Source organism: Mobula birostris, chromosome 16, assembly GCF_030028105.1.
Source record: "Mobula birostris isolate sMobBir1 chromosome 16, sMobBir1.hap1, whole genome shotgun sequence".
Classification (NCBI taxonomy): domain Eukaryota; kingdom Metazoa; phylum Chordata; class Chondrichthyes; order Myliobatiformes; family Myliobatidae; genus Mobula; species Mobula birostris.
Window position 1 is genome coordinate 51,580,434 of NC_092385.1, and position 1,153,433 is coordinate 52,733,866.

Genomic DNA, 1,153,433 nt, shown 5'->3' on the forward strand with positions numbered 1-1,153,433 from the left:
CACAACCCTCTCACAGGCTCCTAAAGGCAGTGCCTCAAGAAGGCAGCATCCATCATTAAGGACCTTCACCATCCAACTCGTTACCACCATCAGGGAGAGGTACAGGAACCTGAAGACACACACTCACATTTTAGGAACAGTATCTTCCTCTCAGCCATCAGTTTTCTGTAAAGTCCATGAAGTCATGAACACTACCTCACTCTTCATCTTGGGCACTGTTTATTTATTAATTGTTATTGTAACTTACAGCAATTTGTTATGCCTGTACTGCACCTCCTGCCACAAAACAACAAATTTCATGACTTATCTCAGTGACAATAAAACCTGATTCCAAATCATGAGGTGGTGCTGGTATTGTTAAGTTCAGGTCTAGTCTCCTTATCCATGTGGGGATACCTTATAATCGAGGGAGTACCTCAAAGGTTCGCCAGATCGATGCCTGCGTTGAGGGTTTTGATCTTTGTAGAGAAATTAACAGAACAAGCCAATACTCTCTAGAGTTTGGAAAATAAAAATTGATCTTTTAAAAACATATAAATATCTTATGATGCTTGAGATACCTCCATTGACTAGGGTGAGCTGAATCAATAGGCACTATCTTGAAATAAATGATTGTCCATTCAAGAAAGAGACAACAAGAAAGTTTTTCACTCAGTCCACCTTTCACCTTCTCAGCCCAAGCGGACCCTGATCTCAGACCACTCCATATATTTGAGCAGATTTTGTTTGGATATTAAGAGATTGGGGATGGTGCTGGAAACAGCCACTGCAATAAAAGAGCGGCACGGATCTTATTGAATAAAGAGTCCATGCACGAGGGGCTAAATGGCCTATTCTTGCTTCTGTTTCTACTGTTACATGCCATTCACAACAGGATGTGGCAGGATTGCAGAACATTGATCTGATCTGCCAGGTTGTGGATCTTAACCAATATTTGTGGGGTTGAATCATGAGACCATTTTCTACTCTTTTAGCACAGAAGCTCAGGCACCATTGTTTCTGACGAGTTAACCATTCTTGAGACTTTACCTGGGGAAAGTGCAAGACGAGTGTAAGTTTTTTAACGTTCTTTGTTATGCGGTCGCTATCATCCATGGCTACTCTGCCTTACGTGCAACTGTTCTTCGTAGCTCATCCACTTTCTCTCCTTTATAAAGTATTTGCATTTTCCTAGTCCTCTGACATTGTGGCTTTTTTTTCTGTTTGATGTTCCTGTGTAATAAAAATTGCATTACTGTGAGAAAAATCTCGACAGCCAATCAAATGTTTGCATTCTACCAACTGCTTGCCTCTTACACATTGTAGTGCATAGTGTGACAATACCCTCATCCTGTCTGAGTTCCCACCTTAAGTGAATCTCAAGCAGGGTTTGACTTTGTAAGTCAAGACTGTTAACCATTAGTATTTCATGTGGTTGATAACTGTCGAGTTTGGACCTATTGATAGAATGGTCTCTTACACGTACTTTTGACTCACTTCTGCATTTTTGCATGGCTTTTATATTTCAAACATAAGCAGTTCATCTCTAAAACGTTATGACTTCATCTCTAATATTATCATGTTATTTTGTTGCTTAAAGGTTGATATAGATGTTGTGTATCATGGATGAATCTACAACAGCAACTTACTTTACTCAGGATCTTTAATGGAGTAAATACACTCAGTGTACACTTTATTAGGTAACTCCTGTATCTAATAAAGTGACCATGGAGTGTATGTTCATGGTCTTCTGCTGCTGATGGGCATCCACTTCCAGGTTGGATATGTTATGCATTCAGAGATGCTCATCTGTACACCACTGTTGTAACAAGTGCTTACTTGAGTTACTGTTACCTTCCTGTCAGCTTGAACCAGTCTGGCCATTCTCCTCTGACCTCTCTTTGGAACAAGGCATTTTTGCCCACTGAACTGCCAATCACTGGATACTTTTTAGTTTCTCTCACCAGTCTCTGAAACTTTAGAAAATGTTGTCTGTGAAAATTTCAAGAGATCAGTAGTTTCTGATACTCAAACCACCTGATCTGGCACCAACAATCATTCCATAGTCAAAGTCACTTAGTCACTTAAACGTTTGGCTTGAACAACAACCGACGCTCTTGACCACATGCTGCCGCATGATTGGCTGATTAGGTTTTTGCATTAACGAGCAGGTGTACCTAATAAAGTGGCTACTGAGTGTACATCCAAAGGAATCAAGTACAATTCAACATCAAACCACACAATAAGACAGCTGGTCGAGTGTTGTCCAAACATTGACTCTAGAGAGTATTTTAATGAAAGAAAGAGAGGAGAAGAGCGGTTTGGGAAAGGAATCCAATGCCTTCTGCTGGTGAAGGCATGCTCACCACTGCAGGAACAGGTCCAGCCTTCCAGAGATTTTGGAGGAAGGTTGGGAGGAATGCTAGAAAACCTTACAGACCAAGAAATGGCATCCCAACATTGGGAATTATTACTTAACTAAAAATGAAGACAACCACGATTCTCAGCCAAAATTAAGGAGCCAGCTTTGAGCATTATGGGACTGTTTTATTACTACAAAATGAATAGTACTTTATGCTCAGAATGAATGTGTTGCATGCTACTTTGGGGGCTTTCCTACACCTAAGTAAATCATACTGAGAATGTAATGGTTGCGTGTGGCTTGATATTATCCATTAACCATTTTCTCCAGTGCTTTCACAACCATTCAAATGTGAAAGCACTTTAGGTGACCTGTCAACTGGTTGAAGAGTGACAACCAAGTTCAGTACGTGCACAGATAATTAATAATCCAAATCATCGCAAAGAAGGGAGGAGTCCTATCCTGCTGCTTGTCTTCTTGGTAAGATCACTAATAATCTGACGCACAGCTATCAGGTTGTGAATTATGAGTGCTTTTCCATAGATATTTATTTTTCTACTGATGTTTCATTGAAATTTGAGCTTTTATTTTGCAGAATGGAAATAAAGCAATTGTTAACTCCAGATCAAGTGCTCCAACATGTTTGTCACACGTAAAACCTCTGATTAAAGTGTTACCTTTAATTGGTTACAGCATGAAGCACCAATAGATGGCGACAGTGCCTTCTAATGATAGGTCTCAGCTGACATATAAACTAATAAACATTTTTGGAATTTATATACAGGCTTTACTAAAATAAGAACCCTCATTGACAGAGTAAGGAATCCTGAGATAATTCCTCGAAGCTAAGTCAGTGACTGAGCTAAGGATTTGCGAGGAGAGAAATAAGTGCGAGTATTGTGAATGAATTAAAACAATAAGCAGACGGCCTGGGACAGGAAGAAAGCTCACATGTTGGAACTGGAGGAGCAGATGTCAGAGTTAGTCCGAGAATCAAAGACTGCAATTTGAGAACAGACTTCTGCGCAAGAAGACCCAAAGCCTACCAATGGAGAATCAAGAAATCTGATAGAGACTAGAGATGGAAGTTCTGGATTCAGAAAAGGAAATAACATTCTTGCCGAGCAGGGTGGATGAAATCAGTCTGGCAACGGTGTCAGCTGAGTCCACAGCTCTCGCACTACGTGTCCCTCTGCAGCAGGTGTAGGCCAGATGTCAGCAGGGTTAGCTCCTCCCCCATGGCTACTGACACCATTGACTCATCAGACACTGGTTCTGATCTCTTCCTGGGAACTCTTCTTTGATCTATAAGCCTTGCTTCAATTCGCTGAAGAGGGGTCCAGACCCTTTGAGCTGGGATAGTGTGCCTACAGTGAAAATATTGGTACCTTGCCCTCTTTTGTAAGCCAGCCAGCATCAGGGGAGAGGGAAACAGAATTAATGTTTCAGGTTAGCAGTATTTTGTTGAGTAGGTCAGGAAAGACCCTAGTTGGAAAGTTAGACTTTATGGAGAGTACTAAGGGAATAAAGAGAGGGAGGGAGCTTTGGGAGATGGCAGAGCTGGAGCCTGAGCTGCCATTGCATGTTTGAAAATGTTAACATTAACATTTAGTTTTATTGTCCATTGTCAGATATCTGTGGAAGAATTGCCCTTTCCTTCACTTTCCTGTTTCTCAGCCATTCTGACCTTCCTTTAACTCACTCATTCCACATTGACTGACGACCATTCTGAATTAGCCAAAGGCAGTACGATCTCCCATCTTCTGGCCTGACCAGATGAGACGAGCTGATTACCATCGCCGTCCAATCAACATGATCATCATGCCACCTGCACTTTGGTAGAATAAATTTCTGATACTTCGCATGCCATAGGAATCCAGCCAACAAGTCAAGTATGAGAATTATAGGCAAGGCAGAGATCCAGTCATACTAGGACTCACCCATTTCCTCTTTGAGTTATAAGTGACACTCTAGGTTACCAATGATAAGATCATAATAGTCAATCAGAAATCTCACTCCTAGTCGGTTATTGGACTTAAAAGGGTGGAGCTGAACTTTTTCACCTCCAGTCTCTCTTAACCCCTTCTTATGATTTCTGGGTGTATTTACATGTACACGACCAAAGGTGTGTCCAGGAATTCTAAGCATGCCATCCCAAGTGCCATCTCATTGCCCCTGTAAATTCCAGCAAGAAGAATGGTGGATGGCAGGATTAGGTGCATCTTTTACACTCAGGGGAAGGTCACTGAGAAACAGCCCCAAGAACCTTTCAAACAGCAAATGTAATTTTAAACACAAGAGATTCTGCAGGTGCTAGAAATCCAAAGCAACACACACAAAATGTTGGAGAAACCCAGTAGGTGAGGCAGCATCCATGTAAATGAACAAACAGTTGATGTTTTTGGCCAAGATCCATCTTCAGGGCTCATAAATGGAACTTATTTCATCATAAGGAGAGCTGGAGATACGACAGGAACCAAAGGACTGGCCAGTTCAACTTCAGTGGTAAGAGTGAAACCAAAACCTTTTCCAAATGATAAACGACTAAAAAGAATGAAACCTTACATTTATATAGCTCCTTCGATAAAGCCCCTACCTACTTCACACTAATGAACTACTTTTAAACAGTGGATATACATTCAGCGGCTACTTTATCAGGTACAAGAATGGAACCTGATGTTGTCTTCTGCTGCTGTAGCCCATCCACTTCAAGTTTCAATGTGTTGCACATTCAGAGATCTTCTTCTGTACACTACTATTGTAATCCATGGTTATTTGAGTTACTGTCTCTTTCCTGAACCAGTCTGGCTGTTCTAGTCTGACCTCTCTCATTAACAAGGCATTTTTGCCCACAGAACTGTTGCTCACTGAATGTTTTTTTTCAGCACCATACTCTGTAAGATTGAGTATGAAAATCTCAGGAGATCAGCAGTTTCTTATATACTCAAACCACCCTGTCAGACACCAACAATCATTCCACGGTCAAAGCCAGATAGATCACATTTCTTCCCCATTCCTGAAATTTGGGATGAACAACAACTGAACTTCTTGATCAAGTGACTTGGATTCACTTCAGGTAGCCTACTGCCACAACAGATCAACAGCAGATGTCATTTCACTTTCTCACTCAATCCTGGAAAATATGGACAGTAAAGATACATAGTACGTCAGAATGCTCTTCCTTGACTACAGCTCAGCATTCAATACTATCGTCCCCTCAAAACTAATCAATAAGCTTCAAGATCTAGGCCTCAATAACTTCTTGTGCAACTGGATCCTTGATTTCTTCACTTGCAGACCTCAGTCAGTTCCGATTGGCAACATCTCCTCTACAATCTCCATCAGCACAGGTGCATCACAAGGCGATGTGCTTAGCTCCCTGCTCTACTCACTTTAAAATTATGAGTGGGGCTAAGCATAGCTCCAATGTCATGTTTAAGTTCGCCAACATTAGCGGAGACAAAGGAGGCAATGAATCAGCTTATAGCAGGGAGACTGAGAAACTGTCTGAGTGGTGCTCTCACTCAATGTCAGCAAAACCAAGGAGATGATTTTTGACTCCAGGAGGAGGAAACTGGAGGTCCTTGAGCCAGTCCTCATCAGGGGATCAGAAGACTCTTCATCTAATGTTCTTGATATTTAGTGCTCATTTATTTATTATTATTGTTGTTTGTATTTCTTCTCAACTTGGGTTGGTAAAACATAAGGTACGGGTCTTGCCAAGCATACCCAATTCTCAATTGCTAGGAACTTTCAGACTATTTTAGTGGTGTTTAGTATTGTGGTTTTCTGGAGATTCACATAAATATTGCTGTGTATGTCAAATTGTTTGATGCTATTGTGTAGTATCTTTGGAATGATACCAGTTGTTGATATTACTATAGGGACAATATATACACTGTTCATGTTCCAAAGTCTTTCAATTTCCTCTTTTAATTCAGCATATTTCTGATGTTTTTCACTTATTGATTTCTATATGTTATGTGTGTTTGGAATAGCTACATCTATTAAATAAGTTGTTCTTGCTCGTTTATCTTATATTATTAAATCCAGACAACTATTCTGGATTGTCCTATCTGTAACAACGAATCAGATGCAATAATTTGTGGGACTTTGACTCTAATACTGGATCAGGCTTGTATTTATGGTAAGGTAGAATGTCCTTATGAGTTTGTATTTTAAAGAAAGATTTTGGTGAAAGATGTTTGCCACTTTATTGTACCTTTGTAAGTAATCAGATTGAGTTAAACAGCTACAGGATCCTGTAGTATGCTGGATTTCTTTCTGGTTTCTGTTAGCATTTGCATTATTTATCATCTTGAATTTGTTGGTATTTTATTGTGTATTTTTGATATTTTTTGTGTTAACCACCTGGTCCTGTATTGCCACAAAGAACCCCTCTGTTTCTGTGAAGAGATCTCCAACTCTGAGTCAGAGTTCCTCGTCAACATCTTGTCTGCTCAGAGCATGGTGATGTCTTCCATAGAGTATCTATTTTTTCTCTTTCTTTTTGTATTTGCATAGTTTCTTGTTTTCTTTTTGCATGTTGTTTGCAGTCCATATTGTTGGGTGCAGTCTTTCATTGATTCTGTTGTGCTTCTTGCATTTACTGTGATTGCAGACCAGAAAATTAATAAGCTAAACTTCCAACCAATATTCTTTATTTAGCTTTTGGTTATACAAGGGAGCCAGTCCTCAGTTCTTAATGTAATAACAAGCAATAAGCAGTTTGAAGTTAAAAGGACAGGTTCGCAAATAAGCATTGTCTGGAGCAGGGTTCCTCAACCAGGGTTCCATGGGCCCCCTGGGTTCCACAAGAGATTGTGATTATAAAAGAAACATTGCCTTTTGAACTTTGTACAACACACAATGCTAGTGCTCGCAGTGGTGAGTAGCAGCCGAACAGACCTGTTAGCAATCTCGTTGGAGGTCTCTCAGCCCAATATGGCAGTGCGCAGTAGGACTATGTTCACTCTCAGTTCTTGATGCGAGGTACGGAAGGCCATTGATAAGCAGGGGAGGCCAATAGGCTGATAATTGGTGAACACTGTATTGCACAGAGGGGAAGGTGGTAGGCTGACTAGGAGCATGAAGAGCATTCTCTGAGCATTAAATGGGCTTGCCTAATTTGGGCTGTGACATCAGCCTCACCCTCCCAAATTCGCCAATTGAATTATGGAAGTGAACTAACTCTGCTGGTGTAGTAGAAAATTGGTGGGAAATTTTCATTCTAAAGATGGTCCAGTGTGGTGATCATTGAAGAGAAGGTGTGAGATGGAAGAGGAGGATTCTAGGCCTAGGCCTATGGAGAATTCTGATAAAGTTAATGATGAAAAGTCATTGATGAAGAGGGGTGGGCAGTCGGCCCTGGCAGAGCCCCCGACTTTCCATTGACTAGATCCATGAATGGTCATCTTGGCTAGGCCCAGAAGCAAGCCCACCAGTAGATCCTCCTCGCTCCCCCCCTCGTACTGGGTGTCCATATACAAGGAGCGCGGGGCTGAAGCGCAACCAGAACATGAGCAGCAGCCCCTTCAGATACTCAAACAAGGGCTGCGACCTCACACACTCCATATAAGCGGGGTACACTGACTCCTTCCGGCCACAGAATGGACAGGTGGACATGATGTCAGTGAACCTGCTTAAAAATCTGTTGTATGATACTACCCTATGCAGCACCTTCCACCCAGGTCCCCAATGTACAGGGGAAAGACCCCTGCATAAAGCGATTTCCACTCGGGACCACCTCTGCTGCCAGATGGTAAAGCAAACTGCCAAGGGGAGTCTGGATGGCAGACAAAGGCAAAGAAGTGAAAGATGTGCAAGAGCAGTCCATACAAGAAATGCTTTGGAGCATCACAGAATGGCATGGTGGGCATCCCCGTGAGATGGCTCATGTTGTGTGGGACACTATCCCGCATGGTATCCCAAGGCCTAGGTCAATGATCTGGTCAATGGCTTCTATGGCATCTGGTCACACCCACTTCTTGAAAGTGACAGAGATTACACAGACTTCCCAGAATCGGATGGCTCATAATATCAATGGACCAGACTCCCACAAGGATTCAGAATTGTCTGCATTTATTTTCTGCAGCAGTCATTGAGACTCTGCAGGGAATACCAGACATCTGTGTGTACGCTGATGACATATACGACACAGCCGACATTTAACACAGATTGAGACTGTCATTAAAAGTTCAACAGACAGAGGCTTTGTAATTAACATTAAAAAATCTCATCTATGTTGTATAGAAGTAAAGATCCTAGGCATAGCAACTACCAATCAGGGATATGGTTTAAACCCTGAATTTAGACTGAAAGTCACTCAAGTTGGATATCCAAGGACCCGAATTGCCTTACAGTCAATCCTTGGCCTATTGCATTATGTTAGATCTTTTATACCTGACGATGCTCAAAACCATTATACAACAAATGTACACTGAAAGATGAAAAACATTTTGTTTTTACCTCAGAAGATTATGAGACACTAGAGAAACACAGCCTACACCCTGAGTTAATCAGTGACAACCAGGAAAGACTGGGTGACAACCGCGAAAAGAGTGGTGACAACTGGAGAGTCAGTGACAGCCCGGAGAGCCGGCAACCAGGGCAGAACGGGCTGGCAACCCAATCTGTGTCCTCTGAGAGGAGGACCCCCACAAAAGCTACAAAGAATCTAAGATACCCCCAGGGGTGCCCGAGAGGAGGGGAGGATGAGCACCCCAGTCGGATGGACACAACGACAGCAGACCCAGGCAATGAACAAACGACGATGAGGAAGCAGTGTGCATGTGGCAAAATCTGCAAGAACGATCGCGGCTTGAAGATCCACCAAGCGAGGATGAAGTGTTTGACAGGAGCAGGAGCAGCACAATGCACAGGTGTCCAACCTGGTGAGGCGAAGGAGGGGCCAGGCCCGGAGGCACCCCATAGTGCCCGGAACCTCCAAGTGTTGCAAACTAATCCCTCGAACATGAAGTCGAACAGGAGGCGGATCAAATGGCCTGCAGCTAACATGACTTCACTGTGGAAGCAGTTTGATGAAGATGTTAACCAAATTCTGGAGGCAACGGCGAAGGGAGGGGTTGATAGGAAGCTGCAAGCCATAACAACGATTATTGTTAGTATCGCAGCTGGATGGAGAACGAGGTGCCCCCAGTGGAGGTTGGGTGTAGGGGATTCATAGCCCGTTCTTTAGTTAGAGCCTTCAGCATTTTGAGCATCGAGGGAGAGAGGAAGAGCAGAGCCATCCGCAGTACCACCAATGCGGCAGAGAGGGCCTCAAGATGGCTGTGGCTCAAAAGAGGGGAGCCGTGGAGTCATAAGTAGCTAGCCATCTGGACACAAGCTGGGGTCTGATCAGCCCCGGCTGGGTCACCTGGAGGAGGTTGTACGATGTTGAAAGACCTGAAACACCCGATGATTCCAGGAACATCACTGGAGATGTGTCCAGAAGCATCAATAGATGTATGTACACAGCAAGCAATAGCGATCTGGACAAGAGACTGAACAAATCTCCTGTTCTGCAAATTCATGTTTCTCCAAAAACCATTGTAGCCATCTTCCATAATGTGAGAGAAGAAGCACAAGCCCCTGTACACTGTGCCTCATAGGATTTCACCTCAACAGAACAGAAACTTACTGCCTTAGATCAATGTATCACTATGGTATTGCACACACTTATTGCAGTAAGACCACAGCAAGAGGATAATCAAATATTAATCAGAGTTTGCGGCTTTGAAAAATGATAGCAAATTACTAAGAAATGAATGGAGATTTACCATAGCTAGATATAGGAAATGGTGAGCACTTTTACAAGATGAATGCCTCAAAATGGGAATACATTCCTGAAAGCTATCATATACAATCCCTACTTGCCATAGAAGATGCAGAACCACCTCATTTACAGGATCCACTCAATTACAGGCAGCAGCAGGAATTATAAAAGGAAAATTTTCATAATTTAGGCTTAGAATTATTTTTAAGGAATTTCTTTTCTTGGACCCAGTCCCTTTTTTGTGGTATCCAAACTTTCTCATCAGGTTCTTTTGTTTTTTCTTGAATTCTCATAAATTACTTCAATTTCTTAGTTAGCAATCAGGGTTGTACTTACGTGGATATTTTACATGAAGAAATAAGTTAGATGGAAGCTTCCCTGTTTCATTACTCAGGTTATCAATGGAAGGGCTGTGGTAATCGAGACTGGGAGGGGAAACGAGACTGTGTGTCTCCATAGAAAATATTAAACATGGTCAGGCCACACTTAGATCCCCTCTAGTTCGCTACCAGCCCCGACTAGGAGTTGAGGATGCCATCGTCTTCCTGCTGAACGGTGTCTACGCCCACCTGGACAAGCCAGCAAGCACTGTGAGGGTCATGTTTTTTGACTTCTCCAGTGCATTCAACACCATACGCCCTGCTCTGCTGGGGGAGAAGCTGACAGCGATGCAGGTGGATGCTTTCCTGGTATCATGGATTCTTGATTAACTGACTGGCAGACCACAGTACGTATGCTTGCAACACTGTGTGTCCGACAGAGTGATCAGCAGCACTGGGGCTCCACAGAGGACTGTCTTGCCTCCCTTTCTCTTCACCATTTACACCTCGGACTTCAACTACTGCACAGAGTCTTGTCATCTTCAGAAGTTTTCGGATGACTCTGCCATAGTTGGATGCATCAGCAAGGGAGATGAGGCTGAGTACAGGGCTACGGTAGGAAACTTTGTCTCATGGTGTGAGTAGAATTATCTACAGCTGAATGTGAAAAAGACTAAGGAGCTGGTGGTAGACCTGAGGAGAGTTAAGGTACCGGTGACCCCTGTTTCCATCCAGGGGGTCAGTGTGGACATGGTGGAGGATTACAAATACCTGGGGATACGAATTGACAATAAACTGGACTGGTCAAAGAACACTGAGGCTGTCTACAAGAAGGGTCAGAGCCGTCTCTATTTCCTGAGGAGACTGAGGTCCTTTAACATCTGCCAGACGATGCTGAGGATGTTCTACGAGTCTGTGGTGGCCAGTGCTATCATGTTTGCTGTTGTGTGCTGGCTGAGGGTAGCAGACACCAACAGAATCAACAAACTCATTCGTAAGGCCAATGATGTTGTGGGGATGGAACTGGACTCTCTCATGGTGGTGTCTGAAAAGAGGATCTGTCTAAGTTGCATGCTATCTTGGTCAATGTCTCCCATCCACTACATAATGTACTGGTGGGCACAGGAGTACATTCAGCCAGAGACTCTTTCCACCAAGATGCAGCACAGAGCGTCATAGGAAGTCATTCCTGCCTGTGGCCATCAAACTTTACAACGCATCCTTTGGAGGGTCAGACACCCTGAGCCAATAGGCTGGTCCTGGACTTATTTCCTGGCATAATTTACATATTACTATTTAACTATTTATGGTTCTATTACTATTTATTATTTATGATACAACTGTAACGAAAACCAATTTCCCCCGGGATCAATAAAGTATGACTCTGACTATGACTATGACTAAACCTGCCCCATCAAGATTTATCCCCCCGAATAAGTGGAACCCTCATATTAGACCAATACATAGGTCCACCTCAGAACCCTTACATCCCAATGGGTGGGTGTGGGGGATTGTGAGATGTATTGTAAAGATAAAATGCATGCTTAGATCTAAAAAGAAAGGTAAAAATTCCCGTTCACTTGAGAAACAGTATATCGCCCAGGAATAATATACCCAAAATGTGTTGTTTTCAGAGTAAGGAAGACAAACTCCAGGGAGAAATATTGCTCTTACCATGCTTTACTTTGACTATTTGTGCTTACAACAATGTCATCCAGTGCTGCCTTTCTTACCATTTGCTTTTCCTCACACTAAGTCGCTTTTACTACAGAAATTGTCCTACCTGGCTCAGATACCCCTAAAACTTATTGTTTTAGAGAATATTCGATTAAGGGGATCTGTGACCGATGGTGATTCTAATTTAAATATCAATAATTGGTCCTTACCTCATCATCATATGTGAACTAATACACTGAAACCCTTAATCCTTGCCTTTGGCAAAGTGAACGTTCCCATCCGCTTAAACATTCACTCCAACTGCTTTGCAGATGAAATAAACACAGATACAAGGGAAGGCAAAGAATTACTTGCGGAAATGATTAATAACACCCTTATAAAACTGAATGGTTCCAGCCCAGGAACTGAAGCTCAACTAATAGAGGAATTCTTTGACATGGACCGTTCTGAACATAACTGTCTGAGGTGACATGTATGTACTCTGATAATAAATTTTACATAAAACTTTGAACTTGAACTTTTTCTCTACACTTGAAGAAAAGTAGACACTATTGTTTCATTAAATGATCCCACTCCTGGGGACATGACATCAACAAATTTCATGTGATAATAAACCTGATTCTGATTCTGAAACTGTTAGATTGGAATATTGTAAAAGTCATTTTTAATGAAGACTTCGCTACATTAAACAGATACCTTATTGCACTTTTCCTTTAGGGCCATCAAGTATATGAACATATGTGCTTACCACAAAAATTTTAGGCGTTTCTATTTCTCCAGCTATGGCCACTATTCCATTCTATTGTAAAATGTCATGGTAACATGACAAATTTCTGCATTTCTGGGTTATGTTTTAAATGACTCAGCAAAGTCCTTGATCTGCATTTTTTCATTGGAAGATAAGATGGAAAGATGCACTGAACTGGAAGGTAAGATAAAATGAGAAATGTTTTCCTCTCTGGGCAACCGAAACTGATAAGACCAATAAGCATTCTAGAGACTTTAGTCACATAGGCTATTGTATCTACCCAGATTTCTGATTTGCCCTTAATTAAACAGTTTGTGCCATGGTGTGAATAGTCCCTTACAACAAAAATTAGTTATGAACTATTGGTGTCCTTACAAATCTAATTACATTTCTGATAGACTTCAACTACAAGGTGAAAAATGCGATAAAGAAGCCAATTTCAAATTTTACTGTGGAAACCGATTGATAATAGTAAATTTTGGGTTGCACTGATAACATAACTCTCCAAATAGACAGTGTTACATATACAGACAAATCTTCACTTATTGCTGTGTATTCAGTCGGATAGTTTTAACGTTGTCATGTAAAAGAGAAACAGTTCTACCCTTAACAATTTTCATGATATTTTATTAAAAAATTAGAGTGAAACTTCCCATACAGCCATGCCTAGACAGTGCCTCTCTCTCTTAATAACATTGACGTGATCCTTCCGTTCACTTGGAAGGTAGGAATGTCTGAAGACAAGTTATTCAGACATTACGCAATCAGAAAATCTCCCTCTTTTAAAGGTTTATAAAGGATATGACTCGGAGTAATCTGATCAGTTAATCTATGTTGCGTATCTCAAGTCAGAAACACAAGTCCAGTTTTAAGGAATGATTTATGATAGATGCAGCAAAGAATATTCTAGAACAGGGGTTCCCAACCTGGGGTCCACAAACCTCTCAATTAATGGTAAGGATCCATGACATAAAAAAGGCTGGGAACCCCTGTTCCAGAGGACTTGATATTCAGCAACAGTGGCTAAAAGAAACTCAGTCAAATTAGAAGAGTATTTCTCTTTATGTGACAAGAGTAACTGAACTGACACATTCAAACGAGTGAGGCGCCTTCTTTCACAAGTTCCCTTTGCAAACTCACACTGAGTCTCTGACTGGTTTAATGCTCCAGTTGAAATAGTAGCTAAGGCTGTTGCACATTTAACTTCCACGGCAGTGAATACAGTCTCCGGGCACTACCTTAAATTGGGGTAAAGATATTCTTTGTGGTTTTCCAATAGACAATTCCCCCTAGCCATTGGAGTTATTATTTTTAGTGCACCTTCTGTTGACCCTTTGAAGACTGCAAGGACTGAAATTTGGAGACTTCTGCTTTTTCTATAATGGCTCCACTTCTAAGACACCATTAACTCCAATACGTGACCTGCACTACTATTGAATATCTCTCATATGTCTGTTTTGCTATACACTGCCTCGTGCTTGCCTTTTACCTCTTCCTCTGGTTCATCCTCAACCCCAGAAGAGTGAAGGGTAGAGACTGCCCTGTTCGTGTTATCCTTGTTCTCCTTTTCCTAGTCCTGATTATTAACATTGCCTAGGAGTATGCATGTTTTCTGCCTCATCCTGGGGGAGAGGGGGGAGTCGGGATGTGTCCATTGTAAATAACACAATCCCACAGAACGATGAGTCGACAAATATTTTTCACTCTCCTATTTGGATCTTACATACTTATTATTTGCAATTAGGTGGTTGGGCCAGGTCAAGCGGCTGGACCAGGGATGCATTCCCAAGGGCATGCTGCATAGTGAGCTGAGTGAGTGTTATCAACCATGGGGATGACCATGCCTCTGCTACAGGGACGTCTGCAAGTGTGACATGAAGCTGGCAGACATCGATACCTCAACACGTGGAAGGACAGCATGGAGGGCCGCAGTCAAAAGCAGTGTGCAACGTGCTGATGCAGCAAGGACCAACCTGCTCATCAACAGGAAAGCCAGAGCTGCCTCACCCAGAGCACCTACCCCCTTCACCTGCAGCCACTGTGAAAGAGATTGTCACTCTAGACTGGGGCCGGACAACCACTCGAGAAAGTGCAAGCAGCCCCAAGTCTGCAACCCCAGAACCATCAGAAAAGGCGTCACACTATCGCCTCTCAAGAAATGCAGATGCCAAAGATTTACTTTCTAACATGAGTAACTTTTTATATAATATGGTTCTTAAGACTTTATATAATGTGCTTTGTAAATATGTTGTTCACTCTCAATTATGGCATTTTACTATTATAGTTCACACACTTGACTTTTATATTCAAAGTAATCTTTCTTATTATATCCGATGTGTTATGTTATGCAATGATAAAAGACTTAACAGCAGAAAGATAGCTGCACCTGGGGATTACTATACTTCTGGTAACCTTTTTACCAATTCTATTGCAACTTCTCTGGAAGTGACAATGTAATCCTCGGGTCTCTGAGGTTTACAAAACATTATATTGTCTCAAGCTAGGAAGGCTTGAATGTGTTTGCATTATTTTGGGTATAGGAATATATACTCTTACAATGCAGCAAGTAGGACTACTTGGTCTACAAATACTGCACTGCTATTTGTGTTATACTTAACGTTACAAGAAGAGTTTGTATATTTGGTCGATAAAATCCCATGGTCTAACAGGACAGATTAGGTAGCGCTTCTTCTCTTAAAGTTTCTGGGAAAACACAAAAGGTGGGAAGATCTGTCAATTCTCCTCAGTCAGGTCCAATCTTTCCATCTTTAACAAAGTAAAGGGAGAAGACTTGGACAATTGTACCCAGAGACCAGAATCAAATGGGAAGAAATTTATGCAGAAGGCATGGTTAGTATCACAATGCAGCATAACAATGGGTGGTCATTCTCAGGTGACATAATCAACCCCTATGTTCTGATATCTTTCTCTGGATGTTCAAAATTAAAAATTCAGACAGAGTTCTCAACAGAACTGTACTCTTCCTTACCTCATTACACGGATAGAGGCAAGTTACCTCTTATAACTGTTTCATTTTCTGTGTATATTACTATCTTGTGAAATCATGTAACTGATGAGTATAAATTAGTATAACAAAATGTAAGATTACTGATCCTTAGACAAAAGAAGACAGCAAAACACAATCAATAACTTGTTTACAAAACTCATTTTCAGAAAACTTGAAAATATCATGCACCATATTAAAAGCAATGCTAATACCCCAAGAAAGAAATGAACTACTTTCAGCTCAGTGAAAAACTGGTGAAAAAGCTTTAGGTTGTTAAAGGAAACATCATTTTCTGATCTGCTCTTGTCCATAGTATTTATACCAAGCTATGTTTAATGTCTAACTAACAATCTAGTCCAAAAATAATTTTATATACAGTGCCTGTAAAAAGTATTCACTCCTCTTGGAGGTTTTCTTGTTTTATTGTTTTAAGACATTGAATCACAGTGGACATAATTTGGCTTATTTGACACTGCTCAACAGAAAAAGACTCTTTCATGTCAAGGTGAAAACAGATCTCTACCAAGTGATCTAAGTTAGTTACAAATATAAAACGCAAAATAATAGATTGCATAAGTATTCACCCCCTTTAATATAACACACCAAATCATCACTGGTGCAGCCAACTGGTTTTAGAAGTCACATAATTAGTTAAATGGAAATCTGTTTTTGGAGACCTGAGTGTAATCAAGGTGTTTCCATTGATTGTAGTAAAAACAGACCTGAATCTGGAAGGGCCAACTGTTGATGAGTCAGTATCCTGGCAAAAAACTACACCACGAAGACAAAAGAACACTCCATGCAACTCCACAAAAAAAGGTTATTAAAAAGCAACAAGTCAGGAGATGGATACAAGAAAATTTCCAAGCCACTGAATATCCCTTGGAGTACAGTTTAAGTCAATCATCAAGGAATGGAAAGAATGTGGCACAGCTGTAAATCTGACTAGAGCAGGCCGTCCTCAAGGAATGAGTGACGGTGCAAAAAGGGAACTGGTAAGGGATGCAACCAAGACACCTATAACTATTCTGGAGGAGTTACAAGCTTCAGTGGCTGAGATGGAAGTGACTACGCATACAACAACTGTCGCCAGGGTGCTTCACCAGTTGCAGCTTTATGGGAGATGGCAAAGGGAAAGCTACTGTTGAAAAAAACTCACATGAAATCTCAGCTAGAGTTTACTAGAAGGCAGGTGGGAGACTCTGAAGTCATCTGGAAGAAGGTTCTATGGTCTGATGAAACCAAAACTGAGCATCTACTAAACACTGACTCAAAGGACACGAATGCTTATGCAATCAATTATTTTGTGTTTTATACTTGCAATTAATTTGTAGAGATTTGTTTTCATTTTGACATGAAAGAGTATTTTTCCATTGATCGCTGTCAAAAAACCCAAATTAAATCCATTGTGATTCAATGTTGTAAAACAATAAAACGTGAACAATTCCGGGGGTGGGGATGAATACTTTTTATAGGTATTGTAGGTGTGTGAAATTCCCAAACAAACAAAATATCCATGTTTTAAAGGGAAACTGAAATGAAGATGTTTATATTTGATATTTTGTCTTTCACCTTCAGTCAAAATTTACAATGATGTTATCAGAATTGAGAAGAAATCATCAAGAAACACTGAGTAGGCTCACCTTCTTTGTAATAGAGAATATTTCAAACTATGAAGAGCTTTGATGTGAAAAATTGATCCTTCGGAAAAATATCAGGTGAAGTCAGAGAGTCATACAGCACAGAAATAATCTCTTTGGTCCATTATTCCCACATTAACTATCAGAAGCCCATCTTTAATAGCTTTAGCATTTATTAGCATTTGTTCTGTAGCATTTTATGTCTTGAAAATCCAAGTGTTCATCTAGATCAAGGGTTCCCAACCTTGTTTATGCCATGGATCCCGACCATTAACTGAGGGGTCCATGGACACCAGGTTAGGTGATCCTGATCTAGATCATTAAATACTGTGAGAGTACAGGCCATCACCACCTCTCAGTCTGTCCATTCCAGGTTGCAAGCACCCTATGGGGGAATAGAGTAGTCCTTTCTATTCCGCTTACTCCTCAACTTAAAGCTCTGACATCTGGTTTCAGATATCTGAGTTACAAAGAAAATTTGCTCACTTCTCAGCTTGTCTATGTCCCTCAAAACCTCATAATCCTCTGTCAGGTGCTCTCTACATTCTCTGCTCCAAGGAAAACAAACCCAGTCTAAATAGTTTCTTCTCATTACTGAAACACTCCATCCTGGTGAATCTCTCTACACCTGCTCCATGTCCTAAAGTGACGTAATATTGCCAATCACAACCAAGTTGGCGATCAAGCAGAGTAGGTTTGAGTACTGAAGAGCCTGCCCTATACCCATGTAGATTAAATATGTACTAAGCTTATTTTGGTGAGAACACCCAAGTGTATTTGAGACAAAACCACATCAAACCACATTAAAATAATTTTTCAAATGGGAGCCATGGTTATGTAGCACTTAGCATGATGCTATTACAGCTCAGAGTTCAGAGTTCAATTCCGGCACCATCTGTAACGAGTTTCTACGTTTTCTCCATAACCGTATGGGTTTCCTTCAGATGGTCTGGTTTCCTGCCACAGTCCAAAGACGTACCAGTTAGTAGGTTAATTAGTCGTTGTAAATTGTCCTGTGATTAGGCTAGGGTTAAATAGGTGGGTTGCTGAGTGGCGCAGATCGTTGGACGAGAAGGGCCTGTTCTGTACCGTATCTCCGAATCAATAGAGAAATAAAATAATGAATTAAAGCAACGCACAAGTGAGATAAAGAATTTAGGAGGAATTTCTCTTCATTTTATGTACTTTCTGCTGAAGTACACCGCACTGGCTCAGTTACGAAAGAGCTCAGTAGAAACATGGGAGAGAAACAAATGAGGTGATGGGGTAAAGGGTAGAAGGGAGTGTGGGAGGAAGCTCAAAGATACGAGAGCTCTGGGTTAAGTAGCCTATTTTGGACAGTAAATTTTCAATATAGTACTACATTATGCTGGAAATCCATGCCACTTCCTTCACTTGTTTGTCTAATCAAGTTCGTCACAAGCTTTATAGAACACATGTTTTTCTGCAATACCGTTTTTGATCTCAGGATGTTGCAAGTAGCTTAAAAACCAATGAAGTACATACACTCAGTGGCTACTCAGTTACGAGGGGTGATTGATGAGTTCGTGGCCTAAGGTAGAAGAAGTCACTTTTAGAAAACCTAGCACATTTGTTTTTCAACATAGTCCTCCCTACATTTAGCACACACAAAATGCTGGTGGAACGCAGCAGGGCAGGCAGCATCTATATGAAAGAGGTAAAGGCGGGAGGAGAAGGTGGCGACGGCCTGTGTGTGCGCAGCCCTCCGGTGAAAAATGATATCATATCTGTTAAATAGGGGCCGTGGACAATTCTGATTTGATGGAGAATGGACGTGAAAGCAGAGAGGAACATCTGGAGAAATTTCTGAAACACCCGTTCGCTGCTGTCGTTACTGTGTGGTCGGGAACCTTTTGGAGGTAGGCCTCGAAAACCCCAGCCTTGCCTGCTTTTGGCGACCAAGAAGGAGGTTGAATCGTTCAGACAGAGATGGCACTCAGTACTCGGTATTGGAGAGTTGATCAGAGCTCAAAGTTTTCGGATGACTCAGAATCGGATTGTGATCGGCATGGCAGGGAGAGTTTTTCTTCCTTCTCCCATCTGCGTGAGATGTGGGACATTTAAGAAACTTTGAATTTTACTGTGCTCATGGACTTCTTCATCAAGTTATGGTATTGTGTACTGTTGTAAATATATGTTATAATTATGTGGTTTTGCCAGTTTTTTCAGTCTTGGTCTGTCCTGTGTTTTGTGATATCACACCGGAGGAAATAATGTATCATTTCTTAATGCATGCATTACTGAATGACAATAAAAGGGGACTACGTGTCTTCATATTGTACAGTCAACGTTTTGGGCCGGGACCCTTCGGAGATGAAAGGTCTCGGCCCGAAACATCGACTGTACCTCTTCCTATAGATGCTGCCTGGCCTGCTGCGTTCCATCAGCATTTTGTGTGTGTTGCTTGAATTTCCAGCATCTGCAGATTTCATCGTGTTTGCCCCTCCTACATTTACACAGTTAGTCCAGCATTGTGGAGCATATGGATCTTGGACCTCCAGAAGGTATCCACAGCAGGGGTGATTGATAAGTTCTTGGCCTAAGGTAGAAGGAGATGAGTTATACAGCTCTCGTTACATGCACGTGCAGTTCAACTCTTTAAGTGATTATGCAGAAAGTTTGAAGTTAATAACTCATCTCCTTCTACTTTAGGCTATGAACATATCAATCACCCCTGATGAGTTACAAACGTATTAACTGATGAGTTATTAACTTCAAATTTTCTGCATAATCACTCAAAGAGTTGAACTGCACGTGCATGTAACAAGAGCTGTATAACTCATCTCCTTCTACCTTAGGCCACGAACTTATCAATAACCCCTGCTGTGGACACTTTCTAGAGGTCCAAGATCCGTATGTTCCACGACCACTGGACTAAGTGTGTAAATGTAGAAGGGGTCTATGTTGAAAAATAAACATGCTAGGTTTTCTAAAATTGACTCCGTCTACCTTAGGCCATGAACTTATCAATCACCCCTCATAGGTACAGCTCTACGCCTGCTTGTTAATACAAATATCTAATCAGCTAATCACATGACAGCAACTCAATACATAAAAGCATGCAAAAATGGTTAAGAGGTTCAGTTGCTAAGGCCAAAACATCACAATGGAAAAGAAATGTGATATTAGTGTCTTTGACCATGGAATGACTTTAGGTGCCAGACAGGGTGGAAAGAGTATCTCAGAAACTTCTGATCTCCTGAGATTTTCATGTACAACAATCTCCAGAGTTTACAAAGAATGGTGTGAAAAAACAGAAAACATCCAGTAAGTGGCAGTTCTCTGGGTATAAATGCTTTGTGTCATGGTCTGGTCCGAAGTCCACATTCTGGTCCACGGACTCCGGACTCCGAGTCTTCCAGCTGTCCCTTATTTCGGTTGGACTTAACCATAAGCACCTGATGTTCATCTTGGGGCTGGGAATATAAGTGGCCCTGGGATCGAGTGTGGTTGCTGGTTTGTCTTGTCAGTCTCCGCTTGGAGGAACCCACTGGTGGAGGGCTAGTGCAGTCATTGAGATATGGATTTGGCTGTTCCATAGCCTGCTGAGGTTACTGGCCGCCTCGAGTCTTGGAGCCACCCTGGATCTAGCTCCCTTCCTGTCCCTTGCCTCTGTTAGATAAGCTAGGCCGCTTGCTGTTACCCTGTGGTTGGTTCTAACCCTTCCTGTCCCTTGCCTCTGTTGGGTAAGCCAGGCCATTTGCCATTACCCTGCGGTTGGTTCTGTCCCTTCCTGTCCCGTGCCTCTGTCGGGTAAGCCAGGCCATTTGCCGTTATCCTGCGGTTGGGTCTATCCTTCCCTGTCCTTGCCTCTGTGGGGTGGGGTCCCGTGTCCTGCCTAGGAGTCCCACGTCCTGTGCAGGAGTTGCCTTGAAGTACCTTTGCCCCATCATGTTCTCATCTAGTCTCCAAGAACCCGAGCCTCATCTCGTCTTCGCCTGGCCTCCAAGAACCCGAGCCTCGTCTCGTCTTCGCCTGGCCTCCAAGAACCCGAGCCTCATCACGTCTTCGCCTGGCCTCCAAGAACCCGAGCCTCGTCACGTCTTCGCCTGGTTTTGGAGTTCCGAGCCCGAGTCAAGACCCAGGTTCTGGGTCCTTGTCCAGTCTCTGGCTCGGAGTCCACGCCCAAGCTCCTTGTTCCCAGTCCCTCGTCCTGGTCCTGCTCCCCTAGCCTAGTCTCTGTTCCTGTCCCACTCCTAGTCTGCGTCCTGTCTCGTCATTTAGTTTTGTCCGTTCCTGTTCCTGGTACTTCAGTGTCTGTGTCTTGCATTTGGGTTCGTTCCAAACACCCCACTGTGTGATGCTTTGTTAAGGAGAGAGGTCAGAGGAGAATGGTCAGACTGGTTCAAGCTGACTGGAAGGCAATAGTAACTCAAACAACCACACATTACAACAGTGGTGTGCAGAAGAGCATCTCCAAATACACAGCACATCGAACCTTGAAGTGGATGGGGTACAGAAGCAGAAGACCACGAACGTACACTCAGTGGCCTCTTTTCCACTCAGTGGAAAAAGAGGAACCTAATAAAATAGCCATGGAGCATATTTACTAATGCAGTCATTTTATTTCATTAATCTCCTGGCCATTCTGCAATGCACTGAGCTGAATGTTAAGTTTACAAACTTTATCAAATTTCCTCTTTCTTTTTCGTTCCCACATTATACTTGTCCCGTCCCTTCTATTTTGGTCCCTCTTTGTTTTTCACACACCTTCTGCGGCCTGATCAAAATAAATGTGGTAAAGCAACAGTTCTCACCTGTTTCCAGCTTCTAAGGGTGTTTGCTATGATCTAATACATTGGCATTTATGATGAACTTTGCATCTATCATAAGATAATAGACTTGTGGCTCTGCTGTTTGCATTTCTGATGAGTTGTTATTTGCAGATGACTGAGAACTCTTTGTAGCATTGGACGTTACTTCTAGTCTTGGGTTATGTTTAGAGACTCAAACCACTTGCTGCTCAGTTCAAAGCCTGGTGTTGGTGATATTTCCTATAAGAGAGTGAATTGCCAATCTCTGTCCCATGTTGCTGTAGAAGAGACCAGTTCCAAAGGGAAGAATCATACCAGTACTGCTCAAAGTTTTCAGATTTCTTTCAGAAGCAACTTCAGAGCTTTTGAAGCTTGTGGAATGCCAACCTGCGCGTCACCGATGTTCGGCAATCTCGCTTCATCTACATATGTATGACGTGGGGTCCACACAGCCAGTCAAAGGACAAGGACGCTCACTTTGGAGATATGATTTGCTGGTCTTACATTGCAGCTTATGTGGGTTCCCAGAATTATTCTGATGGCTTTCAAAGAGGCCATTACTTCCACAAAGGATATGGTTGTCCCCAATCTAAAGGAAACCAGCAAAGGCAAACATGTGAAAGATCAAATCTCACTGAAGCTGCAGGCATGTTGATACGACCAAAGGTAATGGGGGTTGAAATATTTTCATCTGGAAGTAACCAAGAGGATCGAGATCAGGAATCAAGCTCAGGTTCAGGTTCAAGCTTAGGCATAGAGAACAAGGATAGAAATGCATGAAAATCAGCTTTTTGTAGCAGCAGCACAGTACATTACAAACATGACAACACAAATTTCATAATATTACTTTTTATATTACATAAACTTAAATTATACATAACTTACACAACACAATATACAAAAATAATCTTAGTACAACTTGGGCAAGATATTGTCTGAGGTAAGGTTAGGATTTTCAGGTTGGTTTAAGAACCTGATGGCAGTGGGGAAAAAACTGTTATTGAGCCTTGAGGTGCAGGTCTTCAGGTTCCTGCACCTTGTGCCTGAAGGCAACGTGACCCAGAAGGTGCAGATTTGGCAAATGCTGAGAATTCGTCTGCTCTGCTGGCTGCTATTTGTCATCAGAAGTGCACACACTAGCTGTGTTATTAATTTGGCAATGTTTTTTCCACTGAAATACTAAGAAATCATCTCTTATGCAATGTATTATAATGTTAAAACTAAATAAAATATGGTGATGCAATTAACTAGCTATGGCTTCTTAGAAAGTCCCACCCTCTTGTGATTGTACCATCTACCCAAAACAAAGTTGCCTGTGAGTAGTGGTTTTCCTTTGAAACAATCTTTTGTATGGTCTATTTGCCTTTCGACAGTTTAATGCAACAGACTGAGCAGCCAAGGTCAAAATTTGCCCACACTAACAAAATAGCCTTCATTGTCGCAACTTTGAGGAGTGACCCAGCCGGTGACCAGACTGAGTTTAGTATTGAAATGATCTATTCATTGTGGGCTATGCTGCCTACAATGTGAACACAGCTCCCTTTCCCGGATTGGTGCATCCACCAATTCCCTCTTCGTCTTCTGAGAAACGTTGCATCGCTTCTCAGAAGCCAGTACTTCATCCCTGCGGAAATCAGACATCAGTTGACTTAGTCCATTCAGTAAGAAGGGGTTTTTCTGCCCTTTACACATTCTTCTTCGGCAGGTGGCACGTCACATTTCTCAATGAGGCCTCAAGTTGTTCTACGGAATCTAGCTAGAAAAATGACTTAATTACAGAATTCTCCATCACTAATTTCACCATTCTCAACAAAATCATAGCAGGAACATCTCTGTGTCTAAGAGGAGCAAATTTTCTCAGAGCCTCACTGTTAACTTCCCACAAAGGGGATGGATTTGCAGTGTAATTGCAGTCACTGATGATTCATCTTTCTCAATGCCTTCTACCGTCTGCTGAGGCACGCTTTTTATCACCAGAAAGGGCAAGGTACATTTCGGTGCAAAACTTGTTAAAGATATTTTTGTAGCGGTGTTGAACATGTCTCTTGTGGTCAATATAAAATGCAAGTTCTCTCAAAAAAAATCAAAATTCTGTCTTGTGCTGGTCCAAGGAATAGGAACTGCGTATTGTTGTGTGCTGGCAAAATAGAAAACTTGAGTCAGCCCATGTCTTTGTGGCCTTCTGCAGCGGAAATGTGAAAGCACCTGAAGATTTTCACAGCAAAGCACTCCAAGTCAAGTGGAAAACAGCCAACAACTTGTGGACAGACAAAACAAGCACCACAACTGATACCTTCATCAACCTGCAAATTTTGCCATGCATTGCATTTTTTGGAACCACCAAAATCTATACTTGCATCTCATATTTAGTTGCTTTTTAGTTGATTTTTAGGTCTATAGGATGGGTTTATGGAGAGAGAAGGGTAGTAGAGGTCATGTTACGGTTTAGGGTCAGGGATTTGGGGGAAATTAAAGGTCAAGCTGGAGTCTAAGTCTCTGCTTTGCATTCGAAAGCCAGCAACAAGGACATGGGCCATTTGTAGTTGGATACTAGGATGGCAGACCAATGCAGAAGAGGGCTATTGCACTCCCTGCCCTGAGTCAATGATTCAATGAATCAGCGAGCTTTCAGCAGATTCCAGAGTTGGAGTTTCGTGCTGGCAGGAGGAACATGATCTGATGACCCCCCGGATTTGCAAATCTGTGAAGCTGGAGTTCGAGTACTCCCAAAGTTGGTGAGCCTGGATTTTGAGGCCTAGTGTTCGGTGATTGATGGCTCCTGAGGTGAATAGCAGGGCTTGAGGCCCAAGGGCCGGAGCCCAAGACTGCAAATCTCTGCAAGTCCACTCAAGAAGTTGAAGGCCCAATGTCCACTGAAGGCTGAAGAAGATGGTGTGTGTTGGGGCTGGAGGACTATGTGTACGGTGGGTGGGAGGGAGGAAGGAGCTTGTTTTGCTGCTGTTCCTTTGTCACTTGTGTTCTGTGTTGTCCTGCTGAGCATTGTGGGCAAGCTTTCTTGGCGCCGGAAAGTGGGGCAACCATTGCGGGCTGCCCCCAGCACATCCTTGGGTGTGTTTGTTGTTAACGCAAACAACTCATTTCACTGTAGGTTTTGATGTACACCTGATAGATGCATTTGAATCTTGAATGTTGAATCGTGATTCTGGAATCTCGAACCGTAGATGATGAGGCAGCCTACAGAGAGGAGGTGGAGGAACTTGAAGCCTTGTGCCAGGCAAATAACCTCTTCCTTAATGTCAATAAGATAAAGGAGGTGGTTATTGACTTCAGGAGAACACGCACCACTCACACCCCTCTTCACATCGTCAGCACCACATTAGAAACTGCGAGCCGTTTCAAACTCCTGGGAGTGCACATCACACGCAATCTCCCCTAATCTCAGAACACATCCTACATAATCAAGAAGGTTCACTAATGCCTTCACTTTCTCAGGAGGCTGAAGAGAGCTGGACTCTGCACATCCATACTCAGATCATTCTATAGATGTGCAGTAGAGAGCACGCTAACAAGCTACATCGCTGCATGATACAGAAACTACACTGTAGCAGACATGAAGGCTCAATCACGGGTAGTTAAAACTGCCCGATGCATTACTGGCATCGGTCTACCCGCCATCGAGAACATATATACAACAAGGAAGCAGAAAAGGGTCAGTAACATCATGAAGGATCAAAACCCACCCTGATCATGGACAGTTTGTCCCACTCCCATCAAGTAGCATCCACACCAGGGCCACCAGACTCAAAAACAGTTACCTTCCCCAACCGGTAAAGCTGATCAACACCTCTGTCCACGAATTCCACAAATACGTTATTGTTGTGTGTGTGGCCTGGTGCACAACAATGTTATTAATAAAAACGCTGGAGACAGGTGCTAAGGATCATGATTCTTTACTGGCAGAAACCAAACTCGGCACACAGGTACAGATCAATATGCGCCTAATAGCGCATGCTCATTATGCGCCTAACACGTTACTGAAACATAAAGTAGTCCCTTTTTATACTGTCGGCTATATGGTACACTTCTCCCCTTTTATGTTAATAGTGTATCAGCTGTTTTTTTTACTGGGGCACTATGCTAAACAAATATGTTTACAGGTTTCCCCCGCCATCCGAAGGTAGAGCATTCCTATGAAACGATTCGTAAGCCAGAATGTCGTAAAGCGAAGAAGCAATTACCATTTATTTATATGGGAAAATTTTGAGAGCGTTTGCAGACCCAAAAATAACCTACTAAATCATACCAAATAACCCATAAAACCTAAAATAACAGTAACATATAGTAAAAGCAGGAATGATATGATAAATACACAGCTTATATAAAGTAGAAATACTTTTCCACAATCATTGCCTGAACTGTTCTCCATAGCAAAAATCTGATGCAAGCACTCTAGGCAGAAACACGGTGCAAGCGCTCTCCAGTAACCTTTAAACTATGAAGCTGCCAAATCATGCCAAATCATACCAAATAACACGTAAAAATACCCAGCCGATATAAAGTAGAAACAATGTATGTACAGTGTAGTATCACTTACCAGAATTGGGACAGCGCTGAGCACACTGATGGTGGTGTTTTAGACTGAGTCATCGGAGTTTGGGTGGGGCAGTGACCCCCACCCTCCGGGCCATCGACTGATACTGATCCGCGAAGCATGCAGGGGTACAGCGGTAGCCGGGAGGCACACAGCACATCTTTAAGAAAAAAGCCGAAATAAACATGCTAATTAATTAGGTGCCGCCTGGCACGTAATTGTCGGCCCAGATCAGTAGTGATTACCAATTGCATCGCCTCTGATCTGGGCCGACAATTACGTGTCGGGTGGCACCTAATTAATTAGCATGTTTATTTCCGCTTTTTTCTTAAAGTTGTGCTGTGTGTCTCCTGGCTATTGCTGCATTCTCCGCGAAGCGGTACTTGTCCGCGGCCTGGGGGTTGGGGTGGTGGGACACTGGGGTGTCATCTCGTCGTCTGTTTCCATTAGAGCAAGCAGCTCATCTTCTCCTATGACTGCACACCTGGATATCGAAGGTCGAGGTTCGTCGTCTGCTATGGCTGAGGTGGAAGGCTTGCTTGACTGCTGAGTCTCGTGCATTTTTAGATCATACAGTTCTTTGTAAGCACTCAAACCATCCTGCAAATATCCCCTAAACCGACGTACCCTTTCAAAATTAAAGTTGTACTTTATCATTACTCATTCGGTTTCGATTGTTATCCTTTCCCCTTCCAATTGCATCAGCTCTTCATCTATCAGTTCTGGGTCATGGGATGCCAACAACTCTTCAACATCATCTTTGTCAGCTTCCACAAGCCAAACTCACTTAGTCCTTACTTCATTCACCATGATCGAAACGCCTAATTATGTATAGTTTTATGCTAAGTGTAACACCCTTACGAGCTCTTTCAGGCTTTTCCGATACCATAGAACTCATCTTGCAAACGGCTGCTCACAGGCACGTGTTTAAGCAATGCCGGCGAGATTGCCATTCCGAATCCGGGGGAGAGCGGCTGCTCGGGGCGCGCAGCGCGCTGATTTTTTTCGCACACTGCTTTTTTCGTAACAGTGAAAACACCTTCTGTTAGCGAAAACAGGGTACTAATGCAGGTCTTTTGTAACAGTGAGGTTTCGTAAAGCGAACGTTCGAAAAGCAGGGGACACCTGTACCCTTAACACACAAACGCCTACCATTTGTTTACTTGGTAACTTAATAATATCAAATCCTAACAAAGTAACGTAATAATATCAAATTGTAACAAGCCTTTTTTTTATTTTTGGTCTAAGACCCATTTATAACTCAAGTAACTGGTGGGGGGGGGGGTCTTCTCTGCCTCTCCAGGTAACATCTGTCAATAAACTTGTTTGTTTTAATACAGATTTCCATATGAAAGTCATGAAAAGTTTACCCCTGGGCATAGGGAGTTAAGAAGATGTGCGCCACTAGGCAGCAGATCGCCTCCGTATAATGAAGACTCCTCTGTGCAGCTGTCCTAGATATATACGCATCTTTGTGTTATCACTTGTCTTCCTTACCCATATCTCATTTGTTCCAACTGAGCTAATTACACAGCCAATCTTCGTATTCTCCTTAGATTCCAAATAGATAGCCTGACCTTTATGATACCATCTCTTTTCACAATATAACTTTCCATCTTCTATTCATGCTTCATATCTTTGTGCTGGTGTTTCAGCAAGAGTGCTGGGAAGATGTTCAGGAGAAGATGGAGATACTGGTCTTTTCAGAGATTTAAGCTTATTGAGAGTTTGCAGATCTTCCATTATCTGTTCTCTGTTAACAAGTAATTTAACTGCACAGGTGCAGGTTTTGTCTGTAATTGGAACAGGGTCATTAGGCCTCCTGCTTAGTTTCCTAGTCATTATTGGCTTTACCTCCATAGAATCTCCTGTGAGTTCCATTGTTAGCCTCTCATTCTCAATCATCTTTTTTCTTTTCTTCTAACTCAATCTTTTTATCTTCAAATTCCTTCACTGCTGCCTTCTTCTCTTTAATATAATTCCTTTCCACTTGTTCTGTCTCGAGTAGCAGAAAAAGCTCTGCATTTTGTATTCTTCCCTTATATTGTTGATCTAGTTTCTTCATTCTTTTCTGATACTCCTGCAAAGTGCCTTCCTGTAACTGCTGTAGCTGTCTTTTGAGAGATGTCAATTTCTCCTGGTACATCTGCTCTTTTACTTCCAGGTAGTCTTCATCATCCTGCTTATTGGCAATACCTGTCTCCCTTGCGTCCTCTGTATCTTCATCTGAGTTGCTGCCATGGATACTGCATTCGTCCTCATCATCAACGCTGTCTAGCTCCTCCTCATCATTGTAATAGTCAAAAATGGGCGAGAGGAGAGCTGCGGACATCTTCCCTGCCCAGCTGCCCGCCTTTGTTGACACATCTAGTGCCTTGATGGTGTGCCAACCCAAATGGATTTTCCTGAGTCATTCACATCCCAGCAACTGTGGTCCTCCATTTTTCAGTACATAGAAGTTCAGCTGCTGTGTTTTGTCTCCGTGGGTCACTATCACTTTAATTTTACCTTTGGGACACAATTTCTGTCCTGCGTATGTCTTTAGCAGTAGTTTAGTTCATTTCAGAGGTATGTGAGAAAACAGTTGTTTGTAGTCATATACAGAGATCACTGTTAAAGCTGAGCCTGTGTCCAACTCCATTTTCAGTCTCACGCCTGCCACTTGTGGTGTGATCCTTATTACTCTTCGATCATCTGTCTCTTTCACGCTGTGAAGTTGCAGACAAGACAATTCACTTTCGTCTGAGTCGTTTTCATCAGAACTGCTTTCTTCCATTGTGTGTACATTGTTGTGTTTTCCTTTCTGGGGTTTCTTGTTTCTCTGTGTTTTGTCCTTTTTCTGCTGTTTGCTAGCTTTGCATACTCTGCCAGTGTGGCCTTGTTTTCCACAGTTTCGGCATTCTTTGTCTTTAAACCAACAGTCCTCAGGGTCATGTGACATGTTCCCACAACCGTAACATTTCTTTCCTTCATTTCTGTTCAGTGACATTTTATTCATAGCATATTCCAGAGATTTTTGTTGTATCTCTGAAGCACCCTGTGCTGCTGTTTCCGTTGGTATTTCAATGTTCAGCGCCTTCTCTAATGTAAGGTCTTTTTCACACAGGAGCTTCTTCTGTGTGGTTTCACAGTGCATGCCACACACTAACCTATCCGTCAATGCGTCCGATAGACCAGCTCCAAATTGACAATGTTCTGATAATGTGCGCAATTCAGCAAAATATTCGGAAATGCTTTCATTTTTGCTCTGATTCCATTTGTGAAATTTAAATCTTTCATCAATGACTAGTGGTTTGGGGTTTAAATGCTGTTGGAGAGTGTCTACTATTTGCTTGAACATTTTGTCAACTGGCTTTTCAGGGGTTAACAAACTTCGTAGCAGTCCGTATGTTTTTGCTCCCATAATACTGAGTAAGACACTGGCTTTCCATTCATCATTAACACCATTAGCCTCACAATATAACTCCACTCTCTCAGTGTAAGTTGCCCAGTCTTCAATGCCACTATCAAATGCTGTAATGGTTCCAATCATCGCCATCTTTGTTGTGTTAATTTAGCCCCGTTTTCCCCTTGTTTTCTTTTTGATTCATGTGTCTTTTTTTTGCTAGTGCTACGAGTGCACTCCGTCTAGATGCATATGTCGCTCTTTTTTATCTCTCTTCTGGGGCAGGCAGACCCTCAGCCCCTGGGGGTCAGCGCCAGCTGTGGTCTCGGCTGGACGTGCTGCATCTTCATCTCTGTCTCTTGGTCTCCTGATGTTCCTGACCCTGGCTGTGCTCCCGCTTCCTTTCAGACTCGCGGCCTCCCTCTGCCTCCTTCTCCCGCTCCTTGGCTCGTTCCTTGTGCTCTTCTTCCGAGTGTCGTCATCAATTAAAACGTGGTGTTCCGATATGATGTAGGTTCATTAATCTCGTCGCCAATTTGTTGTGTATATGGCCTGGTTACACAACAATGCTATTAATACAAACGCTGTAGACGGGAGCTAAGGTTCATGATTCTTTACTGCAGAAACCAAACTCGGCACACATGTAAAGATCAATACGCGCCTAATAGCGCATGCTCAATATGTGCGTAATAGCGCATTCAACGACGTGTTACTAAAACATAAAGCGGTCCCTTACTATACTGTAGGCTCCTACGGTATAGTTATTATTTCCTCTCAGTCACCTAGTGTCATTTTCCGGACATACAATCCCTCTATTTATATAAGCTATCATATGTATTTATATTTATTGTGTGTTTTATTTTGTTTTTATCTTTTGTGGGATGCTTTTGTGTTTCAGAGTAACAATTATTTCATTCTCTTTACACTTTTGTACAGGAATTAACATTAAACAATTTTGGATCTTGAATCACTAGTCCCAGCCACGGCAAAGGTTAATTTTAATCAATGCAGACTGGCTGGAACTGGTAAAAGCCAACCTTTATACAATGCCCTGTCAAATTCACTGTGACATTGACAGCATGGTGGTTCCAGATAGCCACCAGGAGTAGTATAATAAGCAGGTAATGTGGATTTTTGCTTTGTAGTCGAGGGTTAATTACACATTTCAATCCAAGCACATAATTTCCAGCACCACCCAAACTAGTCCTCTGAGACCTGGCCTTTTGGGCTGATTGAGTTTCAGTGCTATTTTAAGAATGAAATAGAACACAAATGAAATCTCCCCTTCCTAATAAGATCACCTCTAAATGATGAATGGCTCAGGTTTGTGTCCATTTTGTAAATGGTTATCCAAAGTCTGAATGTGCAACAACCCACCAGCTTCTTTCTCAGAAGTCCACACAGGGTCTTTCTTTGCCTGCTCTGATATATACACTCTGGGCTGAGTTTATTAATGATTGGCTTCAATTGAACGGATATGCAGCTCAGGAGAATGCTGGGTTCGGGAATTGACAAGTGAAAACTTAAGTTTTCTTTGTAATGTTGAAATTTGAACTTCAGGATTGATTCCTTCATTAGCTGAGCTTCTGCAATATATCTGCAACAATGGCCACCCATGTGGAATACAATTCCAGGATTGCCCTGTCTAACTAAGCATGGATCAAATCCTGCCTGGTGACTTAAAGTTTCATTAGCAAGAGGATGGGTTTTCAGTATGAAGCAAACTTGGGCAGCACGGTGATATAGTTAGTTGAGTGGCTGTCTCACAATGTTAGATTCCCAGGTTCAGACAGACCGCAAAAGAACACTAATCTCAGGGTGGTATATGGTAACATGCACTCAGTGGCCAGTTTGTTAGATAAAAGGGGTACCTAATAAAGTATATTTCTGTATGTTTGTGTTCTTCTGCTGCTGTAGCCCATTATTTCAAGGTTCAACATGTTGTGCATGCAGAGGAAATCTTCTGCACACCACTGTTGCAAGAACCCGTGGCTATTTGAATTACTGCCAAGTTCCTTTGGCTTGAACCAGTCTGGCCATTTTCCTCTGACCTCACCCATTGACAAGGCATTTTTTGCCTTAGAATTCCCATTCACTGGATGTATTTTCTTTTTTTGCACCCGTCACAGCTACAGACACTGCCGCGGAGTCTGGGTGGCAGCTGAAAGGGGTCGGCAATCATGTTCGTGCATTTCCACGTTCAAGCCATTTAGGGTTTCTTAATGGTGGAATTTAACTCCCTTCCTCTCCTTTCAGTCTTGTCGGGTCTTGTCCAAGGTACAGCGATGGCAATGCTCCCTACTTACATTAGTCCACATTCTGGAAAGGTTTGATGCTGTATTAGTTTAGTATTAAGTTATTGCTTTCAAGTTACAGCAATGGCATTAGGTTTGAGTTTGAGAGTTTTAGACAGTGGCCCTGTTGGCCTCACATTTGTTATTTTCCTTTTGTTCAGAACAGCTCTTATTAAAACTCAGTGACCTGTTCATTCTACCTTCTATGTCTCCACCTTTACGTTCGGGCCATCACTGAAGATCGTGTCAGCAAGACCCAACCATCAAAGTGGACTCAGCAGAGACAGAACAGCTGATATTGGCCCAGAGTTTCATTAAGCAGATGGAAGAGAAGTTAAAGTCGGTGGAGGCTGTGATGGCAGAAGTGGCTCATACAATGTGACAGCTTATCTCAGAGCAGCAAACCCAGCCCAAGCAGGAAGAACAGGTATTAGCATTCATTTAACAAGAACAAGTTCCCCTGCAGCCCAGTCTTTTCAGCAATTTGTAGTCAAATTCAAGAGCATGCTTGATCTTTCAGTACAAATGGGAAGAAGGTTCAAACATCAGAGCTGTAGAGGGACTTAAGGAGTCCTTGTGTGCAAGACGACCTGAAGGATAATTTACAGGTTGAGTCTGTGGTAAAGAAGGCAAATGCATTGTTGGCATTTATTTCAAAATTACAAAAGCAAAGAGACAATGCTGAGGATTTATAAGACACTAGTCAGGCTGCATTTGTAGTATTGTCAACAGTTTTGGACCCATATCTCGGAAAGGATGTGTTATCATTGGAGAGAATCCAGAGGAGATTCACAAGGATGTTTCCAGGAATGAAGGGGTTAACATATGAGGAGCATTTGGCAGCTTTGGGCCTGTACTCACTGGAACTTAGAAGAATGCAGGGGGATCTCATTGAAACCTACCGAATGTTGAAAGGACTAGATAGGGTGGATGTGTAGAGGATGACTCCTATGGTGGAGGAATCCAGAACTAGAGGGCACAGCCTCAATACTGAAGGGCAACCTTTCAGAACAGAGGTAAAGAGGATTTTTTTTTTTAGCCAGAGAGTAGTGAATCTGTGGAATGCTCTGCCACAGGCTGTGGTGGAAGCCAAGTCTGTGGGTATATTTAAGGCGGAATTTGATAGCTTCCTGTTTGGTCAGGGCATCAAAGGATGTGGCGGGAAGTTAGATGTATGGGGTTGAGTGGGATCCGAGATCAGCCACGATGGAATGGTGGAGCAGACTCGATGGGCTGAATGGCCTAATTCTGCTCCTATATGTTATGATCTTATGGTCAGGCGGTCGCCCACCAGTTACTGGACCTATCCCAAGGGAAAGGGATGGTGAGGAAGTATGCAGTAAAGCTCTGCACTCCTGTGGTTAAGACCGGTTGGAACAAGAGACCCCTTATCACTGCTTTCCAGCGTGGGCTAAGCATAGAGAATGCCTCCAAGCCTCCTACTCATTAGATCTCCCTCTGTCTTCACCCTGTCTCTCATCAGCAAGCAGTCTGCAGGGGAGCTCATGCAAGTGGGAAACCCGCACCTATCCCAGGAGAGCAAGATCAGTGCAGAAGAACAGTTTGCTGCCGCCACTGGGGCTCTCCAGGACCCTTCCGGGCACCATGTCCGAGGTGCCCACTAAAAGAGTATATCCATCAGCAAGAAGTGGAATTCTGATGGGTTGATTCTCTCTGCAACTATCTTCCCCTATTTGTGTGGTTCTCCCAGCTTCCATGTCATCGGTGGGGTGGGGCAGTGTCAGACCCATGAGCTTCAGGAAGCTGAGAACCTCATGGATATCTCTCTGGCTCAAGGTTGGGGACTACCCATTCAACAATTGGGAGAGAATATTAATGTCAAGGCTCTACAAAGTCAGCCTCTGGGCAGCAGCAGGATCTACCTTTCCACAGCACCCCTCCAACTTGTACTGGAAGGCAAACAGAGAGAACAGCTCCCCTTTCACCTTGTTGATTCACCTGAACTGCTGCTGGTCCTCGGCCTTCCCCGGCTATCTCAACACAACCCACGGATCGACTGGTCCCTAAGTACACTCCAAGAGTAGGGACCGGCATTCCTCTCTGGGTCCATCTCAAGCTGCTGTCATGTATCTCCTCCCAAGTCAACTGCTAGTGTGGACCTGTCTGGTGTTCCAGCTGAATATGCTGACCTTCATGATGTCTTCGGTAAAAAGAAGGCCACTTTCCTTCCTTCACACCAGTCATACGACTGTGCCATTGACCTCTTACCTGATTCTAGTCCTCCCAGCGGCCAGTTCTTGTCGCTCTCTCGTCTTGAAACGATGACCATGACTTTAGGATTCATCTGTCCATCAACCTTGCCGGTGGGGTTGGGCTTCTTTATTGTGAGCAAGAAGGATGGCAAGCTCCATCCCTGCATTGACTATTGACCCTTCAACAACATCATGGTGAAGAACCGCTACCCTCTTCCCCTGCTTGTTTCTGCATGTGAATATCTCCAGGGAGCAACCATATTCTCCAGGATAGATCTGCGCAATGCTTACAAGGTTCACATCAGAGAAGGGAATGAGTGGGAGACAGCATTCAACATCTGCAGTGACCACTATGAGTACCTCGTGATGTCATTTGGTCTGGCCAAGGCCTCTGCTGGTTTTCAGGCCCTGGTCAACGATGTGTTCTGGGACATGTTGAATCAGTTCCATTTCATGTACCTATTATCTACTCTTACCTATTCCCATTCTCACCAGGAACACGTCCAGCATGTCTGGAGGATTCTCAGATGTCTCCTCAAGAACAACCTCCATGCCAAGCCAGAGAAGTGTGAGTGGCACAAAGAGCAGGTGTCATTCTTGGGCTCCATCCACACCCCTGACAGTGCTCCAATGTAAAGTGCAAACAGTCACAGAGTGGCCCAAACCATCAGTCAGTCAAACCGGTGAGGCACTTCATGGGGTTTGGAAACTTTTATCACTGCTTCATCAGAAACTTACATTCCATCGTGGCTCCCATAAATGCACTCGCCAAGAAGACCTCTGCACAATTCCACTGGACAAGAGAATCAGACCAAGCATTCTCAGAACTAAAGTGACGCTTCACCACCGCTCTAGTGTTGCAACATCTAGACTCATCCCGTCCATTCATCATCGAGGTTGATGCGTCAGATGTCAGCAGTGGAACTGTGCTCTCCCAGCACTCTTCAGTGAATAATCAGATACACCCTTATGCTTTTCTTTCCTGTCACTTGACTCCTGCAGGGTACAACTATAATGTTGGAAATTGAGAACTTCTAGCTGTCAAGGAGGCCCTGGAGACATGGCAACACTGGCTGAATAGAGCATAGCACTCCTTTCGCATATGGACATAGCACCAAAACCTCTCCTATATTGGTGACTCAAAGGGATCCAACTCCCATCAAGCCTGTTGGGCTCTCTTCTTCACCCCATTTAATTTCACAGTCACCTACCATCCTAGCAGTAGGAATACCAAGGCCAATGCTCTCTCCCACCAGTTTGACATCTCCGAGGACAATGCCAATCGAGAGCCCAGCTTTCCATGTTCAAGCAAAACTGCTCCAGTGATTTGGAGAATAGAGGCAGAGGTGAGGGCAGCACAACGGACAAGTCCAAACCCAGGTGGGGGACCCTCTAACTGGCTGTTTCTCCCTACCACTGTGCACCTTAGTGTTGGAATGGGGTCACTCTTCTGGTCTGGTTGACCATCCAGGGTTTCAATGGACCCTAGAATTTATAAAGAGATGAATTTGGTGGCTATGTATGGCCCTGGATGTCCACATCTTTGTCTCTACCTGTCCCATTTGTCCCCTGAAAAAGACATCATGCCATGCATCACTGGTCTTTCCTGCCTGCTATCTGTGGCTTAACACCCTGAGAGGGAGAAGCATAAATCACGTATATCAGAATCGCAATGGAAAAAAGGGAATTACAGAGCTTGCCCAGGTGGATTGAAGGGGAATACTGGCAGGGATGATGGCAGAGTAGAGATGGCTGAAGTTTCTGGGAATAGTTCACAAGGCACAGGATAAGATATGTCCCACAGAAGAAGTTATCAAATGGCAGGGGTAGGCAGCTGAGGCTGACAAGGGAAGTTAAGGACTGCATAAAAGCCAAGGAAAGGGCATATAAGGTAACAAAAAGGAGTCGGAAGTTGGATGATTGGGAAGCTTTTAAAATCCAGCAAAAGGCCACAAAAAAGCTGTAAGGGAAATGATGAAATATGAGGGCAGACTAGACAATAATATAAAGCAGAATACCAAAAATTTTTTCAGTTTTAAAAAGAGTGAAAGAGACGTGAGAGTTGATACTGGACCACTGGAAAATGATGCTGATGAGGTAGTAATGGGGGTCAAAGAAATGGTAGATGAGCTTAACGGGTACTTTGCATCAGCCTTCACTGTGGAAGACACTAGCAGTGTGCCAGAAGTCCGTGAGCATCAGCGAACAGGAGCGAGTGCTATTGCTATTACAAGGGAAAAAGTGGTAGGCAAGCTCAAAGGTCTTAAGGTGGATAAGTCACCTGGATCAGATGGACTACATCCCAGAGTCCTGAGAGAGGTTGCTGAAGAGATAATGGATGCATTGGTCATGGTCTTTTAAGAATCACTTGATCCTGGCATGGTCCTGGCGGACTGGAAGATTGCAAACGTTACTCCACTCTTTAAGGAGGGAGGAAAGCAAAAGAAAGGAAATTATAGGCCAGTTAGCCTAACCTCAGTTGTTGGGCAAGTGTTGATCTATTACAAAGGATAAGGTTTCGAGCTACTTGGAGACTAATGATGAAATAAGTCAAAGTCAGCATGGTTTCAGTTAAGGAAAATCTTACCTGACAAATCTGTTAGACTCCTTCGAGGAAGTAACAAGCAGGGTGGACAAAAGAGAGACAGTGGATGTCACTTACTTGGATTTTCAGAAGGTGTTTGATAAGGTGCCACACATGAGGCTGCTTAACAAGATAACATTCTATGGCGTTACAGGAAAGATACTGGCATGGATGAAGGAATGGCTGACAGGCAGGAGGCAGCCAGTGGGAATGAAAGGGGCCTTTTCTGGTTGGTTGCCAGTGACTAATGGTGTCCCTCAGGGGTCAGTATTGGGACCGCTACTTTTCAGATTGTTTGTCAATGATTTGGATAATGGAATTGATAACTTTGTGGCAAAGTTTGCAGATGCTATGAAGATTGGTGAAGGGGTAGGTAGTGATGAGGAAGCAATGCGATTGCAGAAGGACTTAGACAAGTTAAAAGAATGGACAAAAATGTGGCAGATGGAATAGAGTGTTGGGAAATGTATGATAATGTATTTTAGTAAAAGAAACAATAGTGCAGACTGTTAACTAAATGGGGACATCAAAGCTACAGAGGGACTTAGGAGTCCTTGCACAAGACTCCCAGCAGGTTAATTTACAGGTTGAGTCTATGTCAACCAAGGAAAATGCAATGTTGGCATTTATTTAAAAGGGAATAAAATATAAAGCAAGGAATTAATGCTGAGGCTTTATAAAACACCAGTCAGGCCACACAGGATATTGTCAACAGTTTTGGGCCCATATCTCAAAAAGGATGTGTTGTCATTGGTGAGTCTAGAGGAGGTTCAAGAGGATGATTCCAGGAATGAAGGGGTTAACATATGAGGAGCATTTGGCAGTTTGGACCTTTACACACTAGAATTTAGAAGAATGCAGGGGGACCTCACTGAAACCTACTGAATTTTGAATAGACTAGATAGGATAGGTGTGAAGAGTATGTTTCCTATGGTGGAGGTATCCAGAACTAGAGGGCACAGCCTCAAAATTGAGGGGCGACCTTTTAGAACAGAGGTAAGGAGGAATTTCTTCAGCCAAGAGTACTGAATCTGTGGAATGCTCTGCCACAGACTGTGGGTGGAGGCCAAGGCGGAAGTTGATGGTTTCCTGATTGGTCAGGGCATCAAAGGTTTGGCAAGAAGGAGGTGTATGGGGTTGAGTGGGATCTGGGATCAGCCATGATGGAATGGCGGATCAACTCGATGGGCTGAATGGCCAAATTCTGCTCCTATGTCTTATGGTCTTATGGTCCCACCTCTCAGTGGATTTCATCACACATCTACCTCCATTAGATGGGAACACTAGAATTCTGGTAATTGTTAACCAGTTCTCCAAAGCATTCCACTTCATTGCTCCTCACAATCTCGGGACCCACAGCCAGCCCCTCAGCTGGTTTCCCCCTTCAATCAAATGGTCAGACTCAGAGAGCGAATCAGGAAACGGAGGCAATCCTGCGTTGTCTTGTCTCTTCCAACCCCACGTGCTGGAGATCCCAAATGGTTTGGGCAGAGATTGCTCACAATAACCTGCAGCCATCCTCCACTGGCATGTCCCCCTTTGAATGCCAGAAGGGATTCCAGCCACCACTCTTCCCTGACCTAAGGATTGAGAGGGATGTTTCTGCTGCTGAACAGTTGGTCCAACATTACAAACATGTGGAGGTAGGCCAGGGCTTCTCTGCTGCACACTCAGAAACATTATGCCCAGCAGGCTGATCAACTCTGCCAACAGGTGAGGCCTCCCAAACCAGCAGAAAAAAATAGTCTGGCTGGAGTCTGGAGATCTTCTGTTAAGAGTTGAGAGCTACAAGTTGGCACATGTTAGCTCGGACCATTAGTAGTGGAGAAGTGTATCAACAGAGCTTCCTATCGACTTTGCCTACCATCATTTATGAAGATTCACCCAGTATTTCTTGTTTCCCAACTCAACTGGTGGCTTCCTTCCTCCTTGCTCCAGTTGCCCACCCCTCACCCTCTTCCCCACTTGGTGGATGGGTCCCCAGTCTATTCCGGCATCTCGCCAGGTGCGGGACAGTGTCCAGTACCTTGTGGATTGGGAGGGGCACGGCTGGGGAACACTCGGTTTCCAGCTCATGACACCCTGACCAAGTCTCTCATCCAGGACTTCCAGCAGGCACAGGTCTCTGGCACCTCAGAAACTGCACCTAGGGAGGGAGGACCCTGCCTCAACTGCCTTCACTGATGGGCAGCTGGAAGTGGCCAGCATGCACGCTCACGAGTATGCACGTTCTATCCAACTCACGTTTCTTTGTAATCGTATTTAACTCCCTTCCTTTCACTCCAGTCTTATCGAGTCTTGCCCAAAACACACTGATGGCAATGCTCCCTGCTTACCTTACTCCACATTTCAGGAAAGAAGACTGCAATTTAGCTTGACGCTGTAAAGGAGCAGTATTAATTTAGTATTAAGTTATTGCTTCTGAGCCACAGTGACAGCGTTAGATTTTTAGATTGAGAGTTTTAGTTAGTGGCCCTGGTGGTCATCTAGAGTTTATTATTTTCCTTTTATTTTGTACAGTTCCTATTAAAATTTGGTGAACTGTTCAGTCTACTTCTGTGTTTCTCCCTCCACAGAAGGGCCACCATCGAATACCATATCAGTACTGTTCCCTGTAAACTCTGAGACTGTTGTGCGTGAAAATCCCTGGAGATTGGCAGTTTCCGAGATAGTTAAGCCTCACAGTCTGGCACCAACAATCATTCCATGGTCAAAATCACTTAGGTCACATCTCTTCCCCATCCTGATGTTTCATCTGAACAACAACTGAACCTCTTTACCAGGTCTGTATGCTTTTATGTGTTGAGCTGCTGTCACATGTTTGGCTGGTTAGATACTTGCATTAACAAGCAGGTGTACAGGTGTACCTGATAAGGTGCCACTGAGTGTATATGCACATTGATAATAAATTTACTTTGGACCATGAAATGGTCTCTGTGCTCTATCCTCCTCTGAGCACTTGGGTTTCCACCAATTGCTTCAGTTTCCTCCTACATGCAGATCGATAAGCTAATTGGTCATGGCAAATTGCCTTTTGTGTGTAGGTGAGTGGTAGAATCTGGCAAGAGTTGATGGGAATTTGGGGAGAAGAAAATAAGATTAAATTAGGACTGGTGTAAATGAGAGTTTGATGCTCAGTTCTGATCCATTTTTGTGCTCTGTCTTTCTATGGATCCTTGACTCACCAATGAATTGGCATCAAGGTTCAGTCTGGATAACACCAGGATCAGTCAGCTCCCAGGTTCAGTCCATTGGCAGAGTGGACATGGCCACAAGATTCAAGATCAAGAATCGAGATTGTTTATTGATATCCTTCAGTACATGATGTAAAGGAGAGTAAAATGATTGTTATTCCCGATCCAAGCAGCATAAAAACAACAAGCATAAAGAACATAATAAAAGACAAAATCACACAATAAATATATATCTAATAGAAACTCTATAACATATAATGTACAAGTAACTGTTTCATACAGTACGCAGACTGACTGTACAAGCATAGTATTGTGCAAAAGTCTTAGGCACCCTAGATTTTTCAGCTGCTTTCAGATGGTACGGCCACCACAGAGCCCTGATCTCAACATCATCGAGGCTGTCTAGCATTACTTGGAGAGACAGAAGTAAAGCATCCAAAGTTTGCGGAAGAATTGTGTCAAGTTCTCCAGGATGCTTGGAACAACCTACCAGCTGATTTTCTTAGAAAACTGCATGACAATGTACCTAAGAGAATCTGTAGATATTTCTCATGCTCAGAGAATTGATACAGTTTTAAGGGCAAATGGTGGTCACACCAAGTATAGATTTGATTTAGTTTTTGACTGTTTACTGCTCTTTATAGTAATTTTTTGATAATTAGGAACTTTTCATATAATTATTTTGAAAGCACCTTCGCTTTACACAATTTTTTACGTGAGCCTAAGAGACTTGGACAGTACTGTACATAAAGTTATGCACAGTGATGTATATGTAGTGGTGGGATTGGGTTTATGTGTGGAGGTGTTTATCAACCTGACAGATTAACACAGACACAAGAGCCAAATGCTGTGAGTGAAGTAAGAGTCTCAGCAAGGTTCAATCAAATGTTGAAGTTGGGTCAATGAGGAGCATGGGGTCTCAGCAGAGGTATCGGGGGGTAACTCTCCAAAGTCACACTGCTCTGAAAAGTCACTTGTTGCAGGCCAGTTATCTGAATGTGGACCCCAATCCTAATTCCATTATTTACTTGCCACCTATCAGTACCTATGAGGAAAGAAGTGGTGAGCCCTGGGAGGGTTTAGACCCTGTGACAATGGAGGGACTGCAACAATTTTCCAAATCAGTGTGGCTGGCAAAGAGGCGGACGTGGGAGTTACTCACATAGTGGACAAGGCGATTAGCAGCTGTAAATTTTGTAGATGGCACACATTACAGTCACTGTGTGCCAGCGGTGGAGGAAGAGAATGTAAAGGTGGGTGATGGGGTACTGATCAAATAAGCGGCCAAGTCTTGGATGGTATCAAGTTTCTTGACAGTTGTTGGAGCTGACATTGCTCAAATGGAAAGTATTTTGTCACGTTCCTGACATGTGACATGTAAATTGCAAGAAGGCTTCAAGTTGTCGGGAGATGAATCACTTGTCACAAGATACCTAGTCTCTGTCCTGCTGTCTTCTGGACAAGACTTGTGTTGATAATGACTCCCCGCCCCCCCAGGATGTTGATGTTGGGGGATGCGGTAATGGTAATATCCTAAGGCGCCAAGCAAAATGGTTGGACCCTCCCTTTCACCACTACCTGCAGAGGGTGAGATGACCTATGACATACAACCTACTTAAAACCTTTTCTTTCCTCACTAAGCATTAAATCAGGGGTGTGATTCAATACTCTGTACGTGGGTGGGGGTGTATGGGGTAGGCCCAACAGCAGTCAAGGGGCTCCTGAATATGTGGACAATCATCCCTCATCCCCATGAAACATCAACACCTCAACCTCCAATGCATTATATTACATACTCCACCTACTAAATTGTCCGTAGTAGCAACTTGCAATTGCACAGCCTTCACTGCTTGGGAGGAGAAGTGCAGAAGGTGTCCTACAACACCACTGGCAATTTGTCCTCCTCTAAGCCATATGGCATATTCACTTAGAAATAATTTGTGCCAACTTTGCTTGCCACTGGATGAGAATCCAAATAACCACTGCCAGCACTCTGGCAACTTCTTTAATGCAGAGGATTGCAGTAGGCTGTAGAAAGCTGTAGATTCAGCTAGCTCCCTCTCCACCATCAAGGACATCTTCAAGAGGCAGTGAGGTAGACAATATCTATAACTAAGGCCCCTCACCATCTGTGACATGCCCTCTTCTCTTTACTACCATCGGGGAGGAGGTACAGGAACCTGAAGATATACACTCAATGAACGTTTTTTATCACCTTGGGAGATTATACAACTCCGACTGTGTTCTCTCGAGATGCTAAAGCTTTGTTGGATAGCATCAGATGTTATCTTCAATGCTGACCAATTTTGGCATATTTATTCAGGCACCAGACAACAAAAAAACATATTTAGGATAATGTATGTGCAATTACCAATCACACTTCATTTCCTTACTGTTACTTCAGCCTCAGGGTATAAAGCATCCCAATCTGTTTTTACTGAAGCTCCCAAATGTTCCAGAAGCTTTGAGTTCCACATTAAAAGCCTCAATAACAGCTTAAACTGCTGTTGCATGAATTGGATTCTGGTCCACAGGAAAAGGGGGAGTGGGTGGGGGGAGGTGGGTTGGTGAAAAGTTGTGGGCTTGCTGGGCCCTTGTTTCAGTTAATAACTTCAGTTGCAAACACAAGAACGTTATTGGAGACATCAATCTTATTCCTGACATTGTGGTCAGCAGCGTTCTCCACACGGCTGCACATCTTGCCTTGAACATCCTTACCCCAATAAGCTGCCCTGACTTCCTTGTCACAAAGCCAATATCTTGCTCAAGAAAGATAAAGCCACCCTCTTGACAAAGACAGTAAACAGTCCAGGGTCTGCTGTTTCCTTTTGATACTGAAGCTTGTGATGGAATTACAGAATTAGTAACTGTTTGTAGCTGCAGATCTGCACTCTTACATTTAAATCCCAGGTTGGGGTCAAGTCCCACTGCAGCTCCTCAGCCGCAGAAATCTATAATTCTGTAGATGCTGGAAATCCAGAGTAACACACATAGAATACTGAAGGAACCTCGGATGGTCAGTCAGCATCTGTAGAGAAAAATAAAGAGACAACATTTCAGGCTAAGACACTTCATCAGGTTATAGAAATCTATGCTGGTTTTTGGTACATTACCAACAAGAGTGCTGTTCTGTCAGAAATGGTGTGTTTTGTAGGGAGAAATATTAATCCAGATACATATTAACAGTCACACAAGAATGGTATTAGGTACACAAGCAGGACGTTCTGTTCTGGTGAATACTCGCAGTTCATGCTGATCTCCCCTTCCTCAACCACTTTCATTCCCCCTCACCTAGTTTCAGCGATCACTTCCCAAATTGGACTCCTTCCTCTTCCCCCCACCTTCTTATTCTGGCTTCTTCCCCCTTCCTTTCCAGTTCTGATGAGAAGCCACAGCCCAAAACATCAAATTTTTATTCATTTCCTTAGCTGCTGCCTGATGTACAGAGTTCCTCTAATATGTTGTGTTTGTTGCTCTGGATTTCCAGCATTTGCAGAATCTCTTGTGTTGAAAACATTACACTAATATTTTCTAATATTATGGCCGTGTGCGTAGTAAGCTTGTTATTCCCATAAAGCAGACCAAAGGGAAACCAAGGATCCCACATGAATGTGATCTTGAAGCTCTTCGGTAGCCAAAACTTAAAAAAAACATTTCATGATGTGTAGTCCTCTGGTGGACTACATTCAACTTTGATCACAGATTTGTCATAAAAAAGTAAACCAAGATTAACAGCAAAATAGGTCCCTTCCCAATCTAAATGATGTCCTAAGGAGTTTACAATCAACCAAACGCAAATTTACAACACACTTACTTTCCCACATCTCACATCTCTTTTCTGAGCAAAAGGTTTGGGTCAGATTTTGTATATATGGATTCCAAATGAAATTCCATCATTATATTTCAGATACACCACAATTATTATGTGCAGTTCCGGTCACGTACCTACAGGAAAGATATCAATAAGATTGAAAAAGTACAGAGAAAATATACAAGGATGGTGCCGAGACTTGAAGATGTGAGTTATAGGGAAAGGTTGGATAGGTTAGCTTCTTATTCCGTGGAGCATAGGAGAATGTAGGGAAATTTTATAGAGGTATAAAAAAATTATTAGGGATATAGGTAGGGTAAATGCAAGTAGGCTTTTCGCATTGAGGTTGGGTGAGACCAGAGCTAGAGGTCATAGGCTAAGGACGAAAGGTTGAGTGTTTAAGGGGAACGTGAGGGGGAGCTCCTTCACCCAGAGAGTGATGAGAGTGTGGAATGAGTTGCCAGAGGAACTGATGGATGCAAGTTTGATTTCAACGTTTCAGAGAAATTTGTATCGATATCTGGATGGAAGGGGTAAAGAGGGCTATGGCCGGGTCCCTGTGACGCTGCAATTCCCTTTGGGATCAATAAAATATATTTCTATCTATCTAGGTCAATGCAACTAGATAGAATAATAGTTTGGCATGGACTAGATGTGCCAAAGGACCTGTTTCTTTGCTTAGTGCTGTATAACTCTAATTACCAGAATCTCCATGGAATTCAAGGCTCTCCAAACTCTTTCTCATACTGTTTAGTGCTCTTCACCAACAAATTGCTGTAATCACATTCCCCAGCTTCCTTTTCAGCACTGTTGCTCAACACAGGACCACACTTTGTTTCCATCCCACCATTCAAGCTACTTGAACAAAAGAATAAGTTCCTTCCTTTCTGGTTTCAAGTATCCATTCCTGTTTCTTATATTCTGAAACCTGTGTGTTTTTTGATGCCTCCTCTCACTTCACTGTTTCCCAGTGTCCCTACCCATGCATGGACTCATACCATCTCTGGCCTATTTTTCCAATCTGCCCTGGAAACACTACACCATCCTCTAATAATAATGAGACCCTGAAAAACGCTGAACATCTCTCTTGACCAATACCATCCCAAATGCTCCTTCTCCACATTGAGTGGTCATGGGCCAGACATTCTCTCAAGTCAGTGAGGATGTTGCATCTCTTTTCGAGAAAGCTCAGATTTCATCCGTGAATTTTTTTCCTCCTTCCACCTGGTAACCACTTCCTATGGTAGGAGTCAGAACAAGGTGATAGTTTCGGGAGTCTGGTGTCAGACATGCACTGACGTAACTTGTCCAACAGAACTAACTAGAGAGAATGACAGTTTGGAGTTAGCCCTGAAGAGAACATTAACATTGGTCTGCCCATCCCTGCAGCCGAACTGGACGATTTTGCAGAGACACCATTACCGGTACCTTTTCAATGGTCTGAGATTCCTTTTGTAGGCCAGGTCTCAGAAACATAAAGGGAGACAGAGTTCATTGCTGCCCGATATACCCTCAGGTTTGTGCCAAGGTCTGAGATCTTGAAATATCTTTTCCTTCAATCAGCCAAAGGTTGTGCTGAGACATTGAAGGTAATAGTGAATTTCGTCATTGATGTGTTCAAAGTTTTGCAGGGTCTTGGTATTGGAGGGTGGTGTAATATTTCAAAGGCAGGTAGGAAAATTAGACTGATGAGAAGGATCACAGGAGTATAACATGCAAGCTGCTCATTAGCTTCATTACTCTAATCTTGACATTGAACCATAATATCTGAAAATATCTGAAATACCAGGATGACCAATAAGATTGCATCTTGATCTTGTTATTTTTACCCCCTGCCTGCATGCAATGTTATGACTTTGATATCTTCTTGTTACCCCCTCAGATGTCTCACAGGAATAGTAGTCAGTTTGCGCACCATTGTGAACTGCCCTTGTCTGTTTACTAATGATCTCCTGCCTGCTCACAGTCCTACAGGGGTGGTAGCATAGCGGTTAGTGCATTGCTTTACAGATCCAGCTGTAAGATCGGGGGTTCGATTCCTGCTGCTGACTGTAAGGAGTTTGTATGCAACACTCACAACAGGGTGGAAGAACTCAGCAGGTCGGGCAGCATCCGTGGAAAAGATTGACTGACGTTTCGGGTCGGAACCCTTCATCAGGACTGTAGAGGGAAGGGGCAGAGGCCCTATAAAGAAGGTAGGGGGAGGGTGGGAAGGTGAAGGCTGGTCAGTTCCAGGTGAAAAACCAGTAAGGGGAAAGATAAAGGGGTGGGGAAGGTGAAGCAGGGAGGTGATAGGCTGGAAAGGTGAAGAAAGAATAGGGGAAAACACAATGGGTAGTAGAAGGAGGCGGAACCAAGAGGGAGGTGGTAGGCAGCTGGAGGAGGGGGCAGAGTGACATAGGGATAGGGGAAGGGAGGGGGAGGGAATTAGCGGAAGTTGGAGAATTCTATGTTCATACGAAGGGGCTGGAGACTACCTAGACGGTATATGAGGTGTTGCTCCTCCAACCTGAGTTTAGCCTCATCATGGCAGTAGAGGAGGCCATGTATGGACATATCTGAGTGGGAGTGGGAAGCAGAGTTGAAGTGGGTGGCTACCGGGAGATCCTGTCTGTTTTGGTGGACGGAGTGGTCCCCTAATCTGCGTCGGGTTTCACCGACGTAGAGGAGGCCGCACCGGGAGCACCAGATGCACCAGAGTTTGTATGTCCTCCCTGTGACCGTGTGTGAATGTCACCAGTTTCCTCCCACATTCCAAAGACCTAGAGTTGGGGTCAAAGTCAGTGAGTTCTGGGCACCAGAGGCTTGGCGACACCTGCGGTCTGCCCAACACACCTTTGCTGATTTGATACATCTCACATGATGCTTTTCACTCTGTTTCAATGTACATGTGACAGATCAAGCTAATCGAATCAATTCAAGTAAAGCTATCCCTGCACCGTGATGGAAATTGTCTCATTCTTTTTCACTAGTGTTGCCACTTGCACTAAGAGAGGCAATTCTCCTATTGTTCCTCCTGTGTGCCACATCATTTGCATACTTCAAACTGCTGCTGTTGTTCCAACTGTATTTATGCTTAAGTGCACAGACAGAATTTTGTTGTCTCCTATCCAACCCTTACACTGGCTTTAAGGCCCAACAGGATGTGACACGCGTTTCCAGCTCTAAATCTGTTCCTCTGAACAGATGATTCCTCAATCCTGCAGCTAGAGTTCTGGATACTACCTTGAAATAGGCCTCTGATGTCTGGAGTTGCCATTTACAGTCAACAACTTGAGTTCAGTGCGTATTGAATATCAGCTCATCCACCTGTCAGCTCCTAAAAGTCTTGGATCTATCCAATATCTCACTTTGAAGAGGGTTACAGCACTTCTCGAATGTTTTGAGAATGTCCTCTACATCTCATTTGTAGGCCTGATTATATGGCCAAGGCTATATCTCAGTGATTATCAAGGTACAACATTTTCTTCTTCGTTGCTTTTATTTCTCTTTAGCTGCTGGGAACATACAGTAACCTATTCAGCTAGTTACTCATTTTAATGTCAATATTGCAACATCTCTGAAGACCTATCCTGGGTCCAACATATTAATGCAACTACAAAGAGGGTATATCAGTGGCTATATTTCATTAGAAGTTTGAGGATGTTTAGAATGCAATCAAAGACTCTAGCAAATTCTAGCTGTGTAAGATGATGAGAGGCATTGATTGTGTGGATAGCCAGAGGCTTTTTCCCAGGGCTGAAATGGCTAACACAAGGGGACATATTTTTAAAGTGCTTGGAAATAGGTACCAAGGGGATTTCAAGGGTAAGTTTTTCACACAGACAGTGGTGGGTGCGTGAAATGTGCTGCCACCAGCAGCGGTGGAGGTGGATACAATGGGGTCTTTTAAGGACCACTTAGATAGGTACATGGAGCTTAGAAAAATAGAGGACTATGCACTAGGGAAATCCTAGGCAGCCTCTAAAGTAGGTTACATGGTCGGCACAGCATTAGGGCAAAAGGAGATGGCAATGAACGAAATGAGTCATTTGCACCAGTCTTCACTGTGGAAGACATTAGCAGTATGCCTGATGTTGTAGTGTGTGAATGAAGAGAAGTGGGTGCAGTTACTATTACAAGGGAGAAGGTGCTCAAAAAGCTGAAAGGCCTAAGGGTACATAAGTCACCCGGACCAGATGAACTGCATCCTAGGGTTCTGAAAGAGGTAGCATTAGAGATTGTGGTGGCATTAGAAATGATCTTTCAAAAATCATTGAACTCTGACATGGTGCCAGAGGACTGGAAAATTGCAAATGTTACTCCACTCTTTAAGAAAGGAGAAAGGCAACAGAAAGGAAATTATAGACCAGTTAGCCTGACCTCAGTGGTTGGGTAGATGTTAGAATCAATTGTTAAGGATGAGGTGATGGAGTACTTGGTGACACAGGACGAGATAGTACAAAGTCAGCATGGTTTCCTTCAGGGAAAATCCTGCCTGACGAACCACTTAAAACTCTTTTTTTTTTTTGGCGTGTGCCTACGTGCGTGCGAGTCAGTACATGTGCGTCTGTGTGTGCATGCGTGCACGTTTGCGTGTCCGTGTGTGCGTCCGTAATGATGTCTTTTTCATGGCTTTTTACAAGGCGCGGAGCAAGAGTGAGAGACTGTGTGGCGCGCCACTCCTCACACAGACATTTTCGCAGTACTTTCCCTTTATTTTACGAGGTCAGGTTGCAATCTCGACACTCAACCCGACACGGATGGAAACCCGGGAACCTCCAGTCCTGGGTCCGGCACCGATGTCTTTGCACCACCAGCCGGCCCCTGTTGGAATTCTTTGAGGAGATTACAAGTAGGACAGATAAACGGAATGCGGAGGATGTTGTATATTTGGACTTCCAGAAGACCTTTGACAAGGTGCCACACATGAGGCTGCTTATCAAGTTAAAAGCCCATGGTATTACAGGAAAGTTACTAACGTGGTTAGAGCATTGGATGGTTGGTAGGAGGCAGTGAGTGGGAATAAAAGGATCCTTTCCTGGTCGGCTGCCAGTGACTAGTGGTGTTCCGCAGGGGTCAGTGTTGGGACCGCTTCTTTTTATGCTGTATATAAATGATTTAGATGATGAATAGATGGTTTTGTTGCCACGTTTGCAGATGATACAAGGATTGGTGGAGGGGCAGGTAGTGTTGAGGAAACAGGTTAGATGCAGAAGGACTTAGACAGATTAGGAGAATGGGCAAGAACATAGCAAATGAAATACAACGTTGGAAAATGCATGGTCATGCACTTTGATAGTAGAAATAAATGTGTGGACTATTTTCCAAACAGGGAGAAAATTCAGGAATCAGGGATGCAGAGGGACTTGGGAGTCCTTGTGCAGAACACCCTGGAGGTTCACTTGCAGGTTGAGTTGGTGGCGAGAAAGGCAAATGCAATGTTAGCATTCATTTCAAGAGTTCTAGCATACAAGAGCAAGGATGTGATTCTGAGGCTTTATAAGGCACTGGTGAGGCTGTGAACAGTTTTGGACCCCTCATCTTAGAAAAGATGTGCTGGCATTGGATAGGGTCCAGAAGAGGTTCACAAGGGTGATTCCAGCAATGAAAGGGTTATCATACAAGGAATGTTTGATGGCTTTGGGTCTGTACTCGCTGGAGTTCAGAAGGAAGGTGGGGGGATCTCATTGAAACCTTTCGAATGTTGAAAGGCCTAGACAGAGCAGATGTGAAAAGGATATTTCCCATGGTGGGATAGTCTAGGACAAGAGGGCACAGCCTCAGGATAGAGGGGCACCCTTTCAAAACAGAGATTCAGAGAAATTTCTTTAGCCAAAGGGTGGTGAATTTGTTGCCACAGGCAGCTGTGGAGGCCAGGTCATTGGGTGTATTTAAGGCAGAGGCAGGTTCTTGACTGGACATGGCATCAAAGGTTACGGGGAGAAGGCTGGGAACTGGGGTTGAGGAGGAGATTGGAAATGACGGAGCAGACTCGATGGGCCAGATGACCTAATCCTACTCCTATGTCTTATGGTCTTATGGTCTAACACTGTGAGCCAAAGGGGCTATAATGTGCTGTGAATTTCTATGTTCTAGGTTCTGCCAATGTACTGTGGAGGGCAATGCTAACTGGTTGCATCACCATCTGATGTGGAGGAGCCACTGCACAGAATCGGAAAAAGCTGCAGAGACTTGTAAACTCAGTCAGTTCCATCATGGGACTAGCCTTCCCAGCATCAAGGAAATCTTCGAAAGGCGATGCCTCAAAAAGTCAGCATCCATCATTAAGGACCTTTCAAAACATGCCCTCTTTTCATTCTGACCTTGAGAGAGGAGCCGCAGGAGCCTAAAGATACACTCTCAAGCTTTTAGGAACAGATTCTTCCCCTCTGCCATCAGATCACTGAACAGTCAATAAGCCCACGAACGCTATCCACTATATTGCTCTCTTTTTGCACTTCTTAAAATATTTCTTATTGTAACTTTTTATGTATTGCACTGTACTGCTGCCACAAAACAACAAACATCATGATGTACACTCTGTGGCCACTTTATTAGGTTCACCTGTACACCTGATCAATGATGCAAGTATCTAATCAGCCAATCATGTGGCAGCAACTCAATGCATAAAGCATGCAGACATGGCCAAGAAGTTCAGTTGTTGTCCAGACCAAACCTCAAAATGGGGAAGAAATGTGATCTAAGTGACTTTGACCATGGAATGACTGTTGGTGCCAGACCAAGAGGTTTGAATATGTCAGAGACTGCTGATCTTCTGGGATTTTCATGCACTAAGATCTCTAGAGTTTACAAAGAATGGTGCTAAAATCAAAAAAGCAAAACATTCAGTGAGCAGCAGCTCTGAGGGTGAAAGCACCTTGTTAAGGAGAGAGGTTAGAGCAAAATGGACAGACTGGTTCAAGCTGACAGGAAGGCAACAGTAACTTGAATAACCACACTTTACAACAGTGGTGTGCAGAAGAGATTCTCTGAATACACAGCACGTCCAATCTTGAAATGGGTGGACTACAGCAGCAAAAGACCACACTTGTACCTAATAAAAAAAGGAATGTGTCAGTGATAATAAAGCTCATTCTGGGTCTGACTCTGATTCAGTTATTGAGGTAGCTTAATCTGCTCCATCCCCCAATACGTGGTGAATTATCGATTGGACGGAAGCCATGTCTGGTGTCTTCACTCACTTGGCCAAATTCCAGTGTTTTTTCTTTCTGTGGGGTCCAGTTATTGCACTGACAGTACTGTGTTCTAGCAGATGAATCCATGCTCTGTACTGTCCTTCCCCCCACAGTTACATTCGTATTATTTCCCAACAACAAATCTGTTTCAAACAAAACCACACTTAAAGTCAGGTTATCATGCTCAAGCACTTTCCAACATCATGATGCATTATGCAGTGACAAGTAACTGCTCTTTCTCTAAATAACATTTCACAGTAACGTTCTGTCAGTTCTTGATCAGATTGTTTCTGAACCATTCGCGAGCATGCAATGTGTTCACCTTTCATTTTGGAAACAGACCCTAACCCAAAATTGTATTACCATGACATGGTGCGTCCCTTACTCGGAAACTTGAATTTTCCAGTGAGTACTCTCCACACATGGGATACAGTGAGCATGAATTCACAGATCCACCAGGGTTTCCACAATATTGTTCAATTTTTCTATGCCAGCATTTTTTTTTCAGAACACTGCCTTCTCGCACAGTGTTCTCAAAAAGCAATTGTCATTTGCTTTGATTTTCTTAATAATTTAAAAGGGATATAACCATATAACAATTACAGCACAGAAACAGGCCATCTCGGCCCTTCTAGTCCATGCCAAACTCTTACTCTCACCTAGTCCCACCGACCTGCACTCAGCCCATAACCCTCCATTCCTTTCCTGTCCATATAGCTATCGAGTTTAACTTTAAACAACAACATCGAACCTGCCTCAACCACTTCTGCTGGAAGCTCGTTCCACACAGCCACCACTCTCTGAGCAAAGAAGTTCCCTCTCATGTTACCCCTAAACTTTTACCCTTTAACTCTCAACTCATGTCCTCTAGTTTGAATCTCCCCCATTGTCAATGGAAAAAGCCTATCCACATCAACTCTATCTATCCCTCTCATAATCTTAAATACCTCTATCAAGTCCCCCTCAACCTTTTACGTTCCAAAGAATAAAGACCCAACTTGTTCTACCTTTCTCTGTAACTTAGGTGATGAAACCCAGGTAACATTCTAGTAAACCTTCTCTGTATTCTCTCTATTTTGTTGACATCTTTCCTATAATTTGGTGACCAAAACTGTACACAATACTCCAAATTCGGCCTCACCAATGCCTTGTACAATTTCAACATGGAGAAGATATTGTTACAGATAACGCAAGAGTTAACATTGAAGGATGGTAGTTCACAGGCAAACACTGAGGCAATAGTTCATCCAGAGAAAGAAGGAACTAAGTCATCAAAGCTAGAAGAGGATGAACTTCACCATGGATGGTGCCAAAGCTGGCTGTGAGAGGAGAAGGTTAGTAACCACATCCTGTAAAAATCCACAGCTACAGAAACACCAGCAGAAGGTCCAAAGAACTCATCCAAGGAAAGGAAGGATCTTCAAAAAGTGGCTACACCAGGGGACAACTTGAAAGCATTGTTAAGTAGAAGAGTGAGCAGCCAGAGGTCATGGTCCATGTAGGTCCGTGTATGACGTAGATAGGAAAAGGGATGAGGCTCTACAAAGTGAGTTCAGAGAGTTAGGCACTAAGTTAAGGGACCGGACATCCAGGGTTGTGATCTCAGAATTGCTACCCATGCCATGTGCTAGTGAAGGCCAGAAACAGGAAGATTATACAGTTTGCCACATGGTTAAAGAGTTGGTGTAGGAGGGAGGGTGTCAGATTTTTGGATCATTGGGCTGTCTTCCAGGGAAGGTGGGACCTGTACAGAAGAGACGGTTTGCACCTGAACTGGAGGGGTCTAATATCCTAGCAGGAAGGTTTGCAAGTGGTGTGTGTGTGTGTGTGTGTGTGTGTGTGTGTGTGTGTGTGTGTGTGTGTGTGTGTGTGTGTGTGTGTGTGTGTGTGTGTGTGTGTGTGTATGTGTGTGTGTGGAGGGGGTGGTTTATACTGCAGTGTCAGGGGGGTGGGAATGAAAGTCGCAAATCAGATAGTGGAGAGGTTGTGAGACATGTTGTTAAGACCTTGGACAAAGTCAGGAATCAAACAATTGTTCATGGTACAACTGATGTTCTGAGCTGTGTATACTTCAATGCAAGAAGTATCGTAGGAAAGGCAGATGAGCTCAGCACATGGAATTATGGTATTGTAGCCGTTAGTGGGACTTGTTGCAGAAGGGGCAGGACTGGCAGCTTAATGTTCCAGGGTTCCATTGTTTTAGATGTGACAGAGCAGAAGAGATTAAAGGGGGAAGGCTGGCATTATTGGTCAAAGAAAATGTCATGGCAGTGCTCAGTCAGGACAGACTGGAGGAAACATCTAGTGAGGCTGTAGGAAGGAACTGAGGAATAAGAAAGGTATGACCATGTTAATTGGAATATATTACAGACCACCCAACAGTTCATGGGATTTAGAGGAACAAATTTGTAGACAGATTGCAGACTGTTGCAAGAAACACAAGGTTGTTTGAGTAGGTGATTTTAACTTTCCACATATTGACTGGGACTCCATACTGTAAAAGGACTATATGGGATAGAGTTTGTCAAATATGTTCAGGAAAGTTTCCTTAATCAGTGTATACTGTAGAAGTCCAACTGAGAGAGTGTCCTTTTAGAGAATGAGCAAGGACAGGTGACAAATATTTGCGCAGTGAAACATTTTGCATCTCATAGTCATAGTCATAGTATACTTTATTGATCCCGGGGGAAATTGGTTTTCGTTACAGTTGCACCATAAATAATAAATAGTAATAAAACCATAAATAGTTAAATAGTTTTATGTAAATTATCTCAGTAAATTATGAAATAAGTCCAGGACCAGCCTATTGGCTCAGGGTGTCTGACCCTCCAAGGGAGGAGTTGTAAAGTTTGATGGCCACAGGCAGGAATGACTTCCTATGACGCTCTGTGTTGCATCTCGGTGGAATGAGTCTCTGGCTGAATGTACTCCTGTGCCCACCCAGTACATTATGTAGTGGATGGGAGACATTGTCCAAGATGGCATGCAACTTGGACAGCATCCTCTTTTCAGTCACCACTGTGAGAGAGTCCAGTTCCATCCCCACAACATCACTGGCCTTACAAATGAGTTTGTTGATTCTGTTGGTGTCTGCTACCCTCAGCCTGCTGCCACAGCACACAACAGCAAACATAATAGCACTGGCCACCACAGACTCGTAGAACATCCTCAGCATCGTCTGGCAGTGTTCATAATGCCATTAGTTTCAAAATAAATATGGAAAAAGATAGGTCTGGTCCACAGGCTGAGATTCTAAAGGCCAATCTTGATGGTATCAGAATGGATCTGGCAAGCGTGGACTGGGACAGGTTGTTTTCTAGCAAAGGTTTACTTAGTTAGTGGGAAGCCTTCAAAAGAGAAATTTTGGGGAGTACAAAGCTTGTATGTGCCTGTCAGAATAAAAAGTAAAGATAACAGGTCTAGGGAACCTTGATTTTGAGGCCCTAGGGTCAAAAAGAACTAAGGAGGTGCATAGCAGGTATAGGCAGGTAGGAACAAATGAGGTACTTGAGGGGTATAAGAAATGCAAGAGAACACTTAAGAAAGAAACCAGGAGCATTAAAAGAAAGCATGAGGTTGACCTAGCAATCAAGGTGACGGAGAATCCTAAGGGATTCTACAGATATGTTAAGAGCATAATGATTGCAAGGCACAAAATTGGCCCACTGGAAGATCGAAATGGTAATCTATGGGTGGAACTGAAAGAGATGGGGGAGATCTTAAATGGATTTTTTGCGTCTGTGTTTACTTGGGAGAAGGACAAAGACCCTATAGAAGTGAGGCAAAGCAGCAGCGAGGTCATGGACTATATACAGATGTCAGAGGAAGAGGTGTTTGCTGTCTTGAGGTAATTCAGGCTGAATAAATCCCCAGGGCCTGACAAGGTGTTCCCTCAGATCCTGTGGGACTTAAGTGCAGAAAGTGCAGGTGAGGTACTAGAGGACTGGAGGATAGCTAATATTGTTCTGCTGTTTAAGGAAGGCTCTAAAAATAAACCAGGAGCTTATAGGCCTGTAATACACACAAAATGCTGGAAGAACTCAGCAGGCCAGGCAGCATCCATGGAAAAGAATAAGCAGAGGTAAGTGTGAAAGGTGAAATGTAAGAGTGTGGAATGAGGTGCCAGTGCATGTGGTGCATGTGAGCTCAATTTCAACGTTTAAGAGAAGTTTGGATAGGTATGTGGATGGGAGAGATATGGAGACCAGTGGTCCAGGTGCAGATGGATGGGACTAGGCAGTTTAAATGGTTCAGCACAGACTGGATGAGCCTGTTACTGTGCTGTACTTTTCTATGACTCCATGCCTCTATGAATGGACCAGGATAGACGACTCTGGCAGGTTGTTGTCAGCAGCCTATGCCCCAGCGGGGGTGATGGGCGTTAACAAGAAAGAGAAGGATGAGTGAAGTGAGAACTCACAACACTGCAGAAAATTCATGCATATATCTTCCAAGTGCCTTAGAATTTGAAAAAGTATCTGTTACTTATTGTGTGTGGGGGCGGGGGCAAAGAAATGGTGAACAAACTGAATACGCATCAGTCTATAATGTGGAAGATACCAGCAACATGCCAGAAATTCAAGAGTATCAGGAAGCAGAAGTGAATGTAACCTCTATTAATAAGGAGAAGGTGTTATATTTTGTAACTCTAAAATGTAAAATTAGTCGAAAGAAAAACATGGAGCCAGGGATAACTTGTGCATGTTTAGTTTTTACTTTAGTGACACACAAACTTATGGCGTGGTGCTGTAATGACGTATGCCATTCATGTACTTTTACATTTAACCCATAATGAATTGTTTAAACAAAGATAGAATGCTTAATCAATCAATATTAAGAACATTACTCAAATATTACTGAAACAGAAGGTGCCTATGAAGATGAAAGGTGCAGGTAGATAAGTCAACTGGACCAAATAGAATATACCCCAAGGTTCTGAAAGAGATATCTGAAGAGATTACAGAGAGCTTGTTAGTGATCTTTCAAGAATTTCTAGATTCTGTAAAGGTTCCTGAGAGCTGGAAAATTGCAAAACTCACTCCACTCTATAAAAAGAGAGGGAGTCAAAAGACAGGAAATTATAGGCCAGTAATACTCACAAAATGCTGGAAGAACTAAGCAGGCCAGACAGCATCTATGGAAAAGAGTAAGCAGTTGACAACTCGGCCCAAAATGTCGACTGTTTACTCTTTTCCATAGATGATGCCTGGCCTGCTGAGTTCCTCCAGCATTTTGTTTTGTATAACTGTGATTTCCTGCATCAGCAGATTTTCTCTTGTTTGAAATTATAGGCCAGTTAGCCTGAATTCAGTGGTTGGTAAGATGTTAGAGTTCATTATTAAGGATGGCGTTTTGGGATACTTGGAGACACACGATAAGTAGGCTGAAGTCAACATGGTTTCTTTAAGGGAAAATCTTGCCTGACAAATCTGTTGGAATATTTTGAGGAAGTAACATGCAGGATGAACGAAGAAATCAGTCGATGTTGTTTACCTAAATTTTCCAAAGCCTTTTGACAAGATACCAATGTGTGTTTCATAATTTCATTTTTTCAGTGCTGACACCAGTGACTATGTGTGTTGTGTGACCTGCAGTGTTTTACATGGCTGAGGCTTTTTATGGTGCAGTGTCAAGAGAAGGATTATATAACTCCTGAGCAGCTGTTATTTGATGTTACAGCAATCCTTTACATCAGCCTAAATTTCAGGCCAAGTGGCTGCTGCTTCTCTCTCTCTCGACAGAGCGGTAGGGGCAGAGAGGACCGCAGCACAGAAGTAGGCCCAATGGCCCATCTGGTCCATGTTGACCTATTACTCTGCCTCATCCCATTGACATGCACTTGGACCATAGCCCTCCATTAGCCGCACTCCCCCGTCCAAACTTCCCTTGTATGTTGAAATTGACCCCACATCCACCACTTCCATTGGCAACTCATTCCACACTCTCACCATCCTCTGAGTGAAGAAGATCCACCTGATGTTCCCCTGAACCATTTCACCTTTAACCCATAAACACTATTTCTAGTCTCTCCCAAAGGCCTGCTTGCTTTTATTTTGTTTAGCACCCTACCTATGCCCCTCATAATTTTATCAAACCTCCCCTCATTCTCCCATGCTCTAGGGAATGCATTTCTAACCTACTCAACCTTTCCCTATATCTCAGGTACTCAAAGTCTCAGAAACATCCTTGTAAATTTTCTCTGTACCTTTGGTATCTTTTCTGATCTCCTTTCGCTCTCTCTCTCTCTCACTCTTCAAGTCAGTTCCTTAATAATAAAGACAAGCATGCTTTATGTCTTCTTTACTTCCCTATCAACCTGTGTAACTACTTTCAGACAGCTAAGAACTTGAACTCCAACATCTCTCTGCTCATCAATATTCAGTACATATCCCTGAAGAACACCACTAGTCACTGACTTCCAGCCAGAATAAATTCCATCTGCATTCAAGAGGCAAGCCAATTCTGAATCTAAATGGCAATTCCCTGTGGATCGAATATATCTTAATCTTCTGGGTGAGAAGGAATTTAAGTTGCATAGACATCAATGCATATAGAGATATTTGAGTTTCTTGGAACACTGGGATTATGGATACTGTTATAATGTATGTCGAAATCAAAACACTTGAATATAAAATGGCGTTAAGAATTGTTTTGTAATTTTGTACCATTTCATGGTGAAACGTTAGCTTTAGGCATCGAGCATTTCCAGACTCGAGGAGAGTGCCAAAATAAAGAGCAAGTACATTGCAGGCTTGTAAGTAAATGTGAAATAATTTTATGACATGACTCACCAAGGACACGCAAAATGCAGAAGGAATATATTAATTAAAGCCAGTAGTAGTAGTAGCATTGGTGGAATCACGCGAGTTGGGTATGATGTTCTCCCATGGAGGTGTCTATTGTTGGCTGTAGAGGTTGATCTGGAATCGACATATTCTGAGATGTTAGGGTAGATTCCCAGAATGGGGAACATCCGTGCATGATGTTGTTTAATGTGGGAAGGCTAAAGCACAGGCAGCGATCACACAGTCCCTGACAGGTCGGCGTCAGGGTCCAGTGGCATCGAGTGCAAGATGACTGGGGACCCTTCGCTGCTGCATCCTTCCACTCCCTTCACTGCCTTTGTGATGTGTCACGACCACCGTTGATGTCTTGGTTTGGATCGTTCTTTGTCTGGAACCTCTGCCACCCTGGGCCTTACTGCCATGGGTGACTCTATTATGAGCAAAGCAACAGATGGCTAACCGCCAGACAACATCACTCTTGGGATCTCAGGACCTCACAAGCCTCCCCACCATGACAAAGTAACTGCATTCATAGCAAAGTGTCCTTGTTAGCCTGATTTTGATACCCTGGGAATGAATGGTTTTTACTCTGGAGACTGTGAAATGTGACGTGTTTGACATGAAAAATAGAAGGGACATAGGCAGCTTTCACCCAGTTCTTTAATGTTATTGGGACTCCTTAGAAAACACCACTGAGATTTTCACAATTCTCAAGTATTTGCATGAAAGTATTGGTGTAAGATGATATAAGAGCTATTTCATGCAGGTTTATTCCAACCTCTATAAAAAATATTGAAAAGATCATTAAAATCTTGGCACTGGTTCATTCTCCCTGCATTCTCATTAACTCCTCTCCCCTAGATTCCACAGCTCACACACAAGGGGCAATTGATAGTGTGACAATTAACCCACCAACCAACACGTCTTTGGGATCTGGGCTGTAACCGGAGCAACAAGAGGAATCCCACGTGGTCACAGGAAGATTGCAAAGTAGTAGAGCCTCACATCTCAGAGTTGTATGTCCTGGGTCTGGTGATGACTATAACTCCACAAGACCTGCACGGTGGCCACTTCTACCAATACCATTATGGTCCAGTGCACATAGGACAGGTTAATTAGAAAGAATGGGGGTCATGAAGAGTTTTTGCTCAAATCAGTTCTCCAATAACATGCTAATTATGTTCTTCAGGGACTAACCAATCTATCTGTGTCTCGTGGTATTGCCAGAGATTCTGGTGATGAGCAACGAAACCTCCACACCCTGTAGCCTCCTTTTCCTTAGCACTTCTTCCAAGAATGTGAAATAAGGAGGAGTATTGGTTCATCAACTGAGAGATAGCAACAGGGAGCTTCCTTGCACATTGCTGACCCAATCCCATCAAGTGTTACAATAAGTACTTGGATGACAGTGCCTCCAAGTTAACCTTGTCTGGCAGTGGGACAGTGCAAAGAAAAAAATAGAAGATCATGGGATGTTGATTGAAAAGTATAATTCTGAGAGTATAACTTTATATGGTGCCTAATCATATTTCAGGCTCACCGGAGAAATACATCTCCACTAACATGGTTGCCACTGAAATGTTCTATGAAGCTTGTCCCTGATTTGGAAATATAGTCAGGCCAGAACACGTAAGATTTCCATTTGAAAGCCATCAGTGAGCCAAACAGGTCTATAATGTCAAGCCAATCACTTGTTTGTGATATTTGGAATTAAATGTGTGCAATTCCCTACATTCCATTCCATTTTTTTTACCATTTTATCAAATTTATATTGCTTCCTATCCTTATTAGTGAACCATTACTTTCAAGAATTCTGTTCATAAATATAAGTATTAAGATATATTACAAATATAAATATTCCAAATATTGCCCCCCTCCTTTTCTTCACCATTCCCCATTCAAGTTTTTCTCTCTTACCTTATCTCCTTACCTGCCCATCGCCTCTCTCTGTTGCTCCTCCCCTCCTCTATCTTCCATAGTTTTCTATCCTTTCCTATCAGATTCCCCCTTCTCCAGCCCTTTATCTCTTTCCCCGATCAACTTTCCAGCTCTTAACCTTGCCCCCTCCTACTCTCCTGGTTTCACCTATCACCTACCACCTTGTACTTTTTCCTCGCCTCCCCCCCCCCACCTTCTTACTCTGTCTCCTCTTTCTTTCCAGTCCTGAAGAAGCATCTCCGCCCAAACCATTGACTGTACTCTTTTCCATAGATGTTGCCAGCCCTGATGAGCTCCTCCAGCATGTTGTGTATGTTGCTTTGGATTTCCAGCATTTGCAGATTTTCTCTTGTTTTAAATATTCAGATCATTGTTAAAACTATAGTCTAAGTTGTAAGACACGGGTAAGTATAATCAGATTGCTTGACTGAATAGGCATGAATGAATGTCATCTCTGAATGATTAACAGAATAATCCTTCATAAATTACCTCGGACCACAACAAATTTAATCGCACTTCAATCTCAAAGTATATAGAACAACATTTCAGATTAAAAAAAACATGATTGGAAATCAAAGCCATTGGTCAGAGCCATAAGTCTGTCAGTCTCTGCAAGTCCATTGGGGTCATCAAAGGCCCAAGTATGCATCTGAATGCACTGGCTGCTGGGGACCAAAGACAGCCTGTGGAGTTAGGAGACTGTATATATGTGTGTGAGTGGAAAGGAGGAACATGATTTGTTTTGTTGTTGTGGTTTTGTTGCTTGTTGTGTTTAGCGTTGCATTATGGGCATGCTATGTTGGCACGATGACATTTGTGGCTGTGTTAGCTGTTTATGCAAACAATACATTGCAGTGTATATTTCGATGTACACAACTTCAATCTTGATCTTGATAGCAAAATGCAATGGATATAACAACCCTGAAATATAAACAGAAAATGTTGGTGAAACTGAGCAAGTCAGAGAGCAGCTATAGAACATGAAAAGCAGAGTTAAAGGCTGATTCTTGCAAGTTGTGTGATGAAGGGTCTTCAGCTTGAAGAGTTGATTCAGTTTCTTTCTCCACAGATACTGCCTGGCTAGCCAAATATTTCCAGCATGTTCTGTTTGCTTTCAGATTTCCAGCATCTTCCTTTTTATTGTCATTAGTTGTTGCCTGCGGTGCCAAAGGAAATGGCCAGGATTCAGCCATCTCAAAGGAAATAGGTGCAGGAAAGAAATGCACCTATTGAGTGATAGGTGGAAGGTGAAGGAACACAGTCTTGCTGGGTCTCCCTGGAATTCAAATGGGAAAGCGACAAGTGCAACACACAGTAATTTTCAAGGAGGCTTTAGCTTTGCATTCCAGGAAATTAAAGGAAGCGAGAAACAGAAGTGCAGTTTGTTGATGAGAACAATTCCATCGATGCTGAGTCAAATAGGGTTGAAAAGATGCAAATGGGGGAGAGATAAGCATAGATATGGGTTACAACCTGCGTACAGGGTAACCACAAGCAAATTATTTTTAATTTTACCCTCTTTGATGTATAAATTGCTTGAGTTGCAATGTCACCATATACCACAATGAGGTTCATTTCATTGTGGCATTAGTGCGAAGAAAAGGTGTACAATAACTCCGCCATGGACATTCCCAAGCCTGGCTGCAAAAAGAAGAGTGCTGGGCATGGGGCTAGTAACCCCACATAAAACCATCCCATAAAACCCAGAGCTACAGAAACAGCACAGAAGCTCCCAAGACCTCATCCATGGGAGGGAGAATCTTCGAAAGATTGCCCAAAGGACTCTGGTGAGCTGCTGTCAGTGGTCTATGCCCCTGCAGGGGTGATAAGCTTAACTCATTAACTAAAGAAATATGATAGAATGTATGAGAAGCTACACATAAATGAAGGTGGATAAACAACCAATGTGCAACTTATACAAATTACCATTCCGGGTCATTGGTGTTTCCATGCCAGGCTGTGATGCAGCCAGTTAGGATACTCTCCATCGAGCATCATATGGAAGTTCATCCAGGTTCAATTCCTGCCACTGTCTGTAAGAAGTCTGTACATTTTCCTGGTGACCACGCAGATTTCCTCCAGGTGCTCCAGTTTCCTCCCACATTCCAAGGACATACGGTGTAGCGTTAGTAAATTGTTAGTACCGGAAGCGTGGCAGCATTTGTGGGCTGCCCAGCACATCCTTGGACTGTGTTGGTCGTTGACACAAAATGGAAGTTTCCTTTGTATGCTTCCATGTTTTTATGTACATGGGACAAACAAAGCTAATCTTTAAATCTATAGGGTAAGTTTGTCAGTTAAATGGCACTCGTGTAGTACATGAAACATTGAGCAGGGTATGCCCTTTCTCCTAGGATGCTACACCAGACTCTTCCTCACACATCGATCAGACCTCACCCTTCCCTGCACAGTTGTCTGCCAATCTAAGACGTATGGGTTAGAAAGTTAATTGGTAGCGAGCTTGTTATGCTGAAAGGGCCTGTTACTGTGCTGTATTTCTAAATAAAATAAAATCAATCAATAAATAAGACCGCAAAGGGCCGAATGATGGAAGCAGACGAGACATTGCGAACGTTGTGGGAGTGCAGAACAGCAGGGAGATGCTATCCCAGCGGCTCTGTGGACTTGGTGGAGTATGTGGAAAGCTCCGATACGAACGAGTAATTGAATGCAAACCATTACATAGACTGAGTGGAAAAGAAGGCTTGGACACTGTGAGGCCAAGTAGGGTGAGAGGACGCAGTGAAGAGGATGTTGCACATTTCCTTTTTGACTCTTGTTTGTGTAGTTTTGATTGCCCTTGAGAAAATAGCATTGAGCTGCTTTCTGGAACTACTGCTGCCTTTCCAGAGAGTGAACTGTCAGGCAGAGCGTTCCATCATACAGACCCAGAAAAGATGAGCCGCGATATATTTCCGTGCACAGGAGTACAGAAGCCTTAGGTCCCAAAACACCAGGTTCATGAACAGTTGTCACCCTACAGCCGTCAGGCTCCTGAAACACTACTTTGAACTGACTCTATAACCTACAGATTCACAATTAAGGACTCTTTTTCACTGCAGTTTCTCAATATCATTTTTATTCGCAGAGCTTGCCTTCTTTTACACATTCGTTGGTTGTAGTCTTTGTTTATATATAGTTTATTGTAAAACTCTATTGTATTTCTTTTTTTCCTGGAAATGCCCGCAATAAAATGGATCTCAAGTTAGTACATAGTAACATATACTTATTTTAGTAATAAATTTGTTTTGAACTTTGAACTTTGATGTCAGGATGGTGTGCATTTCAGAAGGGAACCTGCAAGTGGTGGCATTCCCAAGCTCTTGCCGTCCTCGTCCTTTCTGATGGGTGAAGATGCAGTTTGGGGAGGAGCTGATAAATAGCCTGGTGAGTAACTGCAGTGCATTTTGTTGGTGAGAACAATTCCAGTGATGCAGAATCAAATAGGATAGAAAAAATGCAAATGGAGGAGAAATAAGCATGGATTTGTGTTGGTAGAAATGCATTTACTCAAGCTGAGTATGATGCTCTCCAAAGGGTTATTCCCTTAATGGCCAGTGCCCTTGCAGGACTTCATTAAACGTGGGGAGGCTGATGCACAGACAGCCACTGCATGGTCCTTGATAGATCAGAGCCAGGGCCCACTGGCATGGAATGCAAAATGACTGGGGACCCCTCACTGCTACAGCCTTCCTCCACCTTCACTGTCATTGTGAAGTCTCATCATCTTCCACCAGCTCCATTGCTGAGGTGTTGGTTGGATTGCTCCCTTTCTGGAATCCCCCCCCCCCCCTTGACCTTACTGCCATGGGTGACTCTACCATGTGCTACGCTCCTGATGGCATCACTCTTGGGATCTCAGGAACTCACAAGATTCTCCACCATGACAAGGTGACAATCCTCAGAGGACCGGAAGACCACAATCTGTGCAGATTGGTAATAGCATCTCCTCCTTGCTGACAATAAACACTGGTGCGCTTAGCCATGACTGTGTAGCTAGGCATAGCTCAAATGCCATCTATAAACTTGCAGAGGATACAACCATTGCTGGCAGAATCTCAGGTGGAGATGAGGGAGTGTACAGGAGCAAGATATACCAGCTAGTTGAGTGGTGTCACAGCAACACTCTTGCACTCAACATCAGTAAGAACAAAGAGCTGATTGTGAACTTCAGAAAGGAGAGGACAAGGGACCACGAACCAATCATCATAGAGGGATCAAAATGGAGAGAGCGAGCAACTTCAAGTTCCTGGATGTCCAGATCTCTGAAGATCTAACCTGGTCCCTACATATCAATGCAGATATGAAGAAAGCAAGACAAAGGCTATATTTCATTAGGAGTTTGAGGAGGTATGATTTGTCACCTAAAACACACAACCTCTATCAGAAAGGCGGGGTATTAAGGACTCCCATCATCCTCTTCTTGTTACATGCACCTGTTAGGGTGCATTCTCCAGTTACCTTATAAGGTAACTATAGCCTTCAGCCAGGAGCAGATGTCATCAGGTGGTTCCCAACCTTCACCGAGTGTTTTGACCCTTAACCACAACACTCTCCAGTTGGTGGGCCGGCAGTGGTGGCCAAATCACTGCTCATCTGCTCCTGGCTTCCAGTTTCCCTCCTCTCGCCTACTCCAATCCAACAAGAGGCTCGTTCTGCCTCTTCCCCCATCCTACGAGCTGCTTGTTTTTTACTCCCTTCGTCCAGGCCCAGGTCTGACAAAAACTGCCATGCTGATTTGGCTGGGAAACCTCTGCAGCCGATCTCCACAGGGAACAACCATGCCTGCCATCCCTTGTCTTTACACTCCTGCACTAAGGGCTGGTACTTCAAGGCCTTTCTCTCGTGGGCCTCTTCTCACCCCTCCTCCCACGGCATAGTCAGCTCAACCGGAATTATTTTCTTGTCTTCGGTTGACCACAGTACAATGTTCAGGCGTAGGGTTGTGTGCACCACATCTGGGAACTGCAACCTCCTTCCCACATCGACCCTCATCTCCCAGGACCTGGCTATTAGCAGCAGATTGGGCTTTGGTTGTTTGGTTACGAAAGGCCTGGCTCCCTCTTTGATGAAGGTAATGGCCCTCCTCAAATCTGTGCCAGCCGTCCTCTTCTTGCATCTCTCCTGCTCTAGTGTGTCAGCAAGAGCCAGAAGCACCTTGTCATGGCGCTACCTATACCATCCTTGAGTCAGAGCTGTTTTACACCCGGACAGTATATGAGCCAGTGTCCCCTTTTGACCACAGAGCTTACAGTTTGGGTCCTCCCTCATCCCCCATGTGTACAGATGTAACGGTTACCATCTCATTGTTACCGTCAGGAAAGAGGTACAGGAGCAATTCAACAACAGCTTCTTCCAGTCCGCCATCCAATTCCTAAATGAATATTGAACCCATGGACACTACCTCACTTCTTCATTATTTCTGTTTTTGCACTATTTTTAATTTAACTACTTTATACTTCATTGTCGCCAAACAATTGATACTAGAATGTACAATCATCACAGTGATATTTGATTCTGCGCTTCACGCTCCCTGGAGTACAAATCGATAGTAGGTATTAAAAATTTTAATTATAAATCATAAATAGAAAATAGAAAAGGGAAAGTAAGGTAGTGCAAAAAAACCGAGAGGCAGGTTTGGATATTTGGAGGGTACGGCCCAGATCTGGGTCGTATACTTAATATACATATATATACTTAATGTAATTGATTTACTTTTTTTAACTTCTTTTCCTATGTTATCATGTAATGCATTGTACTGCTGCTGCTAAGTTAAAAAATTTCATGACACATGCCAGTGATATTAAACCTGATTCTGTTTCAGATTTGGGTTACAACCTGTTTAAGGGTAACCACAAGCAAGTAATTTTTATTTCACCCTCTTTGATCTCCTTGTGCAATTAGATCCTGGATTTCCTCACTTGCGGACCCCAGTCAGGTCAGATTGGCAAAAACATCTCCTCCACAATCTCCATCAGCACAGGTGCACCCTGCTTAGCCCCTGCTCTATATGCTTTACACCTACGGCCCAGTATATCACTGGTAAAGCCCTCCCAAATTTCAAAGGTTCAAAGGTCGAATTTCATGTCAGGGAAATGTATACAATATACATCCTGAAATGCTTTTTCTTCTTGGAATCTCAGGAACTCACAAGATTCTGAGCCTAAAATTTTGAGCACAGCTACATGAAACATCTGGCTGGTGGCGCCGCGACATCAGCGCCGGACTCCAGAGCGAAGCTTCCCGAGTTTGAATCTAGTCAGGCCGCTCCCAGGCATGTTTTCCATCCGTGCCGGGTTGCTTGTCGAGCTTGCAGCTCGGCCTCGTAAAAAAAACTGCGCTGTGAGAAGGACTTGGGGGACCACTAACAGAATCTTTCCTCCAAGAAACCACTTGAAAAGTGGTCGCCGAGGCTCTGGCAGAGTATGGCACACAAAAAAAAACATGAAACTCTGTCATAGAAAAGCAGCATCCATCATCAAAGATCCTCACCACCCAGACCATGCTCTTTCCTCACTGCTGCCATCGGGTAGAAGGTACAAGTGTATCAGGACTCGTACCACCAGGTTTAAGAACAGCTACTACCCCTCAATTATCAGGCTCTGGAACAAGGCTCAACACTCATTCTATTCCTGGTGTTCCCACAGCTGATGGTCTCATTTTAGGGACTCTCTATCTCGTTATTTCATGTTCTCATTATTTATTGCTGTTTATTTATATCTGCATTTTCAGAGTTTGTTGTCCATTGATCCTGTTTACAGTTACTGTTCTATAGATTTGCTAACTATGCCAGCAGAACCTCAGGGTTGTGTGTGGTGACATGTATGTACTCTGATAATAAATGTTACTTTGCACTTTGAACTTTGATCTACATGTGCCTACCAACTTACCGTTCCACAGTTATGCATTACCATCTGCTACTCTTTCTAAAACGATTTATCTATAGGTACCTAAACTATTTATCAATCCTGATTGCAATTGTGCTATTTACCCATAGGTAGGAACACAGGAAGGTCCAATTAAACCTTGCCTCATACAGGCTAATTGGAGAAGCCTTAATACATATCCTGATCAAGACATGACGAACTTAGCTGGCCCTCAGGATTTTATAAAAAGATTAGCTCCAATATTCACTGGATAAGTTCAGGGACCTATCAGTCAATTCAATCTGAGACCCTTGGCCATATGCACATGATTGCTTACAAGTAGGTTTACTAATTTCATTCTGTATCTGGAAGAAAGCATCGAGTAAGAAGAGAGGAAAGATTGATGTATGAATCATTTCAGATCATAGATATAAAATTATCACATTCATCTGCACACATAAAGAAGACCCAAGGGACATCCTGTCTATAGTAATTCAGTTGTACGTTCGAACATAGAACATAATGTAGAGCACAGAATGTTACAGCACATTACAGGCCCTTTGGCCCACGATGTTGTGCTGACCCATTAACCTACTCTAAGTCAGCTCTATGAACTTGCACAGCAACTTTGATGGATCTATGGATGTGGGCCAAAGATTCCACCCTTCCTGAACGTTACTTTATTGAAGCCATAGAATTATCTCCTGCTTCTTTGTGTACTGATTTAGACACCATTCACAACATATTTTGAAGAAAAGAACAATTGACTTTGGAATTGCAGGCTTATGAAAAACAAACAGCTCAAGAATTTACATCACTGCCAGAGAAAAAGAATGAGGCCCATTTTTTGTCCTTACCTTGGATGAGAGAACTAGTTCTGTCTGGGTAGCCTCCAACCTGATGGCATGAACATTCCGGTAAAAGAATCCTACCTCCCTCCCCTCTTCTTCTATTCCCCACTCTGGCCTCTTAACTCTTCTCACCTACTTATCTCCTTCCTCTGGATCCCCTCTTCCTTCCCTTTCTCCCACGGTCCAGTCAGATGGTCCCCTATCAGATTCCTTCCTCTCCAGCCCTTTTACCTTTCCTACCTAACTGGCTTCACCTATCACCTTATAACTATCCTCCTTCCCTTCCCCCTACCTGTTGTAATTCCCCTACTATTCCAGTCCTGAAGAAGGGTCGCAGGCCAAAACGTCGACTGTTTATGCATTTTCATATGTTGAGTTCCTCCAGCATTCTGGCTGTGTTGCAAAGGATGACTTTACCTCTGCTAAATGGGACGCACATGCTTGCTTATTATAGCCTTTAAAAATCTCAAAATACCTTAAAGTTGCTGGAGTACATTCAAAATGTAATCATTGTTGATTTGTGGGAATATAAATAGGATAGTTACCTCCAGGCACTCTGTAGCCATTTTAGTGTTTAGATTACAGAATGACCATACCGTAAAAGTTCTGTATACCAAATGTAGTGAATGTTACATGAGGGAACTTTAAAATTGAGGGCAAATAGCATCTAAAGTGCAAGGCCACCAAACCTTTTAATATTTTTGACAAATAACATGCAAGTTAATTGGCTCTGCTTGGAAATGAATCTCGGTCAACAATACAAAGCCCAGAATTATGACCTCACCCCGTCTACAGTGGCTCTTTTGTATTCCCTGAGTAATTCAAGGCCTTTGTGTAGAGAAAGGGAAAAAAAGAAAAAAAAAGCTCCCCTTTATCAGCAATTAATTTGTCCGATTTGTTTTAGAAGAAATGTTGCAAGGTTCACTCTGCAGTTCTGTGTTTCGCAGTCCCAGCCTGCTCACATTCACTGCAATTCACTATACATTAAAGGAGATTTAGAACATTATTATTATTTGTAGAAACAAAACACCAAGGAATTAAATCAGAGGAGTAGTGAAATCACTGAAGTCAAGTATGATGTTCTCCTAAGGGGGTTGTCTATTGGTGGGTCCACAGTTGGCTGCAAAGGCCAGCCCGGGATCCCCATAGTTTGGTGCAGTTTAGGGTGGGTTAGCTTAATGGGGAACGCCTGCGCATGACTTTGTCTAATCCATGGGGAGTCAACACATGGCCCTTGACAGATCAGTGTCGGGGTCCAGTGATGTGGAATACAAGACAGCTGAGACTTCACTGCTGTTGTGATGTGCCACCATTTTCCGTCAGCTCCGTTGTTGAGGTTTTGATTGGATTGCTCTTTGTCTGGAATCTCCTCATTGACCTTACTGCCGTAGGTGACCCTGCCACAAGCTAAGTTGCAGATGGCTAAACTCGAGGTGACTTTGCTTTTGAGATCTCAGGACCTCGCAGGTCTCTCCACCACAGCAAAGTGACAGTCCTCAGAGAGAGAAATCAGAGTATGAGCCAGGGAAGGGTTGCTACTTCCTAAGTAAGTAAATAAATCACTCAGCATTTTGACCACTGTGTTATAACTCCATAAGATATAGGATCAGAATTAGGCCATTTGGCCCATCGAGTCTGCTCCACCATTTCATCATGGCTGATCCAATTTCCCTCTCAGCCCCAATCTCCTGCCTTCTCCCCATATTCCTTCATGCTCTGACCAATCAAGAATCTATCAACCTGTGCCTTAAATATACATAAAGAGTTGGCCTCCACAGCTGCCTGTGGCAACAATTTCCACAGATTCACCACTCTCTAGCTGAAGGAGTTCCTCCTCATCTCTGTTCTAAAAAGACACCCCTCTATTGTGACGCTGTGTCCTCTGGTTTTAGACACTCCCACTATAGGAAACATCCTCTCCACATCCTCTCTGTCAAGGCTTTTCATTATTTGATAGGATTCAATGAGGCCACCCCTCATTCTTCTGAATTCTAGTGCCATCAAACACTCTTCATATGACAAGCCATTCAACCCTGGAATCATTTTCATGAACCTCCTTTGAACCCTCTCCAGTTTCAGCACATCCTTTCGAAGATAAAGGACCCAAATCTGCTCACAATACTGCAAGTGAGGTCTCACCAGTGCTTGTTGGGCATTCTTAATTGATCATGAAATACTACACATATACATATAATTAATAAGTTTTTATATATATATATTTAAGTGAGAAATCTATATATATATTAATAAAAAATATCCTTCATACCAAATCTCAGCGTAGTTCCTAGTTAGTGGAATACACCATAATTTTTAGTGAACTTTAATTAACTACTGTTTCCAAAACTAAAGCAATTCTTTTGCTTCTGGAGAAAGAGGTGGGGTTAACATTGCAAATTGATGAGCTGCTGCGAGGCTCCAAGATAAACTGGAAAGGCTGGTTATTTTAAGTTTGCGGATTCAGTGTTCGATCCAGTAAGAAAATCAGATCCTGTTCGACAAGACTTTATTTGAAGAATGTTTACCAATGACTTGGACACTGGTATGTGTCTGCAACATGTAAATGATTGGCATCAGAAGGCATGATGGGACTGGCAAGGGGGCAGAGCTCTGTAATAAGTGTTGCGACACTGCTGATGTTCTGCAGCTTCTTGAATGCTGATGAACTGTTTGACATAGACTGCAAGTGAGAGAGGGAAGGAGAGTGAGGGATAGGCCGCAGCAACACTCAGCAATCATCCATTGGAGTATGGGCCACAGAACAAATACGTATAAAAGAGCTTGTATCCGAACAGACACAGACAAGCACAAATTAATTCTTCTCGGGCTTCTAACCAGGTACAGATATCAATTTTAAGCAACATTTCAATGACAAACACTGCCATCTTCATCAGGAATGATGCTTGGGCACATCTAGTGCTCTAGTATTCATACCCCTGTCACCTAACCCTCCTGATTGGTTAGTCCATGTCCAATCAGGTTTCCACTGTCGCACCTTGTTTACAATCGAATTCCAGTTCTTACTTAGAGTGAGGCATTCATCTTTGTTAAAATCTTTTTTCCCTAGTTTTATTTCAATGGCTTCCTTTATCAGGCAGTCCTAAAAGCTATTGGTGCAGCACAGTAGCTTTCTGTCGTTGAAGTCAATCCTATGGCCATTGTGAGTGCAGTGTTCTGGTATCACTGATTTCTCCGGGTAACCCAAACGGATACACCTCCTGTGCTTCTTGATGCGGGTTTCCACTGTGCGCACTGTCTGGCTGATGTATGCTGCTCTGCATTCACAGGGAATCCTGTAAACCTTTGACCCACATAAGCTGTGATTTGAGCTTCCTTACGTGTTTGTGAATGGTATTAAGCCAGTATTTCTTCAGGACTTACTCACATGGACTTATACTTCAGCAATAACCATCACCATCACACTGCCCAACCGTTCTTTCTACTTTGATTAACTGTGCGAAAACTATTCAAACCCAGAGAGTCTCCACAAGGAAGTAAGATGATTACCATGACGTTCCTACAGAATGGCTACAAGCCGAAAGAATTCAATCGGGCCCTTAAAAGGTCTGACGGAAAAACCAGGAAACCAAACAAAGAGGAGGAACCCAATCACAAACAAGAGAAAATCTACACATGCTGGAAATATCAGCAACACACACAAAATGCTGGAGGAACTCAGCAGGCCAGGCAGCATCTATGGTCCTGTTAAAGGGTCTCGGCCTGAAACGTCGACTGTACATTTTCCATAGATGCTGCCTAGCCTGCTGAGTTCCTCTATCATTTTGTGCATGTTTAATGAGGAAGAACACTTCGCTACTGTCTGCCTTCCCTATATTTCCACTGTTTCTGGAAGGATCACCAGTATCCTGAAGAAATACCAGATTAATACTATCCACAGCACGTAAGGGATGGAAGGGGGGGTATATGTACCACTGGGGTAGGCATGCCTAGCCATCATCCCTGATGAAAATGGCAGAGTTTGTCACTGAAATGTTGGTTAAAATCGATATCTGTACCCGGCTGGAAGCCCAAGAGGAATTTATTTGTACATATGTTGGGAAAGCGCTAGATCCTTTTTCACACAATTGCACAATCATACCCATAATATTATGTCAGTACATTCAATTATGCTCCCATTTACATAACTGAATGCACTAACATAATATTGTCATAGCTTCAAAGACCCAGATACAACCTTGGCCTTCCAGCAATGCCTGTGCAGACTTTGCACATTCTCCCAGTAGCCGTTTGAGTTTCCTCCAGGTGCTCTGGTTTCCCACAGGGTCAGGCCATAAAGGGATGAAAGTTGGTAGGATGAGGCCACTGTAAATTACCTGTGGTGTATCCTTGAGTGATTCTACATCCGTGGGGAAATTGGTGGAAATTGGGGCCTGATGATTAGTATGGATTTGGTGGCTTAAAGGAGCTGCTTCAATGCTGTAGGACTTTATGACAGCACATACAAAAAAGGTACACTCAGCAGACTTGATAGGCCATATGGCCTAGTCCTGTTCCCATACCTTATGGTATTAAAAATAATTGCTCTTATAAATATCATAAATGTAAAAAATATACAGTATGTTGTTAGAAATGGTTGGTAGTGCACATGACTAGTAGTTCAGAGGTTTAGAGACATGAGTTAATTTAAATACAAATGAATTAGTAACAATAATTATGAACTTCTTAAAACAAAGTCGTGTTGCTTATTTACATATATTCATTGTTTTACTATTAATACAATTATAACTGAAACAGATTGAAATAAATGAAGCATTTTAGGAAATATATTCAAAAATTATCAACATTATTCTTTTAAAAATACTAATTGAAATACAGTGGATTCCAGTTAATTGGAACACATCAGGACCAGAACATTTTGGCCCCATTAAGCAGTTGCCTCACCTACCACTCACTCTCTGTGTAAATAAAACCTACCTCTCACAGTTCCCCTGGGAAAAAGGTGCTGCCAGGCAACTCAGTCTGTGCCACTTAATCAAGTCCAAAGAGAAACAGGGAAAAGAGGGCTTTTGGATACAGCAGAGTAACTGACATGAAAGCTGAACCCAGCTACTGCATTTTGTTGAATGGTAAGATGTGAGGGGCCAAGTGGCCTATTCTGCTTCTCTTGTCACTGATAAACACCATCGCTTCTGAGCTTACAACAGAGGAGATCATTAAGTAGCTGCTGATGGCAGAGTCCCAAGGTATTGTTTGAAGAGACCGTGCAATGATGCCCTGAGGCTGAGACGACTGGTTTCTAAAACCTTTGCAATCTTCCTCATGCCATGAGGAAGGAGAGCCTAATTCAGTGGAGGCAGTGTACGATGTGCTTCCAAGCCCATCAAACCTGCACACATGGGGCAAGGCAAAGTCATCTGCGTGCCCACTGTGCTCCAAGCGAGGAACCCTGGAGCACATGCTCAGCGGCTGTGCAAGGGCACTTGGTAAGGGACGGTACAGGTGGAGGCATGGTCAGGTCCTGAAGACCATCGCTGAAGCCGTCAGCGCAGGAGTTGAGTGGGCGAAGTGGTCCTGACCCTCCAAGCAGACCATTGCCTTTGTCAGAGCTGGGGAGCAGCCAATACCTACCAAAAGAACATCTGCAGGCATTCTGACCTCTGCAAGGGACTGGCAGCTGTTGGTGGACCTCGAAGGGCAGCTGAAGTTCCCCAACCATATCGCAGCCACCACCCTGCCACCAGACATTGTCCTAGTGTCTGAGTCTACTAAGCAAGTGGTGCTGCTGGAGCTGACAGTCCCATGGGAAGATAGCTTGGAGGAGGTCTTTGAAAGGAAGCTCTCCAAGTACGCAGGACTGGTCAGCAACTGTCAGCAGGCTGGATGGAGAGTGAGGTGTCTCCCAGTGGAGGTTGGTTGTAGGGGATTCGTAGCCCGTTCTTTAGTTAGAGCCTTCAGCAATTTGGGCATCGAGGGAGAGAGGAAGAGGAGAGCCATCCGCAGTATCACCGATGCGGCAGAGAGGGCCTCAAGATGGCTGTGGCTCAAAAGAGGGGAGCCATGGAGCCATAAGTAGCTAGCCATCTGGACACAAGCTGGGGTCTGATCAGCCCCGGATGGGTCACCTGGAGGAGGTTGTACGATGTTGAAAGACCCGAAACACCCGATGATTCCAGGAACATCACTGAAGATGTGTCCAGAAGCATCAATAGATGTATGTACACAGCAGTGTGCATTTTAATTAGCAACTTGATACAACTATGCATTATTTAAATTGGAGTCACAATATTGTGATGCTGGAGACCAGCTGGGTGAATAGGGTCAGATTTCTTCCATCAATGATTTTGTATAAACAATAACTATTTATTTTATGGGCATGTTGTTCCTAATAGATTTTTATTTCATGTTTACTTAAGTAACTAGTGCAGGGTTGGCATGCTCAAGATGACACATGCAAAAGTTCTGTTGGCATGCGACGTGTAGTGCTGCTCCTAGGTTCTTTAAACCCTACCCGGAATCAAAAGAAACATAATAATTACCTTCACTGCCAAATGAAGCAGTAAGTGATTGTTTACAACCAAAGAGCAAAGAGGTGTTTCCATAGGAAACATCTCTGACCATCTTGGCACCAGCTAGACAGTTAAGAGAACGTGACAGTGGATGTCCTCACATTTTACTGGACTGTATTCCACCTGCTGCCTCCTCTCAGATTCACCTAGCCTGTTAATATCCTCCTTTGAATCTCCATCACTGCCACCTGGTTTTGTGGCCTCAGGTAACCTGGGTGGATTTCTTGGTCACATCATCCAGATCACTGAAGTAGATTGGGACCAACTGGGGCCTTTGTCCATGATAGTCTTCCAGTCCAACATCCAGGCGGACATCCCGGCTCATCCCACAGATGTCCCATGTCCACATGCGGAGTGGAGACTTGAGACTTTGGCTAGTCCTCTATTTCTCCTGCATCCCTATTTCTAAACCCCTAACCTGACCAGTAACTCCCCTCTGTCCCCAAAGACCATCAGATGAATCCAAACAAACGCTTGCAAACAACTAAGGCTGAGCTTGCAACTTTGCTCCCTTTTTGTTAATCAAATCTCTGTCCACATGTATATCAGCTGCCAAGGGTCCAGTTCCATTTGGAATTCAGAAAATGAAGTTTTTGTTTGTGATTAGCCTGAAAATCCTAGAAGAGCAAGTTAGAAGATGTCAAATAATACTCAGTTCCTCACAAGTTCCAGGTTTTACCTGTCTTTAGCCGAGAGACAGTCAAACCACTTGCCGTGACATTTCTGTGACCATATCTCTGATGATCAATGTCCCCCAATGGGTCACCATTGATAACAAACTGAACTAGAATGTCTGCATAGATGCTGTGATTTTGGACAAGTTAGAGGTTAGTTACTCTGCAGTGAGTGACTCACCTCCTGATTTCCCTGAAGATTTCCAAAAATGCACAACAATTGTAATCTGAGGACATGATCTTCACTCAGCTGAACTAGTGAACTGTATGATACTCTTTGACGATGTCAAGAATGAAGAATCTCAGTTAATTTGCAGTTACCCACCAACTTAAATGTTGATTCTCTTCACCATTGATGCACCATACCGACCTCTGCAATATTCCCATAAACAATATACTAACATTTCTTTGAGAGAACCTCCTGAAGTCATGGATTCCATAGCCAGGCAGGCACTAGGGAACAACTCCTTTGCAACTCCCTTTCTGTATGCTATAGTACTATTATCATCATCACTATGTGTCATGTCATATGACGTAGGCGATCATGATCTCATGACCATGATTGTTTCTGGCAAAGTTTTCTACAGAAGTGGTTTGCCATTGCCTTCTTCTGGATAGTGTCTTTACAAGATGGGTGACCCCACAGCTATTATCAATACTCCTCAGAGATTGTCTCCCTGAGGTCAGAGGTCATATAGCCAGGACTTGTGATATGCACCAGCTGCTCATATGACCATCCACCACCTGCTCCCATGACCTGATTGGTGGTGTAAGAAGGTGCTGCATCTTGCCCAAGGGTGACCTGCAGGCCAGCAGAGGGAGGGAGCACTTTATACCTCCTTTGGTAGAGACTTGTCTCCAGCTTGTCATCCCTACTATACTATATATAAACTAATATAGAGTACTACAAAGTATATTAACTTGCAAATTTATTGCTGAATTTTTAATGTCCCTGGTTCAAAATCCTGGCACAGTGACGCAGCCGCCTCACAGAGCCTTAGACCCAGGCTCAATTCTAACCTCTGGTGCTGACGCATTTTCCCTGCGACTGCATGAGTTTTACTGTTCCATGTTCAAGTTCTTGAGTGTCAATATCTCTGAAGATTAATCCTGAGATCAACATATTGATGCAATTACGTAAAAGGCATGCCAGCAGTTATATTTCACGAGGAGTTTGAGGAGATTTGGTATGTCATCAAAGACTTTCACAGATTTCTAATTCTAACAAATGTTCAATGGAGAGCATTCTGACTGGTTCCATCACCTTCTGGTATTGAGGCCCAAATGCCAGGTCCATCAATGGCATGAGCTTCCCCACCATCGAGCACATCTTCAAAGGGCAGTGCCTCAGGAAGGCAGCACCCATCATTATGATGCAACACACACAAAATGTTGGAGGAAATCAGCAGGTCAGGCAGCATGCACGACAATGTATAAACAGTCTACGTTTCGGGTCGAGACCCTACATCAGGACAGGAATGGAAGGGGGAAGATGCCAGAGTGGAAAGGTGGGGAGGGGGAGGAGGACAAGCTAAAAGGTGGTAGGTGAGGCCAGGTGGGTGGGAAAGGTAAAAGGTTAAAGAAGAATGAATCTGATAGGAGAGGAGAATGGACCAGGTGAGAAAGGGAAGGAGGAGGGGCACTAGGTAAGGCAGGTGAAGAGGTACGAGGCCTCAGTGGGGAATAGAAGAAGGGAGGGCAGAAAAAAATCTAGAAGGAGAAGTCAGTGTTCATGCCATCAGGTTGGAGGCTACCTAGGCAGATGATGAGGAGATGCTCCTCCATCATGAGGTGGCCTCATCATAGCAGAAGAGGCGACCATGAATTGACATGTCGGAACGAGAATGGGGATAGGAATGAAAATGATGGACTACTGGGAAATTCCACTTTTGACGGATGGAGCAGAGGTGCTCCACAAAGTGGTTCCCCAATTTACAGCATCGTAGAGGAGGCTGCATTGGGAACACTGGATACAGCAGATGACCCCAACAGATTCATAGGTGAAATATTACCTCACCTGGAAGGACAGTCTGGGGTCCTGAATGGAGATGAAGCAAGAGTGAATGGGCAGGTGTAGCATTTCTGTCGCTTGCAGGGATATGTGCCAGGAGGGAGTTAGTGGGGAGGGACAAGGGAATCATGGAGGGAGTGATCCCTGTGGAAATCAGGGAGTCGGGGATCCTATTGAAAATGGTGGAAGTCATGGAGAATGATGTGTTGGATGCGTAGGCTCACGGGGTGGTAGGTGAGGGCAAGAGGAGCTCTATCCCTGTTAAGGCAGCAGCAAGATGTGGTGAATGCGGATATCTGGGAAATGGAAGAGATGCAGGTGAGGGTAGCATCAATGGTAGAGGAAGGAAAACCCCATTCTTTGAAGAAGGAGGACATCTTTGATGTCCTGGAAAAGAAGGCCTCAGCCTAGGAACAGATGCGGTGGAGATGAAGGAACTGAAAAAAAAGAATAGCATTTTCATAAAAGACAGGGTGGGAAGAGGTATAGTCAAGCTAGCCGGGGGTAATTGGTAGGTTTATAAAACATACCAGTAGATAGTTTGTCTCCAGAGAGATTGAAGAAGGGGAGAGAGGCGTCAGAAATATAACCATATAACCATATAACAATTACAGCACGGAAACAAGACATCTCAGCCCTTCTAGTCCGTGCCAAACTCCTACTCTCACCTAGTCCCACCGACCTGCACTCAGCCCATAACCCTCCATTCCTTTCCTGTCCATATAGCTGTCCAATTTAACTTTAAATGACAACATCGAACCTGCCTCAACCACTTCTGCTGGAAGCTCGTTCCACACAGCTACCACTCTGAGTAAAGAAGTTCCCCCTCATGTTACCCCTAAACTTTTGCCCTTTAACTCTCAACTCATGTCCTCTTGTTTGAATCTCCCCCACTCTCAATGGAAAAAGCCTATCCACGTCAACTCTATCTATCCCCCTCATAATTTTAAACACCTCTATCAAGTCCCCCCTCAGCCTTCTACGCTCCAAAGAATAAAGACCCAACTTGTTCAACCTTTCTCTGTAGAAACTTTCTCCACAGAAATGCCCCACCTCCCCCTCGTACCCCATCCGTTATTTATTTTTATACACACATTCTTTATCTCACTCTTCTTTTTCTCCCTCTCTCCCTCTGAATATACCCCTTGCCCATCCTCTGGGTTCCCCCCCACACTTTTCTTTCTCCCTGGGCCTCCTGTCCCATGATCCTCTCATATCCCTTTTGCCAATCACCTGTCCAGCTCTTGGCTCCATCCCTCCCCCTCCTGTCTTCTCCTATCATTTTCAATCTCCCCCTTCCACTTTTAAATCTCTTACTAGCTCTTTCTTCAGTTAGTCCTGACGAAGGGTCTCGGCCTGAAACGTCGACTGTACCTCTTCCTAGAGATGCTGCCTGGCCTGCTGCGTTCACCAGCAACTTTGATGTGTGCTTCTCCACAGATACTTTTTTTTGCTGAGCCAAAGCCTACAACCTTGCATATGAAAATTGATAATCTAATTAGTTAAATCATGACATCTGGTCTCATAATAATGAGGTAATTCAAATCTAAACCATAATACTTCATTGACAAAGATTGTGCAGAAACATTCTGCATCATTAGCTTAAAGCTGTTGGTAATGGTTTTGTACTAGGATGAAAACAATCTGTCCCAGCAATAGTCAATTGTACTAGAACACAAGAGAATCTGAAGAAATGTACCATGTGAATTTAAGGATAGGGTGGAATTCGATTAAATTGAAAAGTTCTCTTGGGTGCACGAAGCAGCACCAATGCAGTCATCAATGTAGCACAGAAAGTGTTAGACAATATTGCCAGAGAAGGCTTAGAACATGCTATTCCACGTAGCTAACAAAAAATGCAGGCACAACTGGCGCCCATGCAGATGGCCAGAGCTGTGTGACAAGTTTGGAGAAAGTGCGAGCGGCTGAAGGAGGAATTATTGAGGATCATTTCTGCCAGGCAGAGGAGGGTGGTGGTGGAGGGAAACTAGCTGGGTCTTTTGTTGAGAAAGAAGTGAAGAGTTTTAAGGCCGCTTAACGCCATCCAGAGCATGCCCTTTTCTTATTACTACCATCAGAAGGGAGGCATGGGAGCCTGAAGCCACTTCTTAGGAACAGTTTTTCCCCTCTGCATTCAGATGTCTGAATGGTCCAAGAACACATGAACACCACCTCATATTTTGCTTTTTTTGCGCTACTTACTTAGTTTTCATGTATTTCACATTGTAACTTACAGTATTTTGTGCCTTGCACTGTACTGCTGCCACTAAACAAATTTCAATAGACAATAGACAATAGGTGCAGGAGTAGGCCATTCAGCCCTTCGAGCCAACACCACCATTCACTGTGATCATGGCTGATCATCCACAATCAGTATCCAGTTCCTGCCTTATCCCCATAATCCTTGATTCCGCTATTTTTAAGAGCTCTATCCATCTCTTTTTTGAAAGCATCCAGGGATTTGGCATCCACAGCCTTCTGGGGCAGAGCATTCCATATATCCACCACTCTCTGGGTGAAAAAGTTTTTCCTCAACTCCGTTCTAAATGGCCTACCCCTTATTCTTAAACTGTGGCCTCTGGTTCTGGACTCACCCATCAGCGGGAACATGCTTCCTGCCTCCAGCGTGTCCAATTCCTTAATAATCTTATATGTTTCAATAAGATCCCCTCTCAGCCTTCTAAATTCCAAAGTATACAAGCCCAGTCGCTCCAATCTTTCAACATATTACAGTCCCGCCATCCCGGGAATTAACCTTGTGAACCTACGCTGCACTCCCTCAACAGCAAGAATGTCCTTCCTCAAATTTGGAGACCAAAACTGCACACAGTATTCCAGGTGTGGTCTCACCAGGGCCCTGTACAGTTGCAGAAGGACCTCTTTGCTCTTATACTCAATTCCCCTTGTTATGAAGGCCAGCATGCCATTAGCTTTCTTCACTGCCTGCTGTACTTGCATGCTTGTATTTCATGACATATATGCCAAGAATAATAAACCTGATTCGGGTTATCTGTCAATATCTCTGCACAACCTTGTGTGTCATCATACATATGTACCTTTGTATGTGTTGTATCTCTAGCATGCACCTGTGTGTGCGTGAGTAATCGAGGTAATGAGTTCAAAAGTCAGCAACTTATGTTGCAGCTGTATAAAACTAGTTAGGCTGCATCTGGAGTATTGCACACTGTTCTGGTCACCCCATTACAGGAAGGACATTGAGGCATTGGAGAGGGTGCAGAAGTGATCTACCAGGATTAAAGGGCATGCGCTATCACGAGAGGCTGGACAAACTTGGGCTGTTTTCTCTGGAGTGGCAGAGGCTGGGGGAGATCTGACTGAGGTTTATCAAATTATGAGAGGCATAGACAGAGGAGACAGGCAATATCTCTTTCCAAGGGTTGAAATGTCTAATACCAGAGGGCATACATTCAAGGCAAAAGGGAGTGAATTCAAAGGAGATGTGAAGACAGGTTTGTTTTTATATACAGAGAGTGGTGGGTGTCTGGCCTGTGCTGCCCAGGTTGGTGGTAGAGGCAGACACATTAAGGATGGTTTGATAGGCACATGAATGGGAGGGTAGTGGAAGAATATTAGACATTGCGTAGGCAGGTTTAGCTGGCCATTTGATTAGTAATTTAATTGGTTCAGCACCACATCGTGGGCCTGTTCCTGAGCTGTACTGTTCTATTATATGTGCTTTTCCACATGCATGACATGCATGTCTCTATGCATGTATATCTGGCTGTATCCCTTTATCAGTGGGTGGGGGTGTGTGTGTGTGTGTGTGTGTGTGTGCAGCTGAGAGAGGGGGAGAGTGTGTGTTTGTAGGTTTATCTCTCCCAGTCTGTCTCTCGCTCTCTCTCTCTTCTTGCCTGTATTTGTATGTGATTGTGTATCCGATGTCTGCCTGCATGGATCTGTGCAAAAACCCGCTTCTCTATGTCTATCTGTGCTTGAATTTCTCTCTCTCTCTCTCTGTGAATTTGCCTTTATAGGTGTGTGGTCTGTATTTCTGTGTTTGCAATTGTTGTGTGTGTGTGTGTTTGTTTTGTCTGTGGTATGTGTCTGCCGCGTGTGCGCGCGCGCGCGTGTGTGTATGTGTGTGTGTGTGTTTGTGGATAAAATATGTGAAGCTAATCTATGTGTCTTTATCGGTGCCAATTTGTATCTACGTGGATGTATCGCGATCTGTGTATCATGTCTGTATCTCAGTGTCTGTGCGTGTTCGAGAGTCTGTCTCGGGGTGCGGGTGTCAGGGCGCGCATATTCGGTTGCTGATGAGGCAGTTTGCTATGTAGCATTAAGGGGATCTTGAAGCTATGCCAGAGCACGCCTTTTTCCAAGAAGCCGAGCCGCGACTTTATTTAGTCGGCCTGCACGTGAAGAAACCGAGCCGGAAACGTGACATTGTCGGGGCAGCGAGAGCGGGTCAGGACAGGGTGAGGCGATGCAACAGCGAAATTAACGAAGGGGGAGAGAGAGAGGCGGGGCGGATGGGCGCTACTAGTCTACTCGGCTGCGAGACCTGGTGCTGCGCTGGCTCTCCTTGTTAATAAATGAAAGGCTGTCTTGCTTAATTATAAGTAGCCACTGTTGATACGTGTAAGGTTGAAGGTGCACGGGTTTATTTGTTGCTGAACGAGGGAAATGTGATACTGTAGTTATTAGAGGAAGGAGGCGGGTCAGATACTAGGGGAAGTGGGCACAGAAGCAAAGCTTGAGGGGCGAAAGGGGGCGTGTACGTCACATCGTGTGTGTGAGTGAGAGAGAGAGAGATGAGGGGCGGGGGTGAGGAGGAAGAGTGATAACGAGAGCAGCAGAGCAGCATCGGCCGGCCCGTGTGGTAATGTCTGGTCTCCAACGGGTGCGGACGTTCCTCTTGTTAGACCCAGATCTCGTTCTGCTCACTCTGTGTGGCAACTATGAGTGATACAATAGTGACCCCCCCCACACACACACATCTCCGCCCCTCAGCACCACCACTTCTTGAAATGATCCACGTCTTTCAGCGCCCTGCGCCGGAGTAAAAGCAAGTCGGGAGGCATCCTTGGGAGGAAAAGTGGAGGCGTTGAGAATGGAAGGAATTTTTTAAAACGTGTAAGATTAATGTAAAAGGGGTAGGATTAATGTAAAAGGGTAGTTGTAAATGGACTTGGCCTGTTTCTGTACTGCACTCTCTGTATGAGTAGAGGTTCCCTAAAGGTTATATACAATATGTTTCACAGTAATACTTGTCTTTGTGGTAACCATTCTATGCAACGTAGACACGAAAGTCTGGTCCTCACTTGCAGCAACTCCGTTTATATAGTGTATTTAGGAAGTTTGCAAGATGCTTCACGGGTAGCAAGCAAACTTCCACACGAGGAGATGTTGAAGACCAAGGAGTTGAGTTTACAGGAGAAGAGAGTCATGAGATTCAAGGGAGAACTCTAAAGCAAGGGGCATTGATAGTGGATGGAAATGCTGTCAGTGATGAAGCAACTCCGTTCAAAGAGAGACCCAGAGGCCGAAATTGGAAAAGCTCATCTATCTCAAGGGGGTTGCAGGGCTAGAAGTGATTACAGAGGTAGGAGTAGCAAGGCTATGGTGGAATTTGAAAACAAGGAAGACAATTCTAAAATTAAACTGTTGTCTAATTGTGAGCCAGGTCAACAACATTTCCCTTATTCTGAACTGCTACAGAATTTTCATAACAAACGTAAATATATTTTCCCCTTGCAAATCAATCTAGATGACACCTGCAAATCACAGTGTCCACACTCTAAGGTTTGCACTGTGGTATTGGCTGTACCTACACTGCTGCCTAGGCTGACTGAAAGAGCAGGAAGTAGTCAGCATCTGAATTTAAATTGTAATAATTAACACGTCGAGGATTCTTTTATAACCTTTTTATATATGTGGCCAAGGATATGGATGATATTAAAATATTCACTCGCACTTTTTAGCGTCGTTGTATTGTTCTGCTGAAAGGGCAGAACAAACTTGTGCTGTTAAATGGTGCCTGACTACTTAACAGTGCACATCATGGGGCAGACTTTAGTTTATTTCTCCTGTAGTTGCTAGAGAACTTCTCCTGTTGCAAGGCACCTGATTTTTCAGCCTTGCCAGGCAAGACACAGGCAACAGAAACTGCTGAAGCAGAACCTTAGGGTTTTAGCTGTGGAGTTAATGACAAACCATCAACAATTCTAAATGGCTGAAGCTTTACTTGGCTAATGAATTTCAATAAATTCCATATTTCATTCATGTAATATGGGTAAAATACATTGTTAACACACATTCCTGTGTTAAATAACTCAAAACACTAATGTTTACAATATGGTCCCACTTCAGAAAGTTTTATTCCTTTAAAGGAACTTTAAAAATTCAAATAACAGGAATTCTGCAGATGCTGGAAATTCAAGCAACACATATCAAAGTTGCTGGTGAATGCAGCAGGCCAGGCAGCATCTGTAGGAAGAAGTACGGTCGACATTTCAGGCTGAGACCCTTCGTCAGGACTAACTGAAGGAAGAGTTAGTAAGAGATCTCACTAACTCTTCCTTCAGTTAGTCCTGACGAAGGGTCTCGGCCTGAAATGTCGACCGTACCTCTTCCTAGAGATGCTGCCTGGCCTGCTGCGTTCACCAGCAACTTTGATGTGTGTTGCTTAAAAATTCAAATTGTCCTTGTTTTTGTAGATCACATTGCGCCAAGACTGGTAGCTTTTTGAACAAGTGGATTATTCCAACAATTAAAATTTTAAGTCTTGAAATTCTACCTCAAGTCTCAGGTTGTGTGAGTTGTTGTTTGAAAACAACAATTATCTGTTACCAAAGAAATCTCTGATAACTCTTGTCATTGTAATTTCCCCTCTCCAACTGCTTTGTCAGTTCTAAAGTTAATGTGAAATTAGCACCTTACGTTATTTATTGTGACAGTGAAGTGGAAACCATGCTGCCATAGTATTGAATTCTTCGGTGTACGACCTGAACCTGGAACTTCAAGGGAGGAGACAAAAATCCTTTCAAAATGGAGTAGAGGAAATGGGCTCCCCAGCCCTGTGCACTGCATGCCCCAATCCATTCCAGATATATGTTTATCTATCCTGTCCAGCTCTCCTTTTTTTGCCAGCATACTAATAAGAACATTGAAAATCCCCATTGTGGCATTGTCCCCAATCAGCTGATAACTGAATTTTTTCACAAGAGGCCAGAGATGACAGTGCAGTGATATATTTAGCTGCCCTTCTTTCCGTTGTTTCAAATCCACTTTTTGTTCTCCTTCATTTTGGCTTTTAAAATCCGTATTATATTTTAAAATTGGAAATAGTCTACACATATAAACTTGAATTATGTTAGCTGCCCTTTTTTATAGCATGATTATGCAATGAGCTAGAAAGTATCCATGTGGAGGATTGAAATAATAGCCCTGGGCATTACAAGATTTTACATTGCCCATGTATGCTTAGTTTTAAATTGATTCATTGACTCAAGATATATAAATTGATATTTAACTGGTAATTTTTACAAGTAATTTGCTTAATTGACCAGTGTGGTGCATAGGTATTGGCTGCCACATTTAACGGTACGTACAAAATTCCACAGGAAAAATATTTTATTAATTGTATTTTTAAATGAATAGTAACATTTATGTATAAACAAAATATGTACAATATTCCATCTGCTGTAAGTTTCCAAAAATAGTCTGTTTACCTCTCCCTATACAAAACTAATCTTCATCTTTTTTTTCAAAACATTACATTCAACCTTCCCATATTATCTGAATTCCATTATTTACACAAATACACGCATTTACCAGCAGATCCATACCAGATATTGAAACCTGAAAGGCAACATCTTTTACGAATGGCAAAGAAAATAAAAAGATTCATTATTTTTAAATACATCTCATTGAAGTACTGTGCGTTAAACAGGCTATCCAGTAATGACTTTGGCATCCTCAAAACCTCAACCAGCTCACCATTCACACGTAACACATCAACATTTACAGCAATTTCTTGCAGTTCTCTCAAACAGTATGCTGATACTTTTAAAAAAAACCACTTCATACATCACTTGTCCTTATTATGGTCACCACTTCCACTCAACAACCCTTTTAAGAGCCTGCAAGGATAGTTACTACTGACTTTTATCAATCCTGCAAAAATACAGGTATATACAGAAGCAGTTACATTTAATATTTGGTGCTTTTAAACTGGGTGGGATCATTTAGCAGCATATCAGTGCTATAGGAAGGGCACAAGTCAGTTCCTTGGCTATTATTACAGCAGAAAGCTTAAGCAGCATCTATAATTTCACCATTTACATTCATTTCACAGACAGTGCGTTTACACCTCTGAAACTATATGAAAGCTTTGGAGGTTTTGTTTAGCTGGGAAATAAGAACGGTGACGGAAAGTTTATTTATTTTTTAATCCATTGCACTTTAAAGCCATTTTTATGCAAAGACTTCACCTCTGAAGCAATCTGCTGTCCATTCCTATAACTGTGAATGAATTATGGTCTCGACAGCCATTTCAAACTGTTTACATTAGCTGAGGCTACAACTGTTGGGAAATGGCGTCAAATCTAAATGTAAACACTAACCAACCTGGGATTACATCATTTTCAAACTAGTTTTAAATTGAGAGATTTTTTTTCATGTAAACACACAAGATCAGTCAAAGTTTCTGTTACGAAAATAAATCAGTCTTTGGGTTCCAAGCTCAGGGACGGGACTTGTTTAGGGACTGGAAGCAGAGCGGATGTGTCCATTGATGGGGAGATGGAGACTGGCGAGGCTCCCCTTTGGGAAATTAAGAGCGGAGAGAGTTTATCGGGGTTCATTAGCCCGGTCAGTGCAGCCGATGCAGGGATCCCAGGGTACAAGACTGGCATGGAGGTTGGGTACCAGCACTTATCCAGCATGGGCATATATGCAGCAGCTGATGGTGGCAACAGGTAAAAAGGCACGCACAAAGGTGGCGGGTGATGACTGAGGAAGCTACCTCCAGCATGGTCACCGTTTGTCATGCGGATATCCTCCTCAGACAGCTCCATTCGAACCTTTTTCATCGGTGGCTCCCCAAATTCTTGTTTAATAGAGACAATCCTCTCCGCTAATGGGTGCTTCAGCTCAGCTTCCCTCTCGGCGCCCTCCAGGTCATGCTTGGAGTCATTTTTATCAGGCTCGCCACCGTACCCGCTGTCAGTGTCGGTATCGCTGCCGCTCTGCTCGCTGCTGGCTGGGCAAGTCCTCTGGATTACAGGCACACAGTTTTTGCCAGGTCCTTCAACCCTGGGCCTGAAATCTCCTTCCAGAAACCGAACTGAGCTCTGCCCTATCCCATGAACATATCCCCCTGTGTGCATGTCTGCTCCCATCTTCTGAAGATGATTTATTAAGTGTGCAGGCTTCACTTCTCTTTGATTTTCATACTTGGCCAAATATTGGAAAACTTCTTTGGCACACATTTGGAATCCAGATTGGAACATCTCATGATTAGACTCCGATGCCTTAGCTGTCTGTTCACCTGAGAAATGGAAAAGAAAATTGCATTAAAACCTGACCTACATAAACTCCATCACAAATGAGACTAATGTTCAGCTACAGTCAAAGGCCACATTTTCTTTCGTTTTAGATTCAATCTTTTTACAGATACTTGATTTGTGGCTCTTGATATTTACAATAATGCATCTGGCAACTAGTTCAGATTCCAGTGAACAGTAAAGTTTTATACATTCTTTATTAATAAAAACAGGATCCTGGAACAACTTGAAAGAATCAAAACAGATTATGTTGAACATGCCAAATAAAATTACCACCATTATGGACTATACCAATCATGTCACTATGACAACAAGTCACTGCACTGGGAATTAAGGTTTCAATGCCAGAATCAAAAGAAATCACAAATCTGCTAACATGCACAGAAAGTTACTAGGTTTGTAACTGAATCTAGAAATGTATTAATATAGGCACATTGTATTGTATTTATGAAGACAAATGTATGCAAAATCCAAACATAGTTCCAGTCTCTGCTTACCAATTTGTAAACCATTCTGCAAGGCTAGTATTTTCTGTTGCTGTTGTTCAATAAGGCCAGTTAATGCCTTCACGTGCTTCAAGGTAAGTTCAAGAACTACAGCCTTTTCCAAATGCCCCAACGTCTGAAATGGAGACAAGTGTGATTAAAACGTGCATAAAATGATGTGGCATCCTGCGAAAAAATATTAAGTGCCTATCCGCCCGTTTAATCAATGGTATCCCACACCCAGCAACGACTTAACAAGTGTACCTGTTTAAGGGATTCCTACAAATTCTAACTAAACAAACAGATTCTAACTAGGCCTATAATTAAGTGTATTGTACCTCATCTTTATAAACGTAATGAATGGAACTAACCATTAAAAAGCAATGAAACTCAATCGCTATTAACATTTAAAGCTCGTATAACTAAATACATCACAATCCCTTGTAACGAACTGTCTGATCATTAAAATCCCGATAGCATCACACTAGTGTTAGGTGTTGGAGTGTGTCCCACCAGTGCGAGTTTTCTGAATACAATGGCGAATTGCTGCTCTTCACATTTAGAAATCTTCCCTGGCGGAATAATTTAACCGATGCTGGTAAGAAACGATACTCCAGAAAGTAACTAGGAAACCCCAGCCGTCTAACACAGAATTTTGCCTCCTCTTCATCACCTACTATCCAAAATACTAGTGAACCCTGCCCGCCCCTCCAAAGGGTTTGCGCTATTTACTCAAACCACCTAATTTTGAATATCTCCATCCCGTCCAAATTAGTGCATTGCCTCTCCAAATAAATACAACCTTAGATTTACTCAAACGCAAGATGATGCCAGATATTTTTATCTTTAAATAAACATTTCCCTCCTCATCTAGGATATCGACACGCAGACAGATGGCGCCTTTAACGCTCAACCTTTAACAGTTATGCCAAAGCACGTTTAATTTCAGCGTCTCTTACCGTCAGTTTGAGATGTTCAGGGAGCATGTCCTTTAGCTGTGCAATGCATTCATTAATCCTGTCACGCCTTTTCTTTTCTATCAGTCGGTGAGGCAGTTTATATGTTTCCTATAATTAAGAAAAGAAAGCTTATTAACTGTTACCTTTTAGCACAGATTTAAATAACAAGTGCTGTTATTTAAATCAGACACCGCTCACAGTTACAACGCACAATCAGTACTGTGCCCAAGAGTATAGCATCAGAGATAAAGCAATACAATATCGGGGTGGGTGGGGGGGGGGAGTTAAAGAGGATTGGTAACAGATAACGAGAAACAATGGCAAAGAATAAAGAAATACAATATACCTTATTATCATCGCCTTTCTTTAGCCCTCTCTTAGTCTTATAAAGAAACATATGAGAAAATTCCATTCTGTGGAGGGAAAGATAAAATAATGGAAGTTGAACTGTGATTTTTTTGTTCTTTTCAAAACCCAACAGTATACGATAAAATATATTTAACAATTAAAATTCAGAAACCTACCCTTGCGTTTCGCTGCTTTCAAAAGTTGGGATTTTCGCCATCCGAGGGGGAGGCTGTGCACTCGAGATCCTTTCCATTTCAGTAAAAATTTACTCTTGCTACTGCTGGTGCTGCTGTTCGGGGTTTCCTTCCCGATCTCTGTCTCGCTATCTGCCTTGCCGACTGATCAGTCGGAGTTTGCTGCACCACACTTGCCTTTAATGAACGTGTGGGTGTTAGAGAGCTACGTGTTAAACCCTGTGACTCCAGGCACGTCTTTGCTCTTACAGTAAAAAAAGAGCTCCAGTCACATGAGACTCACGTGTACAGGAGGCTGCACACATCTCTTGCTCTCCGTAATCTGTCTCTCCAAAACAAGAAGTGATTGGGGGTTGAGAAACGGATCAAATGTTAAAAAAAAATTAAATAGTCAGGTTAGGGAGGATTCATCAGTAACTTGACTGGAATGCCGCATACATAACATATAAAACAAATAAACTAATAACATTCGCGGTGTCAGTGGATAAGCGACCAGGAAATGAGTGATCCGCTGCCGATAAGCTGTTAATGAGTTGATCATAATTCCAGATGTCGATGTATTGGTTCGAGTTTCTGGATACTGTTGTGTGCCATCTGATTTTACTGAGGGGTGGGAGGGTGGAGGATTTGGGGTCGTGTCGCCCTCTGAAGTAACTGCCTTAGAGTCGAGAACAAGACAGGAACGGCGAGGAAAAACCTGGCATGATGTCCTACAAGAATGGGCGCATAAAGTTGCCAGAAGTGCCACCACATTTAGTGTATATGCAGCTATTAATTGCTATTGGGTATGGTCTTGATTAACACAGGGATCGCCCGTTTTGCTATCAAGTGGTGTTTTCTTTTTCTGCACCCCAGTAATTACTGGCCACGTCTTTATTTGATAGAGGTGCTGGTTAAGGGAAGTGTAAGAACGGGTGTCCGATTTGGGCTTTATAAAACCTGGCGAGGGAGTCATTGTACAATGATAGAGGCTCAGACGGCAGTCTAATTCAGTCTGACCGCAGGGTCGTGGATCTGGCAACCTGAGCGCTGCGGGAAACGTGAGAAATTATCATGAAATGTAGTCAGACAGTAAACAGGGGTCACAACAATCAGCCAGGGAGGGCCGTCTCAGGAAACACCGAGGAACAGATTCCCTCCTTCACATCGCACCTTCCGTCTGCTCGGGAGAGCCTTATTCAATTCTATTTTAGGGGATTAGCGGATTGAAACTTTGGAAACTGTTAGGTCAGAGCTGCAAACTGAAACTAGCTTTAATGAAGGGAAGCGCCAATGGTAAAGTGAGCCGGGTGTTACATAACGGCGAGCTCGGGAAGGTGAGCGTATGGAGCGAATGTTTTGAGCTGTTAGGTTTAAACATGCTCGCTGCGCAGTCTGCTCCAGTCTGACCCCGCCCCGCGGCGTGCGGGGTAACGTGAGGTCTCGCCGGCTGCTGGCGAGAGGCGCAGAGGCAGCTGTCGGCGAATCTGACCATGAGGACGCAAACGTGACAGTGGAGGCAGAACGCAGCCCCAACAGAGGACAGCCCCCGCACCACATCAATAACAGGCGGGGATTTCAGAACCTCTTCTCTCCCGAGTAAACACGCACAAAAGAAAAATCCCACGGGGGAACGAAAAGGAAGATGACTTTTAACTATTTAAATACCACACGTCGGCCGTAGCCCCCTATATGAATGTGCAACGCCTTTCCCTTGCTCGCCCTTTCTGCTCTCATGCATGTCGTGTTTACAAGGCTCATTTTCACAAGCTCTCTGCCCCTGCCACCGCTATGCGCAGTATATTTTCAGGGGAATTAATGAAAGGGGGGAAAAGTCCATCTTTAGAAACTCTCGAAAGACTCGTTGTTTCTGCTGTACTGGGGTTCCCCCGTGGGGAATTAATGGAGGGCATGGATATTTTGCATGGAAGATTGTAGTTAATGCTGTGGTTTGAGAGGTAGGCGAAACGGGGGCAAAACGCTAAAAAGCAGAGCCAGTTTTTCTCAACGTTTTACTGTATTTCGGTGTATGAGGGAATAATAGAGCAGAACCAATATATTTCACCTGTTTCCGTAATGAATAAATAATAAACCGACACATTTAACATTTCGTCTATATATTTCGTAAGTAATACTCTGGCACATTTCGTCCCCTTCCCTATTTCAGATTTCCGGGGAAAAGTGGGGAAAGGGCAATCAATCGAGAGAAGGAAAATCGGGGTAAATTCAAAATTCGGGTGGAGGTGCGAATTTCCTCAACGCCCACAGAGGCTATATAAGGACCAGTTGCTGCAAGCTTCCGGCCGCTGCAATTTCGCGCAGCAGTTACCATTAATTTTAATCACGATCCCTGCTCTGGACTGGATCCGGCTACAGCAGAGTGCGTCCGAGGTTGCCAACTCTGATTGGTCATATTCTTGGAAATTACGTCACGTGACTTGCTGTTTCCAATTGCTTCGATGCAGGCAACCGACTCTTCTCCACTCCGTTTATCGTGAATAAACTGGAGTGAATTATTTTAAATGTCTCCCCGATTTATACTTATGGAACAGTGTTTACGAAATTATTCTAAATTCCATGAGAACACTGGAGTTGTACACCCGACTCATGTGTTTTTAGCAGGAGCGCTCGGTCTGCTGGTCTGGGGAAAGTTCAGGGATCAGAATTAGTCTGCACACTGACTGTGAAAGGCGGCGTAATTTATCTCTTTCTCCCTGACCTTTTCTAAAGACCAGCAAATCTCTCCGATGAACCATCTGTCCAATGCCCTGTTAACCGTTCCTATCACGTATCAGCAGCGCCTCAAAAGCAGTGTATTTCAGATCCTATTACTAGGTAAAAATAATCCTAATTTCTCCGCCCAAATGCATGAATTGGGATGTTCCAGTTGCCGCGTCCTGGGTGCATGTCGGTGGGAACGGGTGCAATATAAACAGCAGAGCCGCTGCCTCAGACCTGTGTTAATTCCTGACCCCAGGCAATGTCTGTGCTTTGGCTTCTCCCGCATCGATGTGCCGCCGGTAGGTGAATTGCACCAGTGTATGAGAGCGGTAGAATCTGCGTAGTCTCCTCCGCGGGGAGAATATATTACAATGAGTGCAAGGGTATTACAACGGGGGTTGGGATGTTACGAATGGGGATTGTGAGTGCGTATGGACTCGATGGACCGAAACGCCGCATGGAAATATAGAGCAAAGTATTTCTGGTTCCTTATCTGTCCGCCGCTATACGTATTACACGGCTCCAAATCACGTTATTATGCCCGATTCCGTTTTCACAAGTTTAAACTCGCTGTTAGTTCTAGGTAGTGTTTTCCTCTGAAACTCAGTGGGCAGAACTTTCTGGGGGATTTCCGACACCTACAGTCGTGGCGGGGTCATTATGAAGATTGAGTTATCTCCTCAATTGGCTAGCGCAGTTGTAATCGTGCTATGAATCTTGTATCTCAGTCTCGCTGTCGACCACCCTCCCCATTCGCACAGAAGAACTTAATGCCAAACTCATTTTGTTTTTATTTGTCGCTCGGCAGAATGGGTGGAGCTAGAATTGCTCACCGAAGGCTTTCGAGCTAACGTTTGTCCAGGGATCACATTTCCCTCTCTCGTATACACAACTCAACCTTTTCAGGAACAGCTTCTTTCCCTTCACCATCAGATTTCTGAATGGACAATGAACCCACGAGCGTCACTTCATTATTTATTTCCTTTCTACACTACTTAATTAACACGTTTTTTTATATATAGTTATTGCAAAACAAGAAATTTCGCGACATATGCCAGTGATATTAAACTGGATTCACTATTTCAAGTCCTGTAGACACAACAAACGTTTGTCCGCAATGTTGAGACTACGATGCAAAAATCACTGCTGTGCTTTATTGGCGTGTAACTAACAGGAGTGTAAACAAGTGTCACGAAGTGGCGGGTCCACACGACAAACAGGTCCACAGCCTGGACTCACAGCTCGCATATAGTCACCACGTGAGTCACATTAAAATGACACACGTCAACCTATCAATAATTGGAGTTACTTGTTAACTGACTGGCATATTCCTTACCATTTAAAGAATTGCGCATTGCAAATCTCCCATTTACAGCTTTGGCGGGGAGGGGGGAAACCGATAACAGAGTTCAAAAAGACCAGCTAACAGCCATTTACACGAATCCCACTTTATATTATCCCCACTTTCTCAATAACTCCCCCCAGATTCTTCCACTTACCTGCACACTCGGGGTAAATTACTGTTGCAAATTAACCTAAGCAGATTTTTGGGGGGATGAGATTGGAGACCCCACACAACCAAAGACAAACATGCAAATTCTGCACGGACAGCTCCTGAGGTCAGAACTGAAACCCGGTCTACTAAACTGTGAGGTTGTGGCTCTACCGTGGTCTGTTTCAAAGGGCCCACTAATCATAACCTTAGGGTTAGATGTTATTGTCATCTGGGCAAAATTTCTCTCAGGTGGTTCGTTGAGCTACCGCCTGATAACTATTTTACAGCTCACGAGATCCTATCGAAGCACACGTGAATACCGTGACTGCTGGAGTGTGGCTGAGCACGAGAAACCTGCCCCCAGCAATTCACCTGATCAACGGTAGATCTATGCACATTGTTTTCCACGGATGCAGTATGCAGCGTACATAAAGCACCAGAGCAACCCAGCAATGCCGACAGAATATCTCCCAAACCAGAAGGTCAAGAGCAGATGTATCAATTTTTAAATCACATCAGAGACATTGAAGTATATTCTGACCACACACACAAAATGCTGGTGGAACGCAGCATTTCCTCCACCATCAACTCTGCTCTCAAACGCAGCTGCTCTCATCCCATCCTCACGCCACCCCACAAGGGATATGGTTCCCCTGGTCCTCACCTACCACCCCACCAGCCTCCGGGTCCAATATATTATTCTCCGTAACTTCCGCCACCTCCAACGGGAACCCACCACTAAGCACATCTTTCCCTCCCCCCTCTCTCTGCTTTCCGCAGGGATCGCTCCCTACGCGATTCCCTTGTCCATTCATCTCGTACCACCCCCGCCCCCCATCCCTCCCCACTGATCTCCCTCCTGGCACTTATCCTTGTAAGCGGAACAACTGCCACGCATGCCCTTACACTTCCTCCCTTACCACCATTCAGGGCCCCAGACAGTCCCTTCAGGTGAGGCGAAACTTCACCTGTGAGTCGGCTGGGGTGGTATCCTGCGTCCGGTGCTCCCGATGCGGCCTTCTATATATTGGCGAGACCCGACGCAGACTTGGAGACCGTTTCGCTGAACATCTACGCTCTGTCCGCCAGAGAAAGCAGAATCTCCGAGTGGCCACACATTTTAATTCCACATCCCATTCCGATTCTGACATGTCTATCCACGGCCTCCTCTACTGTAAAGATGAAGCCACACTCAGGTTGGAGGAACAATATCTTATATTCTGTCTGGGTAGCCTCCAACCTGATGGCACGAACATTGACTTACCTAACTTCCGTTAATGCCCCCCTCCCCTTCTTACCCCAGCCCTTATTTATTTATTTGTTTGTTTGTTTGTTTGTTTGTTTGTTTGTTTATTTATTCATTCATTCTCTGTCCCTCTCACAATAACTCCTTGCCTGCCCTCCATCTTCCTCTCATGCTCCCCTCCCCCTTTCTTTCTCCCTGGGCCTCCCGTCCCATGATCCTCTCCCTTCTCCAGCCTTGTATCCCTTTTGCCAATCACCTGTCCAGCTCTTAGCTCCATCCCTCCCCCTCCTGTCTTCTCCTATCATTTCGGATCTCCCCCTCCCCCTCCCACTTTCAAATCTCTTACTATCTCTTCTTTCAGTTAGTCCTGACGAAGGGTCTCGGCCTGAAACGTCGACTGTACTTCTTCCTATAGATGCTGCCTGGCCTGCTGCGTTCCACCAGCATTTTATGTGTGTTGCTTGAATTTCCAGCATCTGCAGATTTCCTCGTGTTTGAGTATATTCTGACTCCTTCATTTCTGCTGGATCTGAATCCTGGAACTTCCTACTTAATAGCAATGTGGAAGTACTAGAAAGTTGTACAGTTAGCAGACCGCAAAGTGATGCTTCCCCTCCTCTGCCTAGGGAATTAGAAGTGGACAATACACACCTATCTTACCAATGACACCAACTTCCAATGTACAGTGCATTGAAAAAGTATTCTGCCCCCACAACAATTTTCACATTTCACTGCCTAATTTTCCAAATTTAAAATATTTGAGCTGATCTACAAAATATTGTACCTCATGTCAAATCAAAAGAAGAATTCCAAAACCTGTCAACAACTTACTAAAAATTAAAAATCAAAATTGTGAGTTTGAGAGAGTATTCATCCCCTTTGTAATTACTGTGCCAGTACTATATTATATTACTATATTAATATAATACTTACCAACTCACCCAAGTTGTTGATGTGGAAAATTGTAGGATCAGCTCTTTTCAGTGAACTTGTAAGAATAAATAATCCCTCTCTCTGTAAGGTCCAGCAGTATGGTGGAGCTTTTAACAGATCAAACCAAAATAAAGACAAAGGAGCATTCAAGGCAAGTCAGCGAATTGATAATAGAGAAGCACAATTCTTGCTCCATCACAGTGTGCAAAACAAATAGAGACTTGTCCAGAAAGACTACTGGCTGTAATGGCTGCGAGAGATGGTTCAACCAAGTACTGAGCAAAGGGAAATGAATACTTTTGGAGCGCTGACATTTCAGGTTTTGAACTTTTAGTTTGTCATGCTTTACAAATTTCCCAATTTTTGGGCTCTACTGTGAACAAAGGAGCATGAAAATTCTCAGTTAAATTGATCAAAATCTCTGGTTGTAATTAATACTCATTTACGTGAACAAAGGGTTGGGGGTTGAATACTTTTACAAGGTACTGTATAGATAAATATAAATAAAAACTGATTTAGTATTGCAGCAAATGTGTTCATCTCTTTCACACTGTAAAGTCTCACAAAGATGAATGAGATGTTGACCAGATAATCTGTTTGCTCATGCGTGATGATTCACTTGAGAATTGGAGTTTCCTACACTGAAAACCTCCAGGAAGTATTGGCCTAGATTCTACGTTTCAGGGTCCTTGAAGTCAGAGTTTACCACCAAACTGCAGTTGTTACTGGTGATGTGTAATCATTTGGTAATGTAACTCTAATCTTAACAGTAGAATATTTTACTTTGTTTTACCCGATTCCTTCTACCAAAAGTCAGAAAGAAGGGGTTATTCTTTGAATATGAAATGGATTGGGATAAGACAATTTCCAACGCAGATCTGATTTATAATTCTATAAGCAATCGCATTGTAACTTAACTTTTCGGTTCTCAACTGAGGATGAGCTACAGGCATCAGCACTACCATGACTTTTGTTTTTCTTTCAGACTATCAGCACCTGAGGCATGGCTCAATCACCCTCAACACTGAGTCAGTCAGGGATTTAAGAATGTTCTAGACACCGTTAAAGTAGTGGACGTTGTCATCGGATTTCGATGGACAGAGAGAGAGAGACAGAGAGACTTGAATATAATGTATATATTGACATTCCAGCACAGTACTGAGAAAATGCTCTAGCAGGACATGTCATCCTTCTGATGAAAAAAATGACTCTTAGGTAAAGTTGAATGGCAGAATTTGATGGTTATCTTAGAAGTTAACATTTTAAGTGGTCTCTGTATGAAAACAGGGTTGAGAGCAGTTTAGGACATCCTAACATTGTGGCAGGCACTATATTCAGGCTTTTCCCTCCATCTACAGTATTTTCCTTTTAGCACAGAGCCGGGTTAGTTCCCCTTTCTCAGCATTGAGCACCTCTGTCAAATCCCTCAAAGAGATAACCACAAAATAAGTTCCAGAAAGGAGGTGGCTGACTATTGACAGAAAGGTCAGGAAGGCAGGGAAGAATGCGAAACATGAAATAAGTTAACCATTTATTTGTTTTGGTTGCTCCGTATTGACTTTATATTCTTGTCTGTCAACAGTGAACTAATAAATGGCCACTTTTTTATTTACCCGTCTAGATGTCAGATATTTAAATTATGTTTCCACAACATGACATCTTTGTAGTTTGACTGCAGATTAACCCTCTAAAGAATTACTGATTTTTCAGTAGGGGCTTCTTATTAAAGTATCCAACAGCTTTAATAAACTGAAAACTTCTACAATATTCTGTTGGTCCCTGTTTTGTTTGTCTACCATCATTCTTTCAAAAGCAGCAATTTGTGCTGGGGTCAGTTTCCACATCCAGGCAGATAAAGTAGTTTTAATAAAGTAAGCAACAGATTTGCAACTCTTCTCTTGACTGGAGTTCCCAAGGTAATAACAGATGAGAAAAGTCTATTTTGGTAACGGCATTCTTCCAGAAAGAGTCCAGGATTCGGAGACACTTCCGGACTACCCCCCCCCCCCCAGTACACCCTTGGTTCTGCTGGTGGTTAATACAAACAGAACATATTTGGACGTACATGTGACAAATAAACTTCAGTCTTGAATAATATTATGGCCTTAAATAATTTCTTCACGCTGTTTCTGGATTTGTGTGTTCTATAGTTTGAGGCTCACTCTGCCATGTCTTCAACAGCCAATATTGTAAACTCTGGAAATCTCTCCAAAAATCTCTCTGACTGCACTTTAATTAAAGTTCTTAATTCTTAACACCTTGATTAAACTTCTGTATACATTTCTTGTCATTTCTTCATGTGTCTCAGTTTTAACTTTTTTTTCTCTTGATAATACTTCTGGAAAGTGTTTGCGCTACTTTGGATAAGCTTGGGTTACATCATGTACTGAATTACTATTGCCCTATGACGTGATCACATTCATTTATCTTTGCAAGATCTCTGCTCGTACATCAACAGAATAGGATGAAAAGCCCAAGTATTTCCCTATATTTTCTCGCATAAGGAACTATTTACTGGTTTTACTTAAATTGTTTTTATTTTCAGAAGTTTATATTGTACTTTGATTTATCAGAGAAAATGATACTGCCCTTATTGTTGTAGCAAGGATAGTTTGCTGGATTTTAATATACCAATGTTCCAGAGGGAAGAGGGATTTGGAATTGCAAACTTAAGTCCTCCATGAATTAGTGTGCAGAGACCAATTACCTTAGGAATTCAGTAATTTTGTTTAAGTCATGCTGGTAATTTTATTTCCAGTACTAGATTCTCAGCTTAGAGATGGTGCCAGAGAAGAAAATGGCAGATAGAGTGATTGTGTGCTCTCAATTTTGAAATTGGTTTTTAGCTTTTTCTTTCTTATTTTGTCACAACTTTGATGCCAGTTTTATATTTTGCTGTATTTTATATTTGCTTACATGATATTAATGTTTTATGATAGCAGGACATTAAATGTATCACAAATGAATGAAGAAGTTCAAGGTATATGGGCATAGTGCAGTTAGTGGCATTGTGATAAATGATCAGATATGATCGTACTGAGTAACCGGGCAGGTACTGGGTTAAATGGTCTACTCCTGTTTCTATTTCTTAGGTCTGTTTTTGACAATATATATATATATACACAATTATTGAAACAGATTAAAATTTTATTTCAGTCTTTGGATGGTTGAAATTAAGATGCTAAAAATATGATTAGGCCAGAATAATTGACATTTTTTTCTCTCTGGCTTCTAGCTATGCTTATTTATTTATATTGTAGAAAAAAAATACTAGATTCCTATGCAAATTGAAGGCTTTTTCTGAATCAATTTTGCCTAGCTCTCAATTAGCCCACATCTTCAGCAGTTTGAACCGGGCATGACTGCACAAGCGCGTGAAGGTTGGCCTGTGAGACAGCAGAAGAGTTTAAAAAGCGAGTAGATTAACAGAGCAGGCATCGTAGGAGCAGGCAATGGAGTAGTGGGGGACAGAGTAGGAAGGCTTTGGCTCGAGAGGCTTTGGTGAGCAAAGGCTGAGGACGAGCTTGCTCCCAGTGAGGTTAGGCCGGGTAAGTTCCTTTAATTCTTTTCTTTCCTTTTTAAATCTTTTTATTAATTTTCCAAAGTTATAAACAGAATAACAATGTTGATACAGAGAGATTGGAATAATCTTATTGTTAATAAGCACATACAAAACAGATTTCAAATAATACAAGTATAATAGACTTCCAAACTCGTGATGTAATTAATCATAGAGAAAAAAGAAATAAAAAGAAAAAAATACAAAGAAAAACCCCAAAAAGAAACAAGAAAAAAGAACAAAATACTAAACCCAAAAAAGCAAACAGAACAAAACAAGGTTATACCATTATCTTAAATTGAACACATTCAATAATGTCGTCAACTCCACTCCTCTATTCATATATTTTATTAATAAGAAGGATTTGGAAAGGTCAAATTACATCATATGAAAATGTTGAATAAATGGTTTCCAAGTCTCTTCAAATTTAACCGAAGGATCACTGAGTGCGACACAGAGCGTCATAGGAAGTCATTCCTGCCTGTGGCCATCAAACTTTACAAGTCCTCCCTTGGAGGGTCAGACACCCTGAGCCAATAGGCTGGTCCTGGACTTCTTTCCTGGCATAATTTACATATTATTATTTAATTATTTAAGGTTTTATATTGCTATATTTATACTCTATTCTTGGTTGGTGCAACTGTAACGAAACCCAATTTCCCTCGGGATCAATAAAGTATGACTATGACTATGACTATGACTAAAAATGTTACTTCTAATTTTTTCTAAATTTAAGAATAATATAGTTTGGGAAAACCATTGAAATGTAGTAGGAGGATTGGTCTCCTTCCAGTTCAATAAAATGGATCTTCTGGCCATTAAAGTAACAAATGCGATCATCCGACAGGCTGAAGAGGATAAAAACCTATGTTCCATCATTGGCAAACCAAAAATTGCCGTGGTAGGATGGGGTGGTAAATCAAAACACAAAACTGTTGAGATAATATCAAAAATATCTTTCCAAAAGAGGACAGGACCAAAACATATGAGTTAAAGAAGCCACCTCAGAGTGACTTCTGTTCCACATAGGGTTTATATGGGAATAAAAACGGGCTAATTTATCTTTAGACATATGGGGCCTATGCACTACTTTAAATTGTATTAGTGTATTTTTAGCACATATAGAGGAAGATCTAACTAATTGAAAAATTTTATCCCATTTCTCTATAGTTAGGCAAAGTTGAAGTTCTCTCTCCCATTCATTTTTAATTTTATCAGATATACCTGGCTGTAATTTCATAATTATATCATAGATAGATGCTATTAATCCCTTCTGAAGAGGATTTAAACCTAAAATTTTATCGATGGTATCAGTAGGGTATGAGGTCGGGAAGGTAGGCAGCATGGTATTTAAAACATTTCTTATATGTAAATATCTAAAAAAAATGGGATCTAGGTAAATCAAATTTCTTAGATAACTGTTCAAAAGACATGAAACAGTTATCCAGAAATAAGTCACAAAAACATGTTATGCCTTTCGTTTTCTGTATCAAAAAGGCTTGGTCCATAACCGAGGATTGAAAAAAATTTGATATAATAGGGCTTGATAATATAAATTTGTTCAAACCAAAAAATTTACGAAATTGAAACCATATTCGTAATGTATGTTTAATATTAGATTAACCATTTGTTTATTCAATTTAGATAATACAAAAGGAAGTGAAGTGCCTAAAATGGAAGCCAAAGAGAACCCTTGTACAAAGTAGCCTTCAAGGTTTACCCAATATGGGCTTGGAATTATATTCCAATCTTGTGTCCAAAATATTAAATATCGAAGATTATTGCCCAGTAATAGAATCTTAGATTAGGCAGTGCTAAACCACCATCTTTCTTGGACTTATGTAAATATTTTTTATTTAATCTGGGATTTTTGTTCTGCCATATATAAGAGGAAATTTTAGAACTGATAGTATCAAAAAAGGATTTGGGAATAAAGATTGGTATCGCTTGAAATAAATATAAGAATTTATGTAAAATAATCATTTTAATAGCATTACTTCGGCCAATCAGTGATAGAGACAATGGGGACCACTTAGTAATCAGTTGTTTAACCTGACTAATTAACAGTAAGAGGTTGAACTTGAATAAATCCTTATGTCTCTTAGTAATTTTAACTCCCACATAAGTAGAATAGTCAGTAATCACTCTGAATGGAGAACATCTATAAATGGGAACCTGCATATTTAATGGAAAAAGTTCACTCTTACCTAGATTCAATTTATAACCAGAAAAACTACTAAATTCCTTTAATTACTCTAATTAACTTAGGAGTAGGTAATGGAGGCAGCAGTTAGGGCAGTCCAGTGCTCCGTTTGCAGAATGTGGGAAGTCAGGGTGAGCACTATTGTCCCTGATGACTACACCTGTAAAAGGTGCATCCAGCTGCAGCTCCTGACAAACCAAGTTAGGGAACTGGAGCTGGAGCTGGAGCTGGATGATCTTCAGATCATTCTTGAGGCAGAGGCAGAAATAAACAGGAGTTTCAGGGAGATAGTCACCCCTAAAAGTCAGGAGGCAGATAACTGGGTGACTGTCAGGAGAGGAAAGAGGAATAGACAGAAAGAACAGAACACCCCTGTGGCCATTTCCATCAACAATAAGTATACCATTTTGGACACTGTTGATGGGGACGACCTACCAGGGACAAGTTGCAGTGGTTGCGTCTCTGGCACCGAGACTGGACCCTCAGCTCAGAAAGGAAGGAGGGAAAAGAGGAGAGCAGTAGTGGTAGGGGATTTCAATAGTTAGGGGGACAGATAGGAGGTTCTGTGGGAGAGATCGAGAATCCCGGATGGTCTGTTGCCTCCCTGGTGCCAGGGTCCACGATATCTCGGATCAAGTTCTCAGTATTCTCAGGAAGGAGGGCGAGCAGCCGGATGACGTAGTCCATGTAGGGACCAATGACGTGTATAGGAAGAAGGAGGAGGTCCTGCAAAGAGAGTTTAGGGAGTTAGGTGCAAAGTTGAAGGATAGGGCCTCCAGGGTTGCTACCCATGCCACGTGCTAGTGAGGCTAGAAATAGGAAGATAATGCAGTCAAATACATGGCTAAGGAGTTGGTGCAGGAGGGAGGACTTCATGTTTCTGGACAATTGGGCCTTGTTCTAGGGAAGGTGGGACCTATTCTAACGGGACGGGTTAGACCTGAACCGGAGGGGGACTAACATCCTTGCGGGAAGGTTTGCTAGTGCTGCTCTGGGTGGTTTAAACTAGATTTGCAGGGGGAGGGGAACCAGAGTGTTAGAGCAAATAGTGAGGTGGAGGAGGATAAAGATCATGCGAGAACTGCAAGTATAGTGCCTGGAGTAAAGACAGATCTAACATATAAAGAGGCTTTGAGGAAAGAGAAGCAGAATAAAGGGTGTAAAGGTAGTAAGGTAGAAGGGCTAAAGTGCGTGTGCTTCAATGCAAGAAGCATCAGGAACAAAGCTGATGAACTGAGAGCTTGGATACATACATGGAATTATGATGTAGTGGCCATTACAGAGACTTGGCTGGCACCAGGGCAGGAATGGATTCTCAATATTCCTGGATTTCAGTGCTTTAAAAGGGATGGGGTGGGGGGAAGGGGAGGAGGGGTGGCATTACTGGTCAGGGATACTATTACAGCTACAGAAAGGGTGGGTAATGTAGCAGGATCCTCTTTTGAGTCAATATGGGTGGAAGTCAGGAACAGGAAGGGAGCAGATACTCTACTGGGGGTATTCTATAGGCCCCCTGGTAGCAGTAGACATACTGAAGAGCAGATTGGGAGGCAGATTTTGGAAAGGTGCAAAAATAACAGGGTTGTTGTCATGGGTGACTTTAAATTCCCTAATATTGATTGGCACCTGATTATTTCCAATGGTTTAGACGGGGCAGAGTTTGTTAAGTGTGTCCAGGATGGATTCCTGTCACAATATGTTGACAGGCCGACTAGGGGGAATGCCATACTAGATCTAGTATTAGGTAACGAACTTTGTCAGGTCACAGATCTCTCAGTGGGTGAGCATCTGGGGGACAGTGACCACTGCTCCCTGGCCTTTAACATTATCATGGAAAAGGATAGAATCAGATAGGACAGGAAAATTTTTGATTGGGGAAGGACAAATTATGAGGCTATAAGGCTAGAACTTGCGGGTGTGAATTGGGATGATATTTTTGCAGGGAAATGTACCATGGACATGTGGTCGATGTTTAGGGATCTCTTGCAGGATGTTAGAGATAAATTTGTCCCGGTGAGGAAGATAAAGAATGGTAGGGTGAAGGAACCATGGGTGACTAGTGAGGTGGAAAATCTAGTCAGGTGGAAGAAGGCAGCATACATGAGGTTTAGGAAGCAAGGATCAGATGGATCTATTGAGGAATATAGGGAAGCAAGAAAGGAGCTTAAGAAGGGGCTGAGGAGACCAAGAAGGGGGCATGAGAAGGCCTTGGCAAGTAGGGTAAAGGAAAACCCCAAGGCATTCTTCAATTATGTGAAGAACAAAATGATGTCAGGAGTGAAGGTAGGACCGATTAGAGATAAAGGTGGGAAGATGTGCCTGGAGGCTGTGGAAGTGAGCGAGATCCTCAATGAATACTTCTCTTTGGTATTCACCAATGAGAGGGAACTTGATGATGGTGAGGACAATACGAGTGAGGTTGATGTTCTGGAGCATGTTGATATTAAAGGAGAGGAGGTGTTGGAGTTGTTAAAATACATGAGGACGGATAAGTCCCCGGGGCCTGACAGAATATTCCCCAGGCTGCTCCACAAGGTGAGGGAGGAGATTGCTGAGCCTCTGGCTAGGATCTTCATGTCCTCATTGTCCATGGGAATGGTACCGGGGGATTGGAGGGAGGTGAATGTTGTCCCCCTGTTCAAAAAAGGTAGTAGGGATAGTCCGGGTAATTATAGACCAGCGAACCTTACATCTGTGGTGGGAAAGCTGTTGGAAAAGATTCTTAGAGATAGGATCTATGGGCATTTAGAGAATGATGGTCTGATCAGGGACAGTCAGCATGGCTTTGTGAAGGGCAGGTCGTGTCTAACAAGCCTGATAGAGTTCTTTGAGGAGGTGACCAGGCTTATAGATGAGGGTAGTGCAGTGGATGTGATCTACATGGATTTTAGTAAGGCATTTGACAAGGTTCCACGCGGTAGGCTTATTCAGAAAGTCAGAAGGCATGGGATCCAGGGAAGTTTGGCCAGGTGGATTCAGAGTTGGCTTGACTGCAGAAGGCAGAGGGTGGTGGTGGAGGGAGTACATTCAGATTGGAGGATTGTGACTAGTAGTGTCCCACAAGGATCGGTTCTGGGACCTCTGCTTTTCGTGATTTTTATTAACGATCTGGATGTGGGTGTAGAAGAGTGGGTTGGCAAGTTTGCAGATGACACAAAGGTTGGTGGTGTTGTGGATAGTGTAGAGGATTGTCGAAGATTGCAGAGAAACATTGATAGAATGCAGAAGTGGGCTGAGAAGTGGCAGATGGAGTTCAACCAGGGGAAGTGTGAGGTGGTACACTTTGTACTCTGCCTTGGAGTTTGTCCTTTCAAAGTAAATGGCAGGATACTTGGTAGTGTGGAGGAGCAGAGGGATCTGGGGGTACATGTCCATAGATCCCTGAAAGTTGCCTCACGGGTAGATAGGGTAGTTAAGAAAGCTTATGGGGTGTTAGCATTCATAAGTCGAAGGGTAGAGTTTAAGAGTCGCAGGGTAATGATGCAGCTCTGTAAAACTCTGGTTAGGCCACACTTGGAGTATTGTGTCCAGTTCTGGTCGCCTCACTATAGGAAAGATGTGGAAGCATTGGAAAGGGTACAGAGGAGGTTTACCAGGATGCTGCCTGGTTTAGAGAGTATGCATTATGATCAGAGATTAAGGGAGCTAGGGCTTTACTCTTTGGAGAGAAGGAGGATGAGAGGAGACATGATAGAGGTATACAAGATATTAAGAGGAATAGATAGAGTGGACAGCCAGCGCCTCTTCCCTAGGGCACCATTGCTCGGTACAAGAGGACATGGCTTTAAGGTAAGGGGTGGGAAGTTCAAGGGGGATATTAGAGGAAGGTTTTTTACTCAGAGAGTGGTTGGTGCGTGGAATGCACTGCCTGAGTCAGTGGTGGAGGCAGATGCAGTAGTGAAATTTAAGAGACTACTAGACAGGTATATGGAGAAATTTAAGGTGGGGGGTTATATGGGAGGCAGGGTTTAAGGGTTGGCACAACATTGTGGACCGAAGGGCTTGTACTGTGCTGTACTATTCTATGTTCTATCTTTCCTTAACAGATCCAGACAAAAAAATTGAACCTTCTGCCAACAACATAATTCAAAAGTTCAAAGTTCAGAGTAAATTTACTATCCAAGTACATATATGTCACCATATACAACACTGAGATTTGTTTACTTGTGGCCATACACAGTAAATGCAAGAAACACAATAGAATCAATGAGAGCCAAATTCAATGTGGCAGACAATCAATGTGCTAAAGGCAACAAAATGTGCAAATATAAAAGAAAATAATATTGAGCAAATAAATAATAAACGTCAAGAACATGAGATGAAGAGTGTTTGAAAGTGAGCCCATAGATTGTGGGAACAGTGCAATGATGGGATGAATGAACTTATCTCCTCTAGTTCAAGAGTCTGATGGTTGAGGAGTAATAATTGTTCCTGAACCTGGTGGTTGAGTCCTGAAGCTCCTGTACCTTCTTCCTGATGGCAACATCAAGAAGAGAGTATGGCAGGATGCTGGAGATCCTTGATGATGGATGCTGCTTTCCTGCCACAGCCCTCCATGTAGATGTGCTCAGTGGTGGTGATGGCTTTACCCTTGGTGGACTTAGCTGTATCTAATACTTCTTGTAGGCTTTTCCGTACAAGGGCATTGGTGTTTCCATACCAGGTTGTAATGAAACCAGTCAATATACTCTCCACGTTTGTCAAAGTTTTAGATGACATACCAAATTTTGCAAACTCTATGAAACTATAGGCTATGTTGTGCTGTCTTCATTATGGCATTTATGTGCTGGACCGGGATAGATCCTGTGAAATGATGATACCGAGGAATTTAACGTTGCTGACCCTCTCCACCCCTGATCTGCTGATAATGACTGGCTCATGGAGTTCCAATTTCCTCCTCCTGAAGCCAATAAGCATCTCCTTGGTCTCGCTGACACTGAGTGAGAGGTTGTTGTTGTGGCACCAAACTGCCAGATTTAATTCTCCCTTCTATGGGCTAATTCATCACTACCTTATATTCGGCCAATGACAGTGGTGTCGTTAGTAAACATAAATATTGGCATTGCAGCTACGTTTAGCCTTACAGTCATAAGTAGAAAGTGAAACAAGCAGGGCACGGAGCACACAGCCTTGTGGTGCACCTGTGCTGATGGAGACTGTGGTGGGGATATTTTTGCTAATCTGAACAGTTTGGGGTCTGCAAGTGAGGAAATTGAGGATGCAATTGCACAAGGAGGCATTGAGGCCGTAGTCTTGGAACCTATTGATTACTCTTGAGGGGATAATAGTGTTGAATGCCGAGCTGTAGTTGATAAAGTGCATCCTGATGTATGCATCTTTACTGTCCAGATGTTCCAGGATTGAGTGTAAAGCCAATGAAATGGCATCTGCTGTGGACCTGCTGTTGTAAGTAAACCAGAGTGGATCCAAGTTACTTCTCAGGCTGGAGTTTATATGTTTCATGACCAACCTCTCAAAGCACTTCATCACAGTGGGTGTAAGTGCTACTGGACAATGGTTATTGAAGCAGGCTCTTCTTAGGCACCAGTATCATTGAAGCCTGCTTGAAGCAGGTGGGTACCTCAGACTGCCGAGTCGAGAGGTTAGGGATCTCAGTGAACACTCCAGCCAGCTGATCAGCACAGGTCTTCAGTACTTGGCTAAGTACCCCACCTGGGCCGATAACTTTCTATGGGTTCACCCTCCCGAAGGATGCTTTCACGTCAGCCTCAGAGGCTGAAATTACAGGGTCATCAGGGGCTGTGGGAGTTTGCGAAGGTTCCTCCATGCTTTGATGGTCAAAGCGAGCATAGAAGGCTTTGAGCTCACCTGGGAGCAAAGCTTTGTTGTCACCTATGTTACTTGGGTTTCACTTTGTAAGAGGCAACAGCATTGAAGCCTGCCACAGCTGTCGAGCATCCTCCAGTGATACTAAGTTTGGTCTGGAATTGCCACTTCGCATGTTGAGATGGCTTTCTGTTGCTTGTACTTGGACTTCATGTATCTTTCTTGATTGCCAAATTTGAATGCACCTGATCTGGTCCTCTGCGGGTTGCAGATCTCATGGTTCATTCAGGGCTTCTGGTTGGAGAAGACCCTGAATGATTTTGTGGGGACACACTCGTCTACAACTGTTCTCATGAAATCCGTGACAACAGTTGTGCATTCATTCAGATCCTCTGACGAGTCCTTAAGAACACAGCTCAGTCCACTGATTAGAAGTAATCCTGTAGCCATTCGTCTGCCTCCCATGACCACCTCTTTGTTGTCCTTATCTGTGGAGCCTTGTTCTTTAACCTCTGCCTGTATGCAGGTAGGAGCTGGGCAGCCAGGTGATCAGAGTTCCCAAAATGCAGGCTAGGCATGGAATGATAGGCATTCCTAATCGTAGTATAGCAGTGGCTGAATATGTTGTTACCCCTGGTGCTGCTGATGATAATGGGCACATATTTCTTCAAACAAGCTTGACTGAAGTCCCCAACTATGATTTGAAATACAAACCCTATTTCCAGAAAAGTTGGGATATTTTCCAAAATGCAATAAAAACAAAAATCAGTGATATGTTAATTCACGTGAACCTTTATTTAACTGACAAAAGTACAAAGAAAAGATTTTCAATCATTTTACTGACCAACTTAATTGTATTTTGTAAACATACACAAATTTAGAATTTAATGGCTGCAACACACTCTACAAAAGTTGGGACAGAGGCTTGTTTACCACTGTGTTACATCACCTTTCCTTTTAATAACACTTTTTAATCATTTTGGAACTGAGGATACTAATTGCAGTCGATTTGCAATTGGAAATTTTGTCTATTCTTGCTTGATATAAGACTTCAGCTGCTCAACAGTCCGTGGTCTCTGTTGTCTGATTCTCCTCTTCATGATGCGCCATATATTTTCAATAGGAGATAGATCTGGACTGGCAGCAGGCCAGTCAAGCACACACACTCTGTGTCTACAAAGCCACACTGTTGTAGCCCGTGCAGAATGTGGTCTGGCATTGTCCTGCTGAAATAAGCATGGACGTCCCGGGAAGAGACGTCACCTTGATGGCAACATATGTCTCTCTAAAATCCTAATATACGCTTCAGAGTTGATGGTACCTTCACATACATGCAACTCACCTATGCTGTGGGCACTGATGTACCCCCATACCATCACAGATGCTGGCTTTTACACCTTTCGCTGATAACAATCTGGATGGTCGTTTTCATCTTTGGCACGGAGAACTTGACGCCCGTTTTTTCTGAAAACTAGCTGAAATATGGACTCATCTGACCACAGCACATGGTTCCACAGTCTTTCGATCCATCTGAGATGAACTCAGGCCCAGAGAACTTGCCGGCGTTTCTGCATAGAGTTGATGTATGGCTTCCTCCTTGCGTGATACAGTTTCAAGTTGCATTTCTGGATGCAGTGACGGACTGCGTTGAGTGACAATGGTTTTCCGAAGTACTCCCGAGCCCAGGTAGCTATAATTGTCACAGTAGCATGACGGTTTCTTAGGCAGTGCCACCTGAGGGCTCGAAGATCACGCGCATTCAGCAGTGGTTTCCGACCTTGCCCTTTACGCACTGAGATGTCTCTGAATTCTCTGAATCTTTTCACAGTATTATGTACTGTAGATGTTGAAAGACCTAAATTCTCTGCAATCTTGCGTTGAGAAATGTTCCTTTTGAACTAACAATTCTCTCACGAATTTTGGCACAAAGGGGTGAGCAATGACCCATCCTTGCTTGCAAAGACTGAGCCTTTGATGGACACTACTTTTATACCCAGTCATGATACCTCACCTGCTACCAATTAGCCTGCTTAATGTGGAGTCTTCCAAACTGGTGTTACTTGAATATTCTGTGCACTTTTCAATCTTATTTTAACTCTGTCCCAACTTTTGTTGAGTGTGTTGCAGCCATCAAATTCTAAATTTGTGTATATTTACAAAATACAATTAGGTTGGTCAGTAAAACTATTGAAAATCTTTTCTTTGTACTTTTGTCAGTTAAATAAAGGTTCACGTGAATTAACATATCACAGATTTTTGTTTTTATTGCATTTTGGAAAATATCCCAACTTTTCTGGAAATGGGGTTTGTATGTTGGGGTGGGCCATTTCTTGTTTGGTGATGACAGCATTCAATATCTTGAGTGCCTGATTAATGCTGGCTTTTGGTGGTATGCAAACTGTGGTCAGTACCATGGAGGAGGCATTGTCTGCTTCGCTGTCTTCCACATTAACACAGTAACTATACTTCAAAAGAACTTATTTGGCTTTGCAGTAGCTTGAGAGATCAAAATTGCAAAAGGTGCCATATCCTTACAAGTCTTTTTTATCCTACATATCAATGCCAAACAAGAACTTTAAGTCAACTGTTTGCATTAAAAATGTTTAAAGAAAAAGGAAGGAGACATCATGAGTTATTAAATTCTTTTTGTTTTACCACCAGGCAGAGTGGACAAATCACAAATGTGCTTAATACATGCTGAGAATTCAGTTCCACTTCAGTACAAAGAGAAGTCTTCCAGAAATCCATTGTGGAACTCCAATCCAAATTCTATAGACTCCTATAAACTTGTAAAGGAGAAAGAGTTGTGCCAGCTGGATGTAACTATTCAATTTAGTCATCTCATTTCCCAACTCCACCCCAACTCTGAATTCATTTTCTAAACCCGAATGCATTTCTAAATTTCTTACAGATTTTAATTCATCCACATCTCAGTAGTGCATTTGGATCTCAATAATCTGAAGAAATTTTTCCTCATTAACCCCCTCATTCTTTTCCTGCTTATTTTAAAACTATGACCTCAGGTGTCAAAGTGTTGGAGGAAATTGTTTTTCCTAATGTTAACATAGTCTCTAATAAATGTGAATAAGGTACCTTGATCAACCCTAACTTCCAAGTGGCCACTAAAAATTATGGAGGAGGAGTCTATTCAATGGGCTGAATTCTGCTCTTATGGCCTTACAAACATTACTACTTCTTCTTCACACGGCATCAATGCAATAACCCATCTCTGTACCTTCTTCATGTCTTTGATATTTGTCTTAAAACTCATCCCAAAGTCATGTACGTTGGGAAATTAACTGGTCATTTTAAGTTGCCTCGTGTGTACGCGAGTGGTAAAATGGTGGGAATATAGGGAAAATAAAATGGAATTAGTATAATGGGTGTTTGATGGTTGTTGTGGACTCATTGAATCAAAGTGTTTATTTCTGTGCTGTTTAATTAAAATATGCTGCCCAGAATGAATAGTTTGCATTTGAGCGTTTACATGTATTCATTTTTTTGTGTTCAGTGTCCCATACACAGTAGTTCATGTTCTTCCTTATCCATTTTACCAAAACAGAATATCTCAACCAACTGTATTAAAAATAGTAACTTAGAAAGCGTTCCATGTTCAACATATTCCCCTTGGGAGATGAAGTTACATGTCAAAAGGCACTCTTCGAAATTCTGCTGTGGAGTGGAGGTAGATTTCTCCATGCAGAAAGGTGGTCAAAGTTTGGAAACACATTTCCACAAATGGGAACTGATGTGAAGTCAATTGTTATTTTAAAAATCAGAGATTGAAAAATGTTTATTTCCATAAACAGGAGTAAGCCATCTGGATCTGCACCATCATTCACATCAGATCCATTTTACCTCTAGATCTCCATAACCTATCATCTTGTTTGGGACAGTAAGACTTTTATTGATATCATATTGGAGCAGCCAAATACATTCAGACATCAAAGGTTTACAATACCCGTAGGTAAAGAAATCACTTCATAACCCAATTTTATGTACAAATAGTTAAAGTATTTGGATTGTTGTTAATGAAAGGAAATGAACAAGGGCAGGCATGTGAAATAATGTTAGAGAATAGATATGAACTGTGGAACAAGTTGAGGGCAAAATTACTTTGATACCAAAATAAACTAGCAAGTGAAGTCACACACCAAAGCAGCATTATATATTTATTAAATAGCTTTTCTTATGCATTGAACAACTGTCATATCACACTCAGTTTGTATAATATTAGTGCTTTGTGTATAGTTTCAGTCATTAACACTACTGTCTTGGTCACTGATTTGTCTGCCATCTGTAAACTGAGGTACTTATACAAAACTAAACTAAGGCAGCAAATATACAAAAAGTTTTCCATTCATCCTTTTTTCAGCTTCAATGAAAATAAACAAGTGGATATTCATTTAGCAAAAGACAAGGAGGCTCCTCACAGGTGGTACACTTCAGTGTTCATCTACAAATGCAAAGTTATAATGAGTATTTTGCATATTCATTAATTATATTGCACATCAACTTACAAAAATAAGACAATTAAATACTGGGTCCACAGTTATTTTTTCTGTACATACAAAAACCTCTGCCCTACTCATTTATCCCAACAGTCAGTTCCTCAAATGTGCTTTATTTTACTTTACAGCTACAAGTGGAGCAAGCAGGGGATAATCAGCACCCTCCCCTTTCAAACTCCCCAGCCCTACAGTTAAGGTGGGGTTGTCCCTTGAAACTGCCCAAGGTTGCAACAATGGGCCTTTGGAGTAAACTTGGCCCCCTCCCCAGAACGAGAAGACGGCTCTGTCACTGCCCACAATCCTGCTACTTACAAGGGAGACTTTAAAGAACACCTATGATTCCATCTTTGGCTGCAATAGATGCAGAATATCCCAATGAGTGTGACAGGAAATAGTTCCTTAGGAATCTAGGTAACAGTAGCACGAGACTAAAAAGTGTCTTTTTTTATTCCTATGGTGCACACAAGTAAACATTTTGAAATCTTATACTGGTTCAGTAGTTGGGTGACAGGTCCTGAGCCAAGCTATTTCAATCCAAAATGGCGACATCTCCTTCAGGCTGGCTGCTGTGGGTTAATGTTCATGTGCGGAGGATGCCCGAGGAGACCAATCCGTTGCTTTTGCTTCCTTTGTTCAGTCATCTGGAAAAAAAACAGACACAAGTCATAAGTTCCATTAGAGCTCTTGAGTAATTTATTTTCTCAGAAACACAGCGTATTAAAGCCACTCAGAGGGATTGAGTCAGAAGATTTCATAATATTTCAGAAGCTCAGGGTAGTATATGTGACATACACATACTTAGATAATAAATTTACTTTGAACTTCAATTTTATGTTGGCAGATCAACCTCCTGACATTACTTGTATTCGGGCAGCTTCAACAGATCACTGAGTCTGGAGAGAGACTTTGAAGTCTTGCAGGATTCATATTATAGCAGTGCGAATAAAGAGGCAAATGTACAAATTAGCCTGGCAAACTATTATACATTTTTAAAAGATAGCATTGCAAACTGCTGTTCAATTAGAATGCATCGCCCATAAACAATTTACATTTCTGGAGCAGTTCTGCAGGTTTATGCATTTCCTGAACCATTACAGGAGAGGAGCTACAGCTGTTCCTGAGTGACTGTCTGTTCACGGGTACAACTCTTAAATAACTTGTGCACCACATCCAAATTAATGGGCAGGCAAGGAAAGGAAGTTGATGCTATAAAGTGCGATATAGTCTTCCTTAGTATCACCTATTCATACTTTATCTACAAAGTGGGTTGCTTGATCCCTTGTGAAAGGAATAAGGTGCCTTGTTGGAGCTGGGAGGGATGTGGCTGGGGTTCTGCCAATCAGTATGAAGAAAGAGAAGAAAATGAGATGAACACAAATTGAGCACGAGGAGACAGAAGTAACCGAAAGCATGTGGAGATTGGAATCAGTGAATTAAGTTTTTAGTTGTGATAACTAACCCCTAATTCTCTCTTATTTGTTCAATATTCATTTTCACATCACTGGAAAGGTTTGAGGAACATTTTGACCCTTTGTTTTGGAATCTTACTCTAATTTGCTAATTCATGTTAGTTGTTCGTCCATCGTCATCTTCGATGAAGACCTCGACACCATTATTATGATGGTGTCGAGATTAGCGGGTGCTTTGGACTTAAGTGAGGGAGAGTTGCGCAGTGTCAGCCTCACTCTCTCTTCCCAATTCCCATCTGGATCCAGTGGAAAGACAAGAGTCGAGAGGGCTGGAGATGGGACTAGGCTCAGTGGATGACCAGGACATCTTCTGTGTCTTGTCCTACTCTACACATTCCACAATGCTTGCAGAGACCACCTTCTTGACCATTGGACCTTCCACTGGTCTCGTCCGTTCAATCTGCCAGAGTCTGTCTTCACATGCTGGGATAGACAACTCCCTATCTCACCGAGGGTTTGAGACCCATTAGCTACCCTCACCTAGTTTAGCCGGCTTGTAGAAGCCGTTGCCCGGGATGTGGCTGCTGTCACATGCAAATAGCTACGGGGAGCCACAGGTGACGGCTGAGCACCAGGTGGGGACCAAAAGTGGACTAACTGCCTTGAAAAGGACGCGACATGTTCCCCCACCAGAGGTGCTACCCCTCCCTGGCACCCCTAACACCTGAATGCTACCTGAAATCCCAGTTTCTAATAACGAGGATTTGCTGCATGCATCATCCTGAATAACTGTATAAATAAAAAAAATATTTTCCCATATTTCCTGCATAGAAAGGATTTTGTGCAATAAATAAACTCTGAATTAGTCTCTGGAATAGTGACCAGATGTCCACCCTACATATTAAACAATGTACATTTCCTAGTGTGGAGATATTGAAGATATAAATGAAATTGAGGGAATTGATACAGATAAATATTGCTCCTGGTGAAGCAATCAGAACAAGGGACATAAAATGAGACCAGTCAGCCAGGACAAAACTTAAACGGAAAGACCCGAATTTAACAAACACATTTCACATCCCTTTCAGATGCTCCAAAGTAACTTCCAGCCAATGGGCAACATTTGAAGTTGTACCTCAAAATTAATATGATACATGTTGCAGATAATTATTTGGCCAGGCTCCAAAAGTAGCAGTGTAATAAAAACGCAAATAATCTGCTTTATAATTGTTTACTGAGAATTTAATATTGGCAAGTCACAGGGTCAAATCACAGAAAACTCTGAAATAGTGGTATATGATTTTGGATCCAAGGCAGATCTCAAGTGAATGATAGCATCTATGGCAGTGGAGCGTTCCTTCTGTCCTCACGGTTCAAGTCACTGGAATGTGACTGGGAGCCGTCCAATATGCAGCAAGGAGTACTGACATACAAGCACGAATGTACAGAAGGACTTTTCCCATGCACAGAAATGGGAAATGTCCTGGAGACACAGAAGACTAGAGGTCCTGGAATCTGGAGCAACATACAAAATGCTGGAAGAAATCTTGTGGTCAGGCAGCATCTTGGGAGAGAAATGCCAGTCAAGATGAAGGCTCTCGACCTGAAATGACAACTGTCCATTGCCCTCGACAGGTATTGTCTGACATTCTGAGTTTCACCAATATTTGTTTATTGCTTGGTAAATGCCCCAGGTGGACAGAGTTTTGTTGGACAAGGATCTGGAGGTACAGAGGTAGGCAAATAGAATGGAAGAGATCATCCAGGATGAAAAAGAATGGTGCAATAGGTCAGAAGACAAAAGGTTAACTCCTCTTCCAAGATGGGACCACTGACAATGCATGTAAGCAATATGGCAATGATGAGCCCTCCCACACCATACAACAAAGCAGAAGCAACTTGCAAGAATGGCTCCTTCCCACGGAAGACCTGCAAATGAGCAAACAGCAACTGTGTATGTATCTCAGGCAATTAAATTTGTTTAATCTTTTGGTGAAAATAGACTCGACTGCAGGGGTGGAGTGCACAAACATGCTTGTTTCAAACTAAGTTTTTTGCTGCTACAGGCATCTCAAGGCCCATGTTATCATACAACTTTCATCCTCTTGTTTGCAGTGCATTTTCCAAGCAATAGGTCCTCTGCTCATCAGGCTTCTTCTAAAACAAGACCTACACCTATAGACTTTGTTTTGGCCAAGTTCAATAGGGGCATGCAAAAATTTTGAGTTGTGTTCAGATTAGGAGTGCTGCAGCAAGGGAAAACAGAATTATGAATTCCTACTACACAGAAAAAGGCCCTTTGGACCACAAAGTCCATGCCATCATTTTGGCCATCTACCATTTGCTCGCATTAGGTCTGCATCAGACATAAGATACAGCAGTCTGAAAGCACATACCACCAGGCTGAAGGGCAGCCTTAATCCCACTGTTAGAAGACTACTGGATGTTCTCCTAGTACAATAAGATGAACTCTTGACCACATAATCTACCTTATAATGACCTTGCACCTTCTTGTCTACCTGCACTTTCCCTGTAATGGTAACACTTTATTCTGCTCTTTTAGAATGAAATTATCTGTATGGGCAGTATGCAAGATTCTTACTGCTCCTTAGTATATGTGACCATATTGCCAATCCCTCTATACCTCACCTATTCAAATGCCTATCTGCTGTAAATGTTTCTTAATCATTGTGATTCTATGCAATTCCACTGCTTCTGGTAGCAAGTTCCAGATATCAACCACCATGTCAAATAAAAACTTAACCCATAAATCAATAAAACTCCTTCCTCTCACTTTAAATCTATATTCTACCAAAACCATTGTTTACCCTGTCTCTGCCATTCAAAATGTTACACATGCCTTTTAAGTCACCTCACCACCTCCATCGCTCCAGTAGAAACGAGCCCAGCTAATCCAATCTCTTCCCGTAAATAAAAACCTCTGGTCCAGACAATGTCCCCGTGAATCTCCTCTTAATTGCAATCACATCCTTTCTATTCCTAATTTCTCCACACTCCACTTTCCTCCTTACCTATGTTTCTGAAACAAAATATTTCTTTTGGGGTGGGGTAAAGATTGGGGGGCAGGGCAGGAGAACATGTTGGGCTTATCAAAGATCATTCATGGAAGACAAAAAAACCCAGAGTGCTATTCCAAAACTACTTGAAAGAACACTTGCTAGGCTTCCTTTCTAGATTGAGACTGAAGTATTGGAAGTGTTTTATTTCACAATTCAAGGTGAAAGCTGCTTACAGCATTATTTCTAAACCATGGTGAAGTTGATTCAACAACTCAAGAGGAACTCTGTTTCCTTCAGTAAGATCTACTACAGGAAGCTGGATAACATGGCATGCCTTTGAAACAGTTCTTAACTTTTCGTGGACTTTTGCTAGCGGCCCCGAAATTTCTGACCATTTCCAGAGTTCGAGACAAGGTGCAGGAGGTTCGGTCCGAAAGTGGAATTTGGAAATTTTGCAATGCCAACAACTGCCTAATGGGGCTGTCATCCATACAAACACCTTTGGGATACTCGTATCAGAATAGTTAATATCAGGTGGAAGCCAGTTTGTAGAAATGGCTTGTAATATTATCCAATGTATTGAAACCAAAAGACTTAATTTTAAGATGATATTCAGAAACCAAAAATACCTATTCATGCAATGATTCTCATGATTTCAGTATATTCCAATGCTCTTTATGGATATTTTATTTTTAAATAGCTTCTGGATGATCACTCCTTAAGTATTTGACCAAATCCTGCAAACTTCGAGGAAGCGATTCACTGTCAATTCTTTGCTTTTATAGGGAGTTGCGGAATATATGATGCTGGGCAAGCAGTATTTGTATGGGTTCTAAAACATCAGAGAGCATACTGAGTCTGGGAATGCTCAGAGAATGGTTAGTTCATCACAATAATTACTGATATCTGGCTGTTTGTAATGACATTTGCCATATCTATGGTCAGACAATGAAGGTGACCTTGTTTGAAACCAAATTTTGCCCTGGATGATAATAACAATGAGAACAATGATTTGTCAAGAGGTCCATGGTTCTGGTGGAGGAGTCCTTTTTCTCATTACTTGAAGTTGATTAGCATTGAGCTACTGCTGTCAGGACCCAATTGGCCACCCACAAATCATAGTTCTTCTTCATCAGGACCTTGAAGTCAAGGAAGTCTTGCTTCCATTCTGGTTTTGTGGGTTCTGGGGCGATGGGTGAGGGCTGTGCTGCAAGTTCTTCTGCAGGTGGCCAAGGTGGTGCCTGATGAGCGAGTATGAATACTGTGTTTCTGAGGACACCTTGATACTGAAGATACTTCTACCACAGGGAAAGAATTCCCACCATCCACAGTCCTTCCTTCTCATAATTTGGAAAACATCCATCAGAACTCCACTGCAAGGAAAATCAAACAGCCCATCTTACCTCTCTTCATAATTGATATGATCCATCCTGAACACCATCATGGTGAATCTGGTCTGCACCTATTCCTGTGCATTTGTAAACTTGATCACACCTCGACTACTACTGGATGACCCTCGACTCATAAGGGAGAATAAGGCAGTCATAGATGAGAGCTACAGGGAGGTAGTCACACCTAGGCTGTCGGAAGCAGGTCGTTGGGTGACAGTCAGAGGGGGGAAAGCAAAGGTGAGCAGACAGGTAGTGCAGAGCACCCCTGTAGCCATTCCCCTGAATAAGAAGTTTACCATCCTGGATACTGTTGGCGGGGATTACCGACCAGCTGTGAGCCACGGTGGCAGGGCCTCCGACACTGAGTCTGACCCGGTGGTGCAGAAGGGTGGGACGGAGAAGAGGAGAGCTGTCGTCATTGGAGACTCTATAGTCAGGGGAGCAGACAGGAGATTTTGTGGATGTGAGAAGGACACCCCGATGGTTTGTTGCCTCCCGGGTGCCAGGGTCCGAGAAGTCTCTGACCGGGTGCACGACATCCTGGTATGAGAGGGAAAGCAACCAGAAGTCATGATACATGTTGGGACCAATGACATAGGTAGGAAGGGGGATGAGGTCCTGAAGTGTGAGTTTCGGGAACTAGGCAGAAGGCTGAAGAACAGAACCTCAAGGGTGGCGTTCTCAGGATTGCTGCCAGTGCTACGTGACAGTGATGGTAAGAATTGGAGGAGATGGCAGTTGAATGCGTGGCTGAGGAGTTGGTGCAGGGAGCAGGGATTTTGATTTTTAGATCATTGGGATCTCTTCTGGGGAAGGTGGGACCTGTACAGATTGGATGGGTTGCACCTGAACTCGAGGGGGAGCAATATCCTTGCAGGTAGGTTCGCTAGCATGGTTCGGAAGGGTTTAGACTAATTTGCAAGGGGGATGGGACCCAGAACGATAGAGCAGTGAAAGAAGTACATGGAGTAAAGCCAGATCTAACATACAGAGAGGCTTTGAGGAAAGAGAAGCAGAATAAATGGTGTAAAGCCAATAAGGTAGAAGGGCTGAAATGTGTGTACCTCAATGCAAGAAGCATCAGGAACAAAGGTGATGAACTGAGAGCTTAGATACATACATGGAATTATGATGTAGTGGCCATTACAGAGACTTGGCTGGCACCAGGGCAGGAATGGATTCTCAATATTCATGGATTTCAGTGCTTTAAAAGGGATAGAGAGGGCGGAAAAAGGGGAGGAGGGGTGGCATTACTGGTCAGGGATACTATTACAGCTACAGAAAGGGTGGGTAATGTAGCAGGATCCTCTTTTTGAGTCAATATGGGTGGAAGTCAGGAACAGGAAGGGAGCAGTTACTCTATTGGGGGTATTCTATAGGCCCCCTGATAGCAGCAGAGATACAGAGGAGCAGATTGGGAGGCAGATTTTGGAAAGGTGCAAAAATAACAGGGTTGTTATCATGGGTGACTTTAACCTCCCTAATATCGATTGGCACCTGATTAGTTCCAAGGGTTTAGATGGGGCAGAGTTTGTTAAGTGTGTCCAGGACAGATTCCTGTCACAGTATGTGGACAGGCCGACCAGGGGGAATGCCATACTAGATCTAGTACTAGGTAATGAACCGGGTCAGGTCACAGATCGCTCAGTGGGTGAGCATCTGGGGGACAGTGACTACCATTCCCTGGCCTTTATAATTATCATGGAAAAGGATAGAATCAGAGAGGACAGGAAAATTTTTAATTGGTGAAAGGCAAATTATGAGGCTATAAGGCTAGAACTTGCGGGTGTGAATTGGGATGATATTTTTGCAGGGAAATGTACCATGGACATGTGATCGATGCTTAGCGATCCCTTGCGGGATGTTAGGGATAAACTTGTCCCGGTGAGGAAGATAAAGAATGGTAGGGTGAAGGAACCACGGGTGATAAGTGAGGTGGAAAATCTAGTCAGGTGGAAGAAGGCAGCATACGTGAGGTTTAGTAAGCAAGGATCAGATGGGTCTATTGAGGAATATAGGGAAGCAAGAAAGGAGCTTAAGAAGGGGCTGAGAAGAACAAGAAGGGGGCATGAGAAGGCCTTGGCGAGTAGGGAAAAGGAAAACCCCAAGGCATTCTGCAATTATGTGAAGAAAAAAAGGATGACAGGAGTGAAAGTAGGACCAATTAGAGATAAAGGTGGGAAGATGTGCCTGGAGGCTGTGGAAGTGAGTGAGGTCCTCAATGAATACTTCCCTTTGGTATTCACCAATGAGAGGGAACTTGATGATGGTGAGGACAATATGAGTGAGGTTGATGTTCTGGAGCATGTTGATATTAGGGGAGAGGAGGTGTTGAAGTTGTTAAAATACATTAGGACAGATAAGTCCCCGGGGCCTGACAGAATATTCCCCAGGTTGCTCCACGAGGCAAGAGAAGAGATTGCTGACCCTCTGGCTAGGAGCTTTATGTCCTCGTTGTCCACGGGAATGGTACCGGAGGACTGGAGGGAGGCGAATGTTGTCCCCTTGTTCAAAAAAGGTAGTAGGGATAGTCCGGGTAATTATAGACCAGTGATCCTTACGTCTGTGGTGGGAAAACTGTTGGAAAAGATTCTTAGAGATAGGATCTATAGGCATTTAGAGAATGATGGTCTGATCAGGGACAGTCAGCATGGCTTTGTGAAGGGCAGATCGTGTCTAACAAGCCTGATAGAGTTCTTTGAGGAGGTGACCAGGCATATAGATGAGGGTAGTGCAGTGGATGTGATCTATATGGATTTTGGTAAGGCATTTAACAAGGTTCCACACGGTAGGCTTATTCAGAAAGTAAGAAGGCATGGGATCCAGGGAAGTTTGGCCAGGTGGATTCAGAATTGGCTTGCCTGCAGAAGGCAGAGAGTGGTGGTGGAGGGATACATTCAGATTGGAGGATTGTGACTAGTGGTGTCCCACAAGGATCTGTTCTGGGACCTCTACTTCTCGTGATTTTTATTGACGACCTGGATGTGGGGGTAGAAGGGTGGGTTGGCAAGTTTGCAGACGACACAAAGGTTGGTGATGTTGTAGCTAGTGTAGAGGATTGTCAAAGATTGCAGAGAGACATTGATAGGATGCAGAAGTGGGCTGAGAAGTGGCAGATGGAGTTCAACCTAGAGAAGTGTGAGGTGGTACACTTTGGAAGGACAAACCTCAAGGCAGAGTACAAAGTAAATGGCAGGATACTTGGTAGTGTGGAGGAGCAGAGTGATCTCGTGGTACATGTCCACAGATCCCTGAAAGTTGCCTCACAGGTGGATAGGGTAGCTAAGAAAGCTTATGGTGTGTTAGCTTTTATAAGTCGAGGGACAGAGTTTAAGAGTCGCGATGTAATGATGCAGCCCTATAAAACTCTGGTTAGGCCACACTTGGAGTACTGTGTCCAGTTCTGGTCACCTCACTATAGGAAGGATGTGGAAGCATTGGAAAGGGTACAGAGGAGATTTACCAGGATGCTGCCTGGTTTAGAAAGTATGCATTATGATCAGAGATTAAGGGAGCTAGGGCTTTACTCTTTGGAGAGAAGGCGGATGAGAGGAGACATGATAGAGGTGTACAAGATAATAAGAGGAATAGATAGAGTGGATAGCCAGCGCCTCTTCCCCAGGGCACCACTGCTCAATACAAGAGGACATGGCTTTAAGGTAAGGGGTGGGAAGTTCAAGGGGGATATTAGAGAAAGGTTTTTTACTCAGAGAGTGGTTGGTGCGTGGAATGCACTGCCTGAGTCAGTGGTGGAGGCAGATACACTAGTGAAGTTTCAGAGACTACTAGACAGGTATATGGAGGAATTTAAGGTGGAGGCTTATATGGGAGGCAGGGTTTGAGGGTCGGCACAACATTGTGGGTCGAAGGGCCTGTACTGTGCTGTACTATTCTATGTTACAAGCAATTTAAGCTTTTCCAATTTCTTTGACTATGTGGCGGAGTGATTATCATTTTAAACAGGGAGAAATAATTTCAAAGTGCTGAAATAACAATATATTGATGTCCCCATCCACTGCATTTCAACTGGTGACTAAGAGAGACAAATCAAGTCTCTGGTAAAGAAATTCAGACACAATGACTAGTCTGGGGCCTTTTGGGAACTGGCTGAGACATTAGAGGGTCCACAGAAACTGAACTTCAGGCCTAACCTACATTTCTAAGGTTCACTACTGATGCTGAATATGCCTCCTGAGATAGATTGTCCAACCAGTAAATGTAATTCTAAGCCAACTGCCTTATCATCAGAATACCTCAAATGGGCTTCAGGAGAGGAAGGGGAGTGGGGGGGGCGGGGGGAGATAGTTAGTTTTAACCTTAGTGTCCGGCATTAGAAGAACACTTGTTGGTTTTTGCTTTTAATCTGCAAATTGTGTTTTTCTTGGATTAAAACTGGATTGGTCTTGTATAATGCAAATTTATTCCATAATTATTTATGCACTCTAAACTGATTGACTCCTTTTCAGTTTTACTACTCATTTAGGTTTAGTAGAACTATTTTAATTTTCATCTCTCTTTTAGCAAAGGAGATAAAAAGAAAAGTATAACAGGCTGGGTGACATCAAAATCAATGAAAAATCGGTTATTCTTTGAGCTTTATTGTCTTAAATTGGTTTCCATCATTTGGCAAAAAATACTAATTGGGTAGCGACCGACAGTTTTCTAAGTGTGGATGGTATTTGACATTTTCATTCCATGTGAAATACAAGTTATTCAACTTGTACCATTACATGTTGAAGACAACAATGGCCATTAACTTTTTAAAACTCTAATTAAATTCAGCAAGTGTTCCATCTGGAACTGGAAGAAATTTTGAAGAGACCGATTTGAACTAAAAGGATATTTTGATATCAATTGTAACGACCCGGATTTTAAGACAGACTTCACACCTTGTGGAAGCACGGCACAGCTCTCCTTCAAAAAGGGAAAGCACAATGGAGGTGTACTAAAAGTGCCACCCTGTCATGGAGAAGGTGCACAGGTCTGTTTCACTCCTACATTGAACAAGAGTTCCTCCTACATTTCCGCTTAACAGTATTAAGCTGGTTTACTGGAACTGCAAACCAACCAGCATTCACTTTCCAGTTTCTTTCCAGTGACAGTGAAGAGAGAAACTTTCTTTGTGCCACTGTAACATTTGAGAAAACTACGAAGTTCTATTCATTTCAATTGTTTTGTAATTAGTCACTGTTTCCGATACTTATGGAAACCCTGTCGTTTTTAACTGCTTCCTCAAAAGACAATCATTTACACCTGTATGACGCAGCATAACCTGGAATAATACGTCTTATTTTACCCACAGACTCACATACACTGTAACTCTAAACCATATGTTTAGCAAGTGACTTCAATCCTTCCTGCAGCTGAAGCGATCTCCATGTTTGATGGATAAAGAGACTGCAATCAGCCAGGAAGGGCATGCATTTTACTTTCGGTAATACAAGGTATACAAAACTTATCAATCGTATATTTCAAGTCCTCTCTTACCAAAACATAGTGTTCAATTTTTGGGGAAAAGGCGAAAAAACTGTATTCACCTTAATAACTAAAATCAAAAGTGACTGTGAACAAAAGAAACTTACCATGGCCAATGAGGAGGAAAAAAAGTGTTTGACAATCGAAAGAATGAAGTGCAAAATGCGAGGCCCATATTGCTTGGTTAAGTTTTCAGCAGGCTTTAATCAGGGCTGTTAGAGTAATTTGTAGCTGCTGCATTCACTGAGGCAACAGATAAACTGTGATTTTATGCAGGAGCCAGATTGGGCAGGAGATCCTCAGTTTCATGTTACACATTCAAGGCTTCAGTTTACTGTAAATGCCATTTATTTTCAGTTCTTGCAGGTTACGAAATGAGTCACATCCACCTTTAAGCTTCTCTTCTTAATCACCATTACATACAAGATGCATTTTATTTATGAACGTGCATTTTGCTATGACGTTTTTTTTTACAGATCCTGTTATCATCGATTTAAAAAAGACTAAGATTGGAAGAAGGAAATCACAAAACAGCAACTTAAAATTCAAAAGAACTATAAGGGGAGTTAGCCCATTTGGCTCTTTGAACTGTTCTGCCATTCAGTAAAATCATCGCCAGCTCAACTTTCCTTAATTTCCAAAAGTTCTCCTACTCTGTCTTGAACATAACTCAATGATTGAGCCCTTGTCCCTCTTTAGTAGAAACTCACTAATATTCACTCCTCTCTAGGTGGAAAAAAATTGTCCACATCCCTACCCTAAATGGATGTGACATCTGTTTCTAGACTGCCCAGCCAAGCTCCAAGAATTTTATATGTCCTATGTCACTTTCTCAACTCATTCTTCTTAATCTCTCCTTATATTACCATGTCCATGATCACAGCTGAACCTCTGTTGCCCTCCCTGTTGCATATGCAACCTTCCTTACCTAGGGAGTAAAGACCTGTGCACAATATTCCAGATGCTAACTCATCAGTGGTAAATATCATTACAGAAAGGTACCTTTACTTTTGTACGAAGATCTTCCATGGAATAACAACTAGAGACTATTATTTATCCCATAATAATACTTCATGATCCCGAAGACCAGCAGATTATCAATTCTTAACCATTTCAGTTCCGTGGAGAACAACCTGCTGCAAGCTTTCACCTGAAGTACAGTGCTTAATCAACAATATAGCTTTTTTCAGGACCTCCATGTCTTCTGCCAAAGCTTCATACAATACTTTAGCCTAAGAAAAGAACTGTGCAAGCTTAACAGTAATCTTGTACACTTCTGTACTCTGCAACTGCAGTTGCAAGACCAACAATTCTGTTACCATCTTATGTTACCTCACAACCTAGTTATGAGGTTTTGATGACCTCTAATCATGTATATCAAGGTTCCACTACTCCTTTAAAACTCTACCACTTCTGGATGTTGATGTATCTTACAGTACTTCACATTTTTCTTTACTGAACTGTATTTGCCAACTATCTTCCCATTTTATTACCTTGAGACTTCCTGTAACCCTTCAGAAAACTCACTCTATGTTGCAATTCTTGAATTAGCTATTCTTGACCAACAATAATAATATCCAAATTCCCAAATATTTCAAATAACTGTGAGCCATGACTTACCATCTTATTTCAGTTCAAGACATATACTTTTATTGCTGTAACTTATTCTCTCCATCCACCTCACATGGCTACATTATGCTTCATTTAACATCTCCAGCAGAAAAATTGCTTTTTTTTGGAATATAGTTCATTGAGCTACACATAAAGGGCTGGAAGAACTTAGCATATCAAGCAACATCAATAGAGGGAAATGGACAGATGACATTTCAGATTGGGACCCTTAATCTGGACGTGAAAATCCAGCTACTACCACCTTTCATTATCCTTTTCAGTTCAGATGGGTCTCAATCCAAAACATCGACTGCCCATTTCCTCCCATAGATGCTGCCTGACGTGTTGGGTTCCTCCAGCAGCTTGTGTGTTGCTCAAGATTCCAGAATCCACAGTCTTGCATTTCTATACAATTAATTGAATTACTTTTGCCTACTACCTTCAAGAAAAATGCAATAGAAAATTTGCAAAGAATTGTCTTCAGCAAGTCTTCACAGGGTGGTTCCTGATCAGTTTCTTTCCATACATATGCACACTATTTTCATTCTTTCATCCTGAGTTATGAATGTTGGGTCCTGATACTTTACTATTAATTATATTTTGGAATCTCTTTGACCATTGTTCCATTCCCTCACTCAGGACACATACATTCTCCTTTATCATCACTTGAGGAAAAGAAAAACTACTGCAAAATATTTATTATTTCCATTACTTTCAATGTTATTAGTTTTGTTGCTTCTCTCAAGGTGCCTTGCCATCTTTAATTGTTCTTTAACTTTTCACTGGTGTATAAAACTTTCCAATTTCCTTTCTCTTCATCAAGCCTTTCAGGTTTCGCTTTGAACCTTTCTCTTCTCCGTTTCCAGCTCGAGTTACTTTTTTATATTTCTTAATGACGTCAGAACAAAATATTAGCAGTAGCAATTTATTATCATTTGTTTCTTTGGTTTTAAGCTCTCTGTTTCTGCATGGAACTCTACTCTTTGATGTACTTTCTTAACCTATATGAAAATACTCTCATATACGGTGCAGTTTCCCATTAATGGAAATATTTTTGCTCAGAAATTTGTTTGCATATTAAAATCTGCAATGCTGTTGAAAATCATATAATCTGGATGAAAGTAACATGGTACAGTTTTTATGATGTCTTAGCACTTGTGGGGAAATTTGACTTCTAACCATACAGTAGGATTTTCTTCTGTCCTGATACCTTTCTTCTGACGCAAAACTCCCTAGATGATGTCAGCAGTGGTGCAACAATGAAAATATGTCTGGTGCTTTCAACTTCACTTCTCTGAAAAGCAACAGTTCTTCCAACTCACTCAACCAGCAGATTTTACAAACCCTATTTCTTCCAAAACCTTTGTTAAAGGACCTGCAGTCAAACTGCGCTCTTTATCCTCATAGACATGTGACCACAGCTGATGACAAACACAGCTTATCATGTGCCTGAACTGCCTTTCCCCAGTATATTGGGTCAGTGCCATTCTTGGCTTGATAGCCTCAGGACCAATCCTCATGAATGCCTCCGTGATCACCAGACTTCACAGTCAAGTACAGTCAATCTTTACAAAGTTCTCTGTGGCAAGAGTGATTTGGCTTAGAAAAATCATCAACTTTGGGCATTGTTTTCACCACTCTACCCTTCCTACCCCTTCCCTCAATGATGCATCCATTTATTCAGCAGCAAGTGAGTGTGGTACTTCTTATCATTTCATATCCTTTTAAGAACTAACTGCAGAGGTCACAAATTCTATGCTAACTGCTGGTAGCTGCAAGGAATTGAATCAGATCAATAGAGATAGCTGCACTGAAGACTACAATACCAGCTTTATCAAGGCATAAACACAAGAAGACCCACTAACATTATTCTATGAACCTCACAACTGAAGATTTCTTTGCAATTTTTATTAGCAGTGATGGAGCTCCTATAAGAGTCTTGATATAATTTAAAGGTAGTAAAGTAACTTCTAACTCTGTGTGTGTCTAGTCTCTCAAAATCTATCATACTTGTTAACACTTCCACAGTATGACACTCAAGTCTCCTCTCAGCTCACTGTCCTTTCCAATCAACCCTCCAGTCAGTTCTATTGCCATATGAAGGGCAGCTCGCTGAAGAAATGCTGATCCAAACCCCTAAGTCATTCCTTTCACTTTTTCTTCTGGTGATTTAAAAAATTCTATAATTCAGTTGAACTTAATGTCTCCACTTAAATAGTTTATTCATTCTGCTCCTTCTTTTGCTTTCAACACCTTCTTCACTCTGATATATCAGCCTAAAGCCTCCCCAGTAACCTTGCCACAAGGATATTGCTGTTATTCCTATTCCGGTCCGGGCAGTGCCTTTGGTTTGGACTTCACCAGATCTATAAAGCGTGCTCCATGATTGTGAAACCTTTCACTTGTACACGAATCCTGCACGCACAGGTAGATCTCCCTTTCCTTGTCTTGTCCCACTTGTGGTCATCAAGGTTCAACTTCCAGTGTGGTCCTTAAATTATTAGATTCCCTTGCAAGGCCTCAAACGCTCTTCCACCTACATCACTTTCTTCAATATTAGCTTCAACCCATTGGGTAGTCATTAATTAAGTAAAGACTTTAAGTGCTTAATGTTCCAATTTCCTAATGGAATAACTGACGCTTCGAAGTGGTAATAACTTAACCTATGTACTCAACAAAGAAGTGCCCATCCTGTGAATTCCAAATTATTATCAGCATAGAGTTGATCGGCAATCGCCTCTGATCTGCGCCGACATTTACGTGCTGGGCAACACCTAATTAATTAGCATGTTTATTTCGGCTTTTTTCTTAACAATGTGCTGTGTGCCTCCCGGCTACCCCTGCGTGCTTTGTGGCAATGTATCCGGTCGGCGGCCCGGAGGGTGGGGGCCACTGCATCACGCAGCCTGCGACGACTCAGTCTAACACACCATCATCAGTGTGCTCGATGTCTTCCCAATTCCCGTAAGTGATACTACACTGTATATACATTATTTCTACTTTATATAGGCTGTGTATTTTAACGTGTTATTTGGTAGATTTGGCAGCTTCATAGTTTAAAGGTGACTGGAGAGCGCGTTTATGCCAACAGCGCTTGCGTGAGATTTTCGCTACGGAGATCTGTGCAGGCAATCGTTGTAGAGAAGTATTTCTACTTTATATAGGCTGTGTATTTATCATATCATTCCTGCTTTTACTATATGTTACAGTTATTTTAGGTTTTATGTATTATTTGGCATGATTTAGCAGGTTATTTTTGGGTCTGCGAACGCTCACAAAATTTTCCCATATAAATGGTAATTGCTTCTTCGCTTTACAACATTTTGGCTTACGAACTGTTTCATAGGAACGCTCTACCTTCAGATGGCGGGAGAAACCTGTACATGATTTAGTGAGCTTATTTGTCAACACAGACTCTCAGCAATAACTTACTTTTAAAAACTAGGATATTGGATTCAGATTTACATTGAATCCCCAGTTAATTACATACACATGTACACCTGCTCATTAATGCAAATATATAATCAGCCAATCATGTGGCAGCAACTCAATACATAAAAGCATGCAGACATGGTCAAGAGGCTCAGTTTTTGTTCAGATCAAACATCAGAACGGTGAAGAAATAGGACCTAAGTGACTTTGACTGGAATGATTGTTAATACCAGATGGGGGTGGGGGGTTTCAGTATATCAGAAACTGCTGATTTCCAGGGATTTTACACACACAACTGTCTTGTGTTTAATGGAAAGGAGGGGGAAAAAAACATCCAGAAAGCAGTAGTTCTGAGGGCGTAAACATCTTTTTTTATGAGATATGTCTGGGGAAAATGGCCAAGTTGATTCAAGCTGATAGGAGACATCAGAAACTCAAATCATCATGCATTACAACTGTGGTATGCAGATTATCATCCCTGAATGCACAACATGCCAAATCTTGAACTGGACGGGCAACAGGAGCAGCTCATCATGAATATACACATGGTGGCTACTTTATCAGATACAGGAGGTACCTAATGAAGTGGCTGCTGAATGTGCTCATCACATGTACAACGAAACCAACACACCCAAGGATATGCTGGGGGCAGCCTGCAAGGAGAGCTTATTTTCTAAAATTTCTTCTTCCCTATCCTAAGACAGTAATGGTGTATTTTCAATGCTTGGTGTGGAGGCAGAAGCAAGAATGCAAAGGGTTAATGCTCAACAGTACAAAAAGAATAAAATTACTTTTAGGGAAGTATGTCTGGGTGGAAAATAAACGGAACCGATCTGCAGGTTCTGTCGCAGTTAACATGTCACATGAGGTACAACGTCTTGGTTCTGTCTAGATTTTTTGGCAGGTGAAAGAAAACACGAAACCATTTTTAGCATCGTGAAGACTGTCAATATGAAAATACTTCCTTTTTCCTCTCAAGTGGATTTGGTTTTGTATTATTTCAAAAAAAATGTGGAAACTGAACAGAAAGAAATTGCAATAGAAATTACTTGAATGAAAGTGATCGCACCAAGTTAGAAACAGGTGCAGTGCAGCACTGTTAAATTGAATAATTAGCTATGATAAAAAAGCCGATCCCAGCATTTGCAAATGCTAGTGATCTGAAATGAAAACAGAACAGAAATACTCAGGAGGTCAGGCAGCACCTGTGGACAGAGGGAACAATCACCTCAGCTGATGAGCATTTTCTGGTTTTATTTCAGGTTTCCAGCCTCTGTGTTAGAATAGATTTTTAATTGTTTGAAAATTTCTGCTTTCCTTGCCCTTCCATTCAATGGAGAAACAGAACCACATCACTTTAACTGGGTGTCAGTTTGAATCACACCCACCTGCCTTCCAGAGTCCAGAAGTCCAAAAGCTCAATGTAGCACAAGGCTGTAACATTAGGACACTGCTGCATTGTTAGAGAATTGCTTTCAGACTGGAAATTCCCAAACCTCAACCACCTGCTGAGGTGGATGTGAAAGATCCAGGGCCAAAAAAAACAACTGCAGGAGCTCTCCTAAGTGTCTTGGGCAGACTTTTATATTTATAACAGAGTTGTTAATCTCAGTTACACTAACTGACAAGCAACATTAACACTAAACTCAGAAGGTACCTTTGAATATCCCATAGATGTCAAATGAGCATGAATTAAGTGCGCATTTTTCATCTTAATTATATTTTCAATGTGGTGAATGCTGGATAGCTGTGAAATCTCTATAATCAAGTCAAAAATTCATCCACGCAATTTTAGATTTGTCAGTCATGGCTTCGGAAGAAAACTGTAAAGTGACAGGCTATGCTCCGTAAAGCCATAAGATATACAAGCAAATTTAGGCCATTCAGCCCATTGTTCTGCCATTCCATCATGGCTGACTTATTATCCCCTTCAACCCATTTTCCTGCCTTCTCCCATAAGTGTTGACAACCTTACTAATCAAGTATGTATCAACCTCTGCTTTAAATATGCCCAATAACTTGGTCTCCACAGCTGCCTGTGGTAATGAATTCCACAGGCTCACCACCCTCTGCCCAGTGAAATTCACCCTCACCTCTCTTCTGCTCCATTAACTCCCATGGCCATTCAAGTGAAATTTATCAGATTAACCTTTCAATATTTTCCCTGCCTCAACAGCTGCCAACTAAAAAAATTTAAACAATTCCTACTGGACTTTGTTGGCCAAAGGATGCAAATAACAGACTTCACCCAAACACCAGGCTGAACTTGATCTTGTGGCTAGAGGGTGGGTGTCTGGGGGAAAAAGGGACAGTTAAATGGAGCAGTTTCACATCCAGTAAATAACTTCTGCAACAGCTCAGTCTCGATCAGGAGGTTACAAATAGAACCCTTTATGTGGAAGACCATCAGTAGCTGTGACCACAGCACAATGGTCTATTCAACACTTGGTTGTTGAAGCACTAAGAATTTAGTTTAGGAGCCAACAGTCAGTCTTAATAGGACATATGGAATCACTGAGAGAACCTACATCATGGGGGCAACAATACGATCCAGACCTTCTGCACAGTTGGCCGGTCTGGGGGTCAATACCAAAGACTGGAGCCCAAAGGTTGATTGGAAGTGTGGAAGCTAAGTCTGATGGCCGAAGCTTGGAGACTGGAGGGCTGTTGGGGAGTGGAAGGAATCGTCTGAGTGTTTGGGAGGGTAGCAGGGACGAAAGGGGCTTGTTTTGCTGCTGTTGTTCTGTTTTGTTTTGTTGTGTTCTGTGTAGTTCTGCTGAGCATTGTGGGCAAGCCATGTTGACACTGGATCACTTGTACACCCCTAGGTTGGTTGTCAACACAAACCACACATTTCACTCTACATTTTGATGTACATGTGATAAATAAATCTAATTCTGAACTTTACGGCACCAACTTCATAGGCTTGCCGTTCAAATTTCAACATGAACATGTAGAAATATACTTCTCAATACAGAATTGGAAACACAGCTATTAAAAAGGGAAGATTTAAAGGAAGATCTTCTGGGCAACATGGTAAGGTTCAGGTGAAATAGCAGCAGAATGACCCCACAGTTATGTAGACACCTAGAAATTTATATATTCCTTAGAAGGGAAAAGGTTAAGGGGAGATTTAATATTCAAAATTATGAAGGGTTTTGATGAAGTAAATTATCAGAAGTTGATTTTCACTGTTGGAAGATCTGTAACCAGAACTTGTAGATTTTTAGTGGAAGCAGATTCAAGTGTGATAAATACTCAGACAGAAAGATTTGTAGGGTACTTGGGAGACAAATTAGACAGCTTGCAAATCAAATGTTCTTTTGAACTACAGAAGGATGTCGACGTGCTGAGTCCAAGCAAACAGGCAGGGAAACCTCTTCTAATTGGCGAGCCAAAAACAAAACCAGAGTTGTAGGAAAACTGAAATAAAAACAGAAAATGCTGGATGTACTCGGCAGCACAGCCCATCTGCTGGTACTTTCCAGACTTTACACTCTCTACCAAGTCTCAGAGGTTTCATCCAGCATTTCTATGCCAGCAAAATTGTTGCCGGTAGCTCACACTGAGAAACACGAGAAGCCACTGTTTACCTGCTCCTTGAGCTCTGACAGCTGGCCGGATAAGTTTGAGACTAGCTTCATCGTAGACTCCAGTTTCTCCTGTAGGTTCCTCAGCTCATTTTGCTCTCCCTCTGCATCACTACTAACAAGCGACATGGCACGCATGCGGGGAAACCAGTCCAGGTTCCGTTCCTGAAAGAGAAGAAAGGATCAAAGGGTGTAATAAATATTGACTGTGAAGGATTGTAAATTAACTGTAATACTGGAGAGAACTAGAATGCTGTCGGGTTGTCATATTCACAGCACAAAAGAAAATAAGGAGTCTCGGCCGGAAATGTTAACTGTACCTCTTTCCACAGATTTGCCGAGCGCTTCCTACCTTTTCTGTTTATTTCAGATTCCCAGACCCACTGACTTTACCACATAGAATGCTAGGAGCAGCAGACAATCGGGATATGCACCTTGTAATGCACACAAAATGCTGGAGGAACTCAGCAGGTCAGCCAACATCTATGGTAGTTGACGCTTTGGGCTGAGATGCTTCTTCAGGACACGATAGGAAGAGGGAAGAAGTCAAAGGCAGGGGGAGGAGAAGGGGCACGAGCTAGAAGTTGATGATGTGAAGCCAGGTGAGTAGGGGGAGGGCAATGAAGTAAGAAACTGGGAAGTGGTCAGTGGAAAATGTAAAGGGCTGGAGATGAAAGAATCTGATATGAGAGGAGAGTGGACCGTGGGAGAAAGGAAGGAAGTGATAGGCAGATGAGGAGCAGAGAAGAGTCAAGGGGACAGCCGGAGTGGGGAATGGAAGAAGAGGGTAGGGGGGAAGGGGGTAATAATTACTGGAAGTTGGAGAAATCGATGTTCATGCCATCAGGTTGGAGACTACCCTGACAGAATATGAGGTGTTGGCCCTCCAATCTGAGAGTGGCCTCATCATGACAGTAGAGGCAGCCATGGACAGAGATGCCAGTCTACGCCCCCAGCCTTGTGCAAGCTGCTGTCCAAACCCTGAACCAAATCGTCCGAAAAGTTCATTTCCTACCCTTCACTATCAATAGTTGAAAAATGCTGGGTGACACACACACACACACACACGAATGTTGGAGGAGCTCAGCAGATCAGGCAACGTCTATGGAGGGGATAAGCAGTTAATGTTTCAGGCCAAGGCCTTTCACAAGGGGGGGGGGGGGAACCAGAATAAGGAAGTGGGGGGGATGGTGGTTTGAGTACAAGCTTGCAGGTGATAGGTGAGACCAGATGACAGGGAAGGTGGATGGAAGGGAAGGGATAAACTGAGAATCTGGAAGGTGATAGGAGTTAGAGCTAAATGGCTGAAGGAGGAAGCTGACAGAGTTCCAGGAACTCCCTACTTAACAGTAGGATCACAGGCTACTGCTGCTGAATGAGACAGGCTGCCTCAGCTTCCAGGGTATCTACTAATGGGGAACAATGCCCATCTTCTAGTAACATCCGAAGTCTGAGATGGGATTTAAAAATGTATTGAATTTTTAAAATAAAAGTCAACTATTCCTGTTTGTCGTTATGCTTTTCATGGAATGAAGAGTAAAATTAAGGATTTGAATGCAGAAGAGGAAGTGCAACAACACCCTCTTGATGACTGGTGATCTGCAAATGCCTCACTTTTTCCAAAATACTACCTGGAAAAGCCAGCAACTTAGATCATAATCAGTGACATCAGCCAAACCTCCTCCAGTGTCATGCTGCTTGCCAAAAAACACAAGTTATCTCTTGATAGATGTGTCTTTTTTTATTCCGGTCATGATTTAACATTTTAAACTCTGGAGGTAAAGCTTCTGGGAACCAAGAGGTACAGTGTTAGACTTGATAAATGGTCAGAGATCTGCTGTGTCTTTATTGTGGTATCATTCCTTGAAACTTTGCAGGAAGATGGCAATGCAGGGATAGCAAAGTAATGTATTCATACGATTCCAAAAAAAATTACCGCAAGCTTCCTGGAAGACTAACACATGTCAAAATCCTCAAAGCACACTGCAAATTCAAATGTATAACAGAAGAGAGATTGGTTGGCAAGGGAGAGGAAAGACGTTGGTGGGGGTACGGGAGAGGTGTGGGGGCATGGGAGAGGGGAAAGGTGACAGGAAGAAGTGCTAGAGAAGAGGTGCAGGGGAGGGGATGGGCTGGAGTTGGTGGGGTGCCAGCATTAGGGATGAAGAGGAAATACTAGAGGGGGTTGTGCAGATATAGGATGCCAAAGAGCTAGGGGTGATGAGAGAACAACGTGAGATAAGTCATGCCTTCAGCTGACTAGACATTTGTGATTTCAACTCTCAGCTTCTGCCCTCCTCAAAGTCACTCCTCACAGTTTCTTTTTCTCTCACCAGACTTTTCACACTTGCTCCAATTGCTTCTCATTTGGTAACTCTCCTACAAGGCTCCCAGAGTTATCTCCTTGGGATGAGGGCAATTTCACTTTGGGTGTCTCTCTCCGGAATTGAATGAATTTAAAAGAGCCATAACTGAGCTCATCCTGGACTCCTGCAAGTCTAAAAGGGATGAATGCTCAAAAAGTACAAAAGAACAGCTTGTATGTCTATTTCTGCTCTTGCCTTTTCTGAACATATTTTCCCCTTTATGCTGCTGTCATCATTACTATTTTCCTGCATCCCATTCACTAATCAAAGCTGATGACTTGTTGCAAAAATTTTCACCACCTCGCATACTTCCAGTCCTGTACTAACAATGTGGGCAATGGAAACAGGAATAGGCTGCTTGGCCCCTCAATGCTGCTCCTAGCATTCAACAGAGCCATGGTAGATCTGTTGTCTCAGTACCATATTTCTCAATTCCTTTATTATCCAAAAATCTTCCATGATATGCCTGGAATATACTCAGTAACTGAGTCTCCACAAACTTCTTGGCCAGGACATTCCAAAGATGTGCTTCCCTTCAGGTGAAACTCTCCTTAATTGTGCCCCAACACACTTTCCCTTGTTTTGAGATGTGACCCTCTGGTCTGGACACTTCAACCAGGAGAAACCTTATCCCTACATCTAAAGAAACAAGCCCCTGAAGACTATACATTTCTGACATTTACTTCACATTCGTCGAAAGATTGATAAACAGGCTCATCATTGTCACATGAACCAAGGTAAAGTGAAACACATTGTCTTGCCTGCCATCCATACAGATCACTTCATCACGTCAATACACCAAAGTAGGAAAGTGGGAAAAACAATAACAGAATGAAGTTAACAGTCACAAAGGAAGTGTAGTGCAGGTAGAAAATATGATGCAAGGCCATGATGAGGTAGATTGCAAAGTCAAGAGATCAAGTTTATCATACAAGTGGTCCATTCAGTCACCTTATAACTGACAGTGGGATAGGAGCTGTCCTTGAACCTGGTGGTATTTGCTTTCAGGCTTTTATATCTTCCGCCCAGTAGGAAGGGAGAGAAGAAAGAATGTCCAGAGTGGGAGGGATCTTGATTATGTTGAATGCTTCATCGAGGTAATGAGAAGATAAGAAGGGGGTCCATGACAGACGAGAGGAGAGCACAGATCCGTTCTGCTTCAATAAATACACCTTTGCAGGTCAATCTGATGAACTGTTGCTGTAGTCTCATCCAAGTACCTCCTTCCTCGATACCAAATCACACAAGATTCTAGATGTGATTTCGCCAGGGCTCCTAATCCGGGATCTGACAGCTCATCTTTGGCAATAACCAGCTTTAACTGTTGATACTTTGATTTTAATACAGTACCAACAATATACAATTTGAGGGAGACCAAAATTAAATTTGGTTTATTTAAAATCACGAAAAAAATGGGGTGATACGCAAGATTGACTCATTCTGCTCAGAACCTACTGATATGACAAATACCTTGGGTGCCTGTGACATTATTACACCTTTGATAGATGTACAGAATACAACAAGGTGGAAATTACTCAGCTCTTGCACGAGATAAACCATAGTGGCACTTGTGCGTTATTCCCCGTTTCCAAAAGTTGGTTTTGTTGACTTCTGCTTGTATTTCATGCCTGCAGAAGCAACGTTCTACCTAACCCACTATCTATTGTGTTTCACTCACAAACCTACCGAGGAAATAATCAGCAAGGCTAGATTCGATATGAATTTTAAGATGTTTATATTAAAAACAATAAGCAAATACAATGAACAATGAGTGGATTTGCTTAATCTACCTGATCAAACACCTATTAATAAGTAACGTAAAATACTGTCAAACTTTCTCATGCTGGTGGGTTGCCTTGCCTTTCTTTTCTTAAAGCAAGATTTACCATCGTAGATTCTCACTTCCTCATAGCTTGTGCTGGGCCCAAATCCCTTGCAGTTTCCTGTTTTTAAAACAGGGTGAGTCTGGGTGGCTCTGTTCATAGTCTCAGGGAAGGTCCTGTGCCGATAAACCCTGCCAGGTATACTCACCAGGAATCTTCCCACAAAGTAGCTGCAGATCATTCACTGGTTATTGAGAGAGGCTGATGAACACGTTAACCTTTCACAAACTTCTCTCATTTTTTTTTGAATGATCTGACAGTCATCAGCAAGGCCAATAATTATTGACATTCCTCAACTGCCTTAAAGAAAAGGTGTGAGAAAGCCTCTTAAATTTCAGCAGTCCTGCTGGTGCAGGTACTCCCACCATGCTGTTGAGAAGGGAGACCCAATGATGATGAAGGAACTGCTCTGCATTTCCACAAGTAAATAAGACATAGGAGCAGAATTAGGCTATTCAGCCCATTGAATTTGCTCTGCCATACTATCATGGTCAATTTATCATCCCTTTCAACACCATTCTTCTGTCTGCTTCCTGTAACATTTGATGCCCTTACTAATCAAGAAACGATCAACCGCCACTAAGTACACCCAGTGACTAAAAGATTAAAGTTTAGATTTATTTGTCACGTTCAAAAAAAACAGTGATATGCGTCACCCACGCCAATGATCGACACAGCCTAGGGATGCGCTAGGGGCCGACAACCGTCGCCATGCCGCGCCCCCCGGTGCCAACACAGCAAGTCAGGATGGTGTGTGGACTTGACGGGGAGTAACCAGATTCAGCATCTAGATTGATGCTAGGAGATCTTTACAGATCTGTCTCTTTTTTTTCCTGATTCATTCGAGTGTTATGGTAAAGCTGAGTGGCTTGTAAGGCAGTTCTGAGGGCAGTTGAGAGTCAAGAGACACTATTTCAGGTCTGAAGTCATGCAAACCTGAAATACATTAGTGAACTCAATGGGTTTTGGCGACAAGTAGGCAATTCTACTAATGATTAGTCATTTCTTGTTCCCGATTATGAGGTGAATTTACATTCCACAGCTGCCATGGTGGGATTTGAACTTGCCTGTCTGGATTGTTAGTGCAGGCCTTTGAGTGACTAATCTGGTGGCTCAATGAGTGCCCTAAACTCTAGCCAAAGTGTGAGACCGAGTGAGAGCAATGTTTTTGACCACGTAACACAGCTTGATCTATTCTGGAAATGGGAAGAAAATTACTTCCCATCACATTATGCAGCTTGGAATAACAGGTGTTTACCAGATCACTGGCAGTCTTTGCAGACTGGCTAAGAACTGGTTCCAGCAAAGTCAACACCCTCTATTGCATCAACAGAGCAAATACAAAAGTATTTTGTGCTGTTTACACAACTTTAGATGACCCTAAAACTCCCTGTATATCAAATTCTGTCCAACAGCGACTGGAAATTAATTCCACCTTTATCTCCAAGAGAGTTGCAATGCAGCTCAGATACTGACAGCTGAATTTCAGTGTACAAGATGTCCAAAAAACTTCTAAAAAGATGTCCTATGAATATCAATAGATGACAGCAATAGCACAGATGACAGCTGCACATCTGTGTCAATGGATGTGAAAATCTAGCACCACTGCGATATTTCCCATTTTATCCATATTTCATACTTCTATATTTTTGAGTCAAGAATTTCGTGAAAAGGTTGGAAACTTTCACCAATGTTGTCTTGTTAAGTCATGGGGAAAACAACCACAACACATCTAATGTAACATATATTACAAGATGACAGCAGCAACAACATTCAATATTATAAATGCACAATAGAGCACACTTGGCTCCTTTTTAAAAATCACATATACCAATATACACACCCTTAACTACTCTCAGGATTACCATACAAAAGGATTAACAAACCAGAGTACAGCCATCAGTGACCTCTCCAAAATGCCTAGTATGCAGAAAATTTTATTGGCACATAAAGCTACTGAAATTTTTTTGGCATCATTGTTCAGTAACTTTGTTAACATTTCTGAGGACGAAGGGGCTATGAAATAAATTCATACCACATAATTTGACTCAAAGCCACGAGGTTTTTCATCTACTAATTCTAAGGAACAATAATTAAGACAGGACTCTCTTAATTCAATCAGCAATACTTGTCTCCATGTAAAGACAAAAATATACACTACAGATCCCACATTGTTATCACGGGATGTGGTATCCAACCTCAGCCTATCATGTGCAGCCAGAACAGCAACCTCCCACAAAATGCTGGTGAATGCAGCAGGCCAGGCAGCATCTATAGGAAGAGGTACAGTCGACATTTCGGACCCAGACCCTTCGTCAGGACTAACAGAAAGAAGAGTTAGTAGGAGATTTGAAAGTGGGAGGGGGAGAGGGAGATCTGAAATGATGGAAGACTGGAGGGGGAGGGATGGAGCTAAGAGCTGGAAAGTAGATTGGCAAAAGGGATACGAGGCTGGAGAAGGGAGACCTAGGGAGAAAGAAAGGGGGAGGGGAGCCCAGAGGAAAATGGAGAGCAGGCAAGGGGTTATAGTGAGAGGGACAGAGGGAGAAAAAAGAGAGTGAGAAAAAGGGACAAAAATTAAAAATAATAAATAAATAAAAAGATGGGGCAAGAAGGGGAGGAGGGGCAATAACGGAAATTAAAGAAGTCAATGTAGCCTCCTGAACATTGACTTCTCTAGCTTCCGTTAATGCCCCTCCTCCCCTTCTTACCCCATCCCTTATTTATTTATTTATTTATTTATTTATTTATTATTTTCCCCCTTTTTTTTTCTCTCTCTCTTTTTTCTCCCTCTGTCCCTCTCACTATAACCCCTTGCCTGCTCTCCATCTTCCTCTGGGCTCCCCTCCCCCTTTCTTTCTCCCTAGGTCTCCCTTCTCCAGCCTCGTATCCCTTTTGCCAATCTACTTTCCAGCTCTTAGCTCCATCCCTCCCCCTCCAGTCTTCCATCATTTCAGATCTACCCCTCCCACTTTCAAATCTCCTACTATCTCTTCTTTCAGTTAGTCCTGACGAAGGGTCTCGGTCCGAAACGTTGACTGTACCTCTTCCTAGAGATGCTGCCTGGCCTGCTGCGTTCCCCAGCACTTTGTGTGTGTTGCTTGGATTTCCAGCCCCTGCAGATTTCGTGTTTGCGAGAACAGCAACCTATTTGCATTGATGAACCATGCATCCTAAACTCCAGAAGCATAGAGAGACGATGTTAGACTCCCTCATAAAATTAATTCTTTGCTGCCTTGTTCAATTCACTGGTTAACACTAAGTCCCCACCTCGCAGGTAGATCAGATTAAACCATTTGAAATGTTTGCCCTTACAGGCCAAGGCATTGAGTACAAGAGTTGAGATGTCACATTGCAGTTGTATAAAACATTGATTTGATCACATTTGGAGCACTGTTGTACAATTCTGGTTACCACACTACAGGAGAGATGTGGTAGCAACAAATAGAGTGCAGAAAAGGTTTACCAAAATGTTGCCTGGAATAGAGGACTTCACTTATTTTGGGGGGGGGGGATGAGAGAGCTCTAATATCATAATAAACTACTTTCATTTTATACACTGCAATAATGTAGAAAGTTTATAAACTGAAGAGGTATCTTCCCCGGGGCAGGAGAGTCCAAGACTAGATGACACAGGTTTGAGGTTTGAGGTGAGAGGGTTGGATCTGACAGGCAAGTTTGAGTATGGCTGTTATCTGGAACAATCTGCCAGAGGGGCTGGTAGAGGCAGATTCTAATTGAACTTTTGGGATAGAAAGATGGGAAAGGCATGGAAGGCTGCGGGCTTAATTGCAGGCAAATGGGATTAGAATAGGTGGGCCAAAGGACCTGTCGCTGAGCTACATGATTCTATGATAGGTGTATACAATCCTGTGGAGCAAACTTGTGGACTCAGCCAATAACAAGAAGCCTACAGTGATATTGGCAACAAGCCATATTCCCAATTTTTGGAATTGGAATGGTTTGATTGCTATCATACACACTGAGGTACAGCAAAAAGGTTACCTTCCATACTGCTCATACAGATCATATCATCACACAGTGCATTGAAGCAGAACAAGGTCGAACAATAACAGTGCCAAATTAAATGTAACAGCTAGTGAACGAGCGCAGCACAAGTTAAAGGAAGATGCAAGACCATAATGAGGTAGATTGTGAGGTCAAGGATCCAACTTATTGTACTAGGGAACTATTTAATAGTCTTATAACAGTAGAGTAGAAGTTGTCTTTGAGCCGGACTTTTGTATCTTCTACCGAATGGGAGAGGGATGAAGAAGGAATGCCCGGGCTGGGTGGGTTCTTTAGTTATGTCGACTGCTTTACTGAGGCAGTGAGAAGTATAGACAGAATCCATAGAGGAGGAGCTGGTTTTCATGATGCGCTGAGCTGTGTCCACAACTCTCTACAGGTTCTTGTGGTCACGGGCAGAGCAGCCGTCATACTAAGCTAAGGTTTGTAGTCAAAGCTGTGATGCATCCAGACAGGATGCTTTCTATAATGCATCGATCAGACTTGATAAGGGGTATTTGGTCATCGTTGTTTATGACCCACTTTTGTCCCTGATTAAGGTTTGTAATCAAAGCCCTCAAATGGAAATGGTCCAACTTTTGCTCTTCAATTTCAATGGAATGAATTTCAGAAGAATGGTACAATGTGCTGCCACTACAAACTAGGAATGAATTCATAGACACACAATTTCTGCTGCTTAAATCAATTCACCGGATCAGAGAGATTTCCCATTTGCTCTTTTGTCACCTCCCATCACAGCATTTCTGAAACCTTTGAATTATGATAAAAGATCATTAACTTGAAATCTTAACTTTTTCTGCAAAAGCTGACTGATTAACTGAGTATTTTCAGCATTTTCTGCTTTAATTTCACATTTATACAATTGACAATATTTTAGTCTGTAAAAAGTATTTGCAATTTGGAGGTATTAATGTTATTCAAGTCCAGAGGCTTGATTTTATAGTTTTACCTAGTGCAAATGGGAGTTTTATTAAAGGACTCTTGTTCCAGATAGAATTCACTATTTGTTCCACATTCACATGGTTGAGTGTTATTTGCTCGTGATTTAGTTGTTGAACGGTTTGTGTCATAAGAAATGAAATTAAAAATGCAGACCAAAAGTTCTAAATCAATTGAAAACCATTAGGAGCAGAGATGAAAGCACAATGGAACTGCAATATGATACTAATCCAATACACAGTCCCTAACTTTAAGCAAAAAAATTCTACAGATGCTGGAAATCCAGAGCAACAAGTACTGGAGGAACACAGCAGGTCAGGCAGCATCTATGGAGGAGAATAAACAAACGATGTTTCAGGCAGAAACCCTTCAGAGGAAGAAGTGAGAATAAGGTGGTGGAGGTAAAGGAAGAATACAAGCTTGGAAGGTGATAGGTGAAGCCAAGTAAAGGGGAAGGTAAATGGGCAGGGCGGGCAGATTAAGTGACATTTCAAACTTTAGTAATGTCAAGTTTAGCTCCAAGACTGGGAAGGGGAGAAAAAATATGGACAGAGGGCAAGTGGCTCTCTCATAAGGAAAACTAGATTTGCAGTTTCATGTTTTCAGCTCGAGTTTAAATGCCTTTAGAGAGCAATAATTGTGAAACATATATTGATCGTTGAAAAGTAGAGACACAAGTCATGTGATCAGAATGTCTCAGAAGCAGCATTTTTGCCAAGCTAATTTCTGAGCACTAAACATATAGGGACAAGCACACCAGGATGCAGACACCCTTTTGAACTCCCACATACCAATGTTATTGTGTGCTGTCTGATTAAGCCCTCCTACTCTCTCTGCCTGCAAGCCTGAGCAGAGTGATTAAAAACCAGTAGACAACCCTCCCCTTTCCCGGCAGCAGATGACTTTGCTAAAAGACCAAAGAAAAACCACAGGAGGAAGTTGGCTCACCACATTTCCAGGCTTGGGTGAGCTGCTACGTGGTAGAGAAAAAAAGCTGGAAAAATCCCCAGAACACAACATATGTTTACAGATGTGGGGGCGGGTTAACCAGGCTGTTTTTCACTCCACAGCGTGGGATTAGTTGGCAGCTACCACAGTTGCTCAGCTTGTCTGATGCTTGATCATAGAGGAACCTTCTTTAAAACATGGGTCTAATTTATTTCCAGTAACTCAACAATTACTTAGAAAAAGACAAAGAGTTTAGCTGTTTTGCAATGTAATACTCACTTCCCAACATTTATTCGATCCCATAATGGCCGACTGTCACTCCCACCCCTCTCCCCCAGCCACCCACATTCTAAAATTTGGGATGGAAGGAATCATTCTGACCTTAAATTATGTCAACACTGAAATTTCAGAGTTTGCATCAAGAAATAGGGTAAATGAAAAGAACTTTGACAGGTTGAAGAAGAAAATCTGTTATTTTAAAATTACTACCATTTTGTTAGTCACAGTGAACAAAGCAAAAATCAGCTCATTCAAATTTCTTGCAGAAATTTGGGGATATCATATGCATGTGCTCCATTGACCAATTTATTACAAATATATAGTTTGATTAAATTTACTGAAAGTTATAATGCAGCTCTCCAGAGGAGAAGAGCAGATACCAGTGGGTGTGGCAGTAAGTTACTGAAAGGCGGCCAGCTCTGGACCTCAGCTCCTGGATGTGCTCAGCTGGCAGAAATATTGAGAGTGGCACAGCAGAAATTAGCCATGGTTTCTTTTTCTGATCTAACAAACCCTTTTGGGAAGTGTGTATGTGGTAGCAGGTATTAAACACAACAATACCATCTACTGACATACACCATCCGGGTACATGCTGCCCTGTTGGGCATGGTAGGCAGTGGGTGCCCAAATGTTCAGAGGTTATTAGTGGGACAAAGTATCCAAAAGAAACGATGGCTGAAGAGGAGAGATAGGTGGCATTGGATTGGGGGGGGGGCTGGTGGTGGAAGAAATAATAGATAAGTGCAGAAAAGATTTACGAGAATGTTGCGTGAACTTAAGGGACTGGATTACAGAGACAGGTTGAACTTCATTCCTTGGACTCCAGGAGAGTTAGGGATGATCAAAGAGGTGTATAAGATCATGAGAGGTAGAGACAGGGCAAATGCACACAGTCTTCTGTTGGGAATGAAGAAATAGAGGGTATAGGTTTAAGCTGAGAGAGGTGAGATTTAATAGGAAGCCAAGGGACTGTTTTCACCCAGAGGCTGGTCAATATATGGAATGATCTGCAAAAGGAAGTGGTTGAGGTGGGTATAGATAACTTAAAAGTTACTTGGACAGATGATTAGATTGGAAAGGTTTGGAGGGGTAAGTCCAAATACAGGCAGGTTTGGAGGTATGTAGTCCAAATACAAGCAAACTAGCTTCAAAAGGCATACTGGTCAGTATGGATTGGTTGAGTTGAAGGGCCTATTTCCATGTGCTGTGACTCCATAAAATAATTCCTATAAAGAGGTTGCTCATGGTGCACAATACCAAGTCAATAACCAGAATCCCTATCAACCACCACTGTAGGAAACCTGCAGAGAATCAAGAGGCTCACCATCTCCACTGCGTTGGGCATAAATAATGCCATGCCAGTGATGTCTACATGTCACAAACAATATGTAACTTTAAAAAAACATTCCAATGGTGAGACATCCGTCAGCAGCACAGCAAAGATACATAACTGCAAAAGGTAGGCAGGGTGTGACTTCCTCGACTGTCACCAATTTAACCAGGGCCGTCAATTGTAGGCATGAGAAACTGAAAACACACGGGTTTCACTTAGTTTTTCTTCTCCTCCTTATCCCACACACCCTCCCCCAGTCTCAAACTGAAAGGTGGTCACAAATGACAAGAATAAAAACTTCAAGCTGAAAGGTTAGATCAACTGTAGAAAGAAGTCGAGTGAGAGGTGAGATTAATGCATTCAGTTCAGGGAAAAAATATTACCAATTCAGTAAGCTAAAGATCACGCTGGCCAATTAACAATCATGCGCTTTTCAATGTCTTTTTATAGACCTTCAAAAATATTTTCATGCAAATTCAACATTAAACAATTGGCAATAAGTTTCAGAAAAGCTTTTTGTTTCAGTGAGGTGGGAGTGAAATTTGCCATTTAGTACAGGGGGTCGGGGAACTTTTCTCTAGCATTCAAATACCTAAGAACACTATAGGAACCAGTTTATAGGTTTTTTTTCTGCATTAAGCAGTGTCTGCATCAGGCATACTGCCCTTCCTGGTAGCTGGGTGCGCATAGCTGTTGCAGGTGGGAACCTCAGTCACTAGCAACCTTGCACTTTATGATCCAATCAACTATGATCAGGGATCACAAATTGTCTTTCACCTGGACAGCTACAGGGCATAGCTTCAAATCATGTGACAAAGTCCTAAGTAAACTTGTTATCAAAGTACATATATATCACCATATACAACCCTGAGATTCATTTTCTTGCAAGCATACTCAATAAATCCACAATGGAATAATAGAATCAATGAAAGACCACACCAACTGGCCAACCAGTGTGCAAAAAACAACAAACTGTGCAAATACAAAAACAAAAAAAGAAATAATAATAAGAAATAAATAAGCAATAAATATCACGAACATGAGATGATGAGTCCTTCAAAGCGAGTCCACAGGTTGTGGGAACATTTTGGTGATGGGCAAGTGAAGTTATCTCCTTCGATTCAGGAGCCTGATGACTGAGGGGTGATAACTGTTTCTGAACCTGGTGGTGTGAGTCCCGAAACTCTGGTACCTTCTTCCTGATGGCAGCGGTGAGAAGGGAGCATGACCTGGGTGGTAGGAGTCCCTGATGATGGATGCTACTTAAACGTGACCACTCTTTATGTAGATGTGCTCGATGGTGTGGAGGGCTTTAGCTGTGATGGACTGGGCTGTATTCCACCACTTTTTGTAGGATTTTCGGTTCAAGGGCATTGGTATTTCCATACCAGGCTGTGATGCAGTCAATCAGTATACTCTCCACTACACATCTAGAAGTTTTAGATGTCACGCTGAATCTTTGTAAACTCATAAGAAATTAGAGGCACTGCCGTGCTTTTTTCATAATTGCAATTTAATGCTGGACCCAGAACAGGTCCTCTGAAATGATAAAATTGAGAAGTTTAAAGTTCCTGATCTTCTCCACCTCTGGTTCTCCGACAAGGACTGGCTCATGGACCTCTGCTTTCCTTCTCCTAAAGTCAATAATCAGCTCCTTGGTCCTGCTGACTTTAAGTAAGAGGTTGTTGTTGTGACACCAATCAGCCAGATTTCCAATCTCCCTCCTATATTCTGATTCATCACCACCTTTATTTGATTTGGCCTATGATAGTGGAGTCATCAGCAAACTTGAATATGGCATTGTAGCTGTGTTCAACCTGACGGGAAGGTGACAGTAACTCAAATTACCACATGTTACAACATCTTTGAATAGAAAATGTGCTGAACCTTGAAGTGAATGAGCTACAGCATCAGAGACCACACCAGCTTCCACTCCTGTACCTTATAAACTTGCCACTGAGTGTTTATATCTGTATATTTTCCTTGAAATTGACTTTCCCATCGCCATTTACAGGAAAGTAAAGAAACATAATAGAATTTATGAAAGAACTATATATGCTAAAGACTGACAAACAACCAATGTGCAATAGAAGAAAAATTGAGCAAACTATAAATAAAAAGGTAAATAAATAACACTGAGAATGTGAGTTGTAGAGTCCTTGAAAGTGAATGTGTAGGTTGTGGAGTCAGTTCAGAGTTGAGGTGAGTGGAGTTATCCACATTGGTTCAGGAGCCTGATGGTTGTAGGGTAATAACTGTTCCTGAACCTGGTGTTGTAGGACCCAAGGCTCCTGCCCAGTGATAGAAGCAGAAAAAGAGCATGGCCTGAATGATGAGGGTCCTTGATGGTGGATGACGTTCTCTTGTGGTTGCGCTCCTTGTAAATGTGCTCATCGATTGTGTGTGATTGACTGGGCTGTATTCATCATTTTTTGCAGACTTTTCTATTCCTGACTTTGTCTCAGTGACAGCCCCTATTTCCCAGCCCTTTGCTTGTCCTGAAACAATCATTCCACCAGCATCACAATTTAAAGATGCTAAGGTTAAATACGTTCTCTTTTCGGAGAGGTTGAGTTGAGAATGTGCACGGGTCATTATTATTGTATCATTAGTATGTCGTTTTAGAAATTCAAACAGATTTCTACACAATAATGCTCATTTGCTCTGCATTCAAAAGGGACAATTATTTCCCTCACCCAAGATGGTAATTTGTCAAAAAAAGATTGAAAAGTTTTGCAAAGCTAATGGAACCAATTCACATGTGGAAAATTGCCGTGGGAGGATCATAGGAAGAGGATTGTCTACATGATTACATCCATTTAGTGATCAGCTGATAATTTTCCTCCAAGGACAAAATCCATTAATTCTCTCACCTCCCTGTGAGAACAGCCCCCCATTGACTCAGAGAAATGCATTAAATCCACTTTTAAAATCTGGAATGGTTTCCTTTTATTTACCATTCCTGCTGTGATTTCTGTCACTTTGCCCTGAACTTCCTTTTTCAAAAAAAAAGCTTGCTATTTTCTGTTACCTCACTGAATTCTTGATGGCCGTTCTTTGACTGGGAGATCTTTGCTCCCAGGTGGCATTGGAAATCATTCCAAGTGCTCTTAATGGAGTCACATTTGGCGAGGGGTTGGATGTTGGGGGGGGGGCATTGCAGTGCTGGTGTGGGGCAACAGAAGCAATGTAATAGTTTCCAGTAGTGAAGCAAATAGTCTCCCTTTCTCCTTCCATTTCTGGAGCGTGAGGAACCCAATAGCAGGGCCCTTCAGAAGAATGGGTTTTGGATTATCCTCTATATCTAATATCTTTAAGGGTCCTCACCATCTGAGACATGTGCCCTTCTCACTTCTAACATCGAGGAGCACGTACAGGAACTGGAAGACACCCATTCAGTGCTTTAGGAATAGCTTATTGCCCTCTGCTATCTGATTTCTGAACAGTTCTCAAATCCATGAACACAACCTCACTATTCCTCTTTCACATTTTTTTTTAACCACAGTAATTTTGATGTTCTGCCCTGCACTGTTATCATAAAACAATACACTTCACGCCACATGTCAGTGATGATAAACATGGCTCTGATTAAAATGAAGGTATATCACAGCACTGAGGGGACCCCGAAAAACTACGTGCGCTCACTAATAGTTTCAAGTTCCCAATAGAATGGCTTTTGGTGGTCTATTCATCACACCAATCTGCTCAAATGCTCTACCTTTCACTCTCAGTTCCATTAAACCATTGTCTTCACACTGGGCGCTCCTCAATGGACAGCCTTTAATGATCCTCCTTTAAGTTGAAAAGGCACAGACATAAATATTCATGATGGATGACTGATTTAGCCATTCACCAGCATATCTGGTTGGACTACATTAAACATTTTAAACTCACCTTTAATCCACTAAAACCATTCTAGGTAACTCCAAACTTCTATGTACAATTGGAAATCTTCTTACATTATTGTTATTGAGATAGTGTGTAGGGGAATTTCTGGACTTCCTTCATCAGTTAATGCTGCGGCTTCTCTTCCCCAACTCCTCCCCTCAGGCCAAATGGGTCTGATTCACTTTATTTCCCAGTGTCCTAGCAACTTTCTCTACCTTCCCTGTCTCTGAGTTCATCTTGTCCACAAAACCAACTCATCTGTATTCACACAAAAGTGGCACTGATCTCTACTGTAGTTGCTAACATTTTCCTGTCCTCAGTCATTGTCAAGCCAGCCATCATTATCATCCCCCTGCTCTGAAATGTGGGTCTGTTCAAACTGAGCTCTGACTTCCCAACTCCTTCTGTCCTATTCTAAGTCCACACCCACCTGTTAGAACAAAGAACAGTACAGCACGGTACTGTAGTGTATTGTATTGTTCTGTATTCTAAACGACAGTTGGGACCCAAGGCCTTTCATTCTATGATGTTGTGCTGACCTTTTAATCTTCTCCAAGATCATTTTAAACCCTTTTTCCAATATAGCCCTCCATCTTTCTTTCATCCATGTGTCTATCTGAGAGTTTGTTAAATGTCTCCAATGTATCTGCCTTTACCACCACCCTTGGCAGGGCATTCCATGCAGTACTTCTCTGCAGTTTCCGTTAGCAACACTCTGTTAAGAGGTGGTGGAGAAGTCACATGGTGTTCCAGGTACCCTTCTCTTTGTAGCATGTACGAGAGGTGATCAGGGCATAGTCCTCTGGTGTTTCACCACTGCTTTCCTCTGCATGCAACCATATCAAGCTGATTCTACCCAGAGGGCCACCTACAATGGCCTCTACTTCAATAATGTTACCTCTGCTTTCTCTCATATCTCAACTGTATCCTGTTTGTATGTTGCCTCAAAGCAACATAATCTGAAAACACTTCATTAGTTTCTATCTGTAATATTGTGTTATCCAAATCTATCATAACATCTCTTATCTCAACCCATCACTGAATATTTAACATCCAGTAATGGAGAGGTGGAGACTTCCCCTAACTAAAAACTACTAAAATCCAACCCATTCTCATCACTCTTTGCTGTAATTCCACAACCATTACCTCTATGCATTTTCTTGGTCACTATCTGAGGCTTAACTGAGCTCCTAGCAACCTTAGTCTCACATTGCATCCCATAATGAGATCAGAACATATTTAACACCATCATTAAAATTTCCTATTCTCATGGCGATCTGACACCATTCCTAAATTTGCTGACGAACCCTCATCCTTGCGTTTGCCAACACTAGACTGACCATTACATTGTTCTGCTGTTTGCATTCTCTAATGTTGAGGGTATCCAAAACTCTGCTACAGATTTCCTAATTTATATACTTTTCATTCACTCAATGCTCCTGTGCTCACAGATCCTTTGATTTTTATTTATTTTATTTTAGATATACGGTGTGGAACAGGCTCTTCTGACCCGGTGAGCTGCACTGCTCATCAATCCCCGATGTAACCTAATCACAGGATAATTTACAATGACTTATTACTTGGTACTCCTTTGCACTATGGGAGGAAACCAGAGAGCACACGTGCACACGGCGAGAACATACAAACTTTCTTACAGAGGATGCCAAAATTGAACTCTGACCTCCAACACCTCTAGCTGTAATAGCATTGCGCTAACTGCTATACCACTGGACTCCTCAATCCTTATAATGCTTAGATACTTACTTCCTTTGAAATCTGGCCTTCCGGCTCTTCTCAATTTTAATCACTCCTCCATTGGTGACTGTCCTTTTGTTGACAGGCTATAAACTTGGAAATTTCCCTGAAACCCTTCTCCATTTCCCCTTAGGTGATAGGAAGGCCCAAGCCCATGGCTGCTAGAGGCTGCAGCTGCAGGCCTGTCCTGGGATTTAAGGATTGCACATGTACGTGAATGGGGAGTGGCAGAGGGAGGAATGGGGCTTGTTCTTGTTGTTTGTTGCCTGTTGTGTTCTATCAAGCATACAAGCATGCTATGCTAGCACAGGATGTGTGGTGATGTTTGCTGGCTGCCCCCAGCATATTCTTGGGTGCATTGGTTGTCAACACTTTTGTGTAAAAGTATTCAGCCCCCATAACTGTTTTACATTTACTGTTTCATTTTCTAAATTTTAAATACATTGAAGTGGGATTTTTTAAGTTGATCTACAAAACATTGAGCATTGTGTCATATCAAAAGAAGAATTCCAAAACCTGTCAACAGTTTATTAAAAATTAAAAACCAACATTGTGAGGTTGAAAAAGTATTCAACCCCTTTGTAACTACTATGCTAACTTTCCTCAGGTGCAATACTGTATATTACCTTACCAGTTCACACAATTTGTTGATGTAAAAACTTGGAGGGTTACCTAAATAAATACCACCCCCCACCCCCCATCCGTAAGGTCCAACATTATGGTAAATTTTCAACAGACCAAACCAAATTCAAGTCAGGTCAGGGAAGTGATAATAGAGAAGTACTAATCTGGGGAAGGGTACAAGACCATCTCAACATACCACGGAGCTCAGTTCAGAAAAAGTGGAAAAGATATGAAACTACAGCCTCATGGCCCAGGTCATGCTGCCCCTCTAGACTTAGTTGCCAGAGAAGAATGGCACTTGTAAGAGAGGCCACTGTGACACCAACAGTTACTCTTGAGTAAGCTGCAGAAGTCAGTGTCTGCAACTGGAGATGAAGGCCATAGCTCCACAATCTCCAAGGTCTTGCACAAGAAGAAAGGCAAAAAAGTGGTTCTGGCTAAAAACAAAAGCATATCCTTGCCTTACAAAGCATCATTTATAAGATATTGTAAAGATATGGAAGGAGGATTTCTGGTCAGATGAGACTAAAGTGGAACTTTTTGGCATCAATACTAAGCAGTACGTGTGGCGTAAATCTAATATTGCACATCAGCCAGGAGGTAGCACCATGCTATGGGGTTGCATTTCAGCAGCAGGGACAGGAAATCCAGCACAGCTTAAGCAATTTTGCAAGGAGAAATGGGCAAATTTTGCTCCATCACACTGTGCAAAGCCAATAGAGACTTAGCCAAAAAGACTCTGGCTGTAATAGCTGCAAGGGATAGTTCAATTAAGTACTGAGCAAAGGGGGGTGAATACTTTTGAACTACTGAAATTTCAGTTTGTAATTTTTTCGTTTTTCATGTTTTACAATTTTCCCTTTTTTTTGGACTCTACTGTGGAAAAAGGAGCTTGCCGTTCACAAATAAAAATTCTCAGCTAAATTGATCAAAATCCTTGATTGTAATACTCTTTTATGTGAACAAAAGGTTGGGAGCCGAATACATTCACAAGGCATTGCATGGTTTGATGTACACGTGGCAAATAAACTTGAATCTAGAATCTAGATTTGCTGGAAATAATGAAATCTTCAAAGGTTCCGACATCCTTAGAATTGTGTCCTTAACTAACTTAGCATAAAAGTGGCAAGTGGTTAATGGTTAGAAGCAATGGACTCAGTGGCACAAAATATGCCCAAAGTTTGAAGTGAAATTATTATCAAAGTACATGCATGTCACCATAAACAACCTTGGGAATCATTTTCTTGCAGGCATACTCTATAAATCCAATAACCATATTAGAATCAATGAAAGACCACACCAACTGGATGTACAACCACTGTGAAAACACACACAAAGAAATAATAATAATAAAACCATAAATAATAAATATCAAGAACATGAGATGAAGAGTCCTTGAAAGTGAGTCCATAGGTCGTGTGGACATTTTAGGGATGGGACAATTGAAGTTAAGAGATGTGTGGGTCAAGGGGCTGATAGGCCAAATCTTCTTCCTCTGTTCCAATAACCAAAAATATAAAGGGCCTTCATCAGATTTTCCTTACAATGTTCCTATCTGCAAAGCCATGTTTAATGTTGGTGATGCCATTGATAGAAATGCAACAAGAAACACATGCACATACCAAGAACACGTGCCTCATAGGAAGAAGTTGATTGAAATGAGCAACATGATGGCGAGTTAGAAGAGCCCAAAGATTTTTTTTCTTTGTTCAGCATCCAAACATCTATCTGGTAGCACGGTAGAGGAGAACAAGCCACGAAAATGCATGTTTGAACAGCTGGTCCTAATGTTGTTCTGTGACTAGGTCACCAAGCACTTGTACTTAGAGTGGTACAAGGTGGGAGATGTATACAATTCAGCACAATAAATGGACATTCTGGCTACTGCCTTTTAACACCAGCTTCCAGGAATCAGATACTGATGATTAAACAGCAGATATGGAGATGAATCAAAAACAAAAAAAGCTGCTGTATTTAGTTATTGGCAAACATCAGCACAAGATTGGAATTCAAAGTACAACTTGCATATGACATTCAGTCCATGTGGCGCTCTGCTGCTACATAGCGAGACAGAGAGAGAGAGAGAGAGAGAAAGAAAGAAAGAAAGAAAGAAAGAGAGAACAAGTCTGGCAAATGTTACCCAGTGAGGTTGAATTAGGTCAAATGCCTGAGGAGATTTGAACTCGTGAGATGCTGGGTTTGGAATCAATCAACATCACAAGTGCGACCAGGCTGCGTATGTAAAAGAACCTATCATATTGACAATTTATTGCAGCACTGTAGTTTGAAAGATCCTTTCCACACATTGGTTCTAAATGTAGAATGACACAGCACAGAAGGAAGCCATTCTGTTACTATAACTGTGCCAGTTCTCTGACAGAGCTAACCACATCTGTCACATCTCCACAGTTCCCTCAGCGTCCATTTTCTTTCCACTTCAAGGTTCACATCTAGTTCCCTTTTAAAAGTTATCATCAAACCTCTTCCTGACGATGCACTCAAGATCATAACAACCACACAAGAACACAAGACACACACAAGTCATTCTCTGCAGCCACACACAAACTGATGGAGGAACTCAGCAGGTCAGGCTGCATCTATGGTGAGGAATAAACAGTCGGCGTGCTGGCCTGACACCCTTCATCAAGAAAGTCACTCTCTTCCTTGCACCACCATTCAACAATAACGTGGTTGGTCATTTCTCTCAGTGCCATTAAGTGTTCATTTCCTAGAATTTACTGGTCTTTGTCTTGAATATCTAGGGATTCAGTCCCATAACCCCCTTGGGGAGACAGACTACCCCTCCACTGTCCTCTGTGTAAAGAAATTTCTTCTCATCCCCATCCTGAATGACAGGACTATTTATCTGAGACTGAGATCTCTGGTCCCAGACAACAGAGCTGAGAAAGCATCTCGATATTGACTGTGTTAAATTCTTAAAGACCATGTTTCACTGAGACCTCTCACTCTTCCAAGCTCTGGCAGGTATAGATCTACAAACCTGCTAACCCAGGAATCAAATTTGCACGATAAAAGAAAAAAAAAGCCTTTTTTTTGCAAATGGTCTAAAACCAGTCCTCTGGTTATTGATCTTCCTGTAGGGGGCAACAGTTTCTCCTTATCTACTTCATATTTTCAGCACATGCGACATCTCGTTGAATCTTAGACATGAAAAAACCCAGACACCAGAAAGAGACAGGAACCAAGGGCAAAAAGAAGCAATTCTTGTTAGGGCACATGAAAGCATCCCAAGTGCTCTACATGCACTGAGGAATTATTAGACGCCATGGAACAGTATCAGAAATCTGGACTGCAACAAAAGAAAAACACAGGAAGTAAAAGAGATTGTTAATCAGATACCCACAAAATATCTCACGTGATGAGTTTAATTATTTTTAATGAACAAAAGGCTAAACTAATAGTAGATACATTAAAAAAAAGCACAAGGTTGGAAGACAGCTCTCTTTAGGTGGCAAGATAGGCACAACGAGCTTGTTTAAGTAAATGAAAGTGAAGAGCGTTGAAGCTTTTAATGTGCAATACATGACTGCATCACGATCCCAAACCAAAAACAGTGCATAAATGAATGATAATGGGAAGAGAATCCAGATTAACTCCAGGAAACAGAAGATGGGGTCTCCTTAGGAGAACAGCAATGAACAATTTAGTTCAATTTTGACCTGGTGATTTTAGAAACAACAAGTTTCAGGTGCCATTGAAGCAAACAAAGATGTTGACTAATTGGGTGTGTTCAACAATATTTCTTAAGAAGTTCCCTTGCACTTTACCAAAAGACTTACTGTTGAAGAAGCAAGACAATTTCCTGAGATTAGAAAACGCAGACTGAATTAAGGAGACCTCACTTGAGTCATTCAGTGCAGAAAAAAAAGAGCACTTCAGCTTACTGAGTTCATGGTGACAGTCAAACATTTACACTAATGCCCTTTTATTCACTCCGTATTCCCGTCAACTACCCTTAGATTCAGCCACTCATCTATTTACTTGAGGTAATTTACAGGAGCCAATTAACTTACCAACTCGCTTGTCCTTGGGAAGTGGGAGGACGCCAGAGCACCCAGAAGAAACTCACGTGGTCACATGGAGAAGGTGGAAACTCTACACAGATAATACCACGACAGCACCCAGGAACTGTGAGGCAGCAGCTCTACTAGCTGTGCTACTGTGCTGCTCACAACAAGCTAATTAGAGGGGATTAGCGAGTAAGAGGGAAGAATGACCTGCACGGATTCTAACAAACACAAAAAGTTCCATGGGAATTATTAATTGAACACACAGATACACACTGAGACAGGTCAAAGGGATAACGAGGGAGGTGAGAACAAAGCACAGCGGCAGACACAATGTATGTCAGTAAGAATGTTAATCAGCTTCGTAATATTTCATTTGTATTTGATAGTGCTCAGCAAACATTCCCAGGAATGAGAGCAGTAACAGAAATGGAGCTAAGGGTTGGTGGGAAGGGTCACGATAGCATTCTATGAAGAGACATGTTATTGGTAGAGGTGCTGTGCTGGGAACCGAGCACCAGCCACTGCCCACTGAGCAGGAGACCTGCCTCAAACCCTTGCCCTCCATTGGCATGTTCACAGCTCGGTGTTGAGAGACTGCCTGTGAAGGCTGGTTTTCAGTAAGCTCAGGGAAATGGCACCAAGGTGGTAAGAGTGGGCAACCTCACCTCTGACCCTCAAAACAGGAGCCCCCCCCCAGGGCTGTGTCCTAAGCCCCCTCCTTTACTCTCTGTATACCACCCACAGCTCCAATCTGCTAATTAAATTTGCTGATGATACATAAAAAATAATAATGAGGGAGCCTACAGAAAAGAAGTCATCACCCTGACACAGCGGTGTCAAGAAAACAACCTCTCCCTCAACGTCACAAAAACAAAGGAGCTGCTTGTGGACTACAGGAGGAATGTAGACAAGCTAACCCCTATTGATATCAATGGATCTTGGGTTAAGAGGGGGAACAGCTTTAAGCTCCTCAGCACACACCTCTCACATGGTCTGTACATACCGACTTTGTAGTGAAAAAAGCACAGCAGTGCCTCTTTTACCTCAGACGGTTGAAGAAATTTGGCAGAGGTCCTCAAATCCGAAGGAACTTCTACAGGGACACAATTGAGAGCATCCTGACTGGCTACATCACTGCCTGGTATGGGAACTGTACTTCCCTCAATTGCAGGACTCTGCAGAGAGTGGTGCGGACAGCCCAGTACATCTGTGGATGTGACTTTCCCACTATTCAGGATATTTACAGAGAGAGGTGTATAAAAAGGACTGAAGAATCCTTGGGGACCCGAGTCACCCCAACCACAAACTTCCAGCTGCTACCATCCAGAAAACAGTACCGCAGCATAAAAGCCAGGACCAGCAGGCTCTGGAACAGCTTCTTCCACCAGGCCATCAGACTGATTAATTTACGCTGATACAATTGTATTTCTATGCTATACTGACTGTCCTGTTGTACATGCTATTTATTACAAATTACTATAAATTGCATATTGCCCATTTAAACGGAGACATAACATAAAGATTTACACTCCTCGCACATGTGAAGGATGTAAGAAATAGGGTCAATTCAATTCAAAGGTGTGGTGATCGAGGCAGTACCCCGGCTTGAGCATAGTTCATTTTGGATCGGTAGATTTCAAGTTTTGAGTTTATCTATCATATGTCCATTGCAACATACAGTGAAATGTGTTACTTGCATTAACAACCAAGAATCCAGGGTGTGTGCTGGAAGCAGCTCACAAGTGTCACACACATTCTGCCACCAACATTCCCACGAAGCTTGGCAGAACACCACAGAACAGAATAAGCCACAAAACAACAGCAAAACCAGCCCCATTCCTCCATCCTACCAATGGACATACTCCATCCTTTAACTCCAAGGCAGGCCTCAAGTCTCCAACCTCCAGTGGACACGAACTCAGGCCTGCGGACAACCAGTCTTCCATATCCCCGGTCTACTCTCACAAATTTGCAGACTTGGTCCTGGCTAATGGGTCTCTATTTCCAGACTTCAGATTCTATCCTCAGGCCTTGAACCTCAGCATCGATCCCAGGACACGCTGATCACCGCACACTAGGCCTCGAACTCACTCCAGACTTGCTGTTGATGAGACCCAAACGCTAGGCCTTGAACTCCAGTCTCACCGACTCGCTAACCCAGACTGTCATTGGAACTAGTTCCTCCTTACCGCACCGAACTCTGACTCCAGAACTTGCTGACACGTCACTGACCTCATCCACTCTCTGCTGGCCCAGCATCTGACATCCGACCACGGATAGCCCACATCACGTCGCTGGTCTTTGAATGTGGACCAGGGATTTAGGGCTCCAGCCTGACCTCAAATTCCTCACAACCCTTGTCCTAAACCCTAACCTGACTTGTACTGCATGTTGATTTCCAGCCCCAGTCCTGCTGCCGGAGGTAATGAAAGCTACTATGACAACCCCTTCAATACCCCCTTCCCTTAAATTGGACTTCACAGCTCTTCCTAGCCTAGAGATTTCCCTGTGGTAGTAAACTCAATGGAAAGTGCCAATGTTTTAACCAGCACCTATCAACCAGGGCATTGCAGTAAGGACCACAGGGTTTCAGCACTTGGCTCCAGGAAAACCAAGGTACAGTTCAAATAAATATCTTTCTTAAAGTACAGTTTCAGACAACCAGACTAAGAGCTCAGTATTAGCTCTGCATAAAATGGCAGTGCTAGGTATATAGAAGGCCATCAGATATTACGAGGGGTGATTGATAAGTTCGTGACCTAAGGTAGAAGGAGTCAGTTTTAGAAAACCTAGCACATTTATTTTTCAACATAGTCCCCTCCTACATTTACACACTTAGTCCAGTGGTCATGGAGCATATGGATTCCTTCTTTGTAGAAGTCAGTGTCTTAGACCTCCAGAAAGTGGTCCACAGTAGGGGTGATTGATAAGTTTGTGGCCTAAGGTGAGTTATACAGCTCTCGTTATATGCACATGCAGTTCAACTCCTTGAGTGATTATGCAGAAAGCTTGAAGTTAATAACTCATCTCCTTCTACCTTAGGCCACAAACGTATCAATCACCTCTGCTGTGGACCACTTTCTGGAGGTCCAAGATCCATTTGCTCCACGACCGCTGGACTGTGTGTGTAAATGTAGGAGGGGACTATGTTGAAAAGAAATGTGCTAGATTTTCTAAAATTGACTCCTTCTACCTTAGGCCACAAATTTATCAATCACCCTTTGTACTGTTTAAATGATTGTAATGGTGTTAAGATTAAAGATAACAGAGAAAAAAAACATTTAGCCTTTGCTCCATGCATTCATATAATGTGATAAATAGCACTAATTCAAGTAAAATTAAAAACTTTGACAGGATAAAAAGGGTCAAAAATCAATCAGTTACAAGTGATGGACAGATTTCTCTCCAAATGCTAAATTAAAGCTGATGAGATTTGTACAGCACTATAAAAGGAACACACGGTCATTGGGAGGACTCCTGTATTAAAAACCTGTTTCATTTTCTATATATAAACAACCAGATATGGTTTAATCACTGAAATATTAATACAATTGGTAATACGTGAAAATATCCCAATGCATGTCGAAGAGGATTAAGAAATGAAGACTTTGTGAAGACTAAGAGATTGCTCAAAGAAGTGGGTGGTTTTAAAGAAATACGTTGGCTGAGTCCACTTAAAGCAATGCCATTCCCAGGGAAAAATAAAGTGCCAGTGGAATTCAGCAGGTCAGGCAGCATCTGTGCCAAAAATGTAGAGCTAGTTTTTAGCTCCAGATTCTGGCATCTGCAGTGTTGTGTCTCCACTGCTATTCACCGTTGGGCCGAGACAGCTGAGTTTGCATGGAGAAGCACACGAGGCTGGAGAGTGTCACAAAGGGTTAACAAGGCCAAAAAAAAAAAAAATGGTTTACAGTTAAGAATTTTAAGGTGAACATAGTGAAAGGGCAGGAAAGGGAGGCAGGATGCTTCAACCTAGGTTGGCAAGACCTACATGGATGGACTGAGATAAATAAAATTGGGCATGTTGCAGATCATGGTGCACACCATTTGGAAGAGTACCGAGTATGGTGTTTAGGAAATATGTCACATGTCACTCCTTGTGAAAAACATGAATGTGTGTGCTCACCAGAGAGGGAAGACAAATGGAAGGAAGTGGTTTTGCTGTTGCATTAGATACTTGAACCCAACCCCAAGCATAGTCGGGGGGGGGGGCAATCAACACCTTAATCAACTCACTGAGAAGAAAGGAAAGGGATTAGAACAGAGCAAATTCTTTCTGCGGAGAGAAGACTTTTCATCTAAAACATGTCTTTATAGTTAAGAAAGATTAATGTCTGTTTGGCAGCACATTAGACTCAGGTAGGTATCACAGCGATCTCAGTCACGAAATTTATTTTCTGCCTGCTACATAAGGTGCATGCATACATCAGCTTAGGTGCAAAAGCACATCTGAAGTTAGAAGTATGTTCAACAAGACTTATTCTAGGAAATTAATCTGTTTTAAGCAAGATGCTGGAGGAACTCAGTGGGTCAGGCACTATGTTCAAAGGGAAATGGACAGTGGACATTTTCTTCAGGACTGGAAAGAGAAGGGAGAAAGCCAATAGAGAAAGATGGGGGAAAAGAGGTGGAACAAGAGCTGGCAGGTGATAGGTGGATTGGTGAGGAGGGTGATAAGTGGTGGGGGATGGTAGGTCAGTGGAAATGATGTCAGAAGCTAGGAGATGGTAAGCAGAAAATAACAAAGGGCTGAAGGCAGAATCCGTTAGGAGATAATAGTGACCATGAAAATAAAGGGAAAGTGAGGATCTCTTTCCAGCTCCCCTCCTGACCTCCTTGTCTTTCTTCCATGGTCCACTGTCCTCTCCCATTTGTGCTCTATTTTAATTCCAATTTATTCTCCCCACATTCCCATCAACATTCCCCTCCCCAAGATTATACCACTCACAAACACACAGACAGTGGCTAAATAACCTACAAAACTGCACATCTTTGGCAACACACACACAAAATGCTGGAGGAACTCAGCAGGTCAGGCAACATCAATGGAAATTAATGAACAGTCGCTGATTCGGGCTGGTGGAAGGAAAATAGAACACCTGGAGGGAAACCACAAGGTCACAGGAAGAACTTGCAAGCCCCACGCAGACAATATTGGAGGTCTGGATCAAACACAAGAACATGGATTGCTGGAGCAGAGGGGCAGAGGCTCTGTCGCTGCCGATAAAGATACCAATGTATCATAATTAGCAACAGTTAGCATTGTACAGTGATTTGTATTTTGCAAGTTAATTTGATGGAACGATGTATTTTGATTTCTTGTCCAAATTACAGCCAACTGAATTCTAAATTTTAGCAGGTGATGTCAAACTGGGGCAGAGGATTAAGACAAGCTGGCATTACAGTACTCATAAAATGAGTGTTCTATTTGGTGGAAATTATCCAGAGATTTTTAATTGTTAAAACAGTTTTCGTAACCTCCTTCAGACCTTATTTGTTAGCAAGGCCTTAGAGATGCAAAGCAACACAACAGCTGTTTTCATCATTTATGCTTCGGACACAATTCAAACCCCTGAAGGTGTTAATGCAGCCTTCAGTTTAGCCCATCATCTCTAACTATATTAAGCCAGGTGACAGCTGCTTTGCACAGGATGGCAGATCTTTGCATCTGTTTTCCCAACACAGTGGGGAAATCAACAGGAAGCAGATGGATTTTCAAGCCATTACTGGCATTCCCCAAATCATCAGGAGCAATAGATCCCAACAAGGTGCTGAAATCTGTATAAATCCCCTTGAGTGCAGCCAAATTCCCAGTTCAGAAGTTTGGATTGTGAACATGGAGGAAAGAACTCCACTGTCATTTCTCACATGTTCTGGGTTCTGAGGACCTAATTACCATGTATTACAGTCACTACTTTGCCAGTTGTTTCTGTTGGGACACCATCAAGGTGGTTGTCTATTTTTCTTAAGCATGATTCTGCAGAAAACAGAGCAGCACCGATTTCTGAAAAGGGTAACTACAGTCCTAGCCAGGGACTCCAGAAAGGAGATCCCACATCTCTTATGGTCCTTCTGCCCCTCACACCACCTTCGTTGCAAACTTATTTTCACAACAAACTTTGCACCTGCCTCCCATCAATCATATCAGAACAGGGCACTTCCAGTAATTTTCAATTGAATCGTTTCTTGCCAACTTAACTATTTTAAGGTCCGATTCAGTCCCTATCCGTGGGTTCCTGTAGGGAACCAATCATTTTATTACCAGTAGCATTACAATCCCTCTACATCAGGGGTTCCCAACCTGGGGTCCTTGGACCCCTTGCTTAATGGTATTAGACCAGGGCATCAAAAAGGTTGGGAATTCCTGTTCCACATTCTTCTCTGTCAAAACATGACGGCCTTATAGTTCTCTGCTTTCCTCCTGAACAATTGGCTAAAAAGTCCCCTTTCTGCCTTAGAAAGGTTTATTCTGATCTCAGCTTCAGAAAATTGTTGCCCTTGATTTACTTTTGGATCGTAGTTATACATCTAAAAAAAAACAGGATAAATAATGATGCCTTTAGATCTAGTTTTAAGCTCTTTTTACAATATCCCAGGGTACTTTACAGTCAATGAAGAGATCTTCCATTGTTGTTTGCAGGAAATGGGGCGTATGGGGTGTCTAGGTAGGGGTAGCACCTCCATTAAAGGGGCTCGTTGTGTCCACTCTGGGGCAGTTCACTCACCTTTGCTCTCTGCAGGACACTCAGCTCTTGTATGTAGTTCCAATCAGCAGTGTGCATGCAGCATCCTACTAATACCGCTTTGACAAGCGGGCTAAACCAGGTAAAGGTAGTCAGAGGGCCTCATACTCAGGTGAGATAGGGACACGTCTTGTCCTAGCATGCAAAGTCAGCTCTGGCGGACTGGGCAGATGAGATCAACAGTGAGATCTGATGGCCAGGACAGTGGTTCTGCAACGCTTCACAGAGAATGAAGGGCATGACAAGGCACAGAAGTAGTCATGGACATCCACTACAACCAAGGAAGACCCCAGCTATGGTGACTATTCTACCATTGGACACAGACTTCTGAGATTGAGAGTGTGCAACTGTCTTTTCTCCTTAAAAACCCTCTTGCACAGATTTGTAACTGCCATTGTCAAATCTGACAGACGACCAGCCAATTGATGCAGGAAATAGAACAATCAGTTCATGGAGATGAAAAATCCTCCATGCAATAAAGCGATGCACACACAAAAAAAGTGTTTTTTTATAAAAATCACATTGAGTGAGAACAACATATTGGCTTAGGTAACACTGCTTTCCTCAGCATCTTTCACACCCACTTTAACAACTACATTGTAAGACTGGATCTGAAACACTGCAGTGCTCCCTCAGCGCTCCCCGAGAGGACTCAGCCTTGATATGTGTTCAAGACACTGGAATGGGATACAAATCTAGAATTCTTTGAACCAGAGGCAGCAATACAATCAAAGGAGCCACAGTTGACATAGTTGCAGAATGCCTGGACCTGGTCTCCAGTGGCTCCTTCCTTTACATGGCTACTGAATGTCCTGATGGCATGAATGTTGATTTCTCTAGCTTCTAGTGGTTTCTCTCCTTTTCCATGCCCATCTCTTGCTCCCCTCTTACCCCTTTCTTTTTTCCTTGCCTGCCCATCACCTCGCTCTGGTGATTCTCCTCCTTGCCTTTCTCCCACGGTCCACTCACTTCTCCTATCAGATTCTTTCTTCTTCAGCCCTTTTCTTTTCCACCTATCACCTCCCAGCTTCTCACTTCGCCCTCTTCCCCCACCCGCCTTCTTACCCTCTCACCTGGCTTCACCTATCACCTTCTAGCTTTTACTCCTCTCTCTCTCCCCCCCCCCCCAAATCTCTTATTCTGGTTTCTTCACCCTTCCTTTCCAGTCCTGATGAAGGACTCAGGCCGAAAAGTCAGTTTTCATTTCTCTCCATAGATGCTGCCTGACGTGCTGAGTTCTTCCAACATTTCATGTGACTTCCAGCATCTGTAGAACCTCTTGTTTACGATTTGCTAAATATCCTTAGTGTTACTTCTTGCTCGCAGATGAACTATTCAGCTCTAGTTGTCCCATTTATTTTTACTCTTAAGTTTTCGATTCTTATGATTCGTACAATGCTTTGCTTGTTTCTGCTTCTCCAGCTCCAACAATGGGCTGCCTAAGGACACATTAGGAGATGAGAGAACCATGCTTGGGTCTCCCTACCTTACCCGCTGTGAAGAATGAACCTTTGTCTTCCAGTTATGCTGTCCTCTTAACTCGCCGTGATGGAATCACTTCATATAAAATTATAAACCTTCTTTGTGTATCCCAGGTTAATCTCATCTCTAGCCCAGGCAATGCTGATTTGGTCTATTAAATCTACAGCAGCTTGGTAACCTGGACACACTCAAATGCCCGAAGATCGCTTTGATAAGAAGAAAGACTCATGTGGTCACGTGAAGAACATGCTAACTCCATTCAGACAGCACTGGAGGTCGAAATCAAATCCAGGTCACTGGAGTTCTGAGATGGCAGCTACTTTTGTTATGCCATTCTGCTGATCTAAGACTGTGCATATCGCATTTAATGTAGCAAAGATAATCTTGTTTTCATCTTCCACCCAGCCAGTGTTTAACATATGACTTATTCAGGATATGACCTTTCCCATTTCAGACACCTTTATTACATTTTGAATGAGTCTTATTCCTTTCCCTTTCCCCCAGCACCCTGAAGTCTCCGCAGTCCTAGTGTGACATTCTCAAACCTGTTTCACCACTGTGTGTGCACCTGAACTTCTCTTTGCTAAAAATCTGAAAGGTTTTATTTCTTCTCTGTTATATACTCTGTGACATAGATTATTAGCTTATTCTCCTACTTGTAATAGTTGCTCAAGTTGCCTTATTATGACCTCTTCCACATCTCCTGCTTCACACATCACCATCTCTCACTGCACCACACATCCCCTATCCATCCTGTCCCAACAACATTAATCTCTCTATATTCTTCATTTACATTTCAGTGCTATCTTTTACATTTTGCTCACATTTCAAAGACTATCAATTTGTTCTGTTTTTGTCAAATCAAGGCTGCCACTTATCAGCTGAGTAGTTCAATATAGCCTGGATGAATATTAACTGCAGTATTGCCAGGAAGCACGACACACTTTCATGGGGCGGGTACCCTGGCTCATTCTCATCACCTCCATCATCTTTGGTGAAGGGGAGAGTGGCTGAAAAATTACTTGGGGTGATCATCAATCTTCACACATAAAAGTTGCTGGTGAACGCAGCAGGCCAGGCAGCATCTCTAGGAAGAGGTACAGGCGACGATTCGGGCCGAGACCCTTCGCCAGGACTAACTGAAAGAAGAGCTAGTAAGAGATTCTTCTTTCAGTTAGTCCTGATGAAGGGTCTTGGCCCAAAACGTCGACCGTACCTCTTCCTAGAGATGCTGCCTGGCCTGCTGCGTTCACCAGCAACTTTTATGTGTGTTGCTTGAAATTTCCGCATCTGCAGATTTCCTCATGTTTGTGATCATCAATCTTGCTGTCTGTGGCTGAGAACAGATATAAATTCCAGATTTGGTGCCCACAATTGGAAAAATTGATGGTACAATTATTTACATTCAATATTCACAGAAGATTCAAGGGTTATATGGTCAACTTGTGTCCGCACATCCACCTCAGGTCAGGTGAAGTGCTGACTGGTACCTGTTAATTTAGTGAGAAGTCACCCAGACACTTAAGTACATGCAGATTGTTAATTGACTGTGTTGGGAAGTTAGGCTTTTGTTGCAGTTAACATGCAATCTGACATCTGATGTTAACAACAGTGTAATCCAATGATACTTGCTCACCAATTACCTATTCGCTGATGCCAGGTTGGGTTTGGCCATGACTACTCAGCTTCAGACCTTAGTTCAACATGAACCCCAGTGCTGAATTCCACTGAAGTGAAAAAGCACCAAGGAGAAATATTGCAAGGGTTGAAATACTTGAAGTTTAAGGGCATCACTTTCCCAGAGCAGGGCCCTGTGCTCAATCATGTTCAGGCATTTCAGTAATGACCATCATACATATCATGTAGTCAGATATGTAAATATTGTCTAATGATTGCATAATATTCAATTCCATTCTCAACCCCCCAGAAAATGAACCTGCTTGTGTCTGCATACAGCAAGATTTAGACAGCATTTAGCATGGGTTAGCAAGAGATACAGTATATGACATTTATCCTGTAGAAGATCTGGGTAATGGCCATCTCCAACAAGAGAGAGTCTAAGCATCTACCCTTTCATTCAATAACGTTACCTCCACCAAATTCCCCACCTTCCACCTGACAAGACAGCATTAACCACAAACTTAAATGGACTAAACATACTAGAGAAAAAGTTTGAAGTAAATTGATCAAAGTATGTATATGTCACCATATACTAGCCTGAGATTCAATATTTTGTGGGCATTCACAGTAAAACAAAGAAATACAATAGAATCAATGAAAAAAAAATACAAAGACTGACAAACAACCAATATGCAAAAGAGGAGAAATGGTGCAAATAAAAAGAAATAGAATAAAAAAACAAATAAATAATAATGAGAACATGAATTGTAAAGTCCTTGAAAGTGAGTCCATGGGTTGTGTGATCAGTTCAGAGTTGTGATGAGTGAAGCTGTTCATGCTGGTTCAGGAGCCTGATGATTGAAGGGTAATAACTGTTCCTGAACCTGGGGGTGTAGAACCATCTGAAACATTCATTCTCTCCACCACAGTCCCACAGTGCCTGCAAAGTGTACCATCTACAAAATGCACTTCTCTTACTTGCCTAGCTACTCTTAACAGGATTTCCAAATGGACAAGCTCCACATCTATGAACGATGATGGCAGCAGATGCCCCTCCAAATCACACACAATCACAACTTGGAAATACATTGCGAATACTTTGTTGCTGAGTCTAACTCCAAGCAAGGTGCCGGAGAAAAGTCCAGTAGCGTAATGAATTATCCCGCACACCCTGCTCATTGACCATTTGTTCCACTGCCAGCGGGGAGGAGACCAAGTAGTATCTATGCCAGGACCACAAGACTCACTTTCCCCGAGCAGTAAGGCTAATCAACACCTCCATCTATTAATTCCACCATTACTTCATTACTCTCATCAGTCGCCTTATGTAAAGCCTCGTGTCACTTTATCGACATACAATCAATCTATGTATATGAACTATCTTATGTATTTATATTTATTGTTTTTTTATTATTGTTATACTTATACTCCTTATCTTTTATGGTTTTAATTTTGTGCCGCATTGTACCTGGAGGAACAATTATTTACTTCTCCTTACACGTGTGTTACGTATTCATGCATATTTTGATCCTTACGGGCTGCCATCGAGCTTCCCTGTGTGTTACAGGCTGAACGTAATGAGAGAGGGCATTCTGGGTTGATGACTTACAAGCAAAGTAAACAGCTGCACATTTAGTTCCTCACCTCTCTGTCTCTATTGTCCATTGTCATCCAGCTTCCCAGTACACTAACATAACAACTTGTGTGCATTAAACAATCTTGAAGCGTGACTCTTGAAAGTTGCAACACACTCGCTAGATGCTGTTACTGCATTACCGAGTGATGAGTCTGAAACCAGGGAACACAGTTTCCGAATAAAGAGCTGGCTGATTAGGACCATAATGGGGAGATACTTAACTTTGTAGGTGGTGAATTTTGGGAATTCTCTTCTTCTCAATGGCTGTGGAGGTTCAGTTGTTGAGTTCATTTAAAAAAGGTTGACATATTTCTGGATATTAATATTGTAAGGAAATACTGCTGAGATAGATGATCAACCATGATCCTAAGGGTTAGATGGCCTACTCACACTGCCTTATGCTCCTACCCAAATGGCCTGAAGGAACTTTCATCTGAATAATTATAGTGGGTCAAGTTGGAAGCTCAACAGCACCCTTTCCAAATACACAAATGCTAGCCTTGCCACAAGATCCAGATTCTAAAAAGCGAAGAACTGAAAAGTGAATAAATCAAAAAGCCTAGCACATCCGGAAAACTACGTTATTGACAACAGCCCAAAAGGCTTGAAGCCAGAAGTTGAAAACTTGCTGTCAAAAAGAGACAGAAGACATCAGAACCACCTAGGTACTTTCAGACAGGAATCCAAGAGGGTGATCCAAGACCTGTTTAGTGAGAACTACTGCACTGAAAACAGTGCTGACTAAAGAGGCATGCAAAGCAAATTGTTGAATTGCCATCACTCACTTCTCACAATTGTGCAATTACACACTACCTTATGAACGTTTTTCATATTGGGAGTACTCTCCTAATGATGATGGGTTTATATTCCTGAGCACAATTCATAACCCTAAATGGCTGCAAGTTGGAAATGAGCTGAAACTGCTGTGATGGGAGAATGCCCAGATGCGGGACGAATGGCTGCCAACCAGAATCACTGACTCTTTGAGGGAGTGAGAGAGCCTGCTCGGTGCCTCCTGTTCTGTTCTGCTTGACCCAGCCCCTGATTGTTGCAGCTTGTTTTGGGGGAAAGGGGTGCTGGTGGGGTGGGGCGAAGGGACCATAACAAATATGGTCAGAATGAGGCTCCTCAGCCCACTGAGTCTGCTCTGCCATTCGAACACAGCTGATTTATTTTCCTTTTCAACCTCATTCTCCGTAACGGTTGACATTGTTACTGATCGAGATCCTCCCACTCTTGGAAACAACCTCACCATGCCATTCTATCTAGCTCTTCCAATATTTGGTAGGTTTCAATCAGATCCCTCCCACCGTTATTCTTCTAAACACCAGTGAGTACAAGCCCAGAGCCATCAGATACTCTTCATACACTGTTAGCTGTTTCATTCCCAAGATTAATCAAGTAAACCACTTCTGGGCCCACTGCAAATCCCAGCACATTCTTTCTTAGATATGTGGCCCAAAACTGCTCACAATGGTTCAGATGTGGTCTGACCAATGCCTTACAAATCCTGAACATTACATCCCTGCTTTTATATTCTGGTCCTCTCAAAGGAATGCTAACAGTGCATTTATCTTCTGTACTTCCAACTCCACCTGCAAGTTAATTTTTAGGGAATCCTGCACTAGGACTCTCAATTCCCTTTGCACTCCTGATATCTGAATTCACCCATTTGGAAAATCGTCTATGCCTTTATACCTTCAACCAAATTGCATGACCAAACACATCCTCGCACTGTAATCCATCTGTACTCCTTTAACCATTCTCCCAAACTTCAGACTCCCAGCTTCCTCACCACTACCTGCCCCTCCACCTGTCTTTGTGTCATTCCTAAACTTGGCCACAAATCCATTAATTCCATCATCTGGATTATTTACATATAACTTGAAAAGCAGTGGATCAACACCGGCCCCTGCGGAATACCACTAGTCACCAGCAGCCAACCAGGAAAGGACCCCTTTATTACCATTCTGCATTCTGCCCATGCTAGCATCTTTCCTGTAATACCACAGACTCTGACCTTGTTTAGCAGCCTCACATGCAGCACCTTGTCAAATGACTTGCGAAAATCCGAGTGAACAACATCCACTGACTCTCCTTGTCTATCCTGTCTGTTACTTCCTCAAAGAATTCTAACAGATTTGTAAGGCAAGATTTCCTCTTAAGGAAACCATGTTGACTTTGGGGCATTTTAAAAAGTGCCTCCAAGTACCCAAAACATCATCGTTAATAACAGACTTGTCAACCACTGAAGTCAGGCTGACTTGGCCAATAATTCTCTGCTTTCTGCCTCACTTCTTTCTTAAAGAGTACAGTCCTCCAGAACCATTCCTGAATCTAGTGATTCTTGAAAGATTGCAACTAATGCCTCCTCAATCTTTTCAGCTACGTTTCAGAACCTTGGGGTGTAGTCCATCCGGTCCAGGTGAGTTAACTATCTTCAGACCCTTCAGCTTCCCAAATGCGTTCTCATTAGTAATTGTGACTACATTCACTTATGCCCCGACACACTCTAATTTCTGGCATGCTGCTTGCAACATACTCATTCAGTGCATCTGCCACTTCTTTGTCCCCCATTACTACCTCTCCAGCATCACTTTCCAGCTGTCCAATATCCACTCGTGCCTCTCTCTTACTTTTTATATATTTGAAATGTCATTTGATATCCTCTTTTATATTATTAACCAGCTTAAAATTTCATCTTTTCTCTTTTTATTGTTTTTTTAAGTTGCCTTCCATTAGTTTCTAAAAGCTTTGCAATCCTCTAGCTTCCCACTAATTCTTACTATATCGTATGCCCTCTCTTTTACTCGTCAGCCACAGCTACCTCATCCTCTACTTAAAATGCTTCTTCATCTATGGGATGAATGAATGATGTGTCTTCCAAATTACTCATGGAAACTCCAGCCATTGCTGTTCTACCATCATTTCCTGCTAGTATCCCCTTCCAATCAACACTGGCCAGCTCCTCTCTCATGTCTCTACAGTTATCCTTTCTCAGCTAACATTACCTTCTCCCTCTCAAACTGAAGGGTGAACTCTATCATATTATGATCACCGTCTCCTAAGGGTTCCTTTACCTTAGGCTCCCTAATTGGCTCATTACACAAAATGCAATCCAGAATGGCCTTTTCCCTAGCTGCTTGGAAAAGCTATCTTGTAGGCATTCACAAATTCCTTCTCTTGGGATCCAGCACCAACATGATTTTCCCAATCTTCCCCCATTGAAACCCCCCCCGATGACTATCATTACATTGCCCTTTTTACATGCCTTTTCTACCTCCTGTTGTAATTTGTACCCCATATCCTGGTTACTGTTCAACGTCTTTTTTACCCTTACAGTTCCTTAATGCTACCCGCAAGGATTCTACAGCTTCTAATCCCTATGCTATTTCTTTCTAAGGTGGGGAGAGAAGCCACCTGGAAATACCCAGTTTCGACCCATAAGTTACTTGCAACCCTGCAGCAGCTAGCAACTCCATCCACCCTGCTCACCCATAGACGTAGAGTGACCTTAAGCCAGGTGTTCATAACCTGGGAGAACCTGTATGTTCTTACATAGGGAGTATACAAATTAACTGCTCAGAAAATACACTCAGTGGCCACTTAATAAGGTACCTCTTAGGTAATGAACTGGCTACAATGCATGTGACAAGGACTGTATTTTTACCTTGCTAACCACTCCTTATTTGCACATTAATTCATTATGTCCCTTGAACAAAAACTCACAAGGATGAAGGGAGCCGATTTCAAGACTGATTTCAGATGAGACCGATCTAAGTTTGGCTTTGCAGAAGATCATATGGCCAAATGCTCAAGTTTCAAATTGTTCACTGCTTCTGTAAGTTGCATGTATAGCTGCCAGCTATCCCCACCTCCTCTTGTTTGTTCATAAATAAATGCTCTGCTGAAGAAAGCAAAGAGAGTGTGGTTAAATACCACAAGGGGAGTAGTACTGGCTTGTACTGTACGTGATGTCCGCACTGTTGTTCTGTCATGAAGTTTTGCCAAAGTTGATGTGAACGTCACCTGCAAAGAAATAAGGACATTACCGAATTCAAGATCCTGTGAGGGATTGGCTCTAATCGCTGTTTGAAGTTGGTCCTCCAGTCAGCCTCTGATCCCTTTGAAGCCAGTCACAAGTGTATTACCAGGAAATCTCTGCTTGAATTCAGTGCCTCAAGTACTCTTACCTTCACTTCTGCCAAGGAGGCTTGGTAATAGAGTCATTGTATCGGTACAACTGCACCTAGATTGGTTCCAAAGCTCCCCTGTCTTGGGATGACATTTCTCAATCACCTTCACTCAATCAACAAACACATCTTGGGCAAACAGGCTTTGAAATGGGCTTCAGATTTCAGCCAGGCTCCAGTGTGCCCAAGCTATCTGACCTCCACATTATAAAAAAAAATGAGTTTTTCTTCCCTGTCTGTCCTTGGTCACCCTGGCTTGCCTTACTCATTTGAACAGGTGTTCAGATAGCACAATTGAGAGGTTTTATCATTAACCAAGCCTACAGTTCAATTCCAAATCTCTGAATTCTGGGCCCAGAGTATGCACCTGACTTGGGTGGAACACAGCAACTTTTGGCAAAACATAAGCAGTCACTTGAGACCTAGGATACTGTGGCAGAGTATGACACATGATAATTTGTGAAAGTAGGCCAAGGTACGATACCTTTTTTTTCCAATTTGCTTCTTCTAGATAAAGGAAATGTTGCTCTTCTCTATTAAGGTCAGAATCTTTCACAATGACACAGCATCTGCCTAAATGTCAAATTTGTTATCTGTTTGCTCAAGATGAAGAGAAGCCTTCACGTCATGAATTAAGACGGCAATAAACACCTTGCATTCATTAACAACTGCACACAAAGGCAAATCCAACTGCGGCTTCAACACACTGCTCCTATCATCTTCAGCATGAAGGGGAAATAGTGATAGTGGGAAAGGCAGAGCGAGGGAGAAAGCAAAGAAAGAAATACACACGGAAGAGAAAATGCTGCAAAGAAACATGAGAGATTCACAAATAAGCAATTACGGGAAGAGAGATGTCAAAGCGTTGTTCAATGTGATAAAATTTAAATGCAGTTGTACCACTCTGAGTAATTTCCACACACTTGGCGTATTTTGGCATGAAACATAGTAACGTGAGCCAGTACAATTCTAGTATGCAAAAACAGGCTTGAGACCTTCCTACAGGCACACTTGGACCAAATAAATTGAACTGAAAAGGTTCAAGAGAATGATTGTAATGGTTTGTAATACTCCAAGACCAAGTGAACTTGACAGTGCAATTGTAAACTTGCCATTGATCTGCAAGTGGCTCAAGTCTTTCAGGGTATGCACTTTAATCAAACTAATCTCCAAGCTTTAAAACCACCTCTCCTTGTTAAATACAATCAAAAACCACACCGAAATCCAAGCAGGAAGTTGCTTATAATCAATAATCTGAACTTTCTTCACTGTAAGAAGTAAATTCATTATGCTGCTCTGAATTTTGTCAGAACTCAACCATTGCATTCACCCCATAATCATCAACTAATCCCAGCCAAATCAGCCAGGTATCCTTGCTACTTGACTAATGGTAAGACTCAAACAACTGTCAGTTATGAGCCATGTTTGATGCAACATCAGGTGAGGGTGCACGTAGGGTTAAATTAAAAAAGAATTTGTAAAATGACTCTGTCACCTGTGCTCCTTCACCATTAGTCTGCGAAGCATCATTATGTTCCACACCCCTCCAATAAAATAAACCAAAACAGCTGGGAGTATGCATGAATTAAACTTGCCCAGAGAATATTGCGACAATATATTGTTCAAACTGAGGGAGCATTCTAAACAATGTGACAATTATTTACAATTAAACAACCCCCCCTCCAGCACCGTAAAGAAAATGTTCTGTCTGTTATAAGTTCAATAGACAGATGTTTGTCTTTCTCTCTTTCATCTCACCCTACCCCCCCAACCCCCCATCCAATCATTCTTTCTTTCTCACACTTAATTTGGCTTCTATTTCTTCCACCCAAATTTAAATGCCTTTCTTTTTGAATTATAGTCCTGCAGCTTGATTGGTTGAGATACGTGTTGAACGGTTTCCTCATGATACCAGGCTCTCAGTAATTGTGCTGCCAACTCTTTCGCCACATTTTTAAAGAACTTAGAAGGGCAAGGATAAGTCGAACCAACAGCAGACTCCATTAAGTGCTACTGAAAATTATGGCCCATTAGATCAACACAACAGGCACCAAGGCCTAACCGGACAGGTGGTGAGAGGGGCCCTTCCCAGCCAGATCCCTCCTGTATGCCTGAAACATCGTCTCTACAAACCGCTGCCCACGGGAGGACTGCAGTGGGGCGAGATCAGCAACCCACCTCTTTTCACACTGTGGGTTCGCGGGGAAGGTGTGGAGGAGGATGAAAGGGCTGGTGTCACGCTTCATCCCCAGCAGCTGCGTAACAGAGGACTCTCTGATCTACGGGCTGTTCCTGGGGATGCACACGGAGACAATCATCATGCGCCGCTGACAGATCATCAATCTGGTGAAAGATGTTCTTTGGTCGGCCCGAGACTTGATGGTTTACCAGCACATCGAGATGCCTGTGGCAGAATGCTGCCGACTGGCGCATTCTTGGTTGCAGGGTTATGTGCTAAGGGACGCACTGAAACTTGGTGCGGCCACCACAAGGGCCTGGTGGTGGGGAAGGACCACAATTTCGGGTGCTTCTCCCGCTGGAGTGAGAGGGGTTGGGTACTACTACGTCAACTCAGGCCTAGGGGGCCGGCGTTGGGCACGATGACGGACTCTCCACTTCTCCCTCTCCCTCATCAGTGTGTTCAGTTCATCTACATTAGGGGCTGGGTGGCAGGGAGTGTACCCCTCAACTACGGTTGCATTGTATAACAGGAATCACCAGAGTGCCGTGACCGGCTGAAATTTTTAAGCTGTATGAATGTAATGGTAATGTCTGTAAAGAATTTAGAGTAATTGAATGGTTTATTGTAACTAATTTTATGGTGAATAAAGTATATTTTGATAAAAAAAATCTGTTATTTTCCACGTTATGCTCACACATTTGAAATCAGGAAATACTTTTCTCCCCACTGGTCAGGGTTTTAATGCACAAGATGACGCAATTTTAAGATAGAAAAGGTGCTGGAGAGGGAGAAGAGGATATGTTTCTTTTATAAATATTTCAGTTAGGGCAGTCTGGAACACACAATGCAATAAAGATATGGATCATGAAAGAAGCAGCTTTGGAAGTGAAAAGGGGAAAGTAAGTGGCATGGTTATTGGGAGAGATATTGAAGGTAGGACTGATTGGAATTCCCTTTTAAAGATTCAGAAACAGAATCAGGAAGTCAAGGATCTAGGTCAAGACTATATGGACTATATGGACTATACGAGGGCTGTGGTCTCTTTCCATGCATAATATTTCACAAAGAATGAACCTCTGAAGGGCAGCTTCTTGTGCACAGCTTGCTCATTACTCATCGGGGGGAGGGTGGGAGGGAGGTGGTATTATGGCGTCTGTTGATATGGCAGGAGAGAAAGCACCACCATCTCGAAATACAGAAAAAGGCATCCAAAGTCTTCAAATTTTCTCCAAATCATTGCTATCTAACAGATATACTTCAATCCCCAAATCAGAAAGAATGCAACTCAAAGGAAAGCATTCTTATATCGGTTTAATGCTAAACAATACATGTGGGTGGAAAAATGCGTATGTAAACCAGAAAAATGAGTCATGCCAACAAAAACTCACTATCTACATTGTACCGACAGGTAACATTGGAACATTCAGAAAAACACAGAGCAAAAATTCAAGACAGATTCAGGCTTGGCAAGATATATTAATGTTAACAGAATTGCGTAAACTTCTAGCCATATAAGTTCTCATTTTCACATGTTTAGCTACAGTATAAAATGCTTTATACTTACAAGACAGGAGTTATTCTGCCAATAAAGCAAATCATTTGACTGCAATGAAATAATATGCTGCAAGAATGGAAATGCTATCCATTTTGAAACTTCTGGGCTGTCCGCATCCACCTCTGTTTCTTGCACACCTGCCCTCACCTCATTCTCCCATGCCTATAGGATTCCCTTACCCTCATCTCCCACCCCATGAGCCTCCATACCAAGCATATCAATCTCCATAACTTCCACCATCTAAACTGGGCTCCTATCACCAAGCTCATTTTTCTCTCCTCCACAACTATCTGCTTTCAGTAGATATTGCTCTCTACGTGACCCGCTTGTCCAGACGTCTCTCCCCACTGATTTCCTTTCAAGCACCTCTGGACCAAACAGATAACTATAGTTATCCATTTTCTGACTTGTCACCCAAACGTACACTAGTCTTTTAATGCTGTTTTCAATATTAAGTTCAAAAAAAGGCTTTGTAATTTTACCTACAGTATGAACCCAGATTTGTATGAACAATGGCAGGTCAACAAATTGTGGAAGCTAAAACAAGATATGATGGTTTTATTTTACTTTACAATGAAATGCTCCAAAACCTTGGATACCTTGTCAATGACTCACCATAATATCTTTTCACAAAATAGTATTCCCAGATACCAGTTGCAATGCTACCATAACACACTTGTGTATGGTATGATTTGATGGGAGGGCATGGAAACAAAAGCTTTTAATATATGTCACAACAATAAACACACACATGCGCAGATCAAAGTGACATTTAATTTATCTGAAAAGCTGAGAGGGAAATGGAGTAACTTTTTAGCTCAATCATTGCTCGGGGAAAAATGACCTGAAGCCTTAGGCCAGAACTTCCAGAATCTTCCAGGCTAGTTTCCCAGGTGATAATCCCATACTTATGTTTTGCAGACCTGCCGGTGCCCACTTGCATAGTCACAAATCACTTGAGATGTTTAAAGAGCTAAGTTAATACAAGCAAATGTAAAATATTTCTCATCTCTCACAACATTTTCTCTCGATGGAAATCATTTTCCTTAGTGACCCTGCACTGTCTAGACTGCTGCAGCTCCAGTGAATGGACTCCATACCGGAGAATGGGTAATGAGGGAAGTTCCATCCTCCACTCGACTCCACAGAGTGTAATTGGCAGAAGGGCTATCTGACTCCAGCATGCCCTATACTTCCATTTGACTGTGCCCAATCACGGAAGACAACCAACTGTCCTGTCACAAACTGGTGGCCAAAGGCAAGTGCAGCTTTACCCTAACCAACTGCTGAGAACTTCTGAATGCTCAAGCACTTGGTCCTTGACAGCTCAGGCTAACCATTGGATCTACCCTTCAACTCTTAGCTGATCTACACAAGTTAAGGGACCAGGCTCTCACAATGACAAAGGAAGAGGTGATGTGATTGCCAATGTATTGGTCTAACACCCACTCCACACCCATCTTTTTCCAGTGTCCCTGCAACTTATTCTCTCTCCTACATGCCTATCATCACACACTTAAATCTCCTCTTTCATTTAACCTATACAACATAATAAATGAGAGTAGCTAATTAACATATTTGGGATGTTGGATAAAAACCCATGCTGTCACAGAAAGACTCAGCATGGACAGTGCCTGATGTCAGGATCTAGTCAGTCCTCGCGCTGGAATAGTGCGGCAGTAGAACTAAACGCTGCATCACCAGGATGCCCTTTTCTGGCCTTTTTTGTTGATGCTCTCCACAGCTAGTATAGCTGATACATTTCATTAATGTTAGAAAACTATCAAACATCTTAATGAAGATCAAGTTTTATTTTAAAATTCCACTCTACTTTTTAAAAATTAATTACAAATTTCTAACCCCTTCTGATCATCACATATTAGAAACCAGATAAAAAGGCTATTGATGAGTAGTCAAGGGTGGAGTGACCGAGGACAAACTTGTTTACAGGATGAGCATAGCAGCAAGACCTTGTAACGACATGAGGTACATGAAACTCTGGAATCAGCAAAAGATGGAGCATGATGATTCAAATTGAAGGATGGCTGATGCTGAAAAGAGCAAGTTGTAAGAAATGGCTTCTTGGGGGGAAAAAACTTGGTCCACGATTGTGCAGTGCAAGCCATTGGGTAATGTTAAGTCTTATTCTGTATGTTATACAGCACATAACCTCAAGTCTTTAGTAATAGCTATGGTTTCAAAGAACTGACTCCCACAACCTTTGGTTTTGTTACTCAGGCATGTTGCAAGTTTCTGTCTATATATACACTGTACCTCCCATCTATGTGTTCTTGAAGACAGCTACGCGGTTAATGAAAATAACCAAACCCAATCATGCAATAAGATATTTCCTATGTCATAAATGGTTAATTTTCAAATTTTCAACCAATTTCCACCAACCATACAACTTTAAATTAAAACAAAATTTTCCTAGGCTCATATAATCTTGTTTAAAAAATATACTGTATACATTTCAGTACTTGCTTCTTATGCCTCTCTTTAACGTACTCCAGAATACCAATGAAAAAATACGGCCTTTAAAAGGGGGAACTATGAAAGTAAAGCTAAGGAAGCTATCATACAACATTATTTACATTTTCTTGAAAGGATTGTGGTGCAAAATTAAACATTTAACTCCCGCTTCTCTACAACATTCAACATTTTTCTCTGTGCAATATGACCTGAATTGGAAAATCTGAGATTCCCAGCAGTATAAACAATATTATGGTAAATAAGACTCTCGAGCAAATACAACGCAGGATGAAGGAAAACACTATACAGATCAGGAAGACAGTAACAGACGCACTGGAGGAACTCAGTAGGTCAGGCAAAATTTGCAGAGGGAAAAAGGTAGTCAACGTTTCGGGTTGAGACCCTTCATCAAGGGCTGGGCCTGATTCCCATTCCTGATTAAATGCACTGACCCAGATCGTCAACTGTCCATTTCCCTCCATAGATGCTGCCTGACCCACTGAGGTTAACCATCTGTTATGTGTGTTCTTCCAGATTTTCAGTATCTACAGTCTCTTGCTTCTACAGAATAGGATGATGATATCTTTTTCGCTCCATATTTAGGAAGGACAGCAATTCACCAGTTATGGAACATTTAAAATGGTGATTATAAATCTAAAAAAATTAAGCTAATCTCATTGAATGGTATTATTTCTGGTGACACCACCATTCCCTGAACGGCTTTGTTAACCTTCAGGTTGTCTACACGATCAACAATAAGACACAAGTGAAATTACCTCATAATACTGTTGCAATCTTCCATCTGTTTCAGTCACTTCTATTGTACCCAAAAAGCTTTTGAAGTAGACGGGATGCTGTCCACTATTAAAATACCATGCTTAACATCCAAAGTAACACACACAAAATGCTAGAGGTCGTTGCAGACTAATTGAACCTCACTCTCTCCTTGATTCATTGTTTTTCATTTACCTTTCTTTTGCATCACTTATCAGCTCTTCTTTTCATTTCTCAGTTTCATCTGATACTTTCCACTCTTGTCCTTTCAGATTTCTCTTTTATTTGCCTTTGCTACGACACACTTCACAAGTAGACCTTCTGTTGGTGACACTTTGTATTTCAGAGTGTAATCCTGGCTGTTTTTCCAGTACTGCATACTGCTGAAACAATGACACACCATTCCAGGTGCTACTTTCCCATCTGTCTGCTCAGAAGATCCCATGGCAGTGTTTGAAGGTGATAATGAAAGTTTACTTGGGATCTCAGGCAATATTTAGTCTTCATAAGAAATCACTAAAACAAATGATTTGCTCACACCTTTCACATCTGGCTTGTGAGGCATTGCTGTTCATAAACATTGCCATATTCCCCATATTCCTGCATCGGTAACATAAAGTGTGCTGTATTTTCTTTGGAAGGGCATCTTCCTGAGGTTATTCACAGGTTCAAAGTACATTTATTATCAAAGTATGCATACTTTATATAACCTTGAGATTCGTCTCCTTACAGGCAGTCACGAAACAAAGAAACTCAACAGCACCCATTAAAAACAAAAAGAAGACCATCAAACGCCCAGTGTGCAGAGAGAGAAAAAAATTGTGTGTCCCTCACCTTGGACCCCGACACCCTGACCACTTCAACCTGGCCTGGTGCTTAATTCCCTTGTTTCTTTTTCCAAGCTCCATGAGCTCGGCAGAAATAACAGTCAACTAAATGTGAAAGAAAGAGCTATCAAATGTTTTTAGAATGGAAAAAAAAACTTTACAGATACAAGTCATAGCCTACTGTAGAATCATATGGAAAAAGTGCAAGAAGTCAAAAGAACACATGATCTTGCCTGGATTGATGGGTCAAAACTATTTACTACCTTGATAACACACTACTAACAGTTCCAACTTATCTACTGCTCCACCCACAATAAGCTTTATGCACAAGACTATAAAGTCATTATTTCTAAACTTTCTACAAACTGAATGTAACCCTATTGTTTGGCTCTGTTTATATAAACTGATATTTTCAGGTTTACTGCACATTTTTATCAGTTTCATACCTGGCCTACCCACCACCAGTCTAATGCCGACAGAGAACAGCAGTAAGTCCTTTATTTGGAAGACAAAGCTGTCAAATGACGTCTCTTTCTCTGCTTCCTTCTGTATCTGATACCACAAGAAACAGGCCCACCTGGAGTCAGAATGACATGCTGTCACTCCAAACTGACTGAGCCAGAATTGAGAAAATCAAAGTATTCTCTTTGATATGAGAAAATTAGCTTTGCAGATGAATATTTACAAAGTGAGTATTTATACCACTTGATCACACAATGAAGTAGAGATAAAACTCTCGGCTGTCAGATTTTATTTCAATCACAGTTGATTTATTCACTATATATACTCTATTTAAATATACCTTTTAGGAACTCATGACTTAACCAGCAACCGGCGTGCCTCAAGGCTGTGTGCTGAGCCCTCTTCTGTACTCCCTTTTCACCTATGATTGCGTTCCTGTACATGGTTCTAACTCCATAATCAAGTTCGCAGACGACACCACGGTGGTTGGTCTGATCAGAGGGGATGACTGGACGGCTCACAGGGACGAGGTCCAGCACCTGGCTGCATGGTGTGCCGACAACAATCTGGCCCTTAACACCCAGAAGACCAAGGAGATCATTGTGGACTTCAGGCATGCCAGGAAGGCATGCCAGGAGTCACACTCACGTCCCCATCTACATCAACGGAACTGTAGTGGAGCGTGTATCAAGCTTCAAATTCCTGGTGTCCACATTTCTGAGGATCTCACCTGGTCCCTGAACTCCTCCATCCCGATCAAAAAGGCGCAACAGTGCCTTTATTTCTTGCGGAGCATCAAGAAAGCTCACCTCTGTCCCAGGATACTGACGGACTTTTACCGCTGTACCATTGAGAGCATACTTACCAACTGTATCTCAGTGTCGTATGGCAATTGTCCCGTATCGGACCGCAAAGCACTCCAGCGTGTGGTGAAAACTGCCCAGTGGATTATCGGCACCCAATTGCCCACCATTGAGAACATCTACCATAAACGCTGCCTGGGCAGGGCGAAAAGCATTATCAGGGATGCATCTCACCCTAACCATGAACCTTTTACTCTCCTCCCATCCGGTAGGCGCTACAGGAGCCTCCGCTCCCGTACCAGCAGGCACAGGAAGAGCTTCTTCCCTGAGGCTGTGACACTGCTGAACCTCTCATCACAGCACTAAGCAGTATTGCATCCGTATTGTACTGTCTCAGTACATTTATATTTGGGTGCTGTAGCATTTTTTTTATTTGCAGTTATTTTGTAAATAACACTATTCTTTGCATTTCTGGTCAGATGCTAAATGCATTTCATTGGCTTTGTATCTGTACTCGGCACAATGACAATAAAGTTGAATCTAATCTAATCTAATCTAAACAAAGAATCCCAAAAATAGCAGGTGTTTTCCTGCTGCAAGGTATAATAAGTTTGACTCCAGTTGATTACAACAGTGTCGCCTTCCAATGAGACCAACAGAGAAGTGACGTAATCGACTCTACTCTGCCTGATTTTGGTGTGACTACATGCAGACAGACACCTAATTGCAGACAAGGTTAAATAAAAAATAGAAAAGACTGCACAGCGGGCCACCGCTCCACTCTCTCAAATAATTGCAATACAATTGGTCAGGATTGCACTTGCGTAACTGGGGCAATCTATTTAAATCCTTATTGCGGCACTGAAACAACATATGGTTACTTGTGTCCTACTTTTGTTCGAGGTTTTCAGTTGACATGAGCCGCCTAATCCTTAAGGAAAATATTGACTGAAAAGCAGATGTGATCGCGGAGTAAATTTACAGATTTCTTACTTGTGGAGAACAGTCTCTGTAAGCAGACTTGGCCTGCATTATGGTGTATTTTGATTTGTAGAAAGGTTGCAGTACTTCTTTGATTACCAAAAAAAAACAAACGAAAGATTCTCGACTGTCACTTCCATCTTGGCGGTGATGCACATGTAATCAAATTGCATTTGAACCAGTAAGTTTCTCATAAATAAATTCGACAGCCCTCTTTGACTGAAGTTATTTAAAAATGACTTGGGAGGTCAGATAATCTAGTTACGAGAAAGGAATGTAGCTACTAAAAAGTAAAGCCAATAAGTACCTGCATTTAATGTTGGTTGCTCTAAACTACTGTGAGCAAAGGGAAGGTCAAGCCATTGACAGAAATAGTATAAAAAGAGAAAAGGTACCTGAAACAATTAATGCTGAGTAGAAGCATCATGATTCAAGAGGTAGAAGTGCACGTTGTCTGAATTTTAAAAGTCTCCGGGGGAGTAAAACCAAACCTGACATTATGTGTTCCCCTCAATCCACACAGAAACATCAACATCACTGCAAAACATCATCTACAAATATGCTGACGATACAGCCACTGTTGGTAGAATCTCAGGAGGTGAGGAAAGGGCGTACAGGAGTGAGATATGCCAACTAGTGGAGTGGTGCCGCAGCAACAACCTGGCACTCAATGTCAGTAATACGAAAGAGCTGATTGTGGACTTCAAGAAGGGCAAGACAAAGGAACACGTACCAATCCTCATAGAGGGATCAGAAGTGGAGAAAGTGAGCAGCTTCAAGTTCCTGGGTGTCAAGATCTCTGAGAATCTAACCTGGTCCCAGCATATTGATGTAGTCATAAAGAAGGCAAGGCAGTGGCTATGCTTCATTAGGAGTTTGAAGCAATTTGGCATGTCAACAAATACGCTCAAAAACTTCTATAGTTGCACTGTGGAGGGCATTCTGACAGGCTGCATCACTGTCTGGTATGGAGGGGCTACTGAACAGGACTGAAAGAAGCTTCAGATGGTTATAAATCTAGTCAGCTCTATCTTAGGCACTAGCCTACAAAGCATCTTTAGGAAGCGGTTTCTCAGAAAGGAAGCAGTTTCTCAGAAAGGCAGCGTCCATCATTAAGGACCTCCAGCGCCCAGGGCATGCCCTTTTCTCACTGTAACCACCAGGTAGGAGATACAGAAGCCTGAAGGCACACACTCAGCGATTCAGGAACAGCTTCTTCCTCTCTGCCATCCGATTCCTAAATGGACTTTGAAGCTCTGGACACTACCTCACTCTTTTTAATATATAGTATTTCTGTTTCTGCACATTTCTTTTTAATAATCTATTCAATATGTAATTGATTTACTTGTTTATTTATAATGTTTTATTTTATTTATTATTATTTTTTTTTCTCTCTCTCTGCTAGATTATGTATTGCATTGAATCGCTGCTGCTAAGTTAACAAATTTTATATCACATACCGGTGATAATAAACCTGATTCTGATTCCGAAAGCAACCCATGACCTGTTCTGCTCAAGCATACTGATGTGAAACATCCTAAAGATGTCAGTGTAAAATGAGGAATATTTGATTACAACCCCATTCTTTAATTGCTGCCATTCATACAATACCATATGGGCAACAACGCCGAATAATCCTGGTAACTTCAGTCACACAGCCCATTCTCTATCCAAGGACTTCATCTGCAATCACATCTCAAGGAGATGGCAGAATCCAAATTAACGCAACAATGCCAAAAACAAAGTGGTGGGAACTTGAAACTATAATTTGAGCCATATTAAAGATTTCCTAATCCTTAATAAAGGCTCTTCATTTGGTGAATTAGGCAAGCAAACATATGGCATCTGAAGTGTGTCAAGGTTGGAACAAGAATCTAGCCTGCATGATGAACAATTAATAATAGACACAAGATGTTGGAAACACACTGTGGAAAGAGAAACCATTAAACATTTCAGGTTGAAGCTTTTGATAGAAACTGGTGCTTCCAGCATTTTCAGTTTTTGTTTCAGATTTTGAGCTCTCTGTCTTGATTTTGAAGCACTATAAAGCTAAAATAATTAGCAAAAGAAACAGAAGGAAGACTTATGTAAAATAGATATAATACATCCATTGGTGAATGGGAACCTTCAAATTGGCATTGGATCAAAAAATTAATGGAAGTAATATGTCCTGATGAAGTGTCTCAGCCTGAAACATCAACTGCTTATTCTTTTCAATGGCTAATGCCTGACTTGCTGAGTTCCTCCAGCATTATGTGCGTGTTACTCTGAATTTCCTGTAACTGCAGAGTCTTTTGTGTTAGGGAAATAATTTGTAATGTTTTGAGAAAAGAACAGAAAATGGAGCTAATTATTATCTCTTTTAAAAGGGCCATAACATGCTGAAGGGCTCCTTCCATATTGTACAACACTTAGCGATCAAAAGTAGCAGTCACAACATTCATCCAATTACTTCATTAGATTATGAGGACACTCAGTCCTCGTTTATTGTCATTTAGAAATACATGCATTAAGAAATGATACAATGTTCCTCCAGAGTGATATCACAAAAAAACAGGACAAACCAAAGACTAACACTGACAAGACCACATAATTATAGCATATAGTTACAGCAGTGCAAAGCAATATCATAATTTGATAAAGAGCAGACTATGGGCACGGTAAAAAAAAAGTTTCAAAGTTCTGATCGACTCCCCACAGCCCTGATAGCAGGCGGCAAAAGGGAGAAACTCTCCCTGCCGTAAACCTCCAGGCGCCGACAACTGCCAATGCATTGGAAGCACCTGACTACAGCCGACAGAGTTCGTCCGAAAACTTCGTGCCTCCAACCAGCCCTCCGACACGGAGCACCATCTCTGCCTAGCGCTTCGACCCCGCCCCGGCCGCCGAGCAACAAGCAAAGCCGAGGACGTGGGGCCTTCTCCTTCGGAGATTCTGGATCACACAGTAGCAGTGGCAGCGAAGAAGGCATGTCAGAAGTTTCTCCAGATGTTCCTCCGTGCTCTCACGTCTGTCTCCATCAAATCAGGATTGTGCACGGCACCCTACTTGACAGATAACAGATATCATTCACCAGAGTGGCCGCTGCGTGCTGCATCGCACCGTCATCTTCTCCTCCTCGTCCATTGGTATCATGAGGATACCAATGAGTTCAGAGAGACACTGTACATAATGGGCATCACATAAAATGTCTTCCCTGCTAATTGATTAAATGAAGGGTGAAAACTTGAGACAACTTGTAGACACCAACACAAACTTTCAGCCAGGACAGAAGCTAACAAAAAAATCTGTACTCAAAGGCCGGATTGAATGGCAGCCAAAATCATTTGATGCATTGAATGCTTCCCCTCATTTCTTTTATGAGGATTTGTCATTCCCCAATAAAACAAACCAAAAATAAATCAACGTCATTTATGATCAAGATGATGATTGGAATATTTGTTGCAGGTTTTAAAACTTTGAAGCCTTTAGGAGAGTTAGCTACAAGAGTTCAAAGATTTCAGTCCAAGTCATTGTGGGGTGATGTTGAAGCACAATTAGAATCAGACATTGATAAGTAAAAATGAAGCTGGAGAGACCTTTAACCTTTCTCAGTGATTCTACCATAGTTTATAACTTCAGTTTATTTTATCCTGTGCCATCTAACATCTACTGGCTCAGTTTTAGTATGTACAATTGTCAGGTATCCACTCCACTGAAGAAATAGGGGGTTCAAGGGACTAATTTTGTGCCAGGTCTTTTTGCAGTCTTGTTCTCTTAGCTCTCACTCAAAAGGAGAATGTATTTGTGTTGATATGGTGTTGCACAACCTAATGGTCACATCACCTGCTTCAGTGTTGGCCTGGATGAACACAGGTAGTTTGATCTTGCTCTCATTTACAATGAGGTAGCACTGGTGTGAACAATAGGCCTTGCCTTAACTTGTATTTCAATTTAACATGCAGTACTGTCCCAGCCACATACGCATTTCTCACCTTAGATTTTATATCAAGCGCCTGAACCAATACCTTCTAATTCCAAAGCTACAGGACTGCCCTCTGGGCCACAGTACCTGGTTTTCTGTTTGTTTATTCTATTCACAATTCTAGTACAGGTTTCATAGAACCATAAGACATATAAAGGAAAATATGTAGATGCTGGAAATCCAAGCAATATACACAAAATGCTGGAGGAATTCAACAGACCAGGCAGTATCTATGGAAAAGAGTAAAGTTGATGTTTTGGGCAAAGACCCTTTGGCAGGACTGGACCATAAGACATAAGAGCAGAATTAATCCATTTGGTTCATTGAGTCTGGTTTGCCATTCCATCATGGTTGATTTATTAACCCTCTGAACCCCATTCCCCTGTCTCCTCCCCATAACCTTTGACTCCTTTACTAATAAAGAACCTATCAACCTCTGCGTCAAATACCCAATAAGTTAGCCTCCACAGCCATCTGTGGCAATGAATTCACCATTCTCTAGCTAAAGAAATTTCTGCTCATCTCTGTTCTAAAGACCCTTGTATTCTGATGAGCCTTCAGGTCTCATACTCCCCCACAATGGGAAGCATCCTCTCTACGTCCACTCTATCGAGGCCTTTCAGTATTCGATAGATATTAATGTTATCACCCCCACCATTCTTCTAAACTCCAGTGAGTACAGGCTCACAGCTATCAAATGCTTCTCATACCTTAATCCTTTCACTCTTGTGAACCTCCTCTGAACCCTCTCCAATGCCAGCAAATCTGTTCTTAGATAAGGGACCCAAAACTGCTCACAATACTCCAATGTCTTATATTTTATTAATATGCCTCGTCTTTTTTATAATAACATATTAAACTATCACAATTGTTTCAAGAATCACAATTAAACCAGAGTTAACCAAGCAAGTTTTAAAGCAATCCTTCTACTGTACTGCATTATATAACATAAGGCTACACAAAATCTCTCAGTTCCCAGTAATCTAAACAGAATTGAACATGTTTCCCACTCTAATGCCAAGAGCTGTTCTGCTTTTGAATTCACTGAGAGGGCAGCAGCAACAGTCTGAATTGTACTGCCCAAAACGGAACTTGAAATATCTGAAGGGGAAGAATTGCAATACTATTGAGCAAGAACAGGTCAAATACTTGGGGAAGGAAGAGAGAGAAGGAAAGAACAGACACAATGGGTCAAATGGCCTCCTGCCATGCTGTAAGATTGTGCAAACATCTTCCACGAAAATACCAGCAAATAATTTAAAAATTCATCAACCTCATGGAATGTATCCACATTCTGAATATGAAATCAGGTTACACACTTCCTGCAGGAAATGCATCATTGACAATAATTAAAGAAAAATCCCCTTCCTAATTCTGAGGTCATTCACATCACAGAGGAAGGCCGGTCCATTGACCCTGCACTTTACTGCTACCCACAGTTACCCTGTGCAATGCAGCTCTCTGCAAAAGCAAATGCTTGACATAATTCTTGAACAAGATACATCTGTTAAATCCTCTGAGGAAACATCTCCAGATGTTCTCTACTCTACTAAACATTTTAGATCACAGTACCAACATCCACCTCTCTGAGAATCAGACTGATGGGGCAAAATGTTGAAGATCATAAATTATCACTCTTAATGTGTAATATACAAGATGTTCTGCAGATACTGGAAATCTAGAATAACACAGACACACAAAATGCTGGAGGAACTCAGGCCAGGCAGCAACTATGGAAAAGAATAAAGTCAACATTTTGGGCTGAGACCCTTCATCAGGACTGGAAAGGACGGGGGAAGATGCACCTCCCACCTTCTTACTTTGGATTGCACCCCCTGCTTCCTTTCCAGCCTTCTTAATGTGCGTTGGCCAAAAGACTTCAAGACCAACTATTTCATGATTATATTTTCATTGGATTTAAGCTAGAAACACCTGAATTAATGCACTTTAATATGCAGGAAACATGCTTTCTAAAACATTCTACCATGATTACAAAGAAAATTTCCCCTTCTCCCCCCTAACACTCTACAATGAGAAACCAAAGATCAAAAATTCAATCTTCATTACCAAAATGTTTCATAGTGACACAATTTTGGAATTGTATTTCATGAGTAGCTTAACTTCAGTTTCAAATGCTGCGTTTACACTTTGAGGTCTTACTTTTCATTAGTGGGACTTGGGTGTTGCTGATGAGGCAATGGCTTTGCTCGGACAACAATAGACTTAAGGTGGTCTGGGGTAAGACCCAGTCTGGGTGAAAAATTCCCTTACTCAGAGATTCTGCGCTCTCAATTGTAGAAACATCCAAGCATATTTATTAAACTAGATTTCATAACTTGGCTTTATGCAATTTGAACACTTTTAGGATGCTTTTCCAATAACATTATTGGCTATTAATTCTGAAGTATAATTTACTTTAAACAAATCAAGCATCAATAGTTTCTAAATTTACAATGTTGGCCTGGTGATTTACACTACATAGAAATTTATTCAATAGGGAAATGGAATTGGTTAGGGTTAGGGTCATATGTGCCAAGGGACAGTGAAAAGCTCGACTTGCATACTGTTTATACAGATCAATTCATTACACAGTGCATTAAGATAGTACTAGGTACAACAGCGACAAAATGAAGAAAAAAGTTACCAATTAGAGAGAAAGTGCAGTGCAGGTAGACAATATGTGCACAATTTAACAAGGTGGACTGTGAAGTCAAGGGACCATTTTATCACACTAGGGAGCCATTCAGCAGTGGGGTCGAAGGTGTCCTTGAGGCTGGTGGTATGTTCTTTCAGGCTTTTCTATTTGCTGCTTAATGGCATAGGGGCGAAGAACAAATATCCAGGGTGGGTGGGGTCCTTGATTATGCTGGCTACTTTACAGTTTCTTGCAGTCATGGGCAGAAAAGTTGCCATACTAAGTGGTGTCCAAATCGAATGCTTGCTATGGTGCATCAGTAAAAACTAGGAAGAGTTGACAGGAACATGCCAAATTTCTTGAGCCTGCTGCTGAGGAAGTAGAGATGCTGTTGAATTTTCTTGGCCATGCATGTGTTTCGACTAAGGTAGAGCACTGGTGATGTTCACTCTTAGTAACCTGAAGTGCTCAACCGTCTAACTTCAGCACCATTGATATAAATAGGAGCATGTGCACTGCATCCTTCCTGGAGTCAATGACCAGTTCTTTGGTTTTGTTGTCAATACACCATATCATTAAGCTATTTAACTCCTTCCTCGGGTTGATTCCTCAGATGAGTGAGATGTTCTTATCATAAGTGGCTAAAAAAAAATTACATCTACATTTCTTTGGAGTTTTGAAGAATGAGTGGGGATTTTATTGAAACATGTGAGGTGTTGAGGTGACACAACAGGGTTTCCAATGATGGGAGATCTTTTTTTTTTTTAAAATCAAAGGGACCTAGTAACAAAAGGTCATCACACACAAAAAATGTTGGTGAACGCAGCAGGCCAGGCAGCATCTATAGGAAGAGGTACAGTCGACGTTTCGGGCTGAGACCCTTCGTCAGGACTAACTGAAAAAAGAGACAGTAAGAGATTTAAAAGTGGGAGGGGGGAGATCCAAAATGACAGGAGAAGACAGGAGGGGGAGGGATGGAGCTAAGAGCTGGAAAGTTGATTGGCAAAAGGGATACGAGGCTGGAGAAGGGAGAGGATCATGAGATGGGAGGCCTAGGGAGAAAGAAAGGGGGAGGGAAGCCCATAGGATGGGCAAGGAGTATAGTGAGAGGGACAGAGGGAGAAAAAAAATAGATTAAGATAAATAAACAAACAAATAAATAAATAAATAAGGGATGGGGTACGAAGGGGAGGTGGGGCATTAACGGAAGTTAGAGAAGTTAATGTTCAGGCCATCAGGTTGGAGGCTACCCAGACGGAATATAAGGTGTTGTTCCTCCAACCTGAGTGTGGCTTCATCTTGACAGTAGAGGAGGCTGTGGATAGACATGTTAGAATGGGAATGGGATGTGGAATTAAAATGTGTGGCCACTGGGAGATTCTGCTTTCTCTGGTGGACAGAGCGTAGGTGTTCAGCAAAATGGTCTCCCAACCTGCGTCGGGTGTCGCCAATATATAGAAGGTCGCACCGGGAGCACCAGACACAATACATCACCCCAGCCAACTCACAGGTGAAGTGTCGCCTCACCTGAAGGGACTGTCTGGGGCCCTGAATGGTGGTGAGGGAGGAAGTGTAAGGGCATGTGTAGCACTTGTTCCACTTACAAGGATAAGTGCCAGGAGGGAGATCGGTGGGAAGGGATGGGGGGGGGGGAGATGAATGGACAAGGGAGTCACGTAGGGAGCGATCCCTGCGGAAAGCGGAGGGGGGAGGGAAAGATGTGCTTAGTGGTGGGATCCCGTTGGAGGTGGTGGAAGTTACGGAGAATTATATGTTGGACCTGGAGGCTGGTGGGGTGGTAGGTGAGGACCAGGGGAACCCTATTCCTAGTGGGGTAGCGGGATGATGGGGTGAGAGCAGATGTGCGTGAAATGGGAGAGAGGCGTTTGAGAGCAGAGTTGATGGTGGAGGAAGGGAAGCTGTTTTCTTTAAAAAAGGAGGACATCTCCTTCGTCCTGGAATGAAAAGCCTCATCCTGAGAGCAGGCGTGGAAGGTCAAGCTGAGGTGTGTCAGAACAACTTGTTGTAGAGAGTGGTAACTCTATGAAGTTCCCTACCCTGGAAGATTGTGAAGATTAGATCATTGAGGGTATTTAAAAAAGGAGATAAACTTTTCATGGATGAGGGAATTGAGCAATAGGGAACTGGCATACAAGAGATTTGGTCTACCACAGATTAACCTTGAGAATATTGAATAGCAGATAATTTTGACCACCACTCCTATTATGTTCTTGAATCTATGCAACAGAGATTGCTGTTCAACTGTAATCTACGCTGGCAAGTCATACTTGATGCCCATAATAAATCTGACTCTCAGCATTATCAGACCTAGCATTTGTACTATTACCTTCTGTGAGTATTATGCCCCCATCTCCTTTAACACTGATGAAACACAGACCAGCTTTCTTTTGTATGGAACAAAAAACACATCTCTGGAAGAACTCAAGCAATATCTGTGGAGGTTATTTTGTGTGGATGCTGCATTAGCATTGATTGCTGTATAAAGCAATATGAAGGTGGGGTTGGAGAGTGGGGGTAGAGGTCCATGGCATTAACTTGCAGGTGAAAGGTGGAACCAGATGGGGTGGAGATAATGAGCAAATGGAATCAGCTGGGGGAAAGGTGGGGTAGTTGCTGGTGGAGCCAGATAGAAACGGAAAGACAAGTAGATTGAATCAACTAGTTCTCCTCCACTAACACTCTCACCTGTCTGCAAAACTTGTCCTAACTTGAACAAACTTCTCTTTCAATTCCTCCCACATTCTGCAGATCATAAGGATAGCTATGGACCCTAATTTTACCTGTTTTTCACTGGCCAAATGGAACACTCCTTGTTCTATGCTGATCACCGAAGGGTGGTGTGGCAGCATAGCGGTTAGCGTAATGATATTAAGGCACCTGCGACCCGGGTTTAATTCCCACTGCAGTCTGTATGGAGTTTGTACCTTCTCTCCATGACCACTTTGCTCCGAGTGCTCCAGTTTCCTCCCACATCTCAAAAACTTACAGGTAGTAGGTTATTGGTCACATGGGTATAATTAGGTACGCAGGCTCATTAGACTGGAAAGGTCTGTTATCGCACTCGATCTCTAAATACTAAAATAAAACAAATATTCCAGCACCCACTCCTACCTCCTTCTCCTCTACATCAATGACTGCCTCAGTGCTGCTTCCCACACTCAGGCTGAACTCATCAGTTTCTGCACATTTGTTACCAACTTTCAGTCTGCCTTCAAATTCCCCAGGCCCATCTCTGACACTTCTCCTCTTTTTCTCATTCCAGAAGACAGACCTGCCACTGACAACTTCCATAAACTCTCCTACCCCACCACCAGTGAGAATGTCATCCTTTTTTTCCCTCAAATCTTCTGCCTCCATCGTATTTACTCTCAAGATGAGTTCTTTTCTCCAGGGATTTTGAAATGTCCTCCTTCTGGATATGTGGTTTCCCCTCTTTCACAGATAATGGGGATCCCTCACACTCATTTTCCTCATTCCTGCACATCTCCTCTCACACCCCTCCATCTCTCCATGGAGAACAGCAATAGTTTTCATCATTCACCCCACCAGCCCCTGCATCTGCCAAATCAGACTTTGTCATTTGTCAGCTCCAACGTGATCCCACTACAGTGGCAGTGCCCCTTTGCCCCCGGCCCTTTCGGCTTTCCATGAGGACCACTCTCCTCATGACTCTATGTTCACCGCCCTCACCTCTTCCCTCCCTGTTACCTGGCATTTCTCCACGTAACTGGAGGAAGTGGAACACCTGTCCCTTTCCCTCCTCCATCACCACTATCCAGCAATCTAAACAGTCCTTTCAAGTGACCTGGTCTACTATATTTGGTGCTCATGATGTGGCCTCCTCCACATTACTGAACCAAATATAGAGCAGGCAACCGCTTCTGGTTAGATGTCATTTTAATTGTCCTGTCTGTCCTTGGCCTTCTCCTTTGCTACAGAGAGGCAAAATGCAAATTGGAAGAACAGCTTTTCATGCTCTGCTTGGGTAGCTTACTAACCACTGGTAGGAGCACCGAATTTTCCAATTTCAGGTAACCCACACCTTTAGTGTTCTCCTCCCACAAAGATTTACCTACCTACCTAGTTCTCTTCTCCCTTATTTCACCATCAAGCCTCCATCCTCCTCACCCACCTGATTCAATACACCCATCAAGCCCTCCCCATCTGATTCCATTCAGCAGCCCCTATCCCAGAACTTTCCTGCCTAGCTCCATTGCTCATTATCTCCTCCCCAGATGCTCCCATCACCTACCAGACATTCAGTTCTATTGCTGGGTCTAAACCCAAAACTCTGACTTGTACCTTTTGCCTCCACAGATGCTTCTTGACTTGCGAAGAATTTTTTTGCTCTAGTTTCCAGCATCTGCAGTCTCACATTTACCTGGCATTTTAAACCTCAGCATATCTCAAGAGGTGGGACTGAGACAGGTTCAATCCTGTCCTCTGGTGCTGACTGGAGTTTGTGTATTGTCCTCGTGACTGTGCATGTTTCTGCTGGCTGCTCTGGTCTGCTTTCACTTACTGAATGTGCGCTGGTCAGCAGAATCTCTGGTTACTGTAAACCGCCCTTAACCTAACTGGAGTTGGAAGTAGTTAAATTGGACTAAGTTAGCGGGCATCTAAGAGAAAAAATGGTTGCTTGGAAATATGTAGGGAATGTGACTGTATTGCTCTGGGAGCCAGCATAGATTTGATGGGCTGAAATTACCTTCGGTGTTGCGAGAAAATATTTCAAGAAAAAATATATAATACTATTGTAATCTAGGAGCAATTAAATGGCTCTGTAATGAAAAAGAGCAAGAAAAAGTAACGGTGTGTATAATTATAGAACATAGGATATTACAGCACAGTACAAGCCCTTTGGTCCACAACGTTGTGCTGACATTTTAACCTATTCCAAGAACAATCTAGCCCTTCCCTCATAGATAGCCCTTCATTTTTCTATCATGCATGTGCCTTTCTGAGAGTTTTTTTTACATGTCCCTAAAGTATCTGCTTCAACCACTCTACCCCTGACAGGGCATTCCATGCATCCACCACTCTCTGTGTAACAAACTTACCTCTGACCTTCCATTCCCCCCCCCCCCCGCCCAACACTTCCCTCCCATCACCTTAAAATTGTGATCCCTCTTATTAGCCATTTCCACTCTGGGGGAAAAAGTCTCTTACTGTCCACTTGTCCTATGTCTCTTATCATCTTGTACACCTTTATCAAGTCACTACCCATCCCACTTTGCTCCAAAGAGAAAAGCCCTGGCTCGCTCAACCTCACTCCTCATATGACTTGGCCTCTAGTCCAGGCAGCATCCTATAAATCTGCTCCGCATCCTCTCTAAAGCTTCCACGTCCTTCCTATAAAGTTTATGAGACATACTGTACATCAAGTACTAACAGTATATATCTACAGCAGGTAGGTAAACAAGTGGGTACTTGGTCTACAGATTAAAACATTGTTGAGAAATTTGGGTTCAATCTAATCTAGGGAATAATGGGAGTCTGGGCCTCTATGGAGGAGCCAGATATTCCCAAAGCATTTGGACGTACACTTTGAAAAGCCTTTTCCTACATCTCCAGAATTTGGGCAGAGGGATTGCCATAATTGGGCCTTTATATGGGCAAGATTGACCAAGTGACCACCTCCTGTGCTACTGACTTTCTAACTTTTCCAGAACTCTGGATATCAGGCTTTAATTTTATTTTATTTAGAGATACATCACAGAAGAACTGGCCCTTCCTGCCCAATTCCCGAAGGCTCCCAGACAAAGCTGGAGGGTTGAGAACTTCAAGGTGAAACAGTTGTGGTGCAGCATCCCTGATCTTCAGGTGCTGTCTGTGTGGAGTTTGCAGGTTCTCCCTGTAACCACAGATGAATCCATTTCCTCCTGTGGGTTGACTGGCTACTATAAACGATATTCCCAGGGTAAGGACGAGCAGATGGGTTTGTGGCAGAGGACAGGTTATGGGGGAATACATACTCTGCAGCATGCACTCAAAGAGCTGAATTACCGTCCAATCATAAGAAAAATGTGAAATGAAAAGCAAATTAACAGGATACCATCAGCACACTAATGCGTTCAATGTCAAATTTTGAACCTAGTTTTACTGCCCTGTAAAGTGGCACTAATGTCAACAATTAAAGGAAAACTTGCTCAATTGAATTCAAAATAGATAAGGTAACCAACTTTCTTCCAACCAGTCAACTATCCAAACTCTCCATGTCTTGCATCCTCATTGCACCTTCAGCAGTCCCCACCCCTTCACCCAGCTCTCCAGCAGTCTCAGCTGCAGCATTATAATTCCATCCATCATCTGTGCAAAACCATGAAAGCAAAACCACAATCTTGCAGAATCTTGAGCACTTGCTCAGTATCGCGCTGATCTACTCAAGTCACTGCGACCAGCACATCAACAGCAATGAATCTGTATTTGCTGAAAAAGTTATTACTCACTGCAAATTATACAATGTGACAATCTACACTTGAATCCAGTTTAAATAAAAATGAAAGCCCCATGTCCGAACATTTGTGATGCCCATTTAAACCTGGATTAGTCTGGTGGGTAAACATTTCTCATCCTGTGAGATGTGAAACTGGACTATGAAACTAGCAGCCAATTTCAAGGTGTGATCGTAAGATACAAACCAATTTCAAATTCAGAAAGTGCAAATACAGCAAACCTCACATATAAAAAAAAGAAATCACCTATTCTCTGAATTAATCAAATGTCTGGGAAGTCATTCTGAGGGCACAGCCCACACACTGGCACCCGCGTGCCATTTGCAAATTTACTGAGGATTCATTGTTAAGTTATAAAGTAGAAACAATAGCTCTTTAAATACACTCATACAAATTTAATGGCAATCCAAAAAACATTGCAGCCCGGAATTAGCACAGAATATTGTCAAATGCATTCTGAAACAAATAAGAGCTCCCAATATCATTGAATAAGAACATTAACCTAACATTACTTTTTGTGTTGCTAAATGCTAATATCTGCTAAGAATAGGATTATTTCAGGAATAATTTTAAATGAAATACTCAGCAACTCAGGTAGCACGCAATGGAAAGAGAAAATAAATGAATATTTCTGGGGAATTACCTTTCCTCAGAACAAGTGTATTTGACCCAAACTCTTATAGCTGTTTTTCCCCTCACATATTCTACTGGATATCCTAAGTACTTCCGTAATTTTCTGATATTATTTTTTATTTCCAATTCCTGCACCTGCAGTAATTTTTGGTTCACAGTCTGCAGTTTATGCAGTCTATAATTTTTGCACATCTTTTCTACTGGTAAGTTCCAACACTGCACTGACAATAGCGAACGCATTCAGAGATGAACATAGTGCATTTGCAACTTCTAGGCAAATGAAGCAGCCCATGCTTGCTCATGCAACAAGAACTGGAAATCTTTAGCCATGCCCTGATAGGTGAGAAGTGGCATTTGTTACACAAATTACCAGGTAATGACAATCTCCAATGGGACAGTAGAATCACTTGTCATTGAATTCAATGACATCTCCCTTGCCACCATCCTACAAGCTCACTGCTAACCAGAATCACAAGTGGACTATCTACACAAATATTGTTGCTCCAAGAGCAGGCCAGAGCTTGAGTGATCTGCAAGTGAGTTACTCCCGACACTGCTTACCTGTTCCACCATCTACAAGGTAAAAGTGCAATGGACTACCTTACACTTGCAGGGATGAGTGGAGCTCCAGCCACCCTAAAGCAGTTCAACAGGACTCAGGACACAGCAGTGTACTTGATTGGCATTTCTCATTCATCCCCTCCCACACCACGATCCAGATGCTGTGATGTGTGCCATCTGCAAAGTGTATTGCAGTTCCTGCCTTGGCAATTCCAACAACATCTCCCAAACCTGCTGACTTTACCACCAAGATGGGCAAAGGCAACAGGAGCATGGAAGACCACCAGCATCAGAATCCTCATCAAAGTGCATTTGAGGATCAAGGAACAACTTTATTCGCAATATGTACTTACATGTATTAGGAATTCGCTGTGCTGTATTGGTCAGGGTGCAACATGCAACAAAAATCATATTCAACAATTATAAAGAATAAAAAAATAAAAATCAAAGAATTATATATAAAAAAGTTATTAAAATTAAAGGTTAAAGATTAGATATGAATAAAATGTGCATAAATAAATACTAGCATGTATTTACAATGTAAATAGCATTATAAAATGTGTTTACAATGCAGTACAGTGTAATAGATGGTGTGCAGGGGGGCTAAACGAATTGGTTGATTAGATTCACTAGATGGGGGAGAAAACTTTTGAGACGGCATGAAGTTTTAGTTTTAAACGCCTTATAGCACTTTCCAGAAGCGAGCTTTTGGAAAAGAAAGTTTGCAGGATTGGCAGTGTCTGCAAGTATTTTTACATTGGAAGTACATTGTTGATCCTGGGTCTGAATTTTGCAACTCCCCATTTAGTGATATTGCGGAACTACATTCATCTGACACACTAATAAAGCAGTACCTTCTCAAGGAGTGGAGCAGACTTGATGGGCTGATTGGCCTAAATCTGTTTCTATGTCTTATAAACATCAATGGACCCTGCCACCACCATTCACATCCTGAAAAAGGTCGATTACAAACTCTTTCCCAGCTGTCTGTACAGATTATGTATTTGTCACTGTCTCAGATAGGATCACCAGTGTTGGAAAGAGTGAATTCACTCACAGCAGATGGTTACAGCTTCAGGTTTTAGGATCTTGATATTTGGTGTGTAAAAAAATCAATTTTATTTGATGCCTTTAGATTTTCCAAATGATTTGGACTATGTCATAAAGGGCATAATCACATAATCACAGCAGACAGAATTCCTGTTTGCATCACATCCTCTGGGCATCAGTAACACGCACCCCGGCACTCGGGGCTAGTCAGAGATCAGAATAACAAACAGAATGGATGGGCTACAACGAATAGCCAGTCGAGGTCAGCCCAGAGTTTAATCACACTCACTCACCCTTCAGCCAGCTGTTCTTCATCCACCATATCAACCTTCCATATCAGAATGGAATGGTTTCTCCCTCTTATCATGGAAGCGAGTTCCACTATCCTGCACATGTAAACACTTTTATGCTCAATGCCTTGCTCCGAATCTGGTAGTCAAGGCCACTTGAACTTTAACTGCTGGAAACAAGTCTGGTTGTTTTTATCCACTCACGATGTTTAAAACCTAGCAGCTCTCATTAATGTCATGCTTGTTTTTGCAAGTGCTCCTGCCTGGCTGCAACCTGATGAATTTATGTTGTGAGTTACTAAACTGATCTCCTTTTACAGGAAGGAATTGGAAATATAGTGCACACTGTCACAGCTTCATACTGCATAGAAACAGGCTCTTCAGTCTAACTGGCTCATGCTGATCAGAACCAGAGCCATTCATCTGCATTTGGCTAAACCTTTCCTATTTAAATACCTGCCTCAACCACTTCCTCTGGCAGCTTGTATTGTATTTTATATAAAGCAAAAGAGAGGGCATACAAGGAAGCCAAAGCTAGTGGGAAGAGAGAGGATTGGGAAGCTTTTAAACATTTGCAGAAGGAAACTAAGGAAGGAAGGAAGGAAAAGATGAATTATGAAAGGAAGCTGGCAACTAATATCAAAAAAGATACTAAAAGCTTTCTTAGGTATATAAAGGGTAAAAGAGATTTGAGGGTAGATATAGGACTAATAGAAAATGACGCTGGAGATATTGTAATAAGAAATGCAGAGACAGAGGAACTGAATGTGTATTTTGCATCAGTCTTCACAGAAGAAGACATCTGCAGTATACCGGACATTCAAGAGTGTAAGGGAAGTGAAGGATGTGCAGTGAAAATTACAACTGAGAAGATGCTCAGGAAGCTTGGTCTGAGGGTGGATAAATCTCCTGGACCTGGATAGAATGCACCCTCGGGTTCTGAAGGAAGTAGCTGGAGAAATTGCCGAGGCATTAACAATGATCTTTCAAGAATCAACAGATTCTGGCATTGTACCGGATAACTGGAAAATTGCAACTGTTATTACTCCGTTATTTAAGAAGGGTGGGAGGCAGCAGAAAGGAAACTATAGACCTGTTAGCCTGACACCAGTGGTTGGGAAGTTGTTGGAATCCATTGTTAGGGATGAGATTATGGAGTACCTGGAAGCACATGATAAGACAGGCCAAAGCCAGGAAGATTTCCTGAAAGGAAAATCCTGCCTAACTAACCTACTGCAGTTTTTTTTTTAAGGAAATTACAAGCAGGGTAGACAAAGGAGATGCAGTGGACGTGATGTACTTGGATTTTCAGAAGGCCTTTGACAAGGTGCCGAACAAGAGGCTGCTTAATAAGGTAAGAGTCCATGGAATTACAGGGAAGCTACTAGCATGGGTGGAGCATTGGCTGATCGGCAGAAAACAGAGAGTGGGAATAAAGGGATCCTATTCTGGCTGGCTCCGATTGCCAGTGGAGTTCCACATGGGTTGGCGTTGGGATCGCTGCTTTTTACAATGTATGTCAATGATGTGGACAATGGAATTAATGGATTTGTGGCTAAATTTGCCGATGATACAAAGATAGGTGGAGGAGCGGGTAGTATTGAGGAAACAGAGAGCCTGCAGAGAGACTTAGATAGTTTAGGGGAATGGGCAAAGAAGTGACAAATGAAATACAATGTTGGAAAGTGTATGGTCATGCACTTTGGTAGAAGAAATAAACGGGTAGACTTATTTAGATGGGGACAGAATTCAAAATGCAGAGATGCAAAGAGACTTGGAGGTCTTTGTGCAAGATACCCTAAAGGTTAACCTCCAGGTTAAGTCAGTGGTGAAGGCGGCAAATGCAATGTTGGCATTCATTCCTAGAGATATAGAATACAAGTGCAGGGTTGTGATGTTGAGGCTCTATAAGGGACTCGTGAGACCCCACTTGGAGTATTGTGTGCAGTTTTGGGCTCTGTATTTCAGAAAAGATATACTGTCATTGGAAAGGGTTCAGAGAAGATTCACGAGAATGATTCCAGGAATGAAAGGGTTACCATATGAGGAATGTCTGGCAGCTTTTGGGCTGTATTCCCTGGAGTTCAGGAGAATGAGGGGGGATCTTATAGAAACATTCTGAATGTTAAAAGGCCTGAATAGATTAGATATGGCAAAGTTATTTCCCATGGTAAGGGAGTCTAGGACAAGAGGGCACAACTTCAGGATTGAAGGACGTCCATTTAGAACTGACATGCGGAGAAATTACTTCAGTCAGAGGGTGGCAAATCTGTGGAATTTGTTGCTACCGGCAGCTTTAGAGGCCAAATCATTGGGTGCATTTAAGGCAGAGAAAGATAGGTTCTTGATTAGCCAGGGCATCAAAGGGTATGGGGAGAAGGCAGGGGAGTGGGGATGACTGGGAGAATTGGATCAGCCCATAATTTATTGGCAGAGCAGACTCAATGGGCCAAATGGCCTACTTATGCTCCTGTATTTTATGGACTTCTATATATATAATCTCAACCCCTCAGGCTTGAGATTAATTTTTTACATTCCATAAATGCGATGAAAATATTACCACTTTCTTTTGGGGCAATCTTTTCCATTGATGTCTAACGAACCTACACACCCCTAGATTCAGCTCTAAAGCTCCTTTCATTCTAGGTCTAATCAGTGACTTTTAAGCAAAATATTTGAATATTCACTTCACGGGACAGAATTCCCTTTGTCCTCATTGAATTGTTATGCAAATTTCATTCCCTTTATACTTCGAGAATTAGCATTTTTGAATAATCTGCAATTCTAAACCTGATTTTATCCATATCACTTAGATAAACAGTGCAATGAACAATGGCAATTCCAGAACAGGTCCCTGAACAATAGCATCCACTTCCAGTTACTCTGAAAATAATTCCCTTACCTCCCAAGCTTAGAGGTATCAAAATTATAAGAACAAGCATGCAAGGAGACTATTCAGTCCTTCATGTCTCTATCAGACCACAGACCCAAAGCTTATAGCACATTAAGTGTTCACTATGTGCACTGACGATCTCTGTTCCCACAGTTTTAAGCAGCCCACTGAATGCTTAAAAATCAATTTTTTCCCCTAAATTTCTTCTAATTCTTTTTTCCCCATTTACCTTCAATCTATGAGACCCTAGTTACTGATCTTTCTGCTAAGGCAGCATTGTTCAGGATTGACTATCCAGCTATCAACTTCTTTCTATTTTCTATTTTTCACTCCACATGTAACTTTTTGTTCTCCTTTTTGCAAAAAATGCATTTAATGAGGATATTGGAGAGAGAAAGAAAGAGGATTCAACCCTCTTAATATTTGGAATTGATTTTCAGCATCTAATAAGATTTATAGGTAATATCAAGTGAAAAATTGCTGTTTGGTCTAACATCCTAACGAAGTTCTAATGAAAATTGCCCAAGATTCAGAATAAAGCACATTGTGGTTAGGACAAAAAAGGTTACCTTAGAATATTCAGAATCAAACCATGATATTGATCTGCAGCAAACAAGTTTAACTTTGAGAACTTAAAGTGCATGAGCACTGGGAAACAATTCTCTTAAAATAAAAAGAAAATGAACTGAGGAATGGTTCTCTTGAAAGAAAAAATATTTGAAGAGCTGATTACACTGCATCATTTATCTGCATGGCACAACCTTTAGCAAAGTTGAGTCATTTTAATATAAAATCTAGAATTTAAATTCCTGAAGAGATTCACATTTTATGTACATCATGCCTTGTGTAAGATGTTGGTGACATCAGTTTAGGAATACTGCACTCAGTTTTGGTCACTCTGATGTAAGAAAGGTGTCATTAAGCTGGAAAGAGTGCAGCAAAGATTTAAATGCATGTTTCCAGGACAATCTATGGAGAGGCTTGGACAATCAGGAGAGATCTGTATCAAATCTTTAGGAACACATGAAGGATCAATGCACACAGTCTTTTCTCTAGGATTGGGAATCAAGAACTACTAGACGGCATTGGTTTCAGGTGAGAAGGGAGTGACTTAATAGATACCCAGAGTCCTGTCAGTATTTGGAATGAGTTGCCAGATAAAGTAGTTGAGGCAGGTATAACAATATGTAAAAAGTACTTGGACAGATACATGGATGAACTGGGCTGAAGAGCCATATGACTATGCCCTTGTCTGTGCAGTGAAATTCATCAACATCAGCACAGAACCTCTGCATATACAAGGCTTATACTACTAGAGCAAGCATTTGTCAGATTCCCAGCACCTGGTTGTTTACTACAAATTCTGAGTTGCTTCGTTAAAAGGGATTAATAAAAATGTCTTATCTTATTTAAAAAAAACAAGCCTGAGCACTCAAATGGAACAAGACCAGATTTCATACACATATTCAATACAACAGACCCAAATGAACATTCAAATCATGCCAAACTGTTTACATTTATCTAGGTTTTGAAGATTAAGGTCATAGTCCTGATGCAACCCACACAATGGAGGCAATAGTCTACAGCAATTACTAACCAGTTACTTTCATTGTGTCACTACTGTATGAGGTGATTTCTGAAATCTCTTCATGGAAATCCCCTGGGTGATGTCCCAATGCATGAATTTTCAAGTTAGGTTGCTCCTTATTAAACAAATACTTCAAATGAAATACACAGGTTGCTCTAATGTAAAGTCTTGACCGGCTGAGAATTTCCAACATTTATTGTTATTTCAAATTATCCTTTCTTTAAAGAACGTTACACTGTGGGAAGTTATTCAGCTCAAGTCTCTGCCTGCTCTTTGAAGGAACATTACTCCAACTCCCCTCAGGTGTCTCTATTGTCTTACAGAATTTTCTTTCAAGAATGTAGTCAATTCCTCTTGCAAAGTTAAGCTATGCTGTCATCAGCCTTTCGGAGTCTAAGCCTGACACGACAACATGAATTTATGAAAAAAAAGCCATTGTCCATTGGTTCTTTTGCTAATTATTTAAATATGTACATACTTATTATTGAAATCTGTTTTGTCATGCTCTGTCACTTGCTAATCACATAACAGAACTTATTTGAACTAATAATTGTGGTGAATAGAACTGACAGGAAACTCCCCATCATCAGTTAAAAATGGTTATTAAAACGTTCAGAATATACTAAAAAACTTGTAGGAATCGACTTCTCTCATCTTTTCAGTATCCATGTGAAGTAATTTCCCCCTCTGCCAACCCAGTGCCACATGTTCCACAACTCACGATTTTCTTACTGAGTTGCCACCTTCCTACGTGAGCGCTGCATCATGATGGCAGGAGAAGGTCAGTATACCTGAAAACTGTAACTGAACTCAACAGCGGAGGTGAACCATGAAACAAAATAAGTGGATCAGTCCTCATGCCAAGGCATTCCTCAACTATTTACTCTGTCATTCTCTTCAAACATTAACTAATTCCTGGGGCTGAGAGTGACTTGCCTCCTCTCTGTTGGTTCTCAAGATCTGCAAACACTGCTACAGTTGGGTCAGAACTGTGTTGGCCAGCTTGAGAAGCTCCTTCCACAATCTGTGCTGGGCTTCTGTGTGCTCCTGAAGATTCCCAAAGACATCTTGAATGCTCCCTCCTCATTTTTGGGCAGTCACAATATCAGGGTTCCCATGGGGATGGTACACTTATTCCGAGGAAGCTTTGACAACTGTTTTTGAATCATTTCCTCTGTCTACCTGATAATCTTATGCCGCGACAGAGCATGGATAAGTGTTTTTGTTTTGTAAGTCTAGTTGCAGCATGCACCCGATGCAGCCTTTCTACTCGAGCTGCTGACTGTAATAGGGAACTCGAAGATCAGCTTTATTCGCCATATACATTTACATGCATTAGGAATGTGCTGTGGTGTGTTGGTCAGGACATTCAACAAAAAACAAACATATTCAACAATCATAAAGAATAACGAATTGTATAAAATCTAAAGTTAAAGCATGGATATAGAATAAAATCTGCATCATTACAAAAATACCAGCATATTTTTACAAGTATTTACAATGCAGTGCAGTGATGGGGGTAACAAATAGACAGGGGTTGGGGAACTAACGAGAATGACTGATCAGATTAATTTCCTGTGGGAAGAACTTTTAAAATGGTGTGAAGTTTTTGTTTTAATAGCCCTATAGTTCTTTTCAGAAGGGAGCTTTGGGAAAAGACAGGCTGCAAGGTGGGTAACACACACAAAAAATGCTAGTGAATGCAGCAGGCCAGGCAGCATCTATAGGAAGAGGTATAGTCGACATTTTGGGCCGATACCCTTCGTCAGGACTGCAAGGTGGGTAGTGTCCTCAATGATTTTTCCTGCCTGCTTCATTGTTCCGGACACATGCAGGTCCTATAATGATGGTAGACAGATATACTGTATACATTCTCTGATATTAAATTGAACCATTTGATTTGATTTGCAACCAACGACCTTTTCTGCTGACCTAGTAGTTCACTGAGCTTCCATATATTGTGAGAGCATACATCACCAAACCAGACAATAATCTCAACATTGAAAGCATTTGCATGGGTGAGGACACTGACGCAGGTTTGATAATCCTCCTGGTGTACCTGGAGGATTCTGCAGTTGGCGTTTGGGGTTTCATTCCAGTACATGATGTTAGGTGGTCCTCATCTTAGAGGTATACAGGATGGCAGGGATCTCTGTTGCCTAGTTAACTACAAGCTTTGCGACAGGTTTGAGACCTTGACCTTCAAACCCTTGTTTCATTGGGAGGTCGAAGGCCACACTGGTGACTGAAGCTGATGATAAACTCCTTTTCCAGGAGTTCACCATGACCCACGCCACACATCTCAGGAGCCTCATCTCAGCGATGGCAGAGAGCAACATGGTGCAGTGAGGCCAGCTGAAGGAGCAGGTTTGCAGTGAGTACAACCATACCTTCATTTGCTTCAGAGGAAGGTGAATGTACCCGCTGCCTTGCTTTATGAGTTGGCAGTCAGCCAAGTCAAACACATTATTCTCAAGGCTCCAGGGATATGGTCCACACTGCTGAGGTTCCCGAGAATCCTGAGATTCCAGGTGCCAAACATCACAGTCTTTAAACTTCCTTGTTAAGTGACCTTTTTTGTTTAAACACAAGATGGTTACTTCACATCAACTACACTTAGGTTAACTGGGCAAAGTTGAACCAATTACATGCATTTACAAACAAAATGCTGTGACTATTATTGATCATTATTCATTGTGGCTTTTACGTTTAAGGCTGAAACTTGATTCAACATTCAAAGGAAGGGCAGCACACAAAATGCTGAAGGGACTCAACAGATCAGGCAGCATCTATGGAAGGGAATAAACACATGACCCTTTGGGCTGTGACCCGTCATCAGGAGCGGAATGGAAGGGGGTAGAAGACAGAAAGAGGAGGTGGGGGAAGGGGAGAAGGAAGGGGGAAGAAGCACAACCTGGTGGGTGATGGGTTAGACTAGCTGGGTGGGACGGTGGGTGTGTGGGGGGGTGATGTGTGAAGATGAGAGGCGATAGCTGGAAGCAGTAAAGGGCTGAAGGAGAAGTAATCTAATAGGAAGGGAGAATGGACCATGGAATAAAGCAAAGGAGGAGGGGCACCAGAGGGAGGTAATGGGAAGCTCATGAGGATGAGAGAGAAGGGGTAAGAGGATAACCAGAGCGGGAATGATAAAAGAGAAACGGTGTGGGGTGGGGGAGGAGTGATTACCAGAAGTTAGAGAAATCCATGTTCATACCATCAGGTTGGAGTCTATCAGACAGAATGAGGTGTTACTCCTCCACTCTGAGGTTGGCCTCAACCTGTCAGTAGAGGCGGTCAGGAGCAGACATGCTGGTATGGGAACGGGAAGGTGAATTGAGATGCACGTCCACCAAGATATCCAAATAGCAGCTCAACAAAGCAACCCCGCCCCCCCCCCCGCCATCTGTGTCGGGTCTCACTGACATAGAGGCCGCCACACCAAGAGCATTGGATGCAACAGATGACCCCAACAGACTCATAGGTGAAGAGTGGCCTCACCTGGAAGGACTGTCTGCAGCACTGAATAGCAGTGAGGGTCCAAGTTATCATCTCAGTGTATTATTCAGATTCAGATTTATTTATCACATGTACATAAAACCAGAGCGAAATGCTCCATTTGCCTCAACAATACAACTAAGGTGTGGTATGCTGGGGTGGCCCGCAAGTGTCACCTCACATTCATGCACTTATAGATGACACCCACAATGCTAAGCAGAACTATACAATACAGAATTGTAAAAATGTACCAAGCCTCAAAATAACAACAGTGACACAGGCCCCATTCTTCCGTCCGTTTCACACATACACAGTCCTCTCACCCCAGGATAAGTTGTCTTTGACCTCCAGTCTCCAGCATACTTTATTTTATTCTCGTTTTCCAAAACATTCAATGTCAAAAACTTGATATTAAATAGCGTCACTCTTTAAATAACATTTCCACATTGGAAAAATTATTTCTCTGCTATTTGAAATGTGTTTAAATATTGGTTCCATGCAACTACAGAAGTACTGCCCCAAAGTGGCACTAAAATAGCCCAAATGCATTCAAATACCAAGAGCATCAAGTTAATAGGCCGTGAACCTATGAAATACATTTCCACATCAATTTCAAGAACACAGCCTTTGGTCCCCAAGTAAGGAATATACAGAGAAAATGTTTCTTTGAAGTACATTTGCATGTATATTAGAATATCAGTGACAAGTCTTGATATATAAAACAAACTCTGATGCATTTTTGCTTCCCCATCCTCCATCCTCACAGGATTAACATATTACAATATACTTGTTGCGCATAAAATAGATGATTAACATAGCTTTCACCGGCAGGAAGCAACACAGTGACAGGAGTACTTGTAACCACAGCTAGACAATAAGTTGAGGCAATAATGAGCAGACATGTTTTTAAAAAAAAGCAACAACAACCATTTTGGATGAAACAACTATTACAAGCTTCATGTAGGTTGGTAATAGAAGAGCAACTCGTAATTATATATTGAGAACGCCAAACAGACTCCAAAGAAATGTCTGATATTTGGTGAAACTATACAAGTAAACTTCCGGGCTCCTTCACAAATTGCCACTATCTCTCCTTCCTTCTTAAGGTGTTAACATGGAGGCTACAGACTGAAGAGCTTCAGTGTTGGAAAATACTACAACGCTAATACAGCATGTAAAGTAGGTAATACAGTTCTGCGCAAGAGTCTGAAGCACATTATATACAGCTAGGGTGCCCAAGAGTTTACACAATACTGTAGTTATTTTACATATTGCATTGTACTGCTGCTGTACAATATGGGAGTGATGACAAACCAGATTCTGATTTGGGCCTCCATTGTGGACTGAATGGGAAGGGGACAGGGAGAGAGAATCATGGTTGGGAAAAAGAGAAGGTGGACATTCTATAATGATCAATAAACCATCAATTGTTTGGAACCAAATGACCTTTCCTGGTATTTCAGGGCTGCGTGTGTCTGTGACAAGCTCCTCCCCCCACCCCACCCCTGCACCGGCACTCCTCCTTTGCCACCTATCCCACACCCCTCCCACGGCACTCCACCTTTGCCATTCCCAACATCCTTTGCTGCCACCAGTTTATAGACTCACTCTCCGCTCCACATTGACAAATATGGTACTGTGCAAAAGCTATAAATATATATATATATCTGCCTCAGACTTCTGCATAGTACTGTACCTGAGCCTCTTCTGTCATTCAACAAGATCACCTCCCTCGTTTCCACATTTCTACCCAAACCCCATATTCTTCAATTCCCTTAATATCCAAGAGTCTACCAATCTTAGCCAATCTACTCCACATGTGAGTCTTGACAGACCTCAAGGCTGAGAAATCTATCCACTAATAGACCCCTGAATGAACTCAATTTAGTTTTAAGCATTAACTTAAGATTATACTCCTACTTACAAATTCTGTAGAAAGTGAAAATAGCCTCTTGGTCAGATTCTCTTAGAATCCTAAGCCACAGGATTCTATCCAGACTCTTCATTAGTAATAGAGGCCAAAACAGCACACAGAATACAAGAGAGGACTCTTCAAACTCTATTGCAAAGAACATGGATTGTATATGAATTCCAACATATCATTTGCCTTTCTAATTGCTTTCCAGGCCTGCATGTTAACTATTTCTTTTATTCATAAACCCAAGGAGGGCTGTTCATGCCATTCTCATAGAATCAGAATAGAATCTATTTTTTTTATATCTGTGTGGACCGAACATTTCTCTGAGCAGGAAACCTTTAGAAAGCCTAAAAACTCTGCAACACTTTAAAATGTTTTTTTAGAATATGCACAAACAAACACAAACCACAACTCACAATACAAGTAAACAAGGTCAGGCAAGTCAAACAACTAACAGGCACAATGGCAAAGGTAAAATGTTTTGAATAGCTGGCACTGGTGATCTGTGGACTGGCTGTTTATTAACAATGAGCTACCAACTTCCATTCTGTGTTTATTGCTGCAATTTGTAGGTGTACTAACTTGAAACACTAACAATGTAAATAGATTGAAGCTCCAAAGTGTTTCAAAGTAAAGGTCACAGTACATTTATTATTTAGAACATTTATGGACCAATATATAATTAATTGCGGGGCATTTCGTAATTATATTAACAGATTTCAAAATTATATTCACATAATTTCAAAATTATATTACTTACTAACATATCAAAGAAAATTCCAGCTGTGTGACAACAAAGGCTATGTGCATGGGAGCATTTCAGTTACTGTGTGGCTTCACATTCATGTAGCTTAGAGTAAATAGTGGCCTGGGTTGGACAGCACATAAAGATTTGACTAGACTGGTCCATACTGACAAAAGTGTCCCATCCAAGTTAATCCCATCCACTTTCATGACTAATCCTTTGCTAGAGCCATTGCATAAAGTCTATCTTTCTTCTTAAACACATCATGTTATAATCAGCAATTTTTTCAATTGCTTTACATGAACATACTACAGGTTGGTCACCTGCTAAGCAAGAGCAATATCAATTTTTGGAAATTCCTAACCAAGAGACCTGCTGTTAGGCAGAATTTTTTCAAGACAAAATATATGATGAGATATGAAGGGAATCAGATTAGTGCAGGTCAGTGGTCAGGGTAAAAGGTCAGTGTTGTTCCCGCTGAATGGCAGAGATGACAGAAGATAAACAGTCTTAAGTTCTTGTCCTACAATAACATGACCTAACTACGTCTAACTCTTCACAATAGTGATAGTCTCTTGGGGGAAAAAAAAACAAATTGTTGGAGGAACTCTGCAGGTTAGGCAGCACCAATGGAAAGGCAGTTGATATTTCAGGTCAGGGATGTGAATCCAGTTGAAACTCTAGACCTGAAATATTTACTGTCCAGTTCCTTCCACAAATGCTACCTGACCCACTGAGTTTTTCCAGCAGATTGCTTTCAGTTCCATATTCGAGCATTTGCAACCTCTTGAGAAAGTCTCATCCTTTTCTGACTGCAAGCACTCTCTTCTGTCCTCTTTTAAAAGGTCTATAAGAAGATTTTAACCTCAATCAACAAAATTGAGGTTTATAGACTAATTCGTAATACCATTTCTTTGCATCTCCAGGATGCCGATCTCCCTTCAATCCTTGCTGTCAACTTGCCTCATTCTCAAATTACAATAAAAAAAAGGAAGGCCAAAGCGGAAAAAGAAAACATTCCAAAGAATAAGGGGAAATAACTGTTTACAACTGATCTCCATCTGCAATGGGAGACATCTTAGTTTGTAGAAACCAAACCCTGGTTGCACATGCTATTTCATGTCCCTTGGCATCCTAGATTTGCAGTAGCTTCATCATTTAAAAGCCTTTGGCATTCATGCATCTTGGTGCAGACATCTTTGAATCAAACTTTACTTCATACATCTTACTTTTCACACATAGATACTATATGTCAAATGGATATCCCAACAACTTTCTTACTGAAAATCAACTGTTCTTTAAATGATCTTTTCCACAAAAGCAGATCATTTTTAGCCTCAATAAATTAGTTCACTCTTGTGTTTCAGAATTTGACAACATGTTTTCTTTCAATGTAGACCGGTCAAGAACTTCTTCACAAGGTGCAGTATCCACCTTGCTTATTTTTATGGAATTTACTGATCTTGTACAAGGCACTTAACATGGTGACATCTGCACATCACCTTGTGTATGAAATTTATACCAGTCACAACGAAAATCAGCTCTGCATTAGAGAGCTGTCACCTACCTTGATCATCTCTGCTACATAGCTCTCTGGCCCAGTGTACTCTGTGGAGTCCTTGACTTTCACCAAGACAATAAAGCACAGATAATGCCACATGTTATGCTCCTCTTTGATGTGTTCTTCAAATGTAACCGTCTTGTTGTCAAATTTATCCCTTTCCAAACCTAGAAAAGGGAATTAACTAATCAACAAGTGTGAGACTAAATGCATCTGCAACCAGTGCATGCAGTAGTGGGTCATACCACTTTCATAGCAAGCTCCCAAGAGGCAGATGAATCCATTACATTAAGTCTACTCATTTACAAGTAAGTAAATGCACAACTACACCAGATATTTTGTGTCATTTGAAAAGATCATGTAACCTGACAAAGTTGATGTCACATTTAACACAGCTCCCGAGAGCTTTGAGTCTTTTTTTGCTTGTAATGTTCAATATTGTGACATCCGCTTTTACTGTACAACATCATCTATACCCGCAATGCCTAAAAGTTAAACGCATTGCAGACAACAAGCTTTCTTGGTATGAGTAGATTTTTCTGAGTTTTCAGCAAATGAGAATTTGTGTGCTTCACATTTTATTTCCAATTTACAACATCTGGGTCTTTTCACCTTGACTCAGAGAACATAGAAGATAGGAAACCATTTAGTCCTCTGATCCTGCTCTGCCATCCAAAACAATCAATGGCAAATCACCTTTCTTGATTATATTGCAAATTTCTCTTTTAATTCTGAAAAGAATTTGCCTGTAACCTGAGATTGTGTGCCTTCATTCTCGACTACAAGACAGGAAAAATGTAACCACATCCAAGATGCCTACCCCTGCCCAAATTTCTGAATTTTCAATTCAATCCCCTTCATTATTAGAAATTGTAGAGAGGATCAGACTTATCAACCCAATTTCTTTATTGACTGAAGGACAGGATGATGAAGGAGTGTCATGAGACATTTAACTTGCATGTCTCAATGAATAGGTTAGGCTTGACTACTCAGAAAAGGGGTCTCCAAACTTTTTAATGCCTTGGATCCGTACCATTATCAAAGGTTCTGTTGGCCCCAGGTTGGGAACCCCTGATTTAGTGCTTCCTCGATAGCTGAAGTTATTCATTTTCTGACATTCTCATTCTGAAATTCACAACTCATTTTCTGAAAATTTTGTATAAAACAATTTTAAATAATTTACTGGGATCTTAACATTTCTTCAAATACCTTATTAGATAGCAAACTTTATAGGCCTACCACAAATGAAGCAGGTAGTTTTCAGGACTTCTTCCTTCTTCTGTTTCTCGCTCCTCAAGTCAGCAAACGTGTCAATGATGACACCAAAGATCAGGTTCAAGACAATGATGATGACCATGAAGAAGAAGAGAAGGTCATAGACCACACGTGCAGCAAACAGTGGCTCCTGCAAAGAATGAGTAACCTAATTAAGTTACATTTTAAAGCAGACAAGTGCTTCAAAAAAGAAGAACCAAAGAAACAGAAAAAGGAGTAAGTCATACAGCCCCATATGTCAGCTCCACCATCCAATAAGATCAGGGCTGATCAATTACCTCACCAATCCTTTCCTGTTTGGGATAACCTCTCACCCTTTGAGTCCCTTAGCAATTTCAATCTCAGGTGGACTCAGGCTCTGCACCTCCACAAACCTCAAGACAGAGACTCCAAAGTGTCATGAGGTGCTTACAAAACAGTTGATACCTTCTTCCAAAACCCTGCCTTGTAGCTTCAGATATCCAGGGGGAACATTTGCTACTGTTGTTCAGGAGGATTTAAACTAATGTGGCAGGGGAATGGAAACAAGTGCAGAGAGACAGAGGGATGTAAAATGAGGGTAGAAGCAAAAAGTAGTAAGGTGAAAAGTAAAAGTGGCAGGCTGGCAAATCCAGGGCAAAAATCAAAAAGGGCCACTTTTCAACATAATTGTATAAGGGCTAAGAGTGTTGTAAAAGCAAGCCTGGAGGCTTTGTGTGTCAATGCAAGGAGCATTCGTAACAAGGTGGATGAATTGAATGTGCAGATAGTTATTAATGAATATGATATAGTTGGGATCACAGAGACATGGCTCCAGGGTGACCAAGGATGGGAGCTCAACATTCAGGGATATTCAATATTCAGGAGGGATAGACATGAAAGAAAAGGAGGTGGGGTGGCGTTGCTGGTTAGAGAGGAGATTAACGCAATAGAAAGGAAGGATATTAGCCGGGAGGATGCAGAATCGATATGGGTAGAGCTGCCCATATCGACCACTAAGGGTCAGAAAACGCTGGTGGGAGTTGTGTACAGGCCACCTAACAGTAGTAGTGAGGTTGGGGATGGCATTAAATAGGAAATTAGAAATAAGTGCAATAAAGGAACAGCAGTTATAATGGGCGACTTCAATCTACATATAGACTGGGTGAACCAAATTGGTAAGGGTGCTGAGGAAGAGGATTTCTTGGAATGTATGCGGGATGGTTTTCTGAACCAACATGTTGAGGAACCAACTAGAGAGCAGGCTATTCTAGACTGGGTTTTGAGCAATGAGGAAGGGTTAGTTAGCAATCTTGTCATGCGAGACCCTTTGGGTAAGAGTGACCATAATATGGTGGAATTCTTCATTAAGATGGAGAATGATATAGTTAATTCAGTAATAAAGGTTCTGAACTTAAAGAAGGGTAAATTTGAAGGTATGAGATGTGGATTAACTAAGATAGACTGGCAAATGACACTTAAAGGATTGACGGTGGATATGCAATGGCAAGCATTTAAAGATCACATGGATGAACTGCAACAATTGTTCATCCCAGTTTGGCAAAAGAATAAACCAGGGAAGGTAGTGCACCCGCGGCTGACAAGGGAAATTAGGGATAGTATCAATTCCAAAGAAGAAGCATACAAATTAGCCAGAAAAAGCGGCACACCTGAGGACTGGGAGAAAGGACTTAATTAGGAAAGGGAAAAAAGATTATGAGAGTTAGTCCTGACGAAGGGTCTCGGCCTGAAACGTCAACTGCACCTCGTCCTAGAAATGCTGCCTGGCCTGCTGCGTTCACCAGCAACTTTTGTGTGTGTTGCTTGAATTTCCAGCATCTGCAGAATTCCTGTTATGAGAGAAAGCTGGCAGGGAACATAAAAACTGACTGTAAAAGCTTTTATAGATATGTGAAAAGAAAAAGATTGGTTAAGACAAATGTAGGTCCCTTACAGTCAGAAACAGGTGAATTGATCATGGGGAACAAGGACATGGCAGACCAATTGAATAACTACTTTCGTTCTGTCTTCACTAAGGAGGACATAAATAATCTTCTGGAAATAGTAGGGGACCGAGGGTCTAGTGAGATGGAGGAACTGAGGGAAATACATGTTAGTAGGGAAGTGGTGTTAGGTAAATTGAAGGGATTGAAGGCAGATAAATCCCCCGGGCCAGATGGTCTGCATCCCAGAGTGCTTAAGGAAGTAGCACAAGAAATAGTGGATGTACTAGTGATAATTTTTCAAAACTCTTTAGATTCTGGACTAGTTCCTGAGGATTGGAGGGTGGCTAATGTAACCCCGTTTTTTAAAAAAGGAGGGAGAGAGAAACCAGGGAATTATAGACCGGTAAGCCTGACATCGGTGGTGGAGAAAATGCTAGAGTCAGTTATCAAAGATGTGATAACAGCACATTTGGAAAGCAGTGAAATTACCGGACAAAGTCAGCATGGATTTGTGAAAGGAAAATCATGTCTGACGAACCTCATAGAATTTTTTGAGGATGTAACTAGTAGAGTGGATAGGGGATAACCAGTGGATCTGGTATATTTGGATTTTCAAAAGGCTTTTGACAAGGTCCCACACAGGAGATTGGTGTGCAAACTTAAAGCACATGGTATTGGGGGTATGGTTTTGATGTGGATAGAGAATTGGTTGGCAGACAGGAAGCAAAGAGTGGGAATAAATGGGACCTTTTCAGAATGGCAGGCAGTGACTAGAGGGGTACCGCAAGGCTCAGTGCTGGGACCCCAGTTGTTTACAATATATATTAATGACTTGAATGATGGAATTAAATGCAGCATCTCCAAGTTTGCGGATGACACGAAGCTGGGCAGCAGTGTTAGCTGTGAGGAGGATGCAGGGTGACTTGGATAGGTTAGGTGAGTGGGCAAATTCATGGCAGATGCAATTTAATGTGGATAAATGTGCAGTTATCCACTTCGGTGGCAAGAACAGGAAAACAGATTATTAACTGAATGGTGGCCGATTAGGAAAAGGGGAGGTGCAACAAGACCTGGGTGTCATTGTACACCAGTCATTGAAAGTGGGCATGCAGGTATAGCAGGCGGTGAAAAAGGCGAATGGTATGCTAGCATTCATAGCAAGAGGATTTGAGTAGAGGAGCAGGGAGGTACTACTGCAGTTGTACAAGGCCTTGGTGAGACCACACCTAGAGTATTGCATGCAGTTTTGGTCCCCTAATCTGAGGAAAGATATTCTTGCCAAAGAGGGAGTACAAAGAAGGTTCACCAGATTGATTCCTGGGATGGCAGGACTTTCACATGATGAAAGACTGGATTGACTAGGCTTATACTCTCTGGAATTCAGAAGATTGAGGGGGGATCTTATTGAAACGTATAAAATTCTAAAGAGATTGGACAGGCTAGATGTAGGAAGATTGTTCCCAATGTTGGGGAAGTCCAGAACGAGGGGTCACAGTTTGAGGATAAAGGGGAAGCCTTTTAGGACCGAGATGAGGAAAAACTTCTTCACACAGAGAGTGGTGAATCTGTGGAATTCTCTGCCACAGGAAACAGTTGAGGCCAGTTCATTGGCTATATTTAAGAGGGAGTTAGATAAGGCCCTTGTGGCTAAAGGGATCGGGGGTATGGAGAGAAGGCAGGTACAGGGTTCTGAGTTGGGTGATCAGCCATGATCGTACTGAATGGCGGTGCAGGCTTGAAGGGCCGAATGGCCTACTCCTGCACCTATTTTCTATGTTTCTATGTTTCTAGATACTATGACGTGGAGAAACATTATCCACCATGTTAATCCCATTCAGAATCTTGTAAATTTCAGTAAGATTGATAGAAGATTAATTGATTGGCAGGAGGCAAAGAGTGGGAATAAGGGGGGCTTTTTCCAGCTGGCTTCAGGTGACTAGCAGTGCTCTGCAAGGGGTGGTGTTGGGATCACTTCTTTTTACTATATATGTCAAGGATGTGGATGATGGAATTGATGGTTTTGTGGCCAGATTTGTGGACAATACAAAGATAGGTAGAGGTTGTGTTGAGAAAGCAGGGAGACTACAGAAGGACTTAGATAGATTGTGAGAATGGGCTAAGAAGTGGCAGGTGGACTAAGTTGTAGGAAAGTGTATGTTCTTGCACTTTGGTAGAAGGAATAAAGACACACACTATCTTTTGAATGGGGAGAAAATTCAGAAATCAGAGATGCAAAGGGACTTGAGAGTCCTTGCGCAGGATTCCTGAAAGGTTAACTTGCAGGTTGTGTCAGTGATAAGGAAGGCAAATGCAATGTTAGCATTCATTTTGAGATGACAAGAATATAATGAGGAGCCTTTGATAGCTCTGGGCCTGTACCGCTGGAATTTAGAAGAATAAGGGTGGATTTCATTGAAAGCTATCAAATATTGAAAGGCCTGCATTGAGTGGAGGTGGAGAGGAAGTTTCCTATAGTGGGTGAGTCTAGGACCAGAGGGCACAGCCTCAGAATAGAGGGGTGTCTATTTATAACAGAGATGAGGAAGAATTCCAGGTCAGTGTGTAGAATTTATTGCCACAGATGCCTGTGGAAGCCAAGTCAGTGGGTATATTTAAAGTGGCGGTTGACATGTTCTTGATTAGTGAGGGCATCAAAGGTTATGGAGCAAAGACAAGAGGATGGGATGACAGGGATAATAAATCAGGCATGATGGAATGGCAGAGCAGACTTGATGGGCTGAATGGCCTAATTCTGCTCCTTTACCTTATTATTTCTCATTCTTCAAAACTCTAGTACAGTGGAAAATAAACCACAACTGCATTCCATTGTGATCCAGCCAGTTTCACTCAGCTCATTTTTTTCCAAACCATTCCCACCACTACCAACTCTCCTCTCCCCATCAACCCATCATCATTCAGTTTTGTCTCCCTGCCCCACCTGGTACCATCTGCCCAATATCCACATTCAACTCACCCGGCTCTCCTATACACTCTGCCAATTAGTTCCAAATGTCCGTCGTCGAATCCTTATCAGTTTCCACATCACCATTTCACAAAAGTAACTGATATATTTACTTAATGTTGATGCAAACTGATGATTTAACTGGCAGTTCACATTATTAATTATTAAAAGTAAAAAAAAAAATCCACAACATTTAATACTGACATCTATCTGAAATGGATGCCCAACATCAATGATGTATGCCATCAATTCATTGACAGGTTGCTTCACTGGAGAGGGAGAGATGCTGTAGAAACTGCACAGCACATCAATTGGAGCACTATCAGACCACTGAAAAGCATTGGTAACTATATAGTTATTTTTGGTATCAATAATGTGTATATTATTGCTATCTGAATAATTGCATGGTATTTGTGTCCAATAATTGTTCTACGAACAGTTCTATATAAAAATGTTCCATACCTCTTTGGAAGGTTTCCTGAGCACATCTCCTACACCTCCTCCACTTCGCAGCCCGTGGCTGAGTACAGTAATGATGCACATAAACAAGGTTTCACAGGTGTGCTCCGAGTCCTCTTCATTCTCAGAAAGCAACTCTGATTGAGAAGAATTCTTACATTAGGCCTGAGACAGAGTGATAGTTAAACAGCACAGAAACAGGCTCTTCGGCCTAACTGGCCCATGTCAGCCAAGATGCCTTATCCAAGCTAGTCTCATTGGCAGTGCTTGGCCCATAACCTTCTGAACCTTTCTAATCCATGCACCTCGCCAGCTGGTTTTTAAAAGCTGTAGTATACTACCCTTTGTATATGTACGGGGTCTTTCTTTTTTTATGTTAAATTTAAAATGAGCCAATATAACTGAGCGTTACAAGTAAAAAAAAATGTTGCTCTTAAAGTTCCCATTAAACTTTTCACCTTTCATCTTAAGCCTTCGACTTCCAATTCTTGATTCTCCAATCATGGGAAAAAAAAATGAGTGCAATTACCCGTTTCTGCCCTTCATGATATTATACACCTTTATAAGATCACCCCTAAGTCACATATGTTCCAAGGAATAAAAACCTAGCCTGTCCAGACTCAATCCCCCAAGACCTGCAACATGCATTTCAATTTTTTCAGCAGTCTTTCCAGTTTATAAAACTTTCCTATTACAGTGCAACCAATGTAATACCTCTGATGTGGCCTCACCATTGTCCTACACAACCGCACCAAGACCTCCCATCATTTATATTCAATTCCCTGACTTATGAAGGCCAAATGCCTTCTCACTGCCCTGTCTACCCGTGACTCCAATTTCAGTGATCAATATACTTGTGCTTTAAGGGCCTTCTTCGAGAAGATGACACAGGGCCCTACATTTAATTTTCCAAAATGCAACACCTTGCACTTACGTGACTTTTAAAACTACTCTGAATTCACAGCACACCAGCAAATGTCCTTCTAACTCTTTAGCACAGCAAGTTGCTTCATGCTGTCACTAGCCATGCAGATGGAAACCATAGTCATCTTACCATTACTCTCCATGGAGTAAAGTGTTGAACAGTTCTCTCCATTGCCCAGGCGACAGATATCAGTGGTGAGCATTTCTTCTGCCATTGATGCTGCATCTTCTAAAAAAAAAATTGGAAAAAGACATCAGACTCAACAGTATTTAGGAGGTTTTGAAGAGATTCATATGATTTTCTATTCTTGAAGAGTTAGCACACATCATAAAAAGATGACACTTGCACTATCATTACAAAGAATAATCGGCACTTCACAGGACCAGAAACATATCATTCCTTTCAGATCCATGAATACAATACGCTATGCAAACTCTGTTGAATACAAAGTTAAAAGAAAATGGCAGAAGATATGCAAGATTTATTTTTCATTTTAGTGATTCAGCATGGAGTAGGGCCTTCTTGCTCTTTGAGTAATGCTGCCCTGGCAATCCCCAACAAACCCAATTAACCCTAACCTCATCACGAGACAATTTACAAGACCAATTAACCCTCACGGTATAGCTTTGGACTGTGGAGGAAACTGGAGCACCCAGGAAAAACCATGAGCACTCCATGTGGAGGACATGCTCCTTAAAGAATGGTGCCAGAATCAAACTCCGAACTCCGGAACTCCCTCAGCTGTAATAGTCTCACTAACTGCTGTGCTACCGGGGCCCCATAAGACACCTCAACTCCATTTTTGACCTTAATTGAAAAATGAAAGTCAAGTTTTTATAAGAAAAAGTGAAGGGATTCAAAGTTCATTTTCTTAACCAATATCCTAATTTAGTTAATAGCTTAGAACCTGAGCTTCCATCAGTAATGCCTGAAAAATGCCTTGTTCCTTTCTTTACAATATACACACCTTTCTATCTTCAGGAAGGTAATCTCCAGCTAATATTGGAATTGATCTACAGAGCCTTTGAAGAAAGTAAGCTGATTTATCCACTTCATGAAACATTTCCACACGTTGATCAGCAGAGTCCCAAATTATTATTGCTGATCAGCAAAAGTGGAGACCTCTTGCACCCAACTGGATTTCCCCTACAGATGTCAGAATGAACTGCTAATTCACAGTGAGATAACTGGAAAAGTGATTACGCTGATCATTTCACCTTGCATATACTTTCCTAGTACTTTATAAATGTTTTTGAATTCATTCACAACTCTTACAAAAAAAAAGAACACAATAAATCAGAAACCTCTGCTGAGGGTTGAAGTGCTATTAAGGATCCTTTCGTGGCAAGATGCCAAGGGTATTTTTTAAATCTTTTTCCTGGTTTTATTTTGTTCCTATTTCTAACTATGTGGTCAGAACTTGTGGCTCTATTGACGTCGTCTCGTTACATTATGATTACAATAGGGAACCTCAAGCATAGTTTGCGAAAGAAGGTAAAGCAGTATAAAGGCGGCTACTATCCTCAACTCCGTTTCATGCATTGCAACATCCGCGTTTTCACTTACTGTAGTTTCTAGTTGTTCAATCACTCACCCACAGAATTAGCTGAGTGCACCTGCCTTCCAGTGTAAGCTCACAGAACGCAAATTAGAGTAAAATGCCAATCATTCCACACCCTTTGAAGTTTGATGATTCTGGACTAGCAGGTTTTCCAGACTACTGAATCTACTCCTATATATACCTGTAGCTACTTATGATTCACTTCATTGATCAATTTTTCCAAAGAATCCATCGAGAGCATAGAAAACTGAAACTAATGCCAAACCATCAATCAGACACTTGATTATCAGAGTTTTACTATAGCCTCTTTCAACCCTGTAGTGCAAGTGTTACTGATTGCAAACAATAATGACCACTGCTGTCTGCACTGCATCTTTTACAGAAATTTGACATTTGAGTGGTCTTCAAATAAAGACAGTACATCTTATTCTGAGCTCCTTGCGTCTCCTGCATATTATCTGCACACTCTGCAAAGGAATTTTGTAGGACGCCAGCAATCAACCGAGAACACAAATTACGGCATGGTTTATGTCTTCCCATCTCTATCCTCATTTACTCAGTCTTGACCCATGTCATTGGACTTGTCCAGCAAAGGACACTCAACATCTACAACTGCAAAATGTGAGTGGGGCAGGGGGTTGATGATTGCCTGACTTGCAGAACTCTGTTGGAAAATGGTTCCTTCACAAAAAATTATAACTCCAGGTTAATGACTGTATCTGCTTCCAAGGCCAGAATCACCTTCTTGAGGACTAGTTTTGTTGGTCTCAGTTCAAAAATATCATATTGAAAGTATTAAAAGTATCCTTTATACCCCACAGTTTGATTTGTCATCACTCTGGTTTTCTCCATGCAAGAAAATTCTTTGTGCACGAAAAGACTCAAGACATCTGTACCGTGAAATGTGCGTTCACCTGAATTGCCTTCACAAAGATTAGAAATTATGGAGGAAGTTAGTAAAAGAAAGGACGGTGGTGGGCATGGTCAGGAATGTGCTGGAGCATGGAGTAACCAACCACAACGTCAGTAAAGAGAGTGGCAAACTCTCTACATGGAGGAAGGTGGATGCCTCAGGGCCTGAGAGATCAGACTTGGGTGGGGTTAAATTTTGGACATGAGATGCCAAAGGCAAAAGAGTGCTTGATATCACCAAACACACCAGTGCATCACGCACACACAAGTGACAGCTCGAACTCTGCCCAGTGGTCCCCTTCTCTTACTCTACAGTCACCTTCCAAACCCAAAGGTTTGTACAGCCCGAAAATAAAGATGGAAATAATTCCAATGAAGGCCATCATTAGAAGAAGAATTTCTTCCAAACTCTGTGAGAGTTAATAGAATCAACAGTTTGACATTTACATGTCAGTGTGAACAACTGCAGATTCAGTTTTACATGTGTCTCAGCAGATAACCTTTCTGATACCAACACTAGGATGCCGACAAAGAGCACGTTTCACAGCAAGCAGTAAGCAGACTTTGCCACTCACTAGGGATCCTTCACATATACAAGCTACTCAGCAGGCTTCGAACTTCTGCCTTGCCAAGTGTAATTCTAAATAGCATAGTTCTAGATAAAAGTTTGAAATAAAATGAGTATTTTATAAATACTTCATTTTATAATTGGACACCTGTACACAGTTGTCCTCGAGTAATGCAGATGATGAGCTGGACAGACTGGTCAAGCCAATGGGTACCAAAACACTGCAAACCTCAGCTGAGTATTGACAATGAATATCAAAATTCTAATTGAGTTGTCAGAGCTGAATGAGTTGCAGGGAAGTATCTCTATGTTGATATTTACAGGTTAAACTCAGAAACGTGGCTGAAAGCACTATGGATTCTTGGTTTGCGAACTGAGCCTAGACATTCTCTACTGCGTGCACTTGTGCAACAGAGGACAGAGTTCACATGGGGTACTTGGATACTAAATCCCTTGGGAGGATACTTCTCTGACAATAGAATTCAAAATAAAACTTTCAAAGTATTATCACAACATGCTAATTATAGATAGCTTGATCTAAAATTCATCTCTGCTGATCTTCTGCCTTACACGAACTGTTCTGACGAAGTCCAGGATTTCACATTCTAAGCAAGATCATCCATGCTCTCATGAGTCCACAGTGACTTCAACAGCTTGCACTCAATTCCCCAAAACTCTAACCTTGCCTGCGCTGACAAACAAGAATGAAAGAAAATATTTGATGGTACTTTGTGAAACCTAATCCTCTGAGATTTTAGCACATATAATGTTACTTCAGCTCCATTATACTATGTCATAGCCTTCATTTCTTTTAACCTTGAGAGTGGACCTAATCTTGAGTGAGCCAAATAGGCTCTTTGTTAAAAGACACAAATATCATACACTGTTCTTTGCCTCTTCACATTTACATGTAGCACATTATGCATTTGTTAGATTTTGTTGTTTAATATACTGCAAGCACAAATAAGCATTTGTACACAGACATTTTATACTTTTAGCAAATACTAAAGCTCACAATTATCTCCCCCAATGATGTCCTTCAAAACGAACTTAATGGTGCAATATTGTCCAGACTCTGAAATCTTCAATACCAACAGTATAACTGTCAGCTAGAAACCAAGGTTTTCAATTGATAATGATATTTATGAAGCTAAAAGAGTAATTAAATTTACTGCATGCATTGTAAGGGAGCATCAAGATTGGGAACTGAGTTTTATTATTATTACCTAATGCAATAGCTTTTTATGAGGTGTAACCTGTGAATAATCTATGCAGTTAACTATAGTCTGTGTCAAGGATTGGATCTGTATTTGAGAATAAATACTGCAATATCTTGACGACTCATAACAGAGTGCTTGTAAATGCAGACTCCAAATTCCAAACTATTGCAAGGATAAGCCTTATTGTAAAGTTTCCAGATTATCTCAGAACAGCAGCAGGCCAATTGACCCCTTGTAGCATTGCCTACCTCAATTAGATTTGTCCAATTTTAATTAAAATGAAGATCTCCTCTGCTTGTGCATGAAAAGGTGGTTCAGATGCAACTTCTGAATGGACAACTCTAATTTAAATAATTTCCCTCATCCTTCCAGACAAAGGAAACAGCATCAATACACACATTGTAAAATATCATTTTAAAAGCCTTGATTTGGGTCAGTGCCCCACATTCTAAGCTTAAAAGGGCCACAACTCACATTTCTGCAATACTTCTTTTAAATAACAATGGCAAACCAGGAATAGATCCTTCTGGTCCATTGATACTGCACCTTTTTGGGGTGCGTAGCTCACAACAGAACACATGATTGCCTTTCTTTCCACCTTAAACTCGTATATCTAAAGTTTAACTTCCTATTCAATGTTGTAGGCCTGTGCAAAGCTTTTTAGATATTTTTGCAGCTGAAGATTCTAATCCTTTTCTATCTCCACAATTTTTAGTCTTGTCATTAACAGAGAGTTGCCTTAAAAATACAGTGCACGCAAGGTTGTGACAGCAAGTCACCAACAGAATAGATGATGGGACTAATGTATTTATTGGCATCAATGGAGCTGTCTTCTTCCCTGTAGGTTGGGAGTAGCTGAGGGAGAAGATCATGGCAACATCTGCAGGGAGGGGCAGATGACTCTGTTCTTCCCATTAGGGAAGTGATGGAGTCAGCTGGCATTTCAGGGAGGAATTTCAGGGAGGATGAGATGACAGGGTTGGCCACTTTGGTGGTGTGAGGAGGGGTTTAGCAGGAGGATGAAATCAGGGACACTGGGGGAGGACAGTGACAAGGAAGTCTAAGAGGAAAGAGGTGGAGGCAAATTCAGAAATGGAATTCACCATCAAGATGTGTGTGGGAGGCCATTTGGAGATTCAGGCAGGCTTTTCATTGACCCTTTATCTCCCAACATGTTGCTGTTAGATAAATCCTTCTCCTCTCATTTTTTGATTCCCAAAAGACCCTTTTAGGATTGAGAGCATATCAGAGTGACTTTATACATATATAGCAAAATTTGAACTTCTGATGTTCTGCATCAAAGCCTTTCATCTAGACATAACCTTAAATTTTGACTGTCCATTTCACTTCAGGATGCCAAGTTCTTCAGCATTTTGTCTGTTGCTCCAGATTCCAGAATCTGCAGTCTCTTGTGTCTCCAAGGGCTGTGCTTTGCCTAGTCTGATATACATTTACAAGGCCAGTGATTTCCAAAGATGTTACAAAAAAATGGAACTCATTTTGTAGGGAATCACAATATAGAACTGCCTAACTAAGTACGTACCCACTTAACACCCACATCCAAAAACGTTAACTCTGTAAGAGCCCATCCCATCCCAAACCATAGTTTTCCCCCCTCAATATGATGATCTTACCTGCCCAGTAGGTTTTATTTGGCACCTTATCCACTGCCAGGATGAAGTCATCTTTGAAAAACAAAAAGCCAACTATAGAAAACAGATAGACTAAGATAAGGGCCAGTACAGCAGTCAGAATGATGGAGCGGCCATTCCGAGTAACACTCTTAATGACATTCAGCAATGTCTCCTCTCTGTAAACTAGGTCAAAAAGCTGAAAAATAAACAAAATCATTATTACTTCCAACCTTCAACTGCCCTAAAAAGTAATCCAAGCAACAATGAAGTTAAACAAAAGATCTGACAAGAAAGACCAATCTATTCCAGTAAATACAGTTCAGAATTTCTTCAGTAACAATTCTCTTGTAGTAAGAATATATTTTCCTTAACACACACAAAATGCTGGAGAAACTCAGAATGTCAGGCAGTATCTGTGGAGAAGAATGAACAGTCAAAGTTTTGGGTCAAGATCCTTCATCAGGACATCAGATGGGCCTCTGAAAAACCGTTGACTGTTTATTCCTCTCCATACCTACTGAGTTCCTCAACATTTTGTGTTTGTATATTCTGGATAACCAGCATCTACAGAATCTCTTGTGCTTATGATATACCTTCATTAGGTTGTCACATGAAACAATAAGCACACAAAGTGTAAAATTTCATTAAACTTTTGTCAAAGTGGCTTTGGACAATTGCTTGCATTTTGTTTGTTCCCTTTCTCCTAACCAATTTAAATTGTACACATTTGCTGCATGAGGCAAGAAATATGAAAATCACTTGGGATAGCTATTTGGGAAAGATAGAGATAAAGCTTAAAATTAGGAATGGAATAAGCTATTTGACCTCACCATTCAATATGATCATAGTTGATCTTCTGACTCGATACCATCTTCCTGCCCATATCCCTTCATGCATTTTTGTTTATGGAAACCAATCTTCTTGTTAAGTACATTTGGAGACTTAGCCTCCAATGCCTTCTGTGGTAGAGAATTCTACAGATTCAGCGCTCCGAATGAAGTTGATCCACATCTCAGTCCTACACATTTTATCATGTATTCTGAGACTGTGATCCTCTGGCAATAGACACTACCTCCCTCCCATGCCCAGCCAGAGGGAACATTATTTTCCTTACATCTTGCCAGCCAAGCCCCATTGGAATTTTGTATTTGTTCAGAGATCTCCTCTCATTCTTCTAAACTTAAGGTCCCGACAGGCAGGAGGCCGAGCAGCAGTGGAAAGCTTAAAGAGCAGCAATAACTGAGTTCACTTTGAGGTTTTGAGGCGGGCAGCGGAACAGGAATCTCAGAGGAGATATGACTAATTTGCACTCATTGATGTCCTGAGAGGCAGGAGGTGGAACAGTAGCGGCAAGCTTAAAAAAAAACTTTTCTGATTGGCTAATATAGCTCTTTGGGAAAACATTTCTTACTGGTTATTTGTGAGACACGTCAGCCAATAGAAAGGAAAGCAGACTCTGGTAGCGTGGTCATTGAGAGACTGGGCCAGGATTTGCCTTTGGCAACAGAAACACGGATAGAGTTCTTGTTATAGTCTTAGAACATTCTGCCGGAGGTTAGGGGGACAGACAGGAGATTCTGTGGGTGTGATACCGAAATCACGGTGGTGGTGCTGGCTAGGATCCAGGTTAGGATGTGGCAGATCGGGGAGACTTCCTGAGTACCTGGAGGCTGCACCTGTGGGAAGCACGTCCAGCTGCATCTGCTGACTGACCACATGAAAATATCTGGACACACTCCTAGATGCTGCTGAGAGCTTTAAAGATGGGTTTTAGCAAGTTGGTCACAACTAAATTGCAGGCAAAAAGCAGCCCGGTGACTGCCAGGAAAGGAAAAGGGAGTAGACAAGTAGTGCAGGACTCCCCTGTGCCCAATTCCCTTCAAAAGAAGAATATGTTTCAGATACTATTTGGGGGAAGAGATGAGGAGGGCGGGAACAACAGTTCAGTAGAAGGCTGCAGCCGCCAGGGGTGCACCAAGACTAGCACTGAGGCTCAGTGGGGAAAAAGGTGAAAGCAGAAAGGACTAATCAATAGGGTGCCCAATTATTAGGGAGGTGGACAGGTAACCAAAAGGGCTGAAAACCTTAAAGAAGAGACTTCTACTGAGGTGATCACACTTAGCATGCAAGCTTCAGATGGTAGATGGGTGACCACCAGGAGGAGGAAGGATAGTAAGCAGTCACTGCAGGGTTCCCCTGTATCCATTCCCCTCAGCAACAAGTATACTTGTGTCCTGATAGGCTACTTTGGATACTGCTGCATGGAGTGGCCTATCAGGACACAGCAGCACCATCCAGGCCAGCAGCACTGCAGTTGGCTCTGAGGCTCGGCAGGGAGTGGTAAAGTTAGACAGAGCAGTAGTGATAGGAGATGTGATAGTTAGGGGGATGGACAGGAGATTCTGTGGCTGCGAAAGAGAAGCGAGGATGGTATACTGGCAAGGATCCAGGATGTCTCACAGTGACAGCAGAAGATTCTCAAGAGGGAGGGTGAGCAGCCAGAGATCATGATGCACATCGGCACCAATGACATAGGTAGAAAAGGGGAAGAGGTCCTGTGCAGTGACTACAGGGAGTTAGGGAAGAGGCTGAAGAGCAGGACCTCCAAGGTAGTAATCTATGGATTACTCCCAGTAGCACATGCTAGTCAGGGCAGGAATACGATGAAAGTACAGATGAATGAGAGGCTGAGGAAGTGGTGCAAGGGGCAATGTTTCAGATTTCTGGATCATTGGGACCTCTTCTGGGGAAGACATGACATGTACAAAAAAGACAGTTTGCACCTCAACCCGGGGGGGGGGGGGGGCGGGGCTAATATCCTTATGGGCTGGTTTGCTGGAGCTGTTGGGGCCGACTTAAACTAATGTGGCAGGGGATGGGAATCAGAGTGATAGGGCAGAGGATGGGGCTGTTTGTATACAAGTCGATGCAGTGTGAAGTGAGATTGTGAGGAAGGACAGGCAGATTATAGGACAAAATTGCATTTAGTGGGATTAGTTGAAGTGTAATGGGGCAAAAATCATAAAGGGTGACAAATACAGGACTGATGGTGTTATATTTAAATGTACACAGTATATGGAATAAGGTAGAAAATCTTGTAGCACAATTAGAGATTGGCAGGTATGATGTTGTGGGTATCACTGGATAGTGGCCAAAAGAAGATCATAGTTAGGAGCTTAACATTGCAACCAAAGGACAGGGAGGGGTTGGGTGGATCTGTTGGTAAAAAATTAAATCAAATCCTTAGAAAGAGGTGTCATAGGCTTGGAAGATGTAAAATCCTTGTGGGTAGAGTTAAGAAACTCAAGAGGAAAAAGACACAGATGGGAGTTATATACAGGCCTCCAAATATTAGCCAAGATTTGGATACAAATTACAACGGGAGATAGAAAAGGCATGTAAAAAGGGCAATGTTACAATAGTCATTGGGAACTTCAATATGTAGGTAGATTGGGAAACTCGGGTTTGAGATAGATCCCAAAAGAGGAAATGTGTAGAATGCCTTTGAGATGGGTTTTTAGAGCATCTTGTGGTTGAAACCACTAAGGGAGAGGCAATTCTGGATTGGGTTTCGTTTAATGAAACAGATTTGGTTAGGGAGCTTAAGGCAAAGGAGCCCTGAGGCAACAGTGATTATAATACGATAGAATTCACCCTGCAATTTGAGAAGAAACTGAAGTCAGATGTATCAGTATTACAGTGGAGTAAAAGGAATTATAGAGGCATGAGAGAGGAGCTGGCCAAAGTTGATTGGAAGGGGAGATGAGCAAGGATGATGGAGGAACAGCAATAACTGCAGTTTCTGGGAGCAATCCAGAAGGCACACATAGATACATCCCAAAGAAGAAGTAGTATTCCAGTGGGAGGATGAGGCAACTGCTGTTGACAAAAGAAGGAAAAACAGCATAAAAGCAAAAGAGAGGGCATATAATATAGCAAAATTAGTGGAAAGGAGGATTGGGAAGCTTATAAAAACCAAAAGTCATAAGGAGAGAAAAGATAAAATATCAAGGTAAGTTAGTTAATAATATAAAAGAGGATCCCTAAAGTTTTCTTAGATATACAAGAAATAAAAGAAAGGCGAGAGTGAATATTGAACCACTATAAAATGACGCTGGAGCGGCAGTAAAGAGGGACAAAGAAATGGCAGACAAAATGAATTAATATTTTGCATTAGTCTTCACTGTGAAAGACACCAGCAATATGCCACAAATTCAAGAGTGTCAGGGGCAGAAATGAGAGTAGTTGCTATTACTAAGGAGAAGGTACTTAGGAATCTGTAAGGTCTGAAGAACATAAGACATAGAAGCAGGGTTAGGCCATTCATCCCATCGAGTTTGCTCCCCCATTCCATCACAGCTGATTTATTATCCCTCTCAACCCTATTCTAGTGCCTTCTTCCCATAACCTTTGATACTAACTAATGAAGCTATCAACTTCCATTTTAAATATACTCATTGAGGTGGCTTCCACAGCTGCCATTGGCAATGAATTCTACAAAGTAACCACTCTCTTGCTAAAGAAATTTTTCTTCATCTCTAGTCTAAAGGGACTGTCTTCTATTCTGAGCCTGTGCCTTCTAGTTGTAGACAATCACTATAGGGAACATCCTCTCCATATCCACTCTATCTAGGCTTTTCAATACGATAGCTTTTAGTGACATTCCCCCTCATTCTTCTAAGCTCCAGCAAGTACTGGCCCAGAGCCAAACTCTCTTCATATGTCAACCCTTTTGTTCACAGTATCATTCTTGTGAATCTCCTCTGAATCCTCTCCAATGCCAGTGTATTTTTTTCTTAAATAACTGACCCTGAACTACTCATACCACTCCATGTGATCTGACCATTGCCTTAAAAAGCCGTAGCATTACATCGTCACTCTTATATTCTAGTCCTCTCGAAATGATTGCTAACACTGCATTTGCCTTCCTTACCACTGACTCAACCTGCAAGCTAATGTTTAGGGAATCCTGCACAAGGACTCCCAACTCTCTTAGAACTTTTATTTTTGGAATTTTTTTGAAAACCTGAAAAGAAAGTGTGCAGAAGAGCATCCTTTCATTCTGATCAATTCCAGATGACAATACAAACTGAAACCAGTTACACTGGAGAAGGACCCACGATTTTCCAAATATCCGAGTAAAAAAGTTCTCAGTTCTTCCATTCCACCCAAGTTTGTAGCTCACTATGGCCATAGGATAAATTCCTGCCACAAAAAACATCTGAGAGTTTTATTTAAAGCAGAAATCGCATGAATGAATCTCTCCAAATACATACCAGCAGACTGTAGAAGAATTCATGGGCAAAGAGTCCCATGACAGATATTAGTGTGTATACTAGATGATAAAGAAACTCCACATCCAGGACCATAGCCATGTACCCTTTTGTGAAAGTACCTCTGTTTCCCACAAAGCTCGTCAGGAATATTACTTTATTACCAACCTGTGAAGAAGCATAAAAATCATTGATCAGCCATGGTCTATCAGGAGATATCAAATTACTAAATACTGCCCTAAGTGTTGAAATGCATTAGCTGTACAGTAACTGCTGCAAACAGACGCACCTTGTATGATTAACAAACAATTACAATAATTAATAATCCTTTTTAATCTGTAGTCTCGTGAGACCATGGATTTGTACCTTAGAAGGTTTCCAGGGCGTAGGCCTGGGCAAGGTTGTATGGAAGACCGGTAGCTGCCCATGCTGCAAGTCTCCCCTCTCCACGCCACCGATGTTATCCAAGGGAAGGGCACTAGGGCCGATACAGCTTGGCACCAGTGTTGTCGCAGAGCAATGTGTGGTTAAGTGCCTTGCTCAAGGACACAACATGCTGCCTCAGCTGAGGCTCAAACTAGCGACCTTCAGATCACTAGACCAACGCCTTAACCACTTGGCCACGGTCCAACACCATATGACACATAAATCTAAGCTAATCATTTTAGTTTATAAACCAAGTTCACAAAACATTTATTCGTCTTTTTTTTAAAGAAGATCATAGGACTGTTTGTAGAATTATCTATTCTCAATAAAAGTTAATCATTAGGAGCAAACTATCCTGAAGACCATCTGGCTCCAGAAACAAGATAATATTTTATTTAGTTTTGTTCCATTTGGACTCAACAGTCAATGTATCGCTCATGCACAAGACCAAAGAAACATTTAGCTCACCTGTCCTATTCTGATGCTAAAGTTCTATGATCGAGTTACTCCTCAACCCAGTGCTTCCACAAACTTGTAATTCCTTCATATGTGCATCGTCTTTCCTTAAATGTATCAGCTACCCCATGCAAGTGAAAATTTAACCACAACAAAGAAATGCCTCCGAGATTATTGAATCGATCTATTCGCGGTTAGCACCAATTTATTACCAATTAATCTGCAGCTCATGCGCAAGTGGAAATAATTTGTCTCCAGTTACTTATAGAAATCCTTCATAATTTAAAAGACAACAGTCACGACTCTTCCCCATATTCAGTTTTAAGGTGCTTGGAAGTAGGTACAGAGGGGATGTTAGGGTTAAGTCTTTATATGCAGAGTGGTGAGTGCGTGGAATGGGCTGCCAGTGATGGTGGTGGTGGATACAATAGGGTCTTTTAAGGGGCTTCTGGATAAGCACATGGAGCTTAGAAAATAGAGGGCTATGGGTAACCCTAGGTAATTTCTAAAGCAAGTACCTGTTCAGCACAGCTTTGTGGGCCAAAGGGCCTGTATTGTGCTGTAGGTTTTCTATGTTTCTATTATTTTATTTTATTTGGAGATGCAGCACTGTAACAGATCCTTCAACCCACACTGCCCAATTACACCCATATGACCAATTAACCTGCTAACTTGTACTTCTTTGGAATGTAGGAGGAATCCAGAATGCCCGGAGGAAATCTACATGGTCATGGGAAGGACAAGCAGACACCTTACAGACAAGCAGCAGGAATTGAACCTGGGTCACTAGCACTCTAATAGCATTGTGCTAACCACTACACCATCACACAGCCTTCTTTATGTACACCCCAACACACTTGTAATTCACCATTTTCTTAAAAAAAGAAAAAATGTTAAGCGATAGCATAACAAATTTTCTAATAGATCCTGATGAATTTAAGGTGAGTCATTGGTCCATCTAGTGCATGCTGAAGTGGGAACCAAGATTCCACTATGTTAAAGGGAACATGTGGTCAGCACCCAATGAGCCAAATAATGAATCATTGGTACTTTCTCATTACGATAGGAGATAACCAGAGCTTTACTATAGTTGCATCACATTAATTTTTGGTGCACCATTATAAGCTGTTTTGCACTTCTCCAGTACTGAAAAAATCTTATTTCTATCATCAGACATTAGAATTCTTAAATTATTTCACTTGGCTGTTGCTGCAGTCAGTTTGTGGCAGGATATCGGGTAGAGTGGAGGATCAAAGGGTCCTTGAAGTGTATATTGTCAAGTATTTAAATATGGCAGGGAAGGTGAACAATGCACGAAGGATGCTCGCCTTTTTAATCGAGGTACAGGGCAGACACTGGTTGGGCCACATTTCGAAACTCCATACAGTTTTGGTCACAGTACAGGAAGAATGTCATTGCATCCAAGAGAGTGAAGAGGAGATTTACAAAGGAGTTGCAAGGTCAAGAAAATGTGTAGCTCTATGGAAAGTTTGGATACACAAGTGTCATATTCATTTGACTAGAGGCAGCTGAATGGAGACTTAATTGAGCATTTGATGAGACTAGACAGTGAATAAGAAACTTCAGGTCTAGTTCCCTTGGCATGGGTGTAGAACTGTTATGCTTCTTGTAGTTTAGCTTTCCTATCATTGCTTGTATTTTTTATATAATCACTGATATACATGTAACTGTTCAGTGAATTTTCCAGTAATTATGGTACAGTTGCTTCTGTGTTTTTTCAGAAGCTTCTCAGTTTTCTGTAGTAGGTGTCACGTCACTTGAATCTGGCTATTTTATACGTTAATAGCTACCACTGGAATTTTTGTTATCTCTTCTCCGAGTATGAGACTACTTTTCCCTTCAACCTTTTCTTTGTTCTTGCGGCTTCACTTCCTTGCTTATTTTCCGCTCTCGTAATGTATAATAAAACAATCGTAAGCAGTAAGTTCTATTCTTAATAACTTCTGAAGAACCTAGGAATCACAAAAGCCTCAGGGCCCAACTGTAGCGAGGAGAGTAGAGATTTAATGAAAATTAATGAAAGGATAAGAGGGAAGATGAAGAAAACTTTTTCCACCAGAGGGTGGTGGAAATTTAGAAGTTGTGTAAAAAAGAGAGGTAAAGACAAGAGCAGGCATCATATTTAAAGAGTACTTGTACGTATATCTGAAAAACAAAAATCTAAAGGGTTATAATCCCAATGACAGGTGGGATTAGATTGGAAAGACTTTGTTTTGATTGGATTGGACATGATGGATAGAATAGCCTTCAGTTCATGAATTGTATTGGCATCATGCACCAATAACCAGTAGCACTCAGTAAGCTACCAACAGCCACCTTTATGGTGTATGCACTTAGGCTGCTTCTCAATTGTTCATCCCACACATGTACCAGTTCCTGCATTTAGAAATTCTTCGCACATTATAAATTAGGATCTATTTAAATTTCTCCAGATCTGTGCACCTGCAGCAGACTGCACTACTTAAGTCTTGCACCACATCAAAATAACCAATTGTGAAAGTGACAGAAAATACTGGAGATGCTCAGGTTAGGCACTGGATGGTAAAATTGACCTGATTTATGTTGATTCCAACAACAGTTGTGGTATCTCCCCATGGTAGAGGGAGAAAGAAAGGGGATTGGGCTGATGGTAGTCCCACACCTTCAAGACGCAAATGTTCTCAAAAGCCAACAGCCCCAAGTGAATGATGCAAACCACCAAGATGGACCTGAAGGGTTGTGAAGAAGAGTACCAAATGTGAACTGAGAGAGGTAGAAAAGTGTACCTGGCTGCTTCATAGGTAATGACTTTCTGATTGGAGGTGACTTTTCAGGAAGTGATACCCTGATTGGTCTGATGAAAACCAAGCCCCAAGAATATTTCCTCAAAGTGGTAAACAAAATTTACCGACCAGAACACTAACCTTCAACCGAACATTCTCCCTGAGAGCACTGGAGGCAAAAGAGAACATGGGGAGTGCATTTCTCATGTTAGTGGATGAAGTCCATTGTTACAATGGACCCATGGTCAATGGGGGTAACATTTTATCAGGGCAGAAGACCATACCTTGAAATATTGATTTCATTTCTCTCGCTGCAGATACTACTTAGCCTTCTAAGTGACTGCTGGCATTTTGTTTTTTTTAAACTATTAACATTTTATTTAATATTTGATAACCCTTAATAATTAGACAAACTTTTGAAAGCAGGAGATTATTTAAAACTCTAGTCTGCTCTGCAGTTGATTTTTTTAAAATCCAAGCACTGGCACAAGCTGTGGTAAGTGAAATTCAAATGGCAGAGGGAATGCTTCTTTTTTTGTAACTAGTGCAAATGTCACTTCCTTTCATGTGCACTAACAGTTAAGACTAAATGCTGGAAATGTGACAAATGGAGCTCAGTGTTGTGAGTGCGCACAACTCTTTCCCCCCCCACCACCACATCATCCCATCCTGCCCCTCATCCAGTCATCAGGAACCTTTGGAAAACAAATACTGCACTGGGAAAGCTGCACTCTGAGGCTTTCAGAAGATGCAATTTATTTTTTAAATCAATAAAACTGAAGGGCTGCTGCGTGTAAAATAATTGGCTAGCAACCTTCTAATCCAACTTTATGGCTGCCTGGTGTATATCAAGGACCCTTAGCACGCAGCCAGATATTTTTGCGGGGGAGGAGGCGGCTTTGAATTGGTGTCAGTTCTTGTAAAGCTGTTGGTTTCTTTTTGCTACTGTGGTTCTAAGGTTCTGATGTTGACCAGATTTAATTTAGTCAAATGAAAACACAATGTTGGAAAGGCTCAGCTGGCCTGGCTCTGCCAATTGTGAAGGGACTTATTCCAGAAGACTTAATCGTCAGCCTGTCTCCAGTTGCTGTGCACTGCAGCATCATCTTCCCAACCTCCCTACAACTTCTCATTAGTCAATAGTCTGCCATCTTCTGATGCCAAATGGAAACTGGATTAGGGTTTCTTTATTGTTATTCAAACTCCCTTCACAACCCTCCCCCCACCCCACACCCTTCAATAATTCTGAAACTAATCAGCAACAAAAAAATCTATAGCTTAAAAATCTTTGGTTTAATGACTGTATGCTTTGAGCAGTGGCTTGATTGGTCTTTATAAAGCCATGGAGCACAGAAACATGCCCTTTGATCCAAGAAGTCCAGGCAGCCAAAGATGCCCATGTAAGCTACTCAAATCTGCTGCATTTCGTCCACATCATCCTAAAATCTTTCCTATCCATGTACCTGTCTAAATAACTTTCAAATGTTGATTATGTATTTGCCTTAAGCACTTCTTCTGGAAGTTCATTCCACATACCACCTGCTGGATGGAAAAAGTTGCCCCTTGGGTTCCTATTAAATCATACCCCTTCCACTTTGAATCAATGGCTTCTAATTCTAGATTCCCCAACACTAGGAAAAACAACTAGGTGCATTTACCCTGCCTATGCCCTCGTGACTCTTGGAAACCCCAAATAGGATGGCATTTGACAAGGTTTGTGAGACGGTCTTAATATTTCATAAAGTACTCTGGAAGCATGTTCAATAGTTCAGCTTTATGGTCTCTATTTCAAACTTCAAAATGTTAGGATAGTTTTTAAATGAATTACAGGACCAGGAAGTAGTAAAAGGATGGGACCAGTGATACAGCAGGAAGGAATAAATGATCAAAGGGCTAATGGTACAAGTGATCAGTTCTTTATCAGTCCCAATGAAGGGTCTGTGTCCGAAATGTCAACTGTTTATCCCCCTCCATAGACACTGTCTGACCTGCTGAGTTCCTGCAGCACTTTGTATGTTGCTTCAGATTTCCAGCAACTGTTTCAATGGTATCAGTAGCTAATTTTGAAAGTTATGAAGCACCATCAATTTATTCAGTAGTTGGGAAAAACTGCAAAAAAAAAAGGTCTAGTTCTGTTACTTGGTTTTTGTGCAGTTTAAAAAAGGAAAAGATCTCTGTTACACAACACTGCTCTAACTTATTCATGAGCACATGGAGATTTTGAAGTTTAATATGGCTGAGCTCTGACCAGACACAAACTCATCCTTAAAAAAATAAATAGGTGCAAGTCTCCAGTGTTTAATCTGGCATTATCTTATACCCTTATGCGGTGGAAACCTTGGTGAACTAACGAGGAGCTATTTTATCCCTCAACTCCAGGGAATGCATTCACAATCTGTTCCTAATCATGTCATTTCATTTTTCCCCCAGCTGGTGCCAAAGCCTTTTTGGCTGCAGGTTTTTGAAACAGTTATGCTGTGGGGTTCTTAAGGTGCTTGGAAACCTAGTGGCCCTAAAGGATGTACCTTGAGATTAGCAGTTTGCATTCATTACTTCCAGAACATACCACAGCTTATAAATTATTTCACATAATTACTACTAATAAAGTCCCCATAATACAGAACACAAGTGTTCAGTGGAAAAAAAATCTTGGAACGTCTGCCAGGTACAGAGGTGTTGGGCTGAACCGTTTCCTCTCTTCTGCAATCTTCAAGATTCTAGGACACACTTAGTTCCCGAGCAAAAATGCCTTTAACATCTGGGGTGGAGCAAAGGAAATCAGTTAAAATTTAGAGGGATTCATTCGAAACTAGCATTTTTAACTTTTTTTCTTCTATCCATCCCAATCAGGCCACATTCACAACCCCTCCAAACAAAATGTTGAAATTCCTTTGCTGTAAAAGAAGAAAATAAAGTTAAAATGGATGGTTCTGAGCATCAGTTCAGCTTTCAAAATATTGTTTTTCTATCTTGTGCTCAGAGATGGCATCTAACGCCTGCACTGGAAATGCAGAAAAATTCCACTTCCCAAATGGGTTTTAGCTAGGTTTATGGGGGATGAGAACCATGGGGATAGTTGGGGTTAAGGTAGATACGTCCTGTACATAGACTGTGCGGAAGGCTAGGCAGTGGATAGGGCATAATTGCAGTCAATTAGATGAGTTGATAGGAGTCTATTTTAATGCAAGAAGTATCAAGAACACAAGTGATAAACTTAACAGCATGGAGCAGTAGATGGAACTACGACATTGTGACCAATAGAGAGAGACCTGGCTGTCACAAGGGCAGGAATGGTGGCTGGATGGTCTGGGATTTAGATGTTTCAAAACGGGCAGGAAGGGAGGTAAAAAAGTGAGCGAGTGGTATTGCTAATCAGGAATAGTATCACAGCTGCTGAAAGGAAGGGCATTGTGGAACGATTGCCTACTGTCATGTGGGTAAAAGTCAGAAACCGGAAGGGAGCAAGCACTCTACTGGGAGTATTCTATAGACCACATCCACTAGGCACCGAGATACCGAGGAATAGATCTGGAGATGGATTTTGGAAAAGTGCAGAAATAACAGCGTTGTTTGTCATGTGTGACTTCAACTTCCTAACATTGATGGCAACTCATTAGTGCAAAAGATTTAGATGGGGGTAGAATTAAGATAACCAGGAAGGATTCCTGGAGGAGAGGCCATACTGGATCTAATGCATTTCCCAGACAATGACTAGAACTCCTTGACCTTTAGTATAGCCTTGGATAAGGATAGGAGCAGATGCTCTGGAAAAGCATTTAATCGGGGGAGAGGAAATTATGATGCTATTAGGCAAGATCTTGGGAGTGTAAATTGGGAACACATGTACTCAAGGAAATGCACTACAGAAATGTAGAAGCTGTTTAGGGAGCACTTCCATTGCGTTCTAGATAGGTTTGTCTTCACGAGTCAGGTGAAGGTTGGTAGGGTGAAGGAACCATGGTTGACACAAAATGTGGAACATTTTATCAAGAGGAAAGAGGAGCTGTATTTACAGTAAGTTTTAGAGAGCAACATTTTAAGAAAGGACTCAGGAAAGTCAGAAGTGAGAAGGCCTTGGTGAGTAAGAAGAAGGAAAATCCCAAGGCATTTTACACATACATGAGGGACAGGATGACTAGAGTGAGGGTAGGACTGATCAGGAATAAAAGAGGAAACACACACCTGGAGGCAGCAAAAGTAGGAGAGATCCTTAATGAATACTTTGCTTCAGTATTCACCAGTAAGGAGAACCTAGATGAATAAGAGGATAAGCTAATATGCTAGAACATGTCATGGAAGAGCATGTACTGGAACTTTAAAGAAACATGAGGATAGATAAATTCCTGGGGCTGGATAGGATATACCCCGGGTTACTATGGGAAGAGAGGGAAGACATTGCTGCACATTTTGGCAATGACCTTTGTGTCTTCACAAGCTACAGTATCACTACTAGAAAACTGGAGGGTAGCAAACATTATTCCTTTGCTCAAGAAAGGTAGGGATAATCCTAGAAATTATAGAGCAGCAAGTCTTGCTTTATTATGGGCAAACTATTGGAGAGGATTCTTACAAACCGGATTTAAAAGAATTTGGAGAAGCATAGCCCGATTAGGGAGAATCATCATGAGGGGAGCAGGTCTTGCTTCACGAGCCTGTTTGAATTCTTTGAGGAAGTGACACAACAAATTGATGAAGGTAGAGCAGTTCATATGGTGTACTGTATATGGATTTTAGTGAGGCATTTGACAAGGTTCCCCACAGTAGGCTCATTCAGAATATCCAAGGAAATTGGTCTGTGGATACATAGCTGGCTTATCTACACAGGCAGAAGGTATTAGTAGATGGAGTGTATTCTGCCTGGAAGTCAGTGACCAGTGGTGTTCCTCAAGGATCTGGTCTATGACATGTGCTCTTTGTATTTTTTTTATATAAATGACTTGAATGAGGATATGGAAGAGTAAGTTAGTAATTTTGCAGATGACACAAAGGTTGGTGGTGTTCCCAATAGTGTAGAAGGTTGCTGTAGGTTAAACGGCACATTGATAGGATGCAGAGCTGGGCTGAGAAGTGGCAGATGGAGTTCAATCAGGAAAAATGAGAAGTGATACATTTGAATTTGAAGACAGAGTACAGGGTTAATGGCAAGATTCTTAGCAGTGTGGAAGAACAGAGGGATCTTGAGGTCCATGTCCAAAGGTCCCTCAAGGTTCTTGTGCAAGTTCATAGGGTGGTTAAGAAGACACATAGTTGTGGGATTGAGTTGAAGAGTCACAAGTTAATGATGCAGTTCTACAAAACTCTGGTTAGATCACACTTGGAGTATTGTGCTCAGTTCTGGTCGCCTCATTATAGAAAGAATGTGGAAGCTTTAGAGAGGGTGCAGAGGAGATTTCCCAGTTAGCTGCTTTCTCTATTTTTCCACCTTTGAGTATCATCATCTTAGATTTTTCTCCTCAATGTAATACTTGCACATAAGCCACAAAACACTCTGGCTGATAACCTTGATAGTGCTTCAAAAAAACACAAAACATTCAATTAAAAAAAAATCTAATCAGAATTCTTTCCATGATGCAGCCATGACATAATATAAATTTTCTTTATTATGTCTTAAAGAAAAAAAACAATTTGCTCCTGCTCATGAGATTATGATGAATCCCACTTTCATTTATGATATCTCAAGCAGCTGAGTTTATAAAATTAAGATCCCTAGAACGAACACAATTTAAATTGCAAATTCTTCCAACAGTTCACTGCCCAAGGAGGAGTTTACATCTCTCAGCTAGCTACTGTTCTGCAGGTCAGGTGTGAGCCCAGATCTGCGTAGCTGGAATCATGTAGCCGAGACATAGATGCTAATCATTTCCTGGCTCAAAGAACAGTGCTTAGCGCATGGATAGTTTTACATACGTGATTTACTTAGCACGCTCTGCCAATTTACATTGTATTCACCTGGCAACTTGTCTTTGGCCTTACAAGTCTGGACTGCTCTGACCCTACAGTCCAACTTATGTTTTCAAATGCCTGGGAGAGGGAGACAGAGAGGAAACTAAATGATCCTTTTCCCAAAAAGTGTGAAGAATGCAGCCAAGGATGAATTACAGTGAATTTTTCTTCTGATGTGTGGCTGTGTTTGATAGTCTTTATGTGAGGCAAAGACTGTGAAGCATCGCTACCTGAATAAGTTTCTTACCTTGGTGGAAAGAATGCAAGAGGTAATAACGCCAGGAAATTCTACCTTATTCTGTCAGAATGCTTCTCAATGCATCTAATCAGTGCTGTAGTCACCTATTTGCTATGGAGCATGACCTTGACGTTCACCTCCATAGTTCTCTCAAAGTTGTTGTGCAAGTTGATAGGATTGTTAAGAAGGTACGTGGTGTGTTGAACTTCAATAGTTGGAGGACTGAATTCAAGAGCCGCGAGGTAATGTCGCAGCTCTATAAAAGCTTGGTTAGACCACACTTGGAATATTGTGTGCAGTTTTGGCCACCTCATTATAGGAAGGATGCGAAAACTTTAGAAAGGGTGCAGAGGAGATTCACCAGGATGCTGCCAGGATCAGGGAGCACATTTTATGAGGATAGGTTGAGCGAGCAAAGGCTTTTCTCTCTGGGGCAAAGGAGGATGAGAGGTGAATTGATGAAGGTGTACAAGATGATAAGAGGCAAAGATTGAGTGCATAGCCAAAGACATTACGAGGGGTGATTACCATATTACGAAGGGGCATAATTTAATTATTATGTAACATGTACCTTGATACATGTGACAGTAATGAACAAATTATCTAGACATTTTCTCAGTAAAGTTGACTGGAGGAAAGTATAGTGGGGGAATGTCAGAGGCAAGATGATTTTTTAAAAATGTAGAATGGTGGGTGCATGGAATACCCTGTCAGAGGCAAATACATAAGGGACATTTAAGGGACTCTTAGATAGGCACATTGATGATAGAAAAATGGAAGGCTACGTAGGAGGGAAGTGTTATCTGATGTTAGAGTAAGTTTAAAGTCAGCACAACATCGTGGACCAAAGGGCTTATGCCGTGTTGTAATGTCCTATGTCCAGCGCTGTGTTGTAATGTCCTATGTCCAGCTGGGAAGCACAGTGGTGTGGGTAATACAGCTACTCCATGGTGTCAGTGATCTAGATTCAATCCTGATCTCAGGCGCTGTCAAGTGGAGTTTTCAAGAATTCACAGAGGAAACTCCCATCCTCATTTGTTCAAGCTCAGTTGGACATCCTTGTACTTCCAACTTCAACGTACCTGGATATTAATTTTAATGTATAACAACTAAAACAACACTTCAACATGCTGAGAAGTCACTGCATCATTAAATTATTAACAGTTCTTTGAATCCAAGTCCACTCAGACTCAAGAATATATCTTACCAGCAAGCCTTTGTGAACAGACACTTTAGTAATTATGACATGCACTGGACAGAACAGAGCATGGTCATTGACGAATTTGACAATGTGATTACTCAGGCGTTTGAACTGAATGTATAGCAATGGGTTCAGCGCACAGCCCTGGGGGCCACCTATGTTGAGTATACTGGGGAAGAAGGAGCAGTTCAAAGTACATTTATTATCAATGTGTGTATACTATAGATAACCTTGAGATTCACCTCCTTACAGCAAACCACAAAGCAAAGAAACCAATTAGAGTCCATGAAGAAAGACCATCAAACAACTAGTGTGCAGAAAGATAAATAAGTCTCGCAAACAATAAGGGTAAGCAAATAGCATTCAGAACTGAAGTTCATGAAAGTAAGTCCACAGCCACGAACCTAGTCACAGCTGAACCAGGAGCCCATTAGTTTCGGGCCACAGTCTTAGTTCAGCACAGAGACAAGTAAATCTCACAAGCAGCAAGCTGAAGATCCGTCCATCCCTCTCGACTGTCTGAGGTCTGTTCATTAGGAAGTCCAACACCCAGTTGCACAGTGCTGTATTTAGACCGAGGAACAGGAGCACCCTGTTGACCTCACAATCCACTCTTCATGGCCTTACATCATATTATCTGCCACCTTACACTGAACCAAGATGGCGCCGGAACGATGACTCTGCACGTAATTCCAAAGAGAATGGTCAAATATTCCCATTTAGGAATACTACAGCTGAAATGCAATCACAACCATGGGTACTTTAGTAAGCAACATCATTGTAAGATGGTTTATAAAAATCTATCGATATTCAAAATTGGTAGATTCCAAAATACAGACTTGTGTCATGAGTGCAGATTCCCTTTAAGAATAAGGAAACGAAGAATGCATGCTGGGCTGCAAGTAAGCCAAATGTACAGGTTCTGAAAAATAAAACTGAACCTTCAGAGCAAGGTTGCAGTACTTGACCACTGTTACACTGCTATCAAGAATGCTTAATGTGCCATCCCACACCCACACTTTGGAAAGTCCAGTCGCCTGGATGTACTTCTATTTCTGGCATATAGGCAGTGACTGAAGACTGTAGCACCAGTGAAGACCACAAAAGGTATGGACAAGGGAGGTGAAGGAGCACTTGTAGGACTGCTTTGAATCAGTGGAATGGACAATATTTAGGAATTCATCTTCAAATCTGAATGGGAACTCCACTGTTGTCACCAACTTCACCAAGACCTGTGTGGATGAGTGTGTGCTTTTGAGAACACAGCAGACTTACCCAAACCAAAAGCCACAGATGAACCATGAGATTTGGTTCTGTAGTCTGTTGATCTGTGGCATTCAAGGTTGGTGATCCAGAACTACACAAGCTGTTCAGGTATAACCTATGGAAGGCTATTTTAAGAGCAAGATAGCAATTCCGACTGACGTTAGAGGCAGAGTCAGATGCACATCAGCTCTGGCAGAGTTTGCACACCACGACCTCCTCAAAGTGAAACCTAACATCAGGAACATCTGTGATGTTTCTCTCCCAGATGAGCTCAACACCTCCCATGCACGCTTTGAAAGGGAGATACTACACCTGTAGAAATACCTGCAGCATCTGGTGACCCTGTGATCTCTATCTCAGAGGCCGATGTCAGAACATCTTTCAAGAGGACATCTTGAAAGATGTCAGGCCCTGATGGTGTACCTGGTAAAGCACTGAAAACTTGTGCCAATGAACTGTCGTGAGTATTCAAGGACATCTTCAACCTCTCAATCCTGCAGTCAGAAATTCCCACCTGCCTCAAAAGGATGATAATCACACCAGTGCCCAAGAAGAGCGGGGTGGGCTGCCTCAATGACTATTGCCCGGTTACACTCATATCTACTGCAATAAAGTGCTACGAGAAGTTGGTCATGGCCCATTTTAACTCCTGCCCAAGCACCTGGACCCACAGCAATTTGTCTATCAGCACAATAGGTCTACAGTGGATGAAATCTCACCAGCTCTCCACTTAGCCTTGAACCTCCTGGGCAATGGCAATAAGTACATCAGGCTGCTGTTTATTGATTTCAACAGAATCAGAGTCCAAGACAATCATCCCCTCAGTACTAATCAAAAAGCTTCAAAACCTGGGCCTCAGTATGTCCGTCCGCAATTGGATCCTTGACTTACTCATCAGGAGACCAAATCAGTGCGGATATGAAATAACATCTCCTCCTTACTGGCAGTTGATACTAGTGCATCTCAAGGATGCATGCTACTCTCTCTACATCCATGACTCTGGGGCAATGTACAGCTCAAATGGGATCTATAAATTTGCCAATGACACAACTACTGTTGGCAGAGCTTCAGATTGCGATGAAGAAGCGTGTAGGAGTGAGATAAATCAGCTGAAGTGTTGCAACAACAACAACCTTGCACTCAATGTCAGTAAGACCAAAGAATTGATTGTGGACTTCAGAAAGGAAAGTCCAGGGAACACACACAATCCTCATCAAGCAACCAGCAGTGGAAAGGCTGAACAGATTCATGTTCTTGGTGTTAATACCTCTGAAGACCGATCCTGAGCCTGACATATTGATACAATTATAAAGAAAGCAGAACAGTCGCTATATTTCATTGGAAGTTTGAGGAGATTTGATATATTACCAAAGACTCCAGCAAAGACCACAGATGTACTGTGGAGAGCATTCTAACTGGCTGCATCACCATCTGATATGGAGGGGCATTGTGGTACAGGAACCTGAAGACACACACTCAACATTTTAGGAACAGCTTCTTCCCCTCCAACATCAGTTTTTTGAAAGAACAATGAACACACGTACACCACCTACACACACACACATATATATATATATATATATATATATATATATTTATATACACACACACATACACACAGACATATATACATACACATACATATACACACACATACATTTGCATACATGTACACATTTCTTATTGTAATTTATAAATGTTTTTACAATGTACTACTGCAAAACAATTTCATGACTTATGCCAGTGATATTAAACCTGATTCTGATTCACTATACACTATATTTTTGAGATAGTACAAGGGAAAGCAATAACAATGTACTGACGTGATGAAATGATCATGCAAAACAATGTTTTTCATTGTTCCTCAATAGATGTGACAATAATGAACAAATTATGTTGCCATTTCCTAAATTGCACAGGTTAGACTTTGCAACAGGAGTCCAGGAGGAAGGTGCACAGTTTGGAGCCAGAAAGGGAAGCCCCAGAGTTCCAGGAACTCTCCCCTCTGGCCAGTGCTGGTCCTTTTGGGCAGTGTGGCAGTAACTCCAGGGGCTCGGGTCCAGCCCTGACCTTGAGTGCTGTCAGTGTGGAGTCTGCATACACTTCTCAGAGACAGATGTATTTCTACGAGATGTTCCAGTTTTCTCCCATTTTCTGGAGTTTAAGGTTAATTTGCCAGCTGTAAATTACATCATAATACAGGTAAGTGGGAAAAAACAATGAATAGGAATTGGTGGACGCAGATAATAAGGTGGAGCAATAAGACTGATGGGATTGCTATTCTGGGTGCCAATGCAGACCTACTGGGCCAATTGACTTATTCTGTGCTGTAACAAGTAGGAAGGAAACAGCTTCTTATGTATGGAAGTGTTATAGCAATTTAAAATACAGGCAAGAAACATGGCATTTAAAGATCATGAAGAAAACCAGCTGCTCATTGAGGGAGGAGAAACCCATCTTGCTGACGAGAAAGCCAAGTTAATAACTGGAATGTTTATAGTACCATGTACACAATGAATGGCTGCCCACACTGCTGGGAAGGGGAAGCTCCATTGGCCAAATTGCCAGCAGTTTCTCATTGAAATAGAAGGAGGTATACGGTGCCTATAAAAAGTATTCACCCTCCTTGGAAGTTTTCATGTTTTATTGTTTTACAACATTGAATTACAGTGGATTTAATTTGGCTTTTTTGACACTGATCACCAGAAAAGACTCTTGTGTCAAAGTGAAAACAAATTTCTACAAATTTATCTAAATTTATTACAATTATTAAACACAAAATTATTGATTGCATACTTATTCACCCCCCTTCAAGTCAGTGTTTAGTATACTCATCTTTGGCAGCAATTGCAGTCTCAAGTCTGTATGGATATGTCTCTACCAGCTTTCCACATCTGGGCACTGCAAGTTTTTCCCATTCTTCTTTACAAAACTGCTCAAATTCTGTCAGATTGCATGGAGATCAAGTTCAGCCACAAATTCTCAATTGGATTGAGGTCTGGACTCTGATTTGGCCACTCCAGGACATTGTTCTTTTTAAGCCATTCCTGTGTAGCTTTGGCTTTATGCTTGGGGTCATTGTCTTGCTGGGAAACAAATCTTCTCCCAAGTCGCAGGTCTCTTGCAGACCGCAACAGATTTTCCTCCCGGATTCCCCTGTATTTTGCAGCATTCATTTTACCCTCTACCTTCATAAGCCTTCCAGGGCCTCCTGCAGTGAAGCATCCCCACAGCATGATTGACCCACCACTATGCTTCATGGTAGGAATGGTGTGGTGTGTTTTTGATGATGTGCGGTGTTTGGATAATGACAAAAACAGCATTTAATCTGATGGCCAGAAAAAAAGCTCAATTTTGGTTTCATCAAACCATAGAACCTTCTTCCAGCTGACTTCAGAGTCTCCCACATGCCTTCCGGTAAACTCTAGCCAAGATTTCATGTGAGTTTTTCTCCCCCCAACAGTGGCTTTCTCTTTGCCACTCTCCTATCAAGCTGCGATTGGTGAAGCACCTGGCCAAGAGTTGTTGTATGAGCAGTTTCTCCCATCTCAGCCACTGAAGCTTGTAAGTCCTCCAGAGCTGTCCGAGGTCTCTTGGTGGCCTCCCTCACTGGTTCCCTTCTTGCACGGTCTCTCAGTTTTTGGGGTTGTCCTGCTCTAGGCAGATTTACAGATGTGCCATATTCTTTCCCTTTCTTGATGATTGACTTAACTGTACTCCAAGGGATATTGAATGACTTGGAAATTTTCTTGTATCATTTCCTGACTTGTGCTTTTCAATAACCTTTTTGCAGAGTTGCTTGGAGTGTTCTTTTGTCTTCACAGTGTAGCTTTGCCAGGATACTGACTCACCAACAGTGGACCTTCCAGATGCAGGTATATTTTTACTACAATCAATTGAAACACCTTGACTGTACACAGTTCTCCAAAAACAGCTCTCCATTTAACTAATTATGTGAGTTCTAAAACCAAATGGCTGCACCAGTGATGGTGTGTCATATTAAAAGGGGTGAATACTTACTAAAGGCACAAAATACAATTATCTTGTATTTTTATTTATAATTATTTTAGAACAGTTTGTTGAGATCTGTTTTCATTATGGCACGAGTCTTTTTCTGTTGATTAATGTTAAAAAAAACACAAGTTGAATCCACTGTGAATCAGTTTTGTAAAAGAACAAAACATGAAAACTTCCAACGGTGGGGGGGGGGTGAATTCTTTTCATAGGCACTGTAGGCAACCCTCTATGAATTCTGTCCCTGGGTGATCTCTGACGCTGGAGTATGTAGCGAAAGGTGGAAGGTGGCAGTGGTCTGAAGCAACTGCTGGGAGAGATCTATGGCCATTGAGCACAAGTAGGAGGTTACACATGGCAGTTCCAACATAGGCCAATCAGGGTGGAACTGAGCACTGTGCAAATATTTCAAAGTGCACAGGTGACAGTGGATAAAAACTAGGCACGCTGCAAGAAACCAATTTTATAATGGGTAGGAATTCAAATGTAAATGGTCAATGCTACGGCCAAAGAGACAAATCCAAGTGAAAGTACCCCAACAGGTATTCACACACAAATGAACAGTGATAAGTTTTAAAAAAATATGCTAAATTATTTTGTGTGCAACTTATGTCTATGAAAAAAAGCATTTCATGCTCCAATTTCAAGATTTGCAGTTTGTAGAGAAATACAAAGGTTCACAATTTTCCTTTGCTTAGCCTTTTAAGGAACACCATGTCAGCAAATTCCCAGAGTATTGGAAATCTTTCGTATAAACGGTGCAAAGTTGTGAACTGCTGTCAATCGGGTGAAAAGTGAAAGCTCTTTCTTTGCTGTTGACAGTAAAGTGCTGCTTTAGTCCATTAGCTCACATCTTTGGAACTTCTCCTCTACAGATCATTCTTTGGTGCAGCAAGTGGATCAGTGACTGAATCCAGTTTTCACCCAGTGCTTGAGTTTAACACAAACTAGAAGATATTTGAGGAAAAAAGCTAAGACCGTCTCCAGATCTCTTCCTAATTTGCCATACTGGAGGTCGGACATAAATTATCTTCATTTAAACAATTGTACCTCAATATTCCAGAAAATGCATCATCAAGACAGCAGAAATACTTTCCTACTTCACAACAGATTAATGCAGACACCAAATATTATTTGAAGCATAATAAAATCTATAGTTGCAAAATAATTTAAATCATCACAGAAAAAAATTAATTAAAATTGTACAACTCCAACAATATTATTACTTCTTTTCCTGAAAAGCTTAACTGTTTCAGGAATGTGGTTTCAAGGTCTGAGAGACAATCTATTCCTTTACCCAATCATCAGAGGGAAGTGTTCTCTTGAATACCTGATAGGTATTCACACACAAATGATAAGTGATAAGGTTTTAAAAACTGTCAGCTTCTGAGTTTTCACATCAAGAACAAATTTATATTAAAAACAGAAAATGTGGGAAATGCAGACACAAGGAAATCTGCAGATGCTGGAAATTCAAGCAACACACACAAAAAGTGCTGGTGAACGCAGCAGGCCAGGCAGCATCTATAGGAAGAGGTACAGTCGATGTTTCGGGCTGGGACCCTTCGTCAGGACCAACTGAAATAAGAGATAGTAAGAGTAAGAGATTTGAAAGTGGGAGGGGGAGATCCGACATGATAGGAGAAGACAGGAGGGGAGGGGTGGATTGAAGAGCTGGAAAGTTGATTGGCAAAAGGGATACCAGGCTGGAGAAGGGAGAGGATCATGGGGTGGGACGCCTGGGGAGAAAGGGGGGAGCCCAGAGGGTTGAGAGCAGGCAAGGAGTTATAGTGAGAAGGACAGAGGGAGGAAGAGAGAGAGAAAAAGAAGGGGGGAAATTAAATAAAAATGTATTAAAAATATATATAACTAAATAAGGGATGGGGTGTGAAGGGGAGGTGGGGCATTAACGGAAGTTAGGGAAGTCAATGTTCAGGCCATCAGGTTGGAGGCTACCCAGACGGAATATAAGGTGTTGTTCCTCCAACCTGAGTGTGGCTTCATCTTGACAGTAGAGGAGGCCGTGGATAGACATGTCAGAATGGGAATGGGACATGGAATTAAAATATGTGGCCACTGGGAGATCCTGCTTTCTCTGGCAGGCAGAGCGTAGGTGTTCAGCGAAACTGTCTCCCAGCCTGTGTCGGGTCTCGCCAATATATAAAAGGCCGCACTAGAAGCACCGGATGCAGGATATCACCCCAGCCGACTCACAGGTGAAGTGTCGCCTCACCTGGAAGGACTGACTGGGGCCCTGAATGGTGGTGAGGGAGGAAATGTAAGGGCATGTGTAGCACTTGTTCCGCTTACAAGAATAAGTGTCGGGAGGGAGAACGGTAGGAAGGGATGGGGGGGGGGGGATGAATGCGCAAGGGAGTCGCGTAGGGAGCGATCCCTGCGGAAAGCGGGGTGGGGGAGGGAAAGATGTGCTTAGTGATGGGATCACGTTGGAGGTGGCGGAAGTTATGGAGAATTATATGTTGGACCTGGAGGCTGGTGGGGTGGTAGGTGAGGACAAGGGGAACCCTATTCCTAGTGGGGTGGCAGGAGGATGGGGTGAGAGCAGATGTGCGTGAAATGGGAGAGATGCATTTGAGAGCAGAGTTGATGATGGAGGAAGGGAAGTCTCTTTTTTTAAAAAAGGAAGACATCTCCTTCATCCTGGAATGAAAAACCTCACCCTGAGAGCAGATGCGGCGGAGACGGAGGAATTGCGAGAAGGGGATAGCATTTTTGCAAGAGACAGGGTGGGAAGAGGAATAGTCCAGGTAGCTGTGAGAGTCTGTAGGCTTATAGTAGACATCAGTAGACATCCTTGGAGTTTAGAAGCATGAGGGGAGACCTCATAGAAACATTTCGAATGTTAAAAGGCATGGACAGAATGGATGTGGCAAAGTTGTTTCCCATTATTGGGGATTCTAGTATGAGAGGGCATGACTTAAGGATTGAAGGGCGCCCTTTCAGAACAGAAATGCCAAGAAATTTTTTTAGTCAGAGGGTGGTGAATCTATGGAATTGGAGTGGAGGCCAAGTCATTGGGTGTATTTAAGGCAGAGATTGATAGGTATCTGAGTAGCCAGGGCATCAAAGGTTATGGTGAGAAGGCAGGGGAGTGGGACTAAATAGGAGAAAATGGATCAGCTCATGATAAAAATGGCAGAGCAGACTCAATGGGCCGAATGGCCTACTTCTGCTCCTTTGTCTTATGGTCTTATAAGTTGTCTCCAGAGATAGAGACAGAAAGATCAAGAAAGGGGAGGGAGGTGTCACAAATGGACCAGGTAAACTTGAGGGCAGGGTGAAAGTTGGAGGCAAATTTAATGAAGTTAACGAGCTCTGCATGCATGCAGGAAGCAACGCCAATGCAGTCCTCAATGTAGCGAAGGAAAAGAGGGGGACAGGTACCAGAATAGGCACGGAACATAGATTGTTCCACAAAGCCAACAAAAAGGCAGGTATAGCTAGGACTCATATGGGTGCCCATGGCTACACCTTTAGTTTGGAGGATGTGGGAGGAGCCAAAGGAGAAATTGTTAAGAGTAAGGACTAATTCCGCTAGATGGAGGAGAGTGGTGGTAGAGGGGAACTGGTTAGGTCTGGAATCCAAAAAGAAGTGGAGAGCTTTGAGACCTTCCTGGTGGGGGATGGAGGTATACAGGGCTGGACATCCATGGTGAAAATAAAGCAGTGGGGGCCAGGGAACTTATGAGGTATGCAGAAATGAGTTTGGTGGGGCAGGGGCAAGCTGAGACAATGGGTCTACCTGGACAGGCAGGTTGTGGGAAATAACAGATTAGGGAACACCTAAGCGAAGAGAAATGGAATTAATGTTTCAAGTGGAAGATACTTAGTCAGAAGCAATAACTTTGAACTGGTTTAACTATTTCTCTTTCCGCAGATGCAGAGTGATCAATTGAGCTTTTCCACCATTTTATATTAGATTTCCAGCATGTGCAGTTTTTTTCCCCATTTTCATTTTAATTATAAAACACTCCTAATGTACTAAAATTCTTCAGGTTCCTTCATGGAAGTGTGACTGAATTTAAAAAAAAACTTATTCAAGGCACAAGATCAGGGCAGGCATACAAATACTTCACCAGACATACTGTGTGCTTTCAGGAAAGTGTTAAAAAAAGAAGGGTGCATTTATCTATAAAATGCTGGTATAAGTGCAGTTTTATTCTATGCACATAAAATACTCACATTAAATGCTCCCAACAAATACAGGGTTGGTTCCAAGCCAATTGAGAATATAAGGCGCAAAATCGTGGAGGCTATCAAAGCTCTGATACCATGGGGTTTTGGAAGGGCGATCACAATGGCAAGAGATATACACACCGCTGTCCATAGCAAGCCTGATAAATGTGCCTCCAAAGTACCTGCATACAAAAGAAGTCAGTCAGTTTTAGATACAAATCTACCATTTGCACACGTACGTATCACAAGAGGTTAACTGAAAGTCACTAAACTCAACTGTGCAACTGTGGACAGGAATTTCCTATTACATGGTGTTTTGCTGAGAAAAGTGCATTTCAAGTATTCACATAGAAAAATCCCAGCCACATTTGTTGAAGTTCAGCTGGACATTTTTATACCTCCAACATCACTATTACTGGATATTAATTTCCATGTAGATCAACTAAAACAATATTTCAACACGTTTACAAGTTACCGGATCATGAAATTGTTAATAGACATTTAAATCGTTCCACTTAAACTCAGGAAGTAAGAAATCAGAACCATAGGAAAGATTTTACCACTGTTTACTCAAGTCGTAAAATGGAAGGTCTAACAGTGGACTTAATAACCACTCAGATTATTCAGTCATGCAGAAATAGGGGAGTAGGATATTCAAACAATCCTCTTTCCCTCCAGCTTTCTCACTTGCTACAAGGCAGAGGAAAACAAAATACATTTACTGGGCAGGGCAGTGCAAAACTTTATTAAGTGTGGGGAATGGAACATGGGGCCCGGCATATAATGTTTACTAAACCTTCAAGAAAGAAAAAGCCTTTTGGCAGACTGGATATGCATTTTTTCTGCAACCACAAGAATGTTACACTTAGTAATGTATTATCTTGCAGTATGCTTTTGAACACTACAAGCTCTGATATTTATTAAGTAAACACTGGTTGCATTTACTTAGTATTCAAACATTGGATCAAGGATTAAGGAGAGGCTATTGATTATACAGTAGCTTAGACTTTTCTCTCTAACATAATAGCCAATGGAAATATAGAAGGGTGGGATTTCTCTAAGCTTAATCAGGGTATCTTGATTTCTTACTTCGCTCTCCACTGGGACACTTATAGCACTATATGAATGTTGTTCCCCATTTTCTGCCCTACAGCAGATATTCTTGGTGGACTGTATAACAAATTGCAAATGTTGGAAACAAAATTACATAATAACACACTGCATTAACGTCAAACTTAATACGCACATCCATACACTTGGAGCTTCTGGCAGACAGGAAAGAAGTAACAGCCTTTAAATTAAAGAAAAATAATGGACCCCTTTGCTATATTCCATCTCTATGTAGACAACACACCAAAAATAATGGAATTAATACAAGCAGGTGGCTCTATATGCTGTAGTATAGAAAAGTATAGCACATAGATGAAAACTTCATATCTGAGTTAATGCCAGACTGGAGACAATTATAGACAGAAGAGAGACAACAGATGCTGGAAATTTGTAGCAACACACAAGAAGTGCTGGAGGAACTCAGCAGGTCAGGCAGTACCTATGGAGAGAAATTAACAATTGATGTTTTAGACCAAGACCCTTTAGACCAGGACATCAGGCCAAGCTAATAAATGCCAATGAACAGAGGGTCAACAGATGAACAGGAACTAGTGTCAGAAATGTCGAGCCATGGCTGAAGCAGTAACAAAGCTGCATTGATCCTCTGTGGTTGCTCAAATTTACAAATGCACAAATGCACAAATTTAAAAGATGAACAAGTTCTCCTAAATGCCCCAGTTGGTTAATATAATTTCCTATATATATTGTCTTTCTAACATTGCACAGTGTGGAAGCTTGGTGTGCACAAATTGCTCGTGCCAGTCCCTATGAAGTATTTGCTTAGAACTGAAGGAGATTTGGAACAGCCACAAGTTATGAACAGCACTGTATGAATGCAAGATATGTTTTGACTCCTCCATATCATCACCTCCTCCCACTCCACTGTCTTCAACAGGCTATCTTCAGAACGCACTGTAGCTGATGAGAAATTTCTCTCTCCCAATAGAATATTATGAATATCAATTGCACTAAGTTTCAGTCTTCACCACAAACTCCTGACTGAGTTTCTGACCCCATTTCCTCTCCAGTGCTAAAACTATTTACTTTTATCCCATAATAATATCTATCTCTGCCGTATGATTGCTGCTCTCACAATCTACACCCCACTCATTCAAAGTGCTGCTGCTCATATTTAATTTCACAACAACTCCAGTTAACCTACTAGCTTTTTTGATCAACTCACATTGGTGCCTGGTGTGGCTATATCTCACATTTTAAACATTTTCATCCATGAGTTGCATCATGCTGCAGCCTTGCCTTTCCTCATCACTGTAACCTTCTTCAAAACCACAAAGCTCCACCAACATTCCTTACTTTCAAGTCTAGGCTCCTTATTAGCTTACATTTCCCTTATCATGTCATTTGTGGCCATGCCTTGGCCCCAAACACGACGTCCTTCCCCAAATCTCATCTCCATCCCTTTCCTTTAGATAGTCCTTAAAATAGTCTTCATTGACTAAGTGGTAGTTCTCTACAGGGTCAGCGTCCACTTTTATTTGAAAAGGTTCCTATGAGGCGAATGGTGTTCTAAAACGTCAGTGCTGCCACATATGCTCAGTGGCCATTTTGTGAGGTACACCTGTCCTTTAATACAAATATCTAGTCAGTCAATCATGTGCCAGCAAGTCAATACATAAAAGCAAGCGGACATGTCAAGAGGTTCCATTGCTGTTCAAACCAACTATCAGAATGGGGAATAAATATGTTCTAAGTAACTTTGAACATGATTGAATGATTAACGGTGTCAGACGGGGCAGTTTGAGTATCTCAGAGATCTCCTGGGATTTTCACGCACAACAGTCTCCACAGTTTACAGAGAATGGTGCAAACACTTTATAAAAAAAAAATCCAGTGAGCAGAAGTTCTGTGGGCAAAAAATGCCTTGTAAATAAGAGCTCAGGGGAGAATGGCCCAACTGATTCAAGCTGACAGGAAGGCATAAGTCACCAAATAACCACCCATTACAACATGAGAAAATCTGCAGATGCTGGAAATTTGTGCGTGTTACCATCACAACCATGGTGTGTAGAAGAGCATCTCTGAATGCACAATGCATTAAATCTTAGGTGCAGAAGGTATCTAATAAAGTGGCCACTGAGTGTAGTTACATGTCCTCGTTGCCCATTATGTCAACATTTGACAAACAGGGAGTATACAAACAAAATGAATCTTGTCTTCCCATTTCAGAGCAACACACACACACAAAATGCTGGACGAACTCGGAAGACTAGGCAGCATCTATGGCAAAGAGTAAACAGTCAAAATTTAGGGCCGAGACCCTTCTTCAGGACTGGTGAAGGGTCTTGGCTCGAAATGTCCACTGTTTACACTTTTCCATAGATGCTGCCTGGCCTGCTGAGTTCCTCCAGCATTTCATGTGCGTTGCTTTGGATTTCCAGCATCTGCAGGTTTTCTTATGTCTGCGTTCCCATTTCAGAACATGGTGCTCCTAATAAAAAAGAAAAATACTATCCCCAATACATGGTTTAAAAAAAACATTTAGTTGCCAAGACTGAAAACCAACTAGAATCCTGACATAAAGGAAATGCACGTTAGACATGACATAGATTTTATTATAGCGCTATGTGAACCTGCCTAAAAGATCAACCACAAAGTTAACAGCAGAATGAAAATATATTTTGAAACTTGTGAAATGAATAATGAACTCAACGCAGGTTGCTTTTCAAGTGTAGATTATACAGTATATTGTGTATACAACTTGAGCCAGGTCAAGTGTAAAACGTGTAATTCAAGATAGTGAGCCACTGGAGCATTGTTGCCTTGTGCCATCATTTCAGTCCTCAAAAAAATAGAACATTTACAGCTATCCTCTACATTCTGAGCTGAAGTGGCAAGGAGGACATGCACAGAAGCTTCTTGGAAAGAGTTTAAAGAGCATTCATGTAAATTCTTCTGCAAAGCACAACAACAATATGCAAAAAAGCACCTATGTGAGTCAGTTACAAGATTCACCCATTGCGTCATCAACTTTATAAAGTCACACGGTATACAAGTGTCCTGCACCGTTAACTTCTTTGAGGACTATTGACATTTTGCGAGAAGTCAAACTTCTCTTCCTTGCAGACTCAAATTGGCTTATGGATGTTATATTCACGTCAAAAATGTCAGTCTCAGACCAACTTTCTTTTTCTGGAGGGAGCACTGATTAAAATAAAAGAGAACACCCCAACTTTGATGACGACAGTCAACAAGAGGAACAGAATCATGAAAATGCAACAGTTTCATTTCCTCGCCACTAGAGAAACGTGCTGCCAACTGTTAAGTTTGTGGTACTGGGAAGCCGGGTGGCCATGAATAACAAACATGAGAGACGGAAAGGTGAGGAACAAATGTGCTGCTGTTCATTTTTAATTGTAAGTCACCTACCCAGAAAACGCTCTCACATTATGTTCAGTATGTGACATACAGGGAGGCTCAACAGCAACCCGCAAGGGTCAAAATATACATGAATATATAACATATCCTTCCCCCCATGTTTTTAATGATTTCTACCCTTTTCCACACACAGGCCAACTTTAATATTGAATGGAGAAATCAAATACAACCAAACTTTTTTTCTTAATAGGGAAAGAGAGTAAACTGCCTCTATTCCCAGACATAACCCTAGGGATTATTCTGCCCCATGAGCTGAGGCTCAGTGAATAAACTAGAGATTTAATCCATCTGGAGGCAGCCTGTTTCAGTGAGAGTATGACCAACCTGGCAAAGACGCCAAAGTTATTTTAACTCTCGGTGGTGTATGTATAGATCCTAGCCTGGGTACTGCATTGTCAGTATAGGGCAACTCAGAAAGCAAAGCTGATGGAAGACGAATGCCCTTGCTGATTAAGGACTGGTGTGTGATGATTCTGACTGCCAAGCAGGTCACCTAGAATATCTGGGAACGGCAGTCACATTGCAGGTGGTGGTAGAATTTCAGGGGATTTTTGATTGTAAAGACAAAGTTCCACTTGCCTTCAAGCTGTTAACTAGTTTAGTGAAAAGAGTTATATCTATGCCTTTTTTTACTATTTGTTTAGGACCGGATGACACAATTAGCGTCTGTTCCAGATGTTCCACCGCGAATAGAGTGGCAAGCTTCCTCTCAAATTTCATTTCGAGACCTTTCAGTTCTGCTTCCACCTCTTCCACAGAGAAAAACCACCCCAGTCTGTGAACTCTTCTTTCGGCTCTCCTTGTTGACAGTAAAACTAAACAGCAGTGGTTTCACATCCACATTTGCTTTTCGCTGCATTTCTAAAATATCAACCTTTTTTGTTAATCTCCCTATCACCTTCTCATGATGGAATAGGAGCAAAGTAGTTTCCATGCTATGAAACAGATATTGGGATCCTCTGCTCCCGACCATCATGTCTGTCAAGTTTTTCATGTGGGATAGACTGTAGGCTGCTGGAGCGACTACCTGGTTGAATTAAATTATTTGAAAACCATTGACTGGGTGACATTGGTCCTTCACCAAGCACCTCTTCAATCATTGTTGCTAGTCCACGTACACTTTTCTCCAAGATGAAAAACTCTTTGAATTCAAAGTCCCCCAATAAGGATTTAGAGATTCAATCAGGATTGTTTCCTGAGGAACTTCTTGATCAGCTTCTAATGCAGAAGGAGTACACATCTCTGCTTGGGCAGCACCATTGCATTCTATACCTTCTTTAAGGGTTTCTGATTGCTTCCTGCATCCTATTGCCCATCTTGGATCCTCCAATAGCACTTTATCATCAAAGGGTGTCAGTTCTATTGGATCTATTGCCTAGTGGGGTCAGCAGTAAACTATTCTGCTTCCTCTTCAGTATAGGAATTACATTGCTTACACTCACCAAAAACACATTTGCCATCATCAAGCTTTCTCCTAAAGCACATTCCCCTGTAGTCGCATTCCCGTCCTTCTCTAATATCTCTATCACAGAAGTCTTTGTCTGTGTCACCACAATTAAAGGTTCTTGATGTTGTGATGCACCCACTTCCAATTCTCTGTTTGCAATTTAATCATGAATATTTTCATTCTCTTTATTTTCCAATGGGCTTCCAATGGAATATTGGAAGTATTGGTCACATGACAGCCACCAGCAAAGCTTCAGCACAAGGACTGAGTACATCAAGGTCTTCCTTTATTCTTCATCATGGCACCTAGTCAGAGGGAATCATCTATTACCACTCCAATAGTCACCCTCTGTCTTCTCCCACAAAGCCAATGCCTAATCCAATCTACTACCTTCAATGCAGAGTGACTAAATCTTCTTGACCAACATCCCATGTGGGATTTTGTCAAATACATCACTCCACTACCTAAAGTCCATGTAGATAACATTCACTGCCTTGCCTCCACCAACTTTCTTGGGAACTTCTTCGAAAAACTCTGTAATACTGGTTAGGAATGACCTATCCACATGCTGAGCCGTGCTGACTATCCCTGTGCATCCAAGTTCTTATATATCTGGTTCCTTAGAATACCTTCCAGAACTTTCCCACTAATGTCAGGCTCACTGACCTGTCCTCTTTCAGGTCTCGTTTATCCTCTTCCATTTTCATGCCACTTATGTCATCCCCCTCTTTCTTTTCCACGTCATCTGATGAATCCTCTGTTTTCATATCTCCATTGACTCCTTTCTCTTTGCTCTTCCATTTGTCAAGCTGGGCTTTGCTCTTTGCATCTACTTTTACAAACAGCTTTTTGTCTCCCACTTGAAGTTCTTGCAATAAACTTAATGCACACAGAGTAAAGAATGGTTCCTTACATTCACAAAAGCCGAATGCTTGCAACTTTCCTGAAACTCCTTAAGCTCTCTCCAAGCTTAAAAACAAGCCATATTTTGAAAGCAACTGCTTGATTAATACATCAGAAGCTTTCTCAGATACAGTACGTATAAAACATATTCATCTCCCTTGGAAGTGTTCACGTTTTATTGTTTACAACATTAAATCACAGTGGATTTAATTTCATTGTTTTTGGACACAGATCAACAAAAAAACTCTTTCACATCAAAGTGAAAACAAAGTGATCTAAATTAATTACAAATATAAAACACAAAATAATTGATTGCCTAAGTATTCACCCGCTTTAATATGACACACTGAAGCATCATTGGTGCAGCCAATCGGTTTTAGAAGTTACATAATTACAGCAGTTAAATGGAGATCACCTGTGTGCAGTCAAGTTGTTTCAATTGATTGTAGTAAAGATACATCTGTAAATGGAAGGTCCAATTGCTGGCGAGTCAGTAACCTGGCAAAAACTACACCCTGAAGACAAAATAATATTCCAAGCAACTCCGCAAAAAGGTTATTGAAAAGCACAAGTCAGGAGATGAACACAAGAACATTTCCAAGTACAGCTAAGTCAATCATCAAGAAATGGAAAGAATATGGCATAGCTGTAAATCTGCCTAGAGCAGGCTGTCCTCAAAAACTGAGTGACCGTGCAAGAAGGGGACTAGTGAGGGAGGCCACCAACAGACCTATGACAACTCCGGAGGAGTTACAAACTTTAGTGGCTGAGATGGGAGAGACTGCACGTACGACAACTGCTGCCCGGGTGCTTCACCGGTTGCAGCTTTATGGGAAAGCCACTGTTGAAAAAACTCACATGAAATCTTGGCAAGAGTTTGCCAGAAGGCATGTGGGAGCCTCTGAAGTGGTTCAGGTGTTCTATGTCTGATGAAACCAAAATTGAGCTTTCTGGCCATTAGACTAAAATGCTACATTCATCATAAGCCAAACACCGCACATCATCAAAAACACACACACCATTCCTACCATAAAGCTTGGTTGTGGCTGCATCATACTGTGGGGATGCTTCACTGCAGAAGGTCCTGGAAGGCTTGTGAAGGTAGAGGGTAAAATGAATGCAGCAAAATACAGGAAAATCCTGGAGGAAAACCTAATGCAGTCTGTGCAACTGTGACTTGGGAGAAGACTTGGTTTCCAAGAAGACAATGACCCTAAGCATAAAGCCAAACCTGCACAGGAATGGTTTAAAAACAACAATGTCCTGGATTAGCCAGTCAGAATCCGGACCTCAATCCAATTGAGAATTTCTGGCTTGACTTGAAAAGGGCTGTTCACTCATGATCCCCATGCAATCCGCAGTTTTGTAAAGAAAAATGGGGGAAACTTGCAGTGTCCAGAGTTGCAAAGCTGATAGGGACCTATCCACAGAGACCCAAGGTTGCAATTGCTGCCAAAGGTAAATCTACTAAATTCTGACTTGAAGGGGGTGAATACTTATACAATCAATAATTTAGTGTCTTATACTTGTAATTAATTTAGGTCACTTTGTAGAGCCCTGTTTTCACTTTGACATGAAAGTATATTTTTCTGTTGATTAGTGGCATAAAAGCCAAATTAAATCCACTGTGATCGATGTTGTAAGACAATAAAACAAGATAAGTTCCAAGTGCTGTGAATACTTTTTATAGGCACTGAATGTTGCCTACAAAAAAAACTGTTGTAGTCGACCCACTGCTTTTGTCACTCACTATTCCTCTGAGTAGAGTGGCCCTTCCTTCGTCCAATATGCTTTCCAAACAGAAGCACAGATGTTGGCACAAACACGCGTTTGCTCTCTGTTGGGCAAAAGTTCGTGGTGTACAGCATGGAGACAGATGTGACATCATCCAATACCTTTCTTAATTCACTTTCAATTAATTCTATGACAAGGGAAGTGGCTTGCAAATGGTGGATAGATCTCTAATCAAGTTGTAGTTGTCTCAGCCAATCACAACCCCACAATGCTGGTCCCCCTGTTTTTACCCCATATCAGCTCAATGGGGCTTGCTATTTGTTATATTTCACTGTTATAAATGCATTCCCACAGAAATGATCTTTTCTTCAGTATAAATTCTTAGTTGGATATCTGCGGGCTTCAGTGCTCGATCTTTGAAATGCCGTTCAGTCATTTTGTGGAATGACTGATACAGCTGAGCCAGCCTCCAATTCCTTGTTAATTAATTTGCCACTCACTTCTGGTGCAAGCCATATTGCTCATCTATTGTTAGTTTTCACACTTTAATCTCAAGGTTACTCAGTCCTGTGTCACTGTCATCATTATCAGATTTTTCATCAGTAATACGCAGATTAGTGATCTTTTTGAGACTGCAACTTGACTTACTTTTTCTCTTCCTTGTGCAGTCCATTTATTTTTGTCTGCCTGGCATGCTCCTTGTATGTGTCCTACTTTGTTGCATTTGCTGTAAGTTTTGTCTTGATATCAGGTGTATATAAGCCCTGCCACAATGGTAACACAATTTGTTCGATCAGGCACGCTTTCAATTAGGCACCGCAATTTACTCATGCTCACTTTCATCCCTGACTGCAACTGAATTGCGTTTCTGTCTGCTGTTTCCATTCATAAAGCAATTTCAGCTGCTCTTTTAAATGCAAGTTGTGCTTCAGTTAAGAGCTGTTTTTGAATGTTTTCTTGTTAGATTCCACAAACCAAAAGGTCTCTCAGTGCATCATTAAGCCCATTACTGAACTAACAAAGCTCAGACAAACTATGTAATTTAGCCACGCAAGCTGAGATTCTGACTCCCCTTCCTCCTGATTCTGGTTTATGAAACCCAATGTATTCTGCAGTCAACAGTGGTTTTGATTCTAAGTGTTCCTGCATTACTTTTATGATATCAGCAAAACTCATTTCAGCTGGTCTGGCTGCAGCAATCAAACTTCAAGGTAAACTGTATGCCTTTAAACCCAATGCACTAAGCAAAAATGGCATTTGTTTTTCACTGGTATTCCACTGGTTTTAAAATACTCAATCCGTTCAATATATAAAATCCAGTTAGCTGTTGTGTAAACACATCAATCTTTCCGATGTACCAAGCCATTTCTGCTCTTTTTGTACGTTTCAATTTTATGTGATAAATAAACTTGAAGCTTAAAGTCCAGCATTTGCCAAATGGTCCCAGAAAAGGGAATATTCAGGAAAAGAAAATGTTCAAAGTCTGACAGCCAGGTGACTTGCAACATTGAATGGAACCAAAAAGAGCAAAAGGTTTTTTTTTGTTGAGAAGTTGCTCAAATAGTTTCAATTGCTTTAAATGATCCTCAATATTCATAGCCATTTTGAGTGTTTGTGCACCAGATTTTAAACACAATACTCTAAAAGATGAACTTTTTATTTCATCTCTTGCTTTTTTTTTCTGGGGGGGTGGGGTGTGGGAGTTGTAAGTATGGACATTGTTCCTGAGCCTTGCATGTATTGCCTATTACCCTTGAGCTACCTTCCTGAATCCCTGCAGCAGGTCCGATATTGTGCTATTGAGTTAACAGTTCTAGTACTTAGATCTGGAGCTGGTCTCTCAGGTTACCAGATCACCTATTCTAGTCCACACAGGGAGACTGATCCAGGCAAATTCTAATCTACAATAATCCCTGCAGAGAAAACAAGAGGTTATTACATTATTTTCATCTTGTGACAGTTGATTCAATAAATTATAAGAGTCACCAGGAAGGATTTTTACTATGCTGGTTAACCCCTGCAAGAGACTTGGTTAAATGCTGCCTCTATATCATGGGCAGTCATCCCACCTAGAGTCCTAGAGTTATAGAGTCAGACAGCATGGAACAGGACCTTGGTCCAACTGGTCCATGCTGACCAAAAACCCAATTTGCCTATGTTTGGCCCAAAACCCTCAGTTAATGGTAAGAGCCCATGGTATAAAAGCTGCAGCTTTCTGATCCATGTCCTTTTTAAATGTTGGTAGTTCTTTCCATACATTGGCCACTCTTTGGCTAAAAACGTGGCTCCTTGGGTATCTCCAAAATTTCTCCCTTCTCACCTGAAACCTATGCCCTCTAGTTTTTGATTCCTCGTTCCTCAGAAAAAGGCTTGCACACCTAACCTCTCTATAACCTGAATAATTTACATACCTCTATACAATCCGCCCCCCTTCGTTATCCTATACTCCACTGAGAAAAGCCCCTAGCTCATCAACTGCTCTCTATGACTCAGCCACTCATCCCTCTCCACAACTCAACTGCTAACCTCTGGAACTTAGCTCTTTGGTCCATGCTTAAACAAAACCGTGATTTGGTGTGAAGCTGAGTGACTTAGTGAAACCCAAACCAGATGTCAGTCAGCAGATTATTGTTGGATTGCACCATCATTGAAGCTCTCCACTCCATTTCTGATTACTTCGTTTGGACTGAGTGGACAATAATTAACTTTAATGTATTGACCCTGGAGTTTTGTAGATAAGAGTGTAACTGGACAATTTTCCTCGTCGGAGGTAAATTTCCTATGAGGTAGAAGCAGTAAGTAGCTGGCCACATGGTCCTATTTATACACAACAAAAACAATTCAAGGGATCTGGACTTCACAGGCTGAACCAATGTTTAGTTACTCATCTTGTGTTAGGCTTGTGGGGATGGTAGTGAGCTACCATCTTTGTACTGTGAGTTTACTCACAATGTTGTTCGGGACAAAGTTATGCAATTTTAACCAGGTGATGGTGAAGTAATGGTATATATTTCCAAGTCAGGTTTGTGTGTGCCCATTTCACCATTCAATAATTTTTATATCCAAACCCATCTCCTGTTCCAACTCCAAATGCCTAAACAAATTCCCTTGCTATCTGAAAATGTGTCTGTCTCCAACATAAATATCTTCAGTGACAGCCTCCATTACTCTTTGCACCAATTCTTATTGCAATGTTACATTACTGAGATACAGAACAGGGAGAGTTTGCATTCATCATGTTACCTTACTTAATTTCACTTTTGGTGAGTGAACCAAGAAACCGAAGGAAATAAATGCACTAAAGTTTATAGGAAAGTACAAGAACTTTCAAACCATGTGTGCTGTGGGTTGGAACAAAGCCAAAAGCGTTAAGCCCAAGAGCAAGTGCGATTCATGTAGCGGTTGACTAATAATATGAAAAAACAGCCTTTTATTCAGTGCTTGGGGAAACCAGAGCAACTCTGCAAACAGGTTTAGTCAGGATTTTTCTTTTCTTATCCAGATAGCAATTAAAGCACTGCATCTGAAGTGCCATGATTAAAGTACTGGTAGGAAATGTATTGATCAATTGTTGAACACTTTCACAAATAGTAGCAAGTAGATGCCTCACTCATTTCTTCATTTAATAATAATGGGAAAGAGTACTAATACTGAACATAACATTGGGGATAATATCCTTGCTTTTTGGAAGAATGATATAGGGTATGAGAAGTCAGGCACCATCACAGTTTAACATCTCATGCAATAGGCAAAATCTCTCACAATGTAGCTCTTCCTCACTGTTTTGCTAAATTGAATGTTATGCTCAAGTCTTTGATGTGAGCCTCAATCTTCAGATTCAGAAACAAAACTATTAGAAATACCATTTCAGAACAGATTCAACAACTGTATGCTGTTATCAGTTTACATTTAAAATTTTTACTGACAATTATAGTTTTATTATTCTAGGATATACTAAAGTGGTTTTATTGAACAAAGCTATGACTCAAACATAATGCATGGCACAGAGATAGCAAATGAATGGATGAGATTTGGTTATAGAAATCTACAGTCCCGAAAAACATCAGTTCGTTCCAAACTATTCTGAATTAACACAATCTTCCTGAAGGATGATTAAAATGCAAGGCCCTTCAGTGCTGGATTTAGGAGGGCATGCACTGTGGCACAAGTGTCCAGCTCAGTACTGGAAAATCACTCCACTCTCTGAGAAGGGAGGGAGGCAAAAGGTAGGAAATTATAGGCCAGTTAGCCTGACTTCTAGATGTTGAAGTCCATTATAAAGGATAGGGTTTTGGGGTACTTGGAAACACATGATAAAATAGACCAAAGCCAGCACGGTTTCCTCATGGGGAAATCTTGCCTGACAAATCTGTTAAAAAATTGTTTTTGAGGAAAAGAAAACTGGCAGCATTGACAAAGCAGGGTCAGTGGATGCTGTTTACTTGGATTTTCAGAAGCTTTGGACAAGGTGCCACAGATTAGGCTTTTAAACAGGAAAGATAATAATATGGTTAGAAGATTAGCTGACTGGCTGGAGGCAAAGGATGGGAACAATGGGGTGCATTTTCTGGTTGTTTGCCGGTGACTAGTGATGTTCTGCCGGGGTTGGTGTTGGGATGGGATCACTCCTTTTCATGTTAAATGTCAGTGATCTGGATGATGGAATTGATGGCTCTGTGGTTTTAAGTTTTGGGGATGATACAAAAATAGGCTGCAGAAAAGGTAGAGTTGAGGAAGCAGGAGACACATTAGGAAAATGGGCAAAGAAGTGGCAGATGGAATACTGGAAAAAGTGTATGGTCATGTATTTTGACAGAAGGAATAAAGGCATTAACAATTTTCTAAATGGGGAGAAAATTCAGATCAGAGGTGCAAAGGACTTGTGAGTCCTTGTACAGGATTTCCTAAAGGTCACCTTGCAGGTTGAGTTGGTGGTAAGGAAGGCAAATGAAATGTTAGCATTCACTGTGGGAAGACAAGAATATAAAGGCATGGATATAATGCACAGGCTTTATAAGGCATTGGTCCAACTGCATTTAGAGTGCTTTGAGGAGTTCTCAGGCCCTTATCTAAGAAAGGATGTGCTGGCATTGGAGAGGGTTCAGAAGAGGTTTACAAGGATGATCAGGGGAATGAAAAGGTTAACACACGAGGAGAGTTTCATGGCTCTGAGCTTATACGCTCTGGAGTTTAGAAGAATGAGGGGATCTCATTGAAATTTATTGAATATTGAAAGGCCTAAACAGGGTGGACATGCAGAATCTAGGACCAGAGGGCACAACCTCAGAATCAAAGGGCATCCCTTTGGAACAGAAATGAGGAGGAATTTTGTTACCTAGAGGGTGGTGAATTGGTAGAATTAATTATCAAAGACAAATAATTGGGTATATTTAAAGTGGAGGTTGATAGGTTCTTGATTAGTAAGGCGTCAAAGGCTATGGGGAGAAGGCAGGGCAATGGGGTTGAGAAGGATAATAAATCAGTCATGATGGAATGGCAGAACAGACTCAATGGGTTGAATGGCCTAATTTTGCTCCAATGACTTACAGTATGGTCTGTGGATTTACCTCAGGTTTAAAACAGAATAATGCTGCAGGTTTTCTAACTGCATTCTGGTCTGGACATTGCATTAGAAATGATGGTGAAACAGTATGCAGAGTATTGTGTGTGCAGACTAGCAATTTGTCAGATAATTATTTTAATATCTTCTGCTATTTACAACAATGAAAATTATATTTCAACTCTTGCGATGTGGAATATTAAGCTGAAATGTTTATTTTACATCTGCAATACATTTTTACTGTTAAATCTGTTCCTTTGTTCTGGTTCTGTGTCTGTGGGAAAATGGCTGCTCAATCATCTAGATAACAACACCTTCACAAGCCTCAGAAATCCCCTTCTGTTGACGTCTGGCACAGACTCACTTTAAGAAATGTGAAATCCACTCAACTCCATGGTGGCTTATTCAGATTTAGTCTGCAATCCACTTAATCTATCATATATTTCAGTTCAAACTAAGCAATGAGGAAATGAGCTCATAGTTTATAAACAGTATGGAATCCACATCTTTGATGGTGAAATACACTGGCACGATCTATTAACAATATTGTGGAAGTCTAAAATGGAGGCAAACAGCTTTGTTTTCCATTCTCCTTCAATTAAAACAGCTGCACAAATTACCAAACTCATTGAACACAGATTAACGTGACATTACCTCCTCGGGCGCCCTCAAAGGGGTAGAACAACGCAACCAACAGGTTCATGAGAACGGCTAGATTGAAGGAAATGCTGCTCCAAAATGTCATGTTGCGGGAACACCAATACAAAACCGGCTGTCCTGTTAGAACAAAGTAAATGGGTTTACAATGGGTTCAGGTCTTCAATTAGATACAAAATTTATAATTACATTATATTTTTCAATAAGTATTTCAGACAAAATGATGGGCAGATAAGGAAGATTTGGAATAAACATTACCAAGGTAAAATGTAATTGCATTTCTATTATACCTTTCATGACTTAGATAATCAAAAAACACTCTGGAGTCAATGAAATACTTGCTGAAGCATAATTAAGCCCTTAATGCAGCTAAGATGGTAGTCAACTTGTGTACAGCAAGCTACCATGAAGAGCAATCAGCCAATGATCTATTTTAGTGACAGATTCAGGAGAGCTGGAGCCCAGTTAATACATTAATGGCATCCAGCATAGGAACAAAGGGAGGCTTTTCAACCAAATGTTACCTGTTCCACTATTCCATCAGACCACAGTTAATCATCATCTTAATTCAATGTGCATACCTTAGCTTCCATTTTGCTTCAGATCCTCATGTTATAAAAATGCATTTTCAGTTTTAAAGTTTCAACAGGCATAACATACATAATCTGTTGGTAGAACATATGCTACATCACATGCCCATTTGTTTGAAAGATTGCTTCCTATGGTCCTGATAGTCCAGTGCTATTTAACATTGTATCCTCTTTGTCCTGAGCTCCCTAACTCAAAAACATAGCTTCTCCACAATTTCCCTAGCAAATCCATTTTAAGCACAAAGTTTGACATTTATATCATCCCTCAACTTCCCTCCTTAGGCAATATCTTAATTAATTTTTAAATTCAAAGTTCAAGAAGTTCGAAGTAAATTTCTATCAAAGTGTATATATGTCACCATATACAACCCTGAGATTCATTCCCTTGTGGACATTCTCAATAAGTACACAATAGAATAATAATCACAATGGAATCAATGAAAGACCGCACCAACCTGGGTGTCAACCAGTGTGAAAAAGACAACAAATTGCAAATACAAAAAGAAATAATAATAAATAAGTAAACAATAAATATCAAGAACTTGAGATGAAGAGTCTTTGAGAGTGAGTCCACAGGTTATGGGAACATTTCAATGATGGGGCAACTGAAGTTATCCTCTTTGGTTCAAGAACCTAATGGTTGTGGGGTAATAATTGTTCATGAACCTGGTGGGGTGAGAGTCCACAGTCCTGTACCCTTTTCCTGGTGGCAGCAGCAAAAAGAGAGCATGACCTGTGTAGTGAGGGTCCCTGAGGATTGATGCTGCTTTCCCGCGACAACACTTCGTGTAGATGTGCTCAGTGGTGGGTAAGGATTTACCCCATGATGAACTGGGCTGTATCATCTACTTTTTGTAATATTTTCCATTCAAGAATATTGGTGTTTCCATTCCAGGCTGTGATGCAACCAGTCAATATACTCCCCACTACATATCAATAGAAGTTTGTCAAAGTTTCAGATGTCATGTTGAACCTTCACAAACTCCAAATGAAGTTTCCTTCATAGTTGCATTTGCGTACTGGACCCAGGACAGGTCATGAGAAATGATAACATCAAGGAATGTAAAGTTGCTGACCCTCTCCACTTCTGATGAGGACTGTCTCGTGGACCTCTAGTTTCCTTTTCCTTAAGTTAACAATCAGCTCTGGTGGTCTTATTGACATTGAGTAAGAGGTTGTTGTTGTGGCACCAATCAGCCAGATTTTCAATCTATATTATGATACTTCACCAGCTTTAAAATATCTGTCAGCCAGTAATTACCCAAATACTGTCTATGTTCAGCCCATCAAACTAATATGCACCTAATCAATCTATTATTCCAAAATGTCTAAACAGGGATCAATTGTTATCAAGCTGCAGAGACGTTCTTTCTGACTCCTTGCAGCTGACACTCTTTGACAGAATGCATTAATAATTGGCTGTTCTCACTCAAAAGGTTTTATCTTGAGACAGTCAGGTGATGCCCCAATGGGTTTGATGCTTCTTATGCCAGCAGCCAAGCAGAGAAGCAGCATGGCCCATCAAACCCGGCTGTCTACTTCACAGTTCTGGGAGCTCCAACCATTGATCAGTATTCCAAAACAAAAAGCAATAAAGCTGTACTATCCTAATTCATTGTGGATATTACAAATATAGTCCCATATTATTTATTCAGCATTCAAATTTCTTATAGACAAACAGAACACTACTATTAATAATAATAACAAAAATACTGGAAAATCTCAGCAGGTCAAAAAGTATCTGTGGTAAAAGAAGCAGAACCTGAAATTTTACAAAGGAGCTTGGACCTGAAATGTTAACAAGTTTCTTTCCACAGATGTTGCCTGACCTGCTGAGTTTTCCCCCAACATTTTCTGTCTGTATTGGAAATTCAAACAGCTGCAGTTTAAAAAAAATACTCACCACCATTCACATCAGTTAATATAAACACACCATTCTTTAACTGTACTTCACAACATAGGTCTGCTTTGTCTTCTAACCTAATAAATCACTTGTGACTTAAGGATCAGATGAATGTAACTCAATTATTTATATTGTTTTTCCTTAAAGTCAATAGCATATTCAGATGAAAGTTTAATATTAGGACAGTATTTAAAGATACATGAACAATAAAAAGCAAAAGGTGAGAGCTTTGATCATGTGGGAAAAATCATTTTGCTTTCAGCACAGAAACTAGATATTTGGCCTCTCATGGCCTTGGGTTATCTGCTTAGCTGTACTTTCTTAATCAGTCCTAATGCAGGTTTTTCTTTCTCAGCTATTTATCCCCGAATTTTCCTCCACCTCCCTTTCAGATCGTGCATTCCAGATTATAACAGCTGTGTAAAAGGAAATCTTATCATCTCAATAGTGTTGATTCCAATCATTCTTTAACACACATGCATTAAACTAACATTGGCTCAGAACTTTTGTAACTCAAGTGAAAGCTTTACACATTAGGAATCAAATAAGTCGCCTCTTAGCAGGAGTGGATGAAAATAACCTTGAATTGTTTTAAAAGAAAAGTCAGGATGTAATCAAACAGATCTTATGTAACCCAGTGATGAATTTGCCACCCTCCAAACATCTGGTACAACTCCTGGGGCCAGTAAGTACACAAAGATCACCAAAAGCATGACTTTCTCTTGTTTTCCTCAATGTCTCTGTTGGGAGGGGGGGGGGGGTGTCTATAGAATACACCCAAAAGAGTGATTGCTCCCTTCCTGTTTCTGACTTCCACTCATACCGGCTCAGTAAACCTCACAAAGAAATGCCATTTCCCCCACCTCTTAACCCCTTCCCTGTCCCAAACCCCAGAACATTCAGCAGCATTCCTGTCCCATTGACAACCATGTCTCTGTAATGGCCACAATACCGTTCCATGAACTGACCCAAGCTCTGTTCCTCAGCCTTGTTCCTGGTAATTCTCACATTGAAACATAACATTTCAATCCATCCAGCTGACTGTATTTATGCCCTATCCACTGCCTACATTTCCTCATAGTCTCTGTGACCTTCACACAAACTGCTCCATCCTCTGAACTATCATACTGGTTCCTATTCCCCTGCCAACACGGTTTGAACTCTCCCAACAGCTCTAGCAAACCTGCCCATACAGGACATTGGGCCCCTTCAAGTTCAAGTGCAACCTGTCCCTTTTGATTAGGTCATACCTTCCCTAGAAGAGATCCCAATTATCTACGAAGCTGAAACCCTGTCCCTGCACTAATTCTTCAGCCACATGTTTATCTACTATATCATCCCTATTCTTAGGGCTTAGGCAGAAACGGGCGAGGCGAGGAAGGTTTGGTATTCATTTTTTTTTGTTGTTATTTGAGGAGAGGGGCAGTATGAGTGTGAGGGCAGTTTGTTGTTCTCGGTGCCGGATGTGGGAGGCCCTGGAGTCTCCAAGCCTCCCGGACGTCCACATCTGTGCCAGGTGCGCCAAGATGCAGCTCCTGAGGGACCGTGTTAGGGAACTGGAGCTCGATGACCTTCGTCTGGTCAGGGAGAGTGAGGAGTTGATAGAGAGGAGTTACAGGCAGGTGGTCACACCGGGGCCACGGGAGGCAGACCAGTGGGTCGGTTAGGAGGGGGAAGGGGAAGAGTCAGGTAATAGAGAGTACCCTGGTGGCTGTGCCCCTTGACAATAGGTACTCCTGTTTGAGTACTGTTGGGGGGGACAGCGTACCTGGGGGAAGTGACAGTGGCCGTGCCTCCGGCAGAGTCAGAAGGGTAGGGAAAGGAAGAGGAGGGCTGTTGTAATAGGGGACTCGATAGTAAGGGGGTCAGACAGGCGATTCTGTGGACGCAGTCCAGGGACCCGGATGGTAGTTTGCCTCCCTGGTGCCAGGGTCCGGGATATTTCTGATCGTGTCCAAGATATCCTGAAGTGGGAGGGTGAGGAGCCAGAGGTCGTGGTACATATAGGTACCAATGACATAGGTAGGAAAAGGGAAGAGGTCCTGAAAGGAGAATATAGGGAGCTAGGAAGGGAGTTGAGAAAAAGGACCGCAAAGGTAGTAATCTCGGGATTACTACCTGTGCCACGCGACAGTGAGAGTAGGAATGCAATGAGGTGGAGGATAAATGCATGGCTGAGGGATTGGAGCAGGGGGCAGGGATTCAAGTTTTTGGATCATTGGGACCTCTTTTGGCGCAGGTGTGACCTGTACAAAAAGGACGGGTTACACTTGAATCCTAAGGGGACCAATATTCTGGCAGGGAGATTAGCGAGGGCTACTGAGGTGACTTTAAACTAGAACGGCTGGGGGGTGGGAATCAAATTAAAGAGGCTAGGCGAGAAGAGGTTAGTTCACAACAGGGGGATGGGAACCAGTGCAGAGAGACAGAGGGGTGTAAAATGAGGGTAGAAGCAAAAAGTAGTAAGGCGAAAAGTAAAAGTGGCAGGCTGACAAATCCAGGGCAAGCATCAAAAAGAGCCACTTTTCAACATAATTGTATAAGGGCTAAGAGAGTTGTAAAAGCGCGCCTGAGGCTTTGTGTGTCAATGCAAGGAGCATTCGTAACAAGGTGGATGAATTAAAAGTGTAGATTATTATCAATGAATATGATATAGTTGGGATCACAGAGACATGGCTTCAGGGTGACCAAGGATGGGAGCTCAACATTCAGGGATATTCAATATTCAGGAGGGCTAGACATGAAAGAAAAGGAGATGGGGAGGCGTTGCTGGTTAGAGAGGAGATTAACGCAATAGAAAGGACGGATATAAGCCGGGAGGATGTGGAATCGATATGGGTAGAGCTGCATAACACTAAGGGGCAGAAAACGCTGGTGGGAGTTGTGTACAGGCCACCTAACAGTAGTAGTGAGGTTGGGGATGGTATTAAACAGGAAATTAGAAATGTGTGCAATAAAGAAACAGCAGTTATAATGGGTGACTTCAATCTACATGTAGATTGGGTGAACCAAATTGGTAAGGGTGCTGAGGAAGAGGATTTCTTGGAATGTATGCAGGATGGTTTTTTGAACCAACATGTCGAGGAACCAACTAGAGAGCAGGCTATTCTAGACTGGGTATTGAGCAATGAGGAAGGGTTAATTAGCAATCTCATCCTGAGAGGCCCCTTGGGGAAGAGTGACCATAATATGGTGGAATTCTTCATTAAGATGGAGAGTGACATAGTTAATTCAGAAACAAAGGTTCTGAACTTAAAGAGGGGTAACTTTGAAGGTATGAGACGTGAATTAGCTAAGATAGACTGGCAAATGACACTTAAAGGGTTGACGGTGGATATGCAATGGCAAGCATTTAAAGATCGCAAGGATGAACTACAACAATTGTTCATCCCAGTTTGGCAAAAGAATATATCAAGGAACGTAGTGCACCTGTGACTGACAAGGGAAATTAGGGATAGTATCAATTCCAAAGAAGCAGCATACAAATTAGCCAGAAAAAGTGGCTCACTTGAGGACTGGGAGAAATTCAGAGTTCGGCAGAGGAGGACAAAGGGCTTAATTAGGAAGGGGAAAAAAGATTATGAGAGAAAACTGGCAGGCAACATAAAAACTGACTGTAAAAGCTTTTATAGATATGTGAAAAGAAAAAGATTGGTTAAGACAAATGTAGGTCCCCTACAGACAGAAACAGGTGAATTGATTATGGGGAGCAAGGACATGGCAGACCAATTGAATAATTACTTTGGTTCTGTCTTCGCTAAGGAGGACATAATCTTCCAGAAATAGTAGGGGACAAAGTGTCCAGGGAGATGGAGGAACTGAGGGAAATACATGTTAGTAGGGAAGTGGTGTTAGGTAAATTGAAGGGATTAAAGGCAGATAAATCCCCAGGGCCAGATGGTCTGCATCCCAGAGTACTTAAGGAAGTAGCCCAAGAAATAGTGAATGCATTAGTGATAATTTTTCAAACCTCTTTAGATTCTGGACTAGTTCCTGAGCATTGGAAGGTGGTTAATGTAACCCTACTTTTTAAAGAAGGAGGGAGAGAGAAACCAGGGAATTATCGACCGGTTAGTCTAACATCGGTGGTGGGGAAACTGCTAGAGTCAGTTATCAAAGATGTGATAACAGCACATTTGGAAAGCGGTGAAATCATCGGACAAAGTCAACATGGATTTGTGAAAGGAAAATCATGTCTGACAAATCTCAGAATTTTTTGAGGATGTAACTGGTAGAGTGGATAGGGGAGAACCAGTGGATGTGCTATATTTGGATGTTCAAAAGGCTTTTGACAAGGTCCCACACAGGAGATTAGTGTGCAAACTTAAAGCACATGGTATTGGGGGGAAGGTATTGATGTAGATAGAGAATTGATTGGCAGACAGGAAGCAAAGAGTGGGAATAAACGGGTCCTTTTCAGAATGGCAGGCAGTGACTAGTGGGGTACCGCAAGGCTCAGTGCTGGGACCCCAGTTGTTTACAATATATATTAATGACTTGGATGAGGGATTTAAGTGCAGCATCTCCAAGTCTGCGGATGACACGAAGCTGGGCGGCAGTGTTAGCTGTGAGGAGGATGCTAAGAGGATGCAGGGTGACTTGGATAGGTAAGGTGAGTGGGCAAATTCATGGCAGATGCAATTTAATGTGGATAAATGTGAAGTTATCCACTTTGGTGGCAAAAACAGGAAAACAGATTATTATCTGAATGGTGGCCGATTAGGAAAAGGGGAGGTGCAACGAGACCTGGGTGTCATTATACACCAGTCATTGAAAGTGGGCATGCAGGTACAGCAGGCGGTGAAAAAAGCAAATGGTATGCTGGCATTTCTAGCAAGAGGATTCAAGTACAGGAGCAGGGAGGTACTACTGCAGTTGTACGAGGCCTTGGTGAGACCACACCTGGATTATTGTGTGCAGTTTTGGTCCCCTAATCTGAGGAAAGACATCCTTGCCATAGAGGGAGTACAAAGAAGGTTCACCAGATTGATTCCTGGGATGGCAGGACTTTCATATGATGAAAGACTGGATGTACTAGGCTTATACTCGTTGGAATTTAGAAGATTGAGGGGGGATCTGATTGAAACGTATAAAATCCTAAAGGGATTGGACAGGCTAGATGCAGGAAGATTGTTGCCGATGTTGGGCAAGTCCAGAACAAGGGGTCACAGTTTGAGAATAAAGGGGAAGCCTTTTAGGACCGAGATTAGGAAAAACTTCTTCACACAGAGAGTGGTGAATCTGTGGAATTCTCTGCCACGGGAAACAGTTGAGGCCAGTTCATTGGCTATATTTAAGAGGGAGTTAGATATGGCCCTTGTGGCTAAAGGGATCAGCGGGTATGGAGGGAAGGCTGGTACAGGGTTCTGAGTTGGGTGATCAGCCATGATCATACTGAATGGCGGTGCAGGCTCGAAGGGCCGAATGGCCTACTCCTGCACCTAATTTCTATGTTTCTATTCTTAACTTCACTGGTGCATGGTACAGGCAACAATCCAGAGAATACAACAACTGAAGTACTGCCTTTTAGATTCCGACTTAGCTCCCCATATTCGCTCTTCAGAACTTCATCCCTTTTCCTAACTATGTCATTGGCACCAATATGTCCCATGACTTCTGGCTGTTCACCTTTCCTTGTAGGAATACTGTGGACCAAATCTGAGACGTCTCTTACCTTGGTCCAAGAAGGGAACCATCTGGTTATCTCTTTCACACAATCATCTGTCTGTTGCCCTAGCTATTGAATCCCTAATCACCACCACTCTCCTCTTCCTCCCCTCCCTTTCTAAACCCCAGAATTAGACTCAGTGAAGAGATCTGTTTGCTGCAGCTTTCCCCTGGTAGGTGCTCCCCCCACCCCACCCAATAGTATCCAAAGTGCTATTGAGGGGATTCACCACAGGGGTACTATGTGCTTTCAGCCTATTTCTTCTTTCTCTCTCTCTCTCTCCTAACTGAAACCATCTACGTGCCTCCTGCGACTTGGGTGTGACTGCCTTCATGTAGCTCCCATCAGCTCCTCATTCTCCCAAATGATCTACAGATCATCCAGTTCCAGTTCCCTAACATGGACTGTAAGGAGCTGTAGGCAGCTGCTCTTCTTACAGGTGTAGTCACCAGAGGCACTGGAGGTCTCCCAGCCTCCCACATTGTGCAAGAGGAGCACAATACTACCCTGGGATCCATTCTCATTGTCCTACCTATGGAATAATAAAGAAAGAAAGAAACATGACAGGAACCTAATCCTAGTCTCAACCTCTTCTCACCAAAGCCACTTAAGCCAAAGAGAGTTTCCCCTCTGTAACTCTGTCCGCTCCCAAAATAGCTGTTCCACTTAAACCTAGCTTCCTTCGTGGCCCCTGCCAACTGTCTAATTATTTGACAGATTTACAAAGGAACAAATAGTCCTGACAGCCTCTGCTTTTTATATCTCCTGCTTCTTGTAACAAATAATGGCATCTGCTAACCAAAATGGAATAGAAAGTACCGACTGGTATGTGGCTTGAGGTGCAAGGGAAAATGAACAGTATATTAGATGGCAGCGCCTGGTTTGATGCCACCTATAACAAATGCATAGCTTTCTTGTGGGTTTTCAGAAAGCATACAAGAATCTTCTCATTGCAAATTACATTGGTGCTTGCTTTCCTGTTCGGTCAATTTGACATTCAGCTCATTAATTCTATGCTAGCTGTCAGAGCAATCTTATCAATCATATTCCCCCACGATGAGCCACAGCCAGTAACCACTGCACCATTACTCCAATCAATTTGATGTACAGATCTTCTGAAGATACATTCTGTAAGATTTTACTCAACGCTCAACCCAATTCCTTTGTAGATTTTTCTTGTGCATCTACAATAGCTCCCAATAACTCCACAGGACCTTCAAAGTTACAACATGCTCTCACCCTAGAATGCTGGCACCCGTCCTGCGGTTCCAAACTACCCAGGCCAACAACTGGAGTGCAGTCAGACTCAGATCCATTTGCTTTGACCTGATCAATTTGACCTTGGATGGTGATCTGAGTGGAGATGAACACGAGGCAAATGAAAGCAAAATAAATGTGATTGCATTTTCAAGATTGGATTGCTCTTTTGTCAAGTGTTCATAATGCTATTTTATAAGGAAGTAAGTTGTAAGGACCAGATAGGGTGGATGTGGGGAGGATGTTTCCTATGGTGGGGGTATCCAGAACTAGAGGGCACAGCTTCAAAACTGAGGGGTGACCTTTTAGAACAGAGATAAGGAGGAACTTTTTTAGCCAAACAGTAATGAATCTGTGAAATGCCCTGCCACAGACTGCAGTGGAGGCCAAGTCTGCGGGTATACTTAAGGCAGAAGTTGATTGTTTCTTGATCAGTCAGGGCATCAAAGGATACGGCAAGAAATCAGGTGTATGGGGTTGAGTGGGATCCGGGATCAGCCACGATGGAATGGCTGAGCAGACTCGATGGGCTGAATGGCCTGATTTTGCTCCTCTGGTTTGTGGTCTTAAGTTATGGTTCAGCTCATTGTTGCCGAACCACAGTTGGAAACCAGACACATCATTACACTCTGTTTGAGTGTGTCCATTTAATATTGTGTACATGAATACTGAAAAGGCTTTTGATAAAGTACCATCTCATGGACATTGGTTCTATCTGATTTTGTTCAAGGCACAGCAGAAGAGAGAATACATTGGCTCAGAGAACAGAATGTGGCAGTGAACAACTGGAAGGAATATACAGCAAGTCTTCACTGTGGGTGCTTCCTTTGATAAAAATGACCTGGAAATGGAAGCAAAGTATGATTTCAAATTCTGTAGAACGTTTAAAATCATTCTAAAAGGATAGATAGATTCCATAGTGCCTGATGAACAGGATGGGCAAAGCAGGATAAATCTAAAACATTAAACCTTAAATGATAACTTTCCAGAGAGAACTCAGTATACACCCAGAAAGTTTTCAGAATCAGATTCATCAGAATAACGTGGGCTGCCTTAACGACTATCACTCGGTAGCACGCACATTGACATTGATGAAATGCTTTGAGAGGTTGGTCATGACTAGACTGAACTCCTGCCTCAGCAAGGACCTGGACCCATTGCAATTTGTCTATCGCCACGATAGGTCAATGGCAGACGCAATCTCAATGGCTCTCCACATGGCTTTAGACCACCTGGACAACACAAACACCTATATCAGGATGCTGTTGATCAACTATAGCTCAGCATTTAATACCATCATTCCCACAATCTTGATTGAGAAGTTGCAGAACCTGGGCCTCTGTACCTCCCTCGCCAATTGAATCCTTGACTTCCTAACCAGAAGACCACAGTCTGGGTGGACTGGTGTTAACATCTCCTCCTCGCTGACGCTCAACACTGACGCACCTCGGGGGGGCGGGGTGTGTGCTTAGCTCACTGCCCTACTTTCTGTAGCTTGGCATAAGTCAAATACCATCTATAAATTTGCTGATGATACAACCATTGTTGGTAGAATCTCAGGTGGTGAGGAGAGGGCGTACAGGACTGAGATATGCCAACTATTGGAATGGTGCCGCAGCAACAACATGGCACTCAACGTCAGTAAGACGAAAGGGCTGATTGTGGACTTCAGGAAGGGTAAGACGAAGGAACACATATCAATCCTCATAGAGGGATCAGAAGTGGAGAGAGTGAGCAACTTCAAGTTCCTGGGTGTCGAGATCCCTGAGGATCTAACCTGGTCCCAACATACCAATGTAGTTATAAAGAAGGCCAAACAGTGGCTATACTTCATTAGGAGTTTGAAGAGATTTGGCATGTCAACAAATACCCTCAAAAACTGCTATAGTTGCTCTGTGGAGAGCATTCTGACAGGCTGCATCACTGTCTGGTATGGAGGGGCTACTGCACAGGACTGCAGAAGGTTGTAAATCTAGTCAGCTCTATCTTGGGCACTAGCCTACAATGTACCCAGGACTTCTTCAGGAAGCGGTGTCTCAGAAAGGCAGCATCCATTATTAAGGACCTCCAGCACCCAGGGCATGCCCTTTTCTCACTGTAACCATCAGGTAGGAGGTACAGAATCCTGAAGGCACACACTCAGCAATTCAGGAACAGCTTCTTCCCCTCTGCCATCCAATTCCTAAATGGATATTGAATCTTTGGCTACTACCTCACTTTTTTAAAAAAAATATACAGTATTTCTGTTTTTGCACATTTTATAAAATCTATAACTTCACGTCACATGCCGGTGATAATAAATCTGATTCTGATTTATTATGACTTGCATGATATGTTATGTGTAATATATAAAATATTGTAATTTATAGTATAAGAAATATATATATTTGTGGAATTTGGGAGTAACTTGAAAGCCTTTTCCAGAGTTATTATTGGCATGACAATCCAAAGGGATCATTGCCACTATAGCTTACCCTGTTCGTTTTACAGTGTGGTCACTGATTTGCAACAGGAATAGCCATCACTTCAGGAGGGCAGTTTCACTATTTGAAGGGTCACACTCATTTCACACATCAAGGAAATGGTAAACATCAACAACAAATTTCCTGAGGTATATGAGTGATGATAAACCTGATTCTGATCTGGGTTTTCACTGTAGACTGAGAGTGGGAAGGGAGGAGGGAGTGGGAGGGGAGGGAGCAGGAAGCGCCAGAGGGACATTCTGTAATGATCAATAAACCAATTGTTTGGAATCAAATGACCTGGTGTCTCAGGGCTTGGTGTGTTTGCACCCATGCCACTTCCTGCCCTGGTACTCCTCTGCCACCTGTCCCACACCCCTCCTGCGGAGCTCCACACTCACTATTCCCAACATCCTTTGCTCCTATCAGATTTACAAACTCGCTCTCTGCTCCACTTTGAGAAAAATAGTACTCTGCAAAAGTCTTAGGCACCCTAGCACCCTAAGACTAGTGCATAGTACTGTAGAACCGCCTCATGGTGTAGTCACTGCAAAGTTAGGGTATTTTGAAAGGAAATCAAAGGGGACATCAGTGATTGGTAAGTTGATGGAGAAGATCCTGACAGGCAGGATTTATGAACATTTGGAGAGGTATAATATGATCAGGAACTGTTTGCATGGCCTTGTCAAGGGCAGGTCATGCCTTACGAGCCTGATTGAATTTTTTTTTGAGGACGTGACTAAACACGTTGATGAAGGAAGAGCCGTAGATGTAGTGTATATGGATTTCAGCAAGGTATTTGATAAGGTACCCCATGCAAGGCTTATTGAGAAAGTAAGGAGGCATGGGATCCAAGGGGACATTGCTTTGCGGATCCAGAACTTGCTTGCCCACAGAAGGCAAAGAGTGGTTGTAGACGGGTCATATTCTGCATGGAGGTCGGTCACCAGTGGGGTGCCTCAAGGATCTGTTCTGGGGCCCTTACTCTTTGTGATTTTTATAAATGAACTGGATGAGGAAGTGGAGGGATGGGTTAGTAAGTTTGCTGATGACACAAAGGTTGGAGGTGTTGTGGATAGTGTAGAGGGCTGTTAGAGGTTACAGCGGGACATCAATAGGATGCAAAACTGGGCTGAGAAGTGGCAGATGGAGTTCAACCCAGATAAGTGTGAAGTGGTTTATTTTGATAGGTCAAATATAATGGCAGAATATAGTATTAATGGTAAGACTCTTGGCAGCGTGGAGGATCAGAGGGATCTTGGGGTCCGAGTCCATAGGACACTCAAAGCAGCTGCACAGGTTGACTCTGTGGTTAAGAAGGCATACTGTGTATTTGCCTTCATCAATTGTGGAATTGAATTTAGGAGCTAAGAGGTAATGTTGCAGCTATATAGGACCCTGGTCAGACCCCATTTGGAGTACTGTGTTCAGTTCTGGTTGCCTCTCTACAGGAAGGATGTGGAAACCATAGAAAGGGTGCAAAGGAGATTTACAAGAATGTTGCCTGGACTGGGGGGGCATGCCTTATGAAGACAGGTTGAGTGAACTCCGCCTTTTCTCCTTGGAGCGAGGGAGGATGAGAGGTGACCTGATAGAGGTGTATAAGATGATGGGTTAGGGCAGCCAGGGATGGGATAGTCAGGGGCTTTTTCTCAGGGCTGAAATGGCTGCCACAAGAGTGCACAGGTTTAAGGTGCTTGAGAGTAGGTACAGAGGAGATGTCAGGGTTAAGTTGTCTTTTTTTTTACCCCACACAGAGAGTGGTGAGTGCCTGAAATGGGCTGCCGGCAACGGCGGTGGAGGCGGAACGATAGGGTCTTTTAAGAGACTTTTGGATAGGTACACGAAGCTTAGAAAAATAGAGGGCTATGGGTATGTTCCGCACAGCTTTGTGGGCCGAAGGGCCTGTATTGTGCTGTAGGTCTTCTATATTTCTATGTTTCTATCTTGTATGGTGGACAACCAAAGAGGTAATTACTTCCTGGGCTTCCACATAAAGTTTCAATAGATGTTCCTCTCCCTTATTTGTGGAGACTGCAGTCCCTCAAAAAAAGTAAGGTGGTGCTAGGGAGAGGACATCAGGGATTCCACTAAGTACTAATACACATTCCAGAGAATGAATAATTCAACAGAAGACTGACATATCAGACTCAAATAACCACTGCTATTATTGTATTAAAAACCAGTTTTAATTGTGAGTGAGTAATAATTCCTGTTTGGCTTCCAATTAAATACATATCTCATTCTTCTGACGCTCTGGGGGAACTCTTTCGAAGCAGATATCGCCAAGTTTAATGCTTGTACTTGCCTGCCTGTTAGCAGGTGTTGTTTCTAGCAACACATATGCAGCACACTCGAGTTGAGAAATGGGCACCAAGCCACAGAAAGGTTGACTCTAATGATCAAAAGGTAGCACTAGTTATTGGATTTCAAGCAGGGTCGAGAGGGACATCCTAGATCTGGCAGAGTCAAGAAGAATATTAGGATGTATGGAGACATTTCTATGTCGAGAGATAGAAAAGGGTGAAATTATACAAGAACATGTAATTTTAAATATAAAACACTATGAGAGTGGGAGCTAAAGCAGAATATAGATGGGCAAGTTGGAACAGATGTCAGGTTGGTTGCAAACAGAATTATATTAATGCACTCATCATAATTTCTTAAGAATAAAGTAAACATGAAAGTAAAACACTTCAAGATAGCCATAGGTATTTTTAGTGCAATGTATGCCACATACAACAATGGTTGAACTTTCTTTTATGGAGAAAAGCAAAAAAAGTGTTGAAATGAACTGTTGGGAGAGGTTAAAATCAAAATGGAGACTCATAGAGTTAAGAAAAAAAAATCAAGTGAATTTTGAAATGCTTACGACATCTGTGATGAGGAATAGAAATGCAAGGCAGGCTAGGTCATACATCAGATTTCCAGGAACAACAAAGGAGGAACCAGACAGTATGCAAATAATGACTGATCCAGTCGTGAATAGATCAGATATTCTTGCAGCAAAGTACAATTCATATGCACACGTTTCAAAGAAATACCGTTATCTAAGTACACAGAATACTCAGACATACCTTATTAATTCATTAAGGTGTCCAGGAAATGACAGACCATAATGACAATGATGTACAAAGTGATTGCACATTCATGCTTGGAAGATGCAGATCAGCGTTGTTGCAAAGTTTGGCACTTTTCAGCATGACGGCAACCCTAAGAGCAGCATTTATTGACCTTCCCTTTGAGGAGGTGGTGCTGACCTGCTTCCTTAAACATCATCCCACCCCTCACTACCGAGACCATGTCCACAAATTACCTGCATCACTCACAGCCCAGATTGTGGTCCATACCTCTCTCTCGTCCCTCACTACCCAGTCTGTCTCCACACCTCTCTACCTATCCCTCACTATCCAGTCCGTGTTTTGAGCATCGGAAGGGTGAGGGGACGTCGTTCACTCAGGTTTGCCAGTTGAGTAGAAAAGGAAGCAACCTGCAGCAGGTTGGTGTTCTGAGCGGCAGCCAATCAGTGATTGACAAGACCAAATTAAAGCAAGGCAGGGGCAAGCAGAGTGGCCATTGTCAAGAGTCAGAGTGGGGGATTTTGAGGCTTTAGCTCTTTGAGGCTTCAATCAAAGGGGGGAAAAAACTATGGACAGAATTATTTTTGTTCCCCACAGTTTTTTCTTCTTTATATATGTGGGATGTGTCCCTGACAACTTCACCTGCGGTATGTGCATCCAGTGCAGCTTCTAACACTCCACGTTAAGCAGTTGGAGCTGGATGAACTCCGGATCATTTGGGATGCTGAGGGGAATGATAGATAGGACCTCTAGAGAGGTAGTTACGTCAGGGTGCAGGATATAGGAAACTGGGTGACAGGAAGGGGAAAGAGGTTAAACAGCCAGCGCAAAGTACGCCTGTGGCCATCCTCCTCAACAACAGGTATACCACTATTAAGAGGGGGGAATGATCTAGCAGCAGAAGGTCACAATGGCCGGGTCTCTGGCACTGAGTCTGGCTCTATGACTCAGAAGGGAAGCGGGGAAGAAGAGGTGAGCTGTGGTGATCAGAGATTGATTAGTTAGGGGAACAGAAAGAATGTTCTGTGGACGAGAACAAGATTCCAGGATGGTATGTTGCCTCCCAGGTGCCAGGGTTTAGAATTTCTCAGATTGAGACTTCAGCATTCTTAAGTGGGATGGTGAGCAGCCAGAGGTCGTGGTCCATATAGGTACCAATGACATAGGTAGGAAGAGCGATGAGGCTCACAAGGTAAGTTTGGAGAGTTAGGTATTAAGTTTGGGGAGTTAGGTGCTAAGTTAAAGGGCTGTACCTGTAGGGTTGTGATCTCAGGATTGCTACCCGTGTCACGTGCTAGTGAGACCAGAACTATGAGGACGATACAGTTTAATACATGGTTCAAGAGTTGGGCATCAGATTTTTGGATTACTGGGCTCTCTTCAAGGGAAGGTGGGACCTGTACAGCAACACACACACACACACACACACACACACACACACACACACAATGTTGGAGGAACTCAGAACTCAGCAGGCCCAGCAGCATCTACGGAAAAGAGAACAGTTGACGTTTTGGGGCCGAGATCTTTTATTGGTCCTGACGTACTGTAGGAGAGGCAGATAAGGCCAGGGCATGGATCAACACCTGGAATGATGTTATTGTAGCCATTAGTGAGACTTGGTTGCAGGAGGGGCAGGACTGGCAGCTCAATACTTCGGGGCTCCGTTGTTCTAGACATGACAGAGTGGGAGGGATTGAAGGAGGAGGGGTGGTAATAATAGACAGGGAAAATCTCACAGCAGTTCTCAGTCAGGATAGACTGGAGAACTCATCTAGTCAGGCATTATTGGTGGAACTGAGTAATAAGAAAGGTATGACCAAGTTATCGGGCTATATTACAGACCACCCAACAGTGCGTGGAATTTAGAGGAACAAATTTATCGAGAGATCGCAGACTGTTGCACAAAAACATAAGGTTGTTATAGTGGTGATTTTAAGTTTCCACTTATTGACTCAAACTTCCACACTGTAAAAAGACTAAATGGGATGGAGTTTGTTAAACGTATTCAGGAAAGTTTCTTTAATCATTATGTCGAAGTCCCAATGAGAGAGTGTGTGATATTTTATCTGCTTTTAAGGAACGAGACATGGCAGGTATCAGAAGTTTGTGCAGGGGAATACTTTGCATCTAGTGATCACAATGCCATTAATTTCAAAATAAGTACATAAAAAGAAAGGTCTGGTCCACGGGTTGAGATTCTAAATAGGAGAAAGGCCAACTTTGACAGTATCAGAAAGGATTCTGCAAGTGTGGATTGGGATAGGCTGTTTTCAGGCAAAAGTGTACTGGTAAGTGGGAGGCCTTCAAAAGTAAAAATTGGAAAGCACAAAGCTTGCATGTGCCTGTCAGAATAAGAAGTGTAGGGAATCCTGGTTTTCAAGCGATATTGAGGCTCTGGTTAAGAAACAAAAGGAGCTGCATAGCAGGTATAAGCAGAAATGAAAGCGAAGACTTGAGAAATAAATCAGGAGGGTTAAAAGAAGGCATGAGATTTCCCTAGCAGATAAGGTTAGTTTAAGGGGAATTTGAAGGGAAACTTCACTCAGAAGGTGGTGAGTGTGTGGAACGAGTTGCCAGCACAAGCGGTGCATGCAGCACGGACTAGACAGGTGAATGGCCTGCTTCTGTGCTGTACTTTTCCTATGACTATGATTATCAGTTGTCCTGACAATGCATTCCCACGTTACCTTTGAACAAGGGGTCACAGGATTTAATTTGCAAATGTTATCACAGATCGATAATTAGACGAGTATCCTTATGGATGTGAGAAATTCAAAATAAAGCCATTTTGCAATGCTACCATGGCGCAAGTACAATAGTTACTAAGTAGTAATATAACATACGGCAGCTTGCTGGAGGAACTTGGAACTTGGGGCGGGTGGGGTTGCTGAATAGCCTTTCTTGTGTCACCAGTAATCCAACACGATGGCCTTGCATGAGGCTTTGAGAGACTTGGATTCCCGAATCATAACTCATCTTCTAAATTAGTAACCTAATACGTGAGCCACTAAATGACCATGGAGAACACTATGGAATGACAAAAACCACCACTTTAATCAACAATCTGCCCTGTTTTGATATAATACAAAGGGTTAAAACAACTTGTACAGAACAGTTTCAACAATATTTTACATCAGCGGTTATTATGACCAAAGAAGGACTAACGTCCAATTCTTCACATTAAATCAAAGTTTTTCCAATGCTTTTCAATTCACTTTCTTCATCCAATTGACTTCTAAGCATCTGTCATCAACCCTAATGTTTGAAATGAACTTTTCATATTGTACTGCTAAACAGTACGAATTACACTGCCGTTATTATCAGTTTATCATCAGATATGTTACAGGCAGATCAGTAGGCTGATTTACCACTGTAAATTACCCTTATAAGGCGAGCAGTGGAATCTGTGGGAGGCAAGGGAAACACAGATGATAAAATGAGTCAGTATAAGCCAAGTGTAAAACTAGCCCCTCTTTGGGCTGAAAGGCTCTATTCCATGATGCATCTCTCTGATGTTAGCAGCAGCAACTTCTGCATATTTCATTACACTATGGATATAGTTTTGTTATCGCTTACAATTGCACTATATCTCTGGATCTTTGTAACCAATAGTAACAGGCTCAACTTTGGACAAAATGGGAGCCAATCCTTTTTTCAAACAGATTAAAGTTTGCACAGTGATTATTTTTTCTGAGAAATTGGCATCAACAAATATACAGTAGACTTTCCTTTCAGCTATAATATTTAACATCAATAGAAATACAGCCATGAGACAAAAGAATGTCTTAGCTAATCCAGCTCGTACTACCTCCCTTGTCCCCACTTTCTTATTCTGGCTTCTTCCCCCTTCATTTCCCATCCTGGTGAAGGGTCTCATTTCAAAACATTGACTGTTTATTCCTCTCTATAGATAATGCCTGACTTGCTGAGTTCCTCTACCATTTTGTGTTTGTTCTTCTGGATTTATTGCATCGGCAGAATCTGATGCTTAAAATTTGAAATAGAGTTCTTCAAGATGTTCGAAGTTTTATTTGTGGATACGTGAACGCAATCTGGACATCAGATCCCAAAACCAGGATGTGTTAATCTTGGCTCAACAGGTACCCCTCGAGCGTTTGAGTCAGTGGTGATGGGCAGACCAGCACTTCAGGGCAGTTTTCAAAGGAGTGCTGCACTCTCAAAGTTGCCCCTTTGGGGAGACGTTAACCAGAAGTACTCAAACCTTAAAGATCTTGCATATTATTTTGAAAAAAAGTAATGTGGTTCCCCTTCAACTGATATCAGTAGGACCTTACATACAGTTGTTCACGGGAGCTCGCTATGCACAAAGTGACTGCTGCATTTTTTTATGCTTCAATAATAACTATGCTTTAAAAACTCATCTTTTGGAATAGAATGCTTCCGGCTCTCTTGAAGTTGTGAAACTTGCCATATAAATGCAAGACTTGCTTTTCTTTTAATCTCCCAATCTCTTTGGGATATGTTCAATTTAAAATGGACATAAACAATGAGACGCTGAGGTCACACCATGATACTGATTTGAAGGTTAAAATTAAAACAATCAATTCACTCAACTTTTATTGACATCAATAAGTAGCTGAATGTTTAACTTCATCTGTGATGCAACTTGCATCATAAGAGCGCAGTCAAATAAACCAAGTACAGAGGAATTCTCAGAAAGGATCAAAGACTTTAAAAGCAATCGAAGTATTACAAGGGGAAAAATGAGGCTGCTCAGAGTATAAACTTAAAAGAAAACGGTCCACAAAGCAAATTGCTTTTGGCACAATCATTAAATGATTTAATTGGAAACTTATTTCACCACCTACATTGCATGTGTGGACTAGTTCCGAGTGATTATTTATTTAGTGTTACAGCTGAGAGTTGGACCATCCAGCCCTGCCATCCCAACAAACACCTAACCTAATCAGGGACAATTATCCACGGTCAATTAACCTACCTAGTATGTCTTTGGACTGTGGGAAGAAACTGGAGCACCCGGGGAAAACTCACACTGAGAAGCTGCATAGATTCCATACAGAACTGTGCTGAAATTGAACTCCTAACTCCTGAACACCTCAAACTGTAATAGCATCACACTAACTGCTACGCTAACCATGATATCCAATGATCCATAATCACTACCACCAACCATTGCCCTTGGGCTCTGCTTATTTTGCCTATGGACTATCAACTGCATTAATACTTTGACAAATTGTGAAGGACTATTTTACTTTCATGGTTAAATGCCTCAGTAAGGTCAGATATAAAAGGAACAACATTTATAAAGATAAACAATAGTTGCATTCTCAATTTTTACTTATAAGATGAAAACTGCAAATGGAAAACAAGTGCCCTAAATGGACTGCTTAAGTAGTCAACAAATGCAAAGCTTGCAAGTTTCAACATTATGTGGTAATAATATAAAGGGAATGTTGCAGTGCAGAGAGAGGAGAAATGAGACCAGTGTTTTATGCATTGTTACCTGTATTAGTTTAAAAGTAACTGAACTAACCTCGAAGCTTCTTTTGCCAGTTCATTTCATTGAAGAGGTCTTCAGAACTCAGGAAGAAGTCATTTATCTTGCTGCCTTGCTCATCACGCTCAGTGGTATAGTACACACGCAATTTGGATTCTTTGGTGAGGAACTCGCAGATATTCGGAACAGGAAAAACAATCTGTTCCATTGTGCGATCCTGTCTTACAATCTAGTTAAAAAGACATTAAAAATTTGCCTTGATAACCCTTGCATGTTCAAATTTACTGTATTTCTTACTCAACACATTCAACCTAAACACTATAGGTAACACATTTCCAATTACTGGTATTTTAAGTAACACATTTCCAATTATTACTTAAGAATGAAGCTGTATGTTAACACCTATAATGAAGAATATTTCCTTATAAATCAAATGACTTAAGGCAATTTCAGAAAATATTTTTGTCCACTTGTTTTCCCACAATATTTTTGAAATCCAAATTATATTTCAAATATTTTCCCCATTCCTTTACAATAACACCAGAACATTTTTGGAAAAGATCATTGATTAGAAACATGAACTCAGTTTCACTCTGCAGACCTGATGAATGCTTACAGCATTTTCCATTTCTGCTTTGGATCACCAGTATTGGCTGTGTTTTTGCTACTGACAACAGCAACATTGCCTCTTCTGCCAGCTTCATTCCACCGTAAGTTCAGTTTCCCTGACTGAAACCTCTGTCCCACAATTCCCCTAACAAGCCAAAAATCAAGTTCAGCCTCAATTGTACTTATTAACTAACTATCTACAGCCTACAAGGAAGTAATTCCTCATGCACCTTTTGAGATCCTAATGTTGCTCTCCAGGCCTCATCCTCTCAAAAAGATGGCCCATGACTGAGTGGCTCAGAATTATCGGAGAGAGTTTTAGAATATACCCGAGAATTCAAAGCAAAGGTAGAATTCCTCCGGTTGATAAACAGAGCTGTCAAAGGGAATTTTAGAGTGATGGGTATCCTCTTGTCTCACCATTTAAAAAATACTCTTTTCTTGCTCCAGAGCTTCCCAAATCTTCATGTTATATGTCTAGTACTTATTGTTGCTTTTCATAGTTCAGACAGAGATTAGCAGAATGTGATCACATTTTCTTTTCCTTGATGGTCCAGAGAGAAGATGAACATGTGGGTAATGAGAGGCAACAAAAGGCACACAATGCACCCTGGCCAGAGGATATCACTGGTCATCACCAGTTAGCGCTTATTGGCACTTCACCTCTAGCTCTGCCCTGAGCAAAGTGGGCAATCTAAGACTGGAATCGATAAGAGAAACTATATCAAAAGATATATTGACTTGTGTTCATCCCCACCAATCTACTTGTGGCAGCTGCACATATTCCCAAGGTGTGGCAGGAGTGAAGTCTTTGTTGGATATGAATCCTGCAGTAACACTGCATTTCCCATCATACAGGGTGGTTATCACTAGGTTAACTGGTACAGATCCAACAACACAAGGCTGGGAATCCGCGAGGTCCCCAACCTTGGGTCCACGGACGCCTTGCTTAATGGTATTGGCCCATGGCATTAAAAAAAAGGTTGGGAGCAACTGATTTAGGCCAAAGGAATATTGCATTTCACTATTACACAGCCCAATCCCATCAAGGCAGGTGACTAACACCAGCTCAATGACCAATTGAGGCTCACTGACCTGAGGCAATGGTGCTCTCACCTGCTCTCTGCACAGACAGAGTCAGAGTTGTACAGCACAGGAAGAGGCCCTGTGGCCCAACTCAGTCATGTCTTTCTCAGTTGGTCCCATTTGCCTGCGTTTGTTCCATGTCCCTCTAAACCATTCTCACCCATGTAGCTCACCAAACAGCTTTCAAACCTTGCCATTGTATCCACCTCTACCATTTTGTCTGGAAGCTCGTTCAACATTCACAACACCCTCTAGGTGAAGTTACCTTTCACGTCCCCATTACAACTTTCCCCTCACCTTAAACCTACACTCACTGGCTTTAGATTCCCCTACTCTACACTAGAGACTGTAACAATCTACATTATGAAACCTCTCATGAGATAAACCTCGATAAAGTCACCACCTTGTGTCGTTTGCTCTAGGGAAAGGCCCCTGGCTGTACAGTCTCTCCTTATAACTTAAGCTCTGTTTGATAAGCTCGGTATATAGAGTCATGGAGCTCTCCTGCACAGAAACAAACCCTTTGGCCCATCTAGTCTCTACTGAACTATTATTCTGCCTAATCCCATCAATTTGCACTTGAACCATTGCCATCCAAACCCCTTCTTACCCACGCACTTGTCATAACTTTATTTAAATGCTGAAACCAAACCCGCATCCAGCACTTTCCACTAGTAGCTTGTTCCACACTCTCACCAACCTCTGAGTTAATGTTTCCCTTCAAGCTCCCCTTAGACATTTGACCTTTCAACCTTAACTTATGACCTCTTGTTCTGGTCACATCCAACCTCAGTGGAAAAAGCCTGCTTGCACTTACACCTCGTAACTTTGCATACTCTTATCAAATCTCCTCTCATTCTCCTGCACTTTGGAAAATAATGTTTTAACCTATTCATCATTTCCCTATAATTCAGGCACGACAACACACTTGCAAATTTTCTCTGTACTCCTTCAATCTTATTGATACCTTTCCAGTAGGTAGGTGACTGGACTGCACAAATATTCCAGACTCAACAATGTCTTACAACTCCAACAGAACATTCTGACTCCTGTACCCAATACTTAGATTTATGAAGGTCAACGTGCCAAAGGCTGTCTTTCCACCGTCTACCTGTGATGCTGCTTTCAAGGAATTACGGATCTGTGTATGCTGATCTAGAATCGTCAGTTTTTGTTTTGGATTATCAGCATCTGCACTTTTTTGCCTTTCAACTAGAGGTTCAAAGGACACTGATGACTCAAGGTACAGCAAACTCTTGTAAGGAATGCAATGCCAAACAAGAGCCAAGGACTGCTTGCATAATGAAAAGCAGGCACGGGACGTGAGAAGACAGGACTAAGCAATCTCAAAACTAACAAATCTTCAAAACCCATGGTTCTGTCCTTTTTAACTGTTAACAATGGTAGATAATTAAATAAGGGAGGGAAGGAGAGACCACAGTCAAGAAGCTCCAAGTTATGCAGATCCCATGAACATTTCTGACCTTAGTGATAATGGAGCTCAGTAGGTAGTTGCAACTGGTGTTGGAGTTACAAATATTAAGTTCAAGTAGTTGTAATCATTTCCTGCTCAAAGTACTATAATTTGTTTATTTAAGTATCTCTGGCCCAATGAGCCTGCACCTCATGGTCAATTAACCTACTAACCCATACGCCTTTGAAATGTCGGAGGAAACTAGAGGCATGAGGAGGAAACCCATGTTTTCATGGGCAGAGCGTACCCTGCACCTGGGTCACTGGTGCTGTACTAGTGTTACACTGGCTGCTACGCTACTGTGCCACTGCCCCCCCCCCCAACAAAGTATTTATTGGATGATCATACTCAGAATTATAAATAGGTTTCAACCATTACAAATGACAATCTATTAAATGAGTTCACTCAAGAGTGAATGAGAAACAGGGTGTGCTACAGGCAGCAAAGATCATGGGTCATCAACATCCAGTGGTGTGTAGGCCTGTGCTCCAAGATTTAAATACACACACCTTCTGACTTCTCATTAAAAATGTGAAGAATCTGCACCAAAGGTTTCGGTGCCAAGTCCCTGCAGTTGTTCCATCCACAGGCAATTGGAGAAACAAAACAGAGCGGGTACATGACTCACAAAACCTTCAACTAGTTCCTTTACTTGCTTACAATTAACCTCCAGATATGTCCTGACTTAGCAACCCTTTTGTTTTTCACTCTTGGAGGCAAGTACAGTAGATTGTAGTCAGATTGCAAATGTTGACATGGACGACATCCAAGGTGGTGCCAGTTTCAAAGAGAACAAAAGAAGACGACAATTACCAGCAGCTTAGATGTTCAATTTTCAAAGATGGTGGGGACATGATTAGGAATAGATGTCATTCTAAGTCTTAAGAGAAAAATATCTAAACAACTACATTATCTGATCAGACTTTGCCATTTAAATATAGTTCCTTCCGTGCTTTTAAATTGGGTGTAGGAGTTCAGGAAGTCACGAGATGACAGTGATAATCTTCAGGCAGATTTCACATTTATTAATAGCCACAGTCCTTCCTGCCAATCAGAAGAACATTAACCAGTGACTCAATATCTGTATCACAACACAGAACTACTTCCAATATGGCTGGCACAACACTGTTGACCAGAAGGCCTGCACTGTGCTGTTTAATTTGATGCTCTAGTAGTAGATGCATACACTTACTGAAGGATGATACTAAACAAAGGGAAACTAGGAAAGCAAAGAGGAGTCACAAGAATATCACTGACAGAGAGGATTATTGTAAATTCAAAGAATTTTTAAAAATGTTTTAATGACAAAAGAACAATCAGATAATGAGCAGGGCCCATTAGGGACCACAAAGTTGATCTATGCATGGAGCCCAATGGCCCAAAATGATTATGTTCACAAAAGGAAGAAAACCTCTCCATGTCTTAGCAGGCTTAAAGGTGAATAAATTCACAGAGCTAGATGAGATTTATCACAGGCTACTGTGAGAGGCAAGGGGAAAGATTGCTGTGGCTCTGGTCAAACCTTCACTGTCCACAAGTGAGGTATCAGATGATTGAAGGATCGCAAATGCAGTCCCTTTCAAGGGCAGCAGGGAAATGCCAGGCAATTACAGGGCTGTGAACCTAACATCAAGGGTAGGGAAATTATTTTAAAGAACTCATTAGCGATTCATTGGAAAAGCCGATTTTGACTGACCAATCTGCCAGAATTATTTCTGAGATGGTAATTAAGTGTATTGATGAGGTTACAAGTAGTTGTTTACATGAACTTCAGTTAGGCCTTTGATAAGATTCAGTAAGGGACACTGGTCCAAAAGGTCACAGCCCATGCAATTTAAATTAGCTTGGGTGTAGCAGACACCCAAAATTATTCTTTGAGATTGACTGACAGTATTCCTCAAGGATCAGTGCAGAAACCCTTGTTGTTTGTAGTATGTGTAAATGATGGAGGACATATGATCAGTAAGTTCACAGATGACATTGAGATGTATTGTTGACAATGTGGACAGTAGTTATGCTACAGGGCAATGAAGTGGTCTGAGAAATTGCAGATGGCGTTTAATCACAATAAATGTGATGAGACACAAGAGATTGCAATGAATGTTGTGATTACTAATAAGGCTGAGGATATATACCATGAATGGTAAAGTCCTTGGAAGTAATGAGAAAGAGAGGCTTGTCCAGATATCCTTGAAGCTAGTAGCACAGGAAGATAATGTGGTTAATAAGGCATATTGCATACTGGTTTTCATTAGTTGGGGCACTGAATACAAGTGCAGGGATGTTAAGCCAAGTTTAAAAATCTTTGGTTAAATCCTAGCTGAATGAGTTAATATAGTTACAGTGGATATATAATGGAAAGGAGATTTTGTGCGTTGGAGAGAGGATTCACCAGGGATTTCTGGAGATGGAGCAATTTGGTTAAGAGGAGAGTCTGGAGAGGCTGGGTCTGTTTTTCCTGGAACCGAGGTTAAAAGGCTGAGGGATGGGGGTTGGTGGGGGCGGGGCGGGGGAACATTAGTGTTACAATTAGCCAAGTGCTATTACAGCACCAGCTGTCATATCAGGGCTCAATTCCTGCCCCTGTCTGCAAGGAGTTTGTGCCTTCTCCTCGTGACCGTGTGGGTTTCCTCCGGGTGCTCCGGTTTCCTCCCACATTCCAAAGATGTACAGTTAGGGGTTAGTGAGTGGCGGGCATGTTACATTAATGCTGGAAGCATGGTAACACTTGCAGGCTGCCCGGCACAATCCTCACTGCTTTGATTTGATGCAAACACCTAACTGTACGTTTCAATGTATATGTGACAAATTAAACTAACCGTCTCTTAGGTAGGCTGCAAAATGTTGTTCCTCTTAGAGGTGAATAAAACAGGAGGATAAAAGATTTAGGGGAAGGAGTAAGATACACAGCAGAAATTTAAAGGGTTTTTCACCCAGACAGTGGCAAGTATCTGGAATGAACAGCTGGAGTGGTGGAAGCAGAGCTGCTGACAGCATTGAAGAACTGTCTAGATGAATCCTTGAACTTCCTTGGCATAGAGGGTTATGAGCCAAGTGCTGAACAACAAGTTTCAATGTAAATTTAGTGGGAATCAGTAGTTTTCAAATATAATATATTAAAGATACATACCATGCTGCTGTACAACACCATGGGGGATTACCCTGGTGATAAAACTAAATGGGAGCTTGGATTCCTGGCCAGAAAAGGCAGCTTTGTATAGGAGCAGCGTTTAACCTTTGCTTGCACAATCATAAAGTGCCTTTTCCTGTTCAAAGTTGCCAAGCAGTTGGCCCTCCTTCCTAATCCTCTCCACCCATCACAACAAACTCTGATTTTGGACTGTTTTAACTCCAATTTGTAGCATTTGATGATTAAAAACAAAAAAAAATTACATCACATTGCCTCCTGCATTTCAAGCAGTGTGGTCATGGGATAGCAGAAGCCTCCTCTTCATCTATTCTATTGCTTTTTGGCCTTTTGTTACAGCTCTTATTTGCCAACTTAGTCAATTATTGCTGCTGTTGAAATGTCACAAGTGAGAGCTAAAGGTTACTGTGTGACTCAAGCCCATCCTGTATTATCTTGCACCACTTCCAAGATAAGATTCCCCCCCACTCCAAAACAAATAATCTTTTGAGTCATAACCACAACCCAACTAGCATGACTTGTCTGATTAGGTTTTATTTTGTGTCTAGACCTTCACCAACCCTTCACTAGAATATTTCTGAACACACGTTGAACATCAGTGCATTCCTCAATACACAACAAGGCTGCAACCAAGGACTTTGCAAGTAAGACGACATCCAGTTATCAATTTATTCCCTGCGGACTGACCTCAATCTGAGCAGTGTGTTTAGCGTAGTACTCCAGAGCTTCATCTCCTTCACCCATTTGACTGCCAGGTTTCAGCATTTGTTGTAGCTCTTTGTTATGACGTGCCAACTGCAAGAGTAAAGTAGATTTAAAGCACAGCAGTTTCTTCCCACAGGCAGTTAATCTGATCAGCCATTCTAGTTAGCCCCCACCCCACCTCTATCTCAGTCACTGCACAGTAAACACCTTAATGCACTTTTCATACTGGTGTTTACATTGGAAATACATACTGGTATTTATGTATATATGCACACTTTCCCACATCTGTACTTCTAAAACTTCATTTTTATATAATTCCTTATCCTATATAATTGTTGAGTGTTGTTGTTCTTGTTGCACATTGCATCAGCAAACCACAGCAATTTCCTAACGCAAGTCAAAGGCATATGGCATACAAAGTAGAGTATTCTGAGTATTGTACTGTCTTGTGAACATATCTTTGGGTTGACGGTGCAGGTCCAAACTTGTCACATCCCTTGGAGCTCCAGTTCAAAAATAACCTGAAATATCTTGTTTTAAAAATGACACGTCTCCTCCATTACCTTTTGACCACTGTTCCTGCACATGTGATCTGCTTATAACCACGTAATAAACTGCTTTATCTGTTGAACCTTGTTACTTTTCTTCAAAAACAATCATTTACCAGTAAATGTACATGGGTAGCTCTGTCATCTCATCTCTTCAGGAAATCTTGGAGATGTCAATCAAAAACAAAAACAAATACACATGCCAGAAACCTAAAATAACAACAAAAATTGCTGGAAATACTCAGGAGGTTAGGTTACACTGGTGGGAAAAGAAACAGCGTTAATGATTCAAGCTGAACACCTTTCAGAATTAAAAAGTACAGTACAGAGTTTCCACGTTGACTGCTATTTTAATTCTCTTTTCAGTTCTGTCTCTGACCCACCAATCTGTGGCCTGCTGTACTGTTACAAGCAGGCCCAGTGCAAACCCAGCTCACGGTTCATCCAACCATATTGCAACCTTGTGGACTGAATTCTACATCAGGTAACTCGTTTTCTGTCTGTGTCAGTTGTCTCACCCATCATAGACGTAGACTGGGAGACTGCTTTGCTGAACATCAACGCTCTGTCCACCAGAAAAGTGGGATCCCCCAGTGGCCACCCATTTAACTTCCACTTCCCTTTCCAACATGTCAATCCATGGCCTCCTCTACTCTCGTGATGAGGCCACACTCAGGTTGGAGGATCACACATCAAATTTGACATCAGGAAGGGCAGCCTTGAGTGTGGCAAGATGCAATGAGCATTTTTCATGGTGATGAAAACTCAAAAGGAATTTTGTCTGTCTTGACATTAGATATTAAACATGCTAGGCAGTAAATTTAAATTACAAGGATCAGACGTTTTTCTCAACTGAAAAATGGAAACAAATTTAGCTTTACAATGAAAACAAAACATGCTGGAAATACTCAACAGGTCAGGTGGCATATTTGGGAAGAGGAAGATACACTAAACATAACAGGTTGAAAGCTCTTCACTCAGTTTCTCTTTCTGTAGACACTGTTGGCAGCATTTTCTCTTTTCATTTCAGATTTCCAGCATCTACATTTTTTAAATTTCCACTTCTTTAATGTCATGTTTAACATATTGGAACACACAAAATATTTTAGAGGCTTAAACAACTAGACAGAAGCTAGCCAACATCCTGTTGTTCTTGCCACTCCCTTCTCTCGAACTAATGTGGACACGCTGCTTTTCTTCCCCATTAACTTTGAGTGAGCTCTTGTTTGATGTCATTATTTTACCTGATGAGCAAGAATGTAAATGTTATGGCCAACATTCCTGGGTGACGCTGCATGATCTTCACCATCTTCTGTTTCCTCAAACTCCACCTCTCCCTGCAGATATGCCTTCTTAATCACCTCCACCTAGGGAATAATTATTTCCATCAACAATCTCTCTTGGAAGGTGGAAAGTAATGTTCAAGAAAAATAAAGACTCCCTACCAGCTCCTTGGGCCTCATGTTGTATAGTATTCTCTCTGCATTTTCACTGTCATGTCTACTTTCCATTATTGCCAGCAGCAGCTTAGAGGCATTATTCTGTTTTTACAAAAAAATCACCACATTAGTGTATAGAAAAGTGACATTTCTTGTAGCAGTCGAACTCTGACAAGAATGATGACATTTTAAGATTACAATCAGATAATTATCAGGTATGGTAAACTTTTCAGCCAATCACTGTTACACCCAAACCAGAGGATTAATTAGTAACTAGCCAAATTGCGAGACTTGTGAATAGATGATAAAAGGTGACCGTTACGAAGACATTGAACATGGAAGAGTGGGGCATTGAGTGTGGGAGTCAGTAAGTCAAGTTGCAGCTATACAAAACTTTGGTTAGACTGCATTTGTAGTAATATCTGCAGTTCTGGTTGCCCCATTACAGGAACGATATAGAGGATTTGGAGAGGGCACAGAAGAGGTACACCAGGAAGCTGCCTATATGAGAGAGGGATTTAACAATAATAAGAGATTTAACAAACTTAGATTGTTTTCTTTGAAGCATCAGAGGATGAGGGGAGATTTAACAGATGTTTGTAAAGTTATGAGAAGCTTAAATAGGGCAGATAGGCAGAGTCTGCTCCCGAGGGTAGGAATGTCAAAAGCCTTAAGGTGGAAGGTTTAAAGGAAATGTGGGTGGCAAGTTCTTTTTTAAAACACACAGCAGATGGTATGTGCACAGAATGCATGGCCAGGGGTATTGGAAGCAGATATGAATGAGGAGATATGAAAGAAGCATTTGGGCAGGAAAATGAACGTGCAGGGAATGGAGTAATATGGATCACATGCAGGCAGAAGGTATTAGTTTAACCTTGCATCATGGCCAACATAGACAAAGTAGGTTCATGGGCCTACTCCTACGGTGTATTGTACTGTTGTATGTTCTTTCTGCATTTGTGCTGACCATGATGCCAAGCCGGAGGTAAGATCTTTACAAAGAGAATGGTGGGTGCGTGGAATGCACTGCCAGGGGTGACGGTAGAGGCAGAAATATTCCGGACATTTAAGAAACTCCTGCATAAAAGAAAAAAAGTGGAGGGCTATGTAGGAGGGATTGATCTTGGAATAGGTTTAAAGGTTGGCACATCATGGACTGAAGGGCCTGTACTGTGCTATAACGATCTTTGTTGTGTTGTGTAAACTAATCCCACCTGCCTGTATTCTTCTATTTCTTGCCTGTTGATATATCTGCCCAAATGCCTCAAATTTTGCTATCATATCTCTTTTTACCACTTCCCTTGGTATTGCGTGCCAGGCACCTTCTGATCGCCGAAGAGTAATGCAACTTTATTTTGCTATGACATAGTTATATTATAATAATGACAATCAAGTATTTCATTTCTCATGCAATTCAATTGCCATCCAGAAGCCCAGTACAAGGATGAGACTGGATGAACTCATTCCCTGGTCATCAGTTCTTCTTCTGCTCTGGCAATCGCTTGGAATCAAGGCAAATTTACTTCCGCTTAGTTTTGTTGAGTTCTAAGGTGGCTAAAGAAACTAATCAGACTAACACTGCCTTGCGTTGTGTGGAAATGCCACCAAGTAATGATCCAGGGCAGGTAAAGTCTGGAGTTGGTTTAGGATTCAGTACAAAAGATGTATAATTGCAGCAGTTGCCATTTTCTAATCACCATATAGTACTCAGTTGTAATGACATCATGGAAACTTGATGGGAGAATACCAGGTTCCTCATACATTAATTTCTACCACAGCCCAATTTCTTCCCTATCAAAGACTAAACAACTTAGCAAAGAGGAATCTAACCCAAGGTTTGCTGGTCTTCCCAGTGGCGCATCTATACCATCAGGAAATAAATTTAAAGTTCAAGTAATCAATTTTGAACTGCCCACCCTGCTTACCTTCAATTCCAGCACAAGGTCCATTCTCTTCTTTCCCAAAGGATTGATATCATTAAGAATTAGTGCAATGATAATGTCTATTCCATTTGATTCATGGGTGGCAATACAGTTCTGTGAAAACAAGTTAAATAAAGTTATTTTAATTATGCTGCTGCTTCCAAGTTAGGGAACAGCAGCTTTGGAAAGCCAAAACATTTATTTAGTGATGTTCCCATTCACAGAAGCAGTATTTAATCGCCCCACATCTGAATACCTGTGGTTTGTAAACTGCCTGCATGAAGATATTTTATGCACCCCAACAGAGGGGATTGAGACAAAAAGTTGTTTAAATCATTTATTGCTGTAGACAGTCTTCTTGCAATTAATTATGGTGTCAGTGGTGATACTCTTCTCTGACTACTGAGGTTGTGGGTGGAACACCTATTCTAGAGGCCCAAGAATAACAAGTAAGCTGTAAAACTTGTTTGAAATATTGAAGATATTGCCGTAATGAATCAGTTTATGTGATCTGATACCATGTTTAAAAAAACAATTATGCATAGAAATAATACCTTTAATTTGCCTTCCTATACGAAGACTGTTAAGACACAAGAGCAAAGTTAGGCCATTCAGCCCCTTAAGCCTGCTCTGCCATTCCAACAAGGCTGAATTGTTATCCCTCTCAACCCAATTCTCCTGCCTTCTCGATGCAACCTTTGACACCCTTACTAATCAAGAACTTATACGCCTTTGCTTAAAATATACCCAATGACTTGGCCTCCACGGGTGTCCAAGCTTACAGGGAGAAGAGATGAGATTCACTATCTCTAGCTAAAAAAATTCCTCCTCATGTCTGTTCTAAAGGGAATTCTTTTTATTCAGAGGCTGTGCCCTGTGGTCACAGATTCTCCCACTACTGGAAACAACCTCTCAACATGCACCTTACATAGGACTTTCAATATTTGGTAGGCTTTGCTGGTTTTGTGCTGTCTGTAACTTCCCCTGTCAGCCACAGTTCCCTCAACCTCCCTTTAGAATGCTGCTTCTACATTGGGATGAAATGATCCTAAATCTTCTGAGTTACCCTTAAATCTGGCCATTGCTGTTCTTCTATCATCCTTGCCAGTGTCCCCTTCCAATGAACTTTGACCAGCTCCTCTCTCATGCCTCTGAGCTTAGCTTTACTCCACTGTAATACTGATATATCTGATTTTAGTTTTTCCCTCTCAAACTGCTGAGTGACTTCTATCGTATTATGATCACTACCTCCAAAGGATTCTGTTACCTTACGCTCTTCCAGAGCACGGTGACAACCTGATTTTCCCAGTCTTCCCATGAGAATTTGTAAACATGCCTCTGTGGATTATAATGAATGTACTGCAACCAGCTCTGGGCCACCAACAAAAAAATGCCTGCTCCACAACAAAAATAAAATCACAAATGACATTCTTTTTCAGCTGCTCCTAGGTATGGCTTGAACATATACCTGGTTCTCATGGCAAGGCCCTTGACAATATTCAGTTAAGCTTTCCAGTGTTTGATTGATGAGGGAAACATTCTTTTCATTGATGTAGAGTCCCAAAAGGCCCAGTCCACCAGTGGTGCTGCCACAGATGCAGTCTAGGAACTGCAGTGTCTCGCAGACCAGGTTATAGTTAGTCTTGTTGTTTTGACATCTCAGGAAGTTCTGAAGTGAAACAAAAAAAAAAGAAAAATATTATTTTCTTGACTTTCTTAATTGATTGCAAGTTATAGCAGGTGCTACGTTTAATTCTTACAGGTTGTTCCTCAATCAAGTTTTCAGATAGATTTTCCAAGCTCAAATTTCAAAGTTATTAATGTGTCACCATATACAACCCTGAGATTCATTTTCTTGCGGGCATTCACACTAAATACAAAGAAACACAATTGGATCAATGAAAACCCACACAGAACAGGACGGACAACCAACCAATGTGCAAAAGTCAACAAACTGTACAAATACAAAAAAAAAGGAAAAAAGAATAAATAAGTAAACTTTGGTTTCAAGTTCCTTGGTATACATATCACCGAAGATCTCACCTGGACGTACACACCAGCTGTGTGGCAAAAAAGCACAACAGCATCTCTTCCACCGCAGATGACTGAAGTAGTTCGGCATGAGTCCCCAAATCCTCAAGACCTTCTGCAGGGGCATGATTGGGAGCATACTGACTGGCTGTATCACTGCCTGGTACGGAAACTGCACCAACCTTGATCATTGGGCACTACAGAGAGTGGTACAGACAGTCCAACGCATCTGTGGATGTGAACTTCCCTCCATTGAGGATATTTACAGCAGCAGGTGCATAAAGGAGGCCTGGAAGATCATCGGGGACACCAGTCTCCCCAACCACAAGCTGTTTCAGCTGTTTCCATCAGGACCAACAGGCTACAGGACAGCTTCTTTCTACAAGCCATTAGACATATAAATTCACATATCTGTACATTGAGACAGAGTCATAATGCAAAGATTTTTACTCCCTCACATTGTGGGACGGTTGTGAGATTTAAATAATTCCAATTAAGTTCAAGAGCCTGAAGGTTGAGGCGTAATAACTGTTCCTGAACTTGGTGATGTGGGTCCTGTGGCTCCTGTTCCTCCTTCCCAAGGGCAGCAGCGAGAAGAGAACATGGCCTGGATGGTGGGCGTCCTTGATGATGGATGCTGCTTTCCTGTGATGGCACTCCTTACGGAAGTGCTCAATTGTGGAGAGGGCTTTATTTGTGAAGTATCCACTACTTTTTGTTCAAGGGCATTGGTGTTTCCATACTAAGCCATGATGCAACCAGTCAATATACTCTCCACAGCGCAGCTATAGAAGTTTGCCAAAGTTTCATATAAGATAGCAAATCTTCTCAACCCTCTAAGTGCTGCCGTTCTTTCTGCATAATGACATTCACATGCTGAACCAACGACAGTTCCTCTGAAATGATAACATCGAGGAATTTAAAGTTGGTGACCCTCTCCACTTCTGATCCCCAGATAAAGAGTGGCTCATGGACATCCTGTTTCCACCTTCAGTAGTCAATAATCAGCTCCTTGATCTTGCCGACACTGCGTGAGAGGTTGTCGATGTGGTACCATGCAGCCAGATATTCTATCTCCCTCCTAGATGCTGATTTATCACCACCTTTGATTTGGCTGTCGCCATCAAATTTAAATATAGCATTGGAGCTGTACATGGCTTCACAGTCGTAAGTATAAAGCAAGTAAAACAAGCCGCTAAGCAGACAGCCTGTGGTGCACCTGTGCTGATGGAGATTGTGGAAGAGATGTTGCCAATCTGTACTGATTAGGGTCTGCAAGTGAGAAAGTTGAGAATCCAGTTGCAGGAGGAGGTGTTGAAGCCAAAATCTTGGAGCTTGTCTATTAGCTTTGAGGGGATGATAGTACTGAATGCCGAGCTGTAGTCCACAAAGGGCATCCTGATGCATGCATCATCACTGTCCAGATGTTGAAGAGTTGAGTGAAGAGCCAATAAGTTGGCATCTGCTATAGATCTGTTGTTACAGAAGGGAAAATAGAGCAGATCCAAATCACTCCTCAAGCAGAAGTTGATAGTTTCATCACCAACCTCTCAAAGCACTTCATCACAGTGGATGCAAGTGCTAGTGGACGACTGTCACTGAGGTAGGTTCCACATCCTTCTTCGACACTGGCATAATTGAAGCTAGCTTGAAGCAGCAGGGCACCTCAGACTGCCACAGCATGAGGTTAAAGATATCAGTGAACATTCCAGCTAATCAATCACACACATCTTCAGTGCTCAGCCATGTACCGCATCTGAGTCAAATGCTTTCTGTGGGTTCACCCTCGTGAAAGATGCTTTCATGTCGGCCTCAGAATTAAATCACAGGGTCATCGGGGGCTGTGGAGCTCGTGAAGTGCCTCCATGTTTTGTCAGTAAAAGCGAGTACAAAGGGCATTGTTGAGCTCATCTTCTATGGGGTAAAAAGTAAACCAATGGTAGATCAGCAAGCTCATTTAAAAGTAAAACCTTGGCAGGGAGAAGTGATAATATAACTCAATATTGTAGCACTTACTTCCGGCTCATTTCTATCCCTTGAGTCAACCAGCGGAGATAATCTGCTCATTAATGGTATCCTGCTCTGCAGAAATTGGCTGCTTAGTTCCTCTACATCACAACAGAGGTGCACTTCATATAGAAAGTCACACAGCACTACCTAAGCAGGTCTTTTGGCCCATCATATCTATGCCGAACTGGTATTCTGCCTAGTCCTATTGAGCTGTACCTATACCACGGCCCTCCACAGCTCTCCCACCAATGTACTTACCCAAATTTTTCTTAAATGTTGTGGCAGGGAGTTCAGTAGTCTTATGACCTGGGGCAGGCAGCTGTTTCCCACCCAAGTAGTTCTTTTCCTAATACTACGGTACCTCCTGTCTGATGGAAGGGGGTCAAAGAGACTGTTGGGTGGTTGGGGGGATCATTGACAATACGAAGGGCCCTGTGTGCGCAGCGCTCCTCGTAAGTATCTCTGATGGGTGGAAGAGAGACTGCGATGATCCCCTCAGCTGTTCTTCCAATGCTTTGTAGGGACTTGTGGTCAGATGCCCTGCAATTCTCATACCAGGCGATGATGCAGCTGGTCAGGACACACTCAATGGTAAAAACTGAGGGGAAGAGGGGGTCTACACACCTCAGTCTCTTCAGGGAGTGGAGATGCGGCTGTGCTTTGTTGACCAAAGAGATGGTGTTGAGGGTCCAGGTCAGGTCATCCATTACATGCACTCCCAGAAACTTTGTGCTCCTAACTCTCTCCACAGAGGAGCCCTGGTTGTGCAGTGAGCAATGGTCAACCTGCACCTTCCTAAAGTCCACGATCTCTTTGATCTTGTCCACAGCGAGACTCAAGTTGCTGTGCTCCAGGTCTAGTTTTGAGTCTAAACTCCAGTTCTAGACTCACCAATGACATGGACATTTTCCCAGGAATGTGGGGCTTGTCAATAAGAACAAGAACACACTCCAGGAGATCTGGGGATAGAAGCAATGATGTCTCATGGAAATGGAAAGGGGCCACAGACAATAATAATGTTGCCTGTGGCCCCATGAACATGATGTTTTTATATACGTATATCAAACTAAACAATATTCATAATAATAAATATTGACAAGACTAAACCATGCAATGCCTTTTTATTCTTGCAATAATTTACAATGCATTAAGTAGTGTTCTATTACATTCCTTAAAGCCAGGATGACTGATGCCACTCATGTGGCCCCATGAAGGTGATGTTTCAGTACTGAAATATAGCTACATGACTCAACAGCAAAAATAATGAAATGGAATGGCTGGGATGTCTGGACCAGAGGTCACTAGCATAAGTAAGGGGTTTGCCACTGAGGATTGAGACAAAGAAATTTCTTTAGCCAGAAGCTGGTAAATCTTGGGAACACCCTACCCAGGACAGCAGTTGAGGCTCAGTAATTCAATACCACAATTGGATATTATGGTAATCAAAATACATGAGATTACCATGGGAACAGACAAGAGGTGAAAGTCTATCATTACCTTGTTGAATGATGGAGTAGTTGTGAAATACTGAATGGCCTTCTTATAACTGTGTTCTAATGCATTGCTTCTCTCCCATGAGATTTCTTGACATGTTCGATATAAATGAGGACAATTTTTAAATTTTAATGTTTTAAACACAAGAGATTCTGCAGATTCTGGAAATTCAGAGTAACACATGCATAAAGTGTTGGAGGAATTCAGCAGGTCAGGTAGCATCTCTGTAACGGGATAATCAATATTTCAGGTTGAGACCCTTTGTCAGGTCCTGATGAAAGGTCTCAGCCCGAAATGTCTTCTCTATTTTGTTCAATAATTTAATTTGGTCTTGATAAGCTGTTGAAACATCTTTATTATTGAGGACTTCATGTTTCATATTGCAACTCTATAATACTGCATGCTCCACTTTTAATAGAGGATCAATCACCAACTGTTATTCCTTGAAACTGTGGTTCTTTACCAGTTTTGCAGGATAAGGCACAACAGTCAGTAATAGAAACTGAATCTGAACAGACACCACAAGAGGAGAAGCTTCTATTTCCACCCTGGCCCCATCTTACTTATCCCTTTCCCATCTTCTCCGCAACATAAAACTAATTGGCTTGCTCTTCCCCAGTTCTGACAATCTGCCTTTAGGCAGAAATATCCTCTTTCAGTGGGTTTGGCCACATCTGCGGAGTGATTGCAGTATTTCCAGTTTCCGATTTTCAATGACCTTTTTCACCCTGTACCCGAGTTAGCATTTTGTGTCCCTTCATATATTTGATTCTTTTAGGTGCCATTTCTTCTTATCACCATCCTGTAGTATTTATGCTGCTTCCTTGCCAGGGGCTCCCCCCGCCCCCACATTCCCTGTCAACACAAGACTGTATAGCAAATAGGAATCTCTTATGCTCTAGGACTTGTGCTGCCCGATTTCCTGACATTTTCCTGTCATTCTTTAAAGTAAGGAATCTGGAGGTATTCACAGAGGAGAGTGATGTATTGAATAATTTGGGGAATAGAGGACTATGGAGATCTGGCACAGAAGAGTCATTGAGACCTGGGCTGATCAGCCAGGATCATACTGAATGACAGGTCAGGTCAGAGGGGATGAATGGCCTGTTCCTGCTCCTATTTTGCTCTTTCCATTATAAATAACATCTTTTTCTCTTTTGGACAAGGACTATTAGCATCAAACACATCCATGTCAGAGTGGCCAGAGGTTGAGTAAAACTCCATCAGGTCAAATCCAGAGTCAAAGAGCACTCATGAAGGCACCTGCAGGTCTATTTAAAAATTCAGATTCTAGAGGTCTAATGCATTGTGAAAATCAGCTCTCCAAGTTTACATTACTTTCATTATCAAAACAGTCCACGTAAAATTTGAATTCCCTATTAGTTTTTGATTATGAAAGAATAATTTGCATTTCATTCCCCAAGGACTACATTTCAATGGGTGATATTTACCGTTATTTATTTTACACTTGTTCCAGAGCAGCATTTTCTGATCAATGAATTAAAATGAAGCCTTTCAATCAGCATCACAGTTGAGTTAGTTGTCTTGGCTTGAAACCCATTCCAAAATCTGGGCAAAAAAATCATTGGCTGAGTGGGCACACATAGCCCATCCCACACCATCAATTGAAGGCAAATATGAGATCATTATAGTCATAGTCATACTTCATTGATCCCGGGGGGAAATTGGTTTTCGTTACAGTTGCACCATAAATAATAAATAGTAATAGAACCATAAATAGTTAAATAGTAATATGTAAATTATGCCAGTAAATTATGAAATAAGTCCAGGACCAGCCTATTGGCTCAGGGTGTCTGACCCTCCAAGGGAGGAGTTGTAAAGTTTGATGGCCACAGGCAGGAATGACTTCCTATGACGCTCTGTGTTGTATCTCGGTGGAATGAGTCTCTGGCTGAATGTACTCCTGTGCCCACCCAGTACATTATGTAGTGGATGGGAGACATTGACCAAGATGGCATGCAACTTAATTCAGTTTTATAATACTGAAGGGAAGATGACAGCAAGAAAGGGGTGTCTGATGTACCTGCATAATGAGGGTAGGACAGAAGAAGACCCATACTCCTCAGAGCACTAACAAAATTCGATGAGGAATGGGAACAAAGAGGAACAAAAAGAGAAGCTCCAGAAGTGGGAACAAATTCGAGCAGAAGCAGATTACGTATTACATGGACTTGTCATTTACTCCCAGGTAGGAATAATTTCATGACTAAAGTAAATGGATAGTCTAACTTGTCAAGCTGTGATTAAAAGAACAATCATTTACAAGAGTCATTTGCCAGAACTGTACACAAATACACTGAACTGAAATACAAACTTGTGAAACATTTAACTTCATAAGAAACCACCAATAAAATGGCTGTTAACTCATTTGACTGGACATGGCTCTGATCGCCAGTAAAACAGCCCTTGCCTGTTCTTTCCAAACTCTAAATTCCACTGCCCCCAATGACTCAGTTGGTAACTCTTATCAACTTCTGAAGGAGAAGGTTTGGCGATGAAGTCACCCTTTATGACCTGCCACTTGCAGATCAAAACTGAGGAACTGCCACATGATAGGAGATGATGCGTGTTGGATAAGTATATAAGATGGACCAGGCAGTCTGATAGCAATAGTAGAAAGAAAAGCAAGTGCTATAAGCCAGTATTCTGACCAATATTCACCCTTCTGTTATCACTACAAGAATGGATTGTCTGATTTTCATCTTTCTCCTCTTGGATATTTCCCTACCCCATCCCAATCAAAGACAGTTTGTTTCCACTCAGTTCAATTGATCCTAAGGTGATGGATGAGTCCAACAGACTCGGACTTTTCCAGAGAGGTGGGGCAAGAGCGGAGGTGCCTGATGGTTGGGAAGTTTGAGGGAGTGCATTCCTTCCACTGTCTACACACAGAATGGGCCTGGGATTCTCAAAGCCATCCTGAATACTTCTCCACTTTGAGCAGTTACTTTCACACTGGTTGTGAACATTGCTTATACTGAATTGTTTATCATTTTTACACAAACAGGCTAGGCAATTTGGATGGTACAGTAACTCTATGGCATTTTTCATATTTCAAAGTTATCTCTGATTGTGAAGCACTTTGCAATATCTTAGAATGAATGTGAAATACAACGGATGAATGGAATCCTCAAAGATTTCACAGGTTAAAATACATTTACAATTGGTAGATCAACAAAAGTAAATTAAAAGGTAAAGCAAGTCATTTTTGCCTTGATTTAGCAACAAGAATGACTATCTATATTTCCCTACAGTTCATGCAGATGTCTACTGTAAAACAGTTTCCCTCTATTCAAATTTAGACAAATTTCGCAAATGAAGGCCAAGACAAATCCCATAAGTGCTTTCCATTGGTCCTAAAGACAAGTAAGTTTCACGAGTTTGAACCCATCACTGAACTAGTTTCTCCTATTACCTAGGAATAAAGTTATCAATATATCAAAATCCTGCCTGGAACACCCAAAGCTCACCAGCAGCTACTATTGAGAAACAGAAATCAATGATGGCCATAATTAAGTGAAAGAAACCCAATATTGAAGAGACTGACTATTTATGGTTTTTCTCTGCTCTTATACATTCTTACATACATACTCAAAAGCTTAGCAGGCTCCTTGAGTCTCATATTTAAGAAACTTCAGGCCAATTTGTGCTTGATGTTTCAATCAACATTTTTGTGGCAGAAGACTTGAAAGGCAGCATATTTGGGAAAGGTTCATCGAACCGACAGGAAAGGAGGAGCTGAATGTCTTTTAAAATGTCACGCCTTGCATGCCGTATTATCTTGATGGAACAGTTTTGTTGAGAGTTCAAGTGACGTTCAAAAAATTCTGGAATGGCCTCCCTCACTGCGACCAACTTTCAAACTCCTAAACCAATGTGGGTAACCTCACTCACCTCAACTCTGAACTGACTCCTAACCTATGGGCTTGCTCTCAAGGACTCATGCTCACAATATTATCTATCTATCTATCTATCTATCCATGTATTGTATTTGCACAGTCTGCCTTCTTTTGCACATTGGTTGTTTTCAGTTTTGTTTGTGTGTAAATTTCCATTGATTCTATTGCATTTCTTCTACTGTGGACGCCTGCAAGAAAATGAATCTCAAGGTAGCATATGGTGACATGTACGTACTTGGGATAATAAATATACTTTGAACTTATTTCAGCTCAGCTGGAGGAAGCTGCCACGTGATCCACAAACAGGAGAGCAGATTTGACTGGCAGCGCAACAGCCTCTGTCAGAGAGAAGAGGGCAAGCTACGGAATCAAGTGCCTGGTTCCAACAGGAACAATCTTGCTTGAAAGATGAATCTCATCAGGTGAATCACTGAACCTGAAATACTTATAAAAGTATTATTTTCATCAAACTGTTACGACAACTTGTAAATCTCGGTGGCTCACCATGTAAGCAAGCCAGAACAGATTTCACCTAGCCCGGTTTTCTTCAGATGACAAACTTTTTGTGATAGTTAATTCACGAAAATTTGGTGATGCATCAGAAGAAAAGGACATTAGACCTATTCACCTCAAATATTCATTAGATGGTTGGACTATCAATTATCTAGGATCCTTGAAATGATTGGAATGGCGTAACTATTAATCGGGTTCACGGATTTTAAATAAACCTGCTAAGAGGGACTGTTATCCAAACATAACAGCAGCAATTAAAGCACTTAGATTTAGGCTTTCTTAATAACGAATATAACTGCCATTCCTCAAGGTGCAAGAGGCAGCCAAACCATCATTTATTTCTGTACAACTGCAAAAACAGTCCTCGAGCTGTACCCAACGAGTCAGAATCTAACGCAATTTGCTTGACTGTCACTATACATAGTTTTGAATATTAAACATATGTACTCCATATTCCCCATTTACATATACTGTCTCTAATTGTGTTTCCTATCTATGTATTAAATAGAAAGTTAATTACATTTGAAATATTTTTATATGATGTTAGACTTGACACCCTGGCAATATGCACACTCACAAATGAATTAATTTGGATAGTTGACTATATCACAGTTCATGTTAAATGCAGAAAAGTTTTCAACAATAAACTTTGGAACAGCCTCTAACAGAACACTGCATACTGACACACTTGCAAATCATGGCCAGTTACGTTCCTTTTTTTTGGCGCATGTGAGTCTGTGCATGTGCGTCTGCGTGTCCATGCGTGCGTCTGTGATGATGTCTTTTTCATGGCTTTTTACAAAGCGCTGAACAGGAGAGGGACTATGTGGCGTGCCACTCTTCACACAGACATTTTCACAGTATTTTCCCTCTATTTTACGAGGTCCAGTTGCGATCTCGACACTCAACCTGGCACGGATGGAAAGCATACGCGGGGGAGGAACCTATTAGTTTCGAACCCGGGAACCTCTGCTCCTGGGTCCAGCGCCGATGTCGTTGCGCCACCAGCCGGCTCGGCCAGGTACCTTCCAAGCCAGAGGACAATCAGAGGAAAGCATGACAGCTGTCCCTCTTCTAGAAAGCTTAGCATTTTAAATAGAGATCATCTTTTCACAAAAATCCCTACTAGGATGCAAACTCATCTTTGGCATTGATTTCAGTTTTGGACACAAAATGCTGTGTGGACATAACAAGAAATCCATTCAAAACAGGATACACATACCTGGAGATCTCGGTTATGGTTTTCACAAAGCAGTTGCATGAAGCGAAGAATTGGCTGCATAATGGCTATTACAGCACTCATCTCTCCGTCATCCTTGTTCTTCTCTCCAGAGGCTGGATTACCATCCGCGCCGGTGAAGTGGTCCTCTGGGTCGGCTTCCCTCCGGAAAGCGTTGTAGGCTTTCCGCGTAGCAGCAGAGGCCTCCAATAGCTGCTCTCGTACTTCATCGCTAAGTTGTGCTGAAGGTTCCTTGGCTGCATTTCAACACAAAGAACTGATTAGCCACGGTCTGGTTACGATGCCATAAGGTGGATGTGATTAAACTAGCGGGAGTGCAGAAAAGATTCGCAAAAGGTGAGGAAGTAGGATAAGCTTATTTTGATTTGGCCAGTAATGATATCATGGCTCCCTTATGCTATATAATATTTGATTCCATGATTACACAAATCATACTATCCTTTAGTCCATGTCTAGAGTATTGTAATTAGTTTTGGCTTCTGTGAACAAGGAATATATAAAGTCTCTGGATGCTGGACAGTTGAAATACTAACAGCTCAGATGAATAGGTTTTTGCTATGCAAGGGGTATTGCTGCCTGGACTGGTGATCTTGAGCAATAATGAAAGGCTGGATAGGCTGGGTCTGCTTCCCCTAGAAGTTGTTGAGGGGTGACCTGATAGAAGTTTATAAAATCATAAGGAATTTTAGGCTGGGTAGCTTGTCAAGAGTCTTTTTTTTCCCATAGCATAAGGGAATCAAAAACTAGTTTTAAGGTGAAAGGGGAATGACATAAAGGCTATGTGAGAGGCATTTTTTTTCATTCAGAGGGTAAATGGGATGAGCTGCCAAAAGAAATGATCGAGGCAAATATAATTACAATGTTTAAAAGACATTTGGCTAAGTATATGAGTAGAAAAGGTTTGGAGGGATATGGGCCAAGTGAAGGCAAATGGAATTGGCTGAGATAGGCACCTTGGTCAACATGGATATGCTGGGCAGAAGGATTGCTTCCATACTGTACAACTCCCAGCTGGCTAGAAACATTCCACTTCGATCACTTTGACAGACAAGACCAAAATAATTGAAGGAACTGCAAAATCAAATTGCACCAGAACTCCGTCCTCTGGTCTTTGCTCCATTTCCTTCATTACCACTGAAGTAGCTAAACCCTATTCATCAGAGTTGGGAGAATTTCAACTGTCCAGCAAATGAAGACTCAGCATATTCGCCATACACAACAACCAAAACTGATCAGAGCACTCTACTCAGGGACTAAAGGATAGTGAGCTTTATTGTGTAATAATAGAAGTGGAAATTGTATAACATATGTATGCCCTTCAGAATATCACATCAATGCTGGCCAAATCATAACAAGCGTATCCCACTTCCCACTGAGTGTCTACAGTAGTGTAGGGTGCTGGTTAGCATAATGCTATTAAGAGTATCAGTGATCACCGATCAGTGTTCAATTCCCGCCACTGCCTACAAGAAGATTATACGTCACCCCTGAAACCATGTGGATTTCCTCCAGGTTCTCAGGTTTCTTCCCCCTTTCCAAAGATGTACGGGTGAACAAGTTCTAGGCACTCTATGTTGTTGCCAGAAGCACGGCAACACCTGCAAGCTAACCAGCACAATCCATGCTAACTCCATTTGACGCAAACAATGCATTTCACTGTATGTTACGATGTATATGTGACGAATAAAGTTAATCCTCATCATCCTCGCCTTCTGCTACACAGGTTAGAATAGTTCAAGAACCCACTCAGGATTGTTTTGGTTTCAAACATAATTCGGGTTTCTGCTTCCATAGTCTTTGCAGACAGCAAGTTTTGAATCTCCACCACTCTGAGATAAAATGTTCCTGACCCCACCCTCTGTTTCCTTTACTAATAGCTTTAACTCTGTCTCAAAGCTGGAGCCAAGGGAAACAGGACCTTCCTGTTGAGTCTATCTAGGCCATTCAGAATTTTACACTCCTTGGTAAAAAGTCCATAAAAAGGAAATGACCCAGCCTAGCCTGTCTCCCTTGTGCTGTTTTATACTCTAGCACTGACACCACCCTTGTTATACTTTCTAGTACTTACAGTACCTACCCGTAATATAGTGCAGAGCGAAACACTGTCCTCCTATAGCATGCACTTTATGCAGTTCCAACCTGAATTTCCACTCACATTCTACGACATTAAAAGTATCCCTGCTACACCTTAACAGCATCTATCAGTTCTTCTAGCTTCAGAGACCAATGGGACATGTACTGTGATCCTTTTGTTCTTGAAGACTTCTCACTGTCCTACAGATTATTACTTCCTTGTATTTGTCTCCACACTTCGCCAAGTTCAATTCCATGTGCACACCAGACCTTATGCTGAATCCCACAGATAATGCCTGCGCACCACTGTCAAATCATTGCTGTCAATCTTTATCATTTACTTTCTGCCACTGAGGTAGCTTGAGTCAACTTGGCACCTCCCCTTGGATCCCAAATGCTCCCTGTTTCTTGGTCAATCATGTACCATGTCTGGCTAAAGAATGATATCAAAATCTAAAGCTTCAATTAAATATTGCCTATTTGGTAATTACTGAATCTGGTCAACTGAGTTCGTAATATATTTTAACACCTTATTTCAGAATAGTCCTGCGACACTTAATGAACCTAAAATGAATCAGTTACTGTAGCTACAAGACTCAACTGCTGGTCAGCAACTGTGATCAGATAAATAATAGCTCAATAAATCTAAAATTATCTATGTGATATTGTTGAAGGCAAATTAACATAGATTTGATACAGTGGTGACCAACCCATCCAAGTAGGAATGCAAGAATTTATCAATCGCAATCATATATTCACCTTTGGCTGAATAACTGGAATGAACAGTGATATTAATTTGACTAATTCACAAAATAAAACCTGTTCTGAAATGTTCTTATCCATAATCAATCAACGGAACGCTGCAACTGTATTCACCATTATTAAAATTCTAAGACAAATCCTTATTTATTAATTTAGACCCACTGAGCCATAAGTTTATTACCTTGTTTCCTGTCTAGAATAATTTGCAGAGGGTGCTAAAAGTCTCCCCTGAAACCAAAACTTTAATTTAATATTGAAATTATGCCTTTTTATATGTTCTCATCTCAGCTGGAATTAACGGGTACCACTGACATGAATTATTCCAATATACACTCTGTGGCCAGTTTATTAGCTACACCTGAACACTTGCTCGTTAATGCAAATATCTAATCAGACAATTGTGTGACAGCAACGCAATCCATAAAAGCATGCAGACATGGTCAAGAAGTTCAATTGTTGTTCAGACCAAACATCAGAATGGGGAAGAAATGTGATCTAAGTGACTTTTACCATGGAATGACTGTTGGTGCCATACCGGGTGGCTCGAGTAGCTCAGAAACTGCTGATCTCCTGGATCACAGCATTCTCCAGAGTTTACAGAGAATGGAGTGAGAAAGAAAATAAGACATCCAGTGAGCAGCAGTTCTGTGGGCAAAAATGTCTTATAAATAGAGATCAGAGAAGAAAAGTCAGACTGGTTCAAACTAGCAGGAATGTAACATTAACTCAAATAACCACACATTACAACAGTGGTGTGCAGAGGAGCATCTCTGAATGCACATGCAAACCATATAATTAGATGAGCTACAGCAGCAGAAAACCATAAATATACACTCGGTGACCTCTTTATTTGGTATAGGAGGTTCCTAATAAAGTGGCCACTGAGTATTTGTCGCCACATGCTTCCGATTGGTCTTCAAGAGATCAGACAGACGCAAATTTGAAGCTGCTAGCAGAGTTCTGAATAACAGCATTCAAGCTTGCTGTATTTCATTGAAATCTATTCAGTTGTGGTAGAACAATCTAGTTATTTTTTCAGCAGAGAAAAATCTTCTTGAATAGCTCCATGATAAACTTGAACCTGCACATTGCCACCCAATGCTCCCAAGGGGCATTCGGGATGATGGGCAAAGGTCAGAGAGATGTACAAACTTCCTGTTTGCAGAACCAGGCAAATATAAAAGTTGCTCCATGTATTTACAGCTCTGGAGAAAAGCCTTGTTTTTCAAATTACTGACAGTCTGAACTGTTCCCCCAGTGAGCAAAACAAGAATGAAATGACTGTCCTTTTAGAATCAAACAAATCTGTTTTTAACACCTACCGACTCACTGTGGCCTCACTTAGTTCTCTGATCAGTTTGCTCTTCTTAATTTCCCTGAACCTATTTGCATTTTTATGTTTATTTCCAACCAGAACAGCTTTTAAATCCGCTGCAGTGCTCTTAAGGTTGATTCATCTGTTGTGAAGGTAAAGGTACCACAACAAGCTGCACAGGCATCCCAAAATAGAATTTTAAGTACTACTTTCTGAAATCCTACCACAAATTAGCAGCTTCACATACAATTAGAATAAATAATTAGTTCCTGTTTTAGACTAATACAGTATGAATACTTGGTCAAAAACACCAGTCCCACAATTGGCTCTCACCTCTTCTGCGCACAGGCACATCCCTCTCTGAAGACTCATCGTCCTTCTTTTTATTACCAAGGTCACTGGTATTTACGGTCACTGTCGCTTTGATCTCTTGTTGTGCAAGCTTCATACGGTCATAAAACACCTTGAAGAATTTCTCTGATTTTTTGTCCTCTGTCAATCGGCAGTAAAATGAGTGCTGTTGAACAAGACAAGGGTTTAGATTTCAGTACACAAGATGATACTCATTACAAGTTCAACAACAACCTACACTTATATAACACTATCAACATGACACCCAGCAAGATTCACAGGATTGGCCATCAAGCCGCAGAGATATCAGGGTGGCTGATCATTGTTCAAAGAGGTAGGTTTTAGCAGGGGATTGATTTAGAGTGGAGAGATTTAGCAAAGGATTACTACAGGACAGATTGAACAGCTAAAAGGTACAATTGCCAGTAATGCAAGGCTGAAGATCACAGATGCATGAGAAACCAATGTTAGAGCTGTTGTGCGGTCAACAATATTAATTAATTTTTCTGCGCAACTATACCCAGTGTAAACATACTTACAATATGGATGTGATATGAAAATCAGCCCAAACAATGGGATTTTCACCGCCAGTATCATGAATCATTACCAGATCTGGAAGGGTCTAGGGTATTGAACAGTGGGCACAGAGACAGACCCAAGTTGAACTGGCATCATCCCAGAAATAGGCACCTGGTTGCTGGTACTAGGGAAATTGTACATGTTTTATTCACCAATCTTCCTCCCTTTCTCAGACCCCTGTCATACACAGAGTGTAAATAGTTGCACTCATATTTTAAAAAATCTGCATCTCCTATTTACTGCAAGAATTTGAGATTTTGACAAAGTCAAATTCACCACTTCTGCTCAGAAAAAAAAAAGACCAGGTTTAACCTGGCCTGAAGAGTTTTCAAATCAGCAACTACATTACAATTATTGCACAATACCACATTAAGCTGCATTAAAGTTAGATTAAAATTAATGAAAATTCAGTGGAGGCTTCAAACCTCGGCATTTATCCGATTTCAAACCATCGAAAGCCATTGGTATTTAAAAGATACAAGGATAACCAACCAACTTTGCGATGAGGGGGCTGGAGGAGAGAGAGTGGGAAGGGTGACAAAAGAAGGGAAAGCTCTCGTTATTTTTACTGAAGATTGAAGCAGGAGGTGTTAGCAACTGAAGCATAGATTACATGCATGCAAATAAGGATTCAACCAAATGTTGCCTGATCTTCTGAGTGATTCCAACATTTTGTGTTTTTGTTAAACAAATGTAATGTTGTGCTTCCTGCTACCACCCTCATTACTTAACACATGGGATAAAAATACTTTCTTTAAGGCGAGGAACAGAACATTCTTTGCAGATTTTCCAAATGGAACCATGTTTTACTGAAAAGATACATGGCAATGCTTAAGTTGGCACTCGTTTTACAAATGTGCAGGTCATGTGTCCACACCCTCATTGTCTGCAAAAGGCACTTTGACAGAGAAAAGGCAAATTAATTTTGTCAGGTCTTATTATCCAATTACTTCAGCAACAAGTTTCCCGTCACTGCTGCTACGGCTTTCAGATCAATAGGACACAGAACATGAATTACAGGCTGACCTGAACAGCTATCCTAACTCAGTAGAAGGAAAATGGAAATAAGTCCTACTAAAGTTGACCCCTAAATAAATTTCTGCCCGGTTAGTCCACTCAGTGGCAGCAATGAAATTTAAAGTGATGGTTCAAATTTGGGATTTACTGTAAAACTCTCACCCATAAGCAGATATATAGTACAGTACTCACAAAGTAAGTATTTTTCATGCAATGCCTATTAACTGGCTGTATCACTTCCCTCATTTGCCGGGATCTGCAGAGTGGTGCGGACAGCCCAGTGCATCTGTAGATGTGAACTTCCAACTATTCAGGATATTTACAGCGACAGGTGTGTAAAAAGGGCTTGAAGGATCACTGGGAGCCCAAGTCACCCCAACTACAAACTGTTTCAGCTGCGACCATCCAGGAAATGACACCGCAACATTAAAGCTAGGACGAACAGGCTCCAGGACAGCTTCTTCCACAAGGGCCATCAGACTGATTAATTCACGCTGACGCAATTGCATTTCTAAGCGATATTGACCGTTTCTGTTGCATATCTTACTGTAGACACTATTTATTACAAATTACTATTAATCTGCACATTGCACATTCAGATGGAGGTGTAACGTAAAGGTTTTTATTCCTCACGTATATGCAGGATGTAAGAAATAAAGTTAATTCAATATTGCACTGTACCACAGGAACATGTTCGTCACACAATTACATTTTATATTTCTTGTGAGAGGAACTGAATGGTTCCTTGAACCATAAAGGTGGTTCGCAGGCAAAAGGTGAATCTTGTGGTGGTTAACCTGAGATAGCTGTCAAAAGCAACTGTGGCAAGACTGTATGCCACATCATTGGAATTGCACTTCATTGCTTTAGCTCTGAGAAAATGGGGTTACCAGCTCAATTTATGATGTGCAGGGCAGTAAATTAATTCCATACTGGGGATGTGGGGTGTTAGAAAAGTGTGCAGACTGAATACAGCACATTCCTTGACCTATGATGGTCCACAAAGAATGTCATTAGGAGCCCAGAAGCCCATCAAACACTTCAGGCAGTGAACCAACTTCAGCACCAGCCTCCACTCCTCCTCCTCCACAAGAAAATTTAGAAGTAATGGCTTTAACTGCACTCTTGAATACAAATGATTGAGCTAGCTGAACAGAAGAAATCAGTCTTTTAAACTAAAATATGGGAACTTTTTCTAAATCCCATGATATTTTGCTCAACCGTACCCATCACTCGCATAAGATTAGCAGGTTCGTAACTCAGTCTCTGAACCCTTCAGTGAATCATTACTCCTTTGTGAGTCAAAGGAATCACTTGTGCACCTGAAAAGTCTCAGTTAAGTCAGGCATTCAGCCATTTTAAGTAAAAGAGGATTTTTAAGCCATCCTCTACGTTTCCTCCAAAATCATTCTATTTGCATTACAGTTGTGACGACATCTACCATGAAGCTCTTGCCTGTTCTACCCAATTTTCACTTCCTCAATTCATTATTAGAAACCTTGTAGCAGCACAGCTAAAAGAGCTGCTCTTTCACAGTTCCAGTGACCTGGGTTCAATCCTGATTTCAGGTATTATCTGTGTAGATCTTGCTCATTCCTGGTGACCTTGGAGGAAATTTCCCAGGGCACTCTGCTTTCTTCCCACAATCCCAAAATATGCAGGTCCATAGATTAATTGGCCACCATAAATTGACCCTAGTGTACAGGTGGGAATGTGAAGAGAATAAAATGAGATTAGAGCAAGTTTGTATTTGGTTTAGTATGGAATCAGAAGGTCAGAATTGATGTGGAGTTATAGATTTGTACAATGCAGAAACAGGCCCTTCAGTGCACCACAGCCATGCCAATCCTTTTACCCAGCTACACTAATCACATTTGCCTACATTAGATACATATCCTTCTATGCCTTGTTTACTGAAGTGTGTGCCAAAATGCCTCTTAAAGTGAATGTATCTAATTCCACCAGTTCCTCTGGTAACAATATTCAGATATCCGTTTCAAAAAAATCTCCCAAATCCTTTTTTAAAACTCTATCCTCCCATCTTAAGTCTATGCCCTCTTTTGATACACTTACGATAGGGAAAAAAGATTCGGCCATCTACCCCATCATTGCCTCTCACAATCTTATGTACTATTAGCCTCTCCTCAGCTTTATCCACACCAGGGAAGACAAGCCCAGTCTATCCAGTCTCTTCCTGACACTAAAGTTCTCCAGTCCAGTTAACATCCTGGTGAAATCTCCTCTGCATTACATCGAGTGCAACCACATTGTTCAGCAGTATTAACGAGGGCGCACTTTCTAACTTTCTGCTGTTAGTGATGTTATTCTGTTATTACCCTTCATACTGCATGAAGCTAGTGCAACTATCATCTTAATGGAAAACATTTTTCTCACAGTGGGGCAACAACAACATTTTGTTCAGTCTTCTGCAGTGTTACTTTTCCACTTGTTTTGCACTAAAGGTGAACATCACGTTCATTGTCCATTTTTAAGAGTTATAAAGAAACCAAGCAGCGAATACCTCAGTTCTGCCCGGCTTATCAACTATTTGATCTGTTCAGAACTGATGTGAAACAGCCTCATCTGTTAAAGGTTACGAAAGAAACTTTGTTTTCTTCTTTATATCAAAGAAGAATGTTTCATACCTCTCAAATTTCATTTTCTGTAAAGCCAGAATCCACCCAAATTTGAATTCAACATCTCAAAGAGCTCCTCCTACACTTGCGATCAAGCTCCTTCAATCATCTGATGGGCAAACTTGGTCTTCAACAACCAGCTAACATTTCTTCCTCTGCTATGATTGAAATACTTCTCTCATTGTCCTCAAACTGAAAGTACATCAGACTAATTACAATCAAACTCTGAGAATCCTGTTTCCACTGATCAGAAATAGTGGATAGTTTGGCATCTTGCTAATCCAGTACTGTTTGCCACATTTCCTTCCTGTTTATCTGGAATAGGATGAATATTGGTTCTTATACTCCCTTCAGCCTATTTGGTTCACTGCAAAGTTTATTATAATAGTGTAACACGTAAACAAAAAAAATCAATTAAAAGTATGGTGAGGTTTTAATAGAAATACTATTCAATACTTTGGAAAGTCTGCTAGTTCCATGTGGATTATCAGAATTTTACTGTATTCTTCCTTTGCCCCGAACATCTGTCATTTTGCTACTCATTCTTTCCTAGGATCTGACTACTCATTTGCTTCACTCTCTATGATGTCTTAATACCCAAAACCTTGCAATAACCACTGCTTCCCAATTTAGTGACACTCTGATTCAATCCAACTTTGATGGTGTTCTATAGCTCAAGTATTTATTTTAGCCCATGGTTCCAAGGAAGGTTGAGAGTGCCACTTGATATTCGTCTTCCATGCCCGTTACCCCTACACCTCATCTTACTTTCGATAATGACAACACTTTTACTTGGTATTTTCTGTTTTGCTGTGTTGTGTTCTGCCAAGCATCGTGGGCATGCCTTATTGTCACCGGAATGTGTGGTGAAACTTTGGGGTGCCCCCAGCACATCCTCAGACTGTATTGGTTGTCAATGCAAATGATGCACTTCTCTGTATGTTTCCATGCACGTGATCAATACATCTGAATTTGACGCATGGTGCTTGAGTTTTCTTCTCTTGATACTTGCTTTACATTAAAAGAATTAAGGAACATTTAAGTCATATTAAAAAAAATCTCCCTCTATTGATAGAACACAAATGTCTTCCCAGGGAAAGGGAATCAAGACCTAGAAGATACAAGTTTAGGGTGATAGCGGGAAATTATAAAATGAACCTAAGGGGCAACTTCTTCATGCAGAAGGTGGTGTGTATATAGAACAAGTTGCCAGGGAAAGTAGTTGAGGCAGGTATGTCAGCAACATTTAAAGGGCATTGGGATAAGTAATGCGTAGAGGAAGGTTGAAAGAGATGTGGACAAAATGGGATTAACTTGGGTGGGCACCTTAGTCAGCACAAATAAATTGGGCTGAAATGCTTGTTTGACTACTCTATAAACAGCAAAACTACCAGCCAGACACAATAGGCTTTCACTTAACTAGAACAATTCACGTTTCCTATTTCTAACATGGTGGCACAAGGCATCACCCATGTATCAGTGCAAAATAAGATGTTTCAGGAATAACATGCAATTTCTCTTAAATAATCTACAGGAATTCTCACAAATCTGTAGTACTTTTGATATTTCACCAACCCCCAAACCTTTCCGGTTATCATACTATTGCTAGTTTATTACACAAACTTGTAAGTGAGCAACATTTTTCATAAACACAACTCAGCGAAGTTGCAATAAAAAAAAGCACATCATTCCCAGCTCATTGGTGGAGATGGCAATGTAAACACCACTTCATCTTCAAGCAGGTTTGAGATACAAGAGACTGCAGATGCCAGAACTGGAGCAAGGAACAATATGCTGTAGGAACTCAACAGGTCAAGCAACATCTATTGGAGGGAAAGACCTGTTGACATTTTTGATTGAAACCTTACACCGGAACTGATGCAGAGTTTTGACCCGAAATGTCAGACTTTTTGTTTCAGTTTAATTTTCACCAACGCACTTCTTTCCAAATCACCCAATTTTCATTGCTAGCTTATCATATGGTTATGGGGAATTGTGTTGGAAATAAGACAACATTTTTTATCTTCAGAAATATTTCTCATCCCAAAAAAAGAGGGAAAAAATAACTCTGAGGAGTATTGAGGAATAGAAGGACCTTGGCATACAAGTCTATCGACCACAAAGGCGGCAGCTAAGATAGGGAAAGTAGGGAAGATAGCTGACCTTCTAAAATGTATGGAAGTCATGCCACAATTTTATGAAACATTGATTAGGCCACACCAAGAATACAGTGTGCTGTTCTGGTTGCCACACAATGGAAAGGAGATAACTGCAATGCAGAGAGCACAGAGGAGATTTGCCAGAATTTTCCTTGGGATGGAACTCTTCACCTACAAAGAAGAATAGATTGCTAGATATGCTTTTCTTGGAGTGGTGGAGGCTGAGAATGTAACCAATGAAGGAGTGCAAAATCATGAGGAGCACAGAGGGGGTGGATAATAGGAAACTTTTCCCCAGACATCTAATGACAGAGAGCATAGGTTTAAGCTGAGGAGTAAGAGAGGGAGAGGAAAACTTTTTTTCCACTGAGCGGGTGGTTACAGTCTGAAGAAACTGCCAGAGACCGTGGTGTAGACAACTGCGTTGTGACTTTTAAGCACATACGCAGGCACTTGAAACACCAAGGCACAGGTGGAAGATGGATTAGTATAGATAGGCACTTGATGGTTAGCATGGATACAGTGGGACAAAGGCCAATTTGTCTGCTGTACATCTATAAAAGACTTAAATGAATCACTTAATAAGTAGATTTTACTTAAAATATCAAATGAAGGCTAACAACAAAATACTCCACAAGGCTCATTACTTCTTCACCAGGACCAATGAACCAACTCCTAGTCTAAGTAAGCTTACTCACTACGTCTACTGTGTCACTGTATCACCAATTCTACATTACCACAGAGATAAAAAAAAAATGGGTCTATATACTTTGGAGTTTAGAAGAATGAGCAATCGTAATATTGGAACACACAAGTTCTTAAGTAGGCTTAAAAGGGTAGAATCCAACACATTTTTACTAGCGAGAGAATACCGAATGAGCGGGCAGTTTCAAGATAAGGAGTTAGCTACTTAAAAGAGATAAAAAGAACTCTCTTCTTGCAGAGAGTAGTGAATATCTGGAATTCGCTACCACAGCAGATTAGATTGAGGAAGAGTCATAGAGAGAGGGGTTGTGGAGAATATATCTTTGGAGATATTTACAGGGGATATAGATGAATTTTTGAAATACTGAGGTGCTAAGGTCCAGAAGGAGGAGCTGAGGTGTGGCATAAACCAGCTATGATAATTTGGAATATGGGGCAGGCTTGAGGGACCTGATGGGTCTCCTCTGTTCCTATTTTCTTGTGTTCCTGTGCATTCCATTCCAGATTTGCCTAGTTCAGTGACAAGAAAGAAATTCTACATGAAGAGGGGCTTTCTCAGCAAGTGTTCAGCAAGTGAAAGACTATAAAAACCTCAAGAGATTTAAGATTTTATTTATGAATGTGGCCTTGAAGTTTTGTCTTGTTCATTATCTGGACATAGATTTGAAATCAAGAGCTCACTACATAGGAGACAATGAACATAAATAAGAATAGATATTCAGATATTTACAGCTGCAAGACTCATCACCTGAAATAAGGACTGGATCGTGAATGGAGAACTGCATCTTGTAGCTGAGAAACCATTTTTGTAATCTAGTATGCCCTTGCAAAACTTCCAGCAGCAAATCAGACTTCTTCAGAAAGAACACCTTTTCTTCTATTGAGTCAATATTGCTAATCATATCAAGTAGTTTGAGGTGAGCTGGTGTGAATTGTTTAGTTTCTCAAGGCTGTCTACCATTCAGTTAAATCATGGCCAATCTTACTCTTCCCTACACTGAATGCTACATGCCACAGCTTTGTCCACATTAAGATGTAGAAAGCCACTTAATAAATTGCAGCTTCTATCTATGCAACTTACTTTCTCAAGAAAATTAAATACCCTTCTGACATTAATACAAATAGACCAAGAAATTCAGTTCCATTGTGCTGGTGTGAAACCATTGGGTTTCACCCTGGGTAAATATATAATGGCCATTTCCTTACATTTCCTGGCACATCACAATGATGAGCCAAACTCCTTTCCCATTCAAGTCACATACAAGATAATTAACTGTTTATGGAGGCTGCAGAGAAAGTTGGCAGAATTTGTCTGAGAGAACATGTCATTGATCATTCCCCAGGTTATTCACTGAGCTAAATTGGGGCCCAATACCTTTTGAATCAGTCAATAAGCTTGATCCCAGGGTTCAAGACCAAACTCCAACCTTAGAACTATACATGCCCTAGGCCCCTGACAATGCTTTAATCAGTTCTGAAGATGCAAAGGCTCAGATCCCTGATAAAACTCTACCTATAGACTCACTTTCAAGAATTCCACAAATCATGTTCTATTTTTAATATTTCGCAAAATTTGTCATCTTTAGTACATTGATTGTTAGTATTCATTGGTGTATAGATTTTCACAAATTCTATTGTACTTTTGTGTTTTACTGTGAGTACATGCAAGAAAATGAAACTCAGGCTAGTGTAGGATGATGTATACATACCATAAGACATAGGAGCAGAATTAGGCCTCTCTGCCCATCGAGTCTGCACCACTAGTCCACTGTGGCTGACTTATTATCCTCCCATCCCCATTCTCCTGCCTCTCCCCTGTAACATTTGACACCTTGACTAATCAACTTATCAAACCTCTGCTTTAAATATTCTCAACGACTTAGCCACCACAGCCATCTCTTTTAAGGAACTCCACAAACTCACCACCATCTGGCTAAAGAAATTCCTTGACATCTCTGGTCTAAATGGACATTCCTCTATTCTGAGGCTGTGCCCTCTGGTCTCAGACTCTCCCACTATAGGAAAGATTCTCTCCACATCCACTCTGTCTCAGCCTTTCAATATTCGATAGGTATCAATGAGATCCCCCCCCCCACTCATCAGTTTTGGCCAGTGAGTATACTGGCCTATGTTCCAACGCTACTGTATGTCCCCAGTTTTAACTACTTCTGACAATAGGGAAGTTTCCTGCAGATCATTCTGTAAATCCTAAATTTATATACCTCAATCATGTTCCCTCTTAATCTTCTCTACTCCAGGGAGAACAGACCTAGCTTCTCTACTCTTTCCTCATAACTGGACTACTCGACCCAAGCAACATCCTGGTGAATCCTTCTACCCTCTCCAGCGCTATCACATCCTTCCTCTACCTTATGACCAGAACTGCAGACAGTACTCCAGTTAAGAGCGGACCAGGGTTTGTTAATGTTGCTGCAGAGCTTCCTTATTACAGTGCATTAGCTAATGAAGGCTTGCATCCTATGCATGTATCATATGCACATTATCTGCATGCATTACCTAATAAGGATCTATGGATTGAGATTCTACGGTCTCTCTGTCAATACTCTCCAAGACCCAACATTCATAGTACATGTCCTAACCTTATTAGTACTCTCAAGATTGATTACATCACATTTGCCTGGATTAAACTCTGTCTCCAGATTTCAGCACATTTAACCAATACATTAATATTTCTCTGCTGCCTTCAACACCACAACAACTCTGCCAGCCTTTGTGTCAGGTGTGAATGTACTAATCCTGTCTCCCAGATCCAGGTTATTCAAGCATATTACAAACAAGGGTCCCACCACTAGTTCCTGTGGGACACTACAAGTCACAGGATTTCAATCACAAAAATATCCTCTTTATCACCATCCTCTTTTTCCTATGGTTAAGTCCACTTTAGATCCAATGAATCCTGGATCCCACCCACCTTTGAATCAGTCTACAATGTTGTACTGTGTCAAAGGCTTTGGTAAAATCCATACAAATCACATCTATTGCCCTACCCTCATTGATTCACTTCAATACCTCTTCAAAGCATTCAGTCACATTGGTCATGCAAGAACTGCCCTTGATAAAGCTACATTGGCAGCCTCCAATTAGGCCCTGCCTTTCTAAATGATCATTAATCCTCTCTTTAAGAATTTTTTTTTACCCAGCCCAACACTGACATTAGGTTTTCTCACCAGCAGGCTGAACAAGGAGAACAGGCAACATTGACCTTGCATGTGAACAAGGCAGCATTCTCCACAGCAGGAAAGTTTTCAGATAACAGGACACCAACTGTCACAATCTCATGAAATAGACGTGATGTAAAATTACTTCATTTCAACAGGAGGCTTGGGAGAACTCATAATGGATGCAAGATATAAAAGTACTAAAAATAATCAGTTTTAGAAGTAATAAAGGCAACACGGACTGTCCTCTGAAAACCTCTAGGTGAACTTCCTGCAACTTTGTACCATACATTGTTTTAGCAATGTCATTATAACCTCGAGATCTCCAGCTGTTCAAAGTTGTTTTCTCCACCCAACTTCTTAGAATACAGGCTTGGCAATGACTCGTACATCCTGGGAACAGATTTTCCTTAAAAAAAAGGTTGCTCCCTTTGCGGATCACATGCACTACAAGTGCCCCACCCAGTGCCCACACATACAACCAATAAATATGTCAGAGCCCTGGGAAAAAGTCCCTTACAAGCACTTCCTTATAAATATTAAACAAGAATGAAACCACTTCTTTTTACTACAATCTGCTCAAAAATCCCAACCACTCCCAGTCTACTGAAGCTTCAGCCTCTCAGTAAAACACATTTTTTCAAGAAATCTCAAGCCAGTGTTGACAGATAGTATTTCAGAATAGCCTACACCTTAAGTGCATTGTAAAACCACAGCACCATTAAGTCCAGGTGCAGTCAGAACTTCATTTGCACAAACAAGCTCTGCAACCTCTGCCCCATAAGCTTGTCTTCTCCACCTTATTACGAACGTGAAAACAACCCTCTCTGATCCCAATCCAAACGCTGCCAGTTTCAGCTCTTGTGCGATGCATTTGAGTCTTGTTAACAGGTTCCATGTTAGGCTAACAAATGCTCAGTACATAGGTCATGTAAACTGTCATACAAAGTTAAGAGACAATTTATTTAAATCTACTGAAATGAACATTGACGATGGAGCATTATGACGTTGCATATTCATTCTGGTAAAAGATCTTTCCTCCTCATTGTCAACTTGACATGGCTGTGTATTGTCATCATCTCAGTTTAGTGACTTAATTCCAGTAGTGATGTCTGTCACTTAACCAGCTGCAGGTTATAAAATTCACAAATGACATGATAATTAAAGCTAGACTCAGCACCTCAGTAATATCTATACAGGCTTTTAAATAATGCTTTTTGATGTAGCTTGGGCAAAACAATCATTGCTAACCATCATTGTGGAGTAGAGAACTTGCCTGAAGCATTTCATTCAGAACTTGGAAAGCCCTGTATTCACTACGTGGGTGATATGTGGAAGTTACCACCCAGCTTGATTTCAACCTGCAGCAATCCGTTTCCATGGCAACAGTGTCTAAACACAGAAGCTGGCACCATAGGAAAACAAGAGAGTTTCATCATAATTATGCCCTCTCTTTCCCTTGACTGATCACACAAACAGCCCCCACCATGACGTAGCAATCTGCTGATTATTATAGGTGATGTCTTGGGAATTGCAGGGTGGTGGGGTCATGGAGTTCAAAGATAAAAGGCTTCTTGCTAACCTCATTCAATGACTCATTTGGAAATTTTTGACAAAGTTGAATTCACTCTAGAATAGATTGTGATTGAGCCTGTGGGATGGAGGGCAAGAGATACATTGGACAGTTCGCAGAAGGACCAGACATGGTGGGCTGAATAGTCTCCCTTGCAAGCAGTTTTGCAATAAAAGGGCACTAAAAATGTTCTTTGTGAAAAGACTGACAACCCCTCTAGAATGGGTAGTTAGAACAGCCTTTAACATCCTTTTACTGGAACAGCCATTCTAAGAAATGGTACATGTGCTGTCAAATCCACAAGGCTTTAAAACAACGTGAATGTCGGATTTACTGCAGTGAGATTAACCATTCCTCTCATCATTTGAGAAGTCTCCTTGCACCATAATGTGCGGGTGCCATGCAGGTTTTACGTGGACCACTTCATTCAAGTGGACTTACTGCAGATATCGTGAAAAAAAATGAGGCAGAGGGTGGCAGAGTGGGAAATGGAAAACTGGCCAAGGGGAGAAAAGGGGGGAAAGAGGAGAGCTGGGTGAGTGAGGTGGGGGGGAAAGGAGGGAAAGAGGAGAGCTGGGTGAGTGAGGTGGGGGGGGAAGGAGGGAAAGAGGAGAGCTGGGTGATTGAGGTGGGGGGAAGGAGGGAAAGAGGAGAGCTGGGTGATTGAGGTGGGGGGAAGGAGGGAAAGAGGAGAGCTGGGTGAGTGAGGTGGGGGGGAAAGGAGGGAAAGAGGAGAGCTGGGTGAGTGAGGTGGGGGGGGAAGGAGGGAAAGAGGAGAGCTGGGTGATTGAGGTGGGGGGAAGGAGGGAAAGAGGAGAGCTGGGTGATTGAGGTGGGGGGAAGGAGGGAAAGAGGAGAGCTGGGTGAGTGAGGTGGGGGGAAGGAGGGAAAGAGGAGAGCTGGGTGAGTCAGGTGGGGGAAAGTAGGGAAAGAGGAGAGCTGGGTGAGTGAGGTGGGGGGGAAGGAGGGAAAGAGGAGAGCTGGGTGAGTCAGGTGGGGGAAAGTAGGGAAAGAGGAGAGCTGGGTGAGTGAGGTGGGGGGGAGGAGGGAAAGAGGAGAGCTGGGTAATTGAGGTGGAGGGAGGGAAGAGGAGAGCAGAACCAGGGTGTGAGAGGGGGTTGGTAGGTGAGTCAGAGCAAGTGAGTGGAAGGGGAGGGGGAGGGAGGAGAGCCTGGGAGAGTGAGTGAGGGGGAGGGAGGAGAATGGGGCAAATGATGGGGAGAAAGGAGAACTGGGGTATGAGGGGTCTGGGTAGGGGAGCAGGGTGAGCAAAGGGTGTGGAAGAGGAGAACCAGGGCAAGGGGGGTGGTTAGAAGAGTGAGCGAGGGGGGAGAAGAGCACAGTGAATGAAGCAGGGCTATTGGATGGAGGCTGTGTTTTTCCACTGTGCTTCGGTACAGGTGACAATAATAAATTAATTTAGCAAAGCTGACCCACCAACACAGATGGAACAGGGGGGGTCCCAGAATTCTGCAACACACTTGAAGCCTTCAGTCAGCATGAACAGCGTGGCTTTGACAGGAACCAAAGGCCGTACCGAGTGGAAAGTTTTAATGAGGCCAGTGTATATCTTACTGCTCTCCTTCAGTCTCTCGTGTAACTGCAGTGTCTGACTCAGTACAAAACCAGCAGAGTCTGCTAATGGAAAATCCTAGAATGCTGATGCAGAGTTCAAGGCAGCCCACTCCAGCCGCTCCCTCTGACTTGTTGATAAGTTTAAGCTCACATGCCCTGCAGTTCAGCACCTCCATCATTTAAGTACTTGATGCATCTGGCAAGTTAACCATTAGTGAGTGATGACGAAAATGCCTGGGCTGTAGTCCAGCTGTCACAGCTGTTCAGATGCTGTTTATTGAAAATGTTTTCTTTTTTGGGTGTTGGCGCAGTGACTGTTTCGGAATGTCACACCACACAGGGAAGATTAAGTCGCCGGTGAAGCAGCCCCTCCCTGACAGGAAATCACAGTGCTGAAAAGGTGACTGTTAACTGTTGTGTTTTGTTCCAAACTGGGCCAACTCCAAGAAAAAAATTAATGAAATTACTTCTGCTTCTTACTAGCTTGTTTTCCAACAAATTGTGGATGTTTGTGACTGAGGGGGATTGATGCTGGACATCAGTGCAGAGAAACAGAGTTACCCCAATTCCACTGCTAAAGAGACCTGGTTTAGTCTCTGACCTGTTGATGGGTGACTATGGATAATTCAGTTTCCTAGCAGTGTCCTCAACAACTGAGATTAGACAGAAGGGAATCACACTCTAAAACAACCTTCACTGAGTTGATATATACCACACAAAGTCCGTTCTACTTACTGCAACACACACAAAATGCTGGAGGAACTCAGCAGTCCAGGCAGCAGCTATGGAAAAGTGTAAACAGATGATGTTTCGGGCCGACTCCCTTCATCATGACTGGTGAAGGATCTCAGCCTGAAATGTCGACTGCTTACACTTTTCCAAAGATGCTCCCTCCAGATCATGTTTCCAATATTTGGGAAGCTTTGGAGTTCCCAGGTGGGACAGATGTCCAGACTGCCAATTCTATGGCCAGTGAGCTCCAAGGAACATGTAACTACTACAGGGCTTAATTAAATTTGTCCAGGTTCCAAGATCCATTGTTTTTTTTTGGTATCTTAGTAACTCCCAGTTCTTCCTTGGTAAAAAAGTTATTACAGTCAGTGTTTTGCCACCAGTCCATACAAAAACACAAAAATCAGATGCCTTCACAAATTGGAATTCCTTCTGCACACAAGTACATGCCATACCCTTCAATACACTATGTTTCTTTTACATCTTAGTCTGGACTCCTAAAATGCTCTATTTAGAAAGTAGGGAGGACTGAGAACAGTGCATACACCACTATATGAAATGTGTATTACTACTGTAGTCTTTGGACATGCCTTTGTAGACAGGAGGCCATCCCCTCTTTGACAGAGCTTCCAACCATCTGCAATTGGCGTGGGGACTGCAGGTAGTAAGGATTATTCATGTAGACCCCATTATGAGAAGCATGGTGAGAAGTCATAAAAACACACACACACAAAAAAGAATTGAAGGCTGGGAAAGCCAGGTTCATCCAAGAAAGGAATGGGGAGCTTTTATGCTTCTCCAGTGTCACAGAAGGGCAGATGTTCATGCTGAGCTCCCAGCTAGTTAGAGGCTGAGGGGCAATCAGGGCAAAAGAGTTGGAAACATCCATTGAGTGAACTCTCCATCACATGACTTAGTTTTACTTATCAAGAGATTTACTTTGTCAAAGGTGTCACGGCACTGCAAAATTATATCGGGATACAATTTACATAGGGTTCCTCCGCACTAAAGGAGTCTATCTGATAAAGTATTAAATAGGACCCTGATAGAAAAGGCAAAATTCACCATTGTAAATTGACTAGACAGAGAAGTGAGAACTTGTTATACAATAGTACATATGGAAGGTATATTTAGCAAATCTCCAGATGTGGTTTACTCCACCCCTTCCCCCAGTTCCACCTATTACCTACCATCCTGTACTACTTCTTCCCCTCCCTCCACCTTCCTACTCTGATTTTCCTCTCTTTTCCCAGTCCTAATGAAGGGTCTTGGCCCAAAACATTGACTGTTTACTCTTTTCCATAGATGCTGCCTCACCTGCTGAGTTCCCCCAGCATTTTGTGCATGTTGCTTTAGTTATGTATATGGACAGGACAGGACAGATTTAGAGGGCTGGGGGCCCAACAGGACTAGCTCACTGGGTAGCAAAGTTGGCATGAATGAGTTAGGCCAGAAGGCCCGTTCTTATTCTATATAACTCCATTCTCCCTTTGGTTTGTTTGCCACTTGCCAACACAAGGGGCCATTTACACACCAAAGTAATCCTTCTCAGGTGCAAGAGGAAATCAGAGGTCAGTATTTAACCTGGGTCCCTGAGGCTTAGAGGCAGCAGCACTAACATGTCACCAAGGGATAATCGCCAGTTCCCTGTGGGTGAACAGATCCGCCCACATCCTGGGGCAGTCCCCTGACGAGAAACCCAGGCTCTGAGTAAACAATGCCCACACATTGCCAGACTCCACACAGCCTGTTTACCAGCGGAGCAGGTATCCCCAATGAGCTGTCAATCAGAAATAAAAGCTCTGTCATGTGCAGCAGCTGAGCTATGATGGGGGCTGCTGCCTTTACCCAGGGGAGTGAGGCTGTCATAGATCTTTCCTCCTTCAGCAAACTTTCTGTTTCTACAGCTGCGGCAATTAGTGTGGGTGGTGATGAAACATGTGCTGCCTCCAACCCAAAGAGGTCAGACAGCATCCTAGATAACTACCAAACCCTCCATTATGAAGACGTGCACCATCACCCAAGATGCACTAGGCTGTCACCTCCCTGCTGTCTTGGTGTTGTACATGCTGACAGATGCAAACAGAGAAAGTGAGGAGGAGAATTTGGTAATGAAATACAAAATTAAACACATTATTAACAGACACCTTTTGGCGACCACTGCACAAGAACCCTATGACATAATTCCAATTATTAGAATGCCCAGCAGGTATTGATCAAGGTCACCCTTCACATTCTAGTTCAATAGATGCCTCAGCTCATCAGGCAATAACTACGACATTTGCAAATTTACCCCTTTTCTCCCCCTATTCTCCAACGATGAACCAACTCACATCATTTCAAAAGTGAAGACGACTCAGGAGCTTATTAAAAAAAAACCTCCCACTTGAAAAGCTCTGGTGTGCTGCAGAATGAGTGAGAACACAGGATATAAATAGAAGTTATATAATATCTCTTTGTTGATTTCAATGCTGGAGAGAAAAACGAATGACCTTGTTTTGAGACTCAGCAGCCTGCGTCTAACTGTTCATAGGTTTGATTCCCATATTTGGAGATCATCTGACTAGAGCCCTCCTGTTAAGCATGTGAAAGCCTGAAAGGCTGTTATGCAAGGGCTTCAGGTTTCCACGGTTTTTAGGATTTAATGATGACCAACTCACGCCAAAGCTGTGCAACAGAGAAGATTCATGGGGATAAATTTAATCTGGCCAAGCTATCAGCCAAGTCTGTGCAGCCAATCCCAAGTGGTCTCTCCTTTATTTGAGACTGTTCCCAGGGCTAACAGATCACCTTCATCCAAGCACTGCCCTGGCACTGTGCAGATCTCATTCTCTTTACTGAATTGCGCACAAGCCTTTTGTGAAACGGGGACCTATGCAATCAGAACCGGTTTGAAAAGTTGCTCAGGCCATTGCTCGTCACTTTATACCATGGGCTTGGAACAAAAAACACCCCTGCCCCCGAGTAAAAGGCTAAGCAAGCCCCTGCTTGTTACAACTACACTTCCAGTCAGATCTCTTTTTTGTTACAAGGTTATAAGGAATAAATAATCCAGTTTAGGGAGTAGCAATAACCAAGCCAAGTTTCATGCAAAGCAGCTGATTGGTGACTGCTGAATATTGAAACAGCCAGTAACATGGCACAAGACACTCAATCATTGCAAATATTGCATGTGGAAACTAAAATAGACTATGTCTGGACATTCTTTGTATTACATTTTGCCAAGGTCAAGACTGTTCATTCAATGCTTCACTCAGCACTGCTAGAGCTCCAGTTTATGGGATACATTCCCCCCTCAAAGTTTCAGGCTATCAAAACCCAATTACAGAAGTGTACAAAGATTACAAAGTTAAAAAAAAAATATATCCTGCTAACTGATGCATGCAGTTCCTTGGCCAAGATTCTGGGAATTGAACTGTATCCTTGATGCTATCTGCATCTGCATTGTTAAAAAAAAAAATCTTTTCCAAACACATTTAGCCAAACAATAATTTCAAGTAAGTGGCTGGTCCCATGACTTGGATAGCTTGCTTACAAACCCAGATTAGAAGAGGGAAGTACACGTTTTTACTTAGGGGCAATGGTTGAGTATTAACTACATGGCTTAGTGCTTGGGATGGTAACAGAACTAACTGATGGAAAGGTATGTTTTAGTTTTGGAGGTTTGCTTCAAGTTTTCTGAACTATTGCCAAGTTTTCCAGGTGTTTCCTGAAAGTTTGCCACTCCATTTATAGATGGAAGGGAGTGGATGGGTTGAGGGCAATGTGGTAGAAATTACATCTAAACCTCGGGCAGCCCAGGATATCACATCTGGTGGGAGTTTTCCTTGTGCCACCCAAGATCCATAACAGTAGCAGCTGATGGTACAGGTGCTCAGTATCATAATCTTTACTTCACAGTAGGCATGTAGCAGTCTGAATGGATGCTCTTCATTAACCCACATATCCTAGTGCTCCTCATCCAATGGTAGATTAGGTAGCCAGAGAGGATGGCACCCTACTGGCAAATCCAACTGACAGAGTTTAATAAAAATCACACGATAGACTTTCACATTTCAGCCCCCAAAAACAATTAGCACAGGAGATGAAATTCATTATGGTGGTTAATTTGCTTAAGCCATGGACAACTGCTCCATTATTCTAGGTTTCCTGTGGCTGCTACATCAATTCCCTATCTTACTCCAACTGCAACTTCTCCATGGCATCCTGGGATGGTGATAACAAGGCACAAAGCAACCCTGAATGATCCATATCTTTCTTTTGGGTATGTTGCACCAGATTGCCAATTTGAGAAATCTGATTTCTCTGTCTATATCAGAACTGGCCATTTTGTCTACAATAATGCTTCCATTTTCCTCTCTCTCTATTGACAAAGCCCTGTATTTGGCTACATTTTACATGCTTACTTGTATTATCACTCTCCAACTACCCTGATTGATCACAACTTGCTCCCACAACAACCCTGGTCTCATCTAATCACAGACATTCCCTTTGTCTCATTCATTCTTCACTACTTCTCTAAAACTACTTTTCACTCTTTTCCAGTTCTGATAAAGGTTTACTGACCCAAAACACCATCTCCTTCTACAGATATTGCCTGAGATGAATGGTTCCAGCATCTTCTGTTTCTAAGTTATTTCAGACTTCTAGCATCAACAGTTTTATTTTCATTTTACAATGTCTGTGGCAGAAATTTGCAATGTCTGTTTTAGGATGGAGGGGTAGCTATCAGGGAGCATAGTCCCTTTCTTCTCGCCAAATTTTCTAGTAATATTAAAAGGACTACTAAATAAATCCACATTCAGCTAAGCGAGGAACTTAATGCGGCGAGAAGGTATCAAAATATGATCAAAACACTTCGGAAATTTTTTTTATGAAGAAAGCTTTCTTTATAATTACAATTCACACAATTCGAAATATTTCAGGAGCTCTGGGCAGCAAAAACAGCACACTTCAGATAACAAACAGGGTGAGCCAGATTGGAATTGGTAATTGTTCACTCCATTTAAGAGTACCATAAAATATCTAGTACATTTGGTTACACAAAAAGCTATTTAAAAAGATATTCTACATCTTGCTGGTGCTCAAAAGAATGTCTTTCTCCTTTCGATGCTTGGCTCACTAAAAGGTGGCAGTAGTATATATAGTTTTCCAAGGGTTAAGAAAAATGTGGAACATAATATGGATGCAATCACCACTTCTTATCAATTTAATTTTGCAGCATCTATTTTGTTTGCGGGGGGGGGGGGGGGGGAGGATATTGAGAACCAGAAACAACATGCTATTGCTTCACAATTTAACCAAGAATATTCCTTGGATGCATTGTAAGCATTTAAACAAAGGCTGATATTTATTCACCATTCGTAGCTGCCCCCAAGACGCGATAGTGACCCATCTTCAATCTCTGCATTCTTTATGATGCTGTTTAATAGGGAGATATGCAACTTTAGCTAGGCAACAAAGCATTTTCAAATCATGATACCCGATAACTTCAGAACAATTTGGAGACAACACTTTCCATGCATCTGCTGAGTGTGACCTCTGCAAATTCCGCATCAACCACCTGAGAGCATGTAAAACTTTCAATCATCCTTAATCCTGAGAGATTATCCTACGTGATTACCTCTAGGCTAGTGGAGATCTTAGGTTCAGTCAATTATGATAGCAACTCAATTATTCACTACAGCTCAACTAGAAAAAAATTATACATCTTAACTAAGGTTCAAGTGTGGGGAGAAGGGTTTTACAAGTACCGTAGATGGGCTTTGCATACCGGAAACACGTTTAAACCAAAATGCTATATCTTCCAACTGGGCACATAGCAGTCTTCCGACTCCAATTCAAATTAAGCTTTAGGCAACTCATTTTGTTCATCAGATCTGGCCATTCCTGCTGGAACTTATCTATCTGTGATACTGGCTGTTTTTTGCTCTCTCCATTAAATTCAGTCTGTGCAACATATAGCAGAATCAAAAAAACATAATTACCCTCTAAATGCCCACTTACCATTTGACCTCCCATCATAGATATTCCCCGTCAATCTTAGCCTCCTCACACCTCCATTTTTCTGGTTCTGTTGGAAGGACTAAGGCTGAAACATTAACTTCCTCTTTCCGCATATGTTGACTGATTACCGAGCATTTCTACTTCAGATTTTCAGCATTTATAGATTATTTTTGATTTCTATTTGCTGCTACATCGTATTGTTGTATATACTAGGAAAAGCAATCCTGAATTGTGTTGAAGTTCTCAAAGTTATACTTACCCTATCAAAGTAGAGAATCTTCCCTCCCATTCTTGACAAGTCCAACCATGGGCTTTTTGAGCAACTTGGACATGTATAAAAACAATGGGCTCAATTTACCCTAAGTTGCCCATAACTGATCCTGATATTCTTGCTTGAGATCCAAATGACAAATTGAGGTGCATTGCAAATATTCATGTCATACTCTTTGCTACACAAAATTCATCCAAATTACCAATTACAAAATGTAATGCAAGCCCAAGTCTTAGTTACCTGGGCTTCTGACAGTTGCTTAGAGAGCTAAATCTCACCTAAATGTCTTGATAATCAGACACGATGAGCCAAATGGCTTAATTCTGTTCCTATCTCTCATGGTTTAAAATTCAATTTTGCCTTCTACCACTTATAATCAGCCTAATAATTATTAATTTCTGAATTTGTGACAAGCTTTCACATTTTTTTCTTCCCAGGGTCCTTTCTAAAATTTCTTTCATCTCTAGCCCCTTACTGCTCCCACCCACTTGGCTTCACCGATCACTTTTAGCATATTCTCCTTCCGCTCTCCCCACCTTTTTATTCTGGTACCTTCCCCTTCCTTTCCAGTCCTGATGAAGGGTCTCAGCCCAAAACATTGACTGTTTATTCATCTCCAATGACGCTGTTTGATCTGCTGAGTTCATCCAGCATTTTGTGTGTATTGCCCTTTACAAACTCAACTCTAAATTTTCTGGGGTTGTGGAGAAGGTGGGAAATAGTTTTGCTTGTAGTCTGTCAGCATGAAGATTGAAAACGTTGTTCTATTTAAATGTAACTTCATCTGAATTGACCAAGGCACAGTTTAATAAGACTTGGTAAACTTAGTTCTACATCTATACATTACACTGTGATGAAGCACACTTGAACTTTGCCACAACTTATGGGATAACTATAAGAATCCTCTATGGACTTTAGTTTAATGAATATTGGAGGGTTGTAGCTCTGTATTGGCATTTCCCAGGCACCAATGCCTTAATATGGAATTCCTGACTGATTAAATTGCTGGTATCACACAGAAAAGACATGCATGCTCTAAAGCAATCTTAGAAAAGAGGGAGAAGTTCACCTATTCACCAACCCAGTGGTAAATTGGTTGGATAAAGAGGGGGAAATGAAGCTTTTAATAACACTGTACATTCCAGAGAGATGCAAAAAGAACTTCTATCAATGATTTCCTCAATGAATCCAATCTCAGCCATGCCATTTAGGGAAAGTGTAGGTGGGTAGGTAGGTAGGAAGACTTAAGCCTCCAGGGACTTCCTAGCCACCCCATGATTCAGGCCTATTTTGTCTTCTCCTACGTCTGTCAGATAAGTAGAAGGACTCTTACAATGAAAGGAGACTGATGGAGAATAGGGAAGAACATTGAGTATTGGGTGGAGAGCAAACGACCTTTGTGCTGTCTCCATCATGTAGAAGAAAAAACCATAAATGTGATTTTGTGCAATTATTCATGTAAAGTTGTGTGCAAAAGTAATGACTAAATTGTAATCAACTTTCAAAGATCATTCCCTAAAACAAAATGTCAGTACCATATTTTGAAGAATGCTTAGAAAGTTAGAAATAAAATTGCATCAACTAAAATGGAGCCAAACGTTCCCAATTCCCCTTTGCTTCTCGACTGTAAAATTGTCGAGAGCCAGCAGGATTCATCAATGAGGAAAGCACAGAAACCAGAAAGATTTTCAGGAGGGGAAAAAAATCGCAGGATCAATTATAAAATCACCATCACTGCATGCTTGGATGGATCCCATTCAAAGAATGCTGCTCACAAAAAGCCAAAGCTAAGAACTCCTTTGAGTGCACTCAAAAAGTCTTGATGCACTTGTGGACAAAGAGTCTTGGTATCAGATAACTAGGAAGGTAACGCGGTTTTGATTGTCGCTGTTTGCTCTTCTGCTTTGCTCAATATCTTTTTCATGTGTCAGATCCGTTAACCTGGCACCTGTCCATCTCCCACAACCGCAGGGAAGTGGGAGGGAAGGAAACTGAGAAAGAAATACCAGCAGATCACGGGAGAAGAAAGGGGAACAATTAGGGAGAAATACAAAATATTGTTCAAAGAAATCGAGCTTTATTTCTTATTTAGAGATTCAGCATAATATCAGCCCTTTTTGGCCCAACAAGCTTGCACTGCCCAATTACACCCATGTGGCTAATTAACCGACTTACCCATACACATTTGGAATGTGGGAGGAAACCAGAGCACCAGGAGTAAACCCATACTGTCATGGGGAGAATGTACAAACTCCTTATAGATGGCAGCGGGAATCGAACCCAGGCTGCTGGAGCTGTGATAGTGTTATGATACCACTGCGCTACCACGCCACAACCCAGCAGTGAATTCTGGATTTGCCACTGAAATTGCAAAATGGTTATTGGCAAGGAGCTAAGGCCAGCTTCCCACAATTTTCATCCCACACAGAAACCCAATAGGGTCATTACTAGAAATCTGTGGGCTTGTCACAGACATCACATGTAAGCTAGACAGTTCTGCAATACCCTTGGGTTTCATCAGCAACTTATTCTCATAGATTTTATAGATGTGATTTAGTCAATGTTTCCTTTACAGTCGCAGGACTTTACCCTCACAACAGTTCACATTCTGGTGAAAAAGTAACTGTTCTCTCCACCCTTGCTCCAACAATACTCAACCACAGACAGTCAAACTGTACACTCATTAGGGAGAAGAGAATTTCAAAATAGAATTACTGTTACTCAAAGGTAAAATATCAAAATACCAATACAAAATTAGAAATTATGCAAGTGTTATTAAAAATATTACAATTTATTTTAGATTCAGATTCATTTTAACAAATGTATATCGAAATATATAGTGAAATGCGCCATTTGCGTTAACAACCTAAGGATTTCAACAACCTAAGGATTTCTTTAACCTAAGGATTTCTGGGAGCAGCTTACAAAGTGTCGCCACACAACCAATGCTCATACATTAGTTTTAATATGGAAAATAATTCCAAGACACTTCACAGTGGTGAGATCAAACAAAGCTGCCAGTTAGTCACTCTCTTGGCTTGAGCTTTGTAGATCACCCATGGGAAAGAAGGGGCAAGGTTTGGGGAGATAATTTCAAACCCTAGGGTAGGCAATGGAGCGATGGAAACCTAAGGACAGCCATGAGCCTTTATTTGAAGTACAGAAGAAACTGTTTCAGAGCCAGGGTGTAGCAAGTTCACAGAGGGACTTAAAGGGCTTGGAAAGATAGTTATAGATTTGATCAGACTGCATCTGAAATTTGTGCTCAGATCTCAGCTTCTTACCTGATGGAGTGTGCAACCCAAGGCTCACCAAGTTGATTCCCTTGAAGGTGCAGGTTGAAGAATGAGGAGATTGTCCTAATAGGAGAGGCCTTTACTTGAGAGTTTTCTGAATAACAATAGACAATCTCTTGAATTCTTAAGGGGGTCGATAGGCTGAGCTGCCTACAACCAGGGACGAGTCTCAAAGTAAGGGGCTAATCACTTAGGACTGAGATAGCAAGAAATCTCTTTGTGGATGGAGGAATCTTTGGAATTCTCTGCCCATCAGTGCTATGGAGATTCAGTCACTAAGTACATTCCATATGGATCTTTAAGAATATGGGGTTAGTGCAAGAGAGTGGTGCTGAGGAAGACAATGAGTTATGAACTTGTTGCATAGCAGGTGGGAAGGGAAATGTGTCCTACTTCTGATTCAATTTTTCATTTTCTTATTTGAAAGCAAAACTAAAAATAAATAAGACAGTTGTCTGACGTTCATATGGTACAATTGACTTTTGGGTGAATAACAAAGACACAGTTCACCAATGTACTTACCTGAATTGTAGTATTGCCTCCTTCCAACAGAGCAATTGCAAGTAATATACTTTCATGGAAGACTCGGTCACTGGTCGCATTCATTATGAGGTCTATAACGAGGTCAGATGCCCCTTCCTTATCCAAGTGACACTGTACTTCAGCAAGACTCATCTCACCTCGACTCAACGTGCCAGGTCCACTCCCGCCTCCTGAAACATATATGACAGGCTCACTAACCTAACACAATAAATTGATTTTTTGCACAACAAAATCCAGTGGAACGGAAACATTTGGCATTCCCACAACCCCTACTCTCTGACCTCAACCAGCCCTAAAACACAGATAACCACGCCCCTCAATTTGGGACCCTCTATCAGAATCAGGTTTAATATCACTTAGATATGTCATGAAACTTTTTGCTTTCCTGGCAGCAGTACAGTACCACAGCACAAAGACAGCAATAATAGTGAGGTGGTGTTCATGGTTTGGTTCTTTGTCCATTTGCAATTATGATGGCGGATGGCTGAGCATCTCCGAATGCAATTTCTCCAAAATTTTAGGTTGGTAGTATGCACTAATATTTTCTTTCAAGTCATTTCACATTTCTACTTCTTTCCCCTCTTGATGACACTTCTCAAAACCAAGCTCTGACCAAGCTTCTGGTCATCTGATCATCGATTCTTGTTGTTCGATATATCACCTGTGAATCACTAGGGATTATTCTGCCCCATTAAATGTGCCAGGTTGAGATACTGTATCAGAGCACAAGATAAAGGAAAAAATAATCTATCTTCCCTCTACACTCAGTCCTAATGCATTCTCAACCTGAAACACTGATCATCCCTAAGCCCCCACAGATGCTGCCTGATATGCCGAGTTCTTCTGGAAGTTCACTATTTTTGCTCCAGATGTAAGTGTCTGCAGTCTCATGTCTCCCAGAAGGTGAGGTAGATGTGGCAATATTATTATGCACGCAAGTAATACAAAGTAGGCGGGGGTATCAGCGTGTGTGCACTTCTCATCATAACATGGCCGATCTAATAATATACTGGAGAGATTCACATCAAGAACTATAAAACCTTAAGCCAGTTGCAAGGCTGATCCCAAAAGAACTTGACTGAACCTACTGAAGAATTTTGTCCCTGACTGCTTGTGAAATCAATGTAGTTGCTATGCCCCATATTTTGCCTCCAAAATTCCAATCTATTCAAGTATGGGAGTTAATTTCCTGTGACAAGTTTAACAGACCAGTTGTGCATTGTGCATTCACTGAAAGCCACCAGGTTCCATTTCATATTGTGGTGGTGGGCTTGCTCAGTGACAGTGAGATTAGGAAAGCTCTCTTCCTCTTGCTCCCTTAGGTCTCACATCATTAAGAACAGTTACCATCTTCAACCATCAGGTTTGTAAACCACTGTGGATAACTTCACACAACTCAACAATGAACTGATTCTACAACCTATGGATTCACTTTCAAGGACTCAACAAATCACGTTCTCAGTGTTATTATTTATTATTATTATTTTTTTTTAATATTTGTAGTTTGCCTTTTGCACATTGGTGTTTGTCAGTCTTTTTTGTGTAGTTTTCCATTGTTCCTATAATAATTTTGTTCTACTGTGAATGACTGCATGAAAATGAATCGCGGTGAAGTATTTTGTGACATATACAATATGTACTTAGAAAATAAATTTATTTTGAACTTGAAAAAACAGATTTATGGTTATTCTGTTTCAAAAATAACTTAGAGGAACTAACACAACAGAAACTGCAATCCAATATCTTAATCAACATGTAGGCTTGACCAGAAAACCACCTCTCTCCCCCCACCTTCAAACTCAGTGGATGCAGTCTCCAGCTCTTAACCATACCTTTGTACACCAGTTTTGATTGATTTTTGGGATCGTGGGATGAAGCCTCAGCTAAAAATGAGTAAAGATTTTTTGGTTGTCATTTTCCTGCTTGTGTTCCTGCTAGCCTCAGCAATTCATACCCTCCTTGTGGAGAGTGATCAAGATGTTCATACCACCGTATGGAGCAATGTTTCCTGATAACACCCATCAGTTACCAGTTTGTTCCATTCCCATTTCAGAATTCCCCCAGAGGAAATACTGTCTTTCCAGTCGCTCAATAACATCCTTTGGCAGCTTCCAAACCCCATTAGCTTATCCTCAGAATCAGATTTGTTATGACTGGCGTATGCAGTGATATTTGTTGTTTTGCAGCAGAAAGAGTGTAATAATATACTATAAATTACAAGAAGAAATAGTGTAACAAGAGAGCCAAAATAGTGAGGTAGCATTCATATGTTGGTTCGTTGTCCATTTAGAAATCTGATGGTGGAGGTGAAGAAGCTGTTCCTAAAACATCAAGCGTCTCTCTTCAGGCTCCTGTACCTCCTTTCTGATGTCAGTAATGAGAAGACAGCATGTCCCAGTAATGGGGGCAGGTCACTGAGCTGAAATCATTTATAGGATGATTAATTATATTTTGCAATGATAATCACAAATTATTATAATGAATAAGGCTTATAGGCACCATCAGCTCCACGTTCACTGTTTTCATTCATTACATTCAGTTGCCTATACAGGACAGTCAACAACCAAAGCTGAGTTGTCTTGCAGAAGGAGAGAGATCATCTCACTCATCAAACAGGAAAAGGTGCTCCATACATCAAGATATATCCACCAAGTGTCAACACAGGCATTTCCAATTAACTGCTGACAGGCTGTGGAGCAGTTAGTAGAGCTGCTGCCTTCCAGCTTCAGTTAGCCTGATTCAATCCAGGCATCCGTGTCATCGCTGCGGACTTGTACACTCTCCCTCCTGAGTGAGGGCGCTTTCCCAAGGAAATCTAGCATCCTCCGAGAATCCAAAGTTGTGCGACTTGGTACGTTGCTAAGTATATTTGTCCAGTGTAGTTAGTGGTAGAATTGATGGGAATATAAAGACAACAGCTGACAGAGAAAATTAGTAAGGTAAAGGGATTGTTCTGAGAATTGGTATAAACTCAGTGGGCCAAATAGCCTCATTTTATATCATCCAGAAAATAAGAAAGAATTGGCTTAAACCTAACCTATTAAACCTTATTATTCTTTCAATCATTCAGTGCTGGAGTTGACCACAAAGTCAGAATGATAAATGGTAAATCATGATTCAAGGAGGCCAGAAGAACATTAGTTGATATAGAAGATGATACAGTTCTCAGGTTACAAGCATTGGTGAGAGTTATAACCTATCTGACTGGAAGGCCTACAAGAGCTCTTTGTCAGTACAGGCCAGACCTGAACAATAAGTTTCTATAAACCATGAATGAACTGATGATTTCCCATTTTTTGTTCTGATAACAACAGAGGCTGGCTCATTACACTAGTTAGAAACATAGAAGCATAGAAAACCTACAGCACAATACAGGCCCTATGGCCCACAAAGCTATGCCGAACATGTCCTTACCTTAAAACTACCTTAGGCTTACCCATAGCCCTCAATTTTTTTTAAGCTCCATGTAACCATCCAGGAGTCTCTTAAAAGACCCTTATCATTTCTGCCTCTTCCACCGCCGCCAACAGCCCATTCCACACACTCACCACTCTCTGCGTAAAAAAACTTACCCGACACCTCCTCTGTACCTCCTTCCAAGCAACTTTGAACTATGTCCTCTTTTGCTAGCCATTTCAGCCATGGAAAAAACCTCTGACTATCCACATGATGAATACTTCTCATTGATAATCTCTCTATACCTCTGTCAGTTCACCTCTCATCCTCCATAGCTCCAAGGAGAAAAGGCCAAGTTCACTCAACCTATTCTCATAAAGCATGCTCTCCAATCCAGGCAACATCCTTTTAAATCTCCTCTGCACCCTATAAATCTATATTAATACATGAACTATGTTGCAGGTTAAATTTTAACATGAAACTTGTCTTTTGAGCAGTTTTTTGTCCCATTGTAGAAAATAACTGGATGGTCAGCCAAGGATACAAAATGTCTGGAATGTAATGGGGGAGGGGGGAGGAGAGAAGTGAAAAAAGAACAGTATACAAGAAGCTCAACTAACTTCAAAGGATCTTTAATCTAAAGAGGAAAAAAGATTAATTTTGCCAATGACTAGATGGCACTTCGATAAAACCTTGCTGAAGCAATATGAAAGTTGAGAGAAATATTTCTAGAACGTTATTTGCTAAATCATTTGCTGTTTTGAATTAAGGTTTGCATTTTGAATTAGTGTGCCATTCAATAGGTATTTCAAAATTTTGCAGGCATAATATCCTGTAATTCTTGGGTATGCATGTGTGTAGAAACAAAAAATCTTCAAGAGCAACCCGCAGCATTTGCAAGAGGTTGTTTCAAATGCACCGCATCACCAGCAGTAGAAGTGATGTATTTATTGGGTTTCAGCTTACTATTTGTACAGAGACAGAAGTGAAACAAGCCTGTTAGTTACTGCCCCTAAACAGCTGGTTCCTGAAACTGCTGCAGTCCTTGTGATGTGTGTATGTTAGGGATAAAGTTTCAGGATTATGACTCAGGAAGATTAAAGCATTTGATATATTTGTCAACATGGCATTCAACTGGAAGAGTAAATTGGAGATGGTGGCATTCCCATGCACCTGCTGCCCTTGTAAATAAGACAACCCATAAGCTTGGAAGATGCTTAATTATTGCAATATTTCTTCTAAACAGAGTGTGTAGCAGCCATATTGTAGAAACTGATGGGAAGAAATGCTTTAGATGGCTTTTGGAGAGCCAGCTGTGCACTTGATTGCCCTAGGTAGGGCTGCACCATTTTGAGTGTTGTTAGAGGTAATTTCAATCAAACAAACAGCCCCTCATTGTGGATTCTTAAAAGGGTGTGGTAAATCAGTAGAGTGGTACAGGGAAGAGTGCTAGAAACTTTCATTTAAGTCTAGGTTCGAAGTAAAATTAAGTCTGTGTCACCAAATACTACCGTGAGATTCATTTTCTTGTAGGTATTCACAGTAGAACAAAGAAGTATTTAGAATCAATGAAAGATTGCACACAAATAAAGACTGAGAAGCAACCAATGCAAAAAAGAAACTGTAAATATAAAAATAAAATAATAGTAGTATTAAGTATTACTGAGAACATGAGTTGTAAAGTCCATAGGTTGTGTTCAATGATCAGTTCAGTGTTGCCGTGAGTGAAGATGTCCAGCAGCTAATTCAGGAACCCTTTGCTGAAGAGTAATAACTGTTCCTGTACCTGATGGTGTGAGTCCAAAGGCCCCTGTACTTGCTTCCTGATGGTAGCAGCAAGAAAAGAGCATGGCCTTGTTTGTGGGGTCACTGATAATATGCGCTACTTTATTGTGGCAGTGCTCTTTGTAGATATGCTCAGAGGTGAAGAGTGCTTTTCCTGTGAAGAACTGGGCTGCATTCACCATTTTCTGTAGGCTTTTTCGTTCTTGGGTATTGGTGTTTCCATACCAGGCCATGATGTAACCATTCAGGATACCCTTTGCTGTGCACCTATAGAGGTCTGTCAAAGTTTTAGATGATGTGCCAAATTTGTGCAAACTTCTAACAAAGTAGCGGTGCTGCCATGCTTTCTTTGAAATTGCATTCACACGTTGGTCCCAGGACAGATCCTCTGATATAACAACACCAAGGAATTTAAAGTTAATGCCCCTCTTTGCCCCCAATTCTTAAATGAGTACTGGCTCATGAACCCCCAAGTTCTACCTCCTGCAGTCATTAATCAACTCTTTTGGTTTTGTTGACGTTGAGTGAGAGGCTGTTGTTGTGGCACCACTTGACAAGATTTTCAATCGCCCTCCTATATGCCTAATTTGTCACCACCTTTGATTTGGCCAAACACAGTGGTGCTGTCAGCAAAATTAAATATGGCTTTGGAGCTGTACATAGCCTCACAGTCATAAATATAAAGCGACTAGAGTGGGGAGGGGTTAAGCACACAGCCTTGTAGTGCACCTGTGCTGACTGTGATTGGGGAGAAAATGTCGTTCCCTATCCGAACTGACTGGGGTCTGCAAATGAGGAAAGCAAGAATCCAAATACACAAGGAGGTACTGAGGCCCAGGCCTTGGGGCTTCTTGATTAGTTTTGAGGGGATGATAGTACTCAATGTTGAGCTGTAGTCAAAGAGCATCCTGAGCTTTGCATCTTCGCTGTCCAGACATTCCAAAGTGGAGGAGAGAGTCAATGAAATGGCATCTGTTGTTTTAATGCTTAGAGAGTGCCTCCTGTCTTTGTTCTAGGATGGTCTCCTCCAACTTTAACATTGCTTAATATTGTGGCCCCACATTCATTATTTTCCTACCCAAGGAAAATAGTTTCTTTGCATTACTCCAATAATTTGTGTATTTATTCATTAAGGTACAGTGCAGGATAGACCCTTCCACTCATTGAGCTATGCAGCCCAGCAATTCTCAATTTAATCTGAGCCTAATCCACGGGACTATTTACCTGTACGCCTTTGGACTATGGGAGGAAACTGGAGCACCGAGAGGAAACTCATGCCGTCACGGGGAGAACATACAGACTCCTCACAGGCAGTAGTGGGAATTAAACCTAGGTCACCTGTACTGTAAAGCATTGTGCTAACCACTGCACTACAGTGCCTCTCTACTTCCCGAATAAACTTCAGGTTACCTCCCAATCACAAAAAAACACAGGGAAAGCCAGATTTTCAATTTTTATTCATTTCTCAGGGTATGAGCATCACTAGTACAGCCAGCAATTATTACACATCCTTAATAGCATCTAGGTGGTGGTGAACCACATTATTCAACCTCTGCACTCTACCAGTGAAGTTACTCTCACTGTTGAGAGGCATTTTCAACCCGAAGCCTCTGAAGGATTGGTGACCTACTTCCATGTCAGGATGATGTGGGGCTCTAAGGGGAACTTATCTGTGGTGGAGGTCACAGGTTTGTGAGGTGCTGCCCATGAAGTCCAGATGAACACAACTGTGGATTTCAGAGGCGGTATACATCGCAGCCACCGTGCGCTGGTGTTGGAGAAAGTGAATGATTATGGCCATGGATAGGTTGCCAATCAAGCTTTGCCCTGAATGGCACTGGAGATGGACTCCAAAAATGAATAATCCATCACACTCCTGACTCATTCCTCGCTAATTCTGGAAGGGCTTTGAACCATCAGAAGGGGAGTCACTCATGGTAGGATACCCACCCAGCCTCTGACCTGTTGCTGTAGCAACAATAGTTATGTGTCTGGTCCAGCTGAACCCTGGAGATTTCTGGTGAAATTAAACAGTAACTGGGTTCCCTAGCTGTGAAAAGCAAGCCCTGCACACTGAAATGTTTTATCATCAAAGCCTTATTCCAGCTAAAATCAGCTGCAATTGAAATGCTCGAGATGATCACAAAGATTCAAAAACTTGAAAATGAATCACACTATTAACATTTTAAAACTAAACAAACAATTAAAGTTATCTGCTTAATTCTGTTAATTTAAAAAAAATTAATAATTTGAAATTATCTCCATCTCTCTGTTGGTAGCCATTTCCCTCAATCATCCAAAGGGGGACACTGAAAGGATGAGAGGTTAACCTGGTACAGCCGCAGCAGGTCCAGTGCCCACACAATACTGGGAAACTGCAAGGAATTGGGCATCCATCTCTGGACTCCAGAAATGCAGATTCAGAGTACAATTGAGGATTTGCCATCTATAGCCAACAGGAAAATCAATGTTTAAGGTAATCCTAAGGGGAAATTCTCCGGAAAGCTGAACTGCCAGCATTGCTTTGGAAGTTCAAGGTTGTAGGGCTGGTTTGTGGTGACTCTTTTGGTGTCTGAGGGGAGAGTTCATTGAAACCCAGCAGATACTAAAAGGCCTGGATAGAGTGGAAGCCAAAAGGATGCTTCCATTTTTGGGAGAGTCTTGGATTTGAGGGCACAGCCTCAGAATAAAAGGATATTCTAAAATGTGGAATCTCTTCGGTCAGAGAGCAGTGAATCTGTTGAATTCATTGCCACAGAGGGCTGTGGAAACCAAGTTATTGGGTGTATTTAAGGTAACACTTAATACTTTTTTTATTATTGGCAAGGGGATTATGACTACGGGAAGGAGGCAAGATAATGGCTTGAAAAAAAATCAGCCATGATTGAATGGCAAAGCAGATTCGATGGACTGAATGGCCTCATTCCGTCCCTATATATTATGGTTTTCCCTTCCTTCCAGCAAGTAGGAACATTATTTGGAAATACAGTTTAAAAACAGAAACACTAAAGTTAATAAGACATGTGAGCGATTATAGTGGGGTGCTAGTGTTTATTCCACCAGGGGTGCAGAGTTCTTCAGTTTTCTATACCACCCTGTGGAAGAATACTGAACATCAAGGAAATCAACTTTGGGAAAGTTCAGCCACCCAGTTAGTGACTCGCAATTTTTCTATTGACATTATTCAAATGATGATCTGATAGTGACCAAGATCCCTTACAATTTCAGGCAGCAGCACCCAACTATTCTAGACCTATCAAAATTGGTGTTTTCGCATATGATAGGTGCATAAATGAAGACTGGTTACATTAAATAATAGTTGAAACATAGAGGCAGATGACTAGTACGATCATAGTTACCAAGAATGTGGCACAAATTCCCAGCTTTAATTCTTGTGCAGCCCTCCCACTGGATCTCACCTACAAATAAATCCTTCAGCTCATGCCTACACATTACCATGACTTCAAAGACTACAGAATAAATGAACTGCCTAATATTTTCACATGAAAGTGCTCTTGAACCTATGCCAATTATCTTCACGGAACCACTTGATTGGTATTTAATCAGTGCGTCTGTGCAAAAGTATCTCAGCAATGCAAACGGGAGTCCAGCATGGGCTGACTTTATGTTGGCTATGCGAGGTATTAGTTCCCTTGGATCAAAATTCTGAGAAAATTGTTGCTTAAACTTTACCCCATCCTTTCAATTGGTACTGCAAGTGGCCAGATGTGCTAACATCAGGGAATATATCTAACGTGCAGGCATTCTCCCCACAGTCCTACTTTTTGGCTTCTTGTCCAAGTGTGTATTTGAAAAAATCAGTTCTCTTCCACATTCCTCAGAGGAACTGACTGAGAATGCAGTACGTGTGATGCACCAGGCAAATGTTAAATGAGATACAGTCAATCATTGGCCTCCTGTGTAATAGATCAGAAGGAGAGTATCATTCTAAACCTCCACTTTAAGTATCCCTCCGCAGAGCATTTCATGGTATCGTAAGCATCGTACAGAAAAGGAGAGGTCAATCAGCCCCTCTGGTCTCTGCAATCCAGTCACGTCCAGTTGCTTGTGGTTTCGCTATATTAGTGCATATTTTCTTCCTCAAATATTTATTCAATCCCTTATTGAAGGCAAATATTGAATCGACATCCTCCACAGCCAGACAGGGGATTCCAAATCTTAACCACTTATTGAATGAAACATTTCCCATCACCCGCACCCCCACCTCCACATGCTGCCTGCGGTTCTTTTACCAATTACCTTAAACCAGCAGCCTCCTGTTAGACACACAACAGCCACTGGATCAGTTCTCTCCACACACCCTAAATACATCCCTTGAACTTCTGTTCCTGACTTTACCCAGAGGGTTTTCAACCCACCCATGTCCCTGCAATCCCTCAATCCTTCAGCTGTATGAGTAAATCTTCTTCAAACAAGATGAGTGGTTATGAACATGAGAATCCTGAACTGGACAAAACTCCTACTGGGGCCACACCTATATGCAAGAAATATTTAACTCCACACCACTTTTATTAAATTCACATTCCCATGTGCTTTCTGAATTTTCCAACGTCTATGCACAGCATCTCCAGATGTATTTCTTTCTCAACTCGTTTAGCACATAATTTTTCTTCTCTTCCTTTCTGTCACCTCACACTGAATCTCATCAGTCTTGTTGATTCCATGTGTCCTCAAAGTCTTTTACCATCTTTCTCATGGCTTGTAAACACCCACAAGTTGAGTCATGCACAAACGTGTGCTCTCCATCCTGGAGTTCAAGTCACGGAGAATGTGCCAGTTATTTCATAAGCCAATTACCTTTTACAGCTGTGTCAGCCAATTACTTAAACATGGTACAACTGGTTCACAGGAAAAAGACAATGCAGCTCTATAAAAAATACAATGTGAAGAGCAAAGGAATCAATTTGTTTAGGAAATTACATCAGACTCAACTGAGAGCACAGTTAATGAAGAATAGCTGCACACAGACTATTTACTTTGCTTAAATTGGTCCCTCACTGCCTTGCTGTCAACAGGCTTGATTGACAGGAAAATTATCCAATCATACTAACTCATAGTTTGAATGCCACGTTTACCAAAATGTAGCCTTTCATAAATACCGCATAAAATTTGATGCAAACTTTTTAGGTGGTTTGTTATCACAAGTTTTCCTCTAATAAAACTGCCGAGTTTTCCAAAAGCCCTGTGACAGACTTACATGGGAACTTGCCCAAGTGCCAAAGCGTGTAGTGAGATCACATTGGCAGTATGAAGGTTATTATTTTCAGTTCTTACTCAGTAATAACTTTGAGAATGTCCACTCGCTCTAACTAGATGAACCTGGTTGAAGTGTATGACATACTGTTATTGTTCCATCATTTCATGATATCTCACCAACAATTTATTCACTATAAAGGGTCTTGGACAGAAATGTCGACCACTTGTTCCACTCCATAGTTGCTGAGTTCCTGCAACATTTTGTGTGTTGCTCTGGTTTTCTGCATCTGCAGAACCTCTTGTTTTTAAGTTATTCATAAAGAGCAATTATGTCATTTGTTTTTTTTTGATTGGCATAACGATTACCATCCAGTAGGCAACTCCAAAATTTAAGATCAAGTTCAAAGTTAATTTATTATCAAAGTATATACATGTCACATATACAACCCTGAAATGCATTTTCTTGCGAGCATTCAGAGCAAATGCAATGAAATAGAGTTAATGAAAAACTGCAAAGATAGGCAAACAATCAATGTGCAAAAGATAAACTGTGCAAATTCAAAAAAAAGAAAAACTAATAATGAGTAAGCAATAAACATTGAGAAGACCAGTTGTTGAGTCCATGAAAGTGAGTTCAAAAATTGTGGAATCAGTTCAGTGTTAGGGTGAGTGAAGCTATCCCCTCTGGTTCAGGAACCTAATATCCTGAAGTTCGTGGTGTGGGACTTGAAGCTCCTGTACCTCCTTCTTGATAGCAGTAATGAGGAGAGGGCTTGCCCTTCGTGGTGGGGGTCCTTGATGATGATGGATCACAATCTAGGCCGGGAAATATAAATGCCTCTGTAGTGCCACAGATTCTAAATGAGAGCAGTTGCTGCACTGGAACACCCCGAAGTCCTCAAAACAATTAAAAGCAAGCATTGGTAAATTTAATAGCACCTACTGTGCTGCTGATCAGTAGGAATATTGGTTTAGAGCACTTGCAGGGGTACCAATAAGTGATCAGGACTTGCAATGGACATTTAGATGCTGTGTCTTGGAGCAAACAATCTCGTAGCTGCTTTCCCATGGAATAGAAGCAAGCTCCATCAGTGATATTACACTCAGGAATGATAATGAAGCACAATTCCTCTTAATATCAGATTTTACTGAGGTAATTATAACTATTGATGAACACTTTAAGCTAATTTGTATAATTAATTTAGATCACATTTCCAATTATAGCCACCACACTTAACTTTATCCTGAGGGATCACTGAACAGCTTCCCAGCTAAAATTCAAGGAAATGAAGTACAAAAACAGCTTGGAAGGTGTCCTGTTTAATGCGTTCACTGAGAGTGGCTGAGAACAACACTACAGATTAATTTAGGGAAAAGCCAGCTAAGTGCACGAGGAGGAATTAGACGGGCTACAAATCACAGAGCGAATGGTACTTATGTAGAGCATAAACATAGGCACTACACGGGCTGCTTCACTGCTGCAGCACCAGCTTAAGTTACTGCAGTTATTTTTGTATCCTATTAGTAGGGCTCTTCAAACCCCCCTGGTAACCTGAACTCTGACAGCTGCTCATTACTGGCAGAGCAGATCTGTTGAATCCATCCTTGGTCTTTCCTAATTACATGGAGATCCATACCAGAGCTTTAGGACAGTGAAGAACTTGTGACATTTATAATCGAGGCAGATATTCCCTTTGGTGATTTTAAAAATGTGCAGGAGTTCTCTGAGGTAAATCGAGCTGCAGACTCCAGCTTGGGCTTGGCAGTGTGGAGCACATATGCAAAGCCAACAGCAAGACATCTGATGTTATTTCAGCCACCGTAAAGGTATCAGGCTAACATTCAATTAGGTGACAGGGTGCTGGCAATAATCGGTACTGAAAATAGGTCCATTAAATATGCTATATCTGCAGACTTTGATAACAGATCCTTGGTGGATTATATACACCATGCTTCAAGTTCTAGGTCCTACTAATAAACAATAATCTCCGCTATCTGCACGAGAAGGTTGTACTGAAGGACTCCAGACACCGAAGGCAAACCAATTCTAGGGCATGAGCCAACTTCAGCAGAAACTTTTATTTGATTTTCAGTGGCAATTCTTACATGTTTGTCAGTAAACTCACATCGTGGGAGCAGTGATGAGGTGAATGAAACATACAATGCAAGGAAGAAAGATCCTCAGAAGTTAGGTCTGAAGGAAGTTCCAAACACACACAAACTGAACCATGTACAGAATCTCTTCATTATAGGAGAAGTTATTTAGTTTACTTTTGTAATTCCATGCCCTTCCTGCATTGCTGAACAGCTAGGAAAAGGTGCCAAGAAATTGTACAAACTGGACCAAGTCAGGGGAATCAGCTTAAGTTCAGCAACAGATGACTTCAAAAACTACCTGTATATATTCTCTGTACTCATAATAGCACAACTTGCATGGACACTTCACACAGGAAAGTCAATAAACAAAGTCAACATCCTGCCACATATGCAATCAGGAATCTAATCAGACTGCTTTGATGTGGCATAACATTTCCTCATAACCCTGTGGCCCATTCATAAATTGTCACAAACGTGGAATCACCAATCATCCATTTCACAGATTAATCATCACTTCTGCACACATTTTAACAGATCTCTCCTCTTTATCCTTTTGTTGTTGTTCTCCATTATTTTAGAACATTAGCATGAGGTTGGTGACCTGAGATACTAGCTTAATTTTGTTCTCCATGGATAATGTCTGACCTATGGTATATCAGTGCTGTACTGATGCAAATAACCTACAAGTCTTGCAATGTAACGTAATTAGAGAGTAGTAAAAGGAAATATCTTACCACGTTCAAGAGACTTGTTGATGCCTCCTGCTGACAGTGGACCATTGTGGAAATTTGTCAGGCTGTCCCTTCTAGCTACCGATCTGACATTGCCATGATAACGATTGACCAATATTTGCCTTAGAGCTTCACCCTTAATAAGGCAAAACAGATCGTTAGGAAAGCTTTAAGCTGCGAGAGTTTAAAAGCAAACAAAAAATTAAGATTGTTTGAAATGATTCCACATCATGGAACATTTGGCTCTTGATGAAAACTAAATGCAAGACATCCTTACAATTCTTATCAATGGAAAGCTATTCTTCCCCGGCCAATGCAACTATGAAAGACCAAACAAATAACCAAGATTAGGTAGTTAATTGTTCCTAATGGAATTTGCAAAAAGGTTGCAAGAGTGGCAGTAAGGAAGACCTCTGAGATTTTTACTTCCCTCATTAAAAAATTGAGCTTTATTTGTCATAACATCCAGTGAAATGCATCGCTTGCGTCAATGTCCAACATAGTCCAAGGATGTACTGGGGGCAGCCCACAAATGGCGCCATGCTTCCATGCCACCACAGCATGCCCACACCTCACAAACCCATACGTCTTTGAAATGTGGGAGGAAACTGGAATACAGAGGGAACCCACACAGTCATGAAAAGAACATACCAACTCCTCACAGACAGCCGCAGGAATTGAACCCCAATCAACTTGCTCTTGCTATTTGTGCCACAGGTGTTTCTTCCCATTGCAATCGGAGTGTGACAGCGTTTGGACTACTTGAGTTCAAGGACCCAACACAGCTGACCTGCATTTCTAACTGAGCTGTGTGAAAGGCATGTCAATGAGTCCCAACATTCCTGCCAGTTAAGTAGCAAGTTTTGTGCACCATTGACAAAATCTTAAAATCAGAAGATCTGACTAGGTAAATGATGAGATCACGTCACTCGAGTGGGCCTGCACCAATGGAAGCCAAGTAATAATGCTTCCTCACTTCTTACTATTTCCACTTGAATTATAAGGCAGGCAGTTTTAGTCCAACTTAGATTGGCCAATGACAAGTTTGGCTTTAATTGGCAAATTAAGTCAAGTAATGCAAAATACATCTAAGTGTCATCAAGAAAACAAGAAAACAAGTGTCATCAAGAAATGCCCATAAGAACAAACTTTCGTAATTTAATTGCTCAGTCAGGAGTTTAATTTAAAAAAAGACACAGACACATTCACTCTTCAAGCTTCATTCTACTACCCAAATGAATTTAACATGGCTTTATAATAAATTCCAGTGACAAATGATCAACTATTTATCTGTTGAGTGCTACAAGTACATGCACCATGGGATCTGACACTGAGCAATGCCAGCTTGGAATTTCCCAGGATTAACTACACACTTAGCTCTTTTTAACCAGAGACACTAAAGTTTACATCAATTAAGTCTGAGCTTGTGAACTGTGCTGGGAGAACTAACAGCAAAACTTAATCTAAATTTCAACCCCATATTATTCCATGACCTTTGGTCTCACAAATGTTAAACTGATAATGTAACAAAAAAGTAGAAGAAACAAGGAAGCCAGCTCAGCAATCAGAAATACACTGAGGATTTTTAAGACCTTGGAAAATACTGTCACTTTGATGTTCACCGACTTGCTTGGAAAGGAAGATGAAAGAGAATTGAGGCTCCCATCAAATAACTTCATTCAACAATATGACCTAACAAATTAATGGCACTAGGAAATCAACATAATTTCCAAAATTTTCAGTGAGACATATCTAAACATAAAACTAATTAAACAGCTAAATTGTCCATGATACTAAATACTGATAACCAATGGTGGAGCTAGCTGAATAGCCTACTCAAGCTTCAATGTTCTGTATCCATTGTGTAGAAGGCCCTCTTAGAGCATTTAAATAAGCTGAATAATCCTCATTTTTTTATTGGTGCTTTATACAATAAATGAACAGTATAAAATATTATTTAAAATCTGAGAGGAGAAATATAATCATGAAACTCAACTACAAGAGAGTGAAAACAGAATAAAACCCAATGTCCATAACCAAGTTCAAAATTAATCCAACATTTTCACAGCCTGGAAGCAAATTCTCTCAACAGCACAAAAAAAAAGTAAACTCTCTTGCTTCTGCTGAGTTCCCCCAGCATTTTGTTTGTTGTTCAGATTTCCAGCACCTGCAGATTTTCTCTTGTTTTTTCTTTTGCTCTAAAGTTTGGTTTAGGTGCTTATCAGCAATTCCTGCTTCCAAAATGGGAGCTAATCATGTTTTCCATAGTTTGCAAAATAAATTGTTGTTAATTCATGATTATGCTTTGTGAGAAAACAGCTAAAATAGAAGAGAAATGTTTAAATCATAGTTTTGTTTGAATAATACAAAATTCAGATCGTGCTCCAATTTTGATAAAGGGAGATGCATTTGTTTTTGAAAACAGCAGCACATTTGGAAACATCCAATTGATTAAATGGAGATTAAAAAGTGAATCAACACCATAAACACCATGAAGTCACTAATTTACTTGATGTGAGTATATTACAAATCAGCTGATCATTTTTCAGCTGTACAGTTTAAGTGGCTGATAATCCTAACAAGTTAACAGCAAATTTCAGTTTCCCTGCCAAAAAGCGTCACTTCTTGGAAACCTACAGTCCAACAATAAACCCACATCCACAATGAGTGGAATCTTCAGTGTAGTGCCTGCAAAACATCTACATCACTTAAAATGGCAAACCAAAAAACCTATGATCAATACAACCAAACTAATTATTCAATAAACAAAAAAAAGCTGGTGACTCAGCAAGCCTTTACTAAGTTTTAATCATCCAGTTATCTTGGGCACAAGTACCTTGAAGTTGGTAGCTTTAAGTAGTCAATTACACTAAAAGGAAATAGGCGAAAGCAGGAATTCCATTTTGAATGCGATCCAAACATTACAAACAGTCTTTCAATTTCACTCCCATTATCACATCTAGGGGATTAATGTGGATTACATTGAATTTACTGAGTGACAGCTTCAGAGTCACCAACTGAAGAAATAACTACACCTCCGCAATATTTTTATTACCATTTCTTCAAAATATTAAAGAAGAGATCCAAACCCAGGTTAGTGAATTACAAATCAGAAAAAACAATCTGCAACCTTTCACATAATCGAAAAAAAACATAAGGAGCCAATAGCTCGCAATGGGCTAATTTATCATTTCATTTCTGCAGCTTTTAAAAACAACTACTGTTTGGAAATACAGGTGTAAAATAAAACATTCTCAACGACCAAAAACACTAGAGATCCTGCAGATGCTGGAAACCCAGAGCAAGATACACACAAATGTTGGAGGAACTCAACAGGTCAGGCAGCATCTATGGAAATGAATAAACAGCTAAAGTTTCAGACCAAGAACCTTCATTGGGACTGGAAATGAAGTGGGAAGATTCCAAAATAAGAAGGTGGGAGGGAGGAGTAACAAGGACAAACAAGAAGGTGATAAGTGAAGCCAGATGTGTGGGGAAGAGGGGATGAAGTTAGAAGCTGGAAGATAAATGGAAATAGCAAAGGGCTAGAGAAGAAGGAATATGATAGGAGACAAGGGTGGACTATGGCAGAAAGGTAAGGATGAGTGAAAAGGGGAGGGGATAATTACCAGGTGGAGAAATCAATGTTCATGCCATCAGGTTGGAGGCTACCCAAGTGGAATATGAGGTGTTGCTCCTCCATCCTCACAGTGGCCTCATCATGGCAGAAAAGGAGGCCATGGACTGACATGTCGGGAAAGGAACGGGGATAAGAATTGAAATGGTCAGCCAACCATTTCAATTCCTATCACCATTCCCATTCAGCTCCGCCTGCAGAAAGTTGCTATTTCCTGGTGGCTAACCATTTCAATTCCTTCCTGGTGCCCCTTATCCTTCCCCTTCTTCTATGATCCAATCTACTCTCCTACCATATTCCTCCTTCTCCAGCCCTTTCCTTTTCCACTTATCACTACCCAGCTTCTTACTTCACTCCTCTCCCCCACACACCTGACTTCACCTCACGTTCTAGCTTGTCTTTCTTCCCCCCTCCCTCCATCTTCTATTTTGGCATCTTCCCCCTTCCTTTCCAGTCCCAATGAAGGGTCTCGACCAAACGTCAACTATTTATTCATTTCATACATGATGCCTGACCTGCTGAGTTTTCCTGCATTTTGTGTGATTCTCAACAATCAAATGAGTCCCTTCCAAAGTGCAGTATCACAGCCTCAATATTCACCATTTCTTGAAATAACCACATAGCACAAATTTACAAATGTGAAGTCATAAGAAACCAAGTGTAAATCAGCTGTTTCAGAAAGGATTTCAACATCTGCAGAAAGCTCAGGACAAAAAAAAAAGTCCTCCTACACAATCATAATCCAAGCCTCGTCTCAATCTCTCTTCATTTAGCTTCCTCCTTCTCCACTCCTCAATGAAATGCAAAAAACTGATCATTCCATAAACACAGAATTAGGATTTTGACAGAGAATCTCACTCTTCAACAAAAACAGTTAAATATTTTGTCCCATTGTCCAAATTTTGTCCCATTGTTTATACGTTCACATATAAACATCAAAACACTGCCGCGCCTTCAAGGCCTGTGTTACTGGAAAATAATTATGTATTTTGGGAACATGATTCCCTTTCTAAATAGTTTACACAAAATATTTTACCCTGCTTCAAGCATTTTGCATCCCTCCACTCCAATATAGAATTATAATCACATTAACATATGATGTTGTGGATCATGTCTATTATCTCATCTCCTAAAGCAGACAATCCATTTCAGAATCCATAACAAAGACTTTCTTTCCAAAAGGCCTTTTCAGCTATTCCTTGGTTTAAGGTGAGCATACGCAGATCTACATACCCGTTTCTGATCTTCCAGCTGTTTCTGTGGCAGGTTTTGATCAGGCTCCTGCAGGAAGTATGGACATGCAGAAAACAAGATTTTCTTTTTCAAGATTGTGTTGATTAACAGCAGAGATCTAAATTTTCCACACAACTACCAAACAAGAGTTAGACATTACATGCTGCATGCAATTCAAAACAGTATCCCTTCTGCTGACTTTTGTTAAGCAGTACAATATTATTTCAACTACATATTAGTGAAATAGGTAATAGCTTTTTTTTTTATAAAATCTGTTCAAGCATTTTAAAGGAGAAAAAGGGATATGCTTAGGAGATTGGGAAAGTGCACATTAACTACATGCGAGGTAGCAGAAGCAGCCATGCAGTTTATAGGCAAAGCACTTTACCATATACACTCAACCTTGGCCCTCCTTCCACCATAATGATGCACGTGGGTGTGTTGGTCAAGCATGTGTGTGGTTAAGGTGAAGCAAACTCTCAGCAGATTGCACAACCAACCTGTGCTAAGTATTAGCTCTAGCTTGAATGAAGTTAGCTTGCAGAGTGATGTCAGAAGGCTGTCCCTGCTCGGTTTCCTCAGGATAACTATACAACTTGCCTTAAATATGGCAAAAAAATGTTAGAGGTAAGAATCACATCCAAGATGCTCATTAAGCTTCTTCCTCTGCACCTTTCCAAACCTATCCAAACTTTTGGATTAGCAGTTAAGGGAGAAAATGACAAGACAGATATGACTTGTAACATCCTTTCCTACAGCAGTACTGTATCAGAATAGAACAAACATTTTGTTTTCAAAACACAAGGCCCCAAGGTAGCAGGATGTTCCCTTATCATTAATGACTCACCACCTACTGAAATGGAAAAGCCATCAGAATGCATTCAAATTTGATTTTGAAAACTTCATACACTTTTACAATATGACCAATACTTCTGTGAGCTGAATGAGTTTTCTGTGACCAAAAACTGCATTCAGCTTTTCAAGAGCCTGTCAGAAAAATCCCAGATGAAATTCTTTAAGTTTCACAGTTAGTAAATATGTACAGGAACCTTCCATCATTAACATAATTAGTATCCTTTCAGGTCTATAACTGTTTTGAATAGAAATTGTCTTGCAAACTATTCGTTTATATATTTCTAAAGCAGATAAATAAATGACAGATTTTGATTAACACCTGCAAGGTCAATCTTACTTATGCTAGCTTTAGAGTAACTAACCAGTTGGTTCATCTTCTTGGTCTCAATTGAATTCAGAATTCCCAGATTGAACTCCATCTAGAAGTTTCCTTATCATGGACGATTCACAGAAATTGATGACACAAGAAGAGTCCAATCAGTCCACCTTCTTTATGCTAACTGAAAAAGAGCCATCTTCCAGCACCAGTCACAGCTCATTCAGTACACACATCTAAGTACAGGATAAATGTAATGCAGGTTTCTGCCTGAACCATGCTATCAGGCTTCAAGATATATACTCCTGCTACCATCCGGATGAAAAACACAACTGTTCCCCAATTCCTCTCTTATCCTACAATTACTTCAGATCACTGCCACTTACAGGAAGAACTGCCCCAAAAAGGTGGCATTTATCTTCAAGGATCCCAATCATCAAGGTCATGTCCTCTTTTCACTGTTTCTGTAAGACAAGAAGTACAGAAGCCCAAGGTCCCTAAATTAACAGGTTCAAAAACATCTGCCTTCCAACAACCTATAGGTTCCTAAACTAACCCACACAATCTTGATCCTACCTCAGCAATGGAACACTTGGCCTATCATGAACTTGTCTCTGTTTGCGCCTTAGTGTGTTCTTGTACTGCAATAATGTTGTACTTTTATCGCTCATGTCACTGTCTTATAGAATTAATGAATGACTTAGTTGTGCATTGTCTGAACCTACCTGCTGGTGATACAGTTTTCCATGTCCCTGCACCACACCCTACTCGTGCACATGACAAGAAACTGAACTTGACATGAATTCATTTAAGGGAAACCATGTAATCTTTTTATACACACACACACACACACACACACACACACAGAGTCATTTTGCCCATGCCTCTTTTTTTTCCAACAATGCAATTAGATGTAAAATGCTACATGGCCCAAGGATTTTTGGGTACATACCCTAGTCCCTTTTGCAACCTTCTACTTAAAATATATTTACCATCTTTTCAGGGAATATATTGCAAATTATGGTCCACCACATACACTGAATTTCTCCTCTGCTACCAATCCCATGATTCTTTACTATTTATCTTAAATCTATATCCTCACCATCAAATGTCCTCAGTTAAGCACAAATCTTCCTCAACTAGCAAGTTATCCACAAAAGCAATTAGAAACCATATAGTGTCTAAATCAGGTGCACAGAGATTGGAAGTTCGGCCCCTGCAGCTATACACTTGCAGAGGCATGGTTCTTTTGTCAGTCTGAATTAACTAACAAGAGTTGGAAAGAAAAAAAATGACTTCACATATTGCCTTCAGACATGTGCCTTGCCATAATTGGATCCAAGGCTAATACAAAGCATACAGTAAGTTTTTCCTCTCTGAACCAGAGGAATATTTAATACATTCAACTACTTTTTGATCCTTTGCCATCAGCCTGTAATGTACACACTGAACAGCTGAGCCGGTGTCAAAAGGCAGAGGTTTCCGACAAAAGTCAAAGTGTGAATTAAGATGAAGCAAAATGGGAGCATTATCTGGATTAGATAACCTACCCAAATCCATTTAAGGTCCAGGGCAAATAGCGACTGCTATGAAGGATAAGACATGCTCTGAAGATACAGCTACACTACCAAGTAAGGCATGGAAGTATTACAACTGTAGTTACTGCTGCAATATCAGAAACCATGTTAATCTGAAAGTCATCAATTTTGCATTTGGAACATTAAATCCAATGGTTGAGACTTAAATTCATGGGTAGGATAAGTGACCTGGGTAATGTCTTCTATACTGTTGAGATATTGCTGTCCACCAACCAGAAGTGTCTACTCAATATATTCATTAAATACTTGTGTAAGGGGGTTTCGACTTTTATGTTACTGCGGAGGCTAATTAAAATGGCGTCTTTGTTATGTTAATGTGGAGAATGCGGCTTTGTTGTGTTAAACGCTGAGAAAGTTTACGCTAGCAGCTTGTTTTGGTTTAGAGGGTGATAAGAGGGTGCTATTAACCAATTGGGATAGTTGTTATGTTTTTGGTGTATTTGAAGATACTGTATGCGCGGGGTTTTGGGGCAGAAGGCGGGAGAGCGAGACAGAGGATGGACGAGGTGCTGTGAGTCCGCTAACGGGGTCGGACCCCGAGAAGGGCATTCGGCGAAGAGACGGAAACGGACTCGTGTGGAGCGTCTGGTCGACCACTATTGTTGGTCCCAGGCGGCCGGTCGAGGTGGTCCAAGGGGGTCGCAGGGTGAAGAAGAAGGTCCTTGAGCTCCAACTGTTTTGTGCACGAAGAGGTTGAACTTTGATAAGTGTGGCACCTTTTATTTTCCTTTTGTATTTTTTTCTCTCTTAATTATATAGTTCCAGTAATATCTATAAACTGTAAATCATTTAATTGCATCTGATGTATTGTCTGTTATTTGGGCGGGGTGGGGTACCTCACACAGCATCCACACAAACTATTACCCAGTTTGGCGGGGCCGAGGCTGTTTCCCTAGACGACAGCGAGGCGAACGACCCTGAGGGTGGCTGGGGGGGCTGCACTTGAAACAAATCAACCTTACCTGTGGCTGACAATTTTGTAGACAGCAGCTGGAAACAGGCCCTTCCAGCTCAACAAGCCCAAGACACCCAATTGCACCATGAGATCTGCTAACCCATACGTCTCTGGAATTTGGGAGGAAGTGAGAGCAACCAGAGGCAACCCGTGTTCTTGGGGAGAAGCTGCAAATGCCATAAAGACAGCGGGACTTGTTTTAATAATTCACTGACATACAAGTTACAAGCAAGAGTCAGCCATTTGACCCTTCCTGCCAGCTCCACAAAAGGTTATGGGTGATTTGATGGAACCTCAATTCCTCATTACTTGCTCTGGTACAACTGTGACTGTCTGCTTCCACTGCTCCATGAGGAAGAGTCTCCAAAGATTCAGGACACTCCGCATGTAAAAACATAATCTTGTCTCAATCTTAAATGGCAAATCTTTGTACTTAATACGGTGATCCAAGTTTTAGTCATTTTGCAGGAAGAAACATCCTTTGCACCTGACCTTTCAGTATTTTATGTTTCAATCAAATCCTTGTTCACCCTTCTAAATGTATTTAAATCTATCTGAACCATTTAAGCTTGTCTGACCTTGGAGATTTTTAATGATAGCCATCACGAGGCCAAGAGATCCCCCTGTCCTGTTTCCTGATGTAAAGACAAACCTTTGTGTGTGACAACTTGATTAGATAATTGACAAGTTTATTGACAATTGATGTGGACAAGTGATGCCAAAGATCATCTGTTATCGTTCTTGATCTAAGGCAGCAAATCAGATTCCAAGTTAAAAAAAAAAGAACCAAATACAAAATATACAGCATGCAGTCTATAGGACTGGTCAGAATTCTCAGCAATCCCTATGATAGCCCCAATTCCATAAATTGCATGGTCTGTGACATCAAGCACAAGACCTTAGGACACAGGAGCAGAACTAGGCCATTCAGCGCATCGAGTCTGCTCTGGCGTTCCATCATGACTGATCCCAGATTCCACTCAACCCCAACAACCTGCCTTCCTGCCATAACCTTTGATGCCCTGACCGATCAGGAAACTATCAATTTTCGCTTTAAATATACCACAGTCTTGGCCTCCACAGCTGTCTCTGGCAGAGTATTCTACAGATTTGCTGCTCCCTGGCTATATAAAATAAATCCTCCTTACCTTTGTTCGAAAGGATTTCCCTTCAGTTTTGAGGCTGTGCCATAGGAAACATCCTCTCCACGTCCACTTCATCTAGTCCTTTCAACATTTGGTAGGTGTCAAGGAGATCCCCACCCCCCCACATTCCTCTAAATTCCAGTGAGTGCAGGCCCAAAGCTGCCAAACACTCCTTGTATGTTAACCACTTCATTCCTGGAATCATCATCTTGAACCTCCCCTGGACTCTTTCCATTGACAACACATCCTTTCTGAGATATGGGGCCAAGAACTGTTGACAATACTCCAAGTGCAACCCGACTAATATATTATAAAGCCTCAGTATTATCCCCTTGTTTTTATATTTTATTCCCCTTGAAATAACTGCCAACTCATTTGCCTCCTTTGCCACAGACTTAACCTATAAATCAATAGTCTGGGAGTCTTGCATGAGGACTCCCAAGTCCCTTTGCACCTCTGATGTCAGAATTTTCTCCTCATTCAGATAATAGTCTGCATTTTTGTTCCTTTTACCAAAATGCATTATCATACTGTAACCCTCAGCTTCAGCTAGCAGCTTAATCTAGTGGAAGCCTGCCTCCAGCCCGGCCAAACTTGAGAAATCTTGCTTGGGTGGATGCTACATGATGTGTTGCCCAGCTACAAATCTGTACTGTTAAATATCAGAGAGTACATCATATGCAATTAAACAACTGAACTTTATAAATCTTAATCTGTCTATAGCAGGGGTCTGCGCGGCAGACCGGTGTAATATTGACAATATTCTTGCGGACCGGGGGAGGGGGGTGGGGAAGAGGGTGTTCAAGTAGGGTTAAACTCACCTCAACATGTCTTTTACAGTTAGGGTTTCCAACTTTCTCACTCCCAATAAGGGACAAAAGTAGCAGTCAAATCCCGGCACAATTTACCACAGGAAAGACTACCATGACCATGAAGCCTTGCGCGGGCACCTGTGTGCGCATGCGCGTACGTGCCGATTTTTTTCCCCCCACCAATCGGTTTTGCCTTCATCTTCCCGACTATACTGTACATACATTATTTGTACTTTATACAGGCTGTGCATTTATCATATCATTCCTGCTTTTACTATATGTTAGTGTTATTTTCAGTTTTATGTGTTATTTGGAATGATTTGGTAAGTTATTTTTTGGGTCTGGGAACCCTCAAAAATTTTTCCCATGTAAGTTAATGGTAATTGCTTCTTCAGTTCACGCCATTTCGGCATGAAAGGTTTCATAGGAATGCTCTACCTTAGCGGGGCAAATATGGGACAAGCGTGGTCCCGTATGGGACAAACCAATTTAGCCCAATATACGGGATGTCCTGGCAAATACAGGACAGTTGGCAACTGTATGTTCAAGTTCAACAGTGCGTGACAGGGAATGAGGAAAGGTGCAGCTGACTCATATCGTTTCCTCACATGCTTTGCGACCCCGTACCGGTCCGCAGTCTAGTGGTTGGGGACTGCTGGTCTATAGAGTTAGTAAATAAAAAGAAAACGGGTCCATTTTATTGAAACAGTCTAATATGCACGTTGGAGCTTTCAAATCCCTTACTCACTCTTCCTCCAGTTAGTCCTGACGAAGGGTCTCAGCCTGAAACGTCGACTGTACCTCTTCCTAGAGATGCCGCCTGGCCTGCTGCGTTCACCAGCAACTTTTATGTGTGTTGCTTGAATTTCCAGCATCTGCAGAATTCCTGTTGTTTGGAGCTCACAGTTTCATCCATTTGTTCCCCATCAACCTCCGAGCGTCACTGACCCCCAGACCCTCGCTCCAAGTCCACTCCGTCCATCAGTCTACCAACTCTCTCCACTCACGTCTTCTCCCTTCATCTCTCCCCGACAAGAGACCGTGAAATTCCTTCTCTCAGACCCACAAGACCAATATTCCTCTCATTGGATGGCACACATTCCAAAACCCCTGTTATCTCTAGTCATAATCCAAACATTGCTGCTACAGAGAAACCATTACCTTAGCAGTAAAACATTACAGAGGCCATTTCATTAGCAGTGAAATATTGCAGAGAAACCATTACATTAGCAGTGAAACCTTACAGTGCGTTACATTTCCCAAAACTGTTCTATCTACCACTTTTTTGCCCATTCTTCCAATTTGTCTCAGTCCATCTGCAATCACTTTGCTCCCTCAGCACTACCTACCCCTTCACCTATCTTTGTATCATCTGCAAACTTTGCCACAAAGCTATCAATTCCATTATCTAAATTATTGACAAACAATGTGAAAAGTAGCAGTCCCAATACTGACGCTTGAGGAACACCACTAGTCACTGGCAGTCATCCAGAAAAGACCTCCTTTATTCCCATTCTCTGTCTTCCGTCTGTCAGCCATTCCTCTATCCATGCCTGTACCTTTCCCATGATGCCATGGAATTTTATCTTGTTAAGCAGCCTATGTGTGGCACCTTTATCAAATGCCTTCTGAAAATAAAGTAAATGACATCCACTCCCTTTCCTTTGTCCACCCTGCCGGTTACTTCCTTGAAGAACTCACAACAGATGTGTCAGGCAAGATTTCCTTTTGCAGAAACTATGCTGACTTTGATTTACTTTATCATTAGTCTCTAGGCACCCTGAAACCTCATCCTCAATAACAGACTTCGACACTTTCCCAACCACTGAGGTTAGGCTAACTGGCCTATAATTTCCTTTCTTTTGCCATCCTCCCTTCTTAAAGAGTGAAGTGATATTTGCAATTTTCCATGCCAGAAACAAGTGATTCTTGTCACTTTAGCAACCTCTCACAGGACTCTGGGATGAAGTCCATCTGGTCCAGGTGACTTACCCACCTTAAGACCTTTGAGTTGCATAACACTTCTTCTTTATGTAATAGCAATGGCACTCACTCCTTCTCCCAGACTCTCACGGACCTCTAGCACACTGCTGGTGACTTCTACAGAGAAGAGCAAAGCAAAGTACTTACTAAGTTAATCCGTTATTTCTTTGTCCCACATTACTACCTCACCAGCATCATTTTCCAGAGGTCCAATATCAACCCTCACCTCCCTTTCACTCTTTATATAACTGAGAAAGCTTTATATCCTACTTTGTATGATTGGCTAGTTAGCCCTTATATTTCATCTTTTCCATTCTTATGGCTTTTTTAAAGTTGCCTTTTGTTAGATTTTAAAAACTTCCCAATCATCCAACTTCCCACTCACTTTTGCTACATTATATGCCTTTTCCTTGACTCTTATGAAGTTTTTAACTTCCTTTGTCAGCCACGGATGCCTACCCCTGCCATTTGAGAACTACGTCTGGGGGACATATCTATCCTGTGCCTTGTGAACTATTCCCAGAAACTTCAGCTATCTCTGCTCCGTCGTCATCCCTGACAGAATCTTCCGTCAATCTATCTGGGCAAGTTCACCTCTCATAACTTTGTAATTCCCTCTATTCCACTGCAATACTGATACAACTGACTTATGCTTCTCCCTCTCAAATTTCAGGCTGGATTCAGTCATATTATGATCACTGCCTCCTAAGGGTTCCTTTACCTTAAACTCCCTAATAAAATCTGGATTATTATGCACCACCCAATCTAAGATAGCCTTTCCCCTAGTAGGCTCAAGCAGAAGCCGCTCCAAAAAGCCATCTTGTAGGCATTCAACAAATTCCCTCACCTGTGATTTGACACCAACCTGATTTTCCCTATCCCCTTGCAAACTGAAGTCCCCCATTATATTGTGACATTATCCTTGTTACATGCCCGGTCCAGCTCCATTTTTAATCTCAACCCCACATCTTGGCTACTATTTGGAGGCCTATATATGATTCTCATAATTGTATTTTTACCCTTGCAATTTTTTAACTCCACCCATAATGATTCAACATTCTCTAACCCTATGTCACCTCTTTCTAAAGATGTAATTCCACCTCTTACCAACAGAGCCACACTATCGCCTATGCCTTCCTGCCTGTCCTTTCGATACAAAGTAGATCCTTTGATATCAAGCTCCCAACTATGGCCTTCTTTCAGCCATGACTCAGTGATGCCCACAACATCATACCAACCAATCTGTAACTGCACCATGAGGTCATCCACCTTATTCCAAATATGACATGCATTTAAATACAACACCCTCAATCCTGCATTTTTCATCCTTTGAATTTTGCCTCTGTGGTACTTATTATGTTGGGTTAGTTTGGAGAACAGAATGGTTCATATTTTCATGACTGTGAACAATCAGAGCTTTCAGTCAAAGTTTGGGGATCACTGGCTTCATTCAAGAGAGAACAAGGTTGTATTTAAATCTGTAGAGAAACAATTGATAAACATGTCCAACTCTTGCGGGCAGTAGTAGTCAAGACAGGCTCACGGAATAACTAGTGTCCCTGAGCCAGAGTTTACAAAACATTGAATAAATCATGTGCCTTGCTTATTGAAAACAAATTATGTTAATGTCATACAATGCAAGGCCACATGCTTAACATTCACAACATGGACATGTTCCAACTCTGCAAAAGATGATGATGAGAAGGAGGGGATAACAAGAAATTGGACATCGAGCGAGGGAATCAGGGATGCATTTCTAAATGAAAAGGGATTATATTGTGTGGCTATGAGAAAGAGTTTGAAACTTTATAACTAAAGGCACTGAGATGACAACTTTCCATATATGATTAAACAACTTCTGGAAAGTTGTCATCCCAGTGCCTTTTAGTTATCGAGTTAAACCGATTAAGTAGTGAAAGGTGGATGTGGAGAGGACGTTTCCTATGGTGGGGGAAATCTAGGACCAAAGGACACAGTTTCAGAATAGAGGTACATCCATTTAGAAATGGAGATGAAGAGGAGTTCCTTTAGCCAATCTGTAGAATTCATTGACACAGGTGACTGTGGAGGCCAATTTACTGGGTATATTTAAAGTGGAGGTTGATAGATTCTTGATTAGTATGAAGGGACACGGGAAGAAGCCAGGAGATTGGGACTGAGGGGGAAATGGATCAGCCATGATGAAATGGCAGAGTGAACTTGATGGGCCAAATGGCCTATTATTTCGGCTCCTAACAACTTATGGTCTTAAATTCCTACAGCTTTAAACAGAAGGATTAAATTGGTAAGTGACATATGCACTTCACACGCACAAGTGAGAAGCCCAAGTTCTTTTCCAACGAATCACATAGAAAAGGCAGAAATGCCCTATTTATTGTTTAATAAGGCAAAACATATGTTACTGTTTAACTGCTGAGTATTTTCTGCATTCCGATTTATTTCAGATTCCTAGCACTGTTGTGATCTGCACTTGACAGGTCCAGAGTTGCTTTATTTTCTCTGTCTACCTCTGTTTACACCCTAAGCATCATGAAGGATTTCTCCCCACCACCCACTTCTCAGAACTCAGGCCTCTGTGCTAAGATGCAATGGAGCAGGTGCAAAGTCCATCATCTTTGACACTGGCTATAGACCTCAGAAAAGGAAGCAAATTCAGAGAAGTTTAGAAAACCACGAGGAGTATGGGTAAGCAGGATGATCATGGACTTTTCACCATGGTTTGGGAAGGTGAAAACTAGAGATCACAGATGCAAGACAAAAGGGGGGAAATTTTAAAGAAGCTTTGTTACACAGAGGGTAATAAGTACTTGGAATGAGCTAGCAGAGGAAGTGGTTGCTGAGGTCACTACTGTAGCACAAGAGGAATTTAGATAGGAACATAGAGCGGAGGGGTTTGGAGGGTTATGGGCTGAATGTGAGCAACTGGAACCAGTGGGGAGAATGTCAAAGTCATCCAGATTAAAAAAAGCAGATGATTTGATCCAGTGATGTTGGCTGAGGGAAAAATACAAGGCAGGCCAACTCGAGAGCCTGCTTCCCATTCAGGAAGCCCAAAATCCATTTCTTCCACCCAAGAGGAGCTCCATGATGATTTCAAACCAGTGTTAACACCACGGCAGTCTCTCACTGAATTTTTTTTTTCCTGGACTGAGTGCTGAAGCCTTTAGAATAAACTTGGATGCAAGAGCGTAATAACTGAAGTAAGACTATTTTATATCAGAGGGTGAAACAGTCAAAACAGACTGAAATCACAGGGTCATCTGGAGCTATGGGAGCTCATGAAAGTGTCTCCATGTTTTGATGGTCAAGGTGACCACAGAAGGCATTGAGTTCATCTGGGAGTGAAAACAACTGCTAATTGCAACAGTCAAAAGAACAGAGGAAATACAGAAAATTGAGAATGGCAAGATAAAGTGATTGGAGCAGAGAGCAAAGAGCATGTAGAAAAGGCAAGGGAACCTTGGTTTACAAGAGATATTGAGGTCCTGGTTACGAAGAAGGTGGTGCATGGCAGGAACAGGCAGGAAGGGGTAAATGAGGTACTTGAGCATAAGAAATGCAAGAGAACACACAAGGAAATCAGAAGGGCTAAAATACCATGAAGTTGCTCTCGCAGGCAAGGTGAAGAAGAACCGCAAGGGCTTCTACAGATATATTATGATCAAAAGGGATAGCAAGGGACAAAGTTTATCCTCTGAAAGATCAGAGTAGTAATCTATGTATGGAGCCAAAAGAGATGGAGGAGATCATTCTCATCTGTGCAAACACGAGAAAATCTACAGATGCTGGAAATCCAAGCAATGCCTAAAAAAGGGCCTTGAAGAAGGGTCTCAGCCCAAAATGCCACTGTTTACTCTTTTCCGTAGATGATTTCCACCAGCATTTTGTATGTTTTTTGCATTTGAATTTGCTTGGGAGATAGACATGGAGTCTATAGAAGTGAGGCAAAGCAGCAGTGAGGTTATGGACTGTATACAGATTACAGATGTGGAAAGGTTTACTATCTTGAGGCAAATCAGGGTGAATAAATCCCCGGGACTTGACTAGGTCTTCCCTCAGACCCTGTGGGAGGCTAGTGCAGAAATTGCTGGGACCCGAGCACATATACAAGTATTTAAATAGACAAGTACTGATTAGGGATAGTCAACATGGCTTTGTGCATAGCAGGTCATGTCCAACCAAGGAAGTTATCAGGAAAGTTGATGGTGTCTACATAGACTTTCGCAAGGCCTTTGACAAGATCCCAAACGGCAAGTTGGTCAAGGTTTATTCACTTGGCATTCAAATTGAGGTAGTAAATTGCATTTGGCATTGGCTTCACAGGAGAAGATAGTTGCATCTTTGACTGGAGGCATGTGAATAGTGGTGTGCTGCAGGGATTGGTGCTGGGTCCATTGTTGTTTGTCATCTATAATCAAAGCTCTGGAGGATAAAGCGGTAAACTGGATCAGCAAGTGTAATCTGAGTATGGACACACCAGAGTAGAACTTAAATGGTGAGTGGTAGGGCACTGAGGAGAACAGTAGGATTCCTTGAAAGCGGTATCACAGGTAGGTAGGGTCCATAAAGCCTAGAAAAAACTTTTAACACCATAAACTGGCAAGTTGTTTTGTTTTGTCTCCCCTCTTGCTTTGAAGTGGGAACACCTCTTTTCCCTTTTTAGGGAAAGAGAGCGCCTGTGGTATGTCGAATTACCAGGTGAATGAGTAGTCTTTGGGGTATTGCAAGTCTGTGTCTTTATTGATACTTTGCTGCACACTTGAGTGCATGGGGGAGGGTACAGATGCTTTTTGCTGGTGGGGGAGGGGGGTTGTCACTTTGCTGCCGCTTATGCATGGGAGTGGGGAGCTGCGGGGGCTTTGGAGTTCTAACATTTTACTGTCATTCATTCTTTGGGGCACTCCTCTGTTTTTGTGGATGTTTGCGAAGGAAAAGAATTTCAGGATGTATATTGTATACATTTCTCTGACATTAAATGTACCTACTGAAACCTATTAAAGAGAACTTTTGGCACATTGGTCTTTATAAATCAAAATATTGAGTACAGGAGTTCAGGTGTTATGTTGAAGTTGTACAAGACGCTGGTGAGGCCTAATTTAGGGTATTGTATGCAATTTTGGTCATCTATCTACAGGAAAGATGTAAACAAGGTTGAAAGAGTACAGAGAAAATTTACTAGGATGTTGCCCGGGACTGGAGAGCCTGAGTTATAAGGAAAGATTGAATAGGTTCAGGCTTTATTCTTTGGAATATAGAAGATTGAGGGGAGATTTGATAGAGCTACACAAAATTATATTAAGAGGGGTATAGACAGGGTAACAGCAACCAGGTTTTCCCACTGAAGTTGGGTGGGACTACAACTGAAGGTCATAGGTGAAGGGTGAGATATTTAAGGGAAACATAAGGTGGAACTTCTTCACTTGGTGAGAGTGTGGAATGAGTTGCAGGTCAAATTCCAACAGGTACATGGATGGGAGGGGTATGGAAGGCTATGGTGCGGGTGCAGGTCGATGGGACTAGGCAGATTAATAGTTCAGCATGGACTAGATGGACCAAAGGGTCTTTTTCAATGTTTTAGTGCTTTATGACTCTAGAAAGGAAGAGAAAAGGACTTGCTCGTTGAACAATGGCTGATGTCAGCCACTGTACCATGTTACAGTCAAGGCGTGCAACAACAGCAAAGCCTTTTAATTTGTGCTGAACCTTTCTACCACTTCCATATGCCATTTTAAGAGTTAACAGCCCTCTGTAAAATCAGAAGATCAGCTCTGAGAAATCAACTTGGTTTCTTTAGTTTAATCCCTTTAGCACTAAATCTGATTTCAGCTGCACAAAAAAAAAAATCAGGACATGAAATAACATCAAAATCTGGTCTGTGTGGAATGAAGAAAGTCCATCTTTGAAGCCAGCTCAGATTAAAAGGAGGCACCTCCTGCCCAGAACAGATAAGTCAATGCATCAGTTCCCTTGTGAGCACTGTTTCATCGTTAAAAGTTTAGCACACATTCTTAGAAACAGTACTACTAACAATAGACCAGGGCAGTGAAATATGAGGAAGAGATTTCTGTTGAAATTCATCTTAAATGTTTGTTCCCTTTCCTACCACTCCCTAATTTCGTGGAAAAATGCAGTAGATTTTCCCACAGGCTAGTTCATTATATCTTTCACACACAGTTTAATGAATCACCGCAGCTGCCCACTTAGATGAAGTGAAAATTTATTTTTAAGGGGATTGTGTATCATCCAGAAGATTTCTTTTCAACTGAGACTGCCTCCACTAGCAAATCTGGGTCACACAACACATTCATCAGTTTCAGTTCAGCGACAACCACCACCCTCCCTCCACCCACACACACCTCTGCAAAACCCATATCGGAAGAAGCTTGGGATATGAGCACATAACCCAGGCTTTCATCCGGAAGAATGTGACACTAGGGAAGACATCATCTTAAGGACATCAGGACAAAGCTATAAACACAAGACATTCTACAGATGCTGGAAATCCAGGGCAACACACGCAAGATACCAGAGGAACTCAGCAGGTCAGGCAGCATCGATGGAGAGGAATAAACAGTCGACATTTCGAAATGAGACCCTTCATTAGGACAAAGCTATGCTTGCCCTCACAAGTGACTGCTGGAGATCCCAGGGAGCGAATTACAGAGGTGATGGGGTTTTCTCCGTGTAGTCAGGACAATATTAGCCCATCAAACCAAAACCAGCAGTAATTTTCACATTGCTCTGTGCCTTTGTATACTGCTGTGGTTCTTTCACTACAACATTTGAAGCAGTACTTCAAAACATGCAGTGTTGGGACAACTTTAGACCATAACGAGCACCATAAAATGCAAATAATTTCCTTTCTAAGAATCTAAGTGTAATAAAGGTGGCTCTTCAGTCAGTGTGTTGATGCACATATCTTCCATGTGGTAGGGAAAGGATTAAAGTCACCCAGGGAACTGGAATGACAGATACCCCTAGTACCCTGTTACTGACAATCCCAGCAAAGAGTAATAAGTCTTTATGGTAAAGAGCAATATGCTTTTGGGGCTTAAATTTACCCCACAATTAGTTTTAATGGATGTAAAACAAAAAGGCTTCCCCCTCCCATGGAAAAAAATAGCATCAAGACAAATGAAAATAGCCACCTGACCTTACAAGCCTTTGCACCCCTATGCTACAGGAGCCTCTGTAATGAAGCTGAAACTCATAGGAGCTCAACAGCTCAAGAAAACTGGAATGTAGTACTACCAGCATCTTTCTGTGGCAGGGTACCTCGAAGGGGATTACAGCAAATGAAGTCCTTTTCAAATGATGTCATCACTGTTACACTAGTAACTCACCAACCATGCTGAGTACAACAAGGTCCCATAATAAGCAATGAGATTCATTGCTATTGTGAGGGATGCACATCTGAATGACTAATACCAAAGAGGATCACCTTGCTGCGCTTAGAAAACAGGCTCGTTTATTTCCATTTGAGGCAACAGAAGAAATCTTGCTTTAAAAGTTTCCTCTGATGACAGTGTCTCAAACAGTGAGGTACTCCCTTAGGTTTGCACTCGAACATCTTAGATCAACTCTGTTGCCGCACATTTACAGCCCCCTGACTCAAAGCATGACAGTCACCTATAACAGAATTGGCACAAATGCCAGATTACTAACAGAAAATGAGATTTGTTTTATTATGGAGGAAAAAGCCAGTCAGATTGACTTAGTTTGCAGTGTTATGGTCATCTTTATGTCATGAAGCCAAGCTCCACTATGCATACCTTCTACTTCAGGTGGTAATGAAGCAGAGCTGAAGTCAGATGTTGAGCCCAAATCATTAACTTATTACAGCAGGGAAGGCAGCCATTTAGTCCAGAGCTCCCACATCAACTGACCCCAAGCAATCCCAACAGTCGAATTCCTGTTTCCCCTGGAACTAATTCCCTTTGCCCCTTTTGTTCCTTATGCATTTACCTACACTAAGAATTTAGAACAGCCATCTGACCTACCAACACATTTTTAGGACGTGTTGCAAAACCATGACAAAATAGTCATGTGCAGAATGTACAAAATCCATACACAGCTCAAATTGCTACCCTGTTAACTGGGGAACCAACCTGCTGGCCAAACGTTGCAGAGAAAAGAGAAATCAGGATGCTTTCGGTCATAATAAGTAACCTTAGAAGACTGGGTAAGTACTCAACTGCTTGGTGTTCTAATATTTGCTCTTTAGCATGCAACATTTCACATCTGAACCCTTCATAGCTTTGCCTCTCTTCCTCCTTACCATCACCATTCCCTTGCAATCTGTTCATTAAATTGTGGGCTTTTGATTATTCATAATTTTAATTACTTTACTGTTAACAATTACAAGCCATGATTGCAGGATATGCCCTTCTGCCTGCTTCTTCCTGTAAAAATATAATTCTCAGAACCTATTCCTTTCTCCAAATGGTGTGGAGAGGTGGGGGAACTCACAGGCAGATTGGCAGAACTGAAGAACAAGGGACTAGCACTGATGGACACTGATAAGCATACTGAATGGTGACAGCAAAGTATTGCACCCCTCTTCCCAAATTTCCTTTCAGAGGTCTGGGTTTAGTATGTTTGTGAACTGCATAATTACGTAAGCTACCTCATCTGGCCGGCAGCATTGGAGTGTCAGACGCAGCTATCAACCTTTGGGGATTGCTCGTTCTATTTCACACTTAATGCTGAAGAACTTCCAGTCTCTAAATCAAGTAGAAGTAATGGCTGGATTGGATAGAAGAAAGGGTCTTGAAAGGGGGCGGAGAAGAGCAGAAACCAAAAACAAAGTACAGGCAGGTGAGTGAGCATTTGTCTTGCTCGGGAGAAGCAGGCTATTCGTTGTCATGGCAACGAACGGGTGGCTGGCTGATTGCTCGATCAGCCCGTGGCTCAAACGGCATCAAAGGAACTCAATAGAAACACCCACTTTCAAGAAAAAACAGTTGCCAAATTGCTCATAGCAAAAAAACTTAGCTTCACTGCTGTACTACATTAATTAAAGAGTACCTCAGCTTATGCATACAAGCATTTGACAGGCTGAACTTCCCACCTCACTCCGCTTCTCAATTCAGTCTGCATTGCATTACTAATACATCACAGTAACGAGCTCCACATTCTCACCCACCACCACCCCCATCCCTCTCCAACCTCACATAAATCCACTGGCAATTACTGCTGAAGGTCACACATCAGCTGAGGGGCCAGATTCCAGGAAACAAGCTGAGCTTATGTAACTGGATGACAGACATTGGCAGCCACCCAAGAATCGTGCAGAAAGCAGAGGCGGAAAAGAGGACAACCTTCTGCAGTTGCATCAGACTCTATTCGCTCTGAGAGAAAAAGCTTCAACAACCAGGGGGATAGAGTGTATAATCTGCATCTGCTGCAAATGTTTTTTTTAAAAATTCAGGCACTGGTCTGTCTGTGATTTGAAAATAATCTATACTGTGTTCCTGAGCATGTGACTATGGAGCTCTAATCTGCACCTGCAAGGTTCAAATTTCTGCCTTTGAATCGAATCCAAAATCCTTCTCAGTGGCAAACAAGTAAAAAAAAAACACATTTAGAGGGATCCATGCCTCCTCTGCAATTGTTAACCAATTCCAATGCATCATTCATTGTGGAAGCTGTCCTGGGCATCATTTACTGTTACAGAATGAGAACACAGCAGAGTTTTCCGAGTCACAATTTCATCACCTTGTTGATAAAGATTAACCCTGGGCTAAAACAAGCACATGGATTTCTTGTGCACTGAACAGCAGCCATTACAATCAAAAACTACTCCAATATAACAATTGAGAGGATCTATCTTAGGCCCAACACATCAAAGCAGTCATGAAGGAAGCACACCAGTGGCTCTATATCATCAGGGGTTTGAGGAGATTGGGTATGCCACCAAAGACTCTTGCTAACTTCTACACATGTACGGTGCAAAGCATTCTGACTGGTTGCATCACAGCCAGGTAGGGAGGCTCCTTTGCATGGGATCACAAGAGGCTGCAGAGGGATGCAGATTCAACCACCTCCATCAGCAGCACAACCCTCCCCATCATCAAAGGAATTTTCAAGAGGAGGCACCTCAAGGCAGTGGCATCATTAAGAAACTTTGTCTAGGACATGCCTTCATCTGGCACATTAGTATCATCGAGGTAGTCTGAAGACCCACACTTAAAATTTAAGATACACCTTCCCCCTCCACCATCAGATTTCTGAATGATCCATAAAATCATGAACATTATCTCATTATTCCCGTTTTGCACTATATTCATTTTAGTAACTTGGACATTTTTTTCTGACTAGCACTGTACTGTTGCCACAAAATAACACATTTCATGTCATGTCAGTGATAAAAAGCCTGATTCTGATGTTAAATCCATAAAACCAATACTTTATTCTACTCATCCTTACGTCATTGCTAACAGTGGCATAAATTTCTCAGTGCAAAGGCAAGTAAATTTATTATCAATGTATTGATATGTCACCATATACTTCCTTGTGATTCATTTTCTTGCAGGCATTTACTGGAAAATATAGAAATACAATAGAATTTAATGGAAAAACTACTAATAGCTCAGGTGAGTTTTTCCAAACTTAAGATTCAGCTCAGGAATTGGTTGTTTTATTCTAGCATAAGCTAACTTTTCTTAGGTTTTATAGTATTGTTTCTGAGTTTTTAAAGCATTAATTTCCTCAACCATGCACTGTATTCTCTCCTCCCCACATCTTTCTCACTCAAACCAATTGCTTTAACAATTCAGTTTATTAAAGTACTGCTGTATATATGCATACTGGGCATGAGTGTAAAATGGGCAATGGTGAAGTGTCAGGTTTTGCAAAAGAAGGTCTGAAGAATTATTAAAATTGAGACGTCTGCAACATTTACAACAAGAGATGGTCTTGGAAGATTGACCAAATTTATTTGCCAATAAATGTCACCTGAAAAAAATTTCTTCCAGAAACAAGAGAGAGGTTCCTTTGGGGTAAAAGCCCCTGCTCTGACACAAAGGAAATCAAAGCGAAATAAGGGTAATATGGTTTCAATCTGTTTTCTTTTTAAAAGATACATTAATGAGACTTGGTAATTGTCAGAGAAATAGTATTTATTGTCCACTCCTAATTGCCTTGAAGTAATGCTGAGCTACTTTGAACTTTGCAGTTCTTCTGCGAAGGAAAATGACGCAAAAGAGTCCTAGTAAAACACTCAGCCCTGTGCTTTCTTCAAAAAAGGTAAATTATTTTAAATAGCAACTCATCACATCAATACAAAGCACTTCATGCAGTTAATGTATACAAACCTATCTTCATATTGGTAAACTCTGATTAGCTGTAGCTATAGTAACAATTTGGAACATTTTAGCTTTTCTCAAGAACCACACCAGAGCCTTTAAGTGATGTACACATTTTGTGGAGGACGATGGAGCAACTTAAGCAAGAGGCTCATTTGATGTTGCGGGAGTTTTGTCCAGGTTCATGAATGGTAACGGAGGCTCAAGATGAGATTACAGCTCTCAATTTAATGAAGCTCAAAATACTCAAAACCTTTTTAAAGATCACATGATACAGATGGTCATAATGGGATGAGTGCAGTCAAGCAATAAAACCAATACTAGCAGACCAAAAATAAAACCCGGCATCATGTGACAGGTGCCATATTACCATTAACATGCAGATTCCTATTCAATAAACTGCACAGTAAATTACAGTCAGTTTCAATCATTCATCATGGATATAACCCAATCTACTTGGGTTCTGGACTGGACTTCTAGTTACCATTTCAACAGGATTGGAGCATCCACATTAACTTCCTTATTTGTAGTTTGATTTGGTACATGACTCCCGTCTTAAATCTCCTGAATGACAGACAGCATTTTACACACAAGACCAGGCACAGCAGGTTCAGTCTCTTTGAACACAAATGCTGTTCTTACATTCCATATAGTCACCATGGCCACGCTTAACCAACACACACCCCATATACACATATTGCAGCTGAGTATTGATGGAGAATGCGAGAAGCCAAGGCTTTGCAGGTCAGCCACTGACATCTATTTACCCACGACAAGCAAGAGGGTAACGAAAGCTATTTCAAATTGATAACGAAGACAACTACATAGAAGGTAGAAGCAAAAGCAACAACACTAGAGAGAAGGCAGAATAAAAAGTAAAGAGAAATCATCGACCTCTGCCATATCCAATTCATCGTCAAATGCAATCGGCTGTTAAAAGACAAAAAGGAAACAGGAAGTTGAGAGTAGTTATACATATTAGTGAAAACCTTTCACTTCAAGTGAAGGATATATAACATTAAGTTGAAGCTTAGCTAATTCTGAGATTTAGTGCCACAAAGAATTTGCATTTGCTACTTTTACAAGGGATCCTGAAATAGAGAACACTTCATAACAAATGAATTGGGAAATTTAAGTGGCGATTTGAATTGGTTAAAAATGCTGTAAACTTGGATACTGCACTCTCATCACTTCAGTAAAGGAGTTATGCAGACTGGAACAATGTTTTCAGATGGATTTAAATTTTCCCCAGGACACAACCCACACTGGTTTAACTGGAATTGCACAACAGCAATCCCACACATGGCTGGAACAGAAATGCATTAAAAAAAATCCTGTCTGCAATCCAATATGTGGAAATGAGACAATGATTCATCTTTGTCTTTAAGAACCCCAAAGCCTTCACTACTTCCCCACCCTTTCTCTGCACAGTCCCATCAACCACAGTTCTGAGTACTGGTTTTTGCACAAAATGAGATTTAGTTATAATACTTAAAGCAAATTAAGTTAACTATTCTAAAAAGTCCTCACTTGGAAAGACTTCAACTTCTGTTGTAAACTGACTGCATTTCAATTGCCTCACTAATCACACTTGGATATCGGTCAGAATGAAAAGTTAGGTAGGACTTTGATGCGGCCAGTGAGAAATTTAACAGTCACTTCAACACAAAGGTTAAACACACAGTCATATTTTCAATTGTTTATATTGGAAGCTGCACAAAATTTTCTCACAGACGCTAAAACCACAAGTTTTTAGATTAATAGCCCGTCACATTTGATGTACCGTGCCACAAGACATCCAAATTCCAATGCTTCACGTTAGTGAGTACATAAAAGTGCACATTTATGCAACACCTTGCTTGGGAACCTCCACTTCAGTCTGTCCAATATCTGCCCTCTTGTGGAGGTTGACATACATGAAGCTTTACTTCATGTCAAATCTTTTCACAGTAACTTTTGTAGAGCTTGTAAAGTTAATGACGAAATACTGCCACTCACTCTTCATCTTACCATTGCTTTTCTCTTCAGAAATTTGAGGAAAAATAAATGCAGTTACAGTGAATTATTTAAGTGCTTCCCTTTCATAGGAAATTGAAGAATACCCACCCCACTGTAGAGAAAGAATCAGCAGAGCTAAGAACTTACGGTGGGCTAAAAGCTAAACTCTGAAACTCAGAGCATGAATTTTACCAGATTATTCCTTTCTGGAACTTGCTGAGATTTTATTTTTTAAAAATGTAAGAAGTGATTACCAGAAATAAAACTTTTTAAAAACACTGAATGAAAGTTTTGTTCTGTTGTTAATTAAAGCCCTTTTGATGCATTTATGTCTTCCTAACGACATGCATATTGACCAGAATTCTATTAATAAAAATGACAAGAACGCGCAAGCTTCCTTTTTCAATGAAGAATGTCCCTGATATCTCTGGATATTTTAAAGTCAATTCTTCAATCACCTTGCCAATGCAAAAGGCTCCATGCAATTGACTACTCTCTTATGAATAAATGATCAGAGAAGTAAACTTTTGTGTGACACACGCAGTACAATTGCCATTAGGATGCAGGTTTGGTGGTACAACGGACATCAGAAGGAAAGAAAACTTGCAAGGTGGATTGATGCAAAGGGCAACATCGACCAAAAGTGGGGAAAAAAAGCAAGGTTTCATCTTTCTCCAAATTAAAACAAGCTCATTATCTGCAATGGTTTGAATGAAGTTTTCCACATATCCATTTAATTTGAAGTCAGTCCAGTCCATTTGTGTACAAATCAGACAGATGGAGAATGAAGGAAGAGGAGGAAAGAGGACAATTTTTATTAGTCTAAGACATTGTATCCTCTAGTCTAGACATTACTTCTGCACCACATCCAGTTGCTTTTCCATTAACCAAAATGATTCAATGTCAGTGAAATGTAACATGTTCTTTATACACTACTATGCAAAACCAACTGTTGCCTTTTATAACTTATCAATAACTTTGCGTATTACATTGAATCATCACATAATTTGCTTTATTTATATACAAGGCCAATTACCTTATTCTCAGTATCAACACATTTGTAGCCACTTGGGGAAAATCAAGTTCCACCACAGACTGAAAGAATAAGTTGAACTACAAAGAATTTCAGTTTTTAAGATGTTCCTTTGCTCTCTAACTGGTTAAGTAGAAACTAAACTCTATAGAAAAATCACCCGAGTTCTCCTTTCTCTTCATTCCTCCCCCTCAAGAAATCTGCAGATTTAAAGTAACTTGCTTTCTCTCTATGCAAGTTTGATGTTGAGTCTTCAACCTGAAATATTAATCCTGTGCCTGATTCAGTATACTGAGTGTTTCCAACATTGTTTTATTTCAAATTCCTATGACTATTGAAAAGTCTATCTTTAATTTGGGTTCTTTGGGTAGTCCCTGGCAGGGACTTCCTCGGAATAATTATGAAAATCATTTTCATGCTCAGCACAAAGCTCTTGTCAAAGTCCTATGGATGGAATGTCATATTCATTTAAGCATCAGGCACTTGCGGCAAAGACAAAACAGTTCTCTAAAACCATCAAGTGTGGTTTCCAATGCACCATCGGCTAAGCATTCAGTGGATTTGATTTGATTTCTTTGTCATGTTACAGTACAGACATGAACAGATCAGCAGTGTATTGGTGCTGACCAATAATGAATAGTGAAAGTATATTGAGAAAGTGATTAGAAACAGAATTTAAAAAGGTTTATCTGCAAGCTATGTCATTTAATTGCCAACAGATAGTCACTCAAAGGAATGATTTATCTTGAAAAATTAACCATTTTCAAATGGTTAAATATTTTAATATAAAGTTTACAACAGTGGTGAATGCCAGTACTGTTCACTTATGAAGTCATTATTTGAATATGCAATAAACATGCATATATAAAAAAATTACAGTTTTAAATGGAATATAAACATACACAAACACACAGGCAGAAAGACAGCCAGACAAACAGAGTGCTCTGGGATTGCTGCGTTCCTATTGCTGGCCATCCTTGTGATCTGCTTAGACCATACTCATCTTCCATTCATAGCTTGACTTTGATTCTGAATCCACAACTCCCAAGCTTTGTGGCTACCTGTCAATTTTTTTCCACCCATTTTCATCTCGATGAGCAGGTTTGGTCCACAGTGAAGACAAGATCTTTTGTTCTGTCATGTTGCTGTTGGCTCCTTGCTGGAATAAGGAATGGTTTTTTTTTGTCCCTCCCCAATACTATAAATTCCTAAGTTCAAGAACCAGTCATTATGCCTTTAAGATGCAAGCTGTTTGAAACCTGTGCTTCCAAGGTAGTATGTCTCCACAACAAGTCAGCCAATTCAAACCATCTTCTTCTATTAATATGTTCAAGACATGAAGGAGCAATAAATGATTCTTACTGACAAACTCAATACTTTTAGTTTAATCGCAGGCAGCCTTTTCCATTTCAAACACATGCTGGTGCAACGGGCATATAATGAAAGCCAATAGATGCACAATATCATTTTCAACTCGCAGCTTGGGAACAGCAAAAGTTGGTATTTATGTGAAATCACCGGGGTATATAACATTTTTGTATAATTGAGTAATCGCCATCCAGTCATCGTATGAAGACGAGCCATTTGATTTGTTCCAAATTTATTCAAAGTGGGTAATTACCACAGAAATTCTAACAGTCTATTTAGTGTTTCAAATAGTTCTCCCTAAGCACAGTACAGGACAATTTATTTGCTGAGGTACAGAATTATTGAGGTTGAGATACGTAATAGGCCCTTTTGACCCTTCGAGTTGTGCCACTTAGCAACTCCCAATTTAACCTTAGCCTAATCATGGGACAGTTTACAATGACCAATTAACCAACTAACCAGTAGGTCTTTGGATAATGGGAGAAAACCAGAGCACGCAGAGAAAAACCACGGCATCCTGGGGAGAACATACCAACTCCTTACAGACAACAGCAGGAATTGAACCCCGGTCACTGGTACTGTAAAAAGTGTTGCGCTAACCACTACGTCATCCAAGCTTTTTCTAAGATTGTTCTCTTATGAGTCCATGGCAGTGGTCATTTGGCATTATGGCCAGACTTGCCTAACTGGCAAAGAAAGCATTTTGATATCCTTTGATACAAACGGAAGCTCAAAAGGACACTGGGAACACTTTCCTGTCATCACATCTTTCATCCGACCCGGCAAGTTTTCATACTGCTTGGATAGAAAATCCATAGCGATAAACAGGACTCCACCTGCGAGTTATATTATGGCCTCAGGCTTAGAGTATATTACAAATATTATAAATTTTAATTTTGTTACTGAGGCATCTCATTAAACTCACTTTTTCCCCTCATGAGGAAAGTCTCAGCGGTCAGGTCTGTGACACCGAATCTGGCTACGGCTCAGAAAGGAAAGGGGAGGGGGGTAGAGGCGAGCTGTGGTGATAGAGAAACAGAGCGTTCTGTGGATGAGAATGAGATCTCCAGATCGCATGTTGCCTCCTGGGTGCCAGGGTTCAGGACATCTCATATTGAGCCCTCAGTGTTCTTAAATGGGAGGGTGAGCAGCCAGAGGTTGTGGTCCATATTGATGCCAATGACATAGGTAGGAAGAGGGACGAGGGTCTGCAAAGTAATTTCAGAGAGTTAGGTGCTCAGTAAAAGGCCAGAACCTCCAGGGTTACAATCTCAGGATTGATACCCATGCCATGTGCTAGTGAGGCCAGAAATAGAAAGATCACCCAGTTTATCATGTGGCTAAGGAGTTGGTGTACGAGGAAGGGTGTCAGATTTTGGATCATTGGGCTCTGTTCCAGGGAAGGTGGGACCTGTACAGAAAAGATGGGGCTTGCACCTAAACTGGAGGGGGACTAATATCCTAGTGGGAATGTTTGCTAGTACTGCACAGGAAGGGGTTTAAATTTGAGTTGCAGATGGATGGGAACTAAAGTGCCAGAACAAATAGTGGAGTAGTTGTAGAGACATGTTGTCACAACCTCACAAAGTCAGGGATCAAAAGGTTGAGCACGGTGGAACTTTTTTTTTGGCGTGTGCGTGTGCGATGTTGGCGGGACGATGTCTTTTTCATGCCTTTACAAGGCGCGGAGCAAGAGAGAGGGACTGTGTGGTGCACCACTCCTCACACAGATATTTCGCAGTATTTTTCCCTTTATTTTACGAGGTCGAGTTGCGATCTCGACACTCAAGCTGGCACGGATGGAAAGCGTACTTGGGAGCAGACCTGACTGCGTTCGAACCCAGGAACCTCCGCTCCAGAGTCCAGCGCTGATGTCATTACGCCACCAGCCAGCCCAGTATGGTGGAACTAATGTTCTGAGATGCATACATTTTAATACAAGCAGTATTATAGGAAAGGCACAGATAAACATGTGCAATTATGATATTGTAGCCATTAGTGAGACTTGATTGCAGGATGGGCAGCTCAATATTCTAGGGTTCCATTGTTTTAACTGTGACAGAGTAGGATGGATTAAAGGGGGATGGTTGACGTTACTAATCAGGGGAAATATCACGGCAGTGCTCAGTCAGAACAGACTGAAGAACTCATCTAGTTAGGCTTTATGGTGGAACTGAGGAATAACAAAGTACGACCATATTAATGGAGCTATATTACAGATCACCCAACAGTGTGAGGGATTTAAGAGGAACAAATTTAGAAAGAGATCACAGACTGTTACAAGAAACGCAAGGTTGTAAAAGTAGCTGATTTTAACTTTCCACATATTGACTGGGACTTCCATACTGTGAAAAGACTAGATGGGATGGAATTTGTTGAATGTGTTCAGGAAAGTTTCTTTAATCAGTACATAGAAGTCCCAACGAGAGAATGTGCGATATTTGATCTGCTATTAGGAAATGAGACAGGGCAGGTGTCAGAAGTTTGTGTAGGGGAGTACTTTACATCTGGTGATCAAAATGTTATTAATTTCAAAATAAATACGAAAAAAGAAAGGTCTGGTCTGTGGGTTGAGATACTAAGTTGGAGGAAGGCCAATTTTGATGGCATCAAAATACATTTGGCATATTTGGATTGCGACATACTGTTTCCTGGCAAAGATGTACTTGGTAAGTGGGAGACCTTCAAAGGTGAAATTTTGAGAGTACCAAGCTTGTATGCACCCATCAGAATAAAAGGCAAGGATAAGAGGTTTAGGGAACCTCAGTTTTCAAGAGATATTGAGGCCCTGGTTAAGAAGAAAAAAAAATGGAGGTGAGTAGCAGGTATAGACAAGTAGGAACAAATGAGGTGCTTATGGAATACAAGAAGTGTATGAGAACACAAAGAAATCTGGACAGCTAAGAGAAAGCACGAGGTTGCTCTAATAGACAAGGTGAAGCAGAATGTTAAAAGCTTCTACAGATATGGTAAGAACAAAAGGATTGCAAGGGACAAAGCTGGTCCTCTGGAGGACCAAATGGTAATGTATGCATGGAGCTACCATAGATGGAAAGATCTTAAATGGATTTTTTTGCATCTCTATTTACTTGGGAGACGGACACAGAGTATAGAAACGAGACAAAGCACCGGTGAGGTCATGAACCTTATACAGTTTACAGAGGAGGTGTTTGCTGTCTTGAGGCAAATCAGGGTGGACAAATCCCTAGGGCCTCATAAGGTGTTCCCTTGGGAGGCAAGTGCAGAAATTGCAGGGGCCCCAACTGAGATATTTAAATCAAACTTAGTGAAGGGTGAGGTACTGGAGGATCAGAGCACAATGGTTAAGAAAGGCTCCAAGAATAACCCAGGAAATTAAAGGGTCGTGAGCCAGACATCAGTAGTGGGAAAGTTATTGGAGGGTATTCAAACAGACCAAATAAATGCGTATTCAGATAGACAGGCACTGATTAGGGATAGTCAACATGGCTGTATGTGTGGTAGGTTGTGTCAAACCAATTTTAGAGTTTCTTGAGGAAGTTACCAGAAAAGTTGAAGGCGGTAAGGCAATGGATGTTGTCTACACCAGTGGTCCCCAGCCTCTGGGCTGCGGATCTATACCGGTCTGCAAAGAATGCAGCAGTGCAGTGGTAGCTGGAGCGCACCCAGCACATCTTTAAGAAAAAAGCTGAAATAGACAGGCTTAATCAATTAGGTGCCGCTTGGCACGTAAATGTTGGCCCAGATCAGAGGCATTTGCCGATTGCGTCTCCTCTGATCTGGGCCGGCATTTAAGTGCTGGGCGGCACCTAATTAATTAGTTTGTTTATTTCGGCTTTTTTCTTAAAGATATGCTGGGTGCGTTCCGATACCACTGCATTCTTCGCAGCAATGTATCGGTCTGCGGCCCAGAGGTTGGGGAGCACTGGTCTACACGGACTTCAGCAAGGCATTTGGCAGGGTCCCACGTGTGAGGATGGTCAAGGTTCAGTCACTTAGCACTCAAGATGAGGTAGTAAATTGGATTAGACATTGGCTTTGTGGGAGAAGCCAGAGAGTGGTAGTAGAGGGTTGCCTCTCTGACTGGAGGCCTGTGACTAGTGGAGTGCCAGAAGGATCAGTGCTGGATCTGTTGCTGTTTGTCATCTCTACCAATGATAATGTGGTTAAGTGGATCAGCAAATTTGCAGATGACACCAGGATTGGGGGTGTAGTGGACATTGAGGAAGACTATCAAAGCTTACAGCAGGATATGGATCAGCTGGAAAAATGGGCAGAAACATGGCAGACGGAATTTAATGCAGACAGGTATGAGGTGTTGCACCTTGGGAGGACCAACCAGGGTAGGTCTTACACAGTGAGCAGTAGGGCACTAAGGATTGCAGTAGAACAAAGGCATCTGGAAATACAGGTCCACAATTCATTGATGGTGGCATCATAGGTAGATAGGGATGTAAAGAAAGCTTTTGGCAAATTGGCCTTCATGGTTGGGATGTTATGTTGAATTTGTACAAGATGTTGGTGAGGTGTAATTTGGAGTATTGTGTGCAGTTTTGGTTACCTACCTGCATGCAAATAAAGTTGAAAGAGTGCAGAGAAAAAGGATAATTCTGGAGGACCTGACTTATTTGGAAAGTTATTCCCTAGAATGTAGCAAATGGAAGTGAGATTTGATAGTGATATACAAAATTGAGGGGTATAAATAGGGCAAATGCAAGCAGGCTTTTTTTCATTGAGGTTGGGTGAGATCCAAACTAGATGTCATGAGTTAAATGTGAAAGATGACATGCTTAAGGGGAACATGAGGGGAAACTTCTTCACTCAGAAGGTAGTGAGAGCGTGGAATGAGCTGCCAGTGGATGCAATTTCAATTTCAACCTTTGAGAAAAGTTTGGAAAGGTACATGGAAGGGAGAAGTAGGCAGTTTAAATGGCTCGGCATGGGCTAGATGGCTCAAAGGGCCTGTTTTTGAGCTGTTGTTTTCTATAGCGCTATGTTAAATAACATGGCCCAGTTGGTCCAAGCTAGTGTCTACCTGAGCATTCTTCTCCCCTATTAACCCTCAGAACACATCCATTATTCCTTTTACATCTAACTAGCTCATCATTCTATTACTTACATTCAATATCAGCCCACCTTTCAATATCCACTGATCTTGGGCAAACACAAGTAGTCTCAAGCACAATGAGAAAAGTCAGTAAAAAAAATTCCTTTTTTGACATCAGGGAACCATTAGTAGGTTATATTTGTAAAAGGTTCTTATGCAATTCTGAAACTCCTAACAAGACAGTCAACTTAAGTTTAGCAGTTTCTTCTATAAGAGATTAAAGGACAGTCGATGTGTATTCAAGTTTTTTTTCTTGATAACTCTGTGTTTGAATTTAACCTTCATGATCTGCAAAGAATCAAGGCTTAGCTCGTGGGTATTCAGACTTTGTCCAAAGTGGTGCAGAAGAAAAGTTGTTATGCAGCTCCTTTACACGTAACATTTGAACTCCAGCCTGGTAGTTTCCAGTGAACCAAAGGAACTTAACTTCAATATTTGTAAAATACAACCTTGCAGTGAAAGAAGGCAATGATTTAGATTTAAGCCTATTCCACCAAGCTTTTGTCCTTCAGAAGAAGCTCCAAGTTCCAAGAGCAGATCCATCATAGGAAGGAAATTATTCTGCTTTCATTATCCCTCTCAGGTCACATTTGAAATCAGTCTTAATGGGACATTGTAAGCTTGGCTAACAGCCCTCATCATTTGCTGCCAGTAAACCATGCATGGAGACATTTCCTGCCAAGGAGAGATAGAGTCCCCATGTACTCTGAAGACATGGCAACCAATGAACAACGAACAAAATGGATTTCCTCCAATATATTCTAAATGCTTTAAATATCTTCATGGTTATTTGGCATTAATTCCCAGAGGCCACTGGTAGTTAGAATGCGGAGCTCACTTTTTTCTTTAAAGGAGAGATTGATAGAGATGGCACTTAAACATGGGTCCACAAGACAACTTTCTATTGCTTACAAGGTGATGGTAAAGCAACATGAATACTGAAGACATGCAGAAACAGGTGGGTTTCAATACACTAACTTCATATCAACACACATTTGGATATTAAAAATGGAAACATACTTCATTTTCAAAACCTGTTCAATTACCTGTTCAGCCATTGCATAATTACTGATCGTCTTTCAGCACTTTGCTACAATCTTTTACAATGATCAGGCATTTTAGATTATGGAAAATTGATGTTTAATCTCGTATAACACGTTAAATTTATTTCTGATGAGTTAATGGTACTGTTTCACATTGCTGAAATCTTCCCAAAGCTTAAATTTCAGTTATTTGGTGAAAAATAAAGAGAAAATGGTTAATTTCAGTATCAGAGAAATAATGTATCATGCAATTTAAGTAGTGATGCAGAAACAAAAAAGCTACCTTTTCTCCATATCCACGATCCTTGGTCATCATCTCCCGAAGTGTCTGTAGAACTTTAATGCATAATTTTTCTTCATTCTCTTCCAGCAGCTGCTTGGTGTGTTTGATCAGCCTATTAAAAACAGGACCAAGTCTTCACTTGCAAAATATTACTAACTCGGCCCCCCATCTTACATTTTAGTGGAGCAATAATCAAGAGAACCTTTTGAAAAATTGAGATATTTTGACCATGTAACCAAGGATCGGCTGCCTCTGACATATGTCGGAGCATACTTCAGTTGGAAGGTCATTGATATAAATGGTTAATGCTGCTTTGCTGTTCATCGATTCTGCCTGATCTACTTTACACTATTTTCTGTTTTTACTTCAGATTTCAGCCCCTGACATATTTGTCTATGAAAAATTAAGGAATAGTACATTACATACCCTAGCAGGGATGACAGTGGAACAGCAATGGCAAGTATTTCAGGGAAAAATGCGGAAGGTGCAGGATCAGTTCGTTCCAAAGAGGAAGAAAGATCCTAAGAGGAGTAAGGGGAGGCCGTGGCTGACAAGGGAAGTAATGGACAGCATAAAAATAAAAAGAGAGGAAGTATAACATAGCAAAGACGAGTGGGAAGCCAGAGGATTGGGAATCTTTTAAAGAGCAACAGAAGGTAACTAAAAAGGCAATACGTGGAGAAAAAAATGAGGTACGAAGGTAAACTAGTCAAGAATATAAAGGAGGATAGTAAAAGCTTCTTTAGGTATGTGAAAAGGAAAAAAAATAGTTAAGACCAAAATTGGGCCCTTGAAGACAGAAGCGGGTGAATTTATTATGGGGAACAAGGAAATGGCAGACGAGTTGAACAGGTACTTTGGATCTGTCTTCACTAGGGAAGACACAAACAATCTCCCAGATGTAATAGTGGCTAAAAGACCTAGGGTAATGGATGAATTAATGGAAATTTATATTAGGCAGGAATTGGTGTTGGATAGGCTGTTGGGTCTGAAGGCTGATAAGTCCCTGGGACTTGATGGTCTGCATCCCAGGGTACTTAAGGAGGTGGCTTTAGAAATCGTGGATGCATTGGTAATCATTTTCCAAAGTTCTATAGATTCAGAATCAGTTCCTGTGGATTGGAGGGTGGATAATGTTGTCCCTCTCTTCAAGAAGGGAGGAAGAGAGAAAACAGGGAATTATAGACCGGTTAGCCTGGGAAAACTGCTGGAGTCAATTATAAAAGATGAAATTATGACACATCTGGATAGTAGCAACAGGATTGGTCCGAGTCAGCATGGATTTACAAAGGGGAAATCATGCTTGACTGATCTTCTGGAATTTTTTGAGGATGCAACTATGAAAATGGACAAGGAGGAGCCAGTGGATGTAGTGTACCTGGACTTTCAGAAAGCCTTTGATAAAGTCCCACGTAGGAGGTTAGTGGGCAAAATTAGGGCACATGGTATTGGGGGCAGAGTACTGACATGGACTGAAAATTGGCTGGCTGACAGAAAACAAAGAGTAGCAATTAACGGGTCCCTTTCAGAATGGCAGGCGGTGACCAGTGGGGTACCGCAGGGTTCAGTGCTGGGACCACAGCTGTTTACAATTTATATTAATGATTTAGATGAGGGAATTAACAGTAACATTAGCAAATTTGCCGATGACACAAAGCTGGGAGGCAGTGTGAAATGTGAGGAGGATGTTATGAGAATGCAGGGCGACTTGGACAGGATGGGTGAGTGGGCAGATGCATGGCAGATGCAGTTTAATGTGGATAAGTGTGAGGTTATCCACTTTGGCAGTAAGAACGGGAAGGCAGATTATTATCTAAATGGAGTCAAGTTAGGAAAAGGGGAAGCACAACGAGATCTAGGTGTTCTTGTACATCAGTCACTGAAAGCAAGCATGCAAGTACAGCAGGCAGTGAAGAAAGCTAATGGCATGCTGGCCTTCATAACAAGGGGAATTGAGTATAAGAGCAAAGAGGTCCTTCTGCAGCTGTACAGGGCCCTGGTGAGACCACACCTGGAGTACTGTGTGCAGTTTTGGTCTCCAAATTTGAGGAAGGACATTCTTGCTATTGAAGGAGTGCAGCGTAGGTTCACAAGGTTAATTCCCGGGATGGCGGGACTGTCATATGTCGAAAGATTGATGTGACTGGGCTTGTATACTCTGGAATTTAGAAGGCTGAGAGGGGATCTTATTGAAACATATAAGATTATTAAGGGATTGGACACGCTGGAGGCAGGAAGCATGTTCCCGCTGACGGGTGAGTCCAGAACCAGAGGCCACAGTTTAAGAATTAGGGGTAGGCCATTTAGAACGGAGTTGAGGAAAAACTTTTCACCCAGAGAGTGGTGGATATATGGAATGCTCTGCCCCAGAAGGCTGTGGAGGCCAGGTCTCTGGATGCTTTCAAGAAAGAGATGGATAGAGCTCTTAAAGATAGCGGAATCAAAGGTTATGGGGATAAGGCAGGAACTGGATACCGATAGTGGATGATCAGCCATGATCACAGTGAATGGCGGTGCTGGCTCGAAGGGCCGAATGGCCTACTCCTGCACGTATTGTCTATTCAAGGACAACACAATAGAGTTGAGAGAAACTGCAAAATGCTTGGAGTTGAAAATACAATGTCACTACCAAATCTCTCTCTATACACACACACACTACAGTACAGCTAAAGTATTAAAGTGGGAATGTGGGGTAAGAAGCATGGGAAGTGAAAGCAAGGGGTGATGGAAACAACAGAAAATTAGAAATAGATATTGAGTCGCTCATTGATCTCCTCTCACCTGCTTCCTGATTCAATAAGTTGGCTTTTTACCTCAGGACCACTACTCACATTCCTTCATGTACAAAATCTATTGAACTCTATCATATTATAACTCAGTGACTAAGCCTTCACAGCCCTCCTGAATCATCCTAATGAATCATTACCCCAGGCCAGAATGATTGACTGATTCCACTATTTGACACTAGACAGCCCAAGTAGCCCAAGTATGGTTAAGATCATCCCTGCATCCACACTGAAAAGCCTCATGACAATTTTACCACGTTCCAGTGGGATCAAAGACATACTCTCCAACTCTCCTCCTCATTCAAGACCTTTTGTGTGTTTCCCACTTGATCTGTCCTTCTTCCTTAGAAAGATGCTAATCCCATCAACACAACAGCTCAGAGCACTGATAAGGTGGGAATTCAGCTGATGCTAGTCTACTCATTATTAGTGCTCCAACAACCAGCACAAGTTCAGCCAATAAAATCATATGGACATACCGGAAAGACACATTATTTACTTGCCTTCAAATCTGTAAAGCAGAAATCTATTACAAATTTATTACTCCGTGGGAAGAAATAATCCTACAATGATGTTCTCTATTAATTGCAGAACTACAATTAAGAAAGTAAATTTGTTCATTAGCAGAAAATGGTAGAAATTGGCAATAAATTGAAAACTTACTTGCAGATAAACCCTCCACTTTCACATTTGCGCCTTGCTTCCGTATTCTCTGGGAAAAGCAGCTCTGGCCGATGGAGCACATCAACCAGCACAGAGAGCTCTGCCTGGACAAGGGGCCGGAGCCTGTCTTCAAGTGCAGACACTATATCCTGCATTTCAACAAATGAAGTCAATTAATCCATATTCAGGTTCCACCATAACATAAACAAATGCAAGTCAAACCTCTATAGCACTAACTCAAAAACTGTAGGCTTTTATCAATCAACTTGTGTGGATTTCCAACAGCATTTAGTTACTTTCAGAGAGAACCCATTTATCCATTGCTACTGCAGCTGCAAGATCAAATGTAAAGGACAATGACTGCAGCACAGAAAGTCACTGCCAAAAGCTAACAATATAATTATAAGTGAAAGCAGCAATAACCATATTTGATATGTTAATGCTCTTCTCTGCTAGGAGGCCACTAGCATGAAAGAAAGAAAGCAGAGTTTATAATAATTCCTTCCCTCTCAACTCACCTCATTGAAAATTACCCTTATGAACCAGAATAATGCTGGACAAAGTCTGAGTCTAGGAAGAACTGGGTTACTTCATCTGAGATGGCAAATGAGTTGCTATGATCTACATCATTCCACCATTAAGGATTCAGAATACAGATATAGTCAGCATCTCCAGCTCTGTTGACACATTTATCCTCAGTGTTTTGCCTAAATTAATGAACTGTGCTTGTTGTGATTTCAACAGACAAGAATTATTCCATTTTAAAACTGTACGAAGAGATGATTTTTTTTTTTGTTTTCCCCAGGCATTAAATAACTGATGTTTCTCAAAAAAAAAAAAAAAACAGGTTTTCATTTCCAAGTGATTAGGTGGCTGTTTTGCTTGTGGTAATTTACATTGGACTGGCATGAACTCAACTTCCATTTCCAGTGCCACTTAATTCAGCTCTTCATCAGTGTGCCCAGGAAAGAAGTGAAGCAAGTGAAGAAGTGAAGCAGACTGGTAACAGGTACAGAGGATAGAAAACTACCAGCAATTAGAGATCCAATGACTAAGCATGATAAAGGAAGGAAATGCAAACAGAGATGATGCCATCAGGGAAGGAAGATCTTCAAAGACAAAAGCACAGAGCTGCAGAGGGGAAAAGAAGGAGACAGGTCTTAAGATGGCAAAACAATGAGAAACTGAAACAAAGAAAATGAATTTAATTTGCAACCAAAAAAAGAATTCAAACCAACAATGCAGATCACTGAGTTTTGAAGCTGACACCCTTTTGCTTACCTGCAAGCGCTCAATGATATTCCGATAATCCCGTGAGGTGGAAAGAACGGAGTCTCTCCTGGCGGCATTCCGTGCTGACATTCGCCAACTCATCGCGGTCTTCTGTACAATGTTGTGAGACTTTAGGAAGAGATTATTAACCTGGCTATCCAAATCCACAGGGATAGCTATGGCTCTACTCTTGGCTGTAATGGAGAACAAGGGAATTAAATCATTGTCTTCCATTTGAAGAAACAAATCCAAAGATTTTAAATGGAAGCACCTATCAAGCTTTAGGAATGTTATTCCAAAACATTTTGAACTGTGACCAAAGGCATCAAGCTTTTCCTCCCCAAGTCATATGGTAGCTAGCTTGGCCTTCACTACATTGGTTTCAAACTGAGTTACCTAGCCAACCAAAGAGCTGAGAATTCATAAGTTTTAAACATAGAAACATAGAAAATAGGTGCAGGAGTAGGCCATTCGGCCCTTCGAGCCTGCACCGCCATTCAGTATGATCATGGCTGATCATCCAACTCAGAACCCTGCCTCAGCCTTCACTCCATACCCCCTGATCCCTTTAGCCACAAGGGCCATATCTAACTCCCTCTTAAATATAGCCAATGAACTGGCCTCAACTGTTTCCTGTGGCAGAGAATTCCACAGATTCACCACTCTCTGTGTGAAGAAGTTTTTCCTAATCTCGGTCCTAAAAGGCTTCCCCTTTATCCTCAAACTGTGACCCCTCGTTCTGGACTTCCCCAGCATCGGGAACAATCTTCCTGCATCTAGCCTGTCCAATCCCTTTAGGATTTTATATGTTTCAATCAGATCCCCCCTCAATCTTCTAAATTCCAATGAGTATAAGCCTAGTTCATCCAGTCTTTCATCATATGAAAGTCCTGCCATCCCAGGGATCAATCTTGTCTCCAGTATTTCACTAAAGCCAACTTAATGCCATTAAAAATAAAATCAGGTTCTTTCTTGTCACATAAGGGGATCTCTGAGAGCCATTTCTTCCTCTACGGTTATGGTGTCTGCATTACTCTCTGCTCATTTTCATCATCTTCTCCCAAGTTTTTCCTGAATTTTCCCCAACACCCCATGGCAGGAAAATCACACCAAGCAGAGTGCTGCAGGTATAAGCAGCATTGGTTAGGTCTGAGGAACTGCTTCCACTAAACAAAAGAAGGAAAAGGGAAAGAATAAGTAATCAATAGTTTGGCAGTCAATTGATCATCACTTGCTGGGTGAGTGAGTGGAAGTGGTGCCTAGTTTGATCAAACAGACAGCCCAAAAGCTCTTCCTACATCATAACCCAAGACCTTGCTCCATGCCCGTCTTACAACATTTTGAAATACTGGTAAACTATCAACCACTGCATTATGTTCAACGGCAAATGATTGAATCTACCTTCCGTTCTCATACTTTTTTAAAAAAAATATGACACCTAAACATTTATGATTTTTGTCACAATAGTTTCTGAAGACATAACCTGACCCAAGAGCATGAGGATTCAGTGGCACGGTTTCCTTCTCTGGCACCTGCATTCATAATTAGCCCTGATAGATGAGACTCACAATCAGAAGAATGAAGCCATGAAACCCTGCTATAACAAGTACACTTACCCTTTTTTCTACTCAATAGCTGGTGATCAAAAGGTCTACTACACCAAAGTGACCATATGTTGGCACTGTGTGGGGCAACATTAATCCCACCAGACTAGCTAAAAAGGTTGATTAAAAGAATAGTTTGGGGTAGAGGAATGTCATTACCCCTGCATGCAGAGAAATAGTACTTGAAATGAGTGTGACAGGCATCACCAAAAGCAGAGTGTTCCTTGAGAATAGCAACCATTTACAATTGTCCAGAGGTATAGAGCACCACAGTGTTAGATGATTTGCATCTAATTGATTAATGTTTTAAAAATACACTGCATCTGGTAATGAGCCAAGGCCTCCCAATGACAAATTCCACCTTCATAATGCAATTGTTCATTCCCTGCACAATAGGAATCTATGGGCCTTTTGTTCAGACATCTGACATTTGAATGCTGCTGTCCTCTTTTGTGGTGGGCTTGGTTTAGGGATGTCTTGCACAGAATAATCTACCCAAAGCTCCAAATAAGATGCAAAATAGATCCACTTCATATCCACTGTCACTGGAAAAATCAAGGAACTACAGGCACCAAAATAAAAATAGAAGATGCATATCAGAAAGCATCTGTAACAAATGAAAATCCATGACCTTTCATCAAAAGCAATGACTGAACTGGCCTAAAATGCATACTGTCCAGAGATGCTGCCCGATCTGCTGAGTATCTTTGAAACTCTTATTTCATACTTTATCCACATTACCTGATTAAGAACCTTCATGAACAGCAATTATAATTTTTAAGAAAGCAACTTAAAAAAATGGGCACTGGCATATTAAAAAATCTATTTTTGCCACACCGCAACAGTACCCTGCAGCTTTGGATATGGTGATATTTCTCACAGATTTGTAGCAGCATCTAGCAACTATAATACCTCTGCTGTCAGCCCACAGACCATCTGCCAGTAAAATACTTACCTACTTCTGACAGCACCTTAATGCAACTCTCAACTGAAGCCTTCTGGATAGCAGACAGCCAAGGACAGTGGTAGACTCTAAACACGCCTTGCAAAAGCTGCACAAAGATTGGCTGGCGAGTCTGAATAAAATAAAAATTGACAGTTTGCTTTACACCAAATATTTATTACGACAAAAATAACCAAGGGCTACCACTTTGGTGCATTGCCACTACAGGAAACACAAATAGCTCCTCTCCTGAAGGAGTTTCCAAGCACAATATGTTTGACTTCTGAAATACAGAATTAACACTTTAATTAGTTAAGGGCAACAAGGCACCAGTTCAAATAGAGGATTAAAATTTTAAAAAGATTTAAAGGTTATAACAGTAAACATTGTACTTCATGAGTAAACTTTATACAAGTGCAGTCAACACAGGACTAATCAACGGTGACCATGTAACGTGGACAGTATCTGCTCCCACATAAATCTTAACTGTAGCTGAGTTAAGATCTTTAAACCTTGTTTGTCAACATAGAACATAGAAAATCTACAGCACATTATGAACTTCCTTACTGGATAGCCCTCTATTTTTCTAAGAATTCCTACTTTAAACTTGTCCTTCGAAGAAGCTCCAAATAAGACTTGAAGGAAATAATTGCAATTCCATGGTGAATGAACAGGCATAATGAGCGAAATGGCACCCTTCAGTTCTGTCTAATTCTACAGTCGTCTGATTGGCACCATCACCTTACCGTATTAGCTATGACTTGCTTTAAACTATCAGTGGACACCAACTTGCAATACTTAAAAGAAACCAGCTGCCACTTATCAAACTGCAAAACTGAACAATATATTCTATTCAACTTCCTCTAATGATTAATAAGAAAGGGTGATCAGTTTCTGGACAGCAACTGGGAACAGTTTTGTACCTTAATACAAAATCCAAATTAAGGGTCATGTAGAAAAGAACTTGATATTAATGTTTATTGAGGAACTTAGAGGATCTAAGAGAATAAATGAGCCAGAATAATTATGCTGAACTTCTGGATTTTTAAAAGCTACCTGAATGTAGACAGCTCAGTATTTCTAGTTAGCCTGACCAACTATCTATCTTAAGAGGTTCAAAACAGAAGCATTTAGTTGATGATAGTGCATCATATGAAATTTCATGATGCCAGGATTTAAGTGTCTTCAACCCTACCATAAAAGATGCACTATAGATGCTGAAAGTCACAAATAAAAGTACAGAATACTGAAAGAAGGCTGTAAGCTGAAATGCTTAAGTTGTTTGTTTTCTACACAGGTCTGGCGAATCAACTGAATATTTTTAACTTTGCTTATTCGTTGGCGCAAGGGCACAGAGGACTCATTTAATTCATTTGCTTATTTCTTCATGATCGAGTTTATAGAATGGAATCCCTTCAAATGCAACAAAAACACGTTTACTACATATTGAAATCAGAAACTAGTCAATTAAGCTTTGATATGAAATAAAAGAGTAAAATAACCAAATGGATACTGAAACAATGCTGAGGTTTAAAGTTAGTTTCTCTATAAAGCATATATAAAATTTATTATTGAACAAACAACCTTCAAGATTAACATTAAGTATAGTGGAATCAGTTGCAGAGATGTCTCAAGACCATGAGCAAATGGCATCACATGACTATCCTAATTTAGTGAAGTGGTTCCTTGCATCTGCTTTACTTAGCTGTATTTTGCATGGCCAGTATAATTAATGTCGTTTGCCATTGGTGCCAGTTTCACTCAGTTGATGGCACACAAATCACTTGTGCTGGTAACCTCTGTAGCTCTGCACTGTGTGACTACTGACTTTCACGTGCATTGCTGAAGTGGGAAGAGGCTCCTGTTCATTTACTCATGTGGAGTTAAAAATTCCCATGACTTAGCTAATACAGATATTTAACCTAGATCACACATACACACAATGCTAGAGGAACTCAGCAGACATCTATGGAAAAGAGTAAATAATCAATGTTTTGGACCGAGGCCCTTCATCAGGACTGGAAATAATGACAATAGGTCAAAGCAAGAAGGTGGGGGGAGTGGAGGAATTAGTACAAGGTGGTAGGTGATAGGTGAAACCGGGAGAGGGGTGGTGGTGGTAAAGTAAAGAGCTGAGAAGCTGATTGATGAAAGATATGGGGCTAGAGAAGGAGGAATCTGATAGGAGAGGGTAGAAGACCATGGAAGAGAGGGAAGGGAGAGGAGCACCGGAGGGAGGTGCTGAGCAGGTAAGTAGATAAGGGGATGGGAATGGTGAAAGAGAGGAGAGGGGAGGGGTAATTACTTAAAATGAGTGATCAATGTTCATGCCAACAGGTTGAAGGTTACCCATATGAGGTGAAGTGTCACCTCGCCTGTAGAAGACTGTTTGGGGCCCTGAATGGTAGTGAGGGAGGTGGTGTAGGGGAAGATGTGGCACTTGTTCAGTTTGCAAGCACAAGCACCAGGAGGGAGATCAGTGGGGAGGGACGAATGGTCAAGGGAGTCATGGAAGGAGAAAGCCCTGCAGAAAGCAGAAAGTGAAGGAGGAGAGGGGAGGGAAATGTGCTTAGTGGTGGGAACCCATTGAACATGGCGGAAGTTACCGAGAATTATGTGCAGGGCATCTGCAGATTCTCTCGTGTCAGAGTCTTAACTTGATGCCCTGACCAACAAATTTTCCAAACATTATCAAATTATCTCCTTATTTAAGGAGATCTTGATTTTAAAACTGGCTGCTGTTTGTGTCTATAAAACAACAGTGGAAACACTTAAAGAAGTAATCTTCTGAGCCATGAAGAATTTGGTATTTAATCCCCACTGTTCTCAGGTTGACAAGTTTGTTTGTTTAATATAGCAGGATTTTAATCTTCTCTCTGGTTACAGAGAGATAGGAGTGCTACCCACTCTCTGCTCCTGCAAAAAAAAAGTGGTACTATACTGCTACCAACCATTTGCAGAACAGATGTAAAAGGAGCTAGCTCCTTGGGCTTGCTTGGCCACTCTGGAAGATACCCATCCCAACCTGGTTTTACCACTACTTTCCTGACTCTTCCCACAGCTGTCAATGCCTGTACATAGTTCATTTACCTGTCAATATGCAATGACTCTTCTTCCATAGCTCACTGGGATAGAGAATTTCAAAGATTCAGAGAGACAGGGTAAGATTCAGGAAGTCAGTACAGCTTGTGTGTGTGAGAAGTAGTGTCTAACAACTTAAGTTTCCCGAACTTCAGCAAGGCCTTTGCCAAGGTTCCTTGTAGCAGGCTAGTCAGAAGGTTAGACCACATGGGATCCAGGCAAAATAGGTTCTGGATTCATAACTGGTTCAGTGGCACAAAACAGAGGGTGCTAGATAGGGATTATTTCTCAAACTGGAGGCTTGCATCTAGTGCTGTGCCAGAGGGACCTTTGATGTTTAAAATTTATTTTTAAAAAATTGGATAGAAGGCATTGCTAAGTTTGCAGATGATACAATACTAAAATAAGTGACGTTTGTAGATAGACTAGAATATTATGAAATCCTGATAAGTCAGGTATGTGGGCTGAGGTTTGGCAGATGGATTTCAATCCAGATAAATGAGAGGTATTGCATTTTGGAAGATCAAACCAGAGTACGGCTCATACAGTGAATAATTGGACCTTGGAAAGTTTATGGAACAGAGGAACCTAGGAATGCAAATGCCTGTTTCAGTGAAAGTGGCATCACAGATAGGGTGGTGAAGATGATGTTTAGCATGCTGGCCTTAAGTCAGGGCACTAAGTATACCATTTGAGAAGTTATGATGTAGCAATAAGACATTGGTGAGGACTCACTGGAGAACTGTGTACAGGCTTGGTCACTTTATTATAGGGAAGATTTATTAAGCTAGAAAGAGGGCAGGACAGGTCTGACAGGATGTTTGCTGGACTTAGAGTTACAAGGAGAGGTTGCGTAGACTAGAACTTTATTCTCTGGCATGTCGGAGACTAAGGGGTGACCTGAGAGAGATACAAGAAAATGAAGGGCATAGACAGGGTAAAAATATGTCCTTTTTCCCCCAGGGAGGGCTTGCTAAAAACAAGAGGGGATAGATTAAAGATTGGAGGCAAGAGAACTAAAAAGGACATTGGGGCAGCTTCTTCTAAAAAAGCACGGTCCATATTTGGAACAAGCTTCAGAATTAGTGGTTGAGGCAGGCACATAAGCAACATTTGAAAGCCATCTAGATAAGTCTATGGATAGGAGGGTTTTAGAAGGTTTTGGGCCAAAGGCTTGCCGATGAGACTAGCATGCTGAGTGACACAGTGTGACATGGACAAGCTGGGCAAAGGACCTGCATCCATACTGTATGATCGTGACCCTCACAAAAAGTTTTCCCTCCTCTCCTTCACCTGAAATGGGATGGAGGACTTCTTACTCAGAAGCAGCTCCAGGGAAAGCTGCTCTCAGCATCCACCCTGTTAGTCCCTCGGAATCTTTTACATTCCTCCAAGATCTCTACTCCAATGAGTTTCAGTTCATCGTTTCTTCATACGTTAATCCTTCACCCTGAATTAGCCTGCAAACTTTTTTCCATACTGCTTCCAAAGCAAGCACATCCATTCTTATATGCAAAGTAAAAGATACTTCTCAATATGGTGTCACCAGCCAGTCCGTGTAAAGCTGCAACAAAATTTCCCTACTAGAAGACTACGTATCTTTTGCAAGAAAGATCAATATTCCATTCACCTCAGAATCAGGTTTAATATCACCAGCACGTTATGAAATTTGTTAACTTTGCAGCAACAATACAATGCAATACAGGTTAAAAAAATTACTGCAAGAATCTATACATAAATTAAGATTAGTACAAAAAACAGAAATTTACCAAAAGGAGTAGTGAGGTAGTGTTCATGGATTCAATGTCTATTTAGGAATCGGATGGCAGAGGGGAAGAAGCTGTTCATGAATCCCTGAGTGTGCACTATCAGGCTTCTGCAGCTCCCTTCTGATGGTCACAATGAGAAGAGGGCAGGTCCTGGGTAGTGGGGGTCTTTGGTGATGGAAGCTGTTCTGCTGAGACACTGCTCCTTGAAGGTGTCTTGGATACTACGGATGCTAGCACCCATGATGGAGCTGACTAATTTTACAACTCTCTGCAGCTTACTACGGTCCTGTGCAGCAGTGCCCCCCTACTTCCCCCCACCCCGTACCAAAAGGTGATGCAGCCAGTCAGATTGCTCCCCACGGTACATCTGCAGAAGTTTTTTGGTGTTTTTGGTGACAAACCAAATCTCCTCAAACTCCTAATGAAATATAGCGACAGTCTTGCCTTCTTTACAGCTGTATCGATATGTTGGAACTAGGTTAAATCCTCAGGGATCTTGACACCCAGGATTTTGAAATTGCTCACTCTCTACACTTCTGATCCCTCTCTGAGGATCGGTTTGTGTTCTATTGTCTTACCTATGTACTGCAACATCTTGTGATTTGCCTTTTCCCCAACTTCCTTCCCACACTATATGTTCCACTTGTCAACTTCTCATTCTCTCATTTTGTCCATAACTCTTTGCAGCTTCGGTCACAATCACTACCCCACCTATCTTTTTTGCTCCAGAGCACACAGTTCCCTTCATCCAAGTCAGAAACACTGAACGTAAATAGCAAGGCCTGAAGCACTGATCCCCTTAATGTCCCTCATGCTTTCGGTCTGCCAATCCAAACATAAGCCATTGATTTATTAACCACACCCTTATCCCGACCAATATATTATACGGTCTCCCCCACAACCTTGTGCAGAAACCCTTCAAGTGGATTCTTCCTAAAACCCAAATACCCACATCTACAAATTAACTTTACATCTAGTTATATCTCAAAGAAATCTAGTGGGTTTAGTACTGAGCACAGGAGTGGGGACTTATGTTGAAATTGCAGAAGACATTGCTAAGGCCTAATATGCAGTTTTGGTCACCTACCTATAGGAAAGATATCAATAAGATTAAAAGAGTATGGAGGAAATTTACAAGGATAATGCCAGTACATGGGAACCTGACTTATTGGGAGAGGTTGAATAGATTTGGACTTCATTCCCTGGAGCGCAGGAGAATGAACAGAGATTTGATAGGGGTAGCCAAAATTATGAGGATTATAGATAGGGTAAATGCAAGCATGCGTTTTCCACCGAGGTTGGGTGAAACTAGAACTAGAGGTCATAGGTAAAAGGTAAAAGGTGAAATGTTTATGAGGACCGGTGGGGGGGGGGGGTCTCACTCAGAGGGTGGTGAGAGTGTGGAAAGGGCTGCCGACAGAAGCGGTGAATGTGAGTTTGATCTCGACACTTAACAGAAGTTTGGATAAGTACATGGATGGGAGGGGTATAGAGAGTTATGGTCCAGGTATGGGTCGATGAGACTAGGCAAAGTATCAGTCTGGCATGATCTAGGTGTTTCTATGCTGCAGGTCTCTATGACTGTCTCCTTGGTAGAATTTAATCTGTATTCCTAACATTGAATTTATTCTAAACAAAAATAAAAAAACAAGTGTTTGGGATACAGCTCATTCAGACACTTAACTAAACCATTTCTTTCCTTTGTCAGGTGCAATGCATAGATAGCAAGTTCAGCATTCCATTGCTTGTATTCCTTTCCTAACCGCTGGTGTTCTCACATAATCATTTACCTGGCAGAGTGACTTTATTCCAGTGAACATAATATTAAGTATGCTCTAATAATCTGAACAGGGTCACACAAAAGGCTATTTATTTAATATCACACTGCTCCTCCCAAGTGTCTTTCTGCAAGCATACATCACGATTGCCAAAGGCGATCCTGTTTAGAATCTGCAGTGATGTGCAATAGAGCTGCAGTGTGCCAAAAATGCCTTTAAACCTCACTCCACAGATTAGGTGCATAATGCATAAAGCCAGCACAGAGAGAATCACCTCAGAAGGATTACACTGAAGGTCAAGCTTGTTTCCAATCACTCTCATCTTCGGTTGTCCGTCAAAATCCGATGACGATGTCCACTCCTTTAATGGTGAGATCTTTGATGACTATACAGTCCTATCCTGGACCCGCAAGCTCTATTACAGGTGGGACATGTATATGTAGTAGTGATGGCAACCATGGCTGCATTTCTCCTGGCTCTCTTCTGCTGTCTTCTGGTTGTTCTTTCCATCTCCAGAATACGTACCCCATCCCCACACAGCTGTCGCCAAGTGGTACAGTCAGCAGCAACCTCCTCCAGGTCCTCGGGTCTGATCTTGCACTTCCTTAAAGCATTCTTCATCTGATCCTTATAGCGCTTCTTCGGCCTTCCAGCTGAGCGTCGACCATGATGTAGCTGGCCATATAACACTCTGCAGGGTAGCCAACATGGGGGCATCCTTATCACGTGCCCCAGTCACTGCAGCTGACAATGGGTGATCATGGCCTCGATACTCCTGCAGCTGGTCTTTACAAGTATTCCAGTGTGAAGCACCCGCTCACGTCAGGTAATTCCCAGGATGTGCTATAGGCAGCTTATGTGGAAGCGCTCCAAGGACTTGATGTGACGGCTGTAGGTTACCCAAGCTTCACAGCTATAAAGGAGGGTGGTGACACAGACCGCTTGGTATACGGCGACCTTTGTGGAGGGACGGAGGCTCCTGTTCTGAAAGACTCTACGCCGAAGTCTCTCAAAGGCAGCTAATGTCTGTTTAATGGGGCTCTGGATGTTGTTGTTAATGCCGCTATCCTCAGAGAGAATGCTCCCCAGATATTTGAAAGATGGCACTACTGACTTTTCATCACCAACCGTGAAGGCAGGTAGAGGGGGTGCGACACTGCTACTCCATTGGCAAACCGCTTCTGTCTTGGTGGTATTGACAGTCAGCCCCATCCTGCTGTACGTTCTCACCGCCACAGCAAGGACAGTCTGAAGATCCTCCAGAGTATGGGCCACAAGAGCACAGTCATCTGCATACTGCAGGTCCAGGACCCGCCCTCTATGGAGTTTGGTGGTTGCGTGGAGCCTCCTGATGTCAGAGAGGTTGCGATCTAATCTGACGTCCACTGCCACACCGCTGCTGTCTTCAGTCTCGTTGTGGAGAAGCTTGGTAACACACAAGAGGAAGATGTTAAAGAACACTGGTGCTAGTACACACCCCTGCCTCACCCCTGTGCGTACAAGGAAGGGCTTGGACTCTTGTCCTTTTATGGTCACCCTAGCAGTCATCCCATCGTGGAACTGGCAGAGGATGTTAACAAATTTATTGGGACAGCCAAACCTAAGGAGGACATCCCATAACAGCTCTCTTTGCACAGTGTCGAATGCTTTGGAGAGGTCGACAAAGGCCATAAACAGGTCCTGATGTTGCTCCCAGCACTTTTTCTGAAGCTGCCGGGCTGTGAAGATCATGTCAATCGTGCTCCTGTTCTTCCTAAATCCACACTGCGATTCAGGCAGCATCGACTCCGTGACGTTGCTAATGAATCTCTGAAGCATCACCTTAGCCAGGACCTTTCCAGAAACAGAAAGGAGTGATATGCCCCTACTATTTCTGCAGATGGCCTTGTCACCCTTGTTCTTATAAATGACGACGATGTTTGCATTTCTCCATTGCTGTGGGATGTTCTCATCAGTCCAGGCCTTGGTGATGTACTGGTAGAGGGTGCGCATACACATGTACCCTCTGTTCTTCAGTAACTCAGCAGGGGTATTGTCAGTGCCAGGGGACTTGTTGTTCTTAAGGGAATGGACAGCTGATAGAACCTCCTGGAAAGTTGGTGGTAGACAGAGGTCGTGGATAGGAGGAAGTTCAGGCAGTTCGTCCGGGATGGTGGGGTCTGCGTCAGTCCTGATTAAAATGCTCAGCCCACCTCAGCAGAATGGTATTCTGATTCTTCAGAAGTGTTAGACCATCTGCTGCTTTCAGGGGAGTAACGCATCGATTGATTGGGCTGTAAATGGTTTTGACAGCATTGTAAAAATTATGCATGTCATTATTATCGGCAAAGGACTGGATTTCATGTGCCTTTTCAGTCCACCACTCATTTTGTATGGCCCGTATTGCCTTTTACACTTTCCTCCGAGCTGCCTGATGCTGGTGGATGACAGGTTGTCTAAAGTTGCCCGTGTGCTTTGTGCATGTCCTTCAGCAAATTGTGGATGGTGTCTGAGTTATCGTCAAACCAGTCTTAGTGGTTCCTGCTCTTATGGCCGATGGATTGGGTGTGGGTGTGAGTATTTGCTCACAGGGTGTGTTGTTTCCAATACGCTAGTTCAAAACCACACATTCATGTTAATCTTGCAGAGCAGCAAGAAAATCGCACGGATTTATTTTATTTTATTTAGAGAAATAGCAACAAGTCCACACCCAAATTACACCTGTATGACCAATTAACATCTTTTGAATGTGGGAGTAAAATGGAACACTCAGAGGAAATCCACGCGGTCATGGGAGAATGCAAAAAGCACCTAAAGATGGTGGTGGGAATTGAACTAGGATTGCTGGCACTGTAATAGTGTTAAACTAACCACTGGGCCTCCGTGCCACCTCAATACTACAGTGTCACTCTGACAAGAAGAATTTTGTTACAGAAAGGGAGTTGTGGTGATTTGGAACAGAACAGCAGTGGAAGATAGCAGAGTCAGAAAGGAATTGGTTTAAATTATTGACAATGAAGAAAACTGCATGATCGAGAAAAAGGAGTGGAATTCAGCAGATGACACAAAGAACAATGATCAAATGGCCTCCAGCTAGCTTCCTGCAGCAATCAACTGGCACAGACAGGCACAAAGATATCTTCGGCATGGCAGTCTGAAAGTGAAGTCCAAAGGTCTTCTGGCTTTATATCAAGTAGGTTCCTCAAAGCACCCTGGCTGCAGTTACCCCAGTAACCAAGTTAATGAATTATTACAATATAGTTTGTTGGATCTTGCTGCACTTTTGTTTTTAATACAGTGACTATGCTTATGTTATTTCATTGGATATTCCAACATGCTTTCCAGCCGGAGATCAGTTCGGATTGGCACCAACATCTCCTCCACAGTCTCCATCAACACAGGTGCTCCACAGATGCTCTCTGCTCTACTCCCTTTACACTTATGACTGCGTGGCTAAGCACAACTCCAATGCCATATTCAAGTTTGCTGACGTCACCATTGCTGTTGGATGAATCAAATGCGGTGACGGGATCAACAAACAGGAGGGAGATTGAAAATCTGGCTTAGTGTTGCCACAACATCTTACTCAATGTCAACAAGACCAAGGAGCTGATTTATTGACTTCAGGAGGAGGAAAGCAGGGATCCGTGAGCCAGTCCTCATCAGGGGATCAACGGTGGAGAGGGTCAGCAACTTTAAATTCCTCGGCATTATCACTTCAGAGCATCTGTCCTGGGCCCAGCATGTAAATGCATGGACGGAGAAAGCATGACCGTGCCCCTACGTCCTTTGGCGTTTACTTCCTTAGAAGATTCGGCATGACATCTAAAACTGACAAACCTAAATGGATGCGTGGTGGAGAATATATTGATTGAATAACAGTCCGGTATGGAATCACCACTGGCCTTGAACGGAAAAATCCTACAAAAAGTAGATGATGCAGAACAGTGCTTCACATGTAAAGGCTTCCCCATCAGTGAGCACATGTACACAGAGGCGGTCACAGGAAAACAGCATCCATCACCAGGGACCCCCACCACCCATGCCATGCTCTCTTCTTGCTGCTGCCATCAGGAAGGTGGTACAGGAGCCTCAGGACTCGAAGTACTAGGAACAGTTACTACCCCTCAACCATCATGCTCTTGAACCAAAGGGAATAACTTCACTTGCCCTATCATGGAAATGTTCCCACAACCTATGGACTCAACTTTCAAGGACTCTTCATCTTATGTTCTCAACATCTATTGCTTATTTATCTATAATTATTATTTCTTTTCTTTTTGTATTTGCACAGCTTGTCATCTTTTGCACACTGGTTGTAAGCCTGGTTGGTGGCATCTCTCATTGATTCTATTATGGTTATTGGATTTACTGAGTATGCCTGTAAGAAAATTAACTCAAGGTTATACATGGTGACATACTTGCTCCTTGAAAATAAATTTACTTTGAACAAGTTCCTCATAGTATTTAAGTAGTACTGCAAACACTGTACCACAATATTCTCTCGATCAACTGCCAGGATTAGTGTAATAATGGCATTGCTCTCCCTCAGCTCTACAGCAAGCATCAAGACCCCAAATCGCACTCAATCATTGCTATGTAAAGACCACATCACTAATGTCCTCAGCAGTAGACTCCTGAAAAAGACTCTCTACTCTGAGCTCAATCATAGCAAAGAAAATACTTCAAAGATTTTCTTTTTCGAGATGATTCTGACAACCACCTCCAAAAAGGTAAAAGTGTAAGGAGGAGAAGATGGTGGCATGACGACAGTGCACGCGGCTTCTCCGGTGATGAATATCTGTAATCTGTCAAGTAGGGGACCGTGCACAATTCTGATTTGATGGAGACGGACGTGAGAGTACAGAGGAACATCTGGAAAACTTCTGAAATGCCCACTTCACTGCCGCTGCTACTGTGTGGTAACCGGAATCTCCGGAGCAGAAGGCCCCGAATCCTCAGCTTTGCTTGTTTCAGCGGCCAGGGCTAGGTTGAAGGCGCTAGGCAGAGGATGGCGCTCGGGAGGCTGTATCGGAGGGGTTGGTCGGAGGCTCGAAGTTTTCGGATGGATGGACTCAGTGTCGGCTGTGGTCGGCTGCTTCCAAGGCATCGGCAAGTTGACGGTGCCTGAAAGTTTATGGCAGGGAGTTTCTCCATTTTGCCGCCTGCTATCGGGGACTCGGGAGTCGATCAACTCGGGGACTTCGAGACTAATTTTACCGTGCCAATGGTTTGTTCTTCATCAAATTACGGTATTGTTTTGCACTGCTGTAACTGTATGTTATAATTATGTGGTTCTGTCAGTGTTAGTCTTTGGTTTGTCCTGTTTTCTGTGATATCACTTTGGAGAAACATTGTATCATTTCTTAATGCATGTATGCATTTCTAAATGACAATAAAGGAGTAATGAGTGTTCTCATAATCTAATATTCATCAACATGCCCCCCCCAAAAAAACAAAATCCTGAGACTTCTTGGTCTCAGGACACTGAAAGTAGAGAAGTATAGAAAATGAGTCTAGGAAACCTTCAGTCTCTTCAAAACAGCACACAGAAACTCAAAATAATTGTAAGGAAGAATGGTCTGGGCCTGAAGTGTCAACTATGTATTCATTTCCATAGATGTTGTCTGATCTGATGAGTTCCTCCAGCATGTGTATTGCTTTGGAATACAGCATATGCAAACAAGTGAACCAACCTCAATCCCTTTCCCATGCACAACGCTCACATTGAGGCTTGAGTTGCACACGGTCCATAGATCATATCACTTGCCAGACTCCGGAGCAGTCGCTCAATTCCAAGCTCAGCCCTACGCACAGACTACCCGGTGGGCAGAGGAAAATTTACAAGGATATGTTTGAAGCCTCCTTGAGTCAATCCACCGACTCCTTGGAATCTCTGGCCCTTGGCCACTTTGTGGAAAAGAAATATTTAGAACATAAAACAGAGAACACCACATGCCCTTTGGCCCATGATGTTGTGCCAACTATATAATCTACTCTAAAATCAATCTAACACTTTCTTCTTAAATAGCCCTCCATTTTTTATGACCCATGTGACTATCTAATTTTGGACATGCAGCATCAGTCACAGAGTTCAGAAAATCAGGCAGCAAGTCACTTGAGATGCCAAGGGACTGTCTGAGAAGAGAGAAATGCATCCGAAACCTCCCTCCCTCTACAATTAGATCCTTTCCTTAACTTCCTCATCAGAAGACCAGAGTCAGTGGATGAGAAATAACATTCCTCTCCACTGACAATCAACATTGGCGCACCTTAAGGATGGGTGCTTCGCCCACTGCTCTACACTTCATTCATGACTAAAGGGCTAGGCACAGTTCAAGCACCATCTATAAATTTGCTGATGACAACAGTTTTTGGCAGTATCTTAGATGGTGATGAGGAGGCGTACAAGAATGAGATAAATCAGCTGGTTGAGTGGTGTCACACCAACAACCTTCCATTCAACACCACTAAGGCCAAGGAATTGATTGTGGACTTCAGGAAGGGGAAGTCAAGAGAACACACACCAGTGCTCAGCAATTGAAAGAATGAGCAGATTCAAATTACTGGGTGTCAACTTCTCTGAAGATCTATCGGAGCCAATACTTTGATGCAATTTCAAAAGGCAGCCAGCGGCTATATTTCATTAAGAGTTTGACGAGATTTGGCACGTCAGCGAAGACTTCAGCCAAATTTCTACAGATGCACAGTGGTGAGCATTCTAACTGGTTGAATCAGAACCTCGCATGGAGGGGCCACTGCACAGGATCGGCAAAAGCTGCAGAGGGTTGCAAATTCAGCCAGCTCTATCATGGGCACCAGCCTCCCTGGCATCAAGGATGTGCCTCAAAAAGGCGACAACCATCATTAAGTACCCTCATCACCTAACACATGCTCTCCTCTTAATACTGCCAGAGGGAAGGTACAGAATCCTGAAGAGATACTCGCAACATTTTAGACCATAAGATATAGGAGCAGAATTAGACCATTTGGCCTATTAAGTCTGCTCTGCCATTTCATCATGGCTGATCCATTTCCCCTCTCAGCCCTAACCTCCTGCCTTCTCCCTGTATCCCACCATGCCCATACCTATCAAGAATCTATCAACTTCTGCCCTAAAAACACATGAAGACTTGACCTCCCCAGCTGCCTACTGCAATGCATTCCACAGATTCACCACCTCTGTTCTAAAAGGATGCTCCTCTATTCTGAGGCTGTGTCCTCTGGTCTTAGACTCTCCCACTATAGGAAACATCTTGCCCACATTCACCCTAAAAAGGCCTTTCACCATTTGATGTTTCAATTAGGTCACCCCTCGTTCTTCTGAATTATAGTGAATCCAGGCCCAGAGCCATCAAACGCTCTTCATATAACAAGCAGTTCAATTTTAGGAACAGCTTCTTTCCCTCCATTCTGAATGGTCAATGAACCCATGAGCACTACCTTAGTATTTTACCCTCTCATTTTGCACTATTTATTAATTAATTTATATATATATACTTATTATAATTCTCCATTTTTATTACTATGTATTGCAATGTACTGCTGCCACAAACCAACAAATTTCACGATTTACGTCAGTGATTTAAAACCTGATTCTTATTCTGATTCTGAAACAATCAAGCATAGAGTGTCCAATTAGGATCACACTAAGACGTTTCTAAACCATCATGAACTGCATTAACTTTATCCTCAGTAAGTGTGTTTGCCCTACAAGTTACCTACTGGTAGGTCTGCCCTGGATCCACTTCCCCAAAATGAAATAACATGAAAATCTGTCAATTGAATTCTTAAGGGATTTAATCCACCTAACATAGGGCAAGCAAACAAATGCAATGGAGCACAGATATGACATTACATTATTTTGTAGCTGATGAAGATCTGGCTAATATAGAAGATTTTAATAAGGTACATTTCAAAATAAGTGATTTATAGAATTCAACATTCATTCCATTCTGCCGATAGGTAGGAATTATTTTGAGGGCTTTGGAATTATAGACAAACAAACTTTATTACTAATGCACTTGGGGGATAAAAGCTTTGACTTGCACTAATAAGCAACCCCCATATGTTATGCAAAAACTCAATGACATACCTCCTCCTTTCATACCTTATAAAACAGTGAAATCTGATTCCTGGCAGACTGACCACTACTTTGCTGAGGTTGGCAACAACTCACAGACACTTCCCTTCACTTAAGTCATGAATAGGACCCCTACTAAATAGTATTAAGCCATTGCCTCCTGCATCATCATCTACTTCATTGCCTCTGGAGATCTCCCATCCACTGCGACCAACCCTGAATTTCATACCACACAATGTTCATTTCTACCTCCTACCCAGGATCCACAAAACTGACTGTTGTGGTAGGTCCATTGTTTCTGTAAGGTCCCGACTCACTGAACTCTTGTCCGCATACCTGGCTTGCTGAATTCCTCCAGTATTTTTTGTGTGCAACTCAGAACCTGAACTTGCAGATCAAAGACAAATGAAAATATAAAAAATAAATAGTGGTTCTTTCTGTAATATGTAGGTGGCTTTCTGTTTTAGACTTCTGCAAAATGGGAGTGGGAAGCACTTCAATGAATATCTTGCTTCCTTCAATAGGCTTCCAAAAGCCTGCGGCGAATTACATTTCCGGACAACAGTGCAACTCAGCCTTTACCTCAAACCTTAAGCAAGAATTCAATGGGTCAGCTTTTCCACCACTCCCACGGCTGAACTTTCATTCATCGTAGCTACTAAAAAGTCAATATAGCAGCCTAATGCCGCACCTCAACAGAATTACGTAGGATAGGAGCACTAATCTTAAAGGAGTGATCAATCCTTAACTTTGTAAGAGAAAGACAGAAAGTCCATTTCTGGGTGGAAAATAACATCACATAGTTGCAAGAAATTTGTCAAGTTTTTTCTCCCCCATTTTATCAGTGGTAGTATCGGTTTTTTTTTGCAATACAACTACAGTCTTACACACTTCACGACACCAAGCATGTCTGGGAGAGGAAAATGAAGAAGTCCTGCAACACACACAACAATCTGGAGAGATGGTATGCTCTACCTGCAAACTTGTGCTTTGATCAGAGAAGGGAGAGCTGAAGAAAGTGGTGACGATGCTCATGACTGTTTCAGTCACGTATCTCTCCAGGACATTGTCAGCATGCTTCCGGTCTGTGGTATTGTTGCACACCTGAAAGACAAGAAGATTCTGGTCTGTTGTATCTGGATGTCAGCTTCTTACTAAGACTGCCACATCTTGTATTCATAATTAAAAGAAAGAATTTGCAATTTGGAAAGGTCGAGGCATTTATTTGGGAAAGTTGACTGAGGGCAGGGAGGAAGTGCTTGGTGGGTAGTGTTTGTTTGAGATCAGACTGATAACAGCTCTGAAACAATTTCTTCAGCTCAAGCCAGGCATCAAGCATACATGTAGGAAAAAAGCCATCTCTAACTCTATTTTATTCACTCCACACTTCCAGTAGTTATCCCAGATTCTAACACCCACTTTGGGCAATTTACAATAACCAATTAATTTATCAATCCACATGTCTTTAGGGTGTAGGAGGAAACCAGAGCACCTGATGGAGACCCACGTGATCATAGGGAGAATATGCAAACTCAGCACCAGGTAGCCTTAGAGGTCTGTAATGAACCCAGTTCACTGGAACTTCAAAGCAGTGGTTTGCGGCACAGTGATGCAGTGGATAGTATGACTGCTCTACAGCACTATCCTTTCAGTTTGGGGTTCGATTCCCGCTGCCATCTGTAAGTAGTTTATCCAATCTCCCTGCGACTTTTTGTTCCCTCCGGGTGCCCCAGCTTCCTCCCACATTACAAGGATGTACAGTTTGGGTTAGTGAGTTGTGGGCAGGTTATGTTGGTGATGGAAATGTGGTGACACATGCAGGCTGCCCAGCACAAATCGTGTTGATTTGATTTGACAGAAACAACACATTTTGCTGTATAGTTCGATGTAGATGTGTCAAATAAAGCTAATTTTTAAATCTCTAATTCAATTATTGTGTCACTGTGCCACCTATTTAATCCTTTTCAGAATACAAATTGTTTTTGCCTTTTATAACATCAATCAGTTCAGTTCTTATGATCAGTAAAACAATCTTCACTTTCAGTTATGCTAACTATCAATATACACAACCCATCTGAATTACTTAGTTTCTTTATTAAATTCAAAATGTTCCTCCTACAAAAATTTGGATGCTTTTAATTAAAATTTGTACTCATTAGTCTATAATTTTCCAGGCACTGAGCAGAAGGAAAAAAGCCATTGGACGCTGACAGGTTAGCAGAAATAGGAAGGAAAAAGATAAGCAGTTTCAAGCTCCTGGACATCAACATCGTAAGAGGATTCATCCCGGCCCAACACATCGAGGCAATCAGGAAGAAGGCACACCAGAGGTTGTACTTCATTAGGAGTTCGAGTAGATTTAGTACATCACCGAAGTCTCTTGCAAATTTCTATAGATTCACAGTGGAGAGCATCCTGACTAGTTGCATTGAAGCCTAGAATAGATGCTCTGATGCCTAGATTCGCTAAAGGCTTGTAAAGGGTTGTAGACTCAGCCAGTTCAAAACCAACCCCAACATCAATGACATCCTTAACAAGCAGGTGCTGAAGGGGGCAACATCCATCACCAAGGACTCATAGCATCTAGGACATGATCTTTTCTCATTACTACCAACATGGAGGTGGTACCAGAGCCTGAGACACACACTCAACGGTTTAGAAAATAATCTGTCCTCTCTACCATTAGATGCTGGACAGTCCAGAACACTACCCTATTACTGTCCCCCCCAACTATTTATTTTCTAATTTATATTAATTCTACATCTTTGCATTGTAATGCTGCTGTAAAGCAACACATTTTATCTCATTTCAGGCGGGGTTAGTAATCCTGATTCCAATTCTATTTTTATTTCTAGAGAATTCCTTTTGCAGTAACTGCACATCAGCTGTGAAGTATATGTCAAAAGAAGCTGTTAGTGACATCTAATGCTTGCTGGCACTTTCCTGGAGATCGAGGAGCTAACAATGCTGATTAAGAGAATTAATAAATCTACACAGATCTGGAAATCAGAGCCCAAGGGTAACCTGAAAAATAGATGTTAAAGTTACTTAGTAACAGTGATAAGCTCCCTGGAAGACATCCTCGAAGCAACTTAGCAACAAGGAGGAGATGTCTAGAAAATGGGCACAAAGTCCCTTGTCCGCCTCCTCACTGTGTGCGATCTCCAATGGGCACCAACTACAATTGTCAGGAGTGAGGGATTTGGAACAGCCAATGGTTTCATAAACAGTGCTGGAATGCCAGGCTCCAAGCACAGCACAACATCATGACAGCCCAATATAAACAAACATGAAAGCACAAAAATAGGAGCATCAGTAGGCCACTCAGCCCCTCAAACCTATCCTGATAATATGATTGTAGGTGATTGACCCTAAACCTCATCTCATTTTCTTTGCCACCTCCCATAGCCCTCAATTCCCTGAGATTTATTTTAAAAATGGACATCCTAGTTTTAAATGGTTAGCCTAAAATCTAGTAACTGTGTCCAATGGATCGAAATTTTCCCACTTGTGGAAACATCTCAACATTGACACTGTTGAGCTTCAGACCAACTCAAATGGTTGGCACTTTAATTTTAAACGCACCTTGAAGATAGGATACCGACAAAAGCTGAGTGTAATGGCTCCTAGAAATTCAGGATCCACAATAATACAGGTACAATTCTGTACCCATGTGCTCCTAGACCAGAAATCCATAGATCTGGGCCAACAGCGAGGTCTGAAGCCCTGAGCCCGAAAACCTCTACGCGTCTGCTGGGGAAAATTGAAGGCCGAATGTCTGTGAGCCTGAGTCCGCTGAAGGCTGGAGGCCAAAGATGGCCTATCTTGGGATTGCAGAACTGTGTACGTACTTGGATGGGTGGGTGGGAGGTAGGAAAGGGGCTGTTGTTCTCTTTGTTGTGTCCTGCGTTGCTCTGCTACGCACTGTGGCAATGCCAGGTTGGCACCAGAATGTGTGGTGCCACTTGCAGGCTCACCCCAGCGTATCCTTCAGTGTTTTAGTTGTTAATGCAAATGACACATTTCATTGTAAGTTTTGATGTACACATGATAACTAAATTTGAATCTTGAGGATATGGATGGTTTTAAAATCACATTTTGAGAAGTTGAAGTCAGTAAGAATGAAAAGCTGAAATTGGTGAGGGTATCATGAAGCTGTTAAGATGGTCATCGACACCATTTGGTCCACCAATATCATTCATTTTTAAGAATGCCTGTTCTAGTAGGAGAAACCATTAACAGTCAAGAATAAACTACATAACCTATGCTTAACAGAACTAGGTTTGTGCTGTTGCCATGAGTGGCAAGAGGAAGGGCTAATATCAGACTCCTGCCTCACAGCAATGAGCTAAATTTTGACTGAATCAATCAAGTCATTCACATGCATTATGCAGAAAATAAGCACAGGCATCATCAAGGACGACTATGGACTGGTCCTTTTATACAACTACCACGCTAGAAACAGCTTCAGGCTTAATCATACATGCTTCCAAATTCACACAATACCTAGCACAGGAGAGCACTTGAAGCTTCACAGATTTAAAAAAAAATCAGAAGGAATTTGCAAGAGTAACAGCGTCATGAACATATTGCCATCTCTTTGGATACTTAAAATCATAGTAAAGGAGGATTTGGATCTTTCCTGTCCTGATGAAGGGTCTCGGCCTGAAATGTCGACTGCACCTCTTCCTAGAGGTGCTGCCTGGCCTGCTGCGTTCACCAGCAACTTTTATGTGTGTTGCTTAGATCTTTCCTCTGTTGCTTTTAGGTGATGCAGTTTGGGGTATTTGAAGAAAAAATGATGGAAGCTAGACAGATACGAGGTAGAAATAAAGGGCTTGTTACGTGGCAGGATACATGGACAAAAGTGACTCACATACAACACACATCGAGATAGAAAGGACAACATAAATACTCAGCAGGTAGTACAGCACCTATTGAGTGAGAAGGTCAGTGGTCATTCCACATTATCTCCAATTCTCTCTTCAGATTCTGCCTGCCCTGCTGAGTACCTCAGCATTTTCTGTTTGGGTTTTAAGATTCCCAGCAACTGGGGTTTCCTCCTTTGGCATCAACAATTACATAATTCAGCTTGGCAAAACAACTAGACTCCATGTTATATATTGTTGCAATGTTGAATCCAATACAGGACTTCCAGATCATCCATTGAGACATCATGCCTACCACGAGTACTTCTGGACACTTAACACCCTATTCAAGTGCATAAGTGCATTCTTGTATGAGGAAAAAATGGGAGTTGGGTTGTTGTAATAGCCAATGAGGAGACATTAATTTGTTATTACATCAAGGGTGGACAACATTAAAGCAAATATATCAGTCCAAGCACTGGCTAAAGAGTAATTATATGTCTCCCTCACTTGCAGCATCAAAAGGGATTGATTCCACTCAACCAGGGTCAATCATTCTAAATGGCTCCCAGCATGATGCCTACTAGGATAGGAGTTAACTGATTCTCCAACAGGATACATGTGCCTGTTGTTGAAAAGCTACCAATATCACAGGAAGCAGCAAGGTTTGTTGAAATATTTATCTCCACCGCAAATAGCGGGAAGTGTCATGTCAAAGAGAACAGACTTAATATTAAATGTGCTTGATACGTGTGGCTGAAGATGACAATTCAACCCCTCCCCCCACCCCACTCTTCACCAACCACACGTAGGTATCATATTCCACAGTCTATATAGAATGCTCTCAAGGTGGCTCTCATATTGAGCAACTATTGTATCACTGTCAATTGATAAAGCCACCCAGGGATCAAGAAAAGGTAATTTCCCAAAATATTAGGACACACACACAGAATGCTGGAGGAACTCAGCAGGCCAGGCAGCATCTATGGAAATAAAGAGTACAGTTGGTGTTTCAAAAGGTCAACTGTACTTTTTTCCATAAATGCTGCCTGGCCTGCTGAGTTCCTCCAGCATTTTGGGTGTGTTACCCGGATTTCCCACATCTGCAGATTTTCACGTTTGTGATTGGATGCTAAATGCTGCCTGTGCTTCCTTATCACGCAAACAGGTTAAACATTTTAAAGCCCTTCTGGCATCTGCAAAGAGAAGGATTTCATTAGATCAGTTTATTGTGGTGATGCAATAAAATTTTGTGTTTCCAATTTAGCTGCAAGTGTTATGAGCTGAAGAAACACAATTCTGCTCAACTCTTCAATGAACTGAGACATAAATCTAGATAAGATGGAGTTATTGCTGGCTATTACGACCCGCAGATTGAGAAACACAAAGTACAGCCACCTGATCATCTCCTGTTCCCAAGGGACAAGTCACTCAAAACATGGGGCACACAATTCATGCAGTCTCCAAAGGCAAGCACAGACACTTACCCTACAAATGTCCACAAGAAAGTTCTCAAAAAGCTTCCACATATGATTGCTGGTATAAATTTCCTTCATCTCCACCTCTGTGTCCACATAGCAGTGATTGAGAAAGTTAATGTAAGCAATTTTCACCTAGGAAAAGAAACAAATTATTGGCACATGCTATCTCAGAGTATACTGTACAGAGAGCTCTGGGGAAAGAGGGCTTGAAAATTGACATCAAATTGCTCAGGTTTATAAATAAGTTGGTGGGATACAAAATGGATGCTTCCAGATCTGCAGAGAAAGGTCTCAAGCTAGTTGACACAGCACAATCAGTTATTGCACCCAATATCTTTGACATAAAATAGTGGTGTTTGAAAGCTTAAGAACTTTGATTGCAGTAGGAAGATGGCTGGAATATTATTTCACAATAAAGCACAACAGTTCCTATCAGTGCAACACACACACACACAATGCTGGAGAGACTCGGCAGGTCAGGCAGCATCTATGGAGAGGAACAAATGGTTGACATTTTGGGCCAAGATTCTTCATCAGGGCTGGAAAGGAAGGGGGAGAAATTCCAGAATAAAGTGATGGGGAGGGGGGAGGGAAAGCAGTTCAAGCTAGGAGGTGAGAGGCGAAGCCAGGTGGGTGGGAAAGGCAAAGGGCTGGAGAAGGAGGAATCTGATAGGAGAGTGGCCTATAGGAGAAAGTGAAGGAGGAGAGGCACAAGGGGGAGGTGATAGGCAGGTGAGGAGAAGAGAAGAGGTAAGAGTGTGGCCAGAATAGGGAATAGAAGAAGAGGGAAGGTGGGGGGGGGGGGAGGAGTGAGAAAGAAATAGCAGACATTGGAGAAATCAAAGTTCATGCCATCAGATTGCAGGCTACCCAAATGGAATATGAGGTTTTTACTCCTCATATTACTGTCTCATCGTGGTAATAGAGGAGGCCATGGATTGACATGTCAGAATGGGAAAAAATACAAATCTACAGCACATTACAGGCTCAGCCCACAATGTTGTGCCGACCACGCAACGTACTCTAGAAGCTGCCTAGAATTTTCCTACCACATAGCCCTCAATTTTCCTCAGCTCCAAGTACCTATCCAATAGTCTTAAAAGACCCTATTGTATCTGCCTCTACTAGAGTCACTGGCAGTGCATTCTACACACCTACTACTCTGTGCGTGAGAATGGGGATGGGAATTAAAATGCTTGGCCACTGGGTAATCCTGCTCTTTGCTGATGGAGAGGCAGTGTTCGAAGGTTCCCATCAATACCTATATAGTTTATCAATAACCTGTTAAAGGAATTTTTCACCCAACCAGAATACCCTTTCAGTAATGAGCAGATGGGCCTGGCATACCATCTGCATCAGGAATGGTCGCTTCTAAGAATGCAACCTTTAAAGTGTTATCCATCAGCAAAAATATCAATATTCTATTCTGACCAAAAACGTTTTACTCCTTTTACCAGGTCATCAGAAGCAGCAATTGAAGCAAACATAGTTGTTTGAAAAAGTTACTCAAAGAAAACTTTGCTTCTGCCAGTCACATTCCCTCTGTCACTGTATTTACAAGCATCATGTATTCAAAGAATAAACTAATTATTGTACTTCTGTCACACTAAAATGAAAACAATATTAACATTTTTAATCAATGGACTTCTCACCCCCACCCCCGTCATGCAAATCAGCTAATTTTCAGAGTAACCATGGAGGCTTCTCAAACAGGGGTGACTTCATTTGAAGCAGACATGACCATCACTTCCACATCTCCAGCCTATAATAGATGTTAGGAGCACGAATAAAGAGAATTCAGATCATTCTTAGTCAGCGTTGGTGCCACACAATCCTATCAACTTGTGTGGTCTGCAAACTGAATATTAAGAGTAGCAGATCAAATCCAAAAATCTGTAAAATAGAAGAACAGGAGAGACACAATTGGGTGAATTGGCAGCATTAAATAGCCCCTAATGTCAGTGAATGGTAGGAGAATTGGGGTAGAGTAAATGAGAAGCTGAGAGAAAGTAAATTGCAGGGAAATAAATGCAAGATGCTGGAGTAGATTTGAGTGCCAGTGCAGACCCAGTGAGCTGAATTAGAAATCAGCATGAAAAGTTAGACAATATTAGACAGGAGTGGATCAAGTAAATTAGGATTACACAATTCCTTATATCAAAGGTCATTTACCATATATTGAACCAACACCAGAGGGCTGAGAACCCTGGACGGTCCACTTACCTCAGGTATGCAGTCCTCATGGGTTGACACTCTGACAATGTCATCCAATGGTAAAAGAGAGTTGCATTTTATCTCTGTGTAGACATTTTTGCCCTCGGTGCAGACTGCCAGCAGCTCCACCAAGTGGATGTGGTACATGAGGGGACTGTTCTCGTCCATCCGGTCCCGCTCAGACCGCATCATTTGTACTAAAGTCTGGAAGGAAGCTCGGTCGTTGTAGAAAATCAGAACATCTTCACCAGCATTCACCAGCTGCCAACAAACAAAGGTTCCAAAACAGTTCAGCAATATGATTGCATTGGAAAATGATGAACGCTAACAAAATTGGACAATAGACCACAAAAATTGACTACTTGACTAAACTGGTGAAATGAACGTCTCTTCCGCTTTCACGGCCGTTAGACCATAACATGTAGGAGCAGAATGAGGCCATTTGGCCCATCGAGTCTGCTGTGCCATTTCATCATGGCTGATCCATTTCTCACTCAGTTCCAATCTTTTTCCTCCTCCCCGTATCCCTTCATGCCCTGACTGATCAAGAATCTATCAACCTCTGCCTCAAATATACATAAAGACTGCCTCCAAAGCTACCTGTGGCAATGAATTCCACAGATTCACCACTCTCTGGCTGAAGAAATTCCTCCTCATCTCTGTTTTAAAACGGGCACCCTTTTATTCTGAGGCCGTGTCCTCTGGTCTTAGACTACCCCACCATAGGAAACATCCTCTCCACATCCACTCTATAGAGGACTTTCGACATTTGATAGTTTCCAATGAGATCCCCGCCTCATTCTTCTGAATTCCAGTGTGTACAGCCCCAGAGCCATCAAACGCTCATAAGATGAGCTCTTAAATCCCAGAATCATTTTCGTGAACCTGCTTTGAAAATCCTCTCCGGTGTCAGCACATCCTTTCTTAGATAAGGGACCCAAAACTGTTCACAGTACTCCAAGTGAGGCCTCAGTGCCTTCTAAAGCCTCAACATTACATCCTTGCTTTTATTTTCTAGTCCTCTCGAAATGAATGTCAACATTACGCAGTACTTCTCCTCAGTCCTTGGAGGTTGCAATTGGTACAGCAGCAATTGGTTAGAGTAATTTTAGCTGCACTTGGTGACTGTTGCATCCTGCTTGAAAGTGGCCCGTGCTGACATCCAGTGGACAGGTTGTACCAGTCACCGGCTGCAAGATATTTATCTCAAGATATTTGAATGAGCAGTTAACCAAAACATTTTCTTCAAATATAGTAAGAATGTCATTGTTTTAACATATTTTCTCTTGCTTACTCGCTTCTGAAGCCACATTTCATTAGTTGCTGAGAAAAGATAGGAACTGAAGCTGCTCCAAACAGCAGCCTATTGAGGACATGCAGCAACTTCCTTGCTAAGAGGACCAGGGCTTGCACCTCAGGGGAGAAAAGAGCTCCATGTACAGAGTGCACTCGGTATTTTGTAAAGAGCATAGGAAGCCATTCAGCCCTTCATGCCAGTTCCCTGAAAGATGTATTCGTCTCCACATTCTGCTCTTTCCAGGCAGACGACTCCCTCCTCAACAACCCCCCTCCACCAAATCACCACTTCCAGTTCCCTGTTAATAAATTATTACTGAATCACCCCATAATCTTGTCAGGTAGTGTGTTTGGTTCATAGCAATTTGTTGCACTATAAAACAGTCCCATCATCCACTCTGAACCTTCCCCCTGATTCATTTACCAATTATTGCAAATCTTCTCTTGCTCAAACTCCCTCCCATTTTGTGTCCTTGCTAATCTGTTTTTTCCTAACAGAGACTGCGCAATTGTATTTTAACGTCTTTGGACAGAAACTTCCCTCGTATACCTTGCTGACCCCTTTATTAGGCAACATGCATTCCTTGAGACTTGATTGACAGGGCTGAGGAGTCTGTGGGTTAATGTCCGCATTGATAAGTCATAGACCTGTTGCGTTTACCTCAGTATCCATCGTGGACCACATACCTCAGCCATGACCATGTCCTGGCACTTCTTGATAAACTTCCCTTCTGCCTTCACAATGGTCTGAAGGAACTTGAGGTACTGGACATTGCGGCCATGTGTCTCGATACAGTGCACAAAGTGCTGCACCACTCGCTCGTTGATCTCACTGCACAGCTGGAAATTGTTCATGAAGATGTGTTGCATGGTCACAGCCTCCAGAATCTGAAACAGCAAGCCTCCAATTAGGGATTCATACTACTAAATAGCAGATGAACTTGGTGCCAAACCCCGCAGTCCAACCGTACCTCCAATCATTACTCCCAGAGTACTTGGAGCAGCATTGACAGTAACTTGAATTACATTATAGTTGGCACGGTTAGTAGGTTTACCGATGATACCAAGATTTTCAGGACATGAATAGCAAAAGTTTAAAGGGATATGGAGCAAATGCAGGTAAATGGGCCAACTCAGGCAAGCAACTTAGTTGGCAGAGACAAGTTGGGCCACGAGCTCCAAGCCAGCACACAGCAAGCGTCCACAGAAGGTTCACCAGGTATGTAGTAACCAACCAATGTGCATGAGGAATCAAGACCCTCTTTCAGCAGTGCCTATACATTGATTTTGCATCTTTCCAAGGGGGCTGTTTGGGCCTGAATTTAACATCTTTCCTGCAGTATACAACTTACTCTAGAGTGTCAACTTGGACTTGGGCAAAAGCAGCAGCACCACAAATACTCATTGTTTCAAGAATTTACACAGTGCTTTACACTGACAGCTAAAACCATCGTTCACAACTGTGCCCATTTCTCACTTCCCTTCTTCAATTGTTGAGGTTGAATTCAATCAGAATACAGTGCAATTGAGCATTCTCATCAATGACCGGTTATTGTGAAAGGCAGACGGAAGCCCGAAAACTGGGGGGACAATGTTGAATTGGGTGCCTTACCTCAATTAAAGATCTTTGATCATGGTTCATTTCAGTCACAACATCAGTTTTGATTAGGGGTTACTCAACCAACTACAACTCATCCATTTAGGAAAATCAATGGGACTTTGATCAGTCCCTCAGGGAAATCATTATGATAGATATTTACCATCTTCTACTGGCAAACGGAATGTTACATTAAAATGCTTGTGTAACTTTACCTTTTCTATGACCTAACTACTGAATAGCCTCTCAGATACCCCTTTCCAGGGCTGCACTGAGATTCAGGCCATTGGTCCTTCCCCGAATCATCCACGTTAAATTTCTTATTTAAAAGATGTCAGTGACCAGAATTGGATCAGATTTAATATCACTGGTATCTGTCATGAAGTTTGCTGTTTTGCAGCAACAATATACATTGATCATGCTGTTCTTAATACCTTCTTAACTTTGCTGTTTGTGGCTCAGGCATTAGTGCATGCATCCAGACCTTATTCTAGATCTATCTCCTCCCATTCTATTCCCGTCTTTCAATATCCATTCTTTTGATAAAACAGAATTCATTGAGGTGGATGGTGAAACCGGAGGGATATGATGGATAGATTTTCCAGCTGGTGTCTATAGTTGACTGCATAATCCGATACAATCCACAGCTGTCCCAACATTCCACAGAAGTTAAAATGGAAAATCTTTTAAATGGATTTGAATGATGTAGAGCGACAGTTCTACATAAACAAGATTAACTAAGGGCAGAAAGATGAGGAAATCTGCAGATGCTGGAAATCCCACATATACATACACACACACACAAAATGCGAGAGGAGCTCAGCTGGCCAACCAGTATCTATAGTGAAGAGTAAACAGTCGACATTTCAGGCTGTAATCCTTCATCAGGGCTGGGGGAAGAAAGATAAAAAGCTAGAGGAAGAAGGTGGGGCAAGGGGAGGAGGTAGTACAAGGTGGCAGGTGATAGGTGAAGTTGGGAGGGGGGAGGGATGAAGAGCTGGGAAGTTGATTGGTGAAAGGGATAAAGGGCTGAAAGGGAAACTGATGAGAGGGTAGAAGACCATGGAAGAAAGGGAAGGAGGAGGAGGTGACAGGCAGGGTAAGGAGTTAAAGTGTGAAAGGGAAACAGGAATGGAAATGATGAAGGTGGGCCTGTTCCCCCTCTCACCTCAACTCCCATTTACTGAACTATTTACTCTTTTCCACAGATGCTGCCTGGCCTGCTGAGTTCCTCCAGCATTTTGTGTGTTGCTTTCACTAAGGGTAGTTAACAGGAAAAAGGAAATCAAATAAATTTCAAAATGCACATTTAAAAAATTAATAGAATTTCTAATTTCCCCTTTAGTTCTAAGAACATTTTCAACCAAAGTAGTGAAACTGCATTTCCTGGGATGTTAGAAATTCCCCATGCCATTTGAACAATGCATGAGCATAAAAAGGATTTAATTCATCAATGGCTTGCTCCTCCCCTCCAAGTACTTGAGGGAATTAAGTCATAGAATTGCAGACTATTGAGTACCTTATTACAGCGTATCTGCCTACAAGACAATCATCTTCAAAACTGAGGTCAGCAGGTTATTGGGAGCTAATGGAACCCAGTAATATGGGGATAGAGTAGGAATGATGGAGTTGAAAGTCAGTCATGAAATCCAATGGCAGCGGAGGTTTACCTTTCACAAAGCGCTCTCCAACTCTTTCTGCAGTACATCGACGACTGCAATGGTGCTGTTTCGTGTACCCATGCTGAGCTTGTCAATTTCAAACTTCCCCTTCAGCTTCTACACTGCCATCAAATTTACTTGGTCCATCTCTGACACTTTTTCCCTTTCTTGATCTGTCTGTTGTTATCTCTACAGGCCACTGATATCTTTTATAAACTGACCAACTGACTCTCACAGCTATCTTGACTACGCCTCCTTCCACTGTCACTTGCAAAAATGCTATTTCCTCACCTCATTTCCTCCATCTCCACGGCATCTGTTCTCAGCACGAGTCGTTTCATTCTAGGACATCTAAGATGTCCTCCTTGGAAGAATGAGTTTTCTCTTCCTCTACCATTGATGCTGTCTTCACCTGCAGTTCCTCCATTTCTTGGGCATCTGCCCTCACCTCATCTTCCTGTTACTGTAACAGGGATAGAGTTCCCCTTTTCCTCATCTACCACCTGATAAGCCTCTGCACCCTTCACATCATTCTTCATAACTTCTGCCATCTTTAATGGGATTCTACCACTAACAACTTCTTTCCCTACCGTCTACTCTTTGCTTTTGGCAACAGTTGCTTTTTACGTGATTCCCTTCTCCATTCATCCCTTCGCACTCATCTCCCTCCTGGCACTTAATCCTTGCAAGTGAGACAAGTCCTACATCTGCCCATTCACCTCCTCCCTCACCACAATTAAGACCCCACAGTCTTTCCAGGTGAGGCAACATTTCACCTGCAAGACTATTGGGTACATCTACTATATCTTGCTTCATGTGTATCAGCCTCTACACCAGTGAGACTGGACACAAATTAGAGGACTACTTTGTCAAATACCTTCTCTAAATCTGCTACAAAAGATAGGATTTCTCCGTAGCCACACATTTTAATTCTACTTCCTTTTACAACACCTCAGTCTATGGCGTCCTCAACTGCCACGATGAGGCCGTTCTCAGGTCAAAGGGACAACACTTCATATTCCAACAGGGTAGCCTCCAATCTGATGGCATGAACATTGATTACTTTAATTAACAGGAATTTCACAAACCACCCCCTTCTCTCTTTTTCCATTCCCAATTTTGGCTCCTGTTATCCGCTTTATTGTTGCAAAATCTCAGATAGTGAAGAGAGAAGGTGATAGAAATAAGACTGGCTGGTTGAGTGGTGTCACAATAACAACCTTGCACTCAATATCAGTCAGACCAAAGAATCGATTGTGTACTTCAGGAAAGTACTTTGGAAGAATACATACCAGTCCTCAGAGAGGGGTCAACATTGGAAAGGGTGAGCAATTTCAAACTCCTGGGCATGAACATCTCCTAGGCCAACATATTGATACAATTACAAAGAAGCCATGGCAACAGCTATACCTCATTTGGAGTTTGAGGAGATTTGATATGTCACCAAAGACATCAGCAAATTACTTCAGATATTTTCTGGAGAGCATTCTAATTGGGCGCATCATTACCCAGTACGTAGGCTCCAAAGCACAGGATTGAACAAAAAACTGCAGTGTTGCAGACTCTGCCATCTCCACCATGGGCACAAGCTGCACCAACCATCAAGGACATCTCAAAAAGGTGGCGTTATTAATAAGGATCCTCACCACCCAGGACATGGCCTCTTTGCAGTAGTACCATCAGGCAGGAGGTACAGGAGCCTGAAAACACACACTCAAAATTTCAGGAACAGCTTCTTCCCCTCCATCAGATTCCTGAAAGTTTTCATGGGGTTAGTGAACCAACTTTACTATTTTGCTCTCTTTTTCATACTATTTACTTTTCTTGTTGCAACTTATAATAATTTTTTTTATATTGCAGTGCATTGTGGCCACAAGACAACAAGTTTCATGACCCATGTCATTGATAAGAAACCTCATTCAGAACTGGATTGGCTTGTTCACTGCTGCCACTTTTTGAGAGCTGTAAAGTCACTTGAAGGCACTGGACAGCTGCCTGGGTCCTTTCTAAAAGGTAAAACAGAGACTCACAAAAAAAGATAATACAGTGTACACATGGCCAGCACACTAGCTTCTCGAGAACACACCAACTTAAAGTGATCAGCTACTGGAATGAGACGCACATGCCGGCTGAGTGAGGTGGAAGGCAGCTGGGGTCTAAAAGCTGGACTTACCCCTGGATTAAGGAAAAGGTTAATGTGCTTGTGCAGAAGAGCCTGGTTCTGTGGGTTGCCAGCGCAGAAATTCTGCAGGAACTTGTGTGCCAGCTTCATGATCTCTTGCATTCTGATGTCTTCAGCCTGCGGAGGACAATAAGCCAACATAGTCAGGTTCCATGCACTGCCCTGCCTTGCTGTGAACCAGCAACACTGAGAGGCATAGATTATTAATTGGGGAGTCTGGGCTTGGCTGACAATTGCCAATTGGCCAGTTTCTCACACCCCTCCTTGTTTTTCATTCCAGAGAGTAATACACACCAGACGAGGACATGTGTCCGAAAGAGCCTTTCCCAGCATTTTTTATAGATCAATTTAATTTCCAACTTCATTATTTTTTATTTCAAGTACTTATCTAATCATCTTCTGCAAGGGATGATGAAATTTGCTTCCATCTATTTTCTGGCTGAAAATTCTGTACCATATCTCATTGTGTAAAACATTCGTCACATCAATTCAGGAACTTTTGTCAACTTTCACTGTAGACAGAAATTAAAATCCACTGCCGATTCAGTATGAACTGAATCAACTCAAAAGCTACTCCAAACTGTGTGTATTCATTTTGAAGGGTAAATCTATTAATGCATGGCACAATTATTCTCAGTTCCTGGGGCCTCACAAAGCAAGAGACCATTTACCCGTTGAAGACGACATTTCCTGCCACTTCCGATGATTCGCATGAAGCAAATACACAATTCCTGTTTGAGACCCAATAAACAACCTGAGCATCACTTCTGTCAGAAAAATTAAACTGGTGGCACATGTCTGCTGGAATATAGCCCAAGAACAACAGGCAAATAAGATATTGTAGGCTCAATTATAGCACTTTAAGAGGATCAGCCAGTACCTTCTCATAGGGAATCTGCAGAAGATCCAGGACAACGGTGTGAGCCCCCATGTTCCTCAGTAACCTTTGCTGCTGCTTGCGGCTTTTCCTCACAGTTGAACCTTCTTGGACACACAGCTTGCTCAGCCGGATGAGAACCTGGAACAGACAAAACACAGATTGGCATCTTTGAAGAAGCAATGAAGATAATATGCACTCCAAAGTTCAGACGCCTCACCTCTTTAATAACTCGATAATTCTTGCTGCTGGTGCTTTCAATGGTAACCACAGCATCAGAAGTGGCAGTCTGACCCTTGGCAAAGTCACCCTGTGTAGAACAGATAGATACACTTTCTCTTAATTTAAAGGATGGTACTGCAATTTACAAAAATCACCATGCTGTGTGTGGAATACATCACAAAGCTTCTGGCAAGGTTTTAGGAAAAAGCAGCATCTGATTTGTTGATTCTTATAAAATAGACTTAATGGCTTTTATCTCTCCCATTGAAAGACCCACCTGTCAACATGAAGAGAGATGTCATGTGAAGATAACTTATCTCACTGACTATAACACTAAACATTTTGGTATTTATAGGGTTACCTGTCAGATCACTGGGTAAAACCTGGATTAGTAACCGAATAGAATAATTCTCCTTAAATATGTCCTCTCCTCCAGATACTTGTTTTGTATTTGTATTATACTGCTTCTCAATTTTATCAACACTACATCAAAAGAGTTAAGCAGGTGTTAAAGGAAGCTTGTCCTCTCTCCCAGGTCTACTATCTTTTTAAATTGTCTTAGGCCCTTTGTGCATTTAACCCCCCCCCCCGGACACACACACAGACACACACACACACACACATATTCATGATCACACTCACATATTTTTTTTTTTGGTAAAAGTGTAGCTGTAATAGACACCAGCAATTCTCAAACAGTGATTGCCCAGTTGGGTCAAAACCAAAATACTGGAAATACTCAGCAGGCCAGGAAGCATCCGTGGAGGGTAAAATAGAGGTAACATCTCAGGTCAATGACCTTTCATGAAAAATGCTGAGATGAAAGGTCATAAACCTGGAATATTAATTCTGTTTCGCTTTTCACAGATGCTGCCTGATCTATGAATGCTTCCAACATTTTCAGTTTTTATTTCAGATTTCAATCATCTGCAGTCTTTTGCTTTTCCAATAATTCTCCCAATTGAGTGACTTCTGCTGCTAGTGCAGCTACAAGTTTGCTTCTCCTATCATGGAACACATCTTACATCTTTTTTCTTTTTCATTTCATTTCCTCCTGTTGCACTGTCACCACCTTCCATTGACTCATCGTGGGCATGGCCCTTGAAAACCCACAGCTCGGACTTTTCTACCAACAGCCTCAGCTGGTCCAGGTCGGCCTTGATTTGCTTGTAGTTTTCCACATCCTGGCTGGTGACAAGCAGTTGGACCTGAAGGATATCACAGAGGGATCAAACAATGAAACCCAGAATGAACAAAGTCATCCGTTTAATAATACCTCAAGTTCTTGCACTTGGTGGAGTCCAATCTTTTCGACACATGGCGATTATTCACAAACATGAACTCCAAAGGATCTGTGGGAGTGGGCGAGGAGAAAGACAAATGGTGTCCTTGTTCCAAGAAATCATTCTGATCAAACAAAAAGGAGGGGCAGGGAGCAAAAAAGCCTTCGTACTGTCAATGCAACTAACCTCCTTCTCTAGAAAGGAAGCACTACACCAACTGGAATCCATTGCCCTAAAAAGCTGTGCTTTAACAAGCTCACATTTCCAGCCAACTCTAGTGAACATATTTTTGGGCTGCAATGTAGAAATAAAAGTATAGTATTGAATTCTGCTTGGAACAGTGCTTGTTGACCTGCTATTTATTTGTAAGTAAACATTAATGTGTAGAGTGCCAAGGTAATTACTCAGACACCACAAATAAACCTCAGTAAAATCTAACTTCATATCTTTGAGTTCTCCCCGTGTTACGTTACTAGGAGGCTCTATTTGGTTGTCATGGACACCCTCCTGAAAGACAGACATTCAGACCACTTATTGAAAGAACAGCAATAATCTTTCAAAGTGAATGGCTTAGGCAAACTTGAAACTTCGATCACAACACAACTTCAGCAACACGACTCCACTTGTAACATATGCTAGCTTTGAAATACTCCTTCAACCACATAATACATCCTCAAAATTAAACCTAGTTTCTATGCTATAATTGTGACATCAAGATTAAAGCATGTCAGAGCCTCTGGGAAGATAAGTTGTAATACCCTTACTCAATGGTTCAGCACTAACTGGATGGGACGGGGATCCTGCTCCTATGCTGTGGTGGTCTATGACTCCACAACTAGGACTTAGACCTGTGCCTCCTTGAACTCATTTTCTAGTGGAAAGATACTTGAGGTAATTAATGCTTAAAAATATTAAAGAATAAAGGAAGAGTTTATGAACGAGACAGACATAATGAGGCAGGAGACGGGAAAGTTAAGTAAAGTTGAATCATTTTCCAATGTACAAGATGCAATGAAGTAAAATTTCTGGATGTGAAAACAGTTGGTAAACTCAATGAAAGTAGTGAACTGACTTGAAGCAGGAGGGATGGAAGTCCTACCAGAAGACGCCATTCAGAGGAAACCAGTCAGAACCTCCATCTGCTGCTCCATTTAATAGAATCATGGCTGATATCACTCTGAGGCACAGCCTCAAATTACAAGGATGTCCTTTTACAACAGTGATGAGGAGGGATTTCTTTAGCCAAAGGGTGGCGAATCTGTGGAATTCATTGCCTCAGAAGGCTGTGGAGACTAAGTCATTAGATATCTTTAAAGTGGAGGTTGATGGGTTCTTAATTAGAAAGGGTGCCAAAGGTTAAGGGAAGAAGGCAGGAGAGGAGAGTTGAGAGGGAAAAATAAATCAGCCATGATTGAAAAGTGGAGCACACTCGATGGGACAAATAGCTTAATTCTGCTCCTATATCTTATGGACTCCTGCGAATCCCTGACACGATTACTCAAGGCGCGAGAAAACAGCTCGATTGGCATGAAGAACCACGAGCCCATCTGTTTGAACATCAAAGCCCAGAATGACTTTCCAAACCAGACACACAACTGCACATTGAGCTACTCACAAGTTTCTAAATCATCAAGACTGGAGTCAAGAGATGGCCCAAGTAAGGCTAGGTATGGACGTGAAACACTAAATCTGAGGGCAATAAGCACCTGTACAGCTAGAATCAGATAGTGTCCAAGGATCTACCCTGGAGAGGGAACAAGAACAAAGGAGCACAACAGGAAATTCAAGTTGAACCATCCCAGAGGAAGATCATTCAGCCCTTTGAAGCTGCTTTACTGTTCAATGAGATCAAAGTTGAAACTGTCAAGCTACACTTATCCCAACTCTCCTGCTATGCCAGGAGATACCGAGCTGAAGCAGACAGGTGAATTTAGTGCAGAGTAAACTTGAAGGAATGGTGGGACTATTGCCATTTCTAGAAATCCAGTCCTGATTGCCTCAAAGCTAATTTGTATTAATTGATCAGATTTAGGCTTTATCATGACATAGAATGATTGACCAGATGATCCTTTGCTCAGGATTTTGTTTCCAAGGATCAACTTTATTCGCCATCTACATATATTAGGAATTTGCTGTGGTGGGTTGGCAGGACATGCAACAATGAACAACATTCAACAATAAGAATGATGAATTTCATAAAAATTTAGAAGGATATGAAATAAAATATGCACATGTACCAGCATGTACTATAAAAAGTGGTTTAAAGTGATTACAGTGCAGTGACAGGTAATTGATAGAGAAAAATCTAAAGAAGAATTCCATCCAAAAAACACATTAGGATTAATCTCTAGGTATCTTTCCATTATTCATCAACACTGTTCACAAAAAAAATCCTTAGGCTGTGCTCTCAGTGAAGGGGACCAGAGTCTGCATTCCCAGAGCCTTGTTAACACTTGACTAAACATGGAAAGTTGCTGTTGTTCCTGGGTAGCATTTTTCGCTGTTTCCTCAGCATTTGTCTGTATTTTACGAGGCTGAATTGTTAGCTCAACGCTCAACCAAGCACGGATGGAAACCATGCAAGCAACCAGCCGGATTCAAACCCAGGACCATTTGCCTCAAAGTCCGGTTCTGATACCATTACACCACTGCCTGGCATAAGCACACAAAGTAACTATGTTTCAATCTAATCAAGAACAAAACAATGGAGCTGCAAATGTACGCTTGATTATTAAGGCCAAGAACTATGTTGATAACCACACTGCTAGATTATAAGCAATACCAGCACATATTACTTAAAAATGTTTGCAGGATGGGGGCAGAAGGGATGGAAGATAAAATGCTGCAGCTAATAGTGCTGCTACCACAGCTCTAACAACTTGTCTTCGACACTGACCTCCTGTGCTGCCTGTGTGGAGTTTACATGTTCTCCTTGTGAACGTGTGGGCTTCCCACACCCCAAAGGCATTCGGTTGGTAGGTTAACTGGCCATTAAAATGATACCCAGTAGCGAATGAGGTGTAGGATCTGAAGGTGTTGGAGGAGTAAGTTCATGGGAGCGTGGGATAGGGCAGTATTAACATAAAAACACATAGTTGGTTGTTAGCATGGACAACAGACTGTTTCCACACTGTATCTCTCTACAACATGAACACCTTATACCGAAGATACACAAACCACTGATCGTCAGGCTTTCTCCAGACAGGGGAGCACAAGCCGATAAGCAAATGGAACTGGGAGTTTGCACCACAGAGCTGGCACATTAAGTTATACTCCTTATATTTTTATTTGACTTATCCATATTCAGTGTTTCCATTTGTCAGTCATATTATTGTCCCACATCGCAAAAAGTTGAAACACAGGATCCACTACAGTCACCACTGCAACTCCCCCTCCAAGAAGAGGCAACCTAAAAACTTAAATAGCTTTGCAGCCAAATCCTCTGCAGTTATTGAGTTCATCCAGAACAGTTTTATAAAAGTATGCTTCTTTGAATAGTCATCTAACATTGGAGAATATATCTCCCATTAACAGGAAACACATGGCAACGGTCATGCACTTACAACCCCTTAAAGACGACAGGAATTTCAAAGACTAAAAGAACATCACTTTATTCCTGCAGAAAGAAGCAGCCAGCAAACTGGGCAGTGTTTACATTAGCCATCTGCAGAAGTCTTCAAATACCTGCTTAAATGCTTGAAGGACCTCTTGCCTCTGGCTAAAGTGTCTAAACAGCAGATGGAGAGCTCCAGATACCAAAGGTGGATAGTCGTGCATTGTGAGATGAAGCAGGACCCGCAGAAAAGTTCTTCCTCCGTGATCATCCAGATCTAATGGTGTATTCTCATCACTACATTGGAAGAAAAACAGAAATAACACATGATATTAATTTCCAGATAGAAAACTTGCATTTCAATGGCATAATAAATGATCTCAGGTATTGCAAAAATACATTAGAGCTAATAAATGCTTTTGTACTGTAGTCACTGCTCCGGTGAAGAAGAAAGTGGAAGACGTTTGCAAAGGACATCAGTTCACTAAATTTGCATTTACAATGTCAATCACGCAATATCCACTGGCTAGTCTCGTTACACCCTATGGGATCTTGCTATGCCTCACTCTGTTGCCACGATTCCAATACTACAACAGTGACTACAGCTCGAGGAGCAGAGCTCCATAACACCCCTGGATATCCACTTCTGAGCAGCAGTAGCTATTTAACCGGAGATCCTGTTGATTGGTGCTCTTAGCTTGCAGCATCCATTCATCCCAAGGGTTGCAATGTGGAAGCTAGCTCCGTAAAGGCACTATCCAGGACATGCATACTAGGGATTGTGCTCCGAGTGTCTGCAGCCTTCCTCCATCTTCTGGACATTAAACTTCCCTTAACTTCTTTTTACCAACCACCTCCCCTCTTCTAGGGGACATTGTCCTAAATCTATGCCTCTTGAGGCAAAGAGCAGAAATTGACTCCCCCCCCCCCCCCCCGCCCCCAGAGAGTACTGAATCTGTGGAATTCTCTGCCAGGAAAGCAGGAGAGGCTCATTCATTAAATATAATTAAGACACAGTTAGATCGATTTTATCCAAACAGGGAACTAAAGATTATAGGGAGAAAGGCAGACGTGTGAAGCTGAATCCACAGCCAGATCAGGCGTAGTCTTATTGAATGTGAAGCAGGCTTGATGGGCTGGATGGCCTACCCCTTCTCCTATTTCTTATGTTCTTATAAGTATTGGCAGGATACTGTGGAGTACTTCCTCGTCTTCAATATATTTTCATAGAATACCTCCAAGTTCAAAGAATACTCATTATCAAAGTATGTATATATCAACACATACTACCCTGCAATTCAATTTTTTGCAGGCATCCCCTCTAGTCCAAGAGCCTTAGGAATGAGGGGTAATAACTGTTCCTGAGCATGATGGTGAAAGCCCTGAGGCTCCTGAACCTTCTTCTGGATAGGAGCAGCAAGAAGACAACATGGCCTGGATGATGGGGGTCCATGATGGATGCTGCTTTCCTGCGACAGCACTTCATGTGGATATGCTCAATGGTGGGGAGGGCTTTACCCGTGATGGACTCCGCCATACGCACCACGTTTTCATGGTCTTTTCTGTTCGAGGGCATTGGCTTTTCCATACCAGTCTGTGATACAACTAGTCAGCATACCCTCTGTCAGTATACTAAGTTCATTGAAATTTTAGAAGATAGGCTGAATTTTTTTTTTAAACTTTTAAGAAAGTAGAGGAACAGCTGTGCTTTCTTTATAACATTCATGCAAGGTCAGATTATGCCTCAGTTTAACATCAGACCTTCAAGATAGCACATTCAGCGCTGATATGCTCCTCCCACATCAAACATATGTAACTAGAGCAAGACAAATGTTTGGAACCCACCCCCTCCACCAAAAAAAACACATACGGGAGTGCGTGTAGACACAGATATTCCATTTAGTGTTCACTGCTACGATGGGTCTGGCATACCTTTATTCATTTAATGTTATATCTGGAATTGTAATCTACAGTGGGCACAGACACATGCCTATGCCCAGGCAAGTGAATGGCTTCCTGGTATTCCTATCAAATGTACTAATGCTGTGCCACAATCTGAACTCGGCACATGTTATAAATGGACTATGGCCGGGTCTCAACTCACTTACATCCTTCATTTCTTGTGCCTTTACGCCCTTAATGCACAGCATCACACAGCTGCCCATTGTTCAGCTCTCATTTGGAAAGGGCAACAGCCAACAAGAACTACGATACGGTTATTGACAGCTTCCAAAACATCAAACATTAATACTTGCCTTCCACCAAAAATCCCTTCAGCTTGCTCTTCGATATGCTCAAAATCTAATGTCCCTGTAAAACAAATGTGAGAACCCAGGCAGTTACTCAAACCATCACCAGTAACTTTTTTTTAAAAAAAGAGATAAATATAAGCTGGTTTGCTCTGATCAAATTACACTCGTCCAAGTGACCAATAATTTTGTTCACAATTACAGTTTCTTAAAAATTTCCTCCAAGGTGGGTTAAACTGACAAGTTTTAATTGCTGGATGCATCCTTTTTGAACAAGGACATAACATTTTCAGATTTCCAGAACTTAAGCACTACACGTTTTTATTGTGGCCAACATGTAATCTTTATGTTACTTCACCCAGCAACCTCAAATGCATTCAAGCTGTACCAAGTGAATTATGCTCTAAATGTAGCTAAACCTTTATCAATTTTTCAGTCCTAACAAAGGGTCTCGGCCTGAAACGTCGACTGTACCTTTTCCTAGAGATGCTGCCTGGCCTGCTGCGTTCACCAGCAGCTTTGATGTGTGTTGTTTCAATTTTTCTCTCACTCACCATCTTAGTGAAAAGTTCTTTTGCTGATTCCCTCTGTATCACCAAAGGATTAATGAAAATTACTTCAGCCATTCTTACTACCCACATAAGATCAACATCTTGGTACCCTATCAGTCCCAACTTATCTGTAACAGCCCACTCACAGTCGTAAGGTGCAACCACTTGGCCGAGTATGATGTTCTCCAAAAGGATGGTCTATTGGTGGATCTTCAGGTAGTTTGCTGTTGCCAAAGGGCTCTTTCTGCCTCAGTCCAAGGGCCAGTGACTGAATCAAACACCCACCACCCAAAGTGCCTGATTGTGACTAGGGGGCTTCCGACCTCAAAAATCGTGCTTCCTTTTCAACTTGCTGTTTGCCACAGGACTTAATCCAGAATGTTAGTGTGGATTCCCTGCATGGATATCGCCTGTGCGTGACTTTGTTTAATGTGGGGAGGCTGATGCACAGGTCGCCAGTCCACGGTCCTGGACTGCTTGGGAACAGGGTCAGGTTTCAGGGGCATGGAACGCAAGGCATCAGGGGACACTAACTTTACCGCTGCCTTCTGCCATCACTGCTGTTGTGATGTGTCATCACCTTCCACCAGCTCCGCTGTTGAGGTCTGGGTTGGATCGCCCCTTGTCTGTAAACTCCCCCGTGTCCTTACATCCACAGGTGACTCTACCAGGGGCTAAGTTTAAGATGGCTATGCATCACTCTTGGGACCTCAGGAACTCACAAGCCTCTCCACCAGGATGAGGTTACGATCCTCAGAGAACCACTTACAGTTTATACATTGTACAAGATCTTTTGAATCCCTTTATTTTGTCACCTGTCTTTTCTTATACTCTTCCTTTAACCCTCTTACTTACTGTTATAATCCCCCATCTGAACTTTTCATTATCAGTCTGGTTCTCAATTATGTTATCCAGTTGTAGGATGTAAATTTAAAAAAAAATTAAGATACTGCCCAAGAAACATTGGTCAGCAAGCAAAGGGATGCTGGAAGATTTGTACCTGGTCAGCAGAGTTTAACCTAACTTTAAATCCAGTGGAAGATGGGGATTGAACAGCTTAAGGGGAGGATACCCATGAGTATATAAAGACCAAGTATATTAAATAAAGGCATATATTAGACAGGATTCAAAAGTAGCTGATCTGAGGCCAAGCCTGAGCTGGGATGAGGTTCGGAGGTGATCAGTGTTCATGTGGATAAATGTTTCAATGTTCCTCTCATTACATGTGGCACAAAGGGCTGCAGATACTCTAGTTTTGGGTTCAGACAGTGGCCAAAGAGGAAGTTAGTGGCTGAGTAATGGAGATCAGAATAGTGACCAAACCCAGAAGGTGGGATCTGTGGTTTGGATTTGGAGGAAGTTTGTATTTGTGCAATGAGATGTCAGCCTCGCACTCTCTTGATTTAGAGTCAGTGGATAGCCAAGAGCAATGGAGCATTGCTAGAACTGGGCAGCAGTGCAAAATGTTATGAAACTGTGCTTTTAGATGTTGATGAGGTGGATTAGCAACAACCTCTGATAAATTTCAGAGCGTCAAAAAGTTTAAGGATCGTGTCCTCTAAGACAACGAGACATCCAATAAACCTTCTCGTTGATACAAACCTGGAACATTACTTGTCCCGTCCTGAGAAGCCGATCCGATGCTTGGTGGGGAGTCTGTCGACTGATGATGTGCATTGCTTTCATCAAACTCTCGTTTAAATATGGAGAGAAGACAAGAGATTCGATAATCCAAACGGACATTCAAAATGAACTGGAACAGGAATGATAAGAATTATGGGTTTACGGGTACTGCCTTTGCCTCAAAATTAAATACAACCCCTTCCACAATTTCAGGATGTCTCAAGGCTTTTAACAGTCAATCACATGTTTTTGAAATGTTGAACCCAGGAGCCTGCTTGTGCACAGTGGAGCTCCACAAACAACAACGAGACAATTACCAGATTTTTTTTTCCATAGTATTGGGCTTGGTTGGGAATACTGCCATTCTCTTCTTCAAAATAGTGTTCATGTTCAAAGTAAATTCATTATCTCTGTATGTGCTACACTGAGATTAATTTTCTTGCAGGAATTCACAGTAGAACAGAGAAATATAATACAATCAATGAAAAACTACAAAGACTGACAACCAATGTACAAAAGACAAACTGTGCAAATACAAAAATCATAATAAATAAATCAATAATTCTAAGAATATTAATGTAAACTCCTTGAAATTAAGTCAATAGGTCATGGAATCAGTTCAGTGAAGTCTGGAGAATGTATAAACAGTCACCCAAAAGCTAGTCTGGGTCTGGGTGTAATAACTCATCAAAAATACATCTCCAACAGTACATGCAGATCCGGAGTAACCTCTTCCCCACCTTCTAACTGTGCCTTCTTCCCCCCTTTTAGAAACATTTTGTCTATCCCTCTCCATAGATGCTGCCTGGCCAGAGTTCCTCCAGCATTTTGTGTGTTAGTTTGGATTTCCAACATCTGCAAAGCTCACATTTATGATTTGCTGCTCTACTACAAAGAGTCCTCAAGGTATGTCAGCCCAGAAGTTTAATTCTTCTCAACGGGAGTTCAGTGAGACCCTCTCTCACTGCTGTCCGTGATCTCTGCTGCTCTCAGACTCACCTCTTACCTGCCAGCTTGTCTTCCTTCCCCTCACCACCCACCCCAACCACCTTATTCTGGCTTCTGTACCCTTCCTTCTTCCTTTCCAGTCCTGATGAAGGGTCTCAGCCCGAAACATCGACTCTTCATTTCTCTCCATAGATTCTGCCCGAGCTGCTGAGCTCCTCCAGGTGTTTTGTGTGTTTCTCCAACAGTACAACATTCCACTGGTGTCAATCAGATTTGTCTGCTCAGATGTCTGGAAATGGGACTGGAACTCAAACTCCTGATTCAGAGGCAAAATGTAATCACTAAATTGACGTGGAAATTGATAAAATGTTAAAGATACTGTCCATGTAGCAAATTTTGGCTTGCCATTATAATGTGTTTTCAGGCAAAGAATGGTGATCATGGCAGAAGTTCAAAAGGCTCAATTCTGAGAAAATGGCCTGGGTTGGAGCTGTGATAGAATAAAATAAAGACATCTGTGGGCTGAGGGATCAGATTCAACATTTTTAAATCTCACTTTTTAGACGTATTAAAAAAAACGAAATTGCTGTGGTTTGAGATAAATTTTCAACAACTAGTTGAAGACTACACATATAGAGAAATGGTCCAACGTTCAGTGATAACTGTTTTGGGATGAAGAAATCTATCGCTGCCTTGATAGATCAAATGCAAACATTCTCCACCATGAGCTGAACCAGCAAGTCATATGTTTCAACTTAAAACAGGTTGGTATGTTTCAACCTTCAGCCTATCAATAACATCTTTCATCATTAATGACCGAGTAAAGTGAATTTGTTGGTCGGATTTATAGTAAGCATTTATATTTCACAACATGCCCATTCTTGCACTGCTGCATCAACAAGGCAACATTCAGTCATGGCAACATGGCAAACTCCAAGGGGAAAAGAACAGCATGTGGCTCAGGTACTCTGGCAACTCGAGGAGCTTTGTTAGAAGTTGCTTAAGATCACAAGCACAATTTTTTTTGGTATATTGCAGGGCATATTTTTTTATATGAGAAAATAAAGCGGAACTGAGAGCTGAAAATGATAAACCAGAAAATGATGTAACATTCTAAGCTGCTCCCTGTATAAAGCAATTCTAATGACTAACCTCCGTCAAGGATGTGGCTCAGACTTGAGCTGTTTTTCAGGTTCTTAGGGATGGTTCTGAGGACAGAGAGGGGAGTTAGAGGTCATCTTAGGGTTTAGGGATGGGGAAATGGGGGTGAAAGGTCAGGCTGGAGTCTAGGCCTCTGTTCCGCACTCAAAAGCCAGAGACACGGATGTGTGACGACAGATATCAGTCGTCAGATGTCAGGCTGACAGACCAGTGAGGACGAGGACTGTTGACCCCCTAGTTCCCCCAGGTGAGCAAGTCATCAGCATGTCCTGGAATTGGTGTTCCGTGCGGACAGGAGGAATGAGGGCCAATAACCCCCTAGGTATGCAAGTCAATGAACGCTGGAGTTTGAGGCCTAGTGTTCAGGAACTCAATCATCAGAGAGTCCGGTGTTCGAAGCCAAAGGTCAACTGGAAGTCCAGAAGTCAAGGATGGCCGGAGCCCTGGGTCTGCAAGTCTACAGAGGAAGTCAAAGGCTTGATATCTGCAGTCTACAAGTCCTTTGGAGGCTGGAGGCTAAAGGCGGCCAGTTCAGGGTTTTCAGAATGCCTGCATGTGCACAGAGTCATAGAACACTACAGCACACAGGCCCTTAGGTCCATCTAGTCTGTAACAACCCATTAATCAGCCTAGATCCATCGACCTGCACCTGGACCAATGCCCTCCAGATCTCTCTCATCCATGTACCTATCCAATGTTGAATGTTAAATGTTGAAATCAGCCACGCATCCTCCACTTGTGCTGACAGTTCCTTCCAGTCTCACCACTCTCTGAATTAAATCGTTCCCCTCATGTTTCCCATAAACATTAAACCTTTCATCCTTAACCCATGGCCTCCAGTTGTAGTCTCACCAAACCTCAGTGGAAAAATCTCACTTTTACCCTATCTACACCCCTCATAATTTTGCGTACCTCTATCAAATCTCCTCTCAATATTCTACATTCAAGAAATAAAACCGTAACGTATTTAACCTCTCCCTATAACTCAAGTCCCAGCAACATCCTTGCAAATTTTCACTGCACTCTTTCAATCTTGCAGTCTTTCCTGTAAGTAGGTGACCAAAACTGTATACAATTCTCTAAATTAGGTCTCTCCAAAGTCTCATACAATTTCAACATAACATGCCAACTCCTGTACTCAGTACTTTGATCTATGAAGACCAATGTGCCACAAGCTTTCTTTACAACCCTGTGATGCTACTTTCAAGGAATTATGGATCTGTATTCTCAAAATCCTCTGTTCTACTGCACTCCTCAGTTCTCCATCACTCACCATGTAAAACCTGGTTGGTCGTCTTAAAGTGCAAAACCTCACACTTATCTGCATTAAATCCGTTCAAAATTTTACAGCCCATTTTTCCAGCTGGTCCAGATCCCAGTATGTTAAGAGAATTTAGTACCGATCATACACAAAGCAGGGAAAGACCTTGAAACTAATTACTTTGTGAATTCATGGGGAGCCAGTCCGCTCAATGTTTCCACCAAGGCAAGGTTTATGTGAGAATGCTGTTCTTGGACTACAGTTCAGCATTCAACACCATAGTTCCATCCAGGCTGGACAAGATGATCGGAGACCTCAGCCTTGACCCTGCCTTGTGCAGCTGGATCCTGGACTTCCTATCAGACCGCCAGCAGGTTGTAAGAGTGGGCTCCCTCACCCCTAACTCTCAATACAGGAGCCCCTTAGGGCTGTGTACTGAGTCCCCTCCTTTACTCCCTGTATATCCATGACTGTATCGCCACCCACAGCTCCAATCTGCTAATTAAATTTGTCGACGATACTACATTGATTGGCCTTATCTCAAGCAATAACAAAGTGGCCTACAGGGAAGAAGTCATCTCTCTGACACAGTGGTGTCAAGAAAACAACCTCCCCCACAATGTTGCAAAAACAAAGCAACTGGTTGTGGATCACAGGAGGAATGGGGACAGGCTAACCCCTATTGACATCAGTGGATCTGGGGTTGAGAGAGTAAACAGCTTCAAGTTCCTCGGCATCCACATCACCGAGGACCTCACGTGGTCGGTACACACCAGCTGTGTGATGAAAAAGGCACAACGCCTCTTCTTTCACCTCAGACGGTTGAGGAAGTTTGGTATGGGCCTCCAAATCCTAAGAACTTTCTACAGGGGCACAATTGAGAGCATCCTGACTGGCTGCATCATTGTCTGGTATGGGTACTGTACTTCCCTTAATTGCAGGACTCCGCAGAGAGTGGTGCGGACAGCGCGTCTGTAGTTATGAACTTCCCATGATTCAGGACAGGTGTGTAAAAAGGGCCCATAGGATCACTGGGGACCCAAGTCATCCTAACCACAATCTATTCCAGTTGCTACCATCTGGGAAGTGGTACCACAGCATAAAAGCCAGGACCAGCAGACTCCAGACAGCTTCTTTGGTCAGGCCATCAGACTGATGAACTCCTGCTGATCTGAGTGCACTCTATATTACACTGACTGTTCTATTTATGAAATTGTTATAAATTACGATGACTGCTCATGGCACATTTAGATGGAGACGTAACATAGATTTTTACTCCTCATATATGTGAAGGATGTGTAATAAAGTCAATTCAATTCAAAGATGCTGCCTGTCTTGCTGAGTTCCTCCAGCTTTTTGTGTGTGTTGCTTGAACTTCTAGCATCTGCAGATTTCTTCCTATTTGTGAAGATAGACCCATTCTGCTTCCCATGATGCCACGTCCATGACTCTGCCAACCCTGGCCTTCAAGCTTAATTTTTTCTCCACACAATACATGCTCTGATAGTTTTCCTCACTGTTCTATACACCACTAATCTTGGTGTTATCTGCAAATTTGCTGATCCAGTTTACCACATTATCATCCAGATTGTTGATATAGATGACAAACAACAATGGGCCCAGCACTGATTCCTGCGGCACCCCACTAATCAGGCCTTCAGTGAGAGAGGCAGCCACCTACACCACTCTGTCTTCTTCCACTTCTACCTCTTCCTGAATGCCAAGCGACTGGACGTTCTGACCAGCCTCCTATGCGGTACCTTGTCAAAGGCCTCACTAAAGTGGGTAGTTGGGAGGGAGAAGCAGGGCTTGTTTTTCTGTTGTTTTGTTACTGTACTCTGTTGCTGTGTTCTTCTCTGAACGTGGTGGGGATGCTATGTTGGCACCAGAATGTATGGCAACTCCTGGGGGAGTTGTGTTGTTTGTAACCCAAACAACACTTCACCATATGCTTCAATGTACGCGATAAATGAATCCGAATTTTGAACTTGCAATCTGTAATGTCAATGACACCAAAGTTCAATTTTGAGAACGTTACCTGCAGTATTTCAATTGTTTTCAGTTTTGTGTCCATAACCAAAATATCTTCCTTCTCTGGCTCACTCTGTTGCTTAGTAGATCCATCTTGTGGTGCAATGGGAGTAAGGGGAAGGAAGCCACCTCCTCTCAGCACTACCTGGGTCATCAGCTCCCCAACTCCATGAATTGACCTCATCACATTGCTGCCTGCGATACACATTCATTCATCAGTCAGTAGGAAAGACTACAGAGGCATAATGATTGCAAATAATGGGAACCAATTCTTGGCAGACACAATAATGTCTTACCTCGATTATCATCCCCTTTAACCAGCTTGCTGATAGGGAAGACAGTAGCCATGTGGACACAGTCTAATATGGCCAGTAAGATCTTAGTTAATCTCAGGAGATCACTAAAACTATAGAAACCAAAGTAGATGAGATTTCGAGCCAAATTCACAACCTATGGGAGAGGAAACAACTAGCTAATTTCTGGTTTTGTTATTGGTTACAAAACATATAATTATCTTTCTGTTTCAATAATTAACTATACCGCAGGCTGAGAGCTATTGCTATAGTATGCATACTTGTAGCTCAGTATTACATAGTTGGAACAATTTCACAATGTGCTATTTCAGCTTATCTTTATAGTTGCTGTTGATGCTAGTCAGATGCATTAGGTGTATTTACCTCAAATGTCAGCTTGTTTTTCTCTTTGTCTGAGAAAGGAAACCTCTGGCAGACAACGTCTCTGAGATACTCTTCCACAAATGCCATTGTGTTGGCAAAGCGCTCTTTTATTTCATCTTTGGATGTTCCACTGGAGTCATAACTAAGTAAATAAAACAAACTGGACCTGAATTCCAGGAAATGTACACATGAAACAAATGTGCTAAGTTTGTAGCCTAGTCAGTCTATCGTCCCACTAACCCCCACTTCCAAAAGTCAGATAAGTAGCAGTTTGTTATTCCAAAAGAACTGCGGCATTTTAACATGGTTATGCCACATGACAAGTAGGTGTAAAAACATTATTCACTGTGGTGCACACAGCAAAATGTGCAATGGGCCAATACATTTTCCACGGCTGACACCACACACCTTCTTAAACCAATAAACTGCATTCCACTTTCATACAATTCAAAATGGACCAGACGACAAATAATACATTATCAATCAAGAATATTTTTCCAGCAATAGGTGTACTCCCAAGACTGGCACTACACCAATGGCTTTTGAAATTAACTTCCAAATGATGTGTCAAAATCCTAAACCCCAAACTCTTCCCATTTGCAAGGGGATTATTATCATTACTGCACTAAAATTTACCCCCCTAATCTAAGTAATACTTATCCCCATGGACTGACAATTCAACTATGACAGTGGTTCAATAATAGTGCATCATTTGTCCTTCTGCAGCTCTCAAAGCTTTCACATCTTTCAATGCTTGTGACCAGTATTCACTCTATTTGAAGGGAATTGTAGGGTTCCTTAAGTAAAGGCATCACAGATATGTCTTAGATGTCCTCCCCGCATATGCTGAGGTCCCACAGTTATCAGGAGAGAGGGATTAAGACAGCTCAATATTCTCCTCAATAACCCAGGGTGCTTATAAATAAACTGAACCACATCCAGGAACTGGAACCTTCTAGGGTAGATCAGCTCACTTATAAAGATATGAAGCATGTGAGGAACTCTTATTTGGCTCTGCAACGAAAGGGCAATAACCAGCAAGACAAAATACTCACTCATCAATTGCTATCTGGGAAGGTATTTCAGACCACAGGCGAGCATATTTCACTGGAGTCACTTGCTCTTGGGGATCTCTATCCACATGCATGTGCAGCATCAGGCGACAGAAGGAAGCCCGCAGGTCATATGGCAGGTTCTCATCTGACATGCATCTGAGAATCAAATCCACGTCCAGCTGCCCTGAGACCGCATTGATGGCCAAATATTGTCGGTCCAAGCACATCCGAGCAAAAAGATTCAGCTGGTACCTACAGAAGAAGGTGTTATGCTAAGAGCAAGCGATCCCAAGGGAATGGCATCGTTTCAGATAGTTACAAGGGACAGGTTCAGCACATTCAAGCAATGCGAAAAACACGATAACTGAACTTCATAGTCCTCCTCCCAATTAACTTGGCATTGGTAAGCAATAAAACTTGGCCCTTTTATAAGCTCTTTAAGGAACCGTCATGCATTCACCAGACAGGGAAGTGGATTGAGCAGGTTGAGCAATATTGACTGGCAGAGAATGTTCATGGGGCCGAGTGTCCACTCCTGCTTCCATTTCTTTTATGTTCCTTAAGCCTTGGTGATATTGATGGCGATCAAATTGGAGCGAGGACCCAGTGAAATGAAGCTAGTTTGAATTAAAATGAACAGTACAACACAGGAACAGGCCCTTTGTCCCACAATGTTGTACCAAATCAATTAACTAAGCAGTCAAGTGGCTAACTCATCTCTTCTGCCTAAACAATGTCCATATTCTTCCATTTTCCTCATTCCCATGAGCCTGCTTCAACATCTCTTAAAAGTCTCTAATGTTTCTGCCTCTACCACTACCACAGGCACTTAGCACTCTGCAAAATACTTGCACCCCCACATCTCTTTTGAAATTAACCCCCCTCATCCTAAGTGCATACCCCTGGTATTCGACATTTCAACCCTTGAAAAGGAGTGCCTGTCTACTCAATCTATGCCTCTCAATCCTATAAACTTCTATCAGATCTCTCCTCAGCCTCTGCCGCTCCAAAGAAAACAACCCAAGTTTGTCCAAACTCTTGTTAATAGCACATGCCCTCTAATCCAGGCAAATGCCTGGTAAACCTATTCTGCACCTTCTCCAAAGCCTCAATACTCTTCCTATAATGGGGTGACCAAAACTGTATACAATACTCCAGACAAAATGCTAGAGGAACTCCGCAGGCTCGGCAGCATCTATGGGGGAAAAAAAGTACAGTTGACATTCTGGGTGGAGACCCTTTGGCAAGACTCAGCCCGAAACATCGACTCTACTCCCCCCCACCCCCCCCCCCCCAATAGATGTTGTCTGGCCTGCTGAGTTCCTCCTGTATCTGGTGTGTGTTGTTTGGATTTCCAGGACCTGCAGATTATCTCTTGTTTACAATACTCCAGAAGCAGCCTAACTAGAGTTTTACAAAGCTGCAACGTAATTCCCTGAAGACAATGCCTTGACTAATAAGGGCAAGCATGCCATGCATTCTTAACCACCTCATTAACCTGCACAGCCACTTTCAGGGAGTTATAAACTTGTACCCCATGATCCCTCTGCTCATCAACACTTTTACATCCAACCGCAGGGGTAGGTGGTGCCTCAACTTACCACCACCTCCAAAAGTCAGAATAGTTCTCAGTTGGAATACAGGCTTCGTCTTTTTTGCTCAAGATAGCAAATAGGATTTGAACTCTCAGCTTTCTGTCTCAGGTGCACGTCCCAGAACTGAGCTCCTACCACAGTGCAAGGCTCTCAACTTTCCATCATAAACTATGGTAAGGGCATTTATGGTGTGTATCAGTAGAACAATCCCATTCTCACTTTTCTCTTTTCCTATAGCCTGCAACTCACCTGCTCTCACATGCCCACCAACATCCTTTTGATTATGTTCCTCAGGACTGTGTCCTAAGCCCCCTCCTTTACTCTCTGCATACCCATGACTGTGTTTTCACCCACAGCTCCCATCTGCTATTAAATTTGCTGACAACACTACACTAATTGGCCTAATGTCAAATAATAATGAGGCAGCCTACAGAGAAGAAAGTCACCACCCTGACACAGTGGTGTCATGAAAACAACCTCTCCCTCAATGTTGCAAAAGCAAAGGAGCTGGTTGTGGACTACAGGAGGAATGGAGACAGGCTAACCGCTATTGACATCAATGGATCTGGGGTGGAAAGGGTGAATAGCTTTAAGTTCCTCAGCATACACATCACCGAGGATCTCACGTGGTCTGTACGTACCGGCTGTGTGGTGAAAAAGGCACAACAGCACCTCTTTCACCTCATATGGTTGAAGAAGTTTGGTGTGGGCCTCCAAATCCTAAAAACTTTCTACATAATTGAGAGCATCCTGACTGGCTGCACCACTGCCTGGTATGGGAACTGTACTTCCCTTAATCGCAGGACTCTGCAGAGAGTGGTGTGGACAGCACAGTACATCTGTAGATGTGAACTTCCCACTGTTCAGGACATTTACAAACACAGGTGTGTAAAGAGGGCCCGAAGGATCACTGGGGACCCGAGTCACTCCAACCACAAACTGTTCCAGCTGCTACCATCCAGGAAACGGTAGCGTAGCATAGAAGCCAGGACCAACAGGCGTCAAACTGATTAATTCATGCTGACACAATTGTTATATTGACTGTCCTGCTGTACATACTATTTATTATAAATTACTATAAATTGCATATTGCACATTTAGACGGAGACGTAGCAAAGATTTTTACTCTTCATGTACATGATGTAAGAAATAAAGTCAATTTGATTCACTTATGAGCACATTACACCAGCCTATTTACCAACCAGTGTTCCTTTGTAGTGTTAAAAGAAACTAAGACACCTGGCAGAAACCAACACAGTAACGGAGAAATGTACACCAGCACCTGGGGTAAAGATTGAACCCAGGCCCCAGAAGCTGAGAGGCAGCACTTTTACATTTCCCACGATAACATGTTGAACACTGCGAAGGAAGACATACCTGTAATAACTGAGGACTTCCTGGTCCTCCTTTTGGCCCTCTTTGGCATCTTGGGCTAATTCTCGGATACTTTTGCTGCGCAGCTCTTTGCTGCTGTCATTCCAAAACAGCCACACTTCCTCATCCTCACCAACCTCAAGACGGCTCTCACCACCATTTTCCACCTCAAACTCCACCCGCGAGAGAACCAGCCTACAAAAATAAGAGTTGGCAAAGCAGAGGGGAAACAATGGAATTCCATTTCATAGAGGGGTTAACACCAATAAACACACTGTATTGACAGACTACTTCATCCCCAAAAACATGATTAAGGCATTCATTTAAAAATGAAATGCATTGTATTTCAAAGGTCAAATGAGGGTTTGAACTACTGCACTAAGGGATTATAATGTGATTAAAGTAAATACAATTGTTATCATATTTGTACATGAGTGCTTAGTGAATTAGAATGCTAGACTGCATCCCTTCTGAACAAGAAAATCTTGCCTTGAGTAAAGTTTTGTTGCAAATCATATACCCGTGGGCAGATAACAGGCAGCATCGTGAATATAATTTGGGAAGTGATCTGGCCAAGTGCTTTGAGTGTGTAATTTAGAAGGGATTTTATAAGTTTGAGCAATAACTTAACCACTGAATAGGATAAACAATGACCATTTCATTAGCCATGTTAACATAATGGCACAGTGGTGCAGAGACTGCCTCAGGTCTCCAGCAACCAGGTTTCAAACCCTGGACTCTAGGGCTCTATGTGTGGTGCTTGCATAATCACCCTGGGACAGCACAGGTTTCCTGTTGTGTCCCAAAGATGGCACAGGTTGGTAGGTTTATTAGCCATTCTAAATTGCACCAGTCTGCATAACCTGGAGCAGTTGATGGGAAGATTAAAATGGGAATATGTAGGATGCCAATGCGTACTTGACAGACATCACCAATTCCATGCTTTCTAGCTTTGAATATCGACTGAATGGAGAAAAGTGGCATTGATGCTAAATCTATTCTAAACTCAAAGGCATATTCTAAAATATGCGGTGTCATGTTCTCGTGTGTAAAGTTGCTTCTATTTTGCTGCTTTCGAATTCTAGAATGAATTTCTCACACTCAGAATGAATTCTTCATCTCCCAAATGACTATAGCATAACCCTTGCACTTTATTTACCTACCAGCACAGTACTTTCTCTGTAACTGCAACGCTACACTGCATTTGGTTTACTTTTTACCATCTCAACAGACTTCCGTATGATATGATCTGCCTAGATGTCACCAAGCTTTTCCACTATACTCCAGGATATGTGAAAATAAACCAATGTCATGTAGAAGAATTTACAAAAGCACTAACCCGTCCTTGCTGCAGATGTGTGTCTGCAATATTCCTGCACAATAATGTGGACCTTAATAAAAGTGAACTGGCATTAGGACTCCTAAAGATGAGCATTTTCATAAAGGAAACAGTGGTCATCAAGAGTTACATTAAATGTGAACTGTTAAACTGGGTGGAGACGCAATGCAGATGCTGGAAATCTGGGGCAACACTGAGAAACTCAGTGGATCATTTATGACTCAGTCCTGATGAAGGGCCTCGATTACCAATGTCAACTGCCCATTTCCCTCTCAAGGTGCTGCCTAACCCACTGAGTTCCTCCAGATTCGCTAATGTTAAGTGGTGTGACCGGTTTGAATGGTACCGCTACGTGAACATTAATCCTAATGACGAAAAGCTACTAATGATGGAAGCAAAATTAATTTTAGATCTAATTTTGGTCATGATAACATAGGAATTCTCAGGAAATGTAGACATGGTGTTCTCAGCCTCCTGTACAATAAACTTCAGAGATCACCTCAGTTCTTGGTGTGCCAAATTCTGAATCCATTCTGATCACAGTGGACAAAACAGAAGTCAGCAGCATGGCTAAACAGGAGAAGCTGAAGTCATTCTCCTTGTAAAAACAGGGTTGAGCAAAGGTTTGACTGGTGCAAGTTTACGTGCAGCTATCCGAATTTGAATAGTGATTCAGGTACAGAACGCATTTCTTAAGGGACAGCTCAAGCTCCCCTTCGGCAGAACCTCGCGACCCCCAAGAACTGAGCCAAATCTATCAAATCCAAACTGAACACGATGGACCAAGATAACCCACTTCACAACTTTTCAGCTTCACAAGCAATGTCACGAAAGAAAAGGCCAATGATAATACACAGGCTTTTTATTTTTAAGCAGGATGATTCAGACCCACTCAGAGGTTCTCAGCCTTGGGCTAAAAGTTAGTAAGTAATATATTGGCAACACAAGTATCTGAAGGATCTTGAGAAGGGAGCGAAGGACACATCCACAGAGGTGTTCAATGTGACCACTGACAAATCCCACCAATGACCAGGAATTGAACGGAATCAGCTATGCAAATACCGTGGGTATTTTATGCTAAGTGATTGCACTTCCTGACACCCGTCCCTTCCTTTGGCCTGCTATAGCCTCTCCCAAGGAAAGCTGCTCACTGCCAGTTCACAGTGGAGAACAGGCTTTGAGTCAGGCTCCAGAAGAGCTCAGCCCCACCATCAGACTGGGCAGCTGCTTCATAACAGGGTGACAGAGTTCCACTACAGGGCTAGGCCCAGTCTCAGTCTTGTCACCTCATCTGCATACTTGAAAGTTTTTTCAGATATATGAAGAATATAAGAGAGACCTGAGTGGATAATGGATCGCTAGAAAATGACACGAGAGTGGTAGTAATGGGGGACAAACTTAATAAGCATTTTGTGTCAGACTTCACTTTGGAAGACCCCAGCAGTGTGTCAGAAATTCAAGAGGGTCAGGAGACAGAAATGAGTATAGTTGCAATTACTAAGGAGAAGGTACTTGGGAAGCTGAAAGGTCTGATGGTAGATAAGTCACCTGGACCAGATGGACTAAACCACAAGTTAGCTGAAGAGAGTGTGGGGTATTAGTAGTGATATTTCAAAAATCACTATATTCTGGAATCGTTTCAGAGGACTGGAAAATTGCACATCACCCCACTCTTTAAGAAGGTAGAGAGGCAGAAGAAAGGAAATTATAGGCCAGTTAGCCAAACTTCAGTTGTTGGGAAGATGTTGGAGTCCATTACTAAGGATGAGGTTTGGGGTACTTGGAGGCACATGATAAAATAGGGCTAAGTCAGAACGATTTCCTTAAAGGGAAAATCTTGACTGACAAATCCGTTGGAATTCTTTAAAGAAATAACAAGCAGGATAGACAAAGGAGAGTCAGTGGATGTTGTGTACTTGGATTTTCAGAAGGCCTTTCACAGGGTATCATGGAATGGACTGCTAAACAGGAAAGATACTTGTATGGTTAAAAGATTGGCTGATTGGCAGAAGCCAAAGAATGGCGATAAAGAGGGTCTTTTCTGGTTGGCTGCTGGTCACTAGTGGTGTTCTAATGGGTCAGGGTTGCAACTGTATTTTTTGGTATTGTATTACAATGATATGGAGGAAGGAATTGATGACTTACGGGCCATGTTTCCGGATGGTACAAAGATAGATGGAGGGCCAGGTAGTGTTCAGGAAGTCGAGAGCTTTTTGACATTTGAGGAGAATGGGCAAAGAATTAGCAGATGGAATATAGTGTATGGAAATGTATAGTCATACACCATGGTAGGGGGAATAAGGGCATAGACTGGTTTCTAAACGGGGAGAAAATTCAAAAAGCACAGGTACAAAAGAACTTGGGAGTCCTCTTGCACGATTTCCTAAAGGTGAACTTGCAGCTTGAGTCGGTGGTAAGGAAGGCAAATGCAATGTGAGCATTCGGTTCAAGGGGCTGAGAATACAAGATCAAAGGTGTCATGCTGAGGCTTTATAAAGGCACTGGTCAGACTACACTTGGAGTATTGTGAGCAGATTTGGGCCACTTATCTAAGAAAAGATGAGCTGGCACTGGAGAGGGCCCCGATGAGGTTCACAAGACTCATTCCAGTAACAAAAGGGTCAATGTACAAGGAGTGTTTGAGGCTCTGGGCCTTTACTTGCAGTAGTTTAGAAGAATGGTGGGGAGGGAATCTCACTGAAACCTATTGAAAATTGAAAGGCCTAAATAGAGTGGATGTAGGGGAGAATGTTTCCTATAGTGGGGGAGTCAAGAACCAGAAGGAACAGCCTCAGAATAGAGGGAGGTCCATTTAGAACAGAGATGAGGAGGGAGTTCTTTAGCCAGAGGATAGTGAATCTGTGGAATCCAGTGCTACAGATGGCTGTGGATGCCATGGATGCCAAATCACTGGGTATATTTCAAGGTTGATAGATTCTTAAATGGTGAGGGTGTCAAAGGTTACAGGGAGAAGGCAGGAGAATGCAGGTGAGAGGGATAATATATCAGCCATGATGAAACGGCAGAACAGACTTGATGGGCTGAATGGCCTAATTCTGCTGCTATGTCTTATGGTCTTATCCCATACCCTGCTCCCCAACCTGATGTCAATTTCTAGATTCTGCTTCTGTTCCTGATCGTTCCCCACCTCTTATCCCATTATCCAGATTCTGCTCCTGAAATCTGACCCCACTCCATGAACCCAACCCTATTCCTTGCTCCTGATCTCATTTGCCACCCCTAGCTGGACTGGTCCTGACTTAGAACCCCCTCCCATCCCCCACATTTCCATCACCAGTCAGGTTTGGGGTCAAGTGGTGCAGTTAAAGCTTTCACACCACTTACAAGGCACAAATCTTATAATGAACTGGATAGCAGACATCACAGCTGTACTAACCAGGATACAATTACTTTATTCACTGGTCTCAACATCCACCACCTCACCAGCATCACTTCATGGTTACAATATGTACTATCCAGCGAACACACAGTTCTGAGACTTCTAAAAAGTCATTAGTCCTCATTGGGACTAACTAGTCTTCATATTTCCCCAAATGAAAACCTATTGAATGAGCCTGTGGAAGCACTTCATCCTGCAGACAGCAGAGATTCAGGAGCCCATCTCACAGCACCCTCCAAGGTCGAGTGGGGATGAGCAATAAATACTGGGTCATTACAACCTCCAAGTGACTTGTCAAAAATAAAATTGTGCACAGACATCGGCCCATTCTGGTAAAGCACACGCACAGTCAAACCGAATCCAAAGTTCTACAATAACAGCCAAATAACACAAGCAGTTTAATCGTTACGTACTTGGTCTCAATGAGAATGTCACCATTAGCTGGGTTCAGCACAGCTTTGCAGATGAGTTCCTGGGTAACTGGGATGGCCGTGTTGTTGGAAACACAAAGGTCAGAGAGGTAATCCAGAAACCTAGAAATGAGGAACATCTCAATCAGGTTTCCTTTAAAAGCTTAACAAGAACACAGTTGAAACTACAGAAAAATGTGTTATTTTATACTAAGCTATAACAGTAACTGCGAACTCAGTTGTTCCTGCTGGGGATAGGAGAGGGGCACAAAGACTCATTGGAAGCTACAAGCCTCGAAAGGAGGGAGGACAAGGTATCTGGAGAGGAGAGGTAAGAAGGGGAAATAAGGGTGGCACAACAGCGTCATGGTTAGTACAATACTTTTCAGCGTTGGCTATTCATTCGGGTTCAATGCCCACCCACTGCCTGTGAGGAGCTTGTACGTACTCCCTGTGACTGTGTGGGTTTCCTCCTGCATTCCAAAGTCGTATGGGTTAGGGTTAGTAAGTTGTAGACATGCTATGTTGACGAAAACAACACATTCCACTGTATGCTTCAATGCACATGTAACAAATGAAGCTAAACTTTCTTTCTCATTCTCCAATCTTTCTATTTAAATGAAGGCTTGAGAGCTGTGGCAAGGAAATAAAGTAAATGTTGAAGAGTAAGAGCTAGGACGGGTCTGAAATCAGGTGGCAGAAGAGTAAGGAATTCTGTGGTTAAATGTAGAGATAAATGCATGCAATATAAAAAAATAAGTCAGGAAAATAAGTTGCTCAGTTTCAATGAAGTTTGAGAGTTTACCGTGGCAGATAGGTTATCTGCACCTTAAACAAAACAGCCCAGGACAACAAAGAAACTTGGAAGTCATCCATCATTATGGAATGCTAGGCTGGCCATCGGGGGGCATGCAACTTGCGATTTAAAAAATGTTCATCTGCAAACAGCTTCAACCAATCATAGGAAGACAACACAAAATGAGGCCACACCAGCTCTCTACACAACTAACCTACTAGTCTCCACTCATCCCACCTCCTTCCATATGGCCTGGCATTTCTTTTCTTTCAAGTATTCATCCAGTTCCTGAACTTTAACCCAATAACAAAGAATTGTATTCCCCACAAACTAACTCACCTCGGCTCTCGGTTTTTCCTGACTAAGCTGACGAAGGTTTCGATTTCAGCTGCTGTGATGTGCTTTTCCAAGAGCTTACGGTTGTTGTGCAGCAGGGCTGTTATGGTGTCTTCAGCCAGTACATCGTATCCAATCTGCTTCTGCATGAAGCCAAACTGTTTTGCTATGTACTCCTAGAAAACAGCACATAAGTAGGAACTGCTTCAAAGACCATGAAGAATCTAAACAAGGGATCTGAAAAAAATTTCTTCTGCATTTACTCAAATAAAGGGAAAGAAACAATCGTGTTTTATCCATCCACTAAACCCCTTGAACTTTCATGTGGACTTTGGCAAGAAGAAGTTTCTATTGAGACGTTTCGTTTTTTTAGTCATGAGATTCAACAATTAGATTTTGTTTTAAATTTCAAAATAAACTTTATTCATAGTTCTAAAAGTGCAAAGTTCTTTTTTCCATTCTTAGTGTAATATGGTCAATTCATTCAATAGTGTTAAAACTTTTACTTTAATCCACAGCACCATTGCCACTTATGTGGCCCCTGGGATGACACGCACTTTTAATACTTGAGGGGCTTCCGCACCAGCTTCTCCTCCAGGTGCAGACAGAGCCTAGTCTGTGGTCCATCTCCACTGAGCCTTTGTGGTGGCTGCAGCAAGCTTGAGTGCATCGTTAAGCATGCACTCCTACAGCCTGGAATGTAACCAAGTACCATGAACTACCATCACTCCTCTCCCTAAACCTCGCTGTCACTGACAGTCCAAGGGCTTTGAGCATCCTCTCTTCCAAAGCAACTTGGAGCAACGATTTCCTACCAAAACAGTTGTCATGGCAATTAAACAGAAAGTAAACTCTGCTCTTATTATCTAAGACAATGAAAAACAAAATACATCAAAGGAGGAATGCAACACATCAGCACGCTTATACAAGCCAGTCATGCTTGGGATGGAAACATCAACTAAGATCTGACTGCACAGTATGATTTAGATTTCTGACCCTGTACCTGGTTTTTACGGTAGTCTTGCTGGGAGTGTCTCAGTACTCGGTAACAGAGTCTGCAAATGTGCCGGAATGGGGCATGCCTCTGATCTCCCAGCTCCTCCAGCCTCAGCATGGGGCCATCACCACTGTCCGTGAATGGGGCCTGAAGCAGCTTAAAAATCTGCAATGACAGTGAAAAGCCAACAATAAACATGAGTCTTTAGCTTGTCCAGTATAACCGCACATTACCTATGTTTACATAGAAACATAGAAAATAGGTGCAGGAGTAGGCCATTCGGCCCTTCGAGCCTGCACCGCCATTCAGTATGATCATGGCTGATCATCCAACTCAGAACCCTGTACCAGCCTTCCCTCCATACCTCCTGATCCCTTTAGCCACAAGGGCCGTATCTAACTCCCTCTTAAATATAGCCAATGAACTGGCCTCAACTGTTTCCTGTGGCAGAGAATTCCACAGATTCACCACTCTCTGTGTGAAGAAGTTTTTCCTAATCTCGGTCCTAAGAGGCTTCCCCTTTATCCTCAAACTGTGACGCCTCGTTCTGGACTTCCCCAACATCAGGAACAATCTTCCTGCATCTAGCCTGTCCAATCGTTTTAGGATTTTATACGTTTCAATCAGATCCCCCCTCAATCTTCTAAATTCCAACAAGTATAAGCCTAGTCAATCCAGTCTTTCTTCATATGAAAGTCCTGCCATCCCAGGAATCAATCTGGTGAACCTTCTTTGTACTCCTTCTATGGCAAGGATGTCTTTCCTCAGATTAGGGGACCAAAACTGCACACAATACTCCAGTGTACTGCTAACTTCAATGAGGTGGGAGGAACAACAAGTCACCCCCTTGCTTGGCAGCATATGAACAAATGATCATTTAGAGTTTGAGCTTCTTCCCATCTTGTCACCTGGAACAGCAGTTCATGTGGTTATTTATCCATGCATGCTCAGTTTCAAATAGATTGTCAAGAGCAAAATTTGCCACATACACTTCCAGCCTTAATGGGCACTTAAAATAAATACGCTGACTAGTGTGGAGGAACTAATCACAGGAGGCAGGACCAAGGGTAATCCTGAAATTCAACAAATCCTTCAAAGTTGGTTATAAATGAGAAAGGCTCAACATCATCTGCTTTGGTGGTCCCATTTGATCTCTCGGGACACAAACAATTCTAATCAGTTTTGGAGAAGTGCCTTAGCCAATATCTGTGACAAACAAAATAATAAAGTAAAATTATTTCAGGCATTATCTGTTGTGTTTGGGATGTTACTGTGCATGAGCTGTCAAATGTCCTTACAGCAGTTGCACTTTGACATGACCGTGACTGCTAGCTTTATAAATAGTAACAAAGAAATTTACAGCATCCTTACTAAGCAAAAAAAAAAAATACACCTCATGTATGGTGAGATACGGGATGTTGAGCAGGTCAGATTAATGCTTAGCAGTATGGAAAGTGTGTTAGGATGTTTTGGGGAAGATCAATACTTCAGCAACTCAAGGCACAGATGTGAAAGGTGGAATAATTAAATCTGGGTATGAACAGGAGGTCCGAATTACAGTGAATATATTCTGCGGAATAGAGGGATAGAAAAGCAGGGTTATGTTTATAAAGAATTTTATAATTGGATATTTACTTTGCAAGGAGCCAGAGGAGAGCAGGCATAAGTCAGACCTGGTGTAACATGAAACAAGATTCAAGACTGTTTAATCACAAACAAGTGAAAATCTGCAGATGCTGGAGGAACTCAGCAAGCCAGGCAGCCTCTATGGAAAGGGAGCAGAGTCAATGTTTCAGGCCGAGACCCTTCAGGAAGACACCGAAGGGTCTCGGCCCAAAATGTCAACAGTACTCTTTTCCATAAATGCTGCCTGTCCTACTGAGTTCCTCCAGCACTTTGTGTGTATGTCATTTCCAGCACATAATTGTGAAGGGGAGCGAGAACAAAGTAATTGTTACTCTGGATCTGATGCAGCACATAATAAACGCAGTAAGATAAGGAAGACAATAGTAATAAAACAATGAATATGAATACACAAGACAGCTTGTATGCTTCAATTGATTGTATGTCTATAAAGTGGTGCTAAGCACAGAAGTGTCTGTACACAAGATGACTGACAGGAAATTATAAAATAGCGATGGTTGTGGTGGCTTAGTGGGCGGAGGTAGCGATCAGCCTTACTGCTTAGAGAAAGTAACTGTTTCTGAGTCTGGTAGTCCTGGTGAAAATGCTACTTTGTCCCGCCCCCATCAGGGAGGAGACCAACAATCCAACAGGGTGGGTGGGATCCTTGATGATGTTACTGCCCCTTTTCTGTATTTATCTAACATTCTGGATGATCTCAAGTTACCGGTAGGCAGAAGCAAGTTTGCCTGACACTGCAACAGATCAAGGTAACAGACACTCACATTAATGTTTCAGCAGTAAATGGGTTTTGACAGGAGCAGAGCCAAGTAACGTTGCAGATGCACGAACAGAGAGACTTTGTTAATGGCACAAACAACAACCAAAACTGACCTCTCGATTTTGACAACAAAAAGAAAAGGCAACGGTTTCAAAGAATTCTCATGGACAGCAATGGAGTTTGGTTACTGGGAAAATGAAACTCATGACAGAGTGGGATACCAGAGTTTTGGTGTTACCATTATTTACTTAGTGGACCAATCAGTACCAGATGTCAGATAAACATTGTCTAGAAAGACAATGAAGAGGAGTGTCACTTGTCTTGTGAAGCCTGACAGTGCCTTCCAGATCACACTCATGTGAATGAGCTGCACTTGTAACATACACTCAGTGGCCACTGTATTAGCTACCTCCTGTAACGAATAAAATGGCCACTGAATGTATGTTTGTTGTCTTCTGCTGCTGTAGCCCACCCACTTCAAGGTTTGATGTGTTTTGCATTCAGATATGCTCATCTTCACACCCCTGTTGTGATACAGGGGTTACTTGTGTTACTGTTGCCTTCCTGTCAGCTTGAAATAACATGGCAATTCTCCTCAAACCTCTCTCATTAATGAGGCATTTTCACCCACAGAACTGCTGCTCACTGGATGTTCTTTTTGTTCCCCCCCACCCCCACCCCCACCATTCCCTACACTCTAGACGGTTGTGTATGAAAATCCCAGGAAATCAACAGTGTCTGAGCCACTCAAACCAACTTGTCTGGCATCAACAATCATTCCACAGACAAAGAAACTCAGATCACATTTCTTCCCCATTTTGATGTTTGGTTGGAACAACAACTAAACATCTCCAACATGCCTGCATGCTTTTATGCATAGTATTGCTGCTACATGATTGGCTGATTAGATACTTGCATTAGAGGTGTGCAGGTGTACCTAATAAAGTGGCCACTGAGTGTATAACAGAAGGCATCCTCAGCTGTGCCCCAAGATTACAACTCTTTTTTAAATCCTTTATTTGGTCCAGAAGTGAAGGTCGGCTAGATGTCAAGTTTGTTAGATTTTTGGATCCAAGAATGGGCAAAGTTCTTGATCCAAAGAATTGGGATAGATTTGGTACATTTCAAAAAACTCACAGATGGAGTTCTTTCCTTAACGTGGCAGCTTTTACATTCTCACTTCCCAACCGTTTTGCAAGGGAACTCAGAAACTTACTAGGTCTAGAGTCTCAGCGGTAGGATGATCAGGTCCATAGTTGGGCCTGGTTTCAATAAACCTGGTAAAATTTCAAAAGAATTGCTGTTTGTTAACCATGAGTTATGCATACAACACCTTGTATGCATAACTCTATTGAGGTAGAGGCAAAGGTTGCTACAAGTGCATGTTCATCGCTACTGATTCATGTAACTGTTCCAAATGACTGTGCCAGAAACAGATCCCATTTTCCAAAGCCTATAAAGTTCCTCAAGCTGACAGCTACTCCACTTAGTGTCCTGGAATGACAGCTCCCAAGGAAGCATCACACCAGGGTCAGAATAGAGAGAGCATGAGATTATAGATACACACCTTATGTCACAATATTTATCAGTTATATAAAAAATGTATTCTGTATAGATTAATCCATTTAAAAGTTATTTGCAAGATTGACTTTTGAAGAGAATTGGAGAATACCCAACTTCCACAATATCTCACCTGTTTTAAAATATTTTGCTCTCTCATGAGTTTCTGTCGCTCCCGGTTTGGTTTATTGATCACCACTTCTAGCACATCTTGACCCGAATTTGGAACGTCCGCAACAAAGAACACCAAATCTTCCAGAAGCTTTGTAACAAATCTGTTTAAGATACAGGTATTAAAATAAAGTGCCAGGCAGCATAAACTACAGAATTAGCAAGCAGATTAAACTACTTCCAATAAGGAAATTTAACATCAGCGTGCAACTTTTTCAAAAATGTAAACCACACTTTTAGTTGACGTTATTTAAGAACTCATTTTCTGGAACCAAAAGACAAATCCAGCTGCCAGAAATCTGAAGCAGGAGCAGAAAATCCTGAAAATACACAGCATGTCAGGCAGCACAGAAACAAGCTAAACATCCTTCGCTGAAGTGAGAACGAGACTTCTCCAGTTGTGAGCAAGATTCCTCCACCTGAACAGTTAACTGCTTCTCCCCCTTTGCCATTAACTGCTTCTCCCCCTTTGCCAATGCCGTCAAACTAAAAGTGTACTTCAGTTTTTTTTGTTTTTAAGGCTGATGATTCGTAAACAAGTCTAGCAAAACTATCAATTTTATTTGCATAGAAGAGTACAGCTCAGAAACAGGACCTTCAGCCCACATTGTTGTGCCAAGTTAATTAAATTAGTATCAAATGCCCAACTCAGCAAATGCAGTCTGCCTATACAATATCCATAACCATCCACTTCCTGTGCATTTAAGTGCCTATTAAAAGCCTCATGACCAACTCTATTGTATTTGTCTCCACCACCACCTGCCAATGTACTCCAGGCACCCACCACTGTGTGTTTAAAAAAGCTTGCCTCGCACATCACCTTTGAACTTGCCCTTCTCACCTCAAATGCACGTCTTGTGGTATTGGACATTTCAACCCTGGGAAAAAATATTGGCTATCTAGGCCTCTCATTATCTCAGATCTCCATCAGGCCCTTCCCTTAGCCTCCACCACTTCAGAGAAATCAACCCAAGTCCCCCTGCCCTCTCCTGATAACACACGTCCTCTAATGCTGACCAAACTGGTAAAACTCTTCTGCACCTTCTCTAGCACCTCCACACCTTTCCTACAATGGGGCAAACAGAAGTGAATGCAACACTCCAGAAGCAGACCAAGTAGAATATTATAAAGTTGTAATATAACACCCAGATTCTTGAACTCAATTCCTCAACTGATAAAGGCAAGCATGCCATGTGTCCATTTTTCACCACCCAATCTGTATAGCCACAGACAGAGAAGTACGGACTTGGACCTCTGATCCCTCTATAATTTAACACTGTTAAGGGTCTTGTCATTAACAGTATACTGTCCCCTTACATTTTAATTTCCCTAACTGTATCCTACTGCATCACTTATCTGTCTTCAATGCCACTAAATAGCACTAATCATCATCTTGCCTGTAAGTACTAGCCCACCCATCTGCAGTACATTTTCATCCAGGTTTTTTTATTTATACCTAAAATCTAGTCACAGACCTCCAGTCAAAATAAGTTCCATCAACCACTTCCTTCTATCTTCTATAGGCAAGCCAATTCTGAATCCATTTGTGGATTGTGGATTGTGGATTGTTCACTGTGGATCCCTGCATCTTAATCTTCTGGACGAGCCACGCACGAGGGACCTTGTCAAATGCCTTACTAAAATCCCTTCAGGCAACATTTATGAATCTACCTTTAGCTATCTTCATAACCTCCTTGAAAATCTTAATCAAGTTAGTAAGACACAGTTTGCCATGGATTTCCAAATGTTCAAATGCCTAGTCCCAAGAATTCTCTCCGGTAACTTCCCTACCACTGACACAAGACTCACTGTTCTACAGTTCCAGGATTATCGCCATTCCCTTCATGAATAATGGAATAACATTAGCTCCTTGCCAGCCCTCCAGGACCTTAGCTAGAGGGGACAAAGGGGCAAAGCCCCAAAAATCTCACCTCTCTCAATAACCTGGGTTATATCCCATCAGGCCCTAGGGACTTACCCAGCTTAATGCTCTATAGGAGACCCAACACTACTCCCACCTTTATCTTGAAGTGCCTTAGCACACTCCATATTGATCTCCCTATCCTCCACATCCCTTTCCTTGATCCTCCGCATCCTTTTCCTTGGTGAACACTGATACAAGGCACTCATTTAGGATCTCATCCATATCCTGTCACTCCAAGCTCATATTCTCAACTTTATCACTAAGTTATCCCTAGTTATCATCTTGCTGTTTATGTATAGTATTCTTTGGGGTTTTCTTTAATACTAGTTTCCAAGAACTTTTCATTGCGCTCCTGGCTTTCCCAATTCCCTTCTTGAGTTCTTTTCTACCTTCTATATAAACCTCAAGAGCTCTTTTAGATTGCAGCTACCTAAACCTTATAAAGGCTTCCTTTTCCCTCTTGACCAAATTCATTTCTCAACATCAGTGTTCCCTTACCTTGCCATCCGTGTCCTTTTTTTCTATTGCAACATACCCATACTCTGTGCAGTCGGTCTTCCAACACCCTCCACAACTAAAGTGCTCAGACACAGATGCTCCCAATTAGTTCACCCTCGGTCCTGCTTAATAGTTTCATAATTTTACCTGCTCCAATTTTGCAAGATCCACGCTAATCCTGATCTACAACTACCTTAAAGCAGAGTTGTCATCACTGTTCCTAACTGTTCTCCCACTAGCCCTCCACTTGCTAGATAACTACAAATTGACCTGAAATTTTGCCCCCTTTACCAGTTCTACAGCTACATATTCATCTGTTCTATCTTTGTTCCTACCCTGACTAGCATGTGACACCACAAGTAATCTAGAGGTGACTTCCTTCAAGATCCTGGTTTACAACTTCTTTCATAAATCTCTACTTAAAAATAAATTCTTGAAACAACAATTAGGAACCATGAGATCTATTCTAACAACCTAGAGACACAGATTTAAAATTCACCATGATAGCTGTGGAATTTAAATTAAATCAATAAATTAAATAAGAGGAATAGATAGAGTGGACAGCCAGCGCTCCTTCCCCAGGGCACCACTGCTCAGTACAAGAGGGCATGGCTTTAAGGGGTGGGAAGTTCAAGCGGAATATTAGAAGAAGGTTTTTTCACTCAGTGGTTGGTGCGTGGAATGCACTACCTGAGTCAGTGGTGGAGGCAGATACACTAGTGAAATTTGAGAGACTGCTAGACAGGTATATGGAGGAATTTAAGGTGGAGGGGTTTATATGGGAGACAGCCTTTAAGGGTCGACACAACATTGTGTGCTGAAGGGCCTGTACTGTGCTGTACTATTCTATGTTCTATGTTCTAATCCAAGTTTGCAAAATGATTTATTATCACATGTATTGAGAAACAGTAAAAAAAATTCTTACTGTCAACACAGATCAATTCATTACAAAGGTACGTTGAGGCAGCACAAGGTAAAATAATAACCGAGTGCAGAATAAATTGGTGAGTGTTACAGTAGAGAGAAAGTGCAGTACAGATGGACAGTAAGGTACAAGGATACAACAAGATAGATTGTGAGGTCAAGAGTCTATCTTACACAAAAGGGGAACATTCAGTTTCATTATAGTGGAATAGAAGCTCTCCCTGTGCTCTCAAATTTTTGTATCTACTGCCTGATGGGAGGAGGAAGAAGAAAAATGTCTAAAGTGGGTGGAGAATGTGATTTTACTTTATCAAGGCAGCGAGATGAAAAGACAAGAAGCCACCGATAGGTGGATAGTTTCTGTAATGCGCTGAGCTCTGTTAACATCTTTTCAGTTTTGTGAAATCATGGGCAGAGCAGTTGCCACACCTAACTGGAATGCATCAGGATAGGATGTTTTCTATGGTAAGCCGATAGAGATTGGTGAGGATTAAAGGGGAAATGCCAAATTTCTTCAGTCTCCTGTGGAGGGAGAGACATTGAGCTTTCTTGGTCACAGCATCAACATGGTTGAACAAGGATAGGATTTGGGTGATGTTCACTCCAAGGAACTTGAAACCATTGATGTAAACAGGAGCATGTGAATTGCACCCTTTCCCAACTTGAACCTTGTGTTTTGTTGATATTGAGGGAAGGCCATTTTCATGACACCATCTCACTATGTGCTCTATCTCTCCTTCCTCTATTGACTCATTATTATTTGAGACATGGCCCACTACAGTGGCAATATCTGCAAATCCGTAGATGAAGCAAGAGCAGATTCTGACCATGCAGTTGTGAGTGTACAGGGAGTAGAGCAGGGGGCTGAGGACACAACCTTGTGGAACATCAGTGTTGGGAATAATTGTGCAGAGTTGTTGCTGCCTGTCTTTACTGATTGCAGTCTGTTGATCAGGAAGTCAAGGACTTGCTGCAAAGGGAGTGTTCAATCCCAGGGTTTAGGATTTTGGTGAGAAGTTTGCTTGGGGTAATACTGAAGACAGAGCTCTAGTCAGTGTAAATGCCTTCACTGTACAGATGTTCTAGAGGCTGGGAGATGTCATCAGCCATAGACCCGCTTCACTAGTACGCAAAATGCAGTGGGTCCAGTTTGTCTGGGAGGCTGGAGTTAGTGCGCCAAGATCAGCCTCTTGAAGCATATCACGATTTTAATGTCAGAACAAATGGGCAGTAGCCATTAAGGTACATTACATTGTTTCTCTTAAGTAGCAGGATGACAGTGCTCTCCCTAAAGCAGGAGGGAACTTCAGATTGAGGCAGGGAGAGGTTAAAAATGTCAGCACATTCCCCTGCCAGCTGATCTGCACACAATTCAAGGGCATTGGAGGTCATTGGGGTGGGTCAAAGGGCATTGGAGTTCATTGGGGTGGCTGGTGACATTTCAATCCCCTTCTGTTCAATATGTGGATAGAATGCATTTAAAGTTCATTGGGAAGGGATGCATGGTTTTCTTGACACTGCCAGACCTTGTTTTGTAGCCTGTAATAGCATATAAGCCCAAGCCCTGTCATAACTGATGGCTGGTCCAGGACTTATGGACTGCAATTCTAATTGGCTAAAAGAAAACTACAGATAATTGCAAAAATCCACCTAACTCATGCATGACATTCAGGAGTGGATATGTGCTATCATTGCCTACATACACCCCATAGCAAGGTAAAGACATTGAAAGACAGCGAGAGACCCATAATAAGGTAGCCAACTCAAAGCATCTTTCAAAATAGCCCAACCATCAACTGTGCTCAGGAGCAGTAAGGGTGGGTGATAAATATTGCCTTTACCAGTGCTACCAACATTCTGAAATATGAGTATTGGCATTACTGGTAGGCAAGAACCTTATCATAGCTCAAATTCAAAGGTCAGTTAAGAATCAAGCATGTTGATCCAGGGTGGCAGTCACCCATACTGAAGTGTCTTTGAGAAGCACAAGAGAAGAGGTTGTGCTTTTATGAGCATTGTTAGCTTTTCTTTCAGGATTGGGATGTAGTCATTCCAACTCAAATCAGAAACAGAATTGACAATGGGGAATATTGACAAAGCAGGACTACAGAAAACGAGGTTTTATTGACTTAAAATGCAATGAAAAGTAACGATTTTCAATAATTTGTCAACCAATTGGTATGAACAGTACTCTGGAAAAATTTCTTGCACTTGTTCCTTCATACCCACAAATTATCTTCGTTTTTAATAACAAAGACAAAATTGGTTAAGAGAAGCTTGCTGAACAAGTTAGAGAGCAAACAGCTCAGAATGACATCCAGTACATCATAGATCTTGAAAAAATACCACGACAAGAGCAAGTATGTGGATTAGAAGGGCCGATGTCCCCTGCTTGCTGGTGTTACATAGCAATGACCACATTTTTCCCATAAATTTCCAAAAATACTCATCTTCAGGATGATCCAAACATCCCTGCTCAAATTTCATTTAGCAATAACCAAGGAGTTTTAATTAATGTTGTAAAATTATTTTAGTAAATACAAATGTTGCTTTATAAAGGACTTTTACAATACTTCCAGATTGACACCCTTACAACTGCCTTAAACTTGGGGGGGGGGGGGGTGGTAATTGCATAAAAAGATGGGAGGGTGTTTACACCCAGTCTTGCAAGGAAAATCTGTGTGGCCAATTGTTAGCTGTGTGATAAAGGGATGTCACCTACCGCCTTTCATTCTGTGTAATTGTGCCCTTCTCAAGCTTGCCGGCTATTGAGGCCAACACTTTACTGGCATCATTGGCAAAGTCCAAATCTCTTACTTCAGCGGGGGAAACAGGTACAATCGCAAATGCTTCCTTGTCCTCTTTAGTTGGAGAGGTGCCGATCTGTAGAGGAAGGAGAGGTGGCAGCATTGTCAGTTAGCCCACAACTTAATGACTTAATATTAATAATGTTTGATCCAAACTTACCTTTAGCATAACTGGTCTCTCTTCATCTTTATCAATAGGAATATTGGTGCTGTGAACCCATGTGTTTGTGCAGAGATGCCGTAGTCTCACATAGGAGTTCCTAAAATACAAGTTAGATGTCAGATATATCTTGTCGTCATTTGACCACTTACTCTTACTTGAAGCATTTATATTAATGCGGTAAAATGTACCAAAGCACAAAATCAGAGTGTTAACAAACAGAATTTAACACCTCGTCACTCAAGCACAAAAAAAAAAGGAGCATCTTGAAATGGGGGGTGGGGGAATACATCAAAAAGGCTGATTGAGGAAATTTCAGACATGAAGCTTAAGGAAACAGGAGATCTAACTCCTAGCGAATGAAAATGAATGAGACAAAAATTCAAGACAAACTATTGTGAATCAGTTTCAGGATAACGCTTCTCAGTTGGATACCAGTAAGTTATGTTACTGTGATTGATTTTCCATTGTTATACTATGTGAGCCTCCATTCCAAAAAGTGCATGAACTTTTGACATGAGAATGCAGTACCGTTAAAGAACACAGATCACAATTACGAACCGAAATTTCATGAGTTGAAATTTTTCCTCACCTCAGACCACAATATAGTGTGCAACATAATATAGAGCAAAGTTGAAGGCAGAAATAGTAATAGTCATCATATTTAACACACAAAATGCTGGAGGAATTCACAAGGCCAGGCAGCATCTATGGAAAAGAGTACCGCTGGCGTTTCAGGTTGAGATCCTTCAGCAGGTTCAGCATTTGGTGGGTGTTGCTTAGATTTCCAGCATCTGAACACATTTTCCCTAGGATTTGCTAAAAATCAATTCTTTCATGAACATGCATCAACTTTAATCTTTGCACATTACTTATATATCTTTTTTCCTTTAAATGCCTCTGTAGTTTGATTTTACAGGGATTGATTCAGTAGCAATGTATTAAGGTATTTTGTTACATGTCTTGTGAATGTGAGAAAACCTTTACTGTGTTGGGAAGGAGTGTTCTCTTTTTCACTGCCCTAGTTGTGCAGTCCTGAGCCATGCTGCACAAAGCACCTGTCCAGGAGAGATGCTCAACGTTATTTGGGTTTGCCCCTCAGTTTGTATTACTGGCAGCTTGTATTCTGATTGATAAACTAGGGCAACAGTTCACATGCAAACTATACAGCACACAATGTCAGTGCTTTTGTACTCAGACTGCCAAAGGTGTAGATATCCGTAACTGAATAAAACAATTTCTTGCGTTAAATCCTGTGCCTGTGGCCTAAACATCACACTCTCATGAATTGGCAAGAGATGAGTATTACAAAACAGACATGTTTCTTGCACCCAGTACCAAAAACCAAACACTTTTGCAATGAAAAAGAGATTAGTTTGATGAACTGAATCAAGATATCTCACACATTTAGAGATCTCAGTATAAAGTAACTTCTTTAGTTAGAATATTACATGAAACTCAGTTTGATTTGGGTAAAAGGCAAATTGAGAGGTCGTTTAAACAATTTCTTCAAGGTTAAAATTCCTTCAACGATTTGGCTTCCAGGTATATCAATCAGATCATTTGTGACATTACACAAGGATATACCCTTTCTTATTAGCTGAGCTTCCTACTACAAAGTACATCTCACTGTGCAAGAGGTTTGCCAGCCCATAGCAACAAAAATGAAAACTCACTCAGCAGGAAAAACCAGGGAATCTTGCTGTCAATTTCACAAATAGCTAAGATGATGCTGTTCAGTAAACTAACCATATGAAGCTAAATGGAAATCAAAAACTAACAAGGCTATAAGACATGAGAGCAGAATTAGATTATTTGACTGGTTGCGTCTGCTCCACCATTCCTGACTTATACTCCCTCTCAAACCCAACCTCCTGCCTTCACACCATAACCTATGACACCCTGACTAACCAAGAATATATTAACCTCCACTTTAAATATGCTCAATGACTTGGCCTCCAAGGGCATGTGTAACGATGAATGCCACAAATTCACCACCATAATTGCAGTTTGATAAAGAAAAAAAAATTGAGTTACAGCCAAAATCATTGAGCAACTCAAAATACACATTTACATGGCACACTTACTTTAATATTTTATGCCTTTCTTAATACGTGGTAGAACATGCAAGTGTATTTTAATTACTGATTCTTTAAGTTCATGCTTAATAAAAGAAGCTTGATGGTCATGCAAAATTAAAACTTGTATGTCTTGGGCAAACGTATACAATATGTTTCCTGCTGAAGTAAAAACATTCATCAAATATCACATTCTAAGAGGTGACAAATTTGGATGGGATGTTAAATCAAAACCTTCTGAAGGAGATAACATAGTGGAATATGCACCAGAGAGTGCTTTACGATGTCCTGCCTAATGTTTATTCATTCATCAGACAAGGAAAATGGATCATCCCATTGGTGCTCAGGATACCTAGCTGTGTGCTCTCAAACAGCGAGCCATCCTGAGCTATGAAAAATATATAAATACAGGTCTACCTTTCATTTTATTTGTGCCCAAACTGTCTACCAAATTAGCTGTAAAAGGGTTCTTATCATTGTGTGCTTTGAATAGACTCTAAAAAAAATTACTACCCATTTCTGTTATGAACAATAAAACTTAAAGCTATTACTGCAGAATGAGAATATTCAGCACAATTTTTAAACTGTTACATCACTACTTTCTTCCCAACAAAATTATACAGATACAATTTTATGAAAGTTAAGCACTCACTTCCATGACTGATTAATCTGTAAAATGATTTGTAAATGAACTTGCCCGAAATTAGAAATTCACTAACCAATCCACTAACCCAGTGGTCCCCAACCACCAGGCCACGGACCAGTACTGGGCTGCAAAGATGTAAGGAAACGATATGAGTCAGCTTTCCTCATTCCCTGTCACACACTGTTGAACTTGAACACCCCCCCCCACCCCCCGTCGGCCGATCTGCAAGAATATCGTCAATATTAAACCAGTTCGCAGTGCGAAAAAGGTTGGGGACCCCTGCACTAACCCATCAGAAGACCATAAGACATAGCCATTTGGCCTATCGAGTCTGCTCTGCCATTCCATCATGGCTGATTTATAATCCCTCTCAATCCCATTCCCCTGCCTTCACACTTTGGTGTAACCTTTGGTGCCCTTGACTAATCGAAACCCCATCATCCTCCATTCTAAATATAGCCGATGACTTGGCCTCCACAGTTAACTGTGGCAATGAATTCCACAGATTCACTACCATCAAGCTAAAGGAATTGTTTTTCATCTCTATTCTGAATGTATGACTCTCAAAACTGATGCTGTGCCTCTTGGTCCCATCTCCCCCACTATAGAAAACATACTCACCACATCAGCTCTGTCCAGATTTTTCAATACTCATTAGGATTCAATGAGATTCCCCCACCCCCCAACTCATTCTTCTAAACACCAGGAAGTACAGGCCCAGAGCTATCAAATGCTCCTCAAATGTTAACCCTTTCATTCCTGGGATCATTCTTCTGAACCTCCTCTCCAATGCTAGTATATCTTCTCTTAGATAAGATGCCCAAAATACTTCACAATATTTCAAGTGAGGTCAGACTAATGCCTTATAAAGCCTCAGCAGTACATCATTCTGTATTCTAGTCCCCTTGAAACAAATGCTGACATTGCATTTGCATTCCTTATTACCTTACTCAACCTGCAAGTTAAACTTTAGGAAATCCTGCATGAGAACTCTAATTGGTGAATTTTCTCCCCATTTAGAAAATAGTCCACAGCTTTATTCCTTGTACCAAAGTGCATGACCATGCACTTCCCTACATTATATTCCATCTGCTGCTTCCTTGCTCATTCCCCCAATCTGTTTCAGTCCTTCTGCAAACACTCTGCTTTCTCAACACAACCTGCCACCCCATCTATCTTTGTATTGCCACAAACTTGAGCACAAAACCATCAATTCCTCCATCTCAATCATTGAAAAGCAACGTGAAAAGAAGCAGTCCCAACACCAACCCCTGTGACACACCACTAGTAACTGGCAGCCAACCAGAAAAGGCCGCCTTTATTCCCACTTTTTGCCTCCTGCTGGTCAGCCAATCTTCCATTTAATGCTAGTGTTCAGCAGATTCATGTGCAGCACTTTATTAAAGATCTTCTGAAAATCTACGCAAATAACATCCACAGACTCCTTTTTCCCATCCTGCTTGTTATTTCCTCAAAGAATTCCAACAAGCTTGTTTGGCAAGATTTCCCCATTAGAAAATCTTGCTGAACTAAAGGGGGTAAAATTACCTATGGACCCCGCTGTACATCTTCTAAATGATGACCCCTACCTTTCCCTTACAGAAAAAAACACGCAGAGTCTGGCTGGCAGGCCTGACTGCAGCTAAGAAGATTGTAGTCCAGCGCTGGAAACCTCCCCATAATATTTCAAATACTCACTCGCTTCGGAGTTTTTTGTACACTTCTTACCTGGAAATTTCATCCGCAAGAGTGAATGATGCACAAGCAAACACAACTTTAATGTGGACAAATTTGATATCCAACTTAAAAGATCTTTTGTTAAAATAGGAATGCTTTGTGTGTGCACTACTATTCAGTTGGTTGGTGGAGGGGAGAGGGATGGGGCGGGAGAGAGGGGTGGCGAGGATGGTGATGAAGGTTGGGGGGGTGGCTGGGTTAAACAGTCAAAATGTAGTTGGCAACTGGTTGTATTGAATGTAATTTGTTGGTGTTGCAATAAAAAAAATTAGAAAAAAAAGAAAATCTTGCTGACTTTGGCCTTTTTGTCATGTGCCTCCAAGAACCCTGAAACTTTATCCTTAAAAATAGACTCCAAAATCTTTCCAACCACTGAAGTCAGTCTAACCGTCCTATAACTTCCTTTCATCTGCCACCCTCCCTTCTTAAAGAGTAGAGTGGCTTTTATAATTTCCCAGTCCTCCAGAACCATGCCAGAATCAATTGATTCTTGAAAGAACATTGCTAACATCTCTATAATCGCTTCAGCTACCCCTTTCAAAACTCCGGGGTGTAGGCCATCTGGTCCAGGTGACTTATTTACCTTCAGACATTTTAGCTTCTCATAGTAATAGCAATGGCACTCAATTCTGCCCCAACACTCACGCATTTCTGTCATTCTGCCATTTCGGTGAAGACGGACGCAAAATACTTATTCAGTTTGTCCCCCATTACTACCTGTCCAGTGTGATTTTCCAGCAGTCTAATATCCAGTCTCATCTCTCTTTTACTCTTCATATATCTGGAAAAAAACTTCTTGTATCCTTTTTTTAAATGTACATTATTGGTAGCTTCCCTTTAGATTTCATCTTTTCTCAGCTTATGGCTTTTTAGTCACCTTCCGTTGATTTTTAAATGCTTCCCAATCCTCTACCTTCCCATTATTTTTTGCTACATTATATGCCTTCTCTTTTGCTTTTATGCTCTGACTTCCCTCATCAGCTCATCAGTTGCCTCACCCTCCTTTTACAGTACTACATCACCTTTGGGATGCATTTTTCCTGCGCCTTCTGAATCTCCCCCGGAAACACCAGCCACTACTGTTCTGTCATCATCCCTTCTAGTGTCCACTTCCAATCAAATTTGTCCAGCTCCTCTCTCACTGCTCTGTAATTCTCTTTACTCCACTGTAATACTGATACATCATATCTTAGCTTCTCTTTCTCAAACTGCAGAGTGAATTTTATCATGTTATGATCACTGTCTCCTAAGGGTTACTTTACCTTAAGATTCCTAATCAAATCTGGGTCATGACATAAAACCCATTCCAGAATTGCCATTTCCCTGGTGGGTTCAGCCACAAGCTGCACTAAAAAGCCTTCTCATAGGCTTTCTAGAAACTCTCTCTTGGTATCCAGCACCAATCAGATTTTCCTAATCTACCCCATGACTATCAAAACATTGCCCTTTTTACAGGCCTCTTCCAACTCCCATTGTAATTTGTAGCCCACATCCTGGCTACTGTTCAGAGGCCTGTATTAACTCCCATCAGGGACTTTTTACCTTTGCAGTTCCTTAACTCTACCCACAAAGATTCTACATCTTCCAATCCTATGTCACTTCTAAGGAATTGACTTCATTTTTTAACCAACAGAGTCACTCCACTCTCTCCCCTCTGTGCTTACCTCCCTGTACTTTTGATACAATGTATATCCTTGGATGTTGAATTCAACTCCCATCTATGATCTTCTTTCAGCCACAACATCACACCTGCCAATCTCTAATTACACAAGATTATCTACCTTATTCCATATACTGTGTTGATTCAAATATAAAACGTTCATTCCAGTACTCACCATCCTTTTTGATTTTGCCCCCATGTTACACTTCAACGCATCCCAGACTGCAATTTTCTCTATCATCTGCCTGTCCTTCCTCACAATCTCTCTACACATTGCATCTACTTGTATACCAACTGTGTCATCCTCAGCCCCACCACTCTGCTTCCCATTCTCCGGAGGAACAGCAAACCTGCCTACATGGCTATTAACCCCCCTCAGGTTCAGGTGTAACCCATTCTTTGTGTATAAGTCATACTATTGTGTATTTAATATTTCATTGATATTTGAGTAATATTGTAAATACATTGTTTGGTTAAGCATTCTTTATTGTTTACATAATGCATTGCAGGTTATATGCAAAAGCACATAAGTGACATACCTCATATGCACTCGCCTAACTTAAAATAAAAATGCAACTAGACTTGAAATCCTGGCTTCCTTGTTTTCCTTTCAATAATTTTTGTGTTTTGGAGTTATAAAATTTAACAGTAACAACGAGGAAGTTCTAAGTGAACCCGAGACAAAGTGCTGCAAGATGTTTGAGTTAATAAACAAAGCACAGCATGAAAAAAAAACAGCATCAGCACACGCTCTTTGGAAGGGAGAGAGAGAGAGAGAGACGGTCAAACTTTTTTTAAAAAAGGCAGAAACGGACAAATTCACAGGTTCATAAACAGTGAGTCCGAGTGATAATAATCATGAATAAAGAGTAGAAATGGTTGGCTACATCATAAAGACTGTTTGATTGCACAAGAGATGATTGGATTTTGTATGCTGAACAGATTGAGCTGAAATTTGAAGCAAATGAAATGTCAATGAGAATCGAGAGCCAGTTGTGCTGATTGCATTGGGTTTAAAAGCATACAATTATTTAGAAGAGTAACTGCTCCAACCAAACCTGCTGAAATGAGCTTTGCTGGTATCTTGAAAGTAATGCAGGAGCAATTAGAACTGAAACCATCGTTGACTGCAGAATGCTCTAGGATTCTTATGAGGAATCCTTCATTATCACTGGGTCAATACTATGGAATTCCCTTCCTAACAGCACTGCGGGTGTACCTACATGTCAGGGACTGCAGCGGTTCAAAAACACAACTCATCACCACATTCTCAAGAGCAACTAGGGATGAGCAGTAAATACTGGCTTAGCTGTTGACACCCACATCCTGTAAATGAATTTTTTTTAAATCTCAAGAAAGGGGAGCCCATTTCATCTTCCGTGGCTGAATTGAAGAGATTGCCTGAGCATTGTCAGTTCAGTCAAGGGCACTGAGAGATTGTTTAGTTTGTGTAATCTTACAAGAAAGCATTCAAAAACGGCTCTTAACTGAAGCACAATTTACATTTAAAAGAGCAGTTGAAATAGCTGTATCAATGAAAAAGGTAGATGGAGATGCATGTGACTTCCAGTCATGAATTAAACTGAGTGTGAGCAAAATTGCAATGTGCAACCTGCCTGGCCAAACAAATTGTGTTACCATTGTGGCAGGGGATCACAAACGAGATGTGATTGATAAGTTTGTGGCCCAAGGTAGACAGAGATGAGTTATTAACTTCAAACTTTCTGCATAATCACTCAAAGAGTTGAACTGCATGTGCATGTAATGAGAGCTGTATAACTAATCTCCTTCTAGCTTAGGCCACAAACTTATCAATCACCCCTGCTGTGGACACTTTCTGGAGGTCCAAGATGGGTATGCTCCACGACTGCTGGACTACGTGTGTAAATATAGGAGGGGACTATGTTGAAAAATAAATGTGCTAGGTTTTCTAAAATTGACTTCTCCTACCTTAGGCCACAAACTTATCAATCACCCCCTCGTACAAAAGACCAAAGTAAATTTAAAGTTAAAACTTGCAGAAAATGTAACAAAGACACACACAAAGAGCATGATGGGCAGACAAAAATAAAAGGACAACAAAGGGAAGAGATAAAGGTAATAAGTCAATTTTCAAGTTTCAAAAAGATTATTAATCTGCATGCTGTTGATTAAGAATCTGATAATGATGACAGTGACTCAGGACTGCGTAGCCTTCAGATTTACAATGTTAAAACTAATCAGAGACAAGTATATGGCTAACACTGGAAATTAAAGGCAAATTAATTAAAATGGAATTTGGCGCTGACTCGGCTGTTTCAGTCTTTCCACAAAATGAATCTGAACAGCGTTTCAAAGATACTGAACTGAAGCCTGCAGATATAAAAGATAACTCCTGTGGCAATGACATTTGTAATATTGAAATACAACAACCAATAAGCCACATTGGGCTTGTTTGTATGTGGTAAAAACAGGAGGGCCAGCATTGTGGGGACATGAGTAGCTGAGACAGCTACAGCTTGATTGGAGATTCACCCACCATTTGCATGCCACATCCCCTGCAATAGAGTCAACTGAAAGTACATCAGGCTACAGCAGTGCTGAAGGATGGCAATGGAAAACTCAAATGTATCAAGGGTGAAATAGTATGAAATGAAAATGTCACACACTACTTTTTGAAAGCCCATCTGGTTCCTTATATCATCAGTGATAAAGTAGCCAAAGAGCTGGATCATGTGGAGGCTGAAGGAATTCTTTCCAAGGTGGAGTGGCCTCCATGGGTAACACCAGCGGTCCCAGTAGCCAAGAAGAATGGATCTGTCAGGATCTGTGGTGATTTTAGGGTCACCATCAACCCAGTACTGAAAGTAGATCAATACCCTCTGCCCAGGATAGAGGATATCTTTGCAAACCTTTCTGGAGGGAAACACTTCAGCAAAGTGGACTTAGCTGAGACCTACCTACAGATGAAGATGGAAGAGTCCAGACTGTTTCTCACGATAGACACTCAAAGGGTATTATCACTATAGTGGTCTTAATAGGCTTATTTTTGGAGTACCAACTGCACCTGTATTGCAGACTATGTTGCCCAGGTACTCAGCGTTACCTGGGGAACATCATTGTTACCAGTAAGGATGACAAGGGACATCTCCAAAATCTCAAGACATTGTTAAAAAGATCAGAAGATTGTGGGCTCAAGGCATGACACAGCAAGTGCATCCCAGGGTCCTGAAAGAAATGGCAAAAATTATAGTAGAGAATTTGGTGATAATTTACTAAAATTCTCTAGGCAGGTCCTGGCAGATTGGAAGACTGTGAATGTCATGCCACTGTTCAAAACAAGATGCAGGTAAAAGGCAGTTAACTAGAGGCCAGTTAGTTTAACATCTGTAGTTGGGAAAGTACTTGAAGCTATCATTAAAGAACTAGCAAGAGATCTAGAAAGAAATGGATCTACCAGGCAAATGCAGCATGGATTCAGCAAAGGAAGGTCCTGCTTGACAAACTTACTGTAGTTCTTTGAGGATATAATGAGCGCAGTGGATAGAGGGGAACAGACGAACGTTATTTACTTGGATTTCTAGAAGGTGTTCAATAAGCTGCCACATAAAAGACTTATATCCATAAGATAAGGATACATAGAGTTGGAGGTGATATGTTAGCATGGATAGAGGATTGGTTAACTAATAGAAAGCAGAGTTGGATCAGTGGTGAACAGTGTGCCACAGGGGTCGGTGCTGGGCCTGCAACAGTTCACAATAAACATAAACGATTTGGAAGAGGGGACCAAGTGTAGTGTATCCAAGTTTGCTGATGATACTAAATTGAGCAGAAAAGCAGATTGTGCAGAGGATACAGAGTGTCTGCAGGGAGATCTAGATAGGTTAAGTGAGTGGGCAAAGGTCTGGCAGATGGAGTACAATGTTGGTAAATGCAGAGTCATCCACTTTGGAAGGAAAAATGGAAGATCAAATTATAACTTAAAGGGTAAAAAAAATTGCAGCATGCTACTGTGTAGAGGGACTTGGGAGTGCTTGTGCATGAATCACAAAACGTTGGTTTGCAGGTGCAGCAGGCTATCAAGAAGGCAAATGGAATGTTGGCCTTCATTGTTAGAGGGATTGAATTTAAGAGCAGGGAGGTTATGCTGCAACTGCACAGGATACTGGTGAGCCGCACCTGGAGTACTGTGTGCAGTTCTGGTCTTTTAACTTAAGGCTGTACTGACTTTGGAGGTGGTGCAGAGGAGGTTCACCGGGTTGACTCCAAGGATGAGGGGGTTAGACTACAAGGAGAGATTGAGTCACCAGGGACTGTACTTGCTGGAATTCAGAAGAATGAGAGGAGATCTTATAGAAACATATAAAAAATAAATAATATGAAAATAATAATAAACAAGTAAATCAATTACGTATATTGAATAGATTAAAGAAGTACAAAAACAAATACTGTATATTAAAAAAAGTGAGGTCGTGTCCAAAGATTCAATGTCCATTTAGGAATCAGATGGCAGAGGGGAAGAAGCTGTTCCTGAATCGCTGAGTGTGTGCCTTCAGGATTCTGTACCTCCTACCTGATGGTAACAGTGAGAAAAGGGCATGCCCCGGTGCTGGAGGTCCTTAATAATGGATGCTGCCTTTCTGAGACACCACTCCTTGAACATGTCCTGGGTACTTTGTAGGCTTGTCCCCAAGATGGAGCTGACTAGATTAACATCCTTCTGCAGCTTCTTTCGGTCCTGTGCAGTAGCCCCTCCATACTAGACAGTGATACAGCCTGTCAGACAAAGGCACCCAGCTGCAGCTCCAGTTTCTTAACATGGTCTCTAAGGAGCTGGAGCTCAATGCACTTCATGCAGATGTAGCTATCAGGAAGACTGGAGGTCTCTCAAATTTCCCACATCTCAGACAAGGAACATACAACTACCTCTAGATCCATTCTCAGTTCACTAGCTATGCACGAAGAGAAAAAAAACTTAGCAGAAAGTTTTTAACTTCGAACCTCCCAAACCTGTTGAACCAAAGCTGGACCATTCCAACAATACCCCACTCACAGGATGGCTACTCTGCTTACACCTCATTGTCTTTTATTGGCCCCAATGAAAACCTGAAAGCTCTCAAACTCTTATTAAACCTCACACTGCGTCACCAACAAATGACCTTCAGCCTGCTGAAAAATCATACCTTGGAACAAGCGAGTCCCCTCTTTGGAGAGTGGTTGTGTCTAGTTCGAAGATGGAGGAAATGTGATTCCCCTCAGGCACCGACACCAGCATGTACATCACCTTCTCTTGGAAGCTGCGTATTCTGTTCCTCAAGGCTTCCTGGTCAGAGTCAATCTGATGAAGACGATACACACAAGAGTGTTAGATAAAAAGTTAAAGAACAGTACTAAATGGAACTTAATTTTCGATTACAAAGAATATTTACAATGCCTGCTCACTCATCTTCAACCAGCCTCTTAAAACTTACTAGCTTATAACTGGCACTACTTTATGCTAAGGCATTGAAACATTTAGCTTCTAAAAATTAACCGCTCCATCTGGGAATCAACTAGTTGTCCCAGTTTAATCTGTAGTCGTCTTCTGTTAACATTCCCAACATATTCCCAAAGTAGACATCACTGGTTGTCATGAAAGAACTAACTTCAAGCACTGGGTTCTGGAGTGAAGGAAATGAGTTGGTGTAATATGTATTCTGATGTGGATAATGTGCATGTCTTTTATGTATGAAGCACAATAATGGGGTTACCCTACCCGAAGGAGAAGCCACTGCTGGGCAATCTCATTGTCATGTACCATTTTAGGCTCATTATCTAGGAAACTCTGTGCTGGCATTGGAGAGGGTCCAGTGGAGGGTCACAAGAATGATACCAGGAATGAAAATAATGTACAGGAAGGGCTTGATAGTGCTGGGCCTACATTCACTGGAGTTTCGAAGAATGTGGGAGATCTTATTAAGACCTGTTGAACATTGAAAGGCCTAGATAGAGTGGACACGAAGAGGATATTTCCCATAGGAGGGGTTTTTAGTACCAGAGGGCATCATCTCAGAATACAAGGATGTGCTTTTAGAACAGAAATGAGGAGGAATTTCTTTAGCCAGAAGGTGGTGAGTCTACGGAATTCACTATTACAGATGGCTGTGGAGGCCCAGTCATTGGGTACATTAAGGTAGAGGTTGAGCGGTTCTCGATTGGCAAGGATGCCAAGGTTATGGGGAGAAGCTGGAGAATAGAATGGAGGGGAATAATAAATCAGCCATGATAGAATGGCAGAGCAGACTCGAAAAGCCAAATGACTGAATTCTGCTCCAAAGTATGGTAAGGCCCTTGCACATTGTCTACCTGCACCGCACTCTCTGTAATTGGAACATTGTATTCTGCCTTCACTTTACTACCTGGATGTACTTGAGAATGAAATGAGCTGTCTGAATGGTGTGCAAATAAAATTGTGTGTCACTCTGTCTCAGTACATGAGACAATAATAATCCAATTCTAATAACAATAATGTGCTTATAATTGTGTCATGGATAGGGAATGGATGAAAGACCAATGTGTTGCCTTTGATTGCCCAGAAAACTAGTAAGGAGGGGAGAGCTATTTCATGCAATGTATTGGTATATGTAATGCAATGCTGGGTTAGTGGAAACTTATCTACTAACAACTTTTATCAAAGGAAATGACAATAGTTGAAAAAGCAAAATTTATAGACTGCTCAGGAGTAAATTATTTCTACAGTTCCTTGAAAGGAATAACATTGGGACAAACTACCTTGTGTAATTCCAACACAAAATCCACCACAAAAAATGTGGTTGAGCACCAGCCAAAAAATTGCAGATGGCAGTCGGCTGAACTTGCTAGGTTTTGAACCTGAGTGGCTTGGAACTCAAATAGGAGTTGTCTTTTCAGTCCAACCTGGCAAGGATGATTAATTCCAACATTTTTGACAGAGTTTACAATGGGAAATCATGAAATAGAGATTTGCCAGAATGGAAATACTCAGGCATTTTTTCACCCTGCTCACACCCCGTCAGATTTGACGGTTCAGAACAAGGAGAGATTGCGGCACCATAGTTGTAGACAAGTTGACAGTTTTAAAATATTTTGTAAAGGATAACTGGCAAGAAAAATTTTATTTAGGATTAGCACCAAATATGTATGGATGAGAATGATTGGAGAAAAAAAAGATTCTAGTCTGTGATTGGACTACCAGAATTGGATTCTGCATTAGCAGATTTGATCACTGAAACTATTTCGATGGCAACCATAGTATTTAAACTAAATAACAGCTAAACTAAAAGGCAGGAAATAAAATGGAAGTTGGAAAAAAAAACACTCATGGGAATGAGATCTGACAAAATGCTTCTTGCAATTTGAGTGTTGTTTATATATCTACCTTCTAACCCTGATACAGTCTACGTAAATCAATGTGTAACTTGTATCATTTCAATAAGGGGTTGGGATACGGAGGGGAGATGAGGAACAAATCGGAAAACAAGGATAAAACTAAAAAGCTCTGAAGGAGGAGCAAAGTCCATATTTCCAACTAGAATGTAATAATATGCTGTGAAACAAATAAATTTTCCATCTCCTTTTTCCCCAGAGGAAGGTTACAGTGGCTACATTACACTTACAAGAATATCTCCTTGTACTTGTTTAGGAATTCATGGAGAAGTTTCACATTTTCTATCTCAGGATAACACCTTCTCTGCAACTATACACACATTACCATTCCAGTATAGAATTCCACAGGGTTCAATCACTGTTGTTTTCTATCACACCAATTAACGTCAGATCTTGCTCACTTTTACCAATTCCTTAAAAAGCCATTCTTATCACTCACCGCAAGCATTTCTGACAAATTTTAACCAGGGGATGTTATTGTGGAGAATAGTTCAGGTGGTGTTTGGACTACCAGTGACAAATATGGTCTGAAGTCAGTGTTTCTGAAAGCACTTTACTCTTTGCCCTAAGAAAGTAGTTGAACATTCAGCCATCTGGAAGATCAGTCTCACAGTGAAGTCAGGAATTCCAAGATCAATGCTGTCACATTATTTCAACTGTCAAATATCAACTGATTCCATTTAAACAAGTTTCCCAATTTAATCCAGTGCAATTAGTTCAACCTTCTCAAGGACAGTCATATGATGGGCTGTGACTTGTTAGTTAATATCAAGCACGAGATCAATTTGATATGCATCTGTTATGACAACAGCCAAACAGTATCCATTTCTTATGACATTCCTTAATAACCAATTCTTGCAAACTTCCCTGAAACATAAAGGATAAATATAATGCTATTATTATTATCTATTTTACGTTTAGAATGTTTTATTATGGTATTTAAAAAACACCTTTGGCCTCATCAAGCCAAGTGGAAAACAACAAAATTCCTATCAGGTTTATCACTGCTCAGCTTGCTCTTCAATACAACCTAGAGAAGATTATTGAATCCCACAGTGTAAGGGCATTTTTATTTAATCAAAGGACTTGTTTAAGTATTCATGGTGAAACCTGCTAGAACAAGAATAATGATTGTTTCTACCTTGGGACACCAGGTCACTGCCCTCAAATTATCCTGATAACTGTCACATGGCCTGAGAGAGGCACATGAGAAAAATATCGGAACTAAGCCAAAGGACAAAGGAAGTGCTTGGGTAAAAAGTTGTTTATAAGGAAAGCATTTAAAAGGGAATAGGAAATAAACTGCATGTTTTAAGGAGGGAACTGGAAAAGCAATAAGATCCCCTGAGGCAAAGGTGGCAAAGGAAATTGTTCCATGAGATTCTGCATTTGGGATTGGGCTGGTCATGGGAGGGCAAAGTGCTTGAGGCTTTAGGGAAGATAGCAGCAAAAACTCATACGAGTGCACAATAGTACACATGCAGCAGAAATACACGAAGGAGATGGGGTACCTGATGGTCTAGTATCATGGTAACCACCTTTCCCTCAATGTCAGCAAAAGAGTCACAGAGCACGTTAATGCACTTACTTCCTCAGAAAGCCGAGGAAAATTGGCATCCCTCTTTCCCCCTCACACATTCTATAGATTCACCAAAGAAAACGTTTTGTCCAGATACACCACAGCTTGGTATGGCAACTGCTCTTGCACCCATGACCACAAGAAATTACAGTGTTCTAGATACAGCTTAGTCTATTATAAAAAACCAGACTCCCTCCATGAACACTGTTGACAACCTCTTATGCTTTAGAAAGGCAACCAAAATATTCAAAGTGTCCTCACACATCCTGGTTATTCTTCCTTTTCTCCCCTTCCATTAGACAGGAGATAAAAACATCAAAACATTCGCCATTAGTCTCATGGACAGCTTCTATCCTGCTCTTACCAGACTCTTGAAGACACGTTTTGCACAATAAAGATGAGCTCTTGACCTCCCAGTGTACTTTGACATGACCCTTGCATTTTATTTGTCTACCTGCACTATAATTTCTCTGTAAGCAACACTGTATTTTGCATTCTGTTATTGCTTTCTCCCTTTATACTACCCTGATGCACAGATATTTTGAAATAATCTGCAAGGGTAGCAGGTAAATCAAAGCTGCCTTTTTACTGCATTACGCACACCTGACAATGAACCAATTTCATCTTTTACTTTAAAATTATTCATTTGTCCAATGTTTACACAAATGAGCAAAAAGAAAAATTGAAGTTTTAACTAGTGCACAAAAATTAATTGGAGCAGTGTGAAGGGAGCATGGCCTGGATGGCAGGGCATCCTTGGAGATGGATGCTGCTTTCCTACAATGACACTGATGTACATGCACTAAACGGTGCGAGGGCTTTACCTGTGATGGACTCAACTGTATGCATTACTTTTTGTAGGCTTTTCCATTCAAGGACATTGGTGTTTCCATACTAGTCCGTGATGCAAACAGTCAGTATACCCTCCACCATGCATCTATAGAAGTTTGTCAAAGTTTTAGATAGTATGCCTAACTTTTGCAAACTACTGAGAAAAGACATTGTCATGCTCTCTTTATAACATTCATGCAAGGTCAGATTGTGCCTCGGTTTAACATCAGACCTTTAAAATAGCATATTCAATGCTATCAACCAATCAATCCACATCAATCATATCCCTGGAGTAGTACAACAGTTTCGACCCTCCCCCTCCCAAAAATTCGGTTTGTACACACAGATATTCCATTCAGTGCTCCCTGCTACTACAGGTCTGGCTTCAAGAGCTTTGACATCACATCTTTATTTATATAACGTCATATCTGGAATGGTTATCCTATGCCTGTAGTTTGCAGAGGATCCTTCACCACAGGGATCACAAGGATTTTGCTATCATGAACTGGGGATAATCAAATATGGGCAATAGATCTCAACCTCCTTAATGTACACCTCACTATATACCTTGTCATGGATTTGTACCATATTGTCGGCCTCCACTGCACTCTCTCTGCATTCCATTATTACTTTCCTTTGTACTAAATGTATTCATGCAGTTGGTAATAGTCAAGATGCATATCCAATTGGTAAAACTAGCTTTCTCCCTGCTGCCAAGTAATATCCTATTTCTGTCAGAAATTATCTTAAAATCCTGTAACCACTTGGAACAAGTTATTTTAGTTGTTTTATGTCTAACCAGATGAGCATTGCTATCTCCATGTTAAAAATGCCATCAGATTTCCGCAGGATTCATTCACGTGTATGGAGCAGCTGAAGAACAGCTTTTTGAAGATGTGTGAAGACTAAATGTTCAAGCGAGCACAAGCATCAGAGCAAGAAAGAGCAACTGCTCCTCCTGCTGCTCAAATGACATCATTCACCAACAGTGGAATCTGACTTTGCGGGTCTCAGGCAAGAAGACAGCACAGAATGCATTCTAACTGGTTGCATCACCACCAGGTATGGAACAGCCTCTGCACAGGATCAGAAAAACTTATAAACTCAGACAGCTCCATCACAGGCACCAGCCTCCCCGGCATCCATGACACCTTCAAAACGTGACGCCGCAAAGAGGTGGTATCCAGCATTAAGGACCCCTTTGCCCCAGACATGCCCTCTCCTCATTTCTAACAAGGAGGAGGTAGAGGTGACAGAAGACATACAACTCTGCATTTCAGGAACAGCTTCTTCCCCTCTTCCATTAGATTTCTGAATGGGCAATGAACCCATGAGCACTGCCTCAGCACTTTTCCTCCCTTTTCACACTAATACATTTTATTTTGATGTATTCTTAATGTAATTTACAGTTTTCATCATTGTGTAGAACACTGTACTGTTGCTGCAAAACAACAAATTTCACAACATAGTTGGGGTGTAAAGTGAGGGTAGAAGCAAAAAGTACTAAGGAGAAGAGTAAAAGTGGCAGGCCGACAAATCCAGGGCAAGCATTAAAAAGGGCCACTTTTCAGCATAATTGTATAAGGGCTAAGAGAGTTGTAAAAGAGCGCCTGAAGGCTTTGTGTGTCAATGCAAGGAGCATTCGTAATAAAGTGGATGAATTGAAAATGCAGATTGTTATTAATGATTATGATATAGTTGGGATCACAGAGACATGGCTCCAGGGTGACCAGGGATGGGAGCTCAACGTTCAGGGATATTCAATATTCAGGAGGGATAGACATGAAGGCAGGGGAGGTGGGGAGGCGTTGCTGGTTAAAGAAGAGATTAATGCAATAGAAAGGAAGGACATAAGCCGGGAAGATGTGGAATCGATATGGGTAGAGCTGCGTAACACTAAGGGGCAGAAGACGCTGGTGGGAGTTGTGTACAGGCCACCTAACAGTAGTAGTGAGGTCGGAGATGGGATTAAACAGGAACTTAGAAATGTGTGCAATAAAGGAACAGCAGTTATAATGGGTGACTTCAATCTACATGTAGATTGGGTGAACCAAATTGGTAAAGGTGCTGAGGAAGAGGATTTCTTGGAATGTATGCGGGATGGTTTTTTTGAACCAACATGTCGAGGAACCAACTAGAGAGCAGGCTATTCTGGACTGGGTTTTGAGCAATGAGGAAGGGTTAATTAGCAATCTTGTTGTGAGAGGCCCCTTGGGCAAGAGTGACCATAATATGGTGGAATTCTTCATTAAGATGGAGAGTGACATAGTTAATTCAGAAACAAAGGTTCTGAACTTAAAGAGGGGTAACTTTGAAGGTATGAGACGTGAATTAGCTAAGATAGACTGGCAAATGACACTTAAAGGATTGACGGTGGATATGCAATGGCAAGCATTTAAAGGTTGCATGGATGAACTACAACAATTGTTCATCCCAGTTTGGCAAAAGAATAAATCAAGGAAGGTAGTGCACCCGTGGCTGACAAGAGAAATTAGGGATAGTATCAATTCCAAAGAAGAAGCATATAAATTAGCCAGAGAAAGTGGCTCACCTGAGGACTGGGAGAAATTCAGAGTTCAGCAGAGGAGGACAAAGGGCTTAATTAGGAAGGGGAAAAAAGATTATGAGAGAAAACTGGCAGGCAACATAAAAACTGACTGTAAAAGCTTTTATAGATATGTAAAAAGGAAAAGACTGGTAAAGACAAATGTAGGTCCCCTGCAGACAGAAACAGGTGAATTGATTATGGGGAGCAAGGACATGGCAGACCAATTGAATAATTACTTTGGTTCTGGCTTCACTAAGGAGGACATAAATAATCTTCCAGAAGTAGTAGGGGACAGAGGGTCCAGTGAGATGGAGGAACTGAGCGAAATACATGTTAGTAGGGAAGTGGTGTTAGGTAAATTGAAGGGATTGAAGGCAGATAAATCCCTAGGGCCAGATGGTCTGCATCCTAGAGTGCTTAAGGAAGTAGCCCAAGAAATAGTGGATGCATTAGTGATAATTTTTCAAAACTCGTTAGATTCTGGACTAGTTCCTGAGGATTGGAGGGTGGCTAATGTAACTCCACTTTTTAAAAAAGGAGGGAGAGAGAAACCGGGGAATTATAGACCAGTTAGCCTAACATCAGTGGTGGGGAAACTGCTGGAGTCAGTTATCAAGGATGTGATAACAGCACATTTGGAAAGCGGTGAAATGATCGGACAAAGTCAGCATGGATTTGTAAAAGGAAAATTGTGTCTGACGAATATCAGAATTTTTTGAGGATGTAACTAGTAGAGTGGATAGGGGAGAACCAGTGGATGTGGTATATTTGGATTTACAAAAGGCTTTTGACAAGGTCCCACACAGGAAATTAGTGTGCAAACTTAAAGCACACGGTATTGGGGGTAAGGTATTGGTGTGGGTGGAGAATTGGTTAGCAGACAGGAAGCAAAGAGTGGGAATAAACAGGACGTTTTCAGAATGGCAGGCGGTGACTAGTGGGGTACCGCAAGGCTCAGTGCTGGGACCCCAGTTGTTTACAATATATATTAATGACTTGGTTGAGGGAATTAAATGCAGCATCTCCAAGTTTGCAGATGACACAAAGCTGGGCGGCAGTGTTAGCTGTGAGGAAGATGCTAAGAGGATGCAGGGTGACTTGGATAGGTTGGGTGAGTGGGCAAATTCATGGCAGATGCAATTTAATGTGGATAAATGTGAAGTTATCCACTTTGGTGGCAAAAATAGGAAAACAGATTATTATCTGAATGGTGGCCGATTAGGAAAAGGGGAGGTGCAACGAGACCTGGGTGTCATTATACACCAGTCATTGAAAGTGGGCATGCAGGTACAGTAGGCGGTGAAAAAGGCGAATGGTATGCTGGCATTTATAGCGAGAGGATTTGAGTACAGGAGCAGGGAGGTACTACTGCAGTTGTACAAGGCCTTGGTGAGACCACACCTGGAGTATTGTGTGCAGTTTTGGTCCCCTAATCTGAGGAAAGACATCCTTGCCACAGAGGGAGTACAAAGAAGGTTCACCAGATTGATTCCTGGGATGGCAGGACTTTCATATGAAGAAAGACTGGATGAACTGGGCTTGTACTCATTGGAATTTAGAAGATTGAGGGGGGATCTGATTGAAACGTATAAGATCCTAAAGGGATTGGACAGGCTAGATGCAGGAAGATTGTTCCCAATGTTGGGGAAGTCCAGAACGAGGGGCCACAGTTTGAGGATAGAGGGGAAGCCTTTTAGGACCGAGATTAGGAAAAACTTCTTCACACAGAGAGTGGTGAATCTGTGGAATTCTCTGCCACAGGAAACAGTTGAGGCCAGTTCATTGGCTATATTTAAGAGGGAGTTAGATATGGCCCTTGTGGCTACAGGGGTCAGGGGGTATGGAGGGAAGGCTGGGGCGGGGTTCTGAGTTGGATGATCAGCCATGATCATAATAAATGGCGGTGCAGGCTCGAAGGGCCGAATGGCCTACTCCTGCACCTATTTTCTATGTTTCTATGTTTATGCCAGTGATATTAAACCTGATTCTGATTCGCTACATGAAGTCAGGGAGTGGGGAAAACTTTGGGCATTGCAGTTCCGTGTAGGAAATCCAACTGGCCAATATGGACATTAAGTTACAATGTGACTGCAATGGCTACAGCTGATTGATTGATACACTGGTGTACTCTTTCAAGAGGAAAATAATTTCCAAGTCTCTGAGTCTCGGCGAGCCTGCTGGAGAAATCCAAGTCCCATTGTCTGTGAATTCACAAGTCTGCTGGAGACTGGAGGCTGAAGACTGAAGATAGTCTGTACTGGGGGTAGAGGACTGCATGTGAGTAGGCTGGAGGGAGGAACAAACTGAAATTGTTTGGCTGTTATTGCTTTGCCACTTGCTGTGTTCTGCTTTGTTCTGTGTTATTTGGCCAAGCATGAAGGGACACGCTATGCTGGCACTGGAATATGTGGTGACATTTGCTGGCTGCCCCAGGCACAGTCTTAAGTTGTGTTGGTTGTTAATGTAAATTACACATTTCACTCAAAGTTTTGATGTATGTCTGATAAACAAATCTGAATCAGATATCACACTGCCAACCCATGTCACAATACCAGGAACTGCACCTTTCAAAAGGTACGTCACACCCTTTACCCAATATGCCAGTAAAATCTATCCAAACACCTCAGAACTATCAAACTTGCACTTAAGTAACTGAAGCAGAGGAATGAGTTAATTTCTTTATTTTTGAAGACAAAAATGGGGATAGGATTGGTAGTTGGGCGCAGTGGAGGTGACAGATTCAAACCTGGTAGTTTTCCATGTCACTTTTCTGCTACATGTATATGAACAGGCATCTCTCAATACTAAGCATCACACAAAATGCTGGAAGAACTCAGCAGGTCAGGTAGCATGTATGGAATGAAGTCGACATTTTGGGGAGAGACCCTTCTTCAGGTTTGAGAAGGAAGGGGGGAAAACACCAGAATAAAATGATGGGGGGGGGGGAGGGTCTGTAAGTAAAGGTAGTGGCCATTTGATTCATCAGCTTGAGGGGATATATCGAACAGTGGTCCCCAACCTTTGGGCCGCGGACCGGTACTGGGCCGCAAAGCATGCAGTGGTGCAGTGGTAGCTGGGACGCACCCAGCACATCTTTAAGAAAAAAGCTGAAACAAACAAACTAGTTAATTAGGTATTGCCTTTGATCTGGGCCAACATTTACGTGCCAAGCAGCACCTAATTACTTAGCTTGTTTATTTCAGGTTTTTTCTTAAAGATGTGCTGGGTGCGCCCTGGCGACTGCTGCACCCCTGCATGCTTCACGGATCGGTATCGGTCCGCGGCCCGGAGGTCGGGGACCACTGATGTAGAATGACAAAGGGCTGAAGATGATGAAATCTGGAAGGAGAGTGTGATGCAGCGTGGAAGAAAGTGAGGGAGGTGGGGAGGGCAACTGGTGGGAGGTGGATGGTGCACTCCTGCTTACTATTAAAGTACACACTACGTGCTTAGTTCCCTTCCCAGTTTAAACTAAGCTATTTAGATCATTTCACCTCTCCACAACTTGACACTTTAAGCTACAGTAGCCAAGCACCATTCTGTTGCTCTAGATTTGCCTTTGCCTTCCCACATGGGTACCAGCATTCTCACAGTTAGTGACATTTCCAAGTTTATATCCGCTGCAAACTTTGCAATGACATATTTTTGATCATATTGAAATTTAGGTCAACAATATGCAAAAGGTAACATACTGATAAAGAGTCATCCAGGAGGGGCACTAGAATCATTGACCTGCAGAAATCTATTACATGGAAAGCTCATTACCCACATCAGCCAGGAGCGGACTCCAGGTTTGACCAGAACAATCTCAGCATGGAAACATGCCCTCTTGCCCCAAGAGATCCTGCCAACCACCGAACCACACAAATCCCATTTTATTTTCTTCACATTTCTGTCAGCCCCAAGAAACTATCACTCATCTACACGTCAGGGGCAAGTCATAGTCACCAATGAACTGAACAACCACATACATTTTGAGAGAAGAGGGGAATCTGGAGGTAGCCCATGCGGTCACAGTGTGTGCAGACTCTACATTCAAAAGACCAGTGGTCAGAATTGAATGCGAGATACTTACACTGTGATTCAGCTTCCCAGCTCTTACCTTTGTGTGCATCTAGTCTCGAATCTAAAAGTTTCTGCCTCCATCACCCTTTCAGGCTAGAATACTAGCCCTTCCCCCCCACACACACACACACAAAATCTTCCCATGACTGCATATTCTCTGCTTACCAATTCTCAGCCAAATCATTATCTATACCATCACACCAGTCTCACAAGTTATAATGAACAAACACAAGAGACTCAGCAGATGAACACAAAAAATGTGAAGCAACTCAGCAGGTCAGGCAGCTTCTGTGGGGAGGAATGAACAGTCAACATTTTGGGCCAAGACTCTTCATCAGGACTGGAAAAGGAGGAGGAAGAAGCCAGAATCGACAAAGTATGTGGGAACGTGAGATCCTCTTTACATTGTTTATTTGTTTGTAACTTAATCTTTATACCCTGCACTTATTGCTGCCACAGAACAACAAATTTCATGATATGTGCTTGTGATAACAAAGCTGATTCTGAATCATTTTATATTTCATAATATCACCAACTAGACAACGGATGTAATGCTCTCTATTACTTCAAGGAGCTAAAGCAATTTGACCTCAAAATAAAATTAGTATTGGCTATAACTCATTAATTTGTTCTTTCCTCCTTTAGTGACAAATGATCTTCATCCTGTATTATTGCCCCTGAACATCTTGCCTGTCATCAGCAACCTTATAGTTGACAGACAATATTTTTGCAAAAAACTTTCAGCTGAACCAACTCCTCCCAATATCAGCAGGTTAGCTTCAACAGGAAATACAGTGAATGGAGGACGAGTATGGACAGACGTCCTGCATAAGGAAACCTCACACTTGTCTGGATTAATTTCCATCTGCTAGTCCTCCATCCTTACTGTCAACCGATTAATATCTTATGATATCGCTTGACAACTTTCCTCATGATCCACAACTCTGCACTTTTCACACCACTGCAAACTTACTTATTCAGGCCACCTACATTTTCTGCCCAAGTTTATCTCAAAGGTCCCAGCACTGATCCTGGCAGAACACGACAAGACTTCCAGGTAGAAGAACACCCCCGACCACTACCATCCATGGTCCGTGACCAAGTCAGTTTTGAACTGAATCTACCATATGTTGGGCACGTGGCCAAGTGGTTAAGGCGTTCGTCTAGTGATTTGAAGGTCACTAGTTCGAGCCTCAGCTGTGGCGGCGTGTTTGTGTCCTTGAGCAAGGCACTTAATCACACATTGCTCTAGTCTGTGTGAGGAGTGACACCCCACACAGACTTCCAATCTGTGCCTTGTAAGGCATGAAAATGCCTGACGCAGGCCTCTCATGGTCTGAGTCGACATTCCCTCCTCCTACCATATTTCCATGGATATCATATGCTTAACCTTCTGATCAGCCTGGTACAAGGGATCTTTGAATGTCTTAATGAAGTTCTTGCATTCTAAACCCCGAACAATCATTACCTTTACCTCCAAAACTCAATCAAGTTTTTAAGACATCACCTCCCTGCACCTGAATGTAGTTTCTGTGAAGTAGTCCGGTGTATAGGAAAATAGAAACTGCACTTATTTGCTAAGGACTGGTGGGGGAGGGGAGCAGGTAGGAATGTGGGTATGGCAAAATGGGATTAGTGAAGGATCAGAGCAAGATCAGTGCAAACGGGCGCTTGGTTGGCATGCACTCTGAGCTAAAGAGCCCACTTCCATGCTGTTTGACTCTGACGCCACTCCTAAGAACACAGTGTTCAAAACACCCTACGAACTTCACTTACCGATGATCGTGATTCTTGACACTCCTCCTGGTAATCTGGGTTGGCCTAAAAAAATTAAATCACTATTAGATTTCGCAGAGGAGGTCACAACTCAGTTAAATTTGAGAAGTTCAAAGTAAAAGAAACACTCACATCACCAACCTCAGCAGCCAAGTAGTTGCCCGTGGCCAAGTGCTTGAACCGGAAGAGACTGTTCCAGTGCCCAGCACCACCACGGCAAGGGTCATGTTGAACAACCTACAATACAACGAAGACACAAACAACTTTAGGCCTTTTTTCTGAATCCTTCCCTTTCTGTATGTTTAGTGCAAGCACGGATGGAATGCAGATCACACTGCAATAACCACCTAACTGGGAAGCAGCTTTGCAATGGGGTGAGATTCCTGAAGGAGAGAGATTACAATGATAACACTTCATAACTACACTGCAAACCTTTTCTTTCAATAATTGGTGTGACCCCCCCTCCTACAGCAAAAAACTTCAACCAGACATTTTCAGTAATTGTTGATCAGTCCTGCACATCCGCTTGGGGGAATTTTGGGCCATTCCTCCTTCACCTCTGGGTTGTTGGTGGGTTTCCTTGCACAAACTGCTTGTTTCAGGTCCTTCCACAACATTTCTATAGGAATAAGGTCAGGACTTTGACTCAGCCATTCCAAAACACGTGTTTTCTTCTTTTAAAACCATTCTGTTGATTTACTCGTCTTTCGGATAATGCTCTTGTTGCATCATCCAACCTCTAATCAGCTTCAGATGACAGACTGCTACCCTGACATTTTCCTGTAAAATGTCTTGATACAATTTTGAATTCATTATTCCCTCAACAATTGCAAGCTGTCCAGGTCCTGAGGCAGCAAAGCAGTCCCAAACCATGATGCTCCTTCCACCAGGTTCACAGTTGGGATGAGGTTTTGGTGTTGGTGTGCAGTGCCCTTTTTCCTCCAAACACAGCAATGTGCATTTCTAACAAAAAGTTCAACTTTTGTCTCATCTGTCCACAGAACATTGTCCCAGAAGTGTTGTAGCACATCCAGGTAGTCTTTTGCAAACTTGAGACATGCAGCAATATTTTTTTTGGGAGTGTAGTGGCTTCCTCCATAGTGTCCTTCCATGAACACCATCCTTGTTCAGTGTTTTTCTTATAGTGGACACATGAACAGAGCCTTTAGCAAGTTCTAGAGATTTCTGCAAGTCTTTTACTGTTACCCTTGGGTTCTTTCTCCCCTCCATCGTTGCAGGTTGTGCTCTTGGTGTGATCTTCTAAGGAGAGTAGCAACAGTACTGAGTTTCCTCCATTTGTAGACAATTTCTCTTACTGTGGACTGATGGACACTCAAGTCTTTAGAAATGCTTTCATAGCATTTTCCAGCTTCATGCATCTCTACAATGCTTCTTCTAAGATCCTCTGGAAGTTGTTTTGATCAAGGCATGTGCACATAAACAGATGTTTCTTAAGAAGAGCAGGCTATGTCAGTAACCTGTGTGTCTTTTTTTTTATATATAGGGCAGGGCACCTCTACAATCCACACCTCCAATCTCATCTCATTGATTGGAATACCTGATTCAAAAGCTTTTGTAGAAGGTATTACCACAGAGGATCGCATACTTCCTCCAACAAATACACGTGATATTGGATCATTATTCTCAATAAATAAATGAACAAGTTTAATATTTTTGGGTTTTTTTTATTAGATTGGGTTCTCTTTATCTAGTTTTAGGTGTGATGAACCCCTAAGTTTCAGTTGCTGTGGAGTGTCACAGCGAGAGCGAGAGCGAGAGAGCGCGCCGGAAAGGCGAATCAGCCTGCCTTCCAGCGTATTTACATATTTGACTCGGAGCTTATTTGGATTTAAGTCAGTCGCAGTTGGAGTCGGACAATGGAAGGACACTCACTCACACACAGTCAGTCGCAGTTGGAGTCGGACAATGGAAGGAAGCCGGTGACTGGGGGGGGTCACTGGTTGGAACTTTCAAATGCCCACAAGGGTGGGTTAAGCATCCACCCAGCACATCGATAAGTGGTTATCACATTATGTGCAAACACGAGGAATTCTGCAGATGCTGGAAATTCAAGCAACACACAAGGTTGCTGGTGAACGTCCTGACGAAGGGCCTCAGCCCGAAACGTCGACTGTACCTCTTCCTAGAGATGCTGCCTGGCCTGCTGCGTTCACCAGCAACCTTGATGTGTATCACATTATGTGATTGGGGCAACCTTGTGGAATCTACCCATGTGTTAACCCTTGACTGGCTGGTAGTTCCCTTTCAGGACGGTACCCCTGCGATAAGCTACTTTTGGTGATAATTTGTAAGTGGATTTGGAATAACGACGGATAAAACCTACGGCGATTGTTATTCTGTTTTATTACCGTGGAACCTGTGGAATACGACATAAATGCCTTCTCTCGACATTCACCTTGGATTACAAATACCTCTCACATCATTTAATCCGTGGATGAACTGAACTTTCATATCTTACCATCTCAAGATTTTAAGCCTGGTGCCCTCCACCCCCTGAGCTCAATGGTTTGGGAGTTACATTTACACATATGTATACTCATAACATTGTTAACTTTTGATTATTCCTGTTTAAGTTACTATATTAAGCAGATACAAATAAAGATAGTGGTTTTAACACCAAAACCAAACTCAAGGCGTGGTCTATTACTGTTGGTTCATTTAAACCGTTACAGGTTACGTAACATAGCACTTGCGTGAAGAACTGATCAATTTTTAAGTCATATTTATGTAGAAATAGAGAAAATTCTACAAGGTTTACAAAATTTCGAGCACCACTGTACACTGAATGGCCACTTCATAAAGAGGTGGGGACTAGTGGAACAGGATGCCATCATGTGGTAAAGGTGCAAGATTATACATTAGATCTTGTATTCTTTCATTTAATCCATTTTTGTGTTTATACTGGCCTTGCCTAAATTGGAAGGAACCACCACTGGCATAGGGAAACTGGACCCTTGACCACAGCAGTTCATTAGAGTCTGGGATTCCGTTGGCACCTGGAAACTGTAAATTGTGGTGGAAAATGATTTTGTTGATTAAGCAAGGTCCAAAGTAGGACTTGTCAGACTTCAGTTTAATCCTGCACTGATATTTCCTCGTGCAAATGTCACTTTACCACTGCAAGCCCCGGTTTTAAACACTGTGCCATACCTCAACTTCCCACAGTGCCTTGGAACTGGTTGCTGATGTGGCAGACTGCCTCCCTGTGGTCCGGAGGAATACATACTGCTTCTTCCGATATTCGTCACAGGTGAGAAACTTCTCTTGTTCAGCATGAAACAGTCGCACAACATCGCCCTATGACGGGGATTAAAACAAAAGCAGCACTTGTTGGTTAGTTAATAACATACTACCCTGGACAAAAGCCCTGCTTATTCACAGTTGATAAAGTCACCTTGAGAAGGTCAGTGGAATAGAGGATGAGTGCTTTCTGGAACTGAGGCAGGTAAGGTGGAATCGACTCTATCACATATGGCGCCTGACAATACAGACAGCTGGGTAGCTTGTTGAGCAGCATCAAGCTTCTGAATATGCCCAAAGGGAATCTAAGCTCTCAGTGCCATACCAAACATTCTCATCAGCAAAGGATGTGTGCCCGTGGAAGATAGAAAGGGGAGGATTATGTCCTACCTTCCACCCCACCCACCCGAAAATATTCATTAATCTTTTCTTTTGTCTCATACAGAAGGCAGAAGGAACCACTTCCTGGTATATTGTGAAGACATGCCTCCTATGAAATGGGAAATGATCTAGGTCTTGGACAGTATGACGATGCAGTTCACCCCTCAACGCACCACTACAACTTTTGGCCAGTTGAGGCCACGTGTTTAAGATCAAGTCCTCAAAGCTAGCAACATAGTTTAGTTTAAAGGGCAGCAGAGATCAATATACACTCCTCCTATAAAATCATGAAGACACCTCATCACGCCTTTTCAGGATTTGGAGAAATCCATGGATTCCCCAGAGACAGCAAGCAGCACTTCAGCTGGAGAATTAGAGCCCTAGGTTATGATGTTCCTATTTATTTTAAGCATTTGTGGAAACCCTACTGAATTATTCTAATATAACAAAAGACTCACCGGCTCCCTACAGTGCCTATTGGAGATGGTAGGTTGGGCTCCCAAGCTTGGAAGCAGCAAAATGTACCAGGTGCTGGGCAAAAAATGTGGTGGTGTGAAAGTTACAGCAAGGCAAGGGTTAAACAGCCAAGAATTATCTTTTAAAGTTCTTTGAAGAGCATAGCTTCCCTTTGCTCAGCAGGATACTGGAGCCATTTGTACATGGAGACAAGGCAAGTTGCAGCAGAAGGACATGGGCCCCCCCCCACACACACACACACACACAAAAAGGGACAATTACTTTATGAACTTCAAGCATAGGTTGCGAGCTTGCAGTTTTAATTGACTTTTCACATCTGTATTGTGAATGACCAGTTATCTTGCAACATGCAAGGCCATCAATTGTTCAATATCCATAACTGCTAGTCAATTCTGTATAAAAACTTCATTTCTCTGATCAGACCAGAACAGTGTGGTGACAGGGGAAATGCTGTTCTCCTTGTGTACAAGTAAATGAAGTGTGATTGAAGAACAAATGTGAGTTTTCGGAGTCTACTTCATCACCAATGTCAACTGCCCCCAGCACGAGGCATTCTCAATTCTGCTCAGTTTCAAGTCCTATCTCATGGGCTGGAGCACAAAATGCAGTTGATGCTCGACCATATGAACATTGACGGTGCCCACTTTTAGACGAGGCATCAAATTGGAGGTCTTACATGAGCTCTTACATACCACAAGGTTTCTTTCCCGCATCCTGGTGACATCCATCACCAACTAACACCACTTCAAAAATGGATTATATGCTCCTCATCTCATTCCACTGACCATCTGCTGGACTCTGTTCTGGTCACAGTTAGATCAGATTGCAGTGACTAAGCTGCAAAAGATGACTAACTGAAGGAATTCTGGGCTGTCCCAAGCTGCTAGGTTCAAACAGTACAAATAATACATTCAGTCAAGCAAGTCTGTGTTAACTACTCCTTCACACTATTCTGATTATATTCTTCCTGCACTCCCTTCATCTGATGCCAGATTCTACCACCTTGTTACTAGGGACAATTTACAAGACTAATTAACCTACCAATGTGCATATTTTGGGATGTGGGAGTGAAGGGAGAGCACCTGGGGATACCCATGTGGTCACAGGGGAATGTGCAGAATTTTCACAGCCACCAGCAGAGATTAGGATCCAAACCAAGTTGCAGGAGCCGTGAGGCAGCAGTAAGTCCCACTGTGCTGCTCTGAAATATAAACGAGAGCTTTCTCTTCAGACCGTGAAACAGAGAAGAATCAGGCCATTCGACCCATCAAGTCTGCTCCACCATTCCCACCACAGCTGATTTATTATTCATCTCAAACCCATTCTCCTGTCACCTCCTCAGAACCTCTGACGCCCTTACTAATCAAGAACTTATCAACCTTCGGTTTTAATATACCCGATGACTTGGCCTCCACAGCCGTCTGTGGTAATGAATTCCACAGATTCACCACCCCTGTGGCTAAAGAAACTCCTTGTCTTTGTTATCACTGTGCCCTCTGATCCTAGACCACCCACTCCCCACCCCCCAAATGGCAGTATAATAAACATCCTCTCCACATCCACTCTGTCTAGGCCTTTCAACAGGTTTCACTGCTACTTCCCCCCTCCCACCCCACATTCTTCTTAACTCTGAGTACAGGTCCCGAGGCATCAAATGCTACTCATACATTAAACCTTTCATTCCTGGGATCATTATTTTTGAATTGTGCAGCAGAGGTGGCGATAGGATCTGGAATTCCAGAATAACAGTAACAATATCCACCAGTGCTCCTTGCTTTGCATCAACCACACAGCCAATAAGGCCCTGGGTTAGTCAGTCATGTAGAAGTACAAAGCCACAGGTGCTGGAAATCTGAAATAAAAACAGAGATGCTGAAAATCCTCAGCAGGTCAGGCAGACATAGTTGATGTTTCATCAGGAGCGAGGATATTGACTCTGTTTCCCTCCATTGAACCCTTGGGCTGGAATAAATGTGGCCATTATCGAATCTTATCATCCTAAATATATTGGGATGTAGAACAGCACAGCACAAGAACAGGCCTTTTCGGTCGATGATAACTGAGCCAAGTACGATGCCAAATTAAACTAATCCAATCAGCCTGCACATGACCCATGTCCCTCATTTCCCTGCACGTTCAAATCCCTATCTATGTCTCTCTTAAGTGTCACGATAACATCTGCTTCCACTACTTCCCTTTGCAGTACATTCCAGGCATCTTCCACTCTGTTTGGACAAATTGCCCTGCACATCACCTTTACACCCCAAGTACTTGACATTTATATCTTGGTCGGAAAAAAAAAGACACTAACTACACCTCTCATAATTTTATACATTTCTGTTACGTCTCCCCTCAGTCTCAGAAATTCCAGAGAAAACAATGCAGGTTTGTTCAACCTTTCTCTATAGTTAGTACTTACTAATCCAGATAGCATCTTGGTGAACCTCTTCTCCACCATCTCAAAAGCCTCCATATTCCTTCAAGTAAAGAGCAACTGGAACTGCACAAAATACTCCAAATACAGCCTTACTAAAGTTTTATACAACTGCAACATGACTTTCTGACTACGTTCAACCAATGAAAGCAAATGTGCCATACACCACTCTTATCTTATAGCACTTGTATTGCCGTTTTAATCCATAAGATATAGGAGCAGAATTAGGTCATTTGACCCATCAAGTCTGTTCCGCAAGGAGTTATGAACTTGGACCTCAGGATTACACACGAAAAATAGGTTGCTTGGACAACTTCAACGGCTCCTGTCAGAAGGAATAGATAAATTCACACAATTTTCTTGAAGCCATTTGAGAATGTGTGACATGAATGTTTATATATTACAAGCAGTGCAAAGCCGCTCACCCCTTTCAAGATGTCTTCCTTATTGTCACTCCACTTCATGAACAGAACAATTTTCCAACTAGTGTTGCAATTCACAGAGTTAACCTGGAACAGACAGATGTAAGAAACTTTGAGATGGGTTTTTAAACAGAACAATGAAATTGATTGCACTTGAAAGATCGCTGCAAAATATCATTTCCAAATGATAGAGGATTGTTATTCAAGTTACAATTGGCTGAACCTTACTCTCTGGAATAGTGACATCAGGTAACTATTGCTTACTATATAAAGATTTCTTTATCAAAATGAGTCATAGACATGGAGTAAGTATTATTATGGTAGCAGGGTCTTAGCATTGCTCATCCAATTGCCAGGAAACACTCACCTCAGCTTTCTCAAACCTACCGCACAAAATTGTGTGCTCAATCAGTAAGAGCAAGGCATTTCCAGAATATGGGCACCACAAATAATCAATACACTTGCAAGTGAGAGCAACCAGTGATAGCATCTGTTATTATCCCGGTTTGCCGAGTGCAAGGGTTTCCAAAATTTTTTTTTATGCCATGGACCTTTACCATTAATCAAGGAGTCAGTGGATCCCAGGTTGGGAGGCACTGCTAATGTAATCTGTACTATTAGCATAGAAATCTTACTTGATAGCCCTCATGAATCAGGAGTTCCAGTCCTGTACTTGGACATGAACATCTAGTCCAGGGTGATATTCCAGTGCAGTACTGACCAAGTGCTGCATCAGAGAGCTGTTCTTCAGATCAAGTAATAAACCAACTTGTTCCTTTAATTTACCTGTCGACTGATGTCTCCCGAATCATGTGACACCTCTTAACATCTAGGTAAAAATTCTTCCCTCATCAGTTCCCACTAAAAACATTAATACCTGATCTACCTGCTGGGTTCTTGGAGTCTTGTTTATGTCTTTCTTACACAAAATGGCCACTGGATTATAGATAGTAGCTCATGGGATGCAGTGTCACCATACAATCAGAAAAATATTTTTCCTTACCTCTTTACATCCAGGATTGTCCACCAATTCACAATTGCTGGCATGAAGTGGCTGGCCAGCATTAACTGGGTTCAGTACCACTTTATCTCCAATTACCACCTTGGGAAGGCAGAGTTAAAAAAAAAAGATAGATCGTTTAAGTCTGAATATATATTTCATTGCTTAAGCTCGTTTATTAAATAACAGATTTTCAACTCTGGTTCTTTGGACTAAAGGTTCTACGGACCATGTCATTACACAAAGGTAACTGCATTATACACGAGCTTAACTTCAGTTTGCCTAGTTTGCTTAATTTTGTTAGTTTTCCCCTTGTTTGGTCCATCAATGCCAAATTTTTGAATAAAATTCTGAGTGACCAGTGGCATCTTAGGCCAATCAGACCTCAGGATGTTGACAGAGTGTAGAGACAGCAGTAACTCAAAAACACTGAAGTTCAACATTATAATGGGAGCAACTGGCAATCAGGAGTGGATCATCCTACCTCCTGAAAGCCACCACACACACATCACTGCCCCCAGAGAGATCACAGGTGGATGGGTGAACAAAGCTAGAACCTTTGGGGCCTTCAGAACCTTAATGAGCTAGAGTTGAGAGGGTGGCAAGTGGAAGTCTGGTTTAAATACTGCTTCTAACCTCCATACCATTTTTTCCCCCAAAAGGATGGTCCAAATGTGTCCAACAATAGCGCAGAAACCCAGCTAATAGACATGCTGCCCTCACAGCTCTGTAGACCAGGGTTCAACCCTGAGCCTGTGGGGCTCTCTTATTCTCCCTGCAAACATGCGTGTCTTAATCAGTTGCAAGAGTTTCCTCTCACATCCCAGAAGATGTGCAAATTGGAAAGTTCTGTACCTGCTGTAGATTGCCCCTAGTGCACAAGGATTGGTAAAATATGGGGCATTTGATGGGAACTTGGGGAGAATAAAATGGGTTTAAGGTGGATTAGAGTATAAATGGGTGCTTGAATGGCTGAAGGATTTGTTTCTCGCCTCTCCCTCTCTCTACATGAACTGTATTCAGTGAGAAAATTAAACCAATCTGAGGCCACACTGAAAGCAAATTTATGAGGGGAAATCTCATGGAAACTTATCAAACACTGAAAGGCCTAGTGGATATTGAGAGGTTGTTCCCAATAGTGGGAGAGTCTAAGACCAGAGGGCACTGCCTCAGAATAGGTACCTTTAGAACAGAGCTAAGGTGGTGAGTCTGTGAAATTCATTGCTATAGCTTGTTGTTGAGGCCACGTCATTGGGTATATTTAAAGTGGAGGCTCATAGGTTCTTGATTAGTAAGGGTGTCAAAGGTTACAGGGAGAAGGCAGAAGAATGGGTTTGAGAGGGATAATAAATCGGACAAGATCAAATAGCAGAGCAGATTCAATGGGCCAAACGGCCTAATTCTGCTTCTACATCTTACGGTCTTACAAATCCCATTGTCAAAAGGTTTAAGGCAGTGTCACTCTGTACTTCACATCGCCTAGCCAAGTTTTCTACTTACACTGTCACCTATGGAGCGCAGCTTGTAGAATGGCTGAATGTAGAACCAGGATCCTTCATTACCAGCAGCATCCAGTGTAACTCTCATGGCATTCTTCTCCAGTAGGGCTGGCAGTCTCTTGTTCACAGTCAGGTACTTATTGCTTTTCAGGTGCAGTAACTACAGAGTGACAAGGTCATGTTAGTGAATTCCCAACAACACTGCCACGGACAGCTTCACTTCTCTACTGGAGTCCATGAAACAGGACAGGGCAAAAAAGCCACCAGAGACCAGGTTACAGATCAGACAGATGGACAACTGAAGGGTCAGACTTTTGCTAAACACGTAATATACAGCAATATAATATTATATAAAGTAGTAACTCAGCTTTGGTGCAACTAAAAAGATTCAAGGAGTACAATGACTTCTTCCTCACCCTAACTAGACTAGGGAATTTTAGCGGCATTGGAGGCTGGATCCTTTTATTCTTAAAGATAATAAGTTTATAGACCACTTTACTTCCAAATTCGAAACTTTCCTATCTATTAATTCCAAATCAGCTAGTAGTCCATCGATGCTCTGCGAAACCTCTAAGGCCTATGCAAGGGGATTCAAAATCTCTTACTCTGCTAGTAAGAAGCGACAAGATGCGGAGCAGCAGCACCTAGTGGAAGCAAGGCTTGCGGCAGCTGAGAAGGATCATATTAATAAGCCTTCTGCAATCAAGTTGCATAAGATCACAGCCCTACGCTACACTAAACTCTTTATTTAACATAAGCAGCCAAAAGAAAATCGACATTTGCTAAACAAAGATTGTTTGAACATGGTGAAAAACCAGGTAGGTATTTAGCTTATTTAGCTAGAAAGAAAAATGCCTCTCAGACTGTTGCTTCAATTAGGGATGGGACTGGAGCCCTCACTAGTAATTCTAAAATGATTAATGTTGTGTTTAAGAATTTTTATTCTAAATTATATCAATCTGAGCAATGTAGTGATGGGCAATGTAAAATGGAGTCCTTTTTTCAAGAATTTAGATCTGCCAGGCATTTCTTCTGAACAAAAATCCCTCCTCAATGCTCTGTTATCTATACATGACATACAGGAAGCTGTGAGACAGCTCAAAAGTGGGAAGGCCCCTGGTCCTGACGGACTCACTAGTGAACTCTATAAGTAGTTCACAAGGTTATTATCAGAGCCTATGCTAAACATGTTCAACCATGCATTTAACTGTGGTCTCCTCCTATCACCATTGAGAGAAGCCAACATCTCCCTAATTCTTAAGAAAGGAAAGAGCGCTGAAGATCATGCCTCCTACAGGCCTATTTCATTGTTAAATGTTGACTTTAAAATCTTATCTAAAACCTTAGCGTTGCGATTAGAAACTGTGTTACCTTTTATCATAAAAGAGGATCAAACGGGTTTAGTAAAAGGCCCAAACACGAGGAAATCTGCAGGCGCTGGAATTTCAAGCAACACACATAAAAGTTGCTGGTGAACGCAGCAGGCCAGGCAGCATCTCTAGGAAGAGGTACCGTCGACGTTTCGAGTCAAAACCCTTCGTCAGGACTAACTGAAAGAACAGCTAGTAAGAGATTTGAAAGTGGGAGGGGGGGAGGGGGAGGGGGAGATCCAAAATAATAGGAGAAGACAGGAGGGGGAGGGATGGAGCCGAGAGCTGGACAGCTGATTGGCAAAAGGGATATGAGAGGATCATGGCATGGGAGGCCTAGGGAGAAAGGAAGGGGGAAGGGGGAGGCCCAGAGGATGGGCAATAACGGATGGGGTACAAGGGGGAGGTAGGGCATTAATGAAAATTAGAGAAGTCAATGTTCATGCCATCAGGTTGGAGGCTACCCAGACGGAATATAGGGTGTTGTTCCTCCAACCTGAGTGTGGCTTCATCTTTACAGTAGAGGAGGCTGTGGATAGACATATCAGAATGGGAATGGCCACTGGGAGATCCTGCTTTCTCTGTTCAGGGTGTTTTCCCCTTTAAATGGTCACAGACAGGTTTTGTTTACTTGGGCATATTCATCACACCTACGTTTGATCAATTGTTCAAAGCTAACTTTACACAGTTATTTGACAAAATCAAACAGGATCTTGAGCAATGGAGCACTCTTCCCATTTCTTGGCTTGGACGAATATCCTTGCTCGAAATGAACATTCTTCCTCATCTGCTCTACCCAATACGAATAATTTGAGTTATTTTCACCCAACAAACACTTTTTTTTAAAAAAAATGGTTGGTTTGGTTCTTTTACTTGGAACAAAAAAAAGCCCCTGTATTAAAATGTCTAAGCTACAGCTTCACAGTAGTCTAGGGGGTCTGGATTTTCCAGACATCAAAAAATATCAATTAAGTTCCTTTTTTTTAATCTGATATGGTTGACTGGGTTTGCAGGGATCCCTCCTCAATCTGGCTGGACATTGAAGCCTCACAAACAAAATGCCCTCTTATTAATTTGTTTTTCCTCAATAAGATGAAATTAGTTAAGGAATATTGTCACAATCCAATAATAATTAACACAATCAGGGCTTGGAGGACTGTGCAACAAATTGAGGGCAACACAGTGAAAATATCACCCTTCACTCCAATAACCGGCAGTCCAGATTTTCAGCCTGGCACAATGGATTCTGGATTTAAACTTTGGATTTCTAAGGGTATTTTCCATCCAGGAGACTTGTTTGATGAAGGAACGATGATGCCTTTTAGTCAAATAGAACAGAAATTCAATATACTCAGCAAGGATCTTTTTCGTTTCTCTCAGATAAGAGATTATATACAGAAAAAAACATCATTGTTAACTGATTTCTATAGTTCTGACATAGAAGAGGATGCTTTGTTCTAAGGGTGAAGTCTCCATCAGTACTTTTTACAGCATCCTGAGGGAATGTTCTTGTGGAGAGGCTGAGCAGCTGGGAAGGGTCTGGGAGGGACAGCTGGGAGTAGAAATTACAGCTGAAACATGGGAAGACATCTGTGATAATGCAAAGAAAATTTCAGTTTGTAATAGAACTAAAGCATTACAACTCAAAATTCTGCATAGAGCCCATCTGACTCCAGATCATCTCTCCAAATTTAAGACAGGGATTTCACCAGTGTGTTCTAAATGTAAAGGAAATATTGGAACTCTCACACATTGTTTTTGGACATGTCCCAAACTTCAGGCATACTGGAGTGATACTTTGGGCGAAATGGAAAAGATGCTGAAGATGGAGCTTGAACTGGACCCAGTGTCTTTTCTCTTGGGCCCACCCAGCAGTCGTATTATTAATGCACATCAGAAAAAACTTCTTAAATATCCTGACTTTTTGTGCGAGGACGAACATTGTACTTCGTTGGATATCGATAAGGTCCCAGGACTTTCTGGTTGGCATAAATTAATCATTGAATACATTCCTTTGGACTTCTTAACATGTATGGTACACTCAAAAGCAAATAGTTTTCATAAATCATAGCAACCTTTTCTACAATATGTAGATGTAGACCTGTCTGCTATAATAATAAGGACTTTTGTATAGGATGTGGTGGTGATGTCTATACTTGGATGGAAGTGTTCTGATAGCTGGTATCTGTGAAGGGAAGAAATGTAAATGTACCTGGAAATAGAAAATTTTGTTATGCAGAGCAAAAAAATATTTAAAAAACATTGCACTTGTCACCTCATGTCTAGTGTTGGAATCCAGAAAACTATCATAAAGTCCTTTTGACCTGACTGCAATGGTCAGGAGGGTAGCAAGGAAGAAAAGAAAGAAGAATCTGATGACATTTTGTTTTAAAGCAATGCGCTGACCCCTCACAAGAGGTCAGCATGCTCATAAAGTGTGTTAATTATAATGTTCACTCATTGCCAATGGATCTGACATGCCTGATATTGTGGGAGCTTGGATTAAATGTAATGAAATCAGGCCACAACTCTGGTTGTTATCTTTACTCGCAGGCAGGAAGTTGCACAAATAATGGACAGGAGAAACTAACTGGTCCATGCAATCTGTGCACCCATTACACACCCTTAAAGAGAGAAACAGAAATAAAGTGTGCCTGTGCAAGTGGTATTGTGTACCAAACATTACACACGGAAATAGTGGCCCAGTTTATTTACTCCATACACAGAAATTACATTACACCAAACCAATCTGTCACATACAATGCACACAACCAACCTTTCATGTACATACAAGTCATTTCTAGAGGATTCCACCAATTAGAAATTCCTCTTTAATCCATCTTTATGACAGTGTGATAGAAGATGGAAAAGTTGTTTCACTGAACAGTCACGTTATTGCAGATCCTGAGCTAAAAGCTCTGCCAGCTCCCAGAGTGAGCTGTGCTCTGCTGAAAGCTGAAGAAAGCTTGTTTTGACAAGTGTACTTGGTTGTTGCACCATTGCACTCGTGTCCTGGTAATAAACAGCAGCTGAGCATTTACAGATTTAGAGGCCAGTCTAAGAAAGTGAACACAATGACTGCGATCTACATGGACACAACTTCGATTTGATTCATCACATTTGGATGGAAGCTACATATTAACCTCAACTTGACCGACTTAATCTAGCAGGATTTCAGATCCTCACAGGTGATTCTAAGTTACTCATCCACATTTCTGAGATGTTACTTTAAGTTTTTCCTTACACTGTACTCGTGCACATGACTATGAACTCAACTTGATTTCTCTTCCATCTACTATCTTCAACACAGCTAGGGTGTAAACAGTGAAAGTACTTATTAGAAGTAACACTCAGAAGAAAATGTACCGTATGGTTAGATGAACAGTTACAATGCGCATTGAATCCTTTGCTCCAACCCCAAACTTAACAGGGATCTCATTAAAAATGGCTGGTCACTGATACATAGAGACCTAATTACAGACTACCGTGAGGATAGAGGAGTAAATGGAACATGTGGCTGAAGGTGACAAATTTCCACTTGACAAAAGGAGCTGGTGAATTTCATGCTAATTCACAGAGAATGGCACAGTGGATTTCAAGAGCTAAATAACCTTTCCCGATTAATCAGTAGATGAGGGAGCATTTTTAAAAAAAGGCAAAATTTAAATAGTACTTGGTACAAGCCCAATTATCAAGTTTCTGATCATGCTGAGCAGTTTGCAACTGGTCTCAGACCTTTTACTGGCATGGTTGATGCGCTTAGCATGGTCCATTTAAGTCAGATTGCCCATCCCTATTAAGAAAGCTATGTACAGATAAATCCATTTAAAAAAGCACTATGTAATTTAATCAAGCTGAATTGAAGCTCATTGTAAAATGTTTATTTTTACAAGTGCACATCAACCTGTTTAAGTGTGTCTGATCATTGGAGATGTAGAGGCAGTGGGAAAAGCCATCAGCAGCATATGCTGTAAAGTGCCATCACAACAGTCTGGAGGCAGAGTCTCAGATCCCACCATCTTAATTGTATTAATGACACATACCACTACAATGATTGCGATAGCTGTGGGATATGAGGAGCTACACGGCCATGGGGCAAGAACAGAAGCACAATGGAAGCATGTTACGGGCATGACACCATCAACCTGTCTTGTACTTACCTGAATAACATTGCCATATTGAATGACTGTGCCAAGTAACTTCCGGTTTTCCGATTCATTCTGCTTCTTTTCCAGATCTGAAGCATGCTGTAGAGACAGGTACAAATATCAGTGACTGCCTCAAACCTTCAATTTAACCCAAACATACAATGGCTTGGACAGGTAACATACTAAAGCACACAAGCCAATCATCAAAAGTGCCATGGAAACTGTTGGCTAAACTGGAGGTAGGAAGAATATTGCAAAGGTAGGAAAAGTGAACCCTTGGACATGTTTAGCTTCAACTACTTCTTCCCTCAGAACCGTGAATTCCTTTGGCTGTTGGCAACACAAAAACTCCTGGAATTGCATTTAAATTTCAATAAATGAGAACTTTGAGTGGGTGGGTGGTAGGGAGGAAAGGGGCTTGATTTCCTGTTGTTTTGTTGTGGTTGCTTGCATTGTTCTGCTGATCATTGTGGGCGTGTTATATTGGCACGAGAACGTGTGGCAACACCTTTGGGCTGCTCCCAGCACACCCTTAGGTTACATTGGTTGTGACCAGAAATAACGCTTTTCACTGTGTTTTTCAATGTATATGCGATAAATAAATGAATCTGAATGCTACTACACTAATGCCAGCAGAGGCCTATTGATAACCCTGGAAGAATCAGAATGTGTACCCACTCTAAGAACTTTAGATGTACTAGGGCTGGTACACTGGCATAGGGCATATCAAGGTGCAAGACTTCTGTTTGACCTCTATTACATCTTAAGAAAGAGCTGTACAATTAGTGTTGGGGGTTGTAATTATTCTTCAATGTCACTTGCATATTACCAATCACAATGCTGCTACTTGATGAAATGTTCTGCATATAATTTGGCTGCTACACTTCGAACATCACATAGTGACTGGCTTTACAATGTACTTTTGAACCTCCCGAGATCACAATGGAAGCTTTATTTTCCCACTTATTTTGCTGTTAACTTTTAAAGATGATTGTACTACACTACATTTTGCAGAAATGGCCAGATTCAGATTTATGAGGGCAAATACAAAAATGCTTTACTGCAAATTGAACAGAAGATTGCACTTGTTGGGGAAAGTGTTATGAAATCTAATGTTTAATATTACCAGAGACAGAATGGATATTTACGCAGTAAGAAAATACTGCTTTATCACACCTGGAAACTGGAGCGCAAGTGGCATACAAGCCAATCACCAAAAGCACTGCAGAAACTGTTAACCAAATTGGGGGGGGGGGGGGGGTAAAAGGTGGAAAGTATATTGTACAGAGCTGAAGCTTTGCAACATACAAAATTGCCAGAAGTATATGTCATAAAGAAAATGAATTCCTCCTCCCTAATCACAATTACAAAGAACACAAAACTTATTGGACAGGCGTTATCCACCCATCTGGTTCACTCATGTTCTTCAGAGTAGATAATCTGACTCATCTCTCCCTCAGTAACACTTTTAAACATTCTCCACCAAGCAGCCCAGATCACCCAGTTGTACCACAACAAGAAAGTTACTACTTCAGTTCGACGCAGCAATTTAACACGAAGATTAAGCATGTGCATGTAAGCATCCTTCAAAACAAAAAGCTTTTTTGTAAAAGGCAGTACTTCACACTGACTTGACCTGGCAAACATCACTGGAAAAAAAATCAAATACCTGGACAACACACACAAATTGCTGGAGGAGCTCAGCAGGCCAGGCAGCATCTATGGAAAAAAAAAGTACAGTCGATCTTTTCCATAGATGCTGCCTGGCCTGCTGAGTTCCTCCAGCATTTTGTGTGTGTTGCTTGGATATCCAGTATCTGCAGATTTTCTCTTGTTTGTGATCAAATACCTGGATTCTGGTTAATTGGGACACATTGGGGCCAGTACATTTTGGCCCAATTGAGCAGCTGCCCCAATTAGCCGAAGTTTCATGAAACAGTTAAAAGGGTATTAAAAAGAAACTGAGTAACAAATTATGCCAACTAGTGGAATGGTACCGCAGCAACAACTTGGCACTCAATGTCATTAAGACAAAAGAGCTGATTGTGGACTTCAGGAAGGGTAGGACAAAGGAACACATACCAATCATCATAGAGGGATCAGAAGTGGAGAGAGTGAGCAGTTTCAAGTTCTTGGGTGTCAAGATCTCTGAGGATCTAACTTGATCCCAACATATTGATGCAGTTATAAAGAAGGCAAGACAGCGGCTATACCTTATTAGGAGTTTGAAGAGATTTGGTATGTCAACAAATATACTCAAAAACCTCTATAGTTGTACTGTGGAGAGCATTCTGACAGGCTGCATCACTGTATGGTATGGGGGGTGGAGGGGCTTCTGCACAGGACTGAAAGAAGCTGCAGAGGGTTGTAAATTTAGTCGGCTCCATCGTGGGTACTAGCCTACAAAGTACCCAGGACATCTTCAAGGAATGGTGTCTCAGAAAGACAGTGTCCATTATTAAGGACCTCCAGCACCCAGGGCATACCCTTTTCTCACTGTTACCATCAAGTAGGAGATACAGAAGCCTGAAGGCACACACTCAGCGATTCAGGAACAGCTTCTTCCCCTCTGCCATCCGATTCCTAAATGGACATTGAACCCTTGGACACTGCCTCACTTTTAAAAAAAAATATATGTAGTATTTCTGTTTTTGCACGATTTTTAATCTATTCAATATTTGTAAACTGTATAGAGTATACTGAATAATATTTACTTATTTTATTTTTCTTCTATATTATGTATTGCATTATGTATTATGTATTGAACTGCTGCTACTAAGTTAACAAATTTCACATTACATGCCAGTGATAATAAACCTGATTCTGATGTATTGAAAGGCAAAAACAGAAGAATTAGAACTAACCAATAACACTGATGTACTATACAATGGTGTACAAGCTCCCAATAGTCAAAGGAATTCAATGCTGTACTATTTGCCTGATTGACTGTAAATGAGCAAAATCAGCGCAGACACCTAATGCATATTTATGACTTTTATGACTGCTTTCATACAACGATTCAACAATTGCATCCTCCAAATCTTCTTTTTCATTGCGACATTCAAACTGATTGTCAACACCTTCAAATTATTTGTAGTTCCTAACTTGAAGACTGAAATAGTTTCATTTTCACCTCTTGGCCATTTCTGCCATCTCCAACCCTGAATGCCTGAAACTACAGTGAGTAAAACAGCTCTGGATGGTCTTACTACTCATTTCTTGCCAGCTATTAATGACAAAAATCACTGCTTTTTGAACATAAACACACACAACTCACACTGTTTAAAAACCATTTGCCCTAAGCATAGTATAATGTCTAATGGCCACAACTGCATGTGACTGACACTAGTTAGGACCTGTTTGGCAACTGTCTCCTGCCCCAAATGGCATAGTGTCCCAAATAAAAAGAACCCCAATATTTTCACGATTAGATTTTGTTCTTCACGAGTTGTCCCAAAGTAGTAGCTGCCCCAAATAACCAATGGTCCAATTAACCAGAATCCACTAATTTTCAACATTCACAGTCTAAAATGATTAGCTAAATGTTGGGGGGGGGGGGGGATGCATGTGGGAGATTCTTTTCACTCCTCAGTACACTCCAAAGTGTACTTTGAATGCATGGTTGCTGCTAGAATTTAGGGAAACAGAGGTGATAATGTTTCCCTGTAAAAAGATATTATATAATGACTAAGCAGCTGTCTTCAGTAACATCAGTTCAAAGATAAATACCAGCCCAAACATAAGCAGAAGCTCCCTATTCTTCTTTTACCAGTGCCACGCAACACTAAATTTCCATACAAAAGTGAAGTATGAGCCTTGGTTTAACACTTCATTCAAATGTCAGCACCTTAGACAGTACAGCAGCTCTTGATGACTGCAGCTAATGTCAACTATTTACATACAAATATCTCAGAAGCTGGAAAACTTACATCTCAGACTCCATGGCAACAGATCTTCCAGGTAGGTTTTGGCGTTACTGACACACATTAGTCAGGAGTCCGTAGAAAACTTTTGACTGAGCCATTTCAAATTATGTACTACTTATTTGTCATCAATGTGTGTATACACATCATCAAAATGGAGAAGCCACAAGAAATTTGCATAATTTCAATCAATACACACAAGGACCCCCATCATCCAGGCCATGCTCTCTTCTCACAATTATCATTGGACAGGAGGCACAGGGGCCTTGGGTCCTACACCAACAGGTTCAAGTACAGTTATTCCCCTTCAACCAACAGAACCAGTATGGATAACTTCATTCACCTCAAGTCTGAACTAATTGTGCAACCTATGGTCTCACTTTCAGGGACTCCCCAACGGCGGCACAGTCACGTGGTGGTGAGCTCGCCAATATTACAGCTTGGGACTTTCCGAAGTTCAGAGTTCAACTCGGCACCGTGCTCTAAAGAATCTCTGTACATCCACCCCATGAAAAATGTGGATTTCCCCTGGGTGCTCTAGTTTCCACCCACAGTCCAAAGATGTACCAGGTAGGTCAACTGATCATTGTAAATTGTCCCATGATTGGGTCAGGCTTAATCAAGTTTCTTTCCCCCCAGGGATTGTTGGGGCGGTGTGGCTCAAAAGGCCACTCTGCACTGTATCGCTAAAATAAAAGTAAAATACAACTCGTTCTCGGTGTTATTTATTTAGTAATCTAATTTATTATTGGCACAATTTGCACATTGGAAGTTTGCCAGTATTTGTTATGTATAGCTTTTCACAAACAATAGTATTTCTTTATTTTCCTGCAAATGCCCGCAAGAAAATTAATCTCAAGATTCAGTTGAGATTCATATGGTCACATACTCAATGTCATTTGTCAACAAATGCACTTTGAACTGCAGCTAGTAGAGATGCTACTTCACAATTCCAGTGAAAGATATTCAATCATGACTGTGTGTGTGTGTATGTGTGTGTGTGTGTGTGTAGTTTGTACATTCTTCCCGAGACTGCACAGTTTCCCTTGGGTGCTCCAGTTTCTGCCCACCCCACAAGACAGGGAGTTTTTAATTGTTTTCACAAAAAGCCCTCATGTGCAGGAGTGAACTGCAAGCGACTGCTTAATGGTTGTCTTGCTCCTATCCTCTGTTTCTAATATAGAAAAGATTGCCTTGGATGAAGTTCACACATGTTGTCACAGACCATAATAGATGATGAAACTGCAAATGCATCTTTAAAGAAAATCTCATTCACAACTGTGTTACGAAATCCAAAGCTAAGACAGACACAAACATATACTGCGTATTCACCCAAGTTTATTTTTTCTCTAGACTCTCCAAATCATTACTATCTCCAGTAGAGGTCACTGCCTACCAAGATATACAATCCATAGTGTCAAAATTGCACAATAAGAAATTTAGTATAGCTGGTTTGTAATGAGTCTAGAAACAGCGGTTTGTAATGACAGATCTATCTCCTCAATTCCCTGCCTAGTCCAGTCACAAGGAAGCACTGAGACCACGGCTCACTGGAGCAATGGATCAAAGACTCTGGAAGGATTTTTATATCCAGCAGAGGCTTGGTCAGAAACTGAATTCTTTGCTCAATGTTTCTCATTAGCTTTATTCTGGAATTATCCCCTTGCATTCCTGTATTCTCTCTCACCGCAAATTCTTAAAAGTTACAGATTCAGAGCATTTACAGCACAAAATTAAGCCCTTCATCCCAACTCACCATGCTAATCTATGCTAATCCTATTTGCCTGCATCTGGCCCATATCCTTCCAAACCTTTCCTATCCCTATACCTGTCCAAATGTCTTTTAAATGTTCTAATTGTACCCAGCTCAATCATTTCCTCTGGCAGCTCATTCTAGATACCAAGCAGCCACTGCACAGGAAACGAAAGCTTGCCACTCACATCTCCTTTAAATCTCCTCACTTTACATCCATGTCACCCATTTTTAAACTCTCATATTCTGGGGGGGAGAAAGACTACCTACCCTAACTATTCCTCTCAAAATCTCCAAAGGTTACCCCACAACCTCCTTTGTTTCGGGGGGGGGGGGGGGGGAGTCCCAGCCTATCCAATCTCTCCCTGTAATTTAAGCACTCCAATTCAGCCAATGATTCTGTGACTCTTCTCAGCACCCCCTTCAGCATAATCACATCCTTTTCATATCTTGGTGGCCAAGATTACACAAAACACACCAATTGTGGCCTAACAAACGATTCGCACATCTAATATTGCATCCCAACTTTCACACTTAATGCCTTGGTTGATGAAGGAAAGCATAACAAACCTTGTTTACCACTTTCAGTGTTGCTACCATGTTCTGATTATCTCCAGGTTTCACTGCTCACTTATCCTACTCCGGGCTCTTCCATTATATCGTATCCTGGTTTAACTTCTCAAAATACAGCACCGTGAAGAAGTCTTAAGCACATTATATGAATATAATGGCCATAGCTTGGGTGCCCAAGACTTTTGAACAGTGTGCAGTAATTTTATGTATTGCACTGTACTGCTGCTGCAAAAGGAAAATAAATTTCATGACATATGTGAGTGATGATAAACCCAATTGTGGGAAGGGAGCAAAGAGAGGGGAATAAAATTTGGGAAAAAGGAGAAGGGAGAGGGCAGACAGCAGGAAGCACCCACAATTTGTAATGATCAATAAATCAATTGTTTAGAACCAAATGACTTGCCAAGTGTCTCAGAGCTGGTTGTGTCCACACCAATGCAAACCCCCGCCCCAGCACTCCTCTGCCAATTGTCCCACACCCTTCCCGTGGTGTTCCACCCTCACCATTCCCAACATCTTTTGTTCCCACCAGATTAACAAGCTCTTTCTCTGCTCCACGTAGACAATGACAGTCCTGTGCAAAAGTCTTGGCACCATTGCTAGGTATACACGTGCCAAAGACTTTTACACAATACTGTACTTCACTTTGCATTTGTCTGAAATAACTTTGATCAGCTATTCCCTTGCGCATTTTGCCAGATGATCTACATCATGGATGAACATTTTAGACATCCTTCCTCACTGTCCACTATACCACCAATTTTGCTGGCATCTTAGACTAATTATAGCACCTACGTTCTCTTCCAAATCATTAATACATATGGCAACCAATAGACTGGCCGAGATCTCCAATCCGAAGAGCACTTCTTCACTACCATCCTCTGTTTCACACCAGCAAGCCAATTTTGCATCCAAGTTGCAATCTTAACCTGGATCTTCAAGATGCCTTATCCAAGGAGTCTTCAAGGAAAGGTGTCTCAGAAAGGTGGCGTCCATCATTAAGGACCCTGACCACCCTAGACACTCTTCTCATTGTTACTGTCAGGGAGGAGATATAGAAGCCTGAAGGCACACACTCAGTGATTCAGGAACAGCTTCTTCCCCTCTGCCATCCGATTCCTAAATGGACATTGAACCCATGAATACTACCTCACTTTTATTGGGGTAAAAAAAGTGAGGTCCTACCTCACTTATATTATTTCTGCTTTTGCACCATTTTTAACTTAGCTATTTAATATACACATATATGCTAACTGTAATTAATTTATTTTGTGTCATTTATTGTACTGCTGCCACTAAGTTAACAATATATGCCAGTGATCTTAAACCCAATTCTGATCTCATGTATATTGACCTTCAGGACCAGCCCATCTAACAGACCACTGTCAACAGCTTCATTAAGAGTAACGCAGAATCATCCACCATAATGCCCTCATCAATCCCCTTGGTCACCCACTCAAAAAATTCATGAGGCACAATTTCCAATGAACAAAGCCACACTGACCACTTCTAGGTAATCTTAAACATTCCAAATACAAATAAATCCCATCTTTCAAATCCTTTTACTAACTTTCCACCCACTGATCCAAGGCTCACCCTAGTTTGTCCTTGCAGCCCTTCTTAAAAAAAAAGGCACAACATTAACCATCCTCAAGCATTTACCTATAGCTAACAAAGATGCAAAAATCTCAGTAAATACCCAAGCAATCTCCTCCCTTGCCTTCCACAATCACATCCCGGGGATTCATCAATCCTTATGTGCTTTCAAGACCACTAATACTTCCACCTTTGCGATGTTGACAAGCTTCAGGATGTCAGTATTCTTTTCCGAGCTCACTAGCTTCTATGTCCTACTCCATGGTAAATACAGACAAGTCGCATTTAAGACCACACCCACTGCCTCTGGCTTCATAGATTACTGCAATGTTTAATGGGGTTGACTTGTTCTCTGGTTAGCTTTTTGCTTGTAATATACTTAGAAAATCTTCTGTGATTCTCATTTATCTTGTCTGCCAGGGATCCCCTGTGTGCTCTTCCCATTTCCTTAAGTGTTCTCCTACATCCCTTATACTCGAAGGATTCATCTCCTGACATATGCCTATTCTCATCTGCAGACCAGAGCTTCAATATCCCTCATCACCACAGTCCCTAATCCTGCCCAACCTTACCCTTCTTACAGAAAGATTTTCAGAAGCCTCCCAAATAAACATGTACCATTTGTCAGCCATTCTTGTATCTACTAACAACAGCCTCTTCCAATCATCTTTTGCAAGTTCCCATCAAAAATCAAAGCCAGCCTTCACCCAATTTAGGACTTTGAATCACGGGCCAGTCACATCTTTTTCCATAACTATCTAGAAACTAATACAATTAAGGTCACTTGTCTCAAAGCACCAACACATCAGCCATTTGCCCATTTCCCAAGAGGAGAATGAGTGATGCCACTTCTCCAGTCAGGCAATCTACATGTTTCTTGAGAAAACTCCCTTCACATGCACACTCAGCTTTACCCAATCCCTTAACACTATAGCAGTCCCAGTTAATAACAGTGAATCGTGTAGTAGAACACTATAAAAACAATGTGGTTCATTCTGCCAAGAGTCACATCCATTAATTATTTCAGGATTCTAATAATCATGCACATAAAATATCTTCTAATTATCTACTATATTAGTACTGGGTAATGCTTCATAATATATTGACTAATGCAAATATTTTTATTAATTGCCCCTCAAAGAATTTCCATTTATATACAAGCACAACATTTCCCAATTTTTCCCTGAGTAATTCTCTGAATGAAACACTCTGGTATGATAATGGTATATGTTTCCTATATGTCCCATATTTCTTCCGTTATGGGATACACAATCTTCAGCCAAACTATGGCCTTACCAACGCATAGAATTGATTCACTACCATCTAGAACTTTCATTTGGGCATCCCACATCTGAGCAACACAAACTTATTTCTCTGTAACTTTCTTCAAACACCACCTGGAAAGAAACCAACAGTCAAGGGCCTTAATTTGTTTAATACAAGTTTCTTGAGGCTACTTTTTATTGTCTGAGCTTAGTACCATTTTCTTTTTTGTCATCTGTTTAGCAAATCATTTACTGATTTGACTTCAATAACGAAGTTATTTTCTCACTTTCAAAGCTATTCTGTATTTAGGACTGAGTAAATTAACATTCCACCACCCCCTCTGCCTGTAAAATCTGTAACACGGATGAGCCATTCAATGTCTTGACACAGTTCCAGTTCCACAAAATATGGTTAAAATCGACGTACAGGAAAAGAGATAAACTAAGCTCTGTGAGACTCTTCTCAAAGTGATGACTAGCCTCTGACTCTTGGTTACAAAACCTAATCCAATCCCAGATTTTAATATTAACAAGCAGTTTAGCTAGGCCTTTTATTAATGATGTTGACAACACATTAATCAGGGGTACAGGAACCTGAAGACTCACACTCAATGTTTTAGGCAATAGCTTCTTCACCTCTGCATTCAGATTTCTGAACATGCCCTGGAGGAGGAGCAGATGGTGGTGCAACGGCAGTGCGCACAGCCTCTCCGGTGATGAATATCTGTTATCTGTCAAGTAGGGGACCGTGCACAATTCTGATTTGATGGAGACGGATGTGAGAGTACGGGGGAACATCTGGAAAACTTCTGAAATGCCTGCTTCACTGCCGCTGCTACTGTGTGGTAACCGGAATCTCCGGAGTAGAAGGCCCCGAAATCCTCGGCTTTGCTTGTTTCAGCGGCTGGGGCGAGGTCGAAGGTGCTCGGGAGGCTGGTCGGAGACTCTAAGTTTTCGTACGGATGGACTCAGTGTCGGCTGTGGTCGGCTGCTTCCAAGGCATCGGCAAGTTGACAGTGCCTGGAGGTTTATGGCAGGGAGTTTCTCCCTTGTGCCGCCTGTTATCGGGGACTCGGGGACTTTTGAGACTTTATTTACCATGCCCATGGTTTGCTCTTCATCAAATTATGGTATTGCTTTGCACTGCTGTAACTATATGTTATAATTCTGTGGTTCGGTCAATGTTAGTCTTTGGTTTGTCCTGTTTTTCTGTGATATCACTCCGGAGAAACATTGTATCATTTCTTAATGCATGTATGCATTTCTAAATGACAATAAAAGAGGACTGAGTGTTCTCATAATCTAAAAATTTATAAACACTATCTCGTTATTCCTCCATTGCACTGTTTAGATTTTTACTGCAAATTATAGTAATTTGTTAATGCCTGCACTGCTGCCACAAACTAACAGATCACAGCTAATATCAGTAACAATAAATGTGACTCTGAAAACACTGTACTTCTCTCTAGCTATCCATCCCATAGGATGATGATGGTTCCTTTCAGTCAGTTAGTGGGGTAGTACCCCACTCCTCAGAAAGGAACAGCGTGTGCGTGAGTGGATGTTAGGTGAGTAGGGGGTTGCACAGGTCCAGACCCACCCTCTCAACATCCCCTCCCGGATCCAGCAGCATGGTGGGGTCCAAGACGGTTGGGGGAAGTTCTGTTGCAGTGCATGGCCAGACCAAGCTTCGATGCAAGGGGTGCCCTTTCCGCGCTTCACAGCACGTGTTCGCTAGATGGCCGTTGACCCTATGAGAGGGTTCATCCATCCTTTGACAGGTCTTGTTTTATGTCCTACCAAGTGTCTAGCCACCCTCCTCACCAGGCAAGCCTGGTGGGGAGCTGGTTTAGTCGCCGACCACCCGACCATGTGACAGGTAGTACTGGGTTACATGGTACCAGTAGCACTCAGACCAGTGACCTGACCTAAACACTAACAGGTAAAGTGTACCATCAAATTTTAGCTTTCCTAGAGGTACAACCCCAACTTAAATCATCGGAGCCCAAGCAACATTTGGGAAAACCTATATTGTACACCAAAAAACATATGCTTCCCAAGATACAGCATGTAAAAGTGTACAGAATATTCCAAGGAGGATTAACTCAGGGTTAGTACACATGCAGGTACAAACCCCGTCCACTTTATACTCCAGCCCTCTGGCTTTCAGAGACCAACATTTCATTATTCTTTGGGAGTAATTCCAAGATTCAAGCTTTTGTAACGTGTACATCAGAACATGTAGTGAAAGGCATCATTTGTGTTAACAATCAACACACAAGGTGGCAGCACACTAGTGTCACCATATATTCCAGCGCCAACTGCACGCAACTTTGCAGCTTTTTAAAATGATTATGGAAATAGAATCTAAAACAATACTAAGGGGATTCTATGTCAGGTAGGATCAGTTACTAGATTTAACACTTCAAGGCAGTGACCTCTGATTGCAATTGATGACAGAACTGACCTGAAGCATTGACTTTCCGCAGATGATGACCCATCTACTGTATACCTCCAGAACTGGTTTTATTCCATTTTGTGTCCATATTAATTGCTTTCAATAACAGCAGTCACAAAATTAATAAAGCACCAGCGTAACTCGAATAAAGGAAATTGGGAGGGGGCATCTCAAAAAACTGCATTTTTTCCCCTCCCAATCTAAAGCACACTGCAGCTTTGGATACTGTGACATTTCAGACTTGCAGCAGTACCTGGCACAGTTTTAGTTACGTGTGTCCTTGGTGCCTCAAGGTGCTTTGGATCTTTTCAACATTAAGCAAGCTGCTTTCCCCATTTTTCAAAACCGAGAGCGGAGGAAAGGGGAGCGAGGGACCAATAAGATTAAGTTGCCTTACACCCTCATTCAGGACATATCAGTGTCATGAACTATGTCGCAGGTTTGCCTATGCACAATTAACAATAACTTTATATATCTATCTACATAAACAAGGCCCCTGAATTTACAATATTTGTAGAAGTGTGATCACGCGAGTCAAGTATGATGTTCTCATAAGGAGCTGTGTACCAAGTAGAGGCTGATCTGGGATCCAGAGGTGGAGGTTGTGGTTAGTGGTTTGGTTGCTCAGTCTCTCCCTATGCAGCTGCCGCTTGTTCTCTGTGACACAGTGGAGGATGATCTAATGTAGTATATCATCTGCATATCTCTACATATGACTATTCCACACATTATAAATACAATGAATAGGGATGAGGCCTCGCAGTTCTTTGTGCTACCCCAATCTGCCAATGTGAATACTTGCTCATTATCCCCTCTTTGTTCCTCCTACCACTCTTCTTTTGGTTAGGTCAGTCATTTGCATGAATTTCAGCTCAGCAGAACCACCTCTTAGCAGGGTCTTTGCCAAAGGCCTCAGGAACAACTCGCAGGTATTCACAGGCTGCATCGAAGTTTGAGAGCAGCAAGAGCGCCGCACAATGTCAAACTGGGTAATGGCTTTGAAATACTTTTGAGATACAGTCACTAATGTGGAAAAAAACATAGCAACCAATACACACGTAACAAGATCTCACAGACAGCGTTAGGTGATGAATATCCTACCCAGCTAAATTAGGTTGCTTTATACTTCTGAAGATCAGTCTTGAGATTGCTTTGCTCTGATGGAAGCTTAACTCTGGCTTTTATCCAAATAATTTTGGAGTAAGACAGCATTTTTTGAATTCTTTCTGAAAAATCTCAGGGAAAAGAATAGTTGCTTATAAGAGCCTGCCAAGAATAGATCTAGCTTCTTACAGTCTGTACTGTACTTAACATTCAAACCTTTGGTAGACCCAGTGGAATATACAAGCAAGACTTGTACCAAATTCCGTCAATATTCTCCTTTCGGTAATTAGCACTGTGGGATATAGCTTGCCCAGATAATACTGATGTAATTCTAAGCCTGAAACCACCCTGAAGTCTCACATCAAGTTTGAAAGGAAGTATCCCACGTAGTTTAACATGGGTTGCCAAAAATTTGCTTCTATTTTAAGACGAGAACCTCCCTGACCTGGGATGCAGAAATATACCCAGAATGACTGCTGCCAAAAGGGATATTTGGATTACTGTCACCAAACACTTACAGACTTGTATAATCAGTAAAAACTATAGACGGATGTCAAGGAAAACATTGTATACATCAACAACTGTTCCCTTACTCTTACAGAATTTATTTTTTGAATGACAAACTGAAATATATCTAGGCTCCACTGATCAACCGTTGCATAATTGTATGCAAGGCCCCTGAAATAGTTTGGAGTGATTTGAAATTAACATACATTGCTCCCAGCCCTCCCCTTGAATACAAGTAGTGAAAATGATGTTAAAATCTAATATGAGAGTGCCAACACAACACTTGGAAAAATTAATAGAATTCAATGAAATAATTACAGATTTATGAAAGGACAATCATGTTTGATAAATCTTGAAAAAGTTGTGGTACCTAGCACAATAGATAATGGTGTTTGATATAATTAGTCAAGATACACTTGATGTGATATAGTTGGACTTTAACAAGGTTTTTGTTAAGAGCCACACCATAAATTATTAAAGGAAAGTTGAGCAAACAGTATTGGAGGTACCATACTGGCATAAATTGAGGATCGACTTATTTACAGAAACGTGTTGGAGTAGCTCAGTTATTTTTCAATTGGAGTATTGAGACCAGTAGGTTGTAGCAGATTTGTGTTGGAGCTCCCGCTGTTCAGAAACATTGTTGATGATTTTGAAGAGGGGATAATGTAATATATCCAAGTTTCCTGATGATACTAAAACAGTAAAGAGGATACAGAAGAATACATGAAGGCTGTGTGAATACAAAAGGACATGGCACATGAAATAGCCTGTAAGGAGTTTGAATGTTCTCCCCCTCACCATGTGGATTTCCTCCCACCGTCCAAAGATGTAGGTTAATTGGTTATTGTAAACTGTCCCGTGATTAGGCGATGGTTAAATCAAGGGTTACTTGGTGGCACAGCTCAAAGGGCTGGATGTCCTGTTCTATATCTCAATCAATTAATAAATAAATACACCTATAAATAAATAGAGGAAGTGCAATGTGAACACTTTAAGGGAGAGAGAAAGGTGGAGTGTTTTTGGTAAAACACTTAAAGATATTGGTGTTCACAGGAATTAGATGAGTTACCTCATACAACCAATAAGACAACAAACAGCATTTTGGCTCTTATTGGAAAAAGTATTCACACACAACACCACAGGCACCTTACTCTAATTATATAAACTGCAGTGGCTTACTAGACTGATTTCTGTTATACAAAGTGAGTAAGTAGAATGGGCTTCTACTTACCGTGGTGCTAGAAAGTTTGTGAACCCTGTAGAATTTTCTCTATTTCTGCATAAATAGAACCTAAACTGATCAGATCTCTGCGCAAGTACTAAAACTAGATAAAGAGAACCCAATAAACACAAAAAACATTCTACTTGTTCCATTATTTATTGAGAAAAATGACCCAATATTACATGTATTTGTTCAGAAAAAGTATGTGAACCTCTGGGGCAATGCCTTTAACAAAAGCTATTTGGAGTTAGGTGTTCCAATCAGTGAGATGAGATTGGAGGTGTGGGTTGTAGAGGTGCCCTGCCCTATAAAAAAAGACACACAAAGTTAGGTTACTGAAAGAGTCTGCTCTTCTCAAGAAAGATCTGTTTATGTGCACCATGCCACAATCAAAACAACTTCCAGAAGACCTTAGAAGAAGAATTGTAGAGATGCATGAAGCTGGAAAAGGCTGCAAAAGCATTTCCAGAGACCCGAGTGTTCATTAGTCCACATTAAGAGACATTGTCTACAAATGGAGGAAACTCAGTACTGTTGCTACTCTCCCTAGGAATGGGCACCCTGCAAAGATCAACATGCAATGCTGAAGGAGGTGAAAAAGAACCCAAAGGTAACAGCAAAAGACCTGCAGAAATCTCTAGAACCTGCTAATGTCTCTGTTCGTGTGTCCATTATAAGAAAAACACTGAACAAGAATGGTATTCATAGAAGGCCACCACAAAGAAAACCACTGCTCAAAAAACAACAACAACAACACATTGTTGCACATTTGAAGTTTGTAAAAGACCACTTGGGTGTTCTACAACACTCCTGTGACAATATTCTGTGGACAGATGAGAAAAAAATTGAACTTTCTGGCAGAAATTCACATTGCTGTGTTTGAAGGAAAAAGGGCACTGCACACCAACACTTGAACCTCATCCCAACTGTGAACCTGGTGGAAGCAGCATCATGGTTTGGGGCTGATTTGCTGCCTTGAGGCCTGGACAGCTTGCAATCGTTGAGGGAACAATGAATTCAAAATTGTATCAAGACATTTTACATGGATATGTCAGGGTAGCAGTCCATCATCTGAAACTTAATAGAAGTTGGATCACGCAACAAGACAATGATCTGAAAGACGAGAATAAATCAACAACAATGGTTTAAAAAGAAGAAATTTCGTGTTTTGGAACAGCTGAGTCAAAGCCCTGACCTTAATCTTATAGAAATGTTGTGAAAGGACCTGAAGCAAGCAGTTCATGCAAGGAAGCCCCCCAACATCCCAGAGGTGAAGCAGTTTTGTAAGGAGGAATGGCCCAAAATTCCTCCAAGCAGGACTGATCAACAGTTGCCGGAAACGTCTGGTTGAAGTTATTGTTGTACGGGGGCGGGGGGGGGGGGGGTACACCAATTACTGAAAGTAAAGGTTCACGTACTTTTTCCAACAAATACATGTAATATTGGATAATTTTTCTCAATAAGTAAATGAACAAGTATGCTTGGATTTGCAGGATCTGCAGATTTTCTCTTGTTTGTGAAATGAATAAGTATAATGGTCTTTTTTGTGTTATTTATTTAATTGGGTTCTCTTTATCAAGCTTTACGACTTGTATGAAGATCTAATCACATTTTAGGTCACAGTTATGCAGAAGCAGAGAACATTCAACAGGATGTACAAACTTTCTAGCACCACTGTATGTTTAGAAGAGTAAATCAAGAACCACAGGGCATTGTTCAAAACAAGCAAAACAGATAAGTGATTTCTTCACCACACAGACTGAAGGATGTTTGAAATTTACTACCCATTTGTTGAGGAAATGCGAAACAGTGATTAATAATTTTTTTAGACAGCAAGGGTAGTAAGGGGTATAGCATTAGAGCGAGAAAGTAGAACCAAGGCTAAAGATCAACAATCTTATTGAATACTAGACCAAGCATGGGGATGAAAAGCATACTCCTGCTCCTGTTTAATGTCTGATTGCTATATGTTCCAATGCACATTGTCATAATTAATGTTCACGCAGCAAAACCACTTAACTTCACCAATAATAAAATTGACCCACTACGTGCATTTAAAAGCACTAGGGATCACATTCCACAAACACTATTTAGAAAAAAACATTCTGGCCAAAGCTGTTGTACACTTTCCAAATTTTAGACAACATAAGTCCCAGTGAGCAGTCATTAGAGCCTATTGTCCTCACTTTGCAAGTCTTTTGCAAACCTGTCCAATGGTCCCTCTATGAAGGCTGACAAGACAGATATCTATTACAATCTACAGATAATTAAAACATATTAAAGCAATGTAAAATAGAAAACATGAAAAAATAAATTTCGTACACTGAACTTTAAAAAACTCACTGAAATCGACACAGAGGAATCATGATTTGAACTGCTCTGCAATGGGCATGAGTGACAACTTAAATCAACATTGTTTAGCATCAAAACATTCCCAAAAGGAAACATTACCTATTGGGATATTAGCAGGGTATGACACAACTCAAACACTAACCATCAACTAGAGTAGAGCTTGTCATGAGTGAAAATTCAGGATGGAGAACACTCAACAGATTGAAAAAGATTCCTAGTATCTAATATGGATGCAAGAGCTCAACTCTACTAAGAGCTTTTAGAACACAACAAATCAAACATGTGAAGAGCCTCAGCCGGAATGTCAGCTCCTTATTCCTATCTATAGATGCTGCCTGACCTGTTGAGTTCCCCCTGGAATTTTGTATGCTGCTTTTAAGTAGCAACATGTTTTATGCAGATCTGCAGTTAATCCACAGTGTTAAAATGTGTCAAAGTAAATAAAACGCTGGAAGAGCTGCAATTGATCCACGTTTTCCGGAAATGATAGGATATCCCTCCAGGTTACATATTGCCATTCTATGTAGCACAGAGTGCCAAAAGATTGTTGGGACTGGATCTGTAAACTCACTGAAATGTAGTGATCTCACCAATTAACACAAACAGATCTATACAGTCCTGAAAGTTAGCAGCCTGACTAACACTCTTTACGAGCTTTGGTAAATATTTTACAGCTGATGGCCAATTGGAATCCTAGTATCAACAAACCATGAACAGCAATTACAATTCATACATACCCTTAATAACAATCCACTCAAAACTACAACCCTGCTGATTTTATACAGCAGTCTGAAAACATCTCATTTGAAAGGTTTATGTCTAAGTGATTGAGGATTGATGAATAAACATTGAAACGATGAAATACAATTCTTGGGGTAAGTTGAAGAATTTAATTTCTCTAGAAGTGGAACACTAAATGAGGATAATTCATTTTAAAATTTCATCAGCTTGGAGCAAAGTTAAAAGACATTTTCTTTGACAAGATGAGCAAAAGTTTACTTCATTCACTGAAAAGGAATTTTGCTGGAAAATCTTAGAGCAACACGTGGGACTGTGTTGGCTCCAAGGACGAATGCCATCATCAGACATCCCACCCTGCAAAAACTCATTTCAGGGAGGTAGCACCACCACCTCAGAGAGGTAGCACCCCTGTCCCCCCCGCAACCCCATATCCGCGCACCCCCCCCGTTGACCTCCAAGAGTGTATGTAATACTTTGTTTAGTGATTTTGTTTAATCTGTAAACCAAGTTGGGTATATGCAGCAAATGTGACTTTAAAATATGTACTTATACTATATTATCATATTTATTCTATTACAACTTCAAGCAAGTCTACAGGGAGTTTGGCCTCATCACGTGGGACATAAATAGCGTAGCTCCTTGGCAGCTAGCCAGTTAGTTTAAACCAGGGGTCCCCAACCTTTTTTGCACAGCGGACTGGTTTAATATTGACAATATTCTTGCGGACCGGCCGACTCGGGGGTGGGGGGGCGTTAATCCCGACCGGAATATAGGTGATAAGTCAACTATAAGTCACTTGTAAGTGGCTAATACACTCAATTTCATTTCTAAAGGGGTTCATCTAACAAATTTAATATTAAACACACAGCACATATTTTCCTCGCATGAATGTAGTGATGTAAATTATAACAGTGGTCCCAAACCTCTGGGCCGTGAAGAATGCAGCGATACAATGGTAGCCAGAACGCACCCAGCACATCTTTAAGAAAAGAGCCGTAATAAACAAGCTAATTGATTAGGTGCCGCCGGGCATGCAAATGTTGGCCCAGATCAGAGGCGACGCAATCAGCAATCGCCTCTGATCTGGGCCAACCTTTACATGCCGAGCAGCACCTAATTAATTAGCTTGTTTATTTCGGTTTTTTTCTTAAAGATGTGCTGGGTGCGTTCCGGCCACCGCTGTATTCTTTGCAGCCCTGAGGTTGGGGACCACTGAATTATAAGTCACTTATAAGTCAATAGCATCATAACATTTTAAGTAATATTTGGATATTAAACACACAGTGCATATTTTCCCCATATGAACATATAAAATCATTGCAACACAACAATATCGCTGAATCAGTGAGAGCCCTGGGCTTGTTTTCCTGCACCAATACGGTCCTATTGAGGGGTGATGGGAGACAGTGATACTCGAAGGCGGTTCCTTATGTCCCGTCTATTCCGCAATTTAGTTTTCATTGCATTCATTGCAGAAAACTCCACCTCGCAGAAATATGTTGGAAATGGAAGCAATGTTTTCAGTGCTTTCGTGGCTATCTCAGGATATTCAGTCTTGATTTTGATCCAGAATGCTGGCAGAGATGTTATATCAAACATACTTTACAGCCCACCGTCATTTGCAAGCTCGAGGAGTTGATCTCCTTCCTGCGCTGACATGGATGATTCACCAGGGACATTCACAAATGGGTCACAGACCCATTCCTTTGCACGTCTTGGGTCACTGATGACCTCGCATGCGTTAAAATTCAACAGTGCGTGGCAGGGAATGAGGAACGGTGAAGCTGACTCATATCGTTTCATATCGCCAAATCATATCGTTTCCTTGTGGCCCGGTGGTTGGGGACCACTCTTAGCATGAAGAGAGACTAATCAGGATGCTCGCTCACCCTCTCAAAAAAATTGATTTCCGGGATATTGTATATAATTTCCAGGTGTCAGGGAGCCACTATCGATATGTGGGAGACTCTCGGAACTTCCAGGAGAGGTGGAATATCTGCATCATTCCCCACCTCCCTTCTCCTTGCAAAACCACCAACATTCTCTCACAAATACCCAACAACTCCTCGCTGATTTATTTTATTACAGTTCTCTCATTTCTCTTTGGGTGGAATTACAAGAACCAATTAGCCTATCAGTAAACACAAAATACTCTGCAGATGCTGGGGTCAAAGCAACACTCACAACACGTTGGAGGAACTCAGCAGTCGGGCAGCACCCGTGGAAACGATCAGTCAACGTTTCGGGCTGGAACCCTTCGTCAGGACCGAAGAGGAAAGGGGCAGAGGCCCTAAAAAGAAGGGGGGGGGAGGGGGGAGGGAGAAGGCTGGTAGGTTCCAGGTGAAAAACCAGTAAAGGGAAAGATAAAGGGGTGGGGGAGGGAAGCAGGGAGGGATAGACAGGAAAGGTGAAGAAGGAATAGGGGAAAGCATGAAGGGTTCCGGCCCGAAACGTTGACTGATCATTTCCACAGATGCTGCCCAACTTGCTGAGTTCCTCCAGCATGTTGTGAGTGTAGCCTACCAGTAAGTCTTCAGAATTAAGGAAGAAACCAGCCACAGGGAGAACATGCAAACTCCATGCAAGCAGCAGAGGTCAGGGCAGGTTCTACAGCAGCTGCACTAAGTGCTCTTCCACTGTGCCAACATCAACTTCCACCAAAGAATGCTAATGCTGGAGCAACTGAAGTGTGTCCCGGGGGATTGATAGATTATTGATAAAAGGTTTTTTGAACAAATCATGCCTAGTACACCAGGACACAACTTATGAAGAAAAACTGTTTTCAAATATGGAGCTGGGACAGTGATATGCCAAGTGACCGAGGGCCCCAGAGGGGCCATTAGTTTTGTGATACACGCACCTATGAAGAGAGAGGAATGATGCACCAACAGAACAGAAGGCACTGCCAATCACACTTGGAGCCAAGAATGCTCAATAAGGTAAATGAATGTTCTGCCAAACAAGAACTGATGTCCTATATCCAATGGTGGCCTCAATGTATGTTATTAAATTGGCTGCATTACCTTGGGCCATAGAGTGGTTATACTGAGAAATATGAAGCAGAATAGTGGAAGCACTTCATTCACAGCATTTGGCAAAGGACCTTGAAGAGCATGTAAGACACTTTGCATTCGTCCAAGACCTCTGATCACAGCAATCAAGAACACCTCCCAAAATGTGGAAGTTGCCTCCAAAACCATTGTAACACCACTACACCGCCCCACACCCTTCTCACTGTGGTCAATCTCCCAGTGCTGGCGGACAGCAATTCAGAACATCTTGATCCAAACAGGTGGCGATTGTACAGTAGTTAAGTGCACCATACTCAAATGCATTTTCAAAACAGATCATCTGCCCAAGAAAACACAAAAAAAAAATTGGAGGAACTCAACAGGTCAGGCAGCATCTGTGGAAATGAATAAGCAGTCGACTTTTCGGGCAGAGACCCTTCATCAGGACCCAAAATGTCCACTACTTATTCATTTTCATAGATGCGGCCTGGTCTGCTGACTTCCTCCACTGTCTTGTGTGTGTTGCTCTGGATTTTCAGCATCTGCAGACTTTCTCATGTTTATGATCTGCCCAAGGAAAATAAACTACAATTTCTGTCATTTCACTTTGAACAGTTTATCTAATGGAATAGGATCAAATAATCAACAGTTCTTTTTGGCCTCAAGTACGGAGGCAGGGTATAGCACCAGCAGTCATGGACAGCAGCAGCAAGTGATGCAAAGCAGACCAGGTCTTATCAACCAGCAGATTTTACTGAGCTGCAGACTGATATTGCATTGCAGAACAGGGTGTACACCTGCAGAAATGCAGATTCACAGGAGACTTGGTTCACTGAAGCCAAGAAGCAGACACATGAAAGCAAGGAAATATGTCCTGTGATACCAAGCCCAGAGGTTACAATTGCAGTCAGATTTGTGCACTGAGATCACCACAGTCAGAAGCAAGGAAACAGAACACTGAAGCTATACACCTAGTGGCCACTTTTTTAGGTACACCTGCTCAATAATGCAAATATCTGATCAGCCAATTACATGGCACCAACAATGCATAAAAGCATGCAGACATGATGAAGATGTCAGCTGTTGTTCAGACCAAACATTAGAATGAGGAAGAAATATAACTAACCACAGAATAATTGTTAGTGCCAGACAGGATGATTTGAGTATCACAGAAATCCCAGGATTTTCATGCACAACAGTCTCTAGACTTTACGGAGAATGTTGCAAAAAAAAACAAAAGCATTCAGTGAGTGGCAATTCTGTGGGTGAAAATGCCTTATTAATGAGGGGTCAGAGGAGAATGGACAGATTCAAGCAGACAGGAATGTGAGAGTAACTCAAATAACCACATGCTACAACAGTGATGTGCAGAAGAGAATCTCTGAATGCACAACACATTGAACCTGGAAATGGACGGGTTACAGCAGCAGAAAACCCATAAACATGCTCTCTGTGGCCACTGGGTGCACATTCTCAATTCTCTTTCATGAGAGAGGGAGATTTCAAAAAGATTCACATGATCTTAATGGAAGATACATGATAAACATCACAAGGAAACAAGGACAACATTGGTTGAAGAGGTAACACAGACCACAAATGAAGATTAATTAATACCTTCTGAGACTGTTGAAAAGATCAAAAGGGGATGCAAAACTCAGTTAAATCAATGGAACATAAATTCCAAATGGTAAACTCACTTCAATTTCTCCTTTCTTTGTTGGGGAAGAGGAAGAGTGGCAGAAAAGCAATATGGTGTAAATATAACATTTGATTCTTTTCACAACAATATATACATGGAGTCCTTTTTAAAAATATTATTTATATATATATATAAAAACACACACACACACACACACACACGATATTTCATTGAATTTATCAATGACACTTTACAGCTGTTTCCCTCATTTCACTTTGCATGTTACTTCCTTAAAGATCATGGATTGTGTACACCACAGTTACAGGTAGAACCAGTTTCTGCCTCCTTTGGTATTCCATTTATAAACTACTAACTCATTCTCAGTTTCTGTTCTTCAGTTGTTGGGTCATCTCCAGGGTTCTCGGGCATATTCACACAACAGCTACTGCCATGAATATGTGAAGAAACAAGCTCTACTGCTCAACCTTCCAATTGAATTACACCACACATTTACAGCACACGCTGCATCCGCAAAGCAAACGGCATTATGAAGGACCCCACGCACCCCTCATATAAACTCTTCTCCCTCCTGCCATCTGGAAAAAGGCACCGAAGCATTCGGGCTCTCACGACCAGACTATGTAACAGTTTCTTCCCCCAAGCTATCAGACTCCTCAATATCCAGAGCCTGGCTTGACACCAACCTACTGCCCTCTACTGTGCCTATTGTCTTGTTTATTATTTATCATTATTTATTGTAGTGCCTGCACTGTTTTGTGCACCTTATGCAGTCCTGGATAGTCTATAGTCTAGTGTAGTTTTTGTGTTTTTTTTCTTACGTAGTTCAGTGTAGTTTTTGTATTGTTTCATGTATCACCATGATCCTGGAACACGTTGTCTCATTTTTACTATGTTCTGTACCAGCAGTTATGGTTGGAATGACAATAAGAAGTGAGTTGACTTGAATCATGTCACATCGTCAGAACAATTGATCAAACCCCCAGCAGCACTTCCAATCATTGTCACCTTTGTTAAGAGTGACATTTTCATTAGGCCAGTGTGAGCTGTACTTGAAAATAATATATATATATATATATATATATATATATATACATATACACACACACATATATATATATATACATATACACACACACACACATATATACACACATATTATATATATATATATATATATATATATATATATATATACATACACACACACACACACACACGTACATGTACATACACAGTAATGTCTTTCTTTTTAAAAGGGCGTTCCTCTCCCAATACATTGAAATTAAAATTCTCTATCTTTATTGCCTTTTGCAAGTCCATTTCCCAATAGCAAACATGCTCTGTTAATCAGAGCTCCAGGTGGTTATAAAATTCACCTTTTGGACTCCGAGGGATTGCAAACAGAAAAGGGGCAGTAATGGTGGAAAAGTAGAATCCAAGCAGAAGACAGTATGTAAGATGATGGATAGTTTCATTTTAGCCCAACATTGCAGGAGGCCAGTCTACAGTTTACAAAAATAATTTATGCACTTCCACTAAGCACACCACTGAAACCTGCTCCATGGAGATTTACACATTGATTAGCAAGCCACATTATTAAAAAAAAACACGACAAACAATGTGCGTATGATCATCAGTCATTAATAACCTACACTTCAGCACTACTCTGAACTAAAGATTGAAATTCCAATAATCTTGGTGATAGCAGAGGAATCATTTACTGAACTGGCATTGAAAGGTCTGGATTGCTGATCTGTATACCTAAGGGATCAAATCCCCTATGTTAGCTGAGGAATTTACGTGCAGCTAAAACAACTTGGTAACAAAAGGGTTGCATAGCAGTGCTAATGACAACACCAGCTGTGGTGAGAAATCCATCTTGTTAAAACCTGCCAGCTTTACCTGGTGTAATGCAAATTACTTGAGACCCTGTATATTAGGTTCAAGGATAATGCGAATTAGAAAATTTACAAAAACAGTATTGCCAGCAATATCTAATCCTCATCTGCAAGTTAAAAGATGTCTGATTTCCATCCAAACCTCTGATCATCTCTGCTTTAACACAGAACAGCACAGCACAGGAATGGGCTATTTGGCCCATGTTGTGCCAAACCAGCTAAAAAGTAAATCACGCCCCCCCCCCCCCCAAAAAAAACTAATCCCCTCTTACTTTCATAAAGTCCATATCTTTCCATCTTTGGCATTTTTTGTGTCTATCTAAATGTTTCTTAAAAGCCTCAAATGTATTTGCCTCTACCACCATGCCAGCCAACACATTCTAGGCATCCACCACTGAAGTTTTAAAAAACTTGCCCCTTGCATCCACTTTGAACCTACCCCCTCTCACCTTCAATACATGCCCTCTGAAGAAGAAGAAAGCCCTTAACTCCAAGTGGAGTCATCGGGACGCCGTCATGACTGTGTTTTTTTTTTAAAGCGGACTTTCTTATTTTTACGAGGCCGAGTTGCTAGCTTGATGCTCAACCCATCACGGATGGAAAGCGTGCAAGGGAGCCGGCTGGATTCAAACTCGGGAGCCTTCGCTCCGAAGTCCAGTGCTGATGCCACTACACCACCAGCTGGCACATGCCCTCTGGTATTAGCCATTTCTACCCTGGGGAAAAAGATATTCCCTGTCTACTCTATCTACTCCTCTCTATCTTATAAACCTCTAGCAGATCTCCCTTTGGTTGCTGCCATTTCAAAAACAACCCAAATTTGTTAAGCCTGTCATGATAGCACATGCCCTCTAAACCAGACAGCATCCTGACAAATCTTTTCTGCATCCTCTCTACAGCCTCAACATCCTTCCTACAATGGGACAACCAGAACTGCTTGCAATACTCCAAAAAGGTATTTAAAGTTTACTGTCTCTAATGCTAATAAAAACCTGCAGAGACACATGGAATGGTGCCCATACAAGATTACCACATAGGATTCCCTATACTTAACAAATTACAGAATGCCAATTTCTTTTTCCACGTTGCTCTGATTGAGGAGTAGGGCCAGGAACTTTCACACCAGCTGAAACATGGTATAGGAACCACCTGATGAAATAATCACAGTTTATGGTGAAATTACAAGCTCTACAACTATGGCAATCTTGACATCTGTGCACTAAGAATGTAGCTATAGGTTATAGCGAAGGCCCTTGCTGCTTCTCGATACTGGTTGTATTAATAATCATAAAAAGTTTCTTCCTTGATTTTTATAAACTTCTGTTCCTACTCCCCCTCAAATTAATATAGACATCTTGGCTTACTTTGCAGCAAACATCTGCAGGAGAAACGGAGTCCTGCGACATTTGGTAAGGAAAGGAATCTCCAGGACTAATGCAGGGTTTGATCTGAAATGTTTCAACTCCTTTCCTCATGCAGATACAGCTGAAGATTCAACCCCTGATGGCACCGAGCTGCAATTGCTATTGAGTCGCAGCTCGGCTTGAGTCATTTTGAAATTGTTTATTTTTAAGGTTCAGAAGGATGGTTTTGGGACAGAGGGGAGAGTTAAATGTCAGGTTAGAGTTTAGTGACAGGGATGCGGGGGAATTTGAGACCAGGCTGGAGTCTAAGCCTCCATTCCATATTCAAAGGCCAGTGACATTGGTGTGCGGACATCCATGGTCAGATATTGGGGCAACGGAAAATGGGTGAGGACTCACACAGGTCGGCAAGTTGTTGGCAGGTTCTAGAATTAGGTTTCCTTGCAGGCAGGAGGAACGAGTTCCAATGATCCCCTAGGATCGCAAATCCATTACTCCAGAGTTCGAGACCTAGTGTTGTCCTGTTAGAGTGAGTTTTTTGGGTAGATCATCTGTTTACACTTAAATGACTTTGGCCACCAGACTTTATTTTAACTGATTGACAATGCGCTTCCTAAAAAGGTGTGAATACCAGATGTTTCTGGTGTCGTAGTTTGACCTGATGCTGTAGTTTCGAAGACAGTATTATCTATACATTATAAATATTAATTGTCTTCTATGTTAGCATGGGAAATGCCAAATAAATGTATCATAGACTTAACTTACATTCCTAAAGGCTGTGGATACCAACCCAGACATGTTGGTGTCGGAAAGAAAGGATGGTGTAACATTTTGTATGTAGCTTCAATAGGAAGCATTGTCTATAACTTTTTAAGTAGCGATTGCCTTTGTGCTTAGCATATAAATATCGAGCCCACATTGAGCTAGCAGACCTTTCTGCGGAAAGCGTCTCCGTCCGTAAGATGCCTGCTGTACCTTGTTGTGTTGAATAAAGAAGCTGCTTTGTATTCTCCAGTGACTCTGTCTCTCCAGTAATTTCATCCACGCTACAATATGTCCTAAAATTGATGAAGATTGAGACCCAAGGGTCAAAATAGTCCAGAATTCGAGGCCCAATAGCCAAAGCAGAGTCTGCGATTCTCTGCAAGTACACTGGGGAAGTCAAAGCCCAGTGTCTGCAATGCCAAGTCTGAGTCTATACTCTTGAAAGACAAGACAGGAGATTCTGTGGATGTCAGATGATATGTTTCCTGGGTCTGGGACATCTCAAAATCAGGTCCACGGATTTTTTATGGGGGAGTGTGATTTTACAAGGGTGCAAAAATAACTGGGCTGTTTTTATGGATGACTTCAACTTCTATAATATTGATTGGCATGTCCTTACTACAAAAGGTTTAGATGGGGTGGGATCTGTTAGCAGTCTTCGGGAAAGATTTCTGACACAACATGTCAACTAGAGGAGAACCCATACTGAATCTAGGACTAGGCAATGAACCTGGTTTATTGTGAGATCAATAAACAATGACCACAACTCCCTGACTTATAGCATAGATTGGACAGGGATAGGAGGCAGCGGTATGGAAAAGTATTTAATTGGAGGAGGGGGAATTATAATGCTATTAGACAGGGTCTTTGGAGCACATATTGATGGCAGATGTAATCAGGAAAATGCACGATGGAAATGTGGAGGCTGCTTAGGAATGGTGTTCTGCACAGGTTTGTCCCATTGAGTCAGGGAAAGGATGGGAGTGGAGGAACCATAGTTGACAAGATAAATGGAACACCAAGTCAAGAGAAGAAAGAACCTTTAGAAAAAAAACCCAAAAAAATCCAGTAAGTGGATTTAACAAGATATTTTTGCTCACAGAACAGCCATTCGCTGGATTTTTTTTTGGTTTTGGCACCATTCTTTGCAAACTCCAGCGTCTGTTGTGCGTAAAAATCCCAGGAGATCAGCAGTTTGAGATACTCAAATCACCCTGGGTGGCACCTAATTAATTAGCTTGTTTGTTTTGGCTTTTCTCTTAGAGATACCAGACATGCTCCAGCTAGCACTACACCCCTGAATATATCCCAGATTCCAATGGGAATTGAGAGACAAGATTTCTGCACCTTTAGTAATGATAGCTGTGTCCTAACAGCCACAGCAGTAGCACCAGAAATTTAGAGGGTGGCAAAGGTTACTCCCCTATACAAGGCATTATGGTAATCTTGCAAATTATAAACCAGTCAGTCTTACATCAGTACTGGGCAAACTATTGGAAAGAATTCTTAGAGACAGGATTTACAAAATTTGAAGTGGCAGAATAAATTGATGAAGGTAAAGCAGTGAATGTGTGGTATGTACATTTTAGAGTCGGTGGTGAGGAAGGCAAATGCAATGTTAGCATTCATTTCAAGAGGTTTAGAATACAAGAGCAAGGGTGAGATGCAGAGGCTTTATAAAGGCACTGGTGAGGCCTCACCTTGAGTATTGTGACCAGCTTTGTGCTCCTCATCTTAGAAAAAATGTGCTGCCATTGGACAGGATTCAGGAGAGATTCACAAGGATGATTCCTGAAATGAAAGGGTTTGCATACAAGGAATATTTGATGGCTCTGGGTCAATACTCATTGGAATTTAGAAGAATTGGTTGGGGGGGGCGGTGGAATCACATTGAAACATTTCCAATATTGAAAGGCTGAGACAGAATAGATGAAGAAAGGATGTTTTCCATGGTGGGAGGAGTCTGGGACAAGAGGGCACAACCTCAGGATAGAGGGGCGTCTATTTAAAACAGATGTGGAGAAATTTCTTTAGCCGGAAGACAGTGAATTTGTGGAATTTATTACCACAGGCAGTTGTGGAGGCCAGGTCATTGGGCACATTTAAGGCAGGGCTTGCTAGGTTCTTGATTGGACACAACATCAAAGGTTACAGGGAGAAGGCTGGGGAGAGGGGCTGAAGAGGGGAGGAAAAAAAAAGGATCCACCATGATTGAATGGCAGAGCAGACTCAGTGGGCTAGATGGCCTAATTCTGCTCCTGTATCTTATGGTTTTGCCCACAGAAGGCAGTCGGTAGTTGTAGATGGAACTTATTCTGTCTGTCTGGTTGTTGACCAGAGGTGCTCTGCAGGGATCTATTCTGGGGCTTGGATGAGGGAGTGGAAGGGTGGGTTAGAGAGCTTGCTTATGAAATGATTGGTGGTGGTGTGGATAGAGTAGGTAACAACAAGATATTGATAGGATGCAGAGCTGGGCTGAGAAGTGGTATATGGATTTCAATCCAGAAAAGTGTGAAGTGGAATCTGAAGGCAGAGTACAAAGATATTGGCAGGATTCTTGGCAGTGTGGGGGAACAGAGGGACCTTGGGGTCTTAGTTTGCAGATCCCTCAAAGTTTCCACACAATTTGATAGGGTAGTTAAGGCAGTGTATGATGTATTGGCCTTCAGTAGTCAGGGGATTGAGTTCAAGATCTGCAAGGCAATTTTGCAGCTCTATAAAACCCAGGTTAAACCACACTGGCAATATTGTGTCCGTTCTGCTCACCTCATTATAGGAAGGATGTGGAAGCTCTAGAAAGTGTGCAGGAAAGATTTACCAGGATGATATCTGAATTAGAGAGCAAGTATTAATGAGGTAAAGTTAAATGAGCTAGACCTTTTCCCTTTGGAGTGACGGAGGCTGAGAGGCAACTTGACAGAGGGGTACAAGATAAGAGTCATAGATAGAGAGAACAGCCAATGTCCTTTTCCCAGGATGAAAATGGCTAATACAGGGGGCATAATTTTAAGGTGATTGGATGAAAGCATGTAGGGGAGGGGCAGCAGGTCTTTCTTTACACAGCGCATTGTAGATGCATAGAGCACACATTATGTGTGGTACTAGGAGGATACACTCTGTGGCACTTCTAGGTACAACAGTACACCTGCTCGCTAATGCAAATATCTAAATCAGCTAATCATGCATCAACAACTCAGTGCATGAAAGCATGCAGACATGGTCAAGAGGTTCAGTTCGCAATCAGACCAAACATCAAAGTGGGGAAGTGCGACTTAACTGACTTTGACCATGAAATGATTGCTGGTGCCAGACAGGGTGGTTTGAGCATCTCCCACAATATTCTCTAGAGTTTACAGAAAATGGTACAATAAACAAAAAAACATCCGGTGATTACAAGTTTTGCAGGTTTCCGTTTTCAGGTATGGGAAATACCTAATAAAGTGGCCACGTAGGCTACATTCCGAACATTTGAGAAACTCTTAGACAGGCACTTGGATGAAATTAAAATGGAGGCCCTTGTGGAAGGGAAGCATTAGATTGATCTTGGAGTAGGTTAAGAAGTTAGCACAACTTGGTTGACTGAAGGGTCTGTACTGTGCAGTACTGTTCTACAAGTTTATTTTAAATGGCCATGGTTTGGGAACCAAAGGCATTGATTGAATATAAACAACAAATAGATCACCTTTGCCATGAGTTCCCACTACAACAACCTACTTATCCCATACCAGGATGATTCAGTTCCTCATTCCACTTAAATTATTAGAATGTTAGAGATGGAGTGAATGTTTGAGAGTTCAAAGCCACTCCAAATAGGAATGCTAGCTGGTGCGCTCTACAGCTGAATATACCTGTAGACCATTAGCTGCAGTGGAAGGGCAAGATATTTGGAGGAATGAGATATCCAGGAATACAGTTAACAAGCTCTACAACCCTTTCCCACAGTGTCTGATCATGTTCCTGCTGTGCACCATTGCACCACAGCTATTTGTGGTCAAATATTTCAAAACCAACTTTCAACAGTGAAGAAAAATGTTGGCCTATCTCACAGTATCTTCAGTACTAATCAACTATCCAAAGATACCAAGTTTTTGGCAGGACATATCCTTTCAATAGAAACTTCACTACCTGCAGAAACCTTGCTAACAATCCATTTAATCCCCTGTCATAATGTTGAGCAGTTACTCATGTAGGAGCGATAAAGGTGTGGTTTTTATTATCACTGTTGCAACAATCATGAATTTGATCATGTTTCTAATGTGAGAATTCTTTGGAGCATCACATTTCCCAAGTAATTGCCTGACAGGATTTTTGATGAGTTCTGAGGAAAATAAAGTCTAGAAATAAAGGCTTTGTATTATTATTAATGCTTTATTACATAGCATTTCAGAGGCATAGCTCTCTTCATAACAGGAAACGCAGTATTAGATTATAAGCAGGAGGTTTCCAAATGCTGTACTGTGATAAAGAACAGATCACCTGCTTGCATTAGCTGAGAGTGAAGGATAGACTTTGAGCAGGACAATAGCAAACACTCTCGTACCCCAATTCATAGGCCATGGCATCTTCTGTCCACCAAAAGAGAACCAAATGCCTTACCAAAATACTTAAAAACTGACTCTGGACTGGATTGCAGAGGAGCATCAGAGTTATATAACATAGAAATCCACGCAGCCATCAAGCACATGCTTACACCAATCCCAATTTCTTTTCACTAGGGACAATTTATCATGACCAATTAATCTATTAACCCTCACATCTTTGCAATGTGGAGGAAAGTAGAGCAACTAGGGCAACTCATGCAGTCATGGAAAGAATGTGCAAACTCCACCCAGACAGGTCTGAGGTCATGATGGAAGCTGGTCACAGAGGCAGTGAGACAGCAATTCTACCAGCTGCAGCAGCTTAAATCTGAGGGGCAGAAATCTTTTGAAGCCTACCAAAGAAAAGTAAAATTCCTCAAGCAGTAACTCCAGGTTTACTCACCGGAGTTGAAACGTTTCTGGGGACGGTATTCTACTTACATGTAGTTTATTCAGTAGCACCGTGTCTGTAGTGGTGTTGCCCCCAGGCTTGGCTGCTTTCCAGAACTGCTTCTGAGCAGAGTACCGGTTCATAGGACATAATTTAAAGAGACAGTCTGTGGAAACAAAGGGAAAGGAGGGAGAGAAAATAGTGAGATAATCAAAAGCAAAAACGAAATTTAAAATAATCAAATTTAAAATAATCAACACCTTCCACAGCAATATAAGAATATCAATGCATTTGTGCAAAAGGCCTTTAATGTCATGCTCTGCCATGCTTTTTTAAACCAAATTATATAACTTCACTCCACCTGGTCAGAACCAAGAACACAACTGTGAGAAACACTGGTCAAGTGTGCTATAGGGTTCCCAATATTACACCACACATGGGAACCATGCATGTATTTGTGGTCTTGAGAAGTAAAGGCACTGCAAAATGTAGCTTTTAGTCATATTTATCTTATAAAAGAACAGAACCTTAATAGACACAACAAACATAAAAAATGCTGGTGGAACACAGCAGGCCAGGCAGCATCTATTGGAAGAGGTACAGTTGATGTTTCGGGCCGAGACCCTTCGTCAGGAGTTCTGACGAAGTGTCTCGGCCTGAAACGGCGACTGTTCCTCTTCCACCAGCATTTTTTTATGTGTTGCTTGAATTTCCAGCATCTGCAGATTTCGTGTTTGAGACCTTAATAGATATTACTTGTTAAAATTTGTGAAATGTTGCTTCTTAAAAGAACATTACAAAAGCCCATTAACATGTTCACATTGGAAAGTCTTATCTAAACAAATACGAACACTCACTTTTGGACACTGTTCAAAGAATATTCTTTAATCAATCTGTCAGTCCCCATACTAAGCATTTCCTGTATGTGGCTCTTCCTCAGATTTTTTTTTCTATTTTTAAATTGCAGAATAGGGTTGGGGAAGAAAGTAAAAACTGAAAACTCAAAACAAAAGCATTATAATAACCAATGAGATGGTTGACGCTATCTTTAAAAGATGGTATCATTTTACTTATGTTAAAAAGGGGGGGTAGGTGTCCAATTCATTACTGGATCCATTTAAACAATAGTTACAACTAAATGGCCTTGTTACATACATAGGTCCTGTAACATCAACAATCCAAGCTTAAAAAACAACTCAATGCTTTGCAGGAAACTCTTGATTATTTTCTCCTTCCAACCTCAGAAGGATGGATACCAAATGGTGAACCTCAAAAATATATCTTTTTAAAAGCAGCAGATTAAAGACTTAACTGCCTCTGTTGAGACACAGCAAAGAATTTGATCAAAACAATATAGGTGCATCAATAACATGGAATATTCAAAACATTCTTTCATTTGAGATTTGCAGCATTCATAATTTGCTTTTTATTTTTAAAAATTTTAAAAGTTGAAATAAGCTCTATTTATTGAGAATTACTTTCCTGCACAATTTTAGGTTCATAGTTTTTCTTCTCTCAGCCTAAATCTGCAATAGTCCATCAACAAATCAGGTGCATTCAACTGATACATGCAATGCTACAAATCCCAACACATCGATTTCTATAACGTCGAATAACCACTCCTGCTTCTCCTCCTGTTTTTCCATAACCCTCTGGTCACCATACCACTTCTCTTGTCCCTCTCCCATCGTCATGACCTGCCCATCACCTAACTGTCCTCTCTCAGGGTCCCCACCGCCTTCCCTTTGTTCCGTGCTCTAATGTCCTTTCCATTCAGAGTCCTTCAGTCCTTTAACTCTTCCACCCACCACCTCCCAACTTTTCACATCATCCTCCTCACCTTTCCCTCTCTCATAGCCCTGGTCCTCTCTCTCTGCCCACCTTTTTATTCTGGCTTCTGTCCGGGCCCGAAATGTTGACTGTTCACATCTCTCCATGGATGCTGCCCGACCTGCTAAAATCCACCAGTATTTTGGATGCAACACTTTTTTAAAAAAAAAAAGCCATAGTTTTCCTTTCCATCAAAAGCTCTCACTACTGTTGTTAGTTGAGTCTCAGATGGCAATGAGATGTAGAGATGATTGAGCGATTGTCACAAAAAGTAACTCCACACGATGAAGAAAATGACTGTGGTCTTCAAGAAGGGAGGTTCAGGGAATAAGGACCAGTCCTCAGAGGGATCAGCAGTGGAAAGGGTGAGCAGTTTCAAGTTCCTGGGTGTTAACATCTCAGATAAACTATCCTGAGCACAACACATCAATGCAATCATGAGGAAGGCATGCCAGTGGCTACACTTATTAAGGGTTTGAGATTTCAAATGTCAAATACTCTTAAAAGTGTCTATGGATGTACTGTGGAGAACGCTGACTGGTTGCATCATAGCCTGGTGTGGAGTCTCCAATGCACAGGGTTGTAACCAACTGCAAAGTTCTATAGACTCAATCAACTCCTCAATGGGCACAAACATCCCACCATCAAGAACATCTTCAAGAAAATCCCTCTAAAAGGCAGCATCCAAGGGCTCTCAATATCAGAAACATGACCTCTTCTCATGATCACGATCAGGGAAGATGTACAAGGGCTTGAAGACCTACACTCAATGATTTAGGAGCAGTTTCTCCTCAACCAAAATTTCTGAATCCTCCACAAACCATCCTTGTTTTTTCTTTTTTTTTGCAATTGTTTTGTTACTTATAGATGTTAAAATATTGCACTTTTGTTGTAAAGAAATAAATTTCACATGTCAGTGAAAAAATATCTGATTCTATCTATTTAACTTAGAGGTGCTTCCTGTTTGTAACCCTGCTAAGCTTCATTCAGTGCTCAGTAAACAAGTATTTTGTAAGGTTTGATCAGTTTCAGTTGAAAATGTCAGTTCAGGCAGGAGGTGGCTACAAATCTTCTGAACATCCATCCACAGAGAACTTCAAGCTTCAATGACAAGGCATGAACTTCCCACGTTCAAGGAATCTGAACAGCAAGTAACCCAATGTTTATGAATGTTTGATGCACATCAGTTCATGTTTTAAAGTTCTGGCCGTCACCCATCATGCAAGTACGAATGGCCTGGATCATGGGGGTTCTTGATGGATGCTGCTTTCTTGCGTCAACGTTACTTACAGATGCTCAGGGAAGGTCTTTGTCTGTTCCCAGTAGTATACCTCATATAATATTCTTCTCCACAAGAATCAAGCTGCATGCAAAACCAATATTTGACCAAATCCAGCAAGACGGCAGAAAGGTTAGGTTAAAGAGTCTCAGCAACTTCAGTTTTTGTAATTTGACTTGCTGAAGTAATCTGTCACAACTTGACATAACTATGCATAGGTCATGCATGCAGAGATGTTGACAACACACATCAAAGTTGCTGGTGACATCATGTTTATAGATAACGGTTCTGGGAAGCAGAGATAAGCAAGATTAAGGCATTTAATTTCAGATTTTTCGATGATCTCAATGGTTGAGAAGAGGAAAAAGATGCAGTTTCAGAAATACAATGGGCATATCAGACAGAGTGAGAAGGGCCACTTGAGTCAAATACTTCAAACCACGTTTATAATGTCTCTCCTTGTCTACGTGCTTCTGAACTTCCTCACAAAGACATTTATTATGATTGTGAAGGCTCTACTGACAAATAGCAAGCTGTAGGATTGATAAAGCTTTGTACCACTGGTCTTGAAACCTGTGTTTTTAGCATTGCAAGTCACCTTAACCTTTTCACTTTAACTCATTAACTGCAAGTTCTCACATTGGGCACCATGGAAGAATCGTTGTAGATAACCCTTGCAAAGGCATAGCACAACACAAGCAACACTTGTCCATTCACGGGCCCAGCAGGGAGTCAGCGTAAGCGTGGCGGGTCCATCACTGTGTTGACAGAAATGCCCATGGTCACGCAGACACCGCTCAGTCAGAGTAGAACATGGGTTGCTGTTGCCGTAAGACTGCTGCAGTACCTGTAGCCTATCTGCATCACCCTTCAGGTGGCTTCAAGCTCATACACATTTAAGTTACTGGAAGATAATATATCCACAACAAACTCAGATCCTAGTGCAAGGACAGGAAACTTGTTGCAGTCTACATGGAGTCCGAGTGAGAGACAATCATACTGCACAGAAACAGGCCCTTTAGTCTGCCAAATCCACGCAGACTAGGCACATTCCAACATTAATCCCATTTTATTCTCCTTACATTCCAAAAAAACTCCCCATGGACTCCACTAATCACCTACCCACTGGGGTAAATTTACAGTAATTAACCTACCTTGGGACATTTAGAAAGACTGGAGCATCTGAAGGAAACCCACACAGACAAAAAGGAGAACAGAAACTTCACACAGCCAGCATGATGTCAAGTTTGAAAAATCGGTCATTGGTAAAATAAAGCAATATTTCATCTCCCAGACACTTTTCCCCGAAGTTGGAAATGTTTTTATTTAAATTTAAAACTGTTAAGAATTTTAAAAGTGTTCATCTGCACATCACTCAATGCTTCAAGTGTTGATGTTGAAAAGTCACCAGCCACAATGCTTAGCGGTGAAGATTTGACAGTATGTGAAAATTCCTCACTGCTGATGCTACACCAATCAAATCATGGAGATTCCTCATTTGTTGCTGCATCCCCTGGAGAACTGCAATATTCTGAAGAGCCAAATACTAGCATCAAACTTCTATAGCTATGCACTTGATTTTGCTACATCACAAATCTTCAACCAACCCCAAAGGGGCAGTCTATATAACATTCAGGCAGGTGTAGTCTGCGCTTTAATGATTTCAGGCTCATTCAAGAGAATGGTTCTCAGATCCTTCTGCAGTTACTTGCAAACAATTTGGAAGTCGTTTTAAGCTACACACCAGATTCTTCACAACCCACCCAAAATCTTGTGCATTCCCAATAAGATGCCAAGTTTGTAATCGTCCGACTTATCAACCTTCGTCATGTTACAACAGAACAGAAAGTTGCATCCACAACCTCCCCATCAGCTGTGGTCATTACACATTACTACAGACAAGCTACCAATGTCTTTGGGGAAAAGGAAAAAAATCTTGGTTTCATCCAAGCAAGTCCAGTTAGAGAAGAAAACAATTTAGCTTCAGGGATTTTAACACAGCAGGATGTTCAGATCTTCGTAGTTTCTCATTATGCCAACCTAGGAAACTTGCAAAAACCAATGACTGCAACAAAAAATGGTGTAACTCCCAGAGAGGTCCATAACAAAACCAATTGCTTTACATTTAATGTACTTAAATTTTGATTTTAGTATACATTGTAATCTATCTGCAAAGATTAGGTTCTAATATACATTACCTGTAAGGAGAATGGGTACTATCTCTGGGGTTCAAGGATCACATTGCTGTCTTTGTGTAGGTAAATTATGGGTTCAAGCCTTTTTCCACAGACTAGCATCAGAACTGGTGAAAGGTCTCAACCCAAAATGCTGACCTCTTTTTGTCCCCAAAGACACCGTACAACCGAGTTTCTCCAGCAAGTTGCTTTTCCCTTGAAGAATCCACAATATGTGGAAGACCACAAGTGGCCCCCCACTGTCCAGGTAAAATTTGATCCTCAAACATTACTTCATTTACCCAGTGTATGCTGCCATGGGTTTGGGATTGACTGTAAATGAACAAAATCAGCAGACGCCTTGTGCAGATAATGGATTGCCTTCATAAAATGCTTTGGACAATTCTATCCTCCAAGTCTTCATTTTTATTTTAACATTCAAGGTGATTGTTGATACCTTCAAATTCTTCATAGTTCCTAACTTGAAGTGGTGAAAGCATTTATACGCCTCGTCTTTTTTGACATCTCCAAGCCTGAATGTTTGAAACTGCAGTGAGCAAAATAGTTCTGAATTGTTTAACTGCTTGATTAGCAATAAAAACTACTCCATTTTGAGCACAAATACACACCACTGCTGCAATTTAAAAACTGTGTAGTGTCTAACAACCACTCAAGTGCACGCAACTGATGCTAGTTAAAAACTGTTTGGCAACAGTGTCCAGTCACAATTACGCAGCATAGTGTCCCAAATAAATAAAGGGATTCCCAGCAATTTTCTCAATCAGTTTTTGTTCTTTAAGAGTTGCCCCATACGAGGCTGCTGTCTTGATTAACCAGTGGTCCAATTAATTAGAATCCACTGTAGACACTTCCTGTGGTGCCCAAACATTCTAACTGTAGAGCTCCACATAATTAATGCAAAGACATCATGGTAACAAAATCTAATTTATTATCACTGACAAATTGTGAAATTTGTTGTTTTGCAGCACCAACGGTGCAACACAAATTTACCATGTTATAATAAGATATTATATTTAAAAAAAGAAACAAGTAGTGCAAAGAGATTATAAAGTGGGGTAATGTTCATGGATTATTCAGAAATCCAGCGGTGGAAGGGAAGAAGCTGTTGCTGAAATGTTAAATGCAGCTCTTCAGGCTGTTATACCTACTCCGACAGTAGCAATGGGAAGAGGGCACGTCTTGGATCATTGTCCTTCTATTCCAGTATTCAACTCTTACCAAATATACCATTTATCTTCCTTATTGCTTGCCATACTTTCACTTGAACCTTTAGAGATGTGTCTGCAAGAATACTCATGGCCCACTGCAAGCCAATATCTTTCAACCTCTCACCAAAAGTCTTCACATTTTTCTACATCTTCCCATGTTACACTTTATCTTCCATGTACTTAACCTGTCCATATCTCCCAAAATAATACTACATTCTCATCACAACCTTCATTGCCACCAAGCTTTGAATCAAATTGGATATATTCCATAACCTGCCCATTCGAACCAATGATATTTATTGTCAGTAGCTGAAGCCAGGGCTCTGATCTGCAGCATTGCACCAGTTACAGTCTCCCAAAAAAAAACCCAAGTATTCCTATTATGTTTCCTGTCTACCAACATTCTCAAACCATGCCAGGATATTACTTTCAACGTGATACCCTCCAACCTCCTTTAGCATCTCACATAGCACTTTCTCAAAAACTTTCTTAAAAGGTACATCTGTTGAGTGACCCATTACTCTCAATAATAGATTCCAGCATTCTCCCAGGTATCACAGCCAGGTCAACTGAACGGTCATTTTCTGCTATCCTACTCTCTCCATCTTGTATAAGTATTGCAATTAAATTTTCTACCCTTTAATCTGTCATAACCAATTCAGAATTTACAGCAATTTACACAATTAGTGAGTGTGCTTGCTAACACCAGAGCTGTGTGCTGAAACACCCCTAGGTGGAGATTGGGTCATAGGGGTATTTTCCCCCAATTTTTCCCCATTAATTTCTCCAATATTAAATACAACCACAATGCCAATTTCCTTGTGCTCTAAGTCAACAGTCCTCCTCCCTACTCCACAGTTCACATGTGGTGTGCACAATTTCATAAAATTTAATTTCATTGCCATTCTTTGTTTTCTAACTTTATTATTCCTTTCTGTGTGCAGATCAACATTTGCTGCTTGTTTTCATTTTATACATCTGTAGAAGCTTCTCATGTTGCCTCTATTTCCCACTTGACTTCTCGTGCTCTACTTTCCTGGTCCATATCAACACCTTGGTCCTTTGGAATTTTGAAAAGATGTATATTCTGGGTTGTTTCCAGTTAGAAACAAACTTTTTCCTCTGACATAAAGCAGTTGTTAACTTCTATTGATAAACACAGTTGAATCATTTCTGCACATGAGAGAAACACCACTTGTAGACTAATTCTTTAAGCATTAATCATTACTCAAATTCAAAGAGCAGGCATGGTCAGGGCTGCATGATGCTCCATAATCTTCAAACTCAATACTGGGCAAAAGTTTAAAAGCCTCATCTCTACTACCCCACTTCACTTGGCTGAATAGTGTGCAGACATTACAGTGAGAAACTCACTCAAGCTGGTTTACTGTAAACCTTTTTCAGCTTTAACCTTATTTGGTAAGGCTTCTACAGTAAAATGAATGCAAAGTACAAGGACAGAAATTAGCCTAACTCCTTCCAAAAGACAGCCAGAATGTTACAGGGAAAACTAACTTGATTTCCAAACCTTGGATAAAATGCTTTAACGTTGCAATGTGCACTGGACTTTCAAAACCACGACAAGCAGGAACCACGGTCTAAAACTCATGCAAAACAAAAAGGAACAGACTTTAATTTCTGCCAAAAGCAACACACAGTACGAACTCATTTTAACTACTTAGAAACCTCAGACTTCCTTATCATTTATTTTTGAAGATAAAAACCACCAGCACAGCCTGTATTTCTCAATCACTAATGTTTGTTAGCTGTCCACAGTTCGAACAGAATTCACAAAAGCTGATCAATACTGGAGAATCACAGACTCATCGCAGTGTCAGCTACTTGAAACACCATTACTTCAAAGCAATCTTTAAGCATTCTAAGCAGTCACATATATTTAGATACAAATGACAATAAGTGTTATCTAAAATAAATGTCACTTTGAGTGCAACAACGAGGAAAACAGGTGCAGTATGTGGTTTCATCAAAACAGCAATATAGGTTCCACTGTCAGGAAGAGGCCACGCTCAGGTTGGAGGAGCAACACCTTATATTCCGTCTGGGTAGCCTCCAACCTGATGGCATGAACATTGATTTCTCAACTTCTGGTAATGATCCCCCCCCCTTCACCTTTCCCCTTTCCCTCATTCTCCTTACCTGCCCATCACCTCCCTCTGGTGCCCCTCCCCCTTCAATTCCCCCTTCTCCATCCTTGTATCTCATTCATCAACCAACTTCCCAGCTCTTTACTTCACCCCTCCGTCCATTTCACCTAACACCTTGTATTTCCTCCTCCCCTCACCCCACCTTCCAACTCTAAATCCTCATCTTTTTTTTTCCCTCCAGTCCTGATGAAGGCTCTCGGCCTGGAACGTTGACTATACTCTTTTCCATAGATACTGCCTGGCCTGCCAAATTCCTCCAGCATTTTGTGTGTGTCTCTTGGATTTCCAGCATCAGCAAATTTGCTTGTTATATTGTTGTATTCGTCCAGCCCAAACCACAGCTCTCGGTCACTCAACATGCCCATGTTGCTGATACAGTGCTTTCCCACGTAAATGGGAAAACAGAACAATTCTTAGTGAATCAGCCCCTTAAACTTTCTCACCCACCACTCAGTTTAATCATATTTGATAAAGTTGTCTCATTAATTGTACTTCTTTACACAAACACAGCATTTTAAGTCAATTATACCGAGTAATGATTCATGCAAAATGCAAACTGTGATAGATGTATTCCTTATGAAAAAAGCCAGTGCACAAATAGAGTGGTTATGTGGTATTGCATTAATGGGACAGAAACTCAAAAGGCAAAACTTCAAATCCCACTCCCACTCGTTGCAAAACAGAAACAATGCTATGGTAATTTGTGGATCAAGACTAAAAAAAAGTGAGCACACAATCGAGTGATTTGCCACCAAAACCCAACCAGTTTAGGAGGCGATCCTGCTATCTGTAGTCTCTGGTCCCACACTACTTAGTGAGATCCAGGACAAAACGTGGGTAGGCAGTAGACACTGTCATGCCAATACCTCTTCACTACAGCAATACAATCAACATCCAATTTCTAGCTGTGGGTTATCAGGTTGCTGGATCAACCACATCACCTCCACCCACCCACCACCTTCAGGCCTGACATTCCTATCCACTGGCTTAATGTTAACATGCTTCATTTCACTCGTTAAGCTGATGAACCACAAAACTCAACTAGTTATATTGAATAAAGTAATTTTGCCCATTAAGGTGCTCTGCGTTATTCATTTCACTGCATTACCCACCAACACATTCTCTTTATTACCAACATCATGAGTCAGCTGAAAATTCACAAACAGTCCAGATCTTGATGTAAGAATAATTCTGCTCACCATTACACAGGTTCTCCCTAGGTTATGTCTGACTTATTACAGCAAATACATGCACACAAATAAGTGATTGGGAGACTCCAGGAATGGACTGGTTGGCTGCTATGGGGCCTCAGCCATTTTCTGCAGTATGGGTCAAGTTAAATGCTTTGGTTTAGATACATGTTGATCTTGGCTGGCCTATGTTTTTGTTTAAATACATTGCTGGGCAACCACCTTTCTGACCTGCCAGCTGTTCGGGTTAAGAACAGTTTTTTTTAAAAGGAACGTAATCTGCCTAACCTGCAAATGAAAAGTACAAATAGGGGAACAGGATGCTGACCATCTAGCACTGTGATGCCAGCAATATCCTGCTGGATACATCCCAGTTTCCTGCTGGATACATCAGATTTCCTACAACCTCAAGCTGTTGGAACCTGTCAGGAAGATGGACAGAATAGTAGTCTTTACAATATCCACACAGATGGTCTATGAAGTTTTCAAACTCAATAATCTCCTAACAATAAATTACAGAAAGATCCAGCGCCAAAGACTGAATGCAAAAATTTGCTAGTTCTATGAGTGCCACGTTGCCCCATAGGAAAGATCAAGTAAGGTGGCAGTACTTCATGATATCTCATTGAAACAACATTCTTGTACATGACAGGTTTGATGCAAGGAAACATTTTCCTTTGGTCTAAAATACCTACTCTTTATTTCTCTCCATAGATTCTGTCTGACCTGCAGACTTCCTCCAACATTTTGCGTGTGTTACTCCAGATTTCCAGCATCTACAAAATCGCCTATGTTTAAACATGAAGTCATAAAGTGGTTCTGTTTTATTTATTTAAATTTCATACAAATCACATTTCTTCCAGATGAAATAAGCAGTTCAATGTGTTATTTTTAAAATACTGAATTCATTTTTCTGATCTACTACAACAGACAATTGCATCAAATAATTTATTAGATTTCTCCAGTGCAAGAGGAGAGAAAGAATGAAGGTCGACCTACAGTTCCCTGCTTGCCATTCTCCACATCACAATCAACAGCTTCTATTTGGTTGAGTCCTTTTCCCATTGCCTTGTTTTCTTTCTGCCCCTGGGTTGTGCCCTTTGTTTCTATGTGGCTTAGAGTACAAACTTCTGGTACTGCACCGCGGCTCAGAGCACAGGAGGGGACACCTCACACATTTCCTCGCAGGTCACTGCACAGAGAAAGCACAGCTGTAGAGCTGTAGGCTCTTCAGACAAGGGCAATGTTGGAAACACGCTGGTGGCAACAGCGCACTTGGTAAATGATCAAAGTATTGAGTCAATATGGATTTGTGGAAGGGAAATCAGTCTTTGACAAATGTGTTAGTTTTTTATTTAGAAACTGGATCAAAGCCAGCATGCTAGCTCAGCGGTCACTATGCTGGATCACATCTCCAGGGACTCAGATTTGATTCTAGAGCAACACACACAAAATGCAGGAGGAACTCAGAAGGTCAGGCAGCATCGATGGAAATGAATAAACGGTCAACAATTTGGGCTGAGACCCTTCATCAGGACTTTAAAAGGAACACAGTTCAGGTTTGATTCCAACCTTGGTTGAAGTTAGCAGTCCCTTCATGGCCACAGAAGCTGTCATTGTGTCCCAAGTCCCATATAATTGTAACACATTAATTGGTGACTGTAATGCAAGTTAATGGCAAAACAACGAATCAAAAAAGGAGCTGTCGGCATGCAAGAGCTTCAAGAGTACAAGGAAACGAAGGGCTGCTCCCCTTTGAGACATGGACCCATAGGGTGAATGGCTTCCTCCTGCATCATTAAATACCCCAAGGAAAGAATAATCAGCAAAATTGGTGTATTTGGACAAAGACCTTTGACTTGGTGCATCTCCAAGTTATTTAGCACGAAAAGAGCACAGAGTCTCAGACAGTGTAGTGCTATTGATTCACAATTGTATACTAGACAGAACACTGGAATAAATTGATAAATTTATGGTTATAGAAACTTGGAAAATACAGCCTCATTCATCTCATTCAAGCCACCATGACACCTATCTATTCTAAACCCATTTGCCTGCATGAGGCCCATATTCCGACCCCTTTCCTATCCAAACACATTTCAAAATGCCTTTCAAACCCTTTCATTGTAATCTCTTCCAGAAGCTCATCCCAGATATTCACTGCCTTTGGTGTGTAAAAACTTGCCCATCAGACTTGCATTCAATTTCTTTACCCTCACCTTAAACCTGTGCCCTCTAATTCTAGAACTCTCAAACCCGGGAAATAAGAATCTGGCCAACTGTCCTATCTCTGCCCCTCAGAAATGTTTTCGGAGGACTTAATGAGGAATAAGAGTTGGTGCCCAGCTGCTCAGTGGTTTGGAAGAGTGAACCAAGTGCCATACACTCAAGTTTATTAATGATCCAAAGCTTAGTGGGAGGACAGACTTAGGAATGATATACAAATAAGTTTCAAGAGAAACATGTACAGGTCAAGTATGTGAGCAAAGACAGGGCAGATGGAATACAATGTGAAAATATGCAAATATGGTAGAAAACTCAAAAATATTTTCTTTTGTAATGTAAGTTCAAAGGCATTGCTCTGAAGGATATGAATGTTCTTATATAATTGGCAAGGATAATTTCCTTGCAATGACCTCTATCCTTGCTTGGCTGATTCACAATCATGATTAAACCTCCAAGACCTCTTCTTGCCCTGTTGCCATGGCAATTATTTTGGCCTTTTACTTCATCCGATCCTTTTAGGGACGATGGGATTTTCATCCTGGTATGTAAGCCACAGAGGAGGAAGCACGTAATTTCCCAGAAACAGCAGGTTGGATGGGAGGGATAGAGGAGAGCAAACACAAAGAGGAGAATAATAATTGTAATAAAATTTGCAATAGGCTCTCCAAGAACCTGCCTGAAAAAACATACTACAACTACTAAATCAAAGTAATCATGTGAATGGATTCAGAAACAATTCACTGCTCTGGCAGTTGCGGGGGGGGGGGGGGGTGAGGGGGGTTTGGGACCAAAACAGTAAAACATGTTTTTGCACTTCACCTTTGAGAGGTGAATGAAATGGGTAAAGCAATATTTATCACCGGCTATCAGAACCATACAGCATTGAAGCAGACCCTTCAGCCCATCTGGGCATGACTGGCCAATATCCCTGGTATGGTAGCGCAGAGGTAAGCGTAGCACTACTACAGCACCAGAGACTCAGCTTCAATTCCCGCCAAGGCCTGCAAGGAGCAGACACCCCACGACCGTGCAAGTTTCCTCTGGGGGCTCTGGTGTTCTCCCACATTTCAAAGATTAATTAGACACATGGGTGTAATTAAACAGCAGAAGCCTAGTAGGCCAGAAGGGCCTGTTACCATGCTGTACCTCTAAATAAATAAAATCCCTAAACCTTTCCCATCCATGTACTCATACAAGTGCCTTTTACATACTGTTAATATACCTGCCCCACACCTTTCCCCTGGCAGTTCCTTTCATAGGTGTACCACCCTCTAGGTGAAAAAGTTCTCTTTGGTTCCTATTAATTCTCTTATCCCTTGCCCTAAATCTTTGTCCTCTAGTTCTTGATTCCCCAACTAGGAAGCAACTGTGTGCATTTGTCCTATCTCTGCGTTTTCTTGATCTCAATATCACCTCTCATTGGCCCAGATGCACTGTAATGGTGTGCCCTGTGTAATACAGGAGACATTAGGACACTGGCCTGACTAATGATTGAGCGAGGATAATCACTGCCAACACTGCTGGGGTAGCACCACTGCAACCCATTAAGCCTCAGGACCTCCACTCCATGCACACATACACATAGCCCTTTACTTAGCTACATGGTATTACTCAACCATACACAGGTATTCATGTTTGGGTGAATGACAATTAAAGTTGAACTTGAGCTTGAATGGAAGTTATGCCAAAAATAAATTGGCTATTAACAAGCAATGACATTTGTGAATTTGCATACATCTTTAGCCGTTTGCATGGTCATCTGGCCCTCAATGCACAAACCTGGCACCAGTGTATTAGCCAAATGCACGCGTTCATAGATTTTTACGAGACTCAATTTTTTTTTTTTAAGCAAAAGAATGTTGAGTGTTCCCTGATTGCCTCAACTTCAAACACAATTTAGACACATTCTTTTCAAAAAAAGCATTCAAAACAAACTTTTATTCTGTTTTGGCACTGAAATTATTATGCCTATAAATATTCTAACATCATTATCTAAATGTTCCAGACCCAAATCAATTCTTTGCATTATAAACATGAGAGTTTTGGAGATGCTGGAAATCTACAGCAACATTTGTGAGATGCTGGAGGAACTCTCCAGATCAGGCAGCATCTATGGAAACGAATTACAGTCGACATTTCGGGCAGAGACCCTTCCCCAAGACTGGAAAGGAAGGGGGAAATAGTCGAAATATAAAAGGTCTGGGGTGTAGGAGTAGGAGTTGGTGGAAGAGGCAAGGACTGAAGAAGAGATCTAATAGGAGAGGTCAGTCAACCATGGAAGCAAGGGAAGGAAGAGCACCAGAGGAGGATGATGAGCAGATGAAGAGAAGGGGTAAGATGGGAACTAAAATGGGGAAATGGAAAAAGAGGAAGGGGATGGGAGAAAAAGTGACGTTCATGCCATTAGTTTGGAGGCTACCCAGTAATTCCTTGTATCAATTGCTTTATGTTTTACCATACTAAAATACAGTTAAAGTTCTCCAAATTCAAAGAGTTATTAGCCAGTTTTCCAACAATGCAGTCAATCATCAAGAAACTTCTCATGTGAACCTTCAAGTACAAACGCTTTTGCACATCGCCCATTGTAACTACTATGTCACAAAGTCACTTCACATGAAAAGATACCAGTTTCTAGCAAGGATCTCAACTGAACCCTGCCTGAGCTTCATCACATCATTGCTCTTTTGATATTGGGTAAGGTCCTTAAAATCTGTCACAATAAATCTGGCAAAGACCCATTCTATTCATGATGTAAGTATCATCTTTCCCCACCCAATTCAAGTATTAAAACTTGCTTTAGAAGATGTTGGCATAAAGGTTTAATTAAAAAGAAAGCGTTGCTGAGAATAGAAAATGCATTGGCAGAAATGTTCAATTAAAAAGACAGGGCATCGCTGAGATTCAAACAATGGTTTGACCAAAGACTGAAAGAACAATTCTTTAGCAGTAATCCGTACTTTAACAGAATGGGGAAAATATGAACTACACAGGTGTCCATGTAAAAAAGGTCAGCACCAACACACACCACCCACATTACCCAACTAAAAACAAATAAAAATCAAATCAAACCTGTAATATTGAAATTGAGTCAAGTTCACAGATGGCCTAGTAAGTCAGTGTTAAGTAGCTTTGTTTTATAGCTGACATAAAGTAATTATCAGAACTCTAAAGTCAAATTGCTGCAAATTTTGATGAGAATCCAAAAGTGCTTCCCATTCTTTCCTGATAGTTAATCAATCACTGCCTGTATAAAGGCCCAGCTTACGTTCTGTAGGCCACATGGTGCATGTTACCACAAGTAATCAGGTCCTCATTGACATGCACCCAAAAGCACTCAATGCTGGATGCATTAACAAGCCACAGCTAGTGCCTGCAGGTGCAATAACATCACAGTATCTAGCTCATTTCACAGTTAGGAGCAACCATAGAGACAAAAGCAAAATAATAATACCTCAATCCTCATAAAAGAGTTATTTATGGTCATTTTTTATTGCTCCACCAATATCAAAGAGATCTTTTAATTATAACGTTTAGTGTAGGAAAGGTTGATACATCAATTAGTTCAAGCCTCCACTTAAAATTAGTTTTTTTTTAAAACAATGTTTGCTACATAAAGTTACTTCATTCAAGGCAATGGCTCAATTATATTTCTAATCCTACCAGTATTTACATAAAGTATCAACCCCAAATTAACTGCCCTAATTATTGGAGTTACAAGTCACATCTGTCATAGGATATGGTTGAAACTAAAAATCACAAGTTTTGTTTTAAATGTTAACTAATAGCCTCTTCCTCCCCAAGCAATAATGCTGATAAAGTCCACCTTTGGTGTAAGATATGCAAGTAGTTATCTTATGAATAAGATGCGAACAAAGCTTTTTAAACATCTTGTTCATTCTTTGTTCAGCATCATACTTTATAGTGCAGGCCAAAGCTAGAAAATACATTATTCAATACACCTTAATGAACACTTATTACCGTAAAAACATCAGGCTTCAGAGACAAGTTGTCTTCCTTTGCACATTGGTTTCTGCTTCTGCTTGGTACTGCGCAAGCACTGCCAGACGGCTATTATAACGCACAGTCGGTGTGAACAGCGTGGGAGTTAAACTGTAAAGTAAGCTTTTTTGACTAGATCTCCTAAATTGATTTTATTGAGTCTATCTTTAAAAATATTAATGTCAGAAATACTGCGCAAGTCTGGCAGCAGAAGATTCCACTCTCTTGTTGATCTGGGTAGAGGGAGTACTGGTAGCAAATGTTATCGAATGAAGGAGTTTCCAATATGTAACGTCCAGTTTGCTGTCGAGTTGAACTGACCGTGACGAATTTGGATGTTTGATGGAGTGATGTTGTGAACTTCTTTAAAAATGAAAATTAACCGTAGTTTAATACGTCGGTTTTCAAGTGGTTCCCATTGAAGGTTAGAGAGCATGTTGGTGACACTGGATTTCCTGCTGTAATCGTTTAACACAAAGCCAGCAGCACAGGGTTGGATTTTTTCGATGGAACTCTTCTTGTTAGCTTGATGGGGATCCCATATGGCCGTGCAATACTCAAGCTTTGACAGACGAGTGTCTTGTATGCCATGTCCTTGATGGATTTACTACATGAGCGGAGGTTTCTTCTCAGGATACCCAGCATTTTATTTGCTTTGGCTGTAATCTGACTGATGTGGCATGCCCAGTTAAGATCCTTGCTAATTTCAACACCAAGATCTGGGTGGTGGGTGACTGTTTCAAGAATCTGTCCATTCATGTTATATGTCGTGTTGATTGGTTTAACTTTGTGACTGACATGTATAGCATAACATTTAGATGAGTTAAGGACATTTGCCATTGAGACTCCCATTGACATAATGAAACAATATCATTTTGCAGCAGCTGAGCATCTGGGTCATTTTTTTAATCTCACAGTAGATTATGCAGTCATTTGCAAAAAGTATGACTTTGGACTTGCCTATATTTGGGAAGAGTAAGAGAAAAAGTAAGGGTCCCAACACGGGCCCCTGGGGCACTCCGGATGTTACTGGAGATTCAGGGGACTCTGCCCCTCAAGAAGCACACGTTGCTGTCTGTTGATAAGGAACATGTTTAACCAATGTAGAAGGCTGTTGTTAATGCCCACATGTTCAAGCTTACATAGCAGTCTCTGGTGGGGGACCATGTCAAATGCCTTACTGAAGACAAGTATGATCAAGTCTGCTTGGCTTCTATTGTCAACGATCTTTGCTAAGTCATTGATCAACCCTGCAAGTTGCGTGTCACGAGATCTGCCCTGACAGAATCCATGTTCTATATATCCATAGCTAAGATAGACTCGCAATTGATACTTGAGTTGATGGTGGATATGCAATGGCAAGCATTTAAAGATCACATGGATGAACTACAACAATTGTTCATCCCAGTTTGGCAAAAGAATAAATCAGGGAAGGTAGTGCACCCGTGGCTGACAAGGGAAATTAGGGATAGTATCAATTCCAAAGAAGAAACATACAAATTAGCCAGAAGAAGCTGCTCACCTGAGGACTGGGAGAAATTCAGAGTCCAGCAGAGGAGGGCAAAGGGCTTAATTAGGAAAGGGAAAAAAGATTATGAGAGAAAATTGACAGGGAACATAAAAACTGACTGTAAAAGCTTTTATAGATATGTGAAAAGAAAAAGATTGGTTAAGACAAATGTAGGTCCTTTACAGTCAGAAACAGGTGAATTGATTATGGGGAACAAGGACATGGCAGACCAATTGAATAACTACTTTGGTTCTGTCTTCACTAAAGAGGACATAAATAATCTTCCGGAAATAGTAGGGGACAGAGGGTCCAGTGAGATGGAGGAACTGAGGGAAATACATGTTAGTAGGGAAGTGGTGTTAGGTAAATTAAAGGGATTAAAGGCAGATAAGTCCCCAGGGCCAGATGGTCTGCATCCCAGAGTGCTTAAGGAAGTAGCCCAAGAAATAATGGATGCATTTGTGATAATTTTTCAAAACTCTTTAGATTCTGGAGTAGTTCCTAAGGATTGGAGGGTGGCTAATGTAACCCCGCTTTTAAAAAAAGGAGGGAGAGAGAAACCAGGGAATTATAGACCGGTTAGCCTAACATCGGTGGTGGGGAAATTGCTAGAGTCAGTTATCAAGGATGTGATAACAGCACATTTGGAAAGCGGTGAAATCATCGGACAAAGTCAGCATGGATTTGTGAAAGGAAAATCATGTCTGACGAATCTCATAGCATTTTTTGAGGATGTAACTAGTAGAGTGGATAGGGGAGAACCAGTGGATTTTCAAAAGGCTTTTGACAAGGTCCCACACAGGAGATTGGTGTGGAAACTTCAAGCACACGGTATTGGGGGTACGGTATTGATGTGGATAGAGAATTGGCTGGCAGACAGGAAGCAAAGAGTGGGAATAAACGGGACTTTTTCAGAATGGCAGGCAGTGACTAGTGGGGGTACCGGAAGGCTCAGTGCTGGGACCCCGGTTGTTTACAATATATATTAGTGACTTAGATGAGGGAATTAAATGCAGCGTCTCCAAGTTTGCGGATGACACGAAGCTGGGCGGCAGTGTTAGCTGTGAGGAGGTTGCAGGGTGACTTGGATAGGTTAGGTGAGTGGGCAAATTCATGGCAGATGCAATTTAATGTGAATAAATGTGAGGTTATCCACTTTGGTGGCAAAAACAGGAAAACAGGTTATTATCTGAATGGTTGCCAATTAGGAAAAGGGGAGGTGCAACGAGACCTGGGTGTCATTATACATCAGTCATTGAAAGTGGGCATGCAGGTACAGCAGGCAGTGAAAAAGCTGAATGGTATGCTGGCATTCATAGCAAGAGGATTCGAGTACAGGAGCAGGGAGGTACTACTGCAGTTGTACAAGGCCTTGGTGAGACCACACCTGGAGTATTGTGTGCAGTTTTTATCCCCTAATCTGAGGAAAGACATTCTTGCCATAGCGGGAGTACAAAGAAGATTCACCAGATTGATTCCTGGGATGGCAGGACTTTCATATAATGAAAGACTGGATCGGCTAGGCTTATACTCGTTGGAATTTAGAAGATTGAGGGGGGATCTTATTGAAACGTATAAAATCCTAAAGGGATTGGACAGGCTAGATGTAGGAAGATTGTTCCCGATGTTGGGAAGTCCAGAACGAGGGGTCACAGTTTGAGGATAAAGGGGAAGCCTTTTAGGACCGAGATTAGGAAAAACTTCTTCACACAGGGAGTGGTGAATCTGTGGAATTCTCTGCCACAGGAAACAGTTGAGGCCAGTTCACTGGCGATATTTAAGAGGGAGTTAGATATGGCCCTTGTGGCTAAAGGGATCGGGGGTATGGAGAGAAGGCAGGTACAGGGTTCTGAGTTGGATGATCAGCCATGATCATACTGAATGGCTGTGCAGGCTCGAAGGGCCGAATGGCCTACTCCTGCACCTATTTTCTATGTTTCTATGTTGATGGTGAGTGAGTAAGAACATTGCTCTGTCCAGATGGTCCATAATGTGACGGTGAATAATATGGTCAAGAATTTTACAAGGGATGGAAGTGAGTGAAACCGGTCTGTAATTTCCCAGGTTTGTATGCTCACCCTTCTTATAAATTGGAACGACATTCGCTTTCAACCAATCGTCCAGTAATGTCCCAGTATCAACAGACTTCTGGAATATCTTTTGCAAAATGGGAGCTAGACTGGAAGCACAACTCTTTAGAATCATAGCTGATATTTGATCAGGTCCTGGTGCTTTCTTAGGCTGTAATTCCTCGAGAAGCTTCTTAATGCCTCTTACAGTCATAATGAGATCTGGCAAGTCTGGGGTATTGCGGGGGTCTAAAGTGGGGAGTTCATTCAAATTTTCCCTTGTAAACACAGAGCAAAACTTCTGGTTAAGTGCTTGTGCTTTGTCTGCAGCAAGAGATACAATGCTGCCCCTGAATGAGAGAGAAGAAATTCCAAAAACTTCTTGCCTTGTAGATTTAATAAAGCTCCAGAAGTGTTTGGTGTTGACACTCTTTAAGCTCTCACCTATTACCTTATTAACATACTGATGGTGAGCTTTCCTGATATTTCTATCAATAAGTCAGCGCAAGGATGTAAACTTCTGCCAGTCTTCACTATGACTGGATTTCCTAGCTTTACTAGAGAGCCTTTGCTTTCTCCGTATCGCACGCCGGGTGGACTGGTTTACCCATGGTAAGTTGAACCTGGAAGAGCTCATTTTAGAAGGGACATACTTGAAGGACCTCTTGGAAGTTAGACCAAAGAGTATTAATACTGACTGATGCTAGATGTTCCTTAGTTAGTGACTGGTTGAGATCACTAACAAGTTTTGCAATTCCACTAAAATCTGCTTTCCTATACAGAAATATTTTCCTTTGGGGGGGGTAATTAATTTCGCAGTAAGTTTTGCATTCACTACAACAACATCATGGCCGCTAATCCCTGCAATGACATGGTGATTCATTACTAAAGCTGGATTTGACACAAAACATAAGTTCAGTATGTTACTTTCTCTAGTTGGATGCCTAACAATTTGTGTCAAATTAAAATCAGCTACAATATCAAGAATTGACTTAGTGAATGCTACATAACTGCCCCCTTGGTGGACAATACTGCTGTCCCAATCCACACTAGGCAAATTAAAATCTCCAAGAAGCCAAATAGATGCTGATTGAGGGATTTTTGAAAGAGACAAATCCTGTTCCTTTAAATAACCAACATTAGATGATGGAGAATGATAGAATGCACCAACATACACTGGTTTTAGACCTTCAGCATGAATACTAATCCACTTTGTTTCACAATTTGAATGTAGGGTATTTTCTTCAGTAACTATGTGAGTATTTTTCACTGCAATAAACACTCTACCATGGGAGCTAGATTTCCTGTCTTTCCTAAAAACATGGAAGTAGGGGGGAAATACTGTTTGTCTTTATGTACAGTTTTTCATAAATTCTAATGTATTTCTTCAGTTTCCTATAAATGCCTGCAAGAATATGAATCTCAAGATTGTATATGGAGGTATATACATATTTTGACAATAACTTTACTTTAACTTGACTTTGACCTTAATGGGTACCAAGTACATCTTCTCACACCTAGGGAATAGCGTATAATTTTGGTTTCTGTATACAGTACAATTGTATAGGGTATACAAATGATTAATCAGATTGATTCTAGTCTGTCATAGATGAGAGTGAGGAGGCCCTATTCCTCGAAGACAGATTATTTCATCAAGTCTGAAAATTTTAGGCAGACGATGGGATCAATGGGAAGGTCATTTGTCTAAATCTAGAATCAAGAGTCAGAGTCGCAGACTAAGTAGGCCACCTGGGATTGAAATGAGGAGAGATTTATACTCTGTAGATACCATAATATTAATGCATTTGAAACAGATACCAGAGGAATGAAGGGACACAGGGATAAGGTAGGAAAAAAGTTAAGGCAGAAAATGAATTATGATCTCTTTACATATGAAGGTTCAACGAAGCAAATGGAAAGAGCTGAATTAAGCTATTCAGTCGACCAAGTCTGCTCCATTGTAGCTGATATATTATCCCTCTCAACCCCATTCGTCTACCTTCTCCCTATAGCCTTCGACACTCGTACTAATTGTTACATCCTGGGAAAGGTTTCCCTGCTAATGTAATAGTTTCTCTGTAGTGCAGTGTTTGGGTTATGACTAGAGAAAACAGGGGCATTGGAATGTGCGCTGGCCAATGAGGGGAGATGTTTTCCTTTCTTGTGCGCCCAAGTGAAGATTTTGCAGTCTTTTGGTTAGAAGATGCCAGAATGGGGGGGGGGGGGGGGGGGGAGGGAAGTCTTTGGAATGGGGTCGGGAGTCAATTCCCGGGGGGGGGGGGGAGAGACACGATGGAAAACAAACAGATGAGAAAACAATGAATCCAATGGATTTCATGAGAATGGGCCCTTTTTCTTTTTTGTTTCTTTACTAACCCTATCGTCAAATTAAGAATCATAAAGCTCAATCGTTTAATTGCATATTGTGTACTGTTTGTTATTTTGTGGTACTGATTTGTACTAGGGGAACTCATCATGCAGCAGCCACCCAAATAAGATTTCTCAAGTTTGGCCGGGCTGGAGGCAGGTTTCCCCTAGATTAAGCCACTAGCCGAAACGGAGGGTTACATAATCAAGAACCTATCAACTTCCATTGACCTGACCTTCACAGCCATCTGTGGCAATGAATTCCACAGATTCACCACCGTCTGACTGAATAAGTTCCTCATCTGTGAAGCATCAATATTCTTAACTTCACAGCTTTAGTAGGCTGTTCAGGTCTATTAATACAAGACACATATTCCAAAGGAAATCTTGACCGAGCTTCATTCCTCTGCACAGAGTTGAAATTGATTTCCATTTCATGCAAAACTTGGTGTCACTAAGCACCTTATTGTTTTAACTTGATCCCTTTAGCTGTCCCTTATCCTCAACTACTGAATCTTCTCATTCAAAACCCTTTTCATGATCCCTCTCCTTCAACATGTTAGCCCACCACTTCGTTCTCAAAACTCTTGCTTTGTCCCCCTCAATTTCTCCCAAAGATCAGTCCCATTAGTCATTTTTTCACCCTCCAGTTAATTCTGCAACCACCACTACCATCCATCAACTATTTTAACCCATCGATGATGACCCACATCTTACTTTATGCCGTCTTGTACATCTTTTTTTTCTAAATTTATTCCATGATTTGATGTTATCTCTTCGGCTGCCGGGTTTTAAAATTCTCAAATTTCCTTCAATATTTCACACATTACTTTGAACTGTTTTAGCATCAAACTGATCCAGGGAATGCTTTGCTAGCACTAGAAAAGCATGGGTGAGACGCAGCACACTGATGTTCAACTAGATTAGTGAAATACTTAAGTGTTCGACCCTGCTCAGAAACTGCAGACTCAAAAAAAATCAAGCTCCAGTTGTACGTTAGATATCACTACCCATAAATTCAGACCTCCAAGATTCCTGGAATTTCTTTTAAGGAGTCAACCTTTAAACAGGCAATTGTATCGAGAGTTTGTTCTGTCACTCATTTCTGGACAGATGTAGAGTAAACAGAACAGAAACAGGCCCTTATGGCCCACTTCCTCCATGCTGACTGTAATGTTTGTCAATACTAATCCCATTCACCTGCATCAGGCTCATATCCCTCCATGTCTTTCTTACCCAAGTACTTGTCCAGGTGCTTTTTAAACGTTTGATTCAATCCAGTTTTTAAAATCATCTCTTCCGGCAGCCTGTTCCAGATGACCACTACCCTGTGTATGGAGAGCAGGGAACTCCAGAGAGCTTCTGAACTTCTCCCTCTCATCTTACATCTGTGACCTCTAATTCTGGACCTCACTGCCCTTGGAAGGTGGCTGGCATCTGTTCTATCTCTGCACCTCAAATTTTATCTATCTCTATATGGTTGCCATTATCCTTCTATGACCCAGTGTATCTAATCTCTTTATAATTCTAGCCCTCCACCTCAAGCATCATCCTGATGAGATTAGGCAAAGTAATTGAGATAAAGTCATAGCCCATTATTCACACTCCATTGTACCATTATTTAGTCTGTGGGACCATGAAATACTTCACAGTGTAGCAAGTGTGAAAAGCACAGGTTGATGTAATTAAGGTACAAACTACTTACAGTGCCCTTATAAAACCACTAAGACATCCTCGTTCTGAAGTGAACAATAGCTCATGATTGCTGGAACTGAATTAGTCACAATGGATTAAAGTGCATCGATTGATTGATACGTCCTGTATTATCCTCCGCAGCTTCCGCCACCTTCAACAGGACCCCACCACTAAGCACACCTTTCCCTCTCCACCCCTCTCTGCTTTCTGCAGGGATCGGTCCCTCCGCGACTCCCTGATCCACACGTCCCTCCCCACGGATCTCCCACCTGGAACTTATCCCTGTAAGCGCAAGTGCTACACCTGTCGCTACACTTCCTCTCTTGCCACCATTCAGGGCCCCAAACAGTCCTTCCAGGTGAGGCAACACTTCACTTGTGAGTCTGCTGGGGTCATCTATTGCATCCAGTGTTCCTGGTGCGGCCTCCTCTACATCGGTGAAACCCAATGCAGATTGGGGGACCGCTTCGTTGAGCACCTCCGCTCCGTCCACAACAACAGACAGGATCTCCCGGTTGCCACCCACTTCAACTCTGCTTCACATTCCCATTCGGATATGTCCATACATGGCCTCCACTACTGCCATGATGAGGCTAAACTCAGGTTGGAGGAGCAACACTTCATATACCGTCTGGGTAGTCTCCAGTCCCTAGGTATGAACATAGAATTCTCCAACTTTTGGTAATTCCCTCCCCCATCCCAGTTTCACTCTGCACCCTCCCCCAGATGCCTACTACCTCCCTCATGATCCCACCTCCTTCTACTACCCATTGTGCTTTCCCCTATTCCTTCTTCACCTTTCCTGCTTATCCCCTTCCCTGCGTCCCATCTCTCCCCTGTATCTTTCCCCTTACTGGTTTTTCACCTGGCACCTACCAGCCTTCTCCTTCCCACCCTCCCCCCACCTTCTTTATAGGGCCTCTGCCCCTTCCCTTTTCAGTCCTGACGAAGGGTTCCGGCCCGAAACGTTGACTGATCGTTTCTATGGATGCTGCCCGACCCGCTGAGTTCCTCCAGCGTGTTGTGAGTGTTGCTTTGACCCCAGCACCTGCAGAGTATTTTGTGATTATGACACAAGGTAACTTTCAGACCTTCTTCCACCGCATGAGGTCTTCCTCTAGGCTATTAATTCATTTCCCACCCAATCCCAGTTAAGGATGGCAATTCTGGTACAGGTATTTCAACAATTTTATACAAACAACTATTTAACCTTACTAAACTGAACTTCTCATTACTGTGGTAAATTAACATTCTTAACAGTAAGTTAAATGTTCAACTCATTGTCATAATTAATGATCAGCAAAGATATGAGAACAAAGAGATTGCAGCCCTCACAAATTCTAAGGGGGTGGGGGGGGGGAAATCAGGATTAATTTTGAAGCTTTTCCATCACTTTCACCAAGAGGTAGATGGAGATATGGCATGAAGTGGGATGCATTTGATTATTTATGCACCATTGAACAGTGTCCTAGTAGGCTAGGGCAAGGAGGAGCACTTAACAATTTTCATCCACTTCTCGTTGGCATTCACACATCCCTGAGATGGCCAGGTTTGATCACCACACAGCAGAAGGATCCCAGAATCACAGGGTTACTCTGACAGCTAGGCCAAGAGGTGATCAATCTGTAGTCAGATGGATCAGAGGTCATTTTTCAGCCTAGCAAGAAATTTCAGCCTTCTGCGTTAATCAAAACAAAATCCCACAAAGAGATGCTAGCCCCTGAACAGTTGCTCTGGCTACGACTGCTGCATGATGGGAGTGTACAGCAACCAGTCACTTAATGAGCTCTTCCACTTGGAAGTATCTGGGTCACATTAGCACATGCGAAACACTGTTAGAGTAAAAGTTAATCCTTCATTATCTAATGTACTGGCAAGATCACCAATCTGTAACATTGACACTAATGCTACATGAACTTACACTGCCAGAAATAGCTGTTTGTCAAATTATCAAAAGCTGAATCACAGGTTAACACATTCATAAAACAACCAAGACAGATTTGTTTTGCTTTAACCCTTGGGTTGCAGATCAGTATTTTATTGCGAAGCATGTAAGCATGCATCTGTGTATTACATTTTATACCAGGTGCATAGCTTCATGTGCTGTACACTCTGTTACAGCGCACAAGACCCACGCAAGACTCCAATTACTCTTAGGAGGGACTTAGAATGTTGCCAATTTTGGGTCAAATGCAATGAGCACCAAATGTTTGTTAATATGGTTCTTTGGGGGAACAATTCACCACCATAGGGGAAACTGTTTCACAGCAATTGAAACCCGTCTCAAAAATCATTAATTTCTGCCAGTCCTAAGAGTCCAGATTAACCCACCTTTTCAAAATTAGTTTTGTCCCGACTTCCAAATGTATCATTTTGAATTGCAAATTTATTACTTTGAGCCAAATGAAAAAGCTAAAATGTGTTGTTTAGCAAGTTTATTAGTTGTTGCTACTCCACATTGTAATGGTGGGAGGAGAAGATGGCAGCGCAATGCAGCACGCAGCTCTCCAGCGAAATTATATTGTATCTGTTAAATGGGGGCCGTAGACAATTCTGATTTGATGAAGAGAGACGTGAGAAGCAGAGGAATATCTGGAGAAATTTCTGAAATGCCTGGTTTCGCTGCCGTTGTTACTGTGTGATTGAGGAGCTCCGGAGGGAAGGCCCCAAAATCCCCGGCTTTGCCTACTGCTGGCGACCGAGGCCGAGATGGTGCTTGGTACTTGGTGTTGGAGGGCTGATCAGAGCTCGAAGTTTTCAGACGACTCAGAGTCGGACTGTGGTTGGGCATGGCAGGGAGAGTTTTCTTCCTTCTCCTGTCTGCGTGAGATGTGGGACTTTCGAGAGACTTTGAACTTTTTTTACTGTGCCATGGACTGCTCTTCATCAAGTTATGGTATTGTTGCACTGTTGTAACTATATGTTATAATTATGTGGTTTTGTTAATTTTTCAGTCTTGGTCTGTCCTATGTTTCTGTGATATCACACCAGAGGAATATTGTATCATTTCTTAATGCATGCATCACTAAATGACAATAAAAGAAGACTGCGTGTCCTCATAATCTAATCTAATGCACTTTAAATAATATACATACACACACACAAACACGCACATATATACATATACACATATACATACACATATACACACACACACATATAACACTTGTGTGGGTTGGATACACAAGAGGCAGCGCAGGCAAAGAGCAAGAAACACCACTACATTTTGAAATAAATCTCTTACAATGAAGTTTAAAATATTTCTAAGACCAAGGATATCCACAAGTATTTTCTGCACTATATTGGTGCAATTTCCCTCAGGCTGAAGTTCGTACATTTACAGATGTAAATTCAGATGGCAATGATCTCCACTTTCAAAAGGACCATGTTATTTAATACAGCATCAAAAAGCACTGCTGCAAGTCAGAAGCACTTACATTACATTAAAGAGTTCCAAGCATAAATTTTGCTTTATTGCAATATTGTGTATTCAACTGAGGTACACAATCAGATTCAAATACAAAAAGGGATCTGTGCACTATAATCATTCCTAGAGTTCCAAATTTTAGGACAGACACTTCGGAAGTCCCCAACATTGTAATGCTATTTCAACAAACTTGAGAAGCAACAAATTATGTTTGTACGGTGACAAAAATACAAGTTAGGTGATAGATCAAAAGAAATCAAGTGAATCAGAATGGTTCTGAAGCCATTACGTTTTCATAGCACAACCCGTTCATTGAATAACCTGTCCAGAAACTCTTTCCATTGTAAAATTACACAGAAACACCAGCAACAATGGAGCCAATGCCCATTATGTATTATCCAAAATCTGTCATGCAAATCAGTGGACATCACAGAACAGAGAACATCGATCAGGGAGTAATAAAGTAGGTCTGAGATTTATCTTTCATTAAGACCAAAGCCTATTGCGATACCTCATTCTAACACACTGGCAAAAGAATTGTCACTTTCTGAACATCTCGGAGGAAGAAGACACCCAAGGATCATGAACAGAAATTTGAGGCCAGAACTACTCACCTTATTCTGGCTTAAGGTGGTAATCTGTGGAAAACATTGCCACATTTAGTTTCTTTAAAGTGCAGGTTGATAGATTCTTGATTAGTAAGGGAATTGAAGGTTACAGTGAAATGGCAAGAGAATGGAGTTCAGGGGGATAATAAATCAGCCATAAATGAAATGGCAGAGCAAACTTGAGAGGACAAATGACCCTATTCCGATCTTATATTTTATGATCTAACTGCAACCCATGCATTTTTAGAATGTGGGAGGAAACCAGAGTGCCCAGAGGAAATCCACACAGTCACGGAGGTTAGTAAGATGTTGGCGTGCTATGTTCATACAGCAAGTGTGGTGGCATTTACAGGCTGCCTAGCACAATCCTCGATTTGATTTGGCACAAATGATCCATTTCACTGTACATTTCAATGTACACATGGCAAATAAAGCTAACCTTTAATCCTTTAACTGAACGTTAAACGTCTCCGCCATCTAGGCAGACTTGCAGTACAGTTGCAGGGAAATAAAAAGCACAACTCACTAATTTCAAAGCTCTTCTCCAAAACAGAATTTTACTATTTGTTATTTTAATCACCAACTTAATCAAAAGCTAGGGTCTCAAAACACAAAACTTTACGGTGGAGGAGCTGCACGGTCTTGGTTTTTGTGTAGACCAGGCCCTCCTGCCGTGAGATTTGGCTGTTGTGGCTGCCCAGGGGAGGATCACGAGAGGCAGTGTAGAGGAAAAAGCAGAGCTCTTTGTGTGGGCACTCTGGGATCTGTGCTGGGTTGGGAGCTGGCTTCTCCCGGTGCTGCTGTCTAGCACTTGCTCCCGGGAAGAGAAGTTGGATTGCACCTGCCTGCGGCTGCACTGGAACGTATTGAGAAACCGCTGTGTGCCTGTTCTTGCAGAAACAGGACTCCAGGATAATATCCCACGCACCATCGATCTACAGGCTATGATACTCAGGGACAATATTGGACTATATTGTTTTATGTGACTAGGTTTGTCTGCGAGTGTTGTAATTATACTTGCTATATGTGTTATATGTTGCATGCTGTGTGGCTGCTGGGAGTGTGTTTTGCACTTTGGCCCTGGAGAAATGTGGTTTTGTTTGGCTGTATTCATCTGCATGACTGAATGACAACTAGACTTGAACTTGCCTTTAAACCAGGTTCTAAAAACAAACAACTTGAACCAGCATTGCACAGCAGCTTATCGCAGATGCAGTGCTGTCATAATTTGCCCCCACTGCCCATCTGTCAATGGCTGCCAAAGACAGGATCTCAGAATTTACAACAAGACCACAACTTCCTTACCTTTGCACATAACTGAACTGTGAGCCAAAATTACATCAAGAGATAAGCACATGCTGCATGCCTAATGTCAGTGACTGGCATAATATATCATGCATCTTTGCATGTGACTTTTGCCAATAACCTGGAAAATATCACACGGGGGAAAAGAGGAAAAAAGATTAGGATGAGTCTTTATTAAAACTGATCTGTCAAAGCCAGGAATTTATGAGGTGAGACATTTCCACTTTAAAAACGTATTTGTTAACATCTTCATTGGTTCTGGGAGTCAGGGATAAGTGACAAGAAAGGAATGTGAAATTTCTCTGGGAGGCTGTTGGAGCTTTGTCACAGGAAGTGGTTGAAGCAGAAATGGATAAAACTTTGCATCAGAAAAGGATGTGAAACTGTGAGGAGATAACAGTAGTTGGGAGTTAAACTATGGACAACTGGCAGTGACGTATTGGAGTGGGATTGCTCTGCCAGCCAATATCTATAATGTTTCTGACAAGCTGGAAGTGGATCAGCCTGTAAACATTGAACATTACAGGTCAGACCCTTTAGCTCACAATGTTGTGCCAACATTGCCCTCCATTTTTCTATCATCTATTTGCCCAAGAGTTTCTTAAATGCCCCTCATGTATCTCCCTCTACGACCACCCCTGGGAGGCTGTTCCATGCACCCATGACTCTTAAAAAAAAACTTCGGACATGCCTCCCATACTTTCTTCCCAACACCTAAGCCGTTCCTTTAGCCATTTCCACCCTAGGAAAAGTCTCTGCTGTCCACCTGATCTATGACTCTTATCATCTTGCACGCCTCTATCAAAATGTAAAGGAATATATTGATGCCTAGTACAACCAAAATTACCAAATTACTTTTCCCTTTTTTAAAAAAAAGTGAGATTCTCAAATTTGTCAGGAGGTGGTTAAAGAAAACACACTTCTCACAGGAACCTTTTCAACATCAACTTTCACATGCAAAAATCAAAAGCCATCAATGGTACCACTTCCCATATGAGCCTTGAACCATTTCTTTTAAAATAATCACCTAGGCTACCTTTGACTCTTTGCAGAGCACAGACAGCAAATTCAGCAGCACACAGTAGAGACTGGCAGCAGTTGCTTAGGGATTGTGAATGTCATCAAGGAGTACCCACCTTCTCGGGATACGGCAAGTGTTCTGTCAGAGTAGGAATAAAGCAATCATCCCAACCATTAGTGTAAGATGCACCACTAAAAGCAGCAGGATGGAATTTGGAAGGAAAAGCAGCTTTTAGCTTTCTGACCAGCATCTGAAAGCTATGAGATACAAAGGAGCACAATGTGCCCTGAGCTTTAAACCAAGGGTAGATTTAAACTCATGAAGCACTTCAGCTGATAAAGTTAGCATTCTCGTTATGACCAACACAACTGTAATGCAGTGGACTCTTACCAGAAGCAGCCCACATGGCTGAATTTGCAAGAGAAAAACGAGTCTCATCCATTCTCAATGCAATTTACAGTATGGCTAGTTATTAGTGGTCTAGAAATTGGATAAACACAAGAGATCCAGCAAATGCTTGAAATCCAAAACAACATACAGAAAATGCTCACACAACTCAGCAGCATCCATGGAGAGGAATAAACAGTCGATGTTTCAGGCCAAATCCTTCCTCAAGACTGGAAAGGATGGGGGAAGAAGCTATAACAAGGCGGTGGGGTAAGTGGGGGTAGTACAAGCTGACAGGTGATACATGAAATCAGGAAAGAGGGGAGCTGGGTGGGTGCGGAGGGTGAAGTGAGAAACTGGCAGGTGGTGAGAGGTGGAAGAGGTGGAAGAGGTAAAGGGCTGAAGAAGGAATTTGACCAGAGAGGAGCGTGGACCATGACAGAAACTGGAGGAGGTGGTCCACCAGAGGGAGGTCATGGGCAGAAATTGGTTAACGCCCAGTTGCATGCATGAAATAGGTGACTTGTGACTAACCAAACAAACATTTCGCTCCTGGGTTTAGAACTGGAAAATTGCCAAGGGAGGCCTTTTCTTTCCTTGCAGATCAGAGTAAATAAAGTGAAAGATATCAGGAAAGTCTAGGGTTGGGGCCGGGTGGATCAGGAATCAAGAGCAATCAATAAGCTTATTATTCAAAGCAATGAACAGCAAATTCCTGATTGGTTGGTGGCTGGCACCAGTGGTCAGTTCTCCACATCACTGAGGTGAGTGCATTGAATAACACTGGAAACCACTGCATTTGCCTAGGGTTCCCTATACTTTAGTGTAGTGTTTCCTAAAGTGGGTGATGACATCCTCCCACCCAGGGAGCAGTGGGAATTTCTAAAGGGGTGACAAAGATAAACAGTGTGGCTGGGGAGTTCTTGAAAGCAAGGGAGACAGCTGAAGAATCTCAGGCTTAATTTAAGAAATGAATTACTTATTAAAAGCACTTGATCCTCAGTGCTTCATAATTGATTACAATGATCATTACCTCATCTCTTGCTAACCCACCATGCTCTCAGACTTTGCTTTATAACAAGCAACGTGCTTCGAACAATGTGATGCTTTTGGCACATCATCAGAAATCTGGACTGAAGAAATAGTGTTATTTCCGGACCGGGCACATGTATTATTGCTGTTACCTACTGTAGTACAGAGCTAGCTAGTACAATGCCCATACTCTATGATCGCGCAGTGACAATTCCTATGAATTAGGATATGGCGTTCAGTGGGGTAAAGTTCAGAATCTGCCATTTCAAATGGTCTTGACCACATTTCACTAGCCTGGCTGAGGTACCTCTGCCATACTTTAGGTACCTGCAGGCAGTGAATCAGGTTTTGCTTGAACTTCGATGGCATCATAACTTTCCCCCCTTTCTTGATTTGAGATTGGATTTAAACAATAGGTGATTAACCATAGTTGTTAACCCATAACAAAAATGTCAGAAGCAGGCCAAACTAAAAAGTATAGACAGTATAGTGTGGAGTATCTGAAATATGAATTTGTATCAGCACCAAGCATCCAATGTGACTGTTGTCTGAAACATTTTTTTCCAAATGAGGCAATAAAACCACCCAAGGACCTTGACTATTTGAAGAGAATGCACTTTGATAAAGCAACCAACTTTGTGTATTTTCAGTTACTTTGTGAAAACTTTCAGAAACGAAAAACACTTCAAAACATGTTTGCCAGCAGTTCTCAATAAAACAGTGACTGTGTGCTTTATACAACATTACATTGCTCATGGCCAAATCTGTAAAACCTCAAATAACTAGAAAAGAACTGATTCTACTAGCTGTAAGGGAGGTTCTGAGTACAGTTTGCATCATCACCAGAACAAATAATTGAAGCAATTCTGCTCAGCAGCAGGTCTGTTAAAAGACAGATAGATGAAATGTCTGAGAATGTGGAAGGCAGATTGTGCAACATACTTACATACAGAATTGCTCTGTCGGTGTACAAGTTTGAAGGGTTAGGTACAGGCCTAATTGAAGCAGCAGGGCTTGGACCCAAGAGTGTATCGAAGCAGCAGGGCCCAGGTCCGACAGCGAGGAATGACCCGAGGTTTGAACGATTTCAGCACCTGGCCAGATTGAAAAAGTTAGGGTGTTGGCGCAGGAAACGGGGGATGGGCCGGCTTTGCTTGCTTCTGTGAGGTTTACTTGTCCATGCATTGAAATGAGGCTGTGGCCTGCAGCTAATGGGCTTCTCAATCAAGAGCTTCAGTTCCGAATGCTATTTGCTTACTTTTATTGTTTGCATTTGGTTTTTTTTTCCCTGCACATAGGGTGTTTAAGGGCTTTCTTTTGTTCTACTGGGTTTCTTTGTTTTGTGCCTGCCTGTAAGGAGACGAATTTTGAGGATGTATAAAATATATGTAACCCTCAGGTTCAGCCAGCAGCGTTAGTCCAGGGGAAGACAGTATTCCCACTGCCAAGCTTGTGAAATCTCATTTGTGTGGATGCTGCATGACAGTTTTCTGTTACAATTCAGTACCACGAAATAACAAACTACACCATATGCATTTAAACATTTGAGTTTTATAATTCTTAATTTGACTATAGGGTTAGTAAAGAAAAAGGAAAACACGAGGAAATCTGCAGATGCTGGAAATTCAAGCAACACACACAAATTGCTGGTGGAACGCAGCAGGCCAGGCAGCATCTGTAGGAAGAGGTACAGCTGACGTTTCAGGCCGAGACCCTTTGTCAGGACAAACTGAAAGAAGTGATAGTAAGAGATTTGGAAATCGGGGGTGGGGGGGGGAGATCTGAACTGATAGAAGCAGGAGGGGGAGGGATGGAGCCAAGAGCTGGGAAGTTGATTGGCAAAAGGGATACGAGGCCTTGTATCCCTTTTGCCAATCTACTTTCCAGCTCTTAGCTCCATCCCTCCCCCTCCTGTCTTCTCCTATCATTTCGGATCTTCCCCTCCCACTTTCAAATCTCTTACTATCTCTTCTTTCAGTCAGTCTTGACGAAGGGTCTCGGCCTGAAACGCCGACTGTACCTCTTCCTAGAGATGCTGCCCGGCCTGCTGTGTTCCACCAGCATCTTGTGTGTGTTGCTTGAAAAGAAAAAGGGCCCATTTTAATGATGAATCAACTGGAAGGATGGAGAAAGAACTGATCTCACAACAGAATGAGTGAACTGAAGCAGAAGTTCAAAAAAGTATTATATTAAGAGTTTTGGGTGCTGTAAGCAATCTTTGAATGCTATCCTGTGCTGAAAATTGTGGAGCTCACAACTTTCCCATCCGTTTGTTCTCCATCAATTTCCCCCCGTGCGTCGTCGACTCCCGACCCCATTCTGAGTCCACTCTGTCCTGCAGTCTGCACCTCTCCATTCTGGCATTTTCTCTCTCCATCCTCTGCCGAACAAAAGCCCGCAAACCCCCGCTCTCAGGCACACAAGAAAACCACTCCCCTCATTGGACATTCCAAAGCCCCCATTATCTCTAGTCATAATCCAAACACTGCTGCTACAGAGAAACCAGTACATTAGCAGTGAACCCTTTCCCAGGGCGTTACATATACATACATACTATGCTTTAAAATTGTTAATGAAAATAGCTTTTCCTATAAATATAATTTGTAGCTTTAAACTGAGTTAATAATTTTGCTATTATTTGTCACTGCTTTGAACTTGCAGTTCCTATTTTCTTTCACTGCACACACAAATCTAAATTCTTTTCAGTTTTCAATGGGATGTCTGGAAAGGAAGTGGGGTTGTTGGGGATGTGGTCTGGGAGTTAAGGGGGCAGTAACCCAAAAAACTTTTAGGAGCCACTGCTTCAGTATAACATACAGGACCACAGAATGAAAACAGGTGATGAACTTCCAATTTTCTAGGCAACACATTAGGAAATTAATTCGCTGAGCCTGGACGTGGGCAAAATCTGAATAACACTGTCACTAGTATGGAGACTGTTGGATGAATGCCATTCATCTATTAAAGAAAGCATCATTTGTAAAGCTGTGAGAGATCAATCACCACTATTTCTGGTAATTCACTCACTTTGAGCTCCCATGCCACCAAACTGGCTATTTTCCAATGATCACTGAGATAACAGCAGCTCTCCATTTCTATCTGCCATCCCTTTTCCCACTTGTTTATAGTCTGGCGTGCTGAGCATGCGCCAATACTTCCCAAACTGTATCAGCCAAGCAGTACACATTTTATCCTATCTGTGACGTTTCAAGGGCAGGAGACCTACAACAGTCCTGTCTCCTCTCCATGTCACACAGTGCCTGAGCTTGTGTGTTTATCATCACTGTCTTATGCAAGGCAAGAGCTGCAAGGTTTCAGGGTGCTGCTCACCATCACATTTTGAAGCGTAATCACAGTCAGCCAAAGAATGCTGCTCTTGTCTAGGAACGAAAGTTTATTTTAGTTTGTTAAAGGCAGCTGAAGTTTTAGATGAAGAATTGACCTTTAGGGAGAGCCACATGAAAATGCTTGAAGAACTCAGCAGAGACTTCATCAGGGCTTTGGGAGCTGGTTCAGTAGAGCGAAGACAGAACACAACCTAGAGCATTGAATCAATTTTTATCAATGGAAGTCCACTATACTATTATGATTATGAGGACACGCAGTCCCCTTTTATTGTCATTTAGTAATGCATGCATTAAGAAATGATAAAATGTTTTTCCAGAATGATATCACAGAAACACACATGACAAACCGACTTAAGAACTAACAAAAACCACATAATTATATCATATAGTTACAATAGTGCAAGGCAATGCCGTAATTTGATAAGAACAGACCATGGCACAGTAAAAGTCTCAAAGTCTCTCGAAAGTCCCATCATCTCACACAGACGGTAAACCTCCAGTGCCGCCAACTTGCCGGTGCAACATTAGTAGTTTCTTTGACGTTAGTAGGACCTTCAGTATAGTTCAGCTTAAAAAAACACAGCTTGGTGTTCCAAGAGTGCAATTGAAATTCAAATGAATTGCAGTGGTGCATTGAGGTAGCTTGACTCCAGATTTCCCATAGTAATTAGGCTGGTAAACATACCTTGGCTCTATCAGCACTACCCATGTGTCATTACTGAATTAAATTAAAGCTGTCAAAATCTATATCAACTGAAAACTGCATCTTCAACTTCTTGTCCTGTTTAATTCTCCTCCCCATTCAAGTAGAAAGAGCAACAGAGAATTATTAGATTTTCAACCCAGTTAAAGCAGGTATACATTAATATTGTGAGTGCTCGATCAGAGCATATTTTAGTTAATGACACACATTACAAGAATTAATGAATTACTCTCAAGGTTTTATTACATGTCCTTAGTATGTGGATAATGTGGTCATAATTATTCCTGTCAGCCCAGGTGAGGAGAAGACCCGTGTGTTACAAATCTTCCACAACTCAGGGTAAAGAAGTTTTTTAAAAAAAAAATGGCATTAAGTGTCAAAAGCCAGGATTGGAGCCAAGTGTCAGTCACAGACCTCTGAAGGACGCCACTGAACCAGTCAATCTTGCAGCCACAATCCTATTGCTCCCATGGTATCTTTAATGCTTACAACCTACAAATTATCTTGTTTATCAAGTTCATATTCACCAAATTTCCATGGTGGGATTTGAACTCCTAACCTCTTGTTTTGAGCCCAAAACCATAATTACTCTACCGGTGCATTTTTCTTAGTGTTTCTTAAGAGAACAAATCCTTAGCTTTTGCATCCTTTCAGCTGAGTCCTTCAGTCTAAACAACCTTTAGAAATGTTACAGCAACTGACAAATACGTAGATTCGCATGCTCAAACCTAGTAATTTTTCTTGAAAATGTCTTTTAATGAAATATTTTAAATATGCAAAATACAATGCAAGTTGCCACTGTATTTTTGAAGATTATTGTTGCATGAAATTATGAGAATGCTAGCATGTCAAGAATATTAATTGGACAGCCTCAGACCACTGGATTGCAACATGTTCAGGTAAAATTTTAACCCAGTCTACCAAGGAATCAGGTCAAGTCCAAAGTGTCCACTCCGCTTAAACATGCTGTCTAAACACTCCCAATGAGAATTTCACTATGAAATTTCAATACTTGGCTATTTCCCTGGCTGTGTTAGACACTTGTTGCATTACTGAGGGTGAACTGATGGCAATTCACAGGTCATACCACTAGATGGCTCTGCCAGCGCTTAATGAAGAAAACCATTTTCCAATTTCCCTCTCCTTTAATCTCATCTTTAAAATTGAATTTCTTATTTCATAAAGATTAAAGTTACTTATTTAAAGAGATCTTATCTTCACATAGCAGTGTTTCTAAGTTCAAATCCGCAAATGCTTGAAAGCCAGTGAGGCATATCTCTCTTAAAAGGACAGCCAATGTTTCAGGTTCAGAAACTTCAACTCAACAAGAAATATCCACTGTCATAGATGCTGCATCACCCACAGAGTTCCACCAGCATTTTGTGTGTGCTCCAGATTCCAGCATCTGCAGATTCTTGTTGTCTCTATATCTTACTTCCTGCCTAATTAAGGCCATCCCATCTCTAAATGGTTAGCCTAAAGGTTTATTTATTCTCTGTGGGAAGCAAGCCATATCCCACACTTGAGACTTGCCATCTGGTTCTGAGGAACTTGTCTAAAAGGTTACAAGCAGTGGGAGGGACAAAAATTCTGTACACTAAGAGCAAACAGCTCCATCTTTTCCTCAGAGCTACGTCAAAATAAATAACTTTTGCATTGCTATTTTCACACAGAGGAACTCTGCCTTGGCATGCATTCAAAGGCTGATCGATTTGTTTTTGAAACAGACATCACCATGAGACCCAGGTTCTAATAGAGCCACTGGTGTTCCAGTTACCAAAAAGGGAAAACCCTGTAACGCAAACAGTTCCCAGCTGAGTGCCTGTGGAATGTAGAACATTCACTTGTAATTTAACGTTAAAGCCCGGTGCCTGATACGGATTTTTCACCAGAATATTAAAACAAAATTTAAAATGTGCACCAATGTCATAACAAAATGCTGGAACACATTACTACACAGCTATATTCTTTCACTAAATAGTCTGCTTTTTAATGTCGCTTCATGATAATGAAAGTAACATATTGAAAGTCTCAACATGGTTTCACTGAACCTCATTGATGGTTGCTTTGATAAAGACAGTAGAACTCTTAGCTCATAGCTCCAGCAACCCCCGATTGCCCTTTGACTGCAGGAGCTTCCTCCCTAGTGGATTCATTAGCAACTATAAAACGTCTTTATAAACTGCCTCAATTACACCTATGCTTATAGAATCTGGCCTAAGTTACGAGGTATGAGGAGAACAAAATGGAATTACTGCAAGGTCAGTGCAAATGCTGGTTTGATGGTCAGCATGGATTAAGTGGGCTGAATGGCCCGATTCCTTACTGAACCACTCAAAATGTGCTAACGAAGGTATGATTAAAAAATAAAGTGGAAATGCAAGATGAATTTTACTCTGTCCCTATTAGTCCAGGGATGCAAGGATGGTCACAAGAGTCAAACCACCAGTTTATTCCATCTGAAATCAAGGATTAAGCATGCCATTACTGAAAAGTCAGTCATATCTTCAGTCTGGATGAGAGCACCTGCAACTGTTATCAATCCAGCAGCACTGAAGGGGCATCTTCACCTGTGACATTTCAACAAATGGATCAACATCTTGAATAAACATGCAGTTTTGAATGGCACTCATATTACCAATAAATAAAATAACAAACCTCCCCTTTCCACTTGATGTTTTAATTCCTTTCACTTTCATGAAAGACCTTGCTTTTATTTTTAAATGATACTTTGGATATTATTAACATTTCCACCACGATTCTATTAAGACAGTGACAAACGAAACCCTGGTGCGCTTACCAAAAGACCAGTAACAGATACCAGAGCCACTGAGGATACCTGGGCTCCCGTGCACAGCACACACTCACTGTAGAGGTAGCTCACTGTACAGGCCTCAGACAAGGTTAGGAGTGAGGAGGTGCTGATCATCTTTCAGAGTGTTGCTGCAGGAAAGCAGCATCCATCACTGGATCCCCCACTATCCAGGAATGTGCTCTTCTCATTGCTGCAATCAGGAAGGTGGTACAGTAGCCTCAGGGACACATCACCAGGTCCAGGAACAGTTATTACCCCTCAACCATTAGGTTCTTGAACCCAAGGGGATAAACTTCACTCAACTTTACTCGCCCCATCACTTGAAATGTTCCCTCAACCCATGAACACACTTTCAAAGAGTCTTCATCTCATACTTTGATATTTATTGCTGATTTGTTTATTGTTTATTTATTTTTTAACAATATCTCAGCCAATTGTGGCAGCAACTCAATTCATAAAAGTATGCAGACATAGCCAAAGTGATCAGTTATTGTTTAGACCAGTATCAAAATTGGGAAGAAATGTGATCTAACTGACTTTGACTGGATAATGAATGTTAGTGCCAGACAGGGTGGTTGGAGTATCACAGAAACTGCTGATTTCCTGTGATTTTCACACACAACGATCTTTAGAGTTCAGAGAGAATGGTGCAAAAAAAACCCCCAAAAAAACATTCAGTTCTGTGGGTGAAAATGAGAGTGGTCAGAGGAGAATGGCCAGATTGGTTCAAGCCGACAGGAAGGTGACAGTCACTCAAATAACCGTGCATTACAACAGTGGTGTGCAGAAAACTATCTCTCAATGCACAACACATCAAACCTTGAAGTGGATGGGCTACAGCAGCAGAAGAGCACACCAGTTCCACTCCTGTGCCTAGTAAAGTGGCCATTGGATATACCATTTCATGGTTTGGGAGATGTGCTCTGAACACAACTAAGAGCAGTAATCTTTACATGTGCGCATCTGCTTGAAAATATATGAGCATGCTATTGTCCTTTCTATTAGCTCACTAATGTTAAATTTCAATGACTCATGTACAAGGACATAGAGGTCCATGAAAAAAACACATGCACCTTTCACTCCCTAGTCAATGAAAAACTACCATACTTCCCAAACACAAGAGATTCTGTAAATGCTGGAAATCTAGAGCAACATGCCCAAAATGTTGAAGGAACTCAGCAGGTCAGGAAGTATTTCTGCAGGACCTTGTCAAAGGCCTTGTTTAAGTCCATACAGAATTCAAATGCCCTGCCCTTAGAATTCTGTTGAAAATGGCTATTAAAGCTTATTTTTACTAAGTGCATTCAGTTCAATAGATTACTGGATAGTATCAAAGTCGAGGTACAAATAGTGTTTAAACAGATTTGATAGTGAGATGAAAGAAAGATTGGCAATGAGATCAGCACCCTCCACTACCACCCTTAGGTTCAATGCTGGAGGAACTTCAGAACGAGTCTCGGTCCAAAATGTTGACAGTATATTCCTCTTCTTTGATGCTGCCCGACCTACTGAGTTCCTCCAGCATTTTTTGTGTTACTGTTTCTCTCACTGTTTTTGCCAAAGCAAGCCACCTTGCCCTCTACACATGATATTCCATCTGCCGTTTCTTCATAACACACTCCTCCCTTCGAGCTTTATAACATCAGCAAGTATGGGTATATTACCACTGCAACCACACCCCCACCACGTCCAATTGAAAGCATTGATGTAAACTGTAAATAGCTCGAGCTCCAGTTTTTCCACTCCATGAGTCACAAGCCCCCCAACACGTGTACATTTATCTATTCTTATGGCCTTCTGTCCATTCGCACCCAATCCTCAACTCTCACCAGTACAATGCAGCAGGAAAACAGGTCCTTCAGCCTAACCTCCTTCTATCAAGCCTATATGTATCCAATTGGCTAGCTCATGCTGTTTTCCATGTGATCTAATCTCCCAGACTAGCCCATGCAACACCTTGTCTATATGAACTTCAACTGCCCTATCCATCTCTTCAAAAACCCCAAATTTGACAGATACAAATTCCCAGGCATAGTGTCAAGTTGACTATCACTTGGCGTATCCTTACCACCTTATGTAAGAGGCATATACTTGCAACTCCTGACTTCCAGTACACCACCTAATTGTAATCTCAAAGAACTAACCAATTTCCCAGACTTTACTTCTCTTTCACAAATTGCTGTTTCTGTGCAATTCTTGTATTATTTTCTCACTACCTTGTAACTATTTCCTTAATGATAGAAACTCTAGCACTTTCCTATTGATATTAGGCTAACCGCTGTGTAGTTCATTGTCTTTGTTCTTTCTTCCTTTAGTAAATGGGCTATATTCTGGATTGATCGAAATAGCATTATGATTTGACATTGCGGTTATAATAGTCCATGTAATATGATACAAAATTTGATTGAAACCTTAATACCCACCTTTGTATTCAAGAATTTAATTGCACTATTAACTGTTCCAAGTCTTTTTTATATATAGAATAATCTCTTACAGCAAGGTTCAGGGGAATTTGTGCTATATACAGACTTAAATTTCTCCTTAGAGGTACAGTACATCCAAGGAATTGAGGTCACTCTCGTGATGATAATAAACTTCTGAGTGAGAAAATTTAAAAACTGCCTCAAATCTTCAGCTTACTATTTACTCGTTAGTGTTTGAATCTGTTCTACCTGTGACCCCTAGAAATACTGTCAACCCCATGCCCGCAAGACAATTAAAAGCCAAATGCTTTCATAGAAGGAATGCTGTCCACAGCAAGATATCACAGGCCAATCTTGTACAAGCTACATAAACACGAACACTGCCTGCAATGCAAGCGATTCTAGCTGCCCTCGTAACTGCAAACCTTTATTTGAAAGCTCACAGCTAACCCAATTCAATTCTGAATCAACATCCTCAATGAATAGATCTCAAAGGTATATTTAATGCCAGAGAAATGTATAGAATATACATCCTGTAGTGCTTTTTCTTCACAACCATCCACAAAAACAGGAGTGCCCCATAAATAATGAATGTTAGAACCCTAAAGTCCCCCCCAACTCTCCTCCCTCCCATGCAGCAGCAAAGCAACGATCCCCCTGCTCCCACCGGCACCAATGCATCTGTAGACAAATCTCACTGAAAGCTATAGGAACTCGGCAGGTCAGGCCATATCAATGGAGGGGAATAAGCAGTTGACGTTTCGATCCGAGACCTTTCATTAGGACCACCTAGAGATGGATAGGAGGAATAAAAACCAAGATAGAAAACTACAGTGAAACTCTGGATATCAGCTCTCAAATCCAGAAATACTGACTGGCTCACGAGGTAACTTTAGCAACCTATTCCTTCTTTGACTCATTGATTTGGTCCCAATTTCCACAGGTTGGATTCACTAGAAAATTATAATACACTCTACATTTAAAAAAGGCAAGCTAAAAGCATATGGGGTTACTTTCAGAAACAATATCCCAACATCCATACAAACATCCAGACCGGCACCGCCATGGACTGAAGGGTGCCAGATTATTAGAATTTTATTGTACTTGATTTTTAGGACAAGAGCAAACAACCAATTCAAATCTGAGTGTTCTTGTTACTCCTGCTCCTTCCCCTCACTCTGACAGTAGAGGTTAGAAACACAAAAGAGGCACATCATTCCCTCTACTGAATGAGCATCAAGGCATTGCAAACCTCAGTCTATGAATTAGGATTGCCAGGCTAAAAGATGAATGGAAAGTTGCGTTGGCACAGATAGCACCAATTGAGATTTTCCCGCATATCATTCAATAGTCAAGTCACAGAACTTAGTTCAAAAAGGAACCAGTTTGTTCAATCAATCTTTGCTCTTTTCAGCAGTTACCTTTTAATCATTTGTATTTTATCATTCTGACAGCCAAAAATCACAATTGACATCATCATGCTTTACAGCACAGAGCAGAGTTCTATCTTATACTTAAGCAAGTTGTATATGGAAGGACAGATCAGAAATAAGGTACTTCCCATCTAACCTTGAGCTGAACCATGTCGCCTCTTCCACCAACATCTAACTGCAATTGTCAATCTGATCAACGATACCGTATTGCTGCACCAGTACTTTATCAAGGTGATAGACTATCAGCTTCCTGGCATGATCTGTACACCATGATGATATCAACTGCAGCTCGGACTTTGTTGCCATAGAGATGTAACCTAAGATCATTGTCATTTCACTGCAATAGTGATTTAGCTCACTTTCACTACCTACTCCTTCTCCCCACCCCACCCCAAACTCCCTTCAGTTATTAGCATTAAAGATTCTTAATTAAATTTTATTTGCTAGCATCAAGTTCAAATAAATGAGCACTACAGACCACCAGGATGAAATCTGGCAGAAGGGAAAAGAGTTTCAGCCCACCATCAATAATCAGGCCAGGACATACATATATTTCTCTAAAGCAGTCCTGGTGTCCAGTGCTGGTATGAAAACCTTCTACAAAACCATGCTGCTCAAGGAGTCAAACTCCTCATGCATTCCACAGCAACAGAAACTCTGCTCTCAAACCGGTAATTTTTCCTGAAGAACTTGCCAGATTAAATCTAACAAGAGCAAACATGGGCAGGCATCCAGACATATTGCTAGTGGATGAAGCTGGGTGAAGGCTCTGAAAGCCTGTTAAAGAATTTCTACTGGCTGCTCCCCCAAGCCAGTCTCCATTAAACTGCAAGAAGCTCAGCTTCCAGCAGAAAACTGCAGCCAAGCTCAATCAAGCTGAAAGAAGCGGTGTAGTCCGGGGCAATAGCAGATCTTCCCCACGGACTGGGAATGAAGCAGTCAGGTGACCCAAAGCCTCAATAAGCAGGGGCTCCCTTTGGAAGATTGGAAAAGAAAGTCAAAGTGGTGGCAATTAGCTCAGAACCACATATCAGAGGGATGATGCAAGTGCTGGCTGCTTCTGAGAGCAGACATAGGGTTGGAAGACAGATCATCACAAACAGGGAGACCGAGTAGGCAAGGCATAGGAAGTAAAATGTATGCTGCCCAAGGGAGTGGAATTAGTGAGAAAAACAGAAAAACTTCAGAAATATTACTGTGAAAGTAAGTACAATTGATTTTCTTTTAAAAATACTGAACATCTACAAAACGTAATCAAAGCAGCAAACTATATTTTTCTTTATTGCTCGTTTTGCACTTAAAACTAAAGGAATATTGTTATAATTGTGCAAAGTGCTGGGGAGGCTACATTTACAATACTGAGTACCATTCATTTACAAGATACACTAGCAATGGAAGCAGTCCACAAGATAGAATAGGCCAACTCTGGGGATGAGAAGTTTGCACATCAGGATCAACTTTCTTTCTTTCCCAATATTTTTTATTGATTTCTATATAGAAGAATACAGAGTCCAAGAGGACAGATATTATAAAACAAAAGAAAAAATATAATACCAGATACAGTATATTGAATTACATTAACGAACTCCTTACTCTTTCTTCATATAGATTAGATTAATTCGTATATTAGAATATAAACAATTTTATTAAAAAAGATCTACACCCACTATCAAAGTCGAAGCTGGTTGGGGAAAAAAAAGAAAAAACTTATCAGATAATAAAATATGCTATCAACTTCTGTACTTTAACGAGAAGTCAAAGATTATGAACATAATTTTAAAACGGCCCCCACAAATTTTGAAAATCTTGGTTAGATTCAGAAATTGAACAACGAATCTTTTCTAAATTTAGGCATGCCATAACATCCCGTAACCACTCAGCATGATTAGGCGGAACAGCATCCTTCCATTTAAACAAAAGCGCCCTCCTAGCCATAAGAGAGATAAAAGCCAGGATGTGCAGATCAGATGTCTTCAAAATGATATCTTTCCTTCCAACAATACCAAATAGGGCAGTCAAAGGATTAGGCTTAAAATTTACTTTAAAGAGTACAGAAAAAGTTTGGAATACTTCCTTCTAATATTTTCCAAGACTTGGGCATGATCAGCTAAAGAAATTTTAACTGCATGCCTTGGAAATTAAGGGAACAAGTTTAATCATATTGAAACATTCAAGGTCCAAGAGGTGTGACAAGGTAAATGGAGAAATGCAGGCAAGTCCCTACCACAGAGCATTGCAAAGACTAAGTCACCCGAGAGATTTTAAAAGGGGAAGTAGATAAATAAAAAAATGGATCAGGGAATTCAGGACTACAGGGGAGACTGACAGAAGGAGCTGAAGTCTAGAGTAAATCAGTCATGAGCACATGAAATGATGGATTAGACTTGAGAAGCCCGGTAGCCTACTCTTATTTACTTGTGTAATAAACAAACCTACGGGGGGGGGGGGGGGGGGGGAGGGGGGGGAGAGGAACCAACTGAAGGCTGCATTTTACTGGGGCTGACAGCAGTCACGTACCTCTTCACAGTTAGAGACTAGCGTTGCAATAATAGCAGACAGTTGCATGCACACAAAAAATTCGATTAAAATGTTTCTGAAGAATGCAATCACAATGGTTTATACATGAATGCTTTCTACTTTTAAGTATGGATGTGAAAACAAAAGTTAATTGCTGCAGGAAAATTCTGAGTGGGAAGTACAGACTTTCTGCAAAACACTTAATATGTTGCTATTTACTGCTATTTATCCCAATATCTAATTTCTGGACGCAGAAAAATGTTAAAAACTGTACCACAACATACAAGTTGTTGGCCAGTTAGGCACTGCGATGTTTATCTTGGTGAATTACAAGTTTCAATGCACAAATAAGGAACAGATGGATCAGTCAGTGTCAGAAGGAACACATAACCAGAAATGCAAATAAGGAATTTGAAGATTTTTGTCATAACCGTAGGTTCAAGTATGTAACTATTAAAATTCCGTTCTTAATATGCAATTGATCTTTTATTCCCAAGTCATGTTGACATTGATTACTTAAAGAATTAAGATATGCTCATTTCTAGGTAAGGATGGTAGTCAAGAAGTTCAGTTTTTGAAAGTATTGCGGAGGTGGCAGAGGAGCCTAGGTCCAGTGAACCACATTCAGGAGCAGTTATTACCTTCTACCATAAGCTCCTGAACCAACGTGGATAACTTCACTCACCTCAACAACAAACTCATTCTACAACATATGGACTCACTTTCAAGGACTCTATAAACTAATCTCTCAGTGTTATTACAGGTGTGTCCACTTAACGTCCATTCGGACAACGTCCGATCGCATATACATCCGTAGTCCTGATCGGAAACGTGACGTAGCCGACATAACCTCTCTCGTGAATGGCGCGTCTCTTGAGTGTAGTAGCGTATTGGAAACACAAAATACTCTGCAGATGCTGGGGTCAAAGCAACACTCACAACACGCTGGAGGAACTCAGCAGGTCATTTCCACAGATGCTGCCCGACCTGCTGAGCTCCTCCAGCGTGTTGTGAATGTAGTAGCTTTATCTCTGTTTAATTTCCTTTCAAAAATATTACCGTAAAGTGCATCATGGCTTCCAAATGCAGCAAAACCACTCCTAGTGATAGCAGCAGCAAGAGGCAAAGGAAAAGTATTGATTTGTAAGAGAAACAAAAGGTTATTAAACAATATGAAGGTGGAAAACCAGTGAATGCTATTGCTCAGGATTTAGGCATGTCACACTCAACAATCACGATGACCCTGAAAAACAAAGGAAAAATTCTCAAAGCGGTTAAAGAGAAATTTATGAAGAAAAGTAAAAGCAAACTAGGCAAACAACACTGGACATGTTCCTGAAGAAGCCAACACCTCCTGAAGAGCAGCCTCAGCCGGGTCCTTCAGGCATTACAGGAGATGACATTATCATTGTTGGTGATAGTTCATTCGACCTGAAACTCTTCCAGTGGAACGCTATGAGGAAGTTGAGAACAGTGATGTGGATGATCCTGATCCTCTGAAAAATTGTGTGAGATATAGGCTAAGAAAGTGTTTACATAAAAGTTAAAAGTGAAAAAAATTAAAAAGTTTAAAATGAAATAAAAAATTATAAGGTATAATTTTTAAAAAGTGTATAGTGTTCAGTATACAGTTTTAGTGTAAGTTCTTGGCTATTTAGTCAAATACAGATACACTACAGTACTCCATATAGGTTTGCTAAGTATATAATATGGTGTTCATACAACATCCAAATCACATAACGTCCGATTTCACAGAACGTATCGTGGATGTTGGGCGATGCATACCTGCATTTTAATTTTTTTTTTATGTTTACACAGTTTGCTTTCTATCACATGTTGGCTGTTTGTCAGTCTTTTAGTGTGTAGTTTTTTTTTTAATTGATTCTATTGGATTGCTTTGTTCTACTTGGAATGCCTGCAAGAAAATGAATCTCAGGGTAGTATTTGGTGACATACAGAAAATGCATTTTGATAATAAATTTACTCTGACTTTGACAGAGTTGGTGAGCCGAGATTTACTAATTTGCTTGGGAGATAGCAGAGAGACCAGTGACTGTAGAGAGCCAAGCAATTCTAAAGCTACAGTGCCTGAAAAAGTGTTCAGCCCCCAGTCCTTAGTTCACACCAATGAGTATTACAACCAAGGGTTTCGATCAATTTAACTAAGATTTTTTGGGTGAATCACATGCTTCGTTTTTCACAGTGGAGCCCAAAAAAACAGGGAAAATTGTAAAGCATGAAAACTAAAAATTCAAACTGAAATGACAGCAGTTCAGAAGTATTCTTTGCTCACTACATAGTTGAACCACCACCCAGAGTTATTACAGTCTTTTTGGGTAAGGCTCCATTAGCTTTGCACAATGTAATGGAGCAAGATTTTCCCATTCCTCCTTGCAAAATTGCTCAAGCTGTGCCAGGTTAGTTGGGGAGCAGCAGTGGATAACAGTCTTAAAGTCTTCCCAGATATTCGATTGTGTTAAGGTCAGGACTCTGACTGGGCCACTCAAGGACATCAATTTTCTTCATTTAAAACAAAAATTACTGTTCTTGCACTTTTTAACTTAACTATTTTATATATGTAACACACCGCAAGGTTTCACTGTTAAGTCTAATGTAATGGCTTCTATGTAATGTTCCACTGCGAAGGAAATGGTTTCCCTGTAGCAGCAATGTTTGGGTTATGGCTAGAGATAACGGGATTTTGGAATGCAGGGGTTAGCCAATGAGAAAATGTTGTTCTTTTTTGTGTGTCTAGGAGCCGGGCTTTTTGCGGTCTTTCATCGGGGAGCGATGGAGAGAGTTGGAAGACCACTGGACAGAGTGGACTGAGGACTGAGGGTCCGAGGGACAGCTATGCTTGGAGGTCGACAGGAACAAATGAACGAACAGTGAGCTCCAACGATACGCAATAGATTTCTTCCTTAAAATGGGCCCTTTTACTTTTTATTTTCTTTACTAACCGTCTATCTAGATTAAGATTTATGAAGTTCAATCATTTCATTGAATATGGTGTACTGTTGGATTTGTAACCAGGCAACACATCAGGCAGCATCAACACAAACGAGATTTCTCAGTTTGGCGGGGCCAGAAGTTGTTTTCCTCTAGATGAACACATGCTGGTTGAGCCTGAGGGTTACATATACATATGGGCTCACAATGATTTACTTACTTATTTTTATATATTTTCATGTATTGCATTGTACTGCTGCTGCTAAGTTAACAAATTTCACAACATGTGCTGGTGATATTAAACATGATTCTGGATAAAAAAAACCTGCCAGCCTCTGCCAGAACGCTTGAACTGGGGAGCAAATTAGTCTTTCAGCAGGGCAATGACCCAAAGCACACTGTCAGAACAACCAAGGAGTGGCTTCAGATGAAGAAGATTTATGTCCTTGAGTGGCTCAGTTAGAGAACAGACCTAAAGCTGCTCTCTGGTAAGACCTCAGGATTGCTGTCCACGCTGCATCCCAACTAACCTTACACAGCCTGATCAACTTCGCAAGGAGGAATGGGCAAATCTTGCTCCATCACATTCTGCAAAGATAATAGAGACTTAACAAAAAAGATTACAGACTGTAGTAGCTGCAAAGAGGTAGTTCAACTAAGTACTCAGCAAAGGGGGATGAATACTTTTGAAAGACATTGCGGGTTTTGAATTTTTAGTTTCTTATGCTTTACAACTTTCCCTGTTTTTGGGCTTACTGTGAAAAAAGCATGCAATTCACACAACAATTCTCGGTAAATTTGATCAAAATCCCTCGTTGTAATACTCGTTTTTATGAACAAAGGGTGGCGGGGGGGGGGGGGTAATGAATACTTTTTCTAGGCTCTGTTTTCCCAAAAGAAAATACAGGCATCGGAATCAAAGAACTGAAGTAGAGTGCATTGGACACAGTGATGTCAGTAGTCTCTTGAATAATCAATATCACCAAAGGACATTGAAACACTTGATTGAACAGTACTAAACTACACAGCATGACCAGAGTCAGCCCTTAGAACCGGAAGCTGTATCATACCAAGTGATTTAACACCGCAGTACAGCCTTCGAAAAATAGCATGAAACTAAGTCATGCACTTACCAAGCATACCAGATGACTTGTCACTGTATGACATCCTACACACAATAATGAAACTCAGAGTTGTGTATACCGTATAGATCAGCAATCCATTTCACACAATTTGTTCTCTGGTTTATCTTGAGCTTTGCACCGTACAGCAGCTTGTAAAAGTATTCAGACCCCAGCTACTTATTCACACAAATGAGTATACAACCAGTAATTTTGATTGATTCAACTGAGAATTTTTATTTGTGAATCACATGCTCCTTTTTAATAGTACAGCCCAAAAAGCAGGGGGAATTTTTAAAGCATCAAAACCTAAAAATTCAAAAACTGAAATGTCAGCATTTCAAAAGTATTCATTTCCCTTTGCTCAGTACATAGTTGAACCACCTCTCGCACCTACTATCACCAGTAATCTTCTCAGACAAGTCTCTATTAGTTTTCCCCAACATGATGGAGCAAAATTTGCCCATTCCTTCTTGCAAAATTGTTCAAGCTGTGCCAGGTTATTGGGGGAGCCGTGGAAAGCAAACTTGAGGCCTTGCCAGAGATGTTCGATTGGGTTAAGGTCAGGACTCTGACCGGGCCACTCAAGGACATCAATTTTCTTCCTTTGAAGCCACACCACAGTTGCTTTGACTGAAAAATGAACTTGCTCCCCAGTTTAAGCTTTCTGGCAGAGGCTAGCAGGTTTTTATCCAGGATCTCTCTGTATTTAGTGGCATTCATCTTCCCACCTATCCTGACCAGATTTCCAGTCCCTGCTGCTGAAAAGCATCACCATAGTTACCTCCAGCATACTTTAGAGTAGGGGTGGAGCTACCTTGGCTCATGTGGTAGCATAAATCTAATACTACACATGTACCACTTAGTGTTGAGGCCAAAAAGTTCCACTTTAGTCTCATCTGACTACAAGACCTCCTTCCACATCGTTTCAGCATCTAAGTGATGCTTTGCAAAGTCTCAACGGGCAAGCATATCCTTTTTTTAGCCAGAGCTTCTTCCTTGCCACTCTTCCATAAATACCCTTTTAGTGCAAGGCCTTAGAGATTGTGGAGCTATGAACTTCACCTCCAGTTGCAGCCACTGACTTCTGCAGCTCACTCAAGAGCGACTGTTGAGGGCACAGTAACCTGTCTTTCAATTGCCATTCTTCTCTGGCAACTAAGTTTAGAGGCAGTATGGCTGTGATTTTATATTTTTTCCGCTTTTTCACGATGGACTGCACTGAGCCCTGAGGTACGAGATGGTCTTGTACGCTTTCCCACATCTGTGCTTCTCTGTTACCATTTCGCTGACTTGTCCTGAATGCTCTTTTGTTTTCATTTTGGTTTGATGTGTTGCAAATCTACTGGACTGTTGGACCTTACAGAGAGGGGTGGGTATTTATTCTCATGAGTTCATTGAAAACAGGTGATTCACTAATTTTCTACATCAACAAATTGGGTGAGTTGGTAAGGTACAGTATTGTACCCGAGGAAAATTAGCATAAAAATTACAGAGGGGATGAATACTTTTTACAAACTCAATTTTGGTTTTTAATTCTTAGTAGCAAATTGGTACAGGTTTTGGAATTTTACTCTTGATTTGATATGATGCACAATGTTTTGGGGATTAGCTGAGAAAGTCCTACTTCAATACATTTTAAATTTAGAAAATGAGACAGTAAAATGTGAAAATAGTTGTGGAGGCTGAATAACTTTTCAAGGCACTGTATTTAAGCTGAATTGTTAATATCTCCTCAGGAATAGGTGTTAAATAATGACCTTACCATACTTTCATATTCTGAAAATTAATTAATAAAATGACACCATTCTGTACCAATCAGCAATTGTACATTTTATTAAGAAATCCTGTTTCATCTGAAGAATGGCAAAGGCAAAGGAGTTAAAAAGACATCTTAAACACAAGAGATTCTGCAGATGCAGGAAATCTAGAGCAACACTCAGAAAATGCTGGAGGAAGTCAGCAGATCAGGCAGCTCTATGGAAATGAATGAACAGTTGACATTTTGGTCAATACCCTTCATCAGTACTGGAAAGGAAGGGGGATAACATATCAGTTTTTACAATGGTACAAGCATCCGATTAATATTCAATAATAAATGGGAGGTATTAAATACTATTGCCCTAAAATTTGTATCAAGAAATTAATGGGTGAGAAATCCCCTGTTTCAGATGAGTTGCATCATCAAACCTTTAAAGAAATGGCTACTGGGAGAGAGAATGCATTAGTTATAATTATTAAAAAACCTTCGAGTTCTAGGGAAGTGCCATCACTACTCGACCAACTTATTCAAAGAAACAACAAAGGAGGCAAAACCTGATTAACTGAACAGATCTTGGGGCATACACCCATAGTTCATTGAAAGTGGCCACACAAGTAAACAGGATGGTAAAGACAGTGTATAGGATGTTTGCCTTTAGTAGTTGGGGCATTGAGTATAAAGGGCCAGTAAGTCAGAAGTTGCAACTGTACTAAAACCTTAAGCAGGCTGCACTTGAATTATTGTGTAAAATTCTGGTCGCCCCTTTGCAAGAAGAATGTGGTAGCTTTAGAAACTGCACAGGAGGTTTAGCAGTAATAAAGTTGAATTCCCATTCTGACATGTCTATGGCCTCCTCTACAGCCATGATGTGCTCAAACTCAGGTTGAGGGAACACCTCATTAGACCGTTAGACACAAGCGGCAGAATGAGACCATTCAGTCCATTGAGTCTGCTCCACCATTCCATCATGGCTGATCCCAGATCCCACTCAACCCCATACAAGACCATGAGATAAGGGAACAGAATTAGACTCATTGTCTGAGTAGCTTCCAACCTGAGAACATAAATGTCAATTTCTCCAACTTCCAGTAATTTCTCCCTCCTGCCCCCTTCACTCTGTTTCAATTCCCACTCTGGTCACTCACACCTTCCCTTCTCACTTGCCAATCATTCCCCTCTGATTCACCTCCTCCTTCCCTTTATTCCATGGTCTTTAAAGAGTTTGGACAGACCTGGGTTGTTTTCTCTGGAGCATCACCAGCTGAGGGGAGACCTGACCAGGAGTTGATAAAGTTACAAATAGGGTAAACAGATAGGGTAGATAATCAATCTACACCATCCCTGCCCCCACACCCCAGAATATAATGTCAAATACTTGAACACATGCATTTAAGATGTGGGGGTGGGGAGTTTAATAGTGTTTAGGGAGAAGGTTTTCCTTGGATTCGGCTGCCAGGGGAGTAGCATGAGGAAATACAGTAGTGGCATTTAAGAAGCTGTTAGAGAATGGTGGAATACATGTAGATCATATATAGGCAGAAGAGAATTAGTTTAATTTAGCATTGCTTTCATTACGGATATTGTGGGTCAAAGAGTCTGTTCTAGACGCACATTTAGAAAAATAAAATCAATCTACTCAGCAGGCTCAATACCATTTCATGGAAGAAGTCAAGAATTGAACCATAGGGACAGTTTCTATACTTTATGAACTTACAGTCCTCCATGTCTATGCCAGTCTCCACTGATCCCCTCTGCCCACATTGGAAATGTACTCTAATGCCTTGCCTAATTTGAGTTTCTTCACCATGTCTCAACCAGAGTGGAAACAGATAATTTATTGAATTGGAACTTCTAAAAACACATTCAACACACTGCTTCACATTAATAACACTGGCTTTTATGATCTACAGGTAAAAATATTGACATAGATAGGAGGATTAGCTAACTGGTAGGAAGATTTGGGCACATTTTCAGTCAGGCAACTTGTAACCTAGTGGGGTACTAAAAGGGACAAACGATGGCATAGGAACTGTAAACAAATTTGTGATAGGGAAGGATACGGCAGCGAAAGTTGTGAAAGAACGGCAAGGCGCAAGAAAGTTACAAATGGTTTACATTCTACAAAGTGCACAAAACATGGGAAAATAAAGGTGTTCACTTTGGGGGAAAAACAAAAGAACAGAATTTAAATGGAGAAAGATTGTATAAAGCTGCAGCATAAAAAGAGATGGGAGAATCCTTCATGAAACATATAGTAGAAAGCTAGAATATAAATGTAGCAGGTAATAGGGAAGGCTAATAACCTTTATTTCAAGGGGGTTAGAGTATAAGTGAATATAAATAAGGAAATGCAAGTGCAACTGGACAACTCGGAGCTGCTGTCTCACTGCCAGAGACCCAGGCTTCAATTGTGTCCTCTTGTGCTGTCAGAGAGTTTACAAGTTCTGGATGCCCTGGTTTTCTCCCACATCCCAAAACATATGGGCTGGTAGCCATGAAGATGCTCCTCGTGTGTTGCAAAGTAGCAGAAGGGCATGGGGCAGTGGGATCAGATAGGGTATGTTAGAGTCGATGAGATTGTGGGAGAATATAATGGGATTAATGTAAGATTAGGTTACATTGGTGGTTGACAGTCTGTGCAGACTTAGTGGACCCAAGGGCCCATATACTCGCTACATCACCCCATCTTTTTTTTTTGAGACCCGAAGAATTAACTGCTGAGAGCACAATTTCTCTCAGGGGAGTCTGGAACTAGAGTGCATGGTCTTGGAATAAAAGGGTTGCCCTTTTCCAACAGAGGAAGAAATTACTTCTCACGATCGGATCAAACTTTTGGAACTCCTCACCACAGCGAGCTATGGAGATGGAGTGTTTGAGTGATATGGATTGACCTCTAATTAGGACTACAGGGAAAGGGCAGGAAATTGGATTTGTACAGTGCCAGAACAGCTAGGATTTTAATCAATGGCAGAGCAGAAGTACACACGAAGGAATGCACAGATGCTCAATGCAGGCAGTTCTTGGGCCCTGACTGTTTTAAATCTTCAGTGGTCACAGATAAGGTGACCGATGACTGGACAATAGCAAGCGTGTCACAGTTATTGAAGAGCAAAAGGGATAAATCAAGTAACTACAGCTAATGTGCCCAATATTAGTGTCTAGGAAGGAATTGGGGCCAAAAAAAGAGACAGGGTACATACATCAAAGATAACTGTGCTGTGCTAAGGGGAGATTCTGGCTGACAAAGGTGATTAACGTTCTTTTCCAAATCGTGATGGAATGCAATGATGAGAATAATTTGATTGATCTGCTCTGTGTGGACAAGGTTCTAAATGGGAGGTTGTCCAGTTGCAAGAGCCCATGGGAATCTTCAAAGTCAGGTTCAGCTTTGTTTTCACTTACACATGACGTGAAATTGGTTTTGCAGTGGCAGTACAGCACAAAGAGAAAAATCAGTTACAAGAAACATTACTGCAAAAAAAAAAGGAATAACGAGGTAGTATTGTTAGATGGTTCAGAAATCTGATTGCAGAGGGGAAGATGCTGTTCAAAAATGTTGCATATGGGTCTTCAGGCAGCTGTACCTCCTTTCCCTCCTGAAGTTCACAACAAGACAGCATGCCCCAGATGACAAGGGTCCCCAATAATAGACACCATCTTTTTGGGGCACCATCCTTGAACAGATCCTTGATGGTGGGGAGCAGTGTGTCTATGGTGGAGCTGGTCGTGTAAAACCCTCTGAACAACTGGTAAACTGCATCCTAAGATGGCTTGGCAAAACGTGGCACAGAATATTGGTAAAGGTTCATTTTGAGAGGAATCCTGTGAAATTTTTGTACCACAGGCACTGCTGCTGTGGCTCTGCTTGTTGTACACATTATAATCTACATGTAAGTGTAGAACATAGAATAAATAAGCTTGCAAATGATACCGAAGATTGATAGTGGTGCTGATAATGAGGAGGATTGACATAGTATGCAGGATAGAAACATAGAAAATAGGTGCAGGAGTAGGCCATTCAGCCCTTCGAGCCTGCACCGCCATTCAGTATGATCATGGCTGATCATCCAACTCAGAACCCTGTACCTGCCTTCTCTCCATACCCCCGATCCCTTTAGCCACAAGGGCCTTATCTGACTCCCTCTTAAATATAGCCAATGAACTGGCCTCAACTGTTTCCTGTGGCAGAGAATTCCACAGATTCACCACTCTCTGTGTGAAGAAGTTTTTCCTCATCTCAGTCCTAAAAGGCTTCCCCTCTATCCTTAAACTGTGACCCTTCGTTCTGGACTTTCCCAACATCGGGAACAATCTCCCTGCATCTAGCCTGTCCAATCTCTTTAGAATTTTATACGTTTCAATAAGATTCCCCCCTCAATCTTCTAAATTCCAGTAAGTACAAGCCTAGTCGATCATCATATGAAAGTCCAGCCATCCCAAGAATCAATCTGGTCAACCTCTATGGCAAGGATGTCTTTCCTCAGATTAGGGGATCAAAACTGCACACAATACTCCAGGTGCGGTCTCACCAAGGCCTTGTACAATTGCAGTAGAACCTCCCTGATCCTATACTCGAATCCTCTTGCTATGAATGCCAGCATACCATTCGCCTTTTTCACCGCCTGCTGTACCTGCATACCCACTTTGAATGACTGGTGTACAATGACACCCAGGTCTTGTTGTACCTCCCCTTCTTCTAATCGGCCACCAGTCAGGTAATAACCCTAGGGTCCTAGCACTGAGCCTTGCGGTACCCCACTAGTCACTGCCTGCCATTCTGAAAAGGTCCCATTTATTCCCACTCTTTGCTTCCTGTCTGCCAACCAATTCACTATCCACATCAATACCTTACCCCCAATACCATGTGCTTTGCACACTAATCTCCTGTGTGGGACCTTGTCAAAAGCCTTTTGAAAATCCAAATATACCATATCCACTGGTTCTCTCCAATCCACTCTACTAGTTACATCCTCAAAAAATTCTATGAGTCGTCAGACATAATTTTCCCTTTACAAATCCATGCTGACTTTGTCCGATGATTTCACCGCTTTCCAAATATGCTGTTATCACATCTTTGATAACTGACTCTAGCATTTTCCCCACCACCGATGTCAGGCTAACTGGTCTATAATTCCTCGGTTTCTCTCTCCTTCCTTTTTAAATAGTGGGATTACATTAGCCACCCTCCAATCCTCAGGAACTAGTCCAGAATCTAAAGAGTTTTGAAAAATTATCACTAATGCATCCACTATTTCTTGGGCTACTTCCTTAAGCACTCTGGGATGGAGACCATCTGGCCCTGGGGATTTATCTGCCTTTAATCCCTTCAGTTTACCTAATACCACTTCCCTACTAACATGTATTTCCCTCAGTTCCTCCATCTGACTAGACCCTCGGTCCCCTACTATTTACAGAAGATTATTTATGTCCTCCTTAGTGAAGACAGAACCAAAGTAGTTATTCAATTGGTCTGCCATGTTCTTGTTCCCCATGATCAATTCACCTGTTTCTGACTGTAAGGGACCTACATTTGTCTTAACCAATCTTTTTCTTTTCACATATCTATAAAAATTTTTACAGTCAGTATTTATGTTCCCTACCAGCTTTCTCTCAATCATTTTTCCCTTTCCTAATTAAGCCCTTTGTCCTCCTCTGCTGGACTCCGAATTTCTCCCAGTCCTCAGGTGTGCCACTTTTTCTGGCTAATTTGTATGTTTCTTCTTTGGAATTGATACTATTCCTAATTTCCCTTGTCAGCCATGGGTGCACTACCTTCCCTGGTTTATTCTTTTGCCAAACTGGGATGAAGAATTGTTGTAGTTCATCCATGCGATCTTTAAATGCTTGCCACTGCATTTCCACCGCCAACCCTTCAAGTATCATTTGCCAGTCTATCTTAGCTAATTCACGTCTCATACCTTCAAGGTTACTCTTCTTTAAGTTCAGAACCTTTGCTTCTGAATTAACTATGTCACTCACCACCTTAATGTAGAATTCCACCATATTATAGTCACTCTTACCCGATGCCCAATAAGGATGATCCTGATTCATTAATAGATGTGCAGAGAATTGACAGACAGAACGTTATAATGATAAATGCACTTTAGGAGGACACACAGAATGAACAGTAGGATTTAGAGTACTGATGAACAGAGGAACCTCAGCTTTCAAGTCTAATGATCCCCAGATATGAAAGATAGACAGATAAGGTGGATAAGGGACCATTTGGGAATCTCACCTTAATTAGCTGGGGCATTGAATACAATAGCAGGGATTTATGGTAAAACTTTCTAAAACATTGAATTGTCCTCAGCTGGGTTCCCACCTTGGGAAGTGCATGATTGCACAGGAGAAAGGACAGAGGAGATCCACCAGCATGTTGTCTGGAGTGAACTGTTTCAGTAATAATGACTGTTTAGGCTGCCTTGGCTTTCTTTGGAGCAGAGGTGGGGTAGAGAGGAATCTAATAGAGATAAAGAAAATGCTAAAGGTGTAAAAGAGAAGATTACAAGAATATTTCCCCATAGCAAAAGTTATTTACAGTTGCAAGTTTGCAAATCCTTCACAATGACCTTGTTTTCTGCATTAATTACTCATTAAATCAGGTCTCATCTTCATCTAAGTCATAATAATAGACAAACATAAGACCATAAGACAAAGGAGCAGAAGTCGGCCATTCAGCCCATCCAGTCTGCTCCGCCATTTTGTCATGAGCTGATCCATTCTCCCATTTAGTCCCATTCCTCCGCCTTCTCAGCATAACCTTTGATGCTCTGGCTACTCAGATACCTATTAATCTCTGCCTTAAATACACCCAATGACTTGGCCTCCACTGCTGCCCATGGCAACAAATTCCATAGATTCACCACCCTCTGGCTAAAAACATTTCTTCACATTTCTGTTCTGAATGGGCGCCCTTCAGTCCTTAAGTCATGCCCTCTCGTACTAGGCTCCCCCATCATGGGAAACAACTTTGCCACATCCACTCTGTCCATGCCTTTCAACATTTGAAATGTTTCTATGAGGTCTCCCCTCATTCTTCTAAACTCCAAGGAATACAGTCCAAGAGCGGACAAACGTTCCTCATATATTAACCCTCTCATTCTCGGAATCATTCCAGTGAATCTGTACCCTCTCCAATGTCAGCACATCTTTTCTTAAGTAAGGAGACCAAAACTGCCCACAGTACTCCAAGTGAGGTCTCACCAGCGCCTTATAGAGCCTCAACATCACATCCTCGCTCCTATACTCTATTCCTCTAGAAATGAATGCCAACATTGCATTCCCCTTCTTCACCACCGACTCAACCTGGAGGTTAACCTTAAGGGTATTTTGTACGAGGACTCCCAAGTCCCGTTGCATCTCAGAACTTTGAGTTCTTTCCCCATTTAAATAATAGTCTGCCTGATTACTTCTTCTGCCAAAGTGCATAACCATACACTTTCCAACATTGTATTTCATTTGCCACTTCTTTGTCCATTCTTCCAATCTATCCAAGTCTCTCTGCAGACTCTCCCTTTCCTCAGCACTACTGGCTCCTCCACCTATCTTTGTATCATCAGCAAACTTAGCCACAAAGCCATCTATTCCATAATCCAAATCGTTGATGTACAATGTAAAAAGAAGCGGCCCCAACACGGACGCCTGTGGAACACCACTGGTAACCGGCAGCCAACCAGAGTAGGATCCCTTTATTCCCACTCTCTGTTTCCTGCCAATCAGCCAACACTCTATCCACGTATGTAACTTTCCCGTAATTCCATGGGCTCTTATGTTAAGTAGCCTCATGTGTGGCACCTTGTCAAAGGCCTTCTGAAAATCCAAATATACAACATCCACTACATCTCCCTTGTCTAGCCTACTTGTAATTTCCTCAAAAAATGGTAATAGGTTTGTCAGGCAGGATTTTCCTTTAAGGAATCCATGCTAAGTTCTGCCTATCTAGTCACATGCCTGCAGGTACTCTGTTACCTCATCCTTGACAATCGACTCCAACAACTTCCCAACCACTGATGTCAAGCTAACAGGTCTATAATTTCCTTTTTGCTTCCTTGCCCCCTTCTTAAATAGCGGAGTGACATTTGCAATCTTCCAGTCCTCTGGAACCATGCCAGGATCTATCGACTTTTGAAAGATCATCGCTAATGCCTCCGCAATCTCCACAGCTACTTCCTTCAGAACACGCGGGTGCATTCCATCTGGTCCAGGAGATTTATCTACCTTTAGACTATTCAGCTTCCTGAGTACTTTCTCTGTCGTAATTGTGACTGCGCACACTTCTCTTTCCTGCCACCCTTGAGTGTCCGGTAAACTGCCAATGTCTTCCTCAGTGAAAAATACTCGTTCACTTCCTCTGCCATCTCCTTATCTCCCATTACAATTTCTCCAGCATCATTTTCTATCGGTCCTATATCTACTCTCACCTGTCTTTTACTCTTTATATACTTGAAAAAGCTTTTAGTATCCTCTTTGATATTATTTGCTAGCTTCCTTTCATAGTTAATCTTTTCCCTCTTAATGACCTTCTTAGTTTCCTTCTGTAAGCTTTTAAAAACTTCCCAATCTTCTGTCTTCCCACTAATTTTTGCTTCCTTGTATGCCCTCTCCTTTGCTTTAACTTTGGCTTTGACTTCTCTTGTCAACCACGGTTGCATCCTTTTTCTATTCGAATATTTCTTCTTTTTTGGAATATACCTGTCTTGCACCTTCCTCTCTTCTCGCATAAACTCCAACCACTGCTGCTCTGCCGTCTTTCCCGCCAGTGTCCCTTTCCAGTCAACTTTGGCCAGTTCTTCTCTCATGCCACTGTGATTTCCTTTACTCCACTGAAATACCAACACATCAGATTTCGGCTTCTCTTTTTCAAATTTCACAGTGAACTCAATCATGTTATGATCACTGCCTCCTATGGGTTCCTTCACCTCAATCTCTCTAATCACCTCCGGTTCATTACACAATACCCAATCCAGTACAGCTGATCCTCTAGTGGGCTCAACAACGAGCTGTTCTAAAAATCCATCTTGCAGACATTCTACAAATTCTCTCTCTTGCCGATCTGATTTTCCCAATCCACTTGCATGTTAAAATTCCGCACAATTATCATAACACTGCCCTTCTGACAAGCCTTTTCTATTTCCTGTTGTAATCTAGTCCACACCACTGCAGATGTTTGGAGGCCTATAAATAACTGCCATCAGGGTCCTTTTACCCCTGTGATTTCTTAGCTCAACCTATAAAGATTCTGCACCTTCCAATCCTATATCACTTCTTTCTAATGATTTAATATCATTTCTTACCAATAAAGCCACACCTCCCCCTCTGCCTACCTTCCTATCCTTCCAATACACCATGTATCCTTGGACGTTCAGCTCCCAGAGACACGCATCCTTTAGCCAGGTCTCAGTGATGGCCACAATATCATACCTGCCAATCTGTAGCTGTATGACAAGATCATCCACCTCATTCCTTATGCTGCATGCATTTAAGTACAACACGTTAAGACCAGTATTTGATACTTTTCACTTTGATTTCACTGCAACTTTATTGCACTGAAACTCATCCCAAAGGCTACAGATTTGCCCCATCACTTGCCTGTCTTTCCTGACATCTTTACTGCTCACTAACTTAGATTTATTTCTGTTTTCCCCTTCCTCCGCTCTGTTATTCCAGTTCCCATCCCCCTGCCAAATTAGTTTAAACCCTCTCTAACAGCTCTATTAAACTTTCCCGCCAGGATATTGGTCCCCTTCGGGTTCAGGTGTAACCTGTCCATTTTGAACAGGTCATACTTCCCCCAGAAGAGATCCCAATTATCCAAGAATCTGAAGCCCTGCCCCCTGCACCAGTCTCTCAGCCACGCATCCATCTGCCTGATCCTACTATTCTTGCCCTCGCTAGCACGTGGCACAGGTAGCAATACCGAGATTACTACCCTGGAGGTCCTGCTTCTCAGTTTCCTTCCTAACTCCCGGAAGTCTCTGTTCAGGACCTCCTCCCTTGTCCTATCTATATCATTGGTACCAACATGTATCAAGACAACTGGCTGCTCACCCTCCCGCTTCAGAATATTCTGGACCCGATCCGAGACATCCCGTACCCTGGCACCTGAGAGGTAACACACCATGCGGGTATCTATCAGGCTCACAGAATCTCTTGTCTGTTCCCCTTACTGTGGAATCCCCTATGACTACCGCATTCCTCTTCTCCCTCCTTCCCTCCTGCACAACAGCGCCAGGCTCAGTGCCAGAGACCTGAGACATAATCTGCCTTAACTAATAACAAAACAATTTTATTTTTCATGTCTTTATTGAACATATTGTTCAATCATTCACAGTCCAGGCTGGAAAAAAAATTTAAACCCTTGTATTTAGTAACTGGTAGAACCTCTCTTATCAGCAACAACTTCCACCAAATGTTTCCTGTAGCTGTTGATCAAACTTACACAATGGAGAAGAGAAATTTTAGACCATTCCTTCATACAAAACTGATTCAGTTCATCAATATTTCTGGGATACCTTGCATGAACAGCCCTCTTCAGCATCTCAGTTGGGTTAAGGTCTGGGGAATCTGACTTGGCCACTCCAAAACACGAATTTTCTTCCTTTTGAAACCATTCTGTTGTTGATTTACTCACATTTCAGATCATTGTCTTGTTACATCATCCAACTTCTAGTAAGCTTCAGGTGATGGACTGCTACCCTGATACTCTCCTATAAAATTTTGAATTCTGTCAATGGATACAATCGACATCAATGGAGGGTGAACACCTTCAAGTTCCTTGGCATAAACATCACCGAGGATCTCACGTGGTCTATACGTACCGGCTGTGTGGTGAAAAAGGCACAACAGCACCTCTTTCACCTCAGACAGTTGAAGTAGTTTGGTGTGGGCTCCTAAATCCTAAGAACTTTCTACAGGGGCACAAATGAGAGCATCCTGATTGGCCGCATCACTGCCTGGTACGGGAACTGTATTTCCCTCAATCGCAGGGCTCTGCAGAGAGTGGTGCAGACAGCCCAGCACATCTCAAGAAGTAAACTTCCCACTATTCAGGACATTTACAAAGACAGGTGTGTAAAAAGGACTCGAGGGATCATTGGGGAACAGAATCACCCCAACCACAAACTGTTCCAGCTGCTACCATCCGGGAAACGGTACCGCAGCATAAAAGCCAGGACCAACAGGCTCCGGGACAGCTTCTTCCACCAGGCCATCAGACTGATTAACTCATGCTGACACAACTGTATTTCAATGTTATATTGACTATCCTGTTGCACGTACTATTTATCATAAATTACTACAAATTGGACATTTAGAGACGTAACAAAGATTTTTATTCCTCTTGTATATGAAGAATGCAAGTAACAAAGTCAATTCAATTTAATTAATTGTTCCCTCAAACCGCTGCAGGCTGTCCAGGCCTTGAGGCAGCAAAGCAGTTCCAAACCATGATGCTCCTTCCACCATGCTTCACAGTTGGGATGAGGTTTTGGCATTGGTGTGCAGTGCCCTTTTTCCTTCAAACACAGCGGCATGCATTTCTGCCAAACCTTTTGTCTCATCTGTGCACAGAACATTGCACATTGTGCAGATCGAGAGACCTCTGCAGGACATCCAATCCTAGGGAGAGTAGCAATAGTACTACATTTCCTCCACTTGTGGACTGATAAACATTCAGGTCTTTAGAAATGGTTTGGTCTCCTTTTCCAGCCTCATGCATCTCTACAATTCTTCTAAGGTCCTCTGAAAGTTATTTTGATCAGGGCATGGTGCACATAAACAGATCTTTTTTAAGAGCAGGCTTTGTCAGTGACCTGACTTTGTGTATCTCTTTTATACATAGGGCAGGGCACCTCTACAACCCACACCTCCAATCTCATCTCATTGTTTGGAACACCTGACTCCAAACAGCATTTGTAGAAGTCATTACCCAAGAGGTTCACATACTTTTTTTGAACCTGGACTGTGATTGTCTAAATGGTGCACTCAGTATTGATGAGAAGTAAAATTGTTCGTGTGTTATTAGTTTAAGCAGATTGTGTTTGTCTATTATTGTGACTCAGATAAAGATCAGACCACAATTTATGAGTAATTAGTGCAGAAAACCAGGTAATTGCAAGGGGTTCAGAAACTTTTTCTTGCAACTGCAGAACCAATGGATGTAGGTTTAGGGCAAGGTACATGTTTCCAAGAAGAGCCAAGGAAGAACCTCCTGAAGAGGATGGTTGATATCTGATATATACTGCCCAAGGGGATGGTGGAGGCAGGTCCTCTCCATGGTCATGTGGCATCTAGATGAGCACTTGAATTTCCAGCACATGGAAGACTACAGACCGATGGTACATGGGATTGATATGGCCAGGTGGGTGGAAAGGTCTGTTTTGTACTGTAGGATTCCAGTACTTTGACAGTTTTGATGATGCACACTTCACTCCCCTTTGATCACCTCCACCCTCCAATTCACTCTAATTCCTTCTTAATTATCTTCCAAGCTCAATTTGCCTGCACTCTTTCACCCTCAAATCCCAACAGGTTGTTTCTGCTGCACTCTCATCTCCTTCTGACAGAATGTGCGAGCACGAACACAGCTGACAGCAGGAATGAAATGCACTTCAGGTTGTCAACTCCAGCTAGGTTACACACAACATTAAAGGCCATGAAGCTGCAGGAGTGGTGGATATAACAGTATGTTTACACTACAGGCACATAAGATATCACATTATTCATGACAACAACCATCCCCTCCAGAAACATCTCACTAAAATTTCAGCACAACCTAGAGATAGGAGTTAAGAGTAACACAGCTCCAGGAAACCTCAGCTCCCTCAATTCAGGAGATCTTAATCATGTCTATCAATTGACTTTGCATTAACTGTGTCTTATTGACCCACAGGGCACACAGTGGCTCAGCTAACAGAGTCACTGCCTCACAGTGGCAAAGGCCAAGGCTGCTACGTGGAATTTACACTTTATTACTGCGACCACAATTTACCTTTGGGGGTTGGGGGATGCTTCAGTTTCCTACCACAAAGGAATGGAGGTCAGAAGGTTAATCAGCCACTGTATGTTGCCCCTGTTACAGAGACAAGTAGGAGAATCTGAAGACAGTTGATGAGAATGTGAGACCAAAAGACCCAAGAACAAAATTAGGCCATTCGGCCGATCAGGTTTACTCTGCCATTCCATCATGGCTGATTATCCCCCTCAATCCCATTCAGCTGCCTTCCCCCAATCACCCTCGACACCCTTACAAATTATGAACCTATCAGCCTCCGCTCTAAATACGACTTGGCCTCCACAGCCATGTGGCAATGAATTCCACAGACTCACCACCTGCTGGTTAAAGAAATTCATCCTTCTCTGTTCCAAAGGGACATCCTTTCATTCAGAGGCTGTGCCTTCTGGTCCTAGACTCCCCCACTATACAGAAACATCTTCTACCTAGGCCCTTCAATATTTGATAGGCTTCAATAAGATGCCCCCCTCATTCTTCTAAACTCCAGCGAGTACAAACCCAGAGGCATAAAACACTCATTATGTTAACCCTTTCATTCCCCAGATCATTCATGTGTGGAGAACAAAAAAAGATGCATGTGGAATTAGTACAAATGTGCATATGATGATTAGTGTGGGGTCAGTAGGCCACAGGGCTCCATTTTTGTGCTCTATTAATTTATGACCAGCAACAAGGCTGACCATACCATATAACTATTAAAAAAAAGATTCTCTGCACGGTATAGGTAGAGTACTTTTCTACTAGGGCGAAGGAAATGGGAAATAAAGTGAAATTTGTCTTCTCCCAGTTCTCTTTTCTCAAATTTGTCCAATTATCACAATTGCATTTTCCACCTGCCCTGTTTTTTTCCAAATTGCCCAAGCTTGCAAGTTGTATTTTTTTAAATGACAGTTTGCAGTCTACTTCCTTCAAAAAAAATCTGCTACAGCATCTTCCTTCCACATTCATTCATCAGAGCAAGTTTTAAGGAGACAGCTTCAAACTGTGAATCAGATACACATGAACCATTAGCTTAGATGGAGAAACATCACTTGATGAGAGCACCCTCAAACTATTTCAAAGTATATTTATTATCAAAGAATGTATAAATTACACAACCTTGAGATTTGTTTACTAACAGGCAGTCACAAAACATAGAACCTGAAAGAACACAAATTTTAAAAAATAAGATCAAACACCCCGCCCCCCCCCCCAGTGCCCACAAAGGGAAAAAAAAACAAAACAAATCATATAAACAATTGAAGCCAGCACGGACAGGATTCTGAACCAAATTGAGTCCTTAGATCAAAATCCCTAGAGCAGCCTGGAGCAGGCCCAAACCCTCAGTATTCAGATCATATCAGCGGGGCAAATTGCCGCAAAGTTTGCAGACATGAAGCACAGCAGCTGGGGACAGTCTCACAGCCTTAGCACTGCAGAAAGAGAAGCCCCAGACTGTGGCTACTATCTTCCAAAGTGTCCCATCAACTGGGCTGTTAACAAAGCCTCACACCAATTCACCACTCACCAAAGCCACTTGTAGCACCATAATAAACAGACACATTAATATCAGATGCTAATGCAGAAATCTAACCAGTTTTGCTGTGGAGCTCAATTCTACACATAACTGTCTCCATCTGGTATTAAAAACTACAGTGGTTAGATTATCTATTATTCTAATTGGAACTAACAGGTAAACACAGTGTTAGCACTGCAGTGTCAACAGGGAAGACCCAAGAAAGAAACTTGCCGAAACTCAAACCCATAAAACAAGAGGTTGTTACATAATTTTTCTTTGTCACTAATTGGTGATTACTCTGTAGTTAATGACTGCTCAGGTTGTAATACTGCACAAATGGTATCATTTTGCACTTAGCAAATGCAGCACAGCAATCAAGTGCACATTTTCCAAAGCAGTAAAGCAAAGGTCTGGTGCTGGTTTAACTTTCCACGTAACAAGCTCCCTGTCCACTGACTGAGGTATAGGGTGCATTAGTCATGGGATCAGAACAAAGAAACAGGCACCTCCACCTGCCATTTCCAGGACAAGTTTCATTTACCCACCCACCTCAATCCCACTAACCAGCCCTTGGTCTGTAGCTTCCTATACCTCAGATGTCAAAAGTTTATCTCAATACTTCAAAATGCAGCAAGATTAGCTTCCTTCACCAGCCACTCAGTAAAATGATGCTTCTTTGAATCCCCTTCTAAACCACTTGCCCCTTACACTAAACCCATGTACTCCAACTCCAGTCACCCCTAATATGGGGCAGGAAAGTTTCCTACAACTTATTACATTTTGCCACTCAATTTTGTACACCTTCTACGTACTAAGTAATGCAGTAAGTTGGAAGACAGCCAGCCAGAGCCAGCTCAAGCTATGCTCACTAACTTTAAACAGTAACAACGAGACCCAGAAGGCAGATTCAGAGGCTAGAGAATAGAGAGAAGATGGGAGGAAAAAAATTGAAAAGGAAAACAAATGTGCATTATGAGCAAAGCGGCAAGTGAGACACATCAACCAGCTTCACAAGAGCAAAGTGAGAGGCAGCACTGTAGCGTAACTACTACATGACACTATTAGCTTCAATTCCACTGCTGACTTGTAAGAGATCACGTGGATTTCGTCAGGATGCTCTGGTTTTCCTCCTACATCTCAAAGACATACAGGTTAGTAGATTAATTGTTCACATGAGTACAATTGGGCAGTATGGGCTTGTCGGGCCAGAAGAGCCTGTTACTATGCTGTATCTCAAAAAAAAACAATTAACTTGCAACTTGATTAGGAATGGTCAGGAGGGAAGTACAAAATCTTAAATTTTAAATTATTTCATTGTTTTTCAACAAGGGGAGCATTTTAAGTTTAATTATTTGTTGCAAAAGGCAGCCATTTGCTGGTGAGCAGTTTTCTTCTGCACCATAATGCAAATCAAGACCATAAAAATTTGAACCTGTATCAGAAACTCAATTCCAAGCTGAAAGGAAGCAGGAGAGGTTGTACAGCTGGAGTTCAGCATTAGCGGGGAGCTGGACAACACTGGTTTCAGTCAGACAAAAAATAAATACTTCTGTGAATGTGAATTTGTAGAGTGTGACAACAACTGTCAGGCAATATCCATACCAAGAGAATGGATAATAATTAAACTCACAACTATGTATGATGTAATTACGATATTTGTATCAAAGGTTAGAAAAATACCCCAGCCCAGATCTCAAACAGAAAAGAAAATGACCTGAGCTACAATCACTTCCCGTTGAAGCCCAGCATTAAATGAAGTGGGTTGCAATTCACACTCTTCCAAAAGGAAACCAACTTCCAGCTGGCCAGTGAGAACCAAAGTCAAGGGCCTTTGAGTGACATTAACAAGCCCACCCTACAAAATGTTATGTCCTATAAGTTGTCATGCAGATTGCATGTCTGTCAAAGATTCAACAACATTAGAAAAAGATTACAGATTTTCAAACTGAGAAGAATTCAAACATCCGAACAGTATGAGGAAATAATATTTTAACTCCGGAATAAATTAAGTACCTTGTACTTCCTTTCCCTGGAAACCACCAAATGACCAGAAACAACTGAACCAGCCACACAAGTAAGGCTACAAGGGCAGGGTGCAGTTTTGCAAAGTGAGTCAGGTACTGATATCCCAAGGTATTTTGACAGGGAATAATTCAGGAGTACGGTGGTACATTCTCCATTTGCCCGGCTAATTGCCTGCCTTAGGAAAGCCACAAAGCTTACAAATCTTGATGCCATCCAGGGAAAAGCAGCCTGTTTGATGGACAACACACACACACAAAATGCTGGAGGAACGCAGCTGGCCAGGCAGCAGCTATGGAAAACAGTAGTCGACATTTCGGGCCGAGACCCTTCATGCAGAGAACACAAAGGCGGAGCAGTGAGAGGGTTTTACTGAACTCAAAGGGGAGATTTAAACTTCTTCAGGGTAGGCATCCCTGGAAAAGACTTCACAGTGTATTAGTCCAATCACAAACAGTTGACTGTACTCTTTTCTATAGATGCCGCTTGGCATGCTGTGTTCCTCCAGCATTTTGTGTGTGTTACTAAGAATTCTAGTATCTGCAGATTTTTTTCTTGTTTCTGTTTGATGGCATCTCAACAGCCACAAATGTTCACTTTGCCACTACCTGCAACATATACAACAAACAAAACCACACTGCAGGTATTTGCCTACTTTGATGACACCTAACACACCCACGATCTCTTCCATTAGGAGTTGGTACGTGGAATGACCAACTGCTACAGTTTCCCCTCCAAATTGCAAATCATCGTGACTTGGCAATATATCACTGGTTCTTCCTTGTCACAGGGCCCAAATACCAGATCTCTTCCTTCACTGACACTAGAAGTAATTGCACCAAAAAGACTGCAGCATTTTCAAGGCGGTGGCTCAATACAACCTTCAAGCAATTAACAGGCCTCAGTGATGCTCAGGTCCCCTTCAATTCAACAGAAAACTTCAGGGCTGGAAGTCAGGTCAATATAGAACAATTATTCTTGCGGTAGCTTTGAGTAGACTAGAGAACTCAAAATTATTACCTTAGCAGCTTCCCAAGTTCGCTGTTGCAAATATGCAAACATTATATTTTAAATAAGGCATGTCCAAAGTTTAAATTTAGACAGAGCATTGCTATATTAGGTCATCCTGATTCCTGGTGAAATTGTTTTCAGCTTTGTATAATACAGAGCAACAAATCATTAAAAACATTGGGAGAACAGTTAGAACTTGGCATTCTTCTGTACAAAATGTGTACCATCCACTTGCTATAATCCAATACAGTATGCACAGTTCAAGCCAAAGACAGTTATTGCACCTGCCATATATCAGGACTTAAATGTTGGCAACTGTTTGAGTGTGGATTAACTGCAGATATTTTTTTCATAAACCTAAATATGTGCAGTTTCTGAACCAAAATATAACATTACCTTAGCAAAAAGCCTGTCTGTTCCTTGCAATACCAGTTGTGTCACTTCTCATTTAACCAGTAGTTGCCAACAGACTCAAATATACTTTGGCAATTATCACTGATGTCCTGGCTTTCCGACAATAACAAGGCTCGGCTGAACAGTTTTTTCACCTTTAGAATATGGCAAATTAGATCAGCTATAGCACCTTGAACTTTATTACTCGTGTGATCAGTATTCCCTTGAGGCAATTTCCACAGTAAACGTATATTCAAATTTTCAAAGTACATTATCAGAAGGTATAAATTACACAATCTTGAGATTTGTTTGCTACAAGGCAAGAAACCCGAAAGAGCCCAATTTAAAAAAACAAAAGACCAACACCCGCTGCGCAAAAGAAAAGAAACACACAAATTATGGAAGCAATTGAAGCGAGCAACATTCTGAACCAAATTGAGTCCTCAGATCCGAATCCCAGAGCAGACCCAAAAGCCTCCATATCAAAAGTTTCAACAGGTTAATCAGTTCATCATATTAGTGGGCATGGAGCACAGCAGCTGGGGCAGTCTTCGTAGCCTCAGCGCCATGGGGAGAGGAGAGACCATCACAGAGAGCAAGTGAAATCAGCTCTCACCTCTGATCCCGACACCCTGTTTTTCCAGTCTATTTGGGCCTGCTTTTAAATTGTCCAAATTTAACTCGTGTTACACACTCAAGCAAACTTATAAAATTACAGACATTCCACCTCTCCCGGAAGTTCTGGGAGTCTCCTGCAGATAGATAGCGGCTCCCTGACGCCAGGAAATTATACACAATATCCCGGAAATAGATTATTTTGAGCGGGAGAAGGAGAGGGAGAGCGAGCATCCTGATTGGACTCTCTTCATGCTAAGAGTGATTCCCAACCAGGAAGCGATACGATTTGGCGATATGAGTCAGCCGCACCTTTCCTCATTCCCTGTCACACACTGTTGAATTTTAACACATGCGAGGTCATCAGTGACCCAAGACGTGCAAAGGAATGGGTCCGTGACCCACTTGTGAATGTCCCTGGTGAATCATCCATGTCAGCACGGGAAGGAGATCAACTCCTCGAACTTGCAAATGACGGCGGGCTGAAAAGTATGTTTGGTATAACAGCTCTGCCGGCATTCTGGATCAAAGTCAAGGCTGAATATCCTGAAATAGCCACGAAAGCACTGAAAATGTTGCTTCCATTTCCAACATATTTCTGCGACGTGGAGTTTTCAGCAATGAGTGCAACAAAAACTAAATCGCGGAATAGACTGGACACAAGGAACCCCCTTCGAGTATCGCTGTCTCCCATCACCCCTCGATAGGACTATACAGGAAAACAAGCCCAGGGCTCCCACTGATTCAGTGATACAGGTATTGGTGTGTTGCAATGATTTTATATGTTCATACGAGGAAAATATGCACTGTGTGTTTAATATCCAAACGTTACTTAAAATGTTATGATGCTACTGACTTATAAGTGACTTATAATTCAGTGGTCCCCAGCATCTGGGCCGCGAAGGATACAGTGGTGGCCGGAACGCACCTAGCACATCTTTAAGAAAAAAGCCGAAATAAACAAGCTAATTAATTAGGTGCCGCCCAGCACATGAATGTCGGCCCAGATCAGAGGTGATTGCCAACTGTGTCATCTCTGATCTGGGCCGACATTTACGTGCCGGGCAGCACCTAATCAATTAGCTTGTTTATTTCTGCATTTTTCTTAAAGATGTGCTGGGTTCATTCCGGCTACTGCTGTACCACTGCATTCTTCGCGGCCCGGAGGTTTGGGACCACTGTTATAATTGACTTATCACTACATTCACGCGAGGGAAATATGTGCTGTGTGTGTGTGTTTAATATTAAATTCGTTAGATAAACCCCTTTAGAAATGAAATCAAGTGTATTAGCACTTACAAGTGACTTATAGTTGACTTATCACCTATATTCCAGTCGCGTTTAACATCCCCCCCCCCCCCACCCCAGTCAGCAAGAATATTGTCAATATTAAACCAGTCCACAGTGCAAAACGGGTTGGGGACCCCTGATTTAAACTAGCTGGCTAACTGCTAAGGAGCTACGCTATTGATGTCCTACGTGATGAGGCCAAACTCCCTGTAGACTCGCTTGAAGTTGTAATAGAATAAACATGATAATATAAGTACATACTTTAATGTCACATTTGCTGTATATACCCAACTTGGTTTACAGATTAGACAAAATCACTACTAAACAAAGTATTACATGCACCCTTGGAGGTCGATGGGGGGGGTGGGGGAGAAGAGATTTGGGCTTGAGGGGGAGGGGTGCTACCTCCCTGAAATGAGTTTTTGCAGGGTGGGATGTCTGAAATTACAAAAATTATTTTCATGCATTTTTAAGTGGAACAGCCCATATCAAACACCTCACCTTTAGCCTATAAAAAAATTTTACTTTAATACTGAATGATTTAGAACAGATGCCATTTATTAAAAGCTTGTTGCATATGAATCAGCACTTGCATAAGTTTACCTCTTTGGACCCAGCTAGCATAGATCTGAGTCAATCGGCATGACAGCCAAGTACATCTGCTCCAAGTCAATTTGCCCTAACTTCACTTTCCTTGGTACCTCTACAACTTACTGCTGAAATACGAAGAGATGAAGCCATAAAGAAAAGTCAATGGAAAGGAAAAACATACAAGTGCTGAACATTTAAAGGGGAATGAAATAGCCTAATACGTTTCCAATGAATCAGAAGAATCCTGCTTTAAGTGAATAAAGGTTGGTATACTCAATGTGGGCATGAAGAGGCCCCATTAAAGTCTTTTACTGACTTACTAAAAATAATTATGCTTGATAGTTTCAATTGTAGAACAACAAGTTTTGAAAAAAAAGCAGCAGCCCCAAATGTCTTTTGCAGGTGTCCATTTTATTACAGGAGATGAGACTCATCTCCGATTCTTCAAGGACCACAACAGAGCGCTAAAGTTGTTTGGGACAACTGAACTGTAGAAGTAATCATTACATTGCCTAATAGCAGAATACAAAAGTCAGGATGTTACTGAGCAGGAAGTCCTGAAAATCCACTTTTAATCCAGAGATAAAATACAGCATACACTGGAATCTGGAGCAAATACCAAACACAAGGAATGAGATTCTGCACATTCTGGAAATCCAGAGAGAAACACGCAAAATGCTGGAGGTCAGACAACAAACACGAGAAAACTCTGATACTGGAAATCCAAGGTCAAGGTAGCATCTATGGAAATGAATAATCAGTCAATGTTTCAGGCCGAGACGCTTCACCAGAACCGCAAAATGCTGGAGGACCTCACCAAGCTGAGCAGTATCAGTGGAGGAGAAATGAATTATGACATTTCAGGTCAAGATCTTACATTAGGACCAGTTTTGGTGTGGCTTTGTTAAACCATAAACAGCCAGAGGCTGCAAATCAGTTAAAATTTGATAATAGTTCAGAAAAGTAGGTCCATTTAATAGAGTTAGCAAAGGTTTTTTTTTGAGATTTGAATACCTCAGTTTGGAGAAATATTAAGCATTGGTGTTTACACTTCCAGTGGGCCATTCCTATAGAATGGAAAACAGCATCTAGTTAAACTTGAGCTTCTGGCACCCATCTGACCTCTTCACACTTGTCCTTTACTGTCTCAACTACTGAAACACTGCTACTTTCAGAATTCCTCTTTCTCATATCCAAAACTATTAATTTGCCCCTTGGTGAAAGTACTTCAGCTACATTCGGGACCGATGAAAGTACAAGACAATGGTGGCGATGAAACCAACACATTAGTCCTTTTGACCAATAGGCAGCAGCTCAGTCATTGATATTGCTCATAATGTTCTGATAAGATAGCAGGAGGAGATACATGGCATGAGTAGAGTACAGCAAGAGAGCAAGAAAGTTAGCTGAAGGCTTTCCAACATGAAGCAGGTAGAATCCTCCATCCAGCAGTTGAGCTGACTGCAGAGCAGATGACCAATGGTCATCATCTTAACTACAGTACAAGCAGCCCCCACCCAATCCCCACATTTTGCCCTGGTTAGTTGAGACTGCTGTCATTTTTGTCTCCAGACAGTAGTACAAGATGATCCCCAGGTTATCACCATCTTTGAGCAAACTGTTCACCAAAAGATCAGCTCCCAAAAGACCTTAGGTACAAGTGGTTTCCTGCAGGATTACTTCCCCCTTCCTTTTCTAGCAGCTTACTGTTCTCTGTAATAATTCATCCACTTATGCTTAATGCCAAAGAGAAAGCCTTCCAGGCCAACCTTATCAAGAGGAATCTGGTTTGTGCAAAGCCTTTAGGTCACCAAAGCAAAATCTACGCACAAACCCCATACCTATGAACAGATAAAATTTAACCAGCTTGGGATAAGCACCCAAAATACATTTAGAATTACAGGGAAACCCAAAGGTGGACAGCACAGTAGCGCAGTGATCAGCATAATGCTTTACTACAGCAGCGATCAGGGTTTAATTTCTGCAACACACACAAAATGCTGGAGGAATTCCTGCTGCTGATTGTAAGGAGTTTGTACGCTCTTCCCCATATGTGGATTTCCTCCACGTGCTCTGGTTTCCTCCCACATTCAGAAGATATACACGTTAGAGTCAGCAAATCGTACGCACGTTGGCACCAGAAACGTGGCAATACTTGCGGCCTGGTCCATCACATCCCCTGACTGTGCTGATCGTTGACACAAACACTTCACTGTGTGTTTTGATGTATGTGGCAAATAAAGCTAACCCTTTTAATCTCTTTGAAATAATCTATCATCTAAGTGAATGATGATCCCCTTAAAAACTACTGGTGGGGATACCCTTCCCACTGAGTAAGTGCTCAGCATTGAAAGATTGAGAGGACATGGGCTGGAGCACAAACTTCCCAATGATGAGATGACCTGACTGATGCCATCATCTGCCTCTCCCCAATTGTCTAGTCACAAACCAATTTGTTTTCTTATTTTTAGTTCTAATGTAGGGTCTATGGCCAGAAGCATTGACTGGTTTCTCTTTTGACAGATGCTGCTTGGCTGGCTGAATTCTTCCAGCATTTCTGTTTTAGATTCTGGTATCTGCAGTTCAATTTGCTTTTCATAACGTGCCTGTGGACGTTGGCTGCTAGCATGCGAACACCCTCCCCAGTACTACGTCCAACACAGTGATCTTCAAAGGGGTTCCCTTAAGGTGCAGACACTTGGGCCAAGTACTTCATCACCACATCCCTCCAACCCCTGAGAAATACACACTCACTCAGGTTGCTACTGAAACTCAGCTGAATAAGAAAAAGGCCAACATTTGCAAATTCACTTATTAGCTTCCAGAGGTGTAGGAACTGCAAGGTCAACACCAAAATACACCCTATCCTCGTTATATGCAAGGGATACGTTCCTCAAAGTTGACACATAATGTGAATAATTATTTAAATGGAGAAAATAGGGATGCATTCCAGAGGGCTTCCTAAATGTGTTTTATCTGTAACTTATTCATATTTTTATACCAATACGACACAAAAGCAGTACTACATGACAACATTTGTATTATATTTAATCAATTTAAGGTAATTTTCAATGTAAAAAAAAAATCATAGAAAGTTAACATCCTCTGTTGTACAGTACTCACCAACAGTGGCAGGTGTATTCACTCTGGAAGATGAATGGTCGTTGTGGTGTAGGGCAGCTTTACACGGATAAGATGGATGGTTGTGGTTGTCAGGATAATATCCAGCACAGCAAGGAGTGAAGGAAGACTCACAGAACTCTTAGAACTGCTGGCAACAGAAGACTACAGCGATTTGGATAAAGTGGTGAGGGTCGTTTGCTTGGCAGCATTTTGTTTTTCAGCATAAATTTGCTTGTAGGTAAGAAGGGCTGACGGCAGGGAACGACTGAAGTGCTGATTCCATTCTAAACTTGGGTCCATGTCCATCGCCATTTGTGCCAAGTGTTCCGACTTCCACCATTCCCTCATCGTTGGTAAACTCCCTGGATTTTCAAAGTCGTCTGTTGCTTGCAGCATCTGAGAGTAAGTTCGCCGTAAAAAAAAATACGTACGCCTTGAATGTGGATCACACCGGTTGAGTGGTTGAATCAGCGATGTTGTGTCAGGCGGTGGGAAACACACTGTTATGTTAGGAAGAATGCTGTCCAAATGTTTAGGATGGGCTGGTGCATTGTCAAGCAACAAAAGAACTTTAAAGGCAAGATTCTGTTCCCAGCAGTAGCGTCCCAGAGCTGTGTTACCTTCAGCTGATACCGTGCTGTTTATAATTTCCAACTTTTTTTTCCCCCCAAGTGTTAAAGCAGTTCTCTGCTGCTCGGCTGACGGCTCAAGACATGACGTCGGACACTTAGGAGGCATAGTTAAATATTTCAAGCACAAAATCACTGCACCGTAGGTAAAACCAACAAAAGTTTAAGATCGCGCATCCACACCTTGCCAAAACCAATTCAAGAGTGGCAGGAGTGAAATTGTGAGGCGCGCGTACCTGACTTGTATGGCGGGAAAGCGGTGCTTCTTGTCCCAACAGTGAGACTGTGAAGCGTGCGCACGTGACTTATATTGGCGGGAAGGCAGTGCTCCTCGCATAACTGTGAATTTTGGACGCATATAACAAGACGTTGGTAGAAATAGATTCCTCGCATAACTGAATCCACATAGACTGAAGACGCATATAACAAGGATGGGGTGTATTAGCAATGTCCTGAGCACACACTCTTGTAGCAGCTTTTCCTTCCTGTTACTGCTACTGTAAAGCCTGCCTGCAGGAGGGGATATTAATTATTAAAAAGACTGGGCAGAAGACAAAGATGAAAAAAGTGCCAATAAGTTCATGCAATTATTTGGACAGTTTCAAATCCTTTGAATTAGTTGGAGGTAATATTCCCCTTTTTGGCTCTTTCCATTCTGGTTGCCTCTCTGGGCAGTTTATTAATGAGGGTGTGGGAGAGAAGAGAAAGAGGAAAACTAAAAGTACTGACTGATAACAGTCTGGTCATTATTGGAAAATCTCCAGAGATGCAGTTAGCCTCATCTCTTCCCATCATTTTCTTCATGTTTCAATTGTGTGGTGAGGCATTGCTATTTGGTGACATTGAAGATTCCAACAATGATAGAGCAGACTAAACTCACCAAAACCTGCATAGTTCATGCCATGCTCTTATTTTAAATAGAAGTAGGATTAGAAGAATAAATGGATTTCTAAAATCAGTTCTATTGGCACACATCCAGTACTTTCAAGGCAGCATTAGCATTAAAATTCCGGACTGAAAGCTTCACATGGACCCTGCTATTTTAGTAGAAAACAAAATATTGAGGTTGAGTCACAGGGGAATTTTTACAGCCACAAAATATACATCCAGAGCACATGTAAAATTTCAGCTGAAACTTCCTCCCTATGTTTTCCAGCTTTGACCTTCTTTACTACCATGTCAGTTAATCTAGCAATTCATTGTGCCATGCATTTACCTGAAATAATATCTAGAAAATGAAAGTGCAATTTATATTATTAGCTAAAATGCATTAAAACAATTCTATGTGATGTTAGTTCTGGAATCTTTTCAAGTGCCCCCAATTTTTTTTAATATAAAAAAGGTCAGCAATTAATGTTTGCATCTTCTCGGGATACCCAAGCTGCAGCCACACCATTAGCGCAGCATAGGGAAAAAGCATTTCCAAACTGGCTCTGAAGTCAATGCTGCCAGTATACCTGACAGCTGAAGTCAGGCTGAGATTTATAGAGAGCCACTCGGTCATAGCAACCAAGCATGGTGCAGTGTCAACAAGGACATGGAGCCGGGTGACTCGGCTCCCGACCCTACCCCGCTGACCGTCAGCACAGAGTGGCTATCTCCCCGCTCCCGGCGCTGCCCGAGAGAGCTGCACTTCAGAGACCCTCCGTTCCTGCACAAGTTCGAGAGCAAGTGTGAACAGGTATCCACGCATGTAGGGCGTGCAAGGGCATGCACACGCAAGGGCGAATGTCAGTGTGTCACAGTCACGGGGAGAAGGCAGGAGGAGGTGGTTGAGAGGGATAACAAATCAGTCAAGATACAATGGCAGAAGAGACTTGATGGGCCAAATGTCTTGATTCTACTCCTATGTCTAACAGTCTTATGAAGGGATTTGAGTCTGTTTATCTACATGACACCGAGGTAAAAGAACAACTATTGAGAGCAACTATGAATTTTTATGAAGGAACCTGCTGGGATGTGACAGTCGAGGAGCCACAGTAGCTTTGCACACTCAGCAAACGTGGAGATGCTGCTTCGTATAGTGGGTGAATCTAGGACCAGAGGGTGCTGCCTCAGAATAGAGGGACATCCATTTAGAACATAGATCCAGAAGAATTTCTTTAGTCAGAGGGTGGCAAAATCTGTGGAAATCGTTGATACGGATGCAGGTGGAGACCAAGTCATTGGGTATACTTAAAGTGGAGGTTAATATGTTTGATTAGTTAGGTTATCAAAGATTACAAGGAGAATATGGGGGAATGGAGTTAAGAGGGATAATAGATCAGCCATGATGGAACAGCAGAGCACACTCGATGGGCTGAATGGCCTATTTCTGTTCCTATGTCTTATGGTCTTACAGTGAATGGAGATTGAGGATAGGTGTGCCAAACCTGTAGCAATGTCTTAGAGTCTCCCAGCACCAACTTTGGACAAAACTGTCAGGACCCAGGAGAAAATAGTTTAAATGTTTATAATTAGTTTGCTCTCTTTGAACTGTTTTATTAGCCATAACATTATTATATATGGAAACAAAAAAAGTGTTTGACTTGGAAGGAAGATCGACATAACCTCTCCAAAATACACAGTGGATTCTCATTAATTGGAATACATTTTGGCCCGATTACGTTGCTGCCCCCATTTGGCTGAAGTTCCATGGCACTAGTTAAAAAGTATTTTAAAAAAAGACAAACTACAATTTAACTCAGTAACAAATTATGTATTGTTTTAAAGAAACAATTTGGAACACTACCAATATTACTACAGTACTCTAAAGGTATTAGTTCCTAGTAGTTCAGAAAAATTCACCCAGTGTATGCTGCTGTGTTCTTTTAATTGACTGTAAATGAACAAAATCAGCACAGACACCTAGTGCGGATAATGGACTGCCTTCATTTACTTCAAGCAGGAAGGCATTGTTGGGTTATGACAAATTTCCTGCATACTGCATAGTCACTAGCTCAAGTTCAGATGTGTCATCTTCATCACTTTCTCAGTTTTCATTATTTTTCACCTTGCTGCAATGCTTTCAACAATTGCATTGTCCAAATCATCAGCTGACACTAGATAGAAACTGCTTGACAAAAGTCTCCTGTCTTAATTCAGTGGCATAATGTCCCAAATAAACAAAGAGAATCCTTGCTATCTTCTTACTTCGGTTTTGTTAAGAGATGCCGCAAATAAGTGGCTGGCCCGATTAACCGATGGCCCAGTTAACCAGAATCCACCGTACATCCAGAGCAAGAACCTGGCCTGATACCCAAGAGAGAAATACCCCAAATAAACAAGAATGTAAACTTCAAAACCTTACTGGACCCAGGGGGAAAAAAAAAGCTATTTATTTACCAGCCAAACCTCTTCTCTTCATGTTATCCATGTATATCATTCCCCCTCTAAACCATTTGTTTAATTAGCACTGCCTACTTATACATCAACAGATCCCAAACTCAAAAACAGTATATCCCCAAAAAAGATTGATGTGTCCATTTTAAAGATATAGCCTCTTGTGAGCAAAGAGGAAGCAGTTTATGGCTCCTCTCAGACCCTGTAAACCCATAGAAAATGGCACCAACCAGTCTGTGCACAATTTTCAACTGCATTTACGATCCTTGTAACATTTTCTACACCTTCACTCATACCTTATGACCTTTTAATAACAACACCTTGCCCGGGTGATTCCACTGCGGTGTAACCAAGCTGCTGCAATATTAATACAATTCCCATTTAAAATATACTCCTCCAAAAAAAAAATAATCCCAGTGCTCGCTTTGTTTTACAAATGTTTTTTTATTAACTATACATCACTAATATATCACTTGTGGAACCAGAGGAGCCAACTCACTGGACCACTGTTATATTGCCTTAACGTGCCATCCCACGCCCACACTTTGGAAAGTCTGATCACCAGCCATACTTCCACTCCCTGGGTATAGGCAGGGACTGAAGACTGCAGCACCAGTAGTGAGGACCAAGAATGTATAGACAAAGGAGCTGGAGGAGTGCTAACAGGAGTGCCTTGAACTGGTGGACTGGGATGCATTGCCCGTGTCTACCGCAGTGAAGACTGACAGGTACTTTGCATCAGTCTTCACTGTGGAAGACACTAGCAGTGTGCCAGATGTCCATGAGTGTCAGGGAGCATGAGGGAGTGCCATTGCTATTAGAAAGGAAAAAGTGCTAGGCAAACTCAAAGGTCTTAAGGTGGATAAGTCACCTGGACTAGATGGAGTCCTGAGAGAGGTTGCTGAAGAGATAACAGATGCATTTGTCACAAACTTTCAATCTGGCATGGTCCCGGAGTGCAGGAAAATTGCGAATGTCACACCACTCTTTAAGGGAGGAAAGCAAAAGGAAGGAAATTATAGGCCACTTTGCCTAACCTCAGTGGTTGGGAAAGTTTTGGAGTCTATTACTAAGGATGAGGTTTCAGGATATTTGGTTACTATTGATAAAATAAGTCAAAGTCAGCATGGTTTCTGTAAAGGGAAATCCTGCGTGACCAATCTGTTAGCACTCTTCAAGTAACAAGCAGGGTGGACAAAGGAGAGGCACTGAATGTCATTTACTTGGATTTTCAGAAGGTATTCGATAAGGTGCCACACACGAGGCTGCTTACAAGATAAAATGTTAGAGCATTCTGAGGAAGATACTGGCATGGATAGCAGAATAGTGGACAGCAAGGAGGCAGAAAGTAGGAATAAAGGGGGCCATTTCTGGTTGGCTGCCAGTGACTAGTGGTGTTCCTCAGAAGGTAGTATCGGGACCACTGTGCGTGTTGCTTTGACCCCCCCCAGCATCTGCAGAGTATTTTGTGTTCACTTTTCACATTGTTTGTCAATGATTTGGATAATGGAATTGATGGCTTTGTGGCAAAGTGTGCAGACGATACAAGTAGGAGTAGGGTTAGGTAGTTTTGAGAAAGAAGAGAGACTACAGAAGGACCTAGATTAGGAGAATGGGCAAAGAAGAGGCAGATGAAATGCAGTGTCAGGAAGTGTACAGCCGTGCACTTTGGTAGGTGAAATGAAAAGGTTGATTATTTTCTAAATGGAAAGAAAGTTCAAACATCAGAGGTGCAAAGAGACTTAGGAGGCCTCATGCAAGACTCCCAGGAGGTTCATTTACAAATCAAGTCTGTGGTAAAGAAGCAAAAGCAATGTTGGGATTCACTTTACACCGCACGCTGTTGGAGAAGTGCTGCCAGGATAATTAAAGATACGACCCACCCAGCCAACAGAGTTTTTTGTCCCTCTTCCCTCCGGGAGAAAGTTCAGGAACTTGAAGACTCGTACGGCCAGATTTGGGAACAGCTTCTTTCCTACTGTGATAAGACTGCTGAACGGACCCTGACCCGGATCTGGGCTGTACCCTCTAAATATCCGGACCTGCCTCTCGGTTTTTTTTGCACTACCTTACTTCCCATTTTTCTATTTATGATTTATAATTTAAATTTTTAATATTTACTAATTTTAACTATATTTAATATTTGTAATCCAGGGAGTGTGAAGTACAGATTCAAATATCGCTGTGATGATTGTACATTCTAGTACTAATTGTTTGGCGACAATAAAAGTATAAATTATGAAGTATTTCAAAGGGAATAGAATATAAAAGCAAGGAGATAATGCTGAGCCTTTATAAGACACTAGTCAGGCCGCACTTGGAGTATTGTCAACACAGCTTTGGGTCCCATGTCTCCAAAAAGATATGTTGTCATTGGAGAGAGTCCAGAGGAGATTCACGAGGAGAGTTCCAGGAATGAAGCCACATGAGCATTTGGCGGCTTTGCGCCTGTAGTCACTGGAAATTAGAAGAATGCATGAGGATCTCAATGAAACCTACCAAATGTTGAAAAGACTAGATAGGGTAGATGTGGAGAAGATGGATGTGGAGATTATGTTTCTTATGGTGGGGGTATCCAGATCTTGAGGGCACAGCCTCAAAATTGAGGGGCGACCTTTTAGGACAGAGATGAGGAGGAATATTTTTAGCCAGAGAGTAGTGAATCTGTGGAATGCTCTGCCACAGACTGCAGGAGAGGCCAAGTCCGTGGGTATACTTAAGGTGAAAGTTGATAGTTGACTGATTGGTCAGGACATCAAAGGATATGGCGAGAAGGCAGGTGTCTGGGGTTGAGTGAGATCCAGGATCAGCCATGATGTAAAGGGGGAGCAGACTCGATGAGCTGAATGGCCCAAATCTGCTCCTATGTCTTATGGTATTGTGGTATTCAGGGATTCATCCTACAGTCTGAATGAATACGCCACAGTTGTCACTGACTTCATTAAAACCTGTGTGGATGAATGTGTGCTTACAAGAACATACCACACATACCCAAATTAAAAGCCCTGGATAAACCAGGAGATATGTGGTCTACTGAGGGTTAGATCTATGGCATTTAAGTCTGGTGATCCAGGTCTATACAAGGCGGCAAAGTATAACTTACAAAGGGCTATTTCAAGAGCAAAAGAACAATTTTCATTGAGGCAAGAGGCAGAATCGGATGCATGTCAACTCTGGCAGAGTTTGCAGGCCATTACTTCCTAGCAAAAGCTAATCATGAATGGCAGCAATGTTTCACCCCCTGATGAGCTCAATGCCTTTTACGCACGTTCTGAAAATACAGCCATGAGGATCCCTGCAGGATCCAGTGACCCTGTGATCTTCGTTTCTGAGGCCGATATCAGAACGTCTTTCAAGGCAACAGGCCCTGATGGTATACCTGGGAGAACCCTGAAAACCTGTGCCAACCAACTGGTGGAGCCATTCAAAGATGTTTTCAATCTCCCATTGCTACAGTCAGAAGTTCCCATCTGCTTCAAAAGGGCAATCATACCAGTACCCAAGAAGATCAGGAAGAGCTGCCTTAACAACCATCATCCAGTAGCACTCACATCTACGGTGATGAAGTGCTTTGAAAGCTTGGTTATGGTTAGAATCAACTCCTCTGCCTAAGCAAGAACCTGGACTCACTGCAATTTGCCTATTACCACAATAGGTCTACAGTGGATGCGATCTCACTGGCTCTTCACACAGCTTTGGATCACCAGGGCAACACTTACATCAGGATGCTGTTTATCGACTACAGATCAGCATTTAACACAATCAGTTCCACAGTTTGAATCAAAAAGCTCCAAAACCTAGGCCTCTGTACCACCCTCTGCTTCCTCACCGGAGACTGTGCGGATTGGAAATAACATTTCCACCTAAACTGGTAATCAACACTGGCACACCTCACTCAAGGATGTGTGTTTAGGCCACTGCTCTACTCTCTCTACAGCCACAACCGTGTGGCTCTAGGCTCAGCTCAATTTGCTGATGACACAACTACAGTTGGAAGAATTTCAGAAGGTGATGAGAAAACATAAATCAAGATAAATCAGCTGGTTGAGTAGAGTCGCAACAACAACCTTGCATTCAACGTCAGTAAGACTGAAGAACTTATTGTGGACTTCAAAAAGGGAAGGACAAGGAAACACACACTAGTCTTCGAGGGATAAGAAGTGGAAAGGGCGAGTAATTTCATGCTCCGGGGTGGCAACATCTGAGGATCTATCCTGGGCCCAACATATCAATGCAGTTACAAAGAAGGCACGGCAGCAGCTCTATTCCATTGGGAGTTTGAGGGGAATTGGTATGTCACCAAATTTCTACAGCTGCACTGTTGACAGTATTCTAATTGGCTGCATCACCATCTGGACTGGGGGTGGGGTGGGGTGGGGTGGGGCGGTGTCAATGCACAAGATCGAAATAAGCTGCAGAGAATTATAAACTCACTCAGCTCATCATGGGCACTAGCCTTACCAGTATCCAGGATATCTTAAAGGCGCAGTGCCTTAAAAAGTTGGTGTCATTAAGGAACCCATCACCCGAGACATGCCGTCTTCTTATTGCTACCATCCAGGAAGTGGCACAGGAGCCTGAAGGCACACACTCAACGATTCAGGAATAGCTTCATCCCCTCTGCCATCAGGTTTTTGAAATGGCCATTGAACCCAAGAACACTACCTCACTACATATTTTTTTTCCTTTTTGCATTATTTAACTTTTATATATACACTTATTGTAATTTACAGTTTTAATGTATTACAATGTACTGCTGCCGCACAACAAATTTCATTATATATACCAGTGATATTAAATCTGATTACTACTTTTAGTCAATCCTGTAGCCAACCCCTTCGAAGAAATATTAGACAGACCAATCATTGCCACAGATGACTGTGGAAGACAAGTCATTGGGTATATTGAAAGTGGACATTGACAAGTTCTTGATTAGGAAGGATGTCAAAGGTTACAGGGAGAAGGCAGGAGAATGGGGTTGAGAGGGAAAATACATCAGCCATGATGGAATAGCAGAGTAGACTCAATGGGCCAAATGGCCTAATCCTACTCCTATGTCTATAATATTAGGACTTGATTTGTTCCTTTGTCCTATTTTGATTAATGTTATCAAAGCAAAAAGTCACTTCTTCTCGCAGCACACATCAAAGTTGCTGGTAAACGCAGCAGGCCAGGCAGCATCTCTAGGAAGAGGTACAGTCGACGTTTCAGGCCGAGACCCTTCGTCAGGACTAACTGAAGGAAGAGTGAGTAAGGGATTTGAAAGTTGGAGGGGGAGGGGGAGATCCAAAATGATAGGGGAAGACAGGAGGGGGAGGGATGGAGCCAAGAGCTGGACAGGTGATTGGCAAAAGGGATATGAGAGGATCATGGGACAGGAGGTCCGGGAAGAAAGACAAGGGGGGGGGACCCAGAGGATGGGCAAGAGGTATATTCAGAGGGACAGAGGGAGAGAAAGGAGAGTGAGAGAAAGAATGTGTGCATAAAAATAAGTACCAGATGGGGTACGAGGGGGAGGTGGGGCCTAGCAGAAGTTAGAGAAGTCGATGTTCATGCCATCAGGTTGGAGGCTACCCAGACGGAATATAAGGTGTTGGATGTTCATGCCATCAGGTTGGAGGCTACCCAGACGGAATATAAGGTGTTGATGTTACCTTATATTACCTTATATAACACCTTATATTCCGTCTGGGTAGCCTCTAACCTGATGGCATGAACATCGACTTCTCTAACTTCCGCTAGGCCCCACCTCCCCCTCGTACCCCATCTGTTACTTATTTTTATGCACACATTCTTTCTCTCACTCTCTTTTTTCTCCCTCTGTCCCTCTGAATATACCTCTTGCCCATCCTCTGGGTCTCCCCCTCCCCTTGTCTTTCTTCCCAGACCTCCTGTCCCATGATCCTCTCGTATCCCTTTTGCCTATCACCTGTCCAGCTCTTGGCTCTATCCCTCCCCCTCCTGTCTTCTCCTATCATTTTGGATCTCCCCCTCCCCCTCCAACTTTCAAATCCCTTACTCACTCTTCCTTCAGTTAGTCCTGACGAAGGGTCTCGGCCTGAAACGTCGACTGCACCTCTTCCTAGTGATGCTGCCTGGCCTGCTGCGTTCACCAGCAACTTTGATGTGTGTTGCTTGAATTTCCAGCATCTGCAGAATTCCTGTTGTTTCAGTTACTTCTTCTCACTAACTTAATTTTATTCATATTTAAATTCAATTGTTAATTTTGGTTCCACTAAGCACATTATGCACCATGGGTTTTGCAGTTTCATCTCCATTGGCATTCCCATCCCCTCAAGATGAACAAACTCCCCTAACTTTTGCTTTGGTATTTTGCTTGAAACTGATTGATGGCTAATTTAATTGGTCCGGCACAATACTGTGTTGTACTCTTCTGTTATTTGTATTGTATGAAACCTTTTAAGTTATTGCAAATCTTTCATGGTCGCCTTTGTGTAAGCCATGTTCTCATCTTCATCTTCAATGCCTAGCCTATCATTCAGAATGGAATCAAGTACCTTGCGTTCATGCTTTTGATACACACAGGAGCAAAACCCATCTCATGAACAAAATATTCTGCAAATGCTGAAAATACAGAGCAACAAACACAGCACAAACTCAGCAGGTCAGACAAATCTATGGACATAAATAAACAGTCAATATTTCAGGCCAAGACTCTTCATTGGGACTGGAAAGGAAAGTGGCAGAAGCCAGAATAAAGTGGTGGTGGTGGTGGTGGGAGGGGAAGTAGTACAATCTGGCAGATGATGGATGAGGGGGAAGGTGGGAAAATTGAAAAGCTGGGAGGTTCTAACTGGAAGAGGGAAGGGCTGAAGTTGGAATTTGATAGGACAGGAAAGTGGACCATGGAGAAAAGTAAGGAGGAGGGGCACCAGAGGGCAGAGATGGTCTTCTCACCTGTCCAAGGGCAAGAGAAGAACCAGAATGTGGAATGGATAAGGGTAAAAGGGAGAAAGTGGAGGTGTCAGTTACTGGAAGTTTCTCATTATTTCATGAATTACCCACAAATAGGGCTCCAAGGCACTTCCTGCCTCATCTATGGGAGAGGCAGTGGCTACCACATTGGTCTTATTAATCACCTCAGAAAGCACAAAACTGGTGTGCTAAACAAATCATCCCTGATCCCAAAGGACCAGGATGACTGCTTATCTATTCTGGTTCCAGTAATTATTCCTTGTTCTTATTAAACACAAAGCAAGAGAGGAATTCAAGTGAATGTCAACATTTCCCCTTTGTCTAACTCTGCCTCTTCATTCCAGTTCAACTGGGGAGACCATTGGAATCTCCTTAGGTTTGTTATCACTGTTCAAGTTTCACCACTTACAGTCAGTTTGGACTGAAATGAAAGCATAGTTGCAGAAAGTCAAATTTCTCTGCATCAATGCTAAGCTTTTTAGTGTGAATGCATGATTACACCTCTAATGCTTAAATTCAAAGAAATTGAGTACCATTTATTTTCTCAGCCTCCAATAAACTGACAAGTCACAGGATGTTAACAACATTAAATTCATTTGTTTAGCACTAAGTATGCTCACACTAGATTGTTAATGGGCTGTTGTTCAAACTGTCACTGGCCAACTGTTTTCTGGGTGATTATACAAATATTCTTTCATCTCTTTGCTACCCTTGTCAGGTTTCCTGTGAATCCCGTGTAATGATACATGGAAAGGCTCCCAAATCATATTCAAACACTGATGACAACTTTGAGATAGGGCGGACAGTACACAAATAGAAACAAAGTTCCAGGGTTAAAGCACATAGATTCCAATTTGCCAACATTTTTCTCCTGTGTGGCTCACATACAAAATATGCTGGCCACTTCCAACGGAGAAAAATAAAAACATTCCAGGCTGCTGGGAAATCGCATGCGTGATGGCCTATCGACGAGTACATTCCCGGTTCCATTTTGATTATTGTTCACTTTAAAGCTCTTCCCTTCAGTTTCGCAAATAGCCGCCCTTGAATTGGATGACCTTATTTATTCCACTGCTGTGCTCAGCAATCTATAAACTCCAACGATTCCTTTCAATGATCTCTTTTCTAATGATATCCAAGATCAGGTATGGCACAAACATCAAAAAGCCAAGACCATCAGGCAAGTAGCAATGTAAGCATTAATAATAGCATGGCCAGCAATATTCCACATCCAGAGAAGCAGCACTACAATTGCAGCCAAAATGCTGGTTAAAAACAGATTTAGAAGATTGTAACCAAATAATTGAAAGTAAAGGCTTTCAATTTGCAAAGTTGAAGTAGGTAAATACACAGTGCAATGCGATCTAAAACTCAACCACTTTTTAAAAGCTCTGTGGACGAATGTGCAATTTTTCCTTGTGCCAAGCCAAATATTCACTTCCTTCCAAGAAAAAGGCTCCTGCCATTGTGCTGTCCACTGTTCCTGGTGCTGACACTCAGGCGACACTAGTAAGAAATGGGGAGCTGGGGAATGATGGGACTGGCAGTGCAGCCATCAGTCAGAAACCAGTTACTGGCAGCTACATACAGAGCTGCTGGTTGGACAATATCAGCACAACAACTTTTTTTTTAAACCTTTGGAATAGAATACACACATCCCTCTCTAGGCGAGATGGATGAATGGCACTAGTGCTATGCTGTGACTGTTGGAGTTGAAACAAACTCCATTTTGTTTCATTTTCTCCAGCAGACAAACCTCAATGGCAAGCATTTATTTTTCAATAAGAAATGGAGTCCTCACTCTATATTCAAGATTGTGAAGCAAACAGCTGAAGAAACTCGGCTAGGCACCAACTGCAAAGGAGAGTCACGATTTTGGGTTGACATTTGCAGGTGACACCAAGGCTGGTGATGTCATGGATAGCGTAAGAGGCTGTTGCACATTACAATGTGACATTGATAGGATGAAAAGTGGCAGATAGAGTTCAATGTGGAAAAGTGTGAAGTAATACACTTTGGAAAGTCGAACTCAAAGGCAGAGAACAGGGTCAATGGCAGGATTCTGAACAGTGTGGAAGAACAGAGGGATGTGCAAGTTCAGAGGGTGGTTAATATGGTGGATCTTGTGTTGACCTTCGTTAGTCAGGGAATTGAATTCAACAGCAATGAGGTAACGTTTCAGTTCTATAAAACTCTGCTTTACTATACTCTGAGCATTGTGTTCAGTTCTGGTCACTTCATTATAGGAAGGATGTAGAGGTCTTGGACAGTGCAGAGAAGATTTACCAGGATGATCCCGGATTAGAGAGCACACCTTGCGAGGCAAGGTTGAGCAAGCTACGGCCTTTCTCTTTGGAGCCGAGAAGTACAAGAGGTGACTTAGAGGCATATAAGATGATAGGAAACAAAGTAGACAGCCGTTTTCTTTTCTCCCAGGGCGCCAATAGTAAATATCAGAGAATATCTATTTAAGGCGAGTGGAGAAATGTCAACTTAAGTAAAAAGTGGTAAATGCCTGCCATCTGTGCACTGTCAGGGGGTAGTGGTAATGGCCAACATACTGTGGATATCTAAGGGACTGTTAGATGGGGCAACTGGATGAAAGAAAAAAAAGTGGAGTGCTTTTGGTTATGTAGGATGGGAGGATTGACAGTGGAGTAGATTGAAATGTTGGCACAACATCATGGGCCAAACAGCCTGTACTGTATTGTTCTCTGTTCTACGAGATCCTTCATCAGAATATCTAGTTACCCCAGCAGTTTCCCCCCCTCCCCCTGTTCCAGTACCTGCAGTCTTGTGTCACCAAGACTGTGAACTTCAGAACTCCCAGACCAAAAGCACTCCTTAAACACCTCAGATACTCAACCTACTATGAATTAGATAAATATTTTTCTACTTTACAGGTTTCAAGCTGTAACTATGAGAAGTTTCTGCTCTGAGTCAAAGATAAATGGATATATAGAGCAGGCTCTTGGCAAAAAAAAAAGTTAATCATTGAAAGGGATTTGAACCTACAGCTAAAGACCAAAGGGAATATACTATCAGAGCTGAAACTGTCCAGATGCAACAGGTTCACTATTGCTACCATAGCTCATAGCCAGATAAATTGCACAGTAATAGTAGCCATCTGCAGATGTGCCTCTGAAGAATAAAAATCCCATAAAGACTGTTCGTATTTTTTTAAAAAAATCAAGTAGTGAATGAATTCAAAATGTACTTCCCTTTGCCAGCAACTTCATTTGCTACTTTTAGATAACATTTCACCAGGGCAAAATTGAAAGGTCTCTCAAATAAATCGGCAGTAATGCAAATTATTCCATTAAGTGCAGTTCATAAACCTGTACAATAAGACTGATTGGCTAAATTAGCAATCAGAGCCTGCTTTGTGCTGTGCTTTCTTGGCATTTGCTACAGTGGCTTCTAGTCAAAGCTTCTCACAAGATCAGTACAAGGAAAACCATGCAACTTTTGCAGCCTGTCCTTGACACTACAAAACCATACTGTAGTGCAAAACAAAGGTAATGCAAAGTTAAGGAAACTAACTGCACTTTCTGACCACAATCAAAAGCATAATTAAAAAAAAAGGAAGATCACAGACAATTGTTGTAATGAGAAGTGGGTTTCTCAAATGCACGATTAGAGGATCATTAAGATTACTGCTGTTGATTTCAAAATAAAGAAATCGGAAGAGATACCTTGCCCAAAAAAGATTAATTAAGCATTTGCACCAGGGTTTAATGTTGAAATTGATGCTGAACTATCAGGAAAAGACCACAGACACAGGAGCAGATTTTGGTCATTCAGCCCATTGATTATGTTCTCCAATTTCATCATCGCTCGTTCTATACTCAGCAATATTAGTCAAGGATTCAATCTTGAAAAGAATAAGTTGGATGCTGAACTGTTAACTTAGATAGTATCTACCCATGTTTCCTTTATGAGCCTTTGCAAACTTTTCTCAATGTTTCAAAACTCACTAGAGTTAGAACTGTTTCCCTACACTGAAACTGCTTATGTATACATAATAACACAGCAAAGCAGGGCAGATTAATAGATATTCAGTTCATAAACTAATATTCTGAAAGCTTGTTAATAAAAGATGCTGTGTGTGATTGCTTAAGTTGAGAGGATGACTTATCAGGCAGCTGGAAATAAAGTCTATAACCTAGGAACTTGTTTGTATTCCCTCACTCCAGTTACAAAATTAATGAATGAGGGCACTCAAATGCCCATTGCCCAGATGGTCATACAAAGCACCTGAGCTATTGCATTGAAGAATACACTATGTGATGGATTCCTGTGAGCTGTAGCAATTTCTCTCAACCACTTGGGGTAAAAATACATGATGAATACCAAGAACAGAAAAAGTTTTCAATTATATTGTGTCTGCTTGAAGACCAGAAACCAGACTTGGGACATTTTCTCCTTGTATGTATTCTTATTTCAAGAGTCATCATCAATACAAGTGTTGGAGGAAATGATTTGCGAATTTATCAGTCATCCAAACTACACGGAAGTATTAGAATCATGAAATTTCTGCAAGTTCAGAGCCAAGAACTGTAAACAGATGGTGGCTTGTACGGTTAGAAAATATTCTATGGAACTCTGATATGGCTGGTATAAAGCAAAGCATATTCTTGTAGAACATTCATACCTTATTAAACAAGTTGCCCATGTTTTCCAGGATCTCTGAGAATCTTTATTGCCTGACTAGTGAGAAGCACTCGCTAAGTAAATATTCCAGCAAGTGCTCAAAGCCACATCTTTAAAATGCAACACATCCACCAGTTCCTGGGAATTTCTGGTCAACAATGGCTCAAAATGGAGGAACAGAGATTGAACACCTCCAGTCCATGCTATGGCAGCACACAGACTTTGTAAGCGGCAGAAGGAAGACACCACTTCAGAACTTTCCCCAACATTCAAGCACTTCCTACGTTGGTGTCATTCACCTCAAAAATGGATTGGAGGTCAGTCATCCTTGACCACAAGAGAGACTGCCCTCAAAACTTAATGATTCTTTCCCAATTCAACAATGGCAATCTACTCTTCATCCAGTAAAGAAATTTCTGCCATTACAAACCCAATTTTACAAAATGCTCTTTCCATTTCACTATTTTGTGTTTTAGGCAATTTTTAAGATTATTTATATCTTGTTTTATTTCACTGAAATAGCTTAGATACAAATGTATTCCTCGTACTGAAACCTGGATTTCAAAGTCATCAAAATTTAGATCCAAATGTCGCATGTGTTTCACTTGAAATTAACTGTGCTGTCTATCATCACATTAAAGTGAATGTCATACTTGAAATGTAATTTACAATTTCCTGCACCGTTCCGTTGCCAACGCTGAAATCTGTCTGAAAATAGATGAAAAGCACAAATCTACAAGAAATATTCCAATGCCAAAAAATCTAAAATCAAAATAACAAAAAAAAAGCTAGTAATACCCAGTGGGTCAGTTAATACTTAGAGAAGCGGTTATGCTTCAGTTTGATTACTTTTTGTCAAAACTGAAAATTGGTGAAAACCTGTCAGAATTGTTGCAAACCCAGATGTTGTGAAAACAGAGCAAGTAAATGGGCCAGGCAGCATCTGCGTAAGGAAATAGATACTTAATATTTTGTGGGTCAAATCCAGATGAAGAGTCTCAACTGTCTATTTCCTTCCACAAATGCTGCTTGACCTCCATCGACTTCCTGGTGGTGCCATCAGTAGCATTCTCTTGTGTCTCTGTGGGACGGAAGGAAGTACAGGCTGGAAAGTGAAGAACGGGAAATAGAAAAGTATAAAGGTAATATCTGCAATGGGTAAAAGGCAGCAATGTTTAAAAGGGAATATGATTTCAAGCAAGGAATGGTAATGGAATATATGAACAGTAACACAAACAGGTAGATCCCCAGCTGAGCAACAAATCAAACAGCTGAGCCCCAACACTTCAAAGTGCAATGATCTCTAATAACCTACTTGAATTTGCACTCATGAAACCACTTTTTTAAAACAAAATTCAGATCCAAATAGTACTTACTACATGCACAATCGCAAAATGACAGCACCAAACACGACTCTTCATCTGAGAAGTCCCAACACTAATATCTCCCATTCACTAGCAATCATTATTAGGAAAGAATGATCTGATGATATCTCACTGGTAATTTTCTAAATGGACAACTTGGGGTTCTTTCCAATTATCAAATAGTTCATACATTATAGAAAATGATAAAAAGATGTACAAAACAATGGGTAGAAAGGAAAGCAATGAACAGTTTGGAGAGAAAGGCAGGTCATTTCAATGAAGTGCCTTCATTTTAATTGCAGTGATCAGAAGTTCTTTGCAAAATTAGTTTCAGCAATAAAAATGATTCACATACATTTATAATTACAGGTTTTCTTACAAAAATACTTTCAACATCTTTAATTTTAGCCCATTTTTGAACAAAACAGAAACCAGATTTGAAAAAAACAAGCAATAATACAAAATTAAGTGAGAAACAAAATTGCCTCAATAAAAATGTTGATCTGTATTGGTCTGAAAATTGGATAACAATGGGGTACAAGATTAAAGTTTTAGAACCTGGAGTTTGCCGTCACGTCTTTGTTTTCCTACTGCAAAATGAGCTGACACCAAGCACCAAAAGAAACACTCAAAAGCTGGACAGGACATGTCTTCGAAGAGGAAGTGGAGGCATGTTCCCACCTACAGAACTCCTGTCATGTATTCCATCAAAAGGGGGAAACAAATTAGGACAAACAATAACAATTCCATCCGTCCACCACCACACTTACTTTGCTTTTGGTACCAACGACATTCAAGGCGGTGGGCCAGGATCATTCCTTACACCAACACATCATAGTTGTAGTGGGCAAAATGCATGTACAAAATGCAGTGCAGTTGCCCAAACAACTCCAATTGCACTTCCAAGTCATGATCTCAAATACCAAACAAGGACAAAAGCAGATCTGCAATTTCCCTTCTTAGCCACACACCACCTTGAATAGAAATCATCATTGGTCATCACAACTGGGTTTAAATCCTGGAAATCCTGCCAAACAGCAATATTGGAGTACCTTCACCAGCTCAAGATAGCTCACCATGTCCTTTCAGGACAACTTAAGGAGGAAAATAAATGTGATCATGCTAGTCCAAAAATAAATACTCCACTCCAAAAAGACTGCAAGATGGTACCAGTGACATTTTGCAGACAGGTTACAAAACTACTAGATACTCTTCTTCTTCTAAATATACTTCTGAACTGCAATCGATTGCAACCTGCAATTTCCCTTTTATGAATGTATTTTTGGGCTGACTAAACGATCTGGCGCTTCTGCGATCTCCTGGGGAATTCAGCACAAAGTGCAGCTACAGCCGTCATGAGGCTATACACTGTGTCAATTTCTAATGGTGGAACACAAACCTGTGGTCGGCTCCATTACTCCACACTGATTAAAGCATAAAGAAAGATTAAAACCTTTCTCCTTCTCTTCGCTAGCCTGCAGGTCACCCTTGAGCAAGGTGTAGAACCTACTTAGCCACCCACCAACCCCAAACCGCACCCCCTCCACCAAAACAGCTTCACATGAAGCCATGAGAGCAGGTGGTGGATGGTCGATGCATTTCACAAGTCCTGGACATGTGACAACTGATCTCTGAAGAGTATTAATAACGGTGGGTGTCACCCATCTTGTAAAGACACTGCCCAGAAGGCAGCAACAGCAAACCACTTCTGCAGAAAAACTTGCCAAACATAATCATGGTCATGGAAAGACCATGATTCCCTACGTCACATGACACAGCACGTGATGAATGAATGAATGAATGATGCCTCCTGGTCCCACTATCCAGAAGTAGGGGCCAGAATCAAAATAAGCACAGAAATTTCTTCACTTGGCTGATAAGTCTTTGGAGCCTCTACTCAAACTGGCAGTGGACACTCAGTCACCAAATATATTCAAGGGAGATCAATATATTTGGATATTAAGAGAATCAAGAGATAAGAGTTTAATGCTGAGGCAGAAGATCAGCCTTGATTTATGGAGCAGGTATGAGGTGGTGTATAGATATTCTTACCTTTATTTCTCCCCCCCCCCCCACACTCACCCCAAATGGAATCAGCCATCCTCAAAATCTATTTATGTATTCACTGAGCTACAGTGTGGAATTGGCCCTTCAAATCGCACCACCCAGCAACCCTGATTTCTAATCCAAGCCCAATCATGGGACAATTTGCAATAACCTACCAACCAGTATGTCTTTGGGCTTTGGAAGCCGAGCATCTGAAGGAAACCAACATGGCCATGGGGAGAACGTGCAAACCCCTTACGGGCAGAGGCGGGAATTGAACCCAGGCCACTGGTACTGTAAAGTGTTATGCTAATCACTACACTACTGTGCCGCCCCATAGTTGTGGAAGATCTGCTGATCCCACCTGGAATTTTTTATTTTGACAACCCATTTTCCACATGAACCGTCTGGAAATTTAAGTTATAAAGTAGACATGCACAGTCACAATATACTCTGAAAATCCAGACACGATTCTATCAGAATTTGAAGTAGGAAGCGATTTTCTGATAAATTGAATATAGACTTTTCCTGTTTAGAAACAAAAAGTAAATTACCAAATAACATGACCAAGCACTTCATAGACCTGGAGTTACAAGACTCCTTAATCCATAGGGTAGCATTCTGAACTTTTCAAAAAAATCAGTTTCACTGTTAACAAACACTGAAACCCATTTCATTGAAATCAGAGCATTTTAACCAGCATGTACATTCCAAAATCATTAGTACACCATTTTCCTTTGCAAACTGATCTTCAAATCAAGCAAACGTGATGTTTATACAAGCTGCGTTTCCTGCCAAAATGCCATCTCATCTGAAGCAGTGAAAGCTTTAAATTTGTTACAAACAGTTACAGCTCACATTCTTACAAAGTACAAATTACCTTTCCTCACTTCAACATTCTCCACAATCCTGTCAGGTCTCTCACTTAATTGGTGACTAGAGGAAAGACTGATGAACAAGCATCAGTTCAATCAAAATCTTCCAAAGATAAATCGACTACATGAGGATATAAAGACATTCCAAAAATTACCTCTGCTACAGACAATGTGGATTCAGTTCTTACCTTTCCCTGTTGGAAGCAGTTGGAGGTATAGACAAACTGTATGAAAATAGCTCTACTAGTCACTGACTATAATACACTCATTTTTACAGAGTTGGAAATCTGCACATGCAGAAATCATTATAGATTTAGAATTTGCAAATACATTAAAACTTAGTAATACAATAATCTGGGACTCTTGGATTTTGGTGCTATACTAGCAGATTTTTCCAATACTCATATTCGTATTTCACTTTAGAACATAATATTACATCCCAGTACACGCTCTCCAGCCTATGATGTTGCTCAACCTTATAACCTACTCCAAGATCAATCTAACCCTTTCCTCACATATAGCCCGCCATTTTTCTTTCATCTATGTACCCAACAGCCTGTTAGACGTCCCTAATACAAGTTCCTCTACCACAACCCTGGCAGTGCGTTCCTCGCACCCACCACTCTATGGAACAAAAAAAAAACTACCTCTGACATTCCCCAATACTTAAAGATTAGCAGGGCCACCTACGGCTTGACCCACAGCAGGATTTTCAACAAATGTTTCTCCTCAGTTTTACTGATAGGAAAATCATGGTGGCTTAAGAGTTGGGGGAAATTTGGGAGGAATTTCATATTACCAGAAGAGGTATTTGCAACCTTACAGCACACTAAGGCAGACAATTCCCCACAGCCAGACCAAATGCATCGTCATAACTTGTGGGAAGCTACAGTAGAGGTTGTGGAGGCCCCCACAAAGACATACTTCCCTCATTGCTTGTCACTGGTGAGGTTCCCAAAAACTGGAAGGTGGCAAATGTTCTCATTACAAAGTGTAGGAAGGACAAGCCAGGCAATTACAGGTCGGTCAGCACAACATCAGTAGTGCAAAAGTTATGGAGGGAATTCTGAGGGGTCAGGGTCTACTACTGGATAGATAAAGCCTGATTAGGAGGAGTTAGCATGGCTTAGTGAGTGAAAATTCATGCTTGATGAATCGGAGTTCTTTGAAGATTATAACAAAAAAAAAAGGTAGACAAGTCTAAGGTTGTTGTTTATCTGGACATCAGCAAGACCTCTGGACCTTTGATTGTACCCAGCTTCTTCCCCTCTGTCATCCGATTCCTAAATGGACATCGAAGCTTTGGACACTACCTCACCTTTTTAAAAATATACAGTATTTCTGTTTTTGCACTTTAAAATCTATTCAATATATGTAATTGATTTACCTTTTATTGTTTTATTTTATTATCTTTTTTTCTTCCTCTCTCTGCTAGATTATGTATTGAATTGAACTGCTGCTAAATTGATAAATTTCATGTCACATGCCGGTGATAATAAACCTGATTCTGATTCCACATGGTCTGGAAGTTTAGATCCCAAGGAATGCAAGTAAAGCTTGTTACATAGATCCAAAATTGGCTCAGAGATAGGAAGTATACGATGATGATTGTAGGTCATTTCTCAGAATGGAGTCCAGTAACTATTGATGTGCTGCAGGAGTTGGTGTTGGGACCCTCCACAGATCCAAGCTGATGTATTTTAGTGTAGTTCTTGTACTATAAAGGGAATGTAATGGGACAGAGGGATGCAGGCGTACAAGTGCCTGGTTTATTTAAAGCGACAACACAGGCACACAGGTTGGGAAAAAGGCATTAGTACACTGTTCATAATTAGTCAGGGCACTAACGAGCTGGGTCATCATGTGGTGGTTGTACGATAAATTGGTGAGACAGCACTGGGAGTACTGTGCACAGTTTTGGTCACCCTATTAGACGAAAGATACAGTTAAACTGGAAAAAGGTACAGAAGATATTAGAGGATGGTGCCAGGACCAAGTCATGGGGAGAGGTTGGCCAGGCTAGTTCTTTCTTTCTGCATTAAACTCCATTTGCTATTTTTCAGCCCGTTTTTCTAGCTAGTCCAGATCCCACTGCAAGCTATAATAATCTACCTTGCTGTCCACTACACCCCCAATCTTTGTGTCATCTGCAAATTTGCTGATCCATTTAACCACATTATCATCCAGACTGTAGATATATACATGACAAACAACGATGGACCCAGCACAGATCCCTGCAGCACTCCACCAATCTCAGGCCTCTAGTCAGAGGGAACCATCTACTACCATTCTCTGATCTCTCCCACAAAGCCAGTGTCAAATCCAATTTACTACCTCATTTTAATGCTGAGCAAATAAACATTCTTGACCAACCTCCCATGCGGGACCAAGTCAAATGCTATGCTACTCTACGTAGACAACATCTACTGCCTTGCCTTCATCAGGTTTCCTGGCAACTTCCTCCAAAAAAGTTTAGTCAGACAGAACCTACCATGCACAAAGCCATGCTGACTATCCATGTCTATCCAAATACTCATATCTTTTGGAATACCTTCCAATAAGTTTCCCCATGACTGATGTCAGGCTCACCGGCCTATAATTTCCTGTTTTTTTATATAGAGTGTCTTTCTTAAACAGAGGAACATTATCTGTCCCCCGATCCTCCAGTACCTCACCAGTCGCTCAGAATGATTTCAGTATCTCCGCTGGGGTCCCTGTAATTTCTGCACTTGCCTCCCACAGAGGCAAAGAGGACACCTCGTCAGGCCCTGAGGATTTGTCTACCCTAATATACCTCAAGAGAGCAAACACCTCCTCTGTAATCTGTATACATTCCATGAAGTTGATGCTGCTTTGCCTTACTTCTATAGACATTATGTCCATCTCCCAAGTAAACACAAACACAAAAGATCCATTTGAGATCTCCCCCATCTCATTTGGCTCCACTCATAGATTATCATTTTGATCTTCTAGAGGGCCAATTTTGTCCCATGCAATCCTCTTGCTCTTAACATATCTGTAGAATCCCTTGGGATTCTCCTTCACCTTATCTGCGAGAACAACCTCATGCCTTCTTTTAGCCACCCCCAATTTCTTTAAGTGTTCTCTCGCATTTCTTAAGACCACAAGATATAGGAGCAATTAGGCCATCTGACCCATCGAGTCTGCGCCACCATTTCATCACAGCTGATCTAATTTTCCCCTCAGCCCCAATCTCCTCCCTTCTCCCCGTATCCCTTCATGCCCAGACCAATCAAGAATCTATCAACCAGTGCCATAAATATACATAAAGACTTGGCCTCCACAGCTGCTTGTGGCAAAGAATTCCAGAGATTCATCACTCTCTGGGTAAATAAATTCCCTCTCATCTCCATTCTAACAGGACACCCATCTATCCTATGGCCACGTACTCTGGTCTTGTACTCTTCAATTATAGGAAACATACTCGCCACATCCACTCTGTCAAGGTTTTTCACCATGCAGGTTTTAATTAGGTCACCCCTCATTTTTCTGAATTCTAGTGAATATAGGCCCAGAACCAACATGATAAGCCATTCAATCCTGGAATCATTTTCATGAACCTCATTTGAACTCTCTTCAGTTTCAGCGCATCCTTTCTAACATAACTGCTTTCAATACTCCAAGTGAGGCCTCACCAGTGCTTTATAGTCTCAACATTACATCCTTGATTTTATATTCTAGTCCTCTTGAAATAAGTGCCAACATCACATTTCCCTTCCTCACCACAGACTCAATCTGCAAATTAAACTTTAGGGAATCCTGCACATGGACTTCCAAGTCCCTTTGAACCTTAGTTTTTTGTATTTTTTTCTCCATTTAGAAGATAGTCAACCCTTTTATTTCTTTTAACAAAGTGCATGACAATACACTTCTTAACACTATATTCCATCTGCCTCTTCTTTGCCCATTCTCCTTATTCCCACTGTCTCCTGCCAATCAGCCACCACTTTATCCATGCTAGAATCTTTCCTGTAATACCATGGGCTATAGCTTGTTAAGCAACCTCATGTGTGGCACCTTGTCAAAGGCCTTCTGAAAATCCAGTATAAGACATCAACCAATTCTCCTTTGTCTATCCTGCTTGGAATTCATTTGAAGAAATAACAACAGATCTGTCAAGCAAGATTTTCTCTTGCGGGAACCATCCTGACTACGTCCTATTTTATCATGCATCTCCAAGTATCCCAAGACATCATCCTTGATAAGTGACTCGAACATCTTCCCGACCACTGAGGTCGGACTAACTGGCCTACAGTTTTCTTTCTTCTACTTCCCTCCCTTCCTCAAGAGTGGAGTGACATTTGCAATTTTCTGGAACAATTCCAGTATCTAGTGATTCATGCAAGATCATTTCTAATGCCTCCACAATCTCTTCAACCGCCTCTTTCACAATCCTGAGGTGTACACCATTTGATCCAGATGACTTATCTACCTTCAGACCTTTAAGTTTGACCAAGAACCTTCTATCGAGTAATGGTAACTTTACACACTTCATGACCCCTGACACCTGAACCTTCCACCGTGCTGCTAGTGTCTCCCACAATGAAGAATGATGCAAAATACTTATTCAGTTTATCCACCATTTCCTTTCTCCCCCCCCATTACTACCCCTCCAGCATTATTTTCCAGCAGTCCAATATCCAGTCTCGCCACTTTTACACTTTTTGTATCTGAAGAAATTTTTGCCATCCCCTTTATTTGCTAGTTTACTTTTGCATTCCATCTTTACCTTCTTAAATCACTTATTTTAGTTGCCTTCTGTTGGTTTTTAAAAGCTTCCCAACCTTCTAACTTCCCACTATTTTTACTCTAATACATGCCCTCTCTTTGGCTTTTGTGTTAGCTGATCCCATAGTGGGCTCAACCAAGAGCTGCTCTAAAAAGCCATCAAGTAGGCACTCTAGAAATTCCCCCTCTTGGAATCCAGCACCAACCTGATTTTCCCCCAATATGCCTGCATGAAATCCTCCATGACTATTGTAATATTGCCTGTTTGGCACACATTTTCTCTGTCCTATTTAATTTGTAGACCAATTTGGGGGTCTCTATACAACTCCCATCAGGATCTTTTCACTCTTGCAATTCCTTGGCTCTAGCCACAATGATTCAACATCTTTCAACCCTATTTCACCTCTTTCTAATGATTCGATTTCATTGTTTAACAGAGCAATGCCACTCTCTGCCTTCCCTGCCTGTCCTTTTGATACAATGTGTATCCTTGGAAATTAAGCTCCCAGCTATAATCTTTTCTCAGTCATGATTCAGTGATGCCCACATCATACATGCCAATCTGTAACTGTGTTACAAGTTCATCCACCTTACTCCGTATACTGGGCGCATTCAAATATAACACCCTCAGTCCTATATTCACCCGTTTTGGTTTTGTCCACCGTTTACGATGCAACTCATCCTGTTGACTGCAATTTCCTCCCTATCGACAGCCTCTCTCACTACCAATTACCTCTCTTTGTAAACCAGCTATCTCATCTTCATCCGCCTTTCCTACAATACCTCTTGCATTGAAATATACGCAGCTCAGAACACCAGTCACACCACATTCAACCTTTTGATTCCTAACTTTGTCTGAGGTCATACCAACATCTGCCTCCACAACCTCTCCACCAACTGTTCTGGCACTCTGGTTCCCATCTACTGTAACTCTAGTTTAAACCCCACTGTACAGCATTAACAAACCTTCGCGCTAGGATACTTGGCCCTCTCCAGTTCAGGTGCAAACTGTCCCTTCTCTACAGGGACCACCTTCCCTGGAAGAGAGCCCTCCCTCCGATATCAACTCCTTAGCCATGTAATAAACTGTTTAATCTTCCTCGTTTTGGCCTTACTGGCATGCGGCATGGGTAGCAATCCTAAAATCACAACCCTGAAGGTCCTGCCCTTTAACTTAGCACCCAACCCTCTGAATTCTGTATACAGAACCTTATCACCTGTCCTACATGTCATTGGTACCTATATGGACCATGACCTCTGGCTGTTCACCCTCCCACTTAAGAACGTTGAGGGCTTGATCTGAGATGTCCCAGGCCCTCGCACCCGGGAGGGAACATACCATCCGAGAATCTCATTTTCACTGACAGAACCTCCGGTTCGTTCCTCTAACTAACAAATCCCCTATCACCACAGCATGCCTCTTCTCCCCTTTTCCCTTCTGAGTCACAGAGACAGACCTAATGCCAGAGGCTCAACCACTGCGACTCTCCTATTACATCATCCCACCTCCCCAGCAGTATCCAAATGATATACCTATCGTTGGGCGGGGGGGGTGGGGGAATAGCTACAGGAGTACCCTGCACTGGCCTTTTTAACCCCTTTCCCCTTCCTGACTGTCACCTAGTTTCCTGTGTCCCACAGCTTAGGTGAATCTACCTCTCTATATGTCCTATCCATCACCCCTTCAGCCTCCCGAATGATCTGGAGTTCGACCAATTCCAGCTCCAACTCCTTAACACTGATTGTTAAGAGCTGCAGCTGGATGCATTTCTCGCAGTTTTAGTCGTCAGGGACACTAGAGGTCTCCCTGCCTTCCCGCGTCTCACAAGAGGAGCATTCCACTCTTGCCTGGCGTTGCTACTGACCTAGCTGAGCAGATATAAAAGAAACATTGGTAACTAAAACTTAACCAAGAGCTTTTCTTCTTTTGCTTTCTCTGACTAAAGCCTCAAGATCACCTCTGACTGTCCACTCAGACGGTGGCTGCTGCAATGATGGCCACTGTGACTGCCCCCACCTTTCTTTCGTTTGCTCTTGCTAATCAATCCTAAGTGCAGATATGTTGCTGGTCAAAGCTCTATTACACTGCAACAACCCACTGCTCCCTTTCCTACTCGGGCAGTATACTGCTCAAGTATCTCATTTGTTCTTACCTGTCTATACAAGCTATGTACCTCTTTGCCCCCTTAACCAGGGCCTTAATATCTCTCAAAAGCCATGATTCCCTAAAACTGTTATCCTCACCTTAGATTCTGACAGGCACATACAAGCCTTGTATTCTCAAAAATTTCACTTTTGAAGGTCTCCCACTTATGAACCCCGAGATTCATTTCCTTGTGGACGTATTCAGTAAATCCAAGAAATGTAATAGAATCAATAAAAAAACCTCATCCAACAGGATGGCAAGCAACCAACTGGAAAAACAAACTGCACAAAGAAATAATAATAAATAATCAATAAATATTGAGGACACAAGATTAAAGTATCCTTGAAAGTGAGTACATGGGTTATGGGAAAGATTCAGTGATGGGGTGAGTGAAGTTGAGTGAAGATATCTAACCCACTGATAGTTAATGGGTAGCATCTGTCCCTGAACTTGGTGGTGTGAGTCTTGAGGCTCCCGTACCTTCTTCCTGATGGCAGCAGCAAGAAGAGAGCATGTCCTGGGTGGTAGGGATTCTTGTCAATGCAAGCTGTTTTCCTGCAACAACACTCCGTGTAGACATGTTCAATGGTGTGGACAGCTTTATCCACCAGCATGTCCATGATTGAACTGGTTGAGTCTATAACCCTCTGTAGCCTCTCTCAATCCAGCATAGTGAAGCCTCCACATCAGGCTGTGGTGCAAGCGGTCAGAACTTGCTCCACCATACATCTGTAGAAATTTGTAAGAGTCTTTGGTGACATGCCAAATCTCAAATTCCTAATGAAGTAGAACTGCTGGCAAACCTTCTTCATGATTTCACTGTTGGGCCCTGGATTGATTCGAAGATGTTGACACATAGGAACTTGAAGCTGCTGATCCTCTCCGTTTCTGACCCCTGAATGGCAACTCGCATTTGTTTTCACAAACTAGCCCTTCTTGAAGTCCACAATCAATTAGTGGATTCCGGTAAATTGGACCATCCATTAATTGGGGAAGCCACTTATTTGGGACAAGTCTTAAAAAACAAAAACTAATTGAGAAAATAGCTGGGATTCCCTTCATTTATTTGGGACATGATGTCGCTTAACTGAGTGTGCCTGTGTTGATTGTCAGCGATAACATGATTTAATTACCGAGCCAGACTGACAGTGTTCTCCTGCTGTACAGGCAGGTGCAGAGACCTAGGTTTGCAAGTAGTACTGAGAAGATTATGCTGCTGAACACTGAGCTATAGTCAATAAACAGCAGCCTGATGTATGTGTTGCTGTTGTCCATGTGCACCAGAACCAAATGGAAATCCAGTGAGAATGTGTTCATGCTGTAGACCTTTTGTGCTGATAGGAAAGTTGCAGTGGGTCTAGCTCCTTACTCAAGCAGGAGATAATTCTATGAATGACCAACTTCCCAAAGCATTTCATCACACTCGATGTGGGTATTACTGGGTGATAACCACTGAGGTAGCTCACTCTGCTCTTCTTGGACACTGGCATGATTGATGCCTTTCTGAAGCAGGTGAGAACCCTCAACTGCAGCAGTGAGAGCTTGAAGTTGTCCTTGAACACTCCAGTCAGTTGGTCAACATAGGTTTGCAGTACCCTGCCAGATACACCAGTGGGCCCGACACCTTGCAGAGATTCTTCCTCAGAAGGATGTTCTGACAGGAACCCCAGTGAGGGATCAGAGGATTCCCAGATAAGGGTAGTGTTATTCTCCCTTTCAAAGCATGCATGAAAGGCATGGAGTTCAATTTGAAGAGGAGCCTCCCAGCCGTTTATGCCATTAGGTTTAAAAGGAAGTAATGGCATATATAGGATTAGCTATGGGGCAGCACAGCAGTGTAGCTACCGTAACACCTTACAGGCCCACTGACACAAGTTCAATACCGCCACTGTAAGGAATCTGCAAAATCTCCTCATGGTCAGCTGGTTTTGAGGGCTCCAGTTTCCTCCCACATTTCAAAGGTGTAAATGTTAGGGTTAGTTAAGCTGTGGACATGCGCTGTTGGTGGTAGAAGCATGGCGTCACCTCTGATTGTGTTGGTCTTTGACATAAGCAATGCATTTCACTGTATATTTCATGTGACAGATACAGCTAATCTTATCTTCTCTTACTTTCTGAGAACTCATCCGAATGGAAAGTCCCAGTAAACAATATTTTAGCAGCACAAAGATACATTTGAATCTTGAGAGTTGGGGCTTCAAAAAAAAAGTTCAATGCTTGGATTTTCCCCAACTATTCATGGAAGGAATACTATAAAACACTGTGCTCAGTTCGTAGGGCTTTTATCCTAAAGAGGACAATTAGTTATGTAATTACACATTTCAGGATGTAATTAGGTTGCCTCTTTACACAGATTGGCAACAGGCGCCTAGAGGTATTGCAAGGAGACTCAGTCACTTACAAGTATTAAGTCAATTTTTAAAAATAATACAAATACAGAGGATTACAGTTAACTAGGCAGTTAAATTGGTTATCTCACCAATTATCAGTTACAAATTCACTGCTTTTTCTACACAAACACACACAACTGACACTAATTAGAAAGCATTTGGCAACAGTCTCCTGTCCCAAATAAATGGAGGGAACCCTGGCTATATTCTCAATTAGTTCTTCTTCTTTAAGAGTTGTCCCAAATAAACAGCTGCCGATTAACCGATGGGTAAATGAACCAGAATCCACTGCATTTGTACTGCAAGTAATGCATTCTCGTGACAACACCACAGGACATTAACAAGAAGGATGTGTAGATCAAGATGCAATGTTAGTTAAATTTCCATGTTCAATGGCAAAGTGTAGGTGCATTCGCCATTATAAAGAGCTTAATACTGCTTTAAAACAGTCTCTGTTATAAGCAAGAACACCATAATCGTATGTCTCAGCAGCTCACCGTCAGCTAAACTTGCATTGTTCATATAACTGGATGCTGAAGCTTAAGGTTAAAGGAAGATCAAGTGGTGGTAACAGTTAAGTGTGGCTCTATGCCTAGTTTTACACACCAGAGACACAAGACACACTAGATCTTTGCATCCATCATTAAATATAACGTTCCCACAAAGCACTTATACATTGAGATTAATATATACATCTCCTGAAAAGCATATACCACTGAAGTTTGTAGCAAGAGAGTCATGAACAAAAGTGCTACGGGCTTATGTCAATTGAAACACGAAGGTAACCAGAAAGCAAGGAAAAATGAGTATTTGTGCCCAAACCAAAGTGCTCAAAGATAGCTCCCAACCCCACCGAAGATTTGCTACTGTTGTAATGCCAGAAGTGCAGCTAGTAATTTATACTCCAAACTGCAGTAAGTTTATGGAGGATCGATAACTCTCCTGCCTTAGCCCTCAGTGTCAAAGGGCTGCGAAAAATTACATCTGTTACAATGCAGAGCTTCCTCAATAAAGAGTGAAAGCCTAGATCTTTGCACACTTAAGTAACAATATTTTTTATATAAAAAAGACTCGCCACCAAATGAAAAGGAACCTCCCAATCATCCGGGACATGCCCTCTTCTCAGTACTGCCATCAGGGACAAGGTCTGAAGACACATACTCCGCGTTTTAGCTGCGCTTCTTCCCTCTGCCATCAGATTTCTGAATGGACCACAAACACTATTTTGCTCTTTTACAGTTTTTAAAAAAATATTTCTTATTGTAACTTAGCAATTTTAGCATTATTCACTGCATGGTACTGCTACCACAAAGCAAAAAAATCTCATGACATGTGAGTGACAATAAACCTGATTCAATTGAGAAAATTCATTTACTGCTCATTTTTTGCATGTCAAAATACATCTTCCATATACACATAAGCAATGTTATAGCTTTCCTTTGACAAATGATGTTTTGAAAAGCATTTGCAAGGATGTTCATGATGAGTCAGGTTAAAGACATTAAAGATTATACATTTGAAATCCAAAGTAAAAACAGTGCTGTAAATGTTCACAGGTCAGCAGTGCCTGCAGAAAGACAAATTTCAGAGGCTGGTGTGCCTCTGTGGGGAGTGAAACTCTCTCTCACTGGAGCTGCCCAGCCACTGTTTTCAATATTTTCTATTTTTATTCGGAGCTCTGGGATTGCATGGCAGTTGAATGGATTGCTACTTCCAAGCCAACAATGAAGCAGTTCGATCCCTTTCCTGAGCAGGATTTCTATTCATCTCTTGCCTTGCTCACCTCACTGTTCATTCTGTTGTTTCTTGTTACCTGGAAAAGATGCTCAGTTTTGCTGATCTCTAACCATATTTGAAATATCATAAAATGTAATTTTATTTTATTTAAAGATATAGCACAGAATAGGCTATGAGCCATGCAACCCAGCAATGCTGATTTAACTCCAACCTAATCACAGGACAATTTACAATTACCAATTAACCTGCAAGTCTTTGAACTGTGGGAAGAAGCTAGAGCATCCAGGGAAAACACACACATTCCACAGGGAGGACGTATAAAGACGCCTTACAGAGGATGCTGGGATTGAACTTCGACGCCCTGAGCTGTAATAGCGTCACGCTAACTTTGAGTTAGTAGTTGGCTGTATGGATTTATGAGTAGTTTTACTCAATGAAAAATTAAAACACTCAGATGTGCCCAGATATGGAATAAAGTTCATTTTAGAATGAAAGCCAACCCAATCCATACTCAAAGGTAGTAAATGCCAAGGCACTCAATCAGTGATAAAAGGCAATGTTTCAAGGCTTTGCGTTAAATCCATCATCCGAAAATATACAGGTGAAGAAACCTCCTCTGACATTTACAAAGGTAAGTAATGGCGCCAGTCACTGGTAGGGGAGAAGAATAATATTGACTTTATAAACCAGGAGGTTAATCAACGTTCCAAGTTTCACCAGTTATTGAAGCTAAATGGCAATGAACAGACAGCATTATCCTTTATTATTTTTAAACTGGGATCATAATCAAGTCACTTTGATGAAAACAAATGCACTGAATGCATTTCAAATTCATTACCCTGGCAACGAATAAGTTGAGCACCAAATGAGAGCAAGTTGACTTATCACCAAACTGCGATGAAGGTGCAAGAACTTGGAAAAATTCTAGCAAGGAGTTGGATCCGCTAATAAGGAACAGGAACTGTTGAGTTTCAAGTTTCCTTGCAAAAACCATACAGTGCTAATTGATTGTGGAATAATAATCCTGTCGAGTTGCAAAGGCTATAATTAACAAAAGTCTCCAAAGCCAATTGTTCAAGAAGTTAATGAACACCAATAACACCCACAGACTGAATTACAGCCTTTACCTCCCTCCACAGCATGCCATTTTATGCATTATGTATTCAATTACAAAATTAAAACAATAGCAGGCCACATAATGCTGGTGGAGATACATTGCTAGTGCTGCACAATGACATTTAGAATTAGAAACCTTGCAACATCCAAGTCAGTACCATAAAGTTGAATGTATTTCAGCAGGCACTCCAGTGGTCATTGAGGTAAGCCACTTCTTTATAAGTTCTTCATCAGTTAACTTAATGAGGTTATTGGAATTCTGAGCAGTCATATGTCATTACTCAGAATTAATCTATTTGCTAATCACTGGAAAGAATTACACTGAGCCATGGTTCAAAGTGATAAAGGCCGGACTATGTAGGATCTAGCATTCAATACTACATTTTTAAAGCTATGTTTACAACTGTATATATAAAGTTCATAATATTGATAACAGCAAGTTGCTCTTAAGGTTAAGGCTGTACGGTGTGCTAAACTCCCTGAATTCTTCTTGTGCAAAGCCAATGAAGCTGATGTTCTTCACAACAGTAAGCAAGACTGGAAGGAGGGAGAAATCCATATCTAATTCCACTCTAGGTGGTATGTAACTTGCACTTTCACAGAAACCCAAATTAAAACCACTCAAAAAAAAAGTCAGCTAATTCTGTCACTGACAGTCCAGAGCCCAGTTTGCGAAAGGAAGAGGGTTGGGCATAGGGCTAGCAAGCCCGTTCCACAAAAACCTTGTAGTTACAGAATCATCAACAGAAGCTCCAAAGACCTCATTTCTGGGAGAGGATTGATTGTTGGAGATGAGCTTCACCTCGGACAACATAAAAGACTGGCCCAGGACAGAGGACTCTAGTGAACTGCTGTCAGCGGCCAATGTCCCAGTCGAGGTGCTGGACTTAGTAAAAAGAAAGAAACACTAATTCCATGTCCATTACTGCCAATTTTAGACAAATACAAGGATCTCAGTCAATAACTTTCAACAATTACCACACTATCAGCACAAACTAAGTCATCTGAATGTAAACTTGCTTGAATCATAGTGAAACAAAATTTAATTTTAATGCCAGTCAAAGAGTGGGAGGTGTTTGTAACTCATCAGGAAACAGCAACTGATGCTCAATTAATACACCAAAGCCAAAATGGACAGAATGTCAATTGATGACATTGTGATATTGATCAAAAGCAGCATATGAAGGTTACTACAGGTCAGCCATGATCTCACTAACGACAGGACAGATTCAAGGGACTAAACGGCCTGAACTTCTGTTTGTATGTGCACATTTCTTCTCTACCATTCTTTTTGTATGCACAGAAAGTGGGAAACTATGTAAATGAGAATTTAATCCAATAATAAAAAGGCTGGAAAATAGCTTGAGCTGCCTTATATACAGTACTTAAAGTCAACCAGCAGTTAAGCATTACCAGGAACAGGAATGTGGAAGTGCCAGCAAGTCATTCAAAAGGCACAGGGGATTCAGCAGGACGAAAGATGTCATCCTGCAGTTGTGAACATTTACCAAGAACCGAGAGGAGATGCACAAAACAAAGGTGGGTTTCATTCTGCACTGCAGGCAGCAATGCATAAAGAATACTGCAAGAGATTGTCAGTCATGATGCCAAGATGTCTTACAAAGATTCTCTTTTTTTAAAAAAAGATGTTGTATTTATTGTAAGCAAATATGTACCAAGAGAGCTTAGAGGCAAAAGGTCAAGGGTCAAGAAACAGTTTAGAAAAGGGGTAGAAGTTGTGCTGGAAACTGACAAAAACAAATTTTACTACACAGGACACACTACTTCAATGTGAGACCAGTGGTGGCTCAGTTCGGAGTGGGTGATGAAGAAGCAAAGAGCCTTGAAAAGTTTGAGTTCTCACACACCAACACTTTAACAGTTATCATAGTGTTGTCAATGGCAGATGCTATTTATAGCACTTTCATTGGCAACACAAGTATGTGGTTCACCTCCGGACAGTCCATCATGCAAAAAAAAGCAGTAGATTAAAAAAAAATCACTATTCACCCTTAACGTATGCAGCAAGAGAAACAAAGTTTCACCACTCCAACTTCCTGAACCAACCAAGCCACTTTCCATTTCTCCAAGCTAACTTTCTCCTCAGGCCCACCTCCTTGCAAGTCAGAAGAGGCAAGCAATGCAGACTGACTTCCAATATGATACATTTAGTTAAAACAGTGGAGGCGTAGGATAATAGTCACCAGAATCTATAACCAGTGTGTGTATATATATTTGTTAGACCTGGAACCACAGCTACCATGACGATAACCACTCAGATCACATTAAAAAGATGAAAAGTTTAATTTCAAATGAGATCATCAACACATTAACTACAGGGAAAAAAAGACAGTACTCTGAGACCGTGGCATCATCAGAAGGCTAAAAGGGTCACAGCTGGAGAAAAAGTAAGATGAGCATGTTTACTTGTGAATGTTGATATGGTGAAGTAATGATCGAAAGAGGTCAAATGCTCACTTCAGGAACTAACTCAAGTTCCCAGTACTATTCATTTTTTTCTTTTCAAAATTTGTCTTCTGCACATTGGCTGTTTGTTAGTCTTTATGTACAGTGTTTCAACTATACTGTATTTTTATTTTATTATAAATACCTGCAAGAAAATGAATTTTAAGGTTATATATAAATGTAAGAGAGGTAATAAAGTCGGTTTGAACTTTTAAAATGCATAGAGTGTTCAATAGAATTAACAGAATGAAACAGTTCTCTTTGACTGAGAACATAAAAGCATAGGGGCATATTCTTTAAGTTAAGACTTGGTCATGTGGAAATGAAATCAGCCCCATCCAAAACATGGAAATCTGCACAATTTCAAACTCTCAGATTAGCTCCCGGATCTATGATAATTAACAGAAATTATCAGGGCATCAGTAATCCAGGATAAGCAGTAGTACAGTGAGAATGAAGATATTAACACGTAAAAATTAGTGAGTGCCAATGCTTTATTTGAACCACTGCCTTGGGCACACCAGCTAGCCAAGCGCAGAACTGGAATTGTGATGCTGTCCTCAATTCACTGTTTCAATAATCACAATATTGCATGAATGCGGCCCGCTCTGTGGGAGGATGGGGGGGCGGAGAGATATCAAAAACCATGAGCACTTGCTTGACAGCTCAAGTGTTAGACTGACAACCATCCAGAGCTACAGGGCATCTTGCAGCTGCACGTACATCTAGCTGGAGCCCAAGAAAATGAAGTATCTCAGGGGTTCGAGTGTGGGAAGTGGATTGTTTACATTTTCAGTAAGGGATATTTTATGATGCAAAGAGATACAAGATAAACAATTTAAGATGCATCCATCATTTTTTTTTAAAAGAACACATTTGACTGGCTTGCTTCACACACAAAATAGTATGTATCATTGGGATCAAGCAACCAATGAGTACTTACATTGGACACCTGGAATCAGACAAGTGTATTTCATTTCTCTTACCTGCCTCTCAAAGGAAACAAAGTAAAGAACTGAGTTTATGTTTAAAAAAAACTTACTACAATATGTGAACAGGCCAGCATATTATTATGGAGGAAGTAGTTCAGGAGAGCTATAGAATTAGGTGCCTGTGCATCCAACCACATGCTCCAGAGATGAGCAGTAGAACACCAATGTATCAAATGGAGGACTAGATGTGCTTTGTATCAGCTCCCTCTGCATTGTACTGGACTGGCAGGCATTATACCAATGCCTCCATTCATCTGCATCCAATCACTGATATTCAAAAATAGGGATTGTAACTCATTTACTTATTACTTTATATTATTGAGGTGTTTTTAAATTACATAATCCCCATTTATAATTTTTTCAAAGTCAAACTACCTTAAGTGTTTTTATTCTACAAGACATTTAAGATTAGTGCCAAAGGGCTCAGAACTGTTGAGGATTCAGATTACATGGACATCAAAACAAATGCATTGTTTCAATTAACAACCCACACACCCAAGGATGTGCTGGGGGCAGCCTGCAAGTGCCGACACACTCATTCTGGCACCAACATAGCCTGCCCACAACATTCGTCAGTACAACACATTTCCCAGTGTAGATGCTGCCTGATCTGCTGGATCTCTCCATCTTGTACATTTGTTGCCTGATCTTGTATTCAAGTTGTCACCTACAAAAGCTCTCACAAGCTTATTATTAAATGTCTGCTAACCTGCTCTCATATTATACCTTCCTCTTGCTCATCAATGTCGAATTCTATAATTTTCACAATCTTTGGATTAACAGCCTTATTTTTGGTAACATTATTAGATCAAAAGGAAAAGGCTTATAATATTTTTACCTTTTGATAGCCACAGCTGAACCAGTTTTCTTGCTATTTTTGTTATAAATAAAATGGATGTTAATATTAATTCTACAAAAACAAGAAAATAGCCATTGCTAGTTCACCAGTTTCCCAAGCTTCTATACAAGCACATACATCATGCCTTAGCAAGTTTCTTTATCCAAACTTCTGATTCTAGTTCCAGAATGAACTCACTTTACCTCATCACATAATTTATAATCATTTTTAATTGAATACCCTTTAACTACCAAATTCTTAATTAACCTTTTTTCATTAGACAATATGAGGTCTAAAAGAACCTCTCCTCCACCACATCCCTCCTTCTCAAAATATCAATCTTGAAAATTATTTCTGAAACAATTCATTTATTCCCCATGCTGTTATTGCAAATTTGGTTTGCTCACTGTGTGTGTAGATTAATATCCCCCGTGATTATTGCAGCGCATGTTAAATTCATCTCTAATTTCGTGATTTATATATGCCCTACATTCCAACAATGGCCTAAATTCACAATTATATTCTCTACTCCCTTAATATTTCTGAGCTCCAGTTTTTTTTTTTTAAAGTTAAGCTCTTTCCTCTCCACTGACATTATCCCACTTACAGTACATTAGAAATTTGAAGTAACAATGTAAAATAGGTTAAGATTAAGATTTCTTGCTTCAAGTACAATTTTCCTGAACACACACTCATTAGCCACTTTAAAAGGTATAGGGTAGAACCCAAAGTGGTCTTGCGCTGCTGTAGCCCATCAACTTCAAGGTTCTAAGTGCTGTACAGAATTCAGAAATGCACTTCAGCACACTGTTGTAACATGTGGTTACTTGAGTTAGTCACTTTCCTGTCAGTTTGAATTGGTGTGGCCATTCTGCTCTGACCTCTCTCATAACAAGCATTTTCGCCTAAAAAACTGCTACCTACTGGACTTCTTTTGTTAATTTTTCCACACCATTCTCTGGAAACTGTAGATTCTAGGGACTGTGGTGTGTGAAAATGCCAGGCGATCAGCAGTTTCAGAGATTCTCAAACCACCCCATCTGGCACCAATAATCAGTCCACAGTCAAAGTCACTTCGATCGCATATCTTCCCTGTTCTGATGTTTGGTCTGAAAAACAACTAAACATCTTGAACATGTCTGCATGCTTTTATGCATCCAGTTGCTGCCACATTATTGGCTGATTAGATATTTGTATTAACGAGCAGGTGTACAGACGTATCCAACAAAGTGGCCACTGACCATTGACTTACTTGACAACTATATACAAACAATTAATTTGTTATAAATAATTAAAATAGTATAAATTATAAACATTCAAGAAAAACATGCAAGGGAAATCATCCCGAATTAGTCTTGAATCATATCAGCAGAAGTATTATTTCCAAGACTACCAGATGAATTCACAACATTTTCATTTCAGAGCATGTCAAATTAGCCTCCTGTCGACAGAGCTGTGGCTCAGTTTCCCCATCACAAGACCATAAAGCCACAAGGAATGAACAGAATTTGGCCACTCTGCCCATCGAGTCTGCTCCACCGTTTCATCATGACTGGTATATCATCTGCATTCTCCTGCCTTCACACTGTAACCTTTGAAGCCTTGATGAATCAAGAACCTATTAACCTGCACTTTAAATATACTCCGACCTGACCTCCACAGCCATCAATGGCAATGAATTCCACAGATTCACCATCTGGGAAAAGAAATTCCTCATCTCTGTTCTAAAGGGAAGAACCTCTACTTGGAGGCTGGGCCCTCTGGTCCCAGACTCACCCACTAAAAGAAACATCCTACATTTACTCTATCTACACCTTTCAATATTCGATAGGTTTCAATGAGATTCTCCCCACCCCCCCCCGACCATTCTTCTAAACACCACTAAGTACAGGCCCAGAGCGAACAAACACTCCTCATACATTAACTCTTTCATTCCTGGAATCATTCTAGTTAACCTCCTTTAGACCCCTTTCAACACCAGCACCTTTTCTTAAACAAGGGACCCAGAACTACTCACAATATTCTCAAGGATCATCTGACTAATGCCTTATAAAGCCTCAGCTTTACATCCTTGCTCTTATATTCTAGTCCTCTCAAAATGAATACCAACATCGCATTTGCCTTCTTTACCACGGACTCAAACTACAAGCTTCAGGGAATCCTGCAAGAGAACACCCAAGACCCTTTGCACCACTGATTTAAAAAAAAATTCTCCATTTAGAAAATAATTCACGCCTTTATTCCTTCTAATAAAGTGCATGACCATACACTATATTCCATCTGCCACTTATTTGCCTATTCTCCTAATCCAAGTTCTCCTGAAGACTCCAGGCTTCCTGAACACTGCTTGCCCCTCAATCCATCTTCGTATCATCCGCAAATTTGGTCACAAAGCCATCAATTCTGTCATCCAAATTGTTGACATATAACATGAATGGAAGTGGTCACCATACTGACCCCTGCCGAACACCTCAGGCCAGTGATAACCAAACAGAAAGGACCCCCTTATTCCCACTCTGCTTCCAGCCAGTCAGCTTTGTATCTTTCTTGAAATAGCATGATCTCTTATCTTGTTTATCATCCTCATGTGCTGCACAATGTCAAAGGCCTTCTGAAAGGTCAAGTAAACACCCACTAGCTCTCAACTTTAGCTATTCTGCTTGTTATTTCCTCAAACTCCCTTAAGGAAACCATGATGACTTTGGCCTACTTTATCATGTGCCTTCAAGTACCCCAACACCTCATCCTTAATAATGGACTCCAACATCTTCCCAACCACTGAAGTCAGCGAACTGGACTATAATTTTCTTTCTTTTGCCTCCTTCCCTTCTGAAAGAGTGGAGTGACATTTGCAATTTTCCAGTTGTCTAGAACCATTCTGGTATCTAGTGATTCTTGAATGATCATTGCTAATGCCTCCACAATCTCTTCAGCTACCTCTTTCAGAACTCTGGGTTGTAGTCTATTTGATCCAGTGACTTATCTACCATCAGACCTTGCAGCATCCCAAGTACCTTCTCCCTCGTATTAGAAATTGCCCTCACATCCGTCCCCTGAAACTCTAGAATTTCTGGCATATTGCTAGTGTATTCCAACAGTGAAGACATACAAAATACTTAAAGGTCATCCACCATTTCTTTATCCCCCGTTACTACCTTGCCAGCATCATTTCCAGCAGTCCAATATCTACTCTCACCTCTCCTTTACTCTTTATATATCTGAAAAAAACTTCTGGTATCCTCTTTGATATTGTTGGCTAGCTTGCCTTCATATACCATCTTTTCTCTCCTTACGGCTTTTTAATTCCCTTCTTTTGGTTTTTAAAAGCTTCCCCGTCTTCTAACATCACAATATTTTTGCTATATCATATGCCCTCTCTTTAGCTTTTATGCCCCCTTTGGCTTTCCTTGTCAGCTGTAGTTGTCTGATCCTCCCTTCTGAATACTTTTTCAGCTTCTGATGTATCCACCCCGTGCCTTCCAAACTGCCCCCAAAAACTCTTAGCTATTGTTGTTCTGCCATCATCACTGCTAGTGTCCCCTTCCAACCAAATTTGGCCTGCTCCTTTCTCATGCCTCTAATTCCCTTTACTCCACTGTAATACTGATACATCTGACTTTAGCTTCTACCTTAAAATGCAGAGTGAATTATATTACCATCACTGCTTCCTAAGGACTCCAGTACCTAGAGCTTCCCAATCTAGAAATGCCTTTCTTAACTACCAGCTGATCTTAAATGCTTCCACAAATTCCCACTCTTTTTATCCAGCATCAGCTTGTTTTTTCCCCATTTTGAAATTCCTATTACCATCATAACATTGCTCTTACTATATGCCTTTATCTATCTTCCATTGTAATTTATATCCTACATCCTGGCTACTGTTTGGAGGCCTGTATACAACTCCCATCAGAATGTTTTTACCCTTGCAGTTTCTTAGTTCTACCCACAAGGAATCAACATTTTTCAATCCTATGTCACCTCTTAAGGATTTAATTTCATTATTTAACCAGCAGTGCCACCCATTCCCCACCTGTCCCTTCGACACAAGGTGTATCCTTGGATGTTAAGCTCGCAACTGTGATCTTTGCCATGACTCAGTGATGCCCACAATATCATACCTGCCAAACTCTAACTGTCTTACAAGGCTATCTACTTTATTCTGTATATTGCGTGCATTCAAAACGTCCTCAGTCCTGTATTCATCACATTTTCGATTTTGTCCCTATATTACTCTTCAACTCATCCCTCTGAACGCAATTTTACTCATCATCTGTCTGTCTTCCCTTACAATCTCATAACACATTGCATCCATTTGTACACCAACTGCCCCATCCTCAACCCTATCACTCTGGTTCCCATACCCCTCCCAAATTAGTTTAAAACCTCCCCAACAGATCGGGCAAACCGGCAAGGATACTGGACCCCTCAGGTTCAGGTGCAAGCCATCCTTTTTGAACATGTCATACCTTCTCAAGAAGAGATCCCAGTAATCCAGAAATCTGAAACCCTGCCCCCTGCTCCACTTCTTCAGCCACTCATCTATGCCATCATTCTGTTTCTGCCCTGACTAGCACATGGCACTGGGAGCAATCCAGAGATTACGACCTTTGGAGGTCCTGCTCTTCAGCCTCTACCTCAATTCCCTATACTCAGTGTGCAGGACCTCTTCCCCATTTCTACCTACATCACTGGTACCAAAACCTCCGGCTGCTCACCCTCCCTCCAGAGAATCTTGTGCAGCTGCTCTGAGGCTTCCTAGACCCTAGGACCTGGGAGGCAACACACTATCCTGGCATCTCCTCTGCGGCCGCAGAATCTCCCGCCCATCCCCTAGCTATCAAGTCTCCTGTTACTTGCCCTGCCGGATTTCATCTTTCCATGTTGAGCCTCTGAGCCGGCCAGGGTGCCCCTGGCTGGGTGGCTGCTACTGGGTCATACCCACACAAAAGGGGTATACTTGTTGCTGGGGGGAATGGCCACACGGGAATCCTGCACTGACTCTATACTCCCTTTATCACCTGACATCAAGTCAGACATCTGTGCGCGAAGCTCTATTTCAGAAACAAGCAAAAACATTTGTGTAGCACTGAGATAATGTTAGACTAACTTTCAAATCACAAAATCAGCTGCAGTTCTATCTACTTTACAAGACCTTGCAGGACTACATTTATAACAGGAGTTAGCAGTCACTGCTCCAGCTAATATTTATCCCTTGACCAAATTATCTGGTTACTATTGAGAAATCAGTTCAAGGAAATCTTGTACACACATTCCACTGTCACTATATTTCAATGTCTTTAGTAATGTTGGCTCTTTTCAGATTTCAATTTGCAGAACACCTCTCATGAAGTCAGGCAACCTAAAGTTCACTAGAGTAGTTCATCTGTCACTAGCAGACACAGGAATACCAGTATACTAAAGATAGAGCACATTGCAAACCAACAGGATTCCAATTGCCATTCTGCTGAAGAATAGGTCTCCAAAATGACATTAATTACCTAAATCACAAAGCAATAGCACCAGTTTTAAACTAGTATCACAAAGGACTTAATATTCTCAAAGGATGTGGAAAAAATAGCACAAAGTGCCACGGCAGGCTACTGCTGAGAGATTAATACACTAAAGATTACATTCAAATTTGCACATTGATCTTGATCCAATTTCCAGAAAATGATACAAGTGGATTGCTCTCCGAGCCTTATCCCTTGGCACATGTGTCTCCAGTTTTGCATGGACCCTTGCAAACTGAATGCCCAGAGAAAATTGCAACCCTTTATTAAAAGCAGCATTTGCTACTTTTGCCTTTGATACTTAATTGTGTCTGTTTTCACTCCAGCATGAACCCTAAAGATCAGTGCTTTGCTACATTTTTGATTCTATATGGTATTGGGTTGAATTAACTATTAGCATTCACTTTAATAGAAGATTTGCACTTCAATTTATTGTTGTTAAATTTTAAGAATATGCAGCTAGGAAGTCATCAGCCCATTACCTTCGAAGAAATGTCCAAATCTTACAATACATAATTACTTCACCATACTGCAGATCAAATGGCCAACTTTAAATTTATTAACAACAACTTTACAACTACCGCAAGAACAATAGACTGGAGCAGCAAGTGTTTACACACAAACTTCATTCACAACAATTTAAAGGTTTACAATGCTACACTTCAACATATTAAAATTTTTGAAATCTTATTTAAACAAGCCTTTTGTACACAATGTTTAATTGAGGAAATGCTCAATACAAAAAAACCTAACTCATTAGAAGGCAAACATGAGGAAATCTGCAGATGCTGGAAATCCAAGCAACACACACAAAATGCTAGTGGAACGCAGCAGGCCAGGCAGCACCTCTAGGAAGAGGTACAGTCGACATTTTGGGCTGAGACCCTTTGTCAGGACTAACCAAAAGAAGAGATAGTAAGTGTTTTGAAAGTGGGAGGGGGAGTGGAGATCCAAAATGATAGGAGAAGACAGGAGGGGGAGGGATGGAGCCAAGAGCTGGAAATTTGATTGGCAAAAGGGCTACAAGGCTGGAGAAGGGAGAGGATCATGGAATGGGAGGAGAGGAGCACCAGAGGAAGATGGAGAGCAGGCAAGGAGTTAATGTGAGAGGGACAGAGGGAGGGAAAAAAAAAAGAGGAAGAACAGGGGGAAAAATAAATAATCATAAATAAATAAGAGAAGGGGTAAGAAGGGGAGGAGGGGCATTAATGCAAGTTAGATAAGTCAATGTTCATGCCATCAGGTTGGAGGCTACCCAGACGGAATATAAGGTGTTGTTCCTCCAACCTGAGTGTGGCTTCATCTTTACAGTAGAGGAGGCTGTGGATAGACATGTCAGAATGGGAATGGGATGTGGAGTTAAAATGTGTGGCCACCGGGAGGTCCTGCTTTCTCTGGCGGACAGAGCATAGGTGTTCAGTGAAACGATATCCCAGTCTGTGTCAAGTCTTGCCAATATATAAGGCCACATCGGGAGCACCGGACGCAGTACATCACCCCAGCCGACTCACGGGTGAAGTGTCGTCTCACCTGGAAGGACTGTCAGGGGCCCTGAACGGTGGTGAGGGAGGAAGTGTAAGGGCATGTGTAGCACTTGTTCCGCTTACAAGGATAAGTGCTGGGAGGCAGATCAGTGGGAAGGGATTGGGGGGGGGGGGGAAACGAATGGACAAGGGAGTCACGTAGGGAGCGATCCCTGCGGAAAGCAGAAGGGAGGGGAGGGAAAGATGTGCTTGGTGGTGGGATCCCGTTGGAGGTGGCGGAAGTTACGGAGGATTATATGTTGGACCCGGAGGCTGGTGGGGTGGTAGGTGAGGCCAAGGGAAACCCTATCCCTAGTGGGGTGGCGGGAGGATGGGGTAAGAGCAGATGTGCATCTACTATAAGCCTACGGACTCTCATACCTACCTGGACTATTCCTCTTCCCACCCTATCTCCTTCAAAAATATCATCCCCTTCTCACAATTCCTCCGCCACATCTGCTCTCAGGATGGGGCTTTTCATTCCAGGATGAAGGAGATGTCTTGTTTTTTTCCCCCAAGAATGGGGCTTCCCTTCTTCCACCATCAACTCTGCCCTCAAACGCATCTCTCCCATTTCACGCACATCTGCTCTCACCCCATCCTCCTGCCACCCCACTAGGGATATGGTTCCCCTTGTCCTCACCTACCACCCCACCAGCCTCCGAGTCCAACGTGTATTTCTCCATAACTTCCGCCACCTCCAACAGGATCCCACCACCAAGCACATCTTTCCCTCCCCCCACTCTCTGCTTTCCGCAGGGATCGCTCCCTACACGACTCCCTTGTCCATTTGTCCGCCCCATCTCTTCCCACCGATCACCCTCCCGGCAGTTATCCTTGTAAGCTGAACAAGTGCTACACACGCCCTTACCCTTCCTCCCTCACCACCATTCAGGGCCCCAGACAGTCCTTCCAGGTGAGGCGACACTTCACCTGTGAGTCGGCTGGGGTGATATACTGTGTCCAGTGTGGCCTTCTATATATTGGTAAGACCCGACGCAGACTGGGAGACCGCTTCACTGAACACCTACGCTCTGTCCGCCAGAGAAAGCAGGATCTCCCAGTGGGCACACATTTTAATTCCATGTCCCATTCCCATTCTGACATGTCTATCCACGGCCTCCTCTACTGTCAAGATGAAGCCACACTCAGGTTGGAGGAACAACACCTTATATTCCGTCTGGGCAGCCTCCAACCTGATGGCATGAACATTGACTTCTCTAACTTCTGCTAATGCCCCACCTCCCCCTTGTACCCCATCCCTTATTTATTATTATTTATTTTTCCCCTCGTTCTTTCTCTCTCTTTTTTCTCCCTCTGTCCCTCTCACTATAACTCCTTGCCTGCTCTCCATCTTCCTCTGGTGCTCCTCTCCTCCCGTCCCATGATCCTCTCCCTTCTCCAGCCTTGTATCCCTTTTGCCAATCAACCTTCCAGCTCTTAGCTCCATCCCTCCCACTCCTGTCTTCTCTTATCATTTCGGATCTCCCCCTCCCCCTCCCACTCTCAAATCTCTTACTATCTCTTCTTTCAGTTAGTCCTGACGAAGGGTCTTGGCCTGAAACGTCGACCGTACCTCTTCCTATAGATGCTGCCTGGCCTGCTGCGTTCCACCAGCATTTTGTGTGTGTTACTTATTAGAAGGGATTGGGGTGGGGGGGGGGGAGGGGGAGAGAGAAAGAGGTGGAAAATTGTGGATGGAGCAGGTGAGCAAGCAGTAGACAGAAAAAAAAAAAGGACTGAAGTAACAAATTTTTTTGTGATATTAAAAGCTGCAACACTTAGTCTCCATGGAATTGATCTCAACCAAACTAACCACTATAATTTAAATCTAGAACCAAATAAACTCAAATCCTCAAATTCATGGACTATGTGGATTGGAAACAAAAACAACACCAACAGAACTTAAACTTCAAGGTCATGTTCATGCATTATAAATCTTAAATCAGTACTAATTGAGTGTTGGATACACATTATATTCAATTTGATTGAAGTAAAATAAAGAGAAATGTTAATCTAGTGTTACCAGATGTTTAATTTCATCAATTCCCTGATTCTCAAAAGAGACCCATAGTTTGTGACCTCCTCAATAAAAGTTGGGGTCAACAATACAAAACGTGCAAACTCATGCAAAGGCTTTGAAGCACAAAACATTGCAGAATGTTGACAATTAAATTCAAGTTCACCAAAATTATTTTGCCAGCAGAATACACATATGAATTATTGAATGCTGTCAACTTTAAAACCCATTAGATTGGAACTTCTATGATTTTGGAAGTTCGAAGGCTCATTACTCACCTCTAAATTTCTTCGGTGGGTTGTTCAAATCTCCAGCATCTGGTTGCACCACACATCGGTCATCCACAAGGCTTTTAAAAAAAAAAGATAAGATTTTTTAAAAAATCACAATGCTTTATTTGATTACCCTTTCTTCACTTCATTTCTTGAGTATTTAACTCCTGGGAATTACACTACAGCCCCATTTGATTAGTATGCATAACTATGGGAACAAGTCACACATGGGCCATACTCCCCTCTGCTGATCTTCCTGCCAATGGTAACCCACTGAATTGTGATCTTCAAGGAAAAAATGCTGTTGCATAATCACAATACTATTTTGGAATTAACATGGCTAAAAGAGTGGTCATAATTTTTAAGAGCTGGAACATTTCCAGCTCAGGCCAGGAAGCAGGCAGTTTGGTGATCATTAGTAGAGCCATGCAGTGTGGAAAGCAAGATGCCAGAGTTGGTAGAATTCTCCAAAGAAGAGTGTATCTGTCACCAATCTAGCAATGTGTTTTTTTTAAATCTGAAAAAATGGCACTACCAAATGTATGCGACTGATCCTGGTAGTCAAAAAGCAAAGAAATCCAACCAAAAATATCACTAAAAATACTTTTTTCTGAGGTAAATTGTGTTAAATTATCCACACTAACAGTGAAGAGGCGAGCGATAATGAGGCAAATTTAGGGGATGAGCCGAAATGATGTGTTAGAAAATTGCTGCAGATGGAGGTTTGATGCCCATGGACTGGCCAGGCAGCGAGGCTGGATTGCTCTGGCCACCAAAAGGAGAAGTTGGGGCCCAGACAGAGAACAGTCGGAGCTTGTCTAACTGGCCCCAGAGGGAGACTAGATCGCTCTGTGCACCGAACTGATCTGAAGCGCTCGAGAATAGCTTCAGACTGGGCGACAGAATCGGGGCCCCCTTTCACAGCAGCAGTGCCTGGCTCCTAGTGCGAGGTACAACGCACTGTTTAGACAGTTTAAATGCTGGCCTAGATTGGAGATGAGGGCAGATTTCACCCTCTCCATGATCCTCACTCCCCCCACCAGGGCGCCAGACTCTTGCACTCTCCATTGTTTGGTCAATTTTAACACTGGCCCAGGTAGACTGAAAAGACGGAGTGCTGGTCAGGCCAAGAGCTGATTTTGCTCATTCTTCGCAGTGGTCATCTCCATGGTGCTCAGGCTATGTACACTGCCTCGGCTACTGTACTCCATGCCTACTAATATGATACACTGATAAGATAGGCTTTGGGCCTATGCCGGGGTTCAAATCTGAGGACTCAATTTTGGTTAAAAATGCTGTTGTTGTTCACTTCAACTGTTTGCATGATTTTGTTTTTCCTCTCTCATGCAACAAGTGTTCGTCTTTTAATTTTATTTTTTCCTCTTTAATTGGGTTCTTTCTAGTTTCCCACTTTGTGGCTACCCGTGAGCAAGCAAACCTCAAAGTTGTACAATTTATACTTTCCTTGATTATAAATGAATCAAATTAGAAGTGTGTTGGCACATGGCCAAGTGGCTAAGGCGTTTGTCTAGTGATTTGAAGGTCACTAGTTCGAGCCTTGGCTGAGGCAGAGTGTGTGTCCTTGAACAAGGCACTTAACCACACATTGCTCTGCGACGACACCGGTGCCAAGCTGTATGGGTCCTAGTGCCCTTCCCTTGGACAACATCGGTGGCATGGAGAGGGGAGACTTGCAGCATGGGCAACTGCTGGTGTTCCATACAACCTTGCCCCGGCCTGCACCCTGGAAACCTTCCAAGGCACAAATCCATGGTCTCATGAGACTAATGGATGCCTATAGAAATGAATCTTGAAATGATCCTTGATGAAAAAAATGGGCAAAGATTTGACCTTTTCCCAGTACAATATCGAAGGACGAATGTGATGTAGATTAAAATTTGCCATCTGCAAAAAGTGTAATCTTCAATCATGGCCCAATCATGATCGAGTAGAAAGCTACAGACATTTTCCCAGGGTAGAAATGACTAATATCAGGTGCACAATTTTAAGGTAACTGGAGGAAAGCGTAGGGAAGGGATGTCAGAAGATAGGCTTAAATACAAATTACAGTGGTAGATGCATGCCTAGGATGGTGGTACAGGCAGATATATCAATAACAAACAAGAAACACTTGGGTTGGCACACGGATGAGAGAAGAATAGAGAGAAAGATTTGACTGATCTCAGAATAGGTTAAAAAGTCGATATGACATCGAGGACCAAAAAGTATTTGCTGTTCAATTAACAGAAAGGGATAGGACTTGAAGATGGAATGCAATATGGAAAAATGGAGGTTGCCCATTTTAATTGGAAGTGAAGAGTTAGGACTCAGAGGCACCTGGGTGTCCCTGTACACAAATCATTTGAAGTTAGCAAGCTATGTATTAATGAAGACAACAGCTAATGTTGGCCTTTGTTGCAGAGGAATCAAACGTGAGTGGAACATTTGATTGCAAAACAACAGAAACCAGTCGGAAAGTTGTGTACAGACCTGGTCTCACTACCCCAAGAAACATGTAACTGCAGTAGGGTTAGTGCGTTAAAGGCTTGCCAGATGGACTCTTAGATGGTAGGCTTGTTATCAGAAGTTAATTCAACTGAACCTAAAGCATGGAGTTTTAAAGAAGTGATCACAGTGAAATATACAAAATAATAGGGCCGGGCAGAGCAGATATATAGAAGATATTTATCTTATCTGGAATGTCTAGAACCAGAACTCAATTAGAGGGGAGTGAATCTTTAAAATTCTGTACTTGAGGGTAACATTGCACACTTTCAGGAAAAAGTGATAGACTTTAAGATGTTAAGGAAATCAGGAATTTCAAGTGCAGGGTAGTCACCTGACAGTAGAATGGCCTACTCATATTTCTTATGAACCATGAGAAAGAAGACCTAGGAATGATTAAAAAGGAATTTATTATAAGGTTATGCTTTACCACTGGGTCACATTTGCAAGGATCTGACAAGACTACTCCCAGATTCAACTCCATGTCAGCCTTGTTGGGATAATTGAGATATGGGAGATGGCAGAGCAATATTTATAATACAAAACCAATTAAAGTGGGTAAAAACCACTAGGAAGCATTCAGCGAAATAACATTAATTCATCTGTGGCATGAAGGTCATAATTAGCTCTCAACATATTTAATTGCATTTCAGAGCCTTACAGAGCAAACGTTTACCAAGTTCCAGTGTGCTCCTGGGTACAGACCAATCATGTGCAACTCCAGAAGGACCTTTGTGCCCAAAGCAAGCTTACAGCTCGTCGATCCATTTGAATAAATATTGCCCACATTTAGTACTATAACAACTTGCTCCATACAAAGTATTTGCAGTCGCCAATTTAATAACAGTTCCCTTTGCTTCCATAACATCACAACCTAAATTCATTGTTCGTTTACTGAACTATGCATAATACAATTGTGTACTTGATGCCCTTGAATAACCAGCATGCTCCCCAACTGCATTCGGATTAAAGGAACAAATCTTTCAGGGCAGGAACTGCACTATCAAGTGTCCTGAGCAGCTACAACACCGTGCTAGGCATCTGACCACAAGTACCTACAAAGGACTGCAGAAAGAATCATCTTTATTCCACCCAGAAATATTCATTAGGAACAGTTCACATGCAGGGCCCTTAGAAATTTCACTGATACCTCCCATCAGACCAACAATTTCTTTGACACCCCCCCACTCCCTCACCACCAGGCAGGAGGTGACATAGCATTAGGATAATAACTGTTAGCATGAGAAACAGCACCTTCCCCTGGGTTATTAGATTACTGAACTCCCTGCACTACTCAGGTCTCATCACGCATGAAGCACCAGTAGCGTTATACCTCTTAACTTTGTAAAACTAGGGTTATAAATGCATCTTATTAATTGTTAATTTATTTGTGGCAATATTAATTTATGTTGCGTGTGAGCTATACGTATGCACTGTGTTCAGAGGAACGTTGTTTCATTTAGAGGTATACACGTGTGCGGTCAAACCACAATAAACTTGATGTTTCGCTTTAAGATTCCCGACCAGAACGTCACGGCGAAAAGTCGGCTCGAAATGTGCCCCCTTCACATACGCGTCCGCTTCACTCCGAAGAAAGATACCGCTTCAGCGAGGCACGACAACGAAGTCTGCCGTAACATACTCACCCTAACGTACTGATGAATCCATTGACAGATCCCTCGGAGTACAAGGAGACTATATCTCCAATGTGAAGAAAACTCGACATCTTGTCAGACATCTCTCATCCCTTTCTCTGGGCTGTTAAGTCAAACACAAGAGTTCCGCTAAGAAACTGTATTTTTACCACTGTCACAAGACAGAAGTTCACTCATCAAAAACGAACACCGATTTAATTAAAATAACACGTTGAAAATGTGTAAATACAAGCAAATTAAAACAAGGCCATTGAAATCACTCACATCACACTAGTCCAAAAATAAATTGGCTCAATCTTCGAACACCGTAGAACATTTAAACAAAAATACATTATTAGAATGAAAGTTCCAACAAGCAAAATTTAAAGCGTCAGATCCAGAAGAGGTAGGATGGGGAGTTTGCAGAAGGGGGTGGCTGCTGAAAAAGCAGCATTCCATACAATGACCGCTATTTATATTTCTTCTGATGTCGGCATAAGCTTTATTAGGTAAAGGAACGAGTTGCAAAAACAGAAACATTGCAAAAGACAAAGTTAAAACATTGTTTCAATCATGGGCTCGTTAACATCCATTCTTTTTGTAGACTTTGTTTCCATTTTTGCTTCAAGCACATAAAGTTTAATTCCTAAACTAAAAACAATAGAAGATACATTACAGCCATTAGTTTCTTACATTAGGTGCTAGGCTGCGCAATTTTCTCCGCTGTCCTTAAGTTTATTTAAACTTAAACCAAGAATCTGTTTCAAAAATACTGACCTTAAAGAGAAAAGAGCTGAAGGCAGCAGACACCCAAAGCGACAATGGTGCAATAGTAGTATTTAGGCAGTGTAAAACAAATCCATGGTTGCTCGCCTTTCTTTGACCCTTTTTCAGCAAGACAGTTCCCGTTAGATAACACCGCTCTCTGCCAACCCCTCACTAGCAGCAGCAGCTGTTGCAGCGCCTTCGCCTATCAGCGATCTGCCTCCGCTCAGGGTGCGCTCTGGGAATTGTAGTCCTGCTGCCTATAGTTACAATGAATGCCGGACAGAGTGAACTACAATTCTCAACAAGCTCTGCGAGCGCAATTTAATCCCGCCTCTCATTCCTCATGGGTTTATTAGTATTATGACGTCGATCGACGCACATTCTTAATCAGGGCTTCGTCGTTTGATTGGATTAATAGAAAGTCAATCACTTCTTTCCACCGCCTTCTTCGAAGACTTCAAAAAGTTTCTGTAAGGGACCAACTGAGCAGGCCAGGCAACTGAGTTCCTCCGGTATTTTTTTTGTGTGTATTGCTTGGATTAACAGCATTTTCTCCTGTTTGTAAAGGACCAAATTTTGCCTGCGATATTTTGGGTAGTCAGCGATGATATTAAAATGCGAGCTGCAGACTGTAACCGTTACTTATGCATTTATTAATTTACTATCACGTTGTCTTCAACCACTTAAATAGTTTTTAAAAAACTTAAATAGTTTTAAAAAAAATTAAAAATACAGGTGAGCGGGATGATATTCAGCCAAAATATCAAGAAATTATTTAAATAAAGTAGTACTTGTTTGAGGTCGGTAACCGACATCTCCGAATCATGTCATTGCAGTTCTGCACGTGTAGAATTTAAAAGTGGTTGTTCAGAAGAATAAATTCTGGTGAAGGATTTATCAGCCTGCATCGTTAACTTTTTCTCTTTCCATTAGATGGGAGCTGACTACAGTATTCCCGACGTTTAAAGTAAATTCAGTTCCTGGTGACAGTTCGAGACTTGGAGGGCATTTCAATGAACGAGGAGTCATTCATCAAATCAACAGTATTGTATTTTTGCCTGATTGCCGTTATCGAGTGTGTTGCATGCTATATTTGAAAGGATTCTGCATCGTCAAGCGAGTCACCTTAGAATTTCTACAGAGACTCAGTTTAAGTTCCCTCACGTATGGAACTTCCAGTTAATTTTGCCCATTGAGCCGTCCCTATTACAAAAAAAATCCCCAAAAGTTAGTGACCTTGAAATATGTGTGCTACGCTCCTCCCCTCCTTATAACAACACAGGCGCACAGATGAACATCAGCTCTTTCAGCGGGAGAAACGAAGTGCAAGAGATGACGGCTGTTACCTTTAGAAATCATAATATTCACCCAATCTTGAACACGAGAGTAGATTTTTCTCAAACTGCTGTCTGGGTTATCATTACCCAGCATTAAACAAAGTAAAGAAATGGCATGCGGCTTCCATGGTGGAAGAACACACCGTCACATCATAGCTACCCAATGCTCCAGGCAGACAACTTGGCCTGCTTAGGAAGTGCAGGTGTTCACAAAAGGGAAACTGTAAAACTTGTCCATCCAAAGAACTCCTCTGAAGGATCAAAGTGACCTTCCTCCCTCCAGAGATTTCACCTGCATTCTGATACTGAAGCTCACTCCCAGATTGTTTCACTAGAATATAAGCAGTCATTCAGTTGTATCCCTATAGGTTACAAACAAGGTTGTATGTAGCTGGTGACATGTAGGTATTTCAATAATAAATTTACTTTTGACTTTGAGGTTTACAGAGCCCCCCCTTCTGTGGCAAATCCTAAAATGCAATATGTATTTAAGAGTCAAGATGCACAAAATGCTGGAGGAATTCAGCAGGCCAGACAGCATCTATGGAAAAAAAATAGAGTTGACGTTTCAGGCCGAAACCCTTCAAGTAGGGCTGTCAAAGGGTTTCGGCCTGAAACATTGACTGGACTTTTTTTTTCCATAGATGCTGCCTGGCCTGCTGAGTTCCTCCAGCATTTTGTGTGTGTTGCTTGGATTTCCAGAATCTGCAGACTTTCTCTTGTTAGTATTTAAGAGTCATCTACCTTCCTTCTCAATGACATTTAGAATAATTGCTTCAACTTTAGCATCCAACTGGTACTGCCAGTGTAATTTAAGTGTTTGCAAATAGTATGTCCATTTAATCAGCATATTCTATTATTTTATTATTGTTCAAAATATGTAAACTTATGTACAAAGTAAAGGATCTTGGCCCAAAATGTTGACTCTTTATTCCTTTCCATAGATGCTACCTGACCTGCTGAATTCCTCCAGCATTTTGTGTGTGTTACACAGTGTGGGATCATCTGTTAAATGCATTCTAATTATTTAAATCCAACTTTAAAGATTTTTTATTGGGCCATAGTAATGCTTCTATAAAGATTTGTTATGCTGCTACAGAAAGATTATATTTTTAATTAGAATTCTAATACCTAAAAGCTTAAATTCAGTGCACATTTCAGTGAGTCCAAGACAGAACAGAGCATGGCTCAAATACTCTGCAGGTGTCTTGTGGAGATCCCATCACATAAAAACAGAAGACAGAAACTCATGTTACAAACAGTAAAAATATTCTGAAGATAAAAATCATGAGAAAGGCAATTGGAATCCATGCTATTTCTACTTCCCTAAAAAAATAAGTTAAGAGTCTCACAGTAACTCCTGGCATTTAATAGAACACAACTGTTACTCTATTAATCCTGATGCAAAGCTATTTACATCGTCAGAATAAAGATAACCTGCATTCTTACAAATCACAATGCTTTACTCGCACATCATTATTCATACTCTCTATCTCAATTTTCAATTTCGTGAAATGAATTGTATAGAATGTTACAGCCTGATAACATTTTTAAAGCTATCACACACTTTGAGACACTATTATGTTCTATAGTTACAATTGAGTTTAAGAACAATTTTCATTAAACGTTCACAAAATAATTTTATAACGCATTTAGAACTATTTCAGTCAAATATCGATTAGTCTATTCTATATGTAAAAAATACTAAATCCAAATCTCCTTACAAGTAAATGATATGCAATATGAAATTTGGAGACAAAATGATTTTCCAAATTGAAGCAATATCCAATAATAAAAACTAACCTTTAAAACAGAGCAAAAATAATACAGCAGTAGCCACAAGGTGCAATAAGCAGCAGGCAGTGTTAAAGTCCTCCAAAGTAGTGGACTATGACTCGGTGAGTACCACGCTTTGCCAGCCTAGTGGAAACTCTTGGAGTTAATCTCGTCTGCCTGATTGGTTGTTTTTCTCACATGATGGTCAATAGCCGGAAAAGGGTTATTTCTACCACTTTCGTTCTTTTTCAATAACCTTTGCGCTATTTAACAGTCCCTGAATAACCGGAGAGACTGGGACCTTAGAGAAGGTCGGTTTCACCGGGGGCGGGGCACAGAGGGTGACCTACAGCCATACTGACTGGAAGAGGCTGGCGCCGGCTGGTCAGCTGATTCATCACGTGACCCTAGAATCATGGCGATGCCCATCGCCCGGGATTCAGCCGCCTGCCTTTTCATGTATTTTACCCTGGCGCTGATCGCCCTTTCGTTAGCATTAAACCAGTCTCCTGAAGTCTCCGGCGGTCCCGGGTCCCGCAGCGGCTGCGGCTGCCAATCCGGCTCCACGAATCGCCCGGAGGCGCTGAGTGACAGCATTTCACTGGCTAAACGGGCAGCTGTCAAATACTCCAAGGAGGCCAATGTTGAGGGTCAAAAGACAGCACAAGGGAACGTGCCACACTCAAAAAGGCGTACTAATCAGGTAGAACAATGTTTTACTCAACTTGTTGCCTACTAACTGCTTTGTACATCCTGCAACGGTTACACGTGTCAACGTTTATTGCCGTACTATCATATGCACAAGTACGTGTATCCATGCAACATCACAGGGGCATAAATTCAGATAAACTACATTCACAAGCAAAAACCTAAATCAGACACTGGCTGGACACAATTTAATTTATACAAAATATACCCAGTACTGTAGTGATCAGGATTCAGTCATTTGATTCAAGAAATGAATGATTGAAGACAAGCAGCTGTTCTTGAACCAGATGGTGTGGGACTTAAGCTTCCTACCTGATGATAGTTGCAAGAAGATAGCATAGCCCAGATTGTGGGGATCTTCAATGATTGATGTCACCCTGATCTTCTGCCCAGTGGAGCTTATTCCGCTGATTCTTCCTCCTAGTGCAAAGCCATTGTGGAGGAAATTCAAGTGAGTACAACTGTTTCAGAACAAGTGTGTTTGCAGAAACAGAACTTACAAGGGCAGAGTTTTTTTAAAAAATCATCTCCGCTCCCTCTCTGTAGCACATCAATGGAATGTAGGTTTATATCATGCCTTCAAAAGTGGTCATGGTTAAATAAGTGCACATGCCCCTGTTTTACACATATAAGTATTAGTTTTCCCTTCAGGTTAATCTAAGGGTCATTAGGGGCTAACATGTCTCTGCTCTAGATCATTTTTATGCTTCCCAGTAATTCTATGTGATCTCTTTTTTTCCTCTTTTCAAAAGTTATCATTGAAGCAGTCATACCAATCAGAAAAGCAATGAATCCAAGGTCAATATATAGAGCCATATTTTAAAAGATAATGTTTCTCAATTCACCAATTGTTGTTTTGCTCATTATTACTAAATGCACCATCTTAAGGTACTGAGTCTCCTGCTTGTGGAGGAAATGTTTTCCTGCTTGTGATTTCAAAATTGCACACAATTGTGATCATTTTATTAAATGTTCCTCCATGCTTTCCACTCTAAGGAGAAATATACCTACAGTTTGCAAAAGAAGATGACTGGGACAATAGAAAAAGGAAAATTTCCATAAATAAAATTGTTGAAGGTAGAAATATTCCTCAAGGTAGCAGGAAGATCTTGAACTAAATGCATTTAAGGTGTTCATTCTGGTTGAGGTGGAGAGAGACTGGCTTTTCGGCTGATTTGAAATCTTAAAACCTTTGAAGGAAAAAGAAAACAGTGTCATTTGAACTAGACTTCTGGTGGGCCGGAAAAAAAAGGAACATAAGTTACAAAATTTAAAAGTTACCTAAAGGACAAGCTAGTGATAAATTCAGAAACAATACGTTGAACCAGGTCTTAATGCAATAGATATTGAATACAATTAAAATCTGGAACAAGAGGAGCCCATCTTATCATTCTCTGCCAACATGAATCAAAAAGAATTGTCCAATAATGTACTGCCTCTACTTCTTCCTCGACCCTTCTGCAATCTTGTAATTTGTCAATTAGTCCACCAATCTGTGTTGGATTTACTGAGATTTTCTATGGCTAAATGGTAATAAGATGGCAGCTGTGGCTTCAGTCTGCAACACAAATTCCTTTTCTTCAACCAACCATCTAATACCTCTCCCTGCTGCACAGCCTGAGTATCATATTGATCCTGAGACCAATTTCAGTCAACAACCACCATACTATCACTATACTTGTCTTTCTTTCCTTTTGCAATATTGCATAGCTCCACTGTGTCCCCAGCTCGAATTCTGCTATAAGCTAATGTCTTTGTTATCTCTTGCCATGCTTGTTCCAATATATTTTTGTCTGGTCTCCCTTGTTGCACACTGTGTAAATGTGAGTTATTGAAAACACTGGTGCTCATATTATAAATTGTGCCCCATTCACGTTCTAGCTCTGTGTGTACAAACTGACATTGGCTTCCATTTTAACAAAACACTGATTCTGAAATTCTTATCCTTCCTTTTAAATCATTCCATGACCTTGTCCTTCCTTGTCTGCAAACACTCCTCCAATAAATACTTCTTTTTCAATATTTTTATTGATATTATCTAAATTACATGAATACAAATACAAAATTGATAAGGATGCAAGGAAATAATACGAATTACATTACATTTAAATCACAGTAATATGATTACAGTATCCCATATTCCAAAATAATCATGTATAAAAAAAGATTGAATTATGAAATGAAATAGAATAAAATAATTGTAGTTTATTAAAAAAATGTACCCCCACTACCAAAATGAGCTGGTTAGCAAAAAAAAAAGAAAAAAGAGAAATACCTTACCATATGATGTTATAATAATAATGGCTCAGATCTATACTTTAATAACAGTTCAAAGATTGTGAAAATAATTCAGAAAGGGTCCCCATAACATTAGAAAATCATGTTTAGAATCAGAAATCGAATAACGAATCTTCTCTAGGTCAAGACACAACATAACGTCAGATAGCCATTGAACATGAGTGGGCGGGGTGGCCTCCTTCCACTTGAGCAAGATCACCCTCCTGGCCATAAGAGACATAAAGGCCAATACCCGCAAATTAGATGGCTTCAATTTTGTAGCACTATCCTCAACAATACCAAACAAGGCAGTCGAAGGATTGGGCTTAAAGCTGACATTGAAAAGTGCAGAAAAAGTTTGAAATACATCTTTCCAGAATTTTTCAAGGCTCGGACACCGTCCAAAACATATTAATTAGTGTGGCCACTCCATTAGTACATCTATCACAGTAAGGGGAAATAGCTGCGTAGAAATGGGAAAGCTTATCTTTAGACATATGAACTCTGTGTACCACTTTGAATTGTAATAAAAAATGATGAGCACATAGTGATGAAGAATTAATCAATTTTAAAATAACCTTCCAACTCTCATTATTTTCCATTATTTCTTTACTTGGATCCTCGCTTCCTTTATCTTTAAATAAGCTAATTGACAATGTGATGGTTAAACATACATTGAGGATTTGGCTACAGTTTAGAAAACATTTTGGTTTATTGAGATTCTCCCTCTCAAGTCCCATATTTTCTGGTTGTTTTTTCAAACCATCTTTAATTGACTCATCTTTTAAAGAATGGGATAGATTGGGTGTTAAACGATTTCAGAATTTGTTTGATGGAGGGAATCTCTCTTCTTTTGTGCAACTTTCAATGAAATTTAACGTTACCAACACTCACTTTTTTTGATACTTACAGATTAGAGATTTTTTGAGATCTCAGTTAATAAAAATTTCCTACAAGTCCGGATAAGAATATAATAGGTACAATTTTTAATCTGAAACCCTTTGATAAGGGTTCAATATCTTACATTTATGGTCTACTATTGGGACTGAAGATGGTCTCTTTAGGTAAAATTAAAGAAGACTGGGAAAAGGATTTATAGATTTTTATATCTGATGAGAGTTGGAAGATTATTTTAAATAAATACTTCTAAGTCCAAGTGCAATTAAAACTCAATTTTTTTTCAAAGTATGAGTATTTATCAGATTTTGTGCAACAGATGAATTAAAAGTCATCTAGAAATGTGAGAATTCTCCAGTATTTTCCATATTTTTTTGCCTAAAATGCCAGCTGCCACCAAGGATCTACAGCAGATGCAATCTCACAGGACTGCATTGAGCTTTGGGGCACCTGAACAACAGCAATACCTATATCAGACTGCCATTTATCGATTACAGCTCGGCATTCAACTCCATAATCTCCTCACTGCTAATCAACAAGCTTCAAAACCTGAGCCTCTAAACCTCTCTCTGCAAGTGGATCTTTGACTTCCTCATTGGGAGATCACAATCAATGTGGATTGGTGAGAACACCTCCTCCCCACTAATCAACACAGGTGCATCTCAAGGATGTATGCTTAGCCCCACTGTTCTACCATTTCTACCGTCATGACTTGTGCCGAAGCACAGCTCAAACACCATACATAAATTTACTGAGAACACCGCTGTTGTTGGCAGAATCTCAAATGGTGATGAGGAAGTGTACTCCTTGCACTTCAGCAAGATCAAGAAATTTTTCAGAATCAGGTGTATTATCACCGGCATGTATCGTGAAATTTGTTAACTTAGCATCAGCAGTTCAATGCAATACATAATATAGAAAAAGAGGGAACAAAATAATAATAATAAGTAGATCAGCTACAGCATACATATATTGAATAGATTAAAAATCGTGCAAAAAGCAGAAATAATATATTAAAAAAGTGAGGTGGTGTCATGGGTTCAATGCCCATTTAGGTATTGGATGGCAGAGGGGAGGAAGTTGTTCCTGAATCGCTGAGTGTGTGCCTTCAGGCTTCTGTACCTCCTACCTGAAGGTAATAGTGAGAAAAGGGCATGCCCTGCCCTGGGTGCTGGAGGTCCTTAATAATGGATGCTGCCTATCTGAGACACCGCTCCCTGAAGATGTCCTGGGTACTTTGTAGGGTTCAGGAAGGGGAAGTCGTGAGAATACACACTAATCGTCATTGAGGAAGCAGCAGTGGAGAGGGTGAGCAGTTTCAAGTTCCTGAGCATCAACATCTGAGGGTCTAGTGTGGGCCTACTATATTTGTGAAATCAGGATGAAGAAGCGCCAGTGGTTATACTTTATTAGAAGTCTGAGGAGATCTATGTCACCTAAGACAGTAGCAAATTTCTGTAGCTGTACAGTGGAGAGCATTCTGACTGGTTGCATCACCATCTGGTATGGAGACACCAAAGCATGGGATTGTAAGAGGCTTCAGAAGGTTGTAGACTCAGCCAGCTGCATCACACACAGCCTCACAACTGTCGAGGAGATCTTCCAAAGGCAATGCCTCAAATACATGGTACCAATCATGAAGGACCTTCAGCATTTAGGACATGCCCTCTTCTTATTACTACCATCAGGGAGGAGGTACAGGACCCTGATGACTCACATTCGGTATTTTAGAAACATGCTATGTTTTTTTTCCCCTCTGCCATCAGATTTCTGAATGGTGCATGAACACTACCTCACTATTCCTTATCTGTCTACTTGTTTGTTTATTGGTAACTATAGTAATGTGTATGATTGCACTCCACTGCTGCCACAAACAACAAATTTCCCAGTTTATGTTGGTCGCTATAAACCTGATTCCACTGCTGACTCTGATTCTTTTCCATTGCATCAATTAGAATCGAGAGGTGTTTACAGAGGGGTAAAATAAACTGGTGAACTCCTTTTTTTTCTTGGCTACAAATCTGCAGTCTTTTTTAGACATTAAACTGTTGCCCCATGATTATAGAGAACTACATAAGAGGGAAAGTGTTCATTTACTAACCAGGAGAATTAGGGTGGAGAATAATCAAATGGATTTGCTATCATGTGTGAAATAGCTATATAAATTACTATAGAACATAGTTGTTTTTAACCTGAAAAATATATAGAAATTAAAACCATAAGACATAGGAGCAGAAATAGGCCTTTCAACCCATTGAATCTGCTTTGCCATTCCATCATCGTTGATTTATTATTCCTCTCAAGGCTATTCTCCTACCTTTTCCCCGTAACCATTAAAGCCCTTACTAAACAAAAATTTCTGCTTTAAATAGACCCAATGACTTGGCCTTCACACCATCTGTGGCAATGAATTTCACAAATTCACCACCCTCTGGCTAAAGAAATTCCTCTTCATCTCTGTTCTATAGGGTTATCCTTCTATTCTGAGCTGTGCCCTTTGGTCCTAGACTCCCCCACTAAAGGAAACAACCTCTCACTTCCATCCTATCTAGGCCTTTCAGTATCCGACAAATTTCAATGAGATCCCTCCCTCCATTCTAAACTCCAGCGAGTGCAAGTGCAGAGCCATCAAAAACTCCTCATACCCTTTCATTTCCAGGATAATTTCACAATTGCACAATATATGAGTCAGTATCAGCATAAAAATCAATTGCTATTGTTAACAAAAAGACCAGATATGTTTGTAATCGCCAGGATCCCAAAGCTAATTAGATCAAAACTGGTTTGTTCTTGGAAAGGAAATTAAATAATTGCATCTTCAAACAGAAGATTTATTGCTGTGTTATAATGCTAGTGCTATTTTGCGCTGCTCCAAAGAAAGCTATATGAGGTCATTCTTACCCTTGGCGATTAGCTCAATGAGTCAACCTATAGCTGGGGCAGTGATAATTCCACCCCCTCCCCCCCCACCTCCTGTTAGACTGTTTGGGGTAACTTATATTTTATTCCTTCTTACTCGTCCTCTAATATTTGTATATCTGTGCACTTGTAATGCTGCTGTGACACTGTAGTTTCCTTTGGGGTCAATAAAGTACCTATCTATCTATCTAATTTGCAGTGTTCCAACTTGGTTTGATCAATAAAGTTCAATCTCCTTTTCCATTTTAAAAATTAAAATATACTTCTCAGAAGTGTTATTTAGAATTTTTTGTTTGTAGAAAGAAATCAAACTTGGGTTTTCCGTTGTTTTTGTACCAGACATTTTAAGCTCTTTCACATCCTTAAGTTCCATTTTCTTAATGATCATGATGAGAATGGGAAAGCAGGCAGCCAATAATATCTAGACATAATCTAGTTTTTTCATCTGCATTGTCATTTTACTATCTTATTGTAAAACTGTCATCTCTTAGTTGGCCAAGGAGGCAAGCTTGTCATTTTGCATTGAGTTGCCTTTCTAAGCTGATCACAGAGTGCTTCAGATATTCATCTCTATACTCAGTTAGTTCCATGTTAGCCTCTCTTAGAATAATTATTACTTTGAAAATGATTACTGTATTCTAAATAGCATGGTCAGGGAGAACAGTGCTACACCAAGTATTTACAAGAACTCAAACAGAATCAGCAACACACACAAATGCTGGAGGAACTCAGTAGACCAGGCAGCACAGTACAGTCGATGTTTCAGGCCCAGATCCTTCACCAGGACCCCACAAAAGATTTTCTCTTTTATTTAAAACAGAATCAGTATTATTTTTATATATTGCATTATGTTGGTTAATGCTTTTTGACAATAGGTCAAGAACACTGGCTAAGGCCTTTATGAAATCAAGAGTAACTATGTTAAACTGTGTGTCTGGTATTTCTCCAACTGAGTTCAATAAAATGCTAAATGCAAATTCAATATCAAGTAAATCTTCTAACATTTAATCCTCAACTGCATCAATTTTTTCCCCTGGCTATTTCAGTTTGGTAATCAACTAACATCCATCTCCATCATTCATAATCAGTTTGGTGAAATTGGATCATCATCGCTAATATATTGTCTCTTTATTTTAGATGGTGCTGATACCAGGCGGCATGTTCACCATGGGAACAGATGAACCTGTGATACCACAGGATGGCGAGGGCCCAGCTAGAAAAGTACACATGAAGGAGTTCTATATGGATATGTATGAAGTCACTAATGCTGAATTCGAGAGATTTATTAAAGATATGGACTATGTCACAGAGGTAGGTATTTCTGTCAGTGCTTTATACATTTCTTATATCATGCTGTTTCTAGAATAGTTTCCTTAGTATGTTACGGCATTGAACTCAAAAATATATGGCTTAATATATGTGGAGCGTTTGACGGCGCTGGACCTGTACCCAATGGAGTTCAGAAGGATGAGGGAAATCTCATAGAAACCTACTGAATATTGAAAGGCCTGGACAGAGTGAACAAGGAGAGGAGGCTTCCATTATTAGGTGAATGCAGGATCTGAGGACATCACTTGAGAGTAAAGGGAGCCCCTTTGAAACAGATGAGGATTAATTTCAGAAGGTGGTGAATCTGAGGAACTTGTTGCCACAGAGGGTGGTGAAGGCCAAGTCATTGGGTATATTTAAGGCAGAAATTGATAGCTTCGTGATTAGTAAGGGTTACAGGGAGAAGACAGGAGAATAACATTAAAAGTATATTTTTTTTGTTCCTGTCGGGCATTATTTGTGAGTGGCACGGTAGAATAGCAATAAGCATAATGCTGTTACAGTGCCAGTGTCCAGAGTTCAATTCCTGCCGTTGTCTATATGGAGTTGAGATATTCTACATGTGACCATGTGGTTTTCCTCAGGGTGCTATGATCTTCTCCCACATTCCAAAGGCGTATGGTTTAGCAGATTAATTGGTCACAATGGGTGCAATTGGGCACCACAAACTCATTGGGATGGAAGGGCCTGTATGTCTAAAATAAAATAAATAAATGATTAAATGTGGAGCATTTGTATTTATTTTTCAGTATTATAGCACCAACTTGTACTAAAATGAAAAAGTACAGCTAGAAATTTCCATGGTGCGTCACAGAGGTGTGAGTCAGAGAAGCAATGATTAGAAGGGCTTTTCTGGAGATACACTTCAAGAAGGGTCTTGGAAAGAACAATTTTGTTTGAGAGAGGAAACTGAAGAGAATGCGAACCAGACAGCAGAAAGCAAAATGGTCAGAGGTTTGGTGAAGGAAGTGGAGGGTATCACAGTGAGAGTCAGAAAAATTACCTGTTGGTGGCATGCTATAAGTTGTAGATTTGCAGGAAAATATACCAAAAGGGAATGGTGAGGGCATGAAATGGCATGAACACCATTGATATGGCTGATAAACAATTAACCAGGATAACTTGGTAAATCCAGCCAGAGGATTCAGTTTATTGGTTTTCTATCAGGAGTTAAAATAAATGGAAAAACTTTTTTTTTTTTAACTCAACTCTTGCCATTTTTGTTTGTGTCCTCCTTCTACAAAGCCTATATCCACCCATTTAAAGTTCTCTACAGGTGAAATAGCATCTGTGAAGGCGATCTGATGATGGATGCTGCTTTCTTATGGCAGTAGGGGTAGAGTATCAGAGGAACTGTCCCACGACTAGCACTGAAGACCCATCATAAAGAAGGCTTGATAGCACCTACTTTCTTAGAAGTTTGTGTAGGTTTGGCATGTCATCAAAAACGTCGAAAAATTTCTATTGCTGCACAGTGGGCAGTATACTGACTGGTTGCATCACGGTCTTGTATGGAAACACCAATGCCAAAGAACAGAAAAGCCTACGCAAAGTAGTGGATACAGCCCAGTCCATCACAGTCCCTCCCCACCGTTGAGCACATCCACTAGGAGCGCTGCCAGGAGAAAGCACCATCCATCATCAAGGACCCTCACTATCCAGGCCATGCTCTTTTTCTTGCTACAACCATCAGGAAAGCCTTGGGCCCTATTATCACCAGGATCAGGAACAGTTATTGCCCTACAACCATTATGCTCTTAACCAACATGGATAACTTCACTTGCTTCAACTCTGAACTGGTTCCACAATTTATTGATTGACTTTCAAGGACTCTGCAACTCGTGTTCTCAGTATTATTTCTTTTTTTTTTGCATTTTCAGTTTGTCTTTTTTGAACATTGGTTGTCAGTGTTTGTGTGTGTAGATTTTCATTGATTCTATTTTATTTCTATTGTGAATGCCTACAAGAAAATCAGTCTCAGGGTAGTATATGGTAACTTAGAATGTATTTTGACAATAAATTTACTTTGAACTTTGAAAAAAATGGAGATGATGCATCAGGTCAAAAATCGTTCTTTGGAACCCCTTCCTATGTCTGTTTTCATATTTCCAGCTTCTGCAATTCTCCTTGCTTCTTAGATATAGAATACAGCAGCTGGTCAAAGAGAGTTGTTGAGAAGACCCATTTCTTTGGCTCTCAGCTCGCTGGATTCCAATGCATTGAACGTGACGAGAAAGACTTGTCCTGCTATACTTCACAATCTATTACGTGTAATATCAAATGCCTTTCTTACACCCATAAACTGCACTAAGATGTGGAACTGCTATTGTCAGTGGCAACAGAGTAGAGTGAATGAGCATAGGCTCCTCCACATCGGACCCTCTGAGTTTCAGACCAAAGAAGTAGCTTGTGGTCTTCAAGGTCATTCCATTATGATTTACGAAAAGAGAGGAGGAAGATTTGGCCACTCAATTACCTACCCTGCCCTGATCCTGAGGGTGAACCCACAGAAAGCATCTGGCCTAGACGGTGTACTTAGCCGACTACTGAAGACCTGTGCTAATCAATGATCTGGAGTGTTCCCTGACATCTTTAACCTCTTGCTTTAGCAATCTGAGGTACCCACAAGCAGGCTTCAATCAGACTGGCACCCAAGAAGAATGTGGTAACCTGCCTTAATGACTATCATCCAGTAGACCTTATATCCATTGTGATGAAGTGCTTTGAAAGGTTGGTCATGAATCAAATCAACTCCTGCCTGAGCAGTGATTTGAATTCAATCCAGTTTGCCTACCGTCACAACAGGTCAACAGCAGATGTCATTTCATTGACTCTTCACTCAACCCTGGAACATCTGGACAGTGAAGATCCATACATTGGGATGCTCCTCATTGACTACAGCTCAGCATTCAATACTAATATCCCCTCAAAACTAATCACTAAGCTTCAAGACACAGGCCTTGGTATGTACTTGTGAAACTGGATCCTCAATCTCTTCACTTGAAGACCACAGTCAATATGGATTGGCAACAACATCTCTTCCACAACTACCATCAGCACAGATGTACCATAAGCCTTTGTGCTTTGTCCCTGCTCTTCCCGCTTTATACTTATGACTGTGAGGCTAAGTACAGCTCCAATGCTGTACTTCAGTTTGCTGATGACACCAGCAGGTTGAATTAAAGGTGGTGATGAATCGGCATATGGAAGGGAGATTGAAATTCCAGTTGAATGGTGCCACAACAACAACCTCTCACTGAATGTCAGCAAAACCAAATAGTTGATTATTGACTACAGGAGGAAGAAACCAGAGGTCCATGAGCCAGTCCTTATTAGGGGATTGGAGGTGGAGAGGGTCAGTAGCTTTATATTCCTTGGTGTTATTGCAAAGGATCTGTACTAGGACCAATACACAAGTGCCATCACAAAGAAGCCACAACATCGCCTCTACGGTCTTAGAAATTTGTGCAGATTTGGCATGTCATCTGAAACACTGACAAACTTCTATAGATTCACAGTAGAAAATGGTTGCATCACAGCCTAGTATGGAATCACCAATGCCCAGGAATGGAAAAGTGTACAGAAAAGTGGTGGATACAGACCAGTTCATACAGGCAGAGCCCACCCCATCACTGAGCACATCTAAAGGAGCGCCGCCACAAGAAGGCAACATCCATCATCAAGGACCCCTACCACGTGGTCCATGCTCTGTTCTTGCCGCTGCCAATGGGATGAAGGAACAGGAGCCATCGGTTCCACACTACCGGGTGCAGGAACAGTTATTATTTGTTTGTTTATTTACCAATATCACTAACCTAGCTACGAGACAATTTACAATGACCAGTTAACCTATTTAACCTGTACGTCTATAGACTGTGGGAGGAAACCGGAGCACCCGGAGAAAACCCACGAGGAGTACATACAAACTCCTTACAGAGGACACCGGGATTGAACTCTGAACTCTGAACTCCGACGGCCCAAGCTGTAATAGTGCCGCGCTAACCACTATGGTACCGTGACATTTTTACCCTTCAACCAGTGTGGATAACTTCACTCACCACAACTCTGAACTGATTCCACAACTCACTTCCAAGGACTCTACAACTCATGTTCTCAGTATTATTTGTTTGTTTGTCTATTTATTTATACACAGTTTGTCTTTTACACAGTGATTGTTTGTCAGTCTTTGTGTGTATTTCATTAACTGCACCGTATTTCACTGTTCTACTATGAACGCCTACAGGACAATTAAACTCAAGGTAATATTCTGTATAGTGACATTTGAATACAGGTTTCCCCCGCTATCTGAAGGGAGAGCATTCCTATAAAATGGTTCGTAAGCCGGAATGTCGTAAAGTGAATAAGCAATTACCATTTATTAATATGCGAAAAATTTTTGAGCGTTCCCAGACCCCAAAAATAACCTACAAAATCATGCCAAATAACACATAAAACCTAAAATAACAGTAACATATAGTAAAAGCAGGAATGATATGATAAATATACAGCCTATGTAAGTAGAAATACTTTTCTGCAGCACTGTCTAGCGCAGCGAAAATCTCATGGCAGCACTCTCGGCAGAAATACTCTCTCCAGTAACCTTTAAGCTATGAAGCTGCTAAATCATACCAAATAACACGTAAAAATACACAGCCGATATAAAGTAGAAATACTGTATGTACAGTGTTGTTTCACTTACCGGAATCGGGAAGACTCCAATAAATTTCAGTTTCATCATAATTAAACCCTTGCTTATATGAATAGCCACCTTCTGTAATTATTTTCTTCAGTTCTGCTGGGAACTTTTCGGCAGCTTCAGTATCAGCCGAAGCACTCTCGCCGGTAAACGTTAAACTATGAAGCTGCCCTCGCCTCAGAAACCGATCAAACCACCCGTGACTACCTTTAAATTCCACTTTTGCAACACTTTCATCACTATCGTCCAGTGCTTTCTGTTTCAGCTTCTTAAAAAGACTGACTGATTTCTCCCTAAGTATAAGAAAACTTAACTGAACACCACGCTTTGTACACCCATCAATCCACTCAAGCAATAGACTTTCCATTTTATCCATTATTGGATGACGACTAAGAGAGACCACTTTGCTACGAGCAGAACCAACAGTAACATCGGCAGCTTTCAAAATTCTTTCTCTCTGCGTATAAATAGTGCAAATGGTGGATGCAGGCAAGTTCAACGCGTGGACAATGTACTTACTTTGTTCACCACGATTGAAATGCTTAATTATGTCTAGTTTTTCGCTAAGTGTAACACCCTTACGAGCCCTTTTAGGCTTTTCCCATACCTTAGATCTCATCTTGCTAACGGATGCACAAAATAAATCGAGATAAAGTACGTGTTTAAGTAATGGCAGCTAGAATGCAGTTCCGGGGGAGGAGCTTGGCTGTTTGGGCCCACACTGCCTTTTTTCGTAACAGTGAAAACACCTTCTGTTAGCGAAAACAGGTAACAGCGAGGTGTTGTAAAGCGAACGTTCCGAAAACAGGGACCACCTGTACTCTGATACTAAATTTACTTAGAACGGGGTCATAGCTGTTCTGCCCCAGGGGTCAACTCACCTGTGTGTTTTCCATAGCCCTCAAAGCCTCAAGCTTTTGAAAATGTGTCTACCTCCAATAAATTGTGATGAGAGAAATGTCAGAGAGAAGGGAACCGTATTAACAGACATAAACACCCACAATCTTTATCACTGGGATACTGTGGCTGCAAAGCGCACTGTCTCTGGGGCTCAGTGGAGCAAGTTGTGTTCTTGGGAGCGATTAAGCTGCTGGACTATAATCCAGAGGCAGGGGTTTGAATCCCACCATGACTGCCTGGGAAGTTTAAATTTTGGTAAGTATGTCTTTATGCTGTTAAGGTCGAGGTTGAGGTTATTGTCACATGTACAAGTTCATGTATGCATAGTTGCAATGAAAAACTTGCAACAGCACCATAGGCACGTAACATCAGGTACACAACATTCATAAGAAAATCGTCAATTATACACAATAATTACAATAAAGAACACAATTTGAGTACAAAGTGTTGGTCATATTGTGCTAAATATGAAGGAGGAGGAGAAGATGGCAGCACAACGGCAGCGCACGCGGCCTCTCCGGTGAATGATATCTGTTATCTGTCAAGTAGGGGACCGTGCACAATTCTGATTTGATGGAGACAGACGTGAGAGTATGGAGGAACATCTGGAAAACTTCTGAAATGCCCGCTTCGCTGCCACTGCTACTGTGTGGTAACCGGAATCTCTGGAGCAGAAGGCCCGGAAATCCGCGGCTTTGCGTGTTTCAGCGGCCGGGGCAAGATCGAAGGCACTCAGCAGAGGATAGCGCTCGGGAGGCTGTATCAGAGAGGCTGGTCGGAAGCTTGAATTTTTCGGACGGATGGACTCAGTGTCGGCTGTGGTCGGCTGCTTCCAAGGTATCGACAAGTTGACAGTGCCTGGAGGTTTATGGCAGGGAGTTTCTCCCTTTTGCCGCCTGCTATCGGGGACTCGGGGACTTTTGAGACTTTATTTACCATGCCCATGGTTTGTTCTTCATCAAATTACGGTATTGCTTTGTACTGCTGTAACTATATGTTATAATTATGTGGTTCTGTCAGTGTTAGTCTTTGGTTTGTCCTGTTTTCTGTGATATCACTCCGGAGAAACATTATATCATTTCTTAATGCATGTATGCATTCTAAATGACAATAAAAGAGGACTGAGTGTTCTCATAATCTAAACAGTTGTGATTAAGGTTGTACCGGGTGGTTTAAGAGCCAAATGGCTGAAGTTGGTTTTGGAATTAAGGCTTCCGTAATTCCTGTCTGATAGAAGCTGTCAGAACATGGTGTGGCCTGGATGATGGACATCTTTGATGATGAATGTTTCCTTCTTGAGACAGCACTGCTTACAGATACTACTGATGATGGGGAGGGGAGTATTGGTCTGGGTCCAATACTCAATGCAGCCTTCTTACATTCCTGCACATTCAAATTACTAAATCAGACCATGATGGAACCGGTCAGGATACTTTCATTAGTATATCAATAGAAGTTTGGTAGAGTGTTCACTGACAAGCCAAATCTCCTAATGATCCCTGTAAGAAAGTAAAGATATTGGTGCACCTTCCTTGAATCTATGTATTGGGCCGAGGACAGATTATGTTTCTGACCAGGATTTTAAAGCTGCCCACTCTCCCTCCATAACCGTTTTCCCCCAATGTAGACTGTTACATTTTTGCCCTCCTTTCCCCTTCCCAAAATCAGCAATCAGGTTTTACTGAGGCTGAGCGAGAAGCTGTTGTTGTGTTATCACTCAACCATATGACGTATTTCACTCCTGTACTCTAACTCAATGATCATGTGTGCTTCATCCAATAACATTGGTACCAATGGTGTATTTTTACAGTGTATGACACTGGAGCTGTGCCAAGAACAACACCTTCCAAACCTTCATTGTCTACCACCGAGAATGAGAATGCCATATCACATTCATTTAACACAGTCACTGCTGCTTCATCTTTTTGCTTCTAGTATTATACAACATAGTTCAGGGAGAATCACCAGCACCAGGTGGGAAATATATTTGGCCCACACTGACAATATTTACAGTTGAAGAATGTTTATTCTCTAAGATATGTAAGGCCAAGGTTACGATTTCTTCCCAAGGTGTAGCTAAAGCTGAAGACTAAAACCTTGTTTTTGAGAATGGAGCACTTTAACTCCATAGACAAGAAAGCCCAGCAGCGTCTCTACTTTCTGCGAAGGCTGAAAAAAGTCCACCTCCCACCCCCCCTATCCTCACCACATTCTACAGAGGATGTATCGAGAGCATCCTGAGTGGCTGCATCACTGCCTGGTTCGGGAATTGCGCCATTTCTGATCGCAAGACCCTGCAGCAGATAGTGAGATCAGCTGAAGGGATCATCGGGGTCTCTCTTCCTGCCATTACAGACACTTACACCACATGCTGCATCGGCAACGCTAACAGCTTTGTGAAGGACCCCATGCACCCCTCATACAAACTCTTCTCCCTCCTGCCATCCGGCAAAAGGTATCAAAGCATTTGGGCTCTCATGACCAGACTGTGTAACAGTTTCTTCCCCCAAGCCATTAGACTCCTCAATTCCCAGAGTCTAGTCTGACACCAACTTACACACACACACACACACACACACACACACACACACACACACACACTCTTATCTGAACACCACTGCACTCCCTTTGCAAGTTTTGCTCATTTCTTTCTCAATTCCTGCTAAAACATTGTTTACATTTACATTTACATAATTTATTATTATATTGTAATTTGTCCTTTACTGTGCCTATTGTCTTGTTTATTAATTATTGTACTGTTTTGTGCACTTTATGTAGTCCCATGTAGGCCTGAAGTTTCATGTGGTTTTGTGTTGTTTCACATAGTCTAATGTAGTTTTGTGTTGTCTCATGTAGCACCATGGTCCTGGAGGAACGTTGTTTCGTTTTTACTGTGTACTGTACCAGTAGTTATGGTTGAAATGACAATAAAAGCGATTTGACTTGACTTGATTGTCTGAAGCAAGAAGTTAGAGCGCAGCTTTAGCTGGTGACCAGCTCAAGTGCGAAGTTAACTAGTCGTGGTTAAGCAGAGCGGAGGCTTGCAGGAGTGAAGTTGTGAAAACATTGTGTGACATAGCTAGTGGCACACCATTTCGTTCTGTCCTCAAGAAGACGCTGATGTCGCATTTGTGAATTGTCTTGAGTTCTCACCTTGTCAGTTTTTCCGTCTTCAGTTTCCAGTGCGCAAAACCCAAGCAACACACAAAAATGCTGGAGGAGCTCAGCAAGCCAGACCTAGACTTTTTTTCTAGACTGGAATTTCTCACCTTTGTGTAAAACACCACTGGTTTAACAATCACGTATTTAATTTTTTTTTAGATTATGAGGACACACAGTTCTCTTTTATTGTCATTTAGTAATGCATACATTAAGAAATGATACAATGTTTTTCCAGAATGATATCACAGAAACACATGACAAACTAAGACTGAAAAACTGACAAAAACCACATAATTATAACATATAGTTACAATAGTGCAAAGCAATACCATAATTTGATAAAGAACAGACCATAGGCATGGTAAAGTCTCAAAGTCTCTCGAAAGTCCCATCATCTCACGCAGACGGTAAACCTCCAGCGCCGCAAACTTGCCAATGCAGCATACCGAAAACATCCGACCACAGTCCGACTCCAAGTCTGTCTGAAAACTCCGAGCCCCCGACCACCTCTCTGACACCGAGCACCGAGCACCATCTCTGCCGAGCGCTTCGACCCCAGCCCCAGCAACAGGCAATAGGCAAGGCCGAGGATTTGGGGCCTTCTTCTCCGGAGAGTCTCGATCGCACAGTAGCAGCGGCAGTGAAGCAGGCATTTCAGAAGCTACTCCAGATGTTGCTCCGTGCTTCTTCACGTCTGTCTCTATCAAATCAGGATTTTGCACGGCATCCTACTTCACAGATACAGTATCACTCGGAATGGCCATGCGCGCTGCGTCGCACTGCCATCTCCTCCTCCCTCCTCCTAATTTTCTGCACAAAATGCAGATGAATCCAGCACGTCAGGCAGTTCCTATGGAGAAGAATAAAAGTCGATGTTTCAGGTCAAAACCATTCAACAGGACCTGTTCTGATGAAGGGTCTCACCCTAAAATGCCAACTCTTTATTTGCCTCAATAGATGTTGCCTGACCTGCTGGGTTCCTCCATCAAACCATTGTGTGTGTGTGTGTGTGTGTGTTTGTGTGTGTGTGTGTGTGTGTGTGTGTGTGTGTGTGTTTGTTACTCTAGATTTTCAGCATCTGCGGAATCACTTGTGATTTAGTTTTATGCAACTTATTTCATCCACCATTAATGTTTCTCAATTTGTGAGATCTTGCTAAAGTTTGACAGTTTAATACATTGCCATTTTACATCTTTAAACTGCATTCCTGTTTGTAGTACTTCTGCTGAGTTTGGCAGTTTTGGAAGCAGCTGCTCTTTCTCTTCTTGTCTGATCTTTATTGCACCTTCTACCAATGGGCACAAATGTCTCTGTAGTTTTTGATTCAGTTGGACTGGCACCTCTGTTTTGGAACTGAATTAACCAAACTGATCGGGGAAAGCTAATTTTTTTTACAGTCTTAATTTACTGGTCACATTAAAAATCCCAGCTTTCTACAGTTATTGTCATGATGCATTTTAACTTCCTGGGGCCCTAAATGCTCAATCCCACAAACTACAGTCTTGGTGTTTATCTTTTAGCTGTCTTTCAAAGATCTTGGGAGCTTTACATCCAGTAGTTAAGCTTCAGTGCATCACAGGCAAAGCCCTCCTCACCATTAAGCACATTTACGTGGGGCACTGCTACAAGAAAACAGCATCCACCACCAAGGACCCCTACCATCCAGGACATGTTCTCTCATCATTTGCTACCATCAGGTAGGAGGTACGGGAGCTTTAGGACCAACACCACGTGATTCTGGAATAGTTATTACCCTACTACTATCAGGCCCCTGAACTGGCGTGGGTGTCTTCACTCACCACAGCCTGAACTTAGTCATAGTCATAGTCAAAGACATACTTTATTAATCCCGGGAGAAATTGGTTTTCGTTACAGTTGCACCATAAATAATTAAATAGTAATAAAACCATCAATAGTTAAATAGTAATATGTAAATTATGCCAGGAAATAAGTCCAGGACCAGTCTATCGGCTCAGGGTGTCTGACCCTCCAAGGGAGAAGTTGTGAAGTTTGATGGACACAGGCAGGAATGACTTCCTATGACGCTCAGTGCTGCATCTCGGTGGAATGAGTCTCTGGCTGAATGTACTCCTGTGCCCACCCAGTACATTATGTAGTGGATGGGAGACATTGTCCAAGATGGCATGCAACTTAGACGACATCCTCTTTTCAGACACCACCATCAGAGAGTCCAGTTCCATCCCCACATCACTGGCCTTACGAATGAGTTTGTTGAGTCTGTTGGTGTCTGCTACCCTCAGCCTGCTGCCCCAGCACACAACAGCAAACATGATCGCACTGGCCACCACAGACTCGTAGAACATCCTCAGCACCATCTGGCAGATGTTAAAGGACCTCAGTCTCCTCAGGAAGTAGAGATGGCTCTGACCCTTCTTGTAGACAGGTTCAGTGTTCTCTGACCAGTCCAGTTTACTGCCAATTCGTATCCCCAGGTATTTGTGATCCTCCACCATGTCCACACTGACCCCCTGGATGGAAACAGGGGTCACCGGTGCCTTAGCTCTCCTGAGGTCTACCACCAGCTCTTTACTCTTTTTCATATTAAGCTGCAGATAATTCTGCTCACACCATGTGACAAAGTTTCCTATCGTAGCCCTGTACTCAGCCTCATCTCCCTTGCTGATGCATCCAACTATGGCAGAGTCATCAGAAAACTTCTGAAGATGACAAGACTCTGTGCAGTAGTTGAAGTCGGAGGTGTAAATGGTGAAGAGAAAAGGAGACAAGACAGTCCCCTGTGAAGCCCCAGTGCTGCTGATCACTCTGTCGGACACACAGAGCTGATTCCAAACCTACAGACTCACTTTCAAAGACTCAACAACTCGGGTTCTCAGTATTATTTATTTTTCAATTGCACAGTTTGTCTTCTTTTGCACATTGGTTGTTTGTCAGTTTCTGTTTATGTATAGTTTTTCATAAATTCTATTATGTTTCTTTATTTTCTTGTAAATGCCTGTAAGAAAAGGAACCTGGGAGTAGTATATGATAACATATACGTACTTTGATAATAAATTTACTTTGACGTTTTGTTTAGTTTCTGAAGTACCCTGTTGACTCTGTTTCCCTAGCATTCTTTTGTTTTCCATTCTCTAATGTTCCTGTCCCTACACTGCCAGCATCTGCATGATTTTGTCACAAGAATTCTCCATGGAGCCATCCAGTATCTCTTTGCAAATGTTGCACACTGTCCATCTATGACTTCTCCAGACTACGGAAATTGGTTTTCACTTGCATCCAGACCTGCATGGGAATAGAAACTTACCTTATAAGCCAACTGAATCCACCTCCAGGTCTTCCAGGACTGTCCTGAAGCAGTCACTTACCTTCCAATCCAGCTGACTCCACTCCAGGAGTTCCAGCACTCCATTGCACAGGCACTTATCATGGCAAGAAGGGCTGGGCAGCAGGGGATGATGAAACAGTGTGGGTTCAAGACTGACCTCACCCCCCCCCCCACCGTCCACTCACTCTCCAGCATACTACTAGGCCCTCGAGGACAAAGTTGATGAACTGCATGATCCCATCACAAGAATCCTCCAGTCTCCCTTATCAAATCTTGCACACCTTGTCCATCAGTGACATCTCCATAATGCTAAAATTGGCAATCAGCATGACACCTGCAAACCTTACAGGCCAGCCGAATCCACTCCAGGACTAGCAGGACTGACCAGACACAGCCACTTACCTCAGAGGTGTGTTAGGAGGGCTGGGCTGCAGGTGAGATTGAAAAACTTTGGGTTCAAAACTGACCCCCCCCCCCCCCCCCCAATTCCCCAACATACCAATAGCTAGCTTCCAGGCCATCAAGGCCAAAGTTGCTGCACTGAAGGTGCTACTGAGAGGGCTGCTTTGTGCTTTATCTTTCCAAAATGTGCTTCGCCTGACTCTGCCATTCTCTCAATTCACTGGATGAACTGTTGTGGATCAAGGTGCTCACACCTTAACACATCTGACAAGCTATTGCTCACCCATCTTGGTGTATCTAATGGTGAAATGTTGCCCATACTACCTGCTACAGAAGTTCATTTCTGCTATCCTGGTGGTGGTCTATATTCCACCTCAGATGGATGTGAAGCCTGCACTTGGTCAGCAGCCCAGGCCAGCATCAGGAATGTGTTACCGTGGTACTACTGGCACCAGGGGCCCAAACACCATCGACCATTGATGTACAACTGTCAAAGGTGTTCACCAAGTCACATCCCCATCCACGCTTTGGTAAATTAAACCACCAAGCTGTGCTCTTTCTTCCTACGTACAAACGGAGACTGAAATGGGGGGATCTAGAACAGAAAGTTGTACGGTGCTGGTCTGCAGAAATCGATGAGTTGCTTTGCAACCACCTTCAGTTGGTGGATTAGGCCATGTTCAAAGGCTCAGCTGCCAGTTTGGATGAGTATGTCACCGCAATCAGGGATTTTTATCAGGCAGTGTGCTAAGGACTGTGTACCAGAGTGGACAATCCAGGTGTCCACAAAATGAAAATCGTGGATGAACTGGGAGATCCACTTCAAGGACTACAGCATTCAAGTCAGGTGAGCTTGTCCTATCAATGAATTGAGACACAACCTCCATAAAGGTATCAGAGATGCCAAGAGGCAATAAGAGTCCAAAACCAAATCCCAGACCAGCCATCAGTTGTGACAGAACTTACACGCTACAGAATGAAGTCAGGCGGAATTGCTGACAACAGCACATCACTTCCCAATGAACTTAACGCATCCTGTGCACAGTTTGAACAGAAAGGGGTTGCTGTGTCATCACACACACCGACAGTGTACAATGAAACTGAACCCACAGTCACCATTGAGATTATCAGTCTTCCAGAGTGTGAACCCACGGAAAGCATCTGGCCAGGGTGGTATATACTCCCCCTGATTTTAGTCATTTTTGTAGTGTCTTCTGAAGTTTACCTACCAAAAGTCTCCTCGAAGTTCTTCTAGTGTTGTGTTTAAAATTTATTTCTCAACTGGTAAAACCAGATTTTCTGGTCATCTTTTCTTTTACACATTTCATATTGCATTAGACAAATTGCACCATTAATTTAGACCTGGAGAATGAGATTGGTCTAGATAGATGCAAAAAGCAACATATACACAGTGGGCTGAAGGGCCTGTTTTTGAGCTGTATGACCCCATAGCTTGGGGTGCTGTTTGCCCAGTTATAGGAAGGATGTCATTAAACTTAGTGTGGTACACAAAACAAGCTTTTCATTGTTTCTCAGTAACAAATCAATGCCAATACCAGCTGGAAAGGGTGCAGAAAAGATTCACAAGATGTTATGGAGTCTGGAATTATGGTATAAGAGGTCTGATAGGCTAGGCCTTTTGCCCCTGGCATGTTGGAGGTTGAGGGATGTGGGGCACAGATAAGGTCACAGTTCTTTATCCCCAGGGTAGGGGAGCCTAAACCTAGGAGACAGAGGGGAAAGATTAAAGTGGAAACTAAGGGGCAACTTTTTCCACACACAGGGTGGTGAGTACATGGCATGAGCTATGACAAAATGTAGAGGAGGGTGCAATCACAACATTTAAAAGAAGTTTTGACAAGTACATGGATAGAAAAGGTTTTGAGGGATATGGTCCAAATGCAGGGAAACAGGACTATCTCAAATAGACTTTATGGTCAGAATGGAGGGGTTTGACCAAGCAGCCTGTTACCACGCTCTGTGATTAGAATTGTCAAAGTTATATATACTGAGAAATGAAAGGTTTGCACGAGTATCCTCTGCTTTTTGCTGAAAAGCACACTCTTTTTCTAAGAGAAAAACCCACGGGTGTTTGGTCCCAGTCACAGATAGACGAACCCAGGTGGAGGTGGGGATGTGCCTGTGTAAAAAAATACATCTCAATAATTTAATATCCTTAACATAATTTTTGTTTGAAACACTAATAATGGCAATTAGTGGATGCTAATTATGACCTACACAACTCCCACATCAGGGGGTACTGGAATGGCCCCTGTTTGACCTGTGATTTAATACATCCTCACTCACCTCTTCATTAACTTGTGCCCACGCAACCTCAGTGACGCAGTGAACAGAGAATAAAGAAGAGTGGGGTAAAGTGGAGGAAAGGACTGAGAAAGAGCAGAGTGGGACAGAGCTGAGGGAGAAGGAGGATCATTAGGGCAAAAGATGCAATTTGTGTTTCTGCGGTAAAGTTGCAGAAGCTAAGTTATGTGAGGGTGGTGGGGAGGGAGGAATAAATGAAACTATATTTTCACAAGGATCCAAGATACTGATAACTTTGAAATTTATGCAAGTGGGTCCTCTCAGTCAGCGCCCCTTTTAATTGAGTGAGTTCTGGACCATTCTTCAAGGCTGAGGAATGGAGTGAGTGAATTATGGACTATTCCTCAAGGCTGACTCATTAGGGTAAAAGGAACAATAGTGCAGACTATTATCTAAATGGGGAGAAAACTGAAACATCAGAGGAGCAGAGGGACTTGGGAGTTCTTGTGCAAGATTCCCAGAAGGTTAATTTACAGGTTGAGTCTGTGCTAAAGAAGGCAAATGCAATGTTAGTATTTATTTCAAGGGGAACAAAATATAAAAGCAAGGAGATAATGCTGAGGCTTTATAAGACAGTAGTCAGGCCAAACTTAGATATTGTCAACAGTTTTGGGCCCCATATCTCAGAAAGGATATGTTGTCATTGGAAAGACTCCAGAAGATGATTCCGGGAACGAAGGGGTTAACATATGAGGAACATTTGGCAGCTTTGGGCCTGTACTCACTCAAATTTAGAAAAATGCAGGGGGTTCTCATTGAAACCTATCAAATGTTGAAAGGACTAGATACGGTGGATGTGGAGAGGATGTTTCCTATAGAACATAGAAAATCTACAGCACATTACAGGCCCTTCGGCCCACAATGTTGTGCCGACCATGTAACCTACTCTAGAAGCTGCCTAAAATTTCCCTACCGCATAGTCCTCTATTTTCCTAAGCTCCATGTACCTATCTAAGAGTCTCTTAATGACCCTATTGTATCCGCCTCTACCACCTTTGCTGGCAGTACATTCCATGCACCCATGACTCTCTGTGAAAAAACTTATCTCTGACAAACTCCTCTGTACCTACTTCCAAGCACCTTAAAACTATGTCCCCTTGTGTTAGCCATTCAGCCCTGGAAAAAAGCCTCTGGCTATCTACATGATCAAAGCCTCTCGTCATCTTATACACCTCTATCTGGTCATCTCTCATCCTCCGTCGCTCCAAGGAGAAAAGGCCGAGTTCACTCAACCTTTTCTCATAAGGCATGCTCTCCAATCCAGGCAACATCCTTGTAAATCTCCTCTGTATTGTCTCTATAGCACCCACATCCTTCCTGTAGTGAAGTGTTCAGAACTGAATGCAGTACTCCAAGTGGGGTCTTACTAAGGTCTTATATAGCTGTAACATTATCTCACGCTCTTGAACTCAGTCCCACAGTTGATGAAGGTCGACACACCATATGCCTTCTTAACAACACTGTGAACTTGGTGGGTATCCAGAACTAGAGGGCACAACTTCAAAATTGAGGAGTGGGCTTTTGGAACATAAGAAAGGAGGAATTTTTTTCAGCCAGAGGCCGGTGAGTATGTGGAATGCTCTGCCACAGACTGCAGCAGAGGCCAAGTCCATGAGTATGTTTAAAGAGGAAGTTGATAGTTTCCTGATTGGTTAGGGCATCTAAGGATATGGCAAGAAGACAGGTGCATGGGGTTGAATGGGATCCAGGATCAGCCATGATGAAATGGTGGAACAGACTCGATGGGCTGAATGGCCTAATTCTGCTCCTATTCTTATGGTCTTATGTGTCTCTCCTTATCAAACATTTACTTGCATGTTGTAGATAACATAATTAATCTGCATGGGTAAAATGTTCCTCTCCTTCCGCTGTGTGTGCTCCTCTTGGGCAGTGTTTATAGTGCTTAATTATAAAACCAAAGATGTTTCGGTCGTAGAACCTCTTGCATGCATAATAAATTGCAGTTGTTTGCAGCTATTTTATTACTTTTTAATTTATACATTTGCAGGATATGAATGTCACTGAGAAGGGCAGCATTTATTGTCCTTCCTTACTTACCTCCTGGACAGAAGGGCATTGCTGAAGTCAGTTTAAAGTGAATCAAACCGATACATCTGTAAATACATAGAAGTCAAACTGTGTTCCCTTCCCATTGCTACAAGATTACGTGACAGTCATTTTGAAACTATGCTGCATAGGAACATCTTCTCACATCGTTTAGTGAATTTCTGGTACTATCCATTTGATATTTATTTTGGGTATTTTATCTATCATTAATAATCTGAATTTCGATCAGAAATCTGACGCAATGACCTATTTAATAATCAGCTCAATTACGGTCTTTAACTAGATTATACCTCATGAGCAAAAGGTAAAACCTGGTTCAAGTTTATTTTCACATATACTCAGTGGCCATTTTAATAGGTACAAGAATGGAACCTGGTGTGGTCTTGTGTTGATGTAGTCCATTCTCTTCAAGGTTCAACATGTCACGTGTTCAGAGATGCCATTCTGCACACCACTGTTGTAACATGGTTATCTGAGTTACTGTTGCCTTCCTGTCAGCTTGAACCAGCCTGGTCATCTCCTTTGACCTCTCTCATAAACAAGGCATTTTTTTGCCCTCAAAACTGCCACTCACTGGATTTTTTTTTTTGTTTTGCACACCATTCTCTGTAAACTCTAGAGACTATTATGCGTGAAAATCCCAGGATATCAGCAGTTTCTGAGACACTCAAACATCCCTGTCTGGCACCAACAATCATTCCACAATCAAGGTCATTTAGATCACATTTCTTCCCCATTCTGATATTTAGTCTGAACAACAACCGAACCTCTTGACCAGGTTTGCTTTTATGTATTGAGTTGTTGCCACATGATTGGCTGATTAGATATTTGCATTAATCAGCAGGTGTAGTCACTGAGCAGACGTATATTGTTTTTGCAATATATGCTTTAGTCATTCATGTAAAAGTAGTGTGAATTGAATGGCGTGTCTTAGGAAGTGCTCAGCTTGTAGGAATTAGGGAAAGTTCTGCCCTATATTTGGAAGTACAGGTAGAGAGAATTCAGAAGCATGCTACTAGTGGACTGCCTGGATCTATGGAGTCTGAGCCTGATTCCCTGAGTTGCTGTCTGATGTAATACAATGCACTATTTTATATAAGCCGGAGACTAAACAATATTAAAGCTTTGCTTAACACTGCCCTCACAGAATAACTTTATGAAAAGATTTCTGTTTGTGGAACTACACTATTGTGGTAGTTATTTGCCTCACGGCAACAATTATCTGCTGTTTTCTCATAAAGTTTATGTGTATGTTTGCTCAGACTGAGCACTATAGTACTTAAGTGGACTTAAGTCGACTTCTCTAACTTCCGCTAGGCCCCACCTCCCCCTCGTACCCCATCTGTTACTTATTTTTATGCACACATTCTTTCTCTCACTCTCCTTTTTCTCCCCCTGTCCCTCTGAATATACCTCTTGCCCATCCTCTGGGTCTCCCCCCCACCCTTGTCTTTCTTCCCGGACCTCCTGTCCCATGATCCTCTCGTATCCCCTTTTGCCAATCACCTGTCCAGCTCTTGGCTCCATCCCTCCCCCTCCTCCTATCATTTTGGATCTCCCCCTCCCCCTCCAACTTTCAAATCCCTTACTCACTCTTCCTTCAGTTAGTCCTGACGAAGGGTCTCGGCCTGAAACGTCGACTGCACCTCTTTCTACAGATGCTGCCTGGCCTGCTGCGTTCACCAGCAACTTTGATGTGTGTTGCTTAAGTAGGAATGTGTTAGGGAGTGGATGATGGGATTTAAATTTGCTATAAATTAGAAATGGATAACTGGATTAAAATTTTGTTAAGATCAGCAGGAGACCTTTTGAAGGCCAAATGGGAAGACCAGCCAAATCTGTTCAGCAATAAACTGGTGTATGTTAGGATCTGATGTTTCTCTAGTGCCAGTACCTCTGGGACATGTGCTCATAGTAGTTTTAGTGAAAAGATAGAAAAAGCAGCCTGGAGGATCTTTTCAACAAGTATCTATATTTCAATAACGTTTTCGTCAAAAAAAATTCTTTCAGTTTAAAGCAAGGTTTGACATGTTTTGCATTCACTTCTGCACACCACTGTTGTAACGTGTGGTTATTTGAGATACTGTCGCCTTCCTGTCAGCCTGAACCAGTCTGGCCATTCTCCTCTGACCTCACTCATTATCAGGGTGTTTTCACCCACAGAACTGCCACTTACAGAATGCATTTTGTTTCTCACACCATTCTCTATAAACTTTAGAGACAGTTGTGCATGAAAATCCCTTTTGATCAGCAGTTTCAGAGATACACAAACCACCTTGTCTGGCACCAACAATCATTCCGCGGTCAAAGTTACTTAATTCACATTTCTTCCCTATTCTGATCTTTGGTCTGAACAACAACTGAACTTCTTGACCACATCTGCATGCTTTTATAAGTTGAGTTGCTACCAGATGATTGACTGATATTTGCAATAATGAGCTGGCATGCAGGTGTACCTAATAAAGTGGCCACTGAGTGTGCATTTTCATGCTTTATTGTGTCCCTGCCACAAAACATTGATTCCTGGTCTCACAGTATTTATATTATTTTCTGTACTTCGATGTTCTTTCCCAGTCTTCCTACCGGTTGTTGGGAGATGCTCTCTTCCTCAAATGCCACTCTGTTGCCCATAACTTTCCCATACTTTCCCTTTGATCATCAGACAAACAATGCAGAAATAGCTGTGCTGCAGCTTTGCCTATCCAGTGTGGCAATCCCTAGAGGGCAGCCTGAGATATCCTGTCCTAACACCAATCCAATAATCAGATAACAGTGGAAGATGGAAGGTTATTTTGATCCCCAATGTCTGGATACATTGCCAACCTTTTATAGATCAATCTAATCCTTCCCTCCAAGATAGTTCTCCATTTTTCTGTTCATCCATGTGGCTATCTAAGAGTTTCTTAAATGTTGCTATGTATCTGCCTTTACCACCACCCCCGGCAGGGCATTCACCACTCTATGTAAAAATCTAATTCTAACATCATCTCTATACTTTCCTCCAGTCACTTTAAAATGATGCCTTCTAATATTAGCTGTTTCCATCCTGGAGAAAAGTCTCTGCTTCATATCATCTTATACTCCTCTATCAAGTCAACTCTTAGTCTTCTTACAGCAGCCATTTGCCTTGGTGACAACTAAAGTCTCTGTAATGGCCACAGCATTACTTTTCACTTTTAAAGTAATACTTAATTTAAGCAACACACACAAAATGCTGGAGGAACTCAGCAGGCCAGGCAGCATCTATGGAAAAGAGTACAGTCAACGTTTCAGGCTGAGACCCTTCAGCAGTACTGAAACGTTGATTGTACACTTTTCCATAGATGTTGCCTGGCCTGCTAAGTTCCTTCAGCGTTTTGTGTGTGTTGTTTAGATTTCCAACATTTGCAGACTTTCTCTTGCTTGTAATGCTTCATTTACATTGCTTTGAGAAGGCAGTGAAGTCCTGTGTCAGCACTCGACAGCTTTAAAAGTAACGCATAATTGAACAGAAGAAAGCAGATAACAAAGAATTTCGGAAATTATATTTGTACAAATATAGATGCATGACTGAAGCCATCTAAATCAAGATAGATCAAAGCAGCTGTGATAGGATGGTTACCTGTGGCAGGTCGTAATCAATTGCTGTTCTTTGACTCTTTTAGGCAGAAACATTTGGAGACTCCTTTGTGTTTGAGGGACTGCTGAGCAAAAAGGTGAAGAGCGGCATTACCCAAGCTGTAAGTGATGTGCACATCGTACATACCCAATCTCATGATAATATGCCAAATCTGAAATCAGATATCAACACCATAAGATTATGGATTTTGTATTTAACCCAGCTTCTTTTGAAATAATTAACAAGCTGTCACATCACAAGAGGTGCATGAATATTCAGACACTTTCGTTTAAAATGTGCACAGTTCTGGATATCTTATTTATCTTTTGTTTAAAAAAAATCCTGTTCTGTTTTTCTGCCATAATAATTTCTGAATGCTGTTTCCATGAAGTGTCTAGAATGGAAATTTTATATGTAAACAGTTTTCCATTCGGGAGCTGTTATGGCATTAGCCAGCAGGTGGTGCTGCAGAGCAGGTTTGCAAACTCCCTCCCCATCACAGATGGACCAGGGGGGTTGGGGGGTTTTGGTGGGGAAGTCCATCTAAATTTAAAAGCACTAAAATTTTGAAGTGATATATTAAAATGTCTGTCTAGTCCTGCATAATAATGTTAACTTCTAAAAATAACTTATTCCAGTTTTGAAAGGGAGAAACAAGACATTCGCATGTGCAGAATTTGGTTCAACGATTACGATGGGGACAAGGCATTGTTGATGAGTATCTGTCTCTCTTTGTAAGTTGTGAAAGTGTTTAAGACTTACTGGCAATCAGAACATTACAGCTGTACACTATTTTCTGCTTCAGTTACAAGCCTTCCACGTGATGTCCTACTATATGCAGAACAGCAATTCATTCCAGCTGGGATCTAGCTGGAATGGTAAAGTCAACTGATATTAATAAAATAGGCAGAATTGATCAAGATATTGCTAAACATTATCAGCCTCAAACAGTAAAGTTTCAGAGGAAAGCCTGGCAAGTGTGAGCTTGGAGATAACCCCTTCAAAGACAAATGACTGGAATTTCAGGCATGACTCAGTAAATTTGTGGATTATGCTACATTTTGCCATGTTTGGTTAAAAAATACTATTTATGGAATATAGCCTCTGAGAATTTGATGCCTTTAGTAATCAAGAGCCTATCAACCTCTCCTCTAAGTATACACAATGACTTGGTCTGCACAGCAGTCTGTGGCAATGAATTCCATAGATTTATCACCCTCTGGTTAAAGAAATTCCTTCTCATTTCTGTTCTAATGAGTCACCCTTGTTTTCTGAGGCTGGGTCCTCTGGTCCTAGACACCCTCATTATAAGAAACATCCTCTCCACGTCCATTCCATCTAGGCCTTTCAATATTCGATGGATTTTAATGATATGCCCCCATTCTTCTAAACTCCAGCAAGTACAGGCCAGAGCAATTAAATGCTCAAATATTAGTATTTAACATTGCGTTATGTATTAAGTTTAATGAACCAAACAATGCTACTTTCAAATTGCAGAAAACTTTTGGTTGTTCTCCATTATGATCCTGATTCACTGCCAAATAAATTCACTGCAACTCGCGTCTGATTGCAGGAAGATCGGCTAGATTAGCCTGTTTGAGGTGTGCTGAGAAATTAGTAGGTTGATGAACTTGGATGATGATATGAAGTGGAGTGAAGGCTTGGTGAGCATTTGTTAGTCATGGAGTTTTACAGTACAGAAACAGGCCATTCAGCCCACTACAACACACACAAAATGCTGGACGACCTCAGCAGATCAAGATGGGACTACAAGCTGGCAAGTGGTTGGTGAGACCTTCTTCCCCCTTCCTTTCTATCCCGAATGAAGCAGTGGAGGCTGCCTCAGTAAATATATCTAAGACAAGGTTGGATAGATTTTTGCATAGTAGGGGAATTAAGGGTTATGGGGAAAAGGCAGGTAGGTGGAGATGAGTCCATGGCCAGTTCAGCCATGATCTTATTGAATGGCGGAGCAGGCTCGACGAGCCAGACGGCCTACTCCTGCTCCTATTTCTTTATGTTCTTATGAAGAGTCTCGACCAGAAACATCAACACTTTATTCCCTTCCATAGATGCTGCTTGACCTGCTGAGTTTCTCCAGCATTTGGATTTAGAGCAACTGCAGAATCCCTTGTGTTTATGATTCAGCTCATGATGAGTTTTGTGTCCATCTACACTAATCCCATTTGACTGCATTAGGACCGGATCCTTCTGTACTTTCCCTATATACCTCTTAAATGAAGTGATTGTATCTGACTCATCTGACAATGAGTTGTACATATCAACCACTCTGTGAAAAATATATTAGCACTCAAATCCCTTTTTAAGTTGCTTCTTCTCATCTTAAAACTGTACCCTCTTCTCTTAATAACACTAACTTGGGAAAAATACTTTGACCATCCATCCTATCTATGGCTCTTATAATTCTATATACATCAATATCAGCCTCTTTACACTCCAAATAAACAAGCCCAACCTCTTTAATCTCTCCTGATAACTAAAATCCTCCGATCCAGGCAACATCCTGGTGAACCTCCTCTGCAACCTGTCCAGCACAATCACATCCTTGGCTGGTTCAGATTTTCTGGTGGTTTTGTATTTCACCACTAATTATTGATCTTCTCCAGCAGACTTACCAAAACAATGTCCCATACTTTAGCCCGTGGACAAGACACATTTCCAGAAGCAGCAAGTCACTCAGACAGATTGACTCCTGGCCCTTGTGCCGAGGACAAGTGTGGAAATGGGAAGTCAGAGTTGAAGGGGGTGGGGTTTTAGAGTTGATTACCATAGAGCTACGCTTCAATTTTAGAAATTCATCATTGGGACCCTGAGAACTGGACAACAGGACAAGTTCCTACTTTTGTGACCGCTGCAGATTTTGTTCACAGCTCCTCAAGTGAAGGGAGAAAATAGTCTGAATATTCAACACCTTATTTTTTTCAACTATGTGAGTGAAGATTAAAACTTATCTTTATTTGTTGCATGTACAGCGAAACATCAGAGCATAGAGTGAAATGTGCCGTTTGTGTCAAATAAAATCAGTGAGAATTGAACTGGACAGGTGATGCCATGCTTCAAATGCCAACGTAGCATGCCCACAACTCACTAATTCCAACCGTACATCTTTGGAATGTGGGAGGAAACCCACGTGATCATGGGGAGGCGCGATCATTGGTGATCGTGTAGCGTGATGCACCAACCCCTACGTTACCGTGCTGCTCCACCCATCTTTTTAAAGACATTGCAGAATAATATGAGACATGAGAGACTGCAGATGCTGGAAATCTGGAGCAACTCACAAAATCCTGAAGGAACTCAGCAGGTCAGGCATGGTAGGATAGTGGTTAGCCCAACGCTTTGTTGTACAGGCGACCTGGGTTCAATTCCTGCTGCTGGAAGGAGTTTGCAAGTTCTCCAGGTTCCTCCTGTTTCCTCTCACAGTCCAAAGAGCTACCAGTTGGTGGTTAATTGGTCATTGTAAATTGTCCCATGATTAGGCTAGAGTTAAATCGGTGGATTGCTTGGGAGGGCGTGGCTTGAAGGGCCAGAAAGGGCTATTCTGCGCTTTATCTCAATAAATAAAAATTCATAAATCTTTGGAGGGAAATGGACAGTCAACGTTTTGTGTTGAGATCCTTCATCAGGACTGAAATGAAAGAGGGTGGATAGCAAGAATCAAAGGGTGGAGGGAAGGGGTGAGGCAGAGCTGGCGGACGAGAGGTGGATCTGGGTGAGGGAGCTGCCTGGGGTGGGGGGAAGGGGTGGAAGAGTAGTTATAATATTAGAACCTGGGAGTTGATAGAAGTGACAAAGGGTGAAGAATATGGAGTCTGATAGTGGACATTGGACGATGGAACACAGGGAAGGAGGTGAGGAGCGGAACTGGAGAAAGGAATATGTGTGTGATGGGCAGATAAAAAGGATTGGAGAGGGCAAGAGGGGGGTGATGGGGTCAGGAATCAAGGGTAAGAAGAGGGGAGTAGAGGAGGCCATGGACAGATGTAGGAAATTAAAATGCTGGTTTCATGGAGACCCTGGCTGATGGTGGATGGAGCAAAGTGATTCGCCAATCTGTATTGGGTCTCCCTGGGACCATCAGATGCAGTAAATCACACCGATGGGTTCCATGTGAAGGACTGTTTAGGGCTCTGAATGGAGGTGAGGGGAGATTGTGTAGGGGCAGTTACAGCACTTGGTGTGGTTGCAATTATAAGCACATAGAGAGGGATGAATGTGTCAGGGAGAGAGCAATCACTGCAGATAGTGGAGGGGAAGGGAATTTATACCTGGTGATGGAATCCCATTAGAGATAGCAGAAGTTGCAGAGAATCATGTGCGAGTTGAATAATATAAGTTGCAAATGTCACGGTTGCCATGACAATGAGCACCCTTCAGGCCACAGCTGAATTTGTAGCTCTTTATGGCTCATATTTTGTGGTCCTAATGAGAGAAAAGCTACTTGTGCTTTGCCACTCTGTCAGACTGGCAACTTTATGAGCTCTAGCTATGTCTACTGAAGTGTAGAAATTCAGTGCCTGTTGTGACCATGACCACAGAATTCCAATGGTGGACTCAACATGTCGTTCATCAAAGAAACAACATTCTGCCTGCCTTCCCAGTACTCAGGGAACTCAGCTAAACATTCTGCATTACTCTCTTCTGGATTCCAACAGAGACTTTGGTAATGGTCTGTTAATTTAAAACGGCTTTCCCATGGCTCAGTATTGTAAAACTTATTAACGTCTCCTTAATAGCTTGTTAATTTTAATTATCTGAAACAATTTTCAATTTTTATTTTAATATACCATTATATTTCTGGATGTGGTCGAAGGTTTAGTTTGAACACTTCCAACCAAGTTCGAGGCCATGCCTTCTCAGCCGTCAGTTGTTTAAACTTTTTTTGGTGGGAAATGGATCGGGGCTAACTTTGACAACTCCATGACATTTCATCTGAAGGACTTATGTCAAGATGTATGATACAAAGGGAAAAAAATCTTTCAGTGTTTACTGAATTTTGTGCCGGAATTGCAAAAGGTAGTGTGGAATATTTTAATGGAATCAGTGACAAGTGCCATATCATTGATGCTGTCTTTTCGCAGATAATTTGTAAAATCTACGGAATTTTAGTATGGAGGGAAACTGAGTTACACATTCTACACTGTTCCACATGTACTTTTTTTTTACAATAAGGACAACAAATGTTGAAAGGGCTAGATAGGGTGGATGTGGAGAGGATGTTTCCTGTGGTGGGAGTGTCCAGAACTAGAGGGCACAGCCTCAAAATTGAGGGTCAACCTTTTAGAACAGAGGTAAGGAGGAATTTTTTTAGCCAGTGAGTGGTGAATCTCTGGAATGCTCTGCCATAGACTGCGGTGGAACCCAAGTCCATGGGTCTATTTAATGTGCAAGCTGATAGTTTCCATATCGGTCATGGCATCTAAGGATATGGTGAGAAGGCAGGTTTATGGGGTTGAGTGGGAGCCAGAATCGGCCATGATGGAATGGCAGAGCAGACTCAATCGGCTGAATGGCCTAATTCTGCTCCTGTGTCCTTATGGCCTAACCCACAACATGTTGAAATTAATTAAGTTTGCATCAGGAAGGACTGCAACAGTCCATATTGTGGATGGTCAGAGTACTTTGACAGTACTTAACTCCAGATAGTACAGACCCAGGTCACAAATTTTACCTTTGTCCCTATGAACTGCAGTTCACTCTCACTGCACATAATAATTGTTATCTTGTATGGCAATTTGAATTCTTGGCCTCACAATCTACCTCTTCCACTTTATCGTTTACCTACACTGCACTCTTCCGGCAGCTTTTACTCTTTACTCTGCATTGTTATTGTTTTACCTTATTCTAGCTCAATCCACTGTGTAATGATCTGATCTGTATGAACAGTCTGCAAGACAAGTTTTTCACTCTATCTTGGTACATGTAACAACAATAATAGAGTCATAGAGCACCACAGCATAGAAACAAACCCTTCGGCCCATCTAGTCTGTGCCAAACTATTGTCCTGCTTCATCCCATTGATCTGCACCTGAACCATAGCCCCCCCAATACCCCTCCCATTTTAATTTTCATCACTATTCCAATTCTCCTCTCATTCACACATCGACTTGCATGTCCTCAGCCTCCTCCAATCAGGGTGCAGACGAGAGGAATGGTACCTCATATTCCGGGATAGTCTACAATCTGAAATCAGAATCAGAATTAAGTTTAATATCACTGGCATATTAGATTCTGAGGACACTCGGTCCTCGTTTATTGTCATTTAGAAATGCATGCATTAAGGAATGATACAGTGTTCCTCCGGTGTGATATCACAGAAGCACAGGACAGACCAAGACTAAAACTGACAAAAACCACATAATTATAACATGTAGTTACAACAGTGCAAAGCAATACCGTAATTTGATAAAGAGTAGACCATGGGCATGGTAAAAAAAATGCCTCAAAGTCCTGATAGCCCATTAACTCACGCAGACAGTAGAAGGGAGAAACTCTCCCTGCCATGAACCTCCAGCGCCGTAAACTTGCCGATGCAGCACCCTGGAAGCACCCGACCACAGCCAACTCTGAGTCTGTCCGAAAACTTCGAGCCTCCGACACCAAGCACCGAGCACCATCTCTGCCGAGTGCTTCGACCCCGCCCCGGCCACCGAGCAACAAGCAGAGCCGAGGACTCGGGGCCTTCCCTTCCGGAGATTCTCGATCGCACAGTAGCAGCGGCAGCGAAGCAGGCATTTCAGAAGTTTCTCCAGATGTTCCTCCGTGCTCTCACGTCTGCCTCCATCAAATCAGGATTGTGCACGGCACCCTACTTGACAGATCACAGATATTCATCACCGGAGTGGCTGCTGCACGCTGCGTCATGTCGCCATCTTCTCCTCTCTGCATACGTTGTGAAACTTGTTGTTTTGCAGCCGTGTTACATTGCAATACATAATAATAAAAACTATAACTGACAATCAGTATATATAAAAAATTAAATTAAATAAGCAATGCAGAAAGGGAAAGTATACTGAGGTAGTGTTCATGGGTTCATTGTCCATTCAGAAATCTGATGGCAGAGGGGAAGAAGCTGTTCCTGAAATGTTGAGAGTGTTTCTTCAGGCTCCTGTTCCTCCTCCTTGATGGTAACAATGGGTTGTGGGGATCCTTAATGACGGATGCCGCCTTTTTGAGCCATCACCTTTTGAAGGTGTGCTGGACGCTGGGGAGGCTAGTGCCCATGATGCAGCTGGCTGAGTTGACAACTTCATGCACTTCCATATCCCAGTTGGTAATGCAACCAGTTAGAATGCCTGTAATGGTATATCAATAGAAATTTGCGAGTGTCTTTAGTGACATCCCAATTCTCCTCAAACTCCAAGTGAAATAAAGGCGCTGCCATGCCTTCTTTGTAATTGCATCAATATGTTGGGTTCAGGGTAGATCTTCAGAGATGTGAGCACCCAGGAATATGAAACTGCTCGCCCTTTCCACTGCTGATCCCTCAATGAGGACTGGAGTGTTTTCCCTCAGCTTCACCTTCCTAAAGTCCACAAGCAACTCCTTGGTCTTACTGACATTGAGTGTGAGGTTGTTATTGCGACGCCACTCAACCAGCTGATCTGTCTCACTCCTGTACCCCTCCTTGTCATCATTCTGAAATTCTGACTATAGGTGTGTTGTTAGCAAATGTATAGCTGTGTCTAGCCACACAATCGTGAGTGTAGAGAGAGTAGAGCAGTGAGCTAAGTTACAACCTTGAGGTGTACCAGTGTTGCTTGTCAGTGAGGAGGTGATGTTATTTCCGATCTTTACAGACTGTGGTCTCCTGGAGGGGAAGTCAAAGATCCAGTGCAGAGGAAGGTGCAAAAGGACCAGATTTTTGATTACAAATGAGGGTATGATTGTGTTAAATGCTGGGATATAGTCAATAAACAGAAGCTTGTCGTAGGTATTACTATTGTCCAGGTGATCCAAGGCAAAGTGGAGAGCCTGTAAGATTGTATCCTCTTGCAGGAGCACTTCCGGTAACATTCTCTGCCTTGGGTCCTCTCCTCCTCTTGACCTACCCATTTCTTCCCACACTCACCACAGTCCCCATCACCCTGTTTCTTTCCCTTTGTCCACCCATTCCATCAGCTAATCGTCCCCACACTCCTCCCTCGGATTCCTGTCTTCTACAATTCCCATCTGCCCTCCCCACTTCCCTCACATTATTCTATTCTCCACCATCCTCTTATCATCTTCAGCCTATAGAAAGACATGAGAGACGACAAATGCGGCTAATCTTAGGTCAAAACACACAAAATTCTGGAGGAGCTCAGTGGGTAGAATCTATAGAGGAATATACACAGTCAACATTTTGGGCCAAGGCTCTTCATCAGGACTTCGTCGGAATGCTGACTGTCCATTTCCACCCATAGGTTCTGCTGACCCCTGAGATGCTGCAGCATCTTGCGTGTTGCTCCAGATTCAAGTACCTGCAATCTCCTGGGTGTCCATTATTTTTCTTTCATGCGTTACATATTTCCAACATTATTAACACCAATTATCATTATTAGAATTACATATGGGATCAAATCTGTTTTTTTTAAACTTGGAAATTAATCTTGTAGGTAAGTCCCCAATGCAAAAAGCTCAAGTTCAAACTGGATTTGTACTTGAATTGAATTGACTTTATTACTTACATCCTTCATATACATAAGGAGTAAAAATCTTTACATTACATCTCCGTTTAAATGTGCACTGTGCAATTTATAATAAATAATATGTACAACAGGATATTCAGTATAACATAGAAATACAGATGAGTTAAGCAATCTGATGGCCTCGTAGAAGAAGCTGTCCTGGAGCCTTTCTATAATCTGATGCTATTTGTGCAGTGATAAGGCATTGAAGTTTGGTTCAGTTATTCCAAATATTGGAAAAGTCATTTCAAATGCCTTTAATGATCAAAATTGTTCGCAAATTTTGTTTTTCAAATATATAATGATGAGATTGTAATTTTAACTTTTGATTTTTGGGCTGGCAAAATCAAAATAATTCATCTCCATTTCTTAGTAAAGTGTTTTGAGACAGAGAGTCAGCATTTGTGCACTAAGTTAAACAATGGATCTTGAACCTCTGAACATGTAGCCATATAACCGTATGACAATAACAGCACACAGCCATCTCAGCCCTTCTAGTCCATGCCAAACTCTTACTCTCACCTAGTCCCACCGACCTGCACTCGGCCCATAACCCGCCATTCCTTTCCTGTCCATATATCTATCCAATTTAACTTTAAACGACAACATCGAACCTGCCTCAACCACTTCTGCTGGAAGCTCGTTCCACACAGCTTCCACTTTCTGAGTAAAGAAGTTCCCCCTCATGTTACCCATAAACTTTTGCCCTTTAACTCTCAACTCATGTCCTCTTGTTTGAATGTCCCCCATTCTCAATGGAAAAAGCCTATCCACGTCAACTCTATCAATCCCCCTCATAATTTTAAACACCTCTATCAAGTCCCTCCTCAACCTTCTACGCTCCAAAGAATAAAGACCTAACTTGTTCAACCTTTCTCTGGAACTTAGGAGATGAAACCCAGGCAACATTTTAGTAAATCTTCTCTGTACTCTCTCAATTTTATTGACATCTTTCCTATAATTCGGTGACCAGAACTGTACACAATACACCAAATTTGGCCTTACCAATGCGTTATACAATTTCAACATTACATCCCAACTCCTATACTCAATGCTCTGATTAATAAAGGCCAGCATACCAAAAGCTTTCTTCACCACCATATCCACATGAGATTCCACCTTCAGGGAACTATGCACCATTATTCCTAGATTCCTCTGTCCTACAGCATTCTTCAATGCCCTACCATTTACCATGTATGTCCTATTTTGATTAGTCCTACCAAAATGTAGCATCTCACATTTTTCAGTGTGGAAAGTGGAGCAAATATGAGGTTTGTGAAAGGAAAGAAATGTTGGATGAGGAATTACCCTCTCAGGGCTGGTGTGGTTGGGTTGATAAGACTTCCTTTAGATAACAGGCCTAAAAACAGGAAACAGAAATGGGAGGAAGGTCCGTTAAGGTTGGGGATACAAACTTACTTATCACTTCAAGTGCCAGCTAATGCTACAGTAGGCAAGGCTGCATACAATTTTATGTTGTAATCACTTCCATGAATGTGCGCTGTTGCTCTGATACAGGCCCCCACCTGAAACCAGTTTGCTTTCTGTAACACCTGCAGGGTACTGCTCATTTCCCTGTTTCCTTTATTAATAAAAACAAATGAAGATAAGTGTGAGGCAATAAAACTGATCGATTTCTTCAACTACCATTTGTCTCTAACACCATTCAAGACAGTAGCCTTTTTTTTATTGTAGTTTAAAGTAGTACGAGGGGTGGTTGATAAGTTTGTGGCCTAAGGTAGAAGGAGATGAGTTATTAATTTCAAACTTTCTGCATAATCACTCAGAGTTGACCTGCATGTGCATGTAACGAGAGCTGTATAACTCATCTGCTTCTACCTTAGGCCAGGAACTTATCAATCACCCCTGCTGTGGACACTTTCTGGAGGGCCAAGATCCATATGCTCCATGACCGCTGGACTGTGTGTGTAAATGTAGGAGGGGACTTTGTTGAAAAATAAATGTGCTAGGTTTTCTAAAATTGACTCCTTCTACCTTAGGCCATGAACTTATCAATCACCCCTTGTATACATCATTTAATATTGCGTAAACTATGTATATTCTACAACGAATTGCAACATGGCAAAGCTTGTTTACATGCTCTGGGAGATTAGACGTATTATGTATGTACTGTTTGATATATTCTGTAAAATCAATATGACTATCATAAAAAGACAATGATTTAAATTCTCAATCTGCCGCTCCCCCTCCCCACCACTCCCTGCCCTATATCACTCCATTTCAGATTGTCTGTGTCTATTAATAATTTCTGTGCCTTTTAGCATAACCTAATTTATCATCACTTCAGCCATTAATAAGCTATTATCTTTCTCCATGTATCCCATTTTAAAAATCACTAAACTTTTAATTAGTTTGTCTCCCCCATCTGCCCCCCCCCCCCCTCCCATCATGTGTATCTAATGAAACTGAGTGAATTGAAAGGGGAGAATTTAGTTTGATTGGCTGGGCGAGTGTATTTTTCTAAAGACTCTCTGGATTTACTTTCTTTGTTTATGGAGTTGTAGTGTCAACGTTGCAGTTAAATTACTAGACCAATAACACAAAAGCCTAGGTGATCAATCCAGGGATCTAAAATTCAAATCCCACCATGACTGATTAAATTTAAATTCTGGTCAAAAATCAGAAGCTTGAAAATAAACAAACAGTTAGTAACAATGCAACACACACAAAATGTTGGAGGAACTCAGCAAGCCAGGCAGCACCTATGGAAAAAAGTACAGTTGATGTTTTTGGCAGAGATCCTTCGAGCTGAAAGGTCTCGGCCCGAAACATCAACTGTATTCTTTTCCATAGATGCTGTCTGGCCTGCTGAGTTCCTCCAGCATTTTGTGTTTGTATTGCTTGGATTTCCAACATCTGCAGATTTTCTCTTGTTTGAGCTCGTAACAATAGTTAGAAAAGCTGCAGGGGAAAAAAAAGTATGTTTGTGGTCTTCTGCTGCTGTGCTCCATCCACCTCGAGGATAAATGTGTTGTGCTTTCAGAGATGCCCTTCTGCACACCACTATTGTAACACGTGGTTACCTGAGTTACTGTCACCTTCCTGTCAGATTGAATTAAACTGGGTTTCTAATCTCTCTCATTAACAAGGCATTTTCACCCACAGAACTGCCACTCACTGGATGATTTTGTTTTTTTGTTTCTCACACCATTCTCTGTAAACTCTAGAAACTGTTGTGCATGAAATCCCAGGAGAGCAGCAGTTTCTGAAATATTCCAACACCCTGTCTGGCACCGACAATCATTTCACAGTCAAAGTCACATATATCACATTGGTATCCATTCTGAAGTTTGGTCTGAACAACTGAATCTCTTGACAACGTCTGCATGCTTTTATGCATTGAGTTATTGTCACGTGATTGGCTAATTGGGTATTTGAATTAGGAAGGTGTACAGGTGTACCTAAAAAAAAAAGTGGCCATTTGCTGTATACTTGGGTCACTAATGCCCTTAAGAAATCTGTAGTGTGTACCTGGTCTGGTCAATTTGTGATCCCAGACAATGTGACTGACTCCTAGACGGCTTCTGAAGTGAATAAACAAGCTGGTCAATTATGCTGTTAATGGGTACACTGAAACGGAGAAGGAATAAACCACGATGGACTCCTCCTGATTACAGAGGGCACTGTTTAGAACACATTAATTTGATTGGCAGCTGCCTCAAAAAGCATATATTCTCTGACCACATCAGTTTGAGACAGTAAGTCCAACCCCTCATGGAGACAGAATTAACTTTTCAGGATGATGCCTTTACTCCAATGTTGACGAAAATTTACTTTGAAACCAAACTCTGTTTCTCCACTGATGCTGTCCGACCTGCTGGGCATTTCCAACCTCGTCCTTTTGTTTCAGATTTCCAGCATATGCAGTGTCTTGCTACTGTATTTCTTCCCTGAGAAGCTTACAATTTTTCGAAGCACTGCTTTTGTTCGGAAACCTGGCTAATCTGTGTTGTCACTGGAATGCAGTAAAGTTTCCCATGGAATGGGTTTGACTGCAGTTTGACTAACACGGAAAACCTTCATTTGGTCAGTTGGTGGCAACTTTTAATATCCCTTGTTTTCAAAAAACTAGCAAGAACCTGTGACTTCTCACGTAATTATACAAAGTTATGAAGGGTATAGATAGGGTAAATGCAGCCACTGAAGTTGGGTGAGACTGGAACTAGAGGTTAAGGGTGAAAGGTGAAATCTTTAAAGAGAACATGAGGGGCAACCTCTTTGCTCAGTGTGGAACAAACTTCCAGCAGAAATGGTGAATGTGGATTCAATTTCAACATTTAAAAGAAGTTTGGATAAGTACATGGATGGGGGCGGGGTAGCGGGGGTGGTGTATGGATGCATGGATGGTTATGCTCCAGGTGCAAGTCGATAGGACCAGGCAGAATAATGGTTCAGCACAGACTTAGTGGACCGAAGGACCTGTTTCTATGCTGTAGTGCTCCATGACTGAAGGTTTTTGTTTTGAGGGATACTGAAAAACTGCACCAAAAGCACATTGTCTATAGAGCCTCTTTTTAAGAGTCCTTCTTTTTCTCCCACTTCTGGTAACTAGACCGCTTCCCATCATGCTAAACAATGAGAAGAATGAACACCAAGTCCTTGCTGTTTCCGGGGCAACTAATTTTGGGTAAAAGTTGAGTGACAGGATATTACCCTAAATGAAGTCACAGCATTCTTTCGCGACCTCTGAAACCATAACAGGTTCTCCTAAAACCAAAAAAAACATGTCTCTATCGCCAGCTCTCCTGAACTACCAACACCAACAAAAGTAACCGAATAGCACAGTTGGAGAAAGGTGTTTTCTTTCCATTTAGCATATGGTACATTATTAAGATATAATTTGGCAGCATGGATATAAATCTGTGTTGCATATTTAACACAATTTTTTTCTATGGAATAAGTGAAAGTGCATTATGTGTGCTGTATCTTCATTGTTACAGATGCTCTGCAGGTTAAGACAGGTAACCCCCACATTTTTGCAAGTTGGAAATTCAGTCACCCAGTGGTATAGTTAAGTAAAAATGTAACCTGATAAAGGGCAGTTAAATCAGGGTGTTGCACTCAAATGTTCAGATAAGTCTGTGGTCCAAGTTCCCACACAGCAGAAGATGTCCACACATCCGCAGCAACCACAATCCCACTAGCCTCCCAAACACTCAATCGTATGTACTGACTGTACACAAGTCGGGCACTTGTAACCTGGAGAGGTCCTGCAGATGCTCACACGCTTGGGTCATGCATAAGAATGGAGCTAAATTGTCCTAGTGCTTAGCCATTGTATACTATGGATCCCAATTATATGTTCAGTGAACTCTCTTATTCAAGCTGCTGATAGATTGATCAGAGTGAAATTTTAAATAATTTTAAACTTCTGTATTTTTGGTTACTGTGTGAATTTTACTGCAGCATGGAATTGTGTTTGGTGTGACTCTTTGGTAAATGATGCCATATTGGAATTAATGCGTTAAATATACAAAAAAAATTAATTGCCGATGCTGGAAGTTTGTAATGAAATGGCAATGCTTAGCAGGCCAGGCAGTATCTATGGAAAGAGAAATAAGTTTAAGTTTCAGGTGTTTCATTAGGACTGGTATTAGGAATGGAAAGGAACGGGAATGTGCCATAAGAAAGCAGGATCCATCATCAAGGACTCCCATCACCCAGGCCATGCTCTCTTCTCACTCCTATTGTCAGGCAGGAGGTTCAGGAGCTTTAGGTCCCTCACCACCGGGTTCAGGAACAGTTGTTACCCTACAACCACCAGGAACAGCATGGGTAACTTCACTCACCTCAATGCTGAACTGACTCCACAACCTTACACAGTCACTTTCAGGGACTCTACAATGCATCTTCTCAGTTATTTATTTACTCTTTTATTATTTGTGCAACTTGTCTTCTTTTGCTCATTGATTATTTGCCAGTCTTTGTTTTTTATAGTTTTTCATAAATTCAGATAAATTCTTCTTGGGCTTCCAGCCGATTACAAGTATCGATTCAAAATGTCAGTTACAAGACAAACTCCGTCATCTTCATCAGGGATGATGCCTGGGCATGTCTAATCTGGTGGTATATATACCCCCTTGGTCCCAACCTCCTGATTGGTTAGTCCTCATCCAATCAGGTTTCCGCTCTCCCACTTGGTTTACAATCGAATTCCAGTTCTTACTTGGAGCGAGACCTTCATCTTCGTTAAAATTATTTTCCTCTAGTTTTATTTCAATGGCTTCTTTTACCAGGTGCTCCCAAAGGCAATGGGTGCAGCACAGTAGTTTTGTGCCATCGAGGTCAATCCTATGGCCATTGCAAATGCAGTGTTCCGCTTCCGCCAATTTCTCTGGGTAACACTAACAGATACACCTCCTGTGCTCCTTGATGTGAGTTTCCACCGTGTGTCCCTTCTGACCAACGTACACTGTTCTGCTTTCACAGGGAGTCATATAAATGCCAGCCGCCCTGAATCCCAGGTCATCCTTGACCCACATAGGCCGTGAATTGAGCTTCCTTACAGGTGTGTGGATGGTATTAATCTGGTATTTCTTCAGGATCCTGGCAATCCTTCCAGAAACTCTGGAAATTTAGGGAAGACACAGTAGCAATGGGTTCCTCCTCAATGTTAGGTTTCTTAACCAGGATACCTTACAAGGAGGAACCTGTTGCTACCGCCTGTCTTCCCTATATTTCCACAGTTCCTGGAAGGATCGCCACGATCCAGATTAATACCGTCCACAACGAAAGTGAGTCTCAAGGTAGTATAGTGACATATATATACTTCGATAATAAATTTACTTTGAACTTCGAAACAATGGATGGCAGAACTTTCTGTAGGTTTACAGTATATTATTGTGTTTACACAAACTACTGCTTTGGTTTGTGGGGTTGAGTGGTACAGGTACCTGATCTTTGAAGCAATCAAATGTTCCCATAGATACAACAATTGGCAAGCCTTTGAGTTAAAACTGTGCTCAACTTCTGTCTGAATAATATTTGGCTATTGTGGTAAGGCAAGAACATCTGTGGCTTATAGTCTTTCCTGGTTGCACTGGTTATGCTATATATACTTCACAGTGTGGTTAACACCTTCATCTTTACTATGAAGTTCTTTGACACTCAGCTTGGCTCCATAAAGCTGTTATTCAGGGTCTGTTTCACCGAATTAAAATTCTAATATCTTTGCTCCATTTTTGCTTGTCAAAATTAAGTGCTAGTGCTAAGAATTGGGGGGAAAAAAGCTTTCCTTTTCCACAATTGTCAATTATAAATTGACTGTAAATAGTTGCTTCTACAGTCTTTGATCAAAAGTCAACGTTGCCACCATTTATAAATATACATAAAACATTATCTCATATGTTAAATGGATTATGTTCTCTTATGGAAAATTAAATTGTCTCATGAAGAGTCTTTCAATCTGGATTTAATTAACAAGCACAGACATCCATAGACTCTCATAGTTTAGCAGTAGGCCATTTGCCCATCTTGTCTATGGCAGCTTTTTGTAACTGTTGTCCGATAGTTACCACTGCCCTGCTCTTTTCCTCTAACTCTGTAGTTGGTTCTCCTTCAAGTATTTATGCAATTCTACCTTGAAATCTACTATTTACGTGTATTCCACATACTTTCAAGCTTTGGATTCCAAGTACACTCAGTGGCCACATTATCAGATACCTCCCGTACCTAATCAAATAGCCACTGAGTGCGTGTTTGTGGTCTTCTTCTGCGATAACCCATCCACTTCAAGGTTCGATGTATTGTGCATCCAGCGATGCTCTTCTGCACAACACGGTGGTAATGCGTAGTTATTTGATTTACTTCTGCCTTCCTGTCAGCGTGAACCAGTCTGGCCATTCTCCACTGACCCCTCTCATCGACAAGGCACATTCACCCACAGAACTGCCATTCACTAGATTTTTTTTTGTTGTTCACACCATCCTCTGTAAACTCTAGAGACCTGTGCATGAAAATCCCAGGAGATCAGCAAATATTGAGATACTCAGACACTCTGTCCGGCAAGAACAATCATTCCGCGGTCAAAGTCAGTGAGGGAGGTCAAATCTGATGTTTGGTCTGAACAACAATTGAACCTCTTGACCATGTCTGCATGCATTGAATTGTTGCCACATGATTGGCTGATTAGTTTGCATTAGCAAGTCAGTGTTCAGATGTTCCTAATAAGGTGGCCACTGAGTGTACGAAGTAGAGAAGTTGGATCACAGTTTATCAACCCGTATTCATCAATATCTTTTTGCACCACATTAGCTCAATATTTCTGTGGTGATTCCTTATGTCTTCATAGACATACTTAAATTTAAAAAAATTATCTTCACCTTGAAAGTACCCATTTTTCTAGGATAATGCCTTGGGATTAAGTGTGACTTGCTTCCACTCTAGTCCTACAGGTACAGAATTGATGAGGTCAATGTGAGAAGCATAGATTCTGTGTTCTGGAGATATCTAACAGAACAGACAATGTTTAGTTTGTGAGTTGGTGCATTCCTTCAACTGCTGGATGTTCTTGTGCTTTCAATGCAGACATTGAAGTTCTCAGGCTGTTCAGAATGCTCTCCTGTTTTGAATATCCATGGGAAAGGGATTCCAGGAGTCAGTGCTTCCATTACATTTTTCTTCAAAGCGGCATGAACCTCTTCCTTTGTCCAACTGGTAATCTCTTCCTGCCGCAGAGCTTGAAAGGCAGCTTCTGTTTCTGAAGTCTGACGTTGTCAATGCTCAGTGTATGACCTGTCCAACAGACCAAATGAGTGTAACTAGGACCTCAATGGTGAAAATTTTGGCCAGGGAGAGAATGCTGAAATCCATTTGGTTATCCTTGCAGTGCTTTGAGTTAATTACTGCAGATAGTATAAGCTTCAGAAGCATGTTGATTTTATTTATCTATTTATTGATTGATTGATTGTGATGCAGCACAGAATAGGCTCTTCCAGCCCCTCAAGCCACATGCCAAGAATCCACCTGTTTAACCCTAGCCTAATCATGGGACAGTTTACAACGACCAGTTGAACTACCAACTGGTATATTTTTAGACTGTGGGAGGAATACAGAGAGCATATGGTCATGTGGAGAACTTACAGCAGCAGGAAATGAACCCGAGTTGCTGGCGCTCTAGTAGTGTTAGGCTCAACACTGTGCTACAGTGCTGTTCACAGAGATGAGGTAGGAATGTAGGAGCACATAGAAGGGCAGGAATCACTGCTGCCCGATGGACTGAGTTTGATATCTGATCTGAGGTCTTGAGCTTCACCAACCTGTTCTTCATTCAAACGACTGTGCTGGCACACTGAAAGTTAGGTGAGTTTCATCGTCAATGGACTTCCTTTTTGAGAAGTGATTTCTGGGATGTGAGGAGTGGGCCACGTTTTTCAGGACCTTGCTGTGAACCTTTATTGTCTGAGATGGAGTTGTACATTGGGACTAGGTTGGTTGCGAATCTTTTTCTTGGAGATGTTCAGTCTGATACCCATCCTCTCAGTGAGCGAGTTAACACTTGCTTAGAGCTTGGCCTCTGAACTTGCACAAATGCAAGTGGCATCTGAGTACAGCATCTTGACAATTGAAGACAAGGTCGTCTTGCCATGGCTCTGGAGTGGACAGTGCTGCACTTCATCGGGAAGTGGTGCAGCAAGAAGCAATGAGGAAAGAGCAAGGACAGAGCCTTGCTTGACGTTGTTCTTTGCTCCTGGATTGGACACTCCCATTACTGCAACATTTCCCAGCTTACATGGCATTTTGAGGGAGAGCCCAAGATCTTTTACATAGAACACAGCAACACAGTGCAGGCCCTTTGCCCCACAATGTTGTGCCAACCTTTTAAACTACTCTAAAATCAATGTAACCCTTCCCTCCTACGTGGCCCTCCATTTTTCTATCATCCATGGGCCTACCTAAGAGTTTCTTAAGTGCCCTGAATGTATCTGCCTCTACCGCCATCTCTGGCAAGGCGTTCAACAGAGACACCACACTCTGTATAAAGAACTTACCTCTGACATCCCTCCTATACTTCCCTCCAATCTCCTTAAAATTCTACCCTCTTGCATAATCCATTTTTTAAACACCAGGTTATTTCTTGACTTTCTTCCAAAATGATGTAATGAACATGCCAAATAAAAATGCTGGAAATACTTAGCGAGTTAAGAGTATCTGTTGAGAAAGAGGTTATGTCGATGACCCTTTGCAGAGCAGAAAATTATTAGATGTCACAGATTTAAGCATGTACAGAGGCTGAGAAGTCAGGGAGGGGAGGACGGAGCCAAAGAGAAGTTCTTTGATGGGGTGGAAACCTGGAGAGATTAAATTACAAAGGATGACGGTGCAAGGCAAAAGGGTATTATTATGAGACAAAGGTTGGTTTTAGAAGAGCTTTGAATGTCAATAGCAGAGTTGGTACAAGAACTGCTGCACAATAAAGTTGCACAATAAATAATAGTTGTGCTTTGAAATTAACAAGTTGAGTGTGGGTGGCTGTGGATACCTCACTGATAGATATTGTGCTCTCTGAGTATGCGTTGAGCCGATTGGCAAAGCTTAGGATGTAAAATGGGAGTCTGGTGGGTGACTGAAGTAACAGATGACTGAATGTTAGACGTCCTGCTCGTCCAAGTTATCACCTGTTCTGAGTTTGATCTCCCCAATGTACAGGAGAGCAGGCCATTCACACGGAGTATGATAAATACCAAATTAAATTGCTCTGTAGTTTGGGTTTTGTTGTCGAATTAAGCTGTGATCTATCAAGGGGTGCACTGGCTTATCTGCATAGGGTTGTACAGTGCTAATTAATATCCTGCAGTTCTTAAGCTGTCTTGTATCCCTTGAGGCAGAACAAATACTTCACTGATCTCAGGCTGTAACAGTTGGTTCCTGAGGGTGATGTCTCTGCATTCAACATTTCCATTGTGAAATTTTCCACAAATGAGGTTAATTGTTAGTGCTGTGTTATGCTATCTCTTCCTGGGCAGAAATAGTAAGCACAGTGTGTTCTTAAGCTATACACAAAAGGAATTGACAAGTTAATAGTCCAAAACCAATGCCAATATTTGCTTCATCTGCTAAACCATCAAGGCCTTGCTCTTTTCGCACTGCTGGAGCTACGGACTTCTTGGGTCCCAAACCACCAGATTCAGGAACAGTTATTACCCTTCAACCATCGGCTCCTGAACCAGCGTGGATAACTATACTCACTTCACCCCCCAAACTGATCACTAAACAAATCCTGTGGGCACACCTTCAAACTCTCTACAACTCATGTTCCCAGTATTATTTATTTACTTTTTATTTAATAGTTTTGTATTTACACAGTTTGTCTTCTTTTGCACATTGGTTGTTGTTGGTCTTTTCATGGATTCTATAGTATTTCTTTGTTCTACCGTGAATGCCTCCAAGAAAACGAAACTTATGGTGACGTATATTTTGATAATAATTTTTGAACTTTGAACCTAAATCAGTATGCGATCCCTGTAGGAGCCACTTCTCAACTCTTCAATATCCATTTCCATCTTTTGAGTTCTTGAATTTGATTTTCACACGTCTATTGGTTTTAGATCATATTTGTGGCAAGTTCATTGAAGCATGACTTCAATGATTTTAAAAAATAGGTTCAAAGCAATTGTATAAATTTGTATTTATAAACCAAGCTTTGTGCTTCAGACGAAGTGGAAATGACAGCAAGCTTTCCCTCAGTGTCAGCAAATAAAAGAGCGGGTCGTTGACTTCAGGAAATAGGGTGGTGCATGTACACCCATCTACATCAACAATGCTGACGTTGAGAGGGTTGAGACCTTCTGCTGGTAATGAAGACCTGTCCTGGTCCAATCACATTGATGCCACAGCCAAGAAATCTCACAAATGCTTCTACTTCCTCAGGAGGCTGAAGAAATTTGGCATGTCCTCGTTGATCCTTAATAGTTTTTATTGATGCAGCATAGAAAGCATCCTATCAGGCTCGGCATGGCAACTGTCCTGAGCCTGCAGCAAACTGCAGAGAGTTGTGAACAGAGCTCAGCAGGTCATAGAAACCAGTCCCCCCGTCCCCGTGGATTCTGTCTGTACTTCTTGCTGCTTCAGGACAGCAGCCAACATAATTATAGACCCACCCCCCACCCCGCCACCCCAGAAATTCTCTTCTCCCCTCTCCCATTGGGCAGCACATTCAAAACCCTGAAAACACACACCACCAGGCTGAACAATGGCGCTACCCTACTGTTATAGGACTATTGAACATTTCTCAATAAGATTCAAGATCATTTAATGTTATTTCCAGTACACAATGGTAAAGGAGAAAGAAATATTGTTACTGCAGATCTGATGTAGCACAAAAACACAATAAAATAAAGAACTTAATAATAAAAAAACACAATAACTATAAATATATAAGATAGCTTATTTACATGGATGGATTGTATGTCTGTAAAGTGACGCTAGTCACAGGAGTGTCTGTACATAAGATGACTGACAGGAAATGATTAGGTAGTTGTGGGTGGAGTGTGGAGGGTGGGTTAGTGGGTGGAGGTGTTGATCAGCTTTACTGCTTGAGGGAAGTAACTATTTTGAGTCTGGTGGTTCTGACATGAATGCTATATAGCCTCCTCCCCGAGAGGAGTGAGACAAGCAGTCCATTAGCAGGGTGGTGGGATCCTTCATGATGTTACTGGCCCTTTTTGGCACCTTTCTATATATACTGTACGTCCTTGATGGCAGGTAGGCTGATACTGGTGATGTGTTAGGTAGTTCTAACTACCCATTGCTCTGTAGCTGTTGGATTTTATTCTGCATTCTGTTATTATTTTACCCAGTCCACTGCAGTGCCCTTTCCATACCATACAGTGATGCAGCATGTTAGGATGCTCTCTCATGTCAAAAGATGTGGGCATAGTCCAGCTCTCTTCAACCTCATCAGAAAGCAGAGGCGATTGTGAGCTTTCCAGACTGTGTAACGTGTGTTCTGGGACCATGAGAAGTTGTACAAGATGTGCACTCCCAGGAGTTTGAATCTGCTCACAGTTTCCACTCCTGGGCCACCAGTGTAAAGAGGGATGTGTATGGTGTGAGTTCTCCTGAAGTCAATAACCATCTCCTTTGTCTTGATCACATTGAGGAAGAGGTTATTTTCAGAATCTGGATCGGAATCACGTTATAGCCGGTATATGAAACATACCAGAATTGATTGTGGTTTGGTGCCAAGCATAAAACACAGCACAATACCATAACGGTCAACACAATAGCAACCAACAACTTACATGACGATTGTGCAAACGGCCTTGAGCAATCAACACTTAACATGCACAAACATCAATAACATAACTTAAACAAATGTGAACATATGAACAGATTCAATAGTTATCAAGAGAACAAGGAGAACAGAAAAGACCATTTAACGGATGTTGTGCAGGGTGAGTTAGGGTATTACACCTGAGTGAGTTTTCTTGATAAACTGGATTGCTACAGGAAAGAAGCTTTGGAGATGACGTGTAGGCCTGGTGGTGGTGGACTTGCAGTGTTTCCCTGGTGACAGTTTGGCGAATCAGTGACTTCTAGGATGGGTGGAGTCTGTAGTCATTTTTTCAGATCTATTCTCCGCCGTGGCAATGAACAGGCCTTTTAGTGTCAGTAGCTGACAGCCGATGATCTTCTCTGCTCAGTGGACTGCTCACAGCAACCTGGACTTGGAGAGGGAGGAGGCAGCGGGAAACCAAATGGTGCTAGAGGTAGTTGCAATACTCTCAATGATGGTTGAGTAAAATTTCATCCAGATACACCCTGAGATGTTACATTTCCTAAGCTGGAGTAGGAAGAACAGTCTCTGCTGGGCTTTCCTAGTGATGATTGTAATGTGTGTGTTCCACTTCAGTGTATTGGTGATGGTAGTCCCCAGAAATTTGAATGGCTCAACCACGTACACAGCCTGACCATTAATCTCCAAGCGGGGAGGTAGGTCGGGGGGTTTCAGCAGAAGTCAGTCCTCATTTTCACTGTCTCGATAACATTAAGCTCTGAGTTGTTACAAGCACACCATGCTGCATGACGGTCTACCTCTCTTTGACAGCAGGCCACACCATTATTAGAGATGAGACCAACTACAGTTGCGTGACCTGTGAACTTAGGATTTTAATGGATTTGTCTGTGGAAGTACGGTCATTTGTATAAAGTGAGAACAGGAGGAGTGAAAGAACACAGCCCTGGGGAGAGCCTGTGCTTATAGACATTGGATCAGATTAGTGGAGCCCAGCATTGCGTACTGCTTCCTTTCTCTCAGGAAGTTTGTAATCTCTTGACAGAGACTGAAGGGCACTGCTGGCTGGGTTAGCTTGCTGTGGAGTAACTCCAGAACAATAGTGTTGAAGGCAGAGCTAAGATATAGTGTTGAAGGCAAACTTGGCACCAGGCCTCGAGCTCTACCACCTCCGCTCTGCAGGCCATCCCACTGTTGTTGGTGTTGAACCCCACCGCTGTCGTGTCATCCGTGAAGTTGACAATGGGATTGCTCGGGTCATGTGCGAGCAGAGTGAACAGCAATAGGCTCAGTGCACAGCCCTGGGGGCGCCCGTGTTCTGGATGATGGGGAGGAAGGAGCAGTTGTGCTCCAACTAGGAGGAGATGTTGGTTAGGAAGTACAACACCCAGTTGCACAATGATCTACTTTGACCGAGGAGTAGGAGATTGTTCACCAAGGTATGTGGGGCATTAGTATTGAATGCCAGATTAAAATCCAGAAACGGCATTCTGAATAAGCTCCTTGTTTTGTAGGTGTGTCCAGGCCAGATACATGACAGATGCTATGGCATCTGTTGTAGAGTGGTTCTGTCAGTAGGCATATTGGGGAGTGTCCAGTGTGGCAGAAATAGAGTTTTTGATATGTGCCATTCAAAGCACTTCATGATGATTGGCATCAGTGCCACTGGGCAGTAGTCATTTAGTTCTGAAGATGTAAGGTTCTTTGGTACAGGGATGTTGGTGCCTGATTTGAAGAATGTGGGACAGGCGCCTGGATGAGTGAAATGTTGAAGATGCCCATGAAGATGTCAATGAGCCGATGTGGATGCACCTTGAGTACTCTGCCTGTGACATTGTCTGGCCCAGCTGCCTCACGGGAGTTGACTCTCTTCAGAGTCCTTCTCAGATCTGCTGCTGTTGCAGACGGTGGCTGCTCAGCTGGGAGGGGGTTGGCTTTCATGGCTGGTGTTGTGTTGCATGCCTTGAAGCATGCATAAACGTTGTTTAGAGTCAACTCTGGGGACAGAAACAAATTGCAGACGTCTGAGGCCTGTACAAGAGATGGTAGCCTTTTGCAAGTTAATCATCTTGTGAGGGCCACAAGACAAGTTTTGACAAAATACATGTGGTTTTCTCTTTAGCTGTTATGCTTCTGTACCTGCAGTCTGTCTTTCTGCAACAGCTCTTGAAGATGGAGTATGACTGATGCCAAAAGCCCATTACTCGTTATGTCTGTAAACTACATGACCGCTGGAAAAATACAGTGGAAATGAACCTGGTTTCCAAATCCCTGTGAGTTAGAATGAGGGAAAGCAGGCATTGCCCCTTGATAGCTTGTTACTAAACACAACATGCAACCAGTTCAGGTTGTCATAACAACCTGGGTATATGGTGGTTGTGGGTGGGTGCGGGTGGTCGGGGTTATGGGAAAGTCCCACTTCTTTGGCAGAGCGTCAGGGTCACAGATGACTTGCCTGCTCTCTAGTTTCATGGGTTCTGAGGTGGCTGATCAGGCCAATGCAGGAAGCATAGACCCTTTCACAGATGGGGCAGGAGGTGTTTCAAGGGGCAGCTGGGTGATTTGTGAGATGAGGCTCCCCTAGGCTCATAGAGTCACACAGTACCAAAACAGATCCTTCAGCCCAATTAGCTCATGCTAATCAAGGTGCCCATCTAAGCTAGTCCCATTTGTCTGCACTTGTTCCATATCCTTCTGAATTCATCTCTATTAGCCTTAGGTCTTCCGTCTGACACCTGGTGTCTTCCCAGTTTATTCTAGATACCCTATGCCACTTATCTCCCTTTCAGTAGTGAACAGGACAGGAAACTCACAGGTCAGCCAGTATCTTTAGAATAGAAGAAAAGAAGAGAACAGGCATTTTGGGTCTGACACTCTTTGTCAGAACTAATTTGTAGAAATTAAGTTTACGATAGGATATTTGATAAAGAAAAAAACCCTAAACTAATAGTTAGGATACACCAAGCAGCCAAACAGAGCTGTTGTCATGAAGAGGTAATTGAGGAGCAATTTGTTGCATAATGTTTAGATGGGTTTGTAGGATTAGGAATGGTTGTTATGGTTGGGGCACTGGACTTAGCAATGGACAGATTTATTCTCTTCCCATATTCTAAGTTTGATAATCTGCAGAGACCAGAGCTAATGCTAATTTATGGTAGAGTCCAAATATCTCTGACTTCAGGAAGGGGAAGTCAAAGGAACACACTCCTGTCCTCAGCCAGGGGTCCACCATGGATAGGATGAGCAGTTTCAAGTCCCTGGGTGTCAACATCTTTGAAGATCTACCCTGGGCCCAGTAGCGATTTTTCATTAGGAGTTTGAAGACATTTTGTATGTCACCAAAGACTCTGGCAAATTTATAGTAATGTACTGTGGAGAGCATTCTAATTGGTTGCATCATCGTCTGGCGTGGAGGGTCCAACGCACAGGATCAGAGAAGAAAGCTGCAGTGGGTTGTTAGCTCAGTCAGCTCAATCATGGGCACTAACCTCCCCAACTTCGAGGACATCTTCAAAAGGTCATGCCTCAAATAAGTGATATCCATCATTAAGGACCCCCAACACCCAGGGTGTGCCCCCTTCTCATTACTACCATCAGGGAAGAGGTACGGGAGCCTGAAGACGCAGACTTAACATTTTAGGAACAGTTTCTTCTCCTCTACCATCAGATTTCTAAAAAGTCCATGAACTCACAATATTTTTGTTCTCTTTTTGCACCATATATGGTATATTTTTCGTAATCTATTTTATGTATTGCTCTGTACTGCAGCCATAAAACAACAAACTTCATGACATATGTCAGCGGTAATAAACCTGATTATGTAGTCAGCTCTGTTTGATTTGTTCCGAGATGCGTGCGTAGATGTTTCTGTGGTGTTTAGATTTTTGGATCCATGCTGACAAAGAAAAGTTGGCAGTTTATGTACAGAAACATTAAATGCAGAATATTTTAACACTGAATCAGAGACAGAGCATGTTGACAAATGGAGAGTGGAGGCTCCCAGATTCCAGTTGGGAATAAAACCTTTTAAACAGCGCAGGGATGGGGTTATTCCTGGCCCAGCGACAATGTACTTTAAACACAAGAAAATCTGCAGATGCTGAAAATCCAAAGTGACACACACAAAATGCTGGAGGAACTCTGCAGGCCAGGCAGCATCTGTGGAAAAGAGTAAACAGTCAATGTTTTGGGCCGAAAAATTCCATCAGGACTGGAAAGGAAGGGGAGAAGTCAGAATAAGAATGTGGGGGGAGGGGAGGAGGAAATACAACAAGGTGTCAGGTGACTGGTGAAACTGGGAGAGGGGTAGGGGGTGAAGGAAAGAGTTGTGAAGTTGAGTGGTGGAAGAGATAAGGGGGAATCTGATAGGAAAGGACAGAAGACCTTGGGGGAAAGGGAAGAAGGAGGAGCACCAGAGGGAGGTGATAGGCAGGTAAGGAAATAAGGTGAGAGAGGGAAATAGGAATGGGGAATGGTGAAAGAGAGGAGTTGGGAGGGGGTAATAACTCAAAGTTTGAGAAATCAACGTTCATGCTATCAGGTTGGATGCTACCCAGATGAAATATAAGGTGTTATACGATGAGGCCACAGTCAGGTTGGAGGACTATCCGTTTCTCCTATTGGTCCTCTCCTATCATTTTGTGAATGTACTTCAAACATTGGAATAACTCTGCAACTTGGGATTCTTTTGCAGCCTGCATCCTTTCAGGTGTTTTACAGTGCTGCTGTAACTAACGTTGGAATGTTAGACTCTCATCTGAACAACGTGCATGGAACGCTGGAAGCTCAGTGCCAACTCATTGTGCTTGACTAACAGCGCTCTCAAGGAGTCAGGTCAGAGAGACAGCCACAACACAATACACCTAGCTTCTTACATAATGTCAGCAATTGAATTGCAATATTCAATTCCAATTTAATTTCATCCTTCCTTGGGAAGTAATGACTTTAGCATTAAACTTGTTGCATTCAAGAACACGTTCTCTGATACATACTGTACACATTCAAAGTTCAAAGTAAATTCATTATCAGAGTACACATCTGTCACCATATGCTATCTTGAGATTCATTCTCTTGCAGTTATTTACTGGCAGCATATATTGTTTGAATGCAGTTCCTATGAGGTGCAAAGGAAACATCTCATTGTAAATTGAGACCTTTGGAACGGACACAATTTAACATGGAAAGTTTGTTAACATATCACTGCCACTGTAATGTATATAAGTGCATATTTAACTTTCAGAAAAGCATTAGACTTCTTGTTATAAACTCTGGATTTTTTTGTGGGGGGGGCAAAAATTTAGTGGATTTATTTATTTCCTGACTCTGCGCTCCACACGCCAACTCAGTAGGCCACAGTAGTGGATTTTATGTTGAGAAGGAGAAGATTTCAACAATATCTTCACAGCTGAGAGCAGGTGAGCACAAAACACATGGTAATCAATGTGAATAATGCCCAGAGGTCTGGCTGTGAGGAAACCAAACTGGTGCCAACAGGGCCCCTCACAGGATATATGAGATCACTTCTCAGCACTGTCTGGGGTGCACAGAGACCTTGGAGCTGTTGTGTATTAAATATCAGTAATATTTGATTAATATTGTAAATATATTGTTTGATTAAGCATTCTTAGTTGTTTACATAAAGCATTGTGGGTTATCTATAAAAGTCGTAAATGGCATATGTCATCACACCACGTGATATGTCCGTGCCTTGTTTAAGGTAAAATAAACAAGGTTACACTCTGATTCCCAGCTGTTTTTCTTTTCCTTTAAATTAGTTTTTATATATGTTTTGGAGTTACAAAACATAACAAGAGAGTCTGCCTAGAGAATGTCACCCAGGTCTTCTGCAATTTGGATATGGATATGAATATGGACTTGGACTATGGGCTATGGATTTTTTTCAGTCTTATAGTTTTTTATGTTCTGTTTTTTTTTTCCTGATCTTTCTTATTATTTTTTGTGTGTGGAGGAGGGGGATTTGAGGGGTTGATATGCCTGTTCCTTTTTTGTGCAGGGAGGTGGGATTTGGAGGTTGACGATCGTGCTGCCTTTCTTTTCTTTCTTGGTTTGGAGAAGAGAAATTTCAGGGTTGTATACTTTAGTATATGAACCTTTGAAGAACCTACTCAACACTTTGTGGAACTTCCCATTTGTGACGTCACGTCAGCATTCAGAAAATTCACGGATTTTGGAATTTCAGATCAGGGATAGTCAACCTGTACAGTAAAAAGGAATAATGTAAATAAAACAAAGCTTGCACTTACATAATGCGTTTCACTACCTCAACACACCTCTTGCAATTTACAGCCAATATTGAACAAGCATATTAAACTGAAACATAAGAAAATCTGCAGATGCTGAAAATCCAAGTAACACATACAAAATGCTGGAGAAACACAGCAGGCCAGGCAGCATCTGTGGAAAAGAAGTTAAAATCTAGAGTGAGTCCCAGTGAAGGTCCTTGGCCCGAAATGTCAACTGTTTACTCTTTTCCATAGATGGTGCCTAACCTGCTGAGCTCCTCCAGCATTTTGTGCATGATATAAAATTTAAATTTATGGGATGAAAATATTTGAAAGCTTCCCAGTGGAAGTACCAGAAAGATGGGAACAGTTCAAAAAAGGCTGTCACTGCTATTTGTCACATTCGGAAGGAGCAATTGGCCAATGCCAGTAAATGATGATCCTGCTAGTGACAACAGACTAGAAATAAAAATGAATACACAAAAAAGTCCTGCCATCAGCATCACAAAATGCAAAATAACAGAGTCCAGATTCAGATTTATTTATCACATGTACATCAAAACCTATGTAAACAATCATCACACCCAAGGATGTGCTGGGAGAAGCTTGCAACTGTCACTACACTTTTTGGTGCCAACATATCTTGACAACAATGTTCGGCAGAACAACACAAAACACAACAAACGACAAGGCAACAACAGCAAAACAAGACCTGTTCCTCCCTCCCCCATCCACCCATGCACAGACACAGTCCTCAAACCGCAGGACAGGCCATCTTAGGCTTCCAGTCTCCAGTGGACTTGGAATCACAGACACTGAGTTTTCGACTTATCCAGTGGACTTGCAGAGATTTGCAGACTTGGGTCTCTGGCCATCGGTCCTGGACTTCTGGACTTACGATCGACCTTCAGGATCAACCTTCAGGTTTCGATCCTCCGTATGGACCCCAGGGCTCACCAGTGATAACCAATGAGGACCCTGAAATGCAGGCTTTGAGCTCTAGACTTACCAGTGACAGGACTCTGAACACAAGTAGCCCTTGTCCTTGCAGCTCTGCCAGCCTAACATCTGACCATAGATGTCCTTTGTCACATGTCTTCATTGCTGGCCTTAACGTGGAGTGCAAAGCAAAAGCCTAGACCCAGCCTGAGTTGAACTTCCCCACATTGGTCCTTAAAACATAACCTGACCTCGAACTCCCCTGTTCTGTCGCCCAAACTATCCCTATCAATCTAAAATCAATTAAGTCTGAGCTGTGACCTCAACTGAGTTCACAACTCAGTGCCATAGAAACATAGAAACATAGAAAATAGGTGCAGGAGTAGGCCATTTGGCCCTTCGAGCCTGCACCGCCATTCAGTATGATCATGGCTGATCATCCAACTCAGAACCCTGTACCAGCCTTCCCTCCATACCCCCTGATTCCTTTAGCCACAAGGGCCATATCTAACTCCCTCTTAACTATAGCCAATGAACTGGCCTCAACTGTTTCCTGTGGCAGAGAATTCCACAGATTCACCACTCTCTGTGTGAAGAAGTTTTTCCTAATCTCAGTCCTAAAAGGCTTCCCCTTTATCCTCAAACTGTGACCCCTCGTTCTGGACTTCCCCAACATCGGGAACAATCTCCCTGCATCTAGCCTGTCCAATCCCTTTAGGATTTTATACGTTTCAATAAGATCCCCCCTCAATCTTCTAAATTCCAGAGAGTATAAGCCTATTCGATCCAGTCTTTCATCATATGAAAGTCCTACCATCCCAGGAATCAATCTGGTGAACCTTCTTTGTACTCCCTCTATGGCAAGGATGTCTTTCCTCAGATTAGGGGACTAAAACTGCACACAATACTCCAGGTGTGGTCTCACCAAGGTCTTGTACAACTGCAGTAGTACCTCCCTGCTCCTGTACTCGAATCCTCTTGCTATGAATGCCAGCATACCATTCGCCTTTTTCACCGCCTGCTGTACCTGTATGCCCACTTTCAATGACTGGTGTATAATGACACCCAGGTCCCTCTGCACCTCCCCTTTTCCTAATCGGCCACCATTCAAATAATAATCTGTTTTTCTGTTCTTGCCACCAAAGTAGATAACCTCACATTTATCCACATTAAATTGCATCTGCAATGAATTTGCCCACTCACCTAACCTATCCAAGTCACCCTGCATCCTCTTAGCATCCTCCTCAGAGATAACACTGCCGCCCAGCTTCGTGTCATCCGCAAACTTGGAGATGCTGCATTTAATTCCCTCGTCTAAGTCATTAACATATATTGTAAACAACTGGGGTCCCAGCACTGAGCCTTCCGGTACCCCCACTAGTCACTGTCTGCCATTCTGAAAAGGTCCCGTTTATTCCCACTCTTTGCTTCCTGTCTGCCAACCAATTCTCTGTCCACATCAATACCTTACCCCTAATACCGTGTGCTTGAAGTTTCCACACTAATCTCCTGTGTAGGACCTTGTCAAAAGCCTTTTGAAAATCCAAATGTACCACATCCACTGGTTCTCCCCTATCCACTCTACTAGTTACATCCTCAAAAAATTCTATGAGATTCGTCAGACATGATTTTCCTTTCACAAATCCATGCTGACTTTGTCCGATGATTTCACCGCTTTCCAAATGTGCTGTTATCACATCTTTGATAGCTGACTCTAGCATTTTCCCCACCACCGATGTCAGGCTAACCGGTCTATAATTGCCCGGTTTCTCTCTCCCTCCTTTTTTAAAAAGTGGGGTTACATTAGCCACCCTCCAATCCTCAGGAACTAGTCCAGAATCTAACGAGTTTTGAAAAATTATCACTAATGCATCCACTATTTCGTGGGCTACTTTCTTAAGCACTCTGGGATGCAGACCATCTGGCCCTGGGGATTTATCTGCCTCTAATCCCTTCAATTTGCCTAACACCACTTCTCTACTAACATGTATTTCCCTCAGGTCCTCCATCTCACTGGACCCTCTGTCCTCTACTATTTCCGGAAGATTATTTATGTCCTCCTTAGTGAAGACAGAACCAAAGTAGTTATTCAGTTGTTCTGCCATGTCCTTGCTCCCCATAATCAATTCACCTGTTTTTGTCTGTAGGGGACCTACATTTGTCTTAACCAATCTTTTTCTTTTCACATATCTATAAAAGCTTTTACAGTCAGTTTTTATGTTCCCTGCTAGTTTTCTCTCATAATCTTTTTTCCCTTTCCTAATGTTGCCCATGCTGTAAGGAAGACAAACTTAAGGTAAAATGGCTAGATGAAAACTGTTAATTGGAATTACCACCAGCAGCAGTAGGTTCTAAGGCTGTGCTTTGGTTTGACTTTGGCTAGAGGTGTTACTTAAGGGGAAAAAAATTGAATGGATACCCTGAATAATACCATGGCTTCCCTTTGGCCTGCATGAATAAGCATCTATTCAACATTCAACACTGCACTGTTACTTCAACACTGGGTGACACATTTAATCCTGTGTTCAACTTCTAAAGAAGGTGATGGTCGTCCAGGGTCTGGACAGATGACTGGATGTGACAAGGTCAGCCAAGAGTGTTTGTTCTGGTATGGCAGTACTTTTTAACTGTGGGCATGACTGTTCTTGTCAGATGGAGCTTGGTACCTGCAGCTGTGTGGCTCACCTGCATACATCAGCCTGGGCTCTCTGCTGGCACGGTGTAGTTACTGCACTGGGCGTAACAAGTGAATGGTTGTTAGCAGTCAGAGAAAACTGACCTTCTTCAGACCATGGAACTTCTGCTTCCCTCTGCGACACGGGTGTTTCTTAAAAACCATCCTGAGGCTTGCCCTCCAGTGAACTATCAGGCCATAAGATAATTAGCCCGTTCAGCCCATCGAGTCTGCTCCACCATCACAGCATGGCTGATTTATTGTCTCTCTCAACTCCATTCTCCTGCCTTCTCCCTTAACCTTTGTCACCCTTACTAATCAAGAACATTTCAACCTCCATTTGAAATATACCCAATGACTTGGCCTCGGCCATCTGTAGCAATGAATTCCACAGATTCTCAACTCTCTGGTTAAAGAAATTGTTCTCTGGCCCCAGACTCATCCACATCCATTCTGTTTAGTCATTTTAATATTTGTTAGGTTTCAATGATATCCCCCCCTTATTCTTCAAACTCCAGCAAGTATAGTCCGAGAGCCATTAAACATTCCTCATACATTAATCTTCTCATTTCGGGGTTCATTCTCATGAATCTCCTTTAGGGTCTGCGGTGCCAGCACATCCTTTCTTTGGTAAAGGGCCCAAAACTGCTCACAATACTCAAAGTGAAGTCTAACTAATGCCTCAGTATTACATCCTTGCTTTTATGTTCTGATCTTCTCAAAGTGAATGTTAACATTGGATTTGCCTTCCTTACCACCAACCCAACCTGTGAGTTACCCTTTACGGAACCCTGCTCGATGACTCCCAGTCCCTTTGCGCCTCTGATTTCAGCATTTCCTCCCTGTTTAGAAAATAGTCAGTGCCTTTATTCCTTTTACCAAAGTGCATGACTTGCCTACCCTGTATTCCTTCTTTGCCTATTCTGCTAATCCGTCAAAGTCCTTCTGCAAACTCCCTGCTTCTGTCAGGTTATTTCTCTGATATTATCTTAGTTGTGTTGGTCCTGTGTGTCTCCAGATATTTCTGTGAGATGAAGGTAAAAGCTGTCAGTCTCCACATCTGCCAGTAGTCTGCGATCCAGTATACACAGTCGAAGGGAAACCTGATGTGCCCTCTGTGTTTATAGTTGGACCCTTGTTGTTCCAGATTGAGGTTTTGAAGATGTCAGAAGTTTTGCAGATTTTTCACATCAGGTTACCATACTGTAAGTGAGAAGTTGTGTATTGAACTAAGATAGAAGAAATGATCCTTGTTGACCAGAACCTCATTAATATAATGAAATGACATCTTTTATCCTGATATTGATTGTCATCACTTCTCATTTCCATCATAGGGGATGCAGGAGCCTTAGGTCCCACACCACCAGGTTCAGGAACATTTGTTACCCTACAACCATCAGGCTCCTGAACTGGCATGGTTAATTTCACTCAGCTCAACACTGAACTGATTCCTCAACCTATGGACTCATTTCCAAGGACTCTACAAATCATGTTCTCAATATAATTTATTTATTTTTTTATTGCGCTAGATAGCACATTTTTCCAAAAGTGTTGCTTCCTCAGAGATTTTCTGTGGTTATGATAGATATCTTGAAGCTGAACACGAATATAATTTCTTGGTATCACGTAGGAATTGGAGAAACAACAAATTAACTTTTATTGAATATAATGCATTTAATTACATAATGTGTTGGCGCATGGCCAAGTGGTTAAGGCGTTTGTCTAGTGATCTGAAGGTCGCCAGATCGAGCCTTGACTGAGGCAGTGTGTTATGTCCTTGAGCAAGACACTTAACCACACATTGCTCTGCGATGACACTAGTGCCAAGCTGTATGGGTCCTAGTGCCCTTCCCTTGGACAACATCGGTGGCATGGAGAGGGGAGACTTGCAGCATGGGCAACTGCTGGTCTTCCATACAACCTTGCCCGGGCCTGCACCCTGGAAACCTTCCAAGGCACAAATCCATGGTCTTATGAGACTAATGGATGCCTATAAAAATTACATAACAATGCTGATGCTTTGCAATAGTTCAGCTAAACTAACAATGATATGTTGAAGATTTTCAATTGTACTCAGTGTTTGAGCCTACTCGCTTAATTTTCCACCAATAATCAGCCAGCATTGATGGATTCTAGTTGCCCTGATACCATTTCTCCACGACCACGATGCTCTGGTGAAATCTTTCACCATGCTCATCACTGGCAGCACCAAGATTTGCAGGGAAGGGAATGAAATGGGAATGCAGCAAAGGAATCTTTAGTGACATGTTGCACTTCATGATTTTGTATGCTTGAAGCATGTTGTCAACCAACTGCACGTAGTTTGGTGCTCTGTAATTTTTTCTGGTCCCACTAGAATTTCTTTGCATTTCCTGTAATTGATGACCTGTTTGATCTGTGGACCAACAAAAATGCCTTCCTTAATTTTGACATCAGTTATTCTGGGAAACATCTGCCTCAAATATTAAAATCCTTCACCTTCCTTGTTCATCACTTTCACAAAAATTTTCATAAGCCCAGTTTTATTTGAAGAAGAGACAAAAATATCTTTGTCGGGTCTACACGTGGCTTATGTGCCCCATTTTCCTACCCTGGAACCAACTGTTTACAGAGTGGCCAGTCTTTTTTAACGTAATGAGATTCTTTATCATAGCTGTCCCATTGGTAAATGAAACAAAAGTACTTGGTGTATCCAAAGGTTCATTTTATTGTCAACGTATGCATGTACAATACAACTGTGATATTTGTCTTCTCTAGTTAGCTATGAAATACACAAAAAAAACATGAGTGGCGTTGAAAGAAAAATCATCAACACCCTCCCCACATGAAAAGGAAGAAGAACCAAAATCTTCAAACCTCAAACTCCGCCCCCCCCCACCACTCCCTCACTCAAAAGCTAACAGATTGCCCACATGGAAAACGGCCGCTGGAACGTCAAACCCCAAACCCCCAACCCCCAGCCCCTCCCTTGCAAAAATCAGTGACAATAACATCAAAGCCCCCGACCCCCTCCCTTGCTGCACTCCTAGTAGCAACGCTGCTGCTGTCAGATCATTACAGATGTTCCAGTTGTAGTTGTATGCATTTCAACAAGGCTTCCAAACTTCGGTAGTTTTCGTTCATGTGTCCGGTATAGCCAATTGGTATTGAAGGCTAGATATAGCCGTTGTGTACAGCACAGCTTTCAGGCTTAACACTGAAGAATCAGTAAAAAGACACCATTGCTGTGGCGTCATGCTGGCAACACAAAGCCCATTGATGTCAGTGCAGAAACACAGATTATCACCCGGACCAAGGAACTGCATTGTCTTCTTGGCGGTTCAGAAGACGGAAATTTTTGTGCCTGCTGACAGCAGATCTCGTTTTTGCTGTCTTGAACCCACTAATTCTGCTTTTGCAAGTCTCTGACCTGATCATTTAAATTTGATTGAGTTATCAGATAGGGGTCACTTGACATAAAGTGTTCAAAATCTATATCAGTCTAAGTGCTGTTTTTCATTCCTGGCTCTTGCATTGTGGCATCTTCGTCTGCCTCCTCTAGACATCACGTCTTTGGTGGCTTCGGTGCTGGAAGACTGCCGTCAGGTCTCATGGCTGAGAGGAGATTGGGGTATGCAAATGCATTTCTTGTTTTTAGCATAGAATCCAGCCACACTGCTCAGATAGAAGTAGCAGTCTGTCATAAGATCCTTCTGCTCTCACCACGTTATTGGGACAGCGAACAGCATTTACTTCCCAATACTTCTGAGCCAGGCTCTACAATTGACAGTGTATGTTGCACAACAAATGTGAGGAGCCCAGGCTTTGTCTTCATCACCAATTTTACACCCAAAGTAGAGCTCATTGGCTTTCTTAATAAGATGACTCATGCTCTGTCTTTGAGATTTAAGTGTATACTCGCCACAAATGTAACAGAAGATATCACGACTGTTGCAACATTGGCGAGACAGTTTGCTATCACAAATACTCATGAAAGTAAAAGTACTTGACTATAATGAGTACACACAATATACTATTCTCATACAGCATGCACACTAATGTGATCGCAAACCTATAAGACATGTAAGCACAATGCATAAAACGGTGTATGTGATGGCTTTATAGCCTTTCTAAAATCTGTTCTGCCTTGCAGCATCCGTCCTGCCTAAGTGTGCCCAAGCATGCCTGGACAAGCTAAAAACTTTTCAGCTTATGTTGTGGGCAACATTTTAATTGACTTGAATTATGAATTGAAATAAGAAATGTGGGCAATTTTTTAAAAAGTGGTATTTGATAGGGAAGTTTCATGGTGATTTTCATGATCAGCAGCCCAAAATCCATAAGATACACCGAAAAGTGTTCAGGAAACAAGATCTTTGTTGTTCAGTGTTACTTGCATGGCTTGTCTTCTTTTGCTTGTTCATCATTTGTCAGTCTTTGTTACGTAGAGTTCTAGATAAATTCTGATGTAATTCAAGAAAGCCTTGCTATAACCATTCATTCCTTTATTTTATATAAATGTAAAATTCATGAAAAAAAGGTTAGGCACCCAAGATTTTTTATAGAAATTTTGTTTCAGACATTTTTTTTGTTTTCTGCATTAGTGCGTCATAGAAAGGAGTACATTTTAGACTTCCAAGCATTCATTTTCCAGAAATTTAAATGTTACAGAGAAATGTTTGTATTTCATTAAAGAAAGTAACATATTAGATAATTGATCAAATAAAAACTTGACTAATTTGTAGGTATATAGCCCAGTGAATGATTAAACAAAGATAACAAGCAGGAGCTAATTATCAATGACACAATGAGCTGAATGATTCAAATTGATTAACTGAAACAGAAACGGATGTAGAAGGAATCAAGCTGGGCAAAGGACAACTAAACTAAAAGCTGACAGTGTGGCAGATGTAACAGTTTAACCTTCAGATGATCAATTCTTAACATCATGGCAAAAGTGAGCATAGCAACAAGACACAAGGTGGTCATCCTGCATCAGCAAGGTCCCTCCCAAGCAGATATTTTGCAAAAGACAGGAATTTCAGGATGTGCTGTCCAAGCTCTTCAAAAGAAGCACAAAGAAATGGGCAAGGTAGAAGACCAGAAACACAGTGGTCGGCCATGGAAGCTGAGTGCAGCAGACCAGAGATACGTCAGATTGACGTCCCTTCTATGTCAGAAGAGGACCAGCACTGCTATCAACTCTGAACTCACAGGAACCGCTGAATCCAAGAACACCCCTCTAAGTCCAGAGAAGTCTTGTCAGAAATGGTCTTTATGGAGGAGTTGCTGCGAAAAAGCCATTCCTCTGAAGTGAAAACAAAGCCAAGAGATTCACCTTTTCGCACAAAGACCGAGGTGCTGAACAATAGCAGCAAGTGCTCTGGACTGACGAGTCAAAATTTGAAATTTCTGGCTCAAGCAGTTTGACCATAGAAGACCTGGAGAGCACTACATGGATGTATGTCTGCAGCTAACTGTGAAGCACGGCAGAGGTTCCCTGCAGGTTTGGGGCTACATTTCTGCAAATGGAGTTGGTGATCTCATTAGAATTAATGGAATCCTCAATGCCGAGAAGTATAAGCAGATTCTCTTCTATTACGCAATACCATCAGGCAGGCATCTGATCGGTTCTATCTTCATTCTGTAGCAGGACAATGACCCCAAATACATGGCCAAGGTCCTAAAGAATTACCTTTAACGATAAGAAGAACAAGGAGTTCTGCAGCAGATGGTTTGACCTCCACAGAGCCCTGATCTCAACATCATTGAATCTGTCTGGGATCACCTGGAGAGACAGAAGAGAGCAAAGTCTGCAGAAGAACTGTGGCAGGTTCTGCAAGATGCTTGGAACAACCTACCAGCCAATTTTCTTATAGAACAGCTTGACAATGTACCTAAGAGAATTGATGCAATTTTAAGGACAAAGGGTGGTCACACCAAATATTGATTTGGTTTAGTTTTTTATCATTTAGTGCACTTTATAGTAAATGTGTTGATGTGTAGAAACTTCTCATTTCATTATTTATGAAAACAGCCTCATTTTAGTAAATTTTTTTACATGAGCCCTGGACTTTTGCGCTTTGCTGTTGGTCTATAACTGGAAGGATCTGATTCATTCTTAACAGGTTTCAATATAGGGATTATAACTGCTAATTTTCAGAAGGTGGGATGTCACTTTTCAACCCATATAGTCTTAAAGAATTTCAAAACCAACATCAGTTTTGAATCTGATAACCATGTTATTATAACAAATATCATCTTTCCCCAGTGATGTCTGACTAGCAGCATTAATGCCTCTTTTAAATTCAGACAATATAAATTCAACATCCAAGCAGGAACTGGAAAACTTTTTTTTCTCGGCAATCTGAGGTTTGCTTGCCAAAATTGTTTCTCTATAAGACCTCTTATTTACTTAAATTGGCCAAATTATGTACACTGACATATGTTTCTGAAAATAATTCTGCTTTTTCCAGAGTCAGTAACTGCAACCTTCTTCCCACCATACAAAATTAGTAATGCACCAAGTTTTCAAACTCCTCCATTTTCTGTGTCATACCCCAAACTTCCTCTGCTTGGATCTCTGTCCCAGTGCTATCACAGTACATTCTCCAATACATTTTCTTTGCACTTCTCACTATTTTTTCTAACTATAGTTTTAGGTCTTTTATATTGTGTGAAAGATGAAACTGCTCCACTTGAGGTTTACCTTTGTCCTATTGGCATGTGCTGCTTAATTAGCCAACTGGCTAATCAGCAAGACTTGCTCTTTTAACTGCTTCCCACTCTCACTCACATTCCTGTAAAGTGAGGATTGTCCAGTTGGTTCAAGAACCAAGTAACTGAAGGAGGTAGCTTTGCTTGAACCTGGTGGTCTGGGACATCAGGCTTCTGCACCCCCTGCCCAGTGGTAACTGCGAGAAAAGTATGGTCCATCACACACATAAAAAAACAAACTGCTGGAGGAACTCAGCAGGTCAGACAGCATCAGTGGAGGGAAGTGGACATTTGACATTTCAGAACCCTTTGTGTGGACTGGCGTGCAATTTGCCCTGAGTTCCTCCAGCATTTCTTTTTGTTCCAGATTCCAGCATCTGCAGTCTCTTGTGTCTCAATAGTTCCGTCTTGTGCTGCACGATTCTAAACTCAAGACGATCTCTTCCCCTTCTAGGTTGCCGCGGCGCCATGGTGGCTGCCTGTTAAAGATGCCAGCTGGAAACATCCGGAAGGCCCTGACTCCAACATTACGAAGAGGTAACTATGATACATCAGCATTCCTCACATCCGGATATATTTTGTTCATACTTCTGTGTTTATGATGCAATTTAAAAGAGATAAAATTTGTGACAGGGTTTTTACATCCTAAGACTTAGGAGCAGAATTAGGCCACACTCGTAGCTCATGTTTACTCTTACCTTGTCCTCCTTCTCCTGACCACAGCCTTATTGCAGCTCAGGAAGCAACTAGCTCCATCGACAACAGAGTGGGCCAAAGGGCCTGTACCTTGCTCTGCTGCTGTAACTTCTATGTTGTGTTACCGTAGTAGTGATAGTGGACTCAGGGTGGGGAGGGAAAGAAGCTTTAATGTTAGCTTTCAAACAATATGCCATTTGTTCTCCATCGGAACTGAAGAGGGCACAGCCGTGCGGCTGACAAAGCTGATGTCTCACAGCTCCACTGACCGGGCTTCAGGTCTCTCCTTGGGCCCCGATTGTGAGGAGTTTCTCCAGAGTGCAAGTTGGTAAGTTAATTGGCCCAAGTGTGTAAGTGAGTGGTAGAAATTAATGGGAATAGATAGGAAGGTTGGGTCAATAAACTGGTATTAGTGTTAAGGTGGGCTTGACAGTTAGTATGGGCTCAGTGGGCAGAAGGGCCTGTTGTCCTATTGTACAAGGCTATCATAGTTTTGCTTATTTCACTGGCAATCTGGTAGGTGTGAAAAACCTGAAAGTTGGTATGATATCAGATGATATAAAATTGGTGCCTGCCTGCTGAGCCTAAAGTGTAGTTTGCACAATGTAGAACTAGTGAGGGAGGGAAGACAGATACAGCTGAAAATAATGTTACAAGCCTGATGTTGCTGCAGTTTGTTGAGCGGGGTATTCAGTGTGTTTCATTTATTGTATTTCAATAGGTTTCAACAGGTACATTTAATGTCAGAGAAATGTATACAATATACATCCTGAAATTCTTCTTCTTCGCAAACATCCACAAAAACAGAGGAGTGCCCCAAAGAATGAAGTACAGTTAAATGTTAGATCATCAAAGTCTCCCCCCAATTGTCCCACCAGCAAAAAAGCATCTGCACCCTTCACTGAGCACTCAAGTGTGCAGCAAAGCATCAGTAAAGACACAGACTTGTAATACCCCAAAGTCTACTCGTTTACCCAGTATTCAACATACCACAAGCGCTCTCTCTCCCTAATAAGGGAAAAGGAGGTGTCCCCGTTTCACAGCGAGAGGGGAGACATAACAGAACAACTCGCCAACTTATGGTGTTAAAAGTCTGTTACGTTGCTTTTTCCGAGCTCTGTGCCCAAAGAACTCAGGTCTCTGGGCACACAGCCAGCAGCCAGCTCACTGCTTTTCATCTTCCGTGTACTCCCACCACACATCACTGATCTCGAACCCGCCCACCTCCAGAGTCACGAAAATCTGGCACCCTGAAGGCGCACTCGTCTTCCAGGTCGTGTCCTTGGCTTATCAAGCCAGTCATGAGGCCCTGAAAGCGGGTCCCATTTCCACAAAGAACCGAAGTCCGTGTGTAACTTCAGGTCAGGGTCTTCAAAAGAACCTGAAAAGGAAAAAAAGAGATATTAAGATAGAAATTAAAAGAGTTAAAAGATTATCAGCAGTGGTCCCCAACCGCCGGGCCGCGGACCGGTACCGGGCCGCAAAGCATGTGCTACCAGGCCGCGAGGAAACAATATGATTTGGCGATAGTCGGCTGCACCTTTCCTCATTCCCTGTCTCGCCCTGTTGAGCTTGAACGCATGCGAGGTCATTACCCGCGCATCATCCATGTCAGCGCGGGAAGAAGATCAACTCCTTGAGCTTGCAACTGACGGCAGGCTGAAAAATATGTTTGACATAACATCTCTGCCGGCATTCAGGATCAAAGTCAAGGCTAAATATCCTGAGATAGCCACGAAAGCACTGAAAACGTTGCTTCCATTTCCAACATATCTCTGCAATAAATGCAATGAAAACTAAATTGCGGAATAGACTGGACAGGAGGAACCCCCTTCGAGTATCGCTGTCTCCCATCACCCCTCGATGGGACCGTCTTGTTGCAGGAAAACAAGCCCAGGGCTCCCACTGATTCAGCGATATTGGTGTGTTGCAATGATTTAATATGTTCATACGGGGAAAATATGTGCTGTGTGTTTAATATCCAAATGTTACTTAAAATGTTATGATGCTATTGACTTATAAGTGACTTATATAACCATATAACAATTACAGCACGGAAACAGGCGATGTCTGCCCTTCTAGTCCGTGCTGAACGCTACTCTCACCTAGTCCCACTGACCTGCACTCAGCCCATCACCCTCAAATCCTTTCCTGTCCATATAGTTGTCCAATTTTTCTTTAAATGATAATATCGAACCTGCCTCTTCCACTTCAACTGGAAGTTTGTTCAACACTTACTTCAAGCTCCCCTGTCCTCCCCTGATAATTGACTTATCACTATATTCATGCGAGGAAAATATGCACTGTGTGTTTAATATTAAATTCGTTAGATAAACCCTTTTAGAAACGAAATTGAGTGTATTAGCCACTTATCACCTATATTCCGGTCGTGATTAACACCCCCCCCCCCCCGAACAGAATCTCCAAAAACGATTTGTAGAAAAAAATCGGCACGTACACACATGCGCACTGGTGCCCACGCAAGGCTTCATGGTCATTGTAGTCTTTCTCGGGGTAAACACAACGTATTTGACTGCTACTCTTGTCCGTTGGCAACCCTACTCCCCCCCCTCCCCCGGGGTCGGCCGGTCCGCAAGAATATTGTCAATAATAAAAGAAGAAGAAGGTTGAAGAAGAAGAAGGTTGGGGACCCCTGATTATCAGAATATCAGCAGGTGTCCTGCAGGATGGGTGAAGAAGAGACTGCATGTCAGAGAGTTACTCTGTGCAGCTTGAAACCACTGCAGCGGAATTGGACAAAAGGTGTTGAAAATATATTTCAATCCCACAAGAGTCATGAAAAGTTTGCCTCAAAATTGTTCTAAAGACAACAGATGAAAATTGTGGCAGCAAATTTGTATAAGCTGTATCATTTAATCATGGATTTTCTGTGTGTGTTACTTGGATTCCCAGCATCTGCAGATTTTCTCGTGTGTGTGACACAGCGTGTATGTCAGGTGATTGTTGTCTATCGGAGAAGCAGGACGATTGTACCAATTGTATTTGTTGTTCTGTATTGGTGAGCATTCTGAACTATTCCTATGTAAGATTTGGACCTATTGTTTTATACACGAGGTGATAACAGGATAATAACTCATTGTCAACCAATTAGTCTTATTTTTCTTTTGGTTGCGCCATGCTGGGAAATAAATAGGATGCTTGTCATTAGTTACAAGGTTTTCTTTTTGTTAAATTAAGAAAACAGTTCAAAGAGACATTACAAAAAGAAGTAGTCATTATATTTTTAAGAAGCTGCAGCTTTTGGTCTCAGTCATCTGCAAGTTATGCAGATCTCAAAATGTTTTTGAGATAAAAGGCAATCCTCTGCGTTAAAAAGAGTGTTCTTTGTTGTTGGAGTGGAATAGCTGATCTCTTGCTATAATTATGTGTTTCCATATTTGCCTCTTTTCTTGCTCCTTTCCCTGTGGATTGTCTGCTGGAAGCTTAGACCTGACCAGTAATTGGAAACCTTCATTTAGTCAGTAATCTGTGGGTAATTTACATCCATGCAAAACCTGCAATAACACATTTGTACTTTAACTACAGCAACATAAGGTTTCTTTTTCTTATTTCCCTCCATCTACCTACCAAACATGAGCTGTAACATGTTGTTGTAAAATCAGTTGGCAGATCTTTGCCTCAAAACTTGTGTTTGCTCTGGTACTGGCTTCACAGAATTGGAGTCAGAATCCCGTTTAGTATCACTGGCATATGTCATGGCATTTGTTGTTGTGCAGCAGCAATTCAGTGCAGTATACACAAAAAAACTAAAACAATAAGAGGTCAAGAAGAACCCAAGTCTCACTGAAAGGCAGTGGGTCTACTAACGGTACCACTGTACTACTCTGGCCTTATTTTTTCCAGAAAATTTTCACACCAAATCAAAGTAATCATGTCACCAATGATAAGTGTGCACCTCACTAAAGTAAGAACCTCCGGATGGCTCCAAAATAATATCCTTTCCTCTGACAATACCAAATAAAGCAGTCAAAGGATTAGGCTTGAAATTTACTTTAAAAAGTATCGAAAAGATTTGAAATACTTCTTTCCAATATTTTCCAAGTCTTGAACATGTCCAAAACATATGAATGAGTGAAGCTTCTCCATTATTACATTTATCACAATATGGAGATATATCTAAATCAAAACGAGACAATTTATCCTTAGTCATATGGGCCCTATGTACCACTTTAAATTGAAGGAGAGAGTGACGGGCACAAAGTGATGAAGTGTTGACCAATTTAAAAATTTGATTCCAAGTTTCCTCAGAAATTGAAGTCTGTAAATCTTATGATTATGATTATGAGGACACGCAGTCCTCTTTTATTGTCATTTAGTAATGCATGCATTAAGAAATGATACAATGTTTTGCTGGATGATATCATGGAAACACACAACAAACTGACTTAAAAACTAACAAAAACCACATAATTATAACATAGAGTTACAACAGTGCAAAGCAATACCATAATTTGATAAGAACAGACCATGGCACAGTAAATGTCTCAAAGTCTCCCGAAAGTCCCATTATCTCACACAGACGGTAAACCTCCAACACTGCCAACTTGCCAATGCAGCATACTGGAAGCATCCGACCACAGTCCGACTCCGAGTCCGTCCGAAAACTCCGAGCCTCCGACCAGCTCTCCAGCACCGAGCACCATCTCTGCCAAGCGCTTCGACCCTGGCCCCGGCAACAGGCAATAGGCAAAGCCGAGGATTTGGGGCCTTCGTCTATGGAGATTCTCGATCACACAGTAGCAGCAGCAGCGAAGCAGGCATTTCAGAAGATACTCCAGATGTTCCTCTGTGCTTCTCACGGCTGTCTCCATCAAATCTGGATTGTGCACGGCACCCTAGTTACACATACGATATTCATTCGGAATGGTCGCGCGCGCTGTGTCGTGCCACCATCTTCTCCTCCCCCTTTGTTCCCAAAGATTTTTAATTTTATCTAAAGGAACACTACTCATTCCCAGCAGCATATTATAAATATTAGATATAGATCCATAATAAAAAGGTTTCAGATTAAAGATTATACCTAGTAGATTCTTATCAGGACTTTCTGGAAATGTAGTTATTTGAGACCGTAAAAAATCAATTATTTGTAGATATCAAAAAAAATGTGTTTTGGGTAAACTATATTTAGTTGACAATTGTTCAAACGAGAAAAGACTTCCCTCTACAAACAACTCCTGAAAGTATTTAATACCTACTCTATCCCATTCTCTAAAAGCCACATCAATCATAGAGGGTTTGAAAAAATAATTAGAAAAAATGGGACTCAAAAGAGAAAATCTCAATAAGCCAAAATATTTTCGGAATTGTAGCCAAATCCTCATAGTGTGTTTAACTACCAGATTATCAGTTAACTTACTCAAAGACAAAGGAAGTGAGGATCCAAGAAGAGAAATAGTAGAGAATTTATTAACAGAATTAGCTTCTAAAATAACCCACATTGGGCAATCCTCATGATTTATATAATATAAACAAAATGTAAGATTTCTTATATTAACTGCCCAATAATAAAATCTAAAGTTTGGTAAGGCTAATCCTCCATTCTTTTTATCTTTCTGAAGATGAATTTTATTTAATCTAGAACGCTTATTCTTCCATATATAAGAAGATATAATGGAGTCAAGAGAATCAAAAGACGATTTAGGAATGAAAACTGGCAATGCCTGAAAAAGATATATAAATTTAGGTAATATATTCATTTTGATAGAGTTAATTCGGCCAATTAACGATAACGAAAGAGGTGACCAATTTGACAGTATACTTTTTACATAATTCAATAGAGTAAGAAAATTTTCTTCAAATAGACAGTTATAATTTTTAGTGATTGTTACACCTAAATAGGTAAATTGATTTCTTACAATTTTAAAAGGAAAGTTAGAATTTATTGGTATCAAATTGTTCAAAGGGAAAAGTTCACTTTTATGAAGGTTTAATTTATAACCTGAAAACTGGCTAAAACAGGAGAGTGAAGAATTGCTGTACATTTCTACATCCATGGTCTGATAATTTAGCCAAAATGCAAAGCAGTAATAATTGTCATAAACTGTTTTTGCTGTATTTTTCCATGTGATTGTGTTTGTTGTTTCTCAGGATGGATCACCCAGTCGTGCACATCTCCTGGCACAACGCAGTAGCTTACTGCGCCTGGGCAGGTAAACGGCTGCCCACGGAAGCTGAATGGGAATACGCTTGCAGAGGTGGACTTGAGAACAGGTAAAAATAAGACTCGTTTCTGGAAATTACCAAAGCAGAACAGATTTCATATGCCATTGTGAGGTGCTTAAAGAATGGATAGCAAAAGCTTAAATGACAAACCATCTGCACCAAGAGGTAGCCTGTTCTTTGAAGAGACCATCACCCTGTAGAATCTCCCAATTTTGGGAAAAATATATGAATATCCCTTCAGCATATTAAACTTTAAACCTGTAACGAACTGCAATCCAGATATACACTCAGTGGCCACTTTATTAGGTACCTCCTATACCTAATAACATGGCCACTGAGTGCATGTTCATGGTCTTCAGCTGCTGTAGCCCATCCACTTCAATGTTCGATGTGCTGTGCATTCAGAGATGCTCTTCTGCACACCACTTTTGTTAGGCAATGGTTACTTGTCACCTTCCTGTCAGGTTGAACCAGTTTGGCCATTCTCCTCTGATCTCTCTCATTAACAAGGCATATTTGCCACAGAACTGCAGCTTATAGGATGTTTTTTTTTTGTTTCTCACACTATTCTCTGTAAACTAGAGATTGTTGTGTGTGAAAATCCCAGGAGATCAGCAGTTTCTGAGATACTCAAACCACCCCGTCTGGTACAAACAATCGTTACACAGTCAAAGTCACTTAGATCACATTTCTTCCCCATTCTGATGTTTGGCCTGAAAAACAACTGGACCTCTTGACCATGGCTGCGTGTTTTTATGCATTGAGTTGCTGCCACGTGATTGGCTGATTAGGTATTTGTATTAACAAGCAGGTGTACAGGTGCACTTAATAAAATGGCCACTGAGTGTAATTCTTTATTCTGACAATACCAGGTGTAGATTGTTTCATGAGACATTCGTCAGACCTTGTTTGCTAATCTGACCTCCAATATTTTTAACATATTTGGAAACATTACATTATGTCACAAATTGTTAGTTAAACTTCCATGCATAGAACCAATGGCTTCCAATGTGGTTTATTTCTGAACTGTAATTTAAATATCAATATCATTGATTTTCTATTTTCCCAATAAAAGTTGATTGTAAATTAGAATGCAGAATCTGAACTAAGTGAGCTTATTGTCACTTGAAGTATAGTACTCTGCAAAAGTCTTACGCACATATATATAGCTAGGATGCCTTAGACTTTTGCACAGTAGGTAGTAATTTTATGTATTGCACTGTACAAAAAAAAACACAAATTTCATGGCATATGTGAGTGATGATAAATCTGATTCTGATATAGGTGGCTGTTGTGGACTAAGATTGGGAAAGGGGCAGGGAGCGGGGAAATCATGGTTGGGAAGAGGGGAAGGGAGAGGGTAGGCAACGGAAGGCACCAGAGAGACATTCTGTAATGATCAATAAACTAGTCTCTACCCTCACCATTTGCAACATCCTTTGCCTCCTTTGTGATCTAACTACATGTGTCATTTAATACATAAAATAACAGTTTTGATAGGTAGCCCTGTGCAGGTGATGCTATTGTAGTCTTTTCCAATAAAATCAACATAAATCGTTTCCACTTCTCGTACTTACAAGGCTCAGAGCAATTATAGTAAATTATGAATTATGATTCTTTGATAATAAACTTACTGTTAACAAATAATCTTAGTGGACTATAACTTGGATGTTTTTCTCTCTGTGGCATGAGATCTGAACGTGGGGGGGGGGGCGGGGGGGGGGGGCTAAATGGCATACCAAGCATTAATTACTGTTTAACAAGCTTTCTAACCATAAAAAAATATGCAAACAGTGGGTAATTCTCATAAAAATATTTTGAAATAAAAGGAATTTTATGCATTTCAAAGACACCTCCTGGCCTCAGTAGAGCAACCAACATAATCAAAGACCCCACCCACCCTGGACATTCTATATTCCTCCCCCCCCCCCACAACATTCTCTCTAAGGTGTGCGCGTTTGACTGCACACACACATCTTTTGTTATTAGCACACAGAGGAATTTAAACTGTGCACGGAAGGTTATCACCCTGTACCTCGTCGTCATGTTAAGTATATTTCATGATCGTACACAATCACATTTCCTTTTCCGGTGTCTGTTGTGAACAGTGTTGACAACGTGGAGTTTGCGATGATTTGTCTGCAGATTTGAGAACTGGCTTATTTATTTTTATTGGAAAAAACTATTGATTAAGTATGTCGAATTCCAAAGAAGCAAAGGGCATGAAGCGCAAAACAACTGCTCGTTCATTTAAAGCGGAATGGCTTAATGAAACAATAGAAACTGCTACACCTGAATCTCATGGGATCAGGAACATGCAGCTAAGAGAAATATTTATGTGCAATACTGGTGTTACCTGTGTGTATTGTTGCAATGCAAAAGTTGCTGGAGAATTTGCAAGTGGGAAGAATTGGAGTGATATTTGGAAATTTGACTTTTAAAGTGTCATTTAGCAAGCGATAGTGCGCAAAAGCTCTGGCAAGGAAATCCTTCGTTATCCGATACAAGCCTGCTATGTATATTTTGTGAGAATGCAGAAGAATGAGGGTGAAAATGATCAAACCCAGGGGAGATCAAAGTTCTTATCGACAGTGTGTTGCTAGATGTTAAAATGAATACCTCTATATATAAAATTCAGTGTGCACATGTTGATGTTACTGGGCAAAAAAATTGCACAACACAAGATTTTTGTGCACACTGGTCATTACAAATTAGAGGGAACATTGCCCTCCCCCCCCCCCCGCAATGAGGCTGAAGATACAAAAGCCTGAAAGCACGTACCATCAAGGTCAAAAACAGCTTCTATCCCACTGTTCTAAGACTTGAATGGTCCACTAAAACAATAAGATGATATCTTTATCTCACAATCTACCTCTTATGGTCTTGCATTCTATCATCTGTCCACACTGCAGTTTTTCTGTAAATGTAAACCTGTATTCTATTTTCTGTTATTGTTTTCTCCTGTCCTACCTCAATGCATTCATGTGATGAAATGAATTGAATGGGTGGTGTGCAAAACAAACTTTTTTGCTATACTTCGGTATGTGTGACAATAACAAATTAATTTATCAATTTAACCCATTTCCTATATGTTAACCATGCCCCCATATTCTATCACTCTGGAGCAGGGTTTCCCAACCTGGGGTCTACAGTGCTGTTGGTCCATGGCATAAGAACAGTTGGAAACCCCTGCTCTTGAGACAATTTACAATTGCCAATTAACCTACCAGTCCACCTGTCTTTGGGATATGGGAGCAAAGTGGAGCATTTTCAAAAAAAAAAACCATGCAAACTCCACATAGAAAGCACCCAAATTCAGGATTGAACTTGAGTCACTGGCACTGTGAGACAGGGGCTCTACTAGCTGCGCCACTGCGGCTAAGATTTTCAACATTGGAGAATAGCTATGATTGTGGTGAACTGGGTTGATGAAGTCTGCAGAACTGGAAAAATGGACTGAAAAGTGGCAGGTGGAATTTAATACAGACAAGTTGAGGTGTTGCACTTTGGGAGGACAAACACGGTAGGGTTTACACAGTGGACATTAGGACATTGAGGAGAGTGGTAGAACCAAAGAATCAGGGAATACAGATCCACAACTCCTTGAAAATGTTATCACAGGTAGATAGGGTTGTAAAGAAAGCTTTTGGCACATTGCCCTTCATAAATCAGAATATTGAGTACAGAATTTGAGATGTTATGTTGAAGTTGTACAAGACATTGGTGAGGCCAAACTTGGAGTATTGTGTGCAGTTCTGGTCACATTCCTACAGGAAAGATACCAAAAAGATTGAAAGAGTACAGAGAAAATTTACAAGGATGCTGCCAGGACTTGAAGACCTGAGTTAAAGAGAGAGGTTAGGAATTTATTCCCTGCAGCGTAGGAGAATGAGCGTAGCTTTATTGAAGTATACAAAATTATGAGGGTATAGATGGGGTAAATGCAAGTATGCATTTTTCAGCTGAGGTTGGGTGACTAGAGGTCATGGGTTAAGGGGGAAAGATGAACTATTAAGGGAACATGAGGGGGAAGTCCAGAGGGTGGTCAGTGTGTGCAACGAGCTGTCAGCGCAAGTGGTGGATGCAGGTTTGCTTTGCAACATTGAAGAGAAGTTTGGATACGTACATGAATGGGAGGGTAGGATCCAGGTGCAGGTCGATGGTACTAGGCAGAATAACAGTTCCTTGTGGACTAGATAGGCCAATGGACCTGTTTATCGTTTGTAGTGCGTTATGACTATGACTGTATGGTGGGAATGCAGCGATTGACTGTGTATCCCTGAGCTCTGCTGGAGAACAAAAGGTTTTACATTCACGAGCCAAGAAGGGCAACTCATCCCATCCTCATTTGCAGTCCATTAATTTGAGTATCTTATTTATTTTTGAAATTATTCCAGCAAAGAAACCCAAGAGAGATCACAGGAGATGTATAAAGTATGACACTGAGAAGATACCTGGCAGCTGACCAAAAGCTTAAATGAAAGTGGACATTTTAAAGAGCATCCTGTAGGAGGCAAGTGCTTCAAGAGGTCTGTGGAGGAGACTTACGGCTTAAGGTGTTGGCAGCTTTCAGGATGGATCTCAGTCGCTGAATGATTTAATTAAGGGATAAGGTAGCGGTGAGAAATGGAGAAAAAAACTACCTTGGTGTGTTCTGGTGCTGAAAAAGACTTGTGAAAGAGATTGATGAAAACAGTAAGCAATTTGAAAACAAATATTAGGATTGTAAATGTTGTTGGATGTATGGGATGTCCAGAGAGGGGTAGCACCTCTAATGAAGAGGCTTATCATGTCCATTCTGGGGCAGCTCACTCACCTTTGTTTCCCACCGGACACTCAGCTCCAAGTACCAAGTGGCTCCGTACCTATGTGCATGCGACAGGGGCCACACACTTGTACACCGCTTCCACAGCTGGGCTAGACCAGGCGAGGGTAGCTGGCAGGCCTCATACTCCGGTGAGATAATGACGTGGCTGTCCTAGCCTGTGAAGTCAGCTCTGTCCGACTGGGTGAATTAGATCAACAATGAGGCCCAGCGGCCAGGAAGGTGGTTCTGCAACGCTTCATGGAAAGACACAGAAGTCATGGTCATCGACTGCAACCCCATTTGCAATGACTGACCCCAGAGTCTCCAAGGTCAAGAAAGTGGAATTGCCCCAGTGCAATGACTTTCCACTTTAAAAAAACTCCTGGACGGGTGCAGAGACGGCCAAACAATCAATCTGGTGTTGCTTGGTAGGCAGCCAATATCGATCAGCAGGCACGACAATGGTGAGTCAATTGGACTTCATGTTTAGGTATGGCAGTTGTCCTTTCGGATGATCTCAGAAGAGGTAGTGAAGGGAAGCCAGCCAAATATAGAGTTTAGAAAGGGAGAAATGAGGGCTATGGTAGCAGTTGTTACAACGTTAATTTAAAGCCACAGTCATACAACACAGAAACAAGTCCTTCAGCCTGTACAGTGCATGGTAAACATTAAGAACCCATTTCCATTAATCCCATTTTAATTACCCAATGTTCCACCAAATCCCACTAGATGCTAAGACTCACCTACACTGCAGGCAATTCTCAGTGGCTAACTAACCACCTGCACGTCTTTGGGAAATAAGAACAAGAACCCAGAGGAAGCACGTGCTGTCACAAAGAAGCCGTGCAAACTCCATGCAGGTAGTGTGGTGGGGTGGGGGTCAGTATTGAATCCAGGTTGCTGGAGGTTTGAGACAGCATCTCAGTCAGGCGCACCACTGTGACAGGCTGAGTTTCAGACTCAATGTGTCAGACAGATGCAAGGAGAGGATTGGACTCGGCAGGAAGAGTAGAATTTGTAATGAGAATGAAAGAAAGTGACTTTGCATTACTCAGTATTTCACTGCAGGGAATTTCTTCTCCTCCCGAACAACGAGACAGATAAACAGTCTGACAATTCAGAGTTGGTGGTAAGGTAGAACTGGATAAAATCAATGTTTCCAGCAATATTAACTGATCAAGAAATCCATTTCAAGTGACTGTCAGCCTTTGTGCAAGGAAAACCCTAGACAGTGGCTCTAAAGTTAATATTTTGTAATTTTGCCTGTCATCACTATTTTGTACAGAATAATTCAGTGGTCACACGATTATGATGGCATGCATACAATTACAGTTCGAGCTCAGTCCAGAGTTAGTATTGTGGCATAAATAAGCCAACACAGGCAGCTACGTTCATTGCATGTACTGTCGATAGGATCCCAGTAAGAAAAAGGTGCATTGTGTCTCATCATGAAATTTTGTTCATGCAGTATATGGGATTTAATTTATTAAACAGAAATAGTGTGTCCAGCTAAGCAAAGAACTGTTTGTCCAAGCTATTGGTTATCTACACTAATAGCTCCTGAAGGGCCTCAAGTTCTTTATCTCTGTTTGTTAATGCTCCTAGGCAACCCTTTGGGATATATTAGATTATTCTAAAAGATGTCATATAGAAGGAAGTTCATATTGATCATTTCACAAAGTAATGAAAGGCAACAATGATAACTGCCAACTGGGCTCAATACTTAAAAGTCAATGCAAATGGGGCTTTTGTGGTGTTAAAAGCCTTTATCTGGAACAAACCAAGATTTATTTTCAACATCAATTACAGATATTTACTGCTAACTAATGAATATATTATGTGTGTGTAACTGAGAAAAATGCAAGAGCGATTTTAACCTGCACTTTGGTCCAGAATGGATTCTCTTTTATGTGGCTAACATGCAGCTGAAATGAATAACATTATAAACTTCAAAAGCAGTGTATTCCCTCTCGCCTTTGTTCCTTTTATTATTAACAGTTATATTCTTTCTGCTTTATCAGTTGTCTTCCCTTAACAGGTGTTCCATAGGCAGGCCAGGAGTGAGCAGACAGCCTTCAATTGATATTCTGAAACTGATGGTGAGATTTAAGAGATAGTTCTTGTTGCCCTTTGTGGATAGATTTTTACTTAGTGACCCCTCAAAGTAGTGGCTAATATTATCTTTCCAGTACACCAGACATCTTTCCCTTCTGATTTGGATTGAGCATAATGCTAGATGAAACCCCTTTAAAATTATCCTCCATTATACAATTGGAGTGGCGCAATAGTGTAGCAGTTAGTGCAACATTATTACAGCGCCAGCAACCCAAGTTCAATTCCCACCACTGTCTGTAAGGAGCTTGTATGTTCGCACAAACTCTTTACAGACAGGGTTTCCTCTGGGTGCTCTGCTTTCCTCCCTCATTGCAAAGGCATACAGGTTAGTAGGTTAATTGGTCAGTTGGGTGTAATTGGGAGATGTGGGTTCGTTGAGCTGGAAGGGCCTGTTGCCATGCTATGTCTCCAAATAAAATCCCAAATTAGAAATTAGTTGCTTTTTTTCTCTCTCATGTGCGTGAAATGTTGATTCCAAAGACGACATAAATTACAGATTACTGATGCAAAAGGTTACAGCTCATCAATGAAACAATTAACTGTTCTATGGGACACAATTATTCCTCAGCTGCTGGATCTAAGAAACAGTGTAAAAATAGATCTGACTCATTACATCTCATATCCAGGCTATCATTTGCAGCTGATGAAATAATTTAGCCATGGTTAGTAGCCTTTTACTTGACACTTAAATAGGTGATATTATAGCCAGTGCAGAGAGCTATCAAACATGACAGGGGATCTTGATCAGCTGGGTAAGTGAGCTGAGCATCAATAAATGGCTTTCAATCCAGATCAGTGTGAAGTGTTAAATTTTTGGAAGTCAAACCAGGGTAGGATTTATACAGCGAATGGTAGGGCCCTGGGAGTGCTGTCAAACTAGGGACCTAGAACTACAAATATACACGAGAGTTCATGGAAAATGGTGTCACAGATAGGCCGGGCGCTGAAGAAGGCGTTTAGTGCACTTTAACAGCCAGGGCCATGACTACAAGAGTTGGGATGTTATGTTCCGATTGTACAGGATATTAGTGAGGATGTATTTGGAGTATTGTGCATGGTTCTCGACACTCCTTTATAGGAATAATGTCATTAAGATAGATAGAATGCAAAGGTGATTTAGCAGAATGTTGCCAGGACTCGAGGGCTGGAGATATGGAGAGAGGTTGATCAGGCTAGGACTTTATTCCTTAGAATGTAGAAAACTGATGCATGGCACTCCAGAGGTGTATAAAGTCATAAGGGTACAAATATTGTTATAATTGTGAACAAAATCATCAGACAGATACTGAGGTTAATGGATATTGAAGCCTTTATTCAGCAAAACAAGCAGGCATCATTCTGGAGACGCTCTCAGTAGAGACCTGCTAACCCAAAATTACATCATATTTTATATGTTAAAGTACAAAGGTAACAACAGGACAATTTCATAGTGTGTCCTTTGAGTTTCAAACACCTAGATCTTCACACCAACACAAGTGTTACTCACCCCTGCCTCCGCAGCTTCAGTCATGCTTATGCAGATACCTCAGGTGAATGGACATTTTCTGGTTTGCAATCAAACAAATCTGAAGCTCCAGGAAGACCATTGTTCTGAGTTGCATTTTAACCTCAATCTACAATCCACATTCAGATCTGAAGACTGGTTTCTGTTGAAATTAATATTTGCTATATACCATAAATCCAGAATATGCCTTAACAATAGGATAAATGAATAGCAACACACATCAAAGTTGCTGGTGAATGCAGCAGGCCAGGCGGCATCTCTAGGAAGAGGTACAGTCGACGTTTCGGGCCGAGACCCTTCATCAGGACTAACTGAAAGACGAGCTAGTAAGACATTTGAGAGGGGGAGGGGGAGATCCGAAATGATAGGAGAAGACAGGAGGGGGAGGGATGGAGCCAAGAGCTGGACAGTTGATTGGCAAAAGGGATATGAGAGGATCATGGGACAGGAGGCCTAGGGAGAAAGAAAAGATTATTTCAAAATCTAAAGGTCAAAGTAAATTTATCATCAAAGAACATAAGTGTCACTATATACTACCTTAAAGTTAATTTTTTGCAGGCATTCACAGGAAAATAAATAGAATTTATGAAGATTTATACATAAATAAAAACTGACAAAGAAGCAATTGTGCAAATAAAAAAAGAGATAGACAGCAAGCAAATAAATAATACTGAGAACTTGAGATATGGAGTATTTTGAAGCGAGTCTGTAGGTTGTGGAATCAGTTCAATGTTGAGGTGAGTGAACTTTTCCACAACGGTTCAGGAATCTGATGGCTGTGGGCTAATAACTGCTACTGAACCTGGTGGTGTGGGACTTAAGGCTCCTCTACCTCCTGTCGATGGTAGTGGCAAAAGGAAAACATAGTCTGAATGGTTTTCTCATTGTGCCAAAGTTTCTACCTCCTGACGATGAATGTAATTGCAAAAATTACTATTCCCCCTCTCCCTAACTATTCCATTCCTCTTGAACATTTCCACTTTCCAATCATGAACTAATCCTTCAGTTACAGGAATATAACATCTTACAGTGGCTGTCACACCTCATGCGACATGGAGACAAATGCATTTGTTTTATTCAATAGGAATTGTGAATTGTGATCTACTGAGTTGCCTTTCACACAGATCTATCCCCATGCTCGAAAGCAGCCTTCGGATAATTCTCAGAGCCACAGAGCCATTGGAATTTTGTACAACCCAGCTATGCTGTCCTTTGGTATAATGCACAACTTCAATAGATATTGTATAGTACCATGATATTCATCAAGCAAGGGACATTTCTTTTAAAGGGAAGAAGATCATACAGACTTAGGCAGACACCAGGCCAGAAGTGCAGTTGCTGAAAGAGGCCAACAGTGGTCATCGGAAGCAATAATCTCTTGTGGGGCATGGTTAAAAGGGAACATCACAACAATTAGTGGAGGGCAGGTCAGGTAGATCTAGTATCTCAACTAATTCTTCACAATTACTTCAGAAGCATTCTCTTCTCCAATGAAGACAAAGATGTAAAGTATGCAATCAATATCACAACAGTGTCCTCAGATTCCACTGCAAGTTCCCATTTTCACCATTAATAAGCTTCATGCTTCCATGAGCAATCTCTTCACTATTTATTTGCATAGAGAAAACTTTGAAATGTCTTTGAGATTGCCAGCTGCTCTTTTCTCAAATTCTGTCAGTTTTCATAGTCCCTCTGACTCCTTTGTAACAAACCTGATTCCTGCCGCTCTTTATAACCTTGTATTTGTCATAAGGGTTTTTTTTGCTTTTTATCTTCACTCTTTTGTCATCCTAGGAGCTCGGTATATATTTGTTTCTTCTTTGCCCCTCATAGGAATAGTCTCAACTGCAGCTGAACTGTCTCTTCTTCTAAGTCAGCCTATTTTTCTGATATAGCTTGGCCTGTTAACCTTTGAATCTGCAGGAGCATACCCGTTAGCGTTAGTGACCGGGGTTCCATTCCTGCCGCAGTCTGGAAGAATGTTGTACATTCTCCCTGGACCACGTGGGTTTCTTCCAGGTGCTCCAGTTTCCTCCTACGTTCCAAACACGTATGGGTCAGGGTTAATAAGCTGTGGCCATGGTATGTTGGAGCCAGAGCATAGTGACACTTGTGGGCTGACCTCAGCACATCCTTAGACTGTTGGCTGTTGATGCAAATGATGCGTTTTACTGTATATTTCAATATCTCGATGTACACATGACAAAGCTGATCTTTAAATCTCTCTTTATTTACCCTGGCCAGAGCTACTCGCATTCAATTGAAATTGGCCTTCCCCAATTAATTATTTTTACTTTATAAAGCTCCTTCTCCTTTTCTGTAATAAAACCACATCATATTATATAATGAGCATGATCTCCTCAACATCGCTCTACCAAAGTCAAGGGTTTTTTCCCTTATAAAAAGGGCTAGAGCATGATTTAAGCAATCGGAAATGACTGCTGCCTCCTGAGTTCGCATCTGCTGTCTCTTTTGCATGCTGCCCACATAGATAAATAGAAATAGAGATGAGGGGGATACCATGGGAGAATGAGGCAATCAGCAACGTGGGAGGATGAAACACTGTAGTGGTTTGTGAGGGGATCCCCACACTACAGAGTAACCCATTCAGGCCATAGTTCACAGATACCTGCCAGTTCTATCTCTCTACTAACGGGCAGCACAGGGAAAGTTGATGACATCAAAGTCATTTAAATCATTTGCGGTTCTCATGAATTGCCCTCCATGAAAATAAAAGAAACAAATTTCATAGTTTGCAGCTTTTAGTACAGTCTGTCACTGGGTCAAAAGTAGTTGTTTATTTTTATTTAGAGATAAGTGCAGGATAGGTCCTTGCACTACATTGAGCCACACCACCCAGCAATCCACTGATCTAACCCTAATTACATGACAATTTACAATGACCAATTAACCTACTAATTGGTATGTCTTTCGACTGTGGGAGAAAACCACAGCACACGGAGGAAACCCACACACACGCAGGAAGGACATACAAACTTTCTAACAGAGGACGCCGGAATTGAACTCTAACGTCCCAAGCTCCAGTAGTGTCGTGCTAACTGCTATGCTGTCGTGGCGTGAACTTCGATGGTGGCATCACGTGCACAAAATACAGTGGGAAAGTGTCACTGTGTTAGAACGTTCAACTTGTAAAGTTTGCCATTACAGGCTGAACTTCTTTTAGCCTCTTGTGAGTGTGAAGAATGTAACAGAGATCCATGGATATGTGTGTCACAGTGTTTGCTGCCTGTTTTCTGATGGAAGGAGGACCTCTGGAAATAGAAGCAGATACTTCAAAACATGCTGAAAATGCTTCCTCCGGGCAATCTCCATGTAAAAGACTAATAGCATTTCTATTTGTAACGCAGATTCTAGAATAGGGGTTCCCAACATGGGTTCTATGGACCCCTTGCTTAAAGGTATTGGTCCATGGTGTTTGATGAGGTACCCCATGCAAGGCTTATTGAGAAAATAAGGAGGCATGGGATCCAAGGGGACAGTGCATTGTGGATCCAGAACTGGCTTGCCCACAGAAGGCAAAGAGTGGTTGTAGATGGGTTATATTCTGCATGGAGGTCGGTGACCAGTGGTGTGCCTCAAGGATCTGTTCTGGGACCCCTGCTGTTCGTGGTTTTTATAAATGACCTGGATGAGGAAGTGGAGGGATGGGTTAGAAAATTTGCTGATGACACAAAGGTTGTGAGTGTTGTGGATAGTGTGGAGGGCTGTCAGGGGTTACAGCAGGACATTGATAGGATGTAATACTGGGCTGAGAAGTGGCAGATGGAGTTCAACCCAGATAACTATGAGGTGGTTCATTCTGGTAGGTCAAATATGATGACAGAATTTAGCATTAATGGCAAGACTCTTGGCAGTGTGGAGGATCAGAGGGATCTTGGGGTCAGAGTCCACAGGACACTCAAAGCTGCTAAGCAGGTTGACTCTGTGGTTAAAAAGGCGTACAGAGCATTGGCCTTCATCAGTCGTGGGATTGAGTTTAAGAGCCGAGAAGTAATGTTGTAGCTATATAGGACCCTGGTCAGACCCCACTTGGAGTACTGTGCTCAGTTCTGGTCGCCTCACTACAGGAAGGACGTGGAAACCATAGAAAGGGTGCAGAGGAGATTTACAAGGATGTTGCCTGGATTGGGGAGCATGCCTTATGAGAATAGATTGAATGAACTCGGCCTTTTCTCCTTGGAGCGACGGAGGATGAGAGGTGACCTGATAGAGGCGTACAAGATAATGAGAGGCATTGATTGTGTGGATAGTCAGAGGCTTTTTCCCAGGGCTGAAATGGCTAGCATGAGAGGGCACAGTTTTAAGGTGATTGGAAGTAGGTACAGAGGAGATGTCGGGTAGGTTTTTTATGCAGAGAGTGGTGAGTGTGTGGAATGAGTGTGTGGGTGGAGGTGGGAATGATAGGGTCTTTTAAGAGACTCCTGGATGGATACATGGAGTTTAGAAAAAGAGAGGGCTTTGGGTAAGCCTAGGTAATTCTAAGGTAAGGACATGTTTGACACAGTTTTGTGGGCCGAAGGGCCTGTATTGTGCTGTAAGTTTTCTATGTTTCTATGTTTCTAAAAGGTTGGGAACCTCTGTACACACATTTGAGTTTATACTTGATGACCTGTGATTTCTAATTTTGATTTTTTTCTTTATGCCAGTGAGAAATGTACTTTGGCAGTCACCACCAATGCACCTACAATTCCAATCCGGTTTTCCTCATGTTAGTGGTAGAGCCATAGAGAGATACAGTACAGAAACAGGCTCTTTGGCTCATTGTGTTCACACTGACCATCAACCACCAAAATACACCAACCCTACATTAGTTACATAATTTATTCACCCAACCTTTTTATCAACTTGTGTTGGGCATGTGGCCAAGTGGTTAAGGTGAAAGTCTAGTTATCTCAAGGTCGCTAGTTCGAGCATCAGCTGTGGCAGTGTGCCTGTGTCCTTGAGCAAGGCACTTAATCACACATTGCTCTAGTCTGTGCGATGAGTGGCGCCCCACAGAGACTTCCAATCTGCGCCTTGTAAGGCATGAAAATGCCTGATGCAGGCCTCTCATGGTCTGAGTCGATGTTCCCCTTTTATCAACTCACCCTGATTCTACCACTCACCTACACACACTGAAAAATTTACAGTGGCCAATTAACCAACCAGCCCTTTGGGATGTAGCAGGAAACAGAAGTAAATGGAGGAAATCATGTAAGCGCCATGCAGGCAGTACTTGAAGTCAAAATTGAACCCGTGTCTCTGACACTGTGAAGCAGTGGCAATACTACCTGGGCCCCTGTGCCTCAGTACTGTATGGCAAACTCCCAAATCCATTAAATGTCATGCTTGCAATGTGTTTCAAGAAGTAAGAGCTGAAACTGAGTTGTACATGACCCCATGAGGCTCACCCATGTTCTTCGGGAAAGGTTATCTGCCATTCTTACCCAATATGTGTGACTCCAGACCAATAACAATGCAGTAAACTCCAAGACCTGGACCTCAATAACTCCCTTCTGCAACTGGATCCTGGATTTCCTCACTTGTAGACCCCAGTCAGTTCGGATTGGCAACCCATCTCCGATTTACACTTATGACTGTGTGGCTAAGTACAGCTCCAACAACATATTCAAGTTTGCTGATGACACCACTGTAGTGGGCTGTATCAAAGATGGTGTGATATGATAGCACTTCTATTCTGTGTGCTATCCAAACAGGTGTTACTACCTTGTAAACAGATATGATTGAATAAACACTGTTTTCCATTATTTGGCCCCTTCAGTTTCCTCTCATTGCATGGTCTGCTTGAATACATCCCATGAGTCTGCGTGTAATTAATGACTTGGCTGTAGTCAGAATACAGTGATGTGCAAACTATTACTGTTTTACACAATGTGTGTAGCGTACAATTGTCAATTATTATTAAGCCATGAATGTCCACTGTGGTATTTGTTTTTATAAACCAGAGATACCCAAAGCTTTGGGTATGATTGGCTATTTCCAACTGAGAATAGAAGGTTGTGGTTTGAAATTTATGCCACGGAGACTACTGGCAGTGAATTCAAACAGCATATATCAAACTAACATATAATGCTAGTTCGATGTTGATTATGCAAAGTTATACCGTGCACTGAACACGGAATCAGATCTTCATTACTGATTGTCCCCTCCTGCTTCTAATGGCCAGAGGGGGCCTCTTGCCAGCTCACTTCTTTTGCTGATTCTACGATGTCACATAGATGGAGAAGAAGTGCTACTATGCAAGATACCATAAGACCATTAAGCTTAGGCTCAAATTAGGCCATTTGGCACATCAAATCTGCGCCACCATATCAAACTGCTCTTCAAATATACTCACTTGCTTGGCCTTCACAGCCACCCATGGCAATTCCACAAATTCACCGCTCTCTGGCTAAAGAAATTCTTCCTTATCTTTGTTCTAAAGGGAAGTCCTCTGTACTGAGGCTGTGCCCTCTGGTACTAGACTCTCAAACCATTGGAAAGGTCTTTCATATTTGACGCAAACTTTAATATTAGAGCCGTGAAGCTGTACATGGTATTTTCATTAACTGCACAATTCACTTTCATTTGGGGTACAACATATTTCATCAGTTGCTTCTATCAACATGCTTTACTCAAAGTAAAGGACTTTTTACAGTATTTACCCTGGCCAAAGGGCTGATATCAGCGTATGAATAATGCCAGGGAGAACCAGGTCCTATCCCTGACAACCATTTTATAAACAACCCACTGTGTAAGCTGTAAATAAATTCAGTTGCCTATTATAAGCATGGTAGATTATGGAAACCAGGCCTTGCAGAGCCTGTGAGCAACACTTTGCATGTCCCAGCTCTGTACTTCATGATAATAACACTCACAAAATGCCGAAGGAAATTAGCAGGTCAGGCAGCATCTATGGAGAGGAATAAAGAGCCAATGTTTCAGGCCAAGACTGTTGGCTCTTTATTCCTCTCTGAAGATGTGGCCTAAACTGCTGAGTTCCTTCAGCATTCTGTGTGTGTTGCTCTAACTTTCCAGCATCAGCAGAATCTCATGTGTTTATGATATACTTCATGATAGCGTTTCCAAATGGCTGGGATCATCACGTAAAAACAAAACTCTTTGGATTAAAAATAATTTAAATTAGTGTGTACATTGCGTACCTTCCCATTAAAGATTTTGCCTAAATTATAAATGCTGCTAAACCAGGCACACTCAAATCCAACGTCCAGCCAATGGGATTTGGGAATGCCGCGATTGTAATTAATGAAAAAAAAATCCCAAGCACTGTTTTGTATTTTAGACACATTCAGTAATGGATCTCTTAACTAATTCCACGGCTTCACATTTTACATTTAATCTGAAAGAAAATTCTAGAGCCTGAGTAATCATGACAGACTGATTGAAGCTGACTGCACTGTCTCAAACTAGTGTCCTTCTGAATATTTATAGTCTTGTATTAAGAAAGCTAGAGAGCAATCAAATCTTAATTAAAGGTTACTGTCTTGGATAAATGAGAACTAGAACTGGCAGAATTTTATGTCCTATTGAGTATTTAGGCAGGCATAGCAGCAATTTTATCCCATGGAAATAAACTGGATTGGTATTGATGGACAAAAAGGTTGACATGGGGTGCGGTGGTTTAAAGGGCCTGTTTCCGTGCTGTACAACACATCAACCATCCAGGCCATGCTCTCTTCTCACTGCCGTCATCGGGCAGGGGGTACAGGAGCCTTAGGTCCCATAGCACCAGGTTACCCTTCAACCATCAGACTACTAAACTAACGTGGATAACTTCACTCACTTCAACACTGAAACAATTCAACAACCTATCCACTTTCAAAGACCCTACAACTTATAATCTCGGTATTATTTATTTATTTGTATTTGCATGGTGTGTCTTTTGCACGTCGATTGTCAGTGTTTGTCTGTAGCTTTTCATTGATTCTGTTGTATTTCTTCACTCTACTGTGAATGCCCACAAAAAATGAATCTTGGAGCAGTATATGGTGACGTATACATACTTTGAAAATAAATCTATTTTGAACTTTGAAGCATGACACAGTAAGAAGGCTGCATATTGACCCAACTAATAATTACCACAACTGTTTGATTGTTGTGGGGAATTAGATGATATATTTTTTAAATGCTTTGGTGCTCCTTGATCTCATTTAGGGAATTTTCTAGGAGGCCTGACCTCCATATCCTTATCCCTAAACCTTAAAATTCCCTCTTGAGCCCTAAAATCATTCCTACCAACTTAAAACAAACAACTAAGTCTGAGTCACAATCTCAACAGGGCCTTTATTTGCCCCTTTCCTTGTTTCAGTATTCGTTGAATTTGCCTGGGACTTCATCTTAACGTGTGTATTCTGTGCTTGATTTCTCCATACAATTTTGTATTGCTCTTCTTCCCATCAATATCTCATTATTGCAGTGTCTTTGCATCAGAGATCAGCCATTTTATTGTCTCTTCCTTGATCAATGCCTATATGTCAGTGTGTCATTTTTTGTCTCTTAAATTCCATTTCCTATCCCATATATCTCCTTACTTGCTTTCAAGTATTCCTCCCATTCAACTGACACCCTCTCCCCCCCACCCCCTGCCCTGATCTGTTCTGATAACATTCTCTTCTCTCAGTTCCTCCTTCTCTGCCAATTCTGTTCTTAATTCTCTGGCAATGACTGCCTCATTTTCACCATGGATGTTCACTCCCCATATACTTCTAACAACCCCCCCCCATCAAGAAGGCCATGAAGCTCTCCACTTCTTTCTCAACAAAAGAACCAACCCTTTACCATCCACCACCACCCTCTTCTGTCCCTCACCTTCAACAATTTTTCCTTCTGCTCCTCCCATTTTCTCCAGACTTGAGGGGTAGCCATGGGCACCCAATTGAGCCCCAGATATGCCTGCCTTTTTGTTGCTATGTAGAGCAGCCCATGTTCTAAGACTTCCCCGCTAATACTTCCCAAATCTTCTTCCACGACCCTGATGACTGCATTGGTGCTGCTTCATGCACCCATGCTGAGCTCGTCAATTTCATCAGCTTTGCCTCTAACTTCCACCCTGCCCTTAAATTCACTTGGTCTATTTCTGACACCTCCCTCCCCTTTCTTGATCTCCCCGTCTCCATCTCTGGAGCTAGACTGTTAACCAACATATTTTATAAACCTCAAACATTAGGAAATCTGCAGATGCTGGAAATTCAAGCAACACACACAAAATGCTGGTGGAACGCAGCAGGCCAGGCAGCATCTATTGGAAGAGGTACAGTCGACGTTTTGGGCTGAGACCCTTCGTCAGGACTAACTGAAAGAAGAGATAGTAAGAGATTTGAAAGTGGGAGGAGGGGAGATCCGAAATGATAAGAGAAGACAGGAGGGGGAGGGATGGAGCCAAGAGCTGGAAAGTTGATTGGCAAAAGGGATACAAGGCTGGAGAAGGGAGAGGATCATGGGACGGGAGGCCTAGGGAAAAAGAAAGGGGGAGGGGAGCCCAGAGGAAGATGGAGAGCAGGCAAGGAGTTATAGTGAGAGGGACAGAGGGAGAGAAAAGAGAGAGAAAAAAAGGAAAAAACCAATAATTAATTAATAAATAAGGGATGTGGTAAGAATATTATTATTATTATCCTCCTTTTTTCTCTCTCTCTCTTTTCTTTCCCTCTGCAAACAGCCAAACTGCTACACCCACCCATTCACCTCCTCCCTCATCTCCATTCACCATTCCAAACAATCCATCCAGGCGAGGCAACACTTCACCTGTGAGTGTGCTGGGTCATCTATTCTGTCCAGTGCTCCCGCTGTGGCCTCCACTACATTGGTGAGATCCATCATAAATTGGGGAACTGCTTTGTCAAGCCCCTCCGCTCCATCTGCCAAAAGTGGAACTTCCTGGTGGCCAAGCATTTTATTTCCCATTTCCATTCCTGTTCTGATATATTGGTCCATGGCCTCCTCTTGTGCCAAGATGAGGCCAACCTCAGGGTGGACGAGCAACACTTTCTCATTCACTTTCACTTTCTTGTGTTTCTTTCCTCAGGCTGAGGCTTTTGATTCTAGAACATTTGAAATGTCCTTTTTTTCAAAGAACAGGGTTCCTTTTCCACCACCATTGAAACTGCCCTCACTTATCAGGTTATTTCTTCTTTTTCCTTTTGCCTTTTCTACCTATCACCACCTAGCTTCTCACTTCAACCACCCCTCTCCAACCCATCCACCTTCCCCCTTACTTGGCTTCACCTATCATCTGCCAGCTCATACTCCTTCCCCTGTCGTTCCCCCCCCCCGCCTTCTTATTCTGGCATCTTCCCCCTTCCTTCCCAGTCCTGATGAAGGGTCTTGGCCCAAAACTTTGCCTGTTTATTTCCCTCCCTAGATACGGCCTGACTTGCTGAGTTCCTCCAGCATTTTGCATGTTACTTAAGATTTATAACATCTGCAGAATCTCTTGTGTTTATTCTTCTCAGCCTTGCAGCATCTCTAACTGTACAAACATCCCAAGACAGTTCACGGGAACTGAGCTGAAAAATAGAATTGACACTGAACCACACAAGGAGATATTGGGACAAATAAATTAGATCAAAATGTAGACTTTAAAGAGGCAATTTCGGTACTTACAACCATAACGCTGTGAGAACTACAGCCAGTTAAAATCAGAGGTGCACAAGGGATTAGAACTGTAGATTAAGTGGAGTACAAATGAAGGAGCTAACAGAATTAGGGAGTAGAAATGCTTTTTAAAATAAAGAAGCGGAAGAATTCATTCAGTTTGCCATGCTTGTTTCTTCTATTGCCAATTTTTCTCAAATCTTTCTCTTTTTTATCTTTTGTAATAAATCTTAGCTTTCTCATCACACTTTGTCTAACTATTTTCAGCTGCAAGCTTATGCTTTCTGACTCACTGATATAAACTTCCGAGGCAGACAGTAAAGTGTTAAGTGAGAGTCAGAGGCATTAAACAGATTTGTTATAATTGCAAACTTATTAACAGTGAAATTGTAAACTTCAGCTTTCTGCCCTGAGACCATTTTTGTTATTTTAATTGAATTAGTTTTACAAGGCAATTCCCTGCTGTGGCATCCCATAATGAAGAATCCTATCACTGACTGGCTGCAATTAAGTGGGTGATATACCACATTGAAATGGCATATGGAATGTGTCAGCTTGGAATGCTAAAATTTCATGAGGTTTTTTGATCAAGGCAGCACACCAGATCAACTTTCTCCACTTTTCTGCTGTGTTTTCAAAATGCATTTGGTACCTCTTTATTTAATTTTCTTTCCCTGTAATTCCCTCAGTAGGGAAGAGCATGCCTTGGGTGTAGAAAACCCTTTGACCACTGCAGTATTGTAATAAGATTGTTCCAAGTTGAATTTTGCATAGTCAGTAACAAGTGAATGACAAACCAGCAACACGAGAAAATCTGTAGATGCTGGGAATCCAATGCACACAACATGCTGGAGGAACTCAGCAGGTCAGGCAGCGTCTGTGGAAAAGAGTGAATAGTCAACGTTACAGGCCGAGGCCCTTCTTCGGGACAAACCAGAGCCTGGGATTCTTTGGACTGGGGTTCCCAACCTGGGTTAATGGTAGGGGTCCATGGTAGGGGTCCATGGCATAAAAAAATGTTGGGATTAAAAAAAAACTAAAATCCTGGAAACACGTGGATGCCCTCAGAAGGTACATGGTCATTGACGTCCATGCACAATTTCTGACCCAGCAGAGTGGTGTCTTTACGTTAATACTAGTGACACTGGCTTCAGTAGAGGTTGTGGTGACAGGGATTTATTTTCCTTTCCTATCACCTCTCTGTCTTTTCAGCTTTGAGGACAGAACATATCTCTACAAAGCAGCAGAAGATAATGGAGTCACTAAAGCATAGTCTGATTAGGAACGGTCAACATGGCTTGTAAGGGTCAGCTCGTGCCTCATGAGCCTGATTGAATTCTTCGAGGAAGTGACAAAACATATCGATGAAAGTAGAGCTGTGGATGTGGTGTATAAGAATTTCAGTAAGGTACCTGACAAGGTTCCCCGTGGTAGGCTGATTCAGAAAGTCAGGAAGCATGGGGTTCAAGGAAACTTGGCTGCAAAGATTCAGAATTGTCTTTTCCACTGGGAGGCAGAGGGTGGTAGTAGATGAAGCATGTTCTTCCTGGAGATCAGTCACCAGTGGTAATCCACAGGTATCTGTTCTAGGATGGGACCCCTGCTCTTTGTGATTTTTATAAATGACTTGGATTGAGTTGGGGGGGGGAATAGTATGTTTGTAGATGAAACAAAGGTTGGCAGTGTTGTGGATAGTGTAGAAGATTGTTGTGGGTTTCAACGGGACATTGACAAGATGCAGAGCTGGACTGAGCAGTTACAGATGAAGTTTAATCCAGAAAAGTATGAAGTGATTTACTTTGGAAGGTCAAAATAGAAGGCAGAGAAAAGCTTAATGGTAGCATCCGTGACAGTGTGGAGTAGGATCTTGAGGTTCACATCCATGAACCCCTTGAAGTTGCAACACAAGATGATAGGATGTTTAAAAAGGTGTATAGTGTGTTGACCTTCATTAGTCAGGGGATTAAGTTCAAGAGCCGCAAGGTATTGTTGCAGCTCTATAAAACTCTAGCTAGTCCACATTGTGTTCAGTTCTGGCCACCTCCTTATAGGAAGGATGTGGAAGCTTTAGAGAGGGTGCAGAGAAGATTTACCAGGATGACACCTGGATCAGAAAGCATGTCCTACTTTCTCTATAGGGCTTCTGCCCCTTCCCTCTACAGTCTTGATGAAGGGTTCTGGCCTGAAACATCGACTCATGGTTTCCACGGATGCTGCCTGACCTGGCGAGTTCCTCCAGTGTATTGTGGATGTCCTACGAGGATGGGTTGAGGGAAATAGGGCTTTCCTTTTTGGAGGAAAGGAGATGAAAGGTGATTCGATAAGAGATGTACAAGATGATAAGAGATATAGATAGAGCAAACAGCCAGAGACTTTTTCTCAGGGTAGAAATTGCTAATAGAAGGGGACATAACTTTAAGGTGTTAGGAGAGAAGTCAGAAGCACGTTTTTTACACAGATATGTTGGGTACGTGGAACTCAGTGCCAGGGGTTGTGGTAGAGGCAGATCATGGCATAGATTAATATGTCGGCACAACATTGTGGACTGAAGGGCCTGTACTGTGATGTAATGTTCAATGACATTGATATATTTTTGTCTCTTCCACTTCATGATGCTTGCATTTGTTTTTGTCGCTCTTTCAAAGTGTCCTTCCTGGATGCCTTCTAACATCCAGGGAATCTCTGATGATAGGTTAACTAGGAATACTGGGCTTGCTTGGGGAGATGGGAATCGAGCATCTGCACACTGTCTGGTCCAGTTGAGTTGGTCTGATAATGCCATGATTGGCATTTTCTATATAAAAACACCATATCAACTCTGTGTCATAGTCATAAAGCGGAGAAATAGGCCTCCATGCTCATGATAACCATCAAGTACTAATCTGTACTAATTCTATTTATTGGCACTTACTACATAGCTGTACACACACTGACGATCCATCTAGAAACTTCTGAAACATTGTGAGAGTGCCTGTGTCCACCTGCTTTTCAGATTCCAACACCCTTTGGGTGAAAAGGTTCTTCCTCAGGTCTCCTCCAGTCTCTTACTCCTTACCATGAGTCTGAGTCCTCAACTTTTAGATAGCTCTGCTCCAGGGAAATGTTGTGGACTCTCTGCCCTTTATAATTTTGTGCAGCAGGTTCCCCTCCTCCACTTCAAGCTTACCCGTTCTTATAACTGAAACACTCCAACACTGTCAACATACTGGTGAATCTCCCCTTTGCACCCTCTCCTTTGCAATCATATCCTTCTGAAAGTGTGAGAACCACAACTGTACACAATACTCCAGATGTGGCTTCATCAATATCTTAAAATGTTGTTCCAGCATCGCGCTGCTCATATCCTATGGCCCAGATAATCAAGACAAGCATTCCACACTCTATCTTCATCACCTTATATACCAGTGCTGGCACATTTTGAGCAATGAGGTCTCTCTGCTCCTCAATACTCCCTAAAACCACACCATTCATTAAGTGTGTCCTCCCGTAGTAGTCTTCCCAAATGCATTGCCTTTCATTCATTCAGGAATAAATTCCACCTGCCATTGCTTTACCCATTTTACCAACTGATCAGTAGTAAGACCGTAAGAACTAGGAGCAGAATTGGCTCATCGGGTCTGCTCCATCATTTCATGGCTGATCCAATTTCCCTCTCAGCCCCAATCTCCTGCCTTCTCCCCATATCCCTTCATGCCCTGACTGATCAAAAATCTATCAATCTGTGCCTTAAATATACATAAAGATTTGGCCTCCACAGCTGCCTGTGGCAAAGAATTCCACGGATTCACCAGTCTCCGGGTAAAGAAATTCCTCTTATCTCCTTTCTAAAAGGAGGCTGTTTTATTCTGAGGCTGTGTCGTCTGGTCTTGGACTCACTGTTTCCTATGGTGAGATCCACTTCACATCCACTCTATCAAGGCCTTTCACCATTCGATAGGTTTCAATGAGGCCACCCCTCATTCTTCTGAATTCTAATGAATATAGGCCCAGAGCCATCAAACACCACTCCTGTGACAAGCCATTCAATCCTGGAATCATTTTCATGAACCTCCTTTGAACCCTCTTCATTTTCAGCATATCCTTTCTAAGATAAGGGGCCCAAACCTGCTCACAATACTCCAAGTGAGGTCTCACCAGTGCTTTATAAAGTCTTAACATTACATCCTTGCTTTTATATTCTAGTCCTCTTGAAATGAATGCTAACGTTGTATTTGCTTCCTCACCACAGACTCAACCTGCAAATTAACCTTTAGGGAATCCTGCACAAGGACTCCCAAGCCCCTTTGCACCTCAGATTTTTGTATTTCCTCTCCATTTAGAAAATAGTCACCCTTTAATTTTTTCGACCAAAGTGCACTTCCCGACACTGTATTCCATCTGCCACTTTTTTGTCCATTCTTATGCTGTGCCCTACAACTATCCTCCCAAGCAACATCACAACTGGTTAATATGTCACCTGCAAACATACTGAAAATATTAAAAAATTGTTAAAATATAGAACAAACAGCAAGGGTTTAACATTCTTTGTGGCACCACACTCATCAGTAGCTTCCAATTAAATAACAAGCCCTCCAACTTCACTGTCTGCTTTCTATTGCCAAGCCAATTTTGACCGTCACGAGTTCTGACATTTTGAACCAGTCTCCCATGTGGAATCTTGTCAAAGGCCTTAGTGAAGTCCAAGTGGGCTATAATAAATGCCCTCATTATTACATTTTGTTACCTCTTCAAAAAATTCAATTAAATTGCATATCCAAGAACTCCCCTTAATAAAGTATGTTGGGTATCTTTGATTACTGTCTATCTTTCCAAGTGCAGATAAATGCTGTTCCTCAGATTTTCTTTCAGTAACCTCCCTACAAATAACGTGAAGATCAGAAGCCTGTAATTTTCTGGCACATCCTCCTATTGAATAAGGGTATCACATTTGCTGTCCTTCATTCATCTGGTACTTCAGCTGCGGCCAGTGAATATCTAAAAGTCTGTCAGGGTCCAAGCAATCCTGAAGCTGTCTGGGATACATTTCATCAGGCGCTTAAAATTTATCCATCTTTTAGCTCATTAGAAAATTATGTATCTTCCTTTTTTAATTATAAAAATATTGTCATATCCTGGATAAGCATTTCAATCGTACAGGACAGTTCACTTCACTGTATGTTATGTAGTATCAGGGGATGAACACTGCACTTCTGGTTAAGTCCGCATTAAGGCTTGAAGCAGTAATCCAAGCAGATGGGAAATGGCATATGACTAAATTTCACACATATGTCATCTGGCCAAAGCTTAACGGGGCAGCAGTATGATGGATAAACATAAATCTTAATCATACATATTCTATGTGCTATCCAAACAAGTGTTACTACCTTGTGAACAAGTATGATTGAATAAACACTGTCTTCCATTATTTGGCACCTTCCGTTTCCTCTCATTGCACGGTCTGTTTGAATACATCCCATGATCCAGTGTATAACTAATGACTTGGCTGTAGTCAGAGTACAGTGATGTGCAAAATGTTACTGTTTTACACAATGCATGTGGCACACCGTTGTCATTATTAGTACAGTCCAACTTCATAAGACCATAAGATACAGGAGCAGAAGTAGGCCATTCGGCCCATCGAGTCTGCTCTGCCATTCAATCATGGGCTGATCCAATTCCTCCAGTCATCCCCACTCCCCATACCCTTTGATGCCCTGGCTAATCAAGAACCTATCTATCTCTGCCTTAGATACACCCAATAAATGCACACAGTCATGGATGACTGAAATGCCCAAGTATTCAATTCCCTCTTTTCTCCTTGTTAAACCAAATGATATTTCCTCCCAAATTCTACAGTTTACATAATATGAAAGTGGGGGTTTTTCCCATCAAAGCGGTCGTACTCTTTAACCAGAGGCGGTGAATCTGTGGAATTCATTGCACAGACAGCTTTGCAAGCCAAGTCATTCAAAGTGGGGGTTGATAGGTTCTTTATTAGAATGGCATCAGTTGTTATGGGGTGCAGGCAAGAGAGTGGGGTTGAGAGGGATAATATGTCTGCCATGATGGAATAGTGGAGCAGACTTAATGGGCTGAATGGCCAAGTTCTGCACCTATATCTTATGGTCTTCTGGTCTTATGAAGTATCACTAGGAACTCTCAGCTTCCTGACTCATAGATCAGACTGGTCCCCACCAGGCTACTGATGATGCCGTATTCCTCACATCTTGTTGCATGTGCTAAAGAGTTCTCACTTCCTCAAACATTGTGCATAGTTGACCAAAGGGCTCATTTGTGGTCAGTTTCTGAAGTACTGAAACTGGCTTGTTCTTCACTCCTGGTATGGAATGCATATTTAAGTCATCCTGAATGTCATGAAGTACCATTGTCTGGAAGTTTATAACAGAAAGGGAGACCATCATATCAATGTCGGAAATGGATATTGGTTAATGTAGATAACTTAGGCTCAGACAGCATGGTGTATTTTAAATTATTTCAATCGCCTCACCTAAGGCCTGTACAGTGCACACGTGCATGCACACACACACTCACATTAAAACAGGCAAACCGTTTCCTTTCATCGCCATGTGCATGCGTATGCATATAATATACATCAGTTTGAAGAGTACCTCCTAAAGTAGTTGTATTTATAGTGCTGTACAAGTCTTTGACAGAGTACTACCCATTCCTGCTAATTACTGTAGCTATTCTGAGGAGACTTACTTATTTATGTTCCTCAGTGTTCATTTGACACACTGAGCAAATATTATTCCTGCTGGTTTTCCTGCAGTACGTTTTGACAGTAAATCTGTAGGGCAGCAAAGAATGACAGAAGCACAATGATTTCACATGATTTCATATTATAAGATGCAAAGTTTAAAATAAGTTTGCCACAAACACAAGAGATTCTGCAGATGCTGGAAATCCAGAGCAGCACGCACAAGATGCTGGAGGAACTCAGCAGGTCAGACAGTATATGTGGAGAGGAATAAAGAGTTTACAATTCGGGCAGAGACACTTCATCAGGAATGGAAAGGAAGGGGAAAGAAGCCAGAATAAGAAGGTGGGGGAGGGGGGAGGGGAAGAAATACAAGTTGGCAGGTGATAGGTGAAGCCAGGTGAGGGGTCAGGAGGAGGGAATGAAGTGAGAAGCTGGGAGGTGATGGGTGGGATGGTAAAGGGCTGAAGAGGAAGGAATCTGATAGAAGAGGAGAGTAGACCATGGGGAAAGAGGAGGGGCAACAGAGGAAAGTGATAGGCAAGTGAGGAGAAGAGAAGGAGTAAGAGGGGAGTTACGATGGTGAATGAAAAAAAAAGAGGGGGAGGGGTGTTAAAATTACTGGAAATGAGAGAAATGAATGTTGATACAATCGGGTTGGAGGCTACCCAGACGGAATATGAAGTGTTGCTCCTCCAACCTGAGAGTGGTCTCATCGTATTCCTCTCCAAAGAAGCTGCCTGACCTGCTGATTCCTCCAGGATTTTGTGTGTGTGTTAATATGTTTGGCAACCACTTCCTGACAATAAAATTGAGGCAGAGTGAAATGCAATGCTAAACTAAAGAGAGAATTTTAGTTAAGTACTTCTATTGAAATGTCTTATAAAAAAGGCGAATGAGAATATTATGAAAGCACTCTCTCTCTCCATCCTGTTTCATATTTTAAACCAGTAAACTGAAGGTGGAAAGTACCATGGCATATTTTCTACACACCCCCACTTACCCAGGCTCCAGCTGCAGTTATTATTAATTTGTAAATACAGAGCTGCTATTTTATTTTCTGCCACACAATAATAGCATTGCCTATGAGGGACAGGTAATGGCCAAAATGCACAGTCAGCGATCATGCACATTAATATTATCTTGGGATTCTGAAGCACACTACATAAAAGCGAATGCTGCCTGTTATATTTTGGTTGGATAATTTAGCAACTAAGCAGCAGAGGCTTTTGAGTTCATTTTATTTTTATACCCATTTCTGCAATGTAGCAGCCAATTTGAGAGGGACTGCCATCATTATGGAGGAGCCAGAAAGAAGATTGGGGAAAGGGTGGGGGGGGCGCGACAGTATAAATCAGAGAGCTGTTTAAGGACTTTGATCAGGGAGACTGGAAGGGTTTGAGGGTCTTTGGTGCAGAGATGAGTGAGATTGGGTTGGAGGCAGTGAAGGTAAAGAAGTTAAATTGGCTCAGTGAAGAGCTGCTTACTCTTGTTACCCTTGACTGTCCTCTCTCTCTCCTTACCTCATGCACATACACACACGTACACTTGTGTAAAAGGCTGCTCTTTATATTCACATGTACAAATAAGCACGTGCACGCATACACTCACGCACGTAAACATATATACTCTCACGCACAAACACGCAGATCTATAAGACCAAAAGACATATGCACAGAATTAAGCTATTCAGCCCATCGTGTCTGCTCCACCATTCGATCACAGCTGATTTATTATCCTTCTCAACACTATTCTCCTGCCTTCTTCTCCTGATTCCGGTCTTCAATAGACATGTGATGGAAAATGTACTGACTAGTTGCATCATGGCCTGTTATAGAACACCAATGCCCTTGAATGGAAAAGCCTACAAAAAGTAGCAGATACAGCCCAGTTCATCACAGGTAAAGCCCTCCCCACCACTCAGTACATCTTCATGGAGTGTTGTTGCAGAAAAACAGCACCCTCATCAAGGGCCTCCACCACTCAGGTCATGCTCAGTTCTCGCCACTGCCATCAAGAGGAAGGTACAGGAGCCTCAGGACCCACACCACCAGCTCTTACCCCTCAATGAATTACCCTTGTTGAATTAGAGGGCATAACTTCACTTGCCCCATCATGGAACTGTTTCCAAAACCTATGCACTCACTTTTCAAGGACTCTTCATCTCATGTTCTCGATATTTCTTGGTTTTTTTTCTTTGTATTTACATTCTTTGTTGCCTTTTGCACATTGGTTGTTTGTTCGTCCTGTTGGGTGAAGTCTTTCATTGATTCTATGTTTCGTTGACGTGTATGCCGTTAAAAAAACTTACTTTAAACTTTGAACATTCTATAACTTTTGATCCTCGTACTAATCAAGAACCTATCAACTTCCACTTTAAATATATCACCATATACACCACTAATCCAAATTATATTCTTCATCTTCATTCATCCAATGGGTACATTTCCTGAGAACCTGTTATGTATGTGTTAGATTTTTTAATCAGAAAACTTAACTGATTCCAATATACATATTTTCATTTAGTCTGGTTTTAAAAGAAAATGCAGTTGAATATGCTTCAGTAATGATACTGCCAACAGTGAACCATTGTGGTAAAGTAAGAAGAAAACAAGTTTTCTATGTTTAAAATGGGGAATCGCAATGTGTCTTGCTTTTATGAGAATCCGAATTGAAGATTGTGGGACAGGAGTTGTAGGGCAAATGTTTGCATCTCAAGCTATTAGTATTTACTGGATACTTGAAATCAAGGAATCTTTTCATCATAAGACAAAGCCTAGTATGTAAGAATATTGTGCTTGTGATATTAGCTATTCTGCTAATAGATATACATCACTTAACAATCTTTTTATTGAGTTACAGAGTCGTGCAGCATTGGCTTTCTTTGGTAAATATAGCAAGTGTTCTTTTTAGTTTACCACTGATTCCATCTCATAATATTCTCCAGTGTTGGATCCTGATACTTTTGAAATCCCAAGGTTCTTTGGAAGTTAAGAATGAAGTATAAAACTTATTGCATATGATTGTTTTATTAAGTGTTAAAGAGCAGAAAACAAACAAGGAAAAGCAGCTGACAAAACAAAGATAAACGATAAAGCAGTCATGGTTGTCTAATATTCAGACTCAAGATAACAAAAATTCCAGTAATAACAGTTAACCTATAAAATACCCAGATCCAAGTGGTGTGACATTTGGTACAGAAAACCAAGATACTTCTAGAAAAAATACAGAAGCAATTGTACAGTAATCATGGAAAATTCATTGAAAAATTGCATATATATTGGTGATTATATAAAAATACAAGCAAAGGTAGGAAAGTTACACTATGAGAAAAATAACAGTTCCTCACCCTGATCCAACACCAGTAACATGAGCCTAGGAAGTTGAATATATGTGAGAGAGAAAGTAAATCATGTCTCTTAAATATTCTTGCTTTATATGTTTGCAAAACTGCAAACTGTTTATCTGTTTACAACTGTTGGATAAACCTTTAACACTTCTACAGACTCTTCCCATGGGGGAACAAGCTGCATCCTAAAGGCCAGCACTACATGAACATCTGGCAAGGAGACTTCCCTCAGCAGAACACAGCAGATGATGGATATGCCAACACGGCCCCTGTAAGTGTCACTCTCTCTGAATTTTTAGTTGTATACTCATCAAGTAACATAGGTGGTGGCAGGGCTTTGCTCCCAGGTGAACTCAATGCCTTCTATGCTCAATTTGACTGTCAAAACATAGCCGCTGATGATCCAGTGATGTCAGTCTCTGAGGCTGACATGCGAGCATCCTGCAGGACAGCGCACTTACGAAAAACATCCAGGCCAGGTGGAGTACCTGGCCGAGTACTAAAGACCTGTGCTGATCACTGGCTGGACAGTTGACTGAGATCTTAAGGCTCTCGCTTCAGCAGTTTGAGGTACTCACCCGCTTCAAGCAGACTTCACTTTTACCAGTACTTGAGAGAAACATGGTAACCTGCCTCAATGGCTATCATGCATCAGAACTAAAATCCATAGTGATGGAGTGTTTTGAGAGGTCTTTGATGAAACATATCAGCTCCTGCCTGAGAAGGGACTTGGATCGGCTCCAGTTTGCCTACCAGAACAACAGGTCCACAACAGTCCCATTTCATTGCCTCTTCATTCAACCAGGAACATCTTAACAGCAAAGATGCATACATCAAGATGCTCTTTATCGACTACAGCTCGACATTCAGTACCATCATCCCCACAAAACTAATCAATAAGCTTTAAGAACTTTGTATCAATATTTCTTGTGCAATTGGATCCTCAATTTCCTCACTTGCGGACCCCAGTCAGTTTGGATTGGCAACAACATCTCCACGATCTCCATCAGCACAGGTGCACCACTGGTCTGTGTGCTCTGCCTCCTGCTCGACTCGCTTTACACTTATGATTGTGTGGCTGAAATCAGCTCCAATGCCATATTCAGGTTTGCTGATGACACTACTGTCATAGGCTGAATCTGAGGTGGTGACAAATCAATATATAGGAGGGAGATTGAAAATCTGGCTGAGTGGTGCTATTACAACAACCTCTCACTCAATGTCAGCAAGACCAAGGAGCTGATTATTGACTTCTGGAGGAGGAAAAAATCAGAGGTCCATGAGCCAGTCCTCATCAGGGGCTCAGAGGTGGAGCGGGTCAGCAACTTTAAATTCAGAATCAGACTTTTCTCAGTCCAGGTGTTACCATTTTTGAGGACCTGTCCTGGGCCCAACATGTAAGTGCAAATATGAGAAAAGCAAGGCAGTGCCTTTACTTCCTTTGGAGTTTGCAAAGATTCGGCATGATGTCTTAAACTTCGTCAACTTCTATAGTTGTGTGGTAGAGAGTATATTGATTGGTTACATCACAGCCTGGTATGGAAACACCAATGCCCTTGAGTGGAAAATACTGTAAAAAGTAGTGGATATGGCCCAGTCCATCAGCACTATCCTCCCCACTATTGAGCACATCCACATGGAGCAATGTTGCAGGAAAGCGGCATCAATTGTCAGGACCCCCACCACTCAGGCCATGCTCACTGCTCCCATCAGGAAGAAGGTACAAGAGCCTCTGGACTCACACCACCAGGTTCAGAAAGAGTTATTACCCCTCAACCATCTGGTTCTTGAACCAAAAGGGATAACTTCACTCAACCTCACTTGTCCCATCACAGGAATATTCCCATAACCTATGGACTCACTTTCAAGGACTCTTCATCTCATGTTCTTGATATTTGTTGCTTATTTATTTATTATTTCTTTTCATTTTGTATTTGCACAGTTTTTTTGTATTTTGCGCACAGGTTGAATGCCCAGTTGCGGTCTTCCATTGATTCTATTATGCTTATTATTCTATTGTGGATTTATTGAGTATGCCTCAAGATTGTATATGTACTCTGATAATGAACTTACTTTGAACTTTTGAATTTTTTATACCACAAACTCTACAGCAGCAGTGCTTGTGGAGATTGAAAAGATGGGTTGGAGCTGAACAAAAAGTACATGCAATAACAGAATTGATTATAGATTACTATCAGTGGTGTATGCAATAAGTTGGAATATATGGTCATTTCTTTTTAATTTCTTCCATATTGTTTTGTAATGTCATTTCTCACTTTCTCTTGCTTTAGACACTTTTTAGTTTTCCTTTCATAACCTTCTTTGTTCTTCACGGTCTCATTTGTTTCCTGTCAGCATTTTACTTTCTATCCAATTGGGAAAGGGACGGCATAAAAAAGTGCAGATGGGCGTCATCATCAGTTGCCGGAAGTCTTTTTGTTGATGTCCTCAGCATCTGCCTCTATGTCTCTCACCTTTTGGGTTCTCTCTTCATTTGTCTTCCAACTGTCATTAATTTCCACAGCCTTTTCCCTCCAAGTAACTTAAACAATTGAAAAAGGATCAAGTACTTTCCTGACGTATATGACACATAAACTCTTCCTGGGCTTCCAGCTGCGTACAGGTGTCGATTTTAACTATATTTCGATGACAAACTGCACCATCTTCATGGCCTGAGAAGAGTTTATACTTACATTATCTCCTGCTTATCCATCTTGTCCCACCCCCTCTTTGGTTTTTCTCATTCATTGCCCCCCTCCTAGTACCCTTTTCTCCAATTTCTAAAGCACAAAGCATGTCTAATCAATGTAATCTGACAAAACAATAGTTTTAACATTCTGTCTAAGGAGAGTTAATTGACCCGAGCATTCTGAATTTCATTAACACTCATAGCACTGGACAAAATTCACCCAATCCAAACCCAGGTTTTGTGGGAAGACAAGGTTTTCAACTAAAGCCTGAAGCATTACCACATCACCCGGTTCAGGGAGAACTACTTCCTTTCAACCATTCAGTTCTTGGAACCAACCTGCATGACCCAAATTAATACTTCAGTATAGTAACTTGTAGCCACTTTCACCATTTTGGACAATAATAAACTTCCTTTATTTTTTTAGTTCTAATTGTGTTCTTTCTGTGCAATTCTTGTATAAGTCGTATATAATACATGTTTTTCTTTTAAGCATTATATCTAATGCTCTGAGCCTGTATTCTGTTCAAGTTGGTTTTTCATTGTATTTGTGCATAATTGTACACATGAACTCACCATAATTTATAATATTGATGGACACAATAGAGAATCCAGCAGATAAATTTAGTTTATTCATGAAATGTGTCATTCTTTATTTATTTTCTCCTCCTTAAACTCCTTCTTTGGATTTAGATTATTGAGGAGAATGGTATGATGAACGTGTTCATCTACTCTCCCAAAACGATACCACAGCACAGATCAATGCCAAAAGGAGTACAAAGACAAAGATTTGGAGTGGGAAAAGGGCAAATTGTTTTTGCATTGGTCATGCATTGATGCACAAAAGCATCAGCTGCAGTGTAACTGAACGCATTTTTAATGTAACAGCTTTCCATTCTTTTCCAGGGTATTTTCCTTTTGCATGAGTCATCTGATTATTTCTGAAGTAACTTTGTAAATACAGCATCATGTTAATAATCATCATTCACGTCAAAAAAAAAGTGCAACTTGTGGGAGGGCAGAAACTAGACAAAACGTTGACTGGCAGAGTTAAACAAGATCTTGATAAATGTTCTCATACTTATTAAATATTTGTACTGTTGCTATAACCACATAGAAAGTAATTTTAATGTTATAGTGCTTGTTTGATGATTGGAATAAAATGAAGACTATGACATGCCATGATCAGCATACTTTGATATGATACTTGTGGTTGTCTTATATTCAAAATTGTAAATATATTCATTTAAGTGTTTGCTTAAGATTTTGACACGTCTTCTGTTAAATGAGTTAATATTATCATGTAGAGCAGCTGTTCCCAAATCTTTTTTATGCCATGGATCAATACCATTAAGCAAGGGGTTCGTGGACACCAGGCTGGGAACCAGATGTTGCCCTCTATTTACATTGTGTTCCTTTCCATCCATCTCACAGGTCACCACCTTTCCTCCCAATGCTTATGGTCTCTTCAATATGGTAGGGAATGTCTGGGAATGGACATCAGATTGGTGGAACGTACACCACACCACAGATGAAGCAGAGAATCCTGTGAGTATCTCAGTCACTCTACTATCACTGTAGGAACGAGGTTGTCTTTTCTGTACAACAAGGCTGGTTTTTGGAGTCTGTGTTGCTGATGGCAGAGGAGGTGCAGACAACAGTAAAATCCATGTTGTCCCACCTGTTATCTCCTGGTCACCGACACCGGACAAAATCTTTTGGTTTAATTTTCCCTTTGGTGTGATGATGGTGCGGACTTGAAGGAATTGCCTCCTTGTATGAATGCAGTTATACTGGATAAAAGTGTTAAAACACAAGGAGAGGAGAGGAGAAAATGGAGGTAATCTTGTTTTTGTGCTTCCAAATTATTATTGTTATCAGTATTACCTTCGGACATAGTTGATCAGTGCAACTGTGCACCATCATAGGGGCCACCAAGGAGGACAACGTCAGCTAATTTGTGTTGACTCCTTTGGACACGGACTGAATGCCATAAATCACATGTATGAGTGTTGTGGAAAACGAAAGCAGAAGTTTGACACCCCTTTGATGCAGTGAAGGCTTTAATTACAAATCAATAAGAACAAGGCATTAATTAATTTAAAGATTTCCTTTCTTTGCAGCTGCTTTGCAAATGTATGCAAAGTGTTTTATTTGCATATCAAAGTGTGATGTAAACATCTCCCTGGCTGCTGTCACATCAGACGTAGCTCATGAAATTTCTATGCTTCAGTGCAGGGGTAAAAAGAACCAAATTAAGTCTGTGCAGTTTCTCACCACAGTCTTTCATAATCACTCTAGTGCTTTACAAAACCATAGTCTTATTTAGCCGCATTAGATGATTATTCCTAGGTCATGTCAGAGCCTAGAAGGAGCAAGCATAGCAGGAAATGTACACTCACTGGTCACTTTATTAGGTACACCAGGACACCTGTTCAGTTATGCAAATATCTAATCAGCTGATTATGTGGCAGCAAGTCCTTCCATAAAAGCATGCAGACATGGTTGAGGTTCAATTGCTATTCAGACCAAATATCAGAATGGGGAAGAAATGTGATCTAAGTGTCTTTGATTGTGGAATGATTGTTGGTGCCAGATGGGGTGGTTTGAGTATTTCAGAAACTGCTGTTCTCCATGGGATTTTCACGCACAGTTCTCCCTAAAGTTTACACAGAATGGTGTGAGAAACAAAATAACAAACATGCAGTGGGCAGCAGCAGTTCTGTGGGTGAAAATGTCTTGTTACTGAGAGAGGTCAGAATGGCCAGACTGGTTCAAGTTGACAGGAAGGCACCAGCAACTCAAGTACCCACGTGTTAAGCACTGGTGTTTAGAAGAGCACCTCTGAACACAAAACACATTGAAGTGGTTGAGCTGCAGCAGCAGAAAACCATGAACATGTTACTAGGTACAGGAGGTATCTGATAAAGTGGTCACTCATTGTATAGCAAGTACGTTATTTAAGCTGCCCCACTGAATGAATGTGCTGTCTTCTTTATTAACTACAGTTTGGAAAGAAAAGAAAATAAATTGCATTTACGTTGCATTTAATTATTTCCTCTAAACTTTACCACTTGTTAGATCATCTTTATGTATTGCGGTTACTACATATAATAATGTGCCACTGTCCTACACACACACACACACACACATAGAGCAAGTGATCCATGCAAAGTCCCACAAAAAGAGTGTAAATGATTTAATAAATAGCAGCTATTTTTGGAATTAGTTTAGGTTCACATAAGAATTTTGACCAGGAAACAGGATCAAAACTTATTTCCTGGAGTCCAACCTATGGGCAATGATCCAACAATCTGTTTCACAAAACAAACTTTTCTTACTGTATTTCTAATTTGTATTTTGAATGTTTGTTATTTTTGAATTTTTGTGGAATTGGTGATGTGAAAACTTCTGTTGAAACTTTCCCAAAGATGAATAACGTACATTGAAATAGCAAGAATCACAAAAATCAACAGTGTATCTAAAGGAAGCAGTGAACTCATTGTAGCTCTAATTCAGATTCAGATTTATTTATCAATTGTGCATCAAAACAAATAGTGAAATGTGTCATTTGCATTTACAACCGATGCACAGCTAGGGAAATGCTGGGGGCAGCCCACAAGTGTCACCACACATTCCAGTGCTGACATAGCATTCCCACAATGCTTAGCAGGACAAAACAGAACACAAGAAGCAACAAAACAACAACAGGAAAGCAAGTCCCCTTTCCTCCCTCCCACCACCCTCACACATGGACAGACCTCCAACTCCAAGAAAGGCCTCTGGGCCTACTGTCTCTGGTGTCCATTAATTGGCCATCGGTCTCAGACTCCTGGACTTCCTATTGCCTTCAGCCTTCAATCTTCAGTATGAGTAGTTATAATAAGTAAGGTAAATGTTTATTCTCTTGTGCATGAAACTAAATAATCATTTAGGTGCCAAGATCCAATTTATTATTTCAACCGCATAACTAACTCCTCAAGGTGTAGAGTACAGGTATTTGAAGAAATCTAGTAATTACCCAAGTTTATTGGTGCCCCACAGGTCCCTGCATTTGCTGCTTCCTCACCTGCCAAGTCCACACTTGCCTTGAATAAATTCCTTAGTGGTTACACTGGTAATTCCACTTAGTAGTACTCCCTCATTACTATAAGTAGGTTAGTTTGTTCTCCTGGGAGTCCTGCACTGGTGTGTGGTTTGCAGGACCTAAGTGAGCACCTAAATAGACGTTTGAGGGTGATGCATTCACACGGGAGAACTGAATTTCCAGTCACCTGTACTATGAAAGGCACAGAGTTCCACACAAAACTGCAGGCATTTCTCAGCCCAATGTAGTCTCTGACTGGATATCCAAAGTAACACACAGAAAATGCTGGAAGAACTCAGCAGATCAGTCAATATCTAGGGAGAGGAATAAACGGTTCAGACCTTTCATTGAAACTGAAAAGGAAGGAGATAGAAGCCAGAATAAGAAGGTGAGGGAGGGGAAGAATTACAAGCTGGCAAGTGATAAATGGGAAAGGTGAAGATCTGATGAAGAAAGAGTCTGATAGGAGAGGAGAGTGGACCATGGGAGAAAGAGAAGTAGGAAGGGCACCATAGAGTGGTAATGGGCAGATGAGGAGAAGGGAAGGGGTAAGAGGTAAGCCAGACGGGGGAATGGGAAAAAAGAGAAGGGGGAAGTGGAGGGAGAAATTACCAGGTTAGAGAAATCAATGTTCATGTCATCGGGTTTGAGGCTACCCAAATGGGATGTGAGGTTTTGCTTCTCCAACTTGAGAGTGCCTCATCGTGGAGAGTAGAGGATGCCACGGACGGACATGTCAAAGTGGGAATGGAGAGTAGAGTTAAAATGGTTGGCCAATCCTGCATGTTGTGGATGGAGTGAATGTGGTTGTCAAAACAGTCCTGCCACCTCAGCGATGTAGAGGATGACGCACTGACTTTCAGTGTGCCTCACCTGAATGTTCATCTACCAGTTCATTGCTAATATGTGTAAAGTATATACTTAGGATGGCTTTGTGGGCAGGTTTGTGGACAATACAGAGATAGGTGGGTGGTGGAGGGGCAGCTAGTGTTGTGGAAGCAGGGAGTCTTCAGAAGGATTCAGACAGCTCGGGAGAATGGGCAAAGAAGTGGCAGATGGAATACAGTGTAGGCAAGTGTATGGTCATGCACTTTGGAGAAGGAATAAAGATGTAGGCTCTTTTCTAAACAGGGAGCAACTTCAGAAATCAGAGATGTGTAACCTTCTCACTGTGGCTCGTAACAACCTCGGCTCATTAGCTAACTTTGGCTAACGGCCATGTGACTCAGCATTGCATGGGTAATTGTGAGAAGGCCACCTTCAGTAAACAACACACACCCAGGGTTGTTATGATTTGAGTTCAACCAAATAGGAAAGTTGGAATGTTCCGACAAGGGAATGGAAATTGTGGTGAATGCCTCATGCAAAGTTATCGTTTGCCAGGAGATAACAGACCCTACACCAGTATAAACTTAAAGTGGAAATATATTTACAGATATTTCAACTTTAACACAAGTTAATAGAAAGAAGGCCCATTACAGCTAAAGCAGTCTAAATGTGTAGGTACATATTGGAGCTCATTTCTGAAGTAGGCAGGATGCTTCACTTTGATTACTGATGTGCTGAATCCACGTTCTGTGTGAAGGACACCAGCCACAATTTGAATTTCCCTCGAAGACCATTTCAAACGAGCTGTCTAACTGAGGAGTATTGGCATTTCCTCCTTTGAACCACTTGTCTGCACAAAGCACTTCTTACAAAGTATCTTCACTTGTGCTTTTCCCCATATCTCCTAACAAAAGACCCCTTACTGTCCTTCAGAAACCTGATCCCGTCCAGCTCTCTCGGATGTTACAGGGTATTCCCTACCCGCCCCCCCCAACGAATGACTGACACAACATTCATAGGCTGAGCAAATGCTCCTTATCTCAACTGAAGTCAAAACACTAGTCTATGTAGCTTAACTAACAGAACACACTGCGTTTGCAGAAAACTGCTCAAATATAATGCCCAACAGCATAGCAGTAAAAATACAATAAAACATGTTCTTAAGCATGGCATTACAAATGCAAAGGGTCCTGTGAGTCCTAGTGCAGGATAAAGGTTAACTTACGGGTTGAGTCAGTAGTAAGGAAGGCAACTGCAATGTTAGCATTCATTTCAAGAGGACTAGAATATTAAAGTAAGGATGAAATGCTGAGGCATTGGTCAGACTTCAGTTGGAGTGTTCTGAGCAGTTTTGGGCCCCTTATCTAAGAGAGGATGTTGTGACGTTGGAGAGGGTCTAGAGGAGATTCATGAGAATGATCACAGGAATGAAAAGGTTGACATATCAGGAATGTTTGATAGCTCTGGGTTTGTACTCACTGGAGTTTAGAAAAATGGGGCGGGTGGTGGATCTCACTGAAACCTATTAAAAGGCCTAGATGGAGTCGATGTTGAGAAAATGTTTCCATATAGTGGGAGAGTCTAGGACCACAGGACACATCCTCATAATAGAAGGAAATCCCCTTAAAACAGAGATGAGCAGACTTTCTTTAGCGAGAGGGTTGTGAATCTGTGGAATTCATTGCCACAGATGGCTGTGGAGGCCAAGTCATTGGGTATATTTAAAGCAGAGGTTGATGGGTTTTTGATTAGTAGGTGCATGAAAGGTTACGGAGAGCTGGCAGGAGAACGGGGTTGAGAGGGATAATAAATCAGCCGTGATAAAATGGTGGAACAAACCCTGTGAGCTGAACGGCCTAATTCTGCTCCTATGTCTTATGATCTTATGATCCTATATACAGTCAATTTGAATTGCTTACTTTACTTTCTAGAGTTATGTTTGTCATTGACGCAACTCCCATTGCTGAGCTCATGTAGTCATCGTCATAACTACCACTTACCCACACACTTCATATAGCCTGGAAACGGTCCTCTCAGCCCACTGCCCATGCCAATTATCAATAACCTATTTACACCAATCCAATTCTTTAGTCTCCCCATTTTCTCATCAACTCTCTCCAGATTCTACCACTCACCTACATACCAGGGGCAATTTTCAGTGGCCTTTTAGTTTACCAAACCACATGTCTTTGTGTTGGAGGAAATCATAATGTGTTCATGGGAATAATGTGCAAACTGCACATGGCAGCTCAACTAGCTGTAATGGAAAGCTGAAGGTGGGCTTTATGTATTACAAGGTCTGGAAAGATGTTTTGGAACTCTGGAGCAAACCTTTACTCGATGTGGGGGATGATGCTGATTGCTGCTGCCAAAGAGAAGGATAAGATTAGAAGTTGCCATGAATAACAACCTGACAATAGTTGGTGCCATTAACGGGGGAAGAAACATCCCCAAGAGTTTTGCAGAGCTCTTAGAACAACATGGATGCTCGTTCAAGGAGAGAAGTGCACAGTAGACAAATATTACCATGCACTGGCACAAGATTCCTTTATAGTACAGTGGTTAATTTCTCATCCCATTGTCATCGACAGATACGTTTTACTTCTGAACAGTATTCCCCTTCCCTGATGATGTGGAATTATGTGTGCATGTTTTTATTCTATGTGCTTTTAAAGTGGGAAGGTCAAATGTACTTGTTTTCATAAGCAGGGGCATTGAGTATACTATAGATTCAGATTCAGATTTATTTTATCACATGGACATGGAAACATACCGTGAACTGTGACGTTTGCATTAAAAACCAACACACCCAAAGATTGCTGGGGCAACCTGCAAGTGTCGCCACACGTTCTGGCACCAACATAGCATGCCCGCAATGCTTGCCAGAACATAACACAACAAACAACAAAGCAACAGCAGCGAAACAAGCCTCCTTCCTACTTCCCTCCCAGCCCATACACAAACACAGACCTCTGACCCCATGCCAGGTAGTCTTCGGTCTCCAGCTTCCAGTGGGCTCGTGGGTTCATGGACACTGGACCCTGACTTCCTCAGTGGACTCACAGAGATTCACAGACTCAGTGACCTGGCCATTGGACCTCAACATCTGGACCTTCAGGCTTCGATCTAGACCTTCGAGTGGCCTCGGGCTTTGGTCCAAACCTCCAATCGACCCTGACTTCCAATCAGCCTTTGGGCTTCGATCTTCAGTATCAACCCAGGACTGCCAGATGAATGAGGAACCTGGATGAAAGCCTGAACTCCAGGCTTCAAACACTGTAAGAGTTGGGATGCTGTGTTGCAGCCGTACAAAATATTGATTAGGCTTCAGAAGAGGTGGTAGAAACAGATACAATTACAATATTTAAATGATATATGGATGGGTAATTGGATAGCAGAGGCATAGAGGTATATAGGTTTAATGAAGAAAAATGAAATTAGTGGATTTTAAGCATAAATAAGGTGGGTTATAAGGACCCTTGTATAATTCTATGATTTTATGATGCTTTTCCCTGATATGAATTGCCTTCTCTCTGCAGTCCAGATTTTTCAATTGTACTCAAAGAAGTAGCTAATCTAACAAAATGTATCTAGCTCCATGTAAGCTGGACGGCCACATGTAGAGCAGCCCAGGTAAGATCTGTGGCAGCAGTTCTATCTAAATCATGTGGTATACGTATTAAAAAAAACATAAAAGGAACACTTTCGTCATTCCATGGTCAGTATTACATATAGTAGTTTTTAAGTATTGATTTTTAGTTAATTAGGTGAATTTCAGTTGTGTTTGTTGGGATTTTAACTAATAAAACCTCAAGACCAAAAAAAACAAAGGAGCAGAATTAGGCCATTCGGCCCATCGAGCCTGATCTGCAAATCCTTCATGGCTGGTTTATTATTCCTCTCAACCCTATTCCCCTGCCTTATCCTCGTAATCATTGACGCTTTGACTAATCAAGAACCTATCAACCTCGGCTTTAAATATACTCAATGACTTAGCCTCCACAGCCACCTGTGGCAATGAATTCCACAAATTCACTATCCTTCAGCTAAAGAAATTGCCCGTCATCTATGTTCCAAATGGACGTCCATCAGGCCGTGCCCTCTGGTTCTAGACGCACCCACTATTGGAAGCATCCCCTGCACGTCCACTCTATCCAGTCCTTTCTAAACTCTAGTGTGTACAGGCCCAGAGCCATCAAACACTGCTTATATGTTTACCCTTTAATTCCTGAAATTATTCTCTGGTGCCAACATATCTTTCCTTAGATAAGGGGCGCAAAGTTTCTCATAATACTCCAAGTGCAGTTTGACCAATGCCTTATAAAACCTCAGCATTACGTCCTTGCTCTTATATGCTAGTCCTCTCAAAACTAATACTAACATTGCCTATGCCGTCCTTACTACCAATTCAACCTGTAAGGTAACCTTGAGGGAAACTTGCACAAGTCCCTTTGCACCTCTGATGTTTGAATTTTCTCCCCATTTAGAAAATAGTCCACACCTTTATTCCTTCTACCAAAGTGCATGGCTATACACTTCCCTCCATTATATCCCAACTGCCATCTCTTTGCCCATTCTCCCAGTCTGTCTAACTCCTTCTACAAGCTCCCTGCAAATTTAACACTAGTTTCCCCTCCACGGATCTTCGTATCATCCGCAAACGTGGCCACAAAGCCATCAATCTCATCATGCAAATCATTGACGTATAATGTGAAAAGAAGCAGTCCCAACACTGACCTCTGCAAAACACCACTAGTCACTGGCAGCCAACTAGAAAAGACCCCTTTATTCCCACTCTTTGCCTCTTGCCTGTCAGCCAATCTTCTATCCATGCTAGTATCTTTCCTGTAATACCATGGGCTGTTGTCTAGCAGCTTCATGTGTGGCACCTTGAGAAGGGCCTTCCGAAAATCCAAGTAAGCAACATCCACTGACTCTCCTTTGTTTATGCTGCCTGTTTTGTCCTCAAAAGTTCCAACAGATTTGTCAGGTAAGATTTCCCCTCAAGGAAACCATGCTGACTTTGGCCTATTTTATTACGTGCTTCAAAGTACCCTGAAACCTCGTCTTAATAACGGACTCCAACATCTTCCCATCTTTGGGATGTATCTATCCTGCACCTTCTGAATTGTCCCAGAAAGTTCAGCCATTGATGTTCTGCCATCATCCCTGCTAGTTGTCCCCTTCCAATCAATTCTGGCCAGCTCCTCTCTCATGCCTCTGTAACTCCCTTTACTCCACTGTAATACTGACACATCTGACTTTATCTTCTCTCTCTCAAATTGCACAGTGTACTCTATCATAGTATGATCACTGTATCATAAGGGTTCCTTTACCTTAAGCTTCCTAATCAAATCTAATTCATTACACAAAACCCAATCCAGAATTGCCTTTCGCCTGGTGAGCTCAACCACAAGCTGTTCTAAAAAGCCTTCTCACAGGAATTCTACATATTCCCTCTCTTGTGATTCGGCACCAATCTACTTTTCCCAATCTATCTGCACATTGAAATCCCCCATTATTATTGTAATATTGCCCTTTTACATGCCTTTTCTATCTCTCATTGTAATTTATAGCCCATGGTCCTGGCTACTATGCAGAGGCCTGTATATAACTCCCATCAGGGTCATTTTACCTTTGCAGTTTCTTATCCTACATCTTCTATATCATCTCTAATGATTTTATTTCATTTTTTACCAACAGAACCACCCCACCTCTTCTGCCTACGTGCCTGTCCTTTCTATTCAATGTGTATCCTTGGATGTTAAACTCTTAAATATTATCTTCTTTCAGCCACAACTCAGTGATGCTCACAATATCATAGCTGCCAGCCACGAATTGTGTTACAAAAACAACAGGAATTCTGCAGATGCTGAAAATTCAAGCAACACACATAAAAGTTGCTGGTGAACGCAGCAGGCCAGGCAGCATCTCTAGGAAGAGGTGCAGTCGACGTTTCAGGCCGAGACCCTTCGTCAGGACCTGACAAAGGGTCTCGGCCTGGAACATCGACTGCACCTCTTCCTAGAGATGCTGCCTGGCCAATTGTGTTACAAGATCATCTGGCTTATTCATTTACTTCAGTCCTGTATTCATCACTCTTTTAGATTTTGCCCCTATGTTACACTGCAGTTCATCCCACTGACTGCAATTTTGCCCTATCATCTGCCTGTCCTTCATCCCAGTCTCACTACAGACTGCATCTACTTGTATACCAACTGCCCCATCATTCCGGTTCCCACCCCATTGCCAAATTGGTTTAAACCCTCCCCAAAAGCTCTAGCAAATCTGCCCCACAAGGATATTGGCCCCCCTCAGGTTCAGGTGTAGCCTGTACTTTTTGTACAGGTCATACAGTACGTTCCCCAGAAGAGATCCCAATGACACAGAAATCTGAAACCCTGCGCCTGCAAGAACTTCTCAGCCACACATTCATCTGTCAAATCATCCTATTCTCACCCTCACTGGCACGTGGCACAGGTTCCAATCCAGATTACTACCTTGGAGGTCCTGCTTTTCAGCTTTCTACCTAATGCCTTGTATTCTTTCAGGACCTTCTCCAATTTCTGATCTATGTCATTGGTGCCAATACGTACAACAACTTCAGGCTGCTCACCCTCCCCTTTGAGAATGCTGTGGACCAGATCTGAGACATCCCTGACCCTGGCACCTAGGAGGCCAAATTCTTCACTTCTACAGAATTTCTTGTCTTCTCCTCGAACTATGCAATCCCCTGTCAGTACTGCATACCTCTTCTCCCCACCCCTTCCCCTTTGAGCTACAGAGCCAGAACCAGTGCCAGCAACCTGCTAGCTGTGCTTTCTCCCTGATAGGTTGCCCCCCGCCAACAGTATTGAAAGCAGTATACTTATCGTTGAGGGGAACAGCCACAAGGTTACTCTGCACTGACTGCCTATTCTCTTTCTCTCTCTTGACAGTCATCCAGGTACCTGCTTTCTGCAACTCAGGGGTGACTACCTCTCTGTAGCTCCTATCTATCACCTCCTCATTCTCCCACATGATCTGAAGATCATTGAGCTGTAGCTCCAGTTCCTTAACACTTTCTCTGAGGAGATGGAGCTCAACACACTTCGTGCGGATATAGTTATCAGGGAGACTGGAAGTCTCCCAGAGTTCCCATATCTCACACAAAGATTCTGTGTCCGTTCTCAGTGCGTTAGTTATGTACTAATAGACAAAGAAAGAGAAAAAAAATTATTAGAAATTTACTTAGACCCATCACCTGTGCTTGCTCAAGCCTGTTCTTGCTGATTCCACTTACACCTCCTTTCTTTTAATCAGCACTAATAAAACTTACTCCCAACAAGATCCACAGTTTTCAAATTCCTCCCACCCTGCACAATGTCACTCTCTCATTTGCTACTTCAAACAATGAATCACTCTCGACAAGACTTGCAGTTTACAAGTGGCTTCTGCCCTGCAAGATGTCACTGTCTTACTCACTACATCATACCACCATACACATCTTTACTTTTCCCAACTCTCCACTTTCCTGCAGGGATCACTCCCTTCATGCTTTCCTTGTCCATTCATCCCTACTCACTAATTTCCCACCTGGCACATATCCCTGCAAGTGACAGAAATGCTACACCTGCCCATTCACCTCCTCCCTTACCTCTGTTCAGGGCAAATTTGATGGGGTGTCTATTGTATCTGGTATTCTCGGTGCAGTCTCCTCTACATTTTGTGAGACCTGATGTAAATTGTGAGACCACTTTGTCGAGCATCACCGCTCCGTCCACCAAACGCGGAATTTCCCCGTGGCCAACCATTTTATTTCCTTTCCCCATTCCCTTTTTGCAGGTCAGTCCATGGCCTCCTCTATTACCATGATAAGGCTACTCTCAAGAGTGGAGGAGCAACAACTCATATTCCGTCTTTCCCTCCTCCCTTCCCTCTTTTATTCCCCACTCTAGCCTCTTAACTCCTCTCCTCACCTGCCTATCACCTCTCCCTGGTGCCCCTCCTTCTTCCTTTTCTCCCATGGTCCATTCTCCTCTCTTATTACATTCCTTCTGCTCTAGTCCTTTAGCTTTCCCACTCACCTGGCTTCACCTATCACCGTCTAGTTAGTCCTCCTTCCTCTCCCCCTCACCTTTTTATTCTGGCATCTTCTCCCTTCCTTTCCTTTACTGAAGAAGAGTCTCAGCCCAAAGTGTCGGCTGTGATTCATTTCCATAAATGCTGCCTGACCTGCTGAGTTCCTCCAGCATTTTGAACGTGTTGCTTTGGATTTCCAGCATCTGCAGACTTTCTCATGTTTATTGTTTGTCAGTTTTAGTAGTTTTAAGATAACAATATTCCTGTTCAAATGCGGCACCATAGTATTACACAGGCTCGTCCGTGAAGAAGATTATGTTAATCAATATCACTTTCTATCTCGTCTTTCAGCAATGATTGTAATCAGTTCCTCTCAATTAGTCTCTGGCAGACACAAGTGAGACCAACATGATGCAAATACTGTACAAGATACAAAATTGCACAGTTGTCTTTCTATCTGCTGTTGGTTTTACATTCTTCATCGGTTTTCATTAATGGTTTGTCTAACCAAATTTTCTTTTCATTCCTTGTTATTTGCGGCATTCCATTAATAGCCTGTTTTCCCCTTTTCCCAGCCCCTATCAGTGCAAATAAGTCATGCATAAAAGATGTAGCTGCATGCCAGTAGTGTCTCATCATGCATTTCAAAGTTGAAAGTAAATTTATTATCAAAGTATGTTTATGTCATCATATACTAACAAGAAGAAAGCCCTTAACTCCGAGTGGAGTCGTCGGAACGCCATCATGATGGCGTTTTTTTAGCAGGCTTTCTTATTTTTACGAGACCGAGTTGCTAGCTCAACGCTCAACCCTGCACAGATGGAAAGCGTGCAAGGGAGCTGGCTGGATTTGAGGTCGGGAGCCGTCGCTCTGAAGTCCAGCACTGACGCCACTACGCCACCAGCCAGCCATCATATACTACCCGGAGATTCATTTTCTTGCGGGCATTCACAAAAGATACAATGGAATCAATGAAAAAGTACACACAAACACTGACAACCAACTGATGTGCAGAAGATGAACTGTGCAAGTGATATAGGTGGATGGATGGATGAGTGGATAGATAGATAGATAGATTGATAATATTGAGAAATTGAGTTGTAGAGTCCTTGAGAGTGAATCCATAGTTTGCAGAATCAGTTCAGAGCTGAGGTGAGTGAAGTTATCCACGCCGGTTCAGGACTCTAATACCAAGTACCCATTCCATCTATCCATTAGAGTGTGTTCCACTGAAGTCCAAGCAATATCTATAGATGAGCACTTTGGAGCAGGGACCATTAACGAGTATTGAGAGGAAGTCTCAGCAAGTAGTTCAGCATAATGAAAGCTAGTTGCAATCCCTCATTTGTTCTCCCGAATGCTTATTAAGACAGCCAATATCAAACCTGAAATTTTCTGCTCAATTGCCAGTTATTTTCTTGGAATCGGAAGTAGAGGAGCAGGGTTCAGTTTTTAAGGATATAAATAGGCAGAAGCTCTTCTCGAAAGAACAATGTCTTTGACCCAGTTTCGAGATTGCCTATTTGAAGCATTAAAATATAAATGCAGGTCTCAATCCCTCAGTGATTGATCAACCATTTGCACAATTTGATTGTGTCCAGGATTAGGCTGCTCTATATTTGGCTTCTGGCCTAAAATTCTTTTCATAATCAAAGCTTCTTAATAACTTCAAACATTCTGATTAAATTGAATTTAATATTGTGGAATAGTGAAGAAAGCCAGTAGCACTTACAGAGTATACTTTATACAATGAAGTATTTTAATTGGAGTTATGGTCTCTGTATCTGAGAAACAATGGTATTTCATAAATTAGTATCTATTTATATTGATATCAAATGAACAGTGCCAGATTTATACAAGACCATAAAATGTAGGAGCAGAATTAGGCCATTTGGCCCATTGAGCCTGCTCCGCCATTTCATCATGGATGATCCAATTTTCCACTCAGCCCCATTTTCCTGCCTTCCCTCCAAATCCCTTCATGCCCGGACCAATCAAGAATCTATCAACCTCTGCCTTAAATATACATAATTTGTGGCCTCCACAGCTGCCTGTGGCAAAGAATTCCACAGATTCACCACTCTGTGGCTAAAGAAATGCCTCCTCATCTCCGTTCTAAAAGGACACCCCTCTAGTCTGAGACTGTGTCCTCCAGCCTTAGGCTGTTCCACCATAGGAAACATCCTCTCAGCATCCACTCTATCATATTTGACAAAAACATATTTGCAACAGTTCTCCTCAACTTGTATAGGTGCAAGTAAATCTATTGTCCAAGTAAATTGAATCTCTAAATGCACCCGTAAAACTCTGGTTTTGGAACATGATACAGAAAGATGTTATTTCTATTATGGCCTTATTATGGTTCAATGGTTCTACTTAATATCAGGTAATGTATACAGTGTGCAACCTGAAATCCTTAATTCTCCGCGGACAGCCACGAAACAGAAGAAGAACCCTTAAGAATGAATGACAGAAAAATATGTAAGAACCCCAAAGCCCCTGGCCCTCTCACACACAAGCAGCAGCAAGTAGCTTCAACCCTCTCCCCACCTAATTCTAGCAGAAAGCATCTTCACTCCCACCACCCACAGCCCCAAAGAAAGACCATGGCGTATAGTCCATCAAAAACTAACTGTTCATTCCAACAGTTCGACGTCCCTCAGGCGCTCTCTCTCTCTCTCACTAACAAGGGAGAGAGAGATATCACTCCTTCCACAGCGATAGGGGAGGCAAACAGTCCCTGTTTTCATGTTACAGTCTGTAGCGCTGCTTTTATTTCCAGTTTCCCCCGACTTGTGAGTCAACAGCAAACTCTCACTCACCGCTGAGAGAGAGAGAGAGAGAGATAGAGAGATATATATATATCACCTGAGGGCAGAGGCCTCCAACAGTCGCACCTGCTGTCTCAACACTCCGGCTCCCTGTGGTACCTGGCGAGAAGTCGGGTCCACAGGGCCGCACTAGACCGCAGCCCGAAGGCCTCTCCTTGAGCTATCGTAAACATGGCCAATCAGCAAGCTCCAAGAACAGGAACACGCTCCCGTGCGGAACCACAGTTTGAGTGCAGCTGTAGATCACAAACTCCAACAGGACCCCAGCCACCTTGAAAAGGAAAAAAGAGGCATTAGAAGCAGAAGAATTCAAACTGTTCCACTGATGGGCTGGGAGAAAGTCGCTTTCCGGCACTATCTTTAGCGTAATCTTAATGTCCCAGTATACAGTACTGTGCAAATGTCTTAGGCACATAGGGTGCCTCAGAATTTTTCCACAGAACTGTATATTATGTATTTCCAGTCACCAAATAACACATAATACTACTGAGCTAATACAAAACTAAGTACTCCTACAAACAAGAGAAAATCTGCAGGTGCTGGAAATCCAAGCAACGCACACACAAAATGTTGGAGGAACTCAGCAGGCCAGGCAGCATCTAGGAAAATAGTAGTTGATGTTTCAGGCTGAAACCCTTCAGCAGGACTGGAATAGATTTAAAAGCTGAGGGGAGGGAAGAGAGAAACAAAAGGTGATAGGTGAAACCTGAAGGGAAGAGGGATGAAGTAAAGAGCTGGGAAGTAAATTGGTAAAAGAGACAGTAGGCTGTGGAAGAAAGAAAAGGGGGAGGTGATGGGCAGGCAAGGAGATAAGGTGAGAGTGGGAAAAAAGGATGAGAAAATGGTGAAAGAGAGGGGCATGGGGGGCATTCCTAGGAGTTAGAGAAATCGATGCTTGTGCTATCAGGTTGGAGGCTTACCCAAACGGAATATAAGGTGCTGTTCCTCCAACCTAAGTGTGGCCTCATCACGACACTGGAGGAAGCCATGGAAAGACATATCAGAATAGGAATGGGAAGTGGAATTAAAATGGGTGGCCACTGGGATATCCCGCTTTTTCAGGTAGCAGGAGATGAGTTATTAACTTCAAACTTTCTGCGTAATCACTCAAAGAGTTGAACTGCACGTGCATGTAACGAGAGCTGTATAACTCATCTCCTTCTACCTTAGGCCACAAACTTATCAATCACCCCTGCTGTGGACCACTTTCTGGAGGTCCAAGACGCCGACTTCTACAAAGAGGAGATCCGTATGCTCCACAACCGCTGGACTAAGTGTGTAAATGTAGGAAGGGACTATATTGAAAAATAAATGTGTTAGGATTTCTAAAATCCACTCCTTCTACCTTAGGCCATGAATTTATCAATCACCCCTCATATGTGCCAAAGACTTTTGCACAGTACTGTACTTTACAAAGAATTATGTACTTTTGACTTCTATGAACTACACTAAATTGGAAGCACATATCAGCATTCCACAAACTCCTCGTCTTTGTCTGTCCCTTGTGATTATGGGTGAGTTGTTTCCATTTGAATTGAGGCTGCAGATTCCTATCTGAGGTCTATAGACCTTCAGAAGTTTGGTGATTTCCACTGGTCAATGCTTCCTTTTTTTTGTGAGATCTCATTGAAAGCATTTGAAGTGTTTAGTACATTCCTAAATGTTTCTCCTCCAGTCGGAACAGACGTGGGCCAAGGGCTCCTTTCAAATCAATTGCCACAGAAGATTTCCCAATGAAGACTTCCTTTGGAAATCTCTTATATAGAACATAGAACATTATGGCACAGTGCAGACCCCTTGGCCCACGGTGTTGTGCTGATCTTTTAACCTACTCTAAGATTAACCTAACCTTTCCTTCCCCCATCCTCCAAAAGGACCACAACCTTTCTGAAGGGTTTGGAAGCTTGCATGCCTCATTGTTGGCTGGAGTCAGGGCTTTATGCTTTGGCTCTTGGTAGGGTTACCCATGCCAAACAGGTCAAAGGGTAGAGGCCAGACTAAGAGTTGTTCACCAATCCTCCAGGTCCAGGGGTTCAGCTCAGGGCTAACAACCCCAACTGGTCAAAAATCAATTGTTACAGAAATGGCAATAAAGAATCCTTCTACATCTATATTTGAAGGTTTATAGCCAAGGATAGACAGAGATGGAGGACCTTCATTGCTGCCCTAAATGCCAGTGGCATAATGGGCACTAACTAACTACCTCCCACATAACCCTCCATTTTTTTATCATGTAAAAGTCTCTTGAATGTCCCTAATGTATCTGCCTTTACCACCACCCTTGACATGCTCACTAATCTAGGCAGCATACTATAAGTCTTGAAGATCGTCTCAACCCAAAATGTCGACTATTTACTCTTATCTATAGATGCTGACTGGCTGGCGAGTTCCTCCAGCATTTGGTGTGTGTTGCTTTGGATCTCCAGCATCTGCCAATTTTCTTGTGTTTGTGATGCTATAAGTCTGCTCTGCACCATCTCTAAAGCTTCCATATCATCCTATAATGAGGTGACCAGAACTAAACACAATTTTCCAAGTGTGGCCCAACCAGAGGTTTATAGAGCTGCAACATTACCTCGTGGCTCTCGAACTCAATCCCCAGCTAATAAAGGCTGATATACCTTATGCCTCCTTAACAACCCTATCAATTTGCACAGCAACTTTGAGGGACCCCAAGATTCCTCTGTTCCTCCACACTGCTAAGAATCCTGCCATTAACCCTGTATTCTGTGTTCAAGTTTGACTTTCGAAAATGAATCACTCCACACTTTTTCAGGTTGACCTCCATCAGCCACTTTTCATCCCATTTCTGCATCTGATTAATGCCTGTTGTGACCCTTGACAAACTTATACACTGTCCACTGCAAGGTATCAGTTTGTGGACAATATGACCACCCCAGGAAAGCTGATGAAGGGTTAATTGTGCCTTGAGCATGAGGCTCAAGAGAAGGCATCAACATCAGCTTAATGAATGTGGAGGATTTTTCAGATATTATTGCTAGCCTTTGTTGTAAGTTGGTCGTATCTTGTAAGGTGCACAGGATGGTGTGCATCACAGTTGCTCAGTAAACCATGAGCTGGATGTCATGGCATTGAGGTTTTCAAGTCCTGCCTTTCTCAGGCAAACAAAGGCGATGGTGAATTTCATCTTCAGTGCCTGCACTCACATAACGGTAGTTTCCAAGAGATGGCAAGTGTTCTACATTTGCTAAGGTGTCATCATGGATTCTGGTTGAAGGAAAGTACATTAGGATCTAGTGGCAAAGAATATTTGTGTACTAGGCATTTAGTACAAGGTTAATTGCAGTTCACACTGTGCTGAGTAATTCTTCACTGTCTCTGCACAAGCACATGCACAAACACACACTGCGAGACTTGAATTAGCACATAGAGCAGCAACCACAGTAACAGGCTGATTGGCCATCATATCTATGCTGACCATGATGCCAATTTCAATTGCATATCTTCTTGCACACATCCATATTGTCTAAATGCCTCTTAAACATTGCAATTGTCACCACTCCAGTATTCTGGGATTGAAAGGCTTATCATATGAGGAGTGTTTGATGGCTCTGAGCCTGTAGTCATTGAAATTTGGAAGAATAAGACAGGATCTCATTGAAACCTACTGAATGGTGAAAGGCCATGATAGAGTGGATGTGGAGAGGGTGCTTCCTGTGGTGAGGAGTCTAGGGCCAGAGAGCTGTGTCTCAGAATAGAGGGACATCATTTTACAACAGAGATGTGGAGTAATTTCTTTAGCCAGAGAGTGGAGAATCTGTGGAATTTGATGCCACAGGTGGCTATGGAGGCCAAGTTATTGGGTATATTTAAGGCAATTCTTGATTCTGGATTAGTCAGGGCATGAAGTGTTACGGGGAGAAGGCAGGAGATTGGGAAAATGGGTCAGCCATGAGCAGACTCGAATTGCCAAATGGCCTAACTCTGTCTCCTGTATCTTATGGTCATATGCTTCAACCACTTCCCTTGGCAGTTTGCAGAGGGACCACTATCTATAAAAAATGCCACATTAATCTCTTAGAAACTCTCCTCCTCTCACCTTAAACCTATGCCCTCTAACGTTAGGCCAGTCCACACAGGAAAGAAAGACCCCTAACTCTCTACCCTATGTACGCCTCTCATAATGTTATAAACTTATATCGATTCACCCCTCAGCCTCTGAAATTCCAGAGAAAACAATCGAACTGGCTTCAACCTCTCCATATTGCTCTGTCATTTTAAACCCTCTCTATGGTCTTCATCGAAGCTGCAAAACCAGTTGAATTCCCAGACACACATCAACTGAGAAAGAGTTTTTTGATTCACTGAGGATACAGACACATCCTGCTCTGAGGCTTCATTTTTTTTTGTGCACAGAATACAAAACCTGGGGAGAAGACAAAGTTGTGATGAAGATTTTCTAATTGGAAAGCTGTAGTGTAGCGATTAACACAACTCTTTACAGTGCCCGTCACTGTCTCGTTAGGAATGAGTACATTCTCCTCATGACCGTGTGGGTTTCCTCCAGGTGCTCCAGTTTCTTCCCATATTCCAAAGATATACGGGTTAGGGTTAGTGAGTGTGGGAAAGGTGTGTTGGCACCGGAAGCATGGTGACACTGGCAGGCTTTTCCCACCCTATTCCTTACTGATTTGATTTGAAGTAAACGACACATTTCTCTGTATCTTTCAATATACAGGTGACAAATAAAGCTAATATCTCTCTCTCCATCTGTCTATTTGTATGATCTGAAATGCAATCAATGAAAAAATGTTGTAACCAAATTCAGTGGTAATGCTCAAAGGGAATTAGATTCATACTTTGAAAAAGGAGATAAGTTTAAAGAGCCTGGGGAATGAGATTCTCAAGGAGGTCATAGAGGCACTGACAGTGTTTAAAAGGCATTTGGACAGGTAGTTAAATAGGAAAGGTGTAGAGGGATACAGCAGTAATGCAGGAAATTGAGATTAGCATAGATAGAGAACCAAATTCAGCATGGATGTATTGAGCTGAAAGAGTCTTTTTCTGTGCTGTAAACTTCTACAGGGAATCAAAAAGGAATGAGATTCATTCATGTAGTTCCTTTGGTTTGGCACTTTTTTAAAATATGCAAATCCATCCATCCAGAGACTATTAACATCCTGTCCGTTGACAAGTAGTTTTCTACCTACTCTTTCAACCAAATTCTTCTTTTGAACTGAACTGGTACAGAATGTAGAATGTTTTCCAGTAAAAGAAAGGATATTTGTGCACAAACACAAGAGATTCTGCAGCTCCTGTAAATCTAGAGTAACACAAAATGCTGGAGGAACTCAGCTAGTCAGGCAGTTTTGTAAGTTCTGTCCAAACAACAGTGCTTGGAGGAAAATATTAATGGGTTCATGAAAGGAGCAGTAAAACAAAAGTAGAATAGGAGCCCTAACACAGAACCCGTATCAGCACAGGTAATTTTGAGTGGAATTATGTAATTTGTAACCAAAACCATAAAGTGGTCCACTGTAAATGTGCCTCTCTATCTATCCACAGTGCATCAGAGAGAAGGAAATTAGAGTAAGGAAATCCTTTTAAAGATTCAACATCTTGAATTGGGATACTAGTCAGGTAAAGCTTCCATTCCTTTGAGAGATAAGCATCTGATTTCCTCTGTTAGGTGTTAAACCTATGGGCAAATTTTAAAACCAAATTCTCTGTAGCTCCAGAGCTCAGAACACTAATAATGGGAAGTTTCTTATCCTCTGTAATTACTGTCACTGTGTGAGAGAGAGAGAGTTTCTGGTGATGGCAACAATTACATTCCTACCCTTTCACAAGCTGTGAGAGGGCTGACTTATTCCAACTTGCAGTCTTCTGATGGATGTGATTTTGCATCTAATGGTCCTTCTTTAAATTGTTGCTGAATACATCAGGTCAATGTGCTGCACCCGAGCTTCCAAGCACAATCCTGAACATAATCATATTCTGTTTTGCATTAGTGGAGTGTTAGTACATGTGCACCAACATGATACTGTAACGGTCAGAGTAAAGCTATTGCAGCACCAGTGACTTGGGGTCAATTCCCGCTATTGTCTGTAAGGAGCCTGTACGTTCTTCTTGTGACCGCGTGGGTTTCCCCGATTGTTGTGGTTTCCTCTCACTTTCCAAAGACATACAGGTTAGTCGGTTAATTGGTCACATGAGTATAACTGGGCAGCAGGGACTCGTTGGGTCAGAAAAGGCCCGATACCATGTTCTACCTCTGAAGAAATAAATAAATGATAAACAATAGACAATAGGTGCAGTAGGCCATTCGGCCCTTCGAGCCAGCACCGCCATTCACTGTGATCATGGCTAATCATCCACAATCAGTACCCTTTTCCTGCCTTCTCCCCATATCCCTTGACTCCGCTATCTTTAAGAGCTCTATTTAACTCTTTCTTGAAAGAATCCAGAGAATTTGCCTCCACTGCCTTTCTGAGGCAGAGCATTTCACAGAACCACAGCCCTCTGTGTGAAACAGTTTTTCCTCAACTCCATTCTAAATTGTCTACCCCTTATTCTTAAACTGTGGCCTCTGGTTCTGGACTCCCCCAACATTGGGAACATGTTTCCTGCCTCTAGCGTGTCCAATCCCTTAGTAATGTTTCAATCAGATCCCCTCTCATCCTTCTAAATTCCAGTGTATACAAGCCCAGTCGCTCCAATCTTTCAACATATGACAGTCCCGCCATCCTGGGAGTTAACCTCGTGAACCTACGCTGCACTCCCTCAATAGCTAGAATGTCCTTCCTCAAATTTGGAGACCAAAACTGCACACAGTACTCCAGGTGTGGTCTCACCAGGGCCCTGTACAACTGCAGAAGGGCCTCTTACACTAAAAGACCTAAATTAATATACTAATACTATATTATCTCATGCTAATAAGTACATTAGTGCTAAACATCTTATACCACTACACTGATGATATTTCAAGAAATCCTGCATTTCTGTTAAATTTTATGAGGTCCTTATATCATAAAAAAAACCTCACTTTGGACTACAATTAGTGTTAATATTGTACACTATTGTGCTCATGGAGGAAGTATATGCCGATGTTGCAAGGGTGAACACAAATAGCCATCTGCATCCCATATGTCGCATTCTTTCAGAGCAGTCTCTCCAACAAAGCAGCGCAGGATGTTTTGGCAATCTCCATGCATCTGGGTCATCAGTCTGAACTTTCTCTTCCCTAGAGGCTCTTTTACTACAAGTTTATTAATAAGCCCCGTCTCATTGCACAATGCCAGATCTAATGTCACCTGTTCCCAGGATGCTGCTTTGACATGCTGATCTAAAAAACTATCTTCTGTGCATTTTATTAAAACCCCTGCAGGATCATAACTGCAAATTTGATATGTTCATCCTTCATTATGATTACTGTTCCCCCATGATTACCATATTACCCCTGATCCATGTAACTTAATCTAATTAATACTCTGTTCAACACAGCAACTAGTGTTAAAGGCCCACAAAACACTCCTGTCAGAATCGGCTTTTTTATGTTTTCTTTCAGAAGACATGGAAATTAATGATTAGGCCAGCACTTATAGCCAAGTTTTAATTATCTCTGAACTGAGTGACAGAGGGCAGTGAAAGTGAAAGTGAAACAGCGCTAAAGATTCCAACTCTGTCGTGGACCGTCCCAAGACCAGCTGCAAAAGGAGAAGGGTTGGGCATGGGGCTAGCAAGCCCATTCCGTAAAAACCCAGAGCTACAGGAACTGCAACAGAAGCTCCACAGACCTCTTCTCTCGGAGAGCAAGGATCCTTGCAAGAAGTCATATGGTGAAAGTGGAAGCCACAGCGCCAGTGAATCTTCGGCCCAAGACAGAGGAGTTTGGCGAGCTGCACCAGTTGTGGTGATGGGCTTAAGAAGAAGACAAGAAATTTGGCAGATGCTGGAAATCCAGAGTAACACGCATAACATTTTGGAGGAACTCAGCAGGTCAGGCAGCAGCTATGGAAGGGAATAAACAGTCAACATTTTGGGCCAAAGCCCTTGAAGTTCCTCCAGCATTTTGTGTGAAAACTAAATGACATAGTTTGGTCCAGAGTACATTCAAGTTATAAACAATCTGCTGGACGAATTCAGTGGGTTGAGCAGCAACTGTAGGAGGAAAGGAATTGTTGAGGTTTGGAGTCAAAACCCTACCAGAGGACTCAAATAGAGACAAAGTTCTGGTGTAGGGGTTCAATGGGAAACATCTACAATTCCTTTCCTCCCACAGCATCTCTTCAGACCACTGAGTTCCTCCGGCAGCCTCAGATTCCTGCATCTGCAATCTCGTGTCTCCAATATCAGTTACACCGGATAAGGATAGCAAATTTCTTTCTCTAAAAGACATTGGTGAACCTTTTGTTAATTATTTTATTCGCTTATATGGTACATGCTTCACTGGCAAGGCCAGCATTTCATTATTTTATTTATTGACTGATTTTATTTATTGAGATACATCACAGAATAAGCTGTTAAGGCCCTTGGAGCCCCGATTTAACCCCAGCCTAATCATGCGACAATTTACAATGACCAATTAGCTTACCAGCCCATACACGTTTGCTCTGTGGGAGGAAACTGGAGCGCCCTGAGGAAATCCACGTGCACATTGGGAGAACGCACAAACTCCTTACAGACAGCGATGAGAAATGTCCAGCCCTAATCACTCTCAACATTAGTAGTGAGTCACCTCCTAGACCTGTGGGTGAAAGGCCTTCCGCAGAAGCATGATGGAAGAAATCCCCGGACTTTGATCCGGAAATAATGAAGGACTGATGATTTATTTCTAATTCTGGAGATATATGACTTGGGTGGAAACCTGCAGGTGTTGGTACTCCCACCTTTCCAATGGGTTCTGATGGGAATCCAATGGTTTCATGAGCATCATTATGATACTTTCATTTTAATTCCAGACTTATTTCCCAAATGCCATGGTAGAAACGAACCATTCTTTACATCAAAATAGCTGTCAAGGTGTCTGATACTTAACACTTGATAATACTATAAGATATAGGAGAAGAATTAGGCCATTTGGTCCATCAAGTGTGCTCCACCATTCCATCAAGGCTGATCCATTTTCCCCTCTCAGCCCCAACCTCCTGCCTTTTCCCTGTGTCCCTCATGCATGACTAATCAAGAATCTATCAACCTCTGCCTTAAATATACCCAATGCTTGGCCTCCAAGCTGCCTCTTCTCCGTGTGGTGGAGAAGCTTGTGTGGTCCTGTGATCCTGAGAGCAATGTCGTCTGGAGCTATGTTCTCGGTAGGATCACCCAAGGCGGTAAGGTCGAGGGTGAGGTCCCTGACAAAGAACAATCCGACCAAGACCTCAACAGTGGAACAGGCGGACGAAGTTACTTCGAACTCAATGGCTGTGAAGGCGGATGAAGGCTGCAACAAATCCATCGGCTCCAATCGTCGTTGTTTCCATGCCATTGGAATCAGTTGGTTGATTTGTGAAGTATCGTGTGCTTCTTGGAGTGCAACATCAAGTACACGTTAAACAAATACATGCACAGGCGTCCTCACTCTATGGGCCACTTCTTCAGAATGAAGACCATCATCCTCAACCTCGAGGGATAGCCATGACGACAGCCGCCTATGGCAACAACTGCCACAGATTCACCACTCTCTGGCTAAAGAAATTCCTCCTCATCTACTCCTTGAACTTCTTACTGTTTCTTCAGTCCAACCAAACTGAACTTGATCTTGATTTCTCCCAGATAAAATCCTTCTAATTTATTTAACTCATCCTTTACTTGTCAGTAACTTGCCCCTGACCTCATACTGACTAATGCAACAGAAGATATGTCCCATATTCCTCAGTTCAAACAAACCTGGAATAAAAAGTAGTATCCGCAAAAACTGCCAGCTTATTGAAAACAGCTGGATGATAACAGCCTTTCTAGGGACAGAACCTGGCCTACTTGTGAATATAGTCAATATGGTTAAATTCTTAAATGCCCATGAATTGATGAAAAACCCCACACAACCAAGACCGTCAAACACCCAATGCGTGAGAAAAAAACAAATGAAACACAGAACGTGAACAGCAGAATCCCCGAAAGTGAGTCGACAGCCACGGAGTCAGTTCTGCACAGCAGCTAGTCCAGGAGCCCGATGGCTGCACACCACAGCTGCAGTGTCCATAGGAACAATACCATATGCACTGTAACACCTCAAGAAGAACTGCCACTGCTTTCATACGGTAACCAGGGATGGGAAATAAGATGTTGTAGTACCCACAGGTCTTTCAAGACCTCCTTGAAACCAAACCCTTCAACAACACTTTTACTCATCCCTCCTACTATCTCTTCCTTTGACAAATTGTGCTTCAGCCACCAAAGAGGCTAAAAAGAAAGTACATCACTCATGAAAATTTTATTCAGAGGTACGTATATAACAATAACATAAGTTGATTTACTTTCTTTTCCACTTTCCTTAATGGATATAAACAGTTGAAGGATAGTCACCATTCCATCACCCAGATCCGTACAGCATGGAAACAGGCCGTGCGTCCCACTGACTCCTTACCATTCTTTTAGTACTCATTAACACGAATCACATTTTATTCTCCCAATATTCCTGTCAACATCTCTCAGATTTGACTACTCACTCGCTCACCCCAGCTATTTAATCCATCCACAGATCTTTGGAAATAGGAGGAAAGCCACACAGTCACGGGACAACATAGTCTCAGGATAGGACAGATGGTAAAAAAGCAAAGATCGCATGCAGTCAGACTGACAGGGTGGGCAGGCAGATGAGAGGACAAAATTACAGCCAGCAGGGTGAGTAGCAGTGCACTAGGGATGCAGAATCAGAAAGGGTAGCAAATACAGTACTTAAAGTGCTATATCTCAGTACATGGAGTATAAGAAATAAGGTGGATGATCTTATTGCAATATTACAGATTGTCGGGTATGATGTTGCGGCCATCACTGAATCATGGCTGAAGGGTAGTTGTAGTTGGGAGCTGAATGTCCGAGGTTACAGACTGTATCAGGGATAGGAAGGTATGCAGAGGGGGTTAGGAGGCTCTGCTGGGAAAGAATGGCATCAAATCAGTAGAAATATGTGACATAGGATCAGAAGATGTTGAATCCTTGTGGGTTGAGTTAAGAAACTGCAAGGGTAAAAGAACCCTGATGGCAGTTATATACAGTAGCTGGGATGTGGACCGCAGATTACCACAGGAAATAGAAGACGTGTCAAAATGCAGTGTTATGATAGTCATGGGAGATTTTAACATGCAGGTTGATTGGGAAAATCATGTTGGTAATGGATATCAAGAGAGTGAGTTTGTTGAATGCCTATGAGATGGCTTTTTAGAGCAGTTTGTCATTGAGCCTACTAGGGGATCAGCTATATTAAATTGGGTATTATGTAATGAACCAGAGATGATTATAGGGAGCTTAAGGTAAAAGAAACGCTCGGAGACAGTGATGACGATATGAGTTCAACTTGAAACTTGTTTTGGAAAAAGTAAAGTTTAATGTAGCAGCATTTCAGTGGAGTACTGTAAAGGAAATTACAGTAGTAAAAGAGACAAGTTGGCTGAAGTAACTTGGAAGGGGATGCTGGCAGGGATGACAGCAGAGCAGCAATGGCGTGAGTTTCTGGGGAAAATGAGGAAGGTGCAGGTTAGATATATTCCAAAAACAAAGAAGTACTGAAATGGCAAAATAGTACAACCATGGCTAACAATGGAAGTCAGAGCTAATGTAAAAGCAAAAGCGAGGGCATGCAACCAAGCAAAAATTAGTGGGAAGATAGAGGATTGGGAAGTTTTTAAAAATCTACAGAGAGCAACTAATAGAATCATTAGGAAGGAAAAGATGAAATATGAAAGCAAGCTAGGAAATGATATCAAAGTGAATAGTAAAAGCTTTTTCAAATATGTAAACAATAGAACAGAGATGAGAGTAGACATCAGACCGCTACAAAACGAGACCGGAACAATAATAACATAGGCCAAGGAGATGACAGATGAACTAAATGAGTATTTTGCCACAGTCTTCACTGTGGAAGACACTAGCGGTGTGCCAGATGTTGAAGAGTATGAGGGAAGAGAAGTGAGTGCAGTTACGATTACAAGGGAGAAGGTGCTCAAAAAACTGAAGTCAGCCAGACCAGATGAACTGCACGCTAGGGTTCTGAAAGTGGTAGCAGTAGAGATTGTGGAGACATTAGTAATGATCTTTCAAAAATCATTGGACTCTGGCATGGTGCTAGAGGACTGGAAAACTGCAAATGTTACTGTACTCTTTAAGAAAGGAGGGAGGCAGCAGAAAGGAAATTATAAACCAGTTAGCTGACCTCTGTGGTTGGGAAGATGTTGGAGTCCATTGTTAAGGGTGAGGTTATGGAGTACTTGGTGACATATAGGACAAGATAGGACAAATTCAGTATGGTTTCCTTAAGGAAACATCTTGCCTGATGAACCTGTTGGAATTCTTTGAGATTACAAGTAGGATAGATAAAGGGAATGCAGTGGATGTTGTATATTTGGACTTTCAGAAGGCCTTTGACTAGGTGCTACACATGAGGCTGCTTACCAAGTTAAGAGCCCATGGTATTACAAGAAAGTTACTAAGATGGTTAGAGCATTTGCTGATTGGCAGGACGCAGCAAGTGGGAATAAAAAGAGCCTTTTCTGGTGTTCTGCCAATAACTAGTGGTGTTCCGCGGGGGTTGGTGTTAGGACCGCTTCTTTTTATGCTGTATATCAATGATTTAGATGATGGAATAGGTGGCTTTGTTGCCAAATTTGCAGATGATACGAAGAGTGATAGAGGGGCAGGTAGTGTTGAGGAAACAGGTAAGCTGCATATGGATTTAGACAGATTAGAAGAATGGGCAGGAAAGTGGCAAATGAAATGCAATGTCGGAAAATGCATGGTCATGAGCTTTGGTAGTAGAAATAAATGTGCAGGCTATTTTCTAAATGGGGAGAAAATCCAAAATTCTGAGATGCAAGGGGACTTGGGAGTCCTTGTGCAGAATACCCTATAGGTTAACTCGCAAGTAGAGTTGGTGGTGAGGAAAGCAAATGCAATGTTAGCATTCATTTCAAGAGGTCTAGAATACATTAGCAACGGTGTGATGCTGAGGCTTTATGAGGCACTGGTGAGGCCTCACTTTGAGTATTGTGGACAGTTTTGGGGTCCTCATCGAAGAAAAGATGAGCTGGCATTAGAGAGGGTCCAGAGGTTCACAAGGATGATTCTGGGAATGAAAGGGTTATCATACGAGGAACGTTTGATAGCTCTGGGTCCGTACTTGCTGGAATTGAGAAGGATGAGGGGAGATCTCATTGAAACCTTTCGCATGTTGAAAGGCCTAGACAGAGTCGACGTGGAAAGGATGTTTCCCATGTTGGGGGAGTCTAGGACTAGAGGGCACAGCCTCAGGATATAGGGGCATCCATTTAAAACAGAGATGTGGAAAATTTTCTTTAGCCAGAGGATGGTGAATTTGTTGAATTTGTTACCACAGGCAGCTGTGGAGGCCAGGTCATAAAGTGTATTTAAAGCAGAGCTTGATCAGTTCTTGATTGGACACAGCATCAAAGAGAGGGCCGGGGAGTGGGGCTGAGGAGGGAAAAAAAGGATCAGCCATGGTTGAATGGCGGAGCGGACCCGATGGGCCAAGTTTTTTTTTCCCAATTTTCTTCACTCCCAAGGTAATTGATTTACTGATTATAGCTCCAGCTCCTCAGTTATTCACTTGGGTAATATTTCTGCAACTTATTTTCCTGAGGAGGAAACCATACTGAGTTCAGTTCTGTCCTCTGTTAGCAGAATTTAGTAACGACAGGATGCATCTCAACAAATCACCAGCTTACTCCAAGAGACAAAACAGAATGCTGGAGATACTCAGGAGGTCAGGCAGAGTCTGTGGAAAGAAAAACTGATCTTTCAAGTCAATGACCTTCCATTAAAACTGGAGAAGTAAGAAAATAACCATGTTTTAACTTGCAAAGAGAGGGAATGATAGAATAAAATCTGTGATAAAATGGAGACCAAAGTTGTCCATGTTACATTTTCTCACTATTCCAGTTCATATAGCTAAGGCTTCTCTCTCCCCACTGATACTGCCTGACTTGCTGACTGTTTCCAGTAATTTCTGATTTTATTGCAGATTTACACCTCCTGAAGTTTTCTCTTTGCTTTGCAATCACTCTCCTTCCAGCTTCTACCACAAAATACGTTTAAGGAAGCAAGTTGGTAAGGCGATAATCACCCAGTCATACAGTCATGGCCCCACACTTACTCTGTGATTCCAGCTGTGGCCATTATATCCCTCTTTACTATTTAAAAACAATATTGGTGAGAAATTACTCATTCTTTATTACCAGCTTTATATCTTATCTTTCTATATACACTTTGCAGAATTAATATGAGAACAGATATGCTTCATGGAAGAGGCACACCACTATATTTCTTTGCTCACTGAACAGGTCTGTTAAACATTGCCAACATCTTGGAATCATTAATTTTAAAGCTACCAAACACATTTTTTCCCCTGTGACCTACAGATTCTGATTACTAGCACTCATGGACTGCTATATTTTTGTGGTGGTAGAGACCTATAAATAGAGTATTTTAATGGTAGACACTACTATAGAATATAACTCGGAATTGACTTTCAGTTGGGAATGATGAATGTGTTGATTCAAGTAACCATCTGTCTTCATGAAAGTTGCCCCTGCCTCCATGTCTAGCAAGAAATGACTTTCTTTCAAGGCACAAGGGTGGTAAATTACCATACATTAGTTTTGCTACCACCATCGTTTCTATTTTTAAACACAATTATAACCTTTCATGTTACTGAAACCCAGGTAGTAAATACTGTTTGTTTGAAAAGTGAATACTAAGTGGGCTCTGCTTTCTGTTTGGTTGCTCATTTTTGAAGCGAGGTATTCTCCGAAATGCTCTAAAAGCAGAGTCAGTAAAAGCTATTTGAAACAATCATCCACCTTTGAAGGCAATTATGAAGCAGAAATTTGCAGCATAGTTCTGATTATTCTTTTAGGATTGAAACTAGCAGAACAGTTAATTAGATAGTCTCGTTAGAATAGAATATTTATTAGAAAGCTTCAGTAGAATCTATTTCCATAACAGCATACAACATAGGAGCAAAAGAAGGCCATTCGGCCCATTGAGTTTGCTCCACCATCATAGCTGACTTAATATCCCTCACAAATCCATTCCTCTGTCTTCTGTCTGTAACCTTTGACATCCTTACAAATCAAGAACCTATCAACTGCCTCTTTAAATATACCCAGTGATGTGGCCTCTATGGCCATCTGTGGCAATGAATTCCACAGATTCACCACCCTCTGATTAAAGATATTCCTTCTCATTTCTGTTTTAAAGGGATGTCCTTGTATTCTGAGGCAATGTCCTCTGGTCCTGGATTCCCCCACTGTAGGAAACATCCTCTCCATGTTCACTAGGCCTTTCAATATTCGATAGGTTTCAATGTGATCCTTCGCTCGTTCTTCTAAACTCCCGTGAGTAGAGGCCCAGAGCCATCAAACACTCCTCAAACATTAACACTTTCATTCACACGACCATTCTCATAAACCTCCTCCACAGTAGGAGCAATAACTATTGTCAACAGAACCTCATACTTACAATGACATACAAGTAGGCCATTCAGCCCCTCTGGTCTATGCCAACTTTCAGAGGAGTAATCTGAATGGATGTATTCCTGCTCTCTTTATTTCAGTGCCCCTCTCCAACTCCCCTTTGATTAATTTTGCCATTGGCTTAGAGTGAGTGGTAATCTACAGTTCACCACTTAACCAACCAGCACCTAGAATGCAGGGGGAACCCGGAGCACCTGGAGTGACGGTGAGGATGAGCAAACTCCACGCAGACTGTCCGGGATCATAATAGAACCTGGATCCGCAGAGCTGTGGAAACAGCAGCACTAACTGCTGCATCCTTGTGCCACCCAGAGGACAAACTGTAGCTCCTTTAGCACGGAGGGGATTGTAATGAACCGCCCAATAGAACAGTATTGGCTGATTTAATCAGAACAAGGTAGCATGGAAAAAACTTGTGATCACTGACAAACAATCACGCTTTAAAATGCTGGGCAGATCATCCATCCGGACTCCAACATTCCCAAAGTGAGGGAGAAGAGGAGGGGAGCGGACATAATCAGATAACATTGGCATAACGCCTCATATTGGTTGCTCTACTGATAATGGAGATGATTTGCCATGGACCATGAGGTCACTGGTCTCTTGCCCTTGAACCATGTTCTTTCTCCCAAACAATGGCAGACTGGCCCCCACCTCATGAGCATGGCCCAGTGCCCTGTGATGAGCTCCTCGTCCATTTGGTTAACTGTGCCTCCAGAATTAGCTCTAAAATCCAGTGAGGACCAACCACCCAACCCCCCTGTGATTGATGGTTATCCACGCTTTTGTCGAACTTAAATGTCCATTAAAAAAAACATAAAAAATTAAAACTATGAAATTTGTTAAAACAATAAAAATGTTTATCTATTTAAATATAACTAAATATATTTTAACCAACTGGGGCAGCGTGGTAGTGTAGTGGCTTGCACGACGCTTTACAATACAGGCTAACTGGGTTCAATTCCCACTACTGCCTGTAAGGAGTTTCTACGTCCTCCCCGTGACCACATGGGTTTCCTCCCAGAGTCCAAAGACGTACCAGTTGGTAGGCTAATTGGTCATTGTAAATTGTCCTGTGATTAGGCTAGGATTAAATTGTGGAAATGCCACTGGGGGGGATGGCTCAAAGGGCCTATTCACACTATATCTGTATAAATAAGTAAAATAAATAATGAATTAAATCATAAGAAAAGGGCAACTTCCTGTTCTCCCAGCAACTGTTTCTTCATGGTGATTTATATGGAAACCCTGTACTCATGCCAGCTTTAACCTGGAAGAGGCTCAATTGGCCTGAAAGCTTTACTCTTACTGGTGAATACTTTGCTTCAGTATTCACCATTGAGAAAGCCCTTAACGTGTGAGGATAGTGTTTAACAGGCTGATATGCTTGAACATGTCAATGTTAATAGGACGATGTGCGAGAACTTTTGAAAAATGTTAAGATAGATAAGTCATTGGGGCCAGATGGGATACAACCCAGATTATCATGTGAAGTGAGGGAAGAGGTTACTGCACCATTAGAGATGACCTTTGTGTCCTCACGGGCCATAGGAGTTGTAGATTATTGGAGCGTGACTAGTGTTTTTCTTTTTTCAATTACGGAAGTAGGAATAACCCTGGAAATATAGAATAATGAATCTTACTTCAGTAGTGGACAAATTATTGCAGAAGGTTTATAAAGATGGGATTTACGAGCATTTGGAGAAGCATAGACTGATTAGAGATAGTCAACATGTCTTTGTGAGGGGCAGGTCATGCTTCACAAGCCTGATTGAATTCTTTGAGGATGTGACAAAGCACTTTGATGAAGAAAGAGCAGTGGATGTGGTGTTTATGGATTTTAGTAAGGCGTTTGCTCAGGCTTCCCATGGTAGACTCACTCAGAAAAACAGGAGTCATGGGATCCAGGGATACAGAAGTGGCTTGCTCATTGAAGGCAGAGGGTGGGAGCAAATGAAGCAAATTCTCTCCAGAGGTCGGTGACCTATGGTTTTCTGCGGGGATCTTTTCTAGGACTCCCACTCTTTGTGATTTTTATCAATGACCTGGATGTGGAGGTGGAAAGGTGTGTTAATAAGTTTGCAGATGCCACAAAGATTGTTGGTGTCATGGATAGTGTAGAAAGTTGTCAGAGGTTACAACAGGACACTGACAGGATGCAAAGCTGGGTTGAGAAGTGGCAAACGGAGTTCAACGCAGAGAAGTGTGAAGTTATTCATGATTTTAAGGTGACTGGAGCGAAGTATGGGGGGAGGGGGAATCTCAGAGTTAAGTTCTTTGCATGGAGAGTGGTGAGTGTGTGGAACACCCTGCCAGGGGTGGTGGTAGAAGCAGATACACCAGGGGCATTTCAGAAACTTAGATAGACACATGGATGTTGGAAAAACATAGGGTTAGAGAGGAGGGAAGGGCTAGATTAATCTTAGAGTAAGTTAAAAGTTTGGCACAATACCATGGGCCGAAGGGCAATGTTCCCTCTAATTTGTAATGACCAGTGTGCGCAAAAATCTTGTGCTGTGCAGTTTTTTGCCCAGTGACAACAAAATGTGCACACTGAATAAATTCTTCAATAAAAACAGTATATATAAGCCAGTTCTAAATTCTGCAGACAAATCAATGCAAACTGCATGTTGTCAACACCGTCCACATCAGAAACCGGAAAAGGAAATATGATTGTGAATGATCGTGAAATATTTTTAACATGCCAACATGGTAGAGGTTGACAACCTTTTGTGCACAGTCCAAATTCCTTTGTGCATTAGTAGCAAAAGATGTGTGCATCTGTATAAGCACACAATGTAGAGGGTACATTTCCAAAGGGCCTGTACTCTGCTGTAATGTTCTATGAAAGCTGGAAGGTCTGTAGAAGTACATATTGCCCTATTTGGGTGCACAGGAGCAGGAACAAGAAAACAGCTCTTCAAGGTTATGCTGGACATTGGGAATGCTGGAGGCCAGGAGGACGATCTGCCCTAACATTTTAATCTACGATATCTTTCAATGCAGAAGGTCTTTCAATTGTCAACAAGTTCAGTGGATGGAATTGAAACATGATTCAGGGCTGTTAACATTACCAGATTCTAAACGGCAGCATTCAGAAATTCAACAACAGGATAAAAACAGGATAAAGCTTAAAGTTCTGTCAGAATTTTTATTCAGGAGTCCAATATTAATGGAGTTTTGGAAGAACTCATTTGGCTTCTATTTAGGTGTTATCACTGGCCACCACCCATTTTTTTTTTGATTTATGATGTGTGAAGGAACATACTTATGCACTGCAGACTTTTGATTTTCTCTGGAGGATTTCCATTGGCATCTGCTGTGATTTTATGCTGCGCCTCTGAGGACTATTTCTGTTGCTAGGTTCCATTGCCTAATACAAAACCCCACAGAGCAGATACACGTGACTTCATTGAAGAAGAACAGCCTTACATCAAAGATATTTTCACAGGCACATCGAAAGGCCAATAGTGTTGTCAGCAGGCCATTAAAATTTTGGAGTGCGGCCAAATGAGGGAAAATCATACATCTACTGTAGTGTGAACAAGCAGAGAGAACGTCTGCTGCTGTTGGAATAATCTGTTCTTTCTCCATTTTACAGAGTAACCCCTCCTTCCAGATACAGATTAGTTTATTGTCGTGTGCACGGGCGTGCAATGAAATTCCTTGCTCATGTGAACCTGACAGAGTAAACAGAATACAACGGGATGGCGCAAAGTGTAGCAGTGCAAAAAAGAAACGTTAAAGTGAAAAATTAAAAACTTTGAATTAATAGTTCAGGATCATAGCAAAGCCATTTGGTCGGAGGTGTTAAATATGCTGATTGGTTCATAAGTCTGATAGCAGTGGGGCAGTAGCTGTCCTTGGAGCTAGTCATGCAGAGTTTAGAGATCCTGTGTCTTCTAGATGGTGGAAGAGAGAAAAGGGAATGGTTAGGATGGCAGGCTTCCTTGACAGTACTATTAGCCTTCCTGAAGCAATGTGCCATGAAGTTGGACTGGATGGAAGCAGATGATACGGCTTTGATGGAGTGGGCTGCATGCTCCATGTGTGACTGGTAGCAAACCGTAAGAAGTGAAGTTTAGAATCCTATTCATTTATGAACGTGGTGACATACACAGTCCACCTCGAATGAAACTGGTGATCCAGCAATAGTCAGCACATGACAGAGGTAATTCTGGGCTAAATTATAATGCATGGCTCAAGGCTAGAAAATGCATGCCAGAAAAGCCATCCATGCACAAAAGCCGTTCTCCTGCTGGATCCATCTTTAGGAAGTTAACTAGGCTGGAAATCATAAGTGCGCAGGTAACATGGAGCATTACAGTCTCAGGATACAGCAACGCTCTGGACTTCTGACTAAGAGCAGTTGTGCATAGTTTGGGGACACCAATAATCTGGACAATAGGGAAACAAAGCAGTCAGCAGCAACTGGACAGCAATATGCACAATGTCTGCAAGACACCGATAAGAACATAAAACACAGAATATTACCGCACAGTACACGTCCTTTGGCACATGATGTTGCGCTGACCTTTGAACCTACTCCAAAATCAATCTAACCCTTCACTCCCACATAGTCCTTCACCTTACTTTCATCCATGTGCCTATCTAGGACCCTCTTAAATGACCTAATGCACCGCTTCTACCCACCCCCACCCCCCACCAGCAGTGCATTCCATGCACTTTACCGTTCTCTGTTAGAACCCTACCTTTGACATTCCCCTAGGCTTTCTTCCAGTCACCTTAAAAATATTAGCCGTTGCCACCTTGGGAAAAAGGCACTGGTTTTCCACTCAATTTCTCATCGTTCTATATACCTCTCTCAAGTCTCCTCTCATCCTTCTTTACTCCAAGTAGAAAAGCCCTAACTTGCTCAACCTTTCCTCATAAAACATGTTCTCTAATCCAGACAGCAGCCTGGTAAATCTCTTCTGTACACTCTCTAAAGCAGGGGTCCCCAACCTTTTTTGCACCATGGACCGGTTTAATATTAACAATATTCTTGTGGACCGGCCGACCGGGGGCAGGGGGGAGGGGGGGCGTTGTTCAGATAGGGTTAAACTCACCTCAGCATGTCTTTTACAGTTAGGGTTGCCAACTTTCTCACTCCCAAATAAGGGACAAAGTAGCAGTCAAATCCCTGGACACTTTACCCTGAGAAAGACTACCATGACCATTAAGCTTTGCGTGGGCACCTGTGTGCGCATGCGTGATGCGCATGTGCGTACGTGCCAATTTTTTCCACAAATCGGTTTTGCCTTCATCTTCCCGACTATACTGTACATACATTATTTCTACTTTATATAGGCTGTGTATTTATCGTATCATTCCTGCTTTTACTATATGTTAGTGTTATTTTCGGTTTTATGTGTTATTTGGTATGGTTTGGTAGGTTTGGGACTCTGAAAATTTTTCCCATATAAATTAATGGTAATTGCTTCTTCACTTTACGCCATTTCGGCATGAAAGGTTTCTTTACCTTAGCGGGGGAAATACGGGACAAGGGTGGCCCGTATGGGACAAACCAATTTAGCCCAATATACAGGATCTCCTGGCAAATACAGGACAGCTGGCAACCCTGTGTTCAAGTTCAACAGTGCGTGACAGGGAATGAGGAAAGGTGCAGCTGACTCATATCGTTTCTTCGCGACCCGGTAGCACATGCTCTGCGGCCCGATACCGGTCCGCGGCCTGGTGGTTGGGGACCGCTGCTCTAAAGCTTCCACAACCTTCCTATAATGAGGCAACCAGAAGTGAACACTATATTCCAAGTGTGGTCTAACCACAGTTTTATAGAGCTACAGCATTACCTCTTGTCTCTCTAATTCAATCTCTTGATCACTGAAGGACACCATACTATACACCTTCTTAACCACCCTATCGACCTGTGTAGCAACATTGAGGGATCTATGGGCTTGGACCCCAAGATCCTCTATGTTAAGGATCCTTCCATTAATCCTGTACTATGCCTTCAAGTTCAACCTTCCAGAGTATAGCATTTCACACTTTACAGAATTGAACTGCATCTGCCTCTTCTCAGCCCAAATCTGCATTTTGTTTATGTCCTATTGTAACCTGTAACAACCTCCTGCATTATCCACAATACTACAAACTTTCATGTTATCTGCACACTTACTAACCCACCCTTCCACTCCCTCATCCAAGTCATTTATAAAAATGACAAAGGGCAGGGTCCCAGAACAGGTTCTTGCAGGACACCACGAAGTCATGGACCTCTGAGCACGATACACTCCATCTCTGCCTTCCAAGGAACATACATAAAACAGAACATACTGACAAGTCAATTGACACCATGTTAATTAAAAGTTGGGCAATAAAACTAACAGATCTCCTCCACTAGGAGCTGATACTGACTTAATGGAGTGAATGCTGCCTGCTGTGTGTAACGTTTCATTGATAGTATATCTGCACTACTGCACAATAAGTAAACCAGGTCCCTTTTAACTTTTAAGTTAACTGCAACTCATCACTTTGGTGTCAGTGGCCCACACTGATCATAGGTCTTGAATATGCAGAAGAGTTTTATGCAATTTATGTCTAGAGGTGCATTGCGCGCCATTCAAGATTATGGTCCATGGATTGAATTTCCTACAAAAATCACAATGAAACTTTAAAAAGAAACCCTCAAAAGGTGATGCCTCAAAAAGGCAGCATCCATCATCAACAACCCCACCACCCAGTTCATACTTTCTTCTCCTCACTACCATCAAAGAGGAGGTGCACGAGTCCCAAGATCACACTCAACATTTTAGGAATATCTTCTATACTGTGACTGGCGGTGCTTCTGGTCACCTTTCGACACATGTCCTTCTTTGCCTACTTTTGCCTGATCACACATCTCTGAAACACCTTTAAGTAGTTTTTTCCTCATTAAGGCTTAGTGTTGAGGCAAGATTTGAATTTTTAAAATCACCCACAAAAGGAAAAGGATATTGGATCTTTTTATTTCAGAGACATAACAAAACATAGACTCTGGCATTTTCTTACCATGGAATTAAACTGCCAATCCATTTGGCAGCTTTTCTTAGGTTGCTTTTATCTCTGCCTTTTTGTAAGGTTCCACAACCACCAACCCTGTCCTCTCTTGCTCTCTACCTATAGTTCTCTGTCTTCTTTAAGCCTCCTCCAGGAAGATTTGTCAAAAAACAAGGTTGCTTTAATCTGAATCTCAATAGCTGTAATTAGCAGATTTTTAAAATTTTATTATCATTAAAACGGTTTCTTCTCTGCTCCACAAAGCTGGCTTTCTCTGATTACTGAGGGTTGAAACTTTGCCTCTGTCACAGGATTGAAGATCTAACAAGCAAAGAAATTACATAAAAGCTGTTGCTATGGATACCAGTGTGGATCCTGGTTACATTTGTCACTTTGTGAAGCATTCTTTGTTTCAGTAATACACAGACCGCTATCTAATATATTGATTATTGTATCAATGCTATTTCCTGGAGAGGTCATGGACTAGAACTATGAACACTCTTCTGCCTGACATGAATATTTTATTTCAATCGACGCAAAGAATTATTGGGTGCGTGAGCTACCGGGTCACGTTAACTGTTCCACTGGATTGCAGTTGAGGTGAAAAGGTGGGGAAATGACGGTCATGAGGGACAGGTAATATTCCATAGGAGTTCTATTGTGTCCAGTGAAAGCTTAAATCTCTGCAATGCATTCTGTGCTATCGATCTAACCAATAATTTCTGGTAATGCCCCCTCCCCCTCATCATCTCCCATTTCCAATTCCTCTTCTCACCTTATCTCCTTACCAGCCTATCACTCCCTCCATCTGGTGCTCCTCCACCTTTTCTTTCCTCCATGGCCTTCTGTCCTCTCCTATCAGATTTCCCCTTCTCCAGCCCTGTATCTCTTTCACAAATCATCTTCCCAGCTCTTTATTTCAACCCTCCTCCCCCTCCCGGTTTCACCTATCACCTTGTGGTTCTTCCTCCTTTCCCTCCACTTTCTTACTCAGACTCCTCAAAATTTTTCCAGTCCTGATGAAGGGTCTTGGCCCAAATCATCGACTGTTTACTCTTTTCCCTAGATACTGCCTGGCCTGCTGAGTTCCTCCAGCATTTTGTGTGTGATGCTTAGATTTCCAGCATCTGCAATTTTTTGTGATTTAGCAATTTACTTTATTTTGTAACATTTTCAGGGAGTAACACAGTGTATTCCTGAACTCTGCCCTGCGATGGTGTGGAAAGAATGCAAATACAGATCTGACTATTAATACAGCTTCTTGAGGTCAAAAGGTCTTACTTGTTAATGACAAAGCTATTCATACAAGGAATCTTACAGTTTGTTGGTTTAGACTTTGCCATGTTGTATAATATCTTACTGGCCCATCAAGGTCTTTTTGATGAAGAAAGCTAATAACTGTACTGATGAAAGGTCTTGGTCCAAAACGCTGATTTCTTTATTCTTCTCTGTAGATGCTACCTGACCTGCTGAGTTCCTCCAGTGTTTTGCACGTGTTACTTTGGATTTCCAGCATTTGTAGAATCTCTTATGTTTACAGAGACTTTATTTATTTTATTGCCTAAGTGTAACCGTAACTCCCAAATATAGTTGTCCTGGCTACAATAGTTCAGAAATTCAATGTTAAAGGTAAAATTATTATCAAATTTACCAAAGTCGGTTCCCTTGCCTATTTGTCATATTTCTCTGCTGAGCCTTGGCAGTTAAATTGGAAGGTAAATTTGATGTGAGGGTAAAGTCAATATCAGATCTGATAATCAGTTTCCAAAAACTGAAGTATATATTGAAATTGGTCCCCCTCTAGTAGATAGCTTTTCCCTTTCCTGTATTTTATTTTCCTGCACAAAGGATTTCATAATCGCTGGTTTAAGTGGCTCTTAAAGTCTTTGAGTGCCAACAATAATGAGACCACGGCTATTCTTTACAAGGGTGTTCTCATGCAGGTACATCCAGCATGGGTAATGCTGGACAGTAATGACTGGATACTCTAAATGGTTTGGCCCTGCCTCTCATGTACCATTTTGGACAGCTTAGGGTGACTGAAGCACAACCAATTTCTCCAAAAAAGGCCTTAGTTCACTTGCTGAGCCATTGACCAGAGAGGTGATTGAATATAGGATCACAAGAGTCCATTTTTGGTCCAGTGAGGATACAAGTAAAGTGAAACCTTTAGAAAATCTCTGCAAACAGACACCCAGACACGTACCAATGCATCTCATGGATCAAGCTAAGATGTAACAACATTTAATGTAAGGAAGATGATGCAGAAGCAAACATAACCACAAGGTGAACATATTACTAATTTATCACTGATGCAGAAATACAGTAGTTCTTCCGAATGTTCTAGGTAGGCACGTCACTGAGTTCAGGGAGTTACGCACATGCAGTGGATTTGTGCAACCCCCAAGTAAAAATCTGGTAAAAACTTGACATATTTCTCATCAATTCCAAGCAGTTTATGCCAACAAATTTCAAATCATTGAGGAGCTTCTTCATATCATACGGCAGGAATTTATTTAACTAAGCCACAGCAACATAGAAAGTTTTGTGAAAAGTACTCTTGATTTTGCCCTCGTCACTTCCAAAGAAGCAGCAGTTATCAACCTGGGTTGCTGATCTGTCTATGAACATGGACAAAGTGTAAACGTAATTAATCCAAAGCAGAAGCAGCTAACCCCCAGCACATCCTCGCTGACACAAACAGCGCATGTAACCATATATTTCCATGTACTTGTGACAATTATAATTAAAAAATACTCCCGCTCCTTAATCTAACAATCTGGTGGTTTATATTAATTATTTTCACACAGGGTTGGAATTTGACCTCATTAAATTGTTCAACAGTACAAATAAGACCAAAAGACATAGGAGCAGAATTAGGCCATTCAGCCCATTGAAGCTTCTCTGCCATTTGATCACAGCTGATTTATTATCCCTCTCAACCCCATTCTCATGCCTTTTTGCTTTAACCTATGATACTCTTACTAATCAGCTTTCACTTTAAAAATACCCAATGACTTGGCCTCCACATCCGTCTTTAGTAGTGATAACCATTCCTGAGTGCCTATTTGAATTTTATGAGAGCCTATAAAGTAACTTCAATATCAAACCTCAGCAATTACTGGACCAGTTCTTGATGAAATTTAAAATATTGAAAATTTCACACCAGTGTTCATGGATATACAGAAAACCTGTACATTTTACACAAACTAATCTGTTTGGTCATTTTACGTCAAATTATTTCTCTTCAATAGGATTTGAATTTACTTCTATATGGCACGGTAGCATAGTGGTTAGCACAACGCTTTATAGCACCAGCGATTGGAAGATCGAGATTCAATTCTCACCGCTGTCTGTAAGAAGATTGTATGTTCTCTCCTCGACCACATGGGTTTCCTTTGGGTGTTACAGTTTCCTCCCACATTCCAAAAGATATACAAGTTAGGTGTAGTACGTTCTGGGCATGTTATGTTGGCGCTGAAAGCATGGTGATACTTGCAGACTGCCCCCAGCACATCTTCGGTCCGTGTTGGTCATTGCATTCCACTCTTATGTTTCGATGTACAGGTGACAACTAAAGCTAATCTTTTGAAAGAGTCCCTTTAACTCATGTGCTCACATATGCCTGAGTCACCCCAACCAGTTTCTCAAGCGTCTCCTGAGTCCCAAACAGAAATCTTTTTAATTTCCTCCTTAATCATCTGTTGTGTACACAGATGATTCCTGAGGAATGCTGGTGGTCTGCACCAGTTTACAATCTGTGTACATGACAAAATAACAGTTGCAGGAGTGTTCTGCTAATTGACTGGTTAAAGAAATAGCAAAATTGCGTTCATGTATAATCTCATATTAGACATTGACTGGAACCACCGATTACCGAATGCTAGGTCTTGAACTCCAGACTCACCAGTGATGGGACCTCAGACACTAGGTCTGGAATTCTGACCTCACCGATTCACAAAACCAGAGCGTCACTGGACATTGTTCTCCTGCCCATATGCAGCTCCATCTCTGGAACCCAGTGACAACTCACTGACCCTGGCGGCGGAGGGGGGGCACCAAACCTTATCCGAGCTGGTCTGCCAGCCTGACATCCAGTGGACGTCCCCGTCTGTTCCATAGATGTCCCACATCTGTGTTGCCTGACTTCCAATGTACAGCAGAGACTTCAGCTCCAGCCTGACCTCTAATTCCCCCACATACCTATCCATAAACCCTAACTTGACCCCAAACTCCTGTCTGTCTCCAAAACCATCTCTATGAACTTAAAAAATTAAACTAAAAAGCAACTAAATCTGAGCCACGACTCAAAAGAGGTCGCAGCCCAGCACCATCTTGGAAAATAAGGGAAATTGGTAGATAAAGGAATAAGATCCACTTAAGGGAATCAGCATTTGTGTTAGTGCTGTCACACACTGGAAAGGTTCAGACATCAATGGAGTGGGACTGTTTGAGATTCTTTTGTATATGGTCAGCAGAACCACACCTTGTATCATGGACCTAATCTTACAGTTCATCATTTTAATCAGATATAGTCAGCAACATCATAACCATGTACCTGAAATAATTCAAACAATGAATGCTTTGGACCAAGATCCTTCTTCAGGACTGGAAAGGAAGGACCAAGATGCCAGAATCATTTTGTGTTTGTTGCTTTGGATTTCTAGCAACTGCAGAATTTTTCTTGTTTACAACTTGAATAACTTGCATTGTACAAGTGAACAACCTGGTTATCAATAATAAATAGGGAAAATGCAACTCATTGTAGTTCTTGATTTTATAAGAAAACCTCAGATTGTATCATGTAGTTTAAAATTCAATTTTTCTTTTTTGCCCTTTGATATCTAAATGAACTGTATCCCACACTTTAAAAGTAAATTCTGAATGGTAATAATAATAAAAGGTGAGAGTCATTTTTATATCATCCTGTTTCTCTGAAGTGTTTGAATGATACTTTCAAACTAACTATAAATGGGAATTTTATTGAGGTCAGTCTCTATTCAATATTACATATCATTCTTAACAGTTTTGAAATACTACTAAGGAGTTTACTAAAAAGAGGTGTATTCTTCGGTGGTTCATATCTCTATTTCTTATAGGCATTGCAAACTGTTATGTCTTTCCTGATTTGGATTGTTACTTTATTTCTAATTGCTCGATCTCACTGCCTACTTGTGGGTTCACAGCTGTTGTTGATTGCTCATTATTGTATTGTTAAGCATTTAGCTTTTGTCATCAGGGTGGCCATTTTATATCTTTTGTACATTTCATTTAGTGGTTAGAAGCACATGTTAGAAGTTGAAGGAATTTTAATCAATATTTGAATCAGCCTTTCGTGAGAACGCCGACCAGTACTTTTTTAAACCAACTTCTTGCATACTGTAATGCATTGGAGAATAATAAAACCCCTTTCAACTAACAGCTACCACTGGGACTGGAGTTATCTATCTGTCTAGCTTGAGAAAACAGGGAAACCACTTGAGCAAGGGTAGGATACTCTCTTCTCTATAAGATTTTTGTGTTTGTTGTGTTCACTAGTGTTGGCATTTTTAATATGTACATAAAGGAGTGGATCCTGATGAAGGATCTCAGCCCAAAATATCAACTGTACTCTTTTCAATAAACCCACCCTGGCCTGCTTAGTTCCTCCAGCATTTTGTGTGTGTTGCTAAGGAATGGGAAAACTCCATATCTGTTCAGTACAGTGATGGAGAATTTAAAATTGCAGACTCTTCTAGGTAGGCAATCTCTGTTGGTAACTAAAAGTCCCGGTGGCCTGTCAGAAAATAAATATTGCAATAATAATTATGCATTTTGTAATCTCAGAATAGCTTAAAATGCTTTGCACCTAATGCAGTACTTTCAAGGTATATTCAGGTATTTTATGTCAAGATTGCTTATTGTCATTCTTCAGTGCACGAGTGTAAAGGAGAATGAAATGATTGTTACACCAGAGCTGATGTAGCATAAAAAGACACAATAATCATGAAGAACACAATAAATATAAATATAAAAGCAATCTTAAAAAGCACAATCTACAGTATAAGTAACTGAGTGTAGCTGTATAAGATTAGCTTATATAAAAACATAGGAGCAGAATTTGGCCATTCGGCCCATTGAGTCTGCTTTGCTGATTTAATACCTCTCTCAACCCCATTCTCCAGCCTTCCCCCTGTAATCTTTGTCGCTCTGACTAATCACTAACTTATCAACTTCCGCTTTAAATATACCCAATGACTTGGCCTCCACAGCCATCTGCAACAATAAATTCCACAGATTCACTACCTTGTAGTTATAGAAATTTTCCCTTATCTCTGTTCTAAATGAACGTCCCTCTATTGTGAAGCTGTATCCTCTGATCCTACACTCCCCCACTATGGGAAACATTCTCTTCACATCCATTCTATCTGAATCTTTTTATATACGATAGGTTTCACAGATTCCCCCATAATTCTTTTAAGCTCCAATGAGTACAGTGCCAGAGCCATCAAACACTCCTCATATGGTAACCCTTTCATTCCTAGAATCAGTCTCGTGAACCTCCTCTGGACCCTCTCCAACACCAGCACATCTTTTCTTAGATAAGGGACTCAAAACTGCTCACAATACTCCCAGTGTGGTCTGACTAATAAGATTTCAGCATTGCAGTCTCTTGTGTGAGCACTCACCTCTATTGATGGAGATCAGTGAGAGATTGCGAGAGATTGTCAGCCTTATGCTTCACAAATTTGTGGTAATCACCATGACTGACTGATGCTTGTTGGACAAACTATAATCTGTCTGCTGTTTTTCTGCACGGTAATTAAGGGGTTTGGGATTCAGGGATGTTTGATGCATAATGAGCTATCAACAATTATCTATAAATGTGCCTTTGAGGTTTCAAACATTAAGCAAGTCAATGGAGGGTCTTTCAGTATAATGTAGCCTAAGGGACTGAAACACATTGGGAAAATAACCAATTGTTTGAAGGTTATTTTTGATCTTTTGCTCAGTTCCACAGGCCTGCCTCTGTGGTGTGTGGAAACCATTCAATCTCCCAGGTGTGTCCTTTGATTCAGTTGCAGAGTCATAGAACCATACAGCTTGCAAACAGGCCCTTCGGCCCAACTGGTCCTTGCCAACCAAGGTTCCCTTCTGAGCAAGTTGCATTTGCCAGTGTTTAGCCCATATCGCTCTACACTATTCCCATCTATGTACCTCTCCACGTTCATTTTACCACTTCCTCTGAGAGCTCATTTCAGGTACTAAACAGCTTCTGGGTCAAAGAGTTGACCCTCAGTGTCTCTCTCTTCTAATCATAAACCTGTGTCCTCTAGTACCTGATTTTGCAAGCCTAGGAAACAGATGGTGCACATTGACCCTATCTGTGTCCCTTATGATGTTATACATCTCTTTAAGATCAACCCTCATTCTTGCACACTTCAGTGAGAAAGGTTCCAACCTGCTTAGCCTCTCTCCATAACTCAATCCCTCGAGTACCAACAACATCTTTGTCCATCTGCTCGCCGCTCTTTCTAGGTTAACTGTATCTTTCCTATAGCAGGGTGCCCAAAACCGAACAGGATATTCCAAACTCCATCTCACCAACATCTTGAAGAACAGAAACATAACATCCCAATTTATATACTCAATGCCCTGACAAGTATCACCAAGCTCAAGGCCAGCTTCTATCCCACTTTGTTATCAGTCTCTCATATGATAGGATAGACTCTCGACCTCAAAATCTATAAAACAAAAAGACATAGGAGCAGATTTAGGCTATTCAGCCCATTGAAGCTTCTCCACCACTCCATCATTGCTGATTTGCTATCCCTCTCAACCCCATTCTCCTGCCTTCCTCTTGTAACTTTTGATGCCCTGACTAATCAAGAACCTAACAACTTCCGCTTTAAATATGCCCAGTAATTTGACCTTCACAGCTGTCTGTGGCAATGAATTCCACAGGTTCACTACTCTCTGGCTAAAAAAATTCCTTCTCATCTCTGTTCTATCAGTCCTACAGAGACAGGCACCTCCCAGTCTCCACCCAGCTAACAGGAACCTCCTGCCAATTGTTTCCAATTCATCACATATAGCCCATTTAAAACCAGCTCTCATCCACAGTCCGTGTTCAGCCATCGAACCACACAGCCTTGACCATTTCTCCTAGGCATCGGGTATTTTGTTGCCTGTGATGTTCAGTATCTGTTCTCTCTCATTTTGTTGCCCGTTGTGGCTAGTTAGTTTTGCAGTCTCTTGTTATTAAAGTTATCATTCATTGCTGAATTGTTGCCACTGCTGTACTTTAGGGTCAAGCCTTCCTTACATTTCCTGACATGTTCTAAATAGATGTCCCTCTATTCTCAGGTTGTGCCCTCTGATCCTAGACATCTCCACCTATAGCAAACATCCTTTCCACATCCACTCTATCTAGGCTTTTCAATATTTCATAGGTTTCATTGAGATCCCCCTTATTTTTTTAAACTGCAGTGAGTACGGGCTTATATCCTCGTTATGATCTTGCACTTTTACATCTTGGTAACTTTTACATGTTTTTATTGTTATTGTTTTACCTTATTCTAGCTCAAAGGAGCTGGTTGTGGACAACAGGAGGAATGGAGACAGGTTAACCCCTATTGATATCAATGGATCTGGGGTTGGGAGGGTGCACAGCTTTAAGTTCCTCAGCATACACATCACCAAGAATCTCACATAGTCTGTACACACTAGCTGTGTGGTGAAAAAGGCACAGCAGCACCTCTTTCACCTCAAACAGTTGAAGAAGTTTGGTATGGGCCTCCAAATCCTAAGAACTTTCTACAGGGGCACAATTGAGATTATCCTGATTGGCTGTATCACTGCCTGGTATGGCAACTGTACTTTCCTCAATTGCAGGACTCTGCAGAGAGTGGTGCGGACAGCCCAGTGTACCTGTAGATGTGAACTTCGCACCATTCAGGACACTTACAAAGACAGGTGTGTAAAAAGGGCCCAAAAGATCACTGGGAACCCGAGTCACCCCAACCACAAACTGCTCCAGCCACTACCATCCAGGAAACGGTACCGCAGCATAAAAGCCAGGACCAACAGGCTCAGGGACAGCTTCTTCCACCAGGCCAACAGACTGATTAATTCATGCTGATACAATTGTATTTCTATGTTATATTGAATGTCCTGTTGTACATACTATTTATTATAAATTACTATAAATTGTACATTGCACATTTAGATGGAGATTTTTAATCCTCATGTATATGAAGGATATAAGAAATAAAGTCAATTCAATTCAATATACTGTGTAATGATTTGTTCTGTATAAACAGTATGCAAGACCAGCTTTTCGCTTCTATATTATGTGATAATATTTAAGCCAATACCAGTATATAATGGCTGACCTGTAACTAACTCTGGTCAAGCCATTTGGTCCTATAAAGTCCTCAAAGTTCCTGCTGAGAAAAAAAAAATTCTGTCCTCCTTGCTTCTGGTTGGGACAATGCATTGTTGGCATCTTAGTTCAGTTCTTGAGAGTGATGTTTGGCTGGAAATACAGCGGCTTGGGAACTGATGTAACCTTTTTGCTAATCAGGAGACACTCAAACTGGCATGGTTCAAAAACAGTGCTGGCATGCCAGTGTGGTGCCTGAGATTTGCCAGATCAGCTGACATCTGACTGGCAACCATCAGAGAGTCAAATACCACTCACAGCAACTTCAAGTAGTTTTGCCCGCTGCTAAGCATCAGCACTCATTTGAGTGGAATGCATCCAGCCCAAAGAGGGGGCCCAAACTAACACTCAACACGAGGTGGAAAAAGAAAATTTTAAACAGGCAAAAAATTACTTCTTTACAGAAGACCCTTTTTAATAATTATTTTTATCACAATACCTACTTAGAGGCCCTGAGGTTTGTATTAATGTGTCTTCTTTCAGTATACAGGATATATGTTTTGAAGTACATATTACAATATAATAATTAAACTGTGAGTTATTCAGTGTTTGAAACTGGCCAGACTCATAAATTTGTATAAATCAGGATATAAATAACATAAATCAAAGTATGTCTTGTAGGCATTAAATCTGAGTCATGGATCATTGGAATAATGTTTCAATTTTATCTGATACAGCTCTAAAGTTGAGATGATTATATTTCTGGACATGCAAATAAAGGAGTTCGCAGGAGGATGCCCTGTTCCTGTGCTGTTCCCTTTATCACTGGGCATGAGGCACTGTGATGATTGAAGTGGCAGGGAGAGGAGGGAGAGGGACAATGCTTTGACAGAGCTTTCACTCATATTCAGTAAAGTGCACTACATTCATGGCATTGAGAAACTTAAATCTGGTCAAGACTGGTGTGCTTACCTTTGACTTCTCCTTCCTGAAGTGCACCATCCATTTGTTCGTCATACATACTGACATTGAGTGCAAGGTTGTTGTTGTGGCACGACTCAACCAGGAGATCTATCTCACTCCTGTGTGCCTCCTCGTCACCATCTGAGATTCTGCTGACAATAGTTGCATCATTGACAAATCTATAGATGGCATTTGAGCTGTGCCTCATACACACAGTCATGAGTGTATGGAGAGTAGAGAAATGGGCTAAGTATGCATCCTTGAGGTGTCCCTGTGACGACGAGGAGATGGTATTTCTGATCTGTACTGACTGTGGTCTCTCGACAAGAAAATTAAGGATCCAGTTGCAGAGTGAGGCCCATATTTCCAAGCTTGTTGGTTAATATTTCCCTTTTGAGGCAGGTGGGAACCTTGACTGTGGCGCTGAGAGATTGAAGATGTCCCTGAATACTTCTGGCAGCTGGTCGGCCCAGATTTTCAGTGCCCTGCTAAGTACACCTTTGGCACCTGATGCCTTGCAAGGGTTCACCCCCGTGAAAGATGTTCTGATGTCAGCCTCTGAGACGGGATCATCAGATGCTGCAGGGATTCTCACAAGTGTAGCTTTATTCTCCCTTTCAAAGCATGCATTAAGGCGTTGAGCTCATCTGGGAGTGAAGCATTGCAGCCATTTATGATGTTTGGTTCTCCTTGTAGGAAGTAATAGCCTGCAAACCCTGCCAGAGCTGATGTGCATCCAATTTCTTCACTCAGAATTGCTTTTCCCTTGTAAGATAGGCTTTTGTAAGTCATACCTGGACTTGTAAAGTTCTGAACCATAGGTTTTGAACAGTGAACAGGAGCAAGACAAGACCCTGCATCAGGACACTACCTGCTTCCACAGATGCTGCCTGCGCCACTGACTTCCTACAGCACTTTGTTTTAAGTCCTACCTAGCTAATTCTAATGTGTGCAGTACTGAAAAAGGTGGCAGTAGTAATATTACACCCTATTGTTCATCGCTCACCTACAAAAACCAATCTGGGAACTAATCCTACCAACTTCGTTAATGTTAGCATTGTCCAGTTTCCCTCATTGTGCCCACAGATATTTACCAGGAATAGCCTCCTTTGTAAACAACACAGACTACAACAGGTAGTTCTGGGACCACAAAGTACGATTATGTTTACTGTACGTTGCTTCAGATACTTCAGAAAGAAGATTTAACTTTTGCAGATCTATGTAAAGCTGCATTCAGTATATTTAAAATTTTAACATGGCAAAAATAAATAATACAATCAATACAGAGAGTGTTTAATTGGGGTTAAAGCTGGGGGGAACATTAAACATCATGAGTGTAAGAATCAACAACTGTAACAACCGATCTCATTACCGATCTCAGTCATTAGACACTTGGTATACATTCTGCCATATGCCTTTAAACATTCAAGAAACAACCTCTTCAAAAAGAAACTTTAAATAAACAATATCCCTGCAGGGAGTTGTGTACTGCCGAGTTTACTCAGCCCTTTTCCTACATCTCCATTGCTGTTCTAGAAGTTCAAGTTTATTGTGTCATTCATATACATTTACAGGTTATAAATTTCATGAAAATTTTGTTTTTGCAGGATCAGAACAGTACATTATAAGACAGGGACAAACACAAATTAACATAAAGTTAAATTAACAAAACATAAACTTTGTTAGCTGGCATATGCCCATCTTAAAAGGTGCCAGTTAATTTGATAGGATGTTTATGTTCTACGCCGTTAAAAAACATAGATTGTATAAGAACAGCAGAGTATAAGGGTGTGCGGACTCCAAAGAGGAGTTCTGGTAGAGCCACCACAAATCTACTAACAATATCTAAAGCACACTCATGGACCTGCCTTGGGAAATTCCTGCCATTTGTTGAGCAGCTCCGCTAACACAAGACAACAAAGACTTTGCTTTCTAAATACTTATGGGTGTACCTTACAGATTTTGGGCTGCTGATCATGAAAATAACCATGAAATTTTCCTAACGTGTACCATCTTTTGGAAATTGCCTATATTTATTATTTCAATTCATAATTCGTCAGAATAACTAATGCCAAGATTAACAAAGGCATTTTTGATGGCCCACAAATCAAACAGCTTATTAATGACAGGTAGTTCGAAGAACTTCTAGTGAGACTGGAGAAAATCACATGGAAGGCATTCAAGGATGTTGTTGAAAATTTTCTTGGCAACTGCAGATTACCAAGCAATGTGCAGCGGGTTGACAACATGCTTAAAATGTACAAAACCATGAAATGCAACATGTCACTAGAGATTAATTTTCTGAATTCCCATTTAGACTTCCTCCCTACAAATCTTGGTGCCATCAGTGATGAGCATGGGGGGGTGAAAGGTTTCTCTAGGACATTGTGGTCATCAGAAAATTGGTATCAGGGCAACTGGAATCCATCAGTCACAGACAAGAGAAAATCTGCAGATGTTGGAAATCCAAGCAACACACACAAAATGCTGGAGGAACTCAGCAGGCCAAGCAGCATCAATGGCTAAGAGAACAGTGGATGTTTCAGGCCAAGACCGTTTAGCAGGACGCTGAAACGTCGACCGTACTCTTTTCCATAGATGGTGCCTGGCCTGCTAAGTTCCTCCAGCATTTTGTGTGTGTTGCGTGGAATCCTGATCCCAAAGGAAAAGGGTTTATCAGAAATCAGCCAATTCTGCCAGATTAGTCTCCTAAACGTCGAGGGCAAAATTTTCTTTAGTGTGGTGGCTCATAGGCTGTCAAGATACATGCAAAGAAACCTTGATACATCAATCCAGAAAGCAGGGATCTCGGGCTTCTCTGGCTCTCTGGAACACGCTTGCACCATCTGGCATCAGATCCAGTTTGCCAAGAAGGAGGGAACAGATCTTCACATGGTGTTCCTGAACCTCACCAATGCCTTCGGCTCAGTCCCTCATAACCTCCTCTGGACTGCTTTCGACTTCTTCAGGGTCCCAGTGGCCCTCACAAGCCTCGTTAAGGCCTACTTCCAGGACGTGCAGCCGTGTTTGACAACAGCAGATTATACCACAGCGTGGCAACATCTGGAAGTGGGAATCATGGCCAGTTGTACCATCTCCCCACTAGCCTTCACCATGGCCACGGAGGTGATCATTAGAGCATCTCGATGGGTGGTTGGAGGACAGCACATAAGACCTGGCCTGAGGCTGCTGCCTATCAGAGCATACATGGATGATCTCACAACACTCACCGCGACCAAGGCTTGTACTGTACGCCTGTAGAGAAAGCTTCAAGAGAACATAAAGCAGGTTCAGCTGAAGGTCAAGCCGAGCAAGTCCAGAAGCATCTCCATCGTCAAGAGGAAGCTGGTAGACCAACACTTCTGCATAGGCGATTCCAACAATCTTCGAGAAGCCTCTGAAGAGCCTAGGTCGGTGGTATAACGCATCCTTCAAAGACACAAAGCAGGTAGATCAGCTCAGGAAGGATGCCGTCAGTGGCCTCGAGACCATCGACAGAACCACACTCCCTGGCAAGTTGAAGCTCTGGTGTAGGCAATTTGGGCTCCTTCCCTGCCTCCTGTGGCTACTAACCCTGTATGAAATTCCAATCTCGAAGGTGGAAAAGCTGGAGACACTGATCAGCTCATACATAAGGAAGTGGCTTGGTCCTCCCAGGTGCCTCAGCAGCATAGGGCTGTACGGCAAAGGAGTCCTAGAGCTACCCATTTCCGGTCTTTCAGAGGAGTACAAGTGCGCCAAAGTAAGATGGAGATGATGTTAACAGAGGCGAGTGATCTATTTGTAGCACAAGCTGCCCACATCCTGGATACTGGGAGGAAATGGACTCCATCAGAAGCAACCGAGCAAGCAAAGGGGGCACTCAAGCACAGGGACATCATGGGCCGAGTGCAGCAAGGGAGGAGCGGTCTTGGCCTTGGGGACAGTACACCAGCCTGGAATAAGGCTGCTGCGTCTCAGAGACGCAGGCTCGTGACGCAGAAGATACGTCGGCAGGAGGAGGTAGCAAGGTGCGCAAAGGCCGTCGCTCAGGCAAGGCAAGGGCAATGGATGAGATGGGAGGGTGTAGAGAAAAAAAAAATCTCCTGGAAAGAGCTGTGGGAGATGAGGACATTCAGAGCGAGCTTCACCATCAGGGCTGCCTACAATGTCTTGCCGTCTCCCATGAATCTCAGCCAGTGGTATGGAGAGGACCCACATGCTCTCTCTGCCTGACTTCAGCAACACTAAAACACATGCTGGTGGGCTGCAAGACCAGCGTTACTCAAGGCCGATACACCTGGTGGCACAACCAAGTGCTACAGTGTCTTGCAGCAGTGCTGGAAAGTCGGCGGATAAGCGTCAACGCTCTCCCTCCCCCTTCATCCCGCTGGCTGTTAACAGCATTTGTCCAGGAAGGTGAGGGTCAAGCCAGACTCAAGACCAGACACCGGGCGGCTAGGCGGGGCACGTGATTGGAAGATGGTGGCAGACTTAGGCCAGAGGCTCTGCTTCCCAACTGAAATCGCAGAAACCAACCTCACACCAGACCTTGTGCTATGGTCGGCCTCACTCCACCTCGTTTACATCATCGAGCTTACAGTGCCTTGGGAGGATGCAGTGGAGGAGGCCTACGAGCGCAGGAAGCTGAGGTATGCTGAGCTTGCAGCCAATGTGCAGCAATGAGACCAGAAAGCAAGGGTCCGACCAGTCGAAATAGGCTGCAGAGCATTTGTAGCCACATCAACATCAAGGCTACTCCGGGAGTTGGGAGTGCGAGGCAAGACACACCAACAAGCAGTCAAAGACCTCTCCAGAGCTGCTGAAAAGGGTAGTCAGTGGCTCTGGATGGAGAGAAAGGATTCCATCTGGGCCCCTAGGTGAGTGAAAGGCATCTAGGGGGTGAGCCCAGGATGCTGGGATTCACTGCTGAACCCTCCGGAGGTGTTGTGGGCCTGTCAGCGAAACACTGAGGAAAGAGGGCGCCCACTTGATAACCCAGAAGGTGCCACCACTCACTTGACCACCCCACAGAGTCCAGGCAGCACGTCTCAGGAGTGCAAATAAGGGATATTAACACCTAGTCCTACATAACATACCATGCTGGCTGATTATTATTGGAGACTTGAACAATACTACTACTACTACATCGACTCAGGCCTAGGGGGCCGGCGTCGGGCACGATGACGGACTCTCCACTTCTCCCTCTCCCTCCCTCATCAGTGTAACAATAAGTCTCAGACATTGAGTACAAACAAAAATCATCAACATTTTTAGCTTAGTTGAATTATTGCAAAGCATGTGTACCGTTATGCAATTAAACGCATTATATTCAATAAAAATTATTTTTTTATTTTTCCGAATTCCCGTGTGATACAAGTAGTCTGAAATTATATTTGTGTTCAGCTTCAGGCAGTCTATCATACCCACAAAAGAGAAATTCAGAGGAAACTATACTTTCAAAAACAATGTGGCCCAGTGTAATAGAAGCCAGTTTTTGCAGAATGGTGAACAATACTGAAAGATTTCTGGTGATTGGATGTTACTGATCACATTATCATTCTAAGTCCTACTGACATTCCACTGACTCTACATTGTTTCTTACAGATAGGACCTGCCTCAGGGACAGACAAGGTGAAAAAGGGTGGATCCTACATGTGCCACAAGGTAACTTTTGAGCATTGTAAAACACAATGACATAACACAAAGAACTGAAAGTTCAGTGACCATAACGGCTCAGTGAGTACTTAGAGACAGAACTGAAAGACAGGTAAATGTTTCACGGAAGGAGCTTTAAATTGGAATCAAGTTTATTATCACCAACATATGTCATAAAATTTTTGATGCAATGGTACAGTGCAATACATAAAATATACTATAAATTAAAATAAACATATACACTTTAATTTTATTAGGGGGTGAGCCCGGGACTCCACGAGTCACGGCTGAACCCTCCACTGGCCACTTTATTAAGTACACTTGTACACCTGCTTATTAATGCAAATGTCTAATCAGCCAATCATGAGGCAGCAACTTAATGCACAAAAACATTCAAATATGTTCAAGAGATTCAGTTGTTATTCAGACCAAACATTGGAATGGGGAAGGAAAGTGATTTAAGCAACTGTGACCGTGGAATGATTGTTTGTACCAGATGGGGTAGTCTGGATGCTGCCTTTTTGAGGCATTAGCGGTGGACCACTCGATTCGCAGAGGGAGAGAATTTCATACAGGTCGGGGAGAAGAGTTTAAAAAAGGAGCATTTCTCGGGGCTTGGCGGACCAATCAATTTGCAGAGAGTAAGAGAGCTTTGCACAGGTTGGGTAGAAGAGTTTTAAAAAGGAGCATTTTGCGGTGTTTGGCGCATTAATGGCAGACCAGTCGATTCGCAATTCATTAGCAGGAGCAAATAAAAGTAAAGCAGGGTCAAAGCGGAGTGGACCAGTGTAGGAGTGGGAACTTGAGGCTTCGGCTCAAGAGGTTTCGGCAGGGAGGCACAGGTAAGTAGCCGGAAAGGCTTTTGTAGTGGTTGAATAAAAAGTCACTAAATTACAGCTAATTAAATAAAGTAGAGATGATGCAGGATCAGCTGATGTGCTGTAGCTCCATGATATGGGAGCTGATGGGCCCCATCGTGATTCCTGGTGACCACACCTGCAGCAAGTGTTGGCTGCTCGAGAAACCCGGGCTCAAAGTTGATGACCTGGAATCTGAGCTTCAAACACTGGGGCACATCAGAGAGAGGGAGAGTTACCTGGACTCTCTGTTTCAGGAGGTAGTCACACCCATTAGATTAGCTGCCTCAAATTCGGTCTGTGGTCAGGGACAAGAGGGCGTGACTGCGAGTGAGGCGGGTAGTGGGATCCAATAGATAGTGCTGAAAGAACCTTCGCCCTTGAGCTTGTCCAACAGGTCTGAGATTCTTGCTCCCTGTGTGGATGAGAAAGGGGGCTGTAGGAAGGATGAGCAACCTAACTGTGGCACTGTAGTTCAGGGAGCCATTCAAGAAAGGGAGAGAAGTGTAGTGGTAATTGGGGATAGTATAGTCAGGGGAATAGACAGAGTTCTCTGTCGTGAGGATAGAGCATCCTGAAGGCTGTGTTGCCACCTGGTGCCCAGGTACAGGACGTCTTAACCCAACCTGCAGAGGAATTTGAAGTGGGAGGGGAAGGATCCATTTGCCATGGTCCATGTGGGTACCAACAACATAGGTAGAATGAGGAAAGAGGTTCTGCTGAGGGAATTTGAGCAGCTAGGGACTAAATTAAAAAGCAGAACCAAAAAGCTGGTCATCTCTTGATTACTACTTGAGCCCTGTGCAAATTGGCATCAGGTCAAGAAAATTAGAGAGTTAAATGCATGGCCCAAGGATTGGTGTGGGAGAAGTGGGTTTGAATTCAGGGGTAATTGGCACCAGTATTGGGCAAGGAGGGAACTGTACCAATGGGACAAGCACCAGCTGAACCGTGCTGCGACCTGGATCCTAGTGAGTCGCATAACTAGGGCTTTACACTAAATAGTGGGGGGGGGGTGGGTTCAACAGTTTGGAGAAGTATGGATAAAGATAAGGTAAAAGCAAAAGAGAAAAGTAATAGTGAAGCAAGGAAAAGTCAAGTGCAAAAGAGAAAAAGTTTACAAGATTTTAAAAGCACAATGAGTGTAAGGGCGCGTTACCTGAATGCCCGTAGTATTCAAAATAAGGTAAGTGAACTTGTGGCACAAATCAGTACAAAGGGGTATGATTTGGTGGCCATTATGGAAATATGGTTGCAGGGTGGAGAGGATTAGGAATTAAATATCCAAGGACATCAGGCTATACGGAAGGTAAGGGAAGTGGAGGAGCGGCTCTTAATTACGGATGAGATCAGGGCGATAGTGAGGGCTGATATAAGATCTAAGGAGCAAAATGTTGAATCCATCTGATAGAGATTAGGAATAGTAAAGGGAAAAAAAATCACTGGTGGGAGTTGTCTATCGGCCATCGAATAATAACATTACAGTGGCACAACCAATAAGAAGAGAAATATCTGAGGCGTGTAAGAATTGAACAGCAGTTATAGTGGGGGACTTTAACTTGCACATGGATTGGGTGAATCAAGTTGGTCGAGGCAGTCTTGAGGAGGACTTCATAGAATGCATCCGTGATAGCTTTCTTGAACAGCATGTTATTGCACTTACAAGGGAACATGCTATCTTAGATCTGGTCCTGTGCAATGAGACAAGTGCAGTTAGTGATCTTGTAGTTAGCGAGCCTCTTGGAAAGAGTGATCACAGTATGACTGAGTTTCTCAAACAAATGGAGGGTGCAATAGTTTGATCAAAAACCAGTGTATTATGCCTGAACAATGGAGACTACAATGGGATGAGGAAGGATTTGGCTAGTGTAGTCTAGGAACACAGGCTATATGGTGGGATGGTTGAAGAACAGTGGAAGACTTTCAAAGAGATTTTTCACGGTGCTCAACAGAAGTATATTCCAGTAAAAAGCAAGGACAGTAAGCGTGAGGAGAGCGAGCCTTGGATAACTAAAAGCTCATGTGTACAAAGTCACCAAGAGTAGCGGGAAACTGGAAGATTGGGAAAACATTAAAAAGCAGCAAAGAACCAATAGGTGAGCAATAAAGAAAGGGAAGCTAGATTATGAAAACAAACTAGCACAAAATATAAAACTGATAGTAAAAGTTTTTATAATTATATAAAGTGGAAAAGGGTGGCTAAAGTAAACATAGGTCCCTTGGAGGAAGAGAAGGGGGAATTGATATTGGGTGATGAAGAAATGGCAGAGGCTTTGAAGGACTATTTTGTGTTGGTCTTCACAGTGAAAGACAAGTCTAACATGCCAAAGAGAGATGTTATGGATGCAATGGGAGATGTGGACCTCAATATAATAGCTATCACTAAAAAGGTAGTACTGAGCAAACTTGTGGGCTTGAAGATAGATAAGTTCCCAGGTCCTGATGGTATGCATCCCAGGGTACTGAAAGAAATGGCCAAAGTTATAGTAGAGGTTTTGGTGATAACTTACCAAGATTTTCTGGACTCTGGGCAGGTCACAGTGAAATGGAAAATGGCAAATGTCGTGCCACTGTTCAAAAAAGGATATAGGCAAAAGGCAGGTAACTATAGGCCAGTTAATTTAACATCTGTAATTGGGAAAATGCTTGAAACTATTATTAAAGAAGAAATAACGAGTCATCTGGAAAGAAACAGATCCATCAGGCAGATGCAGCATTGATTCAGCACAGGCAGCTCCTGTTTGACAAACTTACTGGAGTTCTTTGTGGATATTATGAGCACTGTTGATAGAGGGGAACAGATGGACATTATTTACTTGGATTTCTAGAAGGCATTCAATAAGGTGCCGCATAAAAGACTTATCCATAAGATAAGGATGCATAGAGTTGGGGGTGATGTATTAGTATGGATAGAGGATTGGTTAACTAATCGAAAGCAGAAAGTTGGGATACTTGGGTGTTACTTTGGTTGGCAGTCAGTGGTGAACAGTGTGCCACAGGCATTGGTGTTGGGCCCACAACTGTTCACGATATACATTAACGATCTGGAAGAGGGGACTGAGTGTAGTATATCTAAATTTGCTGATGATACTAAATCGAGTGGAAAAGCAAATTGTGCAGAAGAATACAGAGAGTCTGCAGAGAGATATAGATAGGCTAAGTGAGTGGTCAAGGGTCTGGCAGATGGAGTACAATGTTGGTAAATGTGAGGTCATCCACTTTGGAAGGAAAAATAGAAGAGCAGATTATTATTTAAATGGTAAAAAATTGCAGCATGCTGCTGTGCTGAGGGACTTGGGAGTGCTTGTGCATGAATCACAAAAGGTTGGTTTGCAGGTGCAGTAGACTATTGAGAAGGCAAATGGGTTATTGGCCTTCATTGTTAGAGGGTTTGAATTTAAGAGCAGAAAGGTTACGCTGCAACTGTACTGGTGAGGCTGCACCTGGAGTACTGCATGTAGTTCTGGTCTTATTTGAGGGCGGATATACTGGCTTTGGAGGCAGTGCAGAGGAGCTTTGTCAGGTTGATTCCAGAGATGAGGAGTTTAGACTACGAGGAGAGATTGAGTCGCCTGAGACTGTACTCGCTGGAATTCAGAAGAATGAGAGGACATCTTATAGAAACATATAAAATTACGAAAGGTATATATAAGGTAGAGGCAGGAAGTTGTTTGCGATTAAAACTAGGGGACATAGCCTCAAGATTCGGGGGAGTAGATTTAGGATGGAGATGAGGAGGAACTGCTTTTCCCAGAGGGTGGTGAATATGTGGAATTCTCTGCCCAATGAAGCAGTGGAGGCTACCTCAGTAAATATACTTTAGACATGGTTGGATCATTTTTGCAGGGGGTTAAGGGTTTTAGGGGAAAGGCAGGTAAATGGAGATGAGTCCATCGCCAGATTAGCCATAATCTTATTAAATGGCAGAGCAGGCTCGACGGGCCAGATGGCCTACTCCTGCGACTATTTCTTATGTTCTTATCCCATTTTGAAGATGTCCTCAGTGATGGGAAGGCTGGTGATCGTGATAAAACTGGCTGAGTTTACAACTTGCTGCAGGTTTTTCCGATCCTATGCAATGGTCCCTCCGTACCAGACGATGATGCAACCAGTTAGAATGCTCTCCACAATTCATCTGTAGAAACTTGCTAATATTTAGTGATATACCAATCTCATCAAACCCTTATGAAATATAGCCACTGGCGTACCCACTTCACAATTGCATCAGTATGTTGGGCCCAGCACAGTTCTTCAGAGAAATTCAATTGACCCACATAAACTGATGGAACCTGTTTAGAGAACTGGCCAAATGAGTGAAAGAAAGGATTCGCAGGAGAAGCCAGAGAGTGGGTTGCCTCTGACTGGAGGCCTGCGACCTGTGGAGTTCCACAGAGATCGGTGCTGGGTCTGTTGTTGTTTGTCATCTATATCAGTGACCTGGATGAAAATGTGGTAAACTGGATTAGCAAATTTCATGATGACACCAAGATTGAGGTGTAGCGGACAGCAAGGATGTCTATCAAAGCTTGCAGTGGGATCTGGACCAGTTGGAAAAATGGGCTGAAAAATGGTAGATGGAATTTAGTGCATACAAATGTGAGTGCTGCACATTGGGAGACAAACCAGGGTAGGATTTACACAGTGAACAACTGGACACTGAGGAGTGCGGTAGAACAGAGGGATCTGGGAATACAGGCCCATAATTCTTTGAAAGTGGCGTCATGAGTGGATGGTGTTCTAAAGATAGCTTTTGCCACATTGGCTGTCATAAATCAGAGTATTGAGAATAGGAGTTGGGATGTTATATTGAAATTGTATTCAACATTGGAGTGGTCAAATTTGGAGTATTGTGTGCAGTTCTGGTCACCTACCTATAGGAAAGATACAAATGAAATTGAAGAGTACAGAGAAAATTGATGTGGATTTACTCAGGACAGGGAAAGGGAACAGGCAGGCAGTGCAGGGTACCACTGTGGCTGTTCCCCTCAATAACAAGTATACTGCTTTAGATACTTGTGAGAGGGGTGGGGAGATGACTTTTCAGAGGAAAGCCAGAGCAGTCAAGTCTCAGGCACTGAGTCTGGCTCTGTGTCTCAGAAGGGAAACATAGAAAATAGGTGCAGGAGTAGGCCACTCGGCCCTTCGAGCCTGCACCACCATTTATTATGATCATGGCTGATCATCCAACTCAGAACCCCGCCCCAGCCTTCCCTCCATACCCCCTGACCCCCGTAGCCACAAGGGCCATATCTAACTCCCTCTTAAATATAGCCAATGAACTGGCCTCAACTGTTTCCTGTGGCAGAGAATTCCACAGATTCACCACTCTCTGTGTGAAGAAGTTTTTCCTAATCTCGGTCCTAAAAGGCTTCCCCTCTATCCTCAAACTGTGGCCCCTCATTCTGGACTTCCCCAACATCGGGAACAATCTTCCTGCATCTAGCCTGTCCAATCCCTTTAGGATCTTATACGTTTCAATCAGATCCCCCCTCAATCTTCTAAATTCCAACGAGTACAAGCCCAGTTCATCCAGTCTTTCTTCATATGAAAGTCCTGCCATCCCAGGAATCAATCTGGTGAACCTTCTTTGTACTCCCTCTATGGCAAGGATGTCTTTCCTCAGATTAGGGGACCAAAACTGCACACAATACTTCAGGTGTGGTCTCACCAAGGCCTCGTACAACTGCAGTACTACCTCCCTGCTCCTATACTCGAATCCTCTCGCTATAAATGCCAGCATACCATTCGCCTTTTTCACCGCCTGCTGTACCTGCATGCCCACTTTCAATGACTGGTGTATAATGACACCCAGGTCTCGTTGCACCTCCCCTTTTCCTAATCGGCCACCATTCAGATAATAATCTGTTTTCCTATTTTTTTTTTGTGGGGGAAGAAGAGGCGAGCAGTGCTGACATGGGAATCATTGGGTAGAGGAACAGACAGGAGGTTCTGTGGATGGGAATGAGATTCCTGGCTAGTATGTTATCTCCCAGGTGCCAAGATCAGGGACATCTCAGATTGAGTCTATAATTTGAGCAGCCAGAGGTCGTAGTCCACATCAGTATCATTGATTTATGCTGGAAGGATGACCAAATCCTGCAAAGTGAGTTCAAGGAGTTAGGTGCTAAGTTAAAAATGACAGGAATTCTAGGGTTATGATCTCAGGATTGCTTCCCATGCCATCTGCTAGCCAGAAGATTAACACGTAGTTAAGGAGATGGCACAGGAGGGAGTGTTACACATTTTTGGATCATTGGACTGTCTCCTAAACAGGTGAGATGGTTTGCACCTGAACTGGAGGGGGACAAATGTCCCTGTGGGAAGGTTTGCTGGCCCAGCCCCAGGAGGTATAAACTAGTGTTGGATGGGGGTGTGAACCAGACGTCAGATAGTGGAGTGCTTGTGGGGAAAGCTGCTGTCAAGCCTACATACAAAGACAGGAATCAAAATGTTGAACGTGGTAGGAAAATATTCTGAGTTCTGTCTATTTCAATGTAAATATTGTAGAAAAGGCGGATGAACTTAAGGCATGGATCAGCACATGGAATTATTATGCACATTGTAGTCATTAGTGCATTAGTGAGTCTTGGTTGCAGGAGCAACAGGATTGGCAGGTCAGTGTCCTGGGGTTCAATTGCTTCAGACATGATAGAGCAAGAAAGATTAAAGGGGAAGGTGTGGCATTACTAGTCAGGGAAAATGTCATGGCAGTACTCAGACAGGATAGACTGGAGTGCTTGTCTACCTTGGCTATCTGGGTGGAACTGAAGGATAAAAAAAACATTTGACCACGTTAATGGGATTGTATTATAGACTACCCAATAGTTAGTGAGATGTAGAAGAGCACATTTGTGGAGATAGCCAGACAGTTACAAGAAAAATAAGGTTGTGATAATAGGTGATTTTTAACTTTCCCCATATTGACTGGGACTCGCATACTGTAAAAGGGCTAGGTGGAATAGAGTTTGTCAAGTGTGTCCACCAAAATTTCCTTAATCAATATATAGAGATCCCAACGAGAGAGTGTCATACTGGATCTCCTATTAGGGAACGAGACAGAGCAAGTGAAAGAAGTGTTGTAGAGGTACACTTTGGATCTGGTGATCGTAATTCCATTAGTTTTAAAATAATAGGCCTGGTCCTCAGACTGAGATTCTAAAGTGTGTAACTCCACTTGACAGCATCAGAAAGGATCTGGCAAGTGTGGATTGGGATAGGTTGTTCTCTGGCAAAGGTGTGCTTGATAAATGGGAGGCCTTCAAAAGTGAAATATAGAGCGATAAGGTGTTTGCATGTTCCTGTCATAATAAAAGGAAAGGCTAACAGGTTTAGGGAATTTTTGTTTTTGAGAGATATTTAGGCCTTGGTTAAGAAGAAGGAGGAGGTTCATAGCGGGTATAGACAGTGAGGAACAAATGAAAATCTTGAGTATAAGAAATCCAAGAGAATACAAGAAAGAAATCTGGAGGGCTAAAAGAAGGCATGAGGTTACCTTAGCAAATCAGTGAAGGCGAATCTGAAGGGCTTCTACAGACACGTTAAGAGCAAAAGGATAGCAAGGGACAAAGTATGTCCTCTTGAAGATCAGCATGGTCATCTATGCATGGAGGCAAAAGAGATGGGGAGAGCTTAAATGAATTTTTTTGCATCTGTATTTATTAGGATGTGGACTCTGATTCTTTAGAACTAGGGCAATACAGCCATGAGGTCATTGACCGTATACAGATTACAGAGGAGTAGGAGGTGCCTTCCGTCTTCAAGCAAATTAGGGTGGATAGATCCCCAGGGACAGACAAGGTTTTCCTATGGCCCTTGTGGGAGGCTAGTGCAGAAATTACAGGCCCTACCAGAGGTATTTAAACATTCTTAGCCACAGGTGAGGTGCCGAAAGATTGGTGGACAGCTTAATGTTGTTCCATTGTTTAAGGAAGGCTCTACGAATAAGCCAGGAAATTATAGGCCGATGAGCCTGACATCAATAGTGAGTAAGTTATAGGAAGGTATTCTAATGGCCTGGATTGTTAAATATTTGGATAGTCAGGGACTGATTAGGGATAGACAATTTGGGTTTGTGCATGGTAGGTCATGTCTGACCAATTTTATAGACTTTTTCAATGAGGTTATCAGGAAAGTTGATGAAAGAAAGGCAGTGGATGTTCTCAACGTGGACTTTAGCATGGGAAGTTGCTCAAGAAGGTTCGGTCACTTGGCATTCAGGATGAGGTAGTAAATTCAATTAGACATTACCTTTGCGAGAGAAGCCGGAGAATGGTAGTTAATGCTTGCCTTTCTAACTGGAGGCCTGTGGCTAGTGCTGTGCTGTGGGGATCAGTCCTGGGTCCATTGTGGGTCCATTGTTGTCTGTCATCTATATCAATGATCTGGATGATAATGTGGTTAACTGGATCAGCAAATTTGTGGATGACACCAGGACAGGGTACATAGTAGACAGTGAGGAAGGCTATTAAAGTTTGCAGTCAGAGCAGCTGGAAAAATGGGCTGAAAAATGGCAGGTGGAATTTAATGCAGATAACTGTGAGGGATTGCACTTTGTGAGGACGAACCAGGGCAGGACCTATATAGTGGACAGTAGGGCATCAAAGACTATGATTGAACAGAGATCGAGGAATATAGATTCATAATTCCTTAAAAGTGGCATCATTGATAGACAGGATTGTGAAGAGAGCTTCTGGCACGTTGGCCTTCATAAATCAAAGTATTGGGTACAGGAGTTGGGATAATGTTGAAAATGTATGAGACAATGGAGTGAGGCCTAATTTGGTGTATTGTGTGCAATTGTGGTCACCTACTGTACCTGCAGGAAAGATATAAACTAAGATTGAAAATGAACAGAAAAAATTTGCAAGGATGTTGTTAGGATGAATAAGTTAGTGCTTTATTCTGTAGAGCGTATAAGAATGAGGAGACATTTGATAGAAGTACTGTATACAAAATTACAGCAAGCTTTTGTTAATGTCAGCAAGCTTTTTCCACTGAGGTTGGGTGAGGTTTAAACTAGAAGTCATAGGTTTAGGGTGAAAGGCAAAATATTTAATGGAACCTGAGGGGTACTTCACTCACAGGGTGGTGTGGAATGAGCTATCAGAAGTGGTGAATGTAGATTCAATTTCAATATATGAGAGAAATTTGGTTAAGTATATAGATGGGAGGGGTATGGAGGGCTATGGTCCAGATGCAGGGAGATGGGAATAAGCTGGAGGGCCTGTTTCTGTACTGTAGTGCTCTATGACTCTGAGATGTAGATGTTGAGATGTTGTCGGGACATGAGGACCTGAGTTTTAGGGAAAGGTTTAATAGGTTAATACTTTTTTTCCCAGAGCATAGGAGAATGAAGGGAGATTTGATAGAAGTATATAAAATTATGAGGGGTATAGATAGGGTAAATGCAAGTGGACTATTTCCACTGAGGTTGGGTGAGACTGATTGAGAGTTGCTTTTTTGGATGATTGAGCTAGTAAATAATCACCTTTCACTTGTGAATGAGTAGATACAAGCCATTTTATCAGAAAGCCTGTGATTCTGAGGCAGCCCCTTGCTGTGTTGCCCTTCTGCTCTTCTACCACAATGAACTGTATTTTAATCAACACTATATTTAGAGTTACTGCTTTTCACACATTACTGTTCACTCGCTGACTTAGTTCAGTTGCAGTCTCAATCTAGTAAACACTTTTTATTTCAGCCTTATCTTAGAGATCATTTCCACAGCTGTCCACAATGAGCATTCCCAGCCATAAACATTGGGCAGCTCTACCTGTGATAACACCTCCTGACGATTGTCTTAGCATGTGATTCAGGAGTGGCTGTGGGGGACAAACAAGCCTTCAGATGGAGTCAGAATTTCTGTCTGGATACTAATAATTTTGCAGGAATCTTTCAGACCTTTTCAGAACCTTTATTGTGTGTAGTTTTGGTCACCTACCTACAGGAAAGATATAATCAAGGTTGATAGAGCGCAGACAAATTTACAAGGACGTTGCCAGGTCTGGAGGACCTGAGTTAAAAGAAAAGATTGAATAGGTTAGGGCTGTAGTCTTTAGAACGTAGAAGATTGAGAGGAGATTTGAATGAGGTAAATAAAATTATGAAGGGTACAGATGGGGTAAATGTAAGCAGGCTTTTTCCACTGAGGTTGGATGGGACTACAACTAGAGGTCATGGGTTAAGGATGGAAGCTGAGAAATTTAAGGGGAACATGTGGGGAAACTTCTTCACAAAGAAAATCATGAGAGTGTGCAATGAGCTGCTAGCACAATTAGTGCATGTGAGCTTGATTTCAACATTTAAAAGAAGTTTGGATAGGTACATACATAGTAGGGATATGGAGGGTTGTGGTCCTGGTGCAGGTAGATGGGAGTAGGCAGTTTAAATGGTTTTGGTATAGACTAGATGAGCTGAAAAGCCTGTTTCTATGTTGTACTTCTCTATGACTCTATGACCCCAGAATGACCAGTTCACTCAGCCACTCAACCTCAAAGTAACTGATTCAGTTTGACTTTCAACTTCAGAGTGACCAATTCACTTGAACGCTCGACCCAGAATGATCAGGTCACTTGGACTCTTGACCTTAGAGTGACAGGTTAAATTAAAGCTTGAAATTTTCTACAACAGTAAGTTGACTGACCTTTCAGACACCTTTCGTGACTAATCCACCCCAAATCTCAACCTCAGTCACTAGTTCAGTTGGGCCTTTGACGTTAAAGTGACCAGTTCATTTGGACTCTTGACATCAGAATGACTGGTTCACTCAGGTACTTGACTTCAGATTAACCCGTTCACTTGGAATCTCAACCACAAAATTACCTGTTAATTTAAACTTATGGTATCAAAGTGACCAGTTCACTCAGACTTTCATAGTCATAGTCATACTTTATTGATCCCGGGGAAGACTGGTTAAACTCCAACTCCAACTCCATCTCCAACACTTTTGACCTCAGTGTGACCATGACAATTGGACTCTTGACCACTGAGTGACTCATTCATTCAGAATCTCAATCAGTGTGATTAGTTCACCTTAAGTCTTGATCACAAAGTGGCCAGTTCACTTGGACATCAGATCTTTACCTCAGACTGACTAGTTCACTCAGACTTTAGACCTCAAAATGACCACTTAATTCACTCTTCCGTCCTGGGAGCGGCCATTTCACTCCTGGGAATTACCAAATCACTTGCTTTTCATTCTGAAGAATGACTATCTCAGTTCATCTTCAATGAGGGTGAGCAGTTCAATTCAAACTTGTATTCCCTGATGATTCTTCACTGGCCTTGTAACCATTATGTCCAGTTCACTCATTAATTTCATCTGATGCTCTTGGTGCTGCTATTGAAATAATGTCCTCATAACTCAGTACCATTTAAATTATGACAAAAAGATATATACATTCCATTAAGAACAGTGTGTACGTGATCAGTAATTCAATATAATTTTAAATTGCTGTACATTTTAACCTTCTACATCTTTGAAAGCCTATGCAATATAATGGTATGTTTTCTAATTGAAATACTCATATTTTAAGTTATATTCCCAAACTTATAACTAACTATTGTCAATGTCCTTGAGGGTCATTAGGTACATCAATTGATATGAAAATCTTAAGGGATTGATTATTTTTATCCACAAGTGTAATTTGGATTGTAAATTAAATCTGAAAGTGCACTAGTCTTATTTTTGGATATGAACAAGTGATAAAGGTAATTATATTGGTTTGGGAGAAAGATTAAAAATAGGGGATAAATGATCTTTTATGGCCTATACTCCTGTGTTCTAAACCTGCATCAGGCAATCAAAGGTAGAGTGCTGGCTTCGCAGAATGAGTTTTTTTATATGAAAAGCAATTTAAATTTGTTGGAAATTTAGACTGCAGTATGAATCTCATGTGGGGAAGGCAATCTTGTTGGCTTAAGTTGAGAATGCAGGTTTATCTAGAATTCACTTGTGATTCAGGCCAAGCAGTGTTGTACCATCAGCTATATTAGCAAAGAGAAAAGCAAAACAGTTATCCACAGGAAAGGAAGAAGAAAAATACTTTTAAAGTCAGTGCTACCAATGCCTTGCCCTGTTTCATGCACCACATCGGTACAATGTAGTGAGCGGTCACCTGCCCATTCTTGCACCCAGTATTACTGTTGATGTTCAGACTTTTGGAGGTAAAGGCCAAGAAATTGTAATGTACTAATTCTCCTGTGCCATAATCACAAAAAATGATATTCATGTCATAAACTACAATTAATTAGGTGGTACAAAATGGAGGGAGCTTGTGCCAATCTGGATGAATGAATTAAGATAGTCCGTTTGTCTTCCACATCTGTGATTTTCTTGCAATATTATTTATTTTTCCTGATTTACACAAATAAGACTGTACTCGATTATAATTCAAATCTTAATCTTCAATGAAAATATTAAAACAATTTACACTTTAATAGAGATACACACACAAATGAGTATAGATTTTATAAGAAAGCTTGCCTATTTCAGTATTATATTTTTATGAGGTGGACACAAAAGAAACAAATAATGTTAAAATTATTTGCATCTTTATTTATAAAATAGCTTACACCCTGAAAGCCTTGGCATCCATTTTTCAATGCACATGGAGCCCAAGGGATTGGACACAATGGGTCGGGCCTTGCTGGTGGAAACTTGCTTAAAACTCACCCTTCCACAGTGTCCTGTCATTGTGGGCATGGAGGAAATGTTGGACAATGGACCAGTCATGCTGAAGATGAGGACTTTGGGACCTGGACTGAAAATGGAAGATGTAATGTATCGTGTATATTTTAACCCTTCCAGGTTGTCGTCAAGCATCCCTGTGTGTTATGTACTGAACGTATGATGTTGTGACCGTCACTGAATCGTGGCTGAAGGATGGTTGTAGTTGGGAGCTGAATGTCCAAGGTTACATGTTATATCGGAGGGATAAGAAGGTAGGCAGAGGGGGTGCTGTGGCTCTCTGGTAATGAATGACATCAAATCAGTAGAAAGATGTGATATAGGATCAGAAGATGTTGAATCCTTGTGGGTTGAGTTAAGAAACTGCAAGGGTAAAAAGCTGTTGATGGCAGTTATATAGTAATACAGGTCTTATAGTAATGTGGGAGGACATTCTGGGTAGATGACTTACATGTAAAATAAACAGCAGCACATTTTTGTTCCTTACCTCTCCACCTATCATGTCTGTTATCCATGGCCACCCATCTTCCCAGTACCACAACCATAACCACTGTGACAAAGTGATAAGTTCTCACATATTTATTGTTTTGTCCTGTCCAGCAAGAAAAGTCTATGTGCAATGCTAGCAGTCCACCACTGTATAACCTGGGTGAGCGAAAAGAACGCCACGAGAAAACTGCCACAGCAAGTGTGGAGAGTGAAGAACCCAAGGGGAAAGACGAGAACAGGACAAGTACATAAAACAAACGAGAGAGAGAGAGAGAGATAAGACTGATTATACTTTCTGGAACGTGATTGTGTTTGAAAATGGTGACAATGTTTGGAAGTATGGAGCCGTATGATGAAATGACAAAGCAATGGAGTTCATCTGCTGGAAGATTTGAAACTGGGAAATCAACTTTCAGATATTGTGTTTAAACTTTTCTGCCTGTGACGGGTACAAAAACATTTAATTTATTATGCAGTCTATTGCAACTTGCCAAGCCTGGCAACAAGTCTTATGAGTACATAGTTCAATTCTTAAAGGACCACTATTCACCTAAACCTTTGATTATTGCTGAGGAGTTTAGATTTCATAAAAGGAATCGAGAGAAAGGGGAGTCTACTTCACAGGTTGTGGTGTTGCTGAGGCAATCATCTGAACACTGTGATTTTGGGCAGTCGCTGAGTGACACGTTATGTGATAGACTCATATATCTGCACAGTGAGACAATTCAGAAACATTTGCTTACAGAAGACAGACTAACATTACAGAAGGCAATTGAGATTAGTACATCCATGGAGATGGCAGCTAAAGAAGCACAGCTATTAAGCGCATCTTCCCAAGTTCATAAAGTTTCTACTGACTTTAAGAATAAGACACCTATTGGCAATCAATGTTACTGTTGTGGCAAAATTGGGCACTCAGCAAAAGAACAGTGGTGTAAGGAATGCTAGTATTGCCAAATCTATGGTAAAAAGGGACATACTGAACATGCCCAAGAAAGAAAAAGATGCTGTCAGGCAAAAACACTGTAATAAAGAAAAGTAACTTTTGGAAAAACGCAAGCATATGAATAAGATGGAGCATACTGAGGACAGACTGATTGACTCACTCTGTGGTTGAAGAAGCTTTGCATGTTTGTCTGTTTCAGGAGACAAAGACGGCTTTTAGGTGACTCCTTGGTTGGATACAGCCACGGGTGCTGTAGTATCACTGGTATCAGAGACAGTTTACAAGGAGAAATTTCAGCATCTCACCCCAGACAGAGCAAGGATAACTAATGAGGTTGTGGGGAGTAGTATCTGTTAGTGCAGATTGATAAAGAGAAAGAAACTTCCACTGTGCATTGTTAAAGGTAGTTATCCGGCACTTCTGGGCTGCTTGTAGTTGGAGCAGCTCAAACTCAAATGGCACATTGTGCACTTGATTAGTGGGAGCACTGGTCTACAGGAGGTATTGAGGAAACATGCAAAAGTATTCAATGGAGAATTGGGAGTGGGTTCATAATAACATCAAGAATGTTTGATTGTGATGGCAGAGATAAAGACTTGCATGACAGATGGAAGACAAGGTAGGGAATGAGACTACAAGGAAAAGCACTTTAGAAGAAAGATTGGCGATGGCAACTGTGTTTTTGGTGAGCTTAAACAACATGATTCCTATACTGAAAAGAAAGCAGTATGGTTTTCTGCTGGCCCCATTAATCAATCAGAAAACAATAGAGCTGCCAGGCTTTGATGATAAAGTGCTATTGCAGGATCTATGAAGGACGAAGAGGTGGAGGAAGTGATCAGAAAATCTTAAAGAAAGTGTAGAATGCAGTGGTGTTGCCCAAGCAGAGATATCTACTATTTATGCATCAGAAGCTGACCAAGATGTTCCCCGGGAAGAAGTCCTGCTTCAACCCTCATTGGGAGACTTCAGTGAGCTCTTCAACATGGAGAAAAGTGTACCTGGACTAGCACTGATGATTGAAGAGGTGCTAGGTGAAGGATCAGTGTCAACCAGCCAGTTAAGTAAATAGTTCTTAAGTAAGTTAAGTAGACCAGGGAGTCACTCCAGTAGACTGCGGTCTACCCCACGTGAAGAACTTGAAAGACTTGCAGAGGATCCCAACACCCGTTTCACAGCTTGGAAACTACTTTACCCCCATTTCATCATGAGAAGATAATAAGGAGATTAATAAATAAGATTGGTATTTTAGAAATACTGTGAAAAGCAAATGTGGATGTGAAACGACTGCTGTCCATTCTCACTGCCAACAAGGAGAGTTCACAGACTGGAGTGGTTTTGTCTGTGGAAGAGGTGGAAGCAGAACTGAAAAGTCTCGAAATGAAATTTGAGAGGAAGTTTGCCACTCTGTTCATGGTGGAACATCTGGAACAGACTCTAATTGTGCCATCCGGTCCTAAACAAATAGTAAAAAAAAGACACAGATATGACTGTTTTCACCAAGCTAGTTAACAGCATGAAGGCTGTTAGAACCTTGCCTTTGCAACTTAAACCCCCTGAAATTCTACTGTAATGCGGCCTGCATTCCCAGATATTCTAGGTGACCTGCTTGGCAGTCCAAATCATCACACACCAGTCCTTAATCAGCAAGGGCATTCGTCTTCCATCAGCTGTGCTTTCTGAGGTGCCCCATACTGACAATGCAGTACCCAAGCCAGGATCTATACATACACCATCGAGAGATAAAGTGGCCTTGGTGTCATCCCCAGGTCATTGGTAACCCTCACAGAAACAGGCAGCCTCCAGATGGATTGAATCTCTAGTTTATTCACTGAGCCTCAGCACATGGGGCAGAATAATCCCTAGGTTTATACAGCCAATCTATCCTCTTTCCCTAGTTTAGAAAAAAAAGTTTTTTGTTGTTGGTGGAATTTGATGATTACTCCATAGAATGTTAATAGTTCAGCAGCTGGGCTGTGTTTGGGAAACGGCAGAAATTGGTAAAATGGGGGGGGGGGGAGGATATGTTATGTATACATGTTATTTTGACCCATACCGGTTGCTGTCAAGCTTCCCTGCATGTTAGTCCTGGACGTAATGTGACAATGCTTTCTGGGTAGATGACTTACAAGCAAAATAAAAAGCAGAACATTTATTCCTCACCCCTCCATCCCCATGTGTGTTAGTCCCAGTACTATAAACGTAACAGAGGAGGAAGAGGTTTGGTGATGGCAGGAGATAGGAGAAGATCATTCACCAATGAATTAGTAGCAGATAAGCATCTGGGAGGAAAAAGAGCAGAGAGCGATGGGAAGCTCCAGATCACAGGAACTTCCCAGCCAAGTTATCCATAGCTGTTGGCAGTGCCCAGCTGTATTAACCATAATGCACAAATGATTTCACAATATGATGTACAAGTCGTGGCCAGCAATCTTCATGTCTATGAAAATTGTACACAGTCAGAAGCCACATCTATTTTCCATGGGAAGTCCTCCTGCACCAAGATTTTAAATACTACCATTCTGCAGCACATGAAGCTACTGCACTATGTGATACAATTTCTGGACCAAATCCTAATAGGTCCTGTATGCCTGGAAGAAAACACAGCTTAGAAAGGAGCCTGGATCTTAGATTACCAACCTGAAGAAAGAAGTAAACAAAGGCACACTTGCAAAATCATCCACAAAGCAAATACAGAAAACAGAAAGCAGACAAATGCAGAAGCAAAAGACAAATCATTAGCATTATGTTTGTTTATTTATTTAAAGATACAGCGTGGAACAGGCCCTTCCAGTATGTTCCGCGCTGTATCACTAAATAAATAAAGACGTGGAAGGCTAGTTTGAGATAACAAAGATAGATCCTTGTTCATCTATCCAGATTGGGACAAAAGTCCCTCCATTTTTGTAACATCTAATTCATTCACTCTCCGTCATAAAGATCATACTCTATGATTATACCAAAGAACAAGTAGGGAATTGATCACCCAATGACTTGACCAACATTAATCCCTCAATTTACAGCACAGAAGTATAAGATCCGGTCAGTTATCTCAGAGTGCAAGTACACTCAGTGGCCATGTTATTAGGTACCTCTGAATGTATATTCATGGTGTTCTGCTGCTGTGGCTTATCCATTTCAAAATTTAATATGTCGTGCATTCAGAGATGCTCTTCTGCACACTATTGTTGTAACATGTGGTTATTTGAGTTACTGTTGCTTTCCTGTCAGCCTGAACCAATCTGGCCACTCTCCTCTGAGCTCTCTTATTAACAAAGCATTTTCACCCACAGAACTGCCAATCACTGGATTTTTTTCTTGCACCATTCTCTGTAAACTTTAAACACAGTTGTACATGGAAACCCCAGGAGATTTGCAGTTTCTGAGATACTCAAACCATCCTGTCTGACGCCAACAATTACTCAATGGTCAAAGTCACTTAGATCACATTTCTTCCCCCTTCTGATGTTAGGTCTGAACAACAACTGAACCTCTTGACCATGTCTGCATGCTTTTATGCATTGCATTGCTGCCATATGATTGGCTGATGAGATATTTGCATTTGTACCTAATAAAGTGGACACTGAGTGTAATCACAGTGTTCACCCAAGACTCACTGAGGACAGTAAGCTTTATTACAGCCTTGGTCCAAATTTGGATTTGAGAGCTGAATTTCAGAATGAGATGACAATGACTGCTCTTGACTTTAATGCAGATGTTCTCAACCTGGGGTCCTTGATTAATGATATTTGTCCATGGCATAAAAGAAGTTTGGGAACCCCTGCTTTAAAGCATCATCTGATGGAATGAGGCATCAAAAAGACACGATAAAAGTAAATCTCTAAAATAGGTTATGGTAAACTAATCAATGGAAAACAAGGGGGAAAATTCACCACAGACTGGAATCATACTTTGCCCAGAAGATGACTGGAGTAGATAGAGTCCACTCCAACCATGATATCAGCCCGGAGACATTTTGACAAAGTCCCAAAGCCCAACTTCATTCAGCTGCCTCGTAAATGATCTTTGTTCCAGGAGGAGATCTGAAGTGGGGATGGTCACTGATACTTTAGCTGGGCACCCAAATGCAAGGCTAAGAGTATTACACAGAGGCAAACTGAGGATAAGGTATGAATGCATCACCATGTCTACTCGCCCAGGTGAATGTTAATGACCCCATGTCACTATTTTGAACAAAAGCATCAGAATTATCCCTAAGGACCTGGCCAAAATTCAACAATCAGTTCTGAAATGGATCATTGGGCCCATTATCACAATTCTGTTTATGGGGCTTTCTGTGCACAAGTTGACTGCTGTGTTATCACAGTGATTGTCACAGAAGTTCTTTACTGATTTAAAGCATCTTTTGAGGTCACAAAAATGACTACATACCTAAAAGATCTTTCTTCTTTCACCAGGTGCACTATTGCCAACAATGCTCTATTTCTAGGATATCTGAAGGGTAAAATTATTTTGTTGTGAGTTCACCAAAAACAGGCCAGACTGAAACAATTGAGTGTTTCACTCGAAAAGTGTTTTCTTTCTTTTTCAGTGTATGATTCCAGCAAATACTTGGAAAATCTAAGCAGTGCCAAACTTCTAGGGATTTAAATGTCACATTAGCACAAAGTGGAACTCTTACAGTGGAGTATAGCTTAATTAATGATCTAATTTTCAGCAATTATCTTCATGCTGTTAGGGTGCAGTGAAGTGTGTTGGTTTTGGCTTCAAGCTTTAACCGAAAAGAAAATCCCACTGAAGTTTGCTTTTATTTTAAATGTACCACATCAGGCCAGCTTCAGATAGAAGTCTATTTGTAGCCTAATCATGATAAGAATCTGTGTTGGAAAAACCTGACAGGAAACCAAATGTTCAGCTGCGAAAAAGAGACATCGTTACTGGCTGATGTTTTTCCACACAGAACTATTCAAATTAGATTTAAAGTAATTGGTTATTTGGATTCTTTCCATTACATTTGTTTATGTCCTTTGATATTATCTGGCAAGCTTTTAGCCTGATACATTGGTAAGCCATGGTAGCTGGAAGAATCTTACAGCATTATTTAGTGAAGTGGTAAAATAGTCAATGTGCATTTACATTGGTTCATTGTTTTAAAAATGAAACTATTTAAATGTGTTAGCTAAAAATACAATTTGCATTATAAATAGGAAAGTGCTAAAGTTATTTTTAAAGAAAAGCTATGGATTTGCCATATTTAGTTCTGCAGGCTGAGACAGCATTTATCCCTTGAAGGCCTCAACACCAGAAAACCTGTAGTCTCCCTTTCCTTCAGGTCGTACCACTGATGAATGCATTCAGAGGAAGATCGAACACCAACATGTCTTAGTAGCTTAGGATTTCCAGAAGTTAAAATTCTTTTTTCAGAATGTATATTTAACTACTATTTCGATATTAGAATACAGTGTAAATTTTCCCAATATGTTTTTTGCCCTTTTACTTATCTGGCTGTTGGGGGCATCTATTGATTGTGTCAACTGCATCTGGTCTTGAACACAAACTCATACATATCCACAAACTTATAATGTGTTTCTACAGTAAGAGCTTCTTGAATAATGAAAGCATGAATTAAAGAATGATTTTTTGTGAAAAGAATGTTACATAAATAATGATTCTGCATTTATATAAGTAATCAGATGATTATCTATAGCTAAATATGAAGTCCATAGTTTTCTGGCCATATCTGATTGTATAAATGGTATTATCTCTATTCAAGTGTCTCTAGTCAAGTTTATTGTTATATGCAAAAGTATGCACAGGTGCAGTGAAAAACTTAATTACAGCAATATTCACAAGAGAAGTATATATGTATATTATATATATATTCACAATGTTTATAGTGAAGGACATAATTGGGAAGATCGAAAACAAGGTCTATTTTAGTGTAAGATAATATAGTGATGCTAAACTGTAGTGAATAGGGTTTTGCTGGCAGGTGCAAGAACTGAAAGGTCAAAGGTAAGTAGCTATTCTTGAACCAGGTGGTGTGGTATCTTTGATGCTAGATATTGCCATCTTGAGGCAGCACCTCCTGATGCTGGGGAGGGATGTGCCTGTGATGTATTGGACAGAGCCCAATACTCTCTACAGCTTGTTATGTTCTTATGCATTGAACTGTGATACCAGACCATACAACCAATCAAGATACTTTCAACAGGACATCTGTAAAAGTTTGTTTGAGTATTTGGTGACATGCCAAACCTCCTTAACTTCCTAAGAAAGTAAAGATGCTGGCACACTTACTTTGATTGCATCAATGTGCTGGGCCCAGGACACATCAATCAATATGTCCAGGAAAATAAAGCTGCTGACTCTTTCCTCCAGTTAGACTGCTGCATGTTCACCTTCCTTCCCAAACTTGAAGTCAATAGTCAGCTCTTTAGTTTTGCTGATGTTGAGCAAGAGGTTGTTGTCACTCAACTAGGTGACATATCTCACTCCAGTAAGCTAACTCATCACTACCTGTGATTTGTCCAACAACAGGAGTATCATCAGTGAATTTGAAGATGGCATTGGAGGTGTGCTTAGCCACACAGTCATGCATATGTTGAGAGTAGAGCAAGAAGCTAAGCACATAGCCTTGAGGCATACATATGTTGAAGTTCAGTGAGGAGAGATGTTGTTAACAATCCTCACTGACTGAGATCTACCAATGAGGAGTATCCAAATGCAGGAAGTACAGATGCCCAGTGTCTAAGCTTGATGATGAATTTAGATGGGATGAAGGATGATTAATTTTTTAGGTGTTGAACATTGAACTGTAGTCAATGAACAGAGCCTGTAGTTCTCCTGCCTATGACACAATATAGGAACTGCAAAAAGGCTATCTCCCACAAGGAGAAGCACACTGTCAAAACCGAAGATAGGCACCAAATGTTTTATCACTAGCTCCCTACAATCAGAACATAGTAACAGCACAGAAGAATATGCCGTTTGATCCATAATAGCTGTGCTGACCATGATGCCAAGTTAAAGTAAACCTATCTGCCTGAACATGGCTCATACCCCTCCATTCCCTACATATTCATGTGCTTGTCTAAATACGTGAAGGTCTCTCACGCCTGCTTCCAAAACCACTCCAGCAGCACATTCCACACAACCACCACTCTCTGTGTAAAGAAAACTTCCATCACACATCTCTTCTAAACTTTCCCCTTTCACCTCAAAGCTACGCCCTCTTGTATTTGATTATTCTACCCTGAGAAAAAGGCTTACTCTATCTACCTTAGACCATCTGACCATAAGCCTCTATCAGTTCTCCCCTCAGCCACTGATGCTCCAGGGAAAAAATCCAAATTTGTCCAATCTCTCCTTATAACTCATACTTTCTAATCCAGGCAGCATCCTGGTGAACCTTTTTTGCACGCTCTCCTTAGCATTGTTGTCAATCCTGTAATGGGGTGACCAAAACTGCATGCAGTACTTAAGTGCAGCCTTACCACAGTTTCAATACGAGTTCCAGACTCTTATAGTCAATGTCCTACTGTTAGTTTGAGGTTTTCTCCAAGTGGCTGTGGTCAAAAGGCCATTTATAAGATAAAAAATCAGCCATCCATTTGACACAAGAGATTCTGCAAATGCCCTAAATCCAGAGTAACCCACATAAAATGCTGGAGGAACTCAGCAGATCAGGCAGCATCTGATGATGTCTTGGCCCAAAACATCAGCTCTTTATTTCTCTCCAGAGATGCTGTCTGAGCTGCTGAGTTCCTCCTTTCATTAAACTCTTGCTTTGGTCACAGTGACACTGCATCTGACCTTGGTTCCTTGCTCCTTAATACTTCTTTCTGAATAAAAATTCATCACTTTTGGTCCTTAAATCTCAATTCACGACTCCCCCTCTACCACTCCCCCACCTAACCTGAATTGCTTTATCAAGACAAACAGTGTCACAGTTCCAGATATCCCCTATCCTACAATTAAGGGGTATAATTAAATTAATCCATCACAGTTTACAGCAGTTAAGAAGTTGTGTGGGTTCAGCTCTTTACGCAGGTCTCCACATGCCTCTAGCAGCACAACAATTTGGATTCAGAGGGTGAAATTAGCAGGAGGCATTACAGAAACATAGCCTCTATTCTCCTGAATGTTGAAAATTAAGGGATAGTACAATTGAGCCATTTATAATTTGATTGGGTGGATACAGAGAAACTACTTCTTCTGATAATGGGATCAAGAACAAGGGAAAATTGTTAAAATCAGAGCCTGGCCATTTAGGAAAGAAATTGCAAACTGTTTCTCTCATAATGAATCATAAAATCCTGAACTCCCTCCTGTAAAAACTTCAGGATGTCACTTGGAATTTACGTATGTGTGATTAGTGGGCATTATTAGTAAGGAGCTGAAGCAGGTAAAATGACTAGAAATCCAGACTAGCTGTAATCAGCTTAACTGTAAAGCAACTTGGATTGTCTCCCCCCATTCCTATATTCCTATTAAATAGTGGTTCCAAAATTCCATTTTTCATCTCTCTCTACAATCAGCTTCAACTTCACAATCACAATTTTCAGGGTTATGCATTCTATAAATTCTGCAATTTTAGCAAAGGTACACAGACGTACAGGTTCACGTCTGCAAAGACAGCACGGTAAGTTGATAAGAGCTTTTAAAATTAAACTGGAAGCATAGAATACATAAACAGAGAGGTTATGTAAAATCTTTACAAATCAGTGCAAAGACCACAGCTGGAGTTCTATGTCCAATTCTGGGCACAGATCCAAACTAATTGGTAAAAGAACCAGAGTTTTTATTTAAACAAGTGGTGCTGTTATGATCTGGTATGCACAGACTAAAAAGGTGAAGGATCCATTGGTGATTTTTTTGAGGAGCTAGCTAAACAGGAGCTTTATGCCTTGACAAGGTAGGAGTGAATCACAGACATCACTCACAGTGCACAAAATCCATCATTTGTCCATCTCTAATGTTCTGATTCCTATTCAGTCCTATTGCTATAGATACCGCTGTGCTGCTCGAAGTCAGAACACACCTGACAGTTCTGCCTCCAACTTGGGTTTCCGCTGTGCTGCCGATGTTTTGCCAGATTACCTTAAATGAAGCAGATTCCTGGAGAATTGTCTGGCACCCAGGGACCAAATCGAAGGAATAGCTTTCCCCAAAACGAGAATGCACATGATACATGTTGAATGGACTTGCCTTTAAAGAAGCCAGCAGCCAAAGTGTACTGGGTGACCCATAAACTGATTATACTCTAACCACTGATATTTCTGATTAGATGTTGTAAGCTGATTAGATGTTGTAAGCTTAAAGGTAGGATGCAGTAAAGCCAAGAAAGTCTGTTAGCAGTTTCACTGGCACTGCAATACTCTCAAGTAGCATTGTGCCTTTAGTAATATTCCAATAAAATTAATTCTCTTGCTCAGAAACATAGTCAAGCATAGATCACAATTTGGAATAGCACAGTAAATAAATTTTAAACATTTTTTGCCCAAATCTTTAAAATGATGATAGGGCAAAGACTCTTCATATGACCCTGATATCAAATGGTCCAGTGAAGATCTGCTTGTCTTATTGATGGTTTTACAACTGGTAAATCTAAGCCAAACAAGATTAGATCTGATATACTGCCCTTTGCATGCCTAAAGTACCTTCCTGGCCAAAGAGTATTTTTTTAATGTAGTTACTTATAATGCAGGGAAAATAAAAGCCAATTTCTTCACCGAAGAATCACAAAGATTGCAGTGCTTGGTTGAAGAATAACTATAAGCTGAACTTTGCTGCTTCTTATCAGATAAAGTGGTGAAGACTTTTTTTTACATCCTCCAGAGGACACATCAATATGGTCCAAAATATCTAAAAGCTGGCACTAGTAATCCCTGTTGAACCAGTTGGATTATATGCCCAAATCTGGGTGGTAAAACATTTTTTTATTAAGAGGTGAATGTTCTAGCACTTAGTCAGTGATGATGATTGTCAAGGTGCTGTGGAGCAGCATGGTTCACCAACCTCAGGTGACAGAGACAAGAATTATGTTCTCAGGAAGTGTTTAGGACATGGTTTTAAAATTTGACAAAATTGTAACCAATAAAGTGGAAGCAGTTCTTCATGGATAGTTATACAATGAAACAGTAATTATGGTGTATCAGGAATTAAGGTTCAATGATAAATCTAAATTACTATTAACATACAGTGCAGAATCCCCAATGTGGCCATCACCTTGGCTGTTGTTCACATTTAATTTCTAGTTAATCTCAAAATTGAGATTATTATCATATGCACAAATACATGTACACAAGTACAATGAAAACCCTACCAAAAGTAAGTCGTAGAAGTTTGTTAGAGTGTAAAATATCAGATTCATCTATGTACTTTTATCTATTGGGAACTGGATTTTATATCATTAAAGATGAACGCATTCATAATAACATCATGTATGTGTCTTTATTTAGAAGTCATGCTTAAATCTATTGATTCTCAAGACCAATGACAGAGAAACTAATTACAAGAGTATTCTTAGAATGCTTTAAGGGAAGTTAATATTAGAATTCAGAGAGAGGATTTACTGATCAAACTATTCCAACACCAACTTGTTTAAGTTTGGATTTGTGTCATATTTAATTTGGGGTGGAAGATCATACAGAATCTTCACCCGAAAATCATACAACTATTGTAACACAGAAAGTCACTCTTTATCCTTTCCTGTGCCACAGTAAGAAATAAACCACACAGAGTAATTATTATAATTATGCTACAACCCTTTGCTATTAAGATGACTACTCAAAAAAACTACCAAAACTTTATTCAGTGTACTGTACCTCTTCCTAGAGATGCTGCCTGGCCTGCTGCATTCACCAGCGACTTTGATGTGTGTTACCAAAACTTTATGTTTCCTTCCTGGAACTTAAAAAATAATTTGATATGTTTTTATATATGGGTCCTTATACTAAAATTAATAAATTTATATGAAGCTCCAGCTGATTAGTACTATAGCAAATTCCCACATCAACATTTCTAATTTTCTCAAGTAACACACAAAGCACTGGAGGAACTCAGCGGTTCAGGCAACATCTTTGGAGGGAAATGGACAGCTGACATTTCAGGTCATGACTCTTCATCTGGGCCAGATCCACTTTGTTCATTTCCTTCCATAGATATTGTCTGACCCACTGTGTTCCTCTCACGCTTCATGTGTTGTTCCATAGTTCAACATCTGCGTCTTTTGTGTCTCTAATCTTTTTAGGTAGTCCCTTGGGATTGAGGAAGACTTGTTTACACTCTGGGTTTGTTGATTGTCACAGGACTGTTAAGTCTAATGCTTGGAGCGTAGACTCTTCTGCAAATGGAGCAGAAGGTGCCTGATGTAGTGGGACAGGTTGGTATTTGGGAGGAGCAGGTGCATTCTTTATACCATTTAAGCAAGATTTATTTGTCTTTGTGCCGATTGAACTCGAGATTCACAAGTTATCCCTAAATCCACCTCCACTCTGCGTGGCTATAGGCCAGGGATTCCCCGGGGTTCTCTGGGATGCTGCATTTTATCAAGGAGTCTTTGAACACATCCCTGATTTTTTTATTATTATACCTACCTGGTAATCTCTTTCTGTGACAGAGCTCCTGTAATGGGAGTCTGTTATTGGCAATACTAATGACATGGCGAGCCTAACACAGCCAACCGAGTGTAACTGAAATCTGGAAGATTAGCTCCACTACCACAGGTAGTCTTGGAATTGGGATTCATTGCAAAACTGAACAAAAAACTGTTAAGCCAGTAACATAGCCTTGTTTACCATCAGTCTTCTCTGTGGTTAGCTCCATTACACATTTGTTGATTAGAATCAAGGCTTACATTCTATCATGAAGCAGATGAATTTCCATGGACAACACTCCACAATCCTTTCAAATTAATGGGGTCAAAAGTTTGAGTGATCTTGAAAAAACTGTCATGCATGGTGCTTTGTGCTGCCCCTTGCATCTCTATTAGAATTATCACATGGTGAAGATCATGTTCAGTGTACTTCTGGATGGGTGGAATCCACACTGCAGTACGGGGGAAACTCCATGTCCATTGGAAGAAGGCAACTGAAGAGGGCCCTGGCAATGACCTTCCCTGTGGCAGACAGCAGGGAAACTCCTTTATAATTATCAAGGAAAGATTTTTCTCCTTTCCTGTACATGTCCATCATTACAGCATACCTGATGTCCCCTGCTGTATCCTCCTATTCAGAGGTGGACCTGTACCTGAAATCCTTCACTACAGAGATCAGCAGCAGCAGGACACTATCTGCTCCTAAGGTCTTGTTCTGCTTTTACTTGGGATTGTTGGACTATACAGTACATTCTTCAGCAGGGCTTGTTAAAATCGACTACAGTGAGATGGAATGAAGGGCACTCACATTAAACACAGTATTGCAGTTGATGAAGTCTTCAGTGTGGTACTTCCAATAGGCCTCGACTGCCTCTCTGTCCTCAATAAATTCACCCCCTTTCCTGGTTCTCAGTGGCATGAAGTCTTTGGTTTCTGGACCATGGGTGGCTTCAACTTTGCTGAAGAAACAAGGTATATGATGGCCATCAACAAGTTACTGAGTTTCTTGCACACTTTCTATTCACTTTTTTTTTAGTTCATGGGTCTTTAATCTGACCTTAGCCTTCAGGGGCCTACAGAACTGTTTCTTTTTCTTTGAGGAACAGTGGAACTTAAGTCATTGAATGCCTAATATTTACAAATAATTCTCTCCTCAATTTCCTAGTCATTCTTTTCAAACCTCCCCCGTGGTTCTTGGTGTAGAAGCCAAGTGTCTATGTGCAAGTGCGTATTAGAGTGGACTACAGAACAACCCGATAAGCTGGGAATCAACAGAATGTTTCCCAGGTGTTAAAGAGGACCTCCCTTTGCAAGGTCTTTGAGAGCTCTGGTACTGATTTTCTTGTAATCTTTTTGTTAACTCTGATATTTTGTTTAAAGAAGGTAACAGAGGTTAGGTAATGATTAATGCAGCAATCAAAAGTGCCTGTCACAACACAGAAGAATGCAGTATCTTTGCCCAGACAGTAGAATAGCAGATGCCAACGCTTGGACTCAGGTGTTAACATGATTTCTTGTGTCTCTCTGAGGAAATAAGGTATTAATTTTGATGAAGTCAAACTTTAGAATATTTATGATAATCAAATTTATTATATCTTAATAAATATATAAATAAATTGCCCTCTCCCACTAATAGTAGCAATATAGTGCATCAGTCTGCCTCTATTATAGACAGGCACCTACATTTAAACTAGATCCTCCAAAGATTCTTGTCCTTACTATTTCACTCAATTGAAAATGAAATTTACATGGTACTCATAGCAAAAACAAAACATTTAACAATGAATCAGAGGTGTAGCAATCAAATTCTGAGGCTGAGCTAAAGCATAAAACAATAGAACTGCTGACCAGAAGTCTACTTAATGAGGAAACTTTTAAATATCTTAGAGACTCTGTGGAGGGAATTTCAGAGCTTAATAAACAATGTTCAAAGTACAAAGGACAGAATGGATGACTTCAAAACGGTGCCTGGATTATATTGGCATACATTTCTCTTCTGCTTTCCTGCAACTACAATTCTCCTAAAGAATGCAATCCGTTCTATAATGCAAATGCAGTACTTCTTATTTTCCATTGTAGCTTGAACTTGAACTGTTAAATACCTTTGCTAAAACAGGTGCCTGGTGGTGGAAAGTTGTTGTTGGGATGGTCATGGTTGGAGGTAGAGAGTGTTGTTGTGGACCAAGCAGATACAAAGCAACCACATCATGAGAGATAACTCCTACTGTGTGCATTCTTAATTTATGCTTTTATGCGAGTTGGACTGAAACACAAGTATTATAGAGATAATAGAGTATGCTAAAGTTGGGTATTAGCGCAGAATTTAATGTCATCTGATAAATTATCAATGAAGGTGATGGTAGCTCATTAAAATCAACTTTCTGCCCAGGTGACAATGAATCTGAATAACATCTCTGTGTCTGTGGCTCTGCATAGATATAACAATGTATTTGTTCTCATGTCCTTGTCTCACTTTAAGGAAAAGCTGTTTTGCACAAGATGCCAACCTGTGCTGGAATCTATCCAGTTGGTTGTTCCTGGATTTGATACTGTGACTTTGTATCCCAGAGTAGACTCTGCAACCCTGAGAAAGAACAACTTGCACACAATGCCTTGGCAACCTTAAGACAGGCCAAGCTATTTGGCTTATTTCAGTATTTTGAAAGTCTATGTCACTGCTGTGATGTTGCAACAGAAAATCAATAAATGATAATATCCCATAAACAGCAAAAATCAATAGATAATTTGTTTAGATATTGCTGAAGGGACAAAACCCTCCAGAAGTCTTGGAAAACCACTTCTCCACCATCGTGTATCAGGATCTATTACATCCATAAAAAAAGAAAATATGCTAACTGATTTTCCAATATAAAAGGTAGTCCTCCTACTTGTAAGGCATAAAGGTACATTACCTGATCTTACAGGACGTAGAGATACTTGGACAGAAAACCTGGACCAAACACAGGCTAATAGGACTAACTTAAACGGAAATCTCAGAAGGCATGGACCTGTTGGGCTGAAGAGCCTATTTCTGTGCTGTATGGCTCTATGACACTGTACAGTGATGCCTACGTTAGACAGATATTTCTCTGAGGTGTGGGGTGGAGATTTAAATACACATCTCATGACTCACCGATCCCTGGCTAGCACATCATTTCCAAATAACTAATAAGCCAATACATCAGGTAATGCTTCTGCCTCACAGTTCCAACAGCTCAGGTCTCATGCTGTCTGTGTGTAGTTTGCATGCTTTCCTTGTGATGACATGGGTTTCCCTGGGTGCTGCGGTTTGCTCCTGCACCCCAAAGCCAGGGTGGTTGGTTCATTTGCTACTATAACTTACCCCAAGTATAGATTGTAGGATGGGGTTGATGGGTATTGTGAGAGAGAATGGTCATACAGAAATAATTGCTGAAGTGGATTTGATGGAATTGCTCTGAGAGCCAGCGTAGACTGGGTAGGCTGCAAGGGCTCCTATGCCAGGAGAAATATGGAAAGCGAGTATCTTGAAATACTGCATAGTGGATGGAAGCAAAATGTGGAGCAGGACAGCATTTATAGAACAGACCATTGAACACCCACTACCATTCATTCCAGTATGTTGATAGAATACAACTCCTGTCAAATGCAGGAAGAAGAACTCCTACTATATTTACAAGCCAAAAATAGAGAAAAAAAAAATCAACGTTTTACTTAATTTATTTGTGGTCAGGTTTTATTGTCCACTGCTGTCGGGAGAAGTACAACCTTCTTGAGTTGGTACATTCCAATGATCAATGTGTTACCACTCTGAAAGAAGCTCAAAGTTCAAAGCAAATTTATCATCAAAGCATCTTATTCAAAACTGTCCGTGTAAGAGTACCTTTACAAATGATCCCTGCATTATTGTCACAGTGTGCGCGCTGAGTGATCTGCTGGTCAGTGCAAACTCACCGGACAGGAATAGGTTTGATCTCTGATCGGTGATGTGTGAATGATCAAGCATCGAGTTGTTCATGGCACCCTGAGCTAAACCATGCAGTATTGGATGGGGCAGGCTATTCTGTTTATCATGCATTGACATCTTCTGGAAAGCAGTAATAAAAGAGGGCTGGCTGGCATAACCTACCTCATTCAATAGTTCATTATCAGATACCTGATCTTAACATGGAACGTAAATCTAAATCTAAATCTAAAAACAGTACATCACAGGAGTAGGCCCTTTGGCCCTCAGTGTTGTGCCCATCCAATTAAGTGAGCACTCAAACGGGCAACCTAATCATCTCTGCTTATACAGTGTCCACATCCTTCCATTTTCCTCGCATTCATGTACCTATCTGAACATCTGTTAAAAGTCTCCAATGTATCTCCAAGCAGCCACACATTTCATTTGAAATTACCCCCTCTCAGCTTAAATGCATGCCCTCTGATATTAGAAATTCCTGCCCTTTGCTCCAGGAATGACCCTTTGGGTGAAGTGATGAATGGCTGCCAAAAAAGCTACTTCAAGGACAGACAGAGAATTAAAGACTAAAATCGCTGTATTGGGATTGGGGAGAAAACAGAATCCGAACACTGTATTTTCTTTGTTATCGGCACAAAATTTATCATCTTGATAAAAGGGGAGGATGGAGAAGCAGTCAGTTCTATAAATACAAGAATTACCTTGAGATCCACAAACGATCTAATCAGGAATAATGTGTTACTGGACTACTTTTATAAGCCAGGGAACACATTAAGTAACCCTTTGAATGATGTACTGCTCCAATTATTTTAAGAGATTTTAAGCCTTCTTTTTAAAACACATTCTTCCTTGCCACTACTGTTTAGATTTTTCACTGCCAAGACCCTACAAGGCTCCTATTGAGCAGAAAGTGCAGTTGAGAAATGGCTGATTATTTTATGAACAATAACCTAAAACCCACCCAGCCAACGGACAATATTGATATGAGGATCACTGCAGCAGTTTTGTTTAGCTGGAATCTTCATATGGGTGAGACTTTTCCAAAATTATATCTGGCTTCTTCCTGGAGAATGTTAATAAACATTACTCTCAGTCTCAGACTGCTTTGGATTACAATTTAACAGGCAAACTCATTTCCTTTATATAAAATTGGAGCCCACAGCTTTCCTGTTAATTCTTCAACTCTAGGGTTGTTTTTATAATTTTTGTAGCCCAGGACAGTAGAATATGCCAAATCTTTGGTAATAAAACCTTAAAAGTCCCGGACCTGACTTCACATGTAAACTGTAAACTAAATCATATAATGCTAGCACTGGGTGCCCATTTTCACAAGAGAGAAGGGATGCCCCATGTGCGGAACTATAGAGTTATTACATTAAGCCATTCAACTTATCAGGTCCTCACTAGTTTCTTCTAAGCATTCGATTCAGCCCCATTCCCCTGCTCTTTCTCCATAGGCTTGTGATACTCCCCCAAGTGCCTTTCCAATTCTCTTCTAAAAGCTTTATTGAATTAGTTTCTGTCATTCTCACAAGCAATGAGCTGCAGAACACAATTTATCTTTGCATAAACAATTTTTACCTCATACTCCTGTGGCTTTTGCCCATAACCTTGAAAGACTAACTCTTGGCTCAAACAATCCACTAAAGGGAACATCTCTATATTTACCCTACCAAGCAGCTGGGTAACTGTCAGGAGAAGGAAAAGGAGCAGGTAAACAGTGCAGAGTACCCCTGTGGTTGTTTTCCCTTACTGTTTTGGATATTGTTGGGGGTGGGGGGAGACCTACCAGGGGATAGCTGCAGCAACCAGGTCTGGCTCTGTGGCTCAGTAGGGAAGTAAACACAGGAGGGGAACAGCAGTGACAGGAGATTCAATAGTTAGGAGGACATATAGGGGTCTGTGGACATGAAAGAGACTTCCAGATGGCATGGCCTCTCAGGTACCAGGGTCAGGGACATCTCAGACCGGGTCCACAGTGTTCCTCGGGGGCGGTGGGGGGGGGGGTGGAATGAGCAACCAGAATTTAATAGGTAGGAAAAGGGATGATTCAAAGTACATTTGTTATCAAAGAAAGTATAAATTATACATCTTTGAAATTTACTTGCTCACAGGTAACCACAAAGCAAGATACTCGGAAGAACCCAATTAAAGAAAAAAAAATAAAAGACTAACACCCAATGGGCAAGAGAAAGAAAAAAAAACACCATTCATGCACTAACTTTTTAACTACCAGGTCTTAGTTAGGATGAGGTCCTAAAGAGGGAATTATAGGGAGCTAGGTAGGAAGCCAAAAAGCAGAACCTCAAGGGTAGTAATCTCTGTGCACCAGTCAGGTTAAGTATAGGACGACTGACAGAAGAATGTTGCTGAAAACTGGTGCATGGGGCAGGGTTTCAGATTTATGGATCATTGGGATCCCTTCTGAGGAATATCTCATGTGTACAAAAGGGACAAGTTACAGCTAATCTCAATGGGGATCAATGTCCTTGCTGGCAGGTTTATTGGAGCTCTTGGGGAGTGTTTCAACTAGTTTGGCAGGGGATATGAACTATAGTTATAGGTCAGAGATGGCGCAGTTGGTGTAAAAGTGTATGCAGTGTATTGAAACTAAGAGGTAGGAAAGGCAGTGAATAGGGCATAATTGCAGTCAGTTGAATGGGTTGAAATGTATCTACTTTAATGCAAGTATCAGGAACAAGAATGATGAACTTAGAACATGAGTCAGTTTATGGAACTATGATGTTGAGGCCATTAGAGAGACTTGACTGTCACAAGGACAAAAATGCCTGCTGGATATTCTGCGATTTATATGTTTCAAAAGGGACAGAGAGGGAGGTAGAAGGTGGGGAAGTGGCATTGCTAATCAGGGATAGTATCACCGCCGCAGAAAGGAATGATGTCACGGAGGGATCATATATAGATTGTTGTGGGTGGAGGTCAGAAACAGGAAGGGTGTAATCACACTATTGGGATCACATTATTCTACACACTCTCTAACAGCAACAGAGACATTGAGGAGCAGATCAGGAGGCAGATTTTGGAAAGGTGCAAAAATATCCCCAACGCCAAAGGACTCTCACCAAATTCTTTCTCCCAAAACATACCCCTTCATACATTTCTGCATGAAATTTCATCTGCCTTCTGTTTGCCCAAAATGACAGCCCATTTATATCTTCATGCAGCCTGTTAATCATGCACCTTACTCTTCACATACTTTTAGGAGATCATTTACTTCTAATATCTAGTACTGTCTTATTTTTATTGATTTTATTACTTCAATCTGTAAAAAGTTTGTCTTTCTGCATCGGAGCCTATTGATTTACACTGTAACTGACTTTCCCTCCTTGGACTTGGGTTTTGCAAGTGATTGATGCATTTATTAGGACAAAAGGTTGGCAATTTGTCACTAAAGGTTCAGCAGACCTTTTCGAGGAGATCTCCACATGAAAATAGATAGAGGCAACAAATCAAAGTTTTCAATAAAGTGACAGCCCTTTAGTTGTCCAAACTAAAAAAGCAAGACACAGAAGATCTCTTTTCAAAGATGCTGCCTGGCCTCCTAAATACTTCCAGTATTTTCTGCTTTTCGTATTTATAGTATATACATTTTTACCTTTCAGTTACTGATTACAGAAGACAATAAATTAGGTTTATTAGCATATTGCAAAGGGAAGAAAGGCTCCTACTCAATAGGAAAGGTAAGTCGCATCTGGAGTTTCTCCGGTTAGCAGATGATTTCCCTCCACGCCTCTCTGACGTAGTGGGAAACCGCGTACGAGGCAAGTTACAGCAGTGGTTTGCCATTGCCTTCTGCCGGGTGAGTTTCCAAAGAGATCACCAACTCGTAACCCAGCACAGATGGAAAGCGTGCAGGGGAGCCAGCTGGATTTGAACTTGGGACCTTTCGTCCTACTCAAAATCAAATTGAATTTTAATGTTTCTTTTAACTCCTTCTAATTTTACAATGTACTTCTTCTAACTTTTGTGTTTGCCATAATGGTGGATAATTGATTAGAAATGCTGATGTTTGTCACCTTAGAAACCAGAAAGCTGACTGCAGGACTTCAGTAGATGCAAATGGTTTAAGGGACTGAGGAACATGTGACAACCATGACCAACCTGTGTAGGAACTCGTGGGGCTGGTTGCTGTTGTTAAGCCCATCACCCCTACTAGAGCGTAGGCCATTGACAACAACTTACTAGAGTCCTCTACCCTGGGCAAGACTTTCAAGTTGTCCCCAGGTGTAGCCCATTTCTCTCCAGTGCTGTACTCTTTGAAGCATTGTTAATTCTGGGTTTTTACGGGATGGGGTTGCTAGCCCCATATCCACCGCTTTTTGCAGCCGGGCTTGGGACCCTTCATGCTGGAGTTCATGGCATTAGAGGATGTTACAATTAATGGCACATTGTTTTCTTTATCTACCATGTGGTAGAATTAATACAAGATTAAAGAGTTGCGAGATAAACAAGAGCTAGGAGTGCTTAATTGCCACTAAGACATCACCAGTAACATGTGCAAATTCAGAAACGTTGAATGCTACCACATCAATAGGGTAGTACAGAGTGCATGTTGTTGGTCACCTGGAGCCCGAGCCTTGTGATAGTGGTGGCTTTTAGCGCTCTTCTACAGAAGGAGAGCAGAAGATTCCACAACCCTCGTTTTGCTCCAGTTGCATGAAGTTAGGCACAGGGCTCCTCAATTGTTCAGTTGCAGATGCCTACACTTGGTGTTCCCCTGCTTTTCAATCCCTTTCACTCAAGTCATATCCTTTACAGGATTCCGAAATCATGCCTTTGTTCTGGCTACCCTCCTCCCAATCATTCCACTTCCCTTTAATTGCTCCCAACCTTTTAATTTTGACCTAGATGCAATGCTCATTTTGTTCTCCAGAAATGCTATGAATATGTACGGGGGCCGTAACTAATTATTCAAGTAAGCCATTGGACTGAAAAAACGTATTTTTCTAAAGTGCCTTTCATGTCCGCAGCACTTCTCAAAACATGTTTACAGTGAACATAGCACTTCTGAAAAGCAATCATTGTTGTAATGTAGGAAGTATGATAACCAATTGCATATAATAAGATCACACGAATAGCAATGATCCATGACCCTTTCTTGTGATGCTGTTAAATGAATAAATGCATGTTGCTCAGACTCACTGGGGAAATCCCTTGCTCTTCTTTCAAATATCATGGGATACTTTATGTTCACCACAGACAGTAGACTGGTTCCTTGGTTTAATGTCATGCAAAATGGTTGCCACGGTAGTGTAGTGGTTAGTGCAATGTTATTACAGTTCAGGGTTCAATTCCAGCACCATCTGTACGTTCTCTCAGTGGAATTTGTGGGCTTTCCCCCGGTGCTCCAGTTTCCTCCCACATCTGCACATTTGTGGGAGGAAACCAGAGCACCTGGGGAAAATAAAAGGGTGGGTTAAACAGTCCCATGATTAGGTTAGGGTTAATCGGGTTTGTCAGCGTGGTTCAAAGGGCCAGAATGGCCAACTCCGCGCCAAACCGCTAAATAAATAAAACTTACCGCTCCAAACTGTGCAGAGCTCCTGCACCACTGGACTGAAATGTCAACAAATATTACAGGATCAAGCTGACAAAATACATCTCAAACTGAATACACCGGAGAATCCCACCATGGATCCACAGTTGGATTAGATGGCAAAATGCTTCTTGTCATAGAGCACTACAGCACAGAAACTGGCCCTTTGGCCCATCTAGTACGTGCCAATTTTTCTATTTAGTCCCATCAACCTTCAGCTGGACCACAGCCCTCCATACCCCTTCTATCCATGTACCTATCCAAACTTCACTTAAATGTTGAAATCAAATCTGCACCCGGTTACACTGGCAGCTCGTTCCACAGTCGCACCACCCTCTGAGTGAAGTAGTTCACCCTCACATTCCCCTTAAACATTTCACCTTTCAACCTTAACACGACATCTAGTTCTAGTCTCACTGAACCTCAGTGGAAAAAGCATGCTTGCATTTACCCTATTTAAACCTCTCATATTTTTGTATACCTCTATTAAATCTCCCCTCATTCTCTTTGGCTCCAGCGTATAAAGGCCTAAACTATTCAACCTTTCACTCAAATTCAGGTCCTGAAGTCCCGGCATCACCCTTGTAAATTTTTTCTGCACTCTTAATGAAATCTTTCTGTTTAGTTTTAGAATTTTCCCACCAATGTCTGCTTATGAGATTGCCAGTTAGGTTTCTATGTTTTATCAAGCTGTGGCTTCTTCTCATGTGTGACTATACAGTCATTTCCATGATGAGAATGTAGGCATTCAAAAAGAGGTTAACAGTGCAAATTTCCAGTGGAAACTTGGGATTTTGCTACAACTGAATGATCTACTTTACCTTTACTTGATAGACATACCTGTTTTTGACCTATTTCAGTCTTCTCTCTTGTGGTGCTGAACGCGGTGCTCGGTGTTATTTGGGGAATATGGGACAGTGTCCAACATATGCAGCTAATTAAACAGCCCAGTGCCCTACATTCTTTAAATGGCTCCTCATCACATCTTCCAGAAACAATAAAGAGCTTTAAAGTGCACCGATTTCTATCCTTATAAAAATATACAATAAGATTACATGTTAGAAAAACTAATAATATACATATAATTGACAATGTCCTTAATCCTTTTATCTAAGGACAGGTTACAAGTGAGTGGCAAAAATTGATCAAGAGCTGTAGGTGGTTGGCAACCTATTCAGAGCAGTATACATGTCATGGTCTTGAAGGAAGGGAAGGTCACGCAGAAGGCCGCGTCAATATTTATTGAGTGGCCCTGCTAAGGAACGAGCTCCCCAGAGCTATGGTAAAATGTGAGCATTATTCCTGTCACATGCAAGTTAGTCTGATTTCCTTTTTTAAAAACTGCTTCGCCTACAGTAATGAGTCGTTTGAGACATGCTGTGATAACTGTAGCGCACTTGTGTAAAACAAATATGTGTGGATCAATGATATCCAATGTTCTGCAACACGAAAGCTCTCCTTGCCTCATGTCCCCGTTGACTGCAGAGATAAATTGCTTTGGTTACTTAATATCTCATTATTGTATTATCAAATGATTAGCAAGGTGGATGGGTCTTTGTTTTGATATCTACAATTCCAATGTTCACCTATGGGTCTGCACCAAGATCTAGTTATGATTTTTCAGGGATAGAATCACATAAACATGATCAAAGCCAATTGACCAGCTGCAGACACAGTGATGACAACACTTCTTTAAGCACACGTATTAAATTCGTAGTAAATTCCTTACATACACTGAGGTGGTTTAGTAAAAATATATAAGTATTTGCTTAACAAACATTTAACATTCACTAACCAAAGAAAATGACAACAAAAACCAATCAAAAAACTCATACAGTGCCTTCTGACTTAATCACATCAAGCCTATTGTCATATGCAGAAGTACAGTGAAGTACAGATGCAGTGAAAAGCTTGCTTGAAGTAGCATCACAGTCGTAAGTTCAGACAACACACAAAACAAAAATTATACATTAACTACACAGTGAAGACAGAAAAACTGCAAAAATAAGATATAATGGAAAAAAAAGAGACAAAATCCATAGCAGTGTAAAAGGTGATCCATAGTGTTCTGTTGTTGTGGTAGGTTACTGATGTGTAGCTTGGTTCAATAACCTGACTGGTGTGGGAAAGAACTTACTCCTGAACCTGGCGGTTGGGACTTCAGGCTTCTGTGCCATCTGCCTGACAATAGCAGACAAAGGAAGGCATGGCCCATATGGTGTGGATCTATGTTTATCAGCAGTATAGTGCACAAGCATAAACATCTGATAGTGTAGGGGGAAAAGCTGTTCTGAAATTGTTGAGTATGAGTCTGCAAGCTCCTGTACCTCCTCCCAGATGGTGGTAATGAGAAGAGGGCATGTCCCAGATGGTAAGGGTGCCATCCTCTTGAGGCAACGCCTCTTAAAGTTCTTGTGATGGAGATGGACGAGTCTATAACCCTCTGCAGCCTCTTGAATTTCTATGCTTTGTAGACACCATACCAGTGATGCAATCAGTTAGAATGTTCTCCACCCTAAATCTATGGAAAATTTGAAAGAGATTTGGGTGACATATGAAATCTTTTCAAACTCCTAATGAAGTAGTACCTTCTTCATGACTGCATCAATGTATTGGGCCAAAGAAAGACTCTCTGGAGATGTTGATGCCCAGGTACTTAAAGCTGTTCACCCTTTTCAGTGCCAGCCTCTCAATGAGGATTCAATGTGTTTTCTCAAGTTCTCCTTCCTGAAGTCAGCAATCAGTTTCTTGGGCTTGCTGGGATTTGACTGTGAGGTTGCTGAAGTGACACCACTCAAATAGACCACCTAAATCACATTTGTAAGCCTCCTTATCGGCATCTGAGATTTTATAAACAATAGTGGTGTCATTGGTTAATTTGTAGATGGTGTTTGAGCTGTGCTAGCCATAAAATCATTTCAAATGCACGAATGCGATGATTCACTACGAAAGCATTTATAAACTTAACACGGGTAAGAGAGAATTAGTTCTGCCACACAATTTATTCAGATCCTTAACATTAGGAAAAATATTAAGCAAATATTCTCTGATTTGGAAAAATTCCCTAATCAAAGGACCTCTAAACTGAAGGAAAATAGGGAAAATTACCACTAAAATATGCAATTTGAGATAACATTGTTTTTGTTCTTCCTATAAAGTAAATGCAGATAGCTGCAATTATAAATAAGTCAAGGCTGTGTTTCCACAAGTGTGTACTATAGAGGAATGTAATTGGCTAACACATTCAACACTGTAACACCGACAATCATTAACTGCAAAATCTAGCTAAAGGAACCATAACCTAGTTACCAGATAGGCAAAACTAAGTCAGAGTTAACTTATCCTTGAGATTGTAGAGTGAACCATCAAAGTGCAGGTAGCCAGTGCATGTCTGTGCACCACAATAACATGGCTTAAGGGCAAGAGTCAGGCCACCAAATGATTCCTTATCTGAGTCTTCTTTCAAAAGATTATTGAATCTTCCAGAATAATCATAAGACAGTTCCTCCTCAGCTACAATATCACGAGCTGCAAAAAGGGCCAACCTTGGAATCATGGAGTCAACACGAACAGGAACCATGTACAAGTTGGGATCGCAAGAATGGTTGAGGAAACGGCCAACGTTTCCAGTGTGTGTCGGGTCAACAAACGTCTGCAGTACTTCTCCACTACTCAGGTGTTCTCTCACCGCTATGATATAGTTCATATCATCCAAATTTTGGCACTGAATTCGCCTCCTGGCTTCGAGAAAGCTGATGATTTCACCCCCATACTCACATACAAATCTCCCTTTCTTGATTGGTTCCAGTGTCTGAAGACCCCAACCTTTCTTGGAGGTTCTGAACACCTGCAGTTTAAAGTCAAGACCTCTTTGGACAAGCCTGTTCTTACAGGCCTCGCTGCACTTGCACATAATGTTACACTCAAAAACTGGCCTGGAATATCTTGACTTGTCATTAAGGTCCACAAGGCACATGTTTTCATCGTAAGCTCCTTTGTAGCGTTGTAGACAAGTGCACGTGTCCGACTTACAGGAAGAGGTTAAGCAGACACATCCTGGAAGATTTATTTCAGAGGGATCAAGGTCTTCTCCTGGTCCAGCTACATTTCCAGGTGTGTACTGTAGAATAAACACAAAACAGCCTTAAGGTGATTCCTTCCACATAGCCTTCTGTTATCTGGTTTCTTCAAAGGGTCACTGTATCTGTTAACATACTTCTATCTCACTTCATGTCTCTACTAGTTATGTTAAATCAAGTCATAGTGCCAAAGAAAAATTTGAACAATGTTTAAATACTCCTAATCCTACCTAAAATGTTTATGCTTCAAAGGAAAGCTTAAATACAGGGTTCAAATACCTAGTGTGTAGGATGGATAGGATGTACTTTCAATGGAGTGCAGGCCAGTTTATTGCTCCTTTTAGTATGAATCCATCTGCAGAAACTGCTGGGTATGTTAAAAGAAATAGACATTATAACAAAATGAAAATGGGATCCCCATTAATTCAAATAATATCAAGCACAACAAGCTGAGTAGCACGAGTATTATCCCTACATCCTATGATCTACAAATCAATGTTTACCTCTTTACTTACATAAATAGAAAATTACACCAGCATGACCAAAGAACCTTAAATTCCAATTAAGGAAGGCTTTAATACCTATTTCTAAACTGGTACTTCTTGTCTCTAGACAAGATTTTAACAAGCATGTCCTTAATTAAGTTATGTAAATCTGACTGTCAGATAAATGCCCTTGGTATATTACAGCTGGTCCCTATGCTATATCTACGAAATGAAGTACGAAAAGCAGGCCAGGCATATTAACACCAAAAATTAGTGTTCTTTTCTTGAAATAGGAAGTGAGTAGGGGGTTAAAGTACAATCAGGATGTAGTCCAAGTTGCCGATGCTCCTTAAGTATCATGGGAAATTATTTACATAATAGATACAGCTAACTCAACAAGTACCGTGCCACAACTCCTACATTACAAAATACTTTAAAAGTTCTTCAGTGACATTAAAGCACATTGAGACAGTGTGAAAGTGTTAAAGATATAATATACATGCAAATTCTTTATTTCATTTCCAAAGATTTCAATACCGACTTCACTCTGTACACTCATGGTTAATTCAGGTCTCGTTGTTCACATTCAGAGCCCTGACACCTTCACTGAAACTTACAAAGAGATGGGTCTTATGATAAGACAAAAGTCCTTTATCAGCCTGTAGTTGCCGCACACTGCCCTCTCATAATAAAGATTCACCATGTAACCTCAGAAAACATGGACACATTATATCTCAGGATCCACCTCTCAGCAAAAACAGGCACTTTTTTCAATGGCCCAGCACACCCTTTGGTCAACTGAAAGAATATGTGAAGATCAAGTCCTCCAACTTGGCACAAGTCTTCTGAGAAATAGTGATTCCTGCCTTCCCATATGCTTCAGAGATTTGGACCTTCTAACACAAACATCTCAAGGCACATGAAATATACTTCTAAGACTGTCTCCACAAAATCCTCCAAATGCAAAGGCAGGATAAACAAAACAATGTCAGTGCCCTCTCCTGGGTAATGTCCCCAGTATTAAGGCCCGAATTGCACTCAGCTGGCTACACTGGGCAGAAGACTCCTGACTCCTGAAATAGCCAGTCTATTTCTAATGCTCTCATTAGAAGAGATTACCAATTGGACAGAGGAACATGTTTACTGACCGGCTTTAAGCCGACTTTAACGAATATAAGTTTATCCACTCACTCCTGGGAATCTTTAGTTCTTGACTGCTCAAGAGGACAGTCTTGATAACTTCAAGAACATGCATCAGAAGCATACAGAAAGCCTGCATATGTGGCAGAAGTACACTTTGCCTCACAAACCACCCACCCAGAACCCCTGTTTTCCATTGCCTGGTCCATCTGTGTAACAGCGTGTGGTTCCACAATGGTCACATATACAACCCAGAACTATAAACAATCTTGATCTGATGGCACTACCAAGAGAACATAATTGGATACCAAATGAAAAGAATACTTTGTATTTATATTATGTCCCTAATACCTTCACAATGTCCGAATGCACTTCATTATCAATGAGAAATGCTGAAGCGTAGTTGTAGTGTTGAAACTGTGGCAAGATGGAGCATGTTGATACTAAGGCAGAGGAGGTGTTGGGAGTTGTTAAAATACATTAGGATGGATAAGTCCCCGGGGCCTGTTGGAATATTCCCCAGGCTGCTCCACGAGGCGAAGGAAGAGATTGCTGAGCCTCTGGCTAGGATCTTTATGTCCTCGTTGTCTACGGGAATGGTACCGGAGGATTGGAGGGAGGCGAATGTTGTCCCCTTGTTCAAAAAAGGTAGTAGGGATAGTCTGGGTAATTATAGACCAGTGAGTCTTACGTCTATGGTGGGAAAGCTGTTGGAAAAGACTCTTAGGGATAGGATCTATGGGCATTTAGAGAATCATGGTCTGATCAGGGACAGACAGCATGACTTTGTGAAGGGCAGATTGTGTCTAACAAGCCTGATAGAGTTCTTTGAGGAGGCATATAGATGAGGGTAGTGCAGTGGATGTAATCTATATGGATTTTAGTAAGGCATTTGACAAGGTTCCACATGGTAGGCTTATTCGGAAAGTCAGAAGGCATGGGATCCAGGGAAGTTTGGCCAGGTGGATTCAGAATTGGCTTGCCTGCAGAAAGCAGAGGGTCGTGGTGGAGGGAGTACATTTGGATTGGAGGGTTGTGACTAGTGCTGTCCTACAAGGATCAGTTCTGGGACCTCTACTTTTCATGATGTTTATTAACGACCTGGATGCGGGGGTAGAAGGGTGGGTTGGCAAGTTTGCAGACGACACAAAGGTTGGTGGTATAGATAGTGTAGAGGATTGTCGAAGATTGCAGAGAGTCATTGATAGGTTGCAGAAGTGGGCTGAGAAGTAGCAGATGGATTTCAACCTAGAGAAGTGTGAGGTGGTACACTTTGGAAGGACAAACTACAAGGCAGAGTTCAAAGTAAGTGACAGGATACTTGGTAGTGTGGAGGAGCAGAGGGATCTCGGGGTACATGTCCACAGATCCCTGAAAGCTGCCTCACAGGTAGATAGGGTAGTTAAGAAAGCTTATGGGGTGTTAGCTTCCATAAGTCGAGGGATAGAGTTTAAGAGTCGCGAGGTAATGATGCAGCTCTATAAAACTCTGGCTAGGCCACAGTTGTGGAGTACTGTGTCCAGTTCTGGTCGCCTCACTATATGAAGGATGTGGAAGCATTGGAAAGGGTACAGAGGAGATTTACCAGGATGCTGCCTGGTTTAGAGAGTATGGATTATGATCAGAGATTAAGGGAGCTAGGGCTTTACTCTTTGGAGAGAAGGAGGATGAGAGGAGACATGATAGAGGTGTACAGGATATTAAGAGGAATAGATAGAATGGATAGCCAGCGCCTCTTTCCCAGGGCACCACTGCTCAATACAAGGGGACATGGCTTTAAGGTAAGAGGTGGGAAGTTCAAGGGGGATATTAGAGCAAGGTTTTTTTACTCAGAGAGTGGTTGGTCTGTGGAATGCACTGCCTGAGTCAGCGGTGGAGGCAGATACACCAGTGAAATTTAAAAGACTACTAGACAGGTATATGGAGGAATTTAAGCTGGGGGGTTATATGGGAGACAGGGTTTGAGGGTCAGCACAACAATGTGGGCCGAACTGTGCTGTACTATTCTATGCTCTATGTTCTAAGATCTCACAAGCAGCAAAATAACTGGCCGCAAAGTCTGCTTTCATGACATGCAGCCTGATTGAAAAGTTCAAAAGGGTGTCTGATGCAGCACACGGAAATTTTGCCAGAATTTGATTCAAAGGAGTTAGTTACACTCTTTTTGCACCAATACATTTCCTTTTTGACTTTTCTAATCAAGCTGTGCATCGTTAAACACAAGAGATTCTGCCAGTGCTGGAAACACACAAAATACTGTAGGAACTCAGCAAGTCATTTAGTGTCTATGGAAAGGAGTAAACAGTTGATATTTTGGGCCAAGACCCTTCATCAGGACTCGGCCTGAAACGTAGCCTGTTTATTCCCCTCCATAGATGCTGCCTGACCTGCTGAGTTCCTCTAGCATTTTGTGTGTAGTATGTTATTAAATGCATTTATCTGGTTACTTATTATACTACTGTTTCTGAGGTACTGTTCTAGACAAGTAGAGTGGCACCATTTCAGCAGTACAATTACTCTTCAGAAGTCCTTCATTCACAGTAAACTGGGGCTCTGTGAGGGTGTTAAAGGCACAATATAAATGTAAGATCTTTCTTTTGCATGATGTTGAATTACAGACCACTGCTGACTAGAGGTGTCAACACTTATTTCACATTGTACATTCAGAACTGGAGGGAGGTGTTCATTCTACATTCCATCTCTAGTCACTCATTGCACCACAAAATCCAGTAATAATCTTGGTCTTCCACTAGAAGCTCAGGCATGTTCAATACCCTTCTTGGACTGGACCTCACAATGTTGGGATCTCACAATGTAAACGCACATTAAGAGGTTTGTACAGTCACGAAGACAGTGAACATGGAATCAGACAGCTTTTGAAGTGGCTCTGTGTAATTGACCCCCATCACCTTTACTGTAAATCAATGCCGATCATCGACTTGTTATTTAAGGTTACAGTAGGATTAGTGATCAACTGCAGTAAAGAACCAGGAATTCAACCTAAACAAGTGTGAAGTGTTGCAATTTAGTGAGCTAAACCAGGACCGGCCTTCCACAGTAAATGGGTCCTGGAGAATGTTGTAGAACAGAGATATCGAGGAGTACAAGTACATAGCCTCCTGAAAGTGATGTCACAGGTAAAGCAGGGTGGTGGAAAAGGTGTTTGGTGCATTTTCCTTTATCAGTCAGTGTACCGAGCACAAGAGTTGGGACGTCATGTTACAACTGTACAACACATTGGTGAGACATAAGAGAGACTGAAGATGTTGGAGATCTGGAGCAACACACACAAAATGCTGGAGGAACTCACTGAGTCAGGCAGCATCTATGGAAGAAAATGAAGAGGTGACGTTTCGGGTCAAGACCCTTTACCATAGCTTGGAAGTATTATGTGCAGTTCTAGTTGCCACTCTCCAGGAAGGATGTCATTAAGCTGGAAGGACTACAGGAAAGATCCACGAAGATGCTACTGGTACTGGAGGGCTAGAGTTAAAAGGTGGGCTGGATAGACTGGGACTTCTTTCCTTGGAGTGTAGAGAAGGTTGAGAAGTAGATATAGAGGAATAAGGGCCAAACTCAGGTAAGTGGATAGAATGGTAGGTAACCTGATCGGCATGGGCAAATTAGGCCAAAGAGCTAGATTCCATGAAATACAACTCTAAAAGAGAGATAAGATGCAAATTTGGCTTTCAAAAATTTGAAAATGTAAACCCTGTCTTTATGTTATCATTTTCTAAGGGAACAGTTAAGGTTTGTGGGGGTGAGAGAATAAAGGTCACCCTAGAAACTCAGAACAGAAGGTGGCTTCTCTGCTCATCTTAACCAGTGGTGTCTCATTGATGCCAAATTGATCCTGCTCCCCCAACATTTCCCAATAATATTTTATTATGTATCCAGTGCAATTCAATATCCAGGTTCCTTTTAAATCTGCTTAGGCTGGCATTAATCATACTGCTCATTCCAATGTGCATCAAAAAGCACTGAATTCTGCCCTATGAGACATCCAGACATCATCCAGAAAGGAGAGTAACAGGGCCAGCAAGCTAACAGGCGAATACATGAAGCAAGGATGGTGCATTTGGGCCTGACTCAGAAACCATCATAGAGTAGGAAAATAGTGGGGCTGGGGAATTACCTACAAAGGATTAGGAAAATCAAATTGCCCTGCTAGAAAGGGGCAAATGGTAGAACTTTGCCTTGGGGCTCAAATGCGAGGGAAGTGGCTCAAGCAGACCAAATGGGACATTGGGACAAAACACTGTCCTGTTCCGCGCCCCCCCCCCCCCACTCTCTCTCCTCTGGCCCAGCAACCCTGAGAGTTTGTCCCAGTCACTGTCTGGTATCTCAGCTGTGGAAGGACAAGAAGTGAGTATCTAAATGAACATTTAAGAACATTATAAGAGGGCTAAGTGTTTTGTTTTAAAATATAAAGAGTTTAATGTATTTTCCTCATAGACACAAAATAACCCTTTTGCAAATTAATAACAAGTCAGAATTTCTCATCTGCATTTTCATCTTTTTTGTCTGCAGTTTGGCTACAATCACTGACATTTAGCCTAAAATTTAGGTGAGGTATTAGACATACAAACACAAGTCTTTCCTGTGTTTCTGAATTTTATTGCTGTGGGTTTCTATGATACTTGATGTATTTTGAAAGGAAACCAGAGGCAATCAGCTTTCCATTGATGCTCACCTAGGTTAGTACCTAATTTAATTTCTACTGTTGCGTGTCTAGATGCAGAAAGCTATTCTACGTAGTGGGTTGAGGCCAACGCTGCTTTGCAACCAATCTCTATTCAATCTTCTCTAATTTTCCTATCCATATTTCTTTTGTCTCTGCTTATTAGATTGTTGCCATATCATCTTATTCTATTTTAGGGACTGAAGTCTGTTCAAACAGTTAGTTCCCCTGCACTGTGGTCTTACAGCCCACATCAGTAGCAGTGCTGCCTCACTCCAGCAGGATGTAGCAAACGGTTGATCTGATAGTTTAGATACCGTACTGGAAACCCAAAGTTCCTACCCATATTTATGTGGTTTGTGATTTTAGAAGTAATTATTGTCCCTTGAATAAACTACGTTTAGAACGTTTGGTAAAATGGTCTTCAAATTAGAGCTTAGCCTTCTGATTTAAGTCTAAAGAGACCTAACCAGGCATGTTGGATTCAGCTTCGATCAAGCAGTGCAAGCCTTGCTAGCACTTTATCCAGGCCAGGATCTGTTCTCCGTTCTTCAGTAAAGTTTGGTGTTTTAATCTCTAACCGAGGAAAAGTATACTTAATACTTTTGTATTTACAGTGATGGCATGATAAATATGGAAAAGATTCCAAGTACTTGTGCTCAGTTCAAGTTTTAATTCAATGACCAAGCAGACCTCAATTGCAGATTAATCCTAGTATCATAGCACAAGATAATCAGTCCATCAGAACCAGGTATCCTCGTTGAAAGGGCTAAACATTTAGACCCACTCCACCAGCTCTTCCCACTTAGCCTTACCAAATCCAGCTTTACAAGAGGCATGTACACACAACCTATGCAGACAGACTACACAAGCATGCAAAAAATAGCAGGTCTAGATTAACTGGCCTTTCAGGCCTACCAAGGCATTCAATATGAAGTCTACCACAACCATCAGCACCCTTTCTCTGTCAGATCCCATTACTTTCAATTTTCCGAACTTTCAAAATTTTAGCCTCCACGGCTCTATGGAATATAGAGTTTCAGAAATGTGCTGCCTCTGCAAGAAATTTCTATGCACCTGAGTTTTAAATGATCAACCCCTTTTCTTGAAATTATGCTCCTTTAGACTACAAGATATAGGAGCAGAATTAGGCCATTTGGCCCATCAAATCTGCAGATTTATTATCCCTCTTAACCCTATTCTCCTGCCTTCTCTCCATAACCTTTTATGCCCAGACTAATCAAGAGACTAATCACTAATGTACTCAGTAACTTCACCTCCATAACCATCTGTTGCAATAAATTGCACAGATTCGCCCTTCTCTGGCTAATGAAATTCCTTCTCACCTGTGTTTTAAATGGATGTCCTCTATTCCGAAGCTGTCCCCTTTGGTCCAAGACTCACCCACCGTACAAAACATCCTTTTCACATCCACTCTTTCTGGGCCACTCAATTTTCGATAGGTTTCAATGAGATCTACACCTCCCCATTCTTTTAAATTCCAGTGATTACAGGCCCAGAGCCACCAAATGCTCCTCATACATTAACCAATACATTCCATGAATCATTCTCCTAAACCTCCTCTGGTCCCTCTCTAATGCCAGCACATCCTTTCTCAAATAAGGGAGGGAAAACTGCACACAGTACTCCAAGTGTGGTCTGACCAATGCCTTATAAAGTCTCAGCATTACACTCTTGCTCTTATATTCTAGTCCTCTCAAAATGAATACTAACATTATATTTGCCTTCCTTACCACTGACTCAACCTGCAAGTTAACCTGTAGAAAATCCTGTACAAGGGCTCCCAAGTCCCCTTGCAACTCTGATTTTTGAATTTTCTCCCCACTTAGAAAATATTTTACACCTTTACTCCTTCAACACTATCTGCCTCTCCACTTACCTTCATACCATCCGCAAAATTGTCCCAAAGCCATCAATTCCGTCATCCAAAGCATTGACATATAACATGAAAGGAAGCAATCCCAATCGCAACCACTGCAGAACATCACTAGTCACTGGCAGCCAAGCAGAAAGGATCCCCTTTATTCTCACACTTTGCATCCTGCCAGTCAACCAATATTGTGTCTATGCTGGTATCTTACTGGTAACGGCCTCATGTGTGGCACCTTGTCAAAGACCTTCTGAAATTCCAAGTGAATAACACTGACTGACTATCCTATGTCTACCCTGCCTGTTATTTCCTCAAAGAATTTCAAAAGATTTGTCAGGCAAGATTTCCGTTAAGGAAATCATGTTGACTTTGGCCTATTTGATAACGTGTCTTCAAGTGCCCCAAAACCTCATTCTTAACAATGGACCCCAATATCTTCCCAATCACTGAAGTCAAGCTAACTGGCCTTTAATTTCCTTTCTTCTGCCCCCCTCCATTCTTAAAGAGCGAAATGATATTTGCAATTTTCCAGTCCTTTGGAACCATATCAGAATCTAATGATTCTTGAAAGAATATTACTAATTATAAACACGAGGAAGTCTGCAGATGCTGATCCAAACATCGACTATTTATTCATTTTCATTGAAGTTGACTGACCTGTTGAGTTCCTCCAGTACCTTGTGTGAATATTATTAATACCTCCATAATCACTTCAGCTACTTCTTTCAAAACCCTAGGGTGTAGTCCGTCTGGTCTAGATGACCTATCCACCTTCAGAACTTTCAGCTTCCCAAACACCTTCTCCAAAGTAATAACAACTACACTCACTTCTGCCCTCTTACACTCATGAATTTCTGGTGTACTACTGGCATCTTTCCACGGTGGAGACTGATGCAAAATATTTATTAAGTTCCTCCACTATTTCTTTCTTTGCCATTACTACTCCTCCTGCATCATTTTCCAGCAGTCCAATATCCATTTTCGCCTCTCTTTTACTCTTTATTTATCTGAAAAAAACTTACTGCATCCTATTTTATTTTATTTGCTAGCTTTCCTTCATATTTTTCTCTCCTTATAGCTTTGTTAGACACCTCTTGTTGGTTTTTAAAAGCTTCCCGATCCTCCAACTTCCCACAGATTTTTGCTATATTATATGCCGTCTTTTCCTTTTATTCTGTCTTGGACTTCCCTTGTCTGTATGGTTGCCTCATCCTCACTTTAGAATAGTTCTTCAACTTTCGGATGTATCCATCTGGCTTTCTGATCTGCCACCAGAAACTCCAGCCACTGCCATTCTGCTTGCTGGTGTCCCCTTCCAGTCAATTTTGGCTAGCTCCTCACTCCCTTTATGCCATAGTATTAATGATACATCTGACTTTACCTTCTCCCTCTCAGACTGCAGGGTGAATTCTATCAAAGTATGATCACTGCCTCCCAGAAGTTCTTTTACCTTAAGCTGCCTAATCAAATCTAGTTCATTACACAACACCCAATCCCGAATTGCCTTTCCCCTAGTGGACTCAATCACAAACTGCTCTAAGGCCATTTCATAGGCATTCTACAAATTCCCTCTCTTGAGATCCAGCACCAACCTGATTTTCCCAATCAACCTGCATATTGAAATCCCCCACAAATGTCATAACATTGCCCTTTTGACACATATTTTCTATCTCCCATTGTAATTTATAACCCACATTTTAGATACTTTTCGGAGGCTGGTATACAATTCCCATTAGCATCTTTTACCTTTGCAGTTTCTTAACTCTACCCACCTCTTCCCAAGGATTTGACTTCATGTTTTTACCAACAGAGCCACCCCAACCCCTCTCCTGACCAGCCTATCCTATTGATACAATGTGTATCCTTGAATGTTAAGGTCCCAACTGAGATCTTTCAGCCACGACTCAGTGACACCCACAATGTCACAATCTCTAGCTGTGCTACAAGATCATCTACTTTTTTCTGCATACTGCACACATTTAAGTGTAACACTTTCAGTCCTTTATTCATTACCCTTTTTGAGTTTGTCCCAATATTACACTTCAATTCATCTCACTGACTGCAATTTTGACCAATCATCTGCCTGTCCTTCCTCACAGTCCCACAGCATACTGCAACTATCTGTATACCAAATGCCCCATCTTCAGCCTATCACTCTGATTCCTATCCCCCTGCCAAATTAGTTTAAATGGTCCTCAACAGCTCTAGCGAACCTGCCTGCAATAATACTGGTCCTCCTCGGCTTCAGGTACATCCCATCCTTATTGTATAGATCATACCTTCCCCAGAAAAGATCTCAATGCTCCAAGTATCTGCAACATTGCCCCCTGCACCAGATCCTCCGCCACTCATTCATCTGTACTATCGTCCTATTCCTGCCCTGACTAGCATGTGGCACTGCGAGTAATTGGGCAGCACAGTAGTGTAGTGGCTAGCACAATGCTTTACTCAGTGCCAGTGACCCAGGTTCAACTCCCGCTGCTATTTGTAAGGAGATTGCACGTCCTCCCCGTGATGTGGGTTTCCTCCAGGTGCTCCGGTTTCCTTCTCCAATCCAAAGATGTACTGTTTGGTAGGTTAATTAGTCATTGTAAATCGTCCCTTGATTAGGCTAGGATTAGAAATTGGGAGATTGCTGGGCAATGCAGCTTGAAGAGCCGGAAGGGCCTATTCTGTGCTGTATCTCAATAAATAAAATTAAATAAATAATCCAGAGATTACTACCTTGGAGGTCCTGCTCTTCAGCCTCTTCTCCAAATCCCTACACTCACTGCACAGGAACTCTTCCCTTTTTCTACCCATGTTATTGGTGCCAATGTGCATCAAGACCTCTTGAGAATATTCTGCAGCCACTCTGAGATGTGCTTGACCTTAACACCTGGGAGGTAACACACCATCCTGGTGTGCCACAGGATCTAACTATCGAGTCTCCCATCACTGTCAACTCTGCCTGACTTTACCCTTTGCTGATGAGCCTTAGAGCCAGCCACAGTGCCATTTGTCTAGCTGCTGCTGCCGTGCTCTAATAGGTCATCCCTTCCCTAGCTATATCCAGGGGGTGCTGACAGGAATGGCCCCACGGAACCCTACACTTACTTCTTCTGGTGGTCACCTATCTACTGTCTAAAGCCTGCACTTTAAGTGTAACCACCTCAGAAAAAGTCTCATCTATGAGGTTTTCAGCTTCCCAGATGTCCCTAAGTACATCCAGCTCCAGTTCCAGTTCTTTGACCTTGTCAACCAGGAGCTGAAGTTGGGTGCATTCACCACAGATGTAATCATCAGGTACACTGCCATCCCAGATCTTATAGAAGCAGCATTCCACTGCCTTAACTACAATCCTGCCTACGCTTGTTTTACTTTTAGCTCTAACTCCTTAAGCTTCAGTTCTACAATCAACTAAATTATTCCAAATGACTCAGCACCTTTGGACTATGCCTGTTCTTGCCGGAGCCTGTTGAGCCAAAACCTGACCACTCTAACACTGTCCCGCTCCCACAATGGCTGCTCTGCTTAAACCTTGCTTCTTTTTATTGGCTCAAACAATGACTCATTCCTGAGGATACTCGCTGTTTTCAAAAAAATTATTTAAGACTCTCCCACTAGTGGAAACATTTCAACATTTACCTAGTCATGCTCTTAGGATCTTATATGCTCCAATAAGATCATCCCTCATTCTTCTAAGCTGAAAGAAGGTTGCATTCGCTTTCCTTTCAGGTAGTGTAGTTCAGGAATTCATGTGTAGTTACCTCTTATTTCACAGTAGATATTGCCTAAAACGCGTGGTGAAATTATTCCCTCCTCCCTACCCCTTATCTATAATTCGCTCTTCATTTCCTGCACTTCTTTAATCAGCTTTAGTCTCCCTCATCTGATTTCTCACAGTTCATTGAGTTGCACTCTTTCCTCCAGCTCAAAAGCTGTGGGTTCAAGTCCAACGCTAGATAACCAATCACACATCGGCAGAACAGAGAGACTATGTAATGTTAGCGGTATTATTTTTTTCTGGTGAACTATTAATCTCCCATGGGGTTATAAAAGGTGCCAAATCAAGTAGGCTTGCTGGCATTTTGTTAAACATTTAACTCCCAACCAACAACATAAAACCAGATTATCTGGCCTTTACCACAATGACGCTAGTGGGGCCATACATGTATAAATGGTAACAAGGGGCCTTACATTAAAACAGTGGCTCCTTTTCAAGTGTTTCAATGTCTGTGAAATATTTTGTAATGTTCTGTGAACATGAAAGACACAATACAAATGTAAGCATTTAAAATTCTCTGTTTTAGGAGTGAGAAGAAAATTCTGGGGAGACACCAATACAATAATGTCTGAAGCCTACAGTGACATGCAAAAGTTTGGGCACCCCTGGTCAAAATTTCTGTTACTGTGAATAGCTAAGTGAGTAAAAGATGAACTGATTTCCAAAAGGCATAAAGTTAAAGATGACACATTTCTTTAATATTTTAAGCAAGACTACTTTTTTTATTTCCATCTTTTACAGTTTCAAAATAACAAAAAAAGAAAAGGGCCCAAAGCAAAAGTTTGGGCAGCCTGCATGGTCAGTACTTAGTAACACCCCCTTTGGCAAGTATCACAGCTTGTAAACGCTTTCTGTAGCCAGCTAAGAGTCTTTCAATTCCTGTTTAGGGGATTTTCGCCCATTCTTCCTTGCAAAAGACTTCTAGTTCTGTGAGATTCTTGGGCCGTCTTGCATGCACTGCTCTTTTGAGGTCTATCCACAGATTTTCAATGATTTTTAGGTTGGGGGAATGTGAGGACCATGGAAAAACCTTCAGCTTGTGCCTCTTGAGGTAGTCCATTGTGGATTTTGAGGTGTGTTTAGGATCATTATCCTGTTGTAGAAGTCATCCTCATTTCATCTTCAGCTTTTTTACAGATGGTGTGATGTTTGCTTCCAGAATTTGCTGGTATTTAATTGAATTCATTCTTCTCTCTACCAGTGAAATGTTCCCCGTGCCACTGGCTGCAACACAAGCCCAAAGCATGATCGATCCACCTCAGTGCTTAATAGTTGTAGAGGTGTTCTTTTCACGAAATTCTGCACCCTTTTTTCTCCAAACATACCTTTGCTCATTGCGGCTAAAATGTTCTATTTTAACTTCATCAGTCCACAGGACTTGTTTCCAAAATGCATCAGGCTTGTTTAGATGTTCCGTTGCAAACTTCTGACACTGAATTTTGTGGTGAGGACAGGAAAGGTTTACCCCTGATGACTCTTCTGTGAAGGTCATATTTGTGCAGGTGTTGCTGCACAGTAGAACAGTGCACCACCACTCCAGAGTCTACTAAATCTTCCTGAAGGTCTTTTGCAGTCAAACAGCGGTTTTGATTTGCCTTTCTAGCAATCCTACGAGCAGTTCTCTCAGAAAGTTTTCTTGGTCTTCCAGACCTCAACTTGACCTCCACCGTTCCTGTTAACTGCCATTTCTTAATTACATTACGAACTGAGGAAACAGCTACCTGAAAACGTTTTGCTATCTTCTTATAGCCTTCTCCTGCTTTGCGGGCATCATTTATTTTAATTTTCAGAGTGCTAGGCAGCTGCTTAGACGAGTCCATGGCTGCTGATTGTTAGGACAAGGTTTGAGGAGTCAGGGTATCTATAAAGCTTTGAAATTTCCTAATGATGATTGTGAACAAGCCGTAGCCTTAACAAGCTAATTAAGATCTGAGACCTTGGTAAAAGTTATCTGAGAGCTCAAATCTCTTGGGGTGCCCGAACTTTTGCATGGTACTCCTTTCCTTTTTTCACTCTAAAATTGTACAAAACAAAAATAATACACTAATCTTGCTTAAAATGTTGAAAAGAATGCTTCATCTTTAACTTTACGACTTTTGAAGATCAGTTCATCTTCTACTCCCTTAACTATTCACAGTAACAGAAATTTTGACTGGGGGTGATGATAATATATTTCAAATACTGAAAAATTCAAAGCAGTTCCAGTGTGAGTGGAGTAACACTCAGCCACAATCAAAAAGATCCAAAGTGACGATAATGAAAATGAATGAGACAACTGAGATATATTTCGGGGAAAATTAGAGAATTATATGTTTACAGGGTGAGATGCAAAGAGGTAGGAGGGGGTTTGTGTGGAAATACCAAAATAGAATCATTGTGTTATGCCACTTCTTCAGTAATATAACTTCTAATTTACAGCTTTGGTCGGTATGTTCGATGGGGGAAATGAAACAGATCAAATCTGTGCAGTGTGAGCTATGTAAAAACAGAAGTTTCCATCTCTCTGCCCCTAAAAAACTGAACCATCAACCTTGGAAGAATGCTTCCTATCACAACGTTATAGCATGTGCCACAATAACTCCAGTCTGAGTGAGGTGACCAATTTACTGCTAAAGTTTCATCCAAGTCATTTGTTTCATATAGCTCCATAAACTTCTCATCCACTTATAACTGGAACAGAAAAACCTGGGTCAAGAAATTGCTTGAAACTATCACTACGAAACAAATAGAAAGACACCTGGGTAGAAGTTGTTCCTTCAGGCAGACACAGCATGAATTCATGAAGGGAAGGTCCTGTTTAACAAACTTAATGGCGTTCTTTGAATATATAATGAGCACAATAGATAGGAGGGAAAAAGTGGATGTTGTATACTTGGATTTCCAGAAGAGGTTTGATAAGGTGCAGCATAAAAGACTTATCCATAAAATAAGGATACATGGAGTTAGGGGTAATTAGCATAGATAGAGGATTTATTAACCAAGAGTTTCTCCGGTTGGCAGTCAGAGGTGAGCAGACTGCTACAGGGGTTGGTGCTGGGCCTACAACTGTTTGTGATATACATTAACGACCTGGAAGAGAGGATCAAGTGTAGTGTGTTCTACTTCTTATGTTATTAAATAATTGGCAGTTGATGCTGCCTGGAGTAGAGATGATTAGGCTAGCCAAACTCTTTACAGAAAAGACAATGGAATGTATTAGAAAAGTGACGGTTATTCTGACACTTCTCTTACAAGTTTAAAGGCAGGAATATGAAACTAACAAACTGTAGCAAAACTAAAAGTAAACGAAGTAGAATGTGAAACAGACAACCAATGTTTCCCCAAACATTACATGTGACTTAAGGCACAGAAACAGATCATTCCACAATCACATGAGATTCTGCAGATGCTGGAAATATTAAACAATGCTGGAGAAACTGAGCAGGTCAGACAGCATCTATGGAGGGGAATAAATAGTCAACATGTTGGGCTGAGACCCTTCATCATCCTGTGCTTATGCTGAACAAGAACTTTGTACTCTATATTATATCAACATATTCTTCTACTGCACTCTTCTTTCAATATTCAACCCTCTTCCCCTTAAAGGCATCTCTGCTCCTTCTCATAATATGGTTATCCTTCTTATATGGCAAGACCTCACCTCTGATTTTCTTATTGAATTTGATAGTTACTTAGTGATATTGGCTTGAATTCTTCAGTTTTTAATTTTGGTTGCATTGAGTAATGCTCTTCAAATATTACATTTGGCCAAACTGGGCGTTTTCCATCGTTAGAAAAACCTTAAAACAAATACATCAACTGTTGGTTCATATTTAAAAGCAATGCCTCTCAATTGATCACACATAAATAATATCCTCATAGTCAAAGACCCCTCACTAAACCAGAGTTACCCAGTTACATCACTCACCAGTTTATTTTATTACATTTCCACAATTACATGACATTTGTCACTTGTTTATGCACAATACCCACATTTTTAAAGCAAAGTGTATTACTGCCATCATAAAATATACTGCCAACTGTGACACTGAAGTACAGACATAAAAAAAATATATTTTAAATAGGTCTTCAAGCATATTTTAGTCATTGTCAGTAAAACAATCATGCATTGCTTTTATTGATGACCCCCAAGTAGGAATGACCAGTAATTAATATTATACTGGACAGGCAGAGTGAGTGCATGCATTTCTGAATTTATGAGCTCTGCTGACTCTTGCTGAGGTGAACACACACCATCTTGTTTACCTTCTGCTAGTAGCTGCATTAAGCAATGATAATGGAGTTGTTATGTAACCACAGAAATTAATCTCTATCAATCAGACTACAAGAAAAATACCAATGGTGAAAAGCCCTAAGAAAAAAATGTCAAATGTGTCTCAGAGCATGCTATACTCAGTACATGTCATCAACCAAAATAACTGCAGATCGTTTCACAAAATATTTTCACATATTTCCATCATCAGCTACTCACTCAATAATACTACCCCCACAAATCTGTCTTTAATTTACCCCCTCACCCAAGACTGTTCGTCTAGTTCTAATGCTTGAGACAAACTTCGTGAGTTCAACTATATTGAGTGTCCAATAACAGTAACTGCAACCATGCCATAGCTGAAAAGTCAGGCCTCACTTCTCAGTCACCCTACCATTTAGCATAAGATCTTGGAACTCTCAGAAAACAGATCCCAACTCACGTCAGGTTCCAGTGGTCTTTTTAGAAATAATACAGCTAATTCAACCACATACTTTGTAATCAAGGAAGAAAGTGATTGTGTAGTCAGTTGAAGATTAAAATTACAAAGGTACAGATATACAGATGATGTTTCTGATTGTAGAAATGTAAAACCATGGGACATAAGCTCATAAATCTAGCAAAGAAAAGTTTCTTTACTTGGAGGATGGCTGAAATGTGGAATTCAGTGCCACAGATACATTTAAGGGGAAGATAGATTGACTACATAAAGGAGAACTGAATAAAGGTTACATTGATAGGCTGAGATGAGAGAAAGAGTGGGAGAATGTTCTTGTGCCACATCAACACAAGCCATAGGTAGGCACCAAACAAAAAGAAATGGGGGAAGACACTGGCTCCTGGAGTTACACTGCCTTTCAACAAGGTCACAAATGATCTATCTCAAAATACAGACCACTGCTTACACACTATGAAATCCAATTTTGTGTTGTAAATTTATGTGTGGGAGCTATGAAACAAAGTTTGACAGCAGATAAGTAATTAAATTTGGGTAACCTGATAAAATGCAAATACTTGATCGGCTTAATCACTTTCATGTCAGTTCATCTCCAACTTGAGTTCTAAACAGTGTTTATATAATATGGCCCTTTGCTACTATGAGAATGCTACATGTCAGAGTGGGATTACCAACTCTGCTCCAGAAATCAGACTATGTCACATTCAATCACATAAAATGTAATCAGATGACAATTATGTGACATATCGCATGGTGAAATGTCAAATAAAGATCACACTTCAGCAAAAATATGCTGGATTAAAATAACTTCTGACAAAAGTATTAACACAATCTTGTGACATAGTATAAGCAAATGATAAAACAAATAAAAAAGACCCAATCTAATTCATTGAATGCTATTCCAGAAAGCGACCTTCAGTGAGATACCTCTGAAAGAAACTTTAAACTTGCCTAACACGAATACAAAGGATAGTGCCCTCAAAAATTAACTGTATAGTTCTGATGTTTCTTTCAGTATTATACAATTGCAAATCCTTTGTTCTTCTGGACTGACAAACATTTTGACATTTCCAGGTCAACTCACAGTAATGCAGAAATACCACCAGGCACTTTTTGAAGTAAGTCACTCTTCCTCCCTGGGGCACGCAGACGGCATTATTCCTTTTGTGCCGTTGCAGGAAATCTGGACTAGATTGCCCTGATAGCAGACTTAACTGGACACTGATGGACCAACAAGGTCTTCACAGCATGCAATTGAATTGAAACTCCTTTAACTCCGTCTGTTAATTAACTTTCTGGCCTCCCTCCCTCACACTTCACCTACCACAAACTCCTCCCACCACTTCACAAAGTTGTTTACTCAAATCCCAGGGTCAGGCCCAAAATACCATCTAGTGATCCTTCCAACACTTCTACATCTAACTCCCCGAAACCCCTTCAATCCTCCTGATACGTACATGGTTGGGAAAGGTTTAGACGATATGGGCCAAGTGCCGACAGATGGGACTAACTTAGTTAGGAATCTTGGCTGCCTGGACAAGTTGGGCCAAAGGACCTGTTTCGATACAGTGTTACTTTTTTTTATTTTATTGAGATACAGTGCGGAATAGGCACTTTCAGCCTTTTGAACTACAACGCCCAATAATTCTTCAATTTAATCCCAGCCCAATCACAGGACAATTTACATTGACCAATTAACCTACCAATTGGTATGTCTTTGGGCTGTGGGAGGAAACCAGAGCACACAGAGGAAACCCACACAGTCACTGGGAGAATGTACAAATTCCTCACAGGCAGCAGCAAGAATTGAACTCAGGTCACACGTACTGTAAAGCATTGTGCTAGCCACTACACTACTGTAACACCCCATGGCATGCCTCTATTGCCTTCCAGCTGCTAGCACACCCTCCTCCACCAATTCCATTGGTTTATTCAAAGTCAAATTAGGGAATGGTGAATTTAATTACAGAATATAATCTATTCTTTAATCATGATAAGAATACAAATCTGATGACATCAATTACAAAATATTCAACCACATTACAATTATGTGACATTACTCTTACCATTTTTCCCTGGACTTTCAGCCACAAGCAGTACATTTTCTAAATGCCTGTACACTTATATACTCTGCCTTGGGCATCAAGTATAAATGAATTTTGCAGCAGAAACCTAGTTTACAATCACAGTCCCGATGAAGGGTCTCAGACCAAAACATTGACTGTTTATTCCTCTCCATAGATGCCACCTGACCTGCTGAATACCTCCGTCATTTTGCGTGTTACCCCAGTGTGCAATATGATCCTGCAACCACCAGCCTACAATAATCATTTGGTACACAAGAATATCTAGGACACTGTACATTAGTGGTTGACCTGAACACTCTCATTGTGTTTTTCTGGTTTTCCTTTCCCTCCATTAATTTTTTGTTCTCTCTCTGTGCTCTTCCCTGATTTGTTTATACTCTCTCCTTCCTTCCATTGCACTACATGAGAGAAAGAATAGAAACTGATTTATATTGTCACACTGTGCAGTCCCTCCACAGCCCAGCCTATCAGGTTTGATTGCAAGCCATTAGGGTGAAGGTATAACAGCTGGATGAACTATTCAGAAGGCAAATCTCCAAGCATCAGAACTACCCACTCCAACAAACTCCTGACGAAAGCAGGAGGACTGGAGGGAAAAAAATAGTGATGATGTTTTTCAATTTTTGTTACACCAGGAATCTATCTGGTTTAATAATCCATCATCAGGTCAATTTTAAAGATCACATTTTGAAAGAGAAACCCCTAGCACCACCAAACTTCTTCCTCCTGTATTCCTCACACAACTCAAGTCAACAACCTAAATGTGCTTAGCCTCTCTGCTGCTTGCATTTATATAGCATCTTTCACAACTCAAAATATCCCAAGAAGTGTTCTACAGCCAATGAAATAAAAAAGAACAGAAAATGTGAGTAATGCTGAGTGGGTCAAGCAACTTCTGTAGAAAGAAGTTTTACAAAAGGTCATCAACCTGAAGGTTTAACACAGTTATTCTCTCCACAGTTGCTGCCTGACCTGCTGAGAATTTCCACTATTTTCTGTTTTTATTTCCCATTTGTAGCTCTACAGCTTTTACTCTTAAAGATGATACACTAATGCAATGTGGGAAATGCGGCAGCCAATTTGACAAGCTCTTATAAATAGCAACATCATAATGATCAAATAATCAATTTTAGAAATATTCAATAAGGGATTAGTACTGTCCAGGGAACTCCTTTATTCTTCATCAAAAGAGCAGTCGTCTTCTTCAGAGCAATTGAAGCCATCTAAAAGACTACAATAGTAAAACATTTATGCAGTTACACAATATGTGATCTAACACCTGCAGTGGGGCTTGAATTCAGATCCATTGATTCAGAGAACAGAATGTCACCAACTGAACTAAAGCAGATTCTTGAATGTAACAGTGACTCCAAATGATCATAACAATATAGAGAAACTCAGCAAGCCAGGCAGCACGCATGAAGAGAAAGAAATGGTCGATGTTTCGAATCCAGATTCTGCATCACAGTAACCTATCCCCTTGTTATATTTTGGGAGATGTGATATAAATACAAATACTTCCTATTCTTGAAGGCAAACTTTTTTAGTACACACTACCAAGTGCAAGTACGTACAGTACAATGAATTACACTGCAATGAGCTCTACATGAGTGAATTTTACCTTTCTCTGGCAATTCAGATGCATTCTATATACTATTAATTTCTCATCACTGCCACAGACTTTTCATTAAACTTCCAGACTCTCTAAATCCACTCCCTCCACCACCACCTCTTTGGGTTAAAGCCCTCCATCTTTGTCTCATCACAGGTCTTAGTCATCAAACCCTAGACACATTAATCACCATTGCCTTTTGGGACAAGGAATGGTGATTAATGGGATGTCTCACAAAGCCACTCAACAACAGCCCCATTGTTGATCTCAACTGAGAATCATGTATTTTATGAAAAATTGTGAAATATCAGAGCACTGGATGGATGGAGAATATTCTTGCATTCTTTAACTATTCAGCATTATTTTTTTCTGGTTAGAGGGCACTTCATATAGAAATAGTTTATTATGTATTTACTGTTTTCCTTAATAACATGTTAAGACATAAATACAATTCTAGAAAGTATTTAGTTTGATACTGAAATTATGGTATGTGGCATTTGGTACATGGTACATGAAATGAAAGATGGTGACAAATTGGCACGTAGGAGGGAGACTGAAGATCTGATTGAATGGTGCCACAATATCATCTCACTCAATGTCAACAAAGCCAAAGGGCTGATTATTAACTGCAGGAGGAAGAAACTGCAGGTTCATGAGCCAGTTCTTATTAAGGGATCAGAGATGGAGAGGGTCAGTAACTTTAAATTCCTCAGTGTTATCACTTCAAATGATCTGTCCTGGGACCAGCACGCAAGTGCCATTACAAAGAAGCCATGGCAGCAACTCTTTCTTAGCAGTTTGTGCTGATTCAGCATATCATATAAAACTTTGAAAAGCTTCTATAGATGCACAATGGAGAATATATATATGGTCTGGTATGGAAACACCAATGCCCAAAAACAGAAAAATCTACAAAAAGTAGTGGTTACAGCTCTCCCCTCCACTGAGCACATCTACAAGGAGAACTGCCACAAGAAAGCAGCATCCATCATCAAGGACCCCCACCATGCAGGCCATATTCTCTTCTTGCTGCTGCCAACAGGCAGAAGGTACAGGAGCCTTTGGTCCACACCAACAAGTTCAGGAACAGTTATTACCTTTCAACCATCAGATTCCTGATCCAGGGAGATAACTTCACTCACTTTAACACTGAGCTGATTCCACAACCTATGGAGTCACTTTCAAGGACTCTACAATTCATGTTCTCAGTATTAATTAATTTATTAATTATTCTTGTTTCCAGAATTTGTCTTCTTTGACATATTGGTTGTTTGTCACTATTTGTTTGTGTGCAGTTTTTCATTGATTCTACTGTATTTCTTTATTGTAAATGCCTGCAAGGAAACTAATCTCAGAGTCGTAGTTGGTGACATATACATACTTCAATAATAAATTTACTTTGAACTTTGATTTACCACCCTTTAGTTAAATAAATTCCTCCTCATCTCTATTCTAAAGGGACTCCTTTTCTTCTGAGGCTGTGTACTCTAGTCCTTGATTCCCACACTATTGAAAACATTCTCTCCATGTCCACTCTATGTCTTAAGAGATAAAAACAATTCCGGTAATGTTTACTTTGGTACTGAAACTATGGTACGTGGCACTTAGCCCCATCTTGAGTCTGAGGCTGGCAATGACATATCACTCAGTCTTCAACTTAAGCTAAACTATCTGTCACTATACTACTGATTTGGGAAAGAAAACTAATATCTGCCACTCATTATCTTTCTGTTTTAGGCCAATGGAATCAAGTGTAGTACTGGGCTATAGTGTACTATTGCCTTGAAGCTACAGGTCCAATATTCAGTCAGTTTCCTCCTTACCACACTACCTGAAGCTTGGCTGCTAAGGAATTTAATGCTTCAGTTTGACAGTCCAAATCCTACATCTGGTTTTGCACCAAGACAACATTTGAAGAACTGTTTATCTCTGTTCCTAACTCACTCTCCCCACTGTTGAAATTTTTATTCATGAATTTCCACTTCAACGTTCTGAATTTTCCTTGTTCACCACTTGAACTCCAACCCAACAAAACTCCACAGCCCAGAATCTGACCAATAAAGAGACCTACCCACCTACCTAATTGACTGTTATCAATCTTCAGACTGTCTGCCCTAATAAATCAAGTTCAGGATCTTCATCCTTCTACATCACTGCCCTCCACTTTCAAGGTCAAATCAAAGTAAACTTATTATCAAGGTACATATATGCCACTATATACTACCTTGAAATTCATTTTGATAGGCATTTATACAAAACAATTCTAAAAAACAGAATTTACGAAAAGCTCTATATAATCAAATATCAACAACCAATGCGCAAAAGACAAACTGTGCAAATAAACAAAACTGAGAGCATGACTTGTAGAGTCCTTGAAAGCGCTCCAGAGTTCTCAGCACACTTGACTAAAGTCCGTTTTGTTGTGTGTATGAAATGAACATATAAATTAGGAGCAGGATTTAACCTTAAAGCTGCATGCCTGTGTAATATCTCTGCCCATGCCCATTCAGAATCTGAATCTGCATTAAAAGTAGTCAAAGACTCTGCTTTGAAGAAGTAAATTCCAGAGACTCACGAGCCACCTTTCCGTTCAACAACTTGTAGCTGAACATTTAATCACCCTGTTGGCACAATGCAGTTCGCCCTTCTTTCTTTAAATCCCATTCACAGAACCCCACCTTCAACTGTTTTTCCAAATCCTCCTCTCACATCCAGTTTGAAAACAATTATCTCCAGTGATTAAGCTGTTTCAAACTAGGCATTACCAAGCATGGTTGTGCGACAATTCTTACTGCTTCAAATCCTTCATCACCTGCTACCCATTTCTAAGATAAGGACTGGTTTAAATACAGCTAACAAAGAAAAGCTTCTCTTTAGCAGTTGGCACACTTCTTAAAACCTTAGGCACAACATTAGATTTCTGTTAATGAGTTATGTTTGTTTACTTTTTTGACATTTAGCAGAGCTAAATAACATTCAACTGATCAAAGCCTGTTACACACTCAGTTAGAGGAATCAAAGGCACTGAATGATGTAAACGTACATTGCACATACAGGAGTTTCACCAAATCATTTCTATTAGCCAAGACTTTGTTACCTTCAAAAACACTATACAGTAATGAATAACATAAAGACAAGAAAATTTGCGGATGCTGGAAATCCAAGCAACATACACAAAATGCTGGAGGAACTCAGCAGGCCAGGCAGCATCTATGGAAAAGAGTAAACAGTCGACGTTTTGGGCCAGCTCTTTTCCATAGAGATAGGGAGGACTTGTTTCCTCTAGGTTAGGGGTTCCCAACCTTTTTTATGACATGAAGCTTTACTGTTTACTGAGAGGTCCATGGACCCCAAGTTCAGAACAGCTGTGGCAGCTTTAAGATAGCTGGCAAATCAGTTTTTATTTGCTGTCTTAGTGGCTACAATATCAAGATTACCATCTGAAGGATACCCCAGTAGCATAACAGCGCAGCAGTATTACAGCTCAGGGCAATGGAGTTCGCAGTGTAATTCCAGGTGCTCCAGTTTCCTCCCACAGTCCAAAGACATAGTGGTTCATAGGTTAATTAGTCAATGTAATTTGTCCTGTGACGAGGCTAGGGTTAAATTGATGGGTTGCTGGGCGCTATAGCTTGGTGGGCCAGAAGGGCCTGTTCCATGCTGTATCTCTAAACTTCACTGTATTTATTTAGTTTATTTAGAGACGCAGCACAGAACAGGTCCTTATAGATTTCGAGCCACATCGCCCAGCAACCCCCAATTTAATCCTACCCCAATCACAGGACAATTTACAATGACTAATTAACCTATTAACCTGTACATTGGACTGTGGGAGGACACAGGAACACCCAGAAGAAACCCAGGTATTCCACAGGGAGCAGCCCTTAGAGATGATGTCAGAATTGAACTCCAAACTCCGACACCCCCCCCAAGCTGTAATAGTGCCCCGCTAACTGCTATGCTACTGTAGCACCCAAATAAATAAAATACAAAGTAGAAAATAAAGGCATGAGCAATTTAGAAATAATGAATTACTAAACAGATGAATAGGGACGGTATTCAGGCCCTGAATAGGCTGCCCCCTATCATGGTCAAGGAACTTTTCTTTGTCTTTCTGCAGCTCCACTCACCCACATTTAACTTTACCTGGAAACCTCCAGTGTCTACTTCCTTTACTAGCCGCTATATACAAAAACCACAGTACAGTTCAACTAACGTGACACACCAGCACTTCAGTCCAAATCACCAGCAATCCACTGCTATGCTCAACACGCCCAGTATCAGTCAAAGAGCACTACAGCACAGAAACAGGCCCTTCAGCCCATATAGTCTATTCTGAACTGTTACTCTGCCTCGTCTCATTGAACTGCACCTGGATGACATTCCTCCATACCCCTTCCAACCAGTACTTATCCAAACTTCTCCTGAATGTTAGAATCGAGAACCCACATACACCACTTCCACTGACAGCTTGCTCCACTCTTACACCACCCTCTGAGTGAAGAAGTTCATCACCCTCAGGTTCCCCTTAAATATTTCACCTTTCACCCTTAACCTATAACCTCTAGCTCTAGTTTTGTCCAACCTCAGTAGAAATAGCTTGTTGACATTTCCCCTACCTATACCACTCATAATTTTGCACACCTCTATCAAATCTCCCCCCATTCTCCCACACTCCAGGAAATAAAGTCCTAATGTATTCAATCTTTCGCTATAACTCAGGTCCTCAAGCCGTGGCAACATCCTTGCAAATTTTCTCTGTACTTTTTCAATCTTACATTTTTCTTGAACAGTACTCCATATTGGCCTCACTAACATCCGAATATCCTTCAACATAACATCCAAGCTCCTATAGTCAATACTTTCATTAATGAAAGTCAATGTGCCAAAAGGTCTCTTTACGATTCTACCTACCTGCCAGGCCATGTTCAAATTACAGATCTGTAGTCCCAGATCCCTTTGTTCTACCGCACACTGTTCACTGCTATTCGCTGTGTAAGACCTACCCTAGTTGGTCCTCCCAAAGTACAACACCTCACACTTGGCTGCATTATATTCCATCTGCCATTTTTCCAGATGGTCCAGATCCCACTGCAAGCTCGATAGCCTTCCTCACTACCCACTTTGCCTCCACTCTTGGTGTAATCAACAAGCTTGCTTGCTGATCCAGTTTACATTATCATCCAGATCAATAATACAGATGGCAAACAACAGACACAGCACCAATCCCTGTAGCACTCACACACCTCCAGTCAAAAACGTGTCTGCTACCACTCACTTCTCCCGCTAAGCCAACGCTGAATCCAATTACTACTTCATCCTGAATGCCAAGTGGCTTAACCTTATAGACCAAACTCCCATGCAGGACTTTTTCAAAGGCTTTGCTAAAGTCCATGTAGGCAACTTCCACTGCCTTTCCTTTATCATCTTTCCTGGTAACCTTCATGATAAACTCTGTAAGACTGGTTAGACGCAACCGACCAAAAATAAAGCCATGTTGACAATCTCTAATCAAGCTTGTCTATCAAATACTTATATTTCCTGTTCTGTAAAACACCATTCAAAATAATTTATCCACTACTGGCATCAGACTCATCAGCCATCATATTCTTAGAGCCTTTCTTGAACAATGGAATAACACTAGCTATCTTCTAGGGCTCCAACACCTCACCAGTGGCTTAGAATACTTTAAATATCTCTGCCAGGGCCCCTGCTATTTCTGTACTGGCCTGCCACAAAGTCTGTGGGCACCTCGTCAAGCCCTGGGGACTTAAGCACCCTAATTCACCTCAAGATAGCCAGCACCTCCCTTTCTGTAACCTAGATATGGCCCATAACCACGCTATGCTTTTACGTCACTTCTAGTTCCTGTGTCCATCTCCCATGTAAATATAGATGCAAAAGATTTCTTTAAGATATTCTCCATCTCTTTGGCTCCATGCATACAAGACAATGCTGATCTTCAAGGGGACCAAATTTATCCCTTGCTATCCTTTTGCTCTTAATATACCTATAGCAACCCTTGGGATTCAACTTTACCTTGTCTGCCAAAGTAATTCTAACTGTCCTCCAACAGCCAAGATTCCCTAAACCTATTATCTTTGCCTTTTGCCATAAAGGTCTGTTTGATTCATAATCTCCCAGAAACAATGAACACATTCACATGCAGAATTAGTAGGTCAAACATTGATAGATTGGCAATCCCGCGAATCGACGAATCCTGTTATGTCACATGACTAGACCAATAAACAGTCACCCAATGGATAGGACAATAACCTATCCCAGTCTACACCTACCAGTTCCCTCGAAATTGGACCTTCTCCAATTTGGAATCCCAGTCTGAAGACCAGTTAAAGCTAATGGGATTATGATTACTGGAGTGTTCTCCTACATACCTATGAGTTACCTGCCCTGTCTCGTTCCTTAAGAGGAGATCCAGAATTGCACCCTCTCTCGTTGGAACCTCTACATGCTGATTAAGGAAACGTCCTGCACACATCTAACAAACTCCATTCTATTCAATCCTTTAACAGTATGGGAGTTTCGGTCAATATCTGGAAAGTTAAAATTGCCTGCTATTATAACCCTATATTTCTTGCAACTGTTTTCTATCTCTCTACAACTCAATTGTCCAAATCCATTTTTCTTAAAACACTATAGAATATTTATTCTCACTGGTCCATCTGGAAGCTTACTTCAGGTGTTAATCAGTGCTGAATTTGCTTTTTTTAAATTTTGAACATGTGGCACTTGTCTTATCACCACATTTAATTCAAGTAATGTAGCAGATTTGCTATCTTCATTCACTATATACATGACCATACATGTATGATCATTTCTCAGAAGGTAGCTTTCTAAAGCAAATAGAACAGGTGAAATCCTCTTTAGGCAGTTAGGCATATCTATCAATATTACTGACATGCACAACACACTGGAGGAACTCAGCAGGTCGGGCAGCATCCGTGGAAACGAACAGTCAATGTCCTGACAAAGGGCTTTGGCCCAAAACGTTGACTGTCCACTTCCACAGATGCTGCCCCACCTGCTGAGCTCCTCCAGCATGTTATGCGTGTTGCTTTGACCCCAGCATCTGCTGAGTATTTTGTGTTTACAATAATACCAAGTCTTGTTTTGTTCTCATACCCTCACAAGAGATGGCACAAAATGCAGATGAGATGACCAATGGAGGGATCAAGTTACCACGTCATGATTACCCATTCCACCTGAGTAAAGGGTTTTTTTCCTATCACCCTGTCTTTATGTATTGCTTCAACTGTTGGCTTGAATTGGTGAGGTGTGACCCTGACAAGACCCAGTCTAAGTTGATCAGACATAAAAACAAGCTGGAAACACTCAGCCGGTCTGGTAACACCAAAGGAACGACAACCTGTGCTCCTGCTCAAGCTCTTGGGTCTTCTGCCCATCTCTTAAATTTGAACTTCCTCAAAAGATAATCAACAGGACAGTTTTTTCTTTCAACTGCAGTCCGAAACTGTGGAATTCGATACCTAAAACTATAAGGGATGCAGACTCAGGGGACACTTTTAAAGAACAGGTCAAAACCCATTCATTTCATCTTGCTTTTAACAAATATTTTGTCTTTTGTTTTATGTTGGCACTTTATCCCATTCTAAAGCACTTTGAACTACAACGTTTGTATGAAAAGTGCTCAATAAATAAATTATTATATTTTTATATTTCAGACCTTTCACCGACAGATGTTACCAGCTATTTTTAAAGGGTTACAGCATCTGCATTTCCCACTTTTAGGTGGATAACTACCGTTTATGGTTGATTTTGGCCCTGTCGTTCAGGTTTCAAGTACGTTGCGCTAAAAAAAAATGCAAACTTTCATTGTCATCTATTTAAAAGTAGCATGAATGCAGTGGAGAACTATATTTTGCGTTAAGCCCAGCATTTTATGCGTTAAACGAGTGTGTGTGTGTCAGTGCATGTGTAGAAGGCCTGGGGAGTGCAATAAACGCTGCTCTACCTGCAGGGGAGGCAAGCCCTCATCATCCACTCCATTAATGACTGGCACTGGCAGGTTCTCCAGACCGCAGCACACGTCAAATGCCACAACACGGCCTAAGCCAGCTGCAAGCGCACTGGAGGCGGCCATTGCCCTCAGCACTATGAACTACACATAGTAAAAGTTCAGTTTCTCTCTCCACTACTTCCCCGGCCAGAGCTCACCGCACGCCGGCTCGCCATCCGCCGAGCGTCTTCCCCCGCCTCTCTGCACTCCGCAAGCTCATTGGCTGCGGAGAGTGTCAGTCAAGGAATCATCCTATCCTTTACTCGAATCGCCGATCAATCAGAGAAGGGGCGGAGATCGGCCGGACGGGGAGAGAAAGCGGACACCTCCACTCTCGGACGGAGGTCTTAAATGTTCCAGTTGTTGCCCAGTCATAGGTGGAGAATGTGGGTAGAGGGAAGGTTGTGGGTTTTTTTTTGATAGTAATAAATATAAATTTGGTATTTTTGATTGATATTTACAAAACTTTATTTATTTAGATTAACACACAAAATGCTACAGGAACTCAGCGGACCAGGCAGCATCTATGGATGGAGGAACAGCAGAGGCCTCTGGCTCGTCCAGACGTGCGTTGACACGCTTGTGGTCATGTTGTGACTGAAGTGGCAAGGTAGCAGAATCCTCCAAATCTTAATGGGCTTCTTTAAGGCATTCGACTGAAAGGCATTCAGGTCTACTCCTCTTATCTCACTGTTTTAAGACATGGAATTTATGTTGGTGTGCATGGTGGCAGACGAAGAAACGGGGTGGAATTAGGTTAAGAGGAACTCAGGAGTGCTGTATGCCATGATGGGAGGTAGGAATAGGTGCAAAGGAATTGAATTTACTGAGGAGGGTGGAATGCTGTTGAGAGGCCGGCCAGGTGGCCATGGTGTCAGAAATCACCTGCACTTGTAATGGCTGCCCATATACCAACTCAGCTGTGGACAACTGCAGGTCCTCTTTTTGGAGCTGTTCTGAGCTAGAGCAGGACCCACAAGAGATGATCATGCCAATACTCATACATCAGGGAAGTCCTCAGCGCAGCCTTTAAGGAGTGGTGAAACTGCTCGCATAGGCCATTGGACTGCAGGTGATACACTGTGGTGTGATGTAGCCCAATGCAAAGGTTCTGGGCCATTGCAACCCAGAGGTCTGATATGAATTGGGGAATGCAGTCAGAGGAAATATCACATAACCATATAACAATTACAGAATGGAAACAGGCCATCTCGGTCCTTCTAGTCCGTGCCGAACTCTTACTCTTACCTAGTCCCACCGACCTGCACTCAGCCCATAACCCTCCATTCCTTTCCTGTCCATATAGCTTGTCATCCACTGTTGCCTGCCCCTGATATTTGAGAACAACTTTTGTGGGACATATCTATCCTGCACCTTGTGAACTATTCCCAGAAACTTCAGCCACCTCTGCTTTGCCGTCATACCCGTTAGTATCCTCCTGCAATCCACCTGGGCAAGCTTCTCTCTCTTGCCTCTGTAATTCCTTTTATTCCATCACGATACTGATACATATGACTTATGCTTCTCCCCCTCAAATTGCAGTATCAATCAGATGGGATACCAAACTGAGCAATTCAGTTGCTGATGAATGCCCGAGCTACGTAAACAGCAGTCATCAATGTGAGAGGGGTGACTCTGGGTACAGTCCACCATGGTAAGAAACATAGAAAATAGGTGCAGGAGTAGGCCATTCGGCCCTTCGAGCCTGCACCGCCATTTATTATGATCATGGCTGATCATCCAACTCAGAACACCGCCCCAGCCTTCCCTCCATACCCCCTGACCCCCGTAGCCACAAGGGCCATATCTAACTCCCTCTTAAATATAGCCAATGAACTGGTCTCAACTGTTTCCTGTGGCAGAGAATTCCACAGATTCACCACTCTCTGTGTGAAGAAGTTTTTCCTAATCTCGGTCCTAAAAGGCTTCCCCTCTATCCTCAAACTGTGACCCCTCGTTCTGGACTTCCCCAACATCGGGAACAATCTTCCTGCATCTAGCCTGTCCAATCCCTTTAGGATCTTATATGTTTCAATCAGATCTCCCCTCAATCTTCTAAATTCCAACGAGTACAAGCCCAGTTCATCCATTCTTTCTTCATATGAAAGTCCTGCCATCCCAGGAATCAATCTGGTGAACCTTCTCTGTACGTCACGTTGCACCTCCCCTTTTCCTAATCGGCCACCATTCAGATAATAATCTGTTTTCCTATTTTTGCCACCAAAGTGGATAACTTCACATTTATCCACATTAAATTGCATCTGCCATGAATTTGCCCACTCACCCAATCTATCCAAGTCACCCTGCATCCTCTTAGCATCCTCCTCACAGCTAACACTGCCACCCAGCTTCGTGTCATCCGCAAACTTGGAGATGCTGCATTTAATTCCCTCATCCAAGTCATTAATATATATTGTAAACAACTAGGGTCCCAGCACTGAGCCTTGCGGTACCCCACTAGTCACCGCCTGCCATTCTGAAAAGGTCCTGTTTATTCCCACTCTTTGCTTCCTGTCTGCTAACCAACTCTCCACCCACACCAATACCTTACCCCCAATACCGTGTGCTTTAAGTTTGCACACTAATCTCCTGTGTGGGACCTTGTCAAAAGCCTTCTGAAAATCCAAATATACCACATCCACTGGTTCTCCCCTATCCACTCTACTAGTTACATCCTCAAAAAATTCTATGAGATTCGTCAGACATGATTTTCCTTTCACAAATCCATGCTGACTTTGTCCGATCATTTCACCGCTTTCCAAATGTGCTGTTATCACATCCTTGATAACTGACTCCAGCAGTTTCCCCACCACCGACGTTAGGCTAACCGGTCTATAATTCCCCGGTTTCTCTCTCCCTCCTTTTTTAAAAAGTGGAGTTACATTAGCCACCCTCCAATCCTCAGGAACTAGTCCAGAATCTAACGAGTTTTGAAAAATTATCACTAATGCATCCACTATTTCTTGGGCTACTTCCTTAAGCACCCTGGGATGCAGACCATCTGGCCCTGGGGATTTATCTGCCTTCAATCCCTTCAATTTACCTAACACCACTTCCCTACTAACATGTATTTCGCTCAGTTCCTCCATCTCACTGGACCCTCTGTCCCCTACTATTTCTGGAAGATTATTTATGTCCTCCTTAGTGAAGACAGAACCAAAGTAATTATTCAATTGGTCTGCCATGTCCTTGCTCCCCATAATCAACTCACCTGTTTCTGCCTGCAGGGGACCTACATTTGTCTTTACCAGTCTTTTCCTTTTTACATATCTATAAAAGCTTTTACAGTCCGTTTTTATGTTGCCTGCCAGTTTTCTCTCATAATCTTTTTTCCCCTTCCTAATTAAGCCCTTTGTCCTCCTCTGCTGAACTCTGAATTTCTCCCAGTCCTCAGGTGAGCCACTTTCTCTGGCTAATTTGTATGCTGCTTCTTTGGAATTGATACTATCCCTAATTTCTCTTGTCAGCCACGGGTGCACTACCTTCCTTGATTTATTCTTTTGCCAAACTGGGATGAACATTTGTTGCAGTTCATCCATGCAACCTTTAAATGCTTGCCATTGCATATCCACCGTCAATCCTTTAAGTGTCATTTGCCAGTCTATCTTAGCTAATTCACGTCTCATACCTTCAAAGTTACCACTCTTTAAGTTCAGAACCTTTGTTTCTGAATTAACTATGTCACTCTCCATCTTAATGAAGAATTCCACCATATTATGGTCACTCTTACCCAAGGGCCTCTCATGACAAGATTGCTAATTAACCCTTCCTCATTGCTCAAAACCCAGTCCAGAAGAGCCTGCTCTCTGGTCGGTTCCTCGACATGTTGGTTCAAAAAACCATCCCGCATACATTCCAAGAAATCCTCTTCCTCAGCACCTTTACCAATTTGGTTCACCCAATCTACATGTAGATTGAAGTCACCCATTATAACTGCTGTTCCTTTATTGCACAGGAGACGCATGAAACGGGGTGGGGGGGTAGAGGACCAACAAGGTCCACATTGACATGGTCAAACTGTCACCAAGCGACCTCAAAAGGTGCCAATGGTGCCTGAACATGATGGTTAATTTTTTCCCACTGGCACTCCACACAGAATACAATCCATTCACGCATATCCTTTCTGAGGCCATGCTGCATAAACTTTAGTGCAACCAGTTTCTATGAGGCCTTCCGGCCCGGATGCAGGAGACCATGTATGGAGTCAAAAACAGTCCGTCTCCAGTTTGCGGGCACAATGGGGCGAGGGCGACCAGTTGAGACATTGCACAGGAGAGAAACTCCAGCTTCCCCAAACTTAATGTCAGCCAACCGCAGGCCTGTGACTGCTGCTCAGTAAGCCTGGACCTCCGGGTCAGTAGCTTGGTCAGCTACCATGCCAGCATAGTCAACCCCAATGTGTATGGCCTCAAGGGCTGGCCGTGAGAGGCAATCAGCCACGGCATTATTTTTCCCTTTGATATGTTGTACATCAGTTGTGAACTCGGATATGTAGTCCAGTAGGCATTGCTGTTGTGCAGACCAAAGGTCTGATATTTTGGCCATTGCCAGCAGGAGGGGTTTATGGTCAATGAAAGCCGTGAAATGGCAACCCTCTAGAAGAAAACGAAAATGGTGGACAGACAGACAGAGACCGAGAAGCTCACAGTCAAACGTGCTGAACTTTCTTTCGGGGGGATGGTGCTACCAGCTGAAGAAGGTGAGCGGTTGCCACACGCCTCTGACCAACTGCTCGTGCACAGTAGCCTGAAGCATCAGAAGTAATGGCTATATGTGCATTGGGGAGCGTTTGCACCAGTAGGGTTGCATTAGAAAAAGCACATTTCATGTCATCGAATGTCCTGGTCACGTCTGCTGACCAGTCAAGCACATGATTAGGGGCATTGCCTTTAAGTGCACTATACGTGGGAGCAATAAGTTCAGCAGCTCATGGAATGGAGCAGTAATAGAAATTCACCATGCCTAAAATCTCCTGTAGTTTAGTAATGCGGGCCTGTGGGAAATCCATAATAGTAGCTACTTTTGATGGGAGGGGTTTCGCACCTTCTGCGGAGATGCGATGGCTGAGAAAGTCAATGGTTACATCCCAAACAGGCATTTAGCAGGGTTAATAATCAACCCGTGTCAGCTTAAGCGCTCAAAAAGTGTACAGAGATGAGACACATGTTCGGATTTGGATGCACTGGCAACAAGTATGTCATCCGGGTAAACGAAAGGAAAATCTAAGTCTTTTAATAAAGAGTATCAGCCATTGGAAAATCTGTCCAGCGTTTCTCAGCCCAAATGGCATGTGCAGAAGCTCACAGAGGCCAAAAGGGGTAATCAGAGCTGTTTTGGGAATGTCCTTCAAGCACACAGGCATCTGATGATAACCCCAAAATAGATTGACTTTGGAAAAAATTAACTTTCAGCTAAGTGTGCGGAAAAGTCTTGGATGTGTGCGATAGGGTAATGATCAGGGGGTGATGCCCTCGTTAAGGCATTGGTAATCCTCACATGGGCAGCAACCGCCATTAGACTTAGGAACCATATGGAGGGGTGAAACCCAGGGGTTATTCAGCTGGTGTACCATGCCAGTCTTTTCATGGTGGCAAACTTAAGATTTCACGGTTGTCAGTTTATCTGGGTCCAACTTGCGTCTGCGGGCCTGGCAGGGTAGTTGTGGAAATGTGTTCAGCTCCATGTTTTGTGACTGTAGTGGAGGATGTGAGCTTGGTGAGGTTTGGGAATTCACCCAGCAGTCAAGTAAGCTCCCATGCAGTGGTGCATGCACTTGACAGAGTTGTGGGGAACTTTTGCGGGAGCAGGGTAATGACCCAAATTCCTTGACATCCACAAGCCAACATTTCTTAAGATCAAATACAGTTATAGAGATAAGGAATATGTAAGCCCATGTAGGGAGGGATTGAACAAGAAAAGGAGATATTGAATTTCAGTTATTCCTAGACTGGTGATAGTAAGCAATGAGAAGATAGATTGATGTCAGGATAGAGGCATTAAGAGGGAGCAGGCTGAGCCAACACCCATCTGATTTGTATGGAATACAAGAAACTTCTTTGCTATAATCGCATTTCTGCAGGGATTGTGATTTGATCTTCATGTAACTTCCATCACAGCATAATTTAAGATTTTTGCATTCTGCCAACAAAATTCACTAAATTAATTTCAGGGATATCAAGTTTTCCGAATGAGAAGTAGATTGGGATTTAATCTCTAGTGTTTTGAAGAATGAGAGAGAAATTCATCAAATTTATAAAATTCTTCAAAGTCTTAACAGGCCAGATGCAATAGAAAGTTTCTCTAGAAAGATGATTCTAAGACTAAAGGACATGTTTTGAGATTGAAAATTATGAAATGAGGAGAGCTTTCTTTACTCAGACTAGTGAACTTTTGGAAACCTCTTCTGTGGGGAGCTGTGCTGGTTCACATCAATTAATTCAGGACTAAGATCACGAGATCTTTAGGCATTGAGGGAATTAAAGGACAGGGGGATAATGTTGGAGAATTGCATTGAGGTAGAAAGTCAGGCATGACTTTAATGTTGGTGGAGCTGGCTCACAATTCTGACAGCCTATTCCAGTTCCTATTTCCTGTGTTTCTACCAGAGGAGCTCAATGTTCTCAAGTCTTCCAAGTGAAAGTTAAAGAGTAGAGGACTGACAACAATTGGAGAATTATCCATTTATTTTTGCCAGGTACAGAAATGTGACTGTGCAAAAAAAAAATCAGTGCTAGGGCTGATATTTTTAAGTTACTTCAATTACAGTGTATTAACAACTGACCAACTATATTTTACATCACCATAAGTATGCATTAATTGTTTCAAACGCAAGATTTTTAAGAGCAGAAGGTTAAATGCTAGATGCAGTCAATTATAAATCATATTAATGAATTTTGGTAATTTTGGAAAAGTTTAGTCATGCTTCTGTGATCTATATGTAGAAATAAACGATTATAGTTTGATAATAGCAGAACAAGCAGGGAGCCAGAATGACAAAATAGATAAAGGAGTACAGGGCCAACAGGAACAATTAAGATACAGGCCCACACAATACATTCAGGAAGGTATAAAACCACAGAATAGATAGATGTGTAAGATAAACAGGATTATGAGTGGAATTTGGCTATCTCAGATGCTGTTAAGTAGCTCTGTCAGACGTGAATCATTCATACAATATCTAATTTAAGAAATTTGACTGCTAAATTGTTAATTCCCACATTTATTTAATGTCACACCACTCTCCCAACCAACTCCTTGTTTTATTCTACCCATAAGACAATAAAACTTACAGCTGTATTGGTGGACTGACAGCAATTCAAGTTACTCTAATAGCAATAGTGCCGTATTTACACATTGAGAACAATTTTCCAAAGTTGAATTCAATGGATAGAAATTTTCCTATTTTTATTTACTGGTAAATTTATCCCTATGAGGTCTTTTTTTGATAAGGTTCAAATATTGCAGATTCCTTGCTTTTAGGCAAGGAACTAGAATGTACCAGTGCAATAAAAAGAAAGCCTGTTATGTACATTTGTCTGGTGCTGTAGAAATTTTATCCATCACAGTAATATATTTTTGCTGATTTTCCAGCCATGGGTTTGTTAATCAACATGCGTGTTAGTTCCTGTGGAGGTGAAGAGGTGACTTCATGACCACATGAAAAGCATTGCTACTTTGTGAAACAAGCTGCACCATCTTCTTTAGGCTTCTGCAGAGCCACATTAGGAGCACTAGCAAAGACTTCATGGTGAGAATCTACAGTAACTTAGTGTTCTACTGTACTGACCTTTTAACTCCCAACACCAACTGCCTGTTGACTTCATGCCGGCGAAGCAGAAGGGAATTTTACATGAATGTGATAGCCAGTGCTCAGAAAGAATAAACACTGGAGATTCTTGATGAAGGGTCTCAGCCCGAAATGTCGACTGCACATCTTCCTATAGGTGCTGCCTGGTCTGCTGCGTTCACCAGCATTTTTTGTGGGTGTTGCTTGAAATCCCAGCATCTGCAGATTTCCTCGTGTTTGAGATTCTGCAGATGCTGGAAATCCAGAGCAACACACTCGAATGTCGACCGTTTAGTCATTTCAATTGATGCTGCCTGACTTGCTGAGTTCTTCCAGTATTTGTGCGTGTTACTCAAAAACAATATTAGCTTTAAACTTATGACAGTACAATGCTCCTCTGACCAATCTGCAGTATATTTGCATTCCTTTATTCCCTATTTAGTCAACCTTGCCAACATCTTTTGGAAATTCTTAATGTTGTTTAGTCTAAGCTGTAGAGAACGAGCTGTTGAATTGTAGAACAGTTGACTTTCCAAATAAAAATAAAAATAACTTTTTTAAAGTACTTTGTCTCCATCTGTGGTTAAAAAGCATTCAGTGCCAATGAACTGTTAGAATAAAATTCTTGCTTGCAACAGTTACTGTTTAGACTTTTTGGGTTGAGGAAGATTTCTGGTGATTCAATAAGGCTGTTAAGATCCAGCACAGAACACCTTCATTTATATTTTACAGGTGGCACAGTTTTATAGCCTCTGCCTTGCTGCTCCAGAGATCTGAGTTCAAACCAAACCTCTAGTGCTGTCTGTGTACAATTTGCATGTTCTCCGTGACCAAACGAGCTTTCGCCAGATTCTCTGGTTTCTGACTGCATCCCTGAAACTTGTTGTTTGGCGGGCTAATTGACTAATGCAAAAGTACCCATTTTATTCACCCATATTCCAATAAAGTCTCCCCAGATTCTGCAAAATCCAAGTGGAATTGATGGGAATATGGGAGAACAAATGAGATGAAGGTAGGATTGCTGGAAAAAGGTGCATGATCGTCAGTGTGGACTTGATCAGCTGAGGAACCTATTTTGACCTGCTATGACTCTATCAATTGAGTGTAATGTTTATTGGGAATAATCTCAGCAGCAGATTCCATCAGCATCATTCTCATGTTCCTACAGGATCAGATAGGGAAGAGAGCTAAGAAGAACCAAGCGGATTTCCATACATAAAAGTGTGAGGTAATGCACTTTGGACGGTTAAACCTATGTACTGTAGGTGTTATCCTATGAATGGCAGGGCACTAGGGAGTGTAATGGGACAGGTGTACCCAGGAGTACACGTGCATAGTTTATTGAAAGCGGTATTATAGGTATGTTGACAGGATAGTAAAAAAAGAATTGAACACACCAGCATTCATCAGCCACAGCACTGAGTAGAGGAATAGGGACATTACGTTGGAATGTAATGAGTTGTTGATGAAGCCACACTTGTAGTACTGTGTACAGTTTTCATTACCATATTAGAGTAAAGACGTGGTTAAAACTGGGAAGAGTCCAGAAAAATTTACAAGATTGGTGCCAGGACTAGAAAGCCTGAGTTTATAGCAGAGGTTGGTGAGTCTAGGCTTCTGTTCCTTACGATTGAGGGGTGACCTTATAGAAATGTTTAAAATAATCAGAGGCTAGATAAGATGGATGGCAACAATCTTTTCACTGGAGTATGGGAATCCAAAACTAAGGAGCATATGTTTAGGGTGAGAGAGGAAAGATTTAATAGGTACCTGAGGAGCAACATTTACATACAGAGGATAGTGATCATATGAAAGGAGCTCCCAGAGGAAATGTTTGAGCCAGGTAAAATAGTTATCACTTAAGAAGCACTTGGCTAGAAACAAAGGCTGGCCCTATAGGAATATGGGCTAAGCACAGGAAATTGGTATTAGCTGAAAGAACAACATTATCAGCATGGACTGTTTGGGCAAAGAATCCTTCAGTAACTGGATGCTCCAGACATCTCTGAATCACAATATGCTATGTTACTCTGTGATTCAGAAATGCCTGGAGTCCCCATTTAGTGAAGATGAATCTCCTGATTATCTCTCCAAGCATCCTAGGAGGAAAATTATAAAGGCAATAAAAATAAATGTTTTAATTGATTTTCATTGAAATCTTTCATTTATTATAATAATATGGGAGGTGGAGGGAAAACTATTTAACTGAACAGAAATGAAAGCTGGCAACTCTTTCACCGGAATGGAAAGTGGTTGCTGTTTGAGGTAAGTTATTCCAGGATGTGTGGTTGGTATCAAGAGCTGCCCACAAAGTTTTGACTGGCTATAAAATTCAGATTCCCTTTAATCTGGTTTCTGATCCAAGTGACATCCTCCGTAAATGGTTTACAGTGTGTGTGTACAGGTCATCAAACATTCAGACTCTTCAGTCAGTCAGATAAATAATCCTTGCTGAGCTACAGACAGACTATCCATGAAATGAAAAGCCAGAAATATAAATGTAAGTTTAAATCATGAACAGAAATCAAAATGAAAATTAGGATTATGGAAACAAATGAAAGAGGCAGATAAATAAAGTAATAATAAACCTCCAGTGCTACGTTTTTTCTTTGAGAATAGAACACATTAAAATTGTTTACTACCACAACATAGGAGACTATCCAGCCCACAAGGTCTACTAGCTCCCAGCAGAGTATCCCACGCGTCCCATTCTCCCTCTTTTCTTATTTCCATGTGGCCCTGCAACTTGTTCTCTCCTTCACCCCCCCCCCATCAGTTCCCCTTTGATTCTTTTGCTACTTACTGATGTACATCCAGGGTGCCCAGGGAGGGGTGGCAGCTCTGATGATAGGGCTTGTCATGTCGATTCTAGGGGAACTCACTCACCTTTGGTCCCCGCCAGACACTCAGCTCTCACTTGTGGCCCCAAGTAGCGGTTTGCACAGGACAGCAACCACTCTACAGTAAACCGCTTTGACGGGTGTGCTGAATTCCCCAAGGGTGGCCCGAAGGCCTCGTACCCTAGTGTGACAGGGACATGTCTGCAGTCCATGAAGGTGATTCTGCAACACTTTATAAAGAGTGAAGGGCTTGACAAGGCACAAACAAAGTCATAGTCATCCACTGCAACCAAGGAAGACCCCAGTTTAGGCAACTACTCATACCACTAGCCCTGGACTTCCGAGGTTGAGAGAGTGGTTCACATAGTGAACTATTGCACAAATCCAGCTGCCATCATTTGATATAAACCATCTATTAATCAATCACTTGAGGAATGACTTATCGTGGACAATTAACCCACCAACATGTCCTTATGAAGTAGGAGGAGATCAGAGTGCCTAGCTGAGACCAATGCAGTCATGTGGAAAATGCACAAACTTCCCACAGCATCCGAAGTCAAGGAAAATGAACAATTAATCTACTAACCATACATCTTTGGCCTGTGGGAAGAAACTGTGGCAGCAAGAGAAAACCCACATGGTCATGGGGAGGAAGTATTAACTCCTTACTGATGACGTAGGAATTGAACTTCGATTTTCAATGCCCTGAGCTGTAATAGCATCACGCTAACTGCAACGCTACTGTGGTGCCTTCTAGAACCTCCCCCTCGCCGCCATCCTTGAGATGGGGGCATACCCTTAGTGCCGTTAGGCAGGGAATTTCCAGGATTTTGACCCAGTGACAGTGAAGGAACAGTGGAATATTTCCAAGACAGGATGGTGTAGGTCTTGGAGGGCAACATCCAGAGGATGCTTTCTGATATCCTTGATTTCCAGCTGGTAGGAGTGGGTTTGGAAGGCGCTGTCTGAGGAGACTAGGTGAGTTGCTTTGTTGCGTCCAGTACGTGGTACAAGCTGCTGCTGTGTCGGTGGTGAAGTGCGTGAACAGTTGTGGATTGGGTCCTATCAAGTGGGCTGCTGTTTCCTGTACAGTGTTGAGTTTCTTGAGTGTTGTTTAAGTTCAGATTCAAGTTTATTGCCATCTGACTGTACAAATATACAACCAAACAAAACAAAGTTCCTCCGGACTACAGTGCACCCACAAAACATGTATCATACACAGCATATAAACCAAAATATTACCATAAATAAGTTAATACAATATAATTCAAACTACAATTAGTGGTCAGCACAGGTAAACAGTAAATAGCTCGTTGTCCTGGTGATGAGACCTCGGTGGTGGCAGGGTATTGTAAAGAAGCTGTTACCCGGTTTGGCAGTTCTAGTCCTGATGCTCCTGGACCTCCTTCTGGGTGGTAGTGAGTCAAAGAGATTGTGGGGTGGGTGTTAGGGATCCTCAACAATGCTTTGGGCCCCTTATCTGTAACACTCCTGGTAAATAAATAAACTCTTCCTGGGCTTCAGTAGTTTTGTGCCGTCAAAGTCAATCCTATGGCCGTTGTGAATGCAATGCTCTGCTACCGCCGATTTCTCCAGGTAACCAAAACAGATGCACCTCTTGTGCTCCTTGATGCAGGTTTCCACTGGGCATCCCATATGGCTGATATAAGCTGTTCCAAATTCACAGGGGATCCTGTAAATGCCTGTCGACCTAAGTTCCGGGTCATCTTCGATCCGCATAAATTTTGATTTGAGCTTCCTTCCAGGTCTGTAATGGTATAATCCAGTATTTCTTCAGGATTCTGGTGAACCTTCTGATTACCTTGTAAAACAGGCAGTAGTGACATGTTCCTTCTCATTGTTAGGTTTCCTGGTTTTTCCATCGGCCCTTTGAATGGCCCAACTGATGTCCTTCACCTTCTAGCCATTCTGCAGGAATGCCGTGCGTGATCATCTCATATCCTCAGGGAGACTTTCCGTGTCTGAAATTGTTTTTGCATAGTTAATCAAAATAGAAAGAACCACTCTACGTTGGGAGGCATGATGGTGGCTGTTATTGAGTGGGTTTCTGATTAACGCCATGTCCGAGGCTACTGTCCGGTCTCCATCGTATTAGAATATCCAGGAACAGGAGACAACCATTCTTCTCCATCTCCACTGTAAACTGAATGTTTGGATGCATACTGTTCAGATAGTCATGGAACTGTTGGAATGCCTGGAGTTCATGAGGTCACAATACAAAGGTGTCATCGACGCACCTGAAGAAGCATTTGGGGCATGAGGGCGATGAACTCAGAGCCGTCTCCTCAACGTCCTCCATGTAGAAGTTAGCACTAGCTGGCGCCAAGGGCAACCCCATGGCCACTCTGTCCATTTGTTCATAGTAGTTCCCCTTATAGCGGAAGTGCGTCAATATAAGGGTATGTTCAAAAATATTAATGGAACCCTTATCACACCTTGACTGCAAGAGGACCAAGCTGTCCTTAATGGGAACTCTTGTGAAACCACATCAAGGAGCACAAGAGATGTGACCATTTGGGTTACTCAGAGAAATCGGTGGTAGCAGAACACTACATTAGCAATGGCCATAGGATTGACTTTGACAGCACAAAACTACTGTGTCATGCCAATGGCTTTTGGGATCACCTGGTAAAGGAAGCTATTGAAATAAAACTAGATGAAAAGAATTTTAACAAAGACTAAGGTCTCGCTCTAAGTAAGAACTGGAATTCAATTGAAAACAAGGTGGGAGAGTGGAAACCTGATAGGATGAGGACTAGCCAGTAAGGAGGGATGGACGATGGGGGGTATAAATACCACCAAACTAGACATGCTCAGGCATCATCCCTGATGAAGATGGTAGAGTTTGTCATCAAAGCCTGTACCCTGGAAACCCAAGAAGAGTTTATTCATCATATACTCTGGGAAAGCACTAGATCCTTTTTCACTCCTGGTAAATCTCACAAATGGGGGAAGAGGGAGACCCCCACAATCCTCTTGGCAGTTTTTATTATCATCTGTAGGGTCTTGCAGTCAATATCTCGCAGTTTCCATACCACACAATGATGCAGCCAGACAGAACACTCTAAATAGTGATCCCGTAGAAACTTGTTGAAGTGGGTGCGGGAGGCTTTGCATGTCTCAATTGAAGCTGTACTCCAGGCAAGTGGGCCATCACACTCCTAACGCGAATCACGTAGACGGGGGCCAGGAGGCGAGTTCCTCAGCACAGGATCACAGCCTCGGCTCAGCTTTTGCTCAACTGTACAGCACATTTTACTCAGGTTTTGCTCAACATCTCTACAATCCTTCGCTGAGGTCCACCTGCACCAGCTATTCTCCCTTCTCACCCCACCTCCCACCGGGCAGAAGATAAATAAAGCTGAAACACTTACCAAGGACAGCTCAAGGACAGCTTCTATCCCTTTGTTATAGAATGGTCCCCTAGAATGATAACATGGACTCTTGACCCCATAATTTATCCTGTTCTAGCCTTGCCTCGTGTTATCTACTTGCATTACACTTTCTTTGTAACTGTAACACTTTAATCTCCACTTTATGCCATCTCAGTGCACTGCTGTAATGAAACTATTGGTATTAACAGTATGCAAGACAAGTTTTTCACTGTACTTTGGAACAAGTGACAATAATAAGCTAGATTACCAAGTTATATATTCTAGTTATTACCACACTGCTGTTTAAAGGAACTCACTGTATGAAAATTAATCATTCTGATTCCTTCATAATAGCATTTGAAAATATTTACTTGATATAATATACTTCATTATTATAAAAAGTGTTTTTTTTATGCAGGCCATTTTCATTATGTGTCAGGGAATTGGGTGTAGAAACTAGCCAGCAGGAATTATTGCAGCCAGCAGATGGCACCAAAGACCTGGGAATGTTCTGAAATCCAGCAAAGGTCGCTCATTCTCCGTACGGTTTGTGCAAGAGTAACACACACAACATGCTGGAGGAACACAGCAGGCAGGGCAGCATCTATTAAGAGGAATAAAGCATCAACACTTCAGGCTGAGACTCTTCTGGTCCTGATGAATGGTCTCAGTCCAACACATGGACCCTTTTCCTCTCCATAGATGCTGCCTGACCAGCTGAGTTCCTCCAGCATTTTGCATGTGTTACTCTGGATTTCCAGTATCTGCAGAATGTTTGTACAAGGGTGGAAACAACTCAGAGGCTGAGATGGGTTTGACAATTTTCAGTCATTAAACTGCAGAATGGCAAAACAGTCATGGTTTTAGACCTATGGAAACAGGCTGAGAGAGAGATGAGAAGGGGGAGAATTGAGGATTGTGTTCAAACATTGATCTGATTTTCTTATTCCAATAACTTTCCTGATTTCCAAGGGAACATATAACCAGCTCCAGTACTACTCAAATTGCAGCATAACATTGTAGACGTTGTCTGATATGGAATCAACTGTCTGGTATTAAGCATCCAAGCTTCCATTAGTCAAGTTTGCTGAACATGGAGTTAAACACTCAGTGGCCACTTTATTAGGTACACCTGTACACCTGCTCGTTAATACAAGTAGATAATCATCCAATCATATGGCAGCAACTCAATACATAAAAGCAGGCAGACATGGTCAAGAGGTTCAGTTGTTTTTCAGACCAAACATCAGAATGGGGATGAAATGTGATCTAAGTGACATTGATCATGGAATGATTATTGGTGCCAGATGGGGTGGTTTGAGTATCTCAGAAAGTGCTGATCTCCTGGGATTTTCGCACACAGCAGTTTACAGAGAAGGGTGTGGAAAACAAAAAAAAAAAATCCAGGGAATGGCAGTTCTGTGGGCAAAAATGCGTTTTTAATGAGAGAGGTCAGAGGAGAATGACAGACTTGTTCAAGGTGACAGGAAGGTAACAATAACTGAAATAACCACACGTTACCACAGTGATATGTAGAAGAGCTCCTCTGAATACTCAACATATCAATCATTGAAGTGGATAGCCTACGGAAGCAGTAGGTCATGAATATAGTCAGCAGACACTTTATTGGATACAGGGGGTACCTAATAAAATGGCCACTAACTGGATTGTTGATATTTATTACGTATTCCTGATTCACCTTGTAAAGCTGGTGATAAACTGTTTCTTGAACTGCAGCTGAAGGTAGTACCAGAATGCTTTTGAGAGTGTTGTTCCAGGACATGTTCACAGCAATAATGAATTTCACAGGTATATTTCCAAGTCTTCATGCTGTGTGAATTGAGGGGCACGGGTAGATGATAGTGTTCCCATGCATTTGTAACCCTTATCCTTCTCAGTGGTAGAGGTCATGTCTTTGCAATGTGCTGCCGGAGTGGCCTGGGTGAGCATCTGCAGGGCTTTACCTGGCATTATTATCCTACAACCATTGGGCTCCTGAACCAGCTTGGGTAACTTCACTCACCACAACTCTGAACTGATTCCATAACCTACTGACTCACTTTCTAGGGCTGAGAACACATCTTCTTTGTATTATATACTTATTTCCATAATTTGTCTTCTTTTGTCAGTCTTTGTTTATGTATATGTTTTCATAAATTCTATTGTATTTCTTTACTTTACTGCAAATGCCTGCAAGAAAATCAATCTCAGGTTAGTAAATGGTGACATATTTGGACTTTGATAACAAACTTCCTTTGATGTTTTGGAGATGATCCTGTAGTGGGATTGCATGAGACTTGCCCTTGCTAAAGTACTCCTTACCACGAGTGGCTCTGCAAATGCTGGAAATCCAAAGCAGCACGCACAAATTGCTGGAGGAACCCAACCGGTCAGGCAGCACCTATGGATAACAGTAGGTAGTCGACATTTCAGGCCTAGACCCTTCATTAGGACTCACAGTTAATCCTTGTCTGGGCTTTTGTGGTGTGGATGTTACTTGTCATTGACATCAAATTCCCAATTCTAACATGTACGTTTGTTTTTCTAGGCTCCTGCACTCCATGACTTGATGCAGCTGTGTGTGACTGACTTACTGGACATTAAGCTGGTTTAGATCAAATGCTGATAGTTCACGCACCAGTAATGACGATTTATTCGCACTACCTAATCTCAAGCTGCATCACACAGGCTCCTGTGAAGGACGATGCAATAAAGTATCTTGTTCTCAGTTTTTGGCTGAATGGATCTGTGTAATTGGATTCACTTTAGTTGGTCATCAGTTGGAGGCCTGAGTTCATCAAACTAATCAGTAACTTAAATTCCTGAACTTACTAACCAAAAACTTCTTACCACCCAGTGACAGTATTAACTGGCATGTGAATTTTACATGAAATCGACATAACTTTGCAGACATCCCACCCTGCAAAAACTCATTTCAGGGAGGTAGCACCACCACCCCCGCCCCCTGCAACCCCATATCATCCCCCCCCGCACCAGTCGACCTCCAAGTGTGGACAGGACATTTGATTATGAAAGAACATATCCATTTATTTGATCACATATTGAAACTATTTACACACACACACACACACACACACGCACACATATATATATATATATATATATATATTACTTGTTGAGTATTTTGTTGCCAGACTCAACGCCAATAGCTAAATACTAATGTAAATAGCTTTTCTATTTCTTTTGTAAACTTTCATTGTCCTGTGGTGTGGCTTGCTTGGCAGATTTGAGCATTTTGCCGGATGTCTCAACCTCATAGCAGTCTGTGTCAATGAATTTGTTAATTTTGAAGACATCAGATTCACAAGATTCACTATTATATTATATTATATTATCATGGAGTCATTTTTTATTCAATTACAACTTTAAGCAAGTCTACAGGGAGTTTGGCCTCATCACGTAGGACATCAATAGAGTAGTTTCTTAGCAGCTAGCCAGCTAGTTTAAATAACGTTAGCTATGCTAATGAATGAATGACACCTGTTAAACTCACCTCACCATGTCTTTTACAGTCATTTAACCCACCATGGGCAATAGAAAGGTCACTGTGGCAAACAGTGCAGTGAGCAACAAACACTGTCATTATTTTTGACCCCTATTAGGCAGGGGTACACTTTAGTGTAGTCTGGGGTGACGTACGTCTTATATTTTCTTTTTTTGGAACACTCTGCCATGGCGCTGCAGAACACTAAACTGAACTGATGGACAATGAAAGAGAGAGAGAGGTCGACTGTAAAGCCCGCCCACAGAGAAAACTGATAGGTCTACTTAGCACAAAGAGAGACCAATCAGGATGCCCTCTCTGTCACTCTCTGGCTATGTCTGTCACTCTCTCCCTCTCCCTCCCTCTCCCCTTCCCTCTTCCCCCCCCCCCCCGCTCGCTGACTCTCAAATAAATCAATTTCCAGGATATTGTATATAATTTGCGGGCGTCAAGGAGCTGCTATCAATATGCAGGAGACTCCCGGAACTTCCGGGAGAGGTAGGATGTCTGACTTTGTTACAGATATTCATCAGTTCCCATTATGTGGGAATCTCATCATATCAATTTGATTGAAAGAGTGCAGAGAAAGCTTACAAGAATGTCTCTGGGACTTGCAGACCTGAATCAGAGGGCAAGGCTGAACAGGTTTGGACTTCATGCCCTGGAGCGTAGAAGAATGAGGGGAGATTTTATAGAGGTGTACAGAACTATGGGGGGTATAGATAGGGTAAATGATGCTGAGTGAGATGGAACTAGAGGTCATAGGTTAAGGGAAAAGGTGAAATATTTCAGGGGAACCTGAGGGGACTTCTTCATTCAGAGGGTGGAACGAGCTGTCAGTAATGGTGGTGGGTGTGGGTTTGATTTCAGAATTTAAGAGATGTTTGGATAAGTACATGGATGCGAGGGGGATGGAGGGCTTTGGTCCAGGTATGGGTTGATGGGATTATAGTTCAGTGGGACTAGATGAGCCAAAGTGCCTGTTCATGTGCTGTACTACTTTATGACTCTATGTGTTTAGCATGTGGAAATCAATACATTATTAGGTCAAAATGTGTGTATACTTGAGGTCTGGACCAGCAGAAGCCAAGGTATTATATTCATATCAAGACACAGCAGGCCGGGCAGCCTCTGCGGAAAGGCAAGCAGAGTTTCAGATTGAAGACCCTTCAGCAGAATGGGGAAAGAGAGACACACATTTGCCACACTATGGAAGAGATGTGATTAAGCTGGAGAGGATGCAAAGGAGATTCACAAGGATGCTGCCTGTGCTGGAGGGCTTGAGTTATCAAGAGAGATTGGATAGGCTGGGTCTGTATTCCCTGGAGGGAAGAAGGTTGAGAGGTGACATGATAAGGGTACTGATAGAGTAGATAGCTAGGTTAGGGCGAGTGAGTTGCGGGCATGCTATGTTGACGCTGGAGGCGAGGCATCACTCATTTGATTTGACGCAAAAGATGCACCTCACTGTACGTTTCGATGTACGTTACAAATAAAGTTCATCTTTAGTTGATCATCTTAGTAAAATACATTTAAACGTTAAGCACAATTCAGTTGAGGACTCAGATTTTTAAGCTAAGTAATAAAGAAAATCTCAGAATATAGGTGGCCATGAAGAGAGCAGAGCCTGATGTATAACCCTTAACCCAATCCACCTCACTGCCTAATTCTCCAAAAGCACACCATATTGCCCAGATGAGAGGAAGGTTATTCATATACAAAGCTGTGCTAAACTGGGGCTAAGCTCATGTTAGAGCTCTGTGCAAATGATGAGATCATGGAGGGGATTTTATAAACAGTGATTGTGTGAAGAGGCAGATCAGCCATGATCAACCTGAATGACGGAACAGGTCAACAGGTTTACCCCCATTTCAATGGTCCTCATCCTTCCATCCAATGCCTGTGCAGAATAACACAGGAGAGAGGCTGCCTTAAGGATTATGTCTATTCCCCTCCCTCACTTTTTCCAGCATGTTATTAGTATGACATATCCATTCCCAATGCAGTGATCTAAATGTCCCATGATCACACTTGGTTATTCATCCTGAAGACCCGTTGAAAGGAATGGATGCAGTTTTATGTTAACGATGCAGAAAATCTTGAGGAGCTCAGCACTCTGTCCGGAAATAGGTCCACTCCCTAACTACCAGATGAATTTGCAATGTCTCAGGAGAGTGTGCAGGCAACGAGCTGTGCTGAATGCCTACTAATCTGCTGCTGAGAAAGACTCCCATTGCTCTTTCCATTGGCTGCTGCAGCTGCTGTGATTTAGATTCCCAAAGTATCAGCCAGAGGAGAAAATCCCTGTTCTTCTTTGAACTAATATCTCGTGATATTGCGATGTCCTGAGAATCAGTACCTATGGCAACGCTATATTTGTTAGCGAGACAAAGCAACCTTATTGGAGCTTTTGTGCTCAAATCTCTGGAGTAGGGTTTAAAGCTATGGCTTGAGTCTGGAGTCAATGTGTTACTACAGCTAATGCAAGATTCAAGATTCAATTTTGTTAATTATGTGTACACCGAAACATACAGTGAAGTGTGTCATTTATGTTAACAACCAATACACCTGAGAGTGAGCTGGTTGCAGCTGCAAGTGTCACCGCACACTCCAGCGCCAACATAGCATTCCCAAAATGCTCGGCGGAACACAACAAGCAGCAAAAAATGACAACAGCCAAATCAAGCCCCGTCCCTTCCTCCCACCCACGCACATACACCTTCCTTTAGCTCCCGCACAGGCCTCCACCTTCCAGCCCTCAGCAGACACGTACTTGGATCTGCAGACACTGGGATTCAACATCGGCAGTCAACTCACAGGGATGCCCAGATTTGGCTCTGGCTGAACGGCTGCGATTTCTGGACTTCTGGACTTCCTGAATCGACACTCTGGCCTCGATCCTCAGCATCAATCCCAGGGCACGCTGATCACCGAACACTAGGCGTTGAACTCCAGACTTGCGGATGATGGGAGCCCAAACTCTAGGGCTCGAACTGCTGTCTCACCAGTTCACAAACCCAGGGGGTCATCGGAACACATTCCTCCTGCCCTCCTTCTAATATCACAGAATGTATCAATAATTGCAGAGAACTGCATTTAACTTACAGTGCTGCTACACGACTCGTGGTCCATTCTGGTCAATGTACTCCATTAAATCACCTCCTTCTACTACTTTCTTGTATACATGAAACAGGAACTGAAGAAATTCACTCAGCTCCTCAATCTTGTTCCTACGCTTAATTATATCACAACTGTAACCCGAAACATGCATTCCTTTTTACACATAGTAAACTTTCACCCCTTTACTTATCCAGAATTTATCTACTTTTACCTCAAAAAATTCAAAGACATCTGTTGTTGCCTCCATCTATCACCACCCAGCGACTATTGCCATCTCCAACCTCCCCTCTGTCACCTGACCCTATCTGTCAATCAAACCCTCTTCACCTGGATTCTCCTATCACTTGTCACCTCTTGCTTACCACCCCCCCCCACCTCATTATTTATTTTTATTTAGAGGTTCAACATGGTAACAGGCCGTTCTGGCCCAATGAGCTGGCGCCATCCAATTACACCCACGTGATTAACCCGTCAATCCTTGGAATTTGGGAGGGAACCAGAGCACCCAGAGGAAACCTACGGGGTAAATGGGAGAACATACAAACTCCTCACTGAGAGTAGTGGAATTGAACCTGGATCACTGGTGTTATAATAGCATTATGCTAACCACTATGTTTCTGCACCGTGCCATCTTTATGCTCTCTTCTACCCTTTCAGTCCAGATGAAGGGTCTCAACCTAAAATATTGATTGTCTATTTACCTCCACAGGCTGCCTGATCTGCTGAGTTTCTCCAACATCTTGTTCTTTGCCTCAGTTGTCTGGAGTGTTAGCTCGGGCTTCTGAGTTTATCTCTGCCATTACTGTACTGTTGTGCTGCCTGTCTACAGTTCCTCCATGGAGACAGCAGGACATTGGTTGAAATGACTGATTTTTTTTTCTCCAAAAAGGGGGTGTGAGGAACAAGTTTCTTTTACACAGAGGGGGGATGAGCCTGAAATATCCTGTCAGGGTGTGGAGGATGAAGCAGATACAATAGTGGCTTTCAGGAGGCTATTTGACAGTCACATGAATATGCATTGAGTGGAGGAATATGGGCACCATGTAGGCAGGCAGGGTTAGTTTAATTTGACATTGTGTTTGACACAGATATCTCGGGCCAAAGAACCTGTTCCTGTGTGGTACTGTTTCATAGTAATGCCAACCTTATAACTTACTCTGAGATCATTCTACTCCTTTCACCCTACATTGCCCTCCATTTTTCTGTCATCCCTGTGCCTATCTAAAAGTATCATAAAACACCCCCTAATAGACAATAGACAATAGGTGCAGGAGTAGGCTACTTGGCCCTTCGAGCTAGCACCGCCATTCACTGTGATCATGGCTGATCATCCACAATCAGTATCCAGTTCCTGCCTTATCCCCAGAACCTTTGATTCCGCTATCTTTAAGAGCTCTATCCATCTCTTTCTTGAAAACATCCAGAGACTTGGCCTCCACAGCCTTCTGGGGCGGAGCATTCCATATATCCACCACTCTCTGGGTGAAAAAGTTTTTCCTCAACTCCGTTCTAAATGGCCTGCCCCTTATTCTTAAACTGTAATCCCTTAATAATCTTATATGTTTCAATAAGATCCCCTCTCAGCCTTCTAAATTCCAGAGTATACAAACCCACTCACTCCAATCTTTCAACACATGACAGTCTCGCCATGCCAGGAATTAACCTTGTGAACCTACGCTGCACTCCCTCAATAGCAAGAATGTCCTTCCTCAAATTTGGAGACCAAAACTGCACACAGTACTCCAGGTGTGGTCTCACCAGGGCCCTGTACAGCTGCAGAAGGACCTCTTTGCTCTTATACTCAATTCCCCTTGTTATGAAGGCCAGCATGCCATTAGCTTTCTTCACTGACTGCTGTACTTGCATGCTTGCTTTCAGTGATTGATGTACAAGAACACCTAGATCTCGTTGTGCTTCCCCTTTTCCTAACTTGACTCCATTTTGATAATAATTTGCCTTCCCGTTCTTACCACCAAAGTGGATAACCTCACATTTATCCACATTAAACTGCATCTGCCATGCATCTGCTCACTCACCCAGCCTGTCCAAGTCACCCTGCTTTCTCATAACATCATCCTCACATTTCACACTGCCACCCAGCTTTGTGTCATCGGCAAATTTGCTGATGTTACTTTTAATTCCCTCATCTAAATCATTAATATATATTGTAAACAGCTGTGGTACCAGCACTGAACCCTGCAGTACCCCACTGGTCACCGCCTGCCATTCCAAAAGGGAGCCGTTAATCGCTACTCTTTGTTTTCTGTCAGTCAGCCAATTTTCAATCCATGTCAGTACTCTGCCCCCAATACCATATGCCCTAATTTTTCCCACTAATCTCCTATGTGGGACTTTATCAAAGGCTTTCTGAAAGTCCAGGTACACTACATCCACTGGCTTTCCCTTGTCCATTTTCATAGTTACATCCTCAAAAAATTCCAGAAGATTAGTCAAGCACGATTTCCCCTTCGTAAATCCATGCTGACTCGGACCAATCCTGTTACTGCTATCCAGATGTGTCGTAATTTCATCTTTTATAATTGACTCCAGCATCTTTCCCACCACCGACGTTAGGCTAACCGGTCTATAATTCCCTGCTTTCTCTCTTCCTCCCTTCTTGAAGAGAGGGACAACATTAGCCACCCTCCAATCCACAGGAACTGATTCTGAATCTATAGAACATTGGAAAATGATTACCAATGCATCCACGATTTCTAAACCCACCTCCTTAAGTACCCTGGGATGCAGACCATCAGGTCCCGGGGACTTATCAGCCTTCAGACCCAACAGCCTATCCAACACCATTTCCTGCCTAATATAAATTTCCTTCAATTCATCCATTACCCTAGGTCCTTTGGCCACTATTACATCTGGGAGATTGTTTGTGTCTTTCCTAGTGAAGACAGATCCAAAGTACCTGTTCAACTTGTCTGCCATTTCCTTGTTCCCCGTAATAAATTCACCTGCTTCTGTCTTCAAGGGCCCAATTTTGGTCTTAACTATTTGTTTCCTTTTCACATACCTAAAGAAGCTTTTACTATCCTCCTTTATATTCTTGGCTAGTTTACCTTTGTACCTCATTTTTTCTCTGCGTATCGCCTTTTTAGTTCCCCTCTGTTGCTCTTTAAAAGTTTCCCAATCCTCCGGCTTCCCACTCATCTTTGCTATGTTATACATCTTCTCTTTTATTTTTATACTGTCCATTACTTCCCTTGTCAGCCACGGCCTCCCCTTACTCCCCTTAGGATCTTTCTTCCTCTTTGGAACGATATATCTGCCTTTACCACCACCCTTGGCAAAATATTCCACCCAACCACCACTCCCTGTGTAAAAGACCTACTTCTGACATTCCTCCAATACTTTCCTCCAATCACCTTAAAATTACGACCCCTTGTATTAGGTCCCTGAACAGATCCCTGCAGAACAACAGGAGTCACTGACCTCTAGGCAGAAAATGGCTCGTCTACAGTGTTCTACGTTTTCCCACCAGACACTTTTCTTTCCATGAGGCTGAAAAGGAAAAGGACATTCAATAAAAGATCAGCAGGAGGGAGAGGCAGATGTGAAGGGAGGTGAAAGGGGAAGGGAACCAAGGAGTTCAGGCTCTCTGTGAAGTGCCATGTCAGTGAGCACAGCCACACTTCCCTATTCACCAGGCTGCCAAATCTTTCCTCCCTCTATCTCAGTTTCTATTTACTAATGTAAAAATAAAACACAAAATACATAATCCTGAAGTAAACCTAAAGGTTAATTTGCAGGTTGAGTCTGTAGTGAGGAAGCTAAATGCCATGTTAACATTCATTTCAAGAGGACTAGAATACAAAAGCAAAGATGTAATGTTGAGGCTTTATAAAACACTGGTGAGGCCTCACTTGGAGTATTGTGAGTACTTTTGGGCCCATAATCTTAGAAAGGATGTGTTGACACTGGAGAGGGTTCAAAGGAGGTTCACAAAAATGATTCTAGGATTGAACAGCTAGTCGTATGAAGAGTGTTTTGATGGCTTGGAGTCTGTGTTCACTGGAATACTGAAGAATGAAAGGTGACCTATTGAATGCTGAAGGGCTTCGATAGAGTGGATGTGGAGAGGATGTTTCCTATGGTGGGAAAACCTAAGACCAGAGGACACAGTCTCAGAATAGAGGGGCATCCTTTTAGAACGGAGGTGAGGAGGAATTTCTTTAGCCAGAGAGTTGTGAATCTGTGGAATTCATTGCCACAGGCAACCGTGGAGGCCAAGTCTTTATGTAGATTATTGATTGTACAGGTCATGAAAGGATATGAGGAGAGGGCAGGAGACTGGGGTTGAGAGGAAAATGGATCAGCCTAGATAAAATGGCGAAGCAGACTCGATGGGCCAAATGGCTTAATTCTGCTCCTATATCTTATGGTCTTATTAAAATCCAAGCCAAATCTCAAAATTAACTCATTGTCCATTGAATGCAAGCATCAATTCATTGTCCCCATGAACTTCAAAGTTCAAAGTAACTTTATTATCTAAGTTTATATATGTCACCATATACTACCTTGAGATACATTTTCATGTAGGCATTCCCAGTAGAACAGAGATATACAATACAATCACTGAAAAATTACACTTTTTTAAAAAACTGACCAACAGCCAATATGCAAAGGAAGACAAATGGTGTAAATTTAAAAAAAAGAAAATAAGTAAACTGTGAGTGAGTTGTAGAGACCTTGAAAGTGAATCCATGAGTTGTGGAGCCATTTCAGAGTTGAGGTGAGTGATGGTTATAGGATAATAACTCTTCCTGAACCTGGTGCTGTGGGATCTAAGGCTCCTGTACCTCTTTTCTGACGATAGTAGTGAGAAGAGAGCATGGCCTGGATGCTGGGTGTCCTTGAGGATGGAATTTTGCCTGTGATGGACTGAGCTGTCCTTAGTATCCCCCCCCCACCCCCACCCCCACCCCCACCATTTGCCTCTGCCTGTTTCACTGCTGTGCGGCCCTAACTCTTTCAACTGAGCTGATGACCCTGCAAACCCTTCAAGTGCCAGTGACCTGGGTTGTGAAGTCATCAGCCTGAGTCTGATTGTCAGTGAGTTAACCTAGCATGGCATAAATCTCATCACTCTTTTGGAGGCTTCCGTTGGTCACAAACACTTTGACAAACGATCTCAAGTCCGAAAACTTAACTCTGTTTCTCTTTCCATAGATGGTCCCAGACCTGATGGGAGTTTATAATGTGGTCTCTTTATATTTCAGATTTCAATTATCTGCGGTATCTTTTTTACTTATTGACATTGACTGATTCCTTCACTTGCTCTGTTAATGCATTGTCAATATCTTAGTATAGGCTGCCAGTTTTTAAGTTGTGTCCTTGCAGCTGTGTATGATGACATTGAAGTCTTGGAGAACGTTACAATGCAGAACAAGACCACTTGCCCAGGTTTACCTGTTCCAGCCTTTAGTAAGAAGTTTGTCCAGTACCCTGACGGTTCCTTCTATCCCCATGAATGTTTCCCTTTTGCAAATGTTTGAGCCATGGAGTTATAAAGAGATATAGCCAGGAACCAGGACCTTAGCCATTAATTGCCAATTAACACTAACCATAAATTAACCCCATTTAAAAAATCCTCCCCCACATTCTATTACTTAATCACTAAGAGCAATTTACATGTCTTTTGGATGTGGGAGAATACCAGAGCGTCCAAGGAAAACCCCACACAGTCACAGGGAGAACATACAAACTCCACACAGACAGTCCCTGTGATGAAGATTGAACCTACATCCAAAGCACCATCAGGCAGCGACTTTACTCTTCCTATCCATTTGACTTTTGAAAGTCAGTATGGTATGACATCTCTTTTATCATTTTATGTAATGAATTCCAGGTCACTTAATATATTATTAAAGCACCAAAATTGCAGAACAACTTTTTTTAAAATGCAGCTGAATTTGTGGACAAGTAAAACAATATTATGGTAAAATAATATTTAATTTTATTAATTGCAGTGAATTGCAGTAGAGATAATCATCTCTGTGAGTAGAAGATGTTTTAAACTAGATAAACAGCTTATCAAATATTTAAATTGTAATTAAGTCAGATATGTGGAGTGGTTTAGAAATAAAACACCCAAATTATCCTGTGGAAATGAAAATAGGGCTATTGTTCCAGGCTGAAGATCCTTTTTCAGAACTGGGAGAGAAAAGAACCGTGGTTTTAACTTGCAGAAAACATGAAGGAACAGATGGGAAAAGGCAAATAGAGTTTGGGGATAAACTGTGGATTTAAGAAATCTGGTTGTTAGATTAATGGGAGCAGTTAGAGAGAGAGAACTCAAAAAGGGATGTGAAAGCTGCAAAATGCAGAACTGTAGGAAATACTAAACAGTTACTTCAACACTCCTACCCCGCCCCACTGATCCACCTTTCCCCTCACCTGGTCTCACCTATTACCTGCCAGCTTGTAGTTGTACTCCTTCCTCTCCCCTCATCTTCTTATTCTGTCTTCTTCCATCTTTCTTTCCAGTCCTGATGATGGGCCCCGATCCAAAATGTTGACTGTTTATTCCTCTCCATAGTTGCTACCTGATCTGCTGAATTCCTCCACCATTTTGTGTGTGTTGCTCTGCATTTTCAGCATCTGCAGAATCTCTTGTGCTCAGGCTCTCAGTGTTTACAGCAATTCCTGTTTGCTTTTCTGTTCTGGATTTGCAGCATCTGTAGTTTTTGCTACAAATTCTTTGTCCTATCCTTGAACATTTTACTGATTATTCTCAGTCTGTGCCCTCTGGCTACATTTCTGGCATTAGAAACAAATCCTCCATTATTCCTTTGTTAAAACCTTTCCAATTACATCTTGGTGTAATACAGGTTATTTTGATTGTAAACTGGTAAATATAATATTCTTACCTCTTCAACCCTGTTATTAAGGTAATTGTTTAACAAATTCAATCACTATTTAAGACTATTTATCCACACTAGACATTAAATTTGTTCAAAACTGAATGACTCATCCAACAAATCTCCTCCCAGACTTAATGCCAGAGTAGTTCCACAGTTAGTGGGTGTTGTAACTATAGAGACTCGAAAGGTACTGGAGGAATTCAGAAGGTCAAGCAGCACCCAGAGAGGAAAGTGGACAGTCAATGTTTTGGGCAAAGTCCCTCCACCCGGATGGAAAATTCAATAGTTTATTTCCCTCCACAATTGCTGCCTGACCTGTTGGGTTCCTCCTTTACTTTCTGTGGTGCTCCAGGTTCTGCAGTCTCCGGTCTTATCATAGCTCCAGTGACCCATGTTCTCCTTATTGTTACACAGGTTTCCTTAGGTGTTCCAGTTTCTTCCAACATCCCAAATTTTGGATCATTGTTAGGTTAATTAGCTGCCAGAAATTGCCTCAGTGTAGGTGGGTAGCTGCGGCATTAATTGGCATAAGTGAGAGAAGAGGTTACCAGGAAATAAATGGTTGAATGGGTGCTGGCATACACTCAAGGGCTGAATTGTCTCCTATGTTGTTAGGAAATATCGTGGGCAAAGTGGGCTTGTACAGTTGAGCTATTGCCTCCTAGCTCCAGTGACCTGTGTTAGCTCCTGATCGCAAGTGCCACCTGCATGGATTTTACATGTTCTCCCTGTGAATGCATGGTTTGACTCCCATACCTCAAGGGTGTGCAGTTTAGCCTCTGTGAATTGCTCCAAGAGTCTACCAAATGGGAAAACCTTGGACGAAGTTGAAGGGAATTTTGGGGAGAATGTTAATGCAAGAGAGTATTAGTGCAATTTCTGCAAGAGCTTGAGTTCTACTCTATGGACTAAATTGCTTCTTATGCTGTGAGGAAATACAGAAATAATATGGAAAATCTGACAAAGTGTGAAATTGAATCTCTGCTGCCAGTAGCTACTCACAGGAATTTTTATAGCGTCGTTGGTTTGCTGTTCCAACTCTTTCATTGACTTAATAGCTTCCACTTGTTCTGAAAAACTGGGACTGCCATCTGTTCTTTGCTCCTCAATAACTAGATCCTAAATGGAAGAGCTGAAAAAAGATGTGTTTTGCTTTTAACTGCTATCATGTCAAGCTTTTTATGGCAGGTATATGGCTCCATATGGCATGGCTGTTTGTTTGGTGATATATATCCAAGGGTCAATCAAATTGTACACATCTTGTAAAGAAAACAGATGTATAAGGTTATAAACTGTGATCTGATGTGGTGCTCCTGCTTGTGTTGGTTACAGTGCTTAAGAACAAGAGCCTTACTGACAGGTGGGATTGTGATATCAGCCTTGTACTTTTTTACCTTTTGATCTCTGCTTCTGAAGGAAGTCCCTTCGCCATTAATATGGACAGCTGGGCCACACATTTTTGACCAAGCACTGCCTCTTAACTCAATCTGAATGCAATTGAAAGTACACTTATCTTACTCACAGTGCGTTAATAGGCCTTCATATACTATGCTGTTACATGATCTTGCTACTACCACTGGGCAGGAAGTACACAAACCTTCAGTCACACATCATCAGGTTCAGGAACAGTTATCACCCAACAACCATAGGCTCCTGAACCAGCGTCGATAACTTCACACATCTCCACTTTGAACTTATTCCACAACCTATAGACTCACTATCAAGGATTCTACAACTCAGTTTCTCAGTATTATTCTTTTATTTGCTCAATTTGTTTTCTTTTGCACATTGGTTTGTTTGTCAATCTTTGTTTATGAATAGGGTTTTCATAAATTCTATTGGATTTCTTTATTTTCCCAAGGAAATAAATCTCAAGGTAGTATAGGGTGACATATACATACTTTGATAATACAATTTACTTTGACTTTACAAGATTAAGCAATGACTATAAGAAGGGAAATGAGATTACACCTCAAAGTCAGAATAAAGGCATGAAAACAAAATGGAAGCAGAGACATGAGGAACAGCAGATGCTGGAACCTGGAGCAAGAAACACAAGCTGTTGAAGGAATTTGGTGGGTCAGACATCATGTGCAGAAGGAAGCAGATGGTTGATATCTCTGGTCATGACCCAAGACAGATGTCCATGAAGCCTCAGGACGAGGGATTGTCAAAAGACCCAGGGGAATGTGCACTGGAGAGGGATATCATTTGGAACTTTGTGTACAGGACAATAAAGTTATACTGAGCTTAGTGGGAACTGTCTCTAATTCTTGCATTTTGAGTTAAGATGCGGTTTAAAATTTGCTTTTCACAGTAAGGGGTATAGGGGGCTCTGGATAGAGGTAGTACCTTTGATGTCTGTCATGCTGCTCCCTACCAAACAGAGTGGATGGGCATCACTGGTTCTCATCCATCTCCTACGTGTTGGCTCTCACATGTTGGCTCCAAGCGCCATACCCCGGTAAACCACTTCAGCTGGCGGGCTAAACCACGTGAGGGGGTGGTGTTAACACGGCACCACTGGGTGAATGACTTCCATGATGAAGTCACTGGCCAGGGCAGAAAGGTTCTCAGATGAACTAGAACAGCCACATGTTCACGACCAAGGCGAGCCACCTAGTTGGAGGAAATCGGCTGTGGTCAAACCTGGAGAGGGATGGGCTCCGCCGGGTTTCAGATGCCCAAGACACGCCGCATGATGAGCACACCAAAAACAACTTCATACCGGATGAGTCGCAGCCTGGGTTACCAATGACAGCGCTATCCGTCTCACACCAGGGCGGACGTGATAAATGTGCTGCTGGTGATTCGACACAGAATATCCGTGGCAGAGAGAACATCACAGTTGCCACATGGAATGCAAGAACGCTGAACCAAGCAGGGAAACTCAATGAACTCATGGATGAGATGGAAAGATACAACTGGCACCTCCTCAGGCCCTGTGAAGCCAGATGGAAGAACGTTGGAGAAGTGCATACTGAGGAAGGATATGTACTCTACTATAGTGGAGAAAAGAACAGACATGAAAATGGCGTAGGGTTCCTAGTCAACAAATCCATCAAGAACGCTGTCCTAGGATGCCAACCAGTGTCAGGCAGGCTCATGACCATCTGCCTGCGAGTAAAGCCATTCAACATCACAGTGGCACAAGTCTACGCCCCAACAACAGACTATGACGATGAACACATTGAAGAATTCTGAAAGAAACTACAAGATGTCATCGATAAGGTGGAAAAAAAGATATTTTGATCATTCAGGGTGACTGGAATGCCAAGGTGGGCAGAGACGCACAAGGTGAGTGGAGGGATCTCATCAGCCCCTCATGCAATGACACCTCCAATGAGAGGGGACTATGCCTGCTGGAATTTGCCAGTTATAACAACATGGTGCTGTCGAACACACTTGGAGAGCACAAAGCATCCCGAAGATGGACCTGGCATACCCCAAGTGGTCAACATCACCAGATTGACTACATCCTGGTGCAAAGGTGGCACAAATCTGGTGTGAACAGACCGAAGACCAGAACATTCCCAGGAGCAGACGTGGGCAGTGACCATGACCTTGTCAAGATGAACATCAGGGACCGCTTGAGGAGAATCAACAAGCCAAAAAACAGCCGGCTGAGATTCGACCTTGAAAAACTGAAAGACCCGGCCATCTCTGAAGAATTTCAGGCACTAATTAGGGGGAAGTTTGCACCAATGCTCCTCTTTGATGAAGACCTGGAGACCACCACAAATAACTTTAACACAGTGATAAAGGAAACAGCAAGCAAGGTTCTAGGGAAAAGCCACCGCAGTTCTAAACCATGGGTCACTAACAAGATACTGGATATATGTGACACAAGAAGGAAATTAAAGAAAGATAAAAACACAGCAGAGAAAAGAACAGAATACAGGAAAATCACAAGGAAATCAGGAGGGAAATGAAGGAAGCAAAGCAAAGATGGATCGCTGAACAATGTGCAGTGTTACATACCCCGTAACTGGGTTGCCAAACCAGCAGAAATGGATCACTCAGTTGGAGTCTGGGTTACTGGAACTAAGAGAGTTTTATTAAAGAAACAAGCAACACAGTACTCTAATCAAAAGGATAATAAATGCAACAGTTCAGCAATGATAAACACACATGTACACAGAATTAGGATAACAGGATCAATCAAGCTCTATCGTCGTCTAGGGGTAAATGACCAGTTTCAAAGTGACGCAAGGTTCAGTTCAGTTCACAGTAATCACTGCCGTGGCGATGGACAGTGGGGGGAAGGAGAGAGAGAGCAAAAACAAATGAATATTCAACCGGCTTCCACACAGACGTTTGATATTCCTCGCAGTCAGCTTTTGGGCGAGCCCTTTGTGATGTCTTCTGAGGTCACCGACTGTGACCCCTCCGTTTCCAGATACGATCGTTTCTCTGCGCTGAACCTGGCACCCAGGCAAGGGCAGACACACACCAGGTTCCCGCCGATCGTACCTTTCCACCCTGTGCATCTATGGCTCAGTCCCGTGACCAGCCCTCCAAAACACCCACCGGCTTGTGGGAGGTGCACCGCTTCCAGGGTCTCGTTACCTCCTGGTGTTGTGTGTGTCCTACCTTAGCGAACCTGTCCCTTTTTATCCCCCTGCTGGGGTATCGCCTGACCATCACTTCAAACAGTTCAGGGTTCAAAGGGGGAGCCAATCTTGACAGCTCTCCTTCCGTTAAACTCTCCCGTCCCTTCATTAACATCTCCAAATGCTGCTCCATTGTTTTCCTTATCTCTCTTTCTCCTGAAGACAGGTGGCAGACCAACTGCTGATTCCACTGGTGCCAGCACAGGCCAGCTAACATCTTAATCTATGTTTACTCTTGTCACACCCCTCACCTTTAAGGATTTTTACCGGGGTAAAAATTACAAACATGAATACATTATTTGATACACACAAACATACACCTTTATCAGCTATTTGGCTAATACAGCGAATTTTAAGTTGTCAACACCTGACAGACAGTCAGCAATCACATTTTCTGTTCCTTTTATATGTGTTATTAATAATCCCTTAACCCAGGCTCCACTTAGCAAACTTCATAGTGGCCGAAAACACTGATTAATTGGGATCAATGTAACCTCTCATTGGGTTTCATCCTGGACTACAATAACAAGGGTCGTCCCATTCCGAGTTAGTTTTCTCTCGCCAGGGCTTAGGAGGGGGAGGGGTAGTAACCACAGAGTTATTGCAAAACTTCCTACAGTACCCCACCATCTCCAAGAGCCTTCTGAGGGCTCTCTTGTCTGTCGGGGTTGGGATGTCAGAGATAGCCCGCACTTTAGCTTGCATCGCTGCCAGCTGCCCCTGTGTCACCACAATTCCCAGATAAATGACCTTCGTGTGGCCGAACTCATTTTTTTCAAGGTTCACTATCAAGCTGGCTTCAGACAGCCGTATTACATCGCCAATACACACCTCTGTGTTCGTCAGCCCTTTCGTAACTGAATTACTCATTCTATAGGAGTGTTGCTCACTAGGCTGACCTAGTGTAACAAACACCACCCAACGTCCCAGTTCTTTGAATCGCCTCGGGACAATCAAACACACGTGTGCGAGCCGTTTAATTACTTCTCCTAAAGAGTCGCTTTGTTTGGGGATTAAGGGAGAGACCTTATCAGGAGAGCTGGCCAAAACAATAGCCTTCTCCCATCTGGTCGATATCATACTCATCTTTTCAAAATGGTTTTTTTCTCTTATCAGGGGGACCCTAGCTTCATTGATTTCCGCGCTAACACCGACTAGGTTCGTTAGCATATCAAAAGCTTGTGACCGTCTCAGTTCGCGTCTGCCATAATCAATAACATCCTTCCTCCTGTGCAGACGGTAAACCTCTTTCATGATCCCACCAACTGTTTCCTTCAGCACCTCAAAATGTCCACCGAGGGGTACCTTGTGGGCCAGGTTAAAAATCTCATTCCCATAACTCTTTTGCACCACCCCTCATTCCTCATCTGCGGGTACGGTACTTGGTCTCCCTTTCTTCCTTAGCACTTCCTCCTCCACACAATAGCCCACTGGCTCCCTTCTTAATTCGGCGTCAGAGAGAGCTGTCTCCGCCAAAACCATCAGCCCCTCGTCTCGCTCCTGCGCCTGCACAAATTCTTTCCTGGCTAATGCTAAGTCTGTCTCAGCTCCCTCACTACCTCTTGTTTCACTACACTCCTTCTTTTCACTTTCTACCTCCTCCTGGTATATCTGAGCTAAATTTACTTCGGCAGTCCCGGGATGAACCTGTGAGTCCATGGGCAGGGCCTCAATGCTGGCAGGCTGACCTGTCAATCTCACGGCTGGGAACACGATTCCCCCGGCGAGGTCATTACCGAGCAAGACTTCCAAGCCTTTCATCGGTAATTCGGGCCTCACCCCGATCGTGACTAGTCCAGAGACCAGGTTGCTTTGTAGGTGTATCTGGTGCAAAGGGACTGCCTCTGTCCCTTCCCCAATACCTTTGACCTTGACCTCCCCAGTCTGGGTCTCTGAACTAAACTCTAACACACTCTTCAATATCAATGACTGACACGCTCCTGTGTCTCTCCAGATCCGCACTGGAACTGGGTTTAACCCCTCCTTCACTGACACCAATCTGGCCGAGATAAACCTCTCGCGCCCTTCCTGAACTTTGGCAGACCTGTCCTTCCCTAGCGGTTCGTTTACCAGCTCGATACAGTCAGTCAAAATCGCCGTTTTTCCTTTTCCCGTCTCCTTCTTTGGGGCAAAGCACCTGGACGCAAAGTGTCCGACTTTCCCACAATTATAACAGACGACCCCAGGAGACTTCCTACCAGACTGCTCCCGGTCTACCTTATCCTTCTCACTAGTCCGTGGCTTACTTTCTGACTTTTCTGGCGGACTCTCCCCGCCGTCCTGACTACCCTTCTGGTAGCCTTTACTCGGGGCAAACTTCATTTTATGCGTCAACGCATACTCATCCACTAACTTAGCAGTTGTGGCTAACGTGGCTGCCTCTTTCTCACCTAAGTAGGATCTCATACCCTCAGGGACACAACCTTTAAACTGCTCAATCAGGATCAGCTGTAGCAGTCTGTCATAATCCCCCTCTAACCCCTTTGAGGCGCACCAATGCTCACAATATGTCTGCATCTCACGGGCAAACTCTAAATACGTGCGGTCCCACTGCTTCCTCGCATTCCGGAACCTCTGCCGGTATGCCTCCGGGACCAACTCATAAATCCTGAGGATGGCCTCTTTCACCACCTCATACCTCTGGGCATCTTCCGCGGACAAAGCTGAGTAAGCTTGTTGGGCTTTCCCTTTCAGTACACTCTGAAGCAAAACAGCCCACTTATTCCTCAACCAGTCCTGACTTGTAGCAACTTTTTCGACATGGAGAAAGTACCGATCCACATCGGTATCGTCAAATGGGGGAACCAGCCTAACCTCCTGGGTCGCCCTGAACCCTCCACCTTGGTTCGGCATGGGCCCCTGCTCTGCCCTTATCTTTAACTTCTCCAGCTCAAATTCCCTTTCCCTCTGTTTCTCCAACTGCCTCTCTTCTCGCTCCAACTGTCTCTCTCTCTCTCTCCTGCCTTTCTAACTCTGTCTCTCTCTCCTGCCTTTCTAACTGTTTCTCTTTCTCCTGCCTTTCTAACTGCTTCTCTTTATGTTCTAACTGCTGTACCCGGAACTCGTGCTTGAGTCTCAGTTTTTCAAGCTGCACCTGTACCGTGTCTCCAGCAGGTTTTTCAATAGACACCACCTCCAGCTCCCCTTGGGGAAACACACTTTTAGATACATAGTGCTCTACGATAGCTCTGTGTATCTCCTCTCTCCTCATTGTCGACTTCCCCTTAACAAGATTCAACCGTTTGGCCACAGCTGCCAATTCCGCTTTCCTGGCATCCTCTAATGCCTCCAAGGTCGGCGCCTTTATAAATTCCTCAACCTCCATTTCTGCTGTTTGTCTTTTCTTTCTGTCAGGAGTTTTAACCCAATCAATTTACTCCGTCCCAAATTTAGCGTTCAAAATCGCGGACGAGAACCCCACTTATGTTACGTACCCTGTAACTGGGTTGCCAAACCAGCAGAAATGGATCACTCAGTTGGAGTCTGGGTTACTGGAACTAAGAGAGTTTTATTAAAGAAACAAGCAACACAGTACTCTAATCAAAAGGATAATAAATGCAACAGTTCAGCAATGATAAACACACATGTACACAGAATTAGGATAACAGGATCAATCAAGCTCTATCGTCGTCTAGGGGTAAATGACCAGTTTCAAAGTGACGCAAGGTTCAGTTCAACTGAGTTCAGTTCAGTTCACAGTAATCACTGCCGTGGCGATGGACAGTGGGGGGAAGGAGAGAGAGAGCAAAAACGAATGAATATTCAAACGGCTTCCACACAGACCTTCGATATTCTTCGCAGTCAGCTTTCGGGCGAGCCCTTTGTGATGTCTTCTGAGGTCACCGACTGTGACCCCTCCGTTTCCAGATACGATCGTTTCTCTGCAGTGAACCTGGCACCCAGGCAAAGGCGGACACACACCAGGTTCCCGCCGATCGTACCTTTCCACCCTGTGCGTCTATGGCTTGGTCCCGTGAACAGCCCTCCAAAACACCCACCGACTTGTGGGAGGTGCACCGCTTCCAGGGTCTCGTTACCTCGTGGTGTCGTGTGTGTCCTGCCTTAGCGAACCTGTCCCTTTTTATCCCCCTGCTGGGGTATCGCCTGTCCATCACTTCAAACAGTTCAGGGTTCAAAGGGGGAGCCGATCTTGACAGCTCTCCTTCCGTTAAACTCTCCCGTCCCTTCATTAACATCTCCAAATGCTGCTCCATTGTTTTCCTTATCTCTCTTTCTCCTGAAGACAGGTGGCAGACCAACTGCTGATTCCACTGGTGCCAGCACAGGACAGCTAACATCTTAATCTATGTGTACTCTCGTCACAGCAGACACTGAAGGCAGCCTCTCCAACAGCAATACAAAGAAGGCATTTCAACTGGTGAAAGATCTTACCAAAGAAAAACAAGCCAAAGTGAACACCATCCAAGGCAAAAATGGCAAAAGTCTCACAAAAAAAAGGAAATAATGGAAACACGGACAGAGTATTGTTCAGAACTGTACAACTACCAGAGCAAGGGGGATCCAAGCTTGCTGAATGTGCAGGAGTCTTCCAATGAGGATGACTATCCAATCATGCGTGACGAAGTTGAAGCCGCAATACGATCACTGAAGTGTGGGAAGTCAGCAGGAGTTGACAACATCCCTGCTGAACTGCTGAAGCATGGGGGAGAGGCCACGATAGACATGTTTACCACCATCTGCAATAAGATCTGGCAGACAGGTCAATAGCCGACACCTTGGACTCAGTCGCTGATCACTGTGCTTCCCACGAAAGGCAATCTCCAACTTTGCCAGAATTACCGTACCATCAGTTTGATCAGCCATGAAAGCAAGGCAATGCTCAGAATCAACCTGAACAGACTGAGACCTCAGGCAGAAGACATCATTGCTGAGGAACAAGCTGGCTTCCGTAAGGGCAGAAGCACCATTGAGCAGATTTTCAACCTCCGCACCCTCTGTGAGAAACACCTTCAGCACCAGAGAGAGTTGTACCACGTCCTCATAGACTTCAAGAAGGCGTCTGACAGTGTCTGGCATGATGCCTTATGGGCCACCATGAAGAAATTCAACATGGGGCAGAAGCTGATTCATGCAATCCATCAGCTTTACGCCAAGGCAACCATGTGCAGTACTTGCTCAGGGCACCACTGGGGAGTGGTTTTGTACCTCTGTAGGAGTCCATCAGGGCTGCCTCCTCTCTCCCACTATCTTCAGCGTCTTCCTGAAATGAATCATGAGTGATGCCCTTGAAGATCACATGGCCACAATCAGCATCGGAGGGAGCAACATCACAAATCTAAGATTTGCTGACGATGTTGATGGACTTGCAGGAAAAGAGGATGAACTGGCCAACCTGGTCAGCCATCTTACAGACCCTCCACAAAGTTTGGAATGGAAATAAGTGCCGAGAAAACCAAGCTCATGGCAAATGCCAACGGTGCCATCACAACAGACATCTCAGTCCATGGTCAGAAACTTGAGACAGTGCAGCAGTTCAAATACCTGGGGGCAATCATCAGTGATGAAGGATCAAGACCAGAAGTCCTGGCAAGAACCGCACAGACAATGACTGCACTATCCAAACTCAAAACAATATGGAGGGACAGCAACATCACCATGAAGTACAAGATCAGACTCCTGTGTGCTTTGGTATTCTCCATCTTCCTGTACGCACCTGAGACATGGACCCTCACAGCAGAGCTACAGAGGAAGATACAGGCATTGGAAATGAGATGCTATCGCAACATCTTGGGCATCTCATGCTTGGACCACATCACAAATGAGCAGGTCCGCAAGACCATCCAGCACCACATTGGCCCCCATGAAGACCTTCTCACAACGGTGAAGAAAAGAAAGCCGAGATGGTACGGCCACGTAACACGATCCAGTGGCCTTGCAAAGACCGTTCTACAAGGAACTGTGGAGGAAAAAAGGAGAGGTAGACAGAGGAAAAGGTGGATGGACAACATTAAAGAACGGACAGGAAAAACATTTGCGGTGACCCAGGCTCTGGCACACCACCGCGACAGGTGGAATAGACTGGTGCAAAGCTTGTCATGACAGTGCCCCGACGACTCCACCAGGAGTTAAGGGCACAAGGCAAGGCAAGGCAAGTAAGATCTGCTGAAGTGTGCATTGAGTTTTGCCTAATTTATAGTTGCTGACAATGGAAATTTGTTGAAAGAACAGTGAACAGGAGAGGGTTTGAGGTGAGCGAGGGAGTGAGGGCATTGGGGGACAACTGGAAGTGACCAAGAGGATTGATTGCAGTGGGGAGGGGGTGGTGGTGAGTTATTTGGAGAGCTGAGAAAGCAGCAGAAGTGAGAAGAAAATGGAACAACCACCCATGGAGTGTTTGAGACCATCTAGAGAGTCATATTTTATCTTTTTTTGTGGGATTTGTCTACCACTGCTAAGGGATATGCATATTGGGCATTCCTAAATGCCCTTGGTGATGAGGCCCCTTCTTCAACTTCTAATCTGTGTGTTCCAAGTACTCCAGCAATGCTCCGGGAGGGAGTACCAAAACTTCGACTTTGAAACAATAAAGCAATTGTGATGTAATTCAAAATCAGGATGGTGTTTAACTTGGAGAGGAATCTTCAGGTGTTGGTGCTTCCATGTATCCTTATTGGTGCTGTGGTTTCTTTATATATCAAAGTAAACTTTATTCATAATAAAAAAATATTTACAAGAATAAACTGTGCAATGCTTTTTCATTCTTACATTCATAGTCAATACCTTAAGTAGTGTTCTATTACACACTGGAATTTAGAAAAATGCGGAGGGATCTCATTGAAACTTACCAAATGTTGTAAGGACTAGATACGGTGGATGTAGAGAGGATGTTTTCTAAGATGGGGGTATCCAGAACTAGAGGTTGCAGCCTCAAAATTGAGGGGTGACCTTTTAGAACAGAGGTAAAGAGGAATTTTTTTAGCCAGAGAGTAATGAATCTGTGGAATGCTCTGCTATAGGTTGCGCTGGAGGCAAAGTCCATGGGTATATTTAAGGCGGAAGTTGATTGTTTCCTGATCAGTCAGGGCATCAAGTGTATAGCGAGAAGGCAGGTGCAAGGGGTTCAGCCATAATGAAATGGCGGAGCAGACTCGATGGGCTCAATGGCCTAATTCTGCTCCCATGTCTTATGGTCTTGTGGTCATATACCTTAAAACCAATAGCAATTTTGCTACTCATATGGCCCCTGAGATGATACCCTGCTATATAATTGAGGGGCTTTCTCACCCAACCCAGCCCCTCCCTGTAATGGAAGATCCCTACATTGTGGTTCTTCTGTACTGAGCCCTTCTGGTGGCTGCACCAAGAGTCAGTGTGTCCCTCAGCACACACTCCTGCAGCCCGGAATGTGCCAGTCAACAGCATTCCTCCACGGACATCTCCACAGGCTGGCAGACCAACAGGGTTTAGATAGGCCAAAGGTCGTCTGACAAGGATGTGTGATTATGGCCCATGTGCAGAGGGAGAGCCTCTGAAGCGGATGAACTATTCACTGACTTTTAATAAGAGCTACGCGGGATAAAGGAAAAACAATAAATGCTAGGCCAACGGGGTGTTAACTATAACTCTCAAACTGACACTGTGGCTCGGAAGCAGTAACTTAACACTAAATAAATACCAGTCCTTTACGGCGTCAATCTAAACCAGGGATTCCCAAATTTTTTTACGCCGTTGACCAATACCATTAAGACGGGGTCTGTGGACGCCAGGTAGGGAACTCCTGATCTAAACGGCATTCTTGTCTCCCAGAGCAAGGACTAAGCAGGGTGTGTTTTGGTCAAGATTTGACAGGACTGAAATGACAGGAATGGTGTTAAATGCAACCACAATGAAACACTAATTGTCTGGAATGTGCATACTCACAGTGTGATTGCTGATCCTATAAATCAGCCAGCCTGTGAGGGCACCCAAATTCCAGGGCAGGGTCCATGGTTGTGACAGCATCTTTCACCGAGCTGATAATCTGCTGACAGCATTTGATGTGTGTCCACGGGATCAGAAAGCTCCATGATGAACCATGACACAGAGCCTTGACCCTTTCTCCACACCCTCTCCGCAACCCCATAGTCCGCAAACGTCATGGTCTGGTCCGTGAAGTCCGCATTCCGGTTCACGGTCCGGTCCATGGACTCAGGACTCCAGGTCTTCCAGCTGTCCCTCATTTGATTGAGTTAAGCTTAGGCATCTGATTCCCATCTTGGGCCTTTGAATATAAATAGCCTTGGGGTTGAGTTGGGCTGCTGGTTTGTTTTGTCAAGATACCCTGGGAGCAACCTACTGGTGGAAGGCTAGAGCGGCCACTTGCCATCTTTAAGCCGCGTTGGGGAATCATCTCTTCATGGATCCTTGCTGTCAGTAGTTGGAGCTGTCTTTGCGGTATGGATTTGGCTGTTTCCCAGGTCAGCTGAGGTTGCTGGCCGAACTAAGACTCAGAGCTACCCCAAAGCAGAGATGGAACTGTCTGTCGTTCTTTGGTGGTTGTCCCTTCTTGTCCTCGCCCCCATGGGGTAAGTCAGGCCATTTTGCCATTGCCCTGCAGGGGGGGGGGGGGGGGGGGTTCCTGTCTCGTATTGTCTTGTCCTCGCGCCTGTGGTGTAAGTCAGGCTGTTTTGCCGTTTCTCTGTGGGGGAATCTGTCTTGTCCTCGCCTCCGTGGGGTAAGTCAGGCTGTTCTGCCATTGCCCTGCAGGGGGATCTGTCCTGTCCTCGCCTCCGTGGGGTAAGTCAGGCCGTTCTGCCATTGCCCTGCAGGGGGATCTGTCTTGTCCTCACCTCCGTGGGGTAAGTCAGGCCATTGTGCCGTTGCCCTGCGGGGGGATTTATCTTGTCTTGTCTTTGCCTCTGTTGTCCAGCCGTTATGCTGTTACCCAACAGGTGGACCTGTCCCACCTTGGTGTGGAGGTGAAGTTGAGTCCTGGCTTGTCTCAGGATAAGTCCCGGCTCTATGTCTATGTTCTGTCCTGTCTCATGTTAGTGTCGTGTTAAAGATGAGTCCTGGCTTGTCGAAGGATAAATCCTGGCTCTATGTTGATGTTTGGTTCCCAGTCTGTCTCTGAGCTCCGAGAACCCTAGCCTCGATGATCCCGCAGCTAAGCTCCAAAAACCCAAGCCTCGAGGATCCCGCAGCCAAGCTCAAGACTCAAGAACCCAAGCCTCGAGGATCCCAAGCCAAGCTCAAGAACCAAGACCCCAAGCCTCGAGGATCCCAAGCCAAGCTCAAGACCCAAGACCCCAAGCCTCGAGGATCCCAAGCCAAGCTCAAGACCCAAGACCCCAGCCTCTAGCCAAGCTCAAGACCCAAGACCCCAGCCTCGAGCCAAGCTCAAGACTCAAGACCCAAGACCCCAGCCTTGAGCCAAGTTCAGGCCTTTAGACCCCACCCACGTCCTGTCCTGAAGCCATGTCATGTCCTTGCCGGGTTCCGGGGTCCGAGCCCGAGGCAACACCCAGGTTCTGGGTCCTTGTCCAGTCTCGGGCTCAGAGTCATAGCCTTGCCTCCTAGTCCATGGTTTCTAGTCCTGGTCCCGCTTTCCCTAGGCCAAGTCTGCGTTCTTGTCCCAACTCCTGTTCTGAATCCTGTCATGTCTCTACTCTAGTCAAGTCCTATTCCTTGTACTTCAATGTCTGTGTCTGTCATTTGGGTCTGTTCCCAGCACCCTATATGACAGCAAAGAGGTGAGCAGACATCTTGTCTCCTCTACAGTCACCCCATGGCCAGCACACAGTAGGAGTGATGGTCTGGGCATCTAGGAGGGATCTGTCTGGGAGGGCCCCTCTCACCGCCAGCCACACGTTGTGGTCTTGAGGCATGTTATCGGAAGATCGTAGTTAAATTGTGCCGTACATTTTCCAGAAATCATTCACTGCTTCCACAGTACACTGGTGGTGGTTGTGGGTGGGGGGAAGTGAATCTTTAAGTGGTACATGGGGGCTAGCAGTCAAACAGACCGCTTTGTTCTTGAGGGACATTGCGCTCCTAAGAGAGCTGTTGATGTTACAGTCATCTAGACACGTGGGGAGTGTTTCCTCTCACACCAAACCTGATGGAAGGGCTTGAAGGTGTCAAGAAATTAGTAATTTGTCTATGCTTTGACCTGTACTTGTAGCCACAATACTTAGTCCCATGAAGTTGTCATTCTATGGTGTCCGACTGCCCCCACTCCTGCCGAGCTTGTTGGTGGTGGAAGACTGGGTAATGATAATTCATGGCTCTGTCTTTCTAAGTAGACAATGGATGCGCCTGTTCTGGGGCGCAGACCTGGGCGATGAATATGGAGATCCTGGGCTGCCCAGACATCGAGATCCCCCTCTGGGCCTCGCGAATGTGTTCCAAAGGAATGTGAAGCAGTACATTTGGCATCAGCTTGGCTGCAGGAACTTCCGGGAGGTGACGTGATATGTCAACCAACCGCCTTAGGGGCTCCACTCCGGATTTGTGTAGGGTTTACTCCTTAGCCTTCTCTTCTCCTGAAGATACCCACAAGGCAGTGGGATCCGTAACCCAGGATAGGGGTCCATACCGGGTACTGTCAGCCGGAGCCAGCTGAGCCCGAGACTCGTGTAAGGCAGGGTCGTCACGCCCTGTAGTAGTGACATATGGAGCCACTACCCTCTCCCCATGATAACCCACTACCATGATAGTACCCAGAGTAATGATAATACCGCTGAATATCAGAGGTCAGTGGCTACACTCTCCTTGGTTGGAGATAGTCAATACTTAGTACCTGTGACCTGTGTGGCACAAATGTTACTTGCTATTTATCTGGACTTGTACCCGCATACTTCCTCCTTCCTCTCCTGGCCCGATGAAGGGTTTCAGCCCAAAACATTTCCATAGGAGCTGCCTGACCTGTTGGGTTCCTCCAGCATTTTGTGTGTGTTACTCTGGACTCCAGCATCTGGAGAATCTCCTATTCTTATCTGCCCTTGCCTGCATGTTCTCCAGGTGTTACTGCATGCCAGGAAGATGTGCTTCACTATCTGATGACTTGCAATCATTGGCAAACGTCCCTACCTATTGACTTTCACTAAAGATAAGGAACAATATCCTGGGATTGTGGCAATTGACCTCAGGAGCAGAAAGGTTTCCCTCTGATTTCCTTTGACTTCAACTTCCAGCTGCCACCTACACTGCTTCCTTTTGCCTAAAGATTTATAGATCGTTATTTAATCTTGATTTGTCACATTCACACTGAAACATCGAAGCATACAGTGAAATACGGTGTTTGTGTCGAGGATGCGCTGGCGGCAGCTTGCGAGTGCTTTGGGCGTCCGTGTAGCATGTCCATACTTCACAAATCCTAACTGTACATCTTGGGAATGTGGGAGGCAGTCGGAGCACCCGGAGAAAATCCATGCGGTCACGGGGAGAAGGTACAGACAGCGGCAGGAATTGAACCCTCATTTTGCAGCAGGCGTTGTAAAATGTGAAGCTAACTGCTCTGCTACTGTGTTCAAGCGATAGGTGTAGTGACGTCCGGATCAAATTGTTTTGTTAAAACTTGTTAAAAACATCAGCCTGCAGGTTATTGGCTGCTAAGTGCTGTTTGAATGCTATCATTGCCACCTTCCATCGCATTTCTGTTTAATAGCGTACTGAAGGGATACAACTTAGATTTGTCTCGGTTTTAATGGAAAATTATCCACCATGTGGGACAGATGCAGGTGTTGCCATTATACTGAAACACTATAGCTAGAAGTATAGCCGGTTCTGGAATGTAAGTCTTCATCACAACTGATGGGATGTTGTTTAATCTCCGTAGGTTACAGTTGGTTCATTTCTTCTGAGGTTCGGACAGGTGGGACCCGTCAGCCTTGGACGGCAGCCCGCCAAGGAGAAGGAAAAGTTTAAACCTCTGCTGCCTTGTGGCCATACCCACCGATGGGAAAGGCTTCGGGAGTAAACGCTGAGGAAGAAATCTGGAGCCGGGGTCCGTAAGGCGGTTCGACGTTGTTTACAACTTCACTTTGCGACGACATTGGTGCCAAGCTGTATCGGCGCTTGCCCTTCCCTTGGACGACATCAGTGACGTGGAGAGGGGGAACCCACTGCACGGGCAACAGCTGGTTCTTCAAATCTTCCCGCCAGGCTATCACCCTGGAGAGGACACAGTCCACCAGAGGAGCAAACCCATGATCCCCTGAGATCATCGACTGCCTACTACTCTGCGGTTGAATTTTGTCTGATTATCTGTCATCAAATTTTACTTAAGCTCATATCATTGGCTGATATCATCCCAATCTTATTAATGGCAGATAGTCTTCAACTGAATTGCAAGTCTGCTGTGGCATATATAGCAAGATATAACCATGAAACACTGACAAGTAAGATGGTAACAACCTGCCAACCTTCTCTTAGCAGCTAACAGATTGCATACCTGGCCTGTGGACTAACAGGCTGAAACATTACTTGATATCTAAAGAAATGAACTGAATTGGCTAAAGGCTGGTGGAGACTCATGAGGATCATGGGCATGGTGGGACTTTCTGCTTTCGATTGCGAGCTTTTCTTGTGAACTTATGCATCACTAACACAGGGACCAACATTAACATAGGGAGTTCATGAAGTCTTTCTCTCCTGTTTGTTTAATTGCAATTCCCTTGCAGTTCAGGGCTGCATATGGCAGGTCTCTGGAGCTTTGATCTGATCTGTTGGTAGCAGTATAGTTCATTTCCGTCTGCTTCAGCAGTCCATGACTCTTCAGGCCAGATTGTGAATCTGTTCTAACTCTAAGGGTGAATGATGCTTTATTTGAACAGCACATAATGAGATAATGATATGGAGTTAGTTACATGACAGCACAAATGCCAGACTTTGGCCACAGCCCAAGCCTTCCAACTGATTACTCTGTATGATGAGCACCCACTCAGGAATGAGCCACAGTGTCTGTCTCTGGCATAAACTTCAGAGCTTTGCCATGAGTTACTCTATACTGCACAGATACTTTGATAATAAATGTACTTTGAACTTTGAATCTTTGAGTTACATTCTCCCCTGTGATCACCAGTGAGAGATGCTATTCTATCTTGAACTGAACTTTATAAACCAAACTTCAGCACAAAAATTGGCTTTTTTTCCTGCCTCAGAAACGCGAGTAATGGAGTACACCAACACTTCCTCAACCTCCTCCATCCTATAGTTTTACATTATCTGTGTTTCAAATCTATTTACCTGGCGAGGTCCAGCAACCATCAGCACTTCTGTGCAATGAGATATTGTTACCTCTCCCCATCTGTTGCTAATTTCATCACCTTGTCCTTTTCATTTTCATATTTGCTTGTTCCGAATGAAAGAACAAAAATTAAACTGCAAATACTGGAAATCTGTGTGAAAACAGGCTCTGTTTACTGTAAGTTTCTCTGTCTGAACTCACTCTCCCTGAAAATGCTGCCTGACACGCCAAATGTTAGCAGTTTTCACTGATATCTCAAATTTTTTCAATGCTCTCTGCTAACCTGCCACTTTGCAACCTCCATAACGAAAAGTCTCTGACTAACAAGAGAAAATCTGCAGACACTGGAAATCTGAGCAACACACACAAAATGCTGGACGAACTCAGCAGGCCAGGCAGTATCTATGGGACAAAGTACAGTTGATGTTTTGGGCCAAAATCCTTACGGCAGGACTGGATTTTAAAAAAAAAAGCTGAGGAGTAGATTTAAAGTTGGGAGAGGGGAGAGAGAAACAACAGGCGATAGGTGAAACTTGGAGGGCGAGGAATGAAGCAAAGAGCTACGAAGTTGATTGGTGAAAGAGACAGAAGGCCAGGGAGGAAAGGAAAAAAAGGGGCGGGGGAAGAGCACCAGAGGAAGGCGATGGACGGGCAAGGAGATAACATGAGAGAGGGACAAGAGGGTGGGAAATGGTGAAGGGGAAGTGGACCAAGTGAGAACCTCCCAGTGGCCACCAATTTTAATTCCACTTCCCATTCCCATCCCGACATGTCCATCCATGGCCTCCTCCACTATCGGGAAAAGGCCACACTTTGGTTGGAGGAACAACACCTTATATTCCATTTGGGTAGCCTCCATCCTGATGGCATGAACATCAACTGCTCACACTTCCAGTGATGCCTGTGGAAGGAACAGGGCTTGATTTACTGTTGTTTTATTGCTTGTTGAATTCTGTTTTGTTCTGCTACGTGTGTGGGGACACTAACCCACCACTGGGTGTGTTGGTTCTTAAGACATATGACACATTTCACTGTTATATTTTGATGTACAGATGATAAATAAACTTAAATCTTCAATCTTTCTTTAACTATCCTCTTTAACCAATTAAGCCTCATTAGCTGATGAAATTTTGACCGTTACCCTCTCTACAAATGCTGCTTTACCTGTTAAGACCCTCCAGCGGTTTTTATTTCAGATTTTCAACATCTTGAGTTATTTGAGCTTCACCCTTTTAAATGATTGGTGCTTGTGGGCGTTGCAAGACCCGCACTTTTTTGAACTGTGGATGGAATCTACAGCACCTGAAGGAACCCTACACAGTCACAGGGAGTATGTACAAACTCCTTACGCACAGTGGCAGGAAGTTAGCCCGGGTTGCCGGTGCTGTAATAGCATTACCCTAATCTCTATGCTAGCATGCCACTCTCTTGCTAAGTAGGTAACAAAATTGCTATTCCAAAATAATACGGTAAAATGAAATTCAAGTGTATTTATTTCATTTCAAATGATTATCAAAATGTTATTATTTTCCTTTGTTTTTCTTTGACAATTTCTTATATAGTTTTATTAAATATCTTGTTTTGTCCTCAGAAATTCTATCTTTGTCAACTAGTACTCCACTGCTCGGAGGCTGACAATTGCCTGTTCCTTGATTCTGATGGAGTTCCACGAGGCAGCTCTCTGCCAGGTGACGTCATAGTAGCCCAGAGTAGTGTCATGGCGACCTTCGCTAGCAGTGAGCCAGTGAAGCCCTGCCCACCCTGTCAAAGCTATCACTGCTATCAAATGCTTGTGAATGGCTCTGATTTTTGCTGTTAGATACTTTATTGATCCCAAAGGAAATTACAGTGTCACAGTAGCATTACAAGTTCACAGATATAAATATCAGAAGAGAAGTAGAAAGAATAAAAAATAAGTTACCACAAATAGTCTAACAGGAGGGGGTTATCACTTCCCCTGCTATAGGTTGACTCATTATAGAGCCTAATGGCCGAGGGTAAGAATGACCTCATTTTGCACTCTTTGGAGCAGTGCAGTTGTCTTAGTCTATTACTAAACCTGCTCCTCCGTTCAGCTATGGTGGCATGCAGAGAGTGAGAAACATTGTCCAGAATTGCCTGGATTTTTGGTAGGGTCCTTTGATATACCACAGCCTCTAGTGTGTCCAGTTTGACTCCTATAACAGAGCCAGCCTTTCTAATCGATTTATTGAGACTGTTGACATCATCCATGTTGATGCCATTACCCCAGCACACCACCACATAGAAGATTATACTGGTAACAACAGACTGGTAGAACATGTGAAGGAGAGGCCTGCCAAGGACCCCAGTCCCTTCAGGTTCTGGCCCTTCTTGTACACAGCCTCTGTGTTGGTGCTCCACTAAAAACACAACTGTTAGAAATATGAATAATGGTAACAAAATTTGAATGATTATTTTTTGATAAATAAGAATAAAAATACATAAAGCTAAGTAAGAATATTTAAACCAATACATCAAAATCAAACAAAAAGCTCTCTATATGTCTTTTTCCTGACAGCTGAATTTGCCTGTTAGTTTTAATAGGACAACTGGACTACTGAAATTGACAACTGGGAAAACTGTGGAAGTTGGTGTCATTCCATAAGTAATCCACAGGGATACTATACGTGTCCTAGAACCAACATCCTGCTGACTAAAAGCTAGTTTCAGCCTATGTACTGACACAGCCTAGTTACCCTCTTACCCATCAACAGATCCAAGCAGATGTCAGGGAAAGATCCACAGCTCATGAGTGATCAAAGCAGGGATATATGACTAATGCATGATATAATAACAAATGGGATAATAATGTGCAGCATTAACTGCAATTACTTAGCTTGCAAAGTTTTTCTATTCAGGCCAAAGATGGATTAAAAGTAACATGCTGCAGTCACTGGAATTCTGAAATAAAAACAAGCCATGCTTTCCTGTAATAAAACACAAACTACTGAAAATACTCAGCTGGTCAGGGATCTGTGAAGAGAGAGGTAAGAGCAACATTTCAGGTCGCTGATCTTTGAGGGTCATTGATCTAATCATTAACTCTTGTACTTTTCTCTCTCTCACACATGGCCCACAGAGTACTCCCAGCATTTTGTGTTTTATTATAGCAAGGCAGCTCCCTTCTTGTTACGTGGGGCATGACTTTGGGACTGCATTGAATTTGTGATAAGCAGAACTGTGGAGGAAATGTTGATGTGGCAAAACAGATCTTCCACTGAGATCTGCTCGGACCCATTGATAGATAAATGGGTAACTGGATGGTTCTTGAGCATGGGCTGAAGCAATCATCCACACAGCTGGGCATTGGGTCCCAAGACACATGTACTGTCTCCGTGGATTTCTCTTAAGCTCAAGAGACTCTGCAGATGAGGGAAATCCAGAGCAAAACACACAAAATGCTGGAGGAACTCAGCAGGTCGGGCACTATCAATGGAGAGAAATAAAGAGTAGATGTTTCAGGCCAAGACCCTTTATCAGGGCTGGAGAAGAAGGGGGAAGAAGCCAGAATAAGAAGGTGTGGGAGGGGAAGGAGTACAAGTTGGAAGGTAAGGCCAGGTGAGGGGGAAGGTGGGTGAGTGGTCTGGGAGGGATGAAGTGAGATGCTCAGAGGTGATAGGTGGAAGGGGTAAATGGCAGAAGAAGAAGGAATCTGATAGGAGAGGACAGTAGACCATGGAAGAAAGAGGTGGAGGAGGGGAACCAGAGGGAGGTGCTAGGCAGCTGAGGGAAAGAGGGGAGCCAGAATGGGGAATGGAAAAGGAGAGAATGACAAGGGGGGTAGAAATTACTGATGTTAGGGAAGTCAATGTTCATGCCATCAGGTTGGAGGTTACCCAGACGGAATATGAGGTGCTGCTTCTCCAACCTGACAGGGGCCTTATTGTGGAGTAGAGGATGCTCCATGGGCCAGCATGTCGGAGTGGGAATGGAGAGTGGAATTAAAATGGTTGACCACAGGGAATCCTCCCTGTTGAGGATGTAGTGAAGGTGCTTGATGAAGTGGTTTCTCATGGAATGCAAGGAACTGGCATCTCTTCCAAAGATTTCCCAGCTCTGAAGCTGAAAGTTTATCCGTTACAGTTCAGTGGTCATATTAAAAGCAACAGGCAGATGTAGAGATTTTTTATTTAATTTGTTGTATTAAGTTTATTTCACTAGCTATTGTGTATTTTCATTAATGTTTAAAGAAGAACTAATTATTTACATTTTGTTAGCATTATTTTTATTTTTAACAGCTGTCTTATATCTTCAACTATCAGAGCCATTCGCCAACATGCAAAGGCAGTGACAGCTCTGGCAGGCAGAGAGCCCTGGGTGGAGGGGTCTCATTGGTTGCCAAGACAATTATGTCAGCGCAGCCAGCCATGACACATGATTCTTGGCCACTCCAATGAGGGGCAACTAGCTGCCTGACAGTACTCCCTCATTGGACCCATGGGAATCGAGAAGTAGGCAGCCTCCAACCCTACAATACCAGAGTATTACTTGATAAAGATGTGGCTGTAATATGTCAGGATAACATACCGTAGGTATTTAACTGAATTACGAGAAAGTATGGAAGAAAATCAACAGGAAAAAATGGCTTTCAATAATCATCCGATATCAAATAAGTACTCTTGGAATTTATTTCATCTTATTATCTTGGAATAGCCTAGTCCTCAAGCTCCACAAATACTAAAACCAGAGTTGAGCTAAAATGCTTTTCTGATTATGTTTAGATGAGGTTGGTCACTTTCAGATAAGCACACCAGGGAGCCTGGAACCATCCTGCTTCATGCTGCTTTGTTGCCAATGGGATTAATTTACTTCTGTGATTATTCTCTCCCTCTTTTGGCATAGGGAAGATGATCCTATCAATGTTAGACTAAACAGTATGAAGGCAGGCAAAACATATGTTTTAAGCTGAGAAAAGGATGCGAAAATGCTTAAACAACAACAAAAGACATTTGAATTTATAGTGCCACTTAGAAGGAACTTGAGTATCTTCAGATATGGACTATTCAACCTCATAGTCACCCCTTCTGTTTACATTAAAAAGTTTGCAGCTGGCATAATTGAAAAGTACAGGGAGTGTCTGGAAAACACATTATGTCCTGAATGGGAGCCCAAGGTATTGACAAGATAAGAAAACAGGACATTGACAACCCCCTCCCTCAATATGACCTGTTTAGCACATTAACCTGAAATGGGATCTTTTCAGCAACCCAGTGACAAAGTATCGAACAAGACTTGCATTACAACGGTGAGAGCATAGGAGAGTCTTTGAACCATGGAGATGTCACTTGCAGACGATAAATTTCAAGACAGATTTATATCAGTCAGTCATGAGATAAACAGATGTGTAAATAGTTGAAAAAAGTTTGATAAGTGCTTCATCCATGTCATTAATTAATAGACATTAAAAAGCAATTGTCTTCAATGTAAACTACTTTTGCTTAGTTTCGGTATACAGAAAATTTAAGTATTTTGATAAGTCGTATTTGAGGTTTATTATGTAAAAATTAATTGAAATTCTTAACTGTGTACCTCAAAATATGAATTTAAGGGTATGGCAAAAGTTAGGGAGTATACTTTGCATTGCGATTCCATATGTTAGTTATTTATTTTAGAATCCTGTCGGTGCATATTCCATTATTATTATTATATGTTGGAAAATATTTGTTGTTGCTACTTGGCTAATTTGAAATGAGATTGGAAAAATTTATTGATGCATCTAACAAAGATCTTCTTTGAAGCAGATCCATAATTGAGGTTAGTGTTAATGCAGGGTTCAGGGAATCTGATATTGAATCTGCTTATTGAACTGAGAGCACTCAAGAAGGAAGAAGTAGCAAAGTGCAAAAACGATGCAGAAGTAATGGGTCTTATGACTATACTTCGTATTTTTTCATGTATACTACAAGATTCTCTTTCTCTAATGGTTGTATCTTTCATGAGTACCTTTCCTAGTTCAGTGTGTATCTCTTGTGTATGTATCTTCTTCTTAGATGGTCCCCTGAGAGTGAGGATGACTTGTTTCCAATCTGCTTTTATGGGCTTCTGCAGTAGCGGACTCACAGACTCTTCCAAGTCTGGTGAGGTGATGATGTGCTCTTTCTGCCATTCATGCTTGGTTTCTGAGTGTCCCTGGCCCATGGACTTGAGGTTCTCAAGGTTATTGTCATTCAGCAACACACAAGCATACAACTAAGCGGAACAACATTTATCTGGGACCAAGTGCAAACCACAGTAGAGCACATAAAATAATATTAACACAATAATATTAACAGATATTTTAAAAATCTGTAGATGTACAAGTTGGCATGATGTGCACATAGGACATATAGTTACAATAAGTATACAACAGTATAATGTTACTGACGCTGTGGGCCGGGTGGTAGCAGGGTCTTCTGAAGTCCCAAATCTCGGGGAAGAAGTTGTTACCCAGCCTAGCAATCCTTGTTCTTATACTGTGGTATCATCTTCCTGATGGCAGGTGGTCAAAGCGATTGAGAGATGGATGGGAGGGATCCTTGACAATGCTGACGGCTCTGAGGACACAGTGATACTGGTATATGCACACTCACAATGCCATAAGACCATAAGACAAAGGAGCAGAAGTTGGCCATTTGGCCCATCGAGTCTGCTCCGCCATTTTGTCATGAGCTGATCCATTCTCCCATTTAGTCCCATTCCCCTGCCTTCTCACCATAACCTTTGATGCCCTGGCTACTCAGATACCTATCAATCTCTGCCTTAAATATACCCAATGACTTGGCCTCCACTGCTGCCCGTGGCAACAAATTCCATAGATTCACCACCCTCTGGCTAAAAAAATTTCTTCACATCTCTGTTCTGAATGGGCGCCCTTTAATCCTTAAGTCATGCCCTCTCGTACGAGACTCCCGCATCATGGGAAACAACTTTGCCACATCCACTCTGTCCGTGCCTTTCAACATTCGAAATGTTTCTATGAGGTCTCCCCTCATTCTTCTAAACTCCAAGGAATACAGTCCAAGAGCGGACAAACGTTCCTCATATGTTAACCCTCTCATTCCCGGAATCATTCTAGTGAATCTTTTCTGTACCCTCTCCAACGTCATCACATCCTTTCTTAAATAAGGAGACCAAACCTGCCCACAGTACTCCAAGTGAGGTCTCACCAACGCCTTATAGAGCCTCAACATCACATCCTTGCTCCTATACTCTATTCCTCTAGAAATGAATGCCAACTTTGCATTCGCCTTCTTCACCACCGACTCAACCTGGAGGTTAACCTTAAGGGTATCCTGTACGAGGACTACCAAGTCCCGTTGCATCTCAGAACTTTGAATTCTTTCCCCATTTAAATAATAGTCTACCTGTTTATTTCTTCTGCCAAAGTGCATAACCATACACTTTCCAACATTGTATTTCATTTGCCACTTCTTTGCCCATTCTTCCAATCTATCCAAGTCTCTCTGCAGACTCTCTGTTTCCTCAGCACTACCGGCCCCTCTACCTATCTTTGTATCGTCAGCAAACTTAGCCACAAAGCCATCTATTCCATAATCCAAATCGTTGATGTATAATGTAAAAAGAAGCGGCCCCACCACTGGTAACCGGCAGCCAACCAGAATAGAATCCCTTTATTCCCACTCTCTGTATATTAAAACCAAGACCAAATAAACTATCATAACTCATCTGCACTTCAGTCTGACTTCAAATAATGTTTCAAATACCTTTATACACAAGCTGAGCTGGGCTCAGCTAAAAGCTCTTCTACTTCCCATTTGAAGGAATTCAGTGCATGAGTGTTAATCACAGAATCAGGCAGTTTATTCAACAGGGCAATAGTCTCCGAGACAAAAAGAACATCCCCACCAGTAAGCTAGCTCTGTTCTTACATAGGTTGTGAGTGGTTTTCTCACCTGGCCTGATCAATGCCTTTTAGTCAATTGGCCCATACTGAGACCACATTCCTTCAATATTTCAATCAAATCCCTACAACACTTCTTGATTGTAGATGAACCCAGATGTTTAAGCCCAGCAGGGTAATTAAGATGATCACTGAAAACTTGAAATGGTTTTGTGAGTGTTGACTTAAAGTCTCCCCGGGGAAGTGGGTAATTAGAGTCATGGAGACCTATAATACAAAAGCAGGCTCTTTGTCTACCATGTCCATGACAATCATCAAGGACCATCTACACTAGCTCCTTTGATCCACAATGTCTGTTCCAAACACGATGGCAAATTAAACTGATTTTCATCGGTCTGCGCATGATCCATATCCTTCCATTCCCTGCCTGGTCACCCGTCTATCTAACAGCCTCTTAAGTGACACTATCACACCTGCTTCCACCATTACTATCATGAGCCAGTTCCACACACCCACACTCTCTGCATAAAATAGCTTGCACTGCACATCTCCTTTAAATTTCTGCTCTCACCTTCATTGCATGTCCTCTAATATTTGACATTTCTACTCTGGGAAAAAGATCCCATCAACCCCAACTATGCCTCTTATCTATCAGGCCTCCCGTCAGCCTCTGACGTCACAGAGAAAAAAAAAACCCAAGTTTGTTCAACTTCTCCTTGTATCTCATACCCTCTAATCTAGGCAGTGACCCTTTTCTGCACTTTCCTCCACACCCTTCTCCTAATGAGGCAACAAGAATTTCACACAGTACTCTAAATGCAACCTAACCAAAGTTTTATATGGTTGCACAATAACGTTTATTATATTACTGAGTAACAACTAAAAAAAGCAAATTTATTACATATTTTTGGCATTAATAAAAAATAGCATCCAATCATCTGGAAAGTTTATTTGAAGTTGTGAGCATGCCGCATTACCAGAGTCTTTCTCTGTCACCTGACTGGTCAGGCTCCTCTACTTCTCTTTATCTAGCCTTTGATGTTTAAAATTGCAATCAAGCAGCATTTCTTCTTACAACACACATACAAGTTGCTGGTGAACGCAGCAGGCCAGGCAGCATCTCTAGGAAGAGGTGCAGTCGACGTTTCAGGCCGAGACCCTTCATCAGGACTAACTGAAGGAAGAGTGAGTAAGGGATTTGAAATCCCTTTCTAACACGCTTGCAATTTTTATCACACAGTAAGTACAGACCCTGTGTTGGTACTTAAATAAAGCAAGGAATGGATGGGGGTGGGGATGAGCTGGGGGGTATTTACCAGCATTCTGCCTTGTGCCCCATTGATGGAGACACCTACACTGCAGAAATACTTACCGTGAAAAAGGTAGAAATCAGCAGGTTCTCAGGAAAAGTTATTGACCTGAAACGTTTACAGTACTTAGTGACTCTCCAGAGTTCCTGCTTAACCTGCTGTGTATTTTCAGAATTTTCTACTATTATTAGAAATGGCCAACGCTGCAAGTACTTTGTTTTAGGAATCAGCTGGTTCTTGTTACCTTTACTGTTGCTAATCACCCCTCCCCCACCCCCACTCCGCTGAGACTTTCGTTAGGGCTCCCACTTGAGTTGGTTGGCCCACTTAATTTGCAAATCGTGGTTCAATGATATTGGAGGGGAGGGGAACGTCGACTCAGAGGCCTGCGTCGGACATTTTCATGCCTTACAAGGCGCAGGTTGGAAGTCTGTGTGGGGCGCCACTCCTCGCACAGATGAGAGCAATGTGTGATTAAGCGCCTTGCTCAAGGGCACAAACATGCTGCCACAGCTGAGGCTCGAACTAGCGACCTTGAGGTAACTAGACGAACGCCTTAACCACTCGGCCACGTGCCCAACACAATGACATTGGAGGTCAGGTCTAACTCTCAACATACAGGAACTCAAATCCCACAGCTGTAGAATTATTCATTGGAATTCATTATAGACTGTGAAGATTGGTTACTGTGTATAATCAGAACCAAGTTTTATGTGGGTGGTACAATGCTAGTGACCTGGGTACTGTCTGTGTGGTGTTTGTTTGTCCTGTGACTGTATGGGCTTCCTTCAGGTGCTCTAGTTTCCATAATACAGGGGGTTGATAGATTAATTGGCCACTGTAAGTTGCCTCTAGTGTGTAGGTGAGTGGCAGAATTTTGGAAGAGAATATTTGGAAAGTTGAGAATATTGGGGAAGTTAAAAGTTTGGGATGAATGTAACATTCATGTAACTGGGCAGTCAATGGTTGGTGGGGAGACCTAGTGGACCAATGCACTTGTTTCTCAGATTCGGATTCAGGTTTACATTGAAACGTACAGCAAAATGTGTTGTTTGCAAATAGAACGACCAAGGAATCTGCTGGGGGCAGCCCACAAGTGTCACCACACATTCCAGTGCTGATATAGCATGGCCACAACACTCGGCAGGACAACACAGGACACAATAAAACACAACAAGAAATGAAACAGACATAACAAGAGACAAAACAGCAACAGGAAAACAAAGACTCCCTCTCATCCACTCACACACATAGGACTGTCCTTCATCTCCAGGACTGGTCTCCAATTGACCTTTGGGCTCTGATCCCCAGTCTAGCTGATAATGGGACGCTGAACTCCGGACGAATTTCAGGTTGAACTCTGGATGCACGAACTGACTGGCCCTCAGGCCTCCTGCTGCCATGGCCTTCATGCACAGAGGGGAGGCAGAGACTGCACATGTCCTCCATCACCCATCCACATTACTGGCCTTCGAACACGAAGTGGGGAGCAGAGGCCCGACCTCTAGTTCTTCCACATCCCTGTCCCTAAACCCCAACCTGACCTTTAATTTCTCTCTGTCCCCAAAACCATCCCAGCAAACTTAAAAAATAACTAAACCTGTGCCATGATCTCGATGGAGACTGCAGATCGGTGCCATCTTGATAAATTTAACTGTAGATTTAAATGTACCCTCATAACTCATCCCTGGAGTTGGAAAACAAGACTAAAAAGATGCTTGGTGCTAAAAATACAGAGGGTGCAGGATGTGAATGCCAGACTCAAGCTTGGAATTCTTAATTGATTATCAGTGGAGTTAACCTACCCTACAGTACTCATCATCACGGGAATCCATGCAGTCCTCCACTGTATACGAATGATTACAGAGTTAGCTTGTGTTATGGTGCCTAAAACTGTGGGCCGTGTGAGCACAATGCAGACGGAACCTTCCTTATCTATCACCCCGGACTTGGAAATCACCCCAAACAAAGTCACGGAGGGCAGGGCAACCAGTAGCAGCATTTCGATGAAACTTCATTACACCTCAGCTATCCTGTGGAATTCTAATATTGGTCAGAGAGCATCTGACCATTCGTGCGTGCGCATGTGCGCGCGCGCGCGCACACACACACACACACACTCTCTCTCTCTCTCTAGAATATTTGACTGCGTTTCTCCCTGACGTTCTAGTCCCAACACTGTACTGTGAAGTCCTGCATTTGTGAACTGTACAGCAGCATTACACGCTGTTTGACAATAAGGGGAGTACATTGAAGACAAATTATCCATGCTGCTGGAAAACACTGTGGGTGTGCACTCCCATAATTCCTGTAATTTGAAAATTATACAACATTCCTGACTGTATAAATCAAGGCAAGGCAAAGAAATGCCTAAAATTATGGATTCATGCAAAAGCCCTCTTCTAGTTAATTTCAGGTCAATGAATAAAGACCCAAAAACCCAAACTAATGGGAGTGAATTTGCAAGGGAGAATTGCTTTTGTTCTGTATTGGAAAACTGGCGAGTAGGAGGTTTAGGTGGATGATTGGTAGAAGCAGGCTGAGGGAACACATTAAATATCAAATCTAGCTTTCAACACCATATAAAACAAACAGACTCCATAGGCTGGTTGATCCAATCAAGCTCCTCTACCTTTCCCATTCAACACTTGGAGACAGCTGAATTATCACATTCATAATTTCGAATTCCAAAGCATTAGTGGGCGTGTGCTGGAAAGGGAGAGACAGCTTTATGGACAAGTACTGTGTAGATCTGCAGCTGCTGGTGAAATGATATGGGTTGGGTCAGGGATTTAGATTAGATCAGGTTTATTTGTCACATGTACATTGACCCCTACAGCAAAATGCGTCATTTGTTTCAAATCACATCAGTGCAGATTGTGCTAGGCAGCCCATGTCGCCACACTTCTGGCACCAACATAGCAAGTCCACAATTCACTAACCCTAAACCATAGATCTTTGGATTGTGGGAGGAAATGTGAGCGCCCGGGGTAAACCCACACAGTCCAGGCGAGAATGTCCAAACTCCTATAGACAACAGCAGGAATCGATCAGCCTTATTTCTAGCAGTGATGAGACAGCCTACAGGGGAGAGGTTAATGCCCTGACACAGTGCTGCCAGGATAAGAACCTCTCCCTCAATGTCCAAAAAAACAAAAGAGCTGATCGTGGATTACAGGAGGAAAGGAGTCAGGCACGCCCTGATCAGCATCAATGGGACTGCAGTTGGGAGGGTGAGTAGTTTCAAGTTCCTCGGTATACACATCACCGAAGATATCAACTGGACCGTATACACTGGCTGTGTGGCAAAAAAAGCACAACAGTGTCTCTTGCACCTGAGGCGACTGAACAAGTTTGGCATGAGCCCCCAGATCCTCAAGACCTTCTACCATTGAGAGCAAACTGACTGGCTGTATCACCACCTGGTACGGGAACTGCACCAACCTTGATCGCTGGGCACTGCAGAGAGTAGTACGGACAGCCCAGCACATCTGTGACGTGAACTTCTCTCTACTGAGGACACTTACAGCAAGAGGTGAGTAAAGGAGGCCTGGAAGATCATCAGGGACACCAGTCACCCCAACCAAAAACTGTTTCAGCTGCTTCCGTCTGGCAAACAGTACCGCAGCAATAATGCCAGGACCAACAGTCCATGGGACAACTTTTTTCTACAAGCCATTAGACTTATAAATTCACATGTTTGTACACCGCAACAGTCATAACGCGAAGATTTTTACTCTCTCATGTTGTGGGATGGATGTAAGATTTAAATAAGTTCAGATAAATTGAATTCCTGTGGAGAGCTGTGGGAATTGAACGCTGATCTTACAGCTGATGCTGTAATAGCTAACTGTTACACTGCCATGCCACCCCATCATATCTCTGACAGTTTTACTAGTTTAACTTGGAAAGGTTCTCCTAATTTTTGCCTTCATATTATTACACAATTACCTTGTAGATTTTTTAAAAATAGGTAAGAGTTACGAGCTGATTAATGGGCTGCCTTGTGAATTCTCTGTCAAAGATTGTAAGTACCTTAAAAACATCAGAGTACCTGGTTACTGTCATACATTGGAGTGTTTTACAGATTCTCTCAAAGATGAGATGGTTAACCCAGCGAAAGTTCAACCAGGAGTTCTGAGTTGGAGGTGTAGCTTCATCTCTCGTCTGGAAAAGGATTTGAATCAGCACCTTCTGAAATCCAGCATTAAGATGACTTTTCTGTCTCCCTTTGTGGTGCTTCACCTAGGATCATCACCCTGTAGTGGTGGAGAGGCTTGTGAGTTTCCGAGATCCCAAGAGTGATGCCGACTGGAGCTTAGCCTCTCGTTGGGTCGCCCGTGGCAGTAAGGTCGAGTGGAAAGTTTCAGACAAAGACCAATCCAACCAAGGTCTCTGTGGTGGAGCTGGAAGAAGATGATGGCATGTCACAGCGGCAGTGAAGGTGGAGGACGGCTGCGCAGTGAAGGATCCCAGTCACCTTGCACTCCACGCCACTGAACCCTGACCCTGATCCTCAAGGACAGTGTGGTGGCTGCCCGTGTACCAGCCTCCCCACGTTAAACAAAGTCACGCAGGCGTTCTCCAATAAGGGAACCCACTATAGTATCATGAATCAGTCTCTACATCCACCTGAAGACCCACCAATACACCCTTTTGAGAACGTCATACTCAACTGGAGTGATTGCACTGCTACTGCTGTAAGATGCTCAGAGATAAATGAATTTCAGTCTGTGCTTTTCATTGGAATGACATTCTTAGCTGGAACCAGCATTGCACAAATGCTTAAGCAATTCTACAGAAGAATGTCCCATTAAAGTGATTTATTCTCACTGACTTTCATGGTGCCATTTTGCAGTAGTTTTACAGGTTAATGATACAAAGCCACCAGAAATTCAAAAATAAATAAATTGCGCAAACATAAAGAATGATGAGGTGATGTTCATGGATGCATGGACTGTTCAGAAATATGATGGTGGAGGGGAAGAAGCTTTCTCTGAAACATTGGATGTGGGTCTTCAGGCTCCTGTACCATCTCTCTGATGGTAGTGATGAAAAGAGGGCGTAGTGAAGGTTTGTAGAGATGGATGCCGCCTTCTTGAGGTAATGACTTTTGAAGACACCCATGACAGTGGGGATGGTTGTGCCCATGATGCAGATGGCTGCATATACAACCCGCTGCAGCCTGAAGGTAAATTTATTAGTAAATTATGTATATGTTACCATACACTACCTTGAGATTCATTTTTGCAGGCATTTATGGGGAAAATAAATACAATGGAATCTACAAAATCTATACATAGGACTGATGTGCAAAAGAAGAAAAACTGTCCAAATAAAAAATAAAACTGAAAACAAGAGTTGTAAGGAGTCTTTGAATAACTTTCTGGAGGTTGTAGGATCAGTTCTGAGCTGTGGTTACTGAAGTTTGTGCCAGTTCAGGAGGCTGATGTAATAACTTTTCCTGAACCAGATGGTGTGGGACCCAAGGATTCTGTACCTACTGCTTGGTGATAGTAGCGAGAAGGCATGGCCTGGGTGATGGGTCTTTGATGATGGCAGCTGCTTTCTTGCTGCTGTTCTCTATGTAGGTATACTCAACGATGTTTGTGGGCTTTGCCCATAATGGGCTGGGCTGTATCCATCACTTTCTGTAGGCTTTTCACAGTTCCATACTGGGCTATGATGCAACCAGTTAGGATACTCTCCACTGTACATCTGTAGAAGTTTGCCACAGTTTCCATGGTATCCAGCGGCAGTGATGCTGCAATCCCGATTTCAACTGTTGGAAATTACACGTCATATTTTTGTGCACAAAATGGGGTAAACATTCTAGAATTTTTTTGATGGTAAATTTCACCAAATCAGTAATATTTATGTTCCCTAATTGGGCATTCACACTAAATACAGCACACCAGAAACGCATTACATCAAATTTTTTAATGTGAGAGATCCATATTTAGCAAACCTGTAAAAAGTTTTTCTTCCTGCTATTTTTACTTTCATCCAGTGCTACAGTTTCTTGCCACAGTCCAAGGACGTAACATTAAGGTTTGTGAGTTATGGAATGCTGTGTTGGCTCTGGAAGCCTGACGACACTTGCAGGCGGCTCCCAGCATACTCCTCGCTGATACGACTTGACACAAACGACACATTTCTCTGTATGTTCAGCATGCATGTGACAAATAAAGCTCATCTTTGAAAGATCTCAATGAAATGGAGATGGGGGTAAGAGATCAAATAATTGTGTGGAAGTAGATGAAATGTATTGGTATCGCTGTTGCGTTGCAGACATGCTTCACTGAGTTTGCATGAACTGATCTCACTAAAGGACATGCTCTTAACTTTAATGAAGACAGTTTTACTGCCGCCTGGGTTCTAAAAAGAGACCCATAAATATGTATTACTAACAAAGCTTGTTAAACTGACTGCCATACTGAAGGCATTAAGGTGAAGTATTTTAACATCAGGCTTTCTACATTATTAAGACATTATCATCTTTGTAGTTCTGTCATATGGTCAGAGCTACTTGGGCTCTGCCAGAAGTTAACATTGGCTCTGGACTCTGCAAATTATCAAGCTTGTTTTCCTCCCTTTAGTAAATCTGTCCGCTGCTGCATCTGCTGCCCTAACCATTCCTGATCCTACAAACCCACCCAGACATTATGTAACAAAATGCTCCTCAATTACCTCTTTATGACAACAGCTCTGTTTGGCTGTTTGGTATTCCTTCAGTGTTACTTTAAGTTCTTTTTTTTAAAAGTATCCTATCATAAACTTAATTTCTACAAATTAGTTCTGACAAACAACCTCAGACCCAAAATGCCTGTTCTCTTTTTCCTTCTGTTCTAAAGATACTGGCTGACCTCTAAGTGTTTACAGAATTTCTTGTCCTGTTCACTACTGAAAGGGAGGTAAGTGGCATAGGGTATCTAGAATAAACTGAGAAGACACCAGGTGTCAGAGGGAAGACCTAAGGCTTAGAGAGGTTAATTCAGAGGGATATGGAACAAGTGCAGACAAATGGGACTAGCTTAGACAGGCACCTTGATTAGCATGAGCTAATTAGGCTGAAGGATCTGTTTTGGTACTGTGTGACTCTATGAGTCTAGGGGAGCCTCACCTCACAAATCACCCAGCTGCCCCTTGAAACACCTCCTGCCCCATCTGTGAAAGGGTCTATGCTTCCTGCATTGGCCTCATCAGCCACCTCAGAACCCATGAAACCAGAGCGGAGACAAGTCATCTGTGACCCTGACGCTCTGCCAAAGAAGAAGTGGGACTTTCCCACAACCCCGACCACCCGCACCCACCCACAACCACCATACGCCCAGTATGTTATGACAACCTGAACTGGTTGCATGTTGTCTTTAGTAACAAGCTATCAAGGGGCAATGCCTGCTTTCCCTCATTCTAACTCACAGGGATTTGGAAACCAGGTTCACTTCCACTTTATTTTTCCAGCGGTCATGTAGTTTACAGACATAACGAGTAATGTGCTTTTGGCATCAGTCATACTCCATCTTCAAGAGCTGTTGCAGAAAGACAGACTGCAGGTACAGAAGCATAACAGCTAAAGAGCAAACCACATTTATTTTGTCAAAACTTGTCTTGTGGACCTCACAGGATGATTAACTTGTAAAAAGTCTACCATCCCTTGTACAGCCTCTGCCGGCTGCAATTTAATTCTGTCCCCAGAGGTGTGGTCAGCCTTCACCCAGAGCTTGAGAAGGAAGAGTTTACACAAGGTCTCTACCGAGGTGTGATGTAACATTGGCCAAGTGCCAGTGAAAGTTACGGCACCTCTCTGGGGTTTGCTACGCCTCCTGTGTTTTGACTGCTCTCTGAATGTACGGATGTAATTGGTCTTGTTGGATCATCAAGTTTAAAAGTAACATAGAATATGGGAACAATAGTAGGCTATTTGGCCCCTCTGCCCCATTCCTCCATCAACACCATCTTGGCTGGTCACCCTTCTCCTCATTCCTTTTCAACCTTCCAGTACTGAGAAATATATCTACCTCCTTCTTCAATGTATCAGGGAGAAATAAAAAAGGAGTCCACTGCATTTGTATAGCTTCTTTAATCACATTAAGACATCTTGAACTGTTTTGTGCCCCATGACACACTTCTGAATATAGTCACAATATCAATTTGGAAATATATCAGCAAAATACAGCAAAAAGCTTGCCATGTAGCATCAACTGAGAAGACATTCGGTGTCAGAACTAAGACTTAAGGTCATTAGATTAATTCAGAATGATTTTGGGGGACATCGGACAAGTGTGGACAAATGGGACGAGTTTAGATGGCATCTTCTTTCATGAGTTCTGGGTGAAGGCTGATCTCATCTCTGGGAACAGAATCACAGACATCCCACCCTGCAAAAACTCATTTCAGGGAGGTAGCACCACCATTTCAGGGAGATAGCACCCCTGCCCCCCCGCAACCCCATATCGGTGCACCCCCCGTTGACCTCCAAGGGTGTATGTAGTACTTTGTTTAGTGATTTTGTCTAATCTGCAAACCAAGTTGGGTATATGCAGCAAATGTGACATTAAAATATGTACTTATATTATATTATATTATATTATCATGTTTATTCTATTACAACTTTAGGCAAGTCTACAGGGAGTTTTAAAAACGCAAACAACAGGAATTCTGCAGATGCTGGAAATTCAAGCAACACACATCAAAATTGCTGCGTTCACCAGCAACTTTGATGTGTGCTACAGGGAGTTTGGCCTCATCACGTAGGACATCAATAGTGTAGCTCCTTAGCAGCCAGCCAGCTAGTTTAAATAACATTAGCTATGCTAATGAATGAATGACACCTGTTAAACTCACCTCAACATGTCTTTTACAGTCTTAACCCACCATTGGCAATAGAAAAGTCACTGTTGCAAACAGCGCAGCGAGCAACACTGTCATTATTTTTGAGGTTGACTGTAAAGCCCGCCCACAGAGAGAACTGATAGGACCTAAAGAATTTTATATGTTCATACAAGGAAAATATGTGATGTGTGTTTAATATCCAAACGTTACTTAAAATGTTATGATGCTATTGACTTATCACCAATATTCCGGTCGTGATTAACCCCCCCCTCCCCCCCCCCCCCCCGGTCGGCCAGTCCGCAAGAATATTGTCAATATTAAACCGGTCTGCGTGCAAAAAATGTTGGGGACCCCTGCAGGGGGTTCCTTGTATGAACATATTAAATCATTGCAACACACCAATATCGCTGGATCAGTGGGAGCCCTGGGCTTGTTTCCCTGCAACAAGATGGTCCCAACAAAGGGTGATGGGAGACAGCGATACTCGAAGGGGGTTCCTTCTGTCCAGTCTATTCCGCAATTTAGTTTTCGTTGCATTCATTGCAGAAAACTCCACTTCGCAGCGATATGATGTTGGAAATGGAAGCAACGTTTTCAGTGCTTTCGTGGCTATCTCAGGATATTCAGCCTTGACTTTGATCCAGAATGCTGGCAGAGATGTTATGTCAAACATACTTTTCAGCCCGCCGTCATTTGCAAGCTCGAGGAGTTGATCTCCTTTCCGTGCTGACGTGGATGACGTGCGGGTAATGAGCTCGCGTGCGTTCAAGCTCAACAGTGGCCATGACAGGGAATGAGGAAAGGTGCAACTGATTCATATCGCCAAATCATATCGTTTCCTTGTGGCCCGGTGGTTGGGGACCAATCTTAGCACGAAGAGAGACCAATTAGGATGCTCGCTCTCCCTCTCAAAGAAATCTATTTCCGGGATATTGTATATAATTGCTGGGCATCAGGGCGCCACTATCGATATCCGGGAGACTCCCGGATCCTCCGGGAGAGGTGGGATGTCTGGAATCAAATTGCAGCTGAGGCCTGCACGAGAGGTGGCCTTTTACAAGGTAATCATTTTCTGGGATCCACAAGACAGGAAGTAACCAAATCACAAGTGGCGCTGGAGTATGTGGCGACACTTGCCGGCTGCCCATAATACACCCTCAAGTGTGTTGGTTGTTAACACAAACAACAAATATCACTGTATGTTTCGACGTACACTTGACAAATAAACTCGAATCTTGAATCTTGAAAACAAGGCCCCTCAAAAATCAATGAAAGAAATGACCATCTTAGTGATGTCCGTTGACAGATAAATGCTGGCAGGAACAGAAAGGAGAATGTTAATGCTTTTCATTGAATGGTATGATGCGATCTTTTCCATTTAGCTTAATGGGGACAACAGGGCCTCTTTTGAATGCAGTACAAAGAGCTACGTAGTGACCTCACAATATTGTGCAGAACTGTGCCAACTTAGACCACATGCTGATGTCATTGCATGGGACTTAATGCAGAACCTTCTGACCCAAAAAGAGTTAGATAAAAGATAAAAGAACTCATCAAAAGTCCAGCATCTTACAGATCAGTGATATTGTTAAGGACTATTTTTCTACAAAGCGGCTCCCAATCATTCAATTAGCTACCCACGAACAGTGAGCAGCAGGTTATCCAGTACAGAAACCTGAAGGCACACACTCAGTAACTCAGGAACAGCTTCTTCCCCTCTGCCATCTGATTCCTAAATGGACATTGAACCAATGAACACTACCTCACTTTTTAATATATTATTTCTGTTTTGCACTGTTTTAAATGTATTTAACATACATACATACACTTACTGTAATTGATCTACTTATTTATTTTTTGTTCTATATTATCATGTACTGCTGCTAAGTTAACACATTTCATGACATGTGCTGGTGATAATAACCCTGATTCTGATTCTGAACTGAAGGTCGGCTTTAAAACCTTTATTCAGTAGACGTGTTGCTCACCCAGATCTGCTTCACAACCCATGTTTAAGAAAAATAAATGTTCTCCTGGAATTCAGGCTAACTTTTATACAACGCTCGCAGAAATATAGCAAAATAAAATGCTGAAACGCTCACCAGGTCTGGCAGCATCTATGGAAAAAGAAACAGGATTAACATTTCAGGTCTGACTTGCTGAGTGTTTGAGGCAATTCTACTTTTATTTCAGATTTTCAGGAGCTGCAGCTTTTTGATTACAGGAGCTAAGTACCCAATTTCCTTTTGTGAGTCCTTGTGATTTTTGCGTAATGAGCAACAGTAACTTCACATAAGGAAGAAATATATGAAACAGGAAGCCTTTGTAATGCAGTTATCAGGGCAATGAGATATCAGATAAATGCAGGTTTTTCATCCCCCTCAGAGATATGACAATGCCATACAAAGAGAACATAAAATGGTTCAAATTAACATGATAAACACAAATCTATTTCTTTTGGAACTGAATAAAAGGCATTATTTCTTTTCAATATCTCACAAAAATCTCAACATATGAGTCACCCACTTTTTCAAATTCGAATGAACAGCGTCAGAAGCATTCCCTATTCCTTGATGCCATCCAGATCTGTTTTTGACTAGTGTCAAAAAAAGTAATTTCCAACATCAGTTAAGTCAACTACAAAGGCAATGCTAATGAACTATCATAACTCAAAATTACTTTCACATCCTGTTAAAGCTTAATTACTTTAATTTATTCAATTATCTTTATCGTTTTGAAATCCCCATTTTGTTTTGTTCTGTCATTCCCATAGTGTGGGCTGCACTATGTTCTATTCAAACTCCTAATGCTGTCCACGCAGAGTTTGCAAAACCTTCTCATGATTGTATGGATTTCTCTAGAAGCAGAAGTATCCTCCCACATCCCAAAGGCGTGCACTTTTGAAGTTGAATTGATCACATTAAATTAGCGGTGAAGGCAGCAGGCCAGGTAACATCTATAGAAAGAGGTACAGTCAACGTTTCAAGCTGAGACCCTTCGTCATGCTGCCTGGCCTGCTGCGTTCACCAGCATTTTCTCTGTGTGTTGCTTGAATTTCCAGCATCTGCAGATTTCCTCGTGTTTGCGACATTAAATTAGTCTTGGATTAAGTGAAGTGAAGAACCGTAAAGGAGTTGAGGAGGATAAAATAGGAATAGTATAAGAGTAGTGTAACTGGGTAGCTGATGTTAGGTTTGAATTTGGTGCGATCGTTTTGGGTTCCCTGTCCGCAAAACCATAAACTCAAAAGAAAACTTTAAGCCCTATCTGATGATAACTATGGGAATCCTCGCTATAGGGAGTTTATACTGCATCCACCACTCTTCAAGGGTTAGCTGATTTCCCTGTCTAGTGTCTGAGGCAACGTTTAGCTGCCAATACCCATTGCTTGATGTTGGTTCTGCCCATTCCTACCAAGGAGGAGATACTCCCAACTAAAAAAGTAGCTTAAATGCAGTTATTTTATTTTTAATTATACATGTTTAAATCAGATCAATAATTCTTATCACTGATTTAACAGTCACAAGGATTTCTAGTTTATAAAAGGTTCCTGAATTACAAAATATTTATGGACTACAAAGGAATTTCAAATACAAGTACAACTTGGAGGAAGGAGGAGAAGATGGCGACGTGACGTAGCGCGCGCGGCCGTTCTGAATGAATATCGATTATGTGTAACTAGAGGCCGTGCACAATCCAGATTTGATGGAGACAGCTGTGAGAAGCGCAGAGGAACATCTGGAGTAGCTTCTGAAATGCCTGCTTCGCTGCCGCTGCTACTGTGCGATCCAGAATCTCCGGAGACGAAGGCCCCAAATCCTTGGCTTTGCTTATCACCTGTTGCCGGGGTTGGGGTCGAAGCGCTTGGCAGAGATGGCGCTCGGGGCTCGGTGTCGAATAGGTGGTCGGAGGCTTGGAGTTTTTCGGATGGACTCGGAGTTGGACTGTGGTCTGATGCTTCCAGGATGCCGCACCGGCAAGTTGGCAGTGCTGGAGGTTTACCGTCTGCGTGAGACGATGGGACTTTCGAGAGACTTTGAGACTTTTACTGTGCCATGGTCTGCTCTTATCAAATTACGGTATTGCTTTGCACAGTTGTAACTATATGTTATAATTATGTGGTTTTTGTTAGTTTTTAAGTCGGTTTGTCATGTGTTTTTCGTAATATCATTCTGGAAAAACATTTTATCATTTCTTAATGCAAGCATTACTAAATGACAATAAAAGGGGACTGTGTGTCCTCATAATCATATCATAATTCTTATTAACTAGAAGAACATACCGACGAAGTGCTGATGAACGAGTTGTCTGTCACAGAAACCAAAGGTTGAGTAATAACTTATAATTTTTCTTTCTGTAACTCCATCTTTCTGTTGTTCTCCTTGTCATTCCTAAAAATCTCCAAGCTGTGATGGTATCTATGCCATTTTCTACCAGATGACTTCATCTGTATGTGATGTTATCCAGATACCGTTGCTGGGGCAAAATAACTCACACGGATGGACTTAAAATCTTCTGGCAACAGAGATTCCAAACATCCACAATAAATACAGTGAGGGCTAATCCCCTGAGTACACAAACATCTCAACTTCTAATATTGTTTGATGTGCAAAGTGACATAACCCCCTTGTCTTGCTTTTGGCTACTCGAGACAAGTCTCCTGATCACCTTATTTGAAAGCTACTTGCAATTTACATTAAGAACTTTAGACTGGTTCTTGTTTGCAACACAAAGCTGGGAAAAACTATTTGTTAAAAGCTTAATTTTATCACCAACAACTTTGACCCTTTGGAAAGATCTTGTAGCACGGCTAGAAAGCTGTGTTTAGCAATAAGCCTCTCAGATCATAGAAAGTGAACATCCCTCACGTTGGAGAGCAGAAGGGACCATTTGTGCTATATCATCGGGAGATCACAATCAGAGCAGATTGGAAATAACACCTCCTCCATGCTGACGATCAACACCAGCACACTTCAAGGATGCGTGCTCAGTCTGCTGCTCTACTATCTCTGCACCCGTGACTTTGTGGTTAAGCACAGCACACACGGCATCTATAAATTCACCAATGATACAACTGCTGCCAGCAGAATCACAGATGATGACTAGGAGGTGTACAAGACTGAGATAGATTGGCTGGTTGAGTGGTGTCGCAATGACAACTTTGCACTCTGCGTCAGTAAGACCAAGGAATTGATTGCGGACTTCATGAAGGTGGAGCTGAGAGAACACATACGGGTTCTCATCGAGGGGTCAGCAGTGGAAAGGGTGAGCAGTTTCAAGCTCCTGGGTGTCAACATCGCTGAAGGTCCATCCTGTGCCCAACATTTTGTTGTAATTACAAAGCATGCCAGCATCTATACTCCATTAGGAGCTTAAGGAGAAATGTCACCAAAGACACTGGCAAATTTCTACACATGTGCTGTGGAGAGCTTTCTAACTGGTTGCATCACCACCTGGAACAGAGGGGCAAATGTACAGGATTGAAAAAAGCTGTAGAGTGTTTTAACCCAACCATCTCCAGCACTGGCACCAGCCTTCCAGCATTGAGGACATCTTCAAAAGGTGACTCCTCAAAAAGGTGGTGCTCATCACCGAGGACCCCACCACCCAGGACACGCCCTCTTCTCTTCACTACCATCAAAGAGGAGGTACAGGAGCCTGAGGACTCACCCTCAACATTTTAGGAATAGCTTCTTCTCCTCCGTCATCTGTTTTCTGAAAGAACAATGAACCCACAAATACGGCTTCACTATTTTTTGCTCTTTTCCCACTACCAGTATATATGGTATACTGCATTTCTTTTCATGGGGTGTGCATGTAATGGATGGTGTGTGTATGGTGGGATGGGGTGAATGGGGCTGGGGTGTATGAGAGATGTGTGTGTGGGATGGGGTGTGTGTGGGACTGGGAGGGTGTGTGGGGGACATGGGGGGTGTGTGGGATGGGGGTTGTGTGGGACCGGGGGTTGTGTGGGACATGGGGAGTGTGTGGGGGTCATGGGAGTGTGGGGGACATGGGGGTGTGTGGGGGACATTGGGGGTGTGTGGGACTGGGGGGGGGTTGTGTCGGGTACATGGGGGGTGTGTGGGGGATGTTGTGTGTGTCAGGAATAGGGTTGGTGTGGATGAGGTGAGTACTAGGGGAATGGAGTGTGATGAGGATTGTGTATGTGGCGGGTGGTAGTTGTGGGGGATAGGGTGGGTATGGGATGGGGTGGGTGTGAAATAGATGTGTGTGCGTGTGTGAGGGAATGAGATGTATGGGGGATAGCTATTATGAAGGATAGTGTGTGTTGGGATGGTGTGTTTGTGGGATAGGGTTGATGTGGAGGATGGGGTGTGAATGAATGAAAGATGGCATCTAATTTGCACAAAGAAATGAGCCCAGAAAATGGCAATGCAAACCATAACCAGACAATTTGTTTCTAGGTTGGCAAGGGGATTAAATATTGACCTGGACACCAAGGTTAATATCCTCGTTAATTTGTGCCATGGGGTTCTTCATGTGAGAAGATCCTGTCCTCCTCACCAGGAGCCAGGATCCACAGTATGTGCAGATCTGAAATAACATCTCCTCCTCACTGACAATCAACACTGGTGCATCCCAAGGTTTAGCTTAGCCCACTCCTCTGCTCTCTCTACACCATGACCGTGTGGTTAGGCACAGCTCAAACACCATCTATGTGACAAGTAGGGGTACAAAAGTAAGATAGATCAGCTGATTGAAAGGTGTCGCAAAAACAACCTTGCACTGAACGTCAGTAAGACCAAGGAATTGGTTGTGGCCTTTAGGAAGGGGAAGTCGAGGGAGCACACAGCAGCCCTCATTGAGAGATCAGAAATGGAAAGGTGAGCATTTTCAAATTCCTGGGTGTCAATATCTTTGAGAATCTATCTTGAGCCCAACTTATTGACGCAATTACAAAGAAAGCACAACAGTTGTTATATTTCGTTAGCAGTTTAAGGAGAATTGGTGTGTCACCAAAGACACTCGCAAATTTCTTCAGATGTTCCATGCAGAGCATTCTCATTGGAAACATCACTTAATCGTATGGAGCTCTCTGAACCACTGTTATTATCGTCCCCAGTTACTCTCATTACCCCCAGTCACTGCTTCATTTCCCCCTTAAAGAAGCGATATCTCTCTTCATTGCTGGCATTCTCAATAGTTGGCTATGTACTATCCTGTACCCCCTGGGCCATACTGTCCCACATTTTCCTCGGACACTTGACTTTTACCAACACACAGGGTGCATCTGGTGAATTTCAATCAGTTCGTTGAGCTTGTGCCAGGATTCCGCATTCCTGCAGGTAACCTCAAGTGAAGCGGTCTGACAAAATGCTCTGCTTCTCCCGGAGCTGAAGGGCTTATGGATGGTTGTAATCAAAGTCAATGTCTGGCCCGCGTCACCAGGGTTCTCGAGCTGACATCCCCTGACTCCAATTGGTGCCATCCTGACAGATATATCGGGGATAACCTCTCCCTCAAATACCTCCACACTAATTCCCACATTATGCAAAATATAAATGATGGAGAAAAGTTAAACAGAACACACTTAAAACCACAGAGTATGCATTCTCCAATCTATCAGTTAAGTGTGTCTGAACTCATGATGCCTATTGTATCCATTTGCATTTAAAACTGTTACACCAAGGTTACAGACTTATTCTTAAAACGCACAAACACACTCGCAAATACGTCTGCTACTATACAGTTCTGTGAGCAAGTATACACACACTCTACTGGTGTCCTGAATGGTCAGTAGCCACCCTTCACAACTGGTGGCCCTGTCTCACCAAATTAACACAAAAATGTCTAGTCTCTTACATAAATGCACATGCACACACACCCCACACTACTTTTATATCTACTAGTTCATCTCTCCACTGTGTTGTGATACTTCATGATCCCATAGCCACTGGCCTGAACAGATCTAAGTGTGAGTACTAACCTTTAAAAAAATATTCACCCATTTACACTGCTGAGATTGATGGCTACATGATGGGATATGAACGTATCCCAGACAAGCCCCCAAATGTTGTAACTGTGAACAAAGTCACTGGAAAGACACTGAAGATAGTGGATGTAGAAGAGTTTTGTTCAGCAAAAGTGAGTAACAGGCATCATATTGAGACACTCTTATAAGTAGAAGCCTGCTTGACCAATATTACATGGCATTTTATATGCTGAAGATCAAAGGTAACAGCTGGACAATTCTATAGTTTCAATTTACCTACAGTGCCTCCTTTGAAATACATATAGTTTCAAACACCTTCTTCTTCACACCCACACTCGAGACACCCAAAATGAATGTTAATCAGTATTGCCTGATTTGTAATCAACTCCAATTTAAAGCTCCAGGAATACTATTGTTCAGAACTGCATTTTAAATTCAATCTACAATCCACATTCAGGTCCAAAGACTGGTTGCTGGTGAAATTAATATTTGCGATATACCCTAATTCCAGAATATGCCCTCACAGTACTGTAGCAGAAGGCAGCTCATCATGACCTTCTCGAGGATAGTTAGCAATGGGTATTAAAGATTGACCTTGCTGGAAGTCACTTGAACAAAATAACTTCTGGTCATGCCGAAATCAAGCCACCAAAGCCACTTTTACCCAGTGTCGGGTAATGGCCAAGGAACAGCTCGACCTTATCCATTTAGGAATCATTAAGAATGCCTAGTAACCACGATATAAACAGTGGAGTAAGCACTATCCTCATTAGTACCGGCCTAAATTCAATGGTAGCATTACACTAAACCATATCTGGATATTCCTAACCACAGCTTTCTATTTTCAGTAATATTAGGGTTTTCTCCGATGTGTCCTGTTATCCTATTCCCTGTTGTACATCCTTACACACATCTGGTTATCCTCAACAGTATTCTGCTGCTCCAGACCTGCCTCCTGACTTTCAGTCATTCAGTCGCACACCATCACTTTACTTTTTTATTTATTCAGAGATACAGCACTGTGACAAGCCCTTCTGGCCCAATGAGCCCATGCTGCCCAATCACACCCATGTGATCAATTAGCCCACCATCCCATTCATCTTTGGAATCTGGGAGGAAACTGGAGCACCCGGAGGAAACCTGAGTAGTCACAGGGAGAAAGTCAGGGGCAGGAATTGGACCTAGGTTAATTGCACCGTAAAGCATTACGCTAACTGCTAGACTACAGTGCCCCCATGTTTGCCGACCTCCAGTACACTTGGACTGTTTTTTAAAAAATCACAGTTCTTAGGAGTGTCTTCAATCCTATTGGGATAGCCTTCATCCAATTAGACAGGCCTAAATCACATTGGGTTATTCTGAAGTATGCTGATCTAATTGTGGTGGCCCATCCTCTGGGAAGGAGTATCTCATTTATGGGGAGAGACAGTTTAGGTTGGGTTCAATTTCCTTACAGCAGAGAAGGTTGAGGTGAAGGCTTGAGAGAGTGTACAAAATTATGAAGGGCACAGTCAAGCTAGATAGTTATAAACTTTTTCCCATAGCAAACCTGTCTACAACCATGCCCTACCTGAGAATGTGGTGGAAGCAAGTACTCTCAACATTTAAGAAGTATCTATGGAACTCCTTGAAGCTTGGAGTTGGACTGTTCCCAATCAGTGAGCAAGAGCATGACAAGAAGCTACTTTTTCACTTGGATTGCAGCTGAAGATTAAAAAGGCAACGCTTTGCGGCAGATTTTCAGAGTTTTACTGTGTCCAATCAGTGAAAGGGATTCATTAGAAAGGGTGAATGAAAATAAGGCAGAGGCAAGTGGAGTGGCCTTTGTATGCGTGGGCCAGTATTGGAGTGGCTTTGGCTCATCAGGCTTGGGCGAGGTAAAGATCTGGTAACTTTCTTCTTTATTTTTCATTCCTCAGTTGTTAGATCACAGTTAGTGCCGTGAGAATGCCTTCAGGGCAATGTTTTGTACTGTGTGTGAAATGTGGGAATTCTGGGAAACTTCCAGCCTCCCGGATAATCACATCTGCACTAGGTGCACCAAGCTGCTGCTGCTCAGAGAACGTGCTAAGGAACTGGAGCTGCAGCTCAATGTCTTTCAGCTCATACGGGAGGCTGAGGAAGTGACAGATATGAGCTTCAGGGAGGTAGTCCCTGCTAGGTTGCAGGAAGCAGGTGATTATCCAGAGAAGGAAGGGAAATAGACAGCCAGTGCAGAGTGCCACTGTGGCCATTCCCCTCAATAATAAGTATATCACTTTGGATACTTTGGGGTTGTGTGGTAAACCATATATATATGTTGTAACTGGGTTACCTGTCTGGACACGCCCCTCTGCTGACTGCCCCTGTGGCTCCTCCCATACAGTCCTGTATAAAGGTGTTCGCCTTGCCCCTCCCCCTCAGTCCGGGGCAGACACTCACCGTGGAGGTCATGGAGGTCGTATTGTACAGCGAATAAAAGCCTTTCAGTATTTTACCAAACCTCAATCTTTTGGAGTTATTGAAGGTACTTCAATTTTATTCACTGTATATTTTAAAGCATGGAACATGCACTGAGACCAGACAAATTAGACCTTGATCCGCAAACACCTGAAGCTGGAAACGCTTTCGAACTCTGGCTGGCCTGCTTTGAATCGTACCTAGAGGAGATTAAAGCGACTGACCCCGTAGCGAAGCGCAGAGTTCTACTCTCCAGGGTCAGTCCACGGGTTTATTCACTGATCAGAGACCAGCCGAGCTACGATGGCGCGATGAGCGCCCTCAAAAGGCAATACCTGTGGCCGATAAACAGCGTCTATGCTCAGCACTGCTTAGCGACATGGCAACAGCGGCCCAGGGAATCAAGTGCTGAGTTTGTCCGGGCACTATAGATGCTCGTGCGGGCCTGCAATTACCAGGAGCTGACGGCGGCGCAGCTTGCAGAGCTCCTAGTGAGAGACGCCTTCGTCACAGGGACCAGGTCAGTGTACGTGCGCCAGCGGCTGCTGGATAAAGCCGATCTTACCCTAAGTTCGGCGATCGAGCTGGCTGATACGTTGGAGGCTGCTCTGCACAACTCTGAGGCTCTCCAGGCACGCGATCCCCCGATGGCCTCGTGGACGCCGCAGACCCCGCAACCCGCCGGCGAATCGACCTTGGCTGCCGCCAGTCGTGAAGTGCTACTTCTGCGGACTGGAGAAGCGCCCCCGGAAACACTGCCTGGCCCGACAAGCTACCTGCTCCAGCTGCGGAAAGAAGGGCCACTTCGCCAAGGTCTGTAAGTCAAAACCGCGAGCGGGATCGAGCAGCGCTGCATGCGGGACATGGGGGTCGCCATCTTGCCTGCCGCCATCTTCCCTGCACACCGCCACCACGTGTGAGACATGAGGGCCGCCGTCTTCCCTGCACGCCGCCACCACGTGCGAGCCATGGGGGGCGGCCATCTTGGTCAGCGCCACCTCCCACTGCCTACGTCCAACGGGTGCTCACGGGGCACCCGACCGCACCGGACCAAGACAGTGACCCCACCCTGGTTTCCGTGACCCTCGACCAAAGTGCTCCCCACCAGCTTGCAATGATGGACATCCTGGTGGAGGGGCACAGGACAAGCTGCCTGTTTGATGCAGGCAGCATGGAGAGTTTTATCCACCCGGACACGGTGCAGCATTGTGGACTTATGATACGGCCGGTAAGTCAGAGGGTCACCATGGATTCCGGGTTGCATACAACAGACACCCAGGGGGTGGGGGGGTGGTGTTGTGTAGCGTCACTAGTGTTGCAGGGCACAGAATATCGAGACTTTACATTACTGGTCTTGCCTCAACTGTGTGCCCCTGTGCTGTTGGGGTTGGACTTCCAGAGCCACCTGAAGAGCATGACAATGAAGTATGATGGGCCCCTCCCACCAATTACTGTCGTAAATCCCCAGTTTTGTAGAGATACATCACGTACCCCGCTACTGACCACATACACACACCGACCCACACATCCCACCCAACACCATGCCAACTGCCACACTACCGACACCACTTGCAGCCTCTCCACCCTCAGGATCCCTCCCCCACCGCTGTTCGCCAACCTGACCCCCGACTGTAAACCTGTGGCAACTAAAAGCAGGAGGTACAGCGCGGGGGACAGAGCTTTCATTAAGTCGGAGGTGCAGCGGCTGCTCAGGGAGGGGGTCATTGAGGCAAGCACAAGTCCTTGGAGGGCGCAGGTGGTCATTGTTCAGAACGGGGAGAAGAACAGGATGGTTGTGGACTATAGCCAGACCATCAATAGATTCACACAGCTCGACGCGTACCCTCTACCCCGCATCGCGGATATGGTCAGTTAGATAGCACAGTACAAGGTGTACTTGACCATAGACCTAAAATCTACTTACCATCAGCTCCCCATCCGCCGGGAGGACTGCCCTTACACTGCCTTCGAGGCGGACGGCAGGCTTTATCAATTCCTGCGCGTCCCCTTCGGTGTCACGAATGGTGTATCTGTCTTCCAGATGGCAATGGACCGGATGGTGGACCAGTGCCAACTGAAGGCCACGTTCCCATATTTGGATAACATCACCATCTGCGGTCACGACCGGCAGGATCACGACAACATCCTCCAAAAATTTCTCCAAGCGGCCAAAGCTTTCAACCTCACCTATAACAAGGACAAGTGTGTGTTTGGGACCACCCGACTTGCTATCCTTGGGTGTGTCATGGAGAATGGAGCCATTGGCCCTGACCCTGACCGCATGCGTCCCCTATTAGAACTCCCTCTTCCCAACACCCTCAGAGCCCTCAAAAGGTGCCTGGGCTTCTTTTCATATTACGCCCAATGGGTCTCCAACTACGCAGACAAGGCCTGTCCCCTGGTCAAGTCCACCACATTCCCTCTCTCTGCAGAGGCCCATGCGGCCTTCAACCGCATAAAAGGGGACACTGCCAAAGCAGCAATGCATGCGGTGGATGAGGCCATTCCCTTCCAAGTAGAGAGTGACGCCTCCGACTTTGCACTGGCTGCTACCCTCAACCAGGCGGGAAGACCAGTGGCGTTCTTCTCCCGTACCCTTCAAGGCCCTGAAATTCGGCACTCCACAGTGGAGAAAGAGGCCCAGGCCATAGTGGAAGCTATTAGGCACTGGAGGCACTATCTTGCCGGCAAAAAGTTGACCCTGCTAACTGACCAGCACTCAGTCGCATTCATGTTTAATAATCAGCAGTGGAGCAAAATCAAAAATGATAAAATTCTGAGGTGGAGAATCGAACTCTCCACCTACAACTATGACATCATGTACAGACCTGGGAAGCTCAACGAGCCCTCCGATGCCCTATCCCAGGGAACATGTGCCAGCGCGCAGATCGACCGGCTATATGCCCTACATGTAGACCTTTGCCACCTGAGAGTCACCCGGCTTTTCCACTTGGTGAAAGCCCGGAACCTGCCTTACTCCCTTGAGGAGATCAGGACGATGACCAGGGACTGCCAAGTCTGCGCAGAGTGCAAACCGCACTTCTACCGACCCGAAAAGGCACCACTCATCAAGGCCACACGCCCTTTTGAGCGACTGAGTGTTGACTTTAAGGGCCCCCTCCCCTTCACGAATGCAATGTGTACTTTCTTAACATTATCTACAAGTACTCGTGGTTCCCCTTCGCCATCCGCTGCCCCGACACCACTACCACTTCAGTTATAAAAGCCCTGCGCAAGCTCTTCACTCTGTTCGGGTACCCATGCTATATCCACAGTGACAGAGGGTACTCGTTTATGAGTGACAAGCTGCGCCAATATCTACTGGTTAGGGGAATTGCAACCAGTAGGACCACGAGCTATAATCCCCGGGGGAATGGACAGGTAGAGAAGGAGAATGGCACGGTGTGGAAAGCCACACTCTTAGCCCTCAGGTCAAAGGGACTGCCGGTCTCCCGCTGGCAGGAGGTCCTTCCCGAGGCACTCCACTCCATCCGCTCCCTGTTATGCACAGCTACCAATGCCACCCCTCATGAGCGGCTCTTTTCTTTTCCCAGAAAGTTGACCGCCGGAACCACCCTACCAACTTGGCTGACGTCCCGGGGCCAGTGCTGCTCCGGAAACATGCGAGGAGCAATAAATACTCCCCAACGGTCGAGAGGGTTCACTTACTTCATGCAAACCCCCAGTATGCCTACGTGGTTTTACCTGATGGGCGGGAGGACACGGTCTCCATCCGCGACCTGGCGCCCACAGGAGCACTGGGCCCCTACCCTGAGCACTCCGTGGTGACTATTGACCCCGTACCCACCAATATATGTACCCACGAAACACCGCACACTCCAAACCCTACCCAGACACCACACGACACTCCCATACCGGGCTTGACGCACACGCATGAGGGATTAAAAATGCCTAACGTGCTGGCACCTCAAGTCAGGCCAGAGCCAGCACAACCGCCGTCGCCGACGCAATCACCGCTGGTGCTACGTAGATCACAGCGACGGACTTGACCGCCTGATAGACTTGACCTGTAAATATACTTGTTGTAAATATTGTCAGTCACTTCACCCCGCGGGACTCTTTTTAAGAAAAGGAGAGGTGAATGTGGTATACCATATATATATGTTGTAACTGGGTTAACTGTCTGGTCACGCCCCTCTGCTGACTGCCCCTGTGGTTCCTCCCACAGAATTCTGTATAAAGGTGTTCACCTTGCCCCTCCCCCTCAGTCCAGGGGCAGACACTCACCGTGGAGGTCGTGGAGGTCGTATTGTACAGCGAATAAAAGCCTTTCAATATTTTACCAAACCTCAGTCTTTTGGAGTTATTGAAGGTGCTTCAGGTTGTGAGTCGCAGTGACCAGATCTCTGGCAGGGAGTCTGGAGCTGTGGTTCAGAAGAGGTGAGGAGGACTGCAGTGGTGATAAGAGATTCCATAGTCAGAGGAACAGAGATGAGATTCTGTGGATGCAATAAAGACGACCGGATGGTATGCTGCTTCCCAGGTGCCAGGTTCAAGGATGTCTCAGATCAGGTCCACAGCATTCTAAAGGAGAAGGGTGAGCAGCCAGAAGTCTTCGTATGTATTAGCACCAATGACATAGGTAGGAAAGGTGAGGAGATCCTGAAGAGAGATTTTAGGGAGCTTGGTAGAAAACTGAAACGCAGTACCCTCGTGGTAGTAATCTCAGGACTGTTTCCCATGCCTTGCGCCAGTGAGGGTAAGAATAGGATGATATTGCAGATGAATAAGTGGCTGAGGATCAGGTGCAGAGGACAGGGCTTCAGATTTCTGGATCATTGGGATCTCCTCTGGGAAATGTATGGCCTGTACAAAAGGAATGGGTTACATCTGAACCTGAGGACCAATATCCTTGGGTGCAGTTTTGCTAGAGCTGTTTAGGAGGGTTTAAACTAATTTGGCAGAGGGACGTGAACTGGGGCAATAGGACTGAGGATGGGGTAGTTGGTTTACAAACACAGGCAGTTTCCACTGAGACTGCTTCCACTGTGAAGCTGATGATAGGGCAAAATTGCAGTCAACTAGCAGTGTTGCAATGTAAAAATGGGGCAAAATCAAAAAGGGTGGTGAATACAGGACTGAAGGTGTTCTATTTGAATGCAAGCATTATACAGAATGAGGTAGATGAGCTTGTAGCACAGTTACAGATTGGCATGTATGACATTGTGGGTATCACAGAATCACTGAAGATTATAGCCGGGAGCTTAACGTCCAAGGGTACACATTGTATTAAAAGGTTATGAAGGTAGGCTGACAGGTTGGGTGGTTCTGTTGGTAAAACATGAAATCAAATCATGAGAAAGAGGTGACATAGAATCAGAAGGTGTAGAATCATTGTGGGTAGAGCTAAGAAACTGCAAAGGTAAGAAGTCCCTGATGGAAATTATATACAGACATCCAAGCAGTAGTAAAGATGTGGTCTACAAATTAAAATGGGAGATAAATAATGCATGTCAAAAAGAAAATGTAGAGAGAGTCATGTGGGATTTCAATACTGTATGCAGGTAGATTGGGAAAATCAGGTTGGTGCTGGATCCCAAGAGGAGGAATTTGTAGAATGTCTATGAAATGGCTTTTTAGAGAAACTCATGGTTGAGCACACTTGGGGATCAGCTATTCTAGATTGGGTGTTGTGCAATGAACCATAATTGATTAGAGAGCTTAAGGTAAAGGAACCTTTAGGAGACAATTTTCATGATATGATAGAACTCACTCTGCAACTTGAGAAGGAGAAGCTAAAGGCAGATGTATCGGCGTTACAGTTGAGTAAAGGGAATTACAGAGGCATGAGAGAGGAGCTGGCCACAATTAATTGGAAGGGAACACTATCAGGGATGGCGGCAGAGCAGCAATGGATAGAATTTCTGGGGAGTAATTCAGAAGGAACAGGATAGATACATTCCAAAAAAAGAAGTAAACTGAAGGTAGGATGTCACAAAAGGAGCTGACAGGAGAAGTCAAAACCAACATAAAAGCCAAAGAGAGGGCATAAAATCAAACAAAAATTAATTGTAAGTTAGAGGAATGAAAGTTTTTACGAACTAACAGAAGACAACTAAAAAAGTCATAAAGTAGCAAAAGATGGAATACAAAGGTAAGCTAGCCAATAATATTAAAGAGGATATCAAAAGTTTCTTCAGATATATAAAGTGTAAAAGAGTGGTAACAGTAGATCTTAAACCGCTGGAAAATGATGCTGGAGAGGTAGTATTGAGGGACAAAGAAATGTTGGACAAACTGAATAAGTATTTTGCATCAGTCTTCACTGAGGAAGTCACTAACAGTATGCCGGATGTTCAAGAGTGCCTGGGGGCAGAAGTGTGTGAAGCTGCTATTACCAGGGAGAAGGTGCTTGAGAAGCAAGTCTGAAGGTAGGTAAGTCACCTGGACCAGATTGTCTGTACCCCAGGGTTCTGACAGAGGCGGCTGAAGAGATTGTGGAGGCACTAGTAATGATGTTTTAAGAATCAATGGATTCTGGTATAGTTCTGGAGGTCTGGGAAATTGCAAATGTCACTTCACGCTTCAAGGAGGGAGAGAGGCAGAAGAAAATAAATTATAGGCCAGTTAGTCCCACCTCAGTGGTTGGGAAGATGTTGGAGTCGATAGTTAAGGATGTGATTTCGGAGTACTTGGAGGCATATGATAAAATAGACTGTAGACAGAAACAGAATCAGGTTTAATATCACCGACATAGTTTGTGATATTTGTTAACTTTATGGCAGCAGTACAATGTAATACATAATAAATACAGAAAAAACTGAATAACTGAATAAGTCTTCTGTTTCTCCTTCCTGATGGTAACAATGAGAAGCACTGTTTTTTGATGATGTCTTGGATACTACAGAGGCCAGTACCCGTGATGGAGCTGACTAATTTTATAACTCTTGGCAGCTTACTTTGATCCTATGCAGTAGCCTGCCCACCCACCCCCCATACCTGACAGTGATGCAGCCAGTTAGAATGCTCTCCGTGGTACATGTGGAGAAGTACTTGAGTGTTTTAGGTGACAAATCAAATCTCCTCAAACTGCTGACGAAATAGAGCCACTGTTTTGCCTTTTTTTATAGCTGCATCAATATGTTGGGACCAGGTTAGATCCCTGGAGATATTGCTCACTCTCTCCACTTCAGATCTCTCTATGAAGATTGGTTTGTGTTCCTTCATCTTACACTTTCTGAAGTCCACAATCAGCTCTTTAACCTTACAGATGCTGATTTCAAGATTGCTGATGCGACACTTCTCAACTAGTTTGTATATCTCGTTCCTGTGCGCCCTCTTGTCACCATCTGAGATTCTACCAACAATGGTTGTATCATCAGCAAATTTATAGATGGTATTTGAGGTATGCCTACCCACACAGTCATGGGTGTAGAGAGAGTAAAGCAGTGGGCTAAGCACACACCCCTGAGGTGTGCCAGTGTTGATCGTCAGTGAGGTGGAGATGTTATTACCAATCGGCACAGATTATGGTCTTCCCATTAGGAAGTCGATGATCTAATTGCAGAAGGAGGTGCAGAGGCCCTGGTTCTGCAGCTTATCGATCAGTACTGTGGGAATGATAGTGTTAAACACTGAGCTATGGTCAGCAAATAGCATCCTTACATAGGTGTTTGCATTGTCCAGGAGATCTAATGCTGTGTGAAGAGCCATTGAGATAGTGTCTGTGTAGACCTATCATGGCGATAGGCAATTGCAGTGGGTCCATAACCTTGCTGAGGCAGGAGTTGATTCTGGCCATGACCAAACTCTCAAAGCATTTCATCACCGTAGGTATGAGTGGTACTGAACGATATTAAGATAGTTCACACTACCCTTTTTGGGCACTGGTATACAGTAATTGTTGCCTTTTTGAAGCAGGTGGGTACTTCCGACCATTGCAGTAAGAGATTGAAAATACCTTTGTATAACCCCTCCATTTGGTTGGCACAAGTTTTCAGAGCCTTACTAAGTACTCCATCAGGACCTGCCACCTTGTGAAGGTTCACCCTCCTGAAAGACAGCCTGACGTCGGCCTCTGAGACAAGAATCACAGGGTCACTGGGTACAGCAGGGATACTCACAGCTGTAGTTTTATTCTCCCATAGTTTACCTCAGGAAAAATCTTGCTTGACAAATCTATTGGAATTCTTTGAAGAAATAACAAGCAGGATAGACAAAGGAGAATCGGTGGATGTTGTGTACTTGAGTTTTCAGAAGGCCCTTGACAAGGTGCTGCACATGAGAATGCTTAACAAGTTAAGAGCTTCAAGGTATTACAGGAAAGATACCAGCATGGATAGTTGGAATTAAAGGAGCCTTTTCTGACTGGCTGCCAAAGACTAGTGGTATTCCACAGGGGTCTGTGTTGGGACTGCCTCTTTTTACGTTATATATCAATTATTTCAATGTGGAATTGATGGCTTTGTGGCCACATTTGTGAATGATACGGAGATAGATGGAAGGGCGGAGGTTTAGAGGAAGTTGAGAGGCTGCAGGACTTAGACAGATTAGGAGAATTGGAAAAGAAGTGGCAGATAGAATACAGTGTTGGGAAATGTATGGTCATGCACTTTGGTAAAAGAGGTAAAAGCATTGACTATTTTCTAAATGCAGAGAAAATTCAGAAATCTGAGATGCAAAGGGACTTGGGAGTCCTTGTGTGGGATTCTCTAAAGGTTACCACCCGAGAGGTAATATTGGAGCTATATAGGACCCCGGTCAGACCCCATTTGGAGTACTGTGCTCAATTCTGGTGGCTTCACTACAGGAAGGATGTGGAAACCACAGAAAGGGTGCAGAGGAGGTTTACAAGGATGTTGCCTGGATTGGGGACCGTGCCTTATGAGAATAGGTTGAGTGAACTCGGCCTTTTCTCCTTGGAGCGATGGAGGTTGAGAGGTGACCTGATAGAGGTGTATAAGATAGCGAGAGGCATTGATCGTGTGGATAGTAAGAGGCTTTTTCCCAGGGCTGGAATGGCTAACATGAGAGGGCATAGTTTTAAGGTGCTTGGAAGTAGGTACAGAGGAGATGTCAGGGGTAAGTTTTTTATTCAGAGAGTGGCGAGTGTGTGGAATGGGCTGCTGGCAAAGGTGAGCCCATTGGTGACACTGGTGGGGCTCTAAGATAGGATGTGCTAACATTGGAGAGGGTTCAAAGGAGGCTCATGAAAATGATTCTGGGGTTCAAAGGTTTATCATATGAGGAGAATTTGATGGTTCTGGGCCTGTATTCACTGGAATTCAAAAGAATGGGGGTGGGGGTGGAATCTCATTGAAACCCATTGAATGTTAAAAGGCCTCGACAGAGTGGATGTAGAGAGGATGTTTTCTGTAGTGGGGGAGCCTAAGACCAGAGGAGAGCACCTCAGAATATAGGGATGCCCACTTAGAATGGGGATGAGGAGGAATTTTTTAGCCAAGAGGGATGAATCTGTGGAATTCATTGCCACAGGTGACTGGGAAGCCAGGTCTTATATTTAAGGCAGAGGTTGATAGATTCTTGATTGGTTAGGTCATGAAGGGATATAGGGAGAAGGCAGAAGATTGGGGCTGAGAGGGAAATGGATCAGCTGTGATGAAACGGCAGAGCAGACTCGATGGGTCAAAATGGCCTAATTCTGCTCCGATATCTTAAGGCAGAGAAGACGAAGGACCAAGTGCTGGTAAATAGTTGGGTACTTGTTGGTTGCTATGCACTGGGTAGTCTAAAGAGTCTGTTTCTGTGTCTCATGGTTTTAATGACTATATATGACTGCTAATGTTTCTAACAATAATTGAATCTGCAAATCGAATTAAAGCCATTGCCTCTCAAGATAATAGTAGAAGACAAATGAAACACACACAGTCTTACCAAACAGCGCATACCTAAGATCAGGAAACTTAGACTAAACAAATGCAATCATGATTAGACTTGCAAATTTAAAAGAAACATTAGAAGTGAAAGGCGGCTTGGCAAACCCTTCAGAGAGAAAAAGGGACTAGTTATTGGGACAAATGCAAGAACATTCCAGATGATCAGAGAAACAAAGAAGCTACTGGAGCCAAGCCATGAAAGTGAAGCATGACAATGCAATAGTAGCAAAGGTCAAAGTTCAAAGTGCAAAGTAAATTTAAGCAGAAAACAAGGTGGTGGTCGAAATAGAGATGAAAATGATAAAATATGCAAACAGGGATTAATCAATAAATGAGATCTAGAAGTATTTATATTTTGTTATCTGTTCATAAAGTGTAATATTACTTGCAATTCCATATCGTCCATTTGTAACTACCTTTAAAAATGTGGAAGTTACTCTATTACTATTGCAACACACTTTCAAATCACCTGTTTGGATATTAGACTATGGTGTGTTACATTTTTCGGTCAACCAGATGAGTTTAAAAGGATTGAGGGAAACAATACCCAGTGAGTTGAAAGGGAGCACAGGAAACAGGAAACAGGATACAGGTGAGATCAAAAAGAGTGTGCTAAAGAGTCCCTGATCAGGCCTCTACACGAAAGCTTAACACCATCTTAATAATTTCTCCCTCAGACAATTAATCAGATCAACCATTCTAATTAGCCCCCCCCCCAACCTCCTCTATTTATCACCTCTGACACTGCACTGTACTGTAAATGTTTTAAACCACTTTTTATAATGCTGTTTGCACAGTAATATATATGCATGCAGGTACTTATGTGTTATGCATATTTATTCTGTAACCATACTTCAACATTTTTACATAATTCTGTAGTACTTGTAATTGTTGAAAGTGTTTTTATGCATGACATGCCAACACACCACAGCAAATTCCTAATATATGTAAATATATCAGAGTTTGTAAATACAAATGCTGAATAAAGGTGATCTTTGTCCTTTGAACCTTGGTGAGTTTAAAAGGAGCAGGAATACTGGGGCTTCAATGACTTCAGAAGGGGAGCAGGTGAGTTTAAAGGGAGAGCAGGATATACAGCCAGGTGAGTTTAAAGGGAGAGCAGAATATAGAGCCAGGTGAGTTAAAAGGGAGAGCAGAATATAGAGCCAGGTGAACTCAACAATAGGATAATAGATTTCCCAAGATTTACTGTCTCCACTGGCAGATCATCAACTCAGTGGAAAGGCGGTCCACCTTGGGTCCACCTGAATGTTGTTGGTCTACCAGCACATCAAGAATTTAAGCTACCTACTCCCATCGACTTGCATTGTGACTATTCTTGTAAGTATTTTTTATTACGAATAAGGTTTATTTTATATGAAAAAAACTTGCCTTCACTTTTATCTGAATCATCTGAATAGTACCCGTGATCCACAATGAATGGCCTTGGAAGAACATTTGCTTCTGAGCCAGAACTCAATGTGCTAATGCCCCAGCGCAGATAGCAGCCCGCACTGACTGCTCTGTGCAGTACTAAGGAAATCTTAAAGAAGAAATACCACAACAATTGGCTGTGACAGCAGGGGGGCTGCTGTTGATGATGGAACTGTATCTTAGCAGGAGTTGATGGCCTGTATTCTCCCCAGATACCAGCAAAATGGTTGGACAAATAACACAAATTATATCAGCCTGGGGCAAACAACACATAAGTTCTCAGTGACGACCTTCTGGAGTAAGGGATTAATTGTTCTTAAAGGGGCAAATATACCGCTGATCTCGCAATGTACCTCAGTAAGAGAGTGGATTTGGCTTTGAGCTCAGACTCTGTTTTCAGCTGCTCGACTTCTAGAGCTGATTCTTGTCCACAGCGTGTAGTGGAGACTGTTTTCCTGGCTCTCTTAATGTCTTGTTCAAGGCCTGTCGAGTGCCTCAACAGTGAGGAATGGTCTGAATGTAGAGACTTCCAGCATTTCTCTTTTCTTTTCTTGTTCAATTTATATGTAAGCGCAGGAAGTCTGTCTGAGGACTGAATATATTAATCCAAAAGTTGACTTTGAGTAAAATTATAAGAGTACTTGCAGCTGGAATCGTATCTTTCAGGGTGAGAAGTACACTGTTTTGTATTGAGCACCATAACCGGGAACAGGGTGGTAGTTTATCTGAGTCACATTTTGTGGAAAGATGACTACAATATAATGGCAAACAACAGGAATTCTGCAGATGCTGGAATTTCAAGCAACATACATAAAAGTTGCTGGTGAACTCAGCAGGTCAGGCAGCATCTCTAGGAAGAGGTACAGTCGACGTTTTGGGCCGAGACCCTTCGTCAGGACTAACCGAAAGAAGAGCTAGTAAGAGATTTGAAAGTGGGAGGGGGAGGGGGAGATCCGAAATGATAGGAGAAGACAGGGGGGGGAGGGATGGAGCCAAGAGCTGGACAGTTGATTGGCAAAAGGGATATGAGAGGATCATGGGACAGGAGGCCCAAGGAGAAAGAAAAGGGGGGGGGGAACCCAGAGGATGGGCAAGGGGTATAGTGACAGGGACAGAAGGAGAAAAAGGAGAGAGAGAAAAAGAATGTGTGTATATAAATAAATTACGGATGGGGTACGAGGGGGAGGTGCGGCATTAGCGGAAGTTAGAGAAGTCAATGTTCATGCCATCAGGTTGGAGGCTACCCAGATGGAATATAAGGTGTTGTTCCTCCAACTTGAATGTGGCTTCATCTTGACAGTAGAGGAGTCTGTGGATGGACATATCAGAATGGGAATGGGACATGGAATTAAAATGTGTGGCCACTGGGAGATCCTGCTTTCTCTGGCGGACAGAGCTTAAGTGTTCAGTGAAATGATCTCCCAGTCTGCGTCGGGTCTCGCCAATATATAGAAGGCCACATCGGGAGCACCGGACGCAGTATATCACCCCAGCCGACTCACAGGTGAAGTGTCGCCTCACCTGGAAGGACTGTCTGGGACCCTGAATGGTAGTGAGGGAGGAAGTGTAAGGACATGTGTAGCACTTCTTCCGCTTACAAGGATAAGTGCCAGGAGGGAGATCGGTGGGAAGGGATGGGGGGAGCAAATGGACAAGGGAGTTGCATAGGGAGCAATCCCTGCGGAAAGCAGGGCGGGGGGGGAGGGAAAGATGTGCTTGGTGGTGGAATCCCATTGGAGGTGGCGGAAGTTACTGAGAATAATATGTTGGACCTGGAGGCTGGTGGGGTGGTAGGTGAGGACAAGGGGAACCCTATTCCTAGTGGGGTGGTGGGAGGATGGAGTGAGAGCAGATGTGCGTGAAATGGGGGAGATGCGTTTGAGAGCAGAGTTGATAGTGGAGGAAGGGAAGCCCTTTTTTTTAAAAAAGGAGGACATCTCCCTCGTCCTGGAATGAAAAGCCTCATCCTGAGAGTAGACGCAGCGGAGACGGAAGAATTGCGAGAAGGGGAGAGCATTTTTGCAAGAGACAGGGTGAGAAGAGGAATAGTCCAGATAGCTGTGAGAGTCAGTAGGCTTATAGCAGACATCAGCAGATAAGCTGTCTCCAGAGATAGAGACAGAATGATCTAGAAAGGGGAGGGAGGTATTGGAAATGGACCAGGTAAACTTGAGGGCAGGGTGAAATTTGGAGGCAAAGTTAATGAAGTCAACGAGCTCAGCATGTGTGCAGGAAGCAGCGCCAATGCAGTTGTCGATGTAGCGAAGGGAAAGTGGGGGACAGATACCAGAATAGCTTTGGAACATAGATTGTTCCCCCAAGCCAACAAAAAGGCAGGTATAGCTGGGACCCATACGGGTGCCCATGGCTACACCTTTAGTTTGGAGGAAGTGGGAAGAGCCAAAGGAGAAATTATTAAGAGTAAGGACTAATTCCACTAGACGGAGCAGAGTGGTGGTAGAGGGGAACTGATTAGGTCTGGAATCCTAAAAGAAGCAGAGAGCTTTGAGACCATATAATGGCAGGTGCTCTCCAAGTCTACTTCATTGGCTGAAAGGAGCCATGAGATATTTTGTCACTGGAAAATCACTATATGAATGCAAAAGTGGGAAGTACAGTGACTGCCTTTTCACATTCTTTGCTTTCATTCAGGGTCCATAAGCTCTTTCCAAAGAGAGAGTGGCTTGCTTGTAAGTCTTTTAATTTGCATTTCATCTGTTCGCAGCTCACATTACAAATTCTCCGACCCTTTTCCTGCTCTACCATCCAGTGAAAGTCAATGTAAGCCCTTCATACTTTGACCAGGCATGTTAGATAAACTATTTCAGATAATAATCTTGTTGTTTGCATTCATATCTTCAAACATCCTTTGCATCTTTACTTGCTGAGTTACCATCAACTCTTTCCCCATTCAGTCTCTTAAAGATGTAGTTTGATAAACCAAATACCAGCCTACACATGAGACAAAAGAGACTGGAGATAGTGGAATCTGGAGCAAAGAATAAATTGCAGGGAGAACTCAGCAGAGTCAGCAATGTTGGATTGGAGTGTAGAATTGTGATTTTTCTTGTAGTTTAACTTTCCTATGCTGGTATTTTTATATAATCAGCTATATACCTGTAAGTGTTCAGTAAATCTTCCCTTACTTACAGTACAGTTGCTTCTGTTTTTATTCTAGAAACTTCGTAGTTTTCTGTAGCAAGTGTCGCACCACATAACTGACTATTTTATAGGTTGGTTGTTATTGCTGAAACCCATGACTACTTTTAGTCTATTCTTTCCTTTGGTCTCTCAACACTTCTTGTTTTCCTTTGCTCTCGTAATGATTGCAAGCTCAACAAATTTCAAGCCTCAGCCTTGACTTCTATAGAAACATTAGACAACAAAAGCATCGGAATCAACGACATCAGCTTTTGTTTTCACAGATGCTGCTTGACCTGCTGAGTTCTTCAGACAGTTTATTTTTTTCCACCACCCTATACTTGTTAAATTAGAATTTCATTTGTGTGGTTCCTGCTTTATTTGATTTTCCTGCTGTGAATCAAGGACCTAATAGGAAGCTGGTTTATCAAAGTACATCTTTAAGAGACAGACTTTACCTGTATCATTGCTGTAGAATTCAGTACAGGTTACTGACCAGATTTCTCTGCAAGGTTTGGGTGACGTGATATAAGAGCTCAAACATTCCATTCCTCTTTCAATGTCTCCAGTCTTGCTGCCACAAACACCAGTTGAAAAGCAGGGTGACAGCTCGATGCCCATTGTGATTCATTTGACTGACAATTCACGTGAACAACAACTTTAACAGTTCCAGTAAGTCATGACATTGTAAAGGACAGTATGTGCTTTGTGGGAGCTCTTAAAATTACACACGATTCGTATCTGTGTAACCACTCAAAGTTAATTTATTATCAAAATTCATATATGCTACCCTGAGATTCATTTTCTTGCAGACATTTACAGAAAAAAGAAATATAATAGAATTTACAAAAAACTACATAAAGTAAGACTGACAAACAACCAATGTTCAAAAGAATAACCAGAATAAAAGAAAAATAAGTACTGAGAACATAAGTTGTAAAGTGAGTCTGCAGCTCGCAGAATCAGTTCAAAGTAGTGATGATTGAAATTATCCACGGTCACTCCAAGGTCAAGGAGTTTTGCGGTTAATGTTTTGCTGGCCTGTTTTATACACAATGTGTGGCGTGCCATGAAAATCACTCCAGGCATAAAACTGACTCACTTTTCAGCTTTCTTTTTGCACAGATTCATTTCTGGAGTAAGGCATCTCTAATTTCTTTAGTTGCGAAGTTCATCAATCTGAAACATTAATTCTCTCCCTTCCTCTCCCCCACCCCTTCTCTCTCCCTCCGTTTCTTTTTCTCTCTCCACTTTTTTATGAAAAGACTTATGTACATAGAGCTTTGTTACATAGCTTGCTGTTTTAGTTTTCATCAAATAGAACAGATTACACTTGTATGACAACCTAGGAGTTCTATGGTAACCCCCGAATTCCCAGCCAACTTGGCTGCACTTCATGTCTGGAGTTTTTGGCTGGGCCAACATTTCCTTAGGTCAGATATTCCACAGTTTGTATTGAGCTTAATCAGCTTTTTAGTGTGAACATGTCTTTTCTTCAGAAATATGTTACTCATTTTCTGTTCCTGCCGCTACTTGATGGTTCACAGCAGTAGTCATTGGCCAGGTTATAGGATCCTGCTGGAGAATATTTTCCTTGAGCTCAGACAAGCCCAAGGTAACAAACCTTGCTGATTTCCCTCTGTGGGAAGATGCTAATCTTCTTCCCCCAATTCATCTCCCTCCCAGCAGATATAATTCATGCTGTGTTTCTTCTGTCGACGAGGCACGGAGTTTCAGAGGACACACACACTAAAATTTTTAGGGACAGCTTCTTCCCTTCCACCGTCAGATTCTGAATTGACTATGAACCAACCCAGGCACATGTCCTCACTATTTTTGCTCTCCTTTTGCACTAATTATTTAGTTTAATTTTTAATATATATTTCTTATTGTAATTTGTAGTTTTTTTTATATATTGCACTGTATCTTTGCCATGGATTTCACGACATAGGTCAGTGATTTTAAGCCTGATTCTGATCATTTGGCTCATCAAGATTTTGCAGGCTCTTTTTAGGGCAATCTGGCCAGACGAGTCCAGCTACTACTTATTCATAAACCCTGCGTAAGGCACACAAAATGCTGGGGGGGAGCCCACACCAGTCCAGATGGAGGCTCTGGGCCTCAAAACCTCGACTCTTTATTCTTTTCCATGGTTGCTGCCTGACCTGCTGAGTTCCTCCAGCATTTTGTGTTACCCTGGATTTCTAGCATCTGCAAAATCGCAAGTGTTTATCATAATGGCTTTACCTTCAGGTAGTTTTCCGATTCCCCTCTAAAAGATGCACTAAATTTGCGTCCACATGCTCAGGCAATGCGGTTCTGATCCCAGGCATCCATTGAATGGGAAAGCTTTTCCTTAGTTTTTACCAATCACTCTGAATTTGATTTGGATCTGCTACAAGCGGGAATTACAAGCTGCTGGTTACTCCAGCATGTATATCGCCATCAAATCTCCCCTCAACCTCCTCTACAGAAAGGAAAACAATCCCAGTATTTTCAGCGTCCATTCTAGCAAACCGTCTCTGCACTTTCATTGCAAACTTTGCACTCTTCCTGACTTGTGGAATCAGTATTAGTTACAGAACTCTGGTTCCAGCCTAACTCCTATTTTATAAAGGTTTAGAATAACCTGCATCTTCTTCCATTCCATGCCTTGCCAAGCCAAGGACATTACTTTCTTCATGAATTATTTTTGAACTCGCCATCTCATTTTCATAAATGTATGCACCCTTTGTCACAGAACGTGCTGTGGAATCGTACCATTCAATCTATATGCCCTCACCCAATCTTTTAAGTCAAAATATTATCATCTTGCACTTTTATGCATTCATTTCTACTTGCCATTGGCCTGCCTATTTCCATTAATCCATGGATGTGCATTCTATTGCCAGCTGCGCTTTCTGTTTTTTTTGTGTACCATACTCTGCCAGAGCCTCGGAGACCACCTTTTCAAGTGGTTGTCTTGGAGGAAAGATTCTGTGCGTGGTCCCCCACGTCCTTCTCACAGCGCAGTTTTTTTTTTACGAGGCCGTGTTGCGAGCTCGACACTCAACCTGGCACGGATGGAAAGCGTGCCCGGGAGCGGCCCGACTGGGTTCGAACTCAGGAACCTTTGCTCCAGAATCCAGCGCTGATGTCTCTGCGCCACCAGCCGGCTTTCTGTACAACATCTAAAAATCTTAGTAACTATCACCTGCAGATATGGAAATGCTACTCTTTGCAGCCACATCCGAACTATTAAAAATATTAACAAAAGCAGCGATCCAGCACTGATCCCTGGGAACTCTGCTGTCTCCAGGTTGAAGCAATATTAATCCTCCAACCCAGTTTCATATTTCTTGTTGCCGGCCTGTTTATTTCACAGAATTCCATTTTGCTAACCATCGTAACATGTGGAACTTTATGCACGGATTTCTGAAATTTCAGCACGGAAGGTGGGCTAAATCTGTGGAACATCCAGAACAAGCCAGTTGTCAACTTCCAAACTCCAGAACAAATGTCAGGACTGAACCTGAGCCGATGATGCTGTGAGGTTGCAGCTGTGCCATTCTGCTTCCTTTCCATTACTGTACGGCTTGTGGAAATCACCCTGGAGAGTACCTGTTCTAGTTGGAGAGAAGACTAGAATGTCAAAGGTCATTTGGCAGTTAGCACCATGTTAATACTGCTTGGGTTGTCCTGGAGTTCTGAGTTCGATTCTGGTGCTGGCTTTAAGGAGTTTGCACGTTCTCCCCATGAACCATGTGGGTTTCCTCCAGGTATTCTGCTTTCCTCTCACAGTCCAAGCACCTACCAGTTCGTAGGCCAGTTGGTCATCGAAAATTGTCCTTTGATTCGGCTAGTGTTAAGTCGGAGCATTGCTAGGCGGCGTGATTAGCTTGTAGGCTCTGTCCAGCAATGTATCGCTAAATAAAATAAAACATGTGGTAAAATACATTGCTGATGTTCCTGTATTGATTTTAGAAAGAAAGAACGACTAGTTTTATTTGTCTCATGTACATCGAAACATACACTGAAATGCATCATCTACGTCAAATCAAATCAGTGAGGATGGTGCAAGTGTCTGGCACCTTCATAGCACGCTTACAACTCACTGCTGACCCGTGCGCCTTTGGAAAGTGGAAGGAAACGAGAGTGCGCGGCCACGGCGAGGATGTATAAACAGTGGTGAGAATTGAAACCTGATCTTATAGCTGGCGCTGTAAGGCAATGCACTAACCAGAATCAGAGTCAGGTTGAATATCACTGGCATATGCCGTGAAGTTTGCTGTTTTGTGCCAGAAAGACATCACAATACACAGTAATAAGAACTGTAAATTAGATTAAGAAGTTTAGTAACCACAATTGGTTTAGACCCACCCAGGTCTAACTCGGCGGCTCTCTGACCTGTCCTCAGTCATCACTCGTGAACTTCCAACCTTTCCTCCTGTCCTGCTCAAATCTGTCCCTACCTCCGGGTGAAACATGGGCACGACCTTAATATGCAGCCCATGGCATTCCTTCATCATACAAAGAGTATTGAAGCTTTGGCCGTTTCCTTTAAGAACATATAAAATAAATAGATCATAAATAACATTGTCACCTTACCTTTCTGGTAAAATTGATGACAAAGAACTAGAAAGAGCAAATAGTGACTACTTAATTTGGTATTACCAACGTATACTTGGTTGTGAATCTAATATATGGCCCAGCGTACTTTGAGAATGCTGATGTATAAATCACCTCAGAGGATGTATGAAATTGTAAATACGGAATTCTAGATTTGAATTTGGTATTTTTCATGAACTGAGTTGTGACTCATTACCACAGGAAAGTTCAGCCACAGGAAAATTCAGCCCTTTTATATTGCTTTGCTTGGTTTTCACTCAAGAACCATAGACATCAAAACTAGCAAGGAGGAAAGACCCAAATAAACCACAGTGGACTGTGTTTGTTTTGTAATTATGTTAGAATTTTACTGTGAAGAAAATTTGTTCTCTGTCAAAACTGTAAAAAATTCCCTGTCAGTCTTGAAGAAAGATCATGGCCCGAAACATCAACTGTTTGTTCATTTCCACGGATGCTGCCTGGCCTGCTGACAAAACTCCAGCATTTGTGTGTGTTACTTTAGATTTCCAGCATTGGTAGAATTTCTCATGTTTGTCAGTCTTTGCTTGTGTGTAGTTTTTCATTGATTCTTTGCATTTCTCTGTTCTACTGCGAATGTCTGCAAGAAAATGAAAATTAAGATAGTATATGGTGATATATACAGTATGTACTTTGATAATACATCTACTTTGAACTTTGAAGATAAGGAAGAGGTTCTTGAAGGAGTTGTGCAACTATGAGCTGGCTGATATGCTGGTGAGCTTGAGAGACACTTTTTGCTGAGGATAAATGGTACTGTTGGAGCCCTGTCTGAGATAAAGAGTGGAGAAATATGTCAACTTGGCAACATATGAGAGAGGGAAATATGACTGAGCTGGAAATAGAAGAAGTGGTTACGGGTGTATAACAAAAGATGAAGTTTCTTCTGATGACCTAGTGAAAGCCTTGAAGGGACATTTTGGAGATAATCATTGAAAAGTTGTGAAACAGATGGAAGTCATTTAACCTGTTGTGTTCAGCCTGAATCATCCAACCCAAACCCACCTCTCTGCAGTAAGTCAGTGGCCCTGCAGATCACCGCTCTTTAAGTGCTTCCTGATCTGGGCTCTCCAGTCAAATATGCAGCAGTCATGATCCCTAGCTGCCGATAATTCTCCACATTGCTAGGGTTCAGGCATGGCTGCAGAGGTCTGTGCCGAGCTATGCTCTCCAGGAACTTATTCAATACTTCGCCACCACTGGCTTAATTGGATAGAACTGCATTCACGGCTAATACTCAGGATTGTAGATGCTAAGATGCCTGAATAAGAAGAATGCAGCATATGTTCTGAACGTTAATAGATCCTTCTGTGAGGTTGAAAGCCAAGCCACATTGATGGAAAACAATCACATTGAAAAATAAATCTCTCTGGTTTGCGGAATGGCCACCTGCTGCAACCCAGGCTTCGTGAACTCCCCCTTCCCTCCTCCTTAACAGCCCTAACAGTTGAGGCTGTCAGTATGTATGTTTACACAGAAAGATTACAGATCAGCAGCAAGTTCCAGCTGATGTAAAATGGTTGGTCTGCTTTCGAGGAGCCCAATCACTGCTCTCTGCATACTTGATATAGACTGTATTAGTTGTCCCCTGTCACAGAATGTTTCATGAATCCATCTCCTGATTCATGCCTCACGCCCTTCTTCAAATGGCTTTAGAATGCATGTTTTATTTATTGAACCATTATTAACTCATTTACTACATCTGGTGCTGGCAATGTGGCATCCTCTTTGTCAGATAGATCAGGCACAGACTGGATGGCTGCTTTGCTGAGCAACCGCATGGCACCCACCATAGTCTTCTGGAGCCTCAAGTTTCTAGTTAGTATAAATCCCTTCTCCTATCCCACACTGACCTGTCTGCCTTCAGCCTCCTCCACTGCCGGGTGCAGCTACATGCAAACTGAAGGAACAGCACCTCATATTCCACCTGGGTAGAATATAACCTGACAGCATAGAACATAGAGCAGTTCAGGACAGTGCCTGTGCTAAACACAATGTCAAACTAAACTAACTCTCTTCTGCCAATGTCAAACTAAACTAATTCTCTTCTGCCTCGATAGGATCCATACGCCTCCATTCATTGCGTCTTCATGAATCTATCAAGCAGCTTCTTAAACATTACTTTGCATCTTCATGAACATTGATTTCTCCATCTTCAGATGCCAAGGCAAAGGATCAGCATTACCTTATTGAACAATGGACTGATCACAAGGGACTGGGTGAGCCTACTGATTCACATTTATCTATCACAAGTATATTGAAAAATACAGTGTAATGAGTCGTTCTCATTAACAACTAACACACCCATGGATATGCTGGGGGCAGCCTGCAAGTGACAACACACACTCTGGCACCAACATAGCCTGCCCACCACAACAAAACAGAATATACTAACTGACAAAGTGACAACAGTAAGACAAGGTCCATTCCTCCAGTCCCCCTTCCCACCTACCCACAAACATACCTGTACATAATCCTCTAACCCCAGGACAGGCACCCTTCAGTCTCCAGCCTCCAGCAGACAATTGTTCTTCAACTTCCTTAGCGGATTCACAGAGATCTGGAGACTTGGGGCTCTGGTCATCGGCTCTTGAAGTCCAGACTTCTGATCACCCTTCAGACTTCAGTCTGTGTTGCGACAGATTCCTTTAAAACATTATATGTCAATCATTTGGAAGACAGAATTGATGGTTTTGTGGCCAAGTTTGTGGATGATACGAAGATAGATGGAGGGGCAAGTAGTTTTGAGGAAGTAGAGAGGCTACAGAAAGACTTCAACAGATTAAGACAATGGGCAAAGAAGTAAGGAAGTGTATGGTCATGCACTTTGGTCGAAGAAATAAAAGAGTAGATTATTTTCTAAATGGAGAGAAAATTCAAAAATCAAAAGTGCGAAAGGACTCGGGAGTCCTTGTGCAGGATTCCCTAAAGGTTAATTTGCAGGTTGAATCTGTACTGAAGAAGCAAATGCAATGTTAACATTAACTTCAAAAGGACTAGAATATAAAAACAAGGATGTAATGCTGAGGCTTTATAGGGCACTGGTGAGGATTCGCTTGTATTATTGTGAGCAGTTTTGGACGCCTTATTGAAGAAAGGATATGCTGACATTGGAGATGATTCAAAGGAGGTTCACAAAAATGATTCCGGGTTTGAAAGTTTTGTCATATAAGGAGTTTTTGTTGGCTCTTGGCCTTTACTCACTGGACTTCAGAAGAATGAGGGGTGACCTCATTGAAACCTATCGAGTATTGAAAGACCTCAGTAGAGTGGATGTGGAGAAGGTACTTCCTATAGTGGGGGAGTTTAAGACCAGAGGACACAACCTCAGAAAAGAGGTGTGTTCTTTTAGAATGGAGATGAGGAGGAACTTCTTTAGCCAGAGAGTGGTGAATCTGCGAAATTTGTTGCCACACGCAACTGTGGAGGCCAAGTCACTGGGAATATTGAAGGCAGAGGTTGCGAGATTCTTGATTAGTCAGGGCATGAAGGGATAAGGTGGGGAAGGCAGGAGATAGGGGCTGAGAGGCAACATGGATCAGCCATGATGAAATGGTGGAGGAGACTCAACGGGCCAAATGGCCTGATTCTGCTCCTATATCTTATGGTCTTATGGTGTAATATTTGGACAGTAGTGGTTGTTATGACAGACTGGACTGTTGGTGGAGACATGCAGAGCAGTGCTTAGTTTAGATATGGTGCTTGAAAAAATATAAGACAGGTTTGTTCAGCGGAGTGCCATGAGTACAGGCGGCTGTTCCCGTGAGGTAAGGTGTGATGATCAAGATGTGTGTGGCAATGCACCTCAACCTGGCAATAATCCACAGGAGTAAGAAAACAAAGCCGGGGCGAGAGAATGAGTAGAGCTGTTAAGTGGGACTTTCTTGAGAGGCAGTAAGCAGCAATCTGATCGAAATCTGCCATTGCTTTGAGATAAAGAAATGCCCTACAGAGTCACATGGCGGTGAACTGGAACGTGATATCCCCTGAAGTGGGTTGGCAATCAGAGAAGATAACATTAACATGATTATCAGAGGTCCGAAGACAATATCGAAGACTCTCTTTGAGAGGCGCAGGTTCACATTGTCTAAACCCAGCTGTCTGTGCTGGGTTATCTGAACGCAAGACTGGACAAGAGTCTGTTTCACTGTGGATCAACAGTTATTTACAAACAGTTCATAGGGGTTTCGGGCCCCTTGTCTAAAAAGAATGTGCTGACATTGGAGGGGGAATGGTCACAGGAGTGAAAGGGTTAATGTGTGAAGGACAATTTATGGCTCTGGGCCTGTACTTGCTGGAGTTTAGAAGAATGAGGGGTTGAAACCTATCAAATATTTAAAGGCCTAGATAAAGTGGACATGGGGAGAATGTTTCCTATAGTGGGGGAATCTAGGACTGGAGGGCACAGCCTCAGAATAGAGGGATTCCCTTTAGAACAGATACGAGGAGGAATTTCTTTAGCCAGAGTGTGGTGAATCTATGCAGTTCATTGTGACAGACACCTGTGGAGGACAAGTCATTGGGTGTATTTAAGGCAGAGGGAGATCGATTCTTGATTAGTCAGGGCATGAAAAGTTACTGGGAGAAGGCAGGAGATTGGGATTGAGAGGGAAACAGATCAGCCATAATCAAATGGCCGTGCAGACTTGATGGGCCAAATGGCCTGATTCTGCTCCTACGTCTTATGGTCTAATGGTTGGCCCATTAGGGAGTTTCACAATAAGGTGAGAAGCAAAAGGCTCAGTACCAGATACTGCATTTAACACCAATACCATTGTCAAATTTGCAGGCGACACAACAGTGGTTGGGTTGATCTCCAACAGAGATGAACCAGCGTACAGAGCGGAGGTACAGAACTTAGTGAGCTGGTGCTCAGAGAACAACCTGTCTCTTAATACAGCAAAGACCAAGGAGCTAATTATCAATTTTGGAAAGTCACGGGATGACGAGTATGCTCCAGTCTACATTAACGGAGACATAGTGGAGAAAGTGTCCAGTTTCAGGTTTCTGGGAATACGTATCTCAGAAGACCTTACGTGGTCTACTAACGCTACTACAATAGTTAAGAAAGCACAGCAATGCTTGTTTTTCCTCAGGACGCTGAAGAAAGATGATCTACCTGACCAGATGCTGGTGACTTTTTACCGCAGCACCATAGAGAGCATCTTAACATACTGCATCTCTGTGTGGTATCTCAGTTGTACAGCAGCTGATAGGAAAGCACTTCAGCGGGTCATCTCTAGCACACAGAAGATCATCAGGACTCAGCTCCTGGAGGACATCTACAGCTCTCACTGGAGGACATCTACAGCTCTCACTGCCTAGGGAAAGCTATAAGCTTCTGTAAGGACAATACACACTCATGCAATCATCTGTTTGAACTTCTTCCATCTGGCAGACATTATACGATTTTCTATGCCTGCACTTCTAGGCTGAAAAATAGCTTTTCCCCAGAGCTATAATTGCTCTGAACCAATCGATCAAGCATCATCCATAAACTTGTTATACAGTATTGCTACTTTAATACTGGTTTTATGGCTGTTATGCATCTGAGTTGCATTTTGTATTGCTGAACATTGCTTGTACTGGCTGGTTACTTGATTTATTTATTGTTTATTTATTATATTTATTGTTTTATAGCATTGCATATGAGAGTTGCAAACTCATTTTCACTGTATTGGTGCATGACAAATTGTATTGTGCAATGACAATAAAGATATTTCAATTTCAATTTCAAGTACTAGCAGTTGAGTTTGGTGCTTTCAGTTTAAGAGAAACTATCCCTTTAGTACATCAATTCTGAGCTGACTGTCAATTAATTCTACTTTGATCCCATCCCATCAACTCTCCCCAGATTCTACTACTCATCTCTGCACTACAGTGCCAACCTACCAAGCCTCACAGCTTAGAGAAATGGCAGGAAAGTGAAGCACTCAAAGGAAACTCATGCAGTTACAAGGAAGAACTTGCCAACTCCACGCAGACAGCCCTGGAAGTCGGGATTGAACCCAGGTCACTGGTGTCGTGAGGCAACTGCAACTTTACTGGCCTAAAAGTGAAATCACAGCAAGTGAACTTACTGTTGTCAGCTCAGTTAGTACAGTGAGTAAAGTCAGGTAGCAGCAAAACAAATCCAAAATCAAAATAAAACAAGTGCCGCTAGCCTGCAGCTGCTGCATGGTTGCTACACTTGACTGACGCACTTTCAGCTCCAATGAAATGATTTTTCCATAGAGCTGAATCCTTTATTCAATCCTTTATTAGCCATTAGCAAACATACAATCTTGGAGCGATATCAGGTGGACAGCAAAGATATGACCTCCAACTGTTCCAAGCCATAAAGTGACACAAAATAAGCAAGAGTATGTAACTCATTCCCTTTGCTTTTACCCACCACTTGTTTTACCCCACTAATGAGACTGGTTAACATAAAAAATGAGCAACATAGAATATAGTCAGAGTGAAAACAGTGAGGGTGGGGTTGAAAACCCTAGAGATGATCCAGAGGGAACAACTTTGTGACTTCAGCAGCAACTTGTCCGAACCCACATACGCGTAATACTGCTGCATGCAATTGTCACATTACACACAGACCTCACCGTACTTGTGCATATGACAATAAAGGTGATTAGACAACAGGAGGTAGGAAATGCCTGATATACCCAAGATGGAGTGAAAGCAGGTATACAATCAAGGAGCAGGAAGTAACCAAAGTAAAGATTGCTTGACTGATTTCATGGTATGCAGTAATTTACCAAATACAGAGTACTGCTTTAACCACCATATAGGGCTAACATCCTTCAGCCTTTTAAAAAAAATCTATAATTGTAATGCAGGACTCCTATTCTTGTCTGCAGGACCCAACCTTCCAGAGAATCTTCGGACACTACCTCACTTTTTTTTTAATATACAGTATTTCTGTTTTTGCATGTTTTAAAAAATCTATTCAATATACATAATTGGTTTACTTGTTTGTTTATTTATTATTATTTTTTTATTTTATTTATTATTTTTTTCTGCTAGGTTATGTATTGCATTGAACTGCTGCTGCTAATTTCACATTTCATGTCACATGCTGGTGATAATAAACCTGATTCTGATTCTGAAATGTCAACTTCATTTAGTTGAGAAATTAGATTATATTTCTACTGAGGTTATTACCTGTACTCATTCTCCCAACACAGCAGACTCTACAGTAACATTACCAGAAATAGGCATTGGGCAGAATGCATTTCAATTTCAGTCATCAAATGAAATTCAAGTTTAATTATCATTCAGCCATACATGAATACAGCCAAATGAAACAGGGGTCCAATATTTGCAATATTGTGACCAATTTTAGGTCCCATATCTAAGGAAGGATATACTGGTTCAGGAGAGAGTCCAGGAAAGGTTCACAAGAACCATCCCAGAAATTAATGGTTTGACATATGGGGAGCCTTTGATATCTCTGTGCCTGTTCTCGTTAGGGTTCAGAAGGATGAACAGGGATCTCATTGAAACCTACTAAATGTTGAAAGGCCTGGAGTGAGTGGAAATGAAAAGGGCGTTTCCAGTTGTGGGATGGTCTAGGATCTGAGGGCAGAGATTCTGAATAAAGGGGTACACAGTGATCTGTGAAATTTGCTGCCACAGATGTCTGTGGAGGCTGAGTTACTGGGTATGTTTAAGGCAGGGATCGATAAGTTCTTGATTGGTAAGAGAGTTAAGGGTTATTGGGTGAAAACGAGAAAAAGTCGTTGAATAAATCAGCCATGAAAGAGTGGCAGAACAGACTTGATGGGTCAAATAGCGCAATTCTGCTCCTATATCATCAAGTCTAATGGAAATCTCCTGCCTAGATTCAAATCATCAGGATCCACACCTGGAACAACAACATCATCTTCATTGCTACAACTTTATCATGTCACAAAATGGTGCTGTCTCTTTGTTTAGAAACACCTCCTACAAACTTGTACCCTGGATCCCACCTTTGGTATCCATTACTTCATGGGTTCTTAACATCATCATCTATGAGGCAATAGATCTCTTTTCTCTTGGTAGTGCATTCTCTGACACTCTGCTATACAAATGCAAGATGTCTCTGTCTCAACAAGAACCTGAGATAGGAAAGGGGAACATCACATGTGGGCTCGGGCTGGATTTTGAATCCAGTGTCTTCACACCTTACGCCCTTGGGATGCTAGGTTCTTATAAGACCACGATAAGATATAAGAGCAGAATTAGGCCTTGTCCTCTGGTCTTAGACTCTCCCACCATAGGAAACATCCTCTCCACATCTGCTCAATCAATGTCTTTCACCATTCAATAGGTTTCAATGAAGTTACCCCTCATTCTTCTGAATTCCAGTGAATACAGGCCCAGAGCTATCAAATACTCTTCAACCCATTCAATCCTGGAATCACTTTCATGAACCTTCTTTAACCCTCTTCAGATTCAACACATGCTTTCTAAGATAAGGGGCCCAAAGCTGCTCACAATGCTCCAAGTGCTTTATAAAGTCTCAACATTAGATCCTTGCTTTTATATTCTAGTCCTCTTGAATGAATGTTAACATTGCATTTGCCTTCCTCACCACAGACTCAAATTAACCTTAGGGAATCCTGCACAAGGACTCCCGAGTCCATTTGCACCTCAGATTTTTGTATTTTCTCTCCATTTAGAAAATAGTCAACACTTTCTTTCTTCTACCGAAGTGCATGACCATACACTTCCTGATATTGTAGTTCACCTGCCATTTCTTTGCCCATTCTCCTAATCTGTCTAAATCCTGCTGTAGCCTTTTTGTTTTCTCAAAACTACCTGTTCTTCCACCTATCTTTGTATCATCTGCAAACTTTGCAACAAAGCCATCAATTCCATCATCCAAATCATTGACATATAACGTAAAAAGAATCGGTCCCAACACAGACCCCTGTGGAACACTACTAGTTATGGCATCCAGCCAGAAAAGGCTCCCTGTATTCCCACTCTTTGTCTCCTGCCAATCAGCCTCTGCTTTATCTATGCTAGAATCTTTCCTACAATGCCATGGGGCCATAGCTTGTTAAGCAGCCTCAGGTGTGGAACCTTGTCAAAGGCCTTCTGAAAATCAAAGTATACAACATCAACTAATTCAGCTTCATCTATCCTGCATGTTATTTCTTCAAAGAATTCCAACAGATTTGTCAGGAAGGATTCTCCCTCGAGGAAACCATGCTGATTATGGCCTATTTTTTCATGTGCTTCCAAGTACCCTGAGAGTTCGTCCTTAATAATTGATCCCAACATCTTCTCAGCTTCTGAGGTCAGACTAATTGGCCTATGGTTTCCATTCTTCCTCCACTCTCCCTTCTTGAAGAGTGGAGTGACATTTGCAATTTTTCAGTCTATCAGAACCATTCCAGAATCTAGTGATTCTTAAAAGATCATTACTAATACCTTGACAATCTTTTCAGCCACTTCTTTCAGAGCTCTAGGGCATATACTATCTGGTCCAGGTGACTTATCCACCTTCAGACCTTGCAGTTTCCCAAGAACCTTCTCTCTAGTTATGATAACTTCACACACTTCATGACCCCTGACTCCTGGAACTTCCACCATACTGTTAGTGTCTTCCACAGTGAAGGCTGATGCAAAATATTTATTCAGTTCACCTGCTATTTCCTTGTCCCCCATTACTACCTCTCCAGCATCATTTTCCAGCAGTCTGATATCCACTCTCGCCTCTGTTTTACACTTTATGTATCTGAAGAAACCTTTGCTATCTTCTTTAATATTATTGGCTAGTTTACTTTCATATTCCATCTTTACCTTCTTAAATGACTTTTTTATCTTGCTTCTGTTGTTTTTGAAAAGTTTCCCAATCCTCTAGCTTCCCACTCATTTCTGGTCTATTATATGCCCTCTCTTTGGGTTTTATGTTGGCTTTGATTTCTCATGTTAGAAACTGCTGTGTCATCTTTCCTTTAGAATATTTCTTCCTCTTTGGGAAGTATATATCTTGTGCTTTCTGAATTGCTTCCAGAAATTCCAGCCATTGCTACTTTCCCATCATCCCTGCCAGTGTCCTTTTCTAATTAATTCTGGCCAACACCTCTCTCATGCCTCTGTAATTCCCTTTACTCCACTGTAATGCTTATACATCTGACTTTAGCTTCTCCTTCTGAAATTTCAGGGTGAATTTGATCATATTATGATCACTTGCCCCTAAGGGTTCTTTTACCTTAAGGTCTCCAATTAATTCTGGTTCATTGCACAACTCCTAATCCAGAATAGCTGATCCTCCAGTGGGCTCAACTATTTAGAGCTGCTCTAAACAGCCACTTCATAGCCACTCTAGAAATTCCTCCTGTAATCCAGCACCGACCTGATTTTACCAATCTACCTGCATCTGGCTATTGAAACATTGCCCTTTTGGCATGCATTTTATATTCAGTAAAACAGGAGTATGTTGATTTTGTTAAATATTGTTAAGTAAATCTGCTGTCCATTAGATCTCTCTTCCAGTTATCATTCCTCTTGAAGTTATTCTAAGTGAAAATTGGAAGCAGAGTGCTACAGTTGTGGTTTGGATTACAGTTGTACTCCACCAACATCCATTGTTTGCATTAGATGTGGTGGAATTCTACACCTTGCTTAAAGAAAACAAAAATAGTTATACCACCATCTTGGTCTTGAATTGCTAAACACAAAAAAGTACTGGTCGAACTCAGCAAGTCAGCCAACATCTATGGAGGTGAATAAACAGCAACATTTTGGGCTGAGACCCTTCATCAGGATTGGGTCTAAATTGTTAAATTTGTAGATATCCACTATTTTTCACATCTTCAAAAAGTGTTACTATGTAACATCTCACATTCTGAGTTGTGGTTACCCAATGCAGGGAAACATGTGATCTTGGAAATCAAACAGGCTTTTCATTAACAGGAACAGTGCTCCTGACAATCGGCCAAATGCACCCTCTAGTTCAATATCCAATCATTTTGCATATGAATGGAAATGAATAAAGAAATATTTACTTTGCCATGTGATTTTTCTCCAGGGAAGGTATGCAAATTTTTCAGATGATTTATTTTTAATTCCTATGGATACTCAGACAGTCGTAACTCTAATGTCCACTATCATATCTCTGATTTCCACTTGCTCTATTCTGGAATGGGTCCATTTATTTCAAAATATGGCCTGAGATGAAGATAAAGAAAGAAGAGGTCTTATGCCCATGGAAAAATTTACTAACGGTTCAGTTTTATAAATAATTGGCTAATGACAATGTTGGGCAGCCAAAAATAAGACCTCTTGGTCATTCACTTTTTTTTAAAGTTCATGAGTCACCTGTTTAGTTTCCAGAAAGTAATTCTTTTATACATCTCTTATATTTTTGTTTATTGATTGTTATTTTTACATTCCATGTGGAACAATACATAATGAGACAATACAAGAATCTTGATCAGCCAAGATTTGTTTGAAATGTGGATTATCAAAGAACAGGATGATTGGAGCCTGTGACGTCATGATTTCTTTTCTGTGCATTGTTAGGCTAATGGAGTATACCGTTTGGCATGTTGGAATGTATCTGGAGAGAACAAAGAGCTGTTTCACAATGAGAAAGTGGTCACCCAGGAATGGGCTGACCTAATATGACATAATCCAAACCTTTCACCTAGTATTCATAGAGAACGCAATTTTTTTGAGAAGGGCTGAGCAATATGCTTCCATGTCGTAATTTTAACCAGTGAAGTGAATAGGTTTTAAATCTGTTGCAGTACTAAGTTATTACTTAAATGGTACATTTAAGTCAAAGTAAATTTATTATTAAAGTACATACTCTATATGTCACTATATACTACCCTGAGATTCGTTTTCTTGCAGGCATTTACAGGAAAATCAGGAAATCAAATAGAATTTATGGAAAAAAATGCATTAATAAAGACTGACAAAGAACACGTGTGCGAAAGAAGACAAATAATGCAAATAAGAGCAAGTAATATTCAGAACAGGAGATGGAGTGGCTTTGAAAGTGAATCTGTAGGTTGTGAAATCAGTTCAGTGCTGTGGTGAGTGATGTTACCTACGGTGGTTCAGGAGTCTGATGGTTGAAGGGTAGTGTTTCTGAACATGGTAGTGTGCGATGTAATCCTTCCTGACGGTAGTTGTGAGAAGAGAGCATGGTCTGGATGGTGGGGGTCTTTGATAATGGACTCTGCTTTCTTGTAGCAGCCCTCCTCATAACTGGTCTCAATAGTAGGAAGGGCTTTGCCTGGGAAGGACTGGACCGTATCCACCACACTTAAACAGGAGAGAACACAACTAGAACAGTATAAATTCATTGTAGTTCAAAGTGGCCACAAGGTTGCTAAAGTGAGGCAGTTAATATTGCATTACTGTTTAGTAACTGTTTGATAGTTATATTTAAGTCAAAGTAAAATTTCTGTAGGTTTTTTCTGACAACAGATGTATGTCTCTTCCAGTGGCCCATTGTGTTAAGTTATACCAAACTGTGCCAGAGAGTCCTAGGGTGGACTCCCGGCTGTCATTCATGTCACGGGGCAATGTTCACACAGAAGAGCCGCTCTAGAGACTCAGACACAAAAGTCCAGGCTGACTCATGGACTGACAGCACAGAGAGTGTGTGCGCTGTTGAGGGAGGACAGGCATGCCCTCAGAATATAAACGGTTCCTTGGCATTACTTTCAAGAAGAGTATTGAATTAGTTTTCACCTTTGAACAGTACATATGCAACAATCGAACCAATAGGGAATTTGTCCATCAGCATTAAGGAAGAGGAATTGATGTCAATTCAATATTTTGCAGAGATGCACCCACTTCACTATTCTCCCTGAGAAACTGCCTTGAGTACAACAGTATAACATAATCAAAGTCACCTCCCACCCCAGTCATTCTCTCTTTCCCCTCAACAATGCACAAAATACTGGAAGAACTCAGCAAGTCAGGCAGCATCTATGGAGGGGAATAAACAATCGAGTTTCGGGCTGAGACCCCTTGTCAGGACTGGAAAGGAAGTGTGAAGAAGCCAGAATAAGAAGGTTGGGGAGGGTAAGGAGTAAAAGCTGGTGGAAGAGATAAAGGACTGAGTCGGAGTCAGAATCAGATTTAATATCACTGGCATATGTAATGATATATATATCATATGAGTGGTGCAAAAAGAGAAGGAAAAATAACGAGGCAGTATACATGGGCCCATTGTCCATTCAGAAGTCTGATAGTCTGATGGCGGAGGAGAAGAAGCTGTACCTTAAACACTGAGTGGGTGTCTTCATGCTCCTGTACTTCCTCCTTGATGGCAGCAATGAGAAGAGGACATGTCCTGAGTGATGGGGGTCCTAGATGATAATGGATGCTGGCTTTCTAAGGCTTTGCCTTCTGAAGATGTCCTGGGTGCTGGGAGGTTGGTGCCCACGATGGAGCGGGCTGAGTTTGCAAGCCTCTCCAGCTTTTTCTGGTCCTGTGCAGTGGCCTCTCTGTAGTGATGCAACCAGCCAGGATGCTCTCCAAGGTACATCATGGTGACATACCAAATTTCCTCAAACCCCTAATGATATATCTGATTAGATTCTGATAATAGATGACCATGTCAGAAAAGGAAGGAGGAGGGGAGTCTCTTTCCCCTCTCCTTTCAGACAAGAGCCCATGAGAACCAACCATCAGACAGGGACAGGTTCTATCCCCACGTTATTAACTGTTATTGAATGGATCTTTCATACACTAAGAGCAGAGCTCTTGATCTCCCAATGTACCTTGTCACAGTCTCTGCAGTTTACAAGCTATTTGCTCTGCACTTTCTCTGTAGTTGCAACCCTATATTGTGCACTTTTTTTTAACTACCTAAATGTAATTAAGATTGGAATGATCTGTCTGGATGGCACAAAATCAAAAGCTTTTCACTATCTCTGAACACATGTGACACTAATAAACCCATTCTGTTCAATTTTATTCTATTCCATTCTGTTTTGTTCTATGTGAGTGGTCAGTGGAGCAAAATAGCTTAACACAGTCACTGGCCTCTTCCAGTCTGACTCTCCACGCCTTTAACACTGTTACAATTGTCTGGTATGACAATGTTAGTCTCTCATTTTTGCCCCAGCTTTTCAACCTCATCATTAACAAAAAGAATGCTAATATCCATGAGTAATAACAGAGTTATCGATCAGTTTTATTGCGAATGGAAATTATACACATATGCCATTTTGTATATCAAATAGCAAAAGCCATCTGCAGAAGCCATCATGATTAGAAGTAAGAAGATATCCCTGCTGGGATTGCTGTCTCATTCATTTCTTTCATCAGTTATGTGGTTAAAGAGACATACAGGCCAAGTGGCTGCAATCTGGATATTGCTTGAGGCACACATCTCACTAGGTGCTCTAGATTTTATAGCCACAAGACGGGGCAAACCAGCTGATATGGATTGCTCCTAAAGTGCATCATTGGCCCATTGCAGGTCATGACCTTTGGGAGTAGTCTGCCTGAGATTGGGTCAATAGAGCCACACTAACTATGATCATCATTCAGAGTACAGTAGTTGGATGAATTTTTGAATAATTGAGAGAGACATCTACTATGCTCCTAAGTGCTTAAAGCCATCTAAGAATGCTGAGACAGAACTTAACCTTAGCTCTCAGATCAGCAGGCAGTTATAAATCAAACGGTTTTGCACTATCTATCCATCATGAACTACAAGACCTCTTTATTTAAGTAATTAAAATTGATGAAGAGAAAAGAACAGATGCCCGGACGTTCTTTATTTTTTTCCCAGTGTGATGGCTGCCTGTGGTCACTGCCCATAGCAGTATGCCAGAGTATCCACCAAGTGCTCAGTTACACAGTAATGATTGATGCTTGAGGGTTCTGGTGGAAGGCTGGCTGTGACAACAAACACTGGACCCAGCCCCGCAGAGTTGGAGATCCCAGGTGGCGCTTAGCTTTGCAGTGAAAGTGCAATGTGGTTTAATGATCCTAACTTCAAAACTTCCTGGGAAATGCTGGGCTGGAGAAGGTCGGTAAGTTAATGGCATTTACAGCCGCTACGCTGTGGTTGGGCTACTAAAAGTAACTCTTCAGTCTGCACAACATGGAGCTGATGCACAATGTAGGTCTCTAAAGTGGGCTTCCCGACAAATAGCCTCTCTCAAAATCGAGACAGTGGTTTCAGCCCTGAAAAATATATTCATAATCCTGTAAATTAGCACATTTGCTGTAATGCTTAGTTGCAAAATCTTTCAATGAAGTGTTTATGGCAGTACTGAATGCCAGCCACTAAAAAGCTACCATGTGCACAGGTAGATAAACATTATCTCTGTCCATGGAAGATGTCATTCGTCATTCCTGGTGTCATCACAAAGGCTTACAAAATCATCCACAACTATAGTGACAAATGATCTGCTGGAGGAACACAGTTGGTTGAGCAACATCAGCAGGGGGAAAGAAATTGTCAAAGTTTTAGTTTAAAACCATGTCTCAGTCCTGATGCAGGGTTTTGACTCGAAACTACCACAATTTCTTCCCCTGTGCAGATACTCTTGACCCACTGAGTTCTAACAGCAGATTGCTTGCTGCTCCAGATTCCGATATCTGTTGGCTGTTGTGTCACTCTGACCAGGGTTCTTTAACTTAGAATGAGGCAAAGCCCAGCAAACTAGGCTGTTTTGTTTAAGTCTGAAGAGGTCTTAGATTTTGGTTCCCTCTTACATTGTTAATGTAAAAGTTTTCACCAACTTTCAATGTAAACTCTATGGGAAATATAAACGATGAGAGAACTTGAAGTTATTTAGCACTTTTCATGAGCGCAGGTTGAGCACTTTAAAACAATTGTAATACTTATAGAAGTGTGATCCCTGAATAATGTAGTGCACAGTAAGGTCCCATAAACAGATTGTGACTATAAAATAAAAACTAAATGTAGCCGTTACAGGAAATCTGAAATAAAAACACAGAATAAAGCAGAAAATACTGGGGGCATATGGGGTCTGACCTGGCAAGAAAGTGGTGTTGTGGCCAAGATTAGACCAGCCTTGGTCCTACTGAATGGCATTATAATCCTTGTCCTGTTAGGGTGGCATGGGAGTGCAGTAATTGGTGCTGTTGCTTTACGGCTCTTGGGATTGGGATACAGTTCTAACCTTGGAAAAGGGGGAAGTGAAATACTTCCCCCTTTCCCGAGGTTAGGACTGTATGTCACACTGAATATGTGATGAGAAGGCTGCAGGATTGCGCACGGGCTGATGTTTGACCCCATTTCGCCGATTTTAGCTTCCATTGTTCACAGCTTAAAGTGACGAGGGTAATTGAAACATTAAGGCAAGTGCGTAGGTTTGAAGATTGTCTGAACATTCCAGTGCTCTGCAGTCTCCGAGAGGATTCTGGGAGACGAAGGCAGTGTGGGCAAACCTCATAGCGTGTGGGCTGCAGGACAATGCACAAGCTGATGTTTGATTCTATTTCTCCAATTAAAGCTCTCATTGTTTGCCGATTAAAGCGATGAGGGGGATTGAAGCATTGCAACGAGTGCAGTGGGTGAGTGCCAACTGCTCAACTTTGATCGGTTGCTCTATACTGGAGAGGGAACAGCCTGCTGTTGCACCTTTAGAGTGTTGCCCAGACTTCTTCTGCATTTTAGGTGTGGACTTGGACTATAGACTTTTTTCAGTCATGTAGTTTTTATATTCTGTGTTTTTTTGCTCGATCTTCCTGTTTTTTTTGTATGGGGAGGGAGATTTGAGGGTCCATGTGCCTGATCTATTTTGTTCATTTTTTTTGAGCAGGAAGAAGGATTTGGGGGTCAATGTGCCTGATCCATTTCTAATACGTCAATATCTCTGAGGACCTAACCTGGTCCCAACATATCGGTGCAGTTATAATGAAGGCAAGAGAGCAACTATATTTCATTTGGAGCTTGAAGACATTTGCTATGCCACCAAAATCTCTCACAAATCTCCACAGATGTACTGTAGAGAGCATTCTAACTAGCTGCATTACTGTCTGGCGTGGGGGTGTTGGTTACTACACAGGATTGAAGTAAGCTGCATAGAGTTGTAAACTGATTCAGCTCCATCATGGGCACCAGCCTCTGTAGCATCCAAGACATCTCCAAGGACAGGTGCTTCAGAAAGGCAGTATCCATCATTAAGGACCCTCTCCACACAGGACATGCTCTCTTTTCATTGTTGGCGTCAGGAAGGAGGTACAGAAGCCTGAAGGAATACACTCAGCTTCTTCCCCTTTGCCGTCGATTTACAAATGGATATTGAACCGATAATCACTATCTCACTACTTTTTATTTCTATTTTTTGCACTACTTACTTAATTTAACTATTTTATATATATATATGCATCAAGAGTGCCGACTTACCATAGGGATTGAAACATTAAGTCCTAGTGATCTTCTGGGAGAAAACCAGTGACTGCTGTGAAAGTGTAGCTGACGACAAGGGAAAGACCGTGTGACAGCTGGAGAGACAGCTGACAGGAGGAAATCGACCCCAACGGGGCTGTTATGGGCTAGCTACCCATAGCAGCATGCTCCATCACCTTGTCAGGGCACAAGAGCCACCCTCACTTGGCTACAAAAAGTTTAAAAAGAAGTATACCCCCAGAGTCTGCGAGAGCGGAGGCGCAAGAAGACTCTCTGACTGACCTCCCGGTAACGAACCTTGGCATGGACACAACAATGAGTCAAGAAAGTGGCAATACTCTTGAGAAAGCAGCAGCGGGATATATTCTTCGGACCTGTAGATGTGGCTGGACTAAAGTAACATCAACTCGTGGTCTAAAAATTCATCAAGGACGGAAGAAATGTTTGAAAATCTCCAACCCAGGGCCCCTCATTGACCAGATTCTGTTAAAAGGAAGGTCAAATCAGTCGGATGAAACTCAGTGGCAGGAAGAAACCCACTGTCCGTGGAGTATCAGCACCCTACGGGATGTGGAAGAAGTTTCAGGCACAAGCAGCAGTCCAAGACACAGCCAGGCACATCGTAAAGTGGAGAACATGCAAGGAAATAAGCCGTTGGTGAAATGGCCAAAGTCTAACAGCAGGGAGTGGGAAACCATCAATGCAGATGTGAACCTGATCTTAAGTGGCATCAAGGGATCAGCAGAAAAGAAGTTGGAGAGGATGGGTGACCTGATCTACAGCTACAGAAAGGAGAAATTTGGAGTGAAGGAACAAGTCAGCAGGAAAGATATGCCTCCTCCCCCCAGATCCCGTTGTCTCCAGGAAATCCAATGACTTGTTAAAGAAAGAAGAGGCCTGAAGAAGTTGTGGAAAAAAGCAACAGCAGAAGAAAGGGAGGGCATCAACCTCCTTCAAGAGGACCTAAAACAGAGTCTCTTGAAGCTGCACAGAGCAGAGAATTTAAGGAAACAACCCAAAAAGAAGGAAAAAGCAAGAACAGACTTCTACAAAGATCCCTTTAAATATCTGAAAGGCATTGTCACAAAAGAGAAAAGCGGATACTTGAAAGTATCAAACGAGGAGGTTGAAAGACATCTCAGAACCATCCACACTGATAAGCGAAAAGATGAACCGATATTTGTCCCAGCTGACATTCCACCAATCTCACCCTCACAACATCAATTTAACATCATCCCTCCCAAGCTGAGCGAAGTGAAAGAGGCAGTGAAGAAGGCAAGATTGGCATCAGCGCCAGGCCCTAACGGAGTTCCGTATTGTGTCTACAAGAACACCCCGGATGTTCTGAAATTCCTTTTGAAAAACATGAGGGTTGCGTGGGAAAAGCAAATTACCCCCGAAGCTCTGAGAAGAGCGGGAGGAGTTCTGATCCCAAAAGAAAAGTATTCGTCCACCATCGAGCAATTTCGCCAAATAAACCTTCTGAACATAGAGGGCAAGATCTTTTTCCACATGTTGGCGCAAAGACTTACAAAGTATCTGAAACAAAATCATTTCATTGATACGTCAATCCAAAAGGCTGGCATAGCAGGCTTCTCGGGAGCCTTGAACAGACCAGTGTCATATGGCATCAAATCCAGATGGCTAAGAAAGAAAGGAAGGATCTGCATGTCTTGTTCCTCGACCAGGCCAACGCCTATGGATCAGTTCCTCATTCCCTACTGTGGACTGCTTTTGAATTCTTTCAGGTGCCTACAACAATAACAAATCTGGTAAAACACCACTTCCAGGATCTGCAAGTTTGTCTCACAACATCAGACTTCACCATAGCTTGGCAACCACTGGAAGTAGGCATCATGGCGAGGTGCACCATCTCCCCATTGGCCTTCACTATGGCAATGGAGCTCATTATCAGAGCCTCAAAATGGGTTGCGGGAGGAAAAGGGCTACAGTTTGGTCAACTGTTACCACTGATACGAGCCTATATGGACGATATAACGATACTGATGACAACTGTCCCCTGCACCAAGAGGCTTCTGGAAAAGCTTCATCAAAACATCACATGGGCAAGGATGAAGATCAAGCCCAGCAAGTGCAGAAGCATCTCCATTGTCAAAGGTCAAGTAACGGATAAACGATTTCAGATTGATGGAACCCCTGTCCCAACTGTTTCAGAAATGCCAGTGAAGAGCTTGGGCCGATGGTATGATGCTAAGCTTAAGGACACTGAGCAGTTTGAACAACTCAAAAAGGATACCATCATGTACATAGCTCGCATCAACAAGACCTGGCTGCCAGGAAAACTCAAGCTGTGGTGCTTCCAGTTCGGCATACTCCCAAGACTCATGTGGCCTTTAACAGTGTATGAAATCCCCATCAGCAAGGTTGAAAAGCTCGGAAGAATGATCAGAACACATGTAAAACAGTGGCTAATGCTTAAGTCCTGTTGGACTGTACGGGAACGGCAAATTGGAATTACCAATTGCAATTCTTGTGGAAGAATTCAAATGCACCAAAGCAAGATTGGTCATGACTCTCACTGAATCTGAAGATACTGTTATTCAAACAGTGCTCCCCCCCCCCGTGTGGTAACGGGGAGGAAGTGAACCCCATCTGAATCCGTTCAGAATGCTAAGTCTGCTCTTCGCTTTAGGGATGTGGTTGGCCAAGTCCAGCATGGGAGAGCCGGGCTTGGGCTTGTCCCAAGGGTTCCTCAATGGCACAAGGCAACATCAGTGCAGAAGAGACAACTCGTGGTGGAGGAGTTGAGAAGACAAGAGGAGGCAGAGCCACATGCCAGGGCCGTCTCAATGACCAAGCAGGGCCACTGGACTAATTGGGAGAGCCTGGAAAAGAGGAAACTTAGCTGGCGTAACATCTGGGAGATGGAGGGATCTCGGCTAAGTTTTGTCATCAGAGCCACTTATGACCTCCTACCCACACCCCAGAACCTGAACCAGTGGTGGGGAGAAGACCCCGCTTGTTCTCTTTGTCAAGCACCCGGCACATTTTAACAGGATGCACCATGAGCCTCACCCAGGGGCGGTACAGTTGGCGGCGTAACCAAGTTCTCAGACAGCTGGCATCAATCTTGGAACAAGGGCGAATCACCACAAATGCTCTCCCACAAACATCGGCAGGAAATGTCCACATCACACAATTTGTACCAGCAGGCCAACCTCCAGAGCACTATATAACATCAAAAGATGTAAGCATTCTGCAGGTTGCTCGGGATTGGAAAATGGACGTGGACTTGGAAAAAAAGCTTGTGTTTCCCCCAGACGTTGAAGCTACAACACTCTGGCCAGACATTGTCCTGTGGTCCACAACAGCCAAGCTGGCATATGTTGTAGAATTGACAGTACCATGGGAAGATGATGTCGAAGAAACTTATGAAAGGAAAAAGACCAAGTACTCTGAACTGGCAACTGAAGCTGCCCAGATTGGCTGGAAGACCAAGATTTTCCCTGTAGAAGTGGGATGCAGGGGATTCGTTGCTACATCTACGACCAGTCTATTGAAGAAGATGGGAGTGAGGGGTCACTCCCTCCAACAAGCAATCTAGTCCTTGTCAAATGCAGCAGAAGAAAGCAGCAATTGGATTTGGATTAAAAGGAAAGACAACAATTGGGCTGCAAGATGAAGACAGGAGGGTATGGAACTGAGGGGGGTGTATCTGGAATGCCAGGTAGCACCGTTGAGTCCTCTGGAGACATCGTGGGCTTATCATCGAAACATCAAAGAAGGAGGGTGCCCACCTGATGACCCCCTATTACCCTCCCTCCTTGTCACCGCTCCAAGCCCACTGCCAACATCGAGAGTGCCAACTTACCATAGGGATTGAAACATCAAGTCCTAGTAGATCTAATGCTCTACTATACTGTATATACTTACTGTAATTCACAGTTTTTAAATATATTATCATATATTGCATTGTGCTGCTGCCACAGAGTTAGCAAATTTCATGACACATGCTGGTGATATTAAACCTGATTCTGATTCTGCTTCTGATCTCAGGTACTGTCTGTGTGGAGTCCGCATGTTCTCACTGTGACCACATGGGTTTCCAGAGATATGTGGACTGAGAGGCTAATTTGGCTGCTAAAAACCCTTACATATAGCTGAGTGATAAAACCTCATGGTTGTTGATAAGTAATGCGGGGAGAATAAAAGTGGCATTCATGCATTTAATATTGACATTGACTAAGTGGGAAGAAGGGCCTGTTTCCATGTTCTATGACGATGGCTCCCTCAAGAAGATTGGAGGTGATAGAAGAATGGGATGGTGCAGGTTCGGAAACAGATAATCACAACTTTGGTTGAATAGGAGTTTACGGAGGATGGTGTCCAGCAGATCAGCGAGGGTGGTTTGTACTGCAGGACAGATTCAGATTCGATTAAATTTATTGTCATGTATGACAATGTGCAGTGAAATTCCTTGCTTGTGTCAATCTCTCAGAGTAAGCAGTGTGCATGGTAATGATGAATACGATAAATGCAGCAAGGAATGCAAACGGAGGCACTGTAGTAGTGTAACGATTCGTGAGGCGCTATTGCAGCTCAGGGCATTTTGGCGTTCAGAGCTCAATTCCGTGCTGTTCTTTAAGGAGTCTCTATGTGTCCTCCCTGCAAAATGCATGAGTTTTCCCCGGGTGCTCTGGTTTTCTCCTACAGTCCAAAGATGTAACGGTGGGTTAATTGGTCATTGTAAATTGTCCCATGATTAGGTGGGGGTTAGTCAGGGCTGTGGGGTTCTGAGATAGCATGGCCAGGAAGTCCTACTCTGCACTGTATCACTGAGTAAATAAATAAAAACAGAATAATGGCAGAAATTGTAGTAAGATTCAATATTCAGATTGAAGATTCAGATTTATTTGTCGTGTTTACATCAAAAGATATAGTGAAACATGTTAACAACCAACATACCCAAGGGTGTGACAGAGGCAGCCCGCAAGCATCGCCACTGGTACTCAGTGGCCGTGTCTCTAGCACTGAGTCTGGCCCTATGGCTGAGAAGGGCAGGAAACGGAAGAGGATGGCAGCAGTAATAAGGGGCTCTATAGTTAGAGGGACAGATAGGTGACTCTAAGGACACGAAGAGGAAACATGGATGGCGGTTTGCCTCCCAGGTGCCTGGGTCTGTGATGTTTCTGAACGCGTCTACAATATCCTGTGGGGGGGAGGTGGTGGTGAGCAGCCAGAGGTTGTGGTACATGTTGGTATCAATGACATAGGTAGAAAAAGGGAGGAGGTCCTGAAAACAGAATACAGGAAGATAGGAAGGAAGCTGAGAAGCAGGACCTCAAGAGTAGTATTCTTGGGATTGCTGCCGGTGCCATGCGACAGTGAGGATAGGAATAGAATGAGGTGGAGGATAAATGCATGGCTGAAGAATTGGAGCAGGGGGCAGGGATACAGGTTTATGGATCATTGGGACCTCTTCTGGGGCAGGTGTGACCTTTACAAAAGGGACAGGTTGCTCTTGAATTCAGAGGGGACCAATATCCTTGCGGGCCAGTTTGCTAGAGCTGTTGGGAGTGATTAAACTAATATGGCAGGGGGATGGGAACCAGGATGAAAGACCTGAAGATGGGTCAGCAGGTTTACAAGTAGATGATGTAATATGTAATATGTATGTAAGGAAGGACAAACCAATGATTGGGTACAACAGCAGACAGATCAAAGAGTTAAGTTGTACCACAGAGGTAAAATTCAAAAGGGCAAAGAATGCAAGACTGAAGGTGTTGTATTTAAACGCACATAGCATTCAAAGTAAGGTGAATGAACTCATGCTCAATTAGAGATTGGTCGGTATGACGTTGTGGGCATCACTGAGTCATGGTTGAAAGAAGGTCATAGTTGGGAGTTTAACATCAAAGGATATACTTTGTGTCGAAAGGACAGGCAGGAAGGCATCAGCAGTAGTGTGGCTCTATTGATAAGAGATGGAATTACATCTTTAAAAAGAGGTGAAGTAGGGACAGAGAATATCAAATCTTTGTGGGCGGAGTTAAGAAACCGCAAGGATATAAAAAAAAACCTTTATGTGAATTATATATAGGCCAAATAGTAGCCAAGATGTGGGGTTGAGATTGCAAAGGGGGCTGGACAGGGCATGTAATAAGGGTAATGTCACAAATGTAATAGGGGACTTCAATATGCAAGGAGATTAAGAAAATCAGGTCAGGTTAGTGTCAGATTGCAAGAGAGGGTATTTGTTGAATGCCTACGAGATTCCTTTTTAGAGCAGCTTGTGCTTGCGCTTACTAGGGGAAATGCTATTTTAGATTGGGTGTTGTGTAATAACCCGGATTTCATTAGTCAGCTAAAGGAACCCTTAGTAGGCAGTGACCATAACATGATTGAATTCATACCGCAATTTGGGAGGGAGAAGCGTAAGTCACATATATCAGTATTGCAGTGGAAGAAAGGGAATTACAGACGCATGAGAGAGGAGCTTGCCCAGGTGGATTGGAGGAGGATACTGGCAGGGATGATGACAGAGCAGAGGTGGCTGAAGTTTCTGGGAATAGTTCACAAGGCACAGGATAGATATGTCCCACAGAGGAAGAAATTTTCAAATGGCAACTGTGGCTGACAAGAGAAGTTAAGGGCTGCATAAAAGCCAAGGAAAGGGCATATAAGGTAGAAAAAATGAGTGGGAAGTTGGTTGATTGGGATGCTTTTAAAATCCAACGAAAGCCAACTAAAAGAGTTAAAGAAAAATCAAAGGAAAAGATGAAATATGGGGAATCAATGGCACCTAACGGCGACTCCTTTGCTAGCATCTTTGGAATCAGCTCTATACCCATCTTTACTATCTCTATTTTTCCCTTTTAGGGTTCTTTTGAAGACCCTGACCTGGAGTTGCACACTGACTACGGTTCTTTGCGGGAACGGGACCAACTCTCAGGGTTTCAAGACTAGCTGTTATTTGATACGCCAAGGGCGCAGCCTAAGAGCTTTGCTTGCCGTCAGGGGCTCTGGAGGCGGCGGTGGGGGGGCGGGGAGGGGAGGGTGGATCGGAGGTCGGTGTCCAGACAGGAGATTGGCGTGTTGTGGGAGATGGAAGATCGAAGGCTGTGTGCCCAGAGACCTGAGATCTTTGAGCACAGAGCTCGGAAAAAGCGACGCAGTGGACTTTTAACATCATAAACCAGCGAGTTGTTTGTTATGTCTCCCTTCTCACTGTGAATTAGGGAGAGAGAGAGAGAGCCTGTGGTATGTCGAATACTGGGTGAAACGCGAAGTCTTTGGAGTACAGCAAGTCTGTGTCTTTGCTTGTTGCTTTGCTCACGCTTGAGTGCTTGGTGGCGGGCACTGATGCTTTTATTTGCCAGTGGGGGGGTGAGGGGATTGTTGCTTGCTGCTGCTTACGCGCCGGAGGGAGGGGAGTTGAGGGGGACTTTGGGAACCTTACATTTAACTGTCATTCATTCCTCTGTTTTTCGTGGATGGTTGTGAAGAAAAAGCATTTCAGGATGCACATTGTATGCATTTCTCTAACATTAAATGTACCTTTGAAACCTTTGAAATATGAGGCCTAGCTAGCCGGTAATATAAAGCAGGATACTGAAAGACTTTTCAGTTGTATAAAGAATAAAAGGGAGGTGAGAGTTGATATTGGACCACTGGAAAATGATATTGGTGAGTAGCACTGGGGGACAAAGAAATGGCAGATGAACTTAATAAGTACTTTGTCTCTGTTTTTTCTGTGGAAGACACCAGCTGTGTGTCAGAGGTCCATGAGTGTCAGGGAGCAGAAATGAGTACCATTGCTATTACAAAGAAAAAAGTGTTAGGTGATCTGAAAGATCTTAAGGTGTATAAGTCACCTGGACCAGATGGACTACATCCCAGAGTCCTGAAAGAGGATGCTGAAGTGATAACAGATGCATTGGTCATGATCTTTCAAGAAACGCTTGATTCTGGCATGGTCCCGGAGGACTGGAAAATTGCAAATGTCTCTCCACTTTTTAAGAAGGGAGGAAATTATAGACCAGTTAACCTAACCTCAGTGGATGGGAAAGTGTTGGAGTCTATTATTAAGGATGAGGTTTCAGGGTGCTTGGAGACTAATGATAAATTGATTCAAAGTCAGCATGGTTTCTGTAAAGGGAAATCTTGCTTGACAAATCTGTTAGAATTCTTTGAGGAAGTAACCAACAGGGTGGACAAAAGAAAGGTAGTGGATATCATTTACTTAGATTTTCAGAATGCATTTGATAAGGCGCCTCACAAGAGGCTGATTAACAAGATAAAATCCTATGGTGTTACAGGAAATATACTGGCATGGATAGAGGAATGGCTGATGAGCAGGAGGCAGCAAATGGGAATAAAGGAGACTTTTCTGGTTTGCTGCCAGTGACTAGTGGTGTTCCTCAGGGGTCAGTATTGGAACTGCCACCTTTCACATTGTTTGTCAGTGATTTGGATAATGGAATTGATGGCTTTGTGACAAAGTTTGTAGATGATAGGTGGAGGGGTAGGTAGGGCAGAGGGAGCGGACAAATTAGAAGACAGGGCAAAAAAATGGGAGATGGAATACAGTGTTGGGAGATGTATGATAATGTATTTTGTTAAAAGGAACAATAGTGCAGACTATTATCTAAATGGGGAGAAAATTCAATCATCAGAGGTGCAAAGAGACTTAGGAGTCCTCATGCAAGATTCCCAGAAGGTTAATTTACAGGTTGAGTCTGTGGTAAAGAAGGCAAATGCAATGTTGGCATTTATTTCAAGGGGAATAGAATATAAAAACAAGGAGATAATGCTGATGCTTTATAAGACACTAGTCAGGCCACACTTGAAGTATTGTCAATGGTGTTGGTCCTCTTAACGGAATAAAGTTTTGGCACAAACTAGAAGGGCCGAATGGCCTGTTTTCTGTGCTGTAGTTTTCTATGGTTCTATGGTTCTTATCTCAGAAGGGAGGAATTGTCATTGGAGAGAGCCCAGAGGAAGTTCACGAGGATGATTCCAGGAATGAAGGGGTTAATATATGAGGACCGTTTGGCAGCTTTGGGCCTGTACTCACTGGAATTTAGAAGAATGTACCAAATGTTGAAAGGACTAGATAAAGTGGATGTGGAGAGGACATTTATTCTGGTGGGGGTATCCAGAACTAGAAGGGAGAGCCTCAAAATTGAGGGGCAATTTTTGAGAACAAAAGTGAGGAGGAATTTTTTTTAACCAAAGAGTGGTGAATCTGCCACAGACTGCAGTGGAGACCAAGTCGGTAGGTATATTTAAGCTGGAAATTGATAGATTCGTGGTTGGTTGCGGCATCAAGGGATACGGTGAGAGGGCATGAGTATGGGGCTGAATGGAATCCAGTATCAGCTATAATGAAATGGTGGAGCGGACTCTATAGGATGAATGGCCTAATTCTGTTCCTATGTCTTATAGTCTTATGGTATTATTCCAGTACCAACATCTAATGCCCACAATGCTCAACAGAACAACACAAAACAAAACAAGCAACAAAACCTAACAGCAAAAGCAATCCCCATTCCTCCATCCAACCCATGCACATAATAGTCCATTAAACAAAGAACAGACCTCCAGCCTCCAGTGAACACAGATTCTGGTGTGCAGACACTGGGCTTCGACCTCCACAGTGGATTTGCAGAAATTGCCAGACATGACTCCAGCCAACAGTGCGTGATTTCTGGACTTGCACTTTGATCCTTGAACCAGATCCTAGCCATCAATCCCATAACACTCTGAACACTCACACTCTGCACATGCTCATGATGGAGCCTGAACACTAGGCCTCGACCTCCTGTCTCACCAATTCACAAACCGAAGGGGGTCATCAGAACTCATTCCCACTGAGGCCAGCAAAAATAAATGCTAAATTGACAATAACAGAAGAGGTAGAATTAAAGGTTTGAGAACATTGGAGCAGCATTAGGAAGGGGGATGTGAAAGATCCACATTAATGTGGATGAGATTTCAGCAGGAGATGAGCTGGTACACGGAAATATTTCTGAGGCGAAATTGGGTGACCTTGATCATGGGAAAAACATGCATGCCAGGAAGCTTAGCTTGGGGGTCAACCATTTGCAAGCAGTCCATTTCAGTCTCAGAGAGTTTCCAGTGAGATTATCTGCTTATTAACATGTTACTGCTGATGAGATCTTGCTGTGCACCCATTGGCTCCAACTTCTCCTATTTTGTGAGAAAGATTACACTGCAAACTATAACTAATTGATTCTGATCTAAAGTATAGCATATGAATGGAAATTCTCTCCATGTGGTACAGACAGAATCAGTCAATTAATGATCTACATTGTATTAAATTCCTATCCCAAGTTTCTGGCTGCTCCATACCGTATCTATAATCCTGACAAATTTCACTTTAGAAATTTCATAGAGCTGCAAGGTTATAATGACATAACCAGGGAGCCCATGTTTGTTAATGTTGCCTGCAAGAGGTAACTTCCTTGAATAGGAGGAGATGTGTCAATTATAGCAGCTTCGGATCACTTAAAGAAGCAAAGTCAGACAGAGCCCTGTGTAGCCGACGAGCAACTCATTACATTTGTATGGAGATGTCAACAGAGTCCTGACAAGCCTGGCCCTAGACGCATCACACATAGGGTTCATTAGTGATGAAGGAATGCTGCTGCAGGAGGTTTTCCCTCAAGCATAATAATTCACTCCTCGGTGGGCTGCCGGGAACTCATACCTTTCAGCACTAACCTTTTCTGCCTGCTGTAATGACCAAGTAAAATACTAACTGTTCAGTCCTACATCTGGCCTAGTTTTTCATCCCTTTGTTACATCTTATCATATTTTTGGATGTGAGCTTTTGTGCGGCAAAAAGATGCAGGGTGACTATCTGTAACAGGTCAACTGGAATAATAGGAGATAACGTACTGTCCAAAAGTGTTAGGCATATGTAAAAAAATTCTGTAAAGCCAAGATACTTCCAAAAATAATGAAATGAAAAGTTTCTAAATAACAATAAAATTACTATAAAGAACAGTAAACAGTAAAAAACTGCAGGCTGGCTGGTGGCGCAGTGAGATCAGCGCCGGACTCCGGAGTGAAGGTTCCCGAGTTCGAATCCAGGTCGGGCCACCCCCGAGCACGTTTTCCATCCGTGCAGGGTTGAGTGTCGAGCTAGCCACTTGGCCTTGTAAAAAATATAAGGGTCGAGTCAGGAAGGTTCATAACGTGACCCGGTTAATCTTGACACCACGTGCCAGACAAGAATGGCTGAATGTCTGGTATGACACGCTTAAAAAAAAATAAAAAACTAAATCAAATAAATATTTGGTGTGACCACCCTTTGTCTTTAATACTGCATCAATTCTCATAGGTAAACTGTCATGTGGTTTTATAAGAAAATCGACTGGTAGGTTGTTCCAAGCATCTTGGAGAACTTGCCACAGTTCTTCTGCAGAGTTTAGCTGTCTCTCTTGCTCTGTCTCTCCAGGTCATCTCAGACAGCCATGATCATGTTGAGGTCAGGGGTCTGTGGAGGCCATACCATATATATAAAAAAAATCAAGACTTTTGCACAGCACTGTAGGCAATCTGTGAAGATCTATCATAGTGCAATAAAACTCTGACCATCTGGCAAGATTAGGACACTGGTGGTACTGGACTGAAAGATTTTCAGGAATTTCAGATGTTATTAGTACCCCAACAGACTTTTAATTTTTTTCAACACACACAAAATGCTGGAGGAACTTGGCAAGTCAGGCAGCATCTATGGAAGTAAACAAACAGTCAATGTTTCAGGCTGAGACCTTTCTTGAGTCCTGAGGAGGGTCTCAGACCAAGATGGCGAATGTTTATTCATTTCCATAGATGCTGCCTGACCTGCTGAGTTCCTCCAGCGCTTTGTGTGTTTTGCTTTGGATTTCCAGCATCTTCAGATTTCCTTATGTTTTTAATTCACTTTTTATTTTAGATCTTACACCTTTGATAATAATTTTTCCAGTGAACCTGGTAAGTATATTGGGAGCTTGGAAAACAGAAATCTGCTAAGGACCTAGAAACTGGGGCCCTAGAGATTGAAAGGGGAACATTTCAAACATCCTAGTTGAGCCAGATACCAAACCAGTGTGATTTCCAAATAGATAGCAAACTAGTAGAGTTTTACAGTAGCAAGCATTCAAAGGATGAGTCTAAATGACCAAACGCATTTTCCTTCTTTATATTCATAAGTCAAGTTTGTTGTCATATGGTACAATGATAAACTAGTTTGCAGCAGAATTAACAGGCAGGTAGATTAGACAACGCACAGAACATAAATTATACAAAACATATACAAGACAAGGTAAAAATAAAAGCTGTAAAACAAGACATTAGTGCATAAAAAACACACAAAAGCAGTTGGTGTGATGCTATTACAGCCTGGGGTGTCGGAGTTCAGACTTCCATCCCAGTGTCCCCTGTAAGGAGTTTGTACCCCCTCCCTGTGGAATTCATGGATTTTCTCCAGGTGCTCTGGCTTCTCCCCACCATCCAAAGACAGACCAGTTAGTAGGTTAAATGGCCATTGTAAATTGCCTCGTGATTAGGCTAGGGTTAAATCAGGAGTTAAAGGCTATCGTGGCTCAAAGAGCCGGAACGGCCTATTTGGCACTGTATCGCTAAGTAAGTAAGTAAACAACCAATCAGAACCAAGTCTGTGGTAGAGCAGGGTATGATCCGTCAGTTCCATTGCTGCGGTAGGGTTAGGGTTTTGTAGGTCAGTTTAAGAACATGATAATTGTTGGAAGACGGCGGGAGGAGAAGATGGCGACGGCCTGCGTGTGCGCAGCCCCCCGGTGAAAAATGATATCGTATCTGTTAAGTTAGGGCCGTGGACAATTCTGGTTTGATGGAGAATGGACGTGAAAGCACAGAGGAACATCTGGAGACATTTCTGAAATGCCCGTTCGCTGCTGTCGTTACTGTGTGGTCGGGAATCTTTCAGAGGGTAGGCCTCAAAATCCCTGGCCTTGCCTGCTTTTGGTGACCGAGAAGGAGGTTGAGTCGTTCGGACAGAGATGGCGCTCAGTACTCGGTGTCGGAGAGCTAATCAGAGCTCGAAGTTTTCGGATGACTCAGAGTCGGATTGTGGTCGGCATGGCAGGGAGAGTTTTTCTTCCTTCTCCCATCTGCGTGAGATGTGGGACATTTGAGAAACTTTGAACTTTACTGTGATCATGGACTTCTTCATCAAGTTATGATATTGTTGCACTGTGTAACTATATGTTATAATTATATGGTTTTGTTAGTTTTTTCAGTCTTGGTCTGTCCTGTATTTTGTGATATCACACCGGAGGAAATAAAATAATGTATCATTTCTTAATGCATGCATTACTAAATGACAATAAAAGAGGACTACGTGTCTTCATAATCTAAAAAAAAATAGCTATTCCTGAACCTGGGAGTGTGAGATTCAGCTTCTGTACCTCCTGCCTGATGGTAGCAGTGAGAAGAGGGCATTACCTGGGTGGTGGGGATCCTTGATCATGGATGAGAATGTATCAGTTTGATCACACGATGCTAAATCACACCTTTCTAAGGGCCCGTAGGTATCTGCCCCAGAAATGAAACCTAGTTACCACTCGTATCTGTTGGATATCGATACGAAGTCAGGACAGCTATCAGGTTTGTGCTTATGACATGGGAGTTTCGCTCACTGTCTTTTTCTGCTGTTAGTCCACGATTAATGCCAGAAAGAGATCAAATCCCACGATAGTCGGCATTCTGTGTTACCTGCCAATTGACAGTGAAGGCAAATGCATTCAGAAAGATACAGAGATTTATTTTTCCCAGTCATATATGGTCATGTCTAACTATGACTCATAATAATATTTATTTTATCCATAGCAAATATATGCTTTAAGGTTTTAGAGCTTTGTGCCTGCTGTACTCTGCACTTTGCCCTCAACACTCAACAAATCAGGCAGCATCTGTGGAGAGAGCATCTGAGTTAATATTTTAGGTCAAAGATTACCCTTAGGAAGATGAATGTGAAGATCAGACTAAAAAGCGAACTAGGTAGTTAACTGCAAGACCTTCCTGAAGACAGTAGGCCAGGAGATGGGCCAATGCAGGCTGTGGCAGTGAGTCAGAGACTGTAAAACTTTGGAGAGATATAGAGCCTAGAGACATAGTGAATCACATGTGAATGAACAGAAAGGTGATATGCCCAGAAGTAGGATTGTCATATGGGTTGGTAACATCAATGATAAATGAATCTTCTGGGATACAAAGAGAATGTGAAGGGCAGTTTTTCACAACCCAAGGATTTTTAATAGTAAGTGTCAGCCAGCAATTCTGTTTACTTGGCTGTGAGACAGCAAGGAAATCAAGTACACTTATATAATAGCCCGTTAGATCCAGGCCAAATTCCAAGGGAGAAATCCCATTAATTCTGTTCTCCCTCTGCTTGTTTTTCTGTATTTCTTCAATGTATTTTTTTCTCCTGCATGCCCATTATTTTCTTTTAGGTTCTAGAGAGGATGCTTAGATTCTTTTGTGCCTTTAACCTTCGCTAAGGAGTAGTCTACAGTGCCATTTAATCTACCAGTACACCTGTGGGTTGGGGGAGGTAAATGGAGCATTCAGGAGAAATCCACATTGTCATAGACTTGAAAACCCCACAGAACCACATCTCACCCATCCAACTGGTTTCAGAAGGTGAGCTGGGTCACAATCACCGTCAATGCAATTACCTTCTCCTGGCTGACTGTAGCTTTTATTCCTCAGCCTCACAGAAGGATTTTTGAGGCTGGCAATCAATACGTTCATGGCTAAAGAACTAATTTTCACAGCAGTGCTTTCGTCTGACTTGGCAGTGCAATATGGATGAATTGTTGCCTTACAAGAGGTCCAGATGAAGGATCTCAACCCAAAATGTCAACAGTCCATTCCCCCCCCCTCCCCCCGTAGTTGCGGCCTGAGTTGCTGAGTTCATCTAATATTTTGTGTGTTGCTCCAGATTCCAACATCTGAAATCTCTTGTGACTCCACACTCCATTAAATCCATTCTTTTCCAGTCATCTGCTCCACATTTAGAGTGAATTGCTGCGCTCACTGATTCAGCTTCATGTAGGTGCTGGAACCTGGAAAGACTTTATTCCAGACTTGGCAGCAATGGTTGCTTGCCCCTGACTGTGATACAACTGTTGCTATGTATGAGAAGGCTTCCACAACAACTCATTGACCCTCTCCAGGAATGGCTGTTCCTATTATCCATTATTAGAATCATAGAGTCATAATGAAACAGGCACTTCAATCCAACCCTTCCATAGCAAACAAGATTTCCATCTAAGCTAGTCCCACATGCCCACTAAGACTGCTCTTGGAATATGTTGAGAAGTTTTGGGCCCCTAATCTAAGAAAGGATGTGCTGACATTGGAGAGGGTCCACGAATGATGCTGGGAATGAAAGGGTGAGTGCATGAGGAGCATTTGATAACTGAACTTGTACTCACTGGAGTTCAGAAAAATGGGGGAGGGGTGGGGAAATTGCATTGAAACCCATCGAATATTGAAAGGGCTAGGTAGAGTGGATGTGGAGAAGGTGTTTTCTATAGTGAAGGAGTCCAAGACCAGAGGGCAGAGATTCAAAATAAAGGGATGACCCTTTAGAACAGACATGAGAAGAAACTTCTTTAGCCAGCTGGTCTTGAATCTCTGGAATTCATTACCTTGGATGGCTGTGGAGGTCAAATCATTTGCCATATTTAAAGTGGAAGTTGATAGATTCTTGATTAGTAAGAGCATCAATGGTTTCAAACAGAAGGCAGGAGAATGAGGTGGAGAGGGAAAATGAATCAACTATGAACGACTGGCAGAGCAGTCTCGATGGGCCAAATGGCCTATTCTGCTCCCATGTTCTATGGTCTAATGATCTATTGTCTAAACCTTTCCCATCCATGTGCCTGTCCAAATGTCTTTTGAATGCTGTTAATGTATCTGCCTCAACCACTTCCTCTGGCAGCTTGTTTCACATACTCACCACCCTCTGATGAAAAACTTGACACTCAAGTACCATTTAAATCTTTGCCCACTAACCCTAAGCTTATGGCCTCTAGTTTTTGTTTTGTTTACCCTGAGAAAACAAGCTATGCGTATTCTCCCCATCTTTGCTCCCCCCCCGCAAGATTTTATACAACTCTATATGGTAAAGATACTGTCAAATGCACTTTGAAGTCCTCAAATAGTACATAAAGATTGCTGTTCCACTCTGCAGACTGTTCAAGAATTTGTCTTAGTACGAATATATGGTCTATGCAGGATCGACCTTTTCTAAAGCCAGCTTGTTCTTTTCGGATGATATCTTCCACAACCTCTGAGAGCTGATTTAACAAGATGCGACTGAAAACTTTGCTTGTAATTGAGAGGAGTGTTACACCTCTCCAGTTGTCACATATACTTAAATCTCCTTTCTTCGGCAGTTTTACAGTAAGTCCAGTTTTCCACTCCTCGGGTATTTCTTCACTTTTCCAGATGGTGTTAAAGATTTGACACAGCACAAGACACATTTCTCTGCCACCGCCCTTAAGCACTTCTGCACTTATCTCATCCTCTCCAGGTGCCTTTCCTGATTTCATTTTCTTGATGGCTTGCTGGACTTCAGCTGTAGGTGGTTCCGTGGAGATATCAAGGTCTTTATTACTCTCACAAATCTCAGGGATTTCTCGAGGTGTTGGTCTATTCAAAACTGCTTCAAAATGTTCCTTCCATCTGGTGGTTATTCCTTTCTCATTTTTGATACTATTGCCATCCTTTGCTTTTATAGCGATACCTTGTTTATTTCCATAGTTCCCCTTCATGCACTTAGTTATTTTGTATAATGTTCTCACATCCATATTTTTTGCAGCTTCTTCAGCTTTTGAGGCAAGTGTCTCAAAATACTGTCGCTTGTCCTTTCTGCAGCTTTGTTTAACATCCTTGTCACTCACGGCATATTCAGCAGCAAGTTCTCCTTCAGACCAGGAAGTTTTAAGAAGATACGGATTTCCCCAAAAAATTATAAACATTATCCAAATGATGTACGGTGACTTTCAGTGCGAGGTGATTCCTGGAAAGCAACTGACAGAAAGCTTCAGGGTATGCACAGGAGTTAAACAGGGATGTATACTATCACCTTTTCTCTTCATTTTAGCAATGGACTGGCTTATGAGGGAAACAATCACAGAAAAGAAACAAGGTATTCAATGGACATTTACCTCAACACTTGAAGACCTAGTTTTTGCTGACGATATCAGTCTGCTAGTGAGTCGTCATTGTGACATTCAGGAGATATCAGACAGACTTACATCATATGCATCACAACTTGGGATGAACATTCAGGTGAGAAAAACAAAGATCTTGAAGATGAACGCTTCCAACCTCCAGCCAGTAATCATCAATAATCAGCAAGTGGAAGAGGTAGATGAGTTCACGTACCTTGGGAGTAAAGTCAGCACTGATGGAGATAGTAGTAAGGATGTATTAGCAAGACTATCTAAAGCAAATCAAGCTTTTGGCAGCCTCAATACAGTTTGGAAATCCACACAACTCAAACTTAACACCAAAATCAGAATTTTTAAAAGCAATGTCCTAAGCGTGCTACTTTATGGATGTGAATGTTGGAAAATGATGAAAGACATCTGCAAGAAACTTGACACGTTTTTAGACAAAATGTCTACGACGTATCAAGAAGATCTTCTAGCCTGAGAAAATCAGAAACCAAGACTTGCTTACATCTAGCAATATGGAATCAATCTCAGTTTGTGTGAAAAGAAGACGATGGAGATGGCTGGGCCATGTAATCAGAATGCCAAATGATCAACTAGCAAAAGTAGCACTAAGGTGGACCCCACAGGGAAAGCGAAGTAGGAGCAGGCCCAAAATGACGTGGCGAAGATCTGTGGAAGTAGAACTGAAAGAAGTAGGCATGAACTGGGTCACAGCGAGCAGCAGAGCGAAAGACAGGCAGAAATGGAAGACCCTTGTGGAGGCCCCATGTGCCACCTAGGCACTAAGGGTTCAGACGACGATATGGTAAAGAAGTAATTACTGAGTATGCCTAAAGTCTGTAATTGAGAATTTGAAGGATTTTTCTCAGCCCCACCTCGGAACAGTTACCTTATTTGGTATTGCTTCATTTCAATGGTTAACAGCCCAAAGTTTGTCTTTGGAGCCCTCAGTCAAAATGGATTTGCTGCTTTGCAGTTTTCCAGTGAATCTTACTTTGGCATGTACACTTCTGACAGGCTTCTGTTAGAAACATAACTTAAACCTTTTCACCACTCTGGAATGTCTCACTCAAGGATCTTTCATTCTTCTCGCAGTATGCCAATTTCTCTGTTCCACAAGCCAGCTCCCATCAACAGGAACATCACTTATTGCCGGGAAAGATATTGCTGACTTCTTGCTCGTAGACAGAATAAGCAATAAATGACAGCGTGAGCAACAACCAACTTTACTTCCATGAATGTTAAAAGCTGAGAACAATTACCTTCCAGATAAACTTCTTGCTTTTACTCTGGAGTAACTTAAGTCCCTTCCTGGAAGACCACAATCTGTGCAGATTGGTAATAACATCTCCTCTTTGCTGACGATCAACACTGGTGCACCTCAGGGAAGTGTGCTTAGTCCACTGCTCTACTCTCTATATGCCCTTGACTGTGTGGCTTGGCATAACTCAAATATCATCTATAAATTTGCTGACAATACAACAATAGTTGGTAGAATCTCAAGTGGTGACAAGAGGGTGTACAGGAGTGAGGCATGCCAACCAGAGGAGTGGTGTCACAGCAACAACCTGGCACTCAATGTCAGTAAGACGAAAGAACGGTAAGACAAAGGAACACATACCAATCCTCAAAGAGAGATCAGAAGTGGAGAGAGTGAGCAGTTTCAAGTTCCTGGGTGTCAAGATCTCTGAGGATTTAACCTGGTCCCAACATATCGATGAAGTTATAAAGAAGGCAAAACAGCGGCTATACTATATTAGGGGTTTGAAGAGATTTGGTATGTCAATAAATAAACTCAAAAATTTCTATAGATGCACCGTGGAGGGCATTCTGACAGGCTGCATCACTGTCTGATATGGTGGGGGGGGGGGGGGAATGCTATTGCACAGCTGCAGAGGTTTGTAAATTTAGTCGGCTCCATCTTGGGTACTAGCCTACAAAGTACCCATGATATCTTCAAGCAGCAGTGTCCCAGAAAGGCAGCATCCATTATTAAGGACCTCCAGCACCCAGGGCATGCCCTTTTCTCACTGTTACCTTCAGGTAGGAGGGACAGAAGCCTGAAGGCACACACTCAGCGATTCAGGAACAGCTTCCTCCCCTCTGCCATCCGATTCCTAAATGGACATTGAACCCTTGAACACTACCTCACTTTTTTAATATATAGTATTCTGCTTTTGCACAATTTTTAATCTATTTAATATATGTATACTGTAATTTATTTATTATTATTATTTAGTTTTTTTCTTCTATATTTATTGCATTGTACTGCTGCTGCTAAGTTAAGAAATTTCATGCCACATGCCAGTGATAATAAACCTGATTCTGATTCTGTTGTTCAATGCCAGTTCTCCAGTTTTGGCAGTCAGCCACTTTTCAGTATCAGAATTAGGTTTAATATCACTGGCATAAGTCATGAAATCTGTTGTCTTTGTGGCAGTAGTACATCACAATATACAATAATAGAGAAAAAACATGAATTACAGTAAGCATATGCTGTATATCAAATAGTTAACTCAAATAAGTGGTGCAAAAATAGAATTAAAAAAGTAGTGAGGTAGTGTTCATGGGTTCGATGTTCCATTCAGAAATTGGATGGCAGTGGGAAAAAAAACCATTGAGTGTGTGCTTTTTGGTTTCTGAACCTCTTTCCTGGTGGTAGCAATGAGAACAAGGCATGACCTGGGTAACAAAAAGTTAATATTCATGATGCTGATCTGGTCTTCTCCTTTGAAACATCACTATAAAAGATAAGAATGTAAAAGCCTTAGAACTATTTTTTGTTGAGAGAATGTGATACTGAAGCTTCTCAACGTACAAGTCAAAGAGCCTTGGTTTTAAATTAGCTCCTTTTGATAGTCCCCCGGGATCAATAAAGTATGACTATGACTATGACTATGATAGTCAGCAATGTAATGCTGAACCACATGTAACAATAGAAATACACCAAATTGATTCTCAATCTGTGCAGGGTTGAACTAATCTCAAACAATTATCACTCAGTATAGGGGTTAGTGTCCTTGTACAAATGAGGGTAAAATGCTCTGATCACTTTGCAATGACTTCTGTTGAAGTGTAGACCATGTGTTTCTTTTGTATTTGGCTCAGATGCCCAGTTTCGTGTCAGTGAAGTGACATCCATTACATTCATCTGCTTGAGCATGGAAACTACCTGTGAAGCCGAAGGTAGTGGTTGGCATTCATGAAGTCACCCATCAGGGCAAACATTATCAGAGAGAGAAAACACAGGGAGAAGGGAATCGTTTTCTATCTTGTAGTCTACAATGGTGCAAGGACAGAATATGACTGCAAGTTATTATGTCTGATCATCTGTGTCAGAACCATTGGATACTTATTCTAAACAAGAGAGAATCTGCTGGAAATCCAAGCAACACACACAAAATGCTGGAGGAACTCAGCAGGCCGTGTAGTATCTATGGATAAAAGTACCGTCAACGTCGACTGTACCTTTTTCCATAGATGCTGTCTGGCGTGCTGAGTTCCTCCAGCATTTTGTGTGTGTTGCTTGGGTACTTACTCAGGTTGCCTTCTTTTCTGGCTATTGTAACAATCTTAAAAAGGAGATGCCTCAAAATGGAGGCATCCATCATCAAGGACTCCCTCCACCCAAGACAAGCCTTCTTCTCATTACTATCATCTGGGAAGAGGTACGGGAGCATGAAAGCACACACTCAGTATTTTAGGAACAGCTTCCCCTTCATCATCAGATTTCTGAACGGTCCATGAATCCATGGTCACTACCTCACTATTCTTGCTCTCTTTGCACTAGTTATTTACATATATAAATTAGTAGTATAATATAAATATTGTATATATAATTATATGTAACATATATGTTCCGTATATGTGTATATATGTGTGTTATATATAACCTATACTTACTTTAATTTATAGTGTGTTTTATGTCTAGCACTGTACTCCTGCCCACAAAACAACACAATTCAGAACTTGCCAGTGATAATAAGCTTAAGTCAGAATCTAATTCGATTTTATGTGCATTTCTTTCACCTGGCTTGTTGAGGTGACCCTGGCTGGGACTGTTTGAACGTGGCTAGGATTTCATCAGAACCTCTGGCTCTAGCATGTATGGCAACACCATTAACCTGGAGGCGAGGAAACACCATCCAGATGACTGCGTTTGATTCTCATCCAAAGGGGTATATCAGGGCTCAACTAGTTAAATTATGAAAGTTGAAAACAATGGAGGAGGAGGCAGAAAAAAGGCGAGAGGCAAGGGAGAGAGAATGCTAGAGGAGAGAATAGCAGTGGGTGTCAGAAGAGAGGAGAGGAGAGGCAGAGTTGGAGAGCATTGGAGAGAGAGGAGAAACAGAGAGGGTACAACAGAGAAAGGGAAAGCAGGGAGAGGGGATCAGAGAGACAGGGCTTTGCAGAGCCTTGGGTGAGGCTAAGCTCTATGATATGAACTCTTCACAGGTGCCCCTGTCATCAATAACAACAGATATTACCAAGAGAACTAAAGGCTTGGATATAATCTGATTTGGTATCCTTTATTCTCTATGTAATTAAGTACTATGTTACTGATTATTTTAGACCACAGAAACCATCCATTACATACATACACTAAATCATACTAATAGTTAATTAGTTACATTTGTGAAATAAGGTAATTCTTTAATTATTCACAGTGACAATGTGCATAGAGTTATTTGATTTAAACAAATAGAAACTTTCTAATTTATTTAGTCTGCTCAACTACAAACCACAGGTATTGCTGAAGAACAACAGCTCCTATTCTGTCTGGGTAGCCTCCAATCTAATGTAATGAACACTGATTTCCCTAACTTCTGGTAGTTTCTCTCCCATTCCCCTTGCCCCCCCCCACCACCCCTCCCTCTTCCTCACCTGCTCATCACCCCCCTCTGGTGTCCATCCTCCTTCCCTTTCTCCTATGGTCTGCTCCCACCTCCTATCAGATTCCTTCTTCTTCAGCCCTTTATCTCTGCTATCTTTCAACTCTCAGTTTCTTACTTCATTCCTCTCCCCCACCCACGTATCACCTACCAACTTGTGCACCTTCTCCCCTGGCTTCTTCCTCCTTTCTTTCCAGTCCTGAAGAAAGGTCTCAGCCCAAAACATCGACTTATTCCTCTCCGTAGATGCTGCCTGACCTGCTGAGTTTATCTGTGTTACTCCGGATTTCCAGCATCTGCAGCATCTCTTGTGTTTATGACTGACCTCTGAATTATCTATTCCAAGAGCTGATAATTTCCATGAAGCACATCTCCAAACCTCTTCTTGAGCCTTTTGAAGCTAGAAAATTGTTAACTCTAAACATTCTGCTTTAAATTATTGTCATATGATTCTGCCTACTCTGTACTGAATCAACATCAGTAAATCCAGGTCTGGTGTAGTATCATTCATGGAACCCCTGGAGAGCACAACATGATAACACAATACTCTCCCGAGGCAGCCAGGCAATCTGACCCTAATTCAGTGCTTTATAACAGGAAACACCACATTATTTCATCCACTGAAGTATCATCTCCTGACTTGAAGTAAACGACCTCACTACAACATTCTGTGCAGAGTTTCTGACCTCCTACCTGATCAGGAGAGGGCTATCCCTCACGCTGACCCTACATTACCAGCATATTCTTTCAATGATGCAGCCTTTTACTTCAATACTTCACTCAATGGGTGTCTTGTACAACCCAGATAATGTTCTGAGTTTGGACTACTCAGAACATGCTGGCCTTTGCTTTGGAACATCTCCCTCTGCTCTGAACTTCACTCCGATTCTCTGTCACTTTGCCTTCCCTCCTCATTGCTGCCTCCACAGATACTTCCATAACGGAGGCTTTCTGCCCTTATCTTTCACTGCCACTATACAAGTGTACTTACTTTTCCTGCTGCCTCACAGCAAAGTTAACAGCCTTGCCGGCAGACACACAAATAGCCAATGTTACAAATCCTCAGGTCTTGACAAACCTCTCTTAATATCCCAAAAAGTATATTCATCGTTGATGTCACCAACCCACATAACAACCCCACTTTTGGGGGTTTCACCTTTCTCTTCACTCCCATGTCCTTTCACCGTACCCTGGGCTCTATATCACTTGATTGTTTTACAGCCTGTCTCACTATCAGTGCTTATATTGGAATATCTTCTTGCTTATTCTGGGTAAGTCTTGCATTTAGCTGCTTAGCTTGCCTTTTCGAAACACAAGAGACTCCAGATGCTGGAATCTTGGGTAACAAACAATGTGCTGGAAGAACAGATTGGCTCTATACTATCAAACTGGGAAAATAGAAATGTGAGTGTACGTTTAAAAATTGTGTGGGCTGTGCAGTGTGATTTTAGGTGTCACACAGAAAGTTCTGGAAGCAGCAGCATCCGTGGAAAAAGGAACTGAGTTAACAGCTCAGAGCTCAGGAAGGCCAAACAGAATCTGTGGGGGTGGTGAAGGAATTGACAACATATTGGATTGAAACCCTGCATCAGCGCTGACTGTGGAGAGGGAAGGTGGGTAATGTAAGAAGGGAGAATGGTGAGACGGGAGTCTGAGGTGATTGATGCCCTGAGGAGGGTGAAAGATAGTGGGCAGTGTGTTCGTTTAGCCTGATCACATTCCATTTTGGAAACAAAAACGATCTTTGACCTGAGATGTTAACTCAGTTTGTCTCTTCACAGATGCTGTTGAGTGTTTCCAGCACTTTCTGCTCTTGTATCTCAATTCACAATTCTACACAATTCTAAAAGATACACTCTAACAGAATAGAGCCAACAAGAATTGGAATTGGAATTGTCTTATTATCGTCACATGTACCGGGGTACAGTGAACAGCTTCTTTGCATATTGTTCACGCAGATCAAATTATTACACATGCTGCAATGCACTGAGATAGTGCACAGTAAAGCAGTGGCAGAACGCAGAATTAAGTGTAACGGCTACAGAGAATACGACGTGTAGGTAAACAACAGGGTGCAAGATCATCATGAACTAGATTGTAAGGTTAAGAGTCCATTTTATCACAGAAGCTGTCTTTGAGTCTGGCAGTGCGTGCTTTCAGACTTTTATATCTCCTGCCCAATGGAAGATGGGATCAAAAGAGAATGTCCAATGTGATTGGGGACTTTGGTTATGCTGGCTGCTTTACTGAGGCAGTGAGAAGTGCGAAAAACCATTCCAGTTGGGATTATATCTCTGTATGTGTCAAGATCATGTGTGGCGCGTGGCCAAGTGGTTAGGCTCATGATCTGAAGGTGGTAGGTTCGAGTCTCGGCCAAGGCAGCGTGTTGTGTCCTTGAGCAAGGCACTTAACCACACACTGCTCCAGCCCACCCGACTGAAAGTGGGTACTGGCAAATGCTGAGGGTTAACCTCACGATAGACTGACGTCCTATCCGGGGGCGGGAGGTGGGGGAGTCTCAGTCACTTCACGCCACAGAAATCGGCATGAGCACCGGCCTGATGTGCCACAAAGGCTCAGCACAGACTTTGACTTTGATGTGTCAAGATCTGGGTCAATGCCACGACAAGGGACAATGTAAAGCTCTATTGTTCTCTAGAGTAAAGCTGTTCAGACTATCACAACCACAGTGTCTGCATGCTCTCGCAGGCGGGCAGTGGAACGGGCTCATCAATCACACTGGCGAGTATGCATGCTCCAGCCAAGTAGTGTTTGATTCTGTGGTATTTATCTCCCTTCCTATTGTTTCAGTCTTGGCAATATTTGACCAAAGTCACAACAACGTTCATTCTCCCTGCTTACCTTCGTCCTTGTTTGACTGACACTGAAAAGGAACGGTATTCATTTAATATTTAGTCACTGCTCCTTAACCACCGTGTTGATGTTAGCTTTCAGTCTGAGAGTTCTAGTTAACTGTTCTGTTGGCCTAGCATTTATTGTTTTTCATTTATCCTGCACAGTTCTTATTAAAAGTCAGTGAACTTTTCATCCAGTTCAGCGTCTCTACCTCCGCACTTTGGCCATAACCGCACAATTGTGTCAGCAAGCATCGACCAACTAAAATGGACCCAGCGGAGAAAGAACAGCCGATCTCAGCCCTGAATTTTGTTGGGCAGGTAGGAGAGAGGCTAAAGTCAGTAGAGACTGGTTTAGCTGATGTGGTTCATATGGTGTGATAACTGCTTGCAGAACAGCAAATCCCATCCAAACTGAAGTTCAACCCGGAGAAGTGTGAGGTGGTACACTTTGGAAGGCCAAACTCCAAGGCAGAGTACAAAGTAAATGGCAGGATACTTGGTAGTGTGGAGGAGCAGAGGGATCTTGGGGTACATGTCCACAGATCCCTGAAAGTTGCCTCACAGGTGGATAGGGTAGTTAAGAAAGCTTATGGGGTGTTAGCTTTCATAAGTCGAGGGATAGAGTTTAAGAGTCGTGATGTAATGATGCAGCTCTATAAAACTCTGGTTAGGCCACACTTGGAGTATTGTGTCCAGTTCTGGTCACCTCACTATAGGAAGGATGTGGAAGCATTGGAAAGGGTACAGAGGAGATTTACCAGGATGCTGCCTGGTTTAGAAAGTATGCATTATGATCAGAGATTAAGGGAGCTAGGGCTTTACTCTTTGGAGAGAAGGAGGATGAGAGGAGACATGATAGAGGCGTACAAGATAATAAGAGGAATAGATAGAGTGGATAGCCAGCACCTCTTCCCCACGGCACCACTGCTCAATACAAGAGGACATGGCTTTAAGGTAAGGGGTGGAAAGTTCAAGGGGGATATTAGAGGAAGATTCTTTACTCAGAGAGTGGTTGGTGCATGGAATGCACTGCCTGAGTCAGTGGTGGAGGCAGATACACTAGTGAAGTTTAAGAGACTACTGGGCAGGTGTATGGAGGAATCTAAGGTGGGGGCTTATATGGGAGGCAGGGTTTGAGGGTTGGCACAATATTGTGGGCCGAAGGGCCTGTACTGTGCTGTACTATTCTATGTTCTATGTTCATTGGTCAGGTGGAGCAGAAGTTAAAGTCAATGGAGTGTTGGTGGACTGAAATGGCTGGTGCAGTGTTACAACTGCTTTCAGAGTGGCAAGCCCAGTCCAAAGAGGACGAACGGATGTCAGCACTGGCAGCAATGGTCCAGCAACTCACCACAGACAGCCAGAATCAGGTGGTAGCTCTCACTGCTGCAAATCAGCTTCAGCAGCCTTCAGCTAGGATAGTCCCAGTCTCAGCATCTCCTGTAGCAGTCTCATCACTCTCAGCCACCACTGTCCCGATTCCCTTAGCCTTTACCATATCAGAGCCAAGTATTCCTCCACCGGGCAGATACTCCAGTGACCCTGACAGATGCAGGAACTTTACTACCCAGTGTGAGCTGACTTCACCAGCCCATCCAGCTCGGTTCTGTGATGATGCATGTAAAATGGTGAATCTTGATGGACCCCCACTCAACGCTCCATGAAAACAAGATTTCCCCACAGCCTAGTCCTTCCAACAATTTGTGGATGAGCTCCAGAGAGTGTCTGAGCTTCCAGTACGGGGTCAGGAGCAGCATTTCTAAAGATACGCCAAGGGAAAGGGACAGTGAGGGACAACGTGGTAAAGTTCCGCATGCTTGTGGTTGAGACGGGGTACAACAAAAGATCCTTTATCACTGACTTCCAGTGTGGATTGAGCACAGGGGTTTGGCATGAGATCACAATGTGTGACGGGCTGGACAATCTAGATGACCTGATAAATTTGGCCATTCGAATTGAGAACTAGGCAACTAGGCGGCAGAGAGCTTCCAACTCTTTGGATCACTGTCTATCTTCACCTTCTCCCTCATCACCCAGTACTCAATCCTTTGCAGGTGGGACGCATGTGCCTATCTCGGGAGCAACAAGGTGGTGCAGAACAGTTTCCTGCCTCTGCTGTGGTGATACAGGACACTTCCAGCATCGTGTCCCAAGTGCCCAATAAAAGATGATGCCTGTTGGCAGGAAGGAGAATTCTGATGGGTCAATTCTCCCTGCAAGCATCATCTCCTAATTGCATAATGCTCCCGGTTTCCTTGACATGATGGTCCCAGATTCACGAGCTTCAGATGTTTATTGACTCCAGGGAAGCTGGGAACCTCATGGATGTCTCTCTGGTTCAAAGATGGAGAGTTATGATTCAACAATTGAGAGAGAATATTGATGCCAGCCCTGGGCACCAGCAAGACCCACCTTTCCACAGAACCCCTCCAACTTTTGTGAGAAAGCAACAATAGGAAACAGCTCTCATATCATGTTAATTTGCCTGATCCGCCACTAGTGCTTGGCCTTCCTTGGCTATCTCGACACAATCCGCAGATCAATTGGTCCCTAAAGGCAGTAGGACTTTTCATTCCAGTCCTGTCATGACTTGACCAAAAGAACAACAATACCTACGCTCCAAGCATACCTTCACCCTTGTACCAGAAAAGACCGCAGTTTCAATTGACGCTGTAAAGGAGCGGCATTCATTCAGTAATAAGTTACTGCTTCCTAGCTGCACTGTTGGTGTTAGCTTTCAGTTTGAGAGATTTAATTAATGGCCCCGATGGCCTAGCATTGATTGTTTTTCCTTTATCCTGCATAGTTTTTATTGAAAGTCAGTGAACAGTTCATCTACTTGAGCGTCTCTTCCTCTGCACTTGGGCCATAACTGCAGACTTGCGTCACAAACTCCTCCTCACTGGTAAGTGTATTTGAAAACTTTGATCTTGTACACAGAGCAACAAACATCTCAAGGGCCTTTCTAAACATGTTATATCAACCTAACAGTTTAGTAGCACACAAACTGCAGTGGACAGCACATCATTCATTTTCTCAGGCATTACAGTTACAAAGTTGTCTTTTGGTGGATTTCACACAGTTAGATGTAAACAGTGCGAATATGACCTTCAGATCAGTAATTTATGTTTATGTGCTAGAGAGAAAAGTGTTTACTTTCTCTCGTGAAATAGTTGCTGCTCCAGATTTTTCAAGGTATTTTGGTATTTCACTTGTACTAAATGCTAGTCCTAGCTCATTTGAAGTACTGTATTAAGGTTTCTACAGCTCATTATACTGTATATTGAGGTCAGCGACTTCTGAGAAAGACGAAAGGCAATTGATCAACACTGGATCCAACATGAAACTACTGAGTTATAATGGGCTATTGATTTGACCTAAGTTATTCTTCTCGGAGAGAAGGAGAATTGATAAATTAAGGTAGCAAACAATTCTTTCTTTTAGTTGGAAAATATCCTCCGTCAACCAATCACCTGTCCAGCTCTTGGCTCCATCCATCCCCATCCTGTCTTCTCCTATCATTTTGGATCTCCCCCTCCCCCTCCCACTTTCAAATCTCTTACTAGCTCTTCTTTCAGTTTGTCCTGATGAAGGGTCTCAGCCCGAAACGTCGACTGTACCTCTTCCTAGAGATGCTGCCTGCCTGCTGCGTTCACCAGCAACCTTTATATGTGTTGCTGAACATAATCCTCTAATCAGTGTTATGCCAGTTTAACATGGAGCTGTCTCCACTGTTTTGGGGAACCTGTCAAATTCATTATCCTGACCAGATAATCAAAAGGATTTTAGAAATTAGAAAGAAATGCTATTCATGCAGAATGAAGGAGTAAAGAATGGCTCTAAAAAGAACACACTGCCATGCTTACTAAGTATTGAACTAACAAAGTACCATCAGGGAATTTGCTTACTCCTACATCTTTAGGCAAGAGTCATAGAACTGTTCAGCATAAAAACAGTCTATACCAACCCTCAACACCAAATTTACACTAATCTCATTATATTTTCCCCACATTCCCATCAACTGCCCCATTGGCACGAAGGGCAGCTTACAGAGGCCCTCTCACCTCTCAACCTGCATGTCTAAATGTGGCAGAGAACTGGACCATGAGGTGGGAACCCATACAGCCCCAGAGAGAACGTGCAAACTCCAGTCTGAGAGCACTGGAGATCAGTATTGAACCCTGGCTGCCGGAGATGTGAGGCAGCAGCTCTGTTAGCTGCACCACTCAGCTGAGCAAAAGGATTTGTACTTCTTAGGTATTAGGTTAGTTTGAAGTGTAAGTCCTATTTGAAGTGAATGAAAATTCTTCACAGCTCATGTAGAAATCTCACAGCACAGGAAAACTTATAGAACTCACACAATGGGAAGGGGGAGGATGAGATGTGGTGTTGGGTGAGGAGGAGTGGGATTTAGCCTCTCTCGTCCATGCCGGGAATAGATGTAATTGTTCAGTTTCTGCTTACTAGCTCAAGTTATGGCCCCACGTCTGCTCATCTAGGTACTTTTTAAATGAGGGGTGTGTGCTTCCATCACCTATGCAGGCAATGAGTTGGGGATCTCCGTTGTGCTGTGGGTGAAATACAAATTTTCAAAACCTCTCTGGTCGAGTCACAGATTAACTCAAATCTTTGTTCCCTTGTTATATATCTCCCTGCCAAGAGGAATGGGTCTTTCCCGTTCACTCTGTTCATATCTTTTGCTGCCTCCAAGGTATCGGTCTAGCTGAATACTGCAAGAAGATTGAAATGTGGATCTACAAACTGAAAGATTATGTGCTAGGAAATATTTTCACTTGCATAAGGTTGCAAACTGGAGATGCACTTAGTCAGGACCCTTAGTAACATTTTTTCCCCACCTTAAAAGACTGCAGTGTTGGAGCAAGCCACAGAATTAATTATACTTTTCAAGACAGATCTATTGAACATAAGAATATAAGAGACAGGAGAAGGAGTCTGCTACTGGCCCCGTTGAGTCTGATCTGCCATTCAATAAGGTCATGGCTGATCTGACCATGGACTTACCTCCACTTACCTGCCTTTCCCCCTGCTATGCAAAAATCTATCTAACTCTGCCTTAAATATATTTATGAGGTGGTCTCTGGTTCCCTGGCAGAGCATTCCACCGATGCACTACTCTCTGGGAAAACGAGTTTCTTCTCATTTCCGTCCTAAATCTATTTCCTCAAACCCTGAAGCCATATCCCCTATTTTAGTCTCACTTACCAGTAGAAACAATTTCCTGTCTCTATCTTACATATGCTTGTCAGAATGTTATATGTTTCCATGACATCCTGTTTCATTCTTCTGAATTCCAGTGAGTATAGTCCCAGGCAACTCAATCTCCCCTTATAGGCTAATCCCCTCACCTCTGGAAGCAACAAAGTGAACCTCCTTTGCACCGTCCCCAAAGCCGGTATTTCACTCCTCATGTGAGGAGACCAGAACTGCACACAGTACTCCAGGTGCAGTCTCACCAGTACATTGTACATTTGCACAATAGCTCCCTGCTCTTAAATTAAACCCTTCTCACAAGGAAGGCCAAAATTGTCTTCCTGATAACATGTTGCTGTCACAGTCCCGGCCGTTCCTCCGGTTTATTCCTCATGTTCTCCTCATTTTCTTTTACCTGTGTTTCTCCAGCTCCCCGTCTCTCTCTCCCTCTCTCTGTTTGTTTGTGTGCATGTCAGCGTGTGTTCCTTTTGTTCTCCCGGGCTTCCTGATTGCGGCGCACCTGAATCTCATCTAACCTGCAGCATAAATACCCTGGCTTTCCATCCACTCATCGCCAGATTGTTGCTTCAGCCAGTGTGGTAGTTCACGTTCTAGGCCACTTAGAATTGTGTATTCTAAGTTTTTTTCCCACGCTGTTGTTTGTCTGTGTTAACTCTGTCTCTCCGTGTTAACAGGAGCACTGCATGCCGCCTGCCTTCCCGTTTATCCCCCTGCCTGCCGTTCTCCTCCAGCCATGCTCACACCCTAGTCTGCATCCCTGCTCTGCCTCGTCCCGCTGCCCGCCTACACTCTCCGTTGGCTCAGTGGATAAATGCCACGCTCTTGCTGCAGCGACCCGGGTTCGATCCCCAGTCAAGCCTTGCTCATTCTTCGGCTTTCCTCTGCCTAATCCTCACTCCCCTGCCTTCCTTGCAACCGTTAATAAACACTCTTCAGATTACTCTCCCTCGGTGTCAGTGTCCTGTGTTTGGGTTCACCTGTTCTTCGCAACAGTTGCACCTGCAATCCAACCATTTGTACTTGAAGAAAATTGTTTATATGAAATACCCAAGGCCAAGTTTTGTGATTTCTGGTACTGCTCTAAATTTCAGCAAGATAAAACATACTCTTTTTTCGGGATTACGTCTTATATAGGTTGATTGTTGTTGTTTTTCCTCTCCACACCTTGCTGCTCATCGGGTGGCAAGCTTGCCAGTTCCTTTGCATTTGTCTGCTTTTTATGAGTTGACTTGCTAGCTCCACGCTCAACCCAGCACGGGTGGAAGGCGTGCAAAGAAACCGGCCAGGTATGAACCCAGGACCAGCTGCCTTGAAGTCCGTTGGTGATGCCACTACACCACCAGCCAGCTGAGTGCCTTGGTAGGCCTGTCTCAAAAAGGGGAAAGAGGAAGGAACTTAGGATAGTCTAAACATTTATGTCTGCTTTTTGTCCAACAATGTTCAATGTATAATTGTATCATTCAGTGTTTCAACTCAAACTTTATACTATTGGAAAAGAATATTTCTACCTCTCTGAGAATAATGGGCAAGGGCAGGTCAGAAACAGATCAAATGTGTAATAGCAGTAAAGCAATTTTCAGAAATTAAGGGACACTATTTTTTCTATACATCACCTGCATAATTGAACAGACTAACACTCATCCATACGTCCACATGGATAACCACATACATATCCATACAGCCGGCTGGTGGCGTAGTGGCATCAGCGCTGGACTTCGGAGCGAAGGCTCCTAAGTTCAAATCCAGCCGGCTCCCTTGAACGGTTTCCACCCGTGCTGGGTTGAGCGTTGAGCTAGTAATTCAGCCTCGTAAAAATAAGAAAGCCTGCTAAAAAAATGCTGTCATGACGGCGTCCCGATGACTCCATTCAGAGATAGGGGCTCTCGCCTTCATATCCATATACTGTTCACTCTCACTCTGCCCACACAAAGTGCACAGACGCCCTCAACAACAATCTAGAGAAACACACAAGCAACTGTACACCAATATACAATGGGATAAACATTCATGTGACAATGATCTGTTAGTAACCTAAAACAGCCAAGTTGTGAGCCTATTACTGACCGAGAAAGATCAATTACTTTAAATGTGGCATTGTGCCTGCAGAGAAATATGTACTGCCTGTATAGGAAGTAAATTACATGTCAAATAATGTGCCTGTGAGGCAATAAACCATGTTGATTTGTGGTTTCATGTATTCCACTTTCTGATGGAGCCATCAGTCCGAATGAAGCAGAGCGTTTATAGGGAAATGAATTAACTCTTTATCATTCACAGCTGTGCTTACAGGTTACTCACTGGTGACTCACTGTGTTCCATGACACACCAGACCAAGTGAACACCCCATCGCTTTGATATGTTGAGCAAGTGCTTCCCAGATACATTGAACAGGCAGGGTATAATATTACCACTGTGACAGAGTCAGCCTTTGCTGGAATGATTGAAGGTTCTGAACTCAAGAGTATTCCAGAGCTACATTTTATATTTCCTATTTCTTTGTGACATAGACCATTCAACCATTCTGTCGCACAGAAAAATCCTATTCCCCAGCAGCACACACAAGATGCTGGAGGAACTCAGCAGGTCAGACAGCATCTATGGAAATGAATAAGCAGTCAACGTTTCAGGCCGAGACCCTTCATCAATCCCCATATTTTCATGTAGCCCATTTTCTTCACGTTACTACAACTCTACCCGCACACCCCCGCCCCACCCCAGATCCTTTCATTCAACAACACACACTAGGGCAATTTACACTCAGTGGCCACTTTATTAGGTTCATGCACTCATTAATGTAAATATCTCATCAGTTGATCGTGTGGCAGCAACTCAATGCGTAAATGCATGCAGACATGGTCAAGAGGTTCAGTTGTTTTTCAGACCAAACCTCAGAAAAGGGAAGAAATCTGATCTAAGTGACTTTGACAGAGCAGTGATTGTTGGTGACAGAAGGGGTGGTCTGAGTATCTTAGAAACTGCTCATCTCCTGGATTTTTATGAACAACAATCTCTAGTGTTCACAGAGAATGCTGAAAAAAACCAACAAACATCCAGTGAGCAGCAGTTCTGTGGGCAAAAAATGCCTTGTTAATGAGAGAGATCTGAGGAGAATGGTCAGACTGGTTCAAGCTGACAGAAAGGCAACCGTAACTCAAATAATCACGCATTACAAGTGTGGTGTGCAGAATGGCATCTCTGAATGAACAACACATTAAACCTTGAAGTAAATGGGTGTAGTGGGGCAAAAGGCCTGTTCGTGTTCTTTTCCCACGATCCCCCACATCCACCCAGCAACGTACAAATAATCAGAATTGCTGGTGCTGAGTCGGGCATAGCTATTACCCAATAACCCCTCTCCTTTATATTCAGTAGCCACTTTATTCAGCACCCTCTGTACCTAAAAAAGTGGCAATGAGTGTATGTTTGTGGTCTTCTGCTGCTGTAGACCGTCCACCTCAAGTTAGTGATTCCCTCTTCGATACACTAAATGCAGTGTGCTCCTTCTCACTTTGCCCAGGTACATTGAAACATAAAGGTACTCTGTGACCTGAAACATTGAAAGAAGCTGAAAGAGATGGGGAGATCTTAAATGGATTTTTTGCATCTGTATTTATTTGGGAGAAGGACACAGAGCCTATAGAAATGTTACAACACAGTAGTGTTGTCATGGACTGTATCTGGATTACAGAGGAGGAGGTGCTTGCTGTCTTGAGACAAATTATGGTGGATAAATTTCCAGGGCCTGTCAGGATATTCCCTCAGACCTTGTGGGAGGGCTGTACAGAAATTGCAGGGGCTCTAGCCTATTTAAAATAGCAGGATTCAGTAGTAGAAAAGTTATTGGAAGGTATTCTAAGGGGCAAGATATACAAGTATTTGGCTTGGCAGCAACTGATTAGGGATAGTCAATATGGCTTTTTACATGGAACAGTAGGTCGTGTCTAACCAATCTTATAGAGTTTTTTGAAGTTACCAGTTACCAGTTATGATTAAGAAAAGGCAGTGGATGATGTCCACATGGTCCTTAAAAAGGTCCTCCATGGGAGGTTGGTAAAGAAGTTAAGGTCACTTGGCATTCAGGAAAAGGTAGCAAATTTGATTAGACAGTGGCTTTGTGAAAGAAGCCAGAGAATGGTAGTAGAGGGTTGCCGCTCTGACTGGAGTCCTGCGACTAGTGGTGTGCTGCAGGGATCTGTGCTGGGTCTGTTGTTGTTTGTCATCTATATCAATGATATGGATGATAATGTGGTAAACTGGATCAGTAAATTTGTGGATAAACCAAGATTGGGGGTGTGGTGGACAGGGAGGAAGGATATAAAAGATTGCAGTGGGATCTGGACCAGCTGGAAAAATGGGCTGAAAATTGGCAGATAGAATTCAATTCAGAGAAGCGTGAGGTGTTGTATAATGAGAGGACAAACCAAGGTAGGACAGAAATGGTGAGAAGTAGGGCACTGAGGAGTGTAGCAGAACAGAGGAATGTGAGAATACAGGTCCATAATTCACTGAAAGTGGTGTCTTAGGTAGACAGAGTCATAAAGAGAGCTTTTGACACATTGGCCTTTCAAGGTATTGAGTACAAGAGTTGAGATATTAAGCTGAAGCTGGTGGATGTGGGTTCAATTTCAACATTTAAGGCATTCGGGAAAGAACATGGATGGGAGGGATATGGAGGAATATGGTCTGAGTGAAGGGTGATGAGAATAGGAAGCATAATAATTTGGCACTGACTAGATGGGCTGAAAGGCCTGTCTCTCTGACTCTAAGTATGTAACCTGTTGCCTAACATTGAATGGAGCAGAATCTTGGACATAGATGCATTGAATGAAGTAGCCACCAGGTCATTCTGACACATTGAATGGAGTGGGCACCAGCTCATTCTGATACAGTGAATGGAGTGGGCACCAGCTCATTCTGACACAGTGAATGGAGTGGGCACCAGGTCATTCTGACACACTGAATGGAGTGGGCACCAGGTCATTCTGACACATTGAATGGAGTGGGCACCAGCTCATTCTGACACAGTGAATGGAGTGGGCACCAGCTCATTCTAACACAGTGAATGGAGTGGGCACCAGGTCATTCTGACACACTGAATGGAGTGGGCACAAGGTCATTCTGACACATTGAATGGAGTGGGCACCAGGTCATTATGACAAATTGAATGGAGTGGGCAACCAGGTCACTCTGACGCAGTGAATGTAGTGTGCACCAGGTCATTCTGACACAGTGAATGGAGCGGGCAACCAGGTCATTCTGACGCATTCAATCAAGCGGGCACCAGGTCATTCTGACACATTGAATGGAGAGAGCACCAGGTCATTCTGACACATTGAATAGAGTGGGCACCCAGGTCATTCTGACACATTGAACGGAGTGGGCACCAGGTCATTCTGACACAGTGAATGGAGTGGGCACCAGGTCATTCTGACACATTGAATGCAGTGGGAAGCAGGTCATTCTGACACATTGAATGGAGTGGGCAACCAGGTCATTCTGACACATTGAATGGAGTGGGCACCAGGTCATTCTGACACAGTGAATGGAAAGGACACCAGGTCATTCTGACACATTGAATGCAGTGGGAACCAGGTCATTCTGACACATTGAATGGAGTGGGCACCAGGTAATTCTGACACACTGAATGGAGTGGGCACCAGCTCATTCTGACACAGTAAATGGAGTGGGCACCAGGTCATTCTGACACATTGAATGGATGGGCAACCAGGTCATTCTGACACAGTGAATGGAGGGCCACCAGGTCATTCTGACACATTGAATGGACTGGGCACCAGGTCATTCAGACAAATTGAATGAAGTGGGCACCAGGACATTCTGACACATTGAATGGAGAGGGCAGCAGGTGATTCGGACACAGTGAATGGAGCGGGCAACCAGGTCATTCTGACGCATTGAATGGAGAGGGCACAAGGTCATTCTGACACATTGAATGGAGCGGGAAACCAGGTCATTCTGAGACAGTGAATGGAGTGGGCACCAGGTCATTCTGACACAGTGAGTGGAGTGGGCACCAGGTCATTCTGACAGATACAATGGAGTGGGCACGAGGTCATTCTGACAAATTGAATGAAGTGGGCACCAGGACATTCTGACACATTGAATGGAGAGGGCAGCAGGTGATTCGGACACAGTGAGTGGAGCGGGCAACCTGGTCATTCTGACGCATTGAATGGAGCAGGCACCAGGTCACTATGACACATTGAATGGAGAGGGCACCAGCTCATTCTGACACATTGAATGGAGCGGGAAACCAGGTCATTCTGAGCCAGTGAATGGAGTGGGCACCAGGTCATTTTGACACGTTGAATAGAGTGGTCACCAGTTCATTCTGACACAGTGAATGGAGTGGGGACCAGGTCATTCTGACACATACAATGGAGTGGGCACGAGGTCATTCTGACAAATTGAATGGAGAGGGCACCAGGTCATTCTGACACAGTGAATGGAGGGCCACCAGGTCATTCTGACACATTGAATGGACTGGGCACCAGGGCATTTTGACACAGTGAATGGAAAGGTCACCAGGTCATTCTGACAGATTGAATGGACTGGGCACCATGTCATTCTGACCCATTGAATGGAGTAGGCACGAGGTCATTCTGACACAGTGAATGGAGTGGGCACCAGGTCATTCTGACACATTGAATGGAGTGGGCACGAGGTCATTCAGACAAATTGAATGAAGTGGGCACCAGGACATTCTGACACATTGAATGGAGAGGGCAGCAGCGGATTCAGACACAGTGAATGGAGCGGGCAACCAGGTCATTCTGACGCATTGAATGGAGCAGGCACCAGGTCATTATGACACATTGAATGGAGAGGGCACCAGGTCATTCTGACACATTGAATGGAGCGGGAAACCAGGTCATTCTGAGACAGTGAATGGAGTGGGCACCAGCTCATTCTGACACATTGAATGGAGTGGGCACCAGGTCATTCTGACACACTGAATGGAGTGGGCACCAGGTCATTCTGACACATTGAATGGAGTGGGCACCAGGTCATTCTGACGCAGAGAATGGAGTGGGAACCAGGTCATTCTGACAAATTGAATGGAGTGGGCAACCAGGTCACTCTGACGCAGTGAATGTAGTGTGCACCAGGTCATGCTGACACATTGAATGGAGTGGGCACCAGGTCATTCTGACGCAGAGAATGGAGTGGGAACCAGGTCATTCTGACAAATTGAATGGAGTGGGCAACCAGGTCACTCTGACGCAGTGAATGTAGTGTGCACCAGGTCATGCTGACACATTGAATGGAGTGGGCACCAGGTCATTCTGACACATAGAATGGACTGGGCACCAGGTCATTCTGACATATTGAATGGAGTGGGCACCAGGTCATTCTGACACAGTGAATGGAGTGGGCACCAGGTCATTCTGACACATACAATGGAGTGGGCACGAGGTCATTCTGACAAATTGAATGAAGTGGGCACCAGGACATACTGACACATTGAATGGAGAGGGCAGCAGGTGATTCGGACACAGTGGATAGAGCGGGCAACCAGGTCATTCTGATGCATTGAATGGAGCGGGCACCAGGTCTTTCTGACACATTGAATGGAGAGGGCACCAGGTCATTCTGACACATTGAACGGAGTGAGCACCCAGTTCATTCTGACACATTGAATGGAGTGGGCACCAGGTCATTCTGACACAGTGAATGGAATGGGCACCAGGTCATTCTGACACATTGAATGCAGTGGGAAGCAGGTCATTCTGACACAGTGAATGGAGTGGGCAACCAGGTCATTCTGACACATTGAATGGAGTGGGCAGCAGGTCATTCTGACACATTCAATGAAGTGGGCGCAAGGTCATTCTGACACATTGAATGGAGAGGGAAACCACATCATTCTGATACATTGAATGGAGTGGGCACCAGGTCATTCAGACACATTGAATGGAGTGGGCACCAGGTGATTCTGACACACTGAATGGAGTGGGCACCAGCTCATTCTGACACAGTGAATGGAGTGGGCACCAGGTCATTCTGACACATTGAATGGAGTGGGCACCAGGTCATTCTGACACATACAATGGAGTGGGCACGAGGTCATTCAGACAAATTGAATGAAGTGGGCACCAGGACATTCTGACACATTGAATGGAGAGGGCAGCCTCTGATTCGGACACAGTGAATGGAGCGGGCAACCTTGTCGTTCTGACGCATTGAATGGAGCAGGCACCAGGTCATTATGACACATTGAATGGAGAGGGCACCAGGTCATTCTGACACATTGAATGGAGCGGGAAACCGGGTCATTCTGAGACATTGAATGGAGTGGGCACCAGGTCATTCTGACACATTGAATGGATGGGCAACCAGGTCATTCTGACACAGTGAATGGAGGGCCACCAGGTCATTCTGACACATTGAATGGACTGGGCACCAGCTCATTTTGACACAGTGAATGGAAAGGTCACTAGGTCATTCTGACGCATTGAATGGAGTGGGCACCAGGTCATTCTGACACAGTGAATGGAGTGCGCACCAGGTCATTCTGACACATACAATGGAGTGGGCACGAGGTCATTCAGACAAATTGAATGAAGTGGGCACCAGGACATTCTGACACATTGAATGGAGAGGGCAGCAGCTGATTCGGACACAGTGAATGGAGCGGGCAACCAGGTCATTCTGACGCATTGAATGGAGCAGGCACCAGGTCATTATGACACATTGAATGGAGACGGCACCAGGTCATTCTGATACATTGAATGGAGCGGGAAACCAGGTCATTCTGAGGCAGTGAATGGAGTGGGCACCATGTCATTCTGACACATTGAATGGAGTGGGCACCTGGTCATTCTGACACAGGGAATGGAGTGGGGACCAGGTCATTCTGACACATACAATGGAGTGGGCACGAGGTCATTCTGACAAATTGAATGAAGTGGGCACCAGGACATTCTGACACAGTGAATGTAGGGCCACCAGGTCATTCTGACACATTGAATGGACTGGGCACCAGGGCATTTTGACACAGTGAATGGAAAGGTCACCAGGTCATTCTGACAGATTGAATGGACTGGGCACCATGTCATTCTGACACATTGAATGGAGTGGGCACGAGGTCATTCTGACACAGTGAATGGAGTGGGCACCAGGTCATTCTGCCACATTGAATGGAGTGGGCACGGGGTCATTCTGACACATTGAATTGAGTGGGCACCAGCTCATTCTGACACATTGAATGGAGCGGGAAACCAGGTCATTTTGAGACAGTGAATGGAGTGGGCACCAGGTCATTCTGACACATACAATGGAGTGGGCACGAGGTCATTCAGACAAATTGAATGAAGTGGGCACCAGGACATTCTGACACATTGAATGGAGAGGGCAGCCGCGGATGCGGACACAGTGAATGGAGCGGGCAACCAGGTCATTCTGACGCATTGAATGGAGCAGGCACCATGTCATTATGACACATTGAATGGAGAGGGCACCAGGTCATTCTGACACATTGAATGGAGGGCCACCAGGTCATTCTGACACATTGAATGGACTGGGCATCAGGGCATTTTGACACAGTGAATGGAGTGGGCACGAGGTTATTCTGACACAGTGAATGGAGTGGGCACCAGGTCATTCCGACACATTGAATGGAGTGGGCACGGGGTCATTCTGACGCATTGAATTGAGTGGGCACCAGCTCATTCTGACACATTGAATGGAGCGGGAAACGAGATCATTCTGAGACAGTGAATGGTGTGGGCACCAGGTCATTCTGACACATTGAATGGAGTGGGCACCAGGTCATTCTGAAAATTGAATGAAGTGGGCACCTGGACATTCTGACACATTGAATGGAGAGGGCAGCAGGTGATTCGGACACAGTGAATGGAGGGGGCAACCAGGTCATTCTGACACATTGAATGGAGTGGGCACCCAGGTCATTCTGACACATTGAATGGAGTGGGCACCAGGTCATTCTGACACAGTGAATGGAGTTGGCACCAGGTCATTCTGACACATTGAATGCAGTGGGAAGCAGGTCATTCTGACAGAGTGAATGGAGTGGCAACCAAGTCATTCTGACACATTGAATGGAGTGGGCACCAGGTCATCCTGACGCAGTGAATGGAGTGGCAACAAGGTCATTCTGACACATTGAATGGAGTGGGCACCAGGTCATTCTGACACAGTGAATGGAGCGGGCAACCAGGTCATTCTGACGCATTGAATGGAGCGGGCACCAGGTCATTCTGACACAGTGAATGCAGTGGGCACCACGTCATTCTGAAACATTGAATGGAGTGGGCACCAGGTCATTCTGACACAATTATTGGAGTGGGCACCAGGTCATTCTGAAACATTGAATGGAGCGGGCACCAGGTCATTCTGCCACATTGAATGTAGTGGGCACCAGGTCATTCTGACACATTGAATGGAGTGGGCACCAGGTCATTCTGACAATTTGAATGCAGTGTGCAACGAGATCATTCTGACACATTGAATGGAGTAGGCCACGAAGTCATTTGACATAGTGAACGAACTGGGCACCAGGTCATTCTGACACAGTGAATGGAGTGGGCACCAGGTCATTCTGACACACTGGAGTGGGCACCAGGTCATTCTGACACATTGAATGGAGTGGGAACCGTGTCATTCTGAGACATTGAATGGAGAGGGCACCAGGTCATTCTGTCACATTGAATGGAGTGGGCACGAGGTCATTCGGACACATTGAATGGAGTAGGCACCAGGACATTCTGACACATTGAATGGAGAGGGCAGCAGGTGATTCCGACTTAGTGAATGGAGCGGGGAAACAGGTCATTCTGACGCACTGAATGGAGCGGGCACCAGGTCATTCTGACACATTGAATGGAGAGGGCACCAGGTCATTCTGCAACGTTGAATGGAGTGGGCAGCAGGTGATTCGGACACAGTGAATGGAGTGGGCAGCAGGTCACTCTGACACATTGAATGCAGTGGGCAGCAGGTCATTCTGACACATTGAATGGAGTGGGCAGCAGGTCATTCTGAAACATTGAATAGAGTGGGCACGAGGTCATTCGGACACATTGAATGGAGTAGGCACCAGGACATTCTGTCACATTGAATGGAGAGGGCAGCGGGTGATTACGACTTAGTGAATGGAGCGGGCAACCAGGTCATTCTGACGCACTGAATGGAGCGGGCACCAGGTCATTCTGACACATTGAATGGAGAGGACACCAGGTCATTCTGCAACATTGAATGGAGTGGGCAGCAGGTGATTCGGACACAGTGAATGGAGTGGGTAGCAGGTCATTCTGACACATTGAATGCAGTGGGCAGCAGGTCATTCTGACACATTGAATAGAGTGGGCCCCAGGTCATTCTGACACAGTGAATGGAGCGGGCAACCACGTCATTCTGACGCATTGAATGGAGCGGGCACCAGGTCATTCTGACACAGTGAATGCAGTGGGCACCACGTCATTCTGAAACATTGAATGGAGTGGGCACCTGGTCATTCTGACACAATTATTGGAGTGGGCACCAGGTCATTCTGACACATTGAATGGAGTGGGAACCATGTCATTCTGAGACATTGAATGGAGAGGGCACCAGGTCATTCAGACACATTGAATGGAGTGGGCACCAGGTCATTCTGACACAGTGAATGGAGTGGGCACCAGTTCATACTGAGAAATTGAATGGAGTGGGCAACCAGGCCATTCTGACATAGTGAATGGAGTGGGCACAAGGTCATTCTGACACATTGAATGGAGTGGGCACCAGGTCTTTCTGACACAGTGAATGGAAAGGACACCAGGTCATTCTGACACAGTGAATGCAGCGGGCACCAGGTCATTCTGAAACATTGAATGGAGTGGGCACCAGGTCATTCTGAAACATTGAATGGAGTGGGCACCAGGTCATTCTGACACAATTATTGGAGTGGGCACCAGTTTATTCTGACACAGTGAATGGAGTGGGCACCAGGTTATTCTGACACATCGAATGGATGGGCAACCAAGTCATTCTGACACAGTGAATGGACGGCCACCAGGTCATTCTGACACATTGAATGGACTGTGCACCAGGACATTTTGACACAGTGAATGGAAAGGTCACCAGGTCATTCTGACACATTGAATGGACAGGGCACCATGTCATTCTGACACATTGAATGGAGTGGGCACGAGGTCATTCTGACACAGTGAATGGAGTGGGCACCAGGTCATTCTGACACATTGAATGGAGTGGGCACGAGATCATTGTGACACATTGAATTCAGTGGGCACCAGCTCATTCTGACACATTGAATGGAGAAAGAAGACAGGTCATTCTGGCACTTTGAATGGAGTGGGCACCAGATCATTCTGACACATTGAATGGAGTGAACACCAGGTCATTCTGACACAGGGAATGGAGTGGGAACCAGGTCATTCTGACAGATAGAATGGAGTGGGCACGAGGTCATTCTGACGCAGAGAATGGAGTGGGAACCAGGTCATTCTGAGACAGTGAATGGAGTGGGCACCAGCTCATTCTGACACATTGAATGGAGTGGGCACCAGGTCATTCTGACACACTGAATGGAGTGGGCACCAGGTCATTCTGACACATTGAATGGAGTGGGCACCAGGTCATTCTGACATATTGAATGGAGTGGGCACCAGGTCATTCTGACACAGTGAATGGAGTGGGCACCAGGTCATTCTGACACATACAATGGAGTGGGCACGAGGTCATTCTGACAAATTGAATGAAGTGGGCACCAGGACATACTGACACATTGAATGGAGAGGGCAGCAGGTGATTCGGACACAGTGGATAGAGCGGGCAACCAGGTCATTCTGATGCATTGAATGGAGCGGGCACCAGGTCATTCTGACACATTGAATGGAGAGGGCACCAGGTCATTCTGACACATTGAACGGAGTGAGCACCCAGTTCATTCTGACACATTGAATGGAGTGGGCACCAGGTCATTCTGACACAGTGAATGGAATGGGCACCAGGTCATTCTGACACATTGAATGCAGTGGGAAGCAGGTCATTCTGACACAGTGAATGGAGTGGGCAACCAGGTCATTCTGACACATTGAATGGAGTGGGCAGCAGGTCATTCTGACACATTCAATGAAGTGGGCGCAAGGTCATTCTGACACATTGAATGGAGAGGGAAACCACATCATTCTGATACATTGAATGGAGTGGGCACCAGGTCATTCAGACACATTGAATGGAGTGGGCACCAGGTGATTCTGACACACTGAATGGAGTGGGCACCAGCTCATTCTGACACAGTGAATGGAGTGGGCACCAGGTCATTCTGACACATTGAATGGAGTGGGCACCAGGTCATTCTGACACATACAATGGAGTGGGCACGAGGTCATTCAGACAAATTGAATGAAGTGGGCACCAGGACATTCTGACACATTGAATGGAGAGGGCAGCCTCTGATTCGGACACAGTGAATGGAGCGGGCAACCTTGTCGTTCTGACGCATTGAATGGAGCAGGCACCAGGTCATTATGACACATTGAATGGAGAGGGCACCAGGTCATTCTGACACATTGAATGGAGCGGGAAACCGGGTCATTCTGAGACATTGAATGGAGTGGGCACCAGGTCATTCTGACACATTGAATGGATGGGCAACCAGGTCATTCTGACACAGTGAATGGAGGGCCACCAGGTCATTCTGACACATTGAATGGACTGGGCACCAGCTCATTTTGACACAGTGAATGGAAAGGTCACTAGGTCATTCTGACGCATTGAATGGAGTGGGCACCAGGTCATTCTGACACAGTGAATGGAGTGGGCACCAGGTCATTCTGACACATACAATGGAGTGGGCACGAGGTCATTCAGACAAATTGAATGAAGTGGGCACCAGGACATTCTGACACATTGAATGGAAAGGGCAGCAGCTGATTCGGACACAGTGAATGGAGCGGGCAACCAGGTCATTCTGACGCATTGAATGGAGCAGGCACCAGGTCATTATGACACATTGAATGGAGAGGGCACCAGGTCATTCTGACACATTGAATGGAAAGGGCAGCAGCTGATTCGGACACAGTGAATGGAGCGGGCAACCAGGTCATTCTGACGCATTGAATGGAGCAGGCACCAGGTCATTATGACACATTGAATGGAGCGGGAAACCAGGTCATTCTGAGGCAGTGAATGGAGTGGGTACCATGTCATTCTGACACTTTGAATGGAGTGGGCACCTGGTCATTCTGACACAGGGAATGGAGTGGGGACCAGGTCATTCTGACACATACAATGGAGTGGGCACGAGGTCATTCTGACAAATTGAATGAAGTGGGCACCAGGACATTCTGACACAGTGAATGTAGGGCCACCAGGTCATTCTGACACATTGAATGGACTGGGCAGCAGGGCATTTTGACACAGTGAATGGAAAGGTCACCAGGTCATTCTGACACATTGAATGGACTGGGCACCATGTCATTCTGACACATTGAATGGAGTGGGCACCAGGTCATTCTGACACATTGAATGGAGTGGGCACCAGGTCATTCTGACACAGTGAATGGAGTGGGCACCAGGTCATTCTGACACATTGAATGGAGTGGGCACGGGGTCATTCTGACACATTGAATTGAGTGGGCACCAGCTCATTCTGACACATTGAATGGAACGGGAAACCAGGTCATTTTGAGACAGTGAATGGAGTGGGCACCAGGTCATTCTGACACATACAATGGAGTGGGCACGAGGTCATTCAGACAAATTGAATGAAGTGGGCACCAGGACATTCTGACACATTGAATGGAGAGGGCAGCCGCGGATGCGGACACAGTGAATGGAGCGGGCAACCAGGTCATTCTGACGCATTGAATGGAGCAGGCACCATGTCATTATGACACATTGAATGGAGAGGGCACCAGGTCATTCTGACACATTGAATGGAGGGCCACCAGGTCATTCTGACACATTGAATGGACTGGGCATCAGGGCATTTTGACACAGTGAATGGAAAGGTCACCAGGTCATTCTGACACATTGAATGGACTGGGCACCATGTCATTCTGACACATTGAATGGAGTGGGCACGAGGTTATTCTGACACAGTGAATGGAGTGGGCACCAGGTCATTCTGACACATTGAATGGAGTGGGCATGGGGTCATTCTGACGCATTGAATTGAGTGGGCACCAGCTCATTCTGACACATTGAATGGAGCGGGAAACGAGATCATTCTGAGATAGTGAATGGTGTGGGCACCAGGTCATTCTGACACATTGAATGGAGTGGGCACCAGGTCATTCTGACACAGTGAATGGAGTGGGTACGAGGTCATTCTGAAAATTGAATGAAGTGGGCGCCTGGACATTCTGACACATTGAATGGAGAGGGCAGCAGGTGATTCGGACACAGTGAATGGAGGGGGCAACCAGGTCATTCTGACACATTGAATGGAGTGGGCACCCAGGTCATTCTGACACATTGAATGGAGTGGGCACCAGGTCATTCTGACACAGTGAATGGAGTTGGCACCAGGTCATTCTGACACATTGAATGCAGTGGGAAGCAGGTCATTCTGACAGAGTGAATGGAGTGGCAACCAAGTCATTCTGACACATTGAATGGAGTGGGCACCAGGTCATCCTGACGCAGTGAATGGAGTGGCAACAAGGTCATTCTGACACATTGAATGGAGTGGGCACCAGGTCATTCTGACACAGTGAATGGAGCGGGCAACCAGGTCATTCTGACGCATTGAATGGAGCGGGCACCAGGTCATTCTGACACAGTGAATGCAGTGGACACCACGTCATTCTGAAACATTGAATGGAGTGGGCACCAGGTCATTCTGACACAATTATTGGAGTGGGCACCAGGTCATTCTGAAACATTGAATGGAGTGGGCACCAGGTCATTCTGACAATTTGAATGCAGTGTGCAACGAGATCATTCTGACACATTGAATGGAGTAGGCCACGAAGTCATTTGACATAGTGAACGAACTGGGCACCAGGTCATTCTGCCACATTGAATGTAGTGGGCACCAGGTCATTCTGACACATTGAATGGAGTGGGCACCAGGTCATTCTGACACACTGGAGTGGGCACCAGGTCATTCTGACACATTGAATGGAGTGGGAACCGTGTCATTCTGAGACATTGAATGGAGAGGGCACCAGGTCATTCTGTCACATTGAATGGAGTGGGCACGAGGTCATTCGGACACATTGAATGGAGTAGGCACCAGGACATTCTGACACATTGAATGGAGAGGGCAGCAGGTGATTCCGACTTAGTGAATGGAGCGGGGAAACAGGTCATTCTGACGCACTGAATGGAGCGGGCACCAGGTCATTCTGACACATTGAATGGAGAGGGCACCAGGTCATTCTGCAACATTGAATGGAGTGGGCAGCAGGTGATTCGGACACAGTGAATGGAGTGGGCAGCAGGTCACTCTGACACATTGAATGCAGTGGGCAGCAGGTCATTCTGACACATTGAATGGAGTGGGCAGCAGGTCATTCTGAAACATTGAATAGAGTGGGCACCAGGTCATTCTGACACAGTGAATGGAGTGGGCACCAGGTCATTCTGAAACATTGAATGGAGTGGGAAACCAGGTCATTCTGAAACAGTGAATGGAGTGGGAACCATGTCATTCTGCGACATTGAATGGAGAGGGCACCAGGTCATTCTGAAACAGTGAATGGAGTGGGCACCAGGCATTCTGACACATTGAATGGACTGGGCACCAGGGCATTTTGACACAGTGAATGGAAAGGTCACCAGGTCATTCTGACACATTGAATGGACTGGGCACCATGTCATTCTGACACATTGAATGGAGTGGGCACGAGGTCATTCTGACACAGTGAATGGAGTGGGCACCAGGTCATTCTGACACATTGAATGGAGTGGGCACGGGGTCATTCTGACACATTGAATTGAGTGGGCACCAGCTCATTCTGACACATTGAATGGAGCGGGAAACCAGGTCATTTTGAGACAGTGAATGGAGTGGGCACCAGGTCATTCTGACACATACAATGGAGTGGGCACGAGGTCATTCAGACAAATTGAATGAAGTGGGCACCAGGACATACTGACACATTGAATGGAGAGGGCAGCCGTGGATGCGGACACAGTGAATGGAGCGGGCAACCAGGTCATTCTGACGCATTGAATGGAGCAGGCACCATGTCATTATGACACATTGAATGGAGAGGGCACCAGGTCATTCTGACACATTGAATGGAGGGCCACCAGGTCATTCTGACACATTGAATGGACTGGGCATCAGGGCATTTTGACACAGTGAATGGAAAGGTCACCAGGTCATTCTGACACATTGAATGGTCTGGGCACCATGTCATTCTGACACATTGAATGGAGTGGGCACGAGGTTATTCTGACACAGTGAATGGAGTGGGCACCAGGTCATTCCGACACATTGAATGGAGTGGGCACGGGGTCATTCTGACGCATTGAATTGAGTGGGCACCAGCTCATTCTGACACATTGAATGGAGCGGGAAACGAGATCATTCTGAGACAGTGAATGGTGTGGGCACCAGGTCATTCTGACACATTGAATGGAGTGGGCACCAGGTCATTCTGACACAGTGAATGGAGTGGGCACCAGGTCATTCTGAAAATTGAATGAAGTGGGCACCTGGACATTCTGACACATTGAATGGAGAGGGCAGCAGGTGATTCGGACACAGTGAATGGAGGGGGCAACCAGGTCATTCTGACACATTGAATGGAGTGGGCACCCAGGTCATTCTGACACATTGAATGGAGTGGGCACCAGGTCATTCTGACACAGTGAATGGAGTTGGCACCAGGTCATTCTGACACATTGAATGCAGTGGGAAGCAGGTCATTCTGACAGAGTGAATGGAGTGGCAACCAAGTCATTCTGACACATTGAATGGAGTGGGCACCAGGTCATCCTGACGCAGTGAATGGAGTGGCAACAAGGTCATTCTGACACATTGAATGGAGTGGGCACCAGGTCATTCTGACACAGTGAATGGAGCGGGCAACCAGGTCATTCTGACGCATTGAATGGAGCGGGCACCAGGTCATTCTGACACAGTGAATGCAGTGGGCACCACGTCATTCTGAAACATTGAATGGAGTGGGCACCAGGTCATTCTGACACAATTATTGGAGTGGGCACCAGGTCATTCTGAAACATTGAATGGAGCGGGCACCAGGTCATTCTGCCATATTGAATGTAGTGGGCACCAGGTCATTCTGACACATTGAATGGAGTGGGCACCAGGTCATTCTGACACATTGAATGGACAGGGCACCATGTCATTCTGACACATTGAATGGAGTGGGCACGAGGTCATTCTGACACAGTCAATGGAGTGGGCACCAGGTCATTCTGACACTTTGAATGGAGTGGGAACCGTGTCATTCTGAGACATTGAATGGAGAGGGCACCAGGTCATTCTGTCACATTGAATGGAGTGGGCACGAGGTCATTCGGACACATTGAATGGAGTAGGCACCAGGACATTCTGACACATTGAATGGAGAGGGCAGCAGGTGATTCCGACTTAGTGAATGGAGCGGGGAAACAGGTCATTCTGACGCACTGAATGGAGCGGGCACCAGGTCATTCTGACACATTGAATGGAGAGGGCACCAGGTCATTCTGCAACATTGAATGGAGTGGGCAGCAGGTGATTCGGACACAGTGAATGGAGTGAGCAGCAGGTCACTCTGACACTTTGAATGCAGTGGGCAGCAGGTCATTCTGACACATTGAATGGAGTGGGCAGCAGGTCATTCTGAAACATTGAATAGAGTGGGCACCAGGTCATTCTGACACAGTGAATGTAGTGGGCACCAGGTCATTCTGAAACATTGAATGGAGTGGGAAACCAGGTCATTCTGAAACAGTGAATGGAGTGGGAACCATGTCATTCTGCGACATTGAATGGAGAGGGCACCAGGTCATTCTGAAACAGTGAATGGAGTGGGCACCAGGCATTCTGACACATTGAATGGAGCGGGCACCAGGTCATCCTGCCACATTGAATGAGTGGGCACGAGGTCATTCGGACACATTGAATGGAGTAGGCACCAGGACATTCTGTCACATTGAATGGAGAGGGCAGCGGGTGATTCCGACTTAGTGAATGGAGCGGGCAACCAGGTCATTCTGATGCACTGAATGGAGCGGGCACCAGGTCATTCTGACACATTGAATGGAGAGGACACCAGGTCATTCTGCAACATTGAATGGAGTGGGCAGCAGGTGATTCGGACACAGTGAATGGAGTGGGTAGCAGGTCATTCTGACACATTGAATGCAGTGGGCAGCAGGTCATTCTGACACATTGAATGGAGTAGGCCACGAGGTCATTTGACATAGTGAACGAACTGGGCACCAGGTCATTCTGACACAGTGAATGGAGTGGGAACCATGTCATTCTGAGACATTGAATGGAGAGGGCACCAGTTCATACTGAGAAATTGAATGGAGTGGGCAACCAGGCCATTCTGACATAGTGAATGGAGTGGGCACAAGGTCATCCTGACACATTGAATGGAGTGGGCACCAGGTGTTTCTGACACAGTGAATGGAAAGGACACCAGGTCATTCTGACACAGTGAATGCAGCGGGCACCAGGTCATTCTGAAACATTGAATGGAGTGGGCACCAGGTCATTCTGAAACATTGAATGGAGTGGGCACCAGGTCATTCTGACACAATTATTGGAGTGGGCACCAGTTTATTCTGACACAGTGAATGGAGTGGGCACCAGGTTATTCTGACACATCGAATGGATGGGCAACCAAGTCATTCTGACACAGTGAATGGACGGCCACCAGGTCATTCTGACACATTGAATGGACTGTGCACCAGGACATTTTGACACAGTGAATGGAAAGGTCACCAGGTCATTCTGACACATTGAATGGACAGGGCACCATGTCATTCTGACACATTGAATGGAGTGGGCACGAGGTCATTCTGACACAGTGAATGGAGTGGGCACCAGGTCATTCTGACACATTGAATGGAGTGGGCACGAGATCATTGTGACACATTGAATTCAGTGGGCACCAGCTCATTCTGACACATTGAATGGAGAAAGAAGCCAGGTCATTCTGGCACTTTGAATGGAGTGGGCACCAGATCATTCTGACACATTGAATGGAGTGAACACCAGGTCATTCTGACACAGGGAATGGACTGGGAACCAGGTCATTCTGACACATACAATGGAGTGGGCACGAGGTCATTCTGACGCAGAGAATGGAGTGGGAACCAGGTCATTCTGACACATTGAATGGAGTGGGCACCAGGTCATTCTGACACACTGAATGGAGTGGGCACCAGGTCATTCTGACACATTGAATGGAGTGGGCACCAGGTCATTCTGACGCAGAGAATGGAGTGGGAACCAGGTCATTCTGACAAATTGAATGGAGTGGGCAACCAGGTCACTCTGACGCAGTGAATGTAGTGTGCACCAGGTCATGCTGACACATTGAATGGAGTGGGCACCAGGTCATTCTGACACATTGAATGGACTGGGCACCAGAGCATTTTGACACAGTGAATGGAAAGGTCACCAGGTCATTCTGACACATTGAATGGACTGGGCACCATGTCATTCTGACACATTGAATGGAGTGGGCACGAGGTCATTCTGACACAGTGAATGGAGTGGGCACCAGGTCATTCTGACACATTGAATGGAGTGGGCACGGGGTCATTCTGACACATTGAATTGAGTGGGCACCAGCTCATTCTGACACATTGAATGGAGCGGGAAACCAGGTCATTTTGAGACAGTGAATGGAGTGGGCACCAGGTCATTCTGACACATACAATGGAGTGGGCACGAGGTCATTCAGACAAATTGAATGAAGTGGGCACCAGGACATACTGATACATTGAATGGAGAGGGCAGCCGCGGATGCGGACACAGTGAATGGAGCGGGCAACCAGGTCATTCTGACGCATTGAATGGAGCAGGCACCATGTCATTATGACACATTGAATGGAGAGGGCACCAGGTCATTCTGACACATTGAATGGAGGGCCACCAGGTCATTCTGACACATTGAATGGACTGGGCATCAGGGCATTTTGACACAGTGAATGGAAAGGTCACCAGGTCATTCTGACACATTGAATGGAGAGGGCAGCAGGTGATTCCGACTTAGTGAATGGAGCGGGGAAACAGGTCATTCTGACGCACTGAATGGAGCGGGCACCAGGTCATTCTGACACATTGAATGGAGAGGGCACCAGGTCATTCTGCAACATTGAATGGAGTGGGCAGCAGGTGATTCGGACACAGTGAATGGAGTGGGCAGCAGGTCACTCTGACACATTGAATGCAGTGGGCAGCAGGTCATTCTGACACATTGAATGGAGTGGGCAGCAGGTCATTCTGAAACATTGAATAGAGTGGGCACCAGGTCATTCTGACACAGTGAATGGAGTGGGCACCAGGTCATTCTGAAACATTGAATGGAGTGGGAAACCAGGTCATTCTGAAACAGTGAATGGAGTGGGAACCATGTCATTCTGCGACATTGAATGGAGAGGGCACCAGGTCATTCTGAAACAGTGAATGGAGTGGGCACCAGGCATTCTGACACATTGAATGGAGCGGGCACCAGGTCATCCTGCCACATTGAATGAGTGGGCACGAGGTCATTCGGACACATTGAATGGAGTAGGCACCAGGACATTCTGTCACATTGAATGGAGAGGGCAGCGGGTGATTCCGACTTAGTGAATGGAGCGGGCAACCAGGTCATTCTGACACATTGAATGGAGCGGGCACCAGGACATTCTGACACATTGAATGGAGTGGGCACCAGGTCATTCTGACACATTGAATGCAGTGTGCAACGAGATCATTCTGACACATTGAATGGAGTAGGCCACGAGGTCATTTGACATAGTGAACGAACTGGGCACCAGGTCATTCTGACACAGTGAAAGGAGTGGGCACCAGGTCATTCTGACACACTGAATGGAGTGGGCACCATGTCATTCTGACACATTGAATGGAGTGGGAACCATGTCATTCTGAGACATTGAATGGAGAGGGCACCAGGTCATTCAGACACATTGAATGGAGTGGGCACCAGGTCATTCTGACACAGTGAATGGAGTGGGCACCAGTTCATACTGAGAAATTGAATGGAGTGGGCAACCAGGCCATTCTGACATAGTGAATGGAGTGGGCACAAGGTCATTCTGACACATTGAATGGAGTGGGCACCAGGTCTTTCTGACACAGTGAATGGAAAGGACACCAGGTCATTCTGACACAGTGAATGGAGCGGGCAACCACGTCATTCTGACGCATTGAATGGAGCGGGCACCAGGTCATTCTGACACAGTGAATGCAGTGGGCACCACGTCATTCTGAAACATTGAATGGAGTGGGCACCTGGTCATTCTGACACAATTATTGGAGTGGGCACCAGGTCATTCTGACACATTGAATGGAGAGGGCACCAGGACATTCTGCCACATTGAATGGAGTGGGCACCAGTTTATTCTGACACAGTGAATGGAGTGGGCACCAGGTTATTCTGACACATCGAATGGATGGGCAACCAAGTCATTCTGACACAGTGAATGGACGGCCACCAGGTCATTCTGACACATTGAATGGACTGTGCACCAGGACATTTTGACACAGTGAATGGAAAGGTCACCAGGTCATTCTGACACATTGAATGGACAGGGCACCATGTCATTCTGACACATTGAATGGAGTGGGCACGAGGTCATTCTGACACAGTGAATGGAGTGGGCACCAGGTCATTCTGACACATTGAATGGAGTGGGCACGAGATCATTGTGACACATTGAATTCAGTGGGCACCAGCTCATTCTGACACATTGAATGGAGAAAGAAGCCAGGTCATTCTGGCACTTTGAATGGAGTGGGCACCAGATCATTCTGACACATTGAATAGAGTGAACACCAGGTCATTCTGACACAGGGAATGGACTGGGAACCAGGTCATTCTGACACATACAATGGAGTGGGCACGAGGTCATTCTGACGCAGAGAATGGAGTGGGAACCAGGTCATTCTGAGACAGTGAATGGAGTGGGCACCAGCTCATTCTGACACATTGAATGGAGTGGGCACCAGGTCATTCTGACACACTGAATGGAGTGGGCACCAGGTCATTCTGACACATTGAATGGAGTGGGCACCAGGTCATTCTGACGCAGAGAATGGAGTGGGAACCAGGTCATTCTGACACACTGAATGGAGTGGGCACCAGGTCATTCTGACACATTGAATGGAGTGGGCACCAGGTCATTCTGACGCAGAGAATGGAGTGGGCACCAGCTCATTCTGACACATTGAATGGAGCGGGAAACCAGGTCATTTTGAGACAGTGAATGGAGTGGGCACCAGGTCATTCTGACACATACAATGGAGTGGGCACGAGGTCATTCAGACAAATTGAATGAAGTGGGCACCAGGACATACTGACACATTGAATGGAGAGGGCAGCCGTGGATGCGGACACAGTGAATGGAGCGGGCAACCAGGTCATTCTGACGCATTGAATGGAGCAGGCACCATGTCATTATGACACATTGAATGGAGAGGGCACCAGGTCATTCTGACACATTGAATGGAGGGCCACCAGGTCATTCTGACACATTGAATGGACTGGGCATCAGGGCATTTTGACACAGTGAATGGAAAGGTCACCAGGTCATTCTGACACATTGAATGGACTGGGCACCATGTCATTCTGACACATTGAATGGAGTGGGCACGAGGTTATTCTGACACAGTGAATGGAGTGGGCACCAGGTCATTCCGACACATTGAATGGAGTGGGCACGGGGTCATTCTGACGCATTGAATTGAGTGGGCACCAGCTCATTCTGACACATTGAATGGAGCGGGAAACGAGATCATTCTGAGACAGTGAATGGTGTGGGCACCAGGTCATTCTGACACATTGAATGGAGTGGGCACCAGGTCATTCTGACACAGTGAATGGAGTGGGCACCAGGTCATTCTGAAAATTGAATGAAGTGGGCACCTGGACATTCTGACACATTGAATGGAGAGGGCAGCAGGTGATTCGGACACAGTGAATGGAGGGGGCAACCAGGTCATTCTGACACATTGAATGGAGTGGGCACCCAGGTCATTCTGACACATTGAATGGAGTGGGCACCAGGTCATTCTGACACAGTGAATGGAGTTGGCACCAGGTCATTCTGACACATTGAATGCAGTGGGAAGCAGGTCATTCTGACAGAGTGAATGGAGTGGCAACCAAGTCATTCTGACACATTGAATGGAGTGGGCACCAGGTCATCCTGACGCAGTGAATGGAGTGGCAACAAGGTCATTCTGACACATTGAATGGAGTGGGCACCAGGTCATTCTGACACAGTGAATGGAGCGGGCAACCAGGTCATTCTGACGCATTGAATGGAGCGGGCACCAGGTCATTCTGACACAGTGAATGCAGTGGGCACCACGTCATTCTGAAACATTGAATGGAGTGGGCACCAGGTCATTCTGACACAATTATTGGAGTGGGCACCAGGTCATTCTGAAACATTGAATGGAGCGGGCACCAGGTCATTCTGCCATATTGAATGTAGTGGGCACCAGGTCATTCTGACACATTGAATGGAGTGGGCACCAGGTCATTCTGACACATTGAATGGACAGGGCACCATGTCATTCTGACACATTGAATGGAGTGGGCACGAGGTCATTCTGACACAGTCAATGGAGTGGGCACCAGGTCATTCTGACACTTTGAATGGAGTGGGAACCGTGTCATTCTGAGACATTGAATGGAGAGGGCACCAGGTCATTCTGTCACATTGAATGGAGTGGGCACGAGGTCATTCGGACACATTGAATGGAGTAGGCACCAGGACATTCTGACACATTGAATGGAGAGGGCAGCAGGTGATTCCGACTTAGTGAATGGAGCGGGGAAACAGGTCATTCTGACGCACTGAATGGAGCGGGCACCAGGTCATTCTGACACATTGAATGGAGAGGGCACCAGGTCATTCTGCAACATTGAATGGAGTGGGCAGCAGGTGATTCGGACACAGTGAATGGAGTGGGCAGCAGGTCACTCTGACCCTTTGAATGCAGTGGGCAGCAGGTCATTCTGACACATTGAATGGAGTGGGCAGCAGGTCATTCTGAAACATTGAATAGAGTGGGCACCAGGTCATTCTGACACAGTGAATGTAGTGGGCACCAGGTCATTCTGAAACATTGAATGGAGTGGGAAACCAGGTCATTCTGAAACAGTGAATGGAGTGGGAACCATGTCATTCTGCGACATTGAATGGAGAGGGCACCAGGTCATTCTGAAACAGTGAATGGAGTGGGCACCAGGCATTCTGACACATTGAATGGAGCGGGCACCAGGTCATCCTGCCACATTGAATGAGTGGGCACGAGGTCATTCGGACACATTGAATGGAGTAGGCACCAGGACATTCTGTCACATTGAATGGAGAGGGCAGCGGGTGATTCCGACTTAGTGAATGGAGCGGGCAACCAGGTCATTCTGATGCACTGAATGGAGCGGGCACCAGGTCATTCTGACACATTGAATGGAGAGGACACCAGGTCATTCTGCAACATTGAATGGAGTGGGCAGCAGGTGATTCGGACACAGTGAATGGAGTGGGTAGCAGGTCATTCTGACACATTGAATGCAGTGGGCAGCAGGTCATTCTGACACATTGAATGGAGTAGGCCACGAGGTCATTTGACATAGTGAACGAACTGGGCACCAGGTCATTCTGACACAGTGAATGGAGTGGGAACCATGTCATTCTGAGACATTGAATGGAGAGGGCACCAGTTCATACTGAGAAATTGAATGGAGTGGGCAACCAGGCCATTCTGACATAGTGAATGGAGTGGGCACAAGGTCATCCTGACACATTGAATGGAGTGGGCACCAGGTGTTTCTGACACAGTGAATGGAAAGGACACCAGGTCATTCTGACACAGTGAATGCAGCGGGCACCAGGTCATTCTGAAACATTGAATGGAGTGGGCACCAGGTCATTCTGAAACATTGAATGGAGTGGGCACCAGGTCATTCTGACACAATTATTGGAGTGGGCACCAGTTTATTCTGACACAGTGAATGGAGTGGGCACCAGGTTATTCTGACACATCGAATGGATGGGCAACCAAGTCATTCTGACACAGTGAATGGACGGCCACCAGGTCATTCTGACACATTGAATGGACTGTGCACCAGGACATTTTGACACAGTGAATGGAAAGGTCACCAGGTCATTCTGACACATTGAATGGACAGGGCACCATGTCATTCTGACACATTGAATGGAGTGCGCACGAGGTCATTCTGACACAGTGAATGGAGTGGGCACCAGGTCATTCTGACACATTGAATGGAGTGGGCACGAGATCATTGTGACACATTGAATTCAGTGGGCACCAGCTCATTCTGACACATTGAATGGAGAAAGAAGCCAGGTCATTCTGGCACTTTGAATGGAGTGGGCACCAGATCATTCTGACACATTGAATGGAGTGAACACCAGGTCATTCTGACACAGGGAATGGACTGGGAACCAGGTCATTCTGACACATACAATGGAGTGGGCACGAGGTCATTCTGACGCAGAGAATGGAGTGGGAACCAGGTCATTCTGAGACAGTGAATGGAGTGGGCACCAGCTCATTCTGACACATTGAATGGAGTGGGCACCAGGTCATTCTGACACACTGAATGGAGTGGGCACCAGGTCATTCTGACACATTGAATGGAGTGGGCACCAGGTCATTCTGACGCAGAGAATGGAGTGGGAACCAGGTCATTCTGACAAATTGAATGGAGTGGGCAACCAGGTCACTCTGACGCAGTGAATGTAGTGTGCACCAGGTCATGCTGACACATTGAATGGAGTGGGCACCAGGTCATTCTGACACATTGAATGGACTGGGCACCAGGGCATTTTGACACAGTGAATGGAAAGGTCACCAGGTCATTCTGACACATTGAATGGACTGGGCACCATGTCATTCTGACACATTGAATGGAGTGGGCACGAGGTCATTCTGACACAGTGAATGGAGTGGGCACCAGGTCATTCTGACACATTGAATGGAGTGGGCACGGGGTCATTCTGACACATTGAATTGAGTGGGCACCAGCTCATTCTGACACATTGAATGGAGTGGGAAACCAGGTCATTTTGAGACAGTGAATGGAGTGGGCACCAGGTCATTCTGACACATACAATGGAGTGGGCACGAGGTCATTCAGACAAATTGAATGAAGTGGGCACCAGGACATACTGATACATTGAATGGAGAGGGCAGCCGCGGATGCGGACACAGTGAATGGAGCGGGCAACCAGGTCATTCTGACGCATTGAATGGAGCAGGCACCATGTCATTATGACACATTGAATGGAGAGGGCACCAGGTCATTCTGACACATTGAATGGAGGGCCACCAGGTCATTCTGACACATTGAATGGACTGGGCATCAGGGCATTTTGACACAGTGAATGGAAAGGTCACCAGGTCATTCTGACACATTGAATGGACTGGGCACCATGTCATTCTGACACATTGAATGGAGTGGGCACGAGGTTATTCTGACACAGTGAATGGAGTGGGCACCAGGTCATTCCGACACATTGAATGGAGTGGGCACGGGGTCATTCTGACGCATTGAATTGAGTGGGCACCAGCTCATTCTGACACATTGAATGGAGCGGGAAACGAGATCATTCTGAGACAGTGAATGGTGTGGGCACCAGGTCATTCTGACACATTGAATGGAGTGGGCACCAGGTCATTCTGACACAGTGAATGGAGTGGGCACCAGGTCATTCTGAAAATTGAATGAAGTGGGCACCTGGACATTCTGACACATTGAATGGAGAGGGCAGCAGGTGATTCGGACACAGTGAATGGAGGGGGCAACCAGGTCATTCTGACACATTGAATGGAGTGGGCACCCAGGTCATTCTGACACATTGAATGGAGTGGGCACCAGGTCATTCTGACATAGTGAATGGAGTGGGCACCAGGTCATTCTGACACAGTGAATGGAGCGGGCAACCAGGTCATTCTGACGCATTGAATGGAGCGGGCACCAGGTCATTCTGACACAGTGAATGCAGTGGGCACCACGTCATTCTGAAACATTGAATGGAGTGGGCACCAGGTCATTCTGACACAATTATTGGAGTGGGCACCAGGTCATTCTGAAACATTGAATGGAGCGGGCACCAGGTCATTCTGCCACATTGAATGTAGTGGGCACCAGGTCATTCTGACACATTGAATGGAGTGGGCACCAGGTCATTCTGACAATTTGAATGCAGTGTGCAACGAGATCATTCTGACACATTGAATGGAGTAGGCCACGAAGTCATTTGACATAGTGAACGAACTGGGCACCAGGTCATTCTGACACAGTGAATGGAGTGGGCACCAGGTCATTCTGACACATTGAATGGAGTGGGCACCAGGTCATTCTGACACAGTGAATGGAGTTGGCACCAGGTCATTCTGACACATTGAATGCAGTGGGAAGCAGGTCATTCTGACAGAGTGAATGGAGTGGCAACCAAGTCATTCTGACACATTGATTGGAGTGGGCACCAGGTCATCCTGACGCAGTGAATGGAGTGGCAACAAGGTCATTCTGACACATTGAATGGAGTGGGCACCAGGTCATTCTGACACAGTGAATGGAGCGGGCAACCAGGTCATTCTGACGCATTGAATGGAGCGGGCACCAGGTCATTCTGACACAGTGAATGCAGTGGGCACCACGTCATTCTGAAACATTGAATGGAGTGGGCACCAGGTCATTCTGACACAATTATTGGAGTGGGCACCAGGTCATTCTGAAACATTGAATGGAATGGGCACCAGGTCATTCTGCCACATTGAATGTAGTGGGCACCAGGTCATTCTGACACATTGAATGGAGTGGGCACCAGGTCATTCTGACAATTTGAATGCAGTGTGCAACGAGATCATTCTGACACATTGAATGGAGTAGGCCACGAAGTCATTTGACATAGTGAACGAACTGGGCACCAGGTCATTCTGACACAGTGAATGGAGTGGGCACCAGGTCATTCTGACACACTGGAGTGGGCACCAGGTCATTCTGACACATTGAATGGAGTGGGAACCGTGTCATTCTGAGACATTGAATGGAGAGGGCACCAGGTCATTCTGTCACATTGAATGGAGTGGGCACGAGGTCATTCGGACACATTGAATGGAGTGGGCAACCAGGTCATTCTGAGACAGTGAATGGAGTGGGCACCAGGTCATTCCTACACATTGAATGGAGTGGGCACCAGATCATTCTGACTCATGGAATGGAGTGGGCACCAGCTCATTCTGACACTGTGAATGGAGTGGGCACCATGTCATTCTGACACATTGAATGGAGTGGGCACCAGGTCATTCTGACACTTTGAATGGAGTGGGCACCAGGTCATTCTGACAATTTGAATGCAGTGTGCAACGAGATCATTCTGACACATTGAATGGAGTAGGCCACGAAGTCATTTGACATAGTGAACGAACTGGGCACCAGGTCATTCTGACACATTGAATGGAGTGTGTACCAGGTCATTCTGACGCAGTGAATGGAGAGGGCACCAGTTCATTCTGACCGATTGAAAAGAGTGGGCAACCAGGTTATTCTGACACAGTGAATGGAGTGCGCACCAGGTCATTCTGACAGAGTGAATGGAGTGGGCACCTGGTCATTCTGACACATTGAATGGAGTAGGCAACCAGGTCATTCTTACACAATGAAAGGAGTGGGCACCAGGTCATTCTGACACAGTGAATGGATTGGGAACCAGGGCATTCTGACGCAGTGAATGGATTAGGTAGAAAGGTCATTCTGACACAGTGAATGGAGTGGGCACCAGGTCATTCTGACACAGTGATTGGTGTGCGCACCTGGTCATTCTGACACAGTGAATGGAGTGGGCAACCAGGTCATTCTGACGCATTGAATGGAGTGGGCACCAGTTCATTCTGACACAGTGAATGGAGTGGGCACCAGGTCATTCTGAGACAGTGAATGGAGTGGGCACCAGGTCATTCTGTCACAGTGAATGGAATGGGCACCAGGTCATTCTGACACATTGAATGGAATAGGCAACCAGGTCATTCTGACACAGTGAATGGAGTGGGCACCAGGTCATTCTGTCACAGTGAATGGAGTGGGCACCAGGTCATTCTGACACATTGAATGGAATAGGCAACCAGGTCATTCTGACACTGTGAATGGAGTGGGCACCAGGTAATTCTGACACAGTGAATGGAGTGGGCACCAGCTCATTCTGACACATTGAATGTAGTGGGCAGCAGGTCATTCTGACGCATTGAATGGAGTGAGCAGCAGTTCATTCTGACACAGTGAATGGAGTGGGCACCAGATCATTCTGACTCATTGAATGGAGTGGGCACCAGGTCATTCTGAGACAGTGAATGGAGTGGGCACCAGGTCATTCTGTCACAGTGAATGGAGTGGGCACCAGGTCATTCTGACACATTGAATGGAATAGGCAACCCGTTCATTCTGACACTGTGAATGGAGTGGGCACCAGGTAATTCTGACAGAGTGAATGGAGTGGGAACCAGGTCATTCTGACACATTGAATGGAGTAGGCAACCAGGTCATTCTTACACAATGAAAAGAGTGGGCACCAGGTCATTCTGACACAGTGAATGGAGTGGGCACCAGGGCATTCTGACACATTGAATGGAGTACGTAACCAGGTCATTCTGACACAGTGAATGGATTGGGCACCAGGTCATTCTCACACAGTTAATGGAGTGGGCAATAGGTTATTCTGACACAGTGAATGGAGTGGGCACCAGGTCAATCCTACACATTGAATGGAGTGGGCACCAGGTCATTCTGACAGATTGAATGGAGTGGGCACCAGGTCATTTCGACACTTTGAATGGAGTGGGCAAACAGGTCATTCTGATACATTGAATTAAGTGGGCACCAGTTCATTCTGACACATTGAATGGAGTGGGCACCAGATCATCCTGACTCATGGAATGGAGTGGGCACCAGCTCATTCTGACACAGTGAATGGAGTGGGCATCATGTCATTCTGACACATTGAATGGAGTGGGCACCTGTTCATTCTGACACATTTAATGGAGTGGGCAGCAGGTCATTCTGACGCGGTGAATGGAGAGGGCACCAGGTCATTCTGACACAGTTAATGGAGTGGGCACCTGGTCATTCTGACACAGTGAATGGAGTGCGCACCAGGTCATTTGACAGAGTGAATGGAGTGGGCGCCTGGTCATTCTGACACATTGAATGGATTAGGTAGCCAGGTCATTCTGAGACAGTGAATGGAGTGGGCACCAGGTCATTCCGACACAGTGATTGGTGTGCACACCTGGTCATTCTGACACAGTGAATGGAGTGGGCAACCAGGTCATTCTGACGCATTGAATAGAGTGGGCACCAGTTCATTCTGTCACAGTGAATTCAGTGGGCACCAGATCATTCTGACTCATTGAATGGAGTGGGCACCAGGTCATTCTGAGACAGTGAATGGAGTGGGCACCAGGTCATTCTGTCACAGTGAATGGAATGGGCACCAGGTCATTCTGACACATTGAATGGAATAGGCAACCAGGTCATTCTGACACTGTGAATGGAATGTGCACCAGGTAATTCTGACACAGTGAATGGAGTGGGCACCAGCTCATACTGACACATTGAATGGAGTGGCCAACCAGGTTATTCTTACACAGTGAATGGAGTGGGCTCCAGGTCATTCTGACACATTGAAAGGAGTGGGGAATCAGGTCATTCTGACATATTGAATGTAGTAGGGAACCAGGTCATTCTGTCACAGTGAATGGAGTGGGCACCAGGTCATTCTGACACATTGAATGGAATAGGCAACCAGGTCATTCTGACATTGTGAATGGTGTGGGCACCAGGAAATTCAGACACAGTGAATGGAGTGGGCACCAGCTCATTCTGACACATTTAATGTAGTGGGCAGCAGGTCATTCTGACACATTGAATGGAATGAGCACCAAGTCATTCGGACACTTTGAATGGAGTGGGCAACCAGTTCCTCCTGACACATTGAATGTACTGGGCACCAGGACATTATGACACATTGAATGGAGTGGGCAACCAGGTCATTATGCCACAGTGAATGGAGTGGGCACCAGGTCATTCTGACACAGTGAATGGAGTGGGCACCTGGTCATTCTTACTCATTGAATGGAGTGGGCACCAGGTCATTCTGAAACATTGAATGGAGTGGGCACCAGGTCATTCTGACACAGTGAATGGAGTGGGCACCTGGTCATTCTTACTCATTGAATGGAGTGGGCACCAGGTTATTCTGACACAGTTAATGGAGTGGGCAATAGGTTATTCTGACACAGTGAATGGAGTGGGCACCAGGTCATTCCTAAACATTGAATGGAGTGGGCACCAGGTCATTCTGACAGATTGAATGGAGTGGGCACCAGGTCATTCTGACACAGTGAATGGAGTGGGCACCAGGTCATTCCTACACATTGAATGGAGTGGGCACCAGATCATTCTGACTCATGGAATGGAGTGGGCACCAGCTCATTCTGACACAGTGAATGGAGTGGGCACCATGTCATTCTGACACATTGAATGGAGATGGCACCTGTTCATTCTGACACATTTAATGGAGTGGGCACCAGGTCATTCTGACGCAGTGAATGGAGAGGGCACCAGTTCATTCTGACCGATTGAAAGGAGTGGGCAACCAGGTTATTCTGACACAGTGAATGGAGTGCGCACCAGGTCATTCTGACAGAGTGAATGGAGTGGGCACCTGGTCATTCTGACACATTGAATGGAGTAGGCAACCAGGTCATTCTTACACAATGAAAGGAGTGGGCACCAGGTCATTCTGACACAGTGAATGGATTGGGAACCAGGGCATTCTGACGCAGTGAATGGATTAGGTAGAAAGGTCATTCTGACACAGTGAATGGAGTGGGCACCAGGTCATTCTGACACAGTGATTGGTGTGCGCACCTGGTCATTCTGACACAGTGAATGGAGTGGGCAACCAGGTCATACTGACGCATTGAATGGAGTGGGCACCAGTTCATTCTGACACAGTGAATGGAGTGGGCACCAGATCATTCTGACTCATTGTATGGAGTGGGCACCAGGTCATTCTGAGACAGTGAATGGAGTGGGCACCAGGTCATTCTGTCACAGTGAATGGAGTGGGCACCAGGGCATTCTGACACATTGAATGGAGTACGTAACCATGTCATTCTGACACAGTGAATGGATTTGGAACCAGGGCATTCTGACGCAGTGAATGGATTAGGTAGAAAGGTCATTCTGACACAGTGAATGGAGTGGGCACCAGGTCATTCTGACACAGTGATTGGTGTGCGCACCTGGTCATTCTGACACAGTGAATGGAGTGGGCAACCAGGTCATTCTGACGCATTGAATGGAGTGGGCACCAGTTCATTCTGACACAGTGAATGGAGTGAGCACCAGATCATTCTGACTCATTGTATGGAGTGGGCACCAGGTCATTCTGAGACAGTGAATGGAGTGGGCACCAGGTCATTCTGTCACAGTGAATGGAGTGGGCACCAGGTCATTCTGACACATTGAATGGAATAGGCAACCAGGTCATTCTGACACAGTGAATGGAGTGGGCACCTGTTCATTCTGACACATTTAATGGAGTGGGCAGCAGGTCATTCTGACGCAGTGAATGGAGAGGGCACCAGGTCATTCTGACACAGTTAATGGAGTGGGCACCTGGTCATTCTGACACAGTGAATGGAGTGCGCACCAGGTCATTCTGACAGAGTGAATGGAGTGGGCGCCTGGTCATTCTGACACATTGAATGGAGTAGGCAACCAGGTCATTCTTACACAATGAAAGGAGCGGGCATCAGGTCATTCTGACACAGTGAATGTATTGGGCACCAGGGCATTCTGACACATTGAATGGATTAGGTAGCCAGGTCATTCTGAGACAGTGAATGGAGTGGGCACCAGGTCATTCCGACACAGTGATTGGTGTGCACACCTGGTCATTCTGACACAGTGAATGGAGTGGGCAACCAGGTCATTCTGACGCATTGAATAGAGTGGGCACCAGTTCATTCTGTCACAGTGAATTCAGTGGGCACCAGATCATTCTGACTCATTGAATGGAGTGGGCACCAGGTCATTCTGAGACAGTGAATGGAGTGGGCACCAGGTCATTCTGTCACAGTGAATGGAATAGGCAACCAGGTCATTCTGACACTGTGAATGGAATGTGCACCAGGTAATTCTGACACAGTGAATGGAGTGGGCACCAGCTCATACTGACACATTGAATGGAGTGGCCAACCAGGTTATTCTTACACAGTGAATGGAGTGGGCTCCAGGTCATTCTGACACATTGAAAGGAGTGGGGAATCAGGTCATTCTGACATATTGAATGTAGTAGGGAACCAGGTCATTCTGTCACAGTGAATGGAGTGGGCACCAGGTCATTCTGACACATTGAATGGAATAGGCAACCAGGTCATTCTGACATTGTGAATGGTGTGGGCACCAGGAAATTCAGACACAGTGAATGGAGTGGGCACCAGCTCATTCTGACACATTTAATGTAGTGGGCAGCAGGTCATTCTGACACATTGAATGGAATGAGCACCAAGTCATTCGGACACTTTGAATGGAGTGGGCAACCAGTTCCTCCTGACACATTGAATGTACTGGGCACCAGGACATTATGACACATTGAATGGAGTGGGCAACCAGGTCATTATGCCACAGTGAATGGAGTGGGCACCAGGTCATTCTGATACAGTCAATGGAGTGGGCAACAGGTCATTTTGACACATTGAATAGAGTGGGTACCAGGTCATTCTGAAACATTGAATGGAGTGGGCACCAGGTCATTCTGACACAGTGAATGGAGTGGGCACCTGGTCATTCTTACTCTTTGAATGGAGTGGGCACCAGGTTATTCTGACACAGTTAATGGAGTGGGCAATAGGTTATTCTGACACAGTGAATGGAGTGGGCACCAGGTCATTCCTAAACATTGAATGGAGTGGGCACCAGGTCTTTCTGACAGATTGAATGGAGTGGGCACCAGGTCATTCTGACACAGTGAATGGAGTGGGCACCAGGTCATTCCTACACATTGAATGGAGTGGGCACCAGATCATTCTGACTCATGGAATGGAGTGGGCACCAGCTCATTCTGACACAGTGAATGGAGTGGGCACCATGTCATTCTGACACATTGAATGGAGATGGCACCTGTTCATTCTGACACATTTAATGGAGTGGGCACCAGGTCATTCTGACGCAGTGAATGGAGAGGGCACCAGTTCATTCTGACCGATTGAAAGGAGTGGGCAACCAGGTTATTCTGACACAGTGAATGGAGTGCGCACCAGGTCATTCTGACAGAGTGAATGGAGTGGGCACCTGGTCATTCTGACACATTGAATGGAGTAGGCAACCAGGTCATTCTTACACAATGAAAGGAGTGGGCACCAGGTCATTCTGACACAGTGAATGGATTGGGAACCAGGGCATTCTGACGCAGTGAATGGATTAGGTAGAAAGGTCATTCTGACACAGTGAATGGAGTGGGCACCAGGTCATTCTGACACAGTGATTGGTGTGCGCACCTGGTCATTCTGACACAGTGAATGGAGTGGGCAACCAGGTCATTCTGATGCATTGAATGGAGTGGGCACCAGTTCATTCTGACACAGTGAATGGAGTGGGCACCAGATCATTCTGACTCATTGTATGGAGTGGGCACCAGGTCATTCTGAGACAGTGAATGGAGTGGGCACCAGGTCATTCTGTCACAGTGAATGGAGTGGGCACCAGGGCATTCTGACACATTGAATGGAGTACGTAACCAGGTCATTCTGACACAGTGAATGGATTTGGAACCAGGGCAATCTGACGCAGTGAATGGATTAGGTAAAAAGGTCATTCTGACACAGTGAATGGAGTGGGCACCAGGTCATTCTGACACAGTGATTGGTGTGCGCACCTGGTCATTCTGACACAGTGAATGGAGTGGGCAACCAGGTCATTCTGACGCATTGAATGGAGTGGGCACCAGTTCATTCTGACACAGTGAATGGAGTGAGCACCAGAACATTCTGACTCATTGTATGGAGTGGGCACCAGGTCATTCTGAGACAGTGAATGGAGTGGGCACCAGGTCATTCTGTCACAGTGAATGGAGTGGGCACCAGGTCATTCTGACACATTGAATGGAATAGGCAACCAGGTCATTCTGACACAGTGAATGGAGTGGGCACCAGGTCATTCTGTCACAGTGAATGGAGTGGGCACCAGGTCATTCTGACACATTGAATGGAATAGGGAACCAGGTCATTCTGACACTGTGAATGGAGTGGGCACCAGGCAATTCTGACACAGTGAATGGAGTGGGCACCAGCTCATTCTGACACATTGAATGTAGTGGGCAGCAGGTCATTCTGACGCATTGAATGGAGTGAGCAGCAGTTCATTCTGACACAGTGAATGGAGTGGGCACCAGATCATTCTGACTCTTTGAATGGAGTGGGCACCAGGTCATTCTGAGACAGTGAATGGAGTGGGCACCAGGTCATTCTGTCACAGTGAATGGAGTGGGCACCAGGTCATTCTGACACATTGAATGGAATAGGCAACCCGTTCATTCTGACACTGTGAATGGAGTGGGCACCAGGTAATTCTGACAGAGTGAATGGAGTGGGAACCAGGTCATTCTGACACATTGAATGGAGTAGGCAACCAGGTCATTCTTACACAATGAAAAGAGTGGGCACCAGGTCATTCTGACACAGTGAATGGAGTGGGCACCAGCGCATTCTGACACATTGAATGGAGTACGTAACCAGGTCATTCTGACACAGTGAATGGATTGGGCACCAGGTCATTCTGACACAGTTAATGGAGTAGGCAATAGGTTATTCTGACACAGTGAATGGAGTGGGCACCAGGTCATTCCTACACATTGAATGGAGTGGGCAATAGGTCATTCTGACAGATTGAATGGAGTGGGCACCAGGTCATTCCGACACTTTGAATGGAGTGGGCAAACAGGTCATTCTGATACATTGAATTAAGTGGGCACCAGTTCATTCTGACACATTGAATGGAGTGGGCACCAGATCATCCTGACTCATGGAATGGAGTGGGCACCAGCTCATTCTGACTCAGTGAATGGAGTGGGCATCATGTCATTCTGACACATTGAATGGAGTGGGCACCTGTTCATTCTGACACAGTGAATGGATTGGGCACCAGGGCATTCTGACACAGTGAATGGATTAGGTAGCCAGGTCATTTTCACACAGTGAATGTAGTGGGCACCAGGTCATTCTAACACAGTGATTGGTGTGCGCACCTGGTCATTCTGACACAGTGAATGGAGTGGGCAACCAGGTCATTCTGACGCATTGAATGGAGTGCGCACCACGTCATTCTGACAGAGTGAATGGAGTGGGCACCTGGTCATTCTGACACATTGAATGGAGTAGGCAACCAGGTCATTCTTACACAATGAAAGGAGTGGGCACCAGGTCATTCTGACACAGTGAATGGAGTGGGCACCAGGTCATTCTGACACAGTGATTGGTGTGCGCACCTGGTCATTCTGACACAGTGAATGGAGTGGGCAACCAGGTCATTCTGACGCATTGAATGGAGTGTGCACCAGTTCATTCTGACACAGTGAATGGAGTGGGCACCAGATCATTCTGACTCTTTGTATGGAGTGGGCACCAGGTCATTCTGAGACAGTGAATGGAGTGGGCACCAGGTCATTCTGTCACAGTGAATGGAATGGGCACCAGGTCATTCTGACACATTGAATGGAATAGGCAACCAGGTCATTCTGACACAGTGAATGGAGTGGGCACCAGGTCATTCTGTCACAGTGAATGGAGTGGGCACCAGGTCATTCTGACACATTGAATGGAATAGGCAACCAGGTCATTCTGACACTGTGAATGGAGTGGGCAAACAGGTCATTCTGATACATTGAATTAAGTGGGCACCAGTTCATTCTGACACATTGAATGGAGTGGGCACCAGATCATCCTGACTCATGGAATGGAGTGGGCACCAGCTCATTCTGACTCAGTGAATGGAGTGGGCATCATGTCATTCTGACACATTGAATGGAGTGGGCACCTGTTCATTCTGACACAGTGAATGGATTGGGCACCAGGGCATTCTGACACAGTGAATGGATTAGGTAGCCAGGTCATTTTCACACAGTGAATGTAGTGGGCACCAGGTCATTCTAACACAGTGATTGGTGTGCGCACCTGGTCATTCTGACACAGTGAATGGAGTGGGCAACCAGGTCATTCTGACGCATTGAATGGAGTGCGCACCACGTCATTCTGACAGAGTGAATGGAGTGGGCACCTGGTCATTCTGACACATTGAATGGAGTAGGCAACCAGGTCATTCTTACACAATGAAAGGAGTGGGCACCAGGTCATTCTGACACAGTGAATGGATTGGGAACCAGGGCATTCTGACGCAGTGAATGGATTAGGTAGAAAGGTCATTCTGACACAGTGAATGGAGTGGGCACCAGGTCATTCTGACACAGTGATTGGTGTGCGCACCTGGTCATTCTGACACAGTGAATGGAGTGGGCAACCAGGTCATTCTGACGCATTGAATGGAGTGGGCACCAGTTCATTCTGACACAGTGAATGGAGTGGGCACCAGATCATTCTGACTCTTTGTATGGAGTGGGCACCAGGTCATTCTGAGACAGTGAATGGAGTGGGCACCAGGTCATTCTGTCACAGTGAATGGAATGGGCACCAGGTCATTCTGACACATTGAATGGAATAGGCAACCAGGTCATTCTGACACAGTGAATGGAGTGGGCACCAGGTCATTCTGTCACAGTGAATGGAGTGGGCACCAGGTCATTCTGACACATTGAATGGAATAGGCAACCAGGTCATTCTGACACTGTGAATGGAGTGGGCACCAGGTAATTCTGACACAGTGAATGGAGTGGGCACCAGCTCATTCTGACACATTGAATGTAGTGGGCAGCAGGTCATTCTGACGCATTGAATGGAATGAGCAGCAGTTCATTCTGACACAGTGAATGGAGTGGGCACCAGATCATTCTGACTCATTGAATGGAGTGGGCACCAGGTCATTCTGAGACAGTGAATGGAGTGGGCACCAGGTCATTCTGTCACAGTGAATGGAGTGGGCACCAGGTCATTCTGACACATTGAATGGAATAGGCAACCCGTTCATTCTGACACTGTGAATGGAGTGGGCACCAGGTAATTCTGACAGAGTGAATGGAGTGGGAACCAGGTCATTCTGACACATTGAATGGAGTAGGCAACCAGGTCATTCTTACACAATGAAAAGAGTGGGCACCAGGTCATTCTGACACAGTGAATGGAGTGGGCACCAGGGCATTCTGACACATTGAATGGAGTACGTAACCAGGTCATTCTGACACAGTGAATGGATTGGGCACCAGGTCATTCTGACACAGTTAATGGAGTGGGCAATAGGTTATTCTGACACAGTGAATGGAGTGGGCACCAGGTCATTCCTACACATTGAATGGAGTGGGCACCAGGTCATTCTGACAGATTGAATGGAGTGGGCACCAGGTCATTTCGACACTTTGAATGGAGTGGGCAAACAGGTCATTCTGATACATTGAATTAAGTGGGCACCAGTTCATTCTGACACATTTAATGGAGAGGGCAGCAGGTCATTCTGACGCAGTGAATGGAGAGGGCACCAGGTCATTCTGACACAGTGAATGGAGTGCGCACCAGGTCATTCTGACAGAGTGAATGGAGTGGGCGCCTGGTCATTCTGACACATTGAATGGAGTAGGCAACCAGGTCATTCTTACACAATGAAAGGAGCGGGCACCAGGTCATTCTGACACAGTGAATGTATTGGGCACCAGGGCATTCTGACACATTGAATGGATTAGGTAGCCAGGTCATTCTGAGACAGTGAATGGAGTGGGCACCAGGTCATTCCGACACAGTGATTGGTGTGCACACCTGGTCATTCTGACACAGTGAATGGAGTGGGCAACCAGGTCATTCTGACGCATTGAATAGAGTGGGCACCAGTTCATTCTGTCACAGTGAATTCAGTGGGCACCAGATCATTCTGACTCATTGAATGGAGTGGGCACCAGGTCATTCTGAGACAGTGAATGGAGTGGGCACCAGGTCATTCTGTCACAGTGAATGGAATGGGCACCAGGTCATTCTGACACATTGAATGGAATAGGCAACCAGGTCATTCTGACACTGTGAATGGAATGTGCACCAGGTAATTCTGACACAGTGAATGGAGTGGGCACCAGCTCATACTGACACATTGAATGGAGTGGCCAACCAGGTTATTCTTACACAGTGAATGGAGTGGGCACCAGGTCATTCTGACACATTGAATGGAATAGGCAACCAGGTCATTCTGACATTGTGAATGGTGTGGGCACCAGGAAATTCAGACACAGTGAATGGAGTGGGCACCAGCTCATTCTGACACATTTAATGTAGTGGGCAGCAGGTCATTCTGACACATTGAATGGAATGAGCACCAAGTCATTCGGACACTTTGAATGGAGTGGGCAACCAGTTCCTCCTGACACATTGAATGTACTGGGCACCAGGACATTATGACACATTGAATGGAGTGGGCAACCAGGTCATTATGCCACAGTGAATGGAGTGGGCACCAGGTCATTCTGATACAGTCAATGGAGTGGGCAACAGGTCATTTTGACACATTGAATAGAGTGGGTACCAGGTCATTCTGAAACATTGAATGGAGTGGGCACCAGGTCATTCTGACACAGTGAATGGAGTGGGCACCTGGTCATTCTTACTCATTGAATGGAGTGGGCACCAGGTTATTCTGACACAGTTAATGGAGTGGGCAATAGATTATTCTGACACAGTGAATGGAGTGGGCACCAGGTCATTCCTACACATTGAATGGAGTGGGCACCAGGTCATTCTGACAGATTGAATGGAGTGGGCACCAGGTCATTCTGACACAGTGAATGGAGTGGGCACCAGGTCATTCCTACACATTGAATGGAGTGGGCACCAGATCATTCTGACTCATGGAATGGAGTGGGCACCAGCTCATTCTGACACAGTGAATGGAGTGGGCACCATGTCATTCTGACACATTGAATGGAGATGGCACCTGTTCATTCTGACACATTTAATGGAGTGGGCACCAGGTCATTCTGACGCAGTGAATGGAGAGGGCACCAGTTCATTCTGACCGATTGAAAGGAGTGGGCAACCAGGTTATTCTGACACAGTGAATGGAGTGCGCACCAGGTCATTCTGACAGAGTGAATGGAGTGGGCACCTGGTCATTCTGACACATTGAATGGAGTAGGCAACCAGGTCATTCTTACACAATGAAAGGAGTGGGCACCAGGTCATTCTGACACAGTGAATGGATTGGGAACCAGGGCATTCTGACGCAGTGAATGGATTAGGTAGAAAGGTCATTCTGACACAGTGAATGGAGTGGGCACCAGGTCATTCTGACACAGTGATTGGTGTGCGCACCTGGTCATTCTGACACAGTGAATGGAGTGGGCAACCAGGTCATTCTGACGCATTGAATAGAGTGGGCACCAGTTCATTCTGACACAGTGAATGGAGTGGGCACCAGATCATTCTGACTCATTGTATGGAGTGGGCACCAGGTCATTCTGAGACAGTGAATGGAGTGGGCACCAGGTCATTCTGTCACAGTGAATGGAGTGGGCACCAGGGCATTCTGACACATTGAATGGAGTACGTAACCAGGTCATTCTGACACAGTGAATGGATTGGGAACCAGGGCATTCTGACGCAGTGAATGGATTAGGTAGAAAGGTCATTCTGACACAGTGAATGGAGTGGGCACCAGGTCATTCTGACACAGTGATTGGTGTGCGCACCTGGTCATTCTGACACAGTGAATGGAGTGGGCAACCAGGTCATTCTGACGCATTGAATGGAGTGGGTACCAGTTCATTCTGACACAGTGAATGGAGTGGGCACCAGATCATTCTGACTCATTGAATGGAGTGGGCACCAGGTCATTCTGAGACAGTGAATGGAGTGGGCACCAGGTCATTCTGTCACAGTGAATGGAGTGGGCACCAGGTCATTCTGACACATTGAATGGAATAGGCAACCCGTTCATTCTGACACTGTGAATGGAGTGGGCACCAGGTAATTCTGACAGAGTGAATGGAGTGGGAACCAGGTCATTCTGACACATTGAATGGAGTAGGCAACCAGGTCATTCTTACACAATGAAAAGAGTGGGCACCAGGTCATTCTGACACAGTGAATGGAGTGGGCACCAGCGCATTCTGACACATTGAATGGAGTACGTAACCAGGTCATTCTGACACAGTGAATGGATTGGGCACCAGGTCATTCTGACACAGTTAATGGAGTGGGCAATAGGTTATTCTGACACAGTGAATGGAGTGGGCACCAGGTCATTCCTACACATTGAATGGAGTGGGCACCAGGTCATTCTGACACTTTGAATGGAGTGGGCAGACAGGTCATTCTGATACATTGAATTAAGTGGGCACCAGTTCATTCTGACACATTGAATGGAGTGGGCACCAGATCATCCTGACTCATGGAATGGAGTGGACACCAGCTCATTCTGACACAGTGAATGGAGTGGGCATCATGTCATTCTGACACATTGAATGGAGTGGGCACCTGTTCATTCTGACACAGTGAATGGATTGGGCACCAGGGCATTCTGACACAGTGAATGGATTAGGTAGCCAGGTCATTCTCACACAGTGAATGTAGTGGGCACCAGGTCATTCTAACACAGTGATTGGTGTGCGCACCTGGTCATTCTGACACAGTGAATGGAGTGGGCAACCAGGTCATTCTGACGCATTGAATGGAGTGGGCACCAGTTCATTCTGACACAGTGAATGGAGAGGGCACCAGATCATTCTGACTCATTGAATGGAGTGGGCACCAGGTCATTCTGAGACAGTGAATGGAGTGGGCACCAGGTCACTCTGTCACAGTCAATGGAGTGGGCACCAGGTCATTCTGACACATTGAATGGAATAGGCAACCAGGTCATTCTGACACTGTGAATGGAGTGGGCACCAGGTAATTCTGACACAGTGAATGGAGTGGGCACCAGCTCATACTGACACATTCAATGGAGTGGGCAACCAGGTTATACTTACACAGTGAATGGAGTGGGCTCCAGGTCATTCTGACACATTGAAAGGAGTGGGGAATCAGGTCATTCTGACATATTGAATGGAATAGGGAACCAGTTCATTCTGACATAGTAAACGAAGTGAGTACCATGTCATTCTGACACATTGAATGGAATAGGCAACCAGGTCATTCTGACACTGTGAATGGACTAGGTAGCCAGGTCATTCTGACACAGTGAATGGAGTGGGCACCAGGTCATTCTGTCACAGTGAATGGAGTGGGCACCAGGTAATTCTGACACAGTGAATGGAGTGGGCACCAGCTCATTCTGACACATTGAATGTAGTGGGCAGCAGGTCATTCTGACGCATTGAATGGAGTGAGCACCAGGTCATTCTGACACAGTGAATGGAGTGGGCACCAGATCATTCTGACTCATTGAATAGAGTGGGCACCAGGTCATTCTGAGACAGTGAATGGAGTGGGCACCAGGTCATTCTGTCACAGTGAATGGAGTGGGCACCAGGTCATTCTGACACATTGAATGGAATAGGCAACCCGGTCATTCTGACACTGTGAATGGAGTGGGCACCAGGTAATTCTGACAGAGTGAATGGAGTGGGAACCAGGTCATTCTGACACATTGAATGGAGTAGGCAACCAGGTCATTCTTACACAATGAAAAGAGTGGGCACCAGGTCATTCTGACACAGTGAATGGAGTGGGCACCAGGGCATTCTGACACATTGAATGGAGTACGTAACCAGGTCATTCTGACACAGTGAATGGATTGGTCACCAGGTCATTCTGACACAGTTAATGGAGTGGGCAATAGGTTATTCTGACACAGTGAATGGAGTGGGCACCAGGTCATTCCTACACATTGAATGGAGTGGGCACCAGGTCATTCTGACAGATTGAATGGAGTGGGCACCAGGTCATTCCGACACTTTGAATGGAGTGGGCAAACAGGTCATTCTGATACATGGAATTAAGTGGGCACCAGTTCATTCTGACACATTGAATGGTGTGGGCACCAGATCATTCTGACTCATGGAATGGAGTGGGCACCAGCTCATTCTGATACAGTGAATGGAGTGGGCACCATGTCATTCTGACCCATTGAATGGAGTGGGCACCTGTTCATTCTGACACATTTAATGGAGTGGGCAGCAGGTCATTCTGACGCAGTGAATGGAGAGGGCACCAGTTCATTCTGACTCATTGAATGGAGTGGGCACCAGTTCATTCTGACACAGTGAATGGAGTGGGCACCAGGTCATTCTGTCACAGTGAATGGAGTGGGCACCAGGTCATTCTGACACATTGAATGGAATAGGCAACCAGGTCATTCTGACACTGTGAATGGAGTGGGCACCAGGTAATTCTGACACAGTGAATGGAGTGGGCACCAGCTCATACTGACACATTGAATGGAGTGGGCAACCAGGTTATACTTACACAGTGAATGGAGTGGGCTCCAGGTCATTCTGACACATTGAAAGGAGTGGGGAATCAGGTCATTCTGACATATTGAATGGAGTAGGGAACCAGTTCATTCTGACATAGTAAACGAAGTGAGTACCATGTCATTCTGACACATTGAATGGAATAGGCAACCAGGTCATTCTGACACTGTGAATGGACTAGGTAGCCAGGTCATTCTGACACAGTGAATGGAGTGGGCACCAGGTCATTCTGTCACAGTGAATGGAGTGGGCACCAGGTAATTCTGACACAGTGAATGGAGTGGGCACCAGCTCATTCTGACACATTGAATGTAGTGGGCAGCAGGTCATTCTGACGCATTGAATGGAGTGAGCACCAGGTCATTCTGACACAGTGAATGGAGTGGGCACCAGATCATTCTGACTCATTGAATAGAGTGGGCACCAGGTCATTCTGAGACAGTGAATGGAGTGGGCACCAGGTCATTCTGTCACAGTGAATGGAGTGGGCACCAGGTCATTCTGACACATTGAATGGAATAGGCAACCCGGTCATTCTGACACTGTGAATGGAGTGGGCACCAGGTAATTCTGACAGAGTGAATGGAGTGGGAACCAGGTCATTCTGACACATTGAATGGAGTAGGCAACCAGGTCATTCTTACACAATGAAAAGAGTGGGCACCAGGTCATTCTGACACAGTGAATGGAGTGGGCACCAGGGCATTCTGACACATTGAATGGAGTAGGTAACCAGGTCATTCTGACACAGTGAATGGATTGGGCACCAGGTCATTCTGACACAGTTAATGGAGTGGGCAATAGGTTATTCTGACACAGTGAATGGAGTGGGCACCAGGTCATTCCTACACATTGAATGGAGTGGGCACCAGGTCATTCTGACAGATTGAATGGAGTGGGCACCAGGTCATTCCGACACTTTGAATGGAGTGGGCAAACAGGTCATTCTGATACATGGAATTAAGTGGGCACCAGTTCATTCTGACACATTGAATGGTGTGGGCACCAGATCATTCTGACTCATGGAATGGAGTGGGCACCAGCTCATTCTGATACAGTGAATGGAGTGGGCACCATGTCATTCTGACCCATTGAATGGAGTGGGCACCTGTTCATTCTGACACATTTAATGGAGTGGGCAGCAGGTCATTCTGACGCAGTGAATGGAGAGGGCACCAGTTCATTCTGACTCATTGAATGGAGTGGGCACCAGGTCATTCTGAGACAGTGAATGGAGTGGGCACCAGGTCATTCTGTCACAGTGAATGGAGTGGGCACCAGGTCATTCTGACACATTGAATGGAATAGGCAACCAGGTCATTCTGACATTGTGAATGGAGTGGGCACCAGGTAATTCTGACACACTGAATGGAGTGGGCACCAGCTCACACTGACACATTGAATGGAGTGGGCAACCAGGTTATTCTTACACAGTGAATGGATTGGGCTCCAGGTCATTCTGACACAGTGATTGGTGTGCGCACCTGGTCATTCTGACACAGTGAATGGAGTGGGCAACCAGGTCATTCTGACGCATTGAATGGAGTGGGCACCAGTTCATTCTGACACAGTGAATGGAGTGGGCACCAGATCATTCTGACTCATTGTATGGAGTGGGCATCAGATCATTCTGAGACAGTGAATGGAGTGGGTACCAGGTCATTCTGTCACAGTGAATGGAGTGGGCACCAGGTCATTCTGACACATTGAATGGAATAGGCAACCAGGTCATTCTGACACAGTGAATGGAGTGGGCACCAGGTCATTCTGTCACAGTGAATGGAGTGGGCACCAGGTCATTCTGACACATTGAATGGAATAGGCAACCAGGTCATTCTGACACTGTGAATGGAGTGGGCACCAGGTAATTCTGACACAGTGAATGGAGTGGGCACCAGCTCATTCTGACACATTGAATGTAGTGGGCAGCAGGTCATTCTGACGCATTGAATGGAGTGAGCAGCAGTTCATTCTGACACAGTGAATGGAGTGGGCACCAGATCATTCTGACTCATTGAATGGAGTGGGCACCAGGTCATTCTGAGACAGTGAATGGAGTGGGCACCGGGTCATTCTGTCACAGTGAATGGAGTGGGCACCAGGTCATTCTGACACATTGAATGGAATAGGCAACCCGTTCATTCTGACACTGTGAATGGAGTAGGCACCAGGTAATTCTGACAGAGTGAATGGAGTGGGAACCAGGTCATTCTGACACATTGAATGGAGTAGGCAACCAGGTCATTCTTACACAATGAAAAGAGTGGGCACCAGGTCATTCGTACACATTGAATGGAGTGGGCACCAGGTCATTCTGACAGATTGAATGGAGTGTGCACCAGGTCATTCCGACACTTTGAATGGAGTGGGCAAACAGGTCATTCTGATACATTGAATTAAGTGGGCACCAGTTCATTCTGACACATTGAATGGAGTGGGCACCAGATCATCCTGACTCATGGAATGGAGTGGGCACCAGCTCATTCTGACACAGTGAATGGAGTGGGCATCATGTCATTCTGACACATTGAATGGAGTGGGCACCTGTTCATTCTGACACATTTAATGGAGTGGGCACCAGGTCATTCTGACGCAGTGAATGGAGAGGGCACCAGGTCATTCTGACACAGTTAACGGAGTGGGCACCTGGTCATTCTGACACAGTGAATGGAGTGCGCACCAGGTCTTTCTGACACAGTTAATGGAGTGGGCACCTGGTCATTCTGACACATTGAATGGAGTAGGCAACCAGGTCATTCTTACACAATGAAAGGAGTGGGCACCAGGTCATTCTGACACAGTGAATGGATTGGGCACCAGGGCATTCTGACACAGTGAATGGATTAGGTAGCCAGGTCATTCTCACACAGTGAATGTAGTGGGCACCAGGTCATTCTAACACAGTGATTGGTGTGCGCACCTGGTCATTCTGACACAGTGAATGGAGTGGGCAACCAGGTCATTCTGACGCATTGAATGGAGTGGGCACCAGTTCATTCTGACACAGTGAATGGAGTGGGCACCAGATCATTCTGTCACAGTCAATGGAGTGGGCACCAGGTCATTCTGACACATTGAATGGAATAGGCAACCAGGTCATTCTGACACTGTGAATGGAGTGGGCACCAGGTAATTCTGACACAGTGAATGGAGTGGGCACCAGCTCATACTGACACATTGAATGGAGTGGGCAACCAGGTTATACTTGCACAGTGAATGGAGTGGGCTCCAGGTCATTCTGACACATTGAAAGGAGTTGGGAATCAGGTCATTCTGACATATTGAATGGAGTAGGGAACCAGTTCATTCTGACATAGTAAACGAAGTGAGTACCATGTCATTCTGACACATTGAATGGAATAGGCAACCAGGTCATTCTGACATTGTGAATGGAGTAGGCAGCCAGGTCATTCTGACACAGTGAATGGAGTGGGCACCAGGTCATTCTGTCACAGTGAATGGAGTGGGCACCAGGTCTTTCTGACACATTGAATGGAATAGGCACCCAGGTCATTCTGACACTGTGAATGGAGTGGGCACCAGGTAATTCTGACACAGTGAATGGAGTGGGCACCAGCTCATTCTGACACATTGAATGTAGTGGGCAGCAGGTCATTCTGACGCATTGAATGGAGTGAGCACCAGGTCATTCTGACACAGTGAATGGAGTGGGCACCAGATCATTCTGACTCATTGAATGGAGTGGGCACCAGGTCATTCTGAGACAGTGAATGGAGTGGGCACCAGGTCATTCTGTCACAGTGAATGGAGTGGGCACCAGGTCATTCTGACACATTGAATGGAATAGGCAACCCGGTCATTCTGACACTGTGAATGGAGTGGGCACCAGATAATTCTGACAGAGTGAATGGAGTGGGAACCAGGTCATTCTGACACATTGAATGGAGTAGGCAACCAGGTCATTCTTACACAATGAAAAGAGTGGGCACCAGGTCATTCTGACACAGTGAATGGAGTGGGCACCAGCGCATTCTGACACATTGAATGGAGTACGTAACCAGGTCATTCTGACACAGTGAATGGATTGGGCACCAGGTCATTCTGACACAGTTAATGGAGTGGGCAATAGGTTATTCTGACACAGTGAATGGAGTGGGCACCAGGTCATTCCTACACATTGAATGGAGTGGGCACCAGGTCATTCTGACAGATTGAATGGAGTGGGCACCAGGTCATTCCGACACTTTGAATGGAGTGGGCAAACAGGTCATTCTGATACATTGAATTAAGTGGGCACCAGTTCATTCTGACACATTGAATGGAGTGGGCACCAGATCATCCTGACTCATGGAATGGAGTGGACACCAGCTCATTCTGACACAGTGAATGGAGTGGGCATCATGTCATTCTGACACATTGAATGGAGTGGGCACCTGTTCATTCTGACACAGTGAATGGATTGGGCACCAGGGCATTCTGACACAGTGAATGGATTAGGTAGCCAGGTCATTCTCACACAGTGAATGTAGTGGGCACCAGGTCATTCTAACACAGTGATTGGTGTGCGCACCTGGTCATTCTGACACAGTGAATGGAGTGGGCAACCAGGTCATTCTGACGCATTGAATGGAGTGGGCACCAGTTCATTCTGACACAGTGAATGGAGTGGGCACCAGATCATTCTGACTCATTGAATGGAGTGGGCACCAGGTCATTCTGAGACAGTGAATGGAGTGGGCACCAGGTCACTCTGTCACAGTCAATGGAGTGGGCACCAGGTCATTCTGACACATTGAATGGAATAGGCAACCAGGTCATTCTGACACTGTGAATGGAGTGGGCACCAGGTAATTCTGACACAGTGAATGGAGTGGGCACCAGCTCATACTGACACATTCAATGGAGTGGGCAACCAGGTTATACTTACACAGTGAATGGAGTGGGCTCCAGGTCATTCTGACACATTGAAAGGAGTGGGGAATCAGGTCATTCTGACATATTGAATGGAGTAGGGAACCAGTTCATTCTGACATAGTAAACGAAGTGAGTACCATGTCATTCTGACACATTGAATGGAATAGGCAACCAGGTCATTCTGACACTGTGAATGGACTAGGTAGCCAGGTCATTCTGACACAGTGAATGGAGTGGGCACCAGGTCATTCTGTCACAGTGAATGGAGTGGGCACCAGGTAATTCTGACACAGTGAATGGAGTGGGCACCAGCTCATTCTGACACATTGAATGTAGTGGGCAGCAGGTCATTCTGACGCATTGAATGGAGTGAGCACCAGGTCATTCTGACACAGTGAATGGAGTGGGCACCAGATCATTCTGACTCATTGAATAGAGTGGGCACCAGGTCATTCTGAGACAGTGAATGGAGTGGGCACCAGGTCATTCTGTCACAGTGAATGGAGTGGGCACCAGGTCATTCTGACACATTGAATGGAATAGGCAACCCGGTCATTCTGACACTGTGAATGGAGTGGGCACCAGGTAATTCTGACAGAGTGAATGGAGTGGGAACCAGGTCATTCTGACACATTGAATGGAGTAGGCAACCAGGTCATTCTTACACAATGAAAAGAGTGGGCACCAGGTCATTCTGACACAGTGAATGGAGTGGGCACCAGGGCATTCTGACACATTGAATGGAGTACGTAACCAGGTCATTCTGACACAGTGAATGGATTGGGCACCAGGTCATTCTGACACAGTTAATGGAGTGGGCAATAGGTTATTCTGACACAGTGAATGGAGTGGGCACCAGGTCATTCCTACACATTGAATGGAGTGGGCACCAGGTCATTCTGACAGATTGAATGGAGTGGGCACCAGGTCATTCCGACACTTTGAATGGAGTGGGCAAACAGGTCATTCTGATACATGGAATTAAGTGGGCACCAGTTCATTCTGACACATTGAATGGTGTGGGCACCAGATCATTCTGACTCATGGAATGGAGTGGGGACCAGCTCATTCTGACACAGTGAATGGAGTGGGCACCATGTCATTCTGACCCATTGAATGGAGTGGGCACCTGTTCATTCTGACACATTTAATGGAGTGGGCAGCAGGTCATTCTGACGCAGTGAATGGAGAGGGCACCAGTTCATTCTGACTCATTGAATGGAGTGGGCACCAGGTCATTCTGAGACAGTGAATGGAGTGGGCACCAGGTCATTCTGACACAGTGAATGGAGTGGGCACGAGGTCATTCCTACACATTGAATGGAGTGGGCACCAGGTCATTCTGACAGATTGAATGGAGTGGGCACCAGGTCATTCCGACACTTTGAATGGAGTGGGCAAACAGGTCATTCTGATACATGGAATTAAGTGGGCACCAGTTCATTCTGACACATTGAATGGTGTGGGCACCAGATCATTCTGACTCATGGAATGGAGTGGGCACCAGCTCATTCTGACACAGTGAATGGAGTGGGCACCATGTCATTCTGACCCATTGAATGGAGTGGGCACCTGTTCATTCTGACACATTTAATGGAGTGGGCAGCAGATCATTCTGACGCAGTGAATGGAGAGGGCACCAGTTCATTCTGACTCATTCAATGGAGTGGGCACCAGGTCATTCTGAGACAGTGAATGGAGTGGGCACCAGGTCATTCTGTCACAGTGAATGGAGTGGGCACCAGGTCATTCTGACACATTGAATGGAATAGGCAACCAGGTCATTCTGACACTGTGAATGGAGTGGGCACCAGGTAATTCTGACACAGTGAATGGAGTGGGCACCAGCTCATACTGACACATTGAATGGAGTGGGCAACCAGGTTATTCTTACACAGTGAATGGATTGGGCTCCAGGTCATTCTGACACAGTGATTGGTGTGCGCACCTGGTCATTCTGACACAGTGAATGGAGTGGGCAACCAGGTCATTCTGACGCATTGAATGGAGTGGGCACCAGTTCATTCTGACACAGTGAATGGAGTGGGCACCAGATCATTCTGACTCATTGTATGGAGTGGGCATCAGATCATTCTGAGACAGTGAATGGAGTGGGCACCAGGTCATTCTGTCACAGTCAATGGAGTGGGCACCAGGTCATTCTGACACATTGAATGGAATAGGCAACCCGGTCATTCTGACACTGTGAATGGAGTGGGCACCAGGTAATTCTGACAGAGTGAATGGAGTGGGAACCAGGTCATTCTGACACATTGAATGGAGTAGGCAACCAGGTCATTCTTACACAATGAAAAGAGTGGGCACCAGGTCATTCTGACACAGTGAATGGAGTGGGCACCAGGGCATTCTGACACATTGAATGGAGTACGTAACCAGGTCATTCTGACACAGTGAATGGATTGGGCACCAGGTCATTCTGACACAGTTAATGGAGTGGGCAATAGGTTATTCTGACACAGTGAATGGAGTGGGCACCAGGTCATTCCTACACATTGAATGGAGTGGGCACCAGGTCATTCTGACAGATTGAATGGAGTGGGCACCAGGTCATTCCGACACTTTGAATGGAGTGGGCAAACAGGTCATTCTGATACATGGAATTAAGTGGGCACCAGTTCATTCTGACACATTGAATGGTGTGGGCACCAGATCATTCTGACTCATGGAATGGAGTGGGGACCAGCTCATTCTGACACAGTGAATGGAGTGGGCACCATGTCATTCTGACCCATTGAATGGAGTGGGCACCTGTTCATTCTGACACATTTAATGGAGTGGGCAGCAGGACATTCTGACGCAGTGAATGGAGAGGGCACCAGTTCATTCTGACTCATTGAATGGAGTGGGCACCAGGTCATTCTGAGACAGTGAATGGAGTGGGCACCAGGTCATTCTGACACAGTGAATGGAGTGGGCACGAGGTCATTCCTACACATTGAATGGAGTGGGCACCAGGTCATTCTGACAGATTGAATGGAGTGGGCACCAGGTCATTCCGACACTTTGAATGGAGTGGGCAAACAGGTCATTCTGATACATGGAATTAAGTGGGCACCAGTTCATTCTGACACATTGAATGGTGTGGGCACCAGATCATTCTGACTCATGGAATGGAGTGGGCACCAGCTCATTCTGACACAGTGAATGGAGTGGGCACCATGTCATTCTGACCCATTGAATGGAGTGGGCACCTGTTCATTCTGACACATTTAATGGAGTGGGCAGCAGGTCATTCTGACGCAGTGAATGGAGAGGGCACCAGTTCATTCTGACTCATTCAATGGAGTGGGCACCAGGTCATTCTGAGACAGTGAATGGAGTGGGCACCAGGTCATTCTGTCACAGTGAATGGAGTGGGCACCAGGTCATTCTGACACATTGAATGGAATAGGCAACCAGGTCATTCTGACACTGTGAATGGAGTGGGCACCAGGTAATTCTGACACAGTGAATGGAGTGGGCACCAGCTCATACTGACACATTGAATGGAGTGGGCAACCAGGTTATTCTTACACAGTGAATGGATTGGGCTCCAGGTCATTCTGACACAGTGATTGGTGTGCGCACCTGGTCATTCTGACACAGTGAATGGAGTGGGCAACCAGGTCATTCTGACGCATTGAATGGAGTGGGCATCAGATCATTCTGTCACAGTGAATGGAGTGGGCACCAGGTCATTCTGACACATTGAATGGAATAGGCAACCAGGTCATTCTGACACAGTGAATGGAGTGGGCACCAGGTCATTCTGTCACAGTGAATGGAGTGGGCACCAGGTCATTCTGACACATTGAATGGAATAGGCAACCAGGTCATTCTGACACTGTGAATGGAGTGGGCACCAGGTAATTCTGACACAGTGAATGGAGTGGGCACCAGCTCATTCTGACACATTGAATGTAGTGGGCAGCAGGTCATTCTGACGCATTGAATGGAGTGAGCAGCAGTTCATTCTGACACAGTGAATGGAGTGGGCACCAGATCATTCTGACTCATTGAATGGAGTGGGCACCAGGTCATTCTGAGACAGTGAATGGAGTGGGCACCAGGTCATTCTGAGACAGTGAATGGAGTGGGAACCAGGTCATTCTGACACATTGAATGGAGTAGGCAACCAGGTCATTCTTACACAATGAAAAGAGTGGGCACCAGGTCATTCGTACACATTGAATGGAGTGGGCACCAGGTCATTCTGACACATTGAATGGAGTGGGCACCAGATCATCCTGACTCATGGAATGGAGTGGGCACCAGCTCATTCTGACACAGTGAATGGAGTGGGCATCATGTCATTCTGACACATTGAATGGAGTGGGCACCTGTTCATTCTGACACATTTAATGGAGTGGGCACCAGGTCATTCTGACGCAGTGAATGGAGAGGGCACCAGGTCATTCTGACACAGTTAACGGAGTGGGCACCTGGTCATTCTGACACAGTGAATGGAGTGCGCACCAGGTCTTTCTGACACAGTTAATGGAGTGGGCACCTGGTCATTCTGACACATTGAATGGAGTAGGCAACCAGGTCATTCTTACACAATGAAAGGAGTGGGCACCAGGTCATTCTGACACAGTGAATGGATTGGGCACCAGGGCATTCTGACACAGTGAATGGATTAGGTAGCCAGGTCATTCTCACACAGTGAATGTAGTGGGCACCAGGTCATTCTAACACAGTGATTGGTGTGCGCACCTGGTCATTCTGACACAGTGAATGGAGTGGGCAACCAGGTCATTCTGACGCATTGAATGGAGTGGGCACCAGTTCATTCTGACACAGTGAATGGAGTGGGCACCAGATCATTCTGACTCATTGAATGGAGTGGGCACCAGGTCATTCTGAGACAGTGAATGGAGTGGGCACCAGGTCATTCTGTCACAGTCAATGGAGTGGGCACCAGGTCATTCTGACACATTGAATGGAATAGGCAACCAGGTCATTCTGACACTGTGAATGGAGTGGGCACCAGGTAATCCTGACACAGTGAATGGAGTGGGCACCAGCTCATACTGACACATTGAATGGAGTGGGCAACCAGGTTATACTTGCACAGTGAATGGAGTGGGCTCCAGGTCATTCTGACACATTGAAAGGAGTTGGGAATCAGGTCATTCTGACATATTGAATGGAGTAGGGAACCAGTTCATTCTGACATAGTAAACGAAGTGAGTACCATGTCATTCTGACACATTGAATGGAATAGGCAACCAGGTCATTCTGACATTGTGAATGGAGTAGGCAGCCAGGTCATTCTGACACAGTGAATGGAGTGGGCACCAGGTCATTCTGTCACAGTGAATGGAGTGGGCACCAGGTCATTCTGACACATTGAATGGAATAGGCACCCAGGTCATTCTGACACTGTGAATGGAGTGGGCACCAGGTAATTCTGACACAGTGAATGGAGTGGGCACCAGCTCATTCTGACACATTGAATGTAGTGGGCAGCAGGTCATTCTGACGCATTGAATGGAGTGAGCACCAGGTCATTCTGACACAGTGAATGGAGTGGGCACCAGATCATTCTGACTCATTGAATGGAGTGGGCACCAGGTCATTCTGAGACAGTGAATGGAGTGGGCACCAGGTCATTCTGTCACAGTGAATGGAGTGGGCACCAGGTCATTCTGACACATTGAATGGAATAGGCAACCCGGTCATTCTGACACTGTGAATGGAGTGGGCACCAGATAATTCTGACAGAGTGAATGGAGTGGGAACCAGGTCATTCTGACACATTGAATGGAGTAGGCAACCAGGTCATTCTTACACAATGAAAAGAGTGGGCACCAGGTCATTTTGACACAGTGAATGGAGTGGGCACCAGCGCATTCTGACACATTGAATGGAGTACGTAACCAGGTCATTCTGACACAGTGAATGGATTGGGCACCAGGTCATTCTGACACAGTTAATGGAGTGGGTAATAGGTTATTCTGACACAGTGAATGGAGTAGGCAACCAGGTCATTCTTACACAATGAAAAGAGTGGGCACCAGGTCATTTTGACACAGTGAATGGAGTGGGCACCAGCGCATTCTGACACATTGAATGGAGTACGTAACCAGGTCATTCTGACACAGTGAATGGATTGGGCACCAGGTCATTCTGACACAGTTAATGGAGTGGGCAATAGGTTATTCTGACACAGTGAATGGAGTGGGCACCAGGTCATTCCTACACATTGAATGGAGTGGGCACCAGGTCATTCTGACAGATTGAATGGACTGGGCACCAGGTCATTCCGACACTTTGAATGGAGTGGGCAAACAGGTCATTCTGATACATTGAATTAAGTGGGCACCTGTTCATTCTGACACATTGAATGGAGTGGGCACCAGATCATTCTGACTCATGGAATGGAGTGGGCACCAGCTCATTCTGACACAGTGAATGGAGTGGGCACCATGTCATTCTGACACATTGAATGGAGTGGGCACCTGTTCATTCTGACACATTTAATGGAGTGGGCAGCAGGTCATTCTGACGCAGTGAATGGAGAGGGCACCAGTTCATTCTGACTCATTGATTGGAGTGGGCACCAGGTCATTCTGAGACAGTGAATGGAGTGGGCACCAGGTCATTCTGTCACAGTGAATGGAGTGGGCACCAGGTCATTCTGACACATTGAATGGAATAGGCAACCAGGTCATTCTGACACTGTGAATGGAGTGGGCACCAGGTAATTCTGACACAGTGAATGGAGTAGGCACCAGCTCATACTGACACATGGAATGGAGTGGGCAACCAGGTTATTCTTGCACAGTGAATGGATTGGGCTCCAGGTCATTCTGACACATTGAAAGGAGTGGGGAATCAGGTCATTCTGACATATTGAATGGAGAAGGGAACCAGTTCATTCTGACATAGTAAACGAAGTGAGTACCAGGTCATTCTGACACAGTGAATGGAGTGGGCACCAGGTCATTTTGTCACAGTGAATGGAGTGGGCACCAGGTCATTCTGACACATTGAATGGAATAGGCAACCAGGTCATTCTGACACTGTGAATGGAGTGGTCACCAGGTAATTCTGACACAGTGAATGGAGTTGGCACCAGCTCATTCTGACACATTGAATGTAGTGGGCAGCAGGTCATTCTGACGCATTGAATGGAGTGAGCAGCAGTTCATTCTGACACAGTGAATGGAGTGGGCACCAGATCATTCTGACTCATTGAATGGAGTGGGCACCAGGTCATTCTGAGACAGTGAATGGAGTGGGCACCAGGTCATTCTGACACATTCAATGGAATAGGCAACCCGGTCATTCTGACACTGTGAATGGAGTGGGCACCAGGTAATTCTGACAGAGTGAATGGAGTGGGAACCAGGTCATTCTGACACATTGAATGGAGTAGGCAACCAGGTCATTCTGACACAGTGAATGGAGTGGGCACCAGGTCATTCTGTCACAGTGAATGGAGTGGGCACCAGGTCATTCTGAGACATTGAATGGAATAGGCAACCAGGTCATTCTGACACTATTAATGGAGTGGGCAATAGGTTATTCTGACACAGTGAATGGAGTGGGCACCAGGTCATTCCTACACATTGAATGGAGTGGGCACCAGGTCATTCTGACAGATTGAATGGAGTGGGCACCAGCTCATTCTGACACAGTGAATGGAGTGGGCACCATGTCATTCTGACACATTGAATGGAGTTGGCACCTGTTCATTCTGACACATTTAATGGAGTGGGCACCAGGTCATTCTGACGCAGTGAATGGAGAGGGCACCAGTTCATTCTGACCGATTGAAAGGAGTGGGCAACCAGGTCATTCTGACACAGTGAATGGAGTGCGCACCAGGTCATTCTGACACAGTTAATGGAGTGGGCACCTGGTCATTCTGACACATTGAATGGAGTAGGCAACCAGGTCATTCTTACACAATGAAAGGAGTGGGCACCAGGTCATTCTGACACAGTGAATGGATTGGGCACCAGGGCATTCTGACACAGTGAATGTAGTGGGCACAAGGTTATTCTGACACTGTGATTGGTGTGCGCACCTGGTCATTCTGACACAGTGAATGGAGTGGGCAACCAGGTCATTCTGACGCATTGAATGGAGTGGGCACCAGTTCATTCTGACACAGTGAATGGAGTGGGCACCAGATCATTCTGACTCATTGAATGGAGTGGGCACCAGGTCATTCTGAGACAGTGAATGGAGTGGGCACCAGGTCATTCTGTCACAGTCAATGGAGTGGGCACCAGGTCATTCTGACACATTGAATGGAATAGGCAACCAGGTCATTCTGACACTGTGAATGGAGTGGGCACCAGGTAATTCTGACACAGTGAATGGAGTGGGCACCAGCTCATACTGACACATTGAATGGAGTGGGCAACCAGGTTATTCTTACACAGTGAATGGAGTGGGCTCCAGGTCATTCTGACACATTGAAAGGAGTGGGGAATCAGGTCATTCTGACATATTGAATGGAGTAGGGAACCAGTTCATTCTGACATAGTGAACGAAGTGAGATCCAGGTCATTCTGACACAGTGAATTGATTGGGCACCAGGGCATTCTGACACATTGAATGGAGTAGGTGGCCAGGTCATTCTGACTCAGTGAATGGAGTGGGCACCAGGTCATTCTGTCACAGTGAATGGAGTGGGCACCAGGTCATTCTGACACATTGAATGGAATAGGCAACCAGGTCATTCTGACACTGTGAATGGAGTGGGCACCAGGTAATTCTGACACAGTGAATGGAGTGGGCACCAGCTCATTCTGACACATTGAATGTAGTGGGCAGCAGGTCATTCTGACGCATTGAATGGAGTGAGCACCAGTTCATTCTGACTCAGTGAATGGAGTGGGCACCAGATCATTCTGACTCATTGAATGGAGTGGGCACCAGATCATTCTGACTCATTGAATGGAGTGGGCACCAGGTCATTCTGAGACAGTGAATGGAGTGGGCACCAGGTCATTCTGTCACAGTGAATGGAGTGGGCACCAGGTCATTCAGACACATTGAATGGAGTGGGGAATCAGGTCATTCTGACATATTGAATGGAGTAGGGAACCAGGTCATTCTGTCACGGTGAATGGAGTGGGCACCAGGTCATTCTGGCACATTGAATGGAATAGGCAACCAGGTCATTCTGACATTGTGAATGGAGTGGGCACCAGGTAATTCTGACACAGTGAATGGTGTGGGCACCAGGTCATTCCTATACATTGAATGGAGTGGGCAAACAGGTCATTCTGATACATTGAATTGAGTGGGCACCATTTCATTCTGACACATTGAATGGAGTGGGCACCAGATCATTCTGACTCATGGAATGGAGTGGGCACCAGCTCATTCTGACACAGTGAATGGACTGGGCACCATGTCATTCTGACACAATGAATGGAGTTGGCACGTGTTCATTCTGACACATTTAATGGATTGGGCACCAAGTCATTCTGACTCAGTGAATGGAGAGGGCACCAGTTCATTCTGACACAGTGAATGGAGTGCGCACCAGGTCATTCTGACACAGTTAATGGAGTGGGCACCTGGTCATTCTGACACATTGAATGGAGTAGGCAACCAGGTCATTCTAACACAATGAAAGGAGTGGGCACCAGGTCATTCTGACACAGTGAATGGATTGGGCACCAGGTGATTCTGACACTGTGATTGGTGTGCGCACCTGGTAATTCTGACACAGTGAATGGAGTGGGCAACCAGGTCATTCTGACGCATTGAATGGAGTGGGCACCAGTTCATTCTGACACAGTGAATGGAGTGGGCACCAGATCATTCTGACTCATTGAATGGAGTGGGCACCAGGTCATTCTGAGACAGTGAATGGAGTGGGCACCAGGTCATTCTGTCACAGTCAATGGAGTGGGCACCAGGTCATTCTGACACATTGAATGGAATAGGCAACCAGGTCATTCTGACACTGTGAATGGAGTGGGCACCAGGTCATTCTGACACAGTGAATGGAGTGGGCACCAGCTCATACTGACACATTGAATGGAGTGGGCAACCAGATTATTCTTACACAGTGAATAGAGTGGGCACCAGCTCATTCTGACACATTGAATGGGGTGGGGAATCAGGTCATTCTGACATATTGAATGGAGTAGGGAACCAGGTCATTCTGTCACGGTGAATGGAGTGGGCACCAGGTCATTCTGGCACATTGAATGGAATAGGCAACCAGGTCATTCTGACATTGTGAATGGAGTGGGCACCAGGTAATTCTGACACAGTGAATGGTGTGGGCACCAGGTCATTCCTATACATTGAATGGAGTGGGCAAACAGGTCATTCTGTTACATTGAATTGAGTGGGCACCATTTCATTCTGGCACATTGAATGGAGTGGGCACCAGATCATTCTGACTCATGGAATGGAGTGGGCACCAGCTCATTCTGACACAGTGAATGGACTGGGCACCATGTCATTCTGACACAATGAATGGAGTTGGCACGTGTTCATTCTGACACATTTAATGGATTGGGCACCAAGTCATTCTGACTCAGTGAATGGAGAGGGCACCAGTTCATTCTGACACAGTGAATGGAGTGCGCACCAGGTCATTCTGACACAGTTAATGGAGTGGGCACCTGGTCATTCTGACACATTGAATGGAGTAGGCAACCAGGTCATTCTTACACAATGAAAGGAGTGGGCACCAGGTGATTCTGTCACAGTGAATGTAGTGGGCACCAGGTCATTCTGACACTGTGATTGGTGTGCGCACCTGGTCATTCTGACACAGTGAATGGAGTGGGCAACCAGGTCATTCTGACGCATTGAATGGAGTGGGCACCAGTTCATTCTGACACAGTGAATGGAGTGGGCACCAGATCATTCTGTCTCATTGAATGGAGTGGGCACCAGGTCATTCTGAGACAGTGAATGGAGTGGGCACCAGGTCATTCTGTCACAGTCAATGGAGTGGGCACCAGGTCATTCTGACACATTGAATGGAATAGGCAACCAGGTCATTCTGACACTGTGAATGGAGTGGGCACCAGGTAATTCTGACACAGTGAATGGAGTGGGCACCAGCTCATACTGACACATTGAATGGTGTGGGCAACCAGGTTATTCTTACACAGTGAATGGAGTGGGCTCCAGGTCATTCTGACACATTGAAAGGAGTGCGGAATCAGGTCATTCTGACATATTGAATGGAGTAGGGAACCAGTTCATTCTGACATAGTGAACGAAGTGAGTACCAGGTCATTCTGACACAGTGAATGGATTGGGCACCAGGGCATTCTGACACATTGAATGGAGTAGGTATCCAGGTCATTCTGACACAGTGAATGGAGTGGGCACCAGGTCATTCTGTCACAGTGAATGGAGTGGGCACCAGGTCATTCTGACACATTGAATGGAATAGGCAACCAGGTCATTCTGACAATGTGAATGGAGTGGGCACCCGGTAATTCTGACACAGTGAATGGAGTGGGCACCAGCTCATTCTGACACATTGAATGTAGTGGGCAGCAGGTCATTCTGACGCATTGAATGGAGTGAGCACCAGTTCATTCTGACACAGTGAATGGAGTGGGCACCAGATCCTTCTGACTCATTGAATGGAGTGGGCACCAGGTCATTCTGAGACAGTGAATGGAGTGGGCACCAGGTCATTCTGTCACAGTGAATGGAGTGGGCACCAGGTCATTCTGACACATTGATTGGAATAGGTAACCAGGTCATTCTGACACTGTGAATGGAGTGGGCACCAGGTAATTCTGACACAGTGAATGGTGTGGGCACCAGGTCATTCCTATACATTGAATGGAGTGGGCAAACAGGTCATTCTGATACATTGAATTGAGTGGGCACCATTTCATTCTGACACATTGAATGGAGTGGGCACCAGATCATTCTGACTCATGGAATGGAGTGGGCACCAGCTCATTCTGACACAGTGAATGGACTGGGCACCATGTCATTCTGACACAATGAATGGAGTTGGCACGTGTTCATTCTGACACATTTAATGGATTGGGCACCAAGTCATTCTGACTCAGTGAATGGAGAGGGCACCAGTTCATTCTGACACAGTGAATGGAGTGCGCACCAGGTCATTCTGACACAGTTAATGGAGTGGGCACCTGGTCATTCTGACACATTGAATGGAGTAGGCAACCAGGTCATCCTAACACAATGAAAGGAGTGGGCACCAGGTCATTCTGACACAGTGAATGGATTGGGCACCAGGGCATTCTGACACAGTGAATGGATTAGGTAGCCAGGTCATTCTCACACAGTGAATGGAGTGGGCACCAGGTGATTCTGACACTGTGATTGGTGTGCGCACCTGGTAATTCTGACACAGTGAATGGAGTGGGCAACCAGGTCATTCTGACGCATTGAATGGAGTGGGCACCAGTTCATTCTGACACAGTGAATGGAGTGGGCACCAGATCATTCTGACTCATTGAATGGAGTGGGCACCAGGTCATTCTGAGACAGTGAATGGAGTGGGCACCAGGTCATTCTGTCACAGTCAATGGAGTGGGCACCAGGTCATTCTGACACATTGAATGGAATAGGCAACCAGGTCATTCTGACACTGTGAATGGAGTGGGCACCAGGTCATTCTGACACAGTGAATGGAGTGGGCACCAGCTCATACTGACACATTGAATGGAGTGGGCAACCAGATTATTCTTACACAGTGAATAGAGTGGGCACCAGCTCATTCTGACACATTGAATGGAGTGGGGAATCAGGTCATTCTGACATATTGAATGGAGTAGGGAACCAGGTCATTCTGTCACGGTGAATGGAGTGGGCACCAGGTCATTCTGGCACATTGAATGGAATAGGCAACCAGGTCATTCTGATATTGTGAATGGAGTGGGCACCAGGTAATTCTGACACAGTGAATGGTGTGGGCACCAGGTCATTCCTATACATTGAATGGAGTGGGCAAACAGGTCATTCTGTTACATTGAATTGAGTGGGCACCATTTCATTCTGACACATTGAATGGAGTGGGCACCAGATCATTCTGACTCATGGAATGGAGTGGGCACCAGCTCATTCTGACACAGTGAATGGACTGGGCACCATGTCATTCTGACACAATGAATGGAGTTGGCACGTGTTCATTCTGACACATTTAATGGATTGGGCACCAAGTCATTCTGACTCAGTGAATGGAGAGGGCACCAGTTCATTCTGACACAGTGAATGGAGTGCGCACCAGGTCATTCTGACACAGTTAATGGAGTGGGCACCTGGTCATTCTGACACATTGAATGGAGTAGGCAACCAGGTCATTCTTACACAATGAAAAGAGTGGGCACCAGGTCATTCTGACACAGTGAATGGATTGGGCACCAGGGCATTCTGACACAGTGAATGGATTAGGTAGCCAGGTCATTCTCACACAGTGAATGGAGTGGGCACCAGGTGATTCTGTCACAGTGAATGTAGTGGGCACCAGGTCATTCTGACACTGTGATTGGTGTGCGCACCTGGTCATTCTGACACAGTGAATGGAGTGGGCAACCAGGTCATTCTGACGCATTGAATGGAGTGGGCACCAGTTCATTATGACACAGTGAATGGAGTGGGCACCAGATCATTCTGTCTCATTGAATGGAGTGGGCACCAGGTCATTCTGAGACAGTGAATGGAGTGGGCACCAGGTCATTCTGTCACAGTCAATGGAGTGGGCACCAGGTCATTCTGACACATTGAATGGAATAGGCAACCAGGTCATTCTGACACTGTGAATGGAGTGGGCACCAGGTAATTCTGACACAGTGAATGGAGTGGGCACCAGCTCATACTGACACATTGAATGGTGTGGGCAACCAGGTTATTCTTACACAGTGAATGGAGTGGGCTCCAGGTCATTCTGACACATTGAAAGGAGTGCGGAATCAGGTCATTCTGACATATTGAATGGAGTAGGGAACCAGTTCATTCTGACATAGTGAACGAAGTGAGTACCAGGTCATTCTGACACAGTGAATGGATTGGGCACCAGGGCATTCTGACAAATTGAATGGAGTAGGTATCCAGGTCATTCTGACACAGTGAATGGAGTGGGCACCAGGTCATTCTGTCACAGTGAATGGAGTGGGCACCAGGTCATTCTGACACATTGAATGGAATAGGCAACCAGGTCATTCTGACACTGTGAATGGAGTGGGCACCCGGTAATTCTGACACAGTGAATGGAGTGGGCACCAGCTCATTCTGACACATTGAATGTAGTGGGCAGCAGGTCATTCTGACGCATTGAATGGAGTGAGCACCAGTTCATTCTGACACAGTGAATGGAGTGGGCACCAGATCCTTCTGACTCATTGAATGGAGTGGGCACCAGGTCATTCTGAGACAGTGAATGGAGTGGGCACCAGGTCATTCTGTCACAGTGAATGGAGTGGGCACCAGGTCATTCTGACACATTGATTGGAATAGGTAACCAGGTCATTCTGACACTGTGAATGGAGTGGGCACCAGGTAATTCTGACAGAGTGAATGGAGTGGGAACCAGGTCATTCTGACACATTGAATGGAGTAGGCAACCAGGTCATTCTTACACAATGAAAGGAGTGGGCACCAGGTCATTCTGACACAGTGAATGGAGTGGGCACCAGGTCATTCTGACATATTGAATGGAGTAGGGAACCAGGTCATTCTGTCACGGTGAATGGAGTGGGCACCAGGTCATTCTGGCACATTGAATGGAATAGGCACCCAGGTCATTCTGACATTGTGAATGGAGTGGGCACCAGGTAATTCTGAGACAGTGAATGGTGTGGGCACCAGGTCATTCCTATACATTGAATGGAGTGGGCAAACAGGTCATTCTGATACATTGAATTGAGTGGGCACCATTTCATTCTGACACATTGAATGGAGTGGGCACCAGATCATTCTGACTCATGGAATGGAGTGGGCACCAGCTCATTCTGACACAGTGAATGGACTGGGCACCATGTCATTCTGACACAATGAATGGAGTTGGCACGTGTTCATTCTGACACATTTAATGGATTGGGCACCAAGTCATTCTGACTCAGTGAATGGAGAGGGCACCAGTTCATTCTGACTGATTGAAAGGAGTGGGCAACCAGGTCATTCTGACACAGTGAATGGAGTGCGCACCAGGTCATTCTGACAGAGTGAATGGAGTGGGCACCTGGTCATTCTGATACATTGAATGGAGTAGGCAACCAGGTCATTCTTACACAATGAAAGGAGTGGGCACCAGGTCATTCTGACACAGTGAATGGATTGGGCACCAGGGCATTCTGACACATTGAATGGATAAGGTAGCCAGGTCATTTTGACACAGTGAATGGAGTGGGCACCAGGTCATTCTGTCACAGTGAATGCAGTGGGCACCAGGTCATTCTGACACATTGAATGGAATAGGCAACCAGGTCATTCTGACACTGTGAATGGAGTTTGCACCAGGTAATTCTGACACTGTGAATGGAGTGGGCACCAGGTGATTCTGACACTGTGAATGGAGTGGGCACCAGCTCATTCTGACACATTGAATGGAGTGGGCAAACAGGCTATCCTTTCACAGTGAATGGAGTGGGCTCCAGGTCATTCTGACACATTGAATGGAATGAGCACCAGGTCATTCTGACACTTTGAATGGAGTGGGCAACCAGTTCATTCTGACACATTGAATGTACTGGGCACCAGGACATTTTGACACATTGAATGGAGTGGGCAACCAGGTCATTCTGCCACAGTGAATGGAGTGGGCACCAGGTCATTTTGATACATTGAATAGAGCGGGTACCAGGTCATTCTGAAACATTGAATGGAGTGGGCACCAGGTCATTCTGACACAGTGAATGGAGTGGGCACCAGGTCATTCAGACTCATTGAAAGGAGTGGGCAACAGGTCATTCTGACACAGTGAATGGAGTGGGCACCAGGATATTCTGACACAGTTAATGGAGTGGGCAATAGGTTATTCTGACACAGTGAATGGAGTGGGCACCAGGTCATTCCTACACATTGAATGGAGTGGTCACCAGGTCATTCTGACACTTTGAATGGAGTGGGCAAACAGGTTATTCTGATACATTGAATTGAGTGGGCACCATTTCATTCTGACACATTGAATGGAGTGGGCACCAGATCATTCTGACTCATGGAATGGAGTGGGCACCAGCTCAGTCTGACACAGTGAATGGAGTGGGCACCATGTCATTCTGACACATTGAATGGAGTTGGCACCTGTTCATTCTGACACATTTAATGGAGTGGGCACCATGTCTTTATGACTCAGTGAATGGAGAGGGCACCAGTTCATTCTGACTGATTGAAAGGAGTGGGCAACCAGGTCATTCTGACACAGTGAATGGAGTGCGCACCAGGTCATTCTGACAGAGTGAATGGAGTGGGCACCTGGTCATTCTGACACATTAAATGGAGTAGGCAACCAGATCATTCCTACACAATGAAAGGAGTGGGCACCAGGTCATTCTGACACAGTGAATGGATTGGACACCAGGGCATTCTGACACATTGAATGGATTAGGCAGCCAGGTTATTCTGACACAGTGAATGGAGTGGGCACCAGGTCATTCTGACACAGTGATTGGTGTGCGCACCTGGTCATTCTGACACAGTGAATGGAGTGTGCAACCAGGTCATTCTGACGCATTGAATGGAGTGGGCGCCAGTTCATTCTGACACAGTGAATTGAGTGGGCACCAGATCATTCTGACTCATTGAATGGTGTGTGCACCAGGTCATTCTGAGACAGTGAATGGAGTGGGCACCAGGTCATTCTGTCACAGTGAATGGAGTGGGCACCAGGTCATTCAGACACATTGAATGGAATAGGCAACCACGTCATTCTGACACTGTGAATGGAGTGGGCACCAGGTAATTCTGACACAGTGAATGGAGTGGGCACCAGGTCATTCTGACACATTGAAAGGAGTGGGAAATCAGGTCATTCTGACATAATAAATGGAGTAGGGAACAAGTTCATTCTGACATAGTGAACAAAGTGAGTACCAGGTCATTCTGACACAGTGAATGGAGTAGGTAACCAGGTCATTCTGACACTGTGAATGGAGTGGGCACCAGGTCATTCTGACACAGTGATTGGTGTGGGCACCTGGTCATTCTGACACAGTGAATGGAGTGGGCACCAGGTCATTCTGACAGATTGAATGGAATAGGCAACCAGGTCATTCTGACACAGTGAATGGAGTGGGCACCAGGTCATACTGACACATTGAATGGAGTGGGCACCAGGTCATTCTGACACTTTGAATGGAGTGGGCAACCAGGTAATTCAGACACAGTGAATGGAGTGGCCACCAGCTCACTCTGACACATTGAATGGAATAGGCAACCAGGTCATTCTGACACTGTGAATGTAGTGGGCACCAGGTAATTCTGACAGAGTGAATGTAGTGGGAACCAGGTCATTCTTACAGAATGAAAGGAGTGGGCACCAGGTCATTCTGACACAATGAATGGAGTGGGCACCAGGGCATTCTGACACATTGAAGGGAGTACGTAACCAGGTCATTCTGACACATTGAATGGATTGGGCACCAGGTCATTCTGACACAGTGATTGGTGTGGGCACCTGGTCATTCTGACACAGTGAATGGAGTGGGCACCAGGACATTCGGACACATTGAATGTAGTGGGCAGCAGGTCATTCTGACGCACTGAATGGAGTGGGCACCAGTTCATTCTGACACAGTGAATGGAGTGGGCACCAGATCATTCTGACTCATTGAATGGAGTGGGCACCAGGTCATTCTGAGACAGTGAATGGAGTGGGCTCCAGGTCGTTCTGACACATTGAAAGGAGTGGGGAATCAGGTCATTCTGACATATTGAATGGAGTAGGGAACCAGGTCATTCTGTCACAGTGAATGGAGTGGGCACCAGGTCATTCTGACACATTGAATGGAATAGGCAACCAGGTCATTCTGACATTGTGAATGGAGTGGGCACCAGACAATTCTGACACAGTGACTGGAGTGGGCACCAGCTCATTCTGACACATTTAATGTAGTGCGCAGCAGGTCATTCTGACACATTGAATGGAATGAGCACCAGGTCATTCTGACACTTTGAATGGAGTGGGCAAGCAGTTCATTCTGACACATTGAATGTACTGGGCACCAGGACATTATAACACATTAAATGGAGTGGGCAATCAGGTCATTCTGCCACAGTGAATGGAGTGGGCACCAGGTCATTCTGATACATTCAATGGAGTGGGCACCAGGTCATTTTGACACACTGAATAGAGTGGGTACCAGGTCATTCTGACTCATTGAATGGAGTGGGCACCAGGTCATACTGACACATTGAATGGAGTGGGCACCAGGTCATTCTGACACAGTGAATGGAGTGGGCACCAGGGCATTCTGACACATTGAAGGGAGTACGTAACCAGGTCATTCTGACACAGTGAATAGATTGGGCACCAGGTCATTCTGACACAGTGATTGGTGTGGGCACCTGGTCATTCTGACACAGTGAATGGAGTGGGCACCAGGACATTCTGACACATTGAATGTAGTGTGCAGCAGGTCATTCTGACGCACTGAATGGAGTGGGCACCACCTCATTCTGACACAGTGAATGGAGTGGGCACCAGATTATTCTGACTCATTGAATGGAGTGGGCACCAGGTCATTCTGAGACAGTGAATGGAGTGGGCACCAGGTCATTCTGACACATTGAATGGAATAGGCAACCAGGTCATTCTGACACTGTGAATGGAATGGGCACCAGCTCATTCTGACACATTGAATGGAGTGGGCAAACAGGTTATTCTTACACAGTGAATGGAGTGGGCACCAGGTCATTCTGACACAGTGATTGGTGTGGGCACCTGGTCATTCTGACAGAGTGAATGGAGTGGGCACCAGGTCATTCTGACAGATTGAACGGAATAGGCAACCAGGTCATTCTGACACAGTGAATGGAGTGGGCACCAGGTCATACTGACACATTGAATGGAGTGGGCACCAGGTCATTCTGACACTTTGAATGGAGTGGGCAACCAGGTAATTCTGACACAGTGAATGGAGTGGCCACCAGCTCATTCTGACACATTGAATGTAGTGGGCAGCAGGTCATTCTGACGCATTGAATGGAGTGAGCACCAGTTCATTCTGACACAGTGAATGGAGTGGGTACCAGATCATTCTGACTCATTGAATGGAGTGGGCACCAGGTCATTCTGAGACAGTGAAAGGAGTGGGTACCAGGTCATTCTGTCACAGTGAATGGAGTGGGCACCAGGTCATTCTGACACATTGAATGGAATAGGCAACCAGGTCATTCTGACACTGTGAATGTAGTGGGCACCAGGTAATTCTGACAGAGTGAATGTAGTGGGAACCAGGTCATTCTTACAGAATGAAAGGAGTGGGCACCAGGTCATTCTGACACAATGAATGGAGTGGGCACCAGGGCATTCTGACACATTGAAGGGAGTACGTAACCAGGTCATTCTGACACAGTGAATGGATTGGGCACCAGGTCATTCTGACACAGTGATTGGTGTGGGCACCTGGTCATTCTGACACAGTGAATGGAGTGGGCACCAGGACATTCGGACACATTGAATGTAGTGGGCAGCAGGTCATTCTGACGCACTGAATGGAGTGGGCACCAGTTCATTCTGACACAGTGAATGGAGTGGGCACCAGATCATTCTGACTCATTGAATGGAGTGGGCACCAGGTCATTCTGAGACAGTGAATGGAGTGGGCAATCAGGTCATTCTTACACAGTGAATGGAGTGGGCACCACGTCATTCTGATACATTCAATGGAGTGGGCACCAGGTCATTTTCACACATTGAATAGAGTGGGTACCAGGTGATTCTGAAACATTGAGTGGAGTTGGCACCAGGTCATTCTGACACAGTGAATGGAGTGGGCACCAGGTCATTCTGACTCATTGAATGGAGTGGGCAACAGGTCATTCTGACACAGTGAATGGAGTGGGCACCAGGTTATTCTGACACAGTTAATGGAGTGGGCAATAGGTTATTCTGACACAGTGAATGGAGTGGGCACCAGGTCATTCCTACACATTGAATGGAGTGGGCACCAGGTCATTCTGACAGATTGAATGGAGTGGGCACCAGGTCATTCTGACACTTTGAATGGAGTGGGCAAACAGGTCATTCTGATACATTGAATTGAGTGGGCACCAGTTCATTCTGACACATTGAATGGAGTGGGCACCAGATCATTCTGACTCATGGAATGGAGTAGGCACCAGCTCATTCTGACACAGTGAATGGAGTGGGCACCATGTCATTTTGACACATTGAATGGAGTGGGCACCTGTTCATTCTGACACATTTAATGGAGTGGGCACCAAGTCATTCTGACGCAGTGAATGGAGAGGGCACCAGTTTATTCTGACTGATTGAAAGGAGTGGGCAACCAGGTCATTCTGACACAGTGAATGGAGTGGTGCACCCGGTCATTCAGACTCATTGAATGGAGTGGGAACAGGTCATTCTGACACAGTGAATGCAGTGGGCACCAGGTTATTCTGACACAGTTAATGGAGTGGGCAATAGGTTATTCTGACACAGTGAATGGAGTGGGCACCAGGTCATTCTGTCACAGTGAATGGAGTGGGCACCAGGTCATTCTGACACATTGAATGGAATAGGCAACCAGGTCATTCTGACACTGTGAATGGAGTAGGCACCAGGTAATTCTGACACTGTGAATGGAGTGGGCACCAGCTCATTTTGACACATTGAATGGAGTGGGCATCAGGACATTATGACACATTGAATGGAGTGGGCAACCAGGTCATTCTGCCACAGTGAATGGAGTGGGCACCAGGTCATTCTGATACATTCAATGGAGTGGGCACCAGGTTATTTTGACACATTGAATAGAGTGGGAACCAGGTCATTCTGAAACACTGAATGGAGTGGGCCCCAGGTCATTCTGACACAGTGAATGGAGTGGGCACCAGGTTATGCTGACACAGTTAATGGAGTGGGCAATAGGTTATTCTGACACAATGAATGGAGTGGGCACCAGATCATTCTGACTCATGGAATGGAGTGGGCACCTGCTCATTCTGACACAGTGAATGGAGTGGGCACCATGTCATTCTGACACATTGAATAGAGTGGGCACCTGTTCATTCTGACACATTTAATGGAGTGGGCACCAGGTCATTCAAACGCAGTGAATGGAGAGGGCACCAGTTCATTCTGACTGATTGAAAGGAGTTGGCAACCAGGTCATTCTGACAGAGTGAATGGAGTGCGCACCAGGTCATTCTGACAGAGTGAATGGAGTGGGCACCTGGTCATTCTGACACATTGAATGGAGTAGGCAACCAGGTCATTCTTACACAATGAAAGGAGTGGGCACCAGGTCATTCTGACACAGTGAATGGATTGGGCACCAGGACATTCTGACACATTGAATGGAGTAGGTAGCCAGGTCATTCTGACACAGTGAATGGAGTGGGCACCATGTCATTCTGACACAGTGATTGGTGTGCGCACCTGGTCATTCTGGCACAGTGAATGGAGTGGGCAACCAGGTCATTCTGACGCATTGAATGGAGTGTGCACCAGTTCATTATGACACAGTGAATGGAGTGGGCACCAGATCATTCTGACTCATTGAATGGAGTGGGCACCAGGTCATTCTGAGACAGTGAATGGAGTGGGCACCAGGTCATTCTGTCACAGTGAATGGAGTGGGCACCAGGTCATTCTGACACATTGAATGGAATAGGCAACCAGGTCATTCTGACACTGTGAATGGAGTGGGCATCAGGTAATTCTGACACAGTGAATGGAGTGGGCACCAGCTTATACTGACACATTGAATGGAGTGGGCACCAGGGCATTCTGACACATTGAATGGAGTAGGCAACCAGGTCATTCTGACACATTGAATGTAGTGGGCAGTAGGTCATTCTGACACATTGAATGGAATGAGCACCAGGTCATTCTGACACTTTGAATGGAGTGGGTAACCAGTTCATTCTGACACATTGAATGTAGTGGGCACCAGGACATTATGACACATTTAATGAAGTGGGCAACCAGGTCATTCTGACACAGAAAATGGAGTGGGCACCAGGTCATTCTGACACAGTGAATGGATTGGACACCAGGGCATTCTGACACATTGAATGGATTAGGTAGCCAGGTTAATCTGACACAGTGAATGGAGTGGGCACCAGGTCATTCTGACACAGTGATTGGTGTGCGCACCTGGTCATTCTGACACAGTGAATGGATTGGACACCAGGGCATTCTGACACATTGAATGGATTAGGTAGCCAGGTCATTCTGAGACAGTGAATGGAGTGGGCACCAGGTCATTCTGTCACAGTGAATGGAGTGGGCACCAGGTCATTCAGACACATTGAATGGAATAGGCAACCACGTCATTCTGACACTGTGAATGGAGTGGGCACCAGGTAATTCTGACACAGTGAATGGAGTGGGCACCAGCTCATAATGACACATTGAATGGAGTGGGCAACCAGGTTATTCTTACACAGTGAATGGAGTGGGCTCCAGGTCATTCTGACACATTGAAAGGAGTGGGAAATCAGGTCATTCTGACATAATAAATGGAGTAGGGAACAAGTTCATTCTGACATAGTGAACGAAGTGAGTACCAGGTCATTCTGACACAGTGAATGGAGTAGGTAACCAGGTCATTCTGACACTGTGAATGGAGTGGGCACCAGGTCATTCTGACACAGTGATTGGTGTGGGCACCTGGTCATTCTGACACAGTGAATGGAGTGGGCACCAGGTCATTCTGACAGATTGAATGGAATAGGCAACCAGGTCATTCTGACACAGTGAATGGAGTGGGCACCAGGTCATACTGACACATTGAATGGAGTGGGCACCAGGTCATTCTGACACTTTGAATGGAGTGGGCAACCAGGTAATTCAGACACAGTGAATGGAGTGGCCACCAGCTCACTCTCACACATTGAATGGAATAGGCAACCAGGTCATTCTGACACTGTGAATGTAGTGGGCACCAGGTAATTCTGACAGAGTGAATGTAGTGGGAACCAGGTCATTCTTACAGAATGAAAGGAGTGGGCACCAGGTCATTCTGACACAATGAATGGAGTGGGCACCAGGGCATTCTGACACATTGAAGGGAGTACGTAACCAGGTCATTCTGACACAGTGATTGGTGTGGGCACCTGGTCATTCTGACACAGTGAATGGAGTGGGCACCAGGACATTCGGACACATTGAATGTAGTGGGCAGCAGGTCATTCTGACGCACTGAATGGAGTGGGCACCAGTTCATTCTGACACAGTGAATGGAGTGGGCACCAGATCATTCTGACTCATTGAATGGAGTGGGCACCAGGTCATTCTGAGACAGTGAATGGAGTGGGCTCCAGGTCATTCTGACACATTGAAAGGAGTGGGGAATCAGGTCATTCTGACATATTGAATGGAGTAGGGAACCAGGTCATTCTGTCACAGTGAATGGAGTGGGCACCAGGTCATTCTGACACATTGAATGGAATAGGCAACCAGGTCATTCTGACATTGTGAATGGAGTGGGCACCAGACAATTCTGACACAGTGAATGGAGTGGGCACCAGCTCATTCTGACACATTTAATGTAGTGCGCAGCAGGTCATTCTGACACATTGAATGGAATGAGCACCAGGTCATTCTGACACTTTGAATGGAGTGAGCAAGCAGTTCATTCTGACACATTGAATGTACTGGGCACCAGGACATTATGACACATTGAATGGAGTGGGCGATCAGGTCATTCTGCCACAGTGAATGGAGTGGGCACCAGGTCATTCTGATACATTCAATGGAGTGGGCACCAGGTCATTTTGACACACTGAATAGAGTGGGTACCAGGTCATTCTGACTCATTGAATGGAGTGGGCACCAGGTCATACTGACACATTGAATGGAGTGGGCACCAGGTCATTCTGACACATTGAATGGAATAAGCAACCAGGTCATTCTGACACAGTGAATGGAGTGGGCACCAGCTCATACTGACACATTGAATGGAGTTGGCACCAGGTCATTCTGACACTTTGAATGGAGTGGCCAACCAGGTAATTCTGACACAGTGAATGGAGTGGCCACCAGCTCATTCTGACACATTGAATGTAGTGGGCAGCAGGTCATTCTGACGCATTGAATGGAGTGAGCACCAGTTCATTCTGACACAGTGAATGGAGTGGGTACCAGATCATTCTGACTCATTGAATGGAGTGGGCACCAGGTCATTCTGAGACAGTGAAAGGAGTGGGCACCAGGTCATTCTGTCACAGTGAATGGAGTGGGCACCAGGTCATTCTGACACATTGAATGGAATAGGCAACCAGGTCATTCTGACACTGTGAATGTAGAGGGCACCAGGTAATTCTGACAGAGTGAATGTAGTGGGAACCAGGTCATTCTTACAGAATGAAAGGAGTGGGCACCAGGTCATTCTTACACAATGAATGGAGTGGGCACCAGGGCATTCTGACACATTGAAGGGAGTACGTAACCAGGTCATTCTGACACAGTGAATGGATTGGGCACCAGGTCATTCTGACACAGTGATTGGAGTGGGCACCTGGTCATTCTGACACAGTGAATGGACTGGGCACCAGGACATTCGGACACATTGAATGAAGTGGGCAGCAGGTCATTCTGACGCACTGAATGGAGTGGGCACCAGTTCATTCTGACACAGTGAATGGAGTGGGCACCAGATCATTCTGACTCATTGAATGGAGTGGGCACCAGGTCATTCTGAGACAGTGAATGGAGTGGGCAATCAGGTCATTCTTACACAGTGAATGGAGTGGGCACCACGTCATTCTGACACATTCAATGGAGTGGGCACCAGGTCATTTTCACACATTGAATAGAGTGGGTACCAGGTGATTCTGAAACATTGAGTGGAGTTGGCACCAGGTCATTCTGACACAGTGAATGGAGTGGGCACCAGGTCATTCTGACTCATTGAATGGAGTGGGCACCAGGTTATTCTGACACAGTTAATGGAGTGGGCAATAGGTTATTCTGACACAGTAAATGGAGTGGGCACCAGGTCATTCTGACACTTTGAATGGAGTGGGCAAACAGGTCATTCTGATACATTGAATTGAGTGGGCACCAGTTCATTCTGACACATTGAATGGAGTGGGCACCAGATCATTCTGACTCATGGAATGGAGTAGGCACCAGCTCATTCTGACACAGTGAATGGAGTGGGCACCATGTCATTTTGACACATTGAATGGAGAGGGCACCAGTTTATTCTGACTGATTGAAAGGAGTGGGCAACCAGGTCATTCTGACACAGTGAATGGAGTGCGCACCAGGTCATTCTGACAGAGTGAATGGAGTGGGCACCTAGTCATTCTGACACATTGAATGCAGAAGGCAACCAGGTCATTCTTACACAATGAAAGGAGCGGGCACCAGGTCATTCTGACACAGTGAATGGATTGGGCACCAGGGCATTCTGACACATTGAATGGATTAGGTAGCCAGGTCATTCTGACACAGTGAATGGAGTGGGCAACCAGGTCATTCTGACGCATTGAATGGAGTGGGCGGCAGTTCATTCTGACACAGTGAATTGAGTGGGCACCAGGTCATTCTGAGACAGTGAATGGAGTGGGCACCAGTTCATTCTGACACAGTGAATGGAGTGGGCACCAGATCATTCTGACTCATTGAATGGAGTGGGCACCAGGTCATTCTGAGACAGTGGGCACCAGGTCATTCTGAAACATTGAATGGAGTGGGCACCAGGTCATTCTGACACAGTGAATGGAGTGGTGCACCCGGTCATTCAGACTCATTGAATGGAGTGGGAACAGGTCATTCTGACACAGTGAATGCAGTGGGCACCAGGTTATTCTGACACAGTTAATGGAGTGGGCAATAGGTTATTCTGACACAGTGAATGGAGTGGGCACCAGGTCATTCTGTCACAGTGAATAGAGTGGGCACCAGGTCATTCTGACACATTGAATGGAATAGGCAACCAGGTCATTCTGACACTGTGAATGGAGTAGGCACCAGGTAATTCTGACACTGTGAATGGAGTGGGCACCAGCTCATTTTGACACATTGAATGGAGTGGGCATCAGGACATTATGACACATTGAATGGAGTGGGCACCAGGTCATTCTGATACATTCAATGGAGTGGGCACCAGGTTATTTTGACACATTGAATAGAGTGGGAACCAGGTCATTCTGAAACACTGAATGGAGTGGGCCCCAGGTCATTCTGACACAGTGAATGGAGTGGGCACCAGGTTATGCTGACACAGTTAATGGAGTGGGCAATAGGTTATTCTGACACATTGAATGGAGTGGGCACCAGATCATTCTGACTCATGGAATGGAGTGGGCACCTGCTCATTCTGACACAGTGAATGGAGTGGGCACCATGTCATTCTGACACATTGAATAGAGTGGGCACCTGTTCATTCTGACACATTTAATGGAGTGGGCACCAGGTCATTCAAACGCAGTGAATGGAGAGGGCACCAGTTCATTCTGACTGATTGAAAGGAGTTGGCAACCAGGTCATTCTGACAGAGTGAATGGAGTGCGCACCAGGTCATTCTGACAGAGTGAATGGAGTGGGCACCTGGTCATTCTGACACATTGAATGGAGTAGGCAACCAGGTCATTCTTACACAATGAAAGGAGTGGGCACCAGGTCATTCTGACACAGTGAATGGATTGGGCACCAGGACATTCTGACACATTGAATGGAGTAGGTAGCCAGGTCATTCTGACACAGTGAATGGAGTGGGCACCATGTCATTCTGACACAGTGATTGGTGTGCGCACCTGGTCATTCTGACACAGTGAATGGAGTGGGCAACCAGGTCATTCTGACGCATTGAATGGAGTGTGCACCAGTTCATTATGACACAGTGAATGGAGTGGGCACCAGATCATTCTGACTCATTGAATGGAGTGGGCACCAGGTCATTCTGAGACAGTGAATGGAGTGGGCACCAGGTCATTCTGTCACAGTGAATGGAGTGGGCACCAGGTCATTCTGACACATTGAATGGAATAGGCAACCAGGTCATTCTGACACTGTGAATGGAGTGGGCATCAGGTAATTCTGACACAGTGAATGGAGTGGGCACCAGCTTATACTGACACATTGAATGGAGTGGGCACCAGAGCATTCTGACACATTGAATGGAGTAGGCAACCAGGTCATTCTGACACATTGAATGTAGTGGGCAGTAGGTCATTCTGACACATTGAATGGAATGAGCACCAGGTCATTCTGACACTTTGAATGGAGTGGGTAACCAGTTCATTCTGACACATTGAATGTAGTGGGCACCAGGACATTATGACACATTGAATGGAGTGGGCAACCAGGTCATTCTGCCACAGTGAATGGAGTGGGCACCAGTTCATTCTGATACATTCAATGGAGTGGGCACCAGGTCATTTTGACACTTTGAATAGAGTGGGTACCAGGTCATTCTGAAACATTGAATGGAGTGGGCCCCAGGTCATTCTGACACAGTGAATGGAGTGGGCACTAGGTCATTCTGACACTGTGAATGGAGTGGGCAACCAGGTCATTCTGACGCATTGAATGGAGTGTGCACCAGTTCATTATGACACAGTGAATGGAGTGGGCACCAGATCATTCTGACTTATTGAATGGAGTGGGCACCAGGTCATTCTGAGACAGTGAATGGAGTGGGCACCAGGTCATTCTGTCACAGTGAATGGAGTGGGCACCAGGTCATTCTGACACATTGAATGGAATAGGCAACCAGGTCATTCTGACACTGTGAATGGAGTGGGCATCAGGTAATTCTGACACAGTGAATGGAGTGGGCACCAGCTTATACTGACACATTGAATGGAGTGGGCACCAGGGCATTCTGACACATTGAATGGAGTAGGCAACCAGGTCATTCTGACACATTGAATGTAGTGGGCAGTAGGTCATTCTGACACATTGAATGGAATGAGCACCAGGTCATTCTGACACTTTGAATGGAGTGGGTAACCAGTTCATTCTGACACATTGAATGTAGTGGTCACCAGGACATTATGACACATTGAATGGAGTGGGCAACCAGGTCATTCTGCCACAGTGAATGGAGTGGGCACCAGTTCATTCTGATACATTCAATGGAGTGGGCACCAGGTCATTTTGACACTTTGAATAGAGTGGGTACCAGGTCATTCTGAAACATTGAATGGAGTGGGCCCCAGGTCATTCTGACACAGTGAATGGAGTGGGCACTAGGTCATTCTGACACTGTGAATGGAGTGGGCACCAGGTTATTCTGACACAGTTAATGGACTGGGCAATAGGTTATTCTGACACAGTGAATGGAGTGGGCACCAGGTCATTCCTACACATTGAATGGAGTGGGCACCAGGTCATTCTGACACTTTGAATGGAGTGGGCAATCAGGTCATTCTGATACATTGAATTGAGTGGGCACCTGTTCATTCTGACACAGTGAATGGAGTGGGCACCAGGTCATTCTGACACAGTGAATGGAGTGGGTACCAGGTCATTCTGACACAGTGAGTGGAGTGGGCACCAGGTAATTCTGACACAGTGAATGGAGTGGGCACCAGCTCATTCTGACACATTTAATGTAGTGGGCAGCAGGTCATTCTGACACATTGAATGGAGTAGGCAACCAGGTCATTCTGACACTTTGAATGGAGTGGGCAACCAGTTCATTCTGACACATTGAATGTAGTGGGCACCAGGACATTATGACACATTGAATGGAGTGGGCAACCAGGTCATTCTGCCACAGTGAATGGAGTGGGCACCAGTTCATTCTGATACATTCAATGGAGTGGCACCAGGTCATTTTGACATATTGAATAGAGTGGGCACCAGGTCATTCTGAAACATTGAATGGAGTGGGTCCCAGGTCATTCTGACACAGTGAATGGAGTGGGCACCAGGTCATTCTGACACAGGGAATGGAGTGTGCACCAGGTTATTCTGACACAGTTAATGGAGTGGGCAATAGGTTATTCTGACACAGTGAATGGAGTGGGCACCTGGTCATTCCTACACATTGAATGGAGTGGGCACCAGATCATTCTGACTCATGGAATGCAGTGGGCACCAGGTCATTCTGACACAGTGAATGGAGTGGGTACCAGGTCATTCTGACGCAGTGATTGGAGAGGGCACCAGCTTATACTGACACATTGAATGGACTGGGCACCAGGGCATTCTGACACATTGAATGGAGTAGGCAACCAGGTCATTCTGACACATTGAATGTAGTGGGCAGTAGGCCATTCTGACACATTGAATGGAATGGGCACCAGGTCATTCTGACACTTTGAATGGAGTGGGTAACCAGTTCATTCTGACACATTGAATGTAGTGGGCACCAGGACATTATGACACATTGAATGGAGTGGGCAACCAGGACATTCTGCCACAGTGAATGGAGTGGGCACCAGTTCATTCTGATACATTCAATGGAGTGGGCACCAGGTCATTTTGACGCATTGAATAGAGTGGGTACCAGGTCATTCTGAAACATTGAATGGAGTGGGCCCCAGGTCATTCTGACACAGTGAATGGAGTGGGCACTAGGTCATTCTGACACAGTGAATGGAGTGGGCACCAGGTTATTCTGACACAGTTAATGGAGTGGGCAATAGGTTATTCTGACACAGTGAATGGAGTGGGCACCAGGTCATTCCTACACATTGAATGGAGTGGGCACCAGATCATTCTGACTCATGGAATGGAGTGGGCACCAGGTCATTCTGACACAGTGAATGGAGTGGGTACCAGGTCATTCTGACGCAGTGAATGGAGAGGGCACCAGGTCATTCTGACTGATTGAAAGGAGTGGGCAACCAGGTCATTCTGACACAGTGAGTGGAGTGCGCACCAAGTCATTCGGACAGAGTGAATGGAGTGGGCACCAGGTCATTCTGACACATTGAATGGAGTGGGCACCAGGGCATTCTGACACGTTGAATGGAGTACGTAACCAGGTCATTCTGACACAGTGAATGGAGTGGGCACCAGTTCATTCTGACAGATTGAATGGAGTTGGCAACCAGGTCATTCTGACACATTGAATGTACTGGGCAGCAGGTCATTCTGACACATTGAATGGAATTGGCACCAGGTCATTCTGACTCATGGAATGGAGTGGGCACCAGGTCATTCTGACACAGTGAATGGAGTGGGTACCAGGTCATTCTGACGCAGTGAATGGAGAGGGCACCAGTTCATTCTGACTGATTGAAAGGAGTGGGCAACCAGGTCATTCTGACACAGTGTGTGGAGTGCGCACCAGGTCATTCTGACAGAGTGAATGGAGTGGGCACCAGGTCATACTGACACATTGAATGGAGTGGGCACCAGGTCATTCTGACACATTGAATGGAGTGGGCACCAGGTCAATCCTACACAGTGAATGGAGTGGGCAGCAGGTCATTCTGACACATTGAATGTACTGGGCAGCAGGTCATTCTGACACATTGAATGGAATGGGCACCAGGTCATTCTGAAACTTTGAATGGAGTGGGCAACCAGGTCATTCTGACACATTGAATGTAGTGGGCACCAGGACATTATGACACATTGAATGGAGTGGGCAACCAGGGCATTCTGCCACAGTGAATGGAGTGGGCCCAAGTTCATTCTGTCACATTGAATGGAGTGGGCACCAGGTCATTCTGACACTGTGAATGGAGTGTGCACCAGGTCATTCTGACACATTGAATGGAGTGGGCACCAGGTCATTCTGACTCATTGAATGGAGTGGGCGCCTGGTCATACTGACACAGTGAATGGAGTGGGCCCCAGGTCATTCTGACACAGTGAATGGAGTGGGCACCAGGTTATGCTGACACAGTTAATGGAGTGGGCAATAGGTTATTCTGACACAGTGAATGGAGTGGGCACCAGGTCATTCTGACAGATTGAATGTAGTGGGCACCAGGTCATTCTGACACTTTGAATGGAGTGGGCAAACAGGTCATTCTCATACATTGAATTGAGTGGGCACCAGTTCATTCTGACACATTGAATGGAGTGGGCACCAGATCATTCTGACTCATGGAATGGAGTGGGCACCAGCTCATTCTGACACAGTGAATGGAGTGGGCACCATGTCATTCTGACACATTGAATAGAGTGGGCACCTGTTCATTCTGACACATTTAATGGAGTGGGCACCAGGTCATTCAAACGCAGTGAATGGAGAGGGCACCAGTTCATTCTGACTGATTGAAAGGAGTTGGCAACCAGGTCATTCTGACAGAGTGAATGGAGTGCGCACCAGGTCATTCTGACAGAGTGAATGCAGTGGGCACCTGGTCATTCTGACACATTGAATGGAGTAGGCAACCAGGTCATTCTTACACAATGAAAGGAGTGGGCACCAGGTCATTCTGACGCAGTGAATGGATTGGGCACCAGGACATTCTGACACATTGAATGGAGTAGGTAGCCAGGTCATTTTGACACAGTGAATGGAGTGGGCACCATGTCATTCTGACACAGTGATTGGTGTGCGCACCTGGTCATTCTGACACAGTGAATGGAGTGGGCACCAGATCATTCTGACACAGTGAATGGAGTGGGTACCAGGTCATTCTGACACAGTGAGTGGAGTGGGCACCAGGTAATTCTGACACAGTGAATGGAGTGGGCACCAGCTCATTCTGACACATTTAATGTAGTGGGCAGCAGGTCATTCTGACACATTGAATGGAGTAGGCAACCAGGTCATTCTGACACTTTGAATGGAGTGGGCACCAGGTCATTCTGACACAGTGAATGGAGTGGGTACCAGGTCATTCTGACGCAGTGAATGGAGAGGGCACCAGGTCATTCTGACTGATTGAAAGGAGTGGGCAACCAGGTCATTCTGACACAGTGAGTGGAGTGCGCACCAAGTCATTCGGACAGAGTGAATGGAGTGGGCACCAGGTCATTCTGACACATTGAATGGAGTGGGCACCAGGGCATTCTGACACGTTGAATGGAGTACGTAACCAGGTCATTCTGACACAGTGAATGGAGTGGGCACCAGTTCATTCTGACAGATTGAATGGAGTTGGCAACCAGGTCATTCTGACACATTGAATGTACTGGGCAGCAGGTCATTCTGACACATTGAATGGAATTGGCACCAGGTCATTCTGACTCATGGAATGGAGTGGGCACCAGGTCATTCTGACACAGTGAATGGAGTGGGTACCAGGTCATTCTGACGCAGTGAATGGAGAGGGCACCAGTTCATTCTGACTGATTGAAAGGAGTGGGCAACCAGGTCATTCTGACACAGTGTGTGGAGTGCGCACCAGGTCATTCTGACAGAGTGAATGGAGTGGGCACCAGGTCATACTGACACATTGAATGGAGTGGGCACCAGGTCATTCTGACACATTGAATGGAGTGGGCACCAGGTCAATCCTACACAGTGAATGGAGTGGGCAGCAGGTCATTCTGACACATTGAATGTACTGGGCAGCAGGTCATTCTGACACATTGAATGGAATGGGCACCAGGTCATTCTGAAACTTTGAATGGAGTGGGCAACCAGGTCATTCTGACACATTGAATGTAGTGGGCACCAGGACATTATGACACATTGAATGGAGTGGGCAACCAGGGCATTCTGCCACAGTGAATGGAGTGGGCCCAAGTTCATTCTGTCACATTGAATGGAGTGGGCACCAGGTCATTCTGACACTGTGAATGGAGTGTGCACCAGGTCATTCTGACACATTGAATGGAGTGGGCACCAGGTCATTCTGACTCATTGAATGGAGTGGGCGCCTGGTCATACTGACACAGTGAATGGAGTGGGCCCCAGGTCATTCTGACACAGTGAATGGAGTGGGCACCAGGTTATGCTGACACAGTTAATGGAGTGGGCAATAGGTTATTCTGACACAGTGAATGGAGTGGGCACCAGGTCATTCTGACAGATTGAATGTAGTGGGCACCAGGTCATTCTGACACTTTGAATGGAGTGGGCAAACAGGTCATTCTCATACATTGAATTGAGTGGGCACCAGTTCATTCTGACACATTGAATGGAGTGGGCACCAGATCATTCTGACTCATGGAATGGAGTGGGCACCAGCTCATTCTGACACAGTGAATGGAGTGGGCACCATGTCATTCTGACACATTGAATAGAGTGGGCACCTGTTCATTCTGACACATTTAATGGAGTGGGCACCAGGTCATTCAAACGCAGTGAATGGAGAGGGCACCAGTTCATTCTGACTGATTGAAAGGAGTTGGCAACCAGGTCATTCTGACAGAGTGAATGGAGTGCGCACCAGGTCATTCTGACAGAGTGAATGCAGTGGGCACCTGGTCATTCTGACACATTGAATGGAGTAGGCAACCAGGTCATTCTTACACAATGAAAGGAGTGGGCACCAGGTCATTCTGACGCAGTGAATGGATTGGGCACCAGGACATTCTGACACATTGAATGGAGTAGGTAGCCAGGTCATTTTGACACAGTGAATGGAGTGGGCACCATGTCATTCTGACACAGTGATTGGTGTGCGCACCTGGTCATTCTGACACAGTGAATGGAGTGGGCACCAGATCATTCTGACACAGTGAATGGAGTGGGTACCAGGTCATTCTGACACAGTGAGTGGAGTGGGCACCAGGTAATTCTGACACAGTGAATGGAGTGGGCACCAGCTCATTCTGACACATTTAATGTAGTGGGCAGCAGGTCATTCTGACACATTGAATGGAGTAGGCAACCAGGTCATTCTGACACTTTGAATGGAGTGGGCACCAGGTCATTCTGACACATTGAATGGAGTGGGCACCAGGTCAATCCTACACAGTGAATGGAGTGGGCAGCAGGTCATTCTGACACATTGAATGTACTGGGCAGCAGGTCATTCTGACACATTGAATGGAATGGGCACCAGGTCATTCTGACACTTTGAATGGAGTGGGCAACCAGGTCATTCTGACACATTGAATGGAGTGGGCACCAGGTCATTCTGACACATTGAATGGAGTGGGCACCAGGTCAATCCTACACAGTGAATGGAGTGGGCAGCAGGTCATTCTGACAGATTGAATGTACTGGGCAGCAGGTCATTCTGACACATTGAATGGAATGGGCACCAGGTCATTCTGACACTTTGAATGGAGTAGGCAACCAGGTCATTCTGACACATTGAATGTACTGGGCACCAGGACATTATGACACATTGAATGGAGTGGGCAACCAGGGCATTCTGCCACAGTGAATGGAGTGGGCACCAGGTCATTCTGACACTGTGAATGGAGTGTGCACCAGGTCATTCTGACACATTGAATGGAGTGGGCACCAGGTCATTCTGACTCATTGAATGGAGTGGGCGCCTGGTCATACTGACACAGTGAATGGAGTGGGCACCAGGTTATGCTGACACAGTTAATGGAGTGGGCAATAGGTTATTCTGACACAGTGAATGGAGTGGGCACCAGGTCATTCTGACAGATTGAATGTAGTGGGCACCAGGTCATTCTGACTCTTTGAATGGAGTGGGCAAACAGGTCATTCTCATACATTGAATTGAGTGGGCACCAGTTCATTCTGACACATTGAATGGAGTGGGCACCAGATCATTCTGACTCATGGAATGGAGTGGGCACCAGCTCATTCTGACACAGTGAATGGAGTGGGCACCATGTCATTCTGACACATTGAATAGAGTGGGCACCTGTTCATTCTGACACATTTAATGGAGTGGGCACCAGGTCATTCAAACGCAGTGAATGGAGAGGGCACCAGTTCATTCTGACTGATTGAAAGGAGTTGGCAACCAGGTCATTCTGACAGAGTGAATGGAGTGCGCACCAGGTCATTCTGACAGAGTGAATGCAGTGGGCACCTGGTCATTCTGACACATTGAATGGAGTAGGCAACCAGGTCATTCTTACACAATGAAAGGAGTGGGCACCAGGTCATTCTGACGCAGTAATGGATTGGGCACCAGGACATTCTGACACATTGAATGGAGTAGGTAGCCAGGTCATTCTGACACAGTGAATGGAGTGGGCACCATGTCATTCTGACACAGTGATTGGTGTGCGCACCTGGTCATTCTGACACAGTGAATGGAGTGGGCACCAGATCATTCTGACACAGTGAATGGAGTGGGTACCAGGTCATTCTGACACAGTGAGTGGAGTGGGCACCAGGTAATTCTGACACAGTGAATGGAGTGGGCACCAGCTCATTCTGACACATTTAATGTAGTGGGCAGCAGGTCATTCTGACACATTGAATGGACTAGGCAACCAGGTCATTCTGACACTTTGAATGGAGTGGGCACCAGGAAATTATGACACATTGAATGGAGTGGGCAACCAGGTCATTCTGCCACAGTGAATGGAGGGGGCACCAGTTCATTCTGATACATTCAATGGAGTGGCACCAGGTCATTTTGACATATTGAATAGAGTGGGTACCAGGTCATTCTGAAACATTGAATGGAGTGGGTCCCAGGTCATTCTGTCACAGTGAATGGAGTGGGCACCAGGTCATTCTGACACAGGGAATGGAGTGGGCACCAAGTTATTCTGACTCAGTTAATGGAGTGGGCAATAGGTTATTCTGACACAGTGAATGGAGTGGGCACCAGGTCATTCCTACACATTGAATGGAGTGGGCACCAGTGCATTCTGACTCATGGAATGGAGTGGGCACCAGGTCATTCTGACACAGTGAATGGAGTGAGTACCAGGTCATTCTGACGCAGTGAATGGAGAGGGCACCAGTTCATTCTGACTGATTGAAAGGAGTGGGCAACCAGGTCATTCTGACACAGTGAGTGGAGTGCGCACCAAGTCATTCTGACAGAGTGAATGGAGTGGGCACCAGGTCATTCTGACACATTGAATGGAGTAGGCAACCAGGTCATTCTTACACAATGAAATGAGTGGGCACCAGGTCATTCTGACACAGTGAATGGAGTGGGCACCAGGGCATTCTGACACGTTGAATGGAGTACGTAACCAGGTCATTCTGACACAGTGAATGGAGTGGGCACCAGTTCATTCTGACAGATTGAATGGAGTTGGCAACCAGGTCATTCTGACACATTGAATGTACTGGGCAGCAGGTCATTCTGACACATTGAATGGAATTGGCACCAGGTCATTCTGACTCATGGAATGGAGTGGGCACCAGGTCATTCTGACACAGTGAATGGAGTGGGTACCAGGTCATTCTGACGCAGTGAATGGAGAGGGCACCAGTTCATTCTGACTGATTGAAAGGAGTGGGCAACCAGGTCATTCTGACACAGTGTGTGGAGTGCTCACCAGGTCATTCTGACAGAGTGAATGGAGTGGGCACCAGGTCATACTGACACATTGAATGGAGTGGGCACCAGGTCATTCTGACACATTGAATGGAGTGGGCAGCAGGTCAATCCTACACAGTGAATGGAGTGGGCAGCAGGTCATTCTGACACATTGAATGTACTGGGCAGCAGGTCATTCTGACACATTGAATGGAATGGGCACCAGGTCATTCTGACACTTTGAATGGAGTGGGCAACCAGGTCATTCTGACACATTGAATGTAGTGGGCACCAGGACATTATGACACATTGAATGGAGTGGGCAACCAGGGCATTCTGCCACAGTGAATGGAGTGGGCCCAAGTTCATTCTGACACATTGAATGGAGTGGGCACCAGGTCATTCTGACACTGTGAATGGAGTGTGCACCAGGTCATTCTGACACATTGAATGGAGTGGGCACCAGGTCATTCTGACTCATTGAATGGAGTGGGCGCCTGGTCATACTGACACAGTGAATGGAGTGGGCCCCAGGTCATTCTGACACAGTGAATGGAGTGGGCACCAGGTCAATCCTACACAGTGAATGGAGTGGGCAGCAGGTCATTCTGACACATTGAATGTACTGGGCAGCAGGTCATTCTGACAGATTGAATGTAGTGGGCACCAGGTCATTCTGACTCTTTGAATGGAGTGGGCAAACAGGTCATTCTCATACATTGAATTGAGTGGGCACCAGTTCATTCTGACACATTGAATGGAGTGGGCACCAGATCATTCCGACTCATGGAATGGAGTGGGCACCAGCTCATTCTGACACAGTGAATGGAGTGGGCACCATGTCATTCTGACACATTGAATAGAGTGGGCACCTGTTCATTCTGACACATTTAATGGAGTGGGCACCAGGTCATTCAAACGCAGTGAATGGAGAGGGCACCAGTTCATTCTGACTGATTGAAAGGAGTTGGCAACCAGGTCATTCTGACAGAGTGAATGGAGTGCGCACCAGGTCATTCTGACAGAGTGAATGCAGTGGGCACCTGGTCATTCTGACACATTGAATGGAGTAGGCAACCAGGTCATTCTTACACAATGAAAGGAGTGGGCACCAGGTTATTCTGACGCAGTAATGGATTGGGCACCAGGACATTCTGACACATTGAATGGAGTAGGTAGCCAGGTCATTCTGACACAGTGAATGGAGTGGGCACCAGATCATTCTGACACAGTGAATGGAGTGGGTACCAGGTCATTCTGACACAGTGAGTGGAGTGGGCACCAGGTAATTCTGACACAGTGAATGGAGTGGGCACCAGCTCATTCTGACACATTTAATGTAGTGGGCAGCAGGTCATTCTGACACATTGAATGGAGTAGGCAACCAGGTCATTCTGACACTTTGAATGGAGTGGGCACCAGGAAATTATGACACATTGAATGGAGTGGGCAACCAGGTCATTCTGCCACAGTGAATGGAGGGGGCACCAGTTCATTCTGATACATTCAATGGAGTGGCACCAGGTCATTTTGACATATTGAATAGAGTGGGTACCAGGTCATTCTGAAACATTGAATGGAGTGGGTCCCAGGTCATTCTGTCACAGTGAATGGAGTGGGCACCAGGTCATTCTGACACAGGGAATGGAGTGGGCACCAAGTTATTCTGACTCAGTTAATGGAGTGGGCAATAGGTTATTCTGACACAGTGAATGGAGTGGGCACCAGGTCATTCCTACACATTGAATGGAGTGGGCACCAGTGCATTCTGACTCATGGAATGGAGTGGGCACCAGGTCATTCTGACACAGTGAATGGAGTGGGTACCAGGTCATTCTGACGCAGTGAATGGAGAGGGCACCAGTTCATTCTGACTGATTGAAAGGAGTGGGCAACCAGGTCATTCTGACACAGTGAGTGGAGTGCGCACCAAGTCATTCTGACAGAGTGAATGGAGTGGGCACCAGGTCATTCTGACACATTGAATGGAGTAGGCAACCAGGTCATTCTTACACAATGAAATGAGTGGGCACCAGGTCATTCTGACACAGTGAATGGAGTGGGCACCAGGGCATTCTGACACGTTGAATGGAGTACGTAACCAGGTCATTCTGACACAGTGAATGGAGTGGGCACCAGTTCATTCTGACAGATTGAATGGAGTTGGCAACCAGGTCATTCTGACACATTGAATGAACTGGGCAGCAGGTCATTCTGACACATTGAATGGAATTGGCACCAGGTCATTCTGACTCATGGAATGGAGTGGGCACCAGGTCATTCTGACACAGTGAATGGAGTGGGTACCAGGTCATTCTGACGCAGTGAATGGAGAGGGCACCAGTTCATTCTGACTGATTGAAAGGAGTGGGCAACCAGGTCATTCTGACACAGTGTGTGGAGTGCTCACCAGGTCATTCTGACAGAGTGAATGGAGTGGGCACCAGGTCATACTGACACATTGAATGGAGTGGGCACCAGGTCATTCTGACACATTGAATGGAGTGGGCACCAGGTCAATCCTACACAGTGAATGGAGTGGGCAGCAGGTCATTCTGACACATTGAATGTACTGGGCAGCAGGTCATTCTGACACATTGAATGGAATGGGCACCAGGTCATTCTGACACTTTGAATGGAGTGGGCAACCAGGTCATTCTGACACATTGAATGTAGTGGGCACCAGGACATTATGACACATTGAATGGAGTGGGCAACCAGGGCATTCTGCCACAGTGAATGGAGTGGGCCCAAGTTCATTCTGACACATTGAATGGAGTGGGCACCAGGTCATTCTGACACTGTGAATGGAGTGTGCACCAGGTCATTCTGACACATTGAATGGAGTGGGCACCAGGTCATTCTGACTCATTGAATGGAGTGGGCGCCTGGTCATACTGACACAGTGAATGGAGTGGGCCCCAGGTCATTCTGACACAGTGAATGGAGTGGGCACCAGGTTATGCTGACACAGTTAATGGAGTGGGCAATAGGTTATTCTGACACAGTGAATGGAGTGGGCACCAGGTCATTCTGACAGATTGAATGTAGTGGGCAGCAGTTTATTCTGACTGATTGAAAGGAGTTGGCAACCAGGTCATTCTGACAGAGTGAATGGAGTGCGCACCAGGTCATTCTGACAGAGTGAATGGAGTGGGCACCTGGTCATTCTGACACATTGAATGGAGTAGGCAACCAGGTCATTCTTACACAATGAAAGGAGTGGGCACCAGGTCATTCTGACGCAGTGAATGGATTGGGCACCAGGACATTCTGACACATTGAATGGAGTAGGTAGCCAGGTCATTCTGACACAGTGAATGGAGTGGGCACCATGTCATTCTGACACAGTGATTGGTGTGCACACCTGGTCATTCTGACACATTTAATGTAGTGGGCAGCAGGTCATTATGACACATTGAATGGAGTGGGCAACCAGGGCATTCTGCCACAGTGAATGGAGTGGGCCCAAGTTCATTCTGACACATTGAATGGAGTGGGCACCAGGTCATTCTGACACTGTGAATGGAGTGTGCACCAGGTCATTCTGACACATTGAATGGAGTGGGCACCAGGTCATTCTGACTCATTGAATGGAGTGGGCGCCTGGTCATACTGACACAGTGAATGGAGTGGGCCCCAGGTCATTCTGACACAGTGAATGGAGTGGGCACCAGGTTATGCTGACACAGTTAATGGAGTGGGCAATAGGTTATTCTGACACAGTGAATGGAGTGGGCACCAGGTCATTCTGACAGATTGAATGTAGTGGGCACCAGGTCATTCTGACACTTTGAATGGAGTGGGCAAACAGGTCATTCTCATACATTGAATTGAGTGGGCACCAGTTCATTCTGACACATTGAATGGAGTGGGCACCAGATCATTCTGACTCATGGAATGGAGTGGGCACCAGCTCATTCTGACACAGTGAATGGAGTGGGCACCATGTCATTCTGACACATTGAATAGAGTGGGCACCTGTTCATTCTGACACATTTAATGGAGTGGGCACCAGGTCATTCAAACGCAGTGAATGGAGAGGGCACCAGTTCATTCTGACTGATTGAAAGGAGTTGGCAACCAGGTCATTCTGACAGAGTGAATGGAGTGCGCACCAGGTCATTCTGACAGAGTGAATGCAGTGGGCACCTGGTCATTCTGACACATTGAATGGAGTAGGCAACCAGGTCATTCTTACACAATGAAAGGAGTGGGCACTAGGTCATTCTGACGCAGTGAATGGATTGGGCACCAGGACATTCTGACACATTGAATGGAGTAGGTAGCCAGGTCATTCTGACACAGTGAATGGAGTGGGCACCATGTCATTCTGACACAGTGATTGGTGTGCGCACCTGGTCATTCTGACACAGTGAATAGAGTGGGCACCAGATCATTCTCACACAGTGAATGGAGTGGGTACCAGGTCATTCTGACACAGTGAGTGGAGTGGGCACCAGGTAATTCTGACACAGTGAATGGAGTGGGCACCAGCTCATTCTGACACATTTAATGTAGTGGGCAGCAGGTCATTCTGACACATTGAATGGAGTAGGCAACCAGGTCATTCTGACACTTTGAATGGAGTGGGCACCAGGACATTATGACACATTGAATGGAGTGGGCAACCAGGTCATTCTGCCACAGTGAATGGAGGGGGCACCAGTTCATTCTGATACATTCAATGGAGTGGCACCAGGTCATTTTGACATATTGAATAGAGTGGGTACCAGGTCATTCTGAAACATTGAATGGAGTGGGTCCCGGGTCATTCTGTCACAGTGAATGGAGTGGGCACCAGGTCATTCTGACACAGGGAATGGAGTGGGCACCAAGTTATTCTGACTCAGTTAATGGAGTGGGCAATAGGTTATTCTGACACAGTGAATGGAGTGGGCACCAGGTCATTCCTACACATTGAATGGAGTGGGCACCAGAGCATTCTGACTCATGGAATGGAGTGGGCACCAGGTCATTCTGACACAGTGAATGGAGTGGGTACCAAGTCATTCTGACGCAGTGAATGGAGAGGGCACCAGTTCATTCTGACTGATTGAAAGGAGTGGGCAACCAGGTCATTCTGACACAGTGAGTGGAGTGCGCACCAAGTCATTCTGACAGAGTGAATGGAGTGGGCACCAGGTCATTCTGACACATTGAATGGAGTAGGCAACCAGGTCATTCTTACACAATGAAATGAGTGGGCACCAGGTCATTCTGACACAGTGAATGGAGTGGGCACCAGGGCATTCTGACACGTTGAATGGAGTACGTAACCAGGTCATTCTGACACAGTGAATGGAGTGGGCACCAGTTCATTCTGACAGATTGAGTGGAGTTGGCAACCAGGTCATTCTGACACATTGAATGTACTGGGCAGCAGGTCATTCTGACACATTGAATGGAATTGGCACCAGGTCATTCTGACTCATGGAATGGAGTGGGCACCAGGTCATTCTGACACAGTGAATGGAGTGGGTACCAGGTCATTCTGACGCAGTGAATGGAGAGGGCACCAGTTCATTCTGACTGATTGAAAGGAGTGGGCAACCAGGTCATTCTGACACAGTGTGTGGAGTGCTCACCAGGTCATTCTGACAGAGTGAATGGAGTGGGCACCAGGTCATACTGACACATTGAATGGAGTGGGCACCAGGTCATTCTGACACATTGAATGGAGTGGGCACCAGGTCAATCCTACACAGTGAATGGAGTGGGCAGCAGGTCATTCTGACACATTGAATGTACTGGGCAGCAGGTCATTCTGACACATTGAATGGAATGGGCACCAGGTCATTCTGACACTTTGAATGGAGTGGGCAACCAGGTCATTCTGACACATTGAATGTAGTGGGCACCAGGACATTATGACACATTGAATGGAGTGGGCAACCAGGGCATTCTGCCACAGTGAATGGAGTGGGCCCAAGTTCATTCTGACACATTGAATGGAGTGGGCACCAGGTCATTCTGACACTGTGAATGGAGTGTGCACCAGGTCATTCTGACACATTGAATGGAGTGGGCACCAGGTCATTCTGACTCATTGAATGGAGTGGGCGCCTGGTCATACTGACACAGTGAATGGAGTGGGCCCCAGGTCATTCTGACACAATGAATGGAGTGGGCACCAGGTTATGCCGACACAGTTAATGGAGTGGGCAATAGGTTATTCTGACACAGTGAATGGAGTGGGCACCAGGTCATTCTGACAGATTGAATGTAGTGGGCACCAGGTCATTCTGACACTTTGAATGGAGTGGGCAAACAGGTCATTCTCATACATTGAATTGAGTGGGCACCAGTTCATTCTGACACATTGAATGGAGTGGGCACCAGATCATTCTGACTCATGGAATGGAGTGGGCACCTGCTCATTCTGACACAGTGAATGGAGTGGGCACCATGTCATTCTGACACATTGAATAGAGTGGGCACCTGTTCATTCTGACACATTTAATGGAGTGGGCACCAGGTCATTCAAACGCAGTGAATGGAGAGGGCACCAGTTCATTCTGACTGATTGAAAGGAGTTGGCAACCAGGTCATTCTGACAGAGTGAATGGAGTGCGCACCAGGTCATTCTGACAGAGTGAATGGAGTGGGCACCTGGTCATTCTGACACATTGAATGGAGTAGGCAACCAGGTCATTCTTACACAATGAAAGGAGTGGGCACCAGGTCATTCTGACACAGTGAATGGATTGGGCACCAGGACATTCTGACACATTGAATGGAGTAGGTAGCCAGGTCATTCTGACACAGTGAATGGAGTGGGCACCATGTCATTCTGACACAGTGATTGGTGTGCGCACTAGGTCATTCTGACACAGTGAATGGAGTGGGCACCAGAACATTCTGACACAGTGAATGGAGTGGGTCCCAGGTCATTCTGACACAGTGAGTGGAGTGGGCACCAGGTCATTCTGACACTTTGAATGGAGTGGGCACCAGTTCATTCTGACAGATTGAATGGAGTTGGCAACCAGGTCATTCTGACACATTGAATGTACTGGGCAGCAGGTCATTCTGACACATTGAATGGAATTGGCACCAGGTCATTCTGACTCCTGGAATGGAGTGGGCACCAGGTCATTCTGACACAGTGAATGGAGTGGGTACCAGGTCATTCTGACGCAGTGAATGGAGAGGGCACCAGTTCATTCTGACTGATTGAAAGGAGTGGGCAACCAGGTCATTCTGACACAGTGAGTGGAGTGCGCACCAAGTCATTCTGACAGAGTGAATGGAGTGGGCACCAGGTCATTCTGACATATTGAATGGAGTAGGCAACCAGGTCATTCTTACACAATGAAATGAGTGGGCACCAGGTCATTCTGACACAGTGAATGGAGTGGGCACCAGGGCATTCTGACACGTTGAATGGAGTACGTATCCAGGTCATTCTGACACAGTGAATGTAGTGGGCACCAGGTCATTCTGACACAGTGATTGATGTGGGCACCTGGTCATTCTGACACAGTGAATGGAGTGGGCACCAGTTCATTCTGACAGATTGAATGGAGTTGGCAACCAGGTCATTCTGACACATTGAATGTACTGGGCAGCAGGTCATTCTGACACATTGAATGGAATTGGCACCAGGTCATTCTGACTCATGGAATGGAGTGGGCACCAGGTCATTCTGACACAGTGAATGGAGTGGGTACCAGGTTATTCTGATGCAGTGAATGGAGAGGGCACCAGTTCATTCTGACTGATTGAAAGGAGTGGGCAACCAGGTCATTCTGACACAGTGTGTGGAGTGCGCACCAGGTCATTCTGACAGAGTGAATGGAGTGGGCACCAGGTCATACTGACACATTGAATGGAGTGGGCACCAGGTCATTCTGACACATTGAATGGAGTGGGCACCAGGTCAATCCTACACAGTGAATGGAGTGGGCAGCAGGTCATTCTGACACATTGAATGTACTGGGCAGCAGGTCATTCTGACACATTGAATGGAATGGGCACCAGGTCATTCTGACACTTTGAATGGAGTGGGCAACCAGGTCATTCTGACACATTGAATGTAGTGGGCACCAGGACATTATGACACATTGAATGGAGTGGGCAACCAGGGCATTCTGCCACAGTGAATGGAGTGGGCCCAAGTTCATTCTGACACATTGAATGGAGTGGGCACCAGGTCATTCTGACACTGTGAATGGAGTGTGCAGCAGGTCATTCTGACACATTGAATGGAGTGGGCGCCAGGTCTTTCTGACTCATTGAATGGAGTGGGCGCCTGGTCATACTGACACAGTGAATAGAGTGGGCCCCAGGTCATTCTGACACAGTGAATGGAGTGGGCACCAGGTTATGCTGACACAGTTAATGGAGTGGGCACCAGGACATTCTGACACATTGAATGGCGTAGGTAGCCAGGTCATTCTGACACAGTGAATGGAGTGGGCACCAGGTCATTCTGACACAGTGATTGGTGTGCGCACCTGGTCATTTTGACACAGTGAATGGAGTGGGCAACCAGGTCATTCTGACGCATTGAATGGAGTGTGCACCAGTTCATTATGACACAGTGAATGGAGTGGGCACCAGAACATTCTGACTCATTGAATGGAGTGGGCACCAGGTCATTCTGAGACAGTGAATGGAGTGGGCACCAGGTCATTCTGTCACAGTGAATGGAGTGGGCACCAGGTCATTCTGACACATTGAATGGAATAGGCAACCAGGTCATTCTGACACTGTGAATGGAGTGGGCATCAGGTAATTCTGACACAGTGAATGGAGTGGGCACCAGCTTATACTGACACATTGTATGGAGTGGGCACCAGGGCATTCTGACACATTGAATGGAGTAGGCAACCAGGTCATTCTGACACATTGAATGTAGTGGGCAGTAGGTCATTCTGAAACATTGAATGGAATGGGCACCAGGTCATTCTGACACTTTGAATGGAGTGGGTAACCAGTTCATTCTGACACATTGAATGTAGTGGGCACCAGGACATTATGACACATTGAATGGAGTGGGCAACCAGGGCATTCTGCCACAGTGAATGGAGTGGGCCCAAGTTCATTCTGACACATTGAATGGAGTGGGCACCAGGTCATTCTGACACTGTGAATGGAGTGTGCAGCAGGTCATTCTGACACATTGAATGGAGTGGGCGCCAGGTCTTTCTGACTCATTGAATGGAGTGGGCGCCTGGTCATACTGACACAGTGAATAGAGTGGGCCCCAGGTCATTCTGACACAGTGAATGGAGTGGGCACCAGGTTATGCTGACACAGTTAATGGAGTGGGCAATAGGTTATTCTGACACAGTGAATGGAGTGGGCACCAGATCATTCTGACAGATTGAATGTAGTGGGCACCAGGTCATTCTGACACTTTGAATGGAGTGGGCAAACAGGTCATTCTCATACATTGAATTGAGTGGGCACCAGTTCATTCTGACACATTGAATGGAGTGGGCACCAGATCATTCTGACTCATGGAATGGAGTGGGCACCAGCTCATTCTGACACAGTGAATGGAGTGGGCACCATGTCATTCTGACACATTGAATAGAGTGGGCACCTGTTCATTCTGATACATTTAATGGAGTGGGCACCAGGTCATTCAAACGCAGTGATGGAGAGGGCACCAGTTCATTCTGACTGATTGAAAGGAGTTGGCAACCAGGTCATTCTGACAGAGTGAATGGAGTGCGCACCAGGTCATTCTGACAGAGTGAATGGAGTGGGCACCTGGTCATTCTGACACATTGAATGGAGTAGGCAACCAGGTCATTCTTACACAATGAAAGGAGTGGGCACCAGGTCATTCTGACACAGTGAATGGATTGGGCACCAGGACATTCTGACACATTGAATGGCGTAGGTAGGCAGGTCATTCTGACGCAGTGAATGGAGTGGGCACCAGGTCATTCTGACACAGTGATTGGTGTGCGCACCTGGTCATTCTGACACAGTGAATGGAGTGGGCAACCAGGTCATTCTGACGCATTGAATGGAGTGTGCACCAGTTCATTATGACACAGTGAATGGAGTGGGCACCTGATCATTTTGACTCATTGAATGGAGTGGGCACCAGGTCATTCTGAGACAGTGAATGGAGTGGGCACCAGGTCATTCTGTCACAGTGAATGGAGTGGGCACCAGGTCATTCTGACACATTGAATGGAATAGGCAACCAGGTCATTCTGACACTGTGAATGGAGTGGGCATCAGGTAATTCTGACACAGTGAATGGAGTGGGCACCAGCTTATACTGACACATTGTATGGAGTGGGCACCAGGGCATTCTGACACATTGAATGGAGTAGGCAACCAGGTCATTCTGACACATTGAATGTAGTGGGCAGTAGGTCATTCTGAAACATTGAATGGAATGGGCACCAGGTCATTCTGACACTTTGAATGGAGTGGGTAACCAGTTCATTCTGACACATTGAATGTAGTGGGCACCAGGACATTATGACACATTGAATGGAGTGGGCAACCAGGTCATTCTGCCACAGTGAATGGAGTGGGCACCAGTTCATTCTGATACATTCAATGGAGTGGGCACCAGGTCATTTTGACACATTGAATAGAGTGGGTACCAGGTCAGTCTGAAACATTGAATGGAGTGGGCCCCAGGTCATTCTGACACAGTGAATGGAGTGGGCACTAGGTCATTCTGACACAGTGAATGGAGTGGGCACCAGGTTATTCTGACACAGTTAATGGACTGGGCAATAGGTTATTCTGACACAGTGAATGGAGTGGGCACCAGGTCATTCCTACACTTTGAATGGAGTGGGCACCAGGTCATTCTGACACTTTGAATGGAGTGGGCAACCAGGTCATTCTGATACATTGAATTGAGTGGGCACCTGTTCATTCTGACACAGTGAATGGAGTGGGCACCAGATCATTCTGTCTCATGGAATGGAGTGGGCACCAGGTCATTCTGACACAGTGAATGGAGTGGGTACCAGGTCATTCTGACGCAGTGAATGGAGAGGGCACCAGTTCATTCTGACTGATTGAAAGGAATGGGCAACCAGGTCATTCTGACACAGTGAGTGGAGTGCGCACCAGGTCATTTTGACAGAGTGAATGGAGTGGGCACCAGCTCATTCTGACACATTTAATGTAGTGGGCAGCAGGTCATTCTGACACATTGAATGGAGTAGGCAACCAGGTCATTCTGACACTTTGAATGGAGTGGGCAACCAGTTCATTCTGACACATTGAATGTAGTGGGCACCAGGACATTATGACACATTGAATGGAGTGGGCAACCAGGTCATTCTGCCACAGTGAATGGAGTGGGCACCAGTTCATTCTGATACATTCAATGGAGTGGCACCAGGTCATTTTGACACATTGAATAGAGTGGGTACCAGGTCATTCTGAAACATTGAATGGAGTGGGTCCCAGGTCATTCTGACTCAGTGAATGGAGTGGGCACCAGGTCATTCTGACACAGGGAATGGAGTGGGCACCAGGTTATTCTGACACAGTGAATGGAGTGGGCACCAGGTCATTCCTACACATTGAATGGAGTGGGCACCAGATCATTCTGACTCATGGAATGGAGTGGGCACCAGGTCATTCTGACACAGTGAATGGAGTGGGTACCAGGTCATTCTGACGCAGTGAATGGAGAGGGCACCAGTTCATTCTGACTGATTGAAAGGAGTGGGCAACCAGGTCATTCTGACACAGTGAGTGGAGTGCGCACCAAGTCATTCTGACAGAGTGAATGGAGTGGGCACCAGGTCATTCTGACACATTGAATGGAGTAGGCAACCAGGTCATTCTTACACAATGAAATGAGTGGGCACCGGGTCATTCTGACACAGTGAATGGAGTGGGCACCAGGGCATTCTGACACGTTGAATGGAGTACGTAACCAGGTCATTCTGACACAGTGAATGTTGTGGGCACCAGGTCATTCTGACACAGTGATTGGTGTGGGCACCTGGTCATTCTGACACAGTGAATGGAGTGGGCACCAGTTCATACTGACAGATTGAATGGAGTAGGCAACCAGGTCATTCTGACACATTGAATGTACTGGGCAGCAGGTCATTCTGACACATTGAATGGAATGGGCACCAGGTCATTCTGACTGATGGAATGGAGTGGGCACCAGGTCATTCTGACTGATTGAAAGGAGTGGGCAACCAGGTCATTCTGACACAGTGTGTGGAGTGCGCACCAGGTCATTCTGACAGAGTGAATGGAGTGGGCACCAGGTCATACTGATACATTGAATGGAGTGGGCACCAGGTCATTCTGACACATTGAATGGAGTGGGCACCAGGTCAATCCTACACAGTGAATGGAGTGGGCAGCAGGTCATTCTGACACATTGAATGTACTGGGCAGCAGGTCATTCTGACACATTGAATGGAATGGGCACCAGGTCATTCTGACACTTTGAATGGAGTGGGCAACCAGGTCATTCTGACACATTGAATGTAGTGGGCACCAGGACATTATGACACATTGAATGGAGTGGGCAACCAGGGCATTCTGCCACAGTGAATGGAGTGGGCACCAGTTCATTCTGACACATTGAATGGAGTGGGCACCAGGTCATTCTGACACTGTGAATGGAGTGTGCACCAGGTCATTCTGACACATTGAATGGAGTGGGCACCAGGTCATTCTGATTCATTGAATGGAGTGGGCGCCTGGTCATACTGACACAGTGAATGGAGTGGGCACCAGGTTATTCTGACACAGTTGATGGAGTGGGCAATAGGTTATTCTGACAGACTGAATGGAGTGGGCACCAATCATTCCTACAGATTGAATGGAGTGGGCACCAGGTCATTCTGACACATTGAATGGAGTGGGCACCAGGTCATTCTGACACTTTGAATGGAGTGGGCAACCAGGTCATTCTGACACATTGAATGGAGTGGGCACCAGTTCATTCTGACACAGTGAATGGAGTGGGCACCAGATCATTCTGACTCATTGAATGGAGTGGGCACCAGTTCATTCTCAGACAGTGAATGGAGTGGGCACCAGGTCATTCTGTCACAGTGAATGGAGTGGGCACCAGGTCATTCTGACACATTGAATGGAATAGGCAACCTGGTCATTCTGACACTGTGAATGGAGTGGGCACCAGGTCATTCTGACACAGTGAATGAAGTGGGCACCAGGTCATTCTGACACATTGAATGGAGTGGGTACCAGGTCATTCTGGGAGATTGAATGGAGTGGGCACCAGGTCATTCTGAAAGATTGAATGAAGTAGGGAAGCAGGTCATTCTGACACAGTGAATGGAGTGGGCACCAGGTCATTCTGGCACATTGAATGGAGTGGGCATCAGGTCATTCTGACACAGTGAATGGAGTGGGCAGCCAGTGCCCTGATACCTTCTCAGCTATTAATGAATGGACTTGTCACCTTGTCAATGCAAAACATTGAATATAACAGGCATCGATTCACCCTGATATGTTGAACAGACTATGTAACCAGTAACCCCGATTTATTGAATGGAGGTGACATCTTTTCGCTTGACACATTAAACGCAGGAGTAATCAAAGACTTTCACCAAAAATAGAAGGTATGAATATGAACTCTTGCAAAGCAACTTGGTGATTTGAAGTCAGTTCATAAAATTAATCCTGGATAAGAAAATTAATAGTATCAGAGTCCTTGAGGAGAAAACCACTGACTTGCTATAAACACCTTCCTGCTTCCGTAATAACCCAGAATGAAGTCAATCTGCTGTTCCTGCCTGGTCTGGTCAATATTACCCAAACATCTGACTGAATATTCCCCATGAAATGGTTAAGCAGGACTTTCAGTTGATAGGCAGTTAACAATGGGCATTGCATGCCTACAAAGTCAGCAACACTTACATCCTTAAAGTGAAGAAAACAAGTCTTTCTTGTCCATTAAGATTTTGTTAAGTCTCTTTTAAAACCCCTCTACAGCTTTGACGTATCCATAATTTGGATTCAATGCAACTCCGCATCCATACTGGTTTAAACCCTCTTGCATAGTTCTTGTAATGCATGGAACAGAACAAAATGGCACAGCTCAAACAGATCTATAAATTAGGCGATGGCTCAACTGTTGTTGGCTGAGTCTCAAATGGTGACGAGGAGATGTACAGGAGTGAGACAGATTGCCTGGCTGAGTGGTGTCACAGCAAGAGGCTTGCACTCAATGTCAGTACAAACAATGAATTGACTGTGGACTTCAGGAAGGGGAAGTCAGGAGAACACACATCAGTCCTCACCAAGGGGTCAGCAGAGAAAAGGGTGAGCAGCTTCGAGTTCCTGGGCACCAATATCTTAGAGGATCCATCCTGCACCCAACATATTGATGCAATCGTGAAGAAGAAACACCAGCAGCTGTATCTCAGTAGGAGTTTGAGGAGATTTAGTGTACCAACAAATCTCTATAGATGTACAATGGACAGTGTTCTAACTAGTTGCAATATTAGCTCCATCATGGGAATTAGCTTCCTCACCACCGAGGACCTCTTCAAAGGCCGTGTCTGAGGAAGGCTGCATCCATCATTAAGGACCGTCACCATCCAGGACATGCCCTCGTCTCATTACTACCATTAGGGAGGAGGTACAGGAACCTGAAGACATACTCTCAACATTTTACATCTTCCCTTCTGCCATCAGATTTCCTGAGTGGCCCATGAGTCCATAAACACTACCTCACTATCTTGTTCTCTCTCCGTTTCATATATTGGATTTTGTGTCGTAGCTCATATTACTTTTTTATGTATTGCACTGTAGTGCTGCTGTGAAACAACAAATTCCCTGATGTACGTCAGTGATAGTAAACCTGATCCCAAAAATAAACTCCAGCTGTAATGCGAAAAAAGCTCTCAGCCGATTTGAGAATGGTTCATTGAAGTGGTGCCTGAAGAATGCTTTGAAATCTTCCTGGTTGGGCTAAATTTGTATTGTCTACTAATTATGGTGGCTCTAAAACCAGCTCCCAATGAGTTATGCATTGTCTGAAAATCTCATGCATGTGTACGACTAACAGCTGCAAATTAGATAAATGTAAGTTGCAGTTCCATGGCATTGTCGGAACCCAGTCTAATCTGACCTCATTGCTCTCCAGATAAACAATTATTTCTGCCGGCATTTTACATTCCCAGCAAATGATTAATGCAACAGTGTCATTTATGATGAAACTTTGTGTAAACTTAACATACAGTCATGAGTGCTATCGCAAGGTCGAAATCGAATTTCAACGCATTGTTGTTTTTATCTCCTTTAAGTTAGTGCCCATTCCATCACCGTTAGGAACCATGTTCCTCCAAGGAATGAATAACTTTATTTCCTGTTCTACCATTGCATTATTTAGATTCTCACCTTCCATTTAGGAGGTTTAGAAAGGTGTACTACACAAGATGATAAGAGGCCTCGAGGGTATGGAACACCCTGCCAGCAGTGATGGTAGATACATTAGGGACATTTAAGAAATTCTTGGATAGGCACATGGATGATAGAAAAATAGAAGGCTATGAAAGTGGAAAGAGTAGGGTAGGTTAAAAGGTCAGCATAACATCATGGGCTGAAGGGCCAAACTATGGCTGTAGTATTCTCTGTTGTATGTTCTTCCTGAGTTTATTGGTTCAATAAATAAAAATAAAAATACTGCAGAAACTGGAAACCTGAAACACAACTAGAAAATGCTAGGAAGATTTAGCAGGGCAGGCAGCATATGTGGAAAGATAAAAAGACAACATTTCAACCAGAAATTAAGTCAATACTTCAATGCAGTACTGCGGGACTACCGCACTGTTGGATGTACTATCCTTTAGATGAGTTTTTGTCCTGTATGCCTATACTCAAAAGAGTTGAAAAGGAATACATGAATCAAATATCAATCCACTTTTCCTTCATTCATGTTCCTGGATCTGTGCGTTGTCAGCAGTGCCAGCATTTATTCCCCATCCCTAGTTTGAGAAGATGGCAGTGAACACCTTCACCCTATAGGGCTCTTTGGAGAAAGTACTCTTACAGAGCTTTTGGGTAGGTTGGGTAGTATTTGGACACAGAAACAATGATGGATCGGTGATATATTTCTAACGTAGAATAGCCTGTGACTTGGAGGAGAACCTATAAGGCATGCATTTAGGTGAGAGAGGGTAACTTAAAGGCGATGTTAGAGGCAAGTTTTTTTACACAGAGAGTGATGGGTGCCTAGAATGTACTAGCTGGGATTGTGGTGGTAGAGGTAGGTATATTAGGGACTTTTAAGAGACATTTAGGTAGGCACATGAATGTGAGGGAAATGGAGGACATGGACATTTTGTAGGCATAAGGGATTGGTTTAGTTGGTCATTTGATTCCTAGTTTATTTGGTTTGGCACAACATTGTGGGCCAAAGAAAGGCCCTGTTCCTGTGCAGTGCTGTTCTATGCTCTATGTTCTAGCGGTGTTTCAGTGGATGCGGTCCTTATCTAGACACTAGACACTAGAATACTACAGCGCAGTACAGGCTTTTGGCCTTCGATGTTGTGCCGACCCATATATTCCTTAAAAAATAAGTATTAAACCCACACTACCCCGTAACCCTCTATTTTTCTTTCATCCATGTGCTTGTCCAAGAGGCTCTTAAATACCCCTAATGTTTTAGCCTCCACCACCATCCCTGGCAGGTCATTCCAGGCACCTACAACCCTCTGTGTAAAACACTTACTCCTGATGTCTCCCCTAAGCTTCCCTCCCTTAACTTTGTACATATGCCCTCTGGTGTTTGCTATTCGTGCCCTGGGAAACAGGTACTGGCTATCCACCCTATCTATGTCTCTCATAATCTTGTAGACCTCTATCAAGTCCCCTCTCATCCTTCTACGCTCCAAAGAAAAAAGCTCCAGCTCTGCTAACCTTGCCTCATTAGACTTGTTTTCCAATCCAGGCAACATCCTGGTAAATCTCCTCTGCACCCTCTCCATAGGTTCCACATCCTTCCTATAATGAGGTGACCAGAACTGAACACAATACTCTAAGTGTGGTCTCACCAGAGTTTTGTAGAGTTGCAACATGACCTCTCTACTCTTGAACTCAATCCCCCTATTAATGAAACCTAGCATCCCACAGGCCTTCTTAACTATCCTATCAACCTGTGCAGCGACCTTGAGGGATGTATGGATTTGAACCCCAAGCTCCCTCTGGTCATCCACACTCTTAAGTAACCGACCATTAACCCTGTACTCAGCCTTCTGGTTTGTCCTTCCAAAATGCATCACCTCACGCTTATCCGGATTGAACTCCATCAGCCACTTTTCTGCCCAATTCTGCATCCTGTTTATATCCTCTTGTAACCTTTGACAACCTACAGCTCCATCCACAACTCCTCCAATCTTCGTGTCATCCTCAAACTTACTCACCCATCCTTCCACCTCTTCATCCAGGTCATTTATAAAAATCACAAAGAGCAGGGGTCCCAGGACAGATCCTTGCGGCACTCCACTAGACACCCACCTCCAGACAGAATACTTTCCTATATAACCACACACACACACGCACACACACACACACACACACACACACACACACACACACACACACACATATGTGTGTGTGTGTGTATATATATCCTTCCACTACTACCCTTTGCTTTCTTCCTGTAAGCCAATTTTTTATCCAAACAGCCAAGGTTCCACTGATCCCATGCCTCATGACTTTCTGCATGAGTCTCTCGTGAGGGACCTTGTTAAATGCCTTGCTAATACCCATGTAGACCACATCTACCACCCTACCCTCATCAATTTCTTTTGTTACCTCTTCAATAAACTCAATTAGGCTCGTGAGGCACGACCTTCCCTTCACAAAGCCATGTTGACTATCCTTGAGTAGACTGTACTTCTCCAATTGCTTCTAGATCCTATCCTTAAGAATCCTTTCCAATAGTTTGCAGACCACCGACGTAAGACTATAGTTCCCAGGATTCTCCCTATTACCTTTTTTAAACTACATTTGCCATTCTCCAATCCTCTGGCACCTTCCCTGCAGCCAAAGAGGATTCAAAGATCATAGCTACTACTCCAGCGATCTCTTCTCTCACTTCCCACAGCAACCTGGGGTATATCACGTCCGGTCCTGGGGATTTATCAATCTTGATGTTTTTAAGAAGATCCAACACTTCTTCCTTAATCTCCACATTGTCTAGCACACAGGCCTGTTCTATTTCGACCTCACCCTGATCAAGGTCCTTTTCACTTGTGAATACTGAAGCAAAGTATTCATTTAGGACCTTCCCAACCTCCTTCGCCTCCAGGCACATTTTGCCTTCTTTATCCTTTAGCGGCCCCACCTTCATTCTTGTCATCCTTCTGTTCTTCACATACGCATAGAACGCCTTGGGGTTCTCCTTAATCCTACATGCCAAGGCCCTCTCATGCCCCCTTCAAGTTCTCTTAAGTCCTTTTTTAAAGCTCCTTCCTGGCTGCCCTATATTTCTCATGAGCCCCTCCTGCTTCCTGCCTCTTATATCTAACATATGCTTCCTTCTTCCTCTTAACGAGTTGCCTCACGTGTTTCATCAGCCACAGTTCCCTTTTCCTACCATTTTTTTCCTTGTCTCAGTGGGACAAACCTATCCTGAACCCAGCACAAGAAGTCCCTATACTTCCTCCACATTACTTCTGTGCTTTCACCCTTGAACATCTGTTTCCAATTTACTCTCACTAGTTCCTGCCTCATCCCTTTATAGTTAGCCCTTCCCCAGTTAAGCACTTTCCCATTTTGTCTGATTTTATCCTTTTCCATTGCTATGCTGAAGTAAGGGAGTTGTGGTCACTCTCACCGAAATGCTCCCCCATGAAGAGGTCTGCCACCTGACCAGGTTCATTACCCAGAACTAGATCCAGTATGGCTTCTCCTCTCGTCGGCCGATCCACATACTGTGTCAGGAATCATTCTTGAACACTCCTGACAAATTCAGCCCCATCTATTCCCCTTGCAGGCAAGAGGTGCCAGTCAATATGAGGGAAGTTGAAATCACCCATAACTACAACCCTGTATTTCCTGCACCATTCTAAAATCTGCCTGCATGTCTGCTCCTCGGTGTCCCGAGGGCTATTTGGGGGCCTATAGACTACTCCCAGCACAGTGATTGATCCCTTCCTGTTTCTGACTTCCACCCACACCGACTCAGTGGACACTCCCTCTGCAGTGTCCTCCCTTTCTATAGCCGTAATGCTACTCCCCCCCCCCCCACTACTTTTCTACCTCCCATCCTATTCCTCTTAAAACACCTAAACCCCGGTACCTGCATCAGCCAATCCTGCACTTCCTCCAGCCAAGTTTCAGTAACAACCACAACAATGTAGTTTCACATACTGATCCCTGCTCTAAGTCCATTCCCTTTATTCCGAATACTCCTAGCATTGAAATAGATACATTTCAACCCCTCTAACTGGCTACATTTATGTTTTGTCCCCTGCCTGTCCTTCCTCACCAACTCAGAACACACAGCATCATGCCCTTGTCCTCTACCCTAATCTCTGCACTCACATTCTGATTCCCACCCTCCCGCCAAACTAATTTAAACCCTCTCCAACAGCTCTAGTAAATGTGCCCGCCGGGATATTAGTCCCTTTCCAGTTCGGGTGCAGCCCGTCCTTTTTGTACAGGTCAGACCCTCCCCAGAAGAGATCCCAATGATCCAGAAATCTGAACCCCTGCCCCCTGCACCAACTCTTCAGCCATGCATTCATCTGCCATAACTTCCTGTTCCTACCCTCTCTGTCTCGTGGCACAGGCAGCAATCCCGAGATTGCCACCCTTGAGGTCCTGCTTTTTAACTTCTTTCCTAACTCCCTATATTCCTTCTTCAGGACCTCATCCCTACTCCTATCTATGTCATTGGTCCCCACGTGGACCACGACATCTGGCTGCTCACCCTCTCCTGAGAATACCGAGAACTCGATCCGAGATATCGCGGACCCTGGCACCAGGGAGGCAACAGACCATCCGGGATTCTCGATCTCTTCCACAGAACCTCTTATCTGTCCCGCTAACTATCGAATCCCCTATCACTACTGCTCCCCTCTTTTCCCTCCTTCCTTTCTGAGCTGAGGGTCCAGTCTCGGTGCCAGAGACGCGACTACTACAACTTGTCCCTGGTAGGTCAACCACACTAACAGTATCCAAAACAGTATACCTATTGTTGATGGGAACGGCCACATGGGTGCTCTGCTCATTCTGTCTATTCCCCTTTCCTCTCCTGACAGTCACCCAGCTACCTGTCTCCTGAGTTTTAGGGCTGACTGTCTCCCTGAAACTCTGATCTATTACTGCCTCCGACTCCCAAATGGTCCAAAGTTCATCCAGCTCCAGCTCCAGTTCCCTAACTCGGTTTAACAGGAGTTGCAGCTGGATGCACCTTTCACAGGTGTAGTCATCAGAGACAATTGTGCTATCCCTGACTTCCCACAACTTACTATCGGAGCACTGGACTGCCCTATCTACTGCCTCCATTACCAACTCCTAAGTTAATTAAATTAATTAAAGAAACTTACCTGGCCTTACCTCATTGGGAGCAAGCTCGTCCTCCGCCTCTTCTCGCCAAAGCCTCTCAAGCCAAAGCCTCGAAGCTCCACTCCTTCACTGGCTCACTCACTCACTGGCCGCTCTGCTTGAGCTACCCCTCTTTTGGTTTGTTTGAGCTTTTCGATTTTCGATTGCCCAATCAAACTGCTTGGTCACCTGACCTCAATTGCCCAATCAGCTGCTTTCTGCTGAGTCTGAGCTATCCTTCTTGGAGGTAGCAGTCATGGGTTGGGGAGATGCTAGTCCAGGTCAGTGTTAGTTGTGCATTTTATGGAGTGCCCTTCCTCCGTGTGGGTGTGTCGGCTTTGCACAGGACAGAGGTTGCAGCTATTTTTGCAGTAAATGGTACAGCTGGTACCTGGTGGTCTGCCAACAAAGTCCTGTGAAGACATTTCTCTTTGTGGAGTTGCTAGGTTGCTTTGCAAGAGCCATTTTGGCGGGGACAGCAATCAGGACTGCTGACTGTTGAGCCAGTAAGGTGATGTGATTGTGGCATTCCTGAGGTGGCTTCTAACATTTGTTCTGTTAAGTCAACTTTTACTTCGGTGATAGCAATGTGTCATCCAGAATAAGTGGCATTAAAGTGAGGCTACTTGTCTCTGACACTAGTTGCAATGATTATACCTCATACATTCCTCACGCCCTCATCCTTCCACAGAAAAATCTTGCCACCTGAGTCTGTTCCACGATTCATTTCAATCCCAGTACAACCACTATCTCAATACGACATTCCTGGTCTCCCCTGTGTTTTATGACACTTTCCATCTACCTCCTTTCTAAAAGCAGGAAATCAGGCCCTTTGGCCCATCTAGTCTGTGCCAAACTGCTATTTTTCCTAGTCACATCGACCCATTCCTGGACCATAGATATCCATACCCTTTCCATCCATGTACTTATCTCAGCTTCTCTTAAGTGTTGCAATTGAACCCACATCCATTACTTCCATTGGCACCTTGTTCCATATTTGCATCACCCTCTCAGTGAAGAATCCCCCCTTGGGTTCCCCTTAAATATTTCACCTTTCCCCCATGACCTCTAGTCCTACAGTAGTTTCACCCAACCTCAGTGAGACGAACCTGCTTGTGTTAACTCTTTTTATACTCAGCATTCAATACCATCAGCTCATCAAAACTAATCAATAAGCTCCAACCTTGGCCTTAATACTTCCTTGTGCAACTTGATTCTCAATTTTCTCAGTTGCAGACCCCAGTCAATCTGGATTGTCAACAACATCTCCTCCACAATCCCCAGCACCACAAGGGCACCACAAGGCTGTGTGCTTAGTCCCCTGCTCTATTCACTTTACACTTGTGACTGTGTAGCTAAGTGCGACTCCAATGCATATATAAGTTTGTTGATGACAGCACTATCATTGGCTGAATCAAAGGTGGTGATGAATCAGGATATAGGAGAAAGACAGAAAATTAGGCTGAGTGCTGTCACAACAACAAACTCTCATTCAATGTCAACAAGACCAAGGAGCTGATTATTAACTTCAGGAGGAGGAAACTGGATGTCCACGAGCCAATCTTCATTGGTGGATAATATGTGAAGAGGGCCAGTGCACAAGCCCAGTCCATCATGGGTAAAGCTTTCCCCACCACTAAACTCATCTACACCGCGCACTGCCGCAGGAAAGCAGCACCTACCATCAAGAACCCCCACCACCCAGGCCATGCTCTCTTCTCTCCGCTACCATCAGGAAGGAGGTACAAGAGCCTCAGGAACCATACCACCAGGTTCAGGAACAGATATTATCCCTCAACAATCATGCCCTTGAACCAGAGAGGATAACTTCACTCATCCCAACCCTGAGCTATTCTCACGACCGATGGATTCACTTTCAAGGACTCTTTATTGCTTATTTATTTATTATCATCATTTTGCATGTTTTCGTTGTTTCTTTGCAATTTCTGTGAATGCCTGAAAAAAAAAGAATCTCAGGCTTGTATATGGTGACATATGCACTTTGATAATAAATTTTCTTTGAACTTTGAACATACCCTTCATAATTTTGTACATTTCTATCAAATCTCCCTTTATTCTCCTGCAATTTCATCTGCAACTGTTCAGCCCATTTTTCCCCAGCTGTTCCAGATCCCTCTGCAAGCTTTGATAGCTTTTCTTGCTGCCGCTACACCCCTATCATCCACGTATATGCTGATCCAGTTTAATACATCTTTTCTCATTTTTCTAAACTCCATGAATATAGGCTTAGTCACCCCAATCCCTCCAGTTGCAGCAGCTCTGCTATCGCAGGAATTCATCTAGTCAACCTTTGTTGTATTCCCTCTATGGCTACAATGTCTTTCCCTTCAGAAAAAAACTACACACAAAGCTCCAAGTGTGATCTCCCTAAATCCCTGTATAATTATAGTAAGACAGCTGTAATAATAGGATTCTGTGGTTCTCTTCACCCAGCCAGGTCAATTCTGGCTGGGTAAATTCGCTGGTCTCAAATATGATATTGGGTGGGGTGGACGGAAGAGCAGCACGGTAGTGTAGCAGTTAGTGCCTCACTTTACAGTGATCAGTGATTGGGGTTCGATTCCCACTGCTGTCTGAAGCTAATCTTTAAAAGGGGTCTTTGAGTGGGGAAGGAAATTGAGTAAAGCAGTTTGAGTCAGTAATTTTGAAAGAAAATTGCAATGGAATGTTTGTAATGAAATGCATATGCACAAATTTCTTACTTTCAACCCAGGCTTTAGAGAAATACGAAGAGATAATGGAGATCTGCTACGATATGTGCAATGCTTCCTTTCAGCTCTCTAACTGTCCTGCACATGTGCACAGACTGCATAGCATCCACGCACGGTATTGTATATGAACATATAACACTTCAGCCTAGTTGTCCCGGAGTGAAGTGTACACATTTATATACACTTCACTTCACAAAAGCTTGGCTGATGTATTAAAGATAGCAGTTACTTTTATTATTCAAATCAGCTCTTGTCAAAGATTACTGTCTTCAGAACTTTGAAATCCAATTTCAAATTAGCGTTCTTTATAATTGATAACTTCAACACTCCAATTATGGAAAATATGATGAATATATTCATATCCATAAATTAGTATGTAAACAAAATACCTCCTGGGAGCATTGCCAAGATCCCCAAGGTACAATATGAGAACAGAAAGCCTCAGTGATTGAATAACCTCCTATTTTCACAATGGATTGTCAGACCAGCATGTTCAGGCTCCTCCAAGTCTCCATTTAGCTAATAGGAGTCACCTGCCACTCATTTCTATCTCATCACCTGCAGCCTATTTAAACCCTGCTTTCATCCGCATACATTGCTCATTCATCTGGACCAGCCAGCTCTGACCAGTCCCAGCCTACAGTTACTCTGTTGCCTTATTGTGTTCAATATCTCTTTTTTTGTGGCCCCCTGTGGCTTGTTATTTTGCAGTTTATTATTAAAGTTATTGCTTCACTGCTCAATTGTCTCCATTGCTCTGCCTTCTCTACATTTCCTGACAGGACGAATGAACGAACAATGGACTCAGCAGAGTATGCTTGCCTAAAGGAAGTCATCAGCTGACAGGAGCACACAATCCAGAAGCAGCAGGAACCCGCTGACCATCGGCTCGTCACCCCCCCTCCAACTGTGTCTTGATTCAGGAATCCTGCGGAGATCACCCTCCCCCCTAAGAGCCCTGGATTCTGGTGCCCTAATGCTTCTATCAATCCCCAACCTGATGATGCAGCTTCAGGTCCCAATGCGTCTTACGCTTTGAGCACCAGCTGTCTCTATGTTCCACAGACCGAGCCAAGGTTGCCTTCACCACCTCTCTCTTGACTGAGCTGGCTCTGACCTGGGCCTCCACTAACTGAGACCTAAATCCACCATGTGCAGCAAATGTGAGGATTTCATTGCCAAGATGGGCTGTGTTTTCGACCATCCGGGAAATGGAAGGGAGGCAGCGGATTGCATATTCACCTGCATCAAGGCTCATGCTCTGTGCTGGATTACAGCATGGAAGTCAGGACCCTCGCTGTGGAGCGTGGCTGGAATGTGAAAACACTGCTGGCTTATTACCATCACGGCCTCTTGGAGTGCCTGAAGGACAAGCTGTTGACCCGGAAGATGCCCACTAACCTCAAAAGCCTCATCAACCCGGCCCTCCGAATTGACAAGGGTCTTGTGGAACAACCCTTCTGATCATCAGCCAGAAGCCAGTTCCGTACCCACAACACCCACTCCCCAAGAAAATGAGCTTCAGTGGAGAAACAACTTGTGTGCTAACTGCAGAGCAAATCACTCACACATCAAATGCCCACTGTGTCCGGAAATGGCACCACCAGATAAAGGCGCAGGGCCTTCTGTCTGACCCCTTGTTCCAGCACCACTCTCACTCTCCCTCTGTCCTCCTCCACACTTCGACAGCTTTATGGAGACAGGAGGCAACTTCCCGGACTGGACTCTGTGTGTGCAGCTTGGACTCCCTATCGAGACCATCTCTCAACCCTTCTGCATCACAGTCACTGACGGACATCCCTTGGGGTCTGGGATGGTCAGAGTGTGCACACGTCCTGTGCAAATGAGCATCTGAGAGCACCATGAGTACATTCAATTGCTCCTGATTGATTCACCCAACGCTCCTCTCATCTTGGGTTACCCCTGGCTCTCCATTCATGAACCTCACTTCACCTGGTCATCCAGTTCACTGCCGACTACCTGCTGGACCACCTGCCTACAATCTCAGTTAACTTCACCCCATAAATCCATGGAGATGGAGGAAACCCTGAACCTCACCAAGTTCCCACAGGAATACCACAACTTAGCCATCACCTTCACTAGCAGGGAAGCTGGGACCCTGCCACCTTACAGATGACACAACTGTATGATTGACTTCCTCCCGGGCACAGCACAGCTATTTCCTCCTGGGTTACATCCTTTCACCCCAAGACGTAACCATGGACTCAGAGAAAGTGTGCACCATCTTTGAATAACATCGACCACGCTCCCTCGCACAGCTACAGGTCTCGTAGGATTCTCAACTTCTACTGCCATTTCATCAGAAGCTGCAGCCAAATTGCTGCTCCTCTCACCTCGCTTACCAAGTCACCTACCTCACAGACAACCTGTTCTGCTACTGTGGAGCTCAAGAGACCCTTCACCACCGCAGCCATTCTCTGCCATCCGAACCCCTGATAGAGGTGGACATATCTGACATGGGCGCTGGGGCCATCCTCTCCCAGCAAAGACCGGACAGGAAGACACACTCTTGTGCCTACCCATGCAAGTTTAACTCTACACAGAGCTGTTATGGAGTAGGAGACAGGGAGCTACTCACCATTAAATAGACCTTGGGGGAATGGAGACAGTAACTGAAGGAAAACACCGACTGACCACCAGGACCTCATGCCCATTCAACAAACCAGTCAAATCAACCCACATCAGGCTCACTTGGTCCTCTCCCTTGAGCAATTCAACTTCACTTTCTCCTACCAACCCAGCTCCAAGAATGCTAAGGCAGACGAGGCCCAGCCAAAATGGAGATCAGCCTTCAACCTATCATTCCAACATTTCAGATCTTCCCCCTGATTGTCTGGGACTTGAGAACCAGATCCACCAGGCCCTACAGCAAGGACCTCCTCTGTCCGACACACCTGTCTGCCACAAGTATGTGCCAGTGGATATGCAACCAGAGGCACTCCAGTGTGCCAACTCCTCACCACCGCTGGCTATCCAGGGGCAGATGGAATCTGGATTTTCTGCAATGCCAGTTCTGGTGGCCCACTATAACCGCAGATGTACGTCAGTTCATCACAGCCTGCCTCAATGCGTCCAGTCTAACCAGTGGTTCCTCTGGTCTCCTGCCAGTCCCTTAACGCCCACGGTCCCACATCGTCATGGATTTTATCATGGGTTTGCCTCCTTCCGACAGGGCCATTGGTTTTCAAAGGCAGCTCGCTTCATTGCCCTCCCCAAGCTTCAGGCAGCCTCTGTGATGGTGGACGTGGTTCTCCAATGTGCAGATCACCTCCACAGCTTTCCTCAGGACATTGTGTTGGACCAGGGCCCACAATTTGCCTCCTGATTCAGGCAAATCTCCGCTCCCTCCTTCGCATCCCAGTGAGCTTGTCCTTCCACTATCATCTGCAGACCAATGGTCAGTCAGAAAGAGCCAATTAGTCAGTGGAGAAGCTTCTTCACTGCTTTGTCGTCTCTATCCTTTCCAAATGGAGGAATTATCTGCTCTGGGCGAACTGTCCCACAATCTTAATGGGTAGGTCACCCTTTGAAGTACTTCATGGATACCAACCCCCATTGTTCCCTGCGGAGGAGCCATCTGTGGAGGTCCCAGCCACTATGGCCCTTGTTCTCTGATGCTGGAATGCTTAGAAGAGGGAATACAGAGCCATTCTAGTTGCCAACAGGCTAAACACTGCCAGCGTCCAGCCAGACAATACTGACTTGGGGACCTTGTCGTGTAGTCCACCCAAGGTATGCCCCTGCGCACTGACTCCCACGAGCTCTCGACCCAGTTCATTTGTCCCTTCAAGATTACGCGTCTAATTAATCTAGTCATTTACCATCTCCTGCTGCCACCATTCCTCAGGATCACACCTATCTTCCACGTGTCCTGCCACAAGCTCGAACTCCAGGGACCTCTCAACCCACCTGAGCCAGCACTTCCAGAACCTCGGATGGTGGAAGGCGCTTCAATTTACCTGGTTCGCTGGTAGATAAATTCATGTAATCGTGGACAGGGTGTGCAGTACTTAGCCCACTGGGAGGTGCACAGGGTGCCATCCATTTACATCTGAGATCCTTCGCTCATCAGGGAGTTCCACCGGACCCAACTGGATCATTCTGGACAGTCAGGGGCCAGCCGCGGGAGTCGGAGTCCTGTCAGGCCTGCACATGCAGGCTCCTCCCAGTCTCCATTCAGCTAATAGGAGTCACCTGCCTCTTGCTTCGAACTATCACCTATAGCCAATTGAAGTCCAGCCCTCATTCACAGTCGCTGTTCACTCAACAAACCAGCCATCCTCAACCGGAAGCTCCTGGTCTTCAGTTACCTGTTGCCTTGTCGTATTTAGTATCTGTTCTTTCTTATTTTGCAGTACATTGTTAAAGCTAGAGCCCACTGCTAAATTATTTCCACTGCTCTGTATTTTGGGTCAAGCCTCCTCTACATTTCTTGACATGTATACCATATGGTCATACCCTATAGGGAGTAAAGTCCAATCTGTTTCTGCACCTTGAAAGCCATCAATCAGCTCAGAGCCCAATGTGGCTGCTGGTGAAGCTGGTGCTGGGATGAGGAGATTTGGTACTGCTAAATTTTTTTAGCGCCATCAGCAGTTTTGATCAGACTCCTGGTTCACTCTGGAAAGTGAGATGGGGAATCTACTTCTTGGTTCTGGATTTTTCTGTCCTCTATGGAAACAAGGCTTTCATTAAGAAGTTTGCAGCATATGAAGTGATTCTTCATAGTTATGAAGCTTTTTGAGCATAAGAAACCTACATCCTCACTATTGCCCATAATCATGTGTATTTCCAATTACGTGCTGGAAGAAGCTGCAGAAGATCGTGAACACAGCCCAGCACATCACACAAACTAATCTTCCATCCTTGGACTCACTTTACACTGCACGCTGTCGGAGCAGTGCTGCTAGGATAATCAAGGACACGACCCACCCAGCCAACACACTTTTCGTCCTTCTTCCTTCCAGGAGAAGGCTCAGGAGCTTGAAGACTCATACGGCCAGATTTGGGAACAGCTTCTTTCCAACTGTGATAAGACTGCTGAGCGGATCCTGACCTGGATCTGGGCCGTACCCTCCAAATATCTGGACCTGCCTCTTGGTTTTTTTGCACTACTTTACTTTCCCTTTCCCATTTTCTATTTATGATTTATCATTTAGATTTTTAATATTTACTATCGATTTGTACTCCAGGGAGCACGAAGAGCAGAATTGCTGTGATGATTGTATGCTCTAGTATCAATTGTTTGGCAACAATAAAGTGTAAAGTAAAGTATTTGTGAAATCAGATTTTTAAGTGGAATGTTCCAGATTTAAACTTGACTGGGGAATGATTGACTACATCACTGCTTAGTTGCAGTATCTGAGAGGAGCTCTCCTATTGTTTCCAGTTTTCTAGTGATATGTTAAACTGAGCCTGACATGCCCATTGTGCATCCCATAACATCACTATGAAGGAGATTCACTGGATTCAATACTGTCTGGTGTGGAGGCACCAATGTACAAGATCAGAAAAGCTGCAGAAAGTTGTAAACTCAACCAGCTCCATCATGGGCACCAGCCTCCTCAGCATCAAGGACTTCTTCAAAGGGCGAAGGTGGCATCTATAATTAAGGATCCTTACCATCTAGCAATGGCTTCTTCCCCTCCACCATCATATTTCTGCATATACCATGAACACTGCCTCACTAATCTGCTCTTTTTGTTCTGCTTTTTTAAGATATATTTCTTCTTGTAACTTACTGGATTGTACAAAACAACAAATTTTGCAGCAAAAACCTGATTCTGAGAAATGGGGAGTTCTTCCAGGTGACCTGGCTAAAAGATATGCCATCATCAACATGACAAAGACAAAACAGCTTATCAAGACAAAATGCCACAGCTTCACATCTCCAGTGACTCACAGTCAGTCCTGACCACCGGTGCTGCCTGTGTGGAGTGTGTTCATTCTCTCTATGACTGCACAGGTGACCCCTGGGTATTGCCATTTCCTCCCACATCCAACAGGTCTGCAGATTGTCCCTAGTGTATAGGTGAGCCATAGATACTGGGGCGATGTGGGGAGGATAAAATGGAATCAGTGCCGTGCTTCCTTTCCAGTCCTAATGAAGGGTCTCAGCCTGAAAAGTCAACAGTTTATTCCTCTCCACAGATGCTGTCAGACCTGTTGATTTGCTTGAGCATTTTGTGTGTTACTTTGGATTAGTACAGTATAAATGGGACCTTAGTGGTTGGTACAGACTCAGTGGTCTGAGGGCTCTTCCTGTATAACTCTAATATGATCACCTCTTAGACCATAAGACCATAAGACGTAGAGCAGAATTAGGCCTTTTGGCCCATCGAGTCTGCTCAGACATTCAGTCATGGCTGATCAATTTCTCCCCTCTTCTACCTCATTCCTCGGGTTTCTCCCCATAACCTTTGATGCCATGTTCAATCAAGAACGTATCAATCTCTGCCTTAACTACACCCAACGACCTGGCCTCCTCAGCTGCCTGTGGTAACAAATTCTACAAATTCACCACCCTCTGGCTAAAGAAATTTCTCTGCCTCTCTGTTTTAAATGGACACCCCTCCCTCCTGAGGCTGTGTCCTCTTGTCCTAGACTCCCCCACCATGGGAAAAATCCTTTCCACACCTACTCTTTCCCGGCCTTTCAATGTTCAAAAGGTTTCAATGAGCTCCCCCCTCATTCTTTTAAGTTCCAGTGAGTACAGACCCAAACGTTCCTCGTATGATAACCCTTTCATTCCTAGAACCATCCTTGTGAATCACCTCTGGACCCTTTCCAATGTCAGCACATCTTTTCTTCGATGAGGAGCCAAAAACTCAAGGTGCGGCCTCACCAGTGCCTTATAAAGCCTCAGCATTACATCCCTGCTTTTGTATTCTAGACCTCTTGAAATTAATGCTAACATTGCATTTTCTCACTACCGAGTCAATCTACCAGTTAACCTTAAGGTTGTTCTGCACAAGGACTCCCAAGTTCCTTTGCATCTCAGATTTTTGGATTTTCACCCCGTTTAGAAAATAGTCTGCACATCTATTTCTACCACCAAAATGCATGACCATGCATTTTCCAACATTGTACTTCATTTGTCACTTTCTTGCCCATTTTCCTAATCTAAGTCCTGCTGCAGCCTACCTGTTTCCTCAAAACTACCTGCCCCTCCACTAATCTTCATATCATCTGTAAACTTAGCAATAAAGCCATCTATTCCATCATCTAAATCATTGATATACAGCATAAAAAGAAGTGGTCCCAACACCAACCCCTGTGGAACACCACTAGTCACTGGCAGCTAACCAGACAAGGATTCTTTTATTCCCATTTGCTGCCTCCTACCAAACAGTTAATGCTCTAACCATGTTAGTAACTTACCATGGGCTCTTAACTTGGTAAGCAGCCTCATGTGTGGCACCTTGTCAAAGGCCTTCTGAAAGTCCAAATATACAACATCCACTCCATCCCCTTTATCTATCCTACTTGTAATCTCCTCAAAGAAGTCCAACAGTTTCATCTGGCAAGATTTTCCCTTAAGGAAACCATGCTGACCTTGTCCTATCTTGTCCTGTGTCACCAAGTATTCCATAAGCTCATCCTTAACAATTGACTCCAACGTCTTCCCAACCACTGAGGTCAGGCTAACTGGTCTATAATTAATTTCCTTTCTGATGTCTTCCTCCTTTCTTAAAGAATGGAGTGACATTTGCAATTTTCCAGTCCTCTGGCACCATGCCAAACGCCAATGATTTTTGAAAGATCATTACTAATGCCACCTCAATCTCTACCGCTACCTCTTTTAGAACCCTAGGGTGCAGTTCATCTGATCTGGGTGACTTGTATACCCTTAGACCTTTCAGATTTGAGCACCTTCTCCCTTATAATAGTAACTGCACTCAGTTCTCTTCCTTCACACCCTTCAACATTTGGCACACTGCTGGTGCTTTCTACAGTGAAGACTGATGCAAACTACTCATTTAGTTCATCTGCCATCTCCTTGTTCCCCCATTATTATTTCTCTGGCCTCATTTCCTCGACGTCCTTTATCCACTCTCATCTTTCTTTTATTTTTTACATGTTTGAAAAAGATTTTACTATCTACTTTGTTACTATTTGCTAGCTTGCTTTCTTATTTCATCTTTTCCCTTCTAATAATTCTTCTGATTGCTCTCTGCAGATTTTTAAAAGCTTCCAAATTCTCTACCTTCCCGCTAATTTTTGCTTTGTTGTTTTAATAATTCCAGGAATGAAAGGGCTACCGTATGAGGAACATCTGGCAGCTCTTGGGCTGTTTTCCCTGGAGTTCAGGAGAATGAGGGGGGGATCTCATAGAAATATTCCGAATGTTAAAAAGCCTGAAGAGATTAGATATGGCAAAGTTATTTCCCATGGTAGGGGCTTCTAGGACAAGAGGGCACAACTTCAGGATTGAAGGACATCCATTTAGAACAGAGATGCGGAGAAATTACTTTAGTCAGAGGGTGGTAAATCTGTGGAATTTGTTGCCACGAGTGGCTGTGGAGGCCAAGTCATTGGGTGCATTTAGGGCAGAGATAGACAGGTTCTTCATAAGCCAGGGCATCAAAGGGTATGGGGAGAAGGCAGGGGAGTAGGGATGACTGGAAGAATTGGATCAGCCATGATTGAATGGTGGGGCAGGCGATGGGCCAAATGGCCTACTTCTGCTCCTATATCTTATAGTCTTTTGGTCTTATGCTCTCTCTTTTGTTTTACATTAGCATTGAGTTCTCGTCTCCAATGGTTGTACTATTTTGCCATTTGAGTTTCTTTGTTTTTGGAATACATCTGTCCTGCACCTTCCTAATTTTTCCCAGAACCTTTCACCATTGCTGCTCTGCTGTCACCAGTGGCAGCAGGTCCTTCCAATTTACTTTGGCCAATGCCTCTCTCATACCACTGTAATTTCCCTTACTCCACTGAAATACTACTTTACTTCTTCCCTATCAAATTTGAACTCAATCATATTGTGACCACTGGCTCCTGAGAGCTCTTTTACTTTAAGCCCCCTAATTGCCTCTGGTTCTTTACATAACACCCAATCCAGTATGGTTAATTCCTTAGTAAGCTTAATGACAAACTGCTCTAAAAAGCCACCTTGTGGGCATTCAACAAACTCACTCTCTTGAGATCCATTACCAACCTGATTTTCCTGTTGACCTGCATGTTAAGATTTCCCTTTTGACATGCCTTTCCTATTTCCCATTGTATCTGTGGTCCACATCACAGCCACTGTTAGGAGTTCTGTATATAACTGCCATCATTGTCCTTTTACTCTTGCAGTTTCTTAACTCAGTCCACAAGGATTCAACCTCTACCGATCCTATGTCACATCTTTCTACTGATTTTATGCCATTCTTTACCAGCAGAGCCACGCCACCCCCTCTGCTTACCTTCCTATCCCTCCAATATAATGTGTAACCTTGGACATTCAGCTCCCAACTACAACCATCCTTCAGCCACGATTCAGTGATGGCCACAACATAATACCTGACGATCTGTAATAGTGTAACAAGATCATCCACCTTATTTCCTAGACTCCGTGCATTGAGATATAACACTCACCCTGCTGGCTGCAATTTTGTCCTATCATCCACCTACCCTTCCTAACAGTCTGTATGCATGCTATCTTTGCTCTTTTACCACCCATCCTGTCCTGAGTACCTCCATTCTGGTTCCCACCCCCCCTTACCAAATTGGCTTAAACTGTCATTAATAGTTCTAACAAACATGAGGATATTGGTCCCCCTCGGGTTCAGGTGCAACCCATTTCTTTTGTACCGGTTCTACCTCCCCCAGAAGAAATCCCAATGATCCAAGAACCTGAAGCCCTGCCCCCTGCACTAGCTTCTTGGCCACACATTTATCTGCCAGATCATCCTGTTTCTACCCTCACTGACATGTGGCACAGGTAGCAATCCAGAAATTACTATCCTGGAGGTCTTGCTTCCCAGGTTTCTGCCTAGCTCTCTAAATTCTCTCTTCAGGACCTCATTGCTTTTCCTTCCTATGTCATTGGTACCACTTTGCACCAAGACATCTGGCTACTCTCCCTCCCTCTCTAAAATGCTGTCGACACGATCCGATATGTCCCTGACCCTGGCACCTAGGAGGCAACATACCATCTGTGTGTCCCGTTCACATCCACAGAATCTCCTGTCTGTTCCTCTGACTCTAGGGTCCCCTATCACAACTTCTCCCCTCTTCTTCCTCTTTACCTTCTGCACCAAGGACTCATGCTCAGTGCCAGTAACCTGGTCTCTGTGGCATTCCTCTTGGGAGGTCATACCCACAAAAGTATTCAAAATGGTATACTTATTTTTGAGGTGAATAGCCACAGGGTGCTCTGCACTGTCTATTCACATTTCCATTTCATCTGACAGTCACCCAGCTACCCGCCTCGGGGTGACTACTTCTCCGTTACTCTGATCAATGATCTCCTCACTCCCCCGTATAAGCCGAAGGTTATCGAGCTGCTGCTCCAGATTCCTAACACGGTCTTCAAGGAGCTGCAGATGAATGCACTTCACGCAGATATATTTCCCTGAGAGACTCTGGGTCTCCCAGGACTCCAGCATCCAGCATGAAGAGCACACAATGGCCATTCACTACACTAGGTACAACAAGAGAGAGAAAAAAGGAACCTTAACAGAAGCTTACCCAGAGCCAACGTCTCTTTCGAGCTGAAGCCTCCTTTGAGTCAAAGGCTGACACTCCTACTCTCACCACTAGCCTACTCCCAACAATGGATACCCTGCTCTCCCATCTCTACTTTTATTTAACTTGCTGTGTTCTGCTCCCACATTGATTAGGCCTCTGGAATGCTCATGAAGTTCTCCTTTTAAACAAGCGTTGCTGACCTGTGAGAAACCTCAACGCTGTGTTCTGCTCCCGCCGCTGATTGGGCCTCACTTCAGTAAAGTGAAAGAAAAACTAAAGGGAGAGATCAGATAATCAATATTAGAACCCAGTAACCCACCATAAGCAAACAGTTAATAGGTCTAGAACCAACAATACTGTCACTTCAGGTTAATTATCAGCTCCTTTTTAAATATATACTTATAATTTGGCCAGGCACATTTTATCACCCTACTGTATCTCCAGAATTTCTCCAAGGTGTCTAATCAGGAGATTGACTTGCATAAAGGTTGCTTGGTGATAGATGGTTCAGGGATTTAAAATGAAAATGGGATTTTATAGAGTATATGTTATTTCCTTTGGACTAGAAGGAAGAATCTTAAACAGAGCAGAATCTGCAAACATTTTTTCATTGACAGCATTGGGAAATTAGACATTCCCTTTCAAAAAATGCTGCTGGGACAATTACTATTTTTAAATAATGGGTGTAAAATATTCTGCTGGAGACTATTCCATACAGGAGAAAGGTACGGGAATAGACTAGATGTACAATTGAAACTTGATCAAATTGAACAGCAGAACAGAGTGATGTGGAGGTGTTCAAGATGTTCAATATACAGATAGATTGGGAAAATCAAGTTGGACCTGGATCCCAAAGGGGGAGAATTTCTAGAATGCCTATGAGATGTTTTTTTAGGGCAACTCATGGTTGAGCCTATTGGGGGATCAGCTATTCTTGGTTGGGTGATGTGCAATGACCAGAATTGATTAAAAGGCTTAAGCTAAACTACCCCTGAGGGGAAAGTGATCATAATATGATAGAATTCACCCTGCAATGTAGTAAGAGAAGCAAAAATCAATGTATCAGTATTACAGTGGAGTAAAGGGAATTACAGAAGTTTGAGAGAGAAACTGGCCAAAATTGATTGGAAGGGAAAACTAGCAGGGATGATGGAAGAGCAGCAATGGCTGGAACTTCTGGAAGCAATTCTGAAGGCGAAGGATGTATGCATCCTAAAGAAAACAAAGTAATCTAATGGCAGGATGACACAACCGTTGCTGACAAGAGAACTCAAAAGCCAACATAAAAGCCAAAGAGAGGGCATATAATAAAGCAAAAATTAGTGGGAAGTTAGAGGTTTGGGAAGCTTTTAAAAACCAACAGAAAGAAGGAAAAGATGGAATACAATGGTAAGCTAGCCAATAATATTAAAAAGGACACCAAATGTTTTTTCAGATACAGTATATAAAGTGTAAAACAGAGGTGAGAGTAGATATGGGACCATTGGAAAATAATGCTGGAGAAGTAGTAATAGAGGACCAGGAAATGGAAGATGAACTGAGTAAGTATTTTGCATCATTTCTCTGTTTGGAAGACACTAGCAGTAGGCCAGATATTCAAGACTGTCAGGAAGCAGAAGTGTGTGAAGTTGCCATTACTAGGGAGAAAGGTCTGAAGTAGATAAGTCACCTGATGGACCAGATGGATGACTCCCTAGGGTTCTGAAAGATGTGGCAGGAGAGATTGTGGAGGCATTAGTATTGATCTTCCAAGAATCAATCGATTCTGGCATAGTTCCAGAAGTCTGGGAAATTGAAAAGGTCACTCCACTCATCAAGAAGAGAGGGAGGCAGAAAAAAGGAAAATATAGGCTAGTTAGTGTGACTCTCCATGGTTGGGAAGATGTTGGAGTCAATTGTGAAGGATGTGATTTTGGGTATTTGGAGGCACATGATAAAATAGGCCATAGTCAGCAGTGTTTCTTTATGGGAAAATCTTGCTTGACAAATATATTGCAATTCTTTGAAGAAATAACAAGCAGGATAGATGAAGGAGAATCATTACATATTGTGTCCTTGGATTTTCAGATTGTCTTTAACAAGGTGCCACACATGAGGCTGCTTAACAAGTTAAGAGCTCATAGTATTGCAGGAAAGATACTACCATGGTTAGGGCATTGGCTGATTGGCAGGAATCAAAGTGTGGGAATAAAGGTCGGCTGCTAGTGACTAGTGGTGTTCCACAGGGGTCTGTGTTGGGACTGTTCTTTTTACATTATATTTCAATGATTTGGATGTTGAAATTGATCGCTTAGGGGCCATGTTTGTGGACAATATGAAGACAGGTGGAGGGACAGGTAGTTTTGAAGAAGTAGAGAGGCTACAGAAGGACTTAGGCAGATTAGGAGAATGGGCAAAGAAGTGTCAGATGGAATACAGTGTCTGGAAGTATACGGTCATACACTTTGGTAGAAGAAATAAAAGCATAGACTATTTTCTACATGGACAGAAAATTCAAAAATCTGAGCTGCGGAGGGACTTAGGAGTCCTCGTATAGGATTCCCTAAAGGTTAATTTGCAGGTTAAGTCAGTGGTGAGGAAGGCATTCATTCTAAGAGAACTAGAATATAAAAGCAAGGACGTAATGTTGAGACCTTACAAAGCACTGGTGAGGCCTCACTTGGAGTATTGTGAGCAATTTTGGCCCCCTTATCTAAGAAAGGATGTGCTGACATTGGAGAGGGCTCAAAGCACGTTTGTGAAAATGATTCCAGGATTGAAACACTTGCCATACGAGATGCACTTGTTAGTTCTGTGCCTCCATGTACTGGAATTCAGAAGAATGAGGGGGACCTCAATGAAATCCATCGAATGTTGAAAGGTCTTGATAGAGTCGATGTGAAGAGGATGTATTCAACGGTGGGGATGTCTAAGACCAGAGCACACATCTTCAGAATAGAGGGATTTCCATTTAGAATGGAGATGACGAGGAATTTCATTAGCTAGAGAATGGCGAATTTCTGGAATTAGTTGCCACATGCAGCTGTGGAGCTCAAGTCATTGAGTACATTTAAGGTAGAGGATGATAGATTCTTGATTAATTGGGGCATGAAGGAAATTGGAGAGGAGGCAGGAGAGGGAAAATAGATCAGCCATAATGAAATGGCGGAGAAAACTCGATGGTCCAAGTGGGCTAGTTCTGCTCCTTTATTTCACGGTCTGATAAGAGGCATAGTTACAGTGGATAGCAAGAGACATTTTTTCCAAAGGCAGATACGGTTAATACAAGGGAGCATAATTTTAAGGTGATTGGAGGGAAGTTTTCGGGGGCGATGTGTCAGATGTAAGTTTTTTTTTAACACAGAGAGCAGTGGGTGTGTGAAATATGTTGCCGGGGTGGTGGTAGAGCATTTAATGTGTTGCCGGCCGGTGGTGTCGTGGCATCAGCACTGGACTTCGAGACAGATAGTCCTGAGCTCAAATCCATCCAGGTCCCAACCTGAGAGCAGCATTATCTGTGCAGAAGAAAGGCCTGGCAATCTACTTCCATACTTTACTATTGAAACCCTATGGACAACTAGACTATCTATAGGGTTGCCACGAGTCGATGACAATTCGATGACACTCAACAACAACAAGAGACTCTTAAGTAGGCACATGGAAGATAGAAAAATGGAGGGCTATGTGGGAAGGAAGGGTTAAGCTGATTTAAGAGTAGCTTAAATAATTGCCACAACATTGTGGGCCAAACAGCCTGTACTGTGCTGTAATATTCTATTTCCTATGTAACTGTCTGTTACATAGAAAATGGCTGCTGTGTCTTGAAAGGCTCGAGGTGGGTCACCTTCATGTCCTGCTGTGGTTTGGGTCTTTATAGTATATAAAAAAATTAAATTCCATTTCACAGTTGTAATTCTAGTTTGGAAGATAAATGACTCTGGAGTAGTTACATATCCAAGCAACAGCACTGCTTAGTTGCTCTTCGACCACAGCCTGATGCGGAATGGATTTCGGGATAACAACGAGCATTTCATGTTCAAAGCACTTATCCCTTCTGAACTGGAAAGTACTTTATTTTAGTCATTCCCTCTCCTGCTTCATCTGTCAAACTGCCAGTGGTACTCAACAACTGTATATTTTTTTGTTTCAACACTTCATAATTATCCTGCAATGTGACTATTATTCTAAACATATAAAGGGAAATTATTGCAGTGAACAAGAATTTCTTCTAAATTTGGTGGAATTTTCTAAAATTAAAAGGGTGCTTTGTTCCAACAAATGCTTTTGACGTTGCTTCAAAGAGAAGAATTACCTTTTATACCAAATAACATGAATCTGCGAGTGTGTACAGATCTCTGCTTTTACTGGCTTGATATCACGATTATCAAAACAGCATTGATACGCCTTCATGGTCACTGTATCCTGGGTTGATATCCTTTTACCAACTTCCAAAGACTTTCCGGATGCTCAGAGTCACTCTCGTACCATACTTCACTTTCAGTTTGATCTGAGGCTGTGTGTGACATTAAGAAGGCCGAACTTATTGCCCATTGTTAAAATAGTCCATACTGAAGAATATTAATACTGGAGATCCCTTCAGGCATTTTCCTGGGCATCTACCATAACTTAGCTAGAAAATTGTGAGGGTGATGATGAAGGGTCGCAGTGGATTCAGATGAAATGCAGGACAGAGTGTCAGTCAGTGGAGTATCAAAAGGATTGGAGGATTGTCAAACTTCACTGCAGATATTTTTTCAGATTATCCATCCTGCTCGCCTCTCACAATAGTGAAATGCACTCAGTGGCCACTTTATTGTGCCTAATAACATGGCCACTGAGTGTATGTTCGTGTTCTTCTGCTGCTGGAGGCTATCCACTTCAAGGTTCAATGTGCTGTGCATTCAGAGATGCTCTTCTGCACACCACTGTTGTAACACATGGTTATTAGAGTTACTGTCACCTTCCTGTCAGCTTGAACCAGTCTGGCTATTCTCCTCTGAGCTCTCTCATTATCAAGGCATTTTTGCCCACAGAGCTGCCACCCTGGATGTTTTTTTTGTGTTTTTCACACCATTCTCTGTAATTTCTTGAGTAAGTTGTGCACGAAAATCCCAGGAGATCAGGTACTGAAGAAGGGTCTCAGCCTGGAACTTCAGCCGTTTATTCATTTCCATAGATGCTGCCTGACTTGCTGAGATCCCCTAGCATTTTGTGTGTTGCTTATGAGTTCAACAGTTTCCGAGATACTCAATCCATTCTGGTGTTTGGTCTGACACCAAATGAACCTCTAGACCATGTCCGCATGCTTTTATACATTGAGTTGTTGCCACATAATTGGCTGATCAGGTATTTGCATTAACGAGCGAGTGTGCAGGTGTACCTAAAAAAATGACCACAGATGAACGTATGTATTCGATGAATGCATTTTCAATGTCACAAAAGTATGATTGAGACTTGATTTAGGATGGGCAGAACTGGCAGCTCAATATTCCAGGGTTCTATTGTTCTAGACTTGACAGAACGGGAGGGATTAAAGGAGGAGGGATGGCGTTTCTAGTCAGGGAAAATGTCATGGCAGTACTTATTCACGACAGAATGGAGAACTCATCTAATGAGGTGTTATGGGTGAAACTGTGGAATAAGAAAGCTATGACCACGTTAATGGGGTTATATTGCAGACCAGCCAACAGTATGAGGGATTTAGAGCAACAAATTTGTAGAAAGATCACAGCTTGTTGCAAGAAACATAAGATTGTTATAGTAGGTGATTATAACTTTCCACATATTGACTGGGACTCCCATACTGTAAAAGTACTAGATGGAATGGAGTTTGTTAAATGTGTTCAGTGAAATTTCCTTAATCAGTACATAGAAGTCCCAATGGGACAGTGTGTGATACTTAATCTGCTATTAGGGAATGAAACAGGCAGGTGACCTAAGTTTGTGTAGGGGAGCACTTTGCATCTAGTGATCACAATGCCATTAGTTTCAAAGTAAATATGCAAAAGGATAGGTCTGGTCAGCAGGTTGAGATTTTAAATTGGCGAAAGGCCAATTTAGATGGTATCAGAAAAGATCTGGCAGTTGTGGATTGGGACAGGCTGTGTTATGGTAAAGGTATACTTGTTAATTGGAATTTTGAGAGTAAAAAGCTTGCATGTGCCTGTCAGAAGAAAAGGTAAAGATAACGGGTGTAGGGACCATTGGTTTTCAAGAGATATCAAGCCCCTGGTTAAGGAAAAAAGGAAGTGCATTGCAGCAAGAGACAGGTAGGAACAAATGAGGTGATTATGGAATATCAGAAATGCAAGGGAACACAAGAAAGAAATCAGGAGGGCTAAAAGAGGGCATGGGGTTGCCTTAGCAGACAAGGTGAAGGAGAATCCTAAGGGACTGTACAGCTATGTTAAGAGCAAAAGGATTGCAATGAACAAAATTGGTCCTCTGGAAGATCAGAATGATAATTCCTGTGTGAATCCAAAAGTGATGGGGGGAGATCTTAATTTTATTTTTGCATCTGTATTTACTCAGAAGATGGAACAAAGAGTCAATAAAAGTGAGGCAAAATGGCATCAACTTCATGGACCCTATACAGATTACAGGGGAGGAGGTGTTTGCTGTCCTGAGGCAAATTAAGGTGGATAAATCACTAGAGCCTAACAAGATGTTCCTTTGGACCCAATCACAAGCAAGGGAAATTATTAAGATACTGGAAATCCAAGCAACACGCACAAAATGCTGGGAGATCTCAGCAGGCCAGGCAGCATCTATGGAAAAGAGTACAGTAGACGTTTTGGGCTGAGACATCGACCCTTCTCTTCTCCTTTGATGCTGTCTGGCCTGCCAAGTTTCTCTAGCATTTTGTGTGTGTTTCCTTGAACCCTGCAGGAGGCAGATGCAGAAATTGCCAGGGCCCTAGCAGAGATATTTAAATCATCCTTAGAGAGAGGTGAGGTACCAGAGGATTGGAGCATAGCCAATGTTGTTCCACTGTTTAAAAAAGTTCTAAAAGTAAACTGGGAAATTTTAGGCTGGTGAGCCTGACATCTCTAGTGGGAAAGTTATTGGAAGTTATTCTAAGGGACCAAATAGACATGAACTGATTAAGAATAGTCAGCATGGCTTTGTGCATGGTAGGTCATGTCTAACCAAGCGAGGCAGTGGATGTTGTCTACATGGACTTTAGCGAAAGATTTGACAACGTCCCACATGGGGGGGGTTGGCCAAGGATGTTCAGTTGGTCGGCATTCAAGATGAAGTAGTAAATGCGATGAGACATTGGTTTTGTGGGAGAAGACTGATAGTGGTAGTAGATGCACACACAAAATGCTGGAGGAATTCAGCAGGCCAGGCAGCATCTATGGGAAAAAGTACAGTCGTCATTTCAGGCCAAGACCTGAAATCCTGCCCAGTTATGCTGAAGGGTCTTGACCCAAAAAGTTGACTATACTTCTTTCATCGATGCTGAGTTTCTCCAGCATTTTGTGTGTGCTGCTTGGATTTCCAGCGTCTGCAGATTTTCTCTTGTTTGTAAGTGGTGGTAGATGGTTGCCTCTCTGACTGGAGGCCTGCAACTCGCGGAGTGCTGCAGGGATTAGTGCTGGGTCCATCGTTGTTTGTCAGCTATATTAATGATTTGGATAATAATGTTGTTTATCCGATCAGCAAATTTGTGGATGACACCAAGATAGGGGGTGTAGTGGTCAGCGAGAAAGACTATCATGGCTTGCAGCAGGATTTGGACCAGCAGGAAAAATGGCAGATCGAATTTAAAACAGACAAGTGCGAGGTTTGCACTTCAGTAAGACAGTAAGAAGGAAAAGACTGGTAAAGACAAATGTAGGTCCCCTACAGACAGAAAAAGGTGAATTGATTATGGGGAGCAAGGACATGGCAGACCAATTGAATAATTACTTTGGTTCTGTCTTCACTAAGGAGGACATGAATAATCTTCCAGAAATAGTAGGGGACACAGGGTCCAGTGAGATGGAGGAACTGAGCGAAATACTTGTTAGTAGGGAAGTGGTGTTAGGTAAATTGAAGGGATTGAAGGCAGATAAATCCCCAGGGCCAGATGGTCTGCATCCTAGAGTGCTTAAGGAAGTAGCCCAAGAAATAGTGGATGCATTAGTGATAATTTTCCAAAACTCGTTAGATTCTGGACTAGTTCCTGAGGATTGGAGGGTGGCTAATGTAACCCCACTTTTTAAAAAAGAAGGGAGAGAGAAACCGGGGAATTATAGACCGGTTAGCCTAACGTCGGTGGTGGGGAAACTGCTGGAGTCAGTTATCAAAGATGTGATAACAGCACATTTGGAAAGCGGTGAAATCATCGGACAAAGTCAGCATGGATTTGTGAAAGGAAAATCATGTCTGACAAATCTCATTGAATTTTTTGAGGATGTAACTAGTAGAGTGGATAGGGGAGAACCAGTGGATGTGGTATATTTGGATTTTCAAAAGGCTTTTGACAAGGTCTCACACAGGAGATTAGTGTGCAAACTTAAAGCACACGTTATTGGGGGTAAGGTATTGATGTGGATGGAGAATTGGTTAGCAGACAGGAAGCAAAGAGTGGGAATAAACGGGACCTTTTCAGAATGGCAGGCGGTGACTAGTGGGGTACCACAAGGCTCAGTGCTGGGACCCCAGTTGTTTACAATATATATTAGTGACTTGGATGAGGGAATTAAATGCAGCATCTCCAAGTTTGCGGATGACACGAAGCTGGGTGACAGTGTTAGCTGTGAGGAGGATGCTAAGAGGATGCAGAGTGACTTGGATAGGTTGGGTGAGTGGGCAAATTCATGGCAGATGCAATTTAATGTGGATAAATGTGCAGTTATCCACTTTGGTGGCAAAAATAGGAAAACAGATTATTATCTGAATGGTGGCCGATTAGGAAAAGGGGAGGTGCAACGAGACCTGGGTGTCATTATACACCAGTCATTGAAAGTGGGCATGCAGGTACAGCAGACGGTGAAAAAGGCGAATGGTATGCTGGCATTTATAGCGAGAGGATTCGAGTACAGGAGCAGGGAGGTACTACTGCAGTTGTACAAGGCCTTGGTGAGACCACACCTGGAGTATTGTGTGCAGTTTTGGTCCCCTAATCTGAGGAAAGACATCCTTGCCATAGAGGGAGTACAAAGAAGGTTCACCAGATTGATTCCTGGGATGGCAGGACTTTCATATGAAGAAAGACTGGATGAACTGGGCTTGTACTCGTTGGAATTTAGAAGATTGAGGGGGGATCTGATTGAAACGTATAAAATCCTAAAGGGATTGGACAGGCTAGATGCAGGAAGATTGTTCCCGATGTTGGGGAAGTCCAGAACAAGGGGTCACAGTTTGAGGATAAAGGGGAAGCCTTTTAGGACCGAGATTAGGAAAAACTTCTTCACACAGAGGGTGGTGAATCTGTGGAATTCTCTGCCACAGGAAGCAGTTGAGGCCAGTACATTGGCTATATTTAAGAGGGAGTTAGATATGGCCTTTGTGGCTACGGGGATCAGGGGGTATGGAGGGAAGGCTGGGGCGGTGTTCTGAGTTGGATGATCAGCCATGATCATAATAAATGGCGGTGCAGGCTTGAAGGGCCGAATGGCCTACTCTTGCACCTATTTTCTATGTTTCTATGTAAACCTGCATAGGTCTTACACAGTGAACAGCTCAGGCACTGAGGAGTACAGTAGAACAAAGGAATCTGGCAATACACATCCATAATTCATTGAAAGTGGTGTCAAGGTCGATAGGGTTATAATGAAAGCTTTTGGCACATAAATCATATAAACCTTCCTAAATCGAAGTATTTATAGGAGATGGGATGTTATGTTGAAGTTGTTTAACATATTGGTGAGGCACGATTTGGAGTATTGTGTGCAGTTCTGGTCAATACTTTCAGGAAGGATGTAAGTAAGGGTGAAAGAGTTCAGAGAAAATTTACAAGGAAGTTGATGTGTCTGGAGGACCTAGCTTATATGGAAAGATTGAATAAATTAGGACTTTATTCCTTGAAACATAGAAGATTGAGAAGAGATTTGATAGAGGTATACAGAAAATGAGGGGATAGATAGGATAACTGCAAGCAGGCTTTTTCCACTGGGGTTGTTTGGGATTACACTAGAGGTCATGTGTTAAGGGTGAAAGGTGAAAGTTTAGGGGAACATGAGGGGAACTTCTTTACTCAGAGGGTCATGAGAGTGTGGAACGAGCTGTCAGCGCAAGTGGTGCTTGTGAGCTCGATTTCAATGTTTGAGAGACGTTTTAATGGGTACATGGATGGTAGGGGTATGGAGGGCTATGGTCCCAGTGCAGTTTGATGGTAGTAGGTAGTTTAAATGATTCAGCATGAACGAGATGGGCTGAAGGGCCTGTTCCTGCGATGTACTTTTCGATGACTCTATGACTCTAAATTGGTTGGTCTACAAAGGATAGTAGACTTTGACTTTTCTACTTAGCAGGTAGAAAAGTCAAAGTCAAAGTATGTAAACTACATGTTTCTATACACTACCTTGAGATTCATTTTCTTGCAAGCATTTGTAAGAAAATAAAGAAATACAGTAGAATGTATGTAAAACTTTATACAGGTTTCTCCTGCCATCCGAAGGTAGAGCATTCCTATGAAATGGTTCGTAAGCCGAAATGTCGTAAAACGAAGAAGCAATTACCATTTACTTATATGGGAAAATTTTGTGAGCGTTCGCAGAACCAAAAATAACCTACCAAATCATGCCAAATAACACATAAAACCTAAAATAACAGTAACATATAGTAAAAGCAGGAATGATATGATAAATTCACAGCCTATATAAAGTAGAAATACTTTCGCACAATCATTGCTGGCACTGTTCTCCGAAGTGAAAATCTCATGCAAGCGCTCTCGGCAGAAAATCTCACACAAGGGCTGTTAGCAAAAACACTCTCTCCAGTAACCTTTAAGCTATGAATCTGCCAAATCATACTAAATAACACG

General features: G+C 42.6%; 4 protein-coding genes, 1 long non-coding RNA gene and 1 pseudogene across 15 annotated transcripts; 2 read left to right on the forward strand and 4 right to left on the reverse strand.

Annotated features, from left to right (window-relative positions):
- Positions 1 to 84,723: 84,723 nt before the first annotated feature.
- Positions 84,724 to 90,019, reverse strand: bhlhe40 (basic helix-loop-helix family, member e40). Its single transcript, XM_072280626.1, has 5 exons — positions 88,644 to 90,019; positions 88,466 to 88,532; positions 88,120 to 88,227; positions 87,173 to 87,296; positions 84,724 to 86,659 (listed from the first exon to the last, which is right to left on the reverse strand). Exons 1-5 carry the CDS (start codon positions 88,718 to 88,720, stop codon positions 85,833 to 85,835), a joined length of 1,203 nt encoding a protein of 400 aa, XP_072136727.1. The 5' UTR covers positions 88,721 to 90,019; the 3' UTR covers positions 84,724 to 85,832.
- Positions 90,020 to 110,743: 20,724 nt separating this feature from the next.
- Positions 110,744 to 653,648, reverse strand: itpr1b (inositol 1,4,5-trisphosphate receptor, type 1b). 9 transcript variants are annotated; one of them, XM_072280628.1, is made up of 60 exons: positions 653,567 to 653,648; positions 649,671 to 649,782; positions 645,526 to 645,596; positions 525,846 to 525,961; positions 494,642 to 494,728; positions 489,113 to 489,271; positions 487,616 to 487,714; positions 486,616 to 486,699; positions 482,809 to 482,955; positions 479,770 to 479,874; positions 479,638 to 479,682; positions 466,618 to 466,772; positions 455,335 to 455,434; positions 455,090 to 455,250; positions 448,984 to 449,125; positions 444,893 to 445,051; positions 443,893 to 444,065; positions 442,761 to 442,880; positions 437,612 to 437,803; positions 434,640 to 434,891; positions 433,585 to 433,744; positions 433,204 to 433,357; positions 432,915 to 433,102; positions 427,486 to 427,636; positions 425,339 to 425,393; positions 423,215 to 423,380; positions 419,273 to 419,455; positions 418,246 to 418,335; positions 418,029 to 418,166; positions 417,140 to 417,265; positions 412,396 to 412,596; positions 410,422 to 410,673; positions 408,205 to 408,330; positions 402,825 to 402,953; positions 387,172 to 387,292; positions 384,622 to 384,806; positions 383,341 to 383,489; positions 379,892 to 380,003; positions 369,975 to 370,010; positions 350,111 to 350,158; positions 345,244 to 345,376; positions 331,994 to 332,184; positions 307,726 to 307,909; positions 303,225 to 303,478; positions 293,503 to 293,703; positions 292,038 to 292,148; positions 290,119 to 290,214; positions 289,918 to 290,040; positions 288,108 to 288,215; positions 281,140 to 281,332; positions 260,659 to 260,781; positions 245,861 to 246,036; positions 225,334 to 225,498; positions 220,058 to 220,253; positions 214,292 to 214,390; positions 213,241 to 213,374; positions 207,877 to 208,042; positions 206,644 to 206,804; positions 131,027 to 131,188; positions 110,744 to 111,736 (listed from the first exon to the last, which is right to left on the reverse strand). In XM_072280628.1, exons 2-60 carry the CDS (start codon positions 649,760 to 649,762, stop codon positions 111,650 to 111,652), a joined length of 8,292 nt encoding a protein of 2,763 aa, XP_072136729.1. In that variant the 5' UTR covers positions 649,763 to 649,782; positions 653,567 to 653,648; the 3' UTR covers positions 110,744 to 111,649. The 9 variants fall into 9 exon arrangements, with proteins under 9 accessions (XP_072136729.1, XP_072136732.1, XP_072136730.1 ...); XM_072280631.1 differs by lacking the exon at positions 653,567 to 653,648 and adding an exon at positions 650,436 to 650,586 and having other exon boundaries at positions 433,585 to 433,726; positions 479,779 to 479,874; XM_072280629.1 differs by lacking the exon at positions 653,567 to 653,648 and adding an exon at positions 650,436 to 650,586 and having other exon boundaries at positions 479,779 to 479,874.
- On the reverse strand, positions 250,901 to 252,081 carry LOC140211294 (eukaryotic translation initiation factor 4E transporter pseudogene; annotated as a pseudogene).
- Positions 653,649 to 653,940: 292 nt separating the features above from the next.
- Positions 653,941 to 839,077, forward strand: sumf1 (sulfatase modifying factor 1). 3 transcript variants are annotated; one of them, XM_072280637.1, is made up of 9 exons: positions 653,941 to 654,242; positions 661,478 to 661,651; positions 682,170 to 682,244; positions 721,074 to 721,156; positions 727,424 to 727,546; positions 756,738 to 756,852; positions 760,705 to 760,818; positions 813,655 to 813,714; positions 837,644 to 839,077. In XM_072280637.1, the coding sequence occupies exons 1-9, from the start codon at positions 653,955 to 653,957 to the stop codon at positions 837,755 to 837,757; spliced, it is 1,146 nt and encodes a 381-aa protein (XP_072136738.1). In that variant the 5' UTR covers positions 653,941 to 653,954; the 3' UTR covers positions 837,758 to 839,077. The 3 variants fall into 3 exon arrangements, with proteins under 3 accessions (XP_072136738.1, XP_072136740.1, XP_072136739.1); XM_072280639.1 differs by lacking the exons at positions 813,655 to 813,714; positions 837,644 to 839,077 and adding an exon at positions 806,616 to 806,950; XM_072280638.1 differs by lacking the exons at positions 813,655 to 813,714; positions 837,644 to 839,077 and adding an exon at positions 799,196 to 799,360.
- Positions 839,078 to 852,746: 13,669 nt separating this feature from the next.
- setmar (SET domain and mariner transposase fusion gene) lies at positions 852,747 to 882,400 on the reverse strand. Its single transcript, XM_072280129.1, has 2 exons — positions 882,189 to 882,400; positions 852,747 to 853,865 (listed from the first exon to the last, which is right to left on the reverse strand). The coding sequence occupies exons 1-2, from the start codon at positions 882,315 to 882,317 to the stop codon at positions 853,068 to 853,070; spliced, it is 927 nt and encodes a 308-aa protein (XP_072136230.1). The 5' UTR covers positions 882,318 to 882,400; the 3' UTR covers positions 852,747 to 853,067.
- Positions 882,401 to 882,530: 130 nt separating this feature from the next.
- LOC140210870 (uncharacterized) lies at positions 882,531 to 898,999 on the forward strand. Its single transcript, XR_011889319.1, has 4 exons — positions 882,531 to 882,619; positions 882,713 to 882,843; positions 889,824 to 889,980; positions 898,803 to 898,999. It is a non-coding gene; the product is annotated as an uncharacterized lncRNA (long non-coding RNA).
- Positions 899,000 to 1,153,433: the final 254,434 nt, after the last annotated feature.

What these genes read in the sequence shown, in the direction of transcription:
- bhlhe40 (XM_072280626.1), bottom strand. Translation starts at nt 88,720, where the DNA reads ATGGAAAGGATCTCGAGTGCACAGCCTCCCCCTCGGATGGCGAAAATC. An exon ending in AGAAAGGCGATGATAATAAG is followed by an intron (nt 88,228 to 88,465) that starts GTATATTGTATT and finishes TCTTAATTATAG; the next exon opens with GAAACATATAAACTGCCTCA. An exon ending in GCAGAATGGTTTACAAATTG is followed by an intron (nt 86,660 to 87,172) that starts GTAAGCAGAGAC and finishes TCCATTTCTCAG; the next exon opens with GTGAACAGACAGCTAAGGCA.
- itpr1b (XM_072280628.1), bottom strand. Translation starts at nt 649,762, where the DNA reads ATGTCTGACAAGATGTCGAGTTTTCTTCACATTGGAGATATAGTCTCC. An exon ending in GACATTCTCATTGAGACCAA is followed by an intron (nt 437,804 to 442,760) that starts GTACGTAACGAT and finishes TTATTTTTGTAG; the next exon opens with GCTGGTTCTCTCGCGGGTGG. An exon ending in ATATCATTGAGCGCTTGCAG is followed by an intron (nt 383,490 to 384,621) that starts GTAAGCAAAAGG and finishes GTTGAAATGCAG; the next exon opens with GATATAGTGTCTGCACTTGA.
- sumf1 (XM_072280637.1), top strand. Translation starts at nt 653,955, where the DNA reads ATGGCGATGCCCATCGCCCGGGATTCAGCCGCCTGCCTTTTCATGTAT. An exon ending in AGAGGTGGACTTGAGAACAG is followed by an intron (nt 727,547 to 756,737) that starts GTAAAAATAAGA and finishes ACACTTCTACAG; the next exon opens with ACTCTTCCCATGGGGGAACA. An exon ending in GATATGCCAACACGGCCCCT is followed by an intron (nt 756,853 to 760,704) that starts GTAAGTGTCACT and finishes TCCATCTCACAG; the next exon opens with GTCACCACCTTTCCTCCCAA.
- setmar (XM_072280129.1), bottom strand. Translation starts at nt 882,317, where the DNA reads ATGGCCGCCTCCAGTGCGCTTGCAGCTGGCTTAGGCCGTGTTGTGGCA. An exon ending in AGGGCTTGCCTCCCCTGCAG is followed by an intron (nt 853,866 to 882,188) that starts GTAGAGCAGCGT and finishes TTTATTCTACAG; the next exon opens with TACACACCTGGAAATGTAGC.